Source organism: Phocoena phocoena, chromosome 4 (assembly GCF_963924675.1).
Source record: "Phocoena phocoena chromosome 4, mPhoPho1.1, whole genome shotgun sequence".
Classification (NCBI taxonomy): Eukaryota; Metazoa; Chordata; class Mammalia; order Artiodactyla; family Phocoenidae; genus Phocoena; species Phocoena phocoena.
In genome coordinates, this window is record NC_089222.1 from 100662592 (window position 1) to 101816024 (window position 1153433).

Below are 1153433 nucleotides of genomic sequence, written 5' to 3' on the forward strand. Positions count from 1 at the left end.
AAGATGTAAATATGCTTTTTTTTTTTTTTTTTTTTTTGCGGTATGCGGGCCTCTCACCGCTGTGGCCTCTCCCGCCGCGGAGCACAGGCTCCAGACGCACAGGCCCAGCGGCCATGGCTCAGGGGCCCAGCCGCTCCGCGGCACGTGGGACCCTCCCGGACCGGGGCACGAACCCGTGTCCCCTGCATCAGCAGGCGGACTCTCAACCACTGCGCCACCAGGGAAGCCCTAAATATGCTTTTTTAAACATTTTATTTAAATCCATCATTAATTTGAAATTGGATATAATTATTAGTCAGATGAAAGAGGATTAGTTAAAACTACATTTTGATGACTTGGATCTTCTTCTGGATCTTTTTCCCGCAAGAGACACGTATATCACGTCACATCCTCTTATAACAAAAAAAAATACATTTTATCCTCATAAATCTTTGAAACCCTTGTCTAATACTTATCTTTTTAAGGGAATAGTAAGAGAAAGATGGGGTATTTATTCTTCTGGAATATAAGATTTTTCTTTTCCTTTATTTCATCTAGTAATAAATGCGCTCTGGTCATGAGTAATCATCTCTTTCCTTTGTTAAATATATCATGTTTGAAAGAATTTTATGCAACCATTTCAGCTGTATACTCATTATTACATTTACTAAGGCCAGTGAATTGGCTTGGGCAAGAGATTACCCCAGAATCGTTTTTGAAAAATGGCTGATGTTTTCTAATTGGAAGTACCTTTGAGGTAGTGAGCCTACACCTGAACTGAAAAGTATGCCACTGGACAATAGAAGTATGTGACTCCTGAGGAGGATCAGCTGTTAACAAGAGAGATTCTCTTAAAGAATCCAGCAAGTGTGCTCCCTTCTGCCAGAGGAAGTGTGGAGTGTTCTATGGAAAATTTGAGGTCCAACATATTTCTTTCCATAGGACAAGGTTTTATTTCACACTGGACAAGGTTTTATTTATTCAATGTATTTTTGTTCTGTGGAAAGAACTAACCCTTAGTGACATGGCAATCACAGCAAAATAGCAAATAGGCTCTAACCTCTAAGTTTTAAGCTTAAGAGTTACTTGAACGTAAGGACACTACAGTCAAACTCATCTTTGCCATAAAATTTTATGCATGTAGGAGACACCTTATAGATATTTGTTAAAATGAACTAAAGTTTACACTACCTTTATTGAACATTATTATAAAAAACTGAAAATCTGTTGAAAATGTTGATCATAAAAACCAAAAGCTGGATGACTTCAGTGCCCAGTGCTCTAATGGAAGAATACCATCAATTTGACATAGTGTGCTCCTCTACTTTTTGGAGTCTTCATATAAAAAGCACTAAAATATTTTTGGATCGAAAGTTAATATGAGTCTTTGATACTTAAAGGAATTTGAACTTGGAAAAGTTAAGTTGATGATACTAAAAGAAGTGATTACATCTTCTAATCTCTTTCTTATATAAAGACATGTACGACAACTGTGAGTTGATAACAGTTTTTGATTCATAAAATATTTATTTCTTTTAAATTAATAACACATTTCCCTAGCTAAAGCAGTAGGAAAGGATCATCTTCATCCATTTTGAAATTACTTTCCAAAGCACTTAATTTCCAGTTAATAAAAAGCCAGAATTCATACCCTCTGTATGTGTAAATGCTCCCAAAATACCTAGTATTGGTGAACATTTTGAGATAAGAGATTTAACTGACTGCTTTACAGAGTAGAAATTTGGTAGGGAAAGACATAAAAATGGCTTTTTAAGAAAATTGTGGTTGGGAGATAGGTAATGTAATTCATTCTTCACCACATCCTCAGAAGACCTCCTATAAAGACTGCTTTTCAAGGATTAAATTTGGATTTATTTTCCATGCATGGCCTGAGTTGGGCCTTAAGGCTGTGGCTGGAAAATTTTTTTTTTCAGGTATTTAGTTGGATAGATTTTAAAGAGTAATACAGAGTGAAATAAGAAATCCTTCTTGATTATGGCATGCATAACTTATTTATCAAGTTATAACTCAGTGCAAAAGTGCTGTAATTCTTGATTATTGTTAAACCAAGAGCTTTGCAACTTCTGATGGCTTTTTTAGTGTAATGATTTACATACCTAATCTCTCTTCTTGGTTGTACATTGTTTTTACATTTTTTCCCAGGTATGTCTTATATATACTATGAGATAATGAGTTGACTATAGGCTGGAAACTGACCACGTAGAAAATTTTAAAAAATGGTTCCTTCAGCTGTCTGATTTTCAAAATCTAAAAAGCCCCTCAGTAGTATAGACTAGGAAATTTAAAATAAAGCAGGTACATGACTATATATGCATATTTTAGTTATTAAAGATTATTTTTGGAGGCTTGTGATTTATGGAAGTTACTCATTTTCTTTCTATCATTACGTTCTATGCTATGAATATTAAACAGCTTTAATTACTGAATATGTGCACTAGTAAATCTCAAACTATTTCATGTAAAATTTTCAAATCTGTGATTGGTAGGCAGTAAAGAAATAGATATACTTATTTTTTAATGTTTCTGTTTAATCTTGCATACCTTGCTCTGACCATGATGAGGTTCAAATTTACACTAAAGATTATCATGCTTACAGTTGCAAAAAAATATAAATGTAAATTTTAAAGAGGATTGGGGGTAAGAGACAAAGTGAAAAGGCAGTTTTATAATACTACAGAACGATGTTTGGGAAGGAAAAAAAAGTATGAATTAACCAGATATAGAATAGGATCATTGGATTTTTGAAGAAAAAAATTCTTAACAGAATTTAAATCTTGCAAGCACTGAATGCCCATCCCATAGAAGTTTAAATACTTTATAGAATTTATTTCATCAAAGTATACAGATGTTGCTGACAGAGTCCTATGGAAGACCATAATTATCCTATTCCTTAGTTTCTAAATATGTTTTTTGTTGTATTATAAAAATAAATATATATGATTAATAAATTTAATCTGCTTTACATCTGTTCTTATTTAATATATATTTGAAGATAGGTAAATATGGAAATTTTATATTTCCTCTAAATGTATCCAGATTTGTGTAAATGTAACAAGCAAACTGCAGACAGTCTGTGAGTAATGCATGACCATGCAGGTGATGGCTGGAAAATGTTGCTAGCTATTTCTGACACACTTACTTAAAAAGTGATGGATTTCCCACTTTTTTCTTTTTTATTGTACTTTAAGGAATACTTTAAAGACTCTTCCTTCTAGCTCTCTCTGTTTCTTTTGAAATGAGAAAATTTTAGCTGTGGGAGGCAAAAATCAGAAGATAAATCAACAAAAGAAAATATGTGGAAGGGTCTAGTCTAATGGGACAATCAAAAAATCTTAAACTAGGAAAAAAAAATCAAGACTCCTTTTATAGCAAGAAAACTACTATCACCAAAAAATGTAATTTAGGCAGGAATTTGAGGATGTGGGTAGGGCACCTTTATCTGCGAGATCAAATAAAACTTAATTTTTATATGAAATCAGCATCTTCAGACAACCTGCTCTTTTTTTTCTCTTAAGACATTCTCACTACTCTTCCACCTAGCACAGCAGTTATTTTTTTAGTTTCACAGGGAACAGCTGATTTTATAATTGAATTTGTTCATACAACATTACTGTTTTGATAAGCTGACTCAGCTTAATTCAATGAAAAGTATATTTGCCTGTTTTTGCAGCCTCCAGAAGATTATGGCAACAACACACCTTAGCCGTGTTTACATTTTTATGTTACTGTATCAAGGACTCAGGTTACACACAATTCATATATGCTCATGTGCTAGATCCGTTTATACCCTCTTTGGTGTACGCAGCGGCATACTTGTCTCTTGGAAGGTTTGGAAAACAGCTCAGCATGTTCGTGTAACTTATTTTTACAAACAAAACATAAAAATTCTTAAACTTGCAAAATGTACCAATATTAGACAGCTCGATGTGTTTATTTTCTTGGGCCACCATGTAACTATCATAAAATTCTGTTTAAATTAAAATCTTTTTACGTTTAATCTAAGGCTATAATCGTAGATCTTTTATTCAAAGCAATTCTGCTGAGAATAATTTTCTTAATGCTTTGATAATTACTCTTGCAAGCTTGTGAAGATGAACCAAGGATACAGTCGTGGATTATTCCATGCTTCACTCTATTTATAGCCTTTAGAGCAATGGACTCACTCTTGGTCTTTCCAGGGGTGATCTTCATAACACAGTAGAGAAATATACTATAGTTAGTAAAAAATTAGAGGGGAAAGCCTGCCTCTAAACTACCACCTACTACGAAATATGTAGGACACTATAAAGTTAATTTTAAAAAATGACAAACCAAGACTTAAGAAGTTTTAAAAGCACAGTATGTTTCTCCCTCACCCTCCCTGATAACTTCCTTCTCACCCCAGTCACACTTGACAAGAATTCACTACATGAAATCATTGGTCTTTTCTGCAAATAATTCTAACAACATCAGGCTTCGACAGGTAAAGTATTGTAGGATAGAGTTAACGATATGACCCACAGAGTTGAATATAATTATCTAAAAAATAAATATTCATGTCAGTTTGGAAGCTACTCGATCACGAAACATGAAAGCAAGGTCAACTCTTTCTTTTTAATCTACCATCAAACTCTAAATACATCATTAACCCCAAATTCCTTTGGGTTAAGTCCTTGAACACTTCCGAAATACAATTATACAAAGTTACACATCCATGCTGAGTTATTTACCATTGTGTAATGATAATCTGCAGTGGGCCAGGGTTTTATTTGCAGGTTATTCAGAGAGGAGCTATGATGAGTGATTTTTAAGTCCAGGTTGGAAGCATAAACAAAGGGTGTGTGCCCGTAGTCTGACAGGAGACTGCAGTTTGTGAAGTGATGTTTGGAGAATCAGAAGAGAGGGTAGTAGAGAGGATATCTTTCATTTTAGAAATGCTGAGGCACAAAACACAGGTGCTTGTAGTACTTTCATACATGAAATCCCTTCTCCTGTATGTGCATCATGTGTAAACGTAAAGTCTGTATACTGCTGACTATTCGTCTCTGGTGTCCAATGAGTATGACTCCAATTCTTCTAATGTCACTGTGAGAGATTGAGAGAGAGAGAGAGAGAGAGAGAGAGAGAGAGAGAGAGAGAGAGAATATGAACATTTAGATCTGGTAAGTATGACAGAGAGGAAATGAACATTTAGATATGGTAAATGTGCCCCATGTCAGATTTGCCAAAAATTGTATACCTGGTAAAATGAGAGTTTAAGCAGAGATATAAATGAACAACAGGAGTTCATTACATTTTTCTTTACCCTGGTGCCAGAGAATGCGTCAGGTCAACCTCAGATTTAAGGGTACAAAGAATTCAGGTACCGATGTAATGTTCAGATATTTCATAAGCCCAAGGGTTTTATGTAATTATATAAATTTTCAACAGTATTAGCAAAATAGCATGTAGGATAGAAAGTATAATGTGGACTCCGTTTTAATTGTCATGGTCTTTCAATAATCTGAAAAAATGCCATTATATTATGTTGAACAGTATGAAATTACCATTACTATTTTACAACAATGGCAATTTCATATGGCTTCACCTACTAGTTTCAGTATCTTTCTTTTAAGCACATGTTGAGCATTTTCACTGCACCCATGAAAGGATAGCATTTGAGAAAGTGGAAAAATGCTGGACCATTATAACATAGAGAAAAAGCTCTGAGATAACATAATATTGTATTATTACAATTATTACATTTGATGAAAGTAATAGATTTAGTATACATGAGTCAAAATAATTTGCTAAGGTAAAACTATGTTGATGTAAAGTCTATGATGTGAACAAGAGGAATATGCATTTTAGAAAGCATTTAAAATTTTAAATAGTTTTTTGAATTAAATATATTCTTTCAAAGGAAAATAGTTAAAGTGTAATGTCCAACTGTCACTAGAATGATCGACAGAAATGGTGAGGAAAGATGTGGAAACACCATCCTAGTATTAGGGAAGGTAGTTTGACCATGGTGTTCTTGATATAGTATTTGAATTTAAAATCTCCTGAGTGGAGCATTTAAATATAGTAATGAACATAGCACCACTTACTCAATGCTCATTCTTGAAATGAGGTCAAAAGTTGTAAACCCTGCTGCCATGAAGTTACTCTTATATTGCCCCATCTTTATAGAATCCAGCCAGTCACCGACCGTCACAAACAAAGGATATTCGGGAACTTCACCAGGGGAGTCTGGCATTCTGCAAGGAAAAAACAAACAAACAAGCATGGAGACCATTTAAAAGCAAGATAAAGCAAAAAACACCCAACTTTATTTTTAAATTTTACAGTATTCTTACATCAAATGTTTTCATCCTCCATAGAAAGCCAGAGATTTAAAATTTTTCCATCATATTCAAATCAGCCACTTATACCTGGTCAGTTTCACTTGTCAGTTTCTTTTGTCTTTTCCTGCTTTTTGCCACTACTAGGTCTTATACTTGATGTATCTTGAGAAAACCCACATCTTGCTAACTTCTGTTTACTTTTTTCTCTTGCATGAAATTCTGTTTTCAAATTTGAGGAATACCCCCAAAGAAAGTAACTAGCCACAGGCTATTCACTCATACGCTTTCTGACCTGCCACTGAATCTATGCCCTTTGGCCTTTTTCACATTTTTTAAAAAAAAATTTATTTAATTTTGGCTCCGTTGGGTCTTCATTGCTGTGCGCAGGCTCTCTCTAGTTGCGGCGAGCGGGGGCTACTCTTCGTTGCAGTGCGTGGGCTTCTCATTGTGGTGGCTTCTCTTGTTGAGAAGCACAGGCTCTAGGTGGGCGGGCTTCAGTAATTGCAGCAAGTAAGCTCTAGAGCGCAGGCTCAGTAGTCGTGGCGCACAGGCTTAGTTGCTTTGCGGCATGTGGGATCTTCCTGGACCAGGGATCGAACCCATGTCCCCTGCATTGGCAGGCAGATTCTTAACCACTGTGCCACCAGAGACGTCCCCTTTTTCACATTTGCTATGATAGCCCCTTCTTTTTTTTATGATGAATTCATTGATCAAGTCTCCATTTATTTGTCCTCAAACATTCAACAAGAATTTATTATTAAAAAGTAACTTCTGCTGTCATAGAGCTCAACGGCATGAATAAGATTTACATACATCCAAGTATAGGGTAATACAGCCCAAAGCACAGATATTAGTAAAGTACAAAACTAAAGCAAAATCAATGCAAGCTTGGGTTAACAAGAAAAAGGAATCTGTCATTGATGGATCTTAAAGTAAGTGATACAGAAATCTGTATTTCTGTTTCTAAGATCTGATGCAGAAGGGCATTCCAGTTGGAGATATTTTTGTAGTTTTAATATAAAAATAATATAAAGGTATTATTTTGAAAAGGCTAGTAAATGTGTGAATACATAGATATAGATACATATAGGTATATCACCAGGACTCGGGTCTTTAGGAGCACAAAAGCCAGAGATGTACATAATACATGGGGATACAAGTTGTACGCTGTATGACTCCTGAAGACCCTGAAAGATGCCCCTTGGAATTATTTAGGACAAAGTCCCTACTAAAGACCTAAAATTAATTTCTTTGGTTTTTCTTTGATTCTACATTGACTTCTACTTTTCTAAACTGAATTCTAGTTGAAGGTGGACAGGGGAGTGAAGAAGGATGACAGGGAAATCCAGGGATTATTGCTCTTTCTATATAATTGAAATTTGCGTAAACTAAATGCATGTATCTTGTGATTATGCTGTAGTCCATATGGAGTCTGGTTACCCTTCACAGTGACTTGTGTTCTTTTTACCACTACTCAATTCTGTTACCATATTTCCTATTTTGGAGGCTGTAAAGCCACATTTTATTTTCCTGTACTAAAAACTGCAATGCTATTTGATTATGGGCTATTTCATTCTAATTAATATCAGAATGATTCATGATTTGACCCTAAACAAAGTTTAGTTATGTTAAAGGTTGAAAAGCTATCATGGCATCTACCAATAAACACTTTAACGGTTGCTATATTTCTTAGTTTCCTAGAGTTGTTTATATTAATAAGAATTATCAAATAAATAAAAGTTCATATATCAATAAAAACAAAAAAGTTCTCCATGGCAAACAGAGTTAAACAGGGTTTTTAACTGTGGCGTTTTTTAGAGCCTTCGCTATCCTAATATGCAGTATGAATACATAAGAGGATTCAAAATAGCTTCTGCACTTTTTCCCTAAATTATCTGAACAGTTTCCTACAGAACATACTTCAGGAAATATTCCTGTAGTAAGTTCACTGACCAAGTTTAAATATCAAAATGCCCAGGGTATCCTTATTGCTTATTAACATAAATAAAACAATATACGTTAGGCAGCTGAATGTCCTATTTCAAAACACTGTGGCTCTCATGTCTTTTAATTACTTGTCTGAGAAATCTGTTGAAACTGAACCAGACTAAAAGGATGTGTTTAGGTGACTTTCCCTTCATACTCCTATGCCATTCTTGATGCACAGACATAGTCAAACGACTTCCACTTCTCTCTCCTGAGATAATGCTGGAATAACTCTTGAGATTTCACAATTCATATAACTGGTGAGTGGAAATGTAATTTGCTAATTTTATGTCCTTAGTATAGAAAGGTCGTGGAAGGACATTCTGTATACTAAATGATTTAAATGGCCTATTTCTCTGTTGAAAAGCATCCACTACTTGCTCCTAGAATGTTTCAATACCATAATTCCCTTTCTCTCCATACATCTTTAGTAACCTAGATACACTTTGGCCTTTATGTGACCGCACTGACGGTGGATTTAGGAAGGTCAGCGTTCCCTCATTGTTCACAGCCACTGTACAATAACTTTCCTTTCACCTTATAACGAAGTTGAAAAATGCTGCTATTTTCTGGCTTTGAGGGTGCCATCACCCTCACATGAATTCTCTGGAATATTACCTAATAAACAATAAGCGCCCTTTCTTATCAACCATGTGCAATGATAAATTCAGCCTGCTATTTGCTGAGCATGTAGAAATTTCTGCTATTTGGTGACTAGAGGGAGCTTCCCACCTGAGAAATGTCTTTACAGCAAAACCTCACAGAAAAAATGTACATATTGTAGAACAGAAGGTCAAAGGTCTACTACCTTCCTCAGAAAAATGAGGAGGCGGTAGAATTAGGAAATTCTTCCAGGTATAAATTATGGTCAATTAAGATTAGGAAAAGGGCTGCAGTATAGCTATAATAGGTAATAGTATAGTTTAAGGTGCAATAAACACATACTCTCAATATATCTAAATATGTGAAAATGAATAGCACTGATAGAGCCAAGAAGTCTTGATTCTAATGAGCCCTTTGAGTTCATACTAGTACTAGTACTTTAATTTAGAAAGTTCTTAGGTTACCAGTAGGTATTAAAACTGCCATTATAAAGCAGGAAGGTTTTTATCCTCAAAAGTTTTCCATAGTTTATATTCATCATGTAAATATAAAAGTAAGAGACCTATTAAAAATGATTCAAGAAAAGTTATACTTTGAGAAACACTGTTCCAAGGTAGGATCTTGTTTTGTTTTGTTTTTTTAATTTTTATTTATTTATGGATCTTTTTTTTTAACATCTTTATTGGAGTATAATTGCTTTACAATGGTGTGTTAGTTTCTGCTTTATAACAAAGTGAATCAGTTATACATATACCTATGTTCCTATATCTCTTCCCTCTTGCGTCTCCCTCCCTCCCACCCTCCCTTTCCCACCCATCTAGGCAGTGACAAAGCACTGAGCTGATCTCCCTGTGCTATGCGGCTGCTTTCCACTAGCTATCTACCTTACGTTTGGTACTGTATATATGTCTATGCCACTCTCTCACTTTGTCATAGCTTACCCTTCCCCCTCCCCATATCCTCAAGTCCATTCTCAAAGGAGGCAAGAATATACAGTGGAGAAAAGACAGCCTCTTCAATAAGTGGTGCTGGGAAAACTGGACAGGTACATGTAAAAGTATGAAATTAGAACACTCCCTAACACCATGCATAAAAATAAACTCAAAATGGATTAAAGACCTAAATGTAAGGCCAGACACTATCAAACTCTTAGAGGAAAACATAGGCAGAACACTCTATGACATAAATCACAGCAAGATCCTTTTTGACCCACCTCCTAGAGAAATGGAAATAAAAACAAAAATAAACAAGTGGGACCTAATGAAACTTCAAAGCTTTTGCACAGCAAAGGAAACCATAAACAAGACAAAAAGACCCTCAGAATGGGAGAAAATATTTACAAATGAAGCAACTGACAAAGGATTCATCTCCAAAATTTACAAGCAGCTCATGCAGCTCAATAACAAAAAAATAAACAACCCCATCCAAAAATGGGCAGAAGACCTAAATAGACATTTAGTTATTTTTTGTCAGCCTCTTATTTTCAGTAAGTCTTCAGGATTTTTATTGACATGATTATTTAATTCTCATAATAAGGCTGATAATTGGTAAAAAGTGTGAAGGAGTGAAATTCAAAGCAAATTTAAAAATTATAGATGTGTTTAAACATTAGGAAGGATAGATACAGGGTAGGAATAATACTGTTTAAGTATTCCCTACATTCTGAGTAGAGTTCATAGCACATGGTCACTATAGTCAGAGTAACAGATCACTGAACCTCAGGAAAGCCTATTTTATGTGGGTAAATAATACAGGGACAGAAATAGATTTCATATCACACGCCAACTACAATTCATTGCCAGTAGTTATCAAAATGTGGTCTTAAAAAGATACAGCATGTGGGCTCAGTGAGAAGGAGTGCTGTGATGGTTAGTAATGTCGGCCATAACAAGGCAAAGAAGCAAAGCATACATTTGCCAACACTGGAAAATTTCAAACTACAAAAATGCTTGAGGACGTAAATGTGAAACTATGTTGCTGCCATAGTTTCCTCATTTCTTTATTTTGTTGTAGTTACTACTTTCTTTTTTCAAGTAATGTTCTTCAAGTGGCCGAGCATTGTAGGAGAAAGTTGGGGGAATATACAGATTATGTGTTTGCTTATTCCCATGAATGAGGGCATACTCATTTTCTACATCCTTGTATTTGCTTAGCAGAACATAAAATAACAAGCTGTGCTCTGCTACAAATTCTTTTTGGAATTTTAATATACTCCATTGATGAAGTCTGATAAGTCCAGAGAAAATCTATCTGGAGATGTAAAAACGTATCCTCTTTTCCTATAATCATAAACAGTGCGGTGATTGTATACTGTGTAGTGGAAAGAACAAGGACTTTGCAGTTGGTGGACCTCATTCAAATTCCTGATCTAGTAATTACTTGCTGTGTACCCCTGGGAAATTTAGCCTCTTTGAGTCTCTGTTTCCTTACATGAGGGATGGAGATAATAACAGTGAGGATTACATGACATGACAGATAAAAGTGCCTAGTACAATGACTGGCACATAGTAGGCTCTTAACAAATAGCAGTAATAGTTATTGTTGATAATGATTAATAGAACTTGTATCAATATTAGTACTGGTATTAACATTAGTAGTAGTATATTGTGGCAACAGTTCATGTGAATTGAATTTAGATTTTCTAACGGGTAGAAGTTTCACACTTCCTGATTAATACTTAATATTCTGTCTTCCTTCCGCAAAGCTTTGCTTATCACTCGATTACAACACTAGTTTTGGCCAGCCAGTTATTTCTCTGTCAGGAAAAAACCCATTAAAACTGTTAGTTACAAAAATTAAACAGAACAAGTTGTCCATGACTTGGTTTATAGAGGTAAACAATTTAGTAAGTGATGATTACGGACAGCCTAGGCAGCACTTAGCAAGATGTTTTCAAAATGAATAGAAACATTTCTAACAAACTGTTGAAAGTTTTTGCCCTCAGGAGACAGCATTGCAGGTGCTTTATTAATTGGATGGAGGGAGGTAGTACCATTTAGTCTTATAATGTTTACTTGCAGTTCTCCAAAGCAGCTGATACTGGTTTGAGCTTTTCCTTACCTTCATGATTCACATATTACCAGAAGCCAAGTGCTTGAAAAGTTCAACAGTTAATTTATACATACCAGGGAAAGTGGTGGTTCCAGTTCCTAAGAGCTAAAATATTATAAGATCCTTAATTATGGCCTAGCAGGTAGCGAGAATATTCCTATGTGCCTTGGCCTGGGTGGAATATGATTTCTGTCATGGACTGGTCCATCTGGTCAGTTGTTGCCTGTTTTTGAATGCTACCTTTTAGCTGATGTTGTCGAGGAGCCCATAATCTATAAAATTCTTATCAGTGACATGCTGGGCATCTGGAGCAGGATCGGAAGAAAGAGTTATTTTCCTATTACACTGCAGCGTTATCCAAAAGGCACTGTCCAGCTGATTTCAGCCTAGTGCACTCAGTAGGCTACGGTGTATGGAAGAAACAGGGGTGGGGGTTAAGAGGTTGGAGGGTGAGTGTATAGGACGATGTAGGTAGGGTGGGGAAGGTAGGGCTGGGTGAAGCCATATAGTCATCAATCTACTTTGTGCTATTAAACTACCGAGCCCCAGATGTGACTCTGGATTCCATGGCAATATGCATGCCTCGGGTTAATCCTGAGGGTCAGGGAAAGGGAGAAGAGGTGTTTCAAAGGGTGTGGCCAGGCAACGCTCCTGATGTCGTTCTCCATGTAGCCTTGGTCTCAAGCTGGGCCCTTTTTCCAGGGGCTGTGACAGCTACAGATATTTCTTTGAAAGGGGGTTATAAGGCATCATTGTACTGTAAATGAAAATGAAGGTAGTTTGAAATTCATGCATGAAAGGATGGCTGCCTATATTACTAAGGTGCTTTCTCAAATTATTTTTTTACAATCAATTGGATTTAAGGTTGTACTTAGATCGTTACATTCACTTATATATCCATATGCTTTCTTGAGTAGCAGAGAAAGCAAGGAGGTTGGGGACTTCACAGAGCTCTGAATACTCCCATGGGAGTGTGTCAGGCACAAGAATGTCAGCATTATTTGGAGTGGTTGTTCTAAATAATAAAAGCCTTCTCTGACCAACAATTTGTTTTTCTACTGGGTATTCTGTCCTTTGAAAGAAAAATTACAGATATAAGGTCTATGAAATTTCCAATATGCTGGTATAAAATGATGAAGCTGTGGGTTTCTCAGCTTTCCTCTCCCCTCTTTGTCACCTTAATTTCTTCCCCTCTTACTACTCTGCCAAGAGAATGGATAAAACCTTCTCAGGTGAATTCTTGAGAAAAAAAGCAATTAGAGTGGAGTAAAAACCATGGGGACCTAGTGGGTGAGAGAGTTATGTCAGTATAGGAGTGTGAGAGAACTTTGGGAGTTTGGGGATATTAGAGAAAAGGAGCGTACAGGAGAGTTTAATAAGAGCTGCTGTGAATTATACTCTTAGACTCCTTTACCTGCTTGAGAGATACATGGGAGGAAAGACTGCAATTCTATACCCCATCATGTTTCCTTAGTCCAACATCACTCTGGGACAAGTGACTGGGCTTTGGAATTGGGGGCTGGAGTGGCAATGTCACAGTTTTGTAAGCATAAAACAAACCAGGCATTCTGTAGCTAACATTGCCATCCTTCAATCTACCACATCTCTTCTCCCTAAACGGTCTCAGTGCTCTGGGATCAGGGTAGGTGGGTGGCATTGGGGGTGAGGGGGTGGACAAGGGAAACCCACACAGGCTGCTTTGAAAACAAGAATACTGATAAAGGTTCAGGCACGATACCCTTAGAACTCTGGTTCCTTTTGTTTCCCAAATAAGAGTATATTAAGGGTAGCGCATATGTCTTTGTCAGAAACAAGGATAGCAAATCAGTCACAAAAACTTCCATTTGGTCCCCCAGAGATTAGACTTTTTTTTTTAAGATTTTTTTTTTTTAATGTGGACCATTTTTAAAGTCTTTACTGAATTTGTTACAATATTGCTTCTGTTTTATGTTTTGGTTTTTTGGCCACGAGGCATGTAGGATCTTAGCTCCCCAACCAGGGATCAAACCCACACCCCCGGCATTGGAAGGCGAAGTCTTTAACCACTGGACCACCAGGGAAGTCCCAGAGATAGACTTTAGAATTGAATCAAACTGCCAACTTTATATAAAGCCCAACTCCTGGCCCACGTGTGGCAGCACCATCGCGGAGCCTGCCTTCCTCTGGCCTGTCCACTGGATTATTGCCCACCCAGTTAAAGCATAACTTCTGGCCCTCAGTCACCAGTGCTCATACTGACTTTACCTCTGTTTCATTTGGACTTTTTGATATTTTCTCATCTTAAATTCTTTATCATTATTTTCCAAATATGAGGAAGATTCAATATCTTGAAAAAGCAGGGAAGAAATTGTTTTATCTGCTTTTCTTCAAAAAGAAGGCTCTTACCTGCCTGCGTCTACAGCCATAGAACAGTCAGAGAGCTCTGTTGACGGGCACTGGCTGTGGAGTCCGTTGACCCTAAACCACAAGAGGCCCAGATTAAATGATTTCAGACTCACTCCATGATCCCTTTCTAGTAGTTCTTTCTCTTCATTATCAAAGCATGCTCATGTCTTCAATAAAACATATAAAAACAAAACACAAGAAACATTTTCTCTAACCACTTCTCTTTCTTTTCAGATACAGATTTTTTGAGAAAACAGGACTGGACTTGGTACTTTGTATAGCGCCTCTCTCTGACCTCACATTCACTCCTCCCCCACTGAGTTTGTCTTACATGATGCTAGTGAAAATGCTCTTGCAAAGGCCGCCCATGAAACCTAAACACATAGTTGCTAAATCCAATGGACGCACTTCATTTTTATCTTAAGGGAGCTTCATAAAGCCTTGGACATTAAACTCCTTGGAACTGTCTCCTTTTTTTGGCTTCTAGGATACTGTGCTTTCTCTGTTTTCCTGATTATCTGTCTGGCTCTCCTTTCTCAGTCTCCTTTGGGTACACTTCTTCAATTCATTTCTTAAATCTTGGTGTTCCAAAGGTTTGCATTCTTTTCCTATTTCTTTTCATTCTTTATATTCTCCATGGGTTATCTTAACTACGCTTAAAGCTTCAGGTACAATCAATATGCCGACGATCTCCAAATCTACATCTTTAGCCCAGATCTTTTTAACTGAGTTCAACCTATATAAATATAAGTGCCTGCTGGATATCTTCACTTAGATGTCCCACAGGAATCTTCCACTCAATATGCACGAAATGGTCTCATTTCTATTCCAAAAACTTGTCCTTCTCCCTCTCTCTCAGTGGTAATACCACCAACCAACTTGTCTAAGAAAGAAACCTGACAAATATCTTGATTCTTTTCTCCTCCTTCCTTGTTCACTCAATGACCAAGACACATTCGTTTTCCTTATCTAGTAATAAATCCATTTTCTTATCTCCTGACTCCAAACTTATTCTCATTTCATAAGTCAGGCCCTGACCTTTCCTAGCTTGGATTGCTGAAAACATATAACTCTCTCTGTCTCCCATCTTGCTCCTTGCTTTACACTTTCAGTTTAAATCAGCCCTAGAGTGATCTTTCAGAAATGCAAATGTGATCATGCCATTCTCTTGCTTAAAATCCTTCAATGGCTGCCCATTGCTTTTATGATAAAATTCAAAATGGCCCCCATGCCCACTCTCACCATTACAGCCTCCTGTGCTGGACTGCTTTAGGGAAGACGGGCTAGAATGATAGTTTAATCTCTCGCTATTTCATGCTTGGCTTCACTTTACTGAGGCTGCCAATTAGTGATTTAGAGGTGAACTCTTCTATGCTCTGCTATGAACTGAGGTCTGTTTCAAGTAGTTCTTGAAGAGCCTTTGGCTTTATTGTCACTAAAACCTGCACTGACTTGAACTTATGACCTAAAGTTGAACATCTGTATATCCTATTGGCCATCTCCTGAGTCAGGAAAGTAAGCTGTGAAAATGCTTTGGTTATTTTTAAGTCCAATTTGGCCTAAATAAATCTATATTCAACTTAACAATATTTTAAATGTTATATGTTCAGACATAGAGGCCAGTGTTTTTTTTTTCTTCTACTCTCCCTCTTATAATTGCTTTTCAGAGAGAAGTAGGTAGATCTCTCAACGCTACTGACTTTTATAAAATGGTGGATGAGTGCTTTCATTTTCTTGTCTTGTCATCCGTCTTTTTCTGGTTTTAGCAATGGAAGGTAACAACAGCTGGGTGTGATCATATCAGCAGGAGACATCCTTGCTCCTGGCTGATTCACAAATTGCCCCTGTCTTGCTTGCCATTTCAAAGAGAGGAATATAGAATGGACAAGAAAATTAAAGGGGCTGCACACACACACACACACACACACACACACACATGCACACACATAAGATTTTCTTCTTATAAAGGTAAGAAGAAAATCAGTAAGTCAAGAAAGGAATTAGAAATACCATAGACCCACACAGGAAAAAATATTTAAAAAGTGATTCAGAAAGATTAGATATGGACAAAAGGAAAGGGGAACTTGTTTTCTTGTGGAAAAAAATCATTTTTTAAATGTTAATAAACTGCTTTTTCAGCTGATAAATAAAATATGGTTTATACAGAATATTCTAAAAGGTAGACAACTAGACAGTTATCAAGGCAAACTTTCTCCTCTTTACCTGTTAGTCTTGTCTACAGCCTGAAAGAAATTATGATTGTCAAGGGGAAAAATCAACAGTATGCATCTTACACAAGGATGTCCTCTACCAGGGTGTGAAGGGCACTGGGATTGCGGATCAGCTTGTCAAGGAAGCTGACAATGTCAGTAAATTTTGGTCTGTGACTTCTCTCCTTCTGCCAGCAATGGAGCATCAGCTGGTGTAGAGATGCTGGACAGCCCATGGGAGCCGGAAGTCTGTAACCTTCTTCAATGGACAGAATGACCTAAATGCAAACATACACAGGTTATTCTCTTACTTCTGGGTACAAGTAATACATGTGCTAAGTTATAATTCCTTTTATAGAGGAAGTGGAAGCCAAAACATTGGTAAGCATGAAAACTACTTGTGAGTACATGTGGTCCAGACGAGGATAAATACGAAAGTTGTGAACAAGAATTGCAAGTATCTTCGTAGCATCTGCTGACCCCCCTTGAGAGGAAAAATATGTTTTTAAAATTTGTGGTATACATATGGGAGGTTAAATTTCATCCCAATGTCCAGAAATAGTTTTTGTGTGATTTAGCTGGAATGCCTCAAAACCCAATTAGGACATCAGAAATTTAGTCTAAGATTGATGCATTTAATACAAACCACATGTGACAAATGTTTTAAGTAAAACTGTACTTCTGCAGAAGCACTGAATTCCTGATTCATTTTTTATCCCTTTATAATAATGTCAGTGAGCATTCTTTTTGTAGCCATCCTTCCTTCTTTCTTCTTTACTGTCTAGTTAATTCTTTATTTTATTAATTTGGTTGCACCGGGTCTTAGTTGCAGCAGGCGGGCTCCTTAGTTGCGGCACGTGGGCTCCTTAGTTGTGGCATGCGAACTCTTAGTTGTGACATGCATGTGGGATCTAGTTCCCTGACCAGGGATCGAACCCAGGCCCCCTGCATCGGGAGTACAGAGTCTTAACCACTGTGCCACCAGGGAAGTCCCTGCCTCTTTAATTCTTCTTCACTTACTTCTGTCTTTCCCTTAGTCTGACACTGATGTGATTATGAAGTCCTTTCAGAACTTCTAAGGTCATTTAATCTTTGAAATGCTATCAGTGCCCAGCTTAAGGCCACAGAGCAACAGGACAATCAGCCTGAGTATCCTCTGGGCCAGTACTCTCCAATAGAACTTTCCATGATGACGGAAATGTTCTCTCTGTCCAACATGGTGGCGAGTAGTCACATGTGGCTATTGAGCATTTGAAATGTGGCTAGTAAGTCTGAGGAACTGAATTTTTAGTTTTAGTTTAATTAATTGACATTAAATTTTAAATAGCCACATGTGGCTAGTGGCTACTCTATAGGACAGTGTAGCTTTAGGGACAGGATAAGAAGCCAAAGTTAACTTTGGCTGTATAAGATAAGCCATAACTGTATTATTATTATTTGTATTGTACTTAGGAAATCACATATAAGATAAGGTAAGATATTTATCTATTTCTCTGTTTAATATACTACCCACTGGGAATTTCCTAACAATGCAATAAAGTTGACCTGGAATTTATGTAGCTTATTTTTTAATAAAGTGTTCAAAGGTATTCATGTGACTATTCTTACATCGTCTCTGGGAGGAAGACAAAGGAAAGGGTTTATTTACCCCCTTCTTTTTTTTTTTTTTAACATTTGTCTGCTTTTATTTTAAGAAGGCAAGGAAGTGTGTAAAGCCATTTTCAAAATTCCCCAATTGTTAAAATTTAACAAAACAGTTAAAAAGAAAAACTTTGCATAGAGAAGGCACTGAACTGGAACCACATTTTTATAGACTAGGTGGTTCTCTGGGAGGGTTTTTAAAGGATTGTTGCTCAGGATTTGCCTAAAGCAGGGCAGGCTCTCTGAAATCCACAGCCCCCCCTCTCTAAAATGCCACCTTGTGAGGAAAAATGTAAGTCCTTTAAAAGGTGCATCTTATGGTCCTGTGTAGGCATCTTTCCCCTGCCCCTCAAAATGGAGGTGCCTGGTGGGCTAGGACCCAAGCTTTTCCATTGATATTTCCCCCATTTTTGATGTGGGAAAATTGAGGGACAGACGAATACTTAAAGACAGAAACAATACAAGCTTACCTCTTCCCTGTGCCAACAACAGAAATACAAAAATGTAAGTGTAAATATTGTTATCAGTGCTCTCTTTATTGTACCACCATCTACACATTTTCATTTTCTATAATAATAAAAAAACACATCTCCTTTTAATTTCTTTTTTAATTGACACTATTTGACATGACTGTAAAATATCTATAATTTATGCTAGAGGCAGTCTGTAAAAAGAAGCAAAAATATGCCTTCAGGAACCTCTTAACTGCTAAGCTTTAGCTTTTTTAGTAATAGGGAATGTCTCATAATCCCATCTGTGTCTTTGTGACCAAAACACTTTAACCTGTCAGGATACTAGCTTTTTTTCTGTTCATTTTATATTCCATTATTGAATAGGATTTTTTCTTACCTGTTTTCTGACTACTTTTGCTACCAATTAGGCTTGAATTTTAAGACATTTTGCAACACATTTTAGTAAAACAGGATGTGTATAAAAATGCTTATAATGCATCAAAACTACTGTGGATAGTTTTGAAAAGTAACTAAGAAAAATAGGATAGAACTCCATTATAGAAAGACTTTAAAATCCCACCCCAGGAGAGCTCTCTAGTCGGTTTCACAGTTACCTAATTTTAAGTGCATAGAATAAAATGGATGACAAGTGAAGTTATTATAGTCTGAGAAAAAAATTAGCTGCCTTTATTGAGCATCATGCACTAGATGCTTCGCATAGTTTTCTTCATTTACTGCATAAAATAACTCAATATGGTAGTTATTATTATACCTATTTTTAAATGAGAAAATTTAGACTCAGAGATGTTAGGAAACTTGCCTAAATTCACACAGCATAGCTGGCAGAGCTGAAATTTGAACTTTGTTTCTTTTAGCTTCCAAACTTTTCCTCTGGCCATTCCCCAGGAATGCTTTTCAGTTCTCATGATAACATCTTCCTCTCCAATTTTATATCAACTGATGTAATTTTAGGAGTGATGATTACCATTTTATCTATTGTTATACATCTGCTAATTGGGCTTCAATGTTTTTACTTGGATCCTAAGCTTTATATTCTGGGTAAATCAAAAACATATTTACTTCATAGTTTGCAAAATGTAATCTCTGGCTGAACAGAGTAATTTCTGAGTGCATCTGAGTCCTGCACACATTTCTATTATTGCATCTGTTACATTGTATTATAATATTTGATCTGCTTCCTCTCAGGCTAAACATACATAAAAGAAGGAATTATGTCCCTATATTTTGTATTCTCATCCCTTAGTATGGTGCCTGATACATTAATAAATGTTATTGACAAAAACAAAAGCTATTAGAAGAAATTCTGGGATTTGTCTTGATAGAGAGCAGACTCTTAGAAAACCTGGAGTCTCAAGCTACCCAAGATGGATTCAAAGCAGAAGCATGACAGCATTTGAAGCACCTCAGAAGGAAATATTAATAAAAAACGGGGGCATCAAGTAGTATTGTTCAAAATGATATAATTTCTCCCTGGTTTGGCTAGACAATGGCCAGGTGAGATTGGGCCTTGCTCTTGTCTAAGACAGAGGGCACTGGACCCAACGTCAGCTTCCTGTAAAGACTGGTGGTTTCTTACTCCTGTCCAGAAGGTTTACTATTTCCCATTGACCCAAACGTCCTTAGCTGCTGGGGAGCTGACTTTTCCAGACAACTCCTTTGTAAACAGCTGACACTCACATCTAGCCTGCTTGGTGTCAAGCAGGCTGTTTACTCTCTTTTGACAAAGTTGCTCTCATGATTGGCCTGTAAGGAGACAGAGTGACAAGAAAGTGTGGTCCTTCACCTGGAACCTTTATCCATAATGTGTTCAGCAACGTGTCTGGTCCCAGAATGCCTTTCTGTGGGGAGAGTGGGAAGTTCAGGGACTCATGACATTGCTTCTTGCTGACCTCTGGCTTTAAAGCTTCCTCTGTTCTTTAACTTGTGACTTTGTGAAATATGTCCCGAGCCCTGGTTCATGACAGATGTCAAACCTGAAGTTCCCACCTTATAGGAAAATATTAATAACAGTAACAACAGTGACAATAATAATAACAGCTAACAATTACTGAAAGCTCTTGGAAACTTCCAGGTTCCATTTCTAAATGATTTACATGCATCAACTCTTTTAATCCTTACAGTAATACTATGAGGTAGGTACTATTGTTAGCCTCATTTTACAGACAAGGAATTTAAACACAGAGAGGTTTAATTTGTTGAAGATCACACACGTAAAAATTCTGGTTTTGAAGGTAGCTAGAGAAGAGTTTTAAGCAATATGATTCACGAAGATGGTTAAAAGATACAACAGCTTTCTAATGGATTTTTAATTTATTTATCCAAACATATATATTAATCACTTAAAATATACTATTGAGCATACCGTGTACAAGGGATAACATAATGAGTAAGAAATATTTCTGTCTTTAGGAAATGTATAATCTAGCGAAGGTGACCAAGGAGTCTGAATATGGTAAGTGCCATGTAGAACAGGGAGTTATGGAAGCTTTTCAGAGGAGCACCTAACCCAGCCTTGGGGAGGCTTCTCAGAGGAGGTGAACTGAATGTAGAGGGTAGCAGGGTGGACTAGACTAGATGGGTCCAAGAGAGGAGATGTGACCTGATCAGGGAATGAAAGTAGATTTCTGCAGCTAGAATAGAGTCTTCAAAGAGAGGAATGGTGAGATTTGAGGCTCAAAGGTTAAGTAAAAACTATATTTCTTGAGATCATGAATGATTTTACATGCTATAAATACAGACTTTATGCAAAGGGTTTTAGCAAGTAAATGACATTAGATTTATCTTTTGGAAGCTCACTCTGGCTGCATCGGAGGGCATGGGAAGCCTGAAGGAGGCTTGCAGTGATCCAGGAGAGAGGTCAGGATGGTCTTAGTAAAAGCAGTGGACGTGGGGTACAAGAAATAGACTGATCTGACAGGAATGCGGGATTAGGGTGAAATTGGGTATGGAAGTAGAGGGAGAAGAGAAGAATGACTTCTAGGTTTTTGGCTTGGTCAACTAGTAAAGATAGAAGACAAAGGAGGAGGAGCAATTTTGGGGCTGGAGTGACCATGAGTTAAATTTTCTGTGATCTTTCTGGCTTCAGATTCAAGTAACATATAAAACTTTGAGAGCTTATTATATGTCAATTTCCGGGCTAGGTGTTTTAACACAGCTTACCTTATTTAGATCTCAAGATACCTATGTGAGTGTGGTTCTACATATTTTGTAGGTAAGAAAACTGAAGCTCAAACTAATGAACAGATTGGGTCAACATCACATAGCTAATAATGCCCTGCAGAATGGACTAATTATCACCGTGGTAGCCTCTGAATCATGATAGTGGTAGAGAAAAATCTGTCCTGAGTCTTGAGCCACATACCTGACTCATTCTCCCAGAATTAGCTCTTGAGCCTCTCTTACACATTTACACACTCCATGCTTTCCCTCTCACCTACTTGCTCATGACTTTTATGCTTGAAGCTCCAGCTCAGCTTTCTCTCCAGATTTCTCCATCTATTGTCTATGGGACATAACACTTCATAAAGTTGTCATATAGGTGCCATGATTGTTTTTGTTCAAAACTAACCCTGTTCCTGCTTTGGCATTAATTAAATTAATTAATTAATCAATTAACTTTATTTTTGGCTGTGTTGGGTCTTCGTTGCTGCGTGCGGGCTTTCTCTAGCTGCGGCAAGCAGGCCTACTCTTCATTGTGGTACGCGGGCTTTTCATTGCAGTGGCTTGTTGCGGAGCACGGGCTGTATGCATGCTGGCTTCAGTACTTGCGGCGTGAGAGCTTCAGTAGTTGTGGCACGTGGGCTCAGTAGTTGTGGCTCTTGGGCTCTAGAGCACAGGCTCAGTAGTTGTGGTGCATGGGCTTAGTTGCTCCGCGGCATGTGAGATCTTCCCGGACCAGGGCTCAAACCTGTGTCCCTTGCATTGGCAGGTGGATTCTTAACCACTGTGCCACCAGGAAAGCCCCTGCTTTGGCATTTCTGTCCTCTGAAAATGGTCCCATTCTTTTTCCAGTGATTTAGGTCAGAGACCAGGGAGTCATCTGGGCCTTTGCCTTTCCGGGTGCTCAAAATTAACTTAAGACATGTTGATTCCACCACCTTCATATATTTTAAATCTGCTCCAGTTTTAATCCTCTCTTCAAATGATTTATTTTTCATTTTGATCACTGCAACAACCGCTTAACTAGTCTTTTTGTTTCCCCTTTTCCTCCCTCAATCATCTCCCGTAGTGCACCCAAAGCAATCCTGCTGATGTGAAACTGTGCACGTTCCTGAAATTCTGCAGTGGCTCACCATGACCCTGGCTCTCAGTCCTCACCTCTGCTGCATGCTGTTTCCCCTTTGCTTTGGCCACTACAAAACACTTGCAGTCTCTCAGCTGGGCAAGCCGAGTTCAAGATCAGGAACTGTTTTTTTCCCATATGTTCCCAGCATCTAAAACAATGCCTTGTCAAGTCAAAGAATGAGCTCCAGTTGTCATATATGTGACCTATGAAAGCTTTATATTAACCTTTATCTTCATTAACATGTCTTTTGTGGGAAGTTTTGTTTTATAGGTATTTCTGATTCCCTAGTCAAGGACTGACAGGGAGCCAGGAGCATATGGGGTGTTTTGTCTAAAAGACTAAATGAGGTTTATTGTTTTAGGATATGAAGGGGTGATAATTAACTAGAGAGAATTTTGTTAGCAGTATGGTTTTATGATAGCTGTAGCCTGTCATCCTTTGGAGAAGAGTTATACAAGGTTATACCCTTATTTTAAAATGTAAGAAGAAAATTAAAACAAAGTGAAAAAATATGAAAATGACTGCAGTGATAACTTCTATGCAGAGGTAGAAGAAATTAGATTCTGTCAGAAATTATCATCTAAAACCTGGCTGGTTATTCTAAGTAGATCATACTGGTTCCTTGTCGATGACACTGCAATTTTTAGCAGCCTAGAATCTACACAAGGCTCAGTTGGGACACGTAGCAGACTGTTCTGCTCTTGCTGAATCTGATGAGTTTTCCAATTGTGTTGACAGTTTCTGAATCAAAGCAGGCAATGTGCACCTTTTATTAAACTAGGCAAACAAGGAGTAGACAGTCAATATGAAGACACTGAGATACCCCTGAACAATACTATTGAACAAAGACTGCTTGGGCTGTGCAGGGAATCACATTATTATAACACTGCTAAACAACTCCTAAAGAGAAGCACATTGAATTTACTTATTTAAAAAGTTATTTTAAAAGAAACTGTCTCAAAATTTTAGCAAGGGCTGAAATGTACACTAGTAAATGGACTGTGAAATGGTTTTACTTCTATCTTCCCTCTAAATATTCATGATGGTTTTGTTGATAAATTCAATTCATCGACCTTAATTTCAGGTTGAAGGGGGATGGTGAAGCAAAGAGTTCCGGTATATCCTTACTTTTTGTGATAATGATTACTTATAGATATTAGGACATTTAGGTTTATAAAACAGTAATACTGAAAACACTGGTAATGTATTTTCCTGATATGCAATATAATGATTGTGTCTGCATAGGCAAAAGAAAAAACGAAAGGAAAGAAGTAGTTTAAGTCAATAACATTTATAATATTATACCTATTTTCTTAGTCAATATTTTTCAACATACAGAATTTATAATTCAGTGAAAAACAATCAAAATCCAAATGAAATTCAGTGTACATTAGAAAAAGAGGGGGACAGAGTGATGAAAGAAAAAGATACAGAAAGAAAACAATTTTTCCGAAGTTAATTTATAACTTAAATCATTAGGGCATGGAAACCTAAGATTTCCTTTCAAACTTTAAGATGAAGAATTTCTTAAAACCTTACACTTAAGACAGTTCTCTAATCTCATTTTTTGGAAGTTGAAATAGAATGTCAAGGATCTATAAAAATGGAGAGTGCTTGCCCTTAGTAGGTTACCACCTTTCAGATTGTTGAATGAGTGGACAAAATGGGGGAAAATATGAAGTGTAGGATTCATAGGTTAAAAGGTTGCTGATGATATGATTTATGGTTTGGAAAATATTTAGCCCTAACAGTTGAAAGTCACACCTTTTCTTTTTTGGCCACATCACATGGCTTGTGGGATCTTAGTTTCCCAGCCAGGGATTGAACCCGGGCCCTCAGCAGTGAAAGCGCTGAGTCCTAAACACTGGACCACCAAGGAATTCCCAAAAGTCACACTTCTTGAGACTGAGATAATTAACACCTTCTAAGCAACCATGCTTCAGTTTTTTTTTTTTTTTTTTTTTTTTTGCGGTATGCGGGCCTCTCACTGTTGCGGCCTCTCCCGTTGCGGGGCACAGGCTCCGGACGCGCAGGCCCAGCGGCCATGGCTCACGGGCCCAGCCGCTCCGCGGCACGTGGGATCCTCCCGGTCCGGGGCACGAACCCGCGTCCCCTGCATCGGCAGGCGGACTCTCAACCACTGCGCCACCAGGGAAGCCCCATGCTTCAGTTTTTAAGTAGTGGAAAGAGCATTAGTGAAGGAGTCACCTGAACTTCATCGCTGTCCTAAACAAGCTCTGCTCTTAGGAAAGTCTCTGTCTCCTCATTAAGAAAAGGAAACTGGATTCAGTACTTGTGATTGCACTTTTCAGCTCAAAAAGCTATGTTTCTAGAGTCAGTGAAACTGAAGGCTTAATCTGCAGGACCTCTGGTAACATCTCTTGATCTCCAAGTTCTGTAGCGTCCAGATCTAGATTTGGCTTCCTCTGAAAGGACTGTTTCCCACAGGGCTCCTGGTGCAGAAAGACAAAAATCCAGATAGGGACAGACTATATCCCAGTAAACTAAGACTAGGAAGATTTGGGGAACCATGATGTTTTTGTTTTGGTTTTTAATTGGGGTCTAGTTGCTTTACAATATTGTGTTAGTTTCTGATGTACAACAAAGTGAATCAGCTATATGTATACATATATCCCCTCCCTCTTGGACCTCCTTCCCAACCCCCCATCCCAGCCATCTAGGTCACCAAAGAGCATGGAGCTGAGCTTCCTGTGCTATACAGCAGGTTCCCACTAGCTATCTATTTTACACATGGTAGTGTATATATGTCAATCCCAATTCCCAATTCCCAATTCATCTCAGCCCCTCTCCCCATTCTCCTATGTCCACATGTCTGTTCTCTATGTCTGTGTCTCTATTTCTGCCCTGCAAATAGGTTCATCTGTACCATTTTTCTAGATTCCACATATATGCATTAATATACAATATTTGTTTTTCTCTTCTGACTTACTTCACTCTGTATGACAGACTCTAGGTCCATCCACATCTCTACAAATGACCTAATTTCATTCCTTTTTATGGCTGAGTAATATTCCATTGTATATGTGTACCACATATCTTCTTTATCCATTCATCTGTTGATGGACATTTAGGTTGTTTCCATGACCTGGCTTTTGTAAATAGTGCTGCAATGAATATTGTGGTGCATATGTCTTTTTGAATTATGGTTTTCTCAGGGTACATTCTGGGTCATATGGTAACTCTATTTTTAGTTTTTTAAGGAACCTCCATACTGTTCTCCATAGTGGCTGTATCAATTTATATTCCCACCAACAGTACAAGAGAGTTTCCTTTTCTCCACACCCTCTCCGGCATTTATATTATTTGTAGATTTTTTGATGATGGCCATTCTGACTGGTGCGAGGTGATACCTCATTGTAGTTTTGATCTGCATTTCTCTAATAGTGGTGTTGAGCATCTTTTCATGTGCCTCTTGGCCATCTGCATGTCTTCTTTGGGAAAATGTCTATTTAGGTTTTCTGCCCACTTTTTGCTTGGGTTGTTTGTTTTTTTGATATTGAGCTACATGTGCTGTTTGTATATTTTGTAGATTAACCCCTTGTCAGCTGCTTCATTTGAAAATATTTTCTTCCATTCTGAGGGTTGCCTTTTCATCTTGTTTATGGTTTCCTTTGCTGTGCAAAAGCTTTAAGTTTAATTAGGTCCCATTTGTTTATTTTATTTTTATTTCCATTACTCTAGGAGGTGGGTCAAAAAAGATCTTGCTGTGGTTTCTGTCAGAGTGTTATTCCTAAGTATTCCCCTAAGAGTTTTATAGTGTCTGGTCTTACATTTAGGTCTTTAATCCATTTTGAGTTTATTTTTGTGTATGATGTTAGGGAGTGTTCTACTTTCATTCTTTTACATGTAGCTGTCCAGTTTTCCAGGCACCACTTATTGAAGAGGCTGTCTTTTCTCCATTGTATATTCTTGCCTCCTTTGTCATAGATTAGGTGACCATAGGTGCATGGGTTTATCTCTGGGCTTTCTATCCTATTCCATTGATCTATATTTCTGTTTTTGTGCCAGTACCATACTGTCTTGATTACTGTAGCTTTGTGGTATAGTCTGAAGTCAGGGCACCTGATTCTTCCAGCTCCATTTTTCTTTCTCAACATTGCTTTGGCTACTTGGGGTCTTTTGTGTTTCCACACAAATTGTAAAATTTTTTGTTCTTATGGGGAACCATGATGTTCACTACTATGCCAGTTCCCCTCAACAAAGTATACTTTTTGGAAATATAAACACACATTTCAAATCTACTTTTCTGAAATAATTGTTTCTTTAAGAAGACAATGTTCTTAAAACTCAGGCCCAAATTCCCAAGCACTCTCTAGGAAAAAACCATATATTTCTTCATTGATGCATCGTTTCAATTTTAGAAAGATAATAGGCAACTTTAATAACATATTTCCTGGGCCCACTAAAAATATTGGAAAGCTATGGAAAAACAGTTTATGAGTACAAAGGAAAAGGGGATTTTAAAATATCCTCTTTGAGACATTTCTCCAAAGAAGATATACAGATGGCCAATAGGCACAAGAAAAGATGCTCAACATCACTTATTAGAGAAATGCAAATCAAAACTGCAGTGAGGTATCACCTCATGCCAGTCAGAATGACCATCATTAAAAAGTCTACAAATAACAAATGCTGGAGAGGGTGTGGAGAAAAGGGAACCCTCTTACAGTGTTGGTGGGAATGTAAGTTGATGCAGCCACTGTGGAAAACTGTATGGAGGTTCCTCAGAAAACTAAAAATCGAGTTACCATATGATCCACAATCCCATTCCTGGGCATATATCCAGACAAAACTATAATTCAAAAAGATACATGCACCCTTATGTTCATAGCAGCACTATTCACAATAGCCAAGACATGGAACCAACCTAAATGTCCACTGACAGATGAATGGATAAAGAAGATGTGGTACATATATATACAATGGAATACTACTCAGCCACAAAGAAGAACAAAATAATGCCATTTGCAGCAACATGTATGCGATTAGAGATTATTATTCTAAGTCAGAAAAAGAAAGACAAATACCAGATGATATCATTTATATGTGGAATCTAAAAAATGACACAAATGAACCTATCTATGAAACAGAAACAGAATCAGGGACATAGAGAAGAGACTGGTGGTTGCCAAGAGGGAGGGAGCTGGGAGAAGGTTGGATTGGGAGTTTGGGATTAGCAGATGGTATATACAGAATGGATAACAACAAGGTCCTACTGTATAGCACAGGGAACTGTATTCAATATCCTGGGATAAATCATAAAGGAAAAGAATGTATATATATGTATATACATAACATATATAACTGAGTCACTTTGCTGTATAGTAGTAATTAACACAACATTGTAATTCAACTATATTTCAATAAAAAATAAATGTTTAAAAAAAAGATATAGAATCTAGCATTTTAAAAGAACTTCCTTTACTGTAACAATCTGGCATTTTCTACATTTTAAAGATGAACATAATAAAAACAAGATATTTGTCCTAATTGGCCAAAAAAAAAAATCCCTCTTTGTAAATACGCTTTAAAGAGAAAAAAATAATTATAAAAATTATAAGAGCAGTAGACTGTAAATTTCTTCCAAATAGAAATTGAAGGTATAATTAATTTTTTATGAGAATGTTGCTGGTATGTATATATCTTCTAGCTTTGTGGTTATTTAGAAAAAAATATTTCTCTTGAAAATTATACTGTGTTAGTAGCATACTGGTTATTGGTTTCCTCTACTTGAAACCTTACTATTTGAATTACTTACAATGGTGATTGATTGAATCTCATAATATCCTCTATTACTCTTGCCTCTGTAACAGACATGCATCATGTTAGTGTAATTAGTATGTATTTAATTAAAATGTTGCCCTTGCCTGTGTACCAATAGTAGGAATTATTGAAAAATTGAGAAAAAGAAGGTCATTTTTAAAATTGCTTTGGTAGAAACATAATCAAACAAGTGTAAAAATTCCCTCTGTAATATGGAAGGTTGAAATAATGGGAATGGGCCTTTAGCAGTTTACTGTATCTTACACAGATCATTACACAAGGACCATTACATAATAAAGTAGAGTTTGGAAAACCTAATCAGTGACAAAAATTGGAAATGACTGGACTCTCTGAGTCATAAAATTATACTGCATTTGAGGTAAGTGGATTCTCACATCCACCATTCTTGGCTGAAATACTGACCTATAATTGAGAAAGGTTATAAAATTACAAAAAGACAAATACAAAATATGGTAAAAGGTTATTTTCTTCCTTCTCAAATTTTGAAAAGAGGGATCAATTCAGGTAAGGTCAAAAGCTTATTTCTAACCACATCATCTATATAAAAAAGTACCCTAAAGCTGAACTCTAATTTTCTTCTTCAGGTAAGTTTCAGAAAGCAATCTAAAGCAAAACTCACTATTATATAAAAGCTTTTGAAAAGTAAGGAGGAAAAAAACCCCAAAACACTGAGGCAGTATTATGTTTTCTACTAAACCTCAAATGAGAAGTTCTCTCATAGTGGTTCTCTTTTTGGGAAACTGAACTAGCTGAGTAGCATATACCTAAATGATACCATACCTAGAAGGCATTTGGGCTTCAAATTACTTCAAGGTGAATCCTTCCTTCCCTCCCTCCCTTCCTCCCTCCCTCCCTCCCTCCCTTCCTTCCTTCCTCCCTTCCTTTCTTCCTTCCTTCCTTCCTCCCTCCCTTCCTTTCTTTTTCATTCATTCATTCTTTCTTTTTTTTCTAAAACAGCAGCATGTCAGGGAAAAAAACAAAACAAACAAAATCCAAGTCTCCAGTCTTGCATTCAGATCATTAGTTTGAGCTAAGTTGCCTCTCATTTATGTGGTGCTAGTTTTTTTTCTACATATTAGCTCTGTGGGGATTTGATTATTTAATGTTGCCTGCTGCTCATGTTTTGCTTGCATTTTCTTCATTTAAGCACATTACACAGTGTAAGTGTTGTAAGAACTGCAGTGCCCTTGGTGTCCTCTTTGGAGCCAGTGTAGCTCCTAGCATTACAGTGTACTCCTACTATGTAGTAAACAACAATTATTTTGAACTTGGATGAAAATAACATAGAACATTATCCTGCAATACCTTAAAAAGAAAGAAAAAAATGCTAGAAAACAGCAAGGAACTATACACCTTCAATGTGCCTGTGACCTGTTTCTGGTAATAGGCTCAATATATTGATGATTAGAATTTTATTTTAAGCTACTGCCTTAAATATTTTTAAGAAATATAATAAATATAGTACATTTTATAAATTTTTAACATCAAGACAAAAAAAAATACTGCAGAAAAGATTTATAGTTCCAAACAATAGTGAGTCAATCCACATTCTTTTGCTGACAGGAAACAATGAAAACACTTCTCTTGTGACACAGTGGCATACATAATTAAAGATGCTTTGATCTTATTACGTAGAGCTTGCGTGGTATGGAGACTCCTTTGAAAATTAGACTTCTATGGTATAGCTCAGAGGGTAAAAGCACACACTTAGGAGTAAGTAGGGGGCTTCAACTTCAGTTCTATCGTTAACCATCTAGTAACCTTGGGTAAGTTGTTTAAACTTTCTAGAAAGCCTCGTATCTACAAATGGGAGTAAAAAGAGTATCTATCTTAAAGAATTATTTCGAGGATTAAATGAGCCAATATCCTAAAATACTTGGCTCATAATAAATTCAGAAATTGCAAGCTATGATTATTACCATTGATTAATTAAATACCTTCTACGTACCAGGCGCTTTATATATATTATCTTTCACTTTTTCAAAGCCTGCAGTTGAGTATTTTGAACTCCATTATAGTATTTTGAACCCCATTATAGTATTTTGAACCCCATTATAGAATCACACTTTTTCAAATCCTGCAGTTGAGTAATTGGGACCCCATTATAGACAGTATCTCAGAAAGCTGTAACCACTTGCCTAAGATTACATAGCCAGTGAACTGCAGAGCTGAGATTTCAACCCCAATCTTTCTAGCTCTAAAGCAGTGGCTTCTAACTGGGAGTGATTTTTTTTTTTTTTTTTAGCGGTACGTGGGCCTCTCACTGTTGTGGCCTCTCCCGTTGCAGAGCACAGGTTCCGGACGCGCAGGCTCAGCGGCCATGGCTTACGGGCCCAGCCGCTCCGCGGCATGTGGGATCTTCCCAGACCGGGGCACAAACGCGTGTCCGCTGCATCGGCAGGCGACTCTCAACCACTGCGCCACCAGGGAAGCCCCTGGGAGTGATTTTTATACCCCATCTCTGACTGGGCAATGTTTGGGGGCAGTTTCGGTTGTCATGACTGGGAGGGTGCTACTCGCACCTAGTGGGTAGAGGCCGGGATTGATGTGAAAGATGCACAGGACAGCACCCCTGCCCGCACACCGCAACAAAGGATTATTTGGCCCGACAATAGTTCTGAGGCTGTGAAACCCTGCTCTAAAGCTCTCATGATCTTTCCATTACACCTGCTGCTGCAGTAGAATATAATGATGCACAGAGTTAATACTTTGGTGCCATTTGATACTGCAATAAATAAAACTGATCTTGAAAACAACGCACAGAAAAGAATACTATAGTATATCTCTGGCAGCACAACTGCTTTCCTTTGGGGACTTCCTTCCTCACTCCATGTGATTATGGGGAAATTGCTAATCACAGTGCTCCACCCACCTCCGAATGCACATGCTGGTACCTAAACCTTGCTGGGCCGATCATAGTGTCCGTTCCCTGGCATGGTTTTGGTTCAGAGTTGGGTAGAGCCCTAACACAGCCAACCAGTCTTCTCTGGGATTGGTGTATGAATTTTCACAGAGAGAAGGTTTCATTCTGCTGAGGTGGCTAAGCTGGAATGCTGAACCCTGGAGCATAAAGAAGAATAAAGCAAAGAAGAAGACCTTTGCAACAGGAGAACATGAGGTCAATGGACCTAGTGCTTGGGAAGCACTAAAAATCCTGCCGATCCCCGAGATATAGCACTGCTCAACGCCTTCTTAGTATCATGAATGAAAAAAATTATTTTTACTTAAGTGAGTTCACATTGAGTTTCTGTCATTGATAATCAAAAGTACTTTGAATAATAGAGTATGCATGCTTTTTTGGCATATTCTAAAAAATAGCGATGTTGCATTCACACAATGTCGTTTATATTAAAAAGGAAAAGAAGGCCTGAGGTCTACCCTTGAGGAGTGTACATTCTACTTGGGGGCAAGGGCAAGACTTAGAAATGCCAGAACTTCATCTCCTCGCCTACACAGAGGGCTCCTTGGCAGCAGGGGCTGGATTTTCTAGTTCTCCATCCCCATCCACACGCCCAGTGACTGGCATGTGTTCAAACAGTAACTGCTGAAAGGCTAAGCAGATGGCACCTACTGTTATGTTTGGTATGTCTTTTATGGACTAGTCCTGGGTACTCTGTGTTTTCTCATTTCCTTATGTACAGTCCTAATGTACATTACCACTGACCTTTGGGAAAATCATTACATTATTCACAAAAATAGATTATGCAAACTCAGAATTATTCATTGCAATGAAATATGCCACAGTCTGCAGAATGGAGGAACTATTTCATGAAAACTATCTGAAATTTCCTAAACTCATTTAAAATCCTAAAGCATGTTAACATTCCATATTTAACTAAGCCCATAAATTAAACTCACCAAAATGTAATAAAAATATAAAATATTAAAACAGAGGATAGTTGAATTTTTACTGTCTAAAAATGACTTTCCTTATTTAAAATACACCTTGGTTGCATAAAGTCAAACACGAGACTGAACTTTGATCAAACATGTGAAATGCAGGACAAACAGGAAATAATTCATATTTGGAGAGAGCAGCTTGGAAAGTTTTGATTAAGCTATTTCTGCTTCCAAACAGAAATTCTGGTTTCAGGATCTGTCACAGATACGCTGACTTCCAATATGTTAAGCTAAACAGAATTTCAACTCTAGTGCAGCAGCAAAAAATATTCACAAGATACAGAAAAGATTTTAGCTCTTAGGACTTTCCTCTCCTCTTGTATTGATCTGAGGACCTAGAGGGTTTGGCTTTTTATTTATTTTCCCCAGAACTTTTTGTTCTCCTCTTTTCAGATTCCTGCTTGCATATTCTTTGGTAGCCACTCAAAGACCATGAAAATAACCAGCTTAGTCCTTACCTGGTCCTTGAAGAACAACCAAGCTCTGGGCGGAGGAAGCATTCAGCCTTGTGCTGTGGGCAATGGCAACCCTGAATGAATGAGGATGGGCTTAATGTCCAGGGGTCTATTCCTGGCTGCAGCAACTTCTTCTGATTCCAGATATAGTCTTTGTGGCCAAATGAGGTTTAATAGACAGAATGGCTCTGTAAATGGTCATCTTGGACACAGATCATCAACACACATGGCCAGAATGGCTGGGTAAACTGTTGGGCACGATCCATGAAGGGAGGAGTTGACAACAGGGTTTGGACTACTCTAGGCAACAGTTAAGAACAATTTACATGGGGGTCTGTGTTGGAAACTACACATTTGGGCTTTTTCTCTCAGAGGCTGCTCTCCTAGAAAATCTGTCTTGCAGTCTGGTATCTTCACTTGTACATGCTCTGCTCTGTGGAAGTCCTATCGGATTTCTTGTATCTCCACAGAGATTCCTAAACTTGAGAAAAGAACAATCTGAATCATTCCTTTGCTGAGACAAGTATGATAAAACTATTTCTCCAGAGATTATAAAACCATAGCATGTTACTGTTAAAAGGGATATTAAAAATCATTTAACCTAGTCCTTTCATTGTATTTATTGGTCATGAAACTGAGGCACTTTCATTGTTGAATTATAGTCTACATAACCATGGCCGTGGTTACCAAATTGGTGGTACAATGTACCCCAGGCAGCAAGATGATAATCCAGGAGGCAGGAAAAATAATAGAACTTCTCTTTATGTTTATTTGTCTCATCCTATTGTAAGAAAGACTATTTATGCATGTCTAATAAGAATGACTATGACTTTTATGGCCATAATGAAATGACTGTTACAAATGTATTTGGCAATATATATAATATATTTAAAATCAAACCCCTAGCATTTCTTATCCTCCTTTCTTGCTTTTTTCCCCCAAAGCAGTGATTATCAGGTATATATTTTACTGATTTACTTAGTTTAAAGTCTGTTTCCCTCTTGCTAGAATATAAACTCAATGAGGGCAAGAAATCACTGGCCCATAGACTGTGAACTAAACCACCATGAAAGAGGCAGTTATCCCCTCTTCTCTTCTCCTTGCCCATAACGTCTTCTAAAAGGTTATTAGAATTGTCTTCTAATATCACTGTCAAAGCACTTACTATGGGATAGACCTAGTAAGGGATAGACCTTCTCTGTCACTGAACAAACCCTTAAGATACTTGGACAACTTGAGGCGGGGGTAAAGTAATGAGTGTGAGGTGTGGAGGGGAGGCTCAAGCAATTGAATGGAAAACAGAGAAGAGATGTGACAGGAGTTGACTGTGTTTAGGGATTTTTCTATAGTCACATAGCCTTTGTTTCCCCTCATGAACATTCAGAATCCCAGTAGAGCTGACTTCCCAAGACTTCCCTTGGCTCTAGGGAAATCATGTCACTTCTCTAAGCCTCAGTTTCATAACCAAGTTCAACTCGGGTTGGACTAGATAATCTTTATGGTCCCTTCCAGATGTAACACTTGTTTTCTGTTGTATCTCCGCTTCCTGAAACAGAGAAGGCACCCAATGAATATTTTTTAATGAAAGATGAATACGTTAGTACGGTAGTACTTGTATACAATGTGAAAATAAGTATACATGTGTCAGTTGTGAATGCTCAAGAACTTTTTACTGGCAAGGATGTATTATTAGTAAAGTTTGGAGTCCTCTGAGTTAGGCAATTTTTTATTTTACATCTGTCAGGAAACAGGTTAAGACAAGGATTAATGGAGTACCAGTTAAGGAGGGTACTTGACCTGAGGGCTCTTCTGTGCAGTGAAGACTTTAACTCATCTGGAGGAGGACTTTTTATTCTAGAGATCTGCTTGAATGGCCTATTTTAGTCACGTCAAAGTAGGACAGTCAGGCAAGCATTATCTTGGGTTAAGAGTGGAGCAGGAATTATGGTGACTGAATCCAGGGCTTCTATTACCTTGGATAATTGGTGAAAGAAAGATGAGTTCTTTCTGGGAGAGAAGGGACGAATTTCTGCTTCTGGGATTCAATTTTAAGAAGAGCTGGAGAGGTGGTCACAAGTTGCCCCAAACAAGGCCCAGAGACAGGAAAGAGCAATGAGCTCCTTCAAATAATATTCCCTGAAAGACAGTAAACTCTAGGCAAATGACCTGGATCCAAAAAGTCTAAGTGTTGGGAGTGGAGGAAAGGCTGCTGATTATGGCATACTCTGTACTTAAGGGCAAATGTTCTGCAGGACCGAGCCACCTGGCTTTGTGTTTTGATGATGTGCTTTAAAGAGCAAGATTGAGCAGTGTTTTACGACCTTGAACCTGCTGCCATGTAGGTTTCTGGACCTGGTATTCTCTGCGGAGTCAGTAGGCACCCACAGGACTGAGCAGGACTCAGCTTCTAAAGTAACACTCCAAGGCAGGGAGAAACAATAGCCATGGTGAGCTAACCAAAACCTAGTCTTCTCTGTGTCTGGCATTCAAAAGGGATAGACCTTCTCTGTCACTGAACAAACCCTTAAGATACTTGGACAACTTGAGGCGGGGGTAAAGTAATGAGTGTGAGGTGTGGAGGGGAGGCTCAAGTAATTGAATGGAAAACAGAGAAGAGATGTGACAGGAGTTGACTGTGTTTAGGGATTTTTCTATAGTCATATAGCCTTTGTTTCCCCTCATGAACATTCAGAATCCCAGTAGAGCTGACTTCCCATTGCCATTGTCTCAGAAACCATTCGATACTTGGAGGAAGCAAACGAGTAGACAAAGTCTCAATTCTGGGATGAGGGAGTGGGATATTAAAATATATTTGCAGCTCTGACAGCACGTTTACTTGCATTGTCAGGATCCTAGCATATTTTGACTACCGTCTCTACTACCTTGGACAGTCCATAGAGGTCAAATGTGTGTTAACCATCCTGTTCTATAGTATTATTAGCCACCAAGGTAGTTTTTACAGATAAAACGGAAACAAAACAGATTGCTAAGAGGGTCATGTATCTCAAAAGAACCATACTACATGACACATATTGATAATACATTGCCTGAAAGCATTCAATCTTTTTCTACTAAGGGATATCTAGTCTAAATTAGTTTGCTCTTTATAGTGGTACATTAAATTGCTCTAAGGAAGAAATGAAAAGTAAACATTATTCACTGGTTTTTGTTTTAGGCCAAGGCTCTTGCATAAGCACAGTCACACTACCTTAGAGTGATATATGTGCAAGTATCAGATGTAAGACACAGATCAGGTACTTACGTGACAAAGTCCATCAGCTGGCCCTCATGACACCAAATACAGCTCAGAGTGAAAGGCTGCTCAAGTTCGGCCACAGACCCTGACAACTCTCAGGAAGATAAGGGCTAATTTGAGTGAGGGCAAAAGGCATATCTCCCCATCAATGCTAATATGTCTGCATTCATAAAATGGCAGTTTAACTATGGGTGGCACTTACGTCTTGGTTAGACATTTCCCAGTAAGGTCTCTCTCCATAGGACATGACCTCCCACATGACAATGCCATAGCTCCATGCATCACTTGCCGAGGAGAATTTTCTGTAGGCAATGGCTTCTGGGGCTGTCCACCTTATGGGTATTTTCCCACCCTGGAAAACAAATTGGAGACTTTTTCAGTTGGGTCACAAGTGTATTAAAGATTGAAGTGGCATTGCAATTAAATATATTCCATTAGAAAGACCTAAACACTGCATTGGCGTTTTAAATAAAAATAAAAAGAAACCAGAATAATGTTAAAATGTCAGAAGTATATTTCCTATAATAGTTATTCAGTGAAAACAGCTTTAATGGGACATAAGTCACACTTCAGAAATATTTTATTTCACTCATTCGAGAAATTTATTTTCACTTTAGAATCACACAATTAAATCCACTATCATGCCGTTTGAAGAATGTGCCAGATTATAGGACATTAAAGCTAAATATCATTCAACACTCATTAAACATTGTACTGCATGTATAAATAATAATGATAATAAGTTCTAGCTTAATTGAAGTCAAATGGTTAAATACAGAATTGAGACTTTTCTCTAAACAATTTAACGTTTATCAGAACTATATTTCCTTTCCCTTTCGCTCTTTTTCATCTGCTACGATTACGTTTCTTTGAAATTTAAAAATTCTTGAACATTATACAAAAGCCCCTGAAAAAGATATCTTCCTTAGAACTCTTTAGTCTATATTTTTGTTCTATGGTCAAGTTAACATTTGAACATATTAAAGAGACTAAATTGCGTGAATTTAGTCTATACTGTTCAGGTACTAAAGTCAGCTATTGCGTTATACTTATTTTTTACCAACACATTACACTTTATCTCTCAAAACACTCTATAAGTCCCTTCTTACTCTAATGACAAGAATAAAACTATTTACGCATTTGATTTACAATTTTTGAAATCTGCAGCTCCGAACAGCAAGTTGAGCGAAGGAGAGCAACCCTGGCACCACTAGATGGCGGAAGAGTACAACGAGCGGCTTCCAGACGGCGGTCTCCTACCCCGCGGAGAGGGCTTCTGTTCCCAGCAAATGATTTTCGACAGTCAGAAAACCCACCACGATGGCATTGTTTCATCATTATCATCACTTTCAGGACCACAATCATCTGATCACCCGCTGTGCTCAAAGTCTGGTGTTAGGGTGAATGGGGTGGAGGGAAATAAAGGGTGCATTCTCTGGCCCTTGAGGAATTTAGGGCGAACATCTTTAAAGAGGAAGCCGTTAATCGAGTAACCGAAACACTACTTATTTAGTAATCTAAACGCCACTTACTTGAAGGGAAAAGAGATTCACCCGCAATAGGAATAATTCGGTTTCACAAGGCAAATGAGAACATTAACAGAACCTCACTTTAAAGACTTGTGGCAAGGAATTCTTAAAAGGAACCTTGGGGGAAAATACCTTGAATTCAGTCCCCTCCTTTTACAGGTGAGCTGACTGAGCCCAAGGTTTAGAGATTTAGAGACTCTTCCCCACACTGTTAAGCACATAGTGTCAGCTAATGTTATCATAGTAGTATTGTGGAACATTGATATAAAGATGCAAATATTTCAGCATGGGGGGAAAACTAACTTTCATGTTTTAACACAGAGTATCTATAACCGTATATCACAGTAGTATAACAGAAGGGAGCCTGAAACCTGGGGTTTTCACCTTTTGGGGCAGCACCAAATTAAGAGCAGGAAGTTAAATTTGCAAAGTTGGTGATGGAAGTTTAAGAGGGTGGTGAGTCCGGGAAGGGGAGGATTCATTCTTAAACCCGAAGTAGAGTTGCCAGATAAAATATAGGACCCACAGTTAAATTTGAATTTCAGATAAATAACAAATATATTTTTTTGTGTATTAGTATGTCCCATACAGGAATTATTTTTTGGTATAAGTACATCCCAAATATTGCACGAGACATATTCATACTAAAAAGATATTCATTGTTTACCTGCAATTCAAATTTAACTGGGCATCCTATATATATATATATTTTTTTTTTTTGTGGTATGCGGGCCTCTTACTGCTGTGGCCTCTCCCGTTGCAGAGCACAGGCTCCGGACGCGCAGGATCACAGGCCCAGCCGCTCCGCGGCATGTGGGATCCTCCCGGATCGGGGCACGAACCTGTGTCCCCTACATCGGCAGACGGACTCTCAACCACTGTGCCACCAGGGAAGCCCCAGGCATCCTATATTTTTATTTACTACATTTGGCAACCCTTAACCCAGGGCATTAAAAAAATTCAGAAATGGGAACATGGTAAATGATCCAACAGAACACAGTGTTCTGAAAAAACTAGGTGGTCTATGCCGCAGGAGGGACAAGGCTATTCCGACTTGTGTTCGTGCACTCACAGTGCCGCAGCCTTTGTTTTAGTGTGTGTTGTGGCTGAAGCTCCTCGGGCTTGTGGCCCTGCTTTCTGAAGCCACTTAAGTCAGGCTCAGGCTTCTTTCAAATATGGAAGCCACATTTCCAGAGAATAAATACCAAATCTGTAAATGTGACCTCAGAGCAGATGCAAGAGCAGCAGTCTCATCGAGCATTTCTGAATCTGGATATTTCTTGGTCTCTTCTGGCAAACTGTACGTGGAAGTGTGACTTGTTAGTCTGCTGGGCTGTTCCTTTGCTAAATAAATCTGTGTGAGCTCTATTGAGACAGGCTAAAGAACGGAGTTAAGGGTTATTTTATGTGCATTCACTTATAAATGACATCTCATATAAATGAGTCACATATAAATTTATATTTCCTATAGCTAGGTATCACATATAAATGATAACTTTATCACTTTCCTTCCTAAGATTTTACTTTTTTCCTCAAGGGGAAGATATTACAGAATGTTTGATTAATAAGCATTGCTACATGTTATGGACTGAATTGTGTTCCCCCCAGAATTCATATGTTGAAGCACTAACCTTCCATGTGACTGCAATCTGGAGCTAGGGCCTTTGAAGAGGTAAAATTAAATGAGGTCACGAGGGTGGGCCCTAATCCAATATGACTGGTGTCTTTCTTAGAATGTGAAGAGACACCAGAGGTGTACAGCACAGGGAAAAGGCCGTGTGAGGACACAGCAAGAAGGTGACCACCTGCAAGCCAAACAGAGAAGTCTCAGGAGAAGCCCAAACTGCCGATACCCTGAATTTGGATGTCCAGACTCCATAACTGTGAAAAATAAATTCTTATTATCTGAGCCACACAGTCTATGGTATTTTGTTATGACATCCCTAACAGACTAATACACTACCCCCATTAAAAAAATCAAAATTTTTTCCCCTAAGATGAGCAACAATGCAAAAAGGACAGTACATCTTTATTTCAGGTTTTTCCCCCAAGTGTCATATTGTAATGGAAAGTGAGAGTTAGAATAAATCTTAAAATATTAAGTATGAAAAACTGGCACGGAAGTTTTAACGTAGGAGATACTAGTCTCATTAACAAAAACGCATGGTAACATGAACCTGACAGTATGCACAAAGTGCAATAATTCTGAGCATATATGGGATGGAGATAAGAAAGCATTCAAATCTTTTTTCTAATGGGAGGATCTATACTAGATATAGTTTATATCTAAGTGCAAGATGAGACAGAAAGGAAGATGTACTTAAGATTACTGTATGGTCTGTACTGTCTTTCCTACTTTAGAGGAAACTCCTACTTTAGTTTTTTTTTTTAAAATTTTTTTTTTAATTGAATGGACCAACAAACTCCTGTGGCTATATCTCATCTACTTATTTTTGCCCATGATCTTGAATCATAGACAGAGGTAATGCACTAAGGTACTTTTTTTTTTCTCAAAGCGTTAACCACCAGATGTTTGTTTCAGGTTTCAGGAATGAACAAATAGTACTTTAAATTTGAAATCACAATCATTGGAACATTACATGTTGCTTTGCCATATGTTTGTGAGGAAAAAGAAGTTACCAAAGATACTAATCAAAATGGCTGAATGTAACTCAAAAGTCTTCTCAGTTACTAATACCCCCCTTATGCAGCAAGCTTAATCACTTAGAGAACAAAGGAGAAACAGGAAGTAAGCAAACTGGATATCACTACTGAGAAGTTTGTTAGCAAACCTTTTTTCTGTTTTTCAAGTCATATCCAGAGCTTGATTTCTAATAACTAGGTAGGGAGATTGTAGCAGAAAAAGTGCTAAAGGGGAAACCAGGAGCCCTGTGTGCCTGTAAACCCTATACCCCTCATGGAGTTGTATTATAACTCACATCTGAGTTTTAGAACTTAATCCTCTAATCTTCAGCAGAGGGAACAATCAATTGAAATATAGTAAGGTTACAGAGGCTTAATACTAAAACCAAATGGAAAAATTCCATTGAGAAAGAAGAACACAATAAAAATCTCATTTCTCATTCAATGGATTTGATGGTTATCTTAAAGGCAAATGTTTTGAATAGACACCAATTTGCCAGCAGACTTCCTTTTATTTTCTCCATCTATTGCTATAGTACCCAAACTCCAATGAGTATAAAAATTATAGTACAGAAAACATATATACGATGCTTAAAGATTAGTTTAAGGAATTTCTAATGGCAATTTTGACTAAATAATGTTTTTCCTTATGAGCTTTAAATTCTAAGTGAGATGCAGCTCTACCATAATCCATTGAGTGACCATGGGCAAGTCTTAACTCTTAGTCTTTTATTTCAGATATGCAGAATGAGGGGACTTGATTCAATGATCATAAAATAGTAAACTGTAATGAGTTTTAATATTTGCCTACAGTGTCTCAGCTCAGGTTATATTGTAAGGAGATAGGCCATATGAGTTGGTACCTAACTGTGTGAACAGATAGCCTGATGACAGATAGCAAAGGAGACAAGGACACTCTTATATTTCCCAGGTCAATGGTCACAGTGATCATCTTGAGTGGTAAGGAAGAGTTAAAATAACCACTTTTGTTTAAGAAAGCAACAGCATGAATAATACCTTTTAGGAAGGTATGGGATGGAACCAATATATTGCCTTTTTCCCTTTTTTTTTTTTTTTTTAACTCTTAACAGGTTAAAATACTGTTAATGAGTAACGATTGGTTATTTGGAAAACTCATTATGAGGAAACTTAGTGAAAGGGGCATTAATGTGTTTCCTGAAAGATCACTTTACATTATACTTTCTTGTCAGTGGGATTCTCTGTGGCAGAGTGGCCTGGGAGCGCTAGTGGGGGAATCAGCATTTTGGGGTATTCTGCCTCAATTTGTTACAGTGTCCTGGGAAGTCATAGTAAATCACAGAAAGATCTCACAACAGAGTAGTTATACAAACAACTCTCATTAAGGGGATATTCTTCTTTCTCTTGAGAATTACTAATCTTGAGAAATAAACCCGTCTCTGAGCATCTCTTTGTTGTTTGTATTCCCCAATCAACAAATTAAAATATTATAATGCACAAATATTATCTGGTGCAAATCTTTTAAAATGACATCCCCACCTCCTCTCAGAGGGGCATGTACTCTCCTCCACTGAAATTTGCTGATGTAGGGCAACTTTGGTACTTTGTGAAGTTTTATGCTCTTCTGAAATATGGGGATAATATCTGTCCTTCCTTGAAGAAATACTGAGGACCATGATGCAATGAATTCTTTTGTAAAGAAGAAAGCGTCTCATATTTTGGCTTCTAGGTATAATGTATTAAGGGAATTAAATGAGATAGTACAAACGAAGCATCTCTTAGCTGTCAAAACATGGTAGGCACTCAGCAAATATTATTTGTCTCCTTAATTCATATATTTAAATTTGTCTTATTTTTGGACCTGCTTGGCTTCCAGCCCAGACCAGCGTCCCCAGTTCACTCATCTCGAGTCACTGAGCCACCCCCTACAGTGTCCAGGCTCAGGGGTGATCTTCTCAAACCAGAGGCACCAATTCTGCTGAGGGACAGGCTCTGACTCGGTTCCTATAATTTAGACCTTGTCTTGTGCAGTTTGAGGAAATCTGTGTATCTTGGTCCAGTGAGTTGGGTCCCATGTCTACGTTCCTGCTATTGCCCCACCAGTGACCTTCCAAGACTGAAGACATACCTCATTCTTCTTATTCTTTCATAGGTAGAATTCTGTCATCAAAGAACGTTATCCATGGCTGAACATTATCTACGGCACCCAGATTTCTGCCTACAGATGGACCTGCCTGATAATGATTCTCTCTGGATTTCTTTCCTTTTCCTGGGTGTTTCTCTTCTCTTTGTAGGTACAGAAAGGTACAAACCTTTTCCCTCAAAAATGCACATGTAGATACACACAATACTTTGCATCAGTATCATGGGATTCATAGGTGTTAGACTGAGATACTTTTGCTATAAGCAAAAGACTCTTTTTGGCACAGTATTTTTAAAATGTTAAGTCATTGGTTAAAAATAACGAATTTTTATAGGATAACCAGTACTGTAGAAATCTATGGTAACTAGCATTGTTTTAGGCCACAAACATATGAAATACACCCTTTTAACATTTGTACGTAAAACAAAGACTTCTGAACAGTTGTTTCTTGTTCCTGTGTGGGTATTCACTGAGGTCTCAGGGTCTTGGATTTTATGAATCCAGAACTCACAAACTGTTTGACCTTAGCTGAAATAGGCCTGCAGTTAGGTATTTCATGGCTAAGTCTTTTTTCAAGTGAATCTAAATGCCTTTAGACAGGCCATGGGCTCTCCAGAGCACCACCACGCCACTCTACTATGTCACCAAGTCTTTCATCAGACACACTTGACCTATTTCCAGTGTCCTCCTGGCTCCTGCAGGCATTGCGGTTCCCCCGGCCCTACTCTAACTTTAACCCAATCTCCCTGTTCTGATTATGAAACAGTTATCTACTTCTGAAATTTACTTACACCGTGTTTTTCATAAGGACTAGGGCAGGTGAGAAATGACTTCAAACAAACATGAGTAGCTAACTCCTCGTCAGCTTCGTTTTCCACTCTCTAAAAAAAAATTCTTAACTATGGAAAGACTTTCTCATTTTTCTTGCCTCACACCATCTACCTAAAACTGCAGTCCATTTTATTCGCTGTCTAAATGTATAAACAGCCCAGTGAATGCTAATTTTTTTGTTCCTTTAATGCAGTGGTGCTTATCGTGCTGTTCAAAGCCTCAAGAATTAGAATCCTTTACCTGCTCTCTCTTAAATTGCTCCCTAAAATAATTCACTGCCCTCTATTTCTCAGTACCCTCTTTCGATGAGACTATAGATGCTACATCATTAAGTGAATAACACTATTCTGGGGGATATCGGTTAAATTAGATTTTCTTCTCCATTTTATAAGGTAGATGAAGTAGGACACAATGTTACTATTGTACGAGAATTAATCATATACATTATTATGAGAATTGCCATTGTATCTGAGTGTAGATAACCACTGACAGGAAAGGCAATTAAAAAAAACCAATGTTATCATTCATTATGATTTTACAAATATACTGTATGGTAGGGTCCCACGAGGATAGCTGATACTAACAGAGTTAAAAAAACACTCCTACTCTTCTCTGGACAGTAGCACTCTTCCTTACGTCACCCCTCTCTCCTCTCTCTCTCTCTCTTTTCATTTTAATCCGGTTCTTCAGAAGCCTAGCTACCCTCCTACTTCTTCCCCAGTGTACTTTAGTGAAGTTTTCTTAAAGTTTTCATCTATAGTTTTTATGGCAAAGACCTATGGAAATTAGCATAGAAGTAATAGTTTTCTAAAAATGTCCCACATAAATCATAAAGGGGAGTAAAGGATTAATTATTTTGGGCCATTAATATCGAGACATTTAACACATTAAACACTAATATAATATATAAAACGATAATATAATTCTTTATGCATATAACACTTGAGTGTTTAAAAGCATTTTTATCTGAATAGCCTCAAACTGATGTATACCACTAAAGAGCAAATACTTTGCTTTCTTATCAGTTGTCCTGTGAGAATAATAATAAGCACTGATTAATACTTATACCGTCCATCTCCATCTACAGTTGGATGCTCTTTGTTTGGGGAAAAAATTCAGATCCTGTCTTTAGGAAAAATGATTGCATAAAATGAGGTATGTCTGTATTTATACTAGTATTATTTGGAAACCCTGTTTGAAAAAAAATATTCAGAAAGGATGGACAAAGTGTTTAGGACTCCAGGGCATACACAGTGGTGATTCACATAAACCCAGGGGTGCCTGCTTTGGAGTGAAAGTGTACAATGTGGAGTGAGAAAGTGACTGTGAAGCAAAACTCCTGGCTTCTAATCTCTCTTTTTTTCCGTAATTTGTCGTGTGATCTTGGGCAAGTTGCAGATTCTCTGTAAATTGAGGGGTTGGACTGTGTGATCTTGCAGTTCATGTGACATTTAATACTCTATGATTTGTCAAAACACGTAATACCCCAGTGAGTTAAAACAGAAGGGACCACCTCCACTTCTGCCTGAGGAAACGTAGCAGAAAGGGTTAGTGCCGAGCTCAGTTGCTCCCTGTGTCACTGTTATGCCCACAGGCACTTTATACATTAAATCAGACTCTTCTTGACAGATCCACAGTGCTCCGACCGAACATATCTGAGAAGCAGGTCTTCTCTTGTAGCTGTCGCGGGCAGTGTTGTGCTATATCAGTTCAGAGAGGAACCGTGACCTCAAATTACCCATTTTCAGAAAGGCTAGTTCTGAGCGTAACCTGAAGAGGCGAGGCAAGATGACATAATGACATCTTTAGGGGCAGTCTGTTTGGGACCAGCTACTCAGACCGATGTACACTCAACAGAGGAGAGGGCACAGTCTTCTGAAAGACTGAGAGAGCTTTGCTCGGTGGGAAGGACAAGGCTGAGGGGCTCACATCCAAAGGTGGGTAAGAACTTGAGAAAAATCTGGAAGTACCTGGAACTGGAAATACCAAAACAAGGTTTAATGCAAATAAATTCTGTTTTAAAGGTAGACTTTGGCTGAGAGAATAATTAAAATGCTAGTATCCCCAATAAGTTTTAAAGTTGGGATAAAATGATTAAAATATGGAGAACAGGTTTCTTATATCTTCAGGTTCTTAGCAGAGCCAATTTATACAAACCTTTGTTCATTCCATTGTTCCAGCGTGGAAGGCTGTCTTGTCAGTTTTTCCTCCGGTGCTGTTTTGTCCATGACTGACGTGATTACTTCTCTTCTGCCTGCCTATAACCCCAGTGTCTGCTTGCTTCATTTGGCATTTACCAACACATACCTTCTATGTACTCTCTGGCTTTTTAAATTGTGAATGTACTGTCTTCCCAGAAAGGTTATAAAAATCTTGGAGGGGCCTTTATTCTTCTTTGTAATCTACTTTATAGTATTTAGCATGGTGCTTTGATTATAGCAGGAATTTAATGATTATTTGCCGAGGGGATGACTGGAAGGGATGAATTAGGCAAATCAGGTAAAATGAAAAGCACAGTCGTGGAACCATACTGTGTAAGTGGAATTCAAAGTTCCCTTCTTCGTTCCTTCTTAGTCATCATTACGAACTTGGTTAATGATAAGGAAAATAAAGGAAATTTCCCACTCGAAATTTTCAGTTGATAAAGGGCATTGCCCAGAGAGGTGCTGAAGGTGGCATGATCAAACATTTTTTCAAAACACATCTCACGTGCCAGGGCTTGAGTCACAAAGACATCCTCCCTGCCCTCAGGGAGATCATGTTACAGTAGGAAAGACACCGACATAAACAAATAATGGCAGCACAGAGGGTAGGGGCTCTGACAGCAGTCTGTACAAGATGCATCTGGCAGCAAAAAAGGAGGGTCAGCTGTTTGGGATGGCTACGGGGAGAAGCAGAGAAGCATCCTAATAAAGGTTATGTTTTCGACAGAGTTAAAAGAAAAGTAGGAGTTCGATGAGTGAGACAAAGAGGCCAGGGGCTCCTTTCAGAGAGAACAGTGAGTTCCAAGCACAGAGGGGTGGAACAGCATAATATGTTCCAGGAATTGCAAGTTGCCTAAAACTGCTGTCCATTAGAGTCCAAGGAGGAAGCCAGTGGCCGTGAAGGTGGAAACATCAACAATAGCCATGTCACTGAAGGCGTGGTTAGACATTTAAAACCGTAGGCAACGGGGCTTCATAATGGCACCATAACCTGAAATGTGTTCCTAGTAAACAGGATTTTACAATTAGGATGCATCTGTCATGGTTTCTGCATGCAAAATTATACGCAATTTGGTTTGATTTGTTTGTTTATTTTCATCCTAATTTTGCTGTGGCTTAAAGATCTGCATCACATGGTAAAAAGATGCTGTAAATAAGTCAAAAAAATTTTTTTAAGTATAAGAGATGACAGGGATCCTAAACGTCACTTTTGACCTTTTGCACTAAATGTCTAATAAAAAAATGAAGTTACTTTTAATTTTGACAGAATCACCTGCAATAAGTGTGTGCAACCCTGCATCATACCAAGCAGGTTGAAAGGTCTAATTTTACTTGCATAACATATTCACTGTTTTACAGCAGATTTTCCCAGTGAATAAATTTTGGAAAATCAATGCTTTTAGAATGAGCTTCCAGCTTGTTTTGCTCAGGCTTAAATATATCATTTGGGTTCTGAAGCCTTGTTCACTGTGGACAGCAGATGGCTTTGGAGGACATCGCTGGAACACTGAATGGCATAACGTGACAATATGGATGTACTTGCTACAGGTAGAATGAAGCAAGGAACCATCTCTACCACCTTCAAATAATATAACAAAGGCAACGTTTTAAATGAACGAGAGCCTGTCTAGTTGTGGGTGGGGCCTTTTAAGAGATCAACTTGAACTTTTATGAGCCCTTTCCATTTTACCTTGAATGTCTCCTCGTTCTTTCTTATTTCACTCTGTACACTCTTCTCGACTTCATTTTTGTTTCTTCTTTTGTTCTCTACTGTCCTGTTTTCTTTTACTGTTCTTGCCAATAAATATTTGTTGTGTGTTCAGAATACAATTTGAACTTTGACTTCACTTGATTCTTTGCTATTTTTTCAGAGCTTAGAGATGACTCTGAGCATAATAGATACTCTATTAATATTAAAGGAGTTGGAGATATAGCATAAGATCATGACAGTGCTTATCATCTAGTGGGTGACACGTATTAAAGGATGTTATGAAATATGACAGATGCCTTGATAGGGGAGAGTCAGGGAAGGCTTTCAAGAAAAAATGATGTCTAGGCTTGGACCTATGGAAGATTGGAGTTAGATGAATAAAAGAAAAGAGATCAGGGATAGGGGGAGGAAAGACTGGTCCAGGCAGGGAAAAGAGCAGGTACACAAGAGAGAGTATAACAGATTTATAGGTACTGAGAGAATTCGAGTGCAATTGGAGAGTAGAGTGTGAGATGAGGGAGTGGGGAGAGATAGAGGCTAGAGAAGTCAGCAAGGCAGTGATCACGAAGGGCTTAAAGATCATGAAGGATTCTTAAGGCATTTAAAGGATCTGAACCTTTTCTTTTGGCAATGGAGAGCCATTGAAAGACTGCAAGCAATGGGGTGATCAAAATAGGGGTTTTGTTTTGTTATTTTTAGATCACTTTGGCTGCATTGTGGATGGGGAATAGGGGACAGATAGAGGCAAGAGCAGAAACAGGAACATCTTGCCGTCTCTAGGAAGTTAGTAGCATTACTCAATAATCCTATAATAGTCACATACAGCACCAAATTTTTATACGTTAAAGACATCTATTTCAATTTCTGATTAGTTATTTGCCATGTTCCAGAGAGTAATAGGATGACATTTACTCTGCTTAACATATCTAAATGGAGAGTCCATATAAATTATACGTAAACAAAGTTGAGGGAAGATTATTAAAAAACTAATTTTGTAAAATTCTCAAGGACCATCCTGAAGCATCATTTATACACACTTTAAATTTATTTATTAGGGAAAATCCTCTAAGGACCTGCTACTTAGACTAGGAAGATTTCTTATGATATTTAAAATTAATAATGCTATGTTTAAAAACATTCTACCTTTTCCCTATTTAACCCATAGTGATTTTTGTGTGCTTTAGTCTATATTAAATTCATAGTTTAAGCAGTTTATCTGAAGGGAAGAAGGACAAATGTCCAACTTTTTGGATTTTTTTTCTCACATATATGTGTATACTAGGTAGAAGAAAGAAAATTCACTCAGAAAGATTGTTTTCCAGCGTTGTCATTTATGAAATTCTATAGGATCAATTTTTAGTTGTTTTTCCCCTTCTGACAACAAATTTGCTCAGGGGAAAAGACTTCACATGGGCTCAATGTTATACTCCAGAGAAATAAACTGAAGGTCAAGTTTCTGAAGCAATTCAAGGCATCAAAAACTGTGGTTATGGTTACCATAAGCTTCATCCATCATTTAAACACAAAAGAAGATGATTTATTTGATTGTGTTTTTGACATGGTGGTTTTCATCTATACCCTTGGTTTTAATTTTATGTTTTGTTTTGTTTTTTAGTTCACTGGCGATTTTAAAGCCAGTGTTGGTTGGAAAGCTTTATGTGATGTGCAACTTGCTATATATTCAGTACTGCTTGTCATATTATTGCTCTAAGTAAACATCTTTCACAGCATTAAACTTGTTCTCATATCTTTCTGGTAAACCAAACTGAACTTAAAGCACAGCTCTGATAATTCAGGAAGAAAAAATCTACTTGTAGAAAAATACCTGAGATGTTAAACCCAAAATACTATTTAAAAAATAACAACTTAATTTGCAGGAAAGCTCCTTTCATTTGAGGATGGCTACGCTCATATTTTTTCATTTGAAACATAAGCTTGATCATCTCCAATTAGTCTTGGGTAGGCTTTTGCTAACAGTCCACAACAAGAACGATTTGGCCCAGTTTTACATTATTGACAGGCTCTTCCCCAATGGCTTCTTCCTGGAATCTAGAGGAAGTTTCATGCCAGCGCTGTAGTGCACTAGCGTCGCTGTCAGCAAGGCTTCCCCAGGGCTGACTGCTTTCTGTCTGACTTCAGCCAGTGCTGTCGATCTTTCACCTGCATGAGCCCTAAAATGATTCCACCCTCCCTCTCCTAAGTATCTCTTAAAAAGGAAAGATTAACTTTTATAATTCAAGGAAAAAGAGACATCTTACATTTAGTACAGCGGGTGCTCACGTTGATGACGATAAAATGGGGATGATAGCTTAACTGTATTAAACTTGGATATCTTCATTTAGGACTTCGTAATTTGAAGAGAAACTCCTAGAGGTTTTAGTCGTTCACTGTGTTAAATGATGGAGTTTATGATCTAACTGGTTAAAAAACATAATGTGATTCAATCAATCCATGGGAGTCAAAGCCAGGATGACTTGCATGCCACCGTCTAAAAGTATAACCATTGGAATGACAATAATAAGAGAAAGAGTGATTAGGTTGCTGTACCCATTATGTCACAGAAAAATGCTAAAAACTCATCATTTTTAGGAATTATAATAAGAACTATATTACATTTAAAATAAATGGAAAAAAATCTACTTCTAAAAGTTTCTCTCTTGGCTTAGATTTATAAGTCAGGGCTCTTAGGGTTTAAATTTTTGCTGAAACATGCTGCGACTCTTCTTGGAAGCATCACGTTTCTAAGAAAATTCCAAATTCCACACTTTTATCCCTTTTCTAAATATTCATCTATTTTGAACAGATGCTTAGTTTCCAAAAGTATTATGGAATTTAAATATTGCATCCATCTTTTTTTAAAATAAAACTTTCTCATTTTGTCCAATGGAAAATTTCCGTAAGTAATAAAAAAATCCTCATTAGTGTTTCCCTTGTACCAAATCACTTCAGCAGTAAGGGAGAAAAAGTTTTCTCTATTCTAATACACTGATCTTCACAAAGGTTGAAAGATAATAAAATATCTCATAAAAATGCATAGCTTTGACCCTCAAAATCTGTGTAAGTGAAAGGGGAGAGTATATTTCTGAATGCTAAAATCTGTACTACAATCATATTTTCTTGGCAGGCTGATTTAAGGAGCTCTGTATGACAGTCAAGTTATACTATCCTTGACAGTACAACTGGGTGAAAAAGATTCAGATCTGTTTTTATATTTAATTGGAGTGTAACGGTCAGACTGTCAGAGCAGGATACTCTTGCGAGCTGTCAGGATGGGCTACTTTTGAGAACACTGAACTAGGAATGTAGATACTTTACATTATTTTCAACTTGACATTCAATTTATATATTTGGGGAAATGGCTAGGTATCTCTATAGAATATTTCTACTACTTATCGTTTAAGGAGTTGACTGCATTACACTTGATGGGGGATGGAAAAGAAGGAGAAAGGGATTACACGTAAATGTGAATGTCAAATAAATATAAATTATACTGTACAACAGTCAAGAAGGTAGGTAATCGTTATCGGACAAATACAAATGGTAATATTAAATTTTACTATTTAAAATGAAATTATATATGCATATGGTCTATGATTGTGAGAACTATGTTAGACTATCAAAATACACAATAAATTATAGAATTTTTGTATTTGTTGCTAGTCTGAAATATGTATTAAATATCAGATATAATAAGTGCTCAATAAATTTTTGCTAAAAACACATCACTAGCTGTCAGTGTACTCTAATTCAGGAAAATTAGTAACTGAATGACTTGTCTGGCCCTTTAATCTGATTCTCTGCCCTCATACCCTCTGATCTCCCCAAGAAGGAATACTCAGCCATCACTAGCATACAGGCTCTTTCTTAAGCCCTGGGGCCACTACTACCCCCATACACGGACTTCTTGACCCTAAAATCCATTAACTGTGACTAGCTCAGGTTGCTTGTCTTCCTGGACTACCTTCATGACCTGCTGCCAGATGCTCTGGATACTATGCTCTGCTCACCAACAGGGAAACCCTTTACTTTACCCTATGACACAACCCACCTGCCTCCTGGCCTTTGGCCTGTGATGTGGTCTGTGAGAGGTTTCCTAACGTTCTTTTCCTTCCTAATGCCTTTTGCACTCTTCTCCCTGCTGTGTGAGGCCTGGCCTGCCATGGTCTACCACCAATGGAATACTGGCTCTGAAAACCCACGTCTTTTCAGAATCGTTTTTCTAAAAATCCATTTGTTGTGGTTGGATTATAATGTGCAGTACTAAATATTTTGTGATATTGAAGAAAATTATATATACAATATACATATTTGTATGCATATCTTGTATACGTGTATTGTGTGTGTGTATGTTTGCCTTTCTTTTTCCTCTATACCCCACACTTAGATGTTGTCATATGTTAAAGGAGATGGTTCTTTCTTAGTGGCCTCGACTTTTGATATTCTGTTCAGCTGAGTTGAAGAAGCTGATTTCCTAAAAGTTTCATAAGTATTAGGGAATGTATCAGCTTCTGTCAGTCTTGTCTGCCTCGTGGACCACTGATGCCACCCCTGAGGGCTGACTGGGCCCTTGCCTTGGGAATGCCAAGTCCATCTCCGCGCATTCAGTTCCATCAGCGATAGGCTCAGAATTTGTGACTTCCACCACTCTGGACTTGAATGATACACCACACTGAAGAATGTGAAACCTGACATCTCATGTGGTCATTGAAGGTGCCAGTTCACTCAACTTGGAAGCACGGGGGAATTAACTCAGAATACGGTGAACACTGGCCAACGGAAACAGGAGTCAGGAAGGAGTTAGACAGAGAAATTCCTCCTTCTTCCTTCTTGCCATGAATGATTTCAAGCATGGTTTCTCCATGCAACCCATCTGGAGAAGTTTTGCATGGTTAGTGGACACGTCTCTCAATCGCTTTTTTTTCATGGTCCGTGTAAAGAAGCAGCAAGCACAGAGGTCTGTTGTGACATCTCTCCACATTCTTCCTTGTCTCACCTCTGTTCTCCCTCTGTCTAGATGCTCTGGTTGATACTTCCCAAATAAAGCCTCATCTTTTTTTTTTTTTGCGGTACGCGGGCCTCTCACTGTTGTGGCCTCTCCCGTTGCAGAGCACAGGCTCTGGACGCGCAGGCTCAGCGGCCGTGGCTCACGGGCCCAGCCGCTCCGCAGCATGTGGGATCTTCCTGGACCGGGGCACGAACCCGTGTCCTCTGCATCGGCAGGTGGACTCTCAACCACTGCACCACCAGGGAAGCCCAAGCCTCATCATTTTAAATTCTTTTCTGAGGCTCTGTATTCTTGGGAACCTGGGCTACGACAGTTGCCACAGAATTAATATTTCTGCCATCCCTTGAAAATTGAGGGTATTTGTTCTAGTCAAATGCAAGTTCAGACAAAATATATTGATATTTAGTTAAATGCTTACCTGAACGTGTGTTATAGTAAATTGTGGCATAAGAGAAGTAGCTGCAAAAGGGATTTTCATGTGTTCTAGATATTCCTTGGTTTTTCTGTGAGGCATAGTATTTTCTTCCAGGCCTCGTGTTCTTGCTAAGTTTCAGTTTCTGAGTTGCATTTGGGAACTGCATATCAGGATCCTTTTTGTGTGTCCTACACTTCTCTATTTACTATCCAGGACAGTAAAGTGTAGAGGTTAAGAGCCCAGGCTCTCAGGTTGTACTGCTTAGATCTGAATCCTACTGCTACTTAGGAGCTGTGTGCCCTTTGGCAAATTTCCTTACCTCTCCATACCTCAATGTTCTCAGCTGTAAAGAGAAGATAATGACAGTAACTTATAGAGACGTTTTGTAGATTTAAGAAGAGAATGCATCTAAAATGCTGCGACAGTGCTTAGCTCATGTAAGAGTAATTATTATTTCTTTTCATATTTAGTCTCTACACTAAACACTGTGCAGGATACACTCATAAGAAAAATGTCTGTCATTTCAAAAGGGGAAACGAGTGCTATATCTGTTATGTATTCTTTATCTCCACCAAGAGGGAAGGCATCACAGTATCAATATTTGTTGCTAATTGTAAGTACCTGCAGGGAGTGAGGGGGACTAAACTAGTTCTCCAGTGGAACACCCTGAAGTATATGCTTCTGAAATCTACTGTCTATATACACCTGGTATATACATATACACCTGCTACGAAGAGAACTCCACACGTGTCAGAACTCCCAGAATTTGATCCTGTTCTCACAACCATAAGAAATGCTTTTCTCATGGCATTTTCCTCACTGGCTGTGTAACACTAGGTCACTGAAACTTTCGGGGAATCACTCTGCTCATCTGTAAATGGAAGATAATAATTCCTCATGGGTTTATTTACTCATCATGAAGCATTTATTGCCAGACACTGGGCTGGCACCTGTGGACACAAAGATAAATAAGGCCCAGATCCTATACTCAGTTTACTTACTGCTAATAAAAACAGTTGTCACCATTTTCAGTCAAAGAAAATGTAGAACAGAAAAGGCAGGCAGGAAAACTATCCAGGGCAACGTGGCCAGCAAACGTGCCAGATCTAAGACTTGGATGCAGGCCTCTGCCTTCAAACCAGTGATATTTCCATTACATAATTCTGCTTTCCTTTTGTCAACGTTCAATAAAGTATTATGAATAAAATATTCTATAAATGTAAAGAGCTTTACATATTAACTTTATTGCATTATCTTGAAACAGCATTTCACCTTTCTAAGCACTAAACTGTCCTCCTTCAACTTTTAGAGGCAAAAGACAAGTAGAGGTAAATTTCCCACAAGGAAGAACAATTTGTAGGTGGCAAAACAGTTTCACAAAAAACCTTTAGGTCAAGCATTAGATTGTGAAGCAGCTTGCTTGTCACTAACTTCTTTTCTTCTTAAGACAATGACCATTTCTTCATTAGTAAGTAAATGAATAAAAGAAACATATACACTGGCTATTTTTAATGCTTTGCTTTTTTCTTAAAAATTCATTAATAATTTAACATGTTTAAATTTAAATGAAATAAACATAATTTAACGATAATTCATTTAACATGCCAATAAAACTAAGGACAGCTGCAGTGTATAAAAGGGGTCAGAATACTCGTTCAACCTATCTTGGGGGTGTTCTTGGGAAGTTTTAAATGGAATCACTTTGCAGAAGAAGACTGGCAGCAATCTGGCAACGTGTGCGACAGATTGACACAATGATTGCTGGGATGCAGAGTGCCCCACATCCTGTCCGTTCAGTCGAGTATATTAGATGCTTTGGAAATTGATAACATACCTCCAAGCCAAATTGCACACTGACGGGTTGATACCAACTTCATCATGATCTAACCAGTGGATCCCTGGAAGCACTCTAGAACAGGCGGCCCTATTGAAATTGCACACATAAATCAGCTGAAGTAAAAACTCCTTTCATGACCCTGAAACATTTCTTGAGGTCTGGAACACATTCATCTTTTAAGGTTTTTACTACTGACGAAGAGACATACCCACTCATTCCTAGAAGCAATATACTCTCATATCCTTATCTTCCAGGTTACAGAAAATGGCCCTTATTTTTGTAAAAGGATATTAAAGTAGGGCTCTTTCTATCTCAGTTATAGCCAAGGTCCAAAAAGGCCAAGGAGAAAAAAATAATACACAGCAAGTGTCCTACATTACATACCTCTCCTACATTACAACAAGGCTTTATAAGAGAGATTCAAAAGCAAAGGAACAAAATCACTGGTTTTCTCACCTGGTGCTCAGTACCCAGATCACTGAAGAGGCTTGGATGGAAATAACTATTTTTGGAGAAGGTAGTTGGAGTGTGAGGTACCCCCTTATGTCAAATCTAGTGAGGGACTTGATAGGAACACTGGGAGAATTTGTATTTGCCATTGGAGTTTGGTGGAATACAAGGCACTTGTTTTGATCCATGCCTGGAAAAGCTTACAGGTGAGACACTGGCTGGTTGGTACCTGTTCTAAGGAGAGAACACTGGTATGTAGTTTTAAAAATGAATTTAGGGGGCTCCCCTGGTGGCGCAGTGGTTGAGAGTCGGCCTGCTGATGCAGGGGACACGCGTTCGTGCCCTGGTCCGGGAGGATCTCACATGCCGCGGAGCGGCTGGGCCTGTGAGCCGTAGTCACTGGGCCTGTGTGTCCAGAGCCTGTGCTCTGCAATGGGAGAGACCACAACAGTGAGAGGCCCGTGTACCGCAAAAAAAAAAAAAAAAAAAAGAATTTAGTATTTAGCGTGAATATAAAACCTACAATTTAGTGCTGTAATTAGGAGCACACACAGTAGCGCTCAGACCACCAAGGCTTGAGTCTTGGCTCTCTCATCTCCAGATCTTGTAACTTTGGTTGAATTAATACCTCTATGGCTCCATTTTTTCATGTGTAAAAACGAGGATAATCATACCTTCTCTTCTTGAGAAAGTTGAATAAGTTAATATATGTAAACAATGCACTCCGTAAAAGTTAGTTATGGTAATTGTTATAAGCTGTGTTTTCACTAACTGCAGGGCAAAGGAGTCTATCTTTGAATCAGACATGGGCCTTGTGGGATGGGGCCTGCTTGGGTTTTTTTTTTTCAAAGGCACGTTGCCCAAAAGTGTAAGATGTCATCAGAGAGGTGAACAGCTGGAAAACAGACTAACAAAATGATCATGAGCTCTAAAAGGCACAGACTTTGTTAGTAAATCTTCAGGAAAGATATGTGTAATGATTGGGAGGGGTCCCCAAAGAAGCTATGAAAGTAATGACACAGTTAGTTTTAATTACCCAGGAGGCTCAAATCATCAATGCCAGATTAAGAGAGTACCAATTAACTGAGATCTATCCTTCAGCTTACCTAGCCTCCTTCCCATAACCCCTCTGACTATGAATGGGTTAGAGATCGTTTTTTTTTTTTTACATCTTTATTGGAGTATAATTGCTTTACAATGGTGTGTTAGTTTCTGTTTTATAACAAAGTGAATCAGTTATACCTATACATATGTTCCCATATCTCTTCCCTCTTGCGTCTGTCTCCCTCCCACACTCCCTATCCCACCCCTCTATGTGGTCACAAAGCACCAAGCCGATCTCCCGGTGCTATGTGGCTGCTTTCCACTAGCTATCTATTTTACGTTTGGTAGTGTATATATGTCCATGCCACTCTCTCACTTTGTCACAGCTTACCCTTCCCCCTCCCCTTACCCTCAAGTCCATTCGCTAGTAGGTCTGTGTCTTTATTCCTGTCTTACCCCTAGGTTCTTCATGACATTCTTTTTTCCTCAGATTCCATATATATGTGTTAGCATACAGTATTTGCCTTTCTCTTTCTGACTTACTTCACTCAGTATGACAGACTCTAGGTCCATCCACCTCACTACAAATAACTCAATTTCATTTCTTTTTATGGCTGAGTAATATTCCATTGCGTATATATGCCACATCTTCTTTATCCATTCATCCGATGATGGACACTTAGGTTGTTTCCATCTCTGGGCTACTGTAAATAGAGCTGCAATGAACATTTTGGTACATGACTGTTTTTGAATTATGGTTTTCTCAGGGTATATGCCCAGTCGTGGGATTGCTGTGTTATATGGTAATTCTATTTGTAGTTTTTTAAGGAACCTCCATACTGTTCTCCATAGTGGCTGTACCAATTCACATTCCCACCAGCAGTGCAAGAGTGTTCCCTTTTCTCCACACCCTCTCCAGCATTTATTGTTTCTAGATTTTTTGCTGATGGCCATTCTGAACGGTGTGAGATGATATCTCATTGTAGTTTTGATTTGCATTTCCCTAATTATTAATGATGTTTAGCATTCTTTCATGTGTTTGTTGGCAGTCTGATTATCTACTTTGGAGAAATGCCTATTTAGGTTTTCTGCCCATTTTTGGGTAGGGTTGTTTGTTTTTTTCTTATTGAGCTGCATGAGCTGCTTGTAAATCTTGGAGATTAATCCTTTGTCAGTTGCTTCATTTGCAAATATTTTCTCCCATTCTGAGGGTTGTCTTTTGGTCTTGTATATGGTTTCCTTTGCTGTGCAAAAGTGTTGAAGTTTCATTAGGTCCTATTTGTTTATTTTTGTTTTTATTTCCATTTCTCTAGGAGGTGGGTCAGAAAGGATTTTGCTGTGATTTATGTCGTAGAGTGTCCTGCCTATGTTTTCCACTAAGAATTTGATACTTTCTGGCCTTACATTTAGGTCTTTAATCCATTTTGAGCTTATTTTTGTGTATGTTGTTAGGGAGTGTTCTAATCTCATACTTTTACATGTACCTGTCTGGTTTTCCCAGTACCTCTTATTGAAGAGGCTGTCCTTTATCCATTGTACATTCCTGCCTCCTTTATCAAAGATAAGGTGACCATATGTGCGTGGGTTTATATCTGGGCTTTCTATCTTGTTCCATTGATCTATCTTTCTGTTTTTGTGCCAGTACCATACTGTCTTGATTACTGTAGCTTTGTAGTATAGTCTAAAGTCAGGGAACCTGATACCTCCAGCTCTGTTGTTGGTTCTCAAGATTGCTTTGGCTATTCGGGGTCTTTTGTGTTTCCATACAAATTGTGAAATTTTTCGTTCTAGTTCTGTGAAAAATGCCAGTGGTAGTTTGATAGGGATTGCATTGAATCTGTAGATTGCTTTGGGTAGTACAGTCATTTTCACAATGTTGATTCTTCCAATCCAAGAACATGGCATATCTCTCCATCTATTTGTATCATCTTTAATTTCCTTCATCAGTGTCTTATAGTTTTCTGGATACAGGTCTTTTGTCTCCTTAGGTAGGTTTATTCCTAGATATTTTATTCTTTTTGTTGCAGTGGTAAATGGGAGTGTTTTCTTGATTTCACTTTCAGATTTTTCATCATTAGTATATAGGAATGCCAGAGATTTCTGTGCATTAATTTTGTATCCTGGTACTTTACCAAGTTCATTGATTAGCTCTAGTAGTTTTCTGGTAGTATCTTTAGGATTCTCTATGTATAGTATCATGTCATCTGCAAACAGTGACAGCTTTACTTCTTCTTTTCCAATTTGGATTCCTTTTATTTCCTTTTCTTCTCTGATTGCTGTGGCTAAAACTTCCAAAATTATGTTGAATCAGAGTGGTGAGAGTGGGCAACCTTGTCTTGTTCCTGATCTTAGTGGAAATGGTTTCAGTGTTTCACCACTGAGGATGATGTTGGCTGTGGGTTTGTCATATATGGCCTTTATTATGTTGAGGAAAGTTCCCTCTATGCCTACTTTCTGCAGGGTTTTTATCATAAATGGGTGTTGAATTTTGTTGAAAGCTTTCTCTGAATCTATTGAGATGATCAGATGCTTTTTCTCCTTCAAATTTTAATATGGTGTATCACATTGATTGATTTGCATATATTGAAGACTCCTTGCATTCCTGGAATAAACTCCACTTGATCATGGTGTATGATCCTTTTAATGTGCTGTTGAATTCTGTTTGCTAGTATTTTGTTGAGGATTTTTGCATCTATGTTCATCAGTGATATTGGCCTGTCGTTTCTTCCTTTACGACATCCTTGTCTGGTTTTGGTATCAGGGTGATGGTGGCCTCACAGAATGAGTTTGGGAGTGATCCTCCCTCTGCTATATTTTGGAAGAGTTTGAGAAGAATAGGTGTTAGGTCTTCTCTAAACGTTTGATAGAATTCACCTGTGAAGCCATCTGGTCCTGGGCTTTTGTTTGTTGGAAGATTTTTCATCACAGTTTCAATTTCAGTGCTTGCGATTGGTCTGTTCATATTTTCTATTTCTTCCTGATTCAGTCTTGGTAGGTTGTGCATTTCTAAAATTTGTCCATTTCTTCCAGCTTGTACATTTTATGTGCATAGAGTTGCTTGTAGTAATCTCTCATGATCTTTTGTATTTCTGCAGTGTCAGTTGTTACTTCTCCTTTTTCATTTCTAATTCTATTGATTTGAGTCTTCTCCCTTTTTTCTTGGTGAGTCTGGCTAATGGTTTGTCAATTTTGTTTATCTTCTCAAAGAACCAGCTTTTAGTTTTATTGATCTTTGGTATCATTTCCTTCATTTCTTTTTCATTTATTTCTGATCTTAATGATTTCTTTCCTTCTGCTAACTTTGGGGTTTTTTTGTTCTTCTTTCTCTAGTTGCTTTATGGGCAATGTTAGGTTGTTTATTTGAGATGTTTCCTGTTTCTTACGGTAGCATTGCATTGTTATAAACTTCCCTTTTAGCACTGCTTTTGCTGCATCCCATAGGTTTTGGGCCAGTGTGTCTCCATTTTCATTTGTTTCTAGGTATTTTTTGATTTCCTCTTTGATTTCTTCAGTGATCACTTCGTTATTAAGTAGCGTATTGTTAGCCTCCATGTGTTTGTATTTTTTACAAATCTTTTCCTGTAATTGATATCTAGTCTCATAGCATCGTGGTCAGAAAAGATACTTGATATGATTTCAATTTTCTTAAATTTACCAAGGCTTGATTTGTGACCCAAGATATGATCTATCCTGGAGAATGTTCCATGAGCACTTGAGAGAAATGTGTATTTTGTTGTTTTTGGATGGAATGTCCTATAAATATCAATTAAGTCCATCTTGTTTAATGTATCATTTAAAGCTTGTGTTTCCTTATTTATTTTCATTTTGGATGATCTGTCCATGGGTGAAAGTGGGGTGTTAAAGTCCCCTACTATGATTGTATTACTGTCGATTTCCCCTTTTATGGCTGTTATTATTTGCCTTATGTATTGAGGTGCTCCTATGTTGTGTGCATAATTATTTACAATTGTTATATCTTCTTCTTGGTTGGATCCCTTGATCATTATGTTGTGTCCTCCTTTGTCTGTTCTAATAGTCTTTATTTTAAAGTCTATTTTGTCTGATATGAGAAATTGCTACTCCAGCTTTCTTTTGGTTTCCATTTGCATGGAATATCTTTTTCCATCCCCTTACTTTCAGTCTGTATGTGTCTCTATGTCTGAAGTGGGTCTCTTGTAGACAGCATATATATGGGTCTTGTTTTTGTATCCATTCAGCCAGTCTGTGTCTTTTGGTTGGAGCATTTAGTCCATTTACATTTAGGTAATTATCGATATGTATGTTCCTATTCCCATGTTCTTAATTGTTTTGGGTTTGTTATTGTAGGTCTTTTCCTTCTTTTGTGTTTCTTGCCTAGACCAGATCCTTCAGCATGTGTTGTAAAGCTGGTTTGGTGGTGCTGAACTCTCTCAGCTTTTGCTTGTCTGTAAAGGTTTTAATTTCTCCATCAAATCTGAATTAGATCCTTGCTGGGTAGAGCAATCTTGGTTGTAGGTTTTTCTCCTTCATCACTTTAAATATGTCCTGCAAGTCCCTTCTGGCTTGCAGAACTTCTGCTGAAAGATCAGCTGTTAACCTTATGGGGATTCCCTTGTGTGTTATTTGTTGTTTTTCTCTTGCTTCTTTTAATATGTTTTCTTTGTATTTAATTTTTGACAGTTTGATTAATATGTGTCTTGGCGTGTTTCTCCTTGGATTTATCCTGTATGGGACTCTCTGTGCTTCTTGGACATGATTAACTATTTCATTTCCCATATTAGGGAAGTCTTCAACTGTAATCTCTTGAAATATTTTCTCAGTCCCTTTCTTTTTCTCTTCTTCTTCTGGCACCAGTATAATTCGAATGTTGGTTTGTTTAAGGTTGTCCCAGAGGTCTCTGAGACTGTCTTTGGTTCTTTTCATTCTTTTTTCTTTATTCTGCTCTACAGTAGTTATTTCCACTATTTTATCTTCCAGGTCACTTATCCGTTCTTCTGACTCAGTTATTCTGGTGTTGGTCCCTTCTAGAGTATTTTTAATTTCATTTCTTGTGTTGTTCATCGTTGCGTGTTTCCTCTTTAGTTCTTCTAGGTCCTTGTTAAATGTTTCTTGCATTTTGTCTATTCTATTTCCAAGATTTTGGATCATCTTTACTATCATTATTCCAAATTCTTTTTCAGGTAGACTGCCTATTTCCTCTTCATTTGTTAGGTCTGGTGAGTTTTTATCTTGCTCCTTCATCTGCTGTGTGTTTTTCTGTCTTCTCATTTTGCTTATCTTACTGTGCTTGGGGTCTCCCTTTTGCAGGCTGCAGGTTCGTAGTTCCTGTTGTTTTTGGTGTCTGTCCCCAGTGGCTAAGGTTAGTTCAGTGGGTTGTGTAGGCTTCCTGGTGGAGGGGACTAGTGCCTGTGTTCTGGTGGATGAGGCCGGATCTTGTCTTTCTGGTGGGCAGGTCCACGTTCGGTGGTGAGTTTTGGGGTGTCTGTGGACTTATTATGATTTTAGGCAGCCTCTCTGCTAATGGGCGGCGTTGTGTTCCTGTCTTGCTAGTTGTTTGGCATAGGGTGTCCAGCACTGTAGCTTTCTGGTCGTTGAGTGAAGCTTGGTGCTGGTGTTGCGATGGAGATCTCTGGGAGATTTTTGCTGTTTGATATTACGTGGAGCTGGGAGGTCTCTTGTGGACCAGTGTCCTGAAGTTGGCTCTGCCACCTCAGAGGCCCAGCACTGACTCCTGGCTGGAGCACCAAGAGCGTTTCATCCACATGGCTTCTTTTTCAAGTGCTGGATTCCCTCACCTTGTGTTTCTTGTTTGTAGGCTGGTCTTTTTTCACAGCTCTCATTCATCAGGGCACAGATTTGCCAGTGTTACTTCACCTCCAAAATCGAGCCTGTCAACTCATAGAAGTTTGTCAGTTCCTTGCTTCATCTGCCAAACGCTGGGGTAACCAGTGCTGTTTCAGCGAGTTTTGAAGGAAAGATCCTCAGCACAAATGGTCCCAGAAGCTGTTAGGACCTTGCCCCAATATTCCCTGACCAGGGCCGGCTAGCCACAAGCAGCAAGGCTCCTGGTGGGCTAAGCCAATTTTGTTACTGAGTCCAAGCTCGCTCTGCTTGCTCTGCTCACTACACAACAGGCCAATAAATTGGGAGACGAGGTGTTGAGGCAAGGAATAATGACCTTATTCGGAAAGCTGGCAGACCAAGAAGATGGAAGACTAGGGTCCCCAAAAAACCATCTTCAGGTCAGAGATCTTATACAGACAGCTGTGGGGAAGAAATTCCAGCTTTTATCATCAGGATAGAAGGAGCAGTGCCAAGAAAAATGTTTTTTCTATTTGCAATCCATGGTGTCTGGCTCTTTTAATCTAACAGTTTGGCATCAGACATTATTTGGTGGTTTGGAATATAAAATAGAATGTTATAAGAGAATCATTAATTCAGTTTAGTAGGTATATTTTGAGTGCCTAATGTGTGCAAGATCCTGTGCAAAGGAAGATCCTGGAATAAAAGTGATCAGCTTATATCCTGAATAAATTAGTTGTTACTCAACAAGTTTTGTGATATGTCTGATTGGTTCAGTGACTTGGGGCATAATGCATATATCATCACAAAGTGTCATCTGTATACTGCAGATATATTGGATAACCAGTAGTCTCTTTTTTGTTGTTTTTTTTTGAGCAGTACGCGGGCATCTCACTGTTGTGGCCTCTCCTGTTGTGGAGCACAGGCTCTGGATGCGCAGGCTCAGCGGCCATGGCTCACAGGCCCAGCCGCTCCGCGGCATGTGGGATCTTCCTGGACCGGGGCACGAACCCGTGTCCCCTGCATTGGCAGGCAGACTCTCAACCACTGCGCCACCAGGGAAGCCCAATAACCAGTAGTCTTATGACAGACATCTTCTTATAAGAAGTTCTCAAGGTTTCTTAAAGATAATTAAGTAGAACAAAATCTTTGTCAAATGTTTGAAGAAAGGACAAAGGACGACTTTTGGTTTATACTTAACTCTCCACTCTGTCTACAGTAATAGCATTTAAATTGACAGTGCTTTTATAACCTCACCTCATGGACTTATCTTTCTTTAACTTGTTTTCAGTTTCAAAGGACATTTTAATATACCACTATACATGACTTCTGGCACTAGAATATCACCAACCCTATTAATCAAATGAATCTGCTTGCAGTTTTCCATGATGGTGTCATTTTTTGAGTAATATGAAATCAGATAATCTCTCACTGATGATGTATCTCACTAAATCACTATCTGAGTGCTGATAACATAACAACAATGAGATATTAGCATAATTCATCATCACATGTACCTTTGCTCTGGGGATGTTTTACTGTAATGTATAATACACTGGCTGTCATTCTGATGAGTATTATAGCAAGACTTCCTCAGGAAAAAAAATGCATTTTGATGGAATACTATTCATATCAGATGGTACCGCTCAGGGATAAACAGTTGAAAAAAGTTTGACTTGGTTTCCTATAAAATTCACACGAAGGTCAAAGGTACTGCAAATAGTAAAAGATAGTTTAAAGACAACGGGTATCTATCTCTCTGTTATAGAATAGTTTCTAAAAGTTCAGTTTTTGGTTTCAAGCAGGTTAAGGCAAGTTTTTGTCCTTAGTAAATGTTTGATATCCATTACACACTGCAATGGTAGTTTCTGCAGCCCGCAGTACCACTCAGTGAAATGACACTTTTAAACTAGATGTGGAACTTGCTTGGGGCAGAAGTGAGGTGATTTCCAAGGACAGATTAAAGTGAATGCAATATATTATAAAACTTTTCCTGCAATTCTACCCCTTGAGCTACCCCTTAGAATATTAGATAAGAAAGGTACTCATAAATACCCTCGATTTTAACTGTGGCCTAGAGAAAATAAGACTCATTCTAGGTCACACAATAGTGAGTGGTAGAGTAGGACTAGAAACTAGGTTTTTTTTTGTTCTTTTTTTTTTTTTTTTTTGCGGTACACGGGCCTCTCACTGTTGTGGCCTCTCCCGTTGCGGAGCACAGGCTCTGGACGCGCAGGCTCAGCGGCCACGGCTCACAGGCCCAGCCGCTCCGCGGTATGTGGGATCTTCCCGGACCGGGGCACGAACCCGGGTCCCCTGCATCGGCAGGCAGACTCTCAACCACTGCGCCACCAGGGAAGCCCTAGAAACTAGGTTTTTTGATAACTATTTCTGTACTTGCTATAAAATAATCAAAGTTAATTGTGAACCATTTACAACTGAATTACTAAAACAGCGTACAAAGATGGGGATAATATGTTGAGTAGTAAGATGTTTTTACTTCTGTTACCTTTGATGAAGACCTTCATGTAAATCAATAACTACTTGACTGAGCACAACTGTAACTATTTGTTAGAAGAAATAATAATAATGATGATATTAATAGTAGTTATGATGATGAGAATAGATAACACTTACTAAGTACTTACTGGACACTGTGACAGATATTTTGCAAACATTACCTTACTTTGCGTTTTCAATTTGTCTAAATACTTGTTCTAAGACGTGAATTTCAGAAAACAATGGTCTTAAACAAGCATACATAATCATATGCACATCATTTCTTGTTATATACAAAATCCTTGTTCAACACTTAAACACACAAGTTTCTTACGTTCTCGAAGCAATTGCTTTTGCTGATAATTACATCCTTGTAATCATCTTGATTACATTTTCCAAATAGTAAAAACAACTGTTCCTCAGAAGAAGACTAGGAATGATTTTGTTTTATTTATTCCAGGTTTTTGATAAGAAAACATTTTAATTTAAACATGTATTGGTGCTACTGCTCCAGACATCTGAATTTCTCTGCCAACAATTTATGTGCCTCTCTTTTTTGGTTAATGCTTTTCAGTATTTTCCCTGGACATCAAATTTAAATGATAAGCCACTCACACGGGCAGGTCTGCTGCATCTCCTTATGTTCTATGTAGGGAAGAGCACTTCATATGTGCTCAAACTTCTTTACAAATGGCTGTCTCACTGAACCAGATGGTATTTTCCTCATTTACCTTCTTTATTACTATCAGGCCATCGTGAAGCCTTGACAAAGGCCACTGACCAACCATACATGTCACTCACTGAGTCACCATCATAGCTACAATGTAAACATTCCAGCTGACCCTAAAAAAATTAATAATATTACAGCTTTTAATATCTCAGTAGATGCTCTTAATGTTCTCCTTATTTCCAAAAGTCAGGTAATCACTGGAAATGGCAGAGTGCACACAGAATAATGATCTATTGGGTAGTGCTATTGAATGTGTGACTTTGTGAAGAGACTGCCCACATGTATTTTTTAATATGAAAAACAACAGGGCAGAAAATTGAGGTCACTGATAACTGAGCCATAGTCACCTGAGCATGAATGGAAAGACATAATGTTTCAGAAAAGTTTTTCAGCAACTTTCCACTACTATGAAAAGATGTCACTTTCAAAAGCAAACAAGTCACACCCAGAGATGTTTCAGTGCTTTTTACAAGGCATTGTAAATCACATAAATTATTCAGAGAATGGCAGTGAGGTCCAGTAGAAAGCCTGAGCTAGCTGAGGATGTAGAACTGAAGGGTCAATCGGTTTAGGACAAGAATGGCCATTTTGAGATTTATGGCGTTTCTGGCAACTCTACCATAAAAAGGCTTGAGTCAGAAAAAATAACAACAAAATCTTGTTTTTGAAATGCCCTCAAAGCATCTTCCTTAGAAAGTCTGATCAAATACTGATTATCTGCTAAAGGTTTACTACATATGCCAGAAGTACTACTTAATAATTTACCATTGAAAAAGACTTACCTAAGGAATAAGACAGTGAATTATATTCAGCTAGAAAACTTCTGCGTAACTATTATGAAAAAGAGGAAAGACAGATGAAAATAACAAACTTGGCAGTAGGACACAATCTGAATAAAAAAGAAAGTCCCAGGTAATAAAGAAGGTGTTGACAATGGATTCCAAGTTTTACAGTATAAATGCTTTAACTTTGGGAACGGAGAGGTGAGGCTATTAAAATTTTAGGGCTATTACAAAAGCCTCTCCATAATACTTTTGCTACCTAAATAAACTCAGATACAGAACACCACCTAACACCATACACAAAAATAAACTCAAAATGGTTTAAAGATCTAAATGTAAGACCAGACACTATAAAACTCTTAGAGGAAAACATAGGAAAAACACTCTTTGACATAAACCACAGCAAGATCTTTTTTGACCCACCTCCTAGAAATGAAAATAAAATAAAAAATAAATGGGACCTAATTAAACTTAAAAGCTTTTGCACACACAAAAAAAAAAAAAAAAAAAAAAAGCTTTTGCACAGCAAAGGAAACCATAAACAAGATGAAAGGACAATACTCAGAATGGGAGAAAATATTTGCAAATGAAACAACAAAGGATTAATCTCCAAAATATATAAACAGCTCATGCAGCTCAATATAAAAAAAAATCCAATTATAAAATGGGCAGAAGACCTAAATAGAGATTTCACCAAAGAAGACATACAGATGGCCAAGAGGCACATGAAAGGATACTCAACATCACTAATTATTAGAGAAATGCAAGTCAAAACTACAACGAGCTATCACCTCATACCAGTCAGAATGGCCATTATCAAAAAATCTAGAAACAATAGATGCTGGAAAGGGTGTGGTGAAAAGGGAACTCTCCTGCACTGTTGGTGGGAATGTAAATTGATATAACCACTATGGAGAACAGTATGGAGGTTCCTTAAAAATAGGACTACCATATGACCCAGCAATCCCACTACTGGGCACATACCCTGAGAAAACCATAACTCAAAAAGACTCATGTACCACAATGTTCATTGCAGCTCTATTTACAATAGCCAGGACATGGAAACAACCTAAGTGTCCATCGACAGATGAATGGATAAAGAAGATGTGGCACATTTATACAATGGGATATTACTCAGTCTTAAAAAGAAATAAAATTGAGTTATTTTCAGTGAGGTGGATGGACCTAGAGTCTGTCGTACAGAGTGAAGTAAGTTAGAAAGAGAAAAACAAATACCGTATGCTATACATATATATGGAATCTAAAAAAGAAAAAACAAGGTACTGATGAACCTAGTGGCGGCGCAGGAATAAAGATGTAAACATAGAGAATGGACTTGAGGACACGGAGAGGGGGAGGGGGAAGCTGGGGCGAAGTGAGAGTAGCATCGACATATATACACTACTAAATGTAAAATAGTTAGTGGGAAGCAGCTGCATAGCACAGGGAGATCAGCTGGGTGCTTTGTGACCACCTAGAGGGGTGGGATAGGGAGGGTGGGAGGGAGTCTCAAGAGGGAGGGGATATGGGGATATATGTGTGCATGCGGCTGATTCACTTTGCTGTGTGACAGAGGCTAGTGCAGTATTGTGAAGCAGTTATACTCCAATAAAGACCTATTAAAAAAAAATAAAAGAAGGGAAAAAAAATAAATAAACAAACTCAGATCCAAAGAAAGACCATGGTTGTTGGGCAAAACATGAAACCAGCAGCCATTTCCCCAGTTGTGTGTAGTGTTATTATTATTGTTATTATTATTATTTTGGTTGCCTTGGGTCTTCTTTGCTGTGTGAGGGTTTTCTCTAGTTGTGGCGAATGGGGGCTACTCTTCGTTGTGATGCACAGGCTTCTCATTGTGGTGGCTTCTCTTGTTGCAGAGCATGGGCCCTAGAGTGCGAGGGCTTCGGTAGTTGTGCCACGCAGGCTCAGTAGTTGTGGCTCGCGGGCTCTAGAGCGCAGGCTAGGTAGTTGTGGCGCACGGGCTTAGTTGCTCTGCAGCATGTGGGATCTTCCCGAACCAGGGCTCAAACCCACGTCCCCTGCATTGGCAGGTGGATTCTTAACCACTGTGCCACCAGGGAAGTCCCCTATGTATTATTTATATGACCGCTCTTCTCTGGTTTTAAGGAAATAATCATGTTTCTTCACAAAACAAGTTTGCATAGTTAAAAGTTCAAAGTAAGAATAACAGTAGTGGGTAGAAGTGGGATTTGCTCTTTTCTGTAAACTCTTGACGTCATGTGGTTTGTGCCCTTCCAAACCTAATTATGTTCACATGGATGTTAATTTACAACTACTGCTTCAGTTAATATTTTAGTGCAAGGAGATAAATAAGCTGCCACACGAATTGGGTGTTAGGGTTATTAGAGTATGAAATTCAAATACATACTTTTCCTTAAGCAAGAATTTTATGATAATATCTAAAGCTTGGAGAAATTTTAGTATGTGAACATATGTATATGTATATTTATATTCAACAACTCTTCCCTCAATCACATCCATGCCATTCATTTAATGAGATAATTTACTAGGCTTTCTATGTGTGATTCAGGCATAAAGCAAACAAACAAAAAAGAAAATGGGCTAAAAAGAGCTTTCCGTTTTGACTTTAAGAATCAGGCTGAGTTGCAAGGGACCCACAATAGCCAAAACAATCTTGAAAAGAAGAACTAAGTTAGCGGACTCACACTGCTGAATTTTAAAACTTACTACAAAGCTATAAAAACCTAGACAGTGTGAACAGACATACAGGTCAGTGGAATAGGATTGAGAGTCCAAAAATAAATGGTCATAAGTAAATATTTACGGCCAGTTGATCTTAGACAAAGGGGTCAAGACAATTCAATGGAAGGGAATAGTCTTTCAACAAATGGTATGGGACAACTGAGTGAAGTTAGACACCTACCTTACACCACAGACAAAAACTAACTCAAAGTGGATTGCAGGTCTAAATATGAGTCAAAACTATAAAGATCTTAGACAAAAACACAGTAGTAAATCTTTGTGACCTTGGGTTAGGCAATGATTTTGTAAACATGACACCAAAAGCATAAAAGATGAAATTTGAAATAAAAGAAAAAATAAATCTGACTTCATAATAATTAAACTTTATGTTTCAAATGACGTCATCAAGGAAGTGAGAAGACAACCAATAGAATGTAAGATAATATTTACAAATCCTATATCTGATAAGGGACTTATATCCAGAATACATAAGGAATGGTTATAACATAACAAAAAAAAAAAACCTTGATTTTTAAAATGGAAAAGGAGCAGATGTTGTTTCAAAGAAAATATATGAATAGCTAATAAGAACATGAAAAGATGCTCAACATCATTAGTAATTAGGGAAATATAAATCAAAGTCATAGTGTGGTACCACTTCACACCTACTAGAATGGCTATAATTAAAAAGACCGACAAGAACAAGGTTAGTAAGGATATATTTAAATTAGAACCCTCATTCATTGCTGGTGGAATTGTAAAATGGTGTATCCACTTTGGAAAACAATTTGGCAGCTCTTCAAAAAGTTAAACATAGAGTTACAATGTCCAAGTCTACCATGATGGAGCAATTTCACTTCTAGATATATATATATACCCGAGAGAACTGAAAATATATGTGTGCACAAAAACTTGTACACAAAAAGTTTATAGCAGCATTATCTTTAATAGTCAAAAAGTGGAAACGACTCAAACATCCATCACTGATGAATGGATAAACAAAACACAGTATTCCATACTACGGAATATTACTTGGCAATAGAAAGGAATGCAGTACTGATTCATGCTACAACATAGATGAAATTTGAAAGCATTATGCTTAGTGAAAGAAGCCAGTCACAAAAGACCACATGTTGTATGAAATGTCCAGAATTGGCAAATATATAACGATAGAAAGTAGATTTGTGGTTGCCTAGGGCTGTGGAGAAGTAAGAACAGGATGGGGTGTGACTGCTAATGAATAGGGGGGTTTCTTTTGGGGATGGTGAAAATGTTCTAAAATTAGATTATGGTGATAGTTGTACAACTCTGAAAGTAAATGAAAAATCATTGAATTGTACACTTTAAATAAGCTTTGTGGAATATAAATTGTATCTCAATAAACTTGTTGAAAATAGAACACAGCAATATGAAGACTGGCTCCCTCAGCTCCTGGAACTAGGCTCCGTGTTTCCAGCTGCTCAGATGCAGCCCAGAGCAGGCTGTCAGGAGGGGCTAAAGAGGCTTCACCTTAGCCTGGAGTCATAGCTATAGAGACCCTGTACACCTCCCTCATAGGTGCCATCTCTCAAAGCCGGCACACAAAAAACAGAAACAAAACAAACAAACTAATACTAGATTCCAGAAGAAAATTAATTTTTGCACATCTAGCCAAAATCAAACAGCATGTTTTTCAGCCCATCATCAATTTTAATGGAATTGAACATACATCTTACTTTGACACTGGAAGGACAGATTGTTGGCTGTGGCACATTTCCTGGGACTTGTAAACAGCCGAACATCATGGATGTTTGAGTGAACACAAACCATTTGGCCAATCTCTAATACAAACATCAAAGTTTACATTTTATTCTGTGAACTTTCATGTGACTTCATAAGTCCCCATTATCTGCAGATGGTATTACTTGGCAAAACTGAACATATTTGTTGTTAAAGTTTAATGTGTATAAACTAAACCAAAGATTTTTCAATATTTTGATTATTTCAAGTTATGAAATATTATATCAATTATAAGGCATGTCAAGTTTCACAGGGAAGGAGAACTTTGAGGAAATAAAGGTAAAACTATATTGAGCATTTAAAACATTGGTATAATCTATATTTTTGGCTTACTCAATGAATAATGACAAATTTAAATATACAAAAATATTAAAAAATCTTCATTTGGGAAAGAGGGCATGGCTCTATTGTGGATAAAAGGAGTTTTATTGTTTTAATGAAATAATTATTTCATTCTTATATTTAGAAGTGGGCCAAAGCTCAAGTTAGTTTTTAAAAAGTTATAATCTTATTTATAAAAGAAGTGGGTAGAAGTATCCACCATGTTACTTAAAAAAAAAAGTGATAATCTCATTTGAGAAAGAACCGTATTATTAGGTGGTTTTATATGAATTCTAATACATTATGGTAGAAACATATATCATTCTTTGACCTAAACTGAAGGCATGAAAGACAAGTAGAAGTAGAGAACTACATATTAAATAACAGAAGAAATCTACCCCAAGAAGTCAAGATGGTTTTTCTTAAGTACACTGACATATATGATTAGAAATTTCCCCAGGCAATTAACCATATTCCATACGAGGAAGACAGAGAGTCATAACGCAGACTTATGATAGATTGTATTACTTGGTCACAAGTCTTCCTTTCCTCTCTGCACTGGCCATTGTTCACTGTGAGTGAAGAATACAGCCCTGCCTCATTGACAGAGCTTGCATGAGACTCGCTTGGCCAATGGAATGCGAGGTAAAATAGGTCATATCAAACCGGGGCTTTAATGTGCTTGGATTGATTGGCTGCCACTTTGGCACTCCTGCCCTACACCATGAGAGGGCATGCTATACGTAGCTGCTGCTCCATGGGTCCCAGAATGAGAAAGGTGAGACAAACCTGAACTTAACTGGCATTTTAAGCAGAGCTGCTACAGCTGACCTGTAGACTCATGAGTAAGAAATAAAGGCTGGTTGTAAGCCAGAGATATTTTTTGGGGGGAGGGGTGTGCTTATTATGCAGCATTTCTACAGAAATAGCTCTTCCTTTTTTATTTGTTTTGTTTTCCCAAACTTTCTATAATACCAAAATGTTAATGGTTTCAACAAAATTGTAAGGAAAATGCAATTTGGGATCCTTCCTCAGTCTCAGTCTGAAATAGGGAATATGCTTACTACATGTCATTATATTACAATCTCTGACAACTAAAAAGGAAACAAAATATTTGCTTCCAGTTTGAATGTTAGCAGTTTTGAATATATTATAGCCACCATGTTCAATGATATTTTAACAAATATACAACCACCTGTACTTCTATACAAAAAACTGAAGACACAGATTGAGATAAGACACTAGCCAGCTGTAGCATAGCACAAAAGCTATCTTTGTTCTTTATAGCGAAGGAACTATGGCAGACTAAAATACATAAAGCTCTTGAAGAAGATCTAACTAGAAAAGAAAGCAAAATAAGAACTCTGACAGTAAGAATGGGAACAGAATATCATGCCAGTAATTAAAGTTTGGAAAAGTAACTTTTATGAGCAGGAGAGATATTGCAGGGGAAAGGACTTTCATTTGTCCTCTTCATGCACCATAAGAGACAAAAAGCCTGACACACAAATCATTGCAGGTGAAGTACAAGTAAAAATTTCTGCCAGATGGCTGTAAACAACTCTCAGAACCATGACAGTCAGACACAGAATTTCCCCCCACAAAATATGGGAGATATTTTTTGCTGTGCCACAGGTAAACAATGAATACTCTAAAGCCAGTGAAGGTAGTAAGATATTTACTAACAGATGTCAAAGAACACAGAATCCAAGATCCAGTATTCCTTGATGGTTATAAATGCATCTCTTTACTATAATTCTGGTTATAAATGCATCTCTTTACTATAATTCTGGGTGAAAACACTTGAAATCTTACCTAGACAAAAGCTATAGCAACATGTGTCAGTGTAAACAAACGTGGGCATAAAAGCCAGGAAAGATAGTGCATGTCAGCTATAAACACTTCAGTGAATGAAACTAAAAGGTCTTATGCGTTAGAGAGGATGTTAATAAATTCACAGGATGAGAGCTGTAATAAACATATCCTGGCAAATTATAGCCTGGTTCTGTACCTATAAAATCAGGCCTATGTGTAGAGTTTGAATTTCTGAGACTTTCAGTTTGTCTCATTGAATCTTACATTGCATTTATGCATCTCATTTACGGCTGTGATTGCCATGGGGACTGGGGGTAGATCTTATTCCTGTTTCTCTCTCCAATTCCTAACAACTGCCATATAAAATGCAATACATTTCTGCAAAAGAGAAGGTGGAAGGAAGTATAGGAAGAGGGAGGGAGGGAAGGAAGAAAAGAAGAAGGAAGGAAGGAAGGAAGGGAGGGAGGAAGGGAGGAAGGAAGGGAGGTGGGGAGGGAAGAAGGAAGGGAAAAAGGGAGGGAGGGAGGAGGGAAGGAAGAAAAGAGGAAGGAGGGGGAAGAAGGGGGGAAAGAAGGAAGGAAGGAACAGAGGGAGGGAGGAGGGGAGGGGAGGAGAGGGAGGAAAGGCAGGTTACTGATCATTGGCAATGAGTCATTACAGCTGTTAAATGTCCCATAGATGGCCCTTTAATTGCCAGATAATTCTTTCCTCCAGTGTTCGAGGTATTTCCTTCTCTTATTTTTCTCCATGAAACTGATGTGATAACACATCATAAATGAATAACTATTATAAATATAGTTATTTATAGAGTTATTCATAAATTAGTATTGGATAATAAGTGAATAACTCTATAAATAACTATATTCATTTATAACTTTTGAATGTGTTTTAGAAATGTTTTTTGAATGAATATAATGATTGAGAGTGTAAACTATGCTGCTCAATAAACTAGAAAATGTGTGGATCTTAATCGTATTACTTGTCATAATTGTTAGTAAGAATATAATGCTTGGGGTAATGCCATTCCATTCCAGGGCTTAGGATTTACCAAAGAATGTACATCAAAGGAGGAGGAAGCATAGCAGAAGTAGAAGTTAAGGTAGAAGTTAAGCTTGTGGATTCTGAAGCCTGCATTTGAAGCTTAGTCTTATATTTTATTATTTCTATAATCTTTGCCTAGTTAATTTTTTCTATGCTTCAGTTTTCCTATATGTCAACTAGTGATAATAGTACCTGTAGAAATTATTATTAGCTATTTATTTGTTCTTCTCATTCTAGGAGAGATTGTTTTTGCCTAACTTCTTTGAATTTAGGTGTGGCCATGTGACTTGCTTTGGTCAACAAAATGTAAGTAGAAATGATGGTTGTCACTTCCAGTCAAAGCTTTTAAGAGGCAATGTGCTATTTGTCATTCCCTTTCTCCTTGTTACAGTGACGGGAGATATTCCAGATGGTAGAAGCACTGTCATAGCTAAGTTTTTATGTGACAACCATATAAAGCACAATTTCTAGCTACAGGATATAGACAGTGAGCAAGAAATAAACCTTTACTGTACTAAGCCACTGAGATTTGGGGGATTATATGCTACTGCTATATAACATAGCCTATACTGAATATACGGTAACTTCACTGAGTTGTTGTAAATACACTTAAAGAAGTAAACACATGCAACATCCCTTAGAAAGCATTCAGTAAGAATTAGCTACTATTCTTATTTTAGGCTATTGCTACATTGGAATGGCATACCCATTGGCTTCATTTGTGGCTACATAACTTTGTTCACCTCTTCATTTGACAACAGTTTTATAACAATTTTCTATAAAGAGAATACAAAAGGTCAATCTTTCCCTTATCATGGTTGGTCAAAATTTGGTTTTATTATTAGTTTAGAAAAATTTATTTCAGCTTCATAACGTTTTATAGGTGATATTGTGTAAATTTTTACGATGGTTGCTAAATTTGAGAAAACCTATCAAGTTTAATATATTAGCTGTTATAGGCAAACTTGCTGTTTTCACTACTACTACAGATTTGTTTCTTACAAACAGGGATTCTGATCAATTGTTTCATGCAGTACCCATTAAAAGTGAGAAAAGTTATGATGTTTTTTAAAATTGTATGCACTGCATTATCAAATATATTTTTGACAGGAGAGATACTCTGTTTTGATTGGACCTTGATAAAAACTGGATCCTTTACTTATAATTTTATATATCTGATTGAAAAAAATTTAAACAGACCAGTTTCTGCCTCCCTCCCTTTCAATCCTTGTTGCTCGTTTACCGCTAACATTCTTTCAGGGCTGGGTCCTGTAAGGAATGTTCTATCATATTAACGTTTCTGGCCCTGCACCTCTGTATCATCTTGCAATGATTCAGCATGGTGGGTGGAGAGGTACTTCTGGAAACCATTCCTATACCAGGTGGATAGCAGTAACATTACTATACATGGAAATGACTTAGAAATGCATGAATATATCCCACTGAACTAAAAATAAATGTATCCCCAACTCAACTTTCTGATAACTGAATTCCCAAAATGCTTGTGGTCACTCCAGCACTGGGAGAAATGTGATGGAGGAAAGTCTGTCAGAGTGGAGTCAGTGATTTGAACCAGTTGCTGTTCAAATATCTTACTTTTTTTTTTTTTTTTTGCAGTACGCAGGCCCCTCACTGTTGTGGCCTCTCCCGCTGCAGAGCACAGGCTCCGGATGTGCAGGTTCAGCGGCCACGGCTCACGGGCCCAGCCACTCTGCGGCACATGGGATCTTCCCGGACGGGGGCACGAACCCGAGTCCTCTACATCGGCAGGCGGACTCTCAACCACTGCGCCACCAGGGAAGCCCCAAATATCTTACTTTTGCAGATTTTATAATAGATGATCCTAAGAACATGTTTCTATAGCTTTTCTTAGATTCTTACAAGAAGCCTCTAAAACTTAAGCTTTGTTAACGTCCCAGTAAATTTTCTTGTATTCTTATGCATTAAATTCTTGTTCTTATATTCATTCATTCATCCATTCATTGAGAGTTATTTACTGAACATTTAACATGCTTTGAACATACGAATGCACATATAAAGTAGCACCCACTCGCAGGCAGCGTACGTTTTCATGGAGAGGTGGACATGTATATAAAGATGCAGTAAATTCAGGGAGTAGCAAATACTCTTTAATGTCTATCCAATAAACACTCACTAAACTATTTCTTTTTTTTTGAGCAGGACTAGGATTGTGTTGGGTTACTCACCCTATTCCACATAATCATATTCACAAAACCACTGGTGGTAATCCTATTCTCTTTGCCTGTGGTTGATTTAGGAAGAGGCATTGGCCAATGTAATACTAGCAGAAGTCAGCTGAGGTGCTTCTGGGAATGCTTAGTGAACAACTTCTCGTCTTCCTCTGTAACGAAGTCTGGATGGGATGACTAGAACTGCAGCAGCTATCTTGCAACCAGAAAGAAAGCTATGCTGACCATAGAGGGGCAGAGCAGTAATATGGAAAGAAATACGTAAGGCTTTTTGTGGGGCTGGTGAGCAGCTAAATTAATCAACCCTTGGGCTAACTTGCTCCTGGACTGACAATGCTTCAGGGAATTCAGAACTCAAAAAGAAAATTTTTAATAAGCTAGAAAGCTTCGTATTAAACTGTGACAAACTGTTGCCAGCTACTCTCCTCTCTGTAAAATTGTAAAGTTTCGTTTTTTATTACTTTAATTCTGGTCCACATGTGAAAAGCAGCTGAATCCTCAGAGGGTGATTTCATTATCCTTTTATAGTTACTACATCTGCACTAATGTATTGGGGGTTATTATGCTGTTTATTTTCTATAATTTTTCCCCAATTAACAGTTATTACCAGGAGCTATATTTATTAAATGAATGTTGCTGCATACATCAGAGAAAGTGTAGTGATATAAGGCAGACAACTGCAGAAAAGGGCTTTTTTTTTATACAATGGTCAGGAACTAAAATATCACCTTAGGGCTTCCCTGGTGGTGCAGTGGTTGAGAGCCCACCTGCCGATGCAGGGGACACGGGTTCGTGCCCCGGTCGGGGAAAATCCCACATGCCGCAGAGCGGCTGGGCCCGTGAGCCATGGCCGCTGAACCTCCACGTCCGGAGCCTGTGCTCCGCAACGGGAGAGGCCACAACAGCAAGAGGCCCGCGTACCGCCAAAAAAAAAAAAAAAAAAAAAAAAAAAAAAAAAATCACCTTAATGCAAATAAAATTGTACATGTTCACAAGAGCATGGTGTCAATAAAGACTGAGTTAGCTGACATTAGGAGAATTTAGGTTAATTAAAATTTATAATTCGAAAGTATTCTAAGACCTCTTTTTTTCTTAAAGGGGAAACAGATTTTTCTAATGGTTTCTGACTGAAAAATGTAGATACAGAATAAAAATAACTGGAAGCACTATAGAAAGTTTCTATAAGATTTATAATAATGCATTCAAAATGGAAGGGAAGATTTTGTTGTTATTAAGATGTAGTCAGGTGACAGCCAGCTGCTAACATTTGTTCCTTTTGAGCTGTAACTAGGTGGGACATCTCTGTGTTTATAAATTCTTACCGTCCAATATGAGAGAATGTATTTTGTTTTGAACAACTGAGTAGTGACAGGCAAGCTGTCCATAGGGGTATACAGATGACAAATCAAGAGGAAAATGAGCTCTTAGATAGTTTTTCAGCATTCTTCACTGGAAAAATAGCCATGTGACATGAGCACTGTGCACAGTGGGCTTCCGTGTTAGTGTTCATGCTGCTGGAAAATGTATTGCTCGAACTAAATGCACCCTCTATTGAGCACAAGTGATTCAACCACAATTTAAGAGGGAGATCATTACTCCTGCAAAAGGATTTTCAAGATGAGCAGTGAGGAGTCATTGTCTACAGAGGAAATTGAGACGTTACTTGCTCAGCATTGTAAAATTGTGTGGCGATACAGATAGACATTGTCTGTTCTTTATGTCAATAAAGAGAAGGGTCAACTAAAGAAAGTACATGCTTCAGGTGGGTTGTAAATACTAACACTTTTAGATAACCTTATTAATCCCTGGGGATTATTTACTTTCCTTAAGACATCTTATTTTTAGCTTCCCATGGTACTCTGAAAAGTGATCTATAGAGGGATCAGAGTTGAGACATTTCACCATCATCTCTATTCCTTCAACCTTTTAAAGCTGTGATGGTTTTCATCACTTAACCTTCAACTGACCAGAGTTGTATAGAAGGACTGGCTAACTGCCTCATAGCCTACCAGGTGATCTGAGTAGTCTATGTAAGAAGGGAAGGAATAGATTGGATTTATTGAATTAGACCGGTTGCCCCGGTAGCCCATCATTAAGGAACAATGTGCATTAGTACCTAAGAGTCAGTGTGTGATGCTGCTCGCATCTCTGTAATCAGTAATTCTAAAGTTTCAACTGCTTGGCATGTAAGTGTTAAGCTGGGCAGGCTTTATATGATGGCTATAACAAACGTTATGGCTACCAGAGACCAAATATATTTTAAAAATTACATGTGTCATACATTTTTGTTACAAAGGATTCAAACTATACAGAACTATACAGAATAAAACATATTACATCCTCTTCAGCCCTCTCCTAGTCAGGAACAACTGTTAAGCTTGGTGAGTATTATACCAACCCTGTTTTAGCATATTTCTCATCTTTATTTGTAATGTAGTATTTAATTCAAAACATATCAGTGCATCAGATATTTGAGTAGCTTAAAGAGCTTGTGCAAGTGACAGATTTATTAAGTGAATAAACATACACAAGTATATATAAAAATATTATGCTCAAAATTTAAATTTCCAATATGCTTTTAATTTTTTCCTTTAACACTATGTTTTACAGAGTTTTCCAAGTCAGTCCATGAAAGTCTGCTTCATTATTTTTAATATCTGTATAATATTTTATTGTATGAATGTATCATTATTAATTTAAAATTACTGTATTGGAGGACACAATTTTCATTCAATTTTTCTTTATTATAAATAATGTTGCTATCAATATCCTGTGCATAAGTTGGTTCTCATGTGAAAGTATTTCTGTGGAAGAGCTCCAGTTGGCTAAAAGTTACAATTGAAATTTTGTGATACTGCCAAATGCTCTTCAAAACTGTCTTATCAATTTATACTCCCACCAGCAGTGTATGAAAGTGCTCATTTTTACTTATCACTGCCAGCTTTGGATATTATAAATCTTTTTAATTTCTGCCAGTCTGATGGTTGAAAATACAATCTTATTGTTTTAGTTTGCATTTTTCTGATTACTAATGAGGTTGAACAGCTTTTTATATGTTCACTGTCATTTGTATTTCATATTTGGTGAATTGCTCTTTCTTTTCTCCTGTTTTTCTATTTGGCTATTTGTTTTTTCATATTGATCCATGAACCTAACGTCTTATCATTTTTGTTTTTACCTACTTACCTTTGCCTTTTGTTAACCCTGATGCTGATTCTGTATATTTTTCCTATGCATGTGTATGGTAGGGCAGTTACAAAAAAATACTTAATAGATTTTCATTGTAAAAGTAAAAATACAAAGACTTTTCATTCCTTCTTGGCTCCTTTTATTTAAAACACCTCAGTATGCCAAATATTTGGAAACTGATACGTAGACAAACCATGATGATACAAGCTCATGCCCTGGCATTTTTGTTCAAATTCTTACCTCTGAAATAATTGAGAAGTTGGAGAACCCAACTATTTTTTCACTTTTCACATTTGTTTTGTGACTTGTTCATTCAGCAACACCTATATTGCAAAGAGTAGAGATATAAAAGTAAACATGTCCTCAGATGCTTCCTTCAAGGAATTGAGAGTCTAACTAGAGACACATACATGCACACTTGTTGAGGGATCCCAGAGAACATGAGCCGTGGCTGGGTATGTCTACATGGTACACCGTGGGCCTGGCCCACCAGAAGTCTGCTTCCATAAGGCAACTCTCTCAGAGAAAGCCCAGTAAGGGATAAGGGAGTGAGCATTATGAGCCTGACATGTTACTGAATCCTTAGACATCAGAGAATAGAGGTGAGTCTGAGTACATGTGCCTGCGGCTGCAACCTCTTGGTTCCTTCCCACCATTGAGTTTATATTTGAGTTGTTTGCAGATTTGAGCAGGGAGGGAGGAAGGGGAGCTGAAAGTCAAGGCTGACAGGTATTTCATTAAAACCCTAAAAGACATCAAAAATATAAGAAGTAGTTTGGGAGCTCTGTAATCAAGTGTAACTCTAAAGAAGTGAAATTGACTCCTCTAACTATTTCACGACAGGACATCATGCAGCAACATTTCCCAAAATAGGTTCCATTGGAAATGAATTGCCAGTGTAAGGCAAGCAAAAAATTGTATGGTCAAATACTTTGGATCACAAAGGGTTAAACAAATGTCTTAATGTTGAGCCTTCTAAGAACCTTTTATAAGTTGGTGTCGCTCGACAACACAGAAATACAAACTCAAAATAACTTAAAAAGGGGCCATCTTTGGGGTATCCCAGGAAAGCATTTCTCAAAGAAAGATGCTTTGGCATATTGAGGGGTCTGGTACCTCTTTGTACATGTCACAGATGCCCCTCTACTCATGTTCAAGACAAGATCAAGGTAAAAACCGGAATAGCTGAGGTTATTTACTCTTAGGTGTATTTAAAAACAAATGATTGACTAGGGACTGAATTAAACATCTAATTATATTCCAGTTAATGATTCTTTCATTAAGCATGTCCCATATTATAGTACATGAATCAGGCATGAGATACTTAAAGTTACTTTTAAACAGCTTCCTGCAACCTTGTTTATCATGCCCACTAGTACCACAGAATGCATTTTGCATATTAGAAGTAGTGATTTATTGGTTTAGGCACTTTTGGGGAACTAATACACTTTGTATACTACTACACACAGAATTCCGTGATTATCTTGTAGTTCATGGAAACTACCTGACTGTGTGTGACTAAGCCCTCCACATTCTAAATTCCCACTGAAATGAAGAAAGGGGTTAAATAGATTACAGATTAATTGCTAAAATCTTAGAAGTGGTGGTGCAGGAGAAGTAAAAGCTAGGCAAATTCCTTTCTGAGAGTTGATAGGGTAGGGATACAAAATATGTGTTAAAAGCAATTTAAGGTAACTACTAGTAGACAACTAACTCACTAATGAATCATAAATAAGCAGAGTTATTTTGATTAATGTAGCAAAACTAGGAAAATAAAAGACAGTTTGGAAAACTAAGATGACAGAAGTAACAATAAGCATATCAGTTACTGTAATAAATGAAGATGTGTTAAATTATTTATTAAAAGATAGAGACTCAGATTGAGTCTCATGTATACATGTATGTACACATTCACCTATGTGCTGTTTGCAAGACATATATCCAAAATAAAATGACTCACTAAGATTAAATATAAAAGAATGTATAAAAATATCCCACATCAATCAAAACAAAAGTGAAATTAGGGTTTGTACTAGTCATATTAAAAAGAATGAAAATAACAGTTACAAAATTTTGTATATCAAATAGCCAACATCAAAATATATAAAGCAAAACTATTAGGGTCCTGGGAGAAACAGACAAAACACAATGATATGGAAGATTTTACTTCTCTCACTTTAAATGCTAAGCTTTTAGGTCAAGTGCTAGTAAAGGGAGAACTGAATCACCTTCCTGGGATTCTTTACCTCCATAGCAGGAGTGAAGCATATTCCATATTACTTGGCCCACATTTTCCAACAGAAATATAATGTGAGCCATATGTGTAATTTAAAATTTTCTAGCAGGCACATTAAAAATAGAGTAAAAAGGTTAAATTAAAATAAATATATTTTATTTAATCCAATACACTTAAGTATTATTTCAACATAATGAATATAAAATATTAATGAGATAGCTCACTTTTTTTTTCATTCTATGAAATCTGGTGTGTATCTTACACAGAGAGCGCTTCTCAATTTAAAAATGCTTGATCTGTATTAAATTCTATAAAATTTATGATTGAAACCATAGAATTACATACTCAAGCTTTTCCAAACATTCTGAGATTTTTCAAAAGAATGGAATGAGCATCAATTTTTAAATCAAAATTAATGAAAATTAAGTACAATAAAAAATTCAGTTTCAGTCACATTTCAGTGTTCAATAGATACATATGTTTAGTGGTTGCCACTTAGGATGGCAAAACCCTAGGTAACTTTCCTACTCTCCTGATGAGTATTCCATATCAAATCCTTTCTTCTTAACACTTCCTATCTCACCCTCAATTTTAACTGATTATATTTCTAACATGACTGAGAAAATAGTTATCCTGAAGAGAATTTCAACAAACTGGCATGACCACATCTGGACTCATGTACTCTGTTTTCTTTCTAGTACTTGAGATGAACAGTTCTTACTCCCATCTAAAGTCAATCATTCCTCTTGTGCATTATATTCTATTCTCAAGGACATAATTTCAGGAAATCTGCACTGTTCTTTTTCTCTTGAGAGAAAGGTCATAGCATACTATGACCTTAGAAAAGTTCTACTGACCTAATTTCTCCTTCCAGCTGGTGCCCCATGTCTCTGTTTCCCTGTATAGCAAAACTCCTCAGAAGTTATCTGTACTTCCTGGCTTCAATGCTTCTCCCCTCATTTTCCTTTAAATCCATTTCAATCAAACCTTTACCTCCATTGCTTTGCTGAAACTACTCTTTCAAAGACACTAATGACCTCCTTTTTGCTAAATCAAATTGTCAGTTCTTCCTTGATAACTCCTTTCTCCTTGAAATACTTTTTTTCACTTTTATCCCTGGACACCACCCATTCTTCACTTTTCTTCTGCCTTGATGATTATTCCCTCTCACTAATCTCCTCATCCTGTTCTCAACCTCTCAGCTCAGAGTGCCCCAGGACTCCTCTTATTTCTTGGCAATTTCATCCAGTCTCATGGCTCTAAATATCACTGATATGCCAGTGACTCCCAAATGTATATCCCCAGCCTGGATCTCTTCCCTCAACTCTAGCCTTATATACACCTTTCCACTCAACATCTTCCCTTGGATGTATGACTGGCACATAAAACTTAACATATCTAAAATCAAGCAATTATTTTTGCTCTCTAACTGCTCCTCCATGTATTCTTCCCTTTTAGGTAGACTAGGAAGCCTTGGAATTTTCCTTTAAATTTTTTTTTTCTCATATCCAGTGCAACAGGAATGTTGTTGGTTCTACCTTAAGAATACACCCAGAATTGGGTCACTTTTAATCACTTACATTTTTTCTTTTTACTCCTGCATACATTTTAGAATATAGATAAGTCAGCCATTCTTTTGCCTTTTAAGTTAAAAGACTACAGGCTGACATCCATTACAACAATAATCTACTTCTGGTTGAAGATTTAATTTAACCACGTAAGCATTCCTGAAGTTCAATTAAAAGATCTGATGTAATAAATTAGGTTTTGTTCTTATAAGGTATATAGATACATATTCTGAGATTATAGAGAACAAGTGTTTCAGATAAGTTTATTACCCCCTTGTATCATAAAGTGAATTCCAAAGTTATGCTAATAAAGTTACATTTTGGTCTTCTAGGGTCCAAAACAAGAGTTATGCTATGTAGATTCTTTGGGTTGTCACTTTCCACTGGGTCATTGTTACTCTTTAAACTTCCCATCCAAGGTCTGCGGGTTTTGTATAACCATAAAACCAGAATTGAAGCAGGTCTCTGACTGCTTTCTGCTCTTCTTGTTGTGAATTAAATGAATAACAGTGTATTGTTGTTTCTTATTCAATAGTTTGTCTCCCGCAAAGCACAGACCCCAGAGATGTGATTTTCATCTGAATGGGAGCAAGAATTCCCATATGGCTGTGTATCTTGATATATTAGAATCTTGCAAGGTTTTATTGCTCATGTAATCTCACCCTGAATTCCAAAGCACACCACATCTCCTAGCTGAGGATTCTTGGTGAAGTGAGTAAAAAAAATGGGTTTGCACCATAGTCTTCAAATAAAGTAGGATGGGAAAAGATGGAGAACCACAGCTTGCAAGGTTGTGGCTTAAGAGATGTGCTTTAGATGACAGCAGTAAGAAACAGAGCGCCTGCTTCAGCAAATGGTTTTCCTGTCTCCTTTTAATTGAATCAGTCAGTTATTAGACTCAAATAACCATTTCCTAAAGTGGTTGCAATAAGCAGAAGCCATTGTACTGTATTTTTCAAGGACTTGCTTCAAACTCAGTAATTAAATTTTCCTGATTCCTCTAAGTCACAGGGCTACAACACTAGCAGAAACCAGCAGAAGCTGGTGGTCCTGTCTAGAGAAAATTTGGTTTCATCTTTTTTAGGTTGAAAAGGCAGAATATGGGCTTATTAATTAATAAAATGATTAGGTAAATTATTTTATTGCCTAAAAGGAAAATTATTTTGTACAGCCAGAAGTACCCAAATATTCTTAAAAACTGCATGCTCAAATGGATAAAAAGGAATTGCTGAGAAGTACATTGCAACCGTTTTTGCCCGAGTGTGTTATAAAGCGTTAGTGAGCGAGCTGGTGTGGATCAATGTAGCCTTATTAAAATCCTTAGGTGGGTAGTAGAATTGAGACAACATGTGCACTTGGTTGGAATACAGTTTCAGATACTTAGAAAAGGAACACGGTGCTGTTAATATGCTTCCATTACCACTCACTTAGACATATTTCTCGGGCAATGAATCACTACCTAATCATCTAGGATTTTTTCTTTTTTTGTTTTTCCTTCAGTAGAGTGCTATGCTTAGCTTTTCGATTTCTTTGTTTTTTTGCATTCACATCATTTTAAGTATAGCTCTTTCTTACAAAATACCACTCTTTTCTTTGGAATATTTAAAGACTTTTGGAAAAGCTTTTACCCCTTACTACTACATAAGTTATATTATTTAAATCAAGGGTAAAATATATTCTTGATATAGTAGTGTTATAATTAAAAATTATTGCGGGAAGCAAGATGCAGTTTTTGTTAGAGCAGTCAGACATATGTCAGGTAAAAGTTGGTTGAGATGGCCCTGGACTACCAGGCTGGGCCGTGAGGCCTTTGCTCCTCCATATGCTCAGAAGTACATCAAATCCAGAGCAAATAGATTCTTAAGAGGATGGACTTGGTCAATGGCCCAGTCTACAGAGGCCCGTGGAATAAGGGTTATCCTGATTTGGGGGCCTTTTCTTGTGAAAGCTTGTTTTGAGGTCCTCAAATTGTGGTACACCCATCCTTACATGTGACCTAGAGTGGGATTAATAGTCTCAACCTGACCCTAACCTGTTTTCTGCCAGATTAGGTTAGGCTGCTGGCAAGACATCCCAGAACTGCCAGAGAAACACAGAGGAGGCTCATGTTTCAATAACTACTAATGCAGCTCATCTTCCATCAGTGAAAAGTGGATGGGGATATTATTGATTCAAAGCAATGGTTTTATCTCCTCTCCTCTCCTGCTATGTCTGGAATTTGTTGGAATATTCATGTCACTGTCCTTCCTGGGTCTCTTCTTCTTCCTTCTCTTTCTCCCTCTTCCTGTCTCTATGTTTCCCTTCTACACTTCAGCTTCTTTTCACATTGAGGTTATTGAAGTAATATCTCAGAAATGAGTTTTTACAAACCAAATGCTTGCAACTCTGACTTTAAAGAAAAGAAACACAAACTAGTGATAAGGAAGTAGTGTGAGGATAATTAATCTTTAAAGAAGTTTCTTTATTTAAAAAGAGAATTCTCCACAGGGTCCTATTAATCGCCAGTCTCCTTAGGGACTTTTTTTTTTTTTAAACGGTCAGGCGTACAGGCATTTTATTTACAGAGACTCAGTTCTGCACACTTCTGCTATGAGGTATGTGGAAGTTTTACCTGGTGAAGTTTCCTTTTCCTTCTCACTACCCAGATCATTTTCACTTTGGAATCCAAGTGAATCAAAGCTGAGGTTTCAATATGAAAAATCCATTTCAGCAAAATCAATTTTAAGGAAAAGTATATAGTTTAGTTTTTCAGAGTGAGGAATAAGTTTCTGCTCTCACATGACCCTGAGAGAAGTTGCTTATACAAAATGGTAACAAAATCAATCTTAGCAGGATCTAAGGAGCACTCACTTTGACACGTTCAAAGGTATATTTTCCCTCCTCCTTCCATCCCTCCTTCCTATAAAGGGCTCCTTCCCCTTCTCCCTTCCTCTTTCCTCCCACTTTTTAAAATTTCCTTCTTTCTCCTTCCTTTTTCTCTGTCTTTCTTTAAAAACCAAAAATATCGTAGGCTAGGGATGCAGCAGTATACTTCCACTCTCCTCGATGCATTTGTCTATTTTGCCTCCATGGGATCTTCACTATTTTCAGTGACCGTGCAAGTCTTCTTTTCTTCCTAAACTTCCAATAACTACCCCCCTACTCCTCTCAACATGTAAAACGAATTACAGTAAATAAAGCACTGGTCTTGAAAGCCAAAAAACTCACCTAATTTGCAGAAATAAGAATAGTTTGGAAAAAGGACTGGTCATAGCTGTCACTATTCAGAGAGGAGATGCAGGGAGAAAAGCATGGGATTATCATTATAAAGGCAAGAAGTATGCAGCAGAAAGTAGCATTCTTTAGAGTTGGAAGTTGTAGTATTATTTGGTAGACCCGTAAAAGGACTTTGGGTGATTTAATAGGTAAGAACCAGAACTTGAAGCTGGAATTGAAAAAGACTTGTTATATAATTTAATTCCTTTGGCTAGGAAACGAACAATACAATTTTGGATCTAAGTTTAATTGGGATTTAAGTAGATTCTTTGAACCTTTTCCATTTTTCATCTGGAAATCACAAAGTGCTCATCCTTTCAGGAACAATGATGGACTGCATAATCCACTAGTGCACGGTATATCCTAAGTCAAGTTTTCAGCAGCTACACTGGGGCAGTCAAAGGTATTCTGACTGAAATGAGAATCTAAACAACTTTGCAGTGTGCATAGGGAACAAGGTTAAACCTTTTGGAAAGAAAATTATAAAAATCATAGCTTCTATTCCTACTTTTTTTTCTTTTTGATATTGAAAATCTATGCTAGGATTTCATCTTTTACCCCAAGACTCCTGCAGCAGTTTCTTAACAGTTCCTGCTTATATAGAGCACTTAAAAAAAGCATTAAATCATTTTGGCCTGAGTCTATCTAAAGCACTATCTTCCATGCAAACAATACCAAGATTACAGCAAGGAGACTCGATATTAAAGAATAATAAGGCAGTGTGTGAATTAAGCATATTATATTTGACTTCCATCAAGGACTTTGCCACTTGCATAATCCAACTGAATATGGTCTCATAAACCCACACTTTCCAACACATAGTTCTCATACGCAGATCACATATATGGAAAGAACTATGCGTAAGAGATGGAAAAAGTGGTGAAGTAGATAAATCTTATTAGAGATGGCCAAATATTCTGTTTTCTACTGTATTTGTGTGGATGTAACTGAGAAGAAAGGATTTTCTTTGTCCCTTTTTGTTTAACTTCTTCCCTATTTTGTCTAAGCATACTATCAATGGCATTTTGAAACCCTTGTGGGAAGCAATTTTTACCCTCTGTTTAATTACCTGATATTCTAGCTGTATTTATGGTGTTTTGTGTGGATATTTAAGAATATGTATTATAACTTGTTACAGCAATTATGAAGAATTTTATTTCCCACCAAAAGGGTCAGGCCAGTGTTTTCTGCCCTTGTTTGACTGGTAAATATTATAGCTAGCTCTTCATTACCTGCAGAAGGGGTAGTCCTTCTGGGTAGGATATTTATTACACAGAAAACCCCCAACTTCATTTCAATATGCCTAGAAACTCAGCCTTTTATCAAACTTGCTAACAAGTTGCAACAGATGAGTGATTTGTGCCCACAGAAATAGCCACAACACATTAAGAAGAAGGCAGAAGAAGCTGAGAGCTTGGATAATCCATCAGCTAGTTAATTCACACCTGAATAATTGAGAGTTTGCCTTACAGTTATTGAATATTTATGAAGGTTCCACAATGTGCTGAAAAGTAGATGAACCAAGTAAAAATACCAAATAAAAACCATCTGCACACAGTTTATGTTTGATACGAATCTTACTACTTGACTGGAACATGCGAAATAGAATGTGTTTTTAAACATTAGTGTGTATAAAAACCATGAAGAAGGTGTGTCTGTTAAAACTGCAGATTTCGAAAGAAACCTCAGAGGTGCTCCTTGGGAATATGCATTTTTAATAGTTTATCCCACATGATTCTGAAGCAGGTGGTCTAGAGACCTCTTTTGGAGAAATTATCAATGTAGGTAGTAACAGGAAAAGCTTATTTCCTAGGAAGCCCAACATAAGAAATCAGAGACATACTGACCGACAAATTGAAGAGAAGAAGCCAAAAGAGAATGCCTATTAGCATAAAGGAGAGCATAGGCATAAAGGAAAAGAAAAAAAAGAGGAAGGCAGATAATAGAACAACGGCACCACAAAAGATCTTAGTATCTTAGAGATTTGCTGTAACGCTATGATGTCTGTAATTTACTGTAAATTACATAGTATATACTACACTTTGTTTTTAAAAATTAAAAAAAATTTTTTAACATCTTTATTAGAGTATAATTGCTTTACAATGGTGTGTCAGTTTCTGCTTTATAACAAAGTGAATCAGTTATACATATACATATGTCCCCATATCTCTTCTCTCTTGCATCTCCCTCCCTCCCACCCTCCCTATCCCACCCCTCTAGGTGGTCACAAAGCACCGAGCTGATCTCTCTGTGCTATGCAGCTGCTTCCCACTAGCTATTTTACATTTGGTAGTGTATATATGTCCATGCCACTCACTCACTTTGTCCCAGCTTCCCCTTCTCCCTCCCTGTATCCTCAAGTCTACTCTCTAGTAGGTCTACATCTTTACTCCCGTCTGGCCCCGAGGTTCATCTGACCATTTTCTTTTTTTTTTTTTAGATTCCATATATATGTGTTAGCATACAGTATTTGTTTTTCTATTTCTGACTTACTTCACTCTGTATGACAGTCTCTAGGTCCATCCACCTCACTACAAATAACTCAGTTTTGTTCCTTTTTATGGCTGAGTAATAGTATATATGTGCCACATCTTTACAAATTCATCTGTTGATGGACACTTAGATTGCTTCCATGTCCTGGCTATTGTAAATAGAGCTGCAATGAACATTTTGGTACATGACTCTTTTTGAATTATGGTTTTCTCAGGGTATATGCCCAGTAGTGGGATGGCTGGGTCATACGGTAGTTCTATTTTTAGTTTTTTAATGAACCTCCATACTGTTCTCCATAGTGGCTTATCAACATACATTCCCACCAACAGTGCAAGAGGGTTCCCTTTTCTCCACACCCACTCCACCATTTATTGTTTGTACATTTTTTGATGATGGCCATTCTGACCGGTGTGAGATGATATCTCATTGTAGTTTTGACTTGCATTTCTCTAATGATTAATGATGTTGAGCATTCTTTCATGTGTTTGTTGGCAATCTGTATATCTTCTTTGGAGAAATGTCTATTTCGGTCTTTAGCCCATTTTTTGATTGGGTTGCTTGTTTTTTTGATATTGAGCTGCATGAGCTGCTTATAAATTTTGGAGATTAATCCTTTGTCAGTTGCTTCATTTGCAAATATTTTCTCTCATTCTGAGGGTTGTCTTTTCATCTTGTTTATGGTTTCCTTTGCTGTGCAAAAGCTTTTAAGTTTCATTAGATCCCATTTGTTTATTTTTGTTTTTATTTCTATTTCTCTAGGAGGTGGGTCAAAAAGGATCTTTCTGTGATTTATGTCATACAATGTTCTGCCTATGTTTTCCTCTGAGAGTTTGATGGTGTCTGGACTTACATTTCGGTCTTTAATCCATTTTGAATTTAATTTTGAGTATGGTGTTAGGGAGTGTTCTCATTTCATTCTTTTACATGTAGCTGTCCAGTTTTCACAGTACCACTTATTGAAGAGGCTGTCTTTTCTCCACTGTATATTTTTGGCTCCTTTATCAAAGATAAGGTGACCATATGTGCGTGGGTTTATATCTGGGCTTTCTATCCTGTTCCATTGATCTATATTTCTGTTTTTGTGCCAGTACCATACTGTCTTGGTTAATGTAGCTTTGTAGAATTGTCTGAGGTTAGGGAGCCTGATTCCTCCAGCTCCGTTTTTCTTTCTCAAGATTGCTTTGGCTATTCGGGGTCTTTTGTGTTGCCATACAAATTGTGAAATTTTTTGTTCTAATTCTGTGAAAAATGCCAGTGGTAGTTTGATAGGGATTGCATTGAATCTGTAGATTGTTTTGGGTATTAGAATCATTTTCACAATGTTGATTCTTCCAATCCAAGAACATGGCATATCTCTCCATCTATTTGTATCATCTTTAATTTCTTTCATCAGTGTCTTAGAGTTTTCTGCATATAGGTCATTCGTCTCCTTAGGTAGGTTTATTCCTAGATATTTTATTCTTTTTGTTGCAATGGTAAATAGGAGTGTTTTCTTAATTTCACTTTCAGATTTTTCATCAATAGTGTATAGGAATCCAAGAGATTTCTGTGCATTAATTTTGTAACCTGCTACTTTACCAAATTCATTGATTAGCCCTAGTAGTTTTCTGGTAGCATCTTTAGGATTCTCTATGTATAGTATCATGTCATCTGCAAGCAGTGACAGCTTTACTTCTTCTTTTCCAATTTGTATTCCTTTTATTTCTTTTTCTTCTCTGATTTCTGTGGCTAAACTATGTTGAATAAGAGTGGTGAGAGTGGGCAACCTTGTCTAGTTCCTGATCTTCGTGGAAATGATTTCAGTTTTTCACCATTGAGGATGATGGTGGCTATGGGTTTGTCATATATAGCCTTTATTATGCTGAGGAAAGTTCTCTATATGCCTACTTTCTGCAGGGTTTTTATCATAAATGGGTGTTGAATTTTGTCAAAAGCTTTCTCTGCCTCTATTGAGATGATCATATGGTTTTTTCCTTCAGTTTGTTAATATGGTGTATCATGTTGACTGATTTGTGCATATTGAAGAATCCTTGCATTCCTGGGATAGACCCCACTTGATCATAATGTATGATCCTTTTAATGTACTGTTGGATTCTGTTTGCTACTATTTTGTTGAGGATTTTTGCATCTATGTTCATCAGTGATATTGGCCTGTCGTCTTCTTTCTTTGTGACATCTTTATCTGGTTTTGGTATCAGAGTGATGGTGGCCTCGTAGAATGAGTTTGGGAGTGTTCCTCCCTCTGCTATATTTTGGAAGAGTTTGAGAAGGATAGGTGTTAACTCTTCTCTAAATGTTTGATAGAATTCACCTGTGAAGCCATCTGGTCCTGGGCTTTTGTTTGTTGGAAGATTTTTTTGTGTTTTTTTTTTGCGGTACGCGGGCCTCTCACTGTTGTGGCCTCTCCCGTTGCGAGCACAGGCTCCGGACGCGCAGGCTCAGTGGCCATGGCTCACGGGCCCAGCCGCTCTGCGGCATGTGGGATCTTTCCGGACTGGGGCACGAACCCATGTCCCCTGCATCGGCAGGCGGACTCTCAACACTGTGCCACCAGGGAAGCCCTGTTGGAAGATTTTTAATCACAGTTTCAATTTCAGTGCTTGTGATTGGTCTGTTCATATTCTCTATTTCTTCCTGGTTCAGTCTCAGAAGGTTGTACATTTCTAAGAATTCGTCCCTTTCTTCCAGGTTGTCCATTTTATTGGCATAGAGTTGCTTGTAGTAATCTCTCATGATCCTTTGTATTTCTGTAATGTCAGTTGTTACCTCTCCTTTTTAATTTCTAATTCTATTGATTTGAGTCTTCTTCCTTTTTTTCTTGATAATTCTGGCTAATGGTTTATCAATTTTGTTTATCTTCTCAAAGAACCAGCTTTTAATTTCATTGATCTTTGCTATTGTTTCCTTCATTTTTTTTCATTTATTTCTGATCTGATCTTTATGATTTCTTTCCTTCTGCTAACTTTGTGGTATTTTGTTCTTCTTTCTCTAATTGCTTTAGGTGTAAGGTTACGTTGTTTATTTGAGATGTTCCTTGTTTCTCAAGCTAGGCTTGTATAGCTATAAACCTCCCTCTTAGAACTGCCTTTGCTGCATCCCATATGTTTGGTGTCACTGTGTTTTCATTGTCACTTGTCTCTAGGTATTTTTTCATTTCCTCTTTGATTTCTTCAGTGATCTCTTGGTTATTAAGTAGTGTGTTGTTTAGCCTCCATGTGTTTGTATTTCTTACAGATATTTTCCTGTCATTGATATCTAGTCATAGCATTGTTGTCGGAAAAGATACTTGATACGATTTCAATTTTCTTAAATTTACCAAGGCTTGATTTGTGACCCAAGATATGATGTATCCTGGAGAATATTACATGAGCACTTGAGAAAAATGTGTATTCTGTTGTTTTTGCATGGAATGTCCTATAAATATCAATTAAGTCCATCTTGTTTAATGTATCATTTAAAGCTTGTGCTTCCTTATTTATTTTCATTTTGGATGATCTGTCCATGGGTGAAAGTGGAGTGTTAAAGTCCCCTACTATGAATGTGTTACTGTCGATTTCCCCTTTTATGGCTGTTAGTATTTGCCTTATGTATTGAGGTGCTCCTATGTTGGGTGCATAAATATTTACAATTGTTATATCTTCTTCTTGGATCGATCCCTTGATCATTATGTAGTGTCCTTCTTTGTCTCTTGTAATAGTCTTTGCTTTCAAGTCTATTTTGCCTGATATGAGAATTGCTACTCCAGCAGCTTACTCTTGATTTCCATTTGCATGGAATATCTATTTCCATCCCCTCACTTTCAGTCTGTATGTATCCCTAGGTCTGAAGTGGGTCTCTTGTAGACAGAATATATATGGGTCTTGTTTTTGTATCCATTCAGCCAGTCTATGTCTTTTGGTTGGAGCATTTAATCCATTTACATTTAAGGTAATTATCGATATGTATGTTCCTTTTCCCATTTTGTTAATTGTTTTGGGTTTCTTATTGTAGGTCCTTTACTTCTCTTGTGTTTCCTGCCTAGAGAAGTTCCTTTAGCATTTGTTGTAAAGCTGATTTGGTGGTGCTGAATTCTCTTACCTTTTGCTTGTCTGTAAAGCTTTTAATTTTTCTGTTAAATCTGAATGAGATCCTTGCTGGGTAGAGTAATCTTGGTTGTCGGTTTTTCTCTTTCATCACTGTAAATATATCCTGCCACTCCCTTCTGGCTTGCAGAATTTCTGCTGAAAGATCAGCTGTTAACATTATGGGGATTCCCATATGTGTTATTTGTTGTTTTTCCCTTGCTGCTTTTAATATTTGATCTTTGTACTTAATTTCTGATAGTTTGATTAATATGTGTCTTTGCATGTTTCTCCTTGGATTTTTCCTGTATGGGACTCTGTGCTTCCTGGATTTGATTAATTATTTCCTTTCCTATATTAGGGAAGTTTTCAACTATAATCTCTTGAAATATTTTCTCAGTCCCTTTCTTTTTCTCTTCTTCTTCTGGGACCCCTATAATTCGAATGTTGGTGTGTTTAATATTGTCCCAGAGGTCTCTGAGACTGTCTTCAATTGTTTTCATTCTTTTTTCTTTATTCTGCTCTGCAGTAGTTATTTCCACTATTTTATCTTCCAGGTCACTTATCCATTCTTCTGCCTCAGTTATTCTGCTATTGATCTCTTCTAGAGAATTTTTAGTTTCATTTATTGTGTTGTTCATCTCTGTTTTTTTGCTCTTCACTTCTTCTAGGTCCTTGTTAAACGTTTCTTGTTTTTTCTCCATTCTATTTCCAAGACTTTGGATCACCTTTACTATCATTATTCTGAATTCTTTTTCAGGTAGACTGCCTACTTCCTCTTCATTTGTTAGGTCTGGTTGGTTTTTGCCTTGCTCCCTCATCTGCTGTGTGTTTCTCTTTCTTCTCATTTTGCTTAACTTACTGTGTTTGGGGTCTTCTTTTCGCAGGCTGCATGTTCGTAGTTTCCATTGTTTTTGTTGTGCGTTCCCAGTGGCTAAGTTTGGTTCAGTGGGTTGTGTAGGCTTCCTGGTGGAGGGGACCAGTGCCTGTGTTCTGGTGGATGAGGCTGGATTTTATCTTTCTGGTGGGTACGTCCATGTCTGGTGGTGAGTTTGGGGGTGTCTGTGGCCTTATTATGATTTTAGGCATCCTCTCTGCTAATGGGTGGGGTTGTGTTCCTGTCTTGCTAGTTGTTTGGCATAGGGTGTCCTGCACTGTAACTTGCTGGTCGTTGAGTGGAGCTGGGTCTTGGCATTGAGATCTCTGGGAGATTTTTGCCATTTGATATTATGTGGAGCTGGGACGTCTCTTGTGGACCAGTGTCCTGAAGTTGTCTCTCCCACCTCAGAGGCACAGGACTGACTCCTGGCCGGAGCACCAAGAGCCTGTCCTCCACACGGCTCAGAATAAATGGGAGATAAAAAGAAATAAAGAAAGAAGAAGATAAAATAAAATAAAGTAAAATAAAATAAAGTTATTAAAATAAAAAATAACTATTAAGAAAAAAACTTTTTTAAGTGATAAAAAACAAAAACGGACAGACAGAAACCTAGCACAAATGGTAAAAGCAAAGTTTTACAGACAAAATCACACACAGAATCATACACATACACACTCACAAAAAGAAAAAGGGGAAAAATATATATGTCATTGCTCCAAAGTCCACCTCCTCAATTTGGGATGATTCGTTGTCTATTCATGTATTCCACAGATGCAGAGTACATCAAGTTGATTGTGGAGATTTAATCCGCTGTTTCTGAGGCTGCTGGGAGAGATTTCCCTTTCTCTTCTTTTATCGCACAGCTCCTGGGGCTACGCTTTGGATTTGTCCGCGCCTCTGTGTGTAGGTTGGCGGAGGGCATCTGTTCTTTGCTCAGACAGGACGGGGTTAAAGGAGCCGCTGATTCGGGGGCTCTGGTTCACTCAGGCCAGGGGGAGGGAGGGGTGCGGATGCGGGGCGAGCCTGCAGAGGTAGAGGCCAGCGTGGCATTGCTCCAGCCTGAGGCGCGCCGTGCGTTCTCCTGGGGAAGTTGTCCCTGGATCCCGGGACCCTGGCAGTGGCGGGCTGCACAGGCTACCGGGAGGGGAGGTGTGGATAGTGACCTGTGCTGGCACACAGGCTTCTTGGTGGCGGCAGCAGCAGCCTTAGCATCCTATGCCCGTCTCTGGGGTCCACGCTGATAGCCGCGGCTCACGCCCGTCCCTGGAGCTCCTTTAAGCAGCGCTCTTAATCCCCTCTCCTAGCGCACCAGGAAACAAAGAGGCAAGAAAAAGTCTCTTGCCTTTTCGGCAGGTCCAAGCTTTTTCCTGGACTCCCTCCTGGCTAGCTGTGGAGCACTAGCCCCCTTCAGGCTGTGTTCACGCAGCCAACCCCAGTCCTCTCCCTGGGATCTGACCTCCAAAGCCCGAGCCTCAGCTTCCAGCCCCCACCTGCCCCGGTGGGTGAGCAGACAAGCCTGTTGGGCTGGTGAGTGCTGGTCGGCACCGATCCTCTGTGCGGGAATCTCTCCACTTTGCTGTCTGCACCCCTGTTGCTGTGCTCTCTTCCATGGCTCTGAAGCTTCCCTCCTCCACCACCTGCCATCTCAGCCAGTGAAGGGGCTTCCTAGTGTGTGGAAACCTTTCCTCCTCCACAGCTCCCTCCCACTGGTGCAGGTCCCATCCTTGTTCTTTTGTCTCTGTTTTTTCTTTTGCCCTACCCAAGTACGTGGGGAGTTTCTTGCCTTTTGGGAGGTCTGAGGTCTTCTGCCAGCCTTCAGTAGGTGTTCTGTATGAGATGTTCCACGTGTAGATGTATTTCTGATGTATTTATGGGAAGGAAGGTGATCTCTGCGTCTTACTCTTTTGCCATCTTGATGCTCCTCCTACATTACACTTTCAATGTGATGATCAGTTATTGGGATTTTACAGCTCAGTGATGGCTCACTAGCATTCTAAAAGGAAGCCCAGACTCCAGGGGGCATTGATACAACTGATTTAGCTATTTATATGGGATCAATATAAGAAGGTTTATTATTTTTTTATTGGTGTACAGTTGCTTTACAATGTTGTGTTAGTTTCTACTGTACAGCAAAGTGAATCAACTACACGTATATATAGCCCCTCTTTTTTTGTATTTCCTTCCCATTTAGGTCACTGCAGAGCACTGAGTAGAGTTCCCTGTGCTATACAATAAGTTCTCATCAGTTACCTATTTTAGACATAGTACCCATAATATATATATGTCAATTCCCATCTCCCAATTCACCCCACCAGCCTCTTCCCTTGGTATCCATACGTTTGTTCTCTGAGTCTGTCTCTATTTCTGCTTTGCAAATAAGATCATCTATACCATATTTTTTAGATTCCACATATATGCGTTAATACACGGTATTTGTATATCTCTTTCTGACTCACTTCACTGTTTATGACAGTCTCTAGGTCCATCTACATCTCTACAAATGACCCAATTTCATTCCGTTTTATGGCTGAGTAATATTTCATTGTACTTATGTACCACATCTTCTTTATCCATTTCTCTGTTGATGGACATTCAGAAGCTTTAATAATTAGAATGATCAGCAGCAGAAAAGGAATTCCATTGGTTAAATTGGTGAATTGTTAGCCAGCATAATGGGTTTAGAAGTGGATCCTCATTGGTGAGATTAGTGGCATTCAAGATATGTGGATTAGCTAAAATATTTTGGTGATAACTTTCTCCTCTTGCATAATCAGAGTATAGGAATGCAGAGAGGCCTATAGCTAGCCTGTCACTTGAGGGATGGATTCTAATCCCTCAATAATCCCTAAGTGGTTGGGACAGTTAATCTGAAGATGTCTGATTGCGTGGCCTGCAAGGCTATACACTCCTGGCTCTCTGGATGTTGTTTAGGCTTCCTCAAATGATATTTTTTCAGGAAAGATATTTAGGGATCCCCTATAAGAATGGAGAATTGGGACTTCAGTATCTCACAGAACAAATTGTACAAATGCCTTGTTCCTGTTTGTTAATAAATGTTTGTATGATAAATATCAATATATGAGGCAGAATTGTCCTGATTTGCTCTAATTTTAACTTGAAGCAAGTTTGAGGGGGTGGTCACTCAGTCACCTCAAGTGTTCTGGTTGGTACGGCTATCCACTAAAAAGACTTTATGACCCAATTGACATAGACCAGTTCTAAACACAAGTGTGGGAAAAACAAATAACTTCCTTGGGAGAGAAGTTTGGTGAATCTGCTCTTAGTGATCTTTCTCTTGTGGGAAAAAGTTGATAAAGCATCTTACAGTTTTTGTGCTCTCTGTAAGGCAAGTATATTCATTGTTCTGCTCTTTCTGTTCCCCCAAAATATGAAAGGATCAATAGAGGTTTGAATAGAAGTAGCCTCCAAAGGCATAAAACTTCTACTGGGTCATTCACTTCTCTAATTTGCTCCATAAAAGAGCAAATAGGAGAAACTGGGAATAGAATTTTGACCTTTCAGACATTGGTCCCCTGTGCTCTCCAATGAGCCATGATCTTCATGTTATTTAAGGTCTTGCCTAGGCTATTCTCTACAAAAGGTACTTTAAAAAATTGACTATCTCAATCCCTCCAATCTCCAAGTAATTGATGGTTAAAAAAAAAAAAGAATTAAAAGCTAATCAGAAAGCTCTAGTTGTGTGTTCCTTAATTTTCCTTGCTGATATATTTTGAAGTCATCAGATGCTTTCAGCATATCTGCCTAGAAAAGAAGTTATATCAGTTAATACCTTTTCACATTTATTTTTGTATAGGCACTCAGATATGAAAATGTTCAAATGTGTTGAATGATAATTTGTTTTTTCTACTACAGTATCAGTGAAACTGTAAATGGGAAAATGGAAATGTTGTATCTATATCTATGTATCTATAGCAACATCCTTCCAGAGGCAATACTGTATAAATTAAATTCAGAACATGTAACCCAACAGTCTTCCATGTTGAATGATAAAAATATCTATGAAGTCATTTCAAAATATTAAAGAGTCAAATTTTGGAGAAGCAGATTAATTAAGCCATAAACATTGTGAATATTTAAGAATGTTACTCTAAAATGTCACAATTTCAGTAAAAGTAAAAGATTTAGTCTAGGTATTCTGTCACTTTTACAGTTATATGATTTATTAGACAATATTAACATGCAGACAGAAAGTAAAAGATATCTATAACTTTGTATATGTTTGCCACAACTTGCCAGCTAATTATCATTTTGAGATATGATGGTTCTGATTAATAAATCAAAAGGGAAACTCAATTATGAATGCATGCAATCAAACTTCATATGCAAGCCAAAATAAACCCGGCATTTGTAAGTCAGAAGAACTCATTAGGGAAACTAATACAGTGGTGTTCCAAGGCTACATTGTGTGGAAAATAATGCTCTCCCATTTAATGGAAAGAGGTAGGTAAGAGAATACTTAAAAGACAAACTACTTGGAGTACTGCATATGACAACAGGACACTGACTGAAGTAAAGGGCTCAGGTCGAAACTGAAATTGACAGTGTCTTCAACTCTTTTCAGTTGAATTCAAGGAATATTTATTGAGTAACAGACTAAAGCCATTTCTACAGGGGGCTGTTTTTAGTTCAAGGAAAGACAACAACTCATTGCCTCTGATCTCAGACATAGGGGATTTTTATGAGTTGAATTGTGTCTCTCCAAAATTCCTATGCAGTTTTAACCCCAGTACTTCAGAATATGAACTTACATGGAAATAGGGTTGTTGCAGATGTACTTAGTTAAGATGAGGTCATACAGGACTAAGGTGAACCCCTAATTCAGTATAGCTGGTGTCCATATAAAAAAGAGGAAATTTGGACACAGAGACACGCACACAAGGAGAATGGCACGTAAACATGAAGGCAGAGATAGGGATAATTCTTCTATAGGCCAAGGAACATCGAAGACTGCCAGCAAATCACCAGAAGCTAGGAGAGAGGCATGAAACAGATTCTCTCTCAGCCCTCAGAAGGAACCAACCCTATAGAGTCCCTGATCTCAGACTTCCAGCTTCCAGAACTGTGAAACAATAAATTCTGTTGTTCAAGCCACCCAGTTTGAGGTACTTTGTTATGGCAGCCCTAGCTAACTAATACAGGGATAGAAATTGCAATGGAGACACAATCTCTATCCTCAAAGTGCCTAAAAACAGTTGTTCTCATAGAAAAACTTACAGAGAAGTCCACTGGCAGAGTTTTGTCACTTAAATGGTAAATGTCGGGAGCCTTGAAACAGAAGTAGGCAAAAGGGAAAACATATATTACCCAGGGCTGAATTTTGATGAGGCTGAAGATGAAGGGGATAGATGATTCAAAGCATGAATGTGCATTCTTGAAATAGGTGACCATGAGGTCAGTGTTGGGAAGATAAGTGAGGGAAAACCATGGGGAAAAGTGTGTTGATGAGCACACTTTTCTATTTCAAGAATAGAAAAAGTGGAGTCAGTAAGAGAAGTGGAAGATTAGGTGGTTATAGAATTTTGTTTTTAAGGACTTCTCTTTTAGCTCTAAATTTGGGTAGATGCACCCTCTTTGAAGGACAAATGTGAGGACGCTGGATCTTTTTAACATTTTTAACATGACAATATATATCTTAATATTAATGAAAACCATGGAGCATTACCTTGTCAATCTTTCCAAAAATGCTTTAACAATATTATAAAATATTTCAGACACGTAAAATGTCACATAAAAACTAATACAATGATCACTCATATATCCACCACTTGGCTTTAAAAATATGGTATTTCTGATACAGATGAAGCCCCAGGGGTTCCTCTTCCAGATCTCATTTATTGCCCTGACTACCATACCCTATGTCTCCTATTCTGAACTTGCTGTTTATCATTTTCATGCATTTCTTTTTATATTCCTCCTACAGAGTTATCCAGGTTAGAGACGAGTGATGGAGTCTTTATACCTCGGCCTCTGCCAGTGCCAGTTATTGGTCCAAGGCTGTCCCTGGTGGGATGTAAATCCCAAGTTGCTTCCCAGGCCTTTTTGCTTGCAGGCAAAGTAGATGCCAGCAGTCTCTAGGGCAGTCTTCTGATAAAGCCCCAGGTGCTGACTGTTGGAGTATATATGTAACTGAGCAGGACCCTATGGAGCCTTCCTGGGCCAGACTGCCCCCATGTCCTCTGCCTGCCTCTTGTTTGTAGAAAAACTTTAGCCTCCCAGGCCTTCCCTGAGTTCCACAGAATACATTTAATCAGAGAAGTGAGAAAATGCAGAAACAAAGGAAAACTGTCAAGCAAGACAAAATAATAATGGTTTAGCCATTAAACAAAGTCAAGGACTTTTAGCCCCTCCTCAAGGACTACAGATAATACTCTGAGCCATATCCTTTGAACTTTTTTGCTGAAACCACCACCAGGTGGAAGAAGTTAACTCCATGCTGACCACAAGCACAAAGACCCCGGAAGGGCTGGTCCCAAAAGGTTGATGATATTGACTCCTGATTACCTTACCACCAACCAATCAGAAGAATGTCCAGGAGCTGATCACGCACTCCACAATACTCTCCCTCACCCTGTCTTTGAAAACCTTTCTCTAAAAGCCGTCAGAGGGTCTGGGTGTTTTTGAGCATTAGCTGCCTGCACTCCTTGTTTGGCACCTGCAATAAGCACTGCATTTTGCTTCACTACCACCTGGTATCAGTATTTCGGCTTTATTGTACACAGGTGAATGGACGCAAGTTCAGTTCGGTAACAAATGCATATTAGGAGCCTGTGCACTTAACAATAGTAAAGGGAAATAAGAAATATAGGATGCACACTGTCAATGTCTGCTACCTGCCCCATAACATGGATACACCATACTTAATCTTGGTGGATATTTAATTCAAGTGAATATTTATTCTAATTTTTAAGAGTACATGCTAAGATTACCATAAAAAATAGGTATCTTTAAGCATTCCCTAAAGATTTTCTTTATTTTTCAATTTAAGAAATAAGTCTCCCATAAAGTCCTGTTCTATGAGAAGGAAGCAGGGGTGGAAGGGAAGACTGTTTATTCAGGACTGTCAGAGACAAAGTGAGCTGGGAAATGAGCTAGAACTCCTTTTCACAGAGGGTAACTTGTTTTGATGCCTTAGGTCTGGATGCTGCAGGTGAGGGCTCCTTGCTGAGATTGGGGGCAGGACCTGTGTCCTGGCCTCCTGAGATACCCTCATGAAAGAAGAATCTTCCATTTCTCAGGGCACTTTCAAATCCTTTAAACTTCCAGTTTATACCTTGCTTAATCCTTGGTTATTTTACTTAATGTTTTAAAACATGTTTCACCTTTACTTTTTTTCTTCCCTGTTTAATTACTATTTAATTTTTTTTTTCTTTTAAGTGGGAATCAGGAGATATTTGCAAAAGGGGACAGGCTGATTGCCTAAGCCCAATGCAAAAGAGGCTTGAATCTGTTCTTTCTTCCTCATCTCCCTCCTCTTCTCACTCCCTTAGCTCTTAAATTTTGAGATACTAAAGAGATCTCTGTTTCCTATTTGAGTTCTTGTTGGTCTCCAGGACTTAAAAGGAAGACCTGAGGGACAGGATGGCAGCCTGAATCATATATACATAATGCTTTTGACATCTTGATATACACTAAGGCAAATAAGTATAGTTTTCCACCCAAAGAGCAAGTTACTTTTCACAAATTTGCCAAGGAGGAGTCAGAGCAGTGCTGATTTGTCCATGCAGCTCATGAACTATGTATATAGAGACTACAAGAACATCCAGGAGAGGAAATCCAACTGTGTAAATCTCCAACTTGAACACATTTGTTTAAATCCAAAAGAGAAATTGTGAAAGATGTGATGGGGTAGTATTGCTTAAGGAGGACCCCGTAAATGAAGGTAAACCTCGTTACAATTTTAATTTTAGGATTCTTTTACTTAAGTATTAAAATTTCCCCTTTAATGGCCTGGTTTAAGGATAAACAACTAACATACAACAACCACCACAGAAGAAACAAACTGATTTTTCAGGGGAAAATTTAACACATCTCCCAGTTTTCAGCTCTTTAGGACTTGATTAGTGTGATAAACTGAATGTTTGTGTCCCTCCAAAAATCATATATTGAAGCTCTAAACCACCCCTCCCATGTGATGGTATTCAGAAGTGGGGGCTTAGGGAGGTTACTAGGTTTGGATGAGGTCATAAGGGTGGGGCCCCCATGATGGGATTAGTGTCCTGAAAGGAAGCAAAGAGCTCTCTGTCTTTTCATAATGTAAGGACTCAGTGAGAGGGTGGTTCTCTGCAAGCCAGGAAGAGAGCTCTCACTGGGGAACTGAATAAGCCAGAAACTTGATGTTGGACTTTCAGCCTTCAGAACTGGGGGAAATAAATTCCTATTGTTTAAGCCACCCACTGTATAGTATTTTGTTATGGCAGCCCAAATTGACTAGCAGAGTTAGGCTGAGAAAATGTCTAATAGGCATTTTAGTTTGGATGTCTGAGAACCTGATTATATACTTAAAAACTAGAATTTGCAGCTTGAAAGTCAAAGTTTTATAAACTATAAAATGTCTCAGTAATAGTTCCTCATCCATCATAAGCTCCAGTGTTCTATAAAGTTTCTTTAGTGTTTGAAGCCAGTGGAGGAGCTCTTGAACTATGTTAATATCTTTCTTAAGATGAACATATGGGCTTGAGACACCTCCGTGTAAGGTGACCGACATTAGGAAGCTCAGTCTTTACAATTCTTTTTGCTCTGAACTTCTTTTGATAATGTTGTACCAAAAAAACCTTTATCAATATTTCACATTTATATGAAAAAATGCAGTGCATAGTCTGAGGGCTCAGAAAGACTGGCAGTGCTATGGCACTACACAAAGAGATGTTATTTCTGGATTTACAAAGATGATAGGGAACTAGTATTTTCCACCTTATTATTGGAAGTAACTCATCTTAGAAATGCAGTGAAAAAGGCTGCACCTGAAGTGAACTATGAGCAAGTGTATTGATAGAAATGACAAGATATAGAAAGGAGTCATTGAAAACTGGAAAAAGAATTCAGATTAGACCAAAATAGACTATTGTCGTAGATACTTTTTATGAATTCTTCCTAAGAAGAAATTGGAATTTAATATTAGAATGTTATTTTCTTGCATGTTGAGTAGACCTATGGTTAATATAATATCTGGTAAAATGTATTTTGTTTTATTTTTATAACATAGGTTCAGGGTATCTTAAGTAATCCTTTTGTCATCCCCACAAATCCAGAACTGAAGAATACTCTCCAGATATTGTCATTTATTGATATCTTTACTGGCAGAGTCTCTGTGACTATGACAGCTAAGATTCTGGGCCAGTACAGACAAAATCAGGCAAGAAGTACACCTTACAAAATGCTGTTTTAATGGGGCATATTTCTGTCACATTGTGCCACATTCATATTTCATTTTTGTTTTCCTTACTCTTGTTTGTTTATTTCTTGAAAATTGTGACATACATCCCTTATCCTCTCTTCTATATTCTAGGCAATTATTCTAGGCAAGTTATATTCAAGCTACATACAGTGAAGGACAAGGGACTTTACAGTCTGGTCACAATACCTTTCAAATCACAAAGTTCAGACTCATCTGTACTGCACTTCCTGCCAATGTGAATGGCAAGATGGTTACAATTTAGACAGCAGAGGGACATGAGGAGTTTTACAAAAGTTTTATTAGAAATGTGACCCAGATTAACCTCAAAAATTCAAAGCTAGAAAACCAGTAAAAATGAATATATAGTGATATTTTAAAAAAATCAAGAGGGGCTTCCCTGGTGGCCCAGTGGTTGAGAATCTGCCTGCCAATGCAGAAACACGGGTTCGAGCCCTTGTCTGGGAAGATCCCACATGCCGCGGAGCAACTAGGCCCGTGAGCCACAACTACTGAGCCTGCGCGTCTGGAGCCTGTGCTCCACAACATAAGAGGCCGCGATAGTGAGAGTCCCGCGCACTGCGATGAAGAGTGGACCCCGCTTGCCACAACTAGAGAAAGCCCTCGCACAGAAACGAAGAGCCAACACAGCCATAAATAATAAATAAATAAAACTTTTTTTAAAAATCAAGAGAACAGTGCAAAATACCAAAGGAAGTATAATGAATATTATACCTTAAGATTGTTATTATAACCCTCTTTCTGTCCAAGTTTTATAAGTTTTCAAGTAGGAATTAAGGGGACTTCCCTGGCGGTCCAGTGGTTAAGACTCTGTGCTTCCACCTCAGGGTGTTTGATCCCTAGTCGGGGAACTAAGATTCCACGTGCCTCACTGTGCGGCCAAAAAAAAAAAAAAAAAGTGGGGAAAAAAAAAAAGAGTAGGAATTTAAAAAGTATATTTAGCCAGAAATAGAATTCACGATATCAGGGAAAATGTTCTGCTTTTTTCTTGAGACTTCCTTATATTCTCTTGTTTCAGGATGAGGAAAATAACCATTTACAAATAGCTTTCCACATGATCTTACTAGGCGCTAAATCGGCTTATATTTTTCTGGGCTATTTCTAACACTTGATTAAATTTGCAATAGTGTTGGTAGGATGGGGGAAATTCTTACCTGAACAAATGTGGTCTAAATTCTGTGATTATATAGCCTGCATATAATCTGTGGTAATGCAGGAAAAAAATTTAGAATTGTTTTATTCAAAATTATTTTATATAATTACCACACTCATATCCAAAATAAATTTGGGAAAACATATCCATAAAATAGGTAGTATTTATTTTTCAAAACAGTGCCTGAGTTGCTATTATTATTTCAGGTAATTTTCCTGATACTACAGAAAATCCACTGGAGTAGTTTATATTTCAATATTCTTTTCTGGTTTAACCCTGTCTTCATTAACTATGGTTTATCAGGTTCCTAGTTTCATTTATCTGCCCTTTTCCCCCTTATATGTATCAATTATATATAAGCTACTGTGCTCAAATCTGTAGAATCTCTCATTGCCTTAAATCTTCTAAGAATCATGGTTGCCCTCTTGCCCTTCGAGACATCTTCAAGGTCTCTTAAATGTTCTCAAAACTATGAGTTTCATTTATATGCAAGAAAACTTAGCATTGGCATTTAAAAATGTCAATGAAAAGTCTGCATGTTTTATTTTCCTTTCCACTAAGTTTCTCTCTACTTCTTTGTCTTCTACCCGATTTATTTTAAACATGCTGCTTTCACTTACTTTAACAATTCCTTTTTCTGACTTTTCATTTGATCTTTTCACTGGGATTGTTTTGCCACTTATACCTTAAATTTTATAGATAAAAACACTGACTAAATCATTTTAAAGTCCAGTTTTGGAATCTCAATATGAATGTGGGTAACTTCTCAGTTAAATATTACAAGTCAGTTTTCTCTGATCCTTCCTCCCTTCTTATGGGTAGATAGTTCAGAGTTACTAAGCTTTAGTAAACAACACAAAAGTAAAATCCTTGTAAATCGGGGCTTATTAAAATGTACATCTTCTATCTCAGACAATACTAAACTAAGAAAAACAAAGTCACTCTTCCTTGATTTCCAGAAACCTTTCCAAATGTCCTGTGTCCTATTCATTCACCACAAGGGGGCATATGTGTACAAGTGTATCATGACCCTTTGGCAGCATCATTTTATGATTACATGCAAGTATTATTTTGTTTTGTTTTATCATGCTTTTATGTCTTTTTTTCCCCTAGTATGTGTACTTTTTATAAACTGTTCCTAAGACGACTGTATTTTCTAATATTGAGTGTGTAGAATGAATTTCACTTTAAAACCAGAAGATATATTCTACGTTAAAACTCTAGAAACTGCAGCTCTAGCAGTTTCTACTATTTCCCATAAGCCGCATAGCACAGGGAGATCCCCTTGGTGCTTTGTGACCACCTGGGGGGGGGGGGATAGTGAGGGTGGGAGGGAGGGAGACGCAAGAGGGAAGAGATATGGGAACATATGTATATGTATAACTGATTCACTTTGTTATAAAGCAGAAACTAACACACCATTGTAAAGCAATTATACTCCAATAAAGATGTTAAAAAAAAAAAGACATATTGGAGTTCAAGCAAAATCTAATCATGTCCAAGTACCCTGAAACCCCATCAACTTTAGAGATATTAAACATTCAATGGCATAATCTGAAATACACATAATTGTTTTAAGACTCTGAGATAAAATTCGGCACCTGGGGCAACTACATGACTTTGCTGAGGAAAGTTATGCATGTTTTGGCTACAGGTTATAGTTATATCATTGTTTAAAGTATTTTCACATAATTTTACAGGCCTTCCATAAGTGCTCAGAGAGGGGCAAACATTTCCACATCAGTCAATATTGGAGAAAAATGACCATCACAGATAAAGAGAAGAAACTGCATGAAGGTATAGCAAAGTGGAGACTAGTGAGGCCATCAAAACAAAGGTAAAAACAGAATAAAAAATTAACATCAGGGCTAACAATTTCACTCTTCATTATTAAGCATGCTTTACACTGAAAACTATCTTCTAAGAGAAACTGAAAACAAAATTTGGGCTACATGGAATATATATTCAAAGAATAAGGTCTCGGGGCTTCCCTGGTGGCGCAGTGGTTGAGAGTCTGCCTGCCGATGCAGGGGACACGGGTTCGTGCCCCGGTCCGGGAAGATCCCACATGCCACAGAGCGGGGTGGGGGGGCCCGTGAGCCATGGCCGCTGCGCCTGCGTGTCCGGAGCCTGTGCTCCGCAACGGGAGAGGCCACTACAGTGAGAGGCCCGCGTACCGCAAAAAAAAAAAAAAAAAGAAAGAAAAAAGAATAAGGTCTCTTAGTGTGACCATAACAAATCTAACTTCCCCTCGTCCATGTCACTCACCTTCCCTCCTCTCCCAACCCCTTTTCCACTGTATTGACAAATCTTTTACCTGCTTGTGACTTTTGTCTTACTTAATGATGTGCAAGGCTGGAGGAGGAAATAATTGGATATGTGTCGAGATTATATTAGGGCAGTTAAGCGAGATAGGACTTTTAGATAACCTGTTTTACAATCACCTGGGTGTTTACTAAAAACCCAGATTTCCAGATCATACCTTGCTACTCCTCCCACAGACCTGCTGAATGAAAATGACTTTCTGGGGCTGGGAATTGGGAATCTGCATTTTAAATAAGTGCCTTAGGTGATTTTTATGCTGTTCATCTTAATAGAGGCTATAATCCATACTTTAGCTTATTATCTTGTTGGTTGTTATAATATTTCTGTAGATAGTAGACAGTATTATCAAGTCTATTCAAGATGTGGTTATAAACTCCAAGTTTATAACACACTGTTTTTTCTACCATATTATGTCTATAGTGTTTTCTTCATTACGTAATGATTCCACATACTTATTGGCCTATTGTAATGCCCTGATTATGAAATTCTATTGAGGGTGGGGTGTATATGAGGGTGTAATAGCTTACCCCTTGCCTTTGTTAGTTATTACTTTCTATGAATAATACAACTTGGTTCTATCGAATTTACATGCTGTGGAGCAACTAAGCCCGTGTGCCACAACTACTGAGCCTGTGCTCTAGAGCCCACAAGCCACAACTACTGAGCTTGCATGCCACAACTACTGAAGCCCGCTTGCCTAGAGCCCGTGCTCCACAACAAAAGAAGCCACCACAATGAGAAGCCCGCGCACCACAACGAAGAGTAGCCCCCGCTCACCGCAACTAGAGAAAGCACAGTAACGAAGACCCAATGCAGCCAAAATTAAATAAATTAATTTAAAAAAAATCTGAGCCCTCAAAAAAATATATGTTATAAACACTTAAATTAAAAATGTTGGGGCTTCCCTGGTGGCTCAGTGGTTGAGAGTCTGCCTGCCAATGCCAGGGACACGGGTTTGAGCCCTGGTCAGGGAGGATCCCACATGCCATGGAGCAACTAGGTCCGTGCGCCAGAACTACTGAGCCAGGGCACCTAGAGCCCATGCTCCACAACAAGAGAAGCCACCGCAATGAGCAGCCTGTGCACCGCAATGAAGAGTAGCTCCTGCTCGCCGCAACTGGAGAGGGCCCACGTGCAGCAACGGAGACCCAACGCAGCCAAAAATTAAAAAAAAAAAAGTTGTCTTCCCTTAAAGAGATTTTACTTTTATAGTATATATAAAAAACAAAATTTTTTACCACTAAAAAGAACAAGGTAATGATTCAGTTTCTATAAAAAAACCAGAATTAAGGATCAGAATGTGTTAGGACCTAAATTATTCAATATATACAGAAAAGAGTAATCTAGAAAACATTATCTTTATGTATAATTCATTTAGCAGCTGCCTATTTATGACACATATTAGACACTGATTAAGAGCATGGTTAAACAACTGAATAATGTGCATGCTTCATATGATAACACTCCGTTCTTATTGCAAGTTTAAAGAAGCAGAACTAGGTATAGTGAAACTCTGTGTGTTTATGTTAATTAGAATAGGTCATGATCTGAATACATGCTAATATTTATGGATCATGAATGCATTCAGAACTGTTCCTTGCAGAGGGAGAGGTCCAAGGGAAAGTTTGAGGAAAAGTTATTTGCGGTCTCCTTTTCAGTGGCCTGTAGTGAACCACGGCTATAAATGTTTGCTGTATGAAAACCTGATTGGTGTAGCTAGCATAAACCAACAAAGGGATAGCCAGGTGAAAAAATGGGGAAAAAGTATTTATTTCTTAACAAGGATGCTGATAAATTTTTGAATGTTTGAAATTCAATTTTGTATCTTTTAAAAGTATACTTCAGAATTCGATAGCACTTTCTCTAGCTTTTGATCTCCTAATGATTGCTTATAGGCTTGGAAAAGCTGATGATTGTGGGGCTTAATGGTAGGCCCTGGGGTGACAATGAGGGATAGGTATTGAATTTGAAACTGTGGAAGAATCTGAGGTTTCATGGAATATTGCCCAGAATTCCATTAAAAAAAATCAGTAACGGTAATGTTCATTTCCTTAATCTCTTCATCTTTCATTTAAAAATAAATGTTACCCAGTGAAATGACCTCCATCTTTTTGATTAGAAAAGTCACATGAAAACAATCAAACAAACATGTTGTTTATTCACCAACTAATACCAGGGAGAAAAAATTTTAAATATACTGATCAGAAAGATATCTTGGAACTCTGCCAGGAGGTATTTCTCTATTTCTATAACATATATATATATATATAATTATATATATATATATTTTTTTTGCGGTACGTGGGCCTCTCACTGCTGTGGCCTCTCCCATTGCGGAGCACAGGCTCCGGACATGCAGGCTCATCGGCCATGGCTCACGGGCCCAGCCGCTACGTAGCATGTGGGATCTTCCCGGACCGGGGCACAAACCCGTGTACCCTGCATCGGCAGGCGGACTCTCAACCACTGCGCCACCAGGGAAGCCCCATATATTGTTTTCTTTCTCTTAGCGTGAAGTAAAATACTGATTGCAGAATACTTTAAAAAGTTCAATAAACAAAAGAACAAGAAACATTTTGAGATATGTGTGTATTTGTAATATATATCACCAAAGACTAAGAGATCATTCTCCTTATTTCTCAATCTTCAAAGACTTTCAACTACTGCTATCCATTATCTTCCGCATGGGTCTCAGAGGTGAGAAACAGAAGGAAGTTTGCATAGGACAGGAAAGAATTTACATTGGGAAGTACTGGAGAAGGAGGAAGATTCAGTTGTGGAACAGATACTTTCCTTTAACAATGTCATTATAGCAATAGTTAATTGACATTGTTCCTAACGTAATAGCCATGTGACTTGAGCACATCACTTAATTTCTTTGGGCCTCAATTTCCTTACTTGTTAAAAAATATATAAATACACACACATACTCACATATGTTGGTGGAGCTATTGACACAAGATATCTCAAGTATCTTCACCATTCTTTACGTTTTCTATTACCAGCTTACACAAAGCTACCATCATTTCTTGTCTAGGATGCGGCAAATGAATCTTTTGTTCTCTCTTTTGCCCTCTACAATTCATTCCCAACATATCAGGCAGAGTGAGCTCTTAAAAAACACAAATTCTGTTATGTCCTCAACTGCTTAAAGTTTTCCAATGGCTTCGTTTCATAGTTAGTCTACTCCTTTCCATGACCTTTGAGTTTATACAGGATCTGGCCTCTCAGTCCTAGTTTCCTACCACTTTCCCTGATCTCTCAGTGTGTCAACCATCTTGGCCTTATTCCTACTTCTAAAATATGCCAAGCTTGTTCCCTAAGGTTTACGATCTATATTTGTTTTCCTTCACCTCAGAACATCTGGCTTCAGATCTTTTCTTGGCTGGTACCTTTACAATTTTCAGGTCTCATTTCAAATGACACCTCATTAAAGACATATTTTCTAGCCGTGCTTCCAAGGTAGCTACTCAATTTTATTTTTTATGTTTTTATTATATATCCAGCATCTATCACTATCTAAGATTGAGATTCCTCTTTCTCTCTTTTTTAACTTTGTTTATTATCCTTATTCCCACCATACTCAAGGCTGTAAGCTCCAAAAGAAAAGCTTATTCATTGGAATATCTCCAGTCTTCAGAACAGTATCTGGCACACAATAGGCACTCAACACACATGTTGTATAAAATCTCAGACTGTAATTACACATGATTATTTAATGCCTGTCTTCTCCCCAGACCTTAAGTACTTTAATCTCCAATTTAGCACCCAATAATATTAGGATATACATGTTAAATGAATAAGTTATGATTATTTAATCCTCAAACTAACTGTATATTTATAGTCTGCTCAGATAATTTAGTCAGTTTGTATGACTGAGGTGATATTTTACTTAAACTCATGTTTTCATTTTCCTATTTACATTACCTATTAATCTGGAGGTTTTCTTATGTGTTGATTACTGTATCAGAATGTCTCCAGGGCTTCCCTAGTGGCGCAGTGGTTGAGAGTCCGCCTGCCGAGGCAGGGGACATGGGTTCGTGCCCTGGTCTGGGAGGATCCCACATGCCGTGGAGCGGCTAGGCCCGTGAGCCATGGCCGCTAAGCCTGCGCGTCCAGGAGCCTGTGCTCTGCAACGGGAGAGGCCACAGCAGTGAGAGGCCCGTGTACAGCAAAAAAAAAAAAAAAAAAAAAAAGAATGTCTTCAGATACAAGTCATAGAAGGCCCAATTCTCAGTAGCTTAAGCAAATAAAATATTTAACTAAATTATAAAAAAAATAACTGGAGTAAGTGGATTCTGTGTTGACATAGGTGCTTAACAATTTCATCAGACAACTAGGTTCTTTTGCTCTCCTACTTGGCCATCTTTAGCACTGGGTTTGTCTCCTTAGGCTTGTTGCCTCATGACTGAAGGATGGCTGTCACAGCCCCAAGCCTATGTCCTTCCAAAACTATAATCAAGGCAATAAAGAAAAGAAGGGGCCAATTCTACAAAGCTCTCTCAAGAAAGAGAGCTTGGTTACATCTTGATGTAACCAAGATGTGGTTCTTGGTTACATCTTGATGTAGCCAAGATGTGGTTCTTGGTTACATCAAGCCTATTTATAATAGACTTCAACCCCAAAATTTTCCCCACAGTTGCCAATCTCACTTTCCTTTACGTTTAAGTGACCTGTCAAAGAGTAAAATTTAAGTGTCAAAGGAGAATGGTATAAGTATAACTGGCTTATGTATAAATCATGATTTATTTCTTGGACCTGAGTTCATCATAAACATCCAAATAAAGATTTTATTAGCAAGGAAGAGACGACAAGAGAGGCTGGGTAGCCAACTAACAGGGTCTGCCACAAACAGCATAAATAACTGATAACCTTTTTCAATTTATTTACCATTGATGTGAAGCTCTTTACACTGGGAATAAGTAAGTCTTCATAGAGCTTTCATGTGATTTATCCTGTATTTATATTGTTTTCCTTTCCAGTTTTTTATTGTCAGAGGAAAAAAAAAGCATTTTTTCCACATCAGAGATAAAACTAGAAATTAAGCATTAGTAATGACTTCTTTCTTCAGATGGTACCTTTGAAACTCCAGGGCTAAGGTCAGCAGCTTTGTGTACATTGCCTTGTTTTTTTCTTTCCTCTGCACAAGCAAGATGGGCCAATGAACACTGTACTTTCTGCTTGCTAAACATCCGCTGATTGATCTTCCCCAGGAAATCAATTTAGTCTGGGTTTATTCTAAAATCACTGGGAGCAGGGAGAGAACCTCTGAATTATACAGTGTTGGATGTTGCAAAAAGAAGCAGCACTTGGTATTTCCTGTGGTTCTTGGTTACATCAAGGTTTACGCCAAATATCTTGAGAACTGTGACTGGTCTTTGATTATTCCTCATTGATTAGCACTTACACTAGAAGGATTGGATATATTCAGATGTTTGTAGGTATTAAAATATTATATATTATGTGATTTTTATGAACAATTTGTCTTGGGTCTTATCCATGCTATAGGCATCGACCAAAACGTTGGTAGAATGTTTTCAGAGACTTCAAAATAGAATTATCCCGTTTGTGAATACCCTGACCCATTGTCATAATTGCTTCAATGTTTGTAACATTTGCTGCTTTCTACTGTAATCATTTCATCTCCTTATGATACATTAAGGATTGTCTTAGGCTTACTCATTTGGTGGCTTGTGATTAACAGTGACATCAGAGAAAAAAATTAATATAATTTTACTGAAAACAATGTTATTATAGTTTCAATCACTTTCTTTCTACCATTTTCTTATTTGTGTAATTATCAGCAATTAATTAAGCAGCCACTAAGTAGTATATTAATCTAGGTGCTGAAAGCGTTAAAAAATGTAAAAGATAAATAACCTGCTCTCTAGGGTTTTATAAAAATCTAAAGGGATTCATTACTTTAGGAAAAAAAAAAAAAAACTACTCGTAAGTCACCCCAAGCCTTGAGCACTGAACAGAAAGTTTCTTAGTGGTCTCTTGTCTTCAGTAATGTCTTCCCAGGTCTAAGGCCTTAGGGTCCTTCCTTTAAAATGTATATTGGAAAGACACAAGACTTACATCTACAAAGGATTTGCTTTTGTACATGCTTTGCACAAATGACAGATGGGGGTTTTCCCAAAGCATGGCTTGGCTTCTTAATGGTATGTATGACTGAACAGGATGGTCTTCTCTCTAGCTTCAAGGTTTCTGATAGAGCAATCTGCTTTGCACAGTCCTTTTCTACTCTGTGTATGATAATCTTCAAACCTGTTTCCTGTGTTTTACTACCAAGAGCTCTGTAATGATCACAAACCCTTGTTTCCTAAGCTTCAGAGATGAGACCTTTCCAGGAAATCATTCTTTGGATATTATCTGATATTGTTGATTCCCATTTCCATCTTATGCTCAAGACCTGCCATTGTCAATTCACCTAAGTAGTACATTTCAAAGAGGTCTGTGCTCTCTGATAGCACTGTCCCAGAAAATTACCATGAAGCTTTTGGGTCTCTCAGCCTGTGATCCAAGCTGGTATGTATGGTATTCATCTCTTGAACAGTTATTGAATATTCTTGCTTTGCACTCAGAACATGTTCTCTCTGGTTTAGTATAAAGCTTTGTTGCCCTTTCATCTGCACTGTTGTGGATTTGCTTTCTGGCACTTGGGCTCAAAGTGTGGACACACTAATTCCTGAGAATATAGTTTTTATACATTAGATCATTAGAATATCCTTTACAAAAAGTTTATATTGACAAGGATTTATAAAAACTGTCAGATTTTCTGCTCATGAATTAGTCCATCAAACAAACACTTGCTGGTTCAAGGGCACTTTTTTCCCTTTGAATTTAGGAAACCTAATATTGGCACATTGATTTCTTCCTCTTCAGCTAATTATAATAGTCTGTATATTTGACTGATTTTGACTGACTACTATCATAATACCTGTCAGGTGAGAACTGTTTTTGGGAAGAGTCATTTTGTTGTTTTTCCCAAATGGCACAGCTCCTTTCTTAGTGATGAACTCAGTTTATCAAGCCAGGATTTTATTGTTTTTCATTCTTCCAAGGTTTATTTGTTCACCACCTTTTTACTGAAAAAGAAGTTATTTAAACCTTCACATTATAGCTTTCTGATAACATAGCTATTTTTCTCACTTTTTTCCTTATATTCAGGCTGCTGAATTACATTTGCCTAGAGGAAACTCTCATTTCCTTTTGAATTTTTCATCAAATTCTGTGCAGAAACCTGTCCTTATTTCTATTTATGTTAATGATATGTAGCTTCATGGGGGCTAGTAGGTTTCACGGTCCTCTACCCAAGAGTGCCTTTGTGCCCGAAGCTGTCATATCACTTCCATTTTTTTGCTTGGTTAAATCTTAAGGAACAATTGAAGTACAAGTCATTTTTCTGGTTGGCCCTGGTTCACCTCCATAGACTTAGTGTAAGATGCACTTTACCACATGGTGTATCTCAGCACAGTGTCACCTCTATCATCAATGACTTGATGGACAGAGAATCTTGGGGTAGGATCTCAAAGGATAAAGTTTTATTTTTCAAAATCCAGAAATATCAGAAACATTTCTCAGTACAAGTCCTTTTATTTAGTGCATTGGATACCATATGATTTTAAATGAAAGCATTTAAAAATATTATACTGCATAACTTTTTACAGTAACTCTTTTATAGTTAAGAGAGACAGAAGTGAGTGAAAATTCTGAGTAGGTTTTACTAGCAGGTTAAGCATGTTCTCCAAGCAAATCTCAACAATTCATGTCAAAATAAAGTACTTAGAGGCAGAATAGCGAATGATCTAAAATACTTTTTATCTCATTTTCATTAAAAATATTTACTCTTAAAGCTGGACATGTCTCAAGATTTAAAAATTCACATCAAAAAGTCAAGCCAGGGACTTCCCCTGTGGTCCAGTGGTAAAGAATATGCTTTACAATGCAGGGGACACGGGTTCAACACCTGGTCAGGGAACTAAGATCCCACATGCCGTGGAGCAAGTAAGCCCACACACCACAACTACTGAGCTCGCATGCCTCAGCTAGAGCCCACATGCCACAAACTACAGAGCCCACAGGCTCGGGAGCCCTCGTGCCCCAGCTAGAAAGGAGAAAATCCACATGCTACAACTAGAGAGAAGCCCGCACGCTGCAATGAGAGATCCTGCATACCTCAACGCGTGCCGCGACTAAGACCTGATGCGGCCAAAAAAAAAAAAAAGTCATGCCAACTTAGAAACACTTGAATTAAGGGTAAAGGAGGAAGGTGCATGTCTTCTTAGATTGACTCTTCTCACATCTTATGTAGAGGTTAAGAGTTGGAGCTTGGACTCACCAGCCGAGAGGCTTGTCTGCTCGCCCGCCGGGGCGGGCGGGGCTGGGAGCTGAGGCTCCGGCTTCTGTCGGAGCGCCGGGAGAGGACTGAGGTTGGCGGCGTGAACACAGCCTGCAGGACGTTAGTGCACCGTGGCTAGCCAGGAGGGAGTCCGGGGAAAAGTCTGGACCTGCCAAAGAGGCAAGAGACTTTTTCTTCCCGCTTTGTTTCCTGGTGCACGAGGAGAGGGGATTAAGAACGCTGCTTAAGAGAGCTCCAGAGACGGGCGCGAGCCGCGGCTAAAAGTGCGGACCCCACAGACAGACATGAGACGCTAAGGCCGCTGCTGCCGCCACCAAGAAGCCTGTGTGCGAACACAGGTCACTATCCACACCCGCGTCCGGGGAGCCTGTGCAGCCCGCCACTGCCGGGCTAGCAATGTCACGCTGGCCTCTGCCGCCGCAGGCCCGCCCCACACTCCGTGACCCTCCCTACTCCCAGCCTGAGTGAGCCAGAGCCTCCGAATCAGCGGCTCCTTTAACCCCGTCCTGTCTGAGCAAAGAACAGAGGCCCTCCCGCGACCTACATGCACAGGAGGGGCGAAATCCAAAGCTGAGCCCCTGGGAGCTGTGAGAACAAAGAAGAGAAAGGGAAATCTCTCCCAGCAGCCTCAGAAACAGCGGATTAAAGCTCCACAATCAACTTGATGTACCCTGCATCTGTGGAATACATGAATAGACAATGAATTATCCCAAATTAAGGAGCGGTGTGGATGAAAGGCTCTTGGTGCTGCAGCCAGGAGTTAGTGCTGTGCCTCTGAGGTGGGAGAGCCAACTTCAGGACACTGGTCCACAAAAGGCCTCCCAGCTGCACATAATATCAAACGGCGGAAATCTCCCAGAGATCTCCATCTCAACGCCAGCACCCAGCTTCACTCAACGACCAGCAAGCTACAGTGCTGGACATCCTATGCCAAACAACTAGCAAGACAGGAACACAACCCCATCCATTAGCAGAGAGGCTGCCCAAAATCATAATAAGTCTACAGACACGCCAAAACACACCACCAGATGTGGACCTGCCCACCAGAAAGACAAGATCCAGCCTCATCCACCAGAACACAGGCACTAGTCCCCTCCACCAGGAAGCCTACAAAACCCACTGAACCAAACTTAGCCACTGGGGACAGACACAAAAAACAACAGGAACTACGAACCTTCAGCCTGCAAAAAGGAGACCCCAAACACAGTAAGATGAGCAAAATGAAAAGACAGAAAAACACACAGCAGATGAAGGAGCAAGATAAAAACCCACCAGAACAACAAATGAAGAGGAAATAGGCAGTCTACCTGAAAAAGAATTCAGAATAATGATAGTAAAGATGATCCAAAATCTTGGAAATAGAATAGACAAAATGCAAGAATCAGTTAACAAGGACCTAGAAGAACTAAAGATGAAACAAACAATGACGAACAACACAATAAATGAAATGAAAAATACTCTAGATGGGATCAATAGCAGAATAACTGAGGCAGAAGAACGGATAAGTGACCTGGAAGACAAAATAGTGGAAATAACTAATGCAGAGCAGAATAAAGAAAAAAGAATGAAAAGAACTGAGGACAGTCTCAGAGACCTCTGGGACAACATTAAATGCACCAACATTCGAATTATAGGGGTTCCAGAAGAAGAAGAGAAAAAGAAAGGGACTGAGAAAATATATGAAGAGATTATAGTTGAAAACTTCCCTAATATGGGAAAGGAAATAGTTAATCAAGTCCAGGAAGCACAGAGAGTCCCATATAGGATAAATACAAGGAGAAACACGCCAAGACACATATTAATCAAACTGTCAAAAATTAAATACAAAGAAAAGATATTAAAAGCAGCAAGGGAAAAGCAACAAATAACACAGAAGGGAATCCCCATAAGGTTAACAGCCAATCTTTCAGCAGAAATTCTGCAAGCCAGAAGGGAGTGGCAGGACATATTGAAAGTGTTGAAGGAGAAAAACCTGCAACCAAGATTACTCTACCCAGCAAGGATCTCATTCAGATTTGATGGAGAAATTAAAACCTTTACAGACAAGCAAAAGCTGAGAGAGTTCAGCACCACCAAACCAGCTCTACAACAACTGCTAAAGGAACTTCTCTAGGCAAGAAACACAAAAGAAGGAAAAGACCTACAATAACGAACCCAAAACAATTAAGAAAATGGGAATGGGAACACACATATCAATAATTACCTTAAATATAAATGGACTAAATCCTCCCACCAAAAGAAACAGATTGGCTGAATGGATACAAAAACAAGATGCATATATTTGCTGTCTACAAGAGACCCACTTCAGACCTAGAGACACATATAGACTGAAAGTAAGGGGATGGAAAAAGGTATTTCATGCAAATGGAAACCAAAAGAAAGCTGGAGTAGCAATTCTTGTATCAGACAAAATAGACTTTAAAATAAGGACTATTAGAAGAGACAAAGAAGGACACTACATAATGATCAAGGGATCGATCCAAGAAGAAGATATAACAATTGTAAATATTTATGCAACCAACATAGGAGCACCTCAATACATAAGGCAAATACTGACAGCCATAAAAGGGGAAATCGACAGTAACACATTCATAGTAGGGGACTTTAACACCCCACTTTCACCCATGGACAGATCATCCAAAATGAAAATAAATAAGGAAACACAAGCTTTAAATGATACATTAAACAAGATGGACTTAATTGATATTTATAGGACATTCCATGCAAAAACAACAGAATACACATTTGTCTCAAGTGCTCATGGAACATTCTCCAGGATAGATCATATCTTGGGTCAAAAATCAAGCCTTGGTAAATTTAAGAAAATTGAAATTGTATCAAGTATCTTTTCCGACCACAATGCTATGAGACTAGATATCAATTACAGGAAAAGATCTGTAAAAAATACAAACACATGGAGGCTAAACAATACACTACTTAATAACCAAGAGATCACTGAAGAAATCAAAGAGAAAATCAAAAAATACCTAGAAACAAATGACAATGGAGACATGATGACTCAAAATCTATGGGATGCAGCAAAAGCAGTTCTAAGAGGAAAGTTTATAGCAATACAATCCGACCTTAATAAACCGGAAACATCTCGAATAAACAACCTAACCTTGCACCTAAAGCAATTAGAGAAAGAAGAACAAAAAAACCCCAAAGTTAGCAGAAGGAAAGAAATCATAAAAATCAGATCAGAAATAATTGAAAAAGAAATGAAGGAAACGATAGCAAAGATCAATAAAACTAAAAGCTGGTTCTTTGAAAGGATAAATAAAATTGATAAACCATTAGCCAGACTCATCAAGAAAAAAGGGAGAAGACTCAAATCAATAGAATTAGAAATGAAAAAGGAGAAGTAACAAATGACACTGCAGAAATATAAAAGATCATGAGAGATTACTACAAGCAACTCTATGCCAATAAAATGGACAACCTGGAAGAAATGGACTAATTGTTAGAAAGGCACAACCTGCCCAGACTGAATCAGGAAGAAATAGAAAATATGAACAGACCAATCGCAAGCACTGAAATTGAAACTGTGATAAAAACCTTCCAACAAGCAAAAGCCCAGGACCAGATGGCTTCACAGGCAAATTCTTTCAAGCATTTAGAGAAGAGCTATCACCTATCCTTCTCAAACTCTTCCAAAATATAGCAGAGGGAGGAACACTCCCAAACTCATTCTACGAGGCCACCATCACCCTGATAACAAAACCAGACAAGGATGTCACAAAGAAAGAAAACTACAGGCCAATATCACTGATGAACATAGATGCAAAAAACCTCAACAAAATACTAGCAAACAGAATCCAACAGCACATTAAACGGATCATACACCATGATCAAGTGGGGTTTTTTCCAGGAATGCAAGGATTCTTCAATATACGCAAATCAATCAACGTGATACACCATATTAACTAATTCAAGGAGAAAAACCATATGATCATCTCAATAGATGCAGAGAAAGCTTTTGACAAAATTCAACATCCATTTATGATAAAAACCCTGCAGAAAGTAGGCATAGAGGGAACTTTCCTCAAAATAATAAAGGCCATATATGACAAGCCCACAGCCAACATCATCCTCAATGGTGAAACACTGAAAGCATTTCCACTAAGATCAGGAACAAGACAAGGTTGCCCACTCTCACCACTCTTATTCAACATAGTTTTGGAAGTTTTAGCCACAGCAATCAGAGAAGAAAAGGAAATAAAAGGAATCCAAATCAGAAAAGAAGAAGTAAAGCTGTCACTCTTTGCAGATGACATGATACTATACACAGAGAATCCTAAAGATGCTACCAGAAAACTACTAAAGCTAATCAATGAATTTGGTAAAGTAGCAGGATACAAAATTAATGCACAGAAATCTCTGGCATTCCTATACACTAAGGATGAAAAATCTGAAAGTGAAAGCAAGAAAACACTCCCATTTACCATTGCAACAAAAAGAATAAAATATCTAGGAATAAACCTACCTAAGGAGACAAAAGACCTGTATGCAGAAAATTATAAGACACTGATGAAAGAAATTAAAGATGATACAAATAGATGGAGAGATATACCATGTTCTTGGGCTGGAAGAATCAACATTGTGAAAATGACTCTACTACCCAAAGCAATCTACAAATTCAATGCAATCCCTATCAAACTATCAATGGCATTTTTCGCAGAACTAGAACAAAAAATTTCACAATTTGTATGGAAACACAAAAGACCCCAAATAGCCAGAGCAATCTTGAGAACGAAAAACGGAGCTGGAGGAATCAGGCCTCCTGACTTCAGACTATACTACAAAGCTACAGCAATCAAGACAGTATGGTACTGGCACAAAAACAGAAAGATAGATCAATGGAACAGGATAGAAAGCCCAGAGATAAACCCACGCACATATGGTCACCTTATCTTTAATAAAGGAGGCAGGAATGTACAGTGGATAAAGGACAGCCTCTTCAATAAGTGGTGCTGGGAAAACTGGACAGGTACATGTAAAAGTATGAGATTAGATCACTCCCTAACACCATACACAAAAATAAGCTCAAAATCGATTAAAGACCTAAATGTAAGGCCAGAAACTATCAAACTCTTAGAGGAAAACATAGGCAGGACACTCTATGACATAAATCACAGCAAGGTCCTTTTTGACCCACCTCCTAGAGAAATGGAAATAAAAACTAAAGTAAACAAATGGGACCTAATGAAACTTAAAAGCTTTTGCGCAGCAAAGAAAACCATAAAGAAGACCAAAAGACAACCCTCAGAATGGGAGAAAATATTTGCAAATGAAGCAACTGACAAAGGATTCATCTCCAAAATTTATAAGCAGCTCATGCAGCTCAATACCTAAAAAACAAACAACCCAATCCAAAAATGGGCAGAAGACGTAAATAGACATTTCTCCAAAGAAGATATACAGAGTGCCAACAAACACATGAAAGAATGCTCAACATCACTAATCATTAGAGAAATGCAAATCAAAACTACAATGAGATATCATCTCACACCAGTCAGAATGGCCATCATCAAAAAATCTAGAAACAATAAATGGTGGACTGGGTGTGGAGAAAAGGGAAACCTCTTACACTGTTGGTGGGAATGTAAATTGATACAGCCACTGTGGAGAACAGTATGGAGGTTCCTTAAAAAACTACAAATAGAACTACCATATGAGCCAGCAATCCCACTACTGGGCATATACCCTGAGAAAACCATAATTCAAAAAGACTCATGTACCAAAATGTTCATTGCAGCTCTATTTACAATAGCCCAGAGATGGAAACAACCTAAGTGTCCATCATCGGATGAATGGATAAGGAAGATGTGGCACATATATACAATGGAATATTACTCAGCCATAAAAAGAAACGAAATTGAGCTATTTGTAATGAGGTGGATAGACCTAGAGTCTGTCATACAGAGTGAAGTAAGTCAGAAAGAGAGAGACAAATACCGTATGCTAACACATATGTATGGAATTTAAGAAAAAAAAATTGTCATGAAAAACCTAGGGGTGAAACAGGAATAAAGACACAGACTTACTAGAGAATGGACTTGAGGCTATGGGGAGGGGGAAGGGTAAATGGTGACAAAGCGAGAGAGGCATGGACATATATACACTACCAAACGTAAGGTAGATAGCTAGTGGGAATCAGCCACATAGCACAGGGAGATCAGCTTGGTGCTTTGTGACCACCTGGAGGGGTGGGATAGGGAGGGTGGGAGGGAGGGAGACATAAGCGGGAAGAGATATGGGAACATATGTATATATATAACTGATTTATTTTGTTGTGAAGCTGAAACTAACATACCATTGTAAAGCAATTATACTCCAATAAAGATGTTGAAATGAAAAAAAAAACAGAAAAAAAAATAATGTTATATTTAACATCAAGCAAAATAAATAAAATTTGTTACTTAAAAAAAAAAGAGAGTTGGAGCTTGGAGAGGTCTTATGAATGCAAAGTAAATAGAATTAAGATGTTAACAGAACTGTGATTATTCGGATTATGTGTTGTTAATAATGAGACTGTACTTCAACTAGGAAAGTACTTGTATGCAAACATCACTATCAAAATAAAAAGCAAACTTTGTCTTCATAACACAAGTGAACACAATTGAAAATTAGTATCAAGGAATTTTAGAATTTTTACAGATATTGTGATAAAATGATTCTTCCATTTTGTTTCGATCTTTAAACTATAAGAAATGGAGCTACTCATTATAGTTAAAAAAACTCTGAGCAGTAACTGCCATTGTACCATATCTTAAATAAAACTTATCTCTTAAAACAGACAAGTGTGAGCCATAATATATCTTTTAATGTTCTTTTTAGGTAAATAGGACCTCATTTCCATACTTGAGAGCAAAGAGGCTTAATATTTTCAATGTAAGTTTAAGACTTGTTGCTTAGCAATATTCAAATGAGAGAGTGCCTCCTCCAGAACTGGATATAAAACAATTGTCCATGTGAATGTGTGTTAGATTCAGTAAAGGAAGAGATTTCTTAGCACTTAAATTATAACTAGATATGAGACCATGTAATCAAATGAGAACAATCCAACTCAGTAAATTTTGTGCAGATTAAGTTAGCTACATATCACTAATTGTATATGTATCATTAGGTGTGGTTCATAATCATTCACCAGCCTCTCCTCATGAAGTGCCTGGTAGCCTCTTTATAGAATTGGCATGTAAAAACAAGGCCTCTCAGTCCTTGTCTAGATCCTATTTTTGTGCATTTTTTCCCCTTCTATCTTTAGCCTACATTTCTTGGCTTTCATGCCTTCACCAGTTCTTGATGTCCCTTTGCAAAGGCTTGATGTATTTTAGTACAGAGCTTACCAGGAGAATCTGCTACTCCTGTAGTTGCCTTTCAAGCTGCATTGCCCACTCTTGGTGTCTGAACATCTGTTGGTTTTATTATGCGTTACTTGTTCTGTTAGTCTTGGTCCTCTCTCTGTGCAGCCTTTTATCTCTTCTCAAGAATCCCTTTAGTTTTAGTAATTGGCCCTCCAAGGGATAGAGCCTTAAATATGGTAGCTCCATAATAAACTGTATTGAATACATGTTGAATGAATAGTCTTAGACTTGATGCAGGACATGCAAAAAACACTCTTAAGCTGTAGGAAGAAATACTAGAATTTCTGCTTATTATCAGTTGTAAATCCCATCCTTTTATTTACTTTAGTGTATTTTATAGTGTAAACAATACATTCTCATACATTCCATGGATAGGTCTTCTAACTAGGGGGCTAAAGTCTCAGTAATTGTTGGCAGAGTAATTTCTCTTGTCTCATCTCTTTCTGGTCTGGTCAGTCTGGCTCCAATGGCCATTCTGCTGTGGTAGGCTCCACCTACCACAGGCTGACCAGTTCAGCACGATAGCCAGTACTGGGGTCACAGTGGTCACCCCATCTTTCCAGCCTGTCTTTTAACCAGTTCTTACTGCTCTTTGCTGTGATATGTGCTTTCTATATTGGCAAAGTCATCATAACGGAAAATGTTTATTTATTTTGCCCCTGTATTGATTCGGAATGGGTAGTTTCAATGAATACTTTCTTGAAGTATACAAAAAAAAACACCTTAATCTGTGATGTCTTCCTGTTTTTAAAACCCTTCACAAGCCTCCCTTCCTCCAAATCCTTTGTGATACAGATAAAAACATTTATTAAAAAAATAAGGAAATAGCAATTATACAGCAAGAGAAAGAGTCAAAATCTTTTAAGGTAAAAGATATGTTCCAGGAAAGTTGTATACAGATAAAACTTTTAAAAATGAAATCGTACTTTAAAAAATGTATCAAGAGAGCCTGCTATTTATTTTCATTTTAATATTTTTATAAAGCAAAGAATCAATTTCATATAAATGATCATTCTTCTTTATTTTATTTTACAGGGTTTGCTTGAACTGAGGTATATCTCCACTAGGCAGTAGTTTTCTGTCTCATTCCTTTTAACAGGAAATACAGAAAGTACAGTTATATAAAGTCCTAAAATTTTTACACGAAATTTGAACAGAATGACACCGCTCAATCTGGCATTATCTTGATGACTTTGAGACAGAGTACCTGTGACCTTTTGTTATAATTCTGCTTTGTAATTTAGCCAAGTTATCTTTAATAGGGATTCACTGTCTTGATTAATAAAACATCACCATTCAACCAGCTGTTCAATCTAGAAATACTAGTGTAATCTTTCAGTCCTTCTTCTTCCTTATATTCATATCTAGTTTGTTATTGAGTCTTGTAAATTATACATTCATAACAATTTTCAATTTTCCTCCCTCTTTATTCCAACCACTATTGCCCTAATTAAAGCCATATGACCTTTTTGGTCTATAGCAATAATGCCCTAACTGGTCTTCCTGTTACCAGTCCTCCTGTCCTTCAAGCTTTCCCTCACACTGTTTCAATAATATTTTCTAAAACATGTATATATTTTATTATTCCTCTATTTAAAACAATCAATGTCTGTCTCTTAATTACTATAGAAAAACCTTCAAATTTCCTGATGTCCCACCCAACTACCATCACAATTATTCCTAAGAAACCTGGCCCCTCCACTGCTTCTCGCCCCCATTCCAAACTGTCCACATTTTGTGTAAACATTCCCATTCACTTCCCCAAATTTCTATGTCTTTTTCTCTTTCTGTTTCCTCTATCTGGATCTTCTCCCTAACTGTCTGCCTAATGAAATATTTTAATATTTGTTCAACTTATCTTCTTTGTGATGCTTTCTCCAGACCTCTGCTTTTTGGTACTTCCACATTTTTTACATATTTTACATTTTTTACAGACTCTTGCCGCATGATTTAATGCACTGAATAGCAAGGAAGCATGAGTCTATTTACCCTGTCAAAAGGGAAGCTCTTCGAAGGCAAGAGGTCTGCTATTTTGAGATTTGAATGTCCATGTTCATTATAAAGTCAATTAATCAGTATATGATATTTTGTACCCCAGGATCCTCTGAGCAGTTAGGTATGTCTGAGACTTTTTTTTAAAAAGTACTTGGTTACATTATTTACCATTTACTTGGTACCTCAAATTCAGAGACTTATTGCTTAATCAAGACATAATCTTGATGAATTGGGAGATTGGGATTGACATATATATACTAATATGTATAAAATGGATAACTAATAAGAACCTGCTGTATAAAAAAATAAATAGAATTCTAAAATTAAAAAAAAAGACATAATCTATAACTTTCAAGAAGCACTTTTCAGAGTGTTAGTATATGGTGACCTAATTTGATGTTTAATTCTGTAGTCAGATTTAAACTAAGACAGCACTGTTCTGGGCCTCTTAGTCCTTACAATCATATAAGAGAGAAGAATATGTCTGGAATCTGGATGTCAAATCTGACAACAAAATCTATACATGCTTCAGGATTTGAGTTACCCTGTCAATTTTATTAGTATCTTAAATTTAGTTATGAACTTCTCATTTTAAAAAAGCAGTTAATATATTATTTAATATGAAATTTCAAGTGTATCTATATAGACATACAGCCAAAGAATCTCGTAACTACTCCTAAATATATTGTTCATTATTTCCTATCTTATTTTATCCTTTTAGTAGATCATACTTGTTGCAATTTTAATGAACATTTTATTTTATAATATTTTTATAATAATTCTAAATACTATTCTCTAAGGTTGTAAATAATATGCATAGTAGAAAAATCTTACATGCATTGTTCCATAACTTGAAAAGTCGCTTTAAGTTATACATTTATAAAAATAAAAGAGAAGAAAATAAAAGCCTTGAAAACAAAAAGAAAATAATTATGACATTTTCCAGTTAGAAAATGGATTTGAAAATACTGCTTTTCTAAAATGAACAATTTATTTTCAGACTTGATAGAATTTTATTTTTATGAAGCTTTTTGATCAAATTAGAAGATCAGTAGATACTACTACCTTATATATCAGACTTAGATTAATTTATTCTCCTTAGAACTATTTCATTGTTGGAGAAATTAGTGAAAATATCATCAATACATTAATGTAGAGGATTTTTACAAAGCAAACATAGTAAGGGTATAACATGTCTTATTCATAATACTAAACTTGTATCCATTCTAGAGCAGTTAAATACAGTGAGGTTTCAAAAATAATCTCATAGAAAATGAAATAAAAGATAACTAAATAAAAGATTTGCCTCTTTTAAAATAATGCGCAATGTCAGAATAAGAGAAGAGAATAAAAACAACTTGAATAGTTTTACTGACTCATTTTTCATTGAAGCTGAAATGAGTCAATGGTGAGGGTTCTGTTTAAAAAATAACAGACTAGTATAATTTTACAAATTATTAGCTTTTTGACAGCTTGAGACTTAACTCCTTGAAATAATAACCAAAGAGATCAGTGGAATGAATTGGTTCATGAGTTAAGTTGAGATCGCATTATTGACAGATGATAGTTTGGGTCTCAAGTTTTAGCCTTCTACTCCTGCTCACATTTCCCCCAAGTCCCATTCAAAAGAAGGTTGAGAGTGTATCTATATATCTCCAGAGAAACCTACATTGTTCATTTTTAAGTATTATCAGACGTTCCATAACATTTGCTATGAGAAAAAAATTTTCATTTCCTAACCACTGGTTCTTCACCATCACTGACTTAATTGATTGTACCATTGGCCTGTAGAGAACTCCATTTAAAGGAGATAACTATTGAAGCATCAAAAATATTCAGGCAAAGGCAGATTTTTTGTGAGGGCAGTAATGACGTGAATCTCAAGCATGATGTTAAAGTCCCCACAGAGTGGAAGAAAGGAAACAGTTAAGTGTCAATTCTTTTTGAAACCAGGCACTCAGATAAAACAAATACTTCTCAATTAGATAATGACGTTAAATTGGGAAAATACCAAATGAGAGCAGAAAATTAGAAAACAAAACCAGAATTACTCTAATCACATTAAAAATAATAAAAGTAAACAAACTATATTGGAAAAGGATGTATAAACTTACAGTTGTTGTATAAGCAGCTTCTGGATCATCTTCCAGCACTCGGGAGAGACCAAAATCAGAAACTTTGCATACTAGGTTGCTGTTGACCAATATATTCCTAGCTGCTAGATCTCGGTGAACATAACCCATATCAGAAAGGTACTTCATTCCTGATGCAATGCCTCGGAGCATACCAACCAACTGGATGACTGTGAAGTGGCCATCATGTTTCTGAAAGAGAATCATAGTTATTTACATTGATTTATTTTATTGTAGTGTGTGTGCACACATGCATGCATGTGTGCCTGTTTGTGTAGGTGTGTGTGGTGTTTTAAATGAAATTCTTGAATTTATTTTACTGGATCCAATGAATGTAAGTATCAAGTTTGCTGATCATTGACTGTGTTCATAACAAAAGATAAAAATTTGTTGGAGATTTAAAGGAAAGGAAAATCTAGCTTGAAGTGATGAAGGAGGGAAAAGAAAGGAGAGAAGAGAATCAACCAAATTAACTTCCAGAAAAAATGATTTCAAAAACTTTAAGTAACAAAAGGGAACTAAAATCGAGTAAGATAGTAGCAAAGACTTCCAAGAAAAAAGAATTCACTTTCCATAGTAGTGAGCTCCCAAGGCAGTAAAACCTAGGATGTGATGAAAGCTGTGTGATTGCTGGAAATATGGTGAAAAATGATCAACGAAAAAGAAAAACTGATGGCATAAACAAGTTTAGGAAAGTTGCAGGAGAATGGAAAAAAAAACCCACATGCAAACAGAAAATAACTAGATTTTCCCAATCTTTCCTTATACAGTTGACTCTGAAACAACATGGGTTTGAACTGTGAAGGTCCACTTACACCTGGAGTTTTTTCAATAAATACACAGTTGGCCTTCCTCACCTGTGGGTTCCACCAGCCGGCAGATAGTGTACAGTACTATGTTTACAGTCCTGGATTGGTTGTATCCGAGGATGCAGAATCCACGGATACACAGGGCTGGCTATGGAACTTGAGCATCTGCATGTTTGTGTATCTGAGGCAGGTCTTGGAACCAATCCCCCGCGGATACCCAGGGAAAACCATATAGAGCAAATATAAAGAAAGGTGTTGGCAATCGACCGAAAACAGGACTATTTTATTATAGTTCCCAGCGGGAAAATTAAAAGAAATATGAATAACAAGCCAAGCACAGCACTGGTATGTAGTAATTAATCCCTTGACTATTTATGCCTCTCACCTTGATTTAAAAAAATATTTTTAGCTGAAGTAAAATTGATTTACAATATTGTATTAGTTTCAGCATAGCGATTTAGTATTTTTTGCAAATTATACTCCAGTATAGGTTATTGCAAGATGATGGGTATACAGTATATCCTTATCTATTTTATAAATACTAATCTGTATATATTAATCCCATGCCCTTAATTTGTCCCTCGCCCCTACACTCTCCCCATTGGTAACCACAAATTTGTTTTCTAAATAAAAATAATATTTTTTTTAAAAAAGTAAAAAAAATCCAGTTGTCATTCATACAAGATGTGTGCACCTCCACACGCACAGCCTCCCCACATGATTATCAACATCCTTCACTGGAATGGTACATTTGTTACAATTGGTGAATCTGCAATGACAAATCGTAACCACCTGAAGTCCATGGTTTGAACATTAGGATTCATTCTTGGTGTTGTACATTTTTGGGTTTGGACAAATGTATTATAACATGTACTCACCATTATATTATCACATACTGTTTATGTATAGTATCATATATCAATAACATAGTACTTTCACTGCTCTAAAAAGCCTCTGTGTTCCACCTGTTTATCACACCTGCCACCCCCCTCCCCTGGCAACCACTTATTTTTTCATGGTCTCATAGTTTTGTCTTTTCCAGAATGTCATATGGTTGGAAGCAGTATGCAGCCTTTTCAGATTGGCTTCTTTCACTTAGTTATATGCATTTAAGATTCCTCCATGTCTTTTCATGGCTTGAGTGCTCATTATTTTTAGTGGTGAATAATATTCCATTGTCTTTATGTACAGTTTATTTACCCATATACTTACTGAAGGACATCTTGGTTGCTTCAAAGTTTTGGCAATTATAAATAAAGCTGCTGTAAACATCTCTGTTTATAGACTGTTTATAGCAGTTTATATAGCTGCAGGCTTTTATGTGGACATAAGTTTTTGATTCCTTTGGCTAAATACCAAGGAGGGCAATAGCTGGATCGTATGGTAAGAGTATGTTTAGTTTGTAAGAAACTGCCTGTCTTCCAACGTGGCTGTACCATTTTGCATTCCCACCAGCAATGAAGGAGAGTTCCTGTTGTTCCACATCTTCACCAACATTTGGTGTTGTCAGTGTTACTGAGTTTGGCCATTCTGATAAGAGCAAAGTGGTATCTCATTTTAATTTTCATCTCCTTGATGACATATGACGTGGAGAATCTTCACGTCCTTATTTGCTAATTGTATATCTTCTATTGTGAGGTTTCTGTTAAGGTGTTTGGCCTTTTCTTTTTCTTTCTATTGTCTTTTATTTCCTTTCAGCTTGCTTTTAAAAAAACTGAAGTATGGTTGATTTAAAATATTATATTAGTTTCAGGTATACAATGTAGTAATTCAGTATTTTTATAGATTACACATGCAAAGTTGTTATAAAAATTGACTATGTTTCCTGTGCTGTACATTATACCCTTGTAACTTATTTATTTTATACTAGTAGTTTGACACATGTTTTAATTGGGTTGTTGATTTAATAGTTTTTGTATATTTTGGGTAACAGTCTTTTATCAGATGTGTCTTTTGAAAATAGTTTCCCCAGTCTGTGCCTCCTCATTCTCTTGATGTTGTCTTTTACAGAATAGAAGTTTGAAGTTTGAATGAAGTCCAGCTTATCAATTATTCCTTTCTTGCATTGTGTCTTTGGTGTTGTATCTAAAAAGTCATTGCCATATCCAACGTTGTCTAGGTTTTCTCCTATGTTATCTTCTAGGAGCTTAATGATTTTGTGATTCACATTTAGATTTGTGATTTATTTTGAGTTAATTTTTGTGAAGGGTGTAAGGTTCTGTGTCTAGATTCTTTTTTTTTTTTTTTGCATGTGGATGTCCAGCTGTTCCAGTGCCATTTGTTGAAAAGACTATTTTTTCTCCATGGTATTACTTTTGCTCCTATGTCAAAGACCAGTTGACTATGTTCATCATAGCCTCTCTATTCTGTTCTATTGATCCATCTGTCTATTCTTTCACCTGTACCACACTGTCTTGATTACTATAGCTTTATAATAAGTCTTGAAGTTGTGTCAGTCCCCAACTTTGATCTTCTTCAGTACTGTTCTAGCCATTCTGGGCCTTCTGTCTCTAAACTTTAGAATCAGTTGTTTAATATCATAAAATAACTTACTGGGATTTTTTTTTTTTTTTTTTGAGGTATGCGGGCCTCTCACTGTTGTGGCCTCTCCCGTTGCATAGCACAGGCTCCGGACGTGCAGGCTCAGCGGCCATGGGTCACGGGCCTAGCCGCTCCGCGGCATGTGGGATCTTCCCGGACCGGGTCACGAACCCATGTCCCATGCATCGGCAGGAGGACTCTCAACCACTGCGCCACCAGGGAAGCCCCAACTTACTGGGATTTTTATTGGGATTTTATTGAAATTGTAGATCAACTTGGGAAGAACTACATCTTAATAATATTGAGTCTTCCTATCCACAAACATGGAATATTTCTCCATTTATTTAGTTCTTCTTTGATTTCATAACAGTTTTGTAGTTTTCCTCATTTAGATCTTAGACATACTTTGTTAGATTTACACCTAAGTATTTCATTAGTGGGGTGCTAATGTAAATGGTATTGTTTTTAATCTCAAATTCCACTTGCTCATTACTGGTATGTAAGAAAGCAAATGACTTTTGTATATTAACCTTGTATCCTACAACCTTGTTTTAATTGCTTATTAATCTAGGCTTTTTGGTCAATTCTTTCAGATTTTCTACATAGATGACACGCCATCTGCAAATAATGACTATATTCCAACACCCCCCCCATCCCAACTTCTTGTCTTACTGCATTAGGTAGTACTTCCAGTATGATACTGAAAAGAAGTAATGAGAGTGTACACCCTTGCTTGTTCCTGATCTTAGTGGGACAGCTTTAAAATTTTCACCATTAGTATGACGTTAGCTGCAGGTTTTTTGTTACACAGCCTTTATCAAGTTTAGGACATTCTTCTCTATTCCTACTTTACTGAGAGTTTTTATCATGAGTTGGCATTGGATTGTGTCAAATGCTTTTTCTTCACCTATTGTTCTGATCATGTGATTTTTCTTTTTTAGCCATTTGATATGATGGGTAACAACTGATTTTGGAAAGTTAAACCAGTCTTGCATACTGAGGTAAATCCCACTTGGGTGTGAGGTATAATTTCTTTTTACAGTGTTGTTTTTTGTTTTACCTCCTGTAGTGTCCTTGGATGGCTTTGTTATTAGGGTAATGCTGGCCTTACAGAATGAGTTTGGAAGTGCTCCCTTTTTTTCTATTTTATGCAAGTTATTTTAAAATTATTTTAACTATCCTTATCACCAACATTTGAAGAGATATGAATTAATTGCTTTCATAACAGCAACATAGCAATCATGGTTCTAATAACGACACATAGCACAATGAAAAAATGAGATTTTGGTGTTTCAAAAGAATATAAACTACTTTCTCCATTTTCTATGATGGGTCTATACAACGTAGTATATTTATTTCTAATTCACATGGCCAAGATCTTTTCAGGGGTCCATAAGGTCAAAACTACTTTTTATAAGAGAACTAAGACATGCATCTGCCTTTTTTTCACTTTGTTGATATTTCCACTAGTGGTACAAAACTCTGGTGGGTAAAAGTTCAGGAGTCTTAACACAAATCAAGGTAATAGCACCAAATTAACCTATACTAGTATTCTCATATTCTTCTCCGCTACATGAACAACAAGAACAAAAATAGTTTTATATAAGAATGTACTTGGTGAAGCAGTAAAACTCATTGATTTTGTTAAATGTTGATCCTTGATTACACAGTCTCAGGATGAACATCAGGATTGGGCAGCAACAGAAGTTAAAGAATAGTAGTGCATTCACAACAAAGGCCTTGGAATATCCCATGGAATGTTCTGGATCGGGAGTCACTCTTCAGAGTTGGTCTAAATTGAGGAAAAGGGTCTGGGCCCTTATATTCCCACATCAATTAATTATTGGGTGCAGGCTACCCCTGTAAAGGTGTCATGACTTTGGGTGAGATGGCTTTCTCTAGCCAAAACCATTTTCCAGAACGGGGCTCAGATAAGAACTATCAGCTTCCAAATTTCCGGAAACCACAGGAATAAGGGAGTTGACCCTGAGAGTTCTCCCCAATAAAGTTCCTTCATGCAAATATTCTTAGGATTTTTTTTTTTTTTTTCAGTACGCAGGCCTCTCACCGCTGTGGCCTCTCCCGTTGTGGAGCACAGGCTCCGGACGCACAGGCCCAGCGGCCATGACCCATGGGCCCAGCCGCTCCACGGCATGTGGGACCCTCCCGGACCAGGGCACGAACCCGCGTCCTCTGCACCGGCAGGCGGACTCCCAACCACTGCGCCACCAGGGAAGCCCATGCAAATATTCTTTTAAGAATCTTCTTCACAGGGTACCCAACCTGTGACAATTTATCTATCTGCTGTTTATAAAATGTGTGCTTGCTTAAAGAGAAGCTCCCAAAATAGTTGTATATTCTTTTGGGAACTCATAAACCTCAATTGTTGCCACAGTCTTATAGGGAAAAAATATCTAACATTCCTTAAACACTATACATGAAATGCAGTTATAAGTTCATTAGAGGTATTATCTCATTTAATCCTTGAAACAACTCTGATATAAGGGTAGTTACTGTCTCCATCTTATAGATGGTCTAACTTAAGGAGAAGCAGATTTAATAACCTAGTAGATAGTGAAGTCAGGACTTGAATCCAGGTAGTCTAATTCCAGAGCTTGTATTACTAATTGGAGTTAGCTGGGAAATTGTTGGTCCCAAGTGTGCCATAATGACCCAGTCTGGGCTAGTTTAGGCAGCATAATTTAGCTTAATAAAGCAAGGTATGAAAGAGCTCTTAGATCATTAAACCAAAATAAACAAAGAACCATCTAGATAAACCAACAAATGAGGATCTATTTATCCATGACTGGCTGAAAGGAATAACCCCACTTATTCATACATGAGGTATGGCAAAAACCTGTTTCTCTACAAGTGATGCAACTCTCTCCTTCAAACAAATTCTATATTCCTTTTTCTAGCCCTTGTTAACATAAGCCTCCTCAAGTGTAGTTTAGGATATATTGGTTTTCTTGAATATGGTGGATGGTTAATAAATAGTGACTGAATTAAATAACCTTTGATACTATCTTATAGTGCACTGGTTGCTATTACTACATTATTCCTATTGCCTTGTATAAAAAAGCATTTTTTTTTTTTTAAGGTAGGACGCTGGTTTTTTTCCTTTTATGTAGCCGTTCTGTCACAGCATCCACTATACTGCCATGCCTTGTGTCAGCACTCAATAAATATTAATTCAAGTTGAATTGAATTGTTTATGAGGGGAGGAGAAAAATGTGAGAGTGCTGAGATTTAATATCTTTGGGCTGCCTTCTAGAGATTAATCAAAAAGAAACTATGAATTTTTTAATGAATTTTTTTTTCCCAGGAAGGCAGATTCAAATAAGAGAGAGCGAATGTGGCATAGCTACACACTGCACCTCAGAGCTTAGTAGCTGGAATTCAGTTTGTCTTCATTCTTCTTTTTCTTTGCGTTCTCAGACCGACTGTTAAGAAACATGGAGCTTAACCTCTAAGTGACAGAGAGGGTGAGCCTGATCGGAAGGTGGTTTCTGAAAGGTGCACATAATAATATCTGCTATTGGCTTCCCTGGTGGCGCAGTGGTTGGGAGTCCGCCTGCCGATGCAGGGGACGCGGGTTCGTGCCCCGGTCCGGGGGGATCCCGTGTGCCGTGGAGCAGCTGGCCCCGTGAGCCATGGCTGCTGGACCTGCGCGTCCGGAGCCTGTGCTCCGCGACGGGAGAGGTCACAGCAGTGGGAGGCCTGCGTACCGCAAAGGACAAAAAAAAAAAAAAAAAAAAAATCTGCTACTTCTGACAGAGCTCCACACAACCTCCTCTCAGGCCCTGGAGCACAACATCTCCCAGATCTGAGCAGTCACTGGCATGCCACATTGTCTCCACAGTAATGAAAGCTCTGGATGATGGTTTTCAAAACCCTACCTTGTGGGTTGTGCCCCATGGACACTTTAAGCCTCTCAGTGTACATTCATCCTAGGGTGAGCTCAAGTACTTAGTCTGTGCTTAGTGCAGATGTTGTCCTGATGTCATCACATTATTGTCTAACAACGTTTTTTATTTTTAAGGATTTATTTATTTAATTTATTTTTGGCTGCATCAGGTCTTAGTTGCGGCTCGCGGTCTCTTCGTTGCAGCGTGCGGGCTTCTCTCTAGTTGTGGCGTGTGGGTTTTCTCTTCTCTAGTGCATGGGCTCTGTAGCTGTGGTGCGTGGGCTCCACAGCGTGTGGGCTCTGTAGTTTGTGGCACACAGGCTCTGTAGTTGAGGCGCATAAGCTCAGTAGTTGTGGCGTGTGGGCTCAGTTGCACCACGGCATGTGGGATCTTAGTTCCCTGACCAGGGATCAAACCTGTGTCTCCTGCATTGGAAGGCGAATTCTTTACCACTGGACCACCAAGGAAGTCTCACAACGTTTTTTTATTTTTAAACAAATATATTCAATGTTTTGAAAATACAAATATCACCCTGCCAATCATTTGCTTAAAATCCTTCAAAGACCTTCAAAGACAGAATAAAGTATAGTATTCAATACAAAGACATGACCTTTGCTGAAAGAATGAACTTGGGGTTTCAGCAAGGACCTCCAGAAGATATGATGCTTATCATGAAAAACTTAGGTGGCAAAAGACTAGAAGGGCATTCCTGGAAGAGGGAACCATAAAAGCAAAGCATATTAGACAAGAAATAACATGTTGTAGGGCTGAATTAAACATCAAAAAACTGAATCAGAATAGGATGTGAGACTAGAGATAAAAGGGTGGAATGGTGGTTGCCAGGGGCTGGGGGGAGGTGCGGGGGGATATGGGGAGTTACTCATCAGTGGGCATAAAGTTTTAGTTAAGCAAGATGAATAAGCTCTAGAGAGCTGCTGTACAACACTGTACCTATAGTGAACAATACTATATTGTACACTTAAAAATTTGTCAAGAGAGTAGAACTCATGTCAAGTATAATTACCAGAATAAAGTAAAATGAAAAAAAAAAATTGGATTCACAAGTTCATGTAAAAAATGCAAACTTATCTAGGGGAATTAAAATAGTATTTGTGAATCACATATTAGTATGAATTAGTCTAACTTTATATCCAGCTGAGATCTGTGGCAATGAGAGAATGGCAGCTTAGATTAGGGTGGGGTGAAGGTCCAGGTTACAGGTGATTCTATGTAGTGGAAAAAGGCCTACCCTGGGGATGAGAGGAGAAGCCTAGGGAAGGTGTGTTACCACATGGAATTAAAAACAATAAAAGTTGAATATCTGAGGACCTGGGAAGAGGATATGAAGAAAGGGGTGGAGGCCACAGAAAAATGGCATTTAAAATTTTTTTGCCCAAGACAAGGCATGTAGAGGGGGAGGAAAACACACTTTCTTTTTTTGAAGGAAACTACAGGCCCCCTCCCATATTGAAAGTTACAACCTTTTATCTGTAGTCTGTGTTAAAGAGGCTTTTATGGCTCTGCCTAGGGACTTAAGCAGAAGCTCTAAAAGAAATATTTATGGGAAAATGCATTCTGAGTTCTCAACCATTGACTTATAAGTGACTTTGCAGAAAACAGTCCCTGGAGGATTACTTCTACAACTTAAGCTTAAAGTTAAAATTCAGTTTTTATATGTTTCTAAATCAGAGAGTTGACCATGTTATGACTTTTAAAAATGTTCCTGAATTAGAAAAAGAAACAGCTAAGGTTATATATAGGTTTGAAAAGACCAGATCATTTGATCTTTCTGGTTTTAAAATAATCACTGAACAAATAAGAGCCAGTATCTCCTTTTTACTCAAGTCTTGGCTCTTGTGGCCTCCCCAGTTGAAAATCTTATTATAATTTCTCATAGAATATTTATTAAATCCTTCAAGGCTTTATTCTTTTGTAGAATCATGGATTTGGACTTAAGCTAGGCAGAGTTATATTTTTATTTATAGAAGGGAGAGGTCACCAGGAGTGGAATCAGAAATTTCAATCATTAGGACACTAAAAATGTCATTCTAATACACCTAAAAAATCTGGGAAGAAAAGTGAATATGGATTTGTGAAACATGGAAATTGGATTTTGAATTATATTTTAAGACCTTAAAACGAATATGAATATATAATATAGCTTTAACTTACAAAGCTTTCTACTGAGTTTGATTTTTTTTTTTTTGCTTAGGTTTATATAAAGATAAACTACAATAGCTACTGTGTGCTGCATTTAAATAAAGTCAAGAAAAGTTAAACTTTTTTTGTTTGGCATCTGGGGCAGGGTGTCACAGAGTGCCAAGATCCTGATGAAGCATCATTACAATGCATCGGAATTACTGGGAAAGTTTTCACAAAATATATCTGCTTGGGTATGTATGTGTATTTTGTAAAATCTCAGGAGGATGGCAACTGATTTCTAGCCATGGTTGAGAACCACAAGTTTTGAGTCTAAACCTAAAACCTAAATCTAAATCTAAATCTAAATCTAGTTTTGTAAATCTAAAATCTCCTGTATGGTCCAAATGAGGGGTTAGGAATGTCTACAGAGGATTTCAGGAAAATGCATGGAACTTCTCTATATATCACTATAGTTATAAATTACATACCAATTAAAAAATTTCAATGTAAAACCTTGTATGAAAAACTAGAATGAATAGGAATATTAGAAAATACAATTTCATGGTACGAGGTGTTACAAATGACACAACACACATTTACAGTACTAAAATGTTTAAAGGCTATTGTAAATTGATGCTCTAACTCCTAATTTAAGCATAAAAAGTTCAGCCATTCATATGCTTTGTTCCAAGTACACTATGCTTTCATATATTTGGATGTTTATTGTCACATTATTTTTAGAATAGTCTTTGGCATTAAGCCGGCACAGGCATGATAGTAATAACATTCATCGACATGAAGTTTCACATATTTTCTTCTGAAAAACATGTAATTAAAGGGATTTAATTCAACTGTGACTTTTATGGTTTAAAAACAGATATTGGTGGATAAATGTAATTCACTTTTTTCCCACTGTTTAATATAAAATGCATGTGATGTGGATTAATTGTGCTGTTATACCCCAGCCCAAACATAACTCCACAAAACACAATTTACAAGAAAAGTGTGCTAATAAAACACAGCTCTCACTATTAATATATAACTAGCATAAGGTAAAATGCCATCTTTACTAGATTTATAATTTGAGTACATAAATATTTAAAAGATCCCTTTAATTTTTTAAATTAATATTTGCTTTGCATTCGTTCAAGGAAAATCTTCAAATGACACATTGCTTTTGAAATGCTGAAATGCACTTATATGTATTATTTAAATACTCATATTTGTGGGGCATATCCAGATATTTTTTAATGGTGAAAATTAAGAATATTTTTAGCCACTAGAAGAAACAGAACAAGAAGTAACAGAAAAACAATTTAAAAACTCTTAGTGAGGGCTTCCCTGGTGGCGCAGTAGTTGAGAGTCCGCCTGCCGATGCAGGGGACACGGGTTCGTGCCCCAGTCTGGGAAGATCCCACATGCCGCGGAGCAGCTAGGCCCGTGAGCCATGGCCGCTGAGCCTGCGCGTCCAGAGCCTGTGCTCCGCAACGGGAGAGGCCACAACAGTGAGAGGCCCGCGTACCGGAAAAAAAAACCTCTTAGTGACATCTTCTGAAATATATTATAATAATAATAGATAACATTATGGAGACCTTAATATGTGCCAGACATTATCTAGGAGTTTTAGGTCTATTAGCTATTCACTACAATAAAGTCACAATGACTATAGGAAGTAGTTATTGCCTATTCTTGACCTTGTTTTGTGGATGCCAGGCATCCTTGAATATTCTCTTTTGCTTAAATGCTTTATCCAAACCCCCAGAAAATCCCATTGGCTCTATGTTCAAAATATATCACAGAATCTACCATTTTCCATCAGCTCAACTGCAACTATCCTACTCTAAGTCACCATCATCTCCTTACCTGGATTATTGCAAAAGCCTCCTGATTTCCCTGCATCCATCTGTACCTCACTATAGCCTCTTCTCAAAACAACAACCAGAGCGATCCTTTTAAAACATAATCAGATTATGTTGTGCCTCTCCTCCAAACCCTACAATGGCTTTCTGTCTTACCCAGAGAAAATTCAAAGTCATTTCAGTGGCCTACAAGATCCTATCTCAGTGGTTTTCCAACCTGGATGCATATTGGACTCAAATGAGGGAACTTTTAATAAATATTGATGCATGTGTCCCAGCCCAAGAAATTCTGCTTTAATTCATCTGGGCTGCAGTCTGGAACCTGGGATTGTTAAAAGCTCTCTAAATTGAATGATTATAATGTGCAGCCAAGGTTGAGGACCATTTCCCTCTAAGATTTGATCCCCTTTCTGCCTCCATCCACTCTCTGACTTCAGCTCCTACTGTCCTTCCCCTTGCATACTCCATTGTAGCCATAATGATAGGGTGACTGCAGAGTAAAAGGGTCATTATTAATAATTATGAAGAGATAATAGGCATGACTTAGCACTGACCTAGGAAAAACAAGCATATAGTCATTGAGCATAGAGACTTATTTTGCTGTTCTACAGGTGTAAAATGCTCCCACCTCAGGGCACTGGCACTTTCTGTTTTTACTCTCTGGATTCTTTTCCCCCCCGTACCCACTTGGTTTGTTCCCTCACCTGCTTCCCATCTTTACTCACATGCCACTTTTCAGTGAGACCTTCCCTGTCTACTCAATATCGAAACCCAATCTCACTTCCACTTCTACTTCTCCCGTTTTATTCTTCTCTACTATCTGATGTACCACATATTTTGTTGAATTCTTTATTTCTCTTCCCACTAGATTTTTAATTTCTATTTTGATTGCTTCTGTATTCCAAGCTCCAGAATAGTGCCTGGCCTACTATAGTTTGTCAACACATATTTGTGCAAAAAATAAATGAATGATGAATGATTTATCAGCCGTTTAACACTGGGCCAGTTACCTAATTTGCTTTGCATCAGTTTCCTCATTGGTAAAGAGGGGATAATAGTAACACCTACCTCACAATGTGGTTGTAGGCACTAGGTGCTTACCTAGTGCTTACCATGCTTAAGGCATGGGATTGGAATAATGCCTGACTCAGAGAGAGCACACATAAATGTTAGCTACATTAGTTAGTTAAAGATACTCATCTTTGTTTTTACTTTAGCTACTGACTCCTAGACCACACGTGGAAATTGCCATCCGCGAAATTACCTCACTTCAGAAATCTTAAATGTCAATCTAAGGTGTTGGTAAACTGACTCTCTGAAGAAAAATAAAGCAAACAAGTTCTGATGTGTAGCATTTGCCAATTTCTGTGGTGTAAATACTCTCATCGTGGCCAATTTCAAGCGACTACCTATTTAACAACCAGCTCCCCAAATTTCTGACTATTTAATCATCATCTCTTACAAGCTGGTATGATCTGGCTCTAACAAACCACTGCCAATATCTTACTTTCTGGCCATGTTCTTTTCCTTAGCTCTCCCACCTTCATACAGAGCTATACTTGCTCTTCTACCTAATAAAGACTTCCAGTCCATAACGGCCTAATGGCCTCTTTATTTCGGCCTCTTTATTGCCTCCTTTGTCTAACCTGGCTTCACTGGTTGCTTACTTGAACTACCATCCCAATTCCCCCGTAGTACTCTTGTTCTATTGTACCTGTTCTACAAACAATAGCCTCTTTTATCTCCAGCCTTACATTGCGGAGGGGAGGGGAGCGGTCAGTTGTTCCTCTAGGAAATCACAGAAGTATGCACACCACTGCCAAAACACTCACGTTCTCTAGCATCACCTGGAAGTCACCAGAACTAGTTAATCATTTTGTTTTCTCTAGGACCAAAGATGGGGACTGGCAGGAGTGGAGGAAGAGTGCCTGTAACGAATACAAATCATTGGGCCAGCAGTCCAGAAGATCCTCTCCCTGGACACTTACATTGCATATCATTAAAAGCCTTGGTAAAGATTTTTAGCTGGTTACCCTTGCAGGGGTCCTGAAAACTCTGTGTTCTTGGAGTAGAACCTGATTCTGATGGTCCTGTTTTTTTTGTTGTTTTTTGTTCTCATCAGCAATTTATCTTTTTAACTTCAGCAATTACTCTAAGCATTCACCTTCAGTGAAGATTTGTCCTCAAACCCCCACATAAACTTTCTTCCTACTTTGCATAGAAATACAATAGCATGAGGTATCATTTTCTTAAATTTAATGCATGTTCCTCATAAATCCCTCTAGATCCACAACACACAGCTCCTTCAAGTCTTGGAAAATGTGGAGGCTTCTGCTACTCAAAGTTAATCCTCCACCAGGGTCCTTGATTTTGTACCTTCCCATCTCCTGAGATATTTTGCCTTACCAGTTTAACAGTATTTTCTTTGATTTCCTAGCCCTCAGTGTATAAATTGTCTAAATTATTTTCTATCTTTAAAAATGCCCTTGATTTTTCTTTTGGTCTACTAGCATCTGATTTACCTCTTGCCTTGCCATCTCACCCACTTTTCCCCTAAAAATTGGTCTCCACCCGCCAATTCTATTTATATTTTAGTCTCATTTTGCCCTCTACAGTCTGGCTTCTGCCTGGGCCCCACCCATTAAAACTGCTCTTATTGAGATCTTGGAGGGCCACTTAAGAAAGTGTCAAATGCCATAGATGTCTAGTCTCTGCCTTAGTCATAGATATCATATAGATGTCATAGTCTCTGTCTTCCAGAATTTCTCTGCTGCATTTAATACAATTGCTTGTTTGCTCCTGCCTGAAATGCTCTATTCTCTTAGGTTTGGGATGCCATGGCCTCCTCTCCCCCCTTGCTTGTCTTTTCACCTCTCATGGATGGAGATGCCATCCGCGCCGCTTCCTCAGGTTGGTATGCCACAGAGTTTCAACCTTGTTCAACTCCTTTCCTTTGTCTAACATTTCTTCCTGGAAAATATCATGGTTTGGGTTTAATAACCACTTTTATTCTACTGACTCCCAAATCTTTAACTTTAGTCAAATTTTCCTGTTGTGTTTCAGATATATCTTTCTAATTTTGTCTGGACACTTTCACCGCATGTTCCATAGGTATCTCAAAGGTAACAAGGCCCAAATTAAACTCATCATCTTCTTCCAATGACCAGCCCATCCTTTTCCTCCTCTGTATCTTTATTTCAGTTGGTAGCACTACCTTCCACATATTCCCCTTGCTCTCAAACATCCTTTCCTGAGTGTGTTTTTGGCTATGGTTTCCTTACTCAATCTGATTCTGTTGGCAGTTTCCTTACACAATCTGATTCTGTTTGCTTTTTGTCTTTATTAATTTCTCCAATGTATTTCTTGTTATTATTTCTGGATGACACTTTCTCACTTGCTTATGTGATTGTGCTTTATAAGTAATGTATGTATATCTTTTTCTCTTATGTCAAAGGTTTAGAGGGCTTCCCTGGTGGCACAGTGGTTGGGAGTCCGCCTGCCGATGCAGGGGACACGGGTTCGTGCCCCGGTCTGGGAAGATCCCACATGCCGCGGGGCGGCTGGGCCCATGAGCCATGGCCGCTGAGCCTGCGCGTCTGGAGCCTGTGCTCCGCAACGGGAGAGGCCACAACAGTGAGAGGCCCATGTACCGCAAAAAAAAAAAAAAAAGGTTTTGAGATGGGAGCAGGATGCTGAACACAATATATCCTCTTGAACTGAAACCAGTGGTGTTGTATTTTTGTATAACTGAGTTTTGTGATATAATAAACAAATCCACATTCAACAAATGTTATAAAATAAAGGAATAAATTGTTTGTGCTTGACACATGATATCTCAAATTTCTAAAGTAATTTATAACTATTTTTATTTGGATTGTTAGTTAATATTATAAAAATGGAGGTCCAAAGATTTAGGGATAAGCAGTTGCCAGGTAAGTGCCGCCACAAAAAGTGTTTATGAAATCCATATGTATAGATGGAGAGAGAATGTACAGGGATAATGGTCAAGACTGCATTCATTCACACTAGTGTATTTCCTTGGAAAAGTTAGGAAAACCTGCACATCAGTGAGGTCATATCTTCTGGGCAGTTAGGCTGATGCTCCGCTTGCTAAGTCAGGTTGCATTTTAGTTTAAAATTTAAAACACATACATACTTATGTACCTACCCACTCCCTTTTTCCACACGTACGTGCACATATACACACACATACACACTTACACACACACATACTTACTTAACCACGCCACACTCTCCCTGCTAATATATATCTGGAGGAATGTCCGCAAGGATCCAAACAGTAGATTTATGAATTTGGTGCAATATCACAGCCAGCCAGCCACTGCTGCTGGCACTAGATTGTAATCTTGTACTTCGTTTGCTACCACTCCGTCATACAGAACAGTGAATTGAAGTGATTTTCAAGTAGTGTGGGAGACCAAGGGAAATCTTTTCCAGCTCCAGTAAGCACAGAACGCTATTAATGAGCCATGGATGGCTCCCCTACTGTGCCGTGCACTTAGCCACTTCCTCCTCTCTGTGCTAACAGAAGCTGCGATTATCAAATTCTGAAGCAGTAGTTTGAAAAATGACTTCACTTTTCAGAATTTGTGGGATATATATATTTATATATTTTATTTCTGCTTGCCGTGGGGAGTTGAATATCTGCTATTGACCTAAAGTTTATAAAGCACTTTGAGCTTCTGGGATATAAGAGATATGATTACAAAGAAAGTAAGAATCCTATAGAAGAGTAAAAAGGGAGTATTGGCCCTATGTTTTTTTATCCTATTCATATGATTTTTATTTTAATAGAAATTCTATGTGAGGAGGGGACCCAAGACCCCATGGGAAGATGGTAGTGGACTTATAAGAAGTCATAAGTAATTTAATAAAAAGATAGAATTCAAAGTGTATGAGAACATGGCTTTTGCATTCAGAGACTTGAGTTTCAATCCTCGCTCCACCCTTTACAATGTGTCAGCCATTATTCTATATGCTTTACAATAATCAACTCAATCCTTATAACAATTGTATGAAGTGGATACAGTTAATATTCCCACTTTATAGATGAATAAACAGGCACAGAGAAGTTAGTCACTTGCTCAAGTCACAAGGTCACACAGCCAGTAAGTGGCAGAGCCAAGACGAACTGAGATAATATATGTTAAGATTCTCATAGTATTAGTAGTGGTAGCCACCATTATTTGAACATTTATTCTTTCCCAGATTGTATTGTGTCTAACCTACGTGGTGCATAAGAGCTGAAAAATATTAGTTTTTAAATCTTAGATCATGAAACATACCACTTATAAACATGTGGTAGGATGTTTTTAAGTAAATATTTTACTTATATTATCTTTTCTTTATAACATGTTTTAATTGATTGATGATTCAGCAGGATAAAAAGTATATCTGAAGCTAACATTTCTCTCCTAATTTGCTCGTGGCAGTCATTTGACCCATTTTTCAGCAGCAATTTAAATGAGTGTCTTGTTACATTATTTGCCATTATATTCAGCTCTAGGATATAGTAGATAAAAAATCCTATCTGAAGCGCCATTAGATAATAAGTCATTTTGATATGTATCTGATAAAAATTAGTTTCTGGATAAACATAATGGGAGGGCATAAGTATATATGCATTTCAAGTACTATAGGTGGTCCTAAAAAATTATCCTAAAGTAATTTAGCACATTTACAGGAGAAATGGATACAAGCTATAAAATAACATTCTGAGAATGGCTACAGAAAAGAACAAATAGTTCACATCCCTAAACACCTATGAATTTCATTTTGCCTTAAAGAGCATACTTGGTTGAGGGTATGCATTCTGTGAAGAGTACTGCTCGATAATAACTCGACAATTTTGCTGAATTCAGCTTCTGGCATTGAATCTGGACATCAAGTCCAGTCACAGTATAAATATATTATCACTGCTAATATTGAGAGCAGTTGGAAGAAGAGGGCATGGGATCAAGAAAAATAAACGAAAATGAGATCAAGGGAGAGAGGTAAGATACACACAGAACTTGTCCAAATAACACTGAGCAAAAAATGAAGTGAAGAAAGAATGCTTGAGATTGTTTATTCCCATAAAAAATGAAGAAAAACATATAACACATTTCAAATAGCAAAAGTCCAGTCATTTTATAAGAAAATTGGCTATGTCTCTGTAGGTAAATATATATTAAGGAATACAGTGACATGCACATATGTGACCTCTGCTGGGGATGCAAAATAGTGACTTTTCTAATATTTCTGTTTTTTCCAATATCAATGAATATTTTTGTAGCATACATTGGCTTTTTAAATGTTAAAAATATTATAAACACATTTTGAATTATAACTTCATGGTACCTTCTCAGCTGTGTTATTCTGTACCACTATATAAAACAAATGATTTTTGTATATACCATACTTTCAAGGATAAGTCACTTAAAAAGAGTGCTTTAAAAATTTTTGTTCTAAAACGAATCTCAGCCAGTTTCATTCTTTCTCTTTTTGTTTTCTAAATAGTCAGCCAACGAACTTAAGAAGGACAAAGCTGATAAAATCCATTTTCTGATATGAACTTGAGTCATTATTGGTAAATATACATCAGTTTAAAGGGTTCAGATTATAGATAATGCATAAAATATCCTACTAACTAGTTAAATGTGATAAAGCAAAATGAAACTCAGTTGCTTCACACAGGCTATGTGAAGCTACTGAATTTCATTTAATCTCTTTCTTTATAACGTCATTTGAAATATGTATATATTAATATGGCACGTGAATTTATAGGAGAAATCAATTATATTCTCATGTGTATATATTCCCCCCATCCTCTCAGTAACACTCTAATGTATCACAGTATCAGAGAAACACACCCTAGAGAAAATCCTGCTATTCTTCATGGAAAAATCCATGAATAACATTATGCAAAAATTAATTTATGATAAATGTTTTAAATATAGAACTCAGAATAGCTTATTTAAATGCCATCAGAAAAGAACACCTCACCCGTAAAAAGGAGTCTAGGGATCCATTCTCCATATATTCCACCACAATCATTACTGGTCTGCCTGCAAAGAGAACAAGAGAACACATAAGAATTACAGCAATTACAGAAATATGTGCTGCAGTTAGAGATTTCCAGCTGTGGCAGCTAAATTATTTGTATTTTATTAATAGGAACTTCATTTTCCAACACGCTTCTATAAACACATTAAACATACACATTTCTCCGTTTCTTTATAGCATTATTTCCTTTGAGTTCATAAAAAGAACATGAATTACAATATGAATTACTAAGTAATTAAGCACTTCCTTTTCTAAAGCCCTGCAATCACTTGTTCAGATTATGTTCTTTTTGTCCTGAGCTTTTCCTTAAAAGGCAATCAACAAGCTAAAGTCAGGGTTTAAGCAGTTACTGTAGCTGCTTTGGCAGTTGTGGTACTTCTCCTCCAGTGATGCAGTTATTATGGCTGAATTACATTAGACCGGGCATTTCTGAAATATTCCTAAGGCAAAGCAGAAAGGAGAAATTCATGAATTCTCTTTAAGAAATTATAAACCATCAGTCATAGTCTACTTTTAAGGGCTTTTAAGTAGAAAAACGTCAGTAGATTGATGAATGCTACAAAGTTGGTGGGACCTGTAGTAGTTCTTGATCATCTCTTTATTGGACATAGATTAGATCAACAGAACAATGATGGCAGTACATGAAAAATAAGTAACTTCTGATTTCATAGTCTAGTGCAGAAGCTAAAATCAGAAACTGAACATCATTTATTTCATATCTATTTGCAATTGTTACAGTTCCCAATACACCTCTATTAGATAGAATATTTGACATAAGTAACTGATTTGTTTCAAAGAAAAGAATCTATTTGTTCTGCTCAATTGCCCGAGTTTAAAAGATAAAGCCATTTTAGGGAGAGAAAATGATATTTACCTGAAATAAACATGTATGACATATTTACTTTTTACTTCTATATTTCTCGCTTCTCATTGGAATTTTTAGCAATTCAATATGCACTGTGCACAGAGTTTTTCCTCATGAGCACAAAGAAGATCTGGAAAGAAATTATGTGTACCAGTGACGGAAATATTAGATCTCATATTGTAATTCATGTCCCTTTTATGAACCTAAAGCCTTGAGGGTTACAAAGGGTGACTGGAACAAATTAGTACAATGTCTGCAAATGCTAGATTTTACATTTGAATCTGTATTTTAAAGAAAGATGTGGTAAAGGTTAAATGTAGCAATAAAGTTCCCAATTTATCATGCATAGAATTAGAACCCAAAGAAGTTTTCCATTTTGTCAGATTTCTATAATGTTCCTAAAAGTCATTAATTTCACCCAAATACAGATAAGAAAAAACTATATCAGAAAATATTGAGGTCAAAGGAACTGTCAGCACTACTGTAGGCAGGGATCTAGAAGATCCGGGTTTTAAATCTGGAAGTTTGTCATGAAATCTTTTATTTGGCCATGGGTTTCAGAGAGCTTGCAGACAGGAGCTTGATGCAAATGCTTGGTTAGCAAGGTAGGGAAAACTAAAAATTATGAGTCTACTCTTCCAGTTTGAATGATAATGGATTATGGATGTTAAGGGGAAAATTTGGGTTATTACGATGACTGCCCAGGTTCTTTCATAATCACACCTTTTCAATCTATCTTGACCATTGCTGTCAGAGAAACAAATCTAGTTTTCTAAAAATATATTTTAAAATAAATAAAAATATATTAAAAAAAAAACCCTGACATTCCCTAGGAATACTATTATTATCCCTGTTACACAGATAGAGAAATTGAGGCATAGTAAATTAAACTACTTGCCCCAAATCAAATGGCTACTAAGTGGCCATGTCAAGCAGTCTGTCTCAGAGTTTAAGCTCTTAACCTTTATGCCAAAGGTGCCTCTCAGACATGATTTATAGATAAGAACTGTGAGGCCCATGCTGTTAGGCAATCCTCTCCAGTGATGGACCTCTTCTCTCCTAACTAACCTTATCATCTACTGCCTCATCAACTGTCATTATCACCTATACTTATTCAATCCTGTCTCCTTCTGCCTTTCCTTTTGGTATTCCCCTGCCAGGATTATCTGGCAACTTGCTTCTTTCCCTAATCACACTCACATCTCCCTAGAATTTATACACTGCACCTCCTCCACGAAAGTCTCCCACAGCCATTTCCTATGATTGCACTCCCATCACATCTATTGTCTGCATTATGAAATGTGTGCCTGGTTTTGTATTAGGTTGTTTTTTTCCCTCATCTTCCCACAGATGCTTTGTATCCCCATTCACTGGGTTTCTCAAGGTCATCTCCCATAGAGCTGAGCAGAGTAGGTGCTTCATAGAAACAAATTGATTTTTCTCATCGGTTTCACAATTCCTAAGAGAGTAACACTGAAGTACTTCAGCAAGATTCTAATTTATGTGAATACAAAGTACTTTGAAATTAGTGCTATCTGTATCTCTTTGGGAGATACTTTATACAATCTTAAAATTCATCAGTGAGAAGTTTCATCTTCTCATTAAAGATAGTAAAGAGTCAAAGGAAGACTCCCCCAGTTACTTGTAAATTAAAAGTTTCACGCCTGAGCTCTGAGTCTTTTGTAGTTTGTTCAGTAGCATCATTTGAAAGCAAGTGTTATTAAACTAAGGAGTTATTTTTTTTTTGGAATATCGCTGGTATCTAACCTGTAATTTGTTTCCTAGTGGTTTTCTACAGGGAAGTTAGATACACTGTGAAGATTACAAGCTTACAGTCCACGATTACATTTTATAATCAAGAAAGTAGATAGGTATGAGGGAAATTATGAAAGTTAGGGTGATATTCTTCAAATATGTGGTTAGGTGTGAGAAGTCCATTGGTAACAGTGCTTTTTCTGTGTTATTTTTAAATATGTAAAAATTATATATTTTACTTTTGCTCTTAGAAAATACATTTGAAAAAAAAAAAAAGAAAATACATTTGGATGTGATTCTCTTTTTTTTATATTTTCAAAATATTTCAGCTTATTTCCAGTTTTACAGTTTTAGCCAGTTACCCTAAGTGCCTTGTGTCACAGGATTAGCCTAGTATTTGCATTGTACTGGAGTCAATGGACAAGCTCCAGGATTCTTAAATGTTAGTCAAGTCTCAAAATCCCCAGATCTTTCTTAGAAGCCTCATCAGTTGAAGAGATCTTCAGAAATACTTTTACAAGTCACACGAAAAGTGAAGTTCTTTGGTTTTCCTTCATGAATAGCCCAGATATTGTTATGGATATTTTAAACTGCATTAGAATCAAGATTCGATAAGAAATCACTTATATTCTGAATGCAATGAATCACAAAATGCCATATCATCTTTTTCTGTTATAGAGAACAATAATTTTCTTTAACTGAGACTTTTATAGACTATTAACAAATGAATCTTTTTCAAGTTTGCAGCTTCTCAATACTTACGATGATTTTGATATAGGTATTGAGAAAACAGATAATGATAAGGCTATTCTTGTGTTGTTGTTAAAGGAAACAAAAGAGAGGTATTCTTTAAATGTTCCAGGGAAATTCTGGGGAAAATATTTTGTGAGTGAAACAGTGCCCACCTTTTTTGGCCTCAGAGAAGACTCTGAAAGGAGATTACACATTCAACATTTTCACGTAAGTAATGAGTTTGTGCTGGATGTAGTGTTTTGTTATCAGTTTGGCAATTTCTAATGTGTAGTCAGTCATATCAAGAACCCCAAAAAATCTCAACAACCCCCAAACTCTATCACAGATTTAAATCAATCTAGTTTATTTAATGTTATAACACGTCTATATTTTGTCTAATAGGTAACGAAATTTATGGCAATAATTTGAATTGACAGGTTGCCTGTATTTTCTTCCTCCCAAGTTGTAATTCAGGACTTTTTGAGCCAGTTATTTAATTTATTTCTACTCCCTGTTTCCGCTGTACTGATAGTGAATTATAATTATAATCTCAAATGGATTTCATAATAAATGAAATAGTTTTCTTATCCCTCTAAGGCATTCAAGAGATATGGATGACACAAATTTGAACAAATTTATATATTAAATAATTATTTTTATTCACAAGAAGTAAAATTGGAGGATTGTTTTCCTCTTAACACTGTTGCCTGATGATTATCAGATCATGTCCCAAATGAATCTTATTTTCAGTGAATTCAAATACAAACTTAAAAAGATTTCCCTTGAAACTTCTTTTCCTCCTCTATTTCTGTTTTGGTTAAGACACCACCATCCATCTAATTACCCAGGTTTGAAACCCTATTGTAATATTGGATTTCCCACTTAATCAAACCCTTATTAGTCCATAAGTTGTTAAGTGGTGCTGATTCTATACAAAACCTATCATCACTGTCCACATTCTGCCTTTGTTTTCTCTTGACGTATTACAATAATCGTTTACTGGTTGTGCCTGTTAATGCTTGTATAATCATTATTTTAAACATTCAGTGATACAGCAGATATACATATTTAAATGCCTACTATGCATCAAGTACTCTTCTGGTTTCTAAAGAAACATCCTCAATCAATACAAGATCCTGCTCTCATGGAGTGTATAGTGGAAAGGGGAATAGAAATAAGTAAACAATTACTATAAAGGACTAATGTCTCATCCCTCCTTTAAAGACTGCTTTACATATTGTATTGTTTTCTTCAGGATTAAGGTCTAAACTGTTTGGCAATTACATTCCTTCACAATCTTTACCTTTGTTTCCATGTCAGCTTTTACAGCCCCAGTTCCCCACCTCCTGTTTTTCAAATTCTCTAGGGGACTCAGAATTCCCTAAGTACGCCTTTACTTGGACCTTCCTCTTCTCTTTGGAAGACTGCCTTCTCACTGTCTTCATTTGGTAAAATCATATACTTACAAATAAAAAAAAGAACTTAAATACCATCTCCACGGTCAACTTTCCCGTGAATCACTTTTTGTTTTAGGATGACTTTGATGGTTTACTTTTTCTTCCATTTACATCTTAAACAATTGTATAACACTTATTAGGTATGGCATTGATACTAACTACAAAGGTGTCTGCCTTCTACTCTAAAATGCTGCTGAGGTCAGGACTGGTGCTTAATTCTTCTCTGTAAGTTCACTAGCTACATATAGCACAGAGGAGGTACTCAACTTAATTTTTTTTGACTGGAATGCCAGAAGGAACACACAAATAAAGATGTTTCCTAAGGATAATTCTAGGCCTAGAGCAGAGTTACTGAAATAACAGAATGGCAAATCAATAGACTTTAATCCTAAATTACTTGTAGTATAAAATATATGGTTTTGAGGAAAAAAACAATTCCAATTCTAGCTATGCTACCTGCATGATCTTGGGCAAGTTATTTTAGCTCTTTCAGTTTCTGCATCTATAAAATGAGGATAATATTACATACTATATGTGATTTTTCAAAGAAGTAGATGAAAAAACGTATAATTGACACAGAGTCTGGCAATAGTTGCAGCTCAAAAATGTTGGTGTACCTTTACTTTCTTTCCCTTTTGGGCGTGGTTATCTGCTTCCCCCTTCTTATTACAATTGTTCACTATGTAAAAAAAATAGTTTTATAAAAATGGATCATTTCCATATTTTATTGGACTTTGGCATTGACATAAAGATTCTTTTATATCTTACGGCAAAGTAAAAATAACTGCTATTTACATCTTTTATATGATACAGTTAATTCCCTGTTTTATCACTGAAATCCTTGTGTCCCAGGCAAATTGGGATGATTTACTACCTTACGCCTTGTGTGGTCAGCACAGTGCAGTTAGAAGATGTGGGATTAGAGTCAGGTCGCATGCTATTGAAGACTCTTCCACTTGGGGCAAGTGACCTTTCATAACTCACTTACCTCACTGCTTCAGTCTCCTCATTTGTACACTATATACATTCCTCATTTGTATATTTTTACATAATAATAATACCTCCTCCATCTCATGAGATAGATTAAGTCACTGTGGAGGAGGTGTTAATCCACCTTCTCCATTGAGTGAGGTGTGGGATTAAATGAGATAATGAGTTTACAGCACAGAGAATAGTACCTGATACTATCAACATCAATCCACCCAATAACAGCTTAAAGAACGAATGAGTAAATGTGAGTATTATATCTTACCTTACTGACTAGATGTTGAACCCTAAGCTAAGAAGTGTTTTTCAGAGTGAAGAAGTTTCATTACTGAAAATGACTAAGATCAATATATTTAGGAATTCTCCTGACTGTCTCAAAGGTCCGCTTAAATTCTTTACACCTGAAATCAACAGATTTGAAGTTGCTTTAAAGAACAAGATGGTTTCTCCTAGAGTAAAATAATCAAAACGGGTATTTTCTTACTTTAAATACCATACTATAATATAGAGTTTCTTAGAAATAGCTTCTGTAGGAAGTAGATTCTTATTCCTATCTAAAAAGTCATCTTGTGTCTTCTGTACTCTATTTACAAATTTGGACCTCTACCAATATACCTTAGATTGCTCTGGAATTGATTTTACCCTTAGAACTATTTGACACTCCTAAATCTATATAATAATTATTGTTAATTTGGTTCCATGCTTTCTCTTAATTTCTTTATTTTGCTTCCTAAATTCAGAAGTGAGCCAAATAACCTTGGATTAATGCTGAAGAATAAATTATTTTATTCTGTGATAAAACAGCTGAGCAGAAATTAGGAGGGTTGATTTGCATTTATGAAAACAGTGGCACTTCTAGATTTGTTTTAGAGTAAATCTAAGATGCGAGGCTAAAGAAATGAAACATAATTTTCCTGACAGTTCCAGAAAGCAGCGGCATACCGTCTGTATCAATTAACTTCAGTAATATTCAGTACTGCTCTTTTTCTACTGGAAATTACATACGGGCAAAAAGATTTCTCTTTAACTAGAAGTGTCTTGTTGGCAATGAAAGTTACTGCCAAAGATGCCTGATGTTAGACTGTGGTTTTCAACATAAGACACTAACCATATTGCAAAATTTTAATAACATATGTTTTTAAGAATGGCTTTCTTGATTTTTTTTATTACATCCACATGTATAAAAGTAATATGTGATAATGATCAAATTAAAAGCACATGCATTGAAATTAGTTGATTTGTGACTTTTAGATTTCCGGTTATTATGAAAGAAATAATTGATTATACAATAATCTATAGTTTAATTACCACTAGGTAGCAATGAATAATGAACATATCAGAGAATTCTCATGACTTGAAATACTCTGAAATGTTCAAAACATAGACATGAAACAGGAAATACGTGCTAAGTTTTTCAAAACCACATTAAACTGCATGTCAAATAAATAATTTTATGCCGCTTTTGTTCTTGGTTTCTGTGAAAAATTTTTGTGTGGGTAATTAAAAAATAGATACTACATCTAAATCAGCACATATGTAATAATAACTGACTTAAAAAATAAGTTTTTCAGTGTGCCAGACATTGTTCTAAGGGCTTTACATGTGTTAACTCATTTAATCCTCACACCAACCCCTGTGGTGAGTATAGTCACTAGTTCAATTTAACAGATACGATTACGGATGTACTGCGAGTTTAAGGAACTTGTCCAAGGATACACACTGGGCAATTGGCAGAACCAGGGCTCGAAGCCAGGCAGTCTGGCTCCAGAGTCTGAACGCTTGTCCATCTTGTCATATCCCCAGATAATACTTGGGTCTCCATTAGTAATTTAGAGTACATGAAGCATCATCCCAAATCTCTGTGCCTCATCTTAGAAACACATCTGGGAAAGCCATTATGGACTGGGCATTGTGTTGCTGCCAAAGATGTTTTGTCCTTGAGAAGTTCTAGGATTTTAAAGCTCCATAAAGCCTTATGATAATCTATATAAACAGGAAATGTGTGCTAAGGAAACTTGCTGGAATAGCCTTTAGATTTTGCTTTCCCCATCGCTTAAACATCAGTTTATGATAATGATCTTAAGTTGCCTATACAAAGGAATGTTTTCAGAAAGAGCCCTGAAGCTTTGGGAAGAAAGTGTCATATTTTCCAGTAGTGTTTCAAATGTTGTGCTTTACTTCTGGCTTCAAAAGTGTGCTGTGATTACATAAATGATCAAATATTCAGCCTTTTGGTCTTTTGTATTATTCACTAATCAAAAGAAAATCAACAGAAGATTTAAAAATCAAACAAACCTCTGGACAGGATATATTTAATCCTAACTGCATAGGTTATTTATGGTGAGATTTTAATTATAATGGAGAAAACATTGTTAAATGAATCATACATATGATGTAAATTAAACTACCAACTACTTTTCTTTTCCCTGCCCCCCAGGAAAGTTACTACTTAGTTTTGAATCTTTTCTGCAATTCTTACAAAGGATTTAACTTTTTTGTTAATGTTCAATTTTGCTAAATACACTTTTTGTAAGACCTCTGTGAATAGAACTATGAAAAGTTAACATTGTGCCACAGGGCAACTTCCACTGTGCTTTGTCTTACAATGCAAAAGAATGAATGCTGAGATGAGATGTGTTTTACAACAGTTATGGTCTTTCCCCACTTTTCTTATGTTCTTAAGTGGCCCAGCAGCCCAGAAGGGCAAGCATGCTGCCCTGTGAAAGAGCGAGAGGCATTTAAGCAGCTCAGTTTCTTATCATGTTTTCCAGTAAGGTGAAAACACACCAACACAACAGTTCCAACCAACACAAAGATTAAATACTGACTCACATGGAGACTAAGCTTTCGCAAGCTGTGTAAAGTTTCTCTGAATTTTTCTTTGGGAGAAGACAATGGCTCCTGGATGAATCTTTTGAAAGTGTTGATAGTTTCTTTGAATAGGACGAAAACAGATGGTATAATTTGTAATAATAAAACATGAACGTCCCTAGCAGGTAGATGTATGTTCTCAACTGAGAATTTAAATTGTCATATATATAAAGTCTGGATTTTTAAGATTCAAACTTATTGAAATGATCTTTAGATAAAAGAAACATTTATGCTAATAAGAAAGAAGAGCGAAAGTCAAAGGCTAAAACTATTTATGGAATCTGAAAATAGGAAAGTAAAAAGAACTAGTAAAAAGAATCTGGAGATTACTTAAAGGCTCTTTTAAGATTTTTCATGTCTTTCTGGTAGGAAACAAATAGAAATTCTCTGTAAATGTTCGGGAGCTTGATATCAAATGCATCCTGCTGCTTTGTTTCCTTTTTTCTTTTAAATGCACTATCAGTCTTACATAAAGATGCTGCTGTTCACGATGTCTTAAAACATAACTTTATATATAGAACACTGAGTTTTTAATAATCTGAAATTCTTCATTGATGGACTTCAGGGTGTCCAGAGACCTCCTGAAATTGTATACAAACATTTATTTATATGATCGTATGTCCATTTTCTTGGAAAGGAGAGTCTATGTTATTTTTGGCCAAGAAACAAAGTATAATCCATAAGGAATCTGAGTCTATGACCTGTACGACAACATCATGACCGTCGGTCCCTAGAAGCCCTTAAACTCATAGACCCTGCAACTGATTAAAGTTTTTATAAACTGAATGATACTTGAAGGTTCAAATTACAGCTTCATTTTGTATGTGTTCCCATCTTTTTCTTTTTCCAAATGATATCTTCAAGTTGTCTTAAATTTAGGTTTTAATTCTTTTCTAACCTCTTGTGTATTTCTCCTCAAGTAAGCCAAAGAACCAAAAGATGACACGCATGCTCTTTGGAATTCACTGGCTTTTAAGCAACAGAGGAAGCAGACTGAACACAATCTTAATGTTATCCGGCTAGACCTTCTTGCACTGGTTTTGGAATCTACCAATATATGCCCAAAAGTGTTTTTAAGTAACTTTAACCTAGCAACAACAGTGTCGCAAATACTTGAAGGGGGTTGTTTATGGGTGTATAACTAGAAATACAGTCACTCATGTCACCTTCCTTGTGCTTCTGTTGGCTGGGTATGTTCCCTTTGTCATTTTATCAGTGACCGTCTCTTCTCTATGCCTTTCCACAGGCCTGAAATAGAATAATCTTGGGTTCCTGTCTGACCCTGCTTCAGAGTCCCTACCCTAGTTTTCAAATAGTTGCAGTTTACAGGATTTCCTTCTGAAGTCTGCAGCTGAACAAACTTTCAAGGAGAAGAGTTCTCCAGGAGACACAACTGTGCAGATGAGTATCGGGTAGGGCTTACTGGGGCTTGAAATCACACAAATGGCAAGGAATAAAGAAACCAGGAGTTAAGAATTGAGATGAAGGTTTCTCTTTTCACCACAGCTTACATTTTGAATCATTTATTCAGGACCTTACTTCGCACATTTAATCCAGTTTATCCTATTCCTATTATAATTAGCTTTTGGTTTAAGCAGGTACACACAAAAACACTCACTTACACACATCTTATTCAGGGTAATTGGCAACAATTTCAGCTGCAGAAATATATAAAATATACACCCTTAAATCAAAGAAGAGTCTTTTTTTTCCCCTGAAGACCTCTTACTTAAAAAGTAAACCAAAATCTTACCTTTTATGTATATTTATTACAACAGTATTTGTTAAAGATAAAATAAAGCAAATTGCCATATATACTACAGAAAAATATAAAAAGAATAATTATCCTCAGGAGAACTTTAGCAAGCAGAAATGCTGTCAAAAGTGATTAATTTTGAAACGCTCAATTGTAGATTGAAAACAAAGTTACTGACTTTTCTTTTAGGATGCCTGAACATACAAAGAAATGAAATGGTTTACTTTGATTTTTCTGAACTGCAGTTTGATTGTATTTAAAAGGTATATACTTTTCCACTGTTGATTTCCCTTGGCAAACTGAGTTCATGTGAGTTTTCCTTAACTCATTGTATATTCCTTCAAAGTCTGCCATCCAGTCTTTTTACTTTTTTTTTTTTTTACATCTTTATTGGAGTATAATTGCTTTACAACGGTGTGTTAGTTTCTGCTTTATAACAAAGTGAACCAGCTATACATATACATATGTTCCCATATCTCTTCCCTCTTGCGTCTCCCTCCCTCCCACCCTCCCTATCCCACCCCTCCAGGCGGTCACAAAGCACGGAGCTGATCTCCCTGTGCTATGCGGCTGCTTCCCACTAGCTATCTAATGTATTTGCATTATTGCTTTTCTGCAGTCCTCTATATGCATCAAGATATGATAATATTATGCTCACTAGATCCTAGATTCTCTGCAGCTTCAACCTTATTTATTTTTCCTGGCTTATTTCTAATATCTAAACTATATGCCTTCTCAATAAAAAAATTTTTTGACTGGATAATAGTGCATGCAATATTTGCCCAGACTCCATATCAGATAGGATTTCACATGAAATATGGAAAGGAAAATACTGATAATCATTGTCAATAGACTTTGAAGACATTTTAATATTGGCTTAGCACTGTAACTCCTTTGCTATAGAAATGGCCTAGTTGGATCTGTTACTGGTTTATAGAAAACTGGATTGTGAATTCATATCTTAACATTACTAGTCAGGGGGACAGTAGTGAGGATATGAAAAAGTCTGGCTACTTGAGTATAAGGCTCATTCAAATCTCTTTGCTAAGGTAAAAATAAATAAACAATATTAAACATGACTATTAATCATATACCTAGTAATTGCAAATCTGATTTTTGAGTCCCCACGTGTTCACATTTATTTTTGAAACTGATTCAGAGTAAGCAGTGAGGAAGTCTCACAAAATTGACAAAGCAAGAAGGTGAGGAGAGCTATTTACCCCATCTTTGCCATTTACCTTGAACCTAACACATGGCATGCAACAGAGAGCAGCTCAGGTAAAAATGTCAAAAGAGGTGTTTTATATATAGCATTATATTTAAAGCATAGGTAGACAAACGAAGATGGTGTTTCAGAAGGACATCCCTTCAACAATTAAAGAGCTTCCAAGACTAACCACAAAGGAAGTATTAGGAAGACCTTCAACATTGATTTTTATTTTTAGAATTTATCTATTTCTATATCCCACATGCTGCCTGTTTCCTATTTTTCTCCTTTGTAGGCTTTGCTTATAACTGAAAAACTTCTTAGTTTAAGGCATATATCTGAGTTTGGCCTAGAATCTAATCTATACATATGAATTACTTCAGTAATGAAAAATATTATCAAGTCTTCCACAACTGACAGAAAACTGCTAGAAAAATGTAAGGTAGAATTTTTGATCTAATCATACTCAACCTAAGATGTTACTTTCTGAGTATAATGAATATGCCTTTATATTTTATAAATAAGTCTAGTTTTCAAGACACATTGTAATGTTTGGATCTTATGTAAATTTAAGATATCACATGATGTCAGACAGTTATTGCTGTGAAGTAACAGGGAAGACTGGACCAGTGCAACTTCCATATATTATTACACCATCATTATCAGTGCATAATTCTGTTTCTCAATGCCTTTATTACTCTGATTTTCTTTGTTTAGGGTAAGCATATAAGCCACTAAATGTGTAAAGGCAAAGGTGTCATAAGTCATCAGTCTAAGACCCTATGTATAATCAATACTCTATGGCATATAAAATGTTCTACCCACTTTCAAATACTGTTTGGTTATAGAAATAAATCAAAGAAATAACTAGATGGAGCAAAGAGAGCAAGCTTATTTTAGGGTATATACCTGGTAACATATTTCCAAGAGGGACATTAATTCTTTTCAAGGAGGCAGAATTTGATTTTAATAGGGAAGAATACGATGGAGAAGAGTTTGATTCAAAAAATATAATTTCACTTATGTCTTTCTAATTTCTCCTTTCTTTCTCCATCCTCTTTGCTTCTCTCAGCCCCCCTCCCCACTCTTCCTGCCTTCTCTCTCCTGAGATTTTCCTACTTCATTGGATGACTACTATTTGAAAAACATTGCAATAAATATATGAATATACTTGCTATTCAACTTTCAGCCAATTACTTCCTGGTATTTTTCTCTATTTGAAACTAAGAATAATAACCCTTTACTATGACCTTTCTAGAAATGTAAAAGGTCATATAAATAATTGACAACAATTACATAAATACTGATTTCAGGCTTGTCTGCTTTCTGGTTCTCATGATTCAGTGATTCTCTTATTATTGCAGTTAGTGTAAAAATACATACCGCAAAAATATTGCTCCTTGATAGCACAGTGTGACATGAATGCAAAGAAACTATTTTATATAAGACATAACCATGTATCTCATTTAAATTTGATTAAGGAAGTAACTGGGAACTAAATTAGCACCATCATTAGAACAGATTTTGTGATTCCTTGAATGACATAGCAAATGTCTTATGAGACCCTAAAAGTACTGTAACATATAAACAATTGGTAGAAAGCAAATTAATTTCTGCCCAGTAGGCATCAGCCTTTGGCCAGCTTTTTAAGGTACCATGATACAGGTCAAGGAAGGAAGTGCTTTCTGCTCTCAAATTGATGTCCTAAACCTGAAGAGTCACTCAGCTATTAGGTGGCAAAGAAATACTTTAGGGTTCTGTTTTTTTTTTAATATGAAATAATAAAAACTTCTCATATCATTGCTTCATTCCTCTTTACACAAAATATAAAGAGAATTCTTGGGAAATAAGCTATAGTTGAATGGAAGAGGATAAAAATTACCTTAGAAATCATAGCAGTGATTACTGAAAAGTACTAGAGAAAGTGTACAGGGATCACTTATCCAAGTGATATAAGCCAGAAAAAGTGAGTTGAGTTAATTTCAGTTTGAGGGAACAAGTTTAGATCTATACATTTTTTATGAAGCAATTGCTTTACACCTGACTTGTATTTAAGTCATGGAAACTGAACTGGGTTTTCTCTCCCATGAAGGTTGGAGGCAAATCTGGCTTAAAGCCTAGAAGAGGGCGCTAGATGTTCTTTTAGATCCCTCTCGGGAAAGTTGTTTTGTGTCTGTGTTATAGAAACACCATCTTACTTCTATCAGGCTCAGTGGCTAAATGACAAGGGCTGTCATTTTTACCAGTGATGTTGAATAATTCAAGTCACTACTGATTTGTAATGTCATTTCTGCCAAATATACCTAAATCTACCAAGATTTGTCATTAAGAGTTAAGTTTGTCATTAAACTACAAATCGTCTGTTCATCTCTTCAATTCCAGTCACTGAAATATTAATAGACATGAATGCTATATTTTTATATTTGCAGTTAACTCTGAGAGCTCAGTTTATATAGATTTTTATTTCCATTTTTTTGCAACACCACTACTACCACCAACAATAAAATTCGTGTGCAACTGATACCATTTTTTTTTCCTAGGGAGAAAAAAGGTGGCATAACACTCATTAGAATTAAAATTGCTAGTTTTTATTTCATATAATTTTGGTTCCTACTTATCAGTGGCATTGCTGGCTACAAAGTCTGAAACCACTTTAGTAATTATCCATTGATAAAACCAAATGACACTAAAGCATATTTATGGTTGTTACTTTTTGTATGTTATAACTAAGTAGGCAAGGGTAACTGAAAGGCAAAAGAAAAAATGTCAGTGTAATAATTTTAGGCTTTGATGGAATAATTTTTCTAAGAAAAACAAGAAATGTGCATGATGGGATTTTGTTTCCATTGTATTTCTTAGTTTTTCAAATGTTTCCATTATTCTGCTGTCTGGGCCAGCCCTCCTGAAAATATTGGTGTCATTACCACAATTTGTAGCATAAGTATTAACTGTGATAAGAAACACAAGAATTACGATAAAAACTCCAAGAATCAACATCCTAATTCCTTCTTGCTAAACACATATAAAATATAAACTGGATTTGCATGCCTCAGGTACCAGGGAGGAAGACAGCTGAATATTTTACAAAATGACAAGAGTAAAATAATTTATGATTATAATAATACCAAGGATAATACACAAAGTGATTTACTAAACTTTGAAATTTCATTTTAAAATGCTCAATATCCTTTATTGTGTTTTTCCTCATTGATAAAATATGGCTTTGGTCAGATTGATATTTTTAGGGAAAACTGCATGTTAATTTTCTTTCTCAAAAATTTCTTCCAGATTTGCTACTTTCTGGCCTTTTTTCAAATAATTTTTCTTTAGTGAAATGGAACTTTAAATCTCTGTAAACTTACTCAGATATAAAATTACTTTTTCAGTTAATAACACTCAGTTTTAAATTCTTTTTTCTAGCCAGTTCCAAGTGGTAAAGTGGCTTAAGTTCATCCCTGTTTTATTCTTGAGTTATAAATTTGGGACCTGGTCTCTAGTTTTCATTTATGACAACGCTTTCCTAGAAGAGGCAGCACTATGCTGATTGGGTGCTCAGTTTACAGATCCTTCTTCTACTTCCTTTATATTATTTTCAGAGCATTAGGTATCACAAATGTGGTTCCTGCATTTTAAAAAGTTACTTGCATTTCTGTTCAACAATATATTTTAGAAATATTTATTTCTGTATTGTTCTGTCAATTGTAAGCACAATCCTACTGCTGTATATGGTGGCAGAAAAATTCACCTGAAATACCTACCAGCAGGAGTCCTGGGGGGCAAAGATCCTCTCCCTGGCACTGGATGCGGGGCCTGGAGGCTATTTAAAAACCCTGCCCTCAGGAAGCTGGGGCAAAACGTTTCCACCCCAATGGCCGGGAAGGATCCTTTTAAGAGATAAAAATTGACATTAATCAAAAAGTATTCTTTGTGGAAAAGTTGTTGATCATTTAATTGGAACAAACCTATAATCAACAAAGAAATCAAACCTTACAAGGAAGCTATGAAATTAAAAGGAATGGAATGCATTTTTATTCACAAATTTAAGAAATAAACCTAGTTTTTTGAAAAGAAAGTTACTCTTAACTAGTTACAATTAAAGAGGGTTTAGAAGCATCAGAATGTTAAGATGAAATTTCTAAATCTACATTTGACAGAATATATACAGAATTCATCTCTACATGAGCTAAAGATACCCAGAAAATAGCCACGATAGGATCTGGGATTTGTGCTGCACTAGAAGAAGCAGTGATTTACTTTAGGTGTAACAGTAAGACAGCTTAAAATGAGGAAAGCTTCTATACCACTCAGTAATTACACATGTTTTTGAAATAGTGGTAAGAAAAACAACATACACATTTCTTAATTTGCTTCACTTTTCTATTAGGGACAAGACATGAGAGTTTGCAAAGGTAGAACCACATGCTTTTTCATTTTTAAGAAGGCTATTGAGAGAGAAGCAAAAAAAAAAAAAGTAAACTACTTGGATGCTTATCCATAAAATAATATAATGAATCACAGAATAAAAGAATATCAGAGCTGAAAAGGACTCTAGAGATCATCCAGTCAAAACAATCTGGTTTTTTTGAGACCAGCAAACTGAGTCGGGGAAGTGATAGCACATGGCTGGTGGACTCCCAGTACAAAGTCTTTCCACTATAGATTAAAAATAAATGAGTCATTTCCTATATGGGAGATTGAGATCCCCTGAATACGAGTTAGAAACTTAGCACTTTGGAATAGCGGCATTACATTTTGGTGTCTCAGTGACCTGAAAGCTACTAAAATCATTCAGAAGAAAATGTAATATACATGCAATATTAGTGCATGGGCAGCACTGGTAATTGATACAGTATATCTAAGTTTAAATCACAGTAATACCCTAAAAGCAAGTTACACTGATAGTTGTAAGAAATGCGTCTCATTCGAGACCTCTGAAACCCCCATCAGGCACAGCAGTTTTCATATATAGAGACCCAGTTCAAATTTAGCAAGTCCTATATTTTTGAAAAGACTTTGCTCTGTTCTTTGACACAAATTTTGCACCTAAAATAAGTTAAGATTTGATTTTTCTTTGAACTTTGACCAGGACTAAAGGGATGTGGTATATATACCATTCTGTCTATATCTTGCTTCTATGGAGAAAGTTGTTGCTAAAGAAAAAGCAGCATTTATTAGATCTTTAGAGATGTGTTTATGAAAGAGCAAAGTTACAATGAATGTTTTCATGGGTGAGGCCTATATCTTGTGCACTGGATTAAAGAAAGTATAGAAAGAGTGTCTTATACTGTGCATAAACTGGTTTTGTTGTGTATTTTACGGGGCTTTAGTAAAATGGCCCAGTAGAGCTGGAGTCCCTTAAACATTCAGAGGTGTGGCAAAAATGCCAAATGTAAGCCAGAGAGTGCTCTGAGGTAACTTTCCATGAACAGTGAAATTAACTACTCTTTTATTACTACATGGGATATTTATCACCGAGCATAAAGTTAACATAAGCCTGTGTGCAGTGTTGCCCACGCAAGGCATTTCCCGCACTGCAATGTTTCATCATCATCTGCGAAAACACTCATCAATGTAAGCAGCTTCACTGAATACCACGTGGAGATAATTATATACTTATAAAGCATTCTTATTTAAAGTTACAAAAGAAATGGGGATTTTACAACAGGGAAAATAATTACAAGAAATTCAGATTTTATTACATGCTGTGAAAAACAAAAATGATCTAATTTTAGCTGTGGATTTACTGAAGTCAAGTAATCAGAAGCCTGGTTCAAGAACACTAGATCATAAAGAAAAAGAATATCATCGTCATGAAGAGGAAAGTAAAAGAGACATAAATGTAATTATCTTAAAGGAAATCTGAAGGAAAACAAAAGCATGTAGAACAGTGACTCTAGATAATGTTTATCTGCTTCACATTTAGAGCTTTTTATCTGAGTTTTTGCTATTTTTGCCAACATTATTCAAAACTGTTAACTTAGAAAAGATGTCCATTATTTTAACTCCTTGAAAGAAACTAAATACAAATATTATTTTATTGCTACAATTACACTGATTACTACTTTTGTTGTTGTGATGGCCTGTCATCTTTAATAGCAGCTTTCATTTTCCTAAACTTGCTGCATCATTCATAATGGCTTTGTTATATTTCTTTACTGTGGGTTAAAAGGTCTTTCATTTATTGTGGCATCTCTTCCTTAAGTAACTGTCATTTTTTATATCTGAAACAAAGAGAAAAGGTGGTGCGCATGAATATATATTCCACTGAGATATCACATTGTGTGATAATAACGCCTTATCAGTTTTCTTCTTAAGGTCAGCCATGTCGATAGAGATTGCAGGAAACACTACAGCTCTACATTTTTACAGTTCAATCAGGAAAACTGAAGTTATTCTTTGTTATAATTCCCTTATCTCTTAATTCGCAAGAAATTAAGTTCACAAACCTTTTGGAATTTGATATGAAATAATTTTTGTCTGATTTGCTCTATTTCTTAAGTTGCTGACCCCATCTGACTGGGTTTTTTTAAAGTAATGGTGGAATTTATTAATCAATTACATTGTAGCTTAATAATAAACAACGTCTACTATCTATACCAGGAGAAATATAAATTTCCACGAGTATTTTGATTTTAGTTACTTTCAATAGCCTAAGTATTTGTTAATACAAATTAGATTTTTATGTGATGAGAATATTCCTCTAGCCATTACAAGTTTGAAATGTAAAATGTGTCACTTCATACATGCTTTCCTTGAGTTAAATCTCAAATTCTTGAGTTTCCAATTTGTTAGTGATCTTGAGTTGCGGGTTAAAGAGAGACCAACATGTGACATTAGCATTATACTGTCTGTAATATAGAGTTACCAGATCACTAGGTGTTCTGTATTTTTACTTGCTAAACCTGGTAACCCTACTCTAATATAATTTCAAACACTTATGGATATCAGATGGATAAAAGACACTATTAACTACTGATATAAGGTAAGATTAACATAAGTCACTGGCTGCAGGGCTTGGTGATTTATGTCTTTCATTAACTCAGTGGTTCTCAATGCATTTAGGGAGCCTTGCACATTATGACTGTGGGAAGACATCACTGGTGTTTAGTGGGTGGGGGTCAGGATGCATGCTGAAGGCTTTGCAGTAAGTGGTATCCTGCCTGCACAAATGGGAATTCTCTCTCAAAATGCTGGTAGCACCCATTGAAAAACACTGTCCGAGAACAAAGAATCCTAAAAAAATGGTTGCTAATGAATAGGTCATATAATGAGGTAAAGAAACAGTGTGAAGACGTTGGTGTAGCCTGTATTCTGACATTAATGAATGGAGGACTAATCACTCAGATCATCTGAGAATAATCTTGCCTGTAGAGTTAGCAGTTTTCAAAGAATTATAATAAAATATATTTAGCACAAACTCAATGAAAAACAATCCCATTTTTCATTTGATATTGCAGCAATCTCTCTGAAATAACTTTATATTAGAAATTAGATATCATTAAGAATTTGTGTAAAAGATAACAAACTACGACCTTAAACTCTTTGTGCCTCAACTTTCTCCTCTGTGAAATGAAAATAACTGACCCTACCTAACGGGGCTGTTTGTGAGGTTTAAATGTGAGTAAATTCTCATAAATATAAGATAATACTATTAGCCCTAATGTTTTTAAAAAAGAAACCTCTTTAGATGGGAAACAGAAATAAAGATTAATTAAATTTTCTAATGAAGAACTACCCCTGCCCCACATACATACACATATCCCCAATAGAACAAATCCTTTTTTCGAAGTTACATATCAATAATTTAATTTTGATGCCGAAAAGTTTAATAAGGGCAGCATCCCTATAACATGAACTTTTGAGATTTGACTCCTTCAAATTGTTTCCATTAGGCTGTATTTTTGCAGATAACCATTTGATCTACGTATAGACAAAGAATGCATAGTCTTAATTCAAGACAGACAAACAATTTAGAACTGGAAACTTAAAATACATGTATGCAGGGCTTCCCTGGTGGCGCAGTGGTTGAGAGTCTGCCTGCCAATGCAGGGGACATGGGTTCGTGCCCCGGTCCGGGAAGATCCCACATGCCGTGGAGCGGCTGGGCCCGTGAGCCATGGCCGCTGAGGCTGCGCGTCCGGAGCCTGTGCTCCGCAACGGGAGAGGCCACAACAGTGAGAGGCCCGTGTACCGCAAAAACAAAAAAAACAAAAAAACATGTACACATATGTGAGTGTATTAAATAAATACAGAGTATGGAAACTCTGTCTTCAACTCCTAAAATGAGTTCTTTTTCAAGCACAATATGAAATGCAAGGATGATTTAATCTGATCTAAAAAGAGTAGATCACAAATAGTCACCGGGAACAATACTAAAAACAGGGATTTACACATAACATAACAAACCTGGCCCTAATATGTAGCATTTTATGTATATTGTGCCTATGTGTGGTGTGATTATTATTTGAAAGCAAGTATTGAAATAAACTGAACTTACAATCAGACCTAAATTGATAAAGTCTGTGTTATTAACATATAAATGAATATTATCTCAAAATATTTTAATTTCATTCCTTTAAATATATTTTGTGAGTGGTTTATAATAAATATAAAACTACAATAAATACAGTAAAATAGTAGATATATATGACATAAATTAGTATTCATATAGTAGAGATTTGGGGCTCAAAAATGTTTACTGTTAGGGACAAGACCAAAAATTTGGAGAGCTAAGTATTGAGTATGTATACATTCAGAGTAGAGATCCTTTCTTCACCCGTAAGTATCCAGTATAGAGTTCTGTAACTGACACATAGCAGCCTCTCCATAACTGTGTGGTTTTGGTTAACGATGGTATCTCTGAGCTACAGTATGAATGATTTCAAAGTTCAGTGATAACATAGTCTGTTAAACCAAATGCTATGTTGAAGGGCTGTGTTTCCTGAGAAATGCTCACTTCTGAACCTTCAGAGATTCTCTACCTCTTTCCCTATCTGTCTGTCTGCCTTCCTGCCTGTCTATCCATCTATCTATCTATCATCTGTCTAATTTCGGCTGTCCCTTCTTTGTCAGATTGTTTGTGTTTCCCTCCACTCCTTGTGTATCTCATGTGTGTGTCTCTTTCTTCTTCTGTTACAATAATTTATAGCATTACACATTCTTTCTCTGAGAGAAGTAAAAGAAAACCATAAGCTCATTAGTTTTGTTTGAACACATGCTTCCTAATTTTCTGTGATGGTGGATGAAGACTCAGACTCTAACAGTTACATCACCAGTGAAGAGGACCAGCAACCGTAAGAAGAGCTATTTTCATGTAAGGCATTGGAAGAATGACTCTTTCACTCCACTGAGAACTTTATTTTTGGTCTCTTTATGTAAGCATGCAGTCTACAAAAAAGTAAGCTGCTCTGCCTAATTTGGTACAGAAAAGATTCCTGTTTTATTGTAAAGCTTGAGATGGGCCAGCTGGGAACCCAACTTGGTCTCTTCTAAGTAGATCAGAAGATGCACAGAGTGCAAGCTGAATAAGTGGATTCAGCTTGTGACAAATTGCTCCTTAGGCAAATATCTTGCTAGGATCTAAGGAAATACTCTGCCTGCTTACTTGCTTCCCAGGCCAGTGGCAACTTTCTAATGACTAGCCAAGAGCTAATTTTTAATTAGGCTTAGAATGTGAGAGAGAATCACTCTGTTTATGAATGACTCATTCATTTATCCTTTTATCCATTTATGGACTTATTCATTTATCCAGTAAATATTTATTGAAGCACCTTTTTTTTACCTGGCACTATGACACATTTCTAGTACAAGAAGTGGAAATAAAATATTTTTTGATATGACACTATTATTTTCAGGAAATGATTCTAACTAAGCTAAGCCAAAGATGCAATTACAAAATTTTGCCCATTTCCTAAATTCTTATAAATGGAAATATGCCTACAATGAAATTAGTATTTTCCTTTTAGCACAGCTAATCTCCATGTAGATTCTTCGGCACCAAATACAATTAAAAGATCATGCAATCATTACTGCTTTGTTTTGGCTTCTTTTTTAATCCTTCAGGTCACTGCAATATGAATTTTATAGATTTCTCATCCTGTTGTTCAATAGGTCATAATAAAATTATTGAAGCAAAGAGGGCAGTTTCATGGCTAGATTTTTATGAGTTCATCTTCAGTGCTTTTAAAAAGAAATTTTCAGATTTTCCTGAGTTATTTTTAAACTTGTAAGATATGTGTGATAAAACTGTTATTGTAAATTATTTTTTAAAACTATAGCATTAACAAGGAGAATTAAAATATTTTGAAGCTGATTAAGAACAGTTATTGAAAAATACATTTTAATTAATATTTAATACAGAAGTTCTTTAACTTTAAAAAAAAATTAAAAAAATACCTAGTTTCCTAACCTGTAAAATTAACTTGGAGTAGAACTTCCCTAAATGTCCTTTAAGCTTAAAAGTCTGTTTACTTAATTTTTATTCTACTGCTACATTAAATGAAGCCTATATTTTCCCCAAATATGGGTTCTGTCCAGCAGTCTTACCTATGTTTATGTTCAGTAGCACCTGGAATTTTAATTATCAAAAAAGTATCCTGACTAAATTTGCAATCTGCCAGTACATCCATCAGGTTTACTAGTGAAAATGCCTAGGCTTGAGGGCAAGCAGAACTCTGACTCAATCATTCACCATATGATTAATCTTGGTTAAGTTATTTACCTTCTCTGATACTTTGTTCATTTGAAAAATGGAGCTAATAATAAACGCTTACATTGGTTTATTGTGGATCATCTAGGAAGTGCCTATTAATGGCTGACAGTAAGTGTTTAATAAATGAGGGAAAAATATTTCTTCTCTTTAATTCCCTAAACTTGACCTATGATTTCATGTCTCCAGGCCTCCATGATATTTCTTCCTCCTGGAAGGCCCTCTGGCTTCTGTGAAAACATGCCTACTGAACCTGGTGAGAACTTGCTACTCCTCCTGCAGTGCCCCTGTTAACGTTGGTACTATAATAGAGGTAAAATGCTATCATAAGGACAGTATTTATTCGTTTACAATTTTATGATACCAAACTCCAATGCCTTTTGGGACCTGTCAAGTACAATATATATCAGGTTGGTGACAAAGGCACTGAGTCCAGCTGAAGGGTAAAAGTTCTGGCTAAGGACAATGAATTCAAAGCTTTAAAGAACCTTGTAGATATCAAATAAAACACACCTCTTAGCTGACTTCAGCCTGTGGGCTGCCAGCTGGTGACTTCTGGCTGACATGTTTGTCTTCCCCACCAGGTTGTGATTCCTTCAGAACAGGGATGAGTCATGCACATCTTATTCTCTCCTGTATAACCAATCCCAGAACTTGTGCATGGTAGGAGCTCAATGTAATAGTTATTGAGTTGAAGTAAAACCATCTTAGATGAAGAGTTCAGAGCTTGACTTTATCTGGATAAATAATAGACTGAATTTTCTTGATGTCAGAGCTTTTTAAACCATGTATACTCTAATAATATCAATATCATCAAAACTGTATATAATTAGTCAAGCTCAACGACATTTATAACCTTCTACTTTAAATGCTTACGCAGAGCCAATGTTTAGGAACCAGGGACAGATTAAAATTCTAGAATTCTTTTTCCTAAGAAGTGGTGATGCAGTGAACTGAAATTGAAAAGTGTGTCCTCCTGACTGAGGGCCTTGGTTGGCAGATGCCAACCCAGCCTTTTCTTTCTTGGGTCAGACTTTTAAACTATCTGTTCTTTAAAAATGCTTTTACACTTCAGGTGCCAAGGAGTCAGCTAAGGAGCTGCTAAGAAGCCTTTGTATGAAAGCTAGATCTATTTAGCTCACAGCTAACGTGTACTATGATTTAATATTTATGAACTATGGGTATATCTGTCACATTACTAAAGGGAGGGTTGCACCTTTAGCACACCTGATAAAGAGGTCATGAGGCAGGCTGCATTTGCCTTTTTGTAATTTTCCAAGGCTGCCTACAGACCAGACTGGCCACTCGTTGCTAGCATGTATCCTGCTGTCAGGTACATCACATTGTTGCTCTATTCTGTACAAAATAAGAATTTAGTTTCACTGCCAGATATTGATGATAACACCCTTGGCAGTGTTATCTACAAAAAATGTGTTAGTACCTACCAGGCATTTCTCAATTAAGGTTAAGATATTTAAATTCCTTTCAAAGTTTTGTTGGCTTTTTCAGGTCAGAATCATACTCATTTGGTATCTGTATGGTGTGGAGTAGATGGCAGGATAATTTGGTTTACTAATTACCATTCGGAAAATTGGATTGGTCTTGAAATAATCAGGGAACGCGATTGGTCTTGAAAATAATTGAGAGCAGCCAACAGAGAACAAAACTAATCAAGTCCCTAATGATTTTACATCAATTCTGATACTGTAAATGTATGCCTGGGGTGGCACCATAATGGCAATGGTGGTGGCAAAGACACATCCACTTCTCCAGGAAGCTACTTTTTGCTTGAGGTAAGCATGTGGGATTTCTCTCCACGTCATTCCCTGCGACCATGCATGGTGGAAACACTTAGGAGGAATCCTCCCCGAGCAGTTCCAGTTCAGATCATGTCACTTTTCAGCTTCAAAATCTCTTTACTGCTGAGAACAAACCCAATACATAAGAGTGGCTTCAAAATCTTTACTTCTTAGTTCAAACATACTAGAATATTCATTGTTCCTTTAATGTGTTGCTTACTCCCAGCACAAAGTGAGAATGCTGCCTCGTGGTCTGATCCATTCTAAATGCCCTGCCTAAGTGCCATCTCTTTTAAGAGACTTTTCATTTTGTCACTGCAGGAATAATTGTCAACCACAGGGCACAAGTGCTGGAGTCAGAGGGATCCAAGGTCAAACCTTATGTGCCGTAGCTTGCTGGATGACCATGAAGTCACTTCCACTTCCTGAGGCTCAGTTCCCATTTAGGTAACATGTGGAAATAGTCAGTTATGAAGACAGTTGTACAAAGGAGTGCTTATAAAATGCCTAGCACAAAATAGACAGTCAAGGAGGACCTCCCTACCCACCTTTCTTGGCTATTTTCCTTCTCTCACATATAACACTATCACGTTTTTTTCCTTGCAGTATAATTCTTCCTGTTGATGACATATCTTATAATAAATTCCATGAAGAGCTTCTCATTTTTATATTTCCAACAGAACTTAGCATGCTATTTGCATTTAGGGGTCACTTGTGATGATAACTTTTAAAAACAGCAACTACAAAGCATATCTTCATCTTCCTTATTCATGACAATGTTATTGTTGGCTTTGATAACAACTTCTAAGTTGCAACGGGTTTAGCAGGTGAGTCAAAATATCATTAGAGTCATAAAAAGGTTGTGGGGCTCCCCTGGTGGCGCAGTGGTTGAGAGTCCGCCTGCCATTGCAGGGGACATGGGTTCATGCCCCAGTCCGGGAAGATCCCACATGCCGCGGAGCGGCTGGGCCCGTGAGCCATGGCCGCTGAGCCTGCGCGTCCGGAGCCTGTGCTCCGCAACAGGAGAGGCCACAGCAGTGAGAGGCCCGAGTACAGCAAAAAAAAAAAAAAAAATGTTGTGACATGTAAAGCCACTCTCACTAGCTCCTATGTTCTTTATTAACAGACAGACAGACGGACAGTGAATCACACTAACAGCCAGATATGGGGGTCTCCACACATATCCTCTCATTCATTTCTTTCAGTCTTGCCTATGTGCCCTCTCATTTATGATTGAAGGGGCAAATAGAGAAGCTCTTGAGGGGAGAGCAATCTGAACTGTTTAAGCCCAAGAGAAAGGTGAGGCACAGAGCTAGAGATGACGTTCTCTGGGGGCCTGACTCTCTTAGAAACAAGCCAGCAACTTCAACTGTGGCCTGAAACAAACTAATACCTGTGTTGGGCTCTATTTTCAAAGGAGAACCTAAATGTGAAATGAACTTGAAAAGAGTCAGGCATTATCCAGTTTAATGTATCTTTTAATTTTTATCGAGGCTATTCCTTTCTTTAAGCTTGATGCCTTTGAGGCCTATATTAATTTAAATTTAAGGTCCAATCTGAGATAACACTCATTCCTGATAAAAAGGGAGAACATGGAAACAGACTTAAAGAAGGCTGATTTTATTACTCTTAAGCCACATGAACTGGGCATGTTGAGACTGCCTGAAATAACATCTCCACTGACAATATTCCAGCCCCTCACTGTGCTACCACTTTCACGACTGTTTACCATTAGGTTATCCTTGGCGGGCCATTAGACTGAATTCAAAATGAGGATCCAAGTACATCTTGTTCTGTGAGAATTACTGAAGGAAATTCAGGGACTTCGTACAGAGAAAAAGTGAGAGAAAGAAGGCTGGCAGGCGTTGTTCACTGTTGAAAATGCTCCCATTAATTTGTTCTTCAGAGCTAGTTCCAAGACAATTTCAGACTCTTGTATCATAGATTACTGGTTCACTTAACATACATGCTTTTCATTACATTCTAAATATTGGCTTGGATGTAAATTTGGGTAGTTTGTGAAAATGTTCTGCTAGTGGTGCTCAATGACTATAGTTTCTTGGATACAGTGACAGTGTGAGAGAAACTGCAGCCTCTGACATGATATATGTGGACAGGAAAACATTTGGAAGCAGTTTGAGTGCATTTTATTTCTGCATGGGCTCTTTGGGCACCCAGCCACTATCAAAGCATCATTTAACAAATTATGGCACCACAAAATATATTTTATGCTCTTGATGTTAGTTTTCAAAAAAGGAACCAATAAGTGTCTGGAGTTAATACCTAAGAGAAGAACAGGACTGAGTTAAAATTAAGAGAACATTTTTATTGGCAAATGAAAAAAACTTACTGCTTTCAAAGTATTACATTCAATTTTATTGCTATTTAAATAGGCTCATTTTGTGTACATGTTGTTGCCTTAGTACTGAAAGAAAAAGATGCTTGTTTATTGATACGTTTAAGAGGCCAAGTCATTTTATTATACAGTGGTGAATTTATCACCAAATTTTACAGTTTCAGAGTTTAGAGAATAATGATGCACTTTCATTTACATTTGATTTATAAAAAAATCCAAAGAAAACAGCTCTCTTATTTACCCTTTAAATACTGGCACCTGTGCTCTTAAATGGAGAACATCATTATACAGTCTTATTGTCTGAGGCTGTGGGTAAATGTTGTGTCATATGAATCACCCTTTAGCACCAATAAAGTTGGGCCAGTGGAGAACTGGGGTGATGAAACTGCTCCCTGGAAGAAAGCTGTTCACCCATGTGAGGCAAATTTAGTGTGCTGGATGAGGTAATTTGCTAAATGGTACCCTGGTGCCCTAGAAGCCTTAATTCACTTCAGCTGAATGAGCAGTTGGATCAAACTCAATCATTGAGAGTTACGCATTCATACTCAAAGGCATATAGATCTCACATTGAATGTTAACTCCAGGGTAACGTGGGTACAGGGTTGGGAAAGTAAAAAAGAGTGCACTTAATTAGAAAGCCCCATACAACTACGGAGCCTGCATGCCACAACTACTGAGCCTGTGAGCCACAACTACTGAAGCCCAAGCGCCTAGAGCCTATGCTCCGCAACAAGAGAAGCCACTGCAATGAGAAGCCCGCGCTCTGCAATGAAGAGTAGCCCCCGCTCACCTCAACTAGAGAAAGCCCGCGAACAGCAAGGAAGACCCAAAGCAGCCATACATACATACATAAATAAATAAATAAAAAGAAAGAAAGAAAAGACTAACATGCTTCCAGCACATGCTGGTTATCCCACAAAAGGAACAACTTCAGTTCATATTTGGTGACTGAGGAATGTCCTGCATCTCTAGTCATGATCTGACCTCCTGATGGCAGAAACTGACGGTGGCTCAATGTCTATTTCCTTCTTCCTCGTTTCAGAACCTCTGATTTTTAGCTGGTACTTGCTGGTCAGAATAAATAAAATATTTTTTCAGCTTCCTTAGGCATCCAGATGAGGCTATATGACTAAGTTCTGACCAATGAGTGTAATAGGAAGTGCCCTTAAGTGGAGGAAATATGACCGTGGCTACCCTTTCCTCCTTCTTGAAGCACTGAGCTAAGCAACCATCCTGGACTGTGTGCTGAGGATAGCCACTCAAGGAAGGTGCTGAGTCTTTGAGAATCATGAAGGCATCCTTCCAGCTATCGATTGCCTACCTCTGGATGTTGCTCATGTGTGGAGAAATAATTTTTATTCTTTTGATCCACTGTTATATGGGATTTTCTGTCACTCCCAACAGAATCTAACCATAAACTGATAGTTTAATTTGTCCTCCTTTAACATGCTTGGTCCCTGAATTAACTGCATCAATATCCTGTGATGACTTCATCTCACACTTTGAATTTGAAACAACCTTCATAATTATCCTTCTGGCTATTCTAGAGTATTATTCTACATAGTAAAAACTAATGCATGACTGAATGACTCTTATCATATACTTTCTACCATTATTTAGATATAAACCTTTTACTTTTGATGAATTCTGATTGATAAATGGAAACATCCCATGGGTCATTTCTAATCTAATTTTAATGTCAGTTTTATACACAAATGCATTTTTATTTTCATTTTCAACAATAAAACAAAGTATATAGATTAAATAAAGACGGTACACTTTGAATTTAGGAAAACAAGTAGTCTTCTCGAATTGAATTCTTCTTCCAGTTAAGTTCCATTGGGATCAACTTGAGGGCCAAAAGTATTTCTGACTCAAAGAATCCAAATTTGTCAAGACTTATAAGTCAGCGTGCACTTAGACTATTCTGACAGAAGACACTGCTCAAAGCTTGGGCTTCCAAGCTTTGAATGTTAGCTGCTCAGGCTGGTTGGTGAGTGGATGGGGGGAAAGCGGGAGGGGTACAACTCTTTAGAGGATGAGATTGATATACTTTCTCCCACAATGATGCCATCCCTACCACACGTAGATGTAGCTGTTCCCTGGATTACTAAAGGGAAAAATCCACTGACAAACTTTGTGTGAAATCTAGAAATTTCTTGAAACTTCATAGAAATCTAGGATATTTAGATGGAACCCATTTGCCATTGACCCCTTCTATAGAGGATAGGTGCTTTGCTCTTGGAAAAAAAGATCTGATAGAAAAAGTCTTTCAGATAGCCAACCTATTCAAAACCCCCAATTCCTCAAGATAGCAAGGATCTAAGAATCACAATTCCTATAATCCATCCCCTAACACACACACCCCTTTGGATTCCTTAACTCAGTGAATGGACTTGACCATTCAGCTAATTTCTAAGTTGGAAACTTGACGGTCATTTAGACTCCTGTCTCACAATCACCTTCCTATTCTAAGGGGTGGTGTCCTGTGAAATCTATGTAGTAAATATCTTTCTTGGTCATCTCTTTCTTTCCATTATCACTGAAATTGCACAATCTTAGTTAAGTCCAGCATTATTTGATACTCTGGATTACTGCCATCACTTTTTCCTTGGCTTCCCTAACTCCAGTTTAACTTCTCACCAATCCCCTTTATATTCAGCTGGCAGAAGGATATTACTAAGCTCCGAATGTGTTTATGTGATTTCCCTGCTTAAAACTTTTTAAGGGCTCCCCACAGATTTAAGAATAATGCTTATAATTTAAATTACACTGTAATGCACAAATATATTCTTATTAAAATTTAAATAACTTAGAACAATGAAAATTCCCTTTTTATTATTCATCTAATCCCAGCCCCTGCTGCTATCATTTTGATATGGGCCTTCTCAGATGTTCTTGTATGTGATGTAGGTTAACATACATAGATAGGAAAATCAACAGTTTCATTTTGTGCATTTTTTAGCCAAATGAGATTATACAACATATCTGGCTCTTAACTTGATTTTTTTATGTTTAAACTTGATTCTCTGTTTTTGAGACCCCTCATGATATTGATCTACCGCCATCTTTTTAACTGCCTCATAATATTCACTAGAGCAAATATGCAATAATTTATCTAACCATTTTCTTCCCAGTGAGTATTTAGGTTATTGTGTGGACATCTAGAATAGTTACATAGTTGTGGAGTTCTGGAGTTGAACAATATGTTCATTTTAAAATAAGATACTTTCAAATAGTCCACCAGAAATCTATGTCAATCTATACTCCTATCAATAGTGAATGACAAGTACATTCTTATTTTCCCATCTCCTCCCTAGCACTAATATTATTAATATCCTCATTTTTTGCTAATTAAATAGGTAAAATGATTTAATTTTGGTTTTAATTTGGATATTACTGGATACTCATGAAATGGAATATATTTTCTCATTTTTATTGATCATATTTGTTTTTATGCCAATTGTTCATATTTTTGCCCCATTTATATAATGGGGTCTTTAAATAATGATTTGTCGCAATTCATCATATAATTTCCATATTAACCCTTTGTTTAACAAATATTGCAATTTTTCTCTCTGTTACTTTCAACTTGTCAATCTCTCTGGTCACATCTACCAACATTGGTTTAATACACCTTCTGCTCCCACAATAAGAAAACACTTGTAGGTTTGTTTCACACTTCTTCCTACGTGCTTTTTCTGCTAATAATAAATGTTTTCCTCACCTGTCTAACCAAGTTAACTCTAGTCATTCTTCAAGACCCTGCTTAAGTGTTACTTCCTCTAGGAAACTTTCTTTTATTCTCATTCTTCTTTAGATAGATCCAGTGTGCTTACCCTCAACCTCATTCACTCATCTATCACATATTACTGTACTCAAGTATTAATCCTCAACTTCTCTGTCATTTCTACTAGACTTACATACTCCTTAGGAGTACAGACTGAGCCTTTCTGCATTAGTATCTCATTACCTGCTTAATATAGGCTTGTTGATTGACTGACTCTATAAATTCAACTTTTAGGATTAGATTGTTAAAACCATCCCTCTATTAGATAATGAAATCTTAGATTGTTCTGAGAGGAACCCACAGTTCTTTCTCAAAGTAATTAAATGAATACCTTCTTCTACGTTGCTTAAATAAAAAGAGGGTGAAAAGTGGCTTGGTCCACATGACATGATAGGTTAATAAATAAAATGAAAGAAAAATGCCAGGGCTATCATTCAGGTAAGGGATCTTAGAATTGAGAAGAGCCTGGACATCCTGGACAATTTTTTTGCTATTCTATTTGCATCTCTGTGACTATGCTATGTGTCAGTCTGTTTCATTGTTGGGCTTTCCTAACTAATATAAAATCAATATAAAATTTGTCTTCATAAAACTTCCATCCACTGGTCTTAAAGTTGCATGTGACAACATAAATGATATCTGGAGAGACCTATTATTTTCCCTTCCATTTCTTCCTACATTTTTGACTGTAGGATAAAAACATATTTTGATCTATCATACACTTATTTTAAAATCTTACCATCCTGGTTACCCTACTGTTGGAAAAAATATTACTTTGTCAATGTTAACTTTAAAACGTGTCATCTGGAACTGATCACAGTATACCAGATGTAGACTATAAAAGGGCTCTTTCATTCCTTAAATGTGGTCCTTTTCTTATATCAATGGAACCTAAAATGTAGTCCGCTTTTTTTGTGATAGTCATGCCCCACTGCTATCTATTATTAAGCTTGTGGCCAACTAAAATCCAGTGGTGTTTTCCAGTTGACCTGCATTAAAGACTTCCTCTACTTAATATTATCTAAAAGCACACTGCTTTATATTTATTCTTTTAAGTTTCTCTTGCTGGTTTTGACCCTTGCGATTCATACTGAATTCTTTGTACACATATAAGAAGATTAAGAAGCTCCACCAGCACTCTCTACACTTTAAATAGTCCAACAACTTCCAAATCAAGTCATTGGGAGGCACAGTTATTTAACAGAGACACAGTTAGTAAAAATCTGTGGTAAGAGCTTGGTATTATTCTTTACTAAGAAACTTGACTGTTTCCTTACCTTATACTTAACTCAGGAGTGTTATACAGATAGGGGATATTGTTAAGAATATGTGGGAAGAAAGTAGAAAATTTAGCCTAACATAATTAAAGAGTATGAGCTTTAAAGTTAGACAGACATAGATTCACATCTTGAATATGCTACCTACAAGCTGTGTGATATTGAACAAGTTACTTAACATCTCTGAATTAAACTCCTTATTCGTGAAATGGGGAACTAATAATTATAATTACTGTAGTGTTTGTGAGGATTAATAAAACTACATAGGAAAAATGCATAGCATAGTATCTGGTACATAATAGGTATACAAGAGGCAAATGAGAAGGAAATCACACCAGCAAAGTTGGTCTTTCCTGAACTAGCTATACAACAACACAGAGGAATCCTAAAATAAAAATTATCTCATACATTTATACATTCCTAAGCCTTAATATCTGGGAATTAGAAAGCCAAGAGCAATGTGGGATATCATTTACTATGATTATACTCCATTACGTGGCTATGGTCTTATATTATTATGAGTACCTTATAACCCAATAAGCACATTAAAAAGTATCAGTATAAAACAAAGACAGAAAAGAGGAAAAGGGAACAACTAAGGGATTACTGTTTAAAGTGACACAGGCATTAATCAGAACTATATAGATTTTGGTCCAAGAAAGCTTCTACTTTAGATAAATTGCCAAGAAAGCTTCTCCTTTAGATAAATTGCCAAGATTAAAAGGATAGCTTGCATATATGTATAAAATGCTAACTGAAGGAAAAAAGCAAACCTGGATCAAAATAACCTCATGGTTTTATGAACAGAAAGTGGTAGTAGAGGTATACTTAAAAGCTGCAACTGTGCTATACATTGCAATGGCGGTTATGAGTCCAGAGCAATTTTGCAAGTAAGTTTCACTGACCTACATTTCACATTGACCTTGATGTTTATAAATGCTGCAGGGCTTGGCAATCAGTCTTTTGTGAACTGAGAATTCACTTCTTTGTAGGATCTTAATGTTCAATCTCAATGAAAAGCTATTTAACAGCAAATTCGTGGTGAGTCGGAGTAACAGAAAAATTGGGGTCTAACGTGTGTCTGTTGTATAGTGTGAAATAGAGGAAAGAGTTTTATTACAAATTTCAAGGCAGACTTCCTTTTGGTTCTAGGGAAATAAGCTTTATGACTTACATGTAATTTTTGTCCTTTGAAGGTTACATCATAATGAAATATTAAGAAAATATGGCATTTGAGATGATAATTCAGTAGCCAGGTCACTGAGAGACTGATTTTTCTAAAAGTACAAGAAATTAGCTTGCAAGTCTGCTTCAGAATCTATCAACTAACACTTAAATTTTGGAGAAACTTTAGAACTTTTAAAAAGTAGTGTTTTTCTCTTGAATCTTCTTTGTGTCTACCCCTATAATCCCATTTCTGCCATCCTACCTCTGGCCCTAACTACCCTTGATTTTGACTATTGCAACAGGCTGCTAATTGGTCCCTTTGCTTCTACTCTTTCCCTGTCAGGGTTTACTGAGTTTCCCAGCCACCCTGGAAGCAAAAGTTTCTAACAAGTGAGACTGCTGCCCCAAATGACAGCTTCCTACTGTGACATATGTGATAGGTTTATATATGATAACATAATCTGACCAGGGCTCTGCCCACCGTGTGTCAATTCTGTTCATCCCAGAGTCTACCCCTGAATTTAGGCTTTCAGTTTCAAACTCTTTTTCCATGACTCTGTAGGTGAACTCTTTTAGTATGACCTTTCTCTGGTTGACCCTTTAGCTCTTAATAGAATCTGAGGATAACTTCTCTGCTGCTACATTCTGGCTTCTAAATTGGTAGAAAATTATTTCCTAGAAATCTGGCCTGAATTTGACCTCTAGTTTATCCTAGCAATTATGCACAACATCCTCTTCAGGAAGAACTGTCATCTCTCCATTCTTCAAAACTTTCTATTATATTTTGGGTAGAGTTAAAATATCATGGTTTAGCATTTAAGGCTTTCCATAGTATGGCCTAACACACCTTTCCAATTTATATTCTACCTCCTCCCCATCTAAACCTAATGCTTAAGGCAGACTGAGATGCTCTCATCTTCAAAATACAGGAATGTTCTTGCTCTTGTACCTTTGCTCACACTGCTTCTCCCACCTGGAATGTCTTCCATACTGTCTCCTTGCCTTTTCAAATCCCAGGTATCCTTTAACTCCCAACAGATCTTTTTCTCCATAAAGTTTTCCAGACCACTCACTTCTATGAATCCCTCATATTTATATTTGTATCACAGATTTTATTTATTTATTTTAACATCTTTATTGGAGTATAATTACTTTACAATGGTGTGTTAGTTTCTGCTTTATAACAAAGTGAATCAGTTATACATATACATATATCCCCGTATCTCTTCCCTCTTGCGCCTCCCTCCCTCCCACCCTCCCTATCCGACCCCTCTAGGTGGTCACAAAGCATGGAGCTGATCTCCCTGTGCTATGCGGCTGCTTCCCACTAGCTATCTATTTTACATTTGGTAGTCTATATATGTCCATGCCACTCTCTCACTTTGTCCCAGCTGACCCTTCCCCTTCCCCATATCCTCAAGTCCATTCTCTAGTAGGTCTGTGTCTTTATTCCCATCTTGCCTCTAGGTTCTTCATGACCATTTTTTTTTTAGATTCCATATATATGTGTTAGCATATGGTATATTTTTTTCTCTTTCTGACTTACTTCTCTCTGTATGACAGACTCTAGGTCCATCCACCTCACTACAAATAACTCAGTTTCATTTCTTTTTATGGCTGAGTAATATTCCGTTGTATATATGTGCCACATCTTCTTTATCCATTCATCTGTTGATGGACACTTAGGTTGCTTCCATGTCCTGGCTATTGTAAACAGAGCTGCAGTGAATATTGTGGTACATGATTCTTTTTGAATTTTGGTTTTCTCAGGGTATATGCCCAGTAGTGGGATTGCTGGGTCATATGGTAGTTCTATTTTTAGTTTTTTAAGGAACCTCTATACTGTTCTCCATACTGGTTGTATAACTTTACATTCCCACCAACAGTGCAAGAGGGTTCCCTTTTCTCCACATCCTGTCCAACATTTATTGTTTGTATATTTTTTGCTGATGGCCATTCTGACCGGTGTGAGATGTTATCTCATTGTAGTTTTGATTTGCATTTCTCTAATGATTAATGATGTTGAGCATTCTTTCATGTGTTTGTTGGCAATCTGTATATCTTCTTTGGACAAATGTCTATTTAGGTGCTCTGCCCATTTTTGGATTGGGTGGTTTGTTTTTTTGATATTGAGCTGCATGAGCTGCTTGTAAATTTTGGATTTATTTTAATTTTTAAAATTCTACTTATTATGTGTTTTTTTTTTTTTTTTCTGTACACGGGCCTCTCACTGTTGTGGCCTCTCCCATTGCAGAGCACAGGTTCTGGACGCGCAGGCTCAGTGGCCATGGCTCACGGGCCCAGCTGCTCCACGGCATGTGGGATCTTCCCAGACCAGAGCATGAACCCGTATCCCCTGCATCAGCAGGCGGACTCTCAACCACTGCACCACCAGGGAAGCCCTTATTATGTATTTAAACCATAAAATTGTTGGTGGTAGCTGGGGTGAAATAAAAATTAATAGTATGGCCCAGTAACAGTGCCAGTGGATTCTGCACATTAAAGGAATATATATATATATATATATATATATATAATTAATTTTAAAAATTATTATTATTTTTAATGTGGAATTCAACAGGGTTTGATTCAACAAAAGCCATGGTAACTACATGATCCCTCTCTGGTCCTGCGTCCCAGAATAGAAAAAAGCCATTAGGGAGTAAAAAATGATCATAGCAAGCATTTGCTCAAGCAGGAAAGAAAGAACTTTGTTATTTTCAATAAACAGGTATATATTTTATATGTATTTTAGAAAGTACTAGGAACTACAGAAATATTATTTATAATAATTCAAGTTCAGAGTTTTTCAATATATACAGACAGAAAGAATATTCTTTCCAATTAAAACAAAAATCTTGCCTCTAACCTTATGTCTTTAAAAGCATTTTTAACAATATATATAACATTTACTATATTCTCATTTCATCTTCATAATAGTCTTAATAATATAAATATATATTCAGCTAATCTTCCTAACAACACAATGAATAAAGAACTATTACATTCCAATCTCTTTGTATGGAAATGAAGAAATTTGCCCAAAGTCACCTAAATAAGCGGCCAATCAGGGAATCCAAGCAACTTGACTTGAGAGTCTGTGCTTTTAACTACTGCCAATGTATACAGAGTCAAGAACTTACTTTCACGTGAAATACTTCACTGGGGGTCGATAGGGCTCATTCAATATTTACTCTTACATTTGTTCATCCACTTATCCCTTTATTTATTCATTTTTGTTCATTAATATAGCAGACACTCACTGAGCACTTATTATGTGCCATATATTGAGATACATCGTGGAGAACCCCTGTCTTTATGTGGTACTTGGGGAGACAAATGTGTACAAACTAATAAGGGCAAAACTGTGGTTTAGGTGTTATGTTAGATATTTGAATAGGAAATAAGAGGAAAAATAATTTTAAATAATCAAATAAATCTGAGTAGCGGAAAAAGGGAAGTCATAATACTATGTGGTGGAGGGAAGTCTTGATTTGAACCTAAGAAGGAAAAGTATTTGCCAGTGAGAAAGAGGAGAGGAACATTCCAGGCATAAGGAGCTGCTCTAGAGACCTTTATGGTTGAACAGAGCTGAAGTATACACAGCAATCAGCAAAACTCATCCTAGAAAGGAGGCAAGTGCCAGATCAATGAGGCCTTGAATACTCTGCCAAAGAACGTGGACTCTCTCCATCAATCTGTAGAAAAACTTGAAGAGTTTTAAGCAGGGGAGTAGTTTTGTCTATTTTTCATTTTATAAAGATTATTCCTACAGCAGTGGGTAGGATGAATTGGAGGATAGCAAAAATTGAGACAGAGATAAAACTTATGTGATTCTCTATAATTCAGGAGAGAAATAATGAGAGATTTAACCAAGTTAGTAATGGAGATGAAAGGCAGGGCATTGATATGAGAGTGAAGAAGTTAGAAACAAAATGGCTTGGTTCTGGATTAGATGTGAAGAGTAAGGGAAAGGGACAATCTGTGATAACTCTGGAGTTTATGCTGGGGGAGAAGCATATTTGGGAAAAAGACTGTGACTTCTGTTTTGGACACACTCCATTTGAGCTGTGCATTTGATATCTAGATGTATAACAGCAGCCATCTATTGCATATTTGGAACTCAGGAGAGTGATGTTGGCTATAACTATGAATTTGGTAATCCATGAATGGTCATTGATGGCCACAGTAAAAAGAGAAGAGGGTTGATGGCTGAATATTAGACTCTACCAACATTGAAGGGCAGAGGAAGGGGAGGACATGACAAAGAAAACAGCTAGTCAGAGGAATAAGTGGAGAGTTGGGAGAGAAGGGTGTTAAGTAAAGTAAGAAAGGCTTTCTAGAACAGAATAGGCAAAAGTGGCAAGTGTTATAAAGATATATGAGATGACCAATACAAATACATGGTTGTTTAGGTAGTATAGTCATTTACACAATACTGTGAAAATGACTGTACTACCCAAAGCAATCTACAGATTCAATGCAATCCCTATCAAATTACCAACGGCATTTTTCACAGAGCTAGAACAAAAAATTTTACAATTTGTTTGGAAACACAAAAGACCTTGAATAGCAAAAACAATCTTGAGGAAAAAACAAAACAAACAAAAGACAACAAACAAACAAATAAAAACGGAGCTGGAGAAATCAGGCTCCCTGACTTCACACTATACTACAAAGCTATAGTAATCAAGACAGTACGGTACTGGCACAAAAACAGAAATATAGATCAATGGAATAGGATAGAAAGCCCAGAGATAAACCCATGCACCTGTGGTCACCTAATCTATGACAAAGGAGGCCAGAATATACAATGGAGCAAAGACAAGCCTCTTCAGTAAGTGGTGCTGGGAAAACTGGACAGCTACATGTAAAAGAATGAAATTAGAACACTCCCTAACACGATACACAAAAATAAACTCAAAATGGATTAAAGACCTAAATGTACGGCTAGATACTATAAAACTCTTAGAGGAAAACATAGGCAGAACACTCCATGACATAAATCACAGCAAGATCCTTTTTGACCCCCCTCCTAGAGAAATGGAAGTAAAAACAAAAATAAACAAATGGGACTTAATGAAACTTCAAAGCTTTTGCACAGCAAAGGAAACCATAAACAAGACAAAAAGACAACCCTCAGAATGAGAGAACATATTTGCAAATGAAGCAACTGACAAAGGATTAATCTCCAAAATATATAAACAGCTCATGCAGCTCAATATAAAAAAAAAACCCAATCCAATCCAAAAATGGGCAGAAGATCTAAATAGACCTTTCTCCAAAGAAGATATACAGACTGCCAACAAACACATGAAAAACTGCTCAAGATTACTAATTATTAGAGAAATGCAAATCAAAGCTACAATGAGATACCATCTCACACCCATCAGGATGGTGTGAACATTCATCATCAAAAAATCTACATCAATAAGTGCTGGAGAGTGTGTGGAGAAAAGGTAATCCTCTTGAACTGTTGGTGGGAATGTAAGTTGATACAACCACTATGGAGAACAGTATAGAGGTTCCTTAAAAAGCTAAAAAGACAACTACCATATGACCCAGCAATCCTACTACTGGGCATATACCCAGAGAAAACCATAATTCAAAAAGACACATGCACCTCAACATTCATCGCAGCACTATTTACAATAGCCAGGACATGGAAACAACCTAAGTGTCTATCAACAGAGGAATGGATAAAGAAGATGTGGCACATATATGCAATGGAATATTACTCAGCCATAAAAAGGAATGAAATTGGGTCATTTGTAGAGACATGGATGGACCTAGAGACTGTCATACAGAGTGAAGTAAGTCAGAAAGAGAAAAACAAATATCATATATTAATGCATATATGTGGAATCTGAAAAAGTCGGTATAAGCAGTCTTATTTACAAAGCAGAAATAGAGACACAGACATAGAGAACGAACGTATGGATACCAAGGGGGAAAGACGGGGTGGCATGAACTGGGAGATGGGGATTGACATATATACACTATTGATACTGTGTATAAAATAGATAACTAGTGAGAACCTACTGTATAGCACCGGGAACTCTACTCAGTGCTCTGTGGTGACATAAATGGGAAGGAAATCCAAAAAAGAGGGGATATATGTATAGCTGATTCACTTTGCTGTACAGTAGAAACTAACACAACATTGTAAAGCAACTATACTCCAATAAAAATTAAAAACAAATCCAGTGGTTGTTTAATATTCTTATTTTCAAAATGTCAGTAGACTTAAAATATACAAGTAGTTCCATATTTAGAAAACATTAAAATGCTTTCAAATTTAACTAACCATGACTGACTTCAATGTGGCTTTATTACTTTCCTAGCATTGCTGTGACAAAATATAAACTGGGTGGCTTAAAACAACAGAAATATATTCTCTCACAGTTCTAGAGTCTGGAAGCCTAAAATCAGGGTGTTGGCAGTACTGATTCCTCCTAAGAGCTCTAAGCAATAATCTGGTTCCAGGACTCTCTTAGCTTCTGGAGACAGCCTGCAATCCTTAGCGTACTTGGCTTGTAAATAGTCTCTCCAATCTCTGTTTCCATCTTCATATGGTTGTCTTCTTTCCTATGTGTCTCTGTGTCTTCACATGGCATTCTTCTCCGTGTGTCTCTCTCTCCTCTACTTATAAGGACACCAGTCATATTAGGTTAAGGGCTCACCCTATTCCAGTATGACCTCATCTTAACGAATTACATCTGCAGTCACTGTATTTCCAAATAAGGTCACATTCTGAAGTACTGGCAGGGAGGACATCAACATATCTTTTGCGGGGACACAATTCATTCCATAATAGTGGCTAACTCTGGACCCTTTCACGTATTACTATATTAAATCGTCATAGCACTCTGTAAAGAAGGCATTATTAGCCCCATTTTATAGATAACATTGCTGGATTTCTTCTATTGTATTCTACGTGAATGATGTCCTCTGAAGTTGAGTAATACAGCAGGCCTATTTTTATTCCTGGCTTATGAGCCTTTATTTACCAAGTTCTTTTATCCTCATCAAATCAATCATAGAATTGCAAAGATGAATGCACTTTTAAAACAATTTACACATGAAGAAAGTAGACTCGAAAGGTTTATCAACTTATTCAATTAGATCTTACACAGTTGGATTGCCCGGCCTCCATTCCCATTGCTCTTTCTATAACATCATGATATTAAGTGTGTCAGATGTGATGTCATCTTAATAATGAAAAATGAACCCAATTGAAAGTGGTGGACATCTCCTGCTTTTGCTTATCTAAAACTCATTTTCCTTTGGTCTTGGAAGAGCACATTGATTTTCCTTAAATACATTTTCTCTTCTCTCATTTTGTGTGGTTTCTATTTGGTAGTGGTGGGGATTAAATCTATGCTTCCATCCCTGTTGAGCTCCAGCAGTGAGCCTATGGCATGTCAGGACAATGAAGCTCAATTCCGGGACTTTGTTACCACTATTAAGGAATAAAGGCTATTAGTCATTGGAATTGAAGTTATCAACAGTTGGGAGTTAACCTCTAGATACAGGGACTGCCACATGAGCAGAGTGAGGACATTATAGAATAAAGCATAGCCAAGAGACTAAAAGCAACTTAAAAAAAAATCCTAGATCCAGCCATACCTGCAGCTAAATAATGCTGGATTTCTAGTTACAATAGTCAATAAATTCTTTTTGGATTAAGACAATATGACTTTGATTTTTATGACTTCTCACCAAAATGCCCCGACAAATACATTTTATAAATAAACCTGGATAATCAATATATAAAATTGACTTCAAGTCATAATTGTCCAAAATCAGATTTCACATCAATGCTATTTATATAATCCTAGCTTTAGCAATAATTAAGTATATGATCTTTAGTAGAATAATTCTTTAGAGTCTCAAGTTTCTCACTAAATTAAAGGGGTTTGGCTAGATAGTTTAGTACTGAGACTCCCTTCCACTGTTTACTTGGTAAATTCTATAAAGACCCTTTCTTTATGAGGTCTTCTAGTGGCAAGAATTTGAAAATTTTTAAATCGTAGTAAATATGTGGAATAATATTTGTATTCATAATTTGTAAGTTCTGATATTTTATTATGTTAATATCTAGTATTCAGGATACATTATCTAATTTAGGGTACAATATCTAATATGAATATTCTAATATTCAGGGTACATTCTATTATTTAGTTAACAGCAGAGCTTATTGATTATGACTTGTCAAAGGTAGAATTATTTAGAGGGAATTTAAAACTTTCTTTTAGGATTTGTAAATCATACACATAGTTATTTCAACACAGATTCTTCTCTCTTCAAAAGCTGTTTTTATAGATTATAATGTTCATCTATAGCAATAAAACTATTAATATTACTTCAAATGCACAATGTGATTTTTTTCTTTCAGTTCATTTTCCTTAAATATTTATAGTGTGCTTTGTAAATCATGGCAACTGGTTAATGTAGAAGGGTTCAAGGAGCTGGTTTTGACTGCTCAGATTCCTTTTGATATTTATTCAGTTGATTACTTTATGTGCTTCTGAAACAAAATTGTCTCTTTTTTTTGTGGTACGTGGGCCTCTCACTGTTGTGGCCTCTCCCATTGTGGAGCACAGGCTCCGGACGCGCAGGCTCAACGGCCATGGCTCACGAGCCCAGCCGCCCCGCGGCATGTGGGATCTTGCAGGACCGGGGCACGAACTCGTATCCCCTGCATCGGCAGGCGGACTCTCAACCACCGCGCCACCAGGGAAGCCCCAAAATTGTCTTTTTTAAAAATGAATTTTGGCCAGGGACTCCTTAGGCTCACTTCTGGACTTTATTCCTCTCTGTAAACAACTTCTCTCTTGGCATGTGGATTGGTCATCATGGATATCATCTCTCTGCTGATGAGAGTCACCGCAATCTTTCACTTACTCTCTTTTCTGACATTGGGAATGGTATTTTTCAAGTTTTTTCTGCCTCTGAGGTGCTGTATATGCCAGACATTTACTTGGAACACACATAAGCTTTCATCCTCTTATGACCTCTGATTATGCAGCAATTGGTCTTAAAGGGTATAAAAACTGCCTACAGTTTTTTCAGGTTTGACATTAGCCTCAGAGATCTTTGTGCATTTAAATCTCTATATTGATGAAATCCAACACAATGTTACTATTCCCTTCTTCCTTTTTTTTTCTGGTACATAATCCATTATGCACAAATTATTTACCTTTTGGGAAAAGAAAATCTTGGATGGTAATTTTTGTCATAACCTATGTATCATGGTTTTTAATACTCAATATGACTTGCAATTTTTATCCATTTATTCTTTAAATTTCAACCTTGCACTTTTCACCAATGGGACTGGAGGTATTGAGAACAATTTTTAAAATTTGCTTTTATTGTAGCTGAACTGGCTGTATGGCCCACTTTTGTGAATATGCTATTTCTAATGTTTGTTTGTAGTTAATTATAGTAAACAAAATGCACATCAAGAAACAAAATTGAGTTATTTGTATTGAGGTGGGTGGACCTAGAGACTGTCATACAGAGTGAAGTAAGTCAGAAAGAGAAAAACAAATACCATATGCTAACACAATATATGGAATCTAAAAAAAATGGTTCTGAAGAACCTAGGGGCAGGACAGGAATAAAGACACAGACATAGAGAATGGACTTGAGGACACGGGGAGGGGGAAGGGTAAGCTGGGACGAAGTGAGAGAGTGGCATGGACATATATACACTACCAAATGTAAAATAGATAGCTAGTGGGAAGCAGCCACATAGCACAGGGAGATCAGCTTGGTGCTTTGTGACCACCTAGAGGGGTGGGATAGGGAGGGTGGGAGGGAGGGAGATGCAATAGGGAGGAGATATGGGGAAATATGTATATGTATAACTGATTCACTTTGTTATAAAGCAGAAACTAACACACCATTGTAAAGCAATTATACTTGAATAAAGATTTAAAAAAAAAGAAAAGAAGAGTGGAACATTTACTCAGCATCTAAATTTGTAGTTTTGTCAATTCATATAAATTTTATTGTGAGAAAAAATTAAGTGTAATATTTTATAATACAATATCAGTAAATAACAAAATATTTTATAAGTCCTAGGTAGTAGAATTATCATTATTATTATAAAGCATTACAAGCACATAGTTAAAAATTCAAATGCTTCAAAATGCTATTAAACAACAACAAAAAAAGTCTGCCAGCCCTTGTATCTCTTTTGCTCCTGAGAGGTGACTACATTTTACACATTTCTGATTTGTTTTTCTAGGGATTATAATAATTATAAGTAATATATTTTTACTGGTATTTCTTGATTTATCTGATTTAAATAGAATCAATTGACTCCTTACTAATATATTGACCTCTTCATGAGTTTTGTTAGTTACTTTTGTTAGTTATTTTTAGTTTTATCCTTACTAATTAACTCAGTGCTTTTAAATAACATTTTAAATCTCTATTAATTATTCCATCAACATTTCACTATGTAACAGGAAAAAAATTTCATTAGTGTCCACCTTCTGAATTGTCAGTTATGTAATTCTTTTACATTTGAATAACCTCATATCTGTAACTATTAGTATGATTTTGTTTCATTCTTTGCTTGCAGATTGATTATGAACATTTGATACTAATAAATAAGATTTATAATAGTTTGCTCACATAACTATTCTCTGCAAAACCCACTATCTCAATTAATATGTAGAGAAGGAAGTACAATTCTATCACTAAACCTGTCCTTTGAAGGAGAATGTTTCAGACCACAAGGTTAAATGAAAGCTTAATTCTTAAACTCCATTCATTGGATAGATCATTCCATATTTCCATTTGCATGCTATTTGAATCAGAAACTTTCTTGTAAATACATTTACTTTTTCTAAAGTTTTTAGATAAAATGCTGCTTCTACACTTGCATTTCTATCATTAATTTGATACCAAAACAGCTAAAGTGATGGTTTTGAAATATAAATTTGATCATGTTGCCCATCCCTATACACCAATTTTCCATTACTCCTAGGATAAAATCCATACCCTGACTCTTGCCTGTGAATTCTTGCATGATATGCCTCCTGCTTACTTCTCTGACATTCTTTCCTGCTACTGCCCTCCTTGTTTGCTGTTTTATAGCCTTCCTCCTGTTCTGTTACATTTAAATTTCTCCATTAATAAAGGAAATTAAAGAGGATTCAAATAAGTGGAAAGATGTCCCATGCTCTTGGATTGGAAGAATTAATATTGTTAAAATGGCAATACTACCAAAGCAATCTACAGATTTAATGCGATCTCTATGAAATTAACCATGACCTTTTTCACAGAACTAGAACAAATAATCCAAAAATTTATATGGAACCATAACAGGCACAGAATTGCCAAAGTAATCCTGAGGAATAAAAACAAAGCAGTAGGCATAGCCATCCCAGACTTCAGACAATACTACAAAGCTACAGTAATCAAAACAGTGTGCTATTGGTACAAAAATACACATATGGATCAGTGGAACAGAATAGAGAGCCCAGAAATAAATCCACACACCTACAGTCAACTAATCTTTGACAAAGGAGGCAAGAATATACAATGGGAAAAAGACAGTCTCTTCCGCTAGTGGTGCTGGAAAAGTTGGACAGCTGCATGTGAATCAATGAAATTAGAACACACCCTCACGCTATGCACAAAAATAAATTCAAAATGGCTTAAAGACTTAAACAGAAGACACCATAAAACTCCTAGAAGAGAACATAGGCAAAACATTCTCTGACATAAGTCATACCAATGTTTTCTTAGGTCAGTCTCCCAAGGCAATAGAAATAAAAACAAAAATGAACAAATGGGACCTAATCAAACTTACAAGCTTTTGCACAGAAAAGGAAACCATAAAAAAAAGAAAATACAATCTACAGAATGGGAGAAAGTATTTGCAAATGATGCAACTGACAGGGGCTTAATCACCAAAATATACAAACAGCTCATACAACTCAACAACAAAAAAAACAAAAAACCCGGGACTTCCCTGGGGGTGCAGTGGTTAGGAATATGTCCACCAATGCAGGGGACACTGGTTCGATCTCTGGTCCAGGAAGATCCCACATGCTGTGGAGCAACTAAGCCCGCACACCACAACTACTGAGCCTGTGCTCTAGAGCTCATGAGCCACAACTACTGAACCCACGTGCTGCAAGTACTGAAACCCATGCACTTAGAGCCTGTGCTCCACAACAAGAGAAGCCACTGCAATGGGAAGCCCATGCACTGCAATGAAGAGTAGCCCACACTCGCTGCAACTAGAGAGAAAGCCTGCATGCAGCAACAAAGACCCAATGCAGCCAAAAAATTAAAAAACAAAACAAAACAACAATTGAAAAATGGGCAGAAGACCTTGATAGACATTTCTCCAAAGAAGATATACAGATGGCCAGCAGGCATATGAAAAGATGCTCAACATCACTAATTAGAGAAAAGCAAATCAAAACTACAATGAGGTACCACCTCACACTGGTCAGAATGGTCATCATTAAAAGTCTACAAATAGCAAATGCTGGAGAGGATTGGAGAAAAGGGAACCCTCCTACACTGTTGGTGGGAATGTAAGTAAAACAGCCACTATGTGAAACAGTATGGAGATTCCTCAGAAAACTAAAAATAGAATTACTACATGATCCAGCAATCCTACTCTTGGGCATATATCCAGACAAAACTATAATTCAAAAAGATACATGTACCCCTTTGTTCACAGCAGCACTATTCACAATAGCCAAAACATGGAAGCAACCTGAATGTCCAAAAACAGATGAATGGATAAAGAAGATGTGGTACATATATATATACAATGGAATACTACTCAGCCATAAAAAAGAACAAAATAATGCCATGTGCAGCAACATGGATGCAACTAGAGATTATCATACTAAGTGAAGTAGGTCAGAAAGAGAAAGACAAATACCATATGATATCACTTATATGTGGAATCTAAAATATGACACAAATGAACCTACCTACAAAACAGAAACAGACTCACAGACACAGGTATCAGACTTGTGGTTGCCAAGGGGGGTGGGGAGGGAGAGGGATGGACTGGGAATTTGGAGTTGGTAAATGCAAACTATTACATTTAGAATGGACAAACAACAAGGTCCTACTGTATAGCACAGGGAACTATATCCAATCTCCTGGGATAAACCATAATGGAAAAGAATATTTAAAAAAAGAATGTATATATGTGTAAAACTGAGGCACTTTGCTATACAGCAGAGATTAGCACAATATTGTAAGTCAACTACACTTCAATTAAAAAAAAAAAGTTTTCACCTCAGGAAAAACTTGTTTTTCTCTTTACCTGGAATATGCTTCCTACAGGCTTTCACGTGACTGTTTTACCTCAATTCCCCTACACATCACATTCTCAGAGAAGCCTCCACTGACACCCAAATTCAAATAGTCCTTGCTCTCAACCTCCTCTATCTCTTTACACTGCTTTAGTTTTCCTTTTCACAGCTGTCAACCATTTCCATTATATTATACATTTTTTGTTTATTATCTGTCTGTTACACACTAAGCCCACATGAGAAGAATGCCTTTGCTATACCGTTGTGGATGCTATACTCCCAGCGTTTTCTATTCTTCAGAGAAGCTACTCAACGGCTATTTGCTGAAAAATGAATGAATGATTTATGCTCACCATACTACCAAGATCAAAGCCCTTCAATAGAGTTTTCAGCGATGATGAAAATATTTTATATATGTGCTGTGCAGTCTAGTAACCACCAGCATACGTGGCCGTTGAGTCCTGGAAATGTGGCTAGTGTGGCTAAGGAAAAAAAAATAAATTCAAATGCAAATGGGCACGTGTGATTACTAGCTAGTCACTAGTGACAAGGTACTCTAGCTTCACAATCACACTGCTCAACAACACCCATACTGTCCTTTTATTTAAAGACATTCTTTTGGAGATTTAGGACTGCTCTTCTAATTGAGTCTAATTGCTCTCAGGGCATTTTTACATAGCTGTCCTCGTGGGATTTCTTTCCTTTGAGCTCAAGTACCACGTTGTTTGGACTCCATTTCTTTCTGTTTCATATGTACTTATTTTAAATTTCAATAATAATTTCAGAAAGAGGGAGTTTCTTATTCCTTGCATGTCTGAGCAATCATTTTTGACCCTCGCTCTAGAGAGTTTGGCTGGATTTCCCCCCCCCCGCATGGCAGCCTGTTCCTATTTTATGGATACAATGAGAAAATCAAATAGATTTAAAAAAAAGATTTTCTTATGTTTCCTGAATAATTTTTACGGTCAATATTTCTGTTTTTTCTCTTGTTGTTTTGCTTTTGTGCCCTTGGTTTTTCTCAACTGGTAAGCCTGGTTGTCCATTCTTCTCCATTTCGAGAGCTGTTCCCCTAGCCAAGAAAGCTGACTAATTGCTATTGACCAGCAGGTTTTAACTCTAGAATGCACTAATGGATGATGAATAGGCAAATCTACCCATTCATGGTCTCAGGTGAAAAATAAGGAAGCTTGACTCTAGGGTGTCAGCACCAACATAAGAGCTCTGTTGCTTTTCAGGTATATTGCTTTACTTTTCTAGAAAGCCTGCTTCCTCTCTTAGCCTGGGGCTGTATGCCACCATTTCCAGTGGCTCTGAATACAAGGAAGTGGGGAAACGAAGTGAGTAGGGAGGGAGGGCAACAGCAGTTTCGTAAAAATTTCTTCACTAGTCACTCTGATTTCAGAGTGCTTTCCCACCTTCAGTCTCTGCTGATTAGAAACTTCATTGTTCCTAAAAGAATGGCTCCGACAGTTTTACTTGTGGATTTTTTGGGCTGTATACCCTGCCTCTCTGACTAATCTACTTATTCAAAACCAACTATTTGATCGTTTCATTTGCACATATTCATCAAAATTTCTAGAGATTTATCCTGTTTTTCTTGACACTAATTCAGATTTTTTTCCTTTTTGTGCACTGTCATTATAATTTCAGGGACTTTGGGGGGCAAGGCAAAGTTAATGGAACTTTTCACCTTGCTTTTATCAATGGCCATGTGTATTATGTAACACTGGTGATACTGGTTATATGTATTGTGAAATATTGTAATACTGGATATTTGTTTTTATTTTATCTGCTCTGGACTTATCTCTTTTGTCAACCTTCTATACTACTTAATCTGAAGCCCAAAGAGTATGTATCTTTATGCGTGCCATGCATTAAAGATAAATCCTATTATTTCCAATATTTTTATTTTTATTTATTTATTTGTTTGTTTTTTTGGCAATGCTGCACGGCATGTGGGATCTTAGTTCCCCGCCCGGGGATCGAACCTGTGGCCCCTGCATTGGAAGTGTGGAGTCTTAACCACTGGACCGCCAGGGAGGTCCCTCCGATATTTTTAGATTATGAGATATATTTTGGCCCTAAATTAAATCTGTGCATGCCTTGCACATATTGATTAGTTTACTACCAATTTCTACAAGTTATCAATAAATATTATAGCAAGCAATTCTTAAACATTTTAAAGTGTATAAATTATATTTTGTCTCATCATTAGTATAAGTAGAAAGGTTCCATCTAACAAAAAAATTTTCATATTCTAACGTCTGGGATACTCCTTGTAAGTCCAGAGACAAAGTTGATTGTGATACTTCTTTTTATTTAACATGTATCAAATACTACATGTATACTGCCCACAAATATTGAAAAGTTGCACTACTTCCTAAAAAAAGCATTTCAGATGAAAGGCTTAGACATTTTATCAAAGTCTTTTAAAGTATTATCTTACCTCCAATTTTCTTTTACAAGATACATTAATATTGCCTTATACATGTATATGCTTGCAAATATATACTTATGTATGTAGGAGGGAGAAGTGTAGCAGAAAGCACAGGAAAGGGGAGAAAGAGGACACGAGACAGAACAGGCATGGCATTGGGAGAGACAGGAAACAAGGAAATGTGAGGGGAAAATCAGTAAGTCTAAGATTTACTCATTGACTAAACAGAAGGTAGCCAGTGGCCTGGTAAAAAGCTCACCTCTCCTGCAGAACCTGAGGTGAAGTCTGCCAATCCTGAAACTGTCTTTGGGAGTCCAGTAGCTGAGTGGATGTTCTTATCATAAGAGGGGAAGTTCTGCCACAGCCAGCTGCCTGTGGTTATGGGAAAAAACTGCCATTCCTGCTTGAGATGAATATGCCTTCAATCAGCTGGAAAAGGACCTCCCATCCCAGCTGCAGAAGCCTGAGAATCAAGTGGCTTCTCTTCCTCCATCCCCTTTTATGCTTTAGTAGATAAGCTCTACACTGGAAAAGGAAATCTGATTAATACTGATTGGTTGCCAAATCTACTACTATTTTTCTTGTACCTGTGCTGAGGTAACCAATCCTCTGACATGAACCAGTGAAGAACAGTTAAGTAGAGTTTAAAAAGGAGATCAGGGTTTCCCTGGTGGCGCAGTGGTTGAGTCCGCCTGCCGATGCAGGGGACACGGGTTCGTGCCCCGGTCCGGGAAGATCCCACATGCCGTGGAGTGGCTAGGCCCGTGAGCCATGGCCGCTGAACCTGTGCTCCGCAATGGGAGAGGCCACAACAGTGAGAGGCCCGTGTACCACAAAAAAAAAAAAAAAAAAAAGGAGATCAAGCTGAACCACCACAGAAGATGGCTCCTCTAAGGCAGATATAGTTGATGAAATGGAAGAGTAATTAAAAATGTGTACTGAGAATTCTTAAGGTGATAACAATAAGGTATTGTGAAAGAAAAAGAAAACTGCATCATGGAAATTAAAAAAGGGAAGGACAATACTAAAAATTCAATGCTCATCTTTAAAAATATGGAAGACCTATCTTAAAATCACATGAAAATGGAAAATCTCAAGTGAAGATATAAAATATAAAGGCGAATTGATTCAGGATATCTAGTGTGCATATTATGTGAGTTCTAGCAAGAGAAAAAAAAATTGAGGAGAATCAATTTCCAAGAAATAACTGAAAAAAAGTACCCTGGAATGGAGAAAAATGAGTTTTCCTCAAGGAGACATTGACAGCTAGTCAGAATTAATGTAAAGAAGACACATTCTTAGACATATATGGGATCATATAAGATGAGGAGATGATCTTATACATTTCCAGATAGCAGGTAAATATTAATGTCCCTGGTTAATAATCAGTTATATACCCTAGGTTAATAAATAGTGAGGGTCATGAATAGGCAATTGTGTGAGAAAGAATTGAAAAAGGCTAATTAAACATAAAAATAATGCTAATAACCCAATGAGGTAATGAGGTGTTTTTTACAACCAAGCAGATTGGTAAAAATTAAAAAGATGAATAACAGGTAGTGCTAAATAAAAATCAATGGGCACTCAATCCTTTAAGAGGATCCTAAATTGGTACAATATTTTGGAAAGTAGTTTGTGGTATCTGTTTTAAAAGAATGTCACATATCCTTTGATTTAAGAATTATATGTCTAAGAATGTATCCTATGATAATAAAAGCATGATCTGGATATAAATGACAGCATAGTTTATAACAGGAAAAAAAGGGAAGCAATCTAAACTTTTACTGTCAAGTGAAAGGTTGAGTAAAATATAATATACTAATATAGGACAGACATAAAAATGAGATACTTTTATGAGCAACAATATGATATTGTTGTAGCATGGCTATCACTCCCCTCCCCGTATGCATTATTCCATTTTTCTACTGTAACAGAACCCACTGTTTTATTATTTTATTAAACTTTTAAAATTTAGATATAATTCACATACTATAAAATTCACCCTTTTAAATGGTTTTAAATTCTGTGATTTTAGTGTATTCACAAAGTGGTGTGCAATCATCACCGTTATCTGGAGATGTTTTAAAATGTACCCAGGATTTGTTTTGATCAGGTATGGTAAGACACACAGACCAGAAATGACAGTCATTAAGGTAGACTTTTTATACTTCAAAGATCTCTAGGAACAGGAGGCATAGCATACCACAAAGGGCCACATGGGAGAGCACTAGGGTTGGTCAGGAGGAAGAAGGAGGGAGGGGAAAATGTGGGCTAGAACCTTTGGCAGATTTTGGCAGGAAGGACTGGGTGAGGCCGTGTAAGCAGCTAAGGAAACTTACAATTGGCTAGTTTAAACAATTTTGCAGGCTTTGGGGCATAGGGGCAGCTCCTAGTTGTCTGATACTTGGCCCTGGGGTGATTAGGATGGAGAATAATAGCTTGGGATGTCACTGCTCAATAAAGGAGGGAGTGCGGAGTGTGGCCTTTAAATTGGTTGGTTTGCATATGAAAGGTCCACTTGCAGGTGAGTCCTTCACTATTGCAAGGAAGTGGTTAGCCCTGAAACGATCAGTCTTTCCAGAATCAACTAGGTCCAGATGTCAGAAAATAAAAAGACATGATTAACATAGATAACATGATCACCAAGGTAAGGACTACATTTCCCAGACTCCCTTGCAGCTGTCCTCAGCACAACTTTCATGAAGTGTTCTCAATGTGACCAGTAAGCAGTGTTCTCTCTCCTGCTGGCTAGAGGGTGGACAGGATAGGTAGAACTAGAGCAACATCTTGGTCTATGAGGCTGAAATCCCATTGAGGGGAGTGGAAAAATGAGATAGAAGGAACCTGACCACTTAATGATCATGGAACCATTATGTGGGGAAGAAATTAATTTCTACCTTATTTTAAACCGCAATGATTCTAGTCATTCAGCTACTCAGAGTCAAACATAATCCTAAATAATATATTGATAATTGCTAAATTTAAAAAAACTGCAACTAACTTGCATAGCATGGTTCCAGTTCTGTTCATTAAACAATATATAGGGAGGTATAGATAGAGATACATTTATATAAATTTATAGAAAATTTAGGAAGCCTATCTCTGGATTATTAATAGGGTTAACTCTAGGGGTTGGGACAGGATAGCAGAAGAATAATCACATTATGTATTTAACAATAATTTTTTAAATGGCAGGGTTATGATTTATTTTCAGTTTTTTTGGTTTTATTCAAATATAAATTTTTTAAAGTCCATTTATTATCTTCTTTCATTAAGCAGATATTGAAAGAAAACATAAACTATAATGAACATCTCAATCATGGTTACACTAAAAGTTGTTGCTGTTAACAATGTATTTGTTTTCCTAAAAGATTTGACTTTCTTCACATTCTGTTATTTCATGATTCACCCTGCAAGTCTGATAGTGTATATTATTGTTATCTATTGATTACGCATACAAACATAGAAAGTGTTATGCTTCTAACTATCAAAACCGAACAAATTACTTTCCTAAGATATTTTTAAACCCATATGGCAGACACCAATCACTTCTTTGTTGTTTTACCTTTAGGGAAATGCCCCTTGCTAATTCCAAACTATTCTTGTCAGTCTTTCCTTCCAGAAGGGATGATATGTGACACAGTCTGGCCAGAGCGTCCTATCCACCTGGACACAATAATTACACCAAAGGTGGGCATGTGGCCCAACTAGGAACTACTTAGTCACTAGATCTGCAGGGAACCATCTTTCCCAACAAGTGGAAAGAATCTGCCTAAGGGAAGCCAAGGAGAGCCTATAGAGAAAAGTAGAGGCTGTTTTTTATTTGTTTGTTTGTGATTTCACTGTCATTCAAGCCCTGGATCTAGCTGTCCCTGGATTACTGTTGGACTTTTCAGTTATGTGACCCAATAAATTACTTTTGTTTTCCTTGAATTAGTATGAGTTGGGTTTATGTAACTGATTAGTTTGCTCTTTTATTTGGCAAGATCTTTTCCTCAATTGTTTGAAGGGTTGTTATAAAAAAAAAATATTGTGCATCACGTAACATTCCATTTGTAAGTTGGCCACCTCACTTGCAAACTGAGTTTATTAGAAATGGTTCTTCATACGTAGAAGCATATGAAATTTCCTACATTCAAAAATTTTTGACCTACAAAAGTGGCAATTTCACAAGGTTGTTCAATTTAGTATAAGGACATTTTTAATCATTGCTTAGAAACAAAATACCAACACAATATTTGTTTATTGTAGAAAACACAGACAATGTGCAAAAACAGAAAGGTGAAAACAAACAAAATTATTCCAAAACTATAATCCAAAGATAAACACTATTATATTTTTGGTGTGTTCTCTCCCAAAAAATAAACTTGGTTTAGAAAATAATTTTATTGAACCAATGACAAGTTAACGAAACATTTGTTATTTTAGGAATATATTTAATTAAAAAAATTCACCTTGCTTTCCAACAAACATGCCTTGTAAAATTAACTTACTTTTAAAAAATGTCCTGCTTTAAGCTTTTCTTTAAGGTTCGTTTTATTAACTAATTTGCAAACAAGCTAATCTATCTAAACTGGAAAGACTGCTCTATATAATTCTCAACATATGCAGTGTTTGATAATTCCAATCCAAATTTTAGGGTATTTAGAGTAATTACATGTCTAGCTTATAAATAATTATAAAAAGTATCCTACTAACACCCAATTTGATGTACTATAAAAATATTTTACAGAAACACACATAGTTCTGCTCTGGTCTACATTTTATTTTAAAATTTAAGCTGAATAATTTATTTGGTCTAAATAATCTGTATTTGGTAATGTGCCAAAATAAAGGCATAAGTAAAACTGGAAATTCCAGAAATGCTAGTATGGTATTGTTTTAACAATATTGTTGCTTAAAATGGTTCATTCATTTATAAAGCAATTCTCTGTTGAGTGCTTACTTTCATATATGCTAGAGCTTTCCTTGATGCAGAATATTCTGAACACACAGGAACAAAGCCTACATGATTTCACAGAATTATATATGCAAGGGAGGAAAACAGAACAAAGATACAGGATAAAGACTGCCTAAGGGTGAAGAGGATGGTTACTTTAGATTTAGGTACGGTTTTCAGGTTTTCAGAAGCCAGCCTTGTGAGGATATTTGGGAAGGTGGTGGCAGTAAATGGGAACATATGGAGCTCTGAGCAGCAGTGAGATTGGTGTGTTCAAAGCACACAGCTGGTCTGGAGCACAGTGGATTAGAAGGGGAAAGAGGCAGAAGACAACGTCTTAGAAGTAAGCAGAGTTCAGATCATTAAAGGCCTTGCAGACCAAAGGAAGACTTTAGATTTTTTTCCCCCTGAGTGCAATCTGCAAATTTTCTTTTACAAAGATCACTCTGGCTGAAGAATGGGTTGTGGTGAGAGCAAGAGTGACAGCAGGAAGAGCAGTTATGAAGCAGTTGTCTTAGTCTAGGGAAGATTTCTTTAATTTGGGGTCCAGAGAGTCACAAAGTGACATTAACAGGTTCTCTAATGTGTTCGCTGAAGTGAAGCTAACTTGACTGTTGTGTGCAATGCTTTGTAGGAGAAGATTCAATTCTGGAAAGCAAAAAGGTTGTGAGACACTGAAAGAACAAAAAGAAGTTACAGCTTTTAAAAATCAGAATATAAAGTATTTATAACTAGATAATCATTGTTCTATTATTTCTGCATCATTGAAGAAGTACTTTGGGGACAAAATTTAGAAACTACAAAAATAGTATTTACTGCAATACCTGCCTCTAATATTACCCATTGAGGCTAAAGTTTGAAGTAGGTTTATTTTGTCTTTCCAAAATTGATTTGCCAAGATTCTAAATTCCAGTGTGACTTTTCTCATAATGTTTCTGAGTAATTTTTTAAAGTTTTTTAAATTGAAATACAGCTGACATGCAATGTTATGTTAGTTTCAGGTGCACTACATAGCATTTTGACACTTGCACATACAGTATTATGAAATGATCACCACGAAAATTCTAGTAACAATCTGTCCCATATAAAGCTTTTACAATATTATTGACCATATTCCTTATGCTGTATATTATCCCTCTGTGACTTATTATTTAACTGGTTAGTACCTCTTAATCTCCTTCACCTATTTGCTCCTACCACCCATTCCTTCCCTGAAGCAACCATCCATTTCTTCTCTGCAATTGTGAGTCCTATTTAATTTTATTTGTTTTCTTTTTAGATTCCACATATAAGTGAAATCATATAGTATTTGTCTTTCTCTGTATGACTTATTTAACTTAGCATAATGCCTTCTAGATCCATCCATGTTGTTGCAAGTGGCAAGATTTCATTTTTTAAAAGTCTGAATAATATTAAATTGTATATACACATCACAACTTCTTTATCCATTCATCAATGGACACATTTAAGTCATCCACCTGTTTTGAGGGTTTTTTTTGATATATGGTGTGTGAAAGTAGTCCAATTTGATTCTTTTGCATGCAGATGTCTAGTTTTTCCAACATCATTGATAAAAGAGGCTGTCTTTTCTCCACTGTGTATTCTCACCTTTCTGTCATATATTAATTGACCATGTAAGTTTGGGTTTATTTCTGGGCTCTCTATTCTGTTCCTTTGATCTATGTGTCTGTTTTTGTGCCAGTATCATACTGCTTTGATTATTATAGCTCTGCAGTATAGTTTGGAATCAGGGAGCATGACACCTCCAGCTTTGTTGTTCTTTCTCAGGATTGCTTTTGTTATTTGGGGTCCTTTGTGATTCCATATAAATTTTAGAATTTTTTGTTCTAGTACTGTGAAAAATGCTGCTGGTATTTTGATAGAGATTGCATTAAATCTGTAGATTGCTTTGGGTAGCATGGGTATTTTAACAATATTAATTCTTCTAATCCATGAGCATGACACAGCTTTCCATGTGGTTTTGTCACACTCTCAATTTTTTTACCAATGACTGAAAGTCTCAAGAATACATCTTATACCTCAAATTTTTCCTAGATATTTTATTCTTTTTAAAAAATTTATTTAAAAAATAATTACCTTTTTATTGAGGTATAGTTAATTAACCATATTACATTAGTTTCAGGTGTACAACATAGTAATTTTTATAGATTATACTCCATTTATAGTTACTACTAAATATTGGCTATATTCTCTGTGCTGTATAATATATCCTTGTAGTTTATTTATTTTAAACATAGTAGTTGGTACCTCTTAATCCCCTATCCCTATCTTGACTTTCCACTCTTGCCTTTCCCCATTGTAACCACTAGTTTGTTTTCTATATCTGTGAGTCTGTTTCTTTTCTGTTATATTCACTAGCTTGTTTTATTTTTTAGATTCCACATATAAGTGATAACATACAGTATTTGTCTTTCTCTGTCTGACTTAATTCACTAAGCATAATACCTTCCAGGTCCATCCATGTTGTTGTAAATGGCAACATTTCATTCTTTTTTTTTTTATAACTGAGTAGTATTCCACTATATAAATACAACACATCTTCTTTAGCCATTCATCTGTTGATGGACACTTAGGTTGTTTTCTTATCTTGGTTATTGTAAATAATGCTGCTATGAACATTGGGTTGCATGTATCTTTTCCAATTAGTGTTTTTCTTTTCTTTGTATATATACCCAGGAGTGGAATTGCTACATCATATGGTCGTTTTACTTTTACTTTTTAAAGGAACCTCCATACCGTTTTTCACAGTGGCTGCACCAATTTACATTCCCACCAACAGTGTACAAGGGTTCCCTTTTCTCCACATTCTTACCAACATTTGTTATTTATTTATTTTTTTTGGTGATAGCCATTCTGACGGGTATGAGGTGATATCTCATTGTGGTTTTGATTTGCATTTCTCTGATGATTAACAATGTTGAGCATCTTTTCACGTGCCTGTTGACTATCTGAATGTCTTCCATGTCTATTCAGGTCTTCTGTTTATTGTTTAACTGGTTTGGTTTTTTTGACACTGAGTTGTATGAGATGTTTATATATTTTGGATATTAACCCCTTATTGGTCATATCATTTGCAAATAGTTTCTCTCATTAAGTAGGTGGTATTTTTGTTTTGCAGATGGTTTCCCTTGCTGTACAAAAGCTTTTAAATTTAATTAGGTCCCATTTGTTTATTATTACTTTTGTTTCCTTTGCCTTAGGAGACAGATCCAAAAAATATTGCAGTGATTTATGTCAAAGAGTGTTCTTTTTTTTCGAGTTTTATGGTTTCAGGTCTTACCTTACCTAAGGTTTTTAATCCATTTTGAGTCTATTTTTGTAGATGGTGTGAGAAGTTCTAATTTCATTCTTTTACATGTAGCTGTCCAGTTTTCCCAGCACTAGTTATTGAAGAGACTGTCTTTTCTCCATTGTATATTTTGCCTCCTTTGTTGTAGATCAATTGACCATAAGTGTGTTGGTTTATTTCTGAGCTCTCAATTCTGTTCTATGGATCTATGTGTCTGTTTTTGTGCCAGTACAATACTGTTTTGATTACTGTAGCTTTGTAGTATAGTCTGAAGTGAGAAGTATGATACTTCCAGTTCTGTTCTTCTTTCTCTAGATTGTTTTGGCTATTTGGGGTTTTCTGTGTTTCCATACAAATTTTAAAATGATTTGTTCTAGGGACTGGATTAAATCTAAAGATTTCCTTGGGTAGTGTGGGTATTTCAGCAATATTAATTCTTCCAATCCAAGAACACAGTATATCTTTCCATCTGTGTCGACTTCAATTTCTTTCATCAGTGTCTTATAGTTTTGTGAGTAGATGTCTTTTACCTCCTTAGGTAGGTTTATCACTAGGCATTTTATTCTTTTTAATGTGATTGTAAATGGGATTGTTTCCTTAATTTATCTTTTTAGTAGTTCATTGTTAGTGTATAAAGTGCAACAGATTTCTGTATATTAATTTTGTATCCTACAACTTTACTGAATTCATTGATGAGCTCCAGTAGGTTTTTTGTGGCCTCTTTAGGATTTTCTATGCATAGTATCACATCATCTGCAAACAGTGACAGTTTTACTTCTTCCTTCCCAATTTGGTTTCCATTCATTTCTTTTACTTGTCTGATTATTGTGGCTAGGACTTCTAATACTATGTTGAATAAAATGTCAAGAATGGGTGTCCTTGTCTTGTTTCTGATCTTAGAGGAAATGCTTTCAGCTTTTCACCTTTGTGTATGATGTTAGCTGTGGGTTTATCATATATGACCTTTATTGTGTTGAGGTATGTTCCCTCTATACCCATTTCCTAGAAAGCTTTTATCATAAGTGGATGTTGACTTTTTTCAAAAGCTTTTCCTGCATCTATTGAGATGATGATATGGTTTTTATTCTTCAGGTTGTTAATGTGGTATATCACAAAGATTGATTTGCAGATATTGAAAAATCCTGCATCCCTGGGTTGAGTCCCACTTGATCATGGTCCTTTTGGTTTATTGTTGGATTTGGTTTGCAAATATTTTGTTGAGGATTTTTGCATGTATTTTCATCAGTGATATTAGCTTGTAATTTTTTTTTGTGGTATCTTTTGTCTGGTTTGGGTATCAGGGTGGTACTGGCCTCATAGAATGAGTTTGGAAGCATTCTTTTCCCTGCAAATTTTGGAATTTTGGAATAGTTTGAGAAAGATTGGTGTTAACTCATCTCTAAATATTTGTTAGAATTCACCTGTGAAGCCATCTGGTCCTAGACTTATGTTTGTTGGGAGTTTTTTTTTAAATTACTGATTCAATTTCACTACTGGCAGTTGGTCTGTTCATATTTTCTATTTCTTCTTGGTTCAGTCTTGGGAGAGTAGTGGGGCTGGGCCATGAGGCAGCTTGTTATGGGACACTGGGGGGCCTGGGGCTAGTACTGGCCCACTGGTGGGAAAAGTGGAATCCTGGGGTCTGGCCACAGGGCCCAGGGATCCCAGAGCTGCTGTTGGACTGCTGGTGAGTGGGACCTGTTCTTGACACAGCTGGCTTTGGGGTTTGGGGTGTCCCAAAGTTCATGTTGGCCTGCTGATGGGTGGAATTGGTCTTGCAATGGCAGGCTGCAGGGCTACAGTTGTCCTGGGGCTGGTGTCTGCCAGCTGGCAGGTGGACCTGTATCCCAGGGTCTCTGGCTTCAGGGCCCTGGGGGTCCTGGGCCTAGCATCTGTGCAGTGGTGTGTGGCCAGGTCCTGAGCTCTCTGGTGGGCAGGATCATGTCCCATGGAAGACTTTCTAAGATCAGCAGGTGGATCTAACCCAGGCTCTTTTCAAATTACTGCTTCTGCCCTGGGTCCTGGAGCATGTGACATTTTGGTGCTCCCTTTAAGAGTGGAGCCTCTATTTCCACAGCTCTCTGAATCTCCTGAAAGTAAACCCCACTGGCCTTCAAAGCCTTCACAGCCAAGTGTTCTGGGGGATCCTCTTTCTGGAGCAGGTCCCCCAGGCAAGGGAGCCTGATGTTGGGCTCAGACACTGTGTTCCTTGGGGAGAACCTCTGCAATTGTAATTATTCTCCCATTTGCGGGTTGCTATCTTTAGTGTTATGTTTGCGTTCCTTTCTTTTTGTGTGTGTGTATCTATTATAGGCTTTTGGTTTGTGGTTACTTTGAGGTTCATATAAAACAACTTATATACATATGTGATTATTTTAAGTGACGATCTCTTAAGGTTCAATGCATTCTGACCACCCTATATTTTTACACCCTCCTCTATGTTTAATGTTTTTGACATCATGTTCTACATCTTTTTGTTTTGTGTATTGTTTATTGTCTATTGTGGATAGACACTGTTTTCCCACTTTTATCTTTTAACCTTCCTACTGGCTTTATAAGTGGATGATCTACTGTATATTTTCCTTTACCAATGAGTTTTTTCCTTTTGTAATTTTCATATTTCTTGCTGTGGTCTTCTCTTTTCCATTTAGAGAAGTCACTTTAACATTTCTTGTAAAACTGGTTTAGTGGTGCTAAACACTTTTAGCTTTTGCTTTTCTGTAAAACTCTTTATCTCTCCTTCAAATCTGAACAACAGCCTGGCCAGGCAGAATCTTCTTGGTTGTAGGTTTTTGCTTTCATCACTTTAATACATCGTACCACTCCCTGCTTACCTGCAAAGTTTCTGCTGTTAAGTCAGTTGATAGTCTTATGGGACTTCCCTTGTAAGTAACTAGTATCTGTTCTCTTGCTGATTTTAAGATTCTCTCTTTATATGCCATTTTAATGATAATGTGTCTTGGTGTGGACCTCTTTAGATTCATCTTGTTTGAGCCTCTTTGTGCTTCCTGGACTTGGATGTCTGTTTTCTTCCCCAGGTTAGGGATGTTTTCAGCTATTATTTCTGCAGATAATTTCTTTGCTCCTTTCTCTCTTTCTTCTCCTTCTGGGACCCCTATAATGCAGATGTTAGTATGCTGGAAGTTGTCTCAGGGGCCTCTTAAACTATCCTTGCTTAAAGTTTTTTTTTTCCCTGTTCAGCTTGGGTGATTTCCACTAATCTGTCTTCCACATTGCTGATCCATTTCTCTGTATCATTTAAACTACTGTTTATTTCTTCTAGCATATTTTAAAATTTCAGTTATTTTATTCTTTAGCTTTGTTCGGTTCTTCTTTATATTTTAGAACTCTTTGTTGAAATTCTCACTGTGTTCTTCTCCTGAAATCAGTGAGCATCTTAATGATTATTACTTTGAAGTCTTTATTGGGTAGGTTGAAAGGATTAAAATTTGACTTCAAAAGGGATTTGCTCCATCCATACCAGCTTCTCTACCAATGATTTTTTCTTTCTGCTTTCCTAGCCAGTTCTCAATATCTTAGTTAATAAGAAGAATAGGTTCCTGTAATTAGACTGAAGGGTGGGCCTCCTTAGCAATTAAGAATTTCCCTTGTAGCTAAAATCTGCGAAATATTTCAGAGAACTGGTAGCATTATTTTAGTTTTAGCAACTGTTTCATTTGGCCCATCTTATTAAAAACAGTAATTTTAAGCTTTATAAGTTGTATGATTAAAACTTTCATTATTTGATAAATGTAGTCTTCCAGTTTTTTTTACTTGGAGTTACTTGGTGTGAAATACTTTCTGAGTCTGTTATCCATCACCTAGAAACACTGTTTCTAGGTATGACCTAGAAACATTGTTTCACTGAGGCAGAAAAATTTGGAACGTTAGAATTGACATAAGGGAGGCTTTTGTTTTTGTTTTAGTAAATTTATTTAGCTAACATGTAAGAAATACTTATATTAATTATAAATCTTCTTTTAGGGAAATAACTAGTTTCTTTATTTCTTGGAACAAACTAAGAAATCCTGCTAAGGCTCATCCTTGCATCTTCCTCTTTTTAAGCCACCCTTCCTTTTGCTTGAGTTTCTCCAGCAGCCTTATACTTCCTATCCAGACCTGTGTTCCCTAGGCAATATCCTGGAATTTCTTGCAATGAGATATTATCTATATTAAAGAAATCATTAAATCACAGAAACTCCAGCTAATGGAAGGCATTTTTGTATACTTTCATTCCAGTGTAATGGAATACTTCAGTGATTAGGTATATGAAATAGGGACAAAGTCACAGAGGTGCCATAGCTTTCTGTATTTATGGATTGCTGTACCAACTACAATAGCATGTCCCATATATGGCTTTGCCAAAATGAAAACTGAGCTTATTTCAAGAGAATCATGCCATTAATGTTTAGGGGAAAGGTCAATGCATTATTTTCAGGCCCAAGAATCCTAAAATAGCCATTGCATCTGAATGAAAAGGAGAAAAAAAAATCACTGATGTCTTTGGCTGACATTTGTGAGGAGTGGGAAATGAATAAATTCACTCACAGTGATTGATGTAACCTAATAGAAATGTCAATAAATTCACATCATTCTGTTGCTGCATCTCAATCATGAGTGTCTAAGTTGTGCCTACTTTTATTTCTCAGGCTGAGGAAACACACTATCATATTTCTTCACCCATTCCGAAGTTGAGATTGAGTGTTATAACATATAAGATATAGACTAGGTAATGTAGTCCTACTCTGAAGTTGATTCTGTTACAGTAGAAAAAGACATGTTCCTAAAACATTATAATGTAACATATATAGTTAAAATTTCATAGGAGAAAAACAGGTAAAATATGATTGCTGTTCAGAGGAAGAAGAAATTACAAAAGTACAGAGAAGCACAATTATGAGAAAAGCTGCCAATTTCACATAAATGTAACTGACATTAGAGAGTGTTCAAATTTAAAATTGGGCTTGAAGTCCTTGAAAAATTAGGTTCCTTCTTTCCTTTACTTTCTTCCCTCTTTCTTTTTATTCTACCCCTATCCTTTCCTTCCTTTTCCTCCTATCTTACAATTTTCCTTCATTCATATGAACTTAGTGTTTACTGTATGCTCAGCACCATGCTAGGCACCACAATAAATAAAATAAAGACTATCCTCAAGATATCATGGCCTCCCCAAATCCCCATTCCAATATAACATAGGATTTCCCCCTCTATCCAAAAGCAAGTAATATAAAATATGCATCGGGGGGTATGTATTGGAGATGTGGGAGGAGGGAGCTTGAGGGGTGAGTAAGATGAAGCTAGAATAGAAAATTAAGATTAAATGGAGAGGGACTTCTCTGGTGGCACAGTGGTTGAGAATCCGCCTGCCAGTACAGGGGACATGGGTTTGAGCTCTGGTCCGGGAAGATCCCGCATGCTGCGGAGCAACTAAGCCTGTGCGCCACAACTACTGAGTCTGTGCTCTAGAGCCCGCGTGCCACAACTACTGAAGCCCGTGTGCCTAGAGCCCGTGCTCCACAACAAGAGAAGCCACTGCAGTGAGAAACCTGCACGCTGCAACAAAGAGTAGCCCCACTTGCAGCAACTAGAGAAAGCCCGCACACAGCAACAAAGACCCAATGCAGCCAAAAATAAGTAAATAAATTTATTTTTTTGAAAAAAGATTAAATGGAGAATGTGGGGTGGCAAGTACACTGAGTTTAACCCTTAATTAACAGGAAATTAAGGGTCATCAGAAATCAAATGAATGGCAGGATAGTTTTTCCCTACTAATGGGCAGTGGCTGGGCTGCTGGAGCCTCTACAAGGGCTGTGGGCAGGAAATGTAAAGTTAAGAGGGAGCCCTAACAGGTGTAAAAGACAGTACAGATGCTGCATTGCTCTCCCAGAAAAAACTCATGGTCATTGCAAAAGGGTGCAGAGGTCCTAATATTATAGGGTAAGAGTTAAGAAACAGTAGACTTTTGGGTCATACATATAAATGATAATCATAGCACAACATGTTAAGTGCAATGTAGATATCTACCAGTATAAAGATTAAGAAAAGATGTTTCATATAAGCTGAGTCATCCCTCATAAGTAGAGTTTGCTGGTTAAGGGCGATGGGGCTGTGGGAAAGAGAGGAATTTCCAAGAAGAGGGCCAAGTATGATCAAATACGATCAGTCACTGATTCACTGAACTATTCATTTGAATATTTCATTTGAAATATGAATCACATAGTGATTTACTGTTAATAGAATATAAACTGAGGTAGAGAAGGCAGGAAATAAGGCTAAAGATATGCTGTGAGTGGAGTCCAATCTTTAGAACCTTGAATTTCTATATACAGTGGCATGAATTTTGTCCTGTGGGTGAAGGAAAGCTATTGAAGGATTCCAAGCAAGGAAAGAAAGTTAAAAATGAGGCAAAACAGGCTTGCACCTTAAAAAAAAAAACGAATTCAACAAATGGTGGTGAAATTTTCCATATGCAAAGGAAGAAAGAAAAAAAAAAAGAACCATGGCCCATTCTTCACAGTTGCAAAAATTAATTCAAAAGGGATCATAGACCTATATGTAAAACTTCTAGAGGTGAGTAGAAGAGAAAGTCTTTGTGACTTTGGACTAGGTAAAGAGTTTCTTGATACCACACAGAGAAGCACAATCCATGAAAGAAAAAAGTAAAAAAATTAGACTTTATCAAAATTAAAAACACTTAGTCTGCTAAAGACACTCTTCATGGAATAGGAAAACAAGCTACAAACTGGAAAAATATCTACAAATCACATTTCTGACAAAGAACTGTATCCAGAAAATATTAAAAAAAAAACTTTTAGAACTCAACATTAAGAAAAAACAACGCAATGAAAGAAAATGGGTAAAAATCTGAAGACACACTTCACCAAAAAAGATATATGGATAGCGAGCACACATATAGAAAGATGATCAAAATCAACAGACATAGGAAATGCAAATTAAAATGACAGTAAGATACCAATATAGACTCACTAAAATGGCTAATTAAAAAAAAAAAGACAGTATCAAGCATTGCTCATTAATTACTAGTGGAAATGTAAAATGGAACATCCAGTTTGGAAAACAGTTTGGTAGTTTCTTAGAAAATTAAACATATATTTACCATTGGACCTAGTCATTCCACACCTAGGTATTTCTCCAAGATAAATAGAAATATGTGTTTACACAGAGACTTACACATGAATGTTCGTATCAGTTTTATAAATCATCCTCCAAACTGGAAACAACCCAGATGTCCTTCAACCGCTGAATGCAGAACCAAACTGATGGTACATCATACAGAGGAGTACTGCTCAGCAACAACAAAGAGGCATGAATCTCAAGTGCATTCTGCTAAGAGAAAGAAGCCAGGTCTGAAAGGCTACTTATTGGGTAATTCCATTTACAGAACATTCTGAAACACAGTTCTTCCTTAAAGAAATGTTTTGATTAATAAATATAGAAGGAAAGAGAAAAATAGAAAAATCACCATTAAAATATGACAGCAGTAATTGTTGCAGGCAAGATCTGCTACAGATGATAAAATTAATGGGGAAAAGTCTGAGGAAAAACAGGATATTTGCATAGTCTAATCTCCTCCCAAATATACATTAACTACAAGAGGGGAAAAGTAATTTTTCAGTAACTTTCTAGGAGACACCACCTTAACCAAGTGACCCCTGTTAACATCCCCAGGAATAATGCACGTGGACATGATGTACCCTCGGATATAATGCATAAAGAGGGTATGCAACTTTTGTGATGTTCCTGCCAAAAATTCATAACCACAAATTGAATCATGAAAAAACAACGGACACACCCAAACTAATGGACATTTTACAAATCACTGACTAGTAGTTTTGAAAACTGTCAAGGTCATGAAAGACAAGGGAAGACTGAAGAATTGCACAGATTAAACGCAGACTGGACTAAGGAGATGCGCTAAGTAATGCAATGTGGGATCCTGGATGAGTCCTAGAAGAGAGAAAGGACACTAGTGGAAAAGCTGATAAAATCTGAATAAAAGTCTGTAGTTAAGTAAATAGTACTGTACAGATGTTTGTTTCTTGGCACTGATAATAGTCCTATGCTTATGTAAAATACATCAGGGGAAACAGTGAGAGTTATATTGGAACTATATTATTTGAATAACTTTTCTTGTAAGTCTGAAATTATATAAAGGTGAAAATTTAAGGAAAGTTATAGTAATATATTCCCACAAAAACAAAACAAGCATTAAGATATTCATCAAGGGATTAAGTAAGGACACTGATAGATTTCCATTCATTACTTTGAGATAATTTTTTAAATCGGAAATCACATATACAAGGAGCCAATAATTTTTAAGGGGCCAATAATTTCTTAAATCAGAAATCACATATACAAGGAGCCAATAATCATTTTCAGTGATTAAGATTCCTACTGGTCTTTATTCACTCCTATCAATACATAAGACCATTAGGAACTTGGTGTAAAAGTTCCTAAGTAATGACTGGTTACTTTACCTTGCAGCCTGGAAGGATGGTACTCATTCTCCTGAGTTTATGGATGCAAATTAATGTCTATAACATGGATTTATCTATAGCCCTTCTCAAATTTGGAGCCATCAAACTCTTTACCAGAACAAATTGTATCATTCTTTCCAAATGATTTGGAAAGAATTTTCACTTTTGAAATGAGTAAGATTTCACCCTCTAGATGGCTCTATTCAATTTTATTTAGATGTATTAAAAGGCAATATTATGTATGCATAAAGTTGTTTTTATATTCTCTTTTCTCTCCTAGTTCTTACAGTGTTATATTCAGACTGAGCAACCTGTTACTAGAATTTTTAAACTGATACTTCTTATTATAGTCTACCCAATAATTAGCAGGCTGGCTTAGGAAAGAGAGAACCACAGGAAGGAGACAGTAAGTTAGAAGTAGATCTAGGGAGGTGATTAGAGTGAATGACCTTGGGAAAACTCAGATACTTAAACACTGAAGAGACAAGAATAAATTCCTTCTGAATACAGGGGAAGTTTATTCTCTCTTGTAAAGAGAGAAGTACACTCTGGCAGAAGGAAAATAAGCTGGTGATCCTGAGTAGCCCTAGTGCTGCTTGAACAGTGTGATACACAGGGCCACCAGACTATGTCATTTTGTTACTGTTTCTCAGTCACACTTGGTTCATTTTCTATTTATCCATATGTATACATTATAATTCCAAGTGGCAAATACTTTGCAGTAGGTCTCCTGAGACTCCGTTAGACTCCAGAAACTGCATAAGAATAATTCATCACTAATTTCCGTAAACAGTAAATAGTAAATATTAAAGATGGTAGGAGAAGAGAAAAAATCTCTATTTCTTCTCTTTTTGTTGCCTCTCATCTTTCCTTTTCCCTCGGGTTGCATCTCTTCCTACTTTCATGCTATCAACTCTTTTCCTCATTTATCAACAGTGTTCTTTGGGGCAGCAGCTTCTGTCCTGATCTCCAGGTTCTCTTGTGTTCTTAGTAATACCCACAATCTTTCTAACCTTTCCTAATCAGTTTTCTTTCACACTTTTCTCAAGAGCCAGTTCAAATATTCACCAACACCTCAGGCCCTCTGCCTATCACCTCAGCAAATGATCTAGCCTTGTACATGATTGAAAAAAGGAAGGCGGGTAACTCCAAAGGCAGCTGGGTCTTCTAGCTACCAACAATCTTTGCATACCATAGTTATCTTTGTACCCATTTAGGGTCACTTTGGTACATTTTCTTCCAGTGCCTCAGGGATTTAGAAAAGAAAGAATACATGGGAAAATGAGAATAAGTTTTGAGATGATTTTGTCATTTAGTATGAAAGCAATCTAGGATTTAAGAGGGATGGTGGAGAATGAAACCAGAGAAAGAAGACCCAGGGACCTGACCCAGGAGGGGAGGCGTTTTGACTTTCTTATCCATTGCCAAATACCTAATGCTTAGAAAAGTGCTGGAGCATAGTAGTTAGGCACATAATAAATATTACTTAAATGAATAAATGATTTAAAGAATGCTAAGCATTTGGAATCTAAGTAAGAAATGAACACAATCTAGTTTGCTTTTTTTTTTTTTTTTTTTTTTTGCGGTACGCGGGCCTCTCACTGTCGTGGCCTCTCCCGTTGCGGAGCACAGGCTCCAGACGCGCAGCCTCAGTGGCCATGGCTCACGGGCTTAGCCGCTCCGCAGCATGTGGGATCTTCCCGGACCAGGCACGAACCCGTGTCCCCTGCATCGGCAGGCGGACTCTCAACCACCGCGCCACCAGGGAAGCCCTAATTTGCATTTTTTAAGCTATCAGTCTGACTGCAGTGCACACATGCCTCACTCACATTAAAGTCCACTGCAATCTTGGCCTTGATTCTCACAGTGGGCTGTGTCCTCCTAGTTTCTCCATCCAATAGATGCTTCTCAATCCTTATTTTATTTGGCTTCCCAGCTCATTTTATGCTAATGACCCATCTTTCATTCTTAGAGATCTGTCCTCCTTCTTCCAGGTTGTTCTGTCTGTCTCTTTCATAAGCTTTTCTTTTTAAGTCAGCCTGTTAGGGCTAGTTCTCCTCAACCTTCTGGGTAATTTCATCCTCCCGATGGCTTCAACTACTGATCACCACCCATCATTTGCACCCACACACCAGAATCCTACCCAGGCTTCAGAGGCTTCCTGGAAGTCTTTAAATGTCCAAGACACTTCCAACTTATCACATCCAAATCAGAATTCATTGTTAACCCTCCAAATCTATTATTTCTCCATAATTTCCTTTCCATCTCCCTGCTTATGTAAACCAGAAGCTTGGAAGTCATCCAAAACCATCCCCATTCCCTCAATCCCCATATATAATCAGTCACTCAAGTCTCCTAATTTAACCTTGGAAACAGCTCTTGAATCTATTTCTTCTCTTTATCTTTCTCATCATTTTTCACTTGGATTATTATACTAGCCTCCTTACTGTTTTACCTGCCTCTAGTTTTTTCTTTCAATATATAATTCACACTGTTATTACTTAGCTCCAGCTGTTTTCGATGCTCCCCCAACATGCCACATTCTTTCTTAGCACAAGGGTTTAGAACTTATTGTTTCCTCTGCCTGGAATACTATCCTACCAAACCCTAGCATAGCTTGCTCCTTCACTTCACTCAGGTTTGTTCTCTTTATCTAAAATTATATTGATATATTTAGATTCCTTTTTGTTTCCTCCAGCAGGTAAAAGCTCTGTCTTTTTCACTACTCTATTACCAGTGGTTAGAAGAGTTGGCACCCAACTAATATTCTCTGAATAAAATAATGAATAAGTTAATGAATAATTGTATCCAAAATAGCCCATGCCGCACCATATCGGGAAATACTGGCCTACTTGTTTGTTGCTCCCAGTAGACTGGAGCCAACCAATGAGCTTCTCAAGAGCACTGAGACCTTTTTTTCTCTATCTCTAGCTTTTAATAAGCAGTAGTGTCTGACACCTTGGTGGTGCTCAGTAAATGTTCCTAGGAAAACAAAACAAAGTAAAATAAAACTCTTAACCTACCTTAGCTAGTTGAGTAGCTGAATTTCACAAAGAATCTAATTTCTTTCATTAGAATCAGTTTCACAGAATGTTTTACTCCCTTCAACATATATTCCAAATATCAAAACCTTGATTTTGCTTACAGCAAAATTTTACCTATACTTTCCTACTTTACAGACTGTAAGATAAACACATTATTAAAGGCACTTTTTGTTTCTTCCTGATCACCAATACGAACCTGACATTATAATAAAGTTGGAGGTGGGGTGGTAAGTTATTACTGGCACAAACTTTCCTTACCAACATCTCATGACTCTTTCTTTTGGCAAAGGAATGAAATACAAACATGTTAGGGTTAGATGTGACCTTTCTTGTTTTGTAGTACAATCTGAACTTTTCAATCTTTTGTGCAGAGGAAAATATTGAGGCTTAAAGACACTTAATAACTTGCACAAGACCCTGTGTCAAGTAGCAGAATATACAAGCAGGTTGAGAGGCAGCTATCATATTGGTGGCAACTGTAATAGTCGAAATCTTAGAGAATGTATTACTTGACAAGTAAAATGCAATTCTGGGACTGGAGAAACAGTTCTTGTGTATTTATTGTCTATTTGACTGGTCTGAATCTACTCTCTGACTTAGAGTCCATGTGGACCCATCAAAATTATTTGGAAGGAACCCTCAATATTCTGGAATATTTAAAGATGGTTTGTGCAGGCCCAGTACTTTGTGTTATAGATTCTATGCTGTTCTAGAGTCCTTAGCAATATCCCATGATAAAATAAATTTATGTTTGGGAATTTATTTGATATCCTGATTGACTTCTATTATTCCTCACTGGATTTATGATTTATTTGAGATGTAGTTAGTATACCTACATTTAGTTGTTACCTAAGCTGGGAGATAGGCACTTCATTCTTTCTCCTTTTGGTTCTTCCATATCATCATGAATTCAAACTGTAGGGCCCCATCTTCTAGAGTGTGGTTACTGCATTGTGTTTATCATTTAACCACAATTCTTATCTTTTTATAGAAGGTAGCACTTTCTCTTTTGGATATGTAGTTAATGACACTTGTGTATACATCACCTGTTACAAACTGCTACTATCCATGGTACTAATAGCTACAAGTCTGTTCTCTAACTGATGGCTTCTATTTGCTTCTTGGAGAAAATGTATGTGCTAAGCAAATGGTTTAGCTGGATTAATCTCTTTCTATATCAGTTGCTTCTTAATAGGTTAATGAAATTGTGATGTGTGTCAAACAAATAGGTTCAACTTTTATCTGACACACTTTCTATATAATACAGCTTTTAATCATTTAACTTTGAAGTTTATAATAAAAGTAGTTATATGCACAAGTATGAAAGAGCAAAAGTGTTTCCAAGAACTTTATAATATGTATCTCTTGGCAATAAAACCTATAGGTAAGATAAAATTATGCATATTAAGAATTTATAAAAGAATCTGATGAAGATTTTGATCTATAATTTTGCATTACTTGCAACTGAGAGTCAGTGCATTTATTTCTCAGAACCCCAGGATAATCTACTAACATGACTGTATAAACCTATACTGCATCTTTATCTTTGTCAGTATTATCTTTTATGCAATACGATAGTCCTTAGGGAGCATTAATTGCTAGCTATCTCTTAGCCACTTAAGGGTAATCGTGGAACAATTACCATGTATTTATGGGAATGAGGCATTCATTTATTTATTGCCTTTCTCCTAAAAATCCCATAGCATTTGCAAGAAGATAACAGTATAAATACGCCCACTTGTCTTTGCGGGAATTATTCCTTTCCCCATCTCCACCACCCACCTCAGCATCACCACAACACCCTTATGTGGGGCTCATACTTACAAGTTAAAACTACAATGATTATTGCCACTCAAAAGCATATTGAATCTATCCTTTCTCAATTAGCCTTTCTTTTCTTATCTTTTCTCTCATTCTTTTTCTTTTTCTTAAAATGGAATAAGGACCTTCACCTAGGAATCATACAAATTGGGCTACGTAAGGGTCACTGGTCCCAATTTTACACAAGATTGTTAGAGATGTAAAGCAATCACTGTGTTAGTTGTTTGAATGTCTTTGTGAAATAAACTGAGTATTTCAAACTGGCAGACAAGTGCCATAGATTATCTTATTAAACCTCTTCAGTTGATTTAGAATAATTCCTACTACTTCATAGGGCCAAATTACATATAATATTATATAGATAGATAATAAAACACATAGGGATACATGAATAATTCACAGAATGTGATTTATCAAAGGTAGAAAATAAATATCTGATCTGAATTTATTGTTAGATATTTATTTCCAGATATTTCATGCATAAATACTCATACAAGGACTTCAACAGCATACTTAAATTATTTTAAATGCTTTGCAAAGGTTCATAATCCAACTTTAAAATTATCTTTTTCATTCCAGAGAGATATAAAACAGAAGGAATAACTTGAAATGTTCATGCTAAATTAATGACAAGGAAGTCAGAAAATATAAAAGAAATAATTAATATGTTGTTTCCTCTCTCTCTTTTAGATAAGTATTTTTGCTAGGTATTGTGGCATATCTGGATCTCTCCAAATTTTACATAAGAGGTAGTTTATTCCACTCATCTAAGTATTTTCCTTATTTTAAAAAAGTATTGTATTATTTTATTCAGATTGTCATTTATTTAATGCTATTTAATTCAGATAAGGCAAAGTGTAAAACTCTGACTTATTCACTGTGATACAGCAAAATAAAAAGCAAAGAAACAAAATATCCCATGGGTCTGTCAAACAGACAGACCTCAGTTTGAACATCAGTCATACCACTTACTATGGATTACAGGTCCTTATGTGGGTTAATTCACCCATTTGATATTCAATATCCTTCAGTGAATACTGAAGGTTCAGCAGATATGCATAAGAGTTGCCATGAGAATGAAATGGTAAACTATAGTACCAATAATAGCTACCATTTAATGCAGCTTACTATGAGTCACATGCTATACTAAATGCTTTATACATTTATAAAATTAATCCTTACAGCATTCCTATTGGGTAGGACTTATTTTGGCCCCATTTTACAGTGTGGAAGTAAACAATAGAGATGTTAAATCATCTACCTAAAACTTCACAAGACTTCAGTGGTAGGAGTGGAATTCTAACTGGTGTCCATCTGTTTGGTTATCTATTGCTGTGTAATAAACTATCCAAAACGGAGCGGCTTAAAACAACAACCATTTTATTACCTCTCATGATTTTACAGGTTGATTGGACTGAGCTGGGTGGATACTTTGCTCCACAAAATATCATCTGCAGCTGCAGCCATCTGGCAGTAGAAGGAGGGGCTGTAATGTCTGAGATGGTTCTTTACAAAGCTGGCACTCAGTGCTGACTATCTGCTGGGAGCTCTTGTAGAGCTGTTGTTGACTAGAATGCCTCAGTTCTCCTCTTTGCAGTTCTGCGTGTGGTCTCACCATATGTACTGGCTTTGCTCAACATTGGAGACTAAGTTACATGACAGAGTGTTCCAAGAGGATAAGGTCCAGTGTACAAATATGTAAGATGCTTCAACTTGTATCACACTTGTTAATGTCCCATAGGCCAAGTCTAGTCACACGGAGAAGTCCACGATCAATGTGGGAGAGAACAACACAAGGGCATGAATACTGGAAGGTTCTATTAAGGCCACTAAAGTAACAGCCCATGGCAACAGCTGAAATCAAAAGCAAACTTTTGCATCCTCCAAACTATCATGGCTATCAGTAATTTTCTGCTCTCCTTGGATAGCATGTTGGCCAATGCATTGTGAGAAGGACTTTGGAGTTTCAGACACAGAGTCAGTTAAATGTTTTTGCTAAGCTTTTACACTTTCCTTCTTCCAAATATAACATGAAATTTCAATTTCATCTAAATGGTTTTAAAAGAAATTTCAGTTTTACAAAAGAAAAATGCCCCTCAAAGAGATTATTTTTATGAGTTTATAATGCCATACTATATTGAGTTTTATGTTATAACTCATTAGTGAATAAAATAAGGAGAAATATTAAGTTATGCCTTATCATTATTCAAATAAAAGTGAATATATTGCAATCTATTTCTTAGATGATATGATTAGTTTTGGATTTCTGAGAAACTTTTTTCCCAAAGGAATGGTTTTGATCCCACTATTTCTGTAAAAACTGGATTTTTATTTCAGAAATTGTAATCCTTTTCTTCATTTTATATAAATTAAAATAATACAGTTCTAATGGCATTTATGTAGGTAGGTTCCATAAAGAACTTTTTATTTAAAAGTTTTCTTTAGATAAAGCATTCTATATTTGTATATGACATTTATTTACAAACAGAACTATTTTACCTTAATGACCCCAAATATTTTAACTGTTTCTCCTATTAATATTGAAATTTAGGCAGGTTCAGAAGAAATGAATTGCTTACAGAAATTAGGAAAAAATATATAACCCTTTACCTTGATTTATTATTTCAAGTTAAATTAGAAAATGATTTACAGGTAATAAAAAAACATTTCAAGGCTGTTTGGTGACCAATGCAAACTCTGATAATGTCATAGACTAATATCAAGACTCCAATGGACGATATCTGAAGATGATAACTGAACTAAGTTATCCCCTAAGTGGCTGTGATATTGCTATTAAGCCTTTTTTTTAACTTAAGGAATTGAGACAGATATATAATAGAAGAAAATCAGTACTTACTTTTTGTGACAACACCTTCTAATCGAATGATATTTGGGTGGTCAAACTGACCCATGATACTTGCTTCTCTTAAAAAATCTCTTCTTTGCCGATCCATGTGGCCACCTTTCAAAGTTTTGATGGCAACTGGGATCTCTCTTTTCCCTGGTGTTTTCAAACGCCCACTACAGACTTCTCCAAATTCACCTTAAAATATGAACAAAAGTAGTTAGTTGTTTAAACAGAATACTTATATTCCAGAAAAATTGAATTGTCACAAAGTACCATCTTTTTGTCTTTTAAGATGATGACTCTCAAGTGTGCCATTTTTACACAGAGATCTCTTCCTTAAAAATTAAACTTGTAATGACAATATGTCTGATCAGCATCATTTGTAAGGAATAATGAAATGCATTTTCATATACTATACCACAGGAACTTCCATTGATAGATATCCCTGATCTGCTGAGAAATTATGACAGGCAGAATGGGTGATGCTAATGCAATTCTATAGAAAAGCAATCACTCCATAACATTTCCTGTTCCTGTTCTCAATACTGATATATGGGCCAAATTCCTGCTCTTTTCACGGAATCCATCAGGCATATATGTAGTTGATTTGATCGCACAGGCATATGTCTGGGCTTCACTGCCATTAGAAATCAATGCTAGGGTCAACTGGTATATGAACATATTGAAAAGACCACACTATAATTATAGTTAATTATAATTAACTATAATTACTTATTATAGTTGAGTTCACACAGGTTAAATTACATGTCACATGGTTTGAGTACAAATACAGTAAGATTATCTACAGTTCAGCAATGGCTCCAATGGATAGATTAAAAAACAGCCAAATATTTATCATGAATTTACTACATATATATCTAGTGCTAGAGTGCTGTGGATTTCAAAGAAGTATAAGAGCTGGTCTTTGTTCTTTGTAGCTTATAGTCTAGAAGGAGAATTTAGATGAAACATTGAAACACTTAGAAACCTAAGAACCAATCCATGCAAACGTTGTATTATTTAAGTAAGAACAATGGGAGCTGCAAGACTTCCTGGAGGAGGTGGAAACTTTTGCTGGACTTTGAATGATGGTTAGGATTCAGATATTCAAGAAAACTGGCAACATTCCAGACAGGAGTATATGGAGTGAGGGAAGTAAAGACGAAGTTTCAACGGTCAGAAACAGTAAAGAGAATGACATGGACGTAGGGCAGTAAGGAGACAAGGTTGACTAGAGGGGTTATTGAGGGAAGGACGGTTAGAGACTTCTCAGTGCAATGCAGTAAATTCAATAAAGCTTGAGATTTCATATTTAATTTTTCTATGGTCAATTCCCTGCATTTACTTAAAAGCATGATGCTTGATCCCCAATTTATTCATCTATAAGTGAATATAATAATGAAACCTTTTGTAATTCTATAATGTTCCTTCCCCATAAGGATACTGGGAAGATCAAAAGTGATAATGCATATAAAAGTGCTTACAAACTGTAAAGTATTATTTATGTGCTTTAAATTATATAAATCTTTGGAAAGGTGAAAGAAATAAAAATTAAAATATCTTCAGTTGGTTTATTAGCTAGCAGTTCTGGCCAGTAGCTCGATGCTATGTAAGTTTAAGTGTAGAGGATCAAATTAAATTTTTGCAGCACCACAGATTATCCATATTTTCTTTGAACCAATTCATTACAGTCAACTAAATGTTGACTATTCATGAATATTAATTATATTTCGGTATAGATGTTAAGATGTTTTTCTAAATGAAAAAATACTAGAAAGGAAATAAGCCAAAACTTTGCTTCCTAAATTATGTGTAAACATGTCCATTAGAAATAAAAAGCAGGACGAGGGGAAGACGGCGGAAGAGTAAGATGCGGAGATCACCTTCCTCCCCACAGATACACCAGAAATACATCTACACGTGGAACAACTCCTACAGAACACCTACTGAACGCTGGCAGAAGACCTCAGACCTCCCAAAAGGCAAGAAACTCCCCCACGTACCTGGGTAGGGCAAAAGAAAAAAAGAAAAAACAGAGACAAAAGAATAGGGACAGGACCTGCACCAGTGGGAGGGAGCTGTGAAGGAGGAAAGTTTTCCACACACTAGGAAGCCCCTTCGCGGGCGGAGACTGCGGGTGGCGGAGTGGGGGAGCTTCGGGGCCGCGGAGAGCGCAGCAACAGGGGTGCGGAGGGCAAAACGGGGAGATTCCCGCACAGAGGATCGGTGCCGACCAGCACTCACCAGCCCGAGAGGCTTGTCTGCTCACCCTCCGGGGTGGGCGGGGGCTGGGAGCTGAGGCTCGGGCTTCGGTAGGGTCACAGGGAGAGGACTGGCGGCGTGAACACAGCCTGAAGGGGTTAGTCCACCACAGCTAGCCGGGAGGGAGTCTGGGAAAAGGTCTGGAGCTGCTGAAGAGGCAAGAGACTTTTTCTTCCCTCTTTGTTTCCTGGTTCACGAGGAGAGGGGATTAAGAGCACCGCTTAAAGGAGCTCCAGAGACGGGCGCGAGCCACGGCTAAAAGCGTGGACCCCAGAGACAGGCAGGAGAAGCTAAAGCTGCTGCTGCCGCCACCAAGAAGCCTGTGTGCGAGCACAGGTCACTCTCCTCACCGTCCCTCCGGGTAGCCTGTGCAGCCCGCCACTGCCAGGGCCCCGGGATCCAGGGACAACTTCCCCAGGAGAACGCGTGGCGCACCTCAGGCTGGTGCAACGTCACGCTAGCCTCTGCCACCGCAGGCTCGCCCCACACTCCGTGCCCCTCCCTCCCGCCGGCCTGAGTGAGCCAGAGCCCCCGAGTCAGCGGCTCCTTTAACCCCGTCCTATATGAGTGAAAACAGACGCCCTCCGGCGACCTACACGCAGAGGCGGGGCCAAATCCAAAACTGAGCCGCTGGGAGCTGTGAGAACAAAGAAGAGGAAGGGAGCTCTCTCCCAGCAGCCTCAGAAGTAGTGGATTAAAGCTCCACAACCAACTTGATGTACCCTGCATCTGTGGAATACATGAATAGATGACGAATCATCCCAAATTGAGAAGGTGGACTTTGAGAGCAAGATTTATGATTTTTTTCCCCTTTTCATCTTTTTGTGAGTGTGTATGGGTATGCTTCTGTATGAGATTTTCTCTATATAGCTTTGCTTCCACCATTTGTCCTAAGGTTCTATCCATCCTTTTTTTTAAAAAATTTTTTTTCTTATTTTTTGATTTAATAATTTTATTATATTTATTATATTTATATTTTATTATATTATATATTTATATTATATATTTATATATATTATTTTATATTATATTTATTATATTTTACTTTATTTTATTTTACTTTATCTTCTTTATTTCTTTCTTTTTTCCTTCCTACCCTCCTTCCTTCCTTCCTCCCACCATTACTCCCTCACTCCCTCCCTCCTTTCTTTCTTTCCTTCTTTCCTTCTATTCTTCTTCCTTTCTTTGTTACTTCCTTCCTTCCTTTCTTTCTTTTTTCTTTCTTCCTACTTCTACTAATTCTTTCTCTCTACTTTTTCTCCCTTTTATTCTGAGCAGTGTGGATGAAAGGCTCTTGGTGCTGCAGGCAGGACTCAGTGCTGTGCCTCTGAGGTGGGAGAGCCAACTTCAGGACACTGGTCCACAAGAGACCTCCCAGCTCCACATAATACCAAATGGCGAAAATCTCCCAGAGATCTCCATCTCAACGCCAACACCCAGCTTCACTCAACAACCAGCAAGCTACGGTGCTGGACAGCCTATGCCAAACAACTAGCAAAACGGGAATACAAGCCACCCATTAGCAGAGAGGCTGCCTAAAATCATAATAAGTCCACGGACACCCCAAAACACACCACCAGACGTGGACCTGCCAACCAGAGAGACAAGATCCAGCCTCATCCACCAGAACACAGGCACTAGTCCCCTCCACCAGGAAGCCTACACAACCCACTGAACCAACCTTAGCCACTGGGGACAGACACCAAAAACAATGGGAACTATGAACATGCAGCCTGCAAAAAGAGGACTCCAAACACAGTAAGATAAGCAAAATGAGAAGATAGAAAAACACACCACAGATGAAGGAGCAAGATAAAAACCCACCAGACCAAACAAATGAAGAGGAAATAGGCAGTCTACCTGAAAAAGAATTCAGAATAATGATAGTAAAGATGATCCAAAATCTTGGAAATAGAATAGACAAAATGTAAGAAACGTGACAATGACCTAGGAGAACGTAACAATGTAAAACAATCTTTTAGACCTAGAAGAACTAAAGAGCAAACAAACAGAGATGAACAACACAATAAATGAAATTAAAAATTCTCTAGATGGGATCAATAGAATAACTGAGGCAGAAGAACGGATAAGTGACCTGGAAGATAAAATAGTGGAAATAACTACTGCAGAGCAGAATAAAGAACAAAGAATGAAAAGAACTGAGGACAGTCTCAGAGACCTCTGGGACAACATTAAATGCACCAACATTTGAATTATAGGGGTTCCAGAAGAAGAGAAAAAGAAAGGGACTGAGAAAATATTTGAAGACATTATAGTTGAAAACTTCCCTAATATAGGAAAGGAAATAGTTAATCAAGTCCAGGAAGCACAGAGAGTCCCATACAGGATAAATCCAAGGAGAAACATGCCAAGACACATATTAGTCAAACTCAAAAATTAAATACAAAGAAAGCATATTAAAAGCAGCAATGGAAAAACAACAAATAACACAAAAGGGAATCCCCATAAGGTTAACAGCTGGTCTTTCAGCAGAAACTCTGCAAGCCAGAAGGGAGTGGCAGGACATATTTAAAGTGGTGAAGGAGGAAAACCTGCAACCAAGATTACTCTACGCAGCAAGGATCTCATTCAGATTTGATGGAGAAATTAAAACGTTTACAGACAAGAAGAAGCTGAGAGAGTTCAGCACCACCAAACCAGCTTTACAACAAATGCTAAAGGAACTTGTCTAGGCAAGTAACACAAGAGAAGGAAAAGACCTACAATAACAAACCCAAAACAATTTAGAAAATGGGAATAGGAACACACATATTGATAATTACCTTAAATGTAAATGGACTAAATGCTCCCATCAAAAGACACAGATTGGCTGAATGGATACAAAAACAAGACCCATATATATGCTGTCTACAAGAGACCCACTTCAGACCTAGAGACACATACAGACTGAAAGTGAGGGGATGGAAAAAGATATTCCATGCAAATGGAAACCAAAAGAAAGCTAGAGTAGCAATTCTCATATCAGACAAAATAGACTTTAAAATAAAGACTATTAGAAGAGACAAAGAAGGACACTACATAATGATCAAGGGATCGATCCAAGAAGAAGATATAACAATTGTAAATATTTATGCATCCAACATAGGAGCACCTCAATACATAAGGCAAATATTAACAGCCATAAAAGGGGAAATCAGCAGTAACACATGCATAGTAGGGGACGTTAACACCCCACTTTCACCAATGGACAGATCTTCCAAAATGAAAATAAATAAGGAAACACAAGCTTTAAATGATACATTAAACAAGATGGACTTAATTGATATTTATAGGACACTCCATCCAAAAACAACAGAATACACATTTTTCTCAAGTGCTCATGGAACATTCTCCAGGATAGATCATATGTTGGGTCACAAATCAAGCCTTGCTAAATTTAAGAAAATTGAAATTGTATCAAGTATCTTTTCTGACCACAATGCTATGAGACTAGATATCAATTACAGGAAAAGATCTGTAAAAAATACAAACACATGGAGGCTAAACAGTGCACTCCTTAGTAATGAAGTGATCACTGAAGAAATCAAATAATACCTAGAAACAAATGACAATGGAGACACAACGACCCAAAACCTATGGGATGCAGCAAAAGCAGTTCTAAGAGGGAAGTTTATAGCAATACAAGCCCTCCTTTAGAAACAGGAAACATCTCAAATAAACAACCTAACCTTGCACATAAAGCAACTAGAAAAGGAGAACAAAAAACCCCCAAAGTTAGCAGAAAGAAAGAAATCATAAAGAACAGATCAGAAATAAATGAAAAAGAAATGAAGGAAACGATAGCAAAGATCAATAAAACTAAAAGCTGGTTCTTTGAGAAGATAAACAAAATTGACAAACCATTAGCCAGACTCATCAAGAAAAAACGGAGAAGACTCAAATCAATAGAATTAGAAATGAAAAAGGAGAAGTAACAGCTGACACTGCAGAAATAAAAAAGATCATGAGAGATTACTACAGGCAACTCTATGCCAATAAAATGGACAACCTGGAAGAAATGGACAAATTCTTAGAAATGCACAACCTGCCAGGACTGAATCAGGAAGAAATAGAAAATATGAAAAGACTAATCACAAGTACTGAAATTGAAACTGTGATTAAAAATCTTCCAACAAACAAAAGCCCAGGACCAGATGGCTTCACAGGCGAATTCTATCAAACATTTAGAGAAGAGCTAACACCTATCCTTCTCAAACTCTTCCAAAATATAGCAGAGGGAGGAACACTCCCAAATTCATTCTACAAGGCCACCATCACCATGATACCAAAACCAGATAAGGATGTCACAAAGAAAGAAAACTACAGGCCAATATCACTGATGAACACAGATGCAAAAATCCTCAACAAAATACTAGCAAACAGAATCCAACAGCACATTAAAATGGTCATATAGCATGATCAAGTGGCGTTTATTCCAGGAATGCAAGGATTCTTCAATATACGCAAATCTATCAATGGGATAAACCATATTAACAAATTGAAGGAGAAAAACCATATGATCTTCTCAATAGATGCAGAGAAAACTTTTGACAAAATTCAACACCCATTTATGATAAAACCCTGCAGAAAGTAGGCATGGAGGGAACTTTCCTCAACATAATCAAGGCCATATATGACAAACCCACAGCTAACATCATCCTCAATGGTGAAAAACTGAAAGCCTTTCCACTAAGATCAGGAACAAGACAAGGTCACCCACTCTCACCACTCTTATTCAACATAGTTTTGGAAGTTTTAGCCACAGCAATCAGAGAAGAAAAGGAAATAAAAGGAATCCAAATCGGAAAAGAAGAAGTAAAGCTGTCACTGCTTGCAGATGACATGATACTATACATAGAGAATCCTAAAGATGCTACCAGAAAACTACTAGAGCTAATCAATGAATTTGGTAAAGTTGCAGGATACAAAATTAATGCACAGAAATCTCTGGCATTCCTATACACTAATGATGAAAAATCTGAAAGTGAAATCAAGAAAACACTCCCATGTACCACTGCAACATAAAGAATAAAATATCTAGGAATAAACCTACCTTAGGAGACAAAAGACCTGTATGCAGAAAATTATAAGACACTGATGAAAGAAATTAAAGATGATACAAATAGATGGAGAGATATACCATGTTCTTGGATTGGAAGGATCAACATTGTGAAAATGACTCTACTACCCAAAGCAATCTACAGATTCAACGCAATCCCTATCAAACTACCAGTGGCATTTTTCACAAAACTAGAACAAAAAATTTCACAATTTGTATGGAAACACAAAAGACCCCGAATAGCCAAAGCAATCATGAGAACAAAAAAACGGAGCTGGAGGAATTAGGCTCCCTGACTTCAGACTATACTACAAAGCTCCAATAATCAAGACAGTAGGGTACTGGCACAAAAACAGAAATATAGATCAATGGAACAGGATAGAAAGCCCAGAGATAAACCCACGCACATATGGTCACCTTATCTTTGATAAAGGAGGCAGGAATGTACAGTGGAGAAAGGACAGCCTCTTCAATAAGTGGTGCTGGGAAAACTGGACAGCTACATATAAAAGTATGTGATTAGGTCACTCCCTAACACCATACACAAAAATAAGCTCAAAATCGATTAAAGACCTAAATGTAAGGCCAGACACTATCAAACTCTTAGAGGAAAACATAGGCAGAACACTCTATGACATAAATCACAGCAAGATCCTTTTTGACCCACCTCCTAGAGAATTGGAAATAAAAACAAAAATAAACAAATGGGACCTAATGAAACTTCAAAGCTTTTGCACAGCAAAGGAAACCATAAACAAGACCAAAAGACAACCCTAAGAATGGGAGAAAATATTTGCAAATGAAGCAACTGACAAAGGATTAATCTCCAAAATTTATAAGCAGCTCATGCAGCTCAATAACAAAAAAATAAACAACCCAATCCAAAAATGGGCAGAAGACCTAAATAGACATTTCTCCAAAGAAGATATACCAAACACATGAAAGAATGCTCAACATCGTTAATCATTAGAGAAATGCAAATCAAAACTACATTGAGATATCATCTCACACTGGTCAGAATGGCCATCATCAAAAAATCTAGAAACAATAAATGCTGGAGAGGGTGTGGAGAAAAGGGAACACTCTTGCACTGCTGGTGGGAATGTGAATTGGTAGAGCCACTATGGAGAATAGTATGGAGGTTCCTTAGAAAACTACAAATAGAACTACCATATGACCCAGCAATCCCACTACTGGGCATATCCCCTGAGAAAAGCATAATTCAAAAAGAGTCATGTACCAAAATATTCATTGCAGCTCTATTTACAATAGCTCGGAGATGGAAACAACCTAAGTGTCCATCATCTCATGAATGGATAAAGATGATATGGCACACATATACAATGAAATATTACTCGGCCATAAAAAGAAACGAAATTGAGCTGTTTGTAATGAGGTGGATAGACCTAGAGTCTGTCATACAGAGTGAAGTAAGTCAGAAAGAGAAAGACAAATGCCGAATGCTAACACATATATATGGAATTTAAGGGAAAAAAATGTCACGAAGAACCTAGGGGTAAGACAGGAATAAAGACACAGACCTACTAGGGAACAGACTTGAGGATATGGGGAGGGGGAAGGGTGACCTGTGACAAAGCGAGAGAGAGGCCTGGACATATATACACCACCAAATGTAAGGTAGATAGCTAGTGGGAAGCAGCCACATAGCACAGGGAGATCAGCTCGGTGCTTTGTGACCGCCTGGAGGGATGGAATAGGGAGGGTGGGAGGGAGGGAGACGCAAGAGGGAAGAGATATGGGAACACATGTATATGTATAACTGATTCACTTTGTTATAAAGCAGAAACTAACACACCATTGTAAAGCAACTATACCCCAATAAAGATGTTAAAAAAAAATTTAACCAACATGCTTGTAGCAAATTGGAGAGCAATTTATTCAAGGAAAACAAATTAATTTCTGTAAGAACAATGAGATCCGTTTTGCTTTAAGTCGTCCTTGATCTTTGCTCTCCATGCCAGTGGTAGCCTTGAAAAACAGCCCACATCCCTGGTACCAGAAGGAGCAGCATGGACTGGGAGGGCCTTCAAAGCCTCATTCCCAAAGAAATGTCATTGTTTTACATGTCTGGTGGTCCCCTGGAAGACCTCACTTGAAAGGCTTGCCTTTGACCTGACTGAGAGCTGTCTAGTAAGAAAAGCTTTTCCTCACGGGTCATTTCTGGAAAACATTTTCAGGCAAATATTTTAACATGGCAGTTGCATGAGGCAATGGATAACAGTTGGGGGCAAAAAACAGCCCAACTGAAAAGTTTAAAAAGAAAAGCTGAGGAACGAGATGTCCACAAAGACTTTGAAATGTTCCAATGTATTCCTGGGAAACTGGAAGACCACAAGACATATTCCTGGAAATCTAGGAAAATAACTGTTAGCATTAATAAATGAGTTCAGCAAGGTTGTAGGATATAAGATCAATATTATTTCTACACACCAGCAGTGAGTAATCCAAAAATGAAATTAAGAAAACAATTCCATGTGTAACAGCATCAAAAGAAATAAAATACTAAGGGAAAAATTTAACCAAGTAAGTGCAAGATTTACACTGAAAAGTATAAAACTGTTGAAAGAAATTGAAGAAGATCTAAATAAATATAAAGACATGCTGGATTCATGGACTGGAAGATAATCTTATTAAAATGTCACTACTTCCCAAATTGACTTATGGTTCCATTGTAAATCCTATGAAAATCCCAGCTGCCTTCTTTCCAGAGATTGCCAAGCTAATTCTAAAATTCATATGGCAATCAAGAAAACAGAATAACCAAAACCATGTTGGTAAAGAACAAAGTGGGAGGACTCACACATCCTGGTTTCAAAACTCAGTTCAAAGCTACTGCAATCACAGTGTGGTACTGGAATAAGAACAGACATGTAAATCAATGGAACAGAATTGACAGTATAGAAATAAACCCTCATATGTATGGTCGATTGATTTTCAACAAGGGTGCCAAAACAATTCAATGTGGAAAAAACAGTCTTTTCAAATGATGCTGGGACAACTGTACATCCACACACAAAATAATGAAGCTGGACTCCTACACTTCACACCATATATGAAAATTGATTCCAAATGGTACAAATATCCAAATGTAAGAAGTAATGCTATAAAACTCTTAGAAGAAAACACAGGAGTAAATCTTTATGACTTTGCATTAGACAACAGTTTCATAGATATGATACCAGAAGCACAAACAACCAAAAGAAAAATAGATGAATGGGATTTTATAAAAATTAAGATTTGTGCTTCAAAGGACACTATCAAGAAAGTGAAAAAACATGTAGAATGGGAGAAAATACTATGCGTGGGAAGAATAAGATGCAGTTGGCAGAAGAAAAGTATAGTAGTTGCTAGGTGTGATTACAAATAAAACAGCCACTCTAAATCACGGCAAAGGGCAGACTCATGTTATGTTTGTTTTTAGGGTTTATGCCTTTCTAAATCTGAGAAGCTGTCAGGATTCTAGTACATAGCAAAAAGTGATGACAACACCCTGAAGTATGTAAGTTTTTGTGTGTACATAGCTATCTAAAGGAAACCAATGCTAGTTGACTGGGGGAGCATTAGGGCAGCTCTGTGACCGCAGCTCAATTTGCCTTCATAGTGTGGCCACACCTCCCTCATTGATATTCTCAACAATGGGGTAAATAATTCAATAGGGATAAGGCTTTGATTTTCCTCTTATTCTCTCCTAGTGCTTATGTTCTTGTTACAATATTGATGTACCACAGATAAGCCAGCATGTGAATGTGCTCTGTTTGGTTAAGTTATATAGCCTTTATACATTGTAGAGTCCTTCAGTTTCTAAAATCATGGAGCTTGTATTGTTAGAACCAATGAAGTGACTAAAAGAAGTTTTAAAAATAAGCCATCAGTCTGGACCTGCATAGGTGAATGAAGGAGAAACACTTTAAAGTCAGAAAAAAAAGTATACTTAACATTTAGGATTATCAACCACTGCTGGTTTTCCATAATATATTTCATTCCTGATTTTATCTGAAAGAGATGTGATTACTACCACCATTCAAAAAGTGGTACTTCATTAATTAATAAGCTCTTGGCTCATCTTTGAGGTAGATTTCGGATTTAAAATAGACTACCACACTGCTAACTACTTCACCTGATGTTTGTCAATAACACAGAGGCCTCATTCAAGAAAGCTACTGACTTATAATTACCTGAAACCCGGTGATGAATCAAGGTTTTGTGGGGCCTGAACCTCATCTACTTTGGGAAATCCTATCTAATAAAAACATGCAAAGTTATAAATACAAAAATCGCTAGGACCCTTCTCAAGACCTTGGAAGGGACCTCTGCAAGTGAGGAGCCCTGAAGCCTAAGCTTCATTGAATTCATGATAAACCCACCTCAGCTGGGGCCCTTTTCCAAACTTCTTTAATGCAGGCAACTTATAAACACCGCAGTAATATGTCATTATAGGTAGTAAAATGACTTAACTCGAGGATGGCATCTTCCCTTGATGGCTTGCCTTTGGAAAGAGATGCAATCAAGTTTATATCTCACCATGGCAAATGCTTCCTGAAGCAAATTAGCTTTGTCTATTAGAAAGACTTATCCCAAAACAAAGACTTACTATACCGGGACAATCTTTTGAAAGTAACTGTGAACGAGTTTTAGGAGTATAGTACTGATTGATTTCCAACACCAGATAGTTCTGATTCTTTCACTACCTTTTTCTGTCATTTAAGAGGAACACAAATTCAAAAGGAACAAGTTGGTGCCTCTTCCATTACAAATCTTTTCTAACCTACCACCCATTTTCTACTCCATCACCCCCGTCCCTCACCTTCTTACCCTGCTGCATAGATGCTAGAAGGCTCTCATCTATGTTTTCCCCTCAACATCCATCTTTCTCCTTCCGGTATGAAAGCTTCTTGGGGACAAAGTCCCTGCCCTCTGCGTCTTTGTATCCCCAGCACTTAATACAGTGCTGACACACAGTGGGCATGGCACTCAGGGAATGTTTTTGAATGAATTCATTAATTTTGAAACTGTGATTGATTGATTTCCACAATGTATTTTCCTGTGTTGCCTACATAACTATAGTGAAACTCTGATTCTTATAAGGAACTCTTTGTGTTATAGGATGTTTAGGAAAGGTGGTGAGTTTAAAAAAAAAAAAAAGAAATAAAAAGCAGTCTAGCAAATTTTATATATACATACATACATATATATATGTATATATATAGTTAAAAAATAAACAAACAAGCAAACAAAAAATGCTGACTAGAATGTGGTCCCTAAGTTCAGTGTATGTGATATTGGGGTTTTAGAAATCTTACATAATTTGACATCAAAACAAGAATAGTTTTTTTTTTTTAACTTAATGATGCTTTCAACTTATTGGAAGTTAAATGTTCTTATGTTCACAGGAGAAAGAAGCCATAGTTTTCCAGTTTTGTTTGTTTGTTTGTTTGTTTTGCGATACGTGGGCCTCTCACTGTTGTGGCCTCTCCCGTTGTGGAGCACAGGCTCCAGACGCGCAGGCTCAGCGGCCATGGCTCACGGGCCCAGTAGCTCCACGGCATGTGGGATCTTCCCGGACCGGGGCACGAACCCGTGTCCCTTGCATTGGCAGGCAGACTCTCAACCACTGCACCACCAGGGAAGCCCCAGTTTTCCAGTTTTGTTTGTAATGTTTTTAATTTTTTAAAGATTTTCTCTTAGACATAAAAAATTGGCAAATGATAGAAATTTTCAACATTTTTCTATTGAGGCTGTGAACCTTGAGAGTAAAGGTATATGTATGTGTTTAAATTAATGTCCAATATATCCAGGCCTACTAAGATACTTGAAATTCCTTTTCAGATCACTCTGGTTTGCTTTAATGAATATCTAGAACAAAACAAATATTGTTTCTTCTTTTATTTTGCCCTAATAAATCTGTTAGTACATATAAAGATTCAGCAATATTTTAAGACCTCTCACCTGCCATGAGCCCAGATTGCAAGTGATTTTCTGTTAACATTTCGTAGTAATTCAAATAAACTTTTGAATATAGTGAAATGAATAGCAAACTCTGTTGGTAGTTTATCAAGACAGGCAGAGTGGCAATTTACTTTGGTCTTCTGTTGTGTGAAATTCATGTAATCTTATTAACACCAGGCAGGTATTTTCTTCATGTCAAGCTTTGCATGATCAAGCTGTTATCACACTTATTTCAGTGACACTAAATATGGCTGCCTCAATTAAAGATCTGAGACTCCTAGTGCATTCTTTAGACATAGTGTAAAAAATTCAGTCATAGACTATATTAAAACTCTTATCTGTGGTAAGCCTGGATGAATCAGACAAATCAGCCAGAAAGGAAAAAATATTTTAAATTAAAGCATATTTTAAAATATTGCCAAAGACTGATCCATTATACGATTGCCCTTGTAGCAAGAGTGGAGGCCCTGTATGTAATCATAGGTAAGAGAATTTATTCCTTAATAAAATGTGAAATTTTATATATACTGTTTAGTCCATCATTAACTCATCAACTATAGGAATATGGTGTTAAATACTTTTTCCTCCCTTTACCAACACAGTGTCACCATCATTATTACAAAGCTAGCACTTATATAGTGCTTATCATGAGCCAGGTCTAAAAACCTAAAAAATATTTTAATCTGGACAACAAACCTTTGAGGTGGGTACTGTTATTATCTTCACATTACAGATGAGGAAACTGAGGCATATGAGCTAAGTAACTTGTCCATGGTAACATAATTACAAAATGGTAGAGCTATAATTTGAATCTAGGCAATCTGGCTCCAGAGTCCATGCTTATAATCACTATTCTCTGCGGTCTGAGATATTTATCATTGTTAATACTTGTGATAATATACTAAATTCCCAGTGACAATGATGTCTTCAAACTCACTATTGTATAGTGTTCAAACACATTAACTGGATATGCACAGGTAGAATGATAAAACCATATATTAGGGATCCTTCACTATAAAATGGAGACCTCGCTTAAATAGGTTGTATATTAGATGGTCTGGAAAAATCACTACAGTCTATCTAGTTTCAAGAGAGTCAAGAAAAATATATCTAGGATAATTGATCTTCTGCCACTGACAGCCCACGCACTTGCTAACAATCCCATCTCTCTCCCTGGATGGTGTTAAAACCTTTCTGGACAAGCAATTTTGTTGTATGGTATATAGGGTCATATTAAATTATCAATTAGAATTGGATTTTTCCACATAAAGCCTATATCGTTTAACTAAAACTGTGGAGGAGGGTAGAGGAAACAAGGGACAATCTGTCTTGGAGGATTATCATATCAACATCCCCTGGAGGCTTTCTGAAAGTTTGCTCCCCCTGTTCTGAGATTCTGGTACTCCCTTACCTCCAACCCCTTGAGAGTCACTGAAGCAGAAAGCCACGCTCCTGACGGTTTTTAAAAACATACCTCTCGCCGTGTCCTCAAGTCCATTCTCTACGTTTGCGTCTTTATTCCTGTCCTGCCCCTAGGTTCTTCAGAACCATTATTTTTGAGGGGGAAGGGTAAGCTGGGACGAAGTGAGAGAGCGGCATGGACAGATATACACTACCAAATGTAAAATAGATAGCTAGTGGGAAGTAGCTGCATAGCACAGGGAGATCAGCTTGGTGCTTTGCGACCACCTAGAGGGGTGGGATAGGGAGTGTGGGAGGGAGACGCAAGAGGGAGGGGATATGGGGATATATGTATATGTATAGCTGATTCACTTTGCTATAAAGCAGAAACTAACACACCATTGTAAAGCAATTATACTCCAATAAAGATGTTAAAAAATAAATAAATAAAATAAAACATACTTCTCAGGTGTAATGACATGCTTCTTTCATCACACTTGCTGTTTCCTTCTGATGGGAACGCTCTCTACAAGTTGTTCCCCTTCCTCCCTTGTCTCCACCCTGCTCAGTTCTTCTCTACGTGATGGCTTCATATAAGCAGCAAATGCCAAGCTTTCCCCTCTTCAGAAACTTACTCTGATGAACCCATCTCATTTAGTCCCCTACCAACATCAGGTTCCTCCAAATGAGACAGAAAACAATAGCAGCTCTACAATCAGAAGCCAGCCTCGCTCTCAGAGCTAGGCTATGTTATTCTCCTATCAGACATTATACCAACCTCAACCTCAACCAGGTTACTCTGAGACACAATAAAATGAGACGGAGCAAGGCTACTGCATAATTTTGCCTAAGCACAGAAAAAAGGCAAGGACACATTGCCCAAAATACTAAACATCTCCTCCTCTCTTGGCTAAAATGAGTGACTGCTACTTCTCTACCAATAAAAACCTTATTCTTGTTCTAGTCTCCCTTCCCTGTAGATAAGACTCACTGAGATACTATGGTAGAAGTCCTAAAACTAAGGACCAATATTATGTGCTGTTTGACGGGGGAACAGGGAGGGCCTCAAATGGCTTTACCACGGGTTCTTCTCCTCACTCTGCTCCCACAGATAAGGCCAAACAACCCACCTTATCAAACGGATAAGATGCAGTTCCTCCTCATCCTTGAGTGACAGGTTTCACTCTCCTGCCAGCCTGGAGAATGATTCAAGCAAGCCAGTCACATCCTGCTGAGGGTATCGGGGGTACCCTACCCTCTTGACACTACAAAGCCTGTCTCCCACAGCCCCCGGTTGTCCACTGGGTTCCCAAGTGTAGCCCAGGTGGCCCTGTGTGGCATATGGTGTCCCTCCTCCCCCCACCCCCACCCCACCCCCACCCCCCGCCCAGGCTGTAAGTATATGGAATGAATAAGTACCTGTTAATCTCACCTGTTCAATGTAAGGCATTGTGTATTTGGCCATCACAGCGTGATGAAGGCACCCAATAGGAGGCAATGAGAACAGATATTCAATTGCAGATTTGCCATTGCTTTCTGACAGCATTTACTCCAGAGCAAACTCCTGCTTTCTTGGACCCCCTGCCAAATCACCCAACCAAAGCCCAAGTGCTATAATAGGTTCTTTCTAACACCTTACTGACACACACTAGAGTTCCCCATGGTGTGTGTTTTCCCTTGCTGAAATGAGCAATAAATCCAGCTTTTTCAACTATAGTGTGTTCCTGGGGTCTTTGGCTTGAGAGCATTAGTATAACATATTTACTGTATAGCACTTTTTAACTATGTGAAATTATCTTTGAAATTCATTTTTAATTAGTTTACTCATTTAGTAACTATCCCTCCATTTCAACACTTCTCCTTAATTCCATCCAGTCAACTGTAATCTAAGTCATGATGGCAGTCTCTATTTCCTATTGTCTCTATTTCCTATTGTACTCTCAGTGCTTAGTACATAACAAGCACTTCTTTAATATTTGCTGCATGAATGTGGGGAAAACACAACTCTAGACTCAAAGTTGAGATATCTTAGAGACAATAAAAATTTTCCAATTTTTGCTCTTCTTTCATTGTATACAGTTAAGAGATACCTCAATACCTTCTGTATTAAGTTTAAAAAAAATTAACTGCAAACTGCAAAATTAACTGAGTATAAAGGCAACAGGAAGAATAGTTTAAAGTGTCATATAAGGAGTAAAAAAAATAAATAGTCATATAAGGAGTTAAAAAAGAAGAGGCATAGAGGAAAATCATATAACAGATTTTTAATTCAGTTCTAGAGGGATTTATTAGTCTCTTGAGGTCTTAAGGTAAATTCCATTATTATTATCAGGAGGGTCACACACCCCATTGCATTCACTGTCTGTCATTCAGGGATGAAATACCAGAATCCTTATGACTAATTCTGTCTGGTTTCTTCCACATATGAAAGAGAACACAGCACACCTTCCACATATGAAAGAGAACAATATCTTTTTGAAAACATAATCTCACACCAGTTGAAATGATATTTGAATGTTTCTGATTCAACTTCACAGAAAGGTTCAACACAATGCAAGACCTCGTGTTTAACAAGGCTTGTCAATAGGAAGGGTCGTCTAAGACATGGAAGAGGACAGGTTTACAAGTTAGGGCTTCTATTTCTGGCATCACCACTAATTTGTTTTGTGGCATTAGAGGAAGTCATATTATTTTTCCTGCTTTAGTATAATTGTGGATAGGTTAAATACTTACCACCTATCTTCTTGAGAGATAAAGATTAATGTGTAAATTTTTACAAAGCTTTTTAGTCTAAGAAAAATTCCATGTAACCACTGAGTCTTTTAAAATTAAACTGATACCATAGAGAGTATGTTAAATATGTCACTCTAAGTATCCTTCACTGCTGGGTTCTTAAAGCCTAAGCCAGGAAGCAGGATTTCTTTAAGACAGGAGAATGACTTCCTTATCAAACAAGGGGTAAGGATTTCTTTAGTGAATGAGGTCAGTAACGCATTATCCATTTTTTCCCACACCACATTCCAAACATCAGACAGCCCCTTTTTCTTTCTGAGCAAGTTTTTATTCTTTTCTACTAAAACAAACTCCCAATTATAACTCTGTCCTCAAGAAGATTGAAGTTTTCTCTATCTCTGACATCATAAAGTCCAGTGTATTACTCACTTATTGAATACTCTTATTCATATTATTTTGACTTTTCAAACTCACTGTTACCTCTACTCCTAGAACCCTTTTTTAATCCAGTATCAGCCTCTACCACAGGCCTCTCATACCACCTGCTTTCTTCCCTCAAGGCAGATTGAAAGAGCTCTTTAGACTAAAAAATATTTGCATTTCAAAACTCTGCTTGATGCTTTTTAAAAATTTATTCTCTATGCTGCCATCAGAAGGACCATTTTAGAAATAAAATCTAATTTACAAAAATCTCTGTGACCCAGAGAAAGTTACTGAATGTCTTTGAGTCTCCGTTCCCTTATCTATAAAACGTGACTATCTGATTTGCAGAATTATAAGCAGTAAAGGTACCTAGCACTGCCTCTGGCAGCTCCGACTGTTACTACATATTTTCACTAGCCTTGCGGCCACCCATTCTCTGCAAATGAAACCTAGGACCGGTTCAAACACCTGCCAGTCTCTCCTCCCATAACCAGGTTGCTGAGCACTCTGCATTGGATAGAAGTGTTACTAGATATATATAGTTCTTTTCTCAGCTATAATCCCTTTTCAGTACACACACCATCTCAGGGTAATATCTTTCACTACCACCAGCTACTGCCTTTACGTTGTTAAGTTCCAAATCTACACTTGCAGCTCAGACTTCTCTCTTGAACTCCAGACTTGCATAACTACCTAGACGTCTTCTAAGGGCAATCCTATCATTATCTCCTATAGTAGCTGGCTTGCACTATTATTAAAAAATACCACAGATTGGGTGGCCTAAACAACAGAAATTTATTTTCTCACAGTTCTGAAGGTTGGGGAATCTAAAATCAAGGCGCCAGATGATTGGTTTCCTGTTGAGAGCTCTCTTCTTGGCTTGGAGACGGCCACCTTCTCACTGTGCCCTCATGTCCTTTCCTCGGTGAGGCCATGGAGAAGGAAGAGATCTCTCCCTCTTCCTCTTCCTATAAAGTCACCAATCCTATCATGTTAGGATCCCACCCTTATGATCTCATTTAACTTTATTTAAAACCTAGAAGCCGGGCTTCCCTGGTGGCGCAGTGGTTGCGAGCCCGCCTGCCGATGCAGGGGACACGGGTTCGTGCCCCGGTCCGGGAGGATCCCACATGCCGCGGAGCGGCTGGGCCCGTGAGCCATGGCCGCTGAGCCTGCGCGTCCGGAGCCTGTGCTCCGCAACGGTAGAGGCCACAACAGTGAGAGGCCCGCGTACCGCAAAAAAAAAAAAAAAAAAAAAAAAAAAAAACCTAGAAGCCCTATTTCCCCATACATTCACATTGGGGATAGGGATTTAACATATAAATTTTCAGGGTTGGGAGGACACAATTCAACCATAATATCTCTTAAAACCTGCTTTTCTGTCTTTATCCCTTAATTCATTTAGTAGCTCCAAAGACGTTCACATTCTAATCCACAGAATCTGTGACTATGTTACCTTATACAGCAAAAGGGATTGAGATGTGATTATCCTGGACAATCCAGTTGGGTCCAATGTAATCATAAAGGTTCTTATAAAAGGGAGGCAGGAGGGAGAGTCAGAGAAGGAGATGGGATGATGGAAACAGAGGTAAGAGAAGTCAGAGAGAGATTTGAAGATGTTATGCTGGTGGCTTTGAAGATGGAGAAGGGAACTTGAACCGAGGAAGGCAGGAGACCTTTAGAAGCTGGAAAAGTCAAGGAAACAGATTCTTCCCTGATGTGCCCAGAGTGAATCAGCCACTGTCAGCTCCCTGAGTTTAATCCAATGAGACTGATTTTGGACTTGACTCCCAGAACTGTAAAATAATTAATTTGTGTTTTATTAAGCCATTAACTTGTAATAATACATGGATGGCTTTTAGCAAAGAGTTAGTTCTCAAATATTAGTTTCCATTTTAGGCTGGATAATATCCTCCATTTAAGCATGATCCTTTATTACTCTCCAATGCCCCCCTTTCATATTTTTCTATTAACAACACTTCTCTCATTAGCTGTAAGTTTCTATTCATTCATTTCTCCATTACACTGTGAAAATTTTGAGCACAGGGATTTTGTCTTCATTTTAATCCCCAGTGTCTATCATCATGAACAGCATGGGTCTAATGTTTCCTGACTGCACGATTGGACTGACATCCTCATGACAGACACCTTCATCAGTATTGAATCCTCTATGTGAAAGTACACATTAAAAGTTTTCAAGTGTTACTTGAGTGGGCAAGCGTGAGACAGTATCATTTCCCCCAGCATGTATGATTTCCTGCACTAGCACAAATAAGACATTTTGGAATTCAGTCAGGCAGTAAACATAATCAGTATTCACAGCAGAGGACTTGTGTTTAGTCAAGCATGACTAAGAGAAGCTAGTAGACTGTCAGCTGTAGTGGTCAAAATGTTTTCAAAAATGGGAGAAAAATCAACTTTCAAAAAATACAGAGATGATTATTCTGATTAAAAAGGCCAGTGAGTGTCCTGAGTTACTATTAAAATTTTTAAAAAATATATAAATATAAAAAATATAAAAAAATAAATTAAAAAAATATATAAAATATATAAATATATTAAAAAATTGTAATAAAAATTACAATTTTTTTTTTTTTTTTTTTTGCGGTACGCGGGCCTCTCTCATTGTTGGGGCCTCTCCCGTTGCGGAGCACAGGCTCCAGACGCGCAGGCCCAGCGGCCATGGCTCACGCGCCCAGCCGCTCCACGGCATGTGGGATCTTCCCGGACGGGGGCACGAACCCGTGTCCCCTGCACTGGCAGGCGGACTCTCAACCACTGCGCCACCAGGGAAGTCCTACACAATTCTTCAATTGCAATAAAGACTTTGAATAGCTTTAATATACCAAAGGTTTATAATAAACCTATATTAGTTCATTTTATCTTAAAGAAAATATGCATAATTAGTAATGACTCTGTAAATTAAACCATGATTCAGAATTGTAGACATTTTAATGTGATTATTTATTCTCAAGGGATAGTAACAGGCGCATGTTCTAATAAAATGAACATTAAAAAGTTTGTTTTCATGTTAAAGTGCTATTTTCACTAATGTGAACATGATTTTAGGCAAACTTTTATTCAGTCAGTTTTGTCCTTCAGAAGACATTCATCATAGTTCATCTTCTGAAAAGCTTATGCTTCATTATTTTATTTATTCAGAAGATGTTTTCACTGAGTCCTAGATTGCAATATATACCATTATTATATGTGTTTCTAGGAAGGAAATACTGTTGCGAATTAAACTATGAGTGCTACCAATTGTAGGATGCTACATAAATTCAGTGAAATTAAAATGAGAACATTTGCTAGAGCAAAAACTTGAAAGGAAAGAAGCTATCATCCATAGGCCAAATAACTGAAATACAATCTCATTTTGGTGTATATACTTCTATTCTATTTCCTAAGCATAAAGTTTATATTATTTTTCTTAAATGTGCACTAATACTATATACTATTTTTCTGTATATAATTAAGATCCTTTATTGATTAACTATTATAGTATATGCAGTTTCCATGCTATTACATATAATATAACTTAACAAATCTCTCTTTAAAGAGCTTTGCAATCAGCTTTTTTATTATTATTTAAAAGACAGTTTTTACCATCATATGAGTCATTATTATAAACATTATAGAACAACATTTTTGCCATTTATAATTTGTTATAATTTCACTCCTTTACGCTAACTGAACAAATAAGCGCTTAGAATATTATTATTGAAACAAACCCCAAAGAAGTGAGGAAATAATTTTTGTTCAGTGATATATCCAACCTAAGAAAACTGCCTACCATTATATTTCATTAATACCAAAATACAAATCAAACAAACTTTTTTCAGCCCATAGATTTGTCTGGGGAATAAAATTTTAATATTCTTTGAAAGCATTTCTGTATATGTGTTTTGGAATTACATGTTTGGTATAATTTGCACCCCACCCCAAACCTCAAAATTTAGATCTGAAATTTCCTTTGTGGGGAAAAAACTGTTAAATACTGATACAGTTTATGGAGTGGATATAGGACAATATAGGATCTTGTTCCTCCTGAGGTTTTGTAATATACAGACTTCTAGAAACTTGTCTCCTTTATCCAGTTTTTACATTTATTGCCACATACTGTTTATATTTTACTGTTGATTTTTTAATATTTATTTATTAGTAGCTGTATCTTTTCCTTTGTCATCTGTAACACTGTTTACTTATACCTTATATTTTTCTTGATCTTTTTTATCAGAGTTTTATAATTTTATTAACATTTTTAAGAAAATAATTTTTTATTTTTTCTCTATTATGTTTTCTATTTACTGTTTTTAATCTTTTCTTTACTATTTACCTTCCAGTTTCTTTGTGATTATTTTATTTCTCTTTTTCTAAATTGGTAAGTTGGATGCTTAGCTCATTAATTTTTAGTAGCTCTTCATTTCTAAAATAAGCATTTTAAGGCTATATATGTATTTACCTCTAAAGTACGGCATTTATTGTATCACATGAGTTTTAAAATGTGTTTTTTTCATTTTATTTAGTTCTAGAGATTTTCTCATTTATATTAAAATAACCCATGAGTTATTTAAATGTTATTTAATTACATTAAAAATAACACACAAGTTATTTAAAACTATGTTTTAAACTGTCTAATTTTTTATGTTACCTTTCTATTTATTTCTAAGCTACTTGTACTTTGGTTAGAAATGTATTCTATAAAAATCTGATTTGTTGCAAATTGTTTCATGGCCTAGTACATGGTCAGTTTTCATTAATATTTTTGTATTTTAAGAGAATGTGATTTGCCTATTTACAGATGACACAATACTATACACAGAAAATTCTAAAGATGCCACCAGAAAACTACTAGAGCTCATTAATGAATTTGGTAAAGTTGCAGGACACAAAATTAGTATAATGAAATCTGTTGCATTTCTATACACTAACAACAAACTATCAGAAAGAGAAATTAAGGAAACAATCCCATTAACAATTGCATCAAAAAGAATAAAATACCTAAGAATAAACCTACCTAAGAAGACAAAAGACTTATACTAGGAAAACGTAAGACACTAATGAAAGAAATTGCAAATGTCACACTAATGGAAAGATATACTGAGTCCTTCAACTGGAAGAATCAATATTGTTAAAATGACCATACTACCCAAGGCAATCTACATTCAGTGCAATCCCTATCGAAACACCAATAGCATTTTTCACAAAACTAGAACAAATAATCTTAAAATTTGTATGGAAGTGCAAAAGACCCCCAAATAGCCAAAACAATCTTGAGAAAGGAGAACAGAGCTGGAGGAATCAGGCTCCCTGCCTTCAGACTGTACTACAAAGCTACAGTAGTCAAAACAGTTTGATATTGGCACCAAAACAGACACATAAATCAATGTAACAGGATAGAGAACCCAGAAAAAAACCCACACACTTATGGTCGCCTAATCTAGACAAAGGAGGCAAGAATACACAATGGACAAGAGACAGTCTGGGAACTTTGTGGTTCTGGGAAAACTGGACAGCTACATGTAAAAGGATGAAATTAGAACATTCTCTAACACCATATACAAAAGCAGACTCACAATGGAATAAAGGCCTAAATGTAAGACTGGACACTATAAAACTCCTAGAGGAAAACATAGGCAGAATACTCTTTGACATAAATGGCAGCAATATTTTTTGAATCCATCTCCTAAAGTAAAGGGAATAAAAGCAAACATAAACAAATGGGACCTAATTAAAATTAAAAGCTTTGGCACAGCAAAGGAAACCATCAACCAAACAAGAAGACAACATACTTAATGGGAGAAAATTCTTGCAAATGATATCACCGATAAGAGATTACTATCCAACATATACAAAGAGCTCATACGACTCAACATCAAAAAAACAACCTGATTAAAAAATGGGCAGAACCCCTGAATAGACATTTTTCCAAAGAAGACATACAGATAGGCAAAAGGCACATGAAAAGATACCAACATCACTAATCATTAGGGAAATGCAAGTCAAAACCACAATGAGATATCACCTCACACTTGTCAGAATGGCTATCATCACAAAGAATACAAATAACAAATGTTGGCAAGGACATGGAGAAAGGGGAGCCATTGTACACTGTTGGTGGGAATGTAAACTGGTGCAGCCACTATGGAAAGCAGTATGGAGCATCCTCAAAAAACTAAAAATAGAACTACCATTTGACCCAGCAACTCTACTCCTGGGTATATATCTGAAAAAGAAACAGAAAACAAAATAACCATTAACTGGAAAAGATACATGCATCCCAATGTTAATAGCAGCATTATTTTTACATTTGTCAAGATATGGAAGCAACCTGTTGTGTCTATCAACAGATGAATGGATAAAGAAGATGTGAGATATATATATATATATATATATATATATATATATATAAAATGTATATATATAAATAAATATATATATATATACATTATATATAAATGGATGGACTTGGAGGGCATTATGCTGAGTGAAATAAATCAGAAAGAAAAAGACAAATATTGTATGATATCACTTATATGTGGAATCTAAAAAGTACAGCAAACTAGTGAATATAACAAAAAAGAAGCAGATTCACGGATATAAAGAACGAGTGGTTACCAGTGGGGAGAGAAAGGAGGGAGGGGCACACAGGGGTGGGGGAGTGGGAGGTACAAAGTATTAGGTGTAAGATGGGCTACAAGGATGTATAATACAATACAGGGAAATAGCCAATATTTTGTAATAACTTAAAAAAATAAAAATAAAAAAAGGGAATGTGATTTGGCACATTTAGGTTTATCATTCTATCTATATATCCATAAGATAGAATCTGTTAATCATATTCCTCACTCCCTCTAGCCTCACTGATTATTTTCTACTTGATCTAGCAATTATTAAAGAAAGTGTATCAGAAATTCCTACCATATTGGCAGATTTATCAATTTTTGATTATACTTCTACTGTCAATTTTTGCTTTCCATTTTTGGAATGTTTTTATATACCTCCTTGCTGAGAGATTTAAGAAACTAAAGTCCAGGACTGTTATCCCTAATACTGAATGTCACCTTAGAAATTATGAAAATATTGTTCACAAAGTGTTAGAATAGGCAACCCTTTGAGCTTGAGCATGGCCATTGAAAAACTATTTCTTAATATAATTTAACTCATTGCCTCCTATTACATGAAAAGAATAATAATAGCCAAGTAGGTACTAAGCATTATTTTAATCTCTTTATATAAATTAATTCATTTAAAATGTACATTACTGAACTAACAAATTGTGGAAATTTAACAAATAGTAGGACCTTCAAGCTTGTTTAAATAAACCACTGATAGTATTAGAACTAATTAATTCAGGGATGTCCAGAGGAAAACTATACATTCTGGAATCTCAGTGGAGATAAACACTCTTCTCCATAATGTCTACTAGTACCACTCTCATTGCTGGGGTGGATTACTCCTCTCATCCAGCAAGAAAATTCTGGGTTTTTTTTTTTAAGGATATAAACAGCATATGGAATATATACCTTGAAAATTCTTATCAACCTAGCATTCTAGGAATGCATTTCTTAAGCAGATCCTTAGATTTTTAATCCATTCAAAATCTACACTTTTGGTATGGTACTTGCAACTCCAAATTTAAGACTATATATTAATTCCAGTGTCCCCAAATTAGCCATGAATAGCAGTAGCCATCCCAGATTAGATGGCACCAATTATCATGTTTGAAAGGAAAAATAATGGGTTGAACTCTGCTACTTGAGCTCTGCAAGAATATCTGTTAAAATCACATAAACAACATCTAGTCTTATTTATTATATTAAAAGCTCAAGAAATGATTGACAACTGCAATATTATCATGTTTCAAGTACTTTCTAAGTTTTATCACACTGCATTTTACAATCAAATTAAAAAATGTAAATTAAAAAACCTCAATAGGCTAATGGAAGACAGAAGTAAAGAAAAATGCATTTATAATAATGTGAATATATATCATATGACTCATTGAAATTGAGATTAATGAGCAGTAGAATTTTCAGAAACTTTAAAAAACATTTTGAATAGGCATATAAGACTGCAAGCAGAGCAGAGAAAGATGCTAAATAATTTTTTGTCATTGTTTCTTTTCCTTTTTTCTTTTTTAAATAATGGAAGGCCAGATGATTCCTTTGAATTTCACTGCACAGAAAAGCATGAACAGGAATATTTCATGTTTATGTTAATGGAATAAACAAAAGCTGCATGTCACTTGTCATGGATGCTGCAAAATAACAACAGAAAAAAATATCCACAACTTGAGTAAAATATATTGCATTTAGTCTGCATATACAGGGAAATTTTTATTTGAGGTATTATAAAACTGGTATTTCCACACACTAGCTGCTATCTTTAGATAAAAACAGATAAGTCTATTTATGGATCCATCATTTGCTTTTATGTTTTATTTAATCAAAAGTAAGCCCAACATGCTCTTTAACAAAATATTTTGAATCATACGGATTTTTAATTGATTTTTAATGTTAGAAATTTAAAGTTTATTTAGGAAGATAAATAGGAAACAATTCGAATAGTCTTATATCATGTTGTGAAAAATAACATGAAAAGGGCTTTGGGTTAAAATAAGGGAGAGAGTCAAAAATCAATATATATTAGAAGAATACATTTATTTTTGAGGTATCTCCAGGGATTGTCTCATTTTGTAGAGCACTGAAAACATAGTAGGTCTGGCAATTGTTTAAAGATGGTAGCATAAACATGGGCCTATCTCCCTTCCCAGTCTGATGTCCCTGTAATAATAGAAAGGAAAATCACTAGGTGTAATCCTTTAGGATAAAGGACCAGAAATGGGACTTCAGTGGATGAGAGTTTAGCAAATTTTTAAACATGGAAAGTGATTGGGGAGTACTGATATGTGTAGTAGGGTACAAAAAAGAAGAGAAAAGATTGCTTTCGTTGAGAGGAGAGAAATTCACATGGCGGAACAACAGATGGACTCCTGGCTCAGGTACACCCATTGTGGCAAAGGGCAGGAGTGAGAAGTGGGCCCCAAACAGGGCAAGGGTATATTCTGAAAATTTTAAAGGGAAGAACTGACCACTAATTCCTACAAAATATCAGAAGATTCTTTCCTAGAAAAAAAAATTCCCAGGGAAACTACAAACCACATATTGGCATTTGAGTATCTCCAATAAAGCAGGTCCCTAAGTGCCCAAAATGTCTCATTCAGAGCCTCCAGAGGGAAAAATATTTTTAACTTACAATTCTATGCTCAAATTACTTATTGCATTTATTGAAAAGACATTTTCAGATCTAAAAGAAAATATAACTCATCTGCAAACTTTCCACCCTCAGTTAGGAAGCAAATGGAAGGTTTGTTTCAGCAAAATGATGATGATAGATAGACAAAGAGGAAGATCCTGTGATAGAGGAAACAGTGGCTTTAACTTAGTTAAATGACCAGGATAAAGGATGAGCCCCTTGTGACCGCCTGGAGGGTGGGATAGGGAGGGTGGGAGGGAGATATGGGAACATATGTATATATATAACTGATTCATTTTGTTGTGAAGCTGAAACTAACATACCATTGTAAAGCAATTATACTCCAATAAGATGTTAAAAAAAAAAAAAAAGGATGAGCCCCACGTATCAATCCAAATGGAAGCAGGAGAATAGGATTTAGGAATGTAGGTGCTCATGTGTCAGAGTCTGGATATACTGGATGTTGCTCTAGTCTTAGAACAGTGTAGAGCAGGTTTTTTTTTTTTTTTTCCAAGGGCCAGATAATAAATATTTTAGGCTTGTGGAAAATTCTGACTGTATTGCAACTACTTAATATTACTTAATTCTGCAGTTGTAGCATGAGGGCAGCTATAGACAATGACTAAACAGTTGTGCAGGGCTGTGTCCCAATAAAACAGGCAATTTGGCCCATGGGCCATAGTTTGCTGAAGCCTGCTCTGGAGAGGCTCAGCCATGAATTCACACATTACCAATAGGACATAGAAGAACAAACCTACTCTGGTGAAGGTGGCATCATTAAAAAGGACCTACACAATTCAGTAGTCAGGTTAAAAGTGGCTAAATCTTTCTCTGTTTTCAGCGTGACAAAAATGAGATCTGAGTACCAGAAGCTCCTGTATTAGATATCTTAGCAGAAAAGGCCAAAACATTTTATAAACACTACACAGTAATTTGAAAATAAGTTGTTTTTACATTTCCACTTTGATTATAGGTAAGAAACTGCCATAAGTATAAAAAATAGCATGTATATACGTTGGAATAATATACAGGACTTTAATATTTAAAGTTAAAAAGGGAACATCAGTTACAGAGGTTAACAACTACATTGAGAGGAGAGGTGGGTGTCTAAGGAAGCTAAATCTTTATGATAAAAGGAAGTCAACAGACAATGTCTAAAGTAAAAATAGATATGGAAGTAATCATGGGACTTACAAAACAGAGTGAGTTAAAAAGTATTGCCATAGATGAATAGGAGCTGGAGTTAGATGGAGTGTCAAGAGGAAGAACGGAATGCTTGTGCTTTTCATTATAAGCCCTTCTATTTTCTTTAACTTTTTAGATATGTGCAAGCCACTTTGGTTTTGAAAATTAAAACAGAAACTGAGACTTGTTCTATGTGTCTTGCTGAATCCCTGCATTCTTACTGGTTTCTCTGCTGCCAATCACTGCTTATTGAAATCCTCCTTCCACAAGACATCAGCATAATCATTTTAAATGCAAGGTTGTGTAATTCTTCTAACATTCTTTAGTTGCTCTCCAGTCTCTTTAGGATGAAGTCATCTCTTGTGTTGGTCTTCTTTGGTTCCTTAGTTTAACTTGTCTGCATTTTCTCTGAGAGGCTGATGGTCCCTTATCATATCTCCATCACAACACTCAATCCTGGCATGTATAAGGTGAATTACTATCTTGGCCCCCTCACTCCAATACTATACCAGGCTATGACCCTTTTGAGGATAAAATTCATTTAATGTATGAATAAATGCTTTCATCATTTTTGTATATTGTAAATTCTATTCAATATATCCATTCATTAAAGTCTATGTAGCACCTTCCACATGGCTGAGGACACAGAAGTGAGTGAGAGAGACAAAAAGGAAGACAGACAATGGAAAAAACAAAATAGAACAAATATATGTCAGTTGGTAACAACTGCTGCAAAGAAAAGGCAGAGTAAGGGGGAAAGGGAGTGTGGGAGGAATGTTGCTACTCTATAAATGTCCTTAGAGGCTCAACATCCATTCATGATAAAAATTCTTACCAAAGTGGGTATAGAGGGAACATATCTCAAAATAATAAAAACTATTTATGACAAACCCACAGCCAATACAGTACTCAATGGGGAAAAGTTGAAAGTCTTCCCACTAAAATCTGGGACAAGAAAAGGATGCCCACTCTCACCTCTTCTATTCAACATAGTATTGGAAGTCTTAGCCACAGCAATCAGGTAAGAAAAAGAAATAAAAGGTATCCAAATTGGAAGGGAAGAGGTAAAATTGCCATTATATGCAGATGACATGATACTATATAGAAAACCCTATAGACTCCACACAAAAACTACTAGAACTGATGAACGAATTCAGCAAAGTAGCAGGATACAAGATTTACATACAGAAATCAGTTGCATTTCTTTACACCAACAATGAAATATCAGAAAGGGAATGTAAAAAAAATACCTTTTAAAGTTGAAACACAAAAAAGTAAAAAACTTGGGAATAAACTTCAACAAGGTGGTGAAAGACATATACTGAGAACTATAAAGCATTAATAAAAATATTAATACAGGAAATTGAAGATGATTCAGAGAAATGGAAAGATATCCCATGTTCTTGGATTAGAAGAATACTGTTAAAATGGTCATACTACTGAAAGCAATCTACAGATTTAACACGATCTCTACCAAATTATGCATGACCTTTTTCACAGAACTAGAACAAATAATCCTAAAATTCATATGGAGCCATAAAAGACCCAGAATTATGAAAGCAATCCTGAAGAAAAAGAACAAAGCAAGAGGCATAATCATTCCAGACTTCAGACAATACTACAAAACTACAGTAATCAAAACAGCATGGTATTGACCCCAAAACACACCTATGGATCAATGGAACTGGATAGAGAGCCCAAAAGTAAACCTACACACCTATGGTCAATTAATCTTCAACAAAGGAGGCAAGAATATACAATGGGAAAAAGACAGCCTCTTCAGCAAGTGGTGTTGGGAAATTTGGACAGTCACATGTAAATCAATGAAGTTAGAACACGCCCTCTCACCACACACAAATAAACTCAAAATGGCTTAAAGACTTAAACATAAGACATGACACCATAAAAATCCTAGAAGAAAACATAGGCAAAACATTCTCTGACATAAATCATACCAATGTTTTCTTAGGTCACCTCCCAAGGCAATAGAAATAAAAACAAAAATAAACAAATGGGACCTACTTAAACTTAAAAGCTTTTGCACAGCAAAGGAAACCATAAAGAAAATGAAAAGACAACTTATGGAATGGGAGAAAATATTTGCAAAAGATGCAACTGACTAGGGCTTAATTTCCAAAACACAGAAACAGCTCAGACAACTCAACAACAGAAAAACAAACAACCCACTCGAAAAATGGGCAGAAGACCTAAAGAGACATTTCTCTGAAGAAGAAATACAGATGCCCAGCCAATAGGCACATGAAAAGATGCTCAAAATTGCTAATTATTAGAGAAATGCAAATCAAAACTACAATGAGGTACTGCCTCACGTTGGTCAGAATGGCCATGATTAAAAAGGCTACAAATAACAAATGCTGGAGAGGGTGTGGAGAAAAGGGAACCCTCCTACACTGTTGGTGGGAATATAAGTTGGTGCACCCACTATGGAAAACAGCATGGAGTTTCCTCAGAAAACTAAAAATAGAATTACCATAGGATCCAGCAATCCCATTCCTGGGCATATATCCAGACAAAACTATAATTCAGAAAGATACATGCATCCCTATGTTCATAGCAGCACTATTCATAACAGCCAAGATGTGGAAACAACCTAAATGTCCATCGACAGATGAATGGATAAAGAATATGTGGTACATATATACAATGGAATATTACTCAGCCATAGAAAGGAAAAAAATAATGCTATTTGAAGCAACATTGATGGATCTAGAGATTATCATACTAAGTAAAATAAGTCAGACAGAAAAGACAAACACCATATGATATCACTTATATGTGGAATCTAAAATATGACACAAATGAACCTATCTATGAAACAGAAATGGAATCAGAGACATAGAGAATAGACTGGTGGTTGCCAAGGGGGAGGGTGTTGGGAGAGGGATGGATTGGGAGTTTGGGATTAGCAGATGCAAACTGGTATATATAGAATGGGTGAACAACAAGGTCCTACTGTATAGCACATGGGAACTATATTCAATATCCAGTGATAAATCATAATGGAAAAGAATATGAAAAAGTATGTATATATACGTATAACTGAGTCACTTTGCTGTACAGCAGAAATTAACACATTGTAAGTCAACTATACTTCAATTAAAAAAACACACAAAAAATAAATGTCCTTAGTGGTTTTTCTAATAAAGTAACATTGCCCCGGGGTTGAAGGATGTGAGGGAGGAGCAATGGTGTAACTCAATGGGGCATCAAGTACAAAGGTCTTGAGATGGGAGTCCATGAGACATGTCTGAAGAAGAGGAAGGAAGAAATTGGTTCCAAAGTGCAGTGAGCAAGGGAGAGGTTATAGGAGATGAAGTTAAAGAGGGAGCTGGGTAGGTGAACCAGCTTTTACCATGAGTCAAGAAGTGATTAGAGGGTTTTGAGCAGACTGAAACAATCTGCTTTACATCCCAAGGGATCTTCCAGTGCTATGGGTGGAGAACATACTACAGAAGGGCAAAGGTGGGAGAAAGGAGGCCAGGAGAGATGTTGGTGGGTTGGGCCAGGGATAGAGCTGTGAAGTGTTAAAAAAAAAATGGCTAAAATCTGTGATATATTTTGAAGACAGAGCTGACAGGGTTTGCTGAAAGGTTGATGTAGCGTATAAGAAATGAGAATCATGCTTCAAATGAGGGAAATGTGTAATCTCACCTTAAAGAATGACCTCATGACAATAGTCAATATCCACATCAATGCTGGTCCTGCTAAGGCACTTGGTTTTTTGGTGGATCAATGTACATAGAGTTAGTTAGTGGTAGTAGTGACAACCCAATCTACCCCTACAGATCACAGCAATCTTTCAGCAACTAGGATGCAGTTCTCACATCATGGAGCTGGGAAATGACTGCTGATAAAAGATCGACAGATGGCTGGAATAGAAGGAAGAAACAGCCAAATTCACCTAAGACAAATAAAGATTGTGACAAATAAAGAATAGTTTAAGAAATAGCAATTGCACAAGGGCTGGAAGAAGATGCCCTTATGGAGGAAGTGTAGGTTCACAAACATAAAAAGTTATCTGTGGCACTGTCTGCTCTCCGTGGTGGCGGCAGGGGTTGAGGGCACGGCCAGCGGGCAGCATGCCACAGAGTCCCAGTCAGTCCGCCGAAAGATAAAACAGCCATGGAGAGATGAAGGGACTTGCCTAAGGACCACACCTGGAGCTCAAGATATAGGAGAGAATAAAGAGAAGGCCAGAGAATTTAACCATCAAGGAAAGAATCCTTTTTGAGAGGTTGTGGACAATGGAGCACTGGAGTGGAACTTTGAAAGACTGATGTCATGTGGCTGACAAGGTCTTGGTGCTCCAGCCAGGAGTCAGGGCTATGCCTCTGATGTGGGAGAGCTGAGTTCAGGATAGTGGTCCACCAGAGATCTCCCAGATGCACATAATAACAAATGGTGAAAGCTCTCCCAGAGATCTCCACCTCAATGCTAAAACCCAGCTCCACTCAATGACCAGCAAGATACAATGTTGGACACGCTATGGAAAAAAACTAGCAAGACAGGAACACAACCTCATCCACTGGCAGAGAGGTTACCTAAAATCATAATAAGATCACAGACACCACAAAACATACCACCAGATGTGGTCTTGCCCACCAGAAAGACAAGATCCAGCCTCATCCACCAGAACACAGGCACTAGTCCCCTCCACCTGGAAGCCTACACAACCCACTGAACCAACCTTAGCCACCGGAGACAGACACCAAAAACAATGGGAACCACGAAACTGCAGTCTGCAAAAAGGAGACGCAAAAGACAGTAAGTTAAGCAAAATGAGATGACACAGAAACACACAGCAGATGAAGGAGCAAGGTAAAAACCCACCAGACCAAAGAAATGAAGAGGAAATAGGCAGTCTACCTGAAAAAGAATTCAGAGTAATGATAGTAAAGATGATCCAAAATCTTGGAAATAGAATAGAGAAAATACAAGAAACGTTTAACAAGGATCTAGAAGAAGTAAACAGCAAACCAACAATGATGAACAACACAATACATGAAATTTAAAATTCTCTAGAAGGAAAAAATAGCAGAATAACTGAGGCAGAAGCACAGATAAGTGACCTAGAAGATAAAATAGTCGAAATAACTACTGCAGAGCAGAATAAAGAGAAAAGAATGAAAAGAATTGAGGACAGTCTTAGAGACCTCTGGCACAACATTAAATGCACCAACACTTGAATTATAGGGGTCCAGAAGAAGAGGAGAAAAAGAAAAGGACTGAGAAAATATTTGAAGAGATTAGAGTTGAAAATTTCCCTAATATGGTAAAGGAAATAGTCAATCAAGTCCAGGAAGCGCAGAGAGTCCCATACAGGATAAATCCAAGGCGAAACACCAAGACACATACTAATCAAAATATCAAAAATTAAATACAAAGAAAAAATATTAAAAGCAGCAAGGGAAAAACACTGAATAATACACAAGGGAATCCCCATAACGTTAACAGCTGATCTATCAGCAGAAGCTCTACAACCGAGAAGGGAGTGGCAGGGCATGTTTAAAGTGATGAAAGGGAAAAACCTACAAACAAGATTAGTCTACCAAGCAGGGATCTCATTCATATTCGATGGAGAAATTAAAAGCCTTACAGACAAGCAAAAGCTAAGATTTTCAGCACCACAAAACAAGCTTTACAACAAATGCTAAAGGAATTTCTCTAGGCAGGAAACAAAAGAGAAGGAAAAGACCTACAATAACAAATCCAAAACAACTCAGAAAATGGTAATAAGAACATACACATAGATAACTACCTTAAATGTAAATGGATTAAATGTTCCAACCAAAAGACACAGACTGGCTAAATGGATACAAAAACAAGACCCATATATATGCTGCCTACAAGAGATCCACTTCAGACTTAGGGACACATACAGACTGAAAGTGATGGGATGGAAAAAGATATTCCATGCAAATGGAAATCAAAAGAAAGCTGGAGTAGCAATTCCCATATCAGACAACACAAACTTTAAAACAAAGACTATTACAAGAGACAAAGAAGGACACTACATAATGATCAAGGGATCAATCCAAGAAGAAGATATAACAATTGTAAATATCTATGCACCCAGCATAGGAGAACCTCAATACCTAAGGCAAATACTAATAGCCATAAAAGGGGAAATCAACAGTAACACAATCATAGTAGGGGACTTTAACACCCCACTTTCACCAATGAACAGATCATCCAAAATGAAAATAAATAAAGAAATACAAGCTTTAAATGATACATTAAACAAGATGGACTTAATTGACATTTATACGACATTCCATCCAAAAACAGCAGAATACACTTTCTCCTCAAGTGCTCATGGAACATTCTCCAGGATAGATCATATCTTGGGTCACAAATCAAGCCTTGGCAAATTTAAGGAAATTGAAATCATATCAAGTATCTTTTCTAACCACAATGCTATAAGACTAGATATCAATTACAGGAAAAAATCTGCAAAAAATACAAACACAAGGAGGCTAAACAATACACTACTTAATAACCAAGAAATCACTGAAGAAATATCCTCATTTTTTTATCAGGAAATTAAAAAATATCTAGAAACAAATGACAATGGAAACACAATAACCCAAAACCTATGGGATGTAGGAAAAGCAGTTCTAAGGGGGTAGTTTATAGCAATACAATCCTACCTTAAGAAACAAGAAACATCTCAACAACCTAACCTTACACCTAAAGCAATTAGAGAAAGAAGAAACAAAACCTTAAGTTAGTAAAAGGAAAGAAATCATAAAGAACAAATCAGAAATAAATGAAAAAGAAATGAAGGAAATGATAGCAAAGATCAATAAAACTAAAAGCTGGCTCTTTGAGAAGATAAACAAAATTGATAAACCATTAGCCAGACTCATCAAGAATAAAAGGGAGAAGACTCCAATCAATAGCATTAGAAATGAAAAAGGAGAAGTAACAACGGACACTGGAGAAATACAAGGTATCATGAGAGATTACTACAAGCAACTCTATGCCAATAAAATGTACAACATGGAAGAAATGACAAATTCTTAGAAAAGCACAACCTTTTGAGACTGAACCAGGAAGAAATAGAAAACATAAACAGAACAATCACAAGCAACGAAATTGAGACTGTGATTAAAAATCTTCCAACAAACAAAAGCCCAGGAACAGATGGATTCACAGGCGAATTCTATCAAATATTTATAGAAGAGCTAACACCTATCCTTCTCAAACTCTTCCAAAACAAGCAGAGGGAGGAACACTCCCAAACTCATTCTATGAGGCCACCATCACCCTGATTCAAAAACCAGACAAAAATGTCACAAAGAAAGAAAACTACAGGCCAATATCACTGATGACATGGATGCAAAAATCCTCAACAAAATACTAGCAAACAGAAACTAACAGCACATTAAAAGGATTATACACCATGATCAAGTGGGGTTTATCCCAGGAATGCAAGGATTCTTTAATATACACAAATCAATCAATGTGATACACCATGTTAACAAAATGAAGGATAAAAACCATATGATCATGCCAATAGATGCAGAAAAAGCTTTTGACAAAATTCAGCACCAATTTATGATTAAAAACCCTCCAGAAAGTAGGCATAGAGGGAACTTACCTCAACATAATAAAGGCCATATATGACAAACCCACAGCCAACATCATTCTCAATGGGGAAAAACTGAAACCATTTCCACTAAGATCAGGAACAAGACAAGGTTGCCCACTCTCACCACTCTTATTCAACATAATTTTGGAAGTTTTAGCCACAGCAATCAGAGAAGAAAAGGAAATAAAAGGAATCCAAATCGGAAAAGAAGAAGTAAAGCTGTCACTGTTTGCAGATGACATGATACTATACATAGAGAATCCTAAAGATACTACCAGAAAACTACTAGAGCTAATCAATGAATTTGGTAAAGTACCAGGATACAAGATTAATGCACAGAAATCTCTGGCATTCCTATACACTAATGATGAAAAATCTGAAAGTGAAATCAAGAAAACACTCCCATTTACCATAGCAACAAAATAATAAAATATCTAGGAATAAACCTACCTAAGGAGACAAAAGTCCTGTATGCAGAAAACTATAAGATGCTGATGAAAGAAATTAAAGATGATACAAACAGATGGAGAGATATACCATGTTCTTGGATTGGAAGAATCAATATTGTGAAAATGACTCTACTACCCAAAGCAATATACAGATTCAATGCAATCCCTATTAAACTACCATTGGCATTTTTCACAGAACTAGAAGAAAAATTTCACAATTTGTATGGAAACACAAAAGACCCTGAATAGCCAAAGCAATCTTGAGAAAGAAAACGGAGCTGGAGCTATCAGTCTCCTGGACCTTAGACTATACTACAAAGCTACAGTAATCAAGACAGTATGGTTCTGGCACAAAAACAGAAATATAGATCAATGGAACAGGATAGAAAGCCCAGAGATAAATCCATGCCCCTATGGTCACCTTTTTTTTTTTTTTGTGGTATGCGGGTCTCTCACTGTTGTGGCCTCTCCTGTTGCGGAGCACAGGCTCCGGACGTGCAGGCTCAGCGGTCATGGCTCACGGGCCCAGCCGCTCTGCGGCATGTGGGATCTTCCCAGACTGGGGCACGAACCCGTGTCCCCTGCATCGGCAGGCAGACTCTCAACCACTGCGCCACCAGGGAAGCCCGGTCACCTTATTTTTGATAAAGGAGGCAAGAATATACAATGGAGAAAAGACAGCCCCTTCAATAAGAGGTGCTGGGGAAACTGGCCAGCTACATGTAAAGAAATGAAATTAGAAAACTCCCTAACACAATACACAAAAATAAACTCAAAATGGATTATAGACCTAAATGTAAGGCCAGACACTATCAAACTCTTAGAGGAAAATATTCGCAGAACACTCCATGACATAAATCACAGCAAGATCCTTTTTGACCCACCTCCTAGAGAAATGGAAATAAAAACAAAAATAAACAAATAGGACCTAATGAATTTTAAAAGCTTGGCACAGCAAAGGTAACCATAAAAAAGACAAAAAGACAACCCTCATAATGGGAGAAAACATTTGTAAATGAAGCAACTGACAAAGGATTAAAGGATTAAACTCCAAAATTTACAAGCAGCTCATGCAGCTCAATATCAAAAAACAAACAACCCCATCCAAAAATGGGAAGAAGACCTAAATAGACATTTCTCCAAAGAAGATATACAGATTGCCAACAAACACATGAAAGGATGCTCAGCATCACTAATCATTAGAGTAATGCAAATCAAAACTACAATGAGGTATCACCTCACACCAGTCAGAATGGCCATCTTCAAAAATTCTACAAACAATAAATGCTGGAGAGGGTGTGGAGAAAACGGAACCCTCTTGCACTGTTGGTGGGAATGTAAATTGAAACAGCCAGTATGGAGAACAGTATGGAGGTTCCTTAAAAAACTAAAAATAGAACTACCATATGACACAGCAATCCTGCTAGTGGGCATATACTCTAAGAAAACCGTAATTCGAAAAGAGTCATGAACCACAATGTTCATTTCAGTTCTATTTACAATAGCCAGGACATGGAAGCAACCTACATGTCCATTGACAGGTGAATGGATAAAGATGTGGTGCATATATTCAATGGAATATTACTCAGCCATAAAAAGAAACAAAATTGAGTTATTTGTAGTGAAGTGGATGGATCTAGAGTCTGTCTTACAGAGTGAAGTAAGTCAGAAAAAGAAAAACAAATGCCGTATACTAACACATTATATGGAGTCTAAGAAAAAGAAAAAAAAATGGTTCTGAAGAACCTAGGGGCAGGACAGGAATAAAGACACAGATGTAGAGAATGGACTTAAGGACAGGGGGAGGGGGAAGGGTAAGCTGGGACCAAGTGAGAGCATGGCATGGACATATATACACTACCAAATGTAAAACTGATAGCTAGTGGGAAGAAGCTGCATAGCACAGGAGATCATCTGGGTGCTTTGTGACCACCTAGAGAGGTGGGATAAGGAGGGTGGGAGGGAGATGCAAGAGGGAGGAGATATGTGGATATATGTATATGTATAGCTGATTCACTTTGTTATAAAGCAGAAACTAACACACCATTGTAAAGCAAGTATACCCCAATAAAGATGGTAAAAAAAAAAAGTTATCTGTAATAAAGTAGTGGTTAATAAGAGCATGGGCTTAAAACCAGAGTACTCTGTGGCTGAATATGGCTTCATTATGTATAAGCTGGTTCATTTTGACCAAATAATTTAATCTAAGTCTTAATTTCCTTGTTTGTAAAATGGGCATATGTAACTCTTGTGATTTTTAGCATTGTGAGGAGTGAAAGAGATGACAAGTAAAACCTGTCTCAAGCTTATAAACTTTAGTAACTCTTGCTTATTATTAATATCAAAGAGAGACTACCTTTCCTGATAGGATGAAGCAAAGGAGGAAAACATGATAGATTCTGGCAGGAACAGAGTATCAGAGGTTTCCATTTAAATAAAGAACTTCATTAGACTACTATATGAAGCCCATATGCTTCAAGTTCTAAACAATCGTTACATAACACACCTTCCTATCCTGTGTTTATTTATTCCACCATGAAAGCAATAAATGAGGGGCTAAAAATGATCATAAATTCCTGCCTTGCTGCTGTTTCCATCTTTCAAAAAGTTATCAGGAACTGTTACTTTGATTTAGTTCTGAATACAGCCCTTTGAAGTGTGAACTTGGGAGAAACTGATCATTTTAATTTTAAGATACCTAACAGCCTAGGAAAAAAGCCTTGTCCATAATTGTAGATGTTAAACTTCAGGGTGGCAGTTTAAAAAATTGATTGAGTACAAATTCATGTTCAGAGATTCTATAAAGAGTGAGGGATAGGTATCTATAAAATAAAGAATTCCAACAATGCAAACACAATTATCCTAAAAAAGAAAAAAATTAGAAAGTGTACTAAATAACTGCAGCACAGGGAGCTCTGAGCTTACTTATTATAAAGACACACAGCTAAATTGTAAGGCAGAAAAACTCAGGGATGACACTGGAAAGGACGATAATTGTACTGCCTAATCTAACTGAGATGGAGAACGACCTGGATAGTTTAGGAAAATTCACCTGTATAAACCTGATGAAATTTAATAGGAATATTTATAAAGTGGGACTATGAGAAAACATGTAAGTTTGGATAGACAGACAATATACATGGTTTATATAGATATACATTGTGGCCATATAAATAAAATATAACCCAGCATCTTAAAGTCAGTTGAACAAGTATAGAAATAGGCCTGGCTTAAAAGCAACTCATTTGAGAAAGATCACTGGGGATAAGCTGGTAGTAAACTGTCCCTATGCCATCAGTGTGTGGCAACTCTTCAAAAAGCAAATGCAAACTTAGGCTGCATTAATTGAGGCCTAGAAGGAATGGTGCTACCCTGGTTTCTGCATTGATTAGAAAATATTTGGAATATTGAGCTCAATTCTGAAAAGATTTAGAGAAAAACTCTAGTTCTCCAGAGGAAGGTTATCAGAATGATGAAGTATCCAGAAAGCATGTCAGATGGAAATGTTTGAAAGGTTTAGACAATTTAGGCAAGAAAGGAAAGATTTATGAGGTTCACATGTTGTCTTCAAATATTTGAAGGGTCATGGAGTAGTGCAGAAGAAGGCTTAGGTTTACTTTGTATAAGTTCAATTTTGCAGAACCAGTACCAGTGTGTAGTGTTTTAAGAGTATATACGGGGCTATAAGGAAGCATACTGTTACTCACAAAGATTCTCGAGTTATTGGAACTGCTCCTAAGGAAGGGAATAGTCTTCCTGGTGAGGCAGTGAACATTTTCACTGGCAGTGTTCTGATAAAGGGTGGATGGTTAATTAGACTCTACTTTATCTCATCTGCTTCTCACAACAATTATGAAATAGAAAGGCATTTTCTTTTTATTAGTTGCCCGATAAAAGCAGAAAACATTCCTCTTTTCTTTAATCATTTACACTTTCTAAGTCATTAAAAACTAAAACTGAAAAGGCACTAACCATTACTAATAGCTAAGAAGCAGGACTAGAGTTGTATTTGCTTCAAGAAAAAGGAAAATCCTAGACTTTGAAGAGAAATTAGGTATAATAAAGAGCAAGTGTCACCCAACTCTAAAATCTCTTGAAATTGCCCAAAATTGCTCTTCACAATCTCCACACCTCTTATTCTATCACTTCTCTCTCCCCCGTCTAAACTGCATTTTCTTCATTTTGGCATTCCTTCTCTTTCAAATTCCATCTCCCTTATGCAATCTGATTGACTAGTTTGCAGTTATCTCCAGATTCTTTGAATTTCAGTAGTGATTTATATGTATCTTTTGCTCACTTAAGATGCTGCTTCTTTCTATTTGTCCTTTCTGTTTCCTTTCTACTTTATATACTAGACTTTCCTTAGCTTCCCTCTTGAGCCTGAGTTCCTTTTTTATTCATTTTAGTAAACCTCATAGTACCTACTCATAGTTGCTAAATAAGGAAAACATGAATATCATTCATTAGGAGTGCAAAGCAAAAATGGTCTTGGGAGATAAAATAGTAAATAAACTCGTAATATGTTATTCAAACTAGGCTTGAAAAATAATGATATTTTTTAAACCATCAGCTATATGGTGGATTGTAAAACATGACTACAAATTCCTCCCAACTCTGTATGCATGCCCCTTCACAATGTGACTTTGTTGCTCTTCTCATCAAGAGGTAGAATCTGTTTCTTCACTTTGTTACATTTGGGCTGGCCTTGTGACTCACTTTGACCAAGATATAGTGTCAGAATTATGTTGTAGGAGTTCAGAGCCAAGTTCTAAAGAGGTCTTACAACTCTTTTTCTCATCTGCTTGAAACACTACCTTGAGATGTCTAGCCTGTGGGTGGAGGTGAAGCCATATGGAACAGAGATGAATCATCCCTGCTTAGAACCCCCTAGACCAACCACCTGACAACAACATGTTCAGTTGAGCCACCATTATGGGAGTGACTTCATGTGAGACCAAAAGACAAAACCCCCAGCTCCACCTGAGCCCAGCCCAGACTGTTCACCCATAGAATCATGAATAAATGAAACAATTATTATTTGAAGCCATTTAGTTTGAGGATGGGTTGTAACATAGCAATAAATAACCTGGACAGGCTACAAAGACAAAAGCCTTTAGTTAAATACACAGACAATTAGACTGAGAACACAAGTATCACTATGGGAACAATCAACTAATTACCTTATGCTAGAAGAACTACAGTGTGGCATAAGCAAATCATATAATCATATAATTCACATCTTTCTGTTCACCAGTGTAAGAATACACATGGCCTCTCAGGCAGCATTATTGAGTGTGTGGCACTATTAAATAATTGTAGAACATAAACAACCTTTTACTTCTTTACAAGAGAGAAATTTACAACTGTATCCAATTTTTATATGAATTTATCCCCCAAATGTATTTTTAATGAGTCTGCCATCTTTAATACATTCGTATTAAACTTAAAACTCCAAATGAACTTCAAGTTTGAAAGTTTACTATATGAGATAGGTGGACTTCAAAGATGGCCTGCAATGATCCCTGCATCCTGGTATTCATGCCCTTGTGCGATTCCCACTGTAGCCTAGACCTAGTATCATATTTATAGCCAATGCAATAAGGCAAAGTGATGTGATGTCACTTCCATGATTAGGTTACAATAGATTGTGATTTCCATCTTGCTAGCAGACTCTCTTTCTGGGTTTAATGAACTAAGCTACCATGTTGGAGAGGTCCACATGGCAGGAATCAGAGAGTGTTCTCCAGCCAACTGAATGAGGAATTAAGGCTTTTATTGCAACAACTCTCAAACTGTACCTTGATAGAAGCCATATAAATAAGGTTGGAAGTGTATCCTTGACTATTTGAGCCTTCAGATGAGACCACAGCCCTAGCTGACACCTTGATTGCAACTTTATGAACAACCTTGCAGAAGCTAAGCCATGACTGAATTCCTGACCTATAGAAACTGAGATAGATAGTAAATGTTCTTGCTTTAAGTTTTAGGGCAATTTGTCATGTAGCAAGAGATAACTAATATACTATGATAAGGGATAAAAACTGTTGCTGTTGATGTGTGGGTCTTCTTTTTTCTATTTTGGCTCTTAGCCTTAAGAGAACGTATCATTGTTTTAATTTTTTCTTTGTATATAAGATGTATCCAGTCTTCCCCTATCTCCTTGGAGTATTTTTTGAAAATAGGTGCCAAGTTTCCTTCATTTCATCAAATATTTTAACAATATACAAATTAGAAGAAAAAGCCAAAGGGGAAAAAAGTTTGAAAATTAATCAGTCACTTGTAAGTTATAAAAATTTTTCAAAATTACCTCATCTGTTATACAAATGCAGTACAAAATAAAATCTCAGTGTAATCTTTTCTGTAAGATTTTGTATTTCACTATGTGAATGCAAAGACATATAATAAGTTCTATAATTTTGGTCTAATTCATCAAGTAAATTATTAATATAAAGTATTTCAACTATTATAATTCACAATTGTCCTCTATAAATTTGTTCTTTTGTCTCATTTTTATATACTTTGTATATAATATGCATTCGATTTTATATTATATTGTGTTGTACTTTAAATTCCATATTAGGATTTTTGTTGATAACCAGATAGACATAGTCTTTTACAATAATTATTTGGAAATAATTCTATATCCTTTCAGTTATTCATTTATTTATTCATTTGTTTATTTATTTAACAAGTATTTCTCAAACAACTACTATGATGAGGCAACTTGTAAGATTGAGAAATGTATATGTGAGATAGCAAATGTACACTAAATGGCCCCCCAAAATAAGAGGTAGTGTTGAAATGTAAGTAAAATAAAATTAAAGTCTATTAAAATTGATAAATTAACCTAAGTTCTTAGCTGTGCTAGGAATAAATTGATGACTTATTTACAATGATTTTACATTAAGATATTGAAATAAATTTCTTTTGTTAAACTCATTTCATTGTATGGCTTGTTTAAATAAAAAATAAACACATATATGATCATTATAATCTCACAAGATGTAGGAAAAATTAAGTTTCTTTAATTAAAAACAAAAAGAAAAAAGAAAGCATTTGTTGAGATGGGCATAGTTCTTCCTGTACTGACAAAAATGAAACTTCATTTTTAATTACTAATTTTCAACGAACTCTGAAAATCATAGGTATCATTCCAGTTACCTAAGCCATTAGCTTTTGAATTTTTCATCAATATGTAATATTTTAATATCTTACACCATAAATATGTTGAGAGTTGGGCACAGAGTGTCATTCTTCTATCCATATTAACTGAATATAAAAGCTGTATCTCTTTTTAATCTAATAGTCATTTCCACCTTTTTACTGAGTGTCTATAGCATCACAGGTCCTCAATATGTGTCATCTCTAACTCTTACATGAATCCTGCAAAATAACTATTATTATTATGAATCTATTTTATAGATAAAGCAAATTTCCGAAAGACCAGTAAATTGCAGGTCACTGAGTGAATTAGTAGCAAAGCTGTGCTTCAAGTCTGCATCGGTGTGCCTTCAGTCTCTGCGTTTTTAATTCATATCATAATGTCCAGGGAGAACGGACTGTGAAATAAAATTCATATTTTATGGCAAAACAAGAAAAATTTAGACAAAAATTCTTCTCTGCCCTCTGGCCTCCGTTCTCCCACCACTGTGCATTGTGTATCTGCATCATCGTCCAGACCTCCCTCATGGGCAGAAATACCTGCTCAACCATAAACAGCAACATTCATCTAGCATCAACAAGTCAGCTCCTTAAAAGATAACATTACTTCTTGATCTTGTAAGGGGTCACATGACCCACCATGATGATGCTTAGATCTGGATTATGTAAACTTCTCAATAATAAGTAATTTGATCTACAGCCATCTGTCTCAGAAAACTTATATAACTGTGCTTTGACTTCTATCAGGTGGAACAGTCTCAGAGCTTTCTGAGACGCTCTTCCTGGTTAAAATCCTCAAATTTGGCTCAAATAAAATTTTCCATTTCTTTGTTAGATTGACTGACTTAATTTTTTGTCGACAGGGTAAAGCCCATCTTTCATTACATCATTTGATTTAGAAAGTTATGGAATTCTTGAGTAAAAAGCACAAAGATCTTGCCAGAATCTGTTGTTGATCCTACTTTCAGTCTATTGGTTGGACAAAGGAGTTTCCTAGAAAAGAAAATGAATCTGACCTCTACCATAAATCCTTTAAGTTGAAAGACAAGGACAAAATTTGTATCTGATAAGATCATCTCATCTAAAGATAGAGGAAATGAGCCATAAATTCAAGTTACTCTTTGTAAAAGTAAATTATGCAACCGCATCTGGAATACTGCCTACGTTTCTCATTGTCATGTTGCAAAAAATTATACTATAGCTGTAGAAGAGGAACAAAAATAATAAAGGGGATGAGAAAGTTTAAGATAACTAAAATTAATAGATTCTAAACTACAGAGAAGAGGTTGGCTGAGGGATGGCAGAGGAATTAAGAAAGGTACATAAAGCAAGCATTTTGCTTTGCACATTATCATGTGCAACTATGACCTCAAACGGGAAAGTCAATAAGGGAATCAAATATTAGGCTGAATAAATCACTGATTTGACATTCACTTTTCATATCCTTTTTGTTGTCCTTTTGACTTTCTTTCACCTGCAGATGATTGCTGAGAAACCAACAGCTAAAAGTTCCTGACTTTTCAAGGAAGAGAAAAAATAATGGTGACAGTAAGCCAGGAGAAGACAAGGCTGATAGTGGAGGTGGTAATGAGTTTTGTATAGATAAAGGGACAGAAATATGAATGATGGGGAGATATTATGCATTTCCGTTGAGACTAGGGAAAAAGGGAAGGTCAAATATAAGAAGGGTGCCCTATGGGCTTAAGAGACATAAGAATGATTTTTTTCAGTGGAATAATGTTTCAAAATTTTAGATACTCTGCAAGTTTTTCATAGAATGGTTTAGGTTCAGTACTACCCTGAAAAAGAAATAGCCTTCCAATGACCTTTTTCAGCCCATGATTAAAATTTAGTTTACTAGTTTTCTCATTATCTCTCAAAGTGTATGTAAAATAATGATTCTACCCTAATCTGACTTGGCTCTCTTAGCCTGGGAATTTCTGTTTTACTGTTTCTGTTTTCCTCTGGCCACAGTATTTCAGTTTATCATGCAAAAAGTCAAAGGAGATAGATGATCTTTATCATCTCCTATGCAACAGAGCTACTCACTTCATTTAAAGGGAAATGTGCATTTTCATGGAAATTCAGGCCTGTATTGATGAACTAAGAAAGATAAACTGCCACTATTAAACATAATAGTGATATACAAAAGAAAAATGTCCTAGAAAACACATTTTAAATAATAGTAAAATTTACACTGAAAGATAACATACATAATTTAAGAATATACATACAGTCTAGATATTGGATAAATTAAATTTTCCAAGGATTTGTCACATAATATTTGGATGGTTATAAAGTTGAAAATCCCAGGACAAAGGTTGTGGAAGACAGGTTGAATACATAGGTCTTTGATAAGCATAGTGACTTAATATGAAAAATCTAATTAGCTCGGTGCCTTTTTATAAGTAGATATTAGTCATCTAATAAACATTTTTCAGTGGACATGTTAAGAAATGTCATAGGTTAGGTGTGATATCATTTTCCATGCTCTCTTATTTCTTTTAATGTGACTATTTTGGGGTTCATTTTTTAATAACACATTTAAGAAATAATGATTATATTATATTTCTCCCAACTGGAAACCTGGAAAGCATTCTTAACTATTTCTTTGCCAAAAAACATGGAGGCCTTGCAGATTTTTCCTCAGCAATGAATTGTGAATCTAGGCATCCTTCTCTATTGCTACTCTCAGTGCCTTAATGGGACCTGATATCTTTCATCTGACAATTATCAAGACTTGATATCTTGCCTCTCTTTCCCATCTTCCCCACAACACTCCCCCTCTGTACAGCATCCACATTTCCCCTTAAGTCCTTTAATTTACACTTCCAAGGGGAACAGGAATATCTAATGCACACAGATGATAAAGAAACAGAATTTGAGAAGAAACAATCAAATGGGTGGGGAAAAAGTAAAGAATATGATGCAACCAGAGGAAAGTATTGACAGTAAAAAGCTGGGCAAGCAAACAGTTGTGCAATTATGTTGATGAGGTTCAGGGCGGGCTGCCCCAGAAGGTGCAACTTTGGCACGAGGAGTATTTTGAAATGTAGATAATCGAGGCCCAACAGATGCAAGGAGAGCTTTATACCACCCTCTTAACTGCCTAAAACCACTTAGATAGAGGGTCTGGTCCAGGAAGAGAGCTAACATCAAAGATAATTACAAAGACTAAGAGCTAGGTGCCTAAGCTTGCAGGGGGCAGGGGGCAGGGCCTTGAGATCAAATTCTTCTGTGCCCCATTGTCTCTGTAAGGTTTGGCAAACATTTGTTTACCAAACATTTGCTCTTCCTATCCTCCTATGAATTGTCTTCCTTCCTTCTGAAACCCCAAACCCCACCCCCTTCTTCTCAGCTCAAAATGGCATATAAGCTTCAGTTGCCTGCCTGTCAGTGAGAGCCTCTCATTGTCTTTTTGGGGCTCCTGTAGCACATAATTAGATTTTTTCCTCCTGTTAATGTCTTACGCCAATTTAATTAACAGACCAGCCAAAAGACCCTAGAAGGGTAGCGGAAAGTTTTTCCTCCCTTACAATGTCATGGATGTTAGAAAACTCTATTAATTCCTTCGTTTGACTGAACAATGTTTTTTTCACACTGCTGCTGAACTTTAGGAACATGACCTAATGGAGTTAAGTAACAATAGAGTAGTACAGGCCAGGGGCACAAAGAGGGAAGTTATATTACAATAGCTTTTTCTCATAAAGCATTTTTATTTTTATGATTTTTCTGAAGATAGTAAATGATCACTTAGCATATTGTTTGAAATAGTCAAAGATGAATAATTATAAAAGGGACACTGATGTTAATCCTATACACCTATACATCTTCTGTCTTAGCTAAAAAAAATGAATCCCATTTTGACATACTAGAGTTTAGACAGAGTAGGGAGGCTGTGATATTAAAATAGTCTCTTTAATAGTTATGGATTGCTTTGGCAATATCTGTCATACCTTTTTTCAGGATAAAATTATATTTTGGTTAAAAAAACCCAAACACTAAAGATAAACTGAATTTATTTGTCTTGCTAACTAAAGAATGTCACTAGCACTAGCCATCCAGCTCTATAAGGACTGAGTTATTAGCCACTGCAGCCACTGACCTTTAATACACCCTGAAAGGAGTTCAGGGCAGAAATCAGGAATGAAGGCACTCTGTGTTCTGGGAAAAGTGGCAGAACAAGTCTTCAGCTAGTTAGATATTTTCTGGAGAAAATTTTTATGAACCTGGATTCTTGTATCTTCCCATACTTAGAAAAGCACTAAAACCATTAACTAAGATATCTTTTCCTCCTCATGACTATGACTAGCTGCAACCTTCTACCGAGTTGTGAGATGTGCGCTTGGTTGTACGTATCCCACTTGCCAAATCCCCCTTTACCTCTTTGGAACAGTTTCTCAGAGCTATCTGAGAGGCTGTCTCCCAGGGAATAGTCCTCAGTAAGACAATGAATGAACTCAACTCGCAATTTTTAAATTGTGTAGTTTTGTTTTTTTTTCAGTTGACACTTTGCACACCTCAGACACTTGATTTTTCTCTCTCAACAGATTTCAGACATTGGTGTTTAAAATATACACAAAACTCTACAACAAGAAATACTTCTCCTGTACCTACATGAGTATGGAACAATGCAGTATGAAAGGTCATACCATTGTTTTCTCAGGGGCCAGAGGAAGAAAGCCAAATATAGGGTGCAATGAAATTACTCAATCTCCTCTCTTTTCTATTCCTCTGCTGTCTTAAGAACCCCTAAACTAAATGGATATAACGCAATCACTCTTTTCAATTATGCCTTTAATGCCTATTGACGTGCTTTATGTTCATCAGAAGAGAAGAGAGAATCTGGTTCCATTCCAGGTTCTTAATCTTTCTGATAAGACAACCTCTTTGGCTGTGAGCATCAAGATTTAAGTGTATAGGACCCTTGTGTCAGCTTTCAGAGGGAAAATAGGCCATGGAGGAGATGAGATGATCCATGGTGCATAAGGAGTGAAATGACATAAGGAAGGGCTGTCTCCAAATTTCCTGGAATTCTCAGTGCAGTGCTAGCTCTCTGTGAAATAGTCAGCTTCTTGGGTGTAGTCACCCAGCACCTTGAGTTTAGAAGTGCTCTGCTGTTTAATGCTCTGTTGTCACTGTCTTGAAATTCTTAATAGTCTTTTTAACAAGGAACTCTACATTTTCATTTTGCACTGGTCCCTGTAAATTATGTAGCCAGTCTTCCTGGTGAAGAAGAGTTTTGAAAGGAAGAAAGCCTTCTGGTGTTTGCAAAGACATGATACCCAGCTGGAATGGTATGTTCTGCTCTCTCTAAAGGATTACACAGATATCAGCATCTAGAGGAGGACAACACCCCCCTTCAGGATTCAGCCTTCCTTCTCTATTTAGTAGCACATTCCCCTCCCCTTTTTAGCTGCATGCATGGCTGCCCAGTCAGAAATTATATTTCCAAACTCTCTTGCATTTAAGTGTATCTACGTGATTGCATTTGGACCATTGAGATGTGAATAGACATGTTTGCGATTTCAGGTTATTGCCTTAAAGACAAAGCTAATTGTCCTAAAGGCAAAGGCAAAGAGCCCAAACTCTTTCCTTTTCCTTCTCATAGACCAAAAGGTAGATGTGCTGGTGACCAGCTTTGACCATTCAGAGGATAACATGCTAGGGGAGGGCAGAGCAAAGAGTAGAAGGAACTTGGGTCCTTTCAAGACCTTTTGCATGAGAGCTCCTCTGCCAGCATGGATTACTCACCTTGGGTCAAGGAATTGCAAGAGGAACACATTTATATTCTGGGGTCTCTTTGTTATATTGGCTTGGCCTGTGCCCTAAGTAATGTACAGAAGAAATTCTTGGGGGGCTGGTTCATAATAAATTTGTATTTATCCAGAATAATTGAATAATATAGTGTTCTGAGTATTTGAATATTCTACATACGGAAATTATTAGTTTGCATTAAAGTGATATAAAACTATATTGAACCTAATTTTATACTCAATGAGTCTCAGAACACTGCTGGATCTCGCAGGACCTCAAGGTCATCACTGTGAATACTAATTATAGTGTATGTCTGTAGACGTTGGGTTTTAAGTAAATCTGTAATAACCTATGACAAACTCCTGAAGTTGCATTTCCAAAATAAATTCCTGAATCACTCTAGTTTCATTGTAATTTGTCTCAATACTGAAAGGATGACTACAGGATGTTAAAAATAACTTTCATGGATTTTCTCATTGTTTGGAAACTGAATTTGGGCACTTGCAATACTTTTTAAAACAATAACATCATATATACAAAATAATTTTACTTCTCATTTTAAAAAATTTTTCAGTGACTAAAACTGCTAAGATTTAAAATAGTATGTTGATAAACCAGTTACAAAACCATTAAGGAATCGTAACTTCAAAAGTGTAGACTTTATGTTTACCTGCCCCAATGACTCTCTCAATGCGTATTCTTGAGGGATCGATCTCCTTTGCAAATTCATGGACTGCTAGGGATGGGTCTTCATATGTATCTGGATCTATGTAAGTTTTAATTCCTGGGAAGTGTACTGCAACAAAATAAAAGACTGAATTAGTTCAAGGGTATTCTAGTAATCAAACATCTTGTGAATATTTGAAATGAGGAGTGACGTACTAAAGTAGTCATTCTTTTTTTTAACTGATCTATAAATGACTCACAATATTATGTTAGTTTCAGGTGTACAACATAGTGATTCGATATTTTTATACATTACAAAATGATCACCACAATAAGTCTAGTTACCACCTGCCACCATACAAAGCTTTTAAAATCTTATTGACTATGTTCCCTGTACTTTACATTACATATCCATGACTTATTTAATAACTGGAAGTTTGTACCTCTTATCTACCGGATAATTGCTTTACAATGTTGTGTTAGTTTCTGCTGTACAACAAAGTGAATCAACCATATGCATACATATATGTGTTTTTGTTTTCTTCAGGAAAATATCCAGAATTGGAATTGTTGGATTGCATAGTAGTTCCATTTTTACTTTTTTGAGGAACCTCCACACTGTTTTTCAAAGTGGCTGTACCAATTTACATTCCTGCCAACAGTGCATGAGGGTTTCCTCTTCTCCACGTCCCTGCCAAACTTGTTCTTTGTTGTCTCTTTGATAATAACCATTCTGACATGTGTGAGGTGATACCTCATTGTGGGTTTGATTTTCATTTCCTTGATGATTAGTGATGTTGAGCATCTTTTCATGTGTCTATTGCCCATCTGTATGTCTTCTTTAGAAAAATGTCTATTTAGCTCCTGTGCCCATTTATTAATCGGGTTGTTTGTTTTTATGATGTAAGCATTCTTGTTACTTAAATTCAATTCTCTTTTCTATTTTTGTCTCCCCCCCACCCACTTGCCACCCCATTAAAGCTTTGAATACTTGGACTCAGAATTTTATTTACCTAATTCTCGATGTAAAATGACCTGGTAATTTCAGAGAGAGTGAGCTGACAAGTTCCATAAGACACATTTTTACTATATTTCTGTAAAACGTTTAATCAGCTCACTTAGCCACTAGTACCCATATATTTTACATTTGACCTAGCTCAGGACATGGGGGAAACAAGGTATAAACCTTCTCCCCCTCCAAAAAAAAAAAAAAACAAGCCCCTTAGAGTCCCTCCTGGACCTTTGTACTCTAAGGCACTAGGTTTTCCTGAACTCATGTCCCAGTCCTGTGGTCTCTCCCCTTCCAGAAACTCTTAGGCAGTAAAGCACAGACTCCATGGCACAGTGACAGGGAGGACACTGTGGAAACGGCCCTGTCCTGTGTTCTTGTATTTGCTTCCACGGCCAAATTGCACATTGTCCTGGAAAGAACCCACTGTCTACCCTGGAGGGGAGGATAAGAATCAAAGGTCCAAATCTGGTCACTGCCCAGATGTAGCTGCTCCTCTTTCCCTGGTGGGTGCTCACAGCCCACAGGCAGGTAGGAAGATGAATAGGGGTGGCTAGAAAATTGGATGTCTGGTTGCATATTAATTTGCAACTTCTTCAGTATGTAAAGTAGTCACAGACTGCCTGTGGATATTCCTCTGTTTTGCTCACTGGTTTCTGTTTTCCACATCAGGTTGCTAGCTCCTGGAGGACAGGAGATCATTTCTTATACATCTTTGCACCTTTCCAAATACCTTAGGTATAGTTTTATAGGCAATAAACACACAGCAAACCTTTACTGAATACGAATTAGTAAGGATTAAAAGATCAATGCTAAATTTGTGGCAGAGTAAATTATATCTGGTTTTGTTGCTTCTTAGATTTTGAAAACCATACAACACGCTGAATTAAGCATTGCCTAGGTCTCCTTAGAAACATGCTCTTGCAAGAATATCTCAAAAGCAAACAAACAAAAGGCAATAAAATGAGTTTAGAGGAGGTGATGAAATGCCCATTATTAGCAATAATTTGCTTAATGAGTTCTTCTATGCCTGTTGTCTTCTTTCATTACTTTTTGCTTCCTGTCTTCTAGTACTGGATTTGAGAAGATTAGTACTTCCCAAAAGAGCTCCAGTAAATCATATTTCTCGATAGATTTGACTGATTCTGAAATGCTATGCTTTTCTTGACTTCTCAAACTCAAGAATTTGACTTTAGATTGGAGGAAACAAGAACAGATCATTTGTACCTCTAGTTCATATTCTTCAGGATATTTTTGTAACGGTAGGAGTTGTGATTTCAGATTGAATGCTAGAAGCTCAAAGGCTACTATGAGATGATTAGTAGTATCATATTGATAACATTACTTTATGCACAGGTAACAGATGCCATTTATTAACTCATACATGGTTTTAACATTTAACCATTCAATAATTTAAAGTGATATACATTCTACAGAATAAACTGATTAGTTAGTATCACTTTTTTTTTTTTTTACAATATATGTAGTATAGGAAAAAAAAACCCAAACTTAGTTTCAATTTTGAATATCTGGTTACTACTTATTCGTGTCTTCTTAAACATCTGTTTGTTATCTTTCTTCTATTGTACCTGGCTGCCTCAGGTTATTTTCATTGCTTCTTGCTGGGCCCATCTGGTTGAGTTTATGCTAAACTGTTAGTTGGAAAACAGGTAATAAATACCTCAGGAGCATCTTTTTCTTTTGCAGTTCAGTACTGAATTCACTGCAGTGAATCTTAGGGTTGCTCAGCTTAAGTCATCGGTCCAGGTGTCTAGATCCAGGTTTCTGCCTCTGTCTACATTACTTTCAGCTCATCCTTTGCCTGGTATCAGCTGTCTCGGCTCTCCCTTCTCTGCCAGAGCAGTGAGCCTCAAACTCTTTGTGAAAAGAACCACCTAGGAGAGCTTCCTGAAAATGTTTATGTCTTAGCCCTACCCTGGACCTTCTGAGTCTGAACTTTGGTGAGTAAGGGTGAAACATTCTAATGCAGCTTGTCCTCAGACCTCTCTCTGAGAAATCACATGAGCCTTAAAAATAGCCCTAAAGCATCCCTCTAGTTTATAATTTCCTCACTTAAATCCTTTCCGTTAGCTGGAGGGTAATATAGATCGAAAAGTCCCTTATAACTTGAGCTCAATTTGAAATAGAAGATGAGTTTAAATAGTTAAACGACTTGCCTCACATATTATCTCTATACTGTGGTTAATTAGAGAACATCCCTTTCTTGTTAATTCAGCGTCTCGTGCCAGAGAATCTGTCTTGACAAAGTAGTTTGCAATTTGGAGGTGGAGGTGAAGGTGGGTGTTGGGGAGGAGATGGTGGCAATTATCAAACCAACTATAGTGGTAATTATAGCTTGCTTGGGAAGAGATCCTTCAAATGAATATAACCTTGTAGTCAGCTCCAGGATTTCATACATATTCTAAGAGTTAAAGAGCTGATTTTCTTTTTTAGTGTTAATGAATTGTAAATTGATTTGTTATATGTTAAATGACAATCCCTGTAAGAGGGAGTAAGAATTCCTTAATATTTCTATGGCTAATGCTCCACTAAATAAAACCAACTAATGTATTGGAGCCATTGTGAATGGTAAATAACTAGATATAATCAGTCATCTTGTATTTTTAGCATATTCAGTCTGTTGTGTTTTCCAGCAAGCAGAATTAGGAAAAAGGTAATATCATTTAATGAGAAGCAGGTGCAATTTCTACCAGCAAACCTAGAAACCAGATGAAAAGTCTTAATGCTGAAAGGTTGGAACTGAATTTCTTTGGCTTTCACAATTCATGCATACAAGTTTAAAATGAACTCTTGAAGTGCTGGAACAGTAGAAAATCATGGAATACAGTCACTGAACTACTTACAATGCCCATTCTGTAAGTCCTTTCTTCTCTTCTCTTCTGACTTCATTTTGGCCTTTATATACCATTGACATCTTTTAAAAAGGTAAACAGAATCTTATTTTAGTAATTATGCAGGATAAGAACCAATATTAATTAAAATACTTATCATCCATAGGCAAAAGTTATAAAGACCACTTTTAAGAACATATTTATAACATATGAAAATACTCCATAGAAGGTTTTTTTTTAAATACATCAAAATTAGCCCCAGATAGGAATAAAATACTCTCAAGTGGATTGACTGATCCAAATGATAGGAAGCTTAGGAAATATTTAATAACAAGCAATAACCATCATGCCTTTCCTTACATGGTCTCTAATAGCTAGAGTCGATGAAATGCATTAAAAGTCACAATGGAAAAATTGTTTTTGATTCAGAATCTCAGAAATTTAGACAACTGTCTTCCAGTTTCAGTGCTAAACCGCATTTTTTTTTTTTTTAATATTAGAAATGTGGTGGAGGCATGTTCTGTGCTTTCTCGGAAGAATCACGCTCTGAAGAACAGGCAGGTGCTTATCTCCTATGACTTCTTCAACATGAAAAATTCGGCAACATCCATATTATCTAACAGCTCATCAAGTTGCTAATTCCAAATGGTTAAACAGAACACATCTGTGGTGCACAACCCAATCTTTCAGTGTGAATTTGGTCTCAGATCCTATGACAAATTGCATATTTATTCAGAAACGTCTTACAATTTTCATAGAATAATTTCCAGTGAATGCTCCCTTAGCATAGTGCTTAAAAGATGCTCCAGAATGAATTATTTTATCTTATGTAATTGAACTTGTTTTTTTCCAGTATGTAGAATGTTAAGGCAGTTTCCGATGTCATATAAATTGGCAAACATGGAAATTGTACTAAATTATTTTCAACTTTCAATTTTTTTGGTTATTATTAAATCTTTTTAAAAATGGTATTCAAATTCTGCTTCAGGAATCCCAAATAAAGATAGCAGTCGAGCCCAAATCTCAGGTTTATTAGGCCAATTTTATTTAGCCTACAATGACTGTAAAGTCTTCTTTTGTCATATTTATGTGTAAAGGCAGTATTTTCTGATATTTTAATGAAATGTTTTTCTACATGTGTATGTGCTATTTAAATCACTGTTTGCTGAAATACTCTGTGAGGAAATAAGGCCTTAGCTCATGTTCTACAAATACATAAAATATAACTTAAAAATCAGAACCAATTTTGCTACATGTTGAATCACTATTAAATAAAATAGGATTTGAATCAATTTCCATTATGAACTTAGAGGCATTCTTTAAAATTGACAATAAATATGACACTGCTATTAAAATGAACTCTGAGACACTATTAATTGCAAGAGTCATGCTATGTCTATTAATACACCTGAAAATTTTAAGTGAACATAGGGGTAAATGTACCCCTTTTACAATTAATTTTATAAAGAAGCCACCATTTCAACTTAACCACATTAGAATATCCTCGTGTTTCTTTGTTCCTTGATAAATCCTATAAAGTGGATTTGTTATAACTAAATCTGATACACTCTTAACAGGTAGCAGTTACATTTCCTCAGGGACCCACACTTGATAAGTGTCTAAGTAATTGTCAATTTATTGATACATACTTCTAGTCTGCTGTCAAAGTTTCAGATATTTTTTCATATATGCATATTCTCTATAATTCTGTAATGATTTTTAACAAAATATTGGTATGTAAGAGTTTTAAAAATGAATAAAACAAAGGGTGTTCATAGTTGCTGAACTACTGGCTCTGAAGGTAATTTCTGGGCATCATCAAATAATCAGGGTTTCCCAGCAGAGCTGGTGTACTTTAGCTGGAGTCAGTAAGGTTGTGTATTGTTTCACTGGCATTCTTATTACAGTTTTAAATCATGACACTGATATTTTGCTGTATCAGGAAAACTCTCAAGGTATTTTGTGCCACTATTGATAATCTAGATGGAATATTTTCCCTTTGTAGGAGTGAAAATATGATCTGAAGACTTCACAATTTCTGACAAAAGTCTGGGCCAAATATCAAGGGCTCAATAAGAAATGACACTTATTCTTTTAAATAATTTCATACACACTTTCTTCATTCACATCTCTGCATTGTCAGTAACTGGTTCATGGAAACAATCTAATATGTTTAAAAATCAATAAAGCATTTTAATGCTTTGTGATACCAAACTGTGTAAAAATAGAAATCTAAGGTTTAGATGGATGAAGCACTTTGACCAGCTAGTTGGGATTCAAGTCTAGGTCTTTTGCTACATTAAATTTATTGTTATTTTAAATTTTCATCCATATTACTCTTAGGTAGAAAAATAACGATTTATACAACCATTAATATAGTTCTAATATAGATCCTTTCAATATTTAATGGATAGAATAAAACATTTCTATAATATTAAGTTTATAAAGCATTTTATATATATTGTTCAGTTTCTCTGTTGAATTATATTTTTTTTCCAAGCAAAATCCCTTTAATGGTATAATTTGATTGTAGTAAAGGAAAAACCCAGACGTAACTTATTAAGTAGGATTTTATCACTCATTGTTTTCAAAGCGTTTTTATCAAGTCTTCAGTTGCTTCCATATTCAGGGAACTGTTGACAGAGAACTTGCCATGGTGGTTCTATTGCCACATAGAGTTCACTGTCAGAGTGGAATCTGCCTTGACCCCTTTTTCTCACATGTATACTTTGCTAAGTTTAAAAGCCCCTGAACGCACAGTGTGTAAGAAGAATGGCTATTTACAAATCTTGGAAATACTCTGGTATAATTCAGTTACCTTCCAGTGATTAGGAAGAACAAAGTAAGAATGACGAGGAGAGTGAATCCTCCCACTGCCGCGGTGGCTATCACAAGAATCTGCCCCTGTTCCGCTGCCATGTCAGAAGCTGAAACACAGGTACAATATTAGCCTTTCCCTGGGTGACGTTTCACTACCAAATTGTTTTACAACTTAGTATATGCTTGAAAATATGGTAATGCATACCAAAAAATCCCACCACATTCGCCCTCTATTTGACACACAAGATGCAAACCCCAAATGAGGGCTGAAGACTGAGGTCATAACCTACCGCATAACCCTTTCTTCTTTTTTGCAAAAATACCAAGAAAGCAGATGGATTCCTGGTACCCCTCATTTTAAGATTAAGTAGGTTTTGCAAAATTAAATCAGCAGACGCACTAAAGGATTTTGTTTATATAATTGCTAAGTTATTTACTTGAACAATTTTGCCAACTGTTGGGCTACACCCTGCAGGCCTGCAAACCTTGTAAATGCCCAGCTGAGAGACAAAAGAAAGAGCCAGAAGACAGTGACAGAGACAGCGATGGTTTATTGGTTAGGGATTCTTACAAGTCTGTAAGTCCTGGAGCGACACCCCATCGTGGACAGCAGAGAGCAGGCAGGACACTGTAGCAGCCTTCACTATAGAGGCGGGGTGGTGCTACAATTTATAGGGGGAATTGACTTCAGGTTGGCTCATCAGTTACCAGGGAAACCAGCAGCTGGTACAGGTGGCAAGCATGTAGGCAGTTACTGATTAAACCCTATAATTAAGAGGATTGTATAGTCATGTGAGTAGGGTGTAGGTGAAGCATGGGCTGGTCTAGCAGTGGGTGGACAGAGAGTAAGAGGAGAGCCATCTTGAGTGGCCTGACCATCCACCAACAGACCAGGCTTTACAGACTGTTTTGATGTCTGTTTTCACAAAGTGAAAAGGCTATTATTGCACAATTTAAGAACAAACTTCTTTATATTTCAAAGAACTTAATTCAAACATCAAAGTTATGAATTCCCACCTCTAGAGCACAAGGGTATACATAGTAGTTGCTTAGATGTTTGACTATCAGTCATTAAAAAAATGACATTTAAAAGCTTCCTTGTTTCAGGAAAAGTATAGATTATGTATGATAACAGCATATTACTTCTCTCATTTACAAAACTGTATCAAAACTGCAAGCGCTGCATGTTTCACTAACCTTCCAGGAATCTTTTAAAATATCTTAGTTCAATTAATTCATTAGCACTTTTCCTTCTCTGTATTACTGAAGTTTTAATGAGATGCAATTTTATTGAATGGCATATGGGTAATTGCTTAATAATAGAAGTAAGGAAACTGAAGCTCAGTGAAGTTAAAGAACTTGATCCACCTCACACATGACTATCACCAGAATTCAGGCTTTACATATTTGTTTCATTTCTCCTTCCTATGCTATAACTTGCAATAATAATTCAGTTAATTATCAATATTCTAAAACATTAAATCAATCAGTGCCTCCAATATCCCTTAACTTAAATAAAGCTTGATTTTTATTTAGATTACTATAAAAAATGATTAATCAGTTGAAAGCAGCGAACTGAATCAAAGAAAGAATATAACTGAAAAGCAAACTGCTTAATTCTCTACCATAATAATTTAAATTTATTAAACCTGGGTACTTTCCGTAGAAGTAGATCTTTTTCTGGGAATCAAGTACGGGGTAAACTATGTGCAAATCATAGCCAGAGTAATAACTTTCTCATAAAAATGACATATCTACTAGAGAATATCTAAACCTTAAATGCTATTGTTGAGTCAGTAAGAAACCAGTTAAGCATTTAGGAGGCTTTTTAAGAAATATAAATGTAAATAAAAACAAAAGTCAGTTATGTTCAGGTTTTAGCAAGAAATTTACTAAACCTTGGAATTAGACCTTAGTCACTATGATTTTTTTTTCTTTTTTTTTTTTTTGCGGTACGCAGGCCTCTCACTGTTATGGCCTCTCCCGTCGCGGAGCACAGGCTCTAGACGCGCAGGCTCAGCGGCCATGGCTCACGGGCCCAGCCGCTCTGCAGCATGTGGGATCTTCCCGGACCGGGGCACGAACCCGTGTCCCCTACATCGGCAGGCGGACTCTCACCCACTGCGCCACCAGGGAAGCCCAGTCACTATGATTTAATCAAGATATTTTCAGGCAATCTATTTCAGTGTTGAGTTGTAGCACACAATCTGTGTAGAGACAAGTTAAACAGTTGAATCTTATCCAATAAATAACGTACTGAAGGTATTTTATTAGGTCCTCACCGGATTTCCTAATCTTCAAAATAACACTGATACCATGGGAATTAATGTGTGCTTTAAAATGTCACATTTTCTCATTGAAAATTATTGAATAACAAATTGTAAGGAGTAGATGTTATAGAAAACATTAACTTTTTGAAGATAAAGGAGGTAGCATTTAAAAAGAAAACATTATTTACTTACCAACTGGTGTATTTGTAAAATATATAGTTCAAGAGTTTTAAACCTAGAGCATGTATTTTCATGGTAGCCAGTTAGCAAGTGATTTATTGACACCATGTATTCAAAGTTCAGATGGTGGAGATGATTATGTAATTGGGTACCTTTGGAAAATCAGATTACCTCATTATAGAAAATTGTGTTGTTTAATTTAAATAATTGCTCAGTAAAATGCCAGTACTACTAATATATCTTCTTTTTCACCCTTGTGATTACATATTTATGAACTTTGCTTCAATTAAGACTTTAATAGGATAACAGTATTAAGATGTGACACTTTGAAAGATGTATATTTCTGCATAATTGTTTCTTAAACATCTGTATTAGGAATTCTAAACACTCCTCTGTGGAGAATATTATATATATATATGTATATATATATATATATATATTTGAAAATAACTCATTTGAAAATAAGAGTATATAATGTGATGTACTATTATACTGATAGTAAAATTCTCTGGATGATGGGGCTGGGTTGATTGTGAAAACATTATGAATCTCATCATCATCATCAACAATAGTCATATGTACTCAATAGTAAACTATCCTCTAGCAGTATGCTTAGTGTTTCAAATTCATTATCAAATTTATCTGCACAACATCTTAATAGGTAGGTACTATTATTATTCCTAGTTTAAGTGGTTATATTACTTGCCTAAGGTCACACGACTTGTTGGGTCACAGGCCACCCAACCCTGATTTATCAATCTCCAAGTCCATACTATTGCCACTATTTTGCACCACCATTTACACTAACAGAACAACTGGCTTGGGGCTCTTCTGTGTGTTCTAGAACCATCATAGCCTTGCTTGACCTTGGTTTTATGTCTGTAAAAATGAGAATGTTCAATTAAATATTCTTAACACAATCCTTCAGAGCAATTTTACTCTGATATTGTGTTATTCACTAAGGCTGCAATCAAATACTGGGAAGAACAAGATTTGCCATATGGAAATAAGAGGAATTCATAGGACCCGTGCTTCAGCTCTTGGTCTGGATAGGGATAATTTCTGCCTTTTTATCGTATTAATGTAGCCAAACACAGGTCTCTGACTTTATCTCAGGATAAAGTCCAAAGCCCTTAACTTTGTTAACAAGGCTCTCTACAAATGGCTCTAGCATATATCTCCAGATTCATCTCTCATCATTCTCTAACCATGCTAAATTTCTGCCAGTTCCTTCAATGCGCTGGACTTTCATGGTCAATTCCTAATCAATCCTCTTACATGAACATCACATCATTTTCTGGTTGTTTAGATTTTGTTAGGTCCCTAGATATATGTTCCCATAGACCCTTGGACTACTTTTATCCATAAATTTCTATCATGTTTTACTGAAATTACCTTTTTTTGGTAATCTTTCTATTAGATTGCAAATTCTATTGCAGGGACTTTATTCACTATAGTATCTATAATATGTTGAATGAAGACACCCTTTCCTCCTCCCTCTCCCCCAAAAGGAATTTGTAGGTGTAACTGAGGACCTCAATCATCCTGGATCAACTGGGTGGGCCCAAATCCATGAAAAGGGTCCTTATAAGAGACAGGAGAAGAGAAAATAAAGAGGAGAAGGCCAGAAACAGAGACTAGAGTTATGCAGCCACAAGCCAAGGAATGCCTGGAGCCACCAGACAGTGGGAGAGGCAAGGAAGGCTTCTCTCCTAGAGCCTTAGGGGAGAGTATGCTTCTGCTTCTGGCTTCCATAACTGTGAGAGAACAAATTTGGTGTTTTAAGCCACTATGTGCGGTAATTTGTTATGGTAACCCTAGGAAACTAATACAGTATTTGACCTACAGAGTTTGATACATGGTAGTAGCTCAATAAATATTTGTTTGTGTGAATGGTTTGAATGATTGTGTGCATTGGATGATTCCCGTATAAAACACGTCAGATTAACCTAGGGTAATCCATATTCTTGCCTTCCACTTGATATGTAGAGATTTACCTTGAAGGTAGTAACGTTATGTATATGAAGTAAGTCTATCCAACACTATTTTAATCAGAGGACTCTAATTATTCTGTATTATTGGAGATAATGCTTCCTGGAAGGCAGGGACTACTAGAAAGAACAGACTTCTACATTTGATCAGGTTGAGTAGATTAAGTTTATAAATGTGAATCCAAGGTTAAGAATTTATTAGTTCATTCAATAAATGTTTATTGAGCACCTATTACATGGCAGGCACTGAGACGGACTCTAGGGATACAGTGGTAAACAATAAAGACTGTCCTCCTGGATTTACCGTCCAGTGGGGAAGATAAACAATGAGCAAATAATTATGAGTCTACGAACTGTTACAAAAGAGAAACTGTAAGGTGCTCTGGAAGAGAATAAACAGCCTTTGACGGTGAGTCAGCAGAGTGGGAGTTTGGAAATATGATGTGTTGGAAGAAGGAGGAGGAGGGGAAGGAAAAGGAATAGGAGGAGGGAGACAGTGAGGAGTTGTTCCTTGTTTAGAGGTCTCAAAGACTTGATTAATGTAAACAGACACTTCGACAAATAAACCATAAAATCATCTACCGAGTGGATTCCATAAAAATAAGTATAGCTACAAATTCCTCTGTTGTGAAAACTTGTCTATAGTACCACCTATTCATGTTTTCAATCCTGAGAAGAAGCTTGCTTATTTCTAATTAGTTTTGTAGGAGAAATGTGTATACAGAGCAAACCTGTCCTTCAGAGGTAACACAATAAGAAACACAATAATCTATGGTAAGAAATAAAATTCAATTGTGACTAGGTGATTGGGAATATTCCTTTGCTTAATGGAATGAGGTTGTAGTCTTAGAAAAAGATAAGTATATTAAAATGATATATTTCATTCTATGGTTTGGAAAGAAGCATACTTCCTTAAGAGGAAGAAATTACCCCAAAAGAGTTGCAAATTTGTTATTGAGCAAGGACTTAGTACCTACCCAATGCCTGGCATAAGTCAGGATGACATTATTAAATGAGGTTTGCTTTAGATATTGCTATTTAAAGAGAAAAAAGTGAAGTTCTTTACTTGGAATCCAAATACTTAAAAAAAATAGATTTCATGTCTTAAGGAAAGTATGAGGGAAAAGCAATTTGGCTATTTTTAACCAAAGAATTTTCTTCTATGGAGGCATGTGATTTTGTCTCTCTGTAATCAAGATTATTCTAGTTTATATTTACATTTCAAAGTAAAATCTGTTATTTGTATTCTGTGTCATTTTCTATGCAATAGCTTTTTAAAGTTAACTCTTTTCTGTTTTAACATCTTTTTAAAGTTACGGAAGACAACATTTACATGATTTTTTTGAATAAAGCATTTCTCAAAATGTTGCCCAGTGAAATAAATTTGTTTCATATTCACGTTTTATTTATGACTCCCAATTTTAGATGAAATGTCAAAATTTCAAATACTATTATCTCAACACTTTACCAAATGATTTTTTTTTTTTTTTTTTTTTTTTTTTGCAGTGCGCGGGCCTCTCACTGTCGTGGCCTCTCCCGTTGCAGAGCACAGGCTCCGGACGCGCAGGCTCAGTGGCCATGGCTCACGGGCCCAGCCGCTCCGCGGCACGTGGGATCTTCCCGGACCGGGGCACGAACCCGTGTCCCCTGCATCGGCAGGCGGACTCTCAACCACTGCGCCACCAGGGAAGCCCACCAAATGATTTTTTTAAACACAGCAGAAATCTCAACAAAGTAATGTATGGAGAGCACCCATTAAATTAACCTTAAGGTTTGTTGACGATCGATTCAGGAAATCCTTAGCATTATTTTTTTTCAGGAAAAAAATTCCCCTCTCAGGGTATATATTGCAGTCAGGATTGGTTTAACCTTATGAAATGAGGCATATATATATATATAAAGACATAGCAATATACAATGGAGACTCATGAGTCTGTAAAATCTCACCACTGTATGGTCATGTAGACATAAGAGTGTGAGATAGCAATGAAAACTGAACAAATAGTTCTCCTAGATGAAGATAATCTTGTGATTTTGTAGATGGTGTTATTCTCTTGGCCACCTGGACTTGAAGCATGAGGTCATCTTTGATTTTACCTTTCCCTATAACTCCAGGTCCAAAGTCAAATTATTATTATGTCTTGTGTTATCTTGTTTTTATTACCACTGGTACTGCCTCTAAGACTTCAGCCTCACGTGATTAAGCTACTTTTATAATTTTCTATTAGACTGCCTTTCCACAGTGTCTCTTCCTAATCCAACCCACATTATGTGGCCAGATAATTATACTTCAAAATAATACTTAAAAATACTCAGCAAATAAAATGATTTAAAAATTAAAAAAAAAACCAAAAAAACCTCAGACTTTCCTCTTGCCTAGACAGTAAAATCCTCCCATTGCAGTAAGTATACCATTCTTAGAGATGTCCAAGACTGAAACTTTGGACTCAGCCCTCACATAATGCAGGCAGATCATCAATCCTGTCATTCTTACATTTTAAAGTATTTTTTAATTCATTCCCATTCCCTCCTATCCTCACAGCTATTTTCTTAGTTCAGATACTCATCTTATCACATGTATTTGAATTCAGCTAGATGGCAAGTTCAATTATGTGGAATGTGGTGGAGCACTGGCAAACAAGACAGACGTAAAGAGCCTCTGAAGAAACATCTGACAGATGTTCACATACTAATGAACGCAGAGTTTACTCATAAAGCAGCTTCAGTGCCTCACACTCTTACTTCAGACATGTTTATTGATTTCCAAGTTCACAAAGCAGATACCTGAAGAGAGGGAATTGAATGGAAGTGCACACTGCTAGGCTGACTGACAGAACAACTGGGAAAACTGAAAATCTGACATAAAATTCCAAAATATATACTACTCCAGAGGCAGGAGTTGAGGATCAAACAGCCCTATAAAATTCAAGGAGCACCAAAGGACTCACTATATTAGAACTCAATACATTAACACGATCATTCAAGGTCCATTAAAAAATGCTGAGATATGTTCAAGATATTTTATATAAAAGGACAGGAGTTTGTGGATGCATTATTAGAAAAATATTCAAAATATTTAAAAATTATAAAAATAATACTTTAAAGACCAAACCTCTGTCTGAAAACTTCAACTATCAAAAATGATTCAATTTCTGAAGATTTCCATTTTTTGGCCCATTTCAACTATGTCATAAGCTTCTTGAGGGCAGAAATAATATCATTCTCCTTTCTGTATCACATGGGATTAGCACAGTGCCTTACACAGTATAGGGATTAATAAATGCATATTTTCATGAAGAAGAGATAAAGAACACATTCTAGATGTAAGGATTAAACATCGCTGACTATAAAAAGTTTTCATGTATGATTTGTTTGGTAATATTAATGTTAAAAATGTCCTAGTGACACAAAAAATTCCCCTACACTTTTGTATTTTGGCATTTAATATGTTCAAAGATAAATTAATAGAAAATAGTGTGAATAAACTTCTTTATTCAAATATCCTAGGGTTTGAATGAAGTAGCTATTTAGAGGAAGAGGTATTGCCTGAGATTGTACTAACATGTTCCTTTTATATTCATTCAACATTTGGTGCCATCTACCAAAAGGAAAAATATCCCTAAGACTGGTATACGAGAGAGAGAGAGAGATAGATAGAGAGAGAGAGAGAAAATAGCAAGAAACTCTCTGACACACTCTAGGAAGCCAGTTACTGAATTCTCTTCTCAGCTGGATGGAAACAAACCTCATGAATCATTTCTGTTGAAGTAAAGACCCTTAGCTGGGATTACACTTTTTCAGAAAATTATTTCACATGCGTGCTTTCCTCCACTGCTCTGTCATTTCTCCAGAAACAATGCAATTCAGTACTTCAAAGTGTGGCTACATTGGGACACAGAAGACTTCAAGATTCACTCTTCTTGATGACCATAATTTACTTGTCAGATAAAAATGCCAAATGACACAGGGATAATTGGAAAATGTGAATGTGGTACAACCTGATGGAGAGGCAGAAGCAGAGGCAGGTAGTGCAGCAAGATGAAACACTTGTCTTTTTCTTTTTTTAAAGAGATTTTTGTCTGCATTAATAAATGGTCAACATGCCTTGCTACAGGTAGGCTTCATGCGACAAATATCAAAGAACAAAGAAAAGAGATTGAGGCATTTAAACACCTGGAACTATGGTTAACATTCTAAATGTCACAAATTTAATTTGTAATTATCTATATTTCATATAGTTACTGGCAGTTGAGATAGATCTTTGATAACATTTTTTTTTGCAATTGAAATACTCATGTTGCCAAAGTACACATTTCATCATTTTCTTTAAAGATCCAGTGTACAACAGAATTTCCTTACAAATTTCACAGATTCCCTGGAATACTGATCTGGAACCTATTATGTTCAATTTCAAACACTATTCAACAAGTATCATAATAATAATAGTGGATATTTACATATTGGTAGGCATATATATGCACTTGAGGTTATAGCTTTTAATATAAAGGTTAGTGTGGTTTGAGGTTAAGTAGGTTTGTAATTAAATGTATAGAGATCACAAATTTCATAGGCTTATAAAATAAAGGATTTATTTAGGATCTGTTTTTCATAAAAATATTTAAAGAAAAAATCCTGATAAGAAACAGATTGACTACTTAGAAAAAGTTGTATAGATTTTCTTGAGGAAATCCTCTTCACTGATGCATTATTCATTCAAAAACAATAAAATGTGGCACATATATACAATGGAATATTACTCAGCCATAAAAAGAAATGAAATTGAGCTATTTGTAATGAGGTGGATAGACCTAGAGTCTGTCATACAGAGTGAAGTAAGTCAGAAAGAGAAAGACAAATACCGTATGCTAACACATATATATGGAATCTAAGAAAAAAAAAAAAGGTCATGAAGAACCTAGGGGCTAGACAGGAATAAAGACACAGACCTACTAGAGAATGGACTTGAGGATATGGGGAGCGGGAAGGTTAAGCTATGACAAAGCAAGAGAGAGGCATGGACATATATACACTACCAAACGTAAGGTAGATAGCTAGTGGGAAGCAGCTGCATAGCACAGGGAGATCAGCTCAGTGCTTTGTGACAGCCTGGAGGGATGGAATAGGGAGGGTGGGAGGGAGGGAGATGCAAGAGGGAAGAGATATGGGAACACATGTATATGTATAACTGATTCACTTTGTTATAAAGCAGAAACTAACACACCATTGTAAAGCAATTATACTCCAATAAAGATGTAAAAAAAGTAAAAAAATAAAAATATACTTTAAATATTTAACAAAACATTTAAATAAACCTAAAACAACTTTAATTTTTAAATTTTAATTAAATATATCAAGTATTAGTTTATACAAATAAAACTATTTACAATTCCAAAAAAAAACCCCAACAAAAATATTAATCATTTAGAATGTGCTAAACACTATGATATAAGGATTGGGGAGACAAAGAAAACTAAAGCATATTTTCCTGTCTTCATAGTAGTTTCTCTTTAGCAAAGGGGTTACAGATGTAAGCCTTAATTGTAATATAATAAAATTGTTGCTAAAATGGAGGTACATGTGAAGGTAATAAGGGAAGAGTAGGAGAGTAATAACCTCGATGGGAAGAAGTGAACGAAGGTTTATAAAGGAGGTGATTCCTAAGGTAAACCTAGAATGATTAGAATAAATTTGCAAGTCACCAAGGTGATGAGTAGATATTGGGACATTCTAGTTTGAAGAAATGACCTCATATATATGGAGACACAAAATAGCTCACCATCTTGAGTTGCTGTTTCTGTGTACTTTGTGATGTCTGAGACACAGATCAAAAGGCTGAATAGGAGGTTGGAGAGAGAGAGGCAAGGGATGGATCATGACAATTTAAATTGACATCACGCTTATGTTTTTCTCAGGCTACCATTCATACTCAGGTTCAGAGGTAGAGTTGATGGAGATGTGAGTTTCATCAGAATTGCCATTTTTACTGGAGATATAAACTCATGTATATATATAGGAAGGACTTGCCTGAAGATAAATCCAACAGAGAAGAAAGCAGAACTGAGACCAAGAAAGTATTGAGAACATAGTTGGAGAGCCTGGATTTGGCCTGAATCTCATGCTACTCCTTGACTTTGGTTACAGAAAGCAATAAAGTCCCACTTTTTATTAAGCTAGTTGGCGTTTTGTTACTTGAAACTTATAGTCCTATTTAATATAATGAACCAAAGGGGAAAGAATTTGGTTGTATTTTTCCACATGCATATCCTAATATGAGGGGATGGGAGGGTAAGTGGGTCTTTATATTTCCAAACTTAGGTACTAACAATTTCTCATTGTTTATTATGTTGCTTGAGCTGGATGTTTTCTATCTCCACTTACTATTTTTTAAAAAAAGTTTAATGTTGAACACAGCCTCCTGAGTATGTTTGTCCCCACAATGAGATGGATAGGATAGGAAGGATAAGGTGAAATGGGATGGGGTGTGGTTACCGACCTTTGTTATACAAAGAATATCAAATGCTCTGCCTGAAGAGATTCCTTTTTTTTTTTTCTTTAATAGACAGAGTCAGGGGGAAATCAGTCCTGTCTAGCGTATATTTAGTGGATCTCATGCACTGATTTAATAAAAATTGCACGGATGTAAAAACAAACAAACCCAAAATAAAAACAAATGAACTGACATTTCTGGCAAGTTTAGCGTGACAGCATGTTAAAATCAGATTGTGGAAGAATCTGCCCAATTTAAACCCATCTAATTATAAACTCATTACTACCAAATCTGGAGCTAAACAAATTCCTGTGGAAGACCTTTACTTAATTTTCTCAGTTAATGATAAAGCAGATGTGAGGCTACAGTTGTCCCTTATATGGCTTCAGTAGTAGTATTTGTGAAAGCACAGAAACCAGCAATGTTGGGGTGGGAGTGTAATTTCTCTGTTTTATGAACACAAGCACGGTGTCCCAAGTAATTTAGATCCCAGACATCTAACAGGAACCTGTTACCCCTTAAGCCAGAACTCATTCATTTGATCATCCCCTGAAAGCGAATAAGTTGTAGGGCAAGTTTTTGGATCATTGTTTGAAACTGTTTGAAGCCTGTTCTGAATAACACCAAACTATTTACCTCAACTTTTAACCAATCACTATAATTGGTTCTGGAAAGATTCAAGGAGAATCAACCCTATTTTAAAAAGGGCCAACCTATAGTCCTACAAAACTATGGCTCGATTCAATTTTCTCAGAGTCCCTCACTTATTTATGTTAATTGCTTTCCCTTAACCTATGAGTGAGGTCTCCAAGTTAAATATTTTGTATTAGAAGCAAGAGGGTTTTGGGCACAGTATTACTCTACTATTTAATGTTATTAGTTTCAAGAAAATAAGGCTGTTTGCTTTGCATATATATCTTCCACTAAATTTTTAATTCATTGCCTAGAGGATCAAGTTAACTTAAAACTGAGGCTTAGTATTAAGATTCCAAAAAAAATGAGAGTAAACGCCACTCTAAAAGAACGGTGAGCTAACAGGGAAAATTTTCCTGACATACCCATTCACAATTTCATGTAATATAAACAGGCATTGTGTTTTATTTATTCACCTTTTAAACCAATATCTTCACAATTTGATACCGATTGCAGACAAACTGCATATGTGCCATCTTGGTAGACAGAAAGATAAACCTCTTCCTACATGTTGATGATATGGGTTTCATTTTCAACAACTAGAACTGATTTCTGGATACAAATAATTCAGCCATTCTACTGCTTCAGAAAGAATTGTATAATCATCAACTTTATCAAAACTAAAATCATTTTCTTTGGCAGACAAAAGGCAGTTGATCAAAACTCTACAAACTAGACAACCTATTCCATTTTGTACAACATACTTTTTCCATGGCTTATCCTGGAAAGCATGCTGCAGAGCTGTGCAGCTCGATATATAACTTTTTCCATGGGAGCAGTCCTCCTTGGGCTTCTTTTTGATGAATTGGAACACTTGCTTTGAAAATTTTCCAGGCCAGAATAATCTTTTTTTTCCACAGTACCCTGTGGTGTGGAACTCCAGGCTTTTGACTGAGAGTACGTTTAATTGTGGGAGCAGATCCAAATCTGCTTCCAAAGAACAATCTTTGCTTTGCCTGAAGCCCGTTTCAGTGCAAATGTGGGGAGATTTTATTTTTGCATGAGCAAAAATATTGGTTGGGCATCTTGGTTTTAATAGCAGAAAGATTTCTGCATCTTCTTCATCTTATTTTTAAAGCACTTGCACCATCCCTCAATACAAAAATAGAGAATTCACATTCTAAGCACTCATTAAAGACTAACCTTAAAATTCTTAGTAAGCATCTCTTAGGATATCTCTTCAGCTCTGTCTCTGTAAACTGCCTCTACCCCAGGGTAGGGCTTTGGAAGACTGTTCTCTCTGTCTCTGGCCCCCAGACAGGAATTGGATTAGGGATGGAGATCTGACTCAAACTGGGCCACTCACAGTCTCTCTTCCAGGAATTTGGGATTAGGATTCACAGTGTTTAGCAATTTTGATCTATGATTGAAATGAAGCAGACATGTGAGTTTGCAAATCATGGGGCAGATAGATATCCTTTCCTAAATGAACACAGATTCAGGGAAAAATAATCTTTCGAGAAAGAAATAGAGATGAGTGGCTGTGTAGAACAAGAAAAAGACTGGCTGCTTTCATTTCAAGAGTCTTCCGATTTCTTGTTTCAGTCCTTTTTGAAGCCTAGGTTTACTTCCCATGTTTCCACTGTAGTCCTGTCTGGGATATTCTTGTATCTCTTTTTCCTTAACTTAGCTCATGGTATACCACCATGGAAAAACCACCTTCAATCAGTGACACTTTACCTCCGTCAGGTCTTCTGTCAAAGGTTGTGGTCAGAAAACACCACATGAAACAAACTTCTTCATTTGGTGAAAAAGCTCTGCTTGAGGCCATTATCCTCAATGCCCTCCATACATATTTCCTATAGCATTTGTGCTTCATATTATAAGAGAGTGATCACTTCTCTATTCTCTGGCTGCTGCCAGAAATCTCGGAGGCAGAGATGGTGCACACATGCATCTCTAGTAATAATTATCAAAACAAGACTTTGTTCCTTCTTGTTTTTATGGATCTAATTTTCTACTTCTAGTTCTAAGTTATGAAACATTTTGTACATGTGTCTTAAACTGCCTGGAATGTTTTTAGGGAGAAGAGAATTGCAAGTGAAAGAATCAACAATCCTCTGTTTAGTTAATCAAGCTTTCTGAGAAAGCATCCCCATAAAAATTAAGGGCAATTTAGATACGTTAGCATATATGTGGGAAAAGCATTCAGCAAGCATTCAGTTTTCTCCCTAAAACATGAAATGTGACTATAATTCTCTCTTAACTCTAATAATTGATACTAATGATTTAGATTAGTTATATATATGCTTGGGTGTGTTCTGTTAAACAATATTCTTGATTGAGTAATTCTAGATGATTAACAAAAGGTGTAACAGAGGTCACTTCTATCCCCTTTAAAACACATGAGAAGAATTTCTAAATTCCATATACTTACTAGATTGACTGATTCATGTGTTAAGTACTTTTTCCCCCCTGGCAATGGAGGTGCTCATATAAAAACTCAAGTGAGTTTTTCTTTTTTTTTTTTTTTCCGGTACGCGGGCCTCTCACTGTTGTGGTCTCTCCCGTTGCGGAGCACAGGCTCTGGACGCGCAGGCTCAGCGGCCATGGCTCACGGGCCCAGCTGCTCCACTGCATGTGGGATCTTCCCGGACCAGGGCACGAACCCGTGTCCCCTGCATCGGCAGGCGGACTCTCAACCACTGCGCCACCAGGGAAGCTCTTTCTTTTTTTTTTAAATGTAAGTCTTTTAAAAAAATGTTTTTCGTTCTTTTATTTATGCATTTATTTTTGGCTGCGTTGGGTCTTCGTTGCTGCGCTCAGGCTTTCTCTAGTTGCGGCAAGCGGGGGCTACTCTTCGTTGTGGTGCGCGGGTTTCTCATTGCGGTGGCTTCTCTTGTTGCAGAGCACGGACTTCAGGTGCGCAGGCTTCAGCAGTTGCGGCATACAGGCTTAGCTGTTCTGCAGCATGTGGGATCTTCCCGGACCAGGGCTCGAACCCATGTCCCCGGCGTTGGCAGGCGGATTCTTAACCACTGCACCACCAGGGAAGCCCAAGTGAGTTTTTCTACACCGCTTCTCTTCTGAAGATTGACAGAAAGTATTCTTCTCATTGCTTTTATTTTACATACTGAGTTTTGGCATTCTTCACCTGTCCTAATCCCCCAATTTCCACAGTATAAGCTATTGGAAGTCTGAAGCTAAGGTTGCATATGAGACTCCCTCAAATATCTTCCCAGTCATGGACTAAGTAAGATGCCCCTTCTCTCCTTATGTATGCAAGTTCTAAGGACTTAGAGGTCTCTGGATGTCACAGATCAATGCAAAGATAGTATTACCCTATCAACTTCCTATTTACTCACTTGTGGCTTTCATTTTCTGTAAATACTAAAGTATTTATCTTAAGCAGTAAGAACACTGGGGAAAATGGTGACAGAGACAGTTTCACGTGAAGTTTGTTTTTTAAATAAAAACTTGTTAAATTTATATTGCCCGCTTCTATTAATAATCTCAAGGGTAGGGTAGAGTCTAATCATGAATGATATATTTTTATAATCCATAAAACTATTGCTGAATTCAAGTAAATAGCAAATGTAAAGGTACATAACTTAAAAGAAAATCACCATGAGTGTTAACTGGGTATCTTAACTGCATGTTTATGTTTAATACAATTTGAAATCTATCAGCACAGTGGACAGTTAAGAAGAGAGAGGGAAAATGACAAAAATACAGCTAGCTAGCTATAAAAAGATGCAGCTCCTAAGACAGATAAAAACAAACAGTGAGAAGTGGGTCTCTAATGGACAGAAATTAGCTGTCAACAATTTAGAAGGATTCAAAAGGCATTTTGAGTTGCAGTACAGAAAATGACAGAAGAAAGAATGTGCTAAGGGCAGTTAGATCACCCTAAGGCTCCTTGGTGTGTTTCCACTTGGTGCTCTGTCTGCCAGGCAACACAGGTTTATTTGGAAAAGAATGGAGTATCCCTCTTTCCAGTCATCATGCAAGTAAAAATGTGATTTTATAAAAGTTCAAAAATTCTCAAACCTGCATCTATTCCATAATTTGAAAAAGTAAAATCCTTCCTCAAATAGGATATATTCTATGCTTATTACTTATAGAAGTAATAGAATAACTAATACCTATTCTGAGTCAAAATATAGTTTTCAGTATAAAGATAAATGTGATTTTCTGTGGGTTGCTTATTCTTTTGCAAGGAAATCAGTTGTTCAGTTATTTATTTAATTTTAAAATTTTATACTGGGGTAGGTGGCTATGGGTACATAAATCATGTCATTTCTACTTGAAAACTGAAGAGGATTCCACAGAGGGTAACCTAAGGGAGGTTTCTTGCCAGAATTACATTCTTTTTATTCCTTCTTAATTTTTTTTCTATTTTTTTTTTTTTTTTTTGGAGATGAGTGGCAGCTGATTCACAGCACAGGCTCATTCAAAAATTCATATTGGACTCAGTGAAGGAGTCCCCTTCAGAGGAAGGGTAGTAATTATTATAATAACTAACACTTTTAAAGTGCTTACGTATGTAATCCACAGTTCTAAACACTTCACATGTATCAACCTATTTAATCTTCAAAACAATCATATGAGACAGTAGTATTATTAGCTTCACTTTATAATTGGAGAAACTATGACACAGAGAGGTTAAGTAACCTGTCCATGGTTATGCAGATAGAAGTGGCAGAACCAGATTTAAATACAGATAGTCTAGTTCTAGAGTTTGACCTAACCATTATGCTATACTGTCTGTTGGCGTTAAGACTTTTTGTAATTTAAGTATTTAAAAGAAAGGTGGCCCAACCCATAAATAATTTGATTACCATTGGAACAGGAGAAACAGTGGTTCTGGGTCCACAAGATAATGTTGTTGGAATGGAACTGATGGAGGCTCCCTGACTTGCCTCCTATGCTGGCTAAGATCCGGTATCTCCCAAGTTCAAGTGTGGAGCTTCCTTGGCTGAATCCAGTTCTTCAGTGCGTAACCCCTGGAAAGTCAGCTCATCTTGGGGAATCTCACTCATGCTTATATGTCACCTATAAAAATTAAACAAAAGCTAACACTAAGACTAGCCAACTGGTCTCAAGGGTTAGCTAATGGGCATGAAAAATAAATGTCAGAGGGAGAAATCAGAGAATGACTTGATTGCCATTGTAAAATGTCTACATGCAAGAAGATAATAAAGAATAATGTTTTGTTTCATTTTTTGAATGAATTAATTTTCTTTTTTTTTTTTTTTGGCTGCACTGTGTGGCACATGGAACTTCCCTGACCAGGGATCGAACCCATGCTCCCCCTGCAGTGGAAGTGTGGAGTCTTAACCACTGGACCACCAGGGATGTCCTTGTTTTGTTTTTTAAATACAGTTTTGAATTTGCTAGAATGGAATGTTAGAGTTGAAAATTAATACCAATAAAATCAGTATTAATAACCAATACTTACTGAGCTCTAACCACATGAGTGCTGGATAGTCTGCTAAGCACACACACTGAGTCACTGCATACTCAGAACAACACTAGAAAGTAGGTGGTATTTTCTCCATTTTCCAGATGTAGAAACTGAGGCACAGGGAGGTTAACTGACTTGCCCAAGGTCTGATATCTAGAAAGTGATAAAGATCTAAGTCCAGGGTTCAATACAAAGCTTGAGCTCTTTTTAAAAAAATTGATTAATTAAAAAAATTAAAAAAAAATTTTGGCCGTGCCCCGTGGCTTGTGGAACTTTAGTTCCCTGAGCAGGGATTGAACCTGGGCCCTCAGCAGTGAGTGTGGGGAAAAGCTTAAGCGTTTAACCAAAATTCTTCTCTACTGCTTCTTTAGTTGTCTATTTGTGAAATAGCTGCCAAATTGAATTGCTCGAATCAGTTGCTATCATAAAAAATTTCCTTGTTCTTTATGCTTTCCTTTATGCTTGTTCTTTATATCTCTCTTCTTCAAGACCAAGGGCAAGGCCCTTCTCTATGAAGGATTATACATTTTATTTATTTCTGGCTACGTTGGGTCTTCGTTGCTGTGCACAAGCTCTCTCTAGTTGCGGTGAACTGGGGTTACTCTTCGTTGTGGTGCGCGGGCTTCTCATTGCGGTGGCTTCTCCTGTTGCAGAGAGCAGGGTCTAGGCGCGCGGGCTTCAGTAGCGGTGGCTCACGGGCTCAGCAGCTGTGGCGCACGGGATTTATTTGCTCTGCAGCATGTGGGATCTTCCCGGACCAGGGATCGAACCCGTGTCCCCTGCACTGGCAGGCGGATTCTTAACCACTGAGCCACCAGGGGAGTCCCCCAAATTAGGATTATAGTGAGAGTTAACATTTCACAACCACAGGAGGAGGGAGGCACTCCCTAACCTCCCCTCAGCTTTACTTTCCTTCAGAGCACTTATCATCTGTCTTAGATGGAGTTTCCTGGGATGCAGACTCTGCAGTGGGGCTCTGCATGCTATAGGTTTACTGAAGAGTGACCTCAGTACGGACACATGGGGCAGTGAGGGAAGCAGAAATGGGAAAATGGAGTAGCTGAACTGCGATGTGGTGGCTACAAACACCTCAGCCGACCTCAGGGAGTTCTGGAGCCGACTTGGCCCTTCACAGTTGTCCTGAATTGAAGTGATGGGACTAATCTTTGTGCCTCTCATTGATCGGTCTTGAATTCTGACTGCCCCTGGGGAGAGGAGATGTCTCTGGGGCATTCAACCTCTTTTGGACAGAGGCAATGTTGGGAAAGGAATTCAGCTGTGAGTCTTCAGCAAGCAGCGTTCCCATGAACTTAAGGGATAAATGCCTGGGTCCTGAAGGGGAGATTGAGGCAACACACCTTAGATCTGCATCACTTGACATTCTAAATATCTTACTTATTGCCTGTTTATTGTCTCTCTCCTCTCTAGAATGTAAGCTGTGGAACAGCAGGGATCTCAGTCTGTTTCTGTTGTATCCCTAGCATGTAGAATAGTACTTAGTAAAGAATACAGAATGGGTTCTCACAGATATTTGCTGAATGAATCAGTGTACAAACAAATGAATACATTTCTAGTTTCCTGATGAGAAAACTAAAGCCCTCCTTAGGTACTAATACCTAGGGAGTAGCAGAGCTTAGATGCTGATCCAGACTGGTCTGGAGTGGAGAAATCCTCATAAGCCAAGTCCTATGTTGCCTACCTGAATGTATCATTTTCCTTTACCAATTAGAACAAACAACCAAGTAACCTAGCCTGGGACGAGTCAGTGACACATTTATGTGGCACATTAGTCTTGGCGTCTAACTTTGCTTTGCTAACATATCACCTTTACCTCTATGATATCTAGATTCATGAAGTTTCCCAGACAACTTAATTTCCACGACTTTTTCAATATCCAGGACTGACCAATTTTCGCTGAAGGTTTGGCATGGGGTGGCTCAGCTCCAGTTTTCTCAAGAGGCTCTGGTGAGCAGGTCATAATTCACTGTGTCTTGAAAGTCCAGAGACCGAATATGAATTGTCAAGGAGAAATATGCAGGCTTACACGCTGGCAGAGAGCAAGCATGTGTTAGAATTTAAATTGATAATTCCCAGCGTTCCAGCGCCTTCTGTAGGTGAATTCTTAAGGCTAAAATAGTCTCTGAGGAATTTGGAAGTTATGACAGCTATAGGTGTGACAATGAAAAAGATATTTGGAAGGATTTATTTTTAGTGTGGATAAAATGAAGGTGAGGAAATAATTAGATGTGTTAGCAATGGTTCCAGGAAAGTCCATTATGGAAAGCTTGCTCTGACTGCCTTGCCTGTCTCCAAAACTACAAGTAACTGGAAGAAAAATAAAAACTCAGGAAGGTTTTAGCTTCAGTAGCAAGGTAAGGGATGGCATGGTATGGCCCCTGCCTATGAATCCAGCCCCTTAGCCTGTATTTCCTGTACCAAGATTATCACCCCCATCATTCCTTACTCCTATCCTTGTACCCTCTGATGAAACTGCTGGCTCTCTAATTAGAGTGTGCATCAGAAATACTTGGAGTGCTTGTAAAAACAGAATGCTGGGTCCCACCCCTAGACCCCAGAGTTTCTGATTCAGGAAGTCTGAGGTGGGGTCTGAAAATTTGCATTTCTAACATGTTCCCAGGTGTTGCTGGATGCTTCTGGTGCAGGGTTCACATTTTGAGAACCACAGTCCTAGGCATATTGAAATTCTTTCAGTTATTAGAAAGTTCCATATTCTTTCATCTCTACCTGCACACACGAGAGACTCCCCAACCCTCTTATCCCACTCTCCATCCCGATCATTTTCACAGCCAAGTTTTATTTAACTTTAAAGTCTCCTTCAAGACGTTATTTATTTTTGGAAGCTTTCCTTGACACGTTTGTTTGGATTTTTCTCCTTGTGCCCCTCGAGGCATCGCATGTAACCTGTATTGTAATCTTGTGTAATTATCTGAACTTCTCAACTAACTTTTGTGAAAGTCAAGAACAAGTTTATTCTTTTCATCTTTGAGTCCCCAGTGCCTGCCTTTATATCTGGCCCTCATTAATATTTTTTGATTGAGTGAAGGAGTGAGGAAATAAATCGAACAGCTGAACATTCTTCTGCCTTCTTTAGCTCTTGCTGCTTCCTTTCAAGTGCCCTTCACTTTCTTTCTCATCATGTCAAATTTGGAACAAACTTTGTATCAGATTTAGAAATAAACCCATTTACTTCCAAGGATAACAGCTTATGCAACACTATTGAAAACATTGCTAATTTCATTCCTTCATCTCAGAATGAGAATAGGAAGTGTGTAAAAATGCATAATATATGTATATTATATATTCATATATAATATATGAATGTAAGTATATGTATAATGTATAGGTATACACATATATGTATATATAAATATACATATGTATGCTAACTTCATTAAGTCATACTGCAATGTCTGTTGTTTACAGAAATGCTGAAACTGATTGTTGAAAAAAATCATTTAGTCTGCTCTTCTGTTTTGTATACAGCATATAGAACTATTTAATTAAAAAAATACCTATAGTGCAAGAGCATTTTTTAAAGGATGCTCTGTTTTCCAAAAGCTTAAGAGAATATGGATTCAGTTTGTTGTAAATCAGCTGTTTTATAACTGGCAGCAAGGTGGCCGCTCTCTGCTTCTTTGCCTGTTGCATAGTCGGTAATGCGCTCACGCATGTCTTGCTCAGGTTTGTACACACACAGCTAAATCTTTTAAACGGTTCCTACTATTATTTTGCCAAGAATTCTTATTACTCAATTTAAATTCACTGAACTACTGTTTCCCTTGAAAAAGTAAAGTGTAACGCAAATACTTAAGCTGCTTCTTGATTCTTCACACAGGCCTTGGTAGAGCTGGCTGGGTTTATTTTATAAACATCTGTCCATTCAGTATTGGGACTTCACAGTGAGATAAAGGCAAAAGCAGATAGATGCCTTGCAGGGTTAATACACATTTAAAAGATGTTACGTTAGATAATTTAAAATTATTTTTACTGCATACTCGTACCGTGGTAAGTACAATTCAAACTACGTTATATCTTTATGTTTTGACATCGGCAGATAGTATTTAGTATTTATGTACTTTCCATAAAGTACTTTTCACCTGACTTGGATGTTTTGACAACTCTTTCATTCAACTCTCAAATTTTTTCAGCTCTGGAAACGATGGACTACCAGGTGGATAGAATTCAATCAGGAAACAGGAAATAAAGCTATGAAAGGAACCAAGGCCCTGTGCTGTGTCATCCTTGCAGTCCATGGCTTCTAAAGGACACTTTCATCCCAGCATCGTGTGTTTCTACCCTGCCTGTATGAACCACATCTATGTATTGCCACTGGGCATCACCCTACAGCTAGCTGGAACTACCCTAATGCATTCTAGAAGCAACGACTGAACATCACAATACTCCCGATGCTGTCCTGAGAATAGTAAATGGTCATGCAACAGATGAGGGTGAGAGGTCAACCATAATCAAGAAACATACGAGCAGTTCCAGATAGGCTCCACATGGTTATATTAAGAGATTAGGTTTATCCTTGCTTTGCCCTTTATGCTTTTCTAACAACTAAAATATGACATTAAAAAGCCACTTTACAGTAGAAGTCAATACAGCTGATTTGTGTAGTCTAAAGAATGGCTCTAAATCTTCAAGTATTACATAGAGAATATATTTTTCACTAAATTTGGAGCAATTTTAAATGTCTTAAGAACGTTTTTTACTCCGTTAAAGAATTCAAGGTTGAAAAGTCAAATAGCTCGACAGAAAAATTCAGGCAATTTATATGATGGCTGATAGAAACAATCCATCTCATCTCAAATCAAGTCAAATTAAAATTAGACTTTGGGAATGACATAAATAAGGAACTCTGTTACAAGAACCTCTAGTGAGGTTAGTGGTGAGCTTCTTGAAGACAGGGAGCATATATTATTTATCTTGTTTGTTTTTTTTCTATTTGTCAGGTACATGCATAGCAATACATGAAGTAAAAAATGAATAAGAAATGGCTTCTGATCTCAAAAAAAAATTCTAGTCAAGGGATGATGGCTTATATCCCAAAGAAATCATATTTTTCTGTATGTTGCTGCAGGTTATTGACTTAAAATAACACTATATTCTGTTTTAAGAAATAGATCCATTGCTGTTTGTTAGTTCCCTTTTAAATATGATCCAAATTGTAACACTGCACATTGATATACACATTTTACAACTTCTAAGTACCTGTTAAGAGTGAATGATTTTCTTTCCAGCCAATTTAGCAAAGTTATAGTCTTTAATATTTTTCATATTAAGGCCTTCAATCTGTCCTATGGTACGTAAGCCCGGTCCCCATCATTTAAAATCTTTTTTGGATCCGTGCAAAACTGAAGCAAAATAATTTTGTCAGTGCAGGCTTCTTAAAAGGAGACTTCCATTTTCTATGCAAATAGTTACTTTTCATCAAGTCCCAGCACATTTAAGGTAATCAGACTAACTGCATTATTTTGCCCCTTTAGAATGGCATACTAGGTGTACCATGTGTGCATTAATCCATAAATCTACATTAAAACACATATAACCCTCGGAACTTGATGCATGATGATTTGTAAATAATTATAGTTTTCTGAAAATCAAACACATTTTATTCTAAGGAGGAATATAATTAGTTAAGGAAGAGTGGAGTATTGGAGGTAAGAATAAGAAATAATCATGTAGAAAATTAGAAGTAATGACCAACCTGAATAAGAAAAGTGAAAACACTGAACGGGTAGAAAGGGAACTCAGTCCTGGTTCCAAGCATGAAAAGAGTCTAATGCCATAATACCCTCATTTTAACACTTAATAGTGGTGAGGACCTGGTAAGTTAATAAACGTCTTTGTGTTTGTTTCCTAATCCATAAAATAGGCATGATAATAGCACCCCCTTCAAAGGTTGTAAGTATATTAGTAGCCATAAAGAATTAAATAGTGCTTGAAGCATAATTAGAACTCACTAAATATTATCTGTTTTTATAAAATATCAACGTTAGAAGTTACATTAAATTTCTATCACAACCTCCTAACCAAAGCAGGGATTTCCTTTATGACATGCTGAATAAGCATCCAGCTAGCTTCAGCAAAAAGTCTTACAAGAGGTCTTCATTGTATCATAAGGTAGGCCAATTTATATTCAGACAACCTAACTGCTAGAAAATTTTTCTTTCCTACTGATGCTTCTTTTTAGACAGCTATGGCTGCCAACATTGAAAGTGTGCTATTGATTGAAGATTATTTCAAATTAAAGTCTTATATACTGGAATTCATCCTCCTCTGGGTAGACTCATAAATATGAAATCTGCCTCCTTCTTGATTAATTAACTTTTTTATTACTCCACCAGGGTCAGCTGGTCCTCTTTCTGCTTATGCTTCACCATTAATAATCATCCCCAAATTTCTGGCTGCTGTTATTAATGATGTAGCTAATTTCATCCTTGGTAATTAAAGCAGTACAGATTGGGTTTCAACCAATAGACTGGATCAAACATACAGAGATTTTTTTTTTAAAAGGTGTGTAAGGACGGATATCTATTTAACAACAAAGAAGTCATTTTATTCTACCTCAAATACCCCCAAATTTTAGAATTAACAATTAATTTGTAATTAAAATTGCATATGTCATGTTTTTACATGACTCAAATCAGTTACAGCTTGTTACCCAAAATATAGCAAGCAATATTGCTTACCTGTGGCAAATAAAATATTTGATTCTTTCTTTTTTGACTGGTAGGCACTATGCTATTCTTCCATATTTTGAAATTACACATTCTTCATTTATATAATTAAATGTGTATTGGAAACTACGTATAAGACATTTTATGAGACACAAAGATACACAGGTGACAGTTCTTGACCTCAAAGTGCTAGAAACTTAGTAAAGAAGTAAGCCCTCACACAATAAAATATTACAGAAAGTCTGAGGAAAGAGTGATTACTTCTCACTGGATTGATCAAAAACACTTCAGGAGGTGTAGCATGTGAGCCAGACTGGCTATTTGTAATGTGAAAGGTTTCTGAATATGCCAGCTGGAAGTCACAGACACAACTTAGATAGGACAAAGATTCAGAAAATTTCATGCATGAGCATTTATACATTTTCCCAGGGTATATGTTAACTAGAGGAAAATAGAACAGAAATGATGTCAATTTGGTTTAGATTGGAGGAAGACTTGAATATTTGTTGAGAAACTCACATTTTATTCAGTAGAAAATACCCAACGATTTGGAGTTTTTAAGTGTAGAAAGTTGAGTATAGAAAAATTAGTCAAATGAGGGCATGAAAAATAGACTAAGGAAGAAGAAATTAGAGACACGATCTTGCACCTTAATTTTCAGGATCATTTCCACACATAAATTGTTAAAACTAATCAAACTGCTTAAATATGAAACCATACTAAAAATAGCTAAATTTTATGGGTGTTTTTAAAATGACTAAGTGATTAAATTTATTCATTTGTATCAACATAACACTTTTTGTATAAATGTGTAAGATGTGGCATAAGATTCTAATTTGAAACACTTGCCATGATTCAGTAATTTATACTTTGGTTAGTTAATCATAATGACTTTTATGTGGTTATTTAAGTGATATAAATCTAGTCCATCATTACTACTTTTGGTAAATAATGGTATATTTTAAAATGTTGACAGATGTGGCTTTGGTGCTACAGAAGTGCTTCATGTAGCTTACAGGTAAAAACCTAAATTTACATATTATTAAAATTTAAGGTGTAATTAATCTTTTCAGGGAAAAGGAATGCATTGCTTATATGCTGGCTGTGTATTAACTCTACTGGATCATTTGGATAACCATTAAGGCAATGGAAGAGATAAATTACGTGTAAAATTCCAGTTTTCTTTTAAAAATTGGCTTTAAGCTATGGATTCTCCTACCTTTTGATAGCTTCACAAACTGTTTTACAGTATATAAGTAAAATGTTTAAGTTGACTGCAATCTAGCAGGATATATTTTATTTTGGTTTAAAAAATGAACCCATAAAAGTAATTTTTGTTTCTGTAAATTACATTTGAATATTAGATAAATCTTCGTTGTGTTTTAAATAAAAACAAATGTTTGACTGCTTTATCATTAAATTATTTCTTTTTAACAATGTACATGTAATTTTAACAGATGATTGTTAAAATTGAATCAAATATGGTTTTTCAAGCAATTTGTAAGGATATGGATAACATTATTGGTTATGTAGATAACTTTTCAATTTTAATTCTCATCTTTTTCTTCATTGAAAAGAAGCACATTTTCTCCAGAAAATAAGCTTAGAAATAAGAACAAATATGAGGCAGATGAAATTTTCTGTTGTTTCATTCATATAAGCCAAAAAGGCCTGTACTTGACAGTGTGTATGTGTGCATGCACGCCAGTGTGTGTGCGTGTGTGTGTTTGATACTTTGGGGCATGATATGGATTTTATACTAATTTTGAGAAAATTCTTATATTTGAGAGCTTCTAACACCTATCTATTGTTCACCTATCTTTCAAGAAGATCCACATAGAATATTTATATATTCTTACTTTCTTACTACTGATTCTGTAGTTTATTGTAATTTTGTTAACTCTATTCCAAAAAGATGGGGGGATCAATTACAGTACAAAATAAAAAGGCCTGTACACAATAGCAGTTCAATAAATGCTGTTAGTGAACATAATATTTAGCTATACACTGTTAGTCCTAAGAGAGATTAGGCAGACATATGAAATGTCCGTATTGAAACACAAAAAGAAAGTGTTTTGTGACTATATATGAGTGACTTTCTACCTACTTATCTATAGATCTATCAGTCAATTCTCTCTCCCTTGTTCTCTCTCTCTCTTCCTATATAGCATAGGGAATGAGGTTGTTCTATAGACTTAGGAAAAGAGGATCCCAATAGCTATAGTTCAAGTAGGCTCTTTTTATAGTGCTAACAGTAATAGTACTCTTTAAACTTGCTGGCCAGTTTCCATTAGCATATTCTGACTCTGGAAAAAAATCCAACCTCTGGCCTAAAAACAGAGCAAGAGGAGTCACGGTGATACCTCCTCAGAACGGGAGAAAATATTTGCAAATGAAGCAACTGACAAAGGATTAATCTCCAAAATATACAAGCAGCTCATGCAGCTCAATATCAAAAAACAAAACAAACAACCCAATCCAAAAATGGGCGGAAGAACTAAATAGACAGTTCTCCAAAGAAGACATACAGACTGCTAACAAACACATGAAAGGATGCTCAACATCACTAATCATTAGAGAAATGCAAATCAAAACCACAATGAGGTATCACCTCACACTGGTCAGAATGGCCATCATCAAAAAATCTACGAACAATATGCTGGAGAGGTTGTGGAAAAGGGAACCCTCTTGCACTGTTGGTGAGAAGGTAAACTGATACAGCCACTATGGAGAACAGTATGGAGGTTCCTTAAAAAACTAAAAATAGCACTACCATATGACCCAGCAATCCCACTACTGGGCATATACCCTGAGAAAACCATAATTCAAAAAGAATCATGTACCACAATGTTCATTGCAGCTCTGTTTACAATAGCCGGGACATGGAACCAACCTAAATGTCCATCAACAGATGAATGGATAAAGAAGATGTGGCACATATATACAACGGAATATTACTCAACCATAAAAAGAAACGAAATTGAGTTATTTGTAGTGAGGTGGATGGACCTAGTGTCCATCTTACTTCAGTTTACAGAGTGAAGTCAGAAAGAGAAAAACAAATACTGTGTGCTAACACATATACATGGAATCTAAAAAAAAATGGTTCTGATGAACCCAGGGGCAGGACAGGAATAAAGACGCAGACCTACTAGAGAATGGACTTGAGGACCGGGGATGTGGGAGGGTAAGCTGGGACGAAATGAGAGAGTAGCACTGACATATATACACTACCAAACGTAAGGTAGATAGCTAGTGGGAAGAAGCTGCATAGCACAGGGAGATCAGCTCAGTGCTTTGTGACCACCTAGAGGGGTGGGATAGGGAGGGTGGGAGGGCTGCGCAAGAGGGAGGGGATATGGGGATATATGCATATATATAGCTGATTCACTTTGTTATACAGCAGCAAGTAACACAACATTGTAAAGCAATTATACTCTAGTAAAGATGTTAAAAAATAAATGAAGCCACTATGTTTGTAGAGTACAAGTAATCAGTTAAGAACATTATAATTTTGATAAAGAATTGTTTCATATTTTATATTATTGTCTCATTGGTTGTTAGCAAACTAAAAGCTGAACAAAGTAAAATAGGTATGGCTAAAGGGAAAGACATTGTAAACTACTTTGTTTTGCTTGTTTTAAAAAATTTGAACTAGACCGTCAAATGAGAGAGTACCTAATTTCACCTTCCCACTTCACACCCCATCTCTATGCATTATAAAGTCAGTTAATTAAATAATACACAAGAGAGACCTTAATAAGAAAGTTGACATTACAATAATTCAGACAGTACTTGAAAAACAAAAGCTATAAAAATTTAAAGATGCGCTAGGAGGGTATGTAGAGAAAAAGACTGATGTTGTCAGTTTGGATTCATATCATTATATTCCTGAATTTATAGTAAACCTATGCATATCTTACTATGACATTATTCATTGAAATTCTCTCCTGGATATAAACAGCATGCTTTGAAAATGCAATTTAAAGTTAACCAGATAAAAAATGATCCTTTAAATGATTTTTCCTCAGGCTGTAAATTGACTTGGGAGCCACTCTATGCACCCAAACTCCAGGTTTACACAAACATATTTTTCAAACTCTTCTCAAACGCTGTTGTCTCTTCAACAGTGTTATAAAAGTCACTTTCATGACATTTATAAATCAGTAATTCAGAATATGGTTTTTGCTGTCTGCTGCTGCTGTCAGGTGCTTCTAGGGTTCTAATCCTGCACCTCCACTCATTGGTTATCAGATTTTGGTAAAGCTACTTAAGTTTCTAAAAAGAGTTATAATCTTAGCAGAATTAAAAAGATAATTTGTGAAAACTGCTCAGCAGACAGTCTTGCACGTTACTCGTCATGTTACTCCCTAATTAAAATCCTCCCATGAATCTTCAATATCTTCATAAAGTGCAATAAGCTTAACATGGCCCAAAGAGCAACATCGTCTTGTTCTTGGCCCCTGTATATAATTCTCTGCTTTTAGCTCCCACCATTTAATTTTTCATGTCTCCTCACTGTAGTCACACCAAATAGTTGGCTCTTCTTTAAATTTTTCATGCTGTTTCAGGTCTCAGCGCTTTTGCTATTCCTTTATCACCCTTCTTTAAAGAATGAGCCACTGCGTCTCATCCTCCAGACCTTCATGATCTATTCATGCTGAATTAGGGCAGCTTCTCTATGCTCTCATAGCACTCTTTGCATATCTGTCTGGTAGTACATGTCATTCAACCTTGTATTTTTTAATTGAAACTTTCATTTTCCTCCCACAAATCTAGACTATAAATTATGCAAAGGCAGAGGTTGCAGGTCTTATTACTTTTTTATCCCCAGAGACTCACGCAGAGTATGGCACATATTAACTGTCCTATATATTTTTCATTGAATGAATCAATATAATACTGGGTCATTGTAAGTATGGGACCTTTCTGCTAAGGAGTTTCAAAGTACTTATCTTTTACATAACATCTGAAAGAATTTTAGTCCTGAAAGTACAATAAGTTGAAATTTAGAGTTAAAACCAAATACAATATAGATCAGAACTTATGTTTTCTTGTTAGACTAGATTGCTTTGTCTAAAAGTCCCAGACAAACATAAATGAATTATCTAGATTTAGACCTATGAGTTTGAGAGTACATTTCTGACTTGATGATATAATACTCAAAAATGTCATACTTTTAAAAAGTTAGGTGAATTCCTTCATCTGTGAAATAAGACACAATAAACACACCCTGGACAAGACAATGATGTGACTCTTCCCTGGACCAAACTTTCCTTGCATTGTGTCCTTGGCTTTGCACCTAGGTTAAGTCTTGACATGTGGGCAGGGAAGAAAGCAGTCAATAGGACATAGCAGGGACATTTTTTTGAATATTTTATATTGCTTTTGATTATGGAGTTTTGTGATAACTACACTCCCAATAATTTCATCTCTAGCTTGAAAAGTCAATAGTCTTCAGTGGGGTTACAAATGACTATCACAGATATTAAACATCCAGGTTATAAGTATTCTTTTTATTCCTTTGTTCACTTTCCCTCCTTAAGCTGTATTCCTTCTTAATTAAATATGTCAGTGCTTTTCCACTTTTTAGTTAGATATAGTTGTAACGAAAAAGTTCTTATGGATCAATGCTGTTCATTAACCTAAAAACAACAACAAAACACTCCTTCTGTCATATAGTTAGAAACTCACATAGCTTCACTTTCAGGGAGTGATAAACTGGGGGAATTGTGGCTTAATCAGTGGTATTACCATTAGCATTTTATAATTCCAATGGAAGGACTTGGCAGGATGGTAGAGTACTGGCCTTGGAGGAAGATAGCCCTTAGCTTCAAATTTTAGCTTAGCTTTCTTACCAGCTGCATGAATCTGACAAGTTGCTCAATTTCCCTAGGCTTCTGATTTCTCATAAGTAAAATTAGGAAAATAATACTGGTCTCATTGGATGTTGAAACGTTTAAAAGAGACAACACATGTAAAATACTGCACATCATTTTTGGCACCTGTGAGAATAGGCTCAATAAATGCTAGACATTATTATTGTTATTCATAAATAATTTTTAAAATAAAGTTGCTATTCTTGAATTCTTATGCAAATACAGGTATTTTAACAGTGATGGGAACAGAATTTTTTTTTTTTTTTTTTTTTTTTTTTTTGTGGTACGCGGGTCTCTCACCGTTGTGGCCTCTCTCATTGTGGAGCACAGGCTCCAGACGCGCAGGCTTAGCGAGCGGCATGTGGGATCTTCCCGGACCGGGGCACGAACCCGTGTCCCTTGCATTGGCAGGTGGACTCTCAACCACTGCGCCACCAGGGAAGCCCCAGAATTTTATTATAATTAGGTATTTAGATATTTTTCCATCAAAGTACATAGCAAAAGCCGCCTATATCATCCTTAAAAAGATAGCAATGTGATGGATTTCTAAAATTGAAAAAATGGTAGAACTGGGTTTAGAATGAACATGACATTTAATGCTATGTTACATGACTTTGGAATGCCTCACTCCCCTCTTCTCCCATTTTAGTTTTCAATATGTTGATGCTATGAAATTAATTTGAGTTTCTAATCAAGCCCATGCATCTAATATTTAAACTTATAATGTGCATTTCAGGGGAGTTTGTCTCCTGACCACTGTTTTTATTGACCTAATATAACAAGCCAAAGCTGCATAATTTTGAAATAACTGCTAAAGTCATTTGCTCATGGCTTTACTCTCTTCCAAGTATTCATTAGTATCACATTATGATGCCAAGACTGGCGGACAATTAGGCTAACACCACCCAGTGAGACTCTCTATGTTGTGGCCTGAGTGATGAAAATATTTAACGATAGCACCAAAGCATTAACTGAAACGACTGTATGAGTATTTACATGAACAGAATCCTGCATGATGAGACTATTCAAAATTTGGGACATCAGATTTTCAACTATCAGGTCACATTGGAACCACACTAAATTAACATCTTATTTTATATCTTTGTGTGAAACTTACTTTCATCTCCTGTTTCAAACTCAAACTTCTGACTGTATCCACTGTACCCTGTTGCAGTCCTCACTCGGATATGAAAAATGTACTTGGTGGCTGGTTTGAGACCTGTGATGATGGCACTGGGGGCCTTGGACCTCATGGAGGAATAGGAGAGCTGCTGCTCGTGGTCCTGGAGACAGAAGAGAAGAGAAGGGGAGTGAAGCAGGGTTATTTTCCTTTACCTTGACACACTGTAAAGTCAAGCTGAGGAATTCTGCTCTCTCAAAAGTACTGATTAAGAACTGGTGCAAGCATGGTTTTCCATAATTTAGTGCTTCGTTTTTCATCAATTATAATGCATATGATATGGTCTTGATTTGGAAACTTTTTAAGAAAGATGATGATCTTGTATTTTTGGTGATTTGGATTTCTGACCCGACTCTAAGGAATGGTGGTGGCGTGGAGAGCATGTTTACACAGAATGGCAGCTGCATCTTGAATAAAATGGGCACATCAGATCAGACCGGGCCAGCAGCAAGCAAGGAGCAAGGGTGGGAGAATTCAAGTACCCGCTACTCACTTCTACCCGCAGGTAGTGCCAAAATGCCGGCGCTATCCGTGGGTAGACCTGTGGGTGAAAGGAAAAATAAATTAATTGTTTTTTTAAAGTTTGCCATCTTTTATCCCGAGTCAACTGCATTGTTCTGAAACTCAGTGATTCCCCAGTAGTAACACTGAAGTTGAAGCAACTTAAGACATAAAATGATGAAAATTTTCCTTTGAGGGAGAGTTGACTCCTCTGCAAAATACCACAGTTTACTTTGTAAAGATGTACGAGATACATAATGATTGTGAGGTAGATTTTTTTTTAGTCGAAAACAAATTTATGGTTACCAAAGGGAAAAGGTGGGGTGGGGGAGAGGGATAAATCAGGAGTTTGGGATTAACATACATGCACTACTATATATGATAGATAACTAACAAGGACCTACTATATAGCACAGGGAACTCTACTCAATATTCTGTGATAACTTTTATGAGAAAAAAAACCTAGAAAAGAATGAATATATGTATAACTGAATCACTTAGCTGAACACCTGAAACTAACACACATTGTAAATCAATTACACTCCAATAAATTTTTTCTTAAATACAAAAAAAAAACCAAAACAGTACATACTTCTTATTTTCAAAGAACCCTCTGGGAGTATATGTTTCAACTGTGTTGACTTCTTGCTCTCATTTAATGCAGCCAGCAGACCCTGGGCTTGTGTCACACCATGAAGCCTTTGTCCGGTTTGCTGTTTTTATTTTTATTTTTTATTTATTTGTTTTTTAACATCTTTATTGGAGTATAATTGCTTTACAATGGTGTGTTAGTTTCTGCTTTATAACAAAGTGAATCAACTGTACATATACATATATCCCCATATTTCCTCCCTCTTGCGTCTCCCGCCCACCCTCCCTATCCCACCCCTCTAGATGGTCACAAAGCACCGAGCTGATCTCCCTGTGCTATGCGGCTGCTTCCCACTAGCTATCTATTTTACATTTGGTAGCGTATATATGTCCACGCCGCTCTCTTACTTCTTCCCAGTTTACTCTTCCCCCTCCCTGTGAGGTAGATTTTAAAACGGTCTGCCTGTGAGGGAGCATCAAAGACACAGCACACTATGAAAGACAGCACACCTCAGAAATCAGCAGGACTGGAGGCTTGGTTCCCAGTCACCCGTGGTTAACTGCCAAACTACCTCTTCTCACTAACAGGAACCACAACTGACTGAATGCCCTCGTCATTCAGGGTCTTTTAAGTGGGCTGTCTTGTCCACCACCTCAGAACAATTTACTTGTGCCTTTAAGAGACTGTCCACAATATGCTGGTAGTGGGAACACATTAAAGTCAATACTGTTTTTGTATAGTGTTATTGTTCAATAACTTTATAATGGTGTTCTAGTACGGTATCTGAAAAAAAATATTTTTGTATGAACAACTCTTCTAAATTCATAGGTCAAATTAGGCTACCAGGCCCTTGAGTTAATTCTCCACTATTCTCATTATAAAATATCTAAAGATAGAGATTCTCAGAGATGGAAGTAACTTTCAAGATCATTAATTAAGTCACTCATTTGATGCTTAAATTCGATCTATAATATTCCCATCAAGATTTCATTTAGCCTTTGCCTGAAAATATCTGTTGTTCAGGAGACCTTCCAGGCAAACGAAGTAACCTACATACATGCAGAATGTATCAAACTGCATTTAATGTCTGGTGATGCTATAAGATTTAGAACTATGAAAATCATTTTCCTTAAGCTACTTTTGAGGAAAAAAAATCCTTAAAGATCATTTTAAAACTTTATGGCCTTGTTTGTCAGAACTTTGTATGCTACATGGTTATTCTCTGTCTAGCTGAGGAATTGAATTTGTCATCTATACCCCAAATACAACTGTTTATTAAACACAAAGTACAAAGAAAAATGAGTTAACAATAGCAACATTTTAAATAAAAAAGACAAAACAGAGAAATTGTAACTTATATGTATCCCTAGGTCATTTCCAGATTAGAAAGTAAATAAATATCTGCCTGTTATAAAATCCAAGAAAATAAATTCTATAAAATCATTGGTGGCAGTAATTATCTGCTAAGGGCCTAAAGAAGAAGCTTTCTAAGATGAAGGCCTTTATAATTAGACGGTTTAACACCCATATTGTGGAGAAAGAAAGTTTGTGTTCTATTGGAAGAGATAATACTGTTTCTGGTAGAAATTTGTAAAAACTTTTGGATTGTTCATTCTTACGTAGAAGAGGAGAATATTCCACCTCTCACAGAATTTTCTGCAACATTAGAGTTATGGGGTATTCTGAGTAGCATTGCACAGTATGAAATTATGATTGAGAGAATTTTAAAATCCTGAAAAAAAGAATTTAGTCTTATCCTTAAAGAGAGGAGATACAGATTGAAAAATTTACTTAGAATGGCACCATAATAATTACACATTATGTCTTTGCTGCTTCACAAAAACATAGCTAAATAGTAATTTATTACTCAGTAAAGTTACAGGGAGCAAAGGACTCCTTTTGCAAATAGCTTTTAGCATGTCTGCTGTTATACAGAAGTGTATCTGTAGCTATATCCCTGAAATAAAAATCATTAAGTAGGAAGTATGCTTACATGGTTCCCCAGCCTACAACACAGCAGTGCGGGGGTAGCTGCCTCGCCTCACACCTTGCCTCCTCGGAGCATGCCAAGAAAGAGAGCTCAGAGAACAGTCATGCGAGTTCCTCCTTCCAGTGCATATCAGCCCCCTCTCCTCCTGGTGTTTCCAAGCTCTTGGGAAACTAAGTTAGCACTTACCCATGAAAAGCATAGGGCACTTACTGTCCCAGAACTTTGGCTAATTGCCTTTCTCCTGACACATCAACTCCAGTTCAAAGTAGCTGTCACCAGATAGAGACAGTGCTTTGCTGCAGAGCCATCGAGATCTCTTTATTCATCCATGGGGGCTCAATTCTGAACATGCTTGAATAGGGTATGTGTGAGAGTTTTTCTAGAGTTTGTACCATATGGAATTGCTATTTGTATAAAACCTATGTCTTCAACTTTCCTAGGTAATACATTCCATTGTTCATAAAACTATCTTATAAGTTTTTTACCCTTGCTAAATCCATAATAAAATCTTCTCATTCTTAATATTATTCACTTTAGTACTTTCTTTTTTTTCTTGATCAAGCTTTCCAGAGGCTTGAACCAACTTTTGGCTTTATCTCTCTATTGTTTCTTTGTTTTCTATTTCATTTAATACCTGCTCTTACTATAAATTATTTTCTTTCTTCTTTTTTTGTGTTAATTATATTGTCTTCTAACTTTTTACATTTCATGCTTAACTCACTAATTGTCAGTACACCTTTTCAAATACAATTTAAGTCTACAAATTTCACTCTAACTACTGCACTACTGTACTTCATAAGTTTTCATGATATATTATCAACCAGTTCTGAGTATTTACTAATTTCCATAAATACACTATTTTTTTTAGTCTTTGTGCAGATCCAGGATTATTCACCCTTTTAAGGGTCAAAACAGGTTGTCAGGCAGTAAATAAATGGCATAAAGTGAAGCTCCAAAGGCATAATCCCATGGGTTGCAAAGTACACTGGACTGTGGATAGGAGAGCACTGGCAGTCTTCTGTACTGAGAAGCATTAGCGCATTGGCTGAACGTGAAACAGTTTTTGCACTACTTCCCCTTGGGTAAGCATAAATAATAATATCAATCATGGGACAAATCATTTAGTAGCAATGCACTTTAATGTACTGTTATGTATATCATTTCCTAAAATAAACATATATAAAATTTCTATTTTATATATTTGTATTCACATATACTGAAAACATAGTTCAGAACTACAGTGTGAACACAGAGCATTCACTGTCAAACAATATGCATGTATTACTCTCTAGAGATATAGACTTTTATTTAAGGTTCTCTTCTCAAGGGCAGAGTCTGCAGCTTAGTCTCAGGAATTGCCCCGTCCCAGCTGCTGAGGATCTAGGTTTTCCTGGGAGTCTAATCTTATTGTTACATTGAACCTTTCATTTGCTTAAAATACTGACTCTATGTTTTATCTCTATAGATGTCAACTCTTCATGGTCACTAACAGGGATGTTCTTACTAGAGTCTGGACCCTCTTAGCATTCAATCTGAAAACTAACTTAGTTAAAAGAAATAGGCTCAGGTGTCCAGTCACTATGGCTGCATCTTTCTACAACCAGAGGTAACATGGTCTGTTATCAACAGAAGGCAGCATGTAAAGAATTCTGGTTTAGAATTCTCCTGTCTTGGCTCGATTTTGGTTCTGCTTCTATTATGTACTTTGGTAAGTCACCTTCAAGACTTTGATTTGCTCATACAGAAAATTCATTCATTGCACTGACATTCACTGAATGCTCTCTATGGGTATGGTTTTAGGGCTCTATAGTAGATCTGGCTTACATAATCACCAAAGTTCTACCTAAGCAATTATATTCTATAATTTTTGTATGTTAGAAATACAAGTCCACTCTCTTCTGCTGTGACTGATTCTCATCACGCCTCATCTTAATCTCTTGAGTTTACCGTCCCACTTATGGAAGTAGATGCAATAGGCCCACAAAGTGGTCATCTTTCAGCTGGTTTGCTTTCTCTTAAAGTCTTTGGGTCTAGGGGGTTTTCTGTAATATGTTACCACATTGTTGTATTTTTTAAAAATGTTAAACTAATTGGATTACATATGTGATTAAAAATTATGTTGTAGAGTTTTTTTGTACAGATATATAGATCTAAATATATATCAGCAATCACAAGATAACAACCATGATTTATGCAGTGCTTTACAATTTGCAAGGTGTTTTCACACACATTCTTTATGTAGTACTCATAATAATCTTGTGAAGCAATAAGAACTGGTAATATTTTTAGTCTCACTTAGCATATGATGAAATTGGTGCAGAAAGAATAAGTAACTTACCAAAGCACGTCACATAACTAGTCAATGGCTTCTGTTAAAGTTGTGCTTTTTCACTATCCAATTTAGGCAGATATGTGCAGGGCAAAAATGCTTATAAATTAGACTTTGTGCCAAGGTTATTTTTTTCACACTTTATGTTCTTGATTATCTGATCACTAGAAATAACTTCAAATTTAAGACAAACTGTGAACGAGATAGTAATGATTTGATGGCATTAGAATACTTTTATATAAATAGTTCCTCATTGGTAGAAACAATTTTCAACATTGAAAATTTCAAAGATAAAATTATTTTCTACTAAGGTTAACACATCCAATCATTCTGCCTTTATTTTTTTTCTAGACAGATTCCAGGAAATTCCAAGGGGCTTATAATTCACCCAATCTTCCAAGGAACATAAAATATTCGTGTTTGGGGCTTCAGAATAGAATTTTTTTGATAAGGTCCAGGAGATTCTTCTAGAATTTTTTATGCACGATGGTACTCTACATGGCTTTATTCACAGAACAGTACTAAGAGGACAGACTAAAAGCATTGTTGGATTTTCCTTTATCCTTTCAAGTAAGTCATGCCAAGTTTAAGTCATCAGGAGTAGGTAAAAGTGCTATTAAAAGTTAGCACTCTACTACCACAATCGTTATTTTTTAATTAGCAATGTCCTAATTAAGCCAATGGTAAAGCTCCTGTTCTACTGGCTAGGAGATTGAAGCTATAGAGTCCTAAGAAAAGAAAAAAGTGGATATTAATAGCTCTGCTAGGGGTCATCTAAGTCATTTTTTGTCTCTTTTCTCTTTCCATTTTTGTGTCTGTCTTTCTTACCCTGCCTCTCTGTCACACATACAAACACACACACACACAAACACACATTCATCAAACAATTCATGACAGAAGACTGTTGAGATGTCTCCATAATAATCTCTCAAAACTAAACAAATTAAAACCACATTTAGAACATGATTCATTATCTGCAGAAAGATATTTTCCCTGATAAAGCAAGAATTGCACAGCCTAGAAACAAAGTTTGAAAGGTTATCAAAGAATCCTGTTGCCTAAACAATGGTATTAGCAAACCTGAAAATATTTTACTTGAATGAAAGGAAGTTATTTCACATGACCCTAGGAAAAGGAAAGCTTGTGTACTAGATCCTGCCGGAGTTTAACAATTGCTTTCCAAAGAAGAGAGACAATGAATTTGGTGTATTTTATTTTATAGGTCATTACAATAATGAGCCCTACCTGGGCACAGGTACTTATCATACCCTGGCTGAAAGATTCCTTAAGATTTTTCATATTTTTACTTTGATGCTGCAATCTCCTGATTACTAATGTGAATTCCCAAGTGCTATAGAAGTAGAAATAAATATATTTGTTCCTGGAAAGGACAGGCTTCCCTAAGATCAATATATGGGCATAGTGCTTTATTCCTCAGTTTGCTTTTGAATTTAATTAGAATGAGTCAATCTCTGAGAGAGTCATGAACTCCTAGTGCACTCCGGTTGTAGGATTGGCAAAATAGAGCATCAGAATGAGCTGTGTGAGCCCAGGAACTGAAGTTATAGCATGTCCATAAAATAGGCATACTTATATAAGAGCTTATAGTCCTAAAAAGTCATCTATTTTCATTCTTGTATCAGTTGCTTTAATTCATCCCAAAGAAGTGTTAATCTATACCTTTTTTTAGAGCTTTTTAGAGAGAGAATCTTACTCTACTCCAGGCAAACCATAAGGTACACAGGTTCTTCCTAATTATCTTACTGAAATTTAAAAACAATAGTTTTTTTTAATATGTGGAAAATGTCTCTCCTAATGATTGAGCTATAATAAACCATCATTTTCTCTCTATTAATTATGACTGTCTACCTAGAAATTCGTAGAGGATTAACTGAAAAGATTTAGAACTAATAAATCAGTTAGTTAGCCAACATACAATTATCAGTTGCTTTCCTATACACTAGCAATGACCAGTAAAATTATATTTTAAAATATTCCACATACCATAGCAACAGAAACCTTATAATGCTTAAGTATATGACAAGAAATATGCAAGACCTGTATGAGTAAATCTATAACAGTTTGCTGTATAAAAAAGAAAATCCCTTGTTTTCGTAACTGTAATTCAAAGATCTTTTGTAGAATACTACATAGTAGCAGTAAAAGTAGGAATCTTATTTTTCTTTGTTCTTGAATGGATTAGCTGTTAATGTGGAACTGTTAAATATAATCATGTCTGATTTAGGTTTTTAGTAGATATCTAGGTGAGAACTTTTCTTCCTTTTTCTTACACTGTAATTTTGTTTGTAGTTTGTTTTTAAAATGTGAAATGGATTTTGAATGTTATAAAACAATTTATCTGTATTTGCCAATGTGATTCTATGTTGTTCACCTTAATGTAGTATATACTTGTGAAGAACTATCTTTGCATTCGTAAGATAAACCTTACTTGTTAATACTTGGTTATAATATAGTTCTAAAATTTTTATTGCAATTTTGGATTCAGTTTGATAATATTTCAAATAGAATTTTTATACTTCTCTTTATAAATGATCTTGGCCTAGAGTTTTCTTGATTTTAGCCTTTTTTATTATCAATATCTGGTTATACTATTTGGGTTAAGCTATATTTAAGAGAATATATTATGAAAATTTTCATTTTTTAATGTTCTGCAACAATTGATATAACATGGTAATTATCTGTTCATTGAAACCTTAATTGAAAGACCATTTCAGGGACAGATATTTGACCATCTTTTAAAATTTTTTCATCCTATATTCAGATATTCTTCTTATTCAGTTTTGGTAATCAACAGAAAATTATCCATTACATTTATATAGTACATTTATTGATGTAAATTTACAATTAGGCTTGTCCTATTATTGAAAATCTCTTCCATAAATAACATTTTCCTCCTTCTAGTCAAGCTTGTTTATCAGTCTTCAAAACCACTGGATTTTGATTTTTTAAATCAAATATACTTTTCTTGATTCAGTTTCATTAATTTTTGATTTTACACTTATTCATTCCTTCTTCCTCATCTTTTTAAGGTTTGGATATATATGTAGCTCAATGTCTTTCATTTTAGAATAGTTTATAATTTAAGTCTTTTACCCTTTAATATGTGTTATTTAAGATAATATTTTAAATTTTCAAATAAATAGATATTGGGGTGAGATGGGGGGATTTTAAAAAAATTTTTTTATTTTGTTGCATGATTTTCAAGGAATGATTCAAAGAATGAAGGAATAATTTTATACTACCTGACTCCTTCCTCTAGTTATTTCAATGCGTATCAATATATATCCCTAAGTAGTCAGCAATTTCCTCAAAAATGTGATATATAGTTGCTTCAAAAAACAAAACAAAAAAGCAAAGGAATGCTGGATGCATAGTTAGTGTTTAATACATATCTACTGATTGATATTCACAAAGGAATACCTAGGCATCATTTAACAGCTGGTGCAGCTCTGGTCACATATCATTGGGAACTGGACTACTAGAACTCTTGCTCCAATGTAGGAGCATAAATTGAGAAGGCTTCCAGCTCACACTGATTCTCCTGTGACCAGATCTAAATTAGCCCCACAATCAGGAGAAAATGGGGCTGGTGCCCAACAATGCTGATTGCCCTGGAGATAAAAGCAAGTGAAAATAATTATGCATTTCCTATCCAAAGACACGGAATCCATCATGAAAAATACAGAAAGAGAATTACGTTGAATAACCTCAGCTTTTCTGACTGTTGCCTTCCTGAGTCTAGAACATTGTGCTCTGCCTTGGATTCTACATTTTGACATCCTTAAATAATCATCAGAGTTGGGTTTTGTTGCTGGTAGCCAAAAGAGTTACCTTCTTTTCTCACAATCATTTAAGTATACAAGAGGGAGTTTCTAATTGGGGGAGAGAAGGGGTTAACAAGCTGGTTGGTAGGGTGTTCTAAGTTATTGGGTAAGCTGTTCTGAATTTTTTTTAAAGTAAAAATTGGCTACTGCTATGACAAAATTACAAATTAAGCATAAGTAAGAAAAATGTAGAAGTACTAAGTACACAACTACTTTTTGACTGCACTTTTGGAGAAGTATCATTTAGTATACCACAGCTATAATTTACTATAATCAACTTTTGATTATTCCCAGTAATCCAAAACAGGAGATAACCCTAAATCACTTTTAAACACATTCATGACTTTTTTTCTTATATTCCTTCCAATGTGTATCTTGTTTCACCTAAAATGAAATTAAATGCACTCCTTGAACATTAAATGTTGAGCAATAGTAGGAGATGGCAGCAAAGTATACCTGATGGGAGCAGTATATTGCTCTAGAATTAAGCATTCATAATTGATTTTCAGAGAACAGATAAGTTACATGTAGATAATTAACTGCTTGAAATTGTGGTTAAATTTACTTTTAGGGAAAATGGCTAGATTATTCCAGTGTGACCTTTACAAAATACTGGTGATAGAATGAGACCAATGGAGTCCTAGTGGCAGTCAGTTTGTCTGTGAAAACTGTGAAGATTATACAATCTCAAAGGGTCAGGCTTGTTGTAAGATAAAAAGCCAAATAACACGTAAAACCCTTTCACAGGCTCCAACAAATGTGTTTAGCATTATTTCTTTCTTTTAGGAGTTATTATCAATAGGTGGTGCATTTAATTTAGGGCAATGATAGACCTATGCCTTGAAGTAATTCTACAGATGCTGTGAGAGGTCTTTCTAAAAATTTTATAAGTGTTTTGCTTGCCTGTTAACCTCTATATTCTCACGGCTTAATGCAGTGTTTCAAGCATATTGTAACCTCTCATAATTGCAATGATACATGATACATCATGATACATTAGCCAAGTATACTGAACAAATAAATTAATGAATTAATTGCTCTATATGTTTAGCTTTTAAATTATACATATTGTTATAGCAATTTAAAATTAGTGTGCATAAATGAATGATAATTCAAATGAGAGATGAGAAAAATTGTTTTGCTGGCTTATGGTACTTCCATAATCAAAATGCAATAATATTATGTCATTATAGCTGGCTTGTTTTCTTCAGAACATTGTGGAGAACAGCCAAGATTCTACTTGTCAAAAGATACTTTGCAAAACGATATGCTTGAAAAACCTAAGATTTGTGCTGAAATATCTTTTAATACATATATATTTTAATATTTATTCAATTTTAACTTTCCCATCTGTCTTTGTGTAACCTACCTTATTGCAGATGGGATATAGATTTTTCCTCCATGCTCTATTACTCTATAAATATTTATAATGGTGTTCGAGTAGAAATTCAATGTTTAAAGCTTGATACCTGTCTCTGAAGAAAGTGTCTCCATCCCAAAATTCCTTAATGATTTTCTTAAAAGTATGTCATAGACAAACAACAACTTTAAATTTATCATTCATTTTTAAGGTTTTGGGTAATTTATAAGAATTTTAAAACCATGTGTAAATTTGGTGACAAGACTAATAACATACAGATAGAAAAAGGAGGGAACATATGTAGAACAAAACATTTTTAAAATTCATATTTACTGAAGTATTGAGGATGAATAAAATTATTTATCTAAAAAGGGAGAAATGAAAAGGAAATTATAATCACTATAAGAATATTTGAGGATTACACTTAGTTTAGACATTTTTTAGAAAAGTTTACAAATTACTGCTGATGTTAGTAATTTAGGTCAAGTACTAAAATAGCTATAGAAAAGGCTAGTTAAAAAACAACTTTTATCATAAAATTAGGGTAAGTTATCAATAAATGCCACTGAGAGGAAAAAAACCACACTAAACATCTTTGGAAACATTACTACACATATGTTGACTTCTTCAAATATAAATGGTATTCCAAATGTCAAACTGAATGTTTTCAAAGTTAAACCATTGGAAGAACATGGCTGAATGGAGTGGCATAAACTAGAAAGGTAACACATGCGTGGTACTTTGATTAATTCTTCCTTAATTGTGGAATGTGGATTAAAAATTAATAAAGCTGGGAGGTATAACATGTTTTTTAGAAAAGAAAAATATAGAGCAGTTAATTTTTTTCACAACAGTACTAACTGAATTATATGATAGGTAAGAAATATGAAGAATAGTAGAGAAGAAGTCTTTGAAAATGAAATAACTAGACAGTAAATGCAGGTGGCTGGCCTCCAAAACTGTTTCTTCATTGCTAGATATTCTGACGGAATTAAAGTGAATAATAAGGAAGGTAAGATTTATAGATAAGAATAATAAAGAAGGCAGAATTTCACTAGAGTGAAATTGCCTTAGAATATGAAAAAAAAACCGCTTTGTAGAAGTGTCCATGGAAAAACAGTTATCTTCTCTGAGTATCATTAAAGGCTTACATTTGTCCAAATTAGCTGCAAAATATGGTGATACAAGAGCTGCTTCTTGCATTGAAAAGGGGCAGAAATTCATTTAAATGTACAAGCATGAGAATGCCTTAGTCTCATTTAGAATAGGAAGAAAACACTTTCTGAAGATTTATTTTTCATTTTTATCTTTCCCATTTAAATGTATGTTGTTGCCATCGTGAAACTTTAATTTTTTTGTTATATTTGTTGATGGGTCTTAATTGTGATCTGATGACAGATATATTTGTTTTGTTCAAAATTGAAACAAAGATATCTATTAAGATTGATGTACCTAGGGGCAAGACAGGAATAAAGACACAGACCTACTAGTGAATGGACTTGAGGATACGAGGAGGGGGAAGGGTAACATGGGATAAAGTGAAAGAGTGGCATAGATATACATACACTACCAAACGTAAAATAGATAGCTAGTGGGAAGCAGCCGCATAGCACAGGGAGATCAGCTCAGTGCTTTGTGACCACCTAGAGGGGTGGGATAGGGAGGGTGGCGGGGAGGGAGACGCAAGAGGGAAGAGATATGGGGACATATGTATATGTATAACTGATTCACTTTGTTATAAAGCAGAAACTAACACACCATTGTAAAGCAATTATACTCCAATAAAGATGTTTAAAAAAAAAGATTGATGTACAAAGCATAAGTTATGTTTCAAGGAATGCAGTCCCACCTCCTCAAAAGAGAGATTTTAAACCTTCTTTGTAAGTGATATCATCTTGACTCGAAAAGCATCCCATTATACTCTAAATAACTCAGTATTTTCAGTTAATAATCTAAGGCAGTCATTGCCTTTAAATGTCCTCAGAGAACTAGTAATATTAAAATGTGCATCAAATGAATGCCTCAAGATTTATAATAAAATACAATAAATAGGTTTATCAAGATACTGTGACTGGAAACTGAGTAATATCTCATCACTGACAGAAAATAAGTAATATAATATTAATAAACATTGCAGTAATTGACAGCTTCCCACAGATCACACACACACACATGGTTCTTCTAGTTTCAATGCTGCTGTTTAAAGTCAAAGGAACTTATAAGTGTGTAGATGACTACAGACAGCGTTAAAAGCAAGAAAAGGAATTCAAGGCAAAGCAAACTCATTTTCCAGAAATATTATTTTAATCTGCATCATTATCAAACAATGGATGTATATTATTTATTTACTCCATATATAAACTAGTTTTGAAATCAAATTAGAAAAAAATTATGATGAAGTAATAAGTTAAATTTAGGGTAAAATAAAATATAATCTGGACCACAGTGAAGAAGTTCTTTGCTGGTAGTCACAAATGTTGCCCATTTTAAGTATTCATGCAGTTTGTTCTTGGTGGGGGGTAGTGGTGCTAGTAATGGATGCTTTTTCCTTACACATGCAGAAATCTTCTTATTTTCAAATTTGGGTAATCTGATCTGTATAATTCTATTTTATTTGAAATGACCACATTGGCACAACCCAATGTACAGTCCAGATTCAAAGAACTGAAAAACTTCTTCGTGGAAGTTTTCTTTTCTTTTCTTTTTTTTGCTGTACTTTTCTAAATTAACTATTTTTTTACCCTACAATATCTCCAGATACAATTATTGAAATAGTTTTAAATTTTTAGAATTTCATACACATTCAAAATTAATAAATTTGCTTTGGCTTAGTACTAAAATATACTTATTTTTAAAATTAGTACAGACTAGAAACAAAGCAGGTAATATAATATTATGTAGGTCTAAAATCAAGTAGTACAGCAGATTAAAGATGGTGGCAAATTCTTTTACACCCCTCTCATTGAAAAGTCAGATCTTTGCCCCCCACCCTTTGAATCTGGTCTAGCCTGTAACTGATTTGACCAATAAAATAGTGTAGAAGTGAGACACTGTCAATTAATTGCCCAGTCTCTAAGAAATCCGGCAATTTTCACTTTTTGCTTGGAACTCTGAATTGTATGGCTAGCCTGAGACTGTTAAGCTATGTAGAAGACCAAGGTAGCCACTTGGAGGAGCCCTGAAGAGAGAGGAGGTGAGGTGGGAGAGAAGAGAGGGAGGTGGAGGGAGAGGGGATGATGATGAGCTCCTAAGCATAGCCATTCCTCAGGTGTTCCAGCCCCTAGCCTATTTTCTATCATCCCATCTGAGGTCCCAGAAATTGTGGAGCAGAGATGAGCTGCTCCTGATGTGTCCTGTTCAAATTACCTGACCCAGAGATTCATGAGATGTAAGACTTATTAATTGTTATTTTTAAGCCACTACCTTTTGGGGGTAGTTATGCAGTAATAGGTACCTGGAACAAGCAGATTGACCATTAACTTGCATTTCATAGACCTCTAATATGGATTGATTCTATTTTTTGTCACTAGATTGGGTGATGGTATTTTGAAGATTCTGTCTTAACACATGAAACTTAATCAACTTAAACATTCCAATTATCTGATTCTTTGGAAGAGTCAGATAAATTTTAGGCCTGCAACAACAGGTTAAATTAGTCAAAACAAATCAATTGAAAGTATAAACAGAACATAATATAGTTAATTTTTTTTTAATGTTAACACTTTCATAGTATTATTTTGCAGGCTCTATAAGCACTCCCAATACCCAGAAAATCCTCAAAGCTTCTCTGTGAAGTAGGTCTTACAAATGACAAGACTGAGATACAGAAAGATCAAATAAGTTGTCCAAGGTTACTCAATAAATTAGTGATAGAGCTGGGATTTGAATCCAGGGAGTCTAGCTCTGGATTCTGTGCTGTTATTTATTACACTATGTAGCTTCCAATATTAAGTATTGTACTACAGCCACATATCATTAAGAACTTTATATATTATGTTAGAGTTTATATTCCCTTTTTATTAATATATTGACAAACACAGAGGTAAAGATAATCTAGATTCTATATATTACAAATAATTCACAATCCTAATCATAGTATGAGACTGATGTTCACAATACTTAGTCTAACAAAGGTGTAAATAGCTTGTATTTTGTTGCTATTTCATGGGATTTTGACTACTCATCAAATCACCTCCTCTTTTTACAAGGTAATAAGGCAAGAGGCTCATTAGGAAGAATAAAACTGTTATTTCTTTTGTCACAAAAATTAAGTATCTAAACTCATCTATGAAGGCAAACTAGAAAGAGTGAGCCAAACTAATTTCCTTTATTTGAACTTTCATTTCAATTTTTCTATCATAGTGAGTTTAGGAGGATATCTATGTTACAGATCAAAAAAACTAAGAGCTTCTCAAGGCTTTATTCTGAGATTACTAATTCTGTTATAATATCAACAGGATATTCTATATTTACTGGTAAACTGATGACCTTACTAATTAAAGTACTGAGTTGGAATTTAGAGATACAGTGCTGTCTTTCTCTGACTCACAGAGAGATGAATGTAAGCATGTCATAATATTACTGAGCCAGAGCACACTCAGATGAAAAATAAACATAAAAACCTCAGCTCCATCCACCTCACAATATTGTTGTGTTGCATCAAATGAGAATGCATAGGAAAGCATATTGTAAACTAGAATGTCCTCTTCATATACAAGATAGAATTGTTATTGTTGCTATTGGTATTATTAAATAGATGTCTATGTAGTTGGTAGAAAAATCTGTCACTTAGGTTAAGACGTAATATTTTAATAATGAATTATATTCCGAGTTAGTAGATGGGAATTGCATTCGTTATTTAGTAAATTCATCACTCAGAACTACAGAAACTTTCATCTTTTAATTCCATGTCAATAAAGTTAGTAGGAAAAATCAGCTGAATGCCCAGGAGTCTGATGTTTTATGTGATTAGGGGTGCAGTTGAGATCTATGGGTGAGAATAACACCAGTGTCTAGAAATTTCTTCAGATGACAGATCCACCTTTAGAGTTCACTACTTGGGCCTCAAGTTAGTACTTGCATCTGTGAGCATGACCAGTTGACTACTTGCTAATGTAGCTCTCACTGGTACAATGAATTAAAAATAGTGATTTGTAATAATCCTTAATGTGACATGTTTCAGGAGCTAAGAGGCACTATACATCTGTCAGCTACCACCACCTATTTGTCATGTTACAGATGAATAGCAATAAAAAACCTTAGCCACTGTGCTAACTAACCAGTGAACTAAGTCTTCAGAAGGACTATATGGTGGTCTATTAAAAATATGTAGCTGTTAAATATATTAAGGTAAAAATGTTATGATGCACAATTCACTAAATAGGAAGAAAATTACCAAGGGGTTGTTGATATCAGCAGTTGTAATAGCTAAACACATTCGGGCATAACTAAATTAGAAAGATTTCGTCCATCTACCTGCTGTGATTTACCCCATGAAATCGCAAGAATCAAGGGACATATGGGAATAATGATTGCATTGATTGCCTTCTTTAAATGTCCTTGTGTGATACAGAAGGATGAAATATAGGTTCTGGGAGCAATTTGCCTTTGCTAACTGAAACAGCCCAAAACAATTAATTTACACTGCATTCAACCATGAAGAACTGCAGAATACTTCCTCTGCTAAAGCTTTATATTTTCTAATTAAAGACTTAGATTTTCTATTACTAAAGGTTTAAGGAGTATCTAAATTAATTCTAATATTCTTCCTTTTTCAATCATTCTGTGGAAATGTTGACACTTCTCATAGTATTCAAGTCATTAGTTTCTAATTAAAATATATACACACATAGGAACATAAACCTGTCTTTTTCAACATATATAAATTGAGACAAAATTTCAAGAATAGGGCTTCCCTGGTGGCGCGGTGGTTGGGAGTCCGCCTGCCGATGCAGGGGACACGGGTTCGTGCCCTGGTCCGGGAAGATCCCACATACCGCGGAGCGGCTGGGCCCGTGAGCCATGGCCCCTGAGCCTGCGCGTCCGGAGCCTGTGCTCCGCAACGGGAGAGGCCACAACAGTGAGAGGCCCGCATACCGCAAAAAAAAAAAAAAAAAAAAAAATTCAAGAAAAAACACCTAAACAAACTCAAATAGTGTTTACCATGAAAGTTAGAAACATTAAAGGAAAACAACTTTTCAAATATTAGAATTCGTAATAATGAAATTTTCTAATTTTCCAATGATATACTCAAGTAAATGGGAAGATGTCTATTTTTACTTATTTTCCCCTAAAAATATTAGATCAGTGTGGATTCTACAAGGTCACTGCAAATATATGATATTAAAACACAGCCAAATTCTGCAGCAACACAAATGTTTTTATGAGCAGCAGGTGTATTCTTTGAAAGACTGTAAAGCTATTAACAGCTCAGTAAGGAGTACATAATACTAGGCTGTTAACTCAGCCTCCCTTATAAGAATACTGAGGAAGGACATTTTGAAATCATTAAGATAAATGCATTTTCAAAAGTAGCCAATGTGAATGCTTTAGGAAGAGAGGTTCATCTAAACTTTATCTTATTAAAGTAATGAATTTAGTCTTGATTTGAATATGCTCATCCAAAAAACTTATTTAATTACTCTGAATAAAAATCAAATCATAATTTTGAAACCAAATATGTTCTATTCATGATAAGTATTTGAAAATGAATTCTAAATTATTTCATTTTTTGAATTTGAGGCTTATTCTAACACAAATCTACAATACCTAGCACAGGTACCTGCCATCTAAGAATTTGGTAACGCTATTTTAATGAATGAATGAGTGATGTCCTAAGATATTTTATAAATTGTTGACATTTCAGTTGCTCACCTTGGAAAAATTATTTGTGATTTGACTCCCATGAGGACACCTCTAGGTATCTGTTTCAAAGTCAGACAGACTTTGGTTTATTAGTTTATTGTAATTATTTTTTCCTATAGTTGCCTCACTCATTAAATCATTTAAAATTTTCTTTTAATTTAAAAGGAATGAGGCTGTCAAAAATGTTTCTGGGTACAGATTATTTGAGGCATAGAATATTTTATGATGCCCAATAAACTATATCTACTTTTTTATTTTTCATCTTTTAAATAAGAATTTTATAATGAATTATTTAATTTGATTTAGATATAAAACTATGCAGGGGCTTCCCTGGTGGCGCAGTGGTTGAGAGTCTGCCCGCCGGTGCAGGGGACGCGGGTTCGTGCCCTGGTCAGGGAGGATCCCACATGCCGTGGAACGGCTGGGCCTGTGAGCCATGGCCGCTGAGTCTGTGCGTCCGGAGCCTGTGCTCCGCAACGGGAGAGGCCACAGCAGTGAGAGGCCCGCGTACAGCAAAAAAAAAAAAAAACAACAAACAAAGAAAAGAAACTATGCAGTATTTAAAAATTAATAGAAATAGAACAAAACGTATTTACTTTTTTTTCTTCCTTAGAGCTCTTGCCTCAAATTCATGCTTCAGTGAAATAAACAAAACTACACATCAGAATGGCAGAATTACTTAATAAAAATGTTGGATTGATTTACACTGGCACTGAGGATTATTTTTCTAAAGACAGGTTTATGTTCCTATATGTGTATATATTTTAATTAGAAACTAATGACTTGAATACTATGAGAAGTGTCAACATTTCCACAGAATGATTGAAAAAGGAAGAATATTAGAATTAATTTAGATACTCCTTAAACCTTTAGTAATAGAAAATCTAAGTCTTTAATTAGAAAATATAAAGCTTTAGCAGAGGAAGTATTCTGCAGTTCTTCATGGTTGAATGCAGTGTAAATTAATTGTTTTGGGCTGTTTCAGTTAGCAAAGGCAAATTGCTCCCAGAACCTACTGTATAGCACAGGGAATTCTGCTCAATATTCTGTAATAACCTAAATGGGAAAAGAATTTGAAAAAGAATAGATACACGTATATGTATAACTGAATCACTTTGCTGTACACCTGAAACTGACACAACATTGTTAATCAACTGTACTACAATATAAAGTAAAAATTAAAAGAAAGAAAAAAACCCCATGTAAGCCAGCAGCTCTTAATTTTTGAACAATTTTTATACACTGTTTAAAATTTAATAGCTAAACAACTATTTAAATAACTATTCAAGTTATTTCTTCTTCAGTCAAATTTAGTAAATAATATTTTTATGACGTTATTGCAAGGTTTCACATTTATTTTTATAGAGTTGATCTTGGTAAACTCACTATCTTTTCAATCCCTACAATATTTGTTATTCTACCACCATCATTATTCTCATTATTAGTTTCTTGTTTCTTTTATTTTGATCAGTCTTTCTAAAGTTTATATAATCAATTCATCAGTTCAACTTCTGGTTTTGTTGATCTCTATTGTATCTTTATTTTCTATTTTCCTATTTCTGCTCTTGTAATTATTTATTACCTTCTACTTTCCCTGGGCTTTTTCTTTTGCTAAATTTGTAAGTAGGATGCTTAGCTCATTCATTTTTGAACTTTATTATTTTATAATAAGAGAAGTTGTTATACATTTCCATTTATGAACTGCTTACACAGCATGGCGTGCTTTCTGCTATGTAATATTTTTATTATTTTTCAATTAGATGTACTTCAATTTCCTTTATGATTCTTTCTTTTACTCATGAATGATATTTTTACCCAGTATTTGAGTTCTCTTCTTGAAATATTATTATTTTATGTAGGTAATGTTTGTTCAGATTTATGTATATTATTTAATTTATTCACTTCTTGCTTCTTATACTATCCTTTTGGAATCATTTTTCTTCTAACTGAAGTCCGTCCTGTAGGATTTCTTCTATGGTAGGTCTTTTGGTGATGAACTCTTTTTGTTTATCTCTAAAATGTCTTTATTTTACCTCTGTTCCTAGATGATTTGGAGTTGATAAATGTTTTCTATCATAACTTTGAGAGCAGTATTCTTAAATTTTCTGTTTTCTCTTGTGCTAAGAAGTCTGCTTTAATTCTAATTGTTGTTCCTTTGTCAATGGTCTCTTCTATATGTCTAACTAATTTCAAAATCGTGCCTTTTCTCTATATTTTTTATATTCTGCAATTCTACTGTAGAATTCATGCATTCTACATGTCTAGAAACATGAGTTCTTATTTTTCCTATTTTGGATATGATGTACTTTGTGGATTCATTGGTTCTAGGAAATTTACAGCCATTATTCAAGTATTACATGCTCTCTATTCTTTCTGTTTGTGCTTTCTTAAAATCCAGCTCAGTATATGTTAGATTTTATTATTCTATCTTCCACATCTTTCATTTTTGTTTTTGTTTTTCTTTGCAGTACGTGGGCCTCTCACTGTTGTGGCCTCTCCCGTTGCAGAGCAACAGGCTCCGGACATGCAGGCTCAGCGGCCATGGCTCACGGGCCTAGCCACTCCGCGGCATGTGGGATCTTCCCGGACCAGGGCACGAACCCGTGTCCCCTGCATCGGCAGGCAGACTCTCAACCACTGTGCCACCAGGGAAGCCCCCACATATTTTTATTCCTCTTTTATATTTTCCTTTTACTTGTCTCTCTTATTATCATATGTATAAAGATACATAATATACGATATGATTTTTTAATCCACTGGTTGAGTTTTTTCTTAAAATAATGATATTTTTTAATTTTAGAAGTCTCATTTTTCCCCAATCTGCCTATTCTTGTCCCTTTCTAACTTTCATGATTGCATTTGTTATTTTTTTTTAACATTCCATATATAGCTGTTCTATGTATGATTCTTTAACATATGCAGTCCTTGGAATTCTAAATTTGTTTCTGCTGATTCATTCATGTCTTGCTTTTTCCTGTGCTTCTTGTTCTTTGATTGTGATCTTATTGCCCGATCACAGTCTGTAGTGTCTTTGGGTCCTAAATTTCGAAAGATTTTCTCTAGAAAGAATTTATTTGTACATCTGCAAGTAGCCAGAGGCTGCTGCTAAGATGGTACAACTTCAATTTTCTTTGAGCTACTTGGCTGAAGATCGGAGACCCAAGATCAGTTCCCCTTTTTAGCTGGTGGTCCAATACTCTGATCCTGACAACGATGCATTCAGAGCACTGAGAGATCTACTCTCAGAGAAACTCCACTGTACCAGAATGACATCTGTGTTTCTCCTCCATTCTCTCTCTTTTTTTTTTTTTTGATAGGAAAGGGGAGTCCTTGAAATTTTATTTTAGTTTTTGTGAGACCAAAATTACCATCAACAATATGCCTTGCCCATACCTACTTATTTTTCAAAGAAAGAACCTTTCAGAATGCCTACTCTGGCACCATTCTAAAACCCAATCAACCAATTTCTACCAAGACTATGTGACACAGCACTGTTTTTTCAATTAAGATAAACATAGGAGAAAATAAAGTAGAAGTTTAGGAGTGACAAATCATTCATTCATCCAATCAACTATTTCTCAATTTTATTGAATTATTACACTATGTCCAGCAGAGTACTAGTTCCTGGAGATGCAAAGATGCATCAGATATGATCTCAGGAGGACTCACAACCGAGCATGGGGAGGTAAGCATGGTCACAGAAAGGTCTGCAGTAACTTGCAATTCCTGTTGTCCCTGCAAAATCTTCTTCACATAGCAATTCACATATATGTTTAAAATTTTAAAAATTGCAATGAAAGACATATGGGAACTATACTTGTTTTAAATATACATTTGATCATAGCATACATTTCTTGAAATAATGTAATATTTTATTCTGGATGCATTCCAAACTAAGTATTTTGGGAAATTAAATTTATGAATCAAATGTACTGTTATTATGATTGTAAACATTTGAAAGAAAGACATTTATAAACACCTGTCTTGATTTGAGCATTTAAAAAGGAAAATAAGTGAATGAGAGTTATAAAATTGACTTGTTTCTTAAGGATTGAACTGGGTAAAAATCACTGAAAGTTAAAATGGTATTAATGAAAGCCATGAAGATATTCTATAATCACAAAAGGCAAAAAATTTTTAGTGAGAGTTAATTATATCTTAAGCATATTTAAACAAATATAATAAAGTACTACTTAAAATTTTAATCATCTTTAACATGAATCTGTAGTGCTAAACATCATACATGTTGACATTCAATAGATATTCATTGAATCAGGCAAGGAAAGAAGAGAGAAGAAAGGAAAGAAGGAGGGAAAGATGGAAGGAAGGAAGGGTGGCAAGGAAGGAGAAAGGAAGAGTGTCCTTGGGTTTCTTCTGCACACTGTTTCAGTCTCATCTCCTCTTCCTCACTTACTATATTCAAGCCATGGTAAACTGTCCCTTCCTTGAACTTGCGAACTTTCTTGAACTCCCTTTCTGTCCTGGGTTTTCACACAAGTGTGCCCCTTGCTTGGAATGCTCCTCTCTTCCTATTTTGCCACAACCATTAATATTAAATATCTCCCCATCCTGGGCTAATCCCTAAACCAAAAATGAAAATGTTTTATCTCTATAATTATTTAAAGTTGTATCCATAATGGATTTTTCTTACAGAGTTTCATTTAATGCTAAATTCTAATGTAACTTTAGATTGTAAAAGAGTCTTGGATTTAATTTTCAGGAGACACCATGGTGTAAAGTAAAGAATTCTGGATTTGCTATTAGATAGGTAGCAAAAACGTGTAGCTCAGGACGTGGTACATAATGCGTACTTAATATATTTTAGTTCCTTCTTTCCTTTCCTGTTTTTGTTCTTCACTTTTTCCTGTATTAAAACAAAATATTAGTACAAGGTAAAGTGTCCATCTGTAAGAATAAAAAGGAGTAGGTATTTTAGATTTCTGTCTTCCGCAGATTACAGTACTAGACCAAAAACTGGGCTCAGAATGTCTGGTAATTAAGTAAAACTGAGAAATATATTTTATTCTTGACAATAAACTATATAATACTAAAATTAGAAAATCAGATTTTCCTCAAACAATACTCAAGTAGGAGAACACAGGTGCTTTTTAAAATAAAGACTATCGAATAAATCAGTAGATAATAACTTCAACTGATGTTTTTGAAGGCAGAATACAGGCATATTATTGAATTTCAACTGACTGGAGAAATTTTTTTCAAGGGGCTTAGATAATGTATTGTAGACACTTCTTACTGATCATCTAATTTAATAAAGGGATAGAAATCAGAGATTGCACATGAATGTGTTTGTAATGTCCATTTTGTGGTCTGCTCCAAATAAATCCTTAAATGAATTTCCTATAAGACCTAGATTTCATTCAATTTGAAGACTACGTCCTTAATAAGTTCCTCTAATAAAACCAAGACAAATACTTCCTGTCTACAGACTTAGTTAAAAACCCAGAATTTTTTAATCTAAGGATATACACATGATCAAGTTGGTAACCATTACATAGGACCAGTTTAAGTTTGTTTTGACCCTTTCACAAATTCACATCCTAACCTCAACATGTATCATGTTTGGGATATTTTATACCATTTTATACAGTTTGTCTTCATTTCAATTTTGCCTTCAGGTGTATTTTCATCTAGAAAATTTTATGAGCTTCAAGGTATCAAAGGAAAAGATAAGATAGAATTACAAAACACCACTCACATCTGAAGACTAATTAATATTGGATGATTATAATTGGACACTCGTGCACTAATATTAAGAGAAGCAGAATGTGATAAGTTTAAAAACAAAAAAGTTGATGAATGCAGATGCTCAAATCAGCTTTGCCTTGCCTTAGATTACAGATAACTACTCCTAATGACTATTTTAACTATTTTTTCCTGTAATTTTTCAGTGACAGCAACATCATCATACATAGTTTGCTTCATTTTATGAGATTCAACGTTTGCATGACAAACAGTGCTAACTGGAGAGGCTTCTAAGTTATGTTTTTAGAGCAAAGCCACCTGGATTACTCTGTTTTCCCCAGAGTGACCCTTCTGTTCTGAAAGACAGACAATGAGGAAATTCTCTGCAGGCCATTTTAATATGAAATACAAAAGCTTAGAAATCCAAAGCACGAGAGAGGCATGGACATATATACACTACCAAACGTAAGGTAGATAGCTAGTGGGAAGCAGCCGCATAGCACAGGGAGATCAGCTCAGTGCTTTGTGACCGCCTGGAGGGGTGGGATTCAGAGGGTGGGAGGGAGGGAGACACAAGAGGGAAGAGATATGGGAACATATGTATATGTATAGCTGATTCACTTTGTTATACAGCAGAAACTAACACATCATTGTAAAGCAATTATACTCCAATAAAGATGTAAAAAAAAAAAAAAATCCCTTCTAAATAACTGAAGAAAACCATTAGGAGTATAGCCAGCTAGTCTCTTAATGGAGAGGTCATGAGAGACAGTAAGCACAGAACCTCTCTGAAGAGTACAAGGAACATTTGGTGGTTTATAATTGATTTTTCTGGGCAGATACATTTTTTTTTTTCAAATAGTAATTATATCAGTGTCATTACTAATGGCTGTTGCAAGGGGCCTTGCTTTATTCTCCAAGGCAACAATTATGTCTGGTCAGAGAAGCCTCATAATTATTTCTACTTATTTGAAGTAGCATACAGACTTAGGTATTTCCCCTCATTTAAGAATCTAAGACACTTAAGATTTCCCTTGGGGAATCAGGATAATAATAGCACAGCCAGGATATGTAGCAGCTTACTACACATCGCTTACTATGTGGGAATAAGCCAAAAGAGTTTTGCTGTAATAGTTTAACTCCCAGAGCACTTTTGTAGTAATTTTTTTTTTCTAAATTTTAAAGGTCTGATGCATTTCTTGAGGATGTTAAGTTTCTAAATTAAGAAAGTGTGGGAGTTGAGGAAGATGGCGGAAGAGTAAGATGCGGAGATCACCTTCCTCCCCACAAATTCATCAGAAATACATCTACATGTGGAACTGCTTCTATAGAACACCTGCTGAACGCTGGCAGAAGACCTCAGACTCCCAAGAGGCAAGAAACTCCCCACGTACCTGGGTAGGGCAAAAGAAAAAAGAAAAAACAGAGACAAAAGAACAGGGATGGTACCTGCACCAGTGGGAGGGAGCTGTGAAGGAGGAAAGGTTTCCACATACTAGGAAGCCCCTTTGCAGGCGGAGACTGCGGGTGGCGGAGGGGGAAGCTTCGGAGCCGCTTCAGTGCCGCGGAGGAGAGCACAGTAACAGGGTGTGGAGGGCAAAGCGGAGAGATTCCCACATAGAGGATCGGTTCTGACTGGCACTCACCAGCCCGAGAGGCTTGTCTGCTACCCGCCGGGATGGGCAGGGGCTGGGAGCTGTGGCTTGGGCTTCGGTCGGAACCCAGGGAGAGGACTGGGGCTGGCTGCGTGAACACAGCCTGAAGGGGCTACTGCGCCATGGCTAGGTGGAAGGGAGTCCGGGGAAAAGTCTGAACCTGCCGAAGAGGCAAGAGACTTTTTCTTCCCTCTTTCTTTCCTGGTGTGTGAGGAGAAGGGATTAAGAGCGCTGCTTAAAGGAGCTCCAGAGATGGGCGCGAGCAGCGGCTAAAAGCACGGACCCCAGAGACGCGTATGAGACGCTAAGGCTGCTGCTGCCGCCACCAAGGAGCCTGTCTGCGAGCACAGGTCACTCTCCACACCTCCACTCACTGGAGCCTGTGCAGACGCCACTGCCAGGGTCCCATGGTCCAGGGACAATTTCCCCGGGAGAATGTATGGTGCGCCTCAGGCTGGTGCAATGTCACGCCGGCCTCTGCTGCCACAGGATTGCCCCGCATCCGTATCCCTCCCTCCCGGCCTGAGTGAGCCAGAGCCCCCAAATCAGCTGCTCCTTTAAACCCGTCCTGTCTGAGCAAAGAACAGACGCCCTCAGGCGACCTACACGCAGAGGCCAGTCCAGATCCAAAGCTGAGCCTCTGGGAGCTGTGAGAACAAAGAAGAGAAAAGGAAATTTCTCCCAGTAGCTTCAGGAGCAGCGGATTAAATCTCCACAATCAACTTGATGTACTCTGCATCTGTGGAATACCTGAATAGACAACGAGTCATCCCAAATTGAGGAGGTGGACTTTGAGAGCAAGATATATTACTTTCCCCCCTTTTTCTCTTTTTCTGAGTGTGTATGTGTATGCTTCTGTGTGAGATTTTGTCTGTATAGCTTTGCTTTCACCATTTGTCCTAGGGTTCTGTCCATCCGTTTTTTGTGTTATTTTTTTTTCTTACTTAAAAATTTTTTTTCTTAATAATTATTTTTTATTTTAACTTTATTTTATTTTATCTTACTTTATTTTATTTTATGCTCTTTCTTTCTCCCTTCCTTCCTTCCTTTAATTCTGTCTTTCATTCTTTCCCTACTTTTTCTCCCTTTTATTCTGAGCTGTGTGGATGAAAGGCTCTTGGTGCTCCAGCCAGGCATCAGGGCTGTGCCTCTGAGGTAGGAGAGCCAGGTTCAGGACACTGGTACACAAGAGACCTCCCAGCTCCAAATAATATCAGACCGCTAAAATCTCCCAGGGATCTCCATCTCAACACCAAGACCCAGCTTCACTCAACGACCAGCAAGCTACAGTGTTGGACACCCTATGCCAAACAACTAGCAAGACAGGAACACAACCCCACCCATTAGGAGAGAGGCTGCCTAAAATCATAATAAGTCCACAGACACCCCAAAACACACCACCAGACGTGGACCTGCCCACCAGAAAGACAAGATGCAGCCTCATCCACCAGAACATAGGCACTAGTCCCCTCCACCAGGAAGCCTACACAACCCACTGAACCAACTTTAGCCACTGGGGACAGACACCAAAAACAACGGGAACTACGAATTTGCAGCCTGCAAAAAGGAGACCCCAAACACAGGAAGATAAAGAAAATGAGAAGACAGAAAAACACACAGCAGATGAAAGAGCAAGGTAAAAACCCACCAGACCTAACAAATGAACAGAAAATAGTCAGTCTACCTGAAAAAGAATTCAGAATAATGATAGTAAAGCCGATCCAAAATCTTGGAAATAGAATAGACAAAATGCAAGAAACATTTAACAGGGACCTAGAAGAACTAAAGATGAATAAGCAATGATGAACAGCACAATAAATGAAATTAAAAATACTCTAGAAGGGATCAATAGCAGAATAACTGAGGCAGAAGAACACATAAGTGACCTGGAAGATAAAATAGTGGAAATAACTACTGCAGAGCAGTATAAAGAAAAAAGGATGAAAAGAATTGAGAATAGTCTCAGAGACCTCTCTGAGGGACAACATTAAATGCACCAACATTCGAATTATAGGGGTCCCAGAAGAAGAGAAGAAAAGAAAAGGGACTGAGAAAATATTTGAAGAGATTATAGTTGAAAACTTCCCTTATATGGAAAAGGAAGTAGTTAATCAAGTCCAGGAAGCACAGGGAGTCCCATACAGGATAAATCCAAGGAGAAACATGCCAAGATACATATTAATCAAACTGTCAAAAATTAAATACAGGGGCTGCCCTGGTAGTGCAGTGGTTGAGATCCACCTACTGATGCAGGGTACATGGGTTCGTGCCCCGGTGTGGGAAGACCCCACATGCCGTGGAGCGGCTGGACCCATGAGCCATGGCTGCTGAGCCTGCGCGTCCAGAGCCTGTGTTCTGCAACGGGAGAGGCCACAGCAGTGAGAGGCAAGCATACCACAAAAAAAAAAAAAAATTAAATACAAAGAAAACATATTAAAAGCAGCAAGGGAAAAACAATGAATAACACACAAGGGAATCCCCATAAGGTTAACAGCTGATCTTTCAGCAGAAGCTCTGCAGGCCAGAAGGGAGTGGCAGGACATGTTTAAAGTGATGAAGGAGAAAACCCTACAACCAAGATTACTCTACCCAGCAAGGATCTCATTCAGATTTGATAGAGAATTAAAACCTTTAGAGACAAGCAAAAGCTGAGAGAGTTCAGCACCACCAAACCAGCTTTACAACACATGCTAAAGGAACTTCTCTAGGCAAGAAACACAAGAGAAAGAAAAGGCCTAAAATAAGAAACCTGAAACAATTAAGAAAATGGGAATAGGATCATACATATCGATAATTACCTTAAATGTAAATGGATTAAATGCTCCCACCAAAAGACACAGACTGGCTGAAAGGATTCAAAAACATGACCCATATATATGCTGTCTACAAGAGACCCACTTCAGACCTTGGGACATATACAGACTGAAAGTGAGGGGATGGAAAAAGACATTTCATGCTAATGGAAACCAAAAGAAAGCTGGAGTAGCAATTCTCATATCAGACAAAATAGACTTTAAAATAAAGATATTACAAGGGACAAAGAAGGACACTACATAATGATCAAGGGATCGATCCAAGAAGAATATATAACAATTGTAAATATTTATGTACCCAACATAGGAGCACCTCAATACATAAGGCAAATACTAACAGCCATAAAAGGGGAAATCGACAGTAACACAATCATAGCAGGGGACTTTAATACCCACTTTCACCAATGGACAGATCATCCAAAATGAAAATCAATAAGGAAACACAAGCTTTAAATGATACATTAAACAAGATGGACTTAATTGATATTTATAGGACATTCCATCCATAAACAAAAGAATACAATTTTTTCTCAAGTGCTCATGAAACATTCTCCAGGACAGGTCATATCTTGGGTCACAAATCAAGCCTTGGTAAATTTAAGAAAATTGAAATTGTATCAGGTATCTTTTCCGACCACAATGCTATGAGACTAGATATCAATTACAGGAAAAGATCTGTAAAAAATACAAACACATGGAGGCTAAACAATACACTACTTAATAACGAAGTGATCACTGAAGAAATCAAAGAGGAAATCAAAATATAGCTAGAAACAAATGACAATGGAGACACGATGACCCAAAACCTATGGGATGCAGCAAAAGCAGTTCTAAGAGGGAAGTTTATAGCAATACAATGCTACCTTAAGAAACAGGAAACATCTCGAATAAACAACCTAACCTTGCACCTAAAGCAATTAGAGAAAGAAGAACTAAAAAACCCCAAAGCTAGCAGAAGGAAACAAATAATAAAGATCAGATCAGAAATAAATGAAAAAGAAATGAAGGAAATGATAGTAAAGATCAATAAAACTAAAAGCTGGTTCTTTGAGAAGATAAACAAAATTGATAAACCATTAGCCAGACTCATCAAGAAAAAAAGGGAGAAGACTCAAATCAAAAGAATTAGAAATGAAAAAGGAGAAATTACAACTGACACTGGAGAAATACAAAGGATCATGGCAACTCTATGCCAATAAAATGGACAACCTGGAAGAAATGGACAAATTCTTAGAAATGCACAACCTGCCAAGACTGAAGCAGGAATAAATAGAAAATATGAACAGACAAGTCACAAGCACTAAAATTGAAACTGTGGTTAAAAATCTTCCAACAAACAAAAGACCACGACCAGATGGCTTCACAGGTAAATTCTATCAAACGTTTAGAGAAGAGCTAACACCTAACCTTCTCAAACTACTCCAAAATATAGCAGAAGGAGGAAAACTCCCAAACTCATTCTATGAGGCCACCATCACCCTGATACCAAAACCAGACAAAGATGTCACAAAGAAAGAAAACTACAGGGCAATATCACTGATGAACATAGATGCAAAAATCCTCAACAGAATACTAGCAAACAGAATCCAGTAGCACATTAAAAGGATCATATACCATGATCAAGTGGGGTTCATTCCAGGAATGCAAGGATCCTTCAATATACTCAAATCAATCAACGTGATACACCATATTAACAAACTGAAGGAGAAAAACCATATGATCATCTCAATAGATGCAGAGAAAGCTTTCGACAAAATTCAACACCCACTTATGATAAAAACCCTGCAGAAAGTAGGCATAGAGGGAACTTTCCTCAACATAATAAAGGCCATATATGACAAACCCACAGCCAACATCATCCTCAATGGTGAAAAACTGAAAGCCTTTCCACTAAGATCAGGAACAAGACAAGGTTGCCCATTCTCCTCACTATTATTCAACATAGTTTTGGAAGTTTTAGCCACAGCAATCAGAGAAGAAAAGGAAATAAAAGGAATCCAAATCGGAAAAGAAGAAGTAAAGCTGTCACTGTATGCAGATGACATGATACTATACATAGAGAATCCTAAAGATGCTACCGGAAAACTATGAATGAATTTGGTAAAGTAGCAGGATACAAAATTAATGCACAGAAATCTCTGGCATTCCTATACACTAATGATGAAAAACCTGAAAGTTAAATTAAGAAAACACTCCCGCTTACCATTGCAACAAAAAGAATAGAATATTTAGGAATAAACATACCTAAGGAGACAAAAGACCTGTATGCAGAAATTATAAGACACTGATGAAGGAAATTAAAGATGATACAAACAGATGGAGAGATAGATATACCATGTTCTTCGATTGGAAGAATCAACATTATGAAAATGACTCTACTACCCAAAGCAATCTACAGATTCAATGGAATCCCTATCTAACTACCACTGGCATTTTCCACAGAACTAGAACAAAAAAATTTCACAATTTGTATGGAAACACAAAAGACCCCGAATAGCCAAAGCAATCTTGAGAACAAAAAACGGAGCTGGAGGAATCAGGCTCCCTGACTTCAGACTATACTACAAAGCTACAATAATCAAGACAGTAGGGTACTGGCACAAAAACAGAAAGATAGATCAATGGAATAGGATAGAAAGCCCAGAGGTAAACCCACGCACATATGGTCACCTTATCTTTGATAAAGGAGGCAAGAATATACAGGGGAGAAAAGACAGCCTCTTCAATAAGTGGTGCTGGGAAAACTGGACAGATACATGTAAAAGTATGAGATTAGAACACTCCCTAACATCATACACAACAATAAGCTCAAAATGGATTAAAGACCTAAATGTAAGGCCAGAAACTGTCAAACTCTTAGAGGAAAACAGGCAGAACACTCTATGACATAAATCACAGCAAGATTCTTTTTGACCCATCTCCTAGAGAAATGGAAATAAAAACAAAAATAAACAAATGGGACGTAATGAAACTTCAAAGCTTTTGCACAGCAAAGGAAGCAAGATGCAAAGAGAACCCTCAGAATGGGAGAAAATATTTGCAAATGAAGCAACTGACAAAGGATTAATCTCTAAAATTTACAAACAGCTCATGCAACTCAATAACAAAAAAACAAACAACCTAATCCAAAAATGGGCAGAAGACCTAAACAGACAGTTCTCCAAAGAAGATATACGGATTGCCAACAAACACATGAAAGAATGCTGTACATCATTAATCATTAGAGAAATGCAAATCAAAACTACAATGAGATATCATTTCACACCTGTCAGAATGGCCATCATCAAAAAATCTAGAAACAATTAATGCTGGAGAGGGTATGGAGAAAAGGGAGCAGTCTTGCACTGCTGGTGGGAATGTAAATTGATACAGCCACTATGGAGAACAGTATGGAAGTTCCTTAAAAAACTACAAATAGAACTACCATACGACCCAGCAATCCCACTACTGAGCATATACCCTGAGAAAACCATAATTCAAAAGGAGTCATGTACCAAAATATTCATTGCAGCTCTATTTACAATAGCCAGGACATGGAAGCAACCTATATGTTCAGCATCAGATGAATGGATAAAGAAGAAGTGGCACATATATACAATGTAATATTACTCAGCCATAAAAGGAAACGAAATTCAGTTATTTCTAGTGAGGTGGATGGACCTAGGGTCCATCTTACTTCATTTTACAGAGTGAAGTAAGTCAGAAAGAGAATAACAAATACCGTATGCTAACACATATATATGTAATGCAAGAAAAAAAAAAGGTCATGAAGAACCTAGGGTTAAGAGGGGAATAAAGACACAGACCTACTAGAGAATGGACTTGAGGATATGGGGAGGGGGAAGGGTAAGCTGTCACAAGGTGAGAGAGTGGCATGGACATATATACACTACCAAATGTAAAATAGATAGCTAGTGGGAAGCAGCTGCATAGCACAGGGAGATCAGCCCGGTGCTTTGTGACCACCTAGAGGGGTGTGATAGGGAGGGTGAGAGGGAGCGAGACAAGAGAGGGAAGAGATATGTGAACATATGTATATGTATAACTGATTCACTTTGTTATAAAGCAGAAATTAACACACCATTGTAAAGCAATTATACTCCAATAAAGATGTTAAAAAAAAAAAAAGGAAGTGTGGCATTGTTTTCAAAGAAATTTGTTTTTAAAGAGATGTACTGGGCTTCCCTGGTGGCGCAGTGGTTGAGAGTCCGCCTGCCGATGCAGGGGACACGGTTTCGTGGGGTCCGGGAGGATCCCATGCCGTGGAGCGGCTGCGCCCGTGAGCCATGGCCGCTGGGCCTGCGCGTCTGGAGTCTGTGCTCCACAACGGGAGAGGTCACAACAGTGAGAGGCCCGCGTACCGGAAAAAAAAAAAAAGACATGTACTGAGTAACAATTAGAAAAGATGAGTAGAGTTTAGAGGACTGGTTGAAGCAGTGAAACGCCTCTATTTTTAGGCATGCCTTTATTGAGATATTTATTTGAGTATATTAGATAACACAAATCCAGATACAAACTTCTTGGGAAATGATCTTTCTTGATTTAATTTTCCATTTACACACACACACACACACACACACACACACACACACACAAACAGATTCATGCAACTCTTTTGGTTTTTTTCTATACTTAAGAGTTAACTTATTAAATATTCCCATGGCTCCTTATATAAATATGCACTTAACTTGTTTTTTATACTTTAACTAATATTGATTTGGGAAAAAGTTCAAATATTTAATTTTTTAATGACCTGGGAAGCACTACGTTCGTTCATCTAACCAAGTTTAGAAATCTCTTTCATAAATTAAAATTTTAATTATTTACACAATATTAACTACTTTCCTATATCTTTACTGTATTAGAGTGGTTATAAAGGGAGAGGAGACTTCTGTTGTTTCCAAGGGTGGCTTAATCCTTTTGTAAACCAGGGAATTGTGTTCTGGTGAGATCTGGTCTACTTTAACTATCAAAAATTGTTAAGGTCATGGAAGAGTCAAAACAACATGAATTCTTAGTTATAGCTGAATACAAGGCCAAAGTTCTATATAAATTTTTCTGTTTAATCTTCATCAAGAGGAGTATGCATGGGATTGCTTACTTGGAAATGTAGTTAGGTTGTTTATGTTACTTTAATTTTAGAGACAGAAAAACAACTACAAGGGCTTTTAAATGACATGACTGAGTTATTTGGAAAAAAAATCATATGTGTATGTGTTAACTTCATATGTGTATGAAGTTAAGCTTTTTTTTTTAAATTTTTTTTTAATTAATTAATTTATTTATGGCTGTGTTGGGTCTTCGTTTCTGTGTGAGGGCTTTCTCTAGTTGTGGCAAGCGGGGTCCACTCTTCATCGCCGTGCGTGGGCCTCTCACTATCGTTGCCTCTCTTGTTCTCTGTGGAGCACAGGCTCCAGACGCGCAGGCTCAGTAATTGTGGCTCACGGGCCCAGTTGCTCCGCGGCATGCGGGATCTTCCCAGACCAGGGCTCGAACCCGTGTCCCCTGCATTCGCAGGCAGACTCTCAACCACTGCGCCACCAGGGAAGCCCGAAGTTAAGCTTTATATGTTGAATTTTGGACAGAATAGGCTAATCTTCTGGGGAAATTCTAAGAAATGGAATGGCCATATCACTGAACTATCTAGAGTATGTTTTAAAAATTATTGGCGTTTCAGAATAGGTACATTGCATTTTCTCAGAGATAATTATTTTGTTGAAGGCAAACTGAAATATCATAGATTCTTCCAAGAAGCCTGATATGGTGGCCAGCTTCCAAAACTGACCCTGATGATCCCCACACCTAGTATTGGGTTGGCCGAAAAGTTCGTTCAGGTTTTTCCATAAGATGTTACAGGAAAACCTGAAGGAACTTTACGCCCAACCCAATATTTATACCATTATGCAATCCCCTCCTAGGGTTGAACTGTGTGTCCAATAAAATATGACAGAAGTGATAATAATTGCTAAGATTAGATTATAAAATACACTGCCTCTTTGGTGTTAAATGTGCACTCTCTTTTAGATGTGATCAGGTCCCTGTGAACAGTAGCTGAAGCTTTCTGCCCAAGTCACATGAATGAGCTGGAAATAAAGTTGCCCTGCCTCTTTAAGCTTTCAGCTGACTGCAGCCCATGACAGCTTGTCTGCAACCCCATGGGAGACCCAAAGCCAGAACTACCTAGCTAAGTCACTCCTGGATTCCTGATTCTCAGACATTTTGTGAGATAATACATCCTCATTGCTTAAAACTGCTCAGTTTTGGGGTAATTTGTTACGTAGCAATAGAAAACTAATACATTTGATCTGTACATGAGGTTAATGTTCAGTATCTTTTCCTATAAGGGAAGTAGCTTTCAAATGGTGGTGCTTTCTGAGACAATACAGAATATTAGAAGAGGACTGGCCTTGCATTCAGGACACCTGTATGTTCAATATCACACAAGCCACAATTCTTCTGGGTCTAGCTTCTTAATAAATATCCGAGAGTTAGATTAAATTTGCCCTAATAATCATTCATATTTTTAACTTCTATACTTCTAAGAGGGTTCCCATGCTCTCAGCTTGGAAATCTCTTTGTATGCGAAATCTTTACTTATTTACCACAACATTGCCAACTTTTCAGTATATCTCTATTTTCATGAATGATTGATAATTAGAGAGAAAGGTTTCCCTGGTGGTGCGGTGGTTGAGAGTCCGCCTGTCAATGCAGGGGGCACGGGTTCGAGGCCTGGTCCTGGAGGATCCCACATGCCATGGAGCAGCTGGGCCCGTGCGCCACAGCTGCTGAGCCTGCACTCTGGAGCCCGCGAGTCACAGCTGCTGAGCCCGCGTGCCACAACTGCTGAGCCCGTGCGCCTGGAGCCTGTGCTCCGCAGTGGGAGAGGCCACCGCAGTGAGAGGCCCACGCACCATGGCGAAGAGGGGCCCCCACTCGCCGCAACAAGAGACGGCCTGCGCACGGCAACGAGGACCCAGTGCAGCAAAAATAAATAAAAATAAATAAATAAATAAAATAATTAGAGAGAAAAGGTTGCTATTGCAAAGAAGGTACATGAGAGAAAGAGAATGTTTGGCTGCTGTGTATCCTCTGCATAACCTACTTTGGCCTTTAAAGAGTATACAGAAAGACACAGAAGAAATGAAACCATGAGGTAAGACATGAAAAGGTGGACCCATTAGAGTAATTTACCCTACCTAGAGGGTAATGAAATAATAAAATCTGCCGAAATAAATAGAACACCACGCTTCATGAATTATTCTCATATATAAAAAACTTAGAAGGGTGAGAATCTTGTATCAAAGCAAAATATGGCCTGTATTGTCATCAATATATCTAACGTGTACTTGGAAAGTACAATAAGAATGAAACTATTTTCCATGTTTATGGCCATACTACTGTAGAGTTATGTCTAATTTCGAAGAAAAAAATTTTCTGTATCTTATTTAATGTCAAATGTTTTACAGTTCATAAACTATGTAAATTCATAATTTAAGATATCAATTTTTGTAATTTCCAAATTAGAATGTTATCACATGCTTATACTAAAACTTCTTAAGTGACAATAAAATAATATTATGGGATGGTATCAATTGATTAATATTGATGTGGATGGTAATTTTTAAATGTAGGAACTGGTTCTGTGCCCTAGTCCACACATTCGTTAATGTCTTTACCCCTGTTTTACTTATTACCATATGATCTATAAAATAGAATAATCCTTTTGATGGTCATGCTTGCACTTTGGGTAAGATGGCATTCTGTTTGGGTGACAAAAATTTAAAGGACCTACTGTGCCTACTAGAACCATATTAAAATTAAAACTGGTAATGACACTGAAACTAATACCAGTTTTAGTAGAGTCTATGTATTGAATGCTTACTCTTTCCCAGGAGCAAATGAATGATTTACATTTAAAAGTCTCATTTACTCTATTCCTCATAATAGCTTATGTGGTTGTTATCATTTCTCTCCTAACAGATGAAGAAGTTAAGTCTTAAGGAAATAAAACTTGTTGCCTATGGTCACAAAGCTAACTGTTTCAAAGCCTGAATTCTAACCCAGGTCTGTCCAAATCCACTATGACTAGATAGAATATTTATTATTGTATAAAATATTTTGTTTCACAAATATCAATGTGAATTGACTAAAAAGCCACCAAAAGTTAAAAAAGCGACAGAAGAAAAATGAAATAAGCAACAGTCCAGTCACTTTTAACGTTCCATCAATATCTAAATATATTTTTATCAGTTTCTTATTAAGTTGCCAGCTGGAGGTTGAAATCTAAGTGGTAATCATGAAGTAAGTAGGTGTCTCTCAATTAGCTAGCAGCTAATTAACTTGTCTTAAAATGAATTAATACAAGTAGAGTGCACTCAGTAAACTACTATTTGTTAACATTATTTTTGTTTTTTCATAATCCAAGTTAAGTATTAACACCAAAATGTTTTTCTCTATCTTCATTCAAGATTGGGAAAGTAGTTTTAAGGACTAGAAATGTGCAAATATTTTAGCTTCTAACTCATTTTTGTTTTCCTAATTCATCCAACAAAATCAAATCTTGGCCTTGCAATAAATAAGGGTTCTCTAGCTCCAGAAGAACTGGTTTCCCAATATTGGACACACTACAGTCTTGGATGTTAGACATTCCCTCCAGCAATAAAAAAAAAAAAATCTGCAAATCAAGTCAGGCAGCAGAGGCACACAGAAGTTTACATATTTCTTAAATAAAAAGTTGGATTTTCTTTATAATACTGCAATATTTTGAAATCTATGGGGTCTAATAAAAACCATGCTTAAAAATGCAGTTTAAAAACACATACACACCTGTCACAGAAGTATTTATTGGAGTGAACTATTCAAGGAGGAAACCCCACCAAATTCCTGACTGACTACTAAGAAAAGTTGCTAGCTCTACCTTACCCTCTGTATGGTCCATATTTATTTCCTCTATTAGCATTTGCTAATAAATCCCTGAAGGAAAATGGGGCTAAACAATGCACTCTGTAAACAGCCACCTCGTATTCTATAGGAAATCTCGCAAGATAACTTCACATGATTTATCATACAATTACAGGCTTCAAAATCCTCAGAAGAAATGAATGCATCTTTGTTCAGTTTATAGATTTCCTCATTAAATGCAAGATGAAAAAAGTAGTAGTACAGCATCAGAAGAGAAAAAAGTAAATTTATGAATTGGTAATTATGCTTGTACTTGTAGCCCCAAATTGTAATTGTTTAAGGAATAGGCAAAAATATGGTTGTATTTTTAACTGCACTTGAAAGAGCAAAACTTACATTTCTCCCAAGGGAGTATGACTCAGTCAACACTTTAACAAGGCCAGTGATCAGGGGAAACTTGCTAAGGGTTAGATAACATAATCTACCAGAGTTGCAATTCTTAGCTTCAAGATTTGCCTACAGGCATTATACAGTAGTATTTACCCTTTCATCATTTTAGGATAGAAAGTTAGATATCTGACTTGTACATTTGGCTTTCTGAAGTAATAACATTATATTTACATTTTACTTAATGGAAGAGCAGTTCTTTGAAGGCTGAATGCAGTCTGAATTCATGGCAATATCACACTCAAATAATTGGTGCCTGTCTATGGGATTTTTGTTTATCTGATTTTCACCAAACTAGATCAGAAATTTAGAGGAAGTTTGAATTTGTGTCCTTGTTACTTCCCAGAAAAATTTTTTCTGAAGGAATGAAACTATAATGGAAAAATGCTAATTTTGCATACTCCAAGGCTATCCTGATTCTGGTGGGCACTAACCTAGACACTTTCCTAGAGTAGTTTCTAGTATTCTGTCCCACCATCTGCCCCTACTTAAAGGGATATTTGTGAACCTCTTAGAATTTGGTATTGTGGGTTCTATAACCTCTACTCCAAGCTGTATGTTCCATTGTACTATTTCTTCCCTCCAAACAATAATTTTTAAGAGGAGGTAGAAATTTATAGGAGTAGTAATTAATCTTTTTTAAAATAGATTTATATTTTTATCTTTTCTTAGAAATGTAAAACTTGGTTGTAAATATATAGATTTCTAGATTGTTGAAGAAATTGAATTACTCTTTCACCCTTAAGATTTTTATATACTTTCCTGTAATTTTTTAATATCTCATATTTTCATTGGAAACATCAAATCTCTCATTCCTTCATTACTCTTACTTGATAATTTCTTATCAGATTGCATAGCAAAGCCAGACACAATAAAATAATAATAAGCTTATGCAGTCATGGAATTTCAGAATCGGAAAATAATCTAGTTTACCCTAACCTCATCAAAAAAGAGATGAAGACATGGAATTCATTAAAGTGATGATGAAGCAATTTAAGAAAAGTCTGACCAGGAATATCAAAGCAACTGATTATGACTTCAGGATGTGAAATTGAATTAAAATGTTATGAAATTTAGAGCAGATTGAAATATAGCAAGTCGGCAGAAGTGTGATTAATGAGCAGCTTTAGCTAGTATTACAACATCAGCACTAAGATTGCACTTCTGGTGACTACATACCACCAAAAGAATCCAAGCCCTTTGAGCACAGTGAAGTGGGTATTGTTTTATTCTTGAAAACCGGAACATAAACTTTGATACTCATTATGCTTATAACCTCCATTTCAGTCTATAAATTTAGATATATTCTAAAGTTTTAAATGAAGTATATTTACTTACTTCTACCAATTTTGCTTTTTCCTCTTTTGGATGTATCAAATCTTTGACATACTAAATCTAGCTTCTGTAATTTTAAACAAATCCATTTTTCAAATCAAACAAAAGGTAGTATGACTCTTATGAAACAGAAGACAATTTAAAGTTAGAGGAGTCAGTAGACATTTGTAATTTTCATATGCATGCAAACCTTATACTAGATGTGTAGTGCAAATGTCTTTCAATTTCTTTCTATTCAGATACGTTCAAATCATACAGATGCTGCTGTTGATGCAGTGCTGGCACCAGTCCCAGGTTTGCGACCACGAAAATCTCTGCTCCAGGCACTTTGGGGACTCCCTGGGCTCACTAAACCAGACAGGCTTCTACATAGGGTGGTGTTTGCTACACAACACGGAAATTGGCAATGAAACCTCTGTAATGAGTGTTTGTATCAGTAAATTCCCTTGCCATCCATTTTTTATCAGGTAATGTTGTTTTAATTAGTACCAAATGCTCATATCCAATATCTCTGTGGTGGACATGGCAACAAATAAAAATTATGAAAAGAAAGGAAAAAAGAGAACACAAAACTTTTATTTAGCAGCTCAGGAATTTGCTGATTCCATTAGAAACAACTCAATTGTATCTGAAACTGACTTGGTCCCTTATTTACTGCATTTTGCTTCAGATTAATACTTTAGGTTCAAATATCACACAAGACATGTAACATCTACAGAGATTCTAGCCAGTTATAAAGATGGCTCAATATTTAAGTTCACATGTATGTTTAGAGGGTTGTGGTTATTCTCCCTCTATCCATACCTTTAAAGTGAGGTAATGGAGAAGTGGTGCCTCTAGAGACTTAGAGCTTCAAGTGTGGTCCTGGGAGAGGCAGTGCTAGCCTTCCCTGTGAGCTGTTTCAAATGTAAACCCTCATCCCACCTCCTTTAAGCCACCTCCAGTCAACTGAATCAGAACCTGCATTTCAACAAGTTCCTCCTGTGATCCAGGAAATCCATAGGCCCTTTCCTCAACCACACTTTTCTTAGTTCCTATATGAAAACCATGTTTCAATTTACATGCAAGTTTACATTTATGTTACAAAATGTACACCTTAGATGGTCATTGTGGAAGGAGGATGCAGAGAATAAATGAGATATGTTTCTGTACCTAAACAGTGGTTAGAGGTAAGAGTAGCATTCGTGGAAGCGAACAGAAAATTCTCTTCCACTTTTGGGCAAACACCTAAGTGAAGGAAATACAACAGAAGAAAATAAGAAATGTGTATTGACAATTTTATAAGGAAGGAAAGAAGGATTCTTTTCTTTTCCAGTTGATTATTTCTACAATAGTTGCTTCATATATTTTTAATCAAATAAAGATGCAGATTTACTGCTTATATTTTTTAGGAAAAAAGTATTATTTATTGAATTGTTATCTTGGGGGAAAAACTACCCTGAGAAAGTAGAATAAGAGGGGAGAGAAGCAAGAAAGAGACTTATTGTGCAAAGTTTTTTGTTGAGAAGTACGAGACTTTTACAAAAGATACCAATGATTCAACCTCCTATCGAAAGAGACTACTTTAAATCATCCCTGAGCGATGAAATTATTTCCCATAATGAAAAGCTTCCCACAAATCTCTTCACCTTTTTTTTAAAAAACAATACAGTGTTTTCATGACATGAAATTACATCTTTTATATAAACCTCATAGATACTGAATTCTATAATTGGTAGAGTAGGTGAAACAATGGCAAGTTAAACAAATTCAGAATTTTATAATTATTGACCATCTGTATATAAGAAATGTTTCCTTTCTTATGATGAAATTTCTTAAGCAAAATCTAAAAACTGCTGACTGGTAAAAAAAAAATTAATGAGAGAATTGTAAGGAAAAGACTTTACCATTCATAGGTCTTTAAATATTGGATGTAAGAATAATGAACTATTATGGAGGATTCATGTTTGCAAAATAAGCTACCAGTTGGCAGTCAGTGGAGCTGTACAACACCCTGGTGAGGTAGGTATATTTTATTGCTGCCATTTTATAGATGCAAAATGGGCAGCAGAGAGTAAGGAAGGGAACCTAGAAAATCAGCATCAGCAGAAAGCACTGACTTTTCTGAGACATCCAGTTGTGATGCAAGTAGGTGTTAACAACCACTTATTGCCTGGGTTATTTTGGTGAAGTTACTTAGGTTTCTTGTACCTTAGTTTCTTCATCTGTAAAATGGGAAGGGTATTAGTACTTATTACAAAGCATTGTTATTGGAATTGAATTGCTTAATACATAAAAAACACTTTTCAAAGTATCTGGCATATAACTGGCCAACTATCGTTGCCTATGAATTATGAGCTATGTGCCTTTCTGAGTACTAAGGATATGAACGTGGACAAAAGAAATCCCTGCCCTCGTGTGCTTACATTCTATTTATTAACAGAGCATTGTCTCAGCTGATGGATATCAGTGTGTCCTTCTTATGAACAGGTAGAAACAGGAAGTTCTCGGGGCTTGCTTTCTTTTTTTCTTAATTGTTAGGGGTAATTTCACAGTGGTTGGTAAGTTGTTTCAATTTCCTCTGAATGAGTTCTGAACAAAGAAAGGATTTTATTACTTTCTTTAGAATTTGACTGAAAGCAAACAGTGGTGTTAGGCACTGACTCAAGGTTGGGTGACAAAGACAAACAAGAAATGATCTCCTTTATTCAGGGCCTTCCAAACTAGTGAGGGAGTCAGATACACACATATATGACTCTAATCAAGACTGTCTTTGGTAAATATAATAAAAGAACAAAGAAGCAAGAGAAAGAAAAGTGCTATGGGCAGAGAAACAAAGGAGAAGAAAAATTTTAAATGTGAAAACAAAGGGTAAAGAAAGGAGGTAGGAGCAGAGCTAAGGGAATGCTGTATTTGATGTTCAATGAGAGTTTTGATATTTAGTGACTGCAAGAGGGTCTGCAACATGTCGAAGGTGGAGACTGAGGGGTTGGGGACAGATGATGTCTTATTGACTTATTGAAATAACTTTCTAAGCCCAAGATGGAACCGCTCCCATCTGGAGTGCCAAGTCAGCAAACCAAAACTTTGATAATTTTGTGTCTCTGTAAAAGCTCTGCTGGATCAAAAACTCAGTATATCCACAGATGGCCAAGAAGCACATGAAAAGCTGCTCAACATCACTAACTATTAGAGAAATGCAAATCAAAACTACAATGAGGCACCACCTCACACCAGTCAGAATGGCCATCATTAAAAAGTCTACAAATAACAAATGCTGGAGAGGGTGTGGAAAAACGGAACCTTCCTACACTGTTGGTGGGAATGGAAGTTGGTGCAGCCACTATGGAAATCAGTATGGAGGCTCCTCAGAAAACTAAAAATAGAATTACCATGTGATCCAGCAATCCCACTCCTGGGCATGTATCCAGAGAAAACTATAATTCAAAAAGATACATGCACCCCTATGTTCACAGCAGCACTATTTACAATAGCCAAAACATGGAAACAACCTAAATGTCCATTGACAGATGAATGGATAAAGAAGATGTGGTACATATATACAATGGAATATTACTTAGCCATAAAAAGAACGAAATAATGCCATTTGTAGCAACATGGATGCAACTAGAGATTATCATACTAAGTAAGTCAGAAAGAGAAAGACAAATACCATATGATGTCACTTACATATGGAATCTAAAATATGACACAAATGTCATATTTCTGCTATCTAGAAAGCAGAAACAGACTTATAGACATAGAGAACAGATTTGTGGTTGCCAAGGGGGGCTGGTGGGGGAGGGATGGACTGGGAGTTTGGGGTTAGTAGATGCAAACTACTACACATAGAACGGATGGACAACAAGGTCCTACTGTAAAGCACAGGGAACTATATTAAATGTCCTGGGATAAACCATAACAGAAAACAATACAAAAAAGATTGTATATATATGTATAACTGAGTCACTTTGCTATACAGCAGAATTAACACAACATTGTAAATCAACTAAACTTCAATTAAAAAAAAAACACGCAGTATATCCAGTTACCCAGTCCCCAAATGCCAAGCCAGCTCTGGGCTCTATACTTCTTTCCTTGTTCATTCTCACCCTAAACAAGGTTGACTGTGTGGCTCCAGCCAATCAGATATTTTCTCTTTTTCTCTCCCTTGTTCTTTATTCCTTGTGCTATAAAAGCTCCCTGCCTTCCGGCCCACTTGGCACTTCCTTGAAAGGAGACCATCCACTTCATGAAGTGTTATATAAAGTGTGTATCACCTAAATTGTCTTCATGGTTTTTAACAGTTCCCTCATTATGAGGAGGCTCTACTTTGAAGAAAAGCATTGTTAGTAAGTAAATACAAAATATAAACTTTTTTGGTAACATATGTGACTTTCTTCATTATTTTAAGTGACTTTTCATATTCAAACTATATTCATGTGAGTTTAAAATAATAAAACACCTTTTGAGTATGAAAAGAGAAAAGTAACCAAGAATTGGGGCAGTATAATTAACTGAATAGAGAGTATCTAATTAATTATAACCCACAAGCAATATATTTTCTTCTTCATAGCCCTCTCATCTTACACACACACACACACACACACAGAAACAAAAGACAATCATAGCAGGGTTTTAATTTTTATATATAATTATGATGTGAAGATTATTCCCTGTGGTGATGTGTTTTTTTAAATGTGTGTATGTATTTAATTTTAGTATACATAAATTCTTTGAAAGATAGTATAACATATCTATATAACTGTACAAACACAAACATAGCAGCATTTGGAAACAGCTAAAAATGGAAGAGATTATCTTTCTGGACCCTTATTTTACAGATGAGAAAACACGCCTAAGAAAGTTAAGGAAGGTCTGAGCCAAACTCAAATTTTTGAACATTTACGCCAATGCCTTTTTCTAAGCAAAGGTCACTGGTAACAACAATATGTGTTTGACCTCAGATATTTGTAGACACTTCACATTCTAAGCAGCTTAACTTCTCTCCTGATTTACAGAATAATGATCCTAACACAATACCTTAATAAAACAGCATGAATTCCTCAGAGAATGGAGGAATATTGATCATTTGTGTATTAATTAAGTTTAGCAATATACTATATCTTTGATTGAATGATTTTTGATCTTTGATTGAATGAATTTAAATGCCATAAATTAAAGACTGAGGCACCAATATTAAAGACTGAGGAGACTGTGGATATCATAGTGAGCCAAGGAGTAAAATTCTCTCCTAGCTCTCTGAGCATTGAGGTGCCTTAGTTATTAGTTGGTGTGCCATGAGATCTACTTGGATCACCTTTACCTGTTCCTGCTCCCACCCCCTAGCTTCTATGTGTTTTGCATTTAAAGGCTTGTACCTACCATCTACTTTAGACACCTAAACTTGGGCAACTGGAGCCACAATGGAGAACCAGATGTGCCTATGACATTTTCCTGAATACCACATGCATATGTCCATTCAGGCCTGTGGTCAATGACTGACTGGAGCCTGAGTATGGAAGCTCAGCTTCTTTGTCTCCATACGATGAACTCTGAGACGTAATTTAGACTCCAGGGCTCCCCTGCTCACTCTGAGTTTGATTTGCATCTTCCTTCACAGTCCTGCCTCCCCATTGTCTTACCAGTTCTCCTGGGAGGGTTCTTCATTAATCACTTACACACGAATTCCCATCTCAGGGTCTGCCTTTGGGCAACTTGATCTAGGACAGCTACCAAAGCTATTTAGGATCTATCCATCCATCCATCCATCCATCCATCCATATTTATCTATATTTGCTACCTCGCTCTCTCTCTTACCTCTATCTATGTACTTCCACCCCTCATCCCATTCTAACCCAATAGGTAACACCTAAAACAGCATATTTCCATTCCATATTCTGTATGTTAATATAACCACCCAAAAATATACATAGATGGGGGAATATTTGTGTTCCCAAAATAGGAGCATTTGTACATGTACTGCTTTGTATTTTGCTTTTCCTACTGAACTGTATTTAGATTCCTAATAAAGAATTCCTAGTTATAAGCTTATAACTATTATTCCTAGTTATAAAGCTTATTCCTAGTTATAAGCTTTATAAAAATAATTCTTGGGAGGAGAAACTGCATTATAGATATAGATAGATATATAAAAGGTACAGCAAGAATCTGAAGTCATAGTTGGGAAAAGTTTTAATGCTGTCAGTCATTTTATGCTTTCTCTGAGAGGTTTGACATTCTAACATCTTGATTGATTGCCTACACATTATGTATTTATGTATGAAGATATAATAATTTTTATGTAGTTTGTACATAATTCCCATGCTATTGTGCTCTGATTCTATATTGTACTATATAATATGCCAAATATTTCCCTAATGCTTTTTTAAATGATATTTAATACTGACTTCATACACTCTTCATCTTCAGGTCTGGTCAAAATTAATCTTTACAACCCACTAGAAGAGTTGATATCTTTATTTCCATTTTATAAATGTGAAGTCTGAGACATAGGGAGATTAATAGACTTTTTCCTGACCACAAGCATAATGAGAGTCAGAGTCAGTACATGAATTAGGAATCCTTTGCTTCCAACTCCATGTTTAATCCATTAGCACTGGATCACTGCCATTTTCTTACAAAATAAACTCCTTCGTAACATTATTTATTCTATCATTCAAACATGGATATTATATCAATGACCATCTTTCAGAATATTATGAATTTATAAAGTTTTGACTGGATTAATGTGGTTCTCTTTTTATGGAATCGGTGTAGTTTTTCTTTAATTGGAAATATTGCAAGTTATTTTCATCTTCAAACATATGAAGTAAAAATGACAATAGAATAAGAGTGATTTTCTGCATATGAAATATAACCTTTATAAAACACAGAGAAATATTTTTATTCTGAAAAGTTGCTTAAAAATATGTGTGCATTACTTTTTAAATACTCTGAATTTTTGAGTACATGAAGATATATTTAAACGAGTGGATGGAAAATACGCATATTTTTGTGACAGGATGCTACGGGTTGTAACTTTTGAAAGAATAGCCCAACAGGATTTCTGAGCACATGCTGGCTAGACCAATGTGCAGAATCTATAAGCCAATTAAACTGAGTCAATTCCTCCTTTCTTAGACTACGGATTTATCCATGTCAGTTAATAATAATGATAGTTTTCATTGACTACATAATTATGAAATTACTAGATACAGCCATGCAACTGAGTTACTTCTCCCCTTTTCAAAATTACATTTGCTCAGAAGCAGCAGAATAGAAAAATAAAGACTTCTATTTCTCTTCTTGCCCTATGTTTCTCCATAGGAAACCTAATTTATTTGTGATGTTCCTTTGCTTCTTGTAAGTTACAGAAACACAAGTTCTTTCTTATTTTAATATACCACTGGGAATTATATATAATTTTTACATTATAATTTTTTAAATGTAATGCTCACTTTATCAATATTCCAGGGTAGTATCAGCCCAATGGGACATATTATCAGAATTGACTATATGTTCTGCTATAATATCTATAGGACAATATCATAATAGTGAGGGATGGAGGGAAAAGCATAAAGAAAGTATGTATATGAATACCATAAAACTGAGTAAGTATATAATTTGGGAAAATATAGTAACTGAGAACAATTTTAAATGACAGAAATAGAAACTAAGGTTAAAAGTTGATTTATTAACCATATTTATCTTGCTAACTTATAAAATAAATCAGCTGACCTGAATGTAAAGAAAAATTTTAATTCATCAGCTATTTCCATTTAAACCTTAAATCATACTTTCCAAATTTTAGCGGACTGTAACTTTAAACTCATTGGCAAAGGATATGGCCTACACGAAATTGCTTTAGATTATGGTAATTCCATTTTACTATTTCTTCCCAAGTGAGTTTTAGAAACAATGTTATGTCAATTAAACTGTAAGTTGAAGGAGTTACAACTCTCTATTGTAAAACTCCCTAGAGTGAGTGAAGGTAGAGATGAACATTTTGTGTCTTCTACTTTAATCTGACATAAAACAAGACAAATTAATTAAGAAATTATAAGCACAATAGTATATTGGAGAATATTCAAAGACATAGTAGGTATGAAGTTAGGCCGAAAAAGAATAGCTTTTAAAGTAAAATAATATTGTATAACAACATGTTTAGTATATACATATATGCATATATATGTATATGTAGATTTTTAGGAAGCTCCAAATAAGACCTACTTTCTCATAGTACTTGATCTCGTAGTCCAGTATGGGTCCATTGGAAAAAGCAGGTGCTTGCCATGATATGGCAATGCTATTTTGGGATGCCCAGTCCTTCCTTACCATACCTATCAGGGAAGGTGCTGAAAGGAAAGAAAATAACTGAGAATTAATTGGCAGGAATCATTCTCCATAATCCTTTCTTTAATATTTTGTCTTCTAAGGAAAACACAATTCTTGTTGAAGAGGACATTAGTTATTGATGTCAGAGTAATATGATAGGATCTCCTTTATTCAATCCAAATAAAATATTAAAATATATTTAGAAACATTATTAAGGAACATAGGAAAGACTCAGATAGTCCACGAATAAGGACCAGAACTCATCATCTCTGGTTTTGTTAGAGGACAACAATTTTTCTTAAACTGGCTTTGGTTTGGGGCTACAGCTTGAAGTACAATAGACTTGACTTCTATATTTAATCAAATCTAAGTCTGCTATAGAAAATTGTCTTCAATTACAAGATCATTTATAGACTTTCCTTCAAGACTTGGTACTTTATAAAGTCTTAGTACTTTATAGAAGTTTATATCACAAACTTCTTAACTACAGTAAATTTTTGTTTATCAATGTGAGGATTATTTCTTTTGCATGGTTTCTATGACATTTGAATAAAACCAAAATATTTAATTTCTGAAGTTCATTTTCACAATCATGTCTATCTTCTTTTTCTATATAACATTGTTTTAACAATCCAATCCTAACCTAAAGTAATCTTGTGTTAAACTTCAAAATTTACCTAGAATGTATATACTGCAGTTTCTTTTATCTAACAAAATACTTCTCATTTTTAAATATTCTAATTACTTATAAAAGGAGTTTTTTACATAGAAGTTAAAACTCACTCTTAAAAATACAAACTAAATATACTGAGATACCATTTCTCATCTATTAGATTGGTAAAAAATCCAAAAATTTGGCACCAGGCTCTGGGCTAGGCTATGGGGAAAAGCACTTTAATACATTGTTGGTGTAAAGGCAAAATGGCACAATCCTTATAAAGGGAAATTTAACAATTTAAGGCAAATTACATATTCATTTATGCTTTGGTTTTTGGGACTCTATCTGAAAGAAACACTGCAGAAATACAAAGTGACATATTTATAAGACTACTCACTGAGATTTATTTGTAAAGATTGGAAACAATTTAAATGCCCATCAATAAGGGACTGATTGAAAAAACTATACTACATCCACCAGAGAATTATGAAATTGTAAAAAGGAATTGAGACCATATATAAATACTAGAATGGAGTTATTTCAGGATATATTTTTAAGTGAAGAAAGTGAGATGGAGAAAAATGTATAAAAAACTATGTAAGGATAAACCTAGAATAAAAACGAATAATAATGGTTACCCTTAGAGGGTGGGAGGCAATAGGATGGACACTACAGGGTGAGAAGCAAAACATCTCTGAATATATCTTCCCCTGAAGAGTTACTTTGGAACCCTGTAAATATTTTAAATAATTAAAAAACAAATTAACATTTAAAAGAGCAATCTCAAAAAATCAGTAGAAAGAAACCTGTGTATTGAGTTGAAAGTATAGCCTTCAAGAGGAACTACTTAAAATGACATTAAAACACAGTAACTTAACTTACATACCAATAGAACATATTTTAAGTACTAAAAAACTGCAAAAATTATTAAACTTTTTAGTAATGATATTGTTAGTGGTACTACTGGTATTGTAATTCTGAATATGTGTGTGTGTGTGTGTGTGTGTGTATTGAGGCATAAATCAAATGAGTAATTTTGTTGGTGTTATTGAGAACTAGGATTTTTTTCCTATGGGAAAAAAGGAGATACAGATGCCAGACCAATGAAGGTAAGTAAAAACCCTATACCAGTAAACTCGAATTAGAAGTTTCATTATGAACTCATGATATCTTTCCAGTTCATTTTCAGAAATCCATTCAAATGTACCAATTGCAGTTGAAAATAGGATTTGAAAAAATTGATTCTCTATGATCAAGATGAAAATTCTTTAAATTTATAAGAAAGACTCAAGTATTAAATGTGGTAATTTACTTCCCAATGTTGCCTTTGTATCTTAAGGATAAACTATTCAGTATTTTCTTAAATTTGTGAGAATGACAAGTTTGGTTGTCCTAAGGAATTAAGTACTTTAGAAAGCATATTTAAAACTCTTTCCAGCTGTTCAGTGACAGCACTATTGCTGGATTAAGATATATTCTTAAAATGAGTGATAATTATAGAAATTTATAAGAAACAGAAGTTTGTGCCATAAGCTAAAATAGAAATGGGTAATATGATAAATAAGAAAGTGTTCTGATAATTCACTATTTAAATTGAGTCATATTCACTGCTAATAAATTACCATTAATAAATTTATCCCTATTGAAAAATGCATTAATGTTCTTGAATTATAGTATAATAATGTATTAAATGGTGCTTTATGGAAAAATTATAACTTTAAAGTGAATAAAACAAATTAGAAGTTGATTAAAGTATATCAGTTTCTTACAACTTTTGAAAATGTCCTTTTCATGTATACAATCTTATAGTTTATTTTTCCGTTTAATGTACAATATCACAAAGCAATATTACCAGTGTATTACTTTTTGCCTCATAATTATTTAGCACTCAAGGTCAAATGATATAATCCTTGCAAAACTTATAAGAAATTCAGTTAGGCCAGTAGCATTTTAGAATGACTACTGGTTAAAATCTAGGTACTATCTTTTCTATTTCCATTTCTCCAATGGTAAATTAATTGTACAGACACATCACGTAAATTATATGAATCCTCTTCTATACTTTTATAAAAGAGAAATAAAGAATCTATTCCCTAACTACATAGATTCTTCACTTACACATGGACTTCAGGGTCTAAGATCTATGAAAATCCTAAAATTTCTTACTTTTGCACATTCCTTTCATATGTAAACATCCACGTTTTACATAGTTGTTAAATATACTTAATTCTAGATAATTCTATTTTAAACCATATATTCTTATCCCTATTCCATACTTTAATATAGTTTCTATAATTTTTACTTCAATGGCTAAAATATTCAATTATGCTGATACTTTATCAAGTCACTCCTCTAATGTTGGATGTTGAAGTTTCCAATATTGTCCTGTTAGAGTTCTGACGTTTTAGGCACAAATTTTTGTGCATAAATTTTGATTTTGTTAAATTATTTTATAGAGAAAATTGCTTTATATAATTTGGATTTTGTGTCATACTATTATTTCCATATTGCTTTTGAAAAAAGCTGTATCAATATACACTAAGCATGCATTTTAAACACTTAATGAGTTTGAAAGCAGATGATGTGGGAAACAATTAATAGGTCAATAAAACCCAAATGCTGCATTTTATATTTTCAGAGAAGAACAACACTATACAGAATTTCATTTTAAAATAAGGTTTCAATGCATGAAACCTAAAGCATTTGTTTTGAATATATTTAATGAATTTGTCTTAATAATTCAAGTTTACATAGCATCTGAATTTGGCATATTGTGAAAACACTGTAGTGCCAACTGATATAAAGCAGAAAATACGTTCATTCCTCCACATGAGAAAAACTGATTTTAGGACACAAAAGGGCAACTAATTGATCTTTACTTCTGATTCTAAAAAGTCAGAGAAGGAGAGAAATAGTCAGGGAAATAATATCTTCTGGAGTTTGTCAGATCAGAGGCTAACTGAAAGACCTGAAGACTCAAGCAATGTTTCCTGAGTAAGAATTATGTGTTCAGTATAGCCTTCAGCAGAACTGTATTTCTGATATACATCCTTTCTTAAACTTTCAAAAATCTTAGCTTTGACCGTCAGCATAAATGATTGTTGAACAGATTACCACATTCTTGAAAATGCTTTTAACACAAACCTTTTTGATTACTACATTTTCTGAATCTCAAATAGTCTACCAAAAACTGTGTAACAAAAATTGAAAATAAAAGTACGAAGTGGATTTAGTTAGCAAAAGATATCTTATTCACACTCAGAAAAGCTTTCTTTTCTTATGCTTACGTGGAGATATCTGAAGAAACAGTGAATTGTTCTAGTTAGTTAATTATTTTGCTCCTAATTAAGAGTTAATCAATTTTTATTAAACGTTTACTTTATACCATGTATGTTATCTTATTTCATTCTCATAAATCTATGGGAAGGAGACTGTCTCCACTTTAAAGATGAGGACACTGAGGTTCAGAGAAGTGAGCAATTGTTTAATGACAAGATGTGAAGGCCAATTTTGACATTAACTCAAAAAATGTCAAGGTTATTTCTTGAAAATTTAAAATATCAAACACTAAAACTACAGTTCAAAATCACACTGTGGATTATCACAAATATGTCTTATTTTGAGCACGTAATCAAGACTTATGCCATGGGTCATGAGATGATGTGTTTGCCTAAAGATCTATCAAATGTTGCTAATTCTCAGTCATCTACTAAGCATAGTGGGCATATGAAGGTTTATAAATCGGGATAGCCTGTGTGCATGAGTGTGTGTGTGTTTAGATGAGAAACAGAGAAATTGGGGGAAGGGGAAAGAGAGTGAGAGCGAGCGAGTGCACACTCTTATGCACATGTGTTTGTGACAATGAAAATCTTAATAGTGAATGTTAAATAACAGAATCGTAATATTAGAACAGACCTTACAAGTCATTTAATACATTTCTTTTCAGCAATGCAGAAAACCCTTCAATGCACCGCTGATAGTTGAGTATCCACTTCTTAATTCAGCAGTTGCACTAAAGTGTATACTTCTTCACAAAGCTATCCATTCTATTTTTTTGTTAACATCTTTATTGGAGTATAATTGCTTTAAAATGGTGTGTTAGTTTCTGCTTTATAACAAAGTGAATCAGCTATACATATACATATATCCCCATATATCCTCCCTCTTGCAACTCCCTTCCACCCTCCCTAACCCACCCCTCTAGATGGTAACAGAGCACAAAGCTGATCTCCCTGTTCTATGCGGCTGCTTCCAACAGCTATCTATTTTACATTTGGTAGTGTATATATGTCCATGCCACTCTCTCACTTCATCCCAACTTACCCTTCCCCCTCCCTGTGTCCTCAAGTCCATTCTCTACGTCTGCGTCTTTACTCCTATCCTGCCCCTAGGTTCTTCAGAACGACTTTTTTTTTTTTAGATTCCATATATATGAGTTAGCATATAGTATTTCTCTTTCTGGCTTACTTCACTCTGTATGCCAGACTCTAGGTCCATCCACTGCTCTACAAATAACTCAATTTCGTTTCTTTCTATTGCTGAGTAATATTGCACTGTGTATGTGTGCCACATCTTTTTATCCATTCATTTGTTGATGGACACTGAGGCTGCTTCCATGTCCTGGCTACTGTAAACAGAGCTGCAATGAACATTGTGGTACATGACTCTTTTTGAATTATGGTTTTCTCAGAGTATATGCCCAGCAGTGGGATTGCTCGGTCATATGGCAGTTCTATTTTCAGTTTTTTAAGGAACCTCCATACTGTTTTCCATAGTGGCTGTATTATTTTACATTCCCACCAACAGTGCAGGTGGGTTCCCTTTTCTCCACACCCCCTCCAGCATTTATTGTTTGTAGATTTTTAATAAAGGCCATTGTGACATGTGTGAGGTGATACCTCACTGTAGTTTTGATTTGCATTACTCTAATGATCAGTGATGTTGAGCATCCTTTCATGTGTTTGTTGGCAATCTGTATATCTTCTTTGGAGAAATGTCTATTTAGGTCTTCTGCCCATTTTTGGATTGGGTTGCTTGTTTCTTTGATATTGAGCTGCATGAGCTGGTTGTAAATTTTGGAGATTAATCCTTTGTCAGTTGTTTCATTTGCAAACATTTTTTCCCATTCTGACGGTTGTCTTTTCGTCTTGTTTATGGCATCCTTTGCTGTGCTAAAGCTTTTAAGTTTCATTAGGTCCCATTTGTTTATTTTTGTTTTTATTTCCATTTCTCTAGGAGGTGGGTCAAAAAGGATCTTGCTGTGATTTATGTCATAGAGTGTTCTGCCTATGTTTTCCTCTAAGAGTTTGATAGTGTCTGGCCTTACATTTAGGTCTTTAATCCATTTTGAGTTTATTTTTGTGTATGGTGTTTGGGAGTGTTCTAATTTCATTCTTTTACATGTAGCTGTCCAGGTTTCCAGGCACCACTTATTGAAGAGGCTGTCCTTTCTCCATTGTATATTCTTGCCTCCTTTATCAAAAATAAGGTGACCATGTGTGTGTGGGTTTCTCTCTGGACTTTCTATCTTGTTCAAATGATCTATATTTCTGTTTTTGTGCCAGTACCATACTGTCTTGATTACAGTAGCTCTGTAGTATAGTCTGAAATCAGGGAGCCTGATTCCTCCAACTCCATTTTTCTTTCTCAAGATTGCTTTGGCTATTTGGGGTCTTTTGTATTTTCATATTAATTGTGAAATTTTTTGTTCTAGTTCTGTGAAAAATGCCAGTGGTAGTTTGATAGTGATTGCATTGAATCTGTAGATTGCTTTGGGTAATATAGTCATGTTCACAGCATTGACACTTCCAATCCAAGAACATGGTATATCTCTCCATCTGTTTTATCATCTTTAATTTCTTTCATCAGTGTCTTATAGTTTTCTGCATACAGGTCTTTTGCCTCCTTAGGTAGGTTTATTCCTAGTTATTTTATTCTTTTTGTTGCAGTGGTAAATGGAAGTGTTTCCTTAATTTCACTTTCAGATTTTTCATCCTTAGTGTATAGGAATGCCAGAGATTTCTGTGCATTAATTTTGTATCCTGCTACTTTACCAAATTCATTGATTAGCTCTAGCAGTTTTCCAGTACAATATTTAGGATTCTGTATGTATAGTATCATGTCATCTGCAAACAGTGACAACTTACTTCTTCTTTTCTGACTTGGATTCCTTTTATTACTTTTTCTTCTGTGACTGCTGGGGCTAAAACTTCCAAAACTATGTTGAATAATAGTGGTGAGAGTGGACAGCCTTGTCTTGTTCCTGATCTTAGAGGAAATGGCTTCAGTTTTTCACCATTGAGAATGATGTTGGCTGTGGATTTGTCATGTATGGCCTTCATTATGTTGAGGTAAATTCCCTCTATGCCTACTTTCTGCAGGGTTTTTATCATAAATGGGTGTTGAATTTTGTTGAAAGCCTTTTCTGCATCTATTGAGACGATCATATGCTTTTTCTCCTTCAATTTGTTAATATGGTGCATCACATTGATTGATTTGCATATATTGAAGAATCCTTGCATTCTTGGAATAAACCCCACTTGATCATGGTGTATGGTCCTTTTAATGTGCTGTTGGAGTCTGTTTGTTAGTATTTTGCTGAGGATTTTTGCATCTATGTTCATCAGTGATATTGGCCTGTCGTTTTCTTTCTTTGTGACATCTTTGCCTGGTTTTGGTATCAGAGTGATGGTGGCCTCGTAGAACGAGTTTGGGAGTGTTCCTCCCTCTGCTATATTTTGGAAGAGTTTGAGAAGGATAGGAGTTAGCTCTTCTCTAAATGTTTGATAGAATTCGCCTGTGAAGCCATCTGGTCCTGGGATTTTGTTTGCTGGAAGATTATTAAATCACAGTCTCAATTTCAGTGCTTGTTATTGTTCTGTTTATATTTTCTATTTCTTCCTGGTTCAGTCTCGGAAGCTTGTGCATTTCTAAGAATTTGTCCATTTCTTCCAGGTTGTCCATTTTATTGGCATATAGTTGCTTGTAGTAATCTCTCATGATCCTTTGTATTTCTGCAGTGTCAGTTGTCACTTCTCCTTTTTCATTTCTAATTCTATTGATCTGAATCTTCTCCCTTGTTTTCTTCATGAGTCTGGCTAATGGTTTATCAATTTGTTTATCTTCTCAGAGAACGAGCTTTTACTTTTATTGATCTTTGCTATTGTTTCCTTCACTTCCTTTTCATTTATTTCTGATCTGATACTTATGATATCTTTCCTTCTGCTAACTTTGGGGAATTTTTGTTCTTCTTTTTCTAATTGCTTTAGGTGTAAGGTTAGGTTTTTTATTTGAGTTCTTCATTGTTTCTTGATGTAGGATTCTATTGGTGTAAACGTCCCTCTTAGAACTGCTTTTGCTGTATCCCATAGGTTTTGGGTCATCGTGTTTCTATTGTCATTTGTTTCTAGGTGTTTTTTAATTTCCTCTTTGATTTCTTCAGTGATCTCTTGGCTATTTAGTAGTGTATTGTTTATACTCCATGTGTTTGTATTTTTTACAGTTTTTTTCCTGTAATTGATATCTAGTCTCATAGTGGTCAGAAAAGATACTTGAAACAACTTCAATTTTCTTAAATTTACCAAGGCTTGATTTGTGACCCAAGATATGATCTATCGTGGAGAATGTTCCATGAGCACTTGAGAAGAAAGTGTATTCTGTTGTTTTTGGATGGAATGTACTATAAATATTAAGTCCATCTTGTTTAATGTATCATTTAAAGTTTGTGTTCCGTATTTATTTTCATTTTGGATGATCTGTCCATTGGTGAAAGTGGGGTGTTGAAATCCCCTACTATGATTGTGTTACTGTCGATTTCCCCTTTTATGGCTGTTAGTATTTGCCTTATGTATTGAGGTGCTCCTATGTTGGGTGCATAAATATTTACAATTGTTATATCTTCTCGATCCCTGTATCATTATGTAGTGTCCTTCTTTGTCTCTTGTAATAGTCTTTATTTTAAAGTCTATTTTGTCTGATATGAGAATTGCTACTCCAGCTTTCTTTTGATTTCCATTTGCATGGAATATCTTTTTCCATCCCCTCACTTTCAGTCTGTATGTGTCCCTAGGTCTGAAGTGGGTCTCTTGTATACAGCATATATATGGGTCTTGTTTTTTGTATCTATTCAGTCAGTCTATGTCTTTTGTTTGGAGCATTAAATCCATTTACATTTAAGGTAGTTATTGATATGTATGTTCCTATTACCATTTTCTTAATTATTCTGGGTTTGTTACTGTAGGTCTTTTCCTTCTTTTGTGTTTCTTGCCTAGAGAAGTTCCTTTAGCATTTGTTGTAAAGCTGGTTTGTTGATGCTGAATTCTCTTACCTTTGCTTGTCTTTAAAGGTTTAATTTCTCCATCAAACCTTAATGAGATCCTTGCTGGGTAGAGTAATCTTGGTTGTAGGTTTTCCCCTTTCATCACTTTAAGTATATCCTGCCACTCCCTTCTGGACTGCAGAGTGTCCACTTAAAAATCAGCTGATAACCTTATGGGGATTCCTTTTTGTGTTATTTTTTGTTTTTCCGTTGCTGCTTTTAATATATTTTCTTTGTATTTAATTTTTGATAGTTTGATTAATATGTGTCTTGGTGTGTTTCTCCTTGGATTTACCTGTATGTGGCTCCTCTGTTCTTCCTGGATTTGAATGATTATTTCCTTTCCCATATTAGGGAAGCTTTCAACTATAATCTCTTCAAATATTTTCTCAGTCCCTTTCTTTTTCTCTTCTTCTTCTGGGGCCCCTATAATTTGAACATTGGTGTGTTTAATATTGCCCCAGAGGTCTCTGAGACTGTCCTCAAGCCTCTTCATTCTTTTTTATTTATTCTGCTCTGTGGTAGTTATTTCCACTATTTTATCTTCCAGGTCACTTATACTTTCTTCTGGCTCAGTTATTCTGCTATTAATTCCTTCTAGAGTATTTTAAATTTCATTTATTGTGTTGTTAATCATTGTTTGTTTGCTCTTTAGGTCTTCTAGGTCCTTGTTAAACCTTTCTTGTATTTTCTCCATTCTATTTCCAAGATTTTGGATCATCTTTACTATCATTTCTCTGAATTCTTTTTCAGGTAGTCTGCCTATTTCCTTTTCATTTGTTTGGTCTGGTGAGTTTTTACCTTGCTCCTTCACCTGCTCTGTGTGTCTCTGTCTTCTCATTTTGCTTCACTTACTGTGTTTGGTGTCTCCTTTTCACAGGTTCACAGTTTCTGTTGTTTTTGGTGTCTGCCCCCAGTGGCTAAGGTTGGTTCAGTGGGTTGTATAGGCTTCCTGGTGGAGGGGGCTGGTGCCTGTGTTCTGGTGGATGAGGCTGGATCTTGTCTTTCTGTTGGGCAGGACCATGTCCAATGGTGTTGCCTCTCTGCTCGTGGGTGGGGTTGTGCACCTGTCTTGCTAGTTGTTTGGCATAGGGTGTCCTGCACTGTAGCTTGCTGGTCATTTGAGTGGAGCTGGGTCTTATCATTGAGATCGAGATCTCTGGGAGAGCTTTTGCCATTTGATATTACGTGGAGCTGGGAGGACTTTGGTGGACCAATGTCCTGAACTTGGCTCTACCACCTTAGAGTCACAGGCGTGACACCCAGCTGGAGCATGAAGACCCTGTTAGCCACACGGCTCAAAAGAAAAGGAGAAAAAAAGAAATAAATAAAATAAAATAAAAGGTATTAAAATAAAAAAATATCAAAAATTAAAAAGTAATAAGAAAAGGTAAGAAAAATAAAGAAGAGAGCAGCCAAAGCAAAAAACAAATCCACCAATGATAACAAACGCTGAAAACTATACTACAAAAAAAGACAAGAAAAAGAAACGGGCAGACAGAACCCTGGGACAAATGGCAAAAACAAAGCTATACAGACAAAATCACACAAAGAAACATAATATACACACTCACAAAAAGAGAAAAAGGAAAAAAAGAAAATCTTTGGGAAGTCTAAGGTCTTCTGGCAATGTTCAGTAGGTGTTCTGTAGGAGTTGTTCCACATGTAGACGTATTTCTGACGTATTTATGGGGAGGAAGGTGATATCTATGTCTTACTCCTCCGCCATCTTGAATGTCTGTCTCTCTGGCACCTGCTGTATCCTCCTCACATGGCTGAAGGCCCTGTATCTTCCTTCCCCTACTTGGGGAGGTTGCTCACCCATTCTCTTTTGAAAATCTTTAACTGATTAAAAGTTCTCATATGGAGTCATTGTTTTCTTCCAATAACTTCCACCTAGTCCTAGTGCTGACCTTTAGTATAAATAGAATTAACTCTTCCACTTTGCTTATCTATCAACCTTTCTTCTTTTTTTCTTCTCTCTCTTCTTCCTATCCCTCTTCCTTCCTTTATTCTTTCTTCATGTCATTCCTTAGTGCTTTTCTGTGTCTCTTTGCTTTATCCTCTCCTTTCTTTTCTTCCCTGTGCTTCTTTCTAGAAAGATGTGTATGTGTGATTTAAAGGAATTATAATCAACATGATGAAATGTGAATTAAGAACAATTATATAATAAATAAATAATATAGGCCAGAAAGTACAACTCAGAGCAGACTTTTAAGACTATATGATTTTCCCCTTTTCTTTGCTAATGAACCAATGGGTATAACTGCAGAGCAAGAACATGTAATAGTGTTTCTTCTGTGTATGCACAGAAGAGAAACACACTATACTCAATAGAGTAATTTTACTTGTGAAATGTTGTAAATGTGATATTTATCATGTGAATTGACATTTTTTGAAACCTGATAACATGCTTCCAAATATTTCTGATCTATATCTTGTTTTGGAAATGTTTATTAAATATACTGTGCTTTAGATAGCATAATATATTCTAATGATATCTGCTCATGATGTGTTTTTTCCTGTAATCAGAGTTTAATGGTAATATATACTGTTATCTACTTTCCCTGTGTGGTTAAAACCTGATTGTGTGTTTGAGATATACATGTGATACTTACATACAGCAGAATTGGTGCTTTCTTTCTAGTTTCTGTCTTTTTTCTAGACCTGAGTATAACACTGTGATATGTTCAACCATATGACACCTGTGATAGGATGAATTATGGCCTCCAAATATTTCCACATTGTAATCCCCAGAACATGTGAATGTTCTTCTCTGGTAAAGGGACTTTGCAGTTTTGATTAAATTAAGGGTTTTGAGATGAGATTATCCTGGATTATCCAGGTAGGCCCAATATAGTCACAAGTATACTCATAAAAGGGAGGTAGGAGGAGACATCTACATAAGAGAAGGCTGTGAGCCAAGGAATGCAGAAGCTGGAAGAGGGAAGGAATGGATCCTTCCTGGATCCATGCTATAAAATGCAGTTTCTTTGACATGTAAGGGGGAAAACTGTCCTCAGATTAGACCAGTCTGAGATTCTGTTGACCTTATTATTACCTGTCAAGTTTCAGTAAAACGGTGATATATATTGTGCCAGTATTTTCTAGGAATTTAACATATACCATCCACCAAAATCTCAGAAAGTTGGCATGGCCCTAGAGAAAAATCAATAATTTGTCCCTTTTCATCTTAACTTCACACAATCTCCCTATTCATAATATTATATTAAAATTAAAAATACTGGTTTTTAGTAATTCTTCTAGGTAAAAGTACTATTATTTGAACTGTAAAATTATATATAAAATTATATAAATAGATTTAAAATATAATATCTTAGTTATATTTGAAAATGGTTTGTAACTTCTGGGCCTCAGTTGCTTCATCAAAAATTCTGAATCATGTTCCAGGTATAGGAAAAAATGAACCAACTTAAATATTATCAAAAAAGAGAAACAATTATATTAAAATGACCAGGAAAGTCATCTATAAGTAAACGACTAAAATCATTTTAACACATATTGTGGAAAGGAAGCAGCTAAGTGATAAAGCCTGCAAAAATATAAATTCTAAAATAATGTAATGAATAAAGTTTTACATACAAATTTTATTGCTGTACTTTAAAAAAATTCAGACTCTTAAAAGAAATCCATACAGTAGATTTCAATCAAGCTGTTTAAAAAATGATGTAGACATACAGGCATGGGGAAATAAGTATAATATTTAAAGTGACAAAACAATATGCAAAATGGCATGCATGCCATGATTCAAAACATTTTAAAAATAGCAAATGCCCCCAAACTGTATAACTAAATTGTGTATCTATTTTATAACTAAATTGTGTATCTATCAAGACCATTTTGGAAGATTTGGAATGGATCATGAAGGAGATAATGACCAGTTCCTCTCCAAATCTTAATTCAGCAGCATTAAAAAAGGTCATTCAGGGCTTCCCTGGTGGCGCAGTGGTTGAGAGTCCGCCTGCCGATGCAGGGAACACGGGTTCGTGCCCCGGTCCGGGAAGATCCCACATGCCGCGGAGCGGCTGGGCCCGTGAGCCATGGACGCTGAGCCTGCGTGTCTGGAGCCTGTGCTCTGCAACGGGAGAGGCCACAACAGTGAAAGGCCCGCGTACCCCATACACACACACAAAAAAGGTCATTCAGTGGTGCACCCACCACGAGGATGACCCTTCTCCTGAGGTTGATGAAAACAAAGAAAAAGAAAGGGATAATATCCCTGTCTGGGAAGAAGGATTCCTGAAAGTTTTCCAAGGAACACTTTTTGAACTTACTCTGGCTGCAAACTATCTAAACATCAAAGGTTTGCTTGATATCACATGCAAGACTGTTGCCAGTATGATCAAGGGAGAAAACTCATGAGGAGATTCTCAAGACCTTCAATATCAAAAGTGACCTTACTGAAGAAGAGGAAGCCCAGGTAGGCAAAGAAAACCAATGGTAAGAAAAGAAGTGGAATGTTGTGCCTGACACTGTAACAGTGAAAGGCTTTTTCCAAATACTATTTGCACTACTCTGTTTACAGTTGTTAATATTAGACAAACAGTAGACAGACGCAACAGCGAATCAACTGTATTTGCAGGATATTGTCCTCATTGAACCTGTTGTTTCAGTACAGATTCCAAACTTCTGGCTGAGTTTCTTCTAGTGTGATCAAAAGTTTCTCTTTTCTTTGCTCTGAAAAAAACTGAACTGTGGGTTCTCTAAAAAAACAAAACAAATATATATATATATATGTGTGTGTGTGTGTATATATATACACATATATATGTATATATAAAAACTATAATAGCATTAAACTACTAATAGCTGTTTACCATTACCATGCTGGCCTAGGAAAACTAGATGTTAAAAGAGCAAAACAGACATAAATCTAATAATTGTCTGATAGTTACTGATTTTTAAATTATATTAACAAATTATTACATTATTCATAATTTTTAAAACTGATTTAAAAAGAATATGATTTTATTTCAAAGAGCCTAACTAATCTTAGCCTTAGCTCATTATTCTAAAGATTATTTTCAAAAATATAATTAAAAATTTTAATAAATTTCAGAGTTGAATCTAAATATTAATATATTTATAAGCTATGACTATGAAGTGATACATGTGACTTATGGAGGTGTCATCAAATTTTAGTTACCCTGTATTTCCATCATCCTTGAATTTAAAGGAGGATACAAAATTGCAGAGAAAGCTAGCTGAAAGATGACTGGCTTCAAAAGTTTTTTAAATGAAGAAGTTTTATGAAAACTAGTCTCATAACTGTTATGGATTTGTTTATGAGATGTTTCAAGAAGGAAAAATAAAGACCTTTTTCTATGCTATTGGACCCCTAAGGTGCATAAACAGACCAGAAAATTTCACTCACATTTTAGGGCTGTGAAACAGCCCATGGATAACCTTGGGAATTTTAGAAGACAGATTCACGTATAAGGACTTCTATTCATATTATAAGGTAAAATAGAGCAATTACCTGTTTTCCCTTAAGATAGAAACACAGACTAGCTTAAGACTTCTTTGATCACTTCAAATGGAATTGATTTTGATGTCTGAACTCCTAAAACATTTATTGTTTATTCCACATGACATCTAGCATTGACTGCCTTTATCTTAAGCTCTTGCTATTCTATTCCTCTTTATAGAATAAATAATAATATACTGTAGTTCACTTTTTAACTTCTCATGCTCTTTCACATATATTAAATCACCTGAAATACACTGTAACTCTGTAAGTACACTATTCTCATTTTAAAGTTGAGGAAATAGGATCAGACTGGAAATAACTTACTCACAATTACATAAGAGATAAGGAGCAGACTCCAGACTGAGTCCAGCATTTACCAACTGTACTTTAGGAACTGTGTCACATTTCAAGATCTGAAGCTCCCATAGGACCTAGTACAGTGCCACACAAACACATTAGGTACCTTGCATGTGAGTATCTCTTTTATTCAGAACTTCTTTAAATCTTGTTTCAAGTCTTCAGACAATTGTCCTGCCCTCTGAGGTTCTGTTCTATAAATCCCTTAAGGTACCATGTGAACACTATCTAATTAATTTACATATTCCATGTATATAATCATTTTATGAGAGTAGAATTAATATAAGAAAATAATAACATATAATAATAATATTACCAGAAAATAAGGAAGGATTATTGCAAAGTGATAAGAGTTTGAACATATGGTGATGATGAAAATGGACATTATACCATAATTTGATTGTATAATATTAAAATCCATCTTGGGTTAGTTTCTTTTCAATGTTTTCCATTATTGAACTGTCTCAATTGAAAATGTATTTGGACTGAGAAATAAAAGCAAAACCCAAAATATTCTGAGTTATTTGATTATCGATTTTGAGTGCTTCCAATATCAACTGTCCTTTCACTAATTCCAAACCCATTTTCAACATCCTGATACCTGTTCCACCCCCTAAGCTGAACTCTCACTTTCCCTCGCCACAATTTAACATCTCTTGATCAGTAAAACTCTGCTGGATTCCATAATTTTATAGGTTGTAACGCTAAGATTCTATATGCTTTTTATGTAATCTAGCTGTACAATGTTTAAAAAGCTGTGCTTTGGGTTTTTTTCTCTTACTTTTTGGAAGTGAAAGTTATCTTCACAATTTTATATAAGTACATATTTGTTGTAGGGAAGCAAAATTCGCCACCACCTAATGTGTCTCTTTGGCATGAGCATTAATTTAGGTTGGTTATTAATTTTTTAACTGAAGTATAGTTGATTTAAAAACAAGCAACCTGATTAAAGAATGGGCAGAAGACCTGGATATACTAATATATGTTTCGATATTTGTACAGATTATACTCTATTTAATGTTATTACAAAATAATGTCTGTATTTCCCTCTGCTGTACAATATATCCTTGCTGCCTATTTATTTTATACACAGTACTTTTTATCTCTTAACCCCATATGCTTATGTTGTCGTTCATCCCACTCTTTCTCCCCACTGGTAACCATTAGTTTGTTCTCTATATCTGTGAGTCAGTTTCTGTTTTGTTATCAGGACTAAAATATTGCCTGCCATATCAGTAAACAAACTATGTTGCAGCCATCAAGCCATTACATTACAGTTGCCTGCAAGGCGAGCCCTGAGGGAACTCAGGATGGAGACAAATGGGCTGCCCACTGCCAAGCCCTTCTAGCTGTCAGCCACTGCAGCCACCCTGACAGAGGCTGAGGAAGCTCAGAATACTAGCTCCAGATAGTTGAGGTGCATATCAAAGGAATAATTTCAGTGAGCTCAGACTCTTACATCTTCCCATACATAGAAAAGCAATTCCTTAACTTGAGAAATCTAGTTTTCTTTTTATTAACAGTAGTCTTTTGATGTTCTGACTACCTGATTTAGTTGCAAAAACTCCTACATATCCTGGTTTCTCCCCTTCCTCTTCCGAGCAGTCTCTCAGCGCTATCTGAGATGCTGTCTCCTGGGCTTGAAGTCTTAAGAGTATCTGCCGAATAAAATATAGCTCTCAACTTTCAGGATGTACTTTTTTTTTTCAGTCAACAGTTATATGCATTCATTCATTTGTGTTTTTAATTTTTTTAGATTCCACATATAAGTGATAACAAAGAGTATTTGTCTTTGTCTGATTTATCTCACTAGAGAGCTCAGAAATAAACCCATGTGTCTATGATCAATTAATCTATGACAAAGGAGGCAAGAATATACAATGAAGAAAAAAGCGTGGTGCTGGGAAAGCTGGACAGCTACAAGTAAAAGAATGAGATGAGAACATTTCCTCACACCATATACAAAAATAAACTCATAATAGACTGAGGTCCTAAATGTAAGACCTGAAACCATAAAAATCCCAGAAAAGAACATAGGCAGAACACTCTTTTACATAAATCGTAGCAATGGTTTTTTTGGATCTGTGTCTTAAGGCAAAAGAAATAAAAGCAAAAATAAACAGGACCTAATTTAACTTAAAATCTTTTACAAAGCAAAGGAAATCATTGACAAAATGAAAAGACAATCCACTAAATGGGAGAAAATATTTGCAAATGATACCATTGATAAAGGGTTAATATCTAAAATATATAAACAGCTCATACAGCTCAATATCAAAAAAAAAACAATCTGATTAAAGAATGGGCAGTAGACCAGAATAGAGATTTTTCCAAAGAAGACATACGGATAGGTAACAGGCACATGAAAATATGCTCAACATCGCTAATTATTAGAGAAATGCAAATCAAAACCACAATGAGATATCACCTCACACCTGTCAGAATGGCTAACATTAAAAAGAACACAAATAACAAATGTTGGCGAGGATGTGGAAAAAAGGGAACTCCTATACTCTGTTGGGGGGAAGGTAAATTGGTGCAGCCCCTGTGGAAAACAGTGTGGAGGTTCCTCAAAAAACTGAAAATAGAACTACCATATGATCCAGCAATTCCACTCCTGGGTATATAACCAAAAAAATCTAAAACACTAAGTCAAAAAGATACATGTGCCCCAAAGTTTATAGTAGCATTATTTACAATAAAGGAAGTAACCCCAAGATATGAAAGTAACCCAAGTGTCCATCAACAGATGAATGGATAAAGAACATGTGATACACACGCACACACACACACACACACACACACACAATTATTACTTAGCCATAAAAAAGAATGAAATTCTGTTATTTGCAGCAACATGGATAGACCTAGACGGTATCATGCTTAGTGAAATAGCCTGATTATTTTTAAGAAACAGAAGACTCAGGATGCCTTCCTTTTTATGTCTCCCTTAGCTATCTAAAGAATTTAGGTAAAGGGCCTATTCCCTGAATAAGAGATATCACCAGAGATGTCTGTAAAGAATATGGGCTAGATGTGGTAGGACAACCTTGTCAGCCCTGTCAGAATTCACTGTGTGTCCCATTGTCTCTGCATGGCCCAGCAAACATATGCTTTTCCATTTCCATGTGAATTGCCTTTCTCCCTTTCGAAGTCCCAAATCACTACCCCAGCATACTCTTTTGTATTTAGCTGACAGTGGTATTTAAAGCAAAGGTTTCAACCATTTTTTGGTGAGTTACTCAGTTTTCCTGGGTTTCTCTCATATATACATGTTATTAAACTTTTGTTTGATTTTCTCTTGTCAATTTGTCTCAGGTCAATTTAATTCTTAGATCAGCCAGAACCTAGGAGGGAGAAGAAAGTTTCTTCCTTACCAATAGTATGTGTGTGTGTGCATTTATAGAAAATATACAAAGGGAGAAAGCACTCATGCTGTTGGCCACTCGAGGGAATGTTGAAGGATCCTGTCACACAGATTCAAGAGGATGCAAGTGTATTCCTGCCAATTCACCAGAAATAGGATGTAAAACTGCTTTTGTTCTCTCATTAAAGAAATAATGCAATGCAACAGATTTATTGGCATGGTTTCTGGTTCAAGCCAAGAGGAATAAATCTTGATTCTTCCTTGATAGAGGTAGTCTTTGCATAGGACAAGTAGCCAGGTGCTCCCACAGCTGCCTTGAAACATTCATGTATTCCTGAGGATATGGGTGATTTTGTTCTTATCACTGATCAAATAGCAGAATAAATAACTTACGTAAAATAACACCTGGCTGAGCCCTGTGTTTTGCTCTCATTTTCTCTAGTTAGTAATTGTTGTTTACAAATCATGACTGCACGCAGAAGAAAACCTAGTGTTTTCTCACATTGGCTGCTAGCTCATAATTTCTATTTCATGTTCTCTAAATAGCTTCAAAGGTATTTAGTGCATATGTTACACTTTTCCCCAGCGATTTTTGTGACTACTTTGTTAACAAGCCAAATGGCATTGCTCCATATTTATTGCAAAAGTTAATAGGATTACAAAGATTTTCCAAACTAAAAATGATCTAAGTATTATTATTCACTATGAATAATGCGAATCTTAGCCACATTTTTGTATTTCATTTAAAATGCAACATGATGTGCTAAATAATTGTGGGGGTTTTTTCTAAATTCTGTTTCTAGGGGAAAAAGTATGTGGATAAAACAATTTTTTTAGCCTATACATTTGTAAGGTGAGTTTATGCAACCAAGTAGTATTTGTTTTCTTAACATTAACTTATAATTAATTGTACAGTATACATGAAAAATACATAAAATTTAATATTAATTTTAAAAACTAAAATTGGAATTTAGCAACACCATTTCTGAATATTCAAATTACATTGGGTTAGTGTCAGCAAAGTGATAGGTAAACAAGGAAATCTATCTGACAGTGTAATGATGGCATTTTAGTGGGTACATGCTATCATGGCCATATCAATGGTTTACAGCCAGCACTCTTTAATCTGGATAATGCCTATGCTGTAAGTATTTTGAGTGTCACCCTGAATATATGTACTTCTGTCCTTAATAATTTTAGAATTATGTCATTTATTGTAATTCTTATCATGGTTTTCTGACTTTGACTTAAGAGATCAATTTGAATTAATGGGCAGAGTTTTCTTTTTTTACTACATACATATTAATTTGTCTTTGATTTGAATCTGCAGCCTTTAGTTGCATAATTCTGCCTGGTTCTTAAGGAAGCCAAATCTCTGTTCAAAGAGAAGTGGCCTATCAGGCTAAAAATTAGCCCACATCATAAATTCACTAAGAAATGACCTCTGCTTGCAGGACATTTTTTTCCCCAGATACCCACAATGATGTTTCCTTGCCTGCAGCTGTGCTTCAGAAAAACCTGACAATAATTTGCTCAGACGACTTCCCTAACCTCAGTCACTATCTTCCCACATTTGGGTTGTTCTACTGCCTTCTACACTGTATATATATCATTGTCCATTTGAGTTTTTCTGTTTTCTGTTTTGGTTTGGTTTTTTTGGCTGTGTCGTGTCTTTGTTGCTGCAAGCCGGTTTTCTCTAGTTGTGGCTAGCGGGCTTCGTTGCGGTGCCTGGGCTTCTCATTGCAGTGGCTTCTCTTGTTGCGAAGCATGCACTCTAGGCACGCAGGCTCAGTAGTTGTGGTGAATGGGCTTAGTTGCTCCGTGGCATGTGGGATCTTCCCAGACCAGGGATCGAACCCGTGTCCCCTGCATCAGCAGGCGGACTCAACCACTGTGCCACCAGGGAAGTCCTCCATTTGAGTTTTGAAGGGATCCATAATGTACACTATAAAGGTTTTTTTTAACTTCTAAACTCTACTTATCTGTTTAAAAGCTGAGCCTCCCAAAAGAATTCAACTGTCATAAATCCTCTCCTCAGGAGTTTTGCAACCAGGGAAGACTGACTCCTATCACCAGAAGGGAGAAGTTAGCACCAGGACAAGAAATCACCTAAACAGACGTTGTCACAAAACTATTGTATCTGCCATCTATTTTTCTAAGGGCCCATTTATCTTTTCTAAAAGACATTTGTTTTCCCATAAGTACTCTTATTCCCCTCCCCTTCCCCTGTCAAGATGTGTTATAAGTCCCCAGTTCTAACCATCTCCTTGAGTCATGTTTTCCTGTGAACTCCTATGTATGCACATAAATAAAAATCTGTCTTTTCTGTTGATAATCTGTCTTTTGTCAATTTAATTTGTAGGTTCCCAAACAATAACAAAAGAGGGTAGAGAAAATTGTTTTCTACCCTGACAGTTTCAATGCAATGGGAACGGCTTCAATGCTAGTAGAATAACTGTGGATGGTACTGTCGTCTTAGACGTCTTCATGAGAGAGCCTGACTGAACTGCTTATACATATCAATGTGCCATTTTATGATAATGTATAAGAGAAGTTTAGATAAAGTGATATTTGTAAGGAATTAGAGGGAACTCCATTAGGGCACAACAGTTTAGGGAGCAAATATTTGTAGATAGTGGATCTTTGAAATAAACCTGGTCTAAATTTTTTTCCTCTTTTCTTTCCTTATGGTTAGTCCCTTTGGGTTTTTTTCCACTTTGGTGTGTACTGTCTTTTATTATAGACTCTTGTATAATGGCTTTTTGTGATAGGAATACATTTAAACAGTTAGAGCTAGAATTATTAGGATATAGGCAATCTTGATATGCATCTAATGTAGGATTTTTGGAAGAAAGTCTATGACATCACAACCATATTGGTAGTGACTTAGTCCAGATGTGACTTTTTAAGCACTTATGTCAAGTGTCCACATAAAGTAAAGATAATCATATAAAAGCCTTGAATACAATCCTTGAAAATCCCTCTTGATCGCTTGTATAATGGCCTCCACTTAAAGAGATGCCAATTCTTAATGATGATATAAGAGGTAATGCTAGATTTTGAGGAGACTGAGAAATATATGGTGTGCTGCAGCCAGCCTTTGTCAGCTTTTCAGAACCTATTGTGCCTATCTTTTCACTACAACATTCAAACTCTGTAAATCAGTCTTTTAAAAAAACTTTCTTTCCTTTTTGCCTTGGAGATCCAGTTTTTAAACATCAGCACATCACTGGTCATTACTCACTATTTATCAAACTTAGGGTGGTTGTAACTTTGGTCTTCGAGATGTTGATAGGTGTGTACCATGAAGGAGACATATCTTCAAATAAGTTTGGAAAATGCTAGATTAAACAAGGTTACTGTAAATATCCAAAAAAGAGGCAATGGTATTATATTTCTCTTATTTCATACTATGTAAAATGAAAAACTTTTACTGGCACTATGTTCATAAAATATCAGAATGCTAGAACACTACTTTTGGAAACAATGTTAGCCTAAACTTTGGAAACTTTATTCTGTTGACTCCGGCTCAAGAGTTTGTACTGGCTATGGCCATGTTCCTGGCATATAAGTGTCAGAAAGACTGTCAAGTATCTTAAGCTTCTGAAGCAAGACTAGGTTTCCTCTTCACTGAGATATCCTAGTAGCCACTGGGAGCCTAAAGCTACAAATGAGTGGAGATGGAGGGAGGATCATGAGAGTCCCAGAACAGGCTCTCATGATAAGTGGCGGTATAGTGCTATGATTAAGCACTTGGGCTTTGGTGCCAGGGTGCTTGGTTTTGAATACCAGCTCTGCTACTCACTGGTCATGTGACTGTAATCAATTTACTTAACCTCTCTGTTTCCTCAGTTTTTTCTTCCAAAAAGTGGAAATAATAATATCCACCACTGAGGGTTATTCTGAAGATTAAGTATATTGTTTCATTTAAAGCACTTAAAATTAATTCCTGACACATTGCAAGCACTCAAAATTATCGGCTACTGTTATTGTCATGAACAAAAGACAACACTGAACAAACATTGTTATTGTCATAAAAAAGGCATTTCACTAATAAAAATGTTATAGAAGATTTTGCAATAGTCAATATCACAAATCCAGGAAAACCTTTCGTATCCCACAGGCTAAAAAGCCGTGTAGAAAACAATTTGTTTCTTCATGTATGAAAGAATTTTGGCAAATATTTCCCAGAGAATATTTATTAAATTTGAATATCTTTGGTAAATGCTAGGTTGGGAATAATTTTCCAGAAGATTATATGTTTAGGATTCTAATAAATGTTGCACAGGAAAAGAATTTTGTACTTAAGTACATTTTTGGGAACACTAGATGGGAAAAAAAAGCCAAATAAGTTTTCTTATTGAAGGAATTATCAAAGCTTTTAATGTGTTATTCTGCTGTAAGCAGTGAAGAAGGTCATATAGCATGCACATTTCCTAACTCAACTGACCAAGGAAACACTTTTTGAAAAGCATGTCACAGGATTAATCCTCTGTAGAAATATTTTGGGGACTGTTGATCTAGAAGACAAGTCATCCAGGAAATTCAAACATTTAGTCAAATGTATATACTTTCTTGGAATTCTCCAGGTCCTGTTATTTGCACACCAGTGAACATATATAAATCTCATGTAACCCACTGGCACTTCATTAGTTAAAAACATGCCAATATGCTAGAATCTAATTTTCAGGGCATGCGTTTTCAATGAACAATTTCAATAATATGAACTTGGCACTTTACTTGTTTTAATTCTGCAAGTATATGTTAACCAAATATGAGTAGTGTCCTTCTTCCAATGTCTCTGGATGTGTCCAGTATATGTCAGAGAGTTTTGGCAGAAAATAGACATAATTCCCACAACAGGGGTACAATTACTCCTTGTCTGGGGACATGTGATGTCAGTGTCTCTATTAAAATCAAATTTTCACATGTCTTTACAAAGAGAGATCATTATAAAAATATTAATGAGTCCATACTTTATTCCCTACCTATCTATATATTGAAGTCCTAAGTAATCTTTCAATACCATAGAATAAATTCCTACCTGTGGGTCAGGCCATAAAATAAATCATTGATTAAGTGCATCAATGGTGTCCTATGACCACAAAAATTAATGTGCTACTTTCCTTTGGACCAGATGACACCTTATTTGCTAAAAGGGGGTAGTGGAATAGATGGTTGTTTTAGCAAACTTTCAGATCTTCAGGACATGAGTAGGGGACTTCTTGTTTACCTCAACTGCTACTGTTTTCTGATTATACCTCAGTAGAAAGTAATACTGTCTTCCTTCTAAAGAAATATAAGAATTAAAGCAAGAAGAGAAGCACAAATATTAAAACTGAATCTACATTGAATCTATAGTACATCCAGTTGAAAGTTATCCAATTCATATTTTCCTGTTTGTTTAGTTTTCATATTAAAAACTGTAGTACGTTTGGTTTTATTCTCATAAAGTTCTTTTTTACATAACTGAGTCGTTTACTCATCTCTCTATGAACCATCAGGTGACTGACTGTATGACTAGCACAGATCGCTAAAGTTAAAAATGCTTTAGTTATGTGAAAGAGCACAGCAACTGAGCACTGCTGTGTTTGACCAAGTCAGGGTAGATCCTAATTGCTTTGACAAATTTCCTGCTGAGAAACTGATCTTCAAAGATTTCTTAATGCCTTTTTTTTTTACCCATTTACTTCATTTTAAAGCTTCAAAGTCTTCCTTTCTATTAATTATCACATATACTAGAAAACACAAAGAACAAAATATTATGTTTTATTCATCTAAGCAGGGCATCTAAACACTAAGTTATAGCAAAGATGGGAACTTATTGAAGCAAAGGTCATCCTCTGTCAAACAAAACCATAAGAGACTTTTCTTTTAGTGGAGAATTCATAAATGTTTTATCTGAACATTTCCATGAACTTGCTGTAAAAGCTATGTTTCTTGGCATTTACTGAGGATGACAAAATCAGTTACTGTAATTTAAAACTTTTGCTAATATGCTTACCAGACTTTCATTTAAAACATGCTCATCATCCATACACTAATTCATCTAAAACAAATAACTCTAAATAGTTAACATTATAGACATTTACATCACATAAAATCAAATTCTGCTTTCTTTTATTTGTAAATGCATATTATTTTTGTTCTAATATAAAGCTGAGAGTCTACTGGAAACAATCACAATAAAACATCAAGTGACTTAATTCTCCTTATCTGAATGAGAACAGAATATCTCTATAAATGCTTCCAAAGTTTAGGCTAAGTGCTAAGCAGTCTTTTGGGCCCCAAATGGTGAAGGGATCAATCAAAACATAAGCACAGCTCACAACCTACTAAAATTTCTTTAATTTAGTTAGCCAAGGTTATTTGATGTTCCAGAGTACTTCCAACATTTTTAAGTCTTCACAAAATGTTGTATTTGCATATAATACACACATCAGCCAAACCTCTAAACCTGATAGTATTCTCATTTGCTCTCATGAAGAAGACACAGGAATTGAGTGAAAGTAGAATGTTTGTCTCTTTAACTTGATTTTCCCATAAATATGCTGTGGCCTACTAAATAAGCATGTATACTGTAGGATTTTTTTTAATAGATCTTTATTGGAGTATAATTGCTTCACAGTACTGTGTTAGTTTCTGTTGTACACCAAAGTGAATCAGCCATATGCATACATATGTCCCCATATCCCCTCCCTCTTTTGCCTCCCTCCCATCCTCTCTATCCCACCCCTCTAGGTCATCGTAAAGCACCGAGCTAATCTCCCTGTGCTTTGCTGCTGTTTCCCACTAGCTAACTATTTTATATTCGGTAGTGTACATACGTTGATGCTACTCTCACTTCGCCCCAGCTTCCCCCTCCCACCCCGTGTCCTCAAGTCCATTCTCTATGAGTAATATAGGATTTTAAAAAGTCAAATCTGGAGCTAGATGTCCTTGACTTTGAATTCTGGCTAAGTAACTTAACTCTTGGCAATTCACTTATTTTCTCTGCACCTCATTTTCTCATCTATAAACTAGGAAGTAGCATCTACCTAATAGGGTTGCTATGGGAAGTTTAAGGAGGTAATCTGTAAAAAGTGACTAGCTCAGTATTTGGGATATAATAGGCATCAATAAAAAATAAATAGGCTATTATTCTCATTATTATGCTAACTAATCTTTTCCAAAGCTTTGTATAATAACTGTATCTTGAGTTTTTTAATCTTATGTATTTCAATTACCTCATTTGCTTTCAGGTATATTTTCATTAGAAAAATTTGTTTTGGTTTATTCATTTACTTTGATTTGGCAAGTATAAGCTAACTAAAATATTTGTATTACAGAAGGACTGGAAAGTGATGAAAATCAATAGAACTCCTATTGTTACTGAAAGTGGAGTCTGGCTGCTCTCTGCTCAAAATCTGATAAAGAGGCAAGGTTGATGGAAAGGAAGGCTTGCTTTATTTTAGAGGCCAGCAACCTGGGGCAGGTGGGGAACTCCTGTCCAAAGGCTGACTCCCCCCACTGACAATCAGTGGGCAAGAGCTTTCATAGACAGAGGGAGGGAGTACATGCAGAAACAGCACAGTAGGCTCTGACAGTCATCTTGAAATTAGTCATGCAGTGCTGAGATCAGCATTATCTTGATTGTTTTAAATAGAGTTAGTCTTTAGTTCCAGGGTCAGTTTGTTCCCACTTCTTTGAGGCCAGTTCTGGGAACTGTGGCGGCTTATGTCATGGCTACAGGCTGGTCATCGTGTAGTTAACTTCTTCCACCTGGTGGGGGTTTTAGTATCTATAAAACAGCTCACAGGATATGGCTCAGAATATTATCTACAGCCCTTGAGGAGGAACTTGGGCAAGGTCCTTGACTTTGCTTAATGACTGAACTATTATTATTTGGTCTCATCTGACTGTTTTCCTTTATGTCTGCATTTTCTCACTTCTCTGATTAAATTTACTGTTTGGTTAAAGTTCTTCCACAGACAAAAGGCAGGCTGAGGACATGGGGGCAGTGGGGAGGACCATAGAGTCCTGCTTTGTTTCAATTCCCCCTTTTCTTTGATACTCCTCAACCTTGAGGAGGGACAGGTACAAAACAAGAAAGGGAATAAAGTTTTAGATTGAGGGGTTAATCATAAACGTGGCGAAGGAACTCGGTTTTAGTTCTACTTCTGTTCCAATTTTCCCCAACTCTTTGAGGGAATGGGGTGACAGCCACTCTGGTTACTTCCTGATAAAGTGGGGTGGAGTCCTGCCTAATTTTGTGAATGGACACAGTGTTGGAAATAATCTTAAATCCCAAGCTTAGCATCAGTATTTTACATTATGAAAACATTACCTCTCTCTTTGATTACTTTGTCTTAGTACCTGGACAAACATTTGAAAATTAGTAGACATATTATGAGGATTATAATCAAAATTTATTTTTGTATTATTCTCTGAATGTGGGTTTTTTTTCCTTAATGGTTAAAGCAGATGTACAATGTATGCTGTTTTGCATACAAACCTGCTGTTTTGGTTAATGTTCAAATTAAATCATGTATAAGCCAGAATGACTTCCCCATACCTCAATATGTGAAAATTTCTTCCATCATTTTCCCCTTTTAATTGTAAATCTTTTCATAGAAAGCACTTATAATCAACATTTTTTCCAGCATTGCCAGAGTGGCTCAGTTGCTTGCTCCGGGTCCATTCATATCTCTCGGTGCTAGGCCTAATTTTTGTTTATATATTGGCCTAGTTATCCACGTTGGGTGAAAACTAATCAGACATAAAAAACAAGTACAGAGCTATGCTGATGGGGAAACATTTTATGGGCTATATATTTTATCACTCACACCCAATTGTCACATAAGCATTGTACATGTGCTTTTAGCAGTATACTTAAAGCCAGCAGTGATACACATAATAAATATTTATACTCTGTGATAACTTTATTAGACAATTTTTTCCATCCTGAACAATGAGGTCAAAAATATGGTTTGAAGCAAAACAACAGCTTTCCATTAGAATTTTTAAAATTTCTTACCCTGTTTAGCAGTATGATCCGAAAGTCATCAAATATTTTTCATATAATTTAGCATACAAAATAATTCTAGTTACTCTAATATTTTTTCTAAGATGCCTAGGGGCCCGTAGGAATACTCAAAGTTAGTTAGAGAAAGAAACTTAAAAGTCCGTTATCTAAAGCAGCTCAATACTCCAGGAAAATTCTGTTCTCTTAATGGGGAGAAAGAAAAGCAAATTCCAGTCTTGTATCAGGTTACTATTAATAACAAAGATCATTTACCTAATTAAATCAATCTAATCTTAATCTTGACAATGTACAAATTTATTTTTTTTCTCAAAGTTCCTTTTTCATAAACCTTTTATCACTTTCTGGATCCACATTAATTCATCCCTTATTTTCCCTAACATAAGCAAACAGTTCTAGGACAAAATTATTTTTCTGTTTTTCCTCAGCAAATATATTTCTGGTCTTTACACCTTCTTCAGTGGCAACACATATCATACTTGCTTTATACACTGAAATGTTTTCCCTAACATTTTAGTAGCTTTAATTACATATTACAATTTTAACCTTCAAAAGATCCTAGGGCTTCCCTGGTGGCGCAGTGGTTGAGAGTCCGCCTGCCAATGTAGGGGACACGGGTTCGTGACCCAGTCCGGGAAGATCCCACATGCCATGGAGTGGCTGGGCCCGTGAGCCATGGCCACGGAGCCTGCGCGTCCGGAGCCTGTGCTCCGCAACGGGAGAGGCCACAACAGTGAGAGGCCCGCGTACCGCAAAAAAAACACAAAATGATCCTAACAAAACCAAGAAACAAGTAATTGAACTGTTATACCAGCATTTTCTGATTGGCAAACTTAAGAACATATTCTATAAACTCTAAAAACATACATTTTTTTTTCATAGCACAATTTCTGTTTAATGTGGTAGAAGACGTATGTTTAATGAACCCAAACATCTTTTGAAGTTCTACTAATTAACCCAAAGCTGAAGTCTCAGGCAAAGTGGGCTGTGTTTGTATTTTAAGGACCTGATAAGACTTAACTTCAAGCTTTCTCCTAGGCATATTTTTGTTCTCTCAGGGTCAGAATTCTGAAAACAGTATTTTATCAAGCTAGCTTTCTCTAACTGCATATGCAAAAAGAACCAGTTTGGGAGTTTTAAAAGAGTTTCATCTTAACTAATCTCCTCTGGAGTCTGAAGAATACTGTTGCCATACATTGCTTAAAAAACATCTTTCTTTTTCTTTTCTTATAGCTATAATATTTATAATGAATTGAACCTGAATTTTCATTTTTACCAAAGACAACAAAGATTCCAATCACACAAATGGAATATACATTCATACACCAGAAGACAGACCTGTCACAAATCTGCCAAGAGGATGACGTATACAAGTCCCAAACAAACATTTCCCCAACACAAAGGGTCCTTGACATCAGACACATGTCAGAAACAATTGGCAAAAATGCCCAATAGCACTTCGTGCTCACAAATGGCACTCGATGTCAGACACACATCAGAACCAACGGCAAAATGTCCAAATAGCACTTTGTGCTCAAAAGAGGTTTGCCCGGATGTGCACGGGTGGACTTACTCGGTCTTGGAGCTCGTCAGCTTGTCCAGATGCATGTTTCTGTTCCACCAAGGAAAATCGTAAGTTGGCAGCCAGTGCCAAGCAGGGGAGAAACAGGGAGGATCCCCAAAACAAATGGTTTTGTCAGCTGCAAGGAACGTCCCCCTAAATCCCCCTCTTGAGGCCAGCTAGCCATGAGCAGCTGGCTCATTGCAACTATCTTGGCGCATTGCTGTGGCTGTTGGCTCTGGAAAACACTGGGGAGCCAGATGTCGGGAGAGCGCAGCCCCATGTTGGACACGAAATAAACTGTTACCGGAAGTGAGGGTCCCACTGCTCGCCACTCAAAAGCCAATAAAGAGGCAAGGTTGGTGGAAAGGAAAGCATGGTTTATTTTGGTGGCCAGCAACAGGATGGGAGGGAGAGGGCAGACTCCTGTCCAAAGGCTGACTCCCCCCACTGACAATCAGTGGGCAAGAGCTTTCATAGACAGAAGGAGGGAGTACATGCAGAAACAGCACAGTAGGCTCTGACAGTCATCTTGAAATTAGTCATGCAGTGCTGAGATCAGCATTATCTTGATTGTTTTAAATAGAGTTAGTCTTTAGTTCCAGGGTCAGTTTGTTCCCACTTCTTTGAGGCCAGTTCTGGGAACTGTGGCGGCTTATGTCATGGCTACAGGCTGGTCATCGTGTAGTTAACTTCTTCCACCTGGTGGGGGTTTTAGTATCTATAAAACAGCTCACAGGATATGGCTCAGAATATTATCTACAGCCCTTGAGGAGGAACTTGGGCAAGGTCCTTGACTTTGCTTAATGACTGAACTATTATTATTTGGTCTCATCTGACTGTTTTCCTTTATGTCTGCATTTTCTCACTTCTCTGATTAAATTTACTGTTTGGTTAAAGTTCTTCCACAGACAAAAGGCAGGCTGAGGACATGGGGCAATTGGGGGGATTGGTGGAAGGACCATAGGGTCCTGTTCTGTTTCACTATGTCATATTAAAGCCAACGTTGTCTAAAATTAATAATAAAGTCTGGAAGAAAATGCCACAGTCTTGAAAGGACAAATGACTAGATTGAAGAGAAAAAGCATATATATGAAGAGGAAGTTGCCTTTATAATCATGAATGAAATAAAACTATGCTAAAATAAAACTAACACATGGTAGATAGTAATTTTTGAGATAGCAGTAAGTTATGAAGCAGATGAAAAATTGTATTTGAAAGTTATTTAAAGAAGGGAACAGAAAAAAAATTTTAAATTTTAAAATATTTTCAAGACCTTTAAAATAAGAGAGTATCAAACAGAAACAAATTTAGATGAAAATGAAATTGACACAGAAAGAGCAGGCAGAAGTAAATAAGGAGCAGTACATGATTTTAACTGGCATTTGAGGCAGAATTGACATTTCAGAAGATAAATGAGCAATATTCTGGACAATTCAAAAATTTTCTTAGTCTCACCAGGTGAAGACCAGTGCCGATTATCTGACAGCTCTCCTTGGAGATATGAGCATCAGATATGTGGTCATTCCTCCTCTGAACTCCAATGTTCTGGAAACACTACCTTTTGCCTTTTGTCCTCCTAATTGAGAGGTTGTAACTTCTTTCTGCAGTTTTTACTCTCTGGGATACCTCAGCATCCTTCCTTTTTCACCTTTATTCTCTTTTAGGATATAACTATGTTTCTAATTCCCTATACTGGGACTTCCCTGGTGGTGCAGTGGTTAGGAATCCACCAGGCAATTCAGGTGACATGGGTTTGAGCCCTAGTCTGGGAAGATCCCACATGCTGTGGAGCAACTAAGCCCGTGAGCCACAACTACTGAGCCTGCACTCTAGAGTTCACGAGCCACAACTACTGAGTCTGTGTGCCACAACTACTGAAGCCCTCATGCCTAAAGCCCACGCTCTGCAACAAGAGAAGCCACCACAATAAGAAGGCTGTGAACCGCAAAGGAGAGTAGCTCCTGCTTGCCACAACTAGTGAAAGCCCACGCACAGCAACGAAGACCCAACACAGCCAAAAAAAAAAAAAAAAAAAAATCCCTGTATTAAATCTTTTATTTTTTCTTTTTTTCTTTTTAAATAGATCTTTATTGGAGTATAATTACTTCACAATACTTTGTTAGTTTCTGTTGTACAACAAAGCGAACCAGCCATATGCATACACATGTCCCGATATCCCCTCCCTCTTGAACCTCCCTCCCATCCTCCCCATCCCACCCATATAGGTCATTGCAAAGCACAGGGCCTAACTCCCTGTTCTATGCTGCTGCTTCCCACCAGCCAATTATGTTACATTCGGTAGCGTATGTATGTTGATGCCACTCTCACTTTGCCCCCGCTTCATCCTCCCGCACCATGTCCTCAAGTCAATTTTCTATGTGTATCTCTTTATTCCTGCCCTGCAGCTAGGTTCACCAGTACCATTTTTTTATATTTTTAGATTCCATATACATGTGTTCGCATATGGTATTTGTTTTTCTCTTTCTGACTTACTTCACTCTGTATGACAGACTCTAGGTCCATCCACCCCACTACAAATAACTCAATTTCATTTCTTATTATGGCTGAGTAATATTCCATTGTATGTATGTGCCACATCTTCTTTATTCATTCATCTGTTGATGGAGATTTAGGTTGCTTCCACGTCGTGGCTATTGTAAATAGTGCTGCAGTGAACATTGTGGTACATGTCTCCTTTTGAATTATGGTTTTCTCAGGGTATATGTGCAGTAGTGAGACTGCTGGGTCGTATGGTAGTTCTATTTTTAGTTTTTTAAGGAACCTCCATACTGTTCTCCATAGAGGCTGTACCAATTTACATTCCTACCAACAGTGGAGGAGGGTTCCCTTTTCTCCACACCCTCTCCAGCATTTATTGTTTGTAGATTTTTTGATGATGGCCACTCTGACTGGTGTGAGGTGATACCTCAGTGCAGTTTTGATTTGCATTACTCTAATGATTAATGATGTTGAGCATCCTTTCATGTGTTTGTTGGCAATCTGTATATCTGCTCTGGAGAAATGTCTATTTAGGTCTTCTGCCCATTATTGGATTGTGTTGCTTGTTCTTTTGATATTGAGCTGCATGACCTGCTTGTAAATTTTGGAGATTAATCCTTTGTCAGTTGCTTCATTTGTAAATATTTTCTCCCATTCTGAGGGATGCATTTTTGTCTTGTTTATGGTTTCCTTTGCTGTGCAAAAGCTTTGAAGTTTCATTCGGTCACATTTGTTTTTTTGTTTATATTTCCATTTCTCTAGGAGGTGGGTCAAAAAGGATCTTGCTGTGATTTATGTCATAGAGTGTTCTGCCTATGTTTTCCTCTAAGAGTTTGATAGTGTCTGGCCTTACATTTAGGTCTTTAATCCATTTTGAGTTTATTTTTGTGTATGGTGTTTGGGAGTGTTCTAATTTCATTCTTTTACATGTAGCTGTCCAGTTTTCCCAGCACCACTTATTGAAGAGGCTGTCTTTTCTCCATTGTATGTTCTTGCCTCTTTTGCCATAAATTAGGTGCCCATGTGTGTGTGGGTTTATCTCTGGGCATTCTATCTTGTACCAATGATCTATATTTTTGTTTTTGTGCCAGTACCATACTGTCTTGATTACTGCAGCTTTGTTGTATAGTTTGAAGTCAGGGAGTCTGATTCCTCCAACTCCGTTTTTCTTTCTCAAGATTGCTTTTGCTATTCGGGGTCTTTTGTGTTTCCATACAAATTGTGAAATTTCTTGCTCTGTTTCTGTGAAAAATGTCAGTGGTTGTTTGATAGGGATTGCACTGAATCTGTAGATTGCTTTGGGTCATATAGTCATTTTCACAATACTGATTCTTCCAATCCAAGAACATGGTATATTTCTCCCTCTATTTATGTCATCTTTGATTTCGTTCATCAGTGTTTTATAGTTTTCTAAGTAAAAGGTTTTCGCCTCTTTAGGCAAGTTTGTTCCTAGGTATTTTATTCTTTTTGTTGCAATGGTAAGTGGAAGTGTTTCCTTAATTTCTCTTTCTGAAATTTTGTGGTTGGTGTATAGAAATGCCAGAGACTTCTGTGCATTAATTTTGTATCCTGCAACCTTAACAAATTCATTGATTAGTTCTAGTAGTTTTCTGGTGGCATCTTTAGGATTTTCCATGTATAGTATCATGTCATCAGCAAACAGTGACAGTTTTACTTCTTTTCCAATTTGTATTCCTTTTATTTCTTTATCTTTTTTAATTGCTGTGGCTAGGACTTCCAAAACTATGTTTAATAAGAGTGGCGAAAGTGGACATCCTTGTCTTGCTCCTGGTCTTAGTGGAAATGCTTTCAGTTTTTCACCATTGAATATGATGCTTGCTGTGGGTTTGTCATATATGGCCTTTATTATGTTGAGATAGGTTTTGTCTATGCCCATTTTCTGGAGAGCTTTTATCATAAATGGGTGTTGTATTTTGCCAAAAGCTTTTTCTGCACCTACTGAGATGATCATATGATTTTTATTCCTTCATTTGTTAATGTGGTGTATCACATTGATTTATTTGCATATATTGAAGAATCCTTGCATCCCTGGCATAAATCCCACTTGATCATGGTTTATGATCCTTTTAATGTGCTGTTGGATTCTGTTTGCTAGTATTTTGTTCAGGATTTTTGCATCTATGTTCATTGGTGATATTGGCCTGTAGTTTTCTTTCTTTGTGACATCTTTGCCTGGGTTTGTTATCAGGTGATGGTGGCTTTGTAGAATGAATTTGGGAGTGTTTCTCCCTCTGAAATTTTGGGGAGAGTTTGAAAAGGATAGGTGTTAGCTCTTTTCCAAATGTTTGATAGAATTCGCCTCTGAAGCCATTTGGTCCTGGACTGTTGTTTGTTGGAAGATTTTTAATTATGGTTTCAATTTCATTACTTGTGATAGCTCTGTTTATATTTTCTAATTATTCCTGGTTCAGTCTTGGAAAATGGTATCTTTCCAAGAATTTGTCCATTTCTTCATGGTTGTCCATTTCATTGGCATATAGTTGTTTGTAGTAGTCTCTTATAATCCTTTGTACTTCTGCAGTTTCAGTTGTGATTTCTCCTTTTTCATTTGTAATTTTATTGATTTGTGTTCTCTCCTTTTTTTCTTGATCAGTCTGGCTGAGGGTTTATCAATTTTGTTTATCTTTTCAAAGAACCAGCTTTTAGCTTTATCGATCTTTGCTATTGTTTCTTCATTTCTATTTAATTTATTTCTGCTCTGATCTTTATGATTTCTTTCCTTCTACTGACTTTGGGTTTTCTTTGTTCTTCTTTCTCTAGCTGTTTTTAAGTGTAGGGTTAGATTGTTTATTTGAGATTTTTCTTGTTTCTTGAGATGAGATTGTATTGCTATAAACTTCCATCTTAGAACTGCTTTTGCTGTGTCCGATAGGTTTTGGGTCATTGTGTTTCCATTGTCATTTGTTTCTATGTTTTTTTTTTTTTTTTTTTTTTTTTTGCTGTACACGGGCCTCTCACTGTTGTGGCCTCTCCTGTTGCGGAGCACAGGCTCCGGACGCATAGCCTCAGCGGCCATGGCTCACGGGCCCAGCCACTCCGCAGCACGTGGGATCCTCCCAGACCAGGGCATGAAACCATGTCCCCTGCATCAGCAGGTGGACTCCCAACCACTGTGCCACCAAGGAAGCCCTCTATGTATTTTTAATTTCTTCTTTGATTTCTTCAGTGATCTCTTGGTTATTTAGTAGTGCACTGTTTAGCCTCCATTTATTTCTGTTTTTTACAGTTTTTTTTCCTCTAACTGATTTCCAGTCTCATAGCGTCATGGTCAGAAAAGATACTTGATACGATTTCAGTTTTCTTAAATTTTCTGAAGCTTGATGTGTGACCCAAGATATGATCTATCCTGGAGACTGTTCCATGTGCAGTTGAGAAGAAAGTGTATTCTGCCACTTTTGTGTGGAATGTTCTATAAATATCAATTAGATCTATCTGGTCTATTGTGTCATTTAAAGCTTGTGTTTCTTTCTTTATTTTCATTTTGGATGATCTGTCCATTCCCTATGATTATTGTGTTACTATCGATTTCTCCTTTCATGGATGTTTGCATTTGCCTTATGTATTGAGGTACTCCTATGTTGGGTACATAAACATTTATAATTGTTATATCTTCTTCTTGGATTGATCCTTTGATCATTATGTAGTATCCCTCCTTATCTTTTGTAACAGTCTTTATTTTAAAGTCTATTTTATCTGATATGAGTATTGGTATGCCAGCTTTCTTTTGATTTCCATTTGCACGGGATATCTTTTTTTCCATCCCTTCACTTTCAGTATGTATGTGTCCCTGGGTCTGAAGTGGGCCTCTTATAGACAGCATATATATGGGTGTTGTTTTTGTATCCATTCAGCCAGTGTCTTTTTGTTGGGGCATGTAATCCATTTACATTCATGGTTATTATCAATATGTATGTTCCTGTTACCATTTTCTTAATTGCTTTGGGTTTGTTTTTGTGGGTATTTTTCTTCTCTTATGTTTCCCACTTAAAGAAATGTATTTAACATTTGTTGTAAAGCTGATTTGGTGATGCTGAATTCTCTTAGCTTTTGCTCATCTGAAAAGCTTTTGACTTCTCCATCGAATCTGAATGAGATCCTTGCTGGGTAGAGTAATCTTGGTTGTAGGTTTTTCTCTTTCATCCCTTTAAGTATATCCTGACACTCTTCTGGCCTCCAGAGTGTCCACTGAAAAACCAGCTAATAACCTTATGGGGATTCCTTTGTGTGTTATTTTTTTGTTTTTCCCTTGCTGCTTTTAATATTTTTTCTTTGAATTTTATTTTCGTTTTAGTTTGATTAGTATGTGTCTTGGTGTGTTTTCCTAGGTTTTATCCTGTATGGGACTCTCTGTGCTTCCTGGAGTTGGGTGACTATTTCCTTTCCCATGTTAGGGAAGTTTTCCACTATAATCTCTTCAAATATTTTCTCAGACCCTTTCTTTTTTTCTTCTTCTTCTGGGAACCCTATAATTAGAATGTTGGTGCGTTTATTCTTGTTCCAGAGGTCTCTGAGATTGTCTTCAATTCTTTTCTTTTTTTTTTTTTTTTTTTATTTTGCTCCTCGGCAGTTATTTCCACCATTTCGTCTTACAGGTCACTTATTCGTTCTTCTGCCTCAGTTTTTCTGTTATTGATGCATCTATTGCTTTAACATCAGGAGATGCGAGATTTCAGACTGTACATTTAAAAAGGAAACTTAAAAATGTTCACTATTATAATATTACTGAGATAGATATTTTCTATGTAAATAAATTGGAATTATATTTTTATTATAAATTCATAGACAGATTCCCCTTTTTAAATACTCTGTGACTAGTCCATGTGAGTTTTTATATTTGATTCACTTCATAGTTGAAATATGTCAGTAAATACTTTTTTCCTATAAGAGTATAAGGATAACTGTTGAATAGCTCAGACTTTTCATTTCTTTCAAATACGAAATGCAACTTGTCTGGGTATAAAAGTTTGTGTCACAATATTTCTCCCTGAACACTTAGCGCATTTTGAAGGCTGAGAAGTTCCCTGGGTGTGCTGCTGGCAGACTGTAAATCTCCTTGGTTTGTGAGCACAATTTTAGGCATGTGAGAATATGTGTATATGTATTTCTCAAACTGGTCAATGACTATAGAGGGTAAAGAACTCCATTCGTAGGAAGCACCTTCTAGCATTTATTCTGATGATAGGTCTGATAAACTTTTTGTCAATAATTATTTTTACTATAACAAAACCTGCAAGATATATATTTAAAAATCCTTGTGTTAAAGAAAAAGAAGGTATAGATAACCAAAACATGTCTCCAGGTTGTTTCTAGGCAATATAAATGAGATCTTTTCATTCTGTAGATCAGGTTTTAAATTTTGTGACGACTATTAGAGGTCTGTCTTCAGTGACTTCTGGATACTTCCTAAGGTGCCCCTGTGTGGTAGAGTTGCTCTCTATCCTCCCATGGACTTCTGTCTCACTGCTTTAATAACTTTTCTATTCCTAAAAATGCTGAATCAGCTTTTAAGATGTGTATGCAACATTATTCATCTAGTTTGTCATTTCTCCATTTCCTATCACATAAAGTTTTATTATTCTTCATCACATAATTGTTTTTCTGATGTCTTTAATTAGTACATCTACATTCTCATTTCACATCCAACTTTTTTTTTTACCTTATGCTTTTTTCCCCCATGAGATCAAAGCCCATACTTTTGAAAATCATAAACATTTTTCTGTTTCTCGTTTCTAAAGTAAAAAGATTTTCAGAGGTCTGAACTTCCTCCTAATCATCTATATTATGTTTTTTTCATTGGTTCTGAAATATTTTTAATTGGTCACATGAGGGCTTTGGGTTTTGTTGTTAACTGTTTTTCAAATGAAAAATCTCTCCAGGTGAACTTTGGCAATACACAGGACAGGAAAACTGTCTTTGTCACACTTTTATCCATGTGGATCCCTGTGTCATCTGCTTAGACTCAGAGCTGGAGTGCCTGGATTTTCAGATTCTAGATGATTTTTATCAAATGTAATTCTACTAAATATTCTCCTATCCTCATTACCTGAGTCTCTAGCACCCTGATAATATGAAATCTGCATCATAAATTTTTACTTATACTCTTCTTATCTTCCCCAAACTGCTACCAGCATAATTCATCATTTCTTGGCATCATTTTCCTTACTTCCTGTTTTTCTGATGAGTATAAATCCCTGAATGACTGTAGAAAGTAATAGTGCTTGCAAGAAGTCTCATTGACTCAAAAACAGGAGCACCCACCAGGCAGAAATGATTTGCCAATGTTCCAGTTCAGATCTTGCATTTCTGAAGCAAAATAGACAGTGGGCCTGGTTCCACCTGTAAGGAGCATGGAAGTCACCACTCCATCCCCAAAAGAAGTAATAATCTGAACAGACTGAAAAATCAACAATGCTTCTTGGATTCGTAAAAGAGATGAAGTCAGAGGGCAAACCACTGCTCCCAAATTAGAGGGACAGACAGGCAAGTACAGGGAGTCCTGGTTTACTGGAGCAGAGACTCAAGAACAGAAACTGCTGTGGAAACCAGTGTTGTGGTAGGAAAACCTGAACTATAATTGAAAAATTGCTGGAGGCTCAATATGGACAACTCTGGAGAGTTAAAAACGCCAGGGCTTCCAGTAATAGAAGAACTCCCATACTTTGTGAATTTTACCTCCAGGTTCTTACTCTAAAACTTGGAGAAAAGCTCCCTCATGCTTCAGGCAGCAGTAGGAGAAAAGGAACCATTTTGAAATATGCTACAACACTCTGTTCTTAATAAGATCTGCCCTCAAGGGCAACTAGTTAACCAGAGCCTAACCTGCTGATATATTCAGAGCCTAACTGACTTAGGGAAAAGAAATACTCAACCCAGCCCACTCTAGTCATCCTGTTCCACCTAAGTAGGGAGAAAAAAAACCCCTGAAGAATACTTGTGAAGTTCACAATCCAGAGGCACAGCCTCACGAAAAGACTGAGGCCTAATCATAGGACTATGGCATGCTTCTCCTCTTTCTCACCTCATCAGTACATTACTAAAGGCCTATTAATAGCAGTTCCTTTTACCTAATACTTCATGTACATCTATTAAGAAAAATTACATGGCATGGTGAAAGGCAAAAATCACAATTTGAACAGACAGAACAAGCATCAGAACTAGACAGTAGAGAGATGTTAAAATTATCAGACCAGGAATTTTAAACAACTATGAATAATATGATAAGGGCTTTAAAGGATAAAGTAGACAGCATGTAAGAACAGATGGGCAAAATAAGCAGAGAGATGGAAAGAATCAAAAGTAATGCTAGAGGGCTTCCCTGGTGGCACACTGGTTAAGAATCCGCCTGCCAATGCAGGGGACATGGGTTCGATTCCTGGTCTGGGAAGATCCCACATTCTGCGGAGCAAACAAGCCTGTGCTCCACAACTACTGAGCCTGAGCTCTAGAACTTGTGAGCCACAACTACTGAAGCCCACGTGCCACAACTACTGAAGTCCGCACACCCTAGAGCCTATGCTCCACAACAAGAGAAGCCACTGCAATGAGAAACCTGTGTACCTCAATGAAGAATAACCCCTGCTGACCACAACAAGAGAAAGTCACGCACAGCAACAAAGATCCAATGCAGCCAAAAAAAAAATAAAATAATAAAATAAATAGTAATGCTAGAAAGCGAAAACACTGCTAACAGAAATAAAGAATGCCTTTATTGAGCTCAGTGGTAGACTGGACACAGCTGAGGAAAAAATCTCTAAGCTAGAGGATATACCAATAGAAACCTTAAAAACTGAAAAGCAAAGACAGCAAAGGCTGGATAAAACAATACTCAAGGACTGTGTGAAAACTACAAAAAGTGCAGCATATGTATAAGAAGAATACCAAAAGGAGAAGAAATAGAAGAAGCAGAAGAAATATCTGAAACAATAATGGCTGAAAATTCGCCCAAACTAATGTCAGACACCAAACCACAGATCCAGGAAGAAATGAAGGTAAATGTCAAAAAAACTACACTTAGACATACCACTTTCAAACTACAGAAGATAAAGGTAAAGAAAACGTCCTGAAGGAAGCCAGAGGAAAGTAAAACACCTCACCTATAGAAGAACAAAGACAAAAATTACATCTGATTTCTCCTCAGAAACCATGCAAGAAAAAAGAGAGTAGAGTAAAATATTTAAAGTGTTTGGAGAAAAAACCTCACCAACCTAGAATTCTCTACCCTGCAAAATTGTCCCTCAAAAGTGAAGGAGAGGGCTTCCCTGGTGGCGCAGTGGTTGAGAGCCGCCTGCTGATGCAGGGGACACAGGTTCGTGCCCTGGTCTGGGAGGATCCCACATGCCACAGAGCAGCTAGGCCCGTGAGCCATGGCCACTGGGCCTGTGCATCCGGAGCCTGTGCTCTGCAACAGGAGAGGCCACAACAGTGAGAGGCCCGCATACCACAAAAGAAAAAAAAAAGTGAAGGAGAAACAATGACTTTTTCAGACAAAGAAAAATTGAGGAAATTTCTTGCCAGTTGACCTGCCTTTCAGGATGTTAAAAGAAGTTCTTTAGAGAGAAGAAAATAATATAGGTCAGAAACTCAGATCTACATAAAAAAGGAAGAACACTGAAGAAGGAATAAATGAAGTAAAATTAAAACTTTTTTTTATTCTTAATTATCTAACACAAAAGTTTCTTCAAAATAACGATAGTAACAATGTATTCAATTATGTATGCTTACATATATATATGCTCATGTATACATCTTATGTATATATATGCTTATATGTATCATATATGTGCTTAAATATGCTTATATATAAGTGAAATGAATGACAACAATGATACAAGGGATCGGAGGGAGGAATTAGGATTATTTTGTTATTATAAAGTACTCAGACTACTTGTGGAGTCCAACAGTGTTATCTGAAGGTAGATTTGGATTAGCTATAAATGCCTATTGCAAACTCTAGGGTAGCCACTAAAAAAACATTAAAAAAAGTATAAGCAATATGATAAGAAAGAAAAGAAAATAGAATCATAAAATCCTTAATTAAAAATGATGAAAGGCAGAAAAAGAATGGAAGAAAAAATAAGAACAAAAGCAAAAAATAGAAAACAGTGACAAATATGGTAGATAATAATCCAAATATATCAATAATCGCTTTGAATGCCAATGATCTAAATGCTCCAATTAAAAGACAGAGATTGTCAAAATGAATCAAAGAAAGGCTGAAAACTCTCTTCACTTTCAGAAAAGTAAACCAATGGTAAGCATATTCAGCCTAGTTCTTTCTGCCTTAGAAATTTAGAGAATCCTTTCAGATTCTGAAAACATGCTGTTAGTCCTAATTGACTTCACACCTGGAAATATTCTTTTTTCACTATGTTTTTATATCTGTTTTATAGACATTTTAAAGAGAAATTGCAACACGTGATCAACCAGTTCTACTAGCCAGATGATCCAACTAGGAGCCTGCTTATTTCATTCTGAACACTTCCACATGTAGGTCAGTTTATCTTTCTACAGTAATTCCATGCCTAAGTTTTACTAAAATTAGTACCTTTGGGGGAAAAATATGGATTGTATTTGTCTTGGTATCTCTATTATTATAACAGTGAAATATTAAAATCTAATGTTTTCCCCTCACTATTGTATGCCTCATACATAATTAATTGTATACATTTACATTGTACAATTTGAGCTTTGACATATATATACACCCATAAACCAGCAAGATACCAGATATTTTTATTACCAGCAAAAGATTCCTTTTGCACCATTTGCAATCCCTTGCTTTCCCACAACTGTCCCAGTCTACTACTGATCCACCTTCTCTCAAGGCTAGGTTAGGTTGCATTTTCTATGTTTTTATATGAATGAATCATACAGTATGCAATCTTTTTTGTATGTTTTTTTTTTTCTTTTAGAAAAAGAAATTGGGATTAATCCATGTTGGTGCATGTATTGGGTTGGCCAAAAAGTTTCTTTGGACTTTTCTATAACTTCTTATGGAAAACCTGAATGAACTTTTTGGCCAACCCAATATTAGTAGTTTGTTCCTTTCAGCTGCTGAGTAATATTGCATTACTGATTTTTTTCAAGCATTAATTTTATATCTGTAGTAAGGGTTCAAATATTTAAAAACAATATTTATTAACATGATACTTATATTTTCTCAGGAAATTAAGCAGAGATGTATTATCTAGGATATGCACTGATCATCCTTTTTTCATAAGCTATGCCCTTAATTCTTCATAGTTATAGTTATAAAAAACTGATTAATTTGCTTTGTGGCTTAAATAAATGAGACAGAAGAAAATGTATATTCAGTAAATTTTACTCAATAGCTTTTTCCACCTTAGCCCCTCCCTCCTTCTCACCCTGATCCAGAATTTTATGGGAATAAAATGTGCTAAAGTTACCATTTAGCTACAAAGTTTAATATGCTAATAATTATGGAATTCACTGAAATCTCCCTAGTATTTCCTCAGTGATGCTAAAGAGACCAATCTTAAATCAGAAACAACAGAAGTGGGAGGGGGTAGCTTAATGATTAAGACAACTTATTTCAAAAATACCCTCCCTTTTATTATGCAAGGAGAAAAATAAAGGCTTATGTAACAGGATGACCAGAGTATGTAGAAAGTATAAGGTTTTGTTGGGAAATGAGAGATACCCATTACTTTGTGGTGAGACTAAAGAGGTACATAAGAACCATTTTTGCCTTGCTTGCTGTTGTGTGCCAGTGCCTGCATGAGCTTAACACATTGTAGGCATTCAATAAATATTTGTTCTATAAAAATATTAGGTCTAATAAGAAATATTAACCAAGACTATGCAAAGTCTCCAAAGCCAGAAAACAAGAAGTCATAAATGCCATTAGAGAAGAGAGTAAATATTTAAACTCAATAGTGTAAATTGGAGAAAAAAAAAGTAGTGATGTGGGTGGATTGTCAAGATTAAGAGAGATGGCATCAAGGAGAACATTCAGAAGACTGTTGCAATAACCCAGGCTTGAGGCAATGGGGGCCTGGGAAAGAGTAGTAATGAGAGGTACCAAAACAAGATGGTTCCTGTGGAAACTGATTCCTGATTGGTAGGTAAGAATGAGGATGTTAAAGGTGAAAGATGCAAAAGGGCAGGAGAGGAAAGGTTTTGAGTCTGGGCAACTGGGAGAATTGTGAAAGCACTTGTGAAAGTGGGAAGCTGGAAGGAAGGATTAATTTGGAAACAGGAGTGAAGAAGTATATGAGGTTTGGAACTTGTCTTAACCTATACTTTAGTCCTTTAAGATATATAATGCACCTAGAATATAGAAAGTATTGACAGAAACAGGAGTTCAAATAGCTATTACTTCCCTAAGTAAAGGAAAATAAAATCAGAGAACATATTTCAGTCTCTGAGAAAGCCTTGAAAAGTTTTACCTTTAGTGTAAAACAAAAGCCATGGATCTAACAGTGAAATAACACCTTCAAAAAAAAAAAACAATTTTTCAAAGAATTGTATATCCAACAAATGTTTCATATAAATCATTTTTCAATAATATTACACAGCAAAACCAGCTGATTTATTTTTATAAAAACAGGCAAAAGACATTCTTGTAGAGAAGAAAAAGTTTGCGTTACATGAGGGTATAAAATGAGATAGTTGTAATGGCTTTTTAAATTGACTACAATATATGAAGTCTTAGTGATATAAAGCAAGATGGTAATAAAAGATAAGTTCAGAATCAAACGGCATTTTCTTTTAAAAATGATCATCTCTAACTTTCAAATCGCATTATAATAATTCAAAAGCACTATTTCTTTTTACAGATACTACTTCCTAAAAGGCTGAGTAGTTACTGACTTTGTGGCTGATGAATTCAAATAACAAGCCATTCTTGGATCAATTTTCTGACTTCAAGAGTAAATGACTTGTGAAATAATATTCTAATTTTACCTTATCTTTTAAAATGACTTACTTTCCTTATTAACAAAGAAATGGATGTGACCACAGTAGCTGGGAACTTAGAAATTTTTCAACTACTTGACTCATTGGAAAAGAGGAATATTATCAGCTTATTCCCACAGCCTATTGTTGTGATTGATATTTTATGACCAAGCTGTCATCACAAGGCTGAAATGTGAGATCAGAGACATGGTGCATTTTTTAAATTCCAAAAAGGATGAAAAACTATATCTCATCCAAAATGTTTGTTCTTAATTTTGTTATAGCCATTTAAAATAAAAATGTACATTTCAAAGAGGGATTGGAAATATACTATTCATTCCAAAATTATATTTCATAAGTACAAATTACTTTAAAAAAACCTCTTTAATAATGTAAATCACAAAAATGCTCTTAAGAAGATAATTTCAAGTGCAAGCCTACTGTTTATCATGAAATTTCATACATGCAAAGAGAAAAGGACAACAGTACAATGAATAAACATATGTCACCATCTAGTTTTAAAAAACAGGAAATTTGAACAATTTGGTTTCCATATGTTTTTGTGTAATTAAAAACAAAACAAAACAACTTTCCAGATAAATAAGAGTCTCTTTTATAATCTCCTTAAGCAAATTCTCTGTGTTTTACCCCAAAAGTAACCATTAGCCTGGTTACTGGTATGTATCTTTTTCTGCAACGTCCTTCTATGTTTACTATAAGCATATATATATAAACTTAAAATGCATAATATGATATACTATTGTCATATGTAATAATACTATATATTGTACTATATATAATATAGTATAGTATGAAATGTAGTATAAGGTGATATAATCTTGCTTGGAGTGCTTTTAAAGTTTACTTAAAATGAATTATTTTACGTGTATTATGTCTTTAATTCAATGTTTCATTTTCTAAATTTATGCCAACACATGTACATCTGGTTCATTCACTTTTACTGCTGTATAATTTTTTCATTGTATTACTATACTGAAAGTTATTTACTTATTCCTATATTGATAAAATTATAGGTCCTTTTTAAATTATTGCTATTGAAACCAATGCAGCACTGAACATCTCTGCCCACATCTCCTTGAGCACATGTGAAAATCTCTTTAAAGTGTGAATATAAAAGTAGAATTGCATTTGTATGAAGTATATACGCATCTTCATACCATCCTACTCTCCAAAGAGATTATACCAATTGACTGGCTCCTTAACAATGCATGAAAGTTTCACTTTCCCTACATCTTTGTCTATATGTTTATTTTTAAGAATCAAATTTAAAATTGACATAAAGTTTGAACTTAATATACCTTTCACATAAAACAAATTAGCTAAAATGCTATGCTGAATTTGATATTTATAATGAAAAGGCTTTAGGACCCATGAATCCTTCAGATAATTTTGGATCTTCCTGCATGGATTAAACATATTTAGCTACAGTAAAATTCAGCTATGGATGGGACCAGACTTTTCATCTCCCACCCTTATTCATGATCCCAGAAATAGAAGGAATTATAATTCTCTAGCATCCAACAATGGAAATAAATCAGATGATTGCCTTACATTCCACTTCCAGGCATGACTGCTTTACATCTCAGTACCATCTCTCATTAGCTACATGATCTTGCACAACTTATTCAAACTCTTTGAACTTCAGATTCTCTCCGAAAAATGGTCATTATAACTTCATCCTTACAGTATTGTTTCAAAAACGTAAATCAGATAACATTTTTAATACACAAAGCACAATGCTTAGCACAGAGTAAATTAGAAAATGTTCATTCGTCATACTGCATAGAGTTGTGCAAACTGTCATGTTAAATATCATAAAATAAAAGACCCTTTAATAGGTAATAGCCACTATACATTTCCTCCTTTCCTTTAGATTCCATAGCATTTAAATTATTACCGTGATATCTGTTAGTTTTTAACAAATATTGTCTCCCAAAAACCCTGAAGTTCATTTGTTATATACTTTGGCTTTACATGGTATGCAAATGATTAAGTACATCTAACTTGCTGAATATAGGCATAATATAGCAGCACTATAGAGTGGCAGAAAAAAAAGTAGCAGACAAGTATGTCGGGACTATACATTTTCCTTGTTATACTATGAACTGTTTGGGGTCAGGAATTTTCTTTTATTCACATTTATATTCCTAAGACTGGCGCATAGTCAGCATTCTTTTTTGTGTGTGTGTCTTTTTTTTTTTTTTTTGCGGTACGCGGGCCTCTCACTGTTATGGCCTCTCCCGTTGCGGAGCACAGGCTCCAGATGCGCAGGCTCAGCGGCCATGGCTCACAGGCCCAGCCGCTCCGCGGCATGTGGGATCTTCCCGGACCGGGGCACGAACCCGTGTCCCCTGCATCGGCAGGCGGACTCCCAATCACTGTGCCACCAGGGAAGCCCAGTCAGCATTCTTATATGCTAGATGAATGAATAAATGAATGAATGAATGAAGACTATTATTAATATTTCTTCCTGTGCTAATTTTTAGAAACATTGAGAGTTTTGAGTTGGAAAGTATTCCTTGGCAGAATCAGATCATCTTCTTCATAAATGGAAGCATCAAGTCTCTATTCGTGCATCTGTCATCACAAGTAGTATATTATAGGTGCCAAGTCTCAATTTGGCTGAGTTTGCTACCACAGCAGCAGCAAATGCCATACGACTGAAAATAGGGGGTGGTGGAGGGTGAAGGGATCACTCTAATGCTTTGCTGTCAATTTCAAATCAACTGTTATTTGTTTTTTATTGTTAGGCACTGTAGGGACTAAAATAGTATATATGGTCCCTGCTTTCATAAAGCTACTGTCCTTATGGAGAGAATAGAAAATTGATAAATTTGATTTTTTTTTCACCTGGTAGCTTGTTGTTGTATATTAGCAGTCTGAAAATAAAAGTAGCATACTGCAAAATATGGTAAATAACTAGGGCTGTCACTCTGGATATTATTTACAACCAGCAAAACATAGGAAAGGCATATATTGATTATTAGTATATAAACGTTTTAAAGACAGAAATTAAATTCTGGCTATGAAATGTATTACCGTGTCAATCAGTAGGACTCATAGGTCGCATAAAACAAGAAGGTCTAAGGAGCAAGGAATGGAAATCAAAATGAAAACCATAGGGGCTTCACTGGTGGCACAGTGGTTGGGAATCTGCCTGCTAATGCAGGGAACGCGGATTCGAGCCCTGGTCTGGGAGAATCCCACATGCCGCGGAGCAACTGGGCCCGTGAGCCACAGCTGTTGAGCCTGGGCGTCTGGAGCCTGTGCTCCGCAACAAGAGGCCGTGGTAGTGAGAGGCTCACGCACTGCGATGAAGAGTGGCCCCCACTTGCCACAACTAGAAAAAGCCCTCGCACGGAAATGAAGACCCAACACAGCAAAAATAAATAAATTAATAAACTCCAACCCACAACATCTTCTAAAAAAAAAATGAAGATCATATTGAATTAAGGCAAAAAGCTGATGCCAGCCACCTAAGCCAGGTTGGTCATTATCTGATGGTCCCTAGTCTTGCCCATATCAGTAATTGGAACCACCATTTACCCAGGTGCTAAAGACAGAAACTTGAAAGTCAACCATGATTCCTCCTTTTCCTTGATCCCCCATATACACCAAACAATCATCAGCAAATCCTGCCAGCTTTACTTTAAAAATATACCTTGACTCTATCCACTTTTCTCCATTTCCATTGGCACCAAACCAGTCCAAACCACCTTTATTTCTTGCCTGATCTAATGAAAAAGTTTTTTTATTTCTTTCCTTTCACTCTTGGCCTCATCAATCCCTTCCCCACACTGCAGCCAGACACTCTTTTGAAGAGGTAATTCAGGTAATGCCACCTCCGGTTTGAAAACTTTCAATGTCTTACAAAAATAACTTAAAATATAATCCAAACTTCTCACCTGCATGCTCTGACTCCTAGGAAGCCAAAATTCCATCATTCTATCATGAGGCTTTGCTCTCTCATTCACTATAGTCCAGCTACGAACGTCCTCTGTCAAAACATGGACAATTCTTTTCTCAGCTCAGAGCCATCTGCTTTTTTCTTGTTTCTAGAACACTGTTCACATGCTGGCTTATTCTGATTCTTCAGATAACAGTTTAAGTGTCAATTCTTTAAAGAGACTTTCTTTGACCTCTGTATCCAAAATAGGTCAACTTATCTTTCATAGCAACCTTACAGAAAAACCTTACATGTTTTTCCCTTACAGTAGTAATCACAACGAGTAGATGTTTATTCATTTATTTACTCATTTATTGTATGTTTTCCCCACCCAAATATAGTGATAATTATCCCAAGCGCCTGGGTTGTGCCTGGCAAATAATAAGCACCTAATACCTCTATGTTCAAAGAATGAGTGAATGCATGCTTACTTGTATGCCTCTCTAGAGATTTTTTTTTTTTTTTTTTTTTTTTTTATGCGTTACGCGGGCCTCTCACTGTTGTGGCCTCTCCCGTTGCGGAGGACAGGCTCCGGACGCGCAGGCCCAGCGGCCATGAGCTCACGGGCCCAGCCGCTCCGCGGCATGTGGGATCCTCCCAGACCGGGGCACGAACCCGTGTCCCCTGCATCGGCAGGCGGACTCTCAACCACTGCGCCACCAGGGAAGCCCTAGAGATTTTTAAAGACGTTAACAGACAAATGAAGTTGGAATGTGGAAAACTTAAAAAATTTTTCTTTTATAATTCATTTCATTCATTCTGAAAACATACTACCACTGAAACAGGCTGAATTCTTCAACAAATAAAAATGTAGCAAATATAAATTCAATAATTATTACCTTTGACTAGTATATAAGGTTTATAAGGTAAAAAAGAAAATCTATTAGTTATGAAATATTGTTCATGAAAATAAAAATGCTACTTATCTTTACATAGGCATTTATATTTTCAAATTAAGTAAATTTATACATATTGAAGTATTGTTGACTTATTCTGATTTATATATGTGTATGTATACATATATATGTGTAAATGTTTCAAAACTATCCATACACTGTATTTTAATAGAAGCAGATACGATATAGTCTCTCATTTTAATCTGTCAATGTATACTAGTATGTTTTCCTTTTACTACTAATAAAATATATGAGGACAATAGACAAATTAAAATGTGCCTTCAGGCTGTGATTAACTGACATTTGTCTCAGAAAAATAGGCAGTTTCTGATTTGATTCTTCCCAACATTATTCCAATATTATTAGGAAAAGGCTTCAAATGTTCCAGATGAGTTCAGTGTTTACCAACATATGGTAATGTTGTCAAACAAAGAATATGTAAATTTTGAGCTTTGAAGTCAGCACGTTGAACTTGCAAAGGTATATATGAATTATTTAAGAAGTGTGAAAGTAATGCTATGTTACATAAGAAAGTACATTAGAAAAAAAAATCACAGTCAGGCTCTGGTTATGCACAGGCATGCTACATTGCTTTTTGTTTTTGGTCTTGTGCATTTTAAATGTACTAATTCTTTTAAGAGACTATATCTAAAGTGGAGATAGATTTTTCACTGTAATATTTTTATTGCTATTCTTATTTAACATAGATGTTTTACTTACTAGTTGTATTAACCTGCCAGTGTTATCTGAAAGCCCCCCCAAATGCCTCCTAATAGCCAGTATACCATACCAATTATGTTACCAACAGGAACCAGATGGCACACTCAAACTGGGATAATTTTGGAAGATTTGATAAAAGGGACTGCTTACAAAGGTGTGAGAAGAGTGTAGGGGAACTACAGGGATAATGGGGAGCTAGAAACAAACGAAAGCCCCAAACCAAAAAGCAACTGTTACTGTCTTTGGGTCTAATGGGATGGATTAGGCAGTTAAGCAGAAAACCAAAGGAAAGTCAGAAAGAGAAGTTGCCTGGAAAGGAGCAGTGACCCACTATTCAAGGACACAGCAGGCCAAAAATAACATTGCAGGAAGGGAGCCAGGGAAGTAAATGCTAGGACCTTACTTTCCTCACTGCTGTCCCATACAGTGTCTTAGAAGATCAAGTCTGAGCATGTGACCTGTTTTAGCTGATCTGAGAGGTTAACTTACTCTCTGTTTACTTTAAAGATGAGTTCACACACACACACACAAAACAGGCAATGTGTTAATCATTCACACTTTAATAATATTATCATAGGTTAGTGTTTTTAGCACAATAGATTATAAAGCTCTTTCATTTTTATTACTTCATGCGTGGCCTTATAAAAGCACTCACAGGTTCATAGCCATGGGTTCTAGAGCAAGACTTCCCGGGTTCAAATCTCAGTCTCCACTCATTGACTGTGTTACCTTGGCCAAATTTCTAATTTACATACCATCATTCTTCATCTTCAGAAAGGGAATAGTAATGATACCTCCTCCTAGGGTGTTGTGAGGACTCAGTGAAGTGCTTAGTAAATGCCAGCTCTTATTATTTTTATTTTACAGTGACAGAAGTGAAGTTCAATGAACTCATGGAATTCAAGGCCATAGTTTTTAAACAATGATGAGAGGTAGTACATGACCCAAGTTTTCTGACTTACAATAAAATAGTTTTTATATTCTACATAATTATATAATCACAGTTTATTAATTTGTTTACTTTTTCCAAACATACACTTTTTGTTGGATTTGCTTACTCTCATGTCTGGTTATTGCTTATCCCCACTCTTTATTTTTACAGGGTAGTGAGAAAAAAGTAGTGGCATATTCTATGCTGGTGTGTTATTAATTTCAGCCTTAGATTGTTCTATTAACAATAAACTTGTTCAGAAACAGCATTTCCACACATGTACATATGAACATAGGACCTTCTCCATTAGTTATCTAAATGATTCAATCCAATGCTTAATTTTAAAAGAGGACTCTACCACTTTAAATATCCCATCACTGGAAAATTTTAAACTGTTGCCTACTGGATTTATTTAGTGCACTGATGACAGACCAGCAAATGCTGCCTGGTACACAGTAGGTGTTGAATAAATATTTGTTGAATTAGTTAACGAATTAATAAAAGTGCTATACCTAGTATATTGTTCTTATTAATATACAAGAGAATAAACTGCCTAGAATATAGAAAGACCAGGAAAACAGAAATATCTAGATTTAGATGGAAATACAAGGGATCAATACATCACAATGTGGAGTTTCTATAGTTAGAAAGGCCTTAGATCAATGTGGCCTTTCAAGATAAGCCAAAACAACAATCCCATACTGAATTTTCTCAGGCTGATTAAGAGAGAGCCTGCTGAAGTTTCAGTATCTTTCCGTAATATTGTGAGAGAGAAATGCTGACGGTGGGTTTTAAATCCAGATTGTAGCAATTGAGAGTTTTATGCCATTGAGTGAATGAATCTTACTCCCCACAGAGTGGGATTCTTTTTTATTTTACAGAACGTAGTTGTAGAAGAGCAAAACAAAATAAACCCCCTTATCTGAGGATGATTAAAACAGAACAGAGCTTACAGGGGAAAAACAAAAACAAAAAAACCACAACCACAACCAAACCAAACAACCCCCAAACAACCTTCTATTTAAATTCAGCCATGGATTCTTTATAGGAAAACCACAGGAATATAGGAGGGAGCTACTGTCCACTATTGGAAATAGAGGAGTGAAAAATATAATCTATTTAAATGTCTCTATAATTTTTTCTATCATAATATTCAAAATGTGACAGGGTAATGTTTAGAATAAAATAGAACATTATAGAACCTAAGGCTCACCTACTGCTGAGCTGTCAACTGCTTTGGAATATTTCTTTAATCCAAATAAAGGAATATCTTTAAAATTCTTTAAAATGTCTCTAAGTAAACTCAATATCATATTTTAGCAGTTCTAAATAAATATTAAACAAGCTTTGGTTATACATATACAAATTAGATTATGGATTTTAAGGCAGATACCGCTTTTCTATTCCTTAATACCTTTAACCACCCACCTCCCTACCTTTTATTAGTTTTTACAGTCAAACCTTAATCATTTTTGTAAGGTTTATGCTTAGATTTAACTCTTCTGGAAAAATTTGTGGACATCACTAGACTGGATTAGTTTTCCCTTCTGTCTGTTCCTACAGAATCTTGTGGTGTCCTGAAGATATCACACTTCTTCACACTTCTTAACAGCTTATGTCCTTTGATGGTGTCTAAGACAGTGTCTAGCTTATGCAGATTTGTATGCCTAGAATAAGCTAATTTCTTGGTAAATAATGTGCTCAATAAATATCTGATGACATAAAATACTGACATCTTATTTTATGATTTTTAACACAAAATGTAAGAAATAATCATTTGTCTTTCAAATTGCTATAAAAATGAATATATCTACATTTTAAATATATTTTCCATGAATACATTCTACACATTAAGGTCTTGGTAAAGTAGCTCTAGTTTTTGAGATATTGATAAGATCTTGTCTTGTTAACATATAACTTTCTCTTTTTCTTTGTATTCAGTAGAACTCTTTGAAATCTAAACATGTTAACTTCTCCTTCTATACCAGCCAATATCAACCTGACCTGAGAGAAGGTATTTTCTTGGAGTGGGAAGGTTGCTCATGATTGTTTAAGATGGACATCCCAAACTCAAGTCTTCAATTTGTGCTTCATTAATTTTTTGAAGTGACTTTCCAGAAAATCAGGCCCACTTACTTTCAAAATTAAACAGCAAATTCCAAAATAAATTATATATTATTTAAAAAGGCATTTTTAAAAAGGAATTAGTGCCTCTTGATTCTGCTAAGGGCAAATAATTATCAGTTGCTGGTGTAAATCAATATTCTTATATATTCAAGGCTCCAGAGTTGCACAGAAATAAATTTTTTTTATTTGTAACTGTTTTGCATTTTCTTTAAAACATGATCCTGATCATGAAGATTGGCTTCTTTCTTTGAAATTTTGCTGGTTGTGGCATAAATCTAAGGAACTCTATCATGTGAAAAATAGTCCCACATCTTATTCTTTCCTACATCTCAAATGTGGATGTCTTCTTGATGCCTCCTGAAATACTTAAAACAGAGTGGGAGAAAACTACTGTTTAGGCCAACTGTGAGAGGAAGAAGACTAGATTCCAAAAAAATTGGTTCAGGTAACACTAACAGGGTCTATCATACTAAAAAACAATCTCCCCAAAGAATAATGCTGGATATTAGAATTTTTCATAATTGTCCTCATAATTTTTCTCAAAAATTTTCCATCAATTCAGGACTTTTTAAAAATTGTAGTAAAATGCACGTAACATAAAATCTACTATTTTAACCATTTAAAATTGTACAGTTCAGTGACATTAAGTACATTCATGCTGCTGTGCCACCATTATCACCATCCATCTTCTTTCATCTTCTTTTCATCTACTCAAGCTGAAAATATGTGCCAATTAAAGAGTTACTTCCCTATTCTCCCCTTTTCCAGCTCCTGGAAACCACCATTCTACTTTTTATCTCTTTGAATTTGAATACTCTAGGTACCTCATGTAAGTAGGATCACGCAGTATTTGCTTTTTTGTCATAGCTTATTTCATTTAGCATAATGTCCTCAAGATTCATCCATGATGTGGCATGTATCAGAATTTCTTTCTGTTGTAAGGCTGAATACTATTCTATTGTATATATAGACCACATTTTGTTTTTCTGTTCATTCGCTGATGAACACTTCTGTTGTTTCTACCTTTTGGCTTCTGTGAATAATGCTGCTGAGAACATGGGTATACAAACATGTTAGTGTCCCCGCTTTCAATTCTTTTGGGTATATATCTAGAAGTGGAATTGCTGGATCACATGGTAATTCTATTTTTAATTTTAGAAAACTGTCATACTGTTTTCCATTGCTAATTCAGGGCTTTTAAAAGGAGTAAAATGAATAAGGATCAAAAAAGAAAAAAACAAGTTTGTATGCCCACTGTGGACTGCAGAACATCATGCTAGAAGAGTCTTGAGGTTAATTTTTAACCTACTCCATTATTTTATAATGAAATACAAACCCTGGTATCCTGATTCCCAGGCCAATGATTGTTCCACAAACTCACATTTCGATTTGGTGCTTAAAAGTTTGTTATAATTTTAGAAAAAAATATAAGCTTGAATAACCTACAGAAATAATTTATTTTTGTCTTTGTTGTACCTGAGACTTTTCTGATATATATTTCAGGGGCAATATTTATGGCTTTTGATATCTTCTACTAAAGTACCCAGAACCAGTTTAAGAACTGCTATTGTCTGTAGAGAACTGTTAACAGACTCAACATCTCCAAATTACTTCCTAGACTAAATAAATTATACTCACACAAAAAAAATCTACAAAGTATAACCACAGTGAATTCTTCTTGAGTTCTGTAAGTAAGTAATTAAATTACTTCCATTTCAAACACAGGTTTTGTTCTTTTTCTGGAAGCTTTACAGCAATCTTAATGAACTTCCACACATCCTTCTACTTTACGAACTAGGACCATAAGTACCTTCACAGATTGGATGATCTGATTAAAATTAAAATGAAATTGACACCTTGACTTGGTGGTTTGCATACTTCAATAGACTTTTTTTTTCAAGTTAATTAACGTGTGAATGCTTGACTGTGGATTCAATTAACCCATAGGGTTCTTGTTGTTGTATTTTTCATAAAATATCATGAAACAAGGTATACCCATATTTTTCAAATGCCCAGATAAAACTCCTTTAAATAAAATGAACACAATATAATAAGGTTACAAAATATTTAAAAAAATCAGAAATGGTAAAAATGAAATATTGGCTTATTAGCCCATAAACATGATATACAAATCACATTCCTAAATTACTATTTGGCTTAAAAATATTTAAATAAATAATAAATGTAAAATGATAATTAAGTGCTATAAAAATTTAGCTTTCTCATTTTCTGAGTTATAAACATTAAATGTGAAGGGTTTTATTTGTAGTAACAAAGACTTTTGAGGTATAACATATTGTGATTTTATCATAGATATATGGTTTAAAGGAATTCTTTTTTTTCTTTTTTTTTTCTTTTTTTGTGATACGCGGGCCTCTCACTGTTGTGGCCTCTCCCATTGTGGAGCACAGGCTCCAGACGCGCAGGCCTAGGGGCCATGGCTCACGGGCCCAGCCGCTCCGCGGCATGTGGGATCTTCCCGGATTGGGGCACGAACCCATGTCCCCTGCATCGGCAGGCAGACTCTCAACCACTGCGCCACCAGGGAAGCCCTAAAGGAATTCTTTTAAAAATACATGTGGGTGTGCTCAAAAATATACTGATTGACAATACTGAATAATAACATTATATACATAAATCTTTATCAAACTCAGTGGTTTAAGTTATTCAGAAGCATTAATTTCTGTGAAAATGAGACACATCTAAATCTCCTTATTTGCTCTCATGCACATTGAAATATTCTATTGTATCACAGTTCCCATCAAATTGTAATTAAATGATGATTTTTGTCTGTATTTATCTCACTCCTTTACCAAAATGTACTTTTGATGCAAGCAATGACCACATCAACCTCATTTATTGCTTTATCTTCAGTACCTAGCACAGCCTGGCAAATGTTAGATGTTTAAGAAATATTTTCTGAATGAATAAAAACATATTTTTAGATCAACTGCCTAATTTCTGTTAGGCTCACTTCCTCATTTCTTTCAGACCTGGTACAATGACTTAAAAAATTTTGTTAGTAGGTACCCATGCTAAATTGCATGACTCATATTAAATTTCTGCTGCTATTCACAGCAACTGCTCTTGCACCTGGCATTGTGCACAGAGCTGAAGTTTACCCCTTAGTGTGCAAAAGAATTGATCACTTGATCGCTTTTGCAAAAGACTCAAGCTGTTAGACCAAGATTACTTTGGGGATGCTATTAGAGCCTAGCAGGTGAAAAACCAAAGTCATTTATTTAACACAGTTTCTTACTGATAGTTACAGCAACTCTAGGTGTGCACATTAATAAGGCAAACTGCCTAGTTTGTGCCAAAAATGATGCACCTATGAAATTTTTGTGCTATTCACAGAGAAAAACAATGAGGCTCCTACTAGATGTATAACAACAAAGCAATCCTTGCTCCCTATCGGACAGAAGACTCAGCATCGTGCATCACAATTACGCTATTGAGAAAACAACTCAAAAGGGCACATCTTATTGATGGAAGGGAGCTGAGTAATGTCTCCTACAGAGACACTTTCCTTAGTGAGCTTCATTGAGCTAATAGGGCCAACATAAGCATACATGGAAGCGTTTTAGTGGGGTCACTAGCTAAGTAGTCAGAGCATGTGTAAGGTGAGACACTAAAGATTGACAAGTAAATTGTTATTCTTTGCTTACTTAATTGTTATTGACAAGTAAATTGTTAAATTGTTATTGACAAGTAAATTGTTATTCTTTGCTTACTTAATTGTTATTCTTTGCTTACTTAATCACTTCTCTCCTTACACTATAAATTATACTATCTTGAGATTTTGCCCTGTGTAGCTGATTGCTCCGACCTCATTTAGAGTTACATATATTACCTTGTAAATAAATTATATTTTCTCAAGTGCAGTTTGAGTTAATGCAGTTAACTAATTCAGTTAAGTAATGCAGAGCAAAATTCATGATGTCATAATCTTCCTAGAAAAGGAACACAGCTCAGCCAACACCTTGACTTCAACCTTGTGAGACACTAAGCAGAGGACATAGCTAAGCCATGCCTGGACTCCTGACCCACAGAAATGCTGACAAAATAAATAGGTATTGTTTTAAGCTGCTAAATTTGTGGTAATTTGTTATGTAGCCTACAAAACTAATAAAAGAATTACAAAGGGAGGAAATATTTGCAAATGATGCAACCGACAAGGGATTAATCTCCAAAATATACAAACAGCTCATATAGCTCAATGCAAAAACAAACAAACAACCCAATCAAAAAATGGGCAGATCTAAATAGACATTTCTCCAAAGAAGACACACCGTTGGCCAAAAGGCACTTGAAAAGATGCTCACCATCGCTAATTATTAGAGAAATGCAAATCAAAACTACAGTGAAGTATCACCTCACGCCAGTCAGAATGGCCATCATCAAAAAAGTCTACAAATAGATGTTGGAGAAGGTATGGAGAAAAAGGAACCCTCCTATACTGTTGGTGGGAATGTAAAATGGTGAAGCCACTATGGAAAACAGTATGACGGTTCCTTACAAAATTAAAAAGAGAGCTACCATATGATCCTGCAATCCCCCTCCTGAGCATATATCAGGAGAAAACCATAAACCAAAAAGATACATGCACCCCAATGTTCACTGTGGCACTATTTACAATAGCTAAAATGTGGAATCAAACTAAGTATCCATCAACAGATAAATGGATAAAGAAGATATGGTATACATACACAGTGAAATATTACTCAGCCATAAAAAAGAATGAAGTAATGCCATTTGCAGCAACATGGATAGACCTAGAGATTATCATACTAAGTGAAGTAAGGCAGACAGAGAAAGACAAATATCATATAATATCGTTTCTATCTGGAATCCAACAAAATGATACAAATGAACTTATATACAAAACAGAAATAGACCCACAGACATAGAAAACACATTTATGGTTACCAAAGGGGAAGGGGGGAAGGATAAATCAGGAGTTTGGGATTAACATATACATATTACTATATACAAAATAGATAACCAACAAATACCTACTGTATAGTACAGGGAACTCTACTTAGTATTCTGTAATAACCTATATGGGAAAATAATCTGCAAAAAGATTAGCTATATATGTATGTGTAATTGAGTCACTTTGCTGTACACCTGAAACTAACACAACATTGTAAATCACCTATACTTCAATAAAAAAATAAAGATTAAAGAAAAGAATTACAGAAAATAAAAGATCACATACCCAGAAGTAAATGCAGAATTTTGTAGAACTGGTCCTTATATGTAGTGAAGTACTATTTACATAGCTTCTTAATAGTTATTCTGGGTTTTTTTGGAGAAAGTTATATTTCCTACAGTTGTTCGTCTTTAACTAAATGGGGTTTCAGTCAAATCAGCTCTGACCATATAATCAAAATTCCTATTTAACTAAAGGATGGTCACATACTTGAGGGTAACAGGAACTCTTTACTTTCCAAGAGAGTTTTCCTCAAGGCAGCTCCCTTTCTTCTGTTTATACCTGTGGATTCTACCAGCAAGAATTAAAAATTAGTTCTCTCCAATACAGAAAATAGCTAGCAACATTTTAGCTTTTTCTCATGCTCTCAATTTAGTTGCTGAGGTTTTTTTTTTTTTTTTTTCTCTTTTCTGTGTTTTCCGTACCTGGGCATCTGAACATCTGTTTTACCCTCATTCTTTGATATTTGCATACCTAGTCCCCTGTTAACTGCCTAATTTTTCACATATTGCTCCATTTCAGCTAAATTGTTGAAGGTAGTTGGTGTAAAGCTGCTCATATTACTCCCTTGTTATTATCTTTTTATTAGATTCATAGTGATAATACCTCTTTCATTCATGATGTTGTTAATTTGTGTTTTCTCTCTCTCATCTCTCTCTCTTATTCTCTGTCTTGTGAGTGGTGTATCAACTTTGTTGATTTTTTTCAAAGAACTAGTTTTGGCTCTGTGAATATTCTGTATTGTGTGCCTACTTTCTATTTCATTGATTTCTGCTCTTAACTTTATTGTTCCTTCTTTGTACTTGCATTGGTTTTATTTTAATCATCTTTTTCTAGCTTCTTAACTTTAAGTGATTGATTTGGACATTTCTTCTTTTATACTATAACCAATTAAAAACTCCACATTTCCCTCTAAGCCATTTAGTTGTATCTCACAAATTTTGCTTTGATGTGTTTCAATTACAAGCACACCTTGTTTTATTGTGCTTCACTCTATTGCACTTCTCAGACATTGTATTTTTCACAAACTGAAGGTCTGTGTCCACCCTGTGTTGAGCAAGTCTGTTGGTGCCATTTTTGAAAAATCTTTTGCTCACTTTGTGTGTCAGTGGCACATGTGGTAATTCTCCCAATGTTTCAAACTTTTAAATTATCATTGTATTTATGATAGTGATCTGCAGTCAGTGATCTTTCATGTTGCTATTGTAATTGTTTTGGGGTGTCACAAACTGTGCCCATATAACACAGCAAACTTAATAAATGTTGTGTGTGTTCTGACTGCTCCACTGACTGGCTGTTTCCCCATCTTTCTCCCTCTCCTCAGGCCTCCCTATTCTCTGAGACACAACATTATAGGAATTAGGACAGTTAAGGACCCTACAATGCCCTCTAAGTGTTCAAGTGAAACGAAGGGTCACATCTCTCATTTCAAATCAAAAGCTAGAAATGACTAAGCTTAATGAGGAAGCCAAGTCAAAATCAGAGATAAGCTGAAAGCTAGGCCCCTTGCCCCAAGCAGTTAGCTAAGTTGCGAATGGAAGAAAAACTTCTTGAAGGGTATTAGAACGGCCACTCCAGTGAACACACGAATGATAAGCGAAACAGACTTATTGCTGATATGGAGAAAGTTTTAGTGATCTGGATAGAAGATCAAACTAGCCACAACATTCTCTTAAGCCAAAGCCTAATCAAGAGCAAGGCCCTAACTCTCTTCAATTCTATAAAGGCTGAGAAAGGTGAAGAAGCCGCTGAAGAAATGTTTGAAGCCAGCAGAGGTTGGTTCATGAGGTTTAAGGAAAGAAGCTATCTCTAAATCATAAAAGTGCAAGGTGAAGCAGTAAGCGCTGTTGTAGAAACTACAGCAAGTTATCCAGAAAATCAAGCTAAGATAATTAATGAAGCTAGCCACACCAGACAAAGTACTTTCAATGTAGACAAGCCTTATATCGGAAGAAGATGCCATCTAGGACTTTCATAACTAGACAGGAGAAGTCAGTGCCTGGATTCAAAACTTCAAACGACAGGCTGACTCTCTTATTAGGGGCTAATGCAGCTGGTGACTTTTAAGTTGAAGCTAATACCCATTCACCATTCTGAAAATCCTAGCGCCCTTAAGGATTATGCTAAATCTACTCTGCCTGTGATATATAAATGGAACAACAAAGGCTGGACGACAGCACATCTGTTTATAACATGACTTACTGAATATTTTATGCCCACTGTTGAGACCTACTGCCCAGAAAAAAAAGGTTCCTTTCAAAATATTACTGCTCATTGACAATACATCTGTTCACCTAGGAGCTCTGATAGAGACGTACAACAAGATTAATGTTGTTTCCATGCTGACACAACATCTATTCTGCAGCCCATGGATCAAGGAATAATTTCAATTTTTAAGTCTTTTTATTTAAGAAATATATTTCGTAAGGCTATAGCTCCATAGATAGTGATTACTCTGACGGATATGGCCAAAGTAAATTGAAAACCTTCTGAAGAGAATTTACTATCTAGATGCCATTAAGAACATTATCGATTCATGGGAAGAGGTAAAAATATCAAACATTAATAGGAGTTTGGAAGAAGTTGATTTCAACCCTCATGGATGACATTGGGGGGTCCAAGACTTCAGTGGAAGGAGTAGCTGCAGATGTAGTAGAAATAGTAAGAGAACTAGAATTAAAAGTGGATCCTGAAGATGAGACCAAACTGCTGTTATCTCATGGTAAAACTTCAATGGATGAGGAGTTGCTTCTTATGGATGAGCAAAGAAAGTGATTTCTTGAGATAGAATCTACTCCTGGTGAAGATGTTGTAAGGATTGTTGAATGACAACAAAGGCTTTAGAATATTATATAAAATTACTTCTTAAAGTCATGGCAGGGTTTGAGAGGATTGACTCCAATTCTGAAAGAAGTTTTACTGTGGGTAAAATGCTATCAAACAGCATTGCATATTCTAGAGAAATTGCTCATGAAATGAAAAGTCAATTGATGTAGCAAAATTCATCTTTGTCTTATTTTAATAAATTACCACAGCTACCTCAGCCTTCAGCAACCACTTACCCTAATCACTCAGCAGCCATCAACATCAAGGCAAGACCCGCCACCAGCAAAAAGATTATGACTTGATGAAGGGTCTTATGATGGTTAGCATTTTTTAGCAATAAAGTGTTTTTTAATCAAGACATGTACATTTTTTTTAGACATTATGCTACCGCACACAATATACTACAGTATAGTATAAAAATAACTTTTATTTGCTCTGGAAAACCAAAAAATTCATGTGACTCACTTTATTGTGATATTCATTTTGTTGTGATCGTCTGAAACCAAACCTGCAATATCTCCAAGATATGCCTGTATTCATTTCCAAATATTTTGCAATTCCCTTGATATTTCTTCTTTGGATTACTTGAAGAGTGTTGTATGATTTCCATATAATTACTTTTTTCTGAGTATCTCATTGCTATTGATTTTTAATTTAGTTCCACTTTAGTCAGAGAATATCTGCTACATTATTTCAATCCACCTAAATGTACTGACACTTGATTTACAGCCCAACATATTTTCTCCAGTGGTTCCAAGATTTTCTACTTTTTTGGAAATAGTTTGACTATAATGTGTCAAGGATTGGATTTCTTTGTATTTATTCTGCTAGGAGTTTGTTGATAATCTTGAATCTGTAAATTTGTTTTTTGCCTAATTTGGAGGATTTTTTTTTTTTTTAATTTATTTCTGTCCTATTATCTTTCTCTTCTCCCAAGATTCAAATATACTTTTTATATCACCCCATGGGTTCTGAGGCACCTGTCCTTTTAAAAATTTATATATATATTTTTCTGTTCTTCAGATTGGAACAATATCTATTGATCTATTTTCAAGTTCACTAACTCTTCTGTCTTTTCCAATCTTCTGTTAAATCCATCCAGTGAATTTCCAAATTCATATATTTTATTTTTCTGTCCTATAATTTCTATTGGGTTCTTTTTATTTTCTTGAACATAGTTATAATAATAGCATTAAAATGCTTATCTGTTAATTTCAAAATCTGGGTCATTTTAGAATGTCTCCATTAGTCATATTTTTTCTTGTTTGAGCTACATTTTCCTATTTCATTTTTTGTAAAGGAAATTTTTAAAAATATTTGTTTATTTAGTTGGCTGTGTTGGGTCTTAGTTGTGGCATGTGGGATCTACGTTGCGGCATGCAGGACCTTTCTTAGCGGTGCGTGGGCTCTTCGTTGTGGTGAGCAGGCTTCTCTCTATTTGTGATGTGTGGGCTCTAGAGCATGCAGGCTCAGTAGTTACAGAGTGCGGGCTCTCTAGTTGTGGCGCGTGGGCTCTAGAGCATGCAGGCTTAGTTGCCCTGTGGCATGTGGGATCTTAGTTCCCTGACCAGGGATTGATCCCACGTGCCCTGCATTGGAAGGCAGATTCTTAACCACTGGATCACCAGGGAAGTCCCTACATTTTCCCATTTCTTTGTATGTCAGGTAACTTTGGATTGCAACCCAGACATTGTGAATAATACACTGTAAGGCTCTGTATTCTGTTTTGTTTCTTTGAACGTACTGATTATTATTATTATTTTTTGAAGTAGACAACTTGACCTAATTTGAACTGCAAACTCTCTTTTTTGGTGGGCATCATTTGAAATCACAGAATAGTTCTTTTTGCCTTAGCACGGATGTTAGAATATGTCCCACATATATACAGTTCCAGAATTAGCCAGAGATAAGGGTAGAGTTTACACAATAATTTAGGGCTTCCCTCTTCTGTGGCTCTCTCCTTTCTGGCGTTTCTCACCCTTCATTTTCCAGTTGTTGTGGTTGCTCCAAACTCTGTCTTCTGGTTCTCCATACTAGTAACACAGGATTTTCTCCCCCAATTTAGGCACCTATTATGGCACACACTGGGGACTGATCTCAAAGAAAAACTGTAAAAATGGCAACTTGTCCAGTGCTGTTCTCTTCCTCCAGGTGTCAACCCTCCCAAATATGTGGCTCCTTCTGGGAGATTTCCAGAGCCTTTCAAGTAGTTGTTTTTTTGGTTTTTTTTTTTTAATATTTTATCCAGAGTTTATAGTTGTTATCTGTAGAATTGGTCAAGTAGAAGCTGCTCCTAGCTATTATATAGAGGCAGAACTTCTTACTGCTAACTTAAAATCCACATTATCAACGCACATTTTTTCTTATTCATTCATTCATTCATTTCACTCAGTAGACACAGAGTTTTTTAGGTTAAATAATGATTCTGGTATACGTGTGAAGTACTGAATAAGACAGACACTATTTGCACAAACTTGTAGTGTAGTAGAAAATTTAGAGCAATTAAACTGACCTGCTCTGTATCTGACCAATTAACTTCTCCTGATTATTGTCTTGATTAAGTCTAGCATAGAATTCTAGATCTGTATATTTCTTTATGAGATTTCTTCTCATCATACTGAGGGTCATGTTTATTCTCAAATATTTCTTTCATATGTGGTGATCTGTTTTTAATTGTAATGATAAACCAATATAAGAGATAATAGTTACATTATATTGGTAATGGTTAATATTTACTCCCATCTTTCACACCTCCCCACATCCCAACTTGCAGGCATTGTGAACAAAAAAAGTTTCCTTCTACTACTTACAGGTTAATGTTCTTTTAAGGAAAAACAAAGACAGCTTTTATCATATATAATAATCTTCTAATGATTATTTTCTAAGCCTAGAAGAGCTACTTTAATTATTCCAAGTTAAAGATCCACTCTATTTTTAATTTTAATCTCATCAGAGTAAGTTGCCTCTATTTGTCATTGAAAACTGAGTCATTTCAGGAGTGGAAGTAATTGTTTTAATAGATTTGTTTTTATTAGTAATTTTCCTCAATGTACATCTTTCCAAAAATTTAAACGTGATAAAACTTAAGACATATTTTTTCCCCAAAATTGACAAGAGTTATAATATATCTCTCTGGAATGTCTAATAATATTCTACTGTTAGAAACAAAAGAAAGCATAACAAAAACAATAGAATCCCTTTTAGCTGAAAATCATATGGATATTGCTCAGGATTTGGGATTTTTTTGATTATAGATTTAGTCAATGTTTTAAAAATGTGAAAAGTCAGTAGTTTAAAAATTTGAAATAACTGTATAAAAGCTATGTTGGCATGCCAAATGAGTTTTTCCAGCCCATTCCCACTGCATCAACTAAGATCTTTCAATCGACAAACTGCACTTTGGCATGAACAGAAGGATGGACTTCTGCCACTTTTTTGGTCCCTAGTAAAATAGTTCTGAACATATGCAGTGTGTTGTTCATTTTTAGAGCTTGAGTTTAGTGATAATAAAAGGGCAATGAATGGATAGTGCGTTGAAGGCCAAATAGGCTTAGCAGGAGATGTACAAGACCATTTAGCAAGGCCTATGTATGCCAGGTTGGAATTCTCTGACATCTCATATTTCAGTTTTATCCCACAGGTTACCATTGTCTTCTTATTGCTAACCTTGCCTAATTAGAACCTGTTAGCAAGAAAGGAGAGATTAGATTTTCTTCTATAGGGCTCTGAGCACAGAACTAATGTAGGGGAAACAATAGGGAGCCATATTTGGAATGGACTGAGGCACATTTTCAAATGATGACAGCTGTCCAAAAATGGAATGGGATGCCTTGGAGGTTATTAAGTTCTACATCATGGAAATGTTCAGGCTGAAGGTGTACCATTTGAAGAGGTTGTTATAATAAAAAATGAATCAAATGATGGGAATTAGACTGGATATATGCTGAAATGTCCTCCAAGGTGTCCTTTAAGGTGTACCCACTGTATACAAAAATATTATTTTCGTAAAACATTAAAATAAATAGTTTAAATTTACTTCCCTTTTATTGCAGGCTTTCTACAATACTTTTCTTAGGGTCATTATATTTGTAAAACAATCTAAACATGAATTAAGAAAGAAAAGATTCAATGTAAAAAATGTGTTGGGAAGGTCTTTTAAATTGTTTTCCACGGTGTTAATCTGCAATAATGGATGACTCGGCTAATTAAGCCTTAAGTAATAAAACCCGTTACATATCCTCCTAGTATGTTTCATCAGTTAAACAACGTCTTCAAGGGCTTAGGAATTTTTATCCTTCTGCTTCACCATTCTCAGTGTGAAGGTTTTTTATGGTCAGGCTTTTTGCTTCAGAATAATAAGACCACTGGTTTAATGTTCCAGATATCCCATCCTCTCTCAATAGTATCCAGAGCTGGAAGGGTAGAAGGGACAAGGCAAAGGTTTTTTCCTAATGCTACATCTTTTATCAGGCGGTAAAAAATTTCCCAGAGGCAATCCATTAAAATTACCTTGACATAACATCAGTGAGAACTAGGTCGGTCGTATGGCTGCTCTTAGACCAAAAACTGGCGAAGGAGGACAGGATTACTATGATTAATTTAGACGACTGTTTCTCGACTAGGATTGATACTACTCCGTAGGGGGTATTTGGAAACCTTTGAGAGCACTTTTTTTTTTTAAATTGTCACTGTGCCTGGGACATAAAGCTGAACTTGAATTGTGGGGGCCAAGAATATTAAACATGCTAATGGCAAACAGTCATGCTCAGTCAGAACTTTCTGCTTCAAAAGTTTCATTGAAAGCACTAGTTTAGGCAAAAATGTATCCTCCCTTGGGGACAGGAACATTACTGCCTGAATAAAATTGTGTTTATAATGGTAAGAAAAAAAAAGGATGCTTTGTGGTAGGCAAGCAATTGTGTCTGCCACGATTTTTATGCTTTCTCTTCATGACTCATTCCTTTATTTTTATAAAACTCTGAAACCACAAGGGAAATGCATATATAAAATGGTAAATACCTTGCGTAAGATATTACATATCACTGTGACTTGCTATTGTTTTGCACAATGCTCTACATGTCTGCCTCCATAAATACTGGCTGATGATGCTGACAATGGCATGTATGAGGGGTCGTAGATTAGCTTGAAGAGAAAAATATGTATATCTGGTGATTATAATTGTCAAAGCATTACTCACAAAATTGAAGTTAGCTTTACTCAAAAACTTTGTCATGGTCCTGAACTTTGATTCTTTTCATTTCATATAACAGACCTTTGATGCTTTCAAAAATGGAAATCCTGATCAAAGATAAGTCTGCAGGTAATACTCCTCACTTTTATTAAAAACTTTTATATGAGTAAAATGGAATTTTGATATAAAATAAATTGAAAGGAGATTTTAATAATGCATGGAAACTTATACCAACATCAATTTTAAGGCTACATGAAACGGTGATGGGAAATATGCTTCAGTATTCAGAGAAGTAAAAAATAAATGTTAGGATATATAAACTAATTTTATAGGCAGTATAAAAGTACTATAGTTAGGAAAGTACCAAAAGAAAAAAAAAAGTCCACTGAGATGTTTAACTCATTTGGTAAGGTATTTTAATTATTTCTGATAATTGTCCACTTGGTAAAATTATATTACCATTGTAACTAAAGCTGAAAAGGAAGGCCAGGTCCACTCCATCACTTCTATAAATACTGTTCCATCAAAGAGAAAACCACCTATGATTACTATCTAATTCCCATCCCAATTCTGTATGCTTCCAGAATCTCCGGCTCTGTTACTTAACTTCTGATAAACTTAATGGATATATCTTTGATCAATCATGGTAAAATACTTTCCTGATATTAATATATTTAATTTTTTATCTAACTCTTAGTTTCCTGTATTTATTAATTTCATAATTTTTATTTATGTAACTACCTTTGGGCTCACCTAGCTAAATTATGCTCAATTAGTTGCTTAATAAATGCTTTTTGAGTATGAAAATGATAAATTACCTTTTCAAATATAGTAATGATTCTCAAGTGACCTGAAAAAGTTACTACATAATCAAAAAAAAAAAATCCACTATTCTTCACATGAGGAATTAAGCCTGTTTTTAAATAACTTGGAAGAAAATAAGATTAAATTTAGAAAGATCTAATATTTACTTCTGCCAAGTTTTAATATGCATGCACATTCACTCAGTCTTAAACTTTGAAGTTGACCCCAAAAAATCATAAAATCAAATACTTAGACTAAAGTCAGTATATGGATAACACAGTCAAATGAATTTGCAATATAATATCAGGGTAATCTTTGTTATCAGATTTCTATTTTTCAAGGATAAGTGTAAAATTTTAGAAATAATATTTGGCTTATGGTATTCTTTATAAGGAATCATATACTATCCTATTCTACATTGTCATTTTCATAGTATTTTATTTTCTATTCTTAGCATAGAAAAGAATGTATGTAAAAGTTTTCTTTCATATACAAACACAAAATTATGATTGTTCAAAAATTAAGTTTAAAAAGTTTATCAGTGCATTAAACAAAGGATAGTAGTTCTGTTGGTACTGTAAATTTTTAGAAAATCAGATAAGACCATAGAGTGATTAACTGTAGATGTTTGTAACTTAACTCTTCTTTAATCAAAGATATCATGTCTTGACATATGGCTCTCAAAAAGATTCAATTTGTAATTCAATTCTTAAATGTGAAAAGTATACTTGCCACAAATTCATTTCAGAAATACTGAAGTTTACAAACAAGTCTTTTCAATTGATCAAATAGTGCAAGAAAGCATGTAAACTTTTATCAAGGAAGTTGCCATACCACTGAAGTTTGTGAAAGGCAATGACTAATAACTGTACTTCCTCTAAGAATTTACTCTAGTCTATAAACTTGACTCACTTAACCAAATATTTGTTTCTGGAATGAGAACTTCATAGAGGCAACCTCATATTCATTTCCATTGGTACCTTTGAGTCGCTTTCACATACTGTATTACCCACTCTTCCCAGAATTATTGCGTGAATACATTGTTCTTCCCTGTACCCAAAGTAAAAATTAGGTTATTCATTGGATAATTTTATTTATTAAATTCATTCAGTAATTTTTGGGGGTATATTTACTTCATAATAGGCACTGGAAATGTAATAATGAACAAAACAAACACAGTTTGTACCCTAGGGGAAGGTGAAAATGTACCCTATACATCTTATCTTATCAAAAAAAAACTTAGTATCAACTGATAATGAACATATCCCAATTTTTTAAAGATAATCCTCCCTAAAAAAAAATAGAGAACTGATTATAGACAGGCCAAAAATAGAGAACTGATTATATAGAACTGATTATAGAGAACTGATATAGAGTGCTATGTTCAGGGAAATAAATTATGAGGATATTTTATGGGTCCAGGCAGGAGTCATTGGAAGATTGGACTAGAATGGGTGTTGAAGCTGAAAAGACAAGTAAAGTTTAGGTGGTAAAACCTACAAGATTTTGTGATGGCTTCAGTCTCCAAGGAAGAGAAAGAGAAATTTTAAAGATGATTTCTAAGTATTTTGTTTGTACATCTGGATGATACATTGCAGAGATCACTGGTTATCCCTCTACTATTCTTCTATTTTTCAATAGTAATTAAAAATATAAGATAGACATTTTGTGTCCTAGCTAAAAACTACATTTCCCAGCTTCCTTTGAAGCTGTATATATAGCTGTGTGAGTAGGTTTTGGCCTAAGAAACGTGAACAGATCTGATGAATGCAAATTGGGTCATGCTTGCAAAACAAAGGCATATGCCCTGTGGACTTTTCTTCCTTTTTCTCTTACTAATTAATGGAAGGGGGATGTGATGGTAGGAGCTGAAACAGCAATTTTGGACCTTCAGATGGGAGTTACGAGGATGGGAGAGTGATTAGAAAAGGAGCCTGGATCCTTGACAATCTGGGACCACCATATCATCCCTGTAATTACTAGAGGGATAATTCTTTTTAACTTTTTATTTTATATTGGAGTATAGTTGATTAACAATGTTGTGTTAGTTTCAGTTATACAACAAAGTGATTCAGTTATACATATACGTGTATCGATTCTTCTTCAAATTATTTTCCCAATTAGGTTGTTACACAATATTGAGCAGAGTTCCCTGTGCTATACAGTAGGTCCTTGTTGGTTATCCATTTTAAATATAGCATTGTGTACATGTCAATCCCAAACTCCCTAACTATCCCTGGTTGCAGACTTTGAAGCAAAGAATACAGGGGCATTAAAGAGATTACAACTGATTGGTTAAAGTGGATTATGCAAGGTAAAAAAGCAAAAACAGGATTGAAGACCCATCCTCCCTGATAAAAAAGAAAAGAAAAATATTAGAAACCTTAATAGCTATCTATAATGTGATATGGATTTTTATAATAAAAAAGGGAGAATGGGTAGAATATATTATAATAAGATGGCAGATTTAATTAATAAAATGTGAGGGTTTCTTCAAGATAGTCTTGAGAAAGATTATGATTTGCTGTCACAATGCTCATAGGACATCACTTACCATATGATCCAGCAACTTCACTTCTAGGTATTTACCCAAGTGAATTGAGAACTTATGGACAAGCACTGTATTTGAAAGTTTCACTGTTCATATTATGAATAATATTATCCAAAATTGACCAATATTGGGGGAAAATACCAAATTTTAATTAACTGGTGAATGAATAAACAAATCGTAGGAAATTCATTCAATAGAATATTACTCAGCAATAAAAAGAAACAAACTTCTGATACATGCAACAACCTGGATGAATTGCAAAGGCATTACAGCCAGACTTAAGAGGCTATACACTATATGTCTATTTGCATGACATTCTGGAAAAGGCAAAACCACGGAGACAAAAATCAGAATATTGGTTGTCAAGACTGGGGTTGGTTAGGAGGCTGACGGCAAGGAGCATGAGGGAAATTGTGTAAATTCATACAATGTTCCGTATCTTAACTGGGGTAGTGATGATACAACAACATACATTTGTCAAGACTCATAAAAACTATAAAATTAAAAAGAATTCATTTTACTGTATGAAAATTATACCTCAATTTTTAAAAAGTGAGGGTCAGATGTAAGATTTATTAAAGAAAAAACATATGTAAACTATATTTGTTCTAAGTTCGGATTCTGTGAACACAGGATTATATGCATTAGGAAGTAGAAGGAAGAAAGACTTCTCTGCTCTTTGCCTAAGATTATTGCAGGCAATTTCTTTTGAAAGAGCGATAGTTACCTTTGTAGCCATTTTTTCTTTTCTAATTTCTCTGTATAACCTGCTGCTCCTCTCTATATCTCACTGTTCCTCTCTCAGGCTTCCAGAACTTGGACCATTTTTGATGTCTTCAGCTCCAACATGTGTTCTCTATGTATGTCTACATTTTTTGTCCTACAATGCTTCATTCTTCACAATTGCCTACTGTCTCACTCTCTCCTCAAATGGAAATCTGTTAGTGAATTTTTTCCCAGTAATGTATCTGAGGAAGTTGGTTTTACTGAATTAATATAAATATATGAGGCATGAAACATAGGAAGACAATTTGGGAAAGAAAAAGGTATGTTTTTCTTTTTCTCCCAGTTTTATAAAGATATTTACAGACAGCACTGTATAAGTTTAACATGTACAGCATATGATTTGACTTGCATACACCAAGAAGTGATTATCACAATAAATTTAGTAAACATCTATCATACTTATCTATCTTATAACTGGAAGTTTGTAGCTTTTGACTGCCTTCATGCTATCCCCCCTCCTCCCACTCCCTGACTTTGGTAACCACAAATCTGATCTCAGGAAAGAGAATATATATCTTTTTTTTTTTTTTTTTTTGCGGTACACAGGACTCTCACTGTTGTGGCCTCTCCCGTTGCGGAGCACAGGCTCCGGACGCGCAGGCTCAGCGGCCATGGCTCACAGGCTCAGCCGCTCCGCGGCATGTGGGATCTTCCTGGACCGGGGCACGAACCTGTGTCCCCTGCATCGGCAGGTGGACTCTCAACCACTGTGCCACCAGGGAAGCCCGAGAATATATATCTTTTAAAATTAATTTTAATTGTTATAACGTCAAGGTAAGTCAAAGAAATTGAAAAATAGATATATTTAATTTAATGTTACAAATAAATATATATTAAATTTAATACATATTAAAATCAGGTAGTGAGGGAGAAAATATTAATATTTTTGTCTGCAAGCACACCAGCAGAGCATGACAAGTCTCCAGCTGTTGAGCCAGCTCTTCTAAACTGTTTTTTAAAGACCCTGTTTCCTGCTAATTTTAAATGCACAGAACCTCCTAAAGTTCCAAGCTGTTTTTATGATGGTCACTGTGCCCACAGATTTCATTCACTCCTTGGGTGTTCAGGCTGGGACCGCTCTCAGTCGCGTAAACACTAATGGTAATTTTATTCCCCTTGCCAGTGAATGACTTAATTGAGGAGAAGTCAATTTAGGGCTTCTGGGAAAGATTTTTCTCATGCTTTAAAAGGGACATGAGTAAGAAGGTATTATGGACTGAACTACATTGCCCCAAAATTCATAATTTGAAGCCCGATCCCAATTGGACTGTACTTGAAGATAGAGCCTATAAGGAGGTAGTAAAGGTGAGTAAGGGTGTGGCCTTAATCCAATACGGCTGGTGTCCTTTTAAGAAGAGGAAGAGACACCAGAGCTTTCTCTCCATACCAACCCAGGGCAAAGGCCATGTGACAGGGCAGTGAGAAAGTGGCTGACTACAAATGAGGAGAGGTCTCACCAGAAACCAAATTTGCTGGCACCTTCATCATGGACTCCTAGCCTCCAGAATTGTGAGAAAATACTGTCTATTGTTTAAGGTACCTGGCCTATGGCATTTTGTTATGGCAGCCCCAGCAGACTAAAACATAAGGGAAACACCCACTCTCTCTTTCCAGGCCTTGGACACAGCTGTGTGAAAATGTGATGACTGGGTCTTCTGCAGTTATCTTGAGTTCGGGAGTTTTTGCCTGAGGGCAAAAGCGGACAGGCTGAGGATATCAGTTGGAGAGAAAGGATCTGGGTCCTTGATGACTGCACTGAACTCTTACATAAACCAAACCTGCCTCTCTCCACCCACCCAGCTTGTCACTTAGTTGGATTCCTACCTGTTCAAATCCCAACTGACAGAGCTCCACTGACGGTGACAGTGATGACTCCAACTATGGGTGGGTGTGGCAGTACAAGAGCCATGGGGACCATCTACCTATACACAGAAGCATTTGGCCAGGAACTGCCTGAATAACAGTTTTTACCATTGGAAAACTCCTCAATACTGAATCTAAATCCTTCATGCTCCCTTGTATGGAATAAGAGTCTTATCTTGTGTAGCACTTGTCCTTAACAGACTATAAATATCCACCTCATAAATTTTTTATCTATTTTAAAATTTAACTGGAAGAAAATATTTAGGTTATTTTCACCCAGACCCCAGGCCCTGTGACAAGCCAGCTGGTTCTAGTCCAGCTACTGACTTTTCTTAGAGGTTTGGCTCTTAAGCAGCTCAAGGGAAGCTAAGCTACCAGAGCTCCATTCTGTTGTATATACTTCTCTGGCATCAGTGAAAGGCCCTGTCCACCTCATAGCCCTTATCACTCAGTTCAGGATGTTGGCCATTTCTTTTGTGGCAGGGTCATGAGCTAGGGGGTGTCCAGGAGCTAGCTGTGAACTGTTATTTGCCTCTGCAATATGTGTTGTTTCTTCTATTGTTTTGTGGCTTGGGCCCATAGCAATTCAGGTTTGATTTGTCCTAGGCCCTGTGAAAAGCCCTTCTTATATCTTTTAATCCTAACAATTATCCTCAGGTAGGTATTTACATCTCTGTTTTGCAGAGGTATGAGGGAACTTGTCTGAGGTCATCAAGAAAGTAAGTGGCAGGGTCAGGATATAAACTCAGATTAACCTGACCCCCAAAGCCTTTGTTGTTAAATACTTCAATTTATTGCCATTGTGAAATATTACATGATAGGGGGATGCTCAGATACTATTAATTCTCTTCTTACCAGAATGAGGTTAAAAGGACTTCAAAGAAGAAAATAGGAAGGAGTGAAGAAGAGATGGAGGCCTAAGGGGTCAGAGTAACATCAGGCTAATGCAATCTTTGATAATCTAAGTGCTGGACCTTGCAGGGGTGCAGTCATGAAGCATGCCTGGACCTTAGAGAACTATCTTTCATTTGTATCTGCCCAGTATACCTGCTCCCACTCCTCCTATCATAGTACCCTCTAGCTTCTTCCACACTCCATGTGATTTTGACAGAACTGCCCATCATACTACTCCATTCCCTTGATTAAGTGAATGGTCTAGAAGTGGATATGTTATCCAAGTCATGCCAATCACAGATTATTAGTTTAGTGAAGAAAACTCAACCTAGATGAAATAGACAATCTGAAGGCCCTTTAACCATTACAAGTGTTGAATTAATAATTTAAAATTTCCCTAAAAGAATTGTCCAGGCCCAGACAACTTCACTGGGGAATTCCACCAAAAACTAAATAATTGACAATAATTTTACACAGAGATTTCAGAAAATCTCTTCTTCCAGAAGAGGAGGAAACACTTCCCAATTCATTTTATGAGGCTAAAACCAGACAAAAACAAAAATAAAACCAATCTCTTATGAACTTAAATGCAAAATTCCTCAGTATAGTATTAGCAAAATGAATTCAGCAATGTGTTAAAAGAATCATACACCATTACCAAGTGGGAGTTATTCATGTATACAAGACTGGTTCAACATTTGAAAATCAATCAAGGTAATCCACTACATCAACAAGTTAAAGAATTAAAATCACATGATCAGTCGACACGGAAAAAGCATTGGACAAAACCCAATACCCATTCACAATAAAAATATTCAGCAAGATAGGAATAAAGGGGAATTATCCAAACTTAATAAAGAGCATCTATGAAAACATACAGATAACATCATACTTAATGGTAAAAAACTTAATGCTTCTCCCCCCCATAAGATCATAAAAAAAGGAAGGATGTCTACTCTCACCACTCTTATTCAATACTGTACTAGAAATTCTAGCCACTGCAATAAGGCAACAAAAAGAGATAAAAGGCATTCAGAATGGAAAGGAAGAAATACAATTAACTCTGGTTGCAGATGACATGATGATCTCCATAAAAAAATCTTAAGGAATATAAAATAAAACCTCTTCTATAACTAATAACTAAGTTCAAGACTGCAGCATACAAAATCAACACACAAAAATCAACTGCATATCTTGGACTTCCCTGGTCGCACAGTGGTTAAAAATCCACCTGCCAGTGTAGGGGACACAGGTTCGATCCCTGGTCCAGGAGGATCCCACATGCCGCGGAGCAACTGAGCCCATTTGCCACAACTCCTGAGCCTGTGCTCTAGAGTCCGTGAACCATAACTACTGAGCCTGCGTGCTGCAACTACTGAAGCCCACGCACCTAGAGCCTGTGCTCTGCAACAAGAGAAGCCACTGCAATGAGAAGCCCGGGCACTGCAACAAAGAGTAGCCCCTGCTAGCCACAACTAGAGGAAGTCCGCATGCAGCGACGAAGACCTAACACAGCCAAAAATAAATAAATAAATTTATTTTAAAAAAGAGGGAAATACAGTTACAGATATAAAAAAATCAACTGCATATCTTATATTAACAATGAATATGTGGAAACAGAATTTAAAAACTCAATACTATTTACAATTGCTCCAAATAAAATGAAATGCTTAAATATACACTTAACAATACATGCATAAGGGGACTTCCCTGACGGTCCAGTGGTTAAGACTCCATGCTTCTATTGCAGAAGGCATGGGATCGATCCCTGGTCAGGGACCTAAGATCCCGCATGCCACACAGTGTGGCAAAAAAAAAACAACCCAAAACAAAAAAAAACAACCCAAAACAAAACAAAAACAATACATGTATAAGATCCATATGTTGAAAATTATAGAATGTTGAAAAAAAAGAAAGAAATTAAAGAAGACCTAAATAAATGGAGAAATATACCCTGTTCATGGACTGGAAGACTCAACATGGTAAAGATGTCAATTCTTCCCAAATTGGTCTATAGGATTAATGCAATCTCTAGAAAAGTCTCAGCAAACTTCTTTGTAGACATAGACAAGCTTATTTGAAAATTCAAAGGTACAGACCCTACAATATCTAAAACAGTCTTGATAAAGAAGAATAAAGAATGAGAAATATTCTACCTGATATAAAGCTTACTCTGTAGCGATAGTAATAAAGACAGTGGTGGCACTAAAGGAAATGTAGACGTTTAAATCGATGAAACAGAATAGAGAATTCAGAAATAAGACCCATCCAAATAGGCTCAAGTGATTTTCGACAAAGGTTCAAAAGTAATTCAATGGAGGAAGTATATATAGTCTTTCAACAACTGACACTGAAACAAGTGGACACCCATAGGCACCCCCCTAAAAATGGACCTCAACAAAAGCCCCAACACAAAGTGAGTTAGAAACAATGTACATGTAAATTTACTTAAGTGTAAAAAACATAAGAGTTTTTAGAGAAAAGCATGGGAGAAAATATTTAGGATCTAGGACTCAGAAATGAATTCTTAGGCTTGACACCAAAGCATGATCCAGAAAAGGAAAATTGATAAATTAGACCTCAACAAAATTAAACACTTTCTGTGAAAGCCCATGTCCTGAGGATGGAAAAGTCCAGTTACAAACTGGAAGAAGATACATATTTGCAAATTACATATCTGACAAAGGAGTAGTATTTATAATATATAAAGAACTCTCAAAACTCATCAGCAAAAAAACAAATAATTAAATTAAAAAATGTGAAAAGGACATGAAAAGACACTTCACCAAAAAGGATATACAGACGGTAAACAGGTACATGAAATGATGTTCAATACCATTAGCCATTAGGGGAATGCAAATTAAAACCACAACAATATATAGCTAGACACCTAATGTAAAAGCAAAAATAAAAAATTATGATGACATCAAATGCAAGAATGCAGAGAAACTGGGTCACTCATATTTTGCCTGGAGGAATGCAAAATGATATAGGCACTCTGGAAATCAGTTTGGCAGTTTCTAAACCTAAACATGCAATTACTGTAGGGCCCAGCAATCTCACTCTGGGCATTTATCCCAGAGAAATGAAAACTTATGTTCACATAAAACCTATACATGAATACACATTGTAGTTTTATGTTTAATAATTAAAAATGGAATCAGCCAAGACATTTTTCTACAGATGAATGTTCAAATAAACTGAGATACATACATACCATGGAATATTACTCAGCAGTTAAAAGGAATATAGTATTCATTCGACTTGGATGAATCTCCAGGGAGAATTATGCTGAGTGAAAAAAGCCAGTCTCAAAAGGTTACCTACTGTATAGTTCCCTTTAAATAATATTTTTTAAATGACAAAATTTTAGAAATGGAAGAGAGTGTAATATGCCAGAGGAAAAGGGATGGAGAGAGGTGAGTGTGATTATAAAAGGACAACACAAGGGATTCTCGTGGCATTAGTATTGTTCAGTATCTTGGTACACAAACCTACACAGATGATAAGATTTTATAGAACACACATATATAAACACACAGACACACACACACACACACACACACACACTCCTAATGAGGATAAGTAAAAGTGAAGAAGCTTAATAAAATTGTTGGATTACATTAATGTCAATATCCCGGTTATGATACTAAACTTTAGTTTTGCGAAATGTTCCCATTGAGTAGGAAAATGGATAAAGTATGTAAGGAGTATACAAGAATCTCTCTGTATTATTCCTTATAATTGCATGTGAATCTACAATCATTTCAATAAAAACATCAATTAAAAATATATATCAAGACTGTACTTCTCAGTAAACATTTTTTTGTTTTGGAAAATATAGCTTTGTTTTTATAAAAATATTATTTATGTTAACGTAATGAGCTTAATGTTATTATTAAATCGACTAATAAATGAATATTAACAAAATAAACTTGGAAATCCTCATAGGCATCACTTATTTTCTTCTCTGTTTACACTAAGGCATACTGCATGTAAACTGTAAAGTGGTTCACATGTGTTTTCATTTTCACTTCATGTTCACAAAACAAAAGAAAAACCATCTTATTATTAAAAGCAGAATATTTACTTATGTGAATATGTGCAAAGTTAACCTGGAAATGCATTTCAAAGAAGGCAATTGCTAAATTATTTTTTAGGAAGATATAGAAGATTACACTTATATACAAACTTACAGTTAGTAAATATAAAATATAGGATGGTTGGTTGCATCACAAAGTATTTTTATATTTTATAATATAACTTACTGCTTATTACTTTTAGCATGAACTTTCCTGGTTCATTTAAAATTTAGCTGAATTTAAAAGTGACAATAAGAAGCTTTTCTAGGCTCAACCTTCTGCATAAAAATAATGTCTGATAGCCTGATCGCAAGAGTGTCATTCTCAGTATTTGGAAGATTGACCTCTCTGCTTGGCACTGGGAAGCTACTCTGTAATAGAGGAGATATTGCTATGAGTTTTATTTGAATTCATAAAGCTTTGATACACAACACTGTGCTAAGAAGCATCAGTGGATTGGGTAGGCAGTTTTAATGCAAATAAAAGACACTTCTCATTTAATTTCAGAGGATCTGCAATGAGGCAAATCATATTTTTTAGAAATCTCATCAGATTTCCAGTGCTTTCCTCTACAATTACAGCAGTTCAAGACTTTGTCTAAAATTATTTTGTCCTTTGCTGTGGAAGAGGTTTTTGCTGTTTCATGATGTGTGCTTCCAATATCTACCAACACCGTTTGCTTGAATGAAGACTAGAAAACTGAAACTTCTGTAAAGAGCTCACATTTCTGCCTTAAGTTATAAAAATTTAAGCTTCTTAAGTTCTAAGTGGTTTCTGAGGGAGTACCCTTAATTCACTTTTCCTCAGAAAAGGACTGTGGGCAGTTACATCTCTGCAGATGCGGTAATTTTCAAATTTTGGTCAGATTATTTTCCTGATTAATTATTTTTTCCCCTTGCTTGATCACTACTAAGCTAGCTAGAACCATTTATTCAGGGTAAAAATGTAAGATTTATATTGTTTAATGTGATATGCTAAAAATAAGAAAAAAAGGTGGTTGATTTATAGTGTCAAAGCCGGAGTACTCTAAATATTGTATACAATTCTGCAGAAAGCTACTAGCAGCAACTGCCTTTCCCTGCCTGTAAATTAAATACAACTCAGTCACTGGACATTTATAACTGAAGGAAATTCCATGTGAATATTTCTAGATCACAATATGTCTATGAATTGATTTTTTTTTCAATTTTTGGGCCATCTGGAATTCTCTAAGAGTGACAAATTATTCCGAATCTAGTGACTCTTGGGTAAAATAACTTTCAGTATTTTACCATTAGCTCACACCAGTAATAGTCTTCCTCATACAGTATAATGCACATGTAATATATATGATATTTTATACATACTTCTATCAAACTGCTTGAATCTCTTATATTTCAGTTATTCCTATCTCTTGAGTTATTCTGTGGTAATGGAAAATGCTTTGCAATTTAAAACAACAAAATTTTTAATATGCAGAGTTGAGAAAACAGGAGATTCCTGGAAGCTTAAAATTTCAGTTAAATATGATAGAATAATGAAATATTTATAGAGTAACAGACAAAATTGTTTTTAAGGTAAATAGGCATAGGGAGGTTGGCCACAGGAATCCAAATTTGAAATTATCTTTAGATTATAAGGAAAAGCACGTATTCATTGGCAGAATAAGACAGAAATACTCAAAATGATCAAAAGCCAAAGGAACGAAGCTGATGAGAGAAACAGCATCACCCCCACAGGAACTCACTAAGTATTATGTATCAGGTACTGTTTTATGTGCTCTTTATGGATGAAATTTACCCCCTGCACCCTGGTTTATATGGTGAAGCCCTAAGCCCTAGTACCTCAGAATTGACTGTATTTGAAATAGGGCCTTTAAAGAGGTGAATATGTTGAAATGAGGCCTTTAGGGTGGGTCCTAATCCAGTTTGACTGGTGTCCTTGTAAGAAGAGGAAATTTGGACACACTGAGATACACCAAGGATGTTCGACCACAGAGGAAAACCATGTGAAGATACAGTGAGAAGGCAGCCTCTGCAAGCCAAGAAGAGGCATCAGACAAAACCAAACCTGCAGACACTTTCTCCTTGGATTCTCAGAATCCATGACTCTTAATAAAGCCACCCAATCTGTGATACTTTGTTATGACAGCACTAGCAGACAAATATAATAAATTAACCTGTTTATTCCTCACAGGCTCTCTCTATGATTATGCCTACTTTATAAGTGAAGAAGCCAGGCCAGAGAATTGTTAAGTGACTTCCCCCAAATCACACAGTAATGAGTATAGAAGCCTGGAATTACACCCAGCCAGTGTGCTTCTAGCGCAACATGGTTAATCATGCTTAATACTATTTAGAATGGGGTGGTTCAGATTAGAAACTTAGAAAGTGCTACCGGGGGTGGGGTGTGGGAAACATGCATAAAGAAACAAGTTAGAAGAAAGAATAAAATATGTTCCTAAGTTTTAAAAAAGACTAAGGATGTTCAGAGGAAGGGCTATCCCTTTGATCTGGGAGGTTCAGGAAAGTCTTGGAAATGGGGGTGGCATATGAGCAGTCCCTCAAGATATCTGTGAGTCAGAATCTGTGAAGATGGGAGAAATGGCAATCTACATGAGCACAGAGGGAGGAAGCAGTAAAAGAAAAAAGGGAAAGGTCTGAGGGGACAGACTGGAAAATAAGGGTGGAGGTATTCAGTGAAACTGGATTAAAAAATCTTAGGAACTCCTGAAGCTTTCTGCTTGCTATCAGTCAACCAACAGAAGCTATCAGTCAACTCCTGAAGCTTTCTGCTTGCTATCAGTCAACCAACAGAACCTGCATTTTCTTTTTAAATCTAAAAAACTCTTTCAGTTCATAGACTAAGTGAAGAAGTGGCTTCAGATGTACATTTCCATCAGTATCCTTCTTAATCTGATAATTTTAAGAATAATTTTAGGTTGCTACACTGTTTCTCAGTTTTATTTCAGCTTTTTATATTTCTACTAAAATACTGCAATCTGTAATTTCTCCTGTGCTTTGAAACTATATTTCTTTCTCCCTGTGGTACTATTGGGAGAAATATTTTCTTTTCAGTTTTATTCTGCTGAAAGTCAACAGATGCCATTTAAATTTTGCAATTTTATCAGATACCAATTACATTTCGTAATTTTTGCAATTTTGTCGATTTTATCTCTTCTTAAAGATTTTTTATGTGTGGATTTGAATATGGAATTAAATACCTGCTTTGGAAGAGAGATTTCCACAGCTTTCTCTTCCACAGAGTACAAAAGATTTTAAATACTTCACAAATTCCATATAGTGTTTTTTTGAGAGTCCCATGATTTACAAACACATCTGGGTACTGATTTATATAAATATGACGATTTGACACACAACTAAACTAGTGAGTTTTTTCCTCCCAATATTCCTCCATTTCTCATTCTCAAGTATATATACTTTATTCCAAACTTAACTCACATATGTTAATTAATAAGTGTTTTTACCTATATATTTTTTCTTTCATATATGCATACACCTTTCTCCTACCTTGTATATCCTTCTTTTGTCAGAATAAAATATTTCTCAACAAAATTAATAAATGTTTTCCTTATAATTTTATAGTCAAAATTACATTTCAGAATTTATGTAGAATTTCTTTTTATAAACCCATTACATCATTTGAACTCTTTTTATAAGGCATATATCTTGTCAGAGGCATTCTCAGTTGCATGATCAAATGCACTACAGGAAATCTATAGTGGCATGTGGAGTAGAGTATTTTGTTCAAATTTATATACGCAGTTCTTGAAAGTTTTTTTTTTTTAAAACTACAAGGGAAGATGATACCCCGAGGGGGTCTAATTTTCTTTGTCATCCACCTGAATAACTTCAATTAACATTAATACACATGCTAGCATAAGAGCATCTGCTTTGAATATGTAAAAGAAAGTAAATGCTGGGATTAAAGGAAAAATCTGAGTAGTTAAATAATACACTGAGCAATGTCATTATGTAGGCCAGCTCTCATTGGGAGAACTGTTCTTTACAGAATCAAATACAATTAAAACATGAAAGACTCGAAAACATCTTAGTTTTTCCATTCAATTAAAAGGAAAATAACTCACATGCCACTAAAAAGAAAAAAAAAACTCACATTCCACTAAAATTGCATTTTGTTTTTATTTATTTATATACTTATTTATCTTTGGCTGCGTTGGGTCTTCGTTGTTGCACGCAGGCTTTCTCTAGTTTTGGTGAGCTGGGGCTACTCTTCGTTGCGGTGCCCAGGCTTCTCATTGTGGTGGCTTCTCTTATTGCAGAGCACAGGCTCTAGGCATGTGGGCTCAGTAGTTGTGGCTTGTGGGCTCAGTAGTTGTGGCTTGTGGGCTCAGTAGTTGTGGCTCGCGGGCTCTAGAGCGCAGGTTCAGTAGTTGTGGTGCATGGGCTTAGATGCGGCATGTGGGAGCTTCCCGGACCAGAGCCCAAACCCGTGTCCCCTGCATTGGCAGGCAGATTCTTAACCACTGTGCCACCAGGGAAGTCCCTAAAATTGTATTTTAGTACAGTGATTTAGTTTTACATCATTGCAAATACTTAGAATTTAAGAATCATATGGAACAAATCTCCCTCTGTATTTTTATAGCATAATACCTCTTCTGGTAATTTTTTTGGCCAATGGAAAAATATTTCATTAATAAATGAGATACAGTCATGTTATAATACTTTCTTTCCTTTTAAATCAATTATTACTGCTTTGATAGCAATTGGTTGAGAACATGAAACCCAGATAATAGTTTCTTATTTGCTGAGAAAAGCAATGTCATATTGAGAATAATGGGTAACTTCTAAAGGTCACCTTGTGTGTACTGCCATTTTTATTAACAGTACTTTTCTCTGCAAATCTGCTGACAGTTGGAGAGATACTTGAAGCTTCTGGATTTGCCATCCATACACAGGAAATGTCATCATAAGAATGATCAAGTGGAATTTACTTTTATTTGTATTTTGCTTTTACTTTAGCTAGTAATAAAAAAATTTTTTAATTGCTAATTCAGAGACCTTGAAAAAACAAATAATCAAGCAAAATAATATTTTGCATACTTTAGCAATAAATCGTTTTTAAAATTTTAGTTAGCTAATGGTATCTTATTGAATCTGAAAATGGATTATCTCAGTTCAAGGTTGTTTTCTTTAGAAAAGAAAGCTATCGTGTAAGGAGGTCAAGTTTCTCTTCATTAAAAAATGGAATTAGAAAGTTAAATTTTCATGAATAGGGCCTAGAAACAGAGCTGGTTTCATGGGCATGCAATCTATTCAGTAACTCAGGGTCCAACACTTAGAAGGGCCTTGCACTTAGTTTAATATTTGCTGTTGCTGAAATTCTTAATAATTTTGAACAAAGGGCTCCACATTTTCATTATGCACTGAGCCTTGCAAATTATGTAGCTGGTTCTGCCTGGAAATATGATTTTTACATGCTATTGGCTGGTTTGAAACTAGTCTATAGTAACACAAGTAACTTGTTGACTCTTCTTCCAGTTTTTATACTAATAAAAGTCAGCCTATTTACACATAAATTATTCACTGTTCAGTTGAAGTCCTCATTTTATTTTTTAACACACTGCAAATGTCATTTTAAAACAGCTAGCCAAGCAAAAGAGAGACACATAGTTTCAGATGATATTTTGGTCACAGGTGCCATTCAGGGTCTTTAAACAGTCATTTATCTTCCATAGGGTTAGGGGGAAGACAACATGAAGAATCTAGTTTGAAAATCTGGATAAGACAAAACATTTATATGATAAAATTGAACTAAAATACTGATTTCTGGCTATGTCCTGAATAACTGGTATTTGGAAATGTATTAGTGCCCCTACCATCTTCCCAACAAATAGAAACTGTACTAACAATTGTATCATTCATACTTAACAAGTCCTCAAATTAAGAATACTCATGGGTTTAGTGTTTTAAAGCCCAGTTAAGGAATTATTGACATCTAATATCCAAAATGACAACCCAATTCACTTCTCAGGAGGGAAAAAAGAGCAATATGGAAACCTCTGGAAAAATAAGTGTGGTAACTTCATGCTGAATCATTTCAACATTGATGAATCCACCCTACTGCTTCTAACAGATAAGTAGTAAACCACTTCTAAGACTGTTCTACCCAAACAATAAAAGCACACCCTTAAACCTGACATTTCCACAGTGATGAATGTTAGATGAAATCATATGAAATGTCAAAATAAAGACATAAAAAAATCAATAGTTTTGCAGATGAAGCTATGTAAGGTCAATAGTTTCAAAATGTTTGTGACAGCCACCCATGTTTTTTGTGTGACAATATTTTTAATGTGCAATAACTCCAAAGCACCGAAAATTAATTTTTGAGATGGAATTACCTCTTGACAAGGACATAATTAAATTCATACTTTTTCCCCCTGAGAGCATAGAATGATGTGGTAAATAAGCTGCCCCTTCAGAGTCAGAATTATGTTTCGTTTCTGAAGTCTAGAAAAAGAGAAGCATCCCTTGGGTCCAAAGGAGTGTCATTTCTCTCTCTCTTTCCCAATTCTTCACTACATGTAGGCAAAATCATAGACTGTGCTGGATCCTCTTCTAAATTTCCCACAAACATATGTACTTGGGAGGTCTAAGCAGTTGAAAAGGAATACAGGTTTTGGGTGAGAAGACCTTTTCCCTCTCTGAGTTTTTGAAAGAGAAAGTGGCGGGGGTGATAACGTTTCTCGCCAGCCACCATTTTGTTCACTGTCTCTCTTAAGGAAAAGATTCAAACCTTCACTCCACATCAGAGAATACTGAATAGATTGGGCAGCAGAAGATTAGTAATTTAGTATATTTCAGATGTCACATTATATTTCTTCATGATTTCCTTTCTATTTTGTAAAAACTAAGTTAAGGTTTTATGACAGAGAAAGGAAAGTATAACTCTTCTTTATTACTTAAAATGCATCTGTTTATATCATAGCAGGATGTCATGGAGTATCGAAATCATTAAACATGCCCCGTTCTAAGTTAATGTGGAGATTTAGTTTACTAACGGAATTTATTGTATTATGCTAAATATTTGTATTCTCTGGTCTGAAATAAGAAGATTTTATTTCCTGAGAGTGTGTGGTTAAGACTGTAAACCCATGCCAATTCTGAAACAAAATGTTCACGGTAGAGGAAAAGAAATAGAAAGGGAAAGGGGTCATGGGGGCTGGGGGGGACTAAGCAGATCTTCTATTCTTGATTTTCGACCAAGTTTTTAAAATGAGATTTTGTGAAAATGGATAGATGCTCCATAGTTATCAGAAGTTTTCAGATAATTAACTGCTTGTTCAAATATCTGAACAATCCCTAAAATCATGACATAACTAGTGGCATCACACTTTCTATCTGCTCTTTAAAAGTTTTAATTGTCTCATTAATTTTACCTAATAAAATGTAGTTTGTCTTTAGGCTGTCTCAGGACATAAAAATACTTTAAATAATATAAAGAAAAATAGTATAGCCTGCATACATATAAAATAAACTGTTTTTCTGTTTTAAAAAAGTGAAGCAGTATGTACATTTTTTGATTCCACATCAGAATGAAGGAAAGTGTTGTGAAAATGCTAAAAGGGTCCAGAACACTGAAATGAATAAATAATGATATTAGACATTATTTAAAATTTTTTATAATACAAAAATAAAATTTTATTTAAATGTAAAATTGCCTTTTGACTGAAGTTTTATTGTGAAGTGAGTCATTCTCCTTTTTCACAGAGAATGCAACTAGATGAATGGTTTTAAACTGAAGCAATAGGTTGGATAAATTATACATGAAGAAGACTCTGTAATGATAAAACTACAACTGATATTATAAAATAACTTCTCTGTTAAGAACTATGAATATAAAGGAATAAACTAACATCAACTTTTGATCATTTAGTTTCATCAAGTTTGAAGTCATATAACTTACTTAAATCAGTTCCTTTTCCTATTTCTTATTCCAGAAAAACAAATTCTATTATTGGAAAATTGTTCATTTTTTAAACATAAATAACTGCCACAAAGAACTTATATAAATAGAAGGACTCAATATTTTGTCTACTTGAAAGAAATCAATTTATTAAAACAGTGATATTTTATCAAATTTTTATAGGAATTCAGTCTTGCTGAATAACTTTAACTAAAGCCATCTATTGATTGTGATATTTATATAGTACCACGGATACCTCTTGACACTGGTCATCAATCCATTTAAGAAATACTGAGAAAACTCAGGGAGTTAAGCAGTATGTGAGAAATCCAGACTCTGTTTTCCATATCATTCCTATCAGGTTGCAACATGATTTGTTATATTGTGCCGTACGGTGAAGTAAGACAGGAACTAAAAAATATCGATTGAATCAGCAAAATAACGATTATAAGAGATCCTAACAAGATTATGTATTTCCCCAAAGCAGACCTTGGTTCCTGATGATTCTAAACTCTCAATTATGTATCTATATACTGAGATCTAGAACGCTGACTCTTGGGTCCTCTGCATACAACAGCAGATACTTTTCGGAACCACTTTCTACACACCTTGCATTTAAGTCTCCTCACTGACAAACCAGATGTGATCTCCTGATCCCCTTTCTACTTGGGTGAAAACCAACAGCTCTTCTCCAGCGCCTATGTGTATTGCTCCGGGGGATTCCATTTTGCCTCCTTATCCTATCATTCCTCTCCTCCTCTTGCACTGGGACGGCCCATCTCCACGGAGCTCTACGAATCATCACAGGCGTGCTGGTTTCTGGGCCTGATTATCCCATCTTCCACACCCACCACCTGCTTCCATTTGTCCTGATGGAGTTTGGGGATGAATGTCAGACATTGTGCACTAGGAATAGCTAGAATTATTACAGAATTTTGTTTCATGGGGGTATAAATTATTTTAAAAAACCCTTCATGTACAATGATGAGTATAAAAAAGGAGCCCAAAGTTATGAGTTTGTACAGTAATCTAGTATCAGTTCAATCCAAGGAGTGTATCTAAGAAACGTAAATGGAAAAAGATTTTAAACTGTGAATTCTAGTACTATATTATCATGATAACTATAATTTTAATGAGTATTCAAATGGCTTGTGTCATGAAATTAAAAGCAAGTACATTCTTTTGTATTACATTAAAACATATATGTGGTTGGGCTACACATGTGGGCAAAACAGAATTGGCTTATAGTTCTGTAGCATTTCTTTATAATTGAACTTATAGAAGAATCAGGTGGGTGGAGAATGTAGTACACCTGGTCATCTCCAGGAATTCTATAAGTGGCATCAAGGATTTTGTTAGTCTTTTTTGGGAGGTAAATTAACCTTTCAGAAAACCATAATGAGGGTGACAGTACCAGAGTAGCCTTTCTTTGATCATCTTTTCCTTTCCTTTCCCTTGCCTTCCCCTCGCCTCCCATTCCCTTTTCTTTCTTAGTCTGTCCTAAGAGGGCACCCCTAAGCACTATTTACAACATATATATGCATTGTTGTTTTAGGTGTTATAATTTTGTATTATATTGAATTAATTAGAAATATATTAATGAGGCAAATAGTATCTAGAGGTGAAAAAGTCTTTTTTAGAGTTTATCTAGTATATCTCTTTCATTTTACAGATAAGACAACTGAGGACTGGAAAGTTTACTCCAATTTTCCAGGATCACACAGCTAAATAACAACAGCATCTGGGCTATTCTTGTCTTTTGGCATCCATAAAGAATTTGTTTGTTTTGATTATAAACATTTTTAATTAAATTAAAGCCTTACTTAAAACCCCCTAAAACATTTGTGAAATTCCCATTTCTATTTTTCTCCAATTCTTGACTGTGAAATAAAACCAGAAAAAAATTGATTGCATAGTACAATTGGCATCTAGCTGAAAAAAATGTGAATAATTCTTATATGGGTAAAGAAGTATGAATCTAAAGATAAATAGATAAATTCACTAGGCTATTCCAGTAAGATATTGGAATCTGAATGACAAAATATATTTTATAGCATCAGGGTATGGATTATAATACTATGCTCTTAAGGGGACTATCAGGATATATGACACATGACACTTTAGGAAATGCAGAAATCTCTGGAAAGATACCTTACTTGTGAGTTTTTTCTTTCTGGCTAGAACACTATTATTTATTCTGTTTTGATTGGTGTTCCTTGGGGTGGGGGAACAATGAAATGCATACGAGTGTATCTAATCATAGGGTGCTTTTATTTTAAGACTTCTTTTTTATTAGAACAACTGCCAGTTTTCAATATTGATTTTTTAAATTCAGCAAACCTATAATGATTTAGACCCAATTATTAGGTAATTTTTCATCTGTCTGTTTTGGTTTATGTAAAACAGCTAGCTAGCTAGGAAGATATTTTTCCATATCTGGAGGGAAATGTATTCAATGGGATTTAGTCAATCATTGTAAGATTGAATCATTTTAAAGCAACTATGGAATATGACTCAATAATTAAAATTCTAAGATGTTTGAAAATCATTAATTATATACAACCAATTAGCTATATATTTAAGCAAGAAAATTTCTATAAGCATTCTTAATGTAGAGCCAGTTCTAATAGGTCTGAATTTAATGAAATTCAGCTTCATAGAACAGAATTATAATTGTAGTTTGCTTTGAAATTTTATACAGTCCTACAGAAAGATACAAATGATGGTGGCAAGAACAGAGGGTGTGAAACAGGAATGTTTGATTTCAAAGCTAGCTTAAGCACTTTTCAGTGTGAACCTCAGTTTTTTAATCTGTGAAATGGGAAAAACAAACAGCTCATAGGGTTGTTAAAAGATTAAATGACATATATCTGCTAAAGCTTTTTATGCTTTAAATCCCTCTATGCATATATCTCTAAACCAATAATAAAATTTGGCTAATAGTACTCTCTTCCCCTGGTTTCCAAAGGCACTTTTAAGAACTATTACAGGACTTCCCTGGTGGCACAGTGGTTAAGAATCCACCTTCCAATGCAGGGCACACGGGTTCAAGCCCTGGTCCGGGAAGATCCCACAGGCTGCGCAGTAACTAAGCCCATGCACCACAACTACTGAGCCTGCACGCCACAACTACTGAGCCCACATGCCACAACTACTGAAGGTGGCATGACTAGAGCCCGTGCTCAGCAACAAGAGAAGCCACTGCAATGAGAAACCTGCGCACCGCAATGAAGAGTAGTAGCCCCCGCTCGCTGCAACTAGAGAAAGGCCGTGAGCAGCAACGAAGACCCAACACAGCCAAAAATAAATAAATTAATTAAAAACAAGAAATATTGCAGACAAATAAAGTTCACTATATGATGTCTAAGCTATACATCTCCTATACTGCACCTTCTTTGATTCTATTTCTTCCCTTTGTCTATTACTCTTTCCCTTCACAGACAAGTTTTTGGACAGAGTGGACCATGCTTATTGCTTAAAATTCTTTTACAGAGGTCAGTCAAGATATATGTCATCTCACTTGGGAGGGACAAGAAATTTAAGTATATAGTTGTCTTTATGTTATAATGCCATGACTGTTTGCCAGGAAATTAATAACTTCAATAGGCATATATTTGTGCATTTTTTCTGTTACTTATTTTGTTTATACAAACTTTGTATCGTGAAACCCCTACTTTGATGATCTGCAAAAAATGAGGTGGAGGGGAAATAGTATGCAATATCTTGGTGTCGACTGCTTAGATGACGACATGTTATTTTTTTAAAAATCTGAATCTACATGTTTGATTCACAATATCTACAAAAGATCATTAGAATTGTAGTTAATCCTTTGTATGTGCAGTCTCCTACAGAGAGGACTCTTTCCTTCTTGGAAAAACACAATCAGTTTGATCCATACTGGTTTATCTGTTTCTACTATGGTAGGTATGCAACAGGAAGTCACAAGTACTCTGATTTTCGAAGTAATTATTTTAGTCATTACAGGATGCTTTGGATATATGGGATAATTTTCTATGAGCAAACAGTGAAACTGCTCTTATAAAGATGCAGCTAGTGATAAAAGACTTAAAGAATATTTTTTGTGTATGTGATATTGGTCACCAGTGCATGCAAGTAAGTTTGATTTAGGGTTCTCCAAACTTGTCACACCAACTTTTCATCACCTAGCTTTGACCAACTTCTAAGTTAACTTCTGTTTTCCCTCCCACTTTTGGCAACTACTTAATGTCTACTTTCTTTCTTCTGCTCAATTTCTTTCTTCCCTCTAACTTTCTACAAATACTTTAGAATTTATTGTTCTCTTACCTTTTAAAAAATAAGTTATCTTTGCCTCATATTTGAGCTTGTGATTCAACGTGAAGGTTTTCATTGTATATTTTCAGCTGGGTGGTCTCAGCTATTTAGCTTTTGTATACTGAATCAAGCAGTACAGCTCAGCATGAAATAAAGATCTACTGTTTGAAAACATAAGTCATTAGTTGCAGTCCTTACCATAGTTTCTAGTGAGTCAAGATCCACTATTTAACTGTTCTTCTGAATTACTGAATTCCAACATTCCCCAAATTCTATGCACATTCCTGGTTAGATAAAAGTAGAAACAATACTATGGAATGAGATCAATACCTACATTTTTATTGTTCTTTTGCTGTTTAAGTGACTAAGCATTAGAGGAAACAAATTGATGGATATCTAAAAGGAGTATTATCATACACAAATGTGCATTAAATTGGCAGCCTCCACTGTACATAATATACAGTATATTTGGAATATCATAAAGATGAATATTAAAAGTGTAAAGGGACAGACATTCATGCAACTTTGGGTCCATAAAGTTTTAGATACTCCTTTATTTCCATTTGTATGTGGAAAATTCTGAAATAAACTATACCAATCATCAGGAGAGGAGAATGGTTAGCAAGGCATTACATTAAACTGAAATGCAGAATTGGTTATTGTAGGTACTGAAATAGAAGAACTTGAAATCACAATGTAAATAATAACTTGGAAAACAAGAAGAAGCATTCATGTAAAGTATAAAATGTTTTGAAAATAAAGAGAAACAATGCTACTCTGACCATATCAAATTATGTTTTTGAAAGTACATTATAGATCTTCCACTATGATTTACATATAGAAAGTCATAAAAGACCATCACTCTCACTGTAACAATGAGAAAACACCAGATGAAATAATATTTTTTAATATGTGTATTTAAGGTCACTGAAGTTTGGCATTGCATAAAGACGTGCAGAATAAAGTAATTTCTAAAAGGAAACAAGCTCTTTCAAGGTGAGTAGTAACCAGTGGCTACTTCCATCCCCAGGGTAACTTAGCTAGTTTACGTGGTTGGTGGAGAAACAAACTTGCCACTGAGACAGAAACACTTCTCAACAATGGAGAAACTTTGTTTTCCAATGGAGTAAATGGGCAAATTTTTAATAGCACATATGACCTGGCATGGCTTATACTAGAATTTGGGAGAGCCCGTAAACCAAGCTAGACGTTTTTACTTGTCAGTTTTCTCATGGAACTTTTCACTGAGTAAGTGGCAATGTAAGAAGCTGAGAACAGAACTGGAAAACAAAGTGAGGTTTCCTAGTCTTGCAGTCCTCAGATGCCAAAGTCCTGTTGAGGGAGTACTAGATCCCACTTCAAAACTTATGAAATCGTAGATGGGCTGAAGTTGACTAAAAACACAATATAGTTCCTATCTAGTTTAACTATTAAAAATAACAATGAGTTAGTCCCTCATTGTGGCTGCTAGACAGAGAAAAGAAATAGTCCATTCAATAATAATAAATTTGAAACATAATGTTTTGCATACAATTAAAAATAAGACAAGGAAAGCAGGAAAAAGTGACTCATAATCAAGAGAAAAAAGTCAATACAAGCAAACTACAGATGCTCCAGACATTCAAGTTTAGTCAGACACATACTGTGTGTGTGTGTGTGTGGGTGGGTGAGAGAGAGAGAGAGAGGGAGGGTGGGGGGGAGAAAATTACACTTTACATGAAAAATATCAGTTAGCTACACATGGAAAAAAGATATTTGTAATGGTCATAGGGTTCTACACATGGATCTTAAAGAGAGATTCACAGAGTCACTACTTTGCCTATTTCAAGGAGAAACAAAGAATCAATAAATATTTACGGGACGTTTTTTATGTTTAAAACACTTCATGGACAATTTGGAGGACCAAAAAGATATAAAGTTATATAGCTGGGAGAGAATACATAAAAAATACATCTGCTGAGGACTAGTGTTTGTTGAGAACTTACTAAATTTAAGCTGGAAGAGCATGTCAACACTCTGTCTTTTCTTTGAAATACTGACTTCAAATTTACTAATACTAGTAGTAACAACCAAGGCAGTGTGATCACACTCCTATTTTTAATTGAGTATCAATTTTTTTGGTAACCCTGATTACCAGATTGTTCATGCTACTCTCAAGTTTCCATAGGAAGAAATCAACCATGCTCATGTTGAGCCTTCACATTATCCAAGACTCAGGTATATTTCATGAAGCTCATTTTCTTCTCAGCATCTTCCTTCTCAAAATTTTCAATTGTTCTATTATAAATTTTACCACATTTGAGATCAGGTGGTCAGTTGTGGCTTGCTTTTTCCAGACTGAAAAGGCTTTTCCTTTTCAAGCTATCTGTGTTTACGAACAGGTTTCACGATACTCATTGGTTGCTAGCAAACCCACTGTGAGAAAGTATTCTCTTTATAGTACTGAATAAACTTCTTTGAGTTGGGTTTTCTGACATCTGCAACATAAACACTTCTAAGGAACAGGATATAGTATTGAAAAGGTAAGGAGGGACAGATTTTACAGTCTTCACAAGGGAGTGGAGTAGAGATTAAGAAGTTTGGTTTTCTCCTAAAAGAAAGAGCCACTGAAGGCTTTTGACCAGAAAAACTAATTTTTCTTGTTTGTTTTCTGAAGATTTATTAATGGCGTTTTGGAATAAATCATGGTTTTCAAAAGGGTAATGTGAAGTTATATGGTAGTTCAAATGACATGGTTGTTACTATAAACAGTTAAGACAATGACTTTTTAAAAATGCTCATCTTTTAATTTTCTTATATTATTTTTAATTTACAGAGGTGATTACTAGAAGCATTTTGTTTGTTCATAAATTTAACTAGAATTTACCCTAAGGGTTTCATTCTGTCAAATGTTGATTATACCTTTTTCTGAGTACTTATAAAAATTATTATTGAAATTATACTAAAATGTATCATCTAATTAGTGGTGTGGTTCTGGGAATAAAGAAACAAAAAAGATAACTGAATACATACGAAGTACTTGAATATGTTTCCAACAAAATAGCAATCTTTAAATTAATTTAGTACTTGTTTTTAGTGTATAGATAGCTTAGATATTTGAATTCTGTCATAAAAAATACTTTCTAAGTATAAGAAGCAATTTTCATGAGAGCTTTGTTCTTTCTTCTTTAGATATAAACACTTAATACTTATTACTAAATACTTTGTATTTAGTTTTTGAAGTTATTGAATTATTTTAATGACTATTAATACATTTGAATCTTTGAAAAAATCATTGTGCAATATTGTAGATTGGGGAACTAATAAATATTGCCTTGCCCCAAATTTTATGGACAAGTAGACAACAATATTACTAAATTGCCCAATGCTTAATTGTTCAATTAAATTATTATTTAATTATAATAAATTATAAGTGTTAGGTGAAAATAAAATATTTAAGTGTTATTTTAACTGTCTATATCACATAAAATAGTTCAACTGTGAACTATTATAATAAATAATATTAGAAGTATTTTTATAACACTATTTTATAACTAACTCAATTTTTTTACCTAGCTTCCTTCATACCTTCTGAAGTTAATGTCTAAAAATTATATACACAATAAAATTAAAATCAGGTACAAATCAGTCATTCAGGGACCATATGACCTTTGTTATTACTTGGCAGTTTTGTTTTTAATTTCCCCATACAAAATAACAAACAAAACATCCAAAGGATAAATGAGAGATATGGTCTTGCATACTGATGTAAGTAAATCACAGAGTTAATTTCTGTTTCACTGAAAGTTCTCTCTGACCTCATGGGTCTGCAGTAGTCAAACTATTGTGATTTTTAGATTAAGAATCATTAAGAATCATTCACTGAGTGTACATGATGAGCCATGTTTTAGGCTAGGTTTTAGACCTCAAAAAATGCATAATTGCTATCTATAAATCATTGATATTGTAGTAAATGAGTTAGACATTCAAGCTAAGAATTATAAAATAACATAAGTTCTATAGCAGAGGTTTATATATAATATAGCAGAGTGCAGGGAGGGAGTGTTTATTTTATTTTTCCATGTGGATCAGTGAAGATATCCCAGAAGTGAAGCTTGAATTGGGTTTTGAAAGGTAAGAGTTAATAAAGTGATAAGATGGTGAAAGGTATTCTGGGCAAAAAGAATAGATATGTGAATAACAACAGAATAGAGTTTGAAGTAACTTGAACTTTACTGTGCATTACTCATTTGTAAAGTGTAAGGAATGGAAAAACAGTAGGATTTGACTAGAGAGGTAGAAAGGTAATAGATTTTGTTATACCACACTTACTATGCCAAATACCCCAATCTTTCTTTTATAGGTGGTGGGTTTCTACTGAAAGATCTTAAAGAACATAGTTCAAGGTCTAGAATTTCACTTTGGCAGTTTTGGTAGGGATAAGTTTGAGGAGAACAAGAATGGAGAAAGGGATGATAATAGTTGATTATTAAAATCATACTGATGAGAACTAACAAAGGTAATGAACAGCCTTAGAAAGAGACAGGCAGGAACATATTTGAAGAACACAAACTTCAAAATTATCAAGAGGTGTCGACTGATAGGTTGTTGGTTGCAAGAATAAATATAAGGAGTTAAAGACAGATTTCAGGTTTCTAATTCTGATGTATAGTGCTGAAAAGCAACAAAGAAAAGGGGTACAAGAGAGAAAAAAGGTTGGTGCAAGAGAAGCCTGAGTAGTGAGTCATATTTTGGATATGCTGAGGTTATTTTGTCTATGAAAAATACAGATTAACCTGTCTAGTTGAACATTTGAGTTTGGAGCTTGATAAAGAGAGATGGGCTGAGATACAGATTAGAATAATTTGTAGAATTCCCTGAAAGAGCCAGAGAGAGATCAGTTTTTAGTTACTCTCACTGTACAGAAGTACACACTGTAGCTGCTTACAAGTTTTCAAAGAACTGTCTTATTTTATTTCACTCACTCCTGACAACCACTCTTTGAGGCAAGCCAGGGAAGTATTAGAATTTTCATTTAGGGCTTATAAAGTTAATTGAACTGCAGAACTGCAGCTAGTAATGGTAAACCCAAGATTAGTACTCAGATCGTGGAGTCTGGTGCTGTTTAGATTACAGCATCAGGAACTTTATGAGGGTAGTTAGTCTATCATTTCAGTCCAGAAAAAATGAACATTTCTGCATTTATTTATTATTAATGAATTAACTGATTTCATTGAAATAATTAATTCATTTTCTGCCTTTCTTAGTAAAATATAAGCTCCTTGATTACAGAGATTTTGCTTATTTTCTGCTGAACCCCCATGATTCTTATCATATAGAGTAAGCATTGAATTAATGTTAGTTGACTACATAAATGAACAAATAAATTATAATGTTATCATATTTTATCATAGGATTACTATTATTTCTCCTAATTGGAAGTGGGGAAATAATCAACATGTAAATCTTCATGTCTACACATATGGCTTTCACTACAGGTTGGTTTCAATGAATGCTGTAAAAAATGGTGGAATTGCTCTATGTGAGAATTTTCTTAAAAACCTGATATATTTTGTCTTCCAAAGTAAGAGACAACTAAATGTGTAAATTTTAAACATACTTCAAATATTTAGTTCTATATTTAATTAAAATATTATTGAGAATGTTTTAAACATTTATAATTGCCACTAATGTCAATTTAGTCAATAGATATTTACAAAGAAAATATGTGATACAGAATTGAAATAATAATGCTTTAAAAATGTTAGGCTTGCATTTTCTGCATATTTTGTTCTGAAATACTGTGCCAAATATATGCATGTCCTGGGGAATTACAGTTAATCTGGTTAAAAACTGAGACTTTGGGATTTACCACAAATTTGGAAAATATGTATATAAATTCCTATTTGATCAGCTGGGGCTACCATAACAAAATACCACAGACTGGTGGCTTAAACAACAAACATTCTCACAGTTTGGAGGCCAGAAGTCCAAGGTTAAGGTGCTGACAGGGTTAGTTTCTTTTGATGTCTCTCTCCTTGGTATTCAGATAGCCACCTTCTTACTGTGAACTCACATGGTCTTTTCTCTGTGCATATCCATGCTTGATGTCTCTTCTTTTTCTAATAAAGGCACCATAGGATCCCCCATTATGACATAATTTAATTACCTCCTTAAAGGTTTTATCTTCAAATAAAGTCTTATCGGGGGTTAGGGTTTTAACCTATGAGTTTTGGGAGGACATAGTTCAGTCCATAACACCTCCTGTGGGAAAAACCTAGGCTGTGTTGGTTTTTATTTGAGGGAAATAAACATTTTTCCTATGGAGAAAGAAGGGCTGATACCACCAGGATAAGACTATCCACTAATAGATAATGGCAAATGAACCTAAGAGAAATGTACGAGTAAACACGTCAGGCAGTCAAAGTCGAGGGCAATATATCTGTCCTGCTAGAGAAATTTTTTAAAGGACTATTTATATACATTTTGTTATTATGTTTTGCAGATATAATAAATCCCAGGAAGTTAATGTGATGAGTGTCTTTATATCAACACTTAGCACAAATAAATTTATGACATTGGTTGTAATGCTGGTAAAGTGTACTTAAATTAAGACAGGATTCAGTTCATTAGGAAGAGGACTAAGATTGTGATATCAGGAACAGAGTGGGTTTTCAGAGCTTTGAGAATTTCACAATTATACAAAAAAGTTTTCCTAAACCAAAAATCCTATATGTTTCATACCAGTCTTAATGTTCTGGCTCCAAAGCACATGGTAGGACCCCAGAGGAGGTGGATTCAAATAGCCCAATGACAATATGCAGATCTATTTACTTGGTGCTTTTCAGAAATAAGTTATATCACATCACTTATGCTATAGTAGCAAAAAAAAGGCATTGGACTGGTCTAGAAAGCATGGGATGTTAAAAAACAACAAAACAACAATTCTCCTGGGCCCAATTTTTGGTACTTTTAAACACTGTTTTCACAGATTTAAAATTCAAACACCAAGAACGTGCATAATTTTTTTCACCCGAAGGACACAGAGAATATACTTTCAGATGGGAAAGAAATCTTGAAGGTATGGATATTCATTTTTAGTGACAGAAAAAGTAACATAAATGTGACTGTAAGAGCACATATCACCTATAAAGTCAAAAATAAAAAGCAGGGAATTGTAAAAACCAACTAGAATTTCCTGGCATGACCAAATATAAGCTACAACATGTGTCAGACCTTGCATAACAGCTAAGTATGGGAAAATTTGCATAATCTATCCCAATAGAGATCTAACATATATAGCTCATATGATAAAAATATCCCAATAACCCATTCTCAGCATCATAATTAATCTGTACCACAACCCTCTAAGGCACATCAGTTATCTGCAGCTTACAGGGGTGCACAATGGTTTTCTGCAGGTCACTTACAGGTGGTGATGTTAAAATCTTAGTAGAGGCCTTCTGACTCCATCTCCACTGTATGGAATTTCATGGGCTGAGACCTGTGAAAATCCTACAGTTTAAACTGGCCTCAATCTATAGAAGAGTGTGCAGGGCCAAGGAAAATATCATCCAAACTGACAGTGAACAAAAGATGTACTGAAGCCATAAGTCTTAAAATACCTGGATATAATTAGATGTTTGCAAAATAAAATGTGCAGTTAGGAATACACTGGGAGAGAGTTAACTGGATGAGCTCTGCCCCTAGAATCATTTCATAAATAATATTTCATAGCCCAGTGTGATGTGATAGATCTGGCAACTGTCATTAAGTTTTTATTTATAAAATATAGTGAGGGAAGTGAATGAGGTAGCAGCCAAATTGACCCCAAAACTTGAGGATAAGGCTTCTCTAGGAGGATTAGATTGTGACAACTGTAGGTGAGATGATTCATTTGTTGAAAAAACAAAGTTTTAAAAAGACTTTTTATGTAATTGGTAGGCCAAACTTTGGGGGGAGGGGCCACCCAAACTCTAGTCAGAGACTAGTTCCTAGAGTACATGATATTAAGTGGTCTAGAGCTGCAGCTCATTCAATTCCTAGTGTCCAATATTTTCAGTTAATTTTTATTAGAACATTCTTATGATTCAAAATTAAAGAAAATGAGAGCATACTGTGCAGTTTTCCGCTTGCTTGTTTCCCAGTCATCCAGTATTTTAGGCTGGTCCTCTAAGAAGCACACAAGCAGACAAGGACTCTCAAGCATGTGGTTTCTGGAAGGAAGTGTGGAGGCACCAGGCAGAGCATGGGGAAGTGACAGAGGGAAGAGAAGGAAGCCAGTACAGGACCTGTTAGCAAGCTCTTCACTACTGAGATTAACTGGCCATGATCCCACGGGAGTTCTTGAGAGATTGGCGTAAAACAAATTTCAGGGTGAGCCCACCATCTGGGGAAGAATCTGGGGCTGTCATCCTCTAACTTCCACTTGTCCTTGCTGGAGGCTGCTCCTAGGGTGTTAATGCCCTGGCACACCTAGCTTGCCCAAAGGGAAGACCTGGATAAAAATAAAACTCTCGGGTAGAGAATCCTCGGGTAATTTCAATAGACACCAGGGGCACCTAAAAAAAATCTATGAACAACAACAAATATGGACAGGACCCTGACAGTAGTTGATTATACTATTTCCCTTCTTCAAACAATGTTCTTATTTTGTGTGAATGTGTGAGTCTAACTGTGTTTACCCTTCCCATACTTATACAAACACATACAAATGCAAGAAATATGAGTCTTTCTTTGGCTCCCTTCGTACATAAATAATAGCATACTCTACACACTGTTTCATAACTTACTTTTTCATTTAATAATTCTTGGATATTTTTCCAATTCAGCATCGAGTATCCTCACTTTTTATTTACCCCCAAATAGTGTCCCATTATCTATGTCATAATTTATTTAACCATGCATAGGCTTGCAGATTGTTTCCAGTCTTTTCTATTGTAGACAATGCTGGTTGAATAATCTGGTAATCCTGTATTTCAAGTGTGTGAATATATCTCTAGAATAAATTTCTAAAAGTGGAACTGCTAAGTCACAGGTATATAAGGCATGTATGTGTGTGTATATGGTGTGTGTGTATTTAGAGTATCTAATTGCCCTCCATCTATGAAGTTGCACCAAGTCACAGTGCCATCAGTTGCATGAAGGCCTGTTTATTTTCCTTATGGAGTCTTAAAATATTTTCAGATTTTAGGTACTTTTTAGCCTTTTTATTATGTCATATATATCACTATCTATATGTTTCTTTATATCTATATCTATATCATCTATATATCAGTTCATCTTTGCCTTTAAACTTTGCTTGTGGTAGATTTTGCCAGGCAGATAATTTTAATTTCTACGTAGTCAAATTTATCAATCTTTTTTTTGTGGATTTTAATTTTGTGTCCTTTTCGATTTCTGTATTGACCCATTGGTTGTTTAGAAGCACACTGTTTAGTCTCCACTTGTTTGTGTTTATTTCAGTTTTCTTCTTGTAATTGATTTCTAGTTTCATACCACTGTGGTTAGAAAAAAATGCTTGATAGAATTTCAGTCTTCTTAAATTTATTGCGACTTCTTTTGTGGCTTAACATGTAATCTACCATGGAAAATGTTTCATGCGCACTTGAAAAAGAATGTGTATTCTGCTGTTTGGGGGTGGAATTTCTGTACATGCTTAGTAAGTCTGTCTGTGCTAATGTGCCACTTAAGGCCAATGTTTCTCTGTTGATTTTCTGTCTGGATGATTTATCCACTGATGTAAGTGGAGTGTTAAAGTTCCCTACTATTATTGTATTACTGTCACTTTCTCCCTTTATGTCTGTTAATATTTGCTTTATGTATTTAGTGCTTCTAAGTTGGGTGCATAGATACTTGTGTTATATCCTCTTGTTGGATGAATCCTTTTATTATTATGTAATGCTCTTCTTTGTCTCTTGTTACAGTCTTTGTTTTAAAGTCTATTTTGTCAGATGTAAATACTGCTCCCCCAGTTGTCTTTTTGTTTCCATTTGCATGGAATACCTTCTTCCATCCCATCACTTTCAGTCTGTGGTATCTTTAGCTCTGAAGTGAGTCCCTTGTAAGGCAGTGTATATATGGATCTTGTGTTTGTTTTTGTTTTTAATCCATTCAGCCACCCTATGTCTTTTGATTGTAGCATTTAGCCTATTTCCACTTAAAGTAATTATTGATAGGTATGTACTTATCGCCATTTTGTTAATTGTCTTCTGGTTGTTTTTGTAGCTCTTCTCTATTCCTTTCTTCTCTTGTAATATTTCCTTGCGATTTGATGATTTTCTTTAGTGTTATGTTTGTAATACTTTTTCTTTATTTTCTGTGTATCTGTTGTAGATTTTTGGTTTGTGGTTACCATGAGGTTCTATGGTACTATGTCTATTTTAAGTTGGTCATTTAAATTTAAGTGCATTCTAAAAACACTATATTTTTACTCCACTCCCCTCTGATGTTGTATGCTTTTGATGTCATATTTTAGATCTTTTTATTTTGTGTATCACTTAACTAATTGCTTTAGATACAGATGATTTTACTACTTTTGCCTTTTAATCCTTATACTAGCTTTAAAACTGTTTGGTCCCACTACCTTTACTATATGTTTGCCTTTATCAGTGTGATTTTTTTCTTTCATAATTTTCTTATTTCTAGTCATGGCCTTTTCTTTTCCACTTAGGTAAGTCCCTTTAACATTACTTGTAAGGCTGGTTTAGTGGTGATGAACTCCTTTAGCTTTTGCTTGTCTGGGAAACTCTCTCTCCTTCAATTCTGAATAAGCTTGCTGGGTAGCATAGTCTTGGCTGTAATTTTTTTTTTTCCTTTTAGCACTCTCAATATATTGTGCCTGGGCCAGTCCCATATAGTATGTAAAGTTCCTGTTGACAAATCAGCTGATATAGGGGTTCTCTTGTATGTAACTAGTTGTTTTTCTCTTTCTGCTTTTAAGAACCTCTTTTTATCTTTAACTTTTGACATTTTAGTTATAACATGTATTGGTATGGGTTTATCTTGTTTGTGACTCTCTGTGCTTCCTGGACTTGGATTTCTGTTTCCTTTGCCAGGTTAGGGAAGTTTTTAGCCACTATTTCTTCAAATAGGGTTTCTGTCTCTTGCTCTATTCTCCTTCTGTGACCCCTTTAATGTGAATGTTAGTATCTTTGATGTTGTTCCAGAGGTCTATTAAACTATCCTCCTTTTTACTTTTTGCTGTTCCAATTGAGCAAATTCTACTACCCTGTATTCCAGATCAGGGGTCTGCTATTCTGATCCTCTAATCTGCTGTTGATTCCCTCTAGTTTATCTTTCATTTCAGTTGTATTCTTCAGTCTGGCTGGTTCATTTTTATATTCTCTCTTTGCTGAAGTTCTCACTGAGGTTATCCATTCTTCTGAGTTCAGTAAGCATCTTTATGACTATTTCTTTAACTTTCTCTGGTAAATGGCTTATCTATGTTTCGTTTAGTTCTCTTTTGAAGTTCTGTCTTGTTTTTGCATTTGGAAGGCAATCTTTTGTCTCCTCATTTTGCCTAACTCTCTATGTACTAGATATATCAGCTACCTCTCCCAGTCTTGATAGAGTGGCCTTATGTAGAAGGTGTCCTGTGGGGCCCCGTGGCCAACCTGCCATGGTCACCAGAGCCAGGTGCTCCAGAGGTATGCCCTGTGTGTGCTGCATGGCCCCTCCTGTTGTATTTGGGCTGTGACTGCTGCAGCCACAACTGCTGTGCATGTACTAGTGTGCAGGGCTGGCCCTTCAGAGTGAGATTCCCTTTTGGGGGCAGTGGTGCCAGCTGGGGTAGTCTGCAGGGTGGGGTGTGACAGGTTCTAGGGGAATACTGGGTTAGGGAGCATGGTGGTAGCTAGGTTGTTGAGGAGTGACTGAAATGGTGCCTACCAGTACTGGGCCAGCTAGGTGGAAGGTGAGTTAAAAAAAAAAAGGCACCTGCCAGTGCTTTAGTCCCTGGAGAAAGTTCCACCAAATACCTGCCCCTCCAGCATATGCCCTAAAATACTTACGATCTCCCTCTCATATGACCCAGATGCTTTTCAATCTGCTGCGTCTGCACTGGGATTTGGAATGAGTGAGTTTGTACATAAACCTTTGAAGAGTAGAGTCTAAGTTTCCAACAGCTCTCTGGTTCTTCTGGACATAAACCTTGCTGGTTTTCAAAGCCAGACTTTATGGGAGCTTGGCTTCCCAGTGCAAGTCCCCTAGGCTGGGAAGCCTGATTCAAGGCTTAGACCCCTCGTTCCTCTGGGGGAACCTCCACAGTTGTGATATCTGTCTTGTTCGTGGGTTGCCACCCCAGGGGTGTGGGTTCTGACTAGACTGCCACTCTGCCCCTCCTACCTGTCTCGATGTAGCCTTTGCTTTCTATTCTTAGTTGTAGAAAACCTGTTCTGCTAGTCTTCATGTCATTTTCAGAGACAGCTGTTACATGTGTCCTCCCATGGACGCATCAGAAGCTTTTAAATTATTTTTTGATAAATGTTCCAATATGAAATAATTCTACTTCCTTAAAGAGTTTAACATCTTTTAACACTATAAAAGAATCTTCTTTAATGTTTTGCAAGTAATTTCATTAACAAATGTTCATTTTCTCTGTCTCTCTTTTTTTCTCTCTTTCTTCATCTCTTGATTTTATTATTTGAATGAATATCCCATTCATGTAAATATTAAGCTTTTTATCACATAAAAAGTGTAACATTCTGCCTTATGTTATTATTTCATGGAAAAGCTGACTATACAATATTGGTCATACAGCTAATAAAAAGACTTAGGCAAAATGTTGGGTGAATGCTTACTTTGTTTGAGTCCATAATATGGCTTAGGCGAAAATAAACTCAGTATTTCCATTGAGTATAAAAAATTCTAAAATATTATAAGGAAATATTTTCTTCTCTTAAATGAGAAAGATGACATATTTTCTAAAAAAAGTATAAGGCAATAGGATGTGCTAAGTCTTTAATTTTCCAGGCAAAGATCAAACTGTCTGACAACCAGAAATATTGTGGAGGTAAGCAATGTGATGTCATTTTTGATATTTTATTTTTAAATGTTGGTAGCTATAATTAATGTCATAAGGTATACGATATGATGCTTTCCTATACAAAGACAATATACTCCACTTAAAGTTAGCTGTCAGTTTTGACAATGACTAAAAAGAATTGCCTGTGGTTAAAAATATCATTACTTAAGCAAACCTCTGTGTGAAAATATCAATGCTTGTGAAAATCTCTGTGGAAAAAATAGCAGCTTAGGAGCAAATGTTTCTTTTTATTTTTAATATTGCATTATGACAAGAGCTGTTCATTTTTTCTATTTTCTGACAGGTTTTGCAGAATAGTACAAAATTAAAAAATAAAAGTATAGTATCATATTAAATTCTCTTTTTGCAAAGAGAATCATTAAATTGTACATGTCACTGACAAAAATAGCCCCAAATTATCAACTGCTCTTATTCCAAAATACTATAGGAAAAGGAAACATACTCATCACCTTGGCAGATGTTGAGCTGGTCAAACACATCAGTTTTCAATATGAACTTGAAAGGAGGAAAAGTGGCAACAACTCTCTTTTTAAAATGACTTAACTGGCAAACTGAAGTAAATTTGGTAGTAAAAGTATACTGTGCATATGCAAGTTACTAGCTATTTATTTCTACGACATGCATTTGTTATAATTCCTACCTCCTTTCTCTGCTAGGTGCCATGATTCAAACATGGTTAAAACAAGAAGTCATGTTGCTCAATATATAGGTCAGTGGTCTATAAGTATTACCAGGAAAATATCACATTCACAGCATAATTTTAAGTGAAACATTAATCAATATGCAGAACAAATATTTTGCCAGTGTCTTAAGGCACACTATTAGGTCATCTAAACAAAGATATGCATATCAAAGCTTTCATTTATTTAATAAATACTGATTGATCATGTCAAGATTAATAGGGAGAAAGATGTGAGCAAACTGATAAGAACAGCAGATCAAAATGGCTAATAGTAGAGACTCCGGAGGCTGACTCTCTGTGTTAGAAACCTGGTTCCAACACTGAGAAGCCGTCTCACCATGATGGACCATGTATTTATTCTTTTTCTGCCTCAGTTCTCTTACCTAAATATGGGGGAAAAAACAAGTATGTCGTAGTGCTGTTGTGAGAAATAAATGAGTTTATATTTGTAAAGCAACTTTCACATTGTCTGATGCATAGGGAGTGCTATGTGTTTGTTAAATTGAATAAATTGATTAATATTAAATAATCAATAATCGGAAAGGTAATAAGTAAGTCTGTTTAGTCAGCATGCTGAATCTTCTGATTGTAGAATTATTAGGGAAAATAGAAAATACTTAAAGATAAAACTTGCTTTCTAGCTAGCATTTGTCATTTCTCTTTTTTAAAACTACCTACCAAGATCAGATTATCTAAAAGTAGTGGGAGAAGATACACAAGATCAGATTATCTAAAAGTAGTGGGAGAAGTCCTGGTCATTCCAGGACTGCAAGTTGTTCCTAGGACTGTTATTTGGATTCACAGAAACTGGAAACAAGAATCTCAGTCTGGGCAGAATAGTTTAACTCACAGATATTGATTTTGAATGGCTGGGGGTCACATGCTCTGTGATCCTGTGTTTTCAGTGACCTTGATGAAAGGGAACACATCAGTTCAGGGCTCTCACAGGATGTAATCTCATTGAGAATATCACTGAGGCAAATTCTAAAGGCCAGGAAAGATTTGCAGAGATGGCACTGCTCCTTTGTTTTTGTTTTTCTTTTGTCATGCCTTAAGAGTACAAGGTTGTGCTTCAAGCCTATTATCACGTAGCTCTCAATTCTAAACCAGTTCCAGGCATCACAAGTGCCTTCTTGCCCTGAACCGTGTTCCTCGGGTAGACCAAGCTTATCCAAATTTACTGGAGAGTGTACCTCATAAAACACTTCTGTCTCTGGGATGGAGCTAGAAGTCTCCTGATATTCAGAACTGGAAAATAAGGTACCATAAACTAGTCACATTCCTACCACTTGACGTATTCTCACAAACATATCCATGATTTACCAGGGTTGATCCACTGCCCACCATGTGTGTGCAGAGGTGTGTTCATGTTTTGTAGGGGGAAAGTGAAAGCGATCATCATCATGGTGGGGACACTTCGTTTGAGTGATTGAGTGGGTGTGAGCACTGTCTCACATGAAAGTCAACAGTAATGTACAGAGTTACTGTCTTTATCCACGATAACACACACGCTTTTTGTCTTCATTCAAGTTATAATTATTATCGGAATTCATAGTGGTTTTTAATCCAGACAGATACAATTAAGCTTCAAGCACTGCAGTATCTGTTTTTGTATTAGTGTTAAGCCAATCTAAGATCTGAAGGATTCTTGGTGTGATTTTTCGCCATTTGAGATTTTTGTAATAAAAGGCTATTACAATAAAGATAATAATAAAGGAAAATATTAAAGAGTGAATTCATATCTGATCTTGAAAGTTATGAATGTTATCCTCAATATCAACTCTTGAGGTTTTATCTGATTTGAAAGCATTCAGAGTGCAAAATGTTGCATATGTAGTGATGGAATCCTAACTTTTCAATTATACTGTAAAAATGAAACAGGTGGCTAATAAATTAACCAAGGGTATGAGATCTGTTATTGACTAGGTTCAGTTCAACCATGCTATTCTCTGAAGGCCGTGTGTTCCTCATGAAATATGTTGAATAAAAGACTTCTTTTCCAACTTAGCTATAACCTTAGAAAAGTCAAATGATAATTGCTATTCTGGGTTTCAAGGAAACTATATGTGATTTGGCAATTTATTAAGAAGAGAAAAAATTCTCCCAAATAAATTTCCCTTTCAAGTAGAAAGAATATAAATCATATATGTAGTTTTGTAACAAAATTATCAAATCATACAAATATATTCTACGTGATAGGCTTTGTCTCCTCTGATCTCCTTATAATGTCTCTAGTGCCTAATGACTAAAACACTCTCCGTGTTCTTAAAACTTCCTTTCAGATAAATATAAACAACAAGAAAAACACTTGTCTACTCTTCTCAAATGACTGCTTCAGGCTTCTTAGGAAGCACTGTAATATGAAATGATCCTTCTAACTCAAAAGTAAACAATGTCCCCTTCATTTATTTCCCTTCTGTGCTGGTTCTAGGCAAAGCAATGCATTTCAATCCTTAGGGCATATGACTCCAACCTAAATAGGTTTTCTTTTTGTTCTTTCATGAGTTTTGAAAGGGATAGCTTACATAAATAATAAAAGGATACACTTGCACTGGCCATATACTCCTTGAATAAGAAGACTATGGGGTCTAAAACACACACACACACACACACACACACACACACACACACACACACTCCAATCATCAGTGGAAAACTATCTAGCCAAAGGATAGTTAAGAGGAAATTAAGATAAACTTAAGTTTGGTAGTCTATACAATAAGTTTTTGTGTTAATAATAATAATAAAACTAAAGTCTGTAAAATTTTGTTCCAGGAAACATTCTATTCTGCAAGGATTGAGAAAAATTATTAGGATCAACAACTGACAGTCTTTCAACAAATGCATGTTAAGTAAATGAATATAACTTCTTTAAAATCAGAAAACTGAGTAGAAAGAAAAAATGCAGTGAGTGATTTTCCCAAGTTAACCAGGAAGCCTGAAATTAAGTTAGAATGTAAATTTCAAATTCCTAATCAGATTCTATATATTTATACATGCATGATTTTTTTTCATTCCTGACATTCAGAAAAAAAATTTAATGATTACATTTGTATTTATTGAGTTTTGGTGAAGAGTAGAATGGTTTAGAAGCAAATCAATCCAAAAATATTTCAATATAAATGTGTGGATTATAGTGAATAATGGTTACATTTATTACTAAATAATAAATATTAACTAATCTTTATCTATGATTAACAGAAAATTTGATTCTGTTCTATATATTTGGTAACCAGCATTAAATCAGGCATTCTTAGAACATTATAGACAATTTAGAGGTGTGTCAAGGTTAAGAAAACTATCTAAAGAAGGACTGAAGAGTATAGCTCATTTTTAAAGGGAATTGTCAAGTGAGGTAGTAGCCTTCATACCACAATTAATTATTTACTAAGTTCTTCCCATATCCTAGAAACAAGCAACTAAGAGTGAAACAAAATGCTGTGATTCCTTTGGCATAGACATAGCTGTTATCTAACAATTCCTTGTGCTTATGAAAAAGTGCAGTCATAGCCACACTAAGATTGATTTGTGGGAGTCTTAACCTTGTCATGCCTTATAGAAATTAGTCATAAAACTTGATCAAAACCCATCTCTAGGTTTGCAATTCCCATTACTAGGGCAAATTCAGGGGACAATGACAGGAATGGAAATAAAATGCTTTGGTAAAACTCTGAACAATCAGATAAGGCAAATCTGGTATTATGTTTGATACAAAATCTATCAAGGGATTTAGGAAAGGAATAAAAATAGAATATCGTTGTCTTTAAAACTCCTTTAAAATAATTACTCAAGTCATTTATTAAGATGTCAAAAACAATGCAAGAATGTTGAAATATAAATATGTCAAGATGCTGTTCGGGACTTCCCCGGTGGTGCAGCGGGTAAGACTTCGTGCTCCCAATGCTGGGGGCCTGGGTTCAATCTCTGGTCAGAGAACTAGATCGCACATGCATGCTGCAACTAAGAGTTCACATGCCGCAACTAAGGAGCCCGCCTACCGCAGCTAAGACCCGGCACAACCAAATAAATAAATATTTGAATTAATGGTAAGTTTGATCCATGTGGAAAAAAAAAAGATGCTATTGTCATGCTAAGTATAGCGCTACCTTATAGCAAATCCATCTAGAGATATGAACATGGAAAGCAAACTTTATTACTATTTGCTACATTCTCTTGGTGCCTTCACATTAGTATTATGTGAACTGTTGCTTTCACAGTCCTTTATTTTACATTTACAATAAGGAAAATAAAATTTTCATTTCTAAATCCAGAGCTAGACAAGACATTCACTTAAAAAATTGATATCAGAAGTAAAAAATCATCCTTAGTAGAAAGAAAAAGGAGTAGCTTTAATACTAGCGCTGATTAAAGAGTAACCACAAATATTAAGTAGGAAGAATGAATGTTTCAAGTCTTTTGTCCAAATTTTAATACATATATATATATGGAATATATTTTAGTCCATATATATGTATATATTATATATATGAATATGATTTTGGAATATTTTTAGAATATATAAGAATTGAAATATGTTGTTTAATGGTCAAATTTCAGAAGGTGAATAAAACAGGGTCACCTAAGTAAGTAATTTGTTGACCTATGAGAAAGAATTTGCTACTTTTATTTGGACAAGCTTATCTCATACTCTTGCAGATTTTCTTAATAATTTTCTTAAATTTTAAAATTTATTAATAAGATTTCTATTTAAAAAACAAGGTTACAACCTATCTCATGACTCAATGTTATGTTAATGTGTTGTACTTGTGAAGTGTTTCTTAAAGGGTATCCCTAGTATTTGATTTAATTTTTTGGAACTATCATATCAAAGTATACTGATTGTAGAAATCTAACCACATCTAATTTTCTACTTTACCTGATCTTATAAATGAGATAGATATTTTACAAGTATATAATGAACAATAAAGAATTACATTTATCATATTGCTGCCATAAATAATGACAAAAAACAAACAAAAACCGTGAACATCTTGAACAAAACATCCTACATACCCAATGTCTTATGCTTATTAATTATATTCATGTGTTTGTGTAACTAATTAATATTTAACAAAATAGAGATATTTAACCATCACTGATGTCTCTGAAGTTTATCTTTAAAAGATGAATAGTGGTTGTGTTTTAAATTTCAACTGTGTGGTCAGATCAATGATTACCAACATAATCAATGATTATGTTCACCGGATGGCAGTATCCCACAGGTCAGAAAAGTTTTTGACACATACAGAGTCAAAAATTTCCCCAGGGCTTCCCTGGTGGCACAGTGGTTGAGAGTCCGCCTGCCGATGCAGGGGACACGGGTTCGTGCCCTGGTCCGGGAAGATCCCACATGCCGCGGAGCGGCTGGGCCCGTGAGCCACGGCCGCTGAGCCTGCGCATCCGGAGCCAGTGCTCCACAACGGGAGAGGCCACAACAGTGAGAGGCTTGCGTACCGCAAAAATACAAAACAAAACAAAACAAAACACACACTTTGAGAATTAATCATTACAATTTGGATCATAACTTTATAAACTGAAAACAAAACTCGTCTTCTCCTTTTTTTAAAACACCTCCCAAGTGTCATCTGATAACACTAAACTTCTCTTGCCCATCTCATTTTTCCTCACACCTTTTTCTGTCACCGTATATGATATTCTTGAGGCCGTTTGCCTTTCCCCCTTCTGCCAAATTGGGGCACATTCTAGGACTATCAGAGTCTTTATTTTGTTTATTTGAACCCTGATAGTACTGATGAAGAAAAAAGAAGTTGGAGCTGAGTCATCTGGACAATAATGCTCTGAAGAATACCTAGTGTTCTATATCCTACACTGCCTTAATTGATATCCTTCCCTAGATTCCTAGCTCAATTTTTCTTAATTTCTGTTAGATCCCTACATAGCTTAATCAAAGTCTATTTCTTTTGTTTACAAACAACCCTGATAAAAAGGTTTACTTAATTTTAAAATAGTGCAAAAATTGCCAAGTGACTGAATTATATAGATAAAGATATATTGATAAAAGACAAAATTTCCCTAGTATGCAGAGAAGTAACTGCCAAATCTGTACTTATCATCTGTTAAGTTTATTGTGTGAGATGAGGAAATGGAGTCAAATTGCTTGTTTTGTAGGACATGTTTAACATGCTCCTGGGTACATATCAAAGGGCAAGAGAAATCTAATTCAAGACTTCACCTTTGAGAGTGAATTCTAGAAAATGTTTTGGTATTGAAACTTGCCCTAATGTATGTACAAAGTATGAAATTCACAATCTTATGAAGAGATACATAAAGAAAACATAAATATTAAAATAATTTAAGAACATATATATGACAGACCTCAACTCTACAAAGATGCTAAGATTATTGATGCATAAAGTCCTAAAAATCATAGATGTGCTAGAAGAGACTATAGAGATAATCTAGTTCAATCTCTTGATTTTATAAAGAATAAAAGCCCAGAAAAATGAAGTGCCTTGAGAATGATCATACAGATAGCAGAGTAAAGGCTGTGATCCAGGTATCAGTGAGCCTTACTGTGTTTATTGTTTTTCAACCCTTGTTTGCTTGCTAATCTTATAAGATTCATTTGGTTTGATAAATAACAAAAATAATAATGCTGTTTGAACACTTACAACATTCCAGGAACTGTTCTGAGAAGTTTATTTATGTTATTGCATTTAACCTTCACAACAATCCTTCAAGGGGAACACTAGTATCAGCCTTTATTTTACATACAGGGAAATGCAGCAGTCTGGCTACTTTCCCAATATTTAGACTTTCATAATTTCATCTTTCAATTATTTTAAAATGCTTGGTAGCATATAATTTATTCATGGTTATTTCTACTCTATAATAGGATTAGCATCACCTATGAATTGGATAGTGTTTTATCTAATATCTCTGACCTTTCTCCTTCTAAAGAAAATTTGAGAGTGAAAATGTTACTCATGTCTTCAGTAAAATCAATGTCAAACATTTACTCTTTGCTATCTTCTTCCATCCTTGAATCCACCTTGATCATAACCAGTTTTCATTGATTCTTTGCTTGCCTTCCTGCCTGTGATGTATTGTGTAACTAGATTTGGACTTTCTTGTAAAGTGCTCTTTCATTTCGCTTAAGCCTGACTTGATTTTAATTTGCATTTCCCCTGCTCTGACCTGCTTTGCTTTATAGGTTTCCCCATTCTCCTCACTTGAGCAATCTGACAGCACTCAAAAGATGCTTATGATGGCTCATTTTTTCTTTTTCTTAGCCACACATGTTAGGGTGACATTTTCTTTTTATAAAATAGCATACCTTTAGTAGGGGAGTTTTAGTAAGATAAATTTAAAAAATATTTTTTTCTATCATTCACAGTATGAATGCTGTAAATAAGTCATAAATAATATCAGTAGATTAAAAGTAACATATTTCTCCTACCAGAAATTTTTTTAGAATATACTGAAGGTAACAACAAAACCAGGATAGATGTTCTGGCCCTTTTTTCACTTTGTGATGTGTGTTCTCATTTTGTGACTTTATTTAGGAGACATTCTAAAATGTCTGAAAAAGATCTACTGAGAAGTTATATAGCTGTAACACAGATCATTATCATTATTTAAAATTCGACCACTTTAAAATAATTCAAATTTCCCTGTCAAGGAACAAAAATGTCTTATTGGTAATATGTTCATACAGAATGAACAACAAACTAACAAACAGTGCTCACCTTAATATTTCTGTTCCCAAACTGTTTTTAATTAGTGATTGTAATCTTTTCTAGGGTTAGAATGAAACAAATTTAACTTGGAAGTAACTCATGTTTTCCATTTCTTAGGATACCTAATTAGCATTGGAAACAAAGCATGGTTGAACCAGATTTGTCCTTCTCTGATTACCTGGTATTTAATTCCTAATTCCCATGGTTACTGCTAGGACCAAAGACTGGCTGGTCGCCAAGATAGAGGAGAGGAGTATTTTTAGGCCTGTTTGTATAAGTTAGTGGCTGTCGAAAATGCCTAGTAAAACACAAAACCCTTGACACCACACAAGCTAAAGCTTCTCTGCTGCTTTTCCCAACTCTCCATCCTGACCCACATTTTCCCCCATCAGGAGTCTGTGGCAGACAGGCCCTGGGAAATCTATGATTGCAAGACCTCTGGTGGGTGCCCATTCCTCCAATTAATTCTCTTCATTCACCAACTGCCAGCCTCATTCAGCATTTTTAGACAGTGGTCAAGTCCCTTGTTGCTGATAGTTTGGTGAGTAAGAATACTCTGAAAATCATATGGAGGCCTTTCTGGTGGTAGAAAGAATATAGACCTCTCTCCACCCCTACCTCATGAGCTTAGCAAGTCCTAGAGCCCTCTATTTGAAGATTAGTATTGGAGCTTCCTAACTACTCATTTGGCCAGTGTTGGGACTGACTAGTGACTATCTCCTGTCTTTTTCTTGTAGCCTGTAAAGACTTTTCACCCACCTGTTTGAATTTGTCTGGGTTCAAGAAAACCATGTCTGTAGAAAAGCAGTTCAACATTTTATAATATATGCAGCTCTTGGGGAATCCTTTTATTAACTTATAAGGCACTGTTAAATTTATAAACTTTAAAACCTATTTTCAGGCATCCTTTTTGTAAAAATAAAGAACTGCCTGTATACATTAAATTATCAGTTTAAAGGGTCACCTTTTGTCTTGGACACAACTTTATGTCTAACCTTACAGCATAAAATTACTAGTTCTAAATTCAAAGTATAGTTATTCTTTCATACAAATAGACTTATAATACTTAATAGGATAAAGGAAACTAGCAGTCATTGGGTCTAAACTCTGATGTTAATTTTCACTGTATTTACTTTGAAGCTTATGAAAAAACAAAATAATAGAGGGAATAAAATTAATGCTTAATGAACATCCTTTAAGAAGTGGCCACTGATTTTCTATTACTTATGAAAAACTGAAAGTGTATATGACATTAATCAATTGGCTTAATTTTAATTGTATAAAAACTTAAATATTGTATAAATTACAAGAGAAACTCTGATGGACTATTTTATCTTTAAAAATCTTAAAGGAATTTAAGGACAGAAGATACACACAAAAAGGCAGTAAAATATTAAGTATGTATTAATATCTATTTACTTGAATAAACTCAGGAGAGAAGTCATAGTTTTGGTGAGTAAGGTTGTACATTCGGAAATGTGTCAATCCAGAAGCTCATTCATTCTACCAATATATCAAACTGTTTATATCTAGGTTTGCCTGGGACAACCCAGGCTAATGCCCGGTGTACTGGCATGATTATAAATATCTTCCTCTTTCACTTCAGAAATGTCCCAGTTTCGATGTAAATTATACTGCTTAACTTAAGTCCTTGACCACCCATCATCGGGCTCTTACTCTCTATCAGAGGTGAGAGGGTTAATGAGTGCCTGGATTTCCAAATATGAGATACAATTAGGAAGGGCTATATATATATCTTTTGAATCCTCAAGGGTCCCTGTATTTAGGTACCCATAGAGTTTGGGCAAATTAAACCATTAGCCATAGACTACTTTTTGACTCTGGGAATTCAGGGCATGACCTATATGTTCTCTGTTGTGCAGTATTTACTGTATATGTTCATAATAATGTGCACTTGTCTATGAGTGAAGAAGTTAAAAAAAGAAGCAGAAAAAAACATGTTGAGCTTGCACTGGAGACATTCTTCATAGGTACTGTACTGGAGAGTATTCTGACGACTCTCTAAACTTGGCAACCCTGCTACTGAGTTTAAATGGTTAGGAAAACTGAACTAAGCAGTAAGTCTTGCATCATTTCCACCTTGTTTTGGCTGTAGTAACGTGACCTAATTCAGTTATACTAGGAAGCTGTGAATGTATATCTGTCATAAAGGCAGAATGAAGTTGCTTAGAGAATTGCGCTGTCTAAGGCAAATATGACTTACTTAATAAGAGGAAGTATATTCTCTTCTAGCATGAAAAATCACAATTGCAGTAACATCCCCTATAGCAAGGCAAGATTACATGTATCATTAATTTTTGGTAAGACTGTATACATGCTTTAAGCACAGAGAGAGGTCTTGGGAGGATAAAAAGATTTCTTAACCTGCAGGGGAAAAAATGATGAAAGTAATCCCCTGAAGGAGATTCTTTATCAACATACTCTTGGGCCCCTCTTTTACACTGTAGAACTAGAAAAGTAGAAACAGAGTCACTAGCATTTATAGAAGAGACAATAGGAATAAAGCTTTTTGCAAAGTATTTTCATTACTTTTCAAATTATTTTTTAGAGTAGTTTTGCTTTGTTTAATTATAAAATGAATCTAAATATTGATACTTTTAAATTCTATCATTATTTTTGGCTTTTTCTGAAAATTATACTCCTATTGACAATGACTAGGCAACCCAAACTCAAATGTGGATTCATGAAGTACAATATATTCTATGCCCATGTAATACTGGATTGTGAAATTAGCAATGAATTTAAAGATCTAAAAACTTTAATAGCCAAGTATTTTAATTAATAAAAGACAATTATAGAATTAATAAAATTCAAAATTATATTATCATAATAAATTGGTTGACAGCTAAATTTATGAATTAACAACCTTTGTTTAGTTTGCTCTGTTATTTGAACCATATGAATAAATATCTGCCATCTTTTTTCATGCATACTTTGTTTCATACATTCAACAGGATGTGTGAAGGATTCAGTGATTCAAAATACATTGCTTCTACCCTTGGTAAACTTATATGCCACCCCAAAATATGCCACTTTGGCATACTGATTTTCTTGAATTCAAGGTACTTGTGCAAGAAGGACATTCTGACCCTCCTTGATCCCTCCTGAAAGCAGAAGATTAATCTCCCACATGGAAGGTACCCTCCCTGTACTAGGAGGGCAGAAGGCATCTTTATCACCAGAGACAGGGGATTTAGGGCCTAGAAAGTTGTGTAAACAAACCTTGTTACTTCTTCACCAATTTACTACCCCAAGCCCAAACCCCTTTGTTTTGTCAATTCGTCACAAATTCGTTTCTTTGTCTAAAAGGAATAAAAGCTTCCTGCTTTTTGTCACTTCTTTGAGTCTCATATTTTCATGGAGCTCCCATATATACAAATTAAAATTTTTTTCCTGTTTATCTGTCTTATGTTAATTAATTATTAGACCAGCCAAAGATCCTAGAAGGGAAGAAGGGAAAATTTTTCCTCCCCTACAGTACATAACAATTTATTTAAAAATAGTTCATAATTTATTAAACCCTCCTTCTTTTGTTAAATATTTATTTTTTTAAGTTTATGTTTCAACTTCTTTGTGATTTTTTTTTACTAGTAGTAAATTTACTGGGTCAAAGGATGCAAACATTTAAAGTGTCCCAGTAAATATTTCTCACATGCTTTTAAAAATTTTAAACATATCTAAACTCCCACCAACAGTAAATGAGAATTTTATCTTACAATACCCTCACCAGTATCAAATATTATGTATTTTTTCATCACTACTATTTCATAGGTAAAAATTCCCATTTATAATTTTTGCATTTCTTTACTTACTAATGAAAGCTATTGTCTTAATAACTTTAAGTAACTTTTATTTCCTCTTTCTAAAATTGTTTATGTTCTGGACCATTAATTTTAGTGCTTTTCATATTGATTTATTTATATTTATAGATTAAGAAAAATTCAACCATTTTCATGTTTGTTATAAAAAATTCTACCTTTTAAATCTGTTTATGTTATTTTAGATATATTGAGAATTTAAATATTTGTGTGTGTGTGTGTGTGTGTGTGTGTGTGCAAGCAACATCTGATCTGTGCTTTTGAAATTTTTCTATTGCTTTCTGGATTAGTATAACTTTACTACCTCTAGATCCGACAGAACTTGCCTATGTGTTCCTCAAAGTTACTTAATGGTTTCACACACACACACACACACACACACACCTGTGTGTGTGTGTGTGTGTGTGAGAGAGAGAGAGAGAGAGAGAGAGAGAGAGAGAGAGAGAGAGAGGAAACAGAGAATCAGAGAGTCCTTTTAATCCCATGGACCCTAGTTTAAAAAAAGATTATGAAGAGGTAATGATTAGCCACAAGGCTAAAGTACAACAAAAGTAAGGATGATTGCCCAATGTAATAGAGAAGTACATTCCTGGATTTCTATCTAAAAACAAATTTAAATTTCTTGTCTTTGGTGAATTTGAAAAAGTCTTCCTATCACCAGGCCCAGTAATATATGGATTTAACTCAACTGTGTATTGCAGATAAAAGAAATGTGAAGATCTCCCTAAGCAGAGTATTATCTTTGAGGTAGGCCACCATACCATATTCTTTTCCTACCTGTATGATTTGATGATATGAAGTACTAATCACACAGTAATTATTTAATAAGTCTCCAATACTTTATAAAGTAGAACTATTTACTTAGTGAACATTAAGGTATAAAGAACTTACTAACTTCTCTATTATCATTTTCCTAGAAAATCTGTTCTTCTTTCTTTTAACTAAATATCTTGTAAACTATTTTTAAAATACAAATAGCAGCAACAACAAAAAAGCTCTCATTTTTCATCCCCAAAAGAACCACTCCTAAACTTTTAGTATTTAGCTTCCCAGTTGCTTTCTCCAAACCAAGAAATAGCATTTATGATCTAAATGATGTTTATAATTCATTTAAATATTCATATTGGTTAATTTTCTCAGAATCTATTATATAGTTCAATTAACAAACTTGCTGAAGATTATTCTGACAGATACTATAGGTTAACCTACTCAATGCCCATTTCAAGTATGTTCCTTGCTGTTGTTTTCTTCTGTAGGGATGGAAATGCACCAAACTTGATTTTCCAGCCTGCCTTGCAGTTAGAGATAGCTATGACCCCAAGTTCTGACTAATGAAATCTAAATAAAAATTTGCTGGTTACAGTTTGCTAAAAGCTTTTTCTTTGCTTCCTATATGAAAAGGAACATATAGGGTTATTATCGCTATTTTGTTGTACATCCTTTTCTATGTCTTAAAAACAGTTATGATGCCTGGATGTGCAGCCAGTATCACAGCAATCAGAAAGTAAGAAGCCAAGAACCTTTGCATGATAGAGCAGACATACAGAAAGGGTCCAAAATGATGAATTATCACTGAGTAGTTCAACTGCCTCCAGCAAAACTTTACCTCCGTTCTTGTTACATGAGAAAAAAATAAACTCTTTTTTGTCCAAGGAACTCAATCAGATTTTCTATTACTTTTAGCCAAATACATTCCTAACTGGTAGAATTATTTACTCATCTTTATTCTCTCCATTTCCAAACATAATTCCCTGGGAACCTCTCTATTGCTCAGAAAACAAAGACATCTATTGAATATTTGTCCTAGTTAAAAGAGTAAAGAAGATTTATACAACTTTTTCTTGGGCCTAAAATTCCCCCAATTTTAACCCTACTTCACTGTGATCATATGTTTAGTGATTTTTAAACTTAAATATGTTAATCTTCTTCCATTTGGGTCAAGAGAGGAAAACGAAAACAAAACTTCCTGAGGCAAAGTAAGTAACTTCAAATTTAAAATATTAAATGAAAATAGATAGCAAACATAAATACAAGGTTTTTTTTTTTCCATGTTTTCATTCACTCATTTAGTCCGTCAATCAATATTTATTTGAAGGTCTATGACATGATACATACTGTATCTCTGGAAAGATGTGGTGAATAATATTTTTGTGTTATTTCCTTCCATCCTTTCTATTGATCTTAAACTATTATTCTAATAGCGGCTAAACTCTGACAGGCATTGTAAAAGCGGATCTAAACTGGATTATTGTTCTCTATTTTAGTAGGTACAAGAAAGTGTCTCAGCCTGCAAAGGACTGATCATCTGTATTCAGAAAAAAACATTAAGTGACTTTCTACCAATAGAGACCCCACAGAAAAAAATAATAAGAAGATGAAAAAGAGAGAGAATATACTACATTTATTTAAACTGACTTGTGGAACCGTTTGTTATTTAGTTGCCTTTTCAGTCAATGGAATGTTCACAGGTATAGGAACCCATACTCACAATTTGAATAAGCAAATAAATGTGACAACAAAAAGTGTAGTCAACTAATTTTCACTTAATAAGTAGATTAAACTCATATTTCAACATTAAAATAACAAATTGCTGTGGTTACAAAACACTAACTACAGATCTCAATAGTCCTGCCTCTGTTTCTATTTCATGACAAGACCTCTTTATTCCTATTTATTTCTAGTGGAAAATGGAGTATAAACTGACCTTATACATAAATAACTTTATCTATATGCAAATCATCTCATGGAAATCTCTGGTAAATACTTATGTACAGGCCCCTCTTTAAAAAACTACAAACCAAATATCAAATTTTAAATTCTTTCTTTTCTTTGTGCTATATTTGTACCATACTTTCAGCTCATTGTTACTCATTTTCCAGGGATTTGTGCAGTAAATCAAGACAAGGTTAAGAAAAATGTTATATAAGTGTCAATCTTTTTATCCTGATGGCTCAAATCAGTCCAATTTTATAGTCCTCTCTTATTGCACCAATCTACTCAGGCTTTGCCAATGCTTTTGAACTGGATTTACAAAGTTTTTAAGCAAAAATCAAATAAAGTGAAAGCTAAACAGCTGGAATAAGTTGTATTTGTTGGTGGTAGTGAAATTTCTATAAAAGTCTAGATTTATTTTTTTTAAACATGGAATCTCTGTAAATGATACTCACATGGAAATAATTCCTATTAACTTGGAATACTAGTATTTTACTTATCTCATTAAATTTAACTAAGTTTTGTATTACTCAATCTCAAATGGAGTCTGAAATTGGAGGAACTGGAGAACTATAAAATCTGACCATTCCTCGTATTAGTTGAGAGAATTTTAGGTAATAATAAAATTTCTGTAATCCACACTATGTATATGCATTTACATAAAAATTGTTCATTTTCTCACTAGTTAAGATTAACAATGCCTCACACTATTTTATGAAAACTAAAAGCCTTAAATACTCTTCTTCATGTCGCTGTAATATTTTTAAAAATTAATTTCCAACTATTTACTTCAAAATGATGATTTCTAAGTGAAAGAAACACCTGTCTTCAGAGAATCTTTCCTTTTCCTTTCTTCAGATTTCAAGTATGGGCATATTAATCAAAAGCATCCAATTATCTAAGAACATAAAGCTTTATAATCTAGGGCAGGATTGGTAAACTATGGCCTGTGGGCCAAATCCAGCCCAAATACCTGTTTTTGTAAATAAAGTTTTATTTGCACACAGCCATGCTCTTTCATTTATGTATTATCCAGGGTTGCTTTCCTGTTGCAAGGGCAGAGTTTAGTTGTCTGGCAGAGAATATATGGCCCACACAGCCATATACTTTATGACACTTACTGTCTGGCTGTTTATAGAAAAAAGTTAGATTGTAGGGGGATACATGAGCAGATCTGGAATCTACCTACATAGGAACTTCACATTTTTTATTTGGAATAAATATTAGAAACTATGCTGTTTATGTCATGAGAAAGCTTTGGTACAGTACAGAAAACTACAGTAATGGTCTAATTTCATCCAAATTTCTGGTCAGAATCAGAATGAGAACTAGGAGCTGAAGACCGTCAGTCTCATGTCCATCTACCACATTATACTCTCCTCTCCAGGAACACATACCTGATCTTATAATTTTTCTTCTTTAAATTTTGTTTGACACAATTACATCAAAAGATGGAATTATACAGAAAATAGCTTTGATATATCATGCAAAATTCTATAACTTAAAGATATTTTTTATTCTACATTTTTACAAACATATTAGCAAAAAAATTTTAATGCTTGAATTCTTTATTTAAATTATTTCTTAAGTATAACAATGTTTTATATCTTTATATATTTTAGTAAGTTATTATAAATGAAGAAAAGTGGTCTACTGTGAATGTGTTGTATTGCAAACCTTATTTGCCTAGGTATACATATCCTCTTTAAGAAGGCATTTAGTAAAGCATCACACAAATTTAACTTAAAAGTACATCCCTTGGCTTTCTATCATGTTCCATGTTCTGTTTCTGTGCCAGTACCATACTGTTTTGATTACTATAGCTTTGTAGTATAATCTGAAGTTAGGGAGCCTGATTCCTCCAGATCCATTTTTCTTTTTCAAGATTGTTTTGGCTATTTGGGGTTTTTTGTATTTCCATACAAATTGAAAATTCTTTTTGTTCTAGTTCTGTGAAAAATGACATTGGTAATTTGACAGAGATTGCACTGAATCTGTAGACTGCCTTGGGTATTATAGTCATTTTAACAATGTTAATTCTTCCAATCCAACAACATGGTACAGTAAGTCCCCTGCATATGAACGAGTTCCATTCTTAGAGCACTTTATAAGTCCAATTTATTTGTAAGTCCAACAAAGTTAGCCTAGGTACCCAACTAACACAATTGGCCACATAGTACTGTACTGCAATACGTTTTTAATACTTTACACACAAATAATACATAAAAAACAAACAGACACAAAAAATAAAGTAAATCTTTTCAATCTTACAGTACAGTACCTTGAAAAGTACAGTAGTACAGTACAACAGCTGGCATACAGGGGCTGGCACTGAGTGAACAGGCAAGAAGAGTTACTGACTGGAGGAGGGAGAGGAGGTGGGAGATGGTAGAGCTGAATGATCATCAGCAATAGGAGACAGAGGGCAAGCTGCAATTCCACTCATGCCTGACATTGATGGCACAGGTTCTGGTTCCTTGCTAGATTCAATTCTATCTACCCTCTCGAGAAAACAATTCAGTGATGTCTGGGTCGTAGCTCTTTTTTTCTTGCCATAGATGACATGGTAGCACTGGATTGCATTCTGAACAGCTGCTGCAACCTTTGTGTACCATTCTATCGCGTTCTGTGCCTCAAAAACTAACAGTGCCTCTTCAAATAAAGAAAATCCCCTTGCCATTTTCTGCATTGTGAATCTCTTTGGTTTTTCAGTTACTTCTTCTTCCTCTTGTCTCTCTTCATCCTTTCTCTGGGCCTCCAATTCCATCAGGTCTTCATTAGGAAGCTCCTCCTGTTGCACAGCAACAGTACTGTACAGTAAAGTACACAAAAGCACAACCACTTGTAGAGGATGCACACAGGTGACAATGTACGATACGTGAACTAATTTATGTGATTGGACATGTGAATGCACATTCACATCTTTGAAAGTTCGCAACTTGAAGGTTTGTATGTAGGGGACTTACTGTATATCTTTCCATCTGTTTGTGTTGTTTTCAACTTCTTTCACCAGCATCTTATAGCTTTCAGAGTACAGGTCTTTTGCCTCCTTAGGTAGGTTTACTCCTAGGTATTTTATTCTTTTTTGATGTGATGGTAAATGGGATTGTTTCCTTAATTTCACTTTATGATCTTTTGTTGTTAGTGTATAGAAATATAACATATTTCTGTGCATTAACTTTGTATCCTGCAACTTTACTGAATTCACTGATGAGCTCTAGTAGTTTTCTGGTACCGTCTTTAGGATTTTCTATGTATAGTATCCTGTCATCTGCAAATAATGACAGTTTTACTTCTACTTTTCCAATTTGGACTCCTTTTATTTCTTTTTCTTCTCTGATTGCTGTGGCTAGGACTTCCAAAACTATGTTGAATAAAAGTGATGAGAGTGGGCATACTTGTCTTGTTCCTGATCTTAGAGGAAAACCTTTTAGCTTTTCACCATTAAGTATGATGTTAGCTGTGGGTCTGTCATATATGGCCTTTATTATGTTCTGTTCCCTCTATGTCCACTTTCTGAAGAGTTTTTATCATAAATAGGTGTTGAATTTTGTCATAAGCCTTTTCTGCATCTATTGAGATGGTCATATGGAACAGGATAGATAGCCCAGAAATAAACCCACACACCTATGGTCAATTAAGCTACAACAAAGGAGAAAAGAATATGTAATGGAGAAAAGACCATCTCTTCAATAAGTGGTGTTGGGAAAAACTGGACAGCTACATGGAAAAGAAAGAAATTAGAAAATTCTCTAATATCATATACAAAAATAAACTCAAAATGGATAAAAGACCTAAATGTAAGACAAGATACTATAAAACTCCTAGAGGAAAACACAGGCAAAACACTTTTTGACATAAATCACAGAAACATTTTTTTGGATCCATCACCTAGAGTAATGAAAATAAAAACAAAAATAAACAAATGGGACCTAATTAAACTTAAAGGTTTTTGCACAGCAAAGAAAACCATAAACAAAATGAAAACACAACCTACAGAATGGGAGAAAATATTTGCAAATGATGTGACTGACAAGGGCTTAATTTCCAAAATATAAAAACAGCACATACAACTCTATCAAAAACAAACAAACAACTCAATAAAAAATGGGCAGAAGATCTAAATAGACATTTTTCCAAATAAGACTACAGATGGCCAATAGGCACATGAGAAAATGCTCAACACTGCTAATTATTAGAGAAACGCAAATCAAAACTACAATGAGATATCACCTCACTCCAGTCAGAATGGCCATCATCAAAAAGTCTACAAATAATAAATGCTGGAGATGCTGTGGAGAAAAAGGAACCCTTCTATACCATTAGGGGGAATATAAATTGGTACAGACACTACGAAGAACAGTATGAAGGCTCCTTAAAAAACTAGAAATAGAATTACCATATGATCCTGCAATCTCACTCCTGGGCGTATATCCAGAGAAAACTCTAATTTGAAAAGATACATGCATCCCGATTTTCATTGTAGCATTATTTACAATAGCAAAGACATGGAAGCAACCTAAAGGTCGATTGATAGATGAATGGATAAAGAAGACGTGGTATAAATATAAAATGGAATATCACTCAGCCATAAAAAGGAATGAAATAATGCCATTTGCAGCAACAAAGATGGACCTAGAGATCATCATACTAAGTGAAGTTAGCCAGACAAAGATCATATGATATTGCTTATATATAGGAATCTTAAGAAAATCAGATACAAATTAACTTATTTACAAAACAGAAAGAAACTCACAGACATATAAAACTTATGGTTACCAAAGGGGAAAGGGGGGAAAGGATAAATTAGGGTGTTGGGATTAACATATATACACTACTTTACATGAAACAGATAACCGACAAAGACCTGCTGCCTACTGTATAGCACAGGGAACCATACTCATTATTTTGTAATAACCTGTAAGCAAAAAGACTCTGAAAAAGTCTATATATGTATGTGTATATATATACACATACACACACACACACACACATATATATATATATAACTGAATCACTGTGCTGTACACCTGAAACTAACACAACATTGTAAATCAATTATACTTCAATAAAAAAAATTTTTTAATTGGAATAAATAAAATTTAAAAGTGCATTCCTTTATTCAAAATGTTTGTGAATACTCCTAGGTGCTAGGCACTGTATTAGGCTCTGAGGATACAGTAATGAATTTGATTTATTTCTAACTACAAAGCAGGAACCATTTACACTTGCTGTGTCAATATCTTTAAACATTTGTTCTTTCAAACAATTTTGACATGTTTTATAATTCTCCAGAAACATATGTTTAAGCCATACTCATGATATAGGTATGGCCATTAATAAATATAAATTGATTCTGCTTAGCAATTAAGATCGCCTTTTAAAACAAAATGCTGATTACACAGAGTATTTTAATAATTGACTACAGTGAAAATATGAAAATAACAGATATTTGAACTGTAAATATTAGCTAGTTTTGCAATGGAATTTTATATCAATACTAACTCACATATTTATTTAGACTATCTAATTAGAAAATGGTTAATGAATTATTATGAAATTGTAACTTAAAAAAAATTCACTTATTCAATTATTCTTCCATTTTGTGTTTCAGTATTCAATAAACATGTCCTGGGTGCCTAGTATGAACCAGGTTCTATTTTAGGCACGGGGAATATAGCAAATAAATATAGTAGATAAACATGACAGAGGTCCTTGCTTACATGAAGTTCATATTAAAGTTGGTGGGAGACAAAAAATAAACATTTGAGTAAAATGGAATATGGTGATAAGTGTCATAAAAAAAAAGAAGGCAGAGAATGTAGTCAGGAATGGTAGACGTGAAAAATTATAATTTTAACTAAAGAGGCCATACAAAGTTTCTGTGACCAAATGTCACTGGAGCAAAGACCTGAAGGAGGTAAAAAAAGAACAGAGGCCATGAGGCAGGAATGTGCCTGGGGTGTTTGGGCAACATCAAAAGAGACCACGATGGCTGGGTGGAGTGGCTGGAGTTTTATCAAATATGTTTCTTTTGGAATTGACAAAATACATATATCTGAAGAAGTGTACCAGACAATAAATGCATTTGAACTCTTCCTTTATTAAATATATCATTTAATTTTGTTTTTTCTCTAAAATTTATTAAATGTGCCCTATTATAAACATATGGATATTAATGAACAGCAAAAATACTTGTTTCAGGATTAAGAACAAACATTTTGAAAGATCTAAGAACATTTTCTATTTAAGGATAGAAGTTTGTACTTAGGTATCCTGTGATTTATTGACTCTCATTTAGGCAAGACATTGTGGTGAGAGGCTAGCAAAGTTCATGTGCTCCAAGGACAGATCAAAAGCCTCCTGGAGGTTATACATTTACTGTGGTAGCTCATCATATTTCCTACAGAGCCTGATAAAAAGCTACCTTAATCTTTGTATTTAATCTTTATTTTCTGAGGAAGATATGTTTCTGACTTGCAACAGGTAGAGAAGTGAAATGACTGATGTGAAAAAGTTACAACTGATAATTATTTTTGTAACTACTGCTGCTCTCTCCAGGCCCAGGTTTCAAAAGACAATGTAGGGGGGAGTTTTGGGACCGCGGAGTAGTGCACAGCGACGGGTGCGGAGGGCAAAGCGGGGAGATTCCTGCACAGACGATCGGTGCCGACCGGCACTCACCAATCCGAGAGGCTTGTCTGCTCACCCGCCGGGGCGGGCGGGGCTGCGAGCTGAGGCTCGGGTTTTGGTTTTGGACGGAGCTCAGGGAGAGGACTGGGGTTGGCGGCTTGAACATAGCCTGAAGGGGTTAGCGCACCACGACTAGCCGGGAGGGAGTTCGGGGAAAAGCCTGCACCTGCCGAAGAGGCAAGAGACTTTTTCTTCCCTCTTTGTTTCCTGGTGCGCGAGGAGAGGGGTTTAAGAGCGCTGCTTAAAGGATCTCCAGAGAAGGGCGCGAGCCGCGGCCAAAAGCGCGAACCCCAGAGACGGGCGCGAGCCGCGGCTGAAAGCGCAAACCCCAGAGACGGGCGCGAGCCGCGGCTAAAACCGCGGACCCCAGAGACGGGCGGGAGACACTAAGGCTGCTGCTGCCGCCACCAAGGGGCCTGTGTGCGAGCACAGGTCACTCTCCACACCCCTCTTCCGCGGAGCCTGTGCAGCCCGCCACTGCCAGGGTCCCGGGATCCAGGGACAACTTCCCCGGGACAACGCACGACGAGCCTCAGGCTAGTGCAACGTCACGCTGCCTCTGCCGCCGCAGGCCCGCCCCGCACGCAGTGCCCCTCCTTCCCCCGCCAACCCCCGGCCTGAGTGAGCCGGAGGCCCCGAATCAGCGGCTCCTTTAACCCCGTCCTGTCTGAGCGAAAAAACAGACGCCCTCCAGCGACCTACACGCAGAGGCAGGGCCAAATCCAAAGCTGAGCTCCTGTGAGCTGTGAGAACAAAGAAGAGAAAGGGAAATCTCTCCCAGCAGCCACAGAAGCAGCGGTTTAAAGCTCCACAATCAACTTGATATACCCTGCATCTGTGGAATACCTGAATAGACAAGGAATGATCCCAAATTGAAGAGGTGGACTTTAGGAGCGAGATCTATGATTTTTTTCCCTTTTCCTCTTTTTGTGAAGGTGTACGTGTATGCTCCTGTGTGAGATCTTGTCTGTATACTCTTGCTTCCACCATTTGTCCTAGGGCTCTATCCATCCATGATTTTTTTTAAAAAACTCTTTTTCTTAATAATTAAGTTTAATTGTAATAACTTTATTATACTTTACCTTCGTTCTTTCTTTCTTTCCTTCCTTCCTTCCCTCCTTTAGACAACGAATCACCCCAAATTGAGGAGGTGGTCTCAGGGAGCAGGATTTATGATTTTTCCCCCTTTACCTCTTTTTGTGAAGGTGTATGTGTATGCTTCTGTGTAAGATTTTCTCTGTATAGCTTTGCTTCCAACATTTGTCCTAAGGTTCTATCCGTCCCTTTTTTTTTTTCTAAATATTTTTTAATTCAATAACTATATTATACTTTATTTTATTTTTACTGTATCATCTTTCTTTCTGTCTTTTTTCCTTCTTTCCCTCCTTCCTTCCTTCCTCCCTCCCTCCCTCCCTCCTTTCTTTCCTTCTTTGCTTCTTTCTTCCTTCCTTCCTTTCCTCCTTTCCTTCTTTCTTTACTCATACTTCTACTAATTCTCCCTACTTTTTCTCCCTTTTATTCTGAGCTGTGTGGATGAAAGGCTCTTGGTGCTCCAGCCAGGAGTCAGGGCTCTGCCTCTGAGGTAGGAGAGCCAACTTCAGGACACTGGTCAACAAGAGACCTCCCAGCTCCACATAATATTAAACGGTGGAAATCTCCCAGAGACCTCCATCTTAACACCAGCACCCAGCTTCACTCAACGACCAGCAAGCCACAGTGCTGGACAACCTATGCCGAACAACTAGCAAAACAGGAACACAACCCCACCCATTAGCAGAGAGGCTGCCTAAAATCATAATAAGGCCACAGACACCCCAAAACACACCACCAGACGTGAACCTGCCCACTAGAGAGACACGATCCAGCCTCATCCAGCACAACACAGGCACTAGTCCCCTCCACCAGGAAGCCTACACAACCCACTGAAACAACCTTAGCCACTGGAGACAGACATCAAAAACAACGGGAACTACGAACCTGCAGCCTGCAAAAAGGAGACCCCAAACACAGTAAGATAAGCAAAATGAGAAGACAGAAAAACACACAGCAGATGAAGGAGCAAGATAAAAACCCACCAGACCTAACAAATGAAGAGGAAATAGGCAATCTACCTGAAAAAGAATTCAGAATAATGATAGTAAGGATGATCCGAAATCTTGGAAGTAGAATGGACAAAATGCAAGAAACAGTTAACAAGGACCTACAAGAACTAAAGATGAAACAAGCAACGATGAACAATGCAATAAATGAAATTAAAACGACTCTAGATAGGATCAATAGCAGAATAACTGAGGCAGAAGAACGGATAAGTGACCTGGAAGATAAAGTAGTGGAAATAACTACTGCAGAGCAGAATAAAGAAAAAAGAATGAAAAGAACTGAGGACAGTCTCAGAGACCTCTGGGACAACATGAAACGCACCAACATTCGAATTATAGGGGTTCCAGAAGAAGAAGAAAGAAAGAAAGGGACTGAGAAAATATTTGAAGAGATTATAGTTGAAAACTTCCCTAATATGGGAAAGGAAATAGTTAATCAAGTCCAGGAAGCACAGAGAGTCCCATACAGGATAAATACAAGGAGAAACACGCCAAGACACATATTAATCAAACTGTCAAAAATTAAATACAAAAAAAGCATATTAAAAGCAGCAAGGGAAAAACAACAAATAACACACAAGGGAATCCCCATAAGGTTAACAGCTGATCTCTCAGCAGAAACCCTACAAGCCAGAAGGGAGTGGCAGGACATACTGAAAGTGATGAAGGAGAAAAGCCTGCAACCAAGACTACTCTACCCAGCAAGGATCTCATTCACATTTGATGGAGAAATTAAAACCTTTACAGACAAGCAAAAGCTGAGAGAGTTCAGCACCACCAAACCAGCTTTACAACAAATGCTAAAGGAACTTCTCTAGACATGAAACACAAGAGAAGGAAATGACCTATAGTAGTGAACCCAAAACAATATATAAAATGGGAATAGGAACATACATATCGATAATTACCTTAAATGTAAATGGACTAAATGCTCCCACCAAAAGACACAGATTGGCTGAATGGATACAAAAACAAGACCCTTATATATGCTGTCTACAAGAGACCCACTTCAGATCTAGAGACACATACAGACTGAAAGTAAGGGGATGGAAAAAGATATTCCATGCAAATGGAAACCAAAAGAAAGCTGGAGTAGCAATTCTCATATCAGACAAAATAGACTTTAAAATAAGGACTATTAAAAGAGACAAAGAAGGACACTACATAATGATCAAGGGATCGATCCAAGAAGAAGATATAACAATTGTAAATATTTATGCACACAACATAGGAGCACCTCAATACATAAGGCAAATACTAACAACCATAAAAGGGGAGATCAACAGTAACACATTCATAGTAGGGGACTTTAACACCCCACTTTCACCCATGGACAGATCATCCAAAATGAAAATAAATAAGGAAACACAAGCTTTAAATGATACATTAAACAAGATGGACTTAATTGATATTTATAGGACACTCCATCCAAAAACAACAGAATACACATTTTTCTCAAGTGCTCATGGAACATTCTCCAGGATAGATCATATCTTGGGTCACAAATCAAGCCTTGGTAAATTTAAGAAAACTGAAATTGTATCAAGTATCTTTTCCGACCACAACGCCATGAGACTAGATATCAATTACAGGAAAAGATCTGTAAAAAATACAAACACATGGAGGCTAAACAATACACTACTTAATAATGAAGTGATCACTGAAGAAATCAAAGAGAAAATAAAAAAATACCTAGAAACAAATGACAATGGAGACACAACGACCCAAAACCTATGGGATGCAGCAAAAGCAGTTCTAAGGGGGAAGTTTATAGCAATACAAGCCCACCTTAAGAAGCAGGAAACATCTCGAATAAACCACCTAACCTTGCACCTCAAGCAATTAGAGAAAGAAGAACAAAAAAACCCCACAGCTAGCAGAAGGAAAGAAATCATAAAAATCAGATCAGAAATAAATGAAAAAGAAATGAAGGAAACAATAGCAAAGATCAATAAAACTAAAAGCTGGTTCTTTGAGAAGATAAACAAAATAGATAAACCACTAGCCAGACTCATCAAGAAAAAAAGGGAGAAGACTCAAATCAATAGAATTAGAAATGAAAAAGGAGAAGTAACAACTGACACTGCAGAAATAAAAAAAATCATGAGAGATTACTACAAGCAACTCTATGCCAATAAAATGGACAATCTGGAAGAAATGGACAAATTCTTAGAAATGCACAACCTGCCAAGACTGAATCAGGAAGAAATAGAAAATATGAACAGACCAATCACAAGCACTGAAATTGAAACTGTGATTAAAAACCTTCCAACAAACAAAAGCCCAGGACCAGATGGCTTCACAGGTGAATTCTATCAAACGTTTAGAGAAGAGCTAACACCTATCCTTCTCGAACTCTTCCAAAATATAGCAGAGGGAGGAACACTCCCAAATTCCTTCTACGAAGCCACCATCACCTTGATACCAAAACCAGACAAGGACGTCACAAAGAAAGAAAACTACAGGCCAATATCACTGATGAACATAGATGCAAAAATCCTCAACAAAATACTAGCAAACAGAATCCAACAGCACATTGAAAGGATCATACACCATGATCAAGTGGGGTTTATTCCAGGAATGCAAGGATTCTTCAATATACGCAAATCTATCAATGTGATAAACCATATTAACAAATTGAAGGAGACAAACCATATGATCATCTCAATAGATGCAGAGAAAGCTTTCGACAAAATTCAACACCCATTTATGATAAAAACTCTCCAGAAAGTAGGCATAGAGGGAACTTTCCTAAACATAATAAAGGCCATATATGACAAGCCCACAGCAAACATCATCCTCAATGGTGAAAAACTGAAAGCATTTCCACTAAGATCAGGAACAAGACAAGGTTGCCCACTCTCACCACTCTTATTCAACATAGTATTGGAAGTTTTAGCCACAGCAATCAGAGAAGAAAAGGAAATAAAAGGAATCCAAATCGGAAAAGAAAAAGTAAAGCTGTCACTGTTTGCAGATGACATGATACTATACATAGAGAATCCTAAAGATGCTACCAGAAAACTACTAGAGCTAATCAATGAATTTGGTAAAGTAGCAGGATACAAAATTAATGCACAGAAATCTCTGGCATTCCGATATACTAATGATGAAAAATCTGAAAGTGAAATCAAGAAAACACTCCCATTTACCATTGCAACAAAAAGAATAAAATATCTAGGAATAAACCTACCTAAGGATACGAAAGACCTGTATGCAGAAAATTATAAGACACTGATGAAAGAAATTAAAGATGATACAAATAGATGGAGAGATATACCATGTTCCTGGATGGGAAGAATCAACATTGTGAAAATGACTCTACTACCCAAAGCAATCTACAGATTCAATGCAATCCCTATCAAACTACCACTGGCATTTTTCACAGAACTAGAACAAAAAATTTCGCAATTTGTATGGAAACACAAAAGACCCCGAATAGCCAAAGCAATCTTGAGAACGAAAAAAGGAGCTGGAGAAATAAGGCTCCCTGACTTCAGACTATACTACAAAGCTCCAATAATCAAGACAGTAGGGTACTGGCACAAAAACAGAAAGATAGATCAGTGGAACAGGATAGAAAGCCCAGAGATAAACCCACACACATATGGACACCTTATCTTTGATAAAGGAGGCAGGAATGTACAGTGGAGAAAGGACAGCCTCTTCAATAAATGGTGCTGGGAAAACTGGACAGGTACATGTAAAAGTATGAGATTAGATCACTCCCTAACACCATACACAAAAATAAGCTCAAAATGGATTAAAGACCTAAATGTAAGGCCAGAAACTATCAAACTCTTAGAAGAAAACATAGGAAGAACACTCTATGACATAAATCACAGCAAGATCCTATCTGACCCACCTCCTAGAGTAATGGAAATAAAAACAAAAATAAACAAATGGGACCTAATGAAACTTCAAAGCTTTTGCACAGCAAAGGAAACCATAACCAAGACCAAAAGACAACCCTCAGAATGGGAGAAAACATCTGCAAATGAAGCAACTGACAAAGGATTAATCTCCAAAATTTACAAGCAGCTCATGCAGCTCAATAACAAAAAAACAAACAACCCCATCCAAAAATGGGCAGAAGACCTAAATAGACATTTCTCCAAAGAAGATATACAGAATGCCAACAAACACATGAAAGAATGCTCAACATCATTAATCATTAGAGAAATGCAAATCAAAACTACAATGAGATATCATTTCACACCAGTCAGAATGGCCATCATCAAAAAATCTAGAAACAATAAATGCTGGAGAGGGTGTGGAGAGAAGGGGACACTCTTGCACTGCTGGTGGGAATGTGAATTGGTTCAGCCACTGTGGAGAACAGTATGGAGGTTCCTTAAAAAACTACAAATAGAATTACCATATGACCCAGCAATCCCACTACTTGGCATATACCCTGAGAAAACCAAAATTCAAAAAGAGTCATGTACCAAAATGTTCATTGCAGCTCTATTTACAATAGCCAGGACATGGAAACAACCTAAGCGCCCATCATTGGATGAATGGATAAAGAAGATGTGGCACATATACACAATGGAATATTACTCAGCCTTAAAAAGAAATGAAATTGAGCTATCTGTAATGAGATGGATAGACCTAGAGTCTGATACAGAGTGAAGTAAGTCAGAAAGAAAAAGACAAATACCGTATGCTAACACATATATATGGAATTTAAGGGAAAATAATGTCATGAAGAACCTAGGGGTAAGATAGGAATAAAGACGCAGACCTACTGGAGAACGGACTTGAGGATATGGGGAGGGGGAAGGGTGAGTTTTGACAGGGCGAGAGAGAGTCATGGACATATACACACTAACAAACGTAGTAAGGTAGATAGCTGGGGGGAAGCAGCCGCAAGGCACAGGGATATTAGCTTGGTGCTTTTGACAGCCTGGAAGGGTGGGATGGGGAGAGTGGGAGGGAGGGAGACGCAAGAGGGAAGACATATGGGAACATATGTATATGTATAGCTGATTCACTTTGTTACAAAGCAGAAACTGACACACCATTGTAAAGCAATTATACCCCAATAAAGATGTTAAAAAAAAAAAAAAAAAAGGCAATGTATCCTAATGGTTAAGAGCACACACTTCTGGACCCACAATATCTGACTCCAAACTCTGGTTTGTCTATGTCTTAACTGGGTGAAGCTGACATTTTACTTAATCTCTTTTTATGTCAGTTTCCTCAACTGGAAAATGTCTATAATGATAACTTACTGGGCTGGTTTTTATTATGATTTAATATAAGTGCTAAGGACAGTGTCTGACACAGTAAGTGATTTTTAACTTTATCTCACTAAATGTAAGTTGAACTATATCTTTCCTAAGACCCATCTGAACTCCAAAGAACAGATTCTTTCTTGAAACATTTCCTCAAACAGTATTAAAAATCATTAAGTAGGAAATGACTTAAACAAGAAGCTGCTGTCTAATAAATATCTAAAGACAGTAAGGGCCATGGAGTGAAGGTACAGAAAAATAAATGAAGGACTAGTTAAGAATTTTGTGATTTATAGTATCTTTGGGTTTTTAAGGTCATTTTCACTCTAGGTGCAGTTGTTCATTTTAGCGCTTCTGCCATGAGAAGAGTTGACAGGCATTATAACAACTGGTCTGCAGTGGAAGAGATATAGGTACCTGGGCCACATACTACCTCATCCACCATGTAGGTACCAAGATTCTGATGCATCTGTGAATTCACTTCCTGTTTTTAGACTAGCAAAGCTATTCTCAGAGGAAGTCTCCTTTTCATATACCTGCACGCACTTAACCAGATGCATAATAACCCTCACCCGCTCCCCCACTTTTTTTTTTTTACCTGAACTAATCATTATTTGTACATCTCTATTTTCTAATGTTTCCTATGGGTATTCTGTCACCATAAAACACATCTTTATGATGCCCTTTCCAATCAACATCAGACTATTTGTTTCAAGATAGTAATTAACTTCCTGCTTAATCTGTCACACTCAATTTGAAACTAGGCATGCAAGGCTATTAAAACCTGTGGTTATGGTGTTTGCCTCTGGCTGAGGCAGTAGCCACTGGCAGCCTTGATTTATCACTCTTCATTTAAATTCCTGTGCCAATGATTTTAGTTCCTAAATGCTGTGACTGGCACTTTTGGATTTCAAAATCAAAGTGAAAATAAGCTACAGTTAAGAACTCAACAGCTCAGATCGATGAAAAACGGTTTTATAACTGAACACCCTGCAGTTAAATCCTAGGGGTTTGACCAAAAAGTGCTTAGTACTCAGAGATGTTGCTGTGGGAAGACAAGTATCCCACTCTAATGGCTGTTTATAAATCACTATCAAACCTGCACCTTGTAACAGTGCCATGTAAATATGCTCCCAGATGGAAACTATTTTTTGCTAAGCTTGCTTCCTTAAAAGAACAACCCCCCAGAAGTAAGCTTCTCCTTCTGGCAAATCTCATCTTTGATATTCTACTCTTTTTATCCAGCACTGCTCATGTTTGAGGAAGCAGATTATAACACAGCTACTAAGACCTACTCCATAATAGTGTGTGCAAAATGCCTCCTAAATTGAATGAGCATGATTCTATAACTTTCTTATTAAAGACTGACTGTCGTGTAAATCTTGATTTATTGAAAGCTTCTTCAGATATACACTTGAAGAATTAGGCTTTTCTACAACCCTGCCAGAAACAAATTGTGAAAATTTGCTCCTCCTGCATGGCTTCATAATCTCAAGGCTCAACACTTCTTACATGGCAAATCCAAATGATCTTCTTCCTTTTAGGGTAAAGCTCCTCCAGGAAGTATTCCAGCTCAGTTAAGCTTTCCTCCTCTGAACTAAAGCATTCACAATCTGACTCGTATAACTTAAACACTTAACTTAAAAATATGTTTCTTTTAATTTTTTGCTAGCCTTTTTCAGACTGCTAACCTTGTCTCCTCAATTAGAGTAAGTAAGGCATTTGAGAAAGCCACAATAACTTCTTCCTTTCTTATCAATACTATATGATGAGCCATAGTACTGATCATGCATTACGGCTTAATGAATGTTTGCTTGTTCATTTATTAAACAAGAATTTACTGAGTTTTATACCTAGTACTCTTCAATGCTCCAGGGATAGAGTGACCTGACTAATAAAATACAGTGGAAAAGTTCAGCCCTCATGGAGCTTAAATTCTACTGCTGAAAGACTAAATTATATTTGGAATTTATCATATCATGGAATTAAGTGACAGAATAAAGAACACATGCAAATCAGTTTGAAGAGTGACTTAGATACAGTCTTGAGAAATATATGATCAAAGCAAGTGGTAAACCAGAAAAACAAACAAACAAAAAAGAAGTTGAAAATGAAAGAGACCAGAGTGTGGGGGAAAAAAAAGAAAGAAAGGAGAGGAGGGGATGACATTTTTATTTTTATGCTTAAACCATGAAAATTTTATCTATTTACACAGTCAAGTTTCTAACGCAATACATATTTTTATTTTCCAAATAACAGATTTTTATTTCTTCTCTCTGAGACTAAAGTAATATGATCTTGCACATGGGATGAAATATTACTGAGATACTTCTTCTTTACCTCTAAAAACAACTGTACAACTTGAAGTCACCATGGCAAACTTCCAATAATACTGTAAAATATTACAGAACGAGACGTACAGCAAGAGCCGTATACATGGAAAGTTACAATGAGATTTTTAGGGAGGAGGTTTCTTTTTACCGGAGGTGTCAAATTCATAAACTGTGTTATTTTCTTATTTTTATTATGTCAAGTCTTTGGAATTATATAGAACACTGATTTTAAATATTAAAAGACTGTGCACATAGAATGTTCATCATGTTATTCAATGCAATTACTGAATATTAGAGTGCTCATCATGTTATCTAGTGCAATATACTTATTTTGCAGATGAAGAATCTGAGGTCCAGAAAGATTAAATAACTTGCCTGAATTTACACTGCTGGATAGTAGCAGTTTAGGGATTAGAACTCAGAGCTGATCAGATTCTGACCAGCTGTTTCTTGTCTCTCTATATGACTAAACTACTGGACGTTTCAAGAGAATAAAAAAATGACATTATGAGCTACAAATTCATGAGAATGCAGATGGTAAATAGCAGACTATGTACACAGGATATGAAATTTGGTTTTATGGAAAACCAAATAGACAATAATCTTTCCTGTATATTTTCAGGGCATTCTTGCTTAGGTTTTTTACACAACTGAACACTATGCCTTCTGTAGGTCTGTTCCAGAATGACGAGCCTAGGAATAGAATGCTTATTGTTGATGTCCTAAGTGAGCACTTTATGACTAAGGGGCAAAAGTATCAGGGTATTAAAGCTTTAAAAGGTTCACTTTATGTATGGTAGAAATGTGTGTGTGTGTGTGTGTGTGTGTTTTACATACCCATCCTCTTAATTCACTAATTTATTTAGTAGATATTTAATGTATAGTTTTATGTGAAATGTGTCATGTTAGGCCTTGGGGATATGAACATTTATGACAAACCAACAGAAAAAATGGACATGCAACTGAAATGCAGAGCATGGTAAGTACGGAGACCGGGTAAATATAAGGAGCTATAATAGGATAATCAGGGCCAGATCATGAAGGACCTTACAACTCACTTTAGAGAACTAATCAATCATAAACCCACCACACAGAGAGAAACAGTGCCAACATTAGAAAATTTCGCTATTCGTTTTCTTATGACTATATGTGTACATCAGTTGTTTACATAGTTGGGTGATGATGTATATAGTTTCCAATCCTGCAATCCTTATAATACTGTCAGCATTATTCTCATTCATTAAACTTAACATTCCATCTTACAGACATAATACATTTTACTCACTATTTATTTCTCATCACTTAGGATATTTATACATGTCCTTATTATATATAATGCATGTTTGTACACACATATAGTTTTTCTATATGTCATTTTTCCTAGATATTAATACAGAGTAGTGGATTTAAAGGATATAGTAATTTTAAGGCACTGGAAACACATTGCCATATAATTTTGTAGTTTTCCTGTAGTGATGTGGGAGTTCTGACCGAATCATACTCTAAGAGTACATAAGCATTACCATTTACCAAAGAAAACCTCACAAAAAACAAAAACATGTCCAATTTGATTAGAAGAAAATTACCTATCATTTTAATTTTCATTTACTTGAACTTTAGCAAGAATGAAGTTCTTTTCTAATGCATATTAGGCAACTGTATCTCTTCTAAGAATTGACTGCTCATCCTTTGCCCATTTTACCATAGTCTATTCTTCATAAGTATTTTACCCAGCTTACTGCTTATTTTCATTATATTTATAATGACTTTGATATGTAAAATTTCTATTAAACTCATCTGTCCTTTGCTTTGTAATTTATTTTTTATATGCTTCTCTATTTAGTCATATATTTACTTTTTCTTAAGATGTTATGTTTAACATTTATCTGTTTAATAACTTGGGATTTCTTTCAGGTATTTTCTTAGTTACGAATTAACTTGAAACGTTTTAAATAATAAGTTTCCCTCAATACATTTTATTCAGTGATGTATACTTTTCCCATTGATTTTATATGTGTTCTTTATCCTATATTAAATCTCTCCATATATTAAGAACTTTTTTTAAGGCTACCTCTTCTGTTCCTTTAATCAGAAACTGTTTCTATCTTCTCCTTAGAAATACAAGTTAGTTCCTGAAATGTAAGCTAATTATTCATTCATTGATTTTGATTAAATATACTTTTCATGTTTTAAGGGATGTACTCAAATGAGAACTCATTTTTTAAAGAACCGTGTACAAATGAAGCAGCACTACATTTTGCAATTGTGTAACACCTTCACTGTCCTAGCAATAGATGATATTTTCAATATACAAGCACAATGCAGTGAACTTTTAGATATTATGGAAACCTGATGCCATATTTCCTAAGAAAACTTTTACAAAGAAAATTAAGCAAAATTTCAGTGAAGAAATGGAATCACAAGGGAAGCAATTAGTTCTTGAAATATGAAAATATAGAAATAAAGAAAGTGATTTTTATGCAAAATCCAGTTCAGCAATACCATCTGTTTGCCATGTTTATATGTTAAGCTTAGACAATATATAATCTGAGTTTTTGCTTGGTTGTTATAAATCCCAAACATATATACTCTTCTAAGTAATCAAAAAATTAAGCAAAAATGATTTTAGCATCTTTTGACCCTAAAATTAGAGTTATGGGTTAATATCCAAAATACATAACAGCTCACACAACTCAACATTAAAAAAAAAGATTAAAAAATGGGCAGAAGACCTGAACAGACATTTTTCTAAAGAGTACATGCAGGTGGCCAATGGGCAAATAAAAAGATGATCAATATCGCTAATCATCAGGGAAATGAGAATCAAAACCACAATGAGATATCACCTCACACCTGTCAGAATCACTCTCATCAAAAAGAACACAAATAACAAATATTGGCGAGGATGTGGAGAAAAGGGAATCTTTGTACACTGTTGGTGGGAATGTAAATTGGTGCACCCACTGCGGAAAACAATATGGAGGTTTCGCAAAAAACTAAAAATAGAACTACCATATGACCCAGCAATTCCAATCCTGAGTAAGAAAGAAACAAAAACACTAATTTGAAAAGATACATGCATCCCAAAGTTCATAGCAGTGTTATTTACAATTACCAAGATACGGAAGCAACCTAAGTGTCCATCAACAGATGAATGGATAAAGAAGATGTGGTGTATATATATATATATATATATATATATATATATATATATATATATATAAAATGGAATACTACTCAGTCATAAAAAGAATGAAATTTTGCCCTTTGCAACAACATGGATGGACGTGGAGGATATTATGGTAAGTGAAATAAGTCAGACAGAGAAGGGCAAATACCGTATGATAACACTTATATGTAGAATCTAAAAAATACAACAAATTAATGAATATAACAAAGAGAAACAGACTTACAGATATAGAGAACAAATTAGTAGTTACCAGTTGGGAGAGAGAAGGTGGGAAGAGCAATATAGGGGTATGAGATTAAGAGGTACAAACTATTATGTACAAAATAAGCTACAAGGGTATATTATACAGCACAGGGAATACAGCCAAATTTTATCACAACTATAAAAAGAGCATAATAACCTTTGAAAACTGTGAATCAATATATTGTATAACTGCAATTTATATATCATTGCACATCAACTATACTTTAATAAAGAATAAAATAATAGTATTCCCTACAAAATCAAGTCCCTGTTGGCCAAATTTACATCAAACAAAGGGTAACTCCTCCCATACTCTGCTTATAGTACCTCTGATACCTCTGATACCACGACAAGCTACAATGGATTTAAAAGTCACATGAAGGCAAGTATGTGACTTCATTCCCTCCTTTGAGACTGTGAGCTACCACAAGGGAGAAAAGAAAAATTTATGGAAGTAGAAAATAAAATTCAAATTAATAAGGGAAATGAAAAGAATTGGGACATTTATAGAGAACAGCTTAGAGAAAGATAGTTAGTTCTAGATCATAGTACAATAATGAGGAGTTTGGCCTTAAAAGGTCATAAAAACTTTATCTAATTCTTCAGGTGTAAAGAAAGTGGATATATCAAGGCTGTATCATGAAAAAAGGTCTATCAGAATTAATTGCAATTAGGTTACTTTTTGCATTCCACCTAACATTATGGATTCTTTCTTTTATTGGGAAAATTAGAATAAAAATTACATTATATTAAAATTAAAAAAAATTATTTCTAACAAATAAATAAGTAGAAGTAATCTTAATAGAATGTTCTACTGATGGTCTTCCCATCTACAAAGAGTGATGATTCAGAGAAAGAACTTCTAGCTCTCTGAAGTGCAATTTATTTTTTGTATTTTCTTCTTAAATAGGCTAATAGGCGGAAGGAAGATTTTAGACAAGATACATGGAAGACCACCTTAAAAGAGTCGGTTAAAACATACAAGAGAATTGGAGCTCTTTCTTAGAGATCTTTGAAATGGGATCAAATAACATTTATTTATAATATAAAATATATTTATCTATATAATGTTACTTATAACATTTATAAGAACATCTTGCCTGATGACTTGTAGCTGAAGTCTACATTCTCTTGAGGTCCTTTAAGGCATATGAAAATTGTCACCTTATAAGTATAAAACTAATATGAACTGGCAGCAGTTAGGTTAATAAAATTCAGATGTTGGAAAACAGTTTTTTTAGGACATAATTTTCCATGTCAGTTATCTTTAAATTTAAATATATAATTAAGTAGAACTTCAAATAGAGTTTAATTGTTCTGCTCTTAATACAAGTATCTCACATTTTGGATAAAACAGCTAAATAAAGACAGCAGTTGAACATTTTAAATATTCAAAACTGTCAGCACATGAAATATTTATTCTCATAAAAATAGAATGAGGAACCTATTCTCAATTTCTAGAAATCTAAATGTGCAATTCATATCTACAACTAACCAACATTTATCTTTATAAAAAGTAATAAATCATTTAAAAACATAAAATTATGAGATAGGACATAACTATCAAAAAAACTTATCAAAATATAATCTAAGGACTTCCCTGGTGGCACAGTGGTTAAGAATCTGCCTACCAATGCAGGGGATACGGATCGAGCCCTGGTCCGGGAAGATCCCAATGCCATGGAGCAAATAAGCCCATGTGCCACAACTACTGAGCCTGTGCTCTAGAGCCTGCGAGCCACAACTACTGAGCCTGCGTGACACAACAACTAAAGCCCATGCGCCTAGAGCTTGTGCTCTGCAACAAGAGAAGCCACCACAATGAGAAGCCCGCGCAACACAACTGAAGAGTAGCCCCCGTTCAATGCAACTAGAGAAAGCCCGCACACAGCAACGAAGACCCAAAGCAGCCAAAATAAATAAATAGATAAATAAAAATTTTTTTAAATATATATAATCTAAAACTCATAGAAAGTAGTCAATCATTCACTATTTATATAAAACAGCCTTGAAATAGGAAGTCAAAAACAGAGGACATCAATTCACACAGGCATTATAAAGTAAAAGGTAATCATATCTTAGAGATTTAGTGATTCAGCAAAAGAGTAAAATAAGCTTTTTAAAGACAAAACAAAATGGAATGAAAAGTACATTTCTATTCACATATTATAGATATATTTATCACCCTTGGAATATTATTTATTTGCTTTAATGAGAGATTACTTAAGAAATATGTAAGCTGGATAACAATTTGAAAGCATGAATACAAATAATTCAATGAGTCATGTCATAATTATTTTGAGGAAAAAAACTCTTTTATCTCAGGGTACACCTTGGAAATGACTCAATACAACAATATAGAGCAGAGAACAAAGGTATCAATAGCTATGAAATCCACCCTTAGGTCTATTAAAATTGCAAAATAATTAGAAGAGCATTAGGCAAATTATGGAACTACCTTTCATTTTTTTTGTTTTTAATCTTTTATTAGTAAAAGCTTTGCTCACTGTATAACAGAATAAATACGTGGCCAAACAACTAGTCTGTCTTTCATAAAAACAGAAAAGTGAAATGTCAACATTCACCACCTGCCATATCACTATTTAATCATTTATTACTTTATACATATTTTAAGGACTTGTGTACTAAGTAATATTTCAGGCACTCATTTCTTGCAAATGCGTATTGAATCAGATATCATACGTTTAATTAGTCTTTCTTTATTTAGCTAAGCTCTAAAGAATCTTAAAGAATGAAAGACTGTTGACTGCTCTGTAGTAGACACCATGTCTCAAACACTCAAACATGCATCTATTTTTCACTACATGGCATACAGCACAGTACTTTGCACATCATAGTTACTGACTATAGTTGTTTGCTGACTAACACATAGAGGTAAATGGGAAAAACAATGACATCACTATTTTATAAAATGTTTTCAGGACCGATTTCAAGAGTGTGTGACTTGCCGCAGTTGCACGGCTCCCTGAACCTGTTTAGGGTTTAATGCTCATCTAATGCCATCTTGAAATTCTTTTTTTTTTTTTCTTTTTGCGGTACGCGGGCCTCTCACTGCTGTGGCCTCTCCCGTTGCGGAGGACAGGCTTCAGACGCGCAGGCCCAGCAGCCATGGCTCACGGGCCCAGCCGCTCCGCGGCATGTGGGATCTTCCCAGACCAGGGCACGAACCCGTGTCCCCTGCATCGGCAGGTGGACTCTCAACCACTGCGCCACCAGGGAAGCCCCATCTTGAAATTCTTAATAATTTTATCTTTAACTCATGTTTTGTAAGTGAAGTCTGATGGGACAATGGAGTGTGCATTGGGAGCTTGAAGCCCCGGCTCTAGGCAAAGTCCAGCTTCTGGCCACCCACCCTCCCCACATTCCTGGGGATATGTTTTCCCTGTCTTCCTCCCTGCTCTCTGCCAAGCAGTCTTCCAATCCCTGCACTGCCCACGGATTGCTGCCATTCTCCACCTGGGTTAAGTGACTTTATTAACTTCTGAGGAGGGAGGACCACATTTCTGGGTTGTCTCCTGTCTCTAGTAGGGATCTGGGCATGTGCACAGAAGGGTCTAGGTAGGGCTCTCTAGCACTGGAGAGTGGAGTGTAGAGGAGTGAGTGTGTGTGTGTGTGTGTGTGTGTGTGTGTGTGTGTGTGTGTTGGCTGTCTCTGTTCTGCAGAGGCCACATTTTAGTGGGGGCAAGCTTCTCATCCACTCCATGCAGGTAGCCAATAGTTTCTGGGAAGGAGATTCAAAGACCCTTAGGGTTTTCCCTTCCACTGTGGGTTTGGAAGCCCTGGGAACCTGGAGGTTTCCTCAATCACCCTACAAGTATCCCTGTGCAGAGGGAGGGCCTCTTGACTGGATCAGTGCCTGGGGACACCCTCTCTTCCTCTTTCCAAACTTTCTGAGTCTGTCTTACATTTGTCTGCTCTGGTCTGCTTGAGATACCCTTGGGTACTGGGGATAGGGAGTGGCGCAGGACTCTAGGAAAAGAACTGTGATTTTGATGATTTCACAAATGAGTTAAATGCTCTTATATTTACATTTAAAAGTAGCATTGAGCAATTAAAGAGGAATGGTAAAGTTTATGCTAATAATTTGAAATTTACTTTTACTTTACTTAGAAGGACATTAAATGGCAATTAAAAAAGCACCATGACAAGTTGAGAGACAGAAATTGCAGAAGGAAAAGGCTTTATATGTTAGTACCTTTAACGGCCCTTTTTTTTCCTGTTTTTTGAACAAAGGGTCCTGCAGTTTCATTTTTCACTGGGCACCACAAATTATGTAGCTGGAACTGACTGTTTTAGAATCCAAACCAAATAGAAAAGTGCTGAGGGATACATGGAAGGAAAAAAAAGCTACTTAATCTAAAGATGCTATATGGAATTTCAGTCTGATTAAAAGGTCAGCAATTAGCTTTCAATCTTTACAAACTATTTATTAAGACATTTTACATTTTAAATAATAATTAGAATAATCTATCAACCTTGAAAATCTTTTAGTTTTATTCTCACATTATTCAAAAAAAATCTTTATTAATATTTACTTTGAAGTAAAAGGGACTTTTAGAAAACATCCCCCCAAAATGAAAACCTAGTTTTTAAGAGCAACCACACTTGAATCCAATAATCCAGTTATCCAAATCAGTCAAGTTATGCAGGCAGAGTTTAGTTAAGGAAATTAAATTGGTGCCCATTTTCAAAACAAAGAATTGCATTGAAAATGAGCAATCAATGTGCTAGACAGTTCTTAACCATGAAGTAGAACCTTACATCATGACAGTCATAGATTATGCAAAATGTGATCATATGCATTTATCTTCACTGCTAACCAGATTTACTTTTATAGGATTTAAAATATTTTACTAAACAACCTCTATTACTAATTTTTCAATTTATATGGAGAAATGCCATTAAAATTGTTAATGTGGTAGTGGAGGCATCAAAATAGCAATAAGATCTTATTACTTTATGCTAAAGAAAACACTTTGTCACCTTTCCTGAAAAATGCACAAATGAGAATTTCTCAGAGAAACAGCTGATGACTCTAAAAGCCAACTGCTTAAAATCAAGTTTAGGATTAAACACATTTTTCTAGCAATGTACAATCACCAAAAAAATCCCCATGATTGCTGTTAAAGGATGGTTTAGTGTTGATTAAAATCTTTTATTAAAAATTCTATAAGAACAGTACCACAGGACTTAGTGAGCATGAAATTTAGTACATGCTAAAGAATACATGTGCAATAATACTTTGCAGTTAATTTCTAGACAAATTCCTGGTTAAATTTAAGGTTTTGCCCTTTTAATTCCCACTGCCTGGAATACTCTTTTATATATTCTCAGGGTTTTCTCTTCAATTCATGATCCACTCAGGTGTTATATCAAAAGAGGTGTTTTTGGTTTTCCTATGCAAAATGCCCCTTCCCCACCACTTCCAAACCTCTTACTGTGTTTAGTTTTTCTTCATGGGACATATCCCTTCTTGACACTAAAATATAATGTCCTGAACGAAGGGACACTATTAACGGTTTGTACTTCTTTATTGCTATATCTCTAGCACACTGAACAGTTTCTGTCAGAGAGTAAATATTCAATAAATATTTTTGAATGAATGAAATAAATTAATGAATGAAAGATTAACTGAAACCATCTCCAATATCTGTTAATGCAGTTAACAGAGATTTATTAGGTTATAGTCAATGTAGGTTGAGGATATGTTCAGTCAAATAACACAACATCCTTGTTCTCAAGAAACTTTCACATTGGTCAGAAAAGCAACTATTAAAAATATGATTATGATCCAGTGAGAGAGAACCATGTGTGTTATTGTACACAAGTGACTGGGAATAGTTCAATTTCTACACTTCTTGACCAAGAGCTGAGCCATTTACCAACTTCAGGAAACTCATTGCTAAGGTCAAGAGCCTTTTCTATACCATTCGTTTACTCAAAAGTTGCATGCCACAAAAAGACACTAAACTCGGGAGTAATCTGATGTTTCCCAGGACTAAACACAAAGTTTACAATCATCCAGACTCTATCATAATTTAATATTTGGCTGGACCATAAAGTTATTTAGTTGTGATTAACTAGACTGACATTTCAATTATCTTCCCTAAATAAAATATTCAGTGCACTTTTCAGAAGAAAAACACTTTTCCTAGAAGATAGGAAAATTTTATCCTTCAATATAAAGTGTCTGTGGCTTTTGAATATATAATTTTCTTATGTTTAAGAAATATGTAAAATACAAATAGTATAGCATCACTCTTAGCTTCAATTACGGTTATTGCTTTTTTTCTTTAACTTATCATGCCACTGGCTTATATTCAGTATATTTTTAGTAAGCATTTAAAACTTTTATACTTTGAATAGACTTGCACAGATTTTAGAAAAAAGAATATCCACTGTCAAGAATTTTCAAAACACTGTCAAGAATTTTCAAAACACAGTGAGAATTATGAGGAATATCCAGACATAAAATAAATTAAAATACAGATATAAAGATGAGTGAATGTTTATAATGTCCCTAATTACCTACTCTAGCAACGTGCAAAAGGTTGCTATTTGAAATAGACTGTATTTTCAGAATGCAGTGAACTGTAAATCAAATAGACATCTCAAGTTTATAAATATATGGAGACTTTTGTTGATTTAAATCTATTTTCAATGTCAGTTCAATTAATTATTGCTACCTGAGCAAATATATGAAATCTGCAATCAAAATGTAAGCCTAAAGCAAGACCTATACAGAATAGTCACCCATTGGCAGAGACAGGAGTGTTGAATATATATTTTAGGAAGCTGAAGGACTGGACAAACTGCTTCTGACAATAATTGCTTTAAAGACCCTTTAGTAAATATCAGCAGAATTGGTTTGTAACTTAGCATGTCTTTCACTTTGAACATGGTCCCTAAAGGTTTTTGCACATGTCAGGATATCTACAAACACAATTTGTTTCAGGCTGACTATCCATGATTAACATTTTCCTTTCCTGTCTATGACCTGAATAATTCCTTTTACTAAACTACACATCTTAGTTTTTCTATCATGCACTGAGGATTAAAATCAAATGTTTTCTAGGTGTTGCTTTCTTCTTTTGTTCTCTAAATGAACCACCTTTAAAGACCATTTAAATAAGCTATCAAAATAGAAGGTTGCAAAAAAGCTTTTAGGGATTGCAGAAGTCAGTTAATTAAGGTTTATTGCAAAGATTTCTAATTATGAGAGTCAGTCTTAAATCTATAATCTTATTTATCCAACTAGAATCAGGATAATCAAGGAATGCTTTTCCTAACTACTGCTAAGTGGGTCTAAGTGATTTGGAAATTTCCTTTTTTTTTTTTTTTTACATTTCTGTAATTGTAAGCAGACAGTAAACAATTAAGTCAAGGTTGTTTAATGGGGTTTCCTTAATATTTCTTAAGTATGAGAAAAGACATATACATATAATCAACTACATGAAAGAAAAGGTAATTTGACGCAAACTTCCTCTTTATCCTCACGTTCCACGCTGTGCACAGAATAGTAAAATCATAATTAATGCAACTGTCTATATTTTTCAGTCTCTATTATTTTATTTCCTATTTGTACGAGGTTGCCTCATGTACAATATTATTGTTCTGCTGATTTTCTTTTTCCCTACCTCTGGCCCTGATGATATATCAGCATCTTCTGCTAAATGGTTGTTCCCCTAACTTGTCTTGGCTATTTTGCAGACACCAACTCATTTCTCCAAATTTTAGTTAAATCTTCAGGTCCTTCCCCAAATCCTGTTGTACCTCTGTAATATATCAACTTGTTAGATGTTCTTGGGTCCATTAGTCATCAGGGCCTAATCCCTCAGTTGCTCAACCTTTGCTTGGTTCCTTCTACTCAGCATTCTTCCCCTTCTCCTGGCTTCACGTGGCCTACTCATAGTCTACTCATCTCTCAGAACAGAACTTAATTTAATACTGCTTCCTCAGGAAAACCAGCCCTTATCCTCTAGACCTGAATAATACATGCTCTCAGAGCACCCTGAGCTTCTCCTTGGTGGGACTTATCACAGTACTAATTATGTATTTGTCAAATTATTTGTTATCTGCCTCCCCACCAGGGTGTAAAATTCACAAAAGCTCGCTCACCACTATACATGTGTTGAATAAATTAAAGGCTTATTAATAGCTCATATCACTTTTCTATTTTAGTGTGAAAACAATGATATGTAACCTACGGATAATGAGACAAATAATTTACTGTGGTCCCCTCAGTCCAACAAAATTGTAATGTGTTACCCTGTAACTTTGGACAGTGCCTCTTGAGTCACTTCAAAGAGAATTTCCAAAGATACCCAAGTGGAATGATGGCAAATCCCTCCCTCTATCTGCAACAGTAACACTGTTATCTTATTAAAGCTGGCACACAATGATGATAGCTCAAGTCTGGTTCTGGGACACTCCAGTTTCTATAAGCTCCTTTTACCCAACACTAGGATCTGACCCCTTCTGATATGAAGAGAGTAATAGATACATACACAGATTGAATTATTTCATAATGTTACCCTTGACTGGAATATCTGCATTTTTAAAGGTATGATTTTCTAACATCAGAATTTCAGACACAAGAAGAGAAGACCTTCTTGGTGCTTCTTAAAATTATGACATGGAGATAAGTGGCCTATACGTGTAAGACTGGTCATAATATTTTATAAAGCATATATGTGGCAATATTTTAGCTCAGTTTAGGACCTTGATGTACTTTTCAAGCAAAATTTAAATATATTTTGATTTTTCATTATAATTTATAACTAAAACAAAGTTGAATTAAATGAACAATAATTGTTTCTCAATATTCTTCTCAAAAATAAATTTACTGGGGAGGATTATTTAATAATACTGTCCCCTACCAGAATGCATAGCCTCAATATATGGATATTGTATCTTGTTTCATGCTTTGTATAGTTTCTGTCCTTATAACAATACACTTTTAATAAATTCTCTCATTTTCAAAGTGGGAAATAGTTCGTATCTTGCCCTTCTGCTAAATTAGAAAAATAGCCTAAATGAACTCTCTTCTAATCCTGAAAGACTGCTATGTGTATCATGTATGAAATTATGTAAACATATTTACATATATATTTTATTTAAAGTGATATATTGTTTTTATTCCCAAACCTAATTATTTATACCCTATAGTTAGAACAGTTGTACTGGATTATAGTTTTTTTAATCAAGTGGCAGAAAAAAGGCTTAGAAATAATCTGCTAATGCAGAGAGAAACAGAAGACCCTATCTGTTTTATGCTGAAGACACATCTGACAAGATTTTGTTGACACTATGGGAAAGAAGAAAAAAAAAGAGAAAACAGGAATTACATTTTGAACAATCATAAAGCAAATTCTATGATGTGGAGCAGTTTGCTAGATGAAGAGGAATACTATATAGTAAATACAAAAATGGTGATTCTACAGTATTATTTGGCTTTGCTTTATTTATTAGATGCATTTCTGAAGATTATCAGCAAAGTGAACTTATATATATTATTTTGAATAAAATAGTCACATCCACTTCAAATATGTTTTTAGTAGAATATTTAAGTTTCTTCCTGTATACTTTATAGGTTTAGCAGTGTTTTTTTCACTTTTTATTTTGCAATAATTATAGATTCACAGATATTTGCAAAAAAAATGTATGGTAAGGTCCCATACACCCTTTACCCAGCCTCCCCCAATGCTAACTACTTGCAATAACTAAAGTGCAACATCAAAACCAGGAAACTGACATTGAGAAAATCCATAGAGCTTGTGTGTGTGTGCATGCACGCATGTCGTGCGTGTAGCTCTTTGCAATTTATCACATATCTAACTTCATGTAACTACCACCATAATCAAAATACATAACTATATTATTACTACAAGGCTCCCTCCTGCTACCCCTTCATAGCCAATCCCTCTCTCCCTAAGCCCTAACCCTTGTCCACCAAGAATCTATTCTCCATCTCTACAATTATGTTATTTCAAGAATGTTATGTAAGTGAATTATACAGTTTGTGTCCTTTTGAGATTGGTTTTTTTCACTCAGCATAGTGCCCTTAAAGTTTATGCAAGTTGTGTGTATCACTAGTTGGTTCCTTTTTATTGCTGAATAGTATTCCAACATCTTATATATATTTCTACTTTGAATATCACCATAGCTGCCTTAATGCATGATATGGGCTGAACTGCATCCCCTAAAATCCATATGTTGAATTTAGCATGTGACTGGATTTGGAGATAGGTCCCTTAAGAAATCAAGGTAAAATGAGGTCATATGGGTGGGATTTAATCTGTCATGATAGTATCCTTACAAGAAGAGATTATGACAGAGACATGCACATAGGAAAGAACATACAAAGACACAGGGAAAAATGGATATCTACAATCCAAGGAGAAAGGATTTAGAATGAAATCAACTCTGCTGATACCTTAATCTTGGACTTCTGGTCTCTAGAACAATAAGAAATTAAATTTCTGTTGTTTACACCACCTAGTCTGTGGCATTTGTTATAGCAGACCTAGCAAACAAATATAGTGTAAAAGAATAGTATAAAACATATAAAACAATACTTTCTTCTATAAGACAATCACTTCTGTATCAACATAATTTATGAATGCTTCTCAAAGGGAGTTTTTTAAATCTTTGAAGCTTTTCCTGTGTCATGCTTTGTGATAAATTACATTATGGAGGGAATTAAAGAGAATATATATTTTAAAAAATCATAGGCCTATTCATGCCTAACTACATTGCAGTAAAAACCTGTAGTGTTAAAAGGGACCATTTAGCTGAAGGCAATTGGAGTTTTTAAAAAAGACAGTTTAACTATTTTTTACACAAAACTGCACCTAAACAGCAGCATTTAGACACACTTCTGGATATTTTTTGCTGTTTCTTTTAGGAGTGGATTAGGGTTAGGCTTGCTGGCTGCATTGTTTTTACAATATAGATATGAATTATAATTAGCATAAATTCTTACTATTTGCTTATCTGACATGGAAAAGAGATGGCTGCATAAGTACGGCAACTGAATTTCAATTCATGTAGCAACATCTTATTTATGTCTGATGTTTGTTGGTAAGTAATATGGACTTGCTCATTAAGATATGTTAGTATAGGATTATATCAAAAACATAAATGCATAGATATGAAAGAGAAGCTTTATATCTAATTGACCATTACTACTAAGAAGTAATATCAAAAATATCTTTCTGCACCTTGGGAAACAATAAGAACAACAACCAGAAAATCACCCCTGTAATGTATAGAGTGTACAATTGCACCTCAGTGAATATAGGTCCACCAGGGATATTAAGCATCAAAAGGGAATTATAGATAAGTTTTGAGAGAACAACAGTGGAACTTACCATCTTGATTCGTGGTCACTGTAATAGCTGTGAATGGCTTGGGAGAAAAACTCAACTCAGAAACTCCATTCATGGCTTCTATTTCAAAGGTGTAATTCACGTGAGGCACAAAGTCAAGTACTATCACGGAATTGTTGATCAGGCCAGTATGTCTTGGGATGAAGCGGAGTCCTCCACCACAGTCCTCACACTGGCTGGTGTCTAAGCCACATTTCTTACAGATTACACTGTATGTGAGATCTTTTCTCCCTCCTGTGTCACTTGGTGGGCTCCATTCCAAAATAAGGGCCGTTTCATTGATGTTAAAAACCACATTCCTAGGAGCTGAAGGTGGCCCTAGAGAAAGCAATTAAAAAACAAATGTACATGTATAGGACAATGAATTATGGTGCTAACTTGAAAACGTCATCAATAAACACTTGCTTGTCTTTTATATTAGTTTGAGCTCTTCTGATGGAAACCATAAAGAAATATGGTTAAAAATATCTGAGTTAGTCTACTAAGAGTGGAGTCTTAGGGGTGAAGATGGTCTATATCTTAACTTTTGGTATATGAATTTCAATATTTAATATCAAAAGCCACAGATCTCCAAAAGATAGTAATTATACTTTTTAAATTTGTTGACTGAAATATATAACATTATTTTAAATTATGTGATGGTTTTAAATACATCTTAATAATTACATCATCATTTTAAAATTTTGAAAAAATAGTAACATGCATATATAAAACATGCTGTGTTGAGTCTTTCAGTCCTCAAACTATGCTTGATGTATAACTAAAACTCCCATTCATTTTTCTGGACAATCTCTCTAAGAATCTTTTCCTCACAGGCTGAGAATAAATGGCCATAAACTCAGGGTGGACAGACAGTTTGGAAGAAGGGGAAGAGGAAAGGAAACTGGAGGCAGCATAAAGGCTTTTACTAGGTCCTGCCAATTTCATGGGACAAAAGCATTATACGGAAGGGATAAAAGGGGGTATACATAAGAAATGGTACCTAGACTTTTATTTAGATTAACTTTACTAAGCATAAGTAAGTATGTCCTTAGAAGCTTATAAAGAGACCCACACAATCCTCTTATTTGTCATCAAGAGTGCACAAACCATGTTTCTCATGGATGGTGGATGAGCGCTCTCTTTTTTCTCATTATTTTTCCATACGGATCACACTGCATAGAGTATTTATATCCTTTAACTATTCCAGCCTTTTCTTAAAATTGTGTCAATAATCTTTTACACTTATCCGAGTCCTTCAAACCTCAGTTTCATATCATTCACTGAACAAATATTAACTGAAGGTCTACTCGGTGCCTGGCACTGTGCTATGTACTATGTTGTGAAATACCACAGAATCCTTTCTGTAAGAGATTGTGCTTATGACAGATATTTTGAAAAATAATTTATTGCATAAATAACTAATTAACATTCCTACCACATTTTAAAAAGCTTAGTTTTGATAAATCTAAACAGTTCTTTAAATTGCTGCTATCAAGAAAATTTGCTTAGAAGGAGGGAAAGAATTCTCTGTGACATTCTCTCCATAGAAAGAAATTCAATTTTTCATATAAGCTTCTTTTGGATTTCAAGATATGGTCATTCATTCATTAAATATATATATTTTTAGTGACTACTATGTGTGCCAGATATTCTGCTAGATCTTGGGCTTACAGCATGAATGTGATAAAAGTTATTTCTGCTTTCTTGTTATTAACATTTTAGCTGAATGGCTAGATAAACACAAATACACACACACAAACAGAAGAATAAAATTCAAATTATAGTAAGTGCAGTTACAGAAATCAAAAGGAAAGGAGCTGAAATAACCTGAGAAACATTCTGAGAAGGCCTCATAGAGGTGATGTGGAAGACGTTCAGAGGGGTGGGAAGAATATTAGAGGTAGAAGATGTGTGGCTCTTTAGTCAAAAAAGATTTTAAAATAGTCATGGAACTGTCAGAAGATCACTGTGGCTAGAATGCGGAAGGAGGAAGCAAGAAGTGAGTTTTAAGGAACAGGAAGGGGTTGGATAATGCCAGACTGCTGGCTCATTGGAATGAGTCTGAATATGTTTCTATACTTAACAGGAAGAAACTAACAGATTCTATCTACAGAAGTGATGTGTTTCAAAAACAGCATTCTGGCTGCAGTGTGGGGAATGGTCTAAATGAGTACAGAAGACTCAGTAGCAAGATCTGTTATATACTGTTAGAGTAGCATAACATCACTCCTAAATCTATATGATTGTGTATTGGCTTTGAGATATTAAGAAGTGTTACATTTTCCTTTTTCATTTTGCTGGATCCTGATATCAGCAACCTAATGGGTAGGACTCAAGACACCTATATGTACATTTCATGTTCCAGAGAGTTAAGAAACGTCTACCTTCAGAAAGGAAAATATGGAAGGGATTAAAAACTAGAGCACAGGGATAGGCATAGTTCTTTACCTCCAACCTAGACTCATGGCTAGGAGATAAAGATTCATTATCATTATCATAATAATGTCTTCCTACAGAATGACATATTCATACTGTTGTTCTTTTCTCTTATTTATAATGGAAAAACATGAATTATTATTCACTCACATTTCCAAGAACAGGAAGAATGTTATCAATTATGTTATGGGTATCTGCAAGTATATGACTGTCCGCCTAGAGATACTTAAATAAAAACGGCAGACACCCTTCTTCCTCAAGGGCTCTCAGACCAATTAGCATGACAATTAAATAGCTTTTTAATTGCTGTTAAATTATGCCAGCTAAACTGTGATTTCATGCAAATATTAAGCTGTAATGACATGCATGAATCATTTACTAAGATTTAGAACTTAGAACAAAGAGAGATAATTAATTCTAATCCTCAGATTCAACTAAATTATGTGTCACTAGGCTTTTATGAATGTGGCCTGACTGCTTTGTTATCATTTATAAATTATACAAAGATTATGACACACAGGGAAAAAAAATCTTGGCAGCAATAACTCTTTTGGAGACATCTGTACTGAAAACTCTCAGGGATTTTCTTATGTTGATTTTTTTTTTCTTTAAAGGAAACATGTAATTCACATAGAAAAAAGCTATCTCCACACTACACCCTCCAAACCAACCTCATAAGAAAAGGACAATTATCTTAATTTGCAGCTAGCTGTTTTTCTAGCCCATCATGTAATAAACTTAAATAAAAACTACAATTTTATTTCTATTATAAAAACACTTTCAATTTTCTTTGTTTTTTTTTTTTGGCTTCAATTTGGATTTCCCCTTTACACATTTAAAGAATAAAGAAATAGTGCTCTAATAGTAAACTTATGAGAAGCTTGTGGCAGTGCGGTCCTGTCCCTCCCCAGAAGAGCAACTGGCCATGCAGTCCCCATCTTCCTCTCAGAGCAGCAGAGGCCAGGTGAGCTACAATTTTTTAAATTTTATTTTATTTTTTTCTTTCGGTACGCGGGCCTCTCACTGTTGTGGCCTCTCCCGTTGCGGAGCACAGGCTCCGGACACGCAGGCTCAGCGGCCATGGCTCACGGGCCCAGCCGCTCCACGGCATGCGGGATCTTCCCAGACTGGGGCACGAACCCATGTCCCCTGCATCAGCAGGCGGACTCCCAACCACTGCGCCACCAGGGAAGCCCCAATTTTTTTAATTTAATTAAAATTTTTTCTTTATGGAAAATGTTTTAAACAGAACTATATTTCCCAAAGTACATCATACATAATATCTCTAGTCCCATGAGATATCACAAAAAAAATGAGTTCAGTGCTCAAATTAAGATTCCTCTGGCAGATTGACGCTGAAACAAAAGAAACAGAATTTGCTTCACTTTGTTGAATCCAACATTTCCCAAACGTTTATTCATGGAATGTTATTTTCTAAGAAGCGTATGAAGGAATACTAGCATTCTGCAGAACACCCTTTAAATAAAGGTTGACACTGAAGGAGAGCAAACTTAGGGGTCACATTTCAGTTACTACATACTTTGCTGTAGATTTCATATTTTATGCTTATAATTACAGAAATATATTAACTCATAAATAAACAGGGGTCTTTTTCATATTAACTGAAGAGTGACTATTCATTCACCCATTAACTCTATAACTAATTGTGGCTTACAGATGCATTTTTTAACCTTAAGAACAATGAAAATTTGATCCAAATAACTGAAAATCATTAAAGGCTATTGCCTATTAAACTTTATTAAACTATATTTTCCAGTTCTTAACTTACTACCTGGCAATAATTTAAGTGTGTTTGTTGGGGACTTCCCTGGTGGTCGTGTGGCTAAGAATCCACGCTCCCAATGCAGTGGGCCCGGGTTTGATCCCTGGTCAGGAACTAGATCCCACATGCCACAACTAAGATTCAGCACAGCCAAATAAATAAATATTTTTTTTAAATGTGTTTGTTAATTTAATGACTACCAAGACTTTATAGTACAGTTTCCTAATAAAAAGCATATTATTTACATCTGCGTTTACGAATGAGAGAAAAATAGTTCTATGTTTACCTATGTCAAAGAGAACATCAGAATATATATATATATATAAAATCACCTAGAGATGTTTAGGCAAATGTTTTGCAAAGGAGTAAATTATATGAATAAATGAAAATGTATATCTCCAGACTTTAATAATGTACTAAAAATATCAGTTGTCAGATCTGCATATAGACATAATTTAAAACTCAAAAAGTCATTTCATTCTTTGCACTATCACTATCAATTTTAACTTTATCTAACTTTATCTAACTTTACCTATATTATTTATTAATCTAATATCCTTCCTATATAATCTTTGAAAAAGGTATTCAATAGGAGCCCTGTAAACAAAATTTTGTATTCATATCTAAACCACTATGTGCTCTATCAATGTTTTGTTCATAAAATGTTTGTATATTTGGAAATGGATGATGAATAATCATAAAACTGGGGCTTCAAGCTCACCACAGGGAAGGAACTAAATCAATTTATTCAGATAAAGAAATGAGGCCCAGGAAAGTTTTGTAATTATGTCAAGGTCATGAAATGTATTAGTGGTAGGATGATACCTAGGTCTTTTTATGTTTAGATTTTTTTTTTCTATCACATTTTCTGTCACAATGTATTCATCCTATAAATAGGAAAATGTTTTATAATGCTTTGCTTAGAGAGTACTGTCAAATGCAAATTTTCAAAACACACAAATTAGAGAGCAATTTATTGCCTTCCTACAACAGATTTCTTTTAATAATGTTACCTTAAAGCATTTAAAAATATTTACGGAAGAGTAACTGAAAATTAAACCTTCAAGATAAATACTGCTCAAGATACAGAAACATGTGGACTTCAAATTCTTTGAATTCTACATATTCTCATTTTTTTCAATATTATTGTACTTACTTCAGTAACTAAATTGATGTCTAAAATTAAGACTTGTCCATTAGTGTTTTCATAATACCGTGAATGAAGACTTAGATAATTCTTGCTACATTTTCCCTCATTTCTAAGACTCATAGTTAAAGGAAACAAAAATAGAAAAAGAAATCTAATAGACTAAATACCATTCACTTCCAGAATAAAATCTAAATCTCTCAACCTCGTCTACATTTGTCTTTATAACTAGGCCCATCCCTTAGCCTCTTTCTCCCTTTTGCTGCATCTCAATGCCTTTGCACATACTGTTCCCTTACTTTATTTTGCTCTGTGGAAAATTCCTACTCATCCTTCATGTTCTGATTTAGGTGTTTACCTCCTTTGTGACACCTTCCCATTGTCCTCAGGCAGAGCTGACTACTTTTATACATTGTAGGCATGTATTCAAAAATATATAACCAAAATTTTTTAGCACTTTTTTGTTCTAAGGAGTGTACTTAATATTTCACATGATTTATTTCATTCAATTATCACAATAAACCTGTAAGGTAGTTAATTATATCCCCGTTTTATAGAAAGTTGACTGGTGCTTACCAAATGTACATATTGCACTGAAATATATGTATTCTTGTATACAGGTCTATTCTGGTCTAGCTTGATCCAAAGGTGGCATGTGCTTTAACTAAGATGAATAGAATGCATAGTTTTGTGCAACCCTACAAGAATTATTTGTCACATAGTGCAAATTTTGAAAAATATTGGAGAGCAGAGAGTTCAAGGTTATAATCTTTGCAAGAATCCAGTGTTATTGATTCAAGAGAGAACCATGTGACTTGAAAATCACATAAGAAGTGGAAGGGGATGTTTATATTATGAAAACTGGTATTAACTAATAAAAACCCATAGCAAAATGGACAGCCACCCATATCTCATTGGGAAGGAATAAAAGCTTCTCAAAATACAGTTCCATAGACACTTAAAACTTGAAAAATAAGCATTTGTGGCTCCAAATTTCTATGCCATAGAGTGTGGACATAATTTTACCTTGGAAAAATTCAAAAAAACAGTTATCAACTATTTTCATCGATGCAGAAAATATCTTCAATATAAACCCATAGAATAACTAATTCTAAAAACTACAGAAATATGCTATAATTGTGTAGGTCAAGAGTTAAACGGTAAAAGCACACTAAAATACAAATGAAATCATGAGCAGCCTGCGCTTGGGCGTTTTGAGTAAAAAATCATCCAATTTTGCTAAATATCACGAAGAAAAAAATCTTGCACACCTACATACAGCCCTTTCTGTGTCTGAGTCAGTTATTTTTAATTAAATACTCATTAGAAATAAGAGAAATATTATGAGACTAAGCACTGTCATATTTTGGGAGGGAAAAGCAAAGCAATAAATGAATAGATTAAAGCCAATTAATAAATCTTTCTCAAAAGGCATAGCACTGTAGGGATAATTATGAATGTTCTTTTTCCAATTATGGATTAGTCATGGTAAGTGGTCTGTTGTGTACAAGTAGATGATATTAAATGGGACAATTCTCTCTGAGTTCCAACTGCAGATGCCAAGAACAGATTCGCCCTGGTAGCAAGTGGTAATTCAATTCTTCAGCATCAGCAGAATAACCACTTAATATCGCTTCCTATGGAGGAACCTCTCCCAGGTAATTTGGTAAAAGAGCCTTGCCTGAAATAAAAATTAAAGTATTTATGTTTAGGAAACTCCATGAAGCTCAGGTGACATCTTACATCAGTGATCTGTATTAGGGAAACTGGGATTCATTACATACAGGTATCTATCCTATAATATAAGGATCATTTTAATTTTAAAAATATACCACTGCCATACATAAGGTAAATATTTAGAGTTATTTTCTATAATGAGAACAAGTTAGAGTATAACACAGCCTGTTAAAGGTAATAAATCCATTTATGCAATATCTCCCATTCTGGCTTCTGTAAAATTGTGGCTGCTACCTTGTGTTTACAATCAGTCACCTAAGCAATCAGCTGTGCTTTTGTTTTTTCAGTTGTGAGACAGAAAAGCAAGGAACCAGAATGTTTTTTTTCCATGCACAAGAAGCTTAGGGGAGAGAGAGAGAGAGAGAGAGAGAGAGAGAGAGAGAGAGAGAGAGAGAAAGAGAGAGAGAGGAAGAGAAAGAGAAAGAGAAAGCGAAAGCGAAATGAAAGCGATGGGGCAAAAAAAGAAAAGATAGCAAGTAGACCAGGGGTATCTGTATAGGAGCATCCTATACCCACCCAGAGTGAAGGACCTGAGTAGGGCAGATGAAACGGGGAAGAACACCTTTCCTCATGCATCTCAACACAATATTTGTTCTATTCAAAGTAAGAGTGAGAGAATAATGACTTTCTTAAATGGCCAATCATTCCAGAAATAAAGAAGCCATGTTTTACAATGTTAACCTTAGAGCAAAAATAAATTCAACTTTTACACTTTCATTCCAACCACTGTCACTGTATACCAAATATAAAGATAAAAAGACGTGGTATTTGCCTCTGTATTAAGAATGAAATTGGAAGAAACCGTTTTACTCAAGGTACTTGACTATATATTTAGATGACCAAGAAAAGTGAAATCCTTAATGATGTGCAAAGGAATTACCCATATATATGATTTGCATTTTATGTTTTGAACTTTTCTAAGTAGGCAGCACAAATGTTCGTTGAATGTGTTAATCTTCCAGCACCTGTTCAGTAACTAAAAAAAAATTCTCCTATTGATTTAAACACATGAGAAACATCAAAGTGAAAATGCGATGACTGTGGAATTACATTTGTCTAACTTTTTATGCATCCATATATTAGACCCTCACTTCATTTCTCTCAGTCCTTTCATGCTCTCTGCCTTTCTTGCTTGACAAGTACTTTCTTAATAACTCCTATAGTCCTTTGTTTCTCCAACCTTAGTGAGCATTTTTCCCTTCTGGCCTAGAAAAGCCTTAGACAGTTATTTTGATAACAGACTTCTTGGCAGGCAGCAGGGTCTCCTGTGCTCTGAACTGCTCTCAGAGGCAGCCCTAATTGACCAAGAGATGATATTGTGGAGTGTCCTCCACAGCTCATTCTTTAAAGCACAGAACATACATTAATGAGTCACCTGAGAAATAAAATTAAGAGTTTATGAAGTAGATTAAGATAATAGAGAAAACACTTCAGCATTTCATTTTAAATTTCTTATTCTTAATTTCTTTAATATACTTTGCAGTTCATGTAAGAGAAGCACAATGAATGTTTTAAAAACATTCATTTTTGATTTTTAAAACAATGTTTTAAAAATCAAGACGATCCAAACTTACAAGTATGTTGCTGGTATAACTGGATATTAGGACTGTTTGAGAGATCCTAATATAGTTAAAATTAGAGATGGAGAAAGAGGCCAGGGCTGGACTCTGGATGTTCTTGGATTGACTCTTACAATTTTGGCAAATAGGTGTTGGGCTTTGAAAGATGTTATGCAGAAGAAGTGGTAATATGATCAAGGTTTTGTTTTCGTTTAAAAATAATATTTTCTAATAGTTTGGAATATTTGGAGGGATGGAAGACTAAATGAAGGAGACTTGCCAAAATATTATTAAATTAGCCCAAGAAAGAGTTGAGGGCCTTAACAAAAAAGGAAAGGACCAGGAGTTGATATGAAGGAATGGACAGAAGGAATACTAAGAAGTAAAACTGACAAGCCTTGTGACTACTTGGACACGTCAAGGGTAGGGACAGGGGTAATGATTCTAAGCTCTCTTGCTTGTATGCATGGGTAGATGAGGATTCACCAGGATAAGGAAACAAGCTGGGATGGATGAGCAGGCTGAGGTAGGAAGTAATGAAATTGACTTTTGTAGGTGAGCTAAAATTATAAGTTTCTTCATTCTTCGAATATTTATTTTGTGCCTAGTATTTGCCAGGTACTATTATTAGTGCTGGAGACACAGTAAAGAAAGAACATTCATGATCCCCTTGTAATCTACTATGGGTAGAATGACAATAAACAAGGAAGTGAGTGTAAAAATAAATCAGATATTTTCAAAGAGTGACATAATGCATAAAAAATAAAATATATGATATAAAAAAGAGTAACTGGGAGGGATTCTATTTTTGAACAGGTGATCAGGAAATGCCTGTCCTAAGAATTGACATTTGAGCCTGACTTCCAAAAAGAAAACAACCATAAGAGGACCTAAAGGGAGAGCACTTCAAGTAGAGGAAACTGCTGGCATTAAGGATGAGAACAAGTACAGCATCATGGAAGTTCATGAGTTTATTAACAAAAGGAGAGTATGGTATGATACAAGATTTGAGATGTGGGCAGGTTTCTGTGGGACACACAGGTTGTCAGATCCCGTAATGAGTTGGCTAGGTGACTTTGGACCTTAAGAGAGGAGATTGGGATATGGATAAAAATATAGGCATCATCTATTTACAGGTGCTAGTTGAAGCCATGAGATTAAGAACATGTGATGAGAAGAAAGCTAAGAAAGAAGCATGAGAAAAATTAGTATTTAACAGGTGAGCAAAAGAAGAGAAATTATCCACGGTAACAAACACGATGTTCAGAAAATTAAGTGGGTAAAGGGGAGATTGCAAAGTCTCAGAATAAAAGAGAACAAATAGTTTCAAGAAAAAGGAAGAGATCAACAGAGTTAAATGTCATGAATAACAAGACAAAAATGTTTCTAACACAATACGGCAAATAAGATCATTGATGAATTTTTCTTAAACAGTTTATTTTCTTACACAGTTCACACAAAGAAAAACATGATTGCAGGAGAGTGAAGAGCAAAAATCTGAATGTAGTAGAGTAAAAAGAAAATTAAAAGTGTGTGAAGAAGTAGCCATAGCCAATGAAGACTGCTTTTTCAAGGTACTTGTTTTGGGAGAAAAACTATTGGACTGGGAACATTATTTAATGACAGAAGTTTGAGTACACTTATAGGTGGTGAGGAAGGAATAGTGGAAACAAAAAATCAAAAGAGGAAGTTAACAGTAATAGCCCAGCCCAATAGATGGAAGGATTTGATCACCCCTCCACAGCCAATATTTGAGGGATTAGCTTTGATTATGAGACATCTTTTTCTTAAACTGTAGCCATTTGAAACAACTAAAAATCTTTATGTGTACACCTCATCAAAGAAGATACACTGATGGCAAATAAGCATATGAAAAGATGCCCCGCGTCGCACCATCAAGAAAATGTAAATTGAAACAACAATGATGTACCACTACACACCTATTAGAAACAACCAAAATCCAGAACACTGATAACATTAAATGCTGACGAGGATGTGTAGCAACAGGAACTCTCATTCACTGTAGGAATGCAGAATAGTACAGTTTGGTGGTTTCTTACAGAATTAAACATATTCTTACCATATGATTCAGCAATCACACTCCTAGGTATTTACTCAAAGGAGTTGAAAACTTATGTCCATCCAAAAACCTGCACATGCATGTTTATAGCAGTTTATTCATAATTGCTGAAAATGGAAAATAATCAAGCTGTCCTTTAATAGGTAAATGGATAAACAAACTGTGGTATATCCAGACAATGAAATATTATTCAGCACTAAAAATAGATGAGCTATCCAGCCTTGAAAAGACATGGAAGAATCCTAACTGCATATTACTAAGGGAAAGAAGCCAATCTGAAATCTTCTACTATATGATTCAAATTATATAACATATATATATATATATATATATATATATATATATATGGATACAGCACAAAATTAAGTGGTTGCCATGAATTGGTAGGAGGAAAGGATGACTATAGGCCCAGAGGATTTTAGGACACTGAAAATCCTGTGTATGATACTATTATGATTGATACATGTCATGACACATTTGTCCAAACCCAAAGAATGTACAACACCAATAGTGAACCCTAGTGTAAACTATAGACTTTGGGTGACTATGATGTGTTAATACAGGTTCATCAAATATAATGTACAATTCTGGTGAAGGATGTTGATAATGGGAAGGCTATGCATGTCTGAGTTGGGAGGAGGGGGGTATATGGGAATTTTCTATACTTTCTCTTAATTTTGTTCTTAACCTAAAACTGCTCTAAAAATAAAATCTTAATGAAAATATTTATGTGATTATATCATATATATGTCTCAAGATTATGAAATTTAAAAAAACACCTATCTCTACTGTGAAAATGCAAAGAAATTATAAAACTCTTAATGGTGAAGTCACATGCTTTGTTGTACCAGAAACTTAAGGGTTGCTGTTGTTTTGATGACAGTGCTAAGGAGCAGGGAAAGATCTCTTGAGGTCCTAGAATCAAATCACTCATATGATTACAAACAATACCTATCTAGGGGCTCTTTCCCTACTAGGCCATTTACTAGCCAAATGTCTTAGTTAGTCATTTTCAATATTTTGGTCCTCCATTTTCTTTTAAACCCAAACATTCAAAATCTCCCTGCCCCTGATACCAAGTTTAAAAAAAAAGCTTCCTTTTAAATGCCTGGAAGATTCTCTGAAAGCATAGCTTTAAATGCTAAGTCAAAAACAGCAGAAAGTGATGTGACTGTCTACCTGACACAAATTCTGACCTTTAGATAATATATTATTGGAATAAAGGTGATAAAGAATGGCTTATTCAGAGACACATGATCTAGAAGTTAAGGGAACTTCCATCTATTAAAAATCTATTAGAATTCGGCTATTGTTTATGGTTAATGAAAAACAGAAAGGTTGACTGCTTATTTCATCCTTGGCCTCAAAAGTTCTGTATCTTGGTGAAGTTACCTTGGTCCTCTTAACTCTAACTGTTCAATGACCTCTTGTCTTGCCATTTTCCTGGTTTTTCTTCCCTAACAATCTAATCTTTCAATTTTTAGGAAGTATGATGCTTTGGAGTTTATGGTCCTTGCTTTTTCTGCATATATTATAATAATTGCTAGGGTCTCTCATCTAGTCAGAGTATAATTCAAAAAACTTTACTTAGATATGCATAGAGGTAGAGGACTTACTATATTTTGTGAAAAGGTCTTACAAATTCAGTACGTTATTTCTTTCAATTTGTAGGAATGTAGATGATGGAAGCTGTGAGCCCAGCATAATACTATCAACATAAAGTATTTAACAGCTTGAATACTAACTTATCAAATATTATTTCAAAATGAATTGTGAGAGAAGAGCTTTCTGTATCAACCAATTATATAGCAGCTGCTATGTGCCAGGTATTCTTCTTAGCACTTTTCAAATACTAACTTATTTAATCATTATAAATAACAATAGAATGAGGTAGGTACTGTTATTAACACTAAGAATGGTGCAACAGAGGTTAAAGGGTTAAATAATTTGCCCAAGGCTACATAGTTAGTAAGTACCAAAGCCAAGGTTTACACTCAGATAATTTGACTCTAAAAGATGGTGAACTTACTAGCACACCATGCTAAGTTTTTGCTAAAACAAGGAAAAGAAGTTCTCAAGGATGTAGCAGAGAGAAGCCTTGAGAGGGGATTTTCCTGTGGCTGGATGAGGGGAGATCTGACAAAAGTTTTCACCTTCCTTTGGAGTTCTCTCTTTTAATCTCTATGGCAATACAGCATGCTGTTCCCTGTCTAAAGCTCTGCTCAGCGATGACCAGAATTAAACCTCTCTGCTTCCACTTGGCACAGTTAAAGCAGGCTAGCATAATTGCAAACATAACTTACAATACCAAGCATAAAAAAGTTTTTTTAAAGAGAGAAAATCTGAGAAACATAAAATATTAAGCTAATAAGTACACATATCAGATTCAACAATGACTGAGGTTCATAGACCTTATTATATCCCATATTTATTTCCTTAATAGTTTCTCACTCCAAAGAACTAAACCTCCCCAACTACCTACTCTGTCACCTCATTGAAGGGTTATATTGATGGGAAACAATTTATTCCTTCATTTTGTCAATCGTCTATTTATGGCCTTCTAAGAAAATAAAAAGAGCAGATTCTTCTCTATCACTTTCCTCGGAAGTCCATTTAGTTTCTGATGTAGGTTTTCAGGGATTCTTGCCTGGCACAACTGTAGCCATTGGAAACACTACCATCTACCTAAGCTGGAGCATGTTGTCCACAATATAATATAATAATATACAGCAATTGTGCAAAAAGGATTACATATAAATAGTAATAGAAATCTTTTCCTGTTCAAAACTATTTCCACAATTAGGTGAGAAATTATATTTAGAATTTTGCTTTTCCTACTTATAAACTTAGAATGCATTACTAGAAAAAAATAATATCCAGGTAGCAATTTCTCAGGCTACAATTTTTTGAAGAAAGTAGTCACTCAGCACTTAAGAGTCAGAAAACAAAAATTACATCTACTAATGAATGTGTTGTATTTTTATTAAATGTATTCTATAAAATATTTTGCATTTTATAAGTCTGTAGTAGTGTATACAAATCTATAAACTGCATCAGTTAAAATAATGGAACATCTCCACTGTCTCTAAGGAATATGTGGCAGTACATAATTTTCTATCCATTTTTGCCAGTATGGAATTACATAAGATAAGCAACATTTTGGCACCAAATCATCAACAAGAAGGCAAATTTTCACTGTATCTTATTGATGTATTTAACAAGACTTTTATAACTAAGAGGTGACACTTTACTTTTGCATACCTTAGCAATGCATCAATATATTCACTTTAATTTTTATAGTGTACAGATAATTTATGACACTTTAATAATAGGAGAATACAAATAATTTAAAATTCTTGGTGCATGCATTAAAATGACCTTCCCATTTAGATTTAATATTCTATTGGTTCCAACCCCAAAATTAGAAAGTGAGAAGTGAAATGTGGACAAACTCAAAAATATCTTCCTTTAAAGACAAATGTCAAGGAAAACTCGAACTTTTCTATATAACGATAGCACAATGACTTTCAAAGTTCCATTTTGAAGCTCCCACACACAGCAAACTTGATGGTCCTAAACTGATGTGCCTTCAAAAGTTCAAGGGTTGAAACAAAAAACAGTTTTGCTTATAGAGCCTCAAAAAGCCTTAAACTGCTTTAACCGCCTAAGGACAGATTATGCCTAGGAAAAATTTGCAGGGTCTCCAAATCCAGGTTGGTATATGCATGTCAGTGATCAATGTGGTTTTTGAGGAATAAATACATTCTTTGCAAGCAGCTGAAAAGCAATTATGCTAAGAAAGACAGAGAAACTTTTTACTTGACTATTATCAAAGACAAATAGCCTAGATGGCATAGGATTTTGCATAGTCACTTTTTTTTTGTTTTAATTTAGAATAAAAAGACCAAAAGGGTTGGAAACAGGATTTTCAAATAAAAAATGGACAGACTTACTGGTACATGCCATGGAAGGTGGGTCCTGTTCAGCTCGAAAGTAACCCTTTTCACACTGACAGACAGAAGTTGCTTCCATGTAGGTTAAACTGTGTGGAGGACATTTAGAACACTTTGTGTTGCCAGCAAATGCTTTATAGAATCCTGGTCTGCAAGCTGTGAACATAGGAAAAATAATATTTTTTATTAGCGCTTATTTTATTTGTATGTGTACAACATATTTTAACTTATACGCACTTTGGATGTCAGAGTTCAGTTCACACATACACAGAAAAGTCAATACATGCTAATATTAATGAATGAAATTAGTAATTTAAAATAAGTTACCCAATGGGGACTTCATATTTTAGCTGAGGTTGCTACTTTTAAAAGGCATACTTGAAACAAAAATATGCAAAATAACAGTGCTTACCAATGTATGGGAATGCCCACATTAAGGGAGACAATTGTGTAGCTCTGGGAGATGGCATTAAATAACATTGAATCACACCCTTTAAAATTGATTTCCATTCCATTTCTCCCTCAGCTCTTCTGAGTATTTAAGGAGAAAGTCCCAGGGTAGTGTGGGTATATCTTTAACATCTTCCTTACAGGCTAAATATTTTTTGAACAAAATGAGAGCTGGCCTTAGACTCAGATTGTAGCAGGACATAGCTATAGTTTGATAACACTGCTTCATTTTTATCAAGATCATTTTTTATTTTTCTGTGGCAAACAATTTTCAATTTATTATATTGAAATAAATTCATTTAAAAATTTAATTTTAAAAGTGGGTAGACAAAATATCAAGTAAATAAGGTATATTTGTTACGCACATATGACAAAAATCATGAAAACTGTAGGCTAATGACTAAATTTTTACAAAACATAGTGAAAATGAAATGTAAGTGACTAAAGTTATGCTATCAAATGTTTCACTGAACCTCATTTTCTATTCACGTAAATCCATGTTGTCATTTTCACTGAACATTTTCATAGGAATGGAAGTCCTACAAAAAAGGATCCTATGATAAGCTACACATCCGGGGTCCTGAATGGTGGGGGGTTTAATTGTTTCTAGTCTCAAAGAAATGACTGATGGCCACTTTCTAAATTAAAACTGTTATACAAAATAAAAGAAGTGTAATTTTCCAGTGACAAATATTATGTTAAAAAATATTTTAACAAGCTATGTATTTTAACTCAACACATTTTCACAAAATGTTCTGTGTAAAAATAAACAAGAATCTTAATTTAACAATAATGAATCTATGAGTAAGGCTTCTGCTTATATATTCAGGAAGGTAAAAAAATATTTGAAATCTGATACATATTTTATATTTAGAGCACATTCCAATTAAAACTAGCCACATTTCAAGCATGCAGTAACCTCATGTGGCTGGCTAGTGGCTACCGTATTGGATAGTGCAGTTTTGAACACAGAAATCTGTTCATTACATCTCCTTGTATAAAAATCTTTGATGACCTCCCATCATCTTTACGTTAAAGTTTAAAATACTTACCTTGGATTACAAGTTTACCCATGGCTTGCCTACAGTTCACCCATGGCTTCACCCTGCCTACAGTTCCAACCACATCGGATAAAGCTGCTTCCCTCTCAAACTCCCTCTGTTAAGGCTTTGCCCTTCTACTGTCTATTCTCAACTCAGCAGGCAGTGATCTTAGAAAATACATCAGATCATTTTATCACTGGGCTCTGGGCCTTCCAATGGCTTTCCACTCTCCTAGAGTAAATCCAACTGCCCTATTAATTGCCTACCACGCATTGCATGATTTTGCTCCCCATCCATTCCCTGTGACCCTGCTTTGCATCTTTTACCTCTTTTTTTGTATCAAGCAGTCTGCTCCAGCCACACTGGTATCCTTCAGAATCTTGGGCATCCAAAGCATTCTCCTGCCATTGGGCCTTTAGTACTTGCTCTTATCCAGCTGTCTGTATGGTTTTCTACCTCCCTTACATCAGGTCTTTTTTCAAACATTACCGTATTAATAAAGCCTTCCCCGATTCCCCTTTTTATATTGCAACTCCTGCTACATCCTACCCGAGTAATCCATATTACCCTCCATTCTTATTCCTGTCTTCAAAGAACTTAACAACATCTGACACTCGATATGTTTAATTTTTTAAGCCATTTCCCCTTAAAATGTATGCTCTATGAGGGTAGAGATTTTTTTTTGTCTGTTTTGTTTACTGAAGTGTTTCCAGGGCCTAGAACAGTATCAGGCATTACTTGGCCCTCAATGAGTATTTGGTAAATGAATGAATGAATGAACGAATTGCTGAGGGACTCCATTAATTTCTGAGTTTACTCTGCTCTTTGTTCTGCTTTGAGCCTTTTCCTCTGTTGAACAATCTCTTCTCTCTATCCCCACCCTACGACCCACTCATCTTGCTGACTCCTAGTCAACTTTCAAGTCTCACTTCTTTTAGAAAGCTCTACCTGGGCTTCCCTGGTGGCACAGTGGTTGGGAGTCCACCTGCCGATGTAGGGGACGTGGGTTTGTGCCCCGGTCCGGGAGGATCCCACATGTTGCAGAGCGGCTGGGCCCATGAGCCATGGCCGCTGAGCCTGTGCATCCGGACCCTGTGCTCCACAACGGGAGAGGCCACAACAGTGAGAGGCCCGCGTACCGCAAAAAAAAAAAAAAAAAGAAAGAAAGCTCTACCTGACTCCCTAGACTAGTTTCTCTAAGCACCTGTGACTTTTCCATGTTAGTAATCCCTTGGCAGTTATTTGTTTAATGGCTGTAAGTGCCACAAGGACAGTTTGGCACAGTGCTTGTCATAAAGTCGGTGCTTGGTACTTATTTGTTTTATTGAATTGGACAGCATGTGAGTACTCTGCTAATTAAATTCCTGCAGAAGATAATGCGTGTCTACTCAGTGCATGTTCTGATCATGGCATAATTCATCTCACTACAAATTTATAGATTTTTTTTGGCTTGTTGCATTACTCTAAGTAAGGGATGGAAGCAGGTAGTAAAAATCTTGAAACTCGGGCTTCCCTGGTGGCGCAGTGGTTGGGAGTCCGCCTGCCGATGCAGGGGACACGGGTTCGTGCCCCGGTCCGGGAAGATCCCACATGCCCCAGAGGGGCTGGGCCCGTGAGCCATGGCCGCTGAGCCTGCGCGTCCGGAGCCTGTGCTCCCCAGCGGGAGAGGCCACAACAGTGAGAGGCCCGCGTACCGCAAAAAAAAAAAAAAAAAAAAAAAATCTTGAAACTGATTCAACTACAACTCAAGAATGATTATTTTAATATTCCAATTGAAACAAAATCTTTCCAATTAAAATTACTATCCATGTGAATTTTTTTTTTTTTTTTGCCTACTGAACTACAAATACAAATTGGATATTGTTGCAGCAACTCTCAAGTCTATCCCTGATTTCAAATGCTTGTTAACTCAAAATTGCCCTTGAAAACCTTAAAATTTTGAACTTATAAAATATATTTGGATTCTTAAATTACTACCTTATTTTAATATTAGGGTTTAGTCTACAATTTCATTTAAACATTAATGATGATGCTGTTAAAATGTTAGAAAACCACTGTTGTAGGCAGTAACATTCTTCTTATATAGCACACATTAATGGTATACAGCATGCACTTCTGTTTTTAGCCTGAATCATATTATACAACTACTTGATCATGTTATCACCTCAACTTCTTGTAACTGCCACAAGCCAGACACGGGCCTTACCATTCTTACATCTACAATGCATTAGCATATTTTGAGTATATATTTAAGCTTTTATAAATGCCTGAAAAGTTGAATGAGTGAATAAATAAGTGATTAATTCACTAATGTCTAATATGAGATTACTATAATTGTAAATAGACTGAGCATGCTGTATATCTTTTAGTTAGTACTTTTAGGTTTTGTTTGTATTTGTTAAAAATGGGATATCAGTCCCTACATCTTGAGAACTTTTAAATTACCTTCTTGTACATCCCTTCTTTCTCTACCACTTCCTTATTTCTCTGTTTATAGGGTATGTGAACTTCATTTCCAAAAAACAAACCACCCAAAATAAGAATGTTTCCCAACATATATCAATACTGCACATGGAAAGTAAAATATTATCTGATTCAGTGGTTTCTAATGTTTTCTTTTAGAAGGAGCTATTCAGATATCGACTTTCAGATTAAACCTTCATTTTAGTACCTCTCAATTTCTCTATATTTCTATATTCAAAACATTCATGACTATATATATACATATATATATATGAGATCATAACATGTATGTTCTTTTTGTATGAACATTTACTTTAAAATGTCATTTAGAAATCTGGCTTATTACCACCTTTTCTTCCTTCTTTCCTCTTCAAATATCATTTTCCTAAAATGTCGACACACCGCTGTGTAGATATATGTTTACATATTTATGAACAGAAGGATTTAATGTTATTGATTTTTCAATATTGAGATAATATCAATAAACTTTAGATTGTTTTCATCAATTATCAATTATAACATGGAAATCTCTCCAGGTTAGTGGTTGTAGTTAAGTCACTGTGATATATTTGTAGTATATGTGTCAACAATCTCCCAGTTGGAAGAAATACTTTATAAACTATGCTGCAGTAAACATCCCCATGATGATACTTATATTTCAGTTCCCAAGAGTAGGCACTCTGGGCCAGGGTATGTTTATTATTTGTTTTAACACGTATTTCCATGTTACATTCCTAAACATTTCTAAAACACACAATAATGTAAGTGAGCACCCTAATCTTTCACCCTGCTAATCCCTATAATTAATGTTAGTCACTCTTTTACCTTTTGACAATATGTGGAGTTAAATATTATTACTTTAATTGAAGTTTCCTAATTGCCACTAACGCTCCACATTTTTTTTCTTATTTTTATTGGTCATTTGTTTATACTTTTCTATGAATTGCCTTTTATATCTTTTGTTCTTTTTCTATTGGTTGCTTATCTTCTATTAATTTATTGGGTTGGCCAAAAAGTTCATTCAGGTTTTTCCATAACATCTTACAGAAAAACCTGAATGAAATTTTTGGCCAACCCAATATAAGTGCTATTTATTAGCAATATTAATTTTATATTTGTCATTTTTGTTATATATATTTTTGTATCAATTTTCTAATAACGTGCATAAAAGTCACATTCACAATAGCATAAAAAACAGTAAAATACTTAGGCATAAATTTAATCAAGGAAGTGAAAGACCTGTACAAAGAAAACTACAATATTTTGATAAAGAAATTGAAGAGAATACAAAACAATGGAAAGATACCCCATGTTCATGGATTGGAAGAATTAATATTGTTAAAATGTCCACACTATGTGAAAGCAACTAAAGATTCAATGCAATTCCTATCAAAATTCCAATGGCATTTTTCATAGAAATATAAAAAACAATCCTAAAATTTATGGAATCACAAAAGACCCCAACAGTCAAAGCAATTCTGAGAAAGAATAACAATGCTAGAGGCATCACACTTCCTGATTTCAAACTATACTACAAAGTTATATGAATGGAAACAGTATGGTACCAGCATAAAAATACACACATAGGCCACTAGAACAGAATAGAGGGCTCCAAAATAAACTCCTACATAAACAATCAAATATATAGGTCAAGGGAGCTAAAAATACTCAATGGCAAAAGGATAGTCTCTTCAATAAATGATGTATAACAACATACAGAAAAGTGAACTTGGACTTGACCAGACACCACTCACAAAAATTAACTCAAAATGAATTAGAAACTTAAACATAAAACCTGAAACTGTAAAACTTCTAGAAGAAAACATAGTGGAAAAGCTCCTTGATATAGGTCTTGGCAATGATTTTTTTAGAATATGACAGCAAAAGCACCAGCAACGAAAGCAAAAATAAACAGTGGGACTACATAAAACTAAAGAGCTTCAGCACAGCCAAAAAACAATAAAAATAATGAAAAGGCAACCTATAGAATGGGGCAAAATATTTGCAAACCATATATCTGATGTATCTGATAAATATAAAATATATAAAGAACTCACACAACTCAATAACAACAACAGCAACAACAATCAAAAACATACAGTTAAATAAAAAATAGAGGAACTGAACAGACATTTCTTTAAAGAAGACAAATGTCCAACAGGTACATGAATGCTCAATATCACTAGTCATCAGGGAAATGTAAATGAAAACCACAAGGATATATCACCTCACGAGTGTTAGAATGGCAGTTATCAAGAAGACAAGAGATACATGATGGCTAGGATGTAAAGAAAAGGGAACCCTTGTGTACTGCTTGTGGGAATGCAAGTTGGTGCAGCCAATATGGAAAACTGTATGGATGTTCCTCGGAAAATTAAAAATAGAGCTACCATGTAACCCAGCAATCTGTTTCTGGGTATACATCCAAAGGAAATAAAAACAGGATATGAAAAAGTTATCTACACTTCCATGTCCATTACAGCATTATTCTCAATAGCCAAGATATGGAAAAAATCTGTGTGCATCAACAGATGAATGGATAAAGAAGATCTACAGTGATTCTACATTTTAGTTGAAAGTGATGCTACCACTTTGGGGGACTATTTGGCAGTATCTACTATAGAGGAACATACACATATCTTCTGACAATTCCATTCCTTGGCATTTACCCAACAGAACAGTACAAAGTGAAAGTAGCTTCTCTTCCTACAGGCAGTCATACCAAGTTCCATTGCTAAGTGAGCTGCCACTTCTTCATTTGATTTTCATTTTCTGCAATTTTGTTGACATGTTGACCTTTCTCACGTGATGTATTTTCTTCTCCCTTACTTTGCCCTTGTTAGTGTAAACCTTCTATATTCTCTTACTCATTTTGGTGAAGTTTTCTGAGGAAATGGAGTTAAATCTATATGTTCAATCAACTATGTTTAAAGAATTTTAGACTTTACTAAATTTCTAATCATATAATTGGAGTGAGTATATTTAATTGAGAATAAGAAAATTACAAACAAATTATTTATGATATATATGAAATGATTTTTAAATTTTCTGGTGTCATGTACTTATAATAAAAGTAGCAAGAATGCTAGAAAAATAAATACAGGGTTTCTCTGGTGGGGCAGTGGTTAAGAATCTGCCTGTCAATGCAGGGGACACAGGTTTGAGCCCTAGTCTGGGAAGATCCCACATGCCGCGGAGCAACTAAGCCTGCGCTCTACAGCCCGCGAGCCACAACTACTGAAGCCCGCATGCCACAACTACTGAAGCCCGCATGCCTAGAGCCCGTGCTGCGCAACAAAAGAAGCCACCGCAATGAGAAGCCTGTGCACCACAACGAAGAGTAGCTCCTGCTTGCCACAACTAGAAGATGCCCGCACGCAGGAATGAAGACACGACGCAGCCAAAAATAATAAATAAATAAAATTAAATAAAAAGAGAAACAAATACAATGTAATTTGGTAGTGGGGATCTATAAAATGTAAAATATATAAATATTTTCATCAAATTACATAATAAATAATCTAAGTTAAAACAGTTTTCTATTTCAAAAAATACATTTATGATTTGAGGAACTTTAAGTGGTTGCCTAAAATAATGATAAAAGATGGGTTATACATTAAAAAGTACAAAGTAGTTTTTATAGAAAAGCATGTATTAAAGGCACATACATGAGTATAGTTATTGAAATACCACAAATATTAATGAAGTACATATCTTGCCATATAATTTCCCCTATCAATGTTTGTAATTTCATTGTCCTCAGAAAATTAAAGTCTCTGGGTATTGACTGGAATACAGTTGGAAAGTATTTTTATACACACACACACACACACACACACACAGATTTATGTCTGCTAAAACAAAATCAAGAAATGTGTGACCTGTTCTACACATACTTTATTTTAAAAATTGAATTGTTAGGCTATATACTGCTAGCAATGTTTTTTTAAGTTTCTCTTTATTATCAGAGAACTTTAAGACAAAGGACCATGATAAATCCCAGTTGTTATATCAGGCTGTGCAGTTCTCATCAGCTGATGAAATACTGAACCGTGTGTTGTCTGACAGGAACTGATATTAATATAATTGTCTGCTTTTCCCTCATAGATGCTCAACAGTCTGTAAGTTTAGATAAACCTGAATGACTTATCAGTAAAATATGTGATGTGCATCATTTCTCAAAACATTAGAACTCAGGAAATTTAATAAACTGGGATAGGCAGTATCATTACTGTTTCCCTAGATATTGTTCTACAATTATAGAAATTAAAATGTGCTGTCATGTAAGTAGAGAAGGCAGAGAAGATTGGAGAATTGAAAAATAAAAAGGAAAAAACCCTAAAACTTAAGGGTAAATAAGTATAAATATTTTCTTTTTTCAGAAAAACCTATTAATAACTTACCAAAGGAAAATCTCAAGGCCAAATACAAGTTTATTAATAATAAACTGTGGATTGTGCTTCAAAATATTCAACCTAATTTTCCTTGCAGGGGAGCTACTATGAAGTCCTCATGAAGGTAATGTATATAAAAGTGTCCTGTTATGAATTCTAATTTCTTACTTCCACCAGAGAAATGTTAAAGTAGACTTTCTCTTGAATAAGCAAATTAAAAAAAAAAAATCAGACCTACCTACAAAAATATACTGTAGGTTACATGACTTTCATCCTAAAGAATCAGAGGAAAGGACTCCGAAAAGTATGGAATACCACATCCTTTTTCACCTGTTTATCTGTTAACTCTGGGCACAATACCCCCTATCTGAGGACTCTGAAAAGTAAGTAGAAGCAGGCATACTGGAAAATACCAAAATTTGTAGTACTACCTAGCTGGCAACGAATTTGCCATCCTTCCCTCCCTCCCACTTTCCTCTTTTCCCCAGTGCTTGGGGCTGGAGCCTGGACTGAATGGACTGGAAACCTGGAAATGGCCACCAGGTCACAGTCAGAGCTCTAGCTCACTTTAGCTCTGGAAGTGGGAAATGGAATTCCTAATGCTCAGGAGAGAATGTGGAAATCCCTTCTCTCTTTTTTTGTTTCTTTCTTTCTCTCTCTCTCTCTCTCTTTTTTTTTTCTCCTGTTCTCTCATGCCCAACCCTCAAGTAATCATGCGGTAGACTGGTGGTGGTGGTCAGTAATGGGAGCCCACAGGAGCCAAAACTCTCAAGAAATAAAAAACTTCCTCTTCCTTCACTGAAGCTGTGGTTCTGAGAGGGTAGAGTCCCACTGCATTTCTTTTTCTCTCTGTCCTCCTCTCACTTGGTCCTGGATGTAGATCCAGTTGCAGAAGTGCACAGCAGAGTGGAACAAATAAAGCCCCAGCTGTCTTTCTAGACAAAGGACCTTAAAGAGGAGTCATAGAGATTCGGAAAGTACTGGGAAGAATATGGAGAGACAGGAGCTCAGGAAAGCAATTCCACACACTTGTTTATAAACTCCTGGGCTTGCTCCCAAACTGCACATCCTTGGAACTGATTCTATTTAACATATCAAAGACTTTGATAACTGAACCAAAAGACTACCACCCAGGTCTCAGACAAACAGTTTTAAATTTTTGGTTAGGTAAAAGAGAGGACACCAACCTAGAAGATATATACTGTTTTTTGTTTGTTTGTTTTCTTACTATGTGACACAAAAACTTATAAACAGGGATATATACTGGCAAACCCAGGTAAGTTGCCATTAACAAGCATAAAGTGGATCTACTAGATCTTAGTTTTACCTTCCACCATTTTTTCTCATTCACAGATTCATGATTTATACGTTAAAGATAATTTTCAAAAAGTGCTTTTATCAGAGAGATGGACAAGTGTCAACAACAGAGCATTACTTGGAATATAATGTCAGAAATACTTTAGGAGTCTGAGGCTGGTGACATGCAAAATTAAAATTCTAAAGGTGTCTCTAGTGTGAGAGTAAGGTCAGTGTTTTTATTCTGAGGTTAAGATAGGGTATGGAGACCAAAGGTTTATATTAGCAGTTTTTAGGATTAGACACCTTTTTCATTTTTATTACCAGTTTGAATATAATCTGGTAATAATAATGGCACAACATAAAAAGCTACCATATTTTTTTCTAAAAATACAGATCACTTTTTAACTGTTCTATCATTCATTTCCTAATGCTATTTTTGTTAACTTTGGTGCTCCTAGGTATATTTTAGTCAACCAAACTTAAGCCTGCATTAATACTACTTCCTTCCTATTTAACAGTCCTTTTAAAAAGTGTGCTTGTTGAGTTTATCATATTTTCAGGTATTTTGAAATGAGATGCTATTTAACTTTTGAGGCCCTCATCAGAGATTCTTATTCCTATTTCACTATTTTTTCTAGACATCCAGTAATGACAGTTTCCAACTTTGTCTTTCATTATTCCTTTTTTGCATATTCCTTAAGTCAGAGTAAATTTACTTTTCCGAATAAGTAAAACCATTGCCAAAGAGAAAACACCCCTTGATTCACTGTACTATGTATTAGTAATAACACCTACAGCAAAACCATTTATAATCATTGAGCATTCGGAATGAGTCAGATGCTGTGCAAAGCACTTTCTCTACAGTTTTTTAGTTATTCTTACAAAAATTAGCTACAAAGGATATGGCCTTTGGAACTAGATTACATGGCTTTGAGCTCTGCTTCTGTATTTTACTAACCCTTCACTTCAGGCAACTTATTTTTCTGTGCATCATTTTTCTCATCTGTAAAATGGTGCACCTAACTGAGAGCTTGTTGTGAGGATTTAATTAATTAATACATGTAAAGTGATCAGAAGCGTGCCTAGCATATTATTATGAAGATGAGGAAACTGAAGTTAAGCGATATAAAGTAAATTTCTATGACAGATTGCGTTTTCCAAAAATGGCTCCAACAGTATTTCCCACCCTACACTGGCTTCTACGTCTCATAGATACTCTTTCCCATAGAGAGCTCAGGTTTATATTCCCTCCTCTTAATCTGGGTGTGTTTGTAATTACAGTGAGTTCCTTTGGAATGGTTACTTTTAGAAGCTAGTCACCAGGCCAAGGGGAAGCTCAAGCAGCCATGAAGAGGCCCAGGTGGAGAACTTAGGCCTTTGGCACATGGCTGTGGCTGAGCTCCCAGCTGACAGCCATCACCACCCTGTCAGCCAGGTAAGTGAGCTACCTGGGATGTAGATTCTCCAGGCCCTAGTGAAGCTGCCCCCAAGTTTGGGGGGCACTTTCTTATGTAGATCTGAGAACCTGGAACACTTGCTGAAGGTCATATGGTAGAAGAGCCAAAAATTAAGGCTTAGCTCCATTCCTATCCATAATCTGAGTTCTCACCATAGAGTAAGTTAGGTACCCATCGTATTTGGAACAGCATGCCTACTTTGTTATCTAGAGCAGTGAAGGATTGAACCACAACTTTTAAAGGACAACTGGTGATGGTATTTGGATTATAAATAACTGTTGTAATGAAAAAATACTCTTTTGTGGGATTTAATTGACAGAGATAGCTTTAACTGATAGTTTCTTGTTCTCTTAGAAACTCTTCTTTTGTGTAAGAAGCAAAATAAATATAATTTTATTCAGACCATTAGAAATAAAAATGTATTCCACAACACTTACTTCATAAAAAATGTTTTATGTATATATATCCCCTCATTTTATGGAAAAAGTAAGCAAGACATTTTATCTTCCAACGTAGAATTGAAGAATAGACTCATCATAAAATGGCTTGTGTGCATGATTTCAACATTTTGACCAAACTCACTCATCACTGCTCAAAGTCTCATATACTCTGACACCTCAGTAAAGTTTGACAACCATATCTTCTGCTGGCTTAGCAAGAAACTTACAATCCATTCTTTAATCTGACAATTGTGAATGTCCTGCTGTCATGTATTCACGGGCCTAGCCGCTCCGCGGCATGTGGGATATTCCCGGACCGGGGCATGAACCCGTGTCCCCTGCATTGGCAGGCGGACTCTCAACAACTGCGCCACCAGGGAAGCCCTGTAAAATTTTTAATCAAAGTATAGTTCACTTAAAACATATTAGTTTCAGGTTTACAACATGGTGATTAGATATTTTTATAGATTATACTCCATATAAAGTTAAATATTGGCCATATTGACTGTACTGTACATTACATCATTGTATTTTATTTATTTTATACCTAGAATTTTGTACCCCTTAATCCCCTTCTCTTACTTTTCCTGTTCTCCCTTTCCTCCCCCAACTGGTAACCACTAGTTTGTTCTCTGTATCTGTGAGTGTGTTTCTGTTTTGTTATATACATTTATTGGTTTTATTTTTTAGATTCCACATATAAGTGAAAACATACAATGTCTTTCAATCTCTGACTTCTTTCACTAAGCATAATACTTTCAAGGTCCATACATGTTGTTGCAAATGGCAAAATTTCATTCTTTTTAATGGCTGAGTAATATTCCAATATATATCGACTACATCTTCTTTATCCACTCACCTATGGATGGGCACTTAGGTTGCTTCCATATCTTGGCAATCATAAATAATGTTGCTATGAATACTGGGGTACATATATCATTTCAAATTAATGTTTATATTTTCTTCAGATATATACCAAGGACTAGAATTACTGGACCATATGGTAGTACTATTTTTAATTTGTGAGGAATTCCATAGTGTCTATGCCAATTTACATTTCCACAAACAATGTACTCCATACCCTTGCCAACACTTGTTATTTCTTGTCTTTTAGACAACAGCCATTCTGACAGGTGTAAGTTGATGTCTCATTGTGATTTGATTTGCATTTTCCTAATGATTAATGATGTTGAGCATCTCTTCATGTGCCTGTTGGCCATCTGTATGCCTTCTTTGGAAAAATGTCTATTTAGGTCCTCTGCCTATTTTTCAACTGGGTTTTTGAGTAGTACACATTTTGTATATATTTTGTATATTAACCCCTTAACAGACATATTTGCAAATATCTTTTCTCATTCAGTATGTTGTCTTATTATTTTGTTGATGGTTTCCTTCATTTTACAAAAGCTTCTTAGTTTGAATAGCAGAATAACTGAGGCAGAAGAATGGATAAGTGACCTGGAAGATAAAATAGTGGAAATAACTACTGCAGAGCAGAATAAAGAAAAAAGAATGAGAAAAATTGAGGAGAGTCTCAGAGACCTCTGGGACAACATTAAACACACCAACATTCAAATTATAGGGGTTCCAGAGGAAGAAGAGAAAAACAAAAGGGACTGAGAAAATATTTGAAGAGATTATAGTTGAAAACTTCCTTAATATGGGAAAGGAAATAGTTAATCAACTCCAGGAAGCACAGAGAGTCCCATACAGGATAAATCCAAGGACAGACATGCCAAGACACATATTAATCAAACTATCAAAAATTAAATACAAAGAAAAAACATTAAAAGCACTGAGGGAAAGACAACAAATAACATACAAGGGAATCCCCACAAGGTTAACAGCTGATCTTTCAGCAGAAACTCTGCAAGCCACAACAGAGTAGCAGGACATATTTAAAGTGATGAAAGGGAAAAACCTACAACCAAGATTACTCTACCCAGCAAGGATCTCATTAAGGTTTGACAGAGAAATAATAAACCTTTACAGACAAGCGAAAGCTAAGAGAATTCAGCACCACCAAACCAGCTTTAAAACAAGTGCTAAAGAACTTCTCTAGGCAGGAAGCACAAGAGAAGGAAAAGAGCTACAAAAACAAACCCGAAACAATTAAGAAAATGGTAATAGGAACATACATATTGATAATTACCATAAATGTAAATGGAATAAATGCTCCAATCAAAAAACATAGACTGGCTGAATGGATACAAAAACAAGACCCATATATATGCTGTCTACAAGAGACCCACTTCAGACCTAGGGACACATACAGACTAAAAGTGAGGGAATGGAAAAAGATATTCCACGCAAACAGAAATGAAAAGAAAGCTCGAGTAGCAATTCTCATATCAGACAAAATAGACTTTAAAACAAAGACTATTATAAGAGACAAAGAAGGACACTACATAATGATCAAGGGATTAATCCAAGAAGAAGATGTAACAATTGTAAATATTTATGTATCCAACATAGGAGCACCTCAATACATAAGGCAAATGCTAACAGCCATAACAGGGGAAATCGACAGCAACACAATCATAGTAGGGGACTTTAACACCCCACTTTCACCCATGGACAGATCATCCAAAATGAAAATAAATAAGGAAACACAAGCTTTAAATGATACATTAAACAAGATGGATTTAATTGATATTTATAGGACATTCCACCAAAAACAATAGAATACAGTTTCTTCTCAACTGCTCATGGAACATTCTCCAGGATAGATCATATCTTGGGTCACAAATCAAGCCTTGGTAAATTTAAGAAAATTTAAGAAAAGTTGTATCAAGTGTCTTTTCTGACCACAACGCTTTGAGAATAGATATCAATTACAGGAAAAAATCTGTAAAAAATACAAACACATGGAGGCTAAACAATACACTACTTAATAACCAAGAGATCACTGAAGAAATCAAAGAGAAAATCAAACAATACCTAGAAACAAATGACAATGAAAACACAACGACCCAAAACCTATGGGTTGTAGCAAAAGCAGTTCCAAGAGGGAAGTTTATAGCAATACAATCCTACCCTTTGCTGATGACAAGATACTATACATAGAGAATCCTAAAGATATTACCAGAAAGCTACTAGAGCTAATCAGTGAATTTGGTAAAGCAGCAGGATACAAAATCAATGCACAGAAATCTCTTGCATTCCTATACACTAATGATGAAAAATCTGAAGGTGAAATTAAGAAAACACTCCCATTTACCATTGCAACAAAAAGAATAAAATACCTAGGAATAAACCTACCTAAGGAGACAAAAGACCTGTGTGCAGAAAACTATAAGACACTGATGAAAGAAATTAAAGATGATACAAATAGATGGAGAGATATACCATGTTCTTGGACTGGAAGAATCGACATCGTGAAAATGATTATACTACTACAGAAAGCAATCTACAGATTCAATGCAATCCCTATCAAACTACTACTGGCATTTTCCACAGAACTAGAACAAAATATTTCACAATTTGTATGGAAACACAGAAGACCCCAAATAGCCAAAGCAATCTTGAGAAAGAAAAATGGAGTTGGAAGAATCAGGCTCCATGAATTCAGACCATACTACAAAGCTACAATAATCAAGATGGTATGGTACTGGCACAAAAACAGAAATATAGATCAATGGAACAGGATAGAAAGCCCAGAGATAAACCCATGCACCTATGGTCAACTTATCTTTGATAAAGGAGGCAAGAATATACAATGGAGAAAAGACAGCTTCTTCAATAAGTGGTGTTGGGAAAACTGGACAGCTACACATAAAAGAATGAAATTAGAACACTCCCTAACACCATACAAAAAAATAAACTCAAAATGGATTAAAGACCTAAATATAAGGCCAGACACTATAAAACTCTTAGAGGAAAACATAGGCAGAACACTCTATGACATAAATCACAGTAAGATCCTTTTTGACCCACTTCCCAAAGAAATGGAAATAAAAACAAAAATAAACAAATGGGACCTATTGAAACTTAAAAGCTTTAGCACAGCAAAGGATACCATAAAAAAGACGAAAAGACAACCCTCAGAATGGGAGAAACTACTTGCAAATGAAGCAACTGACAAAGGATTAAACTCCAAAATTTACAAGCACCTCATGCAACTCAAATTCAAAAAACCAAACAGCCCAATCCAAAAATGGGCAGAAGACCTAAACAGACATTTCTCCAAAGAAGATATACAGATTTCCAACACATGAAAGAATGTTCAACATCATTAATCATTAGAGAAATGCAAATCAAAACTACAATGAGATATCATCTCACACCAATCAGAATGGCCATAATCAAAAATCTACAAACAATAAATGTTGGACAGGGTGTGGAGAAAAGCGAGCCCTCTTGCACTGTTGGTGGGAATGTAAATTGATACCGCCACTATGGCGAACAGTATGGATGTTCCTTAGAAAACTAAAAATAGAACTACCATATGACCCAGCAATCCCACTACTGGGAATATACCCTGAGAAAACCATAATTCAAAAAGAGTCATGTACCACAATGTTCATTGCAGCTCTACTTACAATAGCCAGGACATAGAAACAACCTATGTGTCCAACGACAGATGAATGGATAAAGAAGATGTGGCACATATATACAATGGAATATTACTCAGCCATAAAAGGAAACGAAATTGAGTTATTTGTAGTGAGGTGGATGGACCTAGAGTCTGTCATACAGAGTGGAGTAAGATAGAAAGAGAAAAACAAATACCATATGCTAACACATATATATGGAATCTAAAAAAAAAAAAAGGTCATGAAGAACCTAGCGTCAAGACGGGAATAAAGATGCAGAGCTACTAGAGAATGGACTTGAGGACATAAGGAGGGTGAAGGGTAAGCTGGGGCAAAGTGAGACAGTGGCATGGACATATATACACTACCATATGTAAAATAGATAGCTAGTGGGAAGTAGCCGCATAGTACAGAGAGATCAGCTCAGTGCTTTGTAACCACCTAGAGGGGTGGGATAGGGAGAATGGGAGGGAGGGAGATGCAAGAGGGAAGAGATATAGGGATATATGTATATGTAAAGCTGATTCACTTTGTTATAAAGCAGAAACTAAAACACCATTGTAAAGCAATTATACTCCAGTAAAGATGACAAAGGAAAAAGAAAAAGCTTCCTAGTTTGATTAGGTTCCATTTGTTTATTTTTGCTTCTGTTTCTTTTGCCTAAGAAGACAGATCCAAGAAAAAAAATGTTGCTTAGACCAATGCCAAAGAGCATACTGCATGTGTTTTCTTTTAGGAGTTTTATGGCTTCAGTATCACATTCAGGTCTTTAATCCATTTTGAGTTTAATTTTGTATATGGTGTGAGAAAATGTTCTAATTTCATTCTTATATATGTAGCTATTCAGTTTTCCCAACATCACTTATTGAAAAGACTGTCTTTTCCCCCATTGTATATACTTGCCTCCATTGTCATAGATTAAATGACTATAGGTGCATGGGTTTATTTCTGGGCTCTCTATTCTGTTCCGTTGAGCTATGGGTCTGTTTCTCTGTTAGTACCATGTTGTTTTGACTACTGTAGCTTTGTCAGACAGTCTGAAATCTGGGTGGGTAATACCTCCAGTTTTGTTCTTTTTTTCTCCAGACTGCTTTGGCTATTTGGTGTACTTTGCAGTTCTGTACAAACCTTAGCATTCTTTGTTTTAGTGGTCTGAAAAATGTCATGGGTATTTTGATAAGAATTACATTAAATCTCTAGATTGCTTTAGGTGATATGGATATTTTAAGAATACTAATTTTTCCAATCCACGAACATGGCATATCTTTCCATTTACTTGTGTTGTCTTCAGTTTTCTTCATCAATGTCTTCTAGTTTTCAGAGTAAAGGTCTTTCACCTCCTTGGTTAAATTTATTCCTAGGTATTTTATTCTTTTTGATGAGTTGTAAATGGGATTGTTTTCTTGATTTCTCTTTTGAATAGTTCATTTTTAGTACGTAGAAATGCAACAGACTTCTGTATATTAATTTTGTATGCTGCAACTTTACAGAATTCACTAATTAGTTCTAATAGTGTTTTGGTGGAGTCTTCAGAGTTTTCTATATATGGTATCATGTCATTCACAAATAGTGACAATTTTACTTCTTCCCTTCTAATTTGGATACCTTTTATTTCTTCTTTCTTTCTTCCTTTCCTTTCTTCCTTCCTTCCTTCCTCTATCTCTCTCTTTCTCTCTTTCTGATTGCTGTTGCTAAAATTTCAAACACTATGTTCAATAGAAATGGTGAGAGTGGGCATCCTTGTCTTGTTTGTGATCTTAGAGGAAAATCTTTCAGCTTTTCACTCTTTGGTATGATGTTAGCTGTAGGTTTTCCATAAATGGCCTTTATGATGTTCAGATATGTTACCTCTATACCAACTTTGTTGAGGATTTTTACCATGAATGGATACTGAATTTTATTAAATGATTTTTCTGCATCTATTGAGATGATCATGTGATTTTTACTCTTCATTCTGTTAATGTGGCATATCATGCTGATTTGTGTATATGGAACTATGCTTGCACCTCTGCGATAAATCCCACTTGATCATGGTGTATAATTCTTTTTATGTGTTGTTGAATTCAGTTTGCTAATATTTTATTGAGGATTTTTGCATCTGTGTTCATCAAGGATAGTGGCCTGTAATTTTCTGTTTTTGAAGTGTATTTGTCTGGTTTTGGTGTCAGGGTAGTGGTGGCCTTGTGAAATGACTTCAATATTTTGGAATACCTTGACAAGGATAGGTATTAACTGTTCTTTAAATAGTTTGTAGAACTCCCCTGTGAACTCATGAGGTCCTGGAATTTGTATGTAGGGAGTTTTTTGATTACTGATTCACTTGCAATACTAGTAATCAATCTGTTCAAATTTGTAGTTTTTTCTGATTCAGTCTTGGAAGACTGTATGTTTCTAGGAATTTATCCATTTCCTCTAGGTTGTCCAATTTTTTGGTGTATAACTGTTTGTAATATTCTTTTATAATTGTATTTCTGCAATATTGGTTGTAATTCCTCCTGTTTCATTTCTAACTTCCTATCTCTTTTTTTCCTTCATGATCCTGGATAAAGGTTTATCAATTTTATTTATATTTTAAAACAGTTTTTGGTTTCATTGATCTTCTCTACTGTGTTTTTTTTTTTGTCTCTATTTTATTTATTTCCACTCAAAAAATAATTTCCACTCTGACCTTTATTATTTCCTTCCTTTTGCTGACTTTGGGCTTTGTTTGTTCTTTATCTAATTCCTTTAGATAGTAATTTATGTTTTTCATTTGAGCTTTTTCTTATTTTTTGAGGTAGGCCTGTATCACTATAAACTTCCTTCTTAGAACTGCTTTCGCTGCATTCCATAGATTTTGGAAAGCTGCATTTTATTTTGATTTGTCTCAAGGTATCTTCTGATTTCCTCTTTGATTTTTTTGTTGACCCACTGTTCTTTTAGTAGCAAATTGTTTAGTCTCTACATGTTTCTGTTTTTTCTACTTGTAATTGATTTCTAGTTTCATACCTTTGTGGCCTGAGAAGATGCTTGATATATTTTCTATACTGTTAATTTGTTGAGCATTGTTTTGTCACCTAGCATGTGATCTATCCTGGAAAATGTTCCATATTCACTGGAAAAGAATGTTTACTCTGCTATTTTTGGATGGAATGTCCTGTAGGTATCTACTAACCTAATGTGTCACTTAAGGTCACTATTTCCTTACTGATTCTCTGGATGATCTATCCATTGACATAAGTGGGGTGTTAAAGTTCCCTACTATTATTGTATTACTGTCAATTTCTCCCTCTATGTCTGTTAATATTTGCTTTCTATATTTAGGTGCTCATATATTAGGTACATATATGTTTAGAATATTATATCCTTTTATCATATTGACCCCTTTATCATTATATAGTGCTTTTTTTTGTCTTTTATTACAGAGTTTGTTTTAAAGTCTATTCTGTCAGATAAAGTATATCTTTATGTTTAACTTTTCCATTTTAATTATGATATGTTTTGCTGTGGGTCTCTTTGAATTCATCTTATTTGGGACTCTCTGTACTTCCTGTACCTGGATATCTGTTTCCTTCTTCAAGTTAGGGAAGTGTTCAGCCATGTTTTTATCAAATACATTTTCTACCTTTTTCTCTCACTATTCTCCTTCTGGGACCCCTACAATGTGAATGTTAGTAAGCCTGATGTTGTCCCAGAGGCCCCTTAAGCTATCCTCATTAATTTTTTTTTCTTTTTGCTGTTCTGATTGAGTGATTTCTACTATTCTATCTTCCAGATCACTTATGCCTTCTGTATCACCCAATATACTGTTAATTCCTTCTAGTATATTTTTCATTTCACTTACTGTATTCTTTAGCCCTGACTGGTTCTTTTTTATATTTTCTAGTTCTTTGTTGAATGTCTTAGTCTGTTCATCTAGTCTTTTCCTGAGTTCAGTTAGCATTTTCATTATTATTATTTTGAACTCTTTATCAGGTAAATTATTTATCTCTTTTCCATTAGGGCTTTTTCCTGGTGTTTTATCTTCTTTCGTTTGAAAAATATTTCTCTGTCTGTGTGTGCCCAGTGCCTTGATAGAAGAGCTGCATCTGAAGTGAGCACAGGCTGAATTTTCTCCCAGAGTGCACTGGCAGCCACTGCCATGCTGAGAAGGGCTGGAGTCAAAGTGGCTAAAGCTGGGGCTAGTGCTAGACTGGGATTTTCCTAGGCTCAGTGGTTGTGGTTGCCCTATCAAGGGTGGGGCAGCGGGCCTGAGGGGCTGGAGCAGGAGGCCTGAAGAAGTTGGGCTTCTCCCCTAGGTGACAGCAGTCTCCACCTTGGTTGGGGGTGTGGTCAGTGCCTGAGGCTACACTTATGAACTAGCTCAGCTCCTTCTGCCGGTGTGTGCATATATATGGGCAATGGCAGTCTTCGCCTTAGGTGGGAGCGATGCTTTGGCAGAAGGAGCTGGATAAAGAGCTGGGGGGGCATGCTGGGGTGGTCTTTGCAGGCTGGCCAGAGCACCAGGCAGTTCTCAATTTGCTGTCTCTGTACTGGGACTGGGAGCAACGAAGCCTGTGCATGTGCTCTTCAAGAGCAGAGTCTTGGTTTCTTACTGCCCTCCAGTAAGCCCCATTGGTTTTCAAACCAGTTAAGGGGACTTGAACCCCAGGGCTGGGGCCCCTAATGTGTGGCTCAAAACCCTTGCCCGCTAGGGAGGATGAATCCCTGAACCTGTGATATCCCCCTCCTCTTCTCAGTCACCCACTAGGGGTGCAGGCCTCCACTAGATGGCTTCCCAGTCCCTTCTATTAGACTCTGTGTGGTTTTTTTTTTTTTTCTTTACAGCCTTGGTTGTAGAAGAGCTGTTCTGCTAATCTTCAGGTTATTCTCAGTGAGAGTCATAAAACCATCGGTAATCATTAGTTAAATTCATTTCACCTGTAACCCACTTCAGTAATCAAGCATTTTAATTGTTGCTACAAAAGATGTGCAAATCCTCCAAGTGACACAGCATAAACTATAAGATGTTTGCCTAAGTTGTTTTCCAGGAACTTGGAGTCCACTGTGTCTAGTTCAGCCTGAGCTGGTTAAGACTGGATAGGACCACAACCCTTCAACTGGGCATGCACGAGTATTCTTTTGAATATGCAGAGGCCTGGGGCTTATCTATGCCTGCACAGAACAGTGATTATCACACTTTTTTTCAAACACCTTTCCCCACATTTCCCATGCCTCAGACCTCCTAGCTTCTTTATTCTTTTTTTTTTTTAAGATTTTTTCTTAATGTGGACTTTTTTTTTTTAAGTCTTTATTGAATTTGTTACAATATTGCTTCTGTCTATGTTTTGGTGTTTTGGTTTTTTGGTCACGAGGCATGTGGGATCTTAGCTCCTGAACAGGGATCGAACCCCGCCCCCGCCCCCCCGGTACTGGAAGGCAAAGTCCCAACCACTGGACCACCAGGGAAGTTCCGCTTCTTTATTCTTTTTTTTTTTTTTTTTTTTTTTTGCGGTACGTGGGCCTCTCCCGTTGCGGTGCACAGGCTCCGGACGCTCAGGCTCAGTGGCCATGGCTCACGAGCCTAGCCGCTCCGCGGCACATGAGATCTTCCCGGACCAGGGCACGAACCCGTGTCCCCTGCATCGGCAGGCGGACTCTCAACCACTGCGCCACCAGGGAAGCCCTCCGCTTCTTTATTCTTTATCCCATATACCTTGAGCCCCTTCCCTTCAGGAAGGTGGATTTGAGACAAGTTCTCCCATCTCCTCACTTGGCTGTCTTGTGAACAAACACTCTTTTTGGGGCAAACCTCATTGTCCCAGCATTTTGGCTTGCTGTGCACTGGTCAAAACGAACCTGGTTTGGTAATAGTTGCTCTATATATAGTTGTAGTTTTGATGTTTGTGGGGGGAGGTGAGCTCAGGTTCTTCCCACTCTGTGATCTTGATCTCTGCCTCTATTTCCATGTTTGTATGTTGAATAACAACCAATGATGTACTAAACAGTAGTTTATTTATCACCTTTCTATTAATATATTAAAATAACTTACCAAAACCTTGGTTTACCTTTCATTGAAATGTTCTGTACATACTGAATTGAATTACAATGAAACAGCATCTTCTGTCTAGTACAATTGGAGTACCTACATTGATCCAGCATGGTTTGGATATGACAGATGCTTATGGATCACAACGGCACATTCAAGGGTGAAATGTTGTATGCAGCAACAGCAGACACTCAAGATTCATAACGTCCAATGCAATGCTTGCAACAGCTCTATATGGCTGTGTGATCAGCAGAAACTAGGACATGCAGGTTTTACAGATGTGATGTATCTGATCAGAATATGGCCTCTTGATTTGGCTCATATCTAGTTCCACACATGTAGAACCATTCCATATATTAATGCTGTTGGCCAGAGCCTGAATTTCCCAATGACTATTTATACCCAGGCAGATCATCTGTAAACTGGTGCCTGGACAATCCAATTTTCATGACAAGCAGGAGTTCCTCTGTAAAACCAGTTATAGCATTTCATGAACCCGTAATAAGTGTTTCTATCGAAAAACCGGGAACCACACAGGCAATTTTCTATTACAGAGCTATAAATCCCAGTAACCAGAAGCTGTGTATCTACAAAATTTTGTGTAGTAGATTTGTATAAATCTTTTTGTGTAAATCTTCTGTATATGTATGTATAAATATTTTAAACACAGTGCAGCAATTCTTAGCAGACCTTCCTTTATGCAACTCCAAACTCTAATTAATCTACTTTATACATTTGCATATCAGATTTTCTTAAACTGGGACATTCTCTAGATACTAAGGTCAAAGGAGCTATTGTTGATTGCATTATCAACATACACCAATTTGTCTCTCCTCTCTTTTCCAAGTGCATATTGCACGTGCCTCCATTATAGCAGGTATTTGATTGTTTTGCAGTGGTTTGATGGTTCTATGACCAATTCAAAAATGTGTGAGTACTTGTGAGAAGAAAATATATCTGTTAAAATTCTCATCCTCTAATACAGTGCTTAGTACATATTAGGTGCTCAATAAATATTTGTTAAATAAACAACTGATTAAATCAGTGGCCTTTGATATTTTTTGACTTATAAAACCAGAATTTTAATATTCAGTTAATATTACTAAATTATAAGTATACTGATACAGCTTCTTTAAAGCGGCAGGAATACTTGCAAAAGATACCTGATATTAACATAATACTTTATTATATCTGTTTTCAAAGAAATAGCATATTTAGCACTATTTAGAAAATTAATCCTAAATTTTAATATGTGCTTTTATTTTGAAGCCTGCAATATTCAGCTTCCATGTTTGACTGAACATTTTCATTTGAATGTATATGTAATTTTCCTTTATTGCACCTTTACAAACAGGAGAATTAATATAAAAATAACAACGCTATTGCAAAAATCATTTAGCTGATACTGAATTTTCAAGTACAATCACCTTTGATTATTCTCAAGTGGAGCAACTCTGGTAAGTGTATAACTGACTACAGGTACTACTCACTCAGCATATAACAGAAAAGTCAGGAGTACAGGTTGTAGAAAACCCAGTCTCTGAAGAAGTTATGAGTATACACTTCAAGTTATATGATAATATTAGACACTATGTGATTAAATACATCATGAATGGTACAGATAATAAATGCCTCGAGTTTCAAGAGGAAACACATTAATGTCAGGTGGAGTAGCTAAAACTGGCCTAGAGATGTGGCATTAAGGACATTTTCTATGGAAAGGTAGACTAAGATGAAGAATGAAAGAAAAAAGATCTGGAAATGAAAATGAGTATCACAAGTTCCTAAATGTGGAGAGGAAGCCAAATTGGATAAAATGAAGAATTGACAGTGGAAAGAAGAGAGATATAAAGTAGTTAATGGGGAATGGTTATCAAAAGTCTTACATGACAGTTTAAAGAAGTTTATATTAACATTAAAGGACACAGAAGTATTTGAACAAAGGAACACAAGTTTATTTAAACTGGAGTCTTCTGACAGTGCACCAAATGTATTAAAGCAATGTGAGACAGGAAGTGAGAGGACCAGGTGGGAGACTAAGAAATATTTAACTACTAAACATGGGTGGCAGCAGTGAAAAGAGGAAAGCGTGATATTGTGAAGAGAAATGATTTTTAAAATAGCGTGGGGCTTCCCTGGTGTCGCAGTGGTTGAGAGTCCACCTGCCGATGCAGGGGACGTGGGTTCGTGCCCCGGTCCGGGAGGATCCCACATGCCGCAGAGCGGCTGGGCCCATGAGCCATGGCCGCTGAGCCTGCGCGTCTGGAGCCTGTGCTCTGCGGTGGGAGAGGCCACAACAGTAAGAGGCCCGCATACCGCAAAAAAAAAAAAAAAAAAAAAATAGTGTGGACAAAGAACAACGTAGAGATTAAGTACAATTTAAACATATTTATTAAATATATTTAATACACTTAATGGGGGGGACCTTGAAGATGGCGGAAGAGTAAGACGCGGAGATCGCCTTCCTCCCCACGGATACACCAGAAATACATCCACACGTGGAACAACTCCTACAGAACTCCTACTGAAGGCTGGCAGAAGACCTCAGACCTCCCAAAAGGCAAGAAATTCCCCACGTAACTGGGTAGGGCAAAAGAAAAAACAGAGACAAAAGAATAAGGACGGCACCTGCACCAGTGGGAGGGAGCTGTGAAGGAGGAAAAGTTTCCACACACTAGGAAGCCCCTCCGCGGGCGGAGACTGCGGGAGGCAGAGGGGGGAGTTTCGGGACCGCGGAGTAGTGCACAGCGACGGGTGCGGAGGGCAAAGCGGGGAGATTCCTGCACAGACGATCCGTGCCGACCAGCACTCACCAACCCGAGAGGCTTGCTGCTCACCCACCGGGGCGGGCGGGGCTGCGAGCTGAGGCTCGGGTTTTGGTTTTGGACGGAGCTCAGGGAGAGGACTGGGGTTGGCGGCTTGAACATAGCCTGAAGGGGTTAGCGCACCACGACTAGCCGGGAGGGAGTTCGGGGAAAAGCCTGCACCTGCCGAAGAGGCAAGAGACTTTTTCTTCCCTCTTTGTTTCCTGGTGCGCGAGGAGAGGGGTTTAAGAGCGCTGCTTAAAGGAACTCCAGAGACGGGCGCGAGCCGCGGCTAAAAGCGCGAACCCCAGAGACGGGCGCGAGCCGCGGCTGAGGGCGCGAGCCCCCGAGACGGGCGTGAGCCGCGGCTGAAAGCGCAAACCCCAGAGACGGGCGCGAGCCGCGGCTAAAACCGCGGACCCCAGAGACGGGCGGGAGACGCTAAGGCTGCTGCTGCCGCCACCAAGGGGCCTGTGTGCGAGCACAGGTCACTCTCCACACCCCTCTTCCGCGGAGCCTGTGCAGCCCGCCACTGCCAGGTTCCCGGGATCCAGGGACAACTTCCCCGGGACAGCGCACGGCGGGCCTCAGGCTGGTGCAACGTCACGCCGGCCTCTGCCGCAACGTCACGCTGCCTCTGCCGCCGCAGGCCGGCCCCGCACGCAGTGCCCCTCCTTCCCCCATCCCCCAACCCCCGGCCTGAGTGAGCCGGAGGCCCCGAATCAGCGGCTCCTTTAACCCCGTCCTGTCTGAGCGAAAAAACAGACGCCCTCCAGCGACCTACACGCAGAGGCAGGGCCAAATCCAAAGCTGAGCTCCTGTGAGCTGTGAAAACAAGAGAAAGGGAAATCTCTCCCAGCAGCCACAGAAGCAGCGGATTAAAGCTCCACAATCAACTTGATATACCCTGCATCTGTGGAATACCTGAATAGACAAGGAATGATCCCAAATTGAAGAGGTGGAATTTAGGAGCGAAATCTATGATTTTTTTCCCTTTTCCTCTTTTTGTGAAGGTGTACGTGTATGCTCCTGTGTGACATCTAGTCTGTATACTCTAGCTTCCACCATTTGTCCTAGGGCTCTATCCGTCCATGACTTTTTTTTAAAAATTCTTTTTCTTAATAATTAAGTTTAATTGTAATAACTTTATTATACTTTACCTTCGTTCTTTCTTTCTTTCCTTCCCTCCCTCCTTTAGACAACGAATCACCCCAAATTGAGGAGGTGGTCTCAGGGAGCAGGATTTATGATTTTTCCCCCTTTACCTCTTTTTGTGAAGGTGTATGTGTATGCTTCTGTGTAAGATTTTCTCTGTATAGCTTTGCTTCCAACATTTGTCCTAAGGTTCTATCCGTCCCTTTTTTTTTTCCTAAATATTTTTTAATTCAATAACTATATTATACTTTATTTTATTTTTACTGTATCATCTTTCTTTCTGTCTTTTTTCCTTCTTTCCCTCCTTCCTTCCTTCCTCCCTCCCTCCCTCCCTCCCTCCTTTCTTTCCTTCTTTGCTTCTTTCTTCCTTCCTTCCTTTCCTCCTTTCCTTCTTTCTTTCCTCATACTTCTACTAATTCTCTCTACTTTTTCTCCCTTTTATTCTGAGCCGTGTGGATGAAAGGCTCTTGGTGCTCCAGCCAGGAGTCAGGGCTCTGCCTCTGAGGTAGGAGAGCCAACTTCAGGTCACTGGTCAACAAGAGACCTCCCAGCTCCACATAATATTAAACAGCGGAAATCTCCCAGAGACCTCCATCTTAACACCAGCACCCAGCTTCACTCAACGACCAGCAAGCCACAGTGCTGGACAACCTATGCCAAACAACTAGCAAAACAGGAACACAACCCCACCCATTAGCAGAGAGGCTGCCTAAAATCATAATAAGGCCACAGACACCCCAAAACACACCACCAGACGTGAACCTGCCCACTAGAGAGACAAGATCCAGCCTCATCCAGCACAACACAGGCACTAGTCCCCTCCACCAGGAAGCCTACACAACCCACTGAAACAACCTTAGCCACTGGAGACAGACATCAAAAACAACGGGAACTACGAACCTGCAGCCTGCAAAAAGGAGACCCCAAACACAGTAAGATAAGCAAAATGAGAAGACAGAAAAACACACAGCAGATGAAGGAGCAAGATAAAAACCCACCAGACCTAACAAATGAAGAGGAAATAGGCAATCTACCTGAAAAAGAATTCAGAATAATGATAGTAAGGATGATCCGAAATCTTGGAAGTAGAATGGACAAAATGCAAGAAACAGTTAACAAGGACCTACAAGAACTAAAGATGAAACAAGCAACGATGAACAATGCAATAAATGAAATTAAAATCACTCTAGATAGGATCAATAGCAGAATAACTGAGGCAGAAGAACGGATAAGTGACCTGGAAGATAAAGTAGTGGAAATAACTACTGCAGAGCAGAATAAAGAAAAAGAATGAAAAGAACTGAGGACAGTCTCAGAGACCTCTGGGACAACATGAAACGCACCAACATTCGAATTATAGGGGTTCCAGAAGAAGAAGAAAGAAAGAAAGGGACTGAGAAAATATTTGAAGAGATTATAGTTGAAAACTTCCCTAATATGGGAAAGGAAATAGTTAATCAACTCCAGGAAGCACAGAGGGTCCCATACAGGATAAATACAAGGAGAAACACGCCAAGACACATATTAATCAAACTGTCAAAAATTAAATACAAAGAAAGCATATTAAAAGCAGCAAGGGAAAAACAACAAATAACACACAAGGGAATCCCCATAAGGTTAACAGCTGATCTCTCAGCAGAAACCCTACAAGCCAGAAGGGAGTGGCAGGACATACTGAAAGTGATGAAGGAGAATAGCCTGAAACCAAGACTACTCTACCCAGCAAGGATCTCATTCACATTTGATGGAGAAATTAAAACCTTTACAGACAAGCAAAAGCTGAGAGAGTTCAGCACCACCAAACCAGCTTTACAACAAATGCTAAAGGAACTTCTCTAGACACGAAACACAAGAGAAGGAAATGACCTATAGTAGCGAACCCAAAACAATATATAAAATGGAAATAGGAACATACATATCGATAATTACCTTAAATGTAAATGGACTAAATGCTCCCACCAAAAGACACAGATTGGCTGAATGGATACAAAAACAAGACCCTTATATATGCTGTCTACAAGAGACCCACTTCAGAACTAGAGACACATACAGACTGAAAGTAAGGGGATGGAAAAAGATATTCCATGCAAATGGAAACCAAAAGAAAGCTGGAGTAGCAATTCTCATATCAGACAAAATAGACTTTAAAATAAGGACTATTAAAAGGGACAAAGAAGGACACTACATAATGATCAAGGGATCGATCCAAGAAGAAGATATAACAATTGTAAATATTTATGCACCCAACATAGGAGCACCTCAATACATAAGGCAAATACTAACAACCATAAAAGGGGAGATCAACAGTAACACATTCATAGTAGGGGACTTTAACACCCCACTTTCACCCATGGACAGATCATCCAAAATGAAAATAAATAAGGAAACACAAGCTTTAAATGATACATTAAACAAGATGGACTTAATTGATATTTATAGGACACTCCATCCAAAAACAACAGAATACACATTTTTCTCAAGTGCTCATGGAACATTCTCCAGGATAGATCATATCTTGGGTCACAAATCAAGCCTTGGTAAATTTAAGAAAACTGAAATTGTATCAAGTATCTTTTCCGACCACAACGCCATGAGACTAGATATCAATTACAGGAAAAGATCTGTAAAAAATACAAACACATGGAGGCTAAACAATACACTACTTAATAATGAAGTGATCACTGAAGAAATCAAAGAGGAAATAAAAAAATACCTAGAAACAAATGACAATGGAGACACAACGACCCAAAACCTATGGGATGCAGCAAAAGCAGTTGTAAGGGGGAAGTTTATAGCAATACAAGCCCACCTTAAGAAGCAGGAAACATCTCGAATAAACAACCTAACCTTGCACCTCAAGCAATTAGAGAAAGAAGAACAAAAAAACCCCAAAGCTAGCAGAAGGAAAGAAATCATAAAAATCAGATCAGAAATAAATGAAAAAGAAATGAAGGAAACAATAGCAAAGATCAATAAAACTAAAAGCTGGTTCTTTGAGAAGATAAACAAAATAGATAAACCACTAGCCAGACTCATCAAGAAAAAAAGGGAGAAGACTCAAATCAATAGAATTAGAAATGAAAAAGGAGAAGTAACAACTGACACTGCAGAAATAAAAAAAATCATGAGAGATTACTACAAGCAACTCTATGCCAATAAAATGGACAATCTGGAAGAAATGGACAAATTCTTAGAAATGCACAACCTGCCAAGACTGAATCAGGAAGAAATAGAAAATATGAACAGACCAATCACAAGCACTGAAATTGAAACTGTGATTAAAAACCTTCCAACAAACAAAAGCCCAGGACCAGATGGCTTCACAGGTGAATTCTATCAAACGTTTAGAGAAGAGCTAACACCTATCCTTCTCAAACTCTTCCAAAATATAGCAGAGGGAGGAACACTCCCAAATTCCTTCTACGAAGCCACCATCACCTTGATACCAAAACCAGACAAGGATGTCACAAAGAAAGAAAACTACAGGCCAATATCACTGATGAACATAGATGCAAAAATCCTCAACAAAATACTAGCAAACAGAATCCAACAGCACATTAAAAGGATCATACACCATGATCAAGTGGGGTTTATTCCAGGAATGCAAGGATTCTTCAATATACGCAAATCTATCAATGTGATAAACCATATTAACAAATTGAAGGAGAAAAACCATATGATCATCTCAATAGATGCAGAGAAAGCTTTCGACAAAATTCAACACCCATTTATGATAAAAACCCTCCAGAAAGTAGGCATAGAGGGAACTTTCCTAAACATAATAAAAGCCATATATGACAAGCCCACAGCAAACATCATCCTCAATGGTGAAAAACTGAAAGCATTTCCACTAAGATCAGGAACAAGACAAGGTTGCCCACTCTCACCACTCTTATTCAACATAGTTTTGGAAGTTTTAGCCACAGCAATCAGAGAAGAAAAGGAAATAAAAGGAATCCAAATCGGAAAAGAAGAAGTAAAGCTGTCACTGTTTGCAGATGACATGATACTATACATAGAGAATCCTAAAGATGCTACCAGAAAACTACTAGAGCTAATCAATGAATTTGGTAAAGTAGCAGGATACAAAATTAATGCACAGAAATCTCTGGCATTCCTATATACTAATGATGAAAAATCTGAAAGTGAAATCAAGAAAACACTCCCATTTACCATTGCAACAAAAAGAATAAAATATCTAGGAATAAACCTACCTAAGGATACGAAAGACCTGTATGCAGAAAATTATAAGACACTGATGAAAGAAATTAAAGATGATACAAATAGATGGAGAGATATACCATGTTCTTGGATGGGAAGAATCAACATTGTGAAAATGACTCTACTACCCAAAGCAATCTACAGATTCAATGCAATCCCTATCAAACTACCACTGGCATTTTTCACAGAACTAGAACAAAAAATTTCGCAATTTGTATGGAAACACAAAAGACCCCGAATAGCCAAAGCAATCTTTAGAACGAAAAAAGGAGCTGGAGGAATAAGGCTCCCTGACTTCAGACTATATTACAAAGCAACAGTAATCAAGACAGTATGGTACTGGCACAAAAACAGAAAGATAGATCAGTGGAACAGGATAGAAAGCCCAGAGATAAACCCACGCACATATGGACACCTTATCTTTGATAAAGGAGGCAGGAATGTACAGTGGAGAAAGGACAGCCTCTTCAATAAATGGTGCTGGGAAAACTGGACAGGTACATGTAAAAGTATGAGATTAGATCACTCCCTAACACCATACACAAAAATAAGCTCAAAATGGATTAAAGACCTAAATGTAAGGCCAGAAACTATCAAACTCTTAGAAGAAAACATAGGAAGAACACTCTATTACATAAATCACAGCAAGATCCTATCTGACCCACCTCCTAGAGTAATGGAAATAAAAACAAAAATAAACAAATGGGACCTAATGAAACTTCAAAGCTTTTGCACAGCAAAGGAAACCATAACCAAGACCAAAAGACAACCCTCAGAATGGGAGAAAACATCTGCAAATGAAGCAACTGACAAAGGATTAATCTCCAAAATTTACAAGCAGCTCATGCAGCTCAATAACAAAAAAACAAACAACCCCATCCAAAAATGGGCAGAAGACCTAAATAGACATTTCTCCAAAGAAGATATACAGAATGCCAACAAACACATGAAAGAATGCTCAACATCATTAATCATTAGAGAAATGCAAATCAAAACTACAATGAGATATCATCTCACACCAGTCAGAATGGCCATCATCAAAAAATCAAGAAACAATCAATGCTGGAGAGGGTGTGGAGAAAAGGGGACACTCTTGCACTGCTGGTGGGAATGTGAATTGGTTCAGCCACTGTGGAGAACAGTATGGAGGTTCCTTAAAAAACTACAAATAGAATTACCATATGACCCAGCAATCCCACTACTTGGCATATACCCTGAGAAAACCAAAATTCAAAGAGAGTCATGTACCAAAATGTTCATTGCAGCTCTATTTACAATAGCCAGGACATGGAAACAACCTAAGCGCCCATCATTGGATGAATGGATAAAGAAGATGTGGCACATATACACAATGGAATATTACTCAGCCTTAAAAAGAAATGAAATTGAGCTATTTGTAATGAGATGGATAGACCTAGAATCTGTCATACAGAGTGAAGTAAGTCAGAAAGAAAAAGACAAATACCGTATGCTAACACATATATATGGAATTTAAGGGAAAAAAATGTCATGAAGAACGTAGGGGTAAGATAGGAATAAAGACGCAGACCTACTGGAGAACGGACTTAAGGATATGGGGAGGGGGAAGGGTGAGTTTTGACAGGGCGAGAGAGAGTCATGGACATATACACACTAACAAACGTCGTAAGGTAGATAGCTGGGGGGAAGCAGCCGCAAGGCACAGGGATATTAGCTCGGTGCTTTGTGACAGCCTGGAAGGGTGGGATGGGGAGAGTGGGAGGGAGGGAGACGCAAGAGGGAAGACATATGGGAACATATGTATATGTATAGCTGATTCACTTTTTTGTAAAGCAGAAACTAACACACCATTGTAAAGCAATTATACCCCAATAAAGATGTTTAAAAATATATATATATATTTAATACACTTAATGATGTTGACTATCATTGTGGATAAAATTTGGGGCTTTTGCCATAGAAATCTTATATTCAAATCCTATTGCTTGAAATATATTGCCTTAGGTAAGTTATTTAACCATTGTAAGTCTGAATTTACTCATCTGTAAAACGGAGATGAGAACAGACCTAACTGTTGAGATGATGTGCAGTATAATTTATATAATGTGTTTAGTTGTTTCCTACCTCATTATAAGCAATGGATAAAGACTAGATCCATAAGTTTTGAGGTCAGTCATTCCACAAAAATTTACAATGCCCAAGAAACTCCTATTCCCAAAATAGTCAGGAAATCAGCTGTAGTGGTTAAACCAAATATCCCAGTCATGTATATCATAAATGAATTGCCATTTTCCAACAAACAGAATTAAAAATGCATAGTACAATACTATAATTACACTTAATAAAATATATTCTTACATATCAAAAGCACTTGAGAATTTAACAAACATGTTTAAGTTTTGCAATGTCTGACAGTATCCAACTATTTATACTCAGTATTTTTTAACTTTTATGTTCCCTCATAATAAAGCGAAACAAATGAAACAACATTAAAGAAAAAAAGGAGAAAGAAGTCTTTACACATTTTCTAACTCAGTGGAATAAAAGTTGTTGCTTGAGACAAGTGAATTTAATTTTGTTGTAACATTATTTATTGATTGATGTAAGTGCAAGATGTATAACAATTATATGTAATTGCCCAATTTTTATGTGTACTTTTAAGAAAAATCTAAGCCTGTCAGATAGATCTTTAACATATCCACCAAACATTTGTCCCCTTCTCTTCCTATCCTGTAGGAAGATCATATCTTCCAATCAGTTCATCTTAAAGATCAGTAGGGAAAACATTCCTCTTGCAAGTGAATCCTCTTGAATCGTATTCCAGACTGGATTACCTCAACAAACATACGATTGTTTATTCAGTTCATTCAATCAACTCTGCTGAGTGCACAAAAAGTCTTTACTTTATAAATGGTTTTTATTTCTTCACAGTTCCTTCCTATGGGATTTGAGTGTCTTTTCTTTTTCTCATCATGATGGAGAATACTTTATCATAGGAATCCAGGAGTTATTTCGCTATGTTAAATTCTTAAAGAAAGAATAAAGGTCTTCCTTTACCATGCTAGGATATAATGCAGCATTTATGGGCAGAGATCCTAGTGTCAGACACCCTGGATTCAAATCTTGATCCACCCACTTATTAACTTTGTGACCTCAGAAAAGTTAGTTAATTTCTCTGTATCTCATTTTCTCATCTATGAAATAGTTGCAAAAACAGCACTTAGCTTGTAGAGGAATCTTGAGAATTAATTGAGTTACTATTTCTAAAGCACTTAGTATCTGGCCCATGGTAGGTGCTATGTAATGATTCCCTTAAACATGATATTATCTAAAATAAATAAAGTCAACTTTTCTTGGGGAAAAAAAAAACATGATATTATCTAACTAAGTGATGTACTTTACATTTTTGAAGCCTAAAACCTAAGAAATCGTACTATTTGGAGAATTATAGCTATCTAATACTTAGGCAAATATTTCATAATTTCACTATTTCTTAAATAAAACTGTATTACTTTTCATATGGATAAAATTTACTCTTTTCAACATTCTAGACTCTTTTCAAGGTTTAAAATATTCTGTCATTTAGTGAAAAAAATTTATAACACACAGTTGTATACACTTTTATCATGCCTCTCTCAAATCATTTTTCCAAAGCCAAACACTAGGAGAGATTATGAAATGTTTAAGGCGTTAGTGATTACAGAGATGATCCTTTTTTGTTTCTGTAATTCAATTTTTTTTTTTTTTTTTTTTGCGGTATGCGGGCCTCTCACCGTTGTGGCCTCTCCCGTTGCGGAGCACTGGCTCCGGACGCACAGGCTCAGCGGCCATGGCTCATGGGCCCAGCCGCTCCGTGGCATGTAGGATCCTCCCGGACCGGGGCACGAACCCACGTCCCCTGCATCGGCAGGCGGACTCTCAACCACTGTGCCCCCAGGGAAGCCCGAAGAGTTTTTTTTAAAAAACAAATTTGTACAGAAAAAAAGAAAATCCCTGGATCACAATCTATGCCATACAGTCACCCTGTCCAGTATGCAGGAAGCCATGGGAGCCCAAGCAGAAGGAGCCTGGGATGGGCAGCTGTGCTCTGCAGAAGTAAAGTCTCCTCATAGATGACATGTGGTGTGGAAAAACCTTTAGCTCCCTTTGTTCTCCAGGGTATCTTAGTACAAAATAGTACATTTTTAAACAGCACTCCTCTTTTACAAAGGGGGAGACAGAACTTTAGAAAGATAAAGCTCATTCCTCAGAATTACACATTGGGGTAGTAAGAGAGCTGGATTTAGAATTCAAGCCTTCCAAATCCCTAGTTTGCCATTTTTCCTCCACAACACAATCATTCCTTAGGTCTCTACCCCTTAAACATTTCACTAGCTTTTTCTGGACTTTAATCTCTTTCCTTCTCCTTGAAGTCTCATAATCAGAGCCACCTGTAGTATCCTGGAGCAGGGACACTATCGTTTTGTTCAAACTTGGGTACCATACTTTGTTTCGTGGCAACTTCTCCAGTCTTACAAACAATCTGTATAAATGTCAACAGTCTTATGAGGTCTCCTAACTTTGCCTCCAGCAGGCAAATCACTTTATTCCTATGGCTCCAACTCCAAAATAGATGTTAAATATGTCCCTCTCCACTGCTAACACCCAAGTCCACATCACCATCATCTTTTGCTTGAGTTATTCCAATGACTCAACTTTTGCATGCACCACCTTACAACATAGTTTTGATCAGAGTGATCTTTAAAAAGCTAGGTCAGCATTTAAAAGCAGAGACTCTAAAGTATCTTTACTGCTTAACCTCTCTAATTGCTAGAATTATATTTTTAATAAAATCAAATTCCTTACAGAGCCTAAAGGGTGGTTGTATAAGATCTGGCCCCTCCTACACTTTTCAGTCCCTCTCTCCACCCTCATTTTTTTCCAGTCATACTGGCCTTGTTGTTTCTTCTGGAATGCGCCCAAGATATTTGTGCTTTAGGCCTGATCCTCTAACCAGTCTCTCTCTTACCACATGTTCTTATTTTCTTCATAATATTATTACAATTTGAATTTATTTTGCTCATTTATCAGTTTAATTTTTATTGCTATTATTGAGAGTAGGAAACATCATTCTTATTTATGACTTATCTCTTGCACCTAGAATAGAACTCGGCAACAGGAGTTTACTCAAGTATTTGTTGAATGAGGGACTATGATTCTTATGGTCAATATATGTTCAACTATCTTTCAGCTCAATTATCAGTAAATTGTTATCACTATTCACTATAGAAGATATGTTCCTTAATATTCATTCTCCAATATACCCTCAAGATGCCCCTACTAGAGCTTGGACCTCAAACTTCTTCAGAGTTTTCCCAATTTCAACAGTTCTCTCTTAGTTCTATACCAAACATGATCTTTGTTCATAGAAAGAGAGACTATTTTTTGAATATTATAAAGGAGTTTCTAGCATAAAGAGTATATAACAGTTCTATCTGAGGGGAAACACTCATTTATGTCTCTAGCCTTTCAGTTATTTTCCTTACTTCATAAAATGCAATTTTCTCTATTACTCTGTCATCTCCTTGAAGCTTTATCTTTTGCTCATGTGGAACCCTCAGATGTAAAAGCAACAACGTCAGCATGTTTGGTTATGTGTGTATGCATTAGAGTGCCTAGTTAGAGTACCTTGGCAACAATGAGCAATCAAAAATTATGAGCTAGTGATGAAGATTCTGGTCCTTATGTGCCTATGTGCCAGCATTAACTCAGGCAGTGAGGAATTTATGTCTTCACTGGGTATCAGTTATTGGGAAATGTAAGAGCTATGTGTTGCTGCTTATAACAGCACTTTCTTAATTAAGATTGGAAGCCAGATTTAACTCTACTCAATATGTATTATTGCCTTACAGATGAGAACACTGAGGCAGTGCAGTATGATGAAGGATGCAAGCAGTTTAATTACAATATCCTAGTGTTATATAGAGAAGATAAATCTGTTTCTTTAGGAAAAAAAAGGTTATTAATTTACTAAAGAGAACTTAATATTCGCTTGCTGGGGGTTTTCCTTTCAAGTATATTACCTAATTAAATAATAATATTTTTAACATGTTTACTTTTCTTTAATAATAAATCATGCCCCACTGGTTGTACATTTTATTTTCTCTAGAGGATAAGCTAATGTAAATCAGGTAACTTACATAAATTTTAGAGAGGATAAGAGTATCCCAATTAAGGATTCGACTTTTGTAAAAAGTATTAATAGATTTTAGGCTTCAGGTAACTTTCAATTTTCCTATATTGACTGTAACTATGAAAAAGAATCTAAATATTTAATAAAATATTTAATACTGAAGAAATAAACAAGACCAATGCTAATAAAAAGATACCCCAAGACAATTTTTCAGTGTTGTCAGATTTATAGATGTATTTATTGAGTAAACTACTTCAGTGATTTAAGAGACTTTAGAAAAACTGACAAGGGTTACTGCTTGATAATTTATTGGAGGAAACGAAATTTTAATTTACCAAATTCCATAAAATACATCTTGATATCTTAGATACACTCATGTTGAAATGCAGTACAATTGTCCAACTGATAAATTAGCTTTTGTTTGCTTGGTGATTGAAAACTAGCTAAAATCCACAAACTGAGCAATCAGAAATGAGAGGTTTTCTCTACTTCCTAAGATGCAATTTGATTATAATTCATGTGTAATTTCTGAACCAAAGTACCTTAGGCCTTTTTCAAAATGTTTCCAACTTAAACCAGCCACTATACTTCAGCCTAATTAAAAAAAAACTGCACAGAACTGTCAGATTTTCACATCTGCCCTATCTCTGCCTCTGGCATGCAATCAAAGCTATGTCCACACTAGCCTTGTATTCGATATTTATGAATATACCTATTTCAACCTTTGGATCACAGGCTCCTGAAGTGCAAAGAGTATGCCATATTCATCTTTGTATCCTCTTACACCTAACACAGGGCCTCCTACATGGTCTGCTGAGCACTGATATGCTTTCAGTAAATAGCTACTGAATTAAATTGGATGAGAGGACTGAAAAATTATACTAATGATCTGGGTAATTGAGACAGTCAGTGTGTAACTAGGCAGTACAGGTAAAAATGCTGAGTGTGCATGTTTGCATTGCTAGAGGACACACAGGTATAGAGGCTGCCAGATTGAAAGCACCATAGGACAGAAATTTATAACCTACTGAGCATATAATATGTACCAGGCATGTGGTGAAACATCATACATGCCCCATTTCAGTCAATCAATCACAGATAGTTTATAAGGTAGAGAGGATTTATCTCATTAAAATATACATGAGAAGCCTGAGGAAATATGGTGCTATGGTTAAGACCTCATGGATTCTGCTTACAGAGTTTGATTCCTGGTTTTGCCAATTAAAACCTCTCTGTAGCACGGACTCAGGTAGGAGCCTAGAGGGCAACTGGGACATATTTCTCAAAATGTAAAACACAATATTTTTTGACATTGCTATCAAATTTCTATTAAGGAATTCCTCTTACACTTGAGTGAGCACCTGGTATTGAGACCCTTCACAGTCTGGTCCTGGGAAGGCTTCATAACTTCTTACCTACTGTCAATCAACACAGCCCCTAAACTACTTTTTTTCCCCCAAACATACTCTGCATTCTCCAGAGCCTTTGTAAATGCTGCTCCTTAGCCTAGAATACCCTTATTTGAGGTTGAGCTCATATCATAGTTTCTTAATGAGACTGAGATTTTTCTACACATAGCACAGGGAGATCAGCTTGGTGCTTTGTGACCACCTAGAGGGGTGGGATAGGGAGGGTGTGAGGGAGATGCAAGAGGGAGGAGATATGGGGATATATGTATATGTATAGCTGATTCACTTTGTTATAAAGCAGAAATTAACACACCATTATAAAGCAATTATACTCCAATAAAGATGTTTAAAAAAAAAGGCAAATGCTTGCTGCCATTGTTCTCCATGATTTGTTTATATCAATAAAGCTCTTTATTAAAGTAAACTTGTGGTCATCTCCAGCCCCTTGCACTAGCTAATGAATTCATTGAGGTCAGAGACAATGATCAGGTTCATATTTATATTCTTACATTTAAAAATATGTATCAATATCTGAAATTAAACATTAGTTGTTTGAAGAAGTCATATAATTCCACAGACGTTAAGTCTGACAAAGGTGGCAAAGCCAGGATTAGAACTCGGATTGTCTTGCTCTGAATCCAATCTTCTCACAGGTAGTTCTCAACCGCAGAGGCAGATTAGAATCACCTAAGGAACTCTGAAAACGACTGATGCCCTGGTCACACCCCAGGCCAATTAAATCAGAATCCTGGTGGTGGTGGTGGACGGGGTATCTCCCCAATGTTCCCAAGGCTCTTCTAATGTACAGCCAGGCTGACAAGTGCCATGACATGAGATGTGTGCTCCCCATAAACCCATCTCTACATTTACGAATGCAAGTAAGAACGACAGCATCTAGGTAACTGCCTTGCTTAGTTTCACCACCCCCACTCATGTCCCACTCTATGCAAAAGCAGCCATAGCCTTCAGTCATGGCTCAAGGATTTAACAATAATCAAAAAAAAAATCAAATTCATTATTGCACTATTCTTTTCAGACAAGATGCTTGTCACAGGCTAAGGTGAAAGGAGCTGGGAGAACCCTCTTCTCTAACTTCCTCCTTGTCTCATATCTGCCTGCACCAACAATCCTGGTACCTCAAAGACTGTGGGTGTTCTGCTTGGCCAGTGAACTCTGCTCAACTGTAATTAAGCAAACACCTTCAGGAAGCAAGAGCAGTAGACTTGCCTGGCCAGCTGGAGAGAAAGCAGCAGTGAGAGCAGGCTGAATAAATGCCTGACCCTTCTGAACCACAGTCACCATTCAAGTGGGATAAAATTACATATATATATATATATATATATATATATATATATATATATATATATATAAATACCAACTTTCAAGCCAGTGAAAACTATCTTGTTTCCCTAATTTTGATTTCACTCCTATAAAACATGTTCAGATACTGTCACTTTCAATGTTAAGTACTTGCTTTAATGATTTTTTCATCATAAATAGCTTTGCTATTTCAAGAATTTCATGGGGCAAAGAAAATAAATAATGGTAAAAAAAATCTCCATTCTATTAACTTTGCTTTTTATCCTTATGTAAACTTTGGTCTTGGTTCCTTCAGCCAAATGAATATCTCAAGAATAAATGGGCCACAGCAAAGTGCTTACTAGTTTAACCCTATCCCCTTAGGTCCTTTTACATTGCTGCTGAGCAATCCAGAGTGCTATTTATGTCATATCCTGTGCAGACTTGGCAAAAGCGGAGCCAGGGCTAGGGAGTTCAGTAGTTATTGGGGTAGAATTCAGAAGCTGGAAGTTGGGATAGCAAGCAGATGAGAGCTAGCAGCTAAGCTGAATCCAGAATCAAAGGTATGTCAGATATAAATGATAGCACCAGTGGAATTTAAACAGTCACAGACAGATCTTTCTTTTGGTATGATTCCCTACAGCTTCAGCAATGTTTTCAGAAACTAGGATACCTTAAAGGTGTCTTTTAGCTGAAGAGTTCCTTTGTTTCCCTTTGGACTGCAATCAAATCCTTTAAAACTGTTTTAGAAAGCTGAATAAAGAATAAAGAAGGCAACGATAGTATCTTAATGTGGGTTCCTTGAGATACTGACTCTGAAACAAGAATTCAGTAAAAATTGTTTATTTGGAAAGGGAAGGAGGTCTGATGTAATATGGGGAAAAATGAAATAAGAGGAGAAGGCAGCACATAACGATGTTTTAAGCCAGACACCAACCTGGGTGACTGGAGTTTAATCCAGCTGGGGAAACCATGAAGGCCAGAATAGCACACACACCTCAAAATTATCCCACCTAAGGAGAGTGGGGAAAGTTGGGATATTAATATACCAGTTCTCATCAGTCATTCATTGAGGCCTGCTCCTGGGCACATTAATTCCCCACAAAGTAAAATCTAGCCTCAAGGGGCCAGTGGATTCTAAAGTGGTAAAAGAGAAAAGACTGGGACAATATAGCATCTGCTACAAGTATAGATTTGGCTGTTGTATACTGTTCCTTTCAGAATTGTATTTTGTCCTCACTTAGACTCTAGGGATATTCAAATTACTCAAACCCTCATAGGCAGTATCTACTGACCATGCCCATTACCTCTCCTAAGTATCAGCTTCTAGGTAGCTCTTGGGTCAACTTATGAGGGATTCTCGTACATCTATTCAGGTGTAATCAGGTCCTCATCCATTACACATACACTATCACCAACAATGAAGGAAGCTCTGCTAGAATGTGAAACCCTGAACTCTTAGAATAGCACATGAAATTTTCAGCAAATTCACTAGTATCTTTAAAATATTGGAGAGCTTTTGTACTGTAAGAGTAAAAATGGTTTATTTGATAGAAGCTAAAGTTTCTGAACTAAGTATAGACCACACAATGGCCTAAAATTTGAAATGGAGAAAAATGGACCTATGATAGTTCGAAGCTTCTCTTGGTTGGAACTATAATAACTTCCAATCTCCAAACTGGAGAGGATATATAGGCTAAAAGTTAAGGACCTGTGATGAAAAGTAGGGAGAGAGATATAGAACATTCCTGAGGCTACATTCATCCTTCTAAAGAGATAGAATTCTATTCTACCTCACCTTACCCATTTCTGGCCTAAATCATGACATGGAAATGCTCAAAGCATTAAAAAAGCATTATAATTTTGTTTGGAGAAAATGACTTTAAAAACTACAGTAGGGGCTTCCCTGGTGGCACAGTTGCTGAGAGTCCGCCTGCCGATGCAGGGGACGCGGGTTCGTTCCCTGGTCTGGGAAGATCCCACATGCCGCGGAGCGGCTGGGCCCGTGAGCCATGGCCGGTGAGCCTTCGCGTCCGGAGCCTGTGCTCCGCAACGGGAGAGGCCACAACAGTGAGAGGCCCGAGTACCGCAAAAAAAAAAAAAAAACTACAGTAGGATTGTTTTTAATCTCACTACTCGCTGTCCTACATAGTAACAATAATATTATTTTAGGCAACAACACTCGACCTGACCTAAATTTCCTAGGACCTGTTTGATTCTGCATTCTGAAAGCATGTTTTTGTTTCCTAAGGTGTAGTTCTTAAACAATTTAAAACAAGCTTTTGAAAAGCACTTTGTGATACTGATGATCTTCAGTCATACCTGTTGGCACATCTCATACCACAGTGTCCATAAAGTCTGAAAACATAGATAATATTATTTATTTTTTACAGATAGAAGCTGTCCTTGATGGTGTTATATTTACATGTCTCCAGACTTTATAGACATCCTGTAGAACACTTTCCAGCATCATACTCAGCAAAATAGAATTGTAATAACGTCATGGTGGCAGGTAACTTCACCATGAAGTTTGTTTTCTTCCCCACAATAGTGTTCTTAAGAGTTATCCATGCTGATTTATGCAAATGTAGTTTATTCATTGCAAGTGATGTTTTGCATTCCATTATATGAAAATACTATAGTTTATCCATTTCAATATTGCTGGTTTCTATATTGCTGGTTCTGTATTGCTTAATTTCTATGTTAAGTTGCTTAAAACTATTTGTTTTTAAAAATAATGCCATGATAAACCTCTTTGCACATGCTATATCAGGTACACATCTAGGAAAATTTTTCTGGAAAAATGTGGAATTTCTGGATCATAGATTATATATTCTTCAGCTTTACTAGATGTTACCAAATTTTTCTCTAAAGTGATTAAATCAATTTATAGTTTCAACAGCAGTGAATGACAGTTCCTATTTTCCTATGTCTTCAAATATACTTGGCATAATCAACATTCTGGATTTTTTTCCAATCAGATGTGTGCAAAATGGTATCTCTCTCTTAATTTGCATTCTCTTGATATCTGGGGAGAGTGTAGATGATTGTGCAATTATTTCTAATCATTTACTGCCCATAAGAGGACTATAAGAGGATTGTATCTCCCCACCCTATCTACGCATTGACATTAGTCTTGATCCTGTGTCTTGCCAATATACTGAGGACAGAAAACATACGCCATTTCTAAGAAGAAGTTTCAAGAGCTGTCACCTCATTCTACAATTTCTCTTTTCCCTCTGCCTCACAACAACAAATCTTAGAAAAGGGCTGAACCTTCAAGTTATATTACAGAATGAAGAAGAAGCACAAGACTACGTTCCACAGCTAACATATAATGTAAACAAGAGGTAAAATTATGTTGTTTTAAGCCACCACTGAGATTTTGGGTCATTTGTTATCACAATAAAATCTAGTTGAGGTAGAAGACTTATTACATAAATTGGCTATGAAAATACAGCATTGCCATAAAAAACAACAACAAGAAAAGCCTAAAACATATGATATTATCTCCTAGGCCAGGTTAGAGAATAGTTGTTGAGCTAGAAAGATGGCAATCCATATTATACAGTGGTGAAACACTGCGTAAATTGATAACACACCAAAACAGCTTGTGGTTTAAGATAAAAAGACTGGGAAATTGAATGTTATTACTGTGTCGAATGCTATTGGCTATATTCGACAAAGTTACAAGAAGAGATGAGCTCATGCACACACACATACACACACACACACACACACACACACACACACACGGCTTTTTTGCAAAGAGAAATGAAAGTGAATACAGATATCCTCAAGATTGAGGTCTTGTAGGATTAAAGGAATCGACTGTTTCTCATCTCCACTCATGGAGAAATGTTTTGAGGGCAAAGGCTGATATACTAACTCAAGGGCTAGCTAGGCTACCACAAGCTTTATTAAAACTTTTGAATTGATTAATTTGGCAGCCAGTAAATCTTTTTAGTTGGATTTACATAATAAAGCCATGGCTCTCCCTGATTTAAAAAGAAAAGAAAAGTCTGATAAGGTCTAGATACTGGTAATTAAGTTGAGAGAGAGGCATTATCTCAACAAGATTTATGTGTTAGCACATGGAGCAGATTAGAGTTAAGGGATTAAAAAGACAACGAAGTTTTTGAAAGTTTTGAGCTGTACATGAAAGCTATTAGTCTGGATCAAAAGAGTTAAAAACTTAAAGACAACCATTGGACCCAAAATTACATAGAAAGGAAACAGGCTGAGAGGTCTGCTTAGCTCCTGAGGAAGGCATATTTTTAAACACCTGCTTTCGGGTGGCTAAGGAACATCTTGGAAAAGGAAAACCCTCCCAGAGGGTGAAACCATGGGCTATGGAAACAGTAGACTGGGAAGTTATTTCCAGGGTATAGAACCTAAGAAGCAAAGACAGTCTCATAATTTTGAAAACATACCACATGGTATTAATTGCCATTGCTTGCTTTAAAATAAACTGTGATAATTTCTTCTTTATTTTTTCTCCCTTAAGAATGATACTGTTAATCTCAGGATATTAAAAAAATATTAGGGGTGGTTTGTAAAATAAAATACCATGGCAAAGGCATATTTCTATATTCTAAAATAATGACACAGAAAATTACTTCAGGTATATATTTTTATAATTCTATCTATAAAACTATTGACCTACATATTATTTCTCTAATGATACTTTTAAAAATCTTCAAACAGTGAGGCCATTATATTGAGAAAAACAGTTGATTCAATTTAAACTGGAACATGGAAGTGAGAAAATCCTGTTACTAAACTGCTGCTGAAAGCATGTCAGCTGCTATAGAATCTATTGATCACCTTGGACATTGATTGGTTAATTTAATGAAAAAGGAAGGTTTGGAGTCTGAACAAATTTGCAATACTGACATGACAGAATCTTACCTGAAGTTATGGCCAGGCAAACACACAAGTCCATGTGTGTGCACACACACACACACACATACACCATATACACAATAAAAACTGTCAATAATGACTAACATCTTTAATACTATAAAGTGAGGCCATTACTTTAAATTTAATTAAAGAAGATAAAAGATATTGACAAAATAAAATCCTATCTAGAATAACTTACATATTTTTACACGAATTTTTAAAGAATATTATTAACTTTTGTGATATTCCCTGACTTTAGCCTCAAAATGAGTATCTAAAAGATGCTGACTTAGGGTTATGAGACTATTCTAACTCATAAAATACAGTCAGCATACAAAATACAGCTGGAAAATAGCATAATTTAGTGTAATCTCATTTCTGTTTAATCTATTACAATGCTCGAATTGTAGAAGTCATACTAATTACTGATGTTGACTTTTATTCCTGTTCTACATATTCAGAAATGCTCTACAGCCATTAACTCATCACTCTTCACAGCATTCAAAGGAAATAGTAAATAAAAATAACTATATTTATAGATAAGTGAAATAATTAAAGTAAATTTTATGGTTGTAATACAAAGGAGATTCATGTTCACTGCAGAAAATGTATAGATAAGCAAAAAACTGTCCTCAATCAGACTAGAGAAAACATCTGCTAGTATATGATATATATCCCTGAAATGTTTTTTCTATGGATATACAATTTTATTTGCGAATATATGTGTGTTTATACATATACATGTATATATATACACATATGTATATACACACATACTATACATATGGGTATGTGTGTATATACATATATACACACTCTATTAAAAATCATTCTTTTCATCTAATAAAATATGAGCATCTTTCCAGGTTCTTAAGTAGGCTTCTACATAATCATTTTAATAATTGCATAGCGTTTTAAATATATGATATATAGTAATTTAATTAGCTATATTGTATTGTCTTACAGTTTTAACAAAAATAAATAATTTTGTTGGACAACAGCTAATGTTGATTCAGGATTATTTTCTCAGGATAAATTCCTAATGGGACTATTGAGTAATAGTAAGCAATTATATTGCTTTTCAAAATATTGCTAAATTGCTAGCAGAATGGTGTTACCAATTCTAATAGGTTTATATGAAAGGAATGATTTTCTTGCTACTTACTATCCTTGAGTATTAATATTTTCATATTACTTAATAATTTATCAAAGTTGTATATCATTGTTTTAATTTGTATTTAATTGATTTCTTGTGATAATCAATATTTTTCCAAGTTATGGAATTGGATTTATTTATTTATTTAACTTTATTGAAGTACAGTTGAAAACAATGTTGTGTTAGTTTCTGGTGTACAGCAAAGTGATTCAGTTATATATATATATATTTTTTTCATATTCCTTCCCATTATAATTTATTATAGGATATTGAATATAGTTCCCTGTGCTATACAGTAGGACCTTGTTGTTTATCCATTCTACATATAGTAGTTTGTATCCGCTAATCCCAAACTCCTAATTTATCCCTCCCCCACCCCCTTTCCCCTTAGGTAACCATAAGTTTGTTCTCTATGTCTGTGAGTCTATTTGTTTCGTAAATGAGTTCATTTGTGTCATATTTTAGATTCCACATACAAGTGGTATCATATGATTTGTCTTTGTCTGACTTTACTACACTTAATATGATAATCTCTAGGCCCATCCATGCTACTGCAAATGGCATTATTTCATTTTTTTTTAGGAGTTTGGGATTAACATATACACATTACTATATAGAAAGTAGGTAAACAACAAGGACCTACTGTATTTCACAGGGAACTATACTGAATACCTTGTAATAACCTACTATGGAAAAGAATCAGACAGAATATACATAATAATTGACCTAAGAAAACATTGCTATGATTTATGTCAGAGAATTTTTGCCTATGTTCTCTTCTAGGAGTTTTATGGTACCATGTCTTAAATTTAAGTCTTTAAGCCATTTTGAATTTATCTTTGTGTATGGTGTGAGGGTGTGTTCTAATTTCACTGATTTACATGCAGCTGTCCAGCTTTCCCAACACCGCTTGCTGAACAGACTGTCTTTTCTCCATTGTATATTCTTGCCTTCTTTGTTGAAGATTAATTGACCATAGGTGTGTGGGTTTATTTCTTGGCTCTCCAATCTGTTCCATTGATCCATATGTCTGTTTTTGTGCCAATACCATGCTGTTTTGATTACTGTAGCTTTGTAGATTGTCTAATGTCTGGCAGGGTTATGCCTCCAGTATTGTTCTTTTTCCTTAGGATTGCTTTGGCAATTCTTGGTCTTTTATGGTTCCATGTAAATTTTAGGTTTATTTGTTCTAGTTCTATGAAAAATGTCATGGATAATTTGATAGGGATCACATTAAAGCTGTAGATTGCCATTTTAACAATGTTAATTCTTCCAATCCAAAAGCATTGAATATATTTCCATTTCTTTGAATTATCTTCAGTTTCCTTTATCAATGTTTTATAGTTCCCAGCATATAAGTCTTTCACCTCCTTGGTCAGGTTTATGGAATTGGATTTAATTTTTATTTAAACCTGAGTCAGAGAGAGCAATGATTTTTGGAAACATTGACTTTGCTTGGTTACATCTTCTCATCTGAAAATGAGGATAACATACTACTCTGGTCACATGTGAAATTTAAAGAGGTATATATGTGAAAACCCTTTATGAATTTTGAGCGCAAAGTGCTACTAAATAAAATTAAGCTAACCAATTAAATGAGATGAACACTATCACTTTCTGTTGAGCCTTAAAAATAAGCATTTTCAAATAACATTGAAAATAATGTAAACCCCAAGTGAAAAACATAAAATAGGTTTAAAATATACATATACTTCTCTCATAAGAAACAAAGGGGAAAATTAGCCATGTTTAAACATTTTTATTATAAATTTTCATCTTTATTTCCTCTGGCTATAGGGTCCCAGGCAGCCACTCACTTTTCAGCAAATCAAAGGCTGTAGCCTTATGTTTATCATTCACATAATTCATGCCTATTTATTTAAAAGAGAATGAATTATATCTACAGTCCCGTCTTTTATGTGGAAGTCACATTTTTTGAAAACATCAGTGAAGAAAATGCCAACTTTCAAAAAAGTACTTTCTTCTGAAAAGACTTCCTGAAGCTACTTTCTTCTGCACAAAATCATCAGGGTTAGTTGAAACTAGACTGGTTTTTTGATGTTTCTGACAAGATTAAGGTGTTTTTAGCTCAACTTCATTAATTCTCCATAATGGCAAAGTGCTCCTTATGTCTCAGTAGAGAAATCATGATAAGCTAACAATAAAAAAATGTATAGCTTCTGAATAGCCAATTAGTAATAACCCATTTATAAAAACTGTCAATGCATGATTGACAATCCTGTGTATTTCTTAAATTTATTTCTAGTAATGTTCCTCTTTAGATAAGCAACTTTATAATGTAAAATTATAAAGATACATTGGGGGCTTCCCTGGTGGCGCAGTGGTTGAGAGTCCGCCTGCCGATGCAGGGGATACCGGTTCGTGCCCCGGTCCGGGAGGATCCCGCATGCCACGGAGCGGCTGGGCCCGTGAGCCATGGCCGCTGGGCCTGCGCGTCCGGAGCCTGTGCTCCGCAATGGGAGAGGCCACAACAGTGAGAGGCCCGCATACCGCAAAAAAAAAAAAAAAAAAAAAGATACATTGGGGAAGAAAGTCAATATTCTGAGGGAATTTCAGTGGGAAACAATTACTTGCCTCAGGACAATTTAAAATTGTTGCTTTATGAGAATATATTAGAAATATATATATAAAATAACACATGTGTTATTTATATATAACACATGTTATATATAAATAACACATATATACACATATTTATGCATATATACACACATATAAAACACACATATATATATATATATATATATATATAAAACACATATATAGACACATGTTATTTTAGTTGTCGGCAATCTAAGCCAAACTAGCAAAATGAAAGGAATAAATGTGATGTGCAATTTTTTACAAAACCACTGGGACATCTTATCCAGCCTCCAGAAGTGTGGGAGCCAGGGCACACACTGGGAACTTTTAAGGCAGAGGTGTGTGGGCCTTTTCTCTGGGTTATGGCCACCAGCATGACTTATCTTCCACAACTCTTGGCTGTCACATTTATCCACTCCAAGTTTCAGTTTAGAGATGTGTTCTAATTGGTCCAGCTATACCTGATCCTTAATGAATCACTATGTTCAGAGGTCAGGGTCAAAAGCACAGTCAAGCCTCTGTGGTGGCCACTGTGCATTGGAGCCATCCAAATAGAGGTGACACTCAAGAGAGAAAGCTTTAGTTAGCTTAAACAGATTTGACGTCCATGCCAAAAATCCAATTTTCCCATTCCCAGCAAACACTGTGTGTCTACTACTGGTACTTCAAAATAAGTTTACCACATATTCTAATAGATTATTTTAGATAACTTCAAATTTATAGATAGAATTTTAAAACAGCAATTATGGTACTTGCATGATTTATTTTGCATACTAGGAATGCCTCCAACACAAAGGAAAGTAAAAGGCTTATAAAAGATACACATATTACATGTTTTCATTTAAATGCATTATATGTGAATTTGGCAGGATGGTTAATAATTACAAACCTACAAATTTAGAATAATAAACTTTTATTTTCACTTCTGCTTTGAATTATAGACTATATTTACCTGAATAAGAAGTAGACTGATCATTTCATAATGATAAATATAAGAGGAAACTTGCTGGGAATACTTGCAGAATTGAGACTATAGCCAATGTTCTGTTTCCTGACACAATACTAATTCAATTTGTTTTTCCAAAAATCATTCCACTCTGATATCCTGGTATATTGGGGTACTAGAATCCAAATTATCTGATTACAAGTCTAATCCTTCAATCACTACAATGCACTGGGCTCTTTGTTTGCTGTCCACAATGGACTTACTAGATATATATTTCATATTTTTCCACATTTGTCTGAAACTTAGGAAGTTTTCTAGATGAACAGAAAAATCTACCAATACTTTAGCTCATTGTTATGGACTGAACTGTTTCCCCCCCAAATTCATGTTTTGAAGCCCTAACCCCCAGTATCTCAGAATGTAACTATATTTGGAAATAGGACCTTTAAAGAAATGATTAATTTAAAATGAGGTAGGCCCTAATCCATCTAATTGATGTCTTTATAAAGGGAGATTAAGACATACAGAGAGACACCAGGGCTGCACAGAGAAAAGGCCAAGTGAGGACACACGGAGGAGAGAGCCATCTGCAAGCCAAGGAGAGAGGTCACAGAAGAAACCAAACCTGCATACACCTTGATCTCGGACTTCTAGCCTCCAGAATTGTGATTAGATAAATTTCTGTTGTATAAACCACCCAGTCTGTGGCACTTTGTTATGGCAGCTTGACCAAACTAATATGCTAATGTTTGTTTAAATACCTTGAAGATAATATTTTAAAACATTTAATATAAATCATATTTCTAGAATTTGCTAGCATGTCACTTTTGACATTTAAGTTTTAATACATTTCAAAAGTAGTTTACTGCATTTTACATTTACATTTATTACAACTAGCAAGTTATTTAACTTCTCAAAATTTAAGTCTAGGTCTAGTAAAAACTTCTAAGATATTTCAAAACAAGCTCAATATATTTATACAGTATATGGCATGAGAAGTAACAGAAAATGACAAAATCTAGCAAGTTAGACTCAAAAATCATATCCTATGGAAATCTGTAGGCTTATGAAATAATTATGTTGTTGCTGATCATGAATCACTTTTCAGATAATCAGTTACCCAAGCTCAAAGTCATGAATAGCGTGCTATTTGCTCAGTACAAATGTAAATGTTCTTGACTCCCTGAAACTACAACAGTTTGGTTGTACTATGTAACCAGTCATTTGAGCAATAGGGCAGTGGATTGATCATGCTATTATTCAAAGGAAGCCAGTTGAGCTATTGATAGGTAGTACAACAGTAAGTACATCTTTCAGTTTTAGAGCAATTCCTTTATTTTAGGACATTACACTTTTGGAATGCTATGATCAAAGCAGATGTATACAAATCTACAGAGATTCATATTCATGGCTAAGAAGCAATACTTAAAAATGAATCTAATTCAGTCCAATAGTTTGGAAGAAAACTATTCGGCATTGTGTTTAACGATATGACTGATTTTTATTTGCTTAAAGTTGTGTCTCAGCAATTCATGTTTCCTCCATATATAAGTACTAGTCAGGGAGTTTAGAATGAATAAAAATCACAGTGCAATTAGATCTACTTAAGCTATCTGTTCCTGAAACAGTTGCAAGGACACGGGTTTCAGGATTCTGGACAAGAAAGTAAATAGCTTTCCAGCTGGTTTTCTTGCTCATTTATTCATTAATTCAACAATTATTAAGAGACTTCCCTGTGCCAAGAACTGTGCAAAGCTCCCCAGGATATACAATATAGCTAAGATGTAGTTCGTACTCCTGCATATTTCACATTTCTTGTACCTTATATCCCATTTAGCTCACTACACACTCGGCCAAACCACTGTCTCACAGCATTAAAACCAGCAATTTATACATGCTGTGTTCACGCCAGCACCCACCTCCCTCTTAGTCCATTACAACCTGACTCCACTCCTACCATTTCAGGTTGCCAGTGAACAAGTCACCTGTTGCCTTTCTCAATTCTGCATCGCATTAGGCAATGTTGAAATGTGCTTCCTTCTTGATTTTCTGCTTTGATTTGTATAATAGTACAGCTGTCTTGGTCTTCTATAAACACTCCTTAATTTTAATCTGTACTACCCACCAAGGTTTTCTCATGTCCGTGTCCTACATTCTTTTTCCTCCAGAGTTGCTTCTTGGTAATTTCCATGGTTTTGGCCTTTCAGATTACACAGCCCTGTTACAAATTATCTTCTAGCCATCTTACTTGATGGATATTTAAACTCATTATGTCCCAAACTGAACTGATCATTTTTCCTCCCTCATTAACTACGTGCCTGTCTAGCTAAATCTGTTCCTTCTCTAGTTTGCCATAGTTATAATAACAGAGCTACCATTCTCACTGTCACTAATGCTTGGATCTTGGAGTTAGCTATGGTTCTAAATTCACCCACACATCATATCAAACCAGTTCAAAGACCTATTGGCTCTATTGTTATAATATCTTCTTCATGTCTGTCTTCCTTTCCATTCCTGTTTTTTCTACCTTCATTATCTCTTACTTCTTACAAACATGGCTGCCTGGATTCCTGGCCACCTTTTTCTCTCCCAGATTCTACACACTGATAATCACTCTCCTACACATTAATCTTCCTAGGTATTGCTTCCATGATTGAAAAACAATCAAGCTTTACCTACTTCTCTCATCTTTCGTTCCTCGGACAGTAGATAATTTACCTCTATGACTTTGGAATGAATGTCTGTACTTAATTTTTTGACATTCATGCATTTATTCATGCAACAGATGTGTTACAAATGTTAAAAAATTTAACATTTTTTTTTGTCTCCATACCGCGTGAAATCAATGCCTTCTATCTCTTATAAACCTGCAGCTGGAACTAACTTCCTGTGTTCTAGTATCTTTTCCTCTACCTAAGACAGAATTCTTTCCTGGTTAGTTTCTATACCTAATAGCGAGTTTATTACTACTTTTTGCACTATTCTCAAGAAGAAAAAAAAAAAGGGCTCTCAGGCCCTCGAATCAGCAATATGCAGAGTGCCTAGGTGTCATTCCTTGGAATTTATTTCTCTCACATGCTTTCAGACCTGGTCCAATTTCTCCTACTCTCTTTTCAGCACAAACTTTTATGTTAGCAACTTTATGATTATAGCTTCACTTAGGGCTTATTTGTGCCGATTACACCTGAGGTGTTAAAGAAGCTTTATAAGAGTGGCCCCTCAGCCTACATAATTTGACTTTCTCGATTCAACTGTGAGTACAAAAGAAGTTGCATTAATGATAACTACTTTCACTTGCTCACCGCCTTCAGCAATAAAACTGTTCCCCTCCCCAGCTCCATCCCACATAGGCTCTCTCACTTATTTTGACTTTGCTGAGGGTATTCAGCAAGTGCTTACAAGGAACGCCTGCCTTCATTTTTCTTCAACCTTGGGTCTTTCACAGCCTCCCCATTCATGTCTACACTCTACACTTTAGGTAAATACACATAGAGTTAAAATCTCTACAAACTTTACTTTTAGTACGGGAAAGTCAATTCACTTATTCAAATTAAAGGTCTAAGGTGAGGTTAAATGAGGGAAAGCATGAAGATAAGAGAATTAAAGAGATTAATTGAGATTAAGATAATTAAATGGTTGCATTTTATGAAGCGCTAGTGTCTAATACGTATCTGTGCACTTATATTAATTGGACACTGATCTTATACACCTGAAAATGAAATGGGAAGATATGTCAGAGAATGAGTCTCTCAGAGAGGCCATAATAACCGTCTAAAGATGTATACAACGGAATCACATTATACATACAAGATACTAATGATATTTAAACTAGATGGGAAGGGGAAGAGAGGTAGGAAGAGAAAGTGAGGAAAGAAGAGAAGGCATATTATGTAAACATTGAAGGTGATTCTACTAGCCAATGCACTAAATGAATGAGTATTCTAGTTTGAACATGAAATAGAAGAGAACCTGCTATTGCATCCGTGTGTCTTATTAGCAAAGCTACCACGTATCTCTCATACATCTAGCCTTAGAAAATGTAATTCCACACTGAATGTGATTTGAGCGCTTGAAGGTGTGCATATTTCACCCCATGTTGGCCACTAAACACCAGCAAACAACTTTATCTGGAGCTCAAATGAAGAAATAACAACCTTTTTCAATGCTGGAGGAAAACCTGAATGTAGGACATTTTTAGAGAGTGTAAAGCAGTATCCTATTTGGCACATAAATGCTGCTATATATAATATGCTGACACCAATGTAAGATGTCACCCCATGTACACTAGAGAAAAGGAGTGCTTTAGAATAAAGAACAGTGGAGTTAAAATCTTTGATTAAAAATGAAAAGGTAGGGCTTCCCTGGTGGCACAGTGGTTGAGAATCTGCCTACCAGTGCAGCGGACACGTGTTCGAGCCCTGATCTGGGAAGATCCCACATGCCAAGGAGCAACCAAGGCCAAGCTCCACAACTACTGAGCCTGCGCTCTAGAGCCCACCAGCCACAACTACTGAAGCCCACACGCCACAACTACTGAAGCCCGGGCACCTAGAGCCCATGCTCTGTAACAAAAGAAGCCACCGAAATGAGAAGCCCGTGCACCGCAATGAAGAGTAGCCCCTGCTCACCGCAACTAAAAAGAAAGCCTGCATGCAGCAATGAAGACCCAATGCAGCCAAAAATAAATAAATAAATAAATTTATAAAAAAAAATATTAAAAAAGAAAATGAAAAGGTAGATGTCAGGATTTACAAACACAGTATTTTGAGTCATAATAAAAATAATATAATATATATCTCATGGTAGCTTTATATCAATTGATATTTCAAATTCCGTAGCAACACTATAAATAGAACTGATTATTTTAAGGACAATGTCATCATGTGAAAAAGATGGCATTAATAGACTTGACTTTAAAAATAAAATCTAAATTGGATTTTCATGACTAAGTCCATCCAAAATGGAATTCTATTATAACCTCCAACTATTATTTAAATATTGCTATTTCTGAAATCAAGGAGAGAGAAAAAGTCTAAAATCTTAATTTGTGTAGTAATGAAATAAGTAATTAAAGCTTCACTGCATTGAAATTGATGCTATGGAACTAATAATGAAAGTTATGAGCTATGTCTTTTTTAAGGAGCCTTCTGGCCTCAATATATGATAGATTTTGAAACTTACTATCCATTAGAATTAATTATTAATGAATAATACTGTTGATTTTAAACAGATTATATACTAAAATGACTTGTATAAATTAGGCTGGTCAGGAAAAGCATCTTAATGAACACTATTCTTTAAAGTCTAATAACATAAAAAAGAACAAAAGTAGTCATTTATGACACCTTGTAACTTAAAGCAGAGAGAGTTAGTTGGCTAGCTTCATTATTAATATTCAGGGTTTTGAACTTCAAAATTAATGGTATGTCTAAGTCAATTCTCTAGTTAATTTGGATAAATATTATTTTTAAATAAAATTTTAAAATCTGAATATCCATATCTCAAAACATAGCAAATTTTTAAAGAAATTTAACTAAAATGAATGTATAGGGAGAATCCAAACATAAAAATTCAGAGTCTAAGTGAAACAGAATTCATAGAGGCTTCATTATTCATTCATATGAATGGTGCCTCTGGTAGATTATATTACTGTTCTCCAAAATTCCCTGCCTTATCTTGTAACAAGATTATACATCTATGGCTTGGTGACCTGTGGTCATTTAAATTACTTTGTCCAAAAAATATAAGCCAAAATTCCTATATTATTTCTGGGTGGAAGTCTTAGAGCCTGGGTGTGCTTCACTGTGCTTTCCTCCCTTTCATTATAACTAGAAATTCATAATAGAAGATGTATCTTCAGCCTAGGACCTGCATGAAGATGACATGCAGCAGAAGAGCAGCTGATCAGCAGCGGTCACATAACATGAACAAGAAAAAAAAACTTTTTATGATAATCTGCTCTGATTTAGAGGCCATTTGTTATGTCAAAATTACAAAGGTATTATGGAACCCGTGGAATTATGCAGCCTGCAGCCTGAACAACTGTGCATGGCAGCCCTAACACTGTGTTCTAATTCAATATTCTTCCAGTTATTCTTTAAAAACAATGATTCTAAAATATCTGCCAAATGTGAACAAATACAGATTTTTAGATTATGAGAAAACACTTTTAATTTGTATTCTAATTTGACTTGCCAAAACTAACGTGATAATGTACTCAGGATATAAAAGAAGACAGGCAGAGTTTGTCCACCCACAGAAACCAATATCCACCAGTTTGACTCTTTGATGAAAAGGAAAAAGATAATTAAATCACTATATGACTAATAACAAAAAAAAAGGAAAAAAAGTACATGCTTTTCTATTCTAACTACAAAGAGTGAAAGGATAGATGTTTTGTTAATTATTATCATATTTCTTTTTAATTATAAAGGTTTTTTAAAAGTAAAACTAATAGTTTAGAGTGTAATTGTTCAAGACTAAGAGCCACATCTAGTGTCCTTCATAGCAGCACTTATATATTTGCACATAATAACAACAGATGGTATTACTAAGTGCTTGTTCCATTAAATTAAGAACTTCCTTTGGGAGAGTAATTGCTTTCTATAACAAAACAATCACCCAAATTCAATATTAAAGAAACACAGAGGTCCTGTAGAAGACAAGCCTAATCTAAATAGAAGAGATAATTCCTCATATTTTCATAGGTGTGCAGAAATCTAGTCACGTATTTGTCTTTTAAATCGAAACCAAGTGTATTTGTCAGACTGCCTTGCAAGCTTGCTTTGTATAGACAGACACTGCAATTTGTATTGAATAGTTAAAAATACACTTTCAAAGAAATCATTAATCACCAAAAGATAATACCATTTCAACTTCTGATATGAAGTTCTTTTACCTACTACTTTCTAGCTAATTTGTTTCATACAATGGTGCTCATTGATGCTAGTGAAAGCTTCGTTCCCTTCTGCAGAAAACTTAACTGGTAGAGTCATAATGATCCCAGGCAATAACAATCACTTTTAGTCTTTTATACTTCAGTCCACACACTCCTCATTATCAGCCTCAGACATTTTCCATTCCTCCTTAAAGCCAGCCAGACACTGTAAATTTATTTGCTCTGATTTCCACTGCCTGTTATCGTTATGAAACCTGTAACTCACCAAACACCTATATGAATGAATAAAATTTAAGAAATGCTTATTAAATACCCTGTACGTTTAAAGCAATATGTATACCCTGCAGAGGGTATGTAATTGGGGAGAATTTATTAAAATATAATCTGATGTTGAAAATATAATAAACTATAAATCCCTGAAGTAGAATTTAGGAAAACTCCTGCAAGATTTCAGAGGAATCTCTATGTTGTTGGGGAGTCAGGAGACATTTGAGGCGATCTTGGTGTATGGATGGTATCTCCAAGGAAGACATTATGGGTCAGGATTAAGAAAAGGACAGCCAGTAATAACAACACAAGCAAAGAGATGAAAATACAAAAATAAAGACACTGTTTAACAATAAAATGGCCAGTTTTACCCTAACTCTGTACACGTAGGACAGCAATTAACAAATATGTTTGAGGAGGTGGGCTGAGGTCGTAATGTGGAGAATCCTACATGTTAAGCTGTGGATTTCACATTCAACTGAGCCGGCAGTGGTGAGAAAGATTATAGCTAAGAGTTCTGCTCTTGAAAGATTAAACTGGCCTCAGAGGGAATTGGAGGCAGAAGTGATTAAAGAAAGGAAGATTCATTAAATAAAAGTTCCAGAAAGAGTTAACAGGACCCTTGAATAGGATGATGGTGGTAGCAGGAATAGATAGGTGAATGGCATCATGAAAGCAGAGCCAAAAGAATCTGACAACTAATTGGTTGTGAGAGGAAAGTAGAGGTAGAGTTCATTACTTAATCATGAGGAAAAGACTGTCTCCCAAAATAGCATTTGACTGCCGGGAACCATAAACATCATATGAATACAATATATCCTCAGACAACACCAAATAGTATTTCCAATTCTTAATTTTAAACAATATTTAAACCAAGCCTGTAATTGTTTTGTAATTATAAAGGAAACAATACCACTTAAAAAGTACAGAGTAGAAAAAAATAAGCAACACAAGAAAAGTAGTTTAAACTTACAGAAATCTAACAGTCTGCACAAAACATATAAAAAAGAAAACCATCCAAAATAATGATCAACAATGATAATATTTATATAGATTTCTTACATAATTTCTATTAATGTGTGTAGAATGACCCTGGTCAATGGTGTGACAGAATGTGATTGATATAGACAGAACAGTAATTTATTGAAAGAATATTGGGTAACTCAGAGAATCTTTGGGAGAGCTAGAGAACTGGATTCAGAGTTACATCCAAAACCATGGCACTCTCTTCCAACTTTCCAACTAGATCTGGACACTAGATGCCTTAGTGTTAACCACCAGCTGAGTCAGTGGAATCTGCCAATAGAACTGCTGCTTCTGCTCTCTCTGGAAATCAGATACAGTTGCCATAGTTGCCACACCTTATCAGCAAAAAGAATAGTTCCGACTGGTGAATATTATTTTCAGAACCTACATCATGCCATGCCCTAGCCGAAAGGGAGCCTTGAAAAGCAATAGCCAGGCATTTTCAACGTCCATATGGAAATGGGCTCTACCATATAAGAAGATGCCTCAGATGCTCGTAGGACCAAAAGAATGCTAGACAAAGTATTTAATAGACACATTTTAATGCTTAAAAAGAAGTGTATAAAGTTACGTTATTCTCATTAATGTGCTAAGCAGCAAAATTCAGATCGAACGGTAAATACTTTAACTAGTGCAAGCATATTTACTAGCTTCCTAATATAAAAACAACTGTATGGGGGATTTCAGTGATGTTTGGTCAAAAGAGACATTTGACTTGACATGTTATATATCAGTGTCAGGTCAAGATTGTCTTGAAAATGAGGCATACTAGGCTAAAAAACTTTTAACAGAAACACGATAAATTTAGAAATAGGCGAATGGAATGTTAGAGTGAATACATTTAAGACCTACTCACCCACACTGGGAGGGTCTAGAAACACACCTTTCATCATGACCACAAGAAATAAATTTGTGGGGGGGAGAGCCCCAACATCCTTTGAAATGTTCTGTGATCCCTCTACTCTACAGACAAGCCGTACAGTGGTTACTGCAGTCACCGAATTAGGAAATACAAATGCAATGGAAGTAACTGGATCTTGCCGTGGCAGGGGCCAAGGAGCCGCACTCAAATGCCAAGGCAAGGTGGGAGTAGTGACCATAATGAACAGCACCGTCAAAGCAGTAATTAGAACAGTGTGATTCCCACTGGCCTATGGTGTTGGCTAGTTTGATTATGGTGTTTATAGTAGGGAAACAGATAGGAAGCCCACTAAATTCTTATTTGATCTGCATAAGCAGAAAAGTTCTAGGTCAAAAGAACAAGAGTCTAGCCTGAACCATAAAAAGAGGCCCCTCAATCAATTCCTAGACATGAGCCAGTTTACAACCCAGAAGTCCTAGAATGAAGAGGCAGCCAGGGTCCACTGAGGAAGAACCCAGGTACACTGCCAACAATTTACATTATTACTCTTTCTCCCAGACTTTCTCAAAGGGATCTACTGGCTTTTATTAGGATAAATGTGCAGTGGGGGAATGGAAATAATCAGACCATGGGGAATCTACTGGACAGTGGATATAATCTGACATTAATTCCAGGAGAACCAAAATGTCACTGTGGTTCATACATCAGAGTAGGGTCTTATGGAGGTCAGGAGATCGATGAAGTTTTAGCTCAGGTCCATCTCACCATGGGCTCAGTGGGCACCCATACACATCCTGTGGTTATCTCCCCAGCTCTGGAATGCATAATTGGAACAGATATATTCAGCAACTGGCAGAATCCCCACAATTGTTCTCTGAGCTGTGGAGCAAAGGATATTATGCTGAGAAGCCACCATAATAAGCCACTAGAACTGCCTCTACCAAGGAAGATGACACTTTATCTCCTCTTCTGGGGAAGGGGTTTTATTGAGTATTCAGAGATTAAGTATAGTTTAAGGAAATGCGTGTAGGTGCCAGCTTCAAAAGAGGTGTACTTGTGATAGTTAATTTTATGTTTCAACCTGCCTGCGTTATGAGGTGCCAAGTCATCTGGCCAAATATTATTCTTGGTGTGCTTGTGAGGGTGTTTCTGGATGAGTTAAGATTTGAATCAATAAAATGAATACAGAAGATTGCCTTTTCTAATATGAGTAGGCCTCATCCAATTTATTGAAGATGTGAATAGAACAAAAAGGCTGACGAACAGGGAACTCCCCTTCCCTGGCTGCTTCAACTGGGGCACTGGTCTTTTCTAGCCTCAGACTCAGGCTGAAACACTGCCTCTTCTTGGGTCTTGAGCCTGGTGGTATTTGGACTGTAATTTATACCACTGGCACTCTTGGTTCTCAGGCCTTTGAACTAAGACACCATACCATTGGCTGTCCTGTGTCTCTATCTCACCAACCGCAGATCTTGGGACTTCCCAGACCCATAAGCACATGAGCCTTTCCCTTATAATAAATCTCTCTGTATCTCTGTTTCTGTTTTTCCTCTGTCTCTTTCTCCATACACACACACACACACACACACACACACAAACACACACACACACATACACACATACATAAACACACACATACATCCTACTGGTTCTGTTTCTCTGGAGAACCCTAACACAGAAGGTATATTAAGCATGAATTTAGGAAACCCAGGAATTGAAAAGCATAGCTGAACATTTATGTATATTTCTCAAAAGAAATGTTATTTGAAGTGTACATGGACACTTTAAAGAAACTATACCAAAAGAAAGCAACAATCACAGAAACAACCTCTGGAAATCCACTCTATACCCATAGTGCTTAAAATACACATTATCTGCAAGCAATAAAATTTATAATTTCCCAACATTTGGAAACTTTAGTAAGAATGTATGTTATTCTATAAAGACTAATGTTCACTGTGATAATAAGACAAAATTTCTTATCTTCATGGTGATATGTTTGTGAAAATATAAAATTACACTGACTGTATAAGCTTTAATGAACACTCTAAAACAATCTTTTCTCTATAAATTATAAGGTTACATCATGAATGCTGAGATGTTCAGACCCATTGCAACAGAGATATAACTTTTTATACTTCAAAAATAAGTTCTACTTTTCCTCAATAGGAAACTGCTATTCTTAAACAAGAATAGAGATAACTCTCAAGGTTGCTGTGCTAAATATTAAGCACAGTTAGGAATTTTCTTACTAATTTGTTCATTTAACATAAGCTCTTCACCTTTAACAAAAGGTACATTTCAAATGTATGTGAGAATAGGGCTGTATTTTTGTAATTAATTAATTAATGTATTTTTGGCTGTGTTAGGTTGTAATTGCTGCATGCAGGCTTTCTCTAGTTGTGGTGACCGGAGGCTACTCTTCATTGCAGTGCGTGGGCTTCTCATTGTGGTGACTTCTCTTGTTGCAGAGCACAGGCTCTAGGCACACAGGTTTCAGTAGTTGTGGCACACGGGCTTAGTTGCTCCGCAGCATGTGGGATCTTCCCAGACCAGGGCTTGAAACCATGTACCCTGCATTGGCAGGTGGATTCTTAACCACTGCACCACCAGGGAAGTCCCTAGGACTGTATTTTATTTAACTAATTAATTATTTATTAAAAAATTTTTTAAACATCTTTATTGGAGTATAATTGCTTTACAATGGTGTGTTAATTTCTGCTTTATAACAAAGTGAATCAGCTATACATATATCCACATATCTCCTCCCTCTTGCATCTCCCTCCCACCCTCCCTATCCCAGCCCTCTAGGTGGTCACAAAGCACTGAGCTGATCTCCTTGTGCTATGTGGCTGCTTCCCACCAGCTATCTATTTTACATTTGGTAGTGTATATATGTCCATGCCACTCTCTCACTTTATCACAGCTTATCCTTCCCCCTCCCCGTGTCCTCAAGTCCATTCTCTACATCTACATCTTTACTCCTGCCTAGGACTATATTTTAAAACATGAAATAGCAACATGGAAATGGACCTGCTTAACTCCTTACTCAAATAAAAAAGTACTAAATTGACATTTAAAAATGGGTAAGAGTAAAACAAGCAATGTTCTTAAACTGTAAGATATGCAGATGATCTTTTCCCTATCAAAACTTAGAATATGAAGAATAAAGCATTTATGTTAATGCCAGAGTAACTAAAACTACATGGAAGCAAATTTATCTGTATATATGCAAATTTGCCTGCATACAAATGTATATGTGTAGTTTTAGCTATGACATACATTGGTTAATAACTAAATTTTATTAACATTTTCATTTCATTATACCTTGGATACTCAGTTCCAACATTCTCGACTTTACATTAATCAAGGTTGTTCTAAATTGGAACCAATAGCTCTGTTAATCAAAGTAAATAATTGTAGGCAATAAATGATATGTTCATATCCATTTGCTTAATTAACATTAGTTTTGTTAAATTATATTTTGGGGGAGTTTTTGTTAAGTCTATTTATTTATATCTAAAGTGTTAAGAATTAATCTTCTATATGGAATCTGCTTTAGCAGTGGCCATTTACCCCACAAGTCCCCTTTCCTTCCAGTCTGATCTGATTTTTTTATCAAATTCATGTCCAATTAAAAGATGTCACTCCTGTCTTAACATTAATACTCCCTTGACTCTGATGAATATTATTTAAATTTCCAAGCTCATTCTCCTATTTCCATCCACAGAACTAATAAAATAACTTCACATTTGTATTACAGTATGTGGTAGGCAGAATAATGGCATCCCAAAGATGTTAATGCCCTAATTCTTGAAACCTGTCAGTATGTTACCTTACATGGTATAGGGACTTTGCAGGTATACTTAAGTCTACAGACCTTAAAATAAGGAGATTGTCCTGGATTATCCATTCATTTGGGTGGGCCTAATATAATCACACGAGCTCTTAAAAGTAGAGAATTTTCCTGAATGGAAGCATAAGAGAGATGGAAATGGAAAAGGTGCAAGAGAATGGTGGCAAAAAGGGGCAGTCAGTAAGCTTCCAAGCATAAGGAGGATTTGACACGCTGTTGCTGGCTCTGAGATGTGGGAAGCTGTATGCAAGGACCTGAGAGTCCTCTATGAACTAAGGGGAGTTCCCACCTGACAGCAGGCAGGTTAATGGGACCTCAGTCCTACAACCACAGGAACTAGATTCTGCCTACAACCTGAATGAGCATTGAATCATTCTAGTTCTTCCCAGAGCTTCCCAATAAGACCCAAGCCAGCCAACACACTGGTTTCAGCCTAATGAAATGAAGAGCAGAGAAACCAGCTGAATCAACCTGGACTTCTGACGTAAAAAGACTAGGGAATAAAAAATTTGTGTTGTTTTAAGCTGATAATTTTGTTATGGCAGCAAGAGAAAACTAATACACAGTATTTTTGTATTTAGCAATTCTCATATTTGTTATAAAGTTTATTTAATATAATTATTCAGGTATTTGGGAATGGCATTATTATGCACCCTTTTCAATAAGTAAAATGGGTCTCAGAGAAACCAAATGACTTCTGGAAGATTCTGTACAGCATACTGCAGAGGATCAGAGCCCCACCCAGATCTTTTAGGTTCTGGTTTAAGGTCTTGCATTATAACAAAAAAAGAGAACCTGACAGTATTTTAAGTGCAGAGCAACATTAGAGTTGGACGTTTCTTTTCTTTCTCAATACTGCCTTTCTTGACATTTTTAAGGAATCTTTACTTAATGTTTACTTATTTTTAAGATAGGAAAAAATTTAACCTTCTAATTTTCACTCAGTTATTATAAAAAGCTAACCATAATAGTAAAGCCTCAAAGTGTTGAAATTCCGAAGAAAATGTGTAGAACAATGCAGTACAACATAATACCTATTTCACTTACATCATAGATAGAACGAGATCGGTTTCCTTGTATTGCTATCAATTTACATATTCAAATGGGGTATAATAATGTGAATAAATTATGTATATTTTAGTTCAATTGCCTGAACCTGTGGCATCTTTCATTGCACGTGATACCAGGACTTCATCTCTTGAACTGCTGATCTACATGGCACCCAATAGATTGTTCTTGAAGGTATAACCAGCCTCTCAACAATAGCAAAAGGTAGAGTGAGTTAAACATTCATAAAATTTGATCCAATGGGTGCATAGTAACAGGCAATGTATTGCTGTAAATGTTATCAGTTTATTTTACAAGAAATAAGGGTACAAAATATACCTAGAAAAAGAAAATGAAAATAAAAACTTCATTTACTATTGTATAGGGAAAAAGATTGAACCTATTTTCCCAATATGTGATAATTTAGATGTAACACTGTTCTGATAGTTTCCATCAAAGCCTGAATAATTTTTTATGATATACTGGTATGTTTCACTTTAACTACAGCTTGATCAATTTAATGAAATAATGAATATCCTAAACTGAAAAATATTCCCTGTTCGAAATGTATATTGTTCTAAAAACAAAGAAATAAAATATCTGTAGGAGAATATAGCCATTATGCTTTTAATATTTTCACAACAAATTACTCCAATTACATTTCAGTCTTTTTATGTGTTTGCTAACTGAAGTAAATAAGTTTAAATCATGGTTTTATATAATTTTTCATTCTGTGTGTAAGTTAATTTTATAAGTTCTATTAGAAGAAAAATCAACTATATAACTTTCTGAGACATCATATCAAAATTCACTAGGTTAAGTTTGCAAACATTTTTAGAGACTGTCAGTGTTCACCAGAAATGACCATATTGGAATTTCTGATGTGGCCAGAAGTAGAAGTTTAATTCTAATCATATGCAGCATGGCTTTCAGGACTGGAGTTGTTCTCATTGTTGGAAGAGTCCATACAATCTGATGAAATTCTACATGGCACAATTAATCAAAGTTTAGGTATAAATAAATATTACTAGCATTTTATTAGATATCAATTCTTCCCAGGAATTTTAAGGAAAAATGTTATTTAGGTAACTATTTTTTCCCCTTTGAACTTTATTACTAAGATTTGTATTCAACAAACACTCATCAAGTACCAATTATGCTTGAAAGTTGGGTCACATCTAGGTTACTTATATAAAATGTTCATTTTATAGCCTTTTTGAAAGTGATTCATGTTGTGTTCACAAAACTTTTCAAAGGCACCACTTTGCTTTTATATTAACAATAGCCATTTTGAAAATACAAGGTTGAATGATGACAAGGAGTAATTTCATTGCACTGAGTGAAATGGAAAAAATGGATTATTTTATTTTTGTGGTTAACTATTCATGCAATCATAATTTGATTGTCCAGAATTATATTTCTGATCAGTCATTTAATTCCTGTCAAGCACTTTGAGGAAAAACTAAATACATGAAAGCTACATGTGGATTCTGATCTTATCAGAAATTACATGCATTCACTCTTTGTGGAGAAAAGTGTACACAATGGTTTTAAAGAGAGCTATCAAATTGGCAGGGTTGTATCTATACAATATATTAACTAAACTCAATCTTTCTCTTTGTATTCTAGAGCTCATTAGTTTAAAAAAATATTTTTTAACTAGGTAAATGACAGAGATGCCTCTCTGTTAACCTGTGTCTATTTAAGTTCTTAGAATGATCAATACGTGATAATTAGTGTTATTACTAGTACTGTCTCTAAACACCTTGGTAGCAACATGAAATACAAAGCAGGTGAAGTCATAAAGGAAGAGAATTCATAGGAGACATTGAAGATAATGCTGCCCAAGCATGGTTTTTGGACCTGAATCCTAGTATGCCCTTCCCTCGTCTCACTTTGAGGAGAAAAAGGTATTGAGTCAGCTTCCCTTCTTATTGCCCTCTTATTGTAGAGGGACAGAAATGGGCAATGAAGTAATTATACAGGTAGAAAAAACTAATCATTAAAACCACTCTCCTGTTAACTTTAAGAAACCATTAGTTGTGAGGCCAAACAAAAGTAAAGGATAACAAGTATTGAGTAAATGCTGAATCACTAATCAAGGCAATATGAAAAGTCTAATTTTACATATTGGTTAACATACATAGTCTTTTTCTTTTTTTTTTTTTTTGCGGTACACAGTCCTCTCACTGTTGTGGCCTCTTCTGTTGCAGAGCACAGGCTCCGGACACGCAGGCTCAGCGGCCATGGCTCACGGGCCCAGCTGCTCCGCGGCATGTGGGATCTTCCCAGACAAGGGCACCAACCCGTGTCCCCTGCATTGGCAGGCAGACTCTCAACCGCTGCACCACCAGGGAAGCCCCATACATAGTCTTTTTAAAGTCAAAATCAGAGATAGCAACAATATTTCAATTTTGCTTCTCTATACATTTTAATGCTAGTCCTGTAATATTTTTGACTTTCTGTTCAAGTACTCAAAACTACTCATACAAAATATTTTATATATATTGTTCTTCAAGAATGAATTAATTAACACTAGCTTATGATATGGGGAAATAGCTTTACTGTAATCAATTATTTCACCTAAAAATGATAAAGAGATGGAGCTATTACAGTATTGAATTTTATCTTCACCTGCTAATATAAACTCTTATTATTTTTCTTCCCTAGTTGTAAAAATATTGGGAGAAATCACCGTAAACAATCCGTTAGTACAACTCTGCTTCTCTTGTCAAGGATTACACTTAGTGAAACACAAACCTTGTAAAGGAGTATAATCCCCAAATAAAACTTGATTCTTCATACCTTGTTTCTCAACCATTATGGCCATATAATCTTCAAGGTTACTTATATACCCAGGCAAGTTACTTAGTATTTCTAGATTTTAATTTCTCTTCCTTCATTACATATAGAAATAATAATAGACTCTACCTATTGGAGTTAATGTATGCAAAGCATTTAACATAATGTTTAACATAGCAAGGACTAAATAAATTTTATTTATTAATAATAAAAATACTAAAAGAGGGCTTCCCTCGTGGCGCAGTGGTTGAGAGTCCGCCTGCCGATGCAGGGGACACGGGTTTGTGCCCTGGTCCAGGAAGATTCCACATGCCGTGGAGCGGCTGGGCCCATGAGTCATGGCCGCTGAGCCTGCGTGTCCGGAGCCTGTGCTCTATAACGGGAGAGGCCACAACAGTGAGAGGTCCACGTACCAAAAAAAAAAAAAACAAAAAACTAAAAGATTCGACAATATAAAAGTATTTTATAATTATATTATATGAACTTAATATAAATAATTGATATAATATAATAATACATTAATGTTAATTATAGACTATTAATATAAATTATAGTAATTTTAATAATGATGCCACCGAGCTATGTTTATTATATTGATTAAAATGGAAATAATTTGATTGTTTCATTTTTAGCATGACATCTTTCATGCAATGACTGTGTAGATTTACATTTCAGGTCTTTATTACTTGTCAGGAACTTTGAAACTTCTCAGTAAGGCACATAATCTAATTACAATATTTATTCAGTTATTAAAAATAAGGCCATTTAGGTTGCTTCCATGTCTGCACAGGGAACTCTGCTCAATAACATGTAACAAGCTGAATGGGAAAAGAATTTGAAGAACAACAGATACATGTATGTGTATAACTGAATCATTTGGCTGTACACCTGAAACTAACACAACATTGCTAATCAACTATACTCTGAGATAAAATAAAAAGTTAAAAAAAAAATAAGGCCAATAGACAGTGCTAAATTCAAACAAGCAGTCCTATGCTTGTGTGTGCTGGTACTCCTATGGCCAGGTCTGATGGAAGAAAATGAATCTATCAAATGCATTTGACTGGCAGATGATGACAGTTAAAGAAAATGTTTGACTTGGCTTGTGAGGCTTTGGGTGTTTCTCACATCTGTATTTAGCTTCTTAGTCATTTCAATTTTACTGAATACCTACTAAGCATGAGGCACTATAAGACATAAAAGACATGTAATATATTTCACATTTCCTCAAGTAGCCATCATCTGGTATAAGATAAAGGAACGGATTTAATGAGTACAGTATAAAGGAGTGTCACATGAAAGGAGACAAATGAAAAGATCACTTCTAAGTGGACTTAAAAGGGAAATATTTATAAAGAAATTGTTATTAAAAAAGATTGTAGAGCACAGACTGGTTCTTAATAGGTGGAGATCAGAAGCACAGTATTTTAGGTATTGGGATGAACAAAAGCACAGGGTTAGAAAATAATAGGACCTATTGTGGGACTCAATCTTGGTTCCTAATGCATAGATTCTTTGAAGAGAATAGTGTAAAATAAGACAAGGAAGGTACATTAAGCCAATACCGAAGCATTCCAATTTAAAGCACTGCACTTATCCTTGGATTTATGGGGACCAGTTGTATGATTCTCTTGTCTATTATTTAACTTAGGTGCCTAAAAAGTAGGTAGTAAATGCTTTAAAATTTTTGATAAATGAATGATTTAGTGAATTAATTAAAGTTTGTACTTTAATAATAAGAAATGGGTAGCCATGACATTTGGGTCAAGAGTGGACATTAGAAAGAATGATCAGACAGTGTTAGATTATGATAATTAAAGGGGTTAGAAATTAAAGGGGGAGAAAGTAAAAGGAAACACATTTTATGAATGAGGGAAGAGGAAGTGAGCGTCAACAACTATGAAGGGGCTGAGATTTATCCTAGTTGCAAGCTTACATATTAGGCTGCCACAGTTTCATGGATGCTGGCAGAGGACAAGAGACTCCTGGATCAGAGACAAAGGACTTTATTACTCACAGGTAAAAAGGTTACCAGATATCAGCATTTGTGTTGGTTCCTCAAGCCTCAATTCCCACAGAGACAGGTGACACATTCATACTCAGTGGGCTACATTACTGGAGAGGAAACTGAACCCTTGTATAAGGCAGTAAGGTAACCAAAACTTTGTCCCAGAGAGAGACATTAAATTTATTATACTGGACAGTAAATCAACCTGTTCTTTGTTCCACAGACAGACACTATCTCTTTCATCTAAGGCTGTTAACTATAAGCATCCTTGAAAAGATAGTCTAAAACAAAGGTAGCTTACAAGATGTGCAGAAACATGAAAGACCCATAGAGAATTGTCTCCCAATAGTGAAGACCTGAATTAGGAGGTGGCAGTGAAAATTCCATTCACATAATCACCGTATTCATGAACGTTTCTATGATTTTTATTTAGCCTGAAGATCAAATTTTTAACAAGGGCAAGATAATTTTTTTGTTATTTTTTTCTCAAACTAGTAGAAAAGATAATTACTTTATTGCTTCTATACCAATGGTCATCATAGGAGGGAAATGTTGACTTCTTACAAGAATAAATTATCAGTCAGAATTTAACACTTCTGTACTTTTCTTGAAGATGGAAGATAAATTCGCAGAACTCAGTAAGGCTATTCAAAACCTAAGGACAGTTTCTACCATCTTGACAAAACCCAGTAGTAGTATATAAATACTACTCCATGAATTAGAATTTAAAACATTTATGTATTAAGAAGAATGATCAGGGCTTCCCTGGTGGCGCAGTGGTTGAGAGTCCGCCTGCCAATGCAGGGGACACGGGTTCGTGCCCTGGTCCGGGAAGATCCCACATGCCGCGGAGCGGCTGGGCCTGTGAGCCATGGCCGCTGAGCCTGCGTGTTTGGAGCCTGTGCTCCACAATGGGAGAGGCCACAACAGAGAGAGGCCCGCATACCGCAAAAAAAAAAAAAAAAAAGAAGAAGAATGATCAATCAATTATGCAGATAAACTAAAATATCACAGTCAATACGCTTTGTTCTGAGCCGTGAATATAGCAATGGCTTTTAAAAAGCAAGGCAGAAGCAACAGGGCCACACACTTACTAGGTCCTGTGGTAAAGAATTAAAACTTACCCCAAAATGAGATCTGGCCTTTACCCTCAATTTCTGAGAGGTAATCTCTAAACCCTTGTAACGTCATACTTGACAGGATTATCTTTACTTGGTCTGGGTGGGTGGGTGGGTTCTGAGTCGTGCCAACAATTTAATTTAGGGTGGCCTTTGGGTCACCTGGTATCAGTTGACATCTGGAGGGGGTGGAGATTGAGATCAGTCACATGGGAAATCAATCATGCCTATGTGATAGAGTCTCAGTTAAAACTCTGAACACTGCAACGTGGGTGAGTCAATCCTCGGTTGGGAAAACTCTGTCTCTACTGTTGGCAGTCGGGGTGGGGAGGTAATATTTTGACTGCACAGGGAGAGGACAAGTGGAAGCACTACGATTAGAACTCTCTTGATCTCTACTATGCTCTTCTTCTCTTGTCTGATTTTTTTTTTTTTTTTTTTTTTTTGCGGTACGCGGACCTCTCACTGCTGTGGTCTCTCCCGCTGCGGAGCACAGGCCCCGGACACGCAGGCTCAGCGGCCATGGCTCACGGGCCCAGCCACTCCGCGGCATGTGGGATCCTCCCGGACCGGGGCACGAACTCGTGTCCCCTGCATCGGCAGGCGGACTCTCAACCACTGCGCCACCAGGGAAGCCCTCTTGTCTGATTTTTAATCTGTATCCTTTAGCTATAATAAATTGTGACCATAAATATAGCAGCTTTGGGTTCTGTGAATCCTTTTAGTGAATGTTTGAACCGGACAGTGGTTTTGGGAATCTCCAAACTTGCAACTGGTATCAGAAGTAAGGGTGGTCTTGTGTGGGCTGTGTTCTCACTTTGCATAAGTCCCAATTCTAAAAAAATTATATTCAGGAGACAATATTTCATCTTTTTGTGGAAAAAATTTTATATTTTTCTAATTTCAAATTTTTGGTTTGTGTATTTCAATATGTAAAGGACAACATTCCATTTTATTTTTAATAATATACATTTAATTATATATACATGAACATGTGTATGTAATTTCATGAACTTCTAGAATCTGTTTTCCAAATGCATTTTTTAAACTTTTTTAAAAAATCAACAAGATTGACTATATTTCAGTTGAAAACAAAGCATATCAATCTTAAATACATATTATTCTTATGGACCAAATGCTCAAAAAATGAGGTGTATCTTACCTAAAAATAAGTATATATTTAAAAATGATAACAAATTTGACCATTTTGTAATCATTTGAAGCTAATTCTTCCTCATTTCTATTCTAAGTAGTTTTCTCTTACATATTTCTTCAAATTTATTGTAAACTTAAGGAATTTCACATTTTGAAGTCTTTTCATAGACAATTCTTGAGCTTCCCAATTAGAAATGTTATTAGCATAGCCCTAAAGATCCTCATTAGTGGAAATGTAATCCCAGCTGCCTACCAAATGAGTTGGAGACACCTTTGTCTCCAACAAAGGTGGAAAATGAGAAGGTCAAATTCACCACACTGATTTCATTCTTTTTTTTTAAAGAATATATTAGCTACACTAGAAACAGACAAACTGACCAATTATAGACTCTTGCTGGTACAATGGTGTGAAAAGCAAATTTACACACCATTATCATTAATAAATGCTTATTATATACCTACTGTGTGTAACCTGTACAGAGAGGATGGTCAAGCCTCTTTCTTAGTAATGTGGTTTTGAATCTAGCCACAGCAATTTTTAGCCTTAGAGTTTCAGATTGACTTGGGAGGGCCATGTGCATCAAAGTCCTCTAGGTAGCCTGCATGAGAAAATATGTTCTCATTACTTCCCCTTAGCCCTCTAACCTGGTGACAGTTCTTCTTTTAGTCATGGGCCAGAGGAAGCAAGACAAAAACCCCTGTCATCTTCTAAATTCACAGCATGAGACTATAACATTTCTTTAACTCTTCTTTTATTTCTGTCTCCCACTGCCAGTCTGACTGTCAAAGTCACAGCAGGAAATAAAAATGAAAAGAACCATAAAAGAAACCCATATGCAGAATTTCCCTACAGGAATTCAGCAAGAGGGGTAAAAATAAATGAAAGTAGCTACATTGACATTTGCCCTCCAGCAAAACATTAATAAAAAGGAAAAACAAATGTATGCCTGCCCACCCCTCAAATATGTCCCCTAATATCAGAAAAGGGAATGTTTCACTTTTGTAATAGATGAAAAGACCAACTACTTAAACATATTTTGCTGTGAGGAGTTTTAAAAATATAAAAATTGAAGATGATTCATACTATTCAGGTAGACAAAAGTCAGTATAAATTTCCATTGATTTCAAGGTCAGAGTTTTACACAAAAATTCTGATAAAAACATGTAAAAAACAATGCCTTCAAATTTTGATATGAAACAGATCACTAACACTATCGTGTATAAGCATAAAAGCAGTTAGAGCACCTCAATTTAACATCAATCTAATAGCAAATAGTATATAATAGAAGAAAATTTACATTTTTAACAATTATAAGTTGCCACTGAATTTTTGAAAAAGATTAGTTTTTAAAATTCAAAGTATGCTTTTATTACAAGAGTTCTCTGAGTGCACATAGTATTTAGAAAATCTGTATATTGTATTATGTTAACAATTAAGTCATTTCTTAAGTCATAATTGCATTTTTGAAAATGAACTTTTTATTTTGAGATAATTTTAGATTTGCAGAAAAATTGCAAAAACAGTACAGAGCCTTAGTTCTCACATACTCCTCACCCAGTTTCCACACTGTTAACATTTTTATATTACCAAAGTATATTTGTCAAAACTAATAACCTGATATTAGCACATTACTATTAACTAAATCCCAGACTTTATTTGGATTCTACAAGTTTTCCAGTTTCTTTTCCAATCTTGGGTGTCACATTGCATTTGATTGTTATGTCACCCTGGTCTGTGACAGTTTCTCTTTTCCTCAATTTCCACATCCTTCACAGACTTAGGGAATGCTGGTCAGATATCCAGTAGAATGTCCCCAATCTGGGCTTGCATAATTGCTCTTAAGCCTATCGATTTGATCCATGTTTGCATAGTTTTGCCCATGTATAACTACTAAATAAATAAATAAGTGAATTTGTTTCAATATTAAAAAGGAGGATGCTGTCCAGAAAGATTTGGTAAAATTTTCTCTACTAGTTGAAATGCTTTATAGCAAGAAAAATAATAAGTATGAGATTTACTCATTAAATTGATAAACATTTATTGAATGCTTACTTTGTGCCTGATATTGTGCACTGTAGAGGGAACACAGAAATGAAAGATCATGCAATTTCTTTACCCACAAAGGACACAGTCAAGAAAAGGAAAAGTTCAAGTAAATATAAAATTATCAGAGAAAGTGTGGTGGACTGGGTGGGAGTTAATTTCAAAGACCATAATGCCCACTGAGCCAGATATACATGACTGTAAAATAACTGAATGTGTTCAAATACATCTTGTTAGCTTTATAGATAATACCTGCACTTCACTCTATTAGAAAGAGATGTGAAATATATCTGCTCAGGCAGAAGAGGTAACATCCAAGGTAAGTTTTATAGAACGAGCTGAGTTTCACCAGGGGAAGAAGTGGGCAAAAGGAGATGCAGACAAAGGAAGCAAACGCTTTTGTGTGTCTGGAGCCTATAATGCCAGCATGCTTTGAAAATGTCTTTTGGATTGTATTGAAATGAGGATCAGAAGTTAAGAGAGGATTATTTTCCCTATTTAAGTAAGAGCATGACAAATGAGATTTGCATTTTTAAATATATTGAATTACTTATAATAAAAGAGCAACCTATATCACTCCACATATTGCAAATGTTTTTCATTTCCTTTTAAAACTTCTTTGCACTTTAGAAAGAATATTCTGGCAGCAGTGTGGAGAGTGAACTGGAGGGAGAAAGAACTAGAAGCAGGAAATAATTAAGCAGAAACCTGTTAGTATAATCAAGACGGCGATTGGTTCAAGATGGTGGAGTAGAAAGAAGTGCGCTCACTCCCTCTTGTGAGAGCACCAGAATCACAACTAACTGCTGAACAATCATCGACAGGAAGACACTGGAACTTAAAAAAAAAGATACCTCACATGCAAAGACAAAGGAGAAGCCACAATGAGATGGTAGGAGGGACGCAATCACAATAAAATCAAATCCCATAACTGCTGGGTGGGTGACTCACAAACTGGAGAACACTTATACCACAGAAGTCCACCCACTGGAATGAAGGTTCTGAGCCCCACGTCAGGCTTCCCAACCTGGGGGTCTGGCAATAGGAGGAGGAATTCCTAGAGAATCAGACTGTGAAGGCGAGTGGGATTTGACTGCAGGACTTCAACAGGACTGGGGGAAACACAGACTCCACTCTTGGAGGGCACACACAAAGTGGTGTGCACATCAGGACCCAGGGGAAGGAGAAGTGACCCCATAGGAGACTGAACCAGACCTACCTGCTAGTGTCGGAGGGTCTCCTGCAGAGGCAGGGGGTGGCTGTGGCTCACCTTGAGGACAAGAACACTGGCAGCACAAGTTCTGGGAAGTACTCCTTGGTATGAGCCCTCTCAAAGTCTGCCATTAGCTTCATAAAAGAGGCAGGTAGGCTTCAGTGTCGGGTTGCCTCAGGCCAAACAACCAACGGAGAGAACTCAGCCCCACCCATCAGCAGACAAGTGGATTAAAGTTTTACTGAGCTCTGCCCACCAGAGCAACACCCAGCTCTACCCACCACCAGTCCCTCCCACCAGGAAACCTGCACAAGCCTCTTAGATAGCCTCATCCACCAGAGGGCAGACAGCAGAAGCAAGAAAAACTACAATCCTGCAGCCTGTGGAACAAAAACCACATTCACAGAAAGATAGACAAGATGAAAAGGGAGAGGGCTACGTACCAGTTGAAGGAACAAGATAAAACCCCAGAAAAACAACTAAATGAAGTGGAGATAGGCAACCTTCCAGAAGAATAATTCAGAATAATGATAGTGAAGATGATCCAGGACCTCAGAAAAAGAATGGAGGCAAAGATAGAGAAGATGCAAGAAATGTTTTAAAAAGACCTAGAAGAATTAAAGAGCAAACACCTAGAAAAATTACAGAACAAAGAAACAGAGATGAACAATACAATAACTGAAATGAAAAATACACTAGAAGGAATCAATAGCAGAATAACCGAGGCAGAAGAATGGATAAGTGACCTGGAAGACAGAATGGTGAAATTCACTGCCATGGAACAGAATAAAGAAAAAAGAATGAAAAGAAATGAAGACAGCCTAAGAGACCTCTGGGACAACATTCAACGCAACAACATTCACAGTATAGGGGTCCCAGAAGGAGAAGAGAGAGAGAAAGGACCTGAGAAAATATTTGAAGAGATTATAGTAGAAAACTTCCCTAACATGGGAAAGGAAATAGCCACCCAAGTCCAGGAAGTGCAGAGAGTCCCAGGCAGGATAAACCCAAGGAGAAACACGCTGAGACACACAGTAATTAAACTGACAAAAATTAAAGACAAACAAAAATTATTGAAAGCAACAAGGGAAAAACAACAAATAACATACAAGGGAATTACCATAAGGTTAACAGCTGATTTCTCAGCAGAAACTCTATGCCAGAAGGGAGTGGCATGATATATTTAAAGTGATGAAAGGGAGAAGAAGACCTACAACCAAGGTTACTCTATGCGGCAAGGATCTCATTCAGATTCGATGGAGAAATCAGAATTTTTATAGACAAGCAAAAGCTAACAGAATTCAGCACCACCAAACCAGCTCTACAGCAAATGCTAAAGGAACTTCTCTAAGTGGGAAGAGAAGAAAAGGACCCACAGAAACAAACCCATAACAATTAAGAAAATAGTACGAACATGCATATCGATAATTACCTTAAATGTGAATGGATTAAATGCTCCCACCAAAAGAGATAGGCTCGCTGAATGAATACAAAAACAAGACCCATATATACGCTGTCTATAAGAGACCCAATTCTGACTTAGGGACACATACAGACTGAAAGTGAGGGATGGAAAAAGATATTCCATGCAAATGGAAATCAAAATAAAGCTGAAGTAGCAATACTCATATCAGATAAAACAGACTTTAAAATAAAGAATGTTACAAGACACAAGGAAGGACACTACATAATGATCAAGGTTTCAATCCAAGAAGAAGATACAATGATTATAAATATATATGCACCCAGCATAGGAGCACCTCAATACATAAGGAAACTGCTAACAGTTATAAAAGAGGAAATCAACAGTGACACAATAATAGTGGGGGACTTTAACACCTCACTTACACCAATGGACAGATCATCCAGACAGAAAATTAACAAGGAAACACAAGCTTTAAATGACACAATAGACCAGAGAGATTTAATTGATATTTAAAGGACAGTCCATTGGAAAACAGCTGATTACAGTTTCTTCTCAAGTGCACATGGAACATTCTCCAGAATAGATGACACCTTGGGTCACAAATCCAGACTCAGTAAATTTACGAAAACTGAAATGATGTCAAGCATCTTTTCTGACCACAACACTATGAGATTAGAAATCAATTACAGAGAAAACAACGTAAAAAACACAAACACATGGTGGCTAAACAATACATTACTAAATAACCAAGAGATCACTGAAGAAATCAAAGAGGAAATCAAAAAATACCTAGAGACAAATGACAATGAAAACACGATGATCCAAAACGAATGGGATGCAGCAAAAGCAGTTCTAAGAGGGAAGTATACAGCAATACAAGCTTACCTTAAGAAACAAGAAAAATCTGAAATAAACAATTTAACCTCACACCTAAAGAAACTAGAGAAAGAAGAACAAACAAAACCCAAATTAGTAGAAGGAAAGAAATCATAAAGATCAGAGCAGAGATAAATGACACAGAAACAAAGAAAACAATAGCAAACATCAATAAAAGTAAAAGCTGGTTCTTTGAGAAGATAAACAAAATTGATAAACCTTTAGCCAGATTCATCAAACCTTTAGCCAGATTCATCAAAAAAAAGAGGGAAAGGACTCAAATCAATAAAATTAGAAATGAAAAAGGAGAAGTTACAACAGACACCACAGAAAAACAAAGCATCCTGAGAGACTACTACAATCAACTCTATGCCAATAAAATAGACAACCTGGAAGAAATGGACAAATTCTTAGAAAGCTATAACCTTCCAAGAGTGAACCAAGAAGAAATAGAAAATATGAGCGACCAGAAAATATGAGCAGACCAATCACAAGTAATGAAATTGAAACTGTGATTAAAAATCTTCCAACAAACAAAAGTCCAGGACCAGATGGCTTCACAAGTGAATTCTATCAAACATTTAGAGAAGAGCTAACACCCATCCTTCTCAAACTCTTCCAAAAAATTGCAGAGGCATGAACCCTCCCAAACTCATTCTATGAGGCCACCATCACCCTGATACCAAAACCAGACAGAGATACTACAAAAAAAGAAAATTACAGACCAATATCACTGATGAATATAGATGCAAAAATCCTCAACAAAATACTAGCAAACACAATCCAACAAACAACACATTAAAAGGATCATACACCATGATCAAGTGGGATTTATCCCAGGGCTGCAAGGATTCTTGAATATACACAAATCAATCAGTGTGATACACTGCATTAACAAATTGAAGAATAAAAACCATATGATCATCTCAATAGATGCAGAAAAAGCTTTTGACAAAATTCAATACCCATTTATGATAAATACTCTCCAGAGAGTGGGCATAGAGGGAACCTACTTCTACATAATAAAGGACATATACAACAAACCCACAGCAAACATCATTCTCAGTGGTGAAAAACTAAAACCATTTCCTCTAAGATCAGGAACAAGACAAGCATGTCCACTCTCACCCGTATTATTCAACATAGTTTTGGAAGTCCTAGCCATGGAAATCAGAGAAGAAAAAGAAAAGGAATACAAACTGGAAAAAAAGAAGTAAAACTGTCACTGTTTGCAGATGACATGATACTACACATACAGAATGCGAAAGATGCAACCAGAAAAGTACTAGAGCTAATCAATAGGTTTTGTAAAGTTGCAGGATACAAAATTAATGCACAGAAATCTCTTGCATTCCTATAAACTAATGATGAAAAATCTGAAAGAGAAATTAACAAAACACTCCCATTTACCATTGCAACAAAAATAAAATACCTAGGAATAAACCTACCTAGGGAGACAAAAGACTTTTATGCAGAAAACGATAAGACACTGATGAAAGAAATTAAAGATGATACAAACAGATGGAGGGATATACCATGTTCTTGGATTGGAAGAATGAATATTGTGAAAATGACTATACTACCCAAGGCAATCTACAAATTCAGTGCAGTCCCTATCAAAATACCAATGGCACTTTTTAATAGAACTAGAACAAAAAATCTTAAAATCTGTATGGAGACACAAAAGACCCGAATAGCCTAAACAGTCTTGAGGGAAAAAAATGGAGCTGGAGAAATCAGATTCCCTGATGTCAGATTATACTACAAAGCTACAGTAATCAAGACAATATGGTACTGGCACAAAAACAGAAATATAGATCAATGGAACAGGATAGAAAGCCCAGAAATAAACCCATGCACCTATGGTCAACTAATCTATGACAAAGAAGACAAGGATATACAATGGAGAAAAGACAGTCTCTTCAATAAGTGGTGATTGGAAAACTGGACAGCTACATGTAAAAGAATGAAATTAGAACATTCCCTAACATCATACACAAAAATAAACTCAAAATGGATTAGAGACCTAATGTAAGGCTAGACACTATAAAACTCTTAGAGGAAAACATCGGAAGAACACTCTTTGACATAAATCACAGCAAGATCTTTTTTGGTCCACTTCCTAGAGTAATAGAAATAAAAACAAACAAATGGGACCTAATGAAACTTAAAAGCTTTTACAAAGCAAAGGAAACTACAAAGAAGACAAAAAGACAACCCTCAGAATAGGAGAAAATATTTGCAAATGAACCAAAGGACAAAGGATTAATCTCCAAAATATATAAACAGCTTATGCAGCTCAATATTGAAAAAACAAACAACCCAATCAAAAAATGAGCAGAAGACCTAAATAGACATTTCTCTAAACAAGACATACAGATGGCCTAGAGGCACATGAAAAGCTGCTCAACATCACTAATTATTAGAGAAATGCAAATCAAAACTACAATGAGGTATCACCTCACACCAGTTAGAATGGGCATCGTCAGAAAATCACAAACAACAAATGCTGGAGAGGGTGTGGAGTAAAGGGAACCCTCTTGCACTGTTGGTGGGAATGTAAATTGATACAGCCACTATGGAGAACAGTATGGAGGTTCCTTAAAAAGCTAAAAATAGAATTACCATATGACCCAGCAATCTCACTACTGGGCATATACCCAGAGCCAACCATAATTTAAAAAGACACATGCACCCCAATGTTCATTGCAGCGCTATTTACAATAGCCTGGACATGGAAGCAACCTAAAAGCTCATCGAGAGCCAGATGGATAAAGAAGATGTGGTTCATATATACAATGGAATATTACTCAGACGTGAAAAGGAACAAAACTGGGTTATTTTTAGAGATGTGGATGGATCTATAGACTGTTATACAGAGTGAAGTAAGTCAGAAAGAGAAAAACAAATATATATTAACACATAAAAGTTGAACCTAGAAAAATGGTAGAGATGAACGGGTTTGCAGGGCAGAAATAAGAGACACAGATGCAGAGAACAAATGTATGGACACCAAGGGGGGAAAGTGGTGGGGGGTGGTGGTGGTGGTGTGACGAATTGGCAGATTGGGATTGACATGTATACACTGATGTGTACAAAATGGATAACTAATAAGAACCTGCTGTATAAAAAAGAAATTAAATACTATTCAAAAAAAAAAAAAGATCCGTGCACCCCTATGTTCATAGCAGCATTATTCATAATAGCCAAGACATGGAAACAACCTAAATGTCCATTACAGGTGAATGGATAAAGAAGATGTCGTACATATATACAATGGAATATTACTCAGCCATAAAAAATATGAAATAATGCCACTTGCAGCAACATGGATGAAACTAGAGATTATCATACTAAGTGAAGTAAGTCAGACAGAGAAAGAAAAATACCATATGATATCATTTATATGTGGAATGTAAAATATGATACAAATGAACTTATCTACAAAACAGCAATAGGCTCACAGACATAGAGAACAGACTGCTGGTTTCCAGTTGTGGGGTGGGGGTGGGAGGGATGGATTGGGAGTTTGGGCTTAGTAGATGCAAAGTATTATATATATAGAATGGATAAACACCAAGGTCCTACCATATAGCTTAGGAAACTATATTCAATATCCTGTGATAAACCATAACAAAAAAGAATATGAAAAAGATTGTATATACATGTATAACTGAATCCCTTTGCTGTACAGCAGAAATTGACACAACATTGTAAATCAACTTTTCAATAGAAAAGCGAGTCTTTAAAAAAAAAGACAAAATAATGAGGTTATGAACGAGAAATGGAGAAGAGTTTTTAAAGAGAGAATCTACAGGACATGCATACAATGGAATATGGAAAATAAGAGAATAAAAGGAGAGGAGATTATCACTGTATTTCTACTTATTTGATAAGGTACCGACTGGTGTGAGTTACCTGCCACAGGGAATATTAGAGGCAAAGAGTGAGGGGGCAGGCAGATGTGAGAATATTTTGGTTTTGAACAGACTGGGTTTAAGACGCCTGAGTTTGAGGACATTACATAGAGATGCCCAATAGGCTGGTGATTATTGGAAATGGAGCTAAGGAGAGAGATGGGCTGAGAACACATTTTGGGAGACATTACCATATAGATAGTATTGGAAATAATAAAAGTAGATGATATCCTCCAGCAGCATATAGAATGAGAAAAGAAGGCTGTTGTGGAACTCTCAGGAAGCACCTACATTTAATGCATGTGTGGAGACAGACTAGCCAGCAAAGGATATGGAGAAAGAATGGCAAGCAAAAGTAGGGTAAAACCAAGAAAACTTTACACAGAAACCAGGATGGAGGTTTAATATTCAAGGACAGAGTTTCAAAAAGCAGAGAAAGGTCAATGGTGCCAAAGCTACAGATAGGTGAGTTAATATAGATTATTTTATAATGAATAAGAGGAATAATCAAAGGATCTATTAAACATTATATTTTAAAATAAAAGTTTTGGTACAAATTTGCTAATATATGAAAATGAATCAATTTTAAAACTTTTATGAAGTGAAGCATACATTTGTGGAAAAAACTAATACTAGGTAATTTTTGAGACTTCACCATTTTAACACTATGTTCTATTATGTACTCCACAGCAATGTTTCAAATAACCAAAGTGAAAAAGTTTCCATTAAAGGTAGATCACAGTGCTTAAAAATTCACCAAAGCATACTGGAAATCCTTCCACTTGGTATAAGCAGGTAAGAATTTTACAACCAACACATTACTGGAATTGTTGGAAAGTGCTCAACTCTTCAAATGATTCATTTTGCTATTCTCTTTTAAACTACAGTTTGCTCCCAAAACACTGCTTTGTAAAATTACAAAATCACTTTTCAGGATTTATTTCAGCTAACAAAAAACATTCCTCACATTTAAAAAACCCTTGGGGCTTCCCTGGTGGTGCAGTGGTTGAGAGTCCGCCTGCCGATGCAGGGGACACGGGTCCGTGCCCCGCTCCGGGAAGATCCCACATGCCGTGGAGCGGCTGGGCCCGTGAGCCATGGCCACTGAGCCTGTGCGTCCAGAGCCTGTGCTCCGCAACGGGAAGAGGCCACAACAGTAAGAGGCCCGCGAACCTCCCCCCGCGCCAAAAAAAAAAACCCGAAAACGAACCCTTCAATAAATGTGGTTTGACACAAAATAAAAAACCTATATAGTAGAGTTCCAAGACTGATTGGGAATTGCCAAATTCTTCCAATTACAAATGAATTTTTTAAAATTTCCCTTTTAAAAAATATCAAGTGGTAGTATAACAACAACACAGGACACTAGTACAGTGCATTAAAATGTTTTCTTTACTGTTGTCATTTCCTAAAGCTAAATAAGCTATCTTAAAATTAAAATTAGGAAAATCAAGAGAAATAAAAATAGATAAGAAAAACCCATATGCAAGGAAAAAAAGTCAACCAAAAAGCCTAAATAACATTTTGAATAATGAAAATATTCCTGTTTAAAAAGCCAAAAAATAAAACCCATTTGGAACAAGTAGAAAATCAAATCTGTAAATACAGAATATCTAGAAAGTACTGACTGTGATAATTTTATGTGAGAGCTTCTAGACAATGGCCTAGTATAAAGATATAGTTAAATGAGGGTGATATTTTATATACTGATAAAGATCTCCAAGATATATTTAGTTGGAGAAAGCAGATGCAAAAAATTAGATTGTTTCCTCAAGTATTAAAAATTTAGAGTGGGAGTCACATTTCATTGTAATGTGTATTGTTTGATTTTATTTGTCATATACAATAATACATTTTCAAAGTAAAATAAAATTTAAGGAAAAATAAGCTTAACATGAAGTTAAAAGAATATTTTTTAATTCCCTAGTCAATTCAGAATTCTGTGTATACACAGACACTATATGCAAAGACTCTAAACATTTATGTTTTTTACCCTTTTCCTCAAGAGTTCAAGAAGCTTTGAGAAGATGTAGTCCATAAAAACAGAAGAGCATTAACATGGGAAAATTAAAACATAAGGTCTAAAAACAGGGAATTCAGCAGATGAACAAGGTAAAGAACTTCAAAAATGAGCAAGAGGAAGTCTTAGGACAACTGGGCAGCAGACATTTAAAAGAAAGCAAAAACAAAATGGGACCTGCTGAAGAAAACTTTACAGGGGAAAAAGGAAGAGAAACAATATATGAGCTATTTAACTGTATGAAAAATTTTATAAAACTATAGAATATAAGATATATAGGTAAACTTACTTTTATGTCTAAAGAAAACTGTGCACACGAAAGATTTGTGGAGATTATTAATTCCAGGACAAAAAATGGTGTAGAAGAAAGGAAAATTTTATGTCCTTGTACATTATATGGCCCAGCAGTGAACAATATTTACAGAATCATAACAAAATATTGAATATGGATTTAGTAACGTTTCAGAAGAAAAAAGGAAGTTAGCTAAAAATGTTAACTTACCATAATAGATAAAATCTAAAATTGAGATTGAAATATATGCATTTTATTTAGATATATGCAGATAAAAACCTGTAAATAATAGCTAAAAAAGAGAAAACTGTTGCCTCTGGTTAGTGGGATAAGAAAGGAGATGGGTGTGCATAGCGACTAGTTTCTTTTTTTATAAACCTCATCTATCTATACGATTTTAAAGCTTTGGCATATAAATATTTTTTTTCTTTTTTTTTTTTGCGATACGGGGGCCTCTCACTGCTGTGGCCTCTCCCGTTGCGGAGCACAGGCTCCGGACGCGCAGGCTCAGCGGCCATGGCTCACAGGCCCAGCCGCTCCGTGGCATGTGGGATCCTCCCGTACCGGGGCACGAATCCGTGTCCCCTGCATCGGCAGGAGGACTCTCAACCACTGCGCCACCAGGGAAGCCCTTTACCTAGTCTTTTTTTTCTTTCTTATTTATTTTTTATAAATAATTTTAAATGTGTAAAGTATATTAATTAAAAATATAAAGGAGAAACAATTTCAAAAAGGAGAAGATAACTTAAACTCGTTGGTAAGAGAAATTTAAATTAAAGCAAAAATAAGACTACCTATACCCACCCTGCTGACAAAAATGGGAAGTTCTCTAACACTTATTGCTGGTGGGGATACCAGAAAAGGATACTCTAGCATCACACAAAGTAAATAATCGACTTAACCATGGAGAACAACAATATTATAATACTTCTGGATCATACTATTTTTTGGTAAATTTGCACTGTTCAAAGAATAACTGCTATCTAATATTTGGCAGGCTTTTGAGGTGGCTGTATGAGTAAGTGGTCTTAGTACGTTCTCCAGGAGGTATATCAGAATTGGAGCAAAACGATGAAAACCTCCACCTTCTGTTATATCACCATGAGATACTATGGTTTATAGTGCAATCTATAAACTACTTTAGTATATTAAAATTTATTTTGTAACTATTTCATATTTTTTAGGAAGTTATTATTTAATTACTGATAAGTGTTAAAGCATAAGAATGCAGGTAGTTTTTTTATTACTCGTAAAGATGTAGATGGAAAAATAAAGATAGTAAGTAAAACAAGGTTCTAGACAAATTTCTACTATTGGCATTTGCCAAATTATTATATATATATATATATTTTTTGCTGTACGTGGGTCTCTCACTGTTGTGGCCTCTCCCGTTGCGGAGCACAGGCTCCGGACGCGCAGGCTCAGTGGCCATGGCTCACGGGCCCAGCCGCTCCACGGCATGTGGGATCTTCCCGGATCGGGGAACGAACCCGTGTCCCCTGCATCGGCAGGCGGACTCTCAACCACTGCGCCACCAGGGAAGCCCCGTGGCAAATTATTTAATTCCTTTTTTAGCAATAAGTCCCAGTATAACTTTATAAAGATTTTGCTAAATTAATTTCTACGTATTAAAGGCACTGAAATATTACATGATGACTTACAGAAAACAATACCAAGCACTTATATTCCAGGCACTGTTCTGGGCATGTATTACTTCACTTAACCCTCAAAACAACTTCAACTTTGTAGGGTCAATTACTATCTCCATTTTCTAGTTGCATAAACTGAAATAAAGGGAGAATAAGTTGTCCAAGTACAAAGGTTAGATCAAGATTTGAATTCAGGAGGTCTCCTAGCCTGTGTTCTTGGCCAGTGAAAGCCAACTCTACAGAAGGTAGAATAAACAAGCAGAGGTCAGAAAAACTATAAGAAATAGGAATCTAAGGCCCCAAAGAAAACTAGGCTTGCCTACATGATACAGCACTGGTATCAGCTTTGACCTCAGGGCAACCCTCTTTTATGCTCACCATTCACAGCTTCCTGCTGCAGTTTCAGCTTGCTGGGGTATGTGTATGTTTCAAGGTTTCTTTTAGCAGCAAACCCAGAAATGCAATCAAACTTATTTTTGTATTTAATCCAGGATCCAGTTGAATTTTGCCCAAAAATTCCCTCCAAGTGTCCACTTATCCATACAGCCAAGTGTGAGTCCTTTTACATCTTGCTACTCAAGATAACATACAAGAATCAAGAACATTGGCATCAACCGGAGGCTTGCTAGCAGCTCTCAGGTTGCAGTTGAACCACACAATTAGAATCTGCATTTTTAACAAGATTCCTCAGTGACTTGAATGCACTTTAAAGTTTGATAGACATGGTTCTGACAGACCCTTAAAATGAATAAGCGTAAAGATTTTAAGAATTAATGAAAAAAATTAAAGTTGGGGTGGGCTTTCTCCAACATATTTTTAGTAATTAGCGTCGACTTTCAACACCCTAACTTATTTGTGTGTCAGCAAAAATTTTTGAAATGGAAACATTTTTCAAATTTTCAGATGGAGATGGTTCAAAGAGAAAGGACAGGGGTTGGGTGTTGGGGTATAATCAATAAGGTTTGGGGCTCTAGGATTAGAAAGCTCAACTGGGTCTGAAATTTACAGGCTTGTATAAATTGATTTGTCTCAAATTCATGCAGCTCATTACTAAAAAAACCAAGTTTTGAATACAGGTGTCCTTTGAAAGTCAGCGTCATGCTACCATGTTAAACCCTCTTGGGTGCTAGGCATAGGCCAAAAACTCAAATATGTGTCTTTTCAAGTTAACTGTCATCTGGGTATTACCTTGCACTGTCTCCTTATTTTAGGAAAATAACAGAGGTACTTGTTTTACACCCAATTCCTTACAAATTACAAAAAACAAAGTCAAAATTTATTTTTTCCCATTTTTTTTTTGTATACAGTTTAAAAATGCATTTTTGGACAAACTAAACTTAACCCACATGAGACTAAAATGAATTAGTCATTTGTATTTTGGAAACGTAAATCTAAAGCTATAAAGACTGACATACATATTTCTATCTCAAACACAATGCTATAATGATAAGTTCTGTGAAAAGTCAGTAACATCATTCCCAATTTTTTTTCTTAAATGTTTGGTTAAACATTATAAAATTGGTATTTTATAAAATAATAAACCCAAATATTTAAAATTTTCATTCATATGCTCAGTTATATTGAAAACTCTTTAAGGTATATATTTCTAAATTCAAATAAATGAGCCATTATTATTTATTCAGTACTATTTTTTTAATTTGAATTTTATTTTATTTTTTTATACAGCAGGTTATTAGTTATCTATTTTATATAATTAATGTATATATGTCAAGCCATATCTCCCAATTCATCCCACCACCACCCCCGCTTCCCCCCTTGGTGTCCATACGTTTGTTCTCTACATCTGTGTCTCAATTTCTGCCCTGCAAACTGGTTCATCTGTACTATTTTTCTATATTCCACATATATGTGTTAAGACACGATATTTGTTTTTCTCTTTCTGACATACTTCACTCTGTAAGACAGTTTCAAGGTCCATTCATGTCTCTAAAAATGACCCAATTTTATTCCTTTTTACGGCAGAGTAATATTCCATTGCATATATGTTCCACATCTTCTTTATCCATTCATCTGTCCATGGGCATTTAGGTTGCTTCCATATCTTGGCTATTGTAAATAGTGCTGCAATGAACATTGGGGTGTATGTGTCTTTTTAAATTATCGTTTTCTCTGGGTATATGCCCAGTAGTGGGATTGCTGGGTCATACGGTAATTCTATTTTTGGATTTTTAAGGAACCTCCATACTGTTCCCAATAACAACTGTATCAATTTACATTCCCACCAACAGTGCAAGAGGGTTCCCTTTTCTCCACACCCTCTCCAGAATTTGTTGTTTGTAGATTTTCTGACAATGCCCATTCTAACTGGTGTGAGGTGATACCTCATTGTAGTTTTGATTTGCATTTCTCTAATAATTAGTGATGTTGAGCAGCTTTTCATGTGCTTCTTGGCCATCTGTATGTCTTCTTTGGAGAAATACCTATTTAGATCTTCTGCCCATTTTTTGATTAGGTTGTTTTTTTAATATTGAGCTGCATGAGCTGTTTATATATTTTGGAGATTAATCCTTTGTCCATTGATTCATTGGCAAATATTTTCTCCCATTCTGAGGATTGTTTTTCCGTTTTGTTTAGTTTCCCTTGCTGTGCAAAAGCTTTTAAATTTCATTAGGTTCCATTTGTCTAGTTTTGTTTTTATTTCCATTACTCTAGGAGGTGGGTCACAAAAGGATCTTGCTGTGATTTATGTCAAAGGTGTTCTTCCGATGTTTTTTGCTCTAAGAGGTTTATAGTGTCCGGTCTTACATTTAGGTCTTTAACCCATTTTTTAGTTTATTTTTGTGTATGGTGTTAGGAAGTATTCTATTTCATTCTTTTACAGGTAGCTGTCCAGTTTTCCCAGCACCACTTATTGAAGAGGCTGTCTTTTCTCCACTGTATATTCCTGCCTCCTTTATCATAGATTAGTTGACCATAGGTGCGTGGGTTTATCTTTGGGCTTTCTATCCAGCTCCATTGATCTATATTTCTGTTTTTGTGCCAGCACCATATTGTCTTGATTACTGTAGCTTTGTAGTATAGGCTGAAGTCAGGGAGTCTGATTCCTCCAGCTGTTTTTTTCCCTCAAGATTGCTTTGGCTATTCGGGTCTTTTGTGTCTCCATATAAATTTTAAGATTTTTTGTTCTAGTTCTGTAAAAAGTACCATTGGTAATTTGATAGGAATTGCATTGAATCTGTAGATGGCTTTGGGTAGTATAGTCATTTTCACAATACTGATTCTACCAAGCCAAGAATATGGTATATATCTCCATCTGTTTGTGTCATTTTTGATTCTTTTCATCAGTGTCTTATAGTTCTCTGAGTACATGTCTTTTACCTCATTAGGTAGGTTTATACCTAGGTATTTTACTCTTTGCAATGGTGAATGGGATTGATTAATTTCTCTTTCTGATCTTTTGTTGTTTGTGTATAGCAATGCAAGAGATTTCTGTGCATTAATTCTGTAACCTGCAACTTTACCAAATTCATCAATTAGCTCTAGTAGTTTTCTGGTGGCATCTTTAGGATTATCTATGTATAGTACCATGTCATCTGCAAACAGTGACATCTTTACTTCTTCTTTTCCAATTTGTATTCCTTTTATTTCTTTTTCTTCTCTGATTGCCATGGCTCGGACTTCCAAAACTATGTTGAATAATAGTGGCAAGAGTGGACATCCTTGTCTTGTTCCTGACCTTACAGGAAATGCTTTCAGTTTTTCACCATTGAAAATGATGTTGGCTGTTGGTTTGTCATATATGGCCTTTACTATGTTGAGGTAGATTCCCTCTATGCCCACTTTCTGGAGAGTTTTTATCATAAATGGGTGTTGAATTTTGTTAAAAGCTTTTCTGCATCTACTGAGATGATCATATGGTTTTTCTTCTTCAATTTGTTAATATGGTGTATCACATTGATTTGTGTATCCTTGCATCCCTGGGATAAATCTTACCTGATCATGGTGTATGATCTTTTTAATGTGTTGTTGGATTCTGTTTGCTAGTATTTTGTTGAGGAATTTTGCATCTATACTCATCAGTGATATTGGTCTGTAATTTTCTTTTTTTGTAGTTCTGCTATCAGGGTGATGGTGGCCTTGTAGAATCAGTTTGGGAGTGCTCCCTCATCTGCAATTTTTTGGAAGAGTTTGAGAAGGATGTGTGTTAGCTCTTTAAATGTTTGATAGAACTCACCTGTGAAGCCATCTGGTCCTGGACTTTTGTTTGTTGGAAGATTTTTAATCACACTTTCAATTTCATCACGTGTGATTGTTCTGCTCATATTTTCTATTTCTTCCTGGCTCAGTCTTGCAAGGTTATAGCTTTCTAAGAATTTGTCCATTTCTTCCAGGTTGTCTATTTTATTGGCATAGAGTTGCTTGTAGTAGTCTCTCATGATGCTTTGTATTTCTGCTGTGTCCTTTTTAACTTCTTTCTTAATTCTAATTTTATTGAATCCTCTCCCTCTTTTTCTTGATGAGTCTGGCTAAAGGTTTACCAATTTTGTTTATCTTCTCAAAGAACCAGCTTTTAGTTTTACTGATGTTTGCTATTGTTTTCTTTGTTTCTATTTCATTTATCTCTGCTCTGATCTTTAGGATTTCTTTCCTTCTACTAATTTGGGCTTTGTTTGTTCTTCTTTCTCCAGTTTCTTTAGGTGTTAGATTTTTTATTTCAGATTTTTCTTGTTTCTTGAGGTATGCATGTATAGCTATAAACTTCCCTCTTAGAACTGCTTTTGCTGCATCCCACAGGTTTTGGATCATCATGTTTTCATTGTCATTTTTCTCTAGATATTTTTTTAGTTCTTTGATTTCTTCAGTGATATCTTGGTTATTTAGTAACGTAGTGTTTAGCCTCCATGTGTTTGTGTTATTTACGTTTTTTTCCCTGTAATTTATTTCTAGTCTCACAGCGCTGTGGTCAGAAAAGATGCTTGATATGATTTCAATTTTCATAAATTTACTGAGGCTAGATTTGTGACCCAAGATGTGATCTATCCTGGAGAATGTTCAGTGTGCACTTGAGAAGAAACTGTAATCGGCTGTTTTCCAATGGACTGTCCTATAAATATCAATTAAATCTACCTGGTCTATTGTATCATTTAAAGCTTGTGTTGCCTTATTAATTTTCTGTCTGTATGATCTGCCCATTGGTGTGAGTGTAGTGTTAAAGTTCCCCACTAGTATTGTGTGAGTGTTGATTTCCTCTTTTATAGCTGTTAGCTTTTGTCTTATGTATTGAGTTGTTCCTATGTTGGGTGCATATATATTTATAATTGTTATATCTTCTTCCTGGATTGATCCCTTGATCATTATGTAGTGTCCTTCCTTGTATCTTGTAACATTCTTTATTTTAAAGTCTATTTTATCTGATATGAGTATTGCTACTCCAGCTTTCTTTTGATTTACATTTGCATAGAATATCTTTTTCCCATCTCCTCACTTTCAGTCTGTATGTGTCCCTAGGTCTGAAGTGGGTCTCTTGTAGACAGCATATATATGGGTCTTGTTTTTGTATCCACTCAGCAAGCCTGTGTCTTTTGGTTGGAGTATCTAGTCCGTTCACATTTAAGGTAATTATTGATATGTTTGTTCCTATTACCATTTTCTTAATTGTTATGGGTTTGTTTTTGTAGGTCCTTTTCTTCTCTTGTGTTTTCTAGTTAGAGAAGTTCCTTTAGCATTTGTTGTAGAGCTGGATTGGTGGTGCTGAATTCTCTTAGCTTTTGCTTGTCTGTAAAGCTTCTCATTTCTCTGTCAAATCTGAAAGATCCTTGCCAGGCAGAGTAATCTTGGTTGTAGGTTCTTCCCTTTCATCACTTTAAATATATCATGCCACTCCCATCTGGCTTGTAGAGTTTCTGCTGAGAAATCAGCTGTTAACCTTATGGGAGTTCCCTCCTATGTTGTCATTCTTCCCTTGTTGATTTTAATACTTTCTCATTGTCTTTAATTTCTGTCAATTTGATTACTATGTGTCTTGGTGTGTTTCTCCCTGGGTTTCTCCTGTATGGGACTCTGCGTTTCCTAGACTTGGGAGGCTATTTCCTTTCCCATGTTAGGGAAGTTTTCGACTATAACTTCTTCAAATATTTTCTTGGGTCCTTTCTCTCTCTCTTCTCCTTCTGGGACCCCTATAATGTGAATGTTGTTGCATTTAATGTTGTCCCATAGGTCTCTTACACTCTCTTCATTTCTTTTCATTCTTTTTTCCTTATTCTCTTCTGTGGCAGTGATTTCCAACATTCTGTCTTCCAGGTCACTTATCTGTTCTTCTGCCTCTCTTCTAGTGTATTTTTCATTTCAGTTATTGCATTGTTCATCTCTGTTTGCTTGTTCTTTAATTCTTCTAGGTCTTTGTTAAACATTTCTTGCATCTTCTTGATCTTTGCCTCCATTCTTTTTCCAAGGTCCTGGATCATCTTCACTATCATTATTCTGAATTCTTTTTCTGGAAGGTTGCCTATCTCCACTTCATTTAGTCGTTTTTTCTAGGGCTTTATCTTGTTCCTTCATGTGGTACATAGTCCTCTGCCTTTAAATTTTATCTATCCTTCTGTGAATGTGGTTTTTGTTCCGCTGGCTGCAGGATTGTAGTTCTTCTTGCTTCTGCTGTCTGTCCTCTGGTGGATGAGGCTATCTAAGAGGCTTGTGCAAGTTTCCTGATGGGAGGGACGGGCAGTGGGTAGAGCTGGTTTTTGCTCTGGTGAGCAGAACTCAGTAAATCTTTAATCTGCCTGTCTGCTAATGGGTGGGGTTGAGTTGTTTGGCCTGTTGGTTGTTTGGCCTGAGGCAACCCAGCACTGGAGCCTACAGGCTCTTTGGTGGGGCTCATGGTGGACTCTGGGCGGGCTCATGCCAATGAGTACTTCCCAGAACTTTTGCTGCCAGTGTCCTTGTCCTCACGGTGAGCCACAGCCGCCCCCCCACCCCGCCTCTGCAGGAGACCCTCCAACACTAGCAGGTAGGTGTGGTTCAGTCTCCTATGGGGTCACTCCTCCTCCCCCTGGGTCCTGATGTACACACTACTTTCTTTGTGCCCTCCAAGAGTGGAGTCTGTGTTTCCCCCTGTCCTGTTGAAGTCCTGCAATCAAATTCCGCTAGCCTTCAAAGTCTGATTCTCTAGGGATTCCTCCTCCCGTTGCTGGAACCGCAGGTTAGGAAGCCTGATGTGGGGCTCAGAGCCTTCACGCCAGTGGGTGGACTTCTGTGGTATAATTGTTCTCCAGTCTGTGAGTCACCCACCCAGAGGTTATGGGATTTGATTTTATTGTGATTGCGCCCCTCCTACCATCTCATTGTGGCTTCTCCTTTGTCTTTGCATGTGGGGTGTCTTTTTTGGTGAGTTCCTGTGTCTTCCTGTTGATGATTGTTCAGCAATTAGTTGTGATTCTGGTGCTCTCGCAAGAGGGAGTCAGTGCACTTCCTTCTACTCCACCATCTTGAACCAATCTCTTATTTTTCAGTACTATTATTTGAAGTTTCTTTCTTCATTTACTCTGGTTGTAGTCTACTTCTTGATTTTTTTAATTTAATTAAATATATGGAAAAGTCAGTAAATATAAAATTTTATTTTACTTTTTCATTATATTAATACATTTTTATAACGCAGTGAGTTTTGCCTCACTTGAGATATATTTATGATTCTTTAGTTTTTAATCATAAAATACATGCATAAAAGTATTATTAATAGGAAGCATTTTAATAATAGATAATTTTATTGGTTAATTGTTTTGAAATAGAATCCAGTATTAAGGTTTTGGAAATACTATCTCGTATTTCAGAATAGATGATATGTGATTTCTCTCAACTGTTCAAAATCCTGTCACTGCTCACGAATCACCTGGGTAGATTTGCAAATATATTAGTGCCCAAGACACTCACAAAATTACTTACTTCAGAATCTCTTTGATGTTGGACATAGATATTAGTATTTTTTAAAGGTTCCCTGTATGATTCTAAAATTTATCTAGAGTTAGGAACCACTGATCTATCTTCCTCATTAATGCTTCAAATAACAATTCTGTTTGAAAAAATATCAAAGAAACAGCTTCAGAAATAGTGTACTGAAAGAGCTGCTATTTGCTTATGTTGATAAATCACCTTATCCAGTGGGAAATCCTTGGATAACTATAATGCATATGAAATATAAACCTTACATTAAATCACTCTTCATTTGTTTTTAACTGAAATCTGGCTGTAGTCATCTTCTGCATTGTGTTATATTTACATTTATTTTTAATTTCATGGAAACAAACAAAGGCAAAAGCAATTTTATTCAGGTCAAATATATGGTTGGTTTTCTAAAATCACCCTCTGAGCTGCTAACAGAATTTTATATAACATACTCAGTATCATTAATCTACTGTACAGCTTGGGTTATGTTGATATGTTTAAAAGGATAAAATTTAGAATTCCCTCTTGGGAACAAATTAAACTCATTATTAGAGAAGACACTTTTGACCTCCTTGACCTCCTAGGTGGTATAGGTATTCATACGGCACGTCATCACTTTTATACTGTTAAAATATCAATTAATAATATTAAAATTTTAATACAAGTTCACAAAGGAAACACTATTAAGCCAGTCCAAGAATAAAAAACATCAACAATATAATTTCTGATTTCCTGGTCTGTACATGCAGACATATTTTACAAAACACATCATGATTTTATGTTTGCAACTTAGCATTTGACATATTTCCTGATAATCTTAACTCTACCCCTTAACACTTGAATGTAAGTATTTATAGTCTTCAGAGTCATTCTGAATGTTTTACCCATTATATATTTTTTCTAATAAATATTTAATAGGCTTCTGATAAATTAATATTTTCTAGTAAAACAGAAGACAAAATGGATATGAACAAATAACAGTTGAAAAATCTAGTCAAAACTACCTTATGCCAATTTTCCCATTCAGTTTGAAAATGCTTTAAATATCTGAAAGAAACTTGACACTTAAGATCTGAGAAACTTTGCTTGTCAAAAGTTGACTGCTACAAATATACATGCCTTAATCCAGTATTCTAGGCCCAACATAAATCACTTTCCTACTTTATCCACCTCTCTATTTCAGTCACAGTAAGGTGGCTGTTCACTCCCACTCAATGTCCTGCCTTTACAATCTATGTCTACTATCTTTTAAGATAAATCTCAACCTATACGAATCACTGGAAGCCTTTAAGAACATGAGTTACCTTCTCTTCATTATTCCATTGCTACTTATGGACTCATCATTTAATATTCTATTTTAAAATGGCATACATGTGTATGCCATTTTATAATGCTACAATGCTAAAACAAGAGGAAAAACTGTTGCCTCGAGTGGCCAAATAGTAATATTTTTGCCCTCAAGGGTAAAAAATATTTTCTCTGTTTTATTTACTTATATCTATTGAATTTAGCAGCAAGCTTAGCCTTGGGGGAAAGCATACATTGATTACTCTTGGTAAATTTACTTTGGGTACCCATTTACTCCTCTTCATGTCTTTGTTCTGCTCAGGCCCATGCCCTCCAGGTGATGTTCCAAATTCTGTAATTGCCCCTTTGCTTAGCTGTGTATTCTCAACCAGCTAAGAGTAATCTGATAAACCAACACCTTAGGGATTGTAGAATAAAAATTATAACAGATGAATGTGTTAAGTCCTACAAGGTGTGTGTGATTTTGGAGGATATATCTTCATTATGGCATTTTAGGCAGGGAAATAAGCAGGTGAAAAATAGTTCTGTGCAAGTAAACTGGTATAATTTCTTATTAGTAACTCCTTAACTATCATCATGAAAAGAACAATCTACCTTGCCAAATCATGGTTTTTTAATACAGGGTTAGAGTAAGATATTAAGAAAGATAATAGGTTGAGAGAATCATTTAACAGTTTTCCACCTCCTATAATTTGGGATTTCCCCAAAATCATATAATCAAAATATGAAAAGAACTTTAAAGATAGCATTTGATATACGGCACTTTAATAAATCTTAAGCACCTCTCTTGGAAAGTACTGTATGTGTATCTCAAGACCCGGAAACAGTCCCTGAGTTGTAGCAAGTGCTCATCAATTATTTGTTTTATGAATTAATAAATAAATGCATTTATTTCAAAGTGGATAACTGCTCTGTAACACAAAGGCTCTGATTATGCAGTGAAACCTATACCTAATTAAAATGTATTTATATATATTTGCTTTCATTATCAAACTAATAATTTGAGGGCTAGCTTCTTCGAATGGTACAATAGCATTCACAAATTTACCACATGGGTAATATTACATTGTTTTACTGTCACATATCTTAGGGGTTTTATACACTTTAATTTTGCATAATCCTTTTTTTAAAAATCTCTGGTGGAAGACATACCAGTTTAGTTTTAACATGTTAGGTCACTTAGATTATGATTGAAACAATCAGATTTTGTTTGCCTCCAGAGGCTTATTTGCTGACACACAGCCTGTATACTAATATATAAACAGCCACACACTTTGACCAAGATAGCATCTTTCTTGCTTATTATTTTTAGCAATAACAGCTCAATAAGAGGACAGTGTTCATTACTCCACATGCTTTGACAAGTGAGAACTTTTCTGATTCATTACCTGTTTGCTGCCACTATCCTAGCAGTTTCTTACATAATGCACCAAGCAACTGGTCGGGTCATTTTTAGCTTTCCATTTGCAAATAAGGTTATGTGTACATAATTGTTCTCTCTTGATAGAAGGAAGGGACCAAGTTTCTGTAATAAATATTGTCCAAAAAATATATATATAATGAAAATGCACAGATATTTTCCCAATTTTTCATCTTCATTTGATTATCATATTATTATGGAATCTGGCATCAAAAATTTAGTATCACTGCTATTTTATATTTAATATTGCTGTAGTTCAATTTAATCATTATTATGACTAAGAAATATTCTAAGCATGCTTGATCAATTACTATTTATTATACAGTTCTTTGGGGATACTCACAAGTGTGTATTATCTACCTTTCTTCTCTAATTCATCTATCCATCCATTTCTATATAAACCTATGTGTATATGACTATTTTCATTTATATTTAAAAATCTGTAAACATACTATTATTACATTTATATAATAGAGACTTCTGTATATTTTACTTTATACATGTTAAAAATAAGCAAAGCACACACTAATGAATTAATTTACATACTACTACTTGTCTAAATACTAGATCTTTTTCTCCTCTGCTATGGTAACTTTAATCTGCCATTGCAGTAGCAGGGTTTTCACAGGTATAAATCAACTGCACTATTCATTTTTCCCCATGAAATGATGGAAGAATTAACTACTGAATGATTAAAGATCACTTTGTGTAAATTAAGTGGCATAGGATTGGATACAGTAAAATAATCGTAGTAACAATAAACTTCTGCAGCAACATTTCCTCTCAGAGAAAAATTTAGCCCTTCTCACTAGGAAAAAGATCGTTTGGCTGTAACCAGGGAAAATTACAGGGAAAATAAATGAAATACTTCTCAATTTTAACAGTTAAATCTAGGAACATACACATTGTCTAGAACAGACATACTTTTATTAGAAGCTTTACACAGTCATAGCATTATTAATATCTATACTTCTTAATATCCCCTAATGTCAGATACATATGTATATTAACATGAGAATAAAGATTTTGTCAAATTAAAATGATATAGCAATACAAAAAGAAACTGATAAATTAGAGTGTGTATGAGTGGAAATTCTGTAAATCATATTGTAAAGTCTGTTTAAGGTAATGGGTATATTTTAACTGATATAGAAAGATGACAAAAATGGCATTCAAGATAGAGTTAGAAAATTTGAGTCAATTAGAAATACCTGTATAATCAAATAGGCCATAGATGTTAACAAAAGAGTTAATGGGATTCTATGAAAATTATATGTGAATTATGGCCGAACCAATTTACAATGAAAGCAAATTGGATCTAACTTCCCATATGTAGAAGGATAGTGGATCCGTTTGACAGATGGTAACTGGAGAACAAAGGAAGGAAAAGAGAAAAAAACTCGAGATGTTAAGAAAATGTACGAAGGGTACACAGAATACTGCAGACATATGTATAACCAGAGAGGGGAAACTAACAGAGGTTGGTTCAGGAAATCAGTGACAGTTTCTGTGTATCACCACCACCACTATCACAACTACCACCATCCAAGAAAAAGAGAAATGATTTCACTAGTAAATTCCAGTTCAACAGACACCAAATAATATTTAGTTTGATCAAGGACAGATCTTGAAGTTCCATTATAGTTTTACTGCACACAACACATAATTTACCACTGTACCACACAATAGACACTCAGAAAGTGATTTGTGAATGATTATACCTAAGTGATTCCAATGGGGACATAAATATTCTGGTAGGAGAAGAAAGGAAAATGTGAAAATATCTAAATAAAAATACACATTTTTCATTGTTTGGGGTTTAGGCTGTATCTGTTGATACATCCAACAAGCTAATTATCAAGGAGTGTAACCCAACAAACAGTGGCATAGAAGCAGATTAACTTATAGAATGTAATATCCCTTTCATCAAGATCATTATAGAATGGTACTTTACCTCATTATTATTTTATGCTTATCATTGTTTTAGTTGTTTTATTCTTTGTTTTCCAATTAGATCTAAACATTTTGTTGCTTTTTCCTGTGTTTCTTCCCATTGGCCCATCCTCTTCTCTATCCTCTTATTGAAGTGATTTTCAATAAACTAATATTGATTACTGAAACATTAGCAGAACTGAATTTATAAACTAGTTTCAGTTCTCGTGGATTTAATTTGATTATCCTGAATCACTACAAATACTTTTTTGACACAAGTGAGGGCTCTGAATTTCCACTGTTCCTGAGTACAGCTTACAAAGCAAAACAGATGTAACATGTGTAAGAACCTAGTAGCAGTTAGTTGAGTGTAATGGAAAGTAATCTGCCACGTTTTGGTGTGGCCTATTTGCAAAGACTCTCCGCTTCACCAAACTCTACTCAGGCTTCTCTGAACTCTCTTCGCAATGAGGCCTTTTGGGCTTCCTTTGTCATCTGCATTGTCCAGTTTTAGCCAGAACCCTGCTAAGTCAGTTCAACAAGAATCCCGCAATATCCAATCATCTTCAATCTGATTGTGTGCCTTATCCTCCACCATCCCCCAGGTGACATCTGATCACCTTGACCTGCCTTCACAAGAATCCTATTAGGTCAGTTTAGCTAGAATCCTCCCTGATGTATCCTCCTCTTTATAATTTCCATCCACTGAACTGCTCACCCTGCTCCTGGGCTATAAATTTCCCCATTTTCTTTGTTGTATTTGGAGTTGAGCCTGATTTCTCTCTCCTACTATAAAACCCCATTGTAGTAACTGTCAGTATACCTATCATGATAGTCCTCCTTAAAGTCTGACATCTTTAATAAGTGTTATGAATAATTTTTTTCTTTAACAATATCTAAATTCCCAGGAGAAAGCTGTTTAGCAGTGATGCAGTAATAAATTATTTCTTACTTTGCCTCTTTACGTAATTATTTGGTGGTAGTTTTGTAGAGCTGTACTGTCATTTGTGCTAAATGCCCAAAATAAAGCAATCTTGGACGCATCTTATATTTTTATTTTGCTTGTTTTCAGACTCAAACAGCTGTTCAGAAAAGGAGGAAAATTACTGTTTTCGTCTGCACTCAGGGAATGCCAACTGAAGCCTCACACCTGGAGTTAGCATTCCTGGGCTGTGCTCCAAGCTGCCAGTGCTGTGTCGTGGATTCAGAGACAACAGAACTACAATCCCCTGGCCACTAGAATCAGGTGGGGGTAATAACTTGTTAATGTGGCCACCAGGCCTAAATCAAAAAATCTCAAGCCTGGGTCAAGGAAAGAAACTGCAGTGCCTTTTCAAAAGTTTAAGAGACCAGCAGTGCTGGCTAAAAAAAGTGGTCTTCTAAAGTAGTAGGAAATCCCATACCTGCACCAAGATAGGCTTTTGTGATATAATCATAGCCTTAGGATGCAAGCCTGCTTGCCTTTTGATCTTGAATAAGTCTCATTTTGTAATCCATTCACTAAACCAAAGCACAGTAGGATGCGTGACTCTGACTGAAGCAGTTTCTCAGTCTTCTACAAAGATGAACTACATCAATGGCCTTTACTTATGTCCTTATTACAACTGAAATGAATACTCTAAAACAATCTGAAGGCATTTATAACTGGGTTTGAAATTCAGTGAAAGAGGTTGGGGGCGGGGGGAGGGGGCTATCTCCCGGGCTACTTGATCAGCAGCCTGTGATTCCATCAATAATTAAAACTTAACCACTTATGTATTTAAGTAATACTATATGAAAACATCTATTTCACTTTAATCATTTATTTATTTAGCCATATTATTATAAGGGCTTTACGGTCATTTTTCTATTTCTCTTGAAAGAAGAAAAGAATAATCTGGTAAGTTAAATTCTTATGCACAAATCTGAAGACAAATTATGTAGCTCCATGTTGCCTTCCAATGAATATCTGCCCATATTCTTGCATTAATGGGAAAAAGTACCCCAAATATATATAATGATAACAGATGTGGTCTTAAATATTCTAGAAATATTTCTACTTATTTATATGGTAGTAGAGCATTTCAATTTCATATGAGTATAACTGGAAAAAAAAAGTCTTATTGAATTGAGTCAGCTTCTCTAGGAATCCTTTCATGTTCTATACTTTATGCAGTATGTGAAAGCAGTCAATAGAAACATGTTTCAATATATATTCAAACTAAATATTTTCTCAGCTAAAGGTTAACACTTGCCCTACAACATCATTAGACTTTAAGTCCAAAGGGAAGAATAGTGGTGTCTTCTCGTGGCATTTTCTAAATAAACACAAAACAAACAGGACACTGGTTTCTTCTATCTTTAAATCTGATAGCCCAAAGGCATGTCCTTTTCCAAGAGTCCTTTATGACATCCTACATTTCTCTAAGCAATACAGCTGGACTTCTTCTAATGAAGTAAAATCCTTTCTTGGGCACTTTGGTGGGGGGCTGGGGGAGTCAAGCTCCTCCCAATTAAGATTTGTAAAGCCTTAAAAAAAGTAGGTCAGTCACTGAGTTTTAATAAAGATGCTTCCAGCAATTCAAAAGATAGATCTGAAACTGTTCATGCCCCTGCCGGCATTTGATACCTAATCTTAAAATTTCTGAGGTCAACAAAGATAGCCTGAAGCAGGACCTGAAGTGGTTACTGAGCTTTAGTAACTCCTAGAATTAAGCACATATTTTTGGACATGTCTTGCTAAGATCAGCAGAATTGTCTCACGATCACTGAATTTTTCACTTTATCTCTATCCAGCTGCTCGGCTGGGGTAGGATGGAACAGGGAGAAGGGAGAGTGGTGACCTCCCCTCAAAATAATGTCCAAGAATTAGTCTTTTTAAGGTAATTTTTGACAAGATAATTATTAACCTTACTTTAAAAGATATTAGAGGAAAGTCAAAGTAAGGCTAGGAAAAATTACCATAAAGACAATCCAGGTGAGCGGCCTTCTTATTTTTCTTTTTTAATCAGGCTAATTCTCCTACAAATCAATTCCAACTTCTCCTTATGCCTGTGATGGTAGAAATCAGCCACAGCTCTGTATTAAAGAAACACAGAGTCTTTAATAAAATATTCAAATATCTTTTAAGATACTATATTTATTCTCTTTATTCCTTCCTCTCTAAATTTCCTCTTGGTGATGATCAGACTAACATTGAAATACATATGAAAAAATGTCTCACCATGGTGCCAACATAGTTGTCATTCCATGTTGGGACTGAATCTGAATTATATGGGGTCAATAAAGAAGCACAGAGACTAAAACATATGTACATGTAAGACATTTCACATGAATATGATAAATTACCATCCTCAGTTTCCTTATCTTCTACTGGCATTGATTGGAATTGTGGCAATTAGTTAATTATTTGGGATGCTCCTTTTTTTAAGGCTATCTTGGGCGAGACGTGCGTATTTTTGTTTTTGTTTTGTTTTTTGATGGGAATAAGTAAAGTAGCATAATATAAATGTGAGGTTTATTAGAAGGCTATGAAAGCATTTCACAGAAATAAAGCCAGGATTTAGAGCTGGAATTGGCAATGTGTCAGTGATCTAGGGAACTACACTCCTATCTCTCTTTCTGTCTCTCTGGCAGTGTAGGCAGCTAAACATATAACCACCAGCTCTCAGGGACAGGAAAGGTCTGATTTGGATTGTTTGCCACGTTCCATTGTGTTAAATGCACCACCATAGATTTCAAACTACCAGCTGAAGTCAACCAGTCTGTAAAAATTCCCCTAAATTTAGCAAAAGGTTCCTATAAAATGGAATAAGCTGACTTCAGTACACTACTGCTCTTAGCCACAATGTCTATTGACCTTTTCTCTCTGCATGTTCAATCCATCCTTCTGATTCTCTTTGAAGACTGCATTCTATACTGACTTTACCATTATGCACATGTTTGAAAATGGCTGTCCCAGCCCCATCTGGATTAACATTTCAATGACTACGCTTCTAATTTTAATTTTTCAAGGGGTATTTTATTGTCTTAGCCTATACTTCATGTCTTGCTAAATTTAAGGGAAGAAGAGGTGTTGATGGCAATAGGCCTGAACATTACATAGCCGAAACCTGAATGCCGCTTAAAGCAGACTGAACTCCTTTTTTGGAATACTATTATACAAGGAAAAAAAAGAAGACAAGAAATCACAGTACCATATACATGGATTATTAGCCATGGAAATATATTATGGCAGCACACGTGACTTTTTTAAGTGCATTACAGAACTTTTAAAGAGAAGAATACTTCCAGTGCAATCCAAGTATTAGCACAACTGATGGTACCAGCTATTTATGCTATTATTTTACATTTTTAAACTACCAAAAATATTGTGAATTTGTATGCAATTTTCATTTGCCCTTGGATAAGTAATGAAATGATAATCACATACATGAGCATTCTTTTTGATATCAAACTTAAAAGCAGAATAGGCTACAGTTATTTCTAAATCCGACAAAAGAAAAATTTTCTGGGAAAAATCTACACATATACAAAGAACAATGGCTTACACACACAGAGATATAAATAAGATAGTATTATATTTTTCAAGTACTACAAACATCAAATAACATTATCATCCCTTTTATTTTTACATACAGCAGCATTTCCTTTATCAATATATTACATATATATACTTTAGACATATATATTCATATTTTTATTTAAACCATATGATTTTATTATAAACTTTCCACTTTCACAGGCTTGTATGTAAAGAATTTCATACAATTAATACTGCTAATAAATGGCTTTTAAGGCTGTTGGTGATAAAAACACATATCCTCTAACTGAATGATACAATCTCTTACAATAATCTTTCACCTTTTTATCGTTGCTAGGTATCCAGCAATGATATGTTATATACAAGCTAATAATGAATCATTCAATTTCTCTGATGCCAGGAGAATCTGATGCCAGGCTGAATTTTGTTGGCCTAAAGATATCTGTACTGTTTTCTTCCCATTGAAATACATTTTGTTTGATAAAAGGACTAACCACTCAGTAGAAAAAATCAGGAACACATAAAATCAATAGATTTCCTTACTTACCAAACCAACATGATGTATAACAGCAAGTAATTCTGAAATCCATTTAAACAATCTGATTTTTTAAAAAAATAGGTGTAAATTCAATTGGAGGATATAGACATTTTATTTTATGACTATGTGTCAGAGAGATGATACTGTTAACTGTAGAGTCACATGAAATTCAAGCTGATCCCTTCAGCAAGGACAGAACTTGGTGGAACAGAGAAACATTTGAGGATAGCTCACATGAAACAGGATCAAAGTGAAGTTCCTACTTGTTTTTTTTTCAATGAGATATCATGGCTCATGTAAATTTTATAGTAATTTCTAGATTATATAACCTAAGTCTAGTATTATCAAATATGCTAATTATCCCACTTATTATTGATGACATATCTGTAAGCAGGTTTAGTTCGTGGCACAAAATATGTCCTCATTAAATAGTTAACAAAGAAATATACAACATCTATAAGCGTCAAGTGGTTATAAACTCCCCAAAAAATGTATAGAAAATATTTAATGTATGTATGGGCCAGACCAATATACCTAAGCATCCAGAGAGTTTGAAAAGCAGATAGGCTGATGAATTTCTGTCCTTTAATAACTCATCAGCCTATCTACTGGACATATTTTAGAGCTGGAACAGATTACTCTGCTTAGGGAAAGTAAAGAAATGGGCACTGGCTGCAACAGTTAACCTTTATCTTCTGTTCTGGATTGAAGCCCTACCCTAGCGTAATCCTTTCAGCAAAAGGGAATCTTGCTGTTAACTGGATCCAACGTCTTGAGAAGGCATTTATAGAGCATTCTATTGCTACCTGAGCCTCTGCCTTTGAGCAAGGTCTCTATGATATTGTCACAAGGCCTTCCAGACAAGAGGACAAGTGGAGGTGGACAATCAGTTTGTATTTGGATTCCTGAAGCTGTCCAACATGTCCAACTGCATCCAGCTAGAAGCAGAAATGTGCACCTAAGCACCATGTGAGCTAGAGGCAGCCCAAATCTTTAAGTTCACCTCTTCTTACAAAAATAATCCTTCCAGTTACATACAAGATAATCCCTAAGAAGAATTTTGTAAATCAATCTTCATCTCAACATGTTCCTAGTGGCATTTTAGTGCTACTCTTAGATTAGCACCTTGGATAACTGCTCAGCAGGCCACTACTTAAAACCAGCTCTTGAATGCGCATTTGTGAATTTTTCTTGGAGAAAAGGTACACAGCTTTTTATCAGATTCTCTAAGGTGTTAATATCTGAAAATAATTGGAAACTACTTCCTTAGGGTATTGTGAGGTTGAGTGATATCATCAGGCCTCACTCTTTAAAGTGGTAGGAAGGAAATGGGTATATCTTCTATTTGAAGTGGTTTATTAAAAAGAATATGGACTTTGGTTTAACTTCCTTTTCTCTCAATTGTTATGTGATCATGGAAGGACATAATATTTTTGAATCTATTTTGTCATTTAAAAATTTCTAAACTAATAAACATTTTTTAGAAAGTATTTATCACCCCAATTTAGATTAATTCTTTTATATACTAAATATTATTTAGAAGCTAGCATTTATTTTTATTTACACTATAAAATTATTTGGGTCCAGTATAATATGATATGTTTACTTTTTAATATACTATGAATGCTGAAGACTCTGGTTTTTGAAAATCACTAACAGTTATAAAATTATTATAATTTTATATAATTTAAAACCAAAATTAATATAATTTATAACTAATGATTATATCTGTATATCTCACCATACCATAGAGACATGCAGTGATCTAGGAAATAGCATTCTTTTAAACACCTTTGAATTTTTTAGGTTAGTTTAAGGTTAAGTTACAGTGAGAAGACTTAAGACCTAGGAATTATTTCCTAAGATAAACATGGCAACAAATAATACTTGTTTAGTAAAACACGACCATGGTTTATAAGTAAGATATTTCACTTTTTAAACTCATTCCTCATGTTAGCAGTTGCTTGGCAGATTTTAGCTCATTATCATTTTGTCTTTCTCAATTACTTGGGCAGTTACTGTATTTTATGCTTCTGCACTTTCTTAATCATGCAAAGTTGAGTGACTGAACAGTACAAGCAATATCCACACAGTTTTACAAAACTTTTTACAGAAACATATAACATTTGCACATCAAGTTTGTAAAACTCATCTGTACCCAGTTGCTAAGAAGAATTACTAGGAAAACAAGAACTATGTTATGATTTATTGTAAAAATATACAAATTATAAGCTATTAAAAACAAGATGTCTACTTCACACAAGCACTTTTATGAAATGCAAAAGAATTTAAATATCTAAATTCATATTTTGCTTATCAATAGAAAGAATAATTTTTGAACCAAAAAGCAGTATCAGATATATTGACAAAAAATAATTTGAACTTCAAAAGGTAAGGGATCTTAAGCACATATCTAACTACTCTAATTTAGTTCAAGTTTTCTTACCCAGACTAAATATATCCCAGTGTTACAAGGACATTTGCATGTGAGTCGATGATTTTACCAATGACCTTTGGGAAACAGTGACATTGGGACAACAAGGCTGCAACACTGAAAGTGCATAAATGGGCCTCAGACTTCAAAAGAGAGAAAAGGATTCATTTATTAAAATGGCTTTATGTTTAACCTGAATGAAATTACATACTACAAATGGAATGGTTAAGAGCTTCTTCAGAGAAAGGGTGGCAAACAAAGAACCAATATAGCCTACCAAAAACCATTTGACAGATTAAATACTCTCCCCTCAAAAGTAGAGTTAATAACTAAAATAATACAAAAATATGGGAAATTGTAAACATGTTCATTTTTCTTCTCTTTTCACAAGTTCAGACAACTCCACTTGCATAGGCAAAGCAAAAACATTTCCTTTTCTCCATTCACAATGATCACTCAGAACCCTCCTGTTTTTCTCTCCCAATCTTCTCCCATTCCATTTCATTTCTTTGCAGCTACTGGATTTTACTTTGGATTTTAGCCCTGCTCTTGCAGTTGGTACATTGTTTCTGTGGCTTTGACTTTTGATATCTCATACAAACTCTGGTCTGGGCTCAGCTTGCTCTTGTGTCTGTTCCTGGTCTCCTTGGAGACTGCCACCTACCACTAGCTCACTAGTTAATGGCCCTGCTGACATTTGCCCAGAGGAATGAACAGGTATAATCATTCTATGTATTTTAGCAAGGCATTTGCTGCTTTTCCCTCATGATAACTTTGTAGGCAACATGCAGCTAGAGAAAATGCATTGGATGCTGGTAAGCTAAGATGGATTGTAAGTGGGTGCAAGAAAAAGAGGTGCAGAGTAGTGGATCAGTGTACAGTTCCCTAGCAGCCTGGCTTGAGTCTGCTCCTCTCCTAGTTTCAGTGTTTTATCACTGATTCAGAAAGAAAATGATCAAATTCACAAAAGACAAATTTGGGAACCTAGCCAACACATTGGGTAACTGAATAAAATTTTAAAAGATTGCTTAACAAGTTGGAGCCACAGGCAGATTCTAACATGAAGCATTAATATCATTGAAATGTGAAAAAGGGAAAAAAGTTCTATATATGAGGGTTATATGAAGGCTAGCAGCTCTTATACAAAAATTACTTAAAATTCTCCTTGCCAGTTCCTTGTGAGTAAATAGCACAGTAACACTTCCAAAAGCTAATGCAATTTTTGTATTAATCAGTAGTACCTAGACTACTTGAGGTGATAGTATTGATCTCCCAGTAACTATAAGAAGTCAGATAAGGAAATGGAAATGTATTAAACTACTGGGGGATTGTGTGGGAATATTTTAGACACTTTTTAATTTAATTTGCACAACAACCTCTATGAGAATTTATTGCTATCACACTTTACAGATGACAAAATAGAATGTTAGAAAAGTTAAGCAATCTTCCCAAGATCACAGGTACTAAAGTTAGGAAATAGTATTTTAAGCCATGGCTGTGTGATTCTAAAACATATAGGTTTTACGTCATAGAAATGGATCCAGATATTCGAACTAAAATAAATGTGGTGAGGAAACTGAAAGCTACTTTCCCCTTCCCCCCCAAAACAGAAAAGGCACTACTGTGTTAAGACTAGGCAAGGGAAGATATATGTTAGACAAAATCTTTGTACTGAGATGCTTCAAAGGATAGGGAATTACCAGTCTCTGGGAGGTTTAGCACAGGCTGAATGAGCCTTTGTCAAGTGTTCTGTACACATTAGGCAGTTGATTGGACTAGCCAGTTTTTAAGGAATTTTTCAACTGAAAGAATCTCTGATTCTAGAATATTTATGATTGATGGGGTTCAAGAAGTGAACCAGAAAGCTTAAGTATGAGAAAAGAGGACAAACGATATTCCAGTGCATGTCTTAGTAATATGCACACTGAAGCTTTACAGCATTCTGAATCAGAAGCTGTCAGGTACTCTGATATAGGTTTGAAAGAACCAGAAGACTTTGAAATAATCCTTTGTATATATAATTGCTCTGTATCAGTAGCTTCAAATTAAATCTTAATCCAGTATAATCACTTAATGATTTTATTCAAATTAATGAATTTGAACTCTTAGCATCCTAAATTTTAAACATTCACCGTGTTCTAACATTGTGCCAAACACTAAAGGAGATGAACATAACATTAAATAATACATACTTCTTGGTATATGAAGTAACTACCAAAGATAGAGAATATATTTTCATGTCTTTTTTAAGAATAAAATAATTATGCTGTACCATTTATCTAACACTTGGTTTCTCCTTGTAAAAACATTAATTTCCAGCATAAGACATCTTGTGAGATTTACACGTGTAATGTGCAGTTGATTACAAATGAACATAGCCAAGCTTGCAACCTTGATTTAAAAAGCATGATCCTCTAATCTAAAGTAAAACATTTAAAATTAGCTAGCATTTTAAAATTGGATACATGCGAATAATTAGCCTCCTAGCTTTTTTTCCCTTTCTTTCTATATGCACTTGCTGCAGAAGAACATCTTCATAGGTACGAAAGGAAATAAAGAAAAGAAGTTCCAGTGCTGACTCATCGTCTGTTTGCCTTTGGGCCTAAACTCAAAAACTCTTTATATAACCGATCGTCTTTTGAAACTAGACCATTTGGTACTGGATTCTTTCTTTAGGGAATTACATAACAGGGTGATGCTGTTCAAAAGTGCCTTTTATATGCAATTATTCGATATGTTTAGATAAAATATAAGGGTGGTGCCTCTAAAATACAGTTAACTCCAGCATCCTAAAAGGCCTTTCATTAAATAACAAAATGAGAAAGTATGTAGGGTATAACGTTAAATGAGTGTATACAATGATTGCAACTATATAAAGGGACATGTGCCCACAAATAATATGATATGAGTCCTCAACTCTTTTTTCTCTTTATTCTCATTCTCTCTCTTTTCATCCTTCCCTCACCTCCCCACCTTCTCTCAGCATTATCATTCATTCCAATGATTTCAGTCGCTGCATATACAATGATGCTGAGTTACAGATGCAAATTCCCAAATTCCTGTAGAACAAACAGATCTGGTTGTGCTAATGTCACATGGAAAGTGACACTACTTTAAAAGTGAATTAATATTTCCTGCCACTTCAGTTCCTTCTCCCCAATAACTTATATTAATTACTCTATCACCATTCACCCAAGATAGAAACTCTAGTAATTCTCCACCTCTCCTTTCCTACATTTTCTTTATCTGCCTAGCAAAATATAGCTGTTAGTTTTCTTTGCCTTCATTCATAGTTCAGCAGTGTCATTCCTGGATTATTTAAATTGCCTCCTGTTTAGGCCTTCACTAATATTCTGTTCTAAATATACAACCCAAACTTCCTTTCTGAAATAAAGATATATCATTCCCTTTCTCGAAACAACACAAAACAAAACAAAAAAATCTTTAAGTAGCTCTCCATTAAATACAAGGTAAATTTATTTTAAAGCCCTTTAATAACTGACTTTAATTTCAGTACTGTCATGTTCTACTATCCATCATATAGCCTATTTTCCAACTATATCGGAAGTATTTTTTCACACACACTGGTGATGCTGATCAGAAGTGAAGTTTATCTTTCAAGGATCAGCTCAATTATGACCTCCTTCATTCACTTTATTTTTCAATAAATCTTCTGTCAAGAATTTGTTCTGTTTTCAGTGCTCCCAATAGCACTGTTCACAGTACCAGAGAGAATTTATCCAATTGTCAGATAAGCTTATATATATCTTCCACCACACTTGTGAGGATTCTGAAAGAAAATAACGCATCTTATTTGTCTTTGAATCCCCTATGTATACAAAACGAGCTCCAAAATGGTTTTTGAATGAATGAGTGGAATCACAGCTAAAAAATATTTTTTCCTTCTATATGATCTTAATCAATGAAGGAAATTACAAGGTATACAGTTATAAGAATATGAAATATACCTTAAATGGGAAGATACAGTGGGCTAGTGATTATCATTTATTTATATTTACTGAGAGAAGAAACAATTTGAAAATTAAATGATATCAAATCTAGAATCATCAAAGTAAAATTCTGAAATTGTAAAATAATAAAGGAGCACTGATAATGATCTAAGCAGGTGCTTTTATATGTGGTAAGATTTTGTTGTGGTGTAACAAGGAGAAGAGACATTTGAAATTAATCCAGTAGTTCTAACATATAACTCAGTCATATTTGCTGGTGAAATCAAAAATTTTTTAATATAAGGACTTTCCCCCATACCAATTTATAAAACAGTCACTTGATATTACTGGAAGATCTGTATCAAAATTTTCAGATTCCTTTTGATGTAAACTAAGCTTAATCATTATAAAAAGTGATTGGTGCGGCAAGCTCTCCTAAATGTGGTTCAGGTTTATAGAGCGTCTGATTGGAGGTATAAGGGGCCTTGCTCATCAGGGAGCTCCTCTGTGGTAATACTGCTTTTGCTACATTCAATTTTTACTTCTAAGTTTTGAATGAATAGCACAATAGCAGCAGATGTTATGTTAGAGGTAGTAATCACCTCTTCATGGTAATCAGGAACAGGCCGTATGTCCCAAGACATCCAAGCAAAACCAGTAATATTTCTGTAGTAGTCTAGGACAGAGAATGCCTAGACTTAATCTAGAAATGAAATAAAAAGTTATTAAGGGCTTCCCTGGTGGCGCAGTGGTTGAGAGTCCGCCTGCCGGTGCAGGGGACACGGGTTCGTGCCCCGGTCTGGGAGGATCCCACGTGCCGCGGAGCGGCTGGGCCCGTGAGCCATGGCCTCTGAGCCTGCGCGTCCGGAGCCTGTGCTCCGCGGCGGGAGAGGCCACAGCAGTGAGAGGCCTGCGTACCGCAAAAAAAAAAAAAAAAGTTATTAAAATCTCTCATATCTCTCACGATTCTAGATATGCGTAAAATATTATCTTTGTTTTACTTTTCTTTGTAGGTGAATTATGAAGAAGAAGTCTACGGGACATTTTTCCCCACTAGATACGTTTCAAAAAGATTTAACTCTGTGTGCCTGACAGTAAGAAATACAATTAGAATAGCCTCTATTATGAATAGAGGTTATGGTTATGGTTATGAATCTAACTCATACACACTAGAAAAAAAAAAAAAAGACAATATGCAGTAAATGTCACAACAAAGATACAGATGAATTATGGTTATGAATGGTTATGAATCTAACTCATACACACTAGAAAAAAAAAAAAAAGACAATATGCAGTAAATGTCACAACAAAGATACAGATGAAATGCTGTGTGGGTTAAGGAAGGTAGGGGGATTCAGGGAGAGAGAGAGAAGGACAGGGAAGGAGGGAGAGAGGGAAGGGGGGAGGGAGGGAATGAATATGAATGAATGAATGTGAGAGAGACATTAACAGGTATTACTGCTGGGTGGAAAAAGGAAAAAAGCTAAGGAAGATGTTTTCTGTAGGTACTATAGTATGTCACTCAGATCCCCTTCTGTGGACCGAGGCCTCCATTATGTCAACTGCAAAGCATGTTGGCTGCTGGTAGAACACAGCCAAGTACCTCCTTGGAACTTGCCCTCCACCAAAGAAGAAGCTGCTCACACAAGGTGGGACCTACAGCTTACACAGATGACTTGTAGATGAGGGGGTCAGCGGATCTCCTTGCCTCCATTAAAGAAATCTCTGAATAGCCATTTTAGCTTCAGAGCAACCTGTGAGGTTGAGGGAGTCCTCTTCTACAACTACATCTCAATTCAACTTCTCCATCTGCCCATCACAATTCCCTCTAGTTCCCTAGAGGACTCCCCAGTAAATTTCCTGAATGCAAATACTGCTTCAGGATCTTTTTTACAGGAAATCTGACCTAAGATAGGATAAATACAAATCAAAACAATGGTTATACAGGTAATTTTCAGAGTACACTAACTTAGAAATATATCCATTCTGGACAATCCTTTTCTATAGGACACTGCTGAGCCCAAGGGAAGCAGGCGTAGCCAAAATTAGGGCCTGACACATAGTGGAGACTCCAACTAATAACTGTTTTTGCAGTGAGTAACTAAAAACAAGTCAAATACGTTACGAGCATAAGAACAGTAAGCTAGAAAAATCAAGGTGTTGACCTCTGAGGTTCACTAACATGACTGCGTAGAGAGAAGAACAATGATTCTCATGTAAATCATGAAAGAAACATGAAGGCTGTCAGTTATTGATTATGGCAATTGGGAGCACATACTGGTATTAACTCTACAGTACAAACTTCAAGAGAAGGGAAAAAACTGAAAGGGGCCTGCATTAAGAAGCCCATATAAAAGAGGTACAGTTCCATATCTGAATCCTCTGAACAAAGACCTGTGAAATATTGCTTGGGCAAAAAAAGTTACAAAATGTATATTAAAGCATCAGAGGAGTCTAGAAGAAGCTCCCTCATGGTGTATTGTTTCAGCCAGAAAGTTAGAGTATGTTGATTAAGCTTCACATAAAAAGTTAACTTCTTCATACACTTAGAGGACAACAGAAACTATTATCATCTTTGGACCAACACAATTTTCAAATCCTAAATAAACTCTGGAGAAATAGCACTTAGCTTTTCTTCCCCTTTCTAATGTCCCTAAATGTGATTTTTGTCCCAATGTAATTAAGCTGATAGGCCTAAATATTGTAGAAAAGATCACCAGAGATAACAGACTTATTTTTCTAATGCTCTTTTAATTGCAAATGACATCATCCAAGTCCAAAGTTTTACTCAGAGTATCAAAGAACTCATGAATAGTTGTCCTGTCCCAGGCTAACCTTTTGGAAGTTTCAAAATAAAGACATGCCAGAACATAAAATACCAAAATATTACTTACACACAAGCAAATTAAGAGTCGGAAAAGACAGAAATTAAAATGTTTTCTTTTTTTGCTATTCATGCAAATCATCAAATGAATACCACATCTTTACAAACCACACACTAAAAAATGAAATATGGTGAGGGAATTTTAAGTTTCAGGCAGCAACACTGAAACATGATTTCAAAATATAGTCAAGGCATTCTTATGCCTTCTTGGAGATACGTAAACGTATTACAATTTATGATAAAATATAAAGTTAAAAAATAGCAATAAGTAATAAATAAATGATATTTCATATTTTACTTTGAGTTAAAATACAGCATATTTAAACTCCCCAGCCTGGTACTGTAACCTTTGCTCAATCACGGTGACCATAAGAACCTTCCTTAAGTGGCAGTCTACTTATAGCTTCAATTCCCTTGCTTGCCAATCAGATGACTGTGGAAGGGTAAGGTCTCACTTACAAGGTTGTGTACTGAGCAATTCTGTCCTTCAGGGATACATTTACACAAATATCATGAAGCTTTACTAAGAAATAAGTGCATATTGCTTGAATGGAGAAGAGTAACAAAAATGAAAAAAAAATCCAAAGGATCTTGGGAAAGTTGTAAATTGAGAGAAAGTATGTTACAATAATATAAATAAGGCCTTCCAGTGTGCATCTAACCAGAAAAGCCATTACATTTTTGTTTCTAGGGAAAAATATAATTTTAACGATTCATTTAAATGATGGTGACCTGCCCACCCAGAAGCTATTTTTCCTTCCTTCCAATTTATTTGTCGATGAAAATATGCACTACATATTGCCACACAGCTGTCACTCTCTACTTGGCAGGAAAATTGAAGCTGTGATAGCACATGTTGCTTATTACGTTAAAAGCTGAAAACAAGTACTTAACTAGGTACATGTCAAATACAATTTAAAAACAAATTCACTCACAACAAACGAACACCACAATAATAGATCCTAAAAACTCAATTCAAATGATATTTCTTATGACATGCAAAGAAGAAATTCATGAAGAAAAATTAAATTTTTTCACATGAAAACTCTACAGTTGTAAATGGATTATTGTTGTTGCTGAACATAACCTCTAAGGCTGTTCATGATGAAAACCTCTAGGTGTATAACTCAGAGCCTTTAATCCCTGGCTGAGTTTGGAGAAGTTTTCACTAAGAGTTAGAAGCTCACCAGCTGCTATCACTTTATATGTAAAGCTCTCCCTAAACACTTTACTAAAGATCTCCAATAATAAAATTTACAGGAAAAATACTGCCTTCTTACTAGCATGCAAATTATTGTTTCAATATAAATATACATAACAATCATATATTTTGCAGTGCTTCCTGTAACTTATGACAATTCTGGTCTAATCTTAGTAAGATTCTGAACAAGTCATAGTATCTCTCTGAATTCCAGTTTCCTCTTCTGTAAAATGAAGGGCTTACGTTGGTATGTAACATTTCGGAGTTCTTAAATCAAATCAACAACAATTATAATAATAAATGAAACATGTAACAGTGTGGTTTAACATGGAAAATACTTTTTGAAAATAAAGTGAATCAGATGTAATAGTCAAATGGAGTTGAGTTTGATTTCTGACTGCCATTTAGCTGTGAAACTATGGGAAGTTACCTGAATTTTCTCTGAGAAGAGTTGTGTAAGCAGCAAATTACCATCATGGAGATACTACCATGACCATGTCTAAGTAATCTGTGACCATCACCCAACCCCACCTGCAAATATTTTAGTCACTTTAATCCCTACGCATGAAGATAATTTCATCTTTTTCACTGAATGGTGTTAACTTAAAATACAGTGAATATGTTAAGTAGTCCATTAATTAAAGATTAAAATAAAAAGCTAGTTTACCCTTTCATTTCTCCAAAAAGTAAGAAATATAATACAGATATATTTCAATACTCCTTAATTGCTCCTAAAATTTCATTTTCTGTTGATCTAAAATATGTTTCTTGACATGACGCCTACCCTACACTCCAGCCCTTACAGTGCCAATGATTACTTTGGTTGAAATTGTTAGGTTAGTATATGATTACTTCTGTAGTTATCGCAACTATCATTAATGATTTGAATAATTAAAACTTTTTGTTTGTCCTCTACTAGCCCACATAAACTTCATAAGGTCAGGAGCATTTATCCATCCAGTTTACTGCTGTCAGCATCTGTCACAGTGCCTTGACCTTGCTCAATAAATATTCTGCAGTTAATGAGTAAATGATGCTACACATCTTCTTCACATCCCCCTCTCCAAGGTCGCTGCTTCTCGCAGTTTTGCTCCTTGCTTCTGAACTCACACAAAAAACCTCTGTATTTTATAAAAACTGAAAAAGTAGAAGCTTTTAGCATCTTCACTTTTTCACTACAAATAGTGGAGTTATTGACAGCAATTTTTCCAAGTCTCTTTAAAATTTAACTTTAAAATGTTCATGAAGCTGTATATTTGAGGCCCTAACGCTGCTCTCCCTTCCCTGCAAGATTAGAAGTTTTATTCTGTTAAACTCCACTGGGATGAAGTAGGCCCATGGGAGATAGTTTTATTTTACACAAAACTTACTTTATAAATCTATCTCAGATTCTACCTTAAGCCAAAACAGCCTTCACCCTAAATTTCAGCCACACATGTCTATAAGGAGCTAGACTGCAAATGGTCTATTTATATGTTTGACCAAGCAGGTTTCCCTTGGGGCGGTGGGGGGAAACACTCACCCAAAGAAAAGTGAATATTGCATAATTTTGGTTGAGGACAGAAGCTTAGAGTTGCTCATTTATTTAATAAATATTTGTGATCTAAATCAAATAAATTCTAGATTTTGCTCTCAATCATCTTATACTCTAATAGGAAAAGTTGACAATAAATCAATAGTTACTTCTTTGTAACTAATGTACCAAGTACAATAGGATAAAGATGTGGTTATGAGTATGGGCTGTCATCTGTCACTCTGGTTGCCCTATGCTCATTCCCAGACATGTTACAATTGCCACTGGAATTGCTTCCACATTTGATATCTGCCAGAGCCTTCGACATCAACACTGGAAGCCACAGCAAGGAAGGAGAATGTTGACTGCAATACTGCAGACACAAAAAACAGTCCTCAGAACACATTCATGTTAACTCTTGGTAATTTCCACAAATAATTAGGGGTATTTGGAGACACTGAGGTCCCAAAGAGGGTGAAAATAGCACCGGAAACTCACTAGTTGTTAATGTTTGCCTTATCCACTCATTCTTGGGATAGCTTGGGGAATACAGATTATAGAACAAAACTAGTCAAAAATGAAATAGGCTACCTTATAAGATGGTAAATTCTCCGCCTATAGCCTCTAAAATGGTGGCTTTTGTCAGAGGTATACGGGATGGGAGGGTAGGCTTATTGAACAATACTCCCTTTAGCTCTTAGATCTCATGAGTCTATAAGATCATATAATGGAGCATTACACATGTATTTTGAGCCACCCATTGTGTCCTTTTCCTGTACTGTCTTTCTTTCTTGGCAATGTAGTCATATTTTGAAGAAACAGGCATAAGGGTCTATACATGAAATAAAGTTTGTACCATTTCCTGAAGCCCCTTCAGCGTCATTCCCTGTCCAATCCTATACCAGAGTTAGTATGAACAAAATTTGCAAATATCAGTAGTTCATGCTGATTATGCTATTTTTACATCCATTGATTGTTTTTAATGGGAACACTTGCTATCCAGTTGGTTTTAACTATTGATAGTAACCAGCATATTGTTTTTATGTGTTCCTTTTCCTACTGAGCGCTACACTATGTTTCCACTAACACTCCTTCCTGCTACTTCCTATGGTGGGTGATACCACGGCAGCTCTTACCTAGCATGCAATTTACCTAGGTTTGCACCACATGATATGGGAAGTACCAGTTAGAATTACAAAGGTTTCAGAGACAAGAAAAGGTATCCTGCTATGTTTTGAATGAGGCCAAACTTAGTGAAGGAAACTTAGGTCTCTTATGTACAATAATAGTCTGGTACTTAGAAAAGTATCATGTAGTTTTATTTGAAAACCCTAGAATATAAGCTTTAAAATAAAAATGTTTAAAATATACAACACATAATTTCACTTTAAAAGGAATGACCTACTAAGCAACTAAAATGAGATCCCTAGGCTGAAAGACTTACAGTCTATTTGAGGAAATAAAATAGAGAAAAACAATTAGGAATACCAAAAGATAATACTCATTAAATGATAAATAATGTAGTATATACTTTATTTACTCTATACAGATTCAGCCTTCCTAGTCTGTCAGAATCAAGGAAATCCTCATGGAAGACAATGAGCATGAAAGGGACTCTGAATAAGAATGGAAATGTGCATTCCAGAACAGAAACAGCGTAACTGAAAACATACAAACACGGGTTAGAACAATTTTATATAGGAAACAGACATGAGGTTCAGCCAATCATAAAGAATTATCCTCACAGAAGCTGGAGAAAGAAAATAGGCTCAGCTTATGGAAGACCTTTTAGTAAAAGTAGGGAAGTATAGATCTGATTCAGTAGGCAACAGGAAAGCAACACACAGTCTTTCTTGATCAAAGGAGTCCAATGAGGAAAGTGGTATATAACATATAAACAGACAGTGTCATCCAAGATGAATTGATTATAGAAGGGAATAGGAATGGAAGCAGGGACCCTGGCTCAAAAAATATTTTGAGAAGGTCAGATGAAACTGTGCAAGCAGCTATTCTCATTACTATTTTATTTACAATACTTCGTAGATCTTCAGGCAAATTTTCCCCCAATATAAAATACATGTCAATAAAAATGTCACTTAATTGTCAATATTCACATATATAAACATATGGTATTAATATATACAGAAGCCTGAAAAATAGTATGGTATGAGACTAGTTTATTCATCCATCCATTCATTCAACATTTGAGTACCTAGGATGAGCAAGGCATTTGGTAGATTTGAAGATACGAGGATAGTAAATTTTCTATACCTATTTTCCTTGGTAACCCCACCCTTATTCATCTAGTCAAACTGAAATACTCTTCCTTTTCCATCACAACTTTGGTGAGTATCAAGTCTTCTTCCACTGAAATGTCCAAATCCAACTGTGCATCCCTTTTGCATTATCATGATCAGACCCTCAACCTTTCTCCTCAGGGCATAACGCATTATCTTCCTCTATGGTCTCCATTCCTTTAATCTCACCTCTTTCCAATCTATTATTCATACTATCACAAAAAGATTTCTAAAACAAACATTTAATTCCTTCTTAAAACTACCCATGACTCCTTATTTCAAACAAAATGAAGCTTTAATTCCTCAGCAAAGTACACAAGGCCCTTTGCAATCTGGCTTCCATTGACCACTGTGGCCTTATCCACCATCCCTCTCCCTAGCCGCCTGCTTGCACTGCAATCCCACAAAGCTACTCTTTTTTTTCTTTATGACCTTACCTTGAATTCACACACTGTTGCTCAACACCTGGAAAAATTCTCCTAATGCTTTAAGGAAAGTTAAAATGTTATCTCCTTTTATGAAGCCTTCCCCAGATTCCCCAGGAAGTTTTGCTAACTCTCTGCTTTCAAGTATTGTGTATGTTCCTTTATTATAGAACTTTTCATGTAGCTTTTTATTATGTTTTCCTCCTTATTTCCCTTTCAGGACAGATACTATGTCTCAGTTATTCTGTATTCTAAGTGATTAACACAGCGCTTAGAGGTCCTAAAATACTGTTTGAATGAGTAAATGACTTTATCCTGTAAACAATGTGGAAGTTATAAATTTATTTTTAACAGCTTTATTGACATACAATTTACACACCATTATAGTTCACCCAATTACCTGTGTAATTCAATATTTAATGGTTTTTAGTATATTTACAAAGTTGTGGAACGATCACTACAACCCAATTCTAGAACATCATCATCATCCAAAAAGAAATTTCATATCCACTAACAATTACTCCCTATTTCCCTCTCCTTCCAGCCCTAAACAAACACTAATCTACTTTCTGTGTCTATAGATTCAACTATTCTGGACATTTAGTATAAATGGGTCTTTTATGATGGGCTTCTTTCACTAAGCATATTAATTTTGAGGTTCATAATGTTTTTGCATATATCAGTTCTTCATTCTTTTTCTACTGAATAATATGTCATAGTATGGACATACCACATTGTGCTTATCCATTCATCAGTTGATGTGCATTTCAGCTCTTTGGCTATTACAGATAATGTTGCTATAAACATTTGTATACAAGTTTGTGTGTGGATATATGTTTTAATTTCTCTTGGGGTAGATACCTAGGAGGGAAGCTGCTAGGTCACTTGGTAACCCTATTTTGACAAACTATCAATACAAAACTGTTTCTTAATTTATTTTTTGAATAATAAATAAATTCATATGATTTAAAATTCAAAAGGAATTAAAGAATCTGTAGTGAAATCTCATCCATGATTGTTTGCCACTCAATTCTTCTTCCATGGGCCAACCAACCCTTATGGATATCTTTTATGGTTATAAAAGTATATTACATGGAAATTCTTTTAACTCATTTTCAACAGAAATTTTAGAAGTCTATGTACTATTATGTTTCTTACATTTCTGTATATAATAGAAATTGTTACATATTAGGGTACATAATCTTTCTCATTTTTATAGTCGTGTTTTATTTATTGTATGGATGCACTAATTCCCAAAGATGAAGATATAGCCTTATTTTGCAATATTTTGGTGTTATAAACAATGTTGTAATTAATAACCTTGTGCATGTGTTAGTTCATATTTGCACGAGTAAATATAAGGAATAATTTCCTGGGAGTGGAATTGCTTTATATAAAAAAATGTACTTCTTATTTCAAAATATATTGCCAAATGGCCCTCATTAAAGCTATACCCCTTTTGCCCCCTCTAACAATGTGGGATGGTACCAGTTTCTTTGCATTCCTGTAAACCCAGTGCACTAACAAACATTTTTTTTCCTAACAAAATAATAAAAATTATAATTTAATATATATTTTATGCATATATTTACCTGATTGTGAACAATTTTGTCTGTCTTTAATAGGCAATTGTATTTCATTTCCTATGTTATCTGTTCATATTTTCTGCCTATTTTTCAATTGGATTTCCAATGCTTTCCTTATTGATTTACAGAAACTGTGTGTATTTGGAAAATTGGTTTTCTGTTTCTGAAATGAGATTCAGACATTTTCCCAGTTTTTTGCTTGCTTTTGTTTTGTTTTAGACTTATGGATTTTGCATGTCATCAAATTTATCTTCTGTTTTATAGCTTCTGGTTATTACATCAATGTCAGAAAGCTTTCCACAATCTGAGATTTCTGAAAAACAAACTTTTCCCTTTATATCTTCTATTTATTTCGTGATTTAATTTTTTATATTTATTTACTTTTATTTTACTATTTATTCCATCTGGAATTCTCTCTAATGTAAGGTGTGATATGCAAATAGAACTTTATTTTTAGGTGGTTACCTAGTAGTCTCTAACAATTCACTGAAAAATTCACCTTTTCCTTACCTTATGAAATGCTGCCCTGTTCATATAATAAATTCACATGCACGTGTAAAGTTTTGAATAGAAAATTTATGTACTGTTTTAGCAAAATGAATCTGCTGAAAGACTTCAAAGGGGACAAAAGACAGGCAAACATGTACAGTTACCTGGGTATTTTACCTGGAAGAAGCTGTTTTCTTAGTAGCAGTTATATTTTGAATGTGATAAAATTATAGAATAAGGAGAGAGAATTACAAATAATAATATCTAAAATGTATAGATATTTCAATATAAATAGAAAAGTGGAAAATAATAAGTGATACTTGGCATATCATTTTGAGAATGTTAAGAATAAAAACTCACGATTTCTTGAAAATATTTAAAACACGTCCCTTTGATCTTCCTTGGCTCCTTCTTACTAACTCCTCTGTTTCTCACAGCACAATGAAAAATTTGCTGTATCTAGAATAGGTGGAGCCTGGGGGTAAGTCTCAGCCTTATCACACAAGAGCTATGTAATCTGAGCAAGTTAACTAGCCTCTCTGGTTTTGTTTTCCTTCACTAAAATCAGTTGTGGGCATTAAATAAGACAATGTATATAATAGGGTTCCAGAGAGAAGAATAACTGTTACCATTATTGCTTATCTTTGGTATTTTGAGGAGATAATCGGAAAGAAATCTATTATATCCCATAAAATACTGATCTCTTTTCTGTTGCCTGTGTTCATCAAAATTGCTTAGCAAACGTTAAGCTCCTCTGTGCTACTGATTTTATATATATACATATATATATATATATATATATATAATCTATCTATCTGTCTACTATGTGCTTTGATCACTAGATGACTGTTTGCATCTTTTATTCTATTATAACTAGAGATACAATACTGAATTTGAAGTGAAAACAGTTTCTGTTTATTGGCCTTTTGTTTTGCCAGTTCTTACTGTATTCATAGTACAGTTGCTTTAACCAATATGATAGTGTCACCATAAACTATGCCATCCTATAGTGAATTTTAACTTGCCACCTAAAAATATATGCATAGACTCCTTTGTTCTTAATTTTCTCCAACTTCCAATATGTTGCTAATCTCAGATATATTAGACCAACAGCTGCAGCAAAGCACCCCCAAATTTCATTTGCTTAATACAGGTTTATTAACTCACTCATTTTATTATCACTCACTTTATAGTTGAATGTAGTCAGTAGAGAGACTGAGTTACATATATGGTCATTCTAGGATCTAGGATACCTCCATTTTATGCTTCTCCATACCCTAGAAGCATTGAAGTTTTCCACTGGATTTTCATCATTAGAACGTGAGAAGAAAGATGGGAGAGGGCTTGGCAGGTACGGAAGGTCATTTAATTGGCGGAAGAGACATGTATCACTTTAATCTACATTCTTAGTGGCCAGAACTAAGTCACATAACCCTATCCAGCCACAAGGTATGCTGGCAAATTTCATCCAGATGGGTGACAAAGAGTTATCAAAAGGGAGATCTGATGAACACATACTACTGTCTCTGGCACAATATACTATCTAATTAGTAAGAGATACTTACTAAGAAATCTGTAATGCTTTAACAAATGAACATGCTGACAGCAAAAAAAATTGTGAACATATTTGTAATATCAAAACACAAATTATATGCAATATTAAACAGATTTCTGACCAAAAATCTATTCTTATTTTAAAGACAAACAAGTGCTTATGATTTTAAATGATCTAAAAAGCATTTCCTAGTTAGAAATTAGAAAGCTGACAGGAAAGAATATTTACATTTTATGGTTGGCAAAGCATGATGGGAAAGTTTGGATCAGTCTGCTGAAAATAGATATCCCAACTGTGACTAACAATAAGTAAGTTTAAACTAAATTAATGAATATACATGTTTACTTTCAGCTTCAATTCACTGTAATAATTACTTTACATTAACATATCAACAAGCCGGCAATCAACAGTCTAAAGTTTCAAGTCACTGACTACTTCTACAAATATTTTACTTTTAATTTTTATTCTTATACAGCCTTCTGCAAAATTTATGTCCATATTGTTACATGGTTAATTGCACAGAATCTCATAAATTCTCACAGAAACTGTTTTCTTAATGTTAATTTTATCATTATGTTAATGAGAATATAATAGAACTGCACTCTGATAGTAATGCTGACAGCAGAAGACACCAATTTGTTAGGAATCATCAAACAGCAGTAAACACATTTGTCAATGTTGGATGGAACAACGTAACAATTATATCTCTATTTTCCTGATAGATATAGTAGATTGTACAGTTATAAACTATGGTGTTCCATATACCCTCTTTCTTTTGTAGATTCATAACAAAAAGTATTATCTTTTCCCACTTTACTGATTTCTTTATGATAAGGGTCCTAGAAACAGTGTTAGAGGCCCAACTACTTTTTCATAATAACTTAGGCAGATATTTCACATAATAGACCATAACCATATGACATCAACTGAGTCACATTTAAAATCTACTCAGACCCCTCTATTTTAATTTATCTTTCCATACCCTGCCTGGGTTCTTTTTTTTTTTTCCTCCCATAGATTGTGATGCCTACCCAGACCTAATGCTTAAGAGAGGTAATGTAAAAAAGCAAGAAAATTAAAGTAATCCTACAAATCAAAAGTTAACTCCCACAGGTCCTAGACATTGAATAAAATTCAAATAACTTGAAATATTAAATACAAAAAATAAAGTGAATTGTTCAGATGTTTGAGAGGTATTGAATAAGGCCTGATTAGAGCATGTACCCAGGAATCAGATTTGATTCAATCCTTGGCTCTACCACTTGGTAGTTCTTCAGTAGCTGTAACTACAAAATGAGGACAGTAATTATGCCATCTTAAAAGGTTTCTGTGAGAAGTATGTTAGTTTCTATATATGAAGAACTTAGAAAATTGCTGAATATATTGTAAATAATATATATTAGTGGCATTATTATTCTCCCCTAATTTCATAGCTTGAGTTATCTAAATTCAAATTCCTAAACTTAAGATTTATTTTACACTGTTATTGCAAAATTTTGATTTGACAGAAAGGGAAATGTGACATTTTTAATGGTATTACTCATATCTGCATCATTATTCATATCCACAAATGTTATTTAATAACCACTTTCTACTTTGAATTTTCTTTGTAGATATACAGCTGCATTCATTCTTCTGATTTATCTGCTATGTGATTAAAATACTGGGCAGAATTTCTTAGCATAAACTTTGATAATTCATTAATTACTAAAAAACATTTATTTTACCTACTATAGACAGAGGTTTGACATATGACATTTGTGATACAAAATACAGGATATATTTTGGTACTCAGGATCTTCTAATCTGGCAGTGAGATACAAATTTTAATCAAATAACTATTACATAAAGTAATATATTAAAAGTATCACATGATAATTTCATTATAAAAAAGGAACCAACGTGATCTTATCTTCACTGAGATGGTCATTCAGCTACAAGTAACATTTTAACATCCACAATATTTTCTTTTCTGTTTTTCAAATTCAATGCTTTTAATTCAAAGGTTTTTTTGTTTTGTTTTGTTTAATAGCTGGTACATCTCCTTCCTTCAGAAAAAGGTAATAATAATTATGCAACTGGTTATTATTTTGTTCCCTTTGACTACCGGGATATAAAATATAGCAATGATGTCAATCTTGATGGCTCAGTCATTTAAACTATTCTTTATACCATTTTTTAAAAGCTTGTACTTTTCTTTATATTTTTCCTTTAATGTCTTTATTTCTCTTTTATTACTGATTTATTTATATGCTATCTTTGTAAATCACCTAATATCTTCTATGTAACATGTTTGTAATTTTCAATACTTATATTTAAAAACATTCTTGCAGCTTCTTAAAGTGTATTTTCTCTTTGCTCTCATAATATGAAAATATAACTGCTTTAATGAGAAACATTAGTGAAATGTCTGAAAATTGGATTTTTTTCTACTGGAATTTGAATTTTCATTTAAATGATTATTTATAATCAAACATATTCTCAGGGAACTATAATGAAGGAAAATGTTAGGAGATAGGGGAATTTAACCTTGAGCTACCTATGATTTAAAAAGTTGTTTAATGGATGATAAAGGCTTTATTTGCTTTTTTTTTCAATATAGTTCTAAATTTGAATACGAAAACCAAAGCTTATCCTATAGCCCTTTTAAATTAAGTACTAACTTTCGGTTTTCAATTTTCAAGTCTTTTATCATTAAACCATTCCTGATTATTCAAACCTTAAAAAACTCAAAAATTGTATTAAAAAGGCCAGAGTTTACCAATGATTTTAGCTTTCAATAAAAATATCTGAATATACTGACTATTCTTACATGTCTCACTGAGAATTTAAATGCCTTGGTCAGCATAACCCATGGCAGGTTATATTCTCCTTTTGAGTTATATTCAGTGGTTTAGAAAAATCATAAAGCATGAGGACGAAGGCCAAGCACTCTCAACACTTATGAAGTCAGTAAATCTCATTATCAATCCTTATCCTTGAACATGTTTAAGTACTGCTATGAAATGCTCATAGATTTAAAATGTATGTATACAATAACATGCTTTTAAAACTACTCTAAATATAGCTTTGCTATTAAAAACTCAATACTCATGTATAGGATATGTTTATATCTCCTTAGGTTAAACATACACATACAAACACACATTTTACAAATATATTTCCTCCATATAGTCAGATACATATAAAATCACATAAAAAAGAAATAACAGGAATTAAGGCAAAATCCATTCCTCCAGCTCAAAAATGTCTTAATCCTAAATAACGAATTTCATATAAGTTGCTCAGTTCTCAGTTTTTGATCAGGTGTTAGGCTTAAAATTCTCTGATGTACACAGGTTTGGGTGAAAGACTACTCAGGGTGCTGTCAGAAACTAGGAGTAGGAAAATTGGGACAGTGATGCTGTAATTATATCCAATACATTTTATTACTAAGAATTAGGTTTGGCTGAATTTTACAGAAAATAGAATTAATAGGACTTGCCTAATTTAAAAGCTTATTTCTCTCTCACAGAAAAATATAGATGTAGTCAGCTCATAGCTGATATAGTAGCTCTGCAGTGTCCTGCAGGCAGGCTTCCAACTTTCTTACCTGTGTTCCTAGGATAGGACCCTCAAGTTTATGGCTCCAGAATCAGCACCAGCCATCACATTCACATTCTGAGTATTAAAGATAAAAGGAAACAAGGCAGAGGTTCTCAAAGTGTAGCCCTCAGACTAGCAGATCAGTGTCACCTAGAAACTTGTTAGAAATGCACATTTTCAAGCCCCTCTCCAGACTTACTGAATCTGTAACTCTGGGATGGCGCCCAGCTAACTGTTTTTTAACAGGCCCTTTAAGTGATGCTAATACAAGCTAAAGTTTGAAGACTACTGCTCTAAGGATGTATCCCAGAAGTTACACCTATCACTTCTCCTCACATTCTGTTGGCCAGAACTTAGTCATATGGCCACAAAGAGCTGAAAAGGAGGCAAGGAAAAGCATTAGTTATTTTAAATAGTCACAAGCCTAGCTAAAAATCAGGGATTTCGTTGGTCTAAAGGGAGATGGAATAATGGCAAACACTATCAGTCCGTGTCACATAATTTTATAAAGAAGGTGGGGGGACCACAACTATAGAAAACAGGAATTTTTTTCCCATTATAAGCTCTACTTTTGTTAAGGAAAAAAATACTTTTTTAAAATTGGAGTATAAGTTGCTTTACAATATTGTGTTAGTTTATACTGTAAAGCAAAGTGAATCAGCTATACATATACATATATCCCATCTTTTTTGGATTTCCTTCCCATTTAGGTCACCACAGAGCATTGAGTAGAGTTCCCTGCGCTATACAGTAGGTTCTCATTAGTTATGTATTTTATACATGGTATCAATAGTGTATATATGTCAGTCCCAATCTCCCAATTCATCCCACACCCCTTCCCCCCTTGGTATCCATATGTTTGTTCTCTACGTCTGTGTCTCTATTTCTGCTTTGTAAATAAGATCGTCTACACCAATATTTTCAGATCCCACATATATGCGTTAATATACGATGCTTGTTTTTCTCTTTCTGACTTACTTCACTCTGTATGACAGTCTCTAGGTCCATCCACCTCACTACAAATAACCCAATTTTGCTCCTTTTTATGGCTGAGTAATATTCCATTGTATAATATTTTTGATTAAAAAGAGAATGCTATTTTTCTGGGTCTTTATTTATTTTAATAGCAGTCCTTTCTCTTACCTATTCAATTTTTAAATCATATACTAATCATAGGGGATGAGGATCAATTTTGTCCCCATTTCAAAGATAAGAAAACTGAGATTCCCGAATTACAGATTTTTTTACTGAAGATCTCACACCTGGCTGGTTGGAGTCAGACCTAGAAATCAGGTTCATTTACCTAAAGTCCTTTACCCTTTACATTATTTCACATTTATTTAATGAGGGCTACACTCTTTATCCTTAATCTTTCACACCTTAGCTTTCCACTTTTCTTTCACCCCAAACATTTTTTTTCCTGCAAATCTTCCCCATGAAAATGTTGAAGACTTTTTAAATGTGAAGGCTAAAATAATAGTTTATGTAGCAAGACTAAAAGAACTTTACAATTATACTACTAATCAGAATGAGATACACTTGACATTTTCCTCTATTTGTTGTTTATATTTCAATCATTGAAATATGAAAGAAGTAACCAGATTTTAATAACTGAGAAATGTTAATAACTCAAGATAAATTGCTACCTAGCACTAATATTTCTAAACTTTGATTTGAAGTTAAACTAATGTGACAATGCAACCTTTAAGAGGCTGGGACAATTGACATTAAATTGTTACTTGCTTGTTCTTCCGTTTAAAAAACAGAAAATAGTTGTTATTACAGGAACTACAATGAGAACGGAAAGTGATTAAAAGCTCCTGTTTACTTTTGATATCATGATCAGAATATTCAACTCCAAGTCACTGATTCTCTTCTGTATTATTCTGGAAATACTTATTGCTAGAGTTCTCATAACCGAAACTATCTGATGATTTGCTCTAGCATTTTAGAAAACAAAAAAAAAAATGTTATGTAATTTACAAATATGAAGATAAATGCGACATTATCAACAGTGCACATCCTTAACAGTAAGCATCTGTTTTAGAATACAGAATAAAAAAAACATTACTGAAAGGCCAAATCAGTTTACACACAGAAGTCTCTATATTCTGACTGGCATAGGTTTTCTAATGCAGAATCAGCAGTATGGAAGGTGATCTGGCCATGACATAGGCAAGACCAGAGGGAACTCCTTTGCTCATAACATGCCCTGTCTGAAGCTGCATAGTTACTGACCAAAAAGAGCCATTTCAATCTCAGAAATTTCCTTGACAGAGCCCGTAACTATAAAAATGAAGCATTTGATATCTATACCCCTGTAGGAAAGAACACTCATAAAATAAGGGCATAAGCAAATAATTTGTAATTTTATAAAATTATGAGATTTAATCACCATTCATGATAAATGGGACAGAAATATTACATCACACTACTACAGAGAAGTAGGAGTAGGTGATCATCTTACATACATGAAGTACAGAACACGTGATGATGATGATTACAGCATGCCTGCAATATTTGCTTGACTATATATCAAATGCATTATGTACATTATCTCATTTACTCTTCATTACCTATATTTCAGGAGTATTATTCCTTTTTCAGTCAGGAATCAGAATTATAGAAATTTATTTTCTAAAGTCATATAGGTAGTTTGGTAACATGGCTAGAGAGCCACCAAAAATGTTTGGTACCCCCTTTTTCTAAATTAGAGTTGCAGTTGGGAAGTAGTTATACAAGCAGGGATTATATTTCTCAGCCTCCCTTTTTTATGTAGGTAGATCTGTTGGCTAATTCTTGTCAATGAATAAAGATGACTGTGTGACTTCTAGGTCAAGATATTTAATATCTCTTACCCTGTCATCAACTACATGAGGAAGACAGTGAGGTCTTATAAGGAGGGTGGAGCCATGAGATGGCAGGGGCCCAGGTCCCTGAATCATTTTTTGGAGGACAGCTGCATTACATTTCCATAGCGTTAAGCCACAGACATTTGGGGATTTTTTTGTTTTTTTTTTGCTATAGTATAACTCTAATATAGCCAGTAAGTAGTGAAACAGGAAATGAACCTAAGTATGTCTGATTCTAAGACCCGTGTCTGCCCTTATATGTCCTCCTGATGTTCCTAGACAGGTCTGAGTAGAACTGCTCAATATTACAATATGGTTTCTTCCATCAATGAGTCACACTTTAAATTGTATAGAGTACCAATAACATTGGTAACCAACTTTTTATATCTCCTGAGAAGATAATGTTTGTAACTCATCAAAGTAATAATGGTGATAGTGGTGATGACAATCATCATCATCATCATCATCACCATGCTGAGTAACTGACTCAGAAAGCTTTGTAGATATATATATATATATATATATATTTTTTTTTTTTGAGGTACGCGGGCCTCTCACTGCTGTGGCCTCTCCCGTTGCGGAGCATGCTCACTCCGCGGCATGTGGGATCTTCCCGGACCGGGGCACGAACCCGTGTCCCCTGCATCGGCAGGCGGACTCTCAACCACTGCACCACCAGGGAAGCCCCTGTAGATATATTTTTGTCTACCAAATTCAGTAAAAAAAATAAAAAACAGGCTGCAAAATCTGTATTCAAGGAGAGTCTCAAACACATCATTTTTGCTTAGGTCTATGACTTGTCCTCCAAGACGATTTATAGAAGTTGTGCATTTGGAAGTCAGGGAGTGCTATCCATATACTGATGAAGCTTAAACTGTGATCTCCACTTGAATATTAATATTTTCTCTATAACTTTATCTGCTGTCATTACTCCCATTACAGCAGTGATATTCACATTACTTAGCATATGACCAGCACAGAATAAGATAAGAGTTTACACACACATTGTTAAATTAAAGAAAAAATAAATGTGGTAAGAATTTGTAAAATCAAAGCTATGCCTTTCCAGGGGAAAATATCTATTTATTATTTAGTTACATGTGGTGGTGACTATATGTTAAATTTAAAAAAAAAAACCTTGTTAACCAAATAATACATTAAAAAGAAAAAACCTTGTTTTTTTTTTTTGAAAAAACCTTTTTAATTGAGAATATTCTTTATCATTCTCAACCCATCAGAATCAACTGGGCCTTTTTTGTCTCCCCAAGCACACCACATAACTAAGAAGCTACAGAGATGGAACCTGAGCACTTCTTTTTTAAAGGTTCACATTTCTTTTTTTAAAGTACCACAAGTGATGTTAAGACAACCATACTGAAAGCCACCTTAACAGAAACAATAATATATAGCCCATACCATTGAAATATTTATGTAATAATAAGTAGCTAACATTCAATGAGTATGTAGTCTGTCCACACTAAGCAGACTATGGCCAACTTTTTCCATAATCTTCACAATAATTATTTAACAAAAATATTAGGCCTAATCTTAATAGAATGAAAAACTGAAGTTTAGAGAGAGTGAGTGTATTTCCCAAGTTCATAAAGTCAATAAATGTTGACTTCTAGATTCTTTTTTTTTCTCTTGGATACAGATACTATGAATGCTTTTAAACCTCTGTATGGACTTCCTATGCAACAGAACACAAATAGTTGTATTCTTGCTCTGCATAATCTAACTTGCTTAGACTTTTAGAGCAACATTAGCTCTGACTGGGCCTTTCCTAAAACACATGACCCAATGCACACAGATTTCCATTGATGATTTTTGGTCTGTTTTTAAGGTTACTGATACTCTGATCCATAGTAGAATAGATCTTAATAATGTTGGTTTCAGTTAGTTTGGGTAGCTCCTTTTGGAAACAACATACAGAGTGGAAAATGACAAAGAGCTCTGAGACTATGTTCCACATTTTGTGGGGAACATCTAGGGAAAAACTATTTTGTAAATCACTCTATTGTCTGAAAATTGGTCAGGATAGGAAACCATACAAGTCAATTTTCTTGGGACACTGTTGTTTATGCCACTGTCCCAATAAAATGGGGGAGGGATGAGTAATATTTTAATTACAGGGCTGTTGTAAAGATTAAATATAATAATACACAAAGTTTTCGGCAAATGGCTGTACCTGCTAAGTACACGATGAATGTTAGAGATTGTTATAACTCTTAATGGCTATAGCCAGGTGTTATAAACATAGAGCTCTCTTATTCTCTACAACATATAATTTTAGATTTTTCTTGGTTCTAAAAGTATAATCTTTATAACTTCCCTGAGTTCTATTCCCCATACTATATAACAAAGAAATTTAAAAAATAAATCTCAAGTCTTTAAGTTTCTAGAAATTGTTTTTACTTGCTGTAATTTTATTTAGCCAATGAGTCCATCATGAATCCCAATTTCAGGTGCAGAATGTTTAAAATTGAGGTAATGACTCCATTATCCAAGCTGAAACACAATATTTCAGCTTTATATGTACTATATCAAAGAGAATATGGTAAATAGGTATTTCCCTTGCAAAATGTAAACAAATTAAACTTGCATCATATGAGGCAATAAATTACAATTTGTTTCATAGTTACTTTTTCCCTTTCATTTTCTGAATTTTCAAATCTTATTTGTGTTGTAATTTACACACTTACTGAGCTGAATATATCGCCACACATTATAAACTGAGAGTAAAAAAAAAAAATCACAATGTCTAACCACCCCTTTCTCTATAGAGTAATGCCCAACAGGAGAAAAAAAATGTGAATTTATAGTGTGATCTACGTGTAAACAATGTTCAAAGTCATAATTCACATAAAAAGATATTTCTATTTTTTTAATTTCAAAGGGTTTCACAGCATTTGTTATAAAATATTCTGGTCAAAAAAAAGAATTAGTAACGTTTCATTTTGAAATAAATGAAGTAGCAAATAGCTTATTTCAACTAAACTAAGATAAATTCCCCATTCTGTTTTCTAGCATGAGAAGAATATAATAATTTTGTGCAAAAGCCCCTTAATGCTCTCTATTAGGACATAAGATATGAATAGCAATTATAATAATTAAATATAATCACATTAAAATAATTAGTACTTAAACTATCAATTGCAGTGCTCTATTCAGCAATTAAACACACACACAAGATTTCAATATAATTTATAATGCTCTGTTCCTTACTCAGGAAGTGGTGAAAATAATCTTCCTGTGTGTTTTCAATTAAATCTGCATTGCATCAGTTTTATATCAATTTTTGAAGTTAGATATGTCATAAAACTTATGAACTGCTCAGCTTTCTAAGTGGTTATAGTTTGATGGGTTTCCAAATGCTCTGAAAAAGTCATTTTTCCACTTCCAGAGATTCCTAAGGTGGAAGCGGGCCCTGCTGTGCAGCCTGTAAATAATGACAGATTTTAATACTATTTACATATCATAGGGTTCAAAGCTACTGATACTCAGATTCATAGAATAGGTCTAGAGAGTTCAATTTCAATTTGTTTAGGGAGCTCCCTTTGTTTAGGGAGCTCCATTTATACAGAAAGAAAAAATGACAGACTTCCAAGACCTTGTAATTCTCTCCATTTTGTGGAGAATATCAGGGGGAAACCTATTTTGCATGAGTTTCAGATTGCTCACATTCCATCAGTAGAAGCATCAGTGGATAAAAATTATCAGAGAGGGCTTCCCTGGTGGCGCAGTGGTTGAGAGTCCGCCTGCCGATGCAGGGGACGCGGGTTCGTGCCCCGGTCCGGGAAGATCCCACATGCCGCGGAGTGGCTAGGACCGTGAGCCATGGCCACTGAGCCTGCGCGTCCGGAGACTGTGCTCCGCAACGGGAGAGGCCACAACAGTGAGAGGCCCGTGTACCGCAAAAAAAAAAAAAAATTATCAGAGAAAAATAAGCACATAGACCACTGACTCAGATACTATTTTAATTTGTAAAAAGTATGTCATCAATAGTTAGAAAAGTGGACTGTGAAAAGATCATGTAATATTCAGCATCTCGTTAAGAGGTTTGATATTTATTTACTTATTTGGAGTATAGTTGATTTACAGTGTTGTATTACTTTCTGCTGTACAGCAAAGTGAATCAGTTATATATATGTATGTATTCACTCTTTTTAGATTATTTCCCCATATAGGTTATTACAGAGTATTGAGTAGAGTTCCCTGAGCTATACAGCTGGTCCTTATTAGTTATCTATTTTATATACAGTAGTGTGTATATGTCAATCCCAATCTCCCAATTTATCCCTCCCCTACCTTTCCCCCTGATAACCATAAGACTGTTTTCTATATCTGTGACTCTATTGTTTCTTTGTTTTTCAGACATGTAAGAGTCAGAGCTTATATTCAGCCAGCACTCACTGGTACAACCCTACAGGTTGCCAAAGTATGAAATACTTCTCTACCAATTGTTAAATACCTGGTATCCAAACTTCTTGAGTAGCTACTCTGCCACACTAGTCTCTAACCTGATTTCCTTTATCCGATCCTCTCCAAGTTCTGGCAAGTAACCTTGGCATAAAAGAAGGTGCCAAGGATTTTGCTCTTGTCCAGTATCTATTCAATGTCTTATTGGTTATAAAACACATTGAATGTGCCTTTAGAAAGACTGTGCTACACCATCAGAATTCCTTTTCCCAAACTTCCTTAGTGTCTGGAGTGTCACATCTAGAGGTTGCTTTTATCTAGTATCTTCTCCACATGGAATGTTAAACACACCACGTTTTGGTGGATTGAGCTGGTGTTTAGCATTTGGGGGAATCCAGGGACACAGATACTGGGAGAAGATGTTAGGGGATGACAATCAAAGCAAAAAGGGATGGGTCAAACGCAGTCCCTTCCAAGGCAAGGCACTGAGATCTAAGGTGGGAAATAATTCAGAAGACTAAGAACAGAAGAAATTGGAAGCGAAGTAGGGGCAGAGGGAATAAAAACATAAAAAACAAAGCATGTTCCAGGAAATCTGTGTCATCAGATATGTAAATGCATGAAAAAATACTGACAGAAATGAAGCACTGAGAGCACATATTAGCCACATAGCAGAAGTTCAAGCATGTTTCCCCAGAGACCTGACAGAGGTGGAAGATAGTACAGCTCATGGTACCTAACGGAGATGGAGTGAGTCCCAGGGAAGGCCAAGTGACCTTTTCACATGGATAATTCTTGGTATTTGCCAAAATCAATTGTCCAGCAAGTTATAATGACTGAAATTCCAGTATGGACTTCAGAATAACATAAACTTCAATTTAAATCCTGGGGCTTCCACTTACCAATGCTGTGACCTTAGCATGTGATTTATAGCCTCTGAATATTTCCTCAACTGAAAAATGTTTTCATGGGAAATAAGAGCACAACTATTTTTAAATTGCTCTGGACTGTCAGCACTCAATAAATAAAAGCTGTGCTGATAATGACTGCATTGAATAAAGAGACTTCATCAGCAGAGTCCTTAACATCTTGCCAGTTAAAACTCCCCTTCCATGAAGGGAATGAACATTGGTGAGCGGCTATTCACTACTACTTATTGTCTGAGATGAAGCAACAATACCTGAGAATGCAGTTAACATGTTCCACTTTAACATGCAAATCCTTGCAATGAGTATCATTTGCTCCACGTTAGGTGAAAATTAACTTAAACCTTTTATCTTCCATTTTCTAAATCAATTAAATCTCACTCTGAATACCCATCTGCCTAGATGGCAGGCCCTTTTCCCTCTGTTTAGGTCATAAAGTATTTCTGGCTTTTTACACAGTACAGAAATCTTGGGAAAAGAGATGAGTTTTCAGTTCAACTGATATTCTCATCCAAGTCTCTTGGGTCTGATCATCAAGCCCGTTCCTCATGCTAAATATAGGCGATGTGCCCTTGTTGTTATTCCCAAGCTACTGTACTTGAGGTTCAGTCTTCAGAAATACACCTCTATGAGAAATATCCCCACCAAGCAGCTGCAGTGCTCGCTGCAGTGTGGGAGAATGGAGGATATTCCATGCACAGAGGCTGCTACTGTCCTTCTCAATTTCCAAGAACCGACCTCACCTAGAGCCAGAAAAATTCCTGCTCTTTTAAACATCTGGGTCTTTTTCTTCCCGTAGGTTAGGCATTCCCAAAAAGAGTCATTAAACTTTTCTCTAGCAAAGGGTGGTGCCTGGACAGAAGGCAGGGCTTCGTTGTGATGTGCCCACATCATGAAACATAAGTCTGTTTTCCTACTGAACTATATTCAGCATGTTCTGCAGGGATCCCAAAAGCTTTGAGTCCTATTTCTACAGTAATAATCCCAAAATATTTAATTGCTCTTAAAATAATTTTGATAATATGCAATTTGATGATAGGCTAAAATTGAGACTTTTTAAAATGCCATAAATTATAGATTAGTATATTTTTAGATATTAAAATTAGTAATTTATTAAAATGTATTCATCACAAGAATAAGAAATTCTTCATGTACAAAATCTTTTGATTTTTCTCTCTGGTATAAATTTATTGAATCATTATTATTTAAGTAGATATTTAAATCTTTAAGATGTTTGAAATATTAAATAATAAAATATAACCAATGAATGTTAAAAAATAATTGCCAATATGTGTCTGTCTGTCTGTCCTCCTGTAAGTATATATATTTATATTTCCTGGTAAGCCTTGTAACTTAATACACTTCCCATTTTCTAAGTGTATCACTGTAGAGAGTAGGACAATAATAGCTTTAATATTGTAAAACTAGTACATTAAACACTAAACTACATATAAAATATTTAATATTTGTGTTGCTTTAAAATTTGATATTTTAAAAAAATTAGTAAATTTCAAAATTGTTTTTTAGTAAGTACAATACAAGTAAACTAAGAAGTGACTGCTTGGCAGATACAGGCATATCAGAGATATTCCAGGTTTGGTTCCAAAGCACAGCAGTAAAGCCAGTCACACATATACTCTGGTTTCCCAGTGCATATAAAAGTTGTGTTTACACTACATTGTACTCTATTAAGTTTGCAATAGCATTATGTTTAACAATACAATATATATACCTTAATTAAAACACAGTTTATTGCAAAAATGCTAACCATAAAATCTGAGCCTTCGATGAGTTGTAATGTTTTTGCAATAGTAACACCAAAGGTCGCTAATCACAGATCACTATAACAAATGTAATAACGAAAAAGTTTGAAATATTCTGAGAATTATCAAAATGCAACAGATACATGGAGTGAGCAAATTCTGTTGGAAAAATGGGATGGATAGACTTGTTCGATATAGGGTTGCTACAAACTTTCAATTCATAAAAAAATGCAATATCTGTGAAGCACAGCAAAGCCAAGTGCAATAAAGTGAGATATGCCTGTATCTAAATTATAGTTGAATAAAAATACTAAAGGAGATGAGGCCTTTGTTACACACAAAATTTTTAAATTTCAGCATGAAGAAGACATTATAGCTCAAGACTATAAGACTGTAATTACATATTGATTTTGTATTAACCTGATAATTTCCAGAGAATATTAAAATAATTTTAAGTTATGTTGTCATTATATAAATAAATAGCTCTCAAATGGGAATTTTAAATTTTATCTCATCAATTTCAAAGAGAGGACTTCTTGATTTATTTTATTGGTATGAAAGAAATATACTCAAACTAAAAAAAAGATGAAAAGTATTTTAAGAAGTAAAAGTTGAATAAAAGCTCAATTTTGTTTCTGAGGCCTATAATAAATAGTAAAGTGTAAATTAAATGGAAATAACATTTCACTCATACTATAACTCTATTTTATCTGTCTTTGTATAGTAAATTATTTTTGATAACATTCTTTATGGTCTATAAATGAAATGTGAACCTGTGAAATGTATTATATTAGGCCATAAACAAGCTGCTTTGATGTCTGATTCATATAAAGCATATACCACCGAGAACTAGATACTCTTCAGTACCCCCAAAGCGACTTGCTTAAGACCATGTCCAGCCATTTTATCAAAGAATCACTGTACATGAACATGCCGACCATGTGCTATGTCACTTATGTTTATAGCAGCATTACTTCAAGTTTGATATAAATTTTGACTCAGTTTGTCAAAGTTCTTTAACTCCATCACTCAAACTATTATTTTATGAGAGCAAAAGGGAGAGTTGGCAAGTAGAGGACATACAGTTCCTAAGGTTGAGTTCGTGGCATGATGTTTAAAAACAGAATGAAGCTTCCATATTCTGACCATACATACAACTCATATAAATTGCTTTTTGGTGAAAGAAGTATTTCTTTATAAAATTTTTACTTACTTGATAATATTAAGCTAAGTATAGGAACCATTTATAAATTGTTACTGGAAGTCATTTCGAAGTGGAATATTTTGAAGTAATCATACATGTTGTGGTTTTAAAATATTTTAATGCTCAACTGGTATTATTCATAGAACTTTGAAGTGCTGAAACTATTTCTATGGTATTATTCAAACCATGAAATGTATTATTTTGCTAATGAAGTCTAAGATCTTTCTTAAAAATTATCTTTCGATTTATAAGTGATCTTTGTAATATTTAGATAAAGTTTTAAAATAATGATAGGCAAGGAAGTGTGATGTATAAATTATTTTCACATTTCACATATTTATCCTGAGGTAACAGAGTACATACACAAAACTCTGTCAGACACTAAAGGGTTATTGTCTTCTACGTCACAAAGTCCATGTCCTAGAGCTTCGTATAAACTAATTTTTTAAAAATCCTATAATCAACATTATCTATAAATACAGCAATTACATAAATATATTCAAACAGAAATTGAGAGGAATTCCAGACAGCAAGAAGGGTGGCTGCAAAGAACAGGCTGCCGGCATGAATTTAAAGTCATGCCTGTAGTTGGATTAGACTCAGTAAGAAAAGGACTTTGTGCATCATGCAAAAGGCAGAGAATACAGAATAACATTTCTAGTATAATAATGAAGAAAAGCTGGAGGAGTTTGTGTTATTACAGCATAGTAGAATTCTCTAAATGTACATGTGTGAGTGCATGCACGGGCACACACGTGTGTGTGATGTATAAGCACTTTACAGGGAAAGACAGAGTAGGAAAAGTCAAGGATATTGGCCTCTATCTGCCATTTTTGTCATGAATGATGCAAATATCTTTAACAATTGGTGTTTTGCAAGGGATGAAAAGTATAATAAAATTGCTTCCATATAGGAACATTATAAATAAAATTGACAGAAAAAGAGAGTGAGTTTACTAAAATGAATTGTTTAATTTTTTTCTCAGTACTATAAATATAATAGGGTCTCTTCTGTGTATGTGTGTGTGTGTAAAGCTTTAAGAAATAAAAAGCATTGTTTCTACCTAAACCCTTGAAGGAGCATTTTAACAGGCTGACCTACATCTATCAGACGCTTTATATGCATTAATAACCACTTGCAAACACATAACACGCACCTACAATTTCTATTTTAAACTAAAATGGATTCATATAGTTATATTAGTTGTCTTTTTCACTTTGCCCCATATCACAGACAGCTTTCAACCTCAGACTTACCTTATTCTTTTCACTGGCTAAATAGAATTCAAGGTATGTATATATAATAATCTAATTTACTCATTTTTCTATCGGGGAATCCTTAGATTTTTTCATTATTTAATATTACAAATAATGTTTCAGTGATTATCTTTGTGTATTTAAGTTTGCAAATCTGTGTGCATATGACTATTGAATAAATTTCTAAAAGTGGAAATATGTATTTGAAAGAAAGGTATACAGTGGTAGTAAACATTCATTTGTGGGTAGTACTAAGTATAAGAAGTATAGATATTGATTGAAGGAACAAGTTTAGGAATAGAAAAAAGACCTGTTAATTATGAACATAACAGCTTGATAAAAGCACTATAGAGAAAAATGGTAGGTAAAAATAAAAAGGTAAGAAGCTCAGGACAAATCTTGTTATGCCATATACCAGAAGTTTTGTAGAAACAGTGAAAATGATGAACATAATAAGCATGCGACATGGAAAAGAGATACCTCCAAACAGAGTCAAAATTAACAACTTGCTAATACTTATTAAAAGTTAATACTCTTCATTTTTAAAAATAAAGGGGGGGATACTGAAATTAGCTGTGAGATCACTGTCACTAAAGCTTGATTCTATAAAACACTCATGATTAAGATATAAATTGGAAATAGCCAGGTAGAGATAAGGAAATGGAAGTTTTAAAAACATTTCTAAAAATGTATGGTAATGCTAAGGAAAGTGGCTCTGAGGCAGCATCTATCTTCATAAAACACATTTGTTGAAATAATCTGAAGGAGGTTAAGCACAAAATAATTTTTAATTCTTATGACAAATGAATTAGCCGAGGTTAAAATGGTTTGCTCTTATGTGATAGATCTGAATTATAGAATGAAATATTAAATTAGAATGGACAAACTTGGGGATTAGAATATATTTTATTATATACCATAAAGCCAAAGCACTTTCTAATTTAAATATTTTTAACACAAGAAGAAATGTGAAGCTGTAAGAAATACTGAAGGCCGTTAAATATTACCAGACTGCTCTCAACATACAGTTATCGGAGTCTATGAACTTTAATACATTACATTTAAAAACGTGTGAAAACAAGTTGTAAGTCAATACTGAGTAAATTTAATGGTATGTAGTGGCAGCTTTGACAGAATATTAAAGAACAAAAAAATATGCTGATCGCGTCCCAGGCCAAAGATAAGAGTAAGTTTTCATGAGCATTTTTACTTTACATGTGCTATAGGCAATTAGCAGATCTGGAACAAAATCTACAGCATAAATAGTAGAATTTTATACTAAAAAGCAATAATTATTTGCACTGAAACTAAATACAGGTTCTCTAAATGCAAGTTAAAAAAAATGGTATCCATGGCCAATATCCTAACAACATAGGACACTGATAAAGCAAGGGGAAAAATTGAACACAGCTGATGCTGAAAACAGTTTAAAAATGGTAAAGAGTGATTTACATTTAGTGAATATTTTTATCCTCATAGTAGATACTTATGAAAACAAATGTTATATAAAATACATAATTGATTTAAGGACTAAATGAAATAAATAACAGGCTATTTTGCATATTTTCTGCTTTCTACATGTATAAATTCCATATCTAATTCATAAATGTTTTATAATAGTGTATTTTTCAAATATTAAAAGTAATATGCGCTCATTTTTGAAAACTGGAAATAATGTGTAACGTCAAATAAATCACATACAACCCAATACACAAAGATAAACACCTAATAATTTGATAAATTTTGTTTTGGAACTTTTGATGCAGATGTTTAAATATTGTTCTAGGTTGATATATAAATTTGTTCCCTAAAATTTTCTTTCATCAAGATGTGGTCAGCATTATCTCCTATCATTAATTTAAAAATACAACTTAATGGATGCATGAATATTTCATTGCCATTATATTGATAAACAATTGATTTTATTTGGATATTTGGATTATTTTCTTTTTAAATAATATTAGAGTAAACATAAGTTCTAATCTCCATGTGTTCAAGTATCTTTAGAAGCGAAATCACATTGTCAAAGTATATGAAGGTCTCTTGCTATACTGGCAAAGGACATGACTATCCTGTACTGAAATGATTATTTTACTGTATATTCACATCAAAAGTGTATAAGTGTGTCATTTCAATCTACTCTGGACAGGAAAAAAAGTATAAACTTTTAAAGAATACGGATTCATTTGACAGGAAAAAACACTTATCTCACTGAGTATTAGTTTATATTTAATAACAGTAAGTTTGGGGGACCTTGAAGATGGCGGAAGAGTAAGACGCGGAGATGGCCTTCCTCCCCACGGATACACCAGAAATACATCTACACGTGGAACAACTCCTACAGAACACCTACTGAAGGCTGGCAGAAGACCTCAGACCTCCCAAAAGGCAAGAAACTCACCACGTACCTGGGTAGGGCAAAAGAAAAAAAGAAAAAACAGAGACAAAAGAATAAGGACGGCACCTGCACCAGTGGGAGGGAGCTGTGAAGGAGGAAAAGTTTCCACACACTAGTAAGCCCCTCCGCGGGCGGAGACTGCGGGAGGCAGAGGGGGGAGCTTCGGGACCGCGGAGTAGTGCACAGCGACGGGTGCGGCGGGCAAAGCGGGGAGATTCCTGCACAGAGGATCGGTGCCGACCGGCACTCAACAGCCCGAGAGGCTTGTCTGCTCACCCGCCGGGGCGGGCGGGGCTGCGAGCTGAGGCTCGGGTTTCGGTTTTGGACGGAGCGCAGGGAGAGGACTGGGGTTGGCGGCTTGAACATAGCCTGAAGGGGTTAGCGCACCACAACTAGCTGGGAGGGAGTTCGGGGAAAAGCCTGCACCTGCCGAGGAGGCAAGAGACTTTTTCTTCCCTCTTTGTTTCCTGGTGCGCGAGGAGACGGGTTTAAGAGCGCTACTTAAAGGAACTCCAGAGACGGGCGTGAGCCGCGGCTAAAAGCGCGAACCCCAGAGACGGGCGCGAGCCGCGGCTAAAACCGCGGACCCCAGAGATGGGCGGGAGACGCTAAGGCTGCTGCTGCCGCCACCAAGGGGCCTGTGTGCGAGCACAGGTCACTCTCCACACCCCTCTTCCGCGGAGCCTGTGCAGCCCGCCACTGCCAGGTTCCCGGGATCCAGGGACAACTTCCCCGGGAGTACGCACGGCGGGCCTCAGGCTGGTGCAACGACACGCCGGCCTCTGCCGCAACGTCACACCGCCTCTGCCGCCGCAGGCCCGCCCCGCACGCAGTGCACCTCCTTCTCCCCCCACCCCACCCCCGGCCTGAGTGAGCTGGAGCACCCGAATCAGCGGCTCCTATAACGCCGTCCTGTCTGAGCAAAAAACAGACGCCCTCCAGCGACCTACACACAGACGCAGGGCCAAATCCAAAGCTGAGCTCCTGTGAGCTGTGAGAACAAAGAAAAGAAAGGGAAATCTCTCCCAGCAGCCTCAGCAGCAGCGGATTAAAGCTCCACAATCAACTTGATATACCCTGCATCTGTGGAATACCTGAATAGCCAAGGAATGATCCCAAATTGAAGAGGTGGAATTTAGGAGCGAGATCTATGATTTTTTTCCCTTTTCCTCTTTTTGTGAATGTGTACGTATGCTTCTGTGTGAGATCTTGTCTGTATACTCTTGCTTCCACCATTTGTCCTAGGGCTCTATCTGTCCATGGTTTTAAAAAAAAATTTTTTTTTCTTAATAATTAATTTTAATTGTAATAACCTTATTATACTTTACCTTCGTTCTTTCTTTCCTTCCTTCCTTCCCTCCTTTAGACAACGAATCACCCCAAATTGAGGAGGTGGTCTCTGAGAGCAAGATTTATGATTTTTCCCCCTTTACCACTTTTTGTGAACGTGTATGTGTATGCTTCTGTGTAAGATTTTCTCTGTATAGCTTTGCTTCCAACATTTGTCCTAAGGTTCTATCCGTCCCTTTTTTTTTTCTACTAAATATTTTAAATTCAATAACTATATTATATTTTATTTTATTTTTACTGTATCTTCTTTCTTTCTGTCTTTTTTCTTCTTTCCCTCCTTCCTTCCTTCCTCCCTCCCTCCCTCCTTTCTTTCCTTCTTTGCTTCTTTCTTCCTTCCTTCCTTTCCTCCTTTCCCTCTTTCTTTCCTCATATTTCTACTAATTCTCTCTACTTTTTCTCCCTTTTATTCTGAGCCGTGTGGATGAAAGGCTCTTGGTGCTCCAGCTCAGGAGTCAGGGCTCTGCCTCTGAGGTAGGAGAGCCAACTTCAGGACACTGGTCAACAAGAGACCTCCCAGCTCCACATAATATTAAACGGTGGAAATCTCCCAGAGACCTCCATCTTAACACCAGCACCCAGCTTCACTCAACGACCAGCAAGCCACAGTGTTGGACAACCTATGCCAAACAACTAGCAAAACAGGAACACAACCCCACCCATTAGCAGAGAGGCTGCCTAAAATCATAATAAGGCCACAGACACCCCAAAACACACCACCAGACGTGAACCTGCCCACTAGAGAGACAAGATCCAGCCTCATCCAGCACAACACAGGCACTAGTCCCCTCCACCAGGAAGCCTACACAACCCACTGAAAAAACCTTAGCCACTGGAGACAGACATCAAAAACAACAGGAATTACGAACGTGCAGCCTGCAATAAGGAGACCCCAAACACAGTAAGATAAGCAAAATGAGAAGACAGAAAAACACACAGCAGATGAAGGAGCAAGATAAAAACCCACCAGACCTAACAAATGAAGAGGAAATAGGCAATCTACCTGAAAAAGAATTCAGAATAATGATAGTAAGGATGATCCGAAATCTTGGAAGTAGAATGGACAAAATGCAAGAAACAGTTAACAAGGACCTCGAAGAAATAAAGATGAAACAAGCAACGATGAACAACACAATAAATGAAATTAAAAGTACCCTAGAGGGGATCAATAGCAGAATAACTGAGGCAGAAGAACGGATAAGTGACCTGGAAGATAAAATAGTGGAAATAACTACTGCAGAACAGAATAAAGAAAAAAGAATGAAAAGAACTGAGGACAGTCTCAGAGACCTCTGGGACAACATTAAACGCACCAACATTCGAATTATAGGGGTTCCAGAAGAAGAAGAGAAAAAGAAAGGGACTGAGAAAATATTTGAAGAGATTCTAGTTGAAAACTTCCCTAATATGGGAAAGGAAATAGTTAATCAAGTCCAGGAAGCACAGAGAGTCCCATACAGGATAAGTACAAGGAGAAATACGCCAAGACACATATTAATCAAACTGTCAAAAATTAAATACAAAGAAAGCATATTAAAAGCAGCAAGGGAAAAACAACAAATAACACACAAGGGAATCCCCATAAGGTTAACAGCTGATCTCTCAGCAGAAACCCTACAAGCCAGAAGGGAGTGGCAGGACATACTGAAAGTGATGAAGGAGAAAAACCTGCAACCAAGACTACTCTACCCAGCAAGGATCTCACTCAGATTTGATGGAGAAATTAAAACCTTTACAGACAAGCAAAAGCTGAGAGAGTTCAGCACCACCAAACCAGCTTTACAACAAATGCTAAAGGAACTTCTCTAGACAAGAAACACAACAGAAGGAAAAGACCTATAATAACGAACCCAAAACAATATAGAAAATGGGAATAGGAACATACATATCGATAATTACCTTAAATGTAAATGGACTAAATGCTCCCACCAAAAGACACCGATTGGCTGAATGGATACAAAAACAAGACCCTTATATATGCTGTCTACAAGAGACCCACTTCAGACCTAGAGACACATACAGACTGAAAGTAAGGGGATGGAAAAAGATATTCCATGCAAATGGAAACCAAAAGAAAGCTGGAGTAGCAATTCTCATATCAGACAAAATAGACTTTAAAATAAGGACTATTAAAAGAGACAAAGAAGGACACTACATAATGATCAAGGGATCGATCCAAGAAGAAGATATAACAATTGTAAATATTTATGCACCCAACATAGGAGCACCTCAATACATAAGGCAAATACTAAGAGCCATAAAAGGGGAGATCGACAGTAACACATTCATAGTAGGGGACTTTAACACCCCACTTTCACCCATGGACAGATCATCCAAAATGAAAATAAATAAGGAAACACAAGCTTTAAATGATACATTAAACAAGATGGACTTAATTGATATTTATAGGACACTCCATCCAAAAACAACAGAATACACATTTTTCTCAAGTGCTCATGGAACATTCTCCAGGATAGATCATATCTTGGGTCACAAATCAAGCCTTGGTAAATTTAAGAAAACTGAAATTGTATCAAGTATCTTTTCTGACCACAACGCCATGAGACTAGAATCAATTACAGGAAAAGATCTGTAAAAAATACAAACACATGGAGGCTAAACAATATACTACTTAATAATGAAGTGATCACTGAAGAAATCAAAGAGGAAGTAAAAAAATACCTAGAAACAAATGACAATGGAGACACAACAACCCAAAACCTATGGGATGCAGCAAAAGCAGTTGTAAGGGGGAAGTTTATAGCAATACAAGCCCACCTTAAGAAGCAGGAAACATCTCGAATAAACCACCTAACCTTGCACCTCAAGCAATTAGAGAAAGAAGAACAAAAAAACCCCACAGCTAGCAGAAGGAAAGAAATCATAAAGATCAGATCAGAAATAAATGAAAAAGAAATGAAGGAAACGATAGCAAAGATCAATAAAGCTAAAAGCTGGTTCTTTGAGAAGATAAACAAAATAGATAAACCACTAGCCAGACTCATCAAGAAAAAAAGGGAGAAGAGTCAAATCAATAGAATTAGAAATGAAAAAGGAGAAGTAACAACTGACACTGCAGAAATAAAAAAAAATCATGAGAGATTACTACAAGCAACTCTATGCCAATAAAATGGACAATCTGGAAGAAATGGACAAATTCTTAGAAATGCACAACCTGCCAAGACTGAATCAGGAAGAAATAGAAAATATGAACAGACCAATCACAAGCACTGAAATTGAAACTGTGATTAAAAATCTTCCAACAAACAAAAGCCCAGGACCAGATGGCTTCACAGGTGAATTCTATCAAACGTTTAGAGAAGAGCTAACACCTATCCTTCTCGAACTCTTCCAAAATATAGCAGAGGGAGGAACACTCCCAAATTCCTTCTACGAGGCCACCATCACCTTGATACCAAAACCAGACAAGGATGTCACAAAGAAAGAAAACTACAGGCCAATATCACTGGTGAACATAGATGCAAAAATCCTCAACAAAATACTAGCAAACAGAATCCAGCAGCACATTAAAAGGATCATACACCATGATCAAGTGGGGTCTATTCCAGGAATGCAAGGATTCTTCAATATACGCAAATCTATCAATGTGATAAACCATATTAACAAATTGAAGGAGAAAAACCATATGATCATCTCAATAGATGCAGAGAAAGCTTTCGACAAAATTCAACACCCATTTATGATAAAAACCCTCCAGAAAGTAGGCATAGAGGGAACTTTCCTCAATAAAGGCCATATATGACAAGCCCACAGCAAACATCATCCTCAATGGTGAAAAACTGAAAGCATTTCCACTAAGATCAGGAACAAGACAAGGTTGCCCACTCTCACCACTCTTATTCAACATAGTTTTGGAAGTTTTAGCCACAGCAATCAGAGAAGAAAAGGAAATAAAAGGAATCCAAATTGGAAAAGAAGAAGTAAAGCTGTCACTGTTTGCAGATGACATGATACTATACATAGAGAATCCTAAAGATGCTACCAGAAAACTACTAGAGCTAATCAATGAATTTGGTAAAGTAGCAGGATACAAAATTAATGCACAGAAATCTCTGGCATTCCTATATACTAATGATGAAAAATCTGAAAGTGAAATCAAGAAAACACTCCCATTTACCATTGCAACAAAAAGAATAAAATATCTAGGAATAAATCTACCTAAGGAGACGAAAGACCTGTATGCAGAAAATTATAAGACACTGATGAAAGAAATTAAAGATGATACAAATAGATGGAGAGATATACCATGTTCTTGGATTGGAAGAATCAACATTGTGAAAATGACTCTACTACCCAAAGCAATCTACAGATTCAATGCAATCCCTATCAAACTACCACTGGCATTTTTCACAGAACTAGAACAAAAAATTTCACAATTTGTATGGAAACACAAAGGACCCCGAATAGCCAAACAATCTTGAGAACGAAAAAAGGAGCTGGAGGAATCAGGCTCCCTGACTTCAGACTATACTACAAAGCTACAGTAATCAAGACAGTATGATACTGGCACAAAAACAGAAAGATAGATCAATGGAACAGGATAGAAAGCCCGGAGATAAACCCATGCACAGATAAAGGAGGCAGGAAAGTACAGTGGAGGAAGGACAGCCTCTTCAATAAGTGGTGCTGGGAAAACTGGACAGGTACATGTAAAAGTATGAGATTAGATCACTCCTGAACACCATACACAAAAGTAAACTCAAAATGGATTAAAGACCTAAATGTAAGGCCAGAAACTATCAAACTCTTAGAGGAAAACATAGGAAGAACACTCTATGACACAAATCACAGCAAGATCCTTTTTGACCCACCTCCTAGAGATACGGAAATAAAAACAAAAATAAACAAATGGGACCTAATGAAACTTCAAAGCTTTTGCACAGCAAAGGAAACCATAATCAAGACCAAAAGACAACCGTCAGAATGGGAGGTAATATTTGCAAATGAAGCAACTGACAAAGGATTAATCTCCAAAATTTACAAGCAGCTCATGCAGCTCAATAACAAAAAAACAAACAACCCAATCCAAAAGTGGGCAGAAGACCTAAATAGACATTTCTCCAAAGAAGATATACAGACTGCCAACAAACACATGAAAGAATGCTCAACATCATTAATCATTAGAGAAATGCAAATCAAAACTACAATGAGATATCATCTCACACCAGTCAGAATGGCCATCATCAAAAAATCTAGAAACAATAAATGCTGGAGAGGGTGTGGAGAAAAGGGAACACTCTTGCACTGCTGGTGGGAATGTGAATTGGTTCAGCCACTATGGAGAACAGTACGGAGGTTCCTTAAAAAACTACAAATAGAATTACCATATGACCCAGCAATCCCACTACTGGGCATATATACCCTGAGAAAACGATAATTCAAAAAGAGTCATGTACCAAAATGTTCATTGCAGCTCTATTTACAATAGCCCAGAGATGGAAACGACCTAAGCGCCCATCAACGGATGAATGGATAAAGAAGATGTGGCACATATACACAATGGAATATTACTCAGCCTTAAAAAGAAATGAAATTGAGCTATTTGTAATGAGATGGATAGACCTAGAGTCTGTCATACAGAGTGAAGTAAGTCAGAAAGAAAAAGAGAAATACCATATGCTAACACATATATATGGAATTTAAGGGAAAAAAATATGTCATGAAGAACCTAGGGGTAAGACAGGAATAAAGACGCAGACCTACTGGAGAACGGACTTGAGGATATGGGGAGGGGGAAGGGTGAGCTTTGACAGGGCGAGAGAGAGTCATGGACATATACACACTAACAAACGTCGTAAGGTAGATAGCTAGGGGGAAGCAGCCGCAAGGCACAGGGATATTAGCTCGGTGCTTTGTGACAGCCTGGAGGGGTGGGATAGGGAGAGTGGGAGGGAGGGAGACGCAAGAGGGAAGACATATGGGAACATATGTATATGTATAACTGATTCACTTTGTTATAAAGCAGAAACTAAGACACCATTGTAAAGCAATTATACCCCAATAAAGATGTTTTTAAAAAAAATAATAATAATTTACACTTCTAACAAAGGGGAGGCAAGCATGCTTATCCATAAGTGGATTATAAATAGCAATAATCTCTCATATACAAATTTATATGTGCATAGACTATTTTCCAAAAAATATTCAAGAAAATCTTAGCAATTTTTATCCCTGTGAGAGAGATTTACGGTCATATGAAGATGGGAGAAAACCTTTTTGTTTTATAATAAACCCTTCTGAATTGTTTGGGTTTTGTTTTATAAAGAGGGCACATTACTAACCTTTTTACAACTGCTTTTAAAAAGTTAACTGATTGCCAAGATAGTAACAGAAATTGACACAGCTTCCCCTGTGCAAAATAAAGTATCACCCTTCTAACACAATAAGATAAGTTGTGTAAATGTTCTTAAAGCAAAATCTGAAGCTTCTTTTCAGGAATAAGAAGAGGATACTGTCTGGTTCCCTTGCTGTCTTAGTCATTTTGGGCTGCTATAACAGAATAACATAGACTGGGTAGCTTAAACAACAACACTTATTTCTCGTAGTTTTGGAGGCTGAAAGTCTGAGATCAAGGTACCAGCATGGTTGGGGTTATTGGTGAGGGCCCTCTTTCTGGTTTACGAACAGTCACCTTTCTCCTGTAGCCTTACGAAGTGGAGAGAGACATCATCTCTCTCCCACCTCTTCTTTTTTTTTTTTTTTTTGCGGTACGCGGGCCTCTCACTGTTGTGGCCTCTCCCGTTGCGGAGCAACAGGCTCCGGACGCGCAGGCTCAGCGGCCATGGCTCACGGGCCCAGCCGCTCCGCGTCATGTGGGATCCTCCCAGACTGGGGCACGAACCCATGTCCCCTGCATCGGCAGGCGGACTCTCAACCACTGCGCCACCAGGGAAGCCCCCACCTCTTCTTATAAGGGCACCAATCCCATTCATGAGGGCTCTGCTCTCTATACCTAATTACATTCCAAAGGCCTCACCCCCAAATGCTATCACACTGGGGATTAGGACTTCAGCATATGAACTTTGAGGAGACACATACATTCAGGTCATAGCACTTGTCTTAGACTAGATTTAATCCCGGTTGCCAATCTAATAACAAAGTGAGTCGACCAAACTGAATAATAAAACTGGTAAATTAATTTTGCTCCTGCCTGATATCACCTCTTCTTGGGTCTCCCTCAAGTAGAACTTGCCTTCAAGTGAAGGTATAATTCTAACAGTTAGAAATTCCAGATTGAGCGGAAGAGATGTTTGGGTTAGCCTTGGTTTGGGGAAATAATTGTGTATTACTTTCTTTAAACCTCTTTTGCTTAACAGTTATCTTAAATGTTCAGACCAAAAAAAGAGAAAGAACAGGCAATATTTGAAGGAGTAAGATTAGAAGAGAGGTTATATAGCACTGCTTTAATATAGAAATTCACTTCATATGGCATTGATCAAAATGAAACAGAATAGAGTGAATGAATGAGTTTGATGAAAGGTGTACAATTTGGCTACCAAGGATTCCCTGTTCTGATTGGGGGAAAGAGCAATCTCATACAGCAGATGTAACAGTATATATCTATAATTTCTTATTTTGAATCATATGTGGTGTGGAGCGCCGTATGTAAAACAGAAAGCAGCCTCTCCTCATAAAAAAATGATAACAGAAAATAGGATAAAAAGAAGAGGGCACTTTGCTCACTATGCTGCAAGCAGTAACAGAGCTTCTGATGTCAAAGTTAATCTGAAGCCTGGAGTAGAAGACCCCCATGCTGTGAGCAAAACACACATCACAGTAGGCTCCTGAACCTGAGAAAAAAATTCATGATTAATTTAAGTGCCGACTGGTACCATGCCCAATGGGAAAAAATCTAAGGTTAGATTAAGTAGTCTTATTTTTTTTTGCGGTACGCAGGCCTCTCACTGTTGGGGCCTCTCCCGTTGCGGAGCACAGGCTCCAGACACGCAGGATCATCAGCCATGGCTCATGGGCCCAGCCACTCCGCGGCATCTGGACCAGGGCACGAACCCGTGTCCCCTGCATCGGCAGGCGGACTCCAAACCACTGCACTACCAGGGAAGCCCAGATTAAGTAGTCTTTGATAAGAATTGACATTCCAGCAACAAGTTGCAACTGATAGTGAGCAAATTATATTTCCTGAAATTCTTTTCAACACTGTCTACAGTAATTTATATAAAACTGAAGTATTTGTAAATTACTTTAATTAATATATAATTTTCTATTTAAAGCCCTAATAATTAACTGAATATTTTTAAGTTATACCAATCAGTTACTATCATCTAATCCATGATTCTCAATTACTTTCTGTCCCTTTATTAATTTCCTCAGGCTGCCATTACAAAGTATCATAAACTGGGTAGTTTAAAAAACAAAAATGTATTGTCTCACACTTCTGTAGACTGGAAGTCCAAAATTAAGGTGTCTGCAGGGTTGGTTCCTTCTAAGGGCTATGAGGGAAAATCTGTTCCATGCTTCCCTCCTAGTTCCTTGTCTTATAAATGGTATTATCCTTGTATCTTCACATCATCTTCCCTCAATGTGTGTCTGTCTCTGTGTCCACATCCCTTTTTTATAAAGATACCGGTCATATTGCATTTGGGCCACCCTAATGACCTCATTTTGAGTTGATTATGTGCAAAGACAGTATTTCCAAATAAGATCACATTCACAGGTACTGGGGGTTAGTACTTTACCATCTTTACAGGGGACACAATTCAACCCATAACAGTTCCTAAATGCTGGAGGGAAAAGACAAACTCTTATAAATAACATTGTTTACTTCAATTATTTTCATCAAAGGAGTAAAGAATGGTAGGGTGTAAAAAAAGGAGCAAGCTCAAGAAGGAATAATGGTGTGTATATGAAGTGTGGAAAGAATGGCGCAGGTTGTTATAAACCACAATATCTACTCAGGAAAGTCTCCCCACCTTGTTGGAATCACTGATAAACAGCGGATCTGATCCCATTTTCATACCAGGAGATCTCCAAATTAATGATGGGGTACTTTGGGGAAAATAATCACCATAATTACCCTTTAAAGTTCTAGATTATCAAAGTTAGTTCTATCAATTAGTAGCCAACATGTCACAGGGACTTGGTATGCCGGTTAAATCATACCATTTATCTATTTTATTAATTAATTATATTATTTGACAGACAACTTTGAACTCATAGTCCGTGTGTATCAGGCACTGTGAACACAAAGACACATTGATCGCCTTCTCTCCCCTCAATGAAATTGCAGCTTAGGTTATTCAGCCTACCCAGAACACCTGTTTTCCTACAAAATTAACTTTGAGTAGTAGCTCCCAGACTATTTTCTACTTTGGCACACAGGCAAGCGGTTCGTAGCATGCACAAAAATACCCATGGATATTTACAAATTATTTTCAAAATGCCAAAACAATTATTTTAGGGTAAAAACACTACAGTAATTCAAACTCATCACCATATTAACATTTCCTGGTAAATAGTCAATGATATTATACCGATTATTTGTAATGCCTTTTATTCTTCCACATAGGAATACGCTTGAGTGACATTACAGAGATGATGTTGTTAGGTCTACAATATTTTATAAGAAAATTATTATCATAGAGCTTAATAATTTATTAGTAGTACTACATTGCTTTTCATGTGCCTCACAACTGATGTAGACAAACCAGTGTATCAAGAGGTCAGGCTGACCTCCTCTGGTTCAGAACAGGAGTGCTATTGATAGCCCCCCATCGCCTTCCATCTCCAATTCCCTCAACTCCAAGTCCTATTCCCTGACGTAGCAGCCTTGTTTTAGGGAAATGTGTGCTACAAATGCGTTTAGCCAAACACATTGCCAATTATAAAATACAGAATACATATGTTGTTTAACTTTGCTCATTCATTTTTAAGCAATATTTTTTTAGTGATGACTATGTTCCAGGCACTCAGTAGCTGCCCTCATAGAATTATACGGTAATCAAGAGATATACACAATAAACCGACAAGCAAATGGACAGTAAAGATAACTTCAGTTCTGAAGGAAATCAAAAGATCCGATAGAGTAATCTGAGTAGTGAGGTGGGAGGGAAGCGCTTTTAGATCATATAGCCAAGGAAGGTTTTCCTGACGTGTGCTTTGAGGCAATAATGAGAGTCAGTCAAGCCACATCCATGGCAGGGCATCCCAGTAAGAGGATGAGCAAGACCACACAGTGTAAAAGAGCTAGGGATGCTGGAGAAACAGAAGGCCATACTCATTAGAAACACTGTTATTATTATTACATATGGAAAATACATTATTAGTATACACTTTCTTTTCTATTTTTCCTATTATTTAATCACATGTTCAATTTTAATATTTAATAATCATAAAGCACATCCTATTAGCAACTATTTTATTGTAAAATATTCAAACTCTAAGAATAAGCAATTTAAAAAGCATATTTTAAAACTATATTGTAATATATTTAATTCAAAATAGATGCTTACTTTGCCAGAAACACTTTAACACGTTTACAGTTGTTATATGCTGCACCATTAGACTACCAAATAGATACTATTTGGGGAAATCCTTAAGTGGATTATTTCCTAATGAACAGTTAGAACTCCTTTCCTAAGCAAGGTGGCAAACTTTCTAGAATTTCTCCTAACTTTAGAAAAGCTCTCACTTTTTCTGACTTTTAATGACATTGAAATAATTCCATGGAAATACCTGCCTCAGAGTTTCAGTAAAGACCATCTCTCTCTCTCTATACACACACATACACACACACACATTATATATACATGTACATTTATGTGTGTGTGCATACATATATATACACATATGCATGTATAAATAATGTATGTATATAGATATACACACATACACATATGCCTGAAAACTTATTTCTTTATTTTTAGACGAGTACTATTTCTTTTTACATGAAAACTATTAATAGTGGGAATGCATATATCCAAGCCCTTCTGGTAAAGGTGTTTCTCATAAAGGCATTTCTATTCACCTTTAGCTAGCTGACTACTCTATTTTACAGCTGGATTCCAAACCATTAGCTCCTTTCTGTAAGCCTCTATCATCATCGTCCTATTCCCTGGCATGTCACAGACCTCCTTTAGTTTGCCTCCCTTTACCTCTATAGTTATCCAAAACATCATACCTTCAAAGCTTCCTCCTGTCTCAGAGGAAGAGGTGCTTAAACTTCCTTTCACATTGAACACCTCTGCTTATACTCTGGATCCTGTTCCAAAGCTATCCTGTATCTTGTTCTATCCTCTTCTTTTAGGGTTTTTAATTTCTCTTTTTCCTTTGGCTTTTGCCCATTCCCATCCCCCTCCCCCCAAAAACATACTTGAGTATAATTTTCCTACCATTAAACAAGTTTTCTTTATCCGTGACTCCTTGTTGAGATAGTGCCACTTAACCTTCTTGACACATTTCAGAAATCAGCTATCTTGACTCCCACAACCCATTCCCCTTCCTATAGAAATGGTTCTCTCAAAGATTAATTGGCCTAAATTGCCAATGGCTTATTCTCTGTCCTCAGTGTACTTTATCACTCAGCAACAATTGAGAATGTCAGTCCTCCCGCTTCTTGAAAATCTCTGCCTGGATAGTGTCCTACGACATACTCTCCCTTCTTGATTTGCTTATGCCACTTGGTTGTGTTCTCTTATATTCTTTCTTTGGCTCTCTTTTCTCTCCCACAATTGCTTCTCTTCTATATATATTTCCTGGGCAATTTCAGTCTTAATCATTTCTTCAATTACTTAGATCTTACTGATTTCAAACTTTATGCTTTGTTTACAGACTTCTCTTTTTAGCATCAGATCCAACTGTCCAGCTCTCATTTATTAATTATAAGCTTTGTATCTGTCATTTTGAAATTAAAATGTATAAGATGGAAACCATTAGTTTCCCCCTCCTGAATCTGAAGCTCCTTAGACCATGAACTGTGTCTTATTCATATTTGTATTTCTGATGGAACACAATATTACCTAGTACATGAGAAACACTGAATAAATATTTGAACAAATCTAATATTCAAGGGACTATATGATGTAAATGTATGATGTAAAGTATGCTATTTAGATGTTAAGTAAGATGGATACTGGTAGTCAGCATAAACTAAACAATAAACACTTTTGAAATTTATCATTGTTTACTGGAAGTAACTGAGGAGAAAAGGAAAAGAATTCCAAAATGGAAGATGTACTATGAAGAGGAAAATGTTTTCAGTCGGAAAACTGTATAGTGCTAAGTACCATTCTGAGATATCCTGGTACAAAAAAATAAAAGCAAACTTTCCCTCTTGGCCTATTAAATTGCTAAACTAGGTCTCTGCTCCTTATTCTGTCTGCCCTTTTGAATCAGTCTGTATTATCTGGTGATGATTCTTTTCTTTTTAATCCCTGGATGAGTCCTGCCTGCTCCTGCACTGATTTGGATATACTTTGGGAAACATTTGGAGCTCAGACATGTAAAAACTTGATTTCTGAATTAGTTTCATTAAAACAAAAAATGAAAACACATACTGTAATTAGTCTATATCCTGAAATCTCTACAGTCTCTAAATAGCTGACTGGATATTTGATGTGCTAAGAAGGCCCTGATGAGGCAGCTTACTGCAAAATGTAGGGGAAGGTAACAGTCACAGACTTCTGTTTTGATAAGATAAACATATCTCCTTCTCTTGTGTCTTATCAACAGAAACTCATCCCATTTGGAACACTAGTATGCCTTCTGTAGGACTCTGGAAATACTTTATGAAATCCTCTGTTCCTTGAGATTTCTAAAACCTAGAAATCCCGAGACAAGTAGTCTGTTTTATAACTGAAGTCAACAGTATAAATGAATTTTTGATATTAAAATATATTAAAAAGTACATTTAATTCATATGTTGAGCAATCCCTACATCTATTTTTCATTATAGAACTTTGCACTTTTGGGATTACATTGTGTTGATAAATGTCATGTTTTCTCAAGTCTTTCTTCTGTGTAGGTTCTATAAAGAGATCCCATCAATAGAACAAATGGCATAGAAGTTTCTGGAAAATTAGGCATTTTGACCATGGTAGATAAAGAAACACTCCTGATTAAAAACAAATTACAAAGAATTAACTAGAGAAATGCATACACTCTCTGTACTCCCTCCCTGATTCTATTTATTAGAACAATAAAGTTCTAAAAAGACACATTACTCATTCATCTACTCATTTATTCAACGAATTTTTATTGAACATCTACTATAAGAGATTTTAGGGTTATTTCTCAAATATCAGTCCTAGAGAAGCATTTTATGGTTATGAATACCTGTGTTCCATATGTATTAGTATCTATATATGATCTTTTTAAAAAAAGGCAAGTTGCTTTAACAAACTTAGATTTACTTAAAAAGTAAACTTTATGTAGTTACCAAAAAACCAAACAACTAGTATCATATTCTCTGAGTAGAGTGGAAGGCAGGCACACAAAATTAAAAATGGAACACAATTATAAAATATTCACCCATGTACCATATAAACTCAATTAATAGACAATATGGATAGACATACCACACCTCAAGAAATTTGGCCTTGGGAAATAGTACTGGTATGTAACACTGCTTTGAAATAGTGTTTTTTCCCCATATTAGCCATCAGAGTCTAATTGTCTTGACATCAGAAACTGAGTTTGATAGCTTTTAAACTTACATCCTCACAAACAGTGGACACACAGTAAACACTGCATAAACCCCTTCAGTTCCACACACCCAAATTTTCTTAGAAGAGTAAATGCATCTCACTCTTAAGAGATTATTTTATTTCTAAACAAAATGCATCTAACATTTTATCTAAATAAAAATCATGTATTCAGAAGAAAGTCCCTTTGCCTTGATTTAGTAACATTCATATTTCATGGATTCTACTTTAAACATTTAACCACAAGATTTGATGTGATTATTTCAGTAACAATTCAATTTGAAATGTCAACTATGTTCAACATTTAAAAATTAATAGCTAAATCCCTTTAAAGATCAGAAAAAATTTGTTCAGGCTTAGAATAATTCTACAGCTTTATGAATCTCCTTGTGCATTGTTTGCATATTTTAAACTATTCTGAATAATGCACTCCCTGTAAAGGCCCATTAGTTCAAAGAATTTTGACAGTCACAGCTCAAGGTATTAATTTTCATACCAGATATGTATTTTTGACTGGCAGTAAATTTTTCAGACTCAAATACACTTTACCTAAATTGTGAGTATGTACATTTTGAATAGGTTAGAGTGCTAAACAACCATGAAAAAAAAGAGAGAAGTTAATCAAGCCTTTTCTCCTTTTATTTATTTGCTTTCTAGGGAAAGAACAGTCATTAATTAAAGGAGGAATACTGAAGCAGCAATCATGGTGAAACAAATGTGAAGGATGGGGAGCTGTGCAGTTCTGAAGCTTCCCTGAGAGTAGAGATTATAGCAACTCTGAGAATGAGAAGGGGAAATAAAAACGCTTGATATGTATTTTAAATACATATCAATATAATAATTTAAAATTATACATTTTATTTTAAATTTTAAAAAATACAATAAATTTTAAAACCTTGACCAGCATCACTTGTTGGTATTAGAAGAAGCAATCCAGACTTAAATGAGATTAATGAAGATATCATTATCTCTGAATGGCACTGAGAAGAATAGACAGAAACTTTTCTGGGCTATCAAGACCATCCTGGCAAAATCTGAAATGATTTGTTCAGCTATTCATTCAAGAAACATTGATTGTTGATGTCATACTATGCACTGGCTACTGTACAAGGTACTCAAGAGAACCAAAACAGTCTCTGTCCTCTTGAAGCTTACAGTTTAGTGGGGAATACAGGCTTAATCAAATACTGAGCATTAATATATAATTACAAATTAAGATAAATGCTATGAAGGAAAGGAAGCTAGCTCTTTGAGAGCAATGTGCAAGAAAAGAATCTGTCTAGAATTGCTGGGTAAAGGTGAATTTCTCTGAAAATTTGACAGGAGCACACCTTTAATCACTGCTCATTTTATTTACACATTTGACTCAAGTATGGTAAAATCTGATATTCATATTATGCCACATATGATTCTAATAAATAGAGGATTTTAGACGACTTGACAGTCTAAAGTGGTGGTTTCAGCTCTAGAAGTGGTGGTTACTCCTTACATCAAATATTACTTTGTTATTTACAGTTCTCTTTACTTCTTACTAGACAATCCCTAGTTATTCAAATCCTGTTATAGTTAATAATTCTTCATATCAAATTTTTCCTGTCCAATTTACTACGTGATTTCTTCTCCTGATTGGACCGGACCCTGACTGATACATCCATCAGTGCCGTATTTCCAATTCCTAAACATACTAGGCTACATCACAACTACAAAATGCTTTATGTATCACTCTGTCTTCCTGGAATACTCATACTCTATTATATATCTGTGTAATTCCCATTCAACCTTCAAGACACAACCAAGAGTACATTCTTTAGGAATCTTCACCTCCTTTCTCCTCTCCATTCCCCAAGGACTAAGCCTGAAATAGTATCCTTCCTTTCTTTACCCATTCATCCTATGACTACCTCTTTGTGGTTCTTACTGCACCTCCATGTAATTTCTGCTATACTTCTCTACCTCCTCAACTAGATCAAGAGCCTCTTGAGTTTATAATGTACCTTTTCATGTCTGTATTTCCAGCACCTAGCACAGTACATAGCAATATCGTAGGCATTAAAAATGTTGTTAAATGAATAAATGAATGATTACTTTTTTCCTTCTTACTTCCTGTCTAACCTTGGCTCCTTCCCGGGGAGTATTATTTAACTGACTTCCAGGGATGGGCTATCTAAATCCCAGTCTTATTTCTTTTTACCTTCTCATCTCCCTGTACTTTCCCCATCTCCACTTACCACAAACATATAGTGTTAGAGTTATTTCCATTTTAAACCGATCATATATTTTTCTTTGAGTGTGCTTTTCAACTCAATCAGCATCCAGAAACAAAAGGATGGCTTCTTTCTCAGACTGTTGAGCATGCGGGGTTTCTTCGAGTGAAAGAACAAAAGGAAAGAGCCTCTGGACCCAAAACACAGACTGTTTTTTGCATCCTTGGATATGACCATGTATTGTGGCAGTGTCAACTTCATCTAGCTCTCCAGTTCAATGTTGTTCCTTTTCCCCATTCTGAATCTCTTTTTCAACTATATTTTGATCTTAGTAGTATTGCTGAAAAGGACATGGTTTCCATCGTGTCCAATTCCTGCTTCACATCCAATTTTTGTCCACCCCCAGGTCTACCTCCAACTGTTCTGGAATCCACATTCCACATCCAACTCCTCACCCCATTTCTTGGTATTTGGGTTCTAGAAGAAAACCTTTAGCTACTTCTTCTTCACTTAATTTTCTAAAGTCTATTACCAAGATTCTGCAGTCTTCATTCTATTGGAATCTTTAACCCACCCAAGCCACCATTATCTGCTTCTCTACTCCAGGGTTTCTGTTCTTGGGTCTACTAGCAAGGTTCTTGAGTTGAGTGTTAACTGACTTTCTTCAATAATCCAGAACGTTAATTAATTAATCATTTTGAATGTGTAATCCTTTGTTAAGAGAAAATTTGTGAACAAAAGAAGAAATTCCCTGGACTTTTTTCACCTGATATCTTGGTCGTCCAAATCATTCACAAAATAGCTTTACTTAATTCTAGAAGGCCAGCACAATTGTTGTTAATCAAACATAAGCTCTTGTTACAAAATGTATGCTTATCTGATGAAATTACCTTATGTTCTGTATGTATACTCTGTAATACATTAGTTTCCCCAAATTATAAGCCACAGAGTATAATAAGGTGCTTAAGATAATTGTTTTAGGTATTACTCTTGATTCCATACTGGCTATTTAACCTCAGTTTTCTCATCTATAATAAGAGAATAACATTTAATAGAGGATCAGATAATATATAAAAGTATTGCATTTAATATTTTGAACACAAGAAGTATTCAATAAATATTAGCTCTTATTTTACTATGGGTATGTTCAACGTTTGTCTATTTTATGGTCTTAAGAAATGAATTTTAATAATTATGAATAGTTATTAGTTACAACCCAATTATTCTATTAATTATATTTAGTTACATCTGTAATGAACCTGGTGTTAAATTACTGATCAGGAATAAAACTTTCAACAATCAACTGTTAGAGTGAAAATATGAGTTTTCTGATGACCTAATTTACTTCATAGTTTTCAAAAATGTATTTAGGTGAAAAGTGAGACCCTCCTGTGTTCCCAAATAACAACACCCTTGATGAGAATATATCTGAAATGATTTATTAATTTTAATGACTGAAAAGATAAAACCCTACACTAGTGAAACATCTTACAGGAACTGCAATGTGTGTTACACTTATCAAATCCTAAAATGATTATCTTCCCCAAGAAGCAGGATTGCCCTCAGGTGTCTGAGGTTTGCTTTCAAATGAAACTATTTGGAATGCAAGAGAAAGAAATGTGTTTTCCTCTGAGACAGCTGGTTTTATTTTGCATAGCTATTATTATAAAGAAAAGCCATTTGAGAGGAAAAATTTGATTCTCAGATATCAGGTTCAATGACTCTGAAAATCAGATACATAGGGGTGTTTATTTGCTTGCTTCTCTTCTGGGGCCGCTCTCTTTTCTCCTACAGCCATGAAAACAATGGCTTACTTATTCTCCACTAGCTTCACTTTTGTATATTTTACTTAAGCCTTGTCTGTTTCCTTTATCTCCTATACTAAGTGTTAGATCTAAAGACTCAACTGCTCAAGCAGAGATAATTGCCCCTCGCCAGTCCTAGAATGAAAAACTCAAGCTCTTGAGGTTAGTTTTCAGTTAAGATCAGAAAGACATTTTCTGTCCAGCACTACTCCCAGGCTTTAGTGGTTTTGAGAAATCATTTCAAATATGAAAATATAAAAACAATCTTACTGATTTTAAGTCACTAAGAAGACTTGCTCAAGCTACCTCTATTAGTTCACTCTTTACATCAGTAGAATTGATTCACAGATCTTTAAATGATTTTTTGAGTCCAGCTGCAGGCTAAAAATGATTAAGAAGAAATTCACTATATTTGTTTGCTCCATCATATAAGAAAAATTAAGCTATTGATTTAATTAAGGATTTAATGACTCCTTGTTCATTTGAATACTTATATTAAAAACAATGATAAAGGGCTTCCCTGGTGGCACAGTGGTTAAGAATCCACACGGGTTCGAGCCCTGGTCCGGGAAGATCCCACATGCCGTGGAACAACTAAGCCTGTGAGCCACAACTACTGAGCCTGCACTCTAGAGCCCAAGAGCCACAACTACCGAGCCCGCATGCCACAACTACTGAAGCCCATGCACCTAGAGTCTGTGCTCCGCAACAAGAGAAGCCACCAAAATAAGCCGGCGCCACAACAAAGAGTAGCCCCTGCTCACCACAACTAGAGAAAGGCTGTGTGCAGCAACGAACACCTGATGCAGCCAAAAATAAATAAATAAGTTTGTAAAAAAACAAAAAACAATGATAAAAGGACTTGATAAAATTTTCCTACTCAAGCACATTATACTAGACACTTTATGTTCCAAGTAAAAACCATATGTGAGTTTATATTCATATACTATACTGTTCATAAACATACCTACCTTTGTAGACATTTATGGTAATGTTTTTAAGAACAAATACAGATTATTGAATTTTAGAATGATAGTTAAAATCATTACCAATTTTTGTGCTGCAATGCATTTTAATGCTATAAATTATCCTAATTTTCTTACAACTAAAAATGTGGTAAGAATATTGTTTAAATTAAAATAGGAAATCCATAAAAAAGTCAGTATCATTATTTAGGAAAACATGAGAGTACAACAAGTTATAAGCACAAGAACAGAATAAAACTAGATAATTCATCTTGCTTTTTCTACAGAGATAGAAACATTGGCACTAACCAATGATAAAGGATTAGGGTCTAAATTAAGGTTGCATTACAAGAGTGCTCAATTTACCCTTCCATTCTACTAAGAAATAAGACAAGAAGTTCTTTCATGCCTGAGTTAGAAGAGACAATTAATGCCTAGCTCAGCAATAAACAGTAGTCAAAAATATCCTGCTCTGGGCTTCCCTGGTGGCGCAGTGGTTGAGAGTCCGCCTGCTGATGCAGGGGACACGGGTTCGTGCCCTGGTCCGGGAAGATCCCACATGCCACGGTGCGGCTGGGCCCGTGAGCCATGGCCGCTGAGCGTGCACGTCCGGAGCCTGTGCTCCGCAACGGGAAAGGCCACAACAGTGAGAGGCCCGCATACCGCAAAAAAAAAAAAAAAAAAAAAAATCCTGTTCTTACACACATATTAGGGGTATTTCCCTTCTATCAAAAAAAAATTACTATGTGATAGCTGAGATAGCTGCTTATATTAATGATTCTCAATGTATTAACCCTCCTGTTAGTTTCACCTTCTATATTTTCCTCACACAATGACTCTGGACTTGGTCATGTGATTTGCTTTTAACAATGTGACACCATCAAACGTGACCCAAGCAGAAGCTTAAAATGTCCTTTCACATTGGGGCTTGCCCTCTTGGAACACTGTCATTGCCGTATAAAGCCTTCTTGAGGAAGGTCACAGGTAGATGAAGAAGGGAGCCATCCCAGTCCCCTCAGCTGAGCACAGCCCACAGGTGACCTGCCTGCTCTTTGCAGCTACAGGAGCGAGCTCAGGTGAGGTCAGCAATATGTAACTGATACAAGAGACTACCCCAACACCTCCTCCATTAGGCAGGAAGATATAGGATATAGTTATCAAAGTGTTCTATTTTAAATACTGATATATATGGGGAAAGAAAAAGGTGGGAGGATAGTTAGAAATAATTGTGACTGAAGTATCCTGGGCATCCAGTTGAAAGGGAGGGTGTTTAAAGTAAAATCACCCTTAAGCCACTATTCTTTTCCTTTTTACTGTTTCTAGTTCATACCTGTTTGCATTTGTTGACTGAATGCATGAATAGGTTAGGTGACTTCCTGCAGTTTCTGATCTTTGAACAAGGCAACGAATAGGGATAGTGATAACATATATCCCTTTTGTCCTTAGAATATTTCCTCACATATTCCTATTAGAAGTGTATAATTTATCTAGAAGAAGCAAGAGTATGGGTGGCAGTCATGGAGATAGAAGCAGCCAAAATAATAGGTACCATGTGTAATGCACTGTGATAAATGTCTTCACTCAATCATACCTCACAGCAGACCTATAAGGAAAGGAAGGAAGAAACTTAAAAAAATTATTAAACATTTTTATTAAGAATTTTTATTGAAGTATAATTGACTTAATATTACATTAGTTCCAGGTACACTATATAGTGATTTGATATTTTTATACATTATGAAACAATCAAAAGTCTAGTTACCATCTGTCACCACAATATTATTGATTATATTCCCTTCACTGTATGTTAAATCCCTATGACTTATTTATTTTATAACTGGAAGTTTGTACCTCTAATCCTCCTCACCTATTTCACCTATCTTCACATCCTCCTACCCTATGGTGACCACCAGTTTGTTCTCTGTATCTATAAATTTGTTTTTGTTTTGTTTGTTCATTTGTTTTGTTTTTAGATTCCACATATAAATGAAATCATACAGTATTTGTCTTTCTCTAACTTATTTCACTATTTCATAATACCCATTAAGTCCATCCATGTTGTCACAAATGACAAGATTTCATTCATTTTTTAGGGCTGAGTAATATTCCATTGTGTATATATATGACATCTCCTTTATCCTTTCATCTATAGATGAACAGTTAGGTTGCTTCCATATATTGGCTACTGTAAATAGCTGCAATGAATATTGGGGTGCATCTATCTTTTTGAATGAATGGTTTCTTTTTCTTTAGATAAACACCCAGAAGTGGAAATGCTAGACCACATGGTAGTTCTATTTTTAATTTTTGGAAGAACTTCCATACTGCTTTCCATAGTGAATGTACCAATTTACATTCTTACCAACAGTGAACAAGGGTTGCCTTTTCTCCACATCCTTGCCAGCGCTTATTTCTTATTTATGTATTTGGTATTTATTTTTTGACAATAGCCATTCTAACAGGTGTGAGGTAATATTCTGATTTTGATGTGCATTACCCTGATAATTAGTGATGTGGAGCATCTTTTCATGTACCTGTTAGCCATCTGTATACCTTCTTTGGAAAAATGTCTATTCAGTTCCTCTGCCAATTTATTAATCAAATTGTTTGTTTTTTTGATATTGAGTTGTACGAGTTTTTAATAAATTTTGGACATCAACCCCTTATCTAACATATCACTGGCAACTATCTTCTCCCATTCAGTACATAACCTTTTCATTTTTTTGATGTTTTCCTTCACTGTACAAAAGCTTTTTAGTTTGATGTAATCCCATTTGTTTACTTTTCCTTTTGTTGCCCTTGCCTGAGGAGACAGACCAAAAAAAAAAAAATGCTAAGACCAATGTCAAAGCCCTTATTGCCTATGTTTTATTCTAGGAGTTTTATGGTTTCAGGTCTTACCTTAAGTCTTTAATCCATTTTGAGTTTATTTTTGTACAATACGTAAGAAAGTGGTCTAGTTTCATTCTTTTGCATGCAGATGTCAGTTTTCTCAACATCAATAAATGATGTCCTTCCCTGTTGTGTATTTTTGCCTCCTTTGTCATAGATCTATTGATCATATAAGAAAGGGTTTATTTCTGGGCTCTCTGTTCTGTTCCACTGATCTAATGTGTCTGTTTTTGCACCAGTAACATATTGTTATGATTACTAGAGCTTTGTAGTATACTGTGAAATCAATTATGTTCCTCTCTCTCAAGATAGTTTTCGCTGTTTGGGGTCTTTTGACATTCCAAACGAATTTTAAGATTATTTACTCCAGTTCTGGGAAAAAGGCAATGGGTATTTTGATAGGGATTGCACTGACTCTATAGACTGCTTTCAGCAGTATGGATATTTTTAACAATATTAATTCTTCCAATCCATTAGCACAGTACATCTTTGCAGTTATTTGTGTCATCTTCAGTTTCTTTCATCAGAGTCTTATAGTTCTGAGTACAGTTCTTTCACCTCTTTGGTTAACTTTATTCCTAGGTATTTTATTCTTTTTGATGCAATTGTAAATGGGATTGTTTTCTTAATTTCTCTTTCTGATACTCTTAGTGTACAGAAATGCAATAGATTTTGGCATGTTAATTTTCAATCCTGAAAATTTACTGAATTCATTTATTACTTCTTAGTTTTTTGGTGGAGTCTTTAGGGTTTTCTATATGTAGTATCTGCAAGTAGTCACAGTTCTCCCTTCCAATTTTACTGCCTTTTATTTCTTTTTCTTGTCTGACTGTTGTGGCTAGGACTTTCAGTACTATGTTGAATAAAAATGCAGAGAGTGGGCAGCCTTGTCTTATTCCTAATCTTAGGAAAAAGCTTTTAGCTTTTCACCATTGAGTATTATGTTAGTGGTGGGTGGGTGGGTTTGTAATATATGGACTTTATTATGTTGATGTATGTTCCCTCTATACACACTTTGTTGAGAGTTTTTACCATAAATGGGTGTAGAAGTCTGTCAAAAGCTCTTTCTGCATGTATTGAGATACTCAGAAAAGTTTTATCCTTCAATTTTAATATGGTGTATTATGTTGATTGATTTGTGAATATTGAACCATCCTTGTGCCCTAGAATAAATCACACTTGATCGTGGTGTATGATTCTTTTAATGTATTATTGAATTTGGTTTGCTAATATTTTGTTACAGATTTTTCCATCTATGTTCTTCAGTGATACTGGCTTATAATTTTCTCCTTGTTTGGTGGTGTCTTTATCTGGTTTTGTTAACAGGATGATGCTGGCCTTGATGAATGAGTTTGGAAGCATTCCTTCATCTTTTTTTTGTTTTTTTTGGCAATAGTTTGAGAAGCCTAGGTATAAATTCTTCTTTAAATGTTTGGTAAAATTCACCTGTGAAACCATCTGATTCTAGACTTTTCTTTGTTGAGAGTTTTTAGATTACTAATTCAATTTCATTACTAGTCATAGGTCTGTTCAGATTTTTTGTTTTTTCCTGATTCAGTCTTGGAAGACTGTATGTTTTTAGGAATTTATCCATTTCTTCTAGGTTGTCCAATTTGTTGGCATATAATTGTTTGTAGTAATCACTTATGATCCTTTGTAGTTCTGTGGTGTTGGTTGTAACTTCTCTTTCATTTCTTATTTTACTTATTTGGGCCCTTTCTATTTATTTCTTAATGAGTCTGTCTAAAGGTTTGTCAATTTTGTTTATTTTTTCAAAGAACCAGCTCTTAGTTTTCATTGAGCTTTTCTTTCTTTTTTTTTAATCTCTATTTCCTCTCAGATCTTTATTATTTCCTCCCTTCTACCAACTTTGGACTTTGTGGTTTTCTCTAGTTCCTTTAGGTGTAAGGTTTAATTGTTTATTTGAGATTTCTCTTGAGGTGGGTCTATGTCACTATGAACTTCCCTCTTAGAACTGCTTTTGTTGTATCCATAGATTTTGGAAAATTATATTTCAATTTTCATTTGTCTTCAGGTATGTTTATCTCTTCTTTGATTTCTTTGTAGACTCACTGATGGTTTAGCAGCATGTTGTTTAATCTCCACATATTTGTGTTTCTTCCAGTTTTCTTCTTGTAACTGATGTATAGTTTCATATCACTGTGGTTGCAAAAGATGCCTTATACTTCTTGAGTCTTCTTAAATTTTTTGAGACTTGTTTTGAGGCATGACATGTGGTCATGTCCAGGAGAGTGTTCCATGTGCACTTGAAAAGGATGTGTTCTGCAGTTTGTGGATGGAATAACCTGTTTAAGGATATTAAGTCCAACAGGTCTAAAGTGTCATTTAAGGCCAATATTTCCTTATTCCAACAGGAATTATTCTAACTCTTCCAATATTTCCTTATGAGTTTCTGTCTGGATAATCTATCCATTGATGTAAGTGGGGTAATAAAGTCCCCTACTATTATCATACTACCATTAGTTTCTCCCTTTATGTCTGGTGTCATATGCTTTAAATATCTAGGTTCTCCTATGTTAGGTGCATCAAATTTATGAATGTTTTATCATTTTCTTGGCTTGACTCCTTTATCATTATGTAACGTCCTTCTTGTCTTTTGTAACAGCCTTAGTTTTAAAGTCAATTTTGTCTGATATGAGTATTGCTACCCCAGCTTTCTTTTTCTTTACATTTGCATGGAATATCTTTTTTCCGTCCCTGAAGGGTATATCTTCAGATCTGAAGTCTCTTGGAGGCAGCATATAGATAGGTCTTGTTTTTATCCATTCAGCTCCCATGTCTTACAATTGGAGCATTTCATCCAATTACATTTAAAGTGATTATTGATAGGTATGTACTTATTATCACTTTGTTAATTGTTTGTTTTGGGTTTTTTTGGTTTTGGTGGGGTTTTTTTTGTTTGTTTCTTTACAGTATTTCTCTGTTCCTTTCTTCCTAGTCTCTTCCATTGTGGTTTGGTGATTTCCTTTAGTGTTATGCTTGGGTTCCTTTCTCTTTATTTTTTGTGTATCTATTGTAGGTTTCTGTTTGTGGTTACCATGAGGTTCATATATATCACCCTATATATACAGCAGTTTATTTTAAGCTGATAGTCACTTAAGTTCGAATACAGTTTAATAGCACTATATTTCTACTCCCCACCTCCATGTTTTCTGTTTTTGACATCATATTCTACGTATTTTTATTCTGTGTATCCCTTAACTACTTATTGTAACTATAGTTAATTTTACTACTTTTGTCTATTACCCTTCTTACTAGCTTTTAAACTGGCTGATTTACTGCCTTTACTGTATATATTTGGCTTTAACAGTGAGATTTTTTTCTTTCATATATTTTCTTATTACCAGCAGTGGGCTTTTCTTTTCCTCTTAAAGAAGATCCTTTAATATTTCTTGTAAGACCAGTTCAGTGGTGATCAACTCCTTTAGTTTTTACTTATCTGGGAAACTATTTATCTGTCCTTCAATTCTGAATGACAACCTTGCTGGGTAAAGTATTCTTGCTTGTAAGTTTTTCCCTTTCATCACTTTAAATATTTCATTCTATTTCCTTCTTGCCTGCAAAGGTTCTGCTGAAAAATCAGCTAATAACATTATGGGGGTTTCCTCGTATGTGACTAGTTATTTTTCTCTTGCTGCCTTTAAAATTCTCTCTTTGTCTTTAACTTTTGCTATTTTAATTATATGTGTTGTTGTTGATCTCTTTGGGTTCACCTTGAGACTCTCTGTGCTTCCTGGATCTGGATATCTCTTTCCTTCCCCAGGTTAAGAAACGTTCAGCCACTATTTCTTCAAATAAGTTTTCTGCCCCTTTCTCTCTCTTTCCTCCTTCTGGGACACCTACAATGTAAACATTAGTACACTTGTCCCAAAGGTCCCTAAAAATATCTTCATTTTTTAAATTATTTTTTTCTCTTTCCTGTTCTGTTGGGTGATTTACACTATTCTGTCTTCCAGATTGCTGACCCATTCTTCTGTATCATCCAATCTGCTGTTGATTCCTTCTAGTGTATCTTTCGTTTCCTGTATTTTATTATTCAGCTCTGATTGGGTCTTTCTTGTATTTTTTATCTCTTTGCTGAATTTCTCACTGTGTTCCTCCATTGTTTTCCTGAGTTCGAGGAGCATTTTTATAACCATTTCTTGGAATTCTTTATCAGGTGAATTACATATTTCAGTTCCATTTAGATTTTTAATCTAGGATTTTATATATTCTTTTGGGGGAACATATTCCTCTGTATCCTCATTTTGTTTTGGCTTTCTGTGTTTGTTTCTATGAATTAGGCAAAACAGGTCCCTCTCCTAGTCTTAAAGGTGTGGTCTTGTGTAGGAGTATCCCCTCTGAAGACTGTGTGTGCCAGGAGGCTTTGGCAGGCCAGATGGAGCTGGAGTGGGCATAAGCTTGGTGGGGAGTTTTGAGGAGCTCCATGCCAGATCCACCTTGGAAAGACAGCTGGAGCTGGGGTGGGTGGGGGCTGAGGGAGTCCCAGGGCACTCCGATGGCTGGATCGGTTGTAAGAAGGACTTTTAATGTTCCCATTTTACAGAGAAACTGAAGGTTAGAGAGTTTGGATGAGTTGGCCAAGATTACACAGCAAGTAAATGAAGATACCAGGTTGCAAGCCCAGGTCTGTTTAACTCCACAGGCTAAGTTTTCAACCACTGTGCTAATATACTTCCATTCTTTTTATATTCATCTGCACCACTGGTACAGGGCTTGCTTGTGTGAAGGCTGGGTCCAGGTCCAAGCCATTCTCCTTTTACCAAAATAGGAGTAGCACAGATCTATCTCGACATTTTGCCACTTCTGAGAAGGTGCTATGCAACACAAGAGGCCAAAAACCAACAAGAAGTAATGAGACTTATGAGCACAAACATCTCCAAATTGAGGGAGAAGGTCAAACTAGAAGACCCATGTATCTCACCTCTTGTGGCAGTGCTTCTATGATCTATCATGGGATAGTGATGAAAGAAAGGATTTATGAGAATGTTTAAATGGGAGAAGGAGCTTTTACCTACCAGTATATAAGAATGTCAAATTTAGGGTCAGCATATAATTTGTTATCTAAAGCAAGTTAACTCAGAGTGAAAGGGGCACTACTAATAAGTGGGCTAGGATAACAGGTGTTAATTGTGGCTATTCCAGGCATACTGGATTATACAACAGCTAAAATGGATTTAACGTAGTTGTGGGATGCTGCATTGTCTATTCCAGTGATTATATCAACTATCATGAGATGAATAATATCTCCGAATATTTGTGTGAAGTACTGATCTGAATTTTCTCTAAATAATTGAAGTATTGGAAGGGTGGCATCTGGTTACAGTTGTATTAAATGTATTTTGTATAAGAAAGTGTTAATAATACTAGGAATATCATATTATAAGTATATATTTTAAGTTGCACAGAAAATTAATTTGCAAATTAAAATACCATATTTAATTATGTCATATCAAAACTTTCCCAAGTTAAAATGCAAAATTGTCTTTTCTAGGATTGCTCCATTCTTAACCCTCGCTGTATTTTTAAGTACTATACTTTTCAGTATTGTCATCCCTTAGGAAATATATTATTTTTATTTAAAAACAGAGAAATCAAAGAAGCACTAAAGGAAAAAGATCATAATGCCATTTAACATAATTTTGAAAAAGTTCATAAATGATTTGTTATTAGAAGAAATCATTTTCAAGTATTTTATAAGGAAATAGACGCCTGGAGGACAATTTTTCCCCAACATTACATTTTATCTAACAACTCATTCTGCTTTCTTAATGTCTCTTACCACACTCAAGCACTCAGCTGTTCATTTTAGTGTCAGTTGGCAAACCATTGTGTATTTCCAGATAAATCTAATCCCTGAAAGATTATAAACCTTTCTAAAAATTCATTACCCACGGAAAAGTCTTTCTATAAACTAACCATTTCTACTTATGAATCTTAATTAGTAGAGGTTTTTAAGCTAAGATTTCCCAAGTTCCCTCTATGGATGAAGAATATCCTTTTATTCTTAGCAACTACATCATAATACATTTACAACACTCCTAGGACTTAAATAAGGTAGGTTATATATAAGCCCATGTTCTCAAATTTTAATGTGAGTAAGAATCACTTGGGAAGTTTGTTAAAAATGTATATCTCCAGTCAACATCCTCAGAGGTTCAGGTTCAGTAGGATTTGGCTAAGACACAGGAACTTGCATTTTTAATAAGTAGTCAAGCCATTCTGATGAAGGTTGCTCTACAGTGTATCTCTGATTTGGTGCTTTATAAGAGTTAGTCTGCAAGATTTTGTAGGAGGAAAGTAGATTAAATGTGTCAGCCCAGTTCCCATTCAACTACTTAGAATCATGTAAGGATATGCAATTTAGATTCAGCTTTTCAAAAAACACAGCTAATCAGAATCATCTTCATTATTTCCCAAAGAGGGAAATAAAAAAAATAATATCAAAAATGAAAAATGGTAGAGAGGGCAATGAGAGGAGGAAGTAAAATCTCATTATCCTTGGAAACATTTATGAAAATAAAGAAAAAACGTACCCACAATAACTACTCAGTTACAGTGAAAGCTGGAAACTTTAAATACAAACACACACGGACATATACACACATACACACACACACACACACACACAGCAAGGTACAGTGGAAAGAACAGTGAATTTGAAGTTCCAACCGCAACCATATAGGTTAGGTAAAACACAAAGGCAGATCAAGATTTTTTTGGTCCTGAAAATTACATAATTTGAGGTTTCCTTTAAGATAAAGTCACCAGGGGGCTTCCCTGGTGGCGCAGTGGTTGAGAGTCCGCCTGCCGATGCAGGGGACACGGGTTCGTGCCCTGGTCTGGGAAGATCCCACATGCCTCGGAGCAGCTGGGCCCGTGAGCCATGGCCGCTGAGCCTGCACGTCTGGAGCCTGTGCTCCACAACGGGAGAGGCCACAGCAATGAGAGGCCCACGTACCACAAAAAAAAAAAAGATAAAGTCACCAGGGCCTGGGAAGGGACCCATGAAAATGAGAGACCCTGAAACTTAAACTTTGGTAGCTACATAGTAAATCTGCCTGTGGAGAGATACTCATAATTCTCCATTATAATAAATGTAAAATGGAAGGCATAATGTCTGTCCAACTTACATTGCCAGATTAATGTAAGGGGTCTACATAACATGTGAAAATGCACTGAGTGTCTTGCAAATGCAAGTTGCTTAGGAAGTAGCAGCTCAGTATTAAGGCTCAGTTCCAGTTTAGTCACTTTAGTAATCATTTATTAGGTGCCTACTCTGGTCAAGAAACTACTTCCTGTCATCTCCTTTAAGTCCAATTCTGGCTCACATACTGGTTCCACCTTAGTACTAGCACATGTGCCCATTCCAAAACATTCACTACTTCCTGGTCCCACTACTCTGTTCAAATCTGGCTTCCTAGTGCTCCTTCAGATCAGATTATCCACAAGTCTACTCTATACAGAACCCCTGCCCTTATCCTAACTCTCCACTCTTAACTCTTGTGCTCTACACCCCTTGCCATGTATGCCCTGAGATGACGTTACTTTCAACAAATTCAACTTAAGAAGGATGCATGATAAAATCTTTATTATTTTATTCAGAGGCTACTGTTAATACCCTATTGTAAGGCTCCCACCCTAGGAAGGGCTCCTAGTTGATCTCTGCTTTTAACTTTTCCAGCTTTACCAAACCAAAGGGCCAGATAATATTTATGCTTTGTGGGCCATCTGTGTCTCTACTGCAACTCTCATCCCTGCCATTGTAATGCAATTGAAAGGGCCATAAACAATACTTAAACGAATGATCATGCAACTGTATTTACGGTAATTTAAATCTGAATTTTGTATAATGTTCACATGTCATTAAATGTTCTTTAAAAATTTCTTTCAACCATTTAAAAATGTAAAAATCATTCTTAGCTCTCCAGGTTGCCAACCGTTGCTCTACACTATCCTGTACACTGCTGCCAGGTTCACCTTCAGAAAACACTCCTTTCACTGCTACCAGTAATTCCATGTTCCTTAAATCTCCAGGATTTCCCCCTTACCATTCACCCAACTTCAGCTAAAAGTAGACCTTTTGCTACTTTTGATTTCTTGAGGAACCTGTTTTCCATAGTGGCTGCACCAATTTCCATCCCACCAACAGTGCACAAGGGTTCCCTTTCCTCCACATCTTCACCAACACTTGTTATTTGTTGTTTTTTTTAATGACAGCCATTCTTACAGGTGTGAGGTGGTAATCTCATTATGGTTTTGATTTGCATGCCCCTGCTGGTTAGCAGTGTTGAGCATCTTTGCATGTGTCTGCTGGCCATCTATACATCTTCTTTGGAAAAATTTCTATTCAGGTCCTCTGTCCAGTTTTTAATTGGGTGGTTTGATTTTTTGATATTAAGTTGTATGAGTTCTTTATATAGTCTGGGTATTAACCTCCTACTGGATTTATAAATACCTTCTCCCGTTCAGTAGGTTGCTTTTCCGTTTTGTTGCTGGTTTCCTTCATTGTGTAAAAGCTTTTAAGTTTAATGTAGTCCCATTTGTTTATTTTTGCTTTTGTTCCCCTTGCTTAAGGAGACAGATCCAAAAATGTATTGCTAAGACCAATGTCAAAGAGCATACTGCCTATGCTTTCTTCTAGAAGTTATGGTGTAAGGGCTTACATTTAAGTTTTTAATCCATTTTGGATGATCCAGCAATTTCACTTCTGGATATTTACCTGAAGAAAACGAGAACACTAATTCGAAAAGATATATGCACCCCTATGTTCACTGCAGCATTATTTACAATAGTCAAGATATGAAAGCAATCTAAATATCCTTCATTAGAAAAATGGATAAAAAATGATATAGTATATATACACAATGGAATATTACTCAGCCATAAAAAAAGAAATTGTGCCATTTGTGACAACATGGGTGGATCTAGAGTATGTTATGCTAAGTGGAATAAGTCAGACAAAGACAAGTATTGCATGATCTCACTTATATGTGGACTCTAAAAAACCAAACACACAAACAAAATGAAATGAAAACAGACTCACAGGTACAAAGAACAAACAGCTGTTTGCCAGGAGGGAGGAGAAGTTGGGTGAAATAGGTGAAGAGGGTTAAAAGGTACAAACTTCCAGTTATAAAATAAGTTATGGGGATGTAATACACTGCATGAGGCATATGGTCAATAATATTTTAATAACTTTATATAAGCACAGATGGCTACTAGACTTATCGTGATGATCACTTCATAATGTATGTAAACGTCAAATCGAATCATTACCTGGTACACCTGAAATTAACATAATATTGTATATAAACTATGTTTCAATTTTAAAAATTAAAATTTTTAAGAAAGTAGACCTTTTTCATGGACGATTTTCCTGTCTTCTGTTCTGAATTACTCTTATTTCTCTTGCAACATGTGCCCTACATTCCTGACTGCTGTACTTGCAAGTCCTTTTACACTTTGTGGCCGTATCATACCTCTTGGATATGGGCTTAGCACCATTCCTTCATTCCTCACATTTTCCTCACTTTCATCCCCCAACACAAGTCACAGTGTGCCTTTGGTTAGATGGAGGTAGACCTCCTTAGATAGGGATAAAATTGTATCCAGGATGATTTGAGATGTTAAGACTTACTTACAGGATTTCCCAGGTGGTCCTCCTGGGTTTATAATTAAGTCTCCTTGGTGGAAATAATATGTATCATATGACTTCCTTATTTAAAATCTTCAGTAATCCCCCGCTATCCTCAAATGAAATCCAAATTCCACAGTTAGGAATTCAAGTAGCTTTATAATGGCTTCTGATGAATTTTTGGCTTTGCCTCTTTATCAATTCAATTAATTTACTTATGAGACCAAAATACACTTTTGCTTTCACATACATTCAGTGATGCATTCCTCCATTTAATCATTCGGTCAACAAGTATTGATAGTTATTATATTCCAGACATAGATAAGGCAACTACAGAAATGTATATAGCACACTCTTTTCCTTCAAGGAGTTCACACACTAATGTGGACAGACCAAACAAACAAACAAACAAAAAAAAATATATATAAAGACTTTTTGACAATTGCTAAAACAAGAATATCAGTTCTCAGGGTAGAGAAGTAAAGAAAACATCCTGTAGGAGGTGACATCTGAGCTGTAAACTGCAAGTGGTAAAATTTTATCATACAAGAGATCAGAAGAAGATATTTCAAGGCAGTGTAAATATATATGACATAGCTTAATGAGGTAAGAGAGGGGTAAGGAAAGTATAATGTGTATGTGGGTAACATAATATTAAGTGTGCTCTCTAGAGCCAGACTGGTTGGGTTCAAAACCCAGTTGTGCCATTTACCAGCTGCGTGGCCTTAGGCAAGTCACTTTAGCTTTGTTTCTCATCTATAAAATGGGAATAATAACAACATTTTACCTCATAGAGGTTTCATGAGAATTAAACAAATTAATACTTGGCATATAATGATAACAAAATAAATGTTAACCATCACTACTACTTTGACCATCATCCTTCTGGAGTGTGCAGGTAGTTCACTGTGACTAATGCATAGAGTATAAGCTACGTGAAATCATGAATGGCCTTATAACCGAACTATAGCTTTTGGAATATATCATCTGCTATGTCTGGCTATGTATAACCCCATAGCCAGACAACAATCTTGAATAATATCAGAATCTCTGTGGGGTGAGGCCCAAGTAACAGTAAAACTTTCCATGGAAGCCAGGCTTGGGAATCTTTAACTGTATTAGTGAACTTGACTGGACTGAGAATTACTGGAAGTGATCTCCCTCCAGGAACTACTATAGCATTTACCAGTAACTTTGGGGTGCCATATCTAATATCCAATGAGCTTTAAAAATATAAATTCTTAAGTATCACCCCAGAGTTTTTGGTTTTATGGCTTTAAGTTGGATAGGGCCAACGGATATTTTTTTTAAAAAAAGTATTCTAGGTTATTCTGATGTAGGTGACAAGCATATCAGACTTCTTATAACTTGTATGTCACTCAGATGACACAAAGCACATAGCACCTTGAATTATAACTGTCATGTAATTCTTTATCTCTTCTACAAAATAGCAATTCCTGGTGGGAAAGGGCCAGGCCTTAAGCACCGGAAATCCTGGGCCACACATCAACGTACACACTATAGTTCTTTAAAGAGAAGATTTAACAAACATTTCTATGTTCAAAAATTGATTAGAGAAAAAAAGGCAGCTCTCTAGTGACAATTTCCAAATTCTACATGTCCCAGTGGCCATTTTTAAGATACACTGTCAACAGAAATAAAATTATTCAGGCTATTTAGTAATAAACAAATGAGTGCTACATAGCTTATTAATTGTTTCACAGATTGCTTCCAGTAGGTTATTGCCATTCTCAATTTCCACATTTCTCTGAGGGTCCTGACAAGCCTATCTGAAATAGTATCACAGGATATGTTTCCAGGATAAACTTATTCTTTCTGGCAAGATCTATATTTTCAATCAATAGAAGCCTCATTCAAAGGGATTCTTCATACCATAGCTAAGTAAATTCAAGTTTTATATTAGTACATAAATTGACTGAGTGAATTCCAAGGTTATGCTGAGGATCACATTTTTAAGTCTACTTTATTCCTAAGAAGTCAGGCTGAAAGATAGAATGCTGATGCCTTCAGGGTTATGTTCTCTGTATGGGTAGGACCCAACAAATGAACAGTAATCTTTTAGTTTCACCTGTTTAAGGCTGTGAGAAGTTATAATTAGACAAATAAATAAAGAATCATAAAAAGCAGCAGCTGGGCTTCCCTAGTGGCGCAGTGGTTGAGAGCCCGCCTGCCGATGCAGGGGACACGGGTTCGTGCCCCGGTCCGGGAGGATCCCGCGTGCCGCGGAGCGGCTGGGCCCGTGAGCCATGGCCGCTGGGCCTGCGCGGCCGGAGCCTGTGCTCTGCAACGGGAAAGGCCACAACAGTGAGAGGCCCGCGTACTGCTAAAAAAAAAAAAAAAGCAGCAGCTATCAGAGGCAATCTTTGTGCTCAAAATAATAAGTATCAGTCTCACAGTCATATAGTATCAGAATTGGAGATTAATATAGAGATCGTTAACATTATTTCTTTACCCCTGCCTGAATTTCCACTTAAAAATAATATCTCTGACGTGGGGCCCTCCATTTTAGCTTAATGGTAATTTTTAATGCTTCTCAAAGCAACACACTCCATTTTTTGGGAAACATATCCTTTCTGGTATGCAACTGAAATTTCACAACAACTCACATTATTTGGGCTTTTACACTTACCCCGAGGCTTACTACTGGCTGTGCCTTTTAACCTTCTGACACACAACCTAGCCAGAGTCACATATAACCCAAGAGCAAATAAAAAGTTACTCAATATATTTACTCATTTATAGGTGAATTACTTCTGGCATGTCTGCTTCTCACCTTTTGCATCAAATCTTCTGGCTAATCAGAATCTTTCCGACACGATATTTGCTTTTGTATCCAAGTCTCTCTCTTCCTAATCTCACGTGGATTTAACACTTACTTGAAGGGTTTTTAACCAAACCTCTCAGTGATTCTGGACTCAAACCTGACCTAGTTCAGTGTCCTAGATCACTTGTCAATTAGCAGAGGAAAATACCTGATTTGTCTGCTGACACTTTTCAAATGACTTTAAGATAGCTGTCCTTATTTACCCCTAATGCCAATGATTTTTTCCACTAGGCACGTTATCCAAATAAGTTCTATACTGGTTAATAAGCTATGCGTGCAAATGACTTATAAATCTAGGTTAATAAATCTACTTGAAAGCACTACCTGCACTTAAAATTCAACCTGACCCAACAAGTGCATTATTTTACCACAAATTTGGTATTCTTCCTAATTGCTCTGTTAACAGAGCATTAACAGCCATGCTTTCTCCAACTTAAATTGCTAGGATAACGATTCACTGCTCCCAGGTGCTTATTCTAGTAACCTCCTAACTAGTCTCCCTGCTTCTAATCTGTTACCTTCAACCTATTTTCGACACAGTAGCCACAGCGATCTTGTTAACATACAAATCAAATCCTGACATTTCTCTGTTGAAAGCTGTCCAATGGATCCTGTCTCCCACTGAGTAAAAACCAAAGCCCTTATACTGGCCTTAGACAGGAGGTAGCTCTCCAGCACCTCCGTGACCTTGTCTCCCATCATTCAATCCTCCCAGTCCCACTGGCCCTGGTGTTCTTCCAACCTGCATCTGCCTCAGGGTATTTGTTCTTGCCATTCCTTCTACCAGGAAAAATTGTCCCTCATATACCTCTAGGGCTGCTTCCCTCACCTCTTTCACGTCCTCACTCAAATATCACCTTCACACCTTTTCTGACGACTTTATATAAAAATGCCCCCCCCCACTTCCTATTCCCTCTTCACTGCTTTGTGTCTCTCGATAACATTTATTTCCTAACTTATTATACATTATTAGTGTTTTTTGTTCATTAGCTGTGTCTCCCCACTAGAAACAAGCTCTTTGAGAGCACAGATTTTTGCCTGAGTTTATTCACTTTTATTTTCAGTACCTGCCAATCAATAAATATTTATCAAATGAATGGATGCCCTATGTACAGTATATACATGTTAGAGTTCTACTGATTTGACCCCTACAGTTTTTCTCCCATCAGTCTCATCCATTACCGATGTCACAGCTCAGAATCACATCACATTTTACTGGAACTACTGTCTTCTTCATGAAGTCTCCCACTAATCTAATACATCCCAAATTCTATTGAAAGAATAATCTTTACATTCAACTAACTTTAATGCCATTGTTCAACAAATAAAGGCATAACTACATAATGTGACATTCAAGATTCTTTTAATTTGACCCCTGGATGATATATTCAAGCCACTTGTGAATATGTCTCTCAATTTTTCACCTCTATGCCTTTGCTCACATGTAGTTTCCTTCACCCGCAACACCTCTCACTCCAGTCCCTGCTTATGAAACCCTATCTTTCCATCAAGTCACTACTCGATTACTACATTCTAAGTGTTTTATTCTTTCAGCTAAAAATAATTTAGATTTGCCCACAGCACAACTAAATCTGCCTGTCGAAGCTTTCCTATTAATTTATAAACTCTTTACCTAGAGTGTCAAAATAAAGCCTCATCTTAGGCAGTCATTATGTTTGTTTTATTGAATTACTTATGTGTTCCATATTTGCATGTTTATTTATTTATTTGGCTGCGCCGGGTCTTAGTTGCGGCATGCATGTGGGATCTAGTTCCCCGACCAGGGATCAAACCCAGCCCCCCTGCATTGGAAGTGTGGAGACTTAACTGCTGGACCACCAGGGAAGTCCCTGTATTCTTTTTTATTTTCACAAAAACACACTTTATCTCTTTATCAACTATACTGATCAAGCTAAAACATGATATCTCTATCACACAGTAGAGCTGTGTGATAAACATTAAAGAATTCCATTAAAGTAGACATTGATCCATTTTTCAACAGTCCTAGAGCTTGATTATTTCTTCATTTGTCTGTAAGGCTATTGGGAATGACTGCCAATGTCTTGCTGAAATTGACACCAACTATAGCATTTCTCCAGCAACCCTTTAAGAAGGAAAATTAAGTTACCTTGATAAGCCTTGTCTTCAGTGAACTTACATTTCCAATGATCCCTGCTTCTTTCCTTCCAACTGAAGTTACGTAAACCAATTATTTAATAAGCCATCCTACCATTTTACATATTGTATATTAGTTAGATTCAAGCACATTGCACTGCAGATTTAATTTTTTAAATAACTTGCACAAAGTTTTCCCATCTCTAATACAAAGTTGCACATCTCATATGATATGAGCTACAAATCCCTTCAATCAGAATGTGGATAGTATTTTCCATTTTTAATGGTTTCTTATATTCTTAGAGAACCTCAGATACTGATTAAATCAGTATGTTCAATATTTTTCGTTATAGTTTGTCTTGATGGGTCTTATTTAAGAAATTCATATGTATCCTATCATCAAACCATACACAAATACAAATCCAGGTTGACAGAAACTTAATAAGAAAATCAAATATGTCAAAACACTTAAAATAACATGTAGAGTATCTATAATGGTAGGGTGCATATGGATTTCTTAAACAGGATCAAGCAAGACGAACTTTAAATACTTTGAACTGAATTACTCATTCAGACAAATGGTATATTAGTTTGTCAACATTTATGATATACATTTATATATCTTGAGTAGTGAAGGCTCTCATCAATGAATATAGTATATTTGTCTACTTAGGTTTCATTTTTTGACCTTTACTAATGTTTTATAATTATTTTCTAAAGATTTTGCAGGGCTTGTTTTATCTTTTCCTAGGATTCCTGTAGTTTTTGATGATTTTTCTAAATTGACTCTTTCAATTATAATTTCTAATGCTTCTTGTTGGTAGATAGAAACTACTGGCTTTTGTAAATTGAAACTGTTCAGTGAAACTGTGAAACTGTTGAGCTCTCATTGATTTGTATAGATTATTGCTCTATTACCTTGGATTTTCTATACAGATAATGCTATCTCTGAATAGCAATCTTATATCTTCCTTTCCATTCTTAAATGTTTTCTATCCTTAGAAGGAGGGTATCTAGCAAAATTCTGAACAAAATAATGACAGTGGGTATCTTGCCAAGTCCCTCACCTAGAGTTTCACAATAATGTATATTTATTCAACTATAAAAAACACAAGGACAAAGCATATCATCTTTGTATAATGGGACTATGGGTAATGTTTTCTTACTATTCTCTATTCATAAAATTTCTAAAAAATTTATGTAGTTCTTTTTAATCAGAAAATTGGGGATTTAGAATTTCAAACTATATTTACCTATATTTTTCTGTGTTATTTATGATAATGTTATTTTGAGTATTTTTAATTTTGATTAAGAAGAAGGAAAATCAAGGAAGGCAAAGAAAAATGAAATGGATAAAGCAGATTAGTGCTTCACACCCTTCATAAAAAGTGTCCAATAAATATTGACGGTGTGATTTTTGCTCTATCCTATTTATGGTAATTTATCATTTTGTGACATTCCAACCCTTCTTAATCATATTGTAATTAGCTTTGCGTGTAGCCATCTGCCAGGGAAACAATCTTGATTGAACTCTACAGGGTATGAAATATCAGTATCAGACATTTGCTTAAAAAATGGTACATTTGAGAAAGAGAATCTACATTTTTTAAACTACATTCACTACATGATGTTTTAGACATCATGTTAGATATCACATTAAATTAAATAGCATAATTTACTAAAACATGTGCATCCAAATTTAGCCATGAAATACATTAAATGCCATTCATACAATATTAGACATTGAAATGTGGCCATAACTACATATTTAAACTTCAACATATTCAAATTGGATAAAATTCTTCACAATAAAGGATTTTTCTATAAGTTTATCTGCATGAGAAAAGTTATTTTCTTAAGAATGTCTAAAGACTTACTAATTTTTTTTTAGTTAGACAAAGTTCTTAGTATTTAGCTTAATACATTCACTTTAATTTTAAAAAAAAATGTTGGGGTCACCAAACTTTTTGTAGTTTACTCCATTTTTTCATTATATTTTCTGTATCCCTAAACTCTAAGGTAAAGTCCAACAATTATCTGAAAGTCAAAAGCCAATTAAGTCCTTGTGTCACACACAAGCCCAGAGATTTTTGTTTGGAATTTTGTAGTTTACCTGGTTTATTGATCCATTTTTTCTTTCTTTCTTTCATTCCTTTCTCCCCTCCTCCCTTTGTTCTTTCTCTCCTTCCTTCTTTTATTCATTAAGCATTTTAATAGGCACCTTAATGTTAGGTTGAGATTTAGAGAACTTTACTAGTTAGAAAGAAGTTGCCATTGCCAGTGAAGTCTGAGCACATCCAAAGAAGTCCATTATTTGTCACTTACCAGATATTTCACCTTAGGAAAACTGTACAATGATTAAAAAATATCTGTTTTCTCATGTAAAAAATGTTTGAGACAATCAGCCTTACATAATTTAGACTATTAAATTCAATCAGGTATGTAAAAGCACAAAGCACCACACATGGCATATAGAAGTTGATTAATTCAAAGTAAATTCCATCTTCTTGCTCAAAGTGGTTGATTAATAAAGAAATAATTATATTCAATGTGAAACATTTTAAGATTGTGGCATGAGCAAAATGCTAATGAAACACAGAAGAAGAAATACCTAAATCTTTCTGCATAAGATAGGTTATAAATATTTGGCTGAATCCTAAAGGATAAGTAGGACTTTGCCAAATGAAGAAAGACTGGTCAGGTATTCCACATGTGGAAAACAGTATCTACAATATATGGAGCTTAAAACTATAATGAATATACAGAGACTAATGTGGCTGGAGGGTAGGAAGCCTTGGGTAGGAAGGAAGGAAGGGTAGGAAGTAGGAAGAGCTTATGTGGGGAAAGAGTCTGTGAAAAAGCATGAATGTCATACTAAGGAACTGAGTGTTGTATATGGATCAGGGATTTCCAACCAGCATGGATACAGATCCCTGCAGCCATCAAGGCTTTTGGCAGGGCCTGGGGCAGCCCTTGGGGTCAATCACCTCTAGCAACATACAGGCATATTGACCCCACTTTGCTGAACAGAAAATATATTTTCTTTGTGTTTCAGGATATTAAAAAGACTTAGAAACATCTATACGATCCTTGTAATAAATATATTGGGTTTTATACTTGTTAAATTTTAGATGTTTTATCTTAACTGGACATTGGAAAAAGCAATCGACATTGAGGAGTCAAGTGAAAAAGTCACAAATAAAGGTGTGAGGGTGGAAGTGAAATGATCCAGATGAAGAGCCTGCTTTGAAAAGGGGGATTATGCTGTAGTCCCTGCAGTTTGGTACAAAATCAGTTAGTGCCTCTTAGTATCTGCTGAAGAATATCAGCACAGAAAATGCCTCTTTTCTTGGAAAGGTCTTCCATGGTTCCTGATACAGAGAGTGACCCACTTACATTTTACAAGTGTCTATTTATTTCTGCCCAGAGGATTAGGATATCCTTCTGGGATATGTGGCTAAACATAGCTCCAAAAGGGGAGGAGCAGGCAGCTCTGGTTTGGGTATTCACAGCTGACTGGCTGTTCCTGCCAAGAGAGAGTTGGCTTGTCTGTGGAGCTGCTGCTGAGCTATTACACCTTCCTCTTCTCCTAACATAAGACTGAGGGCTAAGCTAGTTTGCCTTTGGCTCATGATTTCTAAAAGGTAAGACTCTTGGGTCAATTCCACATATTTAAGAATTTCAAAAACAAAGAACAAAAATCTAGCCTGCTTTACCTAAAAAAAATGTTACAAGATTAAACAAAAAAAGGATGAAGTGCAAGATCAAAGCAGTATTCATGTGAGTCAGTGGCTGCAGCAGGGAGCTGTTTCACTTTGCCACTCTGCTATTACAGCTACCTTTTTGCTACCTACTGTCTGCTCTGAGGGCTCACCCGCTGAGATCAAGCTGGCAGGGAGCTACACTGCCAGGCCAAGTCATCATATCAGGCCCTATGCTGCCTGCTATAGAGAATATGAGCAGTATGGGAGTTGTCAAGATTTTAGTTTGATCTGATTGTACACAGGGCAGTACATCTGATCTTACTGCTCGTATTTGGATGTGGACAAGTGTTTGCTTTTATACTCAAAGCCTACTCTGAGATTCAAAATGTCCACAGTCCCTCCTGCTGAGTAACCTTGCCTGCTTCAAAAACTGGGGAGTTATCTATTGGCTGGAACCAAGGATGGATCTATGGGGAAGCAAACACCTAGCACTGGTGTTCCAGTCCAACAGAAAGCTCTGAAACATGGAGAGTCAGATAAAAAATGTGTAGGTGTAAGAACAGGCAGTCCTAGGAAAGGGCACCCTCTCCTAGGAGATTTATATCTGGGTTACAAACAGGGCAAAATTCTCCCAAATAATGTAATTTACTTTACACCATTACACATATACCATTACAAAGGAGCAGCCAGTGCTTCCAGGAGTAATATCCAATACACTCAAACTTCTCAGCTCCATTTGCAATCCCAGGCATTAAATCAGAGGGACAAGGACTGGCAAGATCCAGGGAGGGTATCTGATTTCAAGGAGTTAAATAATGGTCACGTGGCAATTATAATACAAAAATATGGGATAAATGCTCTAAATGAGGTATGGATGTAATATTGTAGGACTGCAAAGGACCAATGAGAAAGTCAGCCTAGTAGTGGTGGGATCATCTATTTGGATGCTTTTGCCTAAGAATTCTTGGCACAGAGAAAATAAAAGAAACTAAAGACAGTATGCTAATTCATTTCAAGCTTTTATAAACAAACAAAAATAGAAACAGAAAGTAATGGGGGGGAATGAGAAAGTTCTCTGAATAAAGGCTATTAGAATTCTTGCATATACAGATCCTTTGGTGTGATATTCCTTTCAAAAGTGTCAGCATTAAATTCTAAACATCATGGGTACAATATATTTACCAATGATATATAAAATTTTGAATCCATGGGCATACATAAAATATAGGTAAGACTCAGAGAACAAATGGTTAATTTAATTTCTCCACTCCTTCATAAACAACTGCATCGCTTCTCTGGTGTTACTGATTATAAAATAAATGATCTCTGAAGGATTTGACATAGCTAAAGAATTAAATTATTTTATTTCAGGAATCATCTCCAGGGAGAATGCGAATCCTTGGATCATTATAGCTGTGTTAAAATCAGCTGGGATTGATCAGAGAAAGAGAGTTGAAATAATAATACAGAAAACACTCCAAAGAGTTCAAGTTCCCATAACATGAAGAATTAATAAGAAGCTTGTCTATCCTTAAAAGCAAAGGCCATGGTAAGTTGAAAATGGCTTGTACACCTTAATCAAGAGCTATTATCTTTTGTTTTTTGCTTACTTTAACAACTTATTTTGATATAAAATCTCAGACATAATAAAATTGTTTTATGTTATGAAATATGATCTGTATTTAGGATATTGATTCAAAGTCCTTATCAAAATTCCCATTGTATGATATTAGCTCATTTGTATGATGAGTATATTTTAATTAGTATCTCCCCATACTTTTTGAGACTTGAGACCCAAATGGATAGCATCTGAAAATTATTAAAAATAAAGACAATAAGAGTTGAGAATGCCTAAGTTCTTTATTTCCAAGAGGACATCAAGAATTCAGTGCCGACAAGTGTATATATTTGTAATATTGATAAATAGCATAATCATCATTATTATTATAATTATCAGATGTGGTTCTCATTTTAACTACCATTCTTTCCACTGGAGTCGATAGTATATCTCAAACAACAGGCTAATAGATCAAGTTTTGAGTTGTTCTCTTTCTCTTTTCTGAGTCATGTTGTCTCTTCATTGTCTTCTGCAGTTTTATTGAACTTGGTAGTGTAAAGGTTACAAGGGCTCTCTCTGAGGCTGTAATTTGCTCAGTATCCAATTATATCACAAAGACTTACTGCCTAACTGCTTACTTCAAAATGTCCCCTGGCTGCAACAAAACAGCCAGGATCTAAAGCTATAAACATGTAGCAAACAGCTGCCACTTTTTCTCTTAACTCTTTACTATCTGCTACACGTAAAGTTTATGTAGACATGCATTTAAAAACCATCTTATTTCTTCAGGATAATTGAAACTAAAATCTAAAAGTAAAATGCTCAAAATTGAGAAATTTTTGAAGTCAAACAAAAATGCATACACTCATAATATTCTATCTCCTATTTTAAAAATAAATGTTTCCATGACTCATAATCCATTCCAACTAATTATTTCTCTTCTTTTCCATAATTTTTCTATTGATATTATCTTTACTTCCTCATCTTCCATTTTTCAATCTATTACAACATGGTTGTGTCTCTGCCACTCCCTAAACTTTATTTTAAGCTCATCTGATTGAATCCTGTAAGTTGCAAATTCCAATGGACCATTTAACCCCAAATTTCACTTTGACTTTTTCAGTGCTCAACATAAACATGCTTGAAATTTCTTCCCTTCATACACTTCAGTGTGACCATGCCTTACTGTTTTCTCTCTTTCTTCACTAACTCTCCCTTTCCAGTTTTCCTCCTAAATCCTCCTAATTGTCAGCTAAGCCATCTTCTTTTTCTCTATACTCTCTCCCTAACCGAGCACATCAATTCCCAAATTTAAAGACTATCTCTATGTTGTTGACTATTAGGTAAAAACTTCCAGTGTGTATAGACTGTTACATACAATTCTGTATCTCCATTTTATTGCTTTAGTACAGTCTCACATTTAACGTGCCCACCATTAACCTCTTTTCTCCTAAAATCAGTTTTTTTCACCGCCTTCTGGCATCATATACTTGATTTCTCCCATTTTCTCCACTTACCTAATATTCAATACAACTGCAAACTCTACATTCCACTCCCTGACTACTAAATTGAATCATCTGCAAATACTATCTCAGAAATATCTCCTCTTTTCTTTACTGCCACTACCCTTGTCCTATCCAGTATGATCTCTCCTCCAGTCTAACTGGTTTCCCTGCTTCCTTTCTTGTCTCTTATAATCCACTATACTTTCATCAAATCATATCACTCCCCACCCCCACGCCCACCCTCCACCATTTACAATCCTTCAGTGATTTCCCATCATACTCAGAACAAAATCCAAACTTCCTAGCATGGTATATAAATCCTATGTGATCTCACCCTGTCTTATCCTTTCAACTTTCTCTTTCACTCACACAATTACTCACTGTACTTCTGACACATCAGTATTCTCCTGGAAAAGTCAAATATTATCTTGCCTAAAGGTCTTTGCACGTGATGATATTCTCTCCACTGATATACTTTGCTAGCAGCCCCTTCATATTCTTCAGATTTCAGGCAAACTGGCACATGTTCAAAGAAGTCTTTCCTAACTATTCCCAAGTTTAGACCTCTAGTTATTCTCTATTTCATGTCTTTATACTTCACAGAAATTTTCAAGTCATTGTGATTTTTATGTAAGTATGTATATATGTGTAACTCCCCCATGGAAATATAAGATCCTTGAGGGTAGGAACTATCTGTCTTATCACTCTTTTTCTTAGTAACTAGCACAGTTCAGGTACATAGCAGATCCTTTAACACATTTGGTTAAGCTATCTACTATTTAGTTTGCTTAAATACAATTTTTAACTCTATTGTTGTTTTAATTGTTTATGAACAAAGTTAAATGTTTTGTGTATTGAAATCTCAGTATTAGAGGTTGAAGGGGAGCAAAATATCCCATCCACAAATGTGCCACTCTGGCACTGAATTATTTTGAGCTGAGGTCAACTAAGACCCAGCAGACTCAAGATAAACCTTTTACCTCTTTCTTAACTATCTAAAAGAATTTAGATAGGGGGTCTGGCCCAGAAAGAGAGCTATTAACAGAGATAACTTCTTTATCTGAATGACTTATCTGTATAGCAGGGCAAATATCTAACTACCAAACATCTGCTCTTCTTATTATCCTATGAATTACCTTCTTCCCCCTTTGAGGCCCAAGGCCCTGTCTCATTCCTTAGCTCAGGATGGCATGTAAGCCTCAACTGCTGACTTGCCTTTGGGTCACATATTTTTATGGGGTTCCTGGACATAAGTAATTAATTTTTTTTCTCCTATTAATCTCTTATGTCATTTTAATTAATAGACCAGCCAAAAGAACCTAGAAGAGAAGACGGAAAAGTTTTCCTCCCTTACAAGGTATGCTTAAAAATCTCATGACGATCTATTATATTATATCACAAAAAACTGTTTACCATGACATTATGGTAAAGCATTTCAAATATATTTGGTTAAAACTGTTTTCAAGAAACAAAGCCTAAGACAGGCTTCTAAGGGAAGTGAAAGAATCAAGACAGGACAGGAAAAGGAGCAATGCAAGGATGTGGTCTCAGTTACAGTCTAGCTTTAGCTGAATTCCACAAGGAACTATAGAACATGAATTACACCAGAGTTTTTCTTACTTTAAAGGAAAGGGTCTAGCCTTTTGAAACCCCATGTCAATTCATTGATGACTATGGGTTTCTCCAGGGCGTAGGAGGGGACATAGCTTCCTTGGACATGCAGCTCCCAGCCAAGCACAATTCTTGGAGAAGGGAACAGCTATGAGCCATTGGCAGCCAACACTCAGCAGCTAAGGAATGGGTGTATACTTGCTCAGTAAACAGGATATGGTCAGGGAGGACATCTAGAGTGCCATTACAGACACGTTTTATTTTAAACAATCATCTGATATGATTATTAGTCCTGTTTGATAATGATGAAATTAAATGTAAAACTTTATATGATTAGTTCAAGAGAAAACTCAAGCACAGGGTACTGCCCAAGATGGAACCCAGGACTTTCACTCTAAAACCAAGTCTTTTATCCATTGAATCCTGCTTTGTACATGCAAAGGGAATCATAAAGAATTGAAGAACCTCCAAGCTGTGGGACAGACACATTACTCGATTGCCAATGACATCTTTTTAAGTTAGGTAAGGAAATCACAAGAAATATTAAAATGTAAAAACATTCATGATTCAGTTTTTAATAGTGATTTTGTTCTGCTCATCATAAAGAAAAGCATCATATTAATAATGGAGATAAAACTAGGTAGCGTCCATTTGATGTTTACAACATGACTACAATTATGCTAAAATCTTTGAAGGTATTTTCATATTTAATACTCTCTATAGCCCAACAGGATAGATACTATTGCTGTTCCTATAGATGAAAAAATAAACTACAAAATTTTTTGTCTTGCTCAAAGTCATAAGCTGGGAATTAGCATATTTGGACTTGAACCCAAGTCAGTCTGACACTAGATTTTGTGTTACTAATCGATGCCACTGGCAAAAGGAATTAATATATCTAATTCTAAATATAACAAAATGACTCCACTTCTAGGACAAAAGTCTTATGAGAGAAAAATAGAACAAAAATATCTTAGAAAGTGATAAAACAATTAATGACATAATCCACACTGTACTTCTGAAGTCCTCCTAATTATTGAAATACAGTAAGGGTTAAATCAAAGCACTATCATATATCTTGTCACAACAAATGAAAAATTCAGATACATAGCAAGGGACTGAAGAAGAGAAAAACAGATGTAACTCTAAAAGGCAAAATCTGACAACAAATGAAGAAATATCCAACTTTACAGATAGAAAGTTGAGAATATAAAGAAAATCATTTTGGAATATGGAATATGCTACAAAAATCCTGTAATTTTCAAGGTTAAATTCCCAACAATAGAACTATACATAAAAAATATTTTTATCATTAAGGCACAATCCATTTCTTTAAATATATCCATTCCTTTTTTTAAATGGAATCTTAAGGGCTGTTATCACAGATTTCTAAATACATGAATCAAATATTAAGTAACAAAGAATCAAGGAAAAGTAACATGATACTAGAAGAGGCATATCACTGGTTCAAAATATGCTTGGGGAGATATTAAGAAAGAAAAGAATGATAAAAGAACCACAGGCAAAAAGTCCTAGTGGCTATAAAACTTATGTACCACTAGAGTTTACTTCTCAACTGTTCATTCTATACAAAAGAGAAATTTTATCTGCAAAGCATCCTGCTGAGGGACTTGAATTGCTGAAAAGGTAAGGTGCTCTCTCTAGTGTAAGAAAAAAGAAGAGAGGAGAAAGGCAGGGGAAAAGCAGCTTAGGAGGGATAAGCCAAAATAACAGTGAAAATTGCTGGTGCTGTGATCTTCTTTGGGGGAAAATTGGAGTGCTTTTGACCTGTAGCAATATCCTATATAAAGAATTATTTCACTTGTTTCTCAAAGAATTTCACTTGTATCTAAAAGGATTTTGCAGAAACTCTAAATCTTAACTGAGAGCAAAACAAGGAACATGGTGCTAAAAATAATGAATAGGATTTACATTTATTCTTAAATTATCCTGAGGAGTCTGGCATTATATTCTGGAGATATAATGTTATGTGGAACAATGGCTACAATTTTATCTCTTTCAAAATAATTTTTAACACTCACACAGTATAACAGTGGTCAAGGAATTTTTCAAACTGCATTTTGAAAAGCCTAAGTTGCTCTGAGGTCCCAGAAAAGTTCAAAGTGAAGTACAAAAGGACTTCTGCATCTGTTTTATATATTGCCATAAACAATTCAATTTGAAACCTAAAATCAGTGCTCAGGGTAGGGGAGGGGCATGTGCGCACACATTATTTTTAGTAGCCTGCTTATGTTACTTTGAAAATAACTGGTGTAGGTAATCTACTAACAATAAAAGCTAAACCTGGAAGATTTTAAGCAATCAGGTAAAGGGAAAGCCATCTGCTCAGACACAACTGAATTCTAGATGTTTTAAAACAACAACTCATTGCTGGAGGTAACTTCCAGCAAGGAATAATGCCTTTAAAAGAAAAAATTTACCAATGCAGAAACTAAAAGAAATTCTAATAGAATCTGAATCTTTTATTTAGAAAACTGGATGAACCATCACATTATACTAAATGGTGTTTTCATGGACAACAAATAGTTTTATATATTAAGTCTAAAAAAGATGAAAATATTGAGGCTGTGATAAATGTACAGTCATGGCACTGATAGTTACAAAGACTGTAAAACTCTCCCCAAGAAACAAAAGTAGAGTTTAGTTTGCTATATCTGTTCATATTAACATCTCATTAGAGGTCAGGAAGTAAAAAACTCATCACTAGGACCAGATGATTTTTTTCATACAAACATGAAATTATAATTCAGAATGAATTATACTTTCATTTTTAACAACAGGAGCAAATTGTGTCAGTTGAGAAAAGAATGCTCAAATTGAAACTTGTCAAGAAAGTGTTTTGTCTTTAAAGTAGCAACGTAGAAGGATTAGAACATAGGCTTAGAATACAATCTTAGTGCATGATACAGAGGGACAGAATTATGGTCAATAATAAGGTTAAAAATGACGTAGACAATAACTAAGGTGAACCCCTTTAAATCCAAAGTCAGAGTTTTCTTTGTCTTTGGTTTTAGTTCATAATAATTCTTAGAAAATGTTATTTGATTTATAAAACCACAAGACACATATTTTATCATCAAGATTTTCATTACTTCAGGGCTTCCCTGGTGGTGCAGTGGTTGAGAGTCTGCCTGCCGATGCAGGGGACATGGGTTCGTACCCCGGTCCGGGAAGATCCCACATGCCGTGGAGCGGCTGGGCCCGTGAGCCATGACCACTGAGCCTGCGCATCCGGAGCCTGTGCTCTGCAACGGGAGAGGCCACAGCAGTGAGAGGCCCGCGTACCGCAAAAAAAAAAAAAAAGTTTTTCATTACTTCAGAAAGCACGTATTATAATTTGGGGGGGTGACTAGGCATGATAGCATATTTTTGCATTCTTAGAACTATGCAGCTCTGATTTGGGGCTTGTTTCTAATGCCATTTCCATAGTAATGAACTTGGGATTTTCATTTGTCTTACATTTCAGGAATTAAGGGTTGTTTGTTTGTTTGTTTGGGGGAGTATCTGAATTGGCGTTCCATACCATTTTTTATTCTAGTTAGGGGTTAAGAAAATATTCAATTTTCTGTAAAATATGGTCAGCATTATGATACTCTATCCAGTCAAGCACCATCATATGGCTACTACTTTTTATGGTTAAAATTGGAGTGTTTTTATTTGTTTTCTTACTAGTGATCTTTAAATAATTTGTTTTAAATATTACTTCTGGAATTTTCTTAAAGATCCATGATATATGTGATGATAAATTCAGGATTTTACTTCATTGCTTATTTGTGGTGATAGACTGACTACCTTTCACCTACACCATTAAAATTATTTCAATTTTTCCTAGATTAAATTTTGTCCATATAATTATCTACACATTTTCTTCAATGCAGAATGATCTGATTAACATCCGTGCACACACAGAACACTTTAACTACTTAAATTAAATATGCAACTTAATAAAACAGTGCACATAGTAAAAAGAGTAAATTGTGATCTCCTAAACCAATTCATACCACCCTTTCTGAAAACAGCGAGTCATCAACAGCCTCCTCACACAACTCCTTGCTCAGGATCTTCCGTGTTCCTGACTTGAAGTACTGCCACATTCCTAAGAACCCCTTAACTTTTCTTCAAAGTTTCTCAGTCCCTGCTTTTACTCTGCATAACTTTTATAATAGGTGTAACCTAGTAACTGCAGTTCATCAGTATTCTCTAGCTCTTAAGATTTGAATTGGCCACATCATACTTTTTATGTTAATTAATGCATACATATTTTTCTTAATAAATTACACTCACACACACCCCACAATTCCAAAATTTAAAAGGTGGAAGTAGTAGGATTATAACCTTTGTTCTATGGGTATAACTCTGGATTATGACAAGACGTCAAAAAGGTGGTTACTTGGGTTGCCAAACAGACTAGTTTCTACGGATAGAGTGCCTTAAAATAACATTATTAATAACACATTAAAAATGATTTTCCACTTCTGGTAAACTGGAAAATCATCATTACTTTTAAAGCTCTTTCAGAAATTACATTTAATTGTGAAGAGCACGGTAGTCATTCCTGAAAAAAAAATTAATTTTTCATTTTTTTCTTTAAAGAGAGAGGAGAGAGGGAGAGAGAGAGAATACTCCACTGCTAATCACTGTAGCTCAGATAATTCTTCTGAATGTTTTAGGTAAACACAACTATAATTTCCTACTTTGATATTCATGGTAACCACACCACCTATAAAGGAAAAGACTTTTTTTTATTGAGCTCCTATTATTACCAGATACTATATTCAACAATTAATCTATATTGTCTCATTTACTCCTCCTAACAGTCATAAGGGAGAATAAGTATTATCTTCATCTTGCAAACTAGGAAACTGTTGTTTAAAGTGGTTAAATAAGTTCTACAAATTCACCCATGGAATAAAAAGTACAATTTAGTTCTCCCCTATATACCACTAGTTACTAAATCAGTCTTCAGCTTTTTAATCTCCATACAAAATAAACCAGTTCCTCCAGTCATTCCTCGATGGACCAATAAAGCGTGGCTAATCCTACCCTGTATGTACTCTCTAAATTATTTTTTTACTTCTCATTTTTGGAATACCCAACTAACAAATCAAAACTGTGTCATGATGCTGCACATGTTTAAAATGCTAGATAGTAACAAAGAAAATTTGGTCACTGACAGTTTTAATGGGAATTCTAGACACCCAGTTCCACTTTGGGACCAGAATATGGGAATCAGGAGTAAGTATGAAGGAAAGAAATGTGTGTCTGGATTGCATATCATTCTTGATTAAGAATTATTAGAAACAGAAATGGGTCATCAGCAAGATATTTTACTCTAACCACATAATAGTAGTTACGGCCACAAAGCGATGTTAATAAAAATAGACTTTCTTTAAAGACAGTATACCTCTGGGACAGAAGCTATTTCTTCATAGTGTTGAGAGGAACTGAGACTATTATAAAGCATTAGGAGGTTGGGTTTTGGTACATTAAACAAGCAACTGGATTCACTTATTTTCAGACAGAAGTTTCATTAACCTGTTAATGTTTATTCATGCTAATTCTTAACAGACTAAAAATAGCTGAATTTCTACTGAGACCAGTACTCTTCAGGCAGCGTCAACACCTTCACTTGTAAGAAGCAGATATAAAGTTTCTCTGCCCAGTTTCAAACCACTAATGTCAGAAGCTTTTGTTTTTTTATCAACTCTCTCTCCCAACCAGCTCACTTACTTAATATCACTCTCTCTCTCCTTCCTCCCTAGTAGGATTTTATATCTTTTATTAATTTTTTTTGAAATTTTACATAATAATAACAGCTAACATGGCAAAGGTTTATAAGGTCAGAGATGCTATACTAAATCCTCTCTGTACAGTATCTCACTTAATACTCACAAAAACTTCATGACACTGGTACTGCTTTCTCCCCTGTTTTGCAATGATTGAACAGCTTACAACTGTGAGTAGCAGAACTGAGCTTGGAACTCAGCCAGCCTGGAACTCTAGAGCCCGCATACCGCATCATTAAACCACACTGCCATCTCTTAAAATTATACCTATGGAGGCAGCATTGCCAATTATATCATAACCAACTCCTTACAAAGAATTACTGTTATACAAAAAAATTTCCATCTTTCAGTCATTTCAGAAACCAGAACGCTTGTCGTTGAAGAGTGGCTTGTTTTTCGGGTTTTGGTGTTTTCTAAAGATAATTTTTCAAATGAAACACATTAAAATCAAGAGTCACTTAAAATAATCTAACACTAAAATGGGAGGAAAACAGAGGAAGCAATTAGTGAGCAGCTTGCAAATGTTAACTCTTTGCTGGCAGAGACTGTGTCTTATTTAATGTGGTATCTTTGAATGTAACACTGGGCTCATAGAAGGTGAAACTTCAATGAAACATGTAAACAATTTCGTGAATTTTGAAAATTTCAACTAGATTTTCTTAGATGTTTTAGATTCTAATTTTTAGATCCTCAAAGAGAAACAATAAACATTCCTGTGTTCATTCCACGCATGGTTCAAATTCTTCATGTTTGAGAATATAAAATATTTATCTTTAGAATTTCTTTCAGATCAATTAGAAATAAAATATGTCAGGATATATATGCAATTTGAAAGCTTAAAACTGATTTACTCATAATGCTTACTGTTTATAGTCATAAAAATGACAATGTTGTTTCCATCTCCGGGCTACTGTAAATAGAGCTGCAATGAACATTTTGGTACATGACTCTTTTTGAATTATCGTTTTCTCAGGGTATATGCCCAGTAGTGGGATTGCTGGGTCATACGGTAGTTCTATTTGTAGTTTTTTAAGGACCCTTCATACAGTTCTCCATAGTGGCTGTACCAATTCACATTCCTACCAGCAGTGCAAGAGTGTTCCCTTTTCTCCACACCCTCTCCAGCATTTATTGTTTCTAGATTTTTTGATGATGGCCATTCTGACTGGTGTGAGATGATATCTCATTGTAGTTTTGATTTGCATTTCTCTAATGATTAATGATGTTGAGCATTCTTTCATGTGTTTGTTGGCAGTCTGTATATCTTCTTTGGAGAAACGTCTATTTAGGTCTTCTGCCCATTTTTGGATGGGGTTGTTTGTTTTTTTGTTATTGAGCTGCATGAGCTGCTTGTAAATTTTGGAGATTAATCCTTTGTCAGTTGCTTCATTTGCAAATGTTTTCCCCCATTCTGAGGGTTGTCTTTTCATCTTGTTTATGGTTTCCTTTGCTGTGCAAAAGCTTTGAAGTTTCATTAGGTTCCATTTGTTTATTTTTGTTTTTATTTCCATTTCTCTAAGAGGTGGGTCAAAAAGGATCTTGCTGTGATTTATGTCATAGAGTGTTCTGCTTATGTATGCTAACATATATATATGGAATTTAAGGGAAAAAAATGTCATTAAGAACCTAGGGGTAAAACAGGAATAAAGACACAGACCTAGTAGAGAATGGACTTGAGGATATGGGAAGGGGGAAGGGTAAGCTGTGACAAAGTGAGAGAGTGGCATGGACATATATACACTACCAAATGTAAAACAGATAGCTAGTGGGAAGCAGCGGCATAGCACAGGGAGATTTGCTCGGTGGTTTGTGACCACCTAGAGGGGTGGGATAGGGAGGGTGGGAGGGAGAGAGATGCAAGAGGGAAGAGATATGGGAACATATGTATATGTATAACTGATTCACTTTGTTATAAAGCAGAAAGTAACACACAACTGTAAAGCAATTATACTCCAATAAGATGTAAAAAAAAAAATGACAATGTTTTTTATATGAAATCATAACAAGCTACAGTAGAGACCTGCTAATCACACCACCTTACCACCCTTTCCCACCACAAGGATCAATACTTTATTTTGGCTCTAACAGTTTCAAATAAATAGATATTAAACGTATGAGAAATGTGTATTTTTCCATTTGAAAGAAACTGGTGTATAGTTGAAAAATTAGGGTCTTCTCCAATCTACCATCTTTTCCCTACACTAGGTCTCAGTAGGATGAGAACAGCAGATGGGACCATCATAGAGTTATGTTTATTTGTTTCAGGACTTTGATATGCAAATATCTGTTCTAAAAGAATGAGAAATGAACTGACCACCAGATATTCTCGTAAGAGAATTTCTCCAAGTAAAAGAGAGAGAGAGAAAGAGAGAGGAGAGACTCTGATCTCTGAGAGGGATAAGCTTTGACATTTTACTTTCCTATGTAATATACTTAAATGTAAAATATTGCCTCCATTAAATGCATAAAAAAATAAGTTCCAGGGTATGTTGCAATAGATTCATTCTGCTAATCTTACAGATAATTCTTTACTCAGGCTGATATTTGTCTTTATGAATAATTGAATTTTGTAGCTCCTTAGAGAGAAAATGGGATATTTATGTATCTGAGGATTTTTATCTAAATGAATATAAATACAAAATAATTTTAAAAGACACACTGTAAAATGGTATTTTTAAAAAACCAAAGAATTTACTTCTAATGTTTACGTAATACAAAACTGAAAAATATTTTTTCCCTGACAATAGCTTTTAGTCATATTTGCTTATATCTAATGTCTTACAAAATTAATATATAGTAGTAAAATCAGAACATGAAAAATAGATTTTAGAAGGCATATTATGAAAACAAAAGTAAATAATAAAATAATAAAGTCCTTGAAATCTAAGCAGGATTCTGGTCATTAGGAATCCCTTGGGAAAGAAATTCAAATTTGAAAAAAACAGATGTAAAGACAAACCAAAATCATAGTGTAAATTAAAATATTTAAATGTTTAATATGTAAATTAATTTTTTTAAATTGGGAAAAATAAAATATTGTGCATAACTTAATCTTACAAAACTTGAGAGCATAAGTGAGTAACTGCATGTAAAACAGAAATAGAAAATGAGAAAAAGTAGAAAACTTTTTTATACAAAACCCCCATTTTACGTAAGATATACACTGTAAAGCATATTATGCAGTAAAATGCTACTGTAACTGAATGTTAAATGGGAATTTTCCCACAGCCACAAATTTCAAGCAAGGCCCAAGCTGAATTTAATCACTGCTAGGAATATGTACTCCTAATTCACAAACTTTAACTGTTGTGAACTCAAGGAATGGTTTATCAGGATTCACCAGTTTCAATGCCCCCAGTCCTCACAGCAATAATGAGTGATGAGAGAGAATGGTCTTTGGGGGTAATGTGAAGTAAGGCAGTCAAAAGAACCCCTCATAAATTTAAGCTTGCCTAAAACGTTCCCTCAAATTTATCAAATGAGATCTATTCTCTCTTCTAAACTGTTGGTGAGCCTTTGGATCCATAAATAGTTTAATACTGCCCAGGTGTGAAAATAATGACCAAATCAAGAGATAGAGGTGCTGACATAAGAAGCACTAGTAAGCTGTCCTCCTATTCTTTGATGAAGCAAGGATATGGTCTTTCCTTGGGTGATATATATGAAAAAGATTCCTCGGCTTAAGCACTCATCAGGCTACCACAAGGAAAAGTCACTTAAGAAGGAGTCTTTTTTTTTTTTTTTTTGGCTTTTAATGAAGAGTAAAGAGATGAAAGAAATGAAGCTGAATCTTGATCTGCCTCTTCAGTAATCCAAGAAATGGGACACCAATTACATAACTCTCAGAGGAAAGAACACATATACCACATAGGAGAAGCATGGGCACTGGGAGGCTAGATACACAGGGGACATCTGTAGTGAGTGTCAGCCTTAGAAGCAGCAACAACCAACAAAAAGAAGAGTACAATCTCATTGAGTCCTGTAAGAAGAAATCTGTCCACTGTTGCCACATCACAGATGGAGCTGGCATCTGGAAGTGGGAGAGAAAAGAGGTATCTGGAAGCCTAACCACACCCCAGTACTCTCGAAGCATAAAATCTGTCAGCACAGATGGTAGCATGTAGGAAAGCTATGAGTGGAATTTGAGACTGACATTTTAAAATGAATAATAGAATAAAATAATAATCCAAGTGTCTGAAAAGTTATGGCACCTGTCCAAGAAAGAATCAAAGTAAAGGCCCCAAGTGAGAAAAAAGGGGAGAAGTTTCATAATAGTGGGGGGGATTATTCAAAAAAACTAAAACAATATCTTATTTAAATAACAATAGGTTGTAACTCTTCTATAAACCAGTTACTCCATTCAGTGGTATATCAGAGTAACATCATTGTGTTCTATCTTTCTGGATATCAGTATGGATCATGTAGTTTAGGTGTACATCACTAAGAAATGGCACAAAAAATGCACTGTTAAAGTGTGTGGCACATCCAGAAATAACCTATGCCTTCCAAGCCAGAGCACTGGAAGAATGCATTCATTTAACAAATGCTTTTTCAATGCCTCATAAGTGCCAAGCACAATTCTGGGTATAATAATCTTGGAGACAAGTGAACAGAGTCAGAATGCCCCTGGTTTCGTCGAGTTCCATTACACTAGGGATAAACCATAGTCAAGGAAGAACTCTCTAAAGAAGTGATATTGCAAATAAGACCTGAATAACGAAAAGTCATCAGCCATGTGATGATCTAAGTGGTAGGGAAGGGAAAGAAGGTGTTATAGACTGAATTATGTCCCCCCTAATTCATAGGACAAAGCCTCAACCCCCAATGTGACTGTATTTGGAGTTAGGGCCTTAAAGAAGGTTATGGAGATTAAATGAGATCATAAGGGCATGGTGTCCTTATAAGAAGAGGAAGAGACACCAGTAGCGTACATGTACAGAGGAAGGGCCATCTGAGAACACAGCAAGAATGTAGCCATCTGCAGCCAGGAAGAGAGCCCTCATGAGAAAAGAACACTGCTGGCACCATGATTTTGGACTTTCATCCTCTAGAACTGTGAGAAAACAAATTCCTGTTCTGTAAGCCACTAAGTCTGCAATATTTTGTTATGGCAGCCTTAGAAGACTAATATGTAAAGGGAGATATTTATGTCAATAAACAACTAATGCAAAGGCCCTAAAGAAGGAAGAAGCTTGTAGAACTCTAAAAACTTAAGGGATGTAAGCAGGAATACCGTCACATGAAGTGTGGCAAATGTAGGAGATGAAGTTGCAGAGACAGGCAAGAGCTAGACCAAGAGAGCAGGGGAGGGCTACTGGGCCATGATCATGAGTTGGGAATTTTATTTTAAAGATAACATGAAGCCAATGGAAGATAAAAGACAAGACCAACCACTCCCAGAAGAATGGATTGTTGGAGTTCAAACATGGCTATTGCAGTCTGGATTTGACCTATGAAGTTATAGTGATCAAGAGGAAGGAACAGATTTGGGATAAATTTTGAAAGTAGGCCTATAGAACTTGCTGATGAATTATGAGAAAAAATGTCAATTATCTGGCTTTCCCCACTCTGGCTGCAAGTCTCTTCAGTCTAATAGTCAGGGATCACAAGGTTAGAAATCTAGACTGAAGGTTTTATTTTTTTCTTAATATATAATTAATGATTCATTGAAATGAAGCAAAAGCTTTGTTGACATGATCTAAGCACAAACTTGAATGGAGATTATTCAAATTACATAAATTGAAAAAAAAAAAAAAACCAAAAAACCTAAATGTGAGTCTTAATACTCTCATCAGATCCCCTTCAGCAAGTAACTTCTTAACCACATGCCTAGAAGAAGTTATTGTATTGGACCAGTGTTAATCTCTTCTTGTGTACTGCTCCAAGCTTTTACGCCCTGAGCCTAGATAATAGAATATGCATTTCTTACTTATGACCCCTACAGGATGATCATGATAATATAATCCCTAACCTTCTATCCTTGTTAGTACTGACGGTTATAGCTTTGTCTCTCCACGCCACATTTTCTTGACCCCTTACCCATGTTCCAATGGACTTAGGTATTGTGCAGGCCCATTTCACGTTTATTGTAAACTGAACTGCCCTAGAAAACATTTTTTTCAGCTTGGCCAGGGTTACATGATATGTTATCTTATCATTTTGAGATAAAGACCACATCTGTTAACTTTTTGTATGCATTATTCATATTTTGTTATTCTAAGTGGGTTCAGCTCTTCGTATATTTTTAATCACCTGGTATTTATTCTGGGGGTTTGCTGGAGTCACCTCACCTAGCCTGGATTTGGCAGGGCTACTCAGCTTCTGTCAGTGGATCTAGCTAGACTTGGCTGCTCTTTATAGTCTGGGCTCAGTCTGCTCCAGCAAGTACTAGTAAAGCTCTTCCATGATGTTGACAGAGGTATAACAGAACAAACAAAAACCAAGCCAAGTCTCTTGAGAGGTACGCTCCAAACTTGCAAATAACTTAGGTTCTTATCCTACTGGCCAAATTACGTCATATAGTTGAGGCCAAAGTCAAGGAGTCAGAAAAAATACTTGTCCTTTACTGGGAAGAACTGAAAAGTTACAAGGGAAAGAGAATGAATACAAGGAAAGGTGAAGAACTGGGGCCAATAATTCAGTTTGCCAAACCCATATTCAAATGTCACACCTGCATTCACCCTTCTCTAATTATGCAGGTTAAAACAAGTGTATAACTAATTATGATAGACACACACTTATTAGGAAAAATAAAAATGTAATAAATATGTAATGTTTATGTACAATGTAATACATACATACATATATACGTATTACTATAGGGGAGACTGATGAAAAAACAGAATACTCTGTCTGAGATCTGCAAAAGGCTCTTTGAATACTTATCTGAGTGATGATCAGCACATACATGTTAGGAAAACTCAATGTCCAGGCACAGACGGCTTTACTAATGAATTCTATCAAACACTTAAAAAAGAAATAACACCAATTCTGAATAAAAATTTCCAAAATATTGAAAAGTAGGAATTACTACCGAACACATCTTATGAGGTCAGTACTGCTTTGCTACCAAAACCAGAAAGAGATATTACAAGTAAAGAGAATTACAGGTCAATAGCTCTCATGTACAAAGATGGAAAAACTATTAAGTTTTTTATAAATATGAAATGTCAATCATATTTATAAAGAATATTAAATCATGAAAAAGGGGTGGTTTATCCCAGGAATGTAACTAGCATGATATTTAATGGTGAAAATTTGAATGCTTTCATTCTAAGATCAGGAACAAGGCAAGAACGTCTTGTTTTTACTATTTCTATTCACCACTGTACTGGAGGATCTGTGAAACAAGGAAATAACAACAACAAAAAAATCCAGTTTGGAAAGGAAGAAAAGTTTCTTCATTCATGGATGAAATGAAAATATGAACTAAAAATGTCTATGGAATATATGAAAACAGTCTAGAATGAGTGAGTGAATTTAGGAAGGCTACAAGATACAAGATCGATATACAAAAATTATTTGTATTTCTACAACAAACAGCTGGAAATAAAAATTAACAAAACAATATTTAAAATAGTATCAAAATATGAAATACTTAGGGATGAGAACAGGAGACAATCAAAATGTCTATCAATAAATGAATGGATAAACAACTTACAGTATATCTAAACAATGTTCTAGTGCTCGGCCAAAAAAAATAATAAAATATTGATACATGCAAGTACATGAATGAATGTCAAAATAATTATGCTGAAATTAAAGAGGCCAGGCAGAAAAATGTACACTATATAATCACTGAGATATACAATTCTAGAATATGTGAACTAAAGCAGAGACTAATGTATAGAGCCTTAGTGATTGGCTGCAGGAAGGACAGGGAGAGAGAAATGATAAAGGTGCATGAGGAAATACTGGGAGATGATGGATAGGTTCATTATCTTGATTATGCTGATGTTTTCATAGCCATATATACATCCATATTTAGCAAACTGTACACTTTAAAGTGCAGGTTTTGTATGTCATACTTCATAAAGCTGTTATAATATGTTTTATATTTATCTCTTGATTTTTAACTAAATTTTACACATTTTATTTTAAAGTAAACACATCTTTTAAAATATAAATAACTTTCTCTGTTAGAACTTTTTACATCCAGTTTACTTTTCTGAAATTGGAATATTTACATTAACTAGGAGATAATCTCTATAAGTTTATCTCTGTGAAAACTCAGGTCATTCTTGATGGTAATATATTATTTATTTTTGTGCAACTAAAAAGAATGGAAGGCCAAAAAAGAGAAAAATCACTTCAAATGATCAAAACAAAAGAGATCTGAAAAATAATATATTTAATAGTTTAAGGGAAAAAATTTAAAGAACAGATTCCTTTAAAAAATACTGCTATTCAGAGAGATGGCTTTGGATGAAAATTGCTGGTTCTAGGCCCTGCTTGGTGAGACAGCAGGAAAAAATAATTTTATGTTTTTACCGTCGCACTAATTTTTTCAGTTTAACATACTTTGCTTTTGCTTTTCTTACAATATGAGGTTTGACCAACTAGTAAGCCTTTCTTCTACAATACTTTTGATGTATAATGTTGCTTTCTTTTTTAACTCCTAACTTTAGTTCATAATTCTATGAAAGGGAGTGAAAATGCTGACCAAAAAAAGTCAATGATTTGGTAATTGCTTTTTTTTTGCCAATAATAAAACTCTTGTCAATAATCTTCAGTTTAATTTACTTATATTGGAGGCTTCACTAGACCTACTAATGAACTGAGCATCATTTTAATTAGAATTAACACTTTCATCCTTCTTATGAATATATATAAGATGAACTTTGAAATGCTGGCCATCAAGCTGTCAAAGCAAAATTAAGACATTTCTCATGAAATAGTACTACTCTGTGGACACCAGACAGTAAATGAATAGACATTCATTGTTACTGCACTGAGGGAAATTCTCTCAAAAAAGCACTGCTATCTCCTTTAGGAATTCTTAGATACTTTGACCATCCCTTTGAAGTAATATTCATTTAAAGATACATTTCACATGCAATGCTAGACTCTCTCCAATGTTTCATTAGTAGGCATACGAGTTGCATGATATTTTTTCCACTTGGCAGTCAGACCGTTAAATTGTATAAGCATCGCTAATATCTATGGTTCAAAGATCATAGTCTCTTCTTAAGGATGCCTGGTATACACACAAAAAAGAATCTGTTTTTAAATTTTTATTTTATATTGGAGTATAGTTGATTAACAATGTTGTGTTAGTCTCAGATGTACAGCAAAGTGATTCAGTTATACATATACATGTATCTACTCTTTTTCAAATTCTAAAAGAATCTTAACAGAAGAGATGTATTAATTATTTCTCCATTTCCTCTAATTAAGTTTGTGTGTATTTATTTCAGGATATTAATAAAAGGAGGGAAAAAGGAAGGAAGGGAGGGAGGAAGGAAGGAAGGAAGAAAGGAAGAAAAGGAAGGAAGGGAGGGAGGGAGGGAGGGAGGAAGGAAGGAAGGGAGGGAGGGAAGGAGGGAGGGAGGGAGGAAGGAAGGAAGGAAGGGAGGGAGGAAGGAAGGAAGGAAGAAAGGAAGAAAAGGAAGGAAGGGAGGGAGGGAGGGAGGGAGGAAGGAAGGGAGGGAGGGAGGGAGGGAGGGAGGGAGGGAGGGAGGAAGGAAGGAAGGAAGGGCGGGAGGAAGGAAGGAGCTCTTCTATTTGAAGAGCTCTATTCACTCTATTCACTTTGCTCTATTCATTCTATTCAAACAGTGAATAGCGTGAGCTAGATTGACATTCCTTAGGAAGGAGATGATAATGCTTGCAATGAAATGTTGAAAGTACATTTTTTTTTTTTTTTTTTTTTGTGGTACGCGGGCCTCTCACTGTCATGGCCTCTCCCGCTGCGGAGCACAGGCTCCGGACGCGCAGGCTCAGCGGCCATGGCTCACGGGCCCAGCCGCTCCGCGGCATGTGGGATCTTCCTGGACCGGGGCACGAACCCGTGTCCCCTGCATCGGCAGGCAGACTTTCAACCACTGCGCCACCAGGGAAGCCCGAAAGTACATTTTAAGATTAAATATCAAATGATTTTTCCAAATCTTTATTTGTGATTAAGTGCAATGAATGACTTGAATATCTACATATATGAAAAGACAAGAATAAAAATAACATAGTCACAATTCTGCAGGAAAGCTTAATCAGGTAGTACACAGTCTAAGAAACCTCAAATATAAATTAAAATAATGATAAAATATTTACCATGCAGCTTAAGTTGATTTTTTCAAAGGGCCTAAATAAGAGAGATGGTCGGGGGGGAGCAAGAAAGACAAATAGAAAAATAAATGAATGACAAAATACAGCAATAATAAATTTGCAAGCGGGCTACGGAAGATAATATATCCCAAAAAATTCCTATGCATACATAGAACATTACACAATACATGCTTTACAGTGTGAAACTGTTATTTTAGCTGAAAATAAAGGTTCTTATTTATACCTTAAACAGATACAATATATTGCTTTTTTTAAGAAAAATCTTTATAAAAAGACACTTGCTCAAGATTATCAACAACTCGGAGAATCTTTTTAAAATGCTCATTCTAAATATGTTCTATAACATACTGAGCAGAGTATATGAAATTGTGGCCTCTATGTAAATGTACACCCCCTCACAAAATCAACAGCACAATTATTTAAACAAAAGAGTGTGACAAGTTCTGTGTGTATTGCGTGGCAGGGACCATAGTAATTCATAGCAATTCAGTTGTAATTCAGGATGTAATAGGTATGCAATAAATGTTTCTTAAGCCTATGGTATACATTAATAAAAACGTATCTGCCATTGCTGAAAGTGCAATATAATCTGAAAGTAGGAAGAAAAACATGAGAACCTACTGGAAACTGAGTATTATGGTTCACATAAAATATATTTCCTTGTAAGTTCTAAGTAAATGACAATCTGAATTTACTTATCATTTGCTCCTATGTATCATTTTCCACAAGAATATTAACTCACCAGTTTTTTGTTTTTTTTTTTTGGTACACGGGCCTCTCACTGTTGTGGCCTCTCCCATTGTGGAGCACAGGCTCCGGACGCGCAGGCTCAGCGGCCATGGCTCACAGGCCCAGCCGCTCCACGGCATGTGGGATCTTCCCGGACCGGGGCACGAACCCATGTCCCCTGCAACGGCAGGCAGACTCTCAACCACTGCGCCACCAGGGAAGCCCTTAACTCACCAATTTTTAACAAATAAATTTTCAGTGTCTAGCATGGCAACTAGTCAAGATGCTTCAGAGTGAGAGAATTAACAAAGAGAGTCTGAAAAGGTCTCGTCAGCAAATGGCCAATGCTGAACGAATATGCTTCTAATAAAAATACACACATATACCCTACACTTTTTACAAATAAAGCCTTTTCTCACAGATATGTCTGCATTTTAATAAAAATCAAACTCTTTTTCCCAAAACAGATCAATATGAAATCCTCTATTGAGTATTTCTGAAATTATATTTCTTAGCACAGATGCTTTAACAAATGACTGAATAAAAAGATAGCTCACTTGTGAGGAAAACATTTCCACTAGAAGTTTTGTTCTGTTTAGTTGTAAAAATGTAACACACTAATAACAGGTTTAAAAGAACAAGTTTGATAATTTTACTTATATTTCCCAGATATACATTAATTTGCCTATATGAAAGAAGTCTACAAACACTATATGTAAAGCAAATACGTTAGGTTTACAGGCCATAGGGTTTCTGAAGCAACTATTCAACTCTGCAACTGTAGCTTGAAAACAGTGATAGACAATATGTAAATGAATGGACTTGGCTGTACTCTAAAAAACTATTTACCAAAAGGGGCTAGAACGGCAAGCAGGGTGTAGTTTGCCAACTCCACCTACAGAGTGTTATGTGATACTGACAAAGAGTCTCTCCTTGACCAAACTTTTAGTCAGGCTCTTCTGAGCCCTCTGTTCAATTAGGCCTGACCATGGACTTTTGTCTGTGTTCCTGCAGAGTCCAGTTTTAGCAAGAATCTTGCTAAACTGGTTTAGAGAAAATCCCCCACCCTAAATACCTGATCAATTCCTCATCTCCCATCATCCTCCAGGTGGTATCTGGTCACCCTGGTCCACTATTAGAAAGAATCCTGTCAGGATGGTTGAGCCAGAACCGCCCCAAGCTTTACCCCTGATGTTTCCCTCTTAGTAATTTTCCATCCATTGACCCACACCATACTCCATGGCTATAAATTACCACACTTGTTGTACTCAGAGTTAAGCTCAATTTCTCTCCACTACTATGACACTCCATTGCAGCAGTGCCCCTGAATAAAGTCTGCCTTACAGTTTGTTTTTTTACTATGGTATGAACAGACTTTATTGCTTGCAACAGGAAGTGGAAGAGGAGGGGATATGACAGCGCCAGCTCCTAGGGTGGCTCCACAGACTTGGTCACCACTCTCGAAAAACTTCGTTCTTTAACACGTGTCACAAGGATTTTTTTCTTTAACAATATCAAAAACAACCTGTGATTTTTCCTTTAACTGACCCAAATCCATATTTAATACCTAGATGATATCCTCTTATTTTCATGTTTCTCTTTCACCTTTTCTCTTAGTCTTCAAAAATTACTGTTTCACCACAGTTGTAAAGTTTCATGAAAATCCTAATTTGTATCCTACAAACCAACATCTTTTTGTTAAAACTTTGCCTTAGGCTTCATTTTATTGTAACAAGAAATTTTCTGTGGGACTTTTCTTGCCCCCAAATAGATCCTTAAACTAAGGTACAATTAGAGGCTAACTGCACACATTTTAAAGAAAGAGGGATTCAATGGTGATGGTAACTCCTCTGGGACTTGGTAAAAGATGGCAGTGCTGGCCCTATACCCACATCACTGTTGCTCTCCCCTCCCCAATCTCAATCTCTATAAAGTAAGAACCGTGGTATTAAATAATCCATCTATTTTCCTTATTAGTTATCTCTACTTTACCATAGGTTAAACTATTTCATGTAATGTAGTCTATTTTTTCCCTGTCTACTCGGTACCACTGATAAACATTTCTCTTTGGGAAATAATACTACACATTTTAAATATCTTCTCTTGAATATATTTTAATGTCTGACAGGGCTCTTGCTCTGCTTTAGCATCCTTTTCAAATAATCTATATGTCATTCCACTTATTATTTCATATAACATTTCTAATCATTTCTGCTGAGTTCAAAGTGGCAAAACAGTAACAATTTTGAGTGTGATTTGTTTATAATTCTAAATTAAAATTTATATCTTACAAATATTTAAACTTCTCTTCTAAGACCACAGTGTGTACATCAAATTATTCTACTCGTCCTTACATCACTCAAAACAAATTTGTAATTCATTGCATTAGATAGAATATCCTCTTGCCAATTTTTAACAAATGTAAGAAAAAATATATAATTCAGCATTAAAGTAATAATGCATCAGGAACAGATAACTTTACTGAGTCAAAGATGGGTCATCTAAGGCAATATAACATTTCATCAATAAGTATGTAGAGAAATTTTGTGGTCACCTCAATAGATGTCAGAGAACTTTTGAAAAAATTTAGCAACCATTGTGAATAAAAATATTTACCTAATTAATGTATCCTATTTATTGTATAGGATGATTATTTTTAAAAATTTTTTACATAATTAAGCATCATATTTCATATGCATGGAAAATTAGTTCACATTTAGCAATCTATAATACCCACATACAATTAGGCTTTAAGAAGAGTATGCTCTTGGTCATAATGCAATTAGTAAATTAATAGAGAGTCTTTAGAAAAGCTCTCACATAATCCATATGTATTGCCATTTCAAAGTTTTACCAGTTAAAAAATTTGCAGTTAATTTCATTTTAAATATTTAATTAATATAGAGATAAATAATATAAATTTTTACCATGGTAGGGTGAAAAGTAAACCATCCTGAATAGTACTAGTTAACTTCAAAACAAGAATAGAAACAAAACAAAGAAATGAGGATATAAGGCATCTTAAGAAAAAAACAAAAAATAAACTGATCCTATTTAAAGAATTCTATCCAAGACAATAGTTGTTTATCTCTGTCCAAAGGAACAGGGTTTGCATCTTTCAAGAGGTTTTCATGGCTTTCTATAGCAGTCACCTTTGATACTGTCAAATAATGGGAATAAATCATGCTTCTTCCTTGTCCACTGCTGAAGATAAAGCAGAGCTTGTTTTTATGCTCCCAAAGTTCCCATCAATTTTGGTACTGCTTGCCTCTTTATATGGTGATAGTCCTTGTATAGAGCAACTGGCAACTGGAAATCTCCATCTCTTTAAATTTATCACCACTCTATAGTTCCCTGTAAAATGGAGACTACCATTTTCAGTAATATCTACATTCTTTATTTATTATAACTTATCCTAAAAACAGATAGTTTGGCCTAAGCTCAGATTGAAAATAGTAACTGGTTATACAGAATAATGATAGAGAAATATTTGCAATACTAAAATTTACCATTGTATAGTATTATATGCCAAAAGGGAAAAAAATTCAAGTACAAAAAAGGAGAACTATTTAATTCTCATTATAAGTCATTATTTCAAAGGACTCAAAAATATTAAGAATGTCCCCCCCATATCATCACATCGAGTTTATCATCACTTCCCAGGTAATCATAATAACTGTTACTATAAATAAAATAAAAAATGCTTTTCTCACAAAGGATAACAAGATATGTTAAATCAAAGTAAACATTTTAAGTATATTTATATCAGATACACTTTTTTCAACCCTCTCGCACCCACTCCTTGTTCTGTATCAAGTTTTATTCCTTTGATGCCTATTCTCCTTAGAACTATGTTGTCCTTTGAAATATACTTCCTTAGAGCTGAGATATGTAAATACTCTAAAAATGCAAATTATTACATTTTTTTCATATGGAGGATACAAAGTCAACCGTACCTTGTAGTTCTAATGCTAGCTCTGAACATATAATGAAAAAATGTATAACAAAATTACTCTCAGATTTTAACACGCACGATATAATTTTACTATATATAGTTGTTATGATGCTTAGAATAAAATTTAACCTGAATTATATACAGATTTATTAAATATAATATTTTGTATACTCTATTCCTATAAAATGAAAAGTGAGATATTTTTCTCCTCTGGTAAAATTCTGCCATTATATCTTCAATGTACTACATAATATCCCACTGGAAAGTTTATTCTGAATGTTCTTTTATGCTATTATGGATAATTCATGGAAATAATCACCCCCTCTTCAAATAGTTGAATCCTATTTATTTCTATGGACAGAGAATAAGGTTTAAACTTATAGAAATAACTTATATTCTAATGTTTAATTTAGCATAATTAGTTCAGTTTATATCTGGTTTGATGGAACATTAATATATAGCCTAATGCTTGGCTGTTGATCAAAAAAATCCTGATTATTTATACTGGATGTAGCTTAATATTAAAGCTTACACAAAGAAGCTTTGACTGTACTGATTATATAATTTTTACAAATGTGTCAACTTGAGTAAAATGTATATGTCATTTCTATGCCAAGGCTTCTAAGAAGATGTGTACCTTATATGCTTTCCTTCTTTCTCTCACTGGATACAGATGACTACAAGGCCATACGAGATAATGGAGCTATAGATGGAAAAAATATAATTCTCCTATTTTCTGTATGAGGGAAAGCCCTCAACAGCCAGGAACACCCTGGACTGTAATGGAAATTAAAAATGAACTTCTATATGTTAAAGCTCTAGAATTTGGAATTTTGTCTTCTCAGCTTTTAAATATTACCCTAATTGAAGGGCATGTGTGTGTGTGTGTGTGTGTGTGTGTGTGTGTGTGTGTGTATACACAAAGAAAAAACTTCACGTGTGGATTTTGTGTGTAGTTTCTGAGACGTGGAATTGACAAATAGATTAAAAGGCTACTATGACTTTAAGGAAATCTTATTGCCAACAAATCATGAGTCTGGTCTAAAAGACCCTGTAACTATGAAATGACTCTGGAGTCCCCAAAATAGATGAGCATAAAACAGGTATGAAAGCCGTTCAGCCACCAATAACTAATTCAAAAACTGTCAGGATAATAAGAAGCTCACAGATAGCATAGCTAAGGGCCATTGAGAACGACTGATAAGACCATCAACTCAACTGCTGTTGAGGTTCTTCACAATGCCTGCCCATCACTGCTACGGAGCACTAGTTCCTATTATTCTCCTTTCTTTTTTTTTTTAATTTTTAATTTTTTTTTTTTTTTTTGTGGTACGTGGGCCTCTCACTGTTGTGGCCTCTCCTGTTGCGGAGCACAGGCTCCGGACGCGCAGGCTCAACGGCCATGCTCACGGGGTCAGCCGCTCCGCGGCATGTGGGATCTTCCCGGACCAGGGCACGAACCCGTGTCCCCTGCATCGGCAGGCGGACTCTCAACTGCTGCGCCACCAGGGAAGCCCTATTCTCCTTTCTTAATGGCAGTTTTCTACTTATTTCAACCATTGTATATTTTGTGTTAGGGTAAATGGCTTGTCATTTAATGTGTAGGTCACCAGCTGACAAGAGAACGTATCTGAACCTGATGGAGAAAAATTTGTATTGACAGATACATGAGGATGATTACGTACACTTTGTGGATGAAGTGGCAGACTACTGCAGAGATAACCAAGTATCTACAAAAATTGGGCTTCCTCTTCCATGATAAAGAACTGTTGCTGGAAAGTGACTATTGAGCCAGGGATAACATTTAACAACAGCCCACCCCTATTTGCAGTTAGGTGTGGTCACATAACCAGTTCCCAGTGCTGTATTTGAGAGGAATTAATGTGGCTCTTCAGATCTGAGTTGGAAGGAACACATGTGCCTTCTCCAATCCCTTTTTACAACCTCTGAACTGGACACATATAACTACAAGGCCCTAGGAGATGGCTGGCCCACTAAATGCAAGAAGTCCTAGATCCCTGAATGCATGGAGTGGAACTCCTGTCAACCAGTAATACTAACATGAATTATTTGGTAAATTTCTTAGGGCACCACAGTTTTCTATTTATAAGGCCTTAGGGAAGAAGATTAGTTCAAATATAAACTCTCTAAATTAAAAAAAAAAGACATAGAAAACAAGTTAGCACACAAGTTACAACTCCAAAGTACATGCTGACACTAATGCTTAGAAATATTTAGACTCAATTTCTTTCAAAACTTATTTGAATGTGACTTTAAAATGCATAAAGAATAAAATAGTATCCATAAAAAAGAAAAATAAATTATGAAACAAAGTAGGCAGAAATAAAACAATAACAAGTGAGAATGAAAAAAAAAACCTCAATGGATGAAGTAATCTCTTAACTAGCTGTAGCCAAAGTGAAAATTCATTACCTGGAAATTAGCTGAGATTGAAAATAAAAAAAAAAACATATTGGAGACAAAGAGGATAATATTGAAAGTCTTCAACAAATATCTCATAGGTATTCAAGAAATAGAAAACAGAGTAAAGTAACACACACACACACTCTCTTTCAGGTTAAAACACAAAATGAGAAGTGAAGCAGGAAAAAATAATCCATAGCAGTTACATAATAATGTAACTGAAGACCAAAAATATGGAACCTATAAGTAATCTCCCAAATAATGACAGTTAAGACTGTCAGAAGGTCACTGGCAACAACAGATTCTTATGGACAGGGGAATAATATTTTCAGAGTGTTGAGGAAAAGTAATAGTCACTTAGTATTCTATACCCAAATAAACAATCATTGAAAAGGGAGGACAAAATATTTTTAGATATCCATTAAATAAAGGGCTTAAAATTATAGAACCTTGCCAAAAGATCTACCAAAGGATATACTTCAGCAAATGGAATAATGAACCCAGAAGAAAGGATATAATGATAGAAAAAAATATCAAGTACAAAATCTGTTAATATATCTTGGTGTATCTAAGTACTGACTTTATGAAACCATTGATTTTGTTTCTTTAAAAAGCCAAACTAAAACTCTAGACAATGTTCACAAGAAAGGTAGTAATTTCAGGGGGTGACATGGTGTGTCATGTTGGAAAGAAAAGAGAGATACTATATAATTTTATCCCCTCTTAGAGATATATGTGTTAAGAAAGGATTTTTTAAATTAAGCATAGCTCCTATAGAAATATGATTTATAGCTTTCAAGTTGGCTGACAGTAAAAGAGAACTATAATTGAAGTTAAAATTTGGTCAAAATAATATAGTAAGAATGATCATTTCAAGACAGTTTATGTTTTAACCTATTTTAAAAATTGTGACAAAGAACAAAGTACAATATACTTATTTAACTTTATTACGTTTTGTTTGGAAATAATACCTTCTATTTTTAGACTCCTTCAAGCCTCTTGATTTCATATTCTTCTCAAGCCAGATGAAAATCTGGAATTGCTTCATGCAATAAAGCAGCTTTATTTGGAATTGAAGGTTATATTGTAAGAGTTTATATTTACATTGTGATAACCTTTAGAAAGTGAAAATACTATTTGGGCCAATAAGTCTTCCCCTTTTTCTGATCCCAATCTCACCTTTCAGCTTTTCATCATACCCTCAAGCCCCCTTATTTAATGCTAGCAAATCCTGGTGTTTCAAAATTTCTTTATGCTCTCTGCTTCCACAATCATCTCTGATAACACGATTAGACAGAAGATCATAAACACAGAGCATAAATGCTTCTGAATTGCAACAGAGGACAGAGTCATGAAGCCTTAATAACAACACTCTTCAGGAGATCAAATCGATAGCTATGTCACCAAAGGCCCTGCATATCCCATTCACCTCTGTGAACAATAATGCAATGGTCCAAGAATTGCCACCATCCTTTCCTCCAGAATTTTTAAGCAGCGCTAGAGGGAAAATAAAAACATGTTTCTAGGAAGAGAAAAAGTTATAAAATATTCTTTATGTTTTAGAACTTTACTTTCATAGCAAGATGTTATTTTGTTAAATTATATCATGTGATACTTAAAGGCTTAAAGAAGATACCTTTGCAATAAATATACATATATATTCATAGCAGGTCTGAAATACCAAACCCTAACTAATATCTCTAAGTACAAGTGTTACTACCTAAATGAGATTTATTCTAAATTAATATCCAACAGGAGTTTATTAGGGATTCATGTCACTTCAGAACTCACAACTCAACAAAAATTATTCAATTTTCCATGTTAATTGATTCCAATTTTCTTCCATAGTGTTAAGATATTCTTAGTTATATGAAGTGAAACACTATTTGATGTAAATTAATGTTTTATGAATCTGTGCTATTTTATATTCAAGCCCTTAGTGGAATAAATTAAGACAATTAAAAAAATTAAATCTGTAACATCAATATGACTAAGTATGGCAGTTTCAATTATGAACCTATGAAATAAAATAAAAAGTTATGAAAAATAAGATATCGGAGCAAGTATAAAATACTGCCTATAATGTAGAGTTACTCAAATTACTGTGTTTGGTTTTAAATTTTAGCATATCTGCTTAATATAATGTTTATGTCTATTTAAACCTGATCGAAAATAATAAGAATAAAATTGCCTCTCTTTTTTGTGCTTCTAGAATTTGGATCTAGATACACCTTAACATTACAGAGAAGGGAATCACAAGTTGAAACATTTAGTATTATAACTCTTAGGATAAAACATGATAATAAATTATTTAAATGCAAATAAATATACACAATTCATTATATATGATAGTATGGGTAGATATAGATTTATTCTATTTTAAACCAGCTTATTGTACCTTTGTTATGTAGCAGGCCAACAGTTCTCAAATGTACTCAAGTAAATTATGAGTATTCCTAAAACCTCACTATAATTTTTCCTATTTATCATGTCTAACAGCAAAGTCCCAGATAAATCTATATTTTTCCATCATTCTCGGTAGCCTGAATCTCAGAATGGATGTGTAGATACTGTTCTAACAGTGCCCGTATCAGATTCCACAAAATAAACACAGAGCAAAAAGGGATTAATTAATAATGAGTAACTAAGGGCTCCTCTGTACTGTTTGGCAGGCAGGAAAAGTTAAAGCATCAAGGTGAGAGCATGGATGCTTGGAATAAAGAAATGAAAGAGAAAGAGAAAGGAAGGGAGGAAGTGAAGAAGGGGAGGAGAGAAGGAGACATGGAGGGAGGGAGGGAGGGAGGGAGGGACGGAGGAAAGACACACAAAGACCAGACTGAGAATTATCTAGGCTTTAGTTATAAATCTAGTATTAGTTACCAAGTGGCCCCAAGGAATAAAATTCTGTTCTCTATAACTTAGAATCCTGATTCATAAAAAGAGGGATAAAAATATTTTCAAAGGCTTTCCAGATCTAAAATACCACAACCCTCCCTGAAGAAAACTTTCCTATTTCACAGAAATATGAAGACACAGAGCATTCTGTCAGTATACCAACAACTTCTACCTCTTAACTATTCAGTAGAACCTGGTACTACTTATCATTCACATCAATAAATTCCTTACCTTTCATTACACAAATGATTTTTAAATATATCTCTTTTATCTGACAGCCCTGGTAAAACAGGCACATAAATAATTAGAACAAATTATAGCACAGATGACAGAGACATTAACTTTGTGAAGATACAGATATATGTGCTATATATATGTGATATATATATTTGTGCTAGACCCTAAAGGATGAATAAAATTCCACCACAGAAAAGGAAGAAGAAAGGGACACCAAGCAGCTAGATAAAACATGAAAAAAAAAGAGCAAGAAACATGAAAAATACTTGGATTATTCAAAAGTAACAAAAACAAAACAGGAGACAGAATTTGCCAAAGTCAGAAAATAATAAGACAAGGCCAAATTGTGAAGTCCCTTGAATGGCACAATGACTAACTAGCTCTAATGGAAGAGAGAGAAAAAATAGAATAATTTCCTAAAATGAAATGTATTAAAATTGCTATCAGGATTTACACAATAAGCAACTTTAGGGCCTCAAACATCTCGATGAAGTATCAGACATGTGAGTGAAGCCATGTTAGATGTCCAGCCTTGTTAAACCTCCAAATAACTGCAGTGGCATTGAGTGACCCAGATAAAACCAGCAGAAGAACCAGCCAACTGAACCCAGTCCATATTTCCAGATTGTAAGCAAATAACTTATACAGGATAAAGGATACTGTTTTAACAAAAAGCTAAAACATGTGGCATTTGCTTTAGTAATGAAAAAACTGTGGAGGCTGGAAGGGTGGCAAGAAGGCTGTGACTGGAGGATGGAAAAGCAGTAAATTAATTATTATTGGAGATAATGAAAGGTCAACCAACAATTGGTGAGAAATACTACCTGTGATTACGAAGTTTTCCTGAAAGTTTTCCTGAAAGTTTTCCTGAAATTACGAAGTTTTCCTGAAAGATGGTGAAACTAGCAACTGGCCACATGGAAATTCTTATAACTAAGGAGGATAACTCAGAGGGCAAAGTCAAGAGTAATGAAGACAAAGAGCCACAGAGAACTAATCCCAGGTTGCAGAACTGGGCTCCAAGCAAGGAACAGTCCTTGCCTCTATAATTAGGGACTCTGATGACCTTTGCTGGATTTCAGAATCACAATGGACCAGTGATTGCTATGTTCCCTGCCTTCAGGAATGTGAGAATCTTTTACAATTTTCCTAATCCTGTCCCATGTGTGTTGTGTGTGTGAGGAACGATAACATCTCGTTTAGTTTTTAATTCTCCAGATGAAGGAGAGCTTTAGCTATGAAGCTTTATTCATATCCAGAAGAGATTTCACTGAAGCTCTTCTGGACTTCAACACAAGGCCATAATGGAATAGATCTTTGGGAGGATGTGGGCTTTTGTGCATGAAGGAGGGACATTAGTCACAGGAATTAAGAGAGAAGACTGTGGTATACTGTTACACTGGCAGCTCCCTATAAACATACTTACAGGCATTCAGCCCCTTTTGCAGTCCCCTTGCATACTCACTATGCCAGCCACTATACTGTAAAAAAGCTTGTGTCAGATTCTTTAATGATGTAAGGCCATGTAGAGAGAGGCCCTGGAATATAAGAGGTCATCTTAGACATTCCAACCCCTGTTAATCTCCCAGCTGAATTCAGCTACATGAGTGACCTCTGTTTATTCTACAATAAGCAGAATTACCCATCTGAGCCCTAAGAAATCATAAATTATTATGGCTTTAAGTTATTAAGTTTTGGGTTATTTTACCTCAATAGCAATAAATCATTGAAACATATGCCTCTATTTATCTCTACTACCTATCAAAATGATTAACAGATAGTAGGTACTCAAAAAAATAGCTAAAATAAAAGCTCTAACAGAATAAGCCGGAAGAAAAGAAAATGATATACGTGTTTTTTCTTTTCTCATTATATATATAAACATACGGTCACATTATTGCCTGAGCTATTCTTTATTCACATAAATTTCAATTAATTTGTCATGTAGGTTATAGGTAATTCTGAGATTTGGTTGTGAGATAAATTGTTGACAGACTGCAACAGAATCCATGATAAAAAATTATTATCAGAGGATAGAAAGGGGCAATATGAAGAATCAAGAACACAAATAAATACTTTAAAATGGAAACTAGTGATAGTGTAAGACACCTTTCTCTAAAAATGAGGTCTCCACATCCACTTCCTTTCTGTTTGTAAATAGCAATTCATTGTATTCAATTGGAACCAGGCACATGTGTTTGCATGTAACAGTTTTCCATATACTTTACCATTAATTGATTATAACCACTAATTTATTTTGGATAAGGAAGTTAGTAAGCCATGGATTTAGAATCCAAGTATAATCTTCCAATTTCTGCCATCTGCTAGAAGAAGATGATGAACATTTGTACTGTACCCACTCTCTCACTTCTGCAGTCAAATAAATTATAATAAAGATAACAAGCCATAAAAATGAACGAGTCTAGCAGTAGCTCTAGATAAACTGATAATTATCATATATCCAAAGTCATCTTTGCCAACAACTGAAGGAATTTTCAGGCATGCAAACAAGAATGAAATTTCACAGAGCAGACATATTAAGCAAAAAACATCTAGTCATCAATGATTGTCACTATCTCTAATTCTGTGATCAATGCCATAAAATATATTTAATAATAATTAATCATATAAATCCTTAGATAATTATTGTTTAAATAATTTTAAAGCTTTATTATTTTTACCAATATCCAGCATCTACCTACTATAAAATATGGTAAAACTACATGGTTAGTATATGTCATATGTTTTATCCTTGGCTATTATTGCCTTCTTAATCTCACTGAAAAATTATTCATGTTGCATTTTCCAATGTAAAATATTCTATAGTGCCCCTTCAAAGGATCATTTATATTGATAACTTATTTTTGTTTTATTCTAAATCCATGTTACAGGTGAATAAAAATTTTGAATTAAATCTATATAAATTTCAATGAAATATATTTTAATGATTGAATAGTGAAGGAAAGTTGGCTCACACTTTAAATAAATATACTACAGACTTTTCATACAAACAGTACTTTCAAATAACCAAACATAATCATCACCGGTGGATTTAGTGAACTTTTTCAGCATTCAAGAACCCAAGCGTTTCATAAATAGATAAAACGTTTAAAAATTCACATATATTACCACTGACCCTTATATAGAAACAAATATGTTTTCTTCTCATTTACTTTCATCCCTTTTAATGGGTGGCAACATACCACCGAACATCACCAAAAAAGTAAGTAAATTCAGTATGGTGCTGTAGAAAAAAGACTATAAATAATTTACCATTGAGAGGAAAAGATCTCTACTATGTTATTATTTACCAAGCATTAATTTTATTTCTTTATTTGTGTTTTGATTATGAGTCCTAAATCCAAACATAAATGATATAAATTATCTTTATCAGGGGATATGCAAAAAATTTTAAGTGTATATATTTATTAGATTAATAAGCCTTCATAAAATGATTCAAATAAAAAAACTGTTTTATCTTGAAAACTGCAGATATTTCATATCATAACTACATGAAAGGTATGGCTTTAAACTTAATCAGCATTGCACTGTGTTCATACTTCCTAACAATTCAATCTTGCACAAGTACTGCTATTTAAACAAAAAAAGCTAATGTGTTGTATGGTAGGAAATTGTATTTAATAGTAGCAAAGGATAAATTAATTTCTGATATACTCAGTACTCAATCACCAAACACATAACATTCCTATAAACTATCCTATATATTTTTAAACATATGTATGATTCATATGCAAACATATGAATTCCTCATTTATTTAAATATAATTTCAGCTTACCTAGGTACTATTCAATTATTACAATTCAACATGAAAGAAAGAATTGTTTTCAAACTGTCTTTAAATGTCATATTCTCTATAGACCACCAAAACATAAAAGTTAAGCAAATGCCTGCTTTGATCCCTTTTGCTTTTTGTTGCTGCTATTGATGTTGCTTTCCTTTATAAAAATCAGGTAAATATAGCAATTCATACAGCAACTATTCTACTGAAGGCAATATGGAAGAACACTTGTCATGGTATATAATTTATTTTACATTTTCATACACCATTCCCAGGAGGAAAAAAAATCAGAAATTATCTTATAGTTAATATGAGTTAATTTCTTCCACAATTAATTCTTCCAGGAATAGTATTTGAAAATGTATTATTTGAAAATAAATATACAGCCAATTTACCTTTAAAAAACTATCATTTGAATGCATGAATAATTATTTAAATATTTCTTTCTTACCGTGGCAAGAACCTTCAATTTCTTCATATCCTGTACTGCAGATACACCTTCCAAGAGGAACCAGCCAATCTCCATCAGCTCCACAATACAGTTTAGGAGTGTCACGCTCTTCTGCACTCTTCACACAAGAGCCCCTTACTTCAACCAAGGAGGAAGAATCAACCCTTGGGATAGTGTCCGGAAACATGGCCAGATTACGAACAGTAAAGGGGCACTTTTTGTAGAAAACACGGACTGAAACTAGGGCAATGCATGCCCCAATGTCTTGAAAAGCCAGATAAAATCCCTTCCTTTCTACAGGCCCCACCTCACGAATTTCAGTGTTGAGTTTGAGGATGCGATCACCCAAATCCATCTGGGTAAAACTTTCATCAGCAGCAATTGTGTCAATCTTTGTATACTGGCTTGGCTTGAATTTAATTCCATGGGACTCATCTGATTCCACATAATATAGATTAAATGTTTCTTTGCAAGTCCCCAAGACCCATGGGATGCTGTTACAATCCCTCAGTGTGAACTTCATTTCCACATAAATTTTCTGGGCTGCATCACGGGAGATCCAGTTTGTACGAAGCCAGTTGTTTTGGTTTGGTTCCATCACATTACATACCTGGTATGTGTGAATGGGCCTATTGTGTTCATCCATTTCAGTGATGGCATCCCACTGCAAAAAGCAAAAATAAAATAAATGATTATGAAACCACGAACATATATGATTACTTCAAAAATTTTCTGTTTTACTGAAAGAAAAATGAATAAAAAGTATACAAATAAAGCAAAGCAACAATGGTGCAGGATTTTAACCAGGAGCCTTTCATTAAGACAATAGGTTCTGAACATACCAGCTGTCCTGGTATGAATCTTACCTTCTTACATGTTAGTTGCAACATCAAGGGATACTTTAATCTCTAGTTTCCTCAACTATAAAATGGAGCTGATAAGAGCACCTGTTTCATAGGATTGTTGTGAGGCATAAATTAGTTAATATATGTAAAGAACTTTAAATGGTTTCTAGTACTCTATAAACAACCTATAATAGCATCTATTATGTGATCAAATAACTAGACCAATGACAAATGTACTCTAGTTACCCATTTGTCTTCATATCCAATTTGCCACAAATTGAGGTATACTCATCAGTATTCAATTAAATATTTACATGTGTATTTTGATAGAAAATAGACATAGAGAAAGCTTTAGATTTATTCAAGAAATATTTATCAGGCACTATTCTGGACACTAGGAATACAGCAGTGCACTAGCTGAACAAAAACTCCCTGCCTTCATGGATCTTACTTAGAGTGAGGAGTCACAATAAAAACTGTAAATGAGTCAACTGAAAAATATGGTAGAAAGTACAATGGGAAAAAATAAGGCTGAGAAATGGGGAAGAGGGTTGAAAATTTAAATAGTATGACCAGAGAAGGCCTTACTGAGGTTGTGACATTTAAGTAACGTCTTAGAAGTGAGGCAGTGAAGAGGAAAGAGTAAGTACCAATCCCTGAGGCAGGAGGGTATAGGTATGTTTTAGGAACAGGTTGAACGTGCACTAAACAGAGAGGCAAAGAAGGTGCAAAAAGCCTTTGTAAGCATTGGAAACACTTTGGCTTTTATTCTGAGCTAGATCATTGGATTTTCTTCACTTCTGCATGTTTACATACAAGCATTCTGCCACCTATATGAATAGAAAAAACTTACCTTTTTTTTAATTTTAGTAAAAATGCTTGAGTACATTGAAATTAATTGGCATTGGCATTATTTATACATCTAACACTGCATACTTCTATATTACAAATTTAGATTGTAAGTATATTTTATTTGTATAATAAAAGTTATAATAATTTTCAATAAACAAAAACACATTCTGGTAACTTTACAGTCTTTTGGAAAAACATAACTGGTCATCATAATTTCTCATTTCTATTAAAATACAGTAGAAATGATAAACTGTTTCCTATAGTGAATGTGTTCCATTTCTTGATACCACACTTCAGTGATTTATAATAAGCTTATTTAACTCATCCAGTTTGCAGTTTCTTATTTTATTTGACTGTAGAGAGTTAATTAATCGAGACCGGTGGAATTTCAATTAATATAGTTTCTAACAGAATGGCTTCTTTCCTCAGTCCATTGGATTGTTGAAACACTAATACTTTCAATTATCTACTTTAAATTTCCACAAATAAACAATTTATATTATCCATCAAGCAAACTTAAAAACAATTCTGTATCTAAAATTTCATTTGTAAGTTGCTTGCTTGAAATTCAGAAGGTATTTTCCAGAAGAAACAATGAGTTCCTTTAGAACTGTGGATACAATTTTACAAAACACACCCACTGTTTATCAGAGGTGATTCAAAAATCTCACAGAGGCACATAAAATTACCCATCTAAATACCTTTCATACTAACAATATTATAGGTCTTATATGACTCTTACATGTAAATTTAAAGGCAAACCAGAACTATCAGAGCTCATTTAAAATGGTAAGCTAACCATTCAGAATATAAATAGTAAGACAAGATACAACTAATAAAATCTGAGAACTGTCAAAATAACTGTCCAAAATTCTAAGCATTTTTCCCATTGGAGAGCCTCTAAGATACTTATCCAGTGATTATTCTTATTTCAGATAAATTTCTAATCAGAATTGATTTTATTCCTCAGGGAATGCATGTAATTACTATTGTCTACACTGCACCCTCTACTCTCCCATATAGGAGTATAGAGATACACTGTCAATAAATTCTGTTTGAATAATTACATTTTAACATCTTCAGACTACATCTCTTCATATTAATAAAAAGTATTAACAACTCTCATCAAACAATCAATTCTCCTAAAATATGAGATTAAATAAATGTGAAAAATTACATCTGTGACAGAAAAAAAAGTTCTGAAATCATTACATATCTTTATTTAAAAATATGTTGGGTCTGGAAAAAATGTTTAGATGGAAAGAAAGATCAGGAATGAGAAGAATATGACACGCATACACTGAATCAGGACTAATCTGAACCAAGAGATAAGGAAATAACAAAATATATGCAAATAATGAGAAATGTGGTTCTTTTCAAAGCACTACATAAGGATGTTTAACAAAATGGTAAATTATTTTCTATGTTAAATTAATGATGTTTGAGAAACAACAGTGTTTCTTCTCTCATAATCAAAAAAAAAAAAGAAAGAAATCAGAATGAGATTCAGATACCAAAATAGCCAAAAGGTATCAACTGCTAAATTTAATCTTATCCAAGAATACTGAAAGTAATTTAAATTAGATTTTTAAATTTGAATATGATTCACTAAAATAAGAGTATAAATAAATTCAAGATTGTTATAAGATCTAAAAGGCTAGGAAATTTACTAAAAATATATTGTCATTAGTAGATATAAAAATGCTATCATATTTAAATCATAATGTATCCTTTGAAAACACTACATTTACACAAAGTTATATTTGTATTTATACAGTTACATAATATTTAGTTACAATTTCCAAGTATTAAAATAAATAGAGCCTCTAAAAATGTGGGGTCCAAGAAAAGAATGGAAGTATAGAGCTCACATACCAAATGTCTAAATATTTTTAAATGATAAATCATTCTTCAAAGAAGATTAAACTCTAAGTATGTTCCATTTGCCTACTTTAGAAAGATACTGGAAGGCCAGGTTCAAATTTAAAATATTTGGACTTCTCAGAATTTCATGCCAGCATGTGGTAGTCCATCCAGAGCCAACTCCTAACCTTAGTCAACCCCATTTCTATTTCTTCCCTGATGCTAGGTAAATCCCATACCATGAAGGACTTCACATAAGCACATATATGAGCATCCCAGTCTTCATGTCCCAGCTGTGTCCCTCCTCTGCTACAAAAAGATGCCAACTCTGGTCCTCTATTCAACCTAGGTTGAGCATACCAGTAGCACAGTTCACCCTTTGGAGGATGGACCCCCAACAAGAAGCCTTAAAGTTCTTGAAAGGAGATTTGAAGCCATCTGAGCAGGGAATTCAGGGGTCTTACCTACCGTGTGGTACAGAAGGAAAGCATAGGATCTAAGTAGCATATTACCTATTGCTCAAGGTCATTGCTTCACAAAGAAGGTTGTAGCTAGAGAAATGAATGGGGACGGCCATCTAAAGCTCTAGGAATAGTGTAACATCTTCCATTCCCAAGTCTAAAGAAAGGTACAATCTCCCAAGACCAAACCAAGAAGTAATAGAAAATATGAACAGACTAATTACCAATACTGAAATTGAATAGGTAATTTTAAAACTCCCAATAAACAGAAGTCCAGGACCAGGTGGCTTCACAGGTGAATTTTACCAAACATTTAGAAAAGAGTTAACACCTATACTTCTGAAACTATTCCAAAAAACTGCAGAGGAAGGAATACTTCTGAACTCATTCTATGAGGCCACCATCACCCCGACACCAAAACCAGACAAAGATATCACAAAAAAAGAAAATTACAGGCCAATACCACTGATGAACACAGATGCAAAAATCTTCAACAAAATACTAGCATACCAAATCGAACAATATATTAAAAGGATCATATAACATGATTAAGTGGGATTTATCCCAGGATGCAAGGATTTTTTAATATCCACAAATCAATCAATGTGATACACCACATTAACAAATTGAAAGATAAAAATCATATGATCATCTTGGGACTTCCCTGGTGGTCCAGTGGCTACAACTCCAGGCTCCCGATGCAGGGGGCCCAGGTTTGATCCCTGGTCAGGGAACTAGATCCCACATGCCACAACCAAAAGTTCACATGACACAACTTAAGATCCCACATGCCACAACTTAAAAAAAAATCCTGCATGCTGCAACTGAAGATCCTGCACGCCACAGCGAAGATCTTGCACATGGCAACGAAGATCCCGCATGCCACAACTAAGACCCAGTGCAGCCAAATAAATAAATAAATAAATATTTTAAAATGTATGATCATCTATAGATGCAGAAAAAGCTTTTGATAAAATTCAACATCCATTTTTGGTAAAAGCTCTTCAGAAAGTGGGCATAGAGGGAAGGTATTTCTTCATAATAAAGGCCATACATGTCAAACCCACAGCTAATATCATACTCAATGGTGAAAAGTTGAAAGCATTTCCTCTAAGATCAGGAAGAAGACAAAGATTCCCACTCTCACCACTTTTATTCAACGTAGTTTTGGAAGTCCAAGCCACAGCAATCAGAGAAGAAAAAGAAAGAAAAGGAATCCAAATGGGAAAAGAAGAAGTAAAACTGTCAATATTTGCAGATGACATGATTCTATACATAGAAAATCCTAAAGACACTACCAGAAAACTACTAGAGTTAATCAATGAATTCAGTTAAGCTGCAGGATACAAAATTAATACACAGAAATCTGTTGCATTTCTATACACTAACAATAAAATATCAGAAAGAGAAATTAATGAAACAATCCCATTTACCATCACATCAAACAGAATAAAATACCTAGGAATAAACCTACCTAAGGAGGCAAAAGACCATTACTCTGAAAACTATAAAACACTGATGAAAGAAATTGAAGACAACAGAAACAGATGGAAAGATATACCGTGTTCTTGGATTAGAAGAATCAATATTGTTAAAATGACCATACTACCCCAGGCAATCTACAGATTCAATATAATCCCTATCACATTACCAATGGCATTTTTCACAGAACTAGAACAAAAATGTTTAAATTTGTATGGAAACAAAATAGACCCCAAATAGCCAAAACAGTCTTGAGAAAGAAGAACGAAGTTGGAAGAGTCATGCTCCCTGACTTTAGACTAAAAGCTTCAGTAAATAAAACAGCATGGTACTGACACAAAAACAGAAATATAGATCAATGGAACAGGATAAAAAGCCCAGAAATAAACCCAGACACTTATGGTCAATTAATCTGTGATAAAGGAGGCAAGAATATACAATGGAAAAAAGACAGTCTCTTCAATAAGTGGTGCTGGGAAAACTGGACAGCTACATGTAAAAGAATGAAATTAGAGATTCTTTAACACCATATACAAAAATAAACTCAAAATGGATTAAAGACATAAATGAAAGACTGGATACTATAAAACTCCTAGAGGAAAACATAGTCAGAACACTCTTTGACATAAATTGCAGAAATATTTTTTTGGATCCATCTCCTAGAGTGATGAAAATAAAAACCAAAAATACCAAATAGGACCTAATTAAACTTAAAACCTTTGCATAGCAAAGGAAACCATGAACAAAACAAAAAGACTACCTAGAGACTGGGAGAAAATATCTGCAAACGATGCTACTGACAACGGCTCAATTTCCAAAATATACAAAAAGCTTAATATCAAAAAATTAAACAATCCAATCAAAAAATGGGCAGAAGACCAAACAGACACTTCTCCAAAGAATACATACAGATGGCCAACAGGTACATGAAAAGATGCACAATATCGCTAATTATTAGAGAAATGCAAATCAAAACTACAATGAGGTATCACCTCACTTCGGTCAGTATGGTCATCATTAAAAAGTCTACAAATAATAAATGCTGGAGAGGGTGTGGAGAAAAGGGAACCCCCCTACACTGTTGGTGGGAATGTAAATTTGTGCAGCCACTATGGAGGACAGTATTGAGGTTTCTTAAGACTAAAAATAGAGTTATCAAATGATCCTACAATTCCACTCCTAGGCATATCAGAGAAAACTCTAGTTGGAAAAGATACATGCACCCCAATGTTCATAGCAGACATGGAAGCTATGTCTGCTGTTTACAATAGCCAAGACATGGAAGCAACCTAAATGTCTATTGACAGAGGAATGGATCAAGAAGTTGTGGCACATATATATACTGGAATATTGCTCAGCTATAAAAAAAGAATGAAATAATGCCATCTGCAGCAACACAGACGGACCTAGAGATTATCACAGTAAGTGAAGTAAGTCAAACAGAGAAAGACAAATATCATATGATACCAATTATTTGTGGAATCTAAAAAAAAAAAATGATACAAATGAACTTATTTACAAAACAGAAACAGACTCACAGACATAGAAAACAAACTTATGGTTACCAAAGGGGAAAGCTGGGCAGGGGAGGGATAAATAAGGAGTCTGGGATTAACAGATACACACTACTATATATAAAATATATAAACAACAATGACATACTGTACAGCACAGGGAACTATATTCAATATCTTATAATAACCTACAATGGAAAAGAATCTGAAAAAGAATATATATATACATATATAAACATATGTATATTATATACATAACAGAATCACTTTGCTGTAAAACACTGTAAATTAACTATACTTCAATTTAAAAAAAGGTTAAAAAATCTGATTTGGGGTGTAAGGTACTATAATTACTCTTTAATATCAAAGAGAGTTAAATATTATAAAAAACTTTTATGTTCTGCTTCGTTATTGGGTAGTTAATGTAAACATTTGCCTCAAAACTCTTTTGCCTCCTAAAGTTCTCCATTGATCCTACAGATCATGTATTAATAAGCAAAAAACAATATTTAGTGAGTTTACAGTATATATTAAATTCCATACAAGGAATGAAGAAATTAGATACAAGAATTGCTTGCTCTTACTGGACTTATTATAATATTTTAAGGTAATAAATTATGAAAACATAATTGACAGCACAGAACTGAATATAAGAAACAAATAAACAGTATATATAGTAAATAGAGTAAGTGTCCAAAGGATAGCAACACTAGTGAATGAGGGTGGTTTGGCAGGTTTGGCCAAGATGGAGAGACTGGACTTTAACCTTAAAGAATTACAAGATTCAATAAGGCAGAGGGAGAAGAGTGTATAGAAAAAATAATGTATAACACTAATCTATATGCATATAATTTTTGGCAGCACAGTCCTGTACTACATATATTTAGTGGGTAAAAGTTTTCGCCCCTATTTAAAACAAAACCAAACACATACTTATTCTCCAGTTGTGAAATATTTAGATATACATGGTTTGGTTAAACAAGAATCAGTTGTACACCAAAGGGTTCTTTCTTTTGTAAACTTCAAGAGCACCTTGGATATAATGATTCCTGAGGGCAACTATTTGTATACTGAATTTATACCATCAAAGCTTTTTCACAAATGTTAACTTATTTGGTCCTCATCAGTCCAATAAAGTGAGACAGATATTTTCATTTTCACATTACTGATAAGGAATTCAATACCCAGGAATTGCATGGGCCAAGGATTAGAACCAGGCCTTCTAAACTTCATTTTCTGTATTTCATGATGTTTTACTGGTGACTTGTTGGCCTAGGGGAGATTGTCTCTCCCAGGGCTAGCAAATTCTTAGAGATACCAAAAGGCTCTGGGACTAGAGTTTATCTTTCATAGGCAAACCAACCAAACCGGAGTCTATAGGCCCAACTACTTCCTCACCTAACTCTCACACACCAAGCCAGTATTTCTTCTGTCTTAAACCCAGGGGCAGGTACCAGGTAACTAGAGACCAAACCTATAGCCCAAAGCCTGAAGGAATTATTCAAACTAGCCAATCCTAAGCTGTTTACTGGGCCCTGCCTTGCGTTTCCCACAGAAACCCCAATAAGGGCTCTGGCTCAGACTTTCCCCTCACTCCTGTCTTCTGTCACTTGACCAAAACCGATTGCTTCCCCTGTGGCCCTGCATGGCCTTGATGACCTCCTTCCTGTATCCTGTGCGTATAATAGACTTCTCCTTTCCAAGTGTAATTCTTGTTTCCTCCTGTGGCCACAGTAACTTTACCATACCATTATCCAACATGTACATTCTTAGAACAAACAGCTATATGGTTCATGACACATTCTTCCTGTCAACCCTTTGGAAGACAACTGATTCTTGCTTAATCAAAAGCTTTCATTGAGCAAGACACTCCAAAAGACAGAGCTTTTCTATTCATCACATGTAATCTTCTCCTTGATCCAAAGAAACAGACTCATAAAATAACTAATAGATAGAAGAATTTCTCTGTTCTACTTAACCAGCCATAAAAGCAGATACAGTTCACAAGATATTCTACCCTACAGAAGCATGTATTAAAGTAATTAAACAAGAAGGCTATTAGACTGAGATGGCTCTAATGCCTTGGCAGTTTGTGTAAGCAAACCCAAACCTAAGCTATAATAAATTCCTATAAATGCTCCACGGTTAGGAAATAAAATCCTAAGAACAACCAATCACAAACAGCCATCTAGACTTTCCCACTTAAATGAGGTACCCACTTAAGCTATAGCCAATAAAATAATTTCCATGCTTTGCTTCTATGTCTGCTGTATAAAAAACACCTTTCCCCTAGCTCCTGTTGGTAGAGTGACCCTAACCACTTTTGGTTTGATGCTGCCTGATTCAAATCAATGTTAGTGATAGGGATAGAGCAGAATAATTAGTTTAAAAATCCCAATAGGGGATTAAAGACAGAAAGGAAATTTTAAGGGAGTTTGGGAAACTGTTGTAAGCTAATGACCACTCAAGAAAAGAATCCAATAACCTACTCTATCTTGAAGGAAGACCAGGTGCATTCAAGTTCCAGGCACACTCAAGCCACAAGTCCTGATAGTTAAAACACAAGACAATAGATATGGGGTCTGAATATTGTTACATGAAGCGAGGGAGTTAATGGTCCTTGAAGAAGAGCATTTCTGCATGTAGCCAAGATGGAATATAGGGGAAAGTGGAAAGAAACTAGATGAAAGGGGACATTATACCAAAACCTGAGATGAATAACCATTTTTTAGTATATGTTATCACCTTTCTGCTAAAATACATATGATTTCAATAGCGCCATGACAGTTCCAGCTAAACCACATAGGGTCAAAGGAGGAACTAATGATGTAAGCCTTGACATCTACCCAAGAATGATGAAGATGGGGGTCTTCCCCCCCACCCACTTTTTCTTTGATTATAAAAATGTAGCCCTCTTTGCTCTCAGGGCTGCACTCCCTTGCCTGCCCACTTGTATCTCTCACAAGCTTCCTATGCTAATAAACTCACTCTTTGCCTATCATTTTGCCTCACCCTGAAATCTTTCTGTGACGAGACAAAAGAACCTGAGCTTCAGTAAGTCCTGATACCAGGTGAGCAGTTTCAATTAAAAGACGTGGGTTTGAGTCCCCTCCTAAGTCAGGGATCATGGGTTCAAGTCCCAATCTGAGGTGTGACTGGATATGAGACTCATCCAAGAAAGAATGTGGCTTCATTAGCTCAAATAAATTCTTAGAAATTTTAATATGCCTCTGTTTACCTTTCAACACATGTATGTAAGTTTTGTTTTACTGAGTTTTTTCTATGCTATACAACAGTGAATTGTTTTATATACTGGTATTTTAAGTCATATGAAAATATAAAAAATTATAATAAACAATAACGAGATGGAAGAGTTGGAATATTTTGAGTTTAGTTCCTATTTTGTAAAAGCAAATAGCTGGAGGGGCGACTTCAAGATGGTGGAGGAATAAGACGTGGAGATCACCTTCTTCCCCACAAATACATCAAAACCACATCCACATGTGGAACAACTCCTACAGAACTCTACTGAATGCTGGCAGTAGACCTCAGACTCCCCAAAAGACACCCTGAGGTGACCAACACTCAGGGGCAGGGGCAAATCCCAAACTGAACCCCAGGAGCTGGGCGAACAAAGAAGAGAAAGGGAAACTTCTCCCAGCAGACTCAGGAGCAGCGGATAAAATCTCTACAGTCAACTAGATGTACCCTGCATCTGTGGAACACCTGAATAGACAACGAATCATCCAAAAATTGAGATGGTGGATTTGGGAGCAACAGTAGACTTGGGGTTTGCTTTCTGTATCCCATTTGTTTCTGGTTTTATGTTTATCTTAGTTTAGTATTTAGAGTTTATTATCATTGGTAGATTTGTTTATTGATTTGGTTGCTCTCTTCCTTTTATTTTTATAATATATATATATTTTTCCTTTATCTCTTTTTGTGAGTGTGTATGTGTATACTTCTTTGTGTGATTTTGTCTGTATAGCTTTATTTTATTTTTGCCATTTGTCCTGGGGTTCTGACTGTCCTTTTTTTTTTTTTTAATATAGTTTTTAGCACTTGTTATCACTGGTGGCTCTGTTTTTGGTTTGGTTGCTATCTTCTTTCTTTCTTTTTTTTATTACTTTTTAGTTTTTTTATTTTTAATAATTGTTTTCTATTTTAATTATTTTATTTTATTTATTTTTCTTTCTTTCTTTTTTTTTTTCCTCCCTTTTCTTCTGAGCCAAGGGGCTGACAGGGTCTTGGTGCTCTGGCCAGGCATGAGGCCTGAGCCACTGAGGTGGGAGAGCTGAGTTCAGGACATTGGTCCACCAGAGACCTCACGGCCACATGTAATATCAAATGGTGAAAGCTCTCCCAGAGATCTCCATCTCAATGCTAAGAAGCAGCTCCACTCAACGACCAGCAAGCTACAGAGCTAGACACCCTATGCCAAACAACTAGCAAGACAGGAACACAAACCCACCCATTAGCAGAAAGGCTGCCTAAAATCATAATAAGTTCACAGACACCCCCAAACAAACCATTGGACATGGTCGTGCCCCGCAGAAAGACAAGATCCAGTCTCATCCACCAGAACACAGGCACCAGTCCCTTCCACCAGGAAGCCTAAACAGCCCACTGAACCAACCTTAGCCACTGGGGACAGACACCAAAAACAACAGGAACTACAAACCTGTAGCCTGCGAAAAGGAGACACCAAACAGTAAGTTAAGCAAAATGAGAAGACAGAGAAATACACAGCAGATGAAGGAGATGACTGAGCAAGGTAAAAACCCACCAGACCAATCAAATGAAGAGGAAATAGGCAGTCTACCTGAAAAAGAATTCAGAGTAATGATAGTAAAGATGATCCAAAATCTTGGAAATAGAATGGAGAAAATACAAGAAACATTTAACAAGGATCTAGAAGAACAAAAGAGCAAACAAAAAATGACAAACAAGACAATAAATAAAATTAAAAATTCTCTAGAAGGAATCAATAGCAGAATAACTGAGGCAGAAGAACGGATAAGTGACCTGGAAGATAAAATAGTGGAAATAACTACCAAAGAGCAGAATAAAGAAAAAAGAATCAAAAGAATTTAGGAAAATCTCAGAGACCTCCTGGACAACATTAAACGCAACAACATTCCAATTATAGGGGTCCCAGAAGAATAAGAGGAAAAAAAAGGGACTGAGAAAATATTTGAAGAGATTATAGTTGAAAAATTCCCTAATATGGGTAAGGAAATAGTAAATCAAGTCCAGGGAGCACAAAGACTTCCATAAAGGATAAATCTAAGGAGAAACACGCCAGAACATATGTTAATCAAACTATCAGAAATTAAATACCAAGAAAAAATATTAAAAGCAGCAAGGGAAAGACAACAATTAACATACAAGGGAATCCCCATAAGGTTAACAGTTGATTTTTCAGACGAAACTTGGCAAGCCAGAAGGGAGTGGCAAGACATATTTAAAGTGATGAAAGGAAAAACCTACAACCAAAATTACTCTACCCAGCAATGATCTCATTCAAATTTGATGGAGAAATTAAAACCTTTACAGACTAGCAAAAGCTAAGAGAATTCAGCACCATCAAACCAGCTCTGCAACAAATGCTAAAGGAACTTCTCTAGGCAGGAAACACAAGAGAAGGAAAAGACTTACAATAACAAACACAAAACAATTAAGAAAATGGTAATAGGAACACACTTTTCAACAGCTACCTTAAATGTAAAAGGATTAAATGCTCCAACCAAAAGACAAAGACTGGCTGAAACGATACAAAAACAAGACCTGTATATATGCTGTCTACAAGAGACCCACTTCAGACTTAGGGACACATACAGACTGAAAGTGAGGAGATGGAAAAACATATTCCATGCAAATGGAAATCAAAAGAAAGCTAAAGTAGCAATTCTCACATCAGACAAAATAGACGTCAAAATAAAGACTATTACAAGAGACAAAGGAAGATACTACACAATGATAAAGGGATTAATCCAAGAAGAAGATATAACAATTGTAAATACTTATGCACCCACCATAGGAGCACCTCAATATATAAGGTAAATACTAACAGCCATAAAAGGGGAAATCGACAGTAACACAGTAAGTGGGGGACTTTAACACCCCACTTACACCAATGGACAGATCATCCAAAATGAAAATAAATAAGGAAACACAAGCTTTAAATGACACACTAAACAAGATGGACTTAATTGATATTTATAGGACATTCCATCCAAAAACAGCAGATTGCACTTTCCTCTCAAGTGCTCATGGGACATTCTCCAGGATAGATCATCTCTTAGGTCACAAATCAAGCCCTGGTTAACTTAAGACAACTGAAATCATATCAAGTATCTTTTCTGATTACAACACTATGAGACTAGATATCAATTACAGGAAAAAATCTGTAAAAAATACATACAAACACATGGAGGCTAAACAATACACTACTGAATAACCAAGAGATCACGGAAGAAATCAAACAGGAAATCAAAAAATACCTAGAAACAAATAACCATGAAAACACGACAACCCAAAACCTATGGGATGCAGCAAAAGCAGTTCTAAGAGGGACGTTTATAGCAATACAATCCTACCTCGAGAAACAAGAAACATCTCATATAAACAACCTAACCTTACACCTAAATCAAGCAGAGAAAGAAGAAAAAAAAAAATCCCACAGTTGGAAGAAGGAAAGAAATCATAAAGATCAGATCAGAAAGAAATGAAAAAGAAATGATGGCAAAGATTGTTAAAACTAGAAGCTGGTTCTTTGATAATATAAACAAAATTGATAAACCATTAGCCAGACTCATCAAGAAAAAAAGGGAGAAGACTCAGATCAACAGAATTAGAAATGAAAAAGGAGAAGTAACAACTGACACTGCAGAAATACAAAGGATCATGACAGATTACTACAAGCAACTATGTGCCAACCAAATGGACAACTGGAAGAAATGGACAAATTCTTAGAAAAGCACAACCTTCTGAGACTGAACCACGAAGAAACAGAAAATATAAAGAGACCAATCACAAGCACTGAAATTGAAAATGTGATTAAAAATCTTCCAACAAACAAAAGCCCAGGACCAGATGGCTTCATAGGCGAATTCTATCAAGCACTTAGAGAAGAGCTAAAATCTATCCTTCTCAAACTCTTCCAAAATATAGCAGAGGGAGGAACACTTCCAAACTCGTTCTATGAGGCCACCGTCACCCTCATACGAAAACCAGACAAAGATGCCACAAAAAAACTATGGGCCAATATCACTGATGAATATAGATGCAAAAATCCTCAACAGAACACTAGCAAAGAGAACCTAACACATTAAAAGTATCATACACCATGGTCAAATGGGGTTTATCCCAGAGACGCAAGGATTCTTCAATATATGCAAATCAATGTGATAAATCATATTAACAGACTGAAGGAGAAAAACCACATGATCATCTCAGTAGATGCACAAAAAGCTTTTATTAAAATTCAACACCCATTTGTGACAAAAACCCTCCAGAAAGTAGGCATAGAGGGAACTTACCTCAACATGATAAAGGTCATATATGACAAACCCACAGCCAACATCATTCTCAATGGTGAAAAACTGAAACCATTTCCACTAAGATCAGGAACAAGACAAGGTTGCCCACTCTCACCACTCTTATTCAACATAATTTTGTAAGTGTTAGCGACACCAATCAAAGAAGAAAAAGAAATAAAAGGAATCCAAATTGGAAAGAAGAAGTAGAGCTGTCACTGTTTGCAGATGACATGATACTATACATAGAGAATCTTAAAGAAGCTACCAGAAAACTACTATAGCTAATCAATGAATTTGGTAAAGTGGTAGGATACAAAATTAATGCACAGAAATCTCTGGCATTCCTATACACTAATGATTCAAAACCTAAAAGAGAAATTGAGGAAACACTCCCATTTACCACTGCAACAAAAAGAATAAAATACCTAGGAATAAACCTACCTAAGGAGATAAAAAACCTGAAAGCAGAAAACTATAAGACACTGATGAAAGAAATTAAAAATGATACAAACGGAGGGAGAGATATAACGTGTTCTTGGATTGGAAGAATGAACATTGTGTAAAAGACTATACTACCCAAAGCAATCTACAGATTCAATGCAATCCCTATCAAACTAATAATGGAATTTTTCACAGAATCAGAACAAAAATTTTCACAATTTGTATGGAAACACAAAAGACCCTGAATAGCCACAGCAATCTTGAGAAAGAAAAACGGAGCTGGAGAATCAGACTCCCTGACTTCAGACTATACTATAAAGCTACAGTAATCAAGACAGTATGGTACTGGCACAAAAACAGAAATATAGATCAATGGAACAGGATAGAAAGCTCAGAGATAAACACACGCACATATGGTCACCTTATCTTTGATAAAGGAGGCAAGGATATACAATGGAGAAATGGCAGCCTCTTCAGTAAGTGGTGCTGGAAAAACTGGACAGCTACATGTAAAAGAATGAAATCAGAACACTCATACACAAAAATACACATACAAAAAATAAACTCAAAATGGATTAAACACCATTTGTGATGTTTAACAAAACATTACATACACCATACACAAAAATAAACTCAAAATGGATTAAAGACCTAAATGTAAGGCCAGACACTATAAAACTCTTAGAGGAAAACATTCGCAGAACACTAGATGACATAAATCACAGCAAGATCTTTTTTGACCCACCTCCTAGAGAAAGGAAATAAAAACAAATATAAACAAATGCCTAATGAAACTTAAATGCTTTTACATCACAAAGGAAACCATAAACAAGATGAAAAGACAACTCTCAGAATGGGAGAAAATATTTGCAAACAAAGCAACTGACAAAGGATTAATCTCCAAAATTTACAAGCAGCTCATGCAGCTCAATATCAAAAAATACAAACAACCCTATCCAAGAATGGCCAGAAGACCTAAACAGACATTTCTCCAAAGAAGATATACAGATTGCCAACAAACACATGAAAGGATGCTCAACATCACTAATCATTAGAGAAATGCAAATCAAAACTACAATGAGGTATCACCTCACACCTGTCAGAATGGCCATCCTCAAAAAATCTGCAAACAATAAATGCTGGAGAGGGTGTGGAGAAAAGGGAACACTCTTGCACTGTTGGTTGGAATGTAAATTGATACAGCCACTGTGGAGAACAGTATGGACATTCCTCAAAAAGCTAAAAATTGTACTTCCATAAGACCCTACAGTCCCACTACTGGGCCTATACCCTGAGAAAACCATAATTCAAAAAGAGTCATGTACCACAATGTTCATTGCAGCTCTATGTACAATAGCCAAGACATGGAAGCAACCTAAGTGTCTGTCAACAGATGAATGGATAAAGAAGATGTGGCACATATATACAATGCAATATTACTCAGCCATAAAAAGAAACAATATTGAGTTATTTGTATTGAAATGGATGGACCTAGAGACTGTCATACAGAGTCAAGTAAGTCAGAAAGAGAAAAACAAATACCGTATGCTAATACATATATATGGAATTTTAAAAAAGAAATGGTTCTGATGAATCCAGGGGCAGGACAGTAATAGAGACGCAGATGTAGGCAATGGACTTGAGGACACGGGGCGGGGGAAGGGTAAGCTGGGACGAAGTGAGAGAGTGGCATGGACATAAATAAACTACCAAATGTAAAATAGATAGCTAGTGGGAAGCAGCTGCATAGCACAGGGAGATCAGCTTGGTGCTTCGTAACCACCTAGAGGGGTGGGATAGGGAGGCATGGAGGGAGAAGCAAGAGGGAGGATATATGGGGATATATGTATATGTATAGCTGATTTGCTTTGTTATAAAGCAGAAACTAACACACCATTGTAAAGCAATTATACTCCAATAAAGATGTTAAAAAAAAAAAAAAGCAAATAGCTTACAGAATTGACCAACTTAACAGCAGACATAATGATAGGTTTGATTATTTCATCATCCAACTTCTATAATTACTAGGTGTATGTACACATTTCAAACTGGAGAGTAAGTTATACATGTGCTTGTCTTAATTAGAGGCAGGACTTTAACCCCCTGGAAAAAACTTGGTATATGGCTGAAGTTGCCAGAAGTCTGCGCATACAGCTTAGTGTTGTACATCACCTAAGACTATTTCTCCACTGATAAATCTCTTGGGCAGTTCCATTTAAAATGAATCTTTATTAGAAGTGATAGGAAATGTAAAAAGCTATGAACAGTACTTAATCCATTCATGCCTGAGGGTTCTCTAAAAACCCATCCCCATCTACACAGAGTGAGTTTTTCTTTGTATAGCAAGCTAAATAAAGTAGACTAAAAGGTGGATTCCTTTTGGACATAGAAAGTTAGAATAAGGACATTCATTCCTAAAGCAAAGGGCAGTCACTGTGGAGTCAGACTGCGTTCTTTTCTCAGAGAACAAAATAAGACAATCAAATAGCCTTCCTAGGAAAGAATATTCAGACAATTTGAATTTGACCTAAACATGTTTAGGATGTTTAAACTGACCTAAACATCCAAAATTCTAACGTGAATCTCTCAAATTTACACCTTCTTCCCTCTGAAAATTTTTAGAATTCAAAAGGAATATAAATGTTTATTTAAAAAATTAACTTTAAAATTTTAAAATAAAAGCAGATAGTCTATTTCTCAGCATAGAAAGGGCTGTTGGAAAAATAATTACATTTTTAAATACCAGTGATAACTTACTCAAAGGCCATAGCTCAAGAAAATTTTAACAAAGGAAGAGAGAAATTAACTTCATACTAAAATGCTTACCTCTTTATCTACAGACAGAAAAGGGAGGGGGAAAAAAAATCACACCCTAGATCCATTAGGACCCTGAACAGCTGCAGGGCTGATCTGGTTTAAGGAAAAAAAAAAAAAATCATTAAAAACCAATATTAAATACCCTGACAGTAGAGACTAGGGAAGGAAGCATCCTAATAACAGTGAAGAAAGAGACAGCTAAAAAAAAATAAATTTGGTTTATACCTGTACCTGTGATTCCTAAATGAATAAGTACTTACATAGATGTATGTAGAACCACTTTCCTCTCTTCCTTTTCCTGTCTGCCTTTTTAAAAATCACATGCACTCTAATTTTAAAATTAGTAACTTAAATTTATTTCTGCCTCTATTTGTAACAGATGCCAGCTATCAGCTAAAAGGGAGATAACTATGTGGTAAAAAAATATATTTTTTCTTGACTTATTTCTTCAAAATGTGGTTATGATAAATATATAAAGGGAAATATGAAAAGGAAATAGAATATTACAAAAGATCATTGCAAAGATATAGAATCCAAAAGAACAAATGAGTTAAAATTAGCTAGTATTACATTGGTAGATGACTAATTAATAAAATAATGAAATAGCCTATCATTATCCAGATATTTTTCCAAAAGTAAAAGATAATCTAAAGATAGACTTAAATGAAATGAAGAAAGAACAACAAAATCATGGGAAATCTATAATTTCTAATTAGATTCCCTGTATAACTTGTTACCAAGGGTTTTGTAGTATGTGGCTATAACTAATTATTCCTCAAGATTAAACTAAATTTAAATGAGAAAGGAAGCAATGCAGGGGAAGAAAATCTCCAACTTCATTCTAAGAATGATAAAAAATAGAAGAGGTGAGAATGAAAAGAAGTCTTCATTTGGTAAAATGACAAACATCTGATTTGTTCCAAACATTCTACCTCTTATCTTGCATAATCTAAATAAACTAAAGTGGTTGAATGTACATAGGCATCTCATTACGTAAGCTATAATGACTTAATTTTTAAATCATAAGCATCTAATACTCTCTACCAAAGGAAAGCTTGTTATAGACGCCTTCTTATTCTAATGTGATATTTTCCTCAGAACCACTTAAATATTCACTTTGAGTCAATATACTGACATAAACTTAGAAAATTAGTGCCCTGAATTCTGCTGCTAGGCATGTAGTTAATAACATAAATCTGTTTTACAGCAGAAAAATGAAGGCTCTGCATTTAAATGATAAATAGTTTCAGACTAAAACAAGAGAATAAAACAAGAAGCAAAATGCATCATGTGCATATACATTTCTATTTCACTTTGGGTAAACATAAAACTTTTTTTATTAGCACTACAAAGATATTTAATAAAAAGTAAGAACTCAATGGCATAGCTATCTGGAAGACAACTAAGACTAAGTTTTATAAATAAATTTATTACTTTTGGTTCATTTGTCCTATTAACAGGACCAAAATATAGCAAGAAGGATAATTTCTATTAAGAAGGAATGATTCTTCCCATAAAAAATAGTCACATATTCATGAAGATTAAAAGTTCTTAAATAGAGTCCATCTTCTGAATGTCTGTAAGCCTTAATTGGTACAAAAAGTTAAGATTTTCACTTAACCAATAAATAAGATACTCCAAAAACTATCTTTGAATAGAATTTCTACAATTAAGATATGGAAAATATTCATCTTAATTGTTCTGTCTTATGTTCAACAATTCCATGCTAGCTTCCACAGGACTTCACAAATACAGAAAGCATGTGAAAATAATCTCACAAATCATACTTAATTTCATTCTTATATGGTAGAGATAATAAAGCATATTATCCTGGTTTTATGGATGAGGAAATTGACTTAAAGGAGGGAATTGACTTATTTGAGTCTTCAAAGAAAATAGAAAAATCACCACAAGTATCTGGAGGGTTCTATTAGCCCATATGGAGGCTTTGAACTAAAATACATTTAAATAGAATATAATCTCTATGAGGGCAGGGACTTTGTTTTGTCCCATTATTGTATACCCAGCACCAGGGGTATACAATGCCAGGATCACAGTAGGTTCTTAATATTTGCTGACTATGGAAATGAGTAATAGAAGGCTTGAATTCTCACTAAAACAATTCTGAACACTTCCACTCATGGGAGACTACTGTTTCCTACGTCAGGTTACTAAATATCACATATTATTGAGAGATATATAAACTTTGAGCTCCCTCCTAAACTAATCATCCTGTTTTAGAGCCTTCATAACGACTTAGCTGAACACAGAAATATCAGATGAACTAACTGAAGTCTGCAAACATCAGATGACGCAGCCAGCACTATGCTAGAGCACAAGATTTTACCTTAGGACAAAGACTCAGGTTGAGAACCAAGAGGTGCTCTGTGTGTGTGGAGCCGGAGGTGGGGGTGTGTGGGGGTGTGGGTGCGTGTTTTCAAGATGGAGAGAGGGGAGAGGAAAACGGTATCAAGAATATGTGCCTGCATCAGGAGAGAGAGAACTGAATAAGTGATATAACACCCAAGCTGCTTAAAAGGTATCCTTTAGTAGAGGACTTTAATATAAAAAGGACTATTTACTGACCCAGTCAGATCACCTATCTTTGCTCTAATTACTAATAAAGTCTACAACCTTGACTCTGATTAACTTTCTATTTTAACTAAATGTTGTAATATTTAACTGTATTATATTATGAATTGGTAATTCTTACAAACATAAGGTATGAAATAAATGAACAGTCAAACTGTACATGTTAATGCAAATTGGGAGAAGAAACCCCTAAGACTGTGATGCTCTGTATATATTGCAAAGAAAACGATTAATGAAGGAGAAAGTATTTAAGCATATCAAATGCTGCTGAAAGGTCCTGTAAAATAAGAACAGTTCAATATTTACCAGATTTTTTAACAGAGAAATTATGGCAGCTATGACAAAAAAAGGTTTGGTGGAGTGGTAATGTGGGCAGAAGCACAATCTTCATGCAGGAATCTGAAAAAGAGTGCTTTTCTTAATCACAGATATGTAATGTGTAAGATAAATTTATAGAGATTCTTTTAAGGTAAGAAGATGATTCTGTACATATGTTTCAGTTCATGTTCTAGCCCATTAATGTTGCTTAACACTTCACAAAGATATGTATTTTGACATGGTTTTTCAAAATATGTTAGACCTTCACAATTCAAATAAAATTATAACTTTACCCAGGCCTACAGTTCCATAGGAATTGTTCCTGATATGTCAAAGCTTGCTTGACACCAGAATCCTACATGTGAAACTATTATCTAATGATCATCAGCTTCTCCAATGGCTTCAAACTGAGATTTGTCTATGTTAATTGACTTAGAGATATAAACTACATGTGCCATAAATAAATGTCTGACTTGAACAAAATTATGATAGGTTATACTAATTTTGTGTGGCATATTTGTATTTAATGATTCTTAAACACAGAATGTAAGTGTATATATAGTGGGAAAATTGTGAAAGCACAGGTACTATTCTTTCAAATAACTCTGTGGCACTGATTTCCAATTATTAAAAAATTACTTATCAAATTAGTAGTAGTTAGAGGGAAGTGTCACATGGCTAAGTTGGGAATTTTCCCCTACACCTCATTTGTAATCTCACAAATTATTGATTACCTAGAGTACAGTTTAAATGTATTCTTGCTGTAAGACTGTTTAAAAGAACTGCATGGTTTTAAATAGGATCTGACATAATCATCACTGTGCAATAAGCCAGACAGTGTAATAAACTTACCCTGTTATTTCAAACAACCTTTAGAAAAAGTTTCATTAATCTTTTCTTAGGGGAAAAAAAGCAAAATAATATTTAAAGCTAACTAAATAAAAATGATTAACAACCATTCACCTTGCAAACTTCAAGGAAAAAAACTATCCCTGGATATTACATATTATATTCTACAGAATAATAACCTAAAATTGCTGTTAGCATAGTAATAAAAAACCTTATGATGCATTGCATGGAGTTTTAAGGTCATGTTGGGAACATAAATCTTTCAGCTCTAAAATACATTATATGGGACCAGTGAACTTAGGTACTTTTGTACTTAGGTGCTTCGTAACAGACAAAGATAATTAGATGGATGTTAAATATCCTGTATACTTCTGATTAACCCAATATTCTTAAGAGACAGAAGAACAGAAAAGTGTTAACAATAAATATTATGAAATACTTTTCATATGAATATACTATCAAAATACATTGAAAATATATGTTTCTCTGTGTGTTAGTTATATTACGTTTTTCTATGAAAGTTTACAATTCATAAGTCCAATAAGCAAAACACTGCACATTTCCTAAGTAGCTAAAAATTAAAAGGACATGGAATTAAGTGATACATATACTTAAAGAGATATGGTTCCCAAAGTTAAGAAGTTTACATTCAAACTCAGTATCATCTCTTACACATACTGAGAGGATCTAACATACACTAAAAATAGTTAATATTTAGAGCAATGATTTAAGTAAAATGCAACAGTGTATAAGTTAATAGAAAAAAATCAATGAATATACACGTCTGAGAAATTAGAAATATAGTGAAGTAGAATATAGAAAAAATTCCAGGGGAAAAAGTCATAAGAGAAGAAAAAATTGTAAACAAGCATATAAATAGGAGGTATAAAATACATCATGATAGAATGTAAAATACACATGTCAGTTTTCAAACAATAATTGTTAAATATCCACTTTTAAAAGATAAAGACTTCAAGATTTTATAATAAACAAAATCCAACTGCAACCCACATACTAGCTGTGGATCCACTCTCCTCATTCCAACTTTTCTGCAAACACATCAAATTCATCTCTACTATTCAGAGTGTTCACTCTATCTCCTGTTTCCAATCTTAAATACAAAAATCTATCAAAGTGCTTAGCAAAACAAAGGATATTCCAATGATTACAACACATACACCCACACACAAAAGAACAACTGCTACACAAATGCATGTTGCTAATAAGGGTAACAACTAAAACAAAATAATCCAAATAAGTTAAGAGTAAAAGGACTTCCTAGACAAAAATATTAGCATCTGATGGGTACCAGTCATGAAAAACTTGGCAATATATTTGAGAATTCTAAGAAGTTATTTAAGCCACTGATAAAGTAATTCCACTTCTAGAATTTATCATAAGTTTTAAATAATAATTGTGAAATGATAGAATGCCATCCAGTTATTAAAATTCATTTTGAAAAGAACATTTAATGGCTTAGAAAATATATACATAATATATTAAGTGGAAAAACTGAACTATATAAAATAAGTTAACTATATTTCCCACTTTGAAAAATATATGCATACATTATATATTATCTAACAATTTTACATATATAATATTATATAACCCATGTGGTTAACAGTATTATATATAATAATATTCACAGAGAAAGTATAGACACACACACATAGAGCTGAGGAAAGAACTCTTAAAAAACTGAAATAACAGTGGTTATTTCTCAAAGAAAGGATTATCAGTGAATTTTACTTTCTTCTTCGTGATTTGTAAGTTTTATAATTGTCCATAATTTTATGTTTATACAAGTAATGGAATATATACTCCACATATAATCATAAAATTATTACTAAAAATACAGTTTCCAAGCACAAAAAACTAAAGTCTTTGCTAATTAATTCTAGGAAATTTATATACTTATGATAATAAAAATATAACAATCTTATTTACTACAAAAAAAATCAACAAATTGGCCCCTTATAAATAAGCAACAGCAACAGCAACAACAACAACAACATGGCTCAAACTAACTTGGGAGCAGAAATGTGGCCTTAAACAAATTCAGCCAAACTTTTAAGAAACTGTTAAATCTTATCTGAGCTATTATTAAGTTACTACTGTCTCTCAGCTTCAGAGGTATCCTTCTGCTTTGCAAGCACTAGGACTGGGCACTGTGAATCACGTTTTGGCTTTGCCAGTTGATTCCCTGTAAGGGTCTCAAAGGAAATTCTGAATAACTGGAAACACATCTGATGCCCCTGGATGGGAATACCGTAATCCATAATACTGATGGGATACTTTAATACAGTAAATGTGTCCATTTTCCCCGTATTCATCTATAATGTAAATTCAATTCTAATATATATACCAGCCCTATATTTTTAGGAAACTTAGTAAACTTATTCTAAAAAGTATAGGAAAGGATAACATTTCAAGAATATCTAAGTCATTTTTTAAAAAAAGAACCTAGAATTATGACTTCTCCTATTGATATTACAATATACTGTAATTCCACAGTAATAAATCTTAAAAACTAGCACAAAAGAGGCAAACGGATCATGAAACAGAATACAGTATTTAAAGATAGACCATGTTTACGTGGGAAGTAAACATCAAGTAATGAGTATATACAAAATCAAAGTGCAACAGATGGGCTATTCAGTAGAAAAACTGGATCACTATATAAAAAACAAAACTGTATTTCTATGTGATCCCTTATAAGAAGGTTGATCCCCAAAGGCAACTGATCTAAATGAGAAAGGTCAAACTATAAAGTTAATATATAGTGTAAATAAATCTTTGTGATCTAGGGTTAGGGAAAGACTTCGTAAACAATAACCTAAAGCCCAGGACCAGATGGCTTCACAGGCGAATTCTATCAAACATTTAGAGAAGAGCTAACACCTATCCTTCTCAAACTCTTCCAAAATATAGCAGAGGGAGGAACACTCCCAAACTCGTTCTACGAGGCCACCATCACCTTGATACCAAAACCAGACAAAGATATCACAAAGAAAGAAAACTACAGGCCAATATCACTGATGAACATAGATGCAAAAATCCTCAACAAAATACTAGCAAACAGAATCCAACAGCACATTAAAAGGATCATACACCATGATCAAGTGGGGTTTATTCCAGGAATGCAAGGATTCTTCAATATATGCAAATCAATGTGATAAACCATATTAACAAATTGAAGGAGAAAAACCGTATGATCATCTCAATAGATGCAGAGAAAGCTTTTGACAAAATTCAACACCCATTTATGATAAAAAACCTGCAGAAAGTAGGCACAGAGGGAACTCTCCTCAACATAATAAAGGCCATATATGACAAAACCACAGCCAACGTCGTCCTCAATGGTGAAAAACTGAAACCATTTCCACCACTAAGATCAGGAACAAGACAAGGTTGCCCACTCTCACCACTCTTATTCAACATAGTTTTGGAAGTTTTAGCCACAGCAATCAGAGAAGAAAAGGAAATAAAAGGAATCCAAATCGGAAAAGAAGTAAAGCTGTCACTGTTTGCAGATGACATGATACTATACATAGAGAATCCTAAAGATGCTACCAGAAAACTACTAGAGCTAATCAATGAATTTGGTAAAGCAGCAGGATACAAAATTAATGCACAGAAATATCTGGCATTCCTATACACTAATGATAAAAACCTGAAAGTGAATTCAAGAAAACACTCCCATTTACCATTGCAACAAAAAGAATAAAATATCTAGGAATAAACCTACCTAAAGAGACAAAAGACCTGTATGCAGAAAATTATAAGACACTGATGAAAGAAATTAAAGATGATACAAATAGAGGGAGAGATATAGCACGTTCTTGGATTGGAAGAATCAACATTGTGAAAATGACTCTACTACCCAAAGCAAACTACAGATTCAATGCAATCCACTGGCATTTTTCACAGAACTAGAACAAAAAATCTCACAATTTGTATGGAAACACCAAAGACCCCGAATAGCCAAAGCAATCTTGAGAACGAAAAATGGAGTTGCAGGAATCAGACTCCCTGACTTCAGACTATACTACAAAGCTACAGTAATCAAGACAGTATGGTACTGGCACAAAAACAGAAAGATAGATCAATGGAACAGGATAGAAAGCCCGGAGATAAACCCACGCACATGTAAAGGAGGCAGGAATGTACAGTGGAGAAAGGACAGCCTCTTCAATAAGTGGTGCTGGGAAAACTGGACAGGTACATGTAAAAGTATGAGATTAGATCACTCCTGAACACCATACACAAAAGTAAACTCAAAATGGATTAAAGACCTAAATGTAAGGCCAGAAACGATCAAACTCTTAGAGGAAAACATAGGCAGAACACTCTATGACACAAATCACAGCAAGATCCTTTTTGACCCACCTCCTAGACATATGGAAATAAAAACAAAAATTAAAAAATGGGACCTAATGAAACTTCAAAGCTTTTGCACAGCAAAGGAAACCATAAACAAGATGAAAAGACAACCCTCAGAATGAGAGAAAATATTTGCAAATGAAGGAACTGACAAAGGATTAATCTCCAAAATTTATAAGCAGCTCAATAACAAAAAATCAAACAACCCAATCCAAAAATGGGCAGAAGACCTAAATAGACATTTCTCCAAAGAAGAGATACAGACTGCCAACAAACACATGAAAGAATGCTCAACTTCATTAAACATTAGAGAAATGCAAATCAAAACTACAATGAGATATCATCTCACACCAGTCAGAATGGCCATCATCAAAAAATCAAGAAACAATAAATGCTGGAGAGGGTGTGGAGAAAAGGGAACACTCTTGCACTGTTGGTTGGAATGTGAATTGTTACAGCCACTGTGGAGAACAGTATGGAGGTTCCTTAAAAAACTACAAATAGAACTACCATATGACCCAGCAATCCCACTATTGGGCATATACCCTGTGAAAACCATAATTCAAAAAGAGTCATGTACCAAAATGTTCATTGCAGCTCTATTTACAATAGCCCGGAGATGGAAACAACCTAACTGTCCATCATCGGATGAATGGGTAAAGAAGATGTGGCACATATATGCAATGGAATATTATTCAGCCATAAAAAGAAATGAAATTGAGCTATTTGTAATGAGGTGGATAGACCTAGAGTCTGTCATACAGAGTGAAGTAAGTCAGAAAGAGAAAGACAAATACCGTATGCTAACACATATATATGGAATTTAAGAAAAAAAAATGTCATGAAGAACCTAGGGGTAAGACAGGAATAAAGACACAGACCTACTAGAGAATGGACTTGAGGATATGGGGAAGGGGAAGGGTAATCTGTGACAAAGCGAGAGAGAGGCATGGAGATATATACACTACCAAATGTAAGGTAGATAGCTACTGGGAAGCAGCCGCATAGCACAGGGATATATCAGCTAGGTGCTTTGTGACCGCCTGGAGGGGTGGGATAGGGAGGGTGGGAGGGAGGAAGATGCAAGAGGGAAGAGATATGGGAACATATTTATATGTATAACTGATTCACTTTGTTATAAAGCAGAAACTAACACACCATTGTAAAGCAATTATACTCCAATAAAGATGTGAAAAAAAACCCAATAACCTGAAGTACAAAATATACAGTGAAAAATGGATGAATTTGATTACATCAAAACCAAGAATTCCTAAATTCTCACTAAAGGAGACCACGAACAAAATTGATAGATGACAGATTTGGATACAGTTTTTGCAGTGTTAAGAGCTATGAAGGAAAAATATCTAGACTACATAAAGAATTCTTACAAATAAATAATTAAAAAAAAGAACCAGTAACCCCAATTTTAAAATACCTAAGGATACAGGATAATACCAACAAGTATACGAAAAGATTCAGAAACTCGTTAAAACTTAAAGAAACTGAAGTAGCACTGGAATAAAATTTTAGACTCATTAAAATTGACAAAAATGAAAAAGCTCTATCTTTTCAAGTACTGTCAAGATAGACGTAAGTAAGAAGCTTTATAAATTGTTGATGAGAGAGTAGACTCTTACAGCTATTATAGAGGGCAATCTTCTGGCAGTTAAATTGAGTATGCATATACATTATAACAAGTACACAGACAAATACATAAACCCTAGAGAAATATGCAGCAGGCCTATAACTGGAAAAGTATAAGTATGTTCATCGTAGCATGATTTATAGTAACTGGAAGTTGGAGGTAATCACTACAGATAAGTAAACTATAATGGAACCAAACAGCAAAAAACTACATTCACAGCAATTAGTACTAAAAGAGTAAATGAACACCCAGCAACAAATACAGATTTTAAAATATAGGGCTGATAAAAAAAATAGTGAGGATCAAAATGAGATCTATAGTTTATGAAAACCAAAATAACATATTCACAAGACAATTTACATTGTCTAAAACCATATACAAATTAAAGGTTTTCTCCTCAAATACAACAGAATCACTGTCTATGGTAAAAGAAGAGGAATATGTATAGGAAATAGGATTAAATAAATAAAGAAAGAGAGGACTTGCATAGACTAAGGATGATAATGTGGCATTGAACTAATAAGTAGCCAGCAATAAGAGGCAGCCAGGATTGGGCATTCCAGCCTCTAGAGGCACCTCTCTTCCAGAGAGTGAAAAGACTAAACAGGTCTCACATCTTTTACTGGAATAAACCAACCTAGGGATTTGGAGATCTGGGAGAGCACCACAGGAGAGAGCCACATGAAAAGTCTAATTCCTCCTAATCTTCGCAAATTTGGAAACAGGGTTGTGATATCTTGGGGATATAATGATATTATTTTGCCCAAAGCTAGAGGTTTGTATATACTGATTGCCACAGATGTTGTTTTTCACTTTACATAGACATATGTAAGAGAGATCACAGTTTAAACCATCGTATTTTTTCCACTACTTGATGTTTCGGCACATTTCTTCACTTTTATTTAACAAGGGAGACAACAGAAAGAACTCTACTGCATGACACATGATGAGTTTTCTGGAAATAAATTGTCTCCACTGTGGACACAGAAATACCCAAACATGTCTGGCAGTCTGCTGCACAATACAGAAGTCTTTCCACTGGATTTGTTGCAATAAGCTGTGAATACTGGTAGAGAATACCTCCAAAAGAAAGCAGAAAGACAATCTACAGTTGACCCAGTAACAAGGTCCTTAGCACTGGAAAGTTGGAAAGGAGAGTTTTTGAGTATAAATCCCAGAAATATTAAAAGTGGCCAAGGGTTTGCAAGGATTAAAGTTTGTGTGAGTGGGTGAGTTAGCCTAATTTGAATTTGCTTGTTGGTGTTCTATGTGGAGATGACAAATTAATGCAGCTATTACTAGATTCGTGATTAAGGTATAAAAACATCTTATTATTTTTTACTCTTCTGTTTCTGAATGGGTTTCAAATTATTCCAAAAAGTGCTCCTCAGTATTTCCTCCTTTATTATTTGTGTTTTTCATACACGTCTAATTTCTGTTCCTTGTCTTTGGCAAACTGTTACTGGAAATGACAAATTACAAAATGAGATTCAAAGGGCACATGCAGGTGACTGAACAAGTATAGTAGACTAGGGAATGCAGGCATGAACCATGTTGCTTCTCTCTACATACAGCTGCTTCTGCCAGAATAAAGCTAATTTGCTTTTAACTAAAACGAGATATTTAAACTTAAAGATGAAGGGGATATTTTCTGCGACTCTTCACAATGGAATACAGAAAATTAATCTTAGGAATATTTGCCTGCGTTCTTACTAAATTCCCAATTATTTTGAGAATGGAAACTCTTTTGATCTGAAATATTGCTGAAGTACACTCAGAATGCTATCCTATCTAGTGAATCTTTTTCTAAAAGTGGATTTAGTATTAGGACTAGGAGCAGGTACCTATCCGAGCTAGAACAGAGGGAAGATCCTGTTATATTCTCCCTTCCACTGTACTACCCAATTCATTCTCTGTTCCCCAATTTACACTATATGTCACTTCAGTGTAACTTTCTTGCTTGAGAGATAATCAAATTTAAATTCTTCCTTGAATGACATTCAATGTGCTCCACGGTCTGACATTAATTCACTTTAATTTCACTTCTTCCTTGTAGCAGATGCTGTCAGTACTCTGCCCATTTCCTCGGACCTTTCAGGATGCTTTAACAACTCTGTGCATAAGGGCTGTCATTTTATTCCTCAAAACTGCAAGTCTCTGTGTACACACGGGTCAGAAGTGCTAAGGAATTAACATCCCTAGGGGAAAAGCCCTCTAAAAATAACTCATGGAATATAGTGTATGAGACATGTTTTATATCATTTCCCTGAACGTCCCAGTGGCGTTAAGCTCCAGTTATCCATGGTATTAACTAGCTTAATAAAGCACCCTTTATTGCTGCCATCCTTTTTCTGTATCACTTTTCTTCCCTGATCCATGCTTCCTGCATCTAACAAATAAACTATCTGCACTCAAATTCTTACCTCAGCATCAGATCACAGGGGAACTGCAACTAAGCCAGTTGGTACAAAAAAACAATCCTAGGAAGCAAGTAGTCCAGTAACTGGATTACTCACTAGCCAAATGGCAACAAGAATTCCAGTGCTGGTAATAAGTGAATAGTGATACCCCCTGGCATTCTGAAGTATCTCAATTACTAACATCCTTACCTGTGGTGAACTGCGATTTCATAGGTTGCATTGGTTTATGTAATATCTCCAGAATTTGAGAAAGATACACTGCAGTTGCAAAGGTAATTATAAGGGACAATGGTTACTGTTAAATACCATCAATGCATTGAAGGAAGAAAAATGACAAACTCAACTCAGCCAACACCCAACTCCAACAGCCAGCGTGGTGTGAAATCAAAGGCTTTTTTAAAAAAATAATAGTATTTATAGAGATACTAGTCTCCTGAAGCCAAAAGGTGTTAGGGATGCAAACCAAGCTCAGGACCTGACTGTGCTAGGTAGGAACCAAACTGCTGAGAAGGATGAATTTACAGCCTTGTTATATCTCTTACATAAAGTCAGGCATGGATAAATAGGGAAACCTCTAAGACCTAGAAGAGACATGGATGAAGATATTTGAGAACTTGAATTCCCAGACTTCCCTAAAGTCTTTGGGCCTGTAGAAATAGCTCATTCACCCTTGCAAAAGGACAACAGCCTCCCTTTGCCTGGGGGACATGCAGTGGCCTCACCTCAAGTAGATATCTGGCAAGACAAAGCCTACCCTCTTTAAAATCTCCCTCTCCACCTCCTTCAAGCTTCTAGGCTACAATTATAGTAAATTCTCAGTGTAACCCAATAGTGAAAACATTCTCCTTTCATTAGAAGGAAAGTGATTATTGATCAGGGTCTGCTTATGAAACTGTTTCCCTAGTTTCAATAAGAATGGTGGGATTTTTGAATAGCAGAGGCCAGATGGTGACACTTAAATGTAACAGTGAAGGTGGATGTAATTGTTCTAATGCAAAAACGGGTAGCCAAGCTTGAAGGGCAACCAAGAGGCACTGACATACCAGGATCTGCAGCACTGACTAACAGATAACAATGATACCAGAAATGAGACAGATTAGAAACCAATGAGGGTACTGCTGAACTCACAAAACCAAAGATTTTGTGATGGTTCAAGACCAGGAGCCATCAAAGCTTATGTCAGAGCTGACAATGAAGCCGTTACCCCAGACCACTATCTGCACTACAATAGTTCTCATATCCCCAGGCCATCAACTTAAGAGCATGCCAACTCCCTTCTAGGAAGGTACCCAAAATGCCAGAGGAGGTCACAAGCTCTGGGGAATTAACACACACTCCAAAGCAGTCCTTAACCAAAGGACTCTAGAGAAATGGTTTACAAACACAACAGCTCACTTGCCTCCAGGGGCAGGTAACTCCAAGGCACCTACCAAAGACATTTCTTTCACTTGAACCATTTTCTCAGGATTTATGTTTAGGTTTTGGGTTTCTGCAAACCATGCTATAGACAAAATGAAATAATTATTTTGCTCCTTTCTCTTTTCCACCTATGTTTATCATTCCCTTCCCTAGTACTTCTCTACCCATCCAAATTCTATTCACACTTCAGGAAACTCTCAAATGCTACATATTAAATAAAGCTTCCCTAATTTCCCCAAGTACAGTTTTCCCCCATTTCATAAGCAATGTACTTATTACTGAAAAAAATTAATATTCAAGACAACTGGATACACCTGTATGCAAAAGAATAAAGTTGGATCACTTCTTTCCTCTGCACGCAAAAATTAATGCAAAATGGCTCATAGATTTAAATGTAAGAGCTAAAGCTATACAAATCTTAAAAGAAAACATAGGAGTAAATCTTTGTGACTTTGGATTAGTCAATGGTTTCTTACATATGAAACTGAAGGAACAAGCTACAAAAGAAAACAAGTAGATTACTTGGACTTCAAAACTTAAAAAATACTTCTGTGGTGCAAATGATATCATAAAGAAAATAAAAACCCACAGAATGGGAGGAACTATGTGTAAATAGTATACCTAATAAAGGACTTGTATCCAGTGTAAAGAACTCTTAAAACTAGACAACAAAAAGGCAACCCAATTAAAAACTGGGCAAAGGATCAGAATAGAAATTTTTCCAAAGAAAATAGGCAAATGGCTAATAAGCACATGAAAAGCTCTCAGATCATTAATCATTAGGGAAACACAAATAAAAAACAAAATGTGAATCAGCTTCACACCCACTAGATATATTATATGGCTATAAACAAGATGACAGACAATAATCAATGTTGGTGAAAATGTGGAGAAACTGGAACCTTTATACAATGCTGGTGCAAATGTAAAGTGGCACAGAATAATTTGGCAGTTTTTCAAAATGTTAAACATAGAGCTACCATGTGATCTAGCAATTCTGTTCCTAGGTGTATACTCAAGAGAAAAGAAAACATACTGCCATACCAAAACTTATAAATGAATGTTCATAGCAGTACTATCATACTAACCAAAAGTGAAAATAAACTAAATATCTACCAACAGATGAAGGGAAAAAATGCAGTATATCCACATAATTGAATAATATTTGACAATCAAAAGGAACAAATAAATGCTAAATGAAAACAAAAAAGAAATCCATGCTAAAACATGGATTAAATCTTTACAACGTTATGCTAAGTGAAAGAAGCCAGTCAAAAAATGTTACATATAATGTATTATTCCATTTACATGAAATGTCCAGAATAGGCAAATCTATAGGGGTAAAAAGTAGATTAATGCTTGCCTAGTGCTGGAGGTTGGGGTATGTTGAGGTGGGAGGGGGCTGGGGATGGGATGCTAATGAGTACAGAGTTTCCCTTTGGAATGATGGTTGCACAACTCTGAATATATTAAAGTCATTGAATTGTACATTTTAAATGAGTGAATTTTGTAGTATGTGAATTATATCTTTATTAATTATATAACATTTATTCATAAATATATTAAATAATAATATCAATCCCTTTCTCTGTTGTACATCATGGCTGTATTATTTAAGACAGTCCATCTGCAAGTTGAATAATCTTAAGTAAAAAGATAGAATTTACTGGTTTCTATAGTACCTCAGAAAAGGAAGGCATAGAGCTAGTCACAGGGAAAAAAGGATTCCAAAACTCAAATGCTGTTAGAAATTTCAGTCCTACACTCTAGTGTTTATTTATTGGCTTTTGTCTGCCTTACAGTATATGGAGTTTGTTCATATAAAGGTAAACATGGTGACAAGCAGTTCAGGGCTTAAATATTTTCTTACAACTTTTTCTTCTTAAATTTATACTTTGGGGTTCTGTAGGCTTGTCTTCAAATCCCAAATCCATAATTTACAAGTTATGTGATCTGGAAGATTTATTTTTATCTTCAATTCATAATCAATGAAATAAAATTACCTTCCTTATCATAGGTTATTTCAATCACTTTATGAGATAACACAAGTACAATGGATAGCATAATATCTAATATGGAGTATATGTTGAAAATATTGGTTTGTAATCTACAGGAAAGTCATCTAGGTTAATGAAGGGAGGTAAGTCCCTAACTTAATGGTTAGGAACTATATGGCAATCAGATATTCCTTTTCAGAAATTTGAACTAAGAAACATGGGATGTAGGTAGGGTGTGGGTGGGAGGACCAGTTATCATTCGGAACTAAATCTGAAAGTTTATTATATAGAGTGATCATAAAGACCATAAGAGCAATGCTGAAGTTGAGCTTATGAAGGAATTAGATATTGACAGTAACTAAAACCACAAGTTATTCCCACTATTTTGTTAAGTCTACATTCTTTCACTAGGTGATCTCAATCAGTGTGATAATTTTAAATATCATCCTCATTATCAGTAATTTCCAAATTTGTATCTAGAGCTCTGACCTCTTCACTGAACTCCAAACTCCTATATACAACAGCCTTTTATTTTATTTTATTTTTTTTTTTTGAGGTATGTGGGCCTCTCACTGTTGAGGCCTCTCCCATTGCGGAGCACAAGCTCCAGACGCGCAGGCTCAGCGGCCATGGCTCACGGGCCCAGCCGCTCCGCAGCATGTGGGATCTTCCTAGACTGGGGCACAAACCCGTGTCCCCTGCATCGGCAGGCAGACTCTCAACCACTGCACCACCAGGGAAGCCCTACAACAGCCTTTTTGACATATTTACTTAGCTGTCTAACAGGCATCACAAAACATGGTTGCAACAGAACTCTTGATCCTCCCCCTCCACCCCTTTGCTCATCTGCCAGTCTTACCCATCTTAGTAAATGTAACCACAATCTACCAAGCAGTCAAGGCAATACTCTAGGAGTGATCCTTCAATTATTTTCCCCTCATATCTGACACATAATTCAACAGCTAGTCATACTAGCTTTACTTTGCAAACATATCCAACACACACTAATTTTTCTCCATCCGTGTTGCCAACAACTTAGTTCAAACAATCAGCTATTGCTAGTTCTACTGCAACTGTCATCCAACTAGTAGTCCCTGCTTTTAGTCCTGCCCCTTCATGATCCATTTAGTGATCACAGTGGAGCAAAGGTGACCCTTTAAAAATAAAAGTAAGACAATCATTGGGGGAGACTCACCAATATGACTATGAAGACTGAATTGTAGCAACAGAAATAACAAATGAGTACTTCATGTTAATGTCCCATTATCAACCATCTCTCCCTCCAACAAATATATACAGTAAGAATTCCAGGCAAAAAGCCAGTACACAAAAATCTTAATCATTCAAAGAAATACCATTACCAATATTAAAGTACTGCTCAATATTATTAACAGTATCTATTGTATGAGTATAACCATTGTGTTAAGACTTTACACACAAACCACCTTTAGTACTCACAAAAATCCTATGACGTAGGTAACATTATCTACATTTTACATATAAGGATGACTAAATCTTATGGAAGTTGGGTCACTTCCAAAGTGATCCACTTCCCAAGTCAGAGAACTAATAAAACAGCAGAACCGAAAATCAAAATCTTAAAACGAAACACGATAGCGCATAATGAAAAGAGCCCAATATTCAATGAGCAGTTGAGTCACACTGGAAAACAACAGAATACAGACCTATAAACTCCCACTGCTGAGATTTCAGAGACTCTCTTAAACTAATTGCTAAGAGGCATAGCTTTACTACATTTTCTCTATTTCTTGTGATCTAATAGCTCAATTCTGGGGGGAGATCCCATGCATGTACATCATTACAGATCTCTTTAAGTTAAATAAAAATTAACAGAACTAAATTATTACTTTTTCCAGCCACCTTATTTTACTCAACTAGTTGCTAAGAGGCATAGCTTTACCACATTTTGAACTAGTTGCTAAGAGGCACAGCTTTACTACATTTTCTCTACTTCTTGTGATCTAATAGCTCAGTTCTGGGGGGAGATCCCATTCATGTACATCATTACAGATCTCTTTAAGTTAAATAAAAATTAACAGAACTAAATTATTACTTTTTCCAGCCACCTTATTTTACTCAACTAATGAGAATTCTAATATAACTTGGTTATTTACTCCCAAGGATTCCATTATTTTCACAACTCCATTCAGTGCTATATTGACAGGAATTATAAGTGATTGAAATTTAATAACTTCTATTATTCTTTGCAGTTACAAGGTTCTCAAGTCTCTAATATATTCCCAATTACAGATTCTTTACATTGTGAAATAGAAATGTTTCATTAAAAGTAAGTAAAGCATGCTTCTGCATATATGAGAAGAGTTCCAGATATTTAGAGGCCCCATTTTACAACTTTATCTGGTTCAAATTTTCAAAATTAAATTGAGAACCTCTGTGTGCAATATGGTAATGTCCTTAGTCATCCAACATTGTCGTTACCTTTTCTCCTTTTTATATTCTTCACATACTCTGCAACTTCATAGATTTCTCTTCATTTTGGGTCCCGTGTTTTGACCCACCAATGCTACTGTTACCCAAATTCCTTTCAATGATTTCTTGTTATTTTCCAAATCACTCTGAACATTATTCCTGCTGTGTTTAATATACTTAAGCTAAGTCTGTAAGTATTTTACTTCATTCAATTTTTATTTTTCTCATCACTGTGATTCAAATTTTCTATAAATTTGAATCACAACCCCCGCCCCCCGCTTTTTATTAAATTTCATTTTAATGCCTTAATTTTCCTGACAAATTAATTCATTCAGGTCTTTGTAAAATGTGTCTTCTAGCTTCCAGGAACCCCTCTTTGTGGAATTCTAAGCTGTTTACTTCACATAGCTTCTTTTCATTCCATAGTCATGGCATTCAACTAGAAGGAATGAAAATACCAACAGAGTCCATTTGGAATGAAAATACCAAACTTGATAGTTGCTTTCCAGCTTTGGGGTAAGTATTTGTATCCATTTGAATTATGCTGGGTTAGGAACAATCTAGTCAGTTAATGGGTCATAGCTATCTGGATATGCTTAAACTTTCTGATTCACTCATCAGGATTAGTTACTATTGCCTATGTAACAGTTATCAGTTTCTCAATAACCTTCCTGGACAGTGGAGAATGCAAAGGGAGAATTTTTTTCTAATTCCCATTCTCTAAGCCACTTCTCTGTATGAATGGGTTAGGAAGACACTTGTAAAGAGATTCATATGTACTGAACAATGTTCTAAAATTTTTCATGTTATTTTCACAAAATGGAATATTTTGCCATTTAGCAACCTTTTGACACTGACCTGCTGAAACACTTGCGCAGGAATGCAGAGGGTATATTTCCTACTGAATTTCCTACTGAATATTGATTCACGTAACAAGAAAAAGGCAATTGTCCTAAATAGTTTTATCCCTCAGAGCTACCAGCAAATGATTCTTCGGCTGATTTCTTCAAAGCATTTTTTTATATCACACAAACCACAGTTTGTATTTGCTCTTACTTGTAATACTTTTCAAGTGACTCCTATTTTTTAATTAAAATGCATTCATCTAAAAAGTTATTAGCATAATGTGTGAGTAGGTGGGAAATAATAGATTCAGTGACATGGATAATAAAATGAGTGTTTTTCATTACATATCTTTTTAAATCACAGAACTGTGTCTGTGAAGGTTAAAATAAAGATCATTTAATAAAAAGCACCAAGCTTGACCCCTATTTAAAAAATTTCTGCCTGCTTCTGTAGATGCACTGTCATAATATTTTTTTAGATCATATACTCCTTTTTGCCATTAATCTTGAAATTTACCAAAAATGAGCTCAGAAAAGACTGGGAGTACTGATGCAAGTATTTAACATAATCAATTCTAACTTTCACAAAGTTAGTGGAAGTTCTTCGTATACCTAAACTGTTTTCCTGTTGCCTCTTTGGAAATTATGCATTACTGAATACCTTAAAAATGTCCTGTATAGACATTGAAAAACCATAAACAGTATGAATAAATATCATCTATTCACATGTGTGAATAAAACTCATTAAAACACATGGAAACCTGAATAAATGTAAGGGATATAGCACGCCCATGGATAAAAACACTCAATATTGGAAACACACATATGATCCATCTTTTTGAAGGGCACCTTGTAACACATATCAAATCTAAAAATGTATACCATCTGATATAGTATTTCTAGTCTCAGAAATATGTCTACAGAAATACAGCACAGGAATGTTTACTGAGCAGTTTTTCTAATGGTGAAAAATTAGAGACAAATGAAATATCTAAAATAGGTCAATGGATAAATTATAGCTGATCTATATTTTAGAATATATTACAGATGTTAATATAGCTCACTAATCATTCCAATAATTCATTCAACAAATATTTATTAAGAACCTGTTATGTGCCAGACAGTGTTCTATTTAGGACATAAATCAGTGAAAATGTAAGACAAATTATTTGCTTTCATGGAACATTTATTAGGTGATAGCTTGTTTAAAAGAAAATAAATTTTAAAAGAAACATACAAAATATCAGTGGTGAAAAGTGCTACAGAGAAAAATAAAGTGAGGTGAGGTAAGGGAGCTGTGAGTGAATGAGGAAGTGTTCTTTTATAGGAGATAATCAAGCGATATTTGAAACCTAACAGGGGACAAAACAAGGAGAAGTCTGGGGGAAGCGCATTAAAAGAAGTGGAAATAGATCAAGCACAGCTTATCTGAGATCTGAAATAGATCTCAGATAAGCTGTGATCATTAAGACTTAAGCAACCTATAGTGAGGATTCTGGCTTTTACTCTTTTAAGACTTCAAACGACTGGAAGGTTTTGCCAGGAGGAATGACAAGATCTGGCTTACATTTTAAGTGGGTCATTCTGGTTGCTGTTTGGATAATAGGCTGCAGAAGGCAATGAGGAAGAAACATCAGTTAAAATGCTACTGAAATAGTCTAAGTAAGAGGAGATAAAACCTGGAATAGAATAGCAGCAGTAAATGTAATGATTCTAGATATATTTTCAGGTTGACCTGATAAGACTTGCTAATTATTTGGATATGGCATATAAAAGAAAGAGGAAATGGCAAGCATGAGATAGATTAGCACATGCTGATATAGAAGGTTGCCCATGATATATTGTCAAGTGTGATCAAAGAAATCTGCATTAAAATGTGTAGAACTGGATGATTTTTATTAAAAAAAAAGGAATGTTAAAGATAGATATCAAGTTTTAATAGCAGTTAACTCTAAGAAAGGAAGCAGAGCTAGAAATGTTCACATTTTACTTCATGGACTCTGGCATAATTCAAGTATTTTATTGCTAGTATGTAACATTTCTGTAATTTTAAAGCAATTTTAAAATTGCTTCCTCACTGGAAGAAAGAAGAGATAACATATATGAGTGTTTAAAGTAAATGTAGTTCTGATAATTGACTTGTAATTTTCAATAATATAAATAATAAATGAATTTCCAAATACAATTTCTCAATAGATAGTGATTTAATAATTAGAAATGTAAATCTTATCCTTTATTTTTCAATAATATAAATACTAAATTTAATTTCCAAACACAATTTCCCATTTAAAAAAATAAAATATTTGATTGGCATACAATAAAGCATGGTAAACCTAAGTTACATGGTATGGTGGAAAAACATAGGCTATGGAAAAATCCAGAAAACCCTGAGTTCAAATATTGACTCTGACATTGAGTAACAGTAAGTTTAGAAAACATATCTATATTATGTGATAGTCACCATGCTCAGTGGTGCTTATCAGGCTATATTAAACAGAAGGCTCAGACCACAGCTAGCTCATCCTCTTGTCTGGACAGGTGTTTTGGGAGATGCTAAATGATGATGGTCTCTTCCCAGTATGGCATGGAGCAACGAGACAAGTACCCAGCTTGGGTGATGAGAAAGGATTACATTTTCCAAGAGTCCTGCTGTCAGGATTAGGCCTACCCACCTTCCCTGCCCTAAGGTCAAACCAAGTAAACCATGGTTTCCTAGGTTTCTGAGAAACAGTAAGTAACCCTTCTCTTTAATTCCTATCTTTCTTCCTGCTTAGAGACTGTGCTATGTTTCACAACCACCGAGGTCATAGAGATCCCTTCTTTCTCTGAATTGTTATAATTGTATGGACTATAATGCCAAGTTTGCATTTATAATATACACAGCGCATTTATAATATACTCATTGTTTTCTGTCCTTGTAAATAAAGTGTATGATATAAACTGGAAATTTCAATCAAAAGATGTGATTTTTACCCACAGCTTCAACACTTTGATTTGAGTAAATTTAAATTAGTTACTTAAACTTATGTAATCCTCAAGTTCTATATCTATAAAAGAAAGAACATCACAGAGTTGATATGAGGATATTATATCTCCATAAGTGAAGATATTTGATAAACTATAAAGTAAGATATCATGTAAACAATTATGATAATGATGATGACCTATAGAATATATACTCTATCATAATCCTCTTGATGTTAGATATTGTCTCTTCAATACCTGAAATCTCTCAGCAAAGAATTATGTGCCTTTTTGCTAGGAGTTATTAATAATTCAGTAGTTAGTAATGAGTACTTTGTAAATACTCTTGATATCTAATAATTTCCTCTTCAATAAAATAAAATCAAGTTAAAAAATGCTTACTTTGTTTCCTTATATCACTAATATGAGATAAGGCATATCAGAACAAAGAATTAAATCAAGTCATAGGTTAAAAGATATACCTTGTTCATGGATTAGAAGAACTAATACTGTTAAAGTGACCATATGACCCAAGGCAATCTATAGATTCAATGCAATCCCTATCAAAATACCAAGGGCATTTTTCATAAAACTAGAACAAATGATCTTAAAATTTGTATAGAAACCCAAATTATCCCAAAAGCAATCTTGAGAAAGAAGAACAGAACTGGAGGAATCACACTCTCTGGCTTTGGACTGTACTACAAAGCTACAGTAATCAAAACAGTGTGGTAATGGCACAAAGACAGACATATAAATCAATAGAGAGCCCAGAAATAAACCCACACACTTATGGTCAATTAATCTACAACAAAGGAGGCAAGAATATACAGTGGAGACAAGACAGTCTCTTCAATAAGTGGTCCTGGGAAAACAGGACAGCTACATGTAAAAGAATGAAATTTGAACATTCTGTAATACCATATACAAAAATAAACTCAAAATGAATTAAAGACCTAAACATAAGACCAGAAACCATAAAACTCCTAGAGAAAAACATAGGAAGAATATACTTTCACATAAATCATAGCAATATTTTTTAGATCTGTCTCCTAAAGCAAAGGAAGAAAAGCAAAATAAACAAATGTGACCTAATTAAGTTTCAAAAGCTTTTGCATAGCAAAGGAAACCATCAACAGACAAAAAGATAACCTATTAAATGGGAGAAAATATTTACAAATCATATGACTGATAAGAGGTTAATATACAAAAGATATAAACAGCTCATACAACTCAACATCAAAAACAAACAACCTGGGCTTCCCTGGTGGCGCAGTGGTTGAGAGTCCGCCTGCCGATGCAGGGGACACGGGTTCGTGCCCCGGTCTGGGAAGATCCCACATGCCCCGAAGTGGCTAGGCCCATGAGCCATGGCCGCTGAGCCTGCACGTCCGGAGCCTGTGCTCTGCAACGGGAGAGGCCACAACATTGAGAGGCCCACGTATCGCAAAAAAAAAAACCCAAAAAACAAAAAAAAACAACCTGATTAAAAAATGAGTAGAAGACCTGAATAGACTTTTCCAAAGAGGACATGCAGATGTCCAATAGGCACATGAAAAGATGTTCAACAGCATTAATCATCAGAGAAATGCAAGTTAAAACCACAGTGAGATATCATCTCACACGTCAGAATAGCTATCATTAAAAAGAACACAAATAACAAGTGTTGGCAAGGATGTGAGAAAAGGGAACCCTCTACAGTGTTAGTGAGAATGTAAATTAGTGCAGCCACTGTGGAAAACTGTATGGAGGTTTCTCAAAACCTAAACATAGAACTACCTTATGACCCAACAATTTCACTCCTGGGTATGTATCTAAAGAAAACAAAAACACTAATTCAAAAACATATATGAAAAAAAAAAGATATATGCATCCCAATGTTCATAGAACATTATTTACAAGATCCAAGATATAGAAGCAACCTAAGTGTCCACCTATAGATGAATGGATAAAGGTGTGGTATGTACATACAATGGAGGAGAAAGATTGGGGTAGGGGATTAAGATGTACAAACTATTATGTTTAAAATAAAGAAGCCACAAGGATGTATTGTACAACAGAGGGAATATAGCCAGTATTTTGTACTAACTATAAATGAAGTCTAAACTTTAAAAATTGTGAACCAACAACCAAAATTGTTGTACGACTGTAACTTATGTAATACTGTACATCAAATATACTTCAATTTAAAAAAAAGAAAACTATGCATTAAGCATCCTTTTGGCTCTTAAAACAAGTAATGCAGGATAGAAAAAGTAGATGTTATGGAACTACTATCTGATTATAAGACAAATATTGATCTTCCTGGAGAAAATCTTCCTTCAATCAGTTTCTCACTTATGTTTTTCTTGAAAATGAGATTTGAAGCACTGAAGAAATTAAAGAAAACAAATGAATTTTTTCACTGTCATAATGTCATTGGCAAAACAGTGACTATCAGTTATTAACTCAATAAAAAGAACAGCCAGGAGGTCAACACTAAAATATATTTCATAACTAAGAAAAAGTAAAAGAAGAAAAAATAAATGTTGGCTAAATTATAAGAAAATTATAATTAGGCATCACTACCTCTCTTAAAACACTAACTCCATTACAAAATGTTTTAATGTTTAATAATGAAAAACTAGCCAGACGTCAAAGATATTGGTAGAAAATTAACATATAACCATGGAGAATGGCAATTATGACGTGTGTAGCAACAATAGATATATAAAGTAATGAAAAGTGAATAAAGGTAAACTTGGATATATACACTAAAACATTAATATTCAAAAATGATTTCATAGAATCAGGAGGCTTGAGAATTGACAAATAATTAGTTATTAAGGAGTAAGGGTGTCTCTGGAAGATAATCTCTCATGAATAATGATGATTAGTTGTTACTGTTCAACTTCCATGTTCAGTTGTTTCAAATTTAAGAATCCAATTACCACATTTTTCCATGAACTAATATATTAAAACTGAGAAAAAGACACAGCCCTTGACTTCACAGAATTTCAGCTTCATGAGGGAGAGAGCCACAACTCAGTATACCTCAGAACAGAACAGCAAGGGCAATAAGGATCATACCAGCATTGTGCACAGGGTATCATCAGGGCCCACGGTCAACAGTGACTATCTCTTGTCTAAGAGGTCCTAGGCTTCACATACCAGGCATGGCATCAGCATTTGAATTAGGGAGTGAGCTGTTTTAGCCACACTAAGAATTAGAAAATAAGAGACTCCCTAGTAGGTAGGTGAGTGCTGCACTAATTAGTTTACATTTATTTTTTTTACTTAACCCTTAAAAAAATCTATAAAGTAGATAATATTATTTATTTTATAGATGAGGAAACTATATATGAAAGTACTAACTGTTCTGACTAAAGTCATACAGGTGTACACTTCTATTTTGGGGGGCAAGGAATATATGTAACTTATTAGAATAAGTTAGGAGTCTGTCGTAACTCCAATATCTGGCTTACACAACCTTTATTAGCCTTGGTCATATATGAGTGAGTTAGCTGCTCATTCAATTTGCCCAGGTGTGCACTTCAGACATTACAGGGTGAGTGAAGATTACTTCATTTCAAGGAACCCATCAGTTCTGGGGCTCCACACTATGCAGCACAGGTCTAGAAAGTTAAATAGGCTATTGGGGTGGATGGTAAGTATGGAATCAGATAATCTATCCAGGAGGCTAGTATATTAATCTGGGGAAAAGATGATGGTATCACGGACCAGAGTGGTTGCAAAAATGGTGTTAAAAGCAATCAAATTTTGAATATAGTTTTAAGGTAAAGCCACAGAAATTTGCTGTTAAATCAGTTATAAGGTTTGAGAAAAAGTGAGGTCAAATATAACTCAAATTTTTGTCTGGAGATACTGGAATGCTAGAATTTCCCTTTTATTAAACGGTGATGACTGGAAGAAGCAGATAGGTAAGGAGTTCAGATTTGGATATGTTACATAAGATGCCTGACAGACACCTAAGTTGAACAGGTGCCATTCTGGATATACAAGTCTGAGTGCAGAGAAGTCCAGGCTGAAATACAAATTCAGGATTCATAAACATATTGAAAGTCTTGAGACTGAATAAGACCATATCAAGAGTAACTGGCAATATAAGAGTCAAATTATTGATCCCTGGAGGAGAACCCAGAAAAATATAGAAGAAACAAATAAAGTGATGTTATGAAAGCCAAGTGATATAATTGTTTCAAAAAAGAGGTAGTTATTATATGTAATAAATGCATAAGTGTTGCTCATAAATCTAGTAAGGTGAAGGTTGAAAACCGACTTCTAAATTTCATAATGTAAGTGTTACAGGTGATCTTGAGTTGAGTTGCTCCAGTGGAGCAGCTGGACAAAAGTCTAACTAGAGTGGTTTTGTAAGAGAAGATGGGGAGTACGGACAGCTCTTTCATGGAGAGGTAAAGGAGATAACATAATTTTTCAAGGAATTTTATAGAAAAATATATAATAGAGATAAACATATTGCAGCATATTTATATGCTGATATATATATATAATATAATTGATGATGCATTAGAATAACAGTATTAATATAAGAGAATATAAATCAGGAACAGAAAAACTCTTCTTTCTTCTTTCAATGATAATTTCCAAAATCTTAAATTCAGTTTCTTTGTTTATCTCTTTCATTTTCATTTAATAGTTTAATTTTTACAGTTTCTTCTCTAGGAAAATACAGGCTGCTAGCCCATCTTTCAACTTTTAATATGATTATATGCATGTACACATACGTGTGCATATATATATACACATATCTGTTTGTGTGTATATACATATATATACACACACATATAAACACATACATATAGATGTAAATACAGTCTCTATTAGAGGACATAATGAGAGGGTTGAACTAAATTATCTCTTAGTTCCCAGACTGTTTCTAAGGGACTATAATCCTTTCTTAACAGCTTCTTTGGAGATCTGCTTCATTCACTGGGAGCAGATGTTTGCAGAATTATTGCTTATGTTCACCTGTCACTATGAACTCCTGAAGCCGACCTATTTAGGACCATTTCTTTTTCATTGAAAAAAAAATGTGTTTAACACATTAATTCAAACTATATACTGATTAACAGGTTAATGAAGTTGGTTTTTCTCTATCTCAACCTGCTAGAGAATTCTGTTCATTGGCCCATTTTCCCCTTAAAAATTGCTGCCTTGTCTCTTTTCAGTTTTGCTGACGCATACTAAATTCTACAGAACTTTGAACAGCCATATTTGTCTCATAAAAAGCAAAGACTACTACATAATTTTTTACTTTATGTTTAAATGAGTCTGATAACTGGAACTGCAGTTTTATTGAATATTATTACTCAATGCAATATGAAAAACTTAGAATTTTATAGTACAATTTGGATCACCATTATAATTCTGTCCAATCAGCACTGTCTTAGGCCACCAAGAACAGAGAGTAGATGCATACATATTCCAAAGTTGCTTTACATTTTCCAGGCAGATGGACTCATAAATGCTTTTGTATTGGCACGTTAGGAACTGATGAACGTTAGGAACTGATGGTCTATTTTCAAATAAGTCAATAAAGCACTTTTTTGGCCAAGTACTGTTATTAAAATGCCTGACTTTGTACACTTGGTTCTATCAACAAACTTTCTAAGTAATTAAAGTGTGAAAACTTATTAGACCACATAGGAGACAGAAATCTAAATGGTATATTGAGACATAATCACTTTTCTCAGGGAGTTTACACCTTAATGCTAGGGAAAGAAAAATAACAACAACAAAAATAAACTCCCTTGAAATAATAATTATAATACAAGGCAAATGTGATAAAGGCTATAAATCACATATAGATCACTGATTTTTCTATTAAAAAGTTAGCAAAAGAATTATAAACAATTAGATCCAAAAGTTTAGAAGTTCCAAAATTTAAGTAGATATGTAGATATATACTATTTTAACATTAGCTCTTATACACATGCAAAGATACTACTTTTTGTTTACTTACTACTTCAGAATTTAAAATGTCAGACTTTTGGTGGAAATGTAAATTGGTACAGCCACTATGGAGAACAGTATGGAGGTTCCTTAAAAAACTAAAAATAGAGCTACCATATGATCCAGCAATCCTACTCCTGGGCATATATCCAGAGAAAACTACAATTTAAAAAGATAAGTGCACCCCAATGGTTACTGCAGCACTATTTACAGCAGCCAAGACATGGAAGCAACCTAAATGGCCATCAACGGAGGACTGGATTAAGAAGATGTGGTACACACACACACACACACACACACACACAGGAATATAACTCAGCCATAAAGAGGAATGAAACAATGCAATTTGCAGCAACTTCAATGTACCTAAAAAGTGTCATACTAAATGAAGTGAGACAGAGAAAGACAAATATCCTATGATATCACTTACATGTGGAATCTAAAAAAATGATATAAATGGACTTATTTACAAAACAGAAACAGACTCACAGACATAGAAAACAAACTTATGGTTACCAAAGGGGAAAGGTGGGGGGGTAGGGATAAATTAGGAATTTGGGATTAACATATACACACTACTATATACAAAATAATCAACAAGGACCTACTGTATAGCACAGGGTATTCTACTCAATATTCTGTAATAACCTATATGGGAAAAGAATCTTAAAAAGAATAGACATATGTATATGTATAACTGAATCACTTTGTTGTACACCTGAAACTAACACAACATTGTAAATCAACTATACTCTCCAATATAAAATAAAAATTTTTTAAATTTTAAATGTCAAGAATATCACCTATTGCTTTTCTTAATCTTTTACTTAAAAATTAATTTATTAGTTCTTTCATTATGTTCCTATAGTCAAAGTTAATTTTTTTTCATTTTTCATGTTTATATATTTTGTTTATTGGTAGGCAATTATATCTTAAAAAATCTTGACTATATATTTTTTAAAAATACACTATTTACATTCGTAATTATATTGTGCAATCTCTAGTCACAGAATTATTATCACCTCTCTTTTTATTGCAAAGTACTGCAATATTCTAAGTAGAGATTCATTATATTTTCAAAATATATAAAATCTGAAATTTAGGTTTTAAGACTAGTCTTAGGAAGAAAAAATGCCCCTTTAAGGTCATTTTGCTAATTCACTGACCTGTATCACCGGCGTCTTCCCAGGTATAGATAATTAACAACATTATATAAATACTTATTACTTTTACATTTTCACTTAAAATCAAGAGCAATAATATACATTTCCTTGAACCTGAATATAATTTTTAAAAATTATAGAAACTACCTTCTGCCATTTATGTAGTATACACAGAACTTGAAAAAGTTGATATAAATTTTATAATAATTTTTTTTTTTTTTTGCGGTACATGGGCCTCTCACTGCTGTGGCCTCTCCCGTTGCGGAGCACAGGTTCCGGATGCGCAGGCTCAGCGGCCACGGCTCACGGGCCCAGCCACTCCGCGGCATGCGGGATCTTCCCGAACCAGGGCACGAACCCGTGTCCCCTGCATCGGCAGGCGGACTCTCAACCACTGCGCCACCAGGGAAGCCCAATTTTTATAATAATTTAACTTCATACTCTATCATTATAATGGATTAGTAACAGCTTGATTTTTTTAAGTTTGTATAAAACAGAACCATGACGTTTTCTAATTACCTATTTTACATGCTTTAGAACCATTACATTTCAAAAATATTTTTGAGAAGCCAGATGTTTGTCATTGATATTTTTAAAAAATAACAGTTAAGAAATAAAAGTTCAGTTCAAAGTAAGCATATGGACTTTTTAATGTACTTAACTTTGGGGTCTAAAAAGACAAACTCCCATAGAAAAAGAATCTTTCCACTTAAAAAATATGTTATTAATGAACATGTTGTTTTCCTAGAAACTTTTCCAACCTGGCTCCTATGGAGCTGCAGCATGTACATCCAGAGGAGAAGTAACATCAGGGTCTGGTGAGGAGGTCTCTTCAGTGCCTTCTTGAATTGTCCCCCCTTTTAGCAGTGTTGAAAATAGGTCTGGAAAAGCATAGGAAAGCTATATCAAATTTTCCTTAGGAGGTTTGTTCCGTACTGTTTTAGCAACTTTGCATGGTGAAGGTGTTCTATGGTATGACATTACGTATTCATTTTCACTAATGACTCTTCCTCTGTAAAATTAACAATATACTCAAGATAAATATATTTACATTGTAGTAACTCAAATCAAGTTATATTTGAAAATACGTATGTGTGAGTCAGATCAGAAGCATCCTTAGAACTATGCATACATAAAAATGATTTCTAAGAAAAGCTGAACTATTTAGAATGATATCTGTTATACAAAATGAAATATGATGCTTCTGGACAATCTAACTTTGATGTGCTATCTTTATAAGCTGAATTTCAAAGATATTTAAGTGTTGTATGCTCTTACACAGTCTGGAAAATATTAAATGCATTGTTTAATAGGGATAAATAAGAATTATTTCCATGTGCAATACATAGAATAGTTTTACATATATATGCCACATATATAATAGTTATATTATGTATGTGTTCACCAAAAATGAAAATATCGGTGATTACACTTCTAACCTTGAATGAAGAAAATTAAGATTGTATGTTGGCAGGAAAATACCACTCTCAATTTGTAAAAATGATCAGTGTAATTAGTTAAAGCAAAAAATATTTTTTAATTTGATTTTTCCCCATTATTGACTATCTGACATCTAGTAAAACTGATGATTTAGTTATAGCTATTTTCTAAAATCCCTAACAATATTAATATGAGTATTGTCTTCAGGTTTAGTGAAAACGAACACAGTAAAAACTACTTAAAAGAAGAGAGGTTGCTAAAACAGTAACCATTAATCTAAATGCTCTTAGTGTTACGGTATCATTTAAACTTGTACAAAGCTTGGGTAGACACTGGAGAATCAATATTATTTGAATTCCAGTATAACGACTGAAAGTGAATATAAACTGTAAATGGTATCACCATTTTTCATAGTACTAGTATATTAAAAACAAGTAATGAAGAAGACTCTTTCATAATGCTAGGAGCAAAAATATTTAAAGCTATCATATTTGAAGGACTTTTTTGCTAACTCATGTTTTCATATTTAGGATTGATAGTCCTTTAGAAAAAGACATTTGAACCATGTGATTATTTTATGGTACTTAATATGTTAAAACTTATTTCAATCTCATTTGCCCTCCTAATTGCCCATTCTTAAATTCATAACTTTAAAACTTCACTAATACTTGAAAACATTGTAAAGTAATATAGATATTATAAATTAATTTTTGTAAATATTTCTATATCCACTTATCATATGACCATGATATAGTTACAGTACAATTATAGTTACTCAATATGTAGTTTGTTTAACAAAACACGAAATCAGTAGAAATATCTATCTGCTTGATGTACTTTGTCTTTCGATTATTCTAGAAATCTGCATTTGGTTATTTCAAAGCCACAGTTAAAAATTAATAAGGTATGCTGAAAAAATTATTTCTAAAAATCAAATGATCACTTATGAAAATGATAATTTACAACTAAGATTAGAAAACCCTAATGTGTTAACATAATTCCTTTAATAATGGCAGAATAAGGTAAAACCAAAATTAATCTTTAAGAATAAACTCTAAAAACACTCTTCATTTGAAGACTAAAGTTGAAAGAAAGGAAAATCTGACAGAAATTAATACTGACTTGCATGGGGGCTTCCCTGGTGGTGGAATGGTTAAGAATCCACCTGCCAGGGCTTCCCTGGTGGCACAGTGGTTGGGAGTCCGCCTGCCGGTGCAGGGGACGCGGGTTCGTGCCCCGGTCCGGGAGGATCCTACATGCCGCTGAGCGGCTGGGCCCGTGAGCCATGACCGCTGGGCCTGTGTGTCCGGGGCCTGTGCTCAGCGGCGGGAGAGGCCACAGCAGTGAGAGGCCCGCATACCGAAAAAAAATAATAAGAATCTGCCTGCCAAAGCAGGGGACACAGCTTCGAGCCCTGGTCCGGGAATATCCCACATGCAGTGGAGCAACTAAGCCCATGTGCCACAACTACTGAGCCTACGCTCTGGAGCCCGCGAGCCACAACTACTGAGCCTGTGTGCCACAACTACTGAAGCCCGTGGGCCTAGAGCCCGTATTCTGCAACAAGAGAAGCCACCGCAATGAGCAGCAAAGAGTAGCCCCTGCTCGCCGCAACTAGAGAAAGCCCGCGTGCAGCAACAAAGACCCAACACAGCCAAAAATAAATAAATAAAATAAATAAATTTTAAAAATAGATAAATAAAGACTATGTGGTTAAAAAAAAATACGGACCCCCATGACATTTAAATTAAAAATCAGAATAGTCTAGTCAGTCAAAATGAAGTATTCTATTTACAGTCTTCTTTGTGGTTTAAGAATGTGCAAATTTATTTCCCCCATGGGAAAAAAATCATTAAAACAAGAAAATACATTTTATAATTTGAAAGTGAAACTCTATTAGTAACTTATTGTAGCATGAATACAATACAATATTGTGGGGAAAAACCTATGGTTTAATGACAGAATCTTATAAGGAGAAGCTGTTCATCAACATGATACTGCAGACATTTAAAAAAATAATTTAATATTTAACAATCAAAAGACCTGTTGAATTAAAAGTGTGCATAGACACAAATGAAATCCTTCCAACTTATCTAAAAAATAAGAGTTCGTAAGAGTTCACGAGAGTTCATAAAAGATTCAGTGTTAAACATATATTTCAAATTTGAAGATGTCAAAGTCAAAATACACAGTAACAGTAAAATTAATTTGATTTTCATAAATTTCTGGCCAATGGGTTGTTACTTTGCACAAGCAAGCAGAATTTAAAAGACTAAAAAGAACAGATTTGGAAAGAAAAAAAAATAGAAGCAGGGAAAAAGTTTGCTGCTGAACAAAGACAGTCCAAGAGATAACTTCCCAAAGTTATGACACATAAACTAGGTATACTATACATGTGAAATTAGTGAAAACTTCATTTTTCATGATTTAGTAATTAAATATATGGTTCACAAGACACAGGTGTTATAACAGGAGAAAAATGGCAAATTCTTTTTCTCACTGAAAGATTACAACAAATAATTAGATAGACACGACACACATGTGTACTAGTTGATATTAGAAACAGTTTAAATGTTAAGTACCAAATTGTTTCAGGCAATTTAAGGCAGTATCTTATAAGAGCTTAAAGGAAGGGAGATGAAATTCTCTAAGCACACTGGATCCTTAAGTATGTACACGAGTAAACAAATGAAACAAGAGAATGATAGCAAGCTTATGAACACTGTTAATTATAAACATCATTATACAATAAAATAAATATCAATATAATTAGCTAGTTATTAAAGGGTTTTAACGTTCCCAGTGTGTGTCTAGATAGCTTAGAGGGCAACAGAGAATCAATATAAGACAACTGCTAGGGTTACATAGAGGGACTGAGGCCAAGCTGAATTTAAGAGTGCCACACTGAATAATTCTCCACATCAGCAGGTAGAAATGAGAAAACTACAATAACCAAAAAGGATTCCTTGGTAAAATAAATTTTGGAAAATCTGAGAAAATCAAATTTAAATACTTTGTGTATTTGTATTGTACTTCTTATTTCTATAATTGAAAAAATATTTCGGTCTTTAAAGCCTTATTTTAAATTAGGAATACCTACCAGCAATGGTATGCTCTATGCCCCCATTTTTGGTGAAACCATCATAAGACATCTCTCTCCAGTGTATACTTCAAATAATATTGGCCTACAGTAAAAAAAAAAAAATAGTACATGGCAATGGGAGAGGCTTAGGTTAGAAAAATGGCAAAGTTTTCTGCTGAGTTGCCACTGCAAATACTTGGAATCTCTCAGTAATTTCAAAATCTAACTGAGTGAACACAGTTTAACTTTAGTCATGGGTAGGAATAAGAGATGATCAAAGTGCTTGCTAGTTTTGATATGCTTTCAGGGATACACAAAGCTAGGTCCTTAAGCCTTGGGCATGAAAGCACACCAATCCATCTTCTCTCTTATGCTCATTAGGAGACTTCTGATAGGGTACAGCAATATTCCTGGAACCCTGGGGCTTTCCTACTCTAAATGTTCCATCCCAGAGTGATGACTCCAGTGCACTCTTAGTGAACTAACTGCTTTTCTCACCTAAAAATAAAGCAAAACACTATTCTAGGATTAAACTTCATTTGGCTGTATGCATGATATTAAAGATATTCAGAAGTGCCCCCCCCAGAAAGAAATTAAAGTATAAACAATAATGTCTACATATAATATTGGCAGAGGGTGAACGTAACACGAAGCCATGATAGGATGGCAACTAAGAGGAGGGAGGATACTTTGAAAACATAGCCCCACAGAGTCACAAAATAAATTTTACAAGATAAATAAAGCTTCATAGTCCTATGGTTTTAGCATTAGTTCTCTTAAAAGACTGTTGAAAAAACTATTCTGGGATATTTTCAGCTTCTGATAAAGGTAAAATAGCTTATGTTAGACTGTCTTCTGTTAATAAAAAGAATAAACTATGGAAATGACAGGATGAGAGAAATGGAAGAGACTTAGGGAGGCAGAAACTGAAGGAGATAAGATCCTTGAAAGAAAAGTATCACACTAGTGAAGTGTCACATTTTAGACACCTCATCTACATTGAGGGCACAACTCGGTCTATAATATAGAGGCTGAGGTGGCTAGAAAGGGATAGAAAGACCTCAAGCTGAAAGGTGCCGTTTTATTGACCCTCACCCCCACCCCAATGAGGACAGATGTTGGACTTTCTGGCTTTCAGAGCAGCTGGAAATTGGGGGTGGAGGTGCAGTTGTGCAGAGCCAGAGAGCAGGGGAGTCCACAAACCGCATAATACACACCTCTCAAACCTTAGCTAACTCAAGCTGCTCTTGTTCTGGGCAAGACTATAAGCGGCCCAGAGGAAAAGAGCTGAAATCCTGAAAGAACTTAGTAGAGATTTTAACAGCTGCCCACCCCAAAGGAGGTTAAGTTTGTATCTCAAGTCCCAACAAATTCAGAGGCTTTATAAACACTCCAGCTTTCCAGTAAAATACCACAAAAGCCATGCCTTAGGAATAAGGACCTTGTCTCCAGACTAAGGGACTGTCTCCACAACTGAGTACAAAACCATAATAGACTGAAATAGCCCTAACAAAGCCTAAAACTAAGTCTCAAAAAAATCAAGGTCTGTAATTTAAGTGCCTAATAGAAGAAAACTCAAAACTTTTAGAGAAAAATTACATTATCCAAAGTCTCTAAAATACAGTTGACTCTTGAACAATATGGGTTTGAACTGCACAGGTCCACTCATATGTGGATTTTTTTCAATAAACACATATGCATTGTACTATGCCATTTATATAAGGGACTTGAGCATCTGTGGATATTGGTATACTTGGGGACTCGTGGAACCAATCCCCCCAGATACTGAGGGATGAATATATATCATCCATAATGTCCAGTATACAATAAGAATTTAGTAAACATGAGAAGATACAGGAAAATATGGCCCTGTATCAAGAGAAAAATCTGTCAGTTGAAACAAATATACAAACCAGATGTTGAACTTAGTAAAGAGGAGTTTAAAATAGTTATGATAAATCTATTAAAAAATCTATAAGAAAAGATGACCATAATGAATCAGGGGAGATATAAAAACTGCAAAACAAAACAAAGCAAAGCAACCAAGAAAAAAATCTGGAATTGAACAATGCAATATCTGAAATAAAAAATCCAATGATAAGATTAAAAGCATATTGGACAAAACAGAAAAAAAGGATCACTGAACCTGAAACACAGGTTAACAGAAATCATCCACACCAAAGTATACAGAAAAAAAAAAGGATTTTTAAAAAAGAAAAGAGAATAAAAGCTCAATGACCTGAGGGACAGTATGAAGTAGTCTTGCATACATGTTTTTGGAGTCCCAGATAGAGAGGGAAGAGAGATTGGGGCAGAAATAGTTTTTGAAAAAAGGGTAACAAAAAATTTTCTAAATTTAATCATAGAGAAACCCATAGTTTCAGGAAGCTTAGTAAAGTCCTTGCAGGATAAATATAAAGAAAACTATAGCTTGTTTTTAATATTATGAACTTGGGAGATTTTAATTACAGACATCATTTGTTTGTTCAGAAAACTAAGTTACAAAAGTAGTTAACTTGCTGGAAGAGTAATTTGTGCAGAATTAACAACAGCATTAAACTCTGAAAATTTTCAGAAATTTGAGTTATTTGAAAGTCTAGGGCACCAAATTGAGAAAATAATAATGACCTTAAAATACTCCTTGAAAAGTATAAATATTACAATTTACCAAGTGATATTCATGAGGTGGCTTCTGTTTCTCCTTGTACATTTTATAAATACACCTTTTTTTTTGCCATTTTCTCATTGAAATTTTATTTTATTATTTTTTAACATCTTTATTGGAGTATAATTGCTTTACAATGGTGTGTTAGTTTCTGCTTTATAACAAAGTGAATCAGCTATACATATACATGTATCCCTATATCTCCTCCCTCTTGCATCTCCCTCCCACCCCTCTAGGTGGTCACAAAGCACCGAGCTGATCTTATGCTATGTGGCTGCTTCCCACTAGCTATCTGTTTTACATTTGGTAGTGTATGTATGTCCATGACACTCTCTCACTTCGTCCCAGCTTACCCTTCCCCCTCTCCGTGTTCTTAAGTCCATACACTTTTAAAACATCATTGTTGATATTATGCTATTCCTCTTTTAGGACTGGTTGTAGATACTGCATTTTCTTTTTCTTGGTATGACAGAGTAGGATGAAGATATGGAATCTGTCTCATAGGATGAAATATTTAGCTAATGATCATTAAAATTTTATGAAGTATTGAGGTTCAAAGACACACACTGGAAACAGCTAAAAACTGAGGGCCATGAAGAAGTTCTGAGAGCTAGTAAAAGGCATGATCAGACAATTTATGAAAAAGAACAATACCAATGGTCAATTCCAATAACCAACCAGCAAGCAAAGTATTGCAAATCAAAATATTTTTAGTCCACTAAATTGGCTAATACAATAAAACCCAATATTAATGCTATATGTGAAGTTCCATAAAAACAACTGAATAAAATGTGGGTTTGCTTGGTGAGCAAGGGTGAGCTTGCTGTATATATGGGAACCATTTGCCATGGTTATATATGTAATATCCATATTTGCATTATTTCAAGCAACCTTACTTATCTCACACTATTTAAAAAAAAAACTTACTAGCTTTGGTAAAGCAGATTCATATATGGTGCTGATGGAAGTGTAATTATTAATTTCAGGTTCACTATTTCCCAAGTAATTTTTGTCATAGTCATGATAAAAGCACATAAAAACCTCTGCCTTTGTAAAACTTACTTCTAGCCGTGATTGGTATCAAAAGTCTTACAATTTTGCAGCTTATGCAGATGTAAATAAAATTTATTTTTAAGGCATAGTGAGGAAAATACTTTAAATTATTATTGATCCTTATGGAGTTCAAGCTGTTGGCTGTAGAACCTTATTTTGCAAAAGTTCTTCCCTTGAAAATATCACTTGCATAAATTCTGAAGTTATAACTGCTTCAAGAAAACCCAAACTAGCAGACAAGGTTGTGTGTTTGCGTGAATGTGTGTGTGTGTGTGTTCAGGTGGCGAAAGGAATATGCCATAATTTTCTGATATTTGTAAAAATAATAGTAGGTAAATTGATTTTTGATATAAGAAATCTTAAACTTGTTTGTTTTCTACATTAAAATAATGTCTCACCATGACTCTAGAGCTTTTTAAATCAATTATTATAAAAATTTTTGTCATAAAATACCATAGAAATAAAGCTATTTCTTACAAATAATGACAACTGTTGTCTGGTCATTTCCTGTTCTGTGTTAAGATGATCATCACAGTATTGTTTATGGTAGTCCAAAATAGAAACAAATATCTATACTCTCTCCCCTCTCTGACTCCTCAATCCATAGCTAGATGGCTGTTTCACATATTTAACTTTCCTCCAATTTCAGTCTAAAATTTATAGTCATACACTTACTCTGTATCCCTATAATTTCACACTAAATTCCTCTTTTCCCAAAAAACTTTCATATGTCCTAAACTGCCTCAACTTTCAATGATCTGTAACTTGACCCTGAACAGTTCCTGTTTTCCCACTTCTTGCCAGGTGCTAATAAAAATGTAGAATTACAAGAGAATTCTGTTATAAAGTGAGTAATTTCATTTGGAGAAATCTGAAAATTGAAGTAGAGGTAGGGGAAGCTAGATGTTTGTGGCAAAGTGTGCATTCTAAAAGTATAAAAAATAAACTGAAGTTTTTATAAACATCTTTAACTAAAGAAATGCACTAATAGGTGAAGAGAAAATAAAGGTCTACAACTTTAGAAACCTGGAGTTAAAGTAATTATCCTTAGTAGAAGGGAGATGCACTAAGGCAATTTAACTTCCTTCTAAATATTGCAGATTAATCCTATTGAACATTCATTTTTTCATTATCTATAATTCATGTGGTTTAAGTAATGCGAAAAATGTTAAATACTAGGGAAAATAGTTCTCTCTTAGAGGCTTTTGATAAATAAATAAAAAGCAAAAAGTAGGCTGGATAACTGAAGTGTATTCTGTAATAGTTTTTTAGCTATTTTGTTTTGAAAAATTTCTCCCCAAACAGGAAAAAGTACAGGAGCATATAAAGTTCGATGAGCTGTACCACTTAAATTTAATTACAAGTATATTTTTAGCATTTTAATTTTTTAAAGTAAATCTCATAACACTTTAATTATAAATACTCTTTGAAAAATACAGTTTTCTACATAACTATTATCATATCTAATAAAACTGACAGTGATTCTTTAATATTATCTAAAAATATAGTCCATTTTCAAATTTACCTATATATCCAATCAAGGTCAACATCTTGCATTTGGCTATGTCTCTCTTTTTTAACCTGAACAATTCTTTTCCCCAATTATTTCATCTAGTGATTTTAATATCCTTTGACAACCTTTGCTGAATTAATTATTCCATTAGGTTTTGAAAAATGGTGATTTTCTAATTCTATTACTTCTTTATTTAGTAGGAGGAATTTTTCTATAATGAAAAACTGTCCCTCATGAACTAAGGCCATCCGTTTACCCAGAAATAGAGTTCCTACTGGAAAATGAATATAAATGCTTAATTCTTTTCTTTAATTACAAATATTCTAAGTAAGGATTTGGTATAATAGCTATCATAAAATATAAGGCTCTTTCTTTTATGCTTTCTCTCTCTCTCTCCCTCTCTCTCATATCAAGGTAGATGGAAGGATATTAATATCCTTAATATATTTCAATCAACTTCACTCATTATTCTTTATGACACAAATCTTCACAACCTTGGCCAACAGAAGCTCCATCAAATTGGCTTCTATGTTATCACAAATATACACACGGTGCACTAGAAGTTATGACTTTTCAATGAATTTCAAAATCACTTCTGAAATTTAATTTATTTAGTACTGTTTAGTTATTCTAATTTAAGAGCTATATAAAGGCGTTGAGCGATTAGCCATTGTCAAATCATGACAATCATGAATATTTAAACAACATATATTACGAGAAAAACATCATAAAATGCATGATGTAAAAAAATGGCGTGTTTTATTTTCTGGAGATTTTTTAAAATTTTTTATAATTTAACCAAACATAATAAATATATTTGAAAAAATAATATAATAAATACAAAAAGTAAACATACAGTGATTTATACAGTTAATTAGTATGTTCCTCTATTTATATATGATCTGGAAAAAAGTACTTACTAATTTTCAATTATCATATGATTTATCACCTTTAGAAAGTAACATGTTCTCACTGTAGTGCTAATCATAAAGAAAATTAAAATCACATATAAAAACAACACGGTTTTTATTATATATATTTTCCTAACTATTCTTCTAGATAAAGTTCTATGTATAATCCTTAGTTTTAAAGTAAAACATAATTAGTCTAAACAAAGACAGTATTGTTGGATATCTGCATGAGACTTAACTTCTTTTTCTTATACAGGTAATTAATGGCCTTAAAGAATTCTGGGCAGAAGCTGGCTTGAAGTTAATGCCTTTTCATAATCCATAAAATTTTGTACTAAATAAAACTTCCTCTTAAAGGCTACATCAACCTGTACTTCAAATACTATTCAAAAATGGAACAAATTACTTTTATTCCATGATGTATGTAAATTTTAATTATTTTAGTTTTCATTGCAGAGAACAAAAAATTTTATTAAGTTGAAGCTATTTTATGGACTTATTTTTATAAATGGGGGTGGGGGACTTCCCCAAAACATACAAAAATACAGGCATCCTAAAATTTATATACATACTGAAATACAATGTATTATAGACACACATACACACAATCATAAAGAAAACTATATAGGAAGTCCTCCCTAAAGGTTTCTGGAATAATGAAATCACAAAAAAAAAAAAAAAAAAAATGCTGCACATCAACACAAGGATAGTTTATCTAAATGGAAATATGTTTACACGTTTGTTTCTTTTTGTAAATAGAACTTAATTAACCAAGAGAAGTTTGACACTAAACTTTTAAAAACTCCTGAAGAGCAGGTCTTTGGCATTACATAGGCATTCAGTGAATATACTGTGAATTGAATAAATGAAGGCCATGTTTTCATTGTGTTTAATGTTTTCTGCTACATTCTCTACACTGTAGTGTAATGAAAGGAGATTTTTCTAATTTATCTAATAAGTAGATGAGAATTATACCATTAAATTCTTTGCACTTTTCCCATCAATTTGGTTTTATTTTAAAGTGTAAATTTAAAAATCTTTCGTTGTAGGAAGACATGTCATTGATAATGAAAATTCACATAAACACAAAATATTCTGTTAAGTTTTTAAAATATTTTTCTCTACCAACAATTTATTGTGATGAGAACACAAGATAAAATCAACTTCTGTTGCCTTTTCCCTTGTTTCTTAATTTGTAATGCAAGTATTTTGATTGGAGCTTAGGATATATATCTTTGCCTACTGTTAGATCATGTGCTCTCCTGTTGATTTTGTTTCCTTATGATTTTAGCTTTTATATGTGCTACTACAAAAATTTATTTTTTAGTGATTATTTGAATCAAATGGCAGAGGAACTGGCAAAGGAGAACTTCACAAATTACAGATCTACACTCAGAAACGTACTATGATTTTATGCAGTCCCTTTATTCTATGAAGTAGGATAATACTTGAACAAAATAGTATGGAAAATGAAGAAAAAATATCCACACTGTACTTATCAGCACGAAGAGCTTGAAGCAAAGTGATTTGTCAAATGAAGAAATATTAAGAAAATTATTATTAGAGATGGACACACATTTCTACTTTAGCTAAAGGCATAGGCTTTTAGATCTACAGTCAATTTTAAACCCTGCCTCAGCAGACTGAAAAAAGATAGTTTCTCTATTGAAATAGGCCTAAATATAAAAAAAAATTCCCTAAAGCTAAATTAAATGAAGTGCCTAAATGAGTCATCTTAAAGCAAGAGACAAAATTCCTTTGTAGATAATATTAATGTACTTTTATGAATTTCTGTGAAATCTATTCTCCTGTCACAAACTTTAATTGAATTCTTCCTAAAACTTCTTTTATTATGTATTTTATGTATAGATGCTCTCAAATCTGAATCTAGGAGCTTTTGTCATTCCCGAAAAGATTCTCTAATTTTGAAGTTCAGATCCTTCTTCATACTTTCCCTAGCTTGCATACTAGTATTCTAATGTGCTATTTACTACTGATATTAATGTAAAAAATACAACATATCCTTAAGCCTTGCAAAGAGTAGGCATTTTTTTCAATTACACAGTTACTAAAAATGACTATATTCTACTGTTGTCCATATCTTATTTATGAATAATATAGTATAATGAATGAGGGATAACTTAGATTTGGTTTATGTATACTATAAAATGTGCCTGCTTATGTTAAGAAATTGTGACATGGATATTTTATTAAAGTAATATTTCCTTATTTATTTACTTAATTTACTTTAAAAATTAATTCAAGAACACAGTAAATTCATTAAGTAGTGTTACAGAAAAGAAACCCTTTTGCCCCCATAGAAACTTGTTTATTAACCAGAAAATTAAGTATATAAGAACGTGAAATAAATAATGAATCAAAACTCATATATTAGGGACTTCCCTGGTGGTCCAGTGGTTAAGACTCCACGCTCCCAAAGCTTGGGGCCCAGGTTCCATCCCTGGTCAGGAGACTAGATCCCACATGCATGCCGCAACTAAGAGTCCGCATGCCGCAACTAAAAGATCCCACATGCCTCAATGAAGATGCTGAACGCAGCAACGAAGATCCCCATACCACAGCTAAGACCCGGTACAGCCAAATAAAATAAATATTTTTAAAATTCATAGTATGCTTTCAAATCACTACAATTCGTTTTTGGTTATCCCTCATATATAAGCTGGAATCTAAACATTTTTCAAAACAAATAAGAACTATTACTAACTGTTCATACAATTAGAATAATGACTTGTAAAACAAATTGAGGTAAACCCTCTCTGAAAATGCTAAATAATTTTGAAAGCGCTATTTCATAAAATCAACAACTCTATAAAATAATAAGAGTTCTGCTGAACTCTATAAAATAATAAATTATTTTTTAAGATTTCAAAATAGTTAACTAACTTAACTATACCAGAGGAAACCCTCTGGTACAGACAGCATAACTATATCATAGACTCAGTGATACAATAATAAGCAATTTATAGTTTTATATCTAGAAACATTTTTTTTTTTCAGTAGGGTAGAACTGAAATGGCATTCCCTTGTCATTTGCTTTATAAGCTCAAATATTAACTTTCTCGATGGGAGCCTGTATAAAAGGCTCCGTTCCTGTATAAAATCTCTTTGACAAGAATTACTACAACATGTTTGGACTAAGTTATTTCTAGATTCCGTAAATATCTCTCAATCATCTGTTTTTTAAAAATTAGATTGGTATCTTCCTGCATGTTTTATACACACTTCAAACCCATGTTTGAAATGTGAAATATATATTTAATTTCACTAAAAGATTAAAGCCAAATATAATTTACTTAAAATACTATTAAAACACAATTTCAAAAAGCATTATAAAGTCAAGTCCCATAGTCGAAAACTGTAAACAAAATAATTTTTAATGTATTTCCTACTCATGTTCTTGTTGCCTTGCATGCTGCCTTCCATCACTGAAAGAACTGCAATGTGAAATGCTAGCCATCAGGCAGTGCCTTCATATATTAACTATTACTGACAGTACAATTTCTCATAATTTATTAGAGCACAACTTTTGAAATCTTAAAGCTAAGGATTTAAAAGGATACCTTTTCATGTTTTAATAACATTAGACTATAAAAGTTTAATATGAAAAATTTAAATGTAATTTTATCCAATTGGAAAAGTGGAGCATTAGTTGATTTTGCCTTCAAAACATATTTTAACCTCTAGCATATTTGTATATTTAGTGTTAATTACCTATCCATAAATCATAATTTTTTGTGCTCCAACCTCTATGCACTGCAAATATCAACCATGATTGTACCTTCAGAATACTTTAGTGGGCCTTGACTGTAGAGATGGGCAGAGGGGCAGAAGGGGAGAGGGAGAAAGTGGAAGGGGAAGGGGAGAGGGAAGAGGGAGGAGGAGAGAAGATAGAAAAAAGTAAAATAGGAAATAGTAAGGATACATATCATTTTTATGATTTTCTAAATATAGATTTGTATGTGTACAATGCAAATATTTTTCTATCTATGGCATAAAAAACTTTGAAAAGATATATATGTAGGAGAATTAGAGTATGTTAGAAAAACAGTTCTTTAGCTGTGATTATAAAATTGAAGACTATTAATGGTACTGTAGTGATTCACAAATATTAAATCGTCCACATTTTTGTAGATTACTAAGCATTAGACTACAGTCAATCAATAAAACATACTAAGTTCTTATTTTGTAAATTTCATTAAGTTATTAAAATTAGGTCTTTGCAATTTGGGGGCTTCTTGTATTTCTTGATTGTCCAGTATTTTGAACTCATTGACCCTCTGTTCTGGAAGCCTACAGTAATAATAATAATGGTCTCTTCAGGTAGTAAGTAATAAGTCTTTTAATCAAAAGGGCAGTCTTCTATGCATTCTGCCATATTAGACCCAGTTTACTTCCCACTACTTGAGGACAGTGCTTTCACTCTCCTACTCATTACTCATTGCATACTGGAGGCCCTATCTCTTTTGTTCTTCCTATGGTTCACTGTTTTCCCTATGACCCCTTCAAGACTATTATATACATTATTTGTTTCCTCAGACCTTCAGTAAACACAGAAGGATATTTATTAACCTATCAAGTAATGCCAACAATACTAGTATGTCATATTACCAAAAGTAGCAACGATGATACAAAAAAGGAAAAAGCTTAAAAGAGGATGCCAAATACTCCCTGCATTTATTATTATGAGAATTATCAATTATGCTTTTATTTCTTTATCTTCTGCACAGGTTAAAATCAACATTTCTCTCTATCTCCAGTAAGACACTTGTTTACAAACAACCGATATAGATCGGTTCCCTAAGACTGCTCTCAAGCTTCCAAATCAAAAAGTAAGTTTAATTATGCCTTTTAGGTAACCCTGGAACCAAGAAGTTCAAATATGTGTACATCATTCTTTACCCATCCACAAATATGGATAGTTCTATTCTCCATCTTCTCTTTCTTTAGGACTTGAATACTTCATAACATTTTCAGGACTCAATTAACAGCATTTTAAGTCATAAATTATTAAAAGCATGACATATATCTAAAACCACATTGAAATACAAAGCATCTATAAAATTTTAATTTATTGAAGGCCCGTATTTCACCACTTGCATCTCTAGAATCCCACAAACCTACATACACCCATACAATGGTGGTTTCTCCTATTTTGCAGTATCTTTTTCTCACCTACAAAACTAGGACAAAACAGTACATATTTCATAGGGTTGTTTTTTAGTTGAATAAAATTACGTATGTAAAGTGCTGGGGACACAGCAAGCACAGTAAGTGTGTGCTATCACTATTATTATTGCTACTAGCAATTGCTACCATTACCAACATCATGTGAGAGGGCTATGGCAGTATAAAAGGAAGAACATGTATTGGAGTGAGATACATTTTAATTTAAATCTTGACTCCCTGAGAGAGAAATGCTGGTATTATGTAAGATATTTTCTTATAGTTTACAAGCTTCATCTTCCTTATCTATAAAATTAGAATAACAATAAATGACAGAATTTTTGTAAGAATTAAATTTCAAAATATAGGTAGAGTAGTAGGGACACAGTTGGTGTTCCTGGAACTTCTCCCCCTCATCACTTCCCATTCAACCTAAATTTAACCATTTCTATGCATTATAGAGTAATTCCATAGCTTCCACCAGAAAACAACGGTTTTCTTCAGGTATAGATGAATTGGATTAGCCAAAATTACTTTATATACCACTTACAAAAAATAAACCTCTCATTAAGATTAAAATAAAAATAATGAATACACATGAATAAAGGAATGCATAATTTAAAATAAGAAAAAGAAACAAGTATTTGATGTGACATTTTCTTTACATTAACTTTTAGCTGCCATGGTTTACTTTAACTTCTTTTTCCCTTATTTTCCTTTAGAAGACACATCTTATTTTTTCACAGTGCTTTTAGTTTTAAAAAGCCAATGCCTTGGGAATTCCCTGGCCATCCAGTGGTTAGGACTCCATACTCTCTCACTGCCTAGGGCCAGGGTTTAATCCCTGGTCAGGGAACTACCATCCAACAAGCCGCGTGGGGCGGCCAAAAAAAATACAAACAAAAGCCAATGCCATAATTTTATAAATGTTCAGAGTCCATCCATAGTACCTATATTTAATATTTAAACACTACAGACAAAAAATATTTAAATTACCTATCTAAAGGTTTTGTTTCTTCTTTAACACTAACATTTTTCACTAATTTGCATATGTAATTTTCCTAAATTGAAATTTGATTTTTTTACCTCACAACTTTCTCCCAATGTCACAAAAAAATTTAGATGACCTTCTTCAACATTCTTTTAATTTCTATTTCAGTAACAGAAAGAGTGTGGGAAAATATCGAACTAGGTAACTCTGTTCTAGAATATACATAAATCTTCATACTTCCCAGACAAACAAGAAGACTCCTCAACTTTCTTTTCTTTCTAGCTAATACCTTTTATCCCTTGATAGGAGTTTCTCTAGTAAACTCTGCCATATCGCCATCTAGTTGTGCCAAATCATGAAGTATTTTCTTCGTAACACTGCATAAATTAACTGAGTAGGGTTCTCTGGAACTCCTATTCTTTTCAAACCATGAACTATAACTTTAAGAGCTGAAATTAATTTTGTCAGAAATTTTTCAATGTAATATTCGGTTTGGAAGCCAGAATTCTAACTAGATCCTTTTGAATTTCAGATACTTTTATCAGAACATTTGTGGCTGCTGATCATAACTAGAACGGCTTTTTAAAACATATGATTACTAACAGTATCTAAAATCATATTTACTTTTCCACCTAAAAAAATTTTATTTTTCATAACATAAAATTTCCTAAATAGAGAAGCACTCATCATTGATTGAAAAAATTAAGTAGATTTTTCTGAATAGAAAAAAAGGTAGCTATTTCCAATTCATCTAATTTCCGATTCTTCTAATATTTTAGGATAATTTGTTAACAAATTACTAACTGCAAGTCTGTAATTATACTCTAAAAGAAGCCCTCCTCTGACAATTCTTTCTTTACTGGCATAAAAATTCATTTGAAAGTTGACATGTAGCTTCAGGAATACAAGAGATTCATAAAAGATAAAATTGTTTCTATAAGTTGTAATCAGAGGAATAAATCTGTATCTTTAGCTGCATTTTTAATATTGCTGATTGTACCACTCCATTACACCTTGCTTGAATTGTAGCCATTAATTCTTAAAATATTTATTCTTCACACCAAATCACTTATATTCCTTAGTCTGTAATCACTATACTTAGTACAGGGAGGACCTCAATAATCCTTTGTTAAACACATTGAGGGAGATAAGAATGAGAAAAAATAAAAAGGTTAAAACCAATACTGAGTTTTAGTTATCTTTAGCTAAATTATTAATCTTGAAAACTATCTTATTCCTGACAACTAGCTCTCTATAGATCATTCATTCAATACATACTTATTGAGCATCTACTATATAAAAGACACTGAGACAGATGTTGATGATACAGCAATTAACCAGACTGTCTGATCTCTACTATCTCATAGATTATGATCCAAGAGGAGACTCAGACAACTGAGCATTTAATCTCACAATTTATTATTTTGTTACAATTATAACATGCTCTTTGAAGGTGAAGTGCAGAGTGCTGAAAGTGGGGTATGATCAGGTTTAGGAAGTTAGAGAATTCTTCCCTAAAAAAAAAAATTTTAAGTGAACAATGCATAGTAAGATAGAGCAGGGTCTGCAGCCACAGTGTGAATTGGGACTATGTCACTCCCTTAGAATAAAATCCACATTCTTTAATGTGGCATACACAAGGCCATTCAAAACTCCTCTTGGCTACTTCTCCAGTTCCATTTTATACTGCTTTCCCCTCTCTCAAAACCATGCTGCTAGCATATTCAACCATGTTTCCTTTCTTTAAATCACTGTGCTCTCTTGCTTAAGGATTTGTGATTATGTCTGAAAAACTTGTGCCTTTCTACCTCTTGCCTAAGTCCTACCCAACCTTCAGATCTCCAATTAGATGTTACTTCTCCTAAGGAGCTTTCCCTAACCTCTGTGATTGGCGTAGATGCTTCCTCTACTATTTCACAGCACCTAGTGTTTTTTACACCAACACTTTTAACTCACAATATTGGAATTTCCTGTTTACTTTTCCCTATCTCCCGCTAGGCTACACATTTCATGAGGGCAAATCTGTTGTTTTCACTATTGACTGGCATTTGGTTCCTGACTTACTCAGAAGGCTCATCCCAGTAATTTTAAGCACTTCAACATGACAGGACTCTCTTTTAAGGCAAACAAATTTTACACCAAACTTCTAATATTATAAAAGGATTGTATTATGTATATTTAATGACTGACTGAAGGGGGTCAGAAATAAAAACCTTAAAAAGAGACAGAAGATTGATACCACTCATGGTGAAGTTAAAAAGAACAGACATTTTTGGAAAGTGAATCTTAATTGTTTTCCTTTTTAAGTGTATTTCATTTATGTATACTCCATCCCTATCTAAAATTATTTAAATTTATTTAGGGTAACTACTGTCTTTTTTAGATTTCTTGTATTCCAGTTCTTAGGCATCTAAATTGAGACGTCCTATATTCAGTAGAGGAAAGGTAATAGAAGGTAGAAAAACAAATGACTTTAGATGAAATAATGTGAAAAAGACATTTAAATCTATACATAAAATTGGCATATTAAAATCCTTTAAGAAATAAAAAAACTGTGCTAGCTTTAACAGTAAATTTAACTTATACACAGAGCCAATCATTACCATGTTATAGATTCATTTAAATTAAACAGCAAGATCAATTTTATTATTAAATGTTTGGTTTTTTAAAATTAAAAATATTTAAAAGACATCAAAGCTATAACTAATATTAAGCAGACAAGAATTTGCTCAGCATTACATTTGAACAAATGTTAAACTCTGCTTTTATTAATTCCATATCTTTTGCTTCAAAAAACTAAATTTTTACAAATTCCACTAAAGGTCATATCCTCCGCTCTCTTCCATGGGTATGCTCAAAGAAAACTGTTATCTTAAAGTTGGTATGCACTTTTCATGTTTTACTACATACATCCATAATTTTTATATTAAAAAAAAGTGTTCTTAAGATGTTAAAGCCCTCCACATTTTAAATATATAACCATATGTTTTCATTAAAGTGAGATTAACTAGAAAAAGAATAAGACAGGGCTTTAGTGTCTTTGAATTAAAAAATTTAATTTGAATGAACAGAAATAGCATCCGCTGACTTATAATCACAAAACATGAGTTGTAAATATTTAACTCATTCCTGATATGTTATTTTTAAATGACTTTACTGAGGTATAATTGATATACACAAAAAAATGCACATATTTAATGTATGAGATTTGATGAGTTTGGACATATGCATACACCCATGAATGAAATCATCACCACAATCAAGATAATAGACAATAATATTTTAATTTTTATGATTACAATATATACTCAATTAGATTTAACAGAAAATTTCTAAAACTGTAGCTAGAGAAATAATATTTCTATGAGTTTTGAATGTTTATAAAGCTAGTATTTTAACATAATAGCCATCAGCATTTCTCCCCTAAAGACAGCTTGATTTTCAGAAAAATGTTGAAGTGTCATGATCATATTTTAAGCAAATATATCAAAGTAAAACAATTCATAAGGCATTTAGAAGCACAAAGTATTATAAATGCAATGGGAAGGAGATAACATTCAAGAGAAAAACAATGGTATTTCAGTCAACAATAATTAATGTGCTCCTTCTATGAGTCAGGAACTCTGCAGAGAGAGGTTAAAAAGGTAGACTTGTACCTTATAGTGTTATGGGGAAACACACAAGTGTTAGGGAGAAGAGAATGGTGTGTAAGGGGATAGAGAATGATGAATTCAGAAGGTTATTTTAGATAGTTTGGGTTATATTTCACAGCAAATTGGCTATGGTGCTGATGTCACAGGTGTACATAAGACATCAAATTGTACACTTAAACATTTACAGTTTATTTTGTTTCAAATGTATCTCAATAAAATGGTTAAAAACAAAGACTGAGAAAAAATACAAGTTTAAAGGCAAATTCAAGGAATAGGAAGAAGGCCAGTACTGGCCAGAGGGAGTGGTAGGTGATAGGGCTGGAGAGGTAGGCTGGCCCTGTTTACATAGAACCTTTCAGGACACATATTTAGTCCTTTGAATTTTGCTCTAAAAGTGAAAGGATGCTATTGGAGGTTTCTAGCAAAACAGTGATATAATTTTAAAGGATCACTGTGGGTATTGTTGAGAGAATAAGGCAAGAAGTAGAAAGAAGAGAGACCAATTATAAGGCTATTGCTAGGCCGGGACTAAGAGGGCAGTGGGGAAGATGTTAGGAAATGTTCACATTGAAGTTATATTTAAATGGTAGAGAGGCACCAAGTCTGACTCTTATGTTTGTTGCCTGAGCAATTGGGTAGATTATGGCTCCAATTAACTGACAGTAGGAAAATTCGGGAAGAGGGTTTTATTTTGTTTTATTTTTGCTGTGTGAGAAAAATCAATAACTCCTTCTTGGACAGAGCGTTTTGAATTCCCATTAGACATCTAAGTGGTGACAACAAATAGAGAGTCAGATTCAAAAGTCTGGAGTTCAGAGGGAACATTAGAGAAAAAGATATAATTTTTAAAAACACTACTTAATTAATGTCATTTAAGCCACCAACTAGATGGGATCACCTGTTATTACTGATAGAGAAAAGACCAGGAAAATAGAAAAAAAACACATGTAGTACAAACACCTGGAAGTCAAGTAACGATAGTCTTTATAAGCTAAAGGAGAGGTACAGTGACCAACTTTGTCAAATATTCCTGAGAGGATGATTAAAATTCAAATTAAACAAAAGATCTGGCAACATGGAGTTAATGATTTTAAGGGCTGATAAGGACAGTTTCAGTGGAGAAAGTCTGTGAGAAGAAAGATCATGAGAATATGAGCCTCCCTGCCCCCCAAAAATTGACACGCTACAGACTACAGAGAAGGTGAAGGAGTGAATCATGCATGCCCTATTGTCAAAGAAAGATTGTTTTAAACATGGAAGATATTACAGAACATTTGGGGGAGTGTTTAAGCACATGGAGATCGATGATGTAAGAGAGAATGGTATTTGTAAAAGCGAAATTCTTGAGTATAGAGAACCCTATAGATTCTCTAATATCAAGTCTTAGTTATATAAATTAATTCCTTCCTTCTTTCCTTCTTCCCTTCTATTTTTCCTTCTCTCCCTTCCTACTTTCCCGCTTCCTTCTTTCCTAGAAAATGCAGTCATCAAAATGGATCAGGACTTTGCAAGGCATCTGTCAAGTTTCTGTGGTGTCCTGTGCATGATGTAGACAAGCTGGTTGAATCACAAGGACAATTAATTGATTACTACGAATTTAGTGGCCATGCCCAAAAGGTACTAATTTAAAAGTGGATTAACAGATTGTTTTTGTTGTTAAAAAATGTAACCATAACATAATACTCTGTTCAGTCCTGTATACCACTTTCATCAATAATTTCTACGAATATACTAAGGGCACACTTAGCACATTTATGAATAATACAAAACAGGATGACAGACTTTAGCTCAGTATAAGAAAGACTTTACTGGCATTTAGAATTATCCAGAGATGGATCGGGCATCCTCAGTAATTAATAAGCTAATTATTTATGGGAGTGTGCAAGCACAAATGAGTTACTTACAGACACCAGATGGAATGGTGGAAGCTTACATTATATCTAGACCACTCCCACACTTTATGATTGAAGAAATATATGCCCAGAGGCACACAGGAGTTGCTCTAGGTCAAGCATAAATTCAGCAGCAGAATCAACATTCATGACTCCCATCCAGAGTTACCTATTAAGAAAGTTGCGGTTTAAGGCCACAATGTAATAACTGTAATAGTTACATAACATAACTGTTGAGTTACAGAGTTCACTGAGATTGGTCATGTTGTTTGACTTCATTCATTCATTTACATAAAAAACATATATTATGCACCTTTAACATAAAAGGCACTGTGAAGGCTTCTTAAGATGTAATATTTAGAATATATTAAAGTTACTCCATCTTTAGTTTCAATGTTATAAATTAATTAACATAGAAGGTACAGTGTTATGATCAGTTGCCTCATATCCTGTCTGGAAAGGGGTAAAATATAAATTTAGTAAGTGAAATTCAAATATATACTGTTATTTTTACTACATACATACATATGTTGTACAGTTTAAAATCTCAGATATGGATATTAGCCATTTCCAAATGCCAAAAAGAGGGAGATAGCAGAAAAGAATGAAAACCAATCAAATAAGTATTAAAATATATTTATGAAACAAAATTCGTATTACATTTTTCTTTACCCCAGAATTTTTCACTGGCACCTGAATTTGAAAACTAATTCAAAGGTTATACATCTAGTGGACTAGCTTAAGATATTAAAATAAGTTATTGGGTTTTTTACTTAACTATCTGAGAAGTGTACCCATACAATCCTCATCCACACTAACTATATTAGTTTAAAAATTAATTCTTTAGAAGTTAACATGACACTTACCTCTGTCCTTAAAAATCTCTCCAAACTCTTTATTTTTTTAAGATAATGACAGAACAAAAACAACCAGTTAAAAGAACATGAAAAATAGCATATCTGCCATCAAAAGTCTGTCTACACCTCTCTATATCTACTGCTGAAACCTTAGACTACATTGCTTACTAATTGAATCAATATAAAGCAAGAGAAACCTATGACCCCTGTTCTTTATCTTGCTCAGCTGCTTCAATTACTTTACAAATCTCTGAAAACTTTATTTCTGGCTCATAGTAGATTAATGTCAACAAAACCATTCCCTTAAAACCAGATTAAGATGATCCCTTCATGTCACAGTGCCTCCAAATAAACTCAAATAGTCTTTGCTTTCAAAGTCATCAACAGTTTACAATAAGAACACAGAAAAGAAGTGTTTTCTTCATTGTAAGACTTTAAAAAGATTTCAAATATTTACTTACTTATCTTTCTTTACAACACTTTCTCATAACCAGCTCACCCTCTGCCCCAGCTGCTCCCAGATACCACTGAACTTCATGAACTCTCAGTTAAGAATAGACAGATATTGTTACCTCAGAATATGAAATAAAAACTGCTAAAATATGAATATAAAAAATGAAGAAATATAATTTTACTATACTTACTGATCTCAGATAAGAATAATAAGCTATCTAAGTAAGCAAAATATGAGAAATATGCAACATAAAATTGAATCATATAAAAATAGCCATTCAAGTCAGTGTTTCACTGTACCACATCCCATTGATAATAGGGCATGGCAAATCTCTGGTGAAATATCTGAAACATTTTGAAAAATTCTGTGGTAATTCAGTTTTATTCCTTTATTGATAGGAAAAAAATAGAAACTGTTAAATAAATAAATAAGACTATACTAGCCTTTGGAGTAAAATTATATATAACATGTGATACAGATTCATAGAAGAGAAAGTTAAAAAAACTTAACCTACTTGGTTGAATGGTACTGAACTTTGACATTTTCCCAGGATTGTATATACTTAGCATATATTATAAATTATTTTGTTAAATTACACCAAGTATATGACTTCAGGGAGAGACTACTGGCTATCTTAAAATTAGTAATAAAATAACCAATAATTACAGAAAATCAGAAACATGAAGTACCCCTGAATCTCCTCTAGAATCTGACATCTTTTACTAAATACTGAAAACACTAAAGAGTATAAATGCAAACAACAGATGCATACAAAAGATGCAATATCAATGCAAATAAAAGACAGAAAACACAAGGCAATTATAGAACAACAAGAAAGAAATATCAAAATAATGTTTTTCCTTGTTATCAACAATAGATAAAAGTTTAGTAAAGGTTTAGAAATAGATGCAAGACCCAGGAGCTAATAAATCTGATTTGCAACTTTTCCATCATTGTAACGTACAGATAATCTGGATAATCAAAAGAAATAAAAATAAACATTTTTCAGTGGGGTATATAATAAATAACACCAATAACAGTCCCTTAAACATAATGGGTGAACAATAAATACTACTAAAGAAGTAAATTATTTAACTGGTCAGTCTTAAAGTATATGCATTCAAGGTATCTATAGCAAACTTTTCTAAACGTATTTCTAAAAGTGCTAAATATATTTTAATGAATGATACATAATGTAAATCAGACATGCACATTATTTACAATTTTTGTTTATAAAAAAAATTTTTGCAGATCCTTTTATTATCACCTTCCTTGACATTTTATCAAAAATAGGACAAGTGGCAGGAAGTCATCTTTTATAAATCCAACTTAGGGGCCTACTTTTGTCCATGAATATCTCCATTTCCTTAGTACCAAATTCCCTCCATCTTTGCTGCCTACCACTCCCAACAGGATTCCAGGAATCATTTATCTGAAAGCTCAGTGTCTTGCAAACTTAGACCTGATAATCTTATCCTTGTAGAACTTGTGTCCTTTCTCATAATCTCCATCCTTCCCCATGTCCTAGTTTCTCCTATTTACTTCTAGTGACCCAAATTCTGCTCTACTTTTCTATACTATAAATCTAGAGAAAAAGGTGTCTTGAAAACTCTTTAATTCCTAACTCAACAGTTGTCCTAAGCCAACTACTGTAGATTTTGCTGCTGCTGCTATGTAGTCTTATGGACCACAAGAAGCAACATAGAAAATTAAGACAAAGAACAAATGATGTAACTGGAAATTGTAGACAAAGGTGCACAGACAAAGATATTCTTAAAAAAGGGTATGACAGGGCACAAGGGCACATGGCATGTCAGGATGTCACAACTGGGATGATACAAGTTCCCTCAATGGCAGTGTTCAAGATACTCAATAGGTAAATACATGAAATAAGAGGGTCTTGATGTACTGTGGAACAGGTGTGAGAGCATGAGGAATAGGGTTCCAAAAGTAAAGAAACTGAGAACCAGGGAAGACAAAAGCCTGGACTTAAGTAAAACTTAACCAAAGATGGCTGACACTTGAGCCACTTCACATACAGTGCTGGTCTCAGAACAGAGTGGAAATCTGAGACTGCAAGATCTGCAGAAATAAAAGTAAAAACAAAAAGAGAGGGAGAGAGAGAGAGAAAGTAGGGGAACTGGAAGTTATCTTGCCTGCTTCCTCTCTCTCTTGCAGCTATGTGTAGTAATTTCTTGGTAAATTAATCGGGGTAATTCGTTATCTTTAAAAAGTAAAAGAAACGAAAGAAAAATAATATTTTTGGTATTTCACTGGGTTTCTCAGTGATTTCTCAATATGATATGTACTCAGCAGACCTTATAAAATGTAATTTTATAAAATGTAATTTTGAGTTTTGAACTGCTAATCTTTATAGATTAGAATGACAACAAAGTTATTCTAATTTAAAAATCTTAAAATATGAGAGTATGATTTGTAGGTAATCTATGATAAAATTCATTACTCATGTAGCCTAAAAATTTACTATTTAAAAAGATCCAGAGATAGTAAATTAAAATCAAATTCTCTTCTCTAGTATCTGTACAGATTGTCACTCTTGGTGATTCCTATCATAGTTAAGAAAAACCTGATAAGCATAATTAATAGTCTTTCCTACATGCTACAAGTTTTTTTGCAAGTGACAAAACACACAGATATTTCATTTCAAGTACGTTTATCATTCTAGAATCCAGTGCCACAGAATTGTGAAATACCTAGTTTGGTTTAGACAACATTAATAACTTTAATTTTGTGTTTATTTTCTTTGCAGAGAGATATAATAATATTTCATATGATTTTTAAATCTTTATTTTCACATTTAATTAGATGAATTCAGGATTCTGGATGATTAAGCCAAGTGCCGTGGATTCAGTAACTGCATGCTCAGACTAATAATTCTGAATATTAAAAGTTACAATTTAAAAAAAACTCAAACACGGGGGGAACATTCTATATCACATGTAAAATAGTTTTCAAAGAATTTTAAAACAAAATATTCCTATAAAACTATTCACAGAACAGGAAAGATCTTAAGGCCTTGAAGTTCTTATAGATGCAAGTCACCATAAAACATCTATGATTTAGTGAAACTCTATTTGAAGTATCATAAATATTAATGTACTTTGAATTCTAAAGCCATTTTTCTTTGTTCTCTTAGAAATGGTTAATAACTAGGCAATTAACATCTTCAAGCATGTGTCACTTGTACTTTTTCCACTCCCTAGGCAAGGTTCTCATAAATGGTAAAACTAGGAAAGAATGTTGTTGGTTTTATGGTTTGTGGTATGTATTTGCTTTTCAATACATACAGTGCTATCAGTATAAACAAGAACATTCGTTTGAAAGCTCTTTTGTCAGTGTTATTGTCTGTTTACAATGTTAATTTGACAGGTAAAATATTTTTGTTTTCATTTCTATAAGAGTTATTTTATTTGGCAGGAGCTTCATGCATATCATCATCCTGTACATCAAATTTAGAAGTATTACTGCTGCTGGAATCCTGGCAAATACCTAAAAGTTTCTACTGTATCTTTTGAACAGACTGTCAAAGAGGGTTCCATAGAATATCTGAGTCAAAGGAGTTAATTGTTATTAATGCAGGGGGGAACGGGAGTGAACTTCTACAACTCTCACCCTTGCTCCCTTTGCACTAGCCATGCTGGCTCTCATGTTTTCACTCATACTCGTCAACCATCCAAGCTTGAAAGATTTTACACTAGATGACAGCTCTCCCAAGAACACTCTTCTCTCTGCTACTCACATGGCTCATAATCCTTTTTTTTTCCTTTAAGGTTTGCTCAAATATTACTTTATCAGTGAGATCTCGCCCAACTCCAGCGCCATTTCACCATCAGTCTGTCACTCTTTTCTCATTACTTTATTTCATCTTGGCGCTTGTCACCACTTTACATTGTAGTAACATACATGTAATAATTTTCTTTCTCTCTCTGTTAAAATGTAAGCACTCTGTAAAACAGAAGCTTTGTCTGTTTTGTCCATGTCTAGGTCCCCTGTGTTTAAAATATATCTGGCACAGAGCAGATGCTCAATATACACTTGTTGAGTTAATGGACAGAATTAGTATATGTGGTAGCAATTTCCAATAATCCACTGCTGCCCGACACCCTGGTAAGTTCTGTCAATGAGACACTGGTGGGAGATTAGAAGCAGGAGGAGAAAGAGCATTTTTTTCCCCTATTCTATCAATACTATGGCTCTGGCCACTGAGGCAGGTATAGTTCAGCAGCGTCAGCCATAGAGCCTCACTGGCTCTGGCTCCAGGCAATGCAGAATCAGCAACCGAGCTGTGGACTCCAGCCATGGCAGAGAGGAGTCCAAGAGCTTCAGCCAACTGTGGGCCACAAGACTCCTTTAGCATTCGTAGGTGTCCTGGCTTGCTGAAAAATGGAGTCAGTAGTTTCAAGAGCAGGAGTGGCCATAGCAGCCCTCCAAAATGGGGCTCTGGGTAATTATTTTTGCCCCTCCAGTCCAAGGGGTAAGAGTAGTTTCCTGCAGTTACTGATATTTTCATATATTTACTTCCCCCTTTTACTCCTCCAGTCCTTCTAACACATTTGTAAATAATTTCTGTTTTAATTCCTTTGTTTGAATTAACTAGGGAAGGTTTTTGTTTTCCTACAAGACAAGACTGATCACACTGCTTTAAAAATAACTTTCTAAATTAGCACAGCATTGTAAATCAACTATACTTCAATTTAAAAATTATAAATAAATAAAAATAAATAAATAACTTTCTGATAAATACCTGCTCAGTTTAACAGCAAGTGTGCCCATCCTTCCCAATGCAGCAATCCCACACAATGCTAAAGAATTCCAAGAGGTATCCACTGCCCTAGTCCTTTCCATGGTCTTTTCCCATCTTTTCATTGTCTTTCAATATAATCCTCTGATATGTTAAATTATTAATAAGTTTTGTGACACTGGCAAAATCATCCCACTCTGTAGTAAGCCACAGTGATGTCTTTAAGTCCTTGTATGTTACTTGTAAGTACAATAGATAAAAAGTACTTGCCAGGACAATTTCCAACCTTCCTCTTGGTACTATGTAGCATGCAGATTTAAGAGATGTTTGGCAGAAATGACACATTAATGCATATCAGTGAAGATGATTGAATATTCAAATACCTTATAATACCACTATTCCTATGACTTGTTGGAAACTGATCAGTAATCACTTTAACACTCTTGAAAATGATAATTATACTTGTAGACTCTAAGCCAGAAAATGAAGCCTGTATCCTCATTTTTCTCCTTGTCAATAGAAATTTTGAAACACATCCCCCTCTACTTTTATTCCCCTAAGGATTAAGACACCATTCTCATCCATTTGGCGACACGGAAAGCTTTTGCTGTTCCTTCAATGTGAGTTTCAGTTATAAATCATGTGGTTTTATTTTTATTCTATCTCTTATGACAACCAAAATTTTAATAATTCTGTCCCTTTTTAGAAGTCCAAGCATTTTCCTTGTTTATTACAAAGGTGGAAAAAGGAATGTGAATATCATCTGTAATTCAACTACTTTTTAATGATACATAGTAAAAAAAATAAAAATCATCTTTTCCCAGAGTCCTCTCAATCCAATCCTGAATCCAGCAAGTAATTGAATTACCACAGTATAACCAACTAGATGTCACTCACCAAATATTTTTCTATGACTGTATGTATATTATACATACATATATATGTATATGTATATATATATATACATATGTATATATATGGCCAATAATTTGGTAGGTATTTTGCTGTTGTTGTTGTTTTTGCGGTACGCGGGCCTCTCACTGTTGTGGCCTCTCCCGTTGCGGAGCACAGGCTCCGGACGTGCAGGCTCAGCGGCCATGGCTCACGGGCCCAGCCGCTCCGCGGCATGTGGGATCTTCCCAGACTGGGGCACGAACCCGTGTCCCCTGCATCGGCAGGTGGACTCTCAACCACTGCGCCACCAGGGAAGCCCTGGTAGGTATTGTTTTAAGGTTAAAAATAAAGTTGTGTTATGCATGTAGTTCTGAAATAGCTGTTTTCATTTAGCTATATATAAACATCATGGCTATCCTCATAAGCCTGTACATATATATCTACCTATTTTTTCCTTTGACAGCCAGTATATGTGCTGTTTCCTCATTAGCATACTCAAATATTTAAGTCTGTTGCAAGTTCCATGAATATATTTGGGTTAACCTAAGGAGCCCATAGCAGAGAGTTTCAGTATCTTCTGGCTGATGGGAGTCTCATGAATTGATAAAAACTGTATTGTCTTACTGCAGGCCTCATTCTCCACAAGTTCCAGCCTCTCCTAACATGCTCCCTCTAGGCATTAAATGTCACAATTTATGCAAACAGAAATGATATTAGTTCTTTTCTACTCGCAGACAAACGTGTAGTTAGAATCAACACTGATCACCACTTCCTATTTAGCCAGGCAGTCAAGTTTATTGTCAATCTGTGGCCTGTTACATTAATGCATTTTTCAATCAAAGACTCAGAAAGTGGAAATCCATGGATATTCCAGTTTTTCATTTTGTTCACACAACACTGTAGGTTTTGCAGAATAGCTACAGGACTCTGTAATGATGCCATTAATCACTTGTTCTTTCAAATGTTTCCTTATGTCCTCCCTCTCATAATGAGTAATTCTTTCAAATCAGTCTTTGAAGGGCCGTGACTGACAGAGATGAATAGGATGCTTAATCGCACTGGCATATGCCAGAGCCTATTCCTGCGGTAAAAATACTCTGTGTAAACCTTCTTATTCTGCTAAATTCTGTAGATAATAATGAATTTCTAAAACCAAACATCACTTTCCATGCTCGCAATCACAGCCATATTCTCTGTACATCAGAAGCCCCTTCTCTTTCCTTCTCTATTTCCTATATTCTTATGTTCACTGTATTCACTATCTTCTTCCTTCTTTCTCTATTTTGACTTCCTTTGCTTTTTCTTATAACTGAACCCTGAAAAACATAGCCCTGAAACATATATCTTTCCACATAGCATCTGTTATAAATGAGACTCAACAGATGAACTTATATAACTGAATTTGCAATTATTTTAAATTAAGGATCCTAAAAAGAAAATTCTGATCCTTTTCCCCAAAAAAGGTATCATCAAGATTAATGGCGCTTTTTTGTAGAGAAAACATAAGTCTCCTTTCAGAATATTTTCAATAATACTCTGATGATAGTCAATACCATTTAATTTCATTTGCAGTAATCCAAGCACCTGGGATTAAAAGGACATGTGTACAAGAATAATATTTAACTTGTTACCTGTGAGATTTTAACTTAAACAGATAGTAGCCTTTACATTTTCTTCCAAATTACATATGTAATTTCTTCCGTCTGTAGGATTATGCAAAACAGATAACACCAATTTTCAGTCAACTCACTGAATTATCTTCCCCCTCCTTAGTTCAGTGACTATGAAACATTAACCATGACTGAAAGAAGGTATATCTGTTTATTACTTTTTTCTGTGTTGAGGCATGTGAGGGACACAATTATTCCAACTACCAATAAAAATATCAGTATATCTATAAATAGCCAGAAGTATTTAATGCCCTGTTTATACTTATTGTCCCAGAGTAATTATTAATAATGCTCACTTCATTTTCAAAAGGAACCATCTCGGATAATAATTTACTTTAATTGCCATTGATTCACAGTTCAGGATAGACCAAAGCCTGACAGAGAGAAGCACTGGTAAGACCACTAAGAGTTAACAGAAAATGATTACATGTTTCCATCATTTCAGAAACATTTCAAGATCTATATAAGGGCTGTTGAAGGTCATATCTAAATTGTGAATTAAGATTACTTCTTGAAATTGGAAAAATATGCAAATTTCCCAAATTTCTTTGTTTCCATTATTCTCTGTGTTGTATTTAACATCATTTCTTTGGATTTCACTAAAGATGGCAACCTCCAGGACAACAGAACCACTGCTTATAATGAAATACTAAAAGACAGAAGACACAGAGCAATTATTTTACCAGCATATAACTATCAAATATTTTCACTAATGCATATGTGGTTTACTCTCCTTAGCTTTCCAACTACTCCTTGATGAGTACATACTTGATGATGTACTCAGAACATCAAACGTTAACCCTGAAGAAAGAAACAGACACTGAGCAACAATATTGACTTCATATTGAATCGGTCCACATATTTTACTGTCATATTGCTCTATTTTAAATCATGAGTATACCTTTTACAGCACTATGAAAATTAATACGCTGACATGCAGTGGGTTGAATAGTGACCCCCCAAACTTCATGTCCATCTACAAACTGTAAAAGTGACCTTATTTGAAATAGATGTAATCAAGTTAAGATAAGGTCATAATGAATCAGGGTACACCCTAAATCCAATGACTGGTGTCCTTTTCAGGAAGCCATGTGAAGACACAAATACACACAGAGAGAAGACAGCCACTTGAAGATGGAGACAGTAATGGAGTGATACAGCTAAGGATGTAAGGATTGCTGGCAAACACCAGAAGTTTGGAAGATGCAAAGAAGGACTATTTCCTAGAGTCTTCAGAGGGAGCTTGACACTGCCAGTGCCTTAATTTCAGACTTCTGACCTCCAGAATTATGAGAGAATAAACTATTGTTTTAAGCCACCAGTTTGTGAAAATTTATCACAGCAGCCCTAGGAAACTAGTACATGATATAGTATATATCATGATATGGTATATAATATTATATATAATAATTCTTGATTGGGCTGTAGTTTTAACTAGTTGGTTACTGAAATTATCTACAAATTACATTTTCTTACATGTATACATAAAGAATCACTGGTCATACAAATTATTTAAGTAATTTATGAATGGGAAAACACTGGGAATAGAAAAATCCTTTGCAACTTTGAGTGATTACTCTGACTCCCCAAATTAGATAAGTGGTGGTAAAAAGGAGGAGGAGATGAAGAAAGTAGGAAGGTATTGCTGAGGTTAAACTATCCTTCTCTATTGTTTTCAATATTAATCTCTGTCTTATCCTTAGCATGGCTCCCAATAAAATATTGATATTTGTTACATTATAAATATTAAATAACTATGTAGGCAGAGTTCATTACTTTAATATTAAAAACAGTTTGGACAATGATTATAAAACAATATCTAAAAGCTGCCCTTTGTTTCTAGGCATTGCCCTAGTTAAGGGTTAAATTTCAATTATGTATCATTACTTTCAATAGATGTTTTCCTTCTTTAATAATATTACTTCAAATATTAGTTTCAATATATGTTTTCATTCTTTAGTAATATTTACTTCAAAACAGGTAACTGTAGCAATATTAATTTCTTAAAACCCAAGTAATATAAAACCTTATAAAATCAATAGTTTTCATTCATTTTTAGGTTTTGAAGTCTTAAGGTCTTAGAATTTAAAAAATTATGAATTTAGGGACAAGCTATTTTTGCCTTGAGAACATTCTGGCACTAAGTGGCAGCACTGGCTGGTTCACCATTGAAAACAAAAATTAGTTCATTCTTCCACACTACATTTTGCATGAGCAAAGGGAGAAATTACCAAATCATATAAATTGAGAGGCCAAAACTTGCTGTGGAGATTTATATAACATCATTCACATTGTCAATCAGCGCATTCACAAAATATTTATGAATTCTGGAACTCATTTGGAAAAATTCCGACATAAAGGAAGTCACTAAGCTACACTTTAATTTTAGTTAGCACCCTCCCCCCTTTATTTTGACGTTCTCTCTGATATATGCAGCTACATTAGAATTTCTGATTATATTTGTTAACATCTGCTCAAAGACAAATGACACATTTCTGCAGAATGCATATATATAGATGTGTATCTATGTATATACGTGTGTGTGTCTGTATTTTTTATATATTTTAAAACCTAGATTTAAATCCTAGATTCATTCTCTTATTTGAAAGACTTTTTTAATTCCATTGAAATATTTGGTATACATTGCTACCTAATTATGGGGGAGATGAAGACTAAGTTAAGCATCACATTTATGAGCACAACAGGTTTTTTTTGCTAAAATAAAGTCAATCCACTTGAAGAACCTATTTTGCTTACTATGGTACATTAGTTCAAAATACTAATTGCATGGAATTCAGAGTACAAAACCTATTTAACATTTAATGCTGACCTATGCTTTTTGAAAGCCTGACTGGTTAGTATAAATTATCTAAAATTTTCAGTCTATCTATCAACCATTAAAAATCCATATGGTCTATTTTTTATTCTCATCTTAATAACAAGGTGCAGTACTAATAACCGTCTGGGGTTAATATCTCCCAGATGTGATTCAGTTCATCCACTGCTCTAAACCAGTCATTAATTCTTTGAAAGTGTATTATGTCTTGATTGGTGTTGCTTAAATAGCTTATAAGCTCTTTTATAGTCTTTTTATTTCATAGGTAAATATCTTTTCCACCCACCTTTCAACTTCAATTTTAGTGAGAAAATTGATAATGACAAAATGAATGGATTCTCTAAAATACAAAAATGAGAGTAAATATATACACTTTTCTACCCGTACTCTAAACCAATCCTGAATAAGAAAAGGGTTCAATTTTCACAATCATTTAGTATTTTTGTCACATCTGATTATGCCCAAAGTTAATAACAAACTGTTCCAGCTCCAATGAGAGTTGGAAAATACAGCCTTTAACCAATATGTATGTAGAATAATTTGTTACTTGTACATCTATTTAGCTATCCAACCAACTTTTACTGAACATCTGTCATATGGTAGTCACTAACTCAAACTGACACACCCAATCCATTCCTCCAACAGTTTAAAATCTAGTAAGAGATAGACATTTAAATATTGTAAGATAAACACTGTGATATGCACTGAGTTCCTGGTGTCCCCAAAAAAGATTCTTAATTCAATCTTTGGCAGTATAAGTTTTCCCAGAAAAGACTGAAAATCGTCTTTGCCTTTACAAAAAAAAAAAAAAAAAGTAAGAGAAAGCCACAGAAGGTGGGGGTTGGTAAGAGAACTTTCCAGATAAACTCAATAGCACTGTCTTATATCCAGAGATAAGAGGAAGCAAGTTACTAACATGGAAGAAATTATCAACACAAAAGTCTCTTTAGTAAAAGGTAGAAGGTGGAGTGGCTGAAGATAAAAATGGAGAGGCAGCTATGGGTCACAGGTTAAATGATATAGGTAAGGGAAGCAGGGGTTAGGTAGGGTAGAGACAGGATCAGATCCTCACTTTAGGAGATCAGTTCTGGCAACAAGATGAAGGATGGATTGGAAACGTTGGTGGAAGGGGCCAGAGAAGACCCAAAGCAAGTGGATAATTTAAAACACAAACATGGTAATTTGGAGAAGAATGATGAGGAGCCAGATTGATGCACCGATGATAAGGAGTGATTTGAAAGAGCTGTAGGAGGTAGAATCAACAGGACTTGGTGACTTGTTATGGGGCATAAGAGTAAGTCAATCACTTAAAATACAAACAAATTTATAAAAATACTTGGCCTACTACATTTCATTTACTTGTTAAGTATTTCACTAATAATCCTTTAGGGTTTCATGAGAGAATTTAACTTTGTATGTGCTTGCTTTGGATTGAGTATAGACTCTTTCATTTATGAATGAAATGGTTTATAAATATTTGAAATGACTATAGTTAAAATAATTAGAACTTTCTGATAAAACCAGAATCTTAGCTTAGAATATACAATTTGGGAGTTCATTTTAAAAGGACAACTGGAAACTCCTCTCGGAAGTAAGAGACAAAGTTAAAGTTTTATAAGTAACAACGAAAAAAATAGAATAAAGAAAAGACTATATTATGTAAATCAAGGGTAATGGCTTAAAGTAACCCATATCTTTAAAAATAGATATGTTTACGAGAAGACACCTTCAAGACTATACATTAAAGAACAGTGGAGATACTGGAAAATGAATAGCATACATACTTATTTTTCAGCTGCCCTGAGAATATAAGCTAATTACCTATTCACAGATGTCAGTAAATACTTTCAATTCTGATTTCCTAATTCATTGTTATCTGCTTTTCTCTTACTTCTCTTCCTTACCACAGAATTAATTTCATCATTATCCAATACATGTTCTTTCAACCAGTGAAAAATAAGGCAGAAAGCCATTTACTTACTTACTTCCTTGTAGGGTTTGCTATACAAGAAGGAATATTCTGAGATACGGCAGAGAGAAGTGTCACATCTCATAGTTGCTCAGGTGTTAAATATTTAAAAATTTAAGGGCTCTAATAAACTATGTATATTTATTCACTTGTTTCCCTGATTGCCCACATGCAGGGGAGATCATTTACCCATGCAAGATTTGATAAAAGAAGGCCTATAATATGGGGAGGGGGAAGGGTAAGCTGTGACAAAGTGAGAGAGTGGCATGGACATATATACACTACCAAACGTAAAACAGATAGGTAGTGGGAAGCAGCCGCATAGCACAGGAAGATCAGCTCGGTGCTTTGTGACCACCTAGGGGGGTGGGATAGGGAGGGTGGGAGGGAGGGAGATGCAAGAGGGAAGAGATATGGGAACATATGTATATGTATAACTGATTCACTTTGTTATAAAGCAGAAACTAACACACCATTGTAAAGCAATTATATTCCAATAAAGATGTTAAAAAAAAAAAAAAAGAAGGCCTATAGCTCTGGATGATTCATGTTCCTGTATTATCCTCAAGGAATTCTAACTTCCATGGCTTTTCACGTTTCCTGGTTGAACTCAATATAGTGCCGTCTCCTATTTTTTCTCCTGTCGTCATTGTAGTCATCATCATCATCATCATCAAGTTTACAATCTACCTTTACAATTTGGTAGCTCATGCAAAGGGAATTTATTTTTAAAATATTAAAGATCTGCACCTGGAGATTTAGCAGTAACCTGGTCAGCTCCGGAAGTACGGACTACCCCACTCTACATTTTCTCATGTTTTTATCTCTGCATGTGCTATGTTCTCCATTCTCTCACTACTGACTGGTTGCCCTTCAACTACTGTTTTGTTTTGTTTTGTTTTCTGTTCTCTTAGAACTTTTACTTGCACATGATCCTGGTTAATCAGAGCCCCTCTGCTCTACTCCTTTTCCATGCATGAATCTTTCGGTGAATCTTTATGGCAGAAGTTTCTGATTGCCATTTCCATTCAGCTCTGAACTTAGAAATCCTAAATTCCTAAAAAGGAATGTGATTGCTTTAGCAATTTATGGAAATCATATGTGAGAGATGACAGGTAGCTGATTAGCCAATTAATTGGATGTCTTTCAGCCAGGTGTCTACCTTTGTCTCATTAAGTTATGGTTGAAGGAATAGGGCATCCGGGCACTAACCATAGTGGAAATCCCTCAACAAGCCTCTTGGTCAATTTACTTAGAAGATGGTGTGAGAAGGACAAGCTCTAACATTTCTCTAATTGTGTTCTCTAATTTCTATAACATTTCTAATATACTTATTTCGACAAGGATGTTTTGGGTTTTGTGTTGGACTACTCTATATTTTACCCTTTAGCTTACAGTCAATAACATTTGCAGAATCATTTATTAAAAATGAGACACGAAAGAACAGATTCAGAAGAAATACACTAGAGGAATATTTCTTTAGTTCTTTTCTAAGAGAAAAAATATGTAAACAATCTAAACATGCACCAAATATTGTTATGCCACTAACTAAACAACTGTACTTAATAATTAACCATTTTTAGCTTTGGGATATCCTTTGGTCTTCAAAGATGAATTAATCTTTTATTAGCACTTCTCAGTAACCACATATCTTTTGACACAAAATCTGGATCACTGTAATAACACTGTAACTAGATTAAGATTGCACTTGAGCGAATGTATAGATTATTTTACACTCTCCATAGCACCAATCACAATGTTGAAAATCAATCCATGTTACGCTGAGTCACTAACAATCCTGGTTTTGGGATTGAGATGACACTGGCTTTAGTACCAGCTAAATGTCACCACACACTTGGGCAGGTGATGTAACTTTTCTCAGATTCAGCTTTTTCATTTGTAAAATGATGCTAATAATACTTACTTCACATAGGCATTATTAGGATTAAATGAAAAATATATAAAATGCTTAAGCACAGTTTTTATTGCAGACCCATGACATTAACAATTTGAATGTTTGGGGTTAGAAACTTACATTAAGTCTCCTGTGAAGCCAAGATATGTGGAACTAGATTTCTATAAGCTCCTGGGAGTGTCATGGTCTACTACTCAAACTGCACACCATGGGCAACTCTGATGTCTCCCTTTATTGAAAGAATAGCAGCAGTAATGTCATGTAATCAAAGGCATAAAAGCTTGATTCATTTTTTAGATTAAATGGACTTGAAAATAAAGCCAACTGCTACCAGTAGTGACTGAGGTGATAAGAAAGTGAAAAATTCAGACAGTTCATTGAATAAAAACAGAAGGTAAAGAAAATTAAGTACAATCATAATTTGTGAAACTCTTTAAGCAAATGTTTCAGCCACTTATATACTATACAATGTTGATAACAGTTGTAAATGTAAAAGAACCACTTTGAAATATGCCAGAGCACTCGGTTCTTCTTAACAAGGCCTGCCCTAAGGAAAAAGTACTTTACCAGAGCCCTACCTGCCTGCTGGGGTTTTGACAGAGCCTAACCTACTTGAGGAAAGGAAAATACCCAGTTCTATCCAGCTGTAGGCTTCCATGTAGGAGGAGGGAGATACCTAACTTCAACTCCCTCTAGCCATCCTGTCCATCCACCTAAGGGGGAAAAAGGAAATTGAGAAGCTCTGGTAAAGTTCACAGTCCAGGGGTACAGGCTCACCAAAAGCCTTAGACTTAATTATAGGACTATAAAACACTTTTTCTCCCCCCACAGCTTACCACTGTATTACTAAAGGCCTATTTACCTCAGTTCCTTTTACCCACACATCATGTCCACCTTCCAATTAAAAATTACAAGATGCAAAAAACACTGTTTAAAGAGAAGAAGCACCAGAACCAGAGTCAGATATGTCAGGAATGTTGGAATTATCAGACCAGGGATTTTTTTAATTTGTTAAAGGCTTCAATGGATAACTTGGACAACATGTAAGAACACATATGCAAAGAGATGGAAATCCTAAGAACGAATCAAAAAGTAATGCTAGAGAGCAAGAACAATGTAATGGAAAATGAAGAATGCCTCTGATGGGCTCATTAACAGACTGGATATAACTAAGGCAAGGATCTCTGAGTTTGGGGATAGGACAATAGAAACTTTCAAAACTGAAAAGCAATTTCTTTCAAATGTGAAACAATATGATTGAAATTAATATGATGGATATTTAGAAAACTATCACATATGTTGTGAAGTTTCTCAGAAGGAAAACTATCTAGATATCAGTTTTGAAAACAATAACTGACACATCTATTTTTAACAGAAATTATAACTAAACCTTATAAATATTTTCAGAATTCAAACACATACATGTATTTTTGGATAATTTCAATGTACTACAAAATGAATAAAAATGCAGCACTAAAATAAGCTACTATGATAAATTGGTTCTTACTATACGAAATACAGAAATTAACTATCAGTGTTAGTAGGTATTCCATTCTCTATCATAAACACATTCTACCTTTGATTTTTCAACTTTGGAACAATGATATTAGGAAATAATGGGCTCTGACATATGGAATAAAGTAGCTTTCTACACAGTTTAATTGCAATATAAGCATCTTTTTTTATAAAATCATTAGTTTTTTCATTATAAGAATCATTAATGACTGAATTGTTAGATTCACTCATAACTTTTATTCAGGCATGAATGACTTGTATCCCTTTTTTCTATCTCGGTAAATTTCGTAACACTAATTCACTATATTTAACAGGTAAGATCATATACCTTGTATGATCTTGCATCATTCAAACCTTAATGATCATCTAAGTCACAACATGCAAAAATACATATAATATACATTTGAAACCAATATTTGGCATCTGAGAAATACAAAGTTTTCCAATCTCTGTCATAATCAATATAAAATGCAACTCAATATCCAATAGCACTTTTTCTTCCTACTAACATTCATTTTTCTCTTAAATTTTTGTTAACACATACTTCACTGTTGAAAGGGAAGTTAGGGAAGTTAGATTTTGAATACTAAAGTGCATATATCTGTGTCTGCTACAACTTTGCAACCTAGATCTGATCTACTGTACAGTAGCAACCAACAGAGGAGAGTGGGGAAAAAAATCTGGAACAAGCAAATCTTTCATTTTCTTCCTAAAAATATTACTATAAAAGAAAATGATGAAAATATTTCAGTTGAGTTGATAGGGTGCTTAAAAATCAAGTTTTTTCATCAACATTAAGTATGTATAATTTTAGGAATAAATTAAATAATATTTTATGGACTTATTATGATTATGAAATACTATGCTTTAACTAACAGGTTTTATTCAGGTATAAGTACCTTTATAAACCAGCATGTGGCTACCCAAATAAGTCACTTATCTTTTCAACTACAGTATTAAATAAAAAAGCCATATGGCTATTAAATTTTAAGAAGTATCAAATATAACTACTAAAGCTCAAAGGAAACAATATAAGTTCTTAATCACGGAATACAATTTTTATATTATGAAAAGTCTTTTATTTTTCTGGTTAACAGCAATTGCTTTTTATTAGTCAGAGTTAATACTGAGCCAAGATGCCCCAAATATGACAACCCCCCACGGTTGTGTGGCACTGAATAGGGACTGATATGTAATGGGTATTAAGGATTTTGAATGTCACATTTAACTTACAGGCCCTCTTACTGCATTCTCTTTCATGTACAATGTTATATATTGGCTAAAAATAAATTGAATAAATAAAAATATCAAAGAAAAGGAGTAAACATGAGAGTTAACGTGTCAAAAAATTTATATAATTTTTTTCATACATTTTCAGATTATGAGAACAAACTCAGGAGATATATATTTTTTAATTGTTTCTTTTGTACACAGTTATTGCCTGAGCCATGTCTTTCATGTTTCTTTTTTCTCATTAGCATTAAAATAGCATGAATTCTTAAAGATTAGCTGCTTCCTCCCCAGGAGATTTTCAAAACTGAAATACGTCCTTCAGTTTTGCACAGAGTAAGATTTAGTATTAACCAGTTATTAGTTACTAATAGCAAATAGAAAATCCAGGGCATATGCCTATACTTAATGTTTGTGAAAACACTTTTACAGTATTCACATAACTTCTATTGTGCTATGCAAAACTTTTTATTGACGCAGCATTCTTTCATTGATTATCATGGAACTCTGTTAGCTACTCCACGAGATCATCATAATTTTATTACCTTAGTGTAGTACATAGACAGATAAAGGATAGAAGGGACACTTACAGGATAAAGTTCTTAACAGTTTCGAATTATGTAGATATAAAATTCTTGACATTAGACAGTGAGAGCACAGTGTTAAGAATTATAACCACTGGTTCCCAAATTCACTGAAGTATTCATTCTTTTCTAAAACCAAGCTCCATACTCTATACAAATATAATTATTCAACTTCACTCTGTTCTCAACATATCAATAAGAACACCTATATTTTGAACATCCTTTGCTAACAATTTTCCAAGGTGTCTTTCATTTCCAAGGGTTTATGTTATTGTCTTAAACAAAAGAAAGCTTCAATAATTTTTGATTGTTTAAGCAAATCCAGAAAGTACTTCTACTTACAGGGGCTGAGATACACACTATGTAAATCAATTAAGACACTGAAATTCTAAGTCTCCTACAGTATGGCTTAGCCTATAATTGTAGCCTTATTTCCCACCACATCCCTTCTCTTCAGCCACACAAATTATTCTCAACGTCCCTAAAACTTAATGCATACATTTAAGAATTCGGTGCCTGTCTTCAAGCCATTCTCTCTTCCTAAAAGGTGCCTTCTACCCTCTCTTCCAGACCATACGTGATTCCTTAGATTATAAGAAAGAGCTGATGGGTCACATCCTACTACCAATCTTCCTCAAGCAGAATTCATCCTTCCCTTTATTATTCTTTCACAAAACATTACTCGAAACTACCTGAAGATACTCTCTTTGGCCTTATGATTGTGTAGACCTATTTCCAAACTGCAAAACAGTACACAGAACAAGAGAAATGTGTTACACTGAATTCTGGACATGACTTTTAAAAATAGAAAGTGTATTTTCGATGTTGGCAAAAATGAGTTGACAAGCAAGCAAGAAAATAAATATATTTTCTTTTAATTTTTGCAAGCCTAAAAAGTCATTTGCTCAAAACTATTCATCTATTTTCCATATTTGCTAACCAGAAGTGCTTATGTTATATTCAAATAACCAGTAATGGTTTTGTTTACAGGCACATCATGAATGCCTACTCTTGTAATTACATCAGCATATTACTAAGGGTGGAATAGGTATTTTTAGTAAAAAAAAAAAAAAACAAAAATTAAAACCACTATGAATTAATTTACTAAAGCATATAGTTTATATGATTCATAATATAAACCATACATTATACGATTTCAAAAATATCTCTTAGTTCAATTCTTTATGGAAAGAAAATTTTATCGATTTGAAAGTTACTCCTAGGAAATACTTTATTCAGAGAAGCACCAAATATACTTTATATCATAAGATTGTCAAATATATCATCTATTGTCTTTTCTACCCATGACATATTTGTAAAAACAACTGAAGTAGTGTCTCTGAGAAAATGCAACTTTAGTTAAAATGGCCATTCAAATTAGCATGGCTCAAAAAACCTGAGAACCTTAAAAAATTACACAATTTCAAATAGATTTAATTATAATTTTAATACACAGGTATAAATGGTAGTTTAAATGTTATACACTGATTTACAGTTCCTATAGATTTTAAATTATTTAACCAATTATGATGTCTAGATGATTTTCATTCTTGCCATTTTTAGAAGATCGTTTTCAAAGTTTTTCTATCCTTACTAATTATTTCCTCACTTGTTTTAAACTACAAATAGCACTAAGTAAAGCTCTATTCCTGTCCGTAATCTATCCTCTTCATTAAAAGAGAAATTTAAGTTGTATGTTTTCTTTAAAATTTACTTATGTCATCTATCCATTTTATTGTTTCCCTTGGTTCACCTCTGTTTTAGCTAATTCATGAAGCTTTATCCATATCTATTATAAAATATGTCCATGTGCTCCTATTTTCAAGTATGCCTACTGCTGACACTTGCCATATATGCATTATTATTTGGGGAGATAATCTAAAAGTCAAATAGCCTATTCCAAGGTAACTGAGTATTGAATTTACTTTTGAATGTCTGAATCCATGTGTTATTGTTCCCTCTGTAGTCTATAAGTATTGCTCATTGCCCTTTATCTTTACATGGTAGAATCTTCAAAGAAATAAAAAGCACCTACTGTGAAATACATGTGAAGATTAAAATATGTTTGGCTTAGAAATTTTGCTGCATTATTTCCTCACTCTGTGACCATGAAGAAGTTATTTAATATACCTGAAGCCAAATTTTCACATCTTTCAATAAGGAAAATTTATACTTGATTTCTAGGACTCATGTGAGCAAAGTGCTTTGAACAAAGCCTAGCATATGGTAAATGCTCAATGAATTTTTAACCATCTTTTCCTTTTCTACCTTATTCTATTATATTTATTTTCTACTGTAGTATCCTTCCCTGCTTCTTTCTCTTTCCTCTTGTTCATTCTTGGCTGGTGCCCAAAATGTATATCTCAGTTTAGTAGTATGTTTATTAAGGGGATAAAAAATCTGAATCAATTATGCAAACAGCACACATAAGTAATTGCCTTTTCATAAAGTTTCCAATGTTCTTCTCTGTTAGTGTACCATAATACGTATACAGGTATTAGAGTCAGAAATAATTTAGTTTGAATTGGAATCCATCACTCACTATTTGGCCTATAACTTCTTGGTAAATTTTGTTCCTTACCATCTTTAAAACTGGGTTTCTCCAACAGGGAAAGAAAACTAAGACATACCTCATAGGGCCGTTGTGAAAAAAAGGATAAAAATCTTAGTGCAGTGTCCGGAAAATAGAAAACTATGAGGTAAGTATCACTTTTCAAACAATTCTGCCCTCTCTCTATAATAAATCAGAAGTAGAAAAATTCCCCATTTCATAACACCTATGACAAAATCATTACAAGAACAATAGCAGTAAGTTTATTTGTAACTCTGTAAGTCCCTGTGTCTCCTGGTTACCAGTCTGCTTTAAGAAATGCAGCCTGATCAAGCCAAACACAATCACTAGAGCAGAGCACAACTCCTTCTGTTCCTCACATGATTCTTTGGCTATGACAACATGAGGTCAGTGATAGTATGACTGCTAATATTTTTGTCATTCTTTTTCCAGAAAAATGAAAAAGTGGGGCTTATAAACTACTTAATGTTTGTAGGCTCTTATAAGTTACTTCATATACTGAGAAAACGAGATATGTATATATCTTGAAAGGGTATTCCAAAAAAGAAGTTTCATTCACTTCTTGAAAGTAATTGTGATAAACTAACACACTTAACACACTCAACGAATACTGATGTTTATTCATTTTAATTAAAATAAGATAATGAAGGTAAAAGCATAATCTTAGTTTAAAAGATACATTCTCAGAAATGGTTTGACGAGTGCCCTGTAAGAATAAAATTTTAATTTCAGAAAAAATAAAGCCATAGTCTATAAACAAACAAATAGAAATAAATAAATAACCTGTTAAAGACAGAAAGATTAAACTCTTCATAGGAAATTTTAGTTGAAAATACACATTTAATGAATAACTGTTGAATAATTGCTGATATAAAGGTCAAATTGAAACAGCATTGCTGGAATGATTCTAAAAATATAAAACAATTTTGGGTCAACCAACTTTTTTCAGATTTAAATTTGTAGATGTAACAGAAAAAGCAATGTAAAAAAGTATCAAGGAAGAATGTGATGAATGAGAAAAATACAATTTCTAAAAAAAGGAAGAAAAGCTAACCAAAGTATATCTGAAAACAGCTGACTACCTCCATTATTGAAGATTTGCTTAAATAGACAAAATCTAGGTAAAAAGCAGCACAAACCACCCTTCTTATTTTAGCTTGAAATGAAAAAAATAGTAGGAATACACTGACTGTGAAAATGATGCAAAATATATCAAAACATATAAAAAGTCAAGTACAACCATAGCTAAAATGATGTCAGTACCTGGAAAAGTGTACTTAGTAAATAAATTATACATTCTTATAAGCCTTTCAAAAGCAACTACACTCAGCTAACAAAAGCCTGATCATAATGTATCTTTTTGCCAAGTTCAAAAGACACATACTGCTTTAGCAGACTCATATTTTCTAATGAATACCAAATTGTTAGTATCTGGAAAATACACTTATGCTATGATAATCTAAAGTTTGTTTATGTACAAATACTCAGTGAGGTTACCAAATTTAACAAGCATATACACAGAAAAAAAAAGTGTCTTGAACATAAAATTTTATTTCTAAAGAAAATATTTATATGATAGCTATTCTAATACTACTATGTATAAACACTATATTAAAGAACAATTACTAATTTAGAAGAAAGCAAAGAATTTTATATATCATTCCCATTGGTTAGCAGTTCTAATTGCATTTTAATCTTTCCTATGTAATTTAATTTATACACTAAAATTCATACTTAATACAGCCAAAACCACACTGTTTTTCTTTCTTTAACTATTATAACAGACCCTAAAAACCTAACAAGAAAAACAATTTTAAAAGATATTTAAACTTACCCCATTTAATGGATATGTTTTCCATCCTAGCTCTCCCAGCACAGTTGTTGTATCAAGCAACACAACTGGAATTAAACAAAAAAAAAAAACTTGCATGAACTTCTCAATTGACATAAGAATGAACCAGTTATTTAAATCATTAATGTCAACGACCTTCAGTATTATTCATCGTATTAGCTTTAATAAGTTGAATTACTTTAAAATTATTTGTAGGTACTAAATCTTAATATATAATACTTAATAATATTGAGTAAACATAAAATATATAAGGTGGTTATAAATTAATTTTAAAATAGCGTGGTGTTTAACAATGCTAAATGAAATAGATGACTGAGTAACAGTACTAACAGTCATTTTTAATAGCTGACTTTTAAAATTGATGAATGTTGGAGAGGTTAATCAAGAGGATATGACCACCAGATGACTCAAGCTGGACCTGAGCAATAGGTGGGAGGTTCCTCAGCTCCTCCCCTGTCCTTAGAACTATGCTCTGCCTATCATTCCCACAGTGATAGCTGTTCCGAGGACAGAACCCTGAGAGAATAAGGTGCTACTGAAACCGTCTGGATGGTATACGTGACTGAACCCAGTTGAAGTCGCTAAGCCTCTGGTGGTCAAGTGTAGAGATCTACTCATCTGACAGCCGCCCAAGACAAGCCTTGTGCATAAGCTCCCTTGCTTATTAAAACTGCCACCTACCAATCTGGAGTGATCTACCTGTTTCTTTGTTCTCTTTCCTTGCCCTGCATGAGTACAGGGTCACTTTGCAAACCAACAATGAAATAATCACCTTTGCTTTTCCCCCCATTTTCATATATAGTCTTTTTTATACCACATTAAAGAAAGAAAAACTTTTAAAGCAGGCCTGCCTGTATATTTTCTTTGTGTGTTATTAAATGCCCTTATATGATTGGCAAAGTATGAAAACAACTCATTTTGAAGAAATCTATATTTTTTAAGTGTAGATTACATTATTATTGTATGTGTTAGTACACTTACTGCTAAAGAAGGCAAAAGCAAAAATAAAAACCATGCACCTTTTTCCCTGACCAAATGTAACTCATAATCTGGTTGAGATGACATGCAAACAAATAATCAGGACATACTCTGTTAAATTCTAAAACTGAACACTATATAATAGCTTAGCAATTAAGTTAGGCTAAGGCTGGTAGGGCAGGTCTGGGACAATTTCATAAAGGAAATGCAATTTGGGCTAGGCTAGGATGAGGGGGTCTTTAATCAGATGTGATGAGAAACAAATTTATTTTAGAATACCTTCTATAAAGTAACTGAGCTATGACTAAATCAGTTCTCAGTTACTGGAATGGGGAGTAGGAATAGAGATTATTTGGGGGAATAGGAGGATAGAAGGAGGCCAGAAAGATAGATGGAGATCAACAGGAGAGGATTTTTGAAGTGTTTCCAGCAGGTTAATGTGTAGGGCCCATGTTTCAGCAGATTTTAATTTTAATTATTACCTTCAAGTCCCCCAGATGCCAATCATGGACTGAACTCTGAGAAACAATCCTTTGGTATTTCATCATGAGTTTTAGTTCTTCATGTAGTTAAAAAAGTGGAGGGTTTTTTGTAGTTTTTAAAACATGTCACTGGAAGTCTGTTACTTGGCATCTGCTGTTTAGTGTCTATAGCAAGGACTTGGTGGGTTTTGTTATTTGACTGTGATACATTTTATTGATTTTTAGTATGAAACCATGCTTAAATTTCTGGGATAAACTCTACATACTCATTGCAGAATATTCTTCCAGTATATTCACTAAGCATACATTTGTAAAACTGAGCCATAATTCTTTAATTTTTATTGTGCAAAATTCTCAAAAATAATTTAAAATGTGGAGAAAACAGTACAATGAACCCTCATTGTACTAATCACTCTGCCTCAATAATTACAAACCTATAGCCAATCTTATTTCATCTATACATGTTTACCTACTCTCACTGCAAGATTTCTTTGAAGCAAATTCCAGTAATCATATGATTTCATCTGTAAAAATTTCAGTATGTATATCCAAGATAAAGACTCCTCTTAATACTACAATAACAATTCACTACTATAAATAGTATGTATTACTTAATGTCATCAAATATACAGTCATTGTTTAATGTTCCTATGGTCTCAACTTATTTTAACAGAAAGTCAAGATCCAAATAGGTTCTATACATTATGGTGAGGTCTTGTTTTTTTTTTTAATCTATGGGTTCCCCATTTTCTTTTTTTAAAGTTAGATTTATTGAGGTATGATTTACTTACAATAAAATTCACCTTTTTTAAATATACATTTCTACGGATTGTGACAAACTCCTACTTCCATGTAACCCCTACTACAATCAAGCTATAGATATTTCCATCACCATCAGAATTTCCCTTGTGATCCTTTATGATGAATCCTTTCCCCCACCCCAGCCCCGAGCAACCATTAATCTGACTTCTGTCCCTATGGCTTTGCCTTTCCCATAATGTCAAATGAATGAAATTATACAGTATGAAACTTTTTGAGCCTGGTTTCTTTCACTCAGCATAATTCATTTGAGATTCATCTATGTTGCTATGTGTATCTATATATACAACTGAACACTCAGTTGCTTTTTATTGCTGAAAAGTATTCTATTGCATGGAGTTCCCTAGCTGATGAACTTTCATATACAGATTTTTATGTGAACCTGTGCTTTCATTTCTCCTCGGTAAATAGTGATTGCTGGGTTATATAAAGAATGCTAATTCTTCAAAACTGTAAAACTGTTTTCCAAAATGGCTGTAAAGCTTTACTTTCCCATTAGCAGAATGTCTGGTTTTCCAATTGTTCCACATTCTCACCAGAACTCGGTATTGTCCGTATTTTTTAAGGCATTCTAACAGGTGTGCAATAGGATCTCACTGTTGTTTTAAATAGCCAGTTATCTTTTCACTACATGAAATCAAATTTACTAGCAAAATTTCTGACCCACAAAAGTGGTCTTATCCCACATTCCAGATTCTCCTTTTCGTGAGATATCACTGAACATGTTCCCTCATTCCCTGTATTTCCTTTAAATTGGTAGATATATTTAGTGGCTTGACCAGATCTAGGTTCCACTTATTTTTATTTTTTGTAAGATTACTTCATTGGTGGTGCTTTATAGTCCTTATATCAAATCAGGGAATATATCAGTGTTTACTAGGGTCATGTAAAAAGGACACAGGAACCAACTGGCATAGACTTCCACTGGCCAAAAATTTATAATTTGATCATACACAAGGTTAATGACTATAAGGGATTGAAACACTTCAAACATGCTTAAATCCATGCATTCATAATGATAAAATATACCTACTAATAACTTTTGCAGTACACTAGGAAATCATTATTTTTAAAAACTGGTAAATAATCTGAAAAGAATAAAACATTTATTTTGCTTTTTCTATATGAAATACTTCTGAATAAGGAAATAGTTAATGAAGGAACATTTCTCTTAATTTATTTATTTTTATTTATTTTATTTTTGGCTGCGTTGGGTCTTCACTGCCGCGCATGGGCTTCCTCTAGTTGCGGCGAGTGGGGGCTACTCTTCATTGCGGTTCGCGGGCTTCTCATTGCAGTGGCTTCTCTTGTTGCGGAGCACGGGCTCTAGGCACGCAGGCTCAGTAGTTGTGGCACACGGGCTTAGTTGCTCCACGGCATGTGGGATCTTCCTGGACCAGGGCTCGAACCTGTGTGCCCTGTATTGGCAGGCGGATTCTTAACCACTGCACCACCAAGGTGCAGTGCATTTCTCTTACTGAAATATTTCAGTTAATAAATGAAGAAGGAATGATCAAATTAGGCTACACCATTTTCTACTCTTAATGTATTAATATATTTAGCTAATGACTTATGGTGCTAATATCACATAAAGAGATGAAAGGACACATAAAGGGCTAGAGCTTTTAAAAAGGCTTTCTTTATAGCCTCATCTACTCCATATTAACATACAATTCTAACAAGCCTAGAAGTAAAAGAAAGTACAAATACATATATATCTATATATGTATACATACACACATACATATACACATACACACACAAACACACACATGCAAATTCACAAAATGGTATTTGATGGTGTGTGGGTTCACTCAGTGCAAAAAAATAATCTCACATATTAGAGGAAAAAAGCTGAAGATATTATAATAAATATTCAAAACTCTAAGCTTATCTTATTATTAAATAAATGTTATTTTATTTTTGGTATATACTATTGAAAAGAATTCAGAAGTATGTAATACCAGTATCCACTCTGGGGCACTCAAAAGTTTAATGTTACTCCTTTAGCACTTTATATTTTTGGAATACATCATTATTTTGCTAGCAGGCTGTTAAAGTAATGATAGCAATTCAGTCACTGTAGGAAGGATGGTCTATATATTTCCCTCTTGAAGGAATCTCCACATTGTCCTGTAAGTTGTTTCTTTTTTTAAATGCTCAATTTACAGATGAGAAAACTGAGGCTCAGAGAGGTTACATAATTTTCCTTAGATCACAAAGTGATTACAACCAAAAGACTGATGCTAGGATATCCCTTAAAAAATATTTAAAACCTTTAAACTTTTTTTTAAGTGTTTTCTTCCTTCCTTTTAAGTTTGAAGATAAAACCTTATCATTTGTTTTTTTATTTTTGTAGATGCAGAGAAAAATCATTATTTATTTTGCTGATTCCAAATCCAGATAAGTTTATATCCTGGTTTTCTCATCAATGGGTTCTACAGAAACTTTACTGGTACCACCTACAAATCATGCCATTTAAATCAAGGGGTTTACTGGAGTAGAGTGTTCAAAAATCCCTAATATTGAAGTCTACCAACGAAGATTTCTTTTTCATAGATTGGTAAATTAATTCACTCATTGATATAATTATTTTTTCTAAAATACAATTGGGCTACTTGGTTCTTAATATTTATAATTTGTAAACTGAAATATATTCATTTCAAAACAAACAAAAAAGAAAATATGTATATACCTACAACAGTATAGATCCTTAGGAAGCATTTTATTTATTAGTAGCTTCAAGAAACAAGATTTACATAATTGCTTTACTTTCCTCATTAAACTGCAATCATACCTTTTAAAAATTCTTAACAGCAAAATTTCAAATTTGCATTCCTGACAAGTGAAGGATGCATTGATATCAAAATAAAACTGAGGATTTATTTTTATTTTTAACACCATTATATGTGATACATGTTTAAATTTTACCACTTGCTTCATAGGCAAAGCCCCCACAAATTCAGGTTTTTCAGGCACACTAACAGCATTGGACCCTGCAAGGTGAGAGCTCCTCCTGCTGGCTTTAAACAAGCGTTTTCTAGTCCCTACTTGAGTGCAAAAGTACTGTAAACTTAGGAAGGAAAAGAATACTCTGTCCATATTAACTTCAGTAAAAGTCAATACTTTTTTATTTTTAATTTAATGGCAAGGTTTTAAATATAGAAAGATTAACACCAATTACTTATTTGGGGAGTACACATGAAAATACAATTATTTATTGATATCATAATAAATGAGAAATTGGGTAAACCAAAAAATAAATAGAAGTAGTAGATTGGTGGTATCAAAGTTTTCAAAATGTTTACTTCGTTTAATAAGCAACATAATGCACAGAATAGGCTAAACTATGTACAATTTTCCTATTAACTTTTAGAAAGAAATAAATCTCTAGCATATATTTTTCTCTGAAAATTGCTCTTAATTTATTAGTGCTCCCTTTACTCATTCTTTTGGAAGTTATAAGAAAATTTTATTGTGGCTAAAAGAAGATAACTGATAAAGACAAGGTTGATAGCACTGGATTAAATGTGAGAGTAATGAGTACCTAAGATTAAAAAGCTCAATGTTAATTTTTTTCCTTTGAATAATTTATCAGGTCTTGAATTTAAATTTCAGTAAATTTAAGATATATTAATTTAAATACAATTAGCATATAGTTTTATAGTATATAATTGAAGATCATCTTTATTCTAACTGCACAATAAAAAAAGGATGAGATTTTATTTATATATCATTTTGAAAAATTTAACAAGGAAGAGATCAATCAACCCACTAAGAAGGCAGTTATTCTTTTAGGATAATTTTGCTGTAAAGATTCAAGTTAATGGTATATGAACTGAGTTCAAAGATTTATCAATATTTTTAAAAGTTCAGATAGCAGTAAACGCGGGTTTAGAATTTTCTCCAATAGACTTCATACAAAGAAAGGCAAGGCATTTCTTCTTAGAATCATTCCATTAGGCGCCTTTATTTTTCAAATAAGACCCAAAAAGATAAAATTACTAAGTCACTTAGTCACAAGGTTTTTAATAGTTAGTTCCATGTTCCACTGACTGTAACACACCTCCAGTAGCTCCAAAAAAAACAAGTAAAATAAAGGGAATACTTCTGACATCATGACCAGACATAATATAATCAGAGAATATTTCAAATTATAGACACAGATATATAAACAAACATGTATCTATCTATATCTATCTGTCTATCTACATACAGCAGTAGTCTATTTCAACGTTATCCTGTTTAGATCCTACTTTAAACTGGGATTCAGGTTACCACATTAATATTTTGACATAACTGCATGAGTTTGATTGACAAAAGTCAGTTTTAACTTCCAGATACTATGGTTCTCTACCCTCATATAGAGCCAGAATCAATATTTAATTCTTAAAAATAAATAAAACACAGACTGCTTTAAGGAAACATAGGATTTTTAGTTTTACCCCTGGTATGTTCCTCTGTATCTTGACATTATTTTTAAGGCAACATTTTCCAAAGAGACTCACTCCTTCTTAAAAATAACGAAGAATTTTTATCTAGAAACTGAGATCAATACTTGTTCATTAAGTATACTTATAAGCATTTTGTTTTGTCATAGCTTTCTTATTTCTATTGTTACTGTTTTGTTTTTTTTAATATAGGTGTTGTTCATGATTATTTCTGTCACTCCCTATGAGAGTTTGGAAATCCTACTTGAAAGATAAGGTGATATGACCACAGAGATGTTAAATAGCTTTCTCAAGATCAGAGAATAAAATCAGTCTAGACCATGTGAACTCACAACCTTCAGCTTTCTACTCTACTAGAAAATGATATCTTGTTTCAGAAAGCATGTTCAAACTTCTGACTCTGTCTTTCCTTGAAACAAATCACTGTTTTTTAGTTCTGATGGAAAAATAAGCTATAATAACCAGAAATTACTTTCCTTAATTATCACCTTAAATGGAGAAAAGGGGCAAAAAATTCAAGCTAGTTTTCTGTTTAGAAGGCAAGTTATACCATTGAGTAAGAACTGCCACTGAAAACCTTATCCAAACAATGAATGGTTAATAGTTGATTAAAAATATAACTAGCAATGTTCATCCTCACTTCTACACCTTCCTAGTTTATTCAAAAGAACCTTTACATGGTTATCCTGCTGGACACAGCCTTATCTGCTTCAGTCTCATAATCATTTCTGAAGCTGCTGTTAGACAGGAGGGCTTACCACAGAGACCCAAAGAGAACCCAGATGTGGATCTAATCCATCACAAGGTCACTAAATGATAGGTTCACTCTGGGCTCCTGAACAAGGTCATTAAGACTTATCAATGAGTCACCTCAAAGTCATGCTTTCCTCATCAAATTGTTCAGTTACCTCTATGGCAAAAAAAAAAAGGAAAGGAAATTTGGCATGTTCCAAATTAATAGCAATATATAATGCTTTCATTCTGACATCTTCAGCACTTTGATCTATAAAGAAACTAAGTAGCTTCGTTTAGGACAAGTATTATTTCCATTTGCTTCAATTACACAGTTTTAATAGGTAGAAAAGACTACTTGGCTTTAGTCTTAGATTTGCTAGTCTTACAATATATTTAACAAATGTTGTGATTTTTTTCCATCTCTCACAGAAACTCACAACATTTATTACATAAACCTTAGTCCAAACCACTGCACATCCATCCCATCAGTTACACAGTATAAGAGAGGCTTCTTGTGTTTCTAGTTCATTCCTTTCTCACATATCTCACTTATCTTCCATGGGCTTTGAACACTTTCCTTTTTTTTTTTTTTTTTTTTAAATGAAACTCAAGGTCTGAAATGTGCTTAAATCTTTGTTTTTATAGCTCTGGTAAAAGAGATTATGAGTACTTATTTGAAAGTCTTAACTACAATGTAATGGCCATTTCAATGCAAAACTATTTCTATATAATAGAAGCAAAGTCTAAAAAACCTATTGAAACCCCTACCTTAAAAACAGACAGTAGTGGCTTTGCATTGAGAAGGAAAAAATGAGTTTTACTAGAATCTAAGAAACAATTATCAGTGAAAAAGTTTTCCTTGAAAATGGGAGAAAAAAATTTTTTCCTAGATTGCTTTTTCCCACCATTACACTTACATAGACATAATAGAAATAGTTTTTTACTTCCTTTATTAGGACACTGGAGTCACAAAAATGTTACTTGATTTTATATGAAGACATTTCCATATTATTTCAACAAGCATTAATTGAGTATCTGTTATATTTAGACTCTATATTAACTACTGCAGGGTATAGAAAGTTTATAAGATACAATGTCTACCCTCAAGGAGCCTCTGGTGTTATCTTTTCACTCCCACTGTTAGAATTTTTGTGTCAACCCACATGCCCTAGTTTATTCAAACATGTATATAGCAAAACAGATTAAAATGCCCTTATTCTGAAGGTGCAGAAGAGGAAAGGCTGAAGCTGTTTAGTAGAAGGTGCAGAATTAAATTGCTATTCTAAAAGGGCAGACACCCAATATTACATCAACAGCACCATCAAAACTGTTAGTAATTGGACCACTTCCTCAGTTTCTAAAGAAGTGCTAAGGAATGAATAGACTGTAGAAATGCACCCCAGTAGACAACATGAAGGGAAATAATTCTCTACCTGAAGGGTACTCTCCTGCAAAATAATACCAAATATAAGAAATATCTGCTAAATTTGTCAGGAGAGACAGAGTGTTTTAATTAGAGTGGGAGATAAAAAAAGTTAAACATTATCAGAAGTAAACATTTTTCTAATCTAAGTATTAATCATCAGAAATTTAAAATTTTTCAGGTAAAAATAGTAATTGTATTTTCAAAATTTTGAAAAATATATATATTAAAAAACTTTGAAAGGACAATATTCTCATTTTTGTCCAATGAAATTATAGCCAAATAGAGATACAATTATCACTATTTATTTACAACGTAGTTCTACCAATATAATATGACCTTCTCAAAGGAAGGGTCTGCATATGTATGTGTGTATATTTGTTGAATAAAATGAATAAGTGAATGAATGAACAAACGAACTAAGTGAATGGAAGGGAGTGTGGGCCAAAAACTCATACCTTAAGTAAAAATGTTCTTAACCAAATATTGAAAATGCAGTGCAGGATTAGTGGGAAGGCAAGCACTGCAGGAAATGTAAATGGTTATTGTGCTTTAGTTTGTAATGGAGAAGGTCAAAGGTTATCACATATGATCTCTCTCAAATGTGGTTAAGGGACAAAGTGAGTAGGCTGTTGTATTGAGCACAGAATGGACTGTGAGAACACATTTTCTGTACCTTTTGGAGTCCTCTTTGCTCTACCCAGCCCCTACGCTTTCATCAGAGTGCCCTCAGGCTGCTCTCTCTCAGTCCAAATCCTGTGCATCTATCTCCATCTCTGACAATGTACAGTGTTCAAATCATCCTGCTCTATCTGCTGCCCCACTGAAAGCATTTGTCATAGTAAGAAAACATCTTAAATAAAATAGCACACAAATGTGCTTATGAATACTCATTTCCCCTTATCCCTTCCTGCAATGTTTATTTATTTACTCAAGTTAAATTTGAATTGATTACAGCACCCTTCAGGTGAGAGTGACTTAAGCTTTTTTCATGGCATACCTAAAATCACACTATGTAAGCAATTCCTCATAGAAACATATTGAAAGAGATTCCTAAAACTCCAACTTCTATCAGCTCCAAACATTACCCTCTGTTTAGATTATACCTTCTATCTACTTCCTGGGTTCTATACATGGGTCTATTATTGTGTGCTTGTGTAAACTTAGCCAAGTCAAAATTCTTGTTCTACCAATTATTGGGAGTTGGTCTGCCTTAAACCAAGTATTGATAATGCTCTAAGCTTTAGTATCTGGCTCTCAACACACTCTAACCTTGTTAGCCACTCTACCAAGATAGTATGTTAAAAAAAAAAAAGTAAAACAAAAGTTTGCTTATTGTTTTATGGATTATGGTTGTCTCCCCTTTGCCCTTTGAATTTCTCTTATTAATTGATCTACTCAAAGAGTCTTCTAGAGAGATCTAAGAAAAAAAAATCGTTATTTTTTTCTTAGATTTCCCCATCCACCCCCTCTCCAGCTGACCCCAGAAATATTAGCCATACACTAGCTTCTTTAGTCTCTAAAACTGGTACAGTTAATTGCCAATGTTTAAGACTCTTGTCTAAGTCAGCTAACTAAACTGTTTATTGTCAGGTCATGAAACTTGATAATCTGTTCATACAATAGTATACATTCTGGGGATATGCTACAAGGAATAATTTAAATAAAAACGTAATTTTTTAACTCTTTTACCATAATTTCAACATCCTTGACTGCCTAAAGAATGTGTGTTGCCTTCTGAATCACTAAATTCAACTGTACTGAGGATTTTGTTAAGTAATATTGCCTATGGAACAGAATAGTCTATGATGAGAGAAATGGGCAGTAAAAATGTGAAGACAAATAAAATATTAAGACAACCAGCTGTCATATCTTTTACACATTAAACAGCTTTTTAGCATAATTATTTGATAAATAAAGTCATGAGAATTATTTAGGACAACTTCCTACTGGAAACTATTGAGGAAATGACAGAGCAAATGCAATGCCAGATTTAGAAGCTCATGAACTGCAAGACAGTTGATCTTTTGTGGCATATTTCTGTACTGCAGAGAAGTCAGGAGGAGGAATGGTTCATAAATGAAACATTTACAAATGTGACCCATGCCAAGAGCAGCATGGCTTCAGTATATAGAAAAGAATGACAGATGGAAGCCTTATTGTTGGCAGAAAAAATAAAAGAAAAAGCATTTTTAAAATAACAGGCATTATCATCATTATCCTGTATGGAAGGCAAATCATTAAGATCTACTGTCATAGTGTTTATCAACAGGGTCCTGTGCAATAAAGTAAACGCAACAAAAATGATAATGGAATTTTAACATTTAGGCAAATGGAGAATATTTTATCCAACATGGGTTTACCAAGTATAATTAAGAATAAGAAAGCAGATGCAGGCTTTCATAAGACCTTGATCAGTTTCAATTTATTGCTTACCCAAGACACGAATTATGGTAAGAAATGTAAAATGTTGAGAAACTCCTTTGGTGAAGTCATCAAGACCCAAATTCCATCCTCAGCTTTCATGGTTGAGAAGCTCAATTTTTATTCTTCTGAGGAGTGGTCATATTTTAGAAGACTAAATCTTGCTAATCAGGCATACAGGAGACTAATTTATAAATGAGATGGATGATTTATTCACTGATGATCTGTCTCCCCAGGGAATCTCCTTCCCTGAAGGGAAACATGTCAAGAGACCAAATTAAAGATCAGATTTCTTGAAAAGTACTAAATTGAGAGAAAAGAGTAACCCTTTTTTACTTTTTTAAATACCTTAGGTTTATTTCTATTTATGAAATAAAGAATTTTATCTACCCATTACAAAGCTCTTCACATTGAATGGTGCTGAAGAAACAATGAAAAGTTTTCCTCTTAGGTTTTCATACATATGTACTGTACTGCCAACTACAACTTTGGCATTTCAAATATTATTTACAAGGCATAGTATAGTTTCCATAGTTACAGCCCATCTGATATTGGCTAAATTTTGGAAGGTCTATTTTTATTGTTTGGAAAGAGAATTGGTTCTGTCTGCAGACTCTCTATAATTCAAAGTATATGTATTGTTCCAAGAAAGATTCTTATGTGTGAGCAAAATAAATTCCAATTACTGAGTTGATTTTATACAGTTTCAAATAAGGACAGAGAATAATATTCGCTGACGATGTAGGGAAGAATCTAAACATTTAGGCATGGTGTCCACAATTAGCTGGCCAGACTGTTTCTGTCTTAGGTTGCTCTTTACAAAGGTAAACACACTGCCGTCCTTATTTTTATTGACAAAGAATGAAAAGAGTTTAAAAAATCAAAAACCACTGGTTTCTCAATGCCAATAGTTTCTGAGCAACTTCTCTTAATAGTTTTTCCTTCCTCAATGACTTAATTTCATCATATAATCAAAAACTGCCATATTTTAAGTAATGCACAATTGCACACTATTTAGGAATCTATTCTTTCTTGTTTTCTCTGTCTTTACACTTTGCAGAGAAAATTTATCCATTTGGGAGTTTCAACTGTCATTTCAATGCTTTCAGTCTCCAAAATAGTATCTCCAGCATAAATCTCTCTTTTATACTTTAGACACAATTCAGAGGCCCCTTGCTAGTTTGCAAACTGGTCCCTGTACACAGCAGGCTAGGCGAGAGCAAAGAAAGTGGCAGACCACTCCAGATCGGGAGGTGGTAGGCTTTAATAAGCAAGGGGGCTTATACAAGTCTTTTCTTGGGCAGCCACAAGATGAAAAATCTCCACACCCACTGGACTGAATCTTATAAGTTTATATAGAGGCCTCAACTGCGTTCAGTCATGTATACTGTCCAGATGGTCTCAACAACACCTTACTCTCTCAAGGCTGCGTCTTTGGAACAGGTCCCACTGCTGGAATGGTGGGCAGAACTGTACATTCCAAGGACAGGGGAGGCAGTGAGGAGCCTCCTGTTGCCTGGGTCCAGCTCACAGGTCAACTGGTATTTATATCTTCTCAATTACCTCCTCCCACACTCCTCACACTTAACATGTCTGCATCTGAGCTTTTTATTTTCCCATGAATGGGTACACCTCCTGATTTCCCTATTTCAGTTACTGTTATCCTAGATCTGCACAAGTGCACAAATTAGGAACCTGTATCTGATCCCTGACTCATCCTTCACTCCCCAACTATCAGTTTGCACATGGGATATTACAGGCCGAAGAATGGTCCCCCAAAGTTGTTCATGCCCTAATCCCAGGAACCTGTGGATATGCTATGTTACAAGGCAAAGGGAAATTAAGGTTGCTAATCATCTGATCTAAAAATAGGGGGGCAACACTCTTCCCCTCCTAGATTACCTGGGGGGCCCACTGTAGTGACAAGGGTATTTAAAAGCGGAAGAGAGTCAAAGAAAGATGTGACCACAGAAGAAAGGAACAGAGAGATGCAACATTGCTGGCTTGAAGATGTGGGAAGGAGCCGTGAGCCAAGGAATGTGAACAGACTCCAGAAGCTGAAAAGGGCGAGGAAATGGATTCTCCCCTAGAGCCTCCACAAAGGAACACAGTCCCACTGACACCTGGATTTTAGCCTAGGGAAACCCATGTCAGATTTCTAACCTACAAAACTGTAAGGATAAATTTGTGTTGTTCAAGCCGCTAAATCTGTGATAATTTGTTACAAGAGCAATAGAAGACTGATACTTAACTGTTTGGATCATCTTCAAATCTATCTGTTTTCTATTCCCTACCCCAGTTTTCTCTCTCAACTGGACAGGGTTCCTTGGTCTTGTTCCCTTCATTTAACTTCCACAATGCAGCATCAGTGATCTGCCTAAAATTCAAATCCGATTTCTCCATTCTCTGTTCAAAATTCCTCAGTGGTTCTCCTTATCATCTATAAAATTCTCTCAAAATATTTGCTTCAGATGTGCACTTATTTCTTCATACTGACCATACAACCAGGTTCTGTGTATAAAGGTAAATCAAAATAAACATAACACCTGCCTTCAGGGTGATTAGGATCTAATGTGAAAAAGAGAAAATAAACAAACTATAAACTAAATATGTAACTATGTATTATACTAAGTGCTATGAATTTAATTTGGATTTCAAGCTCATGGAAAGCCTCTAGAAAGGAAGACATGATTATACAGAGTTGAATTATTCTTTATATTGCTTTTAGATTCATGATGTGAATTAAGTAACAATGATCAGAGAAAACATAAAATAAAATATTGCTTAACTAGTTTTAACCCAATATTTTCCTTATTTTTTTGGCACTCATTTTTCTTTCCCACTGAAAATATACTAACATGAATATACTAACATTCGAGGGAAATTTTTCAAGACAACACTGAATGGCAACTGTTGCCTTACAAGGTATACTCTGAATTCCTTTCTATTGCATGCAAGACACTTCCTGGCTTGGTCCCATCTTCCTGTCCCTCTGCAACACCCCCATCTTCACCCTACATTACTCTGATATACTGATAATCCTTAAACTTACCTTGCCCTCTCACCTCTCCACATTTCATGCTATTCCTTTCTGCTTGGAATACTCTTGCTTGTTTGGTCCCAAAAGACGACTCCTAGTCAAACTTATGGCTTAACCTAAATGTGATTTCTTCCATAATTTACCCCCATAAGATGGAGATGCTCTTATTCTTACCCCATATTGAAATTTGCACATACTTCACTAACAGTAATTATCTTATTTTATTTTACCACACAGTATGTACTTCTTTGTGTAACTGTTCTTCCATAGACTCTAAATTCCTTGAAGGCCAGAACTGTGTATTTTAATCCTCACACTCTTCCTCAAGATTGCTTTTTTAAAAAGAATAATTGAATAGAACAACAAAATGAAAATGAACAAGTGAGGAATTTAGAATAACTAAATACATATAACTGCAGTTAGTAAAGGCTCAAAATGTCAATAAAAATGGATAACTCAGAACACACAAAAAATATATTTTATTTTCAGTATCTGCAAAGTACTGAGAAGATTATATTGGGAGGGAGTAGGTAAGGTCTGTGATTATAAATCCAGTGTTCCAAAAGCAATAAATAATAAAAGAACTTTGTGCTCCTCTATCAGACTGTGTGAAAACAAATTACTTGAGCAGAGTCAAACATTTGCAAAGCCACAGTAATAATCCTAAAATCCTGATTATATGGGAAAGAAAAAAAAACTACTGAAATGAAATCACTACTTAAGCAAAAGAAATTTCAACGGAAACTTGGTAGGGGAGATTTTATATATGGAAGATAAAATATATTTGAAGTAGTTTTAGGCATATTTTTTCAGATTAGAAAAAAATATATATATATGTAATCTGAAAGAATACACTCAAATACAAGGAAAAAATTTACCTATGAACAGGAAGAACCATCTACCCAGAATAAATCAGTTGGTGCTCTTAACAAAGAAAACAATGTATTATGGCCACTGAAGTTGGAGAATGGCTACAGAAAGGAACATCAGATGGTATTAAAAAGTATTTAAGGGCTTCCCTGGTGGCGCAGTGGTTGGGAGTCCACCTGCTGATGCAGGGGACGCGGGTTCGTGCCCCGGTCTGGGAGGATCCTGCGTGCCGCGGAGCGGCTGGGCCCGTGAGCCATGGCCGCTGGGCCTGCGTGGCCGGAGCCTGTGCTCCACAACGGGAGAGGCCACAACAGTGAGAGGCCCGCGTACCACAAAAAAAAAAAAAAAAAAAAAAAGCATTTAAAAAGAGCTACAGAGGTGGCTACAACATCTTTGAATTTAAATGTAGGGACCCTACTGATTGCACACTTTCATCTTGAAGTGGCCAGAATGATACCTTTTACTGAGCCCCTCTTTGGTTAGTTTTTCATATAAATACAAACTTTTAGCAAAGTTATTTTTATAAGACACTAAACATGCTGAAACCTCAGAAAATAAAGGAGAATATTAACAATTCTTCATGTCCATTATTCCTCTGGGACATAGTTATAAATTTTGATCATGTTCCTTTGTGCCTTAGAAGAGCAAATTGTGAATTTAAGGAAGTATGGAAGCCCCTATATATCAAGATTTCACATAGTTACTGGGGAAAGGGTCCTCTTTTTTCTAAGCAGGGGAGCCAAACTGATAATAATCAGCAATATGTAGGTTACTGACCATGGTGGCAATTATCTCACATACCCTCTATTATAAGGGAAATAATATCCTAGTCATCTTACTTACAGAGAAATTGATGACATATTAAAACATTTTTAGCTCAAAGGAATTCCACAATGCACCTATTAAATAAATAGTACTGTCTAAAGCCCCAATCCCAGGTAAGGAAGCTACTGATGTGAGAAACACTGAAGACACAGTCATTGGGCTCCTCCTTTGTCAACCCTCTGTTGAGTACTCAGTAAACCCAAGAACTGTGTGAGGCACTCAAGTCAATAAGGAACAGAGGGGAATAGGCTGATGGACAGCAAACCATTTTGCATTAGGAAGTACATTTTTGAGATGAACAAATTACTTGTACTTCAAATTCTAAATAATATACTGTACCATGTAAAATCCTTAAAAATAGGGTAGTTGAGAACATTTAGGAAACAGACCCAAACTTGTGAAACTGAGAGACTTAAGGAGAGAATTTTGAATTCATCCTGTTCAAAAGATTAAATTTCAATGAACACCCTCTTGATATAGTATTGGACTCGTGTTGCTAAGAAGTGAAATTTCTGTTTTTCTCTAGAAGATTAATACTCCAGTTGCTTCAGGCCAACTCCAAAATGTCACACATTATAATGAAATGTTCCTACCATAACACCATAAATAATGATGAAACAAAGCTAAGCTATTGGTCAATTTTATAACAAAACACAACTTGCACGTATGCATTTACTCACTAAGCCTTTCTTATATTCTGAAGATGGTATTTCCTCTAGTATCACCTAAACTCAACAAAAATTCTTCCTTTCATTAGATTGAATGAACCTAAAAACATTACTCAATTCTCAACCCCACTAATAATGGCTCATGGGCTATGAGGACACAGTAGAAAAAACTTGAGAGGCCACAACAGTGAGAGGCCCGCGTACCGCAAAAAAAATAAAAAAGATAAAATTTGGTAAAGATTGTATGTAATTAACTATTCATTTATTTTGGGTAGGCTTTCAACACACAAAATGTGTTATTTACAGGTAAGTACTTGAAACTGCAGTTTGACCTCTTATTTATGTCATCATGTTGCTCTAGAATACGAACATAATTAAAATGAACCACTGAGAGTTTTAGTGCAAATTTGATAAATTTCAAATATCAAAATATTAGAGATTTTTATGCCATATCAAATAAATGTATTTTAATTGGTATACTAAAATATACTTTTGAATTATAGAAAAATCATAATTATTACTTAAATAATTATGTTAAGGTGTATATTAATAATCGAACAAAAAGGTAAAATTCTTCCTTATATTTTGATTTGATTTTACGTTAATTTCATTATACTTTTTTTTTTTTTTTTTTTTGCGGTACACAGGCCTCTCACTGCTGTGGCCTCTCCCGCTGCAGAGCACAGGCTCCGGAAGCACAGGCTCAGCAGCCATGGCTCATGGGCCTAGCCGCTCCGCAGCATGTGGGATCTTCCCAGACCAGGGCACGAACCCATGTCCCCTGCATCGGCAGGCAGACTCCCAACCACTGCACCACCAGGGAAGCCCTCATTATACTTTTAATAATAAACAAAGTAAAATGCCCTTACCCAAAGTTGCCATATTGCACCAAAAGTGATTAAATGAGCTATTATTTAAAGGTATTAAAGACATTATACCATAGTGAAAAAGGTACAAAATTACTGAAACATGCTACCTGAAAAACGGTTCAGGATCACCTCACTTTTCTATTTCCCCTCTATCTCCAATCCCTTCTGCCCACCTCGCCAAACTCTTTAGCTCTCTCTGTACTGGAATGGTCTCTTCAATCTTTTGGAAAAGCCCTTTGCTATTGACTCTCCCTTATCATAAAAAATGTCAATCAAGACTCTGCACATAAAAACAAACACAGAGATCAACTGAACAGAATAGACTGCACATACACCCACACACCCACAGTCAACTGATTCTCCAAAAAGGTGCCATGAATACACAATGGAAAAAGCACAGTCTCTTCAGTAAATGGTCTTTTTTTTTTGGCTCTGCAGCACAGCATGCAGGATCTTAGTTCCCCAACCAGTGACTGAACTGTGCCCCCTGCAGTAGAATCACGGAGTCTTAAACCACTGGACCGCCAGGGAAGTCCCTTCAGTAAATGGTCTGAAAAAAACTGGATATCCACATGCAAAAGAATAGAATCAGACCCCTATCTTACACATACATAAAAATCAACTTGAAGATTATAGGCTTAAATGTAAGACATGAAACTGTAAAACTTCTAGAAAAGAAAACATAGGGGAAAAGCTCCCTGACACTGGTCTTGACAATGACTTTTTTGGATATAACACCTAAAGCACAAGCAACAAATGCAAAAATAAACAAGTGGGACTACGTCAAACTAAAAAGTTTCTAGAATGCAAAGGAAACCACAAAAATGAAAAGGCACCTTTAGAATGGGAGAAAACATTTGCATATCATACATCCAATAGGGGTTAATATCTAAAGCATATGAGGAAATCTTAGAACTCAAGAGCAAAAAAATCAAATTATACAATAAAAAACAGGCAAAGGACCTGAATAGATATTTTTCCAAAAAAGAGACACAAATGGCCAGCAGGCATATTAAAAGATGCTCATTATCACCAATCATCAGGAAATGCAAATCAAAACCACAATGTAATATCACCTCACAACTGTTAGGATGACAATTACCAAAAAGTCAAAAGATAGTTAAGTGTTGGCAAGGATTTGTAGAAAACAGAACCTTTGTACACTATTGGTGGGAATGTAAACTGGTACAGCCACTATGGAAAACAGCATGGAAGTTCCCCAAAAAAATTAAAAACAGAACTACCATACTATCCAGCTATCACACTTCTGGGTATATAACCCAAAGAAATAAAATCACTAAGAGATACCTCTCCCCCTTGTTCACTGCAGCATTATTCACAACAGCCAAGATATGCAAAAAGCCTAAACGTCAGTTGATGGATGAATGGATAAAGAAAATGCTGATATATATACACAATGGAATATTTTTAGCCTTTAAAATTTACAACAACATGGATGAACTTGGAGGACATTGTGCTAAGTGAAATAAACCACACAGGAAAAGGCAAATATTGCATAATCTCACTTATATTTGGGGGAAAAAAGCTGAACTCATATAACAAGAGAGTAAAATAGTGGTTACCAAAGGCTGGGGCACAGGGAAAAGGTGAAACTTGAAAAAAGAAAGAAAAATTGTAGAACGTGGCTGTTAGGGGCAGCTGGAAAGGGGTCATGGGGAATTCTCTTTTAATGGGTACAGAGTTTCAGTTCTGCAAGATGAAAAGTTCTAGAAATAAATGGTGGTGATAGTTGCACTACAATATGAATGTACTTAATACCACTCAACGGTACACTTAAATATAGCTAATGTAGTAAGTTTTATGTTATGCACATTTTACCACACATACGCACAGAGAATGTACAAGCATTATCTTAATGCCTATGGAAAGCCTTGTTGATTCCTCTATGCAGAGTAAGTCATACCACCCTTCCTCAAGCTCCAGGAACTCCTGTGTATATTCCTACCAGAGAATATTTACCACATTGAATTACTAGTTCAGTATTTCTCCACTCTGTGCTCAAACAAATCTGAGCTTCTTAATTATAAAAGATATTTCCATCTGTTTCTAGAATACAGCTTGAGGATCCAGGGCACACCTCTATTTGCTGTATAACAGCCAATATGAAAAATCACCACCATCTCCTAATCTTCATATCAATGAATTCCTCTTTGTCTCATCTTATGTTGCCCAATATAGATCCTTACACATTGCCACTTCCTTCTTATGTCCTCATCATACCTGAGTGGTCTTATGTAAATTACTTAATCTCTCTGTACCTCAGCTTCCTCATTCATAAAAAAAGGGGGGGCATTAATAGTGGTACCTCCTTCCCAGGGTTGTTAGGGTATTAAGTGTGTATAATCTATGCATAACAGTAGACTCCCTTTCCCCTTTGTTCTATTTCAGTTTGATAACCCAGGACCACACCATTTATCTTGGCAGCACAGACCAAGGCCCACTGTAATATGCTGCAGCTAGGCTAACCTATGCACAGGAACAATCAGTGATACCTGGACACAACTGCCTTACCTGCCCTTCTTTTCTCTCACTTCCCTCTTTCATTCTTTTTCTCCTTCTTGACTTGAGAGGGAGGCAGAATGGTTCGGCTTTTTAATGCCAACATGAATCACAGTTTCTGGAATTCAGTTAATACTTGTTCAGTAAATCTAGAATGAATGATTAAATGACTTGATCAACAATGTTTAAAGGTGTTCCAGCATTGCTGAGAAACAGTAATGAAATAATGTAATTGTGTAGCACTTCACAATATTCAAAACATTTTGACAAACAACATTCTATTGCAACAACCCTGCAAAATAGAAACTTCAAGGATTATCAGCACTTCACCAAGAAGGAAACTGTGGCTCAAAGAAAGTGAAGTATTTGCCCAAGGCCACAAAAAGACCAATGTCAGTCAATCTACTTTCTTAACCTTCCTCCTACGTTTTCCCATGATTTCAATAAATTAGCAAAATTTGTGTTAAATATTAATTACCTAAATGGTTTTGCCTGATAGTTCTTCATGTACCAGAACCATGACTGAAAAAACTGATTTTGGATTTTGAGGGAATCAGAGAGGGAATATATGACTATGTTGCTTATGGAAAAAGTCAGAGATTAAAGCTACTTCCAAGTGCTCCATAGCTCACATAGCACAAACTTTTAAATTATATAGTGTCCAGATTTTGAGTTTATTCATATAGAATTGAGCTCCATCATATAGAACATAAGAGATTTTATACAAGCAGTGTGAGAAAAGATCACTATCAACATTTATTTCCCCTTAATACATGAAATTCTTGGCAATATTTTTGTAAAATTTTCATTGCCAATGTTTAGAAACGATGATTATTCCATTTGTTAGGAAAATCACACTTGTTAGGAAAAGCAATGAAAATCCATTTTATATCTTGTATGGAAGTCTCTGTGTTTTAGAGGTCCTAGTATTCATTTTGCCAAAAACTGCTAAGTGACTGTGGACAAGTCATTTAACATTTTTTTGATCTCACTTTACTCAAATCAAAATTATAGAGTTTTACTAGTAATATCTGGCTTTCCACCTACCTCTGATTTCCTATTTTATACATCCAGTTGCCCAAATATTTAAATCAATACAAATATAAATAATATAAAGAAAGTACAGGATTACATTGAGAAATCAAAATAGTTATTGCCATTCTCCCATAATTAGAGTATCAAAAAAGTCCAATTTTTAAAAACTTATCACATGGAAGTAGATTAAGACTTTATTACTTTTTAATATTAAAATAGAAAATATGAATAAGAAGACTTTCACTCAGAAAGAAAAAACTTGTGTAATAAAAATATACTTCTCCCCTTTTATATTACAGAGAATAAAACACATCTCAGAAATAATATATAAATATAGCACATATTTGGGGATATAGAGACAAAGATATGAAACTACAATACTTGAATGAAAGTAGTTTGTCATTAGGTCTATGTAAGGTCAACACACAATTTGTTCCACAGTCAATAACTCTATCTTCAGTATGTCTTTCCTTTTTTTTCTTTTTATATTTGGGGTCTTTTCCTAGCTTTATTGGGGTGTAATGGACAAAACTGTAAGACATTTAAAATGTACACATGATGACTTGATATATGTATACAACCTCACATCTTTTTTTTTTTCAGTGAGGATATCTAAGTTCTACTCTTAGCAAATTTCAATTACACAATTCACTGTTATCTACTATATAGTCACCATGTTATACATTAGATCCTCAGACCTAATTCATATTATAGCTAACAGTTCGTACTCTTTCACCAACCTCTCCTTACTTCCCCCACCTTCCCCTCTCCAGAAACCACTTTCCTTCACTCTGTTTGAACTTGGCTTTTACTTAGATTCCATATATAAGTGATACCATGCAGTATTTGTCTGTCTGGCTTATTTCACTTAGCATAATGCCCTCAAGATCCATCCATGTGGTCACAAATGGCAGGATTTCCTTATTTCTCATGGTTGAATAATATTCCATTATGTACATTAACCACATCTTTTTTTTACCTATTCATTAGTGATGGACACGTACATGGTTTCCACATCTTGGCTGTTGTAAATAATGCTGAAATGAACAAGGGAGTGCAGATCTCACTGATATTGTTTTTATTCCCTTTGGGATGAAAGGAAAGAAGTGGGATTGCTGGATCATAGCAATGGGTAGTTCTGTTTTCAGTTTTTTGAGGACTTTCCAGACCATTTTCCATAGTGGCTGTGGCTGCACCAGTGGACAAGAGAGTCCCCTTTTATCCACATCTTTGTCAACATTTGTTACATCTTGTCTTTTTGATGATAGCCATTCTAACAAGTGTGATGTGATAGCTCACTGTGGTTTTGATAAACATTAACCTAATGATTAATGATGTAGAGTACCTTTTCATATACCTTTTCATTTCAGACATTTCAGAAAAATGTCTATTCAGTTCCTCTGCCTGAATTTTAATTGGATTGCTTGGGGCTTTTTTGCTTTTGAGTTATGAGTTTTATATTGATATTTTGGATATTAACCCTCTATTAGACATATGATTTGCAAATATTTTCTCCCATTCCATAGATTGCCTTTCCATTTGGGTGGTGGTTTCCTTTACTGTGCAGAATTTTTTTAGTTTTATATAGCCCCACTTGTTTGCTTTTGCTTTTGTTGCCTTTGATTTTAGTGTCAAACCTAAAAAGTCATTGCCAAGACTGATGTCAAGGAGCTTTTCCCTTATGTTTTCTCCTAGAAGTTTTGTTACAGGTTTTATATTAATATAATTTTAAATCAGGAAATGTGATGCCTCTAGATTTGTCTTCTTTCTCAAGATTGCTTTAGCTATTCAAGGGTCTTTTGTGGTTCCATACAAATTTTAGGATTTTTTTTCCATTTCTGTGAAAAAATTTTGATATAGGTTACTTTGAACCTGTAGATTGCTTTGAGTAGCATGGGTATTTTAACAATATTAATTCTTCAAATCCATGAGAACAGAATAACCTTCCATTTATTTGTGTCTTCAATTCCATTCATCAATGCCTTATTGTGTTCAGTGTACAGATCTTTCACCTCCTTGGTTTATACATTCCTAGGTATTTTATTCTTTTTGATGCAACAGTAAATGAGATTGTTTTCTTAATTTCTATTTCTGACAGTTTGATGTTAGTGTATAGAAATAAAGCTGATTTTTATTATATTTATTTTGTATCCTGCAACTTTACTGAATTCATTAATTAGTTCTAGCAGTTTTTGGTGGATTCATTAGTGTTTTTTATATATAACACCATGTTATCCACAAATAAAGATAATTTTATTTTTTCCTTTGGATTTGAATGTCTTTTATTTCTTTTTCCTGCCTAATTGCTCTAGCTAGGACTTTCAGTACTATGTTAAGTAAAAGTGGTGAGAGTGGGCATCCTCGTCTTATTTCTGACCTTAGAGGAAAGACTCTCAGCTTCTCTCCATTGAGAATGATGTTAGCTGTGAGCTTGTCATATACGGCCTTTATTATGTTGACATAGTTTCTCTTATCCCCAGTTTGTTCAACATCATGAATGGATGTTGAATTTTGTCAAGTGCTTTTTCTGTATCCCTTGAGATAATATGATTTTTATCCTTCATCTGTTAATGTGTATTACACATTGACTGATCTCCAAATGTTGAACCATCCTCACATCCCTTGAATAATCTCTGCTTGATCATGGTGTATGATCCTTTTAATGCTGTTGAATTTGGCTTGTTAATATTTTGTTGAGGATTTTTGCATTATGTTCATCAGATATATTGGCCTATAATCTTCTCTTCTTATAGTGCCCTTGTGTGATTTTGGTATCAGGGTAGTGCTGGCCTCATTAAAAGAGTGTGGAAGTGTTCTCTCCTCTTATTTTTTAGAAGACTTTGAGCAGGATTAGTACCATGATTCTTCAAATGTTTGGTAGAATTCACTGGTGAAGCCATCTGGTCCTGGACTTTACGCTATTAGCTGTGGGGTTTTGTTTTTTTTTTTAAGATGTTGGGGGTAGGAGTTTATTAATTTATTTATTTATTTTTACTGTGTTGGGTCTTTGTTTCTGTGCGAGGGCTTTCTCTAGTTGTGGCAAGTGGAGGCCACTCTTCATCGCGGTGCGTGGGCCTCTCGTTGCGGAGCACAGGCTCCAGACGCGCAGGCTCAGTAGTTGTGGCTCGTGGGCCTAGTTGCTCTGCGACATGTGTTCGACCAGGGCTTGAACCCGTGTCCCCTGCATTAGCAGGCAGATTCTCAACCACTGCAGCACCAGGGAAGCCCCAGCTGTGTGGTTTCTGATTATTGATTCAATCTCCTTAGTAGTAAGTTGTCTGTTCAGATTTTCCATTTCTTCATGATTCGGTCTTGATTATTAGTATGTTGGTTACATCCACATATTTTGGATGTAATGTGTTGATTACATCCACATATTTTTAATTTTTTCAATTATCTTTCTATTATTGATTTCCATTGTGGTTGAAGCTGACATGATGATTTTTATTCTTTAAATCTGCTAAGGTATTTTTTATGGTCAAGAATTAGGTATATCTTTGTGAATGTTGCATGTGAGCTTGATAAGAATGTGCATTCTGCTGTTGTTGCATAAAGTAGTCTATAGATGTCAATTATATCCATGATTGATAGTTTTGTTGAGTTCAATATGGGCTTATTGATTTTCTGCCTGCTGGATATGTCCATTTCTGATAGAGGGGTTGAAGTCTCCAACTATGGTAGTGTGTTCATCTATTTCTCCTGGCAGTTCCACCAGTCTTTGCCTTAAAAAGTATGTGCTCTGTTGTTAGGCATATACACGTTAAGGACTGTAATGTTTCTTGAAGAAATGGTCCCTTTATCATTTTATAATGCCCTACTTTACCCTTAATAACTTGCCTTGCTGTGAAGTCTGTTCTGTCTGAAATTAATACAGCCTCTCATGTGTTCTTTTGATCATTTTTAGGATGGTGTATTTTTCTCCATCCGTTTACTTTTTTTTTCATCCATTTACTTTTAATCCATATGTTTCTTTATATTTAAAGTGGGTTTCTTAAATTCCATATATATGTGTTAGCATATGGTATTTGTCTTTCTCTTTCTAACTTACTTCACTCTGTATGACACACTCTAGGTCCATCCACCTCATTACAAATAGCTCAATTTTGTATCTTTTTATGGCTGAGTAATATTCCATTGTATATATGTGACACATCTTCTTTATCCATTCATCCGATGATAGACACTTAGGTTGTTTCCATCTCCTGGCTATTGTAAATAGAGCTGCAATGAACATTTTGGTACATGACTCTTTTTGAATTATGGTTTTCTCAGGGTATATGCCCAGTAGTGGGATTGCTGGGTCATATGGTAGTTCTATTTGTAGTATTTTAAGGAACCTCCATACTGTTCTCCATAGTGGCTGTACCAATTCACATTCCCACCAGCAGTGCAAGAGTGTTCCCTTTTCTCCACACCCTCTCCAGCATTAATTGTTTCTAGATTTTTTGATGATGGCCATTCTGACGGGTGTGAGATGATATCTCATTGTAGTTTTGATTTGCATTTCTCTAATGATTAATGATGTTGAGCATTCTTTCATGTGTTTGTTGGCAGTCTGTATATCTTCTTTGGAGAAATGTCTATTTAGGTCTTCTGCCCATTTTTGGATTGGTTGTTTGGTTTTTTTGTTATTGAGCTGCATGAGCTGCTTGTAAATTTTGGAGATTAATCCTTTGTCAGTTGCTTCATTTGCAAATATTTTCTCCCATTCTGAGGGCTGTCTTTTCATCTTGTTTATGGTTTCCTTTTCTGTGCGAAAGCTTTGAAGTTTCATTAGGTCCCACTTGTTTATTTTTGGTTTTATTTCCATTTCTCTAGGAGGTGGGTCAAAAAGGATCTTGCTGTGATTTATGTCATAGAGTGTTCTGCCAATGTATGTTAACACATATATATGGAATTTAAGAAAAAAAATGTCATTAAGAACCTAGGGGTAAGACAGGAATAAAGACACAGACCTACTAGAGAATGGACTTGAGGATATGGGGAGGGGGAAGGGTAAGCTGTGACAAAGTGAGAGAGTGGTATGGACATATATACACTACCAAACGTAAAACAGATAGCTAGTGGGAAGCAGCCACATAGCACAGGGAGATCAGCTCGGTGCTTTGCGACCACCTAGAGGGGTGGGATAGGTAGGGTGGGAGGGAGGGAGACACAAGAGGGAAGAGATATGGGAACATATGTATAACTGATTCACTTTGTTATAAAGCAGAAACTAACACACCATTGTACAGCAATTATACTCCAATAAAGATGTAAATAAATAAATAAAAATAAATAAATAAAGTGGGTTTCTTGTAGAGAACATATAGTTGCATCTTGTTTTTTGGTCCACTTTATCAGTCTCTGTCTTTCATTTCATCCATTTAGATCACTAACATTAAATGTGATTATTGGTATAACTGGATAATATGTAACACAGTCATTACTGCTTTCTATTTGTTGCCCTTGCTCTTTGTTCCTATCTTTCTCTTCACTCTTTTCCTACCTTTTGCAGTTTAATTCCATTTAATTAAATGAAATTTCATTTCATTTTCTCTCCTTTATTAGCACATCAGTTATACTTCTTTTTTCACTTCTTTTAGTGGTTGCCCTTGAGTTTGCAATATACATTTACAACTAATGCAAGCCTATTTTCAAATAACACTATACCTCTTTGTAGGTAGTGTACCTTATAATAACAAAATAGTCTTATTTCCTCCTCTTTCCCACGTATCACTGCTGTCATTCATTTCACTTATATGTAAACATACATACATATACATGCATTTCTTTATGTTTCATTCTCAGGATTTCCATCTCTCTGTTTATGTTGCCCATCTGTTCTTGCATGCTGTCTAATTAATCCATTAGAGCCCTTAGCATAGTAATCATAGTTGTTTTAAATTCCCAATCTGATAATTCCAACACCCCTGTCATGTCTGGTTCTGATGCTTGCTCTGTCTCTTCAAATTGTGGTTTTTGCATTTGGTATACCTTGTAATTTTTTTCTTGATAGCTGGACATGTTCTACCCAGCAATGGTTCCTGTGGCTGTTTCTGTTTGTGAGGCTCTGCTCTGGGAAGCCATAACTCCCTGCATCTGCCTGTCTGTCTTTCCAACCTTGGGGGCAAGCACTTTGCCCTGTGTCTTCCCCTCTCTTACGGATCAAAGAAGAGTTGATTTTTCAGTCTTTTCAGGTTTTTGCTTGTTGTTAGAACCAAGTGGTGACTCGCAAGCTCCTTATATGTGAAGCTGAATTTTTTTATGCCCAGATAGACTTTTTTAGATTAGCTTCATTCTTTTCTGCCTTTGAAACACTAATGAAAAACTTTAAATCTGCATGTTGCATTATCTCTCTCTCACACACACACACACACACACACACACAAAACCCACAGGTAATATACTCGTTCTGTATTATAAGTTAAAACAGGGAAAAAACTATACTGTCGATTTCAAGATCATGGAAAAAAATGCAGTCAGTGTGCCTTACATTAATACTAACAGTGCAAGTAGGGGAGGAACATGGGAATGTGCTGCTCACCAAAAAAATGCACCCTTTGGCTATTTATCAGTAAATCAATAATAAATATATCAGAATATCACATTGATATTCTGGGTCATTATTACCTTCATATCTTTTTTTAAAATTCTAGAACATTCTTATAAAAATGTAACTTTTCAATAATGAAAAAAAATTCCCTTCACATCATTCACCAAAATAACTAAAAGTAATTCTGAAGTTGCTGTATCAGCTAACAAAAGCCAATCAATTAGCCAATATTTATTGCCTACTACATGCTTAATAGGGTGGTAACAAGAGTAGGAAGAAAGACGTTCAAAATTCACCACAAAAATGCATTTATAAAGATAGATTTGGGTTGGACCTGAGTATGAGTATTTTTTCAAAGGCCCTCCGTAAGATTTTGATGGACAGCCAGAGTTAAGAACCTCTGGCTTTTAATAATAAAGTACAAACCACTTAGGCACAGCTGATCAAAGCTCTTCATGTCCTGACCCCTGTCTATTTTTCATCCTTCAGCTCCTGCCGCTCTCTTCCTTATAGTCTCTATCTATTCGTAACTATTTACCAGGACCCCGCAAAATGCTATTGTATTTTTTGCCAGGCCCTTGAACCTGTTATTCCATCTATCTGGAATAATTTGTAATCACTAGTCACCTAATGAATGGTGACTAGTATTTTAACACTTAGCTCAAGGTTCTCTTCCTATATGAAGTCTTTCTTGATGCCTAAAAGTACATGTGACCACATCTTCCTTCCTTCAAAGCCATTGGTAACCTGTACCTACTTCCATCACCACACTGACAAGAAGTTGTCTCCACCCATTTGACTTTCTCTTCCTATTAGACAATAAATTCATAAAGAACTACGTTTACTTATATTTGTATCCCTGACAAAGGGCCACTAGTAATATAGTTAATTGTGTTATTTCAAAGATAGTAAACCAGGTTTGATTCCAAAATTTTGTACATAACTTACTAGCTTATGACCTTGAGGAAATTCCTCATACTCTCTATGAGGTAGTTGTCAAATTCAGTTGTCAAATTGGAATAATATGATTTAATTCCTAGTTTAAAGGAATGAAGCAATGCACAAACGTCCTTAAAACATAGTAATCAGTAGATAAATATTAACTATTATATTATTGTGACTGTTGTTGTGTGGCCAGGTATATATATATATATATATATATATATATATATATATATATATAGTATATTCCATTTATAAATTCTCAAAATAAAACTGAATAGGTGTTATTTTTGCTATTATATAGATAATTAAAACAAGGCTAAGACAGTAGCCATTTTCTAAGAAATAATTTTAATAAGGCATAGGACTGGAATTCAGACCCAGGCCTATTTGATTGTGCAACACTGAACAGAGTAAAAATTAAAGAAATATAATGAGATACATATCAAGCATCTTACCAAACTTTAACAGGAAGATATTTCTGCTTTATAGATTACCATTTCCTACCACTACTAAATCCAAGCAGAAACCTCCCCTTAACTCATCTTTAATCTCCTCTTAGAGTTGGAAGGAGAAAAAAAAAATCAGGGTTTTTAGGCTATTACCCCCCTATTCTTGGCAATTCAGAGCAACTCTGGCATCTTGAGCTTTTATTGTCCCTAATATTTCAGAGCTGAGGTATCAATATACCTTCTAAGTATACACTTCCTAGTTACTTCTAGCTCTCCCTTCTCATTTTTCTTTTCACTACATTTATTTTTGAACAGAAGAAACCTAGGTTATACATGACTTTTCCTAATTCCATGGCTGTTTGTTTTAATTAGAAAAATCTATGGGCAGAAGACCATGCACAGTCTCCATTATGGTCTTTGTGTAATAGCAATCATTTTTCTACATTTTTTCCTGTTTAATTCACTAGTAGTCAAGGCCTTGGGTATATGCAAAAGTTATGCTCTACATGAACTGAAATACATGTAAACAGTCATCTAACAGGTACAGCAGAGATCTTCCTTAAGATTTTCTCTCTTTCTCTCAAGAGTTATTAAGGATGACACTTTTTTGATATTTAAATAAAGTTAATTTATACAAATTTATAATTTATGGTTCTCAGATCATGATTTTTTCCAAACATATTTAGTCATAGTCTGTTTCTATTTTGTTACTGGCAGTTTTGAAGGAAAATAATACTTTTAAGTACCTTTCTCAATGCCCTTACAAAGAGGCACATCAGGTTCCAGAAAAATGTTATTAGCTCTCTTAGTCTGGATTAGCTTTCCTAGTCTAGATCTCTTTTACATCCTAACAGATGATGTATTTATTCAATTATCTGCAGGGAAACAATACAGTGTGTTGGTTAAGAATGTACGCTTTGGAGCTATAATGTGTAAATCCAAATCCTTACTCTGCATGTTAGTTTCATAGTGCTGCCATAACAAAGTACCACAACTGGGTTAGAACAACAGAAATTTACTGTTTTACGGTTCTGAGAGCTAGAAATCTTAGATCAAGAGGTCAGCAGGGTTGGTTCCTTCTGAGAACCATGAGATAGAATCTGTTTCATGACTCTGTCCTAGCTTAAGGTTGTTTGCTGGCAATCTGTGGTGTTCCTTGGCTTGTAGATCCATAACTGCAATATCTGCTTTAATCTTCACGTAGCCTTCTCCCTGTGTGCATGTCTATCTCCAAATTTCTCCCTTTTAATCAGTACACCAGTCATATTGGATTAGGGGCCCACCCTACTCCAGTAGGACCTCATCTAAACTAATTACATCTGCAACAACTTCATTTCCCAAAAAGGTCATATTCTTAGGTACCTGAGATTAGGACTTAAACATAGGAATTTTGGGGGAACACAATTGAATGCATAACACTCTATTACCATTTAATACTGTGACAAGTTACTTAACCTATTTTGTGTCCTAGTTTCCTTACCTATAAAACTGAGATAAAAATGATTAACTTTATGGGTTGTTGTAAAGATTACACAACTGAATACACTGAAGTACTTAGAATGGTGCCTAGAAAGGAGTAACCACTCAAAAACTCAGATTTTATACTGCATTTGAACAGCTATTTCTGGGAAAATGTCCCATAGAAATGTAATTATTTTGAAATGAAACACTAGCAATCTTAAAATCCAAGCCCCTTAAAACATCATTTACTATATATTTTTAAAATATAACATTTAGAGGCATATCAATTTTGTTTCTATAGTTTAGGAATTGGTTTGTTTTTAAAAGCACAATAATTGTGTATGGAAGTTGGATCAATATTGGGCACAATATTTTGTGTCACAAATTTTCTCATGTTAGCCAGGCACACGGTAATGATCAGAATATCGTACAGTATTTTGAATGCACTGAAATTTGTATAAGCCACTTGGTAAAAGTCAAATTTCTTGTAAAGAAAAGGTTAGTTCAGGCCATCTATATTGTTTCCTTATCTTCTATACTGCAGGATAAGAGTTTTATCATAACAAGGGATATTTCAAATTGTACTTGAGTAAAAGCAAATATATGCTATCCTTTCGGGAGACTGGCTTCATGATTCTATTATAATATGTCTCCTAAATTGCTAATACTCTATTGAGGGTAGTAGTAATATGATGCCTAACTCCTCTGGGCTGAACTGGGAGACACTATAGACTCTAATTATAAAAAGTCATATTCATTTCATAATTGAGTTTTTAGTGTAAGGGCTAAAATTCTAAAAGAAGTTATTTGGATGATTATATTATACTATCAGTGATTAGACATGTGCTAGGTTTTGGCCACCCATTATCCATTCCACTTGTTTTAGTGACAGAATTTTTAAGGAATTGCTTGTCCCCCACAGTGTCCAGTCATGGTAAGGTTGTCAATCAAGGGGTCCTACTCTTTCTATGATGCAGGGGCTCATGACCCAATGTAGGCCATTCAGACTCACTCTTGCAGAACTGATATTTTTAGCTGAGTAATACAATTATAGGGAAAAAAGGGTTGAAATCAATTCAGCCCAATGAGACTGATGATTAATTCCTGATGTCTAGATCCCAGGTGCTGCCCTTATTCTTATCCTTTGCTAAAGTTGGTTCTCTAGGAGTCTCTTCAGTTCTGTGGAATCATCTTATCCAAAGTCTTATAAATCCAACATTTATATTATAAATCCAATTTTTATTTATAAGGTATCAAATTCCTTATAAATTTCTTTTCTGCTTATTTTAGCTAGCTTTAATCCCTATTTGCTGCAATGGATAAAGATAGGGATCCCTAAGTCAGGGTTTCTCAAACCATCTGCATCTACATTTAGCAGAGTGTTTATTAAAAATGAACAGTCCTAAACACTATCTTTAACACACTAAATCCAACTCTTTGGTAGTGGGGCTCAGCAATCTGTCATTTGAAAAAGTTCTTCAGCAGTTCTTATAGACATTAAGACTTGATAGTTGCTACGCTAGATCTGAATTAAGGGAAAATCAAAAGTAGTCCAAAAGGAGGAGAGTCTGGGGCTGAAGACTCAAACTGTACAGCTTCTCATTAGATACTTAAATTGTCATTATTGCTCATTAATCAAGACTGCTTGTACAGTGCCTAACAAGCAGTTGAAACATCTGGACGAATTAGTAAACGAACTAATGATAAACATACAAGCAAAAGCACACAGTAATGGGCCTTACAACCACAAAAATAATATATATAAAAAAAAGGGAGTAAAAATAGCATATTACTTAAAGTCATATCTATTAAATACTAATTTTAAAAAGTTGTATAATCCAGTAAAAGAAATTCTTCTTTATAAATAATTTTCCAAAAAATTCTTCTATTCTTTTAAAACAGATTATCAATATTTATAAGTGATATAGGTTAAGTGTTTTAGAAATTTCTCTAGATATTAATGTAGAGGAACAATATTTAAATTCAATACCTTTGCATTTTTAATATTCTAGGAGTTGCCTGAAATTCTCCTTCTCATTTAGAAAGTACACTGATCTAACAGGCTTAAGGCCTGCTTTCTTTTTCCTTTGTGGTTACTAATTTGCTCTATCAGCTTTGCCAAGTAACTTAACGTCCATATAAATTCCATTAGTAAAATAAATGCAGTAATTTATGGTGCTTACTTACTTTGGAAAGGTGGAATAAAAAGATAAAGTGGTAGAATTAAATTAATATACACAGTTGAAAAGCATTCGGTCTTTTTCTTAATTTTTCCTACTATGTCAAATCTTCCATCAACTGGAGATACATTTTTACAGGTGTATTAATGGGAGAGACTGCTGAGTACAAAACATTTTTGAGTTTTTCAGAGAAACATCCTCTTTAAGTACAAAGATGCTATCCATTTATTTTGAACTTAAATTAGAACTGATTTCTATTCTTGTTTTTCTGAAGTGTAACAGAGTTTGATAAAATGTTGGAGGTGAAGATAGGGGAAATGGTTAACATCGCAGTCAAGCGAACAATTTCAAATAGAACAACAGACACCATCATTTTTAAACCATACTCTTGGCTACTCTAAACAAATCCCAGAATCTCCATCAGACTGCTCCTATTGCAAAGGCTTCCTTCCCTGCTCTCCTATCAACTCTCTTATGTGCTCTCTCAGTAGCAAAACAAGTTTTTCCACCATCTCACATTGAGGGATTTGGGACTCCTGTTGATGCACATGCCCTCATCGAAGAAATTTTTACAAATAAAGGAAGTTATGTCTCTATCAAGATGTTCCTATCTGGGGGCATTGACTTTGATGCCAATTCTTCAGTTTGATAAATAAGGCTGAAATGAAAAGTCCTGTATATAAATTTTGGCCTGTCTTTATCCATGCATTCCCCTAGAATTTAAATTCATAAAAGTGGAATTAATAATCTAAGTATATGAATATTTTTCAACTTTCTGCTTAACTGCTTTCTAGAACATTTTACATCTTCAAAAGAAATGTTTGTTGTCATAGCACACTCTGAGGCATGATATATATTAACCTGAAGCCATAACACATCTAGAAAATACAGTTAAATAGGATGTGCAAAGATTCTCTACACATTAAAAAAACTTAAAAATAACTGAGAAAAAGATTAATAGACATCACTCCACAAAATTATAAACTCTTCCAAAAAGATTAAGTGTTGAGAAATAATCACTGAGGAAGGAAAGTTCCTTGATTTCAGCTAGATATTCAGCCTAAATTCTTACTCAAATTCTCAACCCCCTTTCAACTTTTTTCTAGGTTTTCCACTCAAGGAGTTTTTCCAAGCTACACAATATTGGAAGATTGTGTATGTATGTGGATCCAGCATAATGTCACACCTGCAGTAGAGCCACGTGCAACCGCTTTTTTGTCATCCTCATTCCATGTGGTAAATGTTCCTATAACTTGAGCCTACCTTTCCTCCTCCTCTTCTACCTACCTATAACTAGGTAGGTATCAGCCATTCTTGTTCATGTGAATATTAGATAAGTGAATTTGGGAGGATTTAGATTAAAATTGGAAGGTAAGAAACCCCACTTCAGCATAAGTTACATTAGTTATAACTGACATTTTGTCAGGTAGCTTATCGTTTGTATATAAAGCACTATAAGAGTGACTGGTAAATGGGCATTTATTCCCCAACTGCCTATTGTTCAATGTGTGCATGTCATCAGAAGCAAATATTAGAGGGGAAAAACGATAAGTGGAAAAATTTGGAGGCTGAAGCCAATCTTGATATACAAACAGTAATAAACATAATTAAAGGTAACTTGGGGGAAATACTTGGAATTAACATGACATATGTAAGTAGTATATAAAGAACTTACACATAAAAGAAAATCATAATCATTCCAATTTAAGACTAACTAAAGAAGATAAATTTAAAATAGTCCATTTGCATGAAATATTCCCTAATTTTGCATTAGAAGAGAATTAATTCCAAAATTTTTATAAGAAATTGAGAGCAACTGACTGAACAGGATAATCTTGGACCTGGACAATAAGTATATCAGAGACAAGTATATTAAAAAGAAAATTTATGGCTTTTTCCTTAGTTATATAGATACTATTAAGCTTCCTACACTCTGGTGCCACATTAGAAGCAGAACTTCCAACCAAGCTAGTGTGCATTTGGAGGATGGGATCTATTCCATAATAAATGTGGCATATGTGTGGTGGGATGTACTTAAAATCATAATCTTTTACAATTAAGATATCAAACCTCAAAAAATATCCTCAATCTAGTAAAGCCTGACAACAACTCAGATTCTCACAGCCCAGGCAAATCATCTGCTGGAGGAAAAAATACTTTAAAGACTTATGATACATACTCTAGCACAGAATTAAAATAATTTTTATGACACGGCAATACATGACCATATTCTAGGTATTGTGTAATGATTAAAGGAGAAGAAATATTAATCCAATCATAATATACCTTTATAAAGATATTTATTTTCATAAGTTAGAAATAACGCCTGCACTAGGGTATTGAAATAATGATCAGGGCAACAACAACAAACCTAGATGCTCACAAAGAGATGAGTAATTCATTAGGCTTTTTAGCAAATCTGTAATTTTTCAATTAATTATTTAAAGTCCAGCTTGTCAAAAGATCTGCAATTATTTCAATTATTATTTTAAATGTATCTCTATGTTGAAGGACAGATGAGAACCATAAAATGTTGGATTTGAAAATAAGAATATTATTGTAATTTAGAAACTAAATTGACAGTTTTCAGTGCTTTTTGACATTATAAATGTACAAATTAAATGTCAACAGCTAATCATGGATAATCTGCCATTGATTTTTCTCTGTTTAAAAATACCAAATTCTGGCAGCAATTTCTATGTTCTTCTACGGGCACATTTCTCAAATATAAAATACAGGATCTATCAAAGAGTAATTTATCTAATTTCTCAACATAAATGTTAAAGAATACTAGCAATTTCAAAGTTATGAAACACCTCTAAAAACCAATATTTAATAGAGGTAGGGAAGAGAATCACAATAAAACAAGAATGGTAAGAGATGGCAAGAAACTAGAGAAACATTTTTAATCTTTAAATTGCATATAGTGTAAATCATACAGATTTTACAATTTTACCATCATCTAAATATAATCAGTAGAGAAAACCACATACAATCCATTAAAATCAAGATTTTGTGTTGTTATAGTTTTTGTGCTGTTTTTTTTAAAAGCAGCCACCATCATTAAACACACTATTTCTCAAAGAATATGATAAAACTTTTAATGAAAAAGCCAAGTGGTGCCATTTACTTAAAAACTCTATATATGGAATCTATAAAAAAAAAAGGTTATGAAGAACTTAGGGGTAGAACAGGAATAAAGATGCAGATGTTGAGAATGGACTTGAGGACACGGGGAGGGGGAAGGGTAAGCTGGGACGAAGTGAGAGAGTGGCATGGACATATATACACTACCAAATGTAAAACTGATGGCTAGTGGGAAGCAGTCGCATAGCACAGGGAGATCAGCTGGGTGATTTGTGACTACCTAGAGGGGTGGGATAGGGAGGGTGGGAGGCAGATGCAAGAGGGAGGAGATCTGGGTATATATGTATATGTATAGCTGATTCAATTTGTTATAAGGCAGAAACTAACACCCCACTGTAAAGCAATTATACTCCAATAAAGATGTTTAAAAAAAAAAACTATGTTCAATCTAAGATATTAGTCACTTGGATTTTATTTTTACCTATACAGAGAGTAAGTTTTAATCTTCAAGTGCAGAATAACTAATTCAAGGTAGCTTAAAAATTGAAGTTTCCAGAGGAGTCACTTGTTTTAATTCTCTTATTGCTTATATATATTTATGATGATGAATCCTGATAAATGTGAGACTCATTTTCATTTCCCATATGTAACTCAAGATTCTTTTTTGTTTATAATTTTTAAAATTATTTCCCTTTCTCTTTGCTATATTGCTAGTATTTAACTGCTAAGTATATCTCTTCAACTTTACAACGTTGTTCTTAATGTCAGGGGCCAGATCCTATTTCATTTCTAGCAGGCACACAAAGTCAGTGCCAATATAGGGTCATGGTCAACATACTGAATGAATATTTTTTCTCAGTGTCTCCATATACTAATTCATAGATCAGTGAAAATGGTACTTTTACCTTTTCATCTCTGTAAACAATAGTTCATAGATGTGAACTTATCTATGGAACAGCTAAATCCATATTGCTTTGTCAATTATTCAATGACATATAAATAGCCTCATTAGTTAAATCTTAAGCTCTCAGAAGTCCAGGGCAAAGTGACCCATCTTTACGTTTCCTGTTCCCAGCACAGTGAAAAAACATAGTAGGTATCAACAGATTTCATTTAAAACTTGGATGAATATATACTTAATTTTGAACTAATTTGAGAATTCTAGGAAAATATATACAAATAAACCATATAGATTAAGCACTGAAGTGTTTATATATAAGTAATAAAAATGAACAAAAACCCAAAGATAACTATATCTATATTACAATGGAAAAGTATTTCAGAACTTTATAGAAGAAACAGGATAAAAATTTCATCTGATTTTAAGGCTTCATAAATTCAGGGAAAATTTTCATTTAGCTTTAACAAGTACTTAAAACTCCAGAATACTAAACTTTAAAATAAATTCTTAAATTTTACTTTTGCTTTACTAGGTAATAGAGCTCTTGAAAAATCTAAAAAAACAGTGCATATATATACATGGATTTTTGGTCATAAACTAGTGAATATCATAAAGGTTCTTACACATGGAATTTTAAATAAACAAACTACCTGCTATTTTAATAACTGGGGTGAACTCTAGTTTTGTAAACTATAAAATGAAGTTATTATACTATAACACTTTAAGACAGTAAGTTATTATAATATAGGTACAATTTTTGCTCTAATATAGTATCATAAAAATAAAATTGGAGCATGTTATTTTTCACTTATTTTAAAACATGCTAAGCAATATGTTATACCAACAATATGCACTTCTGAAATTCTGTTTCTTTTTCAGATAGAAGTTAGGATCTCTTTCTGACTGCTCCCTCATTAAACTGAACATGTAAAACAGCCAAGGAAACAGGGTAGTTTCCTCATTAAATGTTCTAGTGTTATGAAATTGTTGTGGCTACTGCAGTCTTGGGGTTTTTTGTTGTTGTTGATCAGGCATTATAATTGTTAACAAGTGGACTAATGCATAGATTTTATTTAATTTTAGAAACTGACAAAAGTCTTATGATTTTGTGCAATGCTGTTAGTTTGCTCAACTCTTTCCTGTCACACATAATGGCAACTACTAATTATTTTCACTTGCATTCACAGTTTAAATGTTGTCTAAGTATACTTTAAATCCAGAAGGAGAGTGAAAGGAAATTTTCAGGATTTTTTTTTAAAGAGATTTAGCTAACATTGTCTGTCATCAGGACATTTCTATACTTGCAGAGATAAGGCTCTAACCCACGATATTGTTATATATATATATAACAAGAGAGACTTCTTAACCAATTAGGTTCATTTTAAAAATAGTACCATAATTCAGTTTTTTTCTATCCCTATTTTTCTTTCATTTTGCGTGTTTATAGCTACTTAGCTACTGTATTATATTTTAAAATAAACTTCAGTTGTCTTAGATATCAATTTTTAGAATAACATTCATTGGCCACTATATAGTTTAATTTTCTAATTAAATGTTTAATTTTAATTATTTTTAGCAATATTAAAGTATCATAGCAATATAAGGAACAAATTTCTTCCTTTAAAAGTAAAAATTAAGGTGATATTGAGATATATTTCAACTCATATTTGGAGGCAATCATTTTAATTAGTTTTAGATAATTCTTATTTGGAATACATATTAATGTAATACCTTTTTATTTCCTAGTCATCATAGGTAGGAAAGTTTTCATATATTGATTTTTTTTAAATCATGTGTAAGTACTTTTCCTTATTCTATACATTATACTCTATGTACTATACAAGAATGTGTTTCTCTTTGCAAAGCTCATGTACCACCAATATGAGTATTATAATAATAATCTGAAAGAATACATAATTATTCTACTGTTATGTTATTAGTAAGTTAACATAAGTAAATAAATTACGTACATAAATATCCCATATATCCACAGATACCTAACATTGTAAGAATAATACATAACTAATTCTACCTCCTGAACATTCAGTTTCTAAGGAGATGTTATATCTTCTATGATCAAAAAGTTAAGTACAACTTTACAACTGAAGTTATAAAATGAAATAGAAGGAATAGGGGTGATTTTTCATTTATATCCAGCAAGTTCAGATCATCAAACAGGCCAACAGCTAGAGGACACAGTAGTATCCTGGGAAAGTAGCTGAATCTATTTTTCAGTACATGGACTGAAAATACATACTTTCATCCCAGTTCCCACTCCAAAGCTTAATTAAAAGGTATGCTTGCTGCTATCTGAAACTGGAAACTAGCTTCTTCACCATTAACCATAGTTTTTAATAATAAATCCACCTTAAATAAACACACCATAAAAAGCTCGTCTAACATCCTTCAAACAAAATCTCCCTCTACCTGTCAGTCCATGGAAAGCCATTACAGATGTGAAATATTTATATTTTCTATGCATGGTTGTATTTTTAAATGCATATTTATGTTTACTTTTCATGTAATTAAATAGAATATATGCCCACCCATAAAACTAATATTAGAAGATCCTTGTGAAGCAATTTTACAAATAAACCACATGAAAGTGTTAGTAGTATTACTTTAGCCCCTTCCTTCTCTCCCTCATGATCTCATTTACTGTAAAATTCTTCATCTCATAAAAATCATCAAGTAATTAAAGAGTAAATATCAATTACTCAAGGATATATAACATCAACAGAGAAGACTGATTTTCTAAGGAACAGAGATTGTATGATAATCACTGTTGTAGACTTAGAACCTAGCATAATGCCTGACACAGGGAGATTCTTAATAATGTGACTGTTGAGTGACTTATTTTTTTAACTTTGAGATAAACTGTAATGAAATAATAGAAATTATTTTCAAATAAGTGGTACATAAATATATTGAGAATTGAGCAACAGTACTTGTTACATGTTACCATATAACAAATGTGTTTTTAAAGTTTTTCTAATTAATTTTGGATCTAATTTTAAGAAAACAGAAAATTTTCCTGCCAGACTTGGAAAGAGACTGGAAACCTTTCACTGGATCATATATTCTGGGAGGGAAAGTTCTCCTTGAATTCTTATATATGGTAAGTACACTGCCTATCAAATAGTAGGCCTCTGATAAATATCTGTTTGAAGAACAAATGTTTTCACTCAGTTCTAGAATATTTATCATTGAAAAACAAAATTGTATATCCCATAAGAAGTCAATGTTTACTGAAAGGAAATCACTATAAAATATCAATAGTAGGGCTTCCCTGGTGGCGCAGTGGTTGAGAGTCCGCCTGCCGATGCAGGGGACACGGGTTCATGCCCCAGTCCAGGAAGATCCCACATGCCGTGGAGCGGCTGGGCCCGTGAGCCATGGCCTCTGAGCCTGCGCGTCCGGAGCCTGTGCTCCGCAACGGGAGAGGCCACAACAGTGAGAGGCCCGCGTACCACAAAAAAAAAAAAAAAATATATATATATATATATATATATCAATAATATTCTCCAGAACATTCTAAGCACTAAATTAAAATATAAGATTTACTATGTTTGAATATTTATATTTAAGAATATTTAGAAATGTTTAAATGAAGCATTTCCAGAGTATGAATTTCCTAAATATATACAAAGTATATATGACTAAGTTAGGAATGTTTATGATTCTATTTAATGATTACATTCATAAATTATTATCATAATGCAACTCACTGTAATGAATAATAACTGGTCAGGGAAATTTTTTAAATTACATGCAATATACTGTTGTTTAGTGGAGAGCCTAATAGTTTCTTCCCTCATCTTAAGATCTCATTTTCTGGATCTCTTATAGGCTTTCTGAACGTGTATTTGTTTCTCTTCATTGAAACAAAATGCAGAGATAAAAGAAGACTAATAGAAACTATGTGAAAGACGCTTATTTGATATTTAGTATCACTTACATTTTTGTTTTCAGTAACAGTAATCTGATCATAACAAAGATGAACAAAATTGGTGCATAAGGCAAACTTCCAAATATTGCTCTATATTTAATAGACTCTGTTGGATTACCATATTGCTTTGTGAAGATGTCTCCGCCCATGTGTGCCATTATCCACTCTGACAAAAAACAACTATATATGGAAAGTTGTCATGTCAAAAATGCATTAAAAAATTTCATTTGTTGATCCAATATGAGTGTACAATGTTATGTACAATGGTTTGACAATGGTTTGAAATAGTAAAACTGTTAAGATTATATTTTAAATCATAGTCTGAGCTGAATAGAGTGGAAAGTGGGCCTCACCCCACCCTTCCTATCCTCTGTCAATTATCAATTATTATAAGCAAGGTCATTTTTACGGGGAGTAATGGAAAATTTTTTCAGCCCTTTGGAAAAGAATTGATATAAATGTTGAATATCTACATTTATTTTTCTGTAATGATAAGATGATCCCATAATCCTAACTCCAAAATGTATCTCAAATCCATCTTCTTCTCCCCATCTCACTACCACCACTCTAGCCAGGCCACCATACCCCACCCCCCAGGTAACTGCAACAGACTCCTAATTCTACTCTTGCCATCTTCCAATCATCTCTTTGCTCACTAGCCATAACGCTCTTAAAATGAAAAATGGTTAAAATCTCTCAATAGCTTCCCATTTTACCTAAGATAATATTAAAACCCAGTTCCTTTCCATGGCTTGTTTTCTTCTCTGTGGTATCTGGCTCCTCACTATCTTTCAAACCTTACTTTGTGCTAAATCTCTTCCTTGCTCAGTAAGGTCCAGTCACACTGGACTTATTTCTTCAAATATGTCAAGCTCATTTCCCTTCAAGGTCACTGACCAGGCAATTCCCTTTACCTAGAATGCACTTCTTCCCATTCTGTACAATTAGCTCTTTCTCATCCTTGAGAATGTGGCTTACATGTCACCTCCCAGATAGGCCTTTCCAACAATCACATTTAAAATAGCAGGTCCCTCCTTTTATTTGCTCAGTGCCTGTATTCTTTCCTGCACAGCATATAGTTTCATTTACTTAAATATGTTTTTGTCAGTCTCCCTTACTAGAAAATAAATTCCATGAGGGCATTTATAAAGTCTGCCTTACTTATTCTTTTTCTCTTCATCATCTAAATATTAAACTCGAAAACACAGTACTCAATAAAATAAGGCAAAAGTTGAGGTAATATAATTTCCATTTTTTAAAGAACTAATGTCAGTCTAATGAAATTGCAAGTTGATCAGAACACTATAGATGTAGTACATTAAATTATGTTGCACAATTTTTATATGTATGATATAATATATATAATATTTATTTTAAAATAACACCGTGGATGTATAAACAATTTTTTTTTTTTTTTTTCCGGTACACAGGCCTCTCACTGTTGTGACCTCTCCCGTTACGGAGCACAGGCTCCGGACACGCAGGCTCAGCGGCCATAGTTCATGGGCCCAGCCGCTCCGTGGCATGTGGGATCTTCCCGGACTGGGGCACGAACCCGTGTCCCCTGCATTGGCAGGCGGACTCTCAACCACTGCGCCACCAGGGAAGCCCTGTATAAACAATTTAATCCTTCTGTACAAATTTAGTTTGATTACATGATTGACAAAGTACACTGAACAAAGTCAATCCCTTTTCATTACTTAACTATATGTACTGATCTCCACCATATTTATACTCCCAAGAAATGCTGAGTCAAGAACACAATGAAGAAACTTCTATTACTTTGGGGGTTCAGTTGACTATGTACACTGTAAAATAAGATCTGTTCTCTCGCCATTTAGGACAAATGAAATATATAGTCAGAAGTACTCACGTGTGTGAAAAGAAAAGAATGAAAGAGAAAGATTGAGATATGGTGCTTGTCATAGGGAAAGAGGATTGGTAGAAGGAAATACAAGAAATCTATGATGCCTTTTGCACTTAAGTTATTTAGACCAGCAGTGATTAGTGAAGAAGGGAATTTCAACTCTAGTATTTTTCTCAATATTTAATTTTGTAACATAAAAGTAATACAAATTCCTTATTAGAAAAGTTGAAAATATTAAAAATGTAAAATGATGTTATTTAACCACTAATTTTAGGTATATATCTTCCCCTTGGGAAAATCTCAATTAAAACTGCTTTATTCATGTTATTCCTAGTTTGAAAAAGAGATCCTTAAAGAACACTGTATAATTTTTGTGTAAGAAAAAATTTTTAGACAGTGTTATCCCAAACCCAGAGCAAAAAACATTTAGGTGATCAATGCATATCAATGATATTTTATATTTCTATTTTAAACACTAATCATAATGACTAATTACACAATGGCTTATTTCAATTTGTAAATGCATAATAAAATTGCATTCTAGGTTGTTTTTATACTTATGGTAAATAAGAAAACATGAGATTACAATCTGCACCTTTACAACTATAGTTTATTGCTGAAAATAAATTTTATATAAGTGAAAGGTCTTTTAGAAATATTCTTTATAAATCATTCAGTTTTCCTTATTTAACACAACGTTAAATATTTTCAGTAAAGTTCACTCTTGACCTTTCCGAAAATATTTCAATTCCTCCCCTTCAATAAATATTAGAACAACAGACTTACAGTTTGTGAACAACACTTATGGAAGTTCAACTAATTTGTGGCTATGAATTTTATTAAGCAGATATTTTTCTGCTCACCTATGTTCACCTGTATTTACACACAGCTTAGTGTATTTTACACTCAATTCATTCAAATTAATAAATTCAATGAAACTAATGATTCAGACTACTGTTTTCCTTGTTTATTTCATTTGTCACTGAATTTCCTGGGTGGAGGAGAAAGATCAATTCACACAATCTTGGTAGTAAAATGAGCTCTCTAGACTCTCATATTCAAACCATATTTTGATTTAATATATTATTTGAGTATTGATTATTTTGGGAAACATGAGTCACACCGAGAGATGCATCAACTCTTAGACTAAAGCAGAGTAATCTCTGAATTAATGGATCCCTGGTGGCTACTAACCACTGTTACTGATACACCTGGTTACTTACATATGAAACAAGATTGTATTATATATTCTCCTAAGTATCCTACTAGTACGGAAATAAAAGTTTACATACATTAAGAGGGTAAAATCTGTTATTTTTACATAAAAATTACCAACACGAAATAAATACTTATTTCCCTCTTATAAACAGAGGGAAAACTAATGGAATAATAGAAATCTGAGTACAAATCACGCTTTCACTTACTTAATCAGATGAAGTGATCTAGGAAGCAACTCTACTTTTTGATGGATTCAAGGAGGTCTGGGTAACAGGAAGAGAGAGTCAGACTGATTTGTCTTTATAGTGCAGAGCTTCACAGCAGTTAAAAAAACAAGAGAAGAGATGCTTCCTGTACTCAAGTTACTCTTAGCACCATCTTAAGCACCAGGTTAAAAATGAGGTAGTTCACTTTTTTGATAGTTTTACTATGCCTACGTATGGAAAACTAGGAAATGGGAAGAGGGTGATTCCTTCATTCAACCATGAAAGATTTTATATGATTTGGTAAAAATAGATAAATAACATTAAAAAGTTTACCTTGTGAATATCCTTAATGAGAAGGCAAATTAAATAAAAATGAAATTTTACCCTCCATAACAAATTTTAAAAATAAAACATGAATTCCATTAGCTCTTAGGATGAAAAGTTACTAGGAAAATGAATACTATATCCTTAAAATTAACTATTCATCATATTACTGATGTTTATTATTATGTGTAAAAGTCTGATTTATATTTCACATTAGTATTTCTATATTGTATACATACTATAATAATTCTGTAATACCTCATGTTTTCAATGTTTACAAATTGGTAAGATATGTTGATTCATGTCATCTATTTATGAAGCTACAAATAAGAAAATATCCCCCAAGTGTTCATAAAAATAACATTTTGAAGTTCCACATTTTATTAACTATTAGCGTGATGATTTCAGTATTTGAAAATTATCTCAAAGTATTATTAGGCATAATTTCTAATCACTATGACTTTAGGCTGTAAAAAGCATTTTATGAGGAATCATTTGTGTCTGATGAAAAAAATCTGAGCATATTTTCTCTATAATCTTCTGCTGAAGAACTTCTCTAAATTTTACCCAACTTAGCCTTTAGGCACTATATTAGCCAAGTGTAATGCATAGCCTGTGTTTTTAGCATGTTAGTACAAGTTCAAATTAAGAGTTTTAGGAGACTACCTTTACTTATTTAATTGTTGGGTAAACTGAGTAATACTAACACTGTTAAGCTAACTTATAAAAACACACATAAATTACATATAATTGGTAAATACTTTAGTTAAAATGTCTTTTAAAAGTATGAGAAAGTCATTAAAATAGATAAAAATTACTGCAAAAGGTTAACAAACAACTTCTCTATGTCCTTAAATTTAATATGAATAGCTGAAATGTCATATTTTAACATTTGACACATTTTGGTAGAATGGCACTTTAGTCATGTGAAGAGTGTAACATGTGTTTTATTTATGTTGGTATCCTCAGGGCCTTGGATGGTTACCAGCACTTAATGAAAAAATATATGCTGATTTAGGGAAATGATTGCAAGGAAATAACTGTTAAAATATCTCTAGTAAACTTGACTTCAAAGTATACATCTCTTTAGTAGCCCTAGACACATTTGGTACAACATAAATGTCTGATCTTCCAATTATTAAAAATTTCCTCTCTCCTTTCAATGAAAAGGTCAAATAATTACACGTTATTTTTAACAATCTTCTATTTTCAGAGGTAGATTAAGTAACTACCCCTTTGATATTTAATGCCAATATTCCTTGAAAACAAATAAGGGATGTGTTTGAAGGTATACACCGCCATAGAAGAGTATGGCACTATAGGTGGTACTCATATGATACATCCTCACAGGCATGATGGTTGTGTAGGATTTTCAAATTGACATATGCATTTGTGATTGCAATTTGGCAGGTCAAAAAAATAAAGAGAAAGAATTAGAAAAACATGTCAGAAGTACCAGTTGTATAAATGAGAACAATTGAATATTGATTCTGAATAATTCTAACAAATTGGTCATACATGTTGATAACAAAAAAGAAGGCTGTGTTGTTTTGCCTTCTTTCTCAACCTTCTCACCCTCGCAAAAACAGTGCACACTTTCATGTCATCTGACCTCCATTTATATACCTGCAAATTATTTCGAAGGCTTATATGTTGAATGGTAACTATAATTGAAGTTGTATATTTGAAGTATTTGTAAAAGTGTGACATAACAGGTAACATTGGTAGTCATCACAGTGCCAGTGAGAGCATCAAGCCAGGTACATGCTGGAAAACTTTTACGGTTGTTCACCTCTTAGTCTAGGAGGATTTAGATTATGCAGGTGATGTTTTTTATAGATCCTTAACTATTCATAGCAGAAATCCAATGAGATATGTCTCATAAAGATTGTTGGATAGAAGGCAAGAAAATGTTCAAAAATTCTCAGTGCTTTCCATTCAGTAAACCACACTTTCACTTTTCACACACTATTCATCTTCACTTTACCACTTTACCTGACTTTATAAATAGGATATTCACAACTTGTTAATTCACACCTAACACTTATCCCCCGGCCCCTTTGGGCATCTGGGCTAGAAATAATTCAGAATAATTTCCAACAAGTCTACGTTCGGTCTGGATGGGGTAAAGGGGTTGCAGCTGGGCGAGGGCGGCTTAGTTTACCGAAGGCAAAAGGCTAGTATTTGGCCAGAGGCTACAGCGAGAGCGATCTGCCTTCTTGAAGGCATGTGTGAGCTACCTACATATTACCGTGCTGTGAGCGACCGCAGAGAGCCAGAAGTCTCCATTAAGCCTGTGCCACAGAGCCTGACCTCCAGCGCAGACAGCGCAGCGGGGAGCGGGCCCGCGGCCGCCAGGGCTGGGACCCAACTGCTGCTGATGCTCACGCATCCGTTTAAATTCACTTGGAAGCAGAAGGGACCGGAATTCGTGAGGTCGCCGGCCCCGGCCGATGTGGACAGGGCGCTCTGGGGAGGGGACACCCTCTACCCCCTCGTGTAGAGAGCCCGGAGAAGCCTACCCCGGGACGAAGTTACCTGCAGAAGGCGACCAATGCACCGGTCCTCAGAGCACCCGCCTCCTCCCGCCCCCTCTCGCTTCTGCGCCCTGTCCCTTACCTTGGTTGTTGGAGACGTGACTGCAGTCGCCCGGCCAAGCTGTCAGCAGAGGCAAGAAGAAACCAAATTGCAAAAGAAATTCCCGGACTTCGCTGCCCCCCATGGCTCTCCCCGGCTCTCTTCTCCCCCTTAAAGAGAAGTGGCAGCAGCGCAGCCAGGTGTTCTGCGTAGGGTACGGGTCCCGGTCCACGTCTTCTTCCTCCTCCTCTTCCTCCTCCACCCGGCCCACAGGGGGTGTCCCGGGGCGCCCCCCGCGCGAGGCCCCGGGGGCAGGGCACGAAGGTCCAGGCTGCCCAGGGGCAGGCGCAGCTGCTTCGGAGGAGGACGCTGCCTGAGGCGCCAGGGAGCTCCTGGCGGCTGTAGGCGAGCGGAATTGCATCCACCACCGTGTCCCGCTCGCGCGAGGACTATTCCCTTGGGCCCGGGAGAGCGTGCGCGCAGGAGCTCGCTCTGGCTGTAGTTTGGGGGAGGGGAACGAGGGGGCGGGGGAGGGCGCCTCACGGCCGGAAGCGGGGGAGGGACGAGGACCAGGTGCGGCGGGTAGCTCCTGCAGCTCTGACGGCCCGAGCGCCTCTCCGGACTGAAGTGGACTCTTGCAGAGCCAAAAGCAAGGAGGGCACAGCAGCTGTGAAGCCGGCGGGGGCCGCGGGAACTTTCCTCCGGCCAGTGCGGCGCGAGCCGAACGACTGAAAAGGCTCCGCGGGGCCACGAGCTGTGCGAGCGAGCTACCGAGCCGCGCCCTCAGCCCCTCGCCTAGGTGGCGACGGCACCGACCCGCAGAGCAGACACTTGCAGCTCGGCCGCGTCTGCGCCGCGCTTCGGCCTCGAGAACTGCTTCCCCGGCATCTCTGAGGCCGCACTTAGTCTCCCAAGCACTTTGCTCCCCATTTCGCGGCAGCAGCGTCCAGCGTTTTAGGGCTAGTCGGCTCCCAACACGGCTACCCCCGACTTCTCTACATTTCTCCCGCCAGAGGGGGGCGAGTGCTGTGGGCAAACGCACCGGGTCCGGGATGAGCTTGGCGGTGGCGGACCAGCCTGACCACTCCTCAGCACGGGTCGCCCAAACTTGCCCAGTAGGGCGAGAGCCTCAGCTTTGCGGCCGCCTCCGCTGCTAGTCCTAGGAGAGCGAAGGAAGAGAGCAAGCAGCGGAGGAGAGTCACATCAGGCTGGATAGGGACGGGTGCCTGGCACCACGGCTCACTGAGGTCTTCTCGTCGCCGTGCGGCCGTGACTTCGCAGTGGAGGTCACGAGCATTGTCGCAGCCGTGGGCACTGGGATTCCGGGGGCCCGGACCGCCTGCAGCGTGGCGGCGTCGGACCTCGTGCTCAGAGAACCCACGGGCTGAGCGGTGCGTGGCCACATCCACAGCGGCGCCGAGTGCCTGCGAGTGAACAGCTCTCTCCGCGCACCCTCAAGCCGCCCCCTCTCGGCGCCCACTCCCTCCCAGCGCTCGGGTCGGTGGGAAGCCGTGGCGGCCCGCTGCCTGCTGGGACTACGCGGCCCTCGCCCCCCAAGGTTGGGAGTAGGGGCCGGGCAACACAGGTGCTAACAGGGTGCGGTCTCAGCGCGCTTGGCCCTCACGCTCTCGCCCCGCGGCCTAGGCGGGCCTAGAGGGCAGGGCCCGAGCTGCGAGTGCAGCTGAGCTCCGCCAAGACTCGCGCTCTGCCCTCCTGACAGCCGCCGCTCGGATGCTGCCAGTTCGGCGCTAGAGGGGGTTAGTCGACAAGAAAAATGCCTCCGCTGCTCTCAGGTGGAAGAAGCTCATCACGCGGAAGGAGGAATGCGCTCAGGTTATACTTAACGCATTTGTGAAGGGCGCGCCAAGGAACCCGTGTCACTATCGTGGGGGTTCTGTAATACATTTTTGCTGTTATTATTATCATCGTTTTCTTTCTTGAAAAGATTTAGGGTATTACAGTCGAGTGAGGTCGAAAAGCCCTCCTCAAAACTCATCAGAATGTTTTGAAGAAAAATTTATGGCAATGGAGAAAAGTGAACCGAGAAGAGAAAACAGCGATATTGTAAAGAGTAGAGGATATTTTCCTTCCATAGGGCAGAGGGAGAGAAATGGCACAGTGGCGAGATTTGGGAAAGGAGTAAATGAAGGAGCAAAGGGTCGGCGTTCGATGCTTACAGAATTCTGGAGGAGAAAGCAGCCTTCCATTCGACGCGTTTCAGCGCTGCTATGTTTGTGTCACATACAGTAGAAGTGGTTTCAGTTATCACATTATAGTCAGTTGGAGGAAAAGAGAAGGAGAGCAAAAGATGCCGCACGTCTAAGCCAGCTACAAAAAGAGAAATGTGAAATGCCAGTGATTTTGAGACTGAGGAAGGTTTCCGATTGGTGACTGTGCTTCCACTTTCATTAGGAATTCAAACACTGCCTCTCTTTAAACGTGTCCACGCTAATTTAAATGTATGCAAATCACTTCTGAAAAGATAACCAAGTATGGAGTTTATATATTAGTATTTAAAAAGGAGTAAAATCTGATTTTGCTACTGATATTACCACTCTTACAGATATTGACTGGTCAATATCATTTGCAATATGCTTTTGCAAAGTCAGTTTACAATTTATAAACTGTAAAATTAAAAGACTACGTTATAATATAAATCATTATGCTTAAATAAGAGTTCTTAAAAGCGTTTGATGATTCAATATACTAATGTTTTGATTCGAAATAATCTTATTTACTGTCAAAGAATATCTTTTCATGACCTTTTTATAATTAAATTTGAATTCCTTATGTTTAAATGTTTAAATTCACTTACAGTGGATAGTTTTATAGATGTCATTAACAACTCACTAAGAGAAAATTTTTGGCCAAAGAAGACACTCCTTATAAATGCCAAAAATATGCTATATTGTGTTAAACTGAAGGAATGTATAATACTATTTATTAACTTAGAAATGTAAACTATGTTAATCTATTTCTAAACTTCTAGTTTTTAAATTAACTAGACTTACAAGAATTTTTGAATGGAATACCACTAAAAAGAAGTTGTTTCCCCCAAAAACCCTAGAGTAAAAATATTTTACTGTCAAAATTTTAACTTAAATTCTGATATTTCGCTTGAGTATTGCATCTTAGAGACTATATTGTAAAGAGAACACCATGGAGATTCTTTTAAAATTGAGCTGCTAGAAGGAAAAGGCTCTAATGAATGGAAGGAAGGAAGGAAGGAAAGATGGAAGGATAGAGGGAAAAGAGAAAGAGTAAAAAAAGAAAACCTAAGATTTATTTCTAGGATTCACACTTATTTCTAAATCATGATATAATATTTCCAATTATGGTACAATTTCCAAATTAAGGTACAATATCATGGTACAAACAAACTGGTATTTACTTCAGAGTAACAATAAGAGCTGAGTAACCTGGATTTGTATCCTCACCCCTACCTAAAAATTCACCTACAATTCACAATTTTTGTTTGTTTAAATAAATCATTGTCAGGCATGACATAATATATTACTTACCTGGTCAGATAATTGAAAGTTATAATCTGATTTTCGTTTTTAAGAAAATAAATAATTACAAGATTTTTCTAAATATTAAAATAAAACATATTTCATGTTTTAGACACTGTTTTTTGCATGTGTAGAATATAATGGCCTTCTAAAAACTCATCTCAAAGAAGATGAATTGAAATGTAATCTTCTTGATCTTTGACTAGAGTGAGATTCCATGGGTTTGACATGATTATCAATTTCAAAACAAGATTGTAAATAGAATTACCATAACCATCTGACCATTTGTGTTATACATTTTATATTTATATATACACATACATACAAACATACATACGTAATGTGTATATGCATATTCATTCTAAAATATTTGTTGAGCTCTTTTTAATGCTCAGGTCTCTTCACTCAGAAGAGTTAATGGTGATATGAGTAAAAATAATTTGTTTTCAAAAAGTAACTTTTTATTTAAAATATAGTCATGGTTACCTTATGTGAGCTAGAAGCAACTGCACTTAACAGAAATGTACTTCCTTTTTGATTTTCTAGCAGTTTGGATATATTTGCTGACATGTGACAGTTTCAAAATTATAAGCCATTCAATGAACCAGATGTAATATTCACGTAGATTTATCTGCACTTGTCTGTTTGAATCATACCTATATTCAGAAAAGCATTCATGTCTAATTTTTCAGTACTATATTTTTCAGAATTCTTCTGTATTCTCTAAGACCATTGTTCTTCATGGTATATGTGGTCTGGATTCAGGTAAGAATGATTAAATTTTTATTAAATATATGACACTAAAAACTAGTCTAAGCTTTCATTTATAGCAGTAATAATAGTATTCACAAATACTATTTGCTTTTTAAATGATGAGAAACTTAACCTGCAATTAATTCCTTTGAGAAAAAAAAGGAAGGATTATAATGTTTAATATTGAGCATATTTCAAGGCTTGAGAAAGTCCTAAGTATTTTATTTTGGTAAAAGAGTAAATTAATCCACTTAAATCTATAATTTGTGTCCTCTAAGGTCAAGATAGAAGCAACATGAGTAAAAAGAATATTGATCCACAAGTATGTCAAAAGGTTAGGTCTAAAATATTCATTTTTACTTAGAATAGGTATCATTAAGTCTGCTTGTTAATATAAAATTTAGAGACATGCTCTAAACAGTATTATTGTTTTCATTTCATCACCGTTAAATATAAATTAATTAAATGATTGTATGTTTTAGCATGCATACAGCTAAAGTAAAAAAAAAATCCACAAAGTCAAATATATATAGTTAATTTGAGGCCCTTTGCTTTAAGAGAATTAAGCACATACACTATTTACTTTGGAAATTTTTCTTTGATATTAGAAGGTAGTTAATATTTTTCTGGAAGAAGATATTCAAAACAGTGCTGGATACTGTATTGTTAGCACGTCGAATCTTAAAAACCTCACAGAAAAAAAGCAACATGAGGCTTCATAAGACATGAAGACATGGTTTATTCTGCTGTCATATTGCATTTTATTCTTATATTGTATGGTATTTTATCGTAAAAGGAAAAATATATATATTACATATATCATGTACATATCTTATATATGTAATTCGCATTGTGAGTGTATTTTAATTCAGTGAAAACATACTCTCTAGTACTTTTCTAATTCAGTAACAATTTACTAAGCAAGATTTTCCTGTGCATTTGTGCTGAGCATTATGGGGAAGGTACAACAATTATTTGGATTTAGTTCCTAACAATCAGAAGTTTATATTGTATTAAAGGGCACAGACATATGAATTATTCCAATACAAACATTGTATATTATCCCATAATGGAGTTCCAAATTATTGCAGTTATGTAAGAGGAGAGGAATCACACCTTCACCCTCTAAGGAATGAATCTCTACAGTTACTATTTTGGCTTGAGTTAAACTTACTCCTGGTATGAATTGATTCTGAAAGCTAGTGCATGAACTTTTATTATATCAAGTATAATAAAGTACTAAAGGTTATGCAAAATGGCCAAATAATTCTATTAGATTCAAGTAACTTACAATTTTTAAATGAAATATACTTAATAGTCTGTGTGACATCAGGTATCCACAAAAAATTATTTTAACTAAATTATGTAGAGAATTTTTAATAATATATTTAAATTTATTTTATTTTTACTGGTGATATATTATCATTTATCTTTCATGCCCCAGAATGATCAGCTGTGTCAAAACAACTTTTTTTGATTGAATTAGAATAAATACCATTAAATATCATATTCTAAATACCAAACAAGGAACAACTAATGAAAGAAGTAAAACTATCTTTAAAACAATCCTTTATATGGTGAAGTCTGCATGATTATTTCCATCATAATGCATAAGATAATATCACAGAACTGTTGCTATTAATTTCTCTTCAAGTATTCAAATTAGCCTATCAAAATAAACTTAGTATTTATTTAGTGCGCTATAGTGCACTATATCTTAGTGTACTAAGACACTTTTAGCCCTGCTTCAGGAAAAGGCAAAGCTAGGTTTTGCAATAAAAATACTTTGGTATGTCAAATAGTTAAATTTATAAATAATATTATCCATATTAATAACCATCTCACTTAAACATTTTAATTATTTTTGTATGAATAATGCAAAACATTATTTTACTACAATCAAAATGGAGATAGATTAAAAGTGTCAGATAAGAGAAGTGATTCCTTAATTACCTTTTAAGCTGGATTTTGTGGGTAAGTTTCTTTTTATAAAAATGTTTTCTATAATATTTCAGTTTAGTTTGAAATCAGCTACCATGTTTGCATTTTTGATGTTCTCTTGGTTTTTTTTTTTTGGTGTATATTAAACGATTAAAAAATAAAAGAACAGGTCTTGACTGACATATCATTATATTTCCAAGTGAGCTTTAACAACCCAAAAAACTTAATATACCTAATATTTACCTTTTAAGTCAGGGGTTCTATATCATTTTAATCATAGTGTGTTTCTTTACCATGACTGTTAACATGTTTACATGGAAGATAAACATTTCTTAATATATCCTTATAATTATCTGGTAATTGCAAATTCTATATAACTCACTTATACCAATACTTTGATAATCAGCATATGGTTCTTCCTATCCTTGCCTAACTTTGAAACACATTCCAATCTCCCCAAGGACCTCAAAAAATCTAAAGAGCAGAGAACGTTTCTTTTAAATCTCTACAAAAAAATGTGCTAAATAATTTCTGTTTAAATACTAATAATATTTATCTTTTAGGTCAAATTTACCATCTTTATTCACTTTTTTCGTAAAGAATAATCTAATACTTACATTTTTCAACTGTAAAAAAGTATGTAGTTGCCCTTTTTCTGTTTGTTAAAGACTATTAAATACTTGAGTCATTTTAACTTTACAAAGTGTTATATATGAATAATAATTAATACATACATGTTGTGCCTATTGTGAGTTGTTGGGGAAATGGTCTTTCACTCCTTGGGGAACTTAACCCCACTACAGAGTCCATGTGAGACTTCTCTAGTATTTCAGTGTTAAATTCCATTCCTGGTTCATAGTATTGGAAGTATACTGAAGCTCACAGTATTCGGAATTCGATTGTAATATATTTTCTATTTTTACAGGTAAAAATAAAATTTTCTAAATTAGTGGGAATAAAACAAACAAATGCTAGCTTGACTTAGATTAGTTTTAATATATAGTCAAAGACTTTTCTTGATTTACTTGCTCCTGATACATTTTGCATCATGGTTTGAAATATATAAGAAATGGGAAGAATATTCAAGCTTGTTTTTGAGTATTTTTATCCAATGGAAAAAAATAAGGAAGTTCCTTGCTTATGGAGAATATGTACAATTTTAAAATAAATATTAAGTGTATATGTTATTTATCTATAACAAAGCTATATGTTAATACTGCCTTATAGAACTTATTGCAATACTAAAAATGTTGTATATAATTCCTGTTCAATACAGTCACCACTAGCCACATTCACATGTAGCTTTTGAGTGTTTGTAACTAGTGTGACTGGGGAACTGAATTTTTTTGTTAATTTTATTAAATTTAAAATTAATTAGCCATGTGTGGCTTCGTCTAGTACATGTGTGTGTGTGCATGCGTATTATAGTTTTATTTCCAATACTTCCACTTCGATGTTGATAATGGGGGGAAATAAGAAAGGGATTTGAAAACCATGTAAACACACAATACAACCTTCTACAAGAACAGCTAATTTTTACTCTAAGAATTCTGTTACACACAGTCATGTTTTTCATCAACAAAAATGAAGCTCACTTTGAACAATAACTTTACTACTGCATGTGTTTACACAGTCTTCAAAGCTAGCCTGATATGATGTGCCTTTTGCATATTGCACTGAGTTAGTCAGAAGACATTAAAAGTAGTCACTCTGACAGAAACTTTATTAAACATCATTTCAATTCTGAGTAGAATTACTTGCCTAACATGCCTAATCATGGATGCTAAACTTTTTTAAATGGTTCAGGAGCTGCCACCACCCTGTTATGCCCACTATGTCTGTTGCACCATCCTGGGTTCTACAAAACTACAACGACCTGAAAGACTCAATAACAGCAGTAGAGGTTCCAAAACTAATATCCCTACCCAGAGATTTGTCAAAGAAACAGCAAGATTTTTCCATTTAGATGCTAGTATTTATCTTTGTTTTATGTTTTGTTTTGTTTTGTTTTTGACTTTTAAATTTACATGTAAAAATATTGTCAGGATCTCATTTTTATTTTAGTAGATTTTTTTTAAATGTGAGGTTTCACAGGAAAGCTGGAGAATGTTTACCACTGTTTTATTAATATTGTCCTAAAATTTGTCACTTGATGATATCCTTTATAACTTTAATTTGGCATAAGAACCAAAGTAAAAAAAAAAAAAGAAAATCCAATAAAAATGTCATCATCTCTTAAATAAATCTTAAAATATAATAAAATAAAAAGTATTAATTTTTATATTTCTTAGCAAAATGTTATATAGTATTTATTGTACTGTGTGCCAGACACTGTTCCAAGTATAAATATTCACTTCAGATTATAATTTCAAATACTAATCACAAATAGGAATTCAATTACTCCTCAAAGCAACACTCTGAAGTAGTTGCTGTTTTTATCATTATTTTATAGGTTAGAAAGCTGAAACACAGAACTGGCCCATAGTCACCCAGCCAGTAAGTGGTAAAGCAGGGATGTGAACCCAAGCAGTCTGGCTCCAAAAGCTGTATCTTTCATTGTTATGCTGCCTCTCCTGTATCTCTGAATGTTCACCCAAATATACACAAGCATATGCATGCGTAGTTTGCATACATCTGTGTACCTATCTATGAAAAATTTATCTAATTCTATGAAATTGAGCTTAGGTCATAGAATCTTTTCAGTGAGTCTTCTTCCCAGCTGTGACTAAGTTCCCAAATGACCTCATTCTTCATTCTCAAGGCCCAACATTTACACATTTGTTACTCTTGCCTGTCACCTACAAATTGGCACTTGCCTTTGGCACTTGCCATCTACCTCTATAAGGATTAAATTATGAGTCGCTGCAGCTGCTGACCTTCAACAGTCCCTGAAAGGAGTTCAGGGTGGAGATCAGGAATGAGACACTCTGTGCTCTGGGAAAAACTTGCAGAACAGGTCTTCAGATAGATATTTTCAGGAGAAGATTTTATGAGCCTAATTCTTGCATCTCCTCTTATCTAAAAAAGCACTAAAATTCTTCATGGTGATTTCTGCTCTTCCTGACTAACAGTAACCTCCATGAGACTAGGAGCAACTTTCTCCCAAAAATATGTGCTTGATTGCATGTATTCCCCCTTCACCAAAATCACATATATACTGACCTTCCCCGCTACCTCTTGGGAGCAGATTCTCAGAGCTATCTGAAATGTTGTCTCCTGGGCTATAGTCCTCATTTTGCCCCCAAAAAGCTTAACTCACAACTGTCACATTGTACATTTTTTTTCAGTTGACATGCCAAATACTTTTTCTCTTTTGTCTTAAAATCGTTCTCTTAAATGACACCTGTCTCCCAATGCTACTAGCTCACATTTATTCAACAATTATGTTATGCATTGCATGCAGAGCATCTTTTCAGGGCACTAAGTATTAGAGTGATGAACAAAACAGACAAAAATGTGCTTACATAGAACTTACACTCTAGTGTTCATATGTTTAAAGTGCTTATCATGTGTCTCACTCTAAGTGCATTATACATGCTAGGTCATCTAATATTCACAGCCCTATGAGGTAGGTACTCTTTTTGTACCCATTTTACAAGTGATGAAGCCAAAACATATAGAATACATAATAATAAGAGGCAGAAGCAGTGATACTTACATTTTAAAGAGTGTTCTGTCTGCTCTTTGTAATGCAGGTAAGAATATAAGCACAGAGAAGAAATAAGAGGCTTGGGCAATAATTCTGGAGTGAGATAATAGTGGTTTGTCCTAGGGTGCTGACAGGAAGGGAGAAGTGAATGGATTTTCCATATATTTTGAAGGTGGAATGGATAGGACTTCCTACTGATTTGGATGGTGGTTCACGCTATCTTGTTAGTGATGAGAAATGGCTCTAGTGCCTAATTATATATATAACAAATTCACGTTTTTTAAAAAAAAACCTATTCAAACCATAAACTGAGCTATTGAAGAAGGCTTTGAAGCTATGTTTCTACATTTTGAACTATATATTTTCAGAAGGGAAAGTCATTTTGTGCATTCTTAAATGGTACCTAGATTCTGCCCCTATTCTTCTTCTAGAAAATAGTAATAGTAACGTATCAATATTTGTTCATCTACTGTAATAAGTGTACCATCTATTGATGTACTAATGCAAGATTTTAATAATAGGAGAAATTATATGCCAGGGCTCGGGGATAAATAGAAACTCTCTGTATTTTTTTGTACAATTTTTCTGTTAACCTAAAACTGCTCTAAAAAATAAAGTCTGTTTTTAAAAAATAGCATTGTTATTTGTCTCTGGGAAATATTTTTTCTATTATTTATATTGTATCATTTTTATTTGTTTTATATCGCTGGTATATTATTATATAGAACTGGACCTCCTGGTTTGATTTTCTCAAGTCAATTAATCCTTTTTCTATTTCGTCAAATTTTAGCAGTCAGGCTACTTAGACTCTAATCCATCCTCTTATCAGAATAATTAATTCTTTACTCTGAGAGGAACAAAACCCATTTTAAGAACCCTTATCCACTCCAGAAATTCAATTCTCTTTCTTTAGAAGTAGGCCCTTGAAATTGTCCTGGGTCATATATTGTTGTCCTTGGTCATTCTATGGGCATAGTATAAAGTCTGTCTCTGGAGCCCCACAGGAAGAATACCTCTCACTTCTGGTCCAGACTTCTATGGATGCTGTATACTGTGTGTAACAAATATTAAAATTGATGTTTTGACACTAACCTGATACCAAGATACAGCAAAGCCAGATTATTATGTGCATTTACAAAGGAACTCTACAAGAATCCACTCCATGTCCCCTTGACCCAGCTGTTAGAAAAAGGATTAGGGCTTAAAGGAGAAGAATTTTGAAGAAACTTCTGTGAAAAAATCTGTTGCCTTACTGAAAAAATAAAATGGTGGTACAAGTTGAGGAAGATCCATCAGACTACTTAAAGCTCAAAATGTATTTGCTGCATATGGAAGACATAGGAGGCTGATGCATGAGTCACTCTTGATATACCTTTTTTTTTTTACTGCCTGTACCTTAGTGGCATAAAACAAACATTTTATTTTACTCAGGACTCAGGGGGGGCAGGAATTCAGACAGGGCACAGCATGGAACAGGACTCATCTCTGTTTCACAACGTCTGAGGCCTCAGCTTGGAAGAGTCAATGGCAGTGGATGACTCAAGGCTTCCAAACATGTCAGGTAGTTGATGCTGGCTGGGACCATCACTTAGGACGTCTATACTTGATACCCCTCCATGTGGTCTAGGCTTCTTCAGAGAACAATGGCCCTACATCTTGGGGAGGTATATGAATATTACATTGTAAGAAGAACATGTTTGCTGGAAGGTCTTGTGACCACTTTAGAAAGCCTAATTAATCTGTAAAATTAAGATAGAGATGCTGCAATGGGAGCAGCCTGAACCTCAATTTGTTGGGCAGAGAATGAGTGGGACATATGAGAATGAATATTCCATCAGGTCTTTTTTTTTTTTTTTTTTTTTTGCGGTACGCGGGCCTCTCACTGTTGTGGCTTCTCCCATTGCGGAGCACAGGCTCTGGACGCGCAGGCTCAGCGGCCATGGCTCACGGGCCCAGCCGCTCCGCGGCATGTGGGATCTTCCCGGATCGGGGCACGAACCCGTGTCCCCTGCATCGGCAGGCGGACTCTCAACCACTGCGTCACCAGGGAAGCCCTCCATCAGGTCATTTTGAATTCAGTTTCACAGGGATAGTAAAATACTGAGGAACTTCAGTAGTAAAAACAGGAGCTATGTCATCAGGAAAATGCAAATTAAAACAATGAGATACTACCACACACCTATCAGAATGGCCAAAACCCAGAATACCAATGACACCAAATACTGGTGAGGATGTGGAGCAACAGGAGCTCTCATTCAGTGCTGGCGGGAATGCAAAATGGTGTACTTTTGAAGACAGTCTGGTGGTTTCTTACAAAACTAAGCATACTCTTACCATACAAGCCAGTGGACCTTGGTATTTACTCAAAGGAGTTGAGTCTTTATCTACACAAAACCCCACACACTGATGTTTGTAGCCACTTTACTCATAATTGCCAAAACTGAGAAACAACCAAGATTTCCTGAAGTAGATGAATGGATAAACTGTGGTACATCCAGACAAAGGAGTATTATTCAGTGCTAAAAAGAAATAAGCTGTTAAGTCATGAAAAAACATGGATAAACTTTAAATGCATATTACTAAGTGAAAGCAGCCAATCTGAAAAGGCTATGTACTGTATGATTCCAACTATGTGACATGCTGGAAAGGGCGAAACTACAGAGGCAATAAAAAGGTCAGTGGTTGCCAGGGATTGGGGGTGGGGAGGGATGAATAGATGGGACACAGAGGATTTTCGGGCAGTGAGGATACTCTATATGATATTACAATGATGGATACATACCATTATACACTTATCAAAACCCATAGAACATACAACATCAAGAGTGAACCATAGTGTAAACTATGGACTTTGGAGAATAATGATTCTCAATGTAAGTCCATCAGTTGGAACAAATGTATCACTTTGGTGAGGGACATTGATAGTGGGGGAAGCTATGTGTGTTTGGGGGCAGGGGGTATATGAGAAATCTCTGTACCTCAATTTTGTTGTGAACCTAAAACTGCTCTTAAAAAATAAACTTAAAAACAAGACAAAACAAAAAAAACAGGAGGTAAACACTAGGTTTGTAGAGAATGTGGAATATCATAAGGGTCCAACAGGTATAGAAATGCACCTTCTCAGTTCAAAGGAATGAAAATTTCAGTCACAGACAAAAATACCTGAAATTTTTCCAATAGCAGCTCATGAGAAAGAAAAAGAAAGTCAGTGTTAAACCCCTGCCAGAACCAGAAACTGAGAAGCCACCCAATTCAAGTAAAATTCTTCCTATTCTTTTATATCACTTCTCTCCCCTGGTGGACCAAACCACAGCTAGCGTAGAAAGCCTTGAATATGAAGAGAGTAGAGATCAACTATACCACTGAACATGAAAGCAGGTAGACTTCTTCAGGACTAACATAGAAGTAGAGTTGAAGGAGGAGAGAAATGTTTTAAGAAATCATACTCTTGAGTTAGTGTTTAATTAGTATTTTGATAGATATCCTGTATTCTAAATAGAGTCTATGATTATGAGGTTAAGTGACTATCCATTGCCTAAAACAGTATACGGTACTCATAGGATATGTCCAAATTTATATCCAAGGCTGGGGAGGATTTCCTTCCCCACTGGAAAAAAATGTTAGGGGACACGAAGAAATCAAAACAGGTTTTCAATTAGGTGACTTTCTATGAGTCATATGTTTAACACACCAGTTACTTGTGGCTTACTTTGATCAGGTCTATTAGTCTTCCAGAAATCCACCCATACTTCTGTCTGGTTAATGGCCTGCTAATAGTACTTCTATGAAATTACACACTTTTATTCCTTACTACTAGTAAGGACAGAAAACATGCATCCTCAGATGAACCTTAATCCCAGAGAAATACCCAGTGTCAGATTAATAGAGAATATTGAATACAAGGCTTGCCAACCAATTTTGTTTCAAATTGTAGTAACTTTTTCAGAAGTGAAATTTCTGCCCTCATCTTGCTAATTTTCTGTTGAAATCCTTGCCTCACACACAATCTCCTTCCAGATTAGGTAACTCCTTGTAGGACAATAGTAACTAATTCTAGGTAATAACTGATTCACATGTATTCAAGGCATTGCTTTGTACCAGAGTTGATTCAGGAAATATGAAATGGACCTAGATAAGTCCCTGATACTGCAACTGATGTTATATAATCTATACACTGTTGTTCAGAGATACAGGTACATAGGTGTGATATTATCCTGCTGAAGAACTGGAACAATATTCCTCAAGTGGTAACCTGACAACAGCAGAAGCACTAGAAGACTATCCAAAGCAATTTAAAAGTTACTGTTTCTGAGGATTCATGCAACTGGTTTGGAAAATGAAATTTCCTAATGGCTAAAGTGAGTCATTTGGCATTTGTGGGAATGCTTTGAATTTTAGTAGAAAAACATTCTGTTAATATTATACCAATAAAAGAATAAGACAAAATATTAACTAAATAGTCCTATAAGTTCATAGTTATTGCAATACTAATTTGAATTTTAAGGGTAGATAAATTTGTTGATAATTAATAAGAGGGAAAATATTAGCATGAAAAAGTAAGAATATTTGTAGGTGTATGAAATGGCAAGAATGCTGACAATACTTCTAAAGGACAATTCTAATAGGTTTGCTTATCAAAAACATTTTCTTGTAGAGAAACTTGCTGTTCTTAGTAATGACTGATAAGACCCCTGAGCCTAAATAATGGGAACCATAAGATATTGTGATTTTCCCTCAATGTTTGGAAGATTAACACATTAATATGGACAGCAGATCTTCAAGACAACTAGGCAAAGGCAGTATTGATGTGACTGAATGTATTGTTGCTTGCTGGGAGCTGTGTAAAATATGATGGAGTTTTTCTTAAAATACTGGTGTAACAAAAGCTCTCTGGGAAATACAACACAATTACACTTCATGTTATTTCCAGCTTTATACCAGAGAAAGAAGTCAGATAAACTTAGCAGAATATGATAAATAAAAACCTTATGTGCATAAAGGGATGTTCATCTATCTATTTTTAATATATGCATGTATGGAATATATGTTTAATATATCTTTTTTCAATGACAGTTTTAGGTCCACTAATAATCACATTGACAATCTTGTTTCAATTGAAAATAAGTAGTCAATAGTGAAAATGCAAAATTAAGAAAAGTACAATGACAATGAAAAAGCTATGATTAATTGATTTCTGTTTAATTTCTGTTATATATATGAAAAAAGCAATATTGAGGTTCTTTAAAATGAAAGTCAACGGAATATAATAATTTATTTTTAAAATCCAAAGGATAAATTCACATTTACTGAGTTCTTTAGAGTGAAACTTGTGGGTGGGGGTACCTCTAAATAATTTACACAGTTGAACAGATTCAAAATTATTTATTGACGAAGGTTTTGCTGTGATGTGTCTCCTCTAAGGCATTCTCATGCAGTCTTGAGATGAGTTTTCATCCATGTGAGAATACTGGTGGAACCTCTTCGGGTACATAATGTCCAAAGATGGCTGCTATCAATTCCTTCCTCCTGGAATACTCATACTCTTCCTCACATCAAAAGATGGAGTTTAATTCCCCATCCTCTTGAATTTAGCCTAATTGTACTAACTTGTTTGAACCACTAGAGGGCAGTGAAAGTGACATCTTGGGACACCTGAGAAGCCTTTCATTTTCTGCCTGGGCTCCTTGGAACGCTTGGGATTCTGCCTCTTGGAACATGACCTACCATGCTATAAGGAACCCGAGCCCCGTGGAGTGGCCATTGTAGGTGTGTTCAACTGGAAGCAGATGGTGCTTCAGTTCCATTGTAAGCATTCAGTTGGAAGCAGATGATGCTGCTTTCTTTTTTTTCTTTTTTTTGCGCTACGCGGGCCTCTCACTGTTGTGGCCTCTCCCGTTGCGGAGCGCAGGCTCAGCGGCCGTGGCTCACGGGCCCAGCCGCTCCGCGGCATGTGGGATCTTCCCAGACCGGGGCACGAACCCGCGTCCCCTGCATCTGCAGGCGGACTCTCAACCACTGCGCCACCAGGGAAGCCCTATACAGTGTTTTTATCCTGAAACTGTGTTGCATTTTGCCAAATGCTTTTTCTGTGTCTATTGAAGTGATAATGTGGTTTTTGTCCTCTATTAAAATGGTAGATAAATTCAATTGATTCCCAGATTTTAAACTAACTTGGTATTCCTGGGATAAATCCCACTAGTCATAGTGTGTAATTCTTTTTATATGTTGTTAAATTTGGTTTGCAAATAATTTGTTGAGGAATTTTGCCACTATATTCATAAGAGATATTGGCTTACAGTGTTGTTTTCCTGTGATATCTTTGTCTGTTTTAGGGTTTAGAGAAATAGTGGTCTCATAATGTCAGTTGAGAAGTGTTCTCTCTTCTATTTATTGGAAGAGTTTGTAAAGGATTATTAATAATTCTTCTTTAAAAATTTGGTAGCAGTCACCAGTGAAGCCATTTGTGACTGGGCTTGTCTTGTGGGAAGTTTTTATTCAATCTCTTCACTTGTTATAGGTTTATTCAGATAGTTTGTTTTTTTCTTGAGGCAGTTTCTCCAATTTGGGTCTTTCTAGGAATTTGCCTGTTTCCTCTGTTATCTAATTTGTTGGCATACACTAGTTCAGATTGCCTCATAGTCCTTTTTATTTCTTTAAGATTAGTACTAATGTCCTCTATTTCATTCCTGTTTTTAGTAATGTGAATCTTCTCCTTCCCCCCACCGCTTGGTCAGTCTAGCTAAAGATCTGTCAATTTTATTGACCTTTTCAAAGAACCAACTTTTGGTTTCATTGATTTTATCTATTGTTTTTCTATACTCTATTTCATTCATATCTACTCTAATCCTTCCATCTATGTGTTTTAAGTTTAGCTTACTCTTCTTTTTCCAGTAAGTTGAGGTAGAACACTTTTATTTTTAGTTATTTCATATGGGTGTTTCAGCTATAAATATTGCTCTAAGCAGTCTGTTAGCCACATTCAATAAATATTGATGTGTTTTAATTTCTATTCATCTCAATGCATTTTATGGTTTCTCTTTTGATTTCTTTCTTTGATGCAGCTGTCATTTAGGAGTGTGTTGTTTAATTTTCACATATTTGATTTCCCCAATTTTCTTCTGTTATTGTTTTGAATTTTATCTCATTGTGGTTGAAGAACAACTTTATATGTTTTCAATTCTTTTAAATTTATTGAGGTTTTTTCTTTATGGCCTAGCATATGAAAGGTTCCATGTTTACTTGAGAAGAATGTAAATTCTGCTGTTGTTTTTAGGTGTCTGATAGGTCTAACTGGTTTATAGAGTTGTTCAAATATTCTCTTTTCTTATTGCTCATCTGCATCATTTTTCTGGCCATTATTGAAAGTAGGATATTAAAATCTCCAACTGTCTATTTGTTCCTACAATTCTGTCAGTTTTTGCTTCTTGCTTCATATATTTTGAGGCACTGTTATTAGGTGTATTTTTCATTGTTATATCTTCCTTATGAATTGACACATCGTTATAAAATACCTCTTTTTATCTCTATTAACACCTTTTCCCTTAAAGTTTATTTTATCTGATATTAGTATAGCCACTCCAGCTTTGTTATGGTGGTTGTTTGCATGATATATCTTTTTTTATAACCTGTTTCTTTCAACTATTCATAGCTTTAAAGGATCTCTCTTGTAAACAGGATATACTTGGATTTCTTTATCCAGTCTGACAACCTGTCTTTTGATTGTTTAATCCATTCATATTTAATGTTACAAGTGATATAGTTGAATTTATGTCCATTTTACATTTTGTTTTGTCTATGTCTCATGTCTTTTTCTGTTCCTCTATTGTTCTTTAGCATTGAGACTATTTTCTACTGTAACATTTTTATTGATTTAAAAAATATTTTTTGAGTTATTTTCTTAGAAGTTATTTCCTTTGTATGGAATTTATTTCTACAAAAGGATATTTTTAATGTCCCAAGCTTTTTGGGCTACATCAAACAACTTTGCCAATAAAATTAACACATGTATACAATCAATTCAAATATTCACAGATTTTGGTGGCTAATGTATTCATGAGGGACTGAAATTTTTTAATGGATCCACATGCTTTTGTTTGCACAAATGTATTTTTTATACATTCTTTTTTATATTATTTTCCATTATGGTTTATTGCAGGATATTGCATATAGTTCCCTGTGCTATACAGTAGGACATTGTTGTTTATTCATTCTATATATAATAGTTTGCATTGCACAGAAGTATTATAACCAACTTTATATTGTTTAATTTAAAATTAATCACTGAGTCTACATTTCAGTTATATGTATTGAACACATGTATTTTTACCTTCTCTAAAAGTGCATTGATATAATGATAAAGGCACCCATCACAAGAATATTTAATTTACAGCAATTATCTTCCAGTTTGGATTACTTCAAAAGCATTTCTTTCATTGGAAAACTTTACATTTTTACTCTGCCTTAGTGAACATTTATAAAAACTTTTTTAAAAAAAATTGAAGTATAGTTGATTTACAATATTGTGTTAGTTTCAGGTGTACAGCATAGTGATTCAGTATTTTTGCATATTATATTCCATTATAGGATATTACAAGATAATCGGTATAATTCCCTGTGTTATACAGCACATCCTTGTTCCTTAGGTATTTTATATGTTTTAGTTTGTATCTGTTTATCCCATACCCCTAATTTGTTGCTCCCCCCCATTCTCTTTCCCTTTTGGTAGCTGCAAGTTTGTTTTCTATCTCTGTGAATATGAGAAACAACTTCCAAATAAGACATTTCATTAAGTATAAGAAATTAATAAACAAAACAATTGTGATATGTTACATATGGAGTACATATTTTCTCATGGATAATACTTTTCTAAATCCATGGTGATTGTCCAGGCAAATGCAATATTTAACTTAACATTGACATCTTACACATTGAACCATTTGGGGGTAATGTATGTTGTTTAAAATTTTTCTCATGTGTAATTAATTTTTAAGGAAATTATAAATAGCCATTGTAAAATTGAGTATTGTTTAGCATATAAGACTTTTTAAACTAAGAAATGATTAGATAAGCTTGCCACTGTAGCATTTTTCAAGACATAAGCACTGTTATATAAGAGCAAAATCTCTGGAAGAAACAACCTAAAATAAAACAATTCCATAAACAAATTCCCCAGATACATAAGAATCCCAACATGTTACAATAGGATTTTATGATATGTTCAAAAAGAAAATGCATTATATGAGTTCTATACAATAATTTGAGATGTCCTCTGACACTAATTAGTGATTTGACCTTGAATAAATCACCAATTTCTTTTCTGCATCATTATTCTGATTTGTAAAGTGAAGACATTTACTTGAATAACTGCCAGCCTTTTTCTAAGAACGGAATTCTCAGATTGTATGTACTATATTTGTTGATAGAAGATATCAGTAGAAGAATCATAAAGCGAGTGTTTGATAAAAGGATTTCTCTCTCATAATTTACCACAGATTTTATCACAGTATGATTATGGTTTTGAATTTTGTGATTTAAATATTTATTTGTTTTACTTTAATGTAATTCTAACAAATGATAATAATTACAAATTTCACTTGATATATTAGGTAAAGATTATCTTTTCCTTAAAATTAATAGTCTTAGGTACATTTAAAGTTATATGCTGTATAATATATTCAATCAAAATATACTGAGATGTAATTAACATGATTAAAATAGCTTTCTGTGTTGTAGCATAATTTCAATGAAGGATGGAGATTTTACACCTAATTTGCATTTGCCAGTTTATTAGGTTTTTTACTTTTATTATGTGCAATTAATCAGAAAATATTCTGAACTATTTTTTTCTCTTCATTTTTTGAATTACTTGTACACTATATTAGTTTTTGTTTTTGTTTTTTTAATGTTGTTGTTAGAATGACCTGGTTTTGTTTTCTTTTTCAGAGCTGAAAACATTGTCCTAACTCTACATCCTGACTTCATTTGTAGCTAGAGCGTATAATATTGACATTATATACTTTCCCACAATTTAGTTGGAAAAAAATTAGATTTACTAATAATTTTAGGCCAATGAATATTGTTTTAATGCAATGAAATTATTGATAGATGTGGTAGGCTAAGCAGTGGCCTTCCAAAAATGTCCACATTGAAATACTGGGGTCCTTTGAATATATTAACTAATAGGGCAAAAGGAACTTTGCAAATGTGATTAAAGATCTTGAGCTACAGAGATCATTCTGGATTATCTGGGTGGATTGATGTAATCACAAGTGTAGTTATAAGAGTGAGACAGGAGCATTAAAGACAGAAAAAGGTGACATGGTGTCTGAACCAGTGGTGGTTGTGATGTACTTTCAAGATGAAGGAACAGGCAATAAACCAGGGAATGCCAGTGGCCTTCAGAATCTGGAAAAGGCAAAGAAACAGATCCTCCCTGAAGGCTCTAGAATAAATATAGTACTGACAATACCTTGATTTTAGATTTCTGATCTCCAGAACTACAAGAGAAAAAAATCTGTATTGTTTTAAGTCATTAACTTTTTGTGGTAATTTGTCAGTGCAGCAATAGAAAACTAATACGATAGCCTCTTAAGTATGTTTGTATGTTTCCTTTGTGTCTGTATTTATTCCCTAGATCTTTCATCAATCTTTTGGATTCAATGTCTCATGAAAACCAGTATTGCTTTAAAGCATCATAGTGCTATTTGATAATGTTAAACAAAATTAAGTAAAATTAATATTTACCTAACACAATACTACAAACTGGGGCTTCCCTGGTGGCGCAGTGGTTGAGAGTCCGCCTGCCAATGCAGGGGACATGGGTTCGTGCCCTGGTCCGGGAAGATCCCACGTGCCACAGAGCGCCTGGGCCCGTGAGCCATGGCTGCTGAGTCTGTGCGTCCGGAGCCTGTGCTCTGCAACGGGAGAGGCCACAGCAGTGAGAGGCCCGCGTACCGCAAAAAACAAACAAACAAAAAAAAAACGACAAACTGCTTTTCTCACATACTACATCATTTAAATCAGATCTCATCAATAGTGAGAAATGTAAATAATTTTATTTGATAGTTGCATAATATTTCATAGCATAAATGAGCTACTGTTTATCTAACCATTCTGTAAATGGATATTTAGAATGTTTCTTTTCTTTTTAATTGTTAAAACTTCTGCAATAAAATTCAATTGTAAAACAATACATTGATTTTATCTTTAAACATTTAATCCCTTTTATAATTTCTTTTTACTTCTTGTCCAGTTTTGATATTGTACACTTGGTGTGTAAATAATCCATATCATCTAGACTTTATTTTACTTATTTTCGTGAATAATATGTATTAGTCTTTCACATTTTGTATAAGCTCCTCTTTCAAATATCTGGTAATGTTTCCTTTCTTCTACACACATATGCACACACGTTTGTGTATTTTAAATTTGACTTTATTTTTATCTTCTAATCAATCTTAAAGAAAATTATTTATTATATTGGTAATTTTAAAAAGAAAAAAATTTATATACTTCATTTATCCTTTTTTTAAATTTCATTATTTTCAGCATTAATCTTTACTAATTTTTCTTCCTACTTTTGGTTTAACTTCTTTTTCATTTATCTTAAAATATTGTCTCAAGGACTTCTAGCCATTAAATTCATGTTCCAGGCATCAATGAGGAGAAAAAGAGAAGGCAAAATAGGCACACATCCCTACCCAGAATTCAGGGGAGCATGTTTGACTGAAACCAGTCGTTAGCACATTCTATTCTGGGTAGCTCTATTGATTGGCTCAAACAATGATCATAGAGCTGAGAACAGTCGGCTGAGGCACAAGGCATTCACAGAATGAGAAATTCATTTCTCCACTGTGTTTATATTTGAAAGGAAATATCTGGAATGGCTGAAAGTCTTTTTCACACCATGCATAGCCTTATAAGTCAACACAGATGAGAAAAGAACTGAGAAATGGGCAAACTCTGCCTTCCTGAGAAACAGGTTGTCTGAGTTTTAAATTGTGTGAAAAAATAAATGCCTATTTTGCTAAGGAGTTTAAAAAATAATTTTTGAAATATCATAAATTATGAATTTTCACAATCTGAATAAGCTTGTGTAACTCAAACCTAGATCAAGAAACAGAACATTACCACTACCCCAGAAGCTCCTTTTATGCTTTCTTCCAGTTAATCAGTAACATCCAAGGGTAACCACTGTCCTGTAGTCTAACAGTATAGATTAGTTTTGTCATGTTTTAATTTTATATGAATGGAATATATATTAATTTTTGGTCTGGATTATTTGGCTTGATAGTTTGTTTGTGAGAGGCATTAATATGGTCACGTGTAGTTCCAGTTTGTTTATTCTTATTGGTATTCTGGATTTCATTGTGTGAATATACCATGATTTACTTATCCATTTTTCTGCTGATAGCATTTTGGTAGTTTCTGTTGGAGGCTATTATTGATAGTAATGCTCTGAAGATACTGGAACTTGTTTCTCAGTGAACATATGTATGCATTTCTGTTGGGTGCACACCTAGGCGTGTAATCACCAGGCCAAAGGATAGGCACATATTCAGCTTCAGTAGATGCTGACAATATTTCATAATGGTCATAAAATTCACACTCCTACCAGCAATACATGAGAGTTCTATTTCTTCCACAGTTTTGCTAATGCTGATATTTTCATTAAAGGCTTAAAATGTTGAGTTTTCTGTCACTTGAAATAATTTATTATTATTAAAAACCTTCCTGTTTTATTGACTTTGCTGCTCTGACTGTTGTTTTATGTTATGGAGGAAATTGGGAGGGAAGATTGCTTATTCATGTCAAACTCAAGTCTCCATCTTTCTGGAAAATTTCAAGTACTCTATTCCTTTTACTATAAGAATATATATTCTGTCTTATACAGCCTCTTGTCATTCCTAAGTAAAAATAACTGTATAGAGTCAATGTTTCTATTTTTGTTTTAATTCCTTCTTAAACCAAAGGAATTAATTTAGCTGTGGAATTACTTGGCCAGTTGATGAGGGGATGTTGTTTCATTAGTCAGACATTGACCCTGTTCTATTTTTGACTAGAGATAAATTTAGACCATGTATTAATTCCATTTAATAAACAAATAAATACATTTTAAAAAGGAAAATAGTTGTGTCATAATTGTCTCTTCCAGAAAATTGTGATAGTAAAAACATATTTTCTTTGAGTGTAGTTGTTGAAAAGAAAATTTTAAAATGTATGAACAGTAAATGCTGGAGAGGGTGTGGAGAAAAGGGAACCCTCCTACACTGTTGGTGGTAATGTAAATTGATGTTATGGAGGATTATTATGGAGAACAGTATGGAGGTTCCTTAAGAAACTAAAAATAGAACTACCATGTGATCCAGCAATCCCTCTCCTGCGTATATATCTGGAGAAAACCATAATTCGAAAAGATTCCTGCACCCCTATGTTCATTGCAGCACTATTTACAATAGCCAAGACATGGAAACAACCTACATGTCCAACAACAGAGGAGTGGAAAAAGAAGATGTGGTACATATACACAATGGACTATTATTCAGCCATAAAAAAGAATGAAATAACACCATTAGCAGCAACATGGACGGACCTAGAGATTGTCATACTGAGTGAAGTAAGTCAGACAAAGAAAGACAAATATCATATCACTTATATGTGGAATCTGAGGAAAAAAATGGTGTGAATGAACTTATTTACAATACAGAAATAGAGTCACAGACGCATAAAACAAAGCTATGGTTACTAGGCGGGAAGCAGGGGAGGGATAAATTGGGAGATTGGGATTGACATATATACACTACTATATATAAATGGATAAATAATAGGGACCTACTGTATAGCTCAGCAAAACATTTTTAAAGGCAATGTGAGGGAGGGGCATCCCAGGGTATGTGATCAGCTTGTGTCCAATTCTCTGATTGATGTTGAGGTAACATGGTGGTTAACATTATCAATCTTTAAGTGACAGAAGGTCTGGAGGCTACATGTTCATAATCATCAAGCAGTTAGTTTCTTCCATTTTTTGGTGTTTTTTCAGCATCTGAAAAACTCAGGAAATATACATCAGATACTACTATCTAGGTACTCCAGAGAGGAGCTAAAGCAGAGGATATGGGAAGAGTCTGTCCTGGGAAAGGCCCATAGGGTCCTGCTCGGTTACAATATGATAGGAATAGTATATTAAGTTAGGATATTAATGAGTCCAGGATGCACAAGAAGTTACATTAACAGATAGTTACCCTCCTGCGTCAGTCCCCCAAAAGGGTGCTCCTTTCCAGTGTTGTCTGAGCCAAAAGAAGGAGACTGAGTTTGAGTTTGGTTCAGAAGCAAAGGAAAGCTTTATTCTCTGATCAGAGACTGTACAGTTCCGAGCTCCACCTCTAGAGCACGCGCTCTCCCGACAGGCTCTGGGCGGGGCTGCTTTATAGGGGTCTTGTCAGCGGGAGTGGGTGGAGTTCTCGCAGGGCGGGCGCAGCTGCGCAGCTGCGCTGCTCACGCTCCGGACTGAGTCCGGGGCAGCGTCTCCGCCCACGGACCGCCGCCTCCATCTTGAATTGAGCTGACTCGCGCGGCGCTTCAGCTCGTGGTCTGAGGTGTCGGCACAGCTACATTACCTGAAGAACTCTGGTCTGAAAGCCTGGGTGAAAGCCTTTGCACGCAGCACTGTACGAGCAAGTAAAACTAGACTGTGCACAAAGGAAAAAAGGTTAGACTTTATTTTATTACCCAGATTCTATATTTCCCAGGAATTGTTAACAGGCTTTGCCGGTGATAAATCTTTCCTCTTTTGTTCTACTCCTCATTCTTGAGGGGCACTGAGGGGTGAAGGAATGTCTTCTGTAACTACTTTCTGCTGAGTTTGGGCGTCGTCATAACCCCTGGTAGTAGAGCAGAACTTCTCCACAGCTACCTTTAGAGATGTTTGATTGTCACCAGGTCCTAACTGTTTGTATCCGTGAGCAAATAGCATTTGTCTAACCTTTTGGAGACAAAGAACACCAGATAATTTAAGATACACACCCCCAAATGTTAGCAAGAGAATAATGGCCACATGCCAAATTTTTCCTAAAAATGAAGGTATGGAGGTCTTTTGCCTATAGGTCTTTTTCCTGATTATGAGGCTCACTGCCATGGCCTGAATATCCCTGGTCACACTTCAGGTCAGAGAGAGGTTCACATGAGTAGTCAAGGGGGTCCATTTCCCCAGGTTTGTCTTTCCGGAGGTTGGGGCTCAAGGGCCCTCTTCACTTGAGTGTGATGTGCCCACAGAGAGCTCTCCTGTATCTTCAGGGCAGAAGGGGTGCTTAAGATCACCAAGTGGGGTCTGTTCCACTTAGGAGTGAGCTGATATTGCAGGCTGCTACTTTTCCAGGTTTTTCGGGTCACCCTGTCTCATGGCTAAGGGGTGGAGGGCCAGGTAGGTGGATGCTGCCTGTACCTGGTTGCCGTATTCCATGAGAGCTTTCATGGTTTCTCCTACTTGGAGGGCATATTTGAGTTGTTTCATTTCAAGGGGGTTAAGGTATCCCTTTTCTCGGGCTTGGGGAATGGGTCTACCATATATGAGTTCAGATGCGCTTAATTTGTCTCTTGGGGCTGACTGCATGTGGAGCACACAAATGCTGGACCATTATCACTTTGTAGGGACCCCGGAAGCCCAAACATGGGAATTATTTTTTTTTAGTAATGCCTTAGCCACTTCAGCTGCTCTTTCGGTTCTAGCGGGAAATGCTTCTGTACACCCAGAAAATGTGTCTACTAGCACCCAGAGATACCTGAAATTGCCTGGAACTTTCAGCAGGATAGTGAAATCAATCTGTCAGTCTTCTCCAGGATATGTCCCTCTGGTCTGATGGGCCTTACCTGGGGGTTCTGGTGTTGGGGTAGTTTATTGTGCAGATGGGGCATGCCTCAACTAACGGACTGATTATACTTTTCATACCAGAAGTTACCATGACCCCAATTAGCCAATTATATAAGGCTTCCCTTCCAAAGTAAGTTCCGTGATCAAGGAGCCTCTGTGATGGCTTGACAAGCTGTGGTTTGAAGAAAGCATTGCCCTTGTTCATTAACTAGCTACTCACGGCCCCATAGATCTCTGTTGAAGCCTCAGTTTTGGACTTTGTCTAATTCTTCCTTTGTGTAGGTTGCGAATAATTGGATGGATCTGGCCTTTGATACATGAGGGGTAGTTGACAAGATACTGGTTCTAGGACTGCTCTTTTGGCAGTTGCATCTGCCTTGTTGTTTCCCTTTATTACCTCTGCATCCCTCTTTGGTGAGCCCTACAGTGGCTCACTGCCACCTTTTTTAAAAGCTGTACTGCTTCTAAGAGCTTCAGTATGTTTAAGCCATGCTTCACCTGCTTTTTCTCCACAATAAGCATACCTCTTTCCTTCCAAATAGCCCCAAGTGCATATAGCATGGCATACACATACTGGAAATCTGTGTAAACATTTAAGATCTCTCTGTCCCGGTCTCTAAGGCTCTAGTGAGGGCCGTCAGCTTGGCGTTTGGGGCAGAAGTCCCTGGGGGTAGGCTTCTTGCTTCTATGACTGGATCTGGGAGGTTGCTATGTATCCCACCAGACTTTTTCCCTCTCATAAAGCTTCTCTCATCTGTGAACCATTCCTCTTCAGCATTTGGGAGAGGCTCACTTCTTAAGTCGGGGTGAATACATTGTGTCTCTGGTTTCTATACCATCATGCTCTAAGGGCCCTGTTTCTGTGGGTAGCAGGGTGGAAGGATTTGGCACAGGATCAGTTTTTATGGTAGCCACTGGGTTGTCTAAAAGCATAGCCTGAACTTGAATTGAACTTTCAGGGGATAGCCATTCTGTTCCCTTAGCTCTTGTGACCAAGTTTCCTTAATCTGGTGTTCAGAACTGAGTAAGTGGCATGGGTATTGACTAAGAATTTGGCAGGCTTTCCCCCTGTCCAGTGTCAGCCGAGGCTCCTCAGGGGTCAGCTTAGGGGCCCTCTGGCCCTGTCAGTCTTCATCTGTTTGGACTATCTACCTTCAAGGATAGTGGCTGGGATCTGCCATTTCCATCCCCCCTTCAGGGGCAGCAAAGGCATTTTCCCTTACAGCGTCTCTCTTGTTTACATATGGTGCACTGACTGGATCCTAATTTCCTTGGCTGCTGTCCCTCAGTGGGGCTGTGGGTCACTCACCGGAGAATTTGAGTCTCCATGGGCAGTTAGTCCAGATTCCTGTGCCGACCAGTTGACACTGGAGGGCAGTAGCCAGTAGGTGGTCTTGCCTCTGGGTCTTTTTATCTTCTGACTTTTCCTCCTCTATATCTCAGTTATTAAACATATAGTATACAACCTTCACCAGGTGAGAGGTAGGGGTATCTGGTTCTATTCCCAGTTTCGGAAGTTTACACCTAATACTGGGGACTCTTTGGGAAATGAAATACATCCTCAGGATTGCATTCCCTTCTAATGACTCAGGGGCTATGGTAGTATAGATTCGGAGGCATTCCATGAGGTGCTCTAGGAATGCCAAAGGTTTTCTGTTGGCTTCTAATTGATTTACTTTATCTTATTCCAACTGGCAGATTTTGATAAGGAATCACCCAAGGTTTACCTCATAAACAGAGGGCAGAGAATGGGTCCAGTGGGCTGGGTGTTTTCTATTCTTGCCAGCAGCTCACAGTGCTTTCTGCTAATAAGGTTCCTGGGTCTTGTAAGTGGTTCACAGGACTCCCCAGCCCACTTCAGAGAAACTTGTGCTGACTGAAAAAGGTCAAATCACCTATCCAGTACCTAGTTTGGGACCTTTTTGCACTCCAGAGTCCCTGGTGTCTTCCCCTGAACTCAGACCCAGCCTCCTTGTCTTCTTTCTATTTTGTCAGCTGTTCCTTATTACCTGAGACTTTTCCACATCTTGTCTCTTGGCTCACAGGGCTGGCTACTTTTCTTTACCAAACGGAAAGTGACTATGGAGAATGCTACTGTTGACCCCTGGAGGTCAGCAAGGAGGGCAAAAAGCCCTGGTGTGGCTGCTACTGCCTTGTACAGGGGTCAAAAGGACAGCACTACTGGCAAGACAGTGGGCAAGACTACCGTGGCTCCCTCTCATCCACAATTTCGTGGGTATTTGGTACTGCAGAAAGGCCAGCCAGTGATGCCACAGTATAATCCCCTCAAGGGGACACAGTCTAGACTACTCTGGGGGCTCCGCTGTGTGCACACCACACCTGGATATCAGCTTGCTGGGCGGAGTTGCTGAATTTGGCCAAAGTCTATCCCCATTCTACCCTGTCAGTGTTACTCAAAGATTAGAGTCAAGAATCCTCACACAAACCTCCCAAAGCCTCCCATTGGAGCCAGGGAGAGCCAGAGCCTAGTGGATAGGTGCAGATGAAAAGGCCACAGTCCATCCCATCTAGGTTGCCAAAATTTTGTTACTGACTGTCCTGAGTTGGTGCTCAACAAGGATCCTCCTGCCCAGTGTCCTTTGAGCCAGTAGAACAAGGCCAAGTTTGGTACAGAAGCAAAGGAAAGTTGATCAAAGAATAGAGAGTTGCAAGCTTGCTCTTTAGAGTACACACTCCCCAAAAAGCCCTTCATGGGGCCTGCTTTATAGTGTTCTTGTAGACGGGAGGGGGACAGAGTCCTTGCAGGTCAGGTGCAGCTGTGCTGTTCACAGTACTCTAGATCGAAGTGCTGAATGCAGCGTTTCTGCACACGGTACTCTGTTGCCATCTTGAATTGAAGTGTTGTGCTCATCGCTTCTGCACTTGGTCCTCCAAGCTAAAGTTTGGGGCACAGCCGTTTCACACTAGAACTCTGGTCTGAAAGGCTAGGTGGGAGCCTCTGGATGCAACACCCTATGACCAAGTGAAACTAGACTGAGCACAAAGAAAAAAGTAAGGTCAGGCTTTATTTTATTACTTAGATTCTGTTTTTATTTCTTGGGAATTGTTAATGGACTTTGCTGGTGACAATAGCCTCACCAATGTCACACACATCCATTGCACCAATACATCTTTCTCAGTTCACACCATAGGCACTATAGGACCTTCACTATGGCCATGTGATACAGGAGAAAACAAACAAACTCAGATTGGTTCATGGGTATATTGGTGTAATGTTTATTCTGTAAAGCAGTTGGAAAGGCCAGTGGGTCACACTGGAGAAAGACAAGACTGTGGACGACCTGGTGGAGGTGTCAGAACTCTGGGCACTTCTGCTGTTGCAGCTGCTCGGGGACCTGTGGGCACCTTGTGTGTTCTCCGGGGACCTGTGGGCACCTTGTGTGTTCTCCTGGGCCCTTCACTGTAAAGTTATTTATTGTACTTCTTTGGAGTAGTGGGAAAATTCTAATGTTTCTTTAGGAAAATGCCTTGCCTTGATAGTTGAATATATTAAGTTGTTGAAAGATAAAAATGGATTTTCACAGCACCACAACTCCCATTGGAGTTAGTGCTGAAATATAGTAGTGAGAGGAAATCCTTCCATTTGACTGATCTTTGAACAGTATATCTGGCCATTAATTTTGCAAAAAAGGGAGAAGTAACTGGAAATAAGGGCTTTCAGATCTGGGGGTAGTGATGATTGGCTTGACTGGTTGGTAAGGGGCCTGGAATGAATATGATTACACATTCAAACAAAGAAGGTGTTAAGAGGAAGTGTATGATTGAAACCTATGGTAGAGAGTATAAAAGTATAAGCATTTGTGTGTCAAGTCAGTGTTCAGCAGTGGGAACTCACTGAAGGAAAAGAACTAAACAAACTGATGAATAGGATAACTTATCCAGCATACATCAGATCAGCCAGTTCCTGTCCTTGGACACCCAGTACTTGCAGAATAGCCCATGCCATGGTCGCAGAATTAAAGGCTATATATGGGTCCAATTGCATGGGATTCTTCTCACCAAGGATGGTTTAGCTATTGCCAGTGATGAATATTTAAATCGTAAGTAGCAAAGACAGAATGGATTCCTCGCTGTGGTACAAGCTCTTAAGGAGATCAATCAGCCACATGGTGGCAAGTTAATTACTATACAGCCCTTATGCCCAAAGGAGGGAGCATTTCATCCTTACTGTAATTGATAAATATTTCTGATGAGGGTTTCCTTTTCCTGCCTGCTTTCTTGGCCAAGACCACTACCTGAGAGTTCAAAAAATGTCTTCTTTACTTAATGAGATTGCGTGTAACATCACTTCAGAAAAAGGAACCAATTATATGGCAAAGGTCATGTAAAAGTGGGATACAGTAATCAAACAGTGTACCTTATCATCACCCAGAATCTGAAAGCCTGATAGAAAGTTAGAATGGTACTTCTAAAGGTGTAGCTAGGGTGCCGGTTAGGCTATGAAACTCTGTGGATTTAGGGTGTAAGTCTTCATGATGTAGTATCAATATATCCTTTGAACTAACAGCCATTATATGGTGCTGTATTCCTAACAGCTAGAATTGGGGACTAATGTTCTGCCCCATTCCAAGAAGAGGAGAAGACGCAGGCTTTTCAATAAATGCTCAAGATACAGGACTAAATCTCTTAAGTATGCTAGAACATTACTCAATCCAGATCTATGAGGAAGGCTAGTTACTCCAGATCAATATATGGATGAGGAAACACTGATGGTTGTTATTAATAACAATGCTAATAAGAATGACTTACTTGTAGTATCTAGACAGCATGGTAACAATGGCATCACCTGCAATATAGAACTTTTGTAAGTGGAGGAAGCAGGCATGTAAATGTAACTGAGTACTTGCTACCTTGCCAGCTGTGTAATCCCTCCTGGGCAAGTACTTGCTGTTTCTGAGTCTCAGTTTCCTTTTTTTTTAATTGTTGAAAAAGGAGGGAAATTGTTTCAATTCCCTTGTGATTATTTTGATTAAATAAACTAGTGTTCATAAAGTATTTAACACAGTGCCTGCCATACAAGAGGATTCAGTATATTTTATTTATCTTTCTATGTAGTATGTATCATCATCATTTGTGCTATTTTTAGAGCGCTGTTGCATTTGCCTTATTAAATAATATTGAAATATTTTTTAAAAGGGGGAAGGTAGTAAAATATCTTATAGAGTTCTAGTAGTTGTTACTGAAGGTTTGGGGACATTTAACTCAAAATTTTTAGCTCTTAAAAAATTCATAAACTATTTCTTCCTACTATCAGTTAAGTATCTTTTCACACTTCTTTAATATACACTAGCTATATCACAAGTACTCCTTTATGATTATTCTTAAATATATTTGTTCTCATAATGAGTCAGTACAAAATCATTAAAAAGTAATTGTCATCACATTTTACAGACAAGTCTCTGTACTAAGATAAGGCAGTTCCAATTAAAAAAATTTTTTTGAGGCAAGTCTGCCCTCTCCTTCCTTTCTACTTAATGACCCACAGATATTTTAATCTAGGAGTTAGACTGCCAAAAAAATACACATGCTCTAGAAGTTTTGACTTCATGTTCTACCTTCTTCTGTATAATGTTCAAAGTTAACATTACTCACATAGATAATGTAGAACTTCAATTTAATAAGTTTTTAAATACAGTGTAGAATTTTGTATACCATTTCTCATAAAACACCTTTCAAAATAATTATATTGATCTGAGTTTACATTTATCCTATGAAAACACTTGCATTAGTGCTGTACTTAAGCCATGTGTTATAAATTATTGGTAAATAGTGGTATTTGGTGGTTGGTTGGAAAATGGATTATTTGCCCCAGTCATACTTGTGTAAGTTATATCACCTTCATGAAAATCAAAAGTAATTTTTTGAGTAAAAATATACAGAATAATACGCTGGAACATGTTATAATTTTAAATATACCATACTTTAGCTATTTATCAGTGAATTCAGAATAGAAATGCAGTTAGGCTTCCAAGATTGAAGAGGCAGAACCTTAGAAAAATCTCTTAGGATTTCAGCATATACTAACCATCGACAAGTTTTCCCAAGCTGAAAATTTTATTATGACTATTCAAGACTATTTAAATAAAGCTATATAGTTACTAGAGCAGCACTGTGAATAAAAATGTCCCAGGGAATAAAAGTCTCTCACTGATACACATACTCACAACACCTTCTATGCACCTGTATCACTCAGTTCTTGATTGAGAACAACAGAAACCAATTCTATCTGAATTAAGCAAAAAATAAACATATTGAAGGGATACTAAGTAGCTCAAGGAATCAGTAGACAAGCAAGAGAATTAGGTTCAGAATACCACCAGGATCTGAGAATCTAGTCTGCCCAAACAAGAAAGGTAGAGTGTGTTTTAGATGGCTGGCTGGGCAGTCAGTATTGCTGAACTCTTCCCCATTCCAGCCATGCTCCTGCCACAGCCACCATATTGAGTCATTCTTTGACTATTGATTTTGCCTGATGTGGTATTTCTTCAATATTTAAATTCCTGGGAGTTTTATTAAAGTGGCCTTTGGGTGCTGCAAAATGGGAATCAGGAGTATGTAGCTAAATCAATTTACAGAGCTATCAGCTCTTTCCAAAGCATACATTGAGACTGAAAACAAATGACAAAGATCCCCTTGATTTCCAATGTATCAGAAAAGAGGATTTTGTCACCCAAATAATTCAAGATAGTTGAAATTGTCTTCTGAATGACACTACATTGTATGTGTCTAGGATCGTCTTCTTGATACTAAACACCGTTGTGTTGGTGGCACACAGGCAGGTGATTATCTTCCTGAGGTCTGACATTGTGAATGGATCACTTACCTGGATACTGAGACAAGAAAATATAACAATTTATTGTATTAAATTTTAGACCAATATAATTTTATAAGTATGCATACCTGGTTGACATCATTTACCATTTTATTATATTTCTATTGTTGCAGACCCTATTGATTTTTGCTTTAATAGCTAATAGTACTAATGTGGGGTTCATATTAATCTTTTGAGTCAATATTATAAGTAAATATTCAAAAAATACTTCTAATAGATAATTACTGTAGTGATGATTTACAGCTAGATTTATATTAATGGAATTCTTTATAAGGAGAATGAGATAAGTAAAATTTACCATGATATTTAAAGATTGCCTGTATAGAAATATGGACCATGTATTCTGTACCTGACACAATCCTGTGACACAGTGGGCCCAGATCAAACACTCAGAGGAATAATTCCATCAGCCCAGGTGATGCACACAGCTGCTGCTTGGGCCCAAGGCTATCACATGTGGTTGTGCAGTTTGTTAATAGCTCAGAGGCACCTAGCCGTGGGAGCTAGTGAAAGCTGACATCTAGTCCACTGCTCAAATAGCCATGTCCCTCTGGGAACATCCATCTGCTCCAAGGTAGTAGTGTTGAAGTTCCTCCAGGGTGCTCTGTTATTGTACTAGTGGTGGGTTTATAACTTGGGCCTTTTCTCATGGTGTGAACTAATTTTCATGTGGGTTGTGGCTGAACAAATCAGCATGTCAGGATTTCTTCCCTCTTTGCATAGCATTGAAATTTGATGGAAAATCCAGGGTTAAATTTTCCTCCTAAGTGACTCCTTTGACATTTAGCAAGAGTTCTGCTACAGTTGATCCTTTCCAAATGAGACTTTGCTTCTATATTTTTTAATGATCCAGATGTTAAACTTAGAGACTTTTTTTTTAAAGCATACCTGATTTTTAAAAAATTTATCTATTCAATTTATTTTATTTTTGGCTACGTTGGGTCTTCATTGCTGCACGCGAGCTTTCTCTAGCTGTGGCAAGCGGGCGCTACTCTTCGTTGTGGTGCACAGGCTTCTTTCTCATTGTGAAGGCTTCTCTTGTTGTGGAACACGGGCTCTAGGGCATGCGGGCTTCAGTAGTTGTGGCACATGGGCTTAGTAGTTGTGGCGCACAGGTTTAGTTGCTCTGCAGCTTGTGGGATCTTCCTGGACGAGGGATGGAACCCGTGTCCCCTGCATTGGCAGGCAGATTCTTTACCACTGTGCCACCAGGAAAGTACCCCAAATCAGACTTTGATAAAATAATATTGATTTATGTAAATTAAAACACATGTGATCCCTGGAGAGGTATTCTTACTTGACTTACCACCTCTGCTCCAGGACATAGGGACTAATTTTTCCTCTTTTATGGATTTCCTAAAAGCAAAGTAACAATTCCAAATCTGTCAAATAAGAGAATTGTTATTTTTTAATGAAAGGACCTTGTTTCGGCAGGAATAACGCTACATATCAGTGAATATGCAGTCTCAGTTTTTGTTGGCTTTTGCAGACTGGAAGTATAGTGTTCTTTCTTCTTTTAGCATTGCTGCGCAGCTTTCTGTGATCTGAAATTTGACCTCTATTTTGGAATCAAGAAATGAATGGTTCTCTAACTATAAATTGAAACCCAAATCCATGTCTCAAGTCCTGGAGACTCTACTACTTTTTTTGAAAACAGAAAAGCTTTCACCCAAGTGACTTTCAAAATGAGTTATATTTCCTCCTCTAAATGTTAGCAAGTAAGGAGGGGAGCAGTGGTGAAATCATCTGTTGCCTGCCTTTTGAGAAGAGGGAAAAAATTGACATTACATACAGTTCTAGGCGATAAGTACAGACTATGAGGGAAGATGTATTTAAGAAGCAATTAATGGGCTTCCCTGGTGGCGCAGTGGTTGGGAGTCTGCCTGCTGATGCAGGGGACGCAGGTTCGTGCTCCGGTCCGCTGGGCCCGTGAGACATGGCCCCTGAGCCTGCGCGTCTGGAGCCTGTGCTCCGCAACGGGAGAGGCCACAACAGTGAGAGGCCCGCATACCGCAAAAAAAGCAATTAGTTCATGATTTTTATCTTCTGCTGAGACATCTGACAAGAGTTATTTTGTTATTTTCATTATCTGGGAACCAGTTTTTTTTTTTTTTTTGAGTAGGGTAAAGAGTAGTGTGATAGTGCCATGCAGTGGTGCTCTCTGTGTATGTAGGGAGAGAGAAAGCATTTGGAATATTTCTTATAGATCATTCCAACAAGAAACCAACTTGCTCTAAAAAACTTTTTCCTCTTATGTTGAGAAGGTAATTATGCTAATAAAGGGCTCTTAATTTTAGCAGCAATATGAAGTAAAGAAGTAAATTTGGAATTGCAAATACCTACCTCAGAGTAAAGCATACATGGAAGACACAGCCTCAACAAGAGCAAATTATGGGATGAATATCTCAAAATGAAAATGAAAATCTTAGCTCATGTGATTGTCACAGGTTTTCAAAATTCTAGTGCATATTGAACTGACTTGGAGAATTCAAAGAAATCAAAATGAAAGATTTTGACCTCTTAGAACTTACAATGTCAAACAGACTAATAAGATAGATAGTAGAAACAAATGTAAAAATAATTCAAACTGTAGAAAAATATTAACATATTAGCAGAATAATTTTTCCATTTATGTCACATACAGTTGATGTTTCACACTGACTATTTTAACTATGTGATGTTAGCATACTTATATTAAGCTATAATTACTTAATGTATACCTACTTATTTCTTTTGCAAAACACTAGAAAATTATTTTCCTTATAATTTCCCCCCCCTTTTTTTTGCTATGCAAGGCTGTTTTATTCCTGATTCTGTTTATTTTGGAATCTTTCATACCAAACGCTTCTCTAAACAAAAATTACTTTTTCTTTTCAAGAAAAGTCAAAAGGAAATGGTTAAGTCATAAGGAGCTGCTATTAAAAGATTCAGGACTTATTTCTTGACCTGACCTGAGGTCTTCACACCTTTCATTTTCTTCCAACAAAATTAATCCTTTATCTTTATTTTCTTCCTACCTCTTTGTCAATATATTATGTCCAATCTTAAAAGCAAATACCACAAATATGAACTATTACCAAGTTTATTATTATCATAGGCATCACAGACGAATGTAGGTTCCTATTTATAGACTGTGGCTTTTTGATTTTCATTCATTTTCTTTCTCACCTTCCTACATTGTTATCATACACACTGTTACAAAAATAAAGTTGGTTTAAATGAATATCAAGACCAATAAGAGTGGAAAAAGAAAGAAGCAGTATATTGTGGATGCAGAAGGGAAAGGGGTAAAAGGTTTCTGTTTGTCGCTATGGCAATGAAGAAGAATGCGTATTTTCAAATAGTCAGTTTATTTTTGTATTATTGTCGTGTTGTCTCTTCTCCCTTTTTTGCAGACTTGAGTCATTGTCTCTTCTGGTTTTTCCTCTAGTGTTGCAGTTGATAGGGAAAATAAGGAGAGGGAATCACAAATATTCAGGAACTAGATTGAATACATTGAAAATGGGGACAAGACCATTCTTTACTTGACCTTCTGTTTCTCCTATCTCTGGAATTAAAACTCAGTGACTCTTACTTGAAATCTGATGAAAAGGAAAAGAAATCCTACATTTAATAACATTTAATAAATTCCCCAAATCCTCTCTGCTCCATTTGTTTCCCATACAAAAACCTAAATGTTACTTTTCAAAAGCCCACACATTTCCAGAAGGAGCTGTAAAATTATGGAAAATTGGGATTCAGTGTTTAAACATTAAAATTCTTATTTCTATCTTCAAAGGATGGTGATAAAATTAATGAAGGTAATCATGAATGTCATGGAGTTGGACTCATCTGTTCATATATTAGCAAATTATATCCTCTAAACCATTCGTGTGGTCATAATTTAGAGAAGTTTATGGCTAAAATGATTCTTTACTGACATATGAATACATAAAAGGGCTTGTAAGCTATTGTATACTGGCTCCCCAAATATCACCAACACAGGCTGTTCATAAGACAGATTTCAGTTAATTTCTTACTATGGTAAAGGAGAAGAACTTTATAAGTGGTCAAGAGAACTTTGTGACTCACAGTGGGTTGGGTAAGATTCAGTTTTACTGAGAAGTTTCAGTTTGATTTAATGTGGACATTTCAATGTGGGGAATGAGGGGGATTGATTAGGATTGGGTAAGAATCAGGATATAACACTAGGATTGGTAGAAATAGCAAAGCAAGGCTTTTGGGACTAAAGGTTCAAGGAGTCTTAGGATATAAACTGTTGATGCTTTATATTGAAGAGTTTGTGGGCCTTTTCATGAAGGCCCACAAATGAGCCTTCGTGAAAAAATAAATGTATTTGCCTGGATAAGAGTCTTCTGGAATAGTAAAGTTATGCTAATGAGGGTAATGGCATAATACAATCATATTATTGTAGAAAATGAGCTGAGCTATGTGGGAGAGTAGGTGGTTTCAGTCCTCAGTGTCCAAGCTATAATTGTACTCATCATTTCTTTACAAATGTTTCATTATTTTTCTAGTATGCCTGAATCATTCTTATTGTTACAGTTGAAGCTGGAATCAACCACATTTTATGAGGCCTAAAGCTTATACAATTTTGCCAGCTCTCTTATAGAAAAAGAACACAATATTATGGGAAATAATTAGGCACATGGCTTTGAAAGGTGACTTTACCAATGATATTCATACTTCATTACTGTCAGGATAGATCCATTTCTGATTAGAATAATATTAAAACACGAAGGTTGGAATTGTCCCCTTGGGTTGCAACTTCATAGACGTAGAGTCAAGAGACCCTTACCTTAAAATAACTCATAATGGTCTATCCCTGAAGGACAAATATTTCCTATCATCAGGGTCAATCATAATTCTTTTTTTTTTTTTTTTTTTTTTTTTTTTGCGATATGCGGGCCTCTCACTGTTGTGGCCTCTCTTGTTGCAGAGCACAGGCTCCGGACGCGCAGGCTCAGCGGCCATGGCTCACGGGCCTAGCCGCTCCGCGGCATGTGGGATCCTCCCGGACCGGGGCACGAACCCGTGTCCCCCGCATCAGCAGGCGGACTCTCAACCACTGCGCCACCAGTGAAGCCCCAATCATAATTCTTGAACAACCTTGTGGCTTTGCCTTTATAAGCCCCTGACAGTCTCTTCTCTGGAACACTTGATTTTACACAAGTCTGTGTCTCCTGAATTGCAAGTCTTTAGACCTCAAATAAAGCTCTTGGTTCTTGTCAGCCTCCCTACTGATTATAGTTTGACAGAAGAATGGAATATGTTTGGAAACACAGGAACTGTATCCGCCTTGAAAGAAAATTAATCCAGGGTAGTATAAAGATATAGAAAAATTATGGTAAAGCCGGAGTTCAGTAACAATTTCGAATGTATTGATCCTAGGGTCAGAATTGAAGAAGTGAATGAAAATGAAAATGAAAATGAAAACCAGTTGACAAAATAGCCACAGATTTGCAGATCAGAGTGAGCAGGCAATCAAGATGAGGGAATTTTAAGAAAGGTGAAGATAATAAGTTTGTTATTTGGGCAAGGACTGTGAGCTACAGCAATTGAGGAAGGGGAATCAGAAATTCCTTCTAGGACAATTTCTATGTGTTCTTCATATACCATCATGAAGAAGACCTTGATCCTAAGGTCAGGCCCAGCTTTAGTCTTGATCTCTCCGCTATGCTTCAAGACAAATAATAAACTAATTTTATCTCCTTGGAGTTTAATTGGTGTTGCCCAAATTTCAGTCTTTTTCATGTCACCTTTACAACACCTGCCAGACTGTTTAGTTTTAACTAGATCAATTAACTTTTTTAAACATAAATAAGTATTTAAAAAAATTTGTGTCATTATTTTAAAAAACATTATCACTTACTATAATAGAAGATAGCTATGCAAAATAAATTTAAATCAAGGTTTTAAAATTCCAGCTAAATATTGTTGCCTAACAAAGGCTCTAATAACAAAGGCCTGCTTTGTCTTCCATTAAAGGAGATTAGCAAACATAAGTGAGGTGTAAAGGCATAATAAGTGCACATTGCCATTATCTTTGATTTAATCAGAAGATTAATAGATGCTTGAATAACTTCTGTATATGTTTTCCATGTTATTTAATGCATGTCAATCTTAATGCACGTCCTTCATTGCAGAAAACATTTTTGTAATGGGCAACCTTTAACCTTCATCATCAAGCAAGAATGACATTGTGAACTTTTATCGTCTCTAAAAAATAATGTATTTCCTTTCATGCTTGTAGCCAATCTGGCTACTTGTAGCCATGAAAACTTTCCATGGGCTAACGGAATAAGTGGCATCAAATCACAGACAGTAATTCTTATTTTACCCTTCAAAGATGCATTTCTCTCAGTACCATATTGTCAGGTAGCGGGTAAGAAAAATCTGATTATAAGAGCCCTACTCCTGCTGTTACATGTTACAGTAGTCAACAGGTACTTATTGTGCATATGTTATGTTGCAAGAATTGTTCCAACATTCGGAATATACCAAATAAAACAAAAATTACCGCTCTCTAAATGACATTGGAAAACTTACATGCATTACACAATTTGATTATAAGAAGTATAAATCAAATAAAAATATGTAATATTTATAAATATAAATATAATTACATAGATATGTACACAATATATAAATAAGTAAAAAATGAAAATAAATACAATGATGGATATCACCCTTGATACTACACAATATTATCACCATACATTGCCATTGGGATCAATATCCCAAACAATTTTGTACAATGTACAATATTCTGAATACTGTCTTCTGTTAGCCCCATATCTAATAGTCTTACTTGCTGATTGACATCATTTGCAAAAAGTTTTTGCCTGCATGGGGCTAGGAATATTTACCAACTTCTACTGCAATAACTTTTATGGAAAGGCAATAAGTCTTGAGTCCATGTCTGAATATATTCCCAAATTGATCTTGAAATCTTCTGCTTCCATCTCGCTCCATCTCAATATTCCCAGGAATCTGAGTTCTTCAAGGTAGAACTCTTTCTTATTTATATTTGTTTTCCTAATAAATAGAAAATAAAGCTCTTGCCACATTGTAGGTGATCAATATTTATCTTTGACTAGATGAGTGAAGGAAGACTGAAGACCATATCATTTGAATGAAATGAACATTTCCCTATGGCTAATAGAGTAAACTATTTAGGCCTTATTAACTCCTAAGGCCCAGAAACATTAGGAAACACAGTGATTTTGTACACCTAAGAGCCTCTGAACTCATGAAAACATTGTCCAAATATTGTACTGCCCAAGTTCAGAGTGTTTCCAAAGCAGTTGGTAATCATAGCCTGCTTTTATTGTATATGCCATATTATATAGCATGCTTTTAATCTGAGAGAGAAAAGAGAGACAGGTAAAAAGTATGATTCCCAGGTCTTTGGAAGAGACCTGCCGTGGAAAAATACATGCTCTGGGACTTCTAACACTAGCTCAGTCTTTTGCTTAATACCCAAGCTTTGGTCAAATATTTTGCTTACTTAACCCATGAATATATGGCTCTGCATATCAACTGAGAATTTTTCAGTCCACTTAAGTCACTTGGTTCTAAAATGTGTTTGTTCCCATCTGACAGTGACATTGAGATATAACTCCTCACTGTGATCTTAGCTTGAAAGTGATGCTCTGGTGAACTTGCTGGTTCTTGTCTCTTATGTCCTAGTTGTTTCTCTCCCAACTCCATATCCTAATGCTTGTCTTTGCTAATCTTCAGCACTCATGTCACAGTAGCCTGTGAATGCCCCTCACCCATAGTGAGGCAGAGTCTCCTAAGGGCTTCTAGTTGAAGACTGCAGCACAGGCAGAGGATCAGGCCGTCTGGGTATTCATAGAGGTCTAGTAACTTCTTGTGGCTGACCTTTGTTAGTAAGTATTGATTAGTGTCATTTTTCCTTGATTCTAATCTCCGAGATATTTTGCTGGAGTTTATAAAGATAATTTGAGGTTAACAGCTAACTTCAGAATGTTTTTGCTTCCTAATCTCATCCTCAGAGATATCCTTTGTAGATTTGATTGCTGACATTTACAACAGTCTTTGAACTCTGGTAATGTCAGATAAAAAAGTTTAACATGAGTTCCTGACTACTGAGAATAAATTTTTTAGGGCTTTCTTTTCCTGTAGATCATAAGCACAAAGTTTTAGTATCTGCTTCAGGACAAACAAAACTTTTCTTGTTTCTATAGGAAAAAAAACAACCATTTAAAGGATCCATAGTTTTGGGAAAGATGTCTTCTATCTTTCTCCTATTAAAACTTGTTTTTGTTTTGGCTAAGAACTTTTTTTCAGCCTTTGTAAATTCTTTCTAGATTCTCTGAATATACACAATATTACATATATATTTATATAAAATATATTATGTTTATGTATTATATATTTATATAATATATATTTATATATTTATAAATTAATTTATATAAATATATACATAATCTTTTCATTTTCTTAAGTTATTCTTTTCTCCATGGAAAGATAATGAATAGATAGAAGAAATACACAAAACTGTGGCTCCATATAATGTGAACATAATATTCACATACAATTTGGGAAATTCCTTAATATTTTTGAATTCCTTAATATTTTTGAACAGAGAACCCACGTGAGAGAGCATGAAGTGATTAGACCGGTAAGAAAGGATTCTGAGTTGGAGGAAAGGGTATGATATCTGTCAGATCAAAAGTGTAATATGATGTGATGGGATTAGATATTGTGCCAAGTTCAATAATTCTGGATAATAACAGTATTAATGGACATGAGCTGGCAAACTAATAGATCAACAGTTTTGTGGAGAGGAGGCAGAAGCACTGTTTGGCTAATATTTATTGAGAAACTAATGATCTCAAAGTTCTAGTAGAATGCTGGTCTCTATAAAGTTAGTTTTTCTCTACTGGGCTCTCTTATTGATGGCAGCATCTGATGTAGAGGCTAAGTAGTAGTGGTGACTCCAGAATTCCTGTATAAGAGAGGATTATGTATGTCCACATGGTATGGACCACTAGGGCACTAGGCTTGAAGTATGTTTACATGACAAGCATACTCTTTTTACTTACATTCTATATTTCCTTGGGTATTAGTGTGTGTTGGGGGTTCTTTTGAGGTTTATGGAAAAAGCTAAATTCTCTGTAAGTAACGCTTTTGCTGTTAACTCTGCTGAGTCACCTGATTGGTCAATGAGGGAAGCATTCACTGCCAACTAAATTTAATATCCAGTCTAGTTTTGGCTGCAGTAAATACAGACAGTCCTAACTTTGCATTTTCAATATGAACAAATTTCATTCACTACAATTTAGTTAACTAACAGCAACTTTCCCTTAAAACAGAGTTCAAATTTCAGTTACTACAGTATATTTACTGTGAATGATCACATAAAGTAAAAACTTTGCCACTACCTCTTCAGTCCACAAATTTCTATGTAAATGATAGGTGCACATCATGATCAGTGACCAGTCATGTCACTTTCTTCAAGGTCTGTCATTGATTGGTCACTGTGTGTTTGTTATTCAGTTCATACACAGAAAGAAAAACCATAGCCTTTTTGTTTCCATCATAAACTGAGGTGACATTTTACAAGGATTGATAATCAAGAGGGAATTGTCCAACAAAGATGAAAATGCATCAAAGAAACAAAAAGTGGTAATGTTGAAAATCGAATTAGGATCTTGTGTAAATGGAATTCTAGAATAGCTTGAGACACTCCAGAGGAGCTTAGTGGGGCAAACTTCTCGACGTAAATGAGAAAAGTGGTTGTGATGAAAAGGATGATGATGTCTCAGAGAAAGTGACTCTGGCAAAAAAAAAAATCATATTAAAGGAACTTTAGAGATATTTCATTACCTCGTAATTGGAAAGGATAAAATGCTGGAAGTTGATTAAGACTTAGAAGAGAGTATGACAATTTTCCAAGGCATAGAAAAGATACTTGCTCCATATTGTAAGTTACATATTGAGAATAAGGAAAGCACTGTTCAAAGCACTCGAGATGTTTTTTACAAAGAAATAAAACTCTTAATGTTTTTAATGTTTTAAATTACAGTGTACAAAATAAGTATTAGTTTTACTATATTTTTAATTTCCCTACGCATTTATAGCCAAGAGCAAAAGAGTTTTTAATGTGTGGTTTGTTTTTTTTTTTTCCGGTACGCGGGCCTCTCACTGTTGTGGTCTCTCCTACTGCGGAGCACAGGCTCCAGACGTGCAGGCTCAGCGGCCATGGCTCACGGGCCCAGCCGCTCCGCAGCATGTGGGATCTTCCCAGACTGGGGCACGAACCCGTGTCCCCTGCATCGGCAGGCGGACTCTCAACCACTGCGCCACCAGGGAAGCCCTAATGTTTTATTTAATAAATTTATTTATTTTATTTTTGGCTGCATTGGGTCTTAGTTGCTGTGTGCGGGCTTTCTCTAGTTGTGGTGAGCGGGGGTTGCTCAGCAGTTGTGGCACATGGGCTTAGCTGCTCTGCAGCGTGTGGGATCTTCCCGGGCCAGGGCTCGAACCCGTGTCCCCCGCATTGGCAGGCGGATTCTTAGCCACTGTGCCACCAGGGAAGTCCCAAGAGTTTTTAATGTTTTGACAAACATTTTTAAAGTTCATTTAATTGTGTATAGTAGTTTCCTATTTTTAGTAAGAGCACTTTGCACAGTTCACCTTGCATAGTCATTTTTTTGGTGCTGCACTGTTACATACAGTGAGGATTACCCATACTTTTAAAATGTATAAATATTGGCCAATATCCATTTTAAATTATATTACAAATTAAGTCTTTTGCCTCCAAATCAAATATTAATAACTCGCACTAATGAGTTAAAGGTTGACAGATAAATATCTGGAAGAAACCTATTAGAATTACTCCTGTGTGTTTCAAGTAGTGAAACAAATTACTATGCTTTACCTAGGAGAATACATTAAACAAAACATAATTATGTTCTTTTTTGCCTCTCTTTCCCAGCACAATTTAGTTAAGTAATATACTTTTACTTATGCACAATTTGAAAACACTGATGATCTTTCATAAACTAGGGCGACAAATGCATGCACTTAGTAATATTTTTCCATTTTTACTGTAACACACGCTCTAGTGGCAAAATATAACTGAGAGATGAATACAAAAGACAGCAACTTTTGTTGCCCTCTGAAAATCATCCCATTCCACCGCCTTTACTAATGCCTCTATTCTCTACGCCATTGCTACAGCTGCTCTCTCTCTTTCTGAAATGGTAGATAATTCTGTTTTTCTTCTCTCTCTGTACGTGATTCCAAAACAATCATCAAAAAGAATTTCAAACAGAAAAAAATCAAAGAAAAGCTCCTTCAAGAACATGTACCTAGATTCCGTTCATTCTTTTCCCAAATTTCAGTTTGGATAGCCAACGAAGCAATGGCTTTCTGATTCTGAAATACTCCCTGCTATGAAACCCTGAACACTTTTCTCTAAGAGAACAACTTAACCTTGTGTTTATCAGTGCTAGACAGTACTTTTCTTTCTCCAAACTTGATTCCCATGATGACAATACAGGAACGTCTAGAATTATGTAATGATTCTGTAGGCAACCAAAGCAGTCTCTGTATGGTCCTTCATAATTTTTCCTAGGCTTTGGACTCAATCTTACAGAGCATATGAGCAAATAACAGGAGACTCTCAGGGCGGCTTACCCCTGTTTCTTGGTTCATAGTAAGCTTTGCCAGAAGCCAGGTTGAAACTTTAAGATAATTATGAGCTTACAGCAATAAAAGATACTGAATTCCATGTATATATTCATTAGAGTTTGATTAAACCCCGTATTTGTGTAGGACCTTTGACTCTTATCCTGTGTTCTTAAGTGTGCATGAATTGTTACCTTATTTTCTCAGTCACTTATTAAGTGTAAGCCAGTCCTATCCTGCTAAGGTAGGGCTATCACATAAAATACAGAACACCTAGTTAAATTTGAATTTCAGATAAACAAGAAAAAGTTTAAAATATAAATATGTCTTATGAAGTATTTAGGACACACTTACATTAAAGCTTCAGGTTTCTTTTCACCAAGCCCTAGATTATGTGAGTAGAACAGATTCATACTTTTTGTTATCTTGTTTTGATCAACTTGATACTTTGAAAACACAAACACACACACTGTGGTGAATTTGAGATGAAATAAATGTACAGGGTCTCTCTTTCTATATGTATATGTGTATGTTTAACATATTCCATATTATATAAATAAGAACTACTTAAGTATAAATTTTCTTCAAAGCAATGGACATTTCAGGATATTTTAAATTTTGTTAACATTTTAAACAATAATTCACTATTTTTAGTAACTACTTCTAAAACCATGAATCATGTTACTTCAAAAATATTAAAATTGTTAAAATCTGTTTATTCCCAAGTATACTTTAATTAAATTTAAAGTAAGTTTAAATGCATTATTTAACCATACCTACTTTCAAAAATATTTGAAATAGATTTTCATCATATCATGTTCACAGAATGTTCACAGAATGAGAGTGAAATTATTACAGACCATCAAAACCATAACAAAGAATACAGAATAAAGTTGTCTTTGTCCTTTATCTTTGCTTCCACATTTCCTCAAATTTTGGCCCATCTGAAATGAAGATTCCATCTAGTTCTCAAAACTGTCTAAGTGATGGTAAGGAAAACTTTAGATTTGCTTATTTATTTATGTTCCATCATCTTGAAGAGATTTTGGATTATTTAAAAAGAAGACAGATATATTAAAAGGGAAATACAAATCATGCCATTATACAGTAGTAAATAAAAAGATAACATAGGTGTACACACAAAATGTACATATCAAAAACTGGCCATAATGTGTTATAAGCAAGAAAGCAAGAAGTTTGACTTTACGCTTGGAATATATTACCTAAAACATAGGCATATTAAATTTATCTGTGGTCTTTTAAAAATCTAGGTAGTAGGCTAATGAATGCAATCAGAATTTCTATATGTACTTTCTATGAGCAACTGCATGGACAAGAGGAAAAGGAGGCGGGATAGAATGAGTGGAGCAGCAGTGAAGAGGAAGTGACATTTCTCTGAGTATATCATTTTGTGTAGCTCTGACTCTTAGAACCACAGTAATGTGTCTCATAACTCTCCCCACCTCAATTAGAACCAAACAGGATGTTGGGGGAACAAAAGCAGAATAGGAACACTAAAAACTAAACCTAACTAAATTAAAAACATAACCACATTGAAATGGGTGGGGAAGAAAAGAAATAACCTTATTAACTTTGAAAAACAGTATCTTGACTAGAAGCTTAAATACAAAAAGAAGTGTATATAAATGCTGCAATCTAGTTAGTAAATGTGTTTCTCATAAATAGATGGATAGGTAGGTAGGTAGATATGTAGGTAGGTAGATGGATAAAGAAATATAGATGTATGTCTGTGCATGGGTTACTATATATTCATACATTTCCTGGCTATGTCTATTGAGAGGGCATAGAGGCAATGACATCCCAGCAGCAATGAGCACACCTAGCACCCAGATATTGGTTTTAAACACCATTCCCCAATAAAAGGAACCACAGATTCTTTAAGAACTAATTGATTCCAGGCTGGGGCAAGGACAATATAATATGAACTTGGAATATCTTGGTCAGAAAATATGGAAGTGCTCAGTAAAGTTGGCACTTGTTGACAGCACACAGGAGCCAACCACAAGTAGCTCCTAATGATCAAAGCTGGAACCATTTGAATAATAAAATAAATAATGGTGGCATTTGATTTTAATGCCATAAATTAAAATGAATATATGCAAGTATATTCATTAAATATAATGAATATACATTTTACTTATAATGATGTCAACAAATAATCAAATAAATATGCAGACTGGATATCTCAGCCAACAAATTAAGTTTTCCTATTTTCTTTGGGGGCTAATATTTGTTGATTATTGTCCCCAAATGCCACATCTGAGTGGAATAGTAGAGATACCTTAAAAATAATCTGTATCCAGTGTGGAATTTTTGATGTCTAATATATTACTGAAATATCTAGTCATATTTTCTTTAACATGGACTATTATTTGAATGCATACAAACACACATATAGGTAACTCCAGAACCAAATTATCTATTGCCATTCAATCAATGAGACATGGTACCTGTATTTCCAGAAGTGTCCAATATGATTCTATAATGAATAAATATAACCATAGAAGAGTTGTATTTTTGCATATTGCATGATTTAAATATTGCTTTTCCAAGGAACATGCTATGTAATTCAGGCAGCTGCCACTAGATGGGGAGGAGATATATGGGCATAGAGACTATGTAGCAAGCATTACGTTAAGTTCCCCTTAAGGAACGTACGTGACTATCAATAGTTTTTTTGTTTTTTTCTTAACAAACCTTAAATTCAATCTTATAATAATAAGCTTTAGGAAGTATTGTGATTTAAAACCAAAATTCAATAAAAATAAATACTTAAAAAACCCTGGATGTATAGTGTAATTTTATATTCATCTGCTTTTGCCACAGACATCACAGTCAGGTAAACATCAGATACTTTTTCTACAATTCCTTGGAGTCATGAGAAACTTGAAACATATTTAGGTTAATTCTAGTAATTTGGATTTCAGTAAGTAGCTGAAATCTCTGTCATAACTTGGAGGCTCTGATTTTGGAAAATCTCATGCCACTTTGGTATTTGAGAATTAGAAGTTTTTATAATTCTGGTCTTGCTGTGTCCCTGTTAAATTTCTCATTCTAATTTGTTTTGCTGACTTCATTTCTCAGCTTCTTAAAAACTTTGTGACAGATTGCTTGTTGTCTATCCATATCTACTCTTACATTTCTCCATAGTAACAGTTATAGCTGGCCACATAGTTGACCAAATTAAACACTGTGTTTTTAGGCTTCCCATGCATTTGCGTGTGGACATCTGACTAAGTTTGGATCAGCAGAAATGAGCAGAAGTCTTTGAGCCATCATGCCTTTTCCTTAAAACGAATAAGCCTGAGAGTCTTAATTCCTTTCTCTCTTCTTTCTGGCTGGCAGGTGATACAAAAAGGAGTAGCTTGTTTGTACCCAGAGATAGAAGTCACATATTGAGGATGATGGTACCACTCTACTATGTCTGGTCAACTTACTGCTGTACTCTAACATAAGAAAGTAAAACTTATATTTAATTGAAGTGTCTAGTATTTCACCTCTGTTTAAAGCAGCCTAACCAATATCCTAATACATATACAAAATATTTAACTACAACATTATTTCAGTATTTGAGTAGAACCTCATGTGCGTACATTCTGGACATACTTGGGATCTGAGGTACATGATGGACATTATTTCTTGCTCTTAGTCTGAAGACGGTAAACTTAATCAACTGATAGTGCCAGCCCTATAGTAACTGTCATTTAGGATAGCTTCTTTGTGTTTTACAATCCCCCCTTCTTTTGATAAACACTCATGGTGCCTCTGGCAGTCACATCTGTGATAATGTGACCCACCCCCAAGTTACAACAGTAAGAGCCAGCAGAGAACTCCTGCCATGGGCTCCTTCAGTCTCTTTCCTGGTGATATGAATTTTTGAATAGAGTATCTGAAACAAGCTGGTGTTGAAACTTGGTTTGTACAATATTTTCTTGGATTGGTGAGCTACCTCTGTCATCTACCACGAAATTCCTTGGTTTCAGTGACTTGCAACCTAATAAAAATCAACATTTTCTAGATCTAATTCTATGCTTTGTGGTGCTTAGGATATCCTATCTCTTTGCATGATGCGTATTTTCAGTAACAGTGGTGATTCACCTCTAACGTATTCTCAGATTTCATTTCCAAAGAGAAAAAGTTCGTCCAAACAAGTATCCAGTTATGTTTGCATTCTGCTGCATTTCTTCATCATAAAGAGAATTGTTGCTCTTGTTACTGTTTTTATTTTGTCCTCCTTCACTCCCCCTTAAGGGTCTTTTGTTTTATCCATCTTGCAGAGTTTTAAAGTTTCACTGAAAAATATTATGAAAGAATAGATATTTTCAACTTTCAGAATAATAGTTTCATGACATCAAATATATTTTCAACGTAAGGCTATAAATTACTTATACAAGTGAACACATGTAAAGGAATAGAAATAAATATAAATATATTTACCTTATGTGGGTAAATTTTTTTTAAAAAAAGAAACAAAATACTTGGCACATAAATGGGACTAGTTTAAATATTGTTCTTATAAGAAAAGATGGTGAAAATATTTTGTGACTTCATATATAAATTTTCTTTCAATTATGGGATCACCTAAGTTTTGACCATTGTTATAAGAGCAATGTATATGAGGAGTGTGATGTGAAGAAAGTATTCCAAAGCCATAATCAGTAATGACCAACACTAGCCACGGATACTTCATGCTATCTTGGATAAGAACAGGGCTTTCTTTTTTGTCTAATGTTTCACATAAAAATGGGTTAATTTTTCAATTAGCTGCTACTTTAATTTTAGTTTGGAATGTTTATCAATCCTTTATTTCTGTGTGTGTGGTATGGGAATTGAGGACAGCAAAATAGCAGTAAATGTGTATACTTTTACTCCATGGTATTGGTGGTATAGATGATCAGAATAATCACTATATTTGAATTGTACACTATACTTCTGGGTTCTTATTTTGTATGGTATTAAAAATATAACTCCTAGGCTAGTGTTGTAGTTTACATGTCTTATTTCATCTAATCCTGACAATTCTTAAAACTTTTTATTTTATTTTATTTATTTTTGGCTGTGTTGGGTCTTTGTTGCTGTGCGAAGGCTTTCTCTAGCTGTGGCGTGCAGGCTTCTCATTGTGCTGGCTTCTCATGTTGCAGAGCATGGGCTCTAGGCGTGCGGGCTTCAGTAGTTGTGGCTTGCAGGCTCAGTAGTTGTGGCTCGTGGGCGCTAGGGTGCAGGCTCAGTAGTTGTGGCACACAGGCTGAGTTGCTCCGTGGCATGTGGGATCTTCCTGGACCAGGGCTCGAACCCGTGTCCCCTGCATTGGCAGGTGGATTCTTAACCACTGCGCCACCAGGGAAGCCCTAATCCCGACAATTCTTAAGTGATATTATTATAATTATTTTAAAGCAAAGAAAACTTCTCTAATAGAAAAGGGAGCTAGAATTTAGAAGGTTTAATTTTATACCTTAATCAGAACTACACAGTTAGGAAATGGCTGAATCAGAATTTAAACACACGTTTTTCTTGCTCTAGAGACTGTAACCTAGTGTCAAGTAACAGCCCACAGAATTTTATCTGGAGTGCTGTATTTTGTTGTCTTGCATATTCAGGTCAGAAAAACAATTACTGTCTATTATTTGCCTTTTTTAAAATTCAAGGCACAGTAAAATACCTGCTACTTTATTGGCTCAACAAATATGTGTTAAATGAATCTATGCATGTAAATCTATGCACAGATGAATGAATGAATGTACTTGTGCTTAAATCAGAATAGATTATTCTTTTCAGATTATGGAAATATTTCTTATAGTGTTAAACGTTTTGTAATATTTTAAAAGTGATATCTGTTAAACCCACTTATCTTCATTTAAGATATTTCTACTATAGAAAGTGTAATAAGATTTGCCAAACTTACTGTTAATTATTATTTTTAATTGAAGTATAGTTGATTTGCAACTCACTATAAAACTAACATTTGTCATCTAGATTTTGAGAGCTAAAAAGACTGCAAAATACTCAACTCTTTCTATGCAAATTCTATGGGGTATAAGTATGGGTTGTGATTGTTAAATTTCTATAAACTACACAGAATAAAAACATGTTAGAAGCTCAATACAGGGGTCAATTCAAAATTATTACATGATGTTGGTACAGATAATATGCTTGCTTTTATATAATAAAATAAAACACATTTCCCATTACTGTAATAAAAGAAAGTGAAGAAATATTGTGAAGACTATTTTATATTTAGGAAAACCATATGCTCTTGCAAAATGTTCAGGTGATTTAGATAAGCAGTCTAAACTTATGAAGTTGTATATGTTTTTTAATGATTTAAAAGCATCTCTTAGGAAGAACTATCTTTCTCAAATTGAGTTTACTGGCTGCCAAACTTCTCAACTGCTTGGGATTATAAAAAATGTATTTATACGTTGCAGTAGGTAAATATATAGGGTTTGTATATTAGTTACATAAGTGCTATTAAAATGTCAACAAAGTGTCCCTTACTAGAATATTTTAATAAATACTTAGCAAATGATTCCACAGCCCCAGCCCTAGAGAATTATATTACTAGAGGTAGTTATATGTATGTTCTGGCCACTTCTTCTCAAGTTGCTACTATCACAATTGGTGCTTTGATTACGGCCTCACTCCATGGTTTCAGTCCTGCTCACTGTCAGTTAGGCTGGAGATAATTTGCTTTTCCTCCTGCATCAAGACTGAAATGGGCATCCTAACTATTCACCTCTGTTTCTCCAGTTCCCAGCTCTCTTAGCTCAAGTCCAGGGTTGTGACCACTCCTACTTTTTCCTGTGAGTAAAGTGAAACACACAGGGATTTTCATGTCAATCATAGTTACTTCTTCTACTTATGTCTGTGTCACTTAGGGGTACAGTTCAATTTTTATCCACATCAAGATTATACTCTTGCTCTACTATAAAATCTTTGCAGGTGTAAAAAATTTTCTTCCTACTATATAGTGAATCTTTGGGAAATGATGTAGAGTTAACATAGTGTTTCAACCGAAGATGAATACTATCTCTAATGTGGAGGAGTTTTGTGTGTTCATGTTTAAAACCTTCCCCAGAAATATTTGGGACATTTTTAATTGAGTTTAGTTGTAGGATGACTTTCTTATCTTTCCTCTTTGCCCTTGTCCACTGTCATGGGAATTGGTCCTTTATGAACAGGCTTCAGGAAGGGAGGAGAATTTTTAAATTATCTCATAATGTCTTATTTCTGAAAGGAGTATGAGTAAAATCTCAGTCTCTTTTGAGCCTTCAGGAGTTCTAGGGACCTTTCTGGAAACGAAGGGATGATTGAAGACATATATTCATGGAAGGGTTGATTTCTGACACTTTCCTTCATGTTCTTGCTTATACACATCTCAGATTCATTTTCCAAGTGATTTGAAATACATCCTTCCTGTCTAGAGGAATGCCTCTAAGTCCTTGTTTGATGTCTACCAAGTAGACTCAAGGGTAGAGGGATAGACTTTTTCCAACAATTCTATGAACAGTAGAATATTTTAGAGAATCAAGTTCTGTGCCTAGATCATTTCAAGTGTAAACAAGAGTGCCTGGTTATTATTGGCCCTGAATGTTAAATTATACAATAAATGCATTAATGGAATTAGAGCTAAGAGAAGGAATTACATGATTCAAACATTTGTTGGAACCTAGTGTTATACTCCATTAAAGAGACATATGGCAAGTAGAGTCCAAAAGTCAAGAGATTTGCCCCCCTGTGATTTTCTGAGCACTAGTTATAAAATCTTTTATTTGACTACCACCTAGCCCCCACCTCTTTGTTACCAGTCTCCCCTTCTGTTGATAAAGGCTTTGTTAGGTCTGATATCATTCTAGTTTTACACTGGTTCCTTGAGCAAATCTCTGTCTCTTTCATCTATTTCTTTTTTTTTTCTTGGTACGCGGGCCTCTCACTGTTGCGGCCTCTCCTACTGCGGAGCACAGGCTCCAGACGCGCAGGCTCAGCGGCCATGGCTCACGGGCCGAGCCGCTCCGCGGCATGTGGGATCTTTCCGGACTGGGGCACGAACCCGTGTCTCCTGCATCGGCAGGCGGACTCTCAACCACTGCACCACCAGGGAAGCCCTCTTTCATCTATTTTATCTCACTCTCTAGTTCATTTGTTTTTAAATAACCTATTTAATCTGTCATCTGTAGCTAGAGAGGCAGCATCCAATAAGAGTAAAAAGCAGATATCGTGGAGCCTAATTACTGCTGGTTCAGTTCCTAGCTCTGCCATTTACTAGCTGTTTGGAGTTTGGTAATATCTTTGTGCCTCAGTTTTCCCATAGATAAAATGAAGATAACAGTATGTAAAGCACGTTATAATTAAGAGAGTTAATGTGCATAAATCCCTAGGAATAGGGCAAAAATTGTAAGTCAATAATGTTAGCTACATCTGTTTTGAGTTATGAGATGTCATTCATTGTAAATTGGTTTTCTAATTTAATTTCAGGGGTTTAAGAATATTGCTCTATATACTGCTTTAAAAAGTCTTAGAAATGTTAATAGTAGTGACAGTAACATTAAATGTGTGTCAGGCCTTGTGTAAAGTTCTGAGCCTTGTGTATTTTGCCATTTAATCTTCAAAACCACTGTATGAGTTAGATATTATTTATATTTTAGTAAAGAAACTGATGCCTATATAACTTAGTTCATGATGTATCTGAAATTTAAGCTCAGATCTTACTGAAAAAAGTACACAAGCATATTAATATATGCTTAATGTAATATTTTTATGATAAAAAGTGAATAATAATTTTTTAGGAATATTATAAAAATCATTTTCACATTGCAAGGTAGATTGGGATATAACCTTTCTTTCGAACATTAAAATTCTATTGCCATAACATAACCCATTTTATACAGAGATTTGTGTATACTATAGAAAAACATATGCTCTATTTTCAAAATATAAGTACACAAAATAAATTGTATATAACAAGTTGGATTAAGATATGGTTCTTCTTTATCATCTGATACTATAACTATGATCAAACTCAATTGTATTAATGATCAGTCTACTGTATCTTTATGTCTATCTCTATATTTATCTGCCTGTCTACTTATCTATTTATATCTTGGCTCTTTACTTATTATAGTTGTGTATTAGTATGATTCATAGATAATTATTAAAAAAAACTTCCTCTCATTCATAGGTTTTAGCAGTTTTGCTTTAGTAATCTGCTTATAAAATATACGTAATCAACTGTGTGGGTCTAGAGAAGTTTTCTTTCCTAAACTGTGTACTATAAATAACATCCAAATAACTCTCAGAAACTTTTTTAGATTTACAAAGAACATTACCATATTGAAGAGTTTGAGAAGTGCTGCAAAAAAAGAGAAACTTCTGTTTATTTTCAACACTTCTTGACCTTAAGAGTGTTTCAGAGTCTCATGATCAATAGCCTATGGAACCCTTAGGGAATTTTGGTTCAGATATTTGTTTCCAGGGGTTGATTGCCATCATGAATTGACTTGAATATTATTGATTGGTTAAGTACCTGAAGTCAGTTAAAATAAAAATTTTGAGTCTTAATGATGTAATTAAATTTTCAGTTTTATTTTTGCCCTTTGGTATATGAAAATATAATAAAGTGAGAGGTATTTGGACCAAATAAAAAATATTACACGGCTTCCCTAGTGGCTCAATGGTTGAGAGTCCGCCTGCCGATGCAGGGGACGCAGGTTCGTGCCCCAGTCCGGGAAGATCCCACGTGCCGCAGAGCGGCTGGGCCCATGAGCCATGGCCATTGAGCCTGTGCGTCTGGAGCCTGTGTTCTGCAACAGGAGAGGCCACAGCAGTGAGAGGCCCATGTACCGCAAAAAAAAAAAAAAAAAGTTACAGAAGGATAATAGTTCTCCGAGTATAAAACTACAGATCATTAAAGTACAGGTGAAAGCTATGTTAATGTAACAGCATAAATTATTGATATTTTGTCTACTCCAAAAACAGTCACTGTGTTACAGATTTATAAAAAGAGCATAGAAGCATTTTAAGGTAAAATCAGTGTTTTCTTGAAGCTAAGTTTATGAAAGATATTATGTATGAAAGAGATCTTAGAACTGTCACTTTTGGTAGATCTGTCACAAGTACTGATTTTCTTTTATTTCAGAGATAATTAGTAAATTCAACAGAAAAAAGTTTTTTAACATCTTTATTGGAGTATAATTGCTTTACAATATTGTGTTAGTTGCTGCTGTATAACAGAGTGAATCAGCTGTATGTAGACATATATCTCTATATCTCCTCCCTCTTGCATCTCCCTCCCTCCCGTCTTCCCTATCACACCCTTCTAGGTGGACACAGAGCACCCTGCTAATCTCCCTGGGCTATGTGGCTGCTTCCCACTAGCTAGCTATTTTACATTTGGTAGTATATATGTGTCCTTGCCACTCTCTCACTTTGTCCCTGCTTACCCTTCCCCCTCCCCGTGTCCTCAAATCCATTCTCTACATCTGTGTCTTTATTCCTGTTTTGCCCCTAGGTTCTTCAGAACCATTTGTTTTTTAGATTCCCTATATATGTGATAGCATATGGTATTTGTTTTTTTCTTTCTGACTTACTTCCCTCTGTATGACAGTCTCTAGATCCATCTACCTCATTACAAATAACTCAATTTCATTTCGTTTTATGGCTGAGTAATATTCCATTGTATATATGTGCCATATCTTCTTTATCCATTCATCTGTCAGTAGACACTTAGGTTGCTTGCATGTACTGTCTATTGTAAATAGAGCTGCAATGAACATTGTGGTACATGACTCATTTTGAATTATGGTTTTCTCAAGGTATATGCCCAGTAGTGGGATTGCTGGGTTGTATGGTAGTTCTATTTTTAGTTTTTTAAGGAGCCTCCATATTGTTCTCCATAGTGGCTGTATCAATTTACATTCCCAACAACAGTGCAAGAGTGTTTGCTTTTCTCCACACCCTCTTCAGCATTTATTGTTTGTAGATTTTTTGATGATGGCCATTCTGACCAGTGTGAGGTGATACCTCATTGTAGTTTTGATTTGCATTTCTCTAATGATTAGTGATGTTGAGCATCCTTTCATGTGTTTGTTGGCAATCTGTATATCTTTGGAGAAATGTCTGTTTAGGTCTTCTGCCCATTTTTGGATTGGGTTGTTTGTTTTTTTTGATATTGAGATGCATGAGCTGCTTGTATATTTTGGAGATTAATCCTTTGTCAGTTGCTTCATTTGCAACTATGTTTTCCCATTCTGACGGTTGTCTTTTCATCTTGTTTATGATTTCCTTTGCTGTGCAAAAGCTTTTAAGTTTCATTACATCCCATTTGCTTATTTTCGTTTTTATTTCCAGTTCTCTAGGAGGTGGGTCAAAAAGGATCTTGCTGTGATTTATATCATGGAGTGTTCTGCAGATGTTTTCCTCTAAGAGTTTTATAGTGTCTGGCCTTACATTTAGGTCTTTAATCCATTTTGAAATTATTTTTGTGTATGGTATTAAGGAGTGTTCTAATTTCATTCTTTTACATGTAGCTGTCCAGTTTTCCCAGCACCACTTATTGAAGAGGCTGTCTTTTCTCCATTGTATATTCTTGCCTCTTTGTTGTAAATTAGGTGACCATATGTGTATGGGTTTACCTCTGGGCATGCTGTCCTGTACTATTGATCTATATTTCTGATTTTGTGCCAGTACCATACTGTCGTGATTACTGTAGCTTTGTAGTATAGTTTGAAGTTGGGGAGCCTGATTACTCCAACTCCGTTTTTCTTTCTCAAGATTGCTTTGGCTGTTGGGGTCTTTTGTGTTTCCATACAAATTATAAAATTTTTTTTTTCTAATTCTGTGAGGAATGCCATTGATAGTTTGACAGAGATTGCATTGAATCTGTAGATTGCTTTGGGTAGTATAGTCATTTTCAAATGTTGATTCTTCCAATCCAAGAACATGGCATATCTCTCCATCTGTACCATCTTTGATTTGTTTCATCAGTGTCTTATAGTTTTCTGTATACAGGTTTTTGTCTCCTTAGGTAGGTTTGTTTTTAGATATTTTATTCTTTTCATTGCAGTGGTAAATGGGAGTGTTTCCTTAATTTCTCTTTCAGATTTTTCATCATTAGTGTATAGGAATGCAAGAGATTTCTGTGCATTAATTTTGTATCCTGCTAGTTTACCAAATTCATTGATTAGCTCTAATAGTTTTCTGGTAGCCTCTTTAGGATTCTCTGTGTATAGTATCATGTCATCTGCAAGCAGTGACAGTTTTACTTCTTTACCAGTTTGGATTCCTTTTATTTCTTTTTCATCTCTGATTGCTGTGGCTAAAACTTCCAAAGCTATGTTGAATAAAAGTGGTGAGAGTGGGCAACCTTGTCTTGTTCCTGATCTTAGTGGAAATGGTTTCAGTTTTTCACCATTGAGAATGATATTGGCTGTGGGTGTGCCATATAGGGCCTTTATTATATTGAGGTAAGTTCCCTCTATGCCTTTCTGGAGAGTTGTTATCATAAATGGGTGTTGAATTTGTCAAAAGCTTTGTCTGCATCTATTGAGATGATCATATGTTTTTTTCTCCTTCCAATTGTTAATATGGTTTAGTACATTGATTTATTTGTGTATATTGAAGAATCCTTGCATTCTGGGGATAAACCACACTTGATCATGGTGTATGATTCTTTTAACGTGCCGTTGGATTCTGTTTGCTAATATTTTGTTGAGGATTTTTGCATTTATGTTTATCAGTGATATTGGCCCGTAGTTTTCTTTTTTTGTGACATCTTTGTCTGGTTTTGGCATAAGGGTGATGGTGAATCAGTTTGGGAACCTCGTAGAATCAGTTTGGGAGTGTTCCTTCCTGTGCTATATTTTGGAAGAGTTTGACAAGGATAGGTGTTAGCTCTTCTCTAAATGTTTGATAGAATTTGCCAGTGAAGCCATCTGGTCCTGGGCTTTTGTTTGTTGGAAGATTTTTAATCACAGTTTCAAGTTTAGTGCTTGTTATTGGTCTGTTTATATTTTCTATTTCTTCCTGGTCTAGTCTCAGGAGGTTGTGCTTTTCTAAGAATTTGTCCATATCTTCCAGGTTGTCCATTTTATTGGCATAAAGTTGCTTGTAGTACTCTCTCATGATCCTTTGAATTTCTGCAGTGTCAGTTGTTACTTCTCCTTTTTCATTTCTAATTCTATTGATTTCCTTTTTCTCCCTTTTTTTCTTGATGAGTCTAATGGTTTATCAATTTTGTTTATCTTCTCAAAGAACCAGCTATTAGTTTTATTGATCTTTGTTATTGTTTCCTTCATTTCTTTGTCATTTATTTTTGATCTGATCTTTATGATTTCTTTGTTTCTGCTTATTTTGGGGTTTTTTGTTCTTCTTTCTCTAAATGCTTTAGTTGTAAGGTTAGGTTGTTTATTTGAGATGTTTCTTGTTTCTTGAGGTAGGATTGTATTTCTATAAACGTCCCTCTTAGAACTGCTTTTGCTGCATCCCATAGGTTTTGGGTCGTTGTGTTTTCATTGTCATTTGTTTCTAGGTATTTTTTGATTACCTCTTTGATTTCTTCAGTGATCTCTTGGTTATTTATTAGTGTGTTTTTTAGCCTCCTTGTGTTTCTATTTTTTACAGACTTTTTTCCTGTAATTGATATCTAGTCTCATACTGTTGTGGTTGGAAAAGAAGCTTGATATGATTTCAATTTTCTGAAGTTTTCTAAGGCTTGATTTGTGACCCAAGATGTGATCTATCCTGGAGAATGTTCCATGTGCATTTGAGAAGGAAGTGTATTCTGCCATCCTTGGGTGGAATGTTCTATAAATATCAATTAAATTTTTCTGGTCCATTGTGTCATTTAAAGCTTGTGCTTCCTTATTTATTTTCTGTTTGGATGATCTGTCCATTGGCGTAAGTGGGGTGTTAAAGTTCCCTACTATTGTGTTACTGTCGATTTCCCCTTTTATGGCTGTTAGCATTTGCCTTATGTATTGAGGTGCTCCTATGTTGGGTGCATAAATATTTACAATTGTTATATCTTCTTGAATTGATCCCATGATGATTATGTAGTGTCCTTCTTTGTCTCTTGTAATGGTCTTTATTTTAGTCTATTTTGTCTAATATGAGAATTGCTACTCCATCTTTCTTTTGATTTCCATTTACATGGAATATCTTTTTCCATCCTCTCACTTTCAGTCTGTATGTGTCCCTAGGTCTGAAGTGGGTCTCTTGTAGACAGCATATATAGGGGTCTTGTTTGTGTATCCACTCAGCCAGTCTATGTCTTTTAGTTGGAGCATTTAACCCATTTACATTTAAGGTAGTTATGGATATGTATAATCCTGTTACCACTTTCTTAAATGTTTTTGGTTTGTTATTGTAAGTCTTTTCCTCCTCTTGTGTTTTCTGCCTAGAAAAGTTCCTTTAGCATTTGTTGTAAAGTTGGTTTGGTCAAGCTGAATTCTCTTAGCTTTTGCTTGTTTGTAAAGGTTTTAATTTCTTCATCGAACCTGAATGAGATCTTTGCTGGGTAGAGTAATCTTGGTTATAGGTTTTTGCCTTTCATCACTTTAAATATATCCTGCCAGTCACTTCTGGCTTGCAGAGTTTCTGCTGAAAGATCAGTTGTTAACCTTATGGGTATTCCCTTGTATGTTATTTGTTGCTTTTAGTATTTTTTCTTTGTATTTAATTTTTGATAGCTTGATTAATATGTGGATTTGATTGACTATTTCCTTTCCCAGGTTAGGGGAGTTTTCAACTATAATCTCTTCAAATATTTTCTCAGTCCCTTTTTTTTTCTCTTCCTCTTCTGGGACCCCTGTAATTCAAATTTTGGTGCGTTTAATGTTGTCCCAGAGGTCTCCGAGGCTGTCCTCAATTCTTTTCATTCTTTTTCATTCTAATCTTGGCAAAAGATGTTCCACAATTGCTCTAAAAAACAATACCTGATGTTCCACAATTGCTCTAAAAAACAATACCAGTGACTTTGGGAAAAATATCATCAACTAGGAAATTATATGTTGCCATATGGGCATATGCTTTCCTACCTGGAGTCTCCAGTGGTGGTAGATGTCTGGACTAATTGAGTATCCTAGATGTGAAATATTTTCTCAGTTCCAGATAATTGACAAACAAAAATATAACAACACATTTTGTGGTATTCAATATTTTCTTTTTTAAATTTTAGATTGTATTAGAGAATTAAATGTTTCCTGTGATTTAACTTATTAGAGTACATATTTTTTTCTTATTGAAAAAGGTAATATTTGTCTCTTGTAGAAATTATAAAAAATAAGTAGATCTAACTCTTAATCATACCACCCAATATTAAACCATGGTTGAATTTTAGCAAACATCTTTGTCTATTTATCTCTTCATCAGGTTGAGTTGGAATGATATCAGAATGTTTTATGATACTCTTTTGCAAGAATAAAGCAGGAGGGCCCAAGTTTCCTCTTGGTCACTTAGGAGTGTCTTGAGTTTCTTCTTGGTCTGACCACCTATGCCACATACAGATTTCCTAAGGCAAACAATTATTTGTTATTTAATGAAGTATTTATCAAGAATCTAGTATGTACTGAAACTGTCAGAAAAGTTGGGTATAGATCAATGATCAAAAAGTCTCTGCTGGGCTTTCCTGGTGGTGCAGTGGTTGCGAGTCTGCCTGCCAATGCAGGGGACACGGGTTTGTGCCCTGGTCCGGGAAGATCCCACATGCCGCGGAGCGGCTAGGCCTGTGAGCCATGGCTGCTGAGCCTGCGCGTCCGGAGCCTGTGCTCCGCAACGGGAGAGGCCACAACAGTGAGGCCTGCATACCGCAAAAAAAAAAAAAAAAAGTCTGTGCTTTTGTGGAACGTACATTATAGTGGAAAAAGACATACAATGAACCAATAACTACATTCATAAGGAAATAATTAGGAAATCAAATGGAAGTCAAATTAATGTTTTATTATCATCTAGGGTTTTGACGCCAAGCAACAACATGAAACTCTATTAAAATGAGCTGAACTATTGGAAGACTATGCTATCTCTAAACAGTTGGTCCTAAAAGTTCTTCTTTGTAGATAATAGAGCAGTGCAACAATAGTATTTACTGAACAATTACAATATGTTAGTATTTTAAGCACTTTACATGGGTTTAATTCTCACTATAATTCAGTTAGGAAGGTAAAATAGAGAAGTTAGGCTGTTTGATTTCAGGTTTCCTGCTTTCACCCACTATGTATTAGATCTCTCTGGGTAATGTACTGTGTTGGGTAATAATGTTCAGAAGGTGAGAAGTTGTATTGGAAGAAAAAACTGCATCAATCTTAATTAATAGGAATGTAAAGAATACTATTAAAGGTTAAATATAATAAAGCCTAATGGAAAGAGAATGATTTGGTCAACAAGATTGTCCTACTAAATGAGATTCCAAAGTGAGAGTCTATACTATTTCAATATGTTCATGATCATTACAGTGGAGTCAGTGATCTAAGTAAATTTGGAAATCAAAGAGTTAGGATGAACATTTTAGCAAAGATTGAGCTGCAGTGTGTCTTCTCAGTTACCCCAGCAATGACCTGCCTTAAGTCAATGATGGGGAGGACTGTAGTAAGATGGAATTATAAAGAGTTGTACACTTTTGGGCTTAATCTTTTAAATTATTGGTAGTTCCAAACATAGAATAGCTTTAAAATCTTTTCTTTCTAAGGGTTGAATAGTATATTTCTTAAATTTCAAGTTTAACAGATTTAGATTTTGAATACTTAACTTTTGTTGGAATGAAGGAAATTGAGTTAGATAGCAATGTATATAGGATTTTATTCTCATAGTTTTTACTTCCTTTTGGAAATAGAAGTATTGGTATACTAATTGGGCTTCAGCTGATCAGCATATTTTAATTGAACACGTATAATTCAGAGTTAACAATGGTCTGCTCAACACAGTCCAATAAATAAGTGTCTAGATATGTCATGTGCCCACATATATTTCTGCTAAGATAGCTAATATAGATTAGGGCCCCACTCATCTGATTGGATTTTGGAAGATAATGAACCAATGAGTGGATATCCCATGATTCTAATGCAACAACATTTGGGGAAGAGTACCAGAGTGTAATTACTGTAATGGGGGAAGGGGGCGATGTGCTATCAAATAGAAGGCACTATAAAAATTCAGTTCTCTGATCTTATACTGGACTATTATTGTTGGCAGTTGTTTATCCAGTGAGAATTCAGCACTGAGGCTGCTCCCTATTGGCTTTCTATCTGGTTGAAAGACTAGGTCGTTAAAGTTGAGCCTAAGGAGATACTATCTCCATGGAATATTCTCCTTCCTTGGGAGAATGCTCAACTAGATAAATCTGGAGCCAAGTAGAGATGAGAGACTGTGTTCTTAGAGTCACATCTAAAACTTTTACAGAGAGAGTCCACAGAAAAATAGGTCTCTCTTCTATTGTGTTTTAAGGGCTTAATGATGTTGAAAAATATGTGCAAATTTTAACAGGTGTATAGAAATCACCGATTGACTAAGAAGTTATCTAACACAGATGAAATGAGCGATGTAGCATGGATTTTTAAGACCTTGAAATGAGTTTAATTTATTTACACTTTATCTGACTCCAAAATGAATTTAGTATACCTATAATATTGTGATTTATAATAATAAATATATGTTTGGTCTTTGTCCCCTTTTCTGGCACAAAGCTCCTATACCCTTGGAATTTCATAAGTAATGAGACTGACAAAGATGTCTTTTATGTAAATGAGGTGGCTTTTGGACCCAACCTAAGGATGGGGGCTGGTTGCCAGGAGAATCAACCATGTGATTAGAGAGCACTTTGAGCTCCCCCCCTCCATTTGTGGGGAGGGGAGAGGGACTGGAGATTGAATCAATCACCAGTGGCTCATGATTTAATCAGATGTCCCTATGTAATGAAGCCCCCATAAAAACCCAGAAGGAGAGGCTTTGGAGAGCTTTCAGGTTGGTGAACACGTGGAGATGCTGGGAGAGTGGCTCACTAGGAGAGGGCATGGACGCTCCAAGCCCTTTACTTATATCTTGCCCTATGCATTTCTTCCATCTGCCTATTTCTGAATTATAACCTTTTATAATAAACTAGTAATCTAGTAAGTAAATGTTTCTCTAAGTTCTGGGAGCCATTTTAACAAATTAATCAAGCCAAGGAGAGGATCCTTATAACCTCCAATCTATAGGCAGTAGGTCAGAAACACAGGTGACAAACAGGATTTGGCATTGGCATCTCTATTGTGTTTGTGAGTGAGCAGTCTTGCAAGACTGAGCCCTTAACTTGTGAGATCGGACACCATCTCCAGGTAGATAGTGTCACAACTGAGTTGATTTGTAGAATATCCAGCTTGCTTGGTGTCAGAGAACTTCTTGATGTGGGGGAAAACCCCCTCCAAACACTAGAAATGGTTGCAGAACCATTAGTACCCTAATTATATTTAGTTCTTGGAATATTTCACCAAGAAAGAAAACACACACATCTGTACACACAGACTCACACACACAAAGGCCGATATAATGAGAACAGAGTCTAGAATTTGAAGAAAGTAAAATATTTTGAATCTTATTTGTGCAATCCCTCTCACCCTAATTTTAAAATTGTGAAAAATGAGTCTTAAAGAGATTAACTGGTAGGGATTACCCAGGGCTGTTTTCCTGATCCCAGTCCATTGCTTTTTCTCCACAATAGGTGCTTATTTCATGTGATATTTTCCTTCTCAATTCCTATCTGAACCACATGTGCTGCTTTTATGTTGTTTTCTCTACTTCCCCTTTATCCATATTCCTTTGTTTCTTTTATTCACAATACTACATTCTTCAGAAAGAAAAGCCAGGATATTCTAGCAGTTCTTGGGCCACTGCACTCAGGCTAAATAGATGTAAGGAAAAAGAAAACCATTTCCATAATCATCTCTGGAGAGTAGAGATGATGATGGTTAAATCTGTATAAATGACAGCTACAATTCTACTTCATCTTTTCTATTTCTTGCTGCTGTTATAAACCTGTGTATGGATATGTTAGTAAGTCTTCCTCTTCCAGGTAAAGTTATGTAAGGATATTAATGTAAGAGTCTGGCTTTAGGTAATTAATGTTATTTATAAGAGAAATTGATTTTGTAAATGGAAGAATACCAAAGCATTCTGTTGTTATTTTCAACTTCATTCATTTATTCATAATGCTGAAATTCATTACATTACACTGACTACCATAAATCATTAGTTACTCCCTTTCCTACTGTTTCCTTAACTGTGCTTTTTCGTTTTTTGCCTCATTTATTTACACAACTATACCGATATTCGAGGTTAGTTTTCCAGACTGATAACATTGTGTTTCATTGCAAGAGCTTTTTCACTCCAAGATAATTTTAAACAGTACTGCTCTCTGTAGCTTGATTCATCTAAACAAGATATGCTCCTGTGATGGAGATAGTCAATTATCTTTTCAGAAATTTAATCGCACTTCTCAAAGATTATATAAAAAGCCTCCTGAATCTAGTATGAAGACCTAAGCATTTCTTATACTTTGGCAACTTCAGAATGAATGATTTAGTCATGTTCGATATTCAACTATGTGACAGTAAAATAGCTATGTCTAGGATTTGAATACATTTAAAGCAACCTAAAGCCTATGGCTATGTAAGTTTTATGTCATTACTATATAGTGCAAATACTGAAGTTAATTTTGCAGAAACATTTAAGCTGAGAAAAGACTTAATAATTACGTGCTTGAATGACTTCCAATCATTTTCTAACTTAGACACCCACTAAGGAATTGGGTATCCAATTTCTTTATGACCTTTTGTCACCTATGGACACCAAGACATTGAATGTACTTTAGGGGTTACCTAATGCAAAAATACTCTTTATATATGTTAGAGGGAACCAATCACCTGCTGTTTGAAAAAAGATTCAGTAACAAGAACTCTCTTTCTCAGTGTAGTCTATTCCATTCTTCTAGTTGGTGGAAAGTTCTTCAATCTTTATCTCATTTCTTCATGAGTTCAAGTTAAGTGTAGGCCAGATAATTCATTTGGTTGAAAGAGATAAAAAGCTCTATTTATTTAAAAATATTAGATTTAGTGAAAACTTTTGTCGTTAGATTGAATGAAAGCTGAAATGCAACATTTTACATAAATATCCTGATGGCTATGAAGGTCAATTATCTTATAATTTCTTAAACTTTTAAAATATTTGTCATGCTTATGCATGTCCACACCCAGTTAGAAGTAAGCTTTGTTAAGATGAAATTCAGTTGTTAATGGGGGTTAGTGGAAATAAAATACCTCCATTATCAAATAAGTTTGGGAAACACACATATACTTGCTGATGTACCCTATAACCAATGATTCATAAGACACATTAGCATATAAAATACTTTGAGAATTTATGTGGACCTGAAGCCTATTTAAATTTGTCTAACTTAAGTTTCCAAACACTTTTAAGGATATGAATAATTATTAGCAGCTGGATGGGCACTCACTGTAATTTGGGAAATGCTGATTACTTGGTTATTGGTTTGCCCACTCTAGGCACCAGTGTCTTGACTTCAGTTGTCAGATGGACTAGTTCAGATCTCTTCTAAACGTAACATGGGAAGAGATTGCTTAAAATGGAAATTCATAAAGATTTAAAAAAATCAGTTGAGAAAGATTGGTTCTGCACGGTAGATGGAGAAAAATGTATAATTTTCTATTTTGTAAATGAACTTGAGATGCATTAATGATGTTGCATGGATTGATAGCTAATTCCTTTTCATTGTTAAATTGTAGTGTACTGTATGGATATACTAGGTTTGTTTCAATAAATTGACCTGTTGAAGGACATCTTGCTTGCTTGGTGATTACGAATAAAGCTGCATTCACATGCAGGTTTTGGTGTGGATATAAGTTTTCAAATTAGTTAATACCTAGGAGTACAATTGCTAGATCATATAATAAGATTATGTTTAGGTGTATAAGCATTGCCAAACTGTCTTCCAAAATGGCTGTACCATTTACATTCTCACCAGCAGTGAATGACAGTTCCTATTACTTCAAGTTCTCACCAGCAATTGATCTTGTCGGTTTTGGGGTTTTAGCCATTGTAATAGATGTGTAGTGGTCTGTCATTTTTGTTTTAATTTAAATTTCTCTAATGACAAATGATGTTGAGCATCTTTTCATATGTGTATTTGTCACTTGTTCAGTTTCTGTGATGAAGTGTCTATTCAGATCTTTTACCCAATTTTTAATTGGGTTGTTTTCTTATTGTTGATTTTAAAGTTTCCTTGTGTATTTTGGATACAATTACTTTTTCAGATATGTGGTTTGAAAATATTTCTCCCAGTCTGTGGCTTGTCTTTAGATTCTTTTAATAGTGTCTTACACTGAGCAAGCATTTTTAATTTTAATAAAGTCCAACTGAGACAATTTTTTCTTTCATAGATTATGATTTTTGTGTTGTATCTGTAAACTCATAACCAAACAGACTGCTGCTACACAGATTTTCTCCTATATATTCTCCTTGAAGTTTTATAGATTTGCATTTAACATTTAGGTAAATGATTCACTTTAACTTTTGTGTAAGATATGAGGTTCATATTTTTCCATATTGACTGCCATTTTTCCCAATATCTTTTTTTGAAAAGACTGTTGCTTTTTCTGTAGGTATTTTATACTTCAATAAATTTCATAAAAAGCAGTTGAAGCCATAAGCAGAAGTGAATTTAATATTTCCAAATTTTTATTTAATAAAGTATATCACAAACATCATGGAAAAAATTAATAGGTAGATTATGGAAAGAAGATATCTATATCATTTAAAACTGGCAAGGAATTAATATCTGTAACATAAATAGAATTCTTAAAATTAGGAAATAGAGGGCTGCAACCCCCAAACTGTGAAAAGTTATATGAAGAAATTTATGGAAGTGAAATATCAAAATATTAAATATAATAAAAGAAGTGATAGTTAAAATAGCCACTTACTAAGCCTGAAAAAGTCAGAAATCTGGATAATGCCAAATGTATGGGGGTACAGCATTACATATATTCCCAAGTCCTGCAAGTTGCATCACATTCTGGAACACACTCTGGCAACTATCAAGTAACACTGAATGTGTGTATTTCCTAGCTAGACTTAACAATTCTACTCCTGCGTATTATTCAATACTATTATTCAATAGTACCATAAAGGGGCCCTTGTGAGGATGTTCGCTGTGCTATTATTTGTACTTTCAGTAAGTTAAAAGGCAATCTGTGGGGGGGATGTACTGATTTCAAACCTTAGAGTATTATGCAGAGGTTTGAAACAGCCAATTATGTGTTATTTACTTGTACACAAAGCCAGACACATAGTCTTTAATGAAAACAGCAAGGAAAACAATAATGTGCATAACACAGTACCATATATATATATATATATATATATATATATATATATATATATATAAAAGTTCAAGTTTATGCTCAAAATACAACATACATTTTGCAAAAACACGTAAGTCAAAAGATATACATAATACTAGTAGAGTAGTTGCTTAGGAAAATGAAGAGGGGACTGAGGGGGGGTATGAGAATAAAAGGTGAAATTAAGTAATTAATTTAAAAGGACAGGGAGGGAAGGTAGAAAAAAAATGAGGAGATTCTCCAAAAATAAATATATGTGTTTGCATGTAAATGTTTATGGAGTTACAGAATCCTTGTGGTGTTAATGCCAAACACAAGACTCTTCAGAACTTCAGATCAGTTTTATGCTTTTGGATGTTCAACATAATGGAGATTGGGAACATGGGGGATGCAAACACAAATACAATGGGAAAGGAACCCTGCCCTTTTGTCCCAGTAGCCTTTTCACTTTAGGAGTGGGGCACCTACCTTTTGTATTGAGTCAAGATCTTTTTTTCAGAATATTTTTCAAAACTATACTTAGCCTTTAAGCTGAAACCTATTTGCTCTAGGATGTTTTAACTCTTTCAATTCCATATCATTCAATATCTATAACAAGATTTCATTATCATTTTAACTTAGCAGTTCACTTTTTTATGTTTGAAGAAATGTTTTAACACACTCTAGGTCTGCAGTAGAAAGAGAATAGGCTTTTTAGCCAGATTTGAGTCCAAATTTCAGCACCCACAATTACTAACTTCATGGGAAAAATAATACTACTTAAACCTTTCTCACCATGTTTCATTATATGTCAAATCAGGATGACAGTGGTGTGGAAATGATGAGAAGGCACATGTTTAGAGTGCCAACCTCAATGAATGTTAATTCTCTCCCTTTATTTCTTCTCATATTTAGTGCATTCTCATAGAGTGGTGACCATTAGTTTTAAAAATTCTAAAATATCAATGTGAAATTCAACATATAATCAGTTGCTTTTCTGTACACTAACAATGAGTTATCTGAAAAATAAATGAAGAAAACAATCTCATTTAAAATAGCATCAAAAACAATAAAATCCTTAGGAATAAATTTAACCAAAGAGGTGAAAGATCTGTACACTGAAGGCTAAAAGACATTGATGAAAGAAACTGAAGACACATGAATGAAAATAAATCCTGTGTTCATGGATAGGAAGAATTAATATTGTCAAAATATCCATACTACCCAAAGTCATATATAGATTTCATGCAATCCCTATCAAGATCCCAATAGAATTTTTTACAGAATTAGAAAAGACAACCCTAAAACTTGTATGGAAACACAAAAGACACCAAATAGCCAAGGCAATCCTGAGTAAGAACATAGCTGGAAGCATCACATTTCCTGATTTCAAACTATACTACAAAACAATAGTAATCAAAACAGTGTAGTATTGGCATTCAAACAGACACATAGATGAATGGAACTGAATAGAGAGCCCAGAAGTAAACCCATGCATATATGTTCAACTAATATTTAACTAGGGAACCAAACATACTCAATGGAGAAGAGATAGTCTCCTAAATAAATGGTACTGGGAAAATTGGATATTCACATGCAAAAGAATGAAACTGGACCCCTATCTTATACCACTCACAAAAATGAATATGAGGGTTCCCTTTTCTCCACACCCTCTCCAGCATTTATTGCTTGTAGATTGTTTGATGGTGGCCATTCTGACTGATGTGAGGTGATACCTCATTGTAGTTTTGATTTGCATTTCTCTAATAATTAGTGATATTGAGCATCTTTTCATGTGTTTGTTGGCCAGCTGTATGTCTTCTTTGGAGAAATGTGTATTTAGGTCTTCTGCCCATTTTTTGATTGGGTTGTTTGTTTGTTTTTAAGAAGATATTGGGGGTAGGAGTTTATTAATTTATTTCTTTTTGCTGTGTTGGGTCTTTGTTTCTGTACGAGGGCTTTCTCTAGTTGTGGCAAGCAGGGGCCACTCTTCATTGCGGTGCGTGGGCCTCTCTTGCAGCCTCTCTTGTTGCGGAGCACAAGCTCTAGACACGCAGGCTCAGTAGTTGTGGCTCACAGGCCTAGTTGCTCTGCAGCATGTGGGATCTTCCCAGACCAGGGCTCGAACCCGTGTCCCCTGCATTAGCAGGCAGATTCTCAACCACTGTGCCACCAGGGAAGCCCGGTTGTTTGTTTTTTTGATATTAAGTTACAAGAGCTATTTGTATATTTTGGAGATTAATCCTGTGTCAGTTGCTTCATTAGCAAATATTTTCTCCCACTCTGAGGATTGTCTTTTCTTTGCTGTGCAACAGCTTTTAAGTTTTATTAGGTCCAGTTTGTTTATTTTTGTTTTTATTTTCATTACTCTAGGTGGTGGGTCAAAAAAGATCATTCCTTAAAAAACTAAAAATAGAACTATCATATGACCCAGCAATCCCACTACTAGGCATATACCCAGAGAAAAACATAATTCAAAAAGACACATGCACCCCAATGTTCATTGTAGCACTATTTACAATAGCCAGGTCATGGAAGCAACCTAAATGTCTATCAACAGAGGAATGGATAAAGAAGATGTGATAACATATATACAATGGAATATTACCCAGCCATAAAATGGAACAAAATTAGGTCATTTGTAGAGACATGGTTGGACCTAGAGACTGTCATACAGAGTGAAGTAAGTCAGAAAGAGAAAAACAGATATTGTATATTAACACATATGTGGAATCTGAAAAAATTGGTATAGAAGATCTTATTTACAAAGCAGAAATATAGTCACAGATGTAGAGAACAAACATACGGATACCAAGGGGGAAAGGGGTGGGATGGGAGGAATTGAGAGATTGGGATTGACATGTATACACTATTGATACTATGTATAAAATAGATAATTAATGAGAACCTACTGTATAGCACAGGGAACTCTACTCAACGCTCTGTGGTGATCTAAATGGGAAGGAAATCCAAAAAAGGGGATATATATATATATGCGTATTGCTGATTCACTTTGCTGTACAGTAGAAACTAACACAATATTGTAAAGCAAATATACTCCAATAAAAATTAAAAATAAAAAAAGAAATTAACAGGGCTTCCCTGGTGGCGCAGTGGTTGAGAGTCCGCCTGCCGATGCAGGGGACACGGTTCATGCCCCGGTCCGGGAAGATCCCACATGTCACGGAGTGGCTGGGACCATGAACCCTGGCTGCTGAGCCTGTGCGTCCAGAGCTGGTGCTCTACAGTGGGAGAAGCCACAACGGTGAGAGGCCCGCGTACCGCAAAAAAAAAAAAAAAAAGAAATTAACAAAGACTTTAAAAAATTAATATGAAATGGATTAAATACTTTAACATATGACCTGAAACCATAAAATTCCTAGAAGAAAATATAAGGAATAATTTCCTTGACATTGGTCTTGGTAATGATTTTGTGCTTAGATAAGACACCAAAGCACAAGCAACGAAAGCAAAAATAAACAAGTGCCATACATCAAATTGAAAAGCTTCTGTGTATCAAAAGAAACAATCAACAAAATGAAAAGGCAACTTATGAAGCACTGTATAAAAAAATATTTTCAAACTGCAGATCTGATAAGGGGTTAATATTTGAAATACATAAAGAACTCTTCAAACTCAATAGCAAAATGAACAAGCAAAGAAAAAAAAAAGAAACAACCCAATTAAAAAGTGGGCAAAGACCCTGAACAGACAGTTTTTTCCAAAGAAGATATTCAAATGGCCAACAGGTACATGAAAGGGTGCTCAACATCACTAATCATCAGGAAAATCCAAATCAAAAGAGCAATGAGATATAACCCCACACCTGATAAAATGGATATTAATAAGAAGACAAGAGATAACAAGTGCTGGGAAGGTTGTTAAAAAAGGGATCCATTGTACACTGTTGGTGGGAATGTAAATTGGCACAGTCACTATGGAAAATGTTATGGAGGTTCCTCAAAAAATTAAAAAGTAGAACTACCATATGGTCCAGCAATTCATTTGCTGGGTATGTATCCAAAGGAAATGAAATCACTATCTGGAAGAGATGCCTGCATCCCCATGCTCACTGCAGCATTATTTACAATAACCAAAACATAGAAACAACCTAAGTATTCGTCAATAGATGAATGGATAAAGAAAATGTGGCGCATATATATATATATATATATATATATATATATGTATGTAAATGTTTTCAGTATTAGAAAAGAAGGAAATCCTGTCATTTGTGACAGGAGAGATGAACCTTGAGGGTGTTATGCTAAGTGAAATAAGTCATGTAGAGGAAGAAAAATACTGTATGATCTCACTTTATGTGGAATCTAAAAAAGCTGAGCTCAGAAACAGAGAACAGATTGGTGGTTGCCAGGGCCAGGGGTGTGAGGGGTTGTTGGGAGAAATGGTTGAAGGTGGTCAAAAGGTACAGACTTCCAGTTTTAATATGAATAATTTCTCAGGATGTAATGTGCAGAATGGTGACTATAGTTACAATTCTCTTGTATATTTGAGAGTTACCAACAGGATGGGTCTTAAAAGTTCTCATCACACACAAAAATTCTAACTATGTGAGATGATGGATGTGTTATTAATCTTATTATGGTAGTTACTTTGATATATATATATATATGTCTATATATCTCTATTGCTATATATATATATTTATATAAAATGTGGTACACCTTAAACTTACACAATGTCATATATCAATAACATAAAAAATAAAGCTAGAAAAAAAGAGATTATAGACTACTTATATAACTGAATAATTTAAAATATGTGGGTAAACATATATTAATGCATTTCAAGATAAAATTATATTGTGTTACTTTGTGTACATGATTTCTATGTTAATACATTTATGGATTTGCTCCTAGAGATTTAATTTGTTTTATATACTAAGAAAAGTTTAAAAATCAAAGAAGAACATGTAGGCTTGTTTATCAAATGTGATTAAAAAATTAATTGGCTTGGAAAAAAATTTAAGTTGTGGCTAAAATTTTACCTATTCCAAGTTATAATGCGGCAAAATTAAAATTTACATGCGTATCTTAGTGGAGAATAGCCATTAGAAAAATCTTCTTGTCATCAAAGAACACTCATCTTTTTAACATAATTTTCATTTTCTTGTTCTGAGAATGAAGGTATCATCTAAGATAGCTATAACCTTACTATTGACTAGCATCTACTAAACTAATGTTTCATAGTTCAGTATTTTAAAAAAATCTTTCATTTCTACATGTACATATATTCAATACATTTTTGCTACTGTTATGCATTAGCAGTTTTTCTCTAACATATGTATGGAAAAGGGATAAAAATAAATTATCACATTTTTGAATGTTACTTTCTAAGTAAAACTTCTAAATAATTTTCAAAAAACTTTTTCCAGCTTTCAATTTGTTTATCAGATTTTAGCACAGACTGCATTTATCATTGTCATGTTTTTGGTTAAATACTCTTCATTTATTCAAATATTTTTATTAGTAAACTCCATCTTGGTAACAGTTTTAGATTTATAGAAATATTGAGAAGATAATACAGAGAGTTCCCATCTACCCCCTCCCTCTACACATAGTTTCCTCTGTTATTAACATCTTACATTAGTATGGTACATTTGTTACAATTAATGAACCAATAATGATATATTAATATTATTGGCTAAAATCCATAGTTTATTTTTTTCTAATGTTCTTTTTTGCTCCAGGATTCCATCTAGGTTACCAGAATACAATTAGTTGTCATGTCTTCTTAGGCTCCTCTTGGATGTGACAATTTCTCTAACTTTTCTGGTTGTGGATGGCCTTGATTGTTTTGAGGAATACTAGTTAGTTGTATTGTAAGATGTCCTATTGGAACTTGTCTGATATTTTTCTCATGATTAGACTGGGGTTATGAGGTTTTGGGAGGAAGAGCACAGAGATAAGGTGTAGTTTTCATCACATTTTATCGACAGTTTATACTATTAACATGATTTGTCACTCTTCATGTTGACCTTTGTCCCCTGGTGGGAGTGGTGTTTGTCAGGTTTCTCCACATGAAGTTACTCTAGAAAGTTACCCTTTCTACACTACTTTTTGGAAGGAAGTCACTATGCACAGCCCACATTTAAGGAGTGGGGAGTTATGCTCATTTTCTTTTAGGGTGGAAACATATTTTTTAAAAATTTATTTTATTGAGATATAGTTGATTTACAATGTGTTAATTTCTTCTGTACAGCAAAGTGATTCAAATATATATGCAAATATATATTCAAATGTATATATACACATTCTTTTTCATATTTTTTCCATTATGATTTGTCACACGTTATTGCATATAGTTCCCTATACTATACAGTATGACTTTATTATTTATCCATTCTATATATAATAGTTTGCATCTGCTAATCCCAAACTCCCAATCCATCCTTCCCCCACTCCCTCTCCCCCCTTGGCAACCACAAGTCTGTTCTCTATGTCTGTGAGTCTGTTTCTGTTTCACAGACGAGTTCATTTATGTCATATTTTAGATTGCACACATAAGTGATATCATATGATATTTGTCTTTCTCTGACTTACTTCACTTAGTATGATAATCTCTAGTTGCATCCATGTTGCTGCTAACAGCATTATTTCCTTCTTTTTATGGCTGAGTAATATTCCATTGTATATATGTACCGCATCTTCTTTATCCATTCCTCTGTCGATGGACATTTAGGTTATTTCCATGTCTTGGCTTTTGTGAATAGCGCTGCTATGAACATAGGAGCGCATGTATCTTTTTGAACTATAGTTTTGTCAGGTTATATGCCCAGAAGTGGGATTGCTGGATCATATGGCAACTCTATTTTTAGTTTTTTGAAGAACCTCCGTACTGTTTTCCATAGTGGCGGCACCAATTTACTTTCCCACCAACAGTGTAGTATGGTTCCCTTTTCTTAGGGTGGAAATATTATTTTTAAAGCACTTTTTAAAAACTTACAACACACAAGGTTTGCTCATGTGCTTCAGAAAACCATATAAATCAGGATTAAGGTAAGGTGAACAAGGGCTGAAAAGAAGAACAGTTCTTTTGTTGCTTTTAATTCAATCCTCTCTCTGCTTCGGTCTCTAGGATTGCTTCTTCCTGTGTCGACTTTCATTCACTGCCCCCACACTAATTCCCAGACCAGGTTTTCTCAATTTCAGCTGTATTGATATTTTGGGCCAGATAGTTTTTTGTTGTGGGAGAATGTCCTGTATATTGTAGGATGTTTATCAGGATACATGGCCTGCATTCACCAGATGGCAGTAGCATGTCCTATACTTTGCCCCCAGCTCTGAAAACCAAAAGTGCCTCCTGTCATTGCCATATGTTCCATGGATAGCCAAATCAACCTGGTTGAGAACCACTGCTATAGACTATCATCCATCTTCTGAATTAGTGTCTAATTCTTTCAGTTATACATTTAACACATATATTCAAATGTCAATAAATATACCAACATACTTAACCTTTTCCTAGATTATTTATACTCTCCAGCTTTTTATCCTATTTTAAGCTCTCACTACCCTCTAGAAATGGAAGATTCTGCCCTATGTCCCCATATCCTGCAGAAAACATATTAAAAAGATTCTTCTCGCCCTTTACAACACTTTCCAGTCAGTTTTATTTCTCCTTTATTTAAAAATTACTCCAATTGCAGATCGAATTTTCTCAGTATAGTGTTACCTTTCCATATTCTAATGGCTAATTTCCAAATCACTTCAGTTTATTGAGAGGTTTGGCACCTTCCTCTTTCCCTCAACCCCTGCTCACTCTAAAGGAACATCAAAAACACAGATTATGTCTAACCAAGAACCAAAACTGCAGGAACAAAATTTCTCATGTTACTGCTTCATACCACTGCATCCATTCATTTCTTTTGTTCTGTGAAATCTCTTCCCTATATTTCTTTAAACTTGTCTCCTACATCCTCATACTTCAGTTCATAATTTCAAACTCTCTTACAAAATACTTGCAACACAATCATTCCCAGTCTTTGTCCCTAGCCTTTATTTACTACTTTATCCATTTAATTTATCCAGTAGTATTCTGTCAGTGTAATGTTTTAAGATTAGATTTTAAAAGATTAGATTTAACTATAGTGTTGAAGTTTTCTATTGCTTCCTTTGTCTGAAAAATGAGGACTAAACACAGTTGTATGGCCGTTCAAAGGCCTTTTGATTTGGTTCTTGTGCAACTGTGAATTTATCTTCTACATATGATCTCCATACGTATTTATCTTCTACATACGATCTCTCAGCACTCTAAATTTTTTTAAATTTTTATTTATTTATTTATTTTTGTGGTACACGGGCCTCTCACTGTTGTGGCCTCTCCCGTTGCAGAGCACAGGCTCTGGATGTGCAGGCTCAGCGGCCATGGCTCACGGGCCCAGCTGCTTCGCAGCATGTGGGATCTTCCCGGACCGGGGCACCAACCCATGTCCCCTGCATCGGCAGGTGGACTCTCAACCACTGCGCCACCAGGGAAGCCTGGCAGAAACATTTTGTTAAGAACAACAGTTGAAATTTTTTGTTTGAAAAAAATTCTACAATGGTAAAGAATTTAAGTCACATATTTTTTGTAGGTTAGCCCCAAATTAATTCAGAATTTACTCTTTTGTGGCAACATAGTTATTTAATATTATTGGAAAAAATTGATAACTTAGAAGGGAGTTTCATACGTAAATTAGTTGTGGGTTGAAAAGGGTACCCAAAGGTTATCACTGGAATTTTTAAAACTGGTTTCTCAAGAATGAATCATATCTATCTACCCACCTATGTACCTATCTCTATATATAATCTATATACCTAGATTATATAATATATTATTATAATGTTATATATAATAAAATTATATAGATAATATTATATTTTAAATTGCCTAGTAGTTTCTTCTTTCACAGTACTTTTGCTGGACATTGTTGGTTAGATAACCCAAGAGCTAGTTATTCTCAACTCAATTGCTCTTTAAATCTCAATTGCTAATCTTTAAATATTAAGGCAAAAACATACAACTAAAATATATTCTCTGCTGAAGTGCATCTAAGGTTGGCCATGGTTCCAGTTCTGACAGATTAGATGAACACGTAAATGAAAGTCAGCTTGGATAGTTTTCTTACTCTCATTTATGAATGAGATAAAAGTCACATTTGCTTCTGACCCCACCCCATTCCTGCTTCTGAATATCTTCATCATTCATCATACTAGGATCTGGAGTTACTGGCAACCATGGAACAAAATATTGGAGAAGAGGACAGAGAGAAAAATGTAGATTCTTGATGATGTGTAAAGAGGCTGCCTGCTTGAATGTTTGGAACAGCCTACATCGAAATTTCTTTTTATATGAGGAAAAATTTCAGCCCCCCCCCCAGCACCTTGTTTAACTCCCTGCTACTTCTATTCACTTTTACTCACAAACATTGCTATCTGGTACATCGTTCTCAGGAGCCATCAGACTTAAAACTATCTTTGTGTCTATTAAAGTTAAAACCATCTCTGTAAGCATTTGTCTACTTTGCTGAAAGAGAATCATGATTTCCACCAATTTCTGAGAAACCATAACCTAATTCATTTCCATGAATCAATGTCTCTTCACATATATCACTTCTATCACAAATTTACATATATATATATATATAATATAGGTCATAACAAATCATTATAATATTTCACAGGTAATAGCAAGTTTATATCAAAGCATTATAATATTTCACAGGTAATAGCAAGTTAATATCAAAGCATTATAACCCAAGAAATATAAATATTATTTATTCAGAACACTGTATCTTTTTCTTACTAGTTTTATATTAAAAAATGAAGAGAGGTATTCTTCTCTTCTAAGGAAATTGATCAACATGGATATAAGCCCGGCTTTTTAGAAGCCCCTGGCATATTTTATAATTGCATTGGTAATATTCAAATACTCAAGTGCTTGATTTAGAGCATATTGATCTAGTACTTATTCAGTTATTGCTAATGTATTTTCTTTGCCTGTAGTGATGTACAAATTGTGTCTTTTTAAAAAGAGTAATAGTTCACAGTACAGAAAATGGCCTGCTTCACTTCTGCCAGTTGTTATCTAGATTAGGTTCAGTCTACATAGTGAAGCAATTCCAGAGGGTGAATTGGAATAATCTAGATGCTCAGTTTAAAACCCCAAAACCTTTTTACTTAAAAAGTAAAAAAAGGTGTTTTGCATTTGTTTAGGACATTTATCCTTTTCAGAAGACTTTCATATATATTACTTTATTGAATCTAAGAACAATTTTATGTTTGTCTAAAATATTAACTATTTTGTGAGGAAATCAGAGATGTTGAGTAATTGCTAAAGCTCATCTTGTTAATAAATGGCAAATCCAGACATGAATACAGAATTTTTGACTCCAGCCTTATGGTCTTTTGAAGGCAAAAAGAGTTTTGTGAAGAAATATTCTATAAAGTTTTAAAGATCTTATTCTTGTCTTTGACTTTCACCATTTTTGCTATGGCGTATCCTTTTGTGGGTCTTTTTGTGCTTACCTGATGTGGAGTTTGTTGAGCTTCTGGACGTGTAGGTTATCATTTTTCACTAAATTTGGGGATTATTCAGCCATTATTTCTTTGAGGTGCCCCCCCCACTTCCAGCTCTCTCTTTTCCTTCTGATGGTCCCATTACATGTATGTTGGTGTTCTTATTGGTGTCCCATGTTTCTGAGACTCTCCTCTTTTCCTTGGCTTGCATAATTTCTATCAGCCTATCTTGAAGTGCATTTGTTCTTTCTTTTGCCAGTTCATATTTAATCTTTCACCTCTCTAGTGAATTTTTTATTTCTGTTGTTGCTTTTCAACATCATAATTTGAATTTGGTTCTTTTTTATAATTCTTATCTCTTTATTGATATTATCTGTTTGATGCATCATTGTCAGCATATTTACCTTTATTTCATTAATCATAGTTTTCTTTAGTTTTGTGAACATATTTATATTGATTACTCTAAAATCTTTTTTCTGACTAATCGGATATGTGCTGTCTGTCACAGTTGGCTGCTCTTTTTTCAGTGTATGGGTCAAATTTTGCATGTCCGTAATTTTTTTGTTGGAAACTGGACATTTTAGATAATATATTGCAGTTACTCTGGGCCGGCTGGTGAGCTGGGGGCCTGGGAACAGGCTGGGCACTATGTCCTGCAAGCCTCCAGAGCCCTCATCAAGATGAGAGGAAGAGTTCTTGGTTCAAATAACACAGAATCTTGTCTGTCTTAACAAATTTTTATAGATTTTCTTGAACAGATAATTTCTTCATGTGTTGATCACTCTTAAGACCATTGCCAGAGACTTTAAGGGGTTGTAGTCTTTAGTTTTCACCAGTTTCACTGAGAAATGAGTCAACAGCACTTCCTCATACTGTCATGCCATAAGTTGATCCCCTCTACAATAATTTGGATGTTTATTTGTAGATAGACCTAAAGTGATATGAGATTTGCTAATTTGATTAGAGGCTTTAAAAAAGCACTGTAATGAATCAGTTTTGTATATAGTTCTGGTGTGAATGATGTAATTTGTTAACTTAGGTATGCTTCTATGCTTTTATGCAAGAGAAAATATGTGAAAATGTAAATAGGGTTTGAATCTGTGATTATAATGTAATATGCACATTTCAAAATATTTGTGGAAATTTAAATATTCTGTAATTTTTTTTGACAGAGAAAAATGACTAAGGTAGGACAAACCAATTTACATAAATTATCCTAAATGACAATAGATGTAGAAATCAGTGTTTTTATGTATAAATTTGATATTTTTATTTCTTTCTCTAAACTTCAGCCAATTTTTAATCATTTACTATGATAACTATAATACTGAAGTGCAATCACAAGAATAAATTAAAGTCAGATTAAGATTTGGGAAAAATATATTTTTGTACAGATATTAAATCTATTCTGGTAAGTGTCCAAAAGAGGATTCTCTTTTGAATAAATAAAAGCAAAAAAAAAAAAAAAACTCAGAATAATTTCTTAAAAGTTATTCAAGAGAACAGTAGGATCTGATTTTCTGACAATTTTCTAGCTACGAAGTTATCTTTTTATTTTTAATTTTTTTTGTGGTACGCAGGCCTCTCACTGTTGTGGCCTCTCCCGCTGCAGAGCACAGGCTCTGGACGCGCAGGCTCAGCGGCCATGGCTCATGGGCCCAGCCGCTCTGCGGCATGTGGGATCTTCCTGGACCGGGGCACGAACCTGCGTCCCCTGCATCGGCAGGCGGACTCTCAACCACTGTGCCACCAGGGAAGCCCTACAAAGTTATTTTTATAAATCAGTGTCTCAGCCATATTTTAGGCTGCTAAAATAAACATGTTCTAAACAATTCCATTATAGAATGAAGTATAAAAATAATTTTTCTGTAAGTTAGTTTTTCTATTGTTAAAAAGCAAAATTCAGCTGAGAAAATTTTAAGGTCTAAGTGACTTTATTCAACTATTCACGAATCAGGCAACATCCCATCTTAGCAAGGAGGAAGGGGTTTCAAGGAGTTGTAAAAAGTGGAAGGTTCATATAGGCAGAAAGAGGGTGGAACAAGGAAGTTAAAAAGTGGATTATTTTAGGTTACCTTCCCTTAGGGGAAGGCAGGAAGCCTTAGGCAGATTACCTAGAGCTGATCAGGATTTTCCAGACTGATTGGTTGAAAATTTCAGTCCAGGGAGAGGCTGCAGTTACATTAGGTACTAAGTCTTGGTGGGGCTTAGCTCTATTTTGAGCTTGATGTTTCTTATTAACACTATTCTAGTTAACTATTCATTTGAAAAACAACTGGAAATATTGCATAAGAAATTAACTACAAAATAAATATGCATAGGTTTTACTGTTTATATAGCATTTATTTAGATAATCTTAAATTATTCAAGCTTACCAACGATCACATGAGTGATACTATTATGGCATATTATTTATTTACTTAGACCCCAGAAATATTTACTGTCATTCATACAACTAACATATAATTGAGCAAGTTTTTTGAAAGAGGCACCATGCTAGGTTCCTGCGGGAAAAAGCATTTTAGAATAATATATTTCCCCCTGAAAGGAGCTATTAGTAACTGAAAGGTATAGATATATAGTTGACCCTTGAACAATGCCAGGTTGGCGTGCTAACCCCCCTCACAGTTGAAAATCTGCATATAACTTTATGGTCCTTCCTCCCTATTCACATCTGTAGATTCAACCAACCTCAGATCATAAGTGCTGTAGTATGTATGTATTGAAGAAAATCCATGTGTAAGTGGACCTGCACAGTTAAAACTCATGTTGTTCAAGGGCCAAGTATATATAAAATTTGATTCAAGACTAAAAGACTCTAATGAGTCAGAGTTTTGCATATAGTTCTGGTGCGAATGATGTAATTTGTTAACTTAGATATGCTTCTATGCTTTCAGTGTAAAAGAAAATATGTGAAAATATAAATAGAGTCTGAATCTCTGATTATAAATATACATATGCAAATTTAAAATGATTTGTTGAAATTTAAATATCCTGTAATTTGGTTTTGAGAGAGGATGATGACTAAGGCAGGACAAAATAATTTAAATAAAAGAAATTATTCTAAATGACAATAGATGTGAAAATCTATTATCTTGTGTGTGTGTGTATATAAATAGTCTTCTAATTACCTAACATTACAACTATCTTCTAAAAGGTAAACTGGCATGGTTCTTTACTGCTCAGAGAATGGGAAAAATAAATAGAAATTCAGATAAAATATAAATATTCTGTTTGTGGGAAAATAGCACTTTGAAACTGAATGATACTACATAGAATTTAAAGAAATATTTTCCCACTTCAGTTCTTAATGCATTATCATTAAAGAGCCAAAGATAAATTAGCATGAACCAAATGTGTGGCACCTAATAAAAGATTTTGTTTCCAACTTTAATAATAAAGTCCCACTTTTCTATAAGAATCGATAAACACATTTAAAAAAATTATTCCATTTTAAATCCAGTACTACTTTGTTCACACTTTTTGAGACTGTATTAAATTAGTAGTTTTGTTTACTTGATAAAATCACATCCCATAGCTATAAAGTTTAGGGAAAAAATACAACTATAGTAGATCTTTTTTGAGAATCTGAAAGAGACTAAAATGAGTTTTTTATATCAAATCAATGTCTGACAGACACATAGAAAATTAAAAAAATGAATTGAAAAATATAATTCATTTAACAAATACAGTATTGAGTGTTACTGTGTGTAAAGTACTGATCTAAAATGCTTTCCTTTATTAATACTCTCAATTCCATATATTTTGGAAATTTTAATGCAACTCTGGGCTGTAGTTTGTTCCAGTGAGATATCTGAGTTCAAGGAATATTTGACTTCTAATCCTAAATTTTTCTTGCTCCATTAACTGGTACTTCAGGGATAGTGTTCTCGTGGGGTTTAAAGTAGGCTGAATTCTGGAAGAAAATAATGAATTAAACAATGAAGCTTTTCTCTTTAGCCTCAGGAAAGATAAAATTCTAGCTAGCATTTAAATGACTGTTTCCATGTTCCAGACGTTGTTCAAATAATTTCACATATTAACTTGTTTAATAAGCACAACCAGCCCTATGAGGTGGGTCATGATTACACCCATTTGAAAAGAGATGTTATGTGACTTTCTCAAGTCACAGAGCAGGTGAGCCCAGTTTGTCTGGCTTCAGAGTCGCTGCTTTTCCTTCTTTACTGCACAGCTTGTGAACCTGCAAAAGGTATTTCTGTGATTTTGGATGCCTTCATTTCTTATCACTTTGGAAGCCAGACTTATCTTTTCATGACTCAACTTCCAATTTTTGTATTTGGTAGTTCCTTAAACAAGGAGGGGAGAAGAGCTTCTCTCATTTTACCAACTGTAGCCTAACTCCTATATAACTTCTAAATGAGGAAGTAGAATACATATTTTTAGACTCTTCTCATGGAAAGAGACATGAGACTCATGATTATTTCCCTGAACTTTATCAGTATAGTAACTTAACTGGACTTTTAAACTTCCTTTATTCTCTAAGTTGGTTAGTAATGAAAGTAGCCCTTTCTGAACCCTTGCATAGTTTTAACCTTAGTCTAAGTCATCATCATCTTTTGCCTGTATTTGTATCTAATAGCTTCCTACTTCTCCCTCCCACCCTAGTCCCTTTTTAAGTCTACATGCAAAACCCTTGCCAAAGCCATCCTGTCAGGGCAAGATTATGCCATTCCTGCTCAAAATCCACAGAGAGTTTGCATATCACTTAGGGTAAAAATTTACCCCCTTTGCTCTACCCTATTCCTTTCCTGCTATCCTCCTCCTCCTCCTGGTTGGCCTCATTACAGTTCTTTTGTGCTTGCCAAGCCCATGCATGATTCAGGGCATTGTTCCTTGTTCTTTCATCTGCCTGGAATGCACTTCTTTCCGGTATCCACATATTTCACTTTCTCTTTTCCTTCAGGTTTTAAAGCATCTCCTCAGTAGTGCCTTCCCTCTCCATCTCTGCCTAAAGTGTTATATCTTCATGACTGCAATTTCTATCTCCCTTTCTGCTTTATTTTTTTTTTCTTTAGAAAACATCAGTATCTGAATTACTATGTTTTTTGTTTATTTATTTTGCTTCCTTGTAAATGATGCTTTTTTTATCCATCGCTGGAGCCTCTGCATGGAAAACAAAAACTATCATATAATAAGAGCTTAAAAAATTATTTGCTGAGTGAATAAAGAATGAACTGTCAGGTAGACACAATACTGAGTTGAGCTGACACATTCTAAGGCAGTATATTTCAAAACAGTGTAGAAAAAAAGCAGTTTTACCCATTCTGGCAAAAAAAGTCAGACTAATTTTAAATTCTTATTTAAATTTTTCTTGGAACTGTTTGGTGTTTTACTGCTTGCTGCTGAGGTTGGTCGGTCCAGGGGAACACACAGGGACTGTGAGTGTGCCCATATAACACCTTAACTATCTCTTCTTGGCCTATGATCACTTCTCTCTTTAACTCTGCTCATGGACTTTGTACAAGCAGTACAAATCACTGAGTGCTTGTAAGAAAAATATTGTTATTCCCTTTTCACTCTATAGAAACCCCTTTGAGAAGAGTCTACTGAATGTTTTTCTACTGAATGTTTTTCTAAGTTTCTTTTTAACGCTGAATCTGTAGTGTTCCTGTCATACTCCAAGGGCCTCACAACACAAAAAGAATCAGACAAAACAGACTGAGACTAAAAACAGACCTTTCTGTTTTGATATTTATCATGCTTTCTCATGGCTTCCCAACTGTGAATGTCTTTCTCTTGTCTTGATTTCCTTCCTCTTTTATCCCCTACGCCTCCTGCTATATCTTCCCTCTCAAGCTGTAAGGACCATGTTTGTTTTGTTTACCACTGGATACCTTGTAACCTCTTCTGGGGTCTGAATGTGGTAGGTGACTAATATTTGGTGACTGACAACCTTCAAGGCATCCTTCAGGAGGACTTGGGTGCTGAGGTCCTTCTTTTTGGTGTTGTGCTCATCATGGTTGAAGCAAATATTTGTAGTCACGGACTTTAACTTCCTAAACTTAAAACTTTTGAGAACAGTATATTTTTTTTAACAACACTTACGGTTTTACACTTTGTGATCAGTAAATATTAGGTGAAAGAACAAATGTTAGAGTCACATGCAAAATCCAGAAATGGTAAATGTGAACAAGAATATATTTCCCCATATGATAGAGCTTTAAAACTGTTTTAGATTGTAGCAGGAAATTTATTATCAGGCTGCTTAAAAAAAGCCATTCTAATAACATAAGGCAGGTTTAAAATTGTGGTAAAGCTCTTACAAGATGAGGGAGCATAAAGGTGACCCCATATAAATGAGATGGGAAGATCTTTGGGCAGGAAGTCATGTTTATGTTGTTCTCTAGTATTATCAGTTGTTTTTCTGTTATTCAGTGGCAGGGAGAGGGGAGGTGTTCTAGACGAAAATAGTGCAAAACCACTGAGTAAGAAAGAATAAATATGAAGACTGGTGCAGGTATAGTGTGGCTGAATTTGAGGTAGTTGCTAGGGAAGTTGCTGAGGGAAAAGATACCCTGAAGATACAAGGGAGCAAACTTTGACAGGGCGTAAGGGCCGTGTGTCTGGAGCTCAGCTGAGGTGGGAGCTGGGCAGCTATGCTGTCAGGTGTCTGAGTAGCTGATTAAAGAATGAAAGAGTTAAGCCTTTACTCACTGTGATGGTATAACAGGGAGCTAAAACAGGAAAGCATGGACTCTCTCTGTTCCATTTTCCCCTATGGAATGGTACACAGGTCAAAGGTCACATGGATCAGAGTAGACATGGGGGGATGGGTCATCTCACTGTTCAGGGAATCACAATAAAAGGGTCTGGCGGTTTTATGGACCCTAATGTAGGGGAAGAGTACGAGGGACAGGTGAGAGGGAAGGGGCTGGAGTGGAAAATTAGTAGGTATTGAGTCAGAGTGTAGAAAAGTGTGTGTTTGTTTCCAGACTACTGCAATAAATGAATAATGTAATAAAGTGAGTCACATGAATGTTTTGGTTTCCCAGTGCATATAAAAGTTAGGTTTATACTATATTGGAGTCTATTAAATGTGCAATAGCATTATGTCTAAAAAAACAATGTCCATACCTTAATTAATTAATTAATTTTTTTTAAGGAAGTCGTACTTTTTAAAAATTAATTTATTTTTGTCTGCGTGTTGAGTCTTCATTGCTGTGCACGGGCTTTCTCTCACTGTGGCGAGCGGGGGCTACTCTTCATTGCGGTGCATAGGCTTCTCTTTGCAGTGGCTTCTCTTGTTGCGGAGCACAGGTTCTAGGCGCAGACTTCAGTAGTTGTGGCTCACGGGATCTAGAGCACAGGCTCAATAGTTGTGGCACACGGGGCTTAGTTTGCTCCACGGTATGTGGTATCTCCCTGGACTAGGGCTTGAACCCGTGTCTCCTGCATTAGCAAATGGATTCTTAACCACTGCGCCACCAGGAAAGTCCCCGTACCTCAATTAAAAAAAAAAAACTTTATTGCTGAAAAATGCTAATCCTCATTTGAGCTTTAGTAAGTCATAATCTTTTTGCAATAGTAACATCAAAAATCACTGATCACTATAACAAATATAATAATACTGAAAAAGTTTGAAATATTGAGGGATTTATCAAATAGTGATGCAGAGACACAAAGTGAGTGATGCTGTTGGAAAAATGACACTGATAGACCTTTTCGATGTAGGGTTGCCACAAACCTTCAATTTATAAAAAATGCAATATCTACAAAGCACAATAAAGTGAAGTGCAATAAAACAAAGTATGCCTTACGGTACTGGGTTTGCTTCTTCCCCCACGTTTATACTTGTTGCCTCTTCTTTTCCATTAAGTTAGTGGTTAGGAAGTGGGAAATGAGGTCCAGAGTTCTGACTATTTATTAAGGATTCCTATTTGATATTTTTTCTTGGTCCTCCCAGGGCTGCTTTCAATCTCTGATATGGGGATAATAGGATCAGTAGAGGTATTTTTTTTTTATAATATTAGGACTCTGAGATCCATTGCATAACTGGCTTTCTAGATACTTGTTTCTGGAGTTGAAATGATTAAAAGTATTTGGATCAGGATACTGTATTTATTTTAAAAAGCAGCAGTGTTACAAATGTTACATCCTAATTTATCATAAATCAATGTGTTTAATCATGAGTTGATATATTTATACATGTATTCACATTTGAAGAAATATTAGTGACTAGTAATAGTCTAAAAGTATAGCATATGATTTTGGAGTTGCCATGGTAACTTGTTTTCTTGGAAAATCCAATAGATGTGTGGAAACCTGCAGTGGTTGCTTATCAGCTGTTGGAGAAATAGCACTGCATCCTTTTTTTTTGCGGTACGTGGGCCTCTCACTGTTGTGGCCTCTCCTGTTGCGGAGCACAGGCTCTGGACGTGCAGGCTCAGCGGCCATGGCTCACGGGCCTAGCCACTCTGTGGCATGTGGGATCTTCCCAGACCAGGGCACGGACCCGTGTCCCCTGCATCAGCAGGCGGACTCAATCACTGCGCCATCAGGGAAGCCCCACATCCTATTTTTGTAAAGGTCTGTTTATTCATTGACTTCATTGTAAATTGTCATACATTTTCTTTATGAAGTATTTTCAGTTAACATCAACTAAAAAGAAAACACAAAAGCATTAATAGTTAATGTCAGTAAAAGTAATATTAGAAAATTATATTTCCCCAGTTATCTATAAAGTATTTATTGTTAAAATATTTTATAAGAGTAAGTCTGAAAAAATAGAAACTATGCTATATACATTTTTTTTTTTCTAACAGAGGCAGAAAGCTATTTTCTAGTTGCAATTATTGTCAGGATTTTACTATGGACTAGCCAAGGTGACATATAGGGTTTGGGTTACATTGATAGTTTTTGCTAAGTGTCCCGGAATTTAGTAGCCTAAAACAACTGTTTGACAGCTCATGATTCTTTGGATTCTTTGGTTTGGGAACTTGGTCTGAGCTTAGCTTAGCATTCCTCTGCCTGACTGCCTAGCTCATTCATGTAGCTGTATTTATCTGCTAGGTCAGCTAGCAGCTTGTTGATCCTGGATGACTTCATTCATGTGTCATGGTTGCCTTGAGTTACTTCACATGGTAATTGCATTGCAAAAGCACAAGAAAAGATAAGCCCTGTGAGCAAACACTTTTCAAGTTTCTTGCTGTATCACATTTGATATGGTTCCATTGGCCAAAGCACTTCATGGCCAGTCTCAGATCTGTGGGAAGAAATGGACAAGGGCATAGATGCAAAAAGGAGAAATATGATTACCATCCAGAAAACAATTTGTTTTGTTTCATTCTCTGACTGCACTAATTTAAATCTCTTTCATGGGGAGATATGTTCAACTTCCTCCAAAAGTTGAATTTCCTAATTACATCCATCAAATCAAGTTCAGATGCAGACAAGATTTCTTGAATAAGACTCCTCAGTGAGCTTTCTGGTGTGGCTGCACTTCACATGGTGCCTAGTTTCAAACAAATTCCAGACAGGGCAAGCCCCAATGTATGAGAACTTTACAATTTCTGCTTATGTTATGCTTGCTAAAGTCCCATTGCCCAAAGCAATCACATGGCCAAACCCAGAGACAGTGGAAGAAACAACAAAATTGGATGAACCTTGAGGGCATTATACTAAGTGAAATAAGTGAGAGCAAGGCAAATACTGTAGATCTCATATGTGGAATTTTTTTTTTGTGTGTGTGTGGTACACGGGCCTCTCACTGTTATGGCCTCTCCCGTTGCGGAGCACAGGCTCCGGACGCGCAGACTCAGCGGCCATGGCTCACAGGGCCTAGCCACTCCGCGGCATGTGGGATCTTTCTGGACCGGGGCACGAACCCGTGTCCCCTGCATCGGCAGGCAGACTCTCAACCACTGCGCCACCAGGGAAGCCCTGGAATTTAAAAAAAAAATCCAAATTCATGCAGCATGTAGAATGGTGGTTACCAGGGTTTGGGGAGGGTAGAAGAAATGGAAAGGTTTTGGTCAAAGGAAACAACTTCCAGTTATAAGCTGAATAAAATCTAGGGTTCTAATTTTCAGCATGGTGACTATACTTAACAATGGAGTATTATATACATGAAAATTGCTAAGGGAATAAAATTTAAATATTCTGATCACACACATACACACAAACAAACAAAAAGCCAAAATGCTATAATTACCTGAGGTGATGGATATGTTAACTAACTTTATTGTGGTAATAATTTCACAATATATATGTGTAGCAAGTGATCACATTGTACACCTTAAAGTTATACAGTGTTATATGTCAATTATATCTCATTAAAACTGGAAAAAAATAAGAAAACATATCCACAAGTACAGAGTAATACTTGGCAGAGAATTTCCTGTTTTCTGTACAAAATTTTTAATTAAATAAAACACTAAAAAAGATATTTTCATGAAAAGGTATACAATACAGATTTTTCAGAAATGAAAAATAAGTATAAACTAATAACTGGAAGAAATTTAGAATATAATAAGAATCCTACTCTTAAAAGATACATAAAGATTATAAAAATTTACATGTCCAGATTACATTTAAGGGAAGATAATTCACAATGTAAAACTCTTTTAAAGCATGGAAAAGTTGAAAAATTAATCATTTAATTTTTCAAGATAAGATAACTCAAATCAAAACTCTACAAAGATAGCAAAAGCAAATTAAAATACAGGCCAAATTAATTTGTGTATATTAATTCAGCATTCCTAAATAAAGTGTCCTCAAGTTTCATATCAGGCATGCTTGAAGAAGCAGCATCCTGAAGAACTAAGCATTAATCTGAAATGCAAGATTGATCATTAGATAGTGTTATCAGTGTAACTCACTGTGATATGTTCCTTGGATTTACCAAGAAGTTAACATGATTAAATACACATTATAGCAAATGTTCTGAGAAACAAGGATTCTTCAAAAAATTAAAACTAGGACATATGATCCAGCAATTACACTTCTGGGTATTTATTCAAGGGAAACAATAAGACTAACTCAAAAAAGATACCTACATCTCCACGTTTATTGCATCATTATTTAGAATAGCCAAGACCTGGAAACATAAGTGTCCGTCAGTGGATGAATGGATAAGGAAAATGTGGTATATATAGTGGAACATTATTCAGCCATAAAAGAAGAAGAAAATCCTGCCATTTGCAACAACATTGATGAGCCTTGAGGGCATTATGCTAAGTGAAATGGACCAGACAGACAAAGACAAATAACATATGATTTCACTTATATGTGGAATCTAAAAACAAAGCAAAACAAAAACCAAAACACCAAAGTCATAGATACAGAGAACAGATTGGTGGTTGCCAGAGGTAGGAGTGAGGAATGGGTGTAAAGGGGGAAGTTATGCAAAAGGTACAAGCTTTCAGTTCCAAAATAAATGTCTTGTGGATGTAATATATAGCATGGTGACTATATTAACAGTACTGTATTGTATATTTGAAAGTTGCTAAGGGAGTAGATCTTAAAAGTTCTCACTACAAAGAAAATAAAATGAAACTGTATGTGGTGATGGATGTTAACTAGACTTATTATGGTGATCATTGTACATGTATACATGTATTGAAGCATTATGTTATAACCTGAAACTAATACAATGTTACATGTCAATTATATCTCAAAAAAAGAAGATATAATAATGGCCAAAAGCACATGAAAAGGTGTTCAATATCATTACTTATCAAGAAAATGCAAATTAAAGCACAATGACATACTGTTTCACATGACAGAATGGAAAAAAAAGGGAAGAAAGAAACAAGGGTTACAAACAAAGTTTCAAAATTTTGAGAAAGTTTTTATAGGAGAAGTTTACACTAAGCATTATATTTATCAAATAGTAGATTCATTCTAATTAAAGTCACAAATAAGAAAAAGATGCCACTCATTTTACTAATATTCAGGGTGATAGTGGTGGTCCTAACAGATATGTTAAGGAAAGAAAAAAATGTGAAATATGAATATGGTAAAGGGAGAGTTAAATTTCCATTATTTTCAGATGATATGCTTGTCTCCATAGAAAACTCAATACAATCAACTAACAAAAAAATGTGATTTAAGATCGTTCAGGGACTTTCCCTGGTGGTCCAGTGGTAAAGAATCTGCCTCCCAATGCAGGGGACACGGGTTCGATCCCTGGTTGGGGAACTAAGATCCCACATGCTGTGGGTCAGCTAAGCCTGCGCGCCACACCTACTGAGCTCACGCGCCTCAACTAGAGAGCCTGTGAGCCGCAAACTACAGAGCCCACGCACTCTGGAACCTGTGCACCACAGCTACAGAGCCCACGCACCCTGGATCCTGTGCACCACAACTAGAAAAGAGAAAAAATCCCACACGCCACAACTGGAGAGAAACCCGCTCTCTGCAGTGAAAGATCCCACATGCCTCAACAAAGGTCCCGCATACTGCAACTAACACCTGATGCAGCCAAAAAGAAGTAAAATAAATAAATAATAAACCTTAAAAAAAAAATAGTCCAGCAAAGTGGCCAGAAGCTAGATCAAAATAAGAAAATCAATAATTTGCCTATACAAGAGTAACCAATTGAAAAATGTAATAGAAGAGGCCCCAAAACAATTGAGAAAAAAATTATAGACTGTCTAGTAACATAGCTAATAAGAAATGCATAGGCCCTTTTTGGGAAAAATTACAAAACACTATTGAAGGGAATAAAAGTAATCCTAAAAGAATAGAAATATAAACCAGTTTAATAGATACAAAGCTCTATATTTTAAAGATATCAATTATATTGCATGTTAGTCTATAAAATTATTACTCTCCTAATCAAAATTGCAACAGTTTCTTTCTTTGGAAATTGAATGGAGTTTTGAATACTTCTTACATTTGCAGATAGAAGTGTGATTGTGTAAGTACAGGCCAGACAAATTTTAGAGAGAAGAAAATGCAGGCCTAGGAAGAGGAAGGATTTGAATTTGTCCTCCGAGCTATCAAAACGTTTTTTAAAGTATTGTAATGAAAATAATATAATAACAGAACTGAAGGACAAATCAAAAATTGCAGCATTATGGAAAATCATGAAATAAACATGAGTAGATGAACGTTAGTATACAGTCAAGGTGGCTTTCAAATGGAGGGATATAATGGAATATTTAGTTAGTAAAATTAGGACAATTCATAACTTATTTAGAAAAAATCAAAATGAGATCTCAACTTCAACAAGTATTAACTGTTAGATTAAAAAAATCTCTAAAGTATTGAGGAAAAATTTCAACTAAATTTAGGACACATATTTTCTTGTATAATTTTAAAGATTGAAGAATAGATTCTTACCTCTGTGATAATGAAAGAATTTCTTACATAAGATGAAATTTTTATAGAAAAACATTTAAAAGGCAATACAACCTGGAAAAATAATTCATTTTGGGAGTAGATCAGTCATGACTTCAGGCAAGAGGCCACATTTGAATTAAGCTTGATATGGATTTTGAACAGAAAATATTCTGGAACAACTTAAATAAAAGAATAGAGGCATAAAGTTGTGTGTCAGGTTTGAAAAATTGTCCACAGTGGTCAGAATTGGCCATCTGCTTAGCTCCTGTAAAAGAACAAATTACTGTTACAGGAAATTAAGTTATAGTACAGGAGAAAGTCCTTTCCTCCTTATGGGTTCCGGTCATTCAAATAAATAATTTGCACATCGTTTTAAATGTTTTGTATTTAATTTCCATCAAATGAAATTGGAATATATAAACCGGCTAATATATAAACCCTGTTGTAGCATACTGTATCAAATTAAACATTCATTTATATTTTATTTGGTATGCTATTGCAATTTAATAATAGGGAAACTGAAGGTTTCATTATTATCAAAAATCAGAAACAATTTATATATGCTGATTCTAGTACCTAATAACTGTTTATAATGTAATATTTTGCCTATATTATGATAATACATATTGCTTTCCAGGTTAAATTTACATGATTTTTAAAACAGATATAAAATGTACACACAGTGATACAAAATTCTGTAAGAAAGTTTTCCCATCTGCCTTGTCTATGCTAAACAGAAGAATGTTGTAGCCACACTGAGGCAGAGTTCTGTGTTACACCACTAAAAATTCTTAGTTTCCTGCCCCCTGCTAAAGTGGCTTAGGAGGTTTTCCTGTTCAAACCTTAGGCTATATCCTGATAGTATCTTCATTGTTTAAGATAAAAAGAGGACAAAAAGTTTTACTGTAATTAATAAGTGTTACGGGACTTTGCTTGGAATGTTTGCTTAGGACAACCGCTGCAATGTTTTCTTGAGTCACCTTCTAATAACATTTTCTTTTCAAGCCTCTGTGCCATTCATCTGAGGGAAAAGCAGACAATTCTGATTGTTTAGATTAAATAAAGCCAGTATTTTATTGGGGATGACTTTGCTCCATATAATCAAAGAGAATAGTCTGGTGGAAGCATGTTCCTGACATATTTCTCTAGGGGAACACATTCCATTTCTGAGGTACTGCTGCTCAGATTCATATACACTATCCAGATGTGTTCCCCTTTAACACATTTTCCAGTAATTAGCCACATCCAGAGAAATATCCCAATACCCAATGATATATTGATAAGGACACATATTTATGAACTGGGATTTTAATGCAGTATCTTTATGACTTCATTTTTAGAATAATAGGTTATATGCCTCAGAGATAACCAAGGGGAAATTTGCAATGTCTCTGGGAATTAAACAAAACTAACTGGAAAGGAATCACAATTTCTTAGTTTTAGATTAAGAATATGTGTGATAAAAAGTAATCTATTTGACAAATTCTGTATGTTGTTCCATATACATGTTGTACACTATAATGAGGTAACTGATTTTTCAGATTATTTTGAGAGGTATAGAAAGTCAGTAAAACATTCTAGAAATGATTTATTGGATAATTGAAAAATACTTTACTAAGGGCATGTATATATATAAAATACCTCTCAAAATAATGCCATGATAATAGAGGTTATGTATGAGAAAAATCCTATTTCCAAAACAATATGAGAAAGGAAATGATAGACAGGAAATAACAGTATTATGTTGTGAGTTTATGAACATTATGATGAAAATGTTTGCCTTTAGGGTATATTGCAAGGATTAAGATATTTGATCTAATTCTTGAAAACTATCCACTCATTTTTACTCTCTAGGTGAATCATTCTGAATCTTAAAAACATGAACAATTTTAAACTAGGGATTTATGGGTACATTTCCTAGAATATGTCTACAATTATAAAATCCTTGAGGCAATTTTAGATTCCTCAAGCACATTCTGAAAATAATTGACACTTTGACAGACCATTGAATCATATTAGTTATGCATTTTAATACACAGTAAACTCTTGTTCACATGGAATGGTAAATTGGAATTAGTTTGGTTACTGAGAGTTACAGTATAATCCATACATACATTATGAATTTTCAAAGAATTAGAATATAGTCAAATATATTTGACATAAAATCTATACTAATTTAATCTGCCCTTTTTGACTGTTATTTTTCTCTTCTGATGATACATTTATATGGTACTTGGCAAAAGACTAATAATGTACTCTAGCATATGAATTTCTTTTAAAACCAAAACCATAGTAAGTTATTAGCTACATTTTTCTTTTACTTGAAAATGTCCACTTTGAAGTTATGCTTGCAGTTTTGTTTAGGCCATCAAATATGTTGAGCTTTTCCTATTCTGCTCTTTTTATACTCTCTATTGCTCATTCCTCAAACCTCCTGTATGTCCAAGAGTCTAACTTTCAGCCGTATCTTCACTTCCTACGTTATATGTATGGGTGTATATATGTATAAATATTTGTATGTATATATGTACATGTATTTCTGCTCATCTTTACTTCCTACTTCCGTTGTCTTTTCCACATCTAATATTTCTCCCATTATCTCACATCTACCAGTCTGCATTATCCAACTCATTGTTTCATCAACTTTATCCTTGCTTTTCATATACTACTACTTTTTCCTCTATATTTGTCTATTTCCATGGTCTATGAATGCTTTCAAGCCACCCTCATTCTAAAAATAAAGATAAAGCAATGTTTTTCATTATTCTTGCCTTTCTCTCTGGTTAAATTCTTAGTTATATTTCTAGACTGCAGACTTTTTTTTTTTTTAAGCCTCCTTGTACCCAACAGTAATCTTGAATTCCTGGACTCTCCTTTATGATTTATCCTTACCTTTTTACTAAAACTGCTTTCTTGAAGTTCACCTGTGACTACCTGATGGTCAGATCCAATAGCTTATTTTCAAAGAAAAAGAGGGCTAAGTAAAATCAAATGAAGCACCCACTTCCACAAACCACTTTTGTATTAGGCAGGTGACCATTGCTGCACTAGTAAACACGCCTGAATATACACAATAGCTTAAATATGATAGAAGTAGTCATTCTTGTAAAGTCCCTGTTGAGAGTCCTTTGGTGTGTGCCTTTCTTCCAAGTCATGAAACAGGGACTCAGCCACTCCCATCTTGTGGCTCTACCATTTTCAGCACATGGATCCAATATTACTCTGCTCATCTTTATAAAGCTGTTGGAAAAGTAAAGAGGATGAGGTTGTGTGTGAGAGGTTTACGTGTTCTGACCTAACTACCACTTGCACTCATACTCCATTGACTATAACTTAGCCTTAAGACACATTAAATTTCAAAAGAAGGTGGTAAATATAATCTGTGTCCACAAAGAACAGAAAATGAATTTGATGAGCATGTGCCCAGTCCCTGCCACATCAAAATTTTCATTCTGAAATTTTTGTTTCTTCTATCTACCTCCTTAATTTTTAAATTCTCTCATTAGGTTTGAATATTTCAAATGGGACCCTAGCTATGGTTAACATGATCATTCCCTTCCTCTAACAGTGAATGACAAGACAGAACATTCCATTACAAAGAGCAACCAGACTGTCAGCTGACTATCACAGAGTAATAAAAGCTTTGCAAAATAGAGATTAATTTTCATCTCAAGTTATCATGTATGGCCCAACATTGTTTGAGGAATCCACAGAGGCCTCCTTTATCCTCTTCAGTTCTACTCTTTAATCAATAAAAGGGCATAAAGAGATTTTATTCTCACATCCAGGTACTTTCACACTGATAGCCTCTCCTCTAAAGAGGCTCACTCCGTCCATCCCTCTCCTTCCACTCCTTTGATTCTCAGTTCACATAATAAATTATTATGGTTAACATGCTTAGAGATTAATATCTATTTAGTACATTTTAGTATTACTGCTTTCCAATAGCCAGAGAAAACACAATTGCCTTTTCAATATATATTTTAAAATATATACATTATAGTGTGAGTTTATTCTGAGCCATTCCTTTATAGACAGGTTATTCCATTTATCATATATTTGTTATAAAGCCTTCGTTTGTTTCAATGTGGGAGAGAGGCATACATCATATTGCAGTTTAGTTTTAGAAGACTGTAAATATATATTTGTTGAATAAATTTCCTGTTTCAATTTTTCTGATTATTTTAGCACTTGTGAATATTAGCATAATTAAAAAAATTATCCAGAGGACAGTGCTTTGCTAATTATAAAAAAAGGAAAAAGCAACTATATGTTATGTTAGTCTAATTAACTTGATCATTGTAATAGTCAAGCATTACCTAGGACCAAAGTTATATTTTTGCATAGCTAATCCAGTTAAATTGTCTTCGTTGATTTGTGCCTGCCAAGATTCCCAAATCTTCATTTACATTGTTTAAGGAGCAAGATACGTTATTCAATTTTATTTCACTTAGTTTTTTTTTCCAAAATAAATGATGTATTTCCTCTATTCTGGGGAAGTGGAATCTATACAAAAGTTAATTTACTGTCCAAAATTCCCTTAAAAGTCCATCAGCTTGAAAGATCAGTTTTATTTAGCGTTTCAAGAGTCAGAAGAACATAAAAAAAGCATATTCTCAATGGCTAGTTCTATTGAAAAAGATTTTGAGTTCCATTTCAATTGGATGGTAACTTTTTTTTTAAGAAGTTTTCAATTCAGCCTCTGTTGTATCTGATACTGCTTCTAAATTAGTATTAAAGAAGGAATGAGTTTGAGATAATAGAATGGTTCTTAAAGTACAAAGAATATAACATGAATTTGTAAAAATTGTTCTCACTGAGTTAAAGAGTCCTATAATTTTAGCAGGATTGAAATTATGCAGATATAGAATTATATTTTTTGAATGTAAAAAAATATAAATTGTTACCTCTTCATTGAATTCAATTTAGTGGCAGATTTAGATATAGCACCATTGGTGTATGTTCATCTATTTCAGGGGTATCAGTTTCTATGTGATTACTTGATTTAATTTAGTTGTGAAAAATTCATGGTTGAAAATCAATTTTATTGTATGTAGAGTGATCATACAGCTTGCTTTACTTTGGAAAGTACAGAATTTTACCATGACGGTGGTATAATCATTAATAAATCCTCCCTTTACTCTTAGAAGGTCCTAATTTGAATAAATTATATACTTATTATAGATGATACATTATATAACTGCCCTAATCATAAAAAAGCAAAACTTTTTTAAAAAGTATAAATATTATACATTATATATAATTTATGAGTTACTCAAAGTTAATGAAGGAAACACTTTATTTTTCATAGTTAAAATTCAATATCTTTTAAAATAAGAGTTGTTAATACTCCTTATGAACCTTTATTGCTCATGATACTGTACCACGTATGTCATATAATTTTATCTGCATAACAGCATTATTATACAGATGTCATGAGCATCATCATTTTACAGTTGATACAACTGAAGCTGTGAAAGTTTAAATGACATTCTTACAGCTATGCAGCTGGTAAATGGTGGAGTGGGGATGTGAATCTATTCTGACACAAGAAGCAGAGAGCTTAACTATGTATATAGAGGCTTCTCTGAGAGACTAACTGAATCTAGTTATTTTTATGTAGTATTTTATAATACTATGAAGAATTTGACCACTAATGACATTGAATTTGGAAATGTTCTCGTTTATTTTTGACACAGTTTGAATGAATTGCTGACATGGAAGCCATGTTGTAGTACATTGATTGTTTTGGATTTTTTTTTCATTTATTCATTCAGTGAATATATATTAGATGCCTACTGGTCAAATATTGTTCTAAGTGATTGAGAATCAGAGAGAAGTGTCTGCGCTCAATGAGTTTACATTCTAGATGGAGAGACAAATGATAAGGTATAAAAAAAAATCCCTTTGCAAAGTGCTATTAATATATAATATCACACTTCACAAAATACTGAAATTGTATAAAGCAGGCAAGAAAAAGTGAGATACAATTGAAACTTTCAAAAGGTTTGTCATAGATTTATCTTCTGAGGAGGTGACATTTGAGCAATGCTCTAAATTAAGTAAGGAAGTCCATGTTATATGATTACCATACTTAAAAAAAATTTTTTTCCCCATCTTTCATTTGTGTTTTCATTTCCCTGGCCTGCAGTTATAGTCAAGGAGACCATACAAATCTGAATATTCATAAAATACTTCAACTTTTGACTTTAGCTTGAAATTTGCTGTTAAGAAAAAAGAAATTGTTTACTATACCACTCATGGTTGATATTGTGAGTGCTCACTTGTATTGTTTTCCTTTTCTTCTTGGCTCAAAGAAACTACATTCCCAATCACTGCAAAAGGAAGGGACATGGAACCAGTTCTAGATTATGGACTGTGAACATAAGTGAAACTTATCACCTGTGGCCCAGAGCATAGGAGAGAAATGTGATATCTCCAGAACTACCCTTTCTCTACTGTAGCAACCAAGGAATACACACATTTCTGGAGGTATACATTTGTGGAGCTTCTGTTAGCTTGGATTCCTGAGTGACAGATTGGGATAGATATTGTGAGTGAGAAATAAACCGTTGTTGTGTTAAATCACTGAGACAGCTGTTGGCACAAGAGCTATGGTTACGTATAGAAGTCCCATGGATGAAATATATTATAGTAGGTTGCCTGGATGAACTGCTGGAGAACGACTGGTAGGACTGAAAGAAGGAGAAAGGGAAAGGATAGGTAGACAAAAGAACATGGCAAAGTTTCCTGGATGTTGCTTATCTTGTTTGAGAAAATTTGCTGAAGGAAAAGAACAGCAACCTAATTTTCAGGAAACGGAGATGCCAAAAGAACAGTCAGCAGAAATGATCAGATGGATAGGAGAACTTCTCCCTCAGCTCCATTTAGATAGAGTCATTCAGGCAAATGTTTTGGGGTAGGGGGCAAAATATTGGACGCTCAGAGGAGGAGAAATCTGTCCCCTTCTCCCACTGTGGGAGTGATATTTACTTATATTTTCAAAATGCAAAGAAGTGGGTCCCACTTCTGGATATTCAGGGGTAGTGACTTACTCTTTTCAGTTGTTGGTTATTTTTGAGAGCTCACCTAATGATAAAGGAACAGGTCCCAGATCTGTGGGTTAGACTGTTGCCATCACAGATACGTTGTGAGCTTGCTTGGGGAGAGAGGTATATCAGTTCTGGAAGTCTCTTTCTACATGGCTTATAAAGATATGGACAAAGAGGATTGAGAAAGTACCCATCACAGAGACATGCTGTTTAAGATAGTCCAACAACCCACTGCTATAAAATCTGTTACAGTTTTTCATGTCTCATCATGATCTCCCTAGATTCCTCTTGGCTTATATATAAAATAAGATCTATTATTGGTGTCTTAGAAGATCCAATAATTTCTCACTTAGGGGTGGGAGTGGAGGTGAAGAATTCATGAAAGAGCTGGGCATCACTGCCTGAATTTATCTAATATTCACCCACTTGGCCAGGTCTGGGTCTCTTGATTAATGATGCTCCAAATTTTGTCTGATTTTGCAAATGCTGAGTATTACCTATGTAATGACTGTGGATTATTCAGCCAGGAACAGTTCACGTGTGGTAGATTAAAGATAGCTACATTTTGTTTATTAACACTACTCCACTGAAGATGTGGGATGGATGAATGGTCCCTGCCCTTTAATCAGGATTTGATACTGCTTTGAATATGGTAGAAATGATGCTTTTCCACTTTCTGGTTCTAAGCCTTAAGAGACTTTCATCTTCCACTTCCTGTTTCTTAACCTTTCCTTTTGGAGCCCTGAGCCACCACCTAAGTCCTGCTACCTAAATGAAGCGATAATGTGGGAAGAACCAGAGACTATGTATGGAGGGACTGGGGTCCAGTTGAGCCCAGTCTTCCAACCATCCCACCAGCTCACATGAATATACCAGGTGACTCTAGTCAATACCATGTGAAGCACCTGAATAATACAGCCAAATTCTGCTTGAATTTCTGGCTGAAAATATCATGAAATATAATAAAATGCATTTTGTTTTAAGCCATTGACTTATGAAGTATTTTTTTACCCAGCAATAGGTAACTGGAACAGTAAGTTTTCCAAAAGAGGAGTCTAGTAGGACATTTGTAGGATTAGGAGGGATTACAGAAGAAGAAAAAAAATAAAACAAAACCCCAAAACAAAAAAACTTGAATTATTGGAAGGAAATACAGCATAGTAAACAGAAAAAAGAAGTTTCCAGTAAAAAGGACCAATAGATTGTTAAAATATTGAAGTATTTCAGTATTGGTTCCAAGACAAGTGGCCCCTCCATAAAACTGTTCTTTTATCCAGTAATGAAAGAATTAACGCCAGGCCCCTCTATGACCTTGCATTATCTCTATGGCTTGCCTCACATTTATTTGGTCAGTACCTATGCTTGTTTTTAAATACTTCTATTATCTCCAGAATTCAATGCCCCTGGAAATCTGTAGAGGTAATTCCAGCAAACTTCTTTAAGTGATCCTCATTTGCAGGGATGAAAGCTGGAATCTATGAAGCAAATGTAATTTGACCAGTTTTTGAGTCAATTTCTTTGCCATAGAACGGCATTATTTTGAGTTCATAAGTGATGGCAAGATTAGTATTAAGAGTGTAATAAATTCAGTTTTTATCTTTGAATAGAATAATGTGCATGTTGCTTATTTCCTTTAATTTTAATGTTGGTATTATTGACATTTTACTTTTATGATGACTCACATTAAATGTCAATTCAAATAAGTAGAAAAGAAAACATAATTACTGTATTTAGCCTCATTTTTACTCTGTCATCATGGAATGCTATAATTTGAATTAGAAAATAATATATTGTATACATAAAGTTTAACCTTTATTGAATTAATTATTATACATTGAGATATTGAGATCGATTTAGGCTGAATTCTGATTGAAAAGTTATCAATGATAACATGCAAGATGTGTTCTTAAATTGTGCTTATGCTTTAAGTATTATAAAATACCTGGCAAGTTCTAAGAGAATCATTGTAACTTTAGAGTAAGAATGATTTTTATTTAAATATTTTAATTTTAAATATTAAATATTTAAACATTTGATTGAAACTAATGACAAAAACATTAATTCATTGAAATTAGGTTTATTCCAAGGCAAAAACACCTAACCATTGCTCCTTCTAATTGGTAGGACATCTACAAATAATGAATAAAAGTAATAATGAAAAAATAGTGATTTCTTAAAGGAAGAAAAAATTTACCAGTATCTCTGCAGATAATCTTTAATAAAAACTGACTTTCCTAGGAGATGAATATGCCTATTCTTGCTTTTGATGTATTTTTATAGTTGGTTCACATTGTTATTCCCAGGTCTCATATTTTCGATTACGTTCATAATGCTGACCTTAAGTGAATAATATGTTTTAACCACAGGAGAGGGTTAGAAAGTTATGATATTCTGAACTGAGAATATATTAGGTTTTTCTTCAAAATTTCAGCCAGGAAAAGATGTCAGAAGAGCAAACACTAGAGAGACCTTGCAATAAAAAAAAAATCATTAGAAAACTGATCTTTAATAAAATTCACTCAGGAACTATTCTTCAGGGCCCGTTTATTTAAATTCCATAGAAAAAGAAGTGATAACTTTTTTGTTTGACTATAATAGTAACATTTGCTCAATGTAGATATAACCATAGAATGCACTATTGGATTTTATCTGTTTTCCAGTATGGGCTACTGAAAATTTAAGTATGCACTGGAAAGGAGATAAAAAGAAGAATAACTCTTCTAAAATTTGTTATATCTAGGGAAATGCTGCTAACTTTTTAACAAATCACCCTTAATTAGTATTGCAATAAAAATTGTGGCTATTGGAAGCACTGCCTGTGTTCCGGTTGTGAGGTAATTTTAATTGTAGTCCTGGTATTTTGCTCTTGTTGTATTTATATATTTTAGAATGTATTCCAGGGTTACACAGTTTAGAATTTTGTCTTTTTTTGTTTCTGCTTCTCTCTGCCCCCTAATAAATATATGGGCTCTCTAACTTCTGGCCTTAAAATTTGAAACTCTTTTCAGCAAGCAATCACTCTATTTATTCCCATATTTTTGAACTGTGTGATGCACTTTTCAAGAGCTGGAGATATTAAATAACCTCTATACATATATTAATAAGTTTGATCCTTGTTTTTTCCCCTTGATAACTGAAAGCACAATTTGATATTTATCTGATTTTTCTTTTCTCTTGTCAACTTTATATTGATTGTGTATGTAACACTGTAGAATACAGAATTATTTTCACAGTTTTAATCATCACTTTTATAGCAATTCAGAAGTAAGTGATACCATTTTCTGTTAGGCCATTTTTGCATAAGAGCTAATGATTTAAGGTAAGTGCCCACCTGCGATTTGTTTATATTTTTTAAGGAAAATAACCCCTTATTGCTGTAAGTTGTACAAGAATCAAAACAAGAGCAAAAGTCCACTAGAACTAATAAGTCATACTAACCTTAAAACTTTTGTGACCAAAGTATAATTGATAATATCTACACCATTCAAAATGTAATAGCTGTATGTGACAATTTACTTTCATATTAATATAAATGAAACAAAAATTAAAATTTTTGGTCATATTAGCCATCTTTCAGATGCTTAATATTCATGTCTGGCTACTGTCTACCATATTGGATAGTGCAGAGTTAGAAGATTTTCAGCATCTCAGAAAGTTCTGTTGGAAAGCATTACTCTAAAAATCAAAGTTGTGGGCTTCCCTGGTGGCGCAGTGGTTGAGAGTCCGCCTGCCGATGCAGGGGACACGGGTTCGTGCCCCGGTCCAGGAAGATCCCACGTGCCGCGAGCGGCTGGGCCCGTGAGCCATGGCCGCTGGGCCTGCGCTTCTGGAGCCTGTGCTCCGCGGCGGGAGAGGCCGCGGCGGTGAGAGGCCCGCGTACCGCAAAAAAAAAAAAAAAAAAAAAAAATCAAAGTTGTGTGAATTTTGGATGCAGTATCAAGTCTGGAGTAGATAATTTTTTAAAGAATGGCAATATTATAAAGTAAAATTATAATTTATTATAAAATTTGAACAAACTTTTTTGAATAACTTTAGATGTGTGGAAAAGTTGCAAAAATAGTATATAGAGCTCCCATGTACCCCACACTCAATTTTTTATATTATTAATATCTTTTGTTAGTCTGGTACATTTGGTATAATCAATGTACTAATATTGATACACTATTATTTAATAATATTTAATAATAGATCAAAGGTTATCCTTTTCTCAGGTTTCCTTAGTTTTACCTAATATCTTTTTTTTCTGTTCAGGACTCCATTCAGGATCCCACATTACATTTAGTCTTCGTGTCTCCTTGGGTTTTTCTTGACTGTGACAATTTCTCAAACTTTTCTGGTTTTTGTTGACTTTGGCAATTTTGAGGTGTACTGGTCAGGTATTTTGTAGAATGTCCCTCAATTGGCATTTGTCTAAAGTTTTTCTCATGATTAGACTAGGGTAATGGGTTTTTGAAAGGAAGACCACAGACATCAAGTGACATTTCATCATATTATATCAAGAATACATTCTATTACATTTTCTAATATTGTTGATGTCATTCTTGACACCTGGCTCAGGTAGTGTGTATCAAGTTTCTGAACTGTGAAGTTGCTTCCCGCCCCAGCCCCCTTTCCATACAGTATTCTTTGGAAGGAAGTTACCATGCACTGCCCACATAAGGAGTGAGAAGTTATGCTCTACCAGTTCTTGAGAACAGAAGTATCTACATAAATAATTTGTAATCCTTTTGGATAGAGATTTATCTAGACTATTGTAATGATTTAACCTTTTCCAAATGAAAACAAAAACGTCACCTGTGACTTTTATTGGCTATATGCTATCTTGAGAAGAATTTGCCTACTAGACCCTGGGCATTTATAAGGGATGTATCTGACTTCATAAAGAAGAAGAATGTGGAAATATTTGTAGAAGTCTCTTCCATTTTTCTTAGATCAAATTTCTATTAGACTTATTTGTGTATTAAATTATTTAAATAAATAAATATTTATCGAGTCCTAATATTCACCACACACTCTTCTATGTTTTGGAAATATATCATTTAAATAAAAGACAGTAATGCCCACTCTCTAAGAATTAATATACTGGTGGGGGTTGCAGACAATAAACCATTAAGTATAATATAATATATCTGATAGTATTAAGTGTAATGGAGAACATAAATCAGAGAAGAGAAGTAGTGAGTTTTGGGTTGCTATTTTAATTATTTTTTCCAGTAAAAATATTTCAGGTCATTTATTTATTTTTATTGAGGTATAGTTGACATACAATATTCATTAGTTTCAGGTGTACAACATACTGATTCAACAATCAAATACGTTACAAAATGATCACCATGAAAAATCCAGTAACCATTTGTCACTCTACAAATTTATTACAGTATTATTGACTATACTCTTTATGCTGTATATCTTGTCCCTGTGACTTATTTATTTTATAACCAAGTTTGTATCTGTTAATCCCCTTCACCTATTTTGACCAATCTGCCAGCCCATCCCCTCTGACAACTACCAGTTTGTTCTCTGTATCTGTAAGTCTGTTTCTGCTTTATTTGTTCACTTGTTTTGCGTTGTTTTTAGATTCCAGATATGAGATCATATGATATTTGTCTTTCTCTGTCTGACTTATTTCACGTAGCATAATGCCCTCCAGGTCTATCCCTGAAATGGCAAGATTTCATTATTTTTATGGCTAAGTAGTAATCCATTTTATGTATATATACACACATTACTCCTTCTTTATCCATTTATTGGTGGACATTTATGTTGCTTTCATATACTGGTTATTGTAAATAATTTTGCAGTAAACTTAGGGATGTATGAATCTTTTTGAATTAGTGTTTTCATTTCTTTAGGTAAATACACAGAAGTGAAATTGCTGGATTGTATGGTCATTCTATTTTTAATTTTTTGTTTTTATTTTTTTGCGGTATGTGGGCCTCTCACTGTTGTGACCTCTCCTGTTGCGGAGCACAGGCTCCAGACGCGCAGGCTCAGCTGCCATGGCTCACAGGCCCAGCCGCTCTGCGGCATGTGGGATCCTTCCAGACTGGGGCATGAACCTGTGTCCCCTGCATCGGCAGGCGGACTCTCAACCACTGCACCACCAGGGAAGCCCTGTTTTTAATTTTTTGAGAACTCTCCATACTGTTATCCACAGTGGATGCACCAATTTGCCTCTCCACCAACAGTACACAAGAATTCCCTTTCCTTCACATTCTTGTCAACATTTGTTATTTGTTGTCCTTTTGATCATAGCCATTCTGACAGGTGTGGTGTGGATAGTGTGTGTTGAGCTAGCATTTGTGCAGTGAATGTATGAAAGTGATGGAGGAAGCCAGGGAATATCTGAAGAAAGCATTTCAAGCAGAGAGTACAGTAAGTACAATGACCAACATGTTCTTTCATTTGTTAGGTGAAAGTATGGCTACAGCAATATAAAACAAGCAAAGAAAATGCAGCTGAAGTGGTAGTGGGAGGGTGGTGGTAGCTAGATCATCTGGGTCTTTAGGCAATTGTGAAAATTTTAATTTAATTCTGATGGAGATGGGAAACAATTGGATGGTATTGAGCAGAGGAGAGATGTGACCTGGCTTACATTTTATGTGTGCTGGTTGCTAAAACATAAGGATAGCAGAAAAATAATTTAGGATATTGCAAATACATAGGATAAAATTTGTCGGTGGCTTTGACATAGAGTGACAGTCTTTGATCAAAGTGATCTTCTTTGGTAGAAGAATCCCAGTTCACATCTGGTGTCTTATTCCTCATGTCTTATTCCTGAAAGTGTATCAGTTGGGACAATAACTTTATGGTAACCTTATATAGACTAGTATGGTAGTGTTGGAGGTGATAAGAACTGGCCATGGAAGATGGAAGATGGATACCAAAAGGATAGGCTGATGGCTTGGGTAGAGGCTGTGAGAGAAAGAAAAAGGTCAAAAATAGCATTTGAATTTTTGCCCTGAGCAACTGAAAGTATAAATTTGCAATTTATTGAGATGTGACAGTCACATGAACAGAAGGATAGAATAAGAATTTTAATTATGGTGAATTTGAGATGTCCATAAGAGTGCTATATCATCAGGTGTTTATTAAATATCTATGAAATTCAAGAGTGAAGGATCTAGTTGGAGATAAATATTTGTCGTGTTGTGGAGAAGAGGAAAATCAATCTTGGGATTGATTTAATAAAGAAGTGAAGGAGAATAATTGGAAACTCAGAATAGATAGTGCTTTCAGGGAGTTTTGCTGTAATAGGGTATTGATAATATTTACCTCACAGGGTTTTTGTGAGTGTTAAATATTCTTGAAAAAATGCCAGAGTATTGACAGAGTCGCCTATGTAAATATTTGATATCACTATATATTTTGACTGAAGTAAGCATTTTGACGTGTAATTTGAAATTGGAATTTGGGGGAGGAGGGAGAAAGAATGATTTGGACACAGTAATATGGTATAAGGATGACCATTATTTTAAGATAATTTACCTTGAGATCATCCCTGGGGTTCACAAGACAGCCAGTGTGGGTTAAAAGCAAAAAGGAGAGTGAAGATTATCTCAGAGAAGTTGAGTGTGGTATGATTTTAGTACTGAGGGATTGTGGAGTTACAAAAGGAAGAGTGATAAGGGGAAGAAGTTTGGGAGAGGGAAGATTGAGGGTCAGGGCTGAATGCGCTAAGTGTGTTTGGGGCCAGTGACTAATGGGCATAATGACAGAAAGTTCCCATGAACCCAGAACAAGTTGTGGATGTGAGACTGTAGTAGTGGTTGCTATGAGGAAGGGAAGGAAAGAGGTCGCCAGGTAAAAGCAGACTTTTATTGCCCTTCTTCACCTCTGCTGCTTTGGGAATGGAGCAAGGTATGGCAGTCTTACTCAAAGTGGATGGAATCCTGGGACTCTTCCTTTCCTCTTGTTTATGGGAATATGGAAGGCAGAGTAGGTACAGTGCATCAGAACTGGTTTCTTCTTCACCTAACAGCACATAAAATTGTGGCGCTGACTCTTTATTAATGTCAATAAAGGAGCAGAGGCCCGCCACATATATAGGAGACCACAGGAGCTCATGTTTGCTGAATAGAGCATATCAGCATTCTATACACTAACTTCCATCAGATGTCACCAAGTAATTTTTTATTATATGGATAATTTTATTTTCAAGACCTTGTGGGTAATGGAGAGATTACGAAGGTAGAGGTGTCTTATTCTCTGAAGAAAACCAGTAGAGTAGAAGGAAATCCATATTTCCCAGAGAGCTGTATACAACAGGTAGCATTTGTCAGGTTTCAGATAAAAACATGTATACCAAGAGAGTAGAGGATTGAAGTCTTGGATCCATAGCAATATGGCAGTGAGTGAACTCTACTGGTATAAGTGAGAAATAGCAATTTTAGTAGTTGCTATAAATTAGAAATACCAAAAATAAAGATTGAAAAGAAAGATTTAAAAATATTTGATATGTAATGAGCCATGTAAACTCTGCTCTGTCTTTTAATGAAAACCATATTAAAGATCTGCATTATTCAAAACTTTCAGAATTTGCTTTTCAGTGATGGTAGCTAGCTAGCTCTATATAAATGATACTGAGAAACTTATTTAGATATATCCAATATATCATCTACTTCAAAGCAAAGTGCCTGTTTCTTTCTCGTTTTCATCTCTCCATAGAACCCCTGTGCCTATCAAAGTGTTTTAGCACACAGAAGAATTCTATTAATATTTTTGAATGAATAGATAAATGATTAAATGGCTCCCTCCTGCCATCTAGCCTCCATTTCAAATACTATCATCTATTGATATCCCCAAGGGATTGGTTTCAGGACAGACTATATATCAAAATCCATGGAAGCTCAAGTCCCATAGTGGGCTCTCCATATCCAAGAATTCCTCCATCCATGGATTCAAAGGCAGATGTGGAACTGTGGATAGAGAGGGCAGATTGTATTTATTTAAGAAAAAATATGCCCATAAGTGGACCCACACAATTCAAACCCTTGTTGTTCAAGTGTCAACTATACATGCTCCCTGAACAGAAATCACTGTTTATAATAGAACTTTAGGGGTGTTGCTCAGTGTTAAAATAGAAAACTATACATTTACAAAAAGTGGAGCACCTAGATAAATTTTGGGGTCAAATAGCATCAAAATGTTATTGAAAAGAGAAGAATACTTAAAATTCTGAGTTACCGATGATTCTATCTCACAGTCTTACATTTTCTTATTTGAAAATAATTTATCGGGCTTCCCTGGTGGCGCAGTGGTTGAGAGTTCGCCTGCCGATGCAGGGGACCATGGGTTCGTGCCCTGGTCTGGGAAGCTCCCACATGCCGCGGAGCGGCTGAGCCCGTGAGCCATGGCCGCTGGGCCTGTGCGTCCGGAGCCTCTGCTCTGCAACAGGAGAGGCCACAACAGTGAGAGGCCTGCATACAGCAAAAAAAAAAAAAAAAAAAAAAAAAATCATCAGTCAATAATAAAGTATTCAATTCAGTTCAAAGACATCTTAGAAACAGCATTTGCATATGTTAAAGAAACCTAGGTTCTAAAGTCTTTAAGGAATTTATTTCATTCATGGATTTGGGGATGTTATTTATGAAGTTGAGAATCATTACAACACAGTGTAATTGTATTTCTTGCAGGGTGCTTGATGATAAGATTTGCTGTGTCAATTTGTAGAGCTTTAACGGGCTCCTTCTTGATCATCAAAAGCCAGATAACTTCTTTGCATCATAACTTGATTTGAAATACTCAGCAGTCATAACTTTTGAAAAGACACACTAAATTATAATGCAATGCTTTATGTTTTTTCTCCCTAATCTTTTGGAAACAGAACATAAAACCAGAAGCATCAGTCAACATTCCACTTTAATGATGTTTGTTAGATACTCTCAAAGTGTTTACACATGATTCAGCAATGTTTTTGACAAAAGAAAGCCCTTTGGGGACATTAATTTCCAGGCAGTGCATTCAGTAAGTAGTATCTATATGTGATTGCTGATCAGGAAGTGTAAATTACATTCACAACTTAATTGGTGCTAGTAGCAAGAGAAATAGAAGATTAAAATATCTAAATAGCTAATAAGTCATTAAAGCAGAAATTTTATAAAATTTTATAGAGTCCTAGGAATCAACATAGACTTCTTTATAAGTTAAATTAAAAATAAAAAGAAATTTACATTGGATAGGTTAAGAAGCAAATAATAAAGATATTACTCTCTATTAAATGTATATATTTAGTTACTGTTTATCACTGAAGATATGCCAGCTTATTAATGCCGTGCTTTTTTACTGCTTTCACTACATTTTTCTAAGTGAATATTTAGCTTTGGAATAGAGACTTCTTTGCCAGAGACTAATTTAAATAAAATTACATATTCACATTTAAGTACTTAAGTGTCAGATATACTTTTAAAACTGTTGAATAATTCCAGAAATCCTCCACAGGTAAATAAAGAATTCTTGTTCAACAAACCTTAACCTAGACTTTTCAAAATGTTGTGTCCTTTCCTCAAAAACAAAAATAATGAAAACAATAATATCTGAGTCATGGAGAGGACTATGTATCATTTATGTTTCCTTTTGTTACTTATTTGCATTTTTCAGTTTTTAAAACCTTATCATGGGTTATTTTAATACTAAGGTCTGATTTAGTTTGTAAATAAATAAACACTTCTTATTTAAGAAAGAAGCCAGATACTCATTTTGAAGTCCAACTAAAGTTTTGAGGTTACATTTCCACTGCAACAAATCAGTGTTATAATTTTTTTTTCAAAAGAGCATGACAAAATCCATTTAATTTCTTTTTTCTTCTCCCAGTCTCCTCTAGTTAAAAATAGATAATTTGACTGCTGATCTCAGGAACAATGCATTATTTGAAAGAGTCTTCAGGGCCAGATCAGGGCTATGTTGCTATGGTGATTTTACTATCAGCATAAGCACTGTCATTCTCCAGCAAGTATTTTGCTATATAGTCTTAGAAAGGCCCTCACCATACACATCACTCCTGTGAAAGGCAAGTAACTTGAATTCAAAGTAGTTGTATTCAGAAGACTGACTAATACATCTATGCTAATGGAATGAGTGTGGTAAGTAGTTTAATTCCTCTAATTCTCCTAACAGAGGTGGTTTCCAATTTAAAGTAAAGAATATATACAATGTCCTTTGCATATATATAACACAGATAATGAAAAAAAAAGATTCTGAGTGCTTGAGAGAAACTTGGAAAATATTCAGTAAAACCTCTTTTTATAGGCGAGGTAATAGAGTCAGAGAGACTTAAATGAATAGTTTGAACTCAAATGTATTAACTAAAATTCTCTGGGTTATAGCAGTGATAACAACTCAGACCATTTAAACATAAATAAACAAAATATTATAAAGATACTGGAGAGTCACAGAAATAAAGGGAACGTTGAGAAATGAGGGCAGCATGAAAGACCTTTCTGGAGTGCTGATATTACTGAACTCGGGTCCAGCTGCTTGCCACTCAAAAGTAAATACTGTAAAGGCAAGTGCTGGTAGGAACTGAAAACCTGCTTTAATCAGAAAGGCAGCAACCTGGGGAGAAGGCGAACTCGTGTCCCAAGACCAACTCCAAAGATTCTGCTTGGCCATGCAGGATTTTTTTTTGGTATGCGGGCTTCTCACTGTCATGGCCTCTCCCGCTGTGGAGCACAGGCTCCAGACACGCAGGCTCAGCAGCCATGGCTCATGGGCCTAGCCACTCCGTGGCATGTGGGATCTTCCTGGACCAGGGCATGAACCCGTGTCCCCTGCATCGGCAGGCGGATTCTCAACCACTGCGCCACCAGGGAAGCCCCAGCCATGCAGGTTTTTAAAGGGACAAAAGGGAAATAATCTCAGTTAATCATTGAGATAGCAGATCAGATTTGTCACCATCTCCCATTGCATGCAGACTTGTCTACTCCTTGTGATCTTTCTTTAAATGCTATCTTGTTCACATAGTTTTTTTGTGAGATTACTGAAGGGGAGGCTGGGGAAAAATACTTGGTCATCTTTTAATCACTTATTCTTCATTTCTATTTCTTTTTTCTAAGGAAAAAAGCAACAGGTTAGGCAAAGTATTGTGTGTTCAAAAGAGTGGAAAGGTGTGCTTGGGCTGGAGGTTAGTTAAAATATAGATTTGCTAAGTGACAAGCCAAAAGGGGCCTCCTGCAAAGAGCTCTTTCCTGCAAAGAGTTCTTTCCTGCAGAAAGTTGCGTACAAATCCCCACTGTCAGTCATCATTCCATTTTTACGGGATTATGGCTGAAGGTCTATCTTCTGTAACTTCATGCTGATATAAGACGCTATATTCTTAGAGTGGAAGGTGTTGACTTGGGTCTGTAGCATCGTCTCTTTGCTGACAATTTTAGTTGCCTGCTTACATATATGAGTAGAGCAAGTTACAGTTATTTTGATACCCACAAAAATACAGATAATTATGAACAATAATGTTATTCTCGAGGCCAGTTCTTGGAATGGTACTAGCCATAAGTACTGCTCAAGACAGAGCAGCTTATGTCATGGCTACAGTCTGGTCATCATGCAGTTAGGTTTTTCCCTCTGGTGGCAGTTATAGTTATCTGTAAAACAACTCCGGAATGTGCATCAGACACTGGAAGATTCTGTGACTCTATTCTCCTAATAATTAACTGTTTGAGCCTACTCTTTTGTGACGCAGGGAGGCCTGGGAGATTTTAGCTTTTCTACAGTCAGGAGACAGGGGGCGTGGAGTAGTCTTTGTACTGGGAGGTGGGAGGCAACAGGGTTTTGCTCTGTTTCACTGATAATTAATGTAACACATTTCTAAAAAAAATTTTTTTTTCTTTTCTAATAATTTCTTTTTTTTCTTTTCTAATAATTTTAGGATCAAAATTTCAAATTCTGCAACTGTATTAGCAGTAACAGAAGTTAAAGATTCATTTTCAAGGTACATTTGTCCACCATCCAGTTTCACAAGGATTGAGTCTTTAGCCACTGCAGTCATTGACTGACCGTACAACCTGAAAGGAATTCAGGACGAAAAACATGATAAAGGCACTCTGTGCTTTGGGAAAAAAAAAGCCTTTTAGACAGTTAGATATCTCAGGAAGAATGTCAATGAACCCAAGTTCTTACACCTTCACATACATAGGAAAAAAACCCCACTAAAATCATTAATGGAGATATCTGTTCCTCCTGAATAACAGTAACCTTTTATTGATACGTATGCTTGACTGCATGTATTCCCTGGCCCAAACTATTTTTATACTGCCCACCCCCTCTTCAGAGCAGTTCCTCAGACCTATCTGAGAGGGTATCTCTTGGATAATAGTCCTCTGACCCTGAATAAAACTCAACTCATAGCTCTTAAGTTGTGTTTTTTTTTCAACTGACATATTATCTATATAATATTGTCTTACTATATATATAAATATAATTTATCACTTCATTTACTGAGGTCTTTTTTATGCACGTTATTTTCTAAAAATAATTTATTTATAAAGATCTTGAACATATTTCATTAGATTTATTCCTGTATACCATATGGGTTACTGTTTCTGTGAATTGAGTTTTTAAAAAGTTTCATTTCAAAATTAGTTTTGCTAAGCATAAATGTATGGATTTTTATGCCGATTTTTTTATATTTTAATTTTGCTTACTCATTATCTTGCCTGTAGATGCTTTTGAGATTTCCACATGGGCAATCATTGCATAAAATTATTACATTTAAAATGATTCCTTTACAATTCCTGTATGCTTCACTCCTTTTTCTACTATTATTGGCTTGCATAGGACTTCTAGTAAATATCCTGTTGATTAAAATCCATAATAGTGGATAACTTTGTTTTTTGCTTTTGGATAATACCTTACAGTTCTTTTATCACACTGATATTTGCTACAGATTTTTGATAGGTAGTTTGTATTAAATTAATTTTTTTCTTAAAATTCTGCTTTACTAAAGTATTTGTCATTAATGATCTTTGGTTTATCTAATACTTTTTATTCTAGCTAGTACTAAAATCATGATTTTTTTCCTTCAATTGATTCCTGTGGCAAAATTCATAAAAAGATGTTCTTTACATTCCTAGGAAAAATCCCACTTGATCATGATGTGTGTGTATGTGTATTTATGTGTAAATAAACATATATGTATCCATATCACTGGTGTTTTATTATTTCATTTATGTTTTTTGCATTTTGATTCATAAAGGAAATTGCCCCACAATTTTCTTTTTTTTAATTCTGTATTTCTCAGGGTTCTCCAGAGAAACAGAACCAATTACAGATATATATATTTAATCACATATATATGATTTATTATAAGACATTGGCTCACACAATTATGAAGGCTAACAAGTCCTAAGATACGCAGGGTGAGTTCACAAGCTGGAGACCCAGGAGAGTCAATGGTGTAGTTCCAGTTTTAAGGACACAGGCTTGAGATCTAGAGAGAGCTGATGTTTCAGTCTGAATTGAAGACAGGATAAAGCTGATGTCCCAGCTCAAAGGCAGTCAGGCAGGAGGAATCCTCCCTTGCTTGGTGGAGGATCAACATTTTTGTCCCATTCAGGCCTCCAAATAATTGGATAAAGGCCATCCACGTTAGGGAGAGCAATCTGCTTTATTCAGTCCATGGATTTAAAAGATAATTTTATCAAAAAACATTCTCACAGACATACCCAGAATAATGTTTGACTAAGTCTGGACACCCTGTGGCCCAGTCAAATTGATACATAAAATTATCTACCACAAATGCCTTTCTTTGTTACCATTACATTAAAATAGATACACACAAATACCTATAATTTTCTTGCCTTTTAAAATAGTAAATCAATATTTTGTATAAGCTAGAGTTTATTCATTTCTCAAACTTTTAATATCACTTCTAAATTATATTATGTAGGCATGGTGTTACCTTTGTGAATAGATTTTTACTAATGTTCCATAATTTTTGGTCTCTTTAGGTTTTCTTTTTTGATTAAGAATCAGTTAATTTAATAGTCTTGTCAGAGAACTAGCATTTGATTTTGTTGATAGTATCTATTATTTCTTTACTTTTTTGTCATTATTATTTCCCTCCTCATCTCTTTGATTTTCTGTGTTCTTAAATTGAATACTTACCCTATTAATTTTACATCTTTCTTATTTTCCTAATCTAAGTATTGAAGCTATTATACTTGTTGACCTGAAACAAATAGACTTCCAGATATTTCTCTAGCGAACATAGGTTTATTCTGGATCTGCAGAGAATTGCAATTTGGGGTTGCAAAATGCTGCACATATGAGAGCCATATGCAAGTTGCTGCACAGCAGGGGGGAGGAGAATGCTTTTATAGAGAGGAAGAGGAAGTTGGGAGGGCTGTAGTAAACAAACGGTCCATGACTTTTCATTGACTGAAAGCTTACCTGGAAAAAAGAATAGTCTTTCTTCTTCCTGTTGGGCTCTGCTATTGTTGCAGGGTGGGAAACCCTTTTTTTCCTCCCAACTCTAGTTGAGGTTTCTGTTTAATAATTTTTTAGACGCTCTAAATATCTCTTGTTGCTTTTCTTTTTCATTCAGATCTGAATATTAAATGATTTACATTATATTTCTGTGACTTTTGAATTATTTAGAAGTATGGTTTTAAATTGCAAACCACAAGGCTCTTTTCCTATTATTTCCATGAGAGAAGGCTGAACTGATGTAACAGAGCAGTCAAAATTGAGTGTTTCCACACTTGGCTCAACAGGAGTCAGTGGACTCAGCTGTACATGGTGATCACCTGAGAAATTCTTCCCTTCCATCTTCTGCCTAACCTGTCCTTTAGGGTTTGCTTGATCTTAATCTGCATTCAGTCAGCAGAAGCAATAGGAGCCTGGAGAAGTGTTCACAACTAGACCTGGCAATGGCATTTGCTACTTATGCTCACATTTTATTGCAGGGTAGTTAGATGCCTGGCTATATTTAACTGCAAAGGAAGCTAGGAATGTAGTTCATTTGGGTTGGCCAAAGAAGAGGAAGAAAATTGAAATGGAAGACTAGCTGGCAGTCTCTGCTGGTTTATGGCTTTTTGTATTTTCTTTTCCCTAGAACACATTGTCTGTATGATTTAAATAATTTGGTACTTGTTAAGACTTGTTTTGTAGTGTAATGAAGTTCAAATTCTGTAAATGGTACACATAAGATTCTTGAAAAGAATACTATTTTACTGTTATGCAGGGTTCTTTATGCATCCATGAGATGCAGTTTATTGTGCTATATGAATCTTCTACATACTTATTTTTTCCTACTTTGTGTATCTTTTTGAGAATTATGTTTTAAAATCTGCCACAATGAATGTGTATTTATCAATTTCTCCATGATATTTTCTCAATATATAGCTTTTTTTATATTAAGGTTATGTTGTTGAGAACAAGTGTGTTTTATTTTGTTATTCTGAAAAACAATTTTTCTTTTATCAACTCATTAGTTCTTTATCTTTACTTTACTTGCCTAAATTCCCTTCTGTCTAATATTGATAATACTATACCAGTTTTCTTTTGGTTAGTATTTGTGTGCATTACATTTTCTACCCTTTGTTTTCAAAATTTGTTTCATTGTGTTTAGGTATTAAACAGAAAAAGCTAGATTTTTCTTTCACTACAATTCAAGAATCTGTTGTTTTCAAAGCGATGATCATGAAGCTGCGAAAACACTCTGATTCATATTTTAAGTGGGCTTCTGGGTTGGTGAAAACATGGAGTTGCTGGGAGGGTGGTGTGCCTGGACTCCAGAGCACGGAAGCTCCACAACTTTTCCCCGTACTTTGCCCTTTGGAAGAGATGCATAGGCTGTTCCTGGGTTATATCCTTTTATAATAAACTGGTAGTCTAGTAAGGAAAAAAATTTTGTGGACTGTTGCCCACCGTCTTATTATGTGCTTACTTTCTGTTTTTAAATATTATACCTTTGTTTTTGGTTACTCTCCTTTTTTTGCTTTCCTTTATAATGGTTATATTTTTTATTTCTTTCTCCTAATTTGGATTTTGTATCATTTACATTCTATTCATGTTATTTTATATTCTTACATTTTTTTTTTCTTACATTTTAACATGTTTATTTGACTTAAAAAATCTAAAATAAATTTCATGGTCTCTTCAGCCAATAAAAATGCCTTAGAAAACATGAAATTTTTACCATGTTCTTCCCATCTTACATGGAGAAAGGTCTACTGTTTGGTTTAACCTTGTTTTAAAATTCCCAACACTGGCTTTTTGTTTAAAAATACAGTTACTTCTTATTTTATTCAAAAGTATGTTTACAAATTTTCTGCTAGTCATGCTTTTTAGGATTTTTACTCTTCTAGGTACAATTTCCTTCTCATTAAATATTTCCTACCATAAGAATTGTTATTTTTGTTTGTTTTCTTTTAAGGTATTTCAATGCCCCTGTATTTTCAGAGTAACCCTAAAGTTTGATTTAGCCTTTGTTTTTTTTGGAGCCTCTCAGAGTTCCTGGCTCCAGTTCTGTTATTATATTAATTTCTTATATCATGATTCTGATCCCTGGAAGGTCCCAGATTCCTCACTTCTCTGAGGTTTTCCTTCCTTTCTCTCTTCCTCCCTCCCTTCCTCCCTCCTTTCTTTCTTTCTCTTCTTCCTTCCTTCCTTTCTTTCTCTTTCTTCCTTCCTTCCTTCTTTCTTTCTTTCTTTCTTTCTTTCTTCCTTCCTTTTCTTCCTTCCTTCCTTCCTTCCTTCCTTCCTTCCTTTCTTTCCCTTCCTTCCTTCCTTCCTTTCTTTCCCTTCCTTCCTTCCTTCCTCCCTCCCTCCCTCCCTCCCTCCTCTCTGCCATATTTTTCCCCTGTAGCACTTACCTAGGCTGGTGGGTCAAGAGCTTCTTGTTACTTTTCCTTGAAAGCACAGCTCATTCAAAATTTCATCTTTATACATATCTATTAGTTCCATTTTCCTAATTCACACAGACCGAAATCCATGTCTTCTGTCTCCACACGGAGGTCAGAACCCAAGTCCTTGCACCCCACTGATTATTATCTAGAATTGAAACTCTTTACTGCTTTATCTTTGAATTCCCCCTTTATTTCTGGCATAAAATAAATTCATTTTCTTCCTTTTAATATTGGGTATGTGTTTTTTTATATATATCTAGTTTTTTTTAAGTGTTGGCATCTGGAGGAAAATTGAAGTTAGCTCTAGCCAACGTATTTCAAGTTTTACATTGATTTCAAAGATAAAATAATACTTTTGTGGGGCTTTGATATGTTAAGCATTTTATTCTTTAAACCTACTTGGTCTAACCTCATCTATGTATAGACCTTTTAATTGTGAAGGTCTATAAGAATAAAATTGCTAGTTGTTTTACCAGCAAAATGGGTTTATTTGGGAATAGCAGAAAATTGCAATTTGGGACAGGCAAGCTATGGTGAATCATGGGCAAGTGTGGAGATCAAAGGTGAAGAAGGATTTACTTTTATTAGGTTTTAAGAGGAAACTGGGGTGGGTTGTCTTGAACAAAATTTCATTGAAGAAGAACAAGAGTTCAAGGTTCTGATGGTTTCTCATGGCCTGCAAGCAGTTATTAGAGGGTTGTTGCTGGGGCAGGGAGGGATCTTCCTTCTTTTCTTAAAAGCAGGAGATAAAATGACCATGTGATTAATGTCATTGCTTGTCAAAATTATTCTTATCGTCCTTCTTCCTGCTGGTTATGCAGGCTGCACGGAGTGGTGAGTGTTTGAGAGCTCCCCCTTCAGGGCTTCCAGACTCCATTTTAAATGAGGTTTCCTTTCTTTTCGCATAATCAAGTCCTTTAACCCAATTGTTCTAAAACTAGCTAAACATTAGACCTTTTACATAAGACAAATTTTCAAAAATAAGGCCTACACATCCCTCCCACCCTCATTCTCATTTAATCATCTAGCATGAAATGTGGAAACTGGTGTTTTTAAAAGCTCTTTATGAGTTTCTAATGTGAAACAGGTTTTGGAATCACTAATTTTACCATTTTCAATCTTATATCACTTGTGTCTTTTTTCTACAATAAAGATAATATCTAATTCTCAGTGTTGTTATCATGAAGAAAAAAAATTCTGTAGAAAAATTTGTTTGAAGATTATAAAGGGCCACATTCCAGTTTATTATATATCATACACATATAAGAAATTATATATAAGAAATTATACTCTGAGGAGAAAGAAAAACCAAATTATTTGTAACCATGGGTTCCTTCTGTTGGATATTTTACTAATAGATGTTCCTCTGAACGTTGTATTATAAGATGCTCTATTTTTAGTCAAATATTTTCAAACTATTTTTCTTGTAACCAGTGGTATAATAAATATCATTGTACTTATATCCTTCGGTAGTTTTGTCTTAATTTTTTTTTTGCGGTATGTGGGCCTCTCACTGTTGTGGCCTCTCCCATTGCGGAGCACAGGCTCCGGACGCGCAGGCTCAGTGGCCATGACTCACGGGCCTAGCTGCTCCGCAGCATGTGGGATCTTCCCGGACCAGGGCATGAACCCATGTCCCCTGCATTGGCAGGCGGACTCTCAACCACTGCGCCACCAGGGAAGCCCCTTGTCTTCATTTTTGTAGAAGATTCTTAAAGATGTCTTAAAGACTGCTGTGCCAATGGGTATTTGTTTTTGAAATTTGAATAGATATTGCGTATCAGAATTTTACCAATGAATGGGAGTGTTCATTTTCCTTCAACCTCTGCAGTGCTGGTTGTAATGAGATTTTGGAGGTTAAAAATTCAGTTGTTGAATTTTGTGTGTCAGATTAGTGCTGTATAAGAGAAAACAGAAACATTTTGGGTAGCAAATGCGTGTTCTCTTTTATCATTGGCCCTGGTAAACTGCCTTGCAGGCAAAAATATTTTTCCTCTGCCTACCTCCCTGATCTAATTTCCTCCTACTCTTTCATCATGCCAAATTTATTCAGTTACAAAGATGTTTAGTTGTGCTCTTTCAGAGCCATCAAACTTTGCTTTTTAGCCATTGTTTTCTGCTAAAATGTTACCTCCTCAGAAAGCCTTTCCCTAGACCATTATTAGTTTGCTAGGGCTGCCATAATAGAGGACCACAAACTGAGTGTCTTAAATCAAGGGTCCCCAACCCCTGGGCCATGGACCAGTACTGATCTCTGGCCTGCTAGGAACCTGGCTGCACAGCAAGAGGTAAGTGGCGGGCAAGTGAGCAAAACTTCATCTGTATTTATAGCTGCTCCTCATCGCTCACATTACCGCCTGAGCTCCACCTCCTGTCAGATCAGCGATGGCGTTAGATTCTCATAGGAGTGCAAACCCTACTGTGAACTGTGCATGTGAGGGATCCAGGTTGCTCACTTCTTATGAGAACCTAATGCCTGATGATCTGAAGTGGAGCTGAGGCAGTGATGCTAGTGCTGGGGAGCGGCTGCAAACGCAGATTATCATTAGCAGGGAGGTTTGACTGCACAGAGACCGTGATAAATCAATTGCTTGCGGACTCATAACGAAACCCAATCAGTAAGTAGCAAGTGAAAATTAAGCTGCATTTGGTGGCAGGCTTTATAGTAGCAAGTGAGTTGATGTACTTCAATTGCACATCTGCATCTGGTGGCAGGCTTTAAGTCAGAATCCAACACTTAATTTAGTATGTGTGGCTTGCCCATTATTTTATTTACCACTTCCATCTGCGCCTCTTTCCCACACTGCGCACTTGTCCCAGTCACAGTTTTGGTAAGCCCACAAGCTAACCCTAGCCAAAATGAGTAAAAAACAAACATTGCTGGAGAGCTTCTTTGAAAGGGGGGAAAGACCCAATGATGAGACAGCAGAAGAGTCTAAGACTGCCAACAGAAAGAAGGCTATATTTAAAAGAAAATATCAAGAGTCCTACTTAAATTATGGGTTCATTGTAACAGGTGATTCACATTCTCCAACCCTGGTTTGTATAATATGTGGCAACAGGCAATCCAGTGAAGCCATGAAACCTTCAAAACTGCTTCACCACATGGAGACCAAGCATCTTGCGTTAAAATACAAGCCTTTGGAGTTTTTCAAAAGAAAAAAATAACACGAAGAACAGAAGCAATTATTGAAGGCCACCACTTCATCAAATGTGTCTGCACTAAGAGCATAATTCTTAGTGGCTAACCGCATTGCTAAAGCTAAGAAGCCCTTTACTATTGGTGAAGAGTTGATCCTGTCTCTGCTGAGGACATTTGTCATGAACTTTTAGGAGAGGCTGCAGTTCAAAAGGTGGCATGTGTTCCTCTTTTGGCTAGCACCATAACTAGACAAATTGATGAAAAAGCAGAGGATATTAAGGCACAATTTTTAGAGAGGATTAATGAGTCACCGTGGTACCCAGTCCAGGTTGACAGGTCTACCAACGTTGACAACAAGGCAACAATGCTTGTTTTTGTGGGATATATTTTTCAGGAGGATATGCATGAGGATATGTTATGTGCACTTTTGTTGCCAACCAACACCACAGCTGCAGAACTATTCAAGTCTTTGAATGGTTACATATCAGGAAAACTGAATTGGTCATTTTGTGTCCGTATATGCATGGATGGAGTGGTTGCCATGACTGGATGGCTTTGTGGTTTCACTACTCGGATCAAAGAGGTCACTTCTGAATGTGAATCTACGCACTGTGTTATCCATAGAAAAATGCTGGCTAGCCGAAAAATGTCGCCTGAACTTAACAACGTTTTGCAGGATGTGATTAAAATTATCAACCACATTAAAGTACATGCCCTTAACTCACATCTGTTTGCGCAACTCTATGAGGAGATGGACGCAGAGCACACGTCTTCTCTTATACACAGAAGTGAGATGGCTTTCTAAAGGTAGATCACTGGCCAGAGTTTTTGAGTTATGAAAGCCACTCCAGAGATTTCTTTTAGAAAAGCAGTCATCACTGGCAGCACATTTCAGTGACACAAAACTTGCTTGTGTGACATAATCAACCTGCTCAACGAACTCAGTCTGTCACTTCAGGGGAGAATGAAAACTGTGTTCAAGTCAGCAGATAAAGTGGCTGCATTCAAAGCCAAACTGGAATTATGGGAGCGAGGAGTGAACGTTGGGATTTTTGACATGTTTCAAACATTAATGGGGCTTTTCAAAGAGATTGAACTAGGGCCTACTTTATCCCAGCTGGTGCATGATCACTTATCTCAGCTTTCAAAAGAGTTTGAGCATTACTTCTCAACCACAAAACACCCCCAAACTGGGATGGAATGGATCTGCAACCCATTTGTGAGTAAACCGGGTGAATCAAATTTGTCCATGATAGAAGAGGATCAACTGCTTGAGATCACAAATGACGGTGGCTTTAAGAGTGTGTTTGAGACAACTTCAAATCTCTATTCTGGATTAGAGAATTAAATCTACATTCTGGATTAAAGTCAAGGCGGAGTATCCTGAGATTGCCACAAAAGCACTGAAAAGCCTGCTTCCATTTCCAACATCATTTCTTTGTGAAGCAGGGTTTTCTGCAGTGACAGCAACCAAAAGGAGATTAAAGAGCAGGCTGGACATAAGCAACACACTTCGGGGATCACTGTCTCCCATCACCCCGGATGGGACCATCTAGTTGCAGGAAAACAAGCTCAGGGCTCCCACTGATTCTGCATTATGGTGAACTGTATGATCATTTCATTATATATTACAATGTAATAATAATAGAAATAAAGTGCACAATAAATGTAATGCGTTTTAACCAATACCATTCCCCCCCACCCCACCCTGGTCCATGGAAAAATTGTCCTCCATAAAACCGGTCCCTGGTGCCAAAAAGGTTGGGGACTGCCGTCTTAAGCAACAGGGATTTATTTTCCAGAGTTCTGGAGACTAGAAGTCTGAGATCAAGATATTGGTAGTGTCCATTTATTCTATGGCCTCTCTCTTTGATTGTAGATGGCCATCTTCTTCCTGTGTCTTCACATCATCTTCCCTTTATATGTGTCTGTGTCTAAATTTACCTTTTTTTCTAAGGGTATACCAATCATATTGGATTAGGCCTACCCTAATTACCTCATTTTAACTTAACTATCTTCCAATATTTTCATATTCTGAGGTAGAACTTCCTCAGAATATGTGGAATGAAATTAGAATGTAGAATGAAATTCCTCATATGTGGAAGAAATTAGAACTTCCACATATGAATCTGAGGGGGGACACAATTCAGCACATAACACCACCCTTTAAAAATATAGTACTTCTGTCATGCCCTCATCCTTCATATATTATTACATATGATCACTTTTTCACATTCATTGGCTTATTTATCAACCATCACCCCCACCAGAATGTAAGGTTTATGAGAATACTAGCTTTTCCTATCTTAGTCACTGCTGTATATCAGAGGCCTAGAAATATGCTTAGCACAAAATATGTTCTCAGTAATTACGTGCCAAATGATGTCCATATAAATTATAGATAGTATGAGAAGACACAGTGTTGTTATGAGTTAACACTCTACTATGCAGCTGAGTTTTCCAATTCTATGCTTGAAATTTTTTTTTTTTTTGCGGTACGCAGGCCTCTCACTGTTGTGGCCTCTCCCGTTGCGGAGCACAGGCTCCGGACGTGCAGGTTCAGCGGCCATGGCTCACGGGCCCAGTCGCTCCACGGCATGTGGGATCTTCCCGGACCGGGGCACGAACCTGTGTACCCTGCATCGGCAGGTGGACTCTCAACCACTGCGCCACCAAGGAAGCCCTATGCTTGAAATTTAACTCAAAGTTCGTTGCCAAGTGATCAACTGGTTTTATTTTGTACATTGTACAAATATTTAAAGTTAGTTTAATTATTTTCTCTATTTTTACTTATCTGTATTAGCTAGGGCTGCCATAACAAAATACAAAACTAGACGACTTAAACAGCAAGATCAAGGTGTCAGCAGGCTTAGTTTCTTCTGAGGCCTTTCTCCTTGGCTTACAGATGGCCACCTTCTCTGTGTCTTCACATGGTTTTTTCTCTGTGTGTAGGTACTCCTGCTGTCTCTCTGTGTCCAAATTTCCTTTTCTTATAAGGATGCCAATTAGATTGGATTAAGAGCCACACTAAAGGCCTCCTTTTAACTTAATCTCCTCTTTAAATGCCCTGTCTTCAAATACAGTCAAATTCTGAGGTACTGGGTGTTAGGGCTTCAACATACCAATTTTGAGGGAGACATAATTCAGTCTATAACAATATCTATTTCTACCTCAGGGTTACATATTTTTTGGGTAAATTTAAGGATGATTTTAATACCTGTGTCAGAATTAATTGCTCAGTATTTTGTAGCTGTGAGTAAACTGTGTACTTTTTTATAGGCATATATATTTGTCATATTTGTTTGGATTCTGAATAATGACCATGGTATTAAATATATTCACCATTTTTATAATAAAGAAAAGTTCACTCAACATGGATTTACATATTGTATGACTAAAATTTGCAAGTCATAATTCTATATCAGTGCTTTAAAATTTTCAATTTTGTATAATCGTGCTCAGACTGCCTAGAGAGATAAGGTTCCCTATCAGTGTAGGTTCATAAACAGGCTTGTGAAACACCTGTTGGAGGTATTCTAGAATGGATGGAAACATTGAATTGGGAATTATATTCAAAGTTTCAGAGGCTCCTTCTGTGTCTTGGAAATGATGATTTTACTCGTGCTTCTATTCCTATATTCCTAAACTCACATGTGCATAAAGTGACTGTTTTCCATTTTAGGAAGATGAGCTAAATTGCTGGGTAAAATTTGTAAAGTTCATCTATCATAAAAATCAACCACAGAATTTAAGTTTTCAAAACGTTTGGAAATATTCATCAAAACACACACATATTACAGACACAGACACACAGTTATTTAGGTAAGTCTGCCTGATATGTAAAGTAGAGTTGAGCTCCTCATCATGTCATAGGTCATGTATTATTTTTAGATATGTTTTATGATTTTAATATGCTGCATGTTTTGTTATACTGACTGAAAATATATAGTGGCATGTTGCTAACTTTATGAGGAAAACATCTAGTGCCTATGTGAGTGGAATTCTAATTGAACAGATGGCTCCTACAGGTGAAGACTATAATGAAAAAATATTTCTTCATGTTATTGAAGTGCTTTATGCTACAATATTTGATTAAATTCCTTACAGGAAGCTGAAAATACTTGGAAATATACAAGTTTTGAAGTTTGTAGAAGCTTTATACATAAAATACATATATACTTATCTTTCACTCCTTTATTCCATTGATTACTGGCAAAATTCTGTAGTCAATTAACATAGCTGAAATGAAGTACTTATCTCTCAGAAATCATTACATTACAAACTAAATTTTAGTACAATTCAATTTGTGTAAGTTTCATTGAAGACTGAAGTCTTATTGGTTAAACTATCATTGTCATCTCAGTTATTTTTTCCCTTTGGTGATGTGAATTAGCCTCTTTTATGATGTTACCAATAAGAGAAAGATACGTTTTAGAATGGTTCATTTTCTTGCATTTTGGGGTAGTTCACTTTTAATAAATTTTATCTTAAATATAATCTTACATTGATGTCTGGATGTTCATAAATGTATAATAATCATAGAACCCTTTTATGGTGAATCTAATTTACAAATAAAGAGAATACAGAATATTCATAATTTACATCTTAAACATAAGGAAGTCTTATAAATATATGCTGTATTGAACAAAGATGACACATTTGTCACTTAGTCTTACTCTTTTATGGTCAAATTCTGAATTATGATCATTTCGAAATTGTAATTTGTGGATAGAATAGATGTGTAAGGGTTAGTTGGGAATGAATGAAATGTCCATAAAAGTAATCTCAGTTGTCAGGTGACTGCTCACCTACTAAAGGATCAGTACTTGAAGAAGCACTTTAAGTACATGTTCTTAAAGCTGCATGTAAAGTCAGGTGATTTACTAAGAATGGATATATTCCTGCACAAGTAGCATTCATTATTGACCTGAGAATGAGGGAATTTATGAAATAAATGTGCATGCAAATTATTATCTTAGAGTTGATTTTTTTCTTCCTAAAAAAATGATTATTTAAAACTTGAGCAAATAGGAAAGACAATTTAAACATCTTTGAAAATTACTTTTATTAAACATACAGTCCTGTGCTCTTTTAAAGCCTGGATTAAACACAATTGATATTGGCTTTAATGTCTAAGAATTTCTTCAATTTCCACCTTTTCAATTAAATCATTTGTTAGGCTAGAGTACTAGAATTAAAAAAGAAGAATCCAGTTACTTTCACCGGAAAAATCAATGCAATTATTTAGTGAGCAAGTCTGCTGAGATTCATACATTTAACTCTTTAAGGTATGTAAGACATTTTGGAAGGACAGGAAAATCATTTATTGGGTACTTTTCCTGAGTATTAGATAGTTTACATGTTTTTAAGCTTACCTTCAAACTACCATGTGACAAAAACAAAGGTCCTAAGTAATAGCAAGGATTCAAACTCAAAACTCTGACTCCAAAGTATTTGATGTTTTTAAAATACATATTTTATAAAAGACAGACTATGGAAATATTTTGTCAAGAAAGCCATAACCCTGAATGAATTGAGGCTTCCAAAAAAAATGTCCAAAATGTCTCAGTATTACTTACCTATTTTATACATATTAGTATATATATGTCAATCCCAATCTAAAAACCTGCTGTATAAAAAAAGAAAAAAAAAAAGAAAAAAAATGTCTCAGTAAACTCAAATGGACATTTAAGGATTTATTTAAGTCAGAGAAGATAAATAAGAAAGAAAAATTCTACACATATTTGGGATATGTGTTATCATATTAGCAGATGAAAAGAGAAAGCACCTTTAGTTAACAATTAGTTTGCTATTATTTTTTGTATGGAAAATTATGATTATTAATGCTTACGCTTAAGTGGATAAAAAATAACCTAATCCTGTTTGCATTCCCCATTCTACCCAGTTTCCACTCACACCCTATAGGTAATCAATTTAATTTCTTCATGTCATTTTTTTTTTCTGCACTATTGAGCAGATACATGTGTATTTTCTTTTTTCTCCCTTCTCACATAAAACTAGCATATTATGCATGTGAATTTGTACTTTGCTCTTACATTTAATGGTATGGCCTGGATATTACTCCATATGTGTATATAGAGCTCTTCCTCATTCTTTTCACAGTTGCATAATACTCCATTGTACTGGTTCCATAGTTCATTCAACCATTCTTTTAGGTACAGGCATTTGGATTGTTTCTAAAATTTTGCAATTAAAAATAATGCTGCTATCAATAGCCTGGTACATATGCATTTTTTGTCTTGTTGGAGGTGTGTATAATCAGAGTAAATCCCTAGAAATGGGAATTCTGGATCAAAAAGTAATTAATTGTGTTAGTTTATTGGGTATTTCCTTCCAGGAGTGTTTAGCAGTTGCTTTCCCAGCCATATATGGTAATGCCAGATTTCCCATAGTCTTGCCAAGAGAATGGGACGTCATTCATTTTCACCAACCTGTTGAGACATGTTATCTTAATGAGGTTTTAATTTATATTTCTCTAATTATGAGTGAGGATGAATATCGTTACACACACTTAAGGGCTATTTTTATTCCTTTAATGTGAATTATTTTTTTTGTTTTTTTTTTCCCTAATTTTCAATTGGGTTTTCGGCCCAGTATCTCTAATTTTTATGAGTTACCTATTAAGAGCATTAACCCTTTATCTGTGGTATATATTGTGAGCTTGCAATATTTAATTTTATGTTTGTCAGTTGTCTTTTGACTTCACTTATTTTTTTTTTGCCAAGAAATTTGCTGCCATTTCTAGGTGAAGTTATTGATAGTAGTTTATTGTTTCTTGGTTTTGAATTTACAGTTAGAAAGTCTTTTCCTGACCTCAAAATTAAAGAGAAATTCATATATATATGTTTTTCTAGTACTTGTATGGCTCCATTTGTTTTTGTTTTTTACATTTAAATTGATGATCCATTTTGAATTAAGTTCTTGAATATGGTGGTGAAGTGTATGACTTTAATTTTATATTTTTCCAAATGGCTAACCAGTTGTCCTGCAACACATTAAAATGTCCTTCTTTGCCTTATTAATTTGAAATGCCACCTTTAACATATAACATAATAAATTTCCTGTATGCACTTGTATCTCTTTCTGGACCTTTATTCTATCCCAATGATCTGTTTGTCCATTCATGTACCAGTACCATATAGTTTTAGTTAATAGAGCACTCAACATAATATTTTTTGATATTGATCCAGTTTGTTGCATGTATCAATAGTATGTCTTTTTTAATTCCTGATATATTAATAGTATTATATATTAGTATAGAATATATATAATAGTATTCCATTCTATTAATACATCATGGTTATTTAGCCATTTTCCTGTTGATGGGCACCTGGAATGTGTTCCAACTTGGTTATTTTGAATAAAGCTGTTAGGAATATTATTTTAAAATTCTTTCTGAGGATATCTATTTAAAATTCTTTGAGTAAATACCTAGAAGTAGAATTATTGTGATATGGGACAATAATTTTTGTTTGTTTGATTTAGACAGAGTTTTTAAAAGTTTTAAAATAAATTGTGAGACATTTTCCAAACTTGGTTTGCCATTTTACAAATTCACCAATAATGTATCAGAGTTCTGATTGCTCTACATCCTTGCTAATACTTGGTGAAGCTAGTCTATTTTTATTTTTTGCCTCTGTGATTAGTCTGGAGTGAGATTCATTGTAGATTTATGTTTCATTTTTCTCATATCTCATACTCAAAAATGATGTTCAGCATTTTTTGAATGTTTATGACAGTTTTTTTTTTCCTCCTTTCTGAGAAGGAAACTATCATTAAAATAGTTTTCCTTTTTAAAAACAATTTTGACACCTGAAACTAACACAACATTGTAAATCAGCTATTCTCCAATAAAATTAAAATAAATAAATAGAAAGAAAGAAAGAAAGAAAGGAAAAACAATTTAGAGGTGTATAGACTTCATATGTATTCTGGATACCAACCTCTTGTCAGCTATATGTTCTGTGAATACTTTTCCAAGTCTTTGGATTATCTTTCCTTTTCGTAATGTAATCTTTTGGTTTCATCACTTTGAGCACTCTCACATAGACCTTTGCCTACACACAATAATATGACATTCTCATACACTTTCTCCTAGTAGTTTTACAGATTTAATTTTCAAGACTATGATCCATTTCAAATTAATTTTTGCTTATGATCTTAGGAGTCAAATTTTATTTTAGATATTCAGTAGTTTCAGCACTATTTGTTGTAAACTCTTTCTTTTAACTATTGGATTCTTTTGGCATCTTTGTTCAAAAGCAAATAATAGGGGAGATGGGGAGATGTTGATCAAAGCGTACAAACTTCCAACTATAAGATAAATAAATTCTGGAGCTCTAATGTACAGCATGGAGATTATAATTAATAATACTGAATTATATACCTGAGAGTAGCTAATAAAGTAGATCTTAAATGTTCTCACCACAGGAAAAAATAATTATGTGATAATGATTAAGGTGTTAGCTAATACTATGGTATTAATCATTTTGCAATATATGTGTATCAAATCAACACATTGTGCACCTTCAGCTTACACAGTTGCATGTCAATTATATCTCAATAAAACTAGAACAAAGACCAAATAACTGTAAATATGTGGCTGTAGTTCTGGTCTCTTTATTGTGTTCTACTGATCTACTGTTTGTCAGTTCTTATGCTGGTACCACATTGTTTTGTAGCTTTACAATAAGTCTCGAAGCCAGGTAGTATAAGTCCTCCAACTTTATCCTTCCTTTTCAGTATTGCTTTAAGATTCCTTTTTATCCATGCAAATTTTAGAATTGGTTTGCCAAATTCTTGGGAAAAAAATCTGTTGAGATTATGATTGGGATCTGTTATATCTATAGAGCAATATGGAATTTATGTCTTAAGTATATTGCAACTACTAGTCTTGGAACATGGCATATCTCTCCTTTTTTGTCTTTATTAATTTCTCTTAGGAATGTTATATATTTTTCAATTTAGAGATCTCAAATATGTTTGATTACATTTATTCCTAAGTATTTTATGTTTTTAGATATTTTTGCAAATCAAAATTTAAAAATCATTTATTTTCCAATTATTATATACTGAAAATATACACTTTATATTTTATGTTGACCATATACCTCAAGACCATGTTAAATTCACTTATTAGTTCTAGTGGTAGTTTTGTTAATTTCTTAAGATGTACCTCATGTGCAGTTATTCTCTGCAAAATGGAGTATTCTGTTTTCTTTCTTTTTAAAAATTTGTATGTTTTTTACTACTTTTTCTTGCTAACTTGCAGTGCCTAAGAGCTCCAGTACAATGTTGAATAGAAGTGGTGAGAATAGACACTTTTGCTTTGTTCCTGATCTTGGGAAGGGAGGGTGATTATTGTATATTTATCTTTAGTTATGATGTTGGCAGTAAGTTTTACATGCATGATCCTTTAACAATCGAAGGAAGCTTTTATCTATTCCTGAAAGTCTGAGTTTTTATCATGGATAGATGTTGCTTTCTGACAAATTATTTTTCTAGATTTATTCCAATGACCATATAAAATTTCCCCTTTACTCTATTAATAGTATGCCTCATGAGCACAAATTTTCAAATGTCAGCAGCATTCCTGACCTATACTCAGTAAATGTCAGTAGCTCCCCATCAAATGGTGACAATGGAAAGTGTTGCCAAACGTTGCCAAATGTCCCCTGGGAGGCAAAATCACCTCCAGTTGAGCACACACCTTTAAAGTAATGCACCTCTTCTTCATGCACACAGAGATTTCCATCAATTTTTATGGCATTACTTTTACTATGAAGTGACTACCAGCAACCACCTGACATTTGGGTAAAGGCCCACAATAAAGAATGTCTTAGTTTATGCTCTTCCAAATTTGAGACAAAGATTTGAGTGCAAGTAGTTTATGTGGGAGGAGATCACAGGAAATAGTGATACTGGAATGGAGGTGTAAGGAAAAAGAAGGGAACGAGACTGTATTGATTAGGTTAATTAACAGGTTCTGGTTATGGACAACTTGGACTCATTCCTGTTTGGGATCTCTGGGAGGTTTCAAATATGTGAGTTTTCCTACCTGAGGGCAAAAAAAAGCTGAGGCATGTATCCACCAACTTTCATGTTTGGGAGATGTTTCCTGAGGCATTAATTTCGTCGCATTTCAACTCAGGCTTCCCCATGGCAAGACTAGGGACTCAAGTCCAGAGAATACCCACAAGCAAAACACTTTTCAGGTACTTAGAGTAGAAAGCAATTAGAGAGCAACAGTACAGTGAATGCCAAAGGCACAATTGGCAGGTTACCATTAGTGTTTGATAGAGTGACCAAAATACAAAGAAAAAAAAAAGTACCTGGAAAAAAGACAGAAAATAGAATATATAAAATTCTTAAAATTTCTCTCCTTGAGGGTCTTCCTGGTGGCGCAGTGGTTGAGAGTCTGCCTAACGATGCAGGGGACATGGGTTCGTGCCCTGGTCCGGGAAGATCCCACATGCCGTGGAGCGGCTAGGCCTGTGAGCCATGGCCGCTGAGCCTGCGCGTCTGGAGCCTGTGCTCTGCAACAGGAGAGGCCACAACAGTGACAGGCCCGTGTACCGCAAAAAAAAAAAAAAAAAAAAAAAAAAAGACAATTATTATCTCCAAGAGACCCTCAACTATGCAAAACAAGATAGACAATCTGAGAGCATTAATTCCATTAGCAGTCAACAATATTTATACAATTATTGTATTGATATAATTAACATTATTGACATAAATATATTAAGAGAATGGAGGAGATAGAATAATGATGTAAGATAAAATTTTAGTCTATTATAACATATAATGACTAAGATTGATATATCAAGATGTGAACTGTGGAAATGAATATTAGGAAAAACAGCTAAAATGTTAAAAATTATCTTCCTCTTGAAAAAAACTAGGAAAAGAGATGTGGTCAAAAGCTACTGATTTTTCCTTTAATTTGATAATATTACATTTATTACTGTATATTTTACTTTTAAGTTATCTTGCCTATATTTTTTCAGTAAATAATAAAAGGGAATATTTAAAGGTAAAATAAATTATTTTTCATAGCTACTATTAAATTCTGGTTATATATATTCTGGTTAATATACAAATATTGTTATATAACAAAATAAAATATTTTAAATGCAATTATTAATAAACTTCATGGAAATATTAATAACAAAAATTAGCCCTTATTTACCATAGTGTTTTATTAAATATTTATAAACATTTAATCTCTTACTGTTGGTACCCAATAGTACCTGGTTTAGATGGCAATAGAATAAAATATAGAGATTACAAAAATAATTGAAAATAAAAGAAAAAAATGGTGCAACAACAAAAAAAGTCAAGAAATATCAAGAGCTAATCAGAATTGTACTCATTTGCTCAACAGATTCAAATCAATCAATAAATGTTTTCTTCATTATTGATTTAATCAAGTTTGAAATTATGCCACAGTTTTTTCATATAATTTAGAAACTGTAGGTTTACTTTTAGTGTGATTTATGTTTTTCAAGCTATATTAGAATATAAAGAGCATTATTATTTCAACTTTAAAGTTCTATTGGTCCTTTAAATTAGATATAAACCACAGTGCTGTGCATCTCCTAAGCAACGTATCCTCAGTTTTAGCAAGGGATCCTAGTATCACACAAAAAAATTGAGAAATACTTAGAATTATTTTTATATTTATAAAATATACATTATACTTATAATCATTATTGACAACTGAAGTGGTTTGCAAAGTCCAAGAGTAAAGAAACTTACTAACTTCATTTAAGCCAGTGAATCCCAAATTACCTTCTTTGCAGAATAATATTTTCGTAAACCATTTAAAAAAATGACTTGTCCAGTGAAAAGTCTTTGAAAAACTTAAACTTTGAAAGCCTTGAAATAGGGGCAGATCAGCACATGAATTGGCCATTGTTTATGTAGCTCCTTGCAATATAAAGTTTAATTTGATATTTTATATTTGATGCTGACTAGAATTTATTCTTATTTGCATATATTGTGAGTAATTAGAACAGAGAGCAATGAGTGGGAATCTGAAAAAATGTAAGTGATGCTATGAGAGATTATAATAGGAAGGCTAAATGTAATTCAAGGATTCAGGAAAGACTTTGATGTGGAAGAGGTATTTAAGCTAAGATATGCAGGATAAGCCATGGATAGTCAATTAGGTGTTTGAGAACAGAAGTACATTACAGGAAAAGAATCAGCATATAAAGGAGCTCTGAATGATGCCTGGAACAATGGAGAAACTAAAAGAAGGTTAAGTGTGATGAAATACAAAATATAGGTGGGACACATTGAAAGATGAACCAGCAGTGACAGACAAGGGCTAGATGCTGCAAGATATTATACGTGACATTAAAGATTTTGGTTTTTACTCTAAGGAAGGGAATGAGGATTGTGGAGAGTGAGATGACCAATGTAAGTATTTAAATAACCTTGTACGTGTGTGTATTACACACATATAGGGGTTAATTGAGAAGGAATTATATGTTTGTCTTTTAGGAGTGCATTGGTGAGTGTCCAGTTATGATACAGAAATAACACTGGTTATTTTAATGGGACCATAGTATACAAAAAAAAAAAACCTGAAGTACTGGTAATGAGCAAAAAGCCAAAAGGGAATGCTGAGATACGGAAGTAGTAGCTTCAGAAAGCAGATGTCTTTCCTGAGGTTTGTGGAATTAAGGAAAAATGTTAAACTTGTTAAAAATTAAAAAGGGGGAAGATATCATGAAGCTGGTTCTCAGACTTATAGAGGACACTGCTTGGCTGGTCCTGGTGTTCTAATATTAGGGGAGGGGCAATGCTGGGATGGAACCATGTAGAAGATGCTAGCTGTTGGTACTGTTGTCTCTGAGGGGATCCAATGAGAGTATTTCTGGGGTTGTTGGAAAGACAACAAACCGGGATCAACTACTGCTGCTGGTTTCAGTGGTCACGACAAGGATGAAAAATCACTGCTAAGCTAACACTATTAGGAATAGGAAGGAAATAGCCTGACACTGTTTCCCTCCTCTAGGCTTCCAGTCCTCTCCAGCACTCTCAATTCATAGATTCCCAACAGAAAATCAGTTATTCCCTTAGCCAACTCTATTTCTTTATAATATTATTACTGTCAGATATTATACTATCCTGTATTTATGCTTGTTTACTTTCTCTTCAGTATCATGCAAGCCACATAAGAACACATTTTTGTTTGCTTTATTTACTATTTTCTCCCTACTACCTTGAGAAGTGAAATGCACTGAGCAGGCACTCAGTAAATATTTGTATATTAAGGAATGAATGAGTCCCATATAGCTCTTCTTGATGCCAGTTCTTCATTCTGGGATCCTGTCCATTACTTACGATAGAGTCTTTGCCAGTGTAGACTTCTACCTGTTCCTGACTTTTGGCTTCACATATAACCTTTCTCTATAAGGGAACAGAAAAATATTTTCCATAATCTTATCTCTCCTTAGACACTAGTCATTTCCTATTAGATTTGTCTCACCATTTTACCTGTAATGACTATGTAAGAATGACTGAATAGTGATTTTTATGACTATATGAACTCTCAATTATAACATTATTTAATTACAGTGTCTTAAAGTGACTAAGATCATGGACCCAGGAAAAGGAATCTTTCTAGATTTTGTTTTTTTATAAACTAAAAACTTTGGTGATTTAGACTAAGTTTTATGTTGCTGTAATCTCATAAAATTTTAACCATGTTTAAAGAGAATGAAATCTCTTACTTTAATGAATGAAGCTACTTTCTGCCAAAATATAACATCATGCAATCATAATTTTATTGTTTCTAGCATTAGACATTTTTCTTTGAAATATCTGTACTCTGAAAAATAAACCAAGTACTCCCCCTGAAGTACTCAAAATATACTTACTTCCCTACTAATCATAAGATGTTTTGGCAGGTCAGTGTTTTATGAACTGAATGAGACCACAGTACACCAGGATCTATAAAGGAAAGCATTCTCTGTGGGGGTACATATATTTCACATAATGGTGGCATAATTTATTCTTTTCCATTGTGAAAAGATATCCTGGAACAACTACCAACCAATGTATAAGACACTGAAACAGGCAAGTTGACATTTTTACTAGAGTTCTATGATACCATAATAGTTTTCCCTTGGCAGTACTTCCACTAGAGATCTTTAAAAAGTCTATTTTTTCCCTTAAATAATTGCTTCCCCATAACCTATTACTAATATTGGAGTATAAAATAATGTATAAATAATTTTGACCTTTTCCTAAAATGTCTGGTGGGACTTGACAAGCTGTCCTGGAGTTAATGTTAAAACATTTCATTGTTACAAAGTGATAAATAGGTACACTTTTTCCATTTCTAAAACTTCTTTATTTGGCAGGGGGAGGGCAGAAGAAACCATTGGATATAAGAAGACATTTTTTTTTCTGGAAACCAAGCCTATCATTATTTTAGTAAATTATATTATAAGGGATTATCAATGAGAAATATTTTAAAATTGGAAATCAATTCTCTGATTATCATTGTTTAAATTATACACTATAGAATACTGAAGACACTAAAATGAATTTTGGTATTTCTTACAGCTGGCTTCATAATTTCTCTTTTAGAATTACAAGTGGTGTCAGTTTAGAAAATTCATTTAAGCTTAAAATGTGTATTAAGTACCTAATAAGTACAAGCTATTGTCAATCACATTTCCTACCTTCAAGCAGATAAATACGTTCTGGCGCTAATGATAAAACAAGCAAGCAAAACAGTGTAATATTGGATAGAATAAGGAGTTATAAACCAAATAGATTCTGAATAATTTAACATTCCATTTGGTTAGGAGGATTAGGGATGGTTTCCCAGAGTGGTATTTGAATTAGGACAGGGCATTGAAAGGCTGAATTGGTAGCTGAATGTGGTGATGTAGGCTGTATCCAGGGTAGGGCATTAAGAAGGGAACTAGAAAGTGTAGAGAGGGATAATATTACAGTAAGGTACAGCAGGGAGATAATGCCCAATAATGATAAGGTAGAGCGTAAACAAAGGGAAAGTTAATTTCAACTAATCATTATACATAATGAAAAGTTAACAATAGCAAATCAGTTTTAAGCTAATGTGACGGGAGGAACACTGGTGCCAGTAGCATTCAGAAGGAGGGAGAAAGATCATGCTAGATGTGTTCAACAGGAAGTGGAAATTATAATCTGGGGTTTGAGGGAGATCAGAAATTTATTTGTTAATTTCTACAAAATCTGTGTTTAAATTCATGAGAATTGCTGGGATGGAAACCTAAAGAGAATATGTATATATATGTATACATATATATATATATATATATATAGAGAGAGAGAGAGAGAGAGAGAGAGAGAGACAGATATAGATATTGATATATACAGATATATAGATATATACAGATACAGATATATATAAAGATACAAATATATATATGAAGAGAGAGATACAGATATAGATATATATAGAGAGATACAGATATAGATATTGACATATATGTATACATTTAGAAGATTGTTTTTTCAGTTTTTCTTTATTCCGAAGCTAGATATGTTCTCTTTTGTAAATTTCCTACATCGCTTTATGCCACATTTACTGTACATTTACTTAGCATTGTTTTTTATTCCATAATTGTTTGTGAATTTAACTCACCACTGAATTTTTCTGATTATTCCTTAGGGGAAGAAACATTTATTCAACTTTCTATTTCCTTCAGTGCCTTTAGTAATGCTTTACACATAAAAAGAAGCAACAAATATTTATAGAGCATAATAGAATAGAACAAGAACATTCCAAGATGGAAATTTAAAGATAAACTGCTTAAATCTGACTCTCCTTAAATTCACCAATAAAAACTTCAGGATACCAATAATTTTATTTTGATTGAACCGGACTGAAAATTTAAAGTAAGACCACTTAAAAAGTTGAACAAACAAAAAAGAAATAAGACAAAACACAAAATAAACACATGTGTAACCTTAGTTTCTCCATTCCTCACTTTCATTAACAAGTCTATTTGTACTGCTTAGCATGGATCAGAGTCCAAGCATCAGAGCTTTTCTTCTGTGGGCCACCCTGGTTCTTTTGGATAGGGAAGTCTCCCTTCCTCTTGTTAATGTGGCTGCACCTGTAAAGCTTAGTCGTTACTCCAGTGGTGCTCAACATTGTATTTTGAGCTTTCCCACAGCCCTCCAGAATTACCTGCTAACTTAGTACCCACTGCCCTCTGGGAAATAGATGATGAAAGTAGACATTAATCTTCATCAAAGTGACAAGTTGGTGGGAGGATAGGTTTCACCAAATCCTGTTTTTCTTATTTTTTTCTTTTGTTCTGGGCTCATGGGAACATGTGATTTCTCAGCTTCCCCTGAAGTTAGGTGAGATGCGGTGACGGAATTAGGAGTGGAAGTGACATAAGGTACTTCTGGACCAAAGCAGTTAAGAGCTAGTATGCCTTCCTCAGCCTTCTTCTCCCTAACATTACGGTCCAGGAGATCATGTGATCCAAATATTCTAGCTGTAAATTGGAGAAAGACTTTCCAGCTCACATCAGACAGATTTCTGTGTTTATCTGTTACATAGCATAGACTAGCTTATCTTGAAAGATATATAGGGAAAGGTTCTTTTTCCTTTTTTTATTACATTATTGGAAAGGTCTCAAAATAGTTCTGTGTATACCCAAAGGTTTTAAAGAGTTCAGTACATAAGCTTTTCCAACTTTTCATTCCTGTTCTCTGCCTGCCATAGGACAGAGATAAATCCATTGAGGGCTAAGCTGAGCATTAAATCTGTGATAGTTATTGTATCTTACACAGAATTTCTCTTTAACTCAGAAGACTGTGGCTTGACATTAGGTCAGGTTTGTTGTGTCTGTCTTCTTTTACCCTAAGACCTCTGTATAAATAGAACTTTCTTAGAAATTAATCGGATGTATCCAGAAATGCCTGGATCTTAGTATGGCAGACAGGGCCTGGGCACAATATATCATCTTGATGTCATAAAGAAAAGCTGATTTACAGACATGAACACTGGTAAATGAAAAATTTAAATAAATTGCATAGTAGCTAGATTTCAATGGTCTCAGTACATGTGAAATTAGAAATTACATATTAAAGTATTCATAATTTCTTGGTTGGGATAGCTGGAAAAATATTTCTCTTTCATTCTGTAAATAACCTAGTAATGGAGAATACTGCAAATAAAGAATGACATATGTGTCCTAGAACTATATGGACTATTTTACCAGTAGTTTTTATAGTATATTTTAGCATTTAAGTTTGAGTTAAATGTACGTTCCCAGATTTAAATGTTATAATTTTCCTTTTTCCTTTGTGAGAATATGAGAGTACATTGAATTTAATATTTTAAATTTTTGTGTTAATGTGCCACATTGCTCCTTGTTAATAATCACTGAATTTGATATTAATCAGAGCACTTCCAGTAATTTTCCTGATTAGGATAAATTTCAGATATTCAAAGCATTTTCTTTTCTCTTTGATTAAGTGGATTATGGGTTTAATCTTAATTGGTAGTTTTGAAACCCATCTTAAAAGATTTCTCTGGAGTAAGGCATCTATTTTCCTTACTCTTTCCTTCCTTTCTTTCCCTCTAGTTACTTTAGAGAATGGAGCTCTCAACTGTTATCCCTTTCCTAGCTTCTACTCTTCTTTTTCCCACTGTGTATCATGTCTTCTTCCATAATAATACCCATAAAAACAGAGATTTGGGACAGAGATTATGTCATATTATTCTTTATATTCCTCATGTATATAACAATGCCTGACAAATAGAGATCCTAAATACACTTTTTAAAAAGAATGAGTGGGTGAGTTATCACATACATGAATAAAACTTTGAACACTGTTTAGGGATCCTTATGTCATCAACAATCACTTCTGCATTTCTGAAACTATTGCTGGAAAACACTGTGGGGAATCTAGGGCTAAATCAAATTCTTCTGACCAACACTCACAGAACCATTTCATTACAACATTGGTTAAACTTGGATAAGCCTAGAGAAGATACATTAAAGCCTTCATGAATTCCAGTTAAATCTGAATAATCTCTATTAACATGTCACTTTAGCAGTCTCACTCCCATGGTCACAACACAGAGTTTATTTACTGAAATCTCTTTAGCTGGGAAATCAATATTGCATTCTTTGAACATAGTCTCCTATTTTTGCTGCTCTATCCCTCTCTCAACATCAATAGCTATCTTTGCAGTTTCATCAAGATCTCCAGTTCCTTTTTGTGTTTTTTTCAGTTCCATCCTTTTTCTTTTCTATCCAGTGCAGATCCCTTCATCTATAACATCAGTCTCTTGCTCTTCTTATAGTCAATTCTATTGCCCTTTCTATCCTTCTGCTGCAGGTATCCTGCAAACCCCAATCAAACAAATATACTGCATGCCCACTCCAAGGTAGTAACTTTATATTATTGTCAGATAAAATAATAAATGTGTGCCTAGATTCAGCTAAAAATATTTTAATTTCAAGAGGACTATGCTCTATTGCCCCGGTTTCTCAGTACCTTTTATTGTTTTCTTTAAGGTTTTTAATTATTTCCTTTTTACTTTCATCATGTAATCTTTCTTCCTGATTGTTTCGTTAGGCAAATATTCTCTCTTCTTTCAGCCATCAACTTTTCTCTATATTTACAAATCCTATTTGCTCCACTTTCAGTAGAAAAAAAAAAATCCCTTCCCTTTAGTCAAAACAAGTATATCCATCTTCATTTTGGATGCTGTTTCTTCCTGCATTACATCATATAGTTCTACAAGATTCTCTCTATGAAAGAAATTCAGTCATTTTCAAATTAACAATTAAATAATAAAATTAAACTTGAAAATTAGAATATGTGAATTTAAAAGCTAGACATATATCATTTATAGAGATAGAAATTATTTTAGGCATCAGCTATATGGAAAATACTTAAATAATTTGTATGAATTATGATTGAGGCCTTACCTCCAAACTGCAACTAAAGAGCAAAAGGACCAGGCTTCAGTCAATGAGCACATTGATTGGTTTCAGTATTGCCATTTGATCAAAAAAGACATCCTAGGATTTTTGCTAAATATTCTGGGAAAGAAATTCTTGTGATTTTGCAACTGAACTTAAATAACCTAGGGGCAAGACGGGAATACAGATGCAGACCTACTAGAGAATGGACTTGAGGATACGGGGAGGGGGAAGGGTAAGCTGGGACAAAGTGAGAGAGTGGCATGGACATACATATACTACTGAATGTAAAATAGATAGCTAGTGCGAAGCAGCTGCATAACACAGGGAGATCAGCTTGGTGCTTTGTGACCACCTAGAGGGGTGGGATAGGGAAGGTGGGAGGGAGGGAGATGCAAGAGGGAAGAGATATGGGGACATGTATATGTATAACTGATTCACTTTGTTATAAAGCAGAAACTAACACATCATTGTAAAGCAATTATACTCCAATAAAGATGTTAAAAATAAAAAAAGGATATAGAATATTGTAGGTACAACATCTATCTTGAAAGGCTGAATGGAAAACTGGCTGAACATGGAGAGCTTTGGGAGAAAACAGGAAAGAGAGATAGAAAATCTATTCCTGGTGGCATAAGATATAATTTGAGCACCTTTTAAACCCCGCCTTAAGCCATCCTTAATCTTTGGCTTGAGTCATTTTGTACCAGTCATTTGGAAATGAAAAAGAATTCACTAAAATAGTATTTAGTACGTAATGAATGCTCATTTATACTTGAGATTAATTACTGATTATCTCAGTTGAATCTGTCTAATTGTGAACCATTACCACTCAACTTTACTGCTATAATTTTATAATACTTTTTATAAAAATATGACATCTTTAAACTTTTAACAAAGGAATTTCCTGGCTATTTACAGATATTTATTTTACTAGATAAAATTCATACTTGTTACATTTCCAAAATATAGAAATAATAACAAAAGATAAGTAAACTAAGCAAAACAAGAAAGTAAAAAAACAGGATTTTGATAAGGATCACGTGGATTTCCATGTTGTTAGCAGTTTATATTTCCATCTTTGAAATATCTTATTGAATGTTTTCTATATATGTTTTTTAGCCTTCTTTATATTTCCCAGTAGATTTGTATATCTCTTCCTATTGGTATTCTATTTCTAGTTTATTCTTTTCTTGCTATTTTCATATTACTGTTATTATAAATAAAATAAATTTTATTTATTAAATTATTGATTTAGGAAAACTGGAATTGGTAGGAGGTCATGTGTGAAAATATGTGAGAGTAAGTGGATGGGTCCCAGCAGTGTGTTTAGACAGCTGAGAGCTCCTGGGTGAAAAGACTTAAGAATATAGTTGCATCGTACAATGGAGAGAGGACGGTTCAACTGAAACAGACTCTATGCTGAGTTCCCTTCTCGTAAAAATGATATCACATTGAGTAAAACTGCTCATTACTCAAAGAAATTAAACAAGAATTTGTGGTGGCTGACTCTACATTGGGTAGGGTTGGAATGAGTGAGGTGTATCATTGCTTTTTCATTGGAAAAGGATAAGATCAAATGGAAATGGATATGAATTGTATACACTTGGGATCATACCAATTTTGTGAGCTTGAAGATTTAGGGGTACAGCAGAACTCTTGTTCCTGTCATTGATATTTTTTTATATTTCTGCAAATAAATTATGTTCTCATAGTTTCATGTTTACTTTCTTGCCCTCTGTTGCTGTCATATAAAAGGAAAAAATATTGGAGATGGTAGAGGTAGGGCTGGAGATCAAGAGTTTCTTACAATTTTTCAATTTGTTTTTTAAGGTATTTTATGTATGTCATTTTAAAGTAGTCAGTGTTTCTAAAGATATATAGGTACTAGAAATTTTAAAAATTCCTGAGACACAAATGTGAAATACGATATATTTCCAAAGAACGTGATCAACATAAATTTTACACATCAGCCTAATATTCATCCCCATGTATGTCGTTTCTTAGATATTAAAGGGAATAAAATAAAAATTAATTTTAAAATGATGTCCATTCTTTAAAGAAATTCACATTTACATTGATTAAATATCAGTGATTCATGAAGCAATGATATTTTGAATAAAATGAATGAGATTACACAGTTTGTATTGACTTAAGCTTGACCATAGTGATTCTGATTTTTAAAACCATATTCATCTCATTGATGGAAATATAAAATCTGAAATTATAGAAAAGTTATTTTATTTCTACTTATTGAAGTAGAAATGTGAAATAATTTCTTATGGTATAACAACATTTGAAAAACTAATCATTATACAAAGTGATATTAAAATTTTTTTCTAGTAATTTATAAAAGGAAATATATAATAATGTTACAGTATCTTGAGGAAACAAAAGGACATAATATACCAATTTATCTCTTGACTTGCAGTAGAAATAACCTTTAGCACAATGATATTTAATGTGAGGATTATTGTAAAAGGATGATTTTATATGTGAATAGGTTTAAAAGTCTTTTTTAAAAAATTTTGACTTTGTTATAATTTTCCATGGCTTCTGCATTCAGGTAGTTCCCTTTTCTTGAGATTTCAAGTACAAGAAATATCTTATTGCAAATGGGAAACTTATTTTTTATTCTTTCACATATAATAGCTAATTTTGCTCCAAACTCTTGATATTTCATCTTTTATTTTCTTTGAATGAGTGAGCCTCAGACATTATTCTTGGCTAATTTAAAAGAACATGAAAGAGAGAATACATGGGGAAATGAGCACTTCATCAACAAATCTAACCTTTGGAATTTCAACATAATGTAGAAACATGTTATAGAGGTAATTTGTTGATTTGTAGTTAGTATATATGAAAGAAATTCTTGTCAAGAGAGCATGAAACTAAAGTTGTAATGTCCTCATGCTTCTGATTTCTTGAGCTTTATTCATGAATGTAACTGTCCAAAATAAATTGAATACAAGAGTTTTTAGCTATATTTGATATATTCAGTTTCCTTTAGCTTTTAATTTAATTCCCCTTTTTCTGTTCCATGATCCCATTAAGGATACATTTTGTTACATAAATTATTTGGAATTACATTTAGGTTTCATAAATTATTTGGAATTCTTCTGTATAGGACATTTGTCTTTTCCATCCCATTTATTTATTTATTTGATCATTTATGTATATCACTTCAGTAGGGACATGGATATTTATCTTTTACTTTGAGTTGTAGCTCAATATTGCTCTATTTTGTTGTTCAGATGTTCCATCTTTGGCAATTGGGAGATGTTTCTGTTGGGTTCTGTGTCTTTTTCACATCCCATCAATATGGGTTTCATTTAGCTATTTTTTTGATCTGACTAAACAAGATGCTCCAGTTTTACCATGTATGCTTCCTGCTTAGGTCCTAGAATCAGCCATTTCTCTCAGGAAACTGGTTTCTTTTATTAAAGAATGGTATTAGAAACAAAGATATTGGGAATTCCCTGGCGGTCCAGTGGTTAGGACTCAGTGCTTTCCCTGCTGGGGCCCAGGTTCAATCCCCGGTCCTGGTCTGGGAACTAAGGTATCCCACAAGTGGCGTGGAACAGCCAAAACAAAACAAAACAAAACGAAAAGAAAGGCATCTTTGCTTCCGTGCCCACTCAGTGGAAAGGAATAAGAATAAGGAGAGGTTTGTGTGTATTCTAACACGTGTACATTCACATACCTAGAAATACTTCTTTTTATACCCATCTGTATCTATATTAAGCTATGAGTTCATTCTGATGGCTGCAACTCTAATCTATCACCATATGGATCATTCTAGTCTCCTTTTGCTTACCTATAAACTCACATTTCAATAGTGAGAACCTAGCTTCCTCCATCCACCATAGATTTGCTTATTCGTTCAATTCCAGTATACATATATAGCAGTATAAGAATTACTCCCCTGTGGGAAAAACGTTGTCAACTAAATTACAGTACTTATTTACAGTTCCTTTTTCCTTAAGTCTTACACTCCCCACTTGTTTCCATAGTTGCTATGGTCAGCACATCCCCATCTCTACAATGAGGTTATTTCATAAGCAGTTACATAAGCAGTGCATTTAGATTATTTTGTCACATTTCTGCATTCTGTCCAGGGATCCCTGGACTTTCTAAACAATTGCATACATTTAGGTTTATTTTTTGTGCTATAAAGTTCTATGAGTTTTGACAAATGCATAATATCATGCATTCACCATTGCAGTATCATTCAGAATAGTCTCACACCCACAGATCCCCTGCATTTCACCTATTCATCTCTCCCACGCTCTCACTCCCAAATCCCTGGCAACCACTGATTTTTTTAAACTCTATAGTTTTGCCTTTTCCAGAAATTAACATAATTGGAATCATATACAGTAGTATGCTGTCTTTTCTGGCTGGCTCTTTTCAATTAGCAGTGTGCATTTAAGATTCATCCATGTTTCTCATGGCTTGATAGTTCATTTCTTTGTATCATTGGATGAAATTCAGTTATATGGATGTACAAAAATTTATTTATCCATTCACCTATTAAAGGAGAACTTGGTTGTCCTTTGGCAATTATGAATAATGTTGCTGGAAACATTCACATTTAGATTTGCATGAATATAAATTTTCAACTCGGTTAAATACTTAGAAAGATTATTGCTGGATAGTTTGGCAAGACTACGTTTAGCTTTGTAAGAAACTGAGACTGTCCTCCAAGTTGACTGTACCATTTTGCATTTCTGTCAGCAATGACTGAGAGTTCCTGTTGCTCCAATTCTCAAAAACATTTGGTATTATCAGGTTTTGTTGTTGTTGTTGTTGTTGTTGTATTTTAGCCATTTAATAGATGTGTAGTGGTATCACATTGTTTTAATGTGCTATTTCCTATTGACAAATAATTTTAAATGTGTTTTCATATATATATTGGCCATGAAGTATATATTCTTTTTTGAGGCATCTGTTCAGATATTTTGCCCATTTAAAAAAAGATTGTTATCTTATTGTTGAGTTTTAAGAATTCTTTTCATATTTTGAATACAAGTCCTTTATGAGAGACCTGTTCTACAAGTATTTTCTCCCAGTCACTAGCTTGTCTTTTTATCCTTTTAACAGTGTCTTGGCAGAACAGAAGTTTTTACTTTTATGTCCAACTTGTTTTTAAAAAATAGATTTCGCTTTTGATGTTGCATCTAAAAATTCATCACCAAAACCAAAGTCACTTATTTTTCTCCAGTGTTATAGAATAATATATTTTGCATCTTACCCTTAGGTTTTTGATCCATTAGGTTTTTGATCCATTTTGAGTTAGTTTTTGTGAAAAGTGTAAAATTCCTTTAGATTCCTTTTTCCTTTTCCTTCTTTCCTTCCTCTACTCCTTCTCCTCCCTCCCTCCCTCCCTCCCTCCCTCCCTCCCTCCCTCCCTCCCCCCCTCCCTCCCTCCCTCCCTCCCTTCCTTCCTTCCTTCCTTCCTTCCTTCCTTCCTTCCTTCCTTCCTTCCTTCCTTCCTTCCTTCCTTCGTCCCAGCACCATCTATTGAAAGGAGCATCCTTTCTCACTTTTCTCTGTTAAATTGCCTTGTGCCTTTTTCAAAGATCAGTCAGCTCTACCTGTGTGGGTCTATGTCTGGGTTCTCATCTATGTTCCATTGATCTATGTGCTTCCTTTCACCAGTGCTATGCTGTGTTGATTACTATAGCTGTATAATAGGTCTTGAAGTCATATAGAATCAGTTGTCCAACACTATTATTTTTTAGTATTATGTTGGGTATTCTAGGTCTTCTCCTTTTTCATATGAACTTTAAAATTACTATTTCAATATCTACTCTTCTTGGATTTTGATTAAGATTTCATTAATCTGTTGATCAAGTTGGCAAGAATGATAATCTTAACAATATTGTGTTCAAATCCATGATCATGGTATTTCTTTCCATTTAAAAATCTTTGAATTCTTTCATCAAAGTTTTATAATTTTTTTGCATATAGATCTTATACATATTTTGTTCAATTTCTCTATCAGAATTTCATTTTGGGGGGAGTTCTTGTAAATTGTGTGTCTTTTTAAAATTTCAAAACCCAGTTTTCATTGGTGACATATATAAACAAAATTAACATTTGTACATTACCCTTGTATGTTGCAACCTTGCTATAATCACTTATTAATTCCAGGAGTTTTTTCATTGATTACTTGGGATTTTCTATGTAGACAATCATATCATCTCAGAACAAAGACAGTTTATTATCTTCTTCCAAATCTGTGTACTTTTATATCCTTTTCTTGCTGTATTGTGATAGCTAGGACTTGTAGTATAATGGTGAATAAATGTGATGAGAAAGGAAATCCTTGTCTTGTTCCAGATCTTAATGGGAAAGTGTCCAGTTGCTAACTACTAAATATGAAGTTAGCCTTGGGTTTATTGTAGATGTTTTTTATGAGTTCTTGAAGTTCCTCTAGATTCATATTTTATCATGAATGCACATTATATATTCTCAAATAATTTTCCTGCATCAATTGATATAAGCACATGATTTTTCTTCTTTAGTCTGTTGATGTGGTAAATTACATTAATTGGCTTGTGAATGTTGAACCAAATTTGCATATGTTGAATATATTTTACTTTCTGTGATATATAATTTTTTTATACATTGTTGGAGGTGATTTGCTAATATTTCGCTGTAGAGTTTTACATCTGTGTTCATGAGAGATATTGGGCTTTATTTGGTTTGGTATTAGGGTAATGCTGCTCTCATAGAATGAGTTGGAAATGTTCCCTCTGCTTCCATTTTCTGAAATAGGCTGTGGAGAATTGGTATTATTCCTTTCTTAAATATTTGGCAGACTTCATCAGTGAAACCATCTGAGCCTGGAGCTTACTTTTATTTAAGTTCATTAATATCAATTTGATTTCTTCAGCAAATGTAGGCCTATACAGTTCCAGTGTGGTCTGAAAATCCATTCTAATTCATTTTTGCACTTAGCTCATTTCTGTTTCTTTTTCATGCACACACAACAAACAAATGCACATATGAGTGAACAAGCAAAAAAAACTATCTGACTTCCTCTACATCCAAAGAAGCCTCTAGATAGCTATGCATCTGCACCATGTAACTCAAATATGTTTATCCTATTCCAAATATGAATCAGACTACTGCATTCAAAGCTGTCAGGCCAAAATTTTTTGAACCTAGGATTTTAATATTATTTCTACTTTTGCTTTAGTTCCCTTGTAATTGTTCTTACTTTGTAAATATTGGTGATTATACTTTGCAACTCCAGAATTTCCTTTAGGTTCTTTCTCTATGTATAAATTCTTAACACTTTATTGATATTCTCTGTTTGATGAGACATTGTCATCACACTTTCCTTTAATTCATTAAACATTGTTTCTTTTACTTCTCTGAACATACTTATAGTAGACACTTTGAAGTCTTTAAGTCCAATTTGTAGTTTCCTTTAAAAGCTTTTTTTGTTTGCTTGTTTTTCTATAAATGGAACATACTTTCTTTGTATGTTTCATGAGCTTCTCTTTATTTATTTATTATTATTTTTTTTGCGGTACGTGGGCCTCTCACTGTTGTGGACTCTCCTGTTGCGGAGCACGGGCTCCGGACGCGCAGGCTCAGCAGCCATGGCTCACGGGCCCAGCCGCTCTGCGGCATGTGGGATCTTCTCGGACCAGGGCATGAACCCGTGTCCCCTGCATCGGCTGGTGGACTCTCAACCACTGCGCCACCAGGGAAGCCCCGTGAGCTTCTCTTTAAAACTGGACATTTTAGATAATATATTGTAGCAATATATAGTGACACCACCCCCTCCCAACCTGGGGCTTACTGTTGTCATTTCTTTCTTCTTTATTTTTTTAAAATGATCTGGTTGGACTACTTCAATAAAGTTAATTTCCACCACAGAGTGCAGCCTCTGATGTATCTCCTTAGAATGCATAGCATTAGACGTGTGTACAGTTTTCCTTAATTTCAGGATCAGTGTGGTTTTGCCTAGTCTCTCTTGACTTTCTTTTTCCCTGATCTCTCCATTAATTTTCTGGCTGATCTGCCTCTACTGGTATCACACTTAGCTGTTAGCCTCCACCAATAGATATCTAATTGGTCCATATTTTCAGCAATGCCCTGGGCATTAACTGATCCTGAGTCCTGATCACCCATTTCCAATATGTGTGTGTGTAGCGGGGGGACAGGGTTCCCACACATCCATTAAGCAATGCTCTGATACTGGCTTGGTGTCCTGCAATCCATTCAACTAAATTGTGACACTATTTACTTAGAGACAGAATCAGATCTCACAGCTTAAGAGCTCAGTACTACAAGAATGACTGCCCCCCACCCCCAAAACACACCCAGTCACAAGTCCAGGTTGTCACCTGTGCTTCTGCCCTACCTGCTACAGATCAGTTTCCAACTACCCCTCCTCAGATTCAATTAATTTATTAAAGTGGCTCACCGAACTCAGAGAAACATTTATTTACTAGATCACTGGTTTACTATAAAAGCATGTAACTCAGGAACAGCCAGGTGGAAGAAATGTATAGTGCAAAGAATGGGGAAAAGGCTGAATTTCCATGTTCTTTCTGGGTGTACCACTCTCCTTCAGTCTTAACTTTCAGCTACCAGGAAGCTTGCTGAACCTTTTTATTTTTGGTTTTTATGGATGCCTCATTACAAATGCATGATTGATTAAATTATCGGCCATTGATTTTGAACTCAATCTCCAGCCCCTCCCCTCTCCTCCCAGAAATCAGGAAGGTGGGACTGAAATTTTAACCCTTCAATTACATAGTTGCCTCTGTGGCAACCAGCCCTCATCCTTAGGAGCTTTCCAAAAGTCACCTGATTAACATAACAAGAGACTTTATCACTCTCATCACTTAGGAAATTACAAAGGTTTTAGGAGCTCTGTGCCAGAAAGGGAAACAAAGACTATATATATATATATATATATATATATATATATATATATATATGTTATGATAAATAACAATATCACACTTCACAACCTGATCTAACTGAAGTTAGACCCCCTTTTCAGAGACAGAGTGCTGCCAGTTCAGGCTTTCTCTGACTTCAAGATTTTTAGCTGTCTTTTCCCTGGTTGTCTTTGTTAAACTTGCAGCTGGTCTATCACTTCTCTATTGCTGTTTATACTTTGGAACTACCACCCTTCACTTAATTTCTTACCTCTGTGATTTCCATTGTTTTCAACAATGTCCTAAGGACATGAATTTCACCAAGCTCTGAATTAGTTTTGAACCGTTAGAGCTGTAGAGCTCTCTGTTCTTAAATTTCTTTCTCACTGGCAGGATTTTTGTATTATGATTTCTCCAGTTGATAATCGGAATCTACATGGGAGTTGTGAGGCTTAACCCCCTGGTCTCAGCTTACCCCTTTTGACAAGGAATCTCTGTCCTACAGGGAGCTGAAGTGGGGTGATTGGGGACAAGTACACATTCTGTTGTTCTTGGGATAGAGTTTCTGTCCTATGAATGGAGGCTGGGTAGAAGAAGGAACCCCAGACCTTTGGCCGCATGTGACTGCAATAGATTCTACAACACAGATATGGGAGGGGTGTGAGAAAAGCTTGTGGCCTTCCTCTCCATAGCCCTTTATTGGGAGCTTGGAAAAACTGTCTTCTTTGCTTCACATGGAGTAAACCTTTTATCACACTAGGCTGCAAAGGTGTGTGTGGGGGGGTGGGGGGCAGTATATAGGAGTGTATTGTAGCTCAAGTATCACTGACTCTTATTCTTCTAATTGGGATTTATTTGATTTTATTGAATAAATATTTATTCATGTGCTGTGTTCCCTTTAAAATTTTTGGTATTTATAATGGATGATGCTTTATAAATGGATGCTTCTCTTGGAAGGTGGTCTGTCAAGCTTCTCCTGCCATCATTCTGGAAGTCTCCAGCCCTTAGGATTTTCTATGGACACAAGCATAGAAGTTATCTGTGGATAAGGTAGTGTTACCTTTTATATTTCCAACCCAATATGCCTTTTATTTATTTATTTTTCTTGCTTAATTGCACTGGCTAGGAACTGCAAACAATACTGAATAGACTTTATTAAAAGTCACAACCTTTCTTTAGTTCTGACCTTAGGGAAGAGGTATTCATTCAATATTTCACAAGGAAGTACACTGTACTGGTAAGGTTTTTGTATATGTCTTTTATGAAGTTGAGAAATTTCCTTCTCTTCCTAGTATGCTGAAAGCTCTTTTAACTTTTTGAAGTGTATTATCCTTCTTATATGTTGGATTTTATAAGGAATGTTTCATTAAGGCTTTTGCAACTATGTTCATGAGGGATATTGAACTATAATTTTCTTTTATCCTTGTGAAATTTTCTTGGTTATGTTGCTACTTCGAGTTATGTATTTTCATATTTTTAGCCTCTGATATCAATTTACTCAACTTTGATATGGGTCAGGATAGGCTAATATATCCTTAATAATACTAAACCAAATCTTAGTGGGTTAGAATAATAAAAGTTCATTTTCCATTCATGAACAGTTGATTGCATGAGTTCTCCTGGGTTGTCTTCACCCAGTAGTGGCTAAGTGATCCTGGCTCTTTCCAGGACGACTTTTTATGATTCCTCAAATCTCTCCCTGGATCCTATACATATGTATGGGTGATAAGGAAATAAGGAAAGCAAAAGGAGAAAATCATGGTCATCTGCAGAGGCATACATCAATTTCTTCTCACTTTCTATTGGTATAACTAGACATTTGGCAAAAATATCTCAAGTTAAACATTTTTGTTGCAAGGAATCCAAGCAAATTGGCAGAGAAATTTGCTATTAATTGTGTCTTTATATCACTCCTAGTACTGTATGAAATGGATCTCACAGATAGTCCAGAGATTGTTCTGGGTCAGTCTGATGAAGTTAAAGCATATCGAGAAAATAACTTGGGAAGATTAAAGAGTTAAACAGTGATCTGTGTAGGATACCTGTGTAGGATAAAGCAGAGATAGCCACATTTAAAGCAATTAACTGGATAGACGTTTCCACAAAAGGTAGACCTCTTTTTGACCATAAATAATAACATTATTCTTAATACATAAATGGGGATTATGAACACATAGTATGCTGTGTTAGGTTGAGCAAGGTTTTGTGAAGAAAGATCAAAGCAACAGTTCCAATTTCTAAATAGCTAAATATCTTCCAGGGTCATATAAATCTAACCGCAGATTTGTAAAACAAAATACAGTGGAATAGAAATTAAAAGAATGTTCAAAAATGCCATCATTTCAAAATTCTACAAAATGAAATAAAATTTAATAAAAGCCACATTAAAATTATTAGACTATCAAAATGCAGTTGCCTTCCCTCAATAATACAACTCCAAAAGTAAAGATTTTATACTGAGAAATATTTTAACATATTAGAGCTTTTTTCAGTTACTTATTATCTATGAGCTTCTTTTCAATATAATGTTCCAACTAAGGTTATAATTTTACTTTGTGTGGATCAAAATTATTTCTCATTAGTTAGCTACATTGTTCAGGTGCACATTATGCATCGTATTAAAATTATACTAAGTAATAAATGGATAAATGGAAGACCTTAAAAAATTTACACTTGAATTAAAAATGGAAATGAGTTGCTAAAATGGAATGAAGCATCTCACATTGTCAAGGTAATATTAAAAGTCTATTTTTGGTTGAATATTTACAATGTGAAATTAAGTTCCTGTTACTGCAGACATATTAATATACAATGTAATAAAATAATATACGTGACAAAGAAGCATGTAAGAAAAGAGTCCAATGGAGATGCAATACATAACAGTGTTAAAAAGTGTTAAAAAGCAAACCAATATAGCCAGTTTCTCTGGCTGGCCCCAATATTTTTCAGTTATGTGATATAAACCTAACTTAAATATGCCTTAGGATTAGTTAATATTTGTGCATGTAAACTACCTACTAGGGTATAGTAAACACTGCATTTATTTGTGTTAAATTTAAAAAAAAGTAGGGAGGGGAGGAAGAGAATAAGAGAGAGAGAGAGATAGAGTCAGGTTTGGAGTCAGGTTTACTTCTGACTTTTTATATCACAGGTTTATATCACAGTTCAAGGTGAGCAGTAAGTAGAAGGGATGTTCTTTCCCATACATTCACTCCAGGCTTCTAGTCTAGAGGCTTTACCATCTCCTAGGGTTTTGGTGTCTCAGATGAATACTCTGAGTCAGGCTGGCAATCATGAGAAGAAAGGAGGAGAAAAAAAATATGTTTAAAAAACAGGCCACTGGTGGTATTGATTATTTCTACCCACATTCCACAGGCCAGACTCTTTCGGTCAAAATTTAGATAATAAGAATCAAAACATTTCAGGGAAAAAAAGAAAAAAACAACTAAGAAAACAATTCAAAACAGAAGAAAATTGTATCACAGTTTTGAAATCTGAATCAAATATTGATTCAAATCTGAATCAAATATCCTTTTTTTGTCAATCTGTTTTTTTAATTAATTAAATTTATTTTTGGCTGCATCGGGTCTTAGTTGTGGCACATGGAATCTATGATGAGGCACACAGGTTCTTTCGTTGCAGCGTATGGGCTCTTCATTGCGGCGTGTGGGCTTCTCTCTAGTTGTGGCCTGCGGGTTTTCTCTTCTCTAGTTGTGGTGCATAGGATCCAGGGCGCGTGGGCTCTGTAGTTGTGGCATAGGGGTTCCAGAGCACGTGGGCTCTGCAGTTTGTGATACGCAGGCTCTCTAGTTGAGGTGCATGAGCTCAGTAGTTTTGGAGCCCTGGCTTAGTTGCCCCGCCGCATGTGGGATCTTAGTTCCCTCACCAGGGATTGAACCTGTGTCCTCTGCATTTTAAGGAGGATTCTTTACCACTGGACCACCAAGGAAGTCCCCTGAATCAAATATCCTTAAGCATTTGCACTTATAAAAATAAATAAATAATCACCACAGAATTTGATAAAAAGCAGGAAGATACAAAATGAATTGCCTGAAATAAGCTGAAAATAATAGATGAACTACCAAGTCATTTAAAATTGAATACTAAATTTCAATGTGATCAAATGTAAATAGATTTAAGTGAAAATCTAATTAGGAGAGTTGAGGAAATGAATAAATGCAGTCAACAGAATGGAAATAGAAATAATGAGAGGTAAAATGGATCAGAGAGAAACAGTAATAACATGAAGATTCAACATAGTATCTTGGAGCCTGTGAAACATTAAAATAACAGAATGAAAAAAAATTAAAAAAAATTAAAATAACAGAATGAAAAAAAAGCGCTAATTTTTAAAGTAACATGTAAGAAAATTTTCTGAAACAATAGAAGATCTGAATCTACATGTTTGAAATAGTCCCTCTTACTTTGGGAAATTTGACCTGAAATGGTCTACTTCAAGTTATATAAATAAAATTTTGGAGACCTACAGGTAAAAACTGAATTCTGTGGGTGTCAAGGTGAAAAGTTGTATTAATTGACAAAGGAGAGAAAATCAGGTTAGCATCAGAATTTTGACAGCAACATATAAGGCTGGACAAAAATGGATATGCCTTTTCAAGGAAATCAAGGAGACAAAAATGTAAGTCAAGAACTTATAACCATCCAAGTTGTCCTCATTTAACAAGTCTCCAGAACTTCAGTTTTTTTCACAGGCAAGAACACAAGAATCACTGTACTATCCTTTCAGAGGAATCTTGCAGAAGATGAGCTTTATTCAACTGAGAAATAATTGTAAAAGGACAGCAAAAGAATAGCTGTATGTGGAATCCTCAATTTTTATCTTGGTACTTGGCATGTGGTAAAGATTGCATTTCTTAGTTTTCCTTATGTGTAGTTATGGCCCTGTGCAAGTCAATGGGATGTAAAGTAGTGTTTGCCAATTCTATAATGTGTCTTTAAAGTGATGGGTTGTGCCTTTGTATCCTTTATTTCTTCTTCCCTTTGTCTAGAATGCTTATATAATAGTTAGAAGTGGAAGAGTGTTTTTGGACTAGGTGGACAAAGAGGTCATGCATTATGAAGAAACAAGTCAGAAGAGCTAGATACCTGATAGTACATAACCTTACATGTAGATCTTAAGAGTGCCTACATGATATGAGGGATAAATGCATTTCATTTCTAACTTTTAAAAAGTTATTTTGGGTTTCTGAGACTAGAAATAAAATCAAATTCTAATTAATACAGAGCCGGTCCATACAGTCCTTGCAGGTCATTTGTATCGTGTTCCAGTTTATCCTAAGTGTAAGCAGAAACGTGCATGGTTTTGGTGGAACTAGGAGACATTTACTGATCAGGGAACCATTGGTCAGGAAACAGTGGAAGTGGATCAGAAAACTTGTAGTTGAATTCCCATGGTTGCATTGAATGTGCCTGAGGGCCTTATCTATTGAGCTTCTTAGACAAACTGGAAAGGCTATAGGTTTGCTTAGGTTGCTGCAACTGACAGTTGGGCATAGATCATGGTCAGAAAGGCAATATTTTACTGTCAAATAATTATAGCAGTAATGTCTTTTATAACTGAAAGTTTTAACCTTTCATTTTAAAAATAAACATCATGGGGTGCTATATCTACATATATGTTTGCAATAAAAAAAAAGAAACGGAGGAGGATTCTTTTAGTTTTAATTTTTTGAAGTCTTTTTAATACAAATGTAGGATGATGAAAATTAAATGCCAATATAATGTTTCAGGGAAGGAGTTTTAGCAATTCAAGTATAAAATAGTTATTTTTTAAATAGCAAATTTCGTATTAATGGTAACCAAATTTTTGTTTGTTCTTTTTTTTAATTTAATTCAGTTTGTTTTTTATAATTTTCTGAGTTGTCCTCCTTGCAATACTTGTTTTAATGTTGTCTTCTCTGATATTTCTCCAACTTTGCTCTTAAAATACTCTAAACTACCAATAAAAATTCCAGTGAAAGAACACTCTGTATTTAAGTGAATTGACTTTTTTTTTTTCTGATCCCAGGACTGGCAACAATCTAATTTCAGCCAAATCAAGGTTCTAAATAAAGGCAACCAGGGAAGGCAATTTCTTTTTTTCTGAGATCTTTGGGAAAGCATGCATGACAAAGCTCTAAAAAATAAGACCTGTCCTATATATACTTGGAATGGACAGATGGACGTTGGGGCATTCCTAAACAGAGAGTAACAATTTTGTTTAGTTTTTTTCACTACTTTGTGTCATTCTGGAAAAAAATATTTATATCAAATATTAAGATATTTTAAACCAACAAGGTGGCATGATTTGCTCCTGTATAAACTTTATACCGGTCATGTTAAAATGTTTGTAACATTTTTTTCAGTTGATAACCTTTTGAAAATCCTGCTCTGCATTTCTAATTGCAGACCTTTGTTTGTTTAAATAGTTTAGGGCTGGAATAAATTGAATTATATCAAACAAAAGAAAGGTCTATAAAGATTATATACTCTGTTATGCTTTTATGACTGAATATGATAGAGCAAACATTTTCAGTACTTCTTTTTGGAACAGTTCAGATTTATGGACACTTGAAAATGAAGAGTTAATTAAAATGATAGGTTTTTTTTTTTTTGTATGAGAAGATGAATTGAATTGACTTGGAATTGTTAGAATTTTAACAAAATTTAGAATTTTCCAATCTTTGACATGGGGACAAGAAAAAAAGTTTTACCTGTTAATAAAACAAAACAGTAAAGAACTAAGAAAAAGAAAGAAAGAAAGAAACAGCTTTGTGTTCTCTGCAGGGATGGAGAGCTTTATATAGTTGCAAAGAATATATATTAATATATTTTGCTAATTTTTATCATGATAACATACAATCAAAAGGCATTTTGTGCCCTTTTTTTTTTAGTATATGCATTTCTTAGTCTCCAAGAATTCTAAAAGGAAATGATATAATGCTACTTTCCAAGATTTTTAGAAAATACATTAACATTTCAGTATGACTTGACACAACCCTGAAAGATTAAAAACACTTTAATGTATTTTGTTGAATAGGGAATTAACAAATATCTAATTCAGTTTATTCATAAAAATCACCACATTAATTAAACTGATTTAAGATTATTTGATATTTTTCTTATTATTTATATATATTTTCTAGAAATTTTTTTGCTGTTACTTGACATGTGACTAGTATCAGCAGAAAAAGAAAGAATTCAAATACTTTCAACATACTTTAGGTCAAAATAAGCATATTTTTTGTTATTTTTATCATCTTATATTTTTATTTGAAAAATTTATATCACCTTCCAAACTTTAATAAAAGGTTTTTTTGGGAAAATAACCGTTGATATTTGAGTTTCCATATAAAAACTAAAAAGTAGTCTAAAATATCAATTAACACTAACTTCGGTGATTAGATAAGCGGTTAATAGAGAGGGATAATGTCCCACCTAATGTGATCATTTTATTTGCCCTGGGCCGTTACCTGTAAAGACTCTTTTTTTTTTTGCGGTACGCGGGCCTCTCACTGTTGTGGCCTCTCCTGTTGCGGAGCACAGGCTCAGCGGCCGTGGCTCACGGGCCCAGCCGCTCCGCGGCATGTGGGATCTTCCCGGACCGGGGCACGAACCCGTGTCCCCTGCATCGACAGGCGGACTCTCAACCACTGCGCCACCAGGGAAGCCATGTAAAGACTCTTTGACAAATACATTATTCCAAATGGAGTAAATATATTCATTGACTTGAGTATCACAAATTTGCAGTTTTAATTAGGAATAAAGCTTGGCTAGTCGAGCTTTATTTTTAAAGAAACTGGTTGTCCTACAGTAAAAAAAAAAAATAAATATTCAGCACTTACTATAAATGGAGTATAATGCTAAATATAAACAAAAACAATGTTTAAACTATATTTTCTGACTTAAAATTTTTTTTTATTGAAGTATAGTTGCTTTACAAGGCTGTGCTAATTTCTGTTGTACAGCATTGTGATTCAGTTATACATATATATATACATTATTTTTTATATTATTTTCCATTATGGTTTATCACATGATAATTTCATACCAAAAGAAAACAAAAGTGAAGTAAAAATAATAATAAATGACAAGCAGAGAAAAATATTTGCAACTTATATATCAAAGACCAAGAATCAATATCCCTGATACATAAAGAGCTGTTGAAATAAAGAAGTAAGAGGTCAACAACCAAAGCAAGCTAGAAATATGAAGAGCAAGTTTATAGTAAAAGAAGTACAAATGACTTTTAAGCATTTGAAGAGATATTCAATCTCAGCCTTTATAAGAGAAAAGAAAGTTATACTAACTATACCATCATATATATAAGTATATATATATATACATGCAGTACTATTGTGTTTATGTGTGTGTGTGTGTGTGTGTGTGTGTGTGTATATATATATATATATATGCACTATGTATATACAGTTATTACTTGATATCCATGGTGGATTGGTTCAAGGACCCGCTGTGGATACAAAAATCTGCAGATGCTCAGTTGCCATAGGTGGCCATCAGTATCCTTGAATTCCACATCCATGTTTCAACCAACCTCAGATCATAAACATAATAAAGAATCTGAGGTTGGCTGAATCTCTGGGTACAAAACCTGTGGATACAGACAGACGACTGTATATATTTACTGAAAAAATCCACATATGAATGGACCCATGCAGTTCAAACCCATGTTGTTCAAGGGTTAACTGTGTATGTGTATATATATATATGTATATATACATGTATGTATAATGTGTATTATATATGTATGTGTATATATGTATACACAAGATATATATATAGTATTTGTATATGTTTATATTTTTTGAAAAATGGAAAGATAAAACATGAAATTTTTAAATGGTTACCTTTAGGGAATGGGAGGTTTTATCACAGGATATTGAAGATACTTTCCTGTGCTATACAGTAGGACCTTGTTGTTTATCCTTTCTATACATAATAGTTGGCATCTGATAATCTCAATCTCCCAATCCATCCCTCCCCCAGCCCCTCTCCCCCTTGGCAACCACAGTCTGTTCTCTATGTCTGTGAGTCTGTTTCTGTTTCATAGACAAATTCATTTGTATCATATTTTAGTTTCCATATATAAGTGATATCGTGGTATTTCTCTTTCTCTTTCTGACTTACTTCACTTAGCATGATAATCTCGGGGTGCATCCATGTTGCTGAAAATAGCATTCTTTCATTTTTTTTTATGGCTGAGTGGTATTCCTCTTTATATATGTACCACATCGTCTTTATCCATTCATCTGTCAATGGACATTTAGGTTATTTCCATGTCTTGGCTATTGTGGATAGTGCTGCTATGAACATAGGGGTGCATGTACCTTTTTGATTATAGTTTTACCCGGATATTACATTCTCTGACTTTTATAGGCGATAGGGGGTCAAGAAGTACAAGACCATGAAAAAAAAGACCAAAAGATGTACAAAGACCAATGAACTATTAAATGGTAAAATTCAGCAAAGTTAATTTACAATTTATAATCATGAACTTTGACAGTTAATATAATACATTGTTACAAAGAGATCTGTGACATATATATGAATAATAATTACATATTTTGAAATCAATCTCTCAGAAGAAAAACATTTCTTTAAATTTATTGTTATAAAATTTCTACATGAAAAAGAATATTTAATGCTTGAGTTTGAATTTAAAAGTCGACAGCCAGGGGCTTCCCTGGTGGCGCAGTTGTTGAGAGTCCGCCTGCCGATGCAGGGGAAATGGGTTCGTGCCCCGGTCCGGGAAGATCCCACATGCCGCGGAGCGGCTGGGCCCGTGAGCCGTGGCCGCTGAGCCTGCGCCTCCGGAGCCTGTGCTCCGCAACGGGAGAGGCCACAACAGTGAGAGGCCCGCGTACCACAAAAAAAAAAAAAAAAAAAAAGAAAAGTCGACAGCCAGTTTAACAGTTTATTATTGATATAAAATTGAGGGTCAGAAGAAAATCTTCCCAAATGTCAAGTTCTAGAATCAATCTAAGGTGTGTGTGTGTGTGTGTGTGTGTGTGTGTGTGTATCTCTCCCTCTCTCTCTCTCTCTCTCTCTCTCTGATGAAGTATTTTGTTGTAAAAGAAATGATTGAGGGTGTTTGGTCTACAAATTTTGTTTTGGATTTTAAAATTTATGTATGAACTATCTGTGAAATAATAATTGCTTTAAACTTTTAATCCATATAACACCTAGTTTGTAACTGAATTGTGGAAAGATGTATATGCTTTCATTTTCTTATAATTATTTCAGCATTTACTCCCAACAAAATTGTTTTTGTTTTTGTTTAAGAGCAGAAACTTAGCTTTCTCTCCTTTGTTTCAATGTTTAGAAAGAGAGGTTTGTCGATAAATATTTCTTAAGTTGACTTCTTTTGCTTGAACACACATAAACCATTTAAAATAACTAATAAAGGAGAAATAATAGGCAACGTTTAACTAACCATTTACCACGTAAGAAACTGCATGCTAAACTTATAGCAAGTATTATCTTATTTAATTCCTAAAATATTATTTGATGTATTATTCGTCAAGTTAACATTCTGTGGGCTAAAACTTACAGAAAACTAGAAGTAACAGTAGCTTAAAGAAGAGAAACGCTTATTTCCTTCAAAAAATCCTTCCAACTGACTGTTTCATTGTGAGGGCCTGGGGATGGTGGGATGCTGTGGTTGGGAAGGAAGACTGGGAAGAAAGGGCTGAGGAAGAAGCAGCAAAAATGGGGTGAACCAGCAGATATCCAGAAGCAGATACATGGCAGCTTTCATCTGTCAGAATTTAGCCACATAAATAAATATAAGAGAAGGAAAAAGTAAGAAATTTAGTCTTCATTTTTGAGGATTATATATCTAGAAATAATTCTCTTTATGAAGGGAGCAAATGGATATTGATGGACAATGAGCATATTTATTCATGTATTTTAGGAGAATGTAATCAAGAGGTGGAAAACTGTTATTTCCCTAAGCTGATACAATTAATAAACGGTGGAGTGTGTTCAAAAAGTTTATCTGTAGATACAGTTTTGCATTTTAAAAATGTTTTTAACTTAGAAATTCTGATGACTTCACATTGGGTTTATTTTTATATTATGTGTTGACGGGTGCCAGAATTATAATGGGAAAGAATGTCAACTGTAAAACGTGAAACACAGAAAAACGTCACAAAGAAAAACAGCTTAATCCTACCAATCAGAAACAACAATTGCTATTGATTTTGTGTGCATTACCTTCTAAGCTATTTATTTGTGGTTCTGTGTGTTCCTCATGACCTATCATATAGAGAGAAATTAAAACTTTAGAGAATCAAGTTACAGTTTTAAGTTGTACTGTGTAATTAATTTATGGCATATATTCATATTATCTATATAGACCTCTCAACATCATTTGTGGTGCTTAAATGGATAATCAATAAAAAAGTAAAATTTAAAAAGTATGAAGAATATTAAATAGTAGATCAGGTGGAGAGAACAAGTGATTGGACTAAATGGTTCATAGTTAAAAAAACAATTTATTCTGAGAATCCAAACATTTCTTTACCTTCTCTATATTTAGTAAAAATGATTTTACATTTATTTCAATCCAGACTATTTTTTGCTAATTCCCAGGAAAATCTGAGTACATGTATTATTCACCAACTCTGAATAAATGTTTTGCAGTTTCTTGACAATAAGTGCTTGCATAAATTCAAGATGGTTTTGTCAAGATCTTGTTCCAACAGCACCTCTTTGAAAAGAGTCTGTGAGCTGTAAATAAGAAAATTGATTTATTATATAACTGCACTTCATGACATACAATTTAAACAAGTTTCTTTAATTCATTATAGTGACGATGAAATGTTTATGGTTTTCACCTTAAAATTTGGTAATTGAATTAGCATATGTAATAGATGTTACTAATGCTTATGACTATCCAGATTTTCTTTTCTTCCTGAGCACAGGGAATATAAATTTTAAGCTTTCTTACAACATAGTGGGAACATGTGACTATTTCTGGCCAATGAGCTATAAAAAATTAGTAGGTATTATTTCCAGGATGAAGTATAGAACAATTGTTGGGAGTTTACATATTCTCTTTTCCCAAGTTGCAGGAAATGGCAATCATACTGTTGAACCACAGTCAACCTGGATTTAGAAGTAGCTACTTCGAGCCTTGCTCCCAATTGCTGTCCAACTCTCTTGCATTGGGCATTTAGTGTAGATGAAAAAAAAAAGATTTTTGTTAGTTGAAGACATTGAGATTTTGGATTGTTAATTTTTCTGGCAGTGAAACTAGAATGCCATGTCAACTTGGAATAATTGAAGCTTTAAGTTTTATATTTTCTCTTTATTTAGTCTCTGAAATCATAAAATAAAGGAGTCTTGAATATAATACTATCTTATGTCCAGTTTTTTTCTGGTGGACCACCAAATTTTCTTATATTAGTTTATAAAAATGTAATTAAAAGTTGAATTATAAGTAAATATGTTACTTATATACATTTTATTGTTCTACACGTAGCTACTAACTTATCTGATGTAGTATTTTGGCATAAGGTTTAAATAACGATCATAGAATCAGAGAGACAGAAGACATTCACTTGTTGACTTACTATGATAGGCTGCAAATTTATTCATGGATATTTTCAACATTCATACCTAAAATTGAAATTTTATAACTATAACAATGGCATCTTGTTGTTTCTCATTCAAAGTTTCTGGTCAATAAATTTGTGTAGACACTAGGAAAAGCAGAAATCAGACAGAAAACCGAATTTCTCGTATATTGCATTATTTTAAGGGGAAAAGATCCAACTTTTCAATTCACAGCCAAAATTTGATTTTAAAGTACTGAATTTGAACAAAATTATGCATCTGTTTGAGTATGAGTTGTTGCTTTGAAGATTAGAAGCAGAATTAAAAAGGAAAAGCAGAGATGAAATCTTTCCTCATTATTTCAGGCAGTACAGTAATCTTTCATGAGATATTTAAGTTATTCTTCTTATGAAGTCTGATATTTTGTCTCAAGTAGTTTGGTTGGATTCTCTTTGTAAATGTGAGAGATGGAGAATTATACTGTCCCATTCAATTTGACTTTAATTTCAAATAATCCAAGTGTAAGTAAAGAGTGTTATATTTAAAACTAAGGCTATAGTAATGTTTACTATAAAACCCTCAGCTTTTTCCAAATAGGTTTCTGTGAGAAGTAAGCCCTAACATCCTTAGACATCCATTAGATATAGTAAACTAAGTGCTTTCCTGTGCATCTAGAATGGTGCTAGTTATGTACTATTCTTAAAAAAATTGAGAAAATAGTCATTTTCTGTGTTCAGCAGAGTTGAGAAAGCCTTCAAGAATCATTCTGTGTTACATATAGGATAAAGCCCAAGCTTCTTAAAAGGGCATGTAAAACCCTCATTGACCTTGAACATCTTGCCCAGATTTGTTGCTGGCCCCTGACTGTATCCTACAAGAAACGGCTTATACTTCTCACACACACACACTGATGCTTCTCACTTCCACTACTTGAAATGTTTGTTTCTTTCAGTTCCAATTAAAACCTTAATACATATTCATCTCTTCCAAGAAACCATCAATGATCTTCTTATCCAATAGAAGATTAGCTTATTGCCCGTTATTCTTGTTAAGGCTTGTCCAGCAAGTACCAGTCAGCTCCACTGACCTTTTAGTTTTTATTGTCTCCTCTTTTCAAGTGCTAGAGAATTAGTATAAACCAGTGTGCTTCCACCTGTACTTCACCTTTATCTACCACTGTGAGGATCTTAGTAATTGGGAAAAGCTACGCCATGTGAGAGGTTAGCACCATCCCATTTAGCACCAACATTGTGGTCCTTGTTAACATCTGATCAAATGACACAATTTTTAAAGCTCATTTTGAAGACTGCTCTCTAATGGCATCTCCGGTTCCAACTCTCTTACTTTGTAGTCCAGTCACACCCCACCAAAAAAAGAGAAAAGGATGAAGAAAAAAGGACTTAGGACTTAACTGCAGCATATTAATTTGGGAAGTAGTCTTAGGAAGCACAAATGAGTGAGTAGGGAAAGTGAGACGATGAAATAAGGATAAAGGTGTGTCAATAGCATTTTACCACTGTGGGAAACAGGGACTCAATCCCAATGGGGACACTCTGCGAGAACCCATACGGCATACACCTCACAATGGTTGAGGATTTCTTCCAGTGTTGGTGTGCTAATTTCCCAGTTTCCACCTTGAGCCTGCAGTGGTTGGTGAAGTAAGCGCCCAAAGTGCTGAAAAGCCTTTAGGCAAAGGCTTTCAGGTGAAGCTATCAGCTTGCTGGACACTTGGACCATAGCTACAGGTAAATTAAAGTGGGTTGAGCTGATACAGGGCATGGCAGTAACAGTGTCTGCTATGTCGCCTCAAGACTTCTTTGCATAATGTCACATATTATAACTATCAGTGATTATATTTTCCATGCTAGACTAAGAAATTTGAAAGAGAGAATTATGCATGAAAGTCCCCGGCACACGTTGTTCAGTATGATAACTGTTAACAAGTCCTATACATTCAATTTCCCAATTGGTTTTTAAATTTACTTTCCAGTCTCTCCCCAGAACTCTACCCACTTCCCCATTTTTTCTACTTGAGTATTAGAATACTTTCCTAACTGACTTTCCTATCCTTTGTCTTGCTTTCCCCTTATCAACTTCACCATTGTTGCAGTGTTGATCCTCCTAAAGAGTCCACTGCTTCAAGTTCTTAAAATAATATGAAAGCTTCTCATGTTGTATATAAATAGCTGCCATTTATTAAGTAGATATGTATATGATCAATTCAAAGCACTTTGCAAAACTCATCTTACAGTCTTCCCAACTGAAAAAAATATTCTCTTAAGAAAATATCTGTCTTTTGGGAAAGAGAAAGTTATAAGGGCTTTGCTCTTTGAAATGTTTATATGTAACATAGGCTGCACCAGCTTTTAGTGCGAAAATTTACCGAAAATTGAATTTCGGTAATATAAGTAACTCATATTTCTCTGGGTCTGATCCCCACATGTTGCATTAGGACCTTAGCAGTGTGGCACACTATAAGATTTCCTCCAATATTTCTGAGCATTCTTTAGGAGTGATCCTTGTAAGTCTCTGAAACTGATTTGTCAGCTCCCGTGGGACAAAACAGCTTCTGTAGATGCTGCTGATGAATTACAGTCCTCAGAGTGTCTACTAAATATGGCAATGTGTGAAGAAACAGCATCTTCCTTGTTTTTGTTTTATTTTATTGAAAAATAGTATTATTTTATGCCTGGGTACTTTACAGCATTTTTATCTGAAAATATATTCTTTTAAGTTATTATTCACAGGCCTCTCTCTCGCTCTAGGAAACACATTAGTTCCCGAGAGGTTGAATTTGAAGCAAATGTGAGAGGCAGAGCTCTGCTCTTCTCAGAAACAAACTTACTTTTTCATGCTGAGAATGTTGTGACTCGACCATGCCTTTCCATGTGCCTATCAAAAGGCTCTGCATTGGCTGGTCTGTTCTCGGAGTGACAGCAGTCTTGAAGCAGGACCTTATTTCGCTGCCCAGGAATTGAACCTAGCCACTAGTCCACCAGGGGCTACAGGCTAGAAGCAAAGTTCCCCTGGCTCTTGCCCCTTTTGAAAAATGAATTTCTCAAAGAGGCAAAAACTGCAAAAACAGGCACAAAGCTTATTATTACAGACACAGCACAACGTATGGGAGAGCACACAGTTTATTTATTTAAGTGAGAAGTAAGGCAGAAATACATACCTGGAGAGGAGCACAGGCTTCCTGAATGAGGGGTGCAGTAAAGAGGTGATTTGTCACTTACATAGGACAGTTCTTCCAGGTCTTTGTTTACCTTTAGCCAATTATCTGGTTTCTCTTACACATCTGACCTGCCCTAGCACCCTCCCCAACAACTGTGTGTAAATTTTTACTAAGATGGACTCCAGCACAGAGGCCTGTGTGGGTATGTCCACGTTTATTATGGGGTGGTACCGCCTCCCTTTTTGAATCCCAAGGAGCCTTCCTGTGCATGTGCAGTGGGGGAGGTTTCCTTGACCTCAGGAGTGGTCATCTAATGTCTTTACTCCAGCAGAGCTCAGCTCCTGCCATTAACTTTGTCCTTGGAGTGTCTAGGGAAAAAAAAGTTTCAGTTTTGCTCTGCTTGACAAATGTCAGCTGTCCAGCCCAGGGGCCCATCTGTCCCCTACCTCAGGTCCACCAGTTTATGTATATGGCATAGTCTTATCTGCATATCAGAGGACAATGTGGCTGAATTTCAATTGTATTTTCTGCTGTAAAATATTTCTTATAACTTTTATGATATAATAAAACAAGAAAATCAAAAGTGCAATACATTATATAGTTTCACAATTTTCATATTACCTTCCAATCCATATTTGAATGTATACAACATATATGTTAATTTTTTATTAATTGGAGTATAATTGCTTTACAATGTTGTGTTAGTTTCTGCTGTACAATGAAGTGAATCAGGTATACGTATACCTATATCCCCTCCCTCTAGGACCTCCCTCCCACCACCCCATCCCACCCATCTAGGTCATCACAGAACACTGAGCTGAGCTTCCTGTGCTTTATAGCATGTTCCCGCTAGGTATCTATTTTATGCATGGTAGTGTATATGTGTCAATCCTAATCTCCCAATTTATCCCACCTCCCCATCCCACCCTGTGTCCCCATGTCCGTTCTCTACATCTACATCTCTATTCCTGCCCTGCAAATAGGTTTATCTGTACCATTTTTCTAGATTCCACATATATGCATTAGCATGTGGTATTTGTTTTTCTCTTTCTGACTTACTTCACTGTGTATGACAGACTCTAGGTCCATCCACATCTTTACAAATGACCCAATTTCATTCCTTTTAATGGCTGAGTAATATTCCACTGTATATATGTACCACATCTTCTTTATCCATTCATCTGTCATTGGACATTTAGGTTGTTTCCATGTCCTGGCTATTGTAAATAGTGCTTCAATGAACATTGGTGTATATGTGTCCTTTTGAATTATGGTTTTCTCAGGGTATATGCCCAGTAGTGGGATTGCTGGGTCAAATGGTAGTTCTATTTTTAGTTTTTTAAGGAACCTCCAAACTGTTCTCCACAGTGGTTGTATCCATTTACATTCCCACCAACACTGCAAGATGGTTCCCTTTTCTCCACACACTCTCCAGCTTCTTTGTTTGTAGATTTTGTTTTGTATTTTCTGCTGTAAAATGTTTTTTATATTTTTGCATACTTCTGATTTTTTATTCAGTTTGGTGTATACACACAAGATCTATATTTATGCAATATATATATATATATATATATATATATATATATTTTTTTTTTTGGCCATGCCACAAGGCCTGTGGGATCTTAGCTCCCCAACCAGGGATCAAACCTGCGCCCCCTGCATTATAAGCACAGAGTCTTATCCACTGGACTGCCAGGGAAGTCTCTGTAAGTTTTATTATATAATAAAACAAGAAAATCAAAAGTGCAATACATTATACAATTTCACAATTTTTGTATTACCTTCCAATCCATATTTGAATGTATATATCATATATATTAATTTTGTAAAGCTAAAAGGAATAGAAACTTTATGAGAATAAGCTGATTTAGTTCCCATATATTTGAAAGTCTGTTTTGAAGCATATGTTTCTTACAATGCATAATATGATATATAAATACATTATGCTGATGTGCACTGTGGGAAGATTGTGTGTTTTTTTTAAGGCAGAAGAGACTAGGGTACATGACTGACTAAAGATCAATTCAGAAACATGTATTCATGTTGAGAGAATTCAGAGTCATTGTTGAGTAAGGTCTTAGTCTCTTCAATAAAGGCTTTTCACAGAAACCTACAAAGCCATATTTGCCACAGTTCTACCAGGACTGGCATAGAATTTAGAGAGCTGGATTGTATCTTTCAGAAGTCAAGCTTTCTAGCATAGTTAATAGATTGTTACTTTTTGAAATAGCCTCATCCTACTATGGAATAAAAAAGATATCCTTCAAAGAGAAAACCTATAATGGTCCCTTGTCAGGGAGATCATGGAAAGGATTTTGGTTTAAGAATACATAACACCCGTTGCAGCCCTAAGTTTCTATGAATTAATGCTATTTTAGTTCCTTTCCATAAATCATATCTCTAACATGATTTGTTTTCAATTTACCTACATGTTTGCTGTAGAACTTGCTCTGGGTTACCTTGAATAAAAGAATGGTCCATGGATAAATAATGGTATTAACAACACAATGAGATTTTTAACACTGAACACTCAACCCACCAAGAGAAGAAATTATTATTGAAGCTAGCCAGAGATGTAACTGTGTAACAGAAAATCTTCAAGTTAGGTAATCCACAGCCAGGTGATTAAAGCATTAATAGACTGGATCTTGGAATTTGAGTACAAAGTTAATAGAATTGAGTGAATGCTCTTAAGTGATTTTATGATTTGTCCCAGCAACATGTATGCAAGGCACTGGAAAACTAATGTTATTGGGTAATTCTTCTGGTGAGATAGAGTAAAAGAGCTGCAGAAATTATCCAGATTCTATGTTAGGTCTAGCAAATCGAAATTTCCATCAAAATTAGTAGGGGCACTTCAATAACAGGAAATGTCCTCACAGCTGAGGACATTTAGAGGACTATTGAATTTTAATAAGTAGTCTTGGTTCAGTCACTTTTTATTTCTTTTATTTATGTATTTATTTATTTTATAAATTATTTACTTTTGGCTGCAATGGGTCTTCATTGCTGCGTGCGGGCTTTTCTCTAGTTTTGGAGAGTGCGGGCTACGCTTCATTACAGTGTGCAGGCTTCTCACTGCAGTGGCTTCTCTTGCTGCAGAGCATGGGCTTTAGCCACGTGGGCTTCAGTAGTTGTGGCACAAGGGCTCAGTAGTTGTGGCTTGCGGGCTCTAAAATGCAGGCTCAGTAGTTGTGGTGCATGGCCTTAGTTGCTCTGCGGCATGTGGGATCTTCCCAGACCAGGGCTCAAATTCGTGTTCACTGCATTGGCAGGCAGATGGATTCTTAACCACTGCATCACCAGGGAAGTCCCAGTCACTTTTTAAAATGAATTACATTAAACAACTGATGTTACCTCCTCATGTGCAAAGTGGGGTTATTAATAACAACTTACTAGGGCCATTATGAGGATTTTAGTAATTAAATGTGAAAATGCTTTGTACAGTAGGAAACTCATTAAGTTTTAAGTGAGCCTGAAACTGTTAGATAAAAATGAGGAAGAGTATTACTGCTTTATATAAGGACTTTTGAATCATTCTTGACATGCTTGCTTTAATGTAAGCACCAGGTCATTTTGACTCCTTTGAAGAAAATGTTTTTTATTTACATTAAGTTTGCTCAACCACACCTTTATTTCATCTGTGGTTCTTGTAAAATCATTAGCCACATCTCCTACCTAATGTTTACCATAATCCTCTCCTAAGTCTTGTATCCCATTCAATCCTGTTTCATTATTTCCTCAAGGTATGCCCTACATTTAACCATCTCTTAACTCATCCACAAACCTGGCCACTGTCTACCCTGATCAATCACGTAAGTAGAAGTTGAAGGATGGAGAAATGAGGTTTGACTGAAGGATAGAATGAGATTGAGTTGTGGGAGGGATAGATAGAGGTTTGGTAAGGGGTCAAGTTTTAGCATGTATTTTTATACACTGCTTGATTTGACCAAAAAAAAAAAAAAAAAGAGCAAAATAACCCCTCCCCAGCCTTCATATATTTGATTGGGCTCATTAGAAAAATCAAAATGGCCTATGTTATTATATATACATCTTCTAAAAGTTGAGTTGAAAACAACTTTGAGGCTAGTAGGTATTCATAACATCTCTTGCTTTCCTCCTTTACCATATTTTTCCTTTTTTTTTTCTTGCAACCAGTAAATTGTGCCTGTAAGTGCCATTTAATGGATCAAGTACTTAAATATTTATTAGCTCAAGGTACTTGGGATCTTTGACCTGAGGTAGCCTTTCCCCAAGTTAACTTACGCATTATGAGTTTATGTTTAAGGAAACAGTACCATTCCTATAAAATTGTGATTCCACATTGAAGATGGCATATTTTACAAAGAGATGATTCTTTGTATATACAGAATGCATGCAAATGGACTTTCATAAAATGTGAATGAAGCCTGATTCATGGCTGAATTTCAAAGTCGTAACATTTATCTTCAGTAGGCTGAAGATAAATGACATGTTTATTCCATTCTGATTAATAAATTAGCAAGACAGAAGTGGGTGTCTCAAGAGTTTTCACTTCAGAATCAGAGACAGGATTTCAAATCTGAGATCTGTATCTTATTAGTTGTGCTTCTTGGACAAACTACTTATTCATCTGAGTCTCAGTTTCTTTCATCTCAAAACATAGAATAAAATATTTCGCCAAATAAACTTTCTAAACATTGGTTTAGAGATAAACTAAAAAGGCCTAAGAAATAATAGGTAGTGAACATGTATTAGATTCCTTCAACAAACATAAATTATTAATTTTAATGCTTTTTATGACTACATTGAATTTAGGTTCATTAGCATGTTTTAAAAAGTGAAATGTAATTTTTATAATATTGATATATAGTAATAGCTAATTTTATTAGAGAGCTTTGCTGTATAAAAAGTAAATTTATGTACATTATTTCATTTGATTCCTAAATAATGCTTGTGAGTTTAATTAGTAAATTAAAAAATAATTACATAATTTTACAAATGAAAAAACTGAAGCTCATAAAGAGATTTGACTGAAATCACAAACATAATGAGTGACACAGGACAAGAACCCAGGCATTTTTGCCCTCAGATTTCAATATTTCCACCAAAATATGCTATAAGTTACAATAATTTTTTTTGTTTTAGGGAAATAGTTCTTAGAAAAAATGTTTATCTTACCACAGAAAGACAACAAAACAGCAAAATGTGTAAGCATTGTCAAGAAGTTTCCATCAGTCATCCATTTGTCATCAAAGACTTGATGACAGAATAATAAAAGTTGATCCTCTTCTTGTTATTCTATACAAATCAAGAAATATGTTAATATTTTTCCAGTTCTATACTCTGAAACTAATTTGTTACATAGATTGCTTTCTATTAAGTGACACAATATTCATGCATGAATTGGTATTTACAACTTTTTATGTTCATATAGTAGATCAGTTTGGTAATTATGGATCAAAGTTCACAATCTGAAATGGGTCAAGTGATTTGGAATGAGATGTTTAATTTGTGAGACAGAAAAATAAAAATGTGTACTTATATTTAATGCCTCTACAATTTAAGGGTCAACTCATATGTATACAATCAACCAGATCCCGGTCCCTTTCTACGTTAGTCTATTACTCTATTCCATGAACTGTAATAAGGTGGAAAGAAAAACTGCTTTACCTACTTTGAAATAAAAGTAGATCTTAAAGACAAAAATATGAATATTAAAAATTTTCTGAACTTCCTTATCCTCAGGAGAGCTTATTATAAAATCTGAATGGCATACTGATTTTGTACCTTGTTAAGTCTTCATACACATGATATTTTACATCTAGGCTTATTATTAGAACCACAAATTAAATGTCTATTAAAAGTTCAGTCACTATGCAACATGACAGTGTCCAAGGGAATTCTCAATAGTTTAAAAATCAAGAGGAATATCAGCATAATATAATGTGTGAAGCATTTTATTAGGTAGACAAAAACAGACCAAAAAAAAAGAGAAAGTTAATATTATATATGTGTATTTACATATATATAATATATATGTACTAGGTATATTCATACTGATGGATTGTCATTTGTGCTGGATAATCACTGTGGTTCTATTTCATTTAAGGTTATCTTAATAACCAAAATGAACTAAAAGTTATTAAAATAGATTTGCCTGGATGACTCTCCAAGTATATTTATTGCTTTATGTCAACTTTTAGAGTTTCTAAAATATACCTAGTCAGGGAACCATCTCAGCACAGACCGAGAAAATGAGTGTGAATTCTTCCCTAGAGCAATGCATTATTCCACAGAAAGTTAAAGTTAAAATTAATATTTATAGAATACTTATCATGTGCTAGGCACTGTGCTAAATAATTTGCTTGAATTTTTTTTTCATTTAGTTCTTACCTAGCCCCCTATGGTGTATATATAATGCTTTTGACAGTTATTTATGGCTTGTGAATAGCTTGACTTAATTTTGCTCAGCTTTCTTTCTCTCTTTGACTTATCTCTGCCTACAGTCTGTATCTCCCTTCATAGGATGGGGAGGGGAAGAGGTGTGGTAGTGGTTAATGACTGAGTAAGTTAGATTGTGACAATTTTTTGAATTCCTAAAGGATAAAGTTTGGGTGGGAGTGCCTATCTGTGGCAACCAGGGATGAAAAGAGAAAATCTCTGAACCAAAAGCTTTGAGGAATACCAAAAATCAAGTCTGGGAAACCGTAATTAGTATGTAAATCCAACAGGAAAGGGAGAACAAAAACCAGGGAAATAAAGCAATAAATGAGGGTTGGTTAATGATAGGTAAAATTGGGTTGAATTAGAAGTGGGTCAAAACCAAAAGGAAAAACTAAGGAGCATTTGAGATGTGGAAAGACAGCTGTAAATAGCACCAGAGTTTCAGAGACATTCATTTATTTGTTGTGAATCAGGAACTAATGAATGGATTGAGTTGGCTTATACATGCAAGATCAGGTAGATTAATCACTACCTTTTAGTTTTAATGAGTAAAGCTTGTAGGATGGAATTATAGTTTCACTCTGTTAGAAAGAGAAGCAATTTGATTCCCTCAGAGATGAATCTTGAATGCTGTGATGAATGGTGACAAAGAACAATATTTAACGATATTACATGAGCTGTTAGTATTTTTGGTTAGCCATTTTATAGCCACAGTTGTGTGGGTTAAAAAGGTAAGCAACAAAAAACACTATGACAAATATTAGGCAATCAATAAATATTTGCCTCATTTGATTCTTTTCTGTAATTTGTGTTTTTCCTTGAAAGAATGTTCTTATGCAAGCTATCATCACCATATTTTAATACCTCCTCTATTCTTCCTTTTTCCCTGATATACTTTTTCAACACTGAGTAGGAAAAAATACATACTCAAATGTAATCAGGAAGGAAAACAAGAGAAATTAATGATCGGTGTCATCTATAGAGTGAGTAGACGGTAATTTTATAAGCTTAACATTTTAACAGTTCTGAAAGTGCAGTTTATTTTATGACATGGATGAATCATCATCTCTTGTTACTCAAAATAGTTTCTTTTATTTCTAAATATATATTTGATTTCACATAAAAGTGTATCAATTTATTCCACCTCGACTCTAATTTAATAGCAGCAGTTCTCTTAAAAATGGAATTTTACCATTAGCATATATATTTTTTCTTCAGAAAGAATACATTCTTCCTGAGTACTGATGTTAAGACAGTATTTAACATAATAGTTGCTTATTTAAACCACAGGATGGAAGGCAGTGATGTTCCCAGACCTATCAGGAATATTGCCCTCTATGGTCATCAGAATTGTGAGATATCCTTCAAGATTCCCATCCTGGTGTACATACTTTGTATGATCCCTTTTCCCTTGAGTGTGCTCAGAACCTGTGACTATGACTGGGTATGTTTATGGAGTCTCAGAAAGAGAAGGGGGAAAATGTACTAGAAATAATTTTGAAGAGGAAATTACTGAACATTTTCAAAACTGATGAAGACAATAAGCCATATATTAAAGAAAACATGATTATAAAATAGGATAAAAGAAAATGAATCTATATGGTAACAAAACAGTAAAACTCACAGAAAAGTAAAAACAAAAAGAAAATCTTAAGCTACTAGAGAAAAACAAAACAACAAAAGAATTTGTCTATTTTCTTAACAACAGTGATAAAAGCTAGAAGACAAATTATAAAGTGTCAAAATAAAAAAACTGTCAACCTAGGATTTTAAAGCTAGAAAAAAAGCCTTTAGAATGAATAGGAAAAAAGGCATTTACAGATACATGAAACTTGAGATAATTTGCCATAATAGATCTGAAATAAAGGAAACACCAAATATTGCCCTTTAAACAGTAAAGGTATAGAAGCTGGAAGATACAGGAAGAAATAAGGGTAAATATATTGGTGAATAGTGGTTACCAGGACATGGGGGGGTGATAAGAGTGATAGTGTTTAAGGTTACAAATTTGTAATGAATAGCAAATAAGCTGTAGAGATGTAATGCACAGTAAAATGGATATAGACAATGTATTGTACTATGATTATGTAATGTGATAAATATCACCACAAAAGCAAACATATTACAATATATAAATGTATCAAAGTAACACGTTATACACTTTAAACTTACACAATGTTACATGTCAAATATATTCAATAAAAAAAATAGAGCAATCACACACAAATATTGGTGAAGAAATAAATATTGCCTCTCTCAAAACAGTAATTATAATGAAGAGTTATAAAGTGTAAATACACAGAATTAAAATGCATGGGAAGAGTATATGGAAATTAGAAAGGGGGAACAGAGTTAAAGTGTCCGAAGGTTCTCGCTTTGTCTGGGAAGAAGTACAGTTGTGGTTAGCATTAGACCAAATAAACCAAGACTTATGTTTAACCAGTAAAACAATGGTAAATGTGTTTATGAGTTCTGTGCTGTTTATTCTGCTTGTCATATTCTAGATAGATCAGTTCTCTATATTTCTTTGTCTTGTTCTCTATCCCAGGAGGCTGACATTACATGAACATTCTTGCCCTTTGATCTCTTTATTAGCTTTGGCTAATAGAAAGCACTGGTATGAAATCTAAAGTTAGGAGAATAAAAATTGGATATATTCCCCTGATCCAATCTTTCTGGCTGCTATTATATCCCACTAAGGCTGCATGTTGAAGAGCCCTTATTCAGTGGCTCGAGGCTGTACTAACTCCATTTCCTCTCTTGCCCTTTAGCCATAGGTATAGTTCCTATAACACATTCCTATAATTGTTCCTTCCTGGTTCCCTTAAACTAGTACAAAATAAAATAAATTCTTTCACTAAAATATTATCAAAATTTAAAACCTTGTTTTTTGCTAAGACAAAATTTGATAAAATTTCTAAATGAATAAAGGAAAAAAATGAATTATAAAAATATCCGATCAAACTAAAATTACGTTTAAAAAAAAAGAGAAAGATAACATAAAGCTCGTTGGCCAAAGAGCAAATGGTTGGTAGATATAAATATAAATATAGAAGTAATTAAATTAAATGTTAAGGAACTAAATATTCCAATAAAATGACTAAGACTATCAGAAGGGGAAAAATCAATCCAGGGAGCATCTGTGAAGATTATAGTTTATCCACATTACTGAATTCAAGTTGCTAGAAAGACTTTCAATTATATACTTGAACATGTAAACAGCAATATAAGTAACTGAGTTAATCTAGTTACAGTAGCTTATGAAAATGGCCACAAAACCTGCATTTTCACCCTTGTACTCTTGAACCCCTCATCAAGAAGTGAATCTATTTTCTCACTCCTTGAATTTGACCATGAAACTTGTTTTGGGCAGTGAGACATTGACAAACATGATGTAAGCAGAGCCTTGAAAAGAACAATGCTTTGAGGTCTGCTCTCTTTCTGTCCTTGAGAATCCTGTGAGCAAGTGTGAATGAGCAAGCCCAAGTTAGCCTGCTGAGAGACAGGAGGCCGCACAGAGAACAGATGTGCCCTCAGGGGCAATCAACCTGTTCTCCACTAAACTAGAAACTGACTGCAGGTACAAGAGTGAGGCAAGGTGAGAACTTCTGAGCCTGGACAGACCAACAGTACAATGATCTACTGAGCCCAGGACAAATTGCTAACCCGCAGAATGATTAGCTAATAAATAAACATTTGATGTTTAAAGCCACTAACTTTTAGAGTGGTTTATTATGAAACTAAAGCTAACTGGTAGAGTAATTAGTAGCATTTCCAGTAAATGTATTTAGAATCCTTATGATAACTGAGAAAATCTAATTGATTTGGGGAAGTCAAAAGTTATTTCCAAATTGAAAATATTTTCCTGTGTAAATTGTAGGTTAAAATTATTATATAAGATTAGAGTTCTTTGAGTGATTAAAAATCTCTACATTTAATATTTTTTAACTTTAAAATAAGAGATTGAAGTAGGATGATCATCATCGCTAACATTCCATGGAAGTTTTATGGCAGCAGATTCACCATAGATGTTGATTTTATGGTGAATATCTAAGTCACAGTCCTTAGCCAGAATGCACTGAAAAAAGGAATAAAGTTTCTGTGCCCCCAGCTCACTATCTAGAATATGACTGAAGTGTTGTACCAAAGTTTATGGTCATAATTCTGTATTACTTATAACCTTCTGCTAATAAAATAAGACTCTAAAATTTTAAAATTTGTTCCAGGTTTTCAATTCCACATTCTTAGAATTCAGTGGCCTTATTAAGATATAGTAATAGCAAGGGCAAAGAAGATAGGAAAAGTGAAAGCAGGAAAATACTAAGTACTTCTCAGAGTTTACAGAAATCTTTGTTGTGCTAAGTTAGTCTCATGGACAAAGTATATTACATTGATAACCCGTATTAGAATCACCACAGTGTTGTTAAAAACGTAGATATCTAGAGTCTTTCTTTAATTTTCTGAATTGGCATCTCTGAGTTTTAGAATTAATCATAATGTTTCTGAAACTTTAGTGCACCTTTCAATCACCTGTATTCTGATTCTAAAACCAAAATAAAGACAACTCGGTATAGTATGGGACTTTAGGGTTTTTTTTGCGGTCCGCGGGCCTCTCACTGTTGTGGCCTCTCCCGTTGCGAAGCACAGGCTCCGGACGCGCAGGCCCAGCAGTCATGGCTCACGGGCCCAGCCACTCCGCGGCATGTGGGATCTTCTCGGACTGGGGCACGAACCCGTGTCCCCTGCATCGGCAGGCTGACTCTCAACCACTGCGCCACCAGGGAAGCCCTAGTTTATATTTTTATAAAGAACTACCAGTGGTCAAAAAAAAACCCATACTATTGGAATATTTCTTCAAAGAGCTTTTTATTAGCTTCATTATTTGATAGATCCTCAGTAATATAGGCTTAGTACAGTGCCTCATTATGAAAGTGCTTAATTGATAATTGTCATTGAATTGATGACATATTTAATCTATTCACATTCAGAATGAGCAAGATGATACTTTTAATTCTTAACATGGGCTAATTTATAATAGATATTACATCACCTATTATATATATGTCATATACTTGTTAAAGAAAAATACTTTCCAATGACACCTGTTAAAGATCGGAAGGCAGATTTTATTCAGGACTTTTGCAATAGTGTAGGGACAACTGCAATGGGATTTTACAGTGAGGGAGAGAGATTGGGCTCAACTCCTAATACAGCATGAACAAGTGGGAACTTATAGCCAAGGAACAAGGTTGGGGGTGGAGGTCAGTGGATACAAAATTATTAAGAGGAAACCTCAGAGGTAGAAGGGGTTCTGGCTAAACTAACAGGATTCTTGCCTAGGACAGACCAGGGTGAGTAGACATTACCCTGGGGAATGGTGGAAGATGAGGAACATGATCAGATATGGAGGGTGATCAGATAGGGAGGGTGAGGAGTTCTGGTTAAACTGAATTAGCAGGGTTCTTGCTAAAACTATATTTTAAAAGAAAATGAACAGTTGTGCCTAGGAGAAGATTCACGAGCCTGACTAAAGTTTGGGCAAGCAAAGAATCTTTGGCATACTTCATATATATGAAGTATATAAGAACATTAAATCTTATTTCATTTGGTTGTCATGTCAAGTGAATTAAATGATGCAGGTAAAGTGAACTAAAAGGTTATATAGCAGTCTTACTGAATGATTAAGATCACTAAAACTTTAAGAAGTTCTAAGAGATTCAAATTAAGAACTGATTTAGGAGGACAATTAAATTGTATCTATAGCAATAGAGGGAATATTTATCTGTCTTTCTACAGTATAGTGTAACATCTTTACTTATTATATACTCAGCAGGTTATGTATTCCTTGCTGACAAGAACAAATAGGGATAGCTGCATCAGCTATTTCCTGGGAAATTTTTAAATGTTACATAAATTTGTAAATTGATATAATTATATTATTTATAAATTGTTACACTTCCAACCTCATAATTTAAAAATAAATGTGGTACAGCCTCTCTTTTGTTAAAAATTTGTGATATCTTTATTTTCCTAGGAAAAATTCCTTTAATAATGCTTTCTTCTTAGCCTTAGATTTTTAAGCTGCTTAAGATAAAAAAAAATCACAAGGATCAACTGCTTATTTACAAAAATGTGCAATAGGTCATTTCTTGAATAAATAGCACCAAAGACATTGGTGTAATCTCAGCTAACAAACTGCAAATCATGTTTAATGAGTAATTAACAAATCTAAATATTGAAAAAAGGAGGCTGTTCTGGAAGTTAATAATAAATTACATCACTGTGCTCATCACCATACCTTTAAAAAATTGGCATACGCAAATCTATCAATGTGATAAACCATATTAACAAATTGAAGGAGAAAAACCATATGATCATCTCAATAGATGCAGAGAAAGCTTTTGACAAAATTCAACACCCATTTATGATAAAAACCCTGCAGAAAGTAGGCATAGAGGGAACTTTCCTCAACATAATAAAGGCCATATATGACAAGCCCACAGCCAGCATCATCCTCAATGGTGAAAAACTGAAAGCATTTCCACTAAGATCAGGAACAAGACAAGGTTGCCCACTCTCACCACTCTTATTCAACATAGTTTTGGAAGTTTTAGCCACAGCAATCAGAGAACAAAAGGAAATAAGAATCCAAATCGGAAAAGAAGTAGTAAAGCTGTCACTGTTTGCAGATGACATGATACTATACATAGAGAATCCTAAAGATGCTACCAGAAAACTACTAGAGCTAATCAATGAATTTGGTAAAGTAGCAGGATACAAAATTAACGCACAGAAATCTCTGGCATTCCTATATACTAATGATGAAAAATCTGAAACTGAAATCAAGAAAACACTCCCATTTACATTGCAACAAAAAGAATAAAATATCTAGGAATAAACCTAGCTAAGGAGACAAAAGACCTGTATGCAGAAAATTATAAGACACTGATGGAAGAAATTAAAGATGATACAAATAGATGGAGAGATATACCATGTTCTTGGATGGGAAGAATCAACATTGTGAAAATGACTCTACTACCCAAAGCAATCTATAGATTCAATGCAATCCCTATCAAACTACCACTGGCATTTTTCACAGAACTAGATCAAAAAATTTCGCAATTTGTATGGAAACACAAAAGACCCCGAATAACCAAAGCAATCTTGAGAACGAAAAAAGGAGCTGGAGGAATCAGGCTCCCTGACTTCAGACTATACTACAAAGCTACAGTAATCAAGACAGTATGGTACTGGCACAAAAACAGAAAGATAGATCAATGGAACAGGATAGAAAGCCCAGAGATAAACCCACGCACATATGGACACCTTATCTTTGATAAAGGTGGCAGGAATGTACAGTGGAGAAAGGACAGCCTCTTCAATAAGTGGTGCTGGGAAAACTGGACAGATACATGTAAAAGTATGAGATTAGATCACTCCCTAACACCATACACAAAAATAAGCTCAAAATGGATTAAAGACCTAAATGTAAGGCCAGAAACTATCAAACTCTTAGACGAAAACAGGCAGAACACTCTGTGACATAAATCACAGCAAGATCCTGTCTGACCCACTTCCTAGAGATACGGAAATAAAAACAAAAATAAACAAATGGGACCTAATGAAACTTCAAAGCTTTTGCACAGCAAAGGAAACCATAAACAAGACCAAAAGACAACCCTCAGAATGGGAAAACATAGTTGCAAATGAAGCAACTGACAAAGGATTAATCTGCAAAATTTACAAGCAGCTCATGCAGCTCAATAACAAAAAAACAAACAACCCAATCCAAAAATGGGCAGAAGACCTAAATAGACATTTCTCCAAAGAAGATATAGAGACTGCCAATAAACACATGAAAGAATGCTCAACATCATTAATCATTAGAGAAATGCAAATCAAAACTACAATGAGATATCATCTCACACCAGTCAGAATGGCCATCATCAAAAAATCTAGAAACAATAAATGCTGGAGAGGGTGTGGAGAAAAGGGAACACTCTTGCACTGCTGGTGGGAATGTGAATTGGTTCAGCCACTATGGAGAACAGTATGGAGGTTCCTTAAAAAACTACAAATAGAACCACCATATGACCCAGCAATCCCACTAGTGGGCCTATATACCCTGAGAAAACCAAAATTCAAAAAGAGTCATGTACCAAAATGTTCATTGCAGCTCTATTTACAATAGCCCGGAGATGGAAGCAACCTAAGTGCCCATCATCGGATGAATGGATAAAGAAGATGTGTCACATATATACAATGGAATATTTCTCAGCCATAAAAAGAAACGAAATTGAGCTATTTGTAATGAGGTGGATAGACCTAGAGTCTGTCATACAGAGTGAAGTAAGTCAGAAAGAAAAAGACAACTACCGTATGCTAACACATATATATGGAATTTAAGAAGAAAAAAAAAATGTCATGAAGAACCTAGGGGTAAGACAGGAATAAAGGCACAGACCTACTGGAGAACGGACTTGAGGATATGGGGAGGGGGAAGGGTGAGCTGTGACAGGGCGAGAGAGAGTCATGGACATACACACACTAACAAATGTAAGGTAGATAGCTAGTGGGAAGCAGCCTTATGGCACAGGGATATCGGCTCGGTGCTTTGTGACCGCCTGGAGGGGTGGGATAGGGAGGGTGGGAGGGAGGGAGACGCAAGAGGGAAGAGATATGGGAACATATGTATATGTATAAATGATTCACTTTGTTATAAAGCGGAAACTAACACACCATTGTAAAGCAATTATACCCCAATAAAGATGTTAAAAAAAAAAAAAGAAATGGATTTGGTCTTTGAATATAGATTTCTCATTTATTACTATAATACTAGTTTTTTCTCTAGGTATCATAGAATTGAGTAAATCTTATAATTTTCTTTATCGCAGCGTTCTATTAGCCAAGTGCTGTTAAAGTATATATGAAAATGCTGACTGTATTGAAAAACACATGATTAAATTTCTAATTCTCCTAATAGTTATTTATATTATTTGGGGCATTCTTCTATAGGAAACTCCAAGCAGACTATCAGGGGGAGGTGATCAAAGATGTATCGTTAACAATGGCCAAGATTGCCTCTCAATTTAATATGGCTATTTCAAGTTTTTACTATAGAAGAGTCAGGGTCAATGGTAAAAATGAATAAGGTACATAATTGAGAATTGGGTTTGAATTTATCATCTCAAGTTTCCTTGGTCTCTCAAACAGAAATTTAAGTCAGATTTACAAAATATTATTGGGTTCTCAATACCGTCTAAATAATAAATGTGTTATATAGTGTTCTATAATTTGTTTTATTTTTAAACATATTAAACATTTATTTCATTGCATGTTATGCCCTAAGTATTTTATGTATTTCAAAACTAAGTTATTATTTCAGAAACTAAACCAAGAGATTCACTATATTTAAAAAAATCGTATTTGATGCTCTTCATGACAATTTCTTAGTGTCTGTGTTAGTGTGGAGCATGGTTTATCCCATACATAGATGAAGAAATTGTGGTTTAAATGTTATGTGTTTTCTTCAAGTACTGTCATATACAAAATGCTGGATTTGAGTCTATTAGATATTGTTAGGACATGATACAAAGTAAACAAACTAAAATTTCTGGTGACCTAGTTATTTCTTTCTGCCACTTTTGTCTGCTATGACTTTGGTTTGAGATGCAGTTTCACATTAGGTCTGCACAATATGTATTCACAGTTTGCTACCTCAAAGGACAGAGTTTTCTGGGTTGTGTCCTCCTTCCTCATAGCACAGGGCACAGGAACAAAAGGGCAGGCGAAAATTTGCAGTTCCTTTAAAATGTCTGCTTGGATGTAGCAAACATCCCATTTACTCATATTCCATTGGCTAAAGCAAAATGATTGTGCAAAAGCAATGACTGAAGTTAATGGGGGCTGGAGAGTATTATCTGTTAACAAAGAAATAAGAGTGAATAACTGAGGACAATAACATGATCTACTGTACAGATTTTCAGAAACATGTTTTCAGAAACATATTTTCTTCCTCTTTTTCATATACTCATCTGCGCTGTCCACTATGAGGTATATACGATAAAAAAGATTTGTAAATCCTAGGGGAAGTTTTGATTTAGGTTTGTAATTAATTATCCATAAAGGAGTTATCTAAGAAAAAAGGTGCGACCAAACAAATTTCAGAGTATGGTAACGTGTAAATTCCATAGAAATTCAGAGGAAGAAAAATTAGTTTGTCTGCAGATGGAAGATGCTGCATCATGGAAGTGGGGATTGAAATAAATCTTAAGAAATGATATATTTTTATTGGCAGAGAAAAAATAAGAGGATATTTAGATGCCAAAAATAGGAGCATGGACACAGCTGAAATGAACTTGGTAGATATGGAGAGCATTATGGAGATTTACTCAACTCAAATAAGATTTCTGTTGTATAATTAAGAAATGTGATTGGATAACTTAGGTAAAAATCAGTTACTGCAAAACCTTCAAATAAAGTAGAAAATTGTAAAAAAAAAAAAAAGAGAAACCTCAACTAAATAGAGTTGGGAGGCCAGAAGGGGGAGCTCTCACACCCTGCAAAGATTGCAGAGCCCAACAGGGAGAATGACTCCTCTCTGGGAAAGAACTCAGCCAAAGAAAAGCTATGGAATTGTTTATTATAGCCCTCCCAACTTCTTTTTCCTCTCTGTAAAAGCATTCTACCCACTTTGCTGTTTGGATACTTGCATGTGGCTTGTCATGGTTGCAGACTCTGAACTGTAATTCTCTGCTGATCTCAAATAAACCCATTTTTGCTGGAGAACTATCGGGCAATCTGTTTGTTTTAGGTCAACAAAAATGATACAACAATTCATAGGCAACCTTCCTTCCCAAAACTATAACTAAAATTATGAGATGATTTACAACAACACAACTATGTTAGTGTGTTTATATTTTAAAGATTGTTATTCTTCATAACAGCTGTGGGGAAACCTCTCTCTGTTCCATGTAAAATATTTTATTGAGAGTCTGTTTCCCCAAACGGAAGGTAAGGAATTCTTGAAGACAGAATTTACATTGCATACATTCAACAAATGTTCCCACATAAAAGTATGTGTAGCACATATTTAAGTTATGAAGTGTAATAAATATGCATGTACCCACAGTCGAGAAAATCTTGAATCTCCTAATGTAGCTGGCTCCTTCATGTCTGAATTTGCTTTACCTCTCCCTGCCATTGCCTCAAGTAGTTCTTTCTCAGATCTTTACTGTGATAGCTTGGTGGGATACTTGGAAGTAAAACCCATGAAACTTGAGAGATTCCCTAAAACTGTGGTCCCCAGGACTTTCTCTCACTCTCATGCTAGTCCACACTCAGCCTCCAGTAATTCATCAAAATTTTCATTCAACTGCTCCCTCCTTTCACTTTATGGCTCTAGATGCTTCTGTTTCATGCAGACTCATGTAATACTCTGTATTCACCTGTCTCGTCAGACTTAAGAGTAGTGATTTACACTTTCAAGTCTCATTCTTTGATGAGTCAGAGTAACGTTGATTTTCAGTTTCATCTTTTTCTTCTTGTAAGGATGGATGTGACAACTTCCAAGTTGTCTACATGTCAGTTGTGAAACCAAATTCCTATCATTTTCTTTTTTTTATTTAACATCTTTATTAGAGTATAATTGCTTTACAATGTTGTGTTAGTTTCTGCAGTATAACAAAGTGAATCAGCTATACGTATACATATATCCCCATATCCCCTCCCTCTTGCATCTCCCTCCACCCTCCCTATCCCAGCCCTCTAGGTGGTCACAAGCACCGGGCTGATCTCCCTGTGCTGTGAAGTTGCTTCCCGCTAGCTATCTATTTTACATTTGGTAGTGTTATCTATGTCACTTCGTCGGAGCTTACGCTTCCCCCACCCATATCCTCAAGTCCATTCTCTACGCCTGCATCTTTATTCCTGTCCTGCCCTTAGGTTCATCACAACTACTTTTTTTTTTTTTTTTTTTAGATTCACAAATTTTTTTTAGATACACAAAGCAATCTACAGATTCAGTGCACTCCCTTTCAAACTACCACTGGCAATTTTCACAGAACTAGAACCAAAAATTTCACAATTTGTATGAAACACAAAAGACCCCGAATAGCCAAGGCAGTCTTGAGAAAGAAAAACGGAGATGGAGGAATCAGGCTCCCTGACTTCAGACTATATTACAAAGCTACAGTAATCAAGACAATATGGTACTGGCACAAAAACAGAAATATAGATCAATGGAATAGGATAGAAAGCCCAGAGATAAACCCATGCACCTAATTTATGACAAAGGAGGCAAGAACATACAATGGAGAAAAGACAGTCTCTTCAATAAGTGGTGCTGGGAAAACTGGACAGCTACATGTAAAAGAATGAAATTAGAACAGTTCCTCACTCCACACATAAAAATAAACTCAAAATGGATTAAACACCTAAATTAAAGACCGGACACTATAAAACTCTTAGAGGAAAACATAGGACGAACACTCTTTGACATAAATCACAGCAGGATCCTTTTTGACCCACCTCCTGGAGAAATGGAAATAAAAACAAAAATAAACAAATGGGATCTAATGAAACTTAAAAGCTTTTGCACAGCAAAGGAAACCATAAGCAACACAAAAAAACAACCCTCAGAATGGGAGAAAATATTTGCAAATGAAGTAACTGACAAAGGATTAATCTATCATTTTCTTATAGTCTGAAAACTTCCTTTAAATTCTTGTAATCCAACATCTACCTTTGATAAATTGTTTAATTATTTGTTTTTCTGAAACCATCTTTATTTCCCTTTCAAATTTGAAAGGTATTTTTGTTGGATATAGCATTTTAAGTGTAAGGTGTACATCATAATTATTTGATTTACATACATCATAAATATATCACAATAAGTTTAATGAATATCCATCATCTCATAGAGATACAAAATTAAAGAAATAGGAAAAAATTTCCTTGTGATGAGAACTCTTAGGATTTACTCTCTTAACAACTCTCATATATAACATAGAGCAGTGTTCACTATATTTATTATGTTGTACATTACAAGTTAGTACTTATGTATCTTATAACTGCAAATTTGTACCCTTCGACTGCCTGCATCCAACTGCTCCTGCACCCCCACCCTCCACCTCTCATCATCACAAATCTGACCTCTTTACCTATGAGTTTGTTTTTTTGTTTCTGAGGTATAATTGACCTACAACACTGTTAGTTCCTATTTTACAACATAGTGGTTCAATATTTCTATACATTTCAAAATGAGCACCTTGATAAGTCTAGTTACTATATGTCACCATACATAATTATTAATTATATTCTCCACGCTGCCTATTTCATACCCATGTCTCAATTATTTTGCAACTGGAAGTTTGTATCTCTTAATCTCCCTTACATTTTTCTTTCCTCCCTCCAACCTCTCCCCTCGAGCAACCACTTGTTTGCTCTCTCTATAACTCTGTTTCTGTTTTGTTGGATTTGTTCATTTGTTTTGATTTTTAGTTTCCACATATAAATGTAATCATATGGTATTTGTCTTTCTGACTTATCTCACTTAGCATAATAACCTCTAGGTCCATCCATGTAGTCACAAATGACAAGATTTTCTTCTTTTTTATGGCTGAGTATATTCCATTGTATTTATATATACCACATCTACTTTATCCATTCATCCACTGATGGGCACTTAAGTTGCTTCCATATCTTGGCTATGGTAAATAATGCTGCAATGAACATCAGCGTGCATATATCTTTTCTAATTAGTGTTTTTATTTTCTTGGGATAAAATACCCAGGAGATGAATTACTGGATCATATGGTAGTTCCACTTTCAACTATTTGAAGAATCTCCATACTGTTTCCCATAGTGGCTGCACCAATTTACATTACCACCAATAGTGCACTAGAGTTCCCTTTCCTCCACATCCTCAAAAACACTTGTTATTTGTTGTCTTTTTGCTAATAGCCTTCTAACAGGTGTGAGGTGACATCTCATGGTGGTTTTGATTTGCATTTCCCTGATGATTAGTGATGTAGAACATCTTTTCATGTGCCTGTTGGCCATCTATATGTTTTCTTTGGGAAAATGTCCATTAAGGTTCTCTGCTCATTTTTGAATGGATTGGTTTGTTTTTGTGATGTTGAGTTGTATGCATTCTTTGTATATGTTTAATATTAAACTCCTATCAGATGTATCAGAAGATGCAAATATCTTCTCCAAATCAGTAGGTGAGCTTTTTGTTTTGTTGACACTTTCCTTTCTTGTGCAAGAGCTTTTTAGTTTGATGTAGTCCCACTTGTTTATTTTTGCTTTTGTTTCAGTTGCCTGAGGAGACATATCCAAAAAAAATATTACTAAGATTCAACTCAAAGAGTTTACTGCCTAGGTTTTCTTCTAGAAGTTTTCTGGTTTCAGGTCTTAAATTTAAGTTTTTACTTCATTTTGAATTTATTTTTGTGCATGGGGTGAGAGAGTAGTCCAGTTTGATTCTTTTGCATGTAATTGTACAGTTTTCCCAACATTATTTATAGAAGAGGCTTTCTTTTCCCTATTGTATATTTTGCCTCCTTTGTTGTAGATTAATTGGCCATGAAAGTGTGGGTTCATTTCTGGGCTCTGTATTCTGTTCCATTCATCTGAATGTTTGTTTTTGTGCCAGTACCATACTGTTTTGATAGCTGTAGGTTTGTAATGTATTTTGAAATCAGGGAGCATGATACCTCCAGCGTTGTTCTTCTTTCTCAAGATAGTTTTGCTCTTTGGAGTTTTGTGTGTTTCCATACAAATTTTAGAATTATTCTAGTTCTGTGAAAAATGCCATTGGTATTTTTTAAAATAAATTTATTTATTTATGGCTGCATTGGGTCTTCATTGCTGTGCATGGACTTTCTCTAGTTTCAGTGAGCAGGGGCTACCCTTTGTTGCAGTGCATGGGCTTCTCATTACAGTGTCTTCTCTTGTTGCAGAGCACAGCTCTAGGTGCACGGGCTTCAGTAGTTGTAGCACGTGGGCTCAGTAGTTGTGGCTCATGGGCTCTAGAGCACAGGCTCAGTAGTTGTGGTGCATGGGCTTAGTTGCTCTGTGACACATGGGGTCTTCCCAGACCAGGGCTCGAACCCATGTCCCCTGCATTGGCAGGTGGGTTCTTAACCACTGTGCCATCAGGGAAGTCCGCCATTGGTAATTTTGATAGGGATTATGTTGAATTAGTAGATTGCTTTGAGTAGTATGGTAATTTTAACAATACTGATTATCCCAGTCCTTGAACATGGTATATCTTTTTGTCTGTTTGTGTCATCTTCAATTTCTTTCATCAGTATCATATAGCTTTCCATTTAAAAGTCTCTTTCCTCCTCAGTTAGACTTATTCTTAGGTATTTTATTCTTTTTGGTACAATTGTAAATGCGATTATTTTCTTAATTTGCTTTCTGATAATTTACTGTTAGTGTATGGAAATGCAACAGACTTCTGTATATAAATTTTTTATCCTGTAACTTTACTGAATTCATTGGTGATTCCTAGTAGTTTTTGGTGGTGTCTTTAGAATTTTCTATGTATAGTATCATGTCATCTGCGAACAGTGACAGTTTTACTTCTTCCTTTCCAATTTGGATACCTTTTATTTCTTTTTCTTGTCTGAGTGTTGTGTCAAGGACTTTCAATACTGTGTTAAATACAAGTGGTGAGTGTGAGCATCTTTGTTTTGTGCTTGAATTCAGATGAAAAGCTTTCAATTTGTCATTGTTGAGTATGATGTTAGATATGGGTTTGTCATAAATGGCCTTAATTATGTTGAGTTATATTCCCTCTATACCCACTTTGTTGAGTTTTTATCATAAATAAATGTTGAATTTGGTTAAAGATTTTTGTGTGTCTATTGGTTGCAGGGACAAGTGTCCCATATCTAGTGTCAGCCTGCTGGTGGGTGGGGCTGGTTCATGACATGGCTGGCTGTGGCATCTTTGGTGTTCTGAAGCTGGTGTCTGCATGCTGGTGGGTGGGGTCAGATGCTGAGGTGACTGGCTGAGGGTCCCTAGGTGTCCCAGAGCTGGCATTGGCCTGCTAGTGGGTGGAACCAAGGCTCAGGGAGTCCTGAGGCTGGTGCAGGCCTGCTGAAGGGTGGTCTGGGTCTTCCTGACATGGCAGGTTGTGGGGCTTCAGTAGTCCTAGGGTTAGTGTACCCCTGCCAGTATGTGGGACCAGGTCCTGGAGCTAGTAAAGGCCCACTGATGAGGGGAGCAAGGTCTGGGATCTCTGGCTGAGGGGCACAGGGATCATGGAGCTGGTGTCAGTTCACAGGTGAGCAGGGCTGAAGCCTAGGGGGTTCTGGTGCTAGTGCTGGCTCACTGGTAAGTAGAGCCAGGTCCCAGGTTCTCTGACTCCAGGTCCCTGGGTGTCCCAGAGTTGATATGTTGTCCTGCTGGTGGGTGGGACTGGGACCCAGGTTGTCCTGGGGATGGTGCCTGCTCACTGATGTGTGAGGTTGGTCCTAGGACTAGTGCTGGCCCCTGGTGAGCAGAGATGGGTCCCAGCGTTTCTGGCTGCAGGGCTCTGGGGGTCTTGGTGTTAATGCCAGTGCCCTGCTATGTGGGGCTGGGCCCTGGCTCTTTGGTGGACAGGTACAGGTTCTGGGGTGGTGTGTGCTCAAGGGGTCTAAAGGCAGCTGGCTTGCTGGTGAGTGAGATTGTCTCATCCCACCTAGGTGCTTGGCCTGAGGTGTCCCAGTACTGGTGCCAAGAAGCTGATGGGTGAGGCCAGGTATCAGTGCTCATAAGCTAGAGGGAAAATTCCAAAATAGCGCTTGCCAGCAACATTTTTTTGTAGTAGAACAATCTCCCAAAACTGACTGGGACCAGTGTCTATGTCTCCAGGGTGAATTCCAGTTGCCTTCTGACTCTCTGGGAAGCTCTCCATGATCAGCAAGTGTGTCTGACCCAGGCTCCTTTCAAATTACTGCTTCTGCCCTGGGTGTCAGAGAGTGTGAGATTTTGTGTGCACCCTTTAGGAGCAGAGTCTCTATTTCCTACAGCCCTCTGGCTCTCCTGAAAGTAAGCCCTTCTGGCCTTCAAAGCCAAACTATCTGGGGGCTCATCTTCCTGGTGTAGTATTCCCAGCATGGGGAGCCTGATGTGGGGTTCAGACCCCTTGCTTCTTAGAAAGGAGCTCTATTATTATAACTATCCTCCAATTTGTGGGTCGCTCACCCTGGGGTACGGGTCTTGACTATAACATGTCTCCAGCCCTCCTACCCATCTTGTTGTGGTTCCTTCCTTATATCTTTTAGTGTAGAAGATCTTTTCCATTAGTCTTCTGGTCTTTCTCATCAACAAATGCTCTGTAAATAGTTGTAATTTTGGTGTACCTGTGGGATGAGGTGAGCTCGGATTCTTCCTACTCTGCCATCTTGCCCACTCCTCTCCCTTGATGGATATAGCATTTTAATTTCACTTTAATATTTGTCCTTTGGTACTTTAATGGTGTTGTCCAATTTCCATGTCTCTCTAATTCTGATAAAGATTCTGGGGTTTTTCTAATTGTTTGTTCTCTGTATGTAATATGTCTCTCTACTCTGGCTTCTTTTCAGATTTTTCTTTATCACTGGTGCTCAGCAGTTGGAATTTAATATGCTTTATTTAGTGCAGTTTTTTTGTTTGTTTGTTTGTCCTTCTTGGATTTTGTTGACGTCTTGGATGTGTAGGTCTAAAAGTTTCCTCAAATATGGAAGATTTGTGAGAACTTAAAAAAAATTTTCTGTCCACATTTTTCTCCTTTTATTACTCCAATTACATGTGTATTAGGAGGCTTAATATTGCCCCACAGGCCAATAAGACTGTTTTTCCCCCCTTCAGTCTTTTTCTTTCTGTGCTTCCATGTGCTATTACTATGTCTTCATGGTTACTGATCTTTTTTTCTGTAATATGTAACCTGCTCTTAAATACCCAGCAATTTTTTATTTGATATGTTATATTTTTAAATATAAAACTTCTATATGATTCCTTTATATATCTTATTTCTCCCCATATTAAGTTCTTTTTTCCTTAAAATTTTTATGTATAGTAGCTTTTTGAAAGTCCTCAGCTCCTAATTCTATTATCTCTGCCATTGTTGAGTTTCTTTTCACTGTTGATTTTTTTTCCTGGTTATGGGCCATGTTTTCCATTTCTGTACACATCTAATATTTTTTTTATTGCATCATGACATTGTAAATGTTAGATTTTCTTGGGTCTGAATTTTTTTATCCCACTTTAAAGAGTATTGTAGTTCATTTTGGAAGGTATATAATTTACTTTCATATCTGGTTGATTCGTTAGGGACTTGTAATCCAGATTTTGTAGAGCAGGTTTAGAGTAGACTTTATTCCATGGTTTCTATCATGTTTGAATTTTATCATGTTTGAACTTTTCTAGCTAATGTTCTGAGTTGTCAGTGGAGTTTCTTTACTTTAGTCGGTGGGACTGCAAATGTTTTACAGGTGTAAGCTCTAAAATAACTTCACCTTACAGTTCCTAGTGGTTCTTTGACTAGTCTTGTGTACTTTCACCCTGTGCCTTTGCACTTTAGATTCAATGGTGAAATCAAGAGGACCATAGCCAATATTCTGAACTTGTTTTTCTATATTATTCCCTTCTCTCTGTTATTCTATACAATAAGTTCCAGTTGTCTCTGCTATTGCAAGCTGAATTTCCATCTCTTTAACTCAGTGCAGTGTACACTGCTTAGTATCCACCACCCTTGTCTTCATTCTGGAAATGACTCCAGCCAGAAAGCAAGCAAAGTTATGTTTCTATCATTTGTTTCCCTTTTCTCTGGGGTCACAGTTGTCTGTTGTCCACTGTCAGAAAAATTTTATTTCATATATTTTTCTCTGTTTTCTAGTTGCTACTCAAGAGAGAAAGTCTGGTAGCAATTTTTCTAATATGGCTGGCAGCAAAAGTCCTGGTCAGTTTTTCTCAACGTTTTATTATTAAAATTTTTAAATATACAAAAAAGTAGAGAATTTTATAGTTAACATTCACATCCTTACCATCTAGATTCTACCATTCATATTTTTTATCTCACATGTGTCCATATATTCACCTTGGTATCCATCCGTTGATATAAATTATTTTTATAGATTTTAAAATAAATTTCAGACATCCATACACTTCCTGCAACATACTTCAGCATGCATACCATTAATTAGAATTCTATATTTGTTTACACGTTTTTTAAATGTATGCAGATTTCTGTATACAATGAAATGCACAAATCTCAAATATATGTTCACTGAGCTTTGATGAATGCTGTATTTAATCCCCATCTTGATATTGAATATTACAATCAACTTAGAGAGCTCATTCATACCCTTTCCCATTTAATTTCCAGCCCTATCCTCCAAGAGGTCATCACCATTTTGATTTTTCCATCATAGATTTTTTTAATGTGTTCTAACAAGTAAATGGAATTATTTATAATGAATTCTTGTCTATAAGGATTCTTTTACTTATCATAGTGACTTTTTGAGATTTATCCATGTTATTGCATGTATTAGTATTTTATTCCTTTTTATTGTGTAGTATTTGTCCATTGTATAAATATACAATAGCTGTTTTTCATTCTACTGTTGTTAGACATTTGGTTTGTTTCCAGTCATTGGCAGTTGTAAGTAAAAGTGTTATGAGCAATTTTGTATTAGTCACCTATGGACATATCTTTTTATTTCTATTTGGTAAATCTAGAATTGGAATTGCTGGGTGATTGGGGTAAATATTTATTTAGTTTTCAAAGAAACTGCTTAAATTTCATCTAGCTAGTTGCACCAGTTTATATTACCACCAAAAAATGGATTTTTTATCACTCCACAGCTTGCCTGTTTGATAAAATCAAACTTCAAATTTTAACTGTTTATGAAGGGGTAAATCTTTTAGTAACAGCTCATTATAGTTCTAGTTTGAATTCCACTGCTGAGTTGATGTTAAGCAGTTTTTATTAACCTGTTTTTGACCATTGTTTTTATGTTTTATTTTGAAGTGTCTGCTCAAAATTTTGCTCATTTTTTTTGAGTTGTTTTTTTCATTGGGTTGCAAGACTGGCAGTACATTCTAGATGAGCAGAGGTTTTAAATTTGATGAGCAGAGGTTTTAAATTTGATGATACCCAGTTTATCAATTTTTCTTTAATGGTTACTGCTTTCTGTGATCTGTCTGAAAACATTTTTCATTTCTTTAGTCAAAAAGATACTCTCATGTTTAGTTTTTTAAGTTGATGGTTTTAGCTTTTATGCACACATATGGCTCATCTTAAATTAATTTGATATAGGGTGTGAGAAAGATGTCAAGGTTAATGGTTTTTTCAAAAGAATATTCAATTGTTCTGGCCCATTTTTTGAAAAAACTTCCCTTTTTTCCATTGGATAATTACACACCTTTGTCAAAAATCAAATAATTATATAAGTCTGTGTTCAGTTCTGGGTTCTTTACCTGTTGATCCTTAATGTCAGTGACATACTGTCTTGATTATGGTAGCTTTGTATTATTTCTTGAATACATGTAATACAAGACGTCCAAATTTGTTTTTTCAAGAATGATATTTATTTTCTATGTTCTTTGTATTTCATATACATTTCAGATTAAAATTTGAAATTTTCAAAAAAATAAGTCCTGCTGAGATTGTTTTTAAATTGCTCTAAATATAGAAAAATTTGCAGAGAATTGACAGCTTAACAATATTGAAATTTCCAACTTATGAACATGTATATCTCTCCATTTTTTAGATCTTCTTTAATTGCCTTTAGTAATATTTTATAGTTTAGTGCACATCTTACACATTTTTAAAAAATTTTATTCCTAATTATTTGGCCTTTGATGCTATTGTACATGGATTTTTAAAATATTCATATTTTTTGTTGCTAGTACAGAGAACTACAATAAATTTATGTATCTTAACTTTGTATACTGCATTTTTTCTAAATTCACTTAGTACTGTGGTGTATATACATGAGAGTAATGCATACAAATGTCCACTAAAATCATGTGGAAAATGTTCATAGTGGCACCCTTTTGTAATAGCCAAAAATGAAACCATACAAATGTTCATCTACAGAAAACTGGATAAATAAATTGTTATATAATCAATGGGATATGATACAGAAATAAACATGAATGAACTATTACATACAAAACCATGGATAAACTTTCCAAAATTTTTTTTTTTTTTTTCGGTACGCGGGCCTTTCACTGTTGTGGCCTCTCCCATTGCGGAGCACAGGCTTCGGACGCGCAGGCTCAGCGGCCGTGGCTCACGGGCCCAGCCGCTCCGCGGCATGTGGGATCTTTCCGGACTGGGGCACGAGCCCGTGTCCCCTGCATCGGCAGGCGGACTCTCAACCACTGCGCCACCAGGGAAGCCCCCAAATTTTTTGAGTGAAGGTACCCAGACACAAGTAATTTTATCTATATAAGATTCAAAAGCAGATAAAACAAATATATGATTGTAGAAGGCAGAAAATATGATTAAACTTTGAAGAGGAAGGAGGGAGGTAATTAGATGGGGGTAACTGAGAAGCTTCTGAGATAATAAGTAATGATCTATTTTCTCTCATGTTTGGGAGTTAACTGGGTATATTAATTTTGTCCTCATTCCTGTATATGTACCGTTGTTATTTGTGTACTTTTTTTTTTTTTTTGCGCGGTACACGGGCCTTTCACTGTTGTGGCCTCTCCCGTTGCGGAGCACAGTTTCCGGACACGCAGGCCCAGCGGCCATGGCTCACGGGCCTAGCCGGTCCGCGGCTTGTGGGATCTTCCCAGAACGGGGCATGAACCCATGTGCCCTAGCATCGGCAGGCGGACTCTCAACCACTGCACCACCAGGGAAGCCCCTATTTGTGTACTTTTTATGTGTGCTGTATTTCAATGTCAGAATTTTACTTAAAACATTCCCCCACTTATTCTTGTATAGATTTTGTAAACCAAAGTATTATAATTAAGTATTGTTTTGAGGAAATTATATTCAGTCACTAACTGATGAAGAGTGAAACTGTAGTGAGGAAAGGATGAACGACTCTAATATAACAACGGATGAACTGAAAGATTTTACAATACACTAAAAATAGGGTAGGGGAAATCACCTTACAATTGCTTAAGCAAGTTCCTTTTTTTTTTTTTTGCACATGTAAGTAAGTCATTTTGTTTATTATATCACTAATAAACTTCTGGGTAACATATATTTTTTAAATAGTTCATATTTTCCTAATAAAAATTCAACAATGGGGAACATTTATAAAAAAATAATTGGGCTGGACACATGACCAATTGTGGAGTAAGGAAATATTGCCTCTAGGATTTTCCATTTCCTTTTACTTCTTTTCTAAGCCATTTAATCCAGAGCCTGCTGATTGGGTAGGACAGGTAACTGCCTAAAGTGACCATATATAAAGGTTTCTGAAACATCAAGGGAATGGATTGAAATACAGTTATTAGAAGTAATTCTTTATTTAACTAGCAAAAAGGAAAACTGAAAATGCTTCAGTTGCGATAAATACATACACATCTACAGACACAAAAAAAGGGAATAATATGGTATTACAGAAAAGTGCGAAATGTTTTACTAATTTTTTAAAGACATTTCCTATGAATCAATTAGGAGTTAATTATTGAATTTATTTCTCAATGTAAATTTTATTTATAGATAATAAGGAGGTCTTTCCATTCTTATTAGATGATATTGAATATATTCAATATTATATTGAAAATCAATTAAAGAATATCTACTTCAAAATAAACCTTATTATTAGCCTGTCCATAGCATCTACTATAGGTTTCCATATCACACTTTTTATACTGTTTGCTATGTATCCTTCCAGGTACTTGGCCCTGGGGCATAGCATGCAGAGGGATGAAACTGAGTATTAACTAGCCTCAAAACCATGAATAATTCTGCAAGCTCATAATATTAGCTAAGCCTTTGCTTAGAGAGCTATTGTCATTGCCTGAACAAGAAAGAAACTTCTCTTAAAAATATTGTTTATAATTAAGTTCCAGAGGCATTGGATGGTTTAGAGGAGGCACAGGCTCAATGGAACATTAGGAGATGATTGTTCTCCAGCAGAGGGTAATAAACAGATCACATGCTTCCACAGAGGCAACTCTGGCTTTCATGCTTTTCTTTTAATTAGTATTTAATTGCTTAAACTGGTAATTTTCTCTCTTAAAAGCATCAATAGTTCTCAGTAATAGGCACCTGATTAAATAGTCTTTATAATTCTTATTTGCCCTATACCTCTCTAATGTTAGAGATAAGCCAGTCCATTTCCTTCCACTCCTCCAGTTCACTGTGTGTAAAAATCTTAGTAATTGCCTTCTATAGGATGTTAAGAAATATCAATATCCCAGTATGGAGAGACGGGATTCTTATTGTTTGCTAGCTGATGCATGACTGAACTCCAGAATCCTTAGAATCTGCTTCTTAGGGCCATTCCTGTACTAACTCTCTTAGATTCAGTTCCTGGAAACAGAGACTAAGACAAGGATTTGAGAACACATGATTTATCAAGGATTTTCTCTTAGGAGAAAAGATTTACATAAAGAAAGAGGGATGACACAGTGGAGACCCATGCAAGGACCTGGTCTCAGGTCTAAATTGCATACATTGCAACACAAAGTTGATCCCAACTCGAGGCAAAAGGAGTAGGAATTTGTGTCAGTCCTTGGCTGTGGGCTTCCCCTGGATGGGCAAGACCTCTCAGTGAGGCATCTTCTATTTTGCCAAGGGCAATTTTACAAGAAGAGGGAATCTTTGAGCCATTAGAAGTCAACTCTCACAACAGCTGGGAAATAAATGCACTGGCTCAGAAAAGTGGGCTGGTAACTCTGCTATAAGAAGTGAGTTATGGCAAGAGCGAACAGTTAAAATTTGAAATTGATATATAATTTCATAACTTGCACCCTATCTGGTAACTGATATTTTATCAAAAAGTGATAAAAATGTCTGCAATGAATATGTTTTATTATCTTTCAAGAACTGAAATAAAGATACTTCAAAATGGTATTACATAATAATTTTTCCTTATTTTTGTAATCTAAGATTATTTATTACCTGTATTGTAATTAGCAATAAAATAGTATTTAATTAACTCTAGTAAGTAGCTAAATCATTGGTTATATCAACACTTGAAATCATCTATCTTGGGTAGAAAACCAAATATATAATAAAAAACATTTAACGTGGATGAAAGGGAAGAATACTCTTGATTATAATATCATATTTGTTTAATTTTTGTTATATATCTTATTTGAAAGTGACATTCCCTTATGTCTGAGATTTATGCTAAGATAAACCACCTATAAAACAATATATAAATGAGGCTACATATAAATTTTTTGGAAAACCTTCTGGAATAACTAATAAAGAAGCAGTGTAGAAGCTGGACTTCTATAAACTAATCAATCTGGCTGAGCTGTCTATAGGCAGGAGTCCCTACTAACAGCTTCTGTCAGTGTCCTGATGGATCTCACTGGATTTTTATTTGTAGTGAGAGACTGACAAGATGCTCTATTGTGAATGAAGGTCCTCTTCACCACCAGATTTATCAAGAAGGCACTCATTAATAAAATCACACCACTCATTTTTTCATTCGGGGACTGTTTGCTGATTTGTGTTCCCAGAAGAGGACGAGCAATTTCTAATTATAAAAGAAAGCCCATGAAATGGTGATAAAAAATGTACATTTTTATAACACTGTGCAGTTTTTCAACCACTGTCACATTTTTCCTCTCATCTGATTGTTGCAACTGCACTATGAAGTTGGCAGGGCATAACATAGCTGGATTTTTGGTTTATTCGTTTTACATTTTTTCTTTATTTTTTTAAATTTTTATTTTATTTTTTGCAGTACGCAGGCCTCTCACTGTTGTGGCCCCCCCGGTTGCGGAGCACAGGCTCCGGACGCGCAGGCTCAGTGGCCATGGCTCAGGGGCCCAGCCACTTCGCGGCATGTGGGATCTTCCCAGACCAGGGCACGAACCCGCGTCCCCTGCATCGGCAGGCAGACCCTCAACCACTGCGCCACCAGGGAAGCCCTCTTTATTGTTTTTGGTGAAAAACAGACATTCAAACATATCCAAGGTAATATAGAAAGGAAGTGTTAGATGCAAGACCAGACTCTAGTCCATTTCCTGATATCTCCAAAGCTTTTTAAAATTTATAATGGTACAGTGTTTTCTCTCAGTAGGTAATGAAGCATTTTATAAAAATATGTTTGTAAAAAATACATATCATTATTTTTACTTTATGAATGAAATACATCAGTCACATACTCCTAGAGGTTTAATAACACAAAGTTTAGTAGGCACCGTTTGATACTTCCCTGTATTTGGAGAATTACAGTTTTACTAATCACTACCTTTTCAGTTGTTAGCAGCGGAACTTACACTTGGTGGAGGATTTTAGCAATGGAATGATACTTAGCAAAGTGGCCCAAATTCAGGAAGCAAGCTAAAAGAGTGTGGCAGTACAATTCAAAATACCTTCCCAACAGGAAGCAGTTTAACACATTTGCTCTGTTCAGTTTACTGCACGGTGCTGCTATGTCAGCTGCTTAACTCAAAGATCCCTCAAGTGCAGCTCCCCTCCCTTCTAACGAGGAGACAGCAGGTGCAAAGATCACATTCCTTCCCTGATGTGGAAACATGGCATTCAGCAGAGTAGGCAGGGACTCAAATCAAACAATAGGTGTCAAGAGCATGAAGCCTACAGAATAACTGCCAACCTCCTGCACTCCTCAGATGGATGACTCCAGCTTACTCCATCTTCCTGTTCAATCTGATCTTTAGGAATGATTCCAACAGTGGAGAATAAACAGCAGGGGTTCAAGAAAATAAAGAAAATGAGACAGTCAGATAAATTTACGGCCCATTTAGAAATCTGTGTGCTCTTACAAGTCTTACATTCGGCAGTGTACCACAAGGCAAAAAGGGGAAATCTGAAGGGGTTAACACTAGCTTCATTATATGGCAGATGGTTTATATCTGAGGCTTTGTGCTCATGCCAGTCTCAGGCCCAGGTAATTTATAATAGCCTAAAGTTCCAATATAAAAAGCACATACCTGTAGGGAGACATGTCAGCTTCCCTTATGTAGCCTGTCATTTCCTTGGAAACATAATAATTAAGATGTCTGGTATAACTGCTTCTGCCAGAAATATTTTTAGATTTCAGCCCATTTCAAGAAACTCTGAATTCAAGGAGAGAATTATTAAATACTGCATGACAAACTAAGGAAAGTGGTCTTACAGATTTAGTCTGTCAAAAGGAACAGATACTTCATCTAAATCTCTCGACAGTAAGTAGAGGAATACCTAGACTTGAATTAAAAATAAAAGGATTGACAATAGTTTGATTAGAGCAAAACCAGATGAGATGGGAGAGAAACGTACTCCTAACCAAATGCAGTTTTTCCATCTAGAAGACTGACATGGTTTTAAAGGTAGAGTGGCATTGTCCCCTCTTCTCAAATTAATGCAATTCCCTCTTCTGATTACCCATATTATTCATAAACAAACTACTCATCGTAGCATAAGGGTGCTACTGAGGGTGCTATTCAGTATCAATTTGCTTGCAACTATCAGAGGAGGCAACCCATGACATTTGTATGGTAAATTAATTTCCTGGAGGTATGATAAAACTATGTCAATTGCACTAAAATAATTTACCTTGTAATATGTTTAACTTATAGAGGAATATGATTAGATATTTAAAGGAAGATTTAAATTCAATGGGGATAAAATCATTAAAAAGAAGCTGAAAAGTTCCCTTTAATAGTGAAGGCTATTTTTCTGACCTCTTTCAGGTTTTTTTTTTTTTTTTTTTGCAGTACACGGGCCTCTCACTGTTGTGCTATTGTGGCCTCTCCCGTTGCAGAGCAAAGGCTCCGGACTCGCAGGCTCAGCGGCCATGACTCACGGGCCTAGCTGCTCCGCAGCATGTGGGATCTTCCCGGAAAGGGGCATGAATCCATGTCCCCTTCACTGGCAGGCGGACTCTCAACCACTGCGCCACCAGGGAAGCTCCTCTTTCAGGTCTTCTTAATAAAATCTCTTATTATGAACTCAGGTGAGGCCATAAATTCAGTTCAATTACAGTAAAACAGTCAATAGCTGTATGATGACAGCAAAAACTATATTACAATTTTATGATGAATATTAGGAGAAAGAGTAATTAAAAAGTCATTTAGGGCTTCCCTGGTGGTGCAGTGGTTGAGGCTCCACCTGCCGATGCAGGGGACACGGGTTCGTGCCCCGGTCTGGGAAGATCCCACATGCTGTGGAGCGGCTGGGCCCGTGAGCCATGGCCGCTGGGCCTGCGCATCTGGAGCTTGTGCTCCACAATAGGAGAGGCCACAACAGTGAGAGGCCCGCGTACCGCAAAGAAACAAAAAACAAACAAAAAAAAACCAGTCATTTAGCTTCAACTAGCATTAGTTTAAAACTTAGTATGTGCCACGTAATGTGCTAGGTTACCACCCTGACATGTTGTTATCTCATTTAATCCTCATGACTATCTACTTAAGGATCCATTTTGTTTCCATTTTTAAGCAAGGGGACCGAATCTCAACATCATAGTTATCAAAAGGCAAATTTGTAATTTTTCTCTATTACGCTTAGTCAGTGACTCTTTTAAGTTTGAATTACATTTCTTTAAGATTTTTATTATCTATTTGTTTACATGGAAAACCACTAAAAATAGCATGCTAAATTATAATTCTACCATATATCTACCATAACTCATTACACAAAAAGTTCCTTGAGAATGAGAAGACTTCATTTTGAGGAGCTATTTAAGCTACAATAATACTAGGCTAAATAGACTCCTATTCAAAATATGACTTAGAGGCTTATATGGACTTTGCTAATACAAATCAAAGAAGTAGAACCTTAATGATATAATGTTTATTCTCCTTTCTTGCTCTATTTATTGCACTGATAATCTCTTTATCTCTAACTCTACTTCTACCTCTATCTCTATTTCTGTATCTATTTCTTTGTGTACCTCCATATATATGTATACATTCTCCTATTTAAAATCTATTTATTTATATTTGCTGCCCCCCCATCCCAATAAAAAGTGAGCAGCACCTTGAAGGCAGAGAATGTGTTTGGTTCATTGACAGGTTCCTTCATCTGATTCATAGCAAGTTCAATAAATAAATAAATAGATAAATAAATAAATATATATATATATATATATATATTTGGCTGCGTTGGGTCTTCGTTGCTGCACACGGGCTTTCTCTAGTTGCGGCAAGCAGGGGCTACTCTTCGTTGTGGTGTGTGGGCTTCTCATTGGGTGGCTTCTCTTTGTGTGGAGCACAGGCTCGAGGCGTGCGGGCTTCAGTAGTTGTGGCTCACAGGCTGAGTAATTGTGACGCACGGGCTTCAGTAGTTGTGGCTCTCAGGCTCTAGAGGGCAGGCTCAGTAGCTGTTGCAACAGGCTTAGGTGCTCCGCGGCATGTGAGATCTTCCCGGACCAGGGCTCGAACCCGTGTCCCCTGAGTTGGCAGGCGGATTCTTAACCACTGCGCCACCAGGGAAGCCCTCAATAAATATTTGCTGGATGAAGAAATGATGTACTTATTGACTGTCTTATAGAAATGTCTGATTTACAGGTGTATTGGGTTGAATTATGTCCTCCCCAAATTCATGTCCATCCAAAAACCTCAGAATGTGACCTTATTTGGAAATAGAGACTTTATAGGAGTAATTAGTTAAGGATCTGGAGATTAGATCCTCCTGGATTTAGAGTGGCTTAAATTCAATGACTGATGTCATTCTAAGAGGAAAGGGCACAGACACACAAAGAAAGCCATGTGAAGATGGAGGCAGTGATTGGAGTTATGCTGCCACAAACTAAGGAATGCCTGGGGCCACAAGAAGCTGGAAGAAGCAAGGAGGTATTTTTCCTTACAGCCTTCAGAGTGAGCATGGCCCTGCTGATGCCTTGATTTCAGACTCCCAGCTTCCAGAAAGAGTAAAGTTCTGTGTTTTAAGCCAACCAGTTTGTAGTACTTTGTCATGGGTAGTCCTAGAAAGGAAGTACAAAAAGGGAAGTTCTTTTTGTATTTGATCAACTTTGGCTACAAAAAGAATTTGCCAGAGTCCACTCTTCCCAAAGAATTGAGCAAGGCATATGGGGATGTAGAGGTGAATAGGATTAAGTGGTACGTGAGGAATTTACAATTTTCTAGAGGAGACAGAAAAAGCACATAGACAATTGTAAATCACAAAAATAAGCAAGTTTGCTAAATGATAGAGACATAATAAAGTTACGAGGTATAAGAAAATCAATATTTTAGTTGTAAGAATATGAGAAAAAAGTTAATACCACTTTTATATGTATTCTGGTTGCTCCTATCTTAAAATAAGACAGTATGACAGTATGACTACCATGAGTACACATGTGTGTGATGTGTGTGTGTGTGTATCTGTGTGTATACATATATATGCCACAAGATTATTGCACCTGTCAGTTGTGTATTATATTTGTATTTATGTGTGTGTGTGTATACACACACAGACATACATGTGTAATAAATATATGTATGCATAGAAACAAATTGCTAGAATGCCTGGCCTAAAGTAGACGTTTAAAGAAGAGAGTTGTGTCTTTGTCCTGGATCACTTAATTGTCTTAATTTTTAATTACTCTGTTCTTGTATGAATTATTTATTAATACTTCCAGGTCTCCAGATGTTTTAATCACTTGCTGGCGTGTGTACTGAAAAGTGTTTTATCCCTCTGTATCTAACGTGCAATGATTAGTCCAAAAATTATGGCATAAGCACACAACGATCCTCTTCTTTCCTATTCACTATTTTTATTTTTTAAGTTTTACTGAATAAATCTGTGCAGGGAACTAAACACTTTTATCCATGTACTATTCTGCAGTTTGGGCAGTTCCTCCAGGCTTGGTTGGAACTAAAGGGGGCTTTCTTGACTTTGGCCCCCAGCAGGAAGGTTATCACATTCTATCTTAAGTGCTGCTTTGGAGACTATTTTCTAAAACTCTTGTCCTCACTGGTGTGTTAGCTGTCTTTACCAACTGCAATAAATTTTCTGTGTTTGGACCTGAGTCTTATGTGGCTCCCTTTGCCAAATATATACCATCTCTTTGCACAGAGTATCTGCTCCATATGGATAGGTAAAAGCAGATAGCCGTATTCCACAAGGCTGAATCTCTCAGGAATTATCCTCATGAAAATGTTTCATTCTTTCATCAAAGATTATTTCAAAAGTACACTTGACATGAGAGGCACTAATGAGGATGAAGAGATAGAATAATTAATTGGAATCAGAATGCTTGCCTTCCTAGTCTTGAGAATGTAATTCTGATGAGGATTCTTGGTTTCTCAGGCCCAATTTGTAATATTTTTTCATCTAGAGAAAGAGTAGGTGCCTCTTACACCATACATCAGATCACCAATATAGCAGTTGGGATGATGGTCTGTCGGTATTTCCAAACTGAAGTTACTTTTTAATCAATACTTCTAATGCTAGCATCCAATGTTTACACATCTACCATCGCCACTACATCAAACTAAAACCTATCACAATGTTAATTATTCACATTTAAATTTGTTTTTGGAGTGGTAATGATGGGGAGAAAATATTTAAAATTTTCATTAGAATCTCCTAAGTCAATGAGGCCTTGAAATACAATATTTGATATATGTTTGTATATTTGTGTTTTGGGGGTATAATTTTAAATTATAACTACATTATATACTCTGGTTTAATTATACTTTATTAAATTATTTATATGAAACAATCATATCTAGGTTTCAAAGATTCACTTATATATTCCTTGACAGCTACTGACCCAGTACAAAATCCATGATTTCTCTATTCACCCGCACTGTTGTCAGGTGTACCTTACAATTCCCTTTTGGTCACATTTTACTTCCTTTCTACAAGTTCTAATCATGCCCACCATTTAAGAACTGACTTAACTGTCATTACTTTTTGATAGTATTTGGTTGTAAAATATAAGCCTATTTTTATTTTTTTTTGTGGTATGTGGGCCTCTCACTGTTGTGGCCTCTCCCATTGCGGAGCACAGGCTCTGGACGCGCAGGCTCAGCGGCCATGGCTTACGGGCCCAGCCGCTCTGCGGCATGTGGGATCTTCCCAGACTGGGGCACAAACCCGTGTCCCCTGCATCGGCAGGCGGACTCTCAACCACTGTGCCACCAGGGAAGCCCCTATTTTTATATTTTTAAAACTGGAAATATTTGACAAAATTCAGATTCTTTACCATAATAATAAAAGTCATTGAATGAACTTGTATAATGACTTAACTCTCCCTAACTGTTAAACATTTACTAAGCAGAACTAACAAAGTCTTCAATAGATAGTACTATTACATATATGCTGTGCCTATAAAGATATGGCATAATGGTAATATCTAGAATATTAGTGTGTATATTTGAGAGGACCATTGCTGAAGAGATATTTCAAATTTTCTTTGTATAGGATTTGAAATATGTAGCAATTTGCAATCAAATTTGTCATTAGAGGCAAAAATATCACCAATCCGTTTTTTAATGTGGAAGCACTTAGGTCACTCTCTATACATTATTATATCTCTTTGTTCTCCCAACTCTGGTTACACTTTTTAGCTTAGACTGCACACTGTCCTGCAACTGTTAGTTTATATCGCTGCCATTCCCTAGTCTGTGAATAACATAAGGGCAAAATATGATTCATTTATCTTTGGGTCCTGAGTTACTGGCACACCTGTAGAGTTCAACTAGACAACCTTTCAATTTATAAGAATGTTTAAATTTAAAGAGGTTAAGTGACTTGCCTCAGAAAATAAAATTGCATGTTGACAACAAGCTAGACCTTTGTTTGTTTGTTTTTATCTAAACTAAACATTGAAAACAAAGACATTGACAGAAAACTTTGAATGATCTTTTACTCACTAAAGATGATCTTTGGCCTAAGCTGGCCAACAGCCCTCAACAGTATTTAATAAAATATGTATCTGCCACTATAATATCCACACTGCAGATTATCCATAATAAATTACTCTCCTGACAGCCACTATATTCTAATTGAGGTCATCTTCCAATCAATTGGTATGTTAGAAGAGGAACTGATTAATTTTAAGCATAGAATGTACTCGATATAATCATGAAGCAAATTTCCCTCAAATTTCAGGAATAAGTAGGAATGAATGTTGAAGGAAGCTGTACTCTAGTTCTGAATAAGTGTATAATCATTTGATAAGCGTTTTTGAAACATCTGTGAGAGGTAATGGTATTTTGCTGCCTAACTGAGATGTTTAAATCTGTTTAATCCATGGTTGTTTCATGCAAAAGTTATAGTTTAGACAATTCTACAGGCCCTGAATATTCCATTTTTTTCCAACTGGTGGCATCCAGTTCAGAAAGTATTCTTTATGTCACTTATCTATAAAAACTTTGAAGCTATGGATTAGTTTTATTGTTATACTTCCCTAGTCCCCACCAAGCAAGGAAATATAGAGATGGATAAATTTCATTTGCAAAGCATAGGTATGACTGTTTATCAAGATATTCTGCTCCAATTCTTATAAGGATTCCAGCACTGGAGAAGAAATTATCCAGGAAATAAGATATCTCAGAATTCAGTTTACTGTATAACCCACCTCTTGTCTACTTAGATCAGTAGTGATAGTATTGTATGCCATTAAGGAAAATATAATTTATTGCCCATGTTGATATTACCATTTTCACAGTCTCAATTTTTTAGTCCCTTATGACCTTCTCTGGAACTGGAAACTGTTCTTTTGCTCTTCCCTTCTGACTTTCACAAGCTGAGTAGATATGCCAACTCCCTTCAAACTGATATCAAACATTGCTATTAAAATCCCATCAATGAAGCAATTTTCAAAATTGCATTTGTTTTCCATGATTTGCCCATGGGGCTTTTCAATAAAAAGTAGTGATTTCCATTTTAAAAGACTGTAAAATTGTCACCAGCTTCAATTCCCTGATGACTTTTATCTAAGTAAAGGTCATTGCTATCCTATTACAAGGTTTTTGCGAAGGACCAAGTGAAAACAAAATTGACAGTATAATCTCTGGTCATAAATATATTCATAAAAACTTATTACTTCAGTTGAAAACCCAAGATATTACTATTTCAGCTGTGCCAGTAACAATAGAAATCTGAATTGGTTTAGATCTATATTTATATTGTTAGCGCCTATTTGGCAAGACATGAGCTTTGTAGCTTTTCCAACAATGGCCAAATAGCAATAACAACAATAAAATAAATATATATTTCTGAAAAAACCTAGGCTATGATTATGTCTAGTAGGAAGTTACCAGGAAATTGCACTAGGACTAGACATCCCTTCTAATAATTCTATTCCTTAGAAAGAGCCATATTTTGACATTGCTTTACAAATGTTGCAAAGCAAAATATGATTTAATAATTAATACTCTCAAGGATAAGAAAATAACCTCTGAAATAAAATTAATATAATTTTATTAGAAGAAAAAAATGCTAAGCTGCCCCTTCCATATTTACCTTAGATGCATATGAAATTGTGGAGCTAGGTTTATAGAAGGTTAACCAGTTTTATCAATATGATTCTGGCTACAAATTTTAAAGATTCTTGGTATGGTTAAAACTGCGTGCTGTGGGATTGGTTCTAACTCTTGGAACTCAAGCAGAGTGTATTGGGAAATAAGGTCTTTTTTTAAAAAATATCTTTATTGGAGTATAATTGCTTTACAATGGTGTGTTAGTTTCTGCTTCATAACAAAGTGAATCAGTTATACATATTCATATGTTCCCATATCTCTTCCTTCTTGCGTCTCCCTCCCTTCCACCCTCCCTATCCCACCGCTCTAGGTGGTCACAAAGCATCGAGCTGATCTCCCTGTGCTATGCGACTGCTTCCCACTAGCTATCTATTTTACGTTTGGTAGTGTATATATGTCAATGCCACAACTCTCACTTTGTCACAGCTTACCCTTCCCCCTCCCCATATCCTCAAGTCCATTCTCTAGTAGGTCTGTATCTTTATTCCCGTGTTACCCCTAGGTTCTTCATGACCTTTTTTTTTTTTCCTTAGATTCCATATATGTGTGTTAGCATACGGTATTTGTTTTTCTCTTTCTGACTTACTTCACTCTGTATGACAGACTCTAGGTCCATCCACCTCACTACAAATAACTCAGTTTCGTTTCTTTTTATGGCTAATATTCCATTGTATATATGTGCCACATCTTCTTTATCAATTCATCCAATGATGGACACTTAGGTTGCTTCCACGTCCTGGCTATTGTAAATAGAGCTGCAATGAACATTTTGGTACATGACTCTTTTTGAATTATGGTTTTCTCAGGGTATATGCCTAGTAGAGGGATTGCTGGGTCATATGGTAGTTCTATTTGTAGTTTTTTAAGGAACCTCCATACTGTTCTCCATAGTGGCTGTACCAGTTTACATTCCCACCAGCAGTGCAAGAGTGTTCCCTTTCCTCCACACCCTCTCCAGCATTTATTGTTTCTACATGTTTTGATGACGGCCATTCTGACCAGTGTGAGATGATATCTCATTGTAGTTTTGATTTGCATTTCTCTAATGATTAATGATGTTGAGCATTCTTTCATGTGTCTGTTGGCAGTCTGTATATCTTCTTTGGAGAAATGTCTGTTTAGACCTTCTGCCCATTTTTGGATTGGGTTATTTGTTTTTTTATTATTGAGCTGCATGAGCTGCTTGTAAATTTTGGAGGTTAATTCTTTGTCAGTTGCATCATTTGCAAATATTTTCTCCCATTCTGAGGGTTGTCTTTTGGTCTCGTTTATGGTTATCTTTGCTGTGCAAAAGCTTTTAAGTTGCATTAGGTCCCATTTGTTTTTATTTCCATTTCTCTAGGAGGTGGGTCAAAAAGGATCTTGCTGTGATTTATGTCACAGAGTGTTCTGCCTGTGTTTTCGTCTAAGAGTTTGATAGTTTCTGGCCTTACATTTAGGTCTTTAATCCATTTTGAGCTTATTTTTGTGTATGGTGTTAGGGAGTGTTCTAATCTCATATTTTACATGTACCTGTCCAGTTTTCCCAGCACCACTTATTGAAGACGCTTTTTTCCACTATATATTCTTGTCTCCGTTATCAAAAATAAGGTGACAGATGTGCCTGGGTTTATCTCTGGGCTTTCTATCCTGTTCCATTGATCTATCTTTCTGTTTTTGTGCCAGTACCATACTGTCTTGATTACTGTAGCTTTGTAGTGTAGTCTGAAGTCAGGGAGCCTGATTCCTCCAGCTCCTTTTTTCGTTCTCAAGATTGCTTTGGCTATTCGGGGTCTTTTGTGTTTCCATACAAATTGTGAAAGTTTTTGTTTTAGTTCTGTGAAAAATGCCAGTGGTAGTTTGATAAGGATTGCATTGAATCTGTAGATTGCTTTGGGTAGTAGAGTCATTTTCACAATGTTGATTCTTCCAATCCAAGAACATGGTATATCTCTCCATCTATTTGTATCATCTTTAATTTCTTTCAACAGTGTCTTATAATTTTCTGCATACAGGTTTTTTGTCTCCTTAGGTAGGTTAAATCCTAGATATTTTATTCTTTTTGTTGCAGTGGCAAATGGGAGTGTTTTCTTAATTTCACTTTCAGATTTTTCACCATTAGTGTCTAGGAATGCCAGAGATTTCTGTGCATTAATTTTGTATCCTGCTACTTTACCAAATTCATTGATTAGCTCTAGTAGTTTTCTGGTAGCATCTTTAGGATTCTCTATGTATAGTATCATGTCATCTGCAAACAGTGACAGCTTTACTTCTTCTTTTCCAGTTTAGATTCCTTTTATTTCTTTTTCTTCTCTGATTGCTGTGGCTAAAACTTCCAAAACTATGTTGAATAATGGTGGTGAGAGTGGGCAACCTTGTCTTATTCCTGATCTTAATGGAAATGGTTTCAGTTTTTCACCATTGAGGACGATGTTGGCTGTGGGTTTGTCATATATGGCCTTTATTATGTTGAGGAAAGTTCCGTCTATGCCTACTTTCTGCAGGGTTTTTATTATAAATGGCTGTTGAATTTTTTCGAAAGCTTTCTCTGCATCTATTGAGATGCTCATATGTTTTTTCTCCTTAAGTTTGTTAATATGGTGTATCATGTTGATTGATTTGCATATATTGAAGAATCCTTGCATTCCTGGAATAAACCCCACTTGATCATGGTGTATGATCCTTTTAGTATGCTGTTGGATTCTGTTTGCTAGTATTTTGTTGAGGATTTTTTGCATCTGTATTCATCAGTGATATTGGCCTGTAGTTTTCTTTCATTGTGACATCTTTGGTTTTGGTATCAGGGTGATGGTGGCCTCGTAGAATGAGTTTGGGAGTCTTCCTCTCTCTGCTATATTTTGGAAGAGTTTGAGAAGGATAGGTGTTAGCTCTTCTCTAAATGTTTGATAGAATTCACCTGTGAAGCCATCTGGTCCTGGGCTTTTGTTTCTTGGAAGATTTTTAATCACAGTTTCAATTTCAGTGCTTGTGATTGGTCTTCATATTTTCTATTTCTTCCTGATTCAGCCTTGGCAGGTTGTGTATTTCTAAGAATTTGTCCATTTCCTCCAGGTTGTCCATTTTATTGGCGTAGAGTTGCTTGTACTAATCTCTCATGATCTTTTTATATCTGCAGTGTCACTTGTTACTTCTCCTTTTTTATTTCTAATTCTATTGATTTGAGTCTTCTCCCTTTTTTTCTTGATGAGTCTGGCTAATGGTTTATCAATTTTGTTTATCTTCTCAAAGAACCAGCTTTTAGTTTTATTGATCTTTGGTATCGTTTCCTTCATTTCTTTTTCATTTATTTCTGATCTGATCTTTATGATTTCTTTCCTTCTGCTAACTTTGGGTTTTTTTGTTCTTCTTTCTCTAATTGCTTTAGATGCAAGGTTAGGTTGTTTATTTGAGATGTTTCCTTTTTCTTAAGGTAGGATTGTATGCTATAAACTTCCCTCTTAGAACTGCTTTTGCTGCATCCCATAGGTTTTGGGTTGTCGTGTCTCCATTGTCATTTGTTTCTAGGTATTTTTTGATTTCCTCTTTGATTTCTTCAGCGATCACTTCGTTATCAAGTAGTGTATTGTTTAGCTCCAGGTGTTTGTATTTTTAACAGATCGTTTCCTGTAATTGATATCTAGTCTCATAGTGTTGTGGTCGGAAAAGATACTTGATACAATTTCAATTTTCTTACATTTACTAAGGCTTGATTTTTGACCCAAGATATGATCTATCCTGGAGAATGTTCCATGAGCACTTTTGAAAAATGTGTATTCTGTTGTTTTTGGATGGAATGTCCTATAAATATCAATTAAGTCCATCTTGTTTAATGTATCAGTTAAAGTTTGTATTTCCTTATTTATTTTCATTTTGGATGATCTGTCCATTGGTGAAAGTGTGGTGTTAAAGTCCCCTACTATGAGTGTGTTATTGTCAATTTCCCTTTTTATGGCTGTTAGTATTTGCCTTATGTATTGAGGTGCTCCTATGTTGGGTGCATAAATATTTACAATTGTTATATCTTCTTCTTGGATCAATCCCTTGATCATTATGTAGTGTCCTTCTTTGTCTCTTGTAATAGTCTTTATTTTAAAGTATTTTGTCTGATATGAGAATTGCTACTCCAGCTTTCTTTTGATTTCCATTTGCATGGAATATCTTTCTCCATCTCCTCACTTTCAGTCTGTATGTGTCCCTAGGTCTGAAGTGGGTCTCTTGTAGACAGCATTATATGGGTCTTGTTTTTGTATCCATTCAGCCAGTCTGTGTTTTTTGTTGGGAGCATTTAATCCATTTACATTTAAGGTAATTATCGATATGTATGTTCCTATTCCCATTTTCTTAATTGTTTTGGGTTTGTTATTGTAGGTCTATTCCTTCTCTTGTGTTTCTTGCCTAGAGAAAGTCCTCTAGCATTTGTTGTAAAGTTAGTTTGGTGGTGCTGAACTCTCTCAGCTTTTCCTTGTCTGTAAAGGTTTTAATTTCTCCATCAAATCTGAATGCGATTCTTGCTGGTAGAGTAACCTTGGTTGTAGTTTTTTCTCCTTCATCACTTTAAATATGTCCTGCCACTCCCTTCTGGCTTGCAGGGTTTCTGCTGAAAGGTCAGCTGTTAACCTTATGGGGATTCCCTTGTGTGTTATTTGTTGTTTTTCTCTTGCTGCTTTTTTTTTTTTTTTTTTTTTTTTTTAGTTTTTTGCCATACGCGGGCCTCTCACCGCTGTGGCCTCTCCCCCCGCGGAGCACAGGCTCCGGACGCGCAGGCCCAGCGGCCATGGCCCACGGGCCCAGCCGCTCCGCGGCACGTGAGATCCTCCCGGACCGGGGCAGAAACCCGCGTCCCCTGCATCGGCAGGCGGACTCCCAACCACCGCGCCACCAGGGAAGCCCTCTTGCTGCTTTTAATATGTTTTCTTTGTATTTAATTTTTGACAGTTTGATTAATATGTGTCTTGGCGTGTTTCTCCTTGGATTTATCCTGTATGGGACTGTCTGTGCTTCCTGGACTTGATTATTTCCTTTCCCATATTAGAGTAGTTGTCAACTATAATCTCTTCAAATATTTTCTCAGTCCCTTTCTTTTTCTCTTCCTCTTCTGGAACCCCTATAATTCGAATGTTGGTGCGTTTAATGTTTTCCCAGATGTCTCTGAGACTGTCCTCAATTCCTTTCATTCTTTTTTCTTTATTCTGCTCTGCAGTAGTTATTTCCACTATTTTATCTTCCAGGTCACTTATCTGTTTTTCTGTGTCAGTTATTCTGCTTTGTTCCCTTGTAGAGTGTTTTTAATTTCATTTATTGTGTTGTCCTTCGTTGCTTGTTTCCTCTTTAGTTTTTCTAGGTCCTTGTTAAATGTTTCTTGCATTTTCTCTATTCTATTTCCAAGATTTTGGATCATCTTTACTATCACTATTCTGAATTCTTTTTCAGGTAGGCTACCTATTTCCTCTTCATTTATTAGGTCCTGTGGGTTTTTACCTTGCTCCTTCATCTACTATGTGTTTTTCTGTCTTCTCATTTTGCTTATCTTACTGTGTTTGGGGTCTCTTTTTCGCAGGCTGCAGGTTTGTAGTTCCCGTTATTTTTGGTGTCTGTCCCTAGTGACTAAGATTGGTTCAGTGGGTTGTGTAAGCTTCCTGATGGAGGGGATTGGTGCCTGTGTTCTGGTGGTTGAGGCTGTATCTTGTCTTTCAGGTGGGCAGGTCCACATCTGGTGGTGTGTTTTAGCATGTCTGTGGCCTTATTATGATTTTAGGCAGCCTCTCTGCTAATGGATGGGGCTGTGTTCCTGTCTTGCTAGCTGTTTGATATAGCGTGTCCAGCACTGTAGCTTGCTGGTCGTTGAGTGAAGCTGGGTCTTGGTGTTGAGATGGAGATCTCTGGTAGATGTTCGCCATTTGATATTACATGGAGCTGGGAGGTCTCTTGTGGAACAATGTCCTGACGTTGGCTTTCCCATCACAGCCCTGATGCCTGGCTGGAGCACGAAGAGCCTTTCATCCACAAGGCTCAGAAAAAAAGGGAGAAAAAGTAGAAAGAAAAGAAAAGAAAGAATGAAAAAGAGGATAAAATAAAATAAATTTAGATAAAATAAAATAAAGTTATTAATATAAACAATAATTATTAAGAAAAAATTTTTTAAAAAAGAAAAAAAAAAACCGACAGACAGAACCGTAGGACAAATTGTGAAAGCAAAGCTATACAGACAAAATCTCACACAGAGGCATACACATACACACTCACAAAAAGAGAAAAAGGGGGAAAAAATCATATATCTTGCTCTCAAAGTCCACCTCCTCAATTTGGGATGATTTGTTGTCTATTCAGGTATTCCACAGATGCAGGGTACATCAAGTTGATGGTGGAGATTTAATCCGCTGTTCCTGAGGCTCCTGGGAGAAATTTCCCTTTCTCTTCTTTGTTCCCACAGCTCTCAGGGTTCAGCTTTGGATTTGGCCCCACCTGTGCGTGTAGGTCGCCTGAGAGCGTCTGTTCTTCGCTCAGACAGGACGGGGTTAAAGGAGCTGCTGATTCGGGGGCTGTGGCTCACTCAGGCCGAGGGAGGGAGGGGTATGGATGCGGGGTGAGCCTGTGGCTGCTTTCCTCATTAACAAAGAATGTGTTCTTCATTATGGTTCTTACACACTTGTGTTAATTAGGACTTTAAAATTCTGTTTCTATATTAACCGTAATTATTCATCTTTATAATATATTGCAGGTCAAATTGCTATCTTGATGTGTATTCGTTTATAAACAATAGAGTCAATCATATTTTTGTGCCTTTTTAGAAAAACAAACAAACAAACTTGCTTTACTTTCAGTTACAAATGTTGATTCTGAATCTGAGTTTTCACTTCCTGACATTTCTCACAAGATGCCATCATCTGAGCTTTGTTGTGAATGATTCATTTTAGAGGAAAGCACATTTAAGAAAGCAAGTTTGATGGTGAACTGGGAAACATTGCATTCACTCCTTTTTTAAATCAGGTAATGGAGTAACTATCAAGTGTCTGAAACATTTTCCTTTTAAGCACCAAATTTAACATTTATTGTAACATAGGCATTTTTCTAAAATTGCACTATTTTATGCTTTCGTGGAAAGAATTTTCTAATGAAAAACTTTTCTTGATGCTCAAGGATATAATTATGAATGTTATTGTATTCTTTTAAATAAAAAATACTTAAAATTACTGAAGTATATAAAATTATCTACTCACACTTAAAGGACCTAAACTTACATGATTTGCAAATTCTGTAGTTTTTCAGAATCTCTGGCATCTTGTTCAATGAGACAATACCAAACTAACTTTCTTTTTGTAATTGAGAATAAGTATCTAGCAATCATTAATACAACATAAGCTTTGCTTCAGAAAAATCGTGTTTGAGTACAGGGTGTATCATGGAACTTGGTTAAATTAATAATCTAATGACGCCTCAGTTGATGACAATAAGAGGATCTAACCTAGAGTGTTGTGCTGAGATTTAATTAAAATCGAGCATGTAGAGCTACTAGAGTAGTAATAAGCAGTCAATAAATGTCATCAATTGCTAATACTATGACTCTAATGCATACTAGTTACACATTTGAGCTAAAATCTGAGAGATGAAAAGTCAGCCATGCAAAGACTGGAGTAAAAAATATTCCAAGCAAAGTTGCAACTGAGACATCCTTGAAGTAACAAGAGTATTTTTGAGTCACAGATATGAAGTCAGTATGCTTTTAGTAAAAATCTGAAATAAAGTTGGAGCTGTAAGAACCCTTCATGAAGGGCCTATAGAACATGGCAGAAAGTCTGAATTTTCCCTTAAACTCATTGCATGAATTTAAGTAATGGAATGGTCATGATTTGATTTCTGTTTTAAAAATATTACTCTCATTGCTTTTTATGTAGGAAAGTCTATGTAGATAAGTGTAGGGAGACAAGAGGTGTAGTATAGGTAAAAAAAAGTAATGGTGAGGCAGATTAGGGTAGTTTTCATAGAGAGTGAAAGGAAAAGATGTTTCTCTCTTATGTTTTATTCTTGGATTCCATAAAATTTGATTTGTGATTCCCTAAGGGAATTATAGGCTTACTCATTTTTTCATGCTTTCACATGCAGTGTTATCCTATACAAATATATATATATTTGTGCATATATATATATATCCATTTATATATCACCACTTTATGATTACAACATCCCCTTGAGTTTGTTATGTGTTGAATTGTGTGCCCCCTGACCAGATTCATTGGTTGAAGATTTAATCCTCAGTATTATAGAATGTGACCTTATTTTCAAGTAGGTTGTGGCCAATGTAATTAGACAAGTTTAGATGAGGTCATTCTGGAGTAGGATGAGCCCTTAATCTAATGATGACTGGTGTCCTTATTAAAACAAACAAACAAAAATTGTCATGCAGAGATACTTGGCACAGGGAGAACACCAGGTTCAGATTGTAGTTCGGTTACCACAAGTCAAGGAAGTACAAGAAGCTACCAGAGAGAGAGGCCTGGAGCAGTCATTTGCTAGAGAGTTTAGAGGGAATATTGCCTTGCTACACCCTGATTTCAGAGTTCTAGCCTCCAGACTATGAGACGATAAATCTCTGTTGTTCTAAACCACCCAGTTTGTGGTACTTCGGTATAGTAGCCCTAGCAAACAATTACACAGTTATATGATAGTACTATCATCTGAAGAAACTAAGAGAGGTTATATAATTCATCTAAGATAAGACAGCAGTAAATATTAGAGCTAAAGTTTAAGCCAAGTTTAAGCTAAAGTTTAAGTCACTCCAGAGACTGAACTCTGAATAATGATGCAAAGCTGCCTGATATGTGACATTGACATATCCCTTCAGTGTGATGAGTTATGTGCTGTCTCTATATTTTTATCCAATGCATAGAAATTTAAGATTCTTTTTATAGCAGTGAAAATATTTCTCAGAAACTTATATTTGAATCAATTAATTTAGCTTTAAAAATAAGAGTTAATTAGTTGGAATTTATAATACTCTGTACGCTTACGATAATTTTTACATTTTACATAAAAGCATATGATAAGTAAGTTTTGTTTAGAAAATATTTTAGGGGACTATCATTAATTAAATATTAGATACTCTTAATAGACTGAATATTTTGTCACTCTCAATCAATCTGTTTTTAAAAGGTTTTTGACAAACCATGAAATTTGAAAGCCATTGTTTAACTTTTTATCTCCTAACAGTTGTCCAACTATTATTTAATATGACATAGAGAGATGTGATGTACCAAGAAAATGTAGCTTGTAACCTATTTTTATTCATACTCTTGTATTTTTATGATTATTAGAAGTTTAAGCATAAAGTACATATCTTTCCATCAGTGTTGCTTGTACGAGGGAGGAGCTAAACTGCATTTAAAAGTTTAAGGGAACATTGCAGTGGCCTTGTGCAAAACAGACTTGTTTGCAAGGCTCTCTTCTTAAAATTTCCTCATACCGTAGTTCTGTGCTATAAACCCCAAACACCATATTATAATAAATTAAATATTAAATTGTATTTATAATTACTCAACTTTTAAAGTACTTTTATCCAAAGAATTAAAAAATGACTTAAAATACTAGCTTAATCAGAGAAAAACATTCTTATTTTATTGACAAAAACATGCATACATAAAGAAAATAATTCAGAGGTCATTAAATTATCTACTCTTACCATGTCATGCTGTAGAGGAAGAATCTGACGCTCAAAAAGGTGAAATTCTGGGCTAAATTCCCAGAATGAATAGTGGCACAGCCTAGAATAATGGCATACTGGTTTCTAAACTTTTAGATTTTTCACTTTCTACTACATTATTCTGCCTGTCATGACTTTACTATATTAGGAAATGATTTTCTTTTAGATCCTCTTTTTCCATATCCTGTCTACTTGTGCCGTGTACTCATTACTATTTGAAAATGTTCCAATGGTCAGCATTGCTATTTTAAAAAGACTCTAAATTTCTTAAACATTTTTCTTGCATCTACACTGCAATTTTATAGTTTTGTTTATCTTGAGAATCTATTTTTCTCAAATAATAAATTTACCTTTAAATAGGAAAAGTCAGCTTCCTTCTATTACCATCTCTATATCCATTGCCCTGGAGATATGCTCCGTAATTAGTCAAATGGGCCACCTAATTAGCTGAACTCTAATTTTGATCTGTCTGTTCACTACCTTCTTCTTGACTGAGACAAGCCCTCGGGATTTGAAAGCTTGTCATCATAGTTTCTGACTGTGAAGGGTTATAGTTCACATAATTGCTGAATATTTTATTTGTCATTCAGCCTTTTCTTTGCCTCTTGCTAGGAAAGTACTACTTGCCACAAAAATATATTTGTCTGTCTTAACCTTTCTGACCCAAGCCAGCTCACAATCGCCCAAGCTAGATCACAGTCACAGGTGTAGTTTCTACGTTGCAGTCAAAAACAGATATTGTAATTTTAACCACTCCATACTAACTGTATTTTTTTAAGGAATAAAGGACAAAGGAGAGGTTTGAGGGCATCCCCTCTTCCCACTTAATTTTCTTTTTAATGACTCCAGCCCTCTTGGAAAATATCATATGTTTGGCTGAGTGGGCATCTTACCTTCTTTTTCAGAACATAGCTGGAATTATCTAAGGAGACAGAGAATATATATCTCGGTAAATGTCCCTTAAACAACATGATTCTTCTGTAGAATAATGCATTTTACTAAGCAACACATAAAATCATAGAGATTAGTTTAGCAATTGACAAAAATTATATTCTTTAATACATACCAATGTGCCACTTGGGGAAAATAATCATTGCAAGTCACAGTACCTTTAAAACAGAATGCTCATTAGGGAGATGTAGTTGTTTGACATCTTTTCATATTGTATTCTGCCAAACACTTAACAAGTATTTTCAGCGATCTTAGGGCATACCTCCTCTTGGGTTTCAGAAAAAGAATGGTTTCATGGTAAAGAAATGAACACCTAATAAGCATTCAGAAAACCTACTGGTTGATTAGCCGACCTATCTTTATGAGTGCCATTCTTCCATTCATTAATATATTTGATAACCACTTTCCTAGGAAATGAAGGAAAATTGTTTTCACCAATTAAGGCATTAACTAATCATATGATAGATTAAAATGAAGCCCTTCTCCTGAAAGCAGAGTCCAATAAGGTTTTCAGTGACTACATCAAGATTTATCCCAAAAAATCTCCAAATCTTTTGCTGCCACATTCCCCCCTCAATAGGCTAAAATTCACAAGGTTGAGGAGATAAAACTTAAACTGATTGAATTTTTATTCTTCTGTTCACTGTACATACTTATTACCCAAGACTCAGCCATTCATCGTATTAAAAAATAAATCAGGAAATACAGATAAGAAAAACAAAAGGAAAAAAAAGAATAAACATCACCCTAAATCCAACCACACAAAATTAAGCACTCCTATCATCTTGTATAAACTCTTTCAGGTTTTTCCCATGATATTATGTTGATACACTGTTGGCATCACAACACACTCTGTTCTGTAATCTGTATTGGTTACTAAATATTTTTATTCATCTTTTTCTATCAAGAAACATATAACTACATTTTCATTTCACAGGGCTGTATGTAGTATAATAGCTTTAATATTCCATAGTTTTGATATGCAGACCCCTATTCTGGACCTTAAATTGTTTTCAGATTTACAAAAGTATTTACAAATAGCCATCTTATATATGGTTAACCAGATATTCAAAATGGTTTACATGAAATTTCATCTGTAGCATACACATGTTTTTTGTATTTGTATATTGTCCTAGCTTTAATTTTCATTAATTATTGACATTTTAGCATTATTGGTATATTTTACTATACTGTGTCCCAAAACAAATCTGAATAACCCATTTATCTGTTAGTCATTTTAAGAATAATGGTGTTGCAGGAAGAAGAATTTATGTATTTTATGCATTCTTCCCATTTCATCACATGGAACATGAAAAAAGACGTGTATATAAGTGTCTAAATTGAATACAATTAATTACATTTTTGTTTCATCAAGGGCATTTAAAAAGTGAAACTGGCATTTTTATTTTGCTGTGAGTAGATGGCTTTGTAGAATATAATGACGTATGAGCATAGTTTGGTGCCACTGTCAGAACTGTTACCCACCATTACTTTTGGACCATCAGTGCCAATGTTAGCATAGTGAAAAAAGGCAAAGCATGCCTTGGTATTATGAAATTAGTTTCCACTTTGGGTCTCCCCAGAAGAAACTTAGAGTCATCTCTCAGTTAAAAAACCACTTTTGTCTACCACTGACCTAATGAGACTGACTTAGTTATGTTGTCCATGTAGTCTTAGAAGCATTCTCTCAACAAGTATCTACTGAGCACATTTCTAGTCTGTGGAGACACATTAATGAACCAAATAGTGAGTCAAACTCACTGATGTCTTATAAAGTACAGAATAGTCATCATATGTGAAAATATTGAATAGAAGCTGATTATTGCAGAACATTGTAAGATCTTGGAAAATGCTATTCATGATAAATTGATTTTTTTGTTTTTTTATTTTAAAGGTCTGTTCTTACTTTTTTTTTTAATAGATCTTTATTGGAGTATAATTGCTTCACAATACTGTGTTAGTTTCTGTTGAACAACAAAGTGAATCAGCCATATGCATTCCTATATCCCCATATCCCCTCCCTCTTGAGTCTCCCTCCCATCCTCCCTGTCCAACCCCTCTAGGTCATCACAAAGCACCAAGCTGATCTCGCTGTGCTATGCTGCTGCTTCCCACTAGCTATCTATTTTACATTCGGTTGTGTATATATGTCGCTGCTTCTCTCACTTCACCCCAGCTTCCCTCTCCCACCCCCGCGTCCTCAAGTCCATTTTCTATGTCTACGTCTTTATTCCTGCCTAGCCACTATGTTCATCAGTACGATTGTTTTTTCTAATTCCATATATATGTGTTATCATATGGTATTTGTTTTTCTCTTTCGGACTTACTTCACTCTGTATGACAGACTCTAAGTCCATCCACCTCACTACAAATAACTCAATTTCATTTCTTTTTATGGCTGAGTAATATTCCATTGTATATATGTGCCACATCTTCTTTATCCATTCATCTGTCAGTGGACATTTAGGTTGCTTCCATGTCCTGGCTATTGTAAGTAGTGCTGCAATGAACATCATGGTACATGTCTCTTTTTGAATTATGGCTTTCTCAGGGTATATGCCCAAAAGTGGGATTGCTGGGTCATATGGTAGTTCTATTTTTAGTTTTTTAAGGACCCTCCATACTGTTCTCCATAATGGTTGTATCAATTTACATTCCCACCAACAGTGCAGGAGGGTTCCCTTTTCACCACACCCTGTCTAGCATTTATTGTTTCTAGATTTTTTTGATAATGGCCATTCTGACTGGTGTGAGGTGATACCTTATTGTAGTTTTCATTTGCATTTCTCTAATAATTAGTGATATTGAGCATCTTTTCATGTGCCTCTTGGCCATCTATTTGTCTTCTTTGGTGAATTGTCTATTTAGGTCTTCTGCCCAGTTTTTAATTGGATTGTTTGTTTTTTGATATTGAGCTCCATGAGCTGTTTGTATATTTTGGAGATTAATCGTTTGTCCATTGTTTCATTTGCAAAATATTTTCTCCCATTCTGAGGGTTGTCTATTCATCTTGTTTATGGTTTCCTTTGCTGTGCAAAAGCTTTTAAGTTTCATTAGGTCCCATTTGTTTATTTTTGTTTTTATTTCCATTACTCTAGGGGGTGAGTCAGAAAAGATCTTTCTGTGGTTTATATCAAAGAATGTTTTTCCTATGTTTTCCTCTAAGAGTTTTATAGTGTCTGGTTTTACATTTAGGTCTTTAATCCATTTGGAGTTTATTTTTGTGTATGGTGTTAGGGAGTGTTCTAATTTCATTCTTTTACATGTAGCTGTCCAGTTTTCCCAGCACCACTTATTGAAGAGGATGTCTTTTCTCCATTGTATGTTCTTGCCTCCTTTGTTGTAAATTAGGTGACCATATGTGTGTGGGTTTATCTCTGGGCTTTCTATCCTGTACTGTTGATCTATGTTTCTGTTTCTGTGCCAGTACCATACTGTCTTGATTACTGTAGCTTTGTAGTATAGTTTGAAGTCAGGGAGCCTGATTCCTCCAGCTCAGTTTTTCTTTCTCAAGATTGCTTTGGCTGTTCAGGGTCTTTCGTGTTTTCATATGAATTGTAAAATTATTTGTTCTAATTCTGTGAAGAATGCTATTGGTAGTTTGATAGGGATTGAATTGAATCTGTAGATTGCTTTGAGTAATACAGTCATTTTCACAGTATTGATTCTTCCAATCCAAGAACATGGTATATTTTTCCATCAGTTTATGTCATCTTTTATTTCTTTCATCAGTGTTTTATAGTTTTCTGAGTACAAGCCTTTTGCCTCCTTAGGTAGGTTTATTCCTAGGTATTTTATTCTTTTTGTTGTGATGTTAAATGGGATTGTTTCCTTAATTTCTCATTCTGATTTTTCATTGTTGGTGTATAGAAATGCCAGAGATTTCTGTGCATTAATTTTGTATCCTGCAACCTTACCAAATTCATTGAATAGTTCTAGTAGTTTTCTGCTGGCACCTTTAGGATTTTCTATGTATAGTATCATGTCATCTGCAAACAGTGACAGTTTTACTTCTTCTTTTCCATTTGTATCCCTCTTTATTTCTTTTTCTTCTCTGACTGCCATGCCTAGGCCTTCCAAAATTATGTTGAATAATAGTGGTGAGAGTGGACATCTTTGTCTGTTCCTGATCTTAGAGGAAATGCTTTCAGTTTTTCACCATTGAGTATGGTGCTTGCTGTGGTTTTGTCATATATGGCCTTTATTATATTGAGGTAGGTTTTGGGTTGTCATGTTTTTATTGTCATTTTTTTCTATGTTTTATTAACATTTCTTCTTTGATTTTTATGCCCATTTCTGAAGAGTTTTTATCATAAATGGGTATTGAATTTTGCCAAAAGCCTTTTCTGTATCTATTGAGATGATCATATGGTTTTTATTCCTTAATTTTTTAACGTGGTGTATCACATTGATTGATTTGCGTATATTGAAGAATTCTTGCATTCCTGGGTTAAATCCCACTTGATCATGTTGTATGATCCTTTTAATATGTTGTTGGATTCTGTTTTCTAGTATTTTGTTCAGGATATTTGCATCTATGTTCATCAGTGATACTGGTCTATAATTTTCTTTTTTTTTTGTGATGTCTTTTTCTGGTTTTGGTATCATGGTGATGGTGGCTTTGTAGAATGAATTTGGGAGTGTTCCTTCCTCTGCAGTTTTTTGGAAGAGTTTAGGAAGGATTGGTGTTAGCTCTTCTATAAATGTTTGTTAGAATTCACCTGTGAAGCCATCTGGTCCTGGACTTTTGTTTTTTGGAAGATTTTTAATTACAGGTTTAATTTCATTACTTGTGATAGGTTTGTTTATATTTTCTAATTCTTCCTGGTTTAGTCTTGGAAAATTGAACCTTTCCAAGAATTTGTACATTTCTTCTTGGTTGTCATTTTATTGGCATATAGTTGTTTGTAGGAATCTCTTATAATCCTTTGTATTTCTGTGGGGTCTGTTGTGATTTCTCCTTTTACATTTCTAATATTATTGATTTGTATCCTCTCCCTTGTTTTCTTGATGAGTATGGCTAAGGGTTTATCAATTTTGTTTATCTTCTCAAAGAACCAGTTTTAGTTTTATTGATCTTTGCTATTGTTTTCTTTGTTTCTATTTCATTTATTTCTGCTCTGATCTTTATGATTTCTTTCCTTGTATTGATTTTGGGATTTTTTATTCTTTCTCTGGTTGCTTTAGGTGTAGGGTTAGATTGTTTATTTGAGATTTTTCTTGTTTCTTGAGGTGAGATTGAATTGCTATAAACTTCCCTCTTAGAACTGCTTTTGCTGCATCCCGTAGGTTTTGGTTTGTCATGTTTTGATTGTAATTTTTTTCTATGTATTTTTAAATTTCTTCTTTCATTTCTTCAGTGATCTCTTGGTTATTTAATAGCGCACTGTTTAGCCACCTTGTATTTGTGTTTTTTTTCAGTTTTTTTTTCCTATAATTGATTTCCAATCTCATAGCATTGTGGTCAGAAAGGATGCTTGAAATGATTTCAATTTTCTTAAATTTTTCGAGGCTTCATCTGTGACCCAAGTTGTGATCTGTCCTGGAGAATGTTCCATGTGCACTTGAGAAGGGAGTATGTTCTGCCACTTGCAGGTGGAATATTCTATAAATATCAATTAAATCTATCTGGTCTGTTGTGTCATTTACAGCTTGTGTTTCCTTATTTATTTTCTGTTTTGATGATCTGTCCATTGGTATAAGTGGGATGTTAAAGTCCCCTACTATTATTGTGTTACTGTCGATTTCCCCTTTCATTGTTGTTAGCATTTGCCTTATGTAATGAGGTGCTCCTATGTTGGGTGCATAAACATTTATAATTGGTATATCTTATTCTTGGATTGATCCCTTGATCATTATATAATGTCCTTCTTTGTCTCTTGTAATAGTCTTTGTTTTAAAATCTACTTTTATCTGATATGAGTATTGCTACTACAGCTTTCTTTTGATTTCCATTTGCATGGAATATCTTTTTCCATCTGTTCACTTTCAGTCTGTGTGTGTCCCTAGGTCTGAAATGGGTCTCTTCTGGATAGCATATATATAGGCCTTGTTTTTGTATCCATTCAGCCAGTCTGTGTCTTTTGGTTGGGGCATTTAATCCATTTACATTCAAGGTTATCATTGATATGTTTGTTCCTATTACCATTTTCTCAATTGTTTTGGGTTTGTTTTTGTTTGTCTTTTTCTTCTCTTGTGTTTGCCACTTAGAGAAGTTTCCTTAGCATTTGTTGTAAAGCTGGTTTGGTGGTGCTGAACTCTCTTAGCTGTTGCTTGTCTGAAAAGCTTTTGATTTCTCCATTGAATCTGAATGAGATCCTTGCTGGGTAGAGTAACTTGGTTGTAGGTTTTTCTGTTTCATCTGTTTCAGGATATACTTTAAGTATATCCTGCGTCTCTCTTCTGGCCTGCAGAATTTCTGCTGAAAAATCAGCTGATAACCTTATGGGGATTCCTTTGTATGTTAATTTTTCCCCCTTGCTGCCTTTAATATTTTTTTTGAATTTAATTTTTGTTAGTTTTATTAATATGTGTTGTCTGTGTTTCTCCTAGGGTTTATTCTGTATGGGACTCTCTGTGCTTCCTGGACTTGGGTGACTTATTTCCTTTCCCACGTTAGGGAAGGTTTCCACTATAATCTCTTCAAATAAGACCCTTTCCTTTTCCCTTCCTCTTCTGGGACCCCTATAATTTGAATGTTGGTTCATTTATTGTTGTCCCAGAGGTATCTGAGATTGTTTTCAATTCTTTTCATTCTTTTTTCTGTTCCTCAGCAGTTATTTCCACCATTTTGTCTTTTGTCTCACTTATTCATTCTTCTGCCTCAGTTATTCTGTTATTGATTCCTTCTAGTGTACTTTTCATTTCAGTTATTGTGTTGTTCATCTCTGTTTGTTTGTTCTTTAATTCTTCTAGATCTTTGTTAAACATTTTTTGTATTTTCTCCATCCATGCCTCCGTTCTATTTCTGAGTTTCTGTATCATCTTTACTATCGTTACTCTGAATTCTTTTTCAGGTAGATTGCTTATTTCCTCTTCATTTATTTGGTCTTATAGGATTTTACCCTGCTCCTTCATCTGTGACATATTTTTTGCCATCTCATTTTTTTTTTTCTTTTGATGAGTGGGATTGTGTTCCTTTCTTACTGGTTGTTTGGTCTGAGGCTTTCAACACTGGAGTTTGTAGGATGTTGGGTAGAGCTGGGTCTTAGTGCCAAGAAGAGGACCTCTGGGAGACCTCACTCCTGGTGACTCTTCCCTGGGGTCTGAGGTTCTCTGTTAATCCAATGGTTCGGACTAGGAGCTCCCACTGCAGGACCTTTGGCCTGACCCCCAGCTTGTAAACCAAGATTCTGAAAGTGGTGCTGGGTGGCAAAAACATAAAAAAAGAGAACAATAACAAAGTAAAAAATAAAGTAGACTAGGAAACTAACAGATATGTTAGAAAGAATATAAAAATAAAAATATAGATGAAACAATAACCAGAAGATAATACAGAACCATAATAGTAAAAAAGAAGAGGAGAATAAAAGAAAAAGGTGGAAAAGGCCTTGGCTGTGGAGAGGGAGGCCTAGGCAGGGGCTGGGTTTGGGCATTGGGCAGGGCCTATACTTAGGACCCATGGGCCTGGAAAAGGCCCTGGGAGGTGTGAGGGGTGGGCCTTAGGCTCAACGGAACAGAAGGGGCCCAAGTTTGTCTCCTGTCTCTTGTCTCAGAGGGTGGGGGACCCCTTCTTGAAGTCCAGAAGGCTTCCCAGGGGCTTGAGTGGGTGAGGCTATCTCCCTCCACTTCTCTCCTGCTCCTCCCATCCTGGAGGGCCCCTCCCACCTGCCTCTCCTGTTCTTCCCTGCCTTCCTCCTATACCCCCAGGACCAACGCAGCCCAGGGCGAACCTCAGAGGGTGTAGTACCTGGCCTGAGAGCAGACTTCCCTGGCTGATTGGGCAGGGGAAAGGCTGGGTGCGCTCCCCTCTGATCTGAGCCCCCAAGGGTCCCTCTAGGTGTGTGAACCCCTCTCCTCTCTCAGCCACCCCTCTGGGGTGCTGGTCCTGTCCAGCCTCCACCTCTCCTCCCCCTTCAGTCCCCCCATGTCCTACCAGTTCACTTGGGGATTCCTCCTGTCTCCTTGGGCATTGAGGTCTCTCACCAGCATCTGGCAGCCCCCCTAGTTGTGGGGAGATGTGAACTCTATGTCTTCTCACACCACCATCTTGACTCTATCCCCCCATAAATTGATTTCTATGGGTACTTCAATTTATGTGAGCTTAAAGGAAAAAACTTGGTAGTTGTCTCATTACTGATGCATTTTTTAAAATAGATGAATAAATATCTCTAGCACAAAGTGTGCTTAAATAGACCTTTCAACTTTTGATCTTACCTTGAAAATTATTTACTGAATTAACTATTTAGAAATATATAGTAATATATATTATCACGCTGCCTATTTTTTGGAGAGCTAAGATAAATTAAAATTTGTCAGCAAATATAAATCAAAGAAAATGGCTTAATCAAATACCACAAAGATCTGGTGTTAGTGAAATTTTCAGGAAATAAAGCTTAATCAGTGGATTACAAAGTATTTTTATGATTTCCTAGTGTATTATTTCTCAATATCCCTGTAAAATACCTCTTTGGCAGGGAAAATAGACCCTAGCTGAAAATTATACAGTTAAATCAGTGAAAATTAAGACTTACATCCAACCTATTTCTAAAATCTGAAAAGATTTTTCAGTAGGTAAAAACAGTTGGAGCCATATCAAGGAAGATCTTTGTTGACTTGTAGATGTTACATGTGTCTATCAGGCAAGGCTTCCCTTCTGTCAGGGAAGGCTTTAGGCTTCCCAACAGATTACTGCTTGCAGGTTTACAGATGCCTTATTTTACCAACTATAAAACCTAGGAAATCGGAAATAAATTGTACTTTTCATCCTTATCCTTTATTCTTTCCAAAAACTTTCTGAGACTTCCTTAATCATATTCAATCTGTCAGAATGCCGAGTAGAGGCTGCTGGCCATGGTTTTCTTTTGGGAGTTATAGCTCAACCACATAAGATTTATAGGCAAAACCAAATCAGGAGGAGCCATAGGGCAATGTATTTTCAAATTAAGATATCTGAATGGCAGACCTTACTGAAGCAATAGCACCCAAGTCTAGGAGAGATGTCCTGTATAAAGGTACTAAAGATGTTAGGCTTTGTATTCATTCGTCTCAAGCTGTAGCCTGGAGAGCAGGATGCTCTAACCTCTCAGATGAATAGTGGTAATAGTGAAGGAATAGTCCCATATTTTCTTCCTTGGCAAATATTAGGTCTATTTCAACATATATTTTGTCAAAGATAAGTAAGCAGAAAAAAATATTTAAAAATCCAAAATATGGAATATATTTTGAAAAAGAAGAAAAAAGAAATAATATTATAGAATAGTAGGTGAAGCTGTCCACAATCAATGAAATAAAGGAAAAATATTTAGACAGATTAGATTTATGTTCTTTAAAAGGTACAAGAAAACATCACCTCAATGAAATGAAAGTGATAGGTCATAAAGCACAATCAAGAAGAATGATAGCAGACCAAGGATTCATAAGATCCTACTGAGGTATAAGCACTTAAATGAAGACAGAGAAATTAAAAGTTAATTGAAAATGTAATAGCAAAATTATAATTCATTTACTTAGGAAACTGGAAAAAATGCACTGAGGAAAATTGCAACAGTGATTCTCAGGACATTTAGAGAAAGTCCCTTAGCATATCAAGTATAAGGCATATAGGCCAAACTTTCCAAGAATGAGATGGTTGGCATTGAGGAGAAAGGGAAAAAAAATGATACAAACTTATAATATTAACTTACTTGCATGAAGGAAAAAAAGTAATCAAACTTATGATAGAAGAAAGGCAACTTCCTGATTTGATAAATTACCTGGCTAGCTGTCACCAAAGTGCGTACTGAATCCAGACAAAGTTAGTGAAAAGATAATTTATTACATTTTGAGTTATAATTATAAAGGAAATAATAACATATATCCATACAAAAACTATGAAGTTACTTAAAAAAAAACAAAACAGAAAAATCATATCAGATTATATTCAGATATCATCTCTGAAAGACTAAATGTCAGGAAAATGTTGATCAATATTTAGAGGTTTAAAAGTAATATTATATTAATTTGTCACCAAGTAATTTTGATTCCAGATACAATATTGGATATAGAAAATGATCTCAGCTTCCTACTCAATAGTCACAGAAGAAGGAAGACCAAATTTGTCAATACAAAATGTGTGACAAAAATATTGTGTCCTGGCCCAAGAACTTGACCTTTTTGGTTGCCATGCCAAATACATTTTGATTTTCCAGATGGATTCTTCAGAATTTGCAAACCTGATGATATTCAAATTTCAGATTATTTTACGATCTCCATTTACTTGGATTCTATTCTTCCCAAACAAAATGTTGTTTGCATATTGGCTGCCAATGTAAGATACCTACAAAGAGATAATTTTCTAACAAGAACACTTGTGTCCAGATTTCCTTTGAAGTTGTTGTTTTGCAGTTCTTGAATATGGTAATTTGGCATATGGCTTATATGTCAATCCAGAATATTTTTGAAATAGAAATATCCTTAGTTTGTGAGAAAAGTTTGTGTCTCAAAGACTTAGGGCAAAATTTTGTACTATGAAATATTTACTAATGGGTATAAGGTCTCTGTGGACCCAAGTAACTTGTTTTACCTTTCTTATTAAAATTCTACTTTAGACATTAGGTGACAAATCTTTGTATCTTTGATTTTCATAGTAACTACAGTAAAAATTTCTATTTTTTCTTCATGTTTTATATGAGATAATTGAGCATCCAAAAAGATAGGAACATTGACAGTATTCAGTTTTTTGTTTTGAAAGCCTCTTTAATTAGCATATTTTATAGACCTTTGTGCAATATGCAGACAGTAGAAATTCATTTTCATATAAATTCCACCACCACCTTTAAAATCCTGCTTCGGTATATTGAAATTCAATGTATTCATTCTAATTCCTGGCATTCGCCTACAAAGCACACAATATAAATATGTTGTAAATGTTTTTAAAATGTTGTATCTTGAAGCAGATAATATAGAGGTTCCTAAAATTTGATGTGCAGTGAAATCTCATGAATCCTAGATTATTCCAGCAATACTTTTATTGCCTCAACTTCTCCGAGATATACTCAATGAATAAAATTGAAAATAGTAGCAGTTGCGGTATTTTTACTAGTACCATCAGTGAAACATTTATCACTTGTTTTAAAAGCATGATAAGCTCAGGTATCTTTTTTTTTAATTGAAGTATAGTTGATTTGCAGTGATGTGTTAATTACTGCTGTATAGGAAAGTGATTCAGCTGTATATATATACATTCTTTTTTTCTTTTTATATTCTTTTCCATTATGGTTTATCATAGATATTGAATATAGTTCCCTGTGCTATACAGTAGGACCTTGTTGTTTATCCATTCTATAGATAAAAGCTTACATCTGGGGCTTCCCTGGTGGCGCAGTGGTTGAGAGTCCGCCTGCCGATGCAGGGGACACAGGTTCGTGCCCCGGTCCGGGAAGATCCCACATGCCGCGGAGTGGCTGGGCTCGTGAGCCTTGGCTGCTGAGCCTGCGCCTCCGGAGCCTGTGCTCCGCAACAGGAGAGACCACAACAGTGAGAGCCCCGCGTACGGCAAAAAAAGGCTTACATCTGCTAACCCCAACCCTCCACTCTGTCCCTCTCCCAGTCCCCTCCCCCTTGGCAACCACCAGTCTGTTCTTTATGTCCATGATTCTGTTTCTGTTTCATAGATAACGTTCATTTGTGTCACATTTTAGATTCCACGTATAAGTGATATCATATGGTATTTATCTTACTCTTTTTTTTTTTTTTTTTTAACATCTTTATTGGGGTATAATTGCTTTACAATAGTGTGTTAGTTTCTGCTTTATAACAAAGTGAATCAGCTATACATATACATATGCTCCCATGTGTCTTCCCTCTTGCGTCTCCCTCCCTCCCACTCTCCCCATCCCACCCCTCCAGGCTGTCCCAAAGCCCCGAGCTAATATCCCTGTGCCTTGCGGCTGCTTCCCCCTAGCTATCTACCTTACTACGTTTGTTAGTGTGTATATGTCCATGACTCTCTCTCGCCCTGTCAAAACTCACCCTTCCCCCTCCCCATATCCTCAAGTCCGTTCTCCAGTAGGTCTGCGCCTCTATTCCTGTCTTATCCCTAGGTTCTTCATGACATTTTTTTTCCTTAAATTCCATATATATGTGTTAGCATACGGTATTTGTCTTTTTCTTTCTGACTTACTTCACTCTGTATGACAGACTCTAGGTCTATCCATCTCATTACAAATAACTCAATTTCATTTCTTTTTAAGGCAGAGTAATATTCCATTGTGTATATGTGCCACATCTTCTTTATCCATTCGTCTGATGATGGGCGCTTAGGTTCTTTCCATCTCCGGGCTATTGTAAATAGAGCTGCAATGAACATTTTGGTACATGACTCTTTTTGAATTTTGGTTTTCTCAGGGTATATGCCCAGTAGTGGGATTGCTGGGTCATATGGTAATTCTATTTGTAGTTTTTTAAGGAACCTCCATACTGTTCTCCATAGTGGCTGAACCAATTCACATTCCCACCAGCAGTGCAAGAGTGTCCCCTTTTCTCCACACCCTCTCCAGCATTTATTGTTTCTAGATTTTTTGATGATGGCCATTCTGACTGGTGTGAGATGATATCTCATTGTAGTTTTGATTTGCATTTCTCTAATGATTAATGATGTTGAGCATTCTTTCATGTGTTTGTTGGCATTCTGTATATCTTCTTTGGAGAAATGTCTGTTTAGGTCTTCTGCCCATTTTTGGATTGGGTTGTTTGTTTTTTTGTTATTGAGCTGCATGAGCTGCTTGTAAATTTTGGAGATTAATCCTTTGTCAGTTGCTTCATTTGCAAATGTTTTCTCCCATTCTGAGGGTTGTCTTTTCGTCTTGATTATGGTTTCCTTTGCTGTGCAAAAGCTTTGAAGTTTCATTAGGTCCCATTTGTTTATTTTTGTTTTTATTTCCATTACTCTAGGAGGTGGGTCAGAAAGGATCTTGCTGTGATTTATGTCATAGAGTGTTCTGCCTATGTTTCCCTCTAAGAGTTTGATAGTTTCTGGCCTTACATTTAGGTCTTTAATCCATTTTGAGCTTATTTTTGTGTATGGTGTTAGGGAGTGATCTAATCTCATACTTTTACATGTACCTGTCCAGTTTTCCCAGCACCATTTATTGAAGAGGCTGTCCTTTCTCCACTGTACATTCCTGCCTCCTTTATCAAAGATAAGGTGTCCATATGTGCGTGGGTTTATCTCTGGGCTTTCTATCCTGTTCCACTGATCTATCTTTCTGTTTTTGTGCCAGTACCATACTGTCTTGATTACTGTAGCTTTGTAGTATAGTCTGAAGTCAGGGAGCCTGATTCCTCCAGCTCCTTTTTTCGTTCTCAAGATTGCTTTGGCTATTCGGGGTCTTTTGTGTTTCCATACAAATTGTGAAATTTTTTGTTCTAGTTCTGTGAAAAATGCCAGTGGTAGTTTGATAGGGATTGCATTGAATCTGTAGATTGCTTTGGGTAGTAGAGTCATTTTCACAATGTTGATTCTTCCCATCCAAGAACATGGTATATCTCTCCATCTATTTGTATCATCTTTAATTTCTTTCATCAGTGTCTTATAATTTTCTGCATACAGGTCTTTCGTATCCTTAGGTAGGTTTATTCCTAGATATTTTATTCTTTTTGTTGCAATGGTAAATGGGAGTGTTTTCTTGATTTCACTTTCAGATTTTTCATCATTAGTATATAGGAATGCCAGAGATTTCTGTGCATTAATTTTGTATCCTGCTACTTTACCAAATTCATTGATTAGCTCTAGTAGTTTTCTGGTAGCATCTTTAGGATTCTCTATGTATAGTATCATGTCATCTGCAAACAGTGACAGCTTTACTTCTTCTTTTCCGATTTGGATTCCTTTTATTTCCTTTTCTTCTCTGATTGCTGTGGCTAAAACTTCCAAAACTACGTTGAATAAGAGTGGTGAGAGTGGGCAACCTTGTCTTGTTCCTGATCTTAGTGGAAATGCTTTCAGTTTTTCACCATTGAGGATGATGTTTGCTGTGGGCTTGTCATATATGGTCTTTATTATGTTGAGGAAAGTTCCCTCTATGCCTACTTTCTGGAGGGTTTTTATCATAAATGGGTGTTGAATTTTGTCGAAAGCTTTCTCTGCATCTATTGAAATGATCATATGGTTTTTCTCCTTCAATTTGTTAATATGGTTTATCACATTGATAGATTTGCGTATATTGAAGAATCCTTGCATTCCTGGAATAAACCCCACTTGATCATGGTGTATGATCCTTTTAATGTGCTGTTGGATTCTGTTTGCTAGTATTTTGTTGAGGATTTTTGCATCTATGTTCATCAGTGATATTGGCCTGTAGTTTTCTTTCTTTGTGACATCCTTGTCTGGTTTTGGTATCAAGGTGATGGTGGCCTCATAGAAGGAGTTTGGGAGTGTTCCTCCCTCTGCTATATTTTGGAAGAGTTCGAGAAGGATAGGTGTTAGCTCTTCTCTAAACGTTTGATAGAATTCACCTGTGAAGCCATCTGGTCCTGGGCTTTTGTTTGTTGGAAGATTTTTAATCACAGTTTCAATTTCAGTGCTTGTGATTGGTCTGTTCATATTTTCTATTTCTTCCTGATTCAGTCTTGGCAGGTTGTGCATTTCTAAGAATTTGTCCATTTCTTCCAGATTGTCCATTTTATTGGCATAGAGTTGCTTGTAGTAATCTCTCATGATTTTTTTTATTTCTGCAGTGTCAGTTGTTATTTCCCCTTTCTCATTTCTAATTCTATTGATTTGAGTCTTCTCCCTTTTTTTCTTGATGAGTCTGGCTAGTGGTTTATCTATTTTGTTTATCTTCTCAAAGAACCAGCTTTTAGTTTTATTGATCTTTGCTATCGTTTCCTTCGTTTCTTTTTCATTTATTTCTGATCTGATTTTTATGATTTCTTTCCTTCTGCTAGCTTTGGGGCTTTTTTGTTCTTCTTTCTCTAATTGCTTGAGGTGCAAGGTTAGGTTGTTTATTCGAGATGTTTCCTGCTTCTTAAGGTGGGCTTGTATTGCTATAAACTTCCCCCTTAGAACTGCTTTTGCTGCATCCCATAGGTTTTGGGTCGTTGTGTCTCCATTGTCATTTGTTTCTAGGTATTTTTTAATTTCCTCTTTGATTTCTTCAGTGATCACTTCATTATTAAGTAGTTTATTGTTTAGCCTCCATGTGTTTGTATATTTTACAGATATTTTCCTGTAATTGATATCTAGTCTCATGGCGTTGTGGTCAGAAAAGATACTTGATACAATTTCAATTTTCTTAAATTTACCAAGGCTTGATTTGTGACCCAAGATATGATCTATCCTGGAGAATGTTCCATGAGCACTTGAGAAAAATGTGTATTCTGTTGTTTTTGGATGGAGTGTCCTACAAATATCAGTTAAGTCCATCTTGTTTAATGTATCATTTAAAGCTTGTGTTTCCTTATTTATTTTCATTTTGGATGATCTGTCCATGGGTGAAAGTGGGGTGTTAAAGTCCCCTACTATGAATGTGTTACTGTCAATTTCCCCTTTTATGGCTGTTAGTATTTGCCTTACGTATTGAGGTGCTCCTATGTTGGGTGCATAAATATTTACAATTGTTATATCTTCTTCTTGGATCGATCCCTTGATCATTATGTAGTGTCCTTCTTTATCCCTTTTAATAGTCCTTATTTTAAAGTCTATTTTGTCTGATATGAGAATTGCTACTCCAGCTTTCTTTTGGTTTCCATTTGCATGGAATATCTTTTTCCATCCCCTTACTTTCAGTCTGTATGTGTCTCTAGGTCTGAAGTGGGTCTCTTGTAGACAGCATATATAAGGGTCTTGTTTTTGTATCCATTCAGCCAATCTGTGTCTTTTGGTGGGAGCATTTAGTCCATTTACATTTAAGGTAATTATCGATATGTATGTTCCTATTCCCATTTTCTATATTGTTTTGGGTTCGTTATTATAGGTCGTTTCCTTCTTTTGCATTTCTTATCTAGAGAAGTTCCTTTAGCATTTGTTGTAAAGCTGGTTTGGTGGTGCTGAACTCTCTCAGCTTTTGCTTGTCTGTAAAGGTTTTAATTTCTCCATCAAATCTGAATGAGATCCTTGCTGGGTAGAGTAGTCTTGGTTGCAGGTTTTTCTCCTTCATCACTTTCAGTATGTCCTGCCACTCCCTTCTGGCTTGTAGGGTTTCTGCTGAGAGATCAGCTGTTAACCTTATGGGGATTCCCTTGTGTGTTATTTGTTGTTTTTCCCTTGCTGCTTTTAATATGCTTTCTTTGTATTTAATTTGTTGATAGTTTGATTAATATGTGTCTTGGCGTATTTCTCCTTGTATTTATCCTGTATGGGACTCTCTGTGCTTCCTGGACTTGATTAACTATTTCCTTTCCCATATTAGGGAAGTTTTCAACTATAATCTCTTCAAATATTTTCTCAGTCCCTTTCTTTTTTTCTTCTTCTTCTGGAACCCCTATAATTCGAATGTTGGTGCGTTTAATGTTGTCCCAGAGCTCTCTGAGACTGTCCTCAGTTCTTTTCATTCTTTTTTCTTTATTCTGCTCTGCAGTAGTTATTTCCACTACTTTATCTTCCAGGTCACTTATCCGTTCTTCTGCCTCAGTTATTCTGCTATTGATCCTATCTAGAGTACTTTTAATTTCATTTATTGCGTTGTTCATCGTTGCTTGTTTCATCTTTAGTTCTTGTAGGTCCTTGTTAACTGTTTCTTGCATTTTGTCCATTCTACTTCCAAGATTTTGGATCATCCTTACTATCATTATTCTGAATTCTTTTTCAGGTAGATTGCCTATTTCCTCTTCATTTGTTAGGTCTGGTGGGTTTTTATCTTGCTCCTTCATCTGCTGTGTGTTTTTCTGTCTTCTCATTTTGCTTATCTTACTGTGTTTGGGGTCTCCTTTTTGCAGGCTGCACGTTCGTAGTTCCCGTTGTTTTTGATGTCTGTCTCCAGTGGCTAAGGTTGTTTCAGCGGGTTGTGTAGGCTTCCTGGTGGAGGGGACTACTGCCTGTGTTGTGCTGGATGAGGCTGGATCTTGTCTCTCTAGTGGGCAGGTTCACGTCTGGTGGTGTGTTTTGGGGTGTCTGTGGCGTTGTTATGATTTTAGGCAGCCTCTCTGCTAATGGGTGGGGTTGTGTTCCTGTTTTGCTAGTTGTTTGGCACAGGTTGTCCAGCACTGTGGCTTGCTGGTCGTTGAGTGAAGCTGGGTGCTGGTGTTAAGATGGAGGTCTCTGGGAGATTTCCACCGTTTAATATTATGTGGAGCTGGGAGGTCTCTTGTTGACCAGTGTCCTGAAGTTGGCTCTCCTACCTCAGAGGCAGAGCCCTGCCTCCTGGGCTGGAGCACCAAGAGCCTTTCATCCACACGGCTCAGAATAATAGGGAGGAAAAGTAGAGAGAATTATTAGAAGTATGAGGAAAGAAAGAAGGAAAGGAGGAAAGGAAGGAAGGAAGAAAGAAGCAAAGAAGGAAAGAAAGGAGGGAGGGAGGGAGGGAGGAAGGAAGGAAGGAAGGAGGGAAAGAAGGAGAAAATTTAGAGAGAATTAGAAGTATGAGGAAAGAAAGAAGGAAAGGACGAAAGGAAGGAAGGAAGGAAGAAGCAAAGAAGGAAAGAAAGGGAGGGAGGGGGGAAGGAAGGAAGGAAGGAGGGAAAGAAGGAGAAAATATAGAGAGAATTAGTAGAAGTATGAGGAAAGAAAGAAGGAAAGGAGGAAAGGAAGGAAGGAAGAAAGAAGCAAAGAAGGAAAGAAAGGAGGGAGGGAGGGAGGGAGGAAGGGAGGAAGGAAGGAGGGAAAGAAGGAAAAAAGACAGAAAGAAAGAAGATACAGTAAAAATAAAATAAAGTATAATATAGTTATTGTACTAAAAAGTATTTAGAAAGAAAAAAAAAAAAAGAACGGATAGAACCCTAGGACAAATGTTGGAAACAAAGCTATACAGAGAAAATCTTACACAGAAGCATACACATACGCGTTCACAAAGAGAGGCAAAGGGGGAAAAATCATAAATCCTGCTCCCAGAGACCACCTCCTCAACGTGGGGTGATTCGCTGTCTAAAGGAGGGAAGGAAGGAAGGAAAGAAAGAAAGAACGAAGGTAAAGTACAATAAAGTTATTACAATTAAAATTAATTATTAAGAAAAAAAAAATTTTTTTTAAAAATACCATGGACGGATAGAGCCCTAGGACAAATGTTGGAAGCAAAGCTACACAGAGAAAATCTTACACAGAAGCATACACATACACGTTCACAAAGAGAGGCAAAGGGGGAAAAATCATAAATCTTGCTCCCAGAGACCACCCCCTCAACCTGGGGTGATTCGCTGTCTAAAGGAGGGAAGGAGGGAAGGAAAGAAAGAAAGAAAGAAAGAAGGTAAAGTTCAATAAAGTTATTACAATTAAAATTAATTATTAAGAAAAAAAAATTTTTTTTTAAAAAAAACCATGGACGGATAGAGCCCTAGGACAAATGGTGGAAGCAAGAGTATACAGACAAGATCTCACACAGAAGCATACACGCACACATTCACAAAAAGAGGAAAAGGGAAAAAAATCACAGATCTCGCTCCTAAATTCCCCCTCTTCAATTTGGGATCACTCCCTGTCTATTCAGGTATTCCACAATGCAGGGCACATCAAGTTGATTGTGGAGCTTCAATCCGCCGCCTCCGCGGCTGCCGGGAGAGACCTCCCCGTCTCCTCCCTGCTCTCACAGCTCACAGGAGCTCAGCTTTGTACCCGGCCCCGCCCCTGCGCGCAGATCGCTGGAGGGCGTCTTGTTTTTTGCTCAGACAGGACGGGGTTAAAGGAGCCGCTGATTCGGGAGCTCCGGCTCACTCAGGCCGGGGATTGGGGGATGGGGGAAGGAAGGGCACTGCGTGCGGGGCGGGCCTGCGGCGGCAGAGGCGGCGTGACGCTGCGGCAGAGGCCGGCGTGACGCTGCACCAGCCTGAGGCCCGCCGTGCGTACTCCCGGGGAAGTTGTCCCTGGATCCCGGGAACCTGGCAGTGGCGGCCTGTACAGGCTCCGCGGAAGAGGGGCGCGGAGAGTGACCTGTGCTCGCACACAGCCCCCCTGGTGGCGGCAGCAGCAGCCTTAGCGTCTCCCGCCCGTCTCTGGGGTCCGCGGTTTCAGCCGCGGCTCGCGCCCGTCTCTGGAGTTCCTTTAAGCAGCGCTCTTAAATCCCTCTCCTCGCGCACCAGGAAACAAAGAGGGAAGAAAAAGTCTCTTGCCTTTTCGGCCGGTGCAGGCTTTTCCCCGAACTCCCTCCCGGCTAGTCGTGGCGCACCAACCCCTTCAGGCTATGCTCAAGCCGCCAACCCCAGTCCTCTCCCTGCGCTCCATCCAAAACCGAAACCCGAGCCTCAGCTCGCAGCCCCGCCCGCCCCGGCGGGTGAGCAGACAAGCCTCTCGGGTTGGTGAGTGCTGGTCGGCACCGATCATCTGTGCAGGAATCTCCCCGCTTTGCCCTCCACACCCGTCGCTGTGCACCTCTCCGCGGTCCCGAAGCTCCCCCCTCCGCCTCCCGCAGTCTCCGCCCGCGGAGGGGCTTCCTAGTGTGTGGAAACTTTTCCTCCTTCACAGCTCCCTCCCACTGGTGCAGGTGCCGTCCTTATTCTTTTGTCTCTGTTTTTTCTTTTTTCTTTTGCCCTACCCAGGTACGTGGGGAGTTTCTTGCCTTTTGGGAGCTCTGAGGTCTTCTGCCAGCCTTCAGTAGGTGTTCTGTAGGAGTTGTTCCACGTGTAGATGTATTTCTGGTGTATCCGTGAGGAGGAAGGCGATCTCCACGTCTTACTCTTCCGCCATCTTCCCCCGTCTCCTATCTTACTCTTTCTGACTTACTCACTTAAGTATGACAATCTCTTGTTGCAAGCTCAGGTTTCTTAATTAGGAGAGTATAGTTCATTTTAGGCATACTTCAACAATGAAATGATAAAATGGGAAAGCTTCTCTGATAGCCGCATTTTGAAAATGCCAGATCCTTGTTTAGGGCTCAACATCTGGGAATGATATGCTGTGGCTATTGTATCTGGACCCTGAGTAATCCCTCCGTTTTTGAGAAATATAGCTCAAGTTTGCTGCTAAGTTGGTTTCTGTCTTTCTTTGATAGATATGTGATGAATCTGTGTATATTTAACTAGAGAAATTAATGGATGCTAGTTACAACTTTGCTAGAGGTGTATACTATTAAAATTCTTTGAGTCACATGTTGGAGGATGTAGTTACTAGAATTGCTATATTTTATTTGGATAGAAGAAAATAGAACTCAATTTGGATACCCATCAAAAACAAATGTTTTCTGAAATTGAAGCTTTGTATAAACCAAAGAGGTGCAACTGGCCATCACATCTCCTTATATATTTGAAATAAGGGGATTTTGTAATGGGACTGCTGAAGTCAGAATAAATTGTTCTGTCATATATAGTAGTTTTCTGGTATGAGTTATATTTCTTTTATGTGGGGAATAGAATGGAATTGTTACTGTGTGCATGCATGTGCAAGGACTCCTTGGTAAAAACCATAATGGAAAATAAAATTACCCTTTTTCATCTTGAGACAAAACTGCATGTACTAGTTATTTATAGCTGTATAACAAATTATCCCAAAGTGACTTAAGATAACTATAGGCATAATAAATGTTTCTTCTTATGTTAATAAATGTTTATGGTTATGTTCAGACCCTCATAATTTTGAGGATCTGAAGTGTCTTGACTGGGCAGTTCTCGAACTGGGTTGGGTCTCTTTCTAAGAGACATTAACTAGGGTTGTAGTCTTCTGAAGGATTGACTGGGTCTGGAAGTTCTACTACAAAGTTTACTCGCACATCTGGCTGGCAAATCGGTGTTGATTGTTGGTGAGAGGTCCTAGTTCCTCTACAAGTGGGCCTCTGTACAGGGCTGCTTCAGTATCCGTGTGACATATTGGATGGCTTCTCCAAGAGCAAGTGTGATACAATGAAGGCAGAAAGTTTAATGTGTTTTTTGACCTAACCTCAAAAGTCGCATAGTATCGTGTACAAAATATCTAACTGGCCACAAATCAGCCTTGTTCACTGTGGGAGGGAACTACACACACGTGGGTCCTTATAAGATATCCAGGAGAGTCAGAGTCAGAGGAGGGGAATGTGATGACATAACCAGAGGGCAAATTGATGTGACCATGAGCCAAGGACTGTGGATAGCTTTTGATGCTGAAAAAGGCAAGGAACAGATTCTCCCCTAAAGCCCCCAGAAGAAATGCTGCTCTAGTGACACCTTGATTTCAGTGGTCTGAGATGCATTTTGGACTTCTGACCACCAAATTGTAAGAAACTAAATTTGTATTGTTTATAGCCTCTATGTTTGTGGTAATTTGTTGCAGCAGAAATAGGAAACTGATACAACATTTTCCTGCATATGCCTTGGATTTGGTTTTGCCCAGAAGACATTGCTTACTTTTAACATGTTTTGCCACCTGGAGAGGCTGGGCATTTTCAAACCCAGAAGGTTGTTGCTCTCTTATGTTCAACAATTTTATTTTAAATCATTCTCTTGCATTTTACTATACACATCAAGAGGAGATGAGATGGCACATTCAACTCTCTGCTTGCAAATATTCCTATCTGGATATGATAGTATATTAAGTATTTCATCTCCTTTCCAAATTATAATAGACATACTTTCTACCACTACACAGTCTTCTGCTTTCTCTTGTTTTTCTGCTTTTTATTATGAATAAATCACTGAGACTTCTGTAAATGCTATTCTGGATAAATTTTGTTAGAAACAGTAAGTTTCCAAAACAGTGGGACTAAGTATGTGCTGTAAATTTATATTTTGTAAAACTAGTGAAATAAAGAATTTGAACTAATTGGGCAATTCAATTTCAAAATTAAATTATTAGGATTTAAAACTAAGAATTCTATTGATAAATATGGGGCCAATTCATATAACAATTATGTTGATTTTGCCATTATAGTTCATCAAATATTTATTTACATTTATTCTATTTTGGTATAGGTAATGAAAATTTTATTTAGCTAGTTAAATAATGTTTGCTTTCTTCAATACTATATTGAATTACATATACAATGCATTTTCAAATATATGATTAAATCATATTTTGATTTACACAATAATGGTATTTACAGTATTTTTTTTAGCACAAACGTGCTATTCTATAAAACATTGACATACAATTTTATTTTATTCATTCGACTATGTGCATGTCTCAGTGCTGGTTTATTATGTCATAATAGTTTAAAAAAAATAAACTTGGAATTACATGCTTGCTTGGAAAATACATGTCATTAAATAAACAGTTTCAGTGTAAAATATGATTTTTACTAAACGGATACATCTGAATTAGCACAAATGGAGGTTTTCTTAAAATGTCTGTACATATTATAATTATTTCTCTAGGAAAATTTCTGCTAGTCCTTTCTCTTGCTATGTTTCTCATATAATTCATCTCACCACTGATAGACTATTCAAAAAGCAGAACTTACAGATTACACTTTTTCTTCAAATCATTCTTAATTGGACAGGCATACAATGGAGCATGATTATTTTATTGGTTGATATTATGTATATGTGTACTCATCAAACATCAACCTAGTATAATTTCTACATTCCCCCAAATCCAACCTGCTACAGATAATCTCACCTGCTATATTAAGATTCTGTCCCCATTTCCTGCTCTAATCATCACTCTTTAAAAGCAGTTATTTTGTCTCTGGATACATGAAGTGAGATATTAATATGACATTTAGGTTGCTAACACATCCGGCCACTAGCAACGAGTATAATTTCCTAAATTAGTTGGTCATGAAGGAGTCAGGACCTGAATGAATATAATGCAGGCTAGGTAAATTTGCTGTATCAGTTATGAAGTGTTGACGCAAAATTGCTGACTTGTATGGACACCAGAGCAGGGAAAGCATAAACATCAAGAGGTCAAAGTGAGGACACTGAGTGCTTCAAGTTGGATCCAGGGATGCTGGAAGGGAAGTGAGAGGGCATTGAAAACAAACTTAGCCTATTTCAAAATTTTGCCTACAGCTATAATATACCTCTGTAAATATCTCTATCACTGATTTGTGCTTGTCACACCTGTCATTTTGTCACATCATCATTACAGCCTACATCTTTTTGTGTGTGAAAACTGATTGCTGCCACCTACCAATTCTCATGCTTTTTACAAATATCCATGTATTTCCTTCTTCATATCTGATTTTCTTCTGTCTTCTTCACTTTACAGCATTAACATTTAACTTTATAATTTGATTTCTATTCTTTTTCCAACTAGCAGCCCTCATTTCTCCCTTGTGATTTACAATTAAAATTAAATTTCTCTTGACACCTATTCTTTCTCCCTATTTGAAAACAAGAAAAAATAAAGATGTTAAAAAAATCATACTTTAAGGGCATTTCCTTAGGGTCAGAATTCAAACTAATAATGCCATTTTGTTCTGAAGTGTTCATTGAAATTTAGTCTGGCATTTAAAAAATTGAGCATAATATGATTAGGAATAGAAATGGTTGTGAATTTCCTGTCAGATAATTAAAAACAAATTTGTTAAGACATCTTTATCTAAAATGATGATGTTTTGCCAATGTTGGCCAAGTTCCTTTGTAATTTTACTGCATTTGATCTTGGAGATTAAAGAGCAAAATTTCTCATTTTTACTTACAAATAGTGTTATGAGTAAGAGGTTTGGCACTATACATGAAATAGTCTGCAACTTATAAAGTGTATCCAGATGTACTTGCGAATTTTTCTCTACCCAAAGAGCATATTTACGCCAGTAAAACTAACACATGTGTTTTCATCACATGTATTTTATATGTACACCTGAATAAAGAAGAAAAATTCTGTTTCGTGTAACCTTTTTTTTTTTTTTTTTTTTGCGGTACACGGGCCTCTCACTGTCGCGGCCTCTCCCGTTGCGGAGCACAGGCTCCGGACGCGCAGGCTCAGCGGCCATGGCTCACGGGCCCAGCCGCTCCGCGGCATGTGGGATCTTCCCGGACCGGGGCACGAACCCGTGTCCCCTGCAAAGGCAGGCGGATTCTCAACTACTGTGCCACCAGGGAAGCCCCCGGGAAGCCCCCATGTAACTTTAAAACTCTATGAATCTATTTTAGAAGAAAAATGAATAAATGCTTTGATTTTCTCCGTTATTTTGTTATTTCACCAACATAATATAAATAAAATAAGTATGAATTAACACAAATAACAATGTGAGTAGCAGAGACCTTGGGAATGATGAAATATAAGATATGATCAATAATTTAGTTCAGGTAAAAAGTATATGAGTACGTACAGTTCAACATATTCTTGTCTTCATCAGTCCAGTATTAGTCATTTAGAAAGATGTTTAAGAAAATATCTATGATTGCTAAATGGACGTTGAGGCGGATATTTAACAAAAAGTAGACTGTGTTGTATGTATGTACTGATTGGGGGTAAGTAAAGTGGAAGCCTGTTTTATTCTTAGAAGGTCATGGTCTTAGCATATGGTCTTTCCCCTGTTAACAAAATGAAGTTGATAATCATAATTCAAAGATTTTGAAAATGAATGAAACATTTCAGATCTATATCTGTGCACTACAAAACAGATTTTGAAATTCTTTAGCATGTGTGTTTAAAATGAGGTCATAATTGGAAATATCTCAACATATGCTCTGTTACTAACATTTTATTTTGTGATTATATCCCTGGGATTCTAAAAGTTGGCTGGTCTCACACAATTTGGTGTCATTCTCAACAAAAACAAAACTAAACAACACTCCCTGACTGGGTAAAAACACCAACTATGACAATATCATTATAATAGACTCATTTAAATATAATTTTATTTGGCTAAGGCCTCCCTGGTTAGCTTGACCACTTTATGATTCCTATGTTATACAGTTCTTTTCTGATATTTCAGTACATTTTCAGTAGCATGGACATGCTATTTGTTGGTCGCTCAAGAAGAAAACATGAACATGTTTTTCCTAAGTAAAGTTGTTAATTGTTGCACCTATTAACTGAACCAGGTAACAAATCCTGATAATGCCTCTCACGATAGTAGGGTCAGGGTCTCTCAGACTTTTTACCACCATACTTCCCTGTTATGACTGTAAAACCTTTGTTCCCAGGACATATCTGTTAGGCGATAATAATACAAATTGTTCCTAGAAGCTTGTGACTGTGACTCTTCTGTGCTTTACAATCTGGTTTTCTTACTTGCTGTATTACCTTTTATGTCTCCTGTTTAGGGCCATTGGGGCATAATAATTATTTTATCCTGTTAATGTTGATGTTAACAGTGGTGGCAGGGTGATGAAAATGTAAAGTAGGAATGCAGCTGTTTCCTCTTGATGTTGATGCTAGTGCCTGAGTTTGGACGATGTCTTTCACAGGGGGTAAATATCTCAGTGCCAATAGGGCTGGGCTGATGCATGGACACTCAATGTGCTAAATCTTTGTTTTCCATTTCATTTTATTTCTATTTCTATGGGGATTTTTTGTTGTTGTTGTTACCTTGTGACTGAACTATGTGCCCATGAGAACTTATGTATAGAACAATCTTTGGGATAGTAAACCCTTATTTAGAATCACCCTTCTCTTCAACTTTGACATAATGACCATGAATCTAATTTGTGAGACTCTACTTACTTTTTCCTTAGGGTGAATTTCTTCATAGGTGGCTACTCATATCTTCTTGCCCAGGCAAATTTGATTTCTAAGCTGTGCACAATGTGGTTTCAAACTTGAATCCTTGATGCTTGGAGCTAAACCAGCCAAATCCCTTGACGATGGCATGGAAGAAGACATAAAAAACACTTTGAAACCAGAAAGTGTGGTGTATATACTGTTAAGTGTTGCAATATTGTCAAAAAATGTGTTACATCTCTCTTTTTTCGTTTTATAACCAGAATCAATATTCCCAGATCACTCCACTTTAAAGTTACATGACTATTTATTTTTCAAGCATTAAATACAGGTTTCTTTTAGCATGGATACTTTTTGCTCTACTGAAAGAAAATAGGAAAGGGAAAAAATACCATAGAAGTTGCATTGTTTGATAAATTAATCTATTGACATGTGCATGTGTATATGTATGTCTGTGTTTAAAGCAACACCACTGTTCTTGAATGGAAAACCAGCAAAAAGAGTAGACAAACAGATAATATCATAGTAAGAAAATTTTCTATTTATTTTGCTATATCATTTAAACAATGTTAAATAAAAGTTACGTTCAGTGCTACTCTCTCATTGAATGTGTGCATTTTTTCTGCAAAATGAATGAACTGTAGCTGATAATATTATCATTGCAACAACAAATGTAAAATAGTAAAATGTTAATGTACTGTGATGTCATTTACACTTGAACATCTATTCTATGTTTTTTGGCCTAGATTTGCTCTGTTAATTACCAACTATGTTTAGTTCCTCTTAGACTAAGCATTTGTTTTGGGCTTTCTGTGTAATCTCAAGTTTTCTCCATTAATTTTGGTACCCAAGATAAATTACAAAGTCAAAATAAACTAAGTTCACCCATTGTGTGTTTCTCATTTCTATAGGATGTGACATTTATGTCCAACTGATAGATTTTCATTTTTCTAATAACTATATAACAGTTGATTCTCCATCCAATTTTAATGGCATTAAATTCTTTACTTTTTTGTTTGTTTACTAAATATCATAGTAATTTTTCATCATACCTCTTTTTTTTTGCATTCAGATTCACATTATTTCTGACAAATAAGCAAACACCTAATTGTTTACAAAGTGAAAGAAAACTTACTGCTTATTTGCAATACTAGTTTTCATATTTAAAATGAAATTATAAAATATTTGCCCTGTATAATATGTCAGGTTAGTAGCTTTTAAAAATTGAGATTTTAAGAAGGCTAATTTCTGAGTGAGTTTATTATTCCTATGTGGATGAACTTTTTCCTTTTTGCTTATTTTAAAACATTTAATAAAATACAACTACTTGTTTTAGGGACAGATGCTGAAATAGGTGTTACAAATTTATGAAATAGGTATAATATTAAAAATTTTATGTGCTTCTGATATCTGATCGTTGACATAGGACATTTCTCTTCTTCTTGTGGAAGAATTTAGGATTTTTCCATTATTTCTTTGTTCTACATTTCTCCCTGTTATGCCTAAAGTTGATATTTTCACATTCACTGTCCCAAACTACTCAGAGCTTTTTAAAATTTCATACATTTCCTTCCACACTGTAAACTTATGATTATGTATTTGAATAACTGTCTTCTTCCTTTTCCCTGTTCTCTCTTTCTGAAACATCTAGTATTTTTTTTCTTTTAGCATTTGAGAGAAGTTTGCCACTTACTTATACAGCTCTGATAATACTTTCTCCTTGCTTCTGAAGAGCAATCTGTTACTTGAATTGCTACTTCTCTGTAGATAAGGTGTTATTTCCATCTTGCTGCTTTCAAGATTTTTTATTTTAGTTTTGGAAGACTGACTATGATGTGCCCTGGATTATGATAGATTTCTTTGGGTATATTGTGTTTGAGGTTTGCTCACTTCTTGAATCTGTAGGTTTATATTTCTTGGCAAATTTAGGAAGTTTTCAGCCATGGTTTATTCAGGACTTTTTTTAGCCCTGTCCTCTTTCTGCTTGCCTTCTGGGATTCCAATGGCAGAAATGTTAGATCTTTTGTTATAGTTCCACAGATCACCATGTCTCTATTCATTTTTTTCCCTGTATTTTTTTCTTTGTTATAGTTTCCAATTTATTTGATGTTTATTCTGTCCTCTCCATTCTGCTGTCTCCATTCTGAGCCTATCTTTTGAATTTTTAAATTTTATTTATTTAATTTTTCAGGCATTTTATTTTCATTTGATTCTTCTTTATATCTTCTAATTCCTTGCTAAGTTTTTCTATTTTCTCATTTGTTTCAAGCATGTTCATAATTATTCGTTGAAGCATTTATATGCTGGCTGATTGACCTATTGATTGATTGATTGAGGTATCAAATACTTTTTATTTGTGTTTTCATATGATCATTATAGTGCTTTGATAGTTCTTCTTCTTATTTAGCTTCCTTAAAGTCAAAACTGGAAGGTGGCAGAGCTAAGATGCTGGCTGCTTTAAAATCTTTGTCAAATAATTCTAATCTTGTCATCTTAATGTTCATATATAATTGATAATATTTTTTCATGTAGTTTGAGATCTTCCTGCTTCTTAGTATGATAAATTATTTTTAGTTGAAATCTGGACATTTGTGTACTATGTTATGAGACTCTGGATCATATTTAAACTTTGTTTTATCTGGGCTTCCTCTGACATCTCTGGCAGAGCTACTGCTTCATTACTGCCAAGTGGGGGTTTATCCCCTTGTCCTCCATTGTTACCTTGGTGGGCACTCCTAATTATTGCTCAGTGGAATGGGAGTTCTGGCTCACCTCTGACAGTTTCCTGAACAAGAGGGGTAGGAGTGCCTCATTACAGCACCCCATATGGCTTCCACTGACACTACAGGTGGGAGTCCTGGGGATAAGTGGTCTCCTTACTGTTGGATAATGATGAGGAGGCCTCTTCTAGTCCCCTCTGACATGACCTCAGAGGAAGGGGGAAGTACCCCTCCTTACTGCCAGATGTGGATAGAAATCCAGGTTCCCTGCATGGTCTCTACTGTTATCTTGGGAGCTTGTTACAGCTTAATGGGGATGAAAGTCCCAGCTCTGTACTCTACCTTCACTGACACCACAGCTGGAGGTAGGGGAATTGGGGCTCCTTGTTACAGCCTGGCAACTGTGGAAATGTAGACTACCTCCTTGGTCTTTGCTGGCAAGGCTAGGAGGAGACACAGTTTTCCCATCCTGTGGTGTTTAGTTAGCTAGCACAATTATTCCTGAAAGTTTCCTGTTTTTTCTATGCTGTGCTGCCCCTTCCTGAGTCTGTTGACTTTTGTTGGGGCTTTTTAAAAAATATTGTGCCCATTTTTGTATTTCCAGATTCTTTAGCATCAAATTTGTAGTATAGGAGGCAAAATGAAAACCCAGGCAAGTCGCTACCATTTTGTTCTTTGGACATGAGATTCCTAGCTGGTTGTTGTCTTCTCTCTACCTGTATTCTTATGTATGTCTTATATGTAATATCCAGAGTTTCTATTTATACTTAGAAGGTGGAATAGGGAAAAGTATATCAACTGTTTCTTCTTGGAAATGGAAGCTCTTGTTCTATTAATTTTAAACTTTTGCTGCCTGTTCTTAATTTCTGATTCTTTTTCTGATTCTCCTTGTTGCTTTATTAGAACATCACAGTTCTTGTGAACCAGGTCAAAGTATTCTCTTATCCATAGAATGATATTATTACATATTTATTTATAATTTTATTTTCCTTTCTGCATTAATTCTCTTATGTTTCCATTGGTTCTACTTGTTGGTTTTGTTCTCTTTCTTGTATATTAGAGATATTCCATAAGAGATATCCACAGACAGTTTATTATCCTTGTCTGTCTACTTTTATTTATGTTTCATGAGAAGCTAATCAGAAGTTCTAGTAGAGTACATAGGCTTGTTAACTGATTGGAGTAAAACAAGTGTGACTGGGCAGGGACTTTTTTGTTTCATTGGAGTCCTCTAAATACAATGATTTATAATTTTCTTGTTTGGACAGGTGGCACATAAGTACTTATACTATTGCAATAGGGAACTGGCAGTTAAGAAGGAAGGAGAGTAGGAAGGAAAGATGGGAGGAAAAAGATATGGAGAACAACTTTAGTATACTTATTCAGATTCCAGAGGAAGAAACAAAATGATGAAAATGACAAGAGAGGAGGAAATGATAGTAATCACTCATGGAAGAGAGAGCCAGAATAAGAATTACTTTCTATTGGAGTAATGGCCCAAAGACAATACATAAAATATAATAGAATCATATGGGTAACAAAATGTTAAACATATTCTAGGGAAAAATTATGAAAAGAGACCAAATCCAAACAAAAGAGACAAAATTCAAAACTAGGAATAAATGTCTTAGTATAGAAAAAAACAATCTGCCGTCAGTCCATGAAAACACAATAACAGGTTGGTTCATTATTGCTCTTCGACAAAATTGAAATGTGTGATTCGTGGATATTACTTTATTTTCATGGAGAGTAGTTATGTAGGATATCATATATCTAAAAATGCATTTACATTTTATTTACACATAGAAGTCCTCATTTGGTTAAGCAGAAATCATATATTGAATACCTTAGTGATTGTAACTTTCTTATCTAGAGTCCATGTGTTAAAAAAAATCACACTAGAGAGTTAGGTGTGTGGAGATAGTAATTCACTTAGTTTGGATTTAATTTTTTAAAATAGACTTCACTTGTCTTTCTGTGTCTGACTTACTTCACTCACTAACGGCAATCTCTAGGTCCATCCACATTGCTGCAAGTGGCATTATTTTGTTCTTTTTTTATGGCTGAGTAGTATTCCATTGTATGTATATGCCACATCTTCTTTATCCATTTCTCTGTTGATGGACATTTAGGTTGCTTCCTTGTCCTGGCTATTGTAAATAGTGCTGCATTGAACACTGGGGCACATGTAATTTTTTTTTAATATATAAACAAACAAATAAATAAATTTATTTTGGGGCTGTGTTGGGTTTTCGTTGCTGGGTGCGGGCTTTCTCTAGTTGCAGTGAGTGGGGGCTACTCTTCATTGCAGTGTGTGGGCTTCTCATTGCACTGGCTTCTCGTTGTGGAGCACGGGCTCTAGGTGCGCAGGCTTCAGCAGTTGTGGTGCACAGGCTTAGTTGCTCCGCGGCATGTGGGATCTTCCCGGACCAGGGCTTGAACCCATATCTCTGCATTGGCAGGCGGATTCCTAACCACTGTGCCACCAGGGAAGTCCCACATGTAACTTTTTGAATTATGTTTTTCTCTGGGTATATGCCAAGAAGTGGGATTGCTGGGTCATATGGTAGTTCTAATTTTAGTTTTGTAAGGAACCTCCATAATGTTTCCATAGTGACTCTACCAATTTACATTCCCACTAACAGTGTAGGAGGGTTCCCTTTTCTCCACATCCTCTCCAGCATTTATTGTTTGTAGATTTTTTTGATGATGGCCATTCTGACTGGTGTGAGGTGATACCTCATTGTAGTTTTAATTTTTTTATTTTTGGCTGTGTTGGGTCTTTGTTTCTGTGCGAGGGCTTTCTCTAGTCGCGGCAAGTGGGGGCCACTCTTCCTCGTGGTGCGTGGGCCACTCACTATCACGGCCTCTCTTGTTGCAGAGCACAGGCTCCAGACGCGCAGGCTCAGTAGTTGTGGCTCACGGGCCTAGTTGCTCCACGGCAAGTGGGATCTTCCCAGACCAGGGCTTGAACCTGTGTCCCCTGCATTGGCAGGCAGATTCTCAACCACTGCGCCACCAGGGAAGCCCCTCATTGTAGTTTTGATTTGCATTTCTCTAATAATTAATGATGTTGAGTATCTTTTCATGTGCTTTTTGACCATCTGTGTGTCTTCTTTGGAGAAATGTCTATTTAGATATTCTGTCCACTTTTTGATTGGGTTATTTGTTTTCTTGATATTGAGCTGCATGAGCTGCTTGTATATTTTGGAGAGTAATCCCTTGTTGGTTGCTTCATTTGCAAATATTTTCTCCCATTCGGAGGGTTGTCTTTTCACTTATATGTGGAATCTAAAAACAAGGGTACAAATGAAGTTATTTACAAAACAGAAGTAGAGTCAAGGATGTAGAAACCAAACTTATGGTTACCAGGGGATAAGAGGGGGGAGGGATAAATTGGGAGATTGAGACTGACATATACACACTGCTATATATAAAATAGGTGACTAATAAGAACCTGCTGTATAGCAAAGGGAACTCTACTCAATACTCTGTAATGGCCTATATGGGAAAAGAATCTAAAAAAAAAAAAAGGAGTGGATATATATAACTGATTCACTTTGCTCTGCATCTGAAACACACAACACAGTAAATCAACTATACTCCAATAAAAATTTTAAAAAATAAAATAGACTTTACTTTTAGAACAGTTTTAGGTTCACAACAAAATTAAGCAGAAAGTACACAGAGTTGCCATATACCCCCTGACCCCACACATTCAGAACCTCCCTCTATTAACATCCCACACTAGTGTGGTACATGTGTTACAACTGATTAACCTACATCAACACATCATTATCACACCAAGTTTATAGTTTACATTAAGATTCACTCTTTGTGTAGTACATTTTGTGCATTTTGACAAGTGTAGAATGACATGTATTCACCTTTATATTATCACACAGAGTATTTTTACTGCCCTAAAAATCCTGAGCTCTGCCTATTTGTCCCTCCCTCTACCCTGACCCCTGGAAACCACTGTTCTTTTTACTGTCTTCATAGTTTTGCCTTTTCCAGAAAGTCATATAGTTGGAATCATACAGTATGTAGACTTTTCATATTGCCTTCTTTCACTTATTAATATGCATTTAAAGTTCCTTCATATCTTTTTATGGATTGTACCTCATTTCTTTTGAACACTGAATAATATTGCATTGTTTGGATATACTACAGTTTGTTTATCCATTCGCCTATTGAAGAACATCTTGGTTGCTTTCAAATTTTGGGAATCATGAATACAACTACTATAAACATCCCTGTGCAGGTTTTTGTGTGGACATGTTTCCAAACCACTTGAAAGAATACCAAGGGGCATGATTGCTGGATCATGTGGTAAGAATATATTTCATTTTGTAAGAAACTGCCAGTCTTCCAAAGTAGTTGTGACATTTTGCATTTCCACCAGCAATGAATGAGAGTTCCTTTTGCTTCATATCCTCACCAGCCCTTGGTGTTGTGAATGTTTCAGTTTTTGTCTATTTTAATAGGTGTATGGTTGTATCTCAGTGTTGTTTTAATTTGCCATTCCTTTATGACATATGATGTTGGGCATTTTTTTCATATGCTTACTTGCCACCTGTGTGTCTTCTTTGCTCAGGTGTCTATTCAGATCTTTTCTCCAGTTTTTTTTTTTTTTTTTTTTTTTATGCGTTACGCGGGCCTCTCACTGTTGTGGCCTCTCCCGTTGCGGAGGACAGGCTCCGGACGCGCAGGCTCAGCGGCCATGGCTCACGGGCCCAGCCGCTCCGCGGCACGTGGGATCCCCCCAGACCGGGGCACGAACCCGTGTCCCCTGCATCGGCAGGCGGACTCTCAACCACTGCGCCACCAGGGAAGCCCTTTTCTCCAGTTTTTAATCAGGGTTTTTATATTCTCACTGTTGATTTTTAATAGTTTTAATTGATTGATTTTTAATTCTTTTTATATTTTGGATAGTACTCTTTTCTTTTTTTTTTTTTTTTTGCGGTACGTGGGCCTCTCACTGTCGCGGCCTCTCCCGTTGCGGAGCACAGGCTCCGGACGCGCAGGCTCAGCGGCCATGGCTCACGGGCCCAGCCGCTCCACGGCATGTGGGATCTTCCCGGACCGGGGCACGAACCCGTGTCCCCTGCATCAGCAGGTGGACTCCCAACCACTGCGCCACCAGGGAAGCCCCGGATAGTACTCTTTTATCATATATGTCTTTTGCAATTTTTTCCTAGTCTGTGGTTTGTTTTACTTTCTTGACAGTATCTTTCAAAAGTAGAAGTTTTTAATTTTAATGAAGTCCAGGTTAATTATTTCTTTCATGGATTGTATCTTTGGCGTTGTATTTAAAAAATTGTCACCAAACCCAAGATCATCTCTATATTTTAAAACACATTTGAAAGGCAAATAGACAAAATGTATCAACAGTAAATTTTTAAATTGGCTTCCAGTAGCTGATACTTGTGATATTTTATAGAAAGTGAATGGTTAGATAATCATTTTTAGACTAGATGCAAAAATAAAAGAATGCTTGGTTAAATGCCACTTAGTGATTTGGTTGCTGGGAGAAGGGTACTTGGGTATGTAACTGGTTGCCAGTTACCTTTTAACTCTATGTATTGGAACTACACCCCCCGCCAAGCGTGCGCGCATGCACACAGACACACATACACACAATTTCTCTCTTATTTAGAACTGAAATCTTTCCTTTAGCCCATCTGAATCTTGATTTTTGGGGTTGTGTGGGGAGAAGGAAATAATTGTTGTCTCCTTTTTTGAACTCTTTGGAACTTCTTTAGAGCATACAAGCTGCACACTATCTTTTAGTCACTTCTCTAGTAAAAATGCTTTTATATTATTTCATACACGCAGTTATTTTCCCATCTTCTAGATGCAGATTTCTTCAGCCCAGTAAAAGAAGACTCTCTTACTAAGTTACACATTTTATTGCATCCATAACTGGGTTAAGATATAAAATCTGAGCATGGTGTAGTCAGCAGGTGTCAGGTACCCTGCAGGAGAAGAAAGGATGGAAAGAAGCCTGGTTACTGTATGTGACACCAAGACCCTTTACTCTAAACTGGGTAGGGAGATAAAGAATAAGCAAAAGTTGAGCAGAAAACAGAGAATATAGAATGGAAATAATTATTTCCCAGGGTAGAGATCACTGAAGATTAGTACTTTTTGTATGGGAATTATAGAGCAATGTATACTTCCTGCGAAGACTTGATTTTAAGATGAACATGAATCCAGAGAGGTAGCCATGATGACAAGTATTCAGGTAACCTCAGGGGATATGTTTGGGAAAATGGTCCTCAAATCAATAAGAAAGTGAAAGCTTAATTTAAAATTTCTTATTAGTCAAGAAATGAAACTATTTGATTAACATTAATATATTTAATTAATAATCAGATTTACTAATAAGTAATTTTGTTCAATTGTCGGAAAAATATGTGTTCCAATCACATTAGTCTCATAAAATATTTAATTTAAAAAGTTGCTGGTAATTTCTAAGATGATCTAAATTACCTAAAAATATTAAAAGCTATTTTCAATAATCTTGTAATTGAACTAAGAGAAAATTATTTCTGTTCAAACAATATATTTGGTGTCATATTTAACTCTAAATTTCTGTCTTAAGTCTTATATTTGAGGAGTGTTTAAGCCTTTTATATAAGGAGAGGTTTTTATAGAATTACCACTGTTTTGCTGTCCATCTGGACTTAAATATCTTTAATGAACAATTTAATCTGGAAAACATTAAACCTAGAAGAAAACATTAAACCTATTGCAATTCCAAGTGAGTTCAGTTTGTGTGATAATTATGAATCACCAGGTTTAATATAGCATCTTATTTACAAAGAGCCTTCCTATCTGTGTTCTGGGTGGTTCTCTAATAATTGTCAGAAGGATTCTGGATATTCACTGTTTATACATAACATCTAGTTAAATATGTTTTCTGCATCTCATGCTACTCTGACTGTTTTATTTACAAAATTTCCTTTCTGAACTTCAAGCCTGAGTGACTTCTTCCTGATGCAGGTAAAATTCTAGTAAAGCTAAGGTTTTGATCAATGACAATTAGAAGCTTTCTAGCCAAGCCAAACTCTATCACATTTCTTTATTGTGTTTTCTAATTCATGTAGTTAACATGTAGCGGTTATTTGCTTGTAATTTTCTTTTGAGAAATCACATTATTAAAGGTAACTTTCTATTTTAACTATATCTGAATCATTTTAAAACAAATAATTTAGATACTAGTTTTACCATGTTTCAATTTTGTTTATAGATATTTATTTAAATAAAGCAATAATATCATAGAAAAACAAGGTTTTACAAGTCTTTGTAAAATATATAAACTTACAATTTATTATATAAATGCATGCCGTTTTCCTCACCTTTCACTCATTAATTTTTGAAACAATTATCTTGATAAGACAACTTACAAATGAGGGAAAAGACTGTTTTGAATCAAGGGGAGAAACTATTCAAAATTCTTAAGTCTTAACCTGAGGTACATAAAGTGCTCCTTTAGAAGCAAGGGAAAATGCGGGAAAGGGCAATGAGTGCATAAATGTGTACCCTGATTTACCAAAGAAAATCGTTGGGAAGAGGAGTAAATACCATGTTTATACACTTATTTACAAATCATGGGTTGTTTTTAAAAAGATGAATAAATTGTGGTAAATGTAGATATTGGAGGTAAGCAGAACCCAAGGAAGGGGAAATTACCCATTCAGAAACGAAACCTGGTACATCAGTCAAGAGCCATTCAGAAAAATGGAAAGTACTCTATGTATGTAAAAAAGAAGAATTAAATCAGGTAATTTGTTTTTTCATGTGAAGGAATACCTGAAAATACAAACTACGTAGTGATGCCACCTAGAAATTAGCAACATCCGTGTGACGGTTAATTTTATGCGTCAACTTGACTGAGCCACGGTGCACCCAGATTTGCTCAAACATTATTCGAGGTGTTTCTGTTAGAAGGTTTTGGGATGAGATTAACATTTAAATGGGTCGAAGAATAAAGCAGATTGCCCTGTCTAATGTAGGGCAATGTGTAAGGATGGGCCTTACACATCAGTTGAAGACCTGAGTAGAACAGAAACTTTGACCCTCCTCTGAGTAAGAGTGAATTCTTCTGCCTGACAGACTTTGACTAGAATATAAAAATTTCTTCTGCCTTTGGACTCAAACTGAAATATCGGTTCTTCCTGGGTTTAGAGACGGCCAGGCTTCGACTGGATCTACCCCATCAACTCTCCTGGTTCTCAGGCATTCAGACTCAGACGAAAACTACACCGCTGATTCTACTGGGTATCTAGCTTGCCTGCAAATCTTTGAATGGCCTTTATAAGGAGACCATATCTATATGTATATCGATATATCTATCTATCTATTGATAGATAGATATGGTCTCCTTATATATATAAATCCTTGTATATCTATACCCTTGTATATATTTACAATCACATGTGAACAAGGAATGTTGCCCACCATTCCAGTTCTGCAAAGATTAAGCCATTAGCCACTGCAGATGCCCACCCTGAGGGGAATTCAGAATGAAGAAAAACAGGAAGCATTCTGTGCTTTGGATAGTGGCCCTAGATAGTTAAGACGCATATCAAAGGAATAATTTCAATTAACCCAGGTTCTTACATCTTCCCACACATAGAAAAGCACTAAAATCATTAACCCGAGATGTCTGTTTTTTGTGATTAGCAGTCATCTTTCGATGTTCGACTACGTATTCTATTCCAGAAAGAAAAAAACCTCCTGTATATCCTGGCTCCTCCCCTACCTCTTCAGAGCAGTTCCTCAGAGCTACTGAGAGGCTGTCTTCCAGGCTACAGTCCTCAGTAAGATCCCTTAATAGAACTTAACTCACAGCTTTTATAGGTTGTGCATTTTTCTTCAGTTGACACACAAACATACATACATACATATATATATATATACACACACACACACATATATGGAGTGTATGTATATATGCATCATATATATATCTTTATACATACATATCACATGATATGTATATGTGCATCCTATTGGTTTTGTTGCTTTAGAGAACCCTGACTTATACAATCAGTAAGGAAGCTATCTTCATCCCTATGACTAGAGCATTTAGTGTGGACAGAGACCAGGAGCTGTGGCCAAACAACTGAATTTGGAGACTTAGCTGAGAGTAGCTGGAGCTATGATGGAGGTGCTGACTATCAGAAACTAGAGTGATGGAGAAGACTCAATCTCTTCCAAACATGCTACCCAATGCAGTGAGTGAGAATACCTTAGCTTCTTTCTTTCTCTTGTCCTCCATACATCCACTAAGACCTCCCATTGGCTGAATAGAACTGGAAGTTAGTTTGCAAAGGAATCAGGAGAATTCTTTACCAGCACCATAAAACATAGAAAGTGAGGGTGGAGAGTTAATCTGAAAGCAAATACAGATGAACTGCTTATCTATTAAGATGAAAGAAAAAGTACTGCTATAGAAGTTTTACATTTGCATTGAAATTCATGAACTTAAAGAAAGAAGAGACACTGAAAGCATTTGGAGCTCTTTTCAAAGTACTATACAGTTCAAGAGTTACACTTATAAATATCCTGGGTAATAAAGACCGTGTAGGTTTAACTTATTTTATAACACAGACCTTGTACTACCATATTGCATTAAAAGAGTCAGGGGAAAGCATTACAGAGTAAAAGAATTTACAAAGACTTAAAATGAGTTTGGCTAAATGGGAAGCCATGTATTGGTTGTGTAGTGATTAAGTAAGCAGGAGCATTAGATGAAGTATGAGATTTTATACAGGAGTCAGATTATGCAAGGCCACATTGAAGATTATGACATTTACACTAAATGCAATGGAAAGCTGTTAAAATTTTTTAAGATAATATGATCATATACTTTCCAGGCCCAAGATAACATTACCCTTTCCTGGAATGACTTCCTGACTGGTTACCACTATGCACTCTTCCAGTGCATTTCCCACTTAGTGACCACAATTGGTCTCATTAAAGAAAAATAAGTAGAAAAGTAGAGTAGAGATTCAAATAATGATTTGGAAGGACAATGTGTTAGGACAAATAATGACCCCCCAAGATAGTCACATCCTAATTCCTGGAACCTGTGAATATGGTACTTTCCATAGTGACAGAAACTTTGAGGATGTGATTAAATTAAGCATCTTGAATATGGAGAAATTATCTAGGGTTATCTGGGTGGCCCAATGTAATCACAAGGGTACTTATAAGAAAATAAGGGAGGAAGGAGACTCAGAGTCAGAGAAGGGAATGTGATGATGAAAGCAGAGGTGAGAAAGAGAGGCAGGGAAGGAGAGAAGGGGAGACGGAGAGAGGAAATGTTACATTGCTGGCCTTAAAGATACAGGAAGGGGCCACATGCCTAGGAATGTAAGCAGCTTCTAGAAGCTAGAAAAGGCAAGGGAATGACTTCTCCTATGAATTCTTCAGAGGGAACACAGCCCTGCAAAGTCCCTGATTTTAGACTTCTGGCATTCAGAACTATAACAGAATAAATTTGTTTTGTTTTAAACCACTAACTTTGTGGTAATTTGTTACTGCAGCAATAGGAAGTTAATATAGAAACTCAGAGGAAATTGGTGCTGGTTTAAATGTAGGAGATGAAGGAGAGGAATGGTGTCAAGAAAATGTCTCACTGGCTAGTAAATGGAGCATCTATTTGAGGGGTGGGAGACTGGAGGAGAAGTATTTTTATTATGTGGACATTTTAAGTTTGAGATATTCATGAGATGACTAAATGGTGATATCAAATATGCAGTTGTCTTTGTAGGTGTGGAGCAGAAGCAAAGATAATTCTGACTATGTTAATGTTTTAATTACCCTACAGATGAAATTTAAAATCACAGCAATAACTGAGATTCCTGATGGAAGTGATATATGAGATGTCCCAATATTGAACTCCAAGAACTTCAACTTTTAGAAATTGGATAGAGAAAACAGGACTAATGCATAATATTAAGAATTAATCAGGAAGGAATAAGGGAAAATATATTTTGTTTTAATGGAAACTAACATAAGAAATTTTAAGGGAAAACAAGGATAAATTTTGAAAAGAATATTAAGATGTGGAGAAAACAAAATGCATAACTCTTTCAGAAGTTTGACTATGAATGGAGACACATTACTTTATCTCCCCAGTTTATCTTACATGTGGGAGATAAGACAAATGGAAGTCAAAGTGTGACCCAAAAGAAAATAAGATGAGTGTGATGGTTAATTTTATGTGTCAGTCTGCCTGGGTCATATTGCCCAGATATTTTCAAACATTTTTCTGGATGTTTCTGAAAGGTGGCTTTTGATGAGATTAACAATTAAACTAGTAGATTTTGAGTAAATAAGATTACCTTCCATAATGTGGGTAGACCTTGTCCAGACAGTTGAAACCCTTAACAGGACAAAAACTTACCTCTCCCAAAAAGGAGGGAACTCTGGCAGCACATGGTCTTCTGAATTGAATTACAGTATTTCCTGGTCTCAACCTGAGGCCTATCCTGAACATTTTGGGCTTTCCAGCCTCTACAATTGCATGAGCCACCTTAAATCTCTCATTCTCTCTCTCTCTCTCTCTCTCTCTCTCTCTCTCTATATATATATATATATATAGATAGATAGATAGATAGATAGATAGATATAGATATATACACATGCACACACACATTCTGTTGGTTCTATTTTTCTGAAGAACCCTGACTAATACAATGAGTAACAGTAGGGATAGAAAACAGGCACATCTGAATGTGGCAGGAGGTGAAAGCTTTTGTGTATATAATTTGAGACAGTTGTCCTCTGCAGGATTCATATTCCCTCCATGACGTCACTGTCCTGCTTGTTTTTAATTTCTGATATAAAAACAAATCAATTTTTTATAATTTATGAAGGCAATTTTTTATCTTAATGGAAAGTGAGGAGTGACAGTTTGGTATCACCAGAGGTTTTCAAATATAGAGCAAGAATGTTATAGAAAGAAATGCCTAGGACACTGCAAGTCTGTAATTCTCAGTAGAGTCTATATCCTGGAACTTAAGTCAGATGTTTCAAAGTTATTTTCTTTTAATACATTTATTTATTTATTTTTAAATTTTTGGCTGTGTTGGGTCTTCATCATTGGGGTCTTCTTGCTGCGCACGGGCTTTCTTTAGTTGCGGTGAGCAAGGGCTACTCTATTGTGGTGCGCGGGCTTCTCACTGTGGTGGCTTCTCTTGTGGAGCACAGGCTGTAGGCGCTCAGGCTTCAGTAATTGTGGCTCTTGGGCTCCAGACTGCAGGCTCAGTAGTTACAGTGCACAGCCTTGGTTGCTCCGCGGCATGTGGAATCTTCCCTGACCAGGGATCGAACCCGTGTCCCCTGCATCGGCAGGCGGATTCTTAACCACTGTGCCACCAGGGAAGCCCCTCAAAGTTATTTTTTGTTACAACATATCTAGTTCCCTTTTTGATTTTTATACTCCTTTCCATTTTTTCTTTTTCAGCTGCATCTTTCTTCAAACCCCATAGCCTCCTATCTCTGTATTTACAGTGCAGTCCTTAGATCTAGACACATACAGACATACACACATACACCCCAGATCAGATCTCTGGAATGGGCAAAACACAGTCCTCTGTTGTTCTTCAGTGGCTGATTTTTTCTATTTAATAGTTTATTTACCTTAAAACAACTTTCTAATTATTCTCTTCTAAAGAGAAAAATGAACAATGTATAGTTCAGATTCAAAATCCAGCTTGGTTCTATTTTCCTTTTCTTAATTTTGATTTCCAGTTAAACTGTATTCCTCAGTGTCATAGTATGCTAACATTTATAAATGCATTTATTTTACTGTCTAAGTGAAACCCAGGTCTTCCATAGCACATATTCGCTGAACCTTTACCAGACATGTTCAAGGCTTTGGCTTCTTGATCTTTTTAAAATCAAAATGTACCATTCATTTCCATAGATATTGGAACTTTTCCACATATTTGAATTACATTTAAGGAATCTCCATTTCTCATATTTATTGTTGAAATGACTGGTTAGTCAGCTTTATTATTCAGTGGAAGAACAGTTAATCCTGGTTTTCATATTATCATTTAAAAGAATAAATAAGTCACTATTTAACATGAAAACTGCTGTGGTAACAATAAAACATGTCTTGGAATAATTTCCAGTGTAGAAATGACTAAACCGTAAGCGTTTTTGGTCCCACTGGGTTTCTTGAGTTTTCATTTCCACATCTGTTTATTCTTAAATAAATGTTTTTCTCTAACAGATTCAGCTTAATAAATAGAATTATAGTTGATTCTATATTTCGTTTTGTTTTCTTTTTATGGCTGTTATTTTGAATTTCTGTTAGTTTGACAACTTTATTCAAGATTGTATATTTAAGTAGTTTTTCTATAATTTACTTCTTAATCAACATTTAATATATTAGAACAAATCTATTAGGGAAAATTAATATACTCTTTAGGTAATGCATGTGTTTCTTATCTTTGTCATTCATGACAACCACTGATTAATCTAAATAATACTCAGTATCCCTAAAGAAAATATACTTACTCAGTGACCTTGATTTTTTTCCAGTAATATTTGTAGGCTGCCTGACTGTGACTTTTTTGTGTGTATCTGTTTAATTTTGTTCTTCTCTTTTACTCACTTCTGTCACATCTCTCAGGAGCTATTCAGATTCTGAGTTTAAGAGAAGCTGACATTTGAATGGCTCCTTCTGAGTGTCAATATAATGAATTCTTGCAATTGGAAATGTACTCAAATTGATGACTCACATAAGCGGGTGTACTATACTTGTCCCATTTTAATGCTTAGAAAGATATATTATTATGTATTTTCTCTAATATGTCAGTTTTGATAAGCTCATTTCCACCGTAAAGTGGACAATAATTTATAAACAAAATCAAAGCTGTTCAATATAAAATTTCAATGTATGAGACAGATGAACTCTAGCAAATATATATGATACAGGAAACTGAAGAAACAGGGTTCTATGGTTGAATTATACTTTTAAAATCAAACAATAGAATTTAGATAGTTAATGAAGAAGTGATGATAATTAAACATAATATGATGTACAAAGGGGCTGAAAATAAGTAGGAGCTTATTTCTTTATAAATATGTCATACTCATGAAAGTGGAATTAAAATTTGAATTATATATGCTTTTATAATTACCAACTTCAAGAGAAATCCAGTAAACTATAGCTTCTAATTAGGATGTAGAAACTTGCAAAAGAAGATTGCTCCCACCCTACACATAAGAGCAAACTGGACAAGTGAAAACAGTATATTTTTTCAAGCCTATCAGGTGGTTGAGCATGAAAGAAAATTAATTGAACTAAATTTCAGAATGTAAGTTGTCATTTCTAATAGAGAAGTGACCCACCTTGGCTTTCATCCTTGATAAAGTAGTGGGACAAAGAGGAATACACTACAGTTGGGATTAAGGAGAAACTAGCCATGTTTTAATCATATTTAACTAGCTGCAACTGGCCTGGCATAAGAGATTAAAGACTGCAGGAACCACAGCCACAGAATGCATCTGTAGCTACTGACCAACACTTCCCCGTGGACTTCAGCAAGTGTATAGTGATAGTAGGCCAAAGACTGGAATCAGGGTAGGAAAACTGAGAGAGGTATCCTCAAAGTCTGCACACATCCTCTATAAGTGAAAGGCAATGGCTTGCTACAAGCTGCAGTCAGGAGAAGAGAGCCACAGGCAACCTGGTAAGAAATTTCACGTCCTCATTGTGTAAGGCAGGTTTATAGAGGGGGAAGTGCCCCTCTATAATGAGAGACAGAAAACTGCTGGTGGGATGATAGAACAAGGAGAACTAGAGTAACCCCCAAATCAGGTATCCACATTTCAAAGCAGAGGGCTCTTCCATAGTTAGGAACATTGGTGCCTTGGATGCAGATCAGGTAGTGAACACCAGAATCTCCACTGTGTTCAGATCCAGTGCTCTACTGAGGGATAAGGCCTCATGCTGCCTTCAAAATATGTGAAGCTAGTGGTGAGCTGAATCAAACTAAGGCAATACTAAAGTCAGATTCAGCTCACATACAGATTTTATTAACTTGGCATGACTTTTCCTGTGAACAAATAATAATACATACTGCAGTCTCTAATTTTGTAAAGCAAGATATTAGCATTTAATCAAAAACCAAGAAGCAAGGGAAGGTAATTTGACCCATTGTTAAGAAAGAAAAGTAACAGAGGCATACTGAGTGATGACCTAGATTAGATATATGAATTATCAGTGACAGAAATAGACAAAAAATTTTAAAACCTCCACTATTTCCTTGAATCATATAAAAATTAACTCATATGGATCATATGAATCTTCATGTCAGTATTACTTCTATAAGGAATCATTCATTGTTCGTATCAATGTTTAACTGTATAAATGTGTCTGTTCACTTTGGATTCATGCAAGATGCTCACTCTATCACCGATTTTTAGTAGTTTTACTGTGTCGTGCCCAGTATGAAATCTTGTATATTGGAGATGCCAGTTATTCAAATATGGCCAGAAGCAAATTCACTTTTTATATATCTTAGCTCTGGAACTTACTTCAAATGAGTTGACCTATGTATATATAAATATAAACCTGATAGTTAAGGTATATGTATGTGTATGTAGATGCATAAAATATCAGTTGATCTTTTGTATCAACATTTTTATATATTTGCATGTATTTCATAATAAATATTGGACAAAAAAGGAATGTGAAAAACTATTTTCTTCAAGGAACTATGACTTGTTGAACTATTAATTTCAGGTAGATAAGAACAGTGGCAAAATAGTGCAATATAGACTAGTAGAAATTATATTTAATCTAGTACTTCATGAAATACCAATATATAAATGGTTAAAAGATGTAATTTACTGACTTCTTCTCTCCATGGTGTATTAAATATACATGTTACCAACTTAGAATTCATAGAAAATTAACTTACATACTCTAGTTAACTTCATTCTAGTTTTTTAGTGAAATAAATACTTCAAAACATACTTAAGTTATGTATATTATTTATGTTATTTATAAAACACATTTTGTATTTTTCCAAATGATAAAATCCGTGTGAAAATATAATTTATGTTATAAACTGTGTCAAGAGCTATGTTTAGAGGCTAGAGGGCTGTGATAAACCTGCAAACTGATTTCAAAGAGATTCTGTATTCCTAGTTGAAAATTTTCAAAATACACATAGAAAAAGAAAACAAAACATTTGTATTACAATAAATTATTATTAAATAGAATGAGTATCATGGATAATAAATGAAAGAGTGGCAAAAAAAGACATGGTGTAATTATACTACAGTACATCATGATAGAAGCCTTCAGTTAAGGTTTTCATAAAATTCAAAACACCACAAAAATGAAACAGAATGCTTTAAAATTTGTTTAAGTATAGGAATGTCCCTTAATCCAAATTCTATTTTACATTCCCATTTTCCTCTCATAGAGCAAGGAGGAGCATACAGTGTTTTGAAAAGAAAACAAGTCTTTAGAGATCACCAAACAACCAATTTCACACTACAAGCAGTCACAAATAGAGCTACGTTCCCTTTACACTATTTATCTTTGTGCTTCATTGAGTTCAAAGAAGAGCATTTTTCAGAGTTTAAGCAATTAACTTCTCATTTTTTTTTCTATTCTAGAAAGGGCGTTGTCAGAAAAGCATGGAAGCTATAGAGCTATCAGTGTTATTCTTAGTGTATGAAATTTCAATTTAGCAAAGCATGTAAAACCCTAAAGGCAGTTAAAACCCAATACAGGGCTTCCCTGATGGCGCAGTGGTTGAGAGTCTGCCTGCTGATGCAGGGGACACGGGTTCGTGCCCCAGTCTGGGAAGATCCCACATGCCGCGGAGCGGCCGGGCCCGTGAGCCATGGCCGCTGAGCCTGCGCGTCCGGAGCCTGTGCTCCGAAACGGGAGAGGCCACAACAGTGAGAGGCTCGTGTACCGCAAAAAAACCCAAAACAATACAAGGAAGCCACTTTGTTTTCACAGTATATTTATTTTGCATCATCACTGACCCATCTGATTTTCTGCTGAATTGAAGTGCGTAGGTATTAGTTTCAGAAATTATTCTGTGCTGTATATTTGTTACCAAATCAATGTTATGGTTTACCTAGAAAATTCCCTGAAAAATCCCATCAAGCTACTTGTATAATATAAAGCTCACAATGTAGGCATTTTGTATATCTGACATCTAGATTTTACTTTCAAAAGAAGCTGAAATGTAGTATGTTTGCTAAATATGTACTTCACATCCTTAAGGCAGATTAGAAATTGTTACTGAGTGACTACTCATTAGAATAATTATAATTTTCTATGCTTATTGAAATCTCTCTATATTTTAATATCCATAGATTATAAGATAATTTATAAAATAATTCATAGATGTCTAAAGGTCAGTTATATAAAATGGGGGTAAAAGAGTTACAAGAAGAGAGCTTTTGGAGAAGATGGTGGTGGCATGATCATAGTTATTGTTTTTTATCTCCTCAAATTCTTCCATATAAACAGACAAAGCCACTAGGATAGTAAAACTAAAGACATTTAGAAATGTCTGTTGCAAAACTTGGTGGCAGAATATCTCTAAAGATTCATAAATACAAGTGAGTGGGGACAAACCACTGGCAGCTACAAGACTTACATTGTGTCTGTATGGGAAGAAGCACAGGAACCAAACTTGGCTTCTGCTGAAATTTTGAGTTACTGGAGAAGTGTTGGGCCGTTCTGAAAGAACAGTGGGAACCAGGGAGAGTTACTCAAGATTAATTTCATGAGTAAAGCAGGAATTAAAGTGCCAGAGCAGTTTGAACCCTATAAATACTCTAAATTAACACAACTCAACCCCCTGCCAACAGAAAGCTCCACACTACGGAGACAATTCAGGGAACAGAATCCAAATTTAGCAGGATAGGGCCAATGGAGAAAGGAAAGATAAGTTCCTTGTAAAAAGCAGGACGAGAAGCCGAGGTGACAGATTTCATGAAGTATAAGTATATATAAGTATATAATTATATATACATAAGTATATATAATTTTATATATATATATAATTTCATTGTGAAACCATAAAAGAAAGAGCTAGTATGTGAGTGGAATTATAACTTATGAAAATTTGTTAGGATGCAGCTAAAACAGGACTTAGAGGAAAAGTTATAGTTAAAATAATAAGAGAAAACAATGTTCTAAAATCAATGACCTGAGTTTCCATTTTAAAATACAATAAAAGAAAAATAATACAAAAATAGATGGAAGAAAATGATGAAGGTAGAACACCAATGAAATAAAAGACTAAAATCAGAAAAAATTCACAGAGACAAAACCTAGTTCTTTGAAAATATAAACAATATTGACAATCTTTCCCCATACCCTTGCAAAAAACAGAGAACCCAAATCAGCAAAAGCAGAAATAAAATAAATGGATTGTCAGCAAAGAACCTGCAGACATTAAAATGATAATCAGAGAATACTATAAACAACTTCATGCCAACACATTTTGAGAACTTAAAGTGTTTAAATTTGTTGAAAATATAATTTACAAAAGGTTATGTAAGAAAATAAACTCTGAATACATCTATATGTTGAAAATTTAATTCATTATTTAAACTTTTCCCAAAGAAAACTTTAGGCTTAGAGGCTTTTGCTGATAAATTCTATCAACCATTCAAGCAAGAAATGGTGTTAATCTTACTTTTTTTTCTGCAAGTAGAAAATGAGGGAATATTTTCCAACTCAATTTATAAAACTGGCATAACCTTAATAGAAAAATCTGGCAAGGCTATTAAAAAATAAAATAATTCTCATGATTATTGGTGTAATAGTCTTTACTATTACAAATCAAACAAGCTAGAAAAAAGCTAGCTATGACCCAGTAGGATTGCTTCTTCATTCCCCTGCTGCCCCTCAAATGCTTGGAAGCAGCTGCACTACACCTTAGCTCTGTATTGCACTGACAAAACTGACTCTTCCTGGCATTAAAAAATTTCCCTAGAAATTCAAGCTTTGTATAATAATAAAAAACTAATAAAAATTACTGAACAAATTTTATGTTTTCAGGCAATATTTTAAGTGCTTTACATGTATTAAATAGACCAGTAAGTATTGAGAAAATCAAGGCATAATTAGTAAGTGGCAGAAGTGTAATAAAAATGGAGAGAAGCTAGCTTCCAAATCCATACTCTTAGTCATTATAGTATGTTGTGGCCAAATGGGTGTTGGACAAAATATATCAGATTTTACCTAAAATTCTGCCTTAGTTGTTTAGTATTCAGTTTTATACAACCATTGTAGGTTTACAGCTCACACTGTTTATATATCCATGTGATACATAGAGTATTTATTTTTTTTACATCTCCAATCATTAAGGCAATATATACAATAATCAACCCAATAAGGGGAAATTTTTTGAAAGGCAAATGTAGTTTATATAAAAGAATAAAATTCAGGCTGAATAGCTATCTTTCTGCACTTCTTTAATTTCAGAGGAAGATATCATTTCCCTAGAAATTCATACTTAGCTGAGACATTATTTAGGAGAAACTACAAGTATAATTCCAAATATTCAGCAAAACAATATATTGATGCTGCATCTTTCCTGGAAATTTTTTTATGGTTTTTATCTTAATGCTAAGAGAAACATAAAAAATAAGAATGTAAGGGTAGGGAAGTGAGAATAAAATAGAAATCAAAACTCTAGTCACAAAAATATACTCTACTTCTATTTTCTCTTTTCACAATTTTTGCTTAAGATAGTACATTTGTTTTATACATGTGCTGTCTTGTATCACTTTATAATGGTTTTCTTGGTGCTGTGTCAAGAATTCTGAGACTGTATCTAAGCTATTCAGGAACGATTACCTTGACAAATTTAGGATGTTTCAATTTCTGTCACTACTGCTAAATGTGGCCTAAAAGCTGAATATGCCCAGTTTTCTTAAATTTCACACGTGCAAAACAAAGCTGAATAATATCACTGCTATTTAGTTTCTTTTAGTTAAAAGACAGTGTCCTGTTTTAAAAACTCCTACTATCATGTTGAATTATAAATAGTGAATTTATTTTTATATTTTAATGTTTCTCTGTTGGAGATATATCTTAAATAGAATATTTTATGTAACCTGAAATAGTAATAATTGTAATAGTGTGTTTGTATCCTATGGCTGCAATAACAAATTACTGCAAAATTGGTGTCATAAAACAACAGAAACTTAGTCTCTCATATTCTTGAGGCCAGAAGTCTGAAATCAGTGTCACTTCGCCAAAATCAAAGTGTCCATAGGGCTGTGCTACCTCTGGAAGCTCTAGAGGAAAATTTGTTCCTTGCCTCTTGCAGCATTAGGTGGCTGCCATCATTGCTTAATTTGTGACTGCATCACTCTGATCTCTGCCTCCACTGTCACATTTCCTACTCCTCTTCTGGCTGCTTCTTCCCTTCCTCCGTCTGTGTGAACCTCCCCCTGCCTCTCTCTCAGGAGGATGTGCGCAACTGCATTTTGGGCCCATCCAAATAATCCAGGATTATCCCCTCTCAAGGTCTTTAATAACGTCATTTGCCATATAAGGTATGGCAAAAAAGTCTCACAGATTCTGGAAATTAGTGCCTGTTTTTTTGGGGAAATATTTTTCAGCCTAGTACACATGGAAATAGTGGAAACAAAAGTAATAATAATATCTAAAATTTACTGAGTGCTTATTGTGTGCTGTGCTTTGTGCTAAGTGCTTTAAATATATTATCTCATTTAGCTTCTCATAGTCCCAATGATATTGCATTTTTTATGAATCACTATATTAGGGCAACAATTTGAAAATTTAACTAAGAAATGACAGTAAATGCAATAGTGGTGAAACTCATTGATGATAGAATAGATCCTTTGAGCAAAATTAGAAAATATGTTAAAAATGGTGGAATTTAATTAAATGTACCAAGCAAATGCAGCAGAAGCACATGAGAAAAGAAGAGATATCTTTAGAAATTAAGATGAGAATATTTAAATTTAAAAATAGATACCTAGCCAAAATGTCATTTTTGAGCAAAAATTTCAATACAATCCAGCATATTAATTGGCTTAGAATAATGTATCATTGAAGTATATTTGATTTAGATTCTGTTCACAATTTTACAAAAAAATTTTGCACCTGAAGAATGTACCAAGTATAGGAAATTCAGAATTAAAGATAATGTGTCATATCTTAAATTATAAAATGAATAGTGATGACATATATTGTATTTTTCAAACGAGAACCATTTAAATATAAAATTTAATAATAGTTGGAAGACTAATGGATTTCAATAAAAAAATAATGAGATTTGAAGCAAAACCTAAAAAGAGGGTTCAGAAGAATATAACATTTCCTATATTTTTATCATTAATAAGGTATAAATATTGTATTTGTCAAATATGTGGCTATTACTGTAATGTATAATGCAATGAAAATCATCTTCTTCACATAGGTTCCTTAAAAACTGGCTTGAGGCAAAGCTTACATGCTTCTTCTTTATTGGTTACAATCCAGTGAAGCAAGAGTGATTGAAAAAAGGAAGTACAATAACTTTAGAGAGAGCAAATAAAAAGTGTTGCAAAGCTAAATTTATCCCTGCCTCATAAGAAACTTAGTTGTTTTCTTGGTCACATTTGTCATCCCTGGTGAGATGTCAGAACATCCATCTGGGCCAGAAGAATGAGCAGATAATCTGCTGGCTCCTTCTTATCACCTGTCTCTCAATGTTAAATGTTTACCACATGGCACTTTACCTTTACTATATCTGGTTTATGTTATCCAGCCCCTCTTGGCAGCCAGAGTCCCTCTGATTTAGGATTATGTTATCCAGTACTTCTGTAAAAACATAGTCTCTGTGAGTTGCATTAGGTCATACCTGGGTGCTGGAGTTTATATAACTTCCCACTCAGGTATAATAGTGAGAGTTATACTGAAGTCTTACTCTTGTCATACAAAGCATATGAGGGAGGCAGTGGTTTTAGATGAAGAGCAATGACAATGGTGAGAAGGATGGAATTGACCATCAGCCAAGAAACACAGCAAGTGGCCAAGGCCAATAAGAAAGTAGAGCTGACCAAATGTAGAGAAACGCATAAACTACCTCTGCACTACTCAAATCTACTAGTGCCTTTTTGTTATGCCGAAACTTCTCTGGGAATAGGCTGCCATCATTTTCTGCTCAAGAATGTAAGTGCTTCCATATCTTGGCTATTGTAAATAATGCTGCTATAAATATTGGAGTGCATATATTTTTATGAATTAGGAACACACCTCCATGCTGTGTTCCATACTTGCCACACCAATTTACAATCCCACCAACAGTGCATGAGGGTTCCCTTTTCTCCACATCCTCCCCAACATTTGTTATTTGTTGTCTTTTTGATGATAGTCATTCTGATGTGAATGAGGTGGTATCTCATTGTGGTTTTGATTTATATTTTCCTGATGATAGTGATGTTGAGCATCTTTTCACATTGTCCATCTGTATGTTTTCTTGGGAAAAATGTCTATTCATGTCACAAAGGTGACACAATAAAACAGAATGTATGAAGTAATATGTCAGAATTTCGAACATATAAGCAAAGAGAATATCTGTAATTAATGTCATTAATAACCGTACTAAATAACCCTGTCAGCTTGGGTTAAAAATTTATCTGTGTGCTCTTTACAAGGGAATAAATCATAAAAATAAAGGTCAAATTTAATTATATTGACAAAGATTTATTAGGCAAATGCACAAACATAAAGAAATAATGTTATAGCAATACCAGAATACATGGCAGTATTTATTATTTGTAGACTTTTTTGATGATGGCCATTCTGACCAGTGTGAGGTGATACTTCACTGTAGTTTTTTGATTTGCATTTCTCTAATAATTAGCAATGTTGAGCATCTTTTCATGTGCCTGTTGGCCATCTGTATGTCTTCTTTGGAGAAATGTCTATTTAGATCTTCTGCCCCTTTTTTGATTGGGTTGTTTTGGTTTTTTTTTTTTTGATATTGAGCTGTATGAACTGTTTGTATATTTTGGAAATTAAGCCCTTGTCAGTCACACCATTTGCAAATATTTTCTCCCATTCTGTGAGTTGTCTTTTCATTTTGTTTATAGTTTCCTTTGTTGTGCAAAAGCTTTTAAGTTTAATTAGGTCTCATTTGTTTATTTTTGTTTCTATTTCCATTACTCTAGGAGATGGATCCAAAAAAACTGTTGCTGCAATTTATGCCGAAGAGTGTTCTGCCTATGTTTCCTCTAGGAGTTTTATAGTATCTGGTCTTCATTTAGGTCTTTAATCCATTTTGAGTTTATTTTCATATATGGTGTTAGAGAATGTTCCAGTTTTATTCGTTTACATGTAGATGTCCAGTTTTCCAGCATCATTTGTTGAAGAGACTGTCTTTTCTCGATTGTATATGCTTGCCTCCTTTGTCGTAAATTAATTGATTATAAGTGTGTGGGTTTATTCCTGGGCTTTCTACCCTGTTCCATTGATCTAGATATCTATTTTTGTGATAAATTTTATTCAAAAGATGCTAAATCTATACGTTCAAGACTATAGAATATGGTTGAGAGACTTCCAAAAATCTGAATTAATGGATAAAGATATTATGTTAATGATGTTAAAGAATTCAAAATTGTTAAAATGTTAATCTTTTTGAAATCATTATAAAACTTCTAGATGAAAGGAGGAGAGGCTCAAAGTGAAACTTAGGTAGAGGTTGTTTAAAATAAAAAACCTCATGAAAAATAGAAGAAAATATTGACACTTTGGACATGATTAAAATTTTTTAAAAATCTACCCTTCAAAAGACATTGTTATGATATTGAAAATGCAGGTCAATCACTGGGAAAAATATTTGCTAAACATTTATTTACTAAAGGCCTTTTGTCAGAATTAAACAATGATATATGATTGTACAACTTCTAGAATGACTAAAACAAACAAGAAAACAAAACCCCCTGACAGTAGCAAGTATTTTTGTGTATGTAAAGCAAATAGAACTCATATTTTTCTGGTGAAATGAAAATGATAAAGTCACCTTGAAAAATATTCATAAATTAAACTTTAAACATAATATAAAACAGTGATTCTACCCCTGGCTTTTATTCAAGGTAAGTGAAAGTACATGTTAACACAAATACTTGTACTTCAAATTTCATAGAAGTTTTGTTAATACTTATTAAACAAAAACAATTGGGAGAAGCCAGCAAATATCTTTGAAATATGGAGGAATAAACAACTGGTATATTCATACAATGGAAAACTACTCAGAAATAAAAAATAATTAGCTACAGATACAGAGAACAATATGGACAAATCTAAAAAACATTATGCTAAATGAAGTGTTAGACAAAAAATACTATATACTCTGATTCCATTTATATGAAAATTCTAGAAGAGGTAAGAGTAGAGTGACAAAAAGAAAATACTCCGGGGATGAGACAGCAACCTGACTACAAAAGTGCAGGACAGAACTTCAATGAATGATGAAAATGTTCTGTAACCTTGCTTTTTTTTGTAAGATACAAAAGTGCACAGATTTCTCAAAATTCATCAAATTGCATATTTGCAATTTTTAAAAATTATTATATATAAGTTACTCCTCAGTAGAACTGATTAAGAAAAATGAAAGAGTGTATCTTTGTTGCTTAGTAAGATCTCTATGATATAGACCATGATCAAAGTAAACAGAGAGATGCTAGATTAGGTGAAGGTATTTATATCATGAAAAATGAATAAAAGAATAATATTAAGAATATATAGGAAATCCGGTAAATCCAACAAGATAAAGAGAAGAACTCCAAAGAATAATATGTAAAAGAAGTTAATAAGCAATTTACAGGTAAGGTGACCCAAAAGCCTAACAGTAATATGTGTGGATATGTTAACTTATTGATATAAAATATATATAATTAAAATATAATAAAATATCACTTTATATTATACTGGCAACATTTAGAAATCTAGTTATTGCCATGTATTTGTTGGCAAGTGATTTATGAAGCCATTTTGGGGATCAATCTCAAAGTATTCAGTCAAATTAAATATACGCACATCCAATATTCCAGTGTGCTTGAATATTGCAGAATTATTCCTATCCTTGTGAGATTACTGACAGCACCCCCTTTTACTCTCCAGCATGTCACAATCTAATGATGAATTATTTGGTCATCTTATCTATGACTAAGAAAATTTACTTCAGCTATACATCCTAAAGACATCCTACACAAGTCCATAAGAGAACATATATTATTATGTTCTTTGCAAGCTTTTGATGTCAGTGATTTGAGAATACATTAAGCATCCACAAACTGGATACTCAGCAGTGGGAACTTGGGCAGGCAAAATAGATATACATCATGGTGTGGCCTACAGGAACTAAGATTAATGGGCTCTTCTCAAACTTAAGAGCTTGTGTGGATCTTAAAATATGTAGCTTATTTCTTTTTAAAGTAAGAAACAGAATGCGATACGTAATGTAATATTATATGCAATTTGAAATATGCATTAAAAATTTAAAAGGATACATTCAAACTAAAGGATATTCATAAACATATGAAAATGTTTTCTTGGAGTAAGGGAGGTAGAAGGAAGAGGGTACAAATAATAATATTGTTTTGTGAAATTTGGAGAATTTTTGGACCTTCTTTTTACAGAAGGTCCAAAAAACAAAATTAACTATCTCTATATCTATCTGTGTGCATGCATTTCCATTTCTGTTTGTTTTTATTATGTCAGCGTAATATAATGGCAATCAATACCCTATAGGGATTATGTTATATAGTATAGTGAAAAAATTTATAAAATGTAAATATGGCATTTTTAGACCAAATAATAATATTATTATTATATATTTTTTTAATTTTATTTTTTTTTGCGGTACGCGGGCCTCTCACTGTTGTGGCCTCTCCCGTTGTGGAGCACAGGCTCAGGACACGCAGGCTCAGTGGCCATGGCTCGCGGGCCTAGCCGCTCCGCGGCATGTGGGATCTTCCCAGGCCGGGGCACGAACCCATGTCCCCTGCATCGGCAGGTGGACTCTCAACCACTGCGCCACCAGGGAAGCCCCCAAATAATATTATTCATAAAATTTGAAATGTCAGAAGGCTAACAGTTCTCCATACAAATTATAAGATGTATGAGAAAATGTTTAACATTTCACTTCGAGTCACATTATATACTCACGTTGATTTTACAGAAGTGAGTGCTAACAGTTTATATCTTTGTAAAAGTATTCAGAATAATAAAAGTAAAAAGTACAGCTTCAGATAAAATACTACCACAGAAAAATATTTCATACAGTGTCCTTTTCTCCATGTTTGGGTAGATGAAGCATACCAACCCAGACTCTGAAAAGTGTCAATCATCTTTATAAAATATTTCAGACCCATTTTCTCATTATCTACATATTTTCATTAAGATCCAAATGAAGTTAATAATTGTTTTATTAAAAAAATACTGCATATTTTATAACTGAAATCTCTGTAGTGATTGAGTCAAAAGAGAATAAGTTTCCTAGCTAACTTTGGTCAGTGCAATCAAATTCACCTGGAATGCTGCCAGTCATTCTAGAATTAGTTCCTGGCATATACCAGCATGAGCAGAGATGTACACAAAGGGCAGGTAGACCTCAAGATAACTTTTGTTCCCTTTGGGGAGCTTTGCTAGGCTTATTGACATTTAGCCAGTAATCCACAGAATGCTTTTCCCAAACTGGGTTTTTATACCAAAAAGCAATTTGATTACAAAGAGTGGCCAATCATCTATAAGTTGGGCATAGTTACCAAGGGCCTCTAATCATTTAAAAATAGAAAACAACTTGACGCTTTATATATTTATTTTTATTCACTCTCATGTCACATTTTCTTCCATAGCTACTGTTCTCTTTTATTTTTGAACCGTAGTATGCCTTCCCATATATGGTGGCAATTGATAATTGAAGATCTCTATAGTTACAGACAGTAGAGACATGCTTTTAAAATGTATTGATATCACTACAAATTTTATTTGAATAGTGAATATTTCTACTAATAAATTTCTCGAGCTATATCTTCATTGTATAATTTACTCAAAACATAAAATGTGATTTCTATTATATTCTTGCATTCAAATGATGAATTGGTAAACATGATATTTTACCTGCTATCACCAACAAAGAGTTACTTTAACCAAAACCAAAATTCTAGTATTAAAAGAATAATTCCTGTGTTTGAGTCTGGATTATCTAATTACTAGATGTAATTAGATATATAGGCAAGCTACACCTGTAAAATGGAGAAAGTATTATATTCCTCATACAAATGTAAGCCTAGCTTTATAATCACTATTTATCATCATACTATTATTTGCTTTGTTCCTATAAATCACACTGGAATATTTTTTACACATAAAAAACGTATACTCTTTTTCTGTTTCCAGCTAAGATGTCAATGCAAAAACATTTGCCTAAAACTCCCTCTGAGAATCCCATAGGAATGACATCAGAATATATATTTGGGAGATATAAAATTGGAAAGAACATATTCAGTTTAAATTCAAAATTCCTACTGTAACCGTGGAACCAGCCCAAACCAGCCCTATCCTTTGTCTAACAAGACACTGAGTTGTTTTCCAGAGACAACGGAACAAAACCACTAGTCATGCAGCTGTAGCATGTGCAGAGGAGAAAATTTTGACCTAAATAACTCCCAGAATCAAGTCCAACCCCACCACACAGAACCAAAGGACTGGGACATGACATAAACCTGAACTCTCAAACCCTTTCAGAAGCAAAGGGTCCATTGTCCAGGAAGATCTGGTGCTGAAGCTCTCTTTACCATATTTACCATAAATGGCTAAGTTCCAAAGCCCTCCCATCAAAACCTGCCCTGCCAGTGCTTTCTCATAGCAACCCATCCTCCCTAACTCATAAAAGTTTGTACAACTCCCAGGTATGGGAGACAGATTTGTGGTCTCCCTCTTGTCTCCTTGCTGGTCAACCTCGCAATAAAGCTTCGTTTTCTCAAAAGCCAGTGCCATATTTTGGCTTTTATTGGTACGTACATCAGGCAATGAGCCCTTACTTGGTAACACTACCCTAATATCTGACACATGATAAGCAGTTAATTTATGTTAAATATTCTTATCCTCATATCATTATTTTGTTGTCATTATTGTCACTGCGTATAAGAAACAAGACATTTCTCTTTAAATTATTGTGAAGCAAAGATACTATAAAAGAATATTCAAGCATTATATTGTAATTGCCCTTGTCTTGTAACAAAGCAATGGGTTCTGGCTATAAAAGAGGAAAAAATGACAGACCCTCTAATACTTATTAATACAAGAGTGGAAGTCAGAATACTGCCAACATCTTTTGTTTTATTAATGTTGATGCCAGGATGTTTTTGATTCTGGACTCTACAATATTTCTGATTGCTCATTTTAATGATAGTTAACTTTTCTTCATCAGATGTTCCTGTTAGTTTTACCAACTGAACATTTTTCAGTTTCACTGAAAATAAGATATAGAGTCTTTATAAATTATCTTCTGTTTTCAGAAGAAGTTTTTTTTTTCACTGGGGCTTAGTGATACTGCTTTTTAGATTGATTCTCATGTATGAACGTATATGTGGCCAAAAATGGGCTCCATCTAAGAGTGTGCATTAATGATAAAATTTAATGTTTATATATAAGATTAAAGGGTAATAGAAAATTGACTAAAGGAAGTAAATAAGTAGATAGGTAGTTATTTTTTCTCTTATGCAGATTAGATATCAAAGAGCCAATAGTTAAAAAAAGTTTAACTGTTGGGAAGGGGAGATAAAGAGATAACTGCAAGGCCAGCAATTTGAGGAGAAATCTCTATATCTCTATGTTGAGGTGACCTCAGCAGCAGTACCATTATATGTAGTTACCTGAAAAGTGAAGCTTTCTACAGATATTTTAGTGAATATCCCTGTTTCTGGTTACTTATATGTGAATTATAGTGCAGATCTTTAGAATTTTAAGAGGAAAACTTCAACATCCTTTGCTGAGAAGTATTCTTCTGACATAATTTATGGTTTGCACTGTCTCATGTTTGCCTGATAATGGACCCCCACATTAACATGCAATCTGAGGTGTCCATAAGGAATTATATTTTGTCTCACACACCAAACCATAATGTTGAGTATGCCTATAGCACTGCATCATCAGATGGATGTTGATTATATGAGTTGGAGTTCAAGCAAGAGTTGAAGGCATAAGATGCTTGAACTTGTTTCCCAGAAGCCCACGGCTCATATTCCCGCTACTTAGACTATTCCCTGTCAACTATTCTATAGATTCATGAGGAGTAATGGTTCTACGTGATTTATTGGTAATATATGAAAGTGGACAGCTAAAACACTACAGACCTATACTGAGGTGGCCCTGATGGACTGTGGTGAAGCAAAATCCTCCCAGTGGGTAGACTATCGAATAGTATGCTATTGTTTATTTTCCAAAAGGTGAGATAGTCAGAGGCATAGATTTATACCGACTCAAATACTGTAGCTAGTGGTTTGGCTGAATGGTCAGGTATGTGAAAGGAACATAATTCCTTCTGATTTTTTGTCATGATTAGACTGGGTTTTTGATTTTTGTAATGAATGGAGTACCCTTGTTATTACATCATACCAGGGGAACATTATATCCATATGACATCACTGGTAATGTTAACCATAATCATTTGGTGTTAGTGTTTGCTAGATTTCCCCACTGTAAAGTTACTGTTTCTCCATTTCCATATTCCAGCTTATATCCAAGCCATCCTAAAGGGGGTGGGAACATTGAAGTTCACCTCCTGGAGGAGAGCGTATCTACATGTATTATTTGGAATTCTTCTGTAGGGAAGAGTTGTCTCTTCCCTCCCATTTATTCATTCAATCATTTATTTATAGTAGTATGAACTCATGTGTATTTATGTTATAATTTCATTATAAACCAGTACTGCATTTTTTTCTTTCTTTGTTCAAATTACTACAGTTCTGGCCATTGGGAGCGCTTTCATGTTAGCTTCTGGGTCCTTTGACATGCCCTCATCCTTTAATACTTGAACACTTTTTTCTCATACTAAAAGATGCTCCAAGCTCGTCTTATATTGTTGCTGACCCAGTCCTAGAATCAGGCATGAAATGACCTTTTAAAAGCTTACTTACAGTAACAACTCAGTGACAACCCCTTCAGAGACTGGATTAATGAACATCACCAATGATGTATATCGGCATGCCTCAGAAATACTGTGGGTTTGGGTCCAGACCACCACAATAAACCTAGTCAAACAATTTTTTTGGTTTCCCAGTGCATATAAAAGCTATGTTTATACTATACTGTAGTCTAATTAATAAGCAATAGCATTATGTCTAAGAAAAACAATGTACATACATTAATTAAAATGTATACTTTATTGCCAAAAAATGCTAATCATCATTTGAACCTTCAGGGAGTCCTAATCTTTTTGCTAGTGGAGAGTCTTGCCTTGATGTTGATGGCTGCTGACTGATCAGGGTGGTGGTTGAAGGTCGAAGGTTGGGGTGACTGAGGCAATTTCTTAAGATAAGACAACAGTACTGTTTGCCGCATCAATTGACTCTTCATTTCATGAATCATCTGTTTGCAGCATACAATGATGTTTGACAGCATTTTACCTATAGTGGAACTTCTTTCAGAATTGGAGTCAAACTCTGCCTCTGCTTTTAAACTAAATTTATGTAATATTTCAAATCCTTTGTTGTCATTTCAACAGTCTTCACAGCATCCTCACCAGGAGTAGATTCCATCTCAAGAAACCATTTTATTTTCTCAATCATAAGAAGCAACTGCTCATCCTTTAAAGTTTTATCATGAGATTCTAGCAATTCAGTCATATCTTCAAGCTCCACTTCTAATTCTGGTTATCTTGCTATTTCTAATACATCTACAGTTACTTCTCCACAGAAGTCTTGAACCTCTGAAAGTCATCCATGAGGGTTGGAATCAATGTCTGTCAAACTCCTATGATTATTGATATTTTGACCTCTTACCATGAATCATAAATGTTCTTAATGACATTTAGAATGGTGAATTCTTTCCAGGAGGTTTTTATGTTACTTTTCCCAGATCCATCAGAGGAATCACTATGTATGGCACCTGATGAAATGATTTTTTAAAAAATTATTTATTTATTTATTTATGGCTGCATTGGGTCTTTGTTGCTTTGCGTGGGCTTTCTCTAGTTGCGGTGAGCAGAGGCTACTCTTTGTTGCGGTGTACAGGCTTCTCATTAAGGTGGCTTCTCTTGTTGTGGAGCACGGGCTCTAGGTGCACGGGCTTCAGTAGTTGTGGCATGTGGGCTCAGTAGTTGTGGCTTGTGGGCTCTAGAGCACAGGCTCAGTAGTTGTGGCACACGGGCTTAGTTACTCCGTGGCATGTGGGATCTTCCTGGACTAGGGCTTAAACCCATGTCCCCTGCATTGGCAGGTGGATTCTTAACCACGGCGCCACCAGGGAAGTCCCTGAAATGTATTTGTTAAATAATAATAAGTCAAAATTCCTCTGTGATCCATGGGCTACAGACATGAAAACAACATTAATCTCATTGTACATCTCCATCAGAGCTCTTGGGTGACCAGCTACATTGTTAATGAGCAGTAATATTTTGAAAAGAATCCTTTTTTCTCACAGTAGTTCTCAGCAGCAGGCTTAAAATCTTCAGTAAATCATGTTGTAAACAGATGTACTGTCATCCAGGCTTTGTTGTTCCAATTATAGAGCATGGGCAGAGTAGATTTAGCATAAACCTTAAGGGTCATAGGATTTCCACAATGGTAAATGAGCATGGGCTTCAACTTAAAGTCATCAGCTACATTAGCCCCTAGCAGGAGAGTCAGCCTATTCTTTAAAGCTTTGAAGCCAGGAATTGACGTCTCTGGAGCTATGAAAATGCTAGATGGCCTCTTCCAGTATAAGGCTGTTTCATGTACATTGAAAATCTATTGTTTAGTGTAGCCATCTTCATTAATTATCTCAGCTAGATCTTCTGGATAACTTGCTGCAGCTTCTACATCAGCACTTGCTGCTTCACCTTGCACTTTTATGTTATGGAGACAGCTTCTTTCCTTAACTCTCGTGAACTAAACTCTGCTAGCTTCAAACTTCTCTTCTGCAGCTTCTTCACCAATCTTGGTCTTCATAAAATTGAGGATAGCTAGGACCTTGCTCTGGATTAGCCTTCAGTTTAAGGTTGCGTTGTGCCTGTCTTTCTCTTTAATCCGGACCAGTAAAACTTTCTCTGTGTCAGCAACAAGACTGTTTCACTTTCTTATCATTTGTGTGTTCACTTGAGTAGCACTTTTAATTTCATTTAAGAACTTTTTATCTGCAATCACAACTTGGCTGTTTGGCACAGGTGGCCTAGCTTTTGGCCTGTCTCAGCTATTGACATGCCTTCCTCACTAAGCTTAATCATTTCTAGCTTTTGATTTAAAATGAGAGACTTGCAACTCTTCCTTTCACTTGAACACTTAGAGCCCACTGTAGGGTTATTAATTGGCCTAGTTTCTATATTGTTGTGTCTTAGGGAATAGGCAGGCCCAAGGACAGGGAGAGCAAAAGAGAACTGCCAGTCTGTGGAGCAGTCAGAACACACATAACATTTATCCATTGAGTTCAGTGATTTACATGGGTGCATTTCATGGCACCCCAAAACAGTTAAAATAGTAACATCAAAGATCACTGATCACAGATCACCATAACAAATATTAAAATAATTAAAAATTTGAAATATTGCAAAAATTACCAAAATATGCCACAAATGTAATGTGAGCAAATGCAGTTGGAAAGAAATGGCACCAATAGCCTTGCTCAACATAGGGTTGCCACAAACCTTCAATTTGTAAAAAAATGCAATGTTTGTGAAGCACAGTAAAATAAAACACAATAAAATGAGTTATGCCTATAAAAAGATTTTGAATGTTCTTTTGGGAGGAGAGTTACCCTGTTTTGGATTGTGTAACAGATAGCTACATCAATATTATCTGGAATTGAGATTTCATTGTTGTCTTTATTTGGAAGTTCAGAATGTTTTTAAAAATAAATATGTAGGTGGCGTGTTGAAATAATGTGGGCTGTGGTAGATTTGAAATGTTTCAACTTAGTTAAACTAGAACTGCGTTTTCTAGGCATAACCTTTGCTGCATAGTTCCAGGGTGGAATGGGTCACAGAAGACATTCTGAGCATCATTTGAAGTGTAAAAGACAACCATATTCTTTTTATGCTTGGAAGTTTGGTGTAGGGTACTGTGTTCTCCTACAGCTCATGCACACTGTCACTGATCTGCAGGTTTACTTGATTGCTGTGGGGCAGCAGCTCATCTTAGAGCTCTTCCAGTGCTCACTGAGTATACTCCTTTAGTTTTTCCAAGTCTTAGGGCAGGGCATGCAACCTGGGCAGTAGTAGCCAGGCTCTCTGTTTCTCCTTGTCCTGCTGGAACTCTTCCTTCATTTTCCTTGGTTCCTGGTTCAGGTGCTTATCTCTGTGATGATACCTTCTCCTGCACGTCACCTGCAACATGAGGATGGAGGCTGGGAGGCAATGAGAGACTGGCACAGATTCCAGATCCTCCTCGCATGTTCCATTTGTCCTTGCTTGACCCTACTTTACAATCACCTTGCCTTCAAAGCCATTTGCTCTGCTGACCTCAGGCCCAGCACCTGATGAAGAAGCAATGACTGCATGTGATCTGTGTAATCAGCTCCCACATTTTTGTAAGGTCAAACCTCTGTAGTAAACCCTCTATTTTATGTCATTTCTCATGATTATAGTTCTATGATCAAATGCTCACTGATAAGCTATAAATATGGAATATGATGTTATCTAGTCATGTATGTATTTCCAGCAGTGATATGAGCCTTCCTGTACCCTCCCACCCACTGCTTCATAGAAGCACTGAACCAGAATGGTAAGTAGGTAAAAAGAAGATTGAAACATATGCTACAAAGTTTGTATCCTTAATCATTGCGTTAGAATCAACAAATACTCTTTTGGTAAATAAGGTAACATCTATCAACCAAATGGAAAAGAAGTTATAATTTATCTACTTAGTTATTGTAATCAGTTTGTATTCCTAATAGAAAAAAATTACACTTAAAACATCAGCCTATAATATTAATACTAAACAGACACAAGCTACATTTTTAATAATTTTGTGAAGCAAAACTTGAATGGATAGAGAGAAATCTTAAGTTTGGGGATAATTGTTGGAAGACATAAAACTAATCCATAGATATCTAATTGCTATACGTTAACAATGTGAAACAGTAACTTCATGTGAGCATGGTCAATTAAAATCCATTTATAAAAATATTTATTCTCTTTAATATGGTTTAAACTGTAGTATTTCTGAGGTACCCATGACTGTCTGCACAAGTGTGTGTGTGTGTGTGTGTGTGTGTGTGTGTGTGTGTGTGTGTGTGTGTGTATGTGAAGTTATCCTGCTGAACAACCAAAGAATAAAGAAATGTAGCTGCAAATCAGCTTGGTGGAAAGAGTCAAAGGAAACAAATTTAAAATTTCCTTACCATATGCCCACTATGGACCGTGGGGTCCAGTTGAAACTCTTCTGCAAAATATGCAGTACCATTTATTTTCCCACACCCTCCTAACAGTTTTTAGAGTTATCGGTTCTGAAGACCACAAACTTTTTTTCCCTCTGGAATCTTTGGATCAATTCTTTAAGGAATAATTACTCTCTATCTTCCCAGGTGATGGATTCAAGATCAAGATCAACTCTGATGGAGACTGAAAGTCACAATGAAGTTAAAGAAAAACATGCTTCTGAAGATAGTTGCAGACCTTAGCCCCAGGATACAAGGTTAGAAGCCACAGAGTGGCCCAATACAACGGCTTTTTAAGGTTTTTATTGTTTGAGGGTGTTTCCCTTAAATTGTGAGGGTGGGATAGACATCTCATGTTTTTTCCAATGACACTTCATATTTTATACATATTGTTAATTCTTTTTCTCCTTTGAGCTAAGTGTTACATGTGAAATCTGTACACCTGAATAAGGTTCTGTGCTCATGGAAGTAAGAAATGTAGTCGTAAAAGGAAGCATAGTCTGCTGTAAGTCTTTTCTTGTCCAAGAAAAGGTGGCTCTTGTGCAAGTAACGACATTGAACTTTTTAGTTCCTGTGTTTATGCCATGATGAACATCAGAATAGCCAATGACCTGTGTTAGAGGACAGAAGAATTGGAAAACACTTGTCTAGTAGATGGTGCCATTTGGGACCGACTCCCTTTCCGGATATATTAAGTGAAGGTGGCCTGTGCTAGGCATTTAGCTTGCATATAAGACATAGAAAAATAATAAACAAAACCAAATTCAGCTAGAACTGTCTGTACGAAAATTTGTAATCATAGAATATAACAATTATTCATTGTGAATATAAGTATTTGAAAAAAGAAATATGGTGAAAGTTACCATCTAAAATATATAGTTGATTCACATATAGGTTTTTTAGAATGATGAAAGCAGAAAAGACAAAGTTGTCATTTACAAAATAGAGATAAGAATGATTATTTCCTATCAACTGTGTACAAATGTGTGGATCAATTAGAGATTGATTTCACTTAGGGGAAAAAAGCCTGAAAAGTCATTAGCTCCTTTGAGAGATGTTCAGGATGTCCTTCAAGTCACTTTCATAACTTCTGATTCTATTGTTACTGTTTTATCCTGGAAATTGGCTACATTTTATAAAAGCTTTGCTTAGAAGAACCACCTGCCTTTGAAAGAATAAAGTTTTAGATTGACTAATGGAGACATAAAAATGCTTTCTTCCTAAAAACTGTACGTTATATTGACACATGTTTCTCCTTAAAGATAATAAACTCAGTAGGAAAAAAATGTTTAAAGTATAAATCATATTTTATAAAAATGAGTTAGAGAAGTGAAATTATATAAAGCCCGAGGGATGTTTGCATAAGGTTTATGCCAAAATCTTTCAGCTTTCTAATTGACACATGTGATATGTAATTTTTGATAAAACTGCACAAATAGTAAAACAGACTATCCTGCATTTAACTAATATTCACAGATTTTGCTTTACAGGTTTTTTAAATAGCAGTTAAGAAATAAAAGCATATTAATTTAGAATGCTTTTGAGTACATGAAAAATGTTAATTCTAGAATCTTTTCAAAATTTGAATGAAAACAGGAAATATAAGATTCCCCTAAAAATTAATTTTGCATTTACTAATGGTCATTTTTTTGTCAAATTATGTTTAAGGATATGTAAATTTAAAGTAAGTTATTGCCTTTGGGAATTTTCTATTTTTCAAGTAAGAATTTAAGAGGAAATTCATATGTAATACTAATGATTCACTTTTAAAAGACAGGAAATTGTATTCTAGTTCCTTGCACACTAAAATAGTGACTTTGATATCCTATACAAATTGTTGCTGTGCAAAATATCATCTGTTAATTAATGAGCTAAATTAATTCTGATTTGAAAAGAATAGGGTGTGACATTTAGAGAGACCTTTCCACATTTGTTTTATATCAACTTCTGACATTCGACGTTCAGTAAGTAATCTGTTTCTGAAATTCAAATTTGGCATAAACAAGTAGATTTCATTTCAGCCTGTTATAATAGCATATTATGATCTGTACATCATCTTTAAAGCAAAGGAAAATAATGTTTAAAAACAAAGCAGTTTCTTTCCTTCTACTCAACTTTCAAGGCTTCAAATTTTAATTATAGTTTAAAGGTTGTAAGATCTTTTCTGTTTATTCATTTGTTTTCCACTTACTCCCAAGATAATTTGAGGTTGTCTACAGTTAAGCTTCAGCATATGATTGACTTAGTAATATGGATAAATTAAAAGTTAGATTAATAAAGGAGAACATTGAAAAATGATTTGCTTATTATTTAAAATAGAAAAGAATGCTTATAGTATTATTGTGATTAATTAACTAAAATCCATCAAGTAAGAAATATAAATATAATACTATATATGTTTCTTATAAATCTTTCAAACATACAAAGACACCCATGTGTGTATTAAGCATCTATACGGTGAGGAACATCTACAACTCAGCTTGAAGTAGCTTATCCTTATGTTTATTTCAAACTTCCTACTAGGAAAGGACAAAATGAAAATGGTAGGTTATATAATTTCAGTTGTATGCAAAAACAAACAAACAAATAAAAACGACAGCTACCACAGCAAAAACCCCAAGCCACTTGAGGCAACACATTAAGATAGACAAATCTTTTATCCATATCAACTCTGAAAATAATTAATAATGGTGGACATTTTATATAAGATGCATTGAAAAGATAATGCAAAGTATATAACTGATAAATGATTTTAAAAACAAAACCCCAAAGCATCTGCATTTATGTCTGTTTCCTATATACATTATTTCTGAACGCTCTGCCAGTATGTCAAAGAAGAACATGAGAACATGGGTGATAATGTTACCTAGATTTGAATTAGTCCTGGCATTGCCCTGTACTAAGTGACAGTGATCAAATTAATTAATTCTCTAATCCTCTGCTTTTGTTTTGATTTTTTTGCTTTCTTTTGTTTCAACTACAAAACAGGGAAAATTGAACTTGTTCTTGCATTCCATTCTTTCAATAAAATTTTATCATAATGCCATATTTTATCATTAATATTCTCATTTATTACAATAGCATACCTTTCTAATAATATAGTGACAAATAATATTATTATTTATATATAAATATATGTACATTATATATTAATATATCATAAATTTGAAATAATATGGTAAGGTAATAAATAATATGATCAACACATATGTCCTATATTATATACTGATATATTGTGTATATATAATATCCATTGATATATATTAACATTGCATAATATTTAAATTTTACTATATTATTAATCATGTATCAGCTTATTTTTAGAGAAAACTTCTCAAATTCTCAAAATAATTTCTCAAACTTCTCAAGCTAATTTCTTGTGTATCACTGATGTTAAAATGTTAATATATTACTTTTTAAATAGACAAACATTACACATGAATAAACTTTCTTTGGAAATACATCTATTAATGAAATGGATAAAGTAAAATTTCGTGCTTCATGATTAATTAATGCATCCATGACTATCACTTAATGCTGGAATAAGATAGATTTACAGTAATTTCTATTGCTATGTTCCATTTTTATAATTAAGCACTAGGAAATGTAGTTTACATAAATAAGTAGATAGAAATGAAAGGGATTTCGTTATAGCAATGGCACATGATTATTTAAATTCCTTCCATGATTTTTACCAAAATCACACATTAGTTGGTCACTGGATGTTATTTTTTGTACTTTTATTTATTTATTTTTATTTTAATAAATTTATTCATTTATTTTTGGCTGCATTGGGTTTTCGATGCTGTGCACGGGCTTTCTCAAGTTGTGGTGAGTGGAGGCTACTCTTTGTTGTGGTGGGCGGGCTTCTCATTGCCGTGGCTTCTCTTGTTGTGGAGCATGGGCTCTAGGGGCGTGGGCTTCAGTAGTTGTGGCACACGGGCTCAGCACTTGTGGCTGGCGGGCTCTAGAGCACAGACTCAGTAGCTGTGGCCCACGGGCTTAGTTGCTCCGCGGCATGTGGGATCTTCCTGGACTAGTGATCAAACCTGTGTCCCTTGCATTGGCAGGTGAATTCTAAACCACTGCACCACCAGGGAAGCCCCTGTACTTTTTTTTTTTTTTTTGCGGCACGTGGGCCTCTCACTGTTGTGGCCTCTCTGGTTGCGGAGCACAGGCTCCGGACGTGCAGGCTCAGCAGCCATGGCTCACGGGCCCAGCCGCTCCGCGGCATGTGGGATCTTCCCGGACCGGGGCACGAACCCGTGTCCCCTGCATCAGCAGGCAGACTCTCAACCACTGCACCACCAGGGGAGCCCGCCCCTGTACTTTTAATTAAGGTATAATTATAAAATTTAAAGTTTCACTTTAGTATACAATTCTGTGAATTTTGTAAAGCACTGTCATATAGCCACCACTACGAGATAGAGGACAACTCCATCAGCCCCCCTCAAATTCCAAATTTCCCTGTGCACTTTGACAGGTAAAATGTCCTCTCAGTCACAGCCTCCAGGAAGCACACTGACCTGTTTCTTTATGTAAAGTTTTGCCTTTTCCTAATGTTATATAAATGGATTATAACATATACAGACATTTTAGTTTGATTTCTGTCATTTAGGATAATATACTTGAGATTCAAATATGTTGCATATCTATCAATAGTTTGTTGTTACTCTTACTGAGTAACCCAATTTATGGATATACCTTAATGGTTTATCCATTAAACAGTTGAAGGGTGTTTGGGGTGTTTTCAGTTTTTTGCAATTATTACTAAATGGGGTATAAACTTCTCATATACATTTTTGCATAATAATAAAGTTTCATTTCACTTAGTTAATATTTAGAACAGGAATTGTCAGGTCATATTTTAGGTGGGTATTTAATTTTATAATTAACATTCATGTTTTTTCCAAAGTTACTATATTATTTTGCATTCTCGCTCGCAATGTGTGAGAGTTTCCGTTACTCTGTATCCTTGCCAGAATTTCACTAAATTGTGGAAAATCATTTGACCACATATATGAATTTTTTTCTGGATTCTTTTTTCTGTTCTGTTGGTCTGTGTATCTATCTTTTTGCCTGTACAAACTGTCTTGTCTACTATAGCTTTAGATTGCATCTTGATGTCTTGTTGTTCTTTTTCAGTATATTTTGGCTGTTCTAGTTACTTTTGAAGGGATTTTTGATTTCTATCTAGCCTGGATTTTTATTGGTGTTGCAATAGTTCAGGTTGCTGATATTGATATTTTCACACTATGGAGACTTCCAATCCATGAACATAGTGCACATCTCCATTTATTTAGATCTCCTTTGATTTCTTTCACTGGTGTTCTGTAGTTTTCAGCATACAGATCTTTGCACATATCTTTGTTTTCTTTTCTTTTCTTTTTTTTTTTTTTTTTGTTGTGGCCTCTCCCGTTGTGGAGCACAGGCTCCAGACGCGCAGGCTCAGCGGCCATGGCTCACGGGCCCAGCCGCTCCGTGGCATGTGGGATCTTCCCGGACTGGGGCACGAACCTGTGTCCCCTGCATCGGCAGGCAGACTCGCAACCACTGCACCACCAGGGAAGCCAAGCCCCTTTGCACATATCTTAATAGACTTATAGCTAAGTATTTCATGGTGCTTGTATTACAGTAAATGGTACAATAAAATCATTAGTTTTCAATTAGTCATTGTCAGTGTTTAAAATATAATCAATATTTTCATATTGACCTTGCATGCTATGACATTATTAAATTTTCTTACTATTCAAATAACTTTTTTTGGGTAGATTCTGTGGCATGTTCTACATAAACAAGTTATCTGTGAGAAGAGAATTTTAATTTTTTTCCTTTCCAGTATGTACATCTTGTATTTATGTTTTTTGCTTGATTGTACCAGCTAGGACCTCCATTATGATATTTAATAAAGGTATTTATTTAATGGTAAGAGTAGATATCCTCACGTTGTTTCAAACTTCGGGGAAAACTGATTAGTCTTTTATCATTATATGCAGTATTAGCTGTAGCCTTTGTGTGTATGTTACTGTTTTTGATGCTGTTTATCAGGTTGAGGATATTCTCTTGTATTTCTAGGTTGCCTAGACTTTTTTTTATTATCATGAGTAAATGTTGAGTTTTGTTAGAGAACTTTGCTACATCTATTAGGGTATGGGTTTTCATCTTTTGTCTGCTAATATGGTGAATTATTTGATATTCAGGTGTTGAATCAGCCTTACATTCCTGGGATAAACCAAAAATTGGTTTATGATATATTGTATTTTACATATTGCTGGATTTTATGTTTTATATATGCTGTATTTTATTGAATAACTTTGAAAGTGTGTTCATAAGGGACATCGGTCTGTAATTATTTTTCCTCATTTCTTAAAAATAAAGGTAATGATAGTCTTCTGAAATAATTTGGAAAAAGTTACCTCCCCTTTCATTTTCTGGAAGAATTTATATAGAATTTGTACTTTTTCATCTTTAAATGTTTGGTAGAACTTACCGGGAAGGTCATCAGGGCCTAGGGTTTTCTTAGTTTGAATATTTTAAAACTACAGGCTCAATGTCTTTAATAGATATAGAACTATTCAGATTATTATTTCTCCTTTGATAGTGATTGCTAGTTTGAATCTTCCAAGGAATTATACAATCTCATTTAAAATTTCAAATTTATGGACATAAATTTTTTTGTAATACAGATTGTCCCTGACATAATGGTTCAACTTATAATTTTTTGACTTTATGATGGTACAAAAGAGATATGCATTCAGTAGAAGCCATACTTTTTTTTTTTTTTTTTTTTTTTTTTTTTTTTTTTTTTTGGCGGTATGCGGGCCTCTCACTGTTGCGGCCTCTCCCGTCGTGGAGCACAGGCTCCGGACACACAGGCTCAGCGGCCATGGCTCACGGGTCCAGCCGCTCCGCGGCACGTGGGATCCTCCCGGACCGGGGCACGAACCCGCGTCCCCTGCATCGGCAGGCGGACTCTCAACCACTGCGCCACCAGGGAAGCCCTAGAAGCCATACTTTGAATTTTAAATTTTAATCTTTTCCCAGGCTAGCAATATGCAGTTCGATACTCACTCATGATGCTGGGCTAGCTGCAGTTCCCAGTCAGCCTCTCACTTGATCACAAGGGAAAACAACCGATACACTTACAACTATTCTGTACCCATACAACCATTCTGTTTTTCACTTTCAGTGTGATATTCAATAAATTACATGAGATATTCAACAATTCGTTATAAAATAGGCTTTGCCTTAGATGTTATTCACCCAATTTTAGGCTAATGTAAGGTTATTAATGCTTTTTCAACTTATGAGATGTTCAATTTACAGTGTGCTTATTGGGGCATAACTCTATCATAAGTGGAGGAATATCTCTATTCTCTTATTACTCTTTTAATATCGGTAAGGTATGATGTGATTTCTCTTCCTTCCTTCCTAATATTTGTAATTTGTGTGTGTGTGTGTGTGTTTCTGTTCATTGTAATGAGAATTTTATCAATACTGGTGATATTTTCCAAGAACCAGTTTTTGGTTTCATTGATTGTTTAGTTTTTTAGTTTTTGTTTTACATTTTACTGATTGACTGTTCTTTAATATTTCTTTATGCTTGTTTTAGATTTAATTTGCTCTTCCTTTCTGCTAGATTCGTAAATGAGGCATAGGTCATTGATATGAGCTCTCTCTTCTAAGGAACTATTTAGTGCAATCATTTAACTTCACATGACAAATTTTAAAGTACTGTGCTTTAATTTTTATTTAATTCAAATATAATATTCCTTTTATTCTATTTGACTAATGAGTTACTTAGAAGCAGGTATTGTTTAATTTACAAATATTGGGGCTTTTAAATATCTTTCAATTATTAATTTCTAGTTTAAGTATGTTATGGTGAGTGATTTAATGAAACTGAGATCCAATCCTTCTTGGGTTCTCAACTCTTCCCCTACGAATTAGTGACCAACTACCTATGCATCTAGAAATATCACCTCTGACTCTAGACTCCACACTATCACAGTAGACAGGGCTAATGATTGCAGAGGACTAATGCAATATACCCTGTCTTCTTTTCAACATATACCAGGAGTCTTTCCTCAACCTTCTTGTAAGCAGTCTTGAGTGACCTAAAACCCAGACCTCGTGTTTTGAAAGAAACATCAGGGAATGAAAGTATTAATATCCGAAAAGAAATAACCCTAACAGGTATTGGTAACAATAGGACAGTGATGAGACCTACGGGGATTTGTTCTTGAATTTATCTCTATCAATTAAATACTCATAGTACTAGAAAATTGTCCCTACTTGTAGAACCCAGCTTGAGGGTTTTTACTCCTATCCTTTGAAAGCAGATGGTCTTTAATAAGAGACAGACTCTGCTCAAAATCCTTGGGACAAAATCACTAATTGTGCTTTAATCTGCCTTCTTGTTGTTTATTTTCTTATTTCCTTTCCTTCTTTAAAAAATAGGGTTTAATGAAATTTTAAATCTTTTTATTTATAAGCTTCTATTCTGATATCACGTTTAACTCCTTAGTCACTTTGTTTGAGTCCACTACCTGCCCATAATCATTTGTGTACTTGCTAATCATGTAGCCAAGTCATCTATTAGATTTGATGCATTTTTCTTTAAGAACCACACAGCTTCTCTAGCTTCCAGTTCCTCATAATGGATCATTTGGTTTCCTGGGAATATATACTCGACCATTAAGTTACATTTTAGATGGAGACTACGACAAGAGAAGATTTTCTGGGTATGGATTTGGTTGTTTTTAGAATTATTCTCAGTGTACCACCAGCTTCAAATCCTCTGGCTTTACCTTAGACTTTTATGGGGCTGATTGCTTGAGAGTTTTACTTAATGTTCCCATTTTACCCCTTGCTTTAGGCTTTCCCTGTGTGCCTGCTCGTTAGAAAGATTCTATCTTCATTCTCTTGTATTGACACTAGTGGTAGACTGCTGTTGAATATTTCCTGGTCCTTGCTAGGCATTTTGGTGTGTAGGGTGAGGAGAGCAGAGTTTTCGGTTGTTTCATTCAGCCTAAATTGTATTCAGAGTCTGTGTCTCTGAGTCTTGACAATGAGACTTTCTAATTTATCCTGCACATATACAATGGTTGGATATCTTGGATACCTCTAAGTATCTTGTTCAGAGAGGGTTTTCTGCCCCTTTCCAAGCAGTAGAAGTGTTTGATTTTATTTCCCCCACCCCAATCACAATGGATCACCCTCCTCTGCCTTTAGGATCATAGTTTACCGCATAGTGGCTTAAGTCTCTGTAGGGGAGAAAAGGGTGAAGGATAAGGGGTGGAGTTTGTTTTTTTCCCCTAGTTGCTGATGCTCTCCTTTCCCAGGTCTGCACCTAGGGACCTCTCCTGCCAACAGTGTTTCTTGTGAGCAAGTGGTAAGTTTGTGGAAAAGAGCCCATGAGTGGGTGTGAATTTCTTTTTTGGTCTGCGTTTCCTAGGATTTCTGTACTCTAATGCTAGTCTGCATTTAGCCTATAGCAATTTGTTAACAATTTTAACTGTATTATTTTTACCAGCATTTTTGGTTCCTGGCAACTTTTCCTCCAATATCCAAAGACAGGATATGTCTTCATTCGAATTTCAGGATAGATTACTTCCTATGACCTTAACTCTCTAATGGGTTAAAGAAAAGCCATGATTTTGTTGAGTATCTATGTTTTTCTGTGTGTGGTAGGATAAATGATCTTTGCAGTACTCTATTATTTTTAACAACCTATTAGCTGACAATTTTTTAGGTCCTCCTTCAAAACTTTTTGAGGATAATAAATGCACATGATCTGATTTGAAAAAAAATTAGTCGTTATTCATATTTTCAGTTCTTAATATAAACACCAGTATTTTGAAATATTGTATTTGTGATCCATTATAGGATTAATGGTCACTGACAAATTCTGCCTTTTTTCCTAATATAGGAGAAGACTATTGTGAAAGAGGAAAGAAGATAGTGGAATGAGCATAAACATAGATGTTTAAAGAAATAGTGGTTTTAGGGACTATTGCATTTGAAAGTTGTGTACCTGGAATTGAATCCTTTAAAATGATACAAGACATAGTTTTTTTAGAAATATTTCCATACCTGTAGAGATGAAACAGCCCATTTTGGAGAGTCATGAGTTAATTAATGCAAAGGTTGAGCAGAACACCTTTGCATTAATTGCATTAACACTTGGTACATAATCATTTTTCCATAAATATTTACATTTTATTGTTAATAAGACCAATCTGATGGTGGATTAGAATGTGGAGGCTGGAAAGGGTGGAAAGAGTGAAATAGATATGCAGCATACAGATGATATGGATTGATTCAATTACAAAGTTTAACACAAATGGAGAAATAACTTGAATTATAATTACCACTTTTTATATCCTTCCTATGTATCTAGAATAGAAGCATGGCAGATAAATCATACTTGATGTTATCAGATGGTATCAAAACCAAAGATATTCAGTGTTGATCATTGAAATAATGTTTATATTCTCTGTAACAGGTATGTAGAAAAATAATTTTTTATGAAAATCAGCGATCCTGAATTATATACTTGTTTTACTAAAAAACTATTCCATTCATTCGTAAATATAGGTCACATGGGTACCTTCAACATACCA

At 35.6% G+C, this 1153433-nt stretch overlaps 1 protein-coding gene across 1 annotated transcript; it reads right to left on the bottom strand.

Annotated features, from left to right (window-relative positions):
• Positions 1-4949: 4949 nt before the first annotated feature.
• Positions 4950-867349, bottom strand: EPHA6 (EPH receptor A6). The gene is made up of 18 exons (XM_065876020.1): positions 866971-867349; positions 820073-820137; positions 727759-728422; positions 513722-513877; positions 499027-499362; positions 351487-351611; positions 304878-305043; positions 274148-274256; positions 271342-271412; positions 267473-267598; positions 217542-217727; positions 159993-160118; positions 144545-144606; positions 126263-126472; positions 36558-36707; positions 16625-16818; positions 6069-6218; positions 4950-5064 (listed from the first exon to the last, which is right to left on the bottom strand). Exons 1-18 carry the CDS (start codon positions 867347-867349, stop codon positions 4950-4952), a joined length of 3390 nt encoding a protein of 1129 aa, XP_065732092.1.
• Between the last annotated feature and the right edge of the window lie 286084 nt (positions 867350-1153433).

Coding starts and splice junctions, on each gene's coding strand:
- EPHA6 (XM_065876020.1), bottom strand. CDS start 867,349: ATGCAATTCCGCTCGCCTACAGCCGCCAGGAGCTCCCTGGCGCCTCAG. Junction 267,599..271,341: donor GGACTTACAGAATGGGCATT/GTAAGTAGTTCA, acceptor ATTTTGTTGCAG/TACACTTCCCAGGAATTAAA. Junction 160,119..217,541: donor AGAAGGTGTTGTCACAAAAA/GTAAGTACTGAT, acceptor ATCTCTTAAAAG/GATCCTTCCCGGCCATTGGG.